Source organism: Mastacembelus armatus, chromosome 15 (assembly GCF_900324485.2).
Source record: "Mastacembelus armatus chromosome 15, fMasArm1.2, whole genome shotgun sequence".
Lineage (NCBI taxonomy): Eukaryota > Metazoa > Chordata > Actinopteri > Synbranchiformes > Mastacembelidae > Mastacembelus > Mastacembelus armatus.
The window spans coordinates 10,674,459-11,774,661 of record NC_046647.1 but is presented as its reverse complement, the minus strand read 5'-3'; the positions used below and the strand labels follow the sequence as shown (position 1 = coordinate 11,774,661).

The 1,100,203-nt window shown below is 38.7% G+C and overlaps 26 protein-coding genes and 1 long non-coding RNA gene across 57 annotated transcripts; 16 read left to right on the top strand and 11 right to left on the bottom strand.

Moving 5' to 3' along the window:
* The first annotated feature begins 2,384 nt into the window (after nt 1-2,384).
* On the top strand, nt 2,385-18,782 carry stox1 (storkhead box 1). Its single transcript, XM_026308769.2, has 4 exons — nt 2,385-2,883; nt 14,306-14,458; nt 14,828-17,522; nt 18,223-18,782. Exons 1-4 carry the CDS (start codon nt 2,553-2,555, stop codon nt 18,374-18,376), a joined length of 3,333 nt encoding a protein of 1,110 aa, XP_026164554.1. The 5' UTR covers nt 2,385-2,552; the 3' UTR covers nt 18,377-18,782.
* A 290-nt stretch (nt 18,783-19,072) lies between these two features.
* Nucleotides 19,073-26,006, bottom strand: LOC113131477 (zinc finger protein 883). 3 transcript variants are annotated; one of them, XM_026308770.2, is made up of 2 exons: nt 25,814-26,006; nt 19,073-23,182 (listed from the first exon to the last, which is right to left on the bottom strand). In XM_026308770.2, the coding sequence occupies exon 2, from the start codon at nt 23,062-23,064 to the stop codon at nt 21,409-21,411; it is 1,656 nt and encodes a 551-aa protein (XP_026164555.1). In that variant the 5' UTR covers nt 23,065-23,182; nt 25,814-26,006; the 3' UTR covers nt 19,073-21,408. The 3 variants fall into 3 exon arrangements, with proteins under 3 accessions (XP_026164555.1, XP_026164557.1, XP_026164556.1); XM_026308772.2 differs by lacking the exon at nt 25,814-26,006 and adding an exon at nt 25,010-25,689; XM_026308771.2 differs by lacking the exon at nt 25,814-26,006 and adding an exon at nt 24,589-24,900.
* Nucleotides 26,007-27,814: 1,808 nt separating this feature from the next.
* ftr14l (finTRIM family, member 14-like) lies at nt 27,815-31,692 on the top strand. The gene is made up of 7 exons (XM_026309653.1): nt 27,815-28,680; nt 28,809-28,904; nt 29,006-29,239; nt 29,348-29,507; nt 29,640-29,768; nt 30,357-30,493; nt 30,900-31,692. Exons 1-7 carry the CDS (start codon nt 28,282-28,284, stop codon nt 31,281-31,283), a joined length of 1,539 nt encoding a protein of 512 aa, XP_026165438.1. The 5' UTR covers nt 27,815-28,281; the 3' UTR covers nt 31,284-31,692.
* A 1,589-nt stretch (nt 31,693-33,281) lies between these two features.
* LOC113131501 (transmembrane protein 150A) lies at nt 33,282-53,572 on the top strand. Its single transcript, XM_026308817.1, has 8 exons — nt 33,282-33,503; nt 33,699-33,925; nt 39,236-39,283; nt 40,392-40,478; nt 41,463-41,530; nt 45,127-45,254; nt 49,766-49,943; nt 50,189-53,572. The coding sequence occupies exons 2-8, from the start codon at nt 33,861-33,863 to the stop codon at nt 50,440-50,442; spliced, it is 828 nt and encodes a 275-aa protein (XP_026164602.1). The 5' UTR covers nt 33,282-33,503; nt 33,699-33,860; the 3' UTR covers nt 50,443-53,572.
* mat1a (methionine adenosyltransferase 1A) lies at nt 53,568-61,337 on the bottom strand. Its single transcript, XM_026308816.1, has 10 exons — nt 60,987-61,337; nt 58,491-58,568; nt 58,041-58,163; nt 57,839-57,951; nt 56,835-56,978; nt 56,486-56,611; nt 56,310-56,402; nt 56,043-56,225; nt 55,783-55,916; nt 53,568-55,040 (listed from the first exon to the last, which is right to left on the bottom strand). The coding sequence occupies exons 1-10, from the start codon at nt 61,051-61,053 to the stop codon at nt 54,938-54,940; spliced, it is 1,164 nt and encodes a 387-aa protein (XP_026164601.1). The 5' UTR covers nt 61,054-61,337; the 3' UTR covers nt 53,568-54,937.
* A 6,941-nt stretch (nt 61,338-68,278) lies between these two features.
* On the top strand, nt 68,279-74,420 carry LOC113131815 (isoaspartyl peptidase/L-asparaginase). 3 transcript variants are annotated; one of them, XM_026309502.2, is made up of 7 exons: nt 68,279-68,355; nt 69,313-69,507; nt 71,716-71,858; nt 72,084-72,247; nt 72,470-72,588; nt 72,849-72,959; nt 73,263-74,420. In XM_026309502.2, the coding sequence occupies exons 1-7, from the start codon at nt 68,343-68,345 to the stop codon at nt 73,469-73,471; spliced, it is 954 nt and encodes a 317-aa protein (XP_026165287.1). In that variant the 5' UTR covers nt 68,279-68,342; the 3' UTR covers nt 73,472-74,420. The 3 variants fall into 3 exon arrangements, with proteins under 3 accessions (XP_026165287.1, XP_026165286.1, XP_026165288.1); XM_026309501.2 differs by lacking the exon at nt 68,279-68,355 and adding an exon at nt 68,378-68,459; XM_026309503.2 differs by lacking the exon at nt 68,279-68,355 and adding an exon at nt 69,058-69,200.
* Nucleotides 74,421-74,559: 139 nt separating this feature from the next.
* phf3 (PHD finger protein 3) lies at nt 74,560-85,311 on the top strand. The gene is made up of 16 exons (XM_026309523.1): nt 74,560-74,690; nt 76,424-76,674; nt 77,065-77,181; nt 77,285-78,605; nt 79,563-79,839; nt 80,249-80,300; nt 80,562-80,682; nt 80,801-80,957; nt 81,043-81,159; nt 81,386-81,508; nt 81,596-81,740; nt 81,861-82,047; nt 82,137-82,284; nt 82,396-82,485; nt 82,680-82,875; nt 82,976-85,311. The coding sequence occupies exons 2-16, from the start codon at nt 76,440-76,442 to the stop codon at nt 84,694-84,696; spliced, it is 5,007 nt and encodes a 1,668-aa protein (XP_026165308.1). The 5' UTR covers nt 74,560-74,690; nt 76,424-76,439; the 3' UTR covers nt 84,697-85,311.
* A 129-nt stretch (nt 85,312-85,440) lies between these two features.
* On the bottom strand, nt 85,441-209,042 carry eys (eyes shut homolog). The gene is made up of 50 exons (XM_026309983.1): nt 208,298-209,042; nt 207,801-207,917; nt 204,010-204,068; nt 202,899-203,026; nt 202,304-202,418; nt 200,206-200,365; nt 196,126-196,230; nt 193,186-193,325; nt 191,413-191,576; nt 191,012-191,265; nt 189,664-189,768; nt 186,078-186,200; nt 184,384-184,497; nt 181,717-181,839; nt 180,897-181,010; nt 180,246-180,479; nt 178,478-178,600; nt 178,261-178,374; nt 176,095-176,208; nt 174,472-174,585; nt 171,018-171,215; nt 169,173-169,294; nt 165,864-165,985; nt 164,706-164,965; nt 153,226-153,322; nt 152,653-152,760; nt 151,154-151,299; nt 145,545-145,716; nt 145,121-145,199; nt 144,480-144,679; nt 141,285-141,409; nt 140,633-140,757; nt 139,964-140,177; nt 134,879-135,069; nt 134,629-134,720; nt 131,915-132,065; nt 131,640-131,752; nt 131,045-131,295; nt 123,693-123,869; nt 116,603-116,753; nt 108,349-108,457; nt 104,717-104,940; nt 96,580-96,752; nt 92,194-92,376; nt 90,944-91,110; nt 89,994-90,138; nt 87,910-88,084; nt 87,516-87,688; nt 87,244-87,405; nt 85,441-86,743 (listed from the first exon to the last, which is right to left on the bottom strand). Exons 1-50 carry the CDS (start codon nt 209,040-209,042, stop codon nt 85,548-85,550), a joined length of 9,066 nt encoding a protein of 3,021 aa, XP_026165768.1. The 3' UTR covers nt 85,441-85,547.
* A 52,432-nt stretch (nt 209,043-261,474) lies between these two features.
* adgrb3 (adhesion G protein-coupled receptor B3) lies at nt 261,475-363,232 on the top strand. Its single transcript, XM_026309982.1, has 31 exons — nt 261,475-261,590; nt 263,157-263,925; nt 303,923-304,033; nt 306,545-306,706; nt 312,174-312,338; nt 313,138-313,302; nt 315,120-315,284; nt 315,837-315,938; nt 321,089-321,195; nt 322,246-322,440; nt 324,099-324,167; nt 327,039-327,147; nt 331,532-331,678; nt 332,620-332,695; nt 334,316-334,418; nt 334,989-335,032; nt 343,407-343,533; nt 344,574-344,677; nt 344,792-344,894; nt 352,298-352,448; nt 354,311-354,380; nt 354,777-354,843; nt 355,912-355,997; nt 356,340-356,438; nt 356,830-357,001; nt 357,181-357,276; nt 358,124-358,163; nt 359,527-360,206; nt 360,362-360,397; nt 361,282-361,386; nt 362,678-363,232. The coding sequence occupies exons 2-31, from the start codon at nt 263,172-263,174 to the stop codon at nt 362,864-362,866; spliced, it is 4,599 nt and encodes a 1,532-aa protein (XP_026165767.1). The 5' UTR covers nt 261,475-261,590; nt 263,157-263,171; the 3' UTR covers nt 362,867-363,232.
* Nucleotides 363,233-369,004: 5,772 nt separating this feature from the next.
* lmbrd1 (LMBR1 domain containing 1) lies at nt 369,005-411,950 on the bottom strand. Its single transcript, XM_026309575.1, has 16 exons — nt 411,864-411,950; nt 410,161-410,337; nt 408,962-409,025; nt 398,280-398,377; nt 396,983-397,050; nt 394,525-394,613; nt 389,970-390,043; nt 385,124-385,249; nt 384,073-384,225; nt 380,964-381,028; nt 380,694-380,796; nt 379,548-379,652; nt 379,322-379,471; nt 378,519-378,594; nt 370,538-370,629; nt 369,005-370,208 (listed from the first exon to the last, which is right to left on the bottom strand). The coding sequence occupies exons 1-16, from the start codon at nt 411,927-411,929 to the stop codon at nt 370,098-370,100; spliced, it is 1,617 nt and encodes a 538-aa protein (XP_026165360.1). The 5' UTR covers nt 411,930-411,950; the 3' UTR covers nt 369,005-370,097.
* An 8,893-nt stretch (nt 411,951-420,843) lies between these two features.
* On the top strand, nt 420,844-509,722 carry LOC113132222 (collagen alpha-1(XIX) chain). 2 transcript variants are annotated; one of them, XM_026310190.1, is made up of 54 exons: nt 420,844-420,942; nt 423,507-423,628; nt 424,200-424,274; nt 424,362-424,461; nt 429,490-429,613; nt 429,739-430,014; nt 430,262-430,342; nt 431,008-431,118; nt 431,689-431,751; nt 435,457-435,501; nt 438,145-438,189; nt 446,922-446,975; nt 448,662-448,697; nt 450,398-450,427; nt 450,528-450,554; nt 451,073-451,126; nt 466,609-466,653; nt 468,235-468,270; nt 472,009-472,062; nt 472,134-472,178; nt 473,777-473,809; nt 477,013-477,051; nt 477,183-477,227; nt 477,673-477,708; nt 478,302-478,346; nt 479,470-479,523; nt 480,002-480,055; nt 481,283-481,363; nt 482,871-482,912; nt 483,370-483,447; nt 483,833-483,868; nt 484,063-484,116; nt 484,321-484,374; nt 485,122-485,163; nt 487,348-487,452; nt 487,618-487,671; nt 488,480-488,533; nt 489,231-489,284; nt 489,432-489,485; nt 489,962-490,006; nt 491,389-491,439; nt 491,603-491,647; nt 492,594-492,620; nt 493,727-493,780; nt 494,577-494,621; nt 494,941-494,985; nt 495,083-495,145; nt 495,576-495,611; nt 497,098-497,142; nt 497,653-497,796; nt 498,721-498,787; nt 498,919-499,056; nt 502,355-502,432; nt 506,476-509,722. In XM_026310190.1, the coding sequence occupies exons 2-54, from the start codon at nt 423,541-423,543 to the stop codon at nt 506,574-506,576; spliced, it is 3,387 nt and encodes a 1,128-aa protein (XP_026165975.1). In that variant the 5' UTR covers nt 420,844-420,942; nt 423,507-423,540; the 3' UTR covers nt 506,577-509,722. The 2 variants fall into 2 exon arrangements, with proteins under 2 accessions (XP_026165975.1, XP_026165976.1); XM_026310191.1 differs by lacking the exon at nt 446,922-446,975.
* Nucleotides 509,723-510,705: 983 nt separating this feature from the next.
* col9a1b (collagen, type IX, alpha 1b) lies at nt 510,706-528,183 on the bottom strand. 2 transcript variants are annotated; one of them, XM_026308988.2, is made up of 38 exons: nt 528,094-528,183; nt 526,094-526,167; nt 525,131-525,217; nt 524,657-524,789; nt 523,958-524,354; nt 523,090-523,173; nt 522,482-522,502; nt 522,044-522,106; nt 521,905-521,940; nt 521,734-521,796; nt 520,806-520,859; nt 520,407-520,442; nt 520,239-520,262; nt 520,066-520,119; nt 519,512-519,565; nt 519,271-519,303; nt 519,128-519,184; nt 518,973-519,026; nt 517,807-517,860; nt 517,635-517,688; nt 517,432-517,485; nt 517,291-517,344; nt 517,131-517,184; nt 516,993-517,046; nt 516,827-516,880; nt 516,360-516,404; nt 516,212-516,265; nt 516,076-516,129; nt 515,921-515,974; nt 515,174-515,245; nt 514,931-514,966; nt 514,777-514,821; nt 514,613-514,645; nt 514,342-514,488; nt 513,263-513,317; nt 512,316-512,504; nt 512,107-512,184; nt 510,706-511,459 (listed from the first exon to the last, which is right to left on the bottom strand). In XM_026308988.2, the coding sequence occupies exons 2-38, from the start codon at nt 526,146-526,148 to the stop codon at nt 511,263-511,265; spliced, it is 2,742 nt and encodes a 913-aa protein (XP_026164773.1). In that variant the 5' UTR covers nt 526,149-526,167; nt 528,094-528,183; the 3' UTR covers nt 510,706-511,262. The 2 variants fall into 2 exon arrangements, with proteins under 2 accessions (XP_026164773.1, XP_026164772.1); XM_026308987.1 differs by lacking the exon at nt 528,094-528,183 and adding an exon at nt 526,342-526,853.
* On the top strand, nt 527,118-542,410 carry fam135a (family with sequence similarity 135 member A). 4 transcript variants are annotated; one of them, XM_026308985.1, is made up of 22 exons: nt 527,118-527,348; nt 527,807-527,854; nt 529,252-529,381; nt 530,605-530,684; nt 531,523-531,662; nt 532,340-532,410; nt 532,532-532,705; nt 533,027-533,153; nt 534,313-534,466; nt 534,964-535,041; nt 535,442-535,491; nt 536,385-536,543; nt 536,694-536,767; nt 536,912-537,066; nt 537,194-539,132; nt 539,255-539,415; nt 539,501-539,592; nt 539,794-539,891; nt 540,151-540,302; nt 540,446-540,556; nt 540,665-540,778; nt 541,248-542,410. In XM_026308985.1, the coding sequence occupies exons 3-22, from the start codon at nt 529,305-529,307 to the stop codon at nt 541,451-541,453; spliced, it is 4,212 nt and encodes a 1,403-aa protein (XP_026164770.1). In that variant the 5' UTR covers nt 527,118-527,348; nt 527,807-527,854; nt 529,252-529,304; the 3' UTR covers nt 541,454-542,410. The 4 variants fall into 4 exon arrangements, with proteins under 4 accessions (XP_026164770.1, XP_026164768.1, XP_026164769.1 ...); XM_026308983.1 differs by having other exon boundaries at nt 527,803-527,854; XM_026308984.1 differs by lacking the exon at nt 527,807-527,854.
* A 1,303-nt stretch (nt 542,411-543,713) lies between these two features.
* zgc:172136 (FERM domain-containing protein 6) lies at nt 543,714-552,668 on the top strand. 2 transcript variants are annotated; one of them, XM_026309301.2, is made up of 14 exons: nt 543,714-543,878; nt 546,305-546,490; nt 546,653-546,743; nt 547,916-547,995; nt 548,144-548,220; nt 548,373-548,568; nt 548,703-548,858; nt 549,288-549,353; nt 549,840-549,908; nt 550,020-550,194; nt 550,431-550,691; nt 550,869-551,000; nt 551,136-551,206; nt 551,295-552,668. In XM_026309301.2, exons 2-14 carry the CDS (start codon nt 546,413-546,415, stop codon nt 551,565-551,567), a joined length of 1,725 nt encoding a protein of 574 aa, XP_026165086.1. In that variant the 5' UTR covers nt 543,714-543,878; nt 546,305-546,412; the 3' UTR covers nt 551,568-552,668. The 2 variants fall into 2 exon arrangements, with proteins under 2 accessions (XP_026165086.1, XP_026165087.1); XM_026309302.2 differs by lacking the exon at nt 543,714-543,878 and adding an exon at nt 544,446-544,581.
* Nucleotides 552,669-552,745: 77 nt separating this feature from the next.
* On the top strand, nt 552,746-564,174 carry tarbp1 (TAR (HIV-1) RNA binding protein 1). The gene is made up of 29 exons (XM_026309300.2): nt 552,746-553,768; nt 553,846-553,943; nt 554,033-554,102; nt 554,368-554,525; nt 554,631-554,683; nt 554,797-554,894; nt 554,979-555,114; nt 555,199-555,295; nt 555,596-555,685; nt 555,788-555,923; nt 556,031-556,297; nt 556,952-557,049; nt 557,152-557,310; nt 557,395-557,606; nt 557,747-557,981; nt 558,105-558,293; nt 558,410-558,609; nt 558,684-558,755; nt 558,868-558,988; nt 559,351-559,461; nt 559,539-559,688; nt 559,764-559,850; nt 559,944-560,149; nt 560,234-560,315; nt 560,412-560,583; nt 560,670-560,855; nt 561,495-561,619; nt 562,137-562,273; nt 563,437-564,174. Exons 1-29 carry the CDS (start codon nt 552,829-552,831, stop codon nt 563,615-563,617), a joined length of 4,866 nt encoding a protein of 1,621 aa, XP_026165085.2. The 5' UTR covers nt 552,746-552,828; the 3' UTR covers nt 563,618-564,174.
* A 247-nt stretch (nt 564,175-564,421) lies between these two features.
* Nucleotides 564,422-566,871, top strand: LOC113131996 (5-hydroxytryptamine receptor 1D). The gene is made up of 3 exons (XM_026309792.1): nt 564,422-564,587; nt 565,262-565,422; nt 565,530-566,871. Exons 1-3 carry the CDS (start codon nt 564,422-564,424, stop codon nt 566,844-566,846), a joined length of 1,644 nt encoding a protein of 547 aa, XP_026165577.1. The 3' UTR covers nt 566,847-566,871.
* A 2,426-nt stretch (nt 566,872-569,297) lies between these two features.
* On the bottom strand, nt 569,298-607,064 carry slc35f3b (solute carrier family 35 member F3b). 2 transcript variants are annotated; one of them, XM_026309683.1, is made up of 8 exons: nt 606,964-607,064; nt 606,124-606,338; nt 575,744-576,086; nt 572,869-573,088; nt 570,887-571,012; nt 570,228-570,420; nt 570,000-570,089; nt 569,298-569,759 (listed from the first exon to the last, which is right to left on the bottom strand). In XM_026309683.1, the coding sequence occupies exons 1-8, from the start codon at nt 607,059-607,061 to the stop codon at nt 569,518-569,520; spliced, it is 1,527 nt and encodes a 508-aa protein (XP_026165468.1). In that variant the 5' UTR covers nt 607,062-607,064; the 3' UTR covers nt 569,298-569,517. The 2 variants fall into 2 exon arrangements, with proteins under 2 accessions (XP_026165468.1, XP_026165470.1); XM_026309685.1 differs by lacking the exons at nt 606,124-606,338; nt 606,964-607,064 and adding an exon at nt 584,639-584,808.
* A 7,105-nt stretch (nt 607,065-614,169) lies between these two features.
* On the bottom strand, nt 614,170-620,898 carry kcnk1b (potassium channel, subfamily K, member 1b). The gene is made up of 3 exons (XM_026309920.1): nt 620,278-620,898; nt 618,442-618,837; nt 614,170-615,774 (listed from the first exon to the last, which is right to left on the bottom strand). The coding sequence occupies exons 1-3, from the start codon at nt 620,630-620,632 to the stop codon at nt 615,524-615,526; spliced, it is 1,002 nt and encodes a 333-aa protein (XP_026165705.1). The 5' UTR covers nt 620,633-620,898; the 3' UTR covers nt 614,170-615,523.
* A 1,160-nt stretch (nt 620,899-622,058) lies between these two features.
* map3k4 (mitogen-activated protein kinase kinase kinase 4) lies at nt 622,059-639,937 on the top strand. Of its 4 annotated transcripts, none has more exons than XM_026309592.2 (27): nt 622,059-622,311; nt 627,041-627,228; nt 627,347-628,773; nt 630,266-630,526; nt 630,861-631,013; nt 631,173-631,330; nt 631,459-631,575; nt 631,680-631,779; nt 631,935-632,018; nt 632,116-632,385; nt 632,485-632,634; nt 632,970-633,131; nt 633,442-633,575; nt 634,506-634,584; nt 634,680-634,758; nt 635,507-635,600; nt 635,967-636,089; nt 637,249-637,349; nt 637,435-637,515; nt 637,610-637,801; nt 637,888-637,958; nt 638,080-638,196; nt 638,284-638,443; nt 638,548-638,670; nt 639,055-639,161; nt 639,543-639,722; nt 639,855-639,937. In XM_026309592.2, exons 1-27 carry the CDS (start codon nt 622,280-622,282, stop codon nt 639,873-639,875), a joined length of 4,764 nt encoding a protein of 1,587 aa, XP_026165377.1. In that variant the 5' UTR covers nt 622,059-622,279; the 3' UTR covers nt 639,876-639,937. The 4 variants fall into 4 exon arrangements, with proteins under 4 accessions (XP_026165377.1, XP_026165375.1, XP_026165379.1 ...); XM_026309590.2 differs by having other exon boundaries at nt 622,060-622,311; nt 627,344-628,773; XM_026309593.2 differs by lacking the exon at nt 622,059-622,311 and adding an exon at nt 622,396-622,586 and having other exon boundaries at nt 627,344-628,773.
* Nucleotides 639,938-640,779: 842 nt separating this feature from the next.
* On the bottom strand, nt 640,780-644,602 carry agpat4 (1-acylglycerol-3-phosphate O-acyltransferase 4 (lysophosphatidic acid acyltransferase, delta)). 2 transcript variants are annotated; one of them, XM_026310273.2, is made up of 10 exons: nt 644,359-644,602; nt 643,907-643,963; nt 643,622-643,803; nt 643,293-643,462; nt 643,000-643,161; nt 642,763-642,916; nt 642,535-642,637; nt 642,351-642,426; nt 641,782-641,980; nt 640,780-641,271 (listed from the first exon to the last, which is right to left on the bottom strand). In XM_026310273.2, the coding sequence occupies exons 3-10, from the start codon at nt 643,797-643,799 to the stop codon at nt 641,180-641,182; spliced, it is 1,134 nt and encodes a 377-aa protein (XP_026166058.1). In that variant the 5' UTR covers nt 643,800-643,803; nt 643,907-643,963; nt 644,359-644,602; the 3' UTR covers nt 640,780-641,179. The 2 variants fall into 2 exon arrangements, with proteins under 2 accessions (XP_026166058.1, XP_026166057.1); XM_026310272.2 differs by lacking the exon at nt 643,907-643,963 and having other exon boundaries at nt 644,359-644,601.
* Nucleotides 644,603-654,729: 10,127 nt separating this feature from the next.
* On the bottom strand, nt 654,730-670,925 carry thbs2a (thrombospondin 2a). The gene is made up of 23 exons (XM_026309199.2): nt 670,616-670,925; nt 670,243-670,308; nt 669,392-669,945; nt 668,941-669,025; nt 666,309-666,508; nt 664,846-664,986; nt 664,667-664,760; nt 664,255-664,425; nt 663,277-663,453; nt 662,783-662,956; nt 662,275-662,402; nt 662,017-662,169; nt 660,531-660,749; nt 660,318-660,425; nt 660,064-660,223; nt 659,849-659,967; nt 659,522-659,756; nt 658,045-658,272; nt 657,637-657,908; nt 657,453-657,550; nt 656,997-657,136; nt 656,684-656,714; nt 654,730-656,352 (listed from the first exon to the last, which is right to left on the bottom strand). Exons 2-23 carry the CDS (start codon nt 670,301-670,303, stop codon nt 656,349-656,351), a joined length of 3,552 nt encoding a protein of 1,183 aa, XP_026164984.1. The 5' UTR covers nt 670,304-670,308; nt 670,616-670,925; the 3' UTR covers nt 654,730-656,348.
* A 10,151-nt stretch (nt 670,926-681,076) lies between these two features.
* On the bottom strand, nt 681,077-714,534 carry wdr27 (WD repeat domain 27). 3 transcript variants are annotated; one of them, XM_026309492.1, is made up of 24 exons: nt 714,216-714,534; nt 713,640-713,781; nt 713,159-713,283; nt 712,809-712,922; nt 712,642-712,693; nt 712,295-712,365; nt 712,082-712,196; nt 711,846-711,948; nt 709,205-709,299; nt 708,829-708,899; nt 708,527-708,639; nt 707,622-707,695; nt 704,795-704,864; nt 703,879-703,947; nt 703,693-703,796; nt 703,348-703,437; nt 702,399-702,520; nt 701,129-701,262; nt 699,865-699,962; nt 698,987-699,108; nt 696,596-696,693; nt 693,063-693,165; nt 689,910-690,008; nt 681,077-682,335 (listed from the first exon to the last, which is right to left on the bottom strand). In XM_026309492.1, the coding sequence occupies exons 1-24, from the start codon at nt 714,348-714,350 to the stop codon at nt 682,222-682,224; spliced, it is 2,433 nt and encodes an 810-aa protein (XP_026165277.1). In that variant the 5' UTR covers nt 714,351-714,534; the 3' UTR covers nt 681,077-682,221. The 3 variants fall into 3 exon arrangements, 2 of the variants coding, with proteins under 2 accessions (XP_026165277.1, XP_026165278.1); XM_026309493.1 differs by having other exon boundaries at nt 708,835-708,899; XR_003295846.1 differs by lacking the exons at nt 681,077-682,335; nt 689,910-690,008 and having other exon boundaries at nt 693,128-693,165; nt 696,596-697,285.
* Nucleotides 714,535-715,444: 910 nt separating this feature from the next.
* Nucleotides 715,445-737,234, top strand: psme4a (proteasome activator subunit 4a). 3 transcript variants are annotated; one of them, XM_026309092.1, is made up of 48 exons: nt 715,445-716,097; nt 717,192-717,332; nt 717,624-717,740; nt 718,586-718,642; nt 720,156-720,200; nt 721,888-722,037; nt 722,366-722,429; nt 722,525-722,599; nt 723,022-723,144; nt 723,236-723,328; nt 724,188-724,453; nt 724,618-724,804; nt 724,894-724,983; nt 725,102-725,166; nt 725,427-725,577; nt 725,685-725,783; nt 725,890-725,959; nt 726,071-726,138; nt 726,251-726,466; nt 727,268-727,425; nt 727,583-727,678; nt 728,051-728,106; nt 728,189-728,245; nt 728,386-728,441; nt 728,848-728,946; nt 729,105-729,167; nt 729,246-729,341; nt 729,538-729,669; nt 729,784-729,993; nt 730,469-730,605; nt 730,834-730,887; nt 730,980-731,109; nt 731,222-731,303; nt 731,425-731,578; nt 731,695-731,764; nt 731,861-731,986; nt 732,101-732,253; nt 732,413-732,517; nt 732,626-732,717; nt 732,798-732,929; nt 733,059-733,267; nt 733,371-733,456; nt 733,562-733,690; nt 734,085-734,240; nt 735,950-736,112; nt 736,213-736,346; nt 736,848-736,988; nt 737,179-737,234. In XM_026309092.1, the coding sequence occupies exons 1-47, from the start codon at nt 715,901-715,903 to the stop codon at nt 736,980-736,982; spliced, it is 5,544 nt and encodes a 1,847-aa protein (XP_026164877.1). In that variant the 5' UTR covers nt 715,445-715,900; the 3' UTR covers nt 736,983-736,988; nt 737,179-737,234. The 3 variants fall into 3 exon arrangements, with proteins under 3 accessions (XP_026164877.1, XP_026164878.1, XP_026164879.1); XM_026309093.1 differs by lacking the exon at nt 718,586-718,642; XM_026309094.1 differs by lacking the exons at nt 715,445-716,097; nt 717,192-717,332; nt 717,624-717,740; nt 718,586-718,642 and adding an exon at nt 718,677-719,567.
* A 1,991-nt stretch (nt 737,235-739,225) lies between these two features.
* On the top strand, nt 739,226-741,389 carry gpr75 (G protein-coupled receptor 75). Its single transcript, XM_026309984.1, has 2 exons — nt 739,226-739,267; nt 739,621-741,389. Exon 2 carries the CDS (start codon nt 739,731-739,733, stop codon nt 741,387-741,389), a length of 1,659 nt encoding a protein of 552 aa, XP_026165769.1. The 5' UTR covers nt 739,226-739,267; nt 739,621-739,730.
* Nucleotides 741,390-742,711: 1,322 nt separating this feature from the next.
* erlec1 (endoplasmic reticulum lectin 1) lies at nt 742,712-747,141 on the bottom strand. The gene is made up of 14 exons (XM_026310174.1): nt 746,828-747,141; nt 746,619-746,723; nt 746,191-746,271; nt 745,925-746,002; nt 745,773-745,836; nt 745,629-745,675; nt 745,310-745,533; nt 744,967-745,108; nt 744,724-744,885; nt 744,322-744,381; nt 744,124-744,248; nt 743,959-744,036; nt 743,749-743,824; nt 742,712-743,572 (listed from the first exon to the last, which is right to left on the bottom strand). The coding sequence occupies exons 1-14, from the start codon at nt 746,966-746,968 to the stop codon at nt 743,501-743,503; spliced, it is 1,455 nt and encodes a 484-aa protein (XP_026165959.1). The 5' UTR covers nt 746,969-747,141; the 3' UTR covers nt 742,712-743,500.
* A 302-nt stretch (nt 747,142-747,443) lies between these two features.
* On the top strand, nt 747,444-751,247 carry LOC113131419 (uncharacterized). Its single transcript, XR_003295806.1, has 2 exons — nt 747,444-747,495; nt 751,146-751,247. It is a non-coding gene; the product is annotated as an uncharacterized LOC113131419 (long non-coding RNA).
* Nucleotides 751,248-867,745: 116,498 nt separating this feature from the next.
* LOC113131782 (neurexin-1a) lies at nt 867,746-1,098,762 on the top strand. Of its 12 annotated transcripts, XM_026309438.1 has the most exons (25): nt 867,761-867,822; nt 867,906-867,917; nt 869,463-870,801; nt 885,371-885,388; nt 886,744-886,773; nt 887,466-887,477; nt 887,908-887,955; nt 948,378-948,679; nt 951,558-951,581; nt 952,670-952,831; nt 957,389-957,830; nt 963,058-963,441; nt 969,889-970,092; nt 972,541-972,567; nt 978,195-978,317; nt 979,798-980,179; nt 981,172-981,362; nt 982,068-982,241; nt 986,480-986,599; nt 1,019,223-1,019,404; nt 1,055,704-1,055,875; nt 1,062,149-1,062,238; nt 1,063,622-1,063,941; nt 1,085,245-1,085,332; nt 1,096,889-1,098,762. In XM_026309438.1, exons 3-25 carry the CDS (start codon nt 870,090-870,092, stop codon nt 1,097,191-1,097,193), a joined length of 4,512 nt encoding a protein of 1,503 aa, XP_026165223.1. In that variant the 5' UTR covers nt 867,761-867,822; nt 867,906-867,917; nt 869,463-870,089; the 3' UTR covers nt 1,097,194-1,098,762. The 12 variants fall into 12 exon arrangements, with proteins under 12 accessions (XP_026165221.1, XP_026165220.1, XP_026165224.1 ...); XM_026309436.1 differs by lacking the exon at nt 867,906-867,917 and having other exon boundaries at nt 867,746-867,826; XM_026309435.1 differs by lacking the exon at nt 867,906-867,917 and having other exon boundaries at nt 867,759-867,822.
* The last annotated feature ends 1,441 nt before the right edge of the window (nt 1,098,763-1,100,203 follow it).

The window sequence follows — 1,100,203 nt, the reverse complement described above, 5'->3', positions numbered from 1 at the left end:
AGTCACTTTTAACAAAAGCAGCTTTGATGAACAGAAAAAAAAACAACATATATAAGTCACTTTGATGTATAAGTCGCATTTCTAATTATACTCACTCCAAACTTTGAAGTATAGCTCTTTATTATGAGTTGTAGTTTAGCGTGAACATGAGCCTTTTTACCTCTTCGTGGTACAGTATTATCAGCTAATGACTATACGACTGGATGACAGTAAATTCACACATACAAGTTGCTTTGCTATATAAGTCGCAGTACAAGCCACAGAACTAAAAACAAGTGTGACTTATAGTCTGGAAAATACGGTAACCCCTACAAAAGCACAACATGCTTTTTGTTCTTTTTGGTTGTTTTACAGATGAAACAAACAAGATATAACATTAACACCTGACACTCTAATGACATCTGACCCTCACTGTCTGAGGCAGCACTGACGCTTTGTGTTTTCACTACGTTACGACCGAGATTTAAATTCCTCAGTTCCATCCTAACCCTAACAGTGGGGAGATACATTCTTTAAAACACATGTAAAAGTGAAGGTTTTAGTGATGCATTAGTTATACCCTATATATTTATATTGGCTCATGTGCAGGAATTCTGCTGAGGTTTAGGGATGACTTGGGTCATATTTATTTTTGGCATGGAGGTAAAGGGGAAGGCTTCTTGGGGTGCTTTAGTCAGAAAAAGTCCTGAGAGCCAAGATCTTATAGCAGGACCAGATGTTTTAGTTTTGTATGTACAGACTCAAATATTAAGATCAGGATTGTGGTTCATTGAAATTATCATATTTAAAATATACACTGTGATCATGTCAAGGTTTTTGGCTCTCCGGAGACACCTGATACTACTTTGAAATTGCTTCAGTGCACATCAAGAAGAAGAGATGCGTACTCCAATAGAAAATCAGGGGCCAGAGTGCAGGATTTCATGTAATTATGGTAACTTGGTGCCCTTGGCTTTTTTGATAATCAGGCCCACCAGCAGACTAAACATTTACAATAGAGAGCCCTCAGATTTTAAATGTGGGTCGGGCCGACAGGTCAAGTCCCATTGTCCAAAGTCTGTGCCAAAATTTTTATCTAGAGGAAGTTAACAGTATCAAACAATGAGAGTATTTATGCTGGGCTCCCATGCAGTGCAAACAGTGCTAAAATGTTTAAATGACTATTATACCAGTCATGCTTTGTGTTGGAGGTGTAGGCTTATTGATCAAAATCTTTAAATAATGGTCAGGATGTGAATGCATTTCTCAAAATGTCACATTCTTCCTGATTCATCATATATTTTCACATGTCCCCTAAACGTGGTGTCTTTGGGATCTCTTCTTGGGTTTAAAAAAAATTCAGTGGGTTGGAGCAAAGTTTGGCTCCATGAGTTTGTAATCAGTGAGAGTTGGTTTGAAAGAGGAACATTTAAACTTATTATGTAAAAAAAAATAAATAAATAAAAAAAAATCACAAGCCACAAAGAATTTCCCCAACTCACTCCCCATTAAAATACACCAGTCTGTAATGATATACAGAATCTTTGCACGTTTTTCTCTTTTGCCCTCCAATTTCACTCAGGACAGACTGCACATAATTCACCCTGTGTAGGCGGAGGTGATGTATTTGTTTCATGTACAGAGGAAGCGCAATATCCTGTTCCAGCACAGGCTCTAATACCACACTGAGGCAGAATAGCCCCCCAGCCTCCCAGGGCCATGAATGCTCCTGAATCTAAAGCCCCTGGTTTTCTGAAGCTGATATATGAGGTGTTTGTCTGTGCTTAAGACTCTGCATGTTACAGCGTCAGTAAAGGCACTGCCTAATGGCTCTCTCTTTTGAGAGCACAAGCGTATGTTTCTCATTCTCCTTCCTGTGGTAGGGGATCCTGTTCTTTTATTGAACCAGCGGTTCCTCCTGGTAAACCATTATTGTGAAATGCAATAATTCAAGTTTTTGTTATGTAAATAAAATCGAAGGGAATAAAACTTTCCCACTCCCTCTGTTTACCACACAAACCAGTTGGCACTGGCATGTGTGTTAAATGATTTATGAGTTAGGCTTACAGCAGCATGACATGCCAGTCACTGCATTCACTCAACAAACTACTTTCAAGCTTGATTTGGCACCTCAGCAAACTAGAGTCTCCTTTGATAGTTGTATAGAAAGTGTTCTTTGAGGCTTTCCTTGCTTATGGTTAAGATTTGTACTCCTCTGAACATTCTGCTACTTTCCCAATAAGGTAATTTATATTGAATATTTATTTTTAGCAATCTCACATCCATGTGTGAGCAGTCAGTGGGAGGTCTACCTGTGTGTCCCGGCGGCAGCAGCAGGCTGATAAGCCCTCCTCTCTGCCACCGTCACCGGTTTCCCTGGAAGCGCAGAGAAAGCAGTCAGACGCTCAATGCGCCTCCGGTTCACTCGCTGCAAGACTCGGACGTAAACTGGAGGAATGCGCGGCAAAACCGGGCGTTTCTTTGGGTTTTCAGAGGGGAGACCCGGATTTTAATAAATGCATTTTCACCTCTAGCATGTTACCTTATTTGTCGAGCCGGTAAAGGCGTTAAAAATGACTCATCAGCAGCGGGTTGTACAACTCTCCGGCGCTTCGCTCGCTGTAGTCTTCGGCCCGGACGAGGAGAGTTCGTGCACCGGCGGAGGGAAACTCAACGCTAATACAACGAGTGGTCAGGAGATTTTTGCGGACTTTAAAGCCCAGAACCAACGCAGTTTCTGGAATAAAAGACTAGTTAAGGCCATATCTGAAGTCTATTTTCAGGGATGGATGGAAAATATGGTGCTTTTCATTCAAGGCAATGCAAACAACCTGGAGGTGCTGAGAGAAGCGTGGATGCGCAGGGCTCTGAGGTCACCTAAAGGACTGATCATTAAAGCTGTCGGTATGTAACCTCCACCTTATCAATGAGCTGTCACTGATGATATGATAAATTACTACGGAGAAAAAGAAAATGTCCCAACTTTCCATGTGCGTAAAAGGTCCAGAAAGTTACCAGGAACAATCTAATGACGGGAACATAGAAGACTGCGAATGTAAACACGAGCAAACAGGCGATGGCACAGGAATTAAAAACACTACACACACTTAGTTACATGTGTGAAAGCCATAAACTAAACAACATCAGGTGGCGCGCACGCGCACACACCCCACACCGCCTCCTCCTCCTGCATTATCATTGCCTTGACCACAATATGTGGTTAACCCTGATGGTAAAAGTTGTCTTGGGTGAATGTTTGTGGACTATTAAAGCTTGAGAGATGATGTTCCTAAAGTCTTTGCTCTTCCACATATGATCTGATAGATATTAAAGGATTTCATTACCAGTCTTCCTCCCTTTGTTGTCGACATGGTGTTATGTTTACTAAAGCTTGTTAACAAAGCTCTGGATGGCGTGTAATTACCTTGAATTGCTCCACAGAAACACTTGGATGGAGAGCTTTATGCAGTCCCCTGTATCGTGATCTTATAGGCTGTAAATGTCTGACAGCACCGTGGTTTTAGACTTGATGATGAAGTGAGAGATATATCTTGATTGTTCAGGAATTTATTATGTCTGTCACAAACCACCTTCCCCCACTCAAACATACGCAATTATCTTATACTATTCAGAAACTGCGGATGCAAGAGTGTCAGAGATTTTCCAAATGTTGGGGTGGGGGGGGGTGTTTCCTCTTGGTTGTTGGAACAGTGTCCCAGCAACTTGCACACTCAATGGCCATTTTGGTCCAGCTGCCTTTCCAATGCTGTGTCTTTCTTTGTTGGAGTGTTGTTGTTGTTTCTGGATCCAGGCCCTGCCACTGTCTACCTGCTGACTGTGTCAGTGGGTGAGCTCTGCACAGACAAGTTAAGGGTGGAATGAGACCACACACAGGGGGAGACCTAGGGGGGTGTGGAATGAGTCGGCGGGGGGGGCTGACACGCAATCCCGCTGTGTGACCGTTTCTGGCCCTAAGCCTCGACTCAGTGCACAAACAAACACCATATGGGCCAAAGGTGATGCTGAGCTCATTAACATGCACGGCATCAGCACAAAGACGCACACAGACATGCATGAGCTCCTGGTCAGATGCAGTGCAGGTGTTGATACTTCAACAGACTCCTCATGTTTGAGCTTCACAACAGAAACTTGTAGGCAAGCACGTCTGTGTGCGGACATGTCACCTCCCTCTCCCCCCTTAAAACAACCCGTCACCTCACACTGCTGCAATTTGTATGGAAATCAGTAGGCTGTCGGTGTTTGGTTTACTGCCTTTTCACTGAGAATGGGTCAGTGGTGAATCACTGTGCGACTGGCTGTCGACCACAGCCGTTTTTCTGTTACTCAGGATTAATATCCCTGTGTTTCATGGCCAGTGGGGGACTGTGCAAGTCAGATTCCTAGATTGATATCGGGCATGGACCCAAGGGCCTTGACATTGTCCTGATATAAATATGTCAGTTATAAAACAGAAATGTTATGAGTTATGGGCTACAGTGAATTTGAAACAGCCCTATTTCCTTTCCCAGGTCAGAGCAAGGTTGGGACGTGACTTTACTGATGTGGAGCGTTTTTATTTTTTTTTGAAGGGAAGTTAAGAAGCTAATTTAGAAGATGTTCAGCTAACACCAACCAGATGTGGTTGAAGTTAGTTAACAACTGTTGATACTTGGAGATGGTTGTAGACGGCAAAACAAAGCTTCCTTCAGAAACAGAAGACACAATCATGTTGATTCTTTTGTGCTAATTCCTGACTGATCTTGTCTGATTATCAGTGGAGACTGATTAATCTGTAGACTGATCAGCCCCTTGGCTAAGGGGAGAATATACAGAAATGGAGGTGTGCAGGAGATTGGGTTGGTTTGGTGAACCCTGTCAGACAGGGTTAGTATGAACAGGCTTCGTTGTTACACTTGTGGGAATGTCCCTCACTGGTCCTGGGTTTGACCTGTGCACTTCATGTCACAAACGTCTGCAGGGAGTTTCTCATTCTTCCTTCACTCTGAAATGATCTTTGCATCCCTTTCCTTCCTTTTACCAAATGTTTGCACAATAATACCACAGCCAAGTCATTTCAATAATGACTGGAGTGAGCAGAGTCTTGACATTTAGTATGTTTACATATACACTGTACCCTGAATACTATGAATAATTAGATTGAGGTATGGTTTACAGTAACATTGTTTACATATATCTTAATCATCGTGGTGTGGTATCCCACATCAGACACAGAATATGAGCCTCAACACTCCCGTAAAATCACCCTGCTGAAACCAGAGGCTTTATAATGACTCTTAGCTGATTTTGCATTATTTAGTGTGTCACTGTTGTCCACAGCACAGGGTCCACAGGCTGAAACATTTATATGGAGTCAGACAGTGGTGTAATGAGGTGTTCTGTATCTTCCCTGCAAACAGTCTCTGTCAACTGCCTCTCACTTTCAGCATATAAAACGCTGCTCTGGTCATTGTAGGACATACTGTAGGTTTCCCTCCCCGTGTTTTTGAGAACTATTGCATGGCTGTGCTGCACGTTTTTAGGCCAAGCTTCCTTTGTAAATGGTATGTTTCATTCAACTTGCCATACCATGAGGTGGCGAAACATTCCTGAAATGCTTCATTTACTTTTCAGATCATTTCCTGGGTTCGTAGGTTCAGAGAGCCTCAGCTCTGCTCTTTGTTTTTCACTTGAAAGTGTTGCGTTTTCACACATGGGGTGTCTCCTTTCATAAGGGTATTTCGTCAAAGTGCCCCACTAATGGCCATAACTCTTCCAGATGTTCGCTTATTCACCATGACACCACTTTTGCCGGGTCTTACCACAGTTAAATGGCCCACCCTGTCATAACTAAGCAGCACATGTCAAAGGTTACAACCTTCCTGCGAACAAGCTACTTTGAGTTCAGATAGCTTCAGATGTGTTTTTAGGAGGCAGTCAGAACAGAGTTAGTAGGTGTTTTTCACTCACTGGCTGGTTCACCTTCTGCTGACGTTTACATCTGTGCTCCCTTGTGTTTATGCATTGCTTCATATTACCAATTAATGAAAAGGATAAGCATCACAGTATTTTTTGATGCAATTTGTCTGTTTTCTTTATTTTTTTTTTTTTTAGTTGAGCAGAATAAGTAGAGTTAATTGCGTTTTCCTCGTGGTCTGTGACAGCTGCTGGAGCCTGGAGAGCCCCCTGGGGCTGAAGTAGCCCTCATAATGTGTGTTTTTACTGAGGACTTTGGTGAAGAACACCAATTATTTATGAATGCATTTTGTCTGTGTTGCATTTGTGGCTAAAGACAGACTGATGAAGGGAAACACCCATGGAAGCACATTTGTGTGAGTCTCTCCTCAGTTCCATCTCCCATCTGATCTGCTCTCGAGCCGTATTGTTGAAAATAAATCACTCTCCAGCTCCCTTGACACTAATAGTATGAATTTAAGCTCTTAAACAAAACGCTGTATAAGCTGCTGTTTTTCAGAGTCAGGATGATGAAGGGTCTGTATTATGACAGTGGTCGTTTAAGTTGTGTTCTTACAAAAACAGAGCTGGAATGTTTTTGGAAGAAAACCATATTCCGAACCTGCTGGGTTGAGGATCTTATGTCTGACTTCAGTACTGGTTTGACGGATCAAAGAACACCTCATTTCTCTTATCCTAAATAAACAGCTGACTGAAGTTTATTTAAATTGTATAATGAAAGTGTCTGACTCAATGCAATGGAAAGAAAAGCAGATGCAGTGATTTATGTGCAGCTTTGGTAAACCTTTAAATTGCATTATTGCTGTAAGTAGACTGTAGTATTATTATACATGCATCACTTATGTCAGTGTATTGTTTTGCTTTTATCTAGGTTGCCCTTTTCTTTTGCCTGTGCCTATAAAATGATGCTTTATTATACAGTTGAGATTAGAGAAACCTTGACCTCTATTCTCAGACGTGACCGTCCTCAGTGTCTACACGTTTGAGGGACTGTGTGTGCATGGCTCTCACACTATGATTTATCAGTCACATCCTTTTCTATGGAGCAGGAAGCCTAACCCCCCCCCTGTTGAGAATCAGGCATGTTGGCCTTTTTATCAGCCCAAAGACTGGGCTCAGCCATAGAGGTGGAATGGACCGGTTCCAACAAAAGCAGCTCAGGAGTTTCTTCTATATCCCTCAGCTTATACCTTGTCTGCAGCTGCTTAGGTTTCCCTTGTGGGTTTTATCTTCATTCACTGTCGGCACAGAAAAGTAGTTTGTCAGAGAAACAAGCCTACATTGTATGAAATTTGGTATTACTACAAATAGTATCCTAACATTGGTTCTGTGATACAAAAGTTCTGTGTTATTGTATTTCAAGAGTGAGAGATACCTTCAAGGACTGCAGCAGAGCTGTGTGCTGACCAGTTGTAGCTCATTATAAAGCGATGGCTCGTATGGCAGACACTGGATGGGAGCTCTGTTCCACATACAGAGATAACATTAAGGGGTGCAGAGCTGTTTGATGTGCTCTTAGATTGATGTTTAGGTGAGATGTGTCAGTGGGTGAAATGTCACATGGGTGTTTATTTCTGTGCTCATAGTTAGTATGAGATGTGAATACCCAAGCATAGTTTTGTTTCATTGTCCTTAAATGCAGCAAATGCATCATAAATGTGCAGAAAATGCAGTGTCCCACTCAGTTTCCATAATGAATAATATAGACTGTAAACTGAGCTGTAAACTGTAAACTGATCTTTTTGGGTGAACAGAAAAAACCGAGTAAATACAGGATGTTTTTTTCATACTGATATCAGTCAGTAAAGCAGTCAGGAAACCAGCCAGTCAATGACATTTAGCAGAAAATGTTTTACAGTGAGTTTTTTTTTTTTTTAGTTTTTAGATTTTTCTCAGCAACAGTTCCTGTTTGGATTCCCATTAATCTGGTATGATGCAGACTGTGGAGTAATTATATTATTACCAGAGTCAGTCTATCACTGTGGTCATTTAGGAAAATAAGATTGGTATGTAATTTGATAAGACAGAAATGATCTATGTCTCATCTATTGAGGCATTTTTGGCATGAGAGGCAAAGGGCTGGAATATAGGTCCCTACTCACTACTGATTCTGACAGAAATGGTAAAAACATGTACTTGGCTGTTAGAGAACAAACGAGGGGCACTCTGGTCTATGTTTAAATGGCTTGGTCATACCAGGCGTTCTGGCAGAAATGGCACTGCCATACTGTGGGGTAATGTTTGTCCTTATGAAAGCAGACGAGAGCCAGATATGTTGGGGTGTGGCCCATCATGTCTGAAGAGGTAGGAAATAAAAAGATGGGAAAATAAGTGTAGATAAAGCTGTGCTTTAAATGCTGTCTCCTAACACTGCCATGTGTTAGTGTCATGTTACACAGAGCACTCTGGGCTTTGCTGTAAAATTCAATCCTGTCTACCCTCCCACCGATACTGGTCTTCTGTTAAACACCTGGCCAGCTGTGTTGTCCATTTCACGATAACGTGGTAACGGGGTTTTGCACACTAATTTAGTGCCAGATTGTTTATTTGTTACAGCACGAGCTGGATCTCCGTTTAGATAGTTCTTTCTATGAGTCAGATGGTGACAGCATTATTTATTGGCATTATATAATGCAGCCAAGATCTGTGGTGACCAGCTATGTCTGAGCGTGGATGTTTTAGGTTCTGGGAATGTCAGTTTGAGAAGCTTATTCACAGTCTGTTTGACTTCTTGCCAACATATGTTAAATGTCAGTGGGTTGGTTTGGCGAAGTGAGTTTCAAGACTATAGCAGGATTGAACTACACTTCTGCTGCTGTTTCTTCTTCTTCTTTGGTGTTGTATTGCATGTGGCACATTGCTGCCACAGTGAAGGTTTCTATGGTGACATGAGTCAACACAAATCCTGTGTTTCTCTTCATTACTTTAAAGTTTTAGCCCACAAATCCTCTTTTGACATGTTTTGATTTTTTTTTATCACTTCCTCTGCTAAATAACAACTGGTGTTTACTCTTAGATGTAACATTCATATCCTGATAATAAATTAGGATGAATTAGAGTCAATCCTCCAGAAGGTTCTCCAGGTTTAATCTAGTTAATCTGTACTAGTTTTGTCCTGCTAACCCACCAACAAAGACATTTGTGACTACAAAGAGGAGACAGTCCAGATTTTACTATTTTCCTTCCACCCCAGCGCTTCATTTAATTTTTAAACATGAACAGTCTGAGATGCTGGGCCGTCAGTGGGTCACGATTAAATATTTACCCAATGCCATTAAGTTTGGCGGCGTTCCTGGTTATTTTGTCGTGAATTAATCAATAAAGCTGTAAAATGATCAGTGACTCCATTCCTTATTGATGTTTGTTTATTAGTGGGATGGTGGCAGCTGTGTTGCCAGCTATATATGTGCTTTCAGAGTGGAAGGACAGGAAAGGGCAGTGTTGTTAGACTGGGCGAGGTTTGGTTGTCAGGACATGCAGGCTTTGAGTGCTCTCTGAAGGGATCTTTTTACTCAGTTTATTGAGCCATTTAACTGCCACGCCCACATCTGTGTGTTCTGTGGGAGCCAAAGACACAAACGCATAAACCACTATTAAAAACTGTGATGTGCGCACACGCACACGCACACACACACACACACATACATACATATATAAGAATGGGATGGTCATGGCTCTGGGAGGGAGTCGTGACATAAATTACCGTTGGCATCTCTTCCCATTATGCTGAATGTAACTGTATGAATGTTTGACATTGTCTCGGCAGAGATTTAACTCAGCTGTAACCCAGACAGCCTGTAAATTCACAGAAGCATGTCCTTCACAAGGTCTCAGTCGATGGGAGGGATTTAGCAGTTTAGGCAGGCTTCAAGTTCATGTTGAATGCCATGCAGTGTGTCCTTAATGAGGGAGAGAGAAGATTAGCCTGTTTGCGTAGTGGAGCCTAAAAGATTAGACGATAGCGGGATGAGATAAGATGGTGTGTGTCTGAGAGTATGTGTTTCCAGAAAAGCCATGGTCTGAAGGATTATAGCTACAAGCCAGATGTTTCAGTTAAGTTTTACCTGCAGTAGGTCAAGGAGCAGGTCCAGTCACAGGTTGTGCAACACCCTGTATTTCTTTGGCTTTGTTCCCCCTTTAAGGCCAGAGTATATTTCATGTCCTGTCTGTGGTAATTCATAGATGCTGGACTGTATATGATGGAACAGTCAGAGCAGCAGGGTCTCTTCCATATTGCCTTTTTGTAGGTGATCCTATAATAGTTGCTTTGTGCATTTTTGGTGTAAAGGAGACTAATGCTAGATTTATATCACAGACATAAATGCTCAGTCAGTTGTGATCTATGTGTGTTGATAATTTACATTCATATTTGATAAGCTTCGTTCACATTACCTGATGATTTTTTATTTCCTTCTAAATCACTCTGATCTGATCCTTGTACAGATGTATAAACAAACCAAGTCCAAGTTTTTTTGTTTTTTTTTTGCAAACCTGTCCAGACTGCTTCCATATGTGGTCCTAGATCAGATTCATACCCGATCTCTGACCATGTGTGTTCTCTGAGACCAGTCGGGTCAGAATTTAATGTGATTTTTTTTGTTCTTTTCCTTCTTTACGTTTAACCCCTCTGTTCGTGTGCAGCACACAACATTACAACCAGTGTTTCACATTAAGGTGCCGTGTATTAAAATCCAGACGAGTCTGGTTGGACTGTTTTAAAGCACAAATTAAAACCAGTTGTTTTAATGCGCATCATACAATACTTTACTTCACATGGTTTGTGTTGGGCTGGTAATGATCCTGGGACAGAAGATTAACTGCACTAGTTAGCAGAATGTCAAGTAGCTTAAATAGCTGACATTTAAAATGATATTAAATGTTGTGTCTGAATACGTCTGGGCTTGCATGTCTGAGCGCTTGTTTACTTGGTCAGCGTCACCTCTTTTATTGTATACATCATTTACAATCTGTTTTATCGATTATTGAAGGCCTCTGTAATGAATTCTGTTACCAAGATGTATGTTAAAGATTAAACTGTACTTTCAGGCTTTTAAGTGCCAAATTTAAGGATTAGTTAATGCTTCTTGCATCCACCACTGATTGAATTTGTATAATTTTGACTGTCACATGGCCACACAATGTAGGCTTTTTTTTTTCCTCCTTTACATTTTCAAAGGTAATTTAGAGGTAGGATGACACTCGTCCAGAATAAATGATCTACAGTATGCACTCTGTAGCCGGGTGTAGTGTATATGGTCTCTAAAAACTTGAATTTAATGTAATCATGTAAGAAATGGAACTCATGTGTTTCTGACGCCAGCCAACAACACAGCCATGTAAATACAGTACATGTGGCATTGATCAGTATCAGCAGCCAAAAAGATCTCAGTGGGGATAAAGGCAAGAAGTCTGTCAATCATCCTGACAATTTCTGTCCCCCAGGCAGCAGTTTATTCTGAAGTGGAAGGTTTCTGACATGGGAAAAATATATGTTGCTGCTCTTGGTGGAGCAGAAGAATAGTGAGTTTTATCATTTTATTTGCCATTTAAAAGAAATAAAAATTCAGCTGTATCATGGAAGACATTATGAAACAGTTTTGACAAACCAACTAGGGTTACCATTAAAGTTGATCAGACAAACTCCTCTCGAAACGCTTTAACACAAGTCTCGTCTCCTGTTGGACTCTTCAGCTGCCGTCCCCCTCCCTTTCCCTTGTGGCACAGGGTGTCGTTGCCATGGCATCCAGTCGGGTATTCGTGCTGTGTATGACAAAAGGTGTAATGTCGGTGGCCCCGTCTTAGATTACAGGCGCACAGAGGTCCCTTCCCTCTGGAGAGCAGACGCTTACAACAGTGAACCTCCCTGACCGTCACGCCTGCTAATGTTAGACTCCTTCCTTTTATTACACCAACTTTTTCCTTCAGTATAAACTGCTGTAGGTTTAGTCAGTGCTACTACACAGCCATAAGTTGGATGCTATGTAGAAAAATATTTGAATCCATTTCTTTACTCCTTCATGAATCCAGATGATGTTAGCAGGTGTCTGACAGGAAATCCTGCTTTGAGCCCAGGACATGGTCAGAGAGAATAACACTTCTGGGCTGTGTAATATCTGTCCTGACTTTATGACTGTTGACGGTGATTAAAAACGGTTGCTATGCGGACAGCCTGCCAGACAAATAGGAAGTTAACAATGAGCAGCTAAGGCATCAGCACTAACTCACTGCCCAGAGAGACTGCTATTGAGACATCTGCTCTGAGGTTTAGTCAGATTAACGTCCTCTGTCAGAGCCAGGGGAAGACTCATAGTGTGTTTTTTTTACAATTCCTGTGTGTCATAGGATCTATTTTACAAAGACAGACTCCTGTTTGTGAGACTTATAAGCTTTAAGTGAGCTCACTCTGCTGATATATACAGTATATACTTATTTTTTTACTGCTTTTACATGTTTTACCTTCTTTTTCTTCTTGAACTAAAACACAGGGAGGGATTAGAGTGATTTAAAAAACTTGATTAACAGTGAGAAAAAATCTGCCCTGTGGTCAGTGTTGCCAAATTGTGCAGTTACCTTTTTTCTTTTTGATATTTATCGGACAGGTAAAAAATTGTTTGTGCGGATTGTGATCATTTGGATTAGTTTTTGTAGCATTTGACCAAAATCCACAGAGTTGAAAGAGTTTGATTGTATTCATTAAAAAAGGAAATAATCTCTTTATTTTACTGATTTAAAATGAAATAAAAATGACTTGAAATCTACTACTATTAATTTTATGAAAGATGGGCTGGAAAAATGCTGGCAGTGGGCTTGTCTGGATCTATCAGTGTGTGATTGTGCTACATGTGACTTTTTTTATTGTTGTTTGTTTTCCAATGGCAGATGCTTGATAAGTTGTTTAGTTCCTCTGCCTTGGACATACTTGGTTTAAGTGTGAGGACAGTAAATGTTTAGTTTACATCAAGTGTGAGCACAGCACTGTTTTCCCTTGGGTTGATGGGGAAATCGCTCACCTGTCAAACGTACTGTGTGTTTAAGCTCAAGTCTGAATCAGTTGCACTGGATAGCGTTGAAACTACATGAAATACAACCAGTAGAGTGTGATCACTGAGCACTTCCCTTTTCCACCCATCACCATAATAATGTGATGTAGCTGATTAACCAAAACCAGTTTTCCAGTCCCATGGGCATGGGGTTATGTTCATGCCCTTGTTTTTGCTCAGAAGAAGGGAGTTTGTGTTAATCCAGCCTAAATGCTAATCATTCATCACTAGTGGGATGTGGTTTGTTTTACAGCTTTCACTAACCTGACTTATTAATAAAAATCCCTATTTGTCCTCTGTGCCTGAGCAGTGTTTACGAAGAAGTAATGTGGACGTTGATGTCAGCAGAATTTTACATCACGAAATTTTGAAAAGAAAAGAAAACTATTAGAACCTACAGAGTTAAGAGAATTAAAATTCATTCAGTTCAGTTCAATTCACGTTGAACTAGGGAAGACATTGAGTTTATATATAGTCCACATTCAAAATCAATGGCCTGTCTCATAACTGAATATTTCTCCTGATGCCTTTAGGATCTTTATGTCACCACTACTGGTTGCATCCTGCTCTCTTCACTATAGAGATTGCACAGAAAACAATTTGCCTGCAGAAACTTGTTGCTTCAATTACATTTCTCCATGTGTGAAACTTTGTTAATCATATTGGATTGAAATTGAATGTTTATAAAATGTTTGGTTAGCTGTAGAGGTTTTAAAAGTGGCTTTAAAGGCTAACCAGACATAGCAGTAAAAGTTAACCAGACATTAGATGGTTCAGATTATGATTTGAAAGCCTTGTGGCTTTTGTGTAATGGGCCCCCACAGCATGTTTCTGTGTTAGAGGAACACTGTCAGCCAAGCCAGCAGAACCATGCAGTTGGGGCCTTTTAAAGGAGGAGGACAACAGATTTATACTATTTTTATACAGACAAATGTTTCCAAGGCTGTCATTTGTCTTATTTGCTCTCACTTTCAGTAAAATGTTTGTCTGAAGGGACCTCCTAGACATGTAGAGCCGTATGATATCTGATCTACCCAACAGGCAAACCTGTGGTCATTGCTGTGGGAGTAATGGAATTGTGTGGTGTGTCCCAGTACTGATGGAATTTCAAAATGGTTCAAGCATGGTCCATGCAACTCTCATAAAAAGACTATTGGCTGTGATTTAGAAGGTGGTCGAGAGAGAGGAATGTCAGCTTCAGCTACTTTGAGTTGTTTTCACTGGCAGCACAGTGTGTTTGTGTATACTGAGTCAGGTACACCTGTTTCATTCAGTAATCTGCTGGTGTGTGTGTGTGTCTGTGTGTGTTTCAGGTGACCTGTCCCCAATGCAGATGTTCCCTGTCACCCAGTCTCAGTTCATTCCCCTGGCTGAGGTGTTGTGCTCAGTCATCTCAGATATGAACTCTTCCCAAATCACGGTCAACCAGGAAGCACTTGTCAATTACATGAGCAAAGCCCACCCAGGTAATCAATAAAATATCACCTCTGCTTCCCCACATGTGAAGCTCAGACATTTACATTAATCAGCAAGTTTTATCTGGACAAATTAAAGTTCCGGGTTATGTTTCAGATAGAGACGAGTAATTTCCAGCAGACAGTAAAATATACAGCAGTAATCACTGATCTTAAAGGATGAATTTTGTTACCATTGGACAGAGCTGATTCCCTGTTTCCAGTCTTTGTGCTAAGATAAATAGCTGCTGGATATAGATTCATATCTCACAGACATACATAAGTGAGAGTTATTTTTGCTTTAGGAAATTTGTATTATTAGACTAATATATACTTAAACCTTTGGCTTGTCTTTTGTCCTTTTCTCATTCTGTGTCCCAGGAATAACCATTCCCACTCAGGATATTCTCTACAATGCCCTAGGCACTCTTATCAAGGAGCGCAAGATTTACCATACAGGCGAGGGCTACTTTATTGTTACGCCCCAGACTTATTTTATCACTAACAACATGGTCAGAGATATGAACTGGTGGACGTCTGGGTCAGCAGATGATCCTCCTACACCTCCTCCCGTTACTTATCTACTGAGCAACGATGCCTGTGTTGAGTGCGCTCCAACTCTCCCAGTGGCACACTGCAAGTCATGCAGCTGCTTCAACCCTCTCCAAACACCCACTAATATCGCCTCCGCTACTGTAACAGCCACCATCTCTCCATCCACTGACCAGCATTCTGTCTCCGTTTCCATAAGTGAATGCACAGGGAAGAGCCTAAAGTGGCCTCGACCGTTAGATCACAAGCCCACAGTGCAGCATCAGTCCACTTCCACAGCAGCGGACTGTCAGGCAAGTGAGATCAGCAAAACTACAGCCACTAGTAACGCCACTGGCCGCAAAGAAAAAGACAACAAACCAGGCAGGAAATTTGGTCTCAGTTTGTTTTGGAGGAATGGAGGTAAAAAGGAGAAGCCAAAGAAGGAGTATGCATCGTTTTCAGGCCAGTTTCCTCCAGAAGAGTGGCCAGTAAGAGACGAGGATGACCTGAACAACCTACCCCGTGACCTAGAGCATGCCATCATCAAACGCATCAACCCTGAACTGACTGTTGACAACTTGACCCGCCATACAGTCCTAATGAAGAAGCTAGAGGAGAGGAGAGAGAGGGAGATAGACAGAGTTTTGGAGAGGGGTCTTGATAAAGACGATAAGGGGGTAAACAAGGGAATGTCTACTGAGATTCTAACTTTCTCAAAATCCAGGCATCATCACTCTAAGGCAGGGGCAGGGAGAAGATCTGTGCCTAAGGCATCCCGCAGCAAGAGGAGAGCACATTCATCCAGAGAGAAGCAGAGGGAAAGAGAGAAGGAAAAGGTTAAAAGTAAAGTTACCATATGTGCAGATGAATTTCCTGAGGGGGAAGATTTGATCCCTACTCGGCTGAGAGTGGAAATCCCTGTTGATGAACAAGATCACATGGAAGAAGGTGGAGCTGTTGAGGGAAAATCTGTTTATAAGAAACGCATTGAAAACCCTTTCCAGACTCATCAAGTACAAGAAGAGACTGTGATTCCTGCCACTGTCAACAGAGAGCATAGGAGACGAGAGGTGAAAGAGGGCAAGGCTTCGGGCCTGGGGAGGAAGGAACGAATGAGTCAACGCTCCAAATCGTGGGACCCACATCGGACCAAAGTGATTGCAGCAGATGGAGAGCATGAAGGAAAATCCCCTACATCTGACGACAGGTATGACTATACCCATAAGAGGGACTTTACATCTGATTATTTGGTCCGAGCAGACGCGAAGCTCAGCAGAGAGCTGCCCCTGGACTATAGCTCAGCCTACCCACAGAGCAGTACGCTCCGGATAGATGACAAGGTCCGACATCGGAGGGAGGCAAACTGCAAGAAGAGCTGGGAGAAAGAAGGCAAAAGTGGGCCTTTTCAAGAGACAGTGCACAACAATGTACCAGATCACAGCCAAACTATAGATAATGGCCTCTCTAACATCCAACAATACTCCAATACTAATGCCATCCCAACCCGTCCATATGAACAAGTCACAAACCACTCATCTGACCCAACTCTATACTGGCCCAAGCCTTCTTTGCAGCGGAAACACTCCCTCAGGCTCTATAATACACAAAGGGATGATATCCAGAGGCCTGATGAGCTCTTTTCACACCAGCAGGTCCCTGAACCTGCAGCCACACAGGAACAACAAGAGATAAAACACATCACTATCAGTAATGGAGGGCAAACGTCCGTGAGCCAGGGAGAGAGGCCGGAACTGATAGTTGACAGTGGTCCCTCAGTAACAGCCACTGATGGCTTTATAGAAGATGATCATAGGCTCTACCAGCGAGCTGATGAGCAGGAGGATGAGGATGCCTGCAGCTCTTTGTGTCTGAATGAGGAGGAGGTAGCTGACTCTGCAAATGTGTACCAAACTGGTTCAGCAGATTGCCTTGGCCACCAGCTGGTTTACCATAACTGTGAATCTGAGTTGCAGTATCAGGGACCACACAAACACTATTATAATTCAAGCTTTCACCAACCACAAGTTGCCTCAGTGCAAGATTTAAGAGACAGCACTTTGAAAGCTCTCATTCCACCGGTAACCCCGAGTGAAGCATCCCTCAGCCCCTCCAGACCTGGAGTGACCAGCTGGAGACCCCATGATCGACATCAGAGGACAAAATCACCTGGAACCCACAGTGAAACCAACCCCAAGCAAGGCACACTGACCCAGGGGGAGAGAGGTGCAGTGAACCCTGATTTGGACTGTCCCGAACCGTCTGAAGTTGCAGATAGTAGCATCTTCGACTACTGTCAGACAAGTGAGATAGAGTCTGACGCAGAGACGGTGCGTAAATCGGCCGATGAGGGTGACGGTGAATCTGCTCACTGGGCAGCTGGGGTGGACAAAGTGCAAGAGGAGGGGTTTGATGAGATGGGTGTCCCTCACTCCCGAGCTGTTCTGAGCAGGTTTAGGGGAGCCAGAGGAGCAGAGACTGGGGAAATGGTGGAAATTGGAGAGAACCAGAGCATCACAGGAGACAGTGGCATAGATTCTCCACGGTGAGTGCCTCCCTTTTATATTTGTTCACGTTGGCCGTAATAAAATACTGTGATATTGTGTTTCCATTTCATTACAGCTCAGTCTGTGACCAGGAATGTATTGTCAAACCCAATGAACTTAATGAAAGACAGCTAACAGAGTGTGATGAAAAGGGTCTTATTAAGAGGGAAAAAAAAACATATGTACTCCTTTAGCCAGATGCAGATTCTCTCCCGGCCAGTGTTGAACTAGCTTTTAGGCTAATGTCTTATCTCTCCTGCTGTGAGCCCAGCCCTCACTACAGAACCTGTCCAACTCTGCAGGAGCTTAAGAGACAGGTGAACTAAACAAGGTATTCAGGTTAGTTAACTCCTCAGTTACATGTCTGTGCTTCGCCTTGCTCTCAATTTGTTTTTGTTTTTTTTCTTCTTTAAAGTAAATTGCATTAAAGCTGAACAAACACCTTGTGACCAATTATAGCATCCAGTATTTGGACATAAGGGAGTCATTTTGATAATTATGTGTAATTGCCTCACAGCACTTAAATGATCATGTTATAATAATCAAAGAGGAAAAAAATGCTTCTTTTCTGGCACTGAACTCTCTGTGCACCATGGTATGTAGGTGGACAGATGGGGTGCATGAACACCTTGTTCAAATGGCATACTTATAGATGTCAACCTCATGCCCCCCCCCCCCCGGCTTTTTTTCCCCTGACAGAACCCGTGTCAGTCTGTCCTCCAGCAACACTGTCATTCTGGAGGGTCTCAAGAGAAGAGGCTTTCTACAAAACCTGGAGAAACTGCATTCGAAGAGCAGCGCCATTCGACCACAGAGCTCACTGCTACAGCTAACTCCCGTCATGAACGTGTAACAGGTACGAGCCCCCTGACAGAACTCGTCAGTGTCAAAAGGCCAAAACATTTGTGATTGAATCTCCAGTCGTATGCAACTGTCACTCCATATATTGATACCTATTACAGCAGAGGTCCATGTACACATGTACAGCAAATTTTTTTTTTTTTTTGTAAATAATGTTAAAGGTTATATGCTATCCTATCCTTTCATGGAATACTTTATGTATGTGCTGTTAAATGCATAGTGAATTGATAGCACTTTTGTGATATAAATGTACAGTTTTCATTTCTCCATATTCCCCATTGGTTAAAATGTTCATAATAGCAATAATATGTCCAGGCATTACCTTTTTCCATTGTTGTGTAGCGAATACCATAAATAAATATGTGTATGTCAACAAATTGTCTTTGTCATGATACTGATCTTTACAAAAAGACAAATTACTATTAACATGATTTATTATTCCCCAATATCTTTCAGAAAGCAATGTTTTTGCAAAGCTTTTGTTTTTGTCCAATTGTGAAATTCATTTACATACCCAGCTGCCACATGGCATTAAAAACACACACATGAAGTTTATCTCAGTCCAAACATCAACTTGATTTATCTGTTGAAATGAGATTACTGGACATTTACATGAGTTTCAAAAAACATGTTTAAGGGCTTTTGGTAGTGTAAACATCTGTGATGTAAACCAGACACCACTCTGCACCCAGATGGCTGATAAGCCTTTATTTACTGTGAAGGCTGCAGTGACAGTGAATCCCAACCTTGAATGTTTACCTCAAGAGAAAAGTACATTTGACCTCCAGCTGTGAAGGAATGTAAATCAGCGTAACAGGCATGAGCGTGGGAAGATGGTATTTTTCTGACATTATGTTGATATTTTCACACAGTTAACAGTCCATTCCCAAGCACTTTTACCCATATAGCTTAGATTAATCACTGTGCAGCTTAGACTGGAGTTTTAGTACCTGCCTGACATCTGGAGCATCTGTTAATGTAACTGCTGTTGATCTCTCATAATAACCCAGGGTAAAGAGTGACACCATGTGGAGAAGAAGTGGAAGTACAAGGAACAGAGTAAACTTAAAGTTTTACTGTGTTACTTTGCCAGACAACTTAATAGTTGCAAGTAAACCCAAATATTTAATTTAATACTACCATTAGAGACCACATATTGGATTTATTTTGCAGGACCCTAAAAATCCTAATGAGCAATAGTTTCTTTCCCATTTTATAATCACACTTCCATTAACTCAACACCACAAGAGAGTCAATCTTTATTTATCCATATATGTGCCACTCAAAACTGGGAAGAGGTGTTACAGGATTTGCCCTTAAGAGAAGCTTATATGGATCATTTACAAATTCTCTCTACAATGCAGCCATAGACAAAAATGAGTGGGGAAAAATAAAGACAATATGGTCATAACAGTGTAAACACATGGTAATATACATGAAAGCAAAAAAAGCAATCGGTATCTGTGACATCAAATTAAAATGTAGGGAAAGTTAGTATGAATAAGAACAAAAGTCTCCTGAAAACCCTAACTTCTTTTCTCAAATAACAGCTCGGCATACATTTCTACATAGCATGCAATAAGGCACCTAGCTAACACAAGGAAGAAACCTATGCTACAGTTTGAAGCACAATTGTTATCCAAATAAAAAGAAAATATTGCTCACCATAATGTTCACTCCCATAAAAACTGTATATCTCGTTCCCTTTCATATAACCCAAGCCATATCTAAAAAAATACATGTTTGTAAAAGATATTTTTACACAGAACAGTAAATAGAGCGCAATCCATTGGAATTTGGAAAAATGTAAAAGTGAAATTTTCTCTTGTAGTCTTTTAATACACACAGCCTTTTAAGATCAAATTGTGGTAGTTCGCAAATCAACATGAGCAAGTTACAGATGTTCTATACATGTAATTGAATTAGCCTCCAAAAGCAATAAACAAAGTGTGATGTTGCATTTAATGTACATTTGGTGCTGGGATACAGAGGAAGCTGCACAGTAAATAAGGACACAGGTCATGTTGTAATATGCTACCCAGTAGGTTTTTATTTTCTACTATGCATTTTCTTATGGCTAAATAGCATGTGATAATAGAGTTGGTGTGTCAGCCAGTATTGCTCTCTGTACAGTCTATGCAGCAGTGCTAACCCATCTCAGACGTACAAGAAAACATCCTCATAAATATACAAGATGGCTGATGGAGCCCATATTCAAGAACAAGCCGCATGAGGACACCTGCAACATGTTTCTCTACACTTAAAACAAATTAGTCATAAAAGGAAAAAAGGGTGGCGACAAAGTGGATCTTACTATCAAAAATGTCATCTTTTGGAACAGCACACTAGTCACCTATACATATATATATATAAAAGAAAAATCAGTAAGTATTTACATTGGATTTTTGATGGTTGCTTCACATAGGTTATGTGGGTGAAAGAAAACGATTGAAACCAAGGTAACAGTTCTTGTTCATCATTTGTGTCGGTGGCCTTGAATAAATGTGCAGCTGAAAAGCGCATGAGCCCACCTGAAGGTACATAAACTCAATTCCTCTATCAAAAAGACTAATCAGTGGGTGAAGCACATTTTCCCAGGTAACAATTTTTTAATCATGTGGATCTTCAAATCACATTTTTTTTCTTTTTCTTTAAAAGTGTTCAAAAGAGGTCCTGGAGCAAGTGAATCACAATCACAAACAAGAACAGGCTCTTTCACGATCTATTATTATATCTTCTTCAAACTGAGCACAAAGTCCTGCGTTCAGCTCTGAATTATAGGTTACACAGTCCTTCAGGCCAAGCCAATTCTTTTTGAAGACTTGCGTTGCTGTCCATTTATTCTCAACTGCTCCACCTCACTCTAGCAATGTGTTGACCTGACCACTTTTGTCTATAGAGGTTCGCCTGATGTTTCCTGTGGTGTGGTAATATAAATGACTGGACCATTGTACAACAGAAACAGGGGGAAGCAAGGGTGTGTACACTTGAATGGGACAGCATGTGAGCGTGGGAAAAGGGTGTTCACTGATCTACATGGATCCTATGATGTCTGGAGAGGGAAGATGAATGGTTAAAGCCTTTTCCACATTGGGAGCACCTGTATGGTTTGTCAACGGTCAGGATGCGCTGTTTTGGGAAAGCGTTGTTAGGGAATCCCTTCCCTGCCGGGATGGTGCTGTACTGCTGCGGTTGCGGCTGTGCCGGTTGTGGTTGCGGCTGTTGCTGTTTGTTCTCCAAGTGAACTCTCTGGTGCCTTGCAAGGGAGGAGGAGTGATTGAATCTTTTGCCACAGTGAGCGCAGGTGTAGCTCTTTCCCTCTGAGTGGACTCTTTGGTGCCGGGACAGGGAAGAGGAATGATTGAAGCCCTTATCACAGTGGTGGCACATGTAGGGCTTGTCTCCCTGCTGGTGGACCCTCTGCTTCGGGGGAGTGCCAAAAGACAAGGGTTTCCCAGGTTGGGGTGGGGAGAACACTGGATTCTGCAAGTGGGTCTTGTGGTGGCGAGACAGAGAAGAGGAGTGATTGAAGCCCTTGTTGCAGTGTCTGCAGGTGTAGGGCTTCCCCCCGGCATGAACTTGCTGGTGCTTCTTCAAATGGCGTTTGCGGACAAAGCTCTTCCTGCACATGTTGCATTTGTACGGCTTCTCTCCTGAATGGATCCTCTGGTGCTCTCTCAGTGTGGCAGCAGCTGCAAAACACTTTCCACACTGTGTGCATCGGTGGGGCTTGTCTCCAAGCACGACTGCAGCATGGGTCTTTTGGTGCTGTTTCAGGTTAGAAGTTGTAGCAAAACCTTTGCCGCACTGACCGCAGGTATATGGCTTCTCGCGTGCATGGACCTCTTGATGCTTTTTCAGATGCCTTCTGCGGACAAAGCTCTTTCTACACTGCGTGCACTTATAGGGCTTGTCCTCTGAATGCATCTTCATGTGTTCTCTCAGGGTGATTGCAGCTGCAAAGCTCTTACCACATTCTGAGCATCTGTGCGGCTTGTCTGGCAAATGAATCATCTGATGAGATTTCAGGTTGAAGGCATCAATAACATCTTTGCTCATAATCTCAACTCCAGGGGGAACATAGGGCTTTTCTTTCATGTGTATCTTCATGTGCTGCTTGAGGCTGGCCTCCACAGCAAAGCTCTCACCACAGTGAACACAGATGTAAGGGTTGAGGTCCTTATGGATCTCAAAGTGTTGGTGAAGATCAGCTATGCTGCCAAAAATCTCCCCACACTCGTTGCACTGCAGACCATGGGCTTCATGTATGATTACACCATTTTCAGACTCCACTGTCAACTCCCCACCATGGTCAGACTCCACTTTGACTACATGCTCACTTTCTGTCTTAAGCAACACCTCCCCCAGTAGAGCCTCATTTCCTGTTGTCTTGATTTCAGCTCCAGTGAAACAATGCATCTCCCCATGTTCCACTTTAATGTAATCATGGTCTGTCTCAGCTACAATTGCATCCACGCAGGCTACAGCTCCAAGCTCGGTCCCCAGTCCCTGGATCTTTAAGTCAGAGCCATGGATCTCCAGCTCTAATCCACGCTTTTCTTCTGTCATAATCTCAGTTTCTGCTCCATAATGAAGGTCGACATGGCTATGGGCTATGACACACTCCGACCCAAGTGTGTCAAGGCCGGGTGTGTCACATTCAGTCTCTGACTCGGCCATGAGAACACACTCCAGCCCCACGACCTCCGTTTTCCTGCCGGGCAATGACTCAAGAAGGAATCGGGGGATATCAAGCCTTTGTTCAGTGTAGCGTTGGTGCTCTTGTCAGTGAGCAGACCTGAAAGATAGGAAAATAAAGAGAAACAATAACCACAATGCCTTAAGTGGGGTTTCATTTACTAGTTTAGATTATTTGCCTGAGATAATGCCCATGGATATGGCAGAAAAGCAATTATCTAGCGCTCAACTACAAGGTAAACCTGTTGTCACTGACACCCTGGAAGCCCAAGGCCAGTTGTGTCTTTACCAACACAGTATGACAATTTGCAAAGTTATTGCTCAAAATCTGCTACTGCACAAATGTTTTGCCATTTTTCTTGCATTCCTTTCAAGTAGTTTCTTCATGTCATTTGATATAATATCACCATGTGAAATTAGCAGGAAAAGGGAAATTTGCAGTAAAGCAATAATTTAATTCCTAGTAGTTGTATGCATGTTTGCTTGCACATACAACATATTGTTGATTAAGATTGCCACAAGATTGACACCTGTAAAAAGGCCAAATCGACTGTTATATTTTCTCTAGTACACAAACTTTCACAGCTGTGTCTATCCCATGTAGATAAAAGATAATTATGATGTTTGGGAAAAAGTTCAACTTCGCTCAGATCATACTGATGGTGAGGTTCCTCAAAACATTCAGAACAAACCCACTTAAGAGTCAGTTTCTGTTTGATAAGAGTGTGTTATCTTTACATAGACATCTACTGTAACAGCCCAATATGGAAAAACCTTGCTCAGTATAAGATTGCATCCAATTCTCTGTAGGAGCCCTGCTTTGTAAACTCCACAGCAAATACTGGCCAGCACAATAGCTCATCAGGAAGCCCTTAGTTTACCGTATACACACTAATGAATGTTCATGTGCTACACCATGCTAAAAATAATGAATGGCTGACTTAAAGTGAGACATGCACGGGGCAAAGAGCGCACTAGTTCACTCCACCTAAAGTTGTGAACCTGGAGGGCTAACAATTATTTTGCAGTAACTAAGCTGTATGCCTCATATCTCGGCATCCTTGCAGCTTAGCAAGCTAAGTGATCCATTTGCTAGCTAAGTTAGCGTTCACTTCACTAACGTTAGCTAACAATTGATAAAATCAAACCACATCACGACCGAGCTGCCGAGTCCAAATGAATCCGCAACAAAAGCCTGATCGGCCTACGAGCCTCGCTCGTCTACACACTCTCTTATTAAAACTCATCTTGGAGAAAGCAGAGGCATTTAAACGGCGAGGTTTTGTTAATAAACCCTGGGCTGCTGGTTGCTAGCCGTTCATAACAGCTACAAATAGCCTTCATAGCCGCTAGTTAGCTGGCTACGACCGAGGGGGACTGGTTAACGACCAAACGGCGTTGTGTTAGCAGCTAATGCGTTCACAATTTAGCCAGCTAACTAGCTTCGCGGTAAAAGCAACGCTCAGGTATTCGCAATCTGCACGTAAATAGAATCAAAATACTTACATTAAGACCAGCAATCGAGTTGCTGTGGACCGTGATTTATGACACAACGAACGACGCGGAAATTTTCCTTGTGCGACTATTAACAGGCCATCTTGTTGTGCCACACCAGCACTTCCAGCTAGCCAAGATTACAGGCTCGCCTAAGATGGCTGCCGCTAGCTAACTTTAGCACAGTTAGCTTCCGCCCCACAAAACACATTGAATTTGCGCCTCTGAGCATAAACAGGTAAACCGATCACAATACAGACTCGATCTTAAACCATCGTTTAGCTTGAGATTATCACCGAGGACGCTGCTGTGGGCTAATGATGAGTACGTTAGCAAGCTAAGAGCCACATCGTAATTCCAACCAGGAGCTGGCTAGCCGAAACAAAGATGGCTAACCGTGCGAAAAGCCCGGGAACCCGTGTCTTTTACTTACACGAGAATCGATTCAAGACACGGATCCAACCTCCGACACGAGTCTAAACACACAGACTGATCAGGAGACCATCAAGCAAGCGGCTAATACAGCTGCTACAGGGACGAACACAATAAACCCTGGCTAGAAAAAGCCCTCCTTCCCTGCGGCAGCACCAGACCAACCGCACATACGACCTCAATGGCGGCCTTGTTGGTGTTACCGTTAGCGGCTATTGAGCCCAGCAAGGACAATATTAGCGTGCTGGCTACCTTACATAGCCACGATAGCTAACATGGCAGCTAGTCCAGCCTGCTAGCACGGCTAAAGCTTCTCCTATTTCGGACTAGCCCGCAGATTGTAAAACATCGGAGCGGAAGCTTTGCTAAACCGCCCATCCGACCGTGTTAGGTTTGGTTTCGCATGCACAGATAAACTAGAGGGTGAATAAAGAAACGCAGGGAACACGTCTCAAAAATAGCCTGGATAAGAGTCAAAGCTGAAATAGTTTCTCGTGGCAGTGTTGCTTGTCTCTGCTTGTCTGCTTCCCCAGCAGAACATAACGTTACAAGAAGCAGAGTCAGGGCCTGTATTTTTCCATTACAAAGTTCGCAACTATAACAACTGGACACACCAAACAACACAACCCACCCGTAGACTCCCATAGTAAATTGCTACTACGACTATACCCCGTCAAACGAAGACATCCATCGGTCTCCACGATGCTGTTCGCGACAGAGTAAGTTAAACTCAAACGATTAAATAATAACCAGGAATAAGGATTGCCCCCATTTTCAATGTATACATTCCCGCATGCACACCCACCTTTCAGTCTTTTTACTTTGTGATTGCCAAGGGGACAAAAACAAAGGAGAATCGTTAATATGCTTCACAGCATGGACTCAAAAGGGCTTTGCAAGCTGTTGTGAGCCTCGTCAAACTGCTGTGTCTTCCTCTCTCTCTGCCCGTGTGTGTAGCTGGCGCCACAGCTCATCTGGCGCCAACGTTGGACTAGCGACGCACTTTAGCGAAAGAAATCATTGTCGTTTCAATACAGGAAGGGAACCGCTGGCGCCCCCTGCTGCCTCGGAGTCGTTCATACAAGACAGGTAGATCATAAACCAGTTTGTATAAACCCACCTGACCTTTACATGCTGTATTTAGCTAAAGCCTTTACCAGTGGTGAAATGCAATAACAGTATTGTATTAAACTAGACGTTTTGAGTAGCTGAGTATTTTCATTGTGTGTTACTTGTTTCTAGCTGTATCTACTTGTTTCTATGCTGAGGGAAATGAGATAAACTTTATTCATCCCCAAAGGGATGTACTGTAGTTAATTAGTCAGTCAGTAGTCAGTCATCATCTGCCATTGACTAAGGTGTTGTAGATCCTGATGGCGGTGGGGATGAAGGATCTCTTATATCATTCAGTCCTGCAGTGCAGTGAGGTGACTCGTCCACTGCAGCTGCTTCTCTGGTCCCATCAGGATGTTGTTAAGGGGATAGTCCGTGTAGTCCAGGATGGTCTCTCCTTTTTTCTGTGTGCATCTCTCCACCACAGCCTCCAGAGACTCTAGCCTCATTCCAGTCACTGAACCAGTTTGTCCAGTCACCTTGCATCCTTATGATTTTTGCTGCCTCCCCAGCAGACTGCAGCATTAAACAGCACACTTGCTACCATAGTTTGGTAAAACATGTGCAGCATCTGGGAGACCAAGAAACTGAGGGATATAAATACTAAATAAATAAATACTAAATATAATAGATACAAATACTGAGGGAACACCTGCAGCGTGTAAGGGAAACACTGTAACTTGCCCTTAGCTTCATCAAATTTTACTTGTGTTGTAGGAGAAACATTATTTATATTTTGTATTAATAATCTGAATCTGCAAAGTAGTAACTATAGTAGTAACTATATGTTATAACAAGCTATTTGAAGTGATCTAAAATGTGGTGGAGTAGGGTTATGGAGTAACATGAAATAGAAATACTCAAAGTGTAAGTACCCCATACTGTGCTTAAGTGCCGTACTTGAGTAATTGTTCAACTGAATACTTTTCTAAAAATTCTCACATTTCATGCTGTGACAGTGGGTATGTGGGTCTTCTATAAGTGTTTATTTAATTTGTGTTGTTTAGGATGCAGTGATGGTGACTGTGAAAGCTATAGCATATGTCTTATTATACAGCATTATACATTTGATAGATTGTCAAAGTTTATGTATTTAGAAATATAACATAAATATTCATTTTTGTAATTTTGTAATTTTCCAATTATAGCTTTGAAGATAATTATCAGTTACTTGTCTGACAGTCCTGTGAATAAAACTAGAGTTAATAAGCAGTCAAACTGGAAAGTTATAGATGCTACACAACTTTACTGTACAGAGGATGCAGTAATTTGGTAATAGATGCTATGGAGAGGGGTATATATCTAATGTAGTAATGAATTACTCCCACAAGATGATGCTGTATTTCCACTTCCAGTGTGGTAGCAAGGGTACGACCACATATCCTACATATCATGGGTATCAGTCTAAAGATAGACACAACACAAATACAACCTTGAATAAAAAAAGTAAAGGTCATTTCAGTGTAGATTAAAGTGCCAGATGCCCACACTAAGGTAATAGCTTTAAGCATAATGGCATATTCTGTGAAAGTTGTGTTATACATAGTCTCCGTACTATCCTATCTTCAAATAATAAATACAAATGCTTTTATATTTTCTCTTTATCATATCTCTCAGATAGAAAACAGGTTTTATATTAAATCAACTGCCTTCATCTTATTGTAAATAACTGGAATTTGTAGTGTTAGTGGATCTATCTTTTCATCTGTCTAGTAATAAGTTTGACACTTACACTTATCGCAAATGAAGTGATCATGATATCCAGTATGAAGTACTGGGTATCGTATACATCATCGATAAGTGCTTTTTCTTTGTTTTACTTGTTTAAATTTCTTCTCCTCTAACTCAGTCTTGTTTCAGGCAGCATATTTGTAGTAACACCCATTCCCTGACTGTTTATTGCCCAACCAGGAATACTGGTTTTACAATGAGAGCAGAGCACATAACTAACATTCTGCCACCCACAGCCTCAGTCACCAAGTGCTACTGAAGCCGCTCACTTCAGGAACTCATTTTCTCTTATATCGCTTGGTCTACCCATGTTTTTTCTGTTTTAGCTGTGGATATCGTCACATTTTATGAAGAGGTTAAAGCATTGCTACTGAACTAAATCACCTTTGGACTTTAATTTTGTGATAATTTTTTAAACTTCTGGTAAAAATGTCCAACAAGAACACTCTGGATTTAGACAGATACAGCAGCTTGGACAAATCTCGTCGCCCTAATAGTCGTAGCCAGTCCAGGTCACGGGTTACTAACGGGGAAGTCCTGTGTGACTTTTGCACAACAAGGAAGGAGAAGGCTGAGAAGTCCTGCTTGGTGTGTCTGGCCTCCTACTGCGAGACTCACCTCCAGTCTCACTATGACTACCCTGCCCTGATGAAGCACAAACTGGTCAAAGCTACTGGTCAGATGAGAGAGAAGCTGTGTGCACAACATGACAAGCTGCTGGAGGCTTTTTGTCGCGCTGACCAGACATCAGTGTGTGTTCTGTGCATGATGGATGAACACAAACACCATGACATTGTCCCAGCTGGAACCGAGAGGACTGAGAAACAAGTGAGTCATTCTGTATTTCTGGTGAAAATAAAGACCATTTATTGCAAAAAGCTGACATGAACACAGCAGATAGTTCAGTGGCAGCGTTATCATTCACTAATGATGGCAATATGTCATTCTGTCTACAGAAACAACTTGGTACCACGCTGCTCAAATCTCAGCAGAGGATTGATCAGAGAATTAAAAAGTGGCAGGATCTCCGACAAGCTGTGGAATCAGTTAAAGTAAGTAAAGAGTTAGCCAATTTTTTTGGTAAAAAGAAGAGCAACTTATAATGGGTATTTCAGCAAACCCTCTCCCTCTCCTTTCTTTTCTATCTCATCAGCATTCTGCTCAGACGGTCCTGGAGGAAAACGAGCGGATCTTCACTGAGCTTCTGCTTTTTATGGAAAGGAAGTACAATGAAGTCAAGGAGATGATCCGTTCCCATGAAAAGACCACTGTGTCACGGGCTGAGATACTGCTTGACCGCCTGGAGGAGGAGATCACTCTGATGAAGAAGAGACACAATGACCTGGAGACGCTCTCGCACACAGATGATCACATACACTTTCTACAGGTGAGGCTGATCTGTACAGTGCTCCTCTGAGAAACCAGTGGCTACTCTCTAAATGTGTCTCTTCTCTCATCTTTGTCTCCCACATTATTCTTTTTTCTTTTTTATTAGAGTTGGCAGTCTCTGTCAGGCCCCTCGGGATATGAAGACCTCAACAACGTCAGTGTGGCTCCCTATTACTCCTTTGATTCAACCAAAAGAGCCATTGCCGCATTGAAATTACAAGTAGAAGAAGTCACCAAGACAGAAATCAGCAAAATTGCAGTAGCAGGTCTGTCTTTTATTCGTCATATGTATTAGCACTGATCTGTCGGCATGGATGGATCTTATGATGAGGTTTTGTAGTATGTTTTATGAAGCTTTTGCTAGCATGTCTTTTTTTTTTTTATATGTCTCTCCATAGTGAAAGAGGTCTGCATTACTCAAGAAGGTGAGGCAAAGTCAAGGAGAGAATCCGTTTTGAGGCAAGAACTACAAGAGAAGAGAGGCAGTATAAGAGAAGAACCAAGGACAAGAGAAGATTTCATGAAATGTGAGTTATAGATCATTTTTAGAGTGGAGTCTGCTTTTAGTCTGCTGTGAAACTTCTTGCCCCTTCCTGGCAGGACTGCTTGTCAGCAGGTGAAGTGTCTTTTGTATTTCACAAAACCTGGGTAGTGCTGGTCATGGTTTCATGTACAAGCAAACATTCCCATCACTAACAAAGACATGACTACACCATGCCATGAAACCACAAGAACTAGTATTATAGGTCTGCTGCTTACAGAACCGGTTTGGCGAAATGTAAGAGAGCAAAATTACATCACTTAAACAAACACGGGTGTTCCTGCTTTTACTTCACATGTCTGGAAAGCATGTTACCGAGCCGACATTGGGTTTTATCTGACAAACTTTTACATTTCTAAACAGCGATATTGCTAAATAGTGTCACAAGTATTTTTGTTTTTTAGTTGGATGATTTATTTGCAACATTATACAAACAAAGGCACCTGTGATGTTAAAACGCTAATAATGCTTTTCAAAAATATCCATATTGGCTTCTGTGATGTAAAATACCACGTTATGACACAGAACAAAAACAAATCTGATTGATAGTTTATATTTTTCTGCTCTGTTTTAGATTCTTGCCAGTTAACGCTGGATGTTAACAGTGTCCACTGCAACCTTCACCTCTCTGAGGGAAACCGAACAGCAACAATGAAGAATGAGCCAAAGAATTACCCTGATCACCCAGACCGATTCGACCACTGGCAGCAGGTGTGTACTTATAGGCTGGAAGGTGGTTTATTTGATGCTGTGACTGATAATAATACCAAGTTATTGAGAAAGGGGGCATTCCAAATCCTAAATACAGAATTAAAAGTAAAATGAGCCTCTACTGTGAGGGAACTTGCATGTTTGCTTTTCAGTTGCTGATTTATGGAAATATATATGGAGCCATGTTTTTCACTGGTAAATGGATTTTTTTTCTCATCTTTTTTTTTTTGCTAAACAAATCAAGTTTTCATTATCATTCTTTTAAGATGTCCTCACGATAAAAGTGCTTTCAGTTGTGCGGTTATAGGAAACGTGTTCTCAGCACAATTAGTGAAAAGTAATAGCTGAACTACAGAAAAAGCGATACTTTGTTTTTTAACTTCTCATTTCGTCTATTCACTTCAAGGTGTTGTGCAGGGAGAGCGTGACTGGGACACGTTGTTACTGGGAGGTGGACTGGAGGGGAACAGAGATAGATGTGGCCGTTACCTACAGGGGAATCCGCCGTAAAGGAAACGCCAATGACTGCAGCCTTGGCTGGAACGACAAGTCCTGGAGCCTGTACTGCTCTGACTCCAAATTCTCTTTTGTCCACAGTAATAAGAGCAAGGACATATCAGCTCCAATAGCATCTCGTATCGGGGTCTACTTGGATCATACAGCAGGAGTGCTTGCATTTTACAGTGTGTCTGATGGCATGCAGCTTCTGCACAGAGTCCAGACTACATTCACAGAGCCCATCTATCCTGCATTCAGTGTGTGGGGGTTTGGAACTTTTATCAGACTGTAGGAGACGTGCTATAGCATTTGTAACTTGCAAGCTATTCTCAATATTGCTGTGAAATCTGAAATTGGGAATTTCAGTCATTCTTGTTTGTTTTGCATTTTGCTAAAAGTTTTTTTTTTCTTCTCATATATAACCTATTATATAAGTGTTCAACCCCATTTGATCAGTGTATGTGTTTCTGATAACTGAGTGCTGGTTTGGGGCAGTCTAGATTGAAAAAATGGTAACAAAAACTATCACTTGTACGTATGAAAAATATAACATAATAGACTGTCATGTTATTTTTTTAGGTTTCAATTCATTTTTCTTAATTTTGTTAAAGCATATTATTTAAATTAATTGTTATAAATGCTTGAACATCATGATATAGATGGCCCTGATAATGTAATAAAAAAGGAAGTTGTTTACTTTATTTGTATAGATGCTCTCCATGAAATTCAGTTTCTGAAACCCCATCTTGCCTCACCAAATACCTCATTACCACTGATGGTGGTGAAGATCAGGAATGAAAAACCAGGATATTGGATACAAGCATGTTGGTCTCTGCTTTAAGATTTTCAGCTCTTTAAAGCTTGAGGGTCAAGATAAGCTCAATAATTCTGATCACTCATTTAAAGGAAAATTTCATATCACTGTATATGTTAAAACTGAGGCTACCAGTTCTAATATAGGGCTAACTTCTATTTATTTCTTCTTAATCATTACCAGACTTTAGGATTTGTGGCACACCCTATCATCTCCAGGTCCTCATTCAGGGATACATATGCTACAGATAGATAATAATAAGTTCAAACTCCAGGGGGCAGCAGAAAAACATTTTGCCAGATGAACTGGATTTAATTCTCCAGTACACACAGTTACTGTAGGGGGAGTATCCTATCCTTAAATACATTAAGATTTCCTTTCTGTGGTGGTTTCTGATTTCATTACTTCCTTACTGGCTGAGTTGTCTTGCTGTGCAATGGGAGAAGAAAACATCCACCCTGATTAACAGAGAGTAGAAAGTCACTAAAAACAAGTGCTTGGTTATTTATATAAAGCACATCGGCAATAAGATAAGACAGGGGTGTCAAACTCTAGTCCTCGAGGGCCACTGTCCTACTTGTTTTCCAACTATCAGGACAGAGGCCCTCGAGGACTGGAGTTTGAGACCCCTGAGATAAGAGAAGGCAGAACTAGGATGTTAACATGCTATCACATAAACCACTGTTCAGGGTCTGACACAGATAGACCTGAAATAGGGGCATGTTTAAAATGGTAAACCATTTGTTGCTGGGCCACTACTGAACCCCATGATACATGGCAGTTTCAGTATTACCAAATACACCCGTTATATTTTCAAGCAGTGAAAGAAATTTAATTGGCAATACTCTTCATAACTGACCTTCTATTATAATTATTAAGTAATTTTTAAGCAAAACTGTCCAAATTCAGTTGTATTTGCCTTTTCAGATGTGAATAAAATTCACTATTTTCTGACACTTTATACTATAAATATATCATAGTTATTAAAGAAGTTTAATTATCAGTCATATTCATAATAATAAAAGTTGATTAGTTGTAATTGTTGGGTGTGGCCATTTCTCCAATGGAATAAAAAAATAATAGCGTAATAATAGCCATAGCCTTTGACCTTGCCCTACTCTCTTATTACTATTTTATTACAGTTTAGACACAGGGGCCCTTTATAAGACCAGGCTGTTAGGAGGACCTATTATACTTAAGTGAGTACCATATATAAAAAAATAAACCTAATATTATCTTATTTTTTCTTTCACTGCTATAAAGGTAAAGTTCAGGTTTCAGGGGCCCCTAGAAGTCTGAGGCCCCCAACTTTACACACAATTATAAGCTTCGTTATTTTGTTGTAGATCCCGCCTACTCGGTGTGTGCACTAACAGAAATCCAACGCTACCGTCAGCATAGGGTTTTTTTGGGGGGAGGGGCGGAGTCAAAGTTGGGTACTCCGTGGCGTCTCGCGGCAGCAGAGCTGTGACGACAACTCCTGCACGTGAGAGCAGGTCTCGTTACAGTTCTGGAGAAAACGGCTAATGGCTTTCGGGAAAAAAAATATTAAAAAAAAAAAATTTTTTAAGTGTGCACCGTAACCTGCGAGACCAGTTGGAGTAGTTTCGTGGTAAAGTTGGCAGAGGCGTGAAGGATACGTCGGCGCCCGAAAAGTTACCGAAAACGGAAAAAGTTGCAAGCTAACACGGGGAGAAGGTTAGTAAGTAGTCGCATGTTTTGATGTTGATGTTCGTGGTTGTTGCTAGCTGGAAGCGGGTGTGTGAGCAGCTGTATGTGTCGTGAGAGGGGATGGAGGTAACCTAACATCAGTTACAACTCACATTGACAGTGGTTACTTTGCGCTTAGGCGACCCTGACCCAACTCACCTCTCTCCTCCTGTCATTCTCCAGCCAGCAGGACACATCTGTCCCGTCCACCGGCCTCCATCTTCAGAAATATCCACCAATGCAGAAGTCAGGCACACTCACTTAAATGTTAGTACTACTTGAGCAGATATTGCTCGGCTGGCCGAAGAGGAAAAAGAAGAAAGGATCTGTTCAAGGTGCTGGAAGATGTCTGTCTGGATGATGCTGCCTGTTAGTCTCCCTGTGCTGACCATCACTGGGATATGGGTTGTGTAAGTGTTATATTTCTTTGGAAGGATAAACCTGAAAGTTAAAAATCATATGTGACCAAACATCACTTCAAGTCAACTGAGATCGAAATGGTTTGTCTTCTGTCTCGGTGGTGAGTAGTGATGCTCAGTGCAAGTTTAATTCTATGAATGATGAATAGGCCATCATGTAAGTGCATAATTAGATTTATTACAAACCTCTGCTCTGTGTTGTTGCATCTATTTCTAATATACCCTTTCTTTCTTTTTATCAATTATTAAGTACGATTGTACACAACAGATCTGATTTATCACCAGTATAAAAATCTGGGGCCATATTCATAAACATTGATAATGCAAAGAGTAGCTTCTAGTGACGAAACTCAAAGAAAGTTTTTAGAGTTGTGGGCGCTTCCTAACAATTTTCCCTAAAAGTTAATTGTAAATCCTAGTAAAGATGAAAGTTATTTATGAAGCTAGGGAGCCCCTAGGGTGGAGAACTTTTACAAAGCTTAGGAGCTTCTTAAGCAGAGAAGAAACTGCTGGAACGTTGAAGAGGGAGAAGAAATGAGCTTGAAACTATGAATGTCAGTAAGTTAATCAGACGTTACAGATTAGATCATGCAGATCTTTCACAATCTTCCATCAGCAGAGTGATCACACAAACAATTAGTGCAACACTCACGGCCTCATGTTGTGTCACAGTTCATTATGTTTCCACTGAACATTCACACCTTTCAGACTATAAACAGCAGGGTCATTTTTTCCTGTTACTTTGAAATAGATTAAATGTGTGTGTGTGTGTGTGTGTGTGTGAGAGAGAGAGAGAGTGAGAGTGAGTGTGTGATTGCAGTAAAATATAAAAACAGGCCTGTTTTTTCAAAGTTGCTTCTGTTTGTGTGTGTGTGTGTAGGTGTGACAACCAATCACAGTCTTCAAAAGGATGTGCCATACATACAGTAGCACTCCACCCTGCCTTCTCAATGAGATAAAAGGTTTTGTATTTTCCTCACTCAGAGTTGCTGTAAGATTGGTCCTAAACCACTCTTAAAACTCCTAGTTTTTAGGAGCTCTCTGAGAGGATTCTTAGAAGCTTTATGAATACGGTCCCAAGTTTGCAGATGATCATTCGCAGGAGATTCACATAGATATATCCTGGCCATATTCTAACAAATTTCCAAATTGTTCATGTTGAAGAAATTTTTTTTTCTATTCTTTAGTCTCTCTTGCCTCCCAGAGAGCAACACTGCATATTTACCCCAGATTCCAGAGAGCCATGGCAATCGCAAATGGATTACCTCTCTCCCTCAAAGATGGGAGATAAACACCCTTCTTTTAAAAAATGGAGCATGAAAGTTTGCAGTCTATCTTAATTATCAGCAGTACAGTTTCTGAGAATATGTACAGCAGAGAAATCACTGAGCACCTCCTGGTTATGTTTAGGCTGGCAGCTCCAGGCTCTCCTGTGTTATTACTACGGGAGGTGGAATGCAAATCCCAAAGGGGAGAGAGACACCTGGCCCTATTCCAAATAGCCATATCTAAGCTATGCTCTACATCTATGATGAGTTGCTTGGACAGTAAGTAGTCTAATCAAATGCCAAAGCTGAGACCTTTCATACCAGTTAGTGTGTTTCAGTGTCTGCTTTACACTTCAATCAGGAGTGTGTATTCAAGTTCACAGGAATTTTCAGGAAAGAAGGGGTTAACATTAATGTTGCTTTAGACCTAAACAGAGAACATGAGGGTGAAAATTAGTGCTATGCCAAATACCAGACTGCCAGTCCCTTTAACCCCATTTTCCCCATTACCTTGACAAGGGCACCTTGTTTCTGAGTGAAGTCAAGGGTTTTTTTCCTGCACATTGAATGTCAAAGGATGCGACATGTTGTGCAACTGCACGTTTCACTCTCAGTGACGAAGTGGGTACGTAAGGTAAATACTGGAAGGGAGTAATAGTGTAAGCAGAACTTTCTGCATCTGGTGTCCATGCCCAGAGTAAAATAGACTTAGTATAAAAAGACTTAGGCTTGTGCCCACCCAAGTGTCTTGGCTTAGATTCTTTTGCTGAGCTTTTATGAGCTCAGCTGTGTGTTTGAAACTGCAGTGTAGCTCTGCTCTATCTGTAAGCAATACATTTTGTTGTTTAGATATGAAATTGTTATAAGCACATATTTTGTTTTTGGTTGTAAAAAACTGTATGAAGATCAACAACAGCTAGCCAGAGGGGCAACTGGTTCGTAGTTTTTACTGCCAGAATGTATTCATAGATTATACATCACACCCTTTCCTGTGGTTTATGATGTGTTATATTTGCACAGCTTTGGGGTAATTCTCACTGTCTATACCAGATTCTTCCACGAAAGGCTTGTTCCCTGTTTAGTCTAAATGAAAAACATGTTCCCTTCCACCTATATATTGCTCACAGGCAAACACTCACAGTTTATAGCCACTGCTGAGTTTTGATAGAGGTCTAATTATGTAAACAAACCTATTATTAGCCAACCTCCACTGAGCACAGAATGGGCTAGTTTACTTCTACATACAGCTGGGGAAAAAAAAACACTTCATTTATGAACGTCCCAGAGCTGCATTGCTGTTATTTTAGCAGACTGAATATACAAAATGCATCTCAACATGGCTGTAGGTATTGCTTTTATAGCTCTAGTTTATTTTCATGTATTGTTTTAATGATGCCCTCTGGCAATCCTTAACAACTGACAAGCTTCTTTTATTTTTGTCAAGTTGGTGTCATTGTATTGAAGTTAATGGTCTCAGAGCTGGAGCTCTGGCAGCCTGCTAACTGATGGCCATGTCCCACTCCAAGTCACTCACCTCACTGCATTATGCAAGAGCAGTGCTCTTGAAAGATGGCGTGTCTGCCATCTGCCTTCTATGACTTTCACATGATGATTCACAAAGCTTAGTGCCAACCAAGTGTTACTACCCTCTGCAGCAGTTACACGATACCAAACGAGTATTCACATGTAGAAAATTTGTTGCAAAAGCAAATGTCTTTTAATTGCCTTCTGCCTTTTCTTGTGAAGTTGAGCAGGATGAGCTAGCAGCTTTCAGTACTTTTGACTTTTGTATGTTTATCTTGTAGGTTTCTTACTGTACTGTACAGCCCAAACAGATGGAGTTGCATAATGCCACATGACTGAATACTAAAGAAGTATATTTCCGTTAAATGGATGATAGAAATGTAGAGCGTGAGTTGTTTTCAGTTGTCTAAGAGGGTCAGTGTGTGACATCTGATGTGGCCTTTTGACCTCGCTGTCAATCAGGGATGAGTGTGTCTAAAACTGTGCAGCTTTGGAATGAAACACTAAACACAAATTCATAACTCATTGGGTTATTATCTGGTTATCTCTTTACTGAGTACTGAATTATTACAGGATTATTAGAACCATATAGGGTCGTAGATATTATTAGTTACCTATTGGCCTGATCTTTCTAGTAATTATGCATACACAATGATAACTGTGTTATTCTCTACATCACATTTATATATTAATTCTTTTGAAGCATGACACCTTGCAAACTAAGTTGGATGTTCAGCTTGAAAGTCTGAATGTTGGATTTTTGTAGCGGACATGTTACCGTGAACATGATCTGATATCAGTTTGTGCCACTGTCATGCATAAAATACCTTTTGCTTCCAGTGAATCTTGCCATTTGTGTTGATCCTATGTGTCTGTGCTTGTTAGCAGGTGTGCGTGTGTGTGCGTGCGTGCGTGTGTGTTTATAATAAGTCTCTGTCTTTCAAAGACTGATTTGTGACTATGTTTTGGCTCTGGAAACATTCCTAATTGATACTTAACCTTCTACTGAACTACGGCTACTTTCATATATCAGGACAAATAGTCTCTTTGTCTTGACTGTCTGCGTTTTTATGTCTGTCTGCTTCATATGACTTGGAGATATACGGGCAGAGGAGACACATCTGAGTTGTACATGTTGCTTCCCAAAAGAAACAAATCTTCCCTTTCAGCTCAGTCTTCATTTCATTTTGTTAATGATAATGATCCAATATTATTTGGTTAATTATAACTGAGTTTTTTTTTGGTTCAGGTATATGTGGACAGGTAATAATCAATGCTCACAAGTGCAGGCACAGTAATAGAAGTGATTGTTGTAGCCTAATTGTGCATCTTGGGTACAGAGACATGTTCTGTTTATAGCAATACTGATATCAGCTTCAGTATTTGAATACTGTTGGCTAATATTTTGACCAGTAGTAACTTTAAGTAAAGTAGTGCTTTGATATGGTTCCAGTTTTTGTTAGTCAACAAAAAGTTTGCCATTGCTTTGTTTCTCTATCAGCTGACATGTGCATGGATACAAGTGTATTTGCAATAGGCAGATATCAGCTGATTTACTGGTCTAGTTTCATTTCTTGTGACTGTTAGTCATAAACCAGCCATATCTTTTGTTTTGGTATTGTATGATTTTACAGTAGAGATAAAATTGGTCAGTTAACCTGGTTGACCAGGTTGAACGAAGCAAGAAGAAGCCAGGTCAGGACAGCAGGATTTTAGGTGTTGGGTAGCACAGTGGTGAGTGGTTAGCACTGTTGCCAAACAGCAAGAAGGCCGTAGGTTTGCAACCCGGCCTTTATGTTGGTCTATATATTGGTCTTATATATCTGTGTGGAGTTTGCATGTTCTCCATCTCTCCCTCTGTTTGTGTGGGTTTTCTCCAGGTACTCTGGTTTCCTCCCACCGTCCAAAAACATGCATGTTAGGTTGATTGGTGACTCTAAATTGCCATAGGAGTGAATGTGAGTGTGTGTGGTTGTTTGTCTTTGTGTGTCTCTGTGGCCCCGTGATGGACTGGTGACCTGGGTGTACCCCTGCCTTCCACCCGAAAGACCCTGGTTAAGGAATAAGCGGGTATAGAAAATGGATGGATGGATGGTTATTTATAAAGCCAAATGTCAAAAGTACATAATCTCTAATCCACCCAGAATCCTTTGCCCATAGACTAAAAATGACAATTTACTGATTATTTTGTAATCAGTAAATATACTGAGATTATATAAATTGAAAGACTGGTGCACAGTATGTAATTTACAGCTGCATAATAAATGCAATTTTGGTACAAAATATTTACTTGACCAGTTCAAAACCTTACCAAGTGTACTACAAATTAAAACATCACAGATATAGCAACAGATGCTATATCTTGGCTGTTAAGTCTGAATTCGTCTTAAATAAGTCAGTGTAGATAACAATGTTAGCTGGATATAAAATATGTGGTGTAACAGTATGGCAAGTTAATACAACTTTGCAGTTGCCTTTTATTTTGACTAATGATACTTCTCTCTTTTAGGTACGCCATGGCCCTGTATAACCAACATGTCTGCCCTGTGGGTAACTGGTACGTTGCTTAATCTATGCTTTGTTGTGCTTTGTCATTCTTACACATGCTACAAAATCACCCTCATTGTCAGTGTTTTTCCTGTTTGTTTTTTTCTCTATGACATCAGGTTAGCTCTATTGGTACATTTAAGTAATGAGAGAATTTAACCTCAAAATGCTTATTTTAACCTCAAAATGCTTATTTTTTTTATTGTTACTGTATGTTGTTTTTCTCAATTTATGCACTGTCAGTGACTGAGTGACCACTTCCCTAGACTCTGAGTCTGTTTTTGACAGGATGAGGTTAATCTCCCTGCAGAACTACAATTTGATGACAGATTGATGGTTCTCTGCCACTTTGATATACCCTTCCTCAAAACTAAGCAAACAAACAAAGAAAACAAACAAACAAACTTGGCACTTGAACCAAAACAATATTTGTCATTTTACTGCGACAGTGTACATAATAATCCAGCCATCCGTCTACTACTTATCCTGGTACATCCAGGGTCATGGTGGGCTGGAGCCAATCCTTGCAGACACCATGCAAAAGGCAGGGTACACCCTGACTAGATTGCCAGTCCGTCGCAGCGCTGACACATAAAAACACACATACACTCACATTCACATCTTTGGGCAATTTAGAGTCTCCATTAGCCTAACCCCAACCTTCACCCTAAGCTGCATCTCTTTGGACTGCGTAAGGAAGCCAGAGTATCTGGAGAAAACCCATGCAGATATGGGGGGAACTCCATGCAGTAAGGTTCTGGGTTGAATGGGATTCGAACCTGGAACCTACTTGCTGTGAGGTTATAGTACTAACCACTGCTCTCCCTGTGCTGCCTTATATATAATAATAATAATAATCATCAAGAATGTCTGTGTTTGTTTGCTCTAGATTTCCCAGCAGGATTTAAGTTGAACTGGTATTTCCTTTAATACTGACCCTTGCAATGCCTTGTTTTGTCTGTGTGTGTGTGTGTGTGTGTGTGTGTGTGTGTGTGTGTGTGTGTGTGTGTGTGTGTGTGTGTGTGTGTGTGTGTGTGTGTGTGTGTGTGTGTGTGTGTGTGCGTGCGTGTGTGTGTGCGTGTGTGTGCTTGCATTCTTGATGCATGTTTTGTGCTCAGGTTGTACAACCAGTCATGTGAAGAAGAGTTGTATTTGCAGAGTGGGCCGACCATGTGCTGCACACTTGATAATGTGCCTCTCATCAGGTTAGTGAGAATCCCACCCTGAACTCGACCCTACCTCTCCTGTGTGTCTTTGTTTCTAGTTTCTGTCTCGTGATTAAAAACAGGAACAGTGTCCCATTGTTTTATGTGACCCCCCCCGATGAAAAGTGAATGACCGTTCTTTTAAGGGTGTGTTGCTGTAAGTGTGTGTCTGAAAATAACTGCAGTGAAATATCCTGCCTGCCACCGTGGCAGTTCATAGGCAAAGCGTGGGTTGGTTCCTAACCATGTAAACACACACACAGAGGAGTCAGCTTACATTTTGGAGGAAACCAAGACACTCCAGCTCTTTTGTTAAACTTTTTGGCCCACATCAAAGTCTAGTTGTCGATTGTAAATACTTTGGATAGTATAAAACTCTGAAGAAAATCTTTAAAAATGCAAATAAATAACTGCTCTTGTATATATTTATACATTCTCTACAGTAAATGCAGATGACATGGTAATGTCCCCAGAAATTTTAAGTAGCCCTCAATTTTCTTTTGTGCAATTACTGAACATTTTCATGTGCATTACTACTAGTACCATTAAGGTGAAATCACAACCATCCATCAAGATGCTACATCTATCAAAGAGTTGTTAACGAATCATCAGAGTATTAGGCTACTGATTTTTATGTTTTCATCCATGTACTGAAAAATGTGTGTATGTGACTACAGACAGCTGAGAAGGCTTTGTATGCTGCAGGAGCAGCTTGGGATACAGACAGTCTTTGTTGACTGTCTCAGGCCTTCCTCTCATACAAACATTTACCATTCCTAGAAGAGAGGTGGTATGCAATAGGTGAAAAGTCAAAGGCTTTATGATGGGATGTGAAAAAGCATGGCTCAACACCCCTACCCTTCCTTATTACAGCTAACCGCATACTAAATTTGTGAGTTCTAAATATGGAAGAGGAATTGTGCTGTTGCTGTGATGTGTGTGCAGGCTGATCTCTAATTTCTTTTTGTTTCATCTTTCTGGCAGTAAATGTGGGACTCTTCCCCCAGAGAGCTGCTTCTTCAGTCTTATCTGCAGCACAGGCTCATTCATGGGTAAGACATCATGTGTACACACATACAAAGTGTCACAGAAAAAAAATGAGAACAGAAAAAAATGCTGATTCATTTTCCTAATAGTTTAGGCTCTATTAAGTGCTTCAGCATAAATTACCTTTATACCTGAACTATGTTACATAGATTAAGTTAACATAGGGCTCATGAATAATACAGAAAATGTCACTTTTATTTAGGAAATATTTGTGCCTACAACTATATCAGCAGAAGAGATCAGTCTTCATTGTTGTAGGTGCCAAATGGTGTCTGGATCAGCTCCTTTGATTTTGTGCTTTTAGAAAAATGCTGATCTTGTGCAAAAACCTACATCCATACTGAAAACTGGTTTTGTGGTCATATTGAATGAAAGTGGAAGAAGAAATGACACACTTCAGAATGGTTTCGTACAGGTTATGCACAAATGTCCAAACGTACATACGTTTTAATAAGCACAAAGGGAAACACACAATTTAAATGAAGGGAATGAGCTCTGGTCTGTTCTGTGTTTTGTGAGTCTACACATGCTGTTCCTGCGTTAGCTGCTGGTTCTCGCTACGCTGATCTGGTTAATGTTTCCCATCTGTGGCTTAGGTGTGTGTGTGTGTGTGTGTGTGTGTGTGTGTGTGTGTGTGTGTGTGTGTACACACACCCATGTACATATGTTTATATATAGCACAGGAGAGGTTTCTTTGCCTTGTTTTTCTTTTCATAAGGGTTGTCCATGGCTCTACAGCATTAGCCGACTGTCAGTACTTGCGTCTGAAAGGGAGTCAGAGATGAACCAATAGTTAAACAAGGAACCTTGTAGATTGAAAATAACTTAGAATGTTTTAAATCATACAGTTTGTGTCTCCAAATTATAGCACTGGTCTTTGTCAGAGCCTTTCTGTGCTTATTTGTGTATGTATGTATATGGTAAGGGACTACACATAGTATACTGTGCCTAAGAGATCCTGGTAGAGAACAAACTTTTGCAGCTCAGTGTGAAGTCTGTTCAGGCTGCCATGAAAGTCCAGCATGTTTGACCAGTTCTGTTAGCCTACCATAAGCCCTGAAACACAGTGGGTCACCTTGTAAGTGCAAGCAAGGGGGAAATTGTCTGAGCATTGATTGTACTGGTAACTACACAAAAACAAATACAAATGAATTCAGAAAAATTTTATCTGGAAATCAAACAGGGTTTGTGTTCTCAGGGTTTAAAGTCAGCACAGTATTGCAAATTTCCTGTCTCTACATAACTTTATTGTTCAGTCATGATGACAGCTCATTTCTCAACTAAATGAGATTTAATTCTGTTGTAATCTTCCAGTGAATTGTATCTACACAGCTATGCCTTAAACAGTGTGTCTGCAGTGCAGCTGAACAACAGCCATGACACTAGAAGTTTGTATAATCATTGCTTCAAAAATATTTGTTAATTTTGGGGTGCAATGGTTTTACTGGAGACACAGGATTATAGTCTGACGAAGTACAGGATTTTAAAGGGCTGATACTGATGTTGATATTTGGGATGTTAAAAATCTGATAACAGTATGTTCACCAATAGGACATAAACACATTAATTGACTAAAAAGTAATCTGCAACAATGTTACTATTTGAGTTATTTTGTATTTTTTCAAAACAGAAATAAAAAAATCAAACATAATTTATCATCCAATTACTTATGCTAATAATAGTTTATGCTAATATTGGTTGTAAAACAAGTTATTGTGCCTTATTACTCAACTACAAAAATAGGTTTCATTGCTGTGGCATGTGGCAGAGCATTGCCAATCTGAATGCTTAGCTTCTCAGCCTTACTTTGCAGATGGTGCCTGTTACAGTTGCCTCACTTCTATCTGGGATAACATGGACTCATTGAACTGTATACTGTATATTGCCTCATATTGTTTTTTTTTTATTATTTTATTTTCATTTTAATCCTAGTTCCCACCTTTCTGTCCATGTACACACACAGAGTTTCAGAGACAATGCATGTATTCTTTCTCTGCATACCTCCTGTGGGTAGAATGCAGCTGGGTGTTTGTGTTGAAACTTATCCCCTTGTGGGGACAGCAGGGTTTAACTGTGAGGTGTGCTCTGGCTGATTTTAGCTTCCATCCAGATCTGTGTGTGAACGCAAAAACACATCTGTGCTTCTAACAGCATACATACATATATGTATGCTCAGATTGTTGCAATGTGATTTCTGTGGTAGCATTCTGTGGAGTCTGTTTGAGCCAGCCGTATGCTTTTTCTCCTGCGTTTCCTTCAGAGTAAAGGAGTACGATCTGGTGAGGGAGGTTTATGTGTAAGATGACCAATCCTATGGAGGTGGACACTAGCATGGTGTTTTTGTAAACTGTAGGAAAGATGTGCAGCCAGCCAGTCTGTAGCATAGAGGCTAAGATGCTGTAATCTAATGAAATGAACTGCAGTTGACTTTCTTGTCCCTTCAGCAGTATGTTCTCCGTTTTAAAAAAGGAGAAGGGAAAAATTAAGACAAATTGTTTCCGAGCCTGGAGACACTGCTATTTGTTTTTCCATTCTTGTAACTGAAATCAGCCAAGATGATTTTAATGTTGGGGGAACAGAGGGCAGCTCACAAAAGAAAAAACACATGCTTACTAGGCAGGGCTTAAAGAATAGAAATGATACTGATGCATTTTTATTATTTTTATGTAATCAAATCCATTGCACTCAGTCACATACCAATCTCATCTGTTTCATTGCTTATGTGTATGGTTCCTATTAAGTAAACAAACAAACAAAGAAATAAAAATATGTATATATTTATATTTTGTGGATAATAGACATTTGTGTTTACTTGAACAAAATGGATTTAGATGGATGGGTCTCAACATATCTGAACTCGCTTTGCATTGTGAAGTCTGACACTGAATTAATTTTTTCCTCTCTGTTATTTTTGTTTTTGTTCATTTTTGACAGTGTAGGTCCTCTTAAATTGTCTCTCACACAGAGAGGGTGACAGAGTTAACACAACAGTTAAGTCTCTTGAGTCATTGTATAAGCATCAGGTCAAGACATGGGGGACTCCTTGTTCTCTGTAATTCTTTAATTCTGTCAGCCTCTTCTTTTCCACTCACCCCCTCTGCCCTGCTTTCATCAGGCCCAGTCAGCCTTTGTCAAGCACCAGCCTTGAGGAGCTAACAAAAGGAAACCAAACAGGCATCTAGTCCTCAGAACACCAACAATGCCCCCGATCACAACCCATTAGCAGTCATCTGTCCCATATACTGTACTTTGTTTCCTTTCACTTTTTTAATCTTATGCAGAGCATCCCCTACCCATGTATCATATCCACTTTCCCGCCAATTCCGGCCTCTGATGTTTCCACTTGTTAGGCAGAGAAATTCTCGTAAGTCTCAATCAGCTTCCAAGGAATTCTTGTGTATCTTGGCTAAATGAGCAGTGCGAGTGTTTGCATTAAATTGCAGCCAGGCCCTGTAAAATAGCCAGCATTCATAGTACTTTTCCAGAAAAAGCCTTTCTGCTTTTCTTACAGCATTTCACAGTTTGTCTGGCACAGTGACTTTGATGTGTTACAAATATCAGAAGCACAAATTACTGACATTACTACTGTCTCTTTCTGCAGTTATGGTGATTGTGCTGCTCCGCTATGCCCATGTCATTGAGAAGCACAGGAATTGTGTTCTCAACACAGCAAGTCTTTCCACAGGCTGGATCTGTGCTGCTGGACTCATCATGGTGGGCAACTTCCAGGTAACGTGAAGAAGTTTCTTCTCCTGGTGAGATAAACATAATAATGAAATACAGTAACAGACTTTATGAAGATTAAATATCTAATAAAGAAATAGTTGTTAAGTAATAAGTCAAGCTATCCCAGCATGGGAATGAGATAATCAGACACCCTGACTCTGACAGTAAGCCATCAAAATCAATTCAAGATCAATTACTGAACATTCATTCAGTAATTGACAAGGTGAGTGACAGAACATTACTGAGCAACAATTTGGAAAATTGCGTACGTCATCTCTCAAAATTCTGTAATAATAATGGCTTGTTGCAACAGAAGAGCATTTTACTGGAATATGTGTTTCTCAGTGATAGTGGGGCCTGTGGTTGTGACTCTCCTTTTGCTTCTGCTTTAATCTTCCTCTAATAACCCTTCCTTTTCCCATCACACACACACTGACATGCACAACTGGTATTTCAAAATAAATGTACTTTAAGGTTTGTTTAAGACTGTCCTGTCTTCATACAGTGCTACTTTGTCTAATAGTTCAGTGTTAAAACATTAAGTGAAGAAACTCAGCTTGAATTCCTGAGCTATAGATATTTGTTCTTTGGGAAAGGATTTCTTCAACTTTAAATATTTGGAGCTCTGGCTGGATGCCTGGACTGTGTGCGTGCATGTGCGTCCACACCTTCGTGCGTGCGTGCCTGTTCAGTTATGGGTAGTTTTAATGAAACATCCTTGATATTTTTGTAAAAATGACTTTCAAAAGGGAAATTCTAAGATAAAATAGACAGTTTGGTTTCTGATAAAAAGCTGGATGCTTGTGTGAAAGTTTAACACGTTAGTCTTGTCCTTCAAATTTTAAAATAATATAATAGTTGACTGTGGATGGGGAATATTGGGATAACCAGCTCACACTCACCCCTTAAGTTTTTTGATACCAATTTTAAAATATGTGTGATTATAAAAATTTGCATCTTAAATAAAAACATATTTCATTACAAAGAGGAATAATATTACCTTGAGTCTATGTTGTCTTTGCTATGTCTACCGGTTCTAATGTATATAATGTAATGAACAATGTAAGAATTCAAAAGTTAAGTACCTTTGGGTAAATTTGATGCTTTGGTGTGTTAAACCCTTAGTCCTGTGTCTTTTTGAATAGGATTTCAAATATTTTGTTGGTTTAAGATGGTTCAGTTCTTTAGTAGATGTGACTGCTATCAGAAGTGGAAACAGAGTAGAGTGGAGAAATTAGTGAGTAAATGGTGCTCCTTTGTATGGGACTTTGCTGACTGAAGGTCACTGTTTAACAACATTATGTTGAGTGTTGAACAGATACAGTGGTAGTTTGTCACAAAGGGTGCACAAAGGTCATCCATCACTTTCTTCCGGGATCTGGTCCTTGACTTCTGTGCTGCAGAACTGGGAGGAATTATATGGGAAGAGCCAGGGGGAAGTGAGTCATCAAGTCTGGCCATGCATGGAGAGGAGCTGGGCAGACAGGGTGTGTGTAGCAGAGGCCCCATCTATAACCAATCACAGGCCTCTTCCTAGCTGCTCACTCACAGATCTGTATCTCTTACAGCCAGGGACATTCCAGCGGGATGGAAATAAAGATGTCATTGATGGTGAATAAACTGTGGAAACCACATGGCACAATACAAATCCTGCTGCAAAATGAAGCCATAAATGAAGCAGATCCAAGTTCATGGGCTCAGAGAAGCAAACACCACAGGCAAGTTTGAATCAGTGGAGAAAATGAACCAGACAGTTCAAAGAGAGTGAAAGCACAAAAACACAAAATGCGGTTAACATAATGCTGGCAATGGCTTCAGTTTGTAAGACCTTTGAAGAACAGTTACGGTGTGGCCACTGGGGCTTTTCCCATCAGACAGTCTGATGTTTTGGGCTGAGAAGCATATTGCTGCCACACAGTCCGGGCATGTGACAAGGCTGGGTCTGAAGCTGTGTTTAGGAACATATGAAAAGGAAAGGAGAACCATAAAAGCTGATTGGACTGTTAAACCTGCATGCTCATTTTCAGATCAGGTTTGAGAATTAGTTAAAAATATGGGTGTTACTCATGGGTCCATAGTTTAAACTAGCACAGAGAATGAAAATGGGGAAGTAGTTGTCCTGGCTGTGATACAGTGATCAATCTTCCTACAAGCACCTCTAATGATAAGTAATTAAAACATCATACTTTATTTGATTAATCTATCCGAAAAACTGAAGTACAGATAATGACAGGTTGTGGATTCCTGTGCTATGTTCTGTGCTAGTTCCTTAAAAATGGCAGCTCTGATATTAAGAAATTATGATTGAGCACATGCAAAAGTATCACAGAAAGCCTTAGTTTCTGTTTTTTGCTGCAAGCATGCACATGTGCAATAATGACACATGATGCAATGCTTTTAATCCTTACTGATAAATAATTACATGTATTAAGAGGCTTTATATGCAAAATCTACTTTATGTACTTTATGTTGCCAAGCTAAAGGTCTGGTGAAAGTGCTGTTGTAATGGGTGGTGGAGGTGACAACACTAAGAGACAGTAACAGACACTAACAGATTATAGCATCCACTTGGAACAGAAGGTGTGTAATAAACGGTTGGAAGTCAGTAGTTTCACTTTATGAAAAAGAAAACTGAAGCTGAATGTTCGTTGGGCTTGTTCCCACATGTGCATCCTCACATCACTTAACACCCTGCACACTTTCAACACCTTGAATTACTGAATTATACACTCACTGAAAAGCGCTATATAAGACCATTTTGTTTTCTATTTTGCATACACATATCAAATATTCCCTTATTGCACACCCATTTACTTTTGTGACTAACTGATTCTAAGCATTGCGCTGTGTGAACACAGTTACTATTCATTTATGCAGGGGAGCTGCTGGTCAGTGTCAGCATGCACAGACTGATTTATCAGGCTGGGTTTGCTTAGTCGTTAAGCTGTGTTTTGCATAAGGGCCAATGCTGTAGAACCTCATGTCTGACACCTTGGGAATGACACTGAATATCAAAATATAAGTGTAGGCACACACTGTGGTGAAATTTTGAGCAGGGACACATGAACGCAGGTGCTCAGAGAAATGTGGTTTCTGATCTTCTGAACACATATAGCCATATTGAGCGCAGTCCGGTTTTCTCCTTACCCTTTCACCCTGCTTGTTGGGAGAACACACGGACCCAGCAGAAAGTATGAAAGTGTGAAAACATTTATAAAGAACAGCTAAATTTACCTGATGGCTTAATGCATCATTAAGCCAGCATGTAATGACTGCACTTAGTGATAGAATCTGCAATACCAGGCAACACACACATAAAGTACACACACACACACACACACACACACACACACAGACCAGCGCAGACCATAGCATTGTAGAGTGTGTGGACTAAAGCTGCAGTTGTTATGAATGAAACTGTAGTTTATCACAGTACTTGCAGAGTTAAGTTCTAAATATTGGTGGTTCATTCATTTAGCCCATGTATGGGTGTTAAAAGTCAAAACAAGAAGGTGCCAGAAAAACAATGGATATGGTTTTGTGTGTTTTTCCATTACTAAATACAAGTGCTTGGCAGTACTACAGCACTAAGTCTCCCAGGGTGCTAGTATCATGCAGTTACAGTAGATGTAGAGGTGAGAGTCACTTTATTATACAAGGTACTACTAAATAAAATTACCACTGTGACCAAAACATAGCTTTATTGACATGAAAGCTGTGGACAAACGTGGAAGTCCTAGCTGTGGTTTTTCTTCTATCTTCATGTCCAGCTCTGGAAATGTCACAGGCAGCTCTAAGGAAAGGCTCATATTGTCTGTGCTTTTTGAATTTTACTGTCTGGAAGTATTATTTTCTCACTTTAAGGATAAGAATGTGTAGTATGTACTAGCTGGGTCAGTGAAATAACTTCTGGGCTATTGCCCTAATGAGCCGTTAGAATTATGTGAGGGATTGTTATTCTGTGCGCTAAGGATTTTAACCTTTAGCATTAGCCAAGAAAAGCAATTATCTGTCATCAGTCTACATTGCTGTAGTCCTTAGAGATATGTTTTTAGCTTTGGTTAATGACCACTGAATGTCTTATCTTCTCTGATCAGTGCATCTGAGCAGTGTGTGTCTGGGTTTGTGTGTGGATTCTGCAGTGGGAGCAGTAGTCACATGCTCCCGCTGCAGCTCTTTTGTGCATTGTTTCTTACTGTTCTTGTGACCAGCAGGGAAAATGAGGCGTTGTGTTAGACTTGTTATGCTTCTGTTTTCTACATAATGACCCTATCATTTTCATTTATTCTTACTTGGCACCTTATTAGAAGAAGTCTGAGAGGCTTTGAACAAAGTATTACACAGCAACGGATAATCTGACCCCACTTCTGATTCTTTCGACTGGGTGTTTTTTCTTTCAATCATGTGTCCATATCTTTCTGTGAGCTGACTTCTGCGTATTACTCCCTTTTTCCTTGTTAACCTCTCACTTTGCCTCTTACCATACCTTCCTGTCTCCCATTCTCATACGGCAGGTGGACAATGCCAAAGTTCTCCACTATGTCGGAGCAGGCATTGCCTTCCCCACCGGTATGCTGTTTGTGTGCCTGCAGTCAGCGCTGACTTACCAACTCGCAAAGACCCAAGGGGAGTACAACGTGGCCCATCTGCGACTCTGCATGACCCTGATGGCCTTCGTAGCCTTGGTGCTCAGTATCCTTTCCAGCCACTAATAGGTGGCAGCCTTCAAGGGCCTTAGAAAGTCTTTAGTCTCTATGGGTCATTTTACAGCTGTACATAAGATTGATTCTGATTTTGATAGATGCTATGAAGCCTTTGAATTATTAGTACATGAATTATTAGTGATTTTGAGATATTGACTTAGACTTTGATGAAAGGCTGGATACTACTCTTCTTTCTTATATTTTTGCTGTTGCTGTCCTTAACCATGTTTCCAGGTGGTGTGTTTTTCTGTCAGGAGAGCTTCGTCCTCCAACATGCATCAGCCATCTTCGAATGGGTCTTCTGTGTCATCGTCATGTTGTTTTACGGGACATTTGCCTTTGAGTTTTCCAGCATATCAGGTGACACTATGGTGGTGCTTGCTAGAGGAGGGACCCTGGGACCCATTGGTAGAGAACACAAGGTGGACACGCTGGGAACACACTCACAACCACATTCACACCAACCCGAAAACATGTCCATACTGTAGCTCACTTGCATTTCTTGCTGCCACGCTGTTGGCTTGTTTATTCATTTCAAACTCTGGTTGTCAAATGAATATAATTATTCATTTCCAGCCACACTCATCTGAAGCTTTGATGATGAACCAGGCCAGTGCACCAGCCTTTCATGGCAGAGCAGGTGCTACTATTTTAACCCCAGGGTTGTATGTCTACTCCCACTGCTGGAGTCCTCAGCTTGTATTGTTACCATGACCAAGCTTTGCATCTCTAAAGAACTTTTTTGCATTTTGCACTTTGCACAAGTTTGAAACCTGAATTTCTGCCAACCCAATCCTGTCCTCAGTGACCAGTAATCAGATTAAAAAATGTACGGTTTGCCCTGAGATCCTCTAACCTATCTCTGTAAATGGCCTTGGAACATTTCCACTTCAGGTGACTGCCGTGATGCTTTCATTGTGAAGGCTGCTGGACAGCCTAGCTGACAGTATTACAGTGATCCAGACAGAGAGAAAAGACTGTATCAATGTTCCAGTGGGAGTGAGGTTTAAACCTGCAGCTTGTTTACCTACAAGTGAATAGACGAATGCAATAAATTAAAGCAGTCAGATGGAAAGGTGTATAAATGCTTTGCCTAAACTTGGCACTAGAACAGGGCAACAGTCTGCATTTTGCAATCATCTAAACCTTCATCAAGTAATATTGTTGATATATTATCAAGTCAAACAATTGCAGTCAGAGTTCTTCATAGAGCGACACCCGTGAGGGAACAACAGCCTATTCTGCAAAGACCTTAGTTGTTTTTAGCCGACTGTTGTAGTTAATCAGCCTATTGATTGTATGCTGTCTTCAAGCCAAAGTTACTGACAACTTCTGTCACTTAATGCAGCTTTAAAATATACACTACCAGCAACTCCACGCATGCAAGGCTGACCGTGTTTTTGGAGTCTCCATGGGACATAGGCTCCATGCTCTATATATATATTCATGTCTGGATAATGTGGGAGATGATGTGCCTCATAAACTGAACTGTAGGATTGACCCTGGATCAACCTTAAACCTCAAATAGTATCAAACTTCTTCTCTGTAGAGTTCTGCCAAAGAATATGAAAGAGCGATGTCACTGTGTCCACAGGCCAAATATGTATTCGCTAATTCAATCCAGAGCTCTGGGTTTATTGAGTTGTGACGAGGCATCCCACGTGTTTCCGGGTCCTACGGACCAAGATCTGCATGTCATTACTCCCGAGTGAGGAGGAGCAGAACGTGCTCTTATTGCTTTACCTTCTTACTTTTTCTTTGAATCTCAGAGCTCTCCATAGATGGAGTTTTTTTTTTTTTTTTTTTTCAGCATGTCCAGCTGGTCAAAGGGAAAAGGAAGTATTTGTAATCTAAGATATAACTTAGATGAACTGTCCTGCCTTTGTGTTATCTTGCAACAGTATGTGCCAAGTGTCAGTCAGCCTGTGGATTTGGTGCTATAACACAAACAGCTTTATCCTGTCATTGTTAACCTGAGTTTAGCTGTGATTACGAAAGCAGTCTGATAAGTGAAAGCAATAAGATCGTTCATAGGATCGAACTGTGGAGGAGCAGGATCCTGGAATACGAGAGCAGATATTTCCCATGATCACTTCATTTACATGCTAATAGCCACTCTGTCTTGATATTTTAACATTTTCTTTCTTCAGATATTCAATTGTTGATTTTGCATTGACTTTGACTTGCACCACTGACTCAACAGAGCTCTGCTAGAATTACTGTTTATATTTTCTGGAATTTTTTTACATCTTAGTTTATTATTAACACACAGAGATCTTACAGCAGTAATAACCCTGTTAGTTGGCCTTGTCACAGTGAAAGTATCACTGTGCCAGTATTGTGAGTGGAAATGCTTAAAAGAGCATTAACCAAAACAGTTTTACAGTTTGTTACAGAATGACTGAAATATAGTAAATGACTCTCAGACTGAATGTATGAACACTGTCAACAAGACTGAACAGGAAAGTCTTGTGCATGGTCTTCAGTGGAATGAGCTGGGAGTTTCAAACACCAGCCACACCACTGATCACTTGCTTCTCCCTACTGGTCAAACTGCTTATTGCATGTGTTTGTGTTGGAATCGGAGTAATGTTTCTAAATTTACTAAGAAGCTGGAGCTGCTGTAAGTAGCAAAAAATGAAGATCACTTGAATTCCAGCTTGTGCTTCTGGGTTTGGTTCACTGGTGGTCTTCAGATTATTCTACCTGGCATCACCTTTTGACCAAAATGCATAACAAATGACAGGTTGGTGTACTTTTAACGTTAAGCTGAATGATGGTGCTTTTCATGCTGCTCATTTTGCCACTACACATTTACTAAAAGTGTTTTATTTTACTTAATGGTTCATGTATCTTAGAAAACTATGCATAAGGCTCCTGTTCCCAATTGAACACTACAAAAACAGTTTGAACATTGTCTGTTTGACCACCATCTCCTTATTTCATTTCAGTCTGGTTCTCATTTACTGATCTGATCTTTGCACTCAGGAAAATGTTACACCACCAGCTGCATTGTTTGATTCAAAGCAGAACAAATTCTGTTTGTTTGTTGCCTTCCATTGGCTTTGTTTTGTTTTCATTTTATGTGTGTGGATTTGTTATATATTTGTCATGTGTAGTAGAAGTGTGACTGCTTTGTTACTGTTCTAGGACTGATGGTTAGTCATGATATAATAGGTTATATTTGTTAATGTAACACTTAGAAGAAAAAACATTCCTGTATAAGGGGCCTTGTAAGAATGCTTATGCTGCTCACAGAAACAAGGCTAAATATCTGCAGGCAAATTGGACTTTCCCATGCAGTCAGCAGATCATTGTCGAGAGCATTCTGACAAACTTACTAGCTGTAAATATCCCAAAAATCTTTTACTCGAGACCCAGTTGTCATTTAAAGTGCAAAATCCTCCCCATGTGCCTTATCTATTATTTTGATAATGAAAACCAAAGAGTTTTAGGTTGTAAATTCTATTTTGATAAAGTCATGATTGTATGTATATGCCTTAATGTTCAAGAAGTAAAAAATAAAATATAAAAAAGAAAATGTTTAAACTTTTTTCATAATTCAATAGTTAATGTAAGTTACATCCAGATGGCAATAAAAAGAGGCGGTTTATAATTTTCATTGAACATTTTTTATTGTTTAATTATTTACATTGTCCGGTTTCTCTGACCAGAAAGTTGACAGGCCTATGACTCATATCAACATCTTAAAGAGAATCTCTCTTACAAAAAAAGCACCATGAAAGTGCTAAACCTCTACAGACATGAAGCATTTCTAAATCTTTCCTCCTGTACGGTGGCCGATGAGGCCAACCGTGCCACAACGGCCAAACGCTGCAAATACCAATAATACATGCAAGAGAGAAATGCTGCATATTCATGGAACAGAAGTGAGCCAGGCCTCTAGTGGGCTCCCAAACTGAGGGTTGCTTTTCTGTTTATTTCTTTCATCGCCATCTTTTACAGTATTGTGAAAGATGAGGGCCAAGTGTTTAAAAAAAGAAATAAATGGAGGCCTGGTGCACTTCCGTTCCATGCAAATCATTGTCTGCTCCACAATAAGCATGGACAAGAGGAAAAAAGAAGAGAGTTGTTTGAGGAGATAAGGAAGAAAGTAATTACCCAGGATGGTCAAGGTAAAGTCTAAAAGACTATCTCTAAGCAGTCTGATGTCAAAGTTGCTAAATTTTGGTTAGGAACTTTAAGGTCCATGAGACCAACCACCATGGACGTGGCTAGAAGAGGAATCTTGACCCCAAGTAGAACAAAAGGATTTGAGTACTTGAGTACTGGAAAAGAACCAAGGAAAATATTTAAACAGACCCAAGCTGACTTCCAAGAGCAATGTCCAACAGTTTTCCAATCACTCCATATGCTGTCATCGCTTTCTGAATGAAAATGAAGACCCTCACTTCTGAAAGAAGAACATGAAAAACTGACTGGAGATTGCTGAAATGAGCTACAGTGCCTCCTTTGCGAAGAGAAATTAACAGACAGCTTCTTGGTAGGTCACATGAGCCCTAGGACATACTGTGCACTGCTGACACATCTGATTGTCAATGATAAACTACTTGCTATGGTCAGAGCACATTTTGAAACTGAAGCTCTGAGATTGCTTCTGTACATCACAAATGAACATTTGCAGCTCTGTACTTCTAGCGGTGTACAGCTTATCTGCTGCAGTGTTCCTTTACATCACAAACTCTTTGACTACTCACTAAGATTTCTGAAGTGCCAATCAATGAAATCTGTGGGTCAGAAAAATATTGGCTACTGAGATGTCCTCTGCAATGCCTCTCCTCATTATATGTCCATTGTCTACAACAACTTTTGAATACAATTATCTCTTTAAAGCTGACCTATCCCTAACTTTGGCTTTAGTTCCTCCTGTTGAAAATGTCCTTTCAGATATTTGAACTGACAGCTGAGGCTCACAAAGCCTCTTCAACCTCCAGGGTCGACTGGGAGAAACGGATGGAGTATTTAGAAGACAAGGTTTTTGGGGATCTCCCAGGTAAACTCAGGTCGACCAAAGTGGCCATAAGAAGCCGTCTGCTGGTAGATCGGCCTCTTCAGCTTCAGTTCCCTGAGGGGAGGATACAGAAGGCTGACATGAGTGGTGAGAAAGGACTGTAAGTACATCATATGATAATACTGGCCTACATTTTTATGTAGTCCATGGGGGAAATCTGTAATTAACTATATATAATTAAATGTAGCCTTCACTGCAAACTGACTGGGGGAAATGTGAATGTAGAGAAACAGTAAAAAGACTCATCTTAAAGCCATGTTATGTACAATATCAAAATGTGTAACTTTGACAGCCCCAGTGCAATATTTAAAAGGCAGCAACAGCAGCACACAGACTGCACCAGTTTTCATCAGGATTGTCTCAATTTTCCATGGGCTGCAGTTAATTATTAATACAACCCTATTATTGCTAATATTGACTTTTCATCAAATTATCACTTTGTTGATTTTCTCAGTCATTTAAGCTATAAAATGTCTAAAAGTGAAAAATGCTTGTGAGTATTTCAGAGCCCAAAGTGACGCCCTTGATTGGCCTTTTTATCTAATCACCTGTCCAAAACAAATATTTACTATCATTTGATATAAACAAGCAGAAAATCCTTTGGCATTTCTGTGTAAAAAATGATTGAAAGAGTCAACCTACTATTACTTTTCTTTAAATTGACGGTTCAGCTCTATTTTTTTTTTTTTTTTTACAATTAGAAAGATGCTATAATTACTTTTAAAAATCTACACACACACACACACACACACACACACACACACACACAAATGAAGCGATGTTTTGGAACTCTCACCTGACAATGACCCCTGGCCGCAGGTCAAAGTTCTTGTTGACAATCTGGAGCAGCTCTGACTCTGTTTTCTGGGAGGAACCATAGGTGAACAAGGAGATGGACAAAGGCTGGGCCACTCCAATGGCATAAGACACCTGCAAGACACACAGACAGCACAGTGGAATTCTTTTTAAAATGAGCACACACCGATGCCATTGAAATACTGGGCATTTACTAATTCTGCTGCATGTTTGTATGGAATAATGAAGCTGTGCAGTCACCTGAACCAGAACTCTCCTGCACAGTTTGGCTTTGACCAGAGACTTGGCCACCCAGCGAGCGGCGTAGGCGGCAGAGCGGTCCACCTTTGAGAAGTCTTTGCCAGAGAACGCTCCGCCACCGTGAGCACCCCAACCTCCATATGTATCTACAATGATCTTCCTGCCTGTCACCCCAGCATCACCCTGGTGATTCAAAATGAAGAAACGAATAAATATCTGTGATATTTGTTTTTTAGATTAAATAATCTGTTTCTGTGTGATCATCACCTGCGGTCCTCCAATGACGAAGCGTCCGCTAGGTTGGAGGTGGTAGATGGTCTTGTCGTCCAAATATTTAGCAGGAACCACAGCATTGATCACCTGATGGAATCAATGCAACATTAAAACCAAATATGTGAATTCAATAGTCAGAGTACAGCCCAGGTGTGTTCATGAGACTCTACCTTCTCCTTCAGGACCATCTGCTGTTCGTCCAGAGAGATGTTGTCATCGTGCTGGACAGAAATCACAATGGTGTGAACTCTCTTGGGGACCACAGCTCCATCCTTCTGGTCATAATGCACCGTCACCTGTGGGACAGATGAGAAATCAATTTCTTGTACTGCTACTGTTCAAGTGACCCAAATTTCCCCACAGGATGGTTAAAGTTTCCTTATCGAAAACTCTAAAACAAAATTTGGGGCTAAGGAGCCACTGTTGATCCTGTTTTTAATGCTGGCAAATCATTTAGAAGACACCCTTCTGTTTTTGTCCATTGCATTTGTTGTAATACAATATATACTATAACCTCACCTGTGTTTTAGAGTCAGGGCGCAGCCAGGGGATGGTGCCGTTGCGTCTGAGTTCAGCCATCTTTGCGTTGAGTTTGTGGGCTAAGACGATGGTGAGAGGCATGCACTCCTCTGTCTCGTCTGTAGCGTAGCCGAACATCAGACCCTGCAGAGGGACGAGGATAGAAACGTGTGGCCAGTGCAGTGAAATAACAGCAATCAGCAGCATTTGGCAATGGTGGTGTTGACTGAATTTGTAACAAAAAGGCTGCAGATATTTCTTTGCATGGTACTACAATGATGAGACAGCTACAGCTAATTATAGTGATACCAGCATAAGGTAAAGATATAGGCCAAAAGAAAAACAGTTGTTGACACCCTAAAAATAGAATTTAATCTGATCAAATGTTAAATAAGATATATTTTTAAATAAAATTAGATTTTAAGAAAAAGTTTATAAAAAGATTCTGCCAACTTCTTTTTACATCCTATATATAAATATTATATATTATATCCTATCATATAAAAGATTTAGCAAAACTAGTTTCATGGGTTTACATATTGATTTCCACTTTGTTTTTTTAGTTCAGTATTAATATTAATCTCTAGATCAGGGACAGCCAACCAATGTTTTCCAAATATACCTGCCCTTCCCACTGGCTGATAGGTAGGGCAGAGAGTGAAAAACAAGCAGGGCAGTGTCACTTGAGGAACATTGATTGGCTGTCCCCGATCGAGAGTATTTACCCACCTCCCACCACTGTTGATTTTCTGGCAGTGAAATAAAAAAATAAAAAAGTCAACAAGTTCCAATAGCTACCTGGACACATAGTTAATGATTGTCTGATTGAAGTTTTATAAATAAAAACTCAAAACACTGATTCATCTTACTAGATGTTTTTTTTTTTTTTTCACTTTTTCACTGCAGTAGTGAGTCAAACAAACTAATGTTTGGTTTTTGTCACTCTGAAACAGCCTGTGAGCCAACATGTGCTAAAGGACACTTTGTCCTGTTTGGAGTCCTACCTGGTCTCCAGCTCCAATGTCCTCCTCCCGTCTGTCAATATGAACGCCCTGAGCAATGTCAGGACTCTGCTGCTCCAGAGCCACGAGGACGTTACACGTCTTATAGTCGAACCCTTACAAAAAGTGAGTGAACGAGAGAAAAGGTAACAACACAGAGCACTTTGACTCTTTTTTTTTGGTGGTTTCCATGTTATGTTCTCACCTTTTTCTGAGTTGTCGTAGCCGATGTGTTTGATGGTGTCCCTCACCACGTTCTGGTAGTCCACATTGGCTCGAGATGTGATCTCCCCACAAAGCAACACCATTCCAGTCTTACACACCGTCTCTGTCAATACAATCAACATATTATATCTGATTTCAAATAACTTGTGATCTTACAAAATCCATGGACTCATGTCTACTTTTAAACTTGAAAAACATGAAAATAGCTGAATGGGCTATGAAAGGGCTGATAGGATTACGTATGACATTCAGAGGTCAGTTCTAAAATAATCTCAGCATCGCTGGCAACTTAAAACCCAGGTGAGATTCAGGCAGATGGGCCAGTTATGTCAAAACTGACCACATGTTTTTTTTTTTTTGTCTTCACATGACTTTTTTTTTTTTTTTTTTAAGCCAGATATTAACCTGATCCAAATTCAAGTTTACTCACCACAGGCCACTTTGGCATCTGGGTCCTGCTTCAGATGAGCATCCAGTACGGCATCACTGATCTGGTCACAAATCTTATCTGTGGGGAAACAACAAACATTAAGTAAAAACAGTGTGATTTGGATTTATAATCGCACTGAAATATATAACAGGTACGAAAGGGATATAAATATATTACAGAAAACAAGCTTTGCATTGCAGTACTATTACCTTGGGTTTTGCAAAAGATTAATAATAGACGATGTTGCACAGGAGGCCAAGCTTACAAATATTTCTCTGAAAGTTGGCACACTAATATTTCAAACAGGAAGAGTGTTGGGCTTTATCTGTATCAGTGGGAATTAAGAGTGCAGCAGCAGGACAATGCCTCACAACGCGCTCCATTCATCACTCTGCCATCCCGCTGAAGCAATGCAATACATGTGTTACATCAGAAACATCAACATACAATTGATTTGTCTTTGCAGTACAGTGAGCACTTTAAAATACACATAATTTAAAAACACACAGCGGTATGGTTGACGTAAAATGTTTTCGTCTTTGGTTTAGAGAGTTACAGGTGTAAGACTACTTATTTTTATGACAGGTCTCACTCTGATGCCCCCAGAAATGGCCATTATCTATGGGAACAGCCCAGACCTCAAGGTACCTTATCAAAGCAAAAAGTGTGTTTGCTGCAACTTTCTACCAAGGTCAAACACTTTGTAAATTCAAAATCTGTATAGGGAAATCTTTATCCCATGAATTTGATCACTAGAATTTGGTTGCTGCACTGTTATTTAACAGTAAGCAAAAACAGAATCCAGAATAAAGACCTTATATAAACAGAAACTTTCAACTGAACAGTGAGGTTGTAATAAAGTAAATATACAAACACGTGGCCAAATTTCATCTCGACCGGCAGTTTTTCCTTTAGCTAGTATAGGAAATCACCTGTTAAAGTTGCAGTAGTAAAAAAAAAAAACAATCCTAGTGATCTGGTTTTCTTCACAGCACTTCTATTACTAAGATAGATAAGATGATAAGATGGCTCACATTGCATGCTATTTCAAAAGATTGTTTGGGTAAGACTGGAATTTTTTTCACACTGACAGTTTTTAGATTATAAGCATAATATTGTGCTATTTACTTATTTTCTAACTCTCAAGGTTTTACAAAACTTTGGGGGCCCGCAGTTGTCACATTCAGTCAGTGTCTGTGAAGCTGCACAACTGGTTGCATCTGCTGCGTTTACTTATTATCGATCTAGCGCAGGGGACTTTGTAAGCTTACATATTTGTGAAGGGATTACAACACACTGACAAGGGTAGAGGGTAGAGTACATTTTAACTTTTATCATTACATTTTCCCAGTATAGAAATGCCATATTCTGCATCACGAGTAGTATATCATAAATGGTTTACACCACATTAATAATGTAGTTGTACACAGCTGTAAAGACATTAAGCATTTATTAATATACAATATTTATCAGCAGAATTTATCCTGTGAAGAGATATCTTATTGAACTGTTACTGTTTAAATGTATTTCAATTTATAATCTGTTTAGTAATATTAATATACTACTTTATGGCTTGCAAGCGCTAGTGTTGCCATTAATTTCTTAAACCTGAATGAAAAGAGATAACCATATCAAACATGAAAAACATAATCCATGGACACAAACTAATTACATTTTTATTATTAAATAAAACAGGTTTAATCCATCCTTCCATCATCTGTACCCACTTATTCCTTAACCAGGGTCACAGGGATCTGCTGGAGCCTATCCCAGCTCTCTTTGGGTGGAAGGCAGGGGTACACCCTGGACAGGTCACCAGTCCATCACAGGGCCACATAGAGACAAACAACCTCACACACTCACACTCACTCCTATGGGCAGTTTAGAGTCACCAATCAACCTGACATACATGTTTTTGGACTGTGGGAGGAAACCCATGCAAGCACGGGGAGAACATACAAACCCCTACAGGTTTAATCAAACACAGAAACTGTGATAGTTCATATTAACTATTAGATTCAAGTCTATTAGATGAGGCTGTTCTGAAGCAGCCATGTCTTTTGGATTGACATATATTTGATCCGCATTAAACACACTAATGTAAACATGAAACCTGTGGCCCAGAGCCAGCATGGAGCCCACATGTCAGTCTGTTCCCTGGCGTGCAACCTTACACTACCCCGTCACACTCATTCCCCTACTGCTGCTCATAAGGAGTAAAAGTGCTACTGTGAATGAAATACCAACAGTGCTTGGAGAGTAAATACACATCTATTTTGGACAAGTACTGTAGAGTTTATTTTTATATGTTAATATATATGTGTATGTTTCTGAAAAATCGTTTTTCATGTTTTTTTCAATTTCATGTTTTAGGCATTTCTACAACTAGATGTAGATAGTTTTGACGTTGTAAAATGCTTAGAGTAAATATTTTAATATTTCACTTCTGTGACCTTAATTTCACACACAGGTGTCTTACAGTGATTGAAGACTCACCTGGATGTCCCTCTCCTACGGACTCAGATGTGAACATGAAAGAGCCGTCTTCCAGCAGATCACTCATTTTTTTTTTTTTCTACAAGGGCCAGGTACTCGGCAAGAATCAGTACCTTTAAGGAGAAAAGGTTCCCTAGTTCCCACCAACAAGCAGTCCAGAAAGACCTGAAGGCTGTTGGTTCTCTTTAAGAGAGAAATGAAGTAAGGGAGGCCACCAGCCTTACAGCCAATATAAAGTCTATCTTACAAAACTCCACGTCTGGGTCCACATGGGCCAATATATATGGCTAAGAGAACACACACTCACACACAGTCCCTGTCACTCTCTCTCATCCACGCACACGTGCACATGCACACATGTCATGTGAATCCATGGGATAGTCCATTCCAAGGGGGGTGGATGATGGGTGGGCATTTCAGCTTGGGCAAGCTGCTTATTAACCCTTTGTGTACAGTGTAATACTTAAACTTGTTTCAAGTCATCACCACTGCTCTGACACCTCTGCGTTAAGGTGTGATGTGTGGCAGCAGGAAGATCTTAAACAAGGGGTCCTCCTTCGCCCCGCCCCCCTCTGTGTCACCGGTGGGACATCTCAGTCTGCTTGGACTGGGCCAGGCTGGGGGAATCTACACACAGAGGAACAGAGAAAAAGGTAGTTGTCGACTGCAAAAAATGATGCAATTACTCCTGTTTACATTAAAACATTCTGTCCAAAGTTAGTTTTTTCAGTAGTTGTAGAACACATAGTACATGCACAACCAACAAAAGAACCAAAACAATGATATATCAAAGTAAAACAACTAGAGCTCCATAAAAGTGTTACTTCAGTGCAGTAACATTTATTTAGTTACTTCCCATCACTGCTAGTAATAAGGTTTAGAGCAGACACTCACCTGTTGCCTAAATGTTTTTTCCATCCAAGTCCCAGCCTGAGGCTCTTGTCTCTGTACCACAACTGCAGAAAATATCAGACCATTTCCTGAGAGAAGATGACATAAAGATGTGTATCAGATATATCAGACCTAAAGGACTATTTGTGCAAGGGATGCACACAAGCAGACAGACACAAACATACCATATGTGCATGCATGGGCCTGTCAACCTCAAATACTGTAGACACCTCCGCTGTACCTCTTTATATAGTATACACACTCTACAGACAGTGAGAGATAAACAAATCTATCTTTACTTTAGTGTAAACAGTGTAGAAGTGCAGACCCCTTTCTGTACATGTCTCTCCCATTTGGCTCTAATTTTCATTTGTGTTGAGTTGGTCTGAGAGAGAATTTTAGAAGAGACTTTTACCAAGTACTCAGCAGTAAATAAAATCCCACTTTTACTGACACCAATATTTTACACAAAGTTCAATGTGTAAAATATGAACGATTTAGCACCATCTACTGGTCACATTGCAGAATGCAACTTTCTGAGCACCCCTCACACCCATCCCGACATTTCCAGGTGCAAGAAAGCATACGGTGGCCATCTCTTTTAAAACAAAATGTGATTCCTCATCTAGAGCCAGGCATGAATGAACTGCTTGAAGCCTAACCTAACACGCACTGATCTCCATTTTTTTAAATTAAGCTATACTTACAAATGAATGGAAGATAGTCTATTTGATATATATTCATAAATGCTTGCCGACACGCAACAAACCATCTAATATGAGCAGCAAAGGTCACTAAAGACTTGTTGCTTTTAACATGTCATCTCTTAGAACACTCTTAATGGCATAATGACAGTGCAGTTGAATTTAATCAACCATATTATATAATTCACCAGCAGGCCCGTAAGCTCCAGAGAGTTAACCTCTATTGTGGATTCAATAGTATTTAGTCCACTAAATTCTAAATTTGCCAAAACCCCTTTGGCATCAATGACACCTTCTAGTCTTCTTGGATAGGTCACTAAAGCCACTACATCATTGTCTTGGCTCTATGCTTTGGGTCATTGTTGTGCTGAAAAGGTGAACTACAGTGCCATACTAGTGTCAGGTCACGTTCTCTCTGGAGCAGGGTTTTTTAAAGGACCCCTAAATTGATGTTCTCATTTTATCGTTATGAGTTACTGAGTACAGAATAATCAGCAAAAACGGCAGTTTTATCCATTCACAATTATATCCACAGCATAGTAAAGTATGAAAACAGTGAAAGGGTCTTTTTATTTTCTGAAATCACAACAGCCTCTGGGCTGTTAACAGGTGTATGTCTTTTCTAAGGTTCAAGGACACGTAGTTTATCTCTGCAGTTCATTTTCGTTCATCTGGTTACCAACCAGTTTCATCTGGATGGTCGGATCAAGCAGGATAATTTGGATACTGCCATAAATAAACTTTCATTTCATGGCTGAGAGATTGTGGATTAGTGTGAACAACGTAAATTAATTACATATTATTAAACAGTCTGTCATTAGAATTGGGATTTATCATTTAACTGTTGTTCTGTGTGTTTTTACAACCTTTTTCAGCCTCAAACTGTGTTATAGATGATTTCATACTGTGTTGAGCTATTGGCTTCTGGTTTGTATTTAGCTGAACTTTTGCTTGAAAACTAATCAGACTCTTACGTTTCATGAAAAGTTCAGATCCAAAAACAGATCTCACTTCTCAGATGAACTTGGATAGTAATTACTATCACACTCCTTGTTATTTTACTACCAGTTTCCTCTCTGATTGGCTTCACTCACACAATAAGGATTTGACACGTGTGACCGAGAACTCCACACAGGAGGAGGGGTGCAAATCATTAGCTGTGATTGGCTGTTGGTCATACACACGCCTCAACAGAGGTAGTGGTCCAACTGACTGAACTGTATCGGTGGGTAGGCTTCTATGTGTCCATGCTTGTATGTATGTGTGTGATAGGAATACTGGTACTTTAACCTCACAGATTAGAGTTTTGTGCATTATGATGTGTGAGCTTGTCTTAGCATTTTTTTTTTTACCACAAATGGCTCATTATCTGATTATTCATATGCATAAGCCTGATATTTGCAAAATTATTTTCTGGTATAATTTCCCAATAACCATACATTATGTTTTATAGTGCATGAGCTGTACTCTCTCACACCCAGCTCAGCATATGGCTGAGCAGAACATCCAGAGGGAACGCAGCAGCTGGTCTTGTCGAGTGTCATCCTATCCCATCTCTATCCCAGCCCATATTGGACTATCAGCACATTCCTACATAAAGCTGCCACCAAAGAGTGAAATATTACCACATCACTATTCTAGCAACACATGTTCATCACACACATTATGTAGAAGCAAGGCAACCCTGTTGACTTCACTTATCTGTCAATGACTTTGCAAAAAAAGTATGATTAAAAAGTCTGACGCGACTGAGCGAGGTAATGTTCATCCAGGCCAAACAGACACACACTCGAGCCCTTTGAGGATCCTGCACTGAATCTGACTCAGTTTTATTAATGCTGGATCTTAGAAAGCTGCTATCTCCAATTCTGGTGGCTGTAAAAAAGCTCAGAAAAGAGAGACTCTTTTTCAAGAGTGACATGTGTATGTGATCTCTAGATAACACTGCAACCCTGAAAAAAGAACAGCCTATAGTGGTGTTACAATCTCCAGACTTGAATTATGGATGGTTTTGCGGTTCTGTTTTTAGAAAGACTGCAATAAGGAACATTCTAAAGTAAAGCTTATGTGTGTAAATGAGTTTTGACATTAGAACTTTGAAAATGACCACAGAATCATCATATCTTTCAAACTCAACATTAGAAACAGCCTAAAAACGGAAATGTTTTTAACAAAGATCTTATTAAAGTGGAAACTCAGATTGCTAGGTCTGCAGCTAATCATCATTTTTTATTGTTGATGAATCGGCTGTTTATTTATTCGATTAGTCTTCTTTTCCTTTCGGCTGCTCCCTTCAGGGGTCGCCACAGCGAATCATCTGCCTCCATTTAACCCTATCCTCTGTATCCTCCTCACCCACACCAACTATCCTCATGTCCTCCTTCACTACATCCAAGAACCTCCTCTTTGGTCTTCCTCTAGGCCTCCTTCCTGGCAGCTCTAACCTCAGCATCCTTTTACCAATGTATTCACTGTCCCTCCTCTGAACATGTCCAAACCATCTCAATCTGGCTTCCCTGGCTTTTTCTCCAAAACATCTAACATGAGCTGTCCCTCTGATGTCCTCATTCCTGATCCTATCCATCCTCGTCGCTCCCAGAGAGAACCTCAACATCTTCAGCTCTGCTACCTCCAGCTCTGCCTCCTGTCTTTTTCTCAGTGCCACTGTCTCTAAACCAGACAACATTGCTGGTCTCACCACTGTCTTGTCCACCTTTCCTTTCATTCTTGCTGACACTCTGGACTGTTGACTCTAGGTACTTAAAATCCTCCACCTTTACCTCTACTCCCTGTATCCTCACCGTTCTACTTGAGTCCCTCTCATTTACACACCTGTACTCTGTTTTACTGCGGCTCAGCTTCATTCCTCTCCTTTCCAGAGCAAATCTCCACCTCTCTAGATTTTCACCCACCTGCTCCCTGCTCTCACTACAGATGACAATGTCATCTGCAAACATCATGGTCCACGGAGATTCCTGTCTAACCTCATCTGTCAGCCTGTCCATCACCACAGCAAACAAGAAGGAGCTCAAAGCCGATCCTTGGTGCAGTCCCACCTCCACCTTGAACTCCTCTGTCACCCCTACAGCACTCCTCACCACTGTCTTACAGCTCTCATACATGTCCTGCACCACTCGAACATACTTCTCTGCCACTCCAGACTCTTTGCTACTTCCTGCTGCACAACAGTCGCCTCTTCTACTCTGTGCTCTCTAACAATTTCCTCATCCATCAATTCTTCAAAGTATTCCTTCCATCTTTCCATCACACCTGTGGCACCTGTCAACACATTTCCATCCCTGTCCTGATCACTCTAACCCGCTGCACATCCTTCCCATCTCTGTCTCTCTGCCTCGCCAACCTGTACAAATCCACCTCTCCCTCCATAGAGTCCAACCTGTCATACAAATCCTCATACGCCCTTTGTTTGGCCTTTGCCACCTCTACCTTCCTTTTACTCTGCATCTCCCTGTACTCCTGTCTGTTCTCTTCTGTCCTCTCTGTGTCCCACTTCTTCTTAGCTAACCTTTTCCTCTTAACACACTCCTGAACCTCCTCATTCCACCACCAAGTCTCCTTATCTGCTTTCCTCTTTCCAGATGACACACCAAGTACCCTCCTACCTGTCTCCTGATCACTTTAGCTGTAGCTGTACAGTCATCTGGAAGAACCTCCTGACCTCCCAGAACCTGTTTCAGCTCCTCCCTGAAAGCCACACAACACTCTTCCTTTTTCAACTTCCACCACTTGGTCCTCTGCTCTGCCCTTGTTCTCTTCATCTTCCTCACCACCAGCGTCATCCTACACACCACCATCCTATGCTGTCTGGCTACACTCTCCCCAGCCACTACTTTGCAGTCACTGATCTCTTTCAGGTTGAAACATCTGCACAAGATGTAATCAACTTGTGTGCTCCTGCCTCCACTCTTATATGTCACCCTATGCTCCTCCCTTTTCTGGAAAAATGTGTTCACTACAGCCATTTCTCAGTGAAGAGAAATTCGTTTACGCCCACCTGGGATATTTTTTAGAGACCACACATATTTTTCAGGACCAGACGTATTTTTCAGGACCAGAAGTATTTTTCAGGATCAGATGTATTTTTCAGAGAGCAAACATATTTTTCAGAAACCAGATGTATTTTAAAGAGACCGGACATATTTTTTAGGCTCAGACATATTTTTTTAGAAACCAGACTTATTTTTTAGCCAGTCCAGACGTGTTTTTTTGACACCAGACGTATTTTTCAGGGTCAGATGGATTTTATAGGTTCAGAAGGATATTGTAGGCTCAGATGTATTTTTCAGAAACCAGATATATTTTTCAGAAACCAGGTGTATTTTTCAGGTTCAGAAATATTTTTCAGAGACCACAGGTATTTTTCAGGACCAGGACCAGACGTACTTTTCAGGGCCTGACGTATTTTTTAGAAACCAGACGTATTTTTCAGGCTCAGATGTGTTTTTCAGAGACCAGATGTAATTTTCAGGACCCAACATATTTTTCAGGCTCAGATGTATTTTTCTGAGACCAGACATAATTTTTAGGCTCAGACAAATTTTCCAGAGACCAGATGTATTTTTCAGATACTGAACATATTTTTCAGAAACCAATGGTATTTTTCAGGACCAGGACCAGATGTTTTTCAGGACCAGACGTATTTTTTAGGAACCAGATGTATTTTTCAGGCTCACATGTGTTTTTCAGAGACCAGATGTAATTTTCAGAAGCCAGATGTATTTTTCAAGCTCAGATGTATTTTTCAAAGGGCAAACATATTTTTCAGGACCAGATGTATTTTTCAGAAACCAGATGGATTTTTTAGGCTCAGAAGGATATGTTAGGCTCAGATGTATTTTTCAGAGACTTGACATATTTTTCAGGCTCAAACATATATATTGACTCAGAGAAATAAGACTGGTAAAATAAACTATGATTGGTCCAATAAAATATGACTGGTCAAATAAAATATGGCTTGTCTGAAAAATACCACTGGTCTCAGAAAAATACGTCTTGTCAAATAAAGTACATCTGGTCCAGTAAAATATGATTGGTCTCTGAAAAATAGATCTGGTCGAATAAAATACGACTAGTTCAATAAAATTTGACTGGTCAAATAAAAAATGACTGGTCTCAGAAAAATACGACTGGTCCAATAAAAGACGACTGGTCTCAGAAAAATACGACTGGTCCAATAAAAGACGACTGGTCCAATAAAATACGATTGATACAATAAAATATGACGTCCAGTAAAATACAACTGTTCCAATAAAATACGACTGGTCTCAGGAAAATACAGGTGGTCAAATAGAATGACTTGTCTGAAAAATACAACTGGTCCAGAAAAATACGACTGGTCCAAAGAAATATGACTTGTCTTTGGAAAAACACGAATGCTCTTTAGAAAATATGACTGGTCTCTGGATAAAGCATAACGACTTTCTCCCACTGCGGTTCCTGTGTTTGCCTGTGCAACTTTCATTTGCTTCAAACATGTTTTTAGGTTTTTCTTTCCCAGTTGTATTTTTACATTTTCCAAACTTTGTGTCTTCTGGTATCCAATCACAAAGAACTACATTTTCTGTAATTTTTCTGAACTGTCACATCGTTTTCTCTTCTATTACTGTGTTTTTCTAAATGTTGGTTTTTATTTTGCCATTGTGTTTCATGAAATGTCGTTGTGTTTTGCACCTTAAGGCTACCGTACAAATTGAGTGTCCCTCAAAACCACGTGACTGTCAAGCAACATTTCTCCCCCGGGATGTCCAGGAAAGGTAAGGAAACTAAAGTCCATATGTTTTGTTGTCGTGATTCAACCAGCTGTATGAAATTAACAAGAGGGGTGCATTTATGGTGTTTCAGAGAAACAAACGTTCGGGTAGCGACTCACACTTCAAAACCTAAAAACTTGTTTGAATTTAATCTGCTGCTGCCTAGAAATGTTCTGTTTTGGTTTTGGCACAATTGAAATATGCCCTTGTTATACTGAGTCAGGCAGTGCACCAGAGAAGAGTAACTCATCAACGTAAAGTATGTATTTTTCTATTTAATTTACCTGGCCCTGTGAACAGTAATGGCTTGGTAAAAGGCAATCTGGATGATGGAATGACAACGTAACAAGGAGAAAAAAAAACAACAACCAAATGTTAGGCCTATTTTAATAAATATCATACAATTACAAATAATGATGTAGAATGTTTGGAGAAGATAGTAGAAAACACAGTAATGCAACAGATGAAAACTATTAAAAAGAACTAAAACAGTCCATGCGTGCATGGAAAACATGGTTGCAGTGATGGTGTAGCTGCTCTGCTGTCTGTAAATGACTAATCGAGCAGAACCAAGTGTCAAAGTTAATGGTTTATCTTGGAAATAGCAGCTGACAAATCAAGTTCTAGTTAGCTACTGTTCTGGAAGTTTTGATCATATGATCTTGAACTTGATCTGTGAGGTTGTTTCCAGCCTGAAGACGTTTGGATTAGTCTGAATTAACAACATCTGAATTAACTAAAAATTACTTGACACACAGTTGACATTTGAATAAGCAGTGCATAGGATGCAAATGGGAAGGTTTTTTCCCACATACATTAAAAATTGTACTATTCCTTCTTGTTTTTTGGTAATACTTACAACTTTTTGTATTTGAGTTGCTTGTAGGCCTCAAATGAATAGACAAGACTGTGTAGATAAACCAGCATTTTCAAATTTTATGAAACATATTTTTTATGCAGGACTTGAGATGTCAGCAGTCGTACTTGTGCATGGTGGAGCGTGGACCATACCAGATGAACTGGCCAAGACCTTGGTTGATGGAGTAAAGGCTGCAGCACGTGAAGGGTTTTCTGTGCTGAAGAGAGGAGAGAGTGCGCTGGACGCTGTTGAGGCATCAGTGAGGACTATGGAAGATAACCCTGTCTTTAATGCAGGTATGCAGACCAATAATCAAGATCCATTTCTGATGGTCACCTAGGATCTGGTTTAGGACACAGCTTGTCTTGTTTTTCTGTTATTAGTGTAAAAAAGCTTAAGTCTATTGTACCTGTTCACGCAGGGGCAGTCATGAATCACTATATTCTTTATTAGTTTAATTAATTTCATCTGTAGTTCACTGTCTCCACCTGCTGGTGGGGATGCCAACTGCATCTAAAATCAAACTAATGGTCAGCAGTGTTCCTCTACCTCTACACAAACCTCAGTCAAGGTTTTTGTAATGCAACATAAATCCCAGAGGAGGCCTACACCAAAATCTAATGTACATTTTAAATCACCTACATTGTATATGTTCCCTTAACATAATCTACGTTTTTCCAAACAGACTGTGGTATACATAATGTTTATACGCTAGATATAGACAGCAGTTTTATAACTTCATTGTCCCTTCAGTAAATAGAGCAAGCCTGAAAAACGTGAACTTGCCAAAGACAAGGCAGACACCTCTATGCTGTTTTATTACAGCACTCTGCTCTTAATTAAATTAAGTAATTTTGTGGGCAACACAGACTTAAAATGAAATGAATACAAATTTTAATTATTTTGATTTAAGCAAATATGTGAATGTTTTTTCAGTTTGAAAAAACAACTTTACCACATATTTAGAATTAGTACAAGTTTTGACAAAATCAATGTCTTCATTTATTTTTATTCTATTTTTTTGAAAATAATTTTTCTTAAAAATTAAATGAGACTATCACAAATAACTTTTATGTAATGAATCAGTGTGGATCAAGTGTTAGCACAGTGATCTTGCCATAGTTTTATTTTAGTGTGAACACATTTTATGCACCAAACAAGTCTCTACAAGTACTGTACATACAAACAGGACAGAAATCATACATCTGTCTATGCTCTATTGCTGTTTGTCACCACCCGGTGGCTTTGTGAAGATGTGGCAGGTAACATAGAATTAAATACCTGGCCACTAAGCATAATGCTTACCCCTGCACACAAATTTAGAAGCAAAACATCCAGCCTCTCATTTTCTTGTCCACTCTGTCTATTGTAGTTAGATTTTTTTTTTTACCCCAGTGGCTAGATTTGTCCAGTGTACAGGTGTATTTCCTGAAGGAAATGTCTGAATTCTACAATCTGCCACAGTTTCAAGGATTTTGAATCTGTATGTGATGGTTCCCTAGGTTTTAGGTTGACCTGTTGTTCAGGTTATATGTTCAGTGGACATATAGAGACCAGCCAGTAATTCACGAGTCTAGGGTCATGCATTCATCACAAAGTTTTCACAAAGTTTACAGGTAGAATAAGTGATAATACATGAGCACCTGCACCAGCACGCATAGGCTCACAATGAGTGTTGAACAACATGAAATACAGTGTAATAAAGTATAATATAGTGTACATGGTCCTATGTAGTGAAGAATGCTTAGAGCTCTCCTTTGGAGAAACAAGGAGGAAACAAGGAGGAAGATCCAGCACAGGAGTAGCAGCTCCTCAAGACCAGAATCAGCAGGGTCCCCCTATTTAAAGGACAAAGTACACTCATTTGAAGACAAAGATGTACATATCTTTGAAAGAGATGATAAATAGCTTGAGGAAGGGGTCTGAGAAGTACTACACGTTCACATGGAAAAGCTTTCAGAGGTGTCAAGCTGTCTCCAATCAGTCATGCAGAAAGGACACATTCTTTATCCACTTTGCAGAGCAGTGGGGAAGTTGAATCAACAAATCAAAATGTGCACTGTATCTGCTCTGAAACTGTCCAATCAGAATCATCCCTAGAATCGACCAATCAGAATTATCCCTGAAATCAACCATAACAATAAGTCTTGAAATTAACCAATCAGAATCATCCCTAGAATCGACAAAGCAGAATGAGTCCTAGAATCGAATAATCCCAATGAGTCTTGGAATTGACCAATCAGAATTACTCCTAGAACTGGTTTGTCTAGCTAGTCCTCAATTTTCTGATTACACACCTGATCCAGATATTCAGTGGTTTGTAGAACAGGGTTAGTTGGAAAATAAGAAGGACAGTGGCCCTTGCGGAACATCAGTTGGCCACCCTTACAGTGAAGCAAAATATTGCAGTAAAGATCATGTATTTGTTGCTTTTTCCTATGCTACACTACAAACATATTTGAGACCTATGGAAAAACCATACTGATTGTCAAATTTAACTACAGGGAATGGAGCAACACTAAATACAGACGGAGAGGTGGAACTGGATGCCATTATTATGGATGGAGAGACACTTGCATGTGGTGCTGTGTCATGTGTGAAGAATATTGCCAACCCCATTTCACTGGCCCGGGCAGTTATGGAAAAGGTCTCATTTTAAAAATTTGGCTTTTGCCTTTTTTTACATAAACATTAGGAGATCACTGATTGTTAGAAAACCACTGAATTTATTCCTGATTTGGATCCCTTTAGCTGTCATCAAACAGCTTTTATGTACAATTAACTGAGATGTATTAGTCATTGTATTATTAATACATTTTCTATTGTAACTTTTTTTTTTTTGTTACATATTGGTTGCCATGGGAATTCTCAGACTCCACATATCATGCTGACAGATGTAGGTGCCAACCTTTTTGCAGAGAGCATTGGTATGAACACAGTTTCTACTGATGCTCTGGTGACTGAGTATGAGCGGAAAGAATGGGAGAAACACAAGAATTACATTACTGGAGTGATGGAAGATTTTAACGTTAAGTGGTACGTAACTGCCCCGTTCGGCTGTAAATAAACTAAATGTAGATGCTCTACTGTTCAGTGAACATAAAACTCTCCAGGACTTATTTTATAATTTATTTGCTGCATATATAGGCTATTGACATTAATTAAACAACTCAAATTTACCTCATGTACTGTGCCAAACATAGTTGATGGACACTGTATATGCTTTTACTTGGCATTATAATATTTGTGTCATTTTAGGACCCATGATACTGTTGGGGCAGTAGCTGTGGACCACACTGGTAATGTTGCATGTGCCACATCAACTGGAGGGATCAGAAATAAAATGGTTGGACGAGTGGGAGACTCTCCCATCATTGGTATGACTTCATTTACTCAACATTTTCAAATAACACAGTTTACACTGTCAATAGTATTGTTAATTGCAGTTAAAGGTTGAAAATCATCAGCCTTAATCATTTGTTGCAAATACTTTATCTAAAGAATTTACTTTTAAAGCTCGAAAGTGTTTATTGATTTTCTTGAATTTAACTTCTGATAGTATCCAAGGACTGTAATGTTTGAAACTGAGCAGATGTAAAAGATGGTTTGATGTTTTTTCTGTTGTCTTGTAAATAAGGCTCTGGAGGATATGCAGATAACTTCAGTGGTGCAGTGTCTTGTACCGGCCATGGAGAGTCTATTCTTAAAGTTACATTGGCCAGACTCATCCTGTCACATATAGAACAAGGTAAGATAGCATATGTTTAACCTCTCTACTTCAAGACAAAGCCTGTACAATGTGTTAGACATTACTGGGTCTCAATATTATTACATATCAGTAGTTTGATTGATTATTAAACAGTGAACAGTAAAATGAATAACGAAAATGACAATTGTGATGTGTGTTTAAAAGAAAAGAAATGATTTACTACAGGATCACTGGTCTCCTGTATGTGATTGCAGTGGTATACTGCTCTCAGTTTTATGACAGCAACAAGAGTAGGTATGGCTATTTTCATCCGTTTTCTTATTTCTATTTTCCCACAAACAGGCAAATCAGTAGCAGATGCTACACAGTTGTCTCTGCAGTACATGGGAGACCGTGTCCAAGGTGCAGGAGGTGCCATTGTAGTTTCTCCATCAGGACAGTGGGCTGCCACATTTAACACAGAGCGGATGGCTTGGGCAGCTCTGGAAAATGATGTTCTGTGGTACGGATTAGAGCCAAATGAACGATTAAAAGAGCAGTTATCTCAATGACATCCATCCATTATCTATCTACCATCCATTACCCGCTTATTCCTAATTAGGGTCACAGGGATCTGCTGGAGCCTATCCCAGCTCTCTTTGGGTTGAAAGGGTGAAAGTCCATTGCAGATTTCAATGACAATTTAAAGAATTTTTTTATCCTGATTACATTGTATTAGACAATATAATAGGAACCTATGATGAATTGACATAAGTATGGTATGTTTATGAAATATTATCAGCTATTTTTATTCCACCACAGATTGTTCACTTTCAACAGGAGTTGCCTGGTTTTCAGGGCTCTTAAGCACCTTTAGTAAACAGGTATTGTTAATGAAACAGTCACCTTATTTATCAGCCTCCGGTTCATGTGACCAGCAGTACTGTTGGCCTGGCTTCATTTTTTTGAAACAAAACCTACTCAGCCACAGACACTGGCAGTATGCAAACCTGATTTAGAATTACAGTTAGTGTGAACATTTTCTCCAACTGTGAATTAAGATTTAGTGACTTAAAACAGAAGACAGAGGAATAGCAGTTTTATGTGTTCCATCCATCCATCATGATATCCTTCTGATAGTTGCTGACATTGGGCGGGAGGCAGGGTACACCCTGGGTCAAACAGGATTTCTTACTCTAACTGTTGTCACACCCAGTTTTATGTTTGTATAGCACTGAAATAATAGCACTGACAGCAGTATACCCCAACACTGGCAAAATATTTACATACCTTCTTAATTTTTTCATTTACTAATTTGTAGTTTTCTTTTTTTGCAGACCAACACTTTTGTGATTACAATTTTAATAATGTGGTTAGTGGTGTAGATGCATGCAGTGAATATGCATATTTTACATTGCACACAAAAGCTAGAAGCAGCTTTTGAAATGATGGAAATTATATAACTTCCATTCAAAAGGGTTTCAAATTTTTCACTTTCAATAAACACAAATGGAAACAGTTTTCTGTCTCCTTTTCGTTTTCTCTGTTGGACTGAATGTGTTTGAAACAATGACTGTGAATGGTATCTGACTCACGTTGAGACAAGGATTGATCACTAACTCGTAGAGAGGTATCAGCTGTAAACACAAGCCACGTGACCCGCGGCGCTGCCTGTCGGGGGCTTTGCAGCAGCGGGACGAATGACGGCCGAGTTAGAGGAAGTTACTGGGAGCAGCTGTGCTAGAATGTAACCTTACACGAGTTGGAGACAGCACTGCGGCAAGAGAGGGGGTAGGAGGTTTATATATATCTGAAAATATATGGTTTTCAGCGTCCAAACTACGAGCAGGCGGATGCGCTCTTCTACCGTCCGCCTGCAGCGCTCAGGCTACAAACAAACTTGGTATCTAGGGCCTATGCTAACGCGACCTAGCTAGCATGTAGCACCGATTTAGCTTCGAGCTCTGTAAGTGAATATTTACACACGCTGTGCAACGTGTTTTAGTAGGTCCGACACCTTGGTTTGTTCATGCAAGCGATTTTTATGATAACACTAATAAAGTTTAAACCAATGAGCACCCTTGGGTGTTGACTTCCTCCATAAGTTACCGTTAGCTTATAAGCAGGTTGTCGTTAGCCGCATACTAACGTTAGCATGCTAGCTAGCTAACAGCTCATTGGTAGGAGCTGGTCACACATACTCAGTGTATCATATGGACGTAAAGTTGTCTCAGGTTGTATGAAACCAACCCGTCCAGAGACCTGCAACAGATTTAAGTAAGAAAGATGTTGGTTTTACGCACTGTTTAGCTCTGGCCTGCTCCAGGTTGTGCACTCATACTTGCTTTTAAAACGCTAACTTGCAGGTCATTTAACGTTAGCTAAATTCTTCAAAATGGATCGAAGTTGGCTAACCTTATGGGAGTAGCTTTCTTGCATATACGTGAGCATGCCCCAGATTTATTTAATGTCACAGTGCACAGTATTAGGGATGTAAACACTGATGATACACGTAGCTAAATGAAGATGCTAGCGACGCTGGCTTAACGTAGCAGGAGGGCAGACCATGTAAGCATTTAGAGCTGATGGAGACATCACAGACCCGAAGTTTGAAGCTATCTGATCCTTTTGTGTTTAACCGTTTAGCAATTATCTAAGATACAGGGATGGCCCTAATGTAAACAGCTGAACAGACAATATATACTTGCTCTAAAGTTGTTAGTAATCTACCTACCAGGAGTTACACTGATAATTTTTCTATACTGTAGTTTGGCATTGAAGTATTAGTCTCCTGAACCAAATCAGTTACATTCTGTGTTTGATGATGCGCATGCTGCCTTATGAAGGCATTTTAGGGCCACTTTATAAATAATGTTTTCAGCATAATGTTGTAATATTCTGAGAGTAATGTCAGAACACTGTTACAATAAAGTCTCTGGCAGTGCCACATTGGTCAAGATGAACTACTAAGACCAAATTCAAGTATATCGGTCTGCCTTTTTCGCCTCTACAATTACACTTTATCCACAGCTAAATGTTAAAAGTCCAAACACTGATTATAATTCAATGTTGATGCACATAAAGACCAAGGAGAACAGGAGTCTCCTTATTATAGAATATTTTGTTACTGAATCCTCCACCTCTATTTGTAGGTTAACACTGAATGGTCCATCTCAAAAAGGCTACAAGTTCTCCCTAGAAAAATCTGACCTATAGACAATATACTGAATTTTTGGCAAAATATTCATAACTTGTTGTCAGAATATTCAGACTTTATTCTGACTTTATTCTCAGAGTATTCCAAATTATTCTGTTTGTTCTGACTTTATTCTCAGAATATTTTGATATTAATGTCAGAATTTTGACTTTTAGCGTTGAAAAAAATGTAGGGCCTACTCTGACTTTATTCTCAGAATATTCTGACTTGGTCCTCAGAATTTTGTTATATTTTTGGCCCTAAAATACCATCATACAAGTAGTAGTAGTAATAATAGGTTCCCCATGTCTTTGTTGTTTTGATGCAGGAAGGCAGCAGCATTCATGGATATTGTGGACACCTTTAATCATTTAATACCCAGTGACCAGTTAGACGACTCCCTGATAACAGGCCAGAATTTGGAATGTGAAGCCAGTAATGAGTTTGGGACAGGACTCCACCCGAAAGATTCGCTAAAGAACATGCTCAGTGACAAGGATCCCATGTTTGGATGTGCAAGCTCTCAGTTTAATCTGCTGGAAAACGAGGACTCAACTTTTCAGATTGCTGGTTCAACAGGTATGTCAACAAACAAAACAGATGGTCAGAATATCTAAATGTAGGTTTGTTCTCACTCCAGGTTTTGATTAAAAGTTAAATAATATATGCTACTAACAAACGATTCTTGGTTAATATGTTTTTGAATGGAAAAAGACATGCAACACTTAGGGAATAATCTGAATCTGGTTGAATTTAGTGATGTTTTTATTTCTTTTTATATGCTTATATATAATATTTTGAAGAGACAGTATAATTTGATACAACAGTTGGGTAATTTTCAACCATTGCCTTGATTATTGCAATTTATATTTTAATATTAGTGTTTTAGATTTTTAGAACATTATTTTCCTCTTTCATGAATATGCAAAGCAACAAACTGCCTTTATTTATTTTGGTTGTTGTTGGCAGGTCTTGATGTTGGTTCAGCATCCACAGGCCTCAGCGGTGAACTGACAGCTCCAGAGACCACACAAGTTAAGCGCCCTGTTGGTAGACCAAAGAAGCGTTCATGTAATTTAGAACATGGTAAGTGCATATTCAATTATGTTCCTGTTTCCATCATATGACATCTTTTAAAATAGAGATGATCAGGCATATTTGGTCATGCTTTCCATCTTGTTGAAAACAGAATATAGTGCTCCACAACCAGCTAGCGCCTCCACCAATATCATGACAAGAGGACGACCAGGACGGAAACCAGCCAACAGGCTACAGAAGTCTTTTCTCATTAAAAAAGGAGTTAAAGGAACCCAACTGAAGAAAGAATTAAGTCTGGGAGGGCGTATCAATGTTAATGATCTCGATGGTGGATCATGGCTGAAACCTACTGTTGTATTGAGACGATTGACAGTTACAATTGGAGGATTCAGGATTGAATTGCTTCCAGGACCTTCTTACACACAAAACGATACAAACCAGCCTGCATGTTTTGATGATGGTATTTCATACAGTAAGGACAATAATTCGTCCACGTTACCTGATGAAGCTGTCAATGTACAGAATCCTGTACCAGAGAATGTGGCAGAAATGGATGTAATTGAGAAGAGCTCTTCTGATGATGCAGCCCTTGGCCTGGGCCCATATGTGAATCCTAATGATGTGCAAACCACCAATGGTGCATTAACAGAGAGTCCCTGCATGAAAGAAACAAAACTTGACAATCAGAGTGACAATCCTGGAACACAAAGTCCAGCCAATAAAGGAAAAGAAGACATCAAATTGCCACAAAACAATGAAAGCAAGAGCTCTGCTTGTAATAAGACTGATGATAAGGAGAAACAGCAGATTGTGGCCAAAAATCTGCTAAAGTCTAAAAAAGGACTGACTCCTAAAAAGAATAAGGACTTGATTTCCTGTAAACCAGGTAACATAATCAAGGAGGATCAAGTATCCCAAAACACACCATCCAAAAACATCCAAAGGGACTTGCAAAAAACTAAATCTCTAAAAGAAAAGAAAGATATCACACCATTGAAAAGACCTGCAGAAAACACCCAATGTGAGCATGCTACTAAAGTGCAAAAGATACAGGGCACTGGAGAAGGGAAAGTGAAGTCAAAAATACCTAATACACCTAGCTCATTAGTGAAGAAGAGCCCATCATCTGGCAACCGTGTTGGTGATCAGCAGGGACCAACTAAACCTACTCATCCTCACAACAGCTCCAAAGTTGAGACCGCTCACCCAACACACAGTCGTCCAGGCCCTTCTTTAAAAACAGCAGAAGACGATGGGCAGGAGAAACCGAAACTGAAAAAGCCAGAAAAACTCCTTCAAAAACAGAAAAGTAAAAATTCAAGAAGCATCTCCGTTGATGAGCCACAGCTGTTCATTCCAGATAATGCTCCTGTTGTAAAGAAGGAAACAGCTGAGGAGCAGTCTGGTTACAACGAGCCTGCTTGGGATGGAAACAACTGCTGTGGTCTATGCAAGAAACACCATAATAACATGTAAGTGTATACAATTTGTTACTCAAGTATGTTGGAGATTTGACTTGACACAGGACATTAAGCATTGAATTGTTGACTGTACATTTAGTTAACACTGCATGCAATGCTTGACAGATTTAAAGACTTGAGATGACAGGCAGAATGAAAGGAAACAGAGCTCATTAATCATTATTTTTGCACCTGACTTCTTACAGTCAGTAATAGTGATGGGTGGATGAAACCTTATTACACTTTGGGGCTTTCTGACTATTTTTTCTGAAGAAAGATTTGAAACTTTCAAGGGTTTAAACAAAGGAACCACAGTGACATCTGGTGGTGTATAGCAACCTCTAAAGACTGTGGCTAAAGAGCTCTGCCTCAATAACTAACCTTTTTAGTCTCATGCATATGCAATAAAATTACACAAAGGCTACATTTTATTAAATTTGTTAGTTCTGCAGTACCTAATGAAAACTGGATGGTACTATGCAATATATGACAGTAGAATGATGAAATCCATTGTCCAGAAAGCCTGGATATAAAATATTTTTGATGCCACCACACAGTGATGTAAGTTATTCATTGTAATGTGTTGTGATTTGATATGCTAATAATTACATGTCATTACTTTTATAACATTACTACTTGGTATCAGGTAAAAATGTTCTTATGCTTAAGAGTATGTCTTCCTAGTGTACATCAACATATTTCTCATTTGTTTTTATTCCATTAATGCCACTATTTTAGCTGCAAAACCACAAAAACTCTATTACACAGTGCACTTTACTGGGCTTCTAGGGTTCAGTGTCTTCCATCCATTTCTAGGTTAAAATAAACAGGTGTTTAAATAAACAAAGGATTTTTAATATCTTTTTAATTTTAATTTAATTAATTTCTATTAATTTTTGTTCTGTGTCATTGTACTCTGATGCTCGGGATGTGCAAACATGCCATTGATTACAGCCTTACTTTGTTTAGGTTCATGGTTGGCTGCGGTCGCTGTGACGACTGGTTTCACGGAGACTGTGTTGGTCTTGACCTGATGAAGGTACGTGAAATGGAGGAGCAGGACCAGATGTATGTGTGTTTGAAGTGCTGTGAGGAGGAGAGCAAAAAGGTGGAGCCTGAGCCCCCGAGTACAGCCCAACCAGAAATTCAAGCAAAGACTGAGGTACAGGATCATAAGCTGCCTCCCAAACCCAGACCAGGACCCTCCCAGACACTTGCATCAGGGGGCGTCAGGCCTGTTAAAAAGGTAAGCAGTGTTAGCATGAGTTTTAGAGTGTAATTTGATTATTCGTTAAAATAATCTTAACCTTACAAACTCACAAAGGAAATATTATTTGTTCCTGCAGCTAAATCATCCTATGATATTTATCATAGCCAGTGTTACTGCTAAACAAGGGTTTGTTGTCTTTTTGCTTTTACTTTGCCTGTAAGGAGGGTTGCACGTGTGTGTGCGCTTCACATGGTGTACTCACCGAAGTTTCGTACATTTTCCTGCACAAAAAACTCCCTTGACTTTTTTTAACCTGTATTTTGAGGGTGGGAGAGATCATAATGTTGGTGTTTTTTGCATTTTCATTTTGTTGTATTTCTTTCTTGATAACCAACAATATTAATAATCGGACTACTTTGCCTCTTGCACTTCTCTTCTTGAACAGGATCCTGATAGAAGGCAGTCCACTGATGTCAGAGAAGCAGCTCATAAAACAGGTAATTTCTAGGGACTGAGACTTAAAATACTTTTCCACCTCAGTGGATTCACGGTTAGGCTGGGTTCACTGGATTTTCAAACTAAGATTCAATGGAGACAATCACAACACATTTTTTATGTTATGTATATTGGCTTGAAATTCATCCACAGCTACATCTACAACCTTGTGGCTTTGCAATTCAATGTTCAGTACAGAAGAGAAGGAAAAAAACATGATCATCATTAAATAGCAACAAAATTTTATATCAACCATCATATAGGTGTTCATGTGAAACAAGAGACAAAAAGTAAGCCATCATCTTCGGCCTCAAAGAAACCCGTGTCTGCGGAGGCAGTCAGACGAAATGTGCGTGATTCTCTGAAAGAAATCTTGATACAGAGGTAAGTTTATTTCATGAGTAAAAATAATTCAATTTAATAAGCAACTGAAATTTACATCACTTTGTTTAACGAAACACTTTAACCAAGCACACCAAATGGGATACATCCTGCATTTTAGGCTGAAGGATTCTGATCTGAACATCTCAGTGGAGCGGGCCTCTGAAGTTGCCAAGAAGACAGAGAGAGAGCTTTTTCATTTGTATAAAGACACTGACAACAAGTACAAGAACAAGTACAGAAGCTTAATGTTTAACCTGAAAGATACAAAAAATAATGTAAGTACCATTTGGAATTAGATGTGGTCCCACTTGTAAAACTTCACATAGTTGCAACTGCCTAATCTTTTTAAATTGTGCTTAGGTGCTCTTTAAGAGGGTCCTCAAAGGGGAAATATCTCCTGGCAACCTAATTCGAATGAGTCCTGAGGAACTGGCCTCGAAAGAACTGGCTGCTTGGCGACAAAGGGAGAACCGACATGTAAGTAATGCTGAATGTTTGCTTCTTAAAGATCTTATTACATTCATTTACCTTGATAACTCAGTAGTTCACCTAATAGCTCACAATAGTTTTAATATTAGAGTTAACTACAGCAAGAAGTTTTAAAATATTTTAAATTTTAAATATTTTGCCTTTCGATATATTTTTCTTTAAAAGGGTATTGTTGTATCTTGGAATGCAAAACTTTATTCACCTTGTTTTATAGACAATTGAAATGATTGAAAAAGAACAAAGAGAGGCAGAGAGACGGCCGATAACTAAAATTACCCATAAAGGTGAAATTGAAATTGAAAGCCAAGAACCATTGAAAGCACCAGAGCCTGCAGAGGTAAGGAACCAGGTGTAATATTAGTCTGCATTATATTTAAATTTGACCAGTAAAAGACTTTAATGCCATTTACATCCCTCTTTTCAGCTTGAGCCTCCACCAAAAGTAATAGAAGTCTCAGCAGAACCTGTAAAAACCTCAGAGAAGAAAGCAGAGAGTACCAACACAGAAAAAGACACTACCAGCCAACATAAGTCTCACTTGTTTGACCTACATTGCAAAATCTGCACAGGTAAACCCTAACATGATCAAAATGTTAAAAAATCCTGGTCTTAGTTGTTAAGCTCTGCTCTAAGCAAAACATCTCTCTCAGCATGTCAATATTCTTAGTTACTGTTTTTTCTTCTATAAGGTCGCATGGCACCCCCTGTGGAGGAGGTACCAACCAAAGTAGTCAAAGTTGCCACTACAGTTGTCAGGAGGCAGTCCACCAAAGCAGAAGAGATGAAAAGCACAACCCCACCTGCAACAGACGATGACCTGCACCACACTGTTTTAGAGGAGAGCTTCCGAAACGCTCAGCCGGGATATGAAGCAAGGTCAGCACCCCCCCCCCCCAAACACTGCATAGTTCTTACATGTAACTCATTTTTGCAAACATGCTCCATTGCTGTTATATTGGTCACAGGTTGGATCATGCCACTGGAAGAGATGAGGAGGCTGCTTTCCTTTCAAATTTGAAGTCTTTGTGGCGAGGATTTATTCATATGTGCTCTGTGGCAAAGCTAGTGACAAAAGCTTTTCCTGTCTCAGGCGTTTTAGACAACTTGACTGAGGTAAAGTGGGCCAGTAGAGCATGTTCAGAGTTTGAATGACTGTTAAAGTCCTTTAGATAATAAGCACTTTTCAGTTTGGTTTGATCCTTTTTTTCCTCCCCCTCCCAATAGGACCTTCCACAAAGCATTCAGGTTGGTGGACGGATAAGTCCACAGACAGTGTGGGATTATTTAGAGAAGATTCGGGCAACTGGAACAAAAGTGAGTTTTTGACAGCTTTCCTTCCTCAAAGGATCATGTAGCACATTTTTGTCACTAAAAAGCTGCAGTTAACAATCTGATCTGAATTGTCATATCTCACATTAAAGCTGAATCATTGAAGAGTCCTAGTCGAATGTTCTTAGCTTTACATAGATGGAAGATTCTACTGACACATGCTTTTTCTTGTGTTAAAGGAGGTGTGCCTGATTCGCTTCTCCCCTGAGACTGAGGAGGATGAGATCTCCTACACTCTTCTCTATGCCTACTTCAGCAGTCGTAGGCGTTTTGGGGTGGTGTCTAATAACCTGAAACAAGTGAAGGACATGTATCTCATTCCGTTGGGTGCAACTGAAAAAGTTCCACATCAGCTTGTTCCCTTTGATGGGCCAGGTAATCCAAACACCGGACCTATTTTCTCTTGGACACTAATTTTTTGTGTGCAATTTGTACAAACGTTTCTGATATATAACTTAATCTCTTTATGTCACAGGTTTAGAAAACAACCGTGCCAACCTCCTCCTTGGTCTAATAATTCGCCAGAGACCGAAAAGGGATTTTCTTCCTGTGGACATGAATGAAACTGCAAGGATTGTTCCTGAAATCAAGCCCATTACCATTTCAACAAAAGAAACCAGAGCAACAGAGGAGGAGGAGAAATTCTTTCTTGCTTCCTTGTCTACTGCACATAAAAAAGAGAAGGACAAACCTCTTAACACTACTGAAGATGTCGATGTCGGGCCAGTTACAGAGACTTTTGAAAAACCATCTGAGTCAAAGGAAACCAGCAATCAGGAATCCCAGAAACCACTGCGCTTCCTTCCAGGTGTGTTAGTAGGGTGGGGTGGGGAATTGCCACCTCTGCCAGATGTAGGAGATAAACCTGCAACTACTACTGATGTCACTCAAAAGATCCAGAAAACAGAGGCATCAAGTGCAAACTTAAAAAGTCCAGTGGTTGCTACACCACGAGAGCGATTTGTTATCAAGAAGAAAGAAGCAAAACCACCTAAAGCTGAACCAGAGCTATCCAGCCTGACTGATGCGTCTGCTGCTAACAGCTCATCAGTAAAAGATGCTGCAGTGGTGCCTCATGGTGGGCCACTCTCTCTGAAAGATAAGCCCCCAGATGTATCAACTGAAGCTTTCCTAGCAAGCCTGCCACCGGCTCCAAGTGGGAGTGAAACGAGCATTACTTCCTCTGCAAACAAAGGCGATGTTCGCCTTTTTTCTGAAACTGCAAAAGGAACATCTGAAGGGAATTCTTTGTTGCAGCCAAAATCCCAGGCTGCTTTAGATCACACAAGTAGCTCAAAACCTCCTTTAAGTGGAATCTTGAAAAAATCTTCAGCATACTCCAGTCTGAATGAAGAGAAAATCGTGGTGCTACAAAAGGATAAAGCCAGCCTCCCAATATCGATTCCTAAACCTGTTCCTGCACTGAGCAGCACTAGAAATGATGCAGCTGCACCATTTCACCAGGGATGTCTACAGCTTTCTCAGGCCAAGAACAAACCTGAGGAACAACACCAAACTGGTGTTCAGCCAGTCCCTAGTGAAAAGGAAGAGCCTGCCATGTCCCAAGCAGGTGCTGTAGTAACTCCAGCAGTATGTTCCCCTACAGCACAGGGACCACAAGCAACACCATCTCTCCCAGTGTACGACAGCACATCTGCCCCACTGCAACAGCAACAGCCTCAGGTACCTGGCAGCTACACTCACCCAACTGGCCCTCCACCCGACACTTTCCCCACTCCACCCACCCAGGATAAGATCGATACTACACCATGGGGTCAGGACAGCACTTCACACACTATTCAGTCCCAGTACTCTGAGGGTTATTCTCAACCTTCTGACCCGCCTCCATCCCAGGCCAAAGACCTCAAAAGGGAGGAGAGATACAGTGACCCCTGGGAGAGGCCACGTAACACAGAGGACAGAGATCACCACGGGAGGCACAGTCACCACAGGGACTCCCATCATGGGAAAAAGAGCCGACACCATGACCGGGAGAAAAAGCATGAGCGCAGCTATGACGACAAGTACAGAGAGCGAAGTAGGCACCATGGACACTCAGATGACCGCTATGGCGAGAAGAGGAAAGAGAGGCACCACAGCGATGACTACAGCAGCCGTCACAAAGACAGACACAGACACAGACGTGACTCTGATTATGAGAATGGACGCAGAAGTTCAAAAGACAGCTATTCGTAATTATGTTTTCTAAAGCCCACTAGCAAGCACGTGGAGTTCTAAGAAAGACTTTCACTGTTTCTTGTTGGTTCAGACTGCTTTGGCTAAGTTGGCTGCTGGTGGAGCAGTTTGTTTTTATGAGGCCTGTAGCTTATATTCCATCTCCTTCACAGAAGTTTCATTTTATGTTATTGACAGTACAGTCAAAATGAGTTATCATTTCAGTGGGATTATGAAGATTATTATAGATCAGTTTTCTTCAGACCAAGAACTGTTGGAATATTTTCTAATTTTTAACCTTTTGTTGTATATATCTTGTTCGTATTGAGCTGCTGTACTGACTACATAAATGTTTTCAGTCTCATGATATCAGATGACAAGTGTGGACCATTTGGGGAGAAGCTGAACTCACATTTGGCATAAATCTAACAGAGAACATTGAACCACGGCAAGTTCTAAACAGCAGTTTTACTTTTTTCAACTTAATTTCTTTTAAATTGCTTAAATATTTTATAAATCTACTTTCTATCAAAAATGTACATTTTGTCTTGTAATATACATTAGAGATGAAGTGTGCCTTTGCACCGTGTGTTTATGTACAGTTCGTAATAAAGATAATCCTCTTTTTATTGTTGATTGTGGAAAAAAAAAAATTCTCTTAAATGTATTGAAGGTAAAACCACCTGAATACTGAATTGCATTATATTATTGCTGCAATTTTAGACGGTGTTAACTATTTACAGCCTTTAAAATTAGCCTTTAAAATATTGGAAACTAAACACTGCTAAGTGCTACTTTATAAAACACAAGACATCAAGTATAACTTTAAGGAGGATTCTCAGCTATTGTAGAAGCAAGGAGTTTAATTTTGATTACTCCTCACTGCCCTCATAAACATTAAAACCCTCACTATTTTTGAGAAACAGCAATGGCCTGGTATACTCAAATAAATACACGTTTTTTAGACTCCCTTCAAAGCCCTTTGGAAACAATCCTGATGTCACAATTGATACATTTCTGTATAATTCAAATCCTCCAAAGTAAAGCAGACCCCCATAGTTTAAGGCCACGTAACGCTCAAAAGGATCCAGGTCTTCAAAAAGGATTCTCTTACCGTTTAGGAACACATGAATGACTGTGCTGTTCAAAGATATGGAAACATTATGCCATCTATTGCAGCACAGTGTGAGATTTGTCAAAGTTAATGGGAGGGAAAGTCTGTCTCCAAGATTCACTGCAATTTTGAGTCTGCTGCTCTCAAGCCCAACTGCGAGGTAGTCGTCGTCTTCATGCTCGGCCTTTCCCATCCACATGATCAAACTGTCATTTGAGCTTGTGCTGAAGCTGAAAGACACCTGTGTGTATTTTAAATTTCTTGTGCTGTATCCCAGGTCCCAGTATTTAACATAAGAGTTTCCCATAAACCTGAGAGTGTCAGTGGATATTTCTGTGTCGCAGTACCTCCCTCCCCATCCCAAGGGGCATATACAGCGGTATGAGGTGATACCAGATGGAGCACATGATGAACCGTGTTTGCAGATGTTGTTTGCACAGCTCACAGACTGGTTACAGACAGCACCAGTCCATGATGGTGGACACATACACATGAACAAGTCACTTCCAGTTGCCCTGCAGCTTCCGCCATTTTGACACACCTTGTATCCGCAGGCTGTTCCATCCCAGTCCCCTACATTTGCTCCTCTTAGTGCACCCGTCTCTGTTAACTTGAACTCTTGGCTGTTGAGTATGAGTTCCCTCATGCCACCAGTGAAACCCACTGGCTCTCCTTTAGTTGCATCTGTGGAGACTGAGCTCAGAGTGGGCACGCCTCCGATAAAGATGTCTGTAGCAACGTCGAGGGTGGTCATACCTTCAGTCACATTCTCTCTAACCTCCTTATTATCCAGACTGAGGAAGCCCTGATGTCCAATTCTGCCAGCCTTCACCGTGTGCCAGTTTCTGCCACGCACATCCACTCTGTCAACAGACTGCAGGACGTGGATACCATCCCCAAGATTATATCGCAGCTGGACAAACCCAGATGTCAGACACAGGCAGAAGAAGTCGCCTATAAGAAAAAAATAAAGCAGCAGCTTCTTACAAAAGGGTGAACTAATATTATTCAGTAGAAACTAGACCCAATACAACCTGTTCACAGTGGTATATGTTAATAGAGTTACAAGGAAAGGACATGACTGAATACAGTTGTGAATATGTGTGTTATTTCAAGACAATTCTTTCAGTATTTCAAAAATAAGCAAAAAATTAGAAACAAATCTAACAAAAGCCTTTCCACATGAGCAGAGCAATGTTTTTCTTGTTTCCTGTACCAAAAATCACCTCTGGCACATGTTAGATTTTAATAATACCACATGTTGGCATTGTTTTTGGGGCCGTCTTTTACATGGCACATGACATAGAGTTAAGCCAATGGAGCCAGTTTAGCTCAAGTATTGATTTAGAAATCCTTCTATGTCAACATTTTACTTTATGTAAAAGTATGATATGCTATAATACTTCTTGTATTTGTACCATTAAATGATTGACTAAAGAATTGAATGTCCTCACCAGTTCTGGCACTGAGATGCTGTGCAGTGTAGACAAGGATGCCATCAGGTGATAAAGGCTGGAATTGCAGCTGCAAAACAGTTCTGTGCCTGATAGTGGTAGGTGGGAATGACATCCATGAAGACTGGTTACCGCTGAAGAATGGATCACTGATGATCACAGCTGATCAGACAAAACAACAAAGCAGTTAAATAACTGACCAGTAAAAGTCTTACTAAATGAATACCTACTATATAAAGTATAATGATTAAGATAGGGTTCAATGATGTGACCTTTCTCACAGTGGAGCCCTGCGGTCCCCAGGGGACAGTGGCAGGTATATCCATTAGGGAGAGGGATGCAGGTGGAGCCGTGGGCACACAGAGGAGGGGGCTTGTGCTCAACATCACACACAGACACAGTCTCAGAGCAGAGCGCCCCCTTCCATCCAAATGGGCACTGGCAACTGCAGATGTGAGAATCTTATAAACAATTCCCCTTCACCGTACTTGCACTGTGTAACAGTCTGATATTGCAGTCTAGTCAACCTATATGGATCTACGCGCATAACATTTCAGTTGTCGGGTGTTTTAGATTCAGCAATAAGACCCACATGTTTTATTCATGAGTGAAATCATTATATATCATAAGAAAATAATCTAATAATGTCCCCCCCCCCCCACTTACTACACAGATGAGCCAGAGTCTACACATGTCCCCCCATTGCTGCAGTGAACGTGGACACACGGCGTGACTCCACACTGTCCCACACTGCGCCCAAAGGCTGGATGTCCCCCAGGCTGTCCCAGTGTTTGGAACTTTGTGTCTCTTCTTGTGCGAAACTGCACATCAAAAATGCACCCTTTGAAAAGAGAAAACACACCCACGTTCAAACTTTAAAGTCAGGGGGATATCTTTCATTTCAGTGATGTAGGGTTATCAGAGGAAACAACACTGTCTCTTTGCTCTGTGTGAAGATCACAGCCGTGCACAATAAAATGTGAGTAATCTGAACTGTGATTCCTATTCAAATAAGGCAATTAACCCCCCCCCCCCACAATGAAATAAATTATGTTTGGTAGATGGTTTTATTAACCTGTGACAATTTTAGGTTTTATACCAAGGACACACACTTAAATCTGCATATCTGGATTACATGTTAACTCCTGAATTTGGTGAAATGAAATCTCTGCAGTCTCCACAGTTCACATCCAAGATGTCCAGGTTTTTAAATCCAAGATTTCCCCCTCCCCTGCCATCATGCATCTCCCTCATCATATTTGCTATTTTGCTTTCATAATTCAATTTTATCAAGACAATATTTGCTTTGGCCTGTACCTGTACCTACAGGGCCTTCTATAAATACAAGGCCTGAGCACAAGCCTTGTAGTCATCTGCACATGCAGTCTTCCTTCCCTCTGCCGCATTAGTCATTGGCATAAACAGGATGCAGGGGAAATGTCATGCTCATTCATGAATATTCATGGCATGATGCTGTCTACTTGGCAGACTCAAGTGATGGTTGCGGTGCTGCAAACATAGACCATAGAAGAGCGAAGCAGATTCATCAGGAAGATTATAAAAGCTGGTTATTTTTCCTTTAGCTGCACACAGACTCTTGTAAAAGAGCCACAAAACCTGAGTAGCTAACTCTTGCAATTACACACCAGAGAAGAAAAGCTCTGAAAGAAGTACATTTGTTTTTGCAGAGAGCATTTTGTCACAAAACAGTTAAAACGTTTCAGAATATTCCTTCAAGTTGCTATGACAATCTTTAAAAATCAAAAGCATGAAACAAACAAACTTCCCAATGTCTTGAAATTTTATCAACAGCTTAAACTGAATAACTGTTTTCTTGTTTTTTTTTTTTTTCAGCAGCGACAGTTCATCCTCTGCCACCTTTCCACAGGGGAGTGTGGATCTGTTGATAACTGGGAGTGAAGTGCATTATCAGTGTGCTCACTGCCAGCCATCATGATTAGGGCTTGAGGAAGGTCACACAGATCTGATTAGACGCTCATGAGTTCTCATTACATCCCGAGCAGAAAGGTTATAGTTCCACCAGCGTCATCTTGCTCAGGTAGTACTCACCAGTACAGAAGCCTATGACAGTCTGATACAGCATGGGCAGACCGATGCTACCGTGGATGATTTGATTTTTGAGGGTGTATTTGTTGAGCAGAAAAATGAATTATATGATGATAAAATCAACAAACACAAAATCTCTCCAGTCTTTAAATATAAAAAGCTCTTGTTCACCTCAAATGGGTCTGGCATGACATTTTATAATAACAAGCTTGATTGCTGTAGTGCAGAGACTGCTGAATGTGGTTATGATGATATTCATAGTTGTTGTCATCATTACGGTTATGGCAATTTTGCTCCACAGCTCTGCACATTAGCAGGCACAATGAATGCTCTCCAGAATACATTCCTACACGGGGTCACCTGAGAGAAAGCATAAATGATGCTGATGGTGACAAAGATTATTTGTGTGGTGCCCTTGTTCCAGTGACTTATCAGCAGTGGAATGAATTTGCACACATCACACCCCCTGTATGGGGTGTGATGTGATTAAAGGGTGCAGATACAATCAACCTCAAAGCTCTGTTCTGGCCTCCTACACAGTTCGAGTCTGTAACTCCTCTTTTCATTACACACCTTCCCCTCTGCTTAGAAAAAGACAAGCGATCCTGAGAGAAAAATCCAAGCCCCAGTGCTCTTACTGCCGACAGAAGTGTTGGGTTGTAATAAAGATGCAGAAGTCTTACCTTGAAAGCCATGACGGAACCTGGAGCCAAGTGGCAGTAGTTCTGGGGTGTACTCATTATATCCACCTACAAAGAGCTGGTTGAAAATATTGAGGCCCACCAGGGGTCCTGGAGACGACCCCGTCCTGTTACGCTGTCCATCAACCTGAGACAGACAGAACATCAGTACTCGCACTAGAGTCTTAGGTCTGTATGTGTCAGTGTGGGAGCACAATTAATCATAATATTTGACAATATGTATGACCTCGCATTGATCACTGAGTAATTCAGTCTGTGTTCATTTATTAGCCACAGTAGCTGGGTGAAGTACAGTTTCATGCTCTGAACAGACTAAATTCTTTAAGGCACTGATTCTGCAGGGATCTTGGCCCTTGCTGACTCTGTAACATCTCAGTGTTCCTTCAGATTTTTTTTTTTTTTTTAGATACACTTAGATCATGATGTGAACATCCCGTTCTACCTGATCACTGGACTGAAATGATCGGTTCCAAGAAAATGTTCACCTCACTCCCTTTGTCAAACACCATTTATCAGCCTACACCATCAATACCAGGCGAGATAATGTTTAGTGTTTGTGTGTGTAGGTATATAAATGAAAGGAAAAGACGACTAAATGAGTGGAAGAAGGGGAGTCACTGTATAGTTTGATGAGATCTAATGAGGGGATATTGTTTAGCTATTGTGCCTCTGAGCTTGTTTTGGTTGTGACTCCTTTAGGACATAGTTTATCACATACATTGATCCATTACTCATTTTGTATATTCATGTATCATTATCAGTCTTTGTATGCACATTTACTACTGTTTGCATGATTTGTTTCATTGCTAAACTGTATTTTGTTGCACTGGTACCCGAAACACCTCACTGGTTAACTACCTTTAAATTAGCATGTAGACATGAACAAAAGCTCTTTTTTTTATCAAAAACTATCTTTCCAATCATTAAATTACCTTCAGCCATCCAGTTTTCTTGGATCTTCCAAATATAACAGTGTGAATGTTGATCTTGTGGTTCAGTCGATCACTGACTATGGCTGCTACGCCTGATCCGAGGTTGAATCTATGCACAACTCTGCCGTTCCGCAGTCCCAAAACGAGAAAGTCATCGCCATCGCTGCCTAGAAAATATATGAAGAGTTTTTCGTTAAGCACAGCAGATAACGATATCAAGATAACTTCTGCAAACTGCAAAGAATGTTTTGCCTTGAGTAAAAAAAAAAAAAAAAAAACCCTCATCACACACGTCAGCAAATATTTAGAGTAAATAATATATTTGTTTTGCTTAAAAGATGAATTTGAAAGGACTGTAATTCATTATATATTTTGCCTACTTGTTTAATCTGTGCAACTTGATCACTGACATCAAAGCATGAACTCTGCGTCATTCCTTGGCGGTAGTGATTAAAGATGCCACTTCATTAAACCAATTATCATGTGAGTTGTTCATATTTCATCAGTTTTTATAGTGTGCCTTTGAATTTGTACCATTTCCAAAAGTGGTGCTCTCTCTCCTGACAAGTGTTTCATTATTCATATTCCTCTTGCTTTGTTTTGCCTCCACCTAGATGAAGTGTACTCTCAAGAGAAAACAAGTGCAGAAGATCCACAAGATCTTGAGGTGTTTTTTTTTTTTTTCTCCCCTCTTCTCCTCCTTTTGATGAAATATGCTGGTGACAGTGACACAGTGGTTACCTGCTACCAAACTGACCCCACAGAATGGAGATGCTAATTTAATGTGATGGCTGCTGACAGCATCATGGCGCACCTACGTCTCAAAATCTGTTTATAGCAATTAACACTAATACTTTTGAGAGGCTTGGCTCATGTGCTCATTTTATTCTCACAATGACAACATGTTCCTTTTGAAAGTCAAGAACAATAAGAGTTTAGATGGGAATCAACTAATTGCTGGACTGCAGGAAAACTCATTATTAATGTCTCAAAATCTGCCAAGAAAGAAAATCCTTTGGGAAGCCTCTTGATTAGAGGACCTGAAAGGAGAGTGGAAATCTATCAGATAGCACATTAGCATACACAGCAGGTGAAACCTCTCAAAACAACAATAGCATTTCTTTTAAAATCCTTAATGAAGCTTGACAGCTAAAATCCAACTAAGGAGACATCTCAAAGTTGCCTTCCTCTTTTCATTTGACCAAAAGAAGTGTTTTAAATGACCCTGCGGGTGTCAGGATAGAGCTCACCTTGTCCTTTATGCCCAGCGAACAGGATTAGGTTGTCTTTCACAGCAGATGAATTGTTGGTGAGTGTAAACTTCAGTTTAAACTCGTAGAAGAGACTGAGGTTTGGGATGGAGGAATAAGCCACAAAGGACGTGTAACCGAAGTCATCACTTCCACTGAATCTGGCACGGGTTATAGTGATGGCTGCAAAACAAAGACATTTAAAATATCATATTTGTGTTCAAATCTGACTTGTGTAAGCTGATGTAGGGCCCATTGTGTCTGTGTGGTAATCTTGTGTGAATCAGGAGATCTAATTCATCATCTCCTTCACAGGCTACCAAAAGATGGCACTATTGCTACATGGAACATAGCAGCGGTTAGTGAAGTATTTTCTTTTCTGAATGCTATTAGATGATGACCTGTTTTCAAATACTATCACCTCTTCAGTCCTATTCTATTTTCATTAGTAGATGCTTAGGAAGGGTTCTGGCAAGCAAGCATTTGCTTCATACCCAATGTTCACAAGGGTAGCACAATAATCCCAGTGATTAAATTACAATCTCAAGTTTACTTATTCAGAACGCATGGTTGATTCAATAATACCCTCTCTTGTATTCTATCTCAGCATATCCATCTACTTGATTTTACACTGGGGGCTCAATGTAAATTTCCCCATGCTCATTCACAATTACACACTGCTTTTAACAAAGCAGAAAACTGCCCTTCTTCGCTGGATACACCTTGCTATTCCTCTGCAGCTCCAGGCGGTGAGTAAGAGTGGTTCAGACCTGCTCTCCGCAACTACCCTCAGCTCTGTTTGGCTGCTAAATTATTAATACATCTGAAAATGCTTCTGTTATCATCTCTAGTCTGGTTAGAGCTGTATTTGCCTATTGTTTCCCTGAACGGCCATGGTGTCACAGCTCCAGATTATTTTTAAACTGTGGTCTGTTTGAATGGATCATATCCATGAAGACATTTCTGCCCTGCAGTAACAACTGAGCTTCTTCCACCTGTTCAGACAGATAGAGTCACATGCAGATAGAAACATCCAAGTCATCTTTACATCAAATCCCCTTGAGTGTGTGTATGGTGGGCCATCCACTCTGTTCACTCATTGATGAATTACCCTTAAGCCTATTTTAGAAATTAATTATCTGACATGATATAAGATGATAGTAGCATATTTTAGATGACCAGGAATTAATACAAGGACAACATAATGTTAATGTTTCATCTTGTAATTATATAACTTTAGCAAAATCTCTCATCAAAACTGATTTATTTATGAGCTTATTTTAAGTGCCTATTAACATCTGTGTCATATCACAAGGGGAGGGCTTTATAAACACACAGTATTATCATTTTAGCCCAGGAAAACAGTTCTACTTTAATTAATAATTTGTAAAGGCTACACTGGTCAGAGTTTTGCCCAAACTGGTACATAAGTGTTGATTTCTAAGTCCTAACTTTCCAGGCCGAAGTTAGTAAAACTGCAAATTAAATATTTGTTATTTCTTTTTTATCCTGTTATATGTATAGAGGTGGTTAAACACAAAAGGGCCAAATTACAGTTAAATCAACGCCTCTGTCCACAAAGCATGCACATTATAGCTTTTACAAAAGTAGCACTGTGTTTCATTCAAATAACGTGTGGGCTGTTGATTGTGTCACTCCGTTGTGATTTCTAAAATATGACACCTCATCGACATCAGACTCAGAGAATACTAAGAGGTAGCTTTGAAACTTTGTATTTTACACCTACCCTGGTTTGCTGTGTGGGTTTGCTAAACATAATCCACCTAAATCAAAAAGGCTGGTGATAACTCATATGACACAGGAGGTGACAAGACTGTAGAAGTGAATTATTGTTTAAATCTGGAGGTTTTTGTTATTTGCACTACTCATTCAACCATTATGCAGACAGCCACCTATTCTCAGGCATATGGCATGGGCAATATGTTCAGATGTGTAATGACAGTATCAACAAATCATTCAGGTTCACTTGTACACAGTTATGTACTTCAAACTGTACAACACTTCTAAACTTAGTTTAGTGCTGTTGAAGTTTACTTGTGTTTATGTATGTGAACATATTAACAAAGGAGCTTATGGGTTGTTTCCATGAAATGCATCTACGGATTATAGCACCACTCTGTCGAATAATATTACATAGTGTTTCCACTTTGCTGGGTATTTGTGTAATATGGTGCAAACCAACAGGGGCGGCAGAGGAAAAACAGAATGACAGGCAGCACCAAATTATGAAATGCAATCTGACAAAAACTACATATACTGTATATGATGTGAATCTACAGAAAATCTGAAAAAACAACACTTTTGCTGACTTAGAGATGTGAACAGTATATATTATATTGTTTTCAATCTCAGAACAATGCAAGATTAACGGATACTTGACTCACTTTTTCCTGCTTTGTGCACTCAAACCCACTGGAAGTCAAGGACGTACAGTACTAGCAGCGGTGGTGCTAGTGTTATTGTATATTTCACGTGATGTATTGTTTTCAGTATTTGTCCTCTATTAATTCTTCACATGAAACTTTAACAAAAGGTAGGAGCAACCTGTGCACAAAGGTAGACCCATTAATAATGGAGAGGATTCATCTTAAATATGTATTAATATTTCATTAACTCCACTCTTGAGGCATTCCAGCATCAATAGGACTTCCTAGTCTTCCTTTTCCTCCATTTCCTGTTTGTTCTTACATGCACCTTATCTATTAAAGTGCACATGGGAAGCAAGAGCTGAAAATACTACATATAAAAAAACATATCGCTGTTTCATGTTTTCTGCTTTCGTGTGAGGTTTTTCTCAACCAGATAAAATAGAGACTTACTACCATACTGACAGCATTTTGCTAGTGATACCATGTGTATAAAAAAATGCTACAGGTACCAAAAAAAAAAAAAAAAAAAAAGCAGGAAGACCTTAGGAGTGATTAGTTTTTACTCTGATCTTATCTGATGTTATCAGGATTAAAATTCAAACATCTGCCACATACTTTGTGCAACACTGGAAGGTTAGATCACTCTGTTTGGCATGTGGGTGCTGAGAGTCTGACAGGGGCTGTGGCATGGCTGAGTGATTTATATGCCAAGTACCCTGCTGCCCCTGCAGTCAGTTTAGTCAAGCAAAACCTTTTGTTTCTGAGAGCCACATCCTGTGAAGCCTCCTCCTTTATTGTACTGCTGCTTGGAAAATATAAGATGTACAAAATTACTATTTGCTGTTCTTAGGTAGTAATTTTGATGCAGACGGTAAGTCCAACTGGCTTTTTTAAAAATAGTGAATACATAAGACTACTACACATTCTAACAGATCTGTGAGGTGGTACTTAGGTATAGCTGTGCTCTGAGCTTAATGTCACCATGCCAACATGCATTTGGTGAAGTATAGGCATTTGGTAATAATTCAACAAAATGGGGAAGTTGAAATTTTGATCTGACTGTGATGGCAAAGGAAAAATCTGTGGGTTTCATCTTCTTCTAAACAGAACTACATGTCCATTCACTGGTTAGTCAGTAGAATGTCAATCTGCACATTCCTAGAGAAAACGCTGCTTAAAATACAGCATGTCTGTGTAGTCAAGTGCAAAAGGAGTTGTCCAGTATATGTGGTTACTGTATTCTATTAGTCTGTCCTTCCCATGAGCTCAATGCCTTTCCTTCGGTGGAGACAAGTATATAACACCTGTCTTTGTTTCAGTATGAATTATAACCCTGTACAGATCCCAGTACTAATATGTGTTTTTATTTCCGTTAGATAACCACACAACTACTACAAACTGATTTTAACAGGGTCAGAATGCTAACTGCTCAGAAATTATCATTAGTCCTGGTTAGCCAGTCAGCATTTTATGACCCTTATCAAATCACTTTTTTATAGCTGTGTTAAGAGAATGCATGCCAGGGTATTGTGTTATACATTAGCCCATAATGAAAGGGAAAATGCGTGACCAGAGACAGGCAAAAGTGACAGGTAGCTTATTAAACATTGCTGGTGACAAGAGAACACATCAATACTTTGCTAAGATACAGCAGAAGCCTGATGTTAAAAATATACATAGGCTGTGTAGTATAGAGAGTTAGTACTGTCACACTACTGAAATTACAGTTGTTAAGAAATAAGATTTTATGAACATTAAAAGAATCCTTTAACATACTAAGCAAATCAGCAATGACTTTTGCTTTGAATATCTAACTGCTGGAGGAAGACATTTTTGCCTTTTCAGCACAATTTAGTTTCATTAATCCCTTTACTTAACAACAGGCTTCTACCAAGTGCTCAAGGCTCTCATTCACCAACTGCTGCAGATCAGCCTCTCAATAAAGCTGCTAAATCTACGTGGTGTGGATCTGTGTGAAGCTGTTTGTAACACTTACTGTCTTCACACAGCAGACCTTGTCTTCCGTAGGGGCAGAGACATACTGCCTCCAATGGAGATTTTGGGATGCATGTAGCTCCATGTCTGCAGGGGTTGCGCTCACAGGCATTGAGCTGGCACAGGCGGCCTGTGTAGAGCGGGGGGCACTCACAGAACCAGTCCTCTGCATCACTGTATGTACAAAGAGGGAGACATCATTAGTCTAGAGGTGAAAATGGACCATGCTTTACAGGCTCACACAGTGGCCTGCTGAACAGAGAGGGAGAGCACTGAAGATAAACCAAAGATATACCAAACCTATAACGCAGAAATGATGTGAAAAGATGCTAAGAGTAAATGCGCCAAGTCTGAGTATGAGATCTGCTGAAACACAAGCATTTGAGCGAATGTACAGATAGTGGTGAAGAAAAATAACAATTCTGTTATGGATTTATTCATCTTGGGTGCTACTGAGAAGGAAGAAATTTTTTCGCATGTCTTTTGGTAAACACATGCACCTTGAAAAATAGCAGCAGAAAGCAGATGATTAGTAGCGCGTCAGAAAACTTATAATCAGAAATTGCACAAGATTTTCTATGGCTTCTTTCCTCAATTCATATGTGTCCGTTTCTCCTCTTGGCAAGAAGAGCAGGGCAATATAGCATGCAAAGCAATATCCAGACAGGGACTTTATAAAATGCTTTAAGATGTGCACAACGTTGAAAGGTATAATATCAGATAGAGGAAGCATTGGTGGGGTTTCAAAACTATAAATTAATAATGTGTTTTGAGCAGCAGCACTGCAGGATGTATTTTGCTCCTTGAAAAACTGGCTTCTTGAAATGAAATATTTACATTCTGTCACCAGAGTGGAGCATTGCTAGATATGACTGTATTCAAGTACAAAAGGATGTTGTATTATGCTGTTAAAAATTCTAGTGCATGATTATTAACAGGCTGCTAATGTCAGCCTCAAGACTTTTTAAGGCACAATGATACACAGCTATGCTCTGTTGCTGCCAACTGTGACCATTATTTTCAAAATAACAGTTACAGATGGAAATTGGCATGCACTGAACAGAACAGCATTGTCATTTGTATAATCTTTGACAACCTTCAAGTGAAGGAATTAAATATTTAATGGAGTACCTCATGCTGAAGACTCCATGTTTCAGTGCTTTGAGTTCTGCTAATTTGTCCCTTGCACTGTCAGTCACTGTTTGCGTTTGTGTCTAAACGTTGGTTGCACACACTTTGCGTGGGTTTTCCTCCAGATGCTCTTGCTTCCTCCTGCAGTCAAAAATCATGCAGGTTCAGTGAATTGGAGACTCGCTGCTCATAGGTGTGAATGTATGTGTGATTATGTTTGTCTGTCTGTGTGTTTCCGCTGCGGCAGGTGATGTGACTGTGCTCCAAACAACCTGCACGGACTGACACGCGAATTAAAGACTTTGATATATCATTCATCACATGCCGAAGTGTAAATATGAATGGAGATGTTACAAAAAAAAAAGGTACTTCAGTTTATGTTCCTTTAATTAGCACCTATAATAAGTATATAAACATGTAACACATGGTTTATATCACACTATAATGTTTAGAAATACAAGGACATTTTCAAATGTTAACAGAGTGTTTGATTCAACAGTTACCACTTCTTCTATGAGGACATATTTAGAAATGTAAATGAGGGACCTAAAAAAGTGTTGACAAGTTCACATGAAAAACCACATGTAATTTAAGAGAAGATAAAGCATTATGAATAAATTGTCAAATGACCTGTGTATAGGCACTGCAACAGGCAGCAGATATTACTGTCAGAAAGAAAGGTAAGGTGTAGAAAGAAGAGGGGAAGTCGAACGGTTGAAAACACTCGAGTTTTAATTGGCCTAATCAGAAATTTGATGTGTGGGGTGACAAAAGGTTATTTTAATTTGCCTGAGGCAATCACTTTGATTACAAAATTGTTGTAATGTTTGCAGACTAATTTGAATATGTTCATCACAAATGCATGAAGTTGGTAGCCGCCATATCTCACGCCATTCAAAGACTGCACCACTACAGCATAAATTATTAAGGAAGACTAAGTTTTTAATATACTGAGTTCCAGATAAAATGATGAATAATTGACTGGTTAGCTAATGACATCTCTGTCAGCTAGAAAAAATAAGCTGTGAGGCCACATGCATTTCTCAAATTTCATCCCTTGTAAGTTATTTACAGAACACTTCGTTTCAAGTGCCTGTTGGTATGCAAATACACTTCTACACTAAAGCACTGATGAGGCTCTGCTGCCATGACAGTCTTCAGTTCTTGAGATGAAAGCATTTAGCCTGCTTCATCTTTTGTTAAAATAAAAGGACCACTGGGTTTAGGAGACATTATTTATAGAGAAGAACTGTTTTGGTAGCAAAATGCCATTTTCTTTCCAGTATTGTAAACAGCCAACTGGAGAGCGTCACACTACAGACAGTATGATTCTTGGTGAGTGGGAGTAAAAACTCATGATGAATGATGACTTGTTCTTCACTCAATTATTTGTTATCTGAATTTTAATATGAGCAAAGGGATGAAGTGGAATTTACACATGGCATTCACCTGGCTTACACCTTCACTCTAGCTCCTGTTTGAGCAGACGGATGTTCGATATTTCCCCGACCTCTTCCAGACACCCTTGCAAACATTTCCTTGGCGGTGAAGATGGGTGAAGTCTGTTAAGTCTCCATCACAGAGTCTTTTGAAACAAACTGCCATAGAAAAGCGTACTTTAGATGATACTTGAAATAAAATTCTTACAAGACATAAAGTGTGAGGGAACTTTTCTCAAGGGATCAGACAATAGTTCTCGGTCCAACCGAGGAGACGCTGCACTCAGCAGAGAGCTGTTTCTCTTAAACACTTTTAAAGTATAGTAACATTTAAACTCTACACTGTTCTATTTATTTATTTATTTATTTTTACATTCCTAAATTGCTGATAAAGTGACACACATGTAATGAAACAACCTTAGCAGACCTTTAAAATGCATTGCCTCCATTTCTCAGAAAAAAGTTGTTACATATGGCAAAACTAATTTGCTTCACACTTGAGTTGGCCTCTCTAATGGGTGAGATTTACAGATTTTTATTTATTTATTTTTTTATACATGCCCATTACCCTGGACTGGTTATACTGTTATATAGCACTATCACTGGTTTTGGTCTCGCCAAGACATAGAGCTGTCCTCTAGCCAAGTGATGTGAAGTTTTGAATAAAAGAGACCTAGTATTTAGCAAAGGAGAAATACAGCAAAATTATGTAGTATGGCTGGAACCAAACCTGAAGCAGTGTTTGAAAAGGGGAAGGAGACAAAAAAAAAAAAAAACAAAAAAAAACCCCAGACATGACAGGGTGAGAGACAAGAAAAAAAAAATGTCTGACAGAAACAGCCATTAGTTAAAAAAAAAAAAAATACTGAGTCTGGCTTGTGCTGGCTGACTAAAATAAAGAATAAAATAACATGATGTTTAGACTCTTCACTGGAGAGAAGAGACTCCTTTAAATGGAGATCACAATGTTTTTACACACATGCACCTGCTGATTATGCGCACACACAATACCTAACACAAACCATTACAGAACCTTGTGTCTGGCATAATTAACTTTCATTTTGTTTACTCATGATCACAGAATAATTTCATTTGTGGTTTATTAGTAATTTAGGCAGTTTTTATTTTGCTTTAAAGAAATGTTTGACCAATGCAGATAGCTGTGCTGTATTTCTACTCTTCGTACAAAATTATCATTGCAGAGTGTTGCGCATGTTTTCACAATTACAAGGTAATAATTCATTATTTTATGCTGAGAGATTATGAAACATTCAGACTTTACAGTGTTAGATAAAATTCAGTACTATGCAGTCTATGGTAAGACTCCCATTCAGTCATTTTAGAGGAAAAAAAAAAAAAAAAATAAAAATCTGATGTGGTGTCCTGGAGACCTTATTCAGTCAAATCTCATGAAGCTAGTTACCAGCAGCAGCAACAGCAACCTGTGACACTGCCAAGATTCAGAGCTCTGCTCCAACAGCTCTGACACATGCTCTTGCTTCAGACATCCATGTACTTATACATCCAAGTAAACTTCACAATAAAATAACTAATTTTCTAACTTAATTCAAACTTAAGGCTGATGAATCTGTCATTTTTTATTTATTTTTTTAAATTAAAATTTGCTATTTGGGAACGCAAATTTATTGGCTTATTTCACTTCACTTTACTTAAAGTCAGAGGTCTAAAAAAAGGTCAATTCTAATAGAAAAACTAAAAGCAGAAGCATTACTTCTTTCTGTGTAATTTTCATATTGAGTTATCTGCGACTTATCCCCGAGTCCTTTAGAAAAAAAACGGTAATTATTATTTTAAGTATGTCAAGGTTACACAGAAGCAGATTTTTATGACAAGAAAATGTCTGTGTATAAAAATAACCAATCTGGTCAAAAAACACACTCACACAGTTGTTTTGAATACACTTGTCCTCCAAATTCAAAGACAAGTGCAATAAACACTGTAATGAGCAAGTTTTCTCAGGAAATATTCTTAAGGGAATGAAATCGCATACAGGATGATAGCTATGTTTGTTTATCATGGTGAACTAAAATAATTATATTGTGGACCTTGAGTTATTTTATAGGTACTTTGAAACAAGTAAAGCTCGCTCTCTGGTTAAGATACAATTGGTCTTATTTTCTTAGTGTAGATCACTTGCAGGCAGAGAAATGGAACATCACCGTTAAGTTTAGGTTTGTGTGCCATCGAAGCTGGACCACCACAGAACGACAAAGGCACCGATTCTACTGCAGCCACTTAGCAAAAAGTGATTCTGCCTCCATGAATTCAAGGAGCTATAATTATTACTTTTATCTTAAGAATTAATCAAGACCAAATGAAAGGTGTTAAACAGTTGTATAACAGCAGTGACAGAAAATTAATTAATTACCAGAATCTGCATCCACCTTTCTCTGTCTTTCAGCTCATAGTTCTTATTGTCAGGCTTGTAAATTCCCTGTTCTGGGCCACAAATCTGTACTTCATATTCGGAGCCAAACAGCAGACAGAGAGAGAGGTTTGTGACTGTGTTATGAACACAGTGGAGTATTTAGCAGCTGAAGACTGATGCATTTTTCTCAGGAGATGGCAGAATCAAGAACCAGAGCTCCAAGGAGAGTGAATATTAGACTACTGTCATCAGACAGCCGGAAACAGGAGAGTTAATCATCACTAATATTGCTTTGCACATTAACACGTTATATATTGATTGTTAAATCCAGACATGCAATTAACACAATATTACAAAAAAAATACAGCAACAAACATAGAAAAAAGGCTCAAGTTTCTGTGTTTGATGCTATTGACATTGGGTCTCGAATTTAAATGCCTTATTACTGCTATTCGTATCAAACAAGGGCTCAAACATTTGATACAAAATATTCCAAAAAATCTGTACACATCTTGGTGCAGTATGCAGTACATGGTGTCTAATCCAAGTTCCCACTCTCTTGCTACAGACACCCTGCATGAATCTGCCACCTGCTCCCACAAAAGGTTCACCAACCTGCCCTGACAGAAGCACAAAGAGAAACCATCAGCATCAGCACCCCAGCAGGACATTCACAGTCAGGGAATAAAGGGACCCAGGTGCAAATCTCTTCACAACACACCCACCACAAGTGGGCACAAGGACATCTGTACATCTGTATGCGAATTGCGCAGTTGTATATATTTATCTAATTGTTTAATCAGGAGATAATGACATGTTGCATTTCATAACTAACTGGGAGACTTCATAAATACAGACATACACATTTCCCTCTGATTAAATATTCTTTTCTTTTTTTTCCTAATGTTCTTGTAGGAGGCAGAGCAAGGTTATTTGCAGCACCAATCTCCATGTGCCTCTGACTGCTTTAATATTTCCATCTGCTGTTTTTATCATTGGTCTAATGACATGGTCGGTGTAACCTGGAGCTGAGGTCTATAAATGACATAGATATCAGACATCACAGAGCTTGCACTGAAGAATAAAAAGAACACAGTCTTTAGATGCTGATTGCCTGGCTTTTCACAGTGATGTTACTTGGATACCTAATATATATGTATCACCTACCAACTGCAGGCTATTATTCTCTGGGGCTTAATATTGATATTTCTACATGCCTAAGTGAACAGAAAAGAGGCCATTGCTGGAATCACCTCACCTGAACCCACAATCAGACTCCTTATTCATCTTATTATACCATGACAGCATAATCCATGACAACTAACAGGATGAGCAGAGTTCTGTGAACTCCTGATGACCCCTGCAAGCTGTGTGGTTCAAGAGGATACTACATTAACGCATATTCATCACAGAGATAATTGCAAGGCCCACTCTTTCACACATGACAAGCCAATGTGACCACAATGCCACTGGCTCTTAATTGATATTCTTAAGAGTCATTTATATTCCAATATTCATTGTGCCCTTTTTTATTTTCTGTTTAATAAATGCAACTATTAATTGATAGTGTCATAACACAATGAAGCAGACATTTAGGGCAGCTATTTTCTGGACTACCTAAGGTGAAGAAGCATCATATGGAGTTAATTCATACTTAAAAAGACAGGGTGCTGGTAAGTGAAGTGAGATTGCAGTCTGATTAACTATACTAGAGTATATACTAAAAGTTCAATGAGGAAGGGACCTTCACATATTGGGCCCAGCACAAGGAACAAAAATTAGCCCATGAATTCCCTTTAATTGGCGTTAAAAGTACTGTAGACTTAGAAATGAGTGGATAGAAAAAGGACGACTACATTACTTAGCTATTCAAAGAATACTGAAAGGTAGTGACTGTAAATCCTTATTATGCGTACATACTACTTTACTACTACCTCACCAAAGTATTTGTAGAAGAAAGTGGCATTTAATTATATAAACTCTAAACTCTTTCCAGACGATATAGTGAACTTTACAAACTGAGCAGACATGTAATGGGAATAATGTTGATTTGGAGTCATGTTTAAAATAACCTGATGAGTCAAATTCCAACATTCACTATTATTTTAGACCTATTTTCTCTCCACTGAATCCTAAAGGTAATATCAGGCCCTTCAGCCGCTATATGTTTGACTGGCTGGTGGCTAACTTTGCCAGCTGCACTGGAAATGATATTAATAAGGTGAGTGAATGAAAACGCTGTGGGCTGTAAAAACCAAAACCATTTTTAATGTAAAAAAATGGATTATAGCAGTTTTAACATTTAAGTTTCTCTTGTGCCAGATACATTAGTTGTGATAAATGTTGTATAAGGTCAAAGCCAAAACCAGAAACCATGACTACATGACTCCTTTTACATCTCAGAGATCAAGCACATTTAGCAAACATCTGTTTTTGTACATTTACTTTGTGTTGTGCTTGTAATTTGGTGCTACGTTACAACACTCAACAGTGAAAATTTTATGACTTACTGACTTGCTTATTTGCAAACACTTAACTTCCATATTGCATTTTCCCATTATGCCTAGAAGACAAAAAAAATAATAATTTTAAAATAGAAAATTCGGAATTTGTATTCCTAATCAATTTATATTGATTTTAACATTGAGTGACAGTCCAATATTGCAGTTAGCCTACACTCAAATTAGTTTAATGCAGATAAGATAAGCTTGACGACTGAACAGCTCTGCATTAAGAAATGGTCGATGCGAGGAAAAGCTGCTGTTGCCAAAACTGTCATTCACTAGCTGGCTGACAGGATGAGTGTGTGTTCAAAACTTCCACTGCACAGCCACAGCTCCATTCATGGTTTTAGAGATTGGGGAAACAATTTGAACAGAATTATATATTTTTACAAGGTAAAATGTTTGGCTTTGACAGTCCTGCTACATTTTTGAGAAAACAGCAGTTGCAATGTCACTCATACATAGTTTTTTTTTTTATGAGCTCAACACTCCTTTCTTCTGTTTGACAAGTATGTCCATAAAGCCATAATGCTCTGCTAAACTGCCTCATTTCTGGGGTAATACTTTGTGTGCTCGATACTATTATTACATAAGAAAAATACTCTACATCAGAGGCACTGTTTTCTATTGCAGGTAATTAGGTAAACTCTAAGAAGTGAAAAATGCGAATTCTACCTGACACAAGTTCCTCCATTACGACAAGGAAGGTGTTGGCAGACAGGCGGGTCGCAGTTCCTGATGTTTCTCCCTCTCACTGCCTCACCCACCAGGTAAATCTCCTTTGAGTTGACCTGAAGGTCCCTGATACAGCCAATGAATCTCCTTGCTTCCTTTGCATTCCTGTCAAGCACCTCCCAGCGGGACGAAACAGCCCCAAGAAATATGGGTCCAAAGGTTCCCTGCAAAAAACAGTGTAAAGCCAGTGATCAGTGTTACCACTTAGTAAATCACACTAAATCATACAGTATGCATTCCTGTTCGAGAGAGAGATTTGCAGCTAAAAACAGCTTCTCAAATGCATTGGAATACATTAACATTATTACATTAACACATGTATTATGTGCATTAAGATGAACAAGAAAGATTAATGCTATCAGCTACTGTTACTCTCCAGCTTAATGTGGTTTTATAATACCTTAGACAAGAAATTGGAGTTATGATCTTTTCTTTTTTCAGCCCTGACACCATATGATAATACACGCCCTAATACAACGAGAGAGACGTTAACATATCTAAAAAAAAAAAAATGCTACAAGCTTTCTTTGATGTGCAAGGTAATTGGGCAGAATTCATGTAGATAAATTCTGTGGACCTGCAGCTTATCCCACCATAACGGTCAATTTAACAAGTAAGGAATAATTGTGTCTACCAAAGTAGAGCCGCATAAAAAATGTAGCACAAGACCCTGTGATATTAGCAGTGAATCACATATTTCATTCACAGCATTGACCAAATGAATTCTGAATGCTACTTTCAGTTCAGAAGGTTTACATAACACTTTCTCATACTCACATCACGCATAATAATTGAGAAAATCAACAGCCCTATTACACATTCTTCCATATTATGTAACACACGGTGATGGTAATTTTTTCAAAATAAAACTTGCCAAACTGAATGGGACTCTTGTTTTAATCTGAGCTGTAATTTTGCATGTATTAAATGGTGATAGCAGGACTTGATATGTATAAAATATTTATATTTAAATAATATTTATATAATATTTTGTGTAGTTTTAAAGCTATGCTGATGATATCCAGGTTTGTATAAAATATGTGACAAAAAACTGTTTTAGTCATTACAGATATGACTTTCCTATTTCTCGTCAAGTCAGAATGCGTATGTCTTTGATGTCCCTCCGATGCAACATTCGTCATGACTCCATGCCGACACTGGAGGAAAGGTGTTGGACAGCTGCAGTGGAGGTTTTCAGAGGAGGCACACTGAGTGTAAGACCACATTATCATTTGACGTGTTGGTTTAATGCAGGCATTAAACTGCATAACTGCTGCATATTTAAAAGTCTATATAAGAAGACAGCAATAACAGGGTTCACAGGAATGCATATAGGAATGTCACAGCAAAGTTAAGAGGCATAAATATATCTTTAACAAAGCTGAAGATGCAAATAAAATAAGCAGCCGTGGTGGAATATTTTCCCATTGAGCTAAACCATATTTTATGTGACGCAACTGGTGATGAGACACTGGAGCTGCATGATGACAGCGGACTGATATGGAATGACTTTATCGTGCCTTCAAGTGTGTTTTCCATGTTTATGCGATGAGTCCATTTGAACGACCCACTGATGTAATATTCATGACTTAGTGGGCTCAAAGCAGAGTTACCAAGTACTGTATGCTGATTGTCGAGTACTATTTTAAGGCGGCATTAGTCAATATGGCCTCTGTTTCATTTTACATGGTGTCCAGCTCATTTTTTCATACAGTGCATTCTTCTTATGCTCATGTGGGCCAGATCACAGTGAATAAGTAATTTTGTCCCACTCAAAAAAATGAATATGCATTAAACTGTAACTGAAAAAAAGACCTTCTTTAAAATTACAGCAGTAAAGATTTTCAAAGCAATATGTTCACATTCATAGGTCTTGAAGCCTTACACTACCATTCTGTCAGATTATAGACAGAAATCATAAATACTTGGTTGTGAAACTCGAGAAAATACTGGGTATGACTTAACTAATACAACCACCATTTGATTATTTCTTTTATTTCTGTGATTAAGTTTGGTAATGGTTGTGCTGCAGGCTAGAGTGGAAACTAACAGCAGCTAACTTTCTGACCCATCTACTGTCTGCAGCCAGGTCACGAGTGTTGGTTTCAGTTTTCAGTTTTATCCAAACAGTCTAAAATTACAAAACATGCTCAAAACATTTCTGAACAACTCGCAGACTTATCATAGCTTTTGGATTGGAGGTTTTCTTCTTTCTGCAGAATGTATATGTCACTCTATGCCCTTATTTAGTACATTATTATGTCTGGATACTGGTTAATTTAAGGTTAAATTCAGTAATGCAATCTACTTAGTTTTTTTGTGTAATTTGCAGTGGGTGAGCCTTTTAGTCCAAAAACAGTCATGTTTTTAAATAAATTCCAAATCAAAGGCTTTTATCTTGAAAATCCCTGACAACAGGCAACAGTAAGAACTTTACATTATGATCTTGTCTAGTGCTTTTCTGTTTCCCCTACTGTTTAGACTTTTAATTAAAATAGCCCAAATGTGCCAAGAATTATAATTATCCATCCAATTAGTAGAAAAATCAAATTTTATTTAACTTGATTTGTGTTGATATTACTAATTAATATCAAAACCTACAATTTTTCAGTCCTGGTAATACATTGATCCTTTACAAAGGTTGGCAAAGAATAACTAGAATCACTGTGCAGTGCAATACAAACATAGTAAGGATACTTGTAGCATGAATGTTGGCATCTCAAATTAGAAGACCATAAATCACTATGAGCGTGGGTCAGGCATGTTGAGCCTGTGGGAAGGTTGTGTCTTTGAAAGCGAAAAACAAAATTATTAATTTAATAACAAATATAGGTGGTGTTTATCAAATTAATGGGCCAGAATAAAAGGCAGAACAAGTCCAAACTAACTTAGTGCTACAGTACTAACATGCTTCCCATTCAACTAATGTAACAGGTGCACATATTTTTCTTTATTTATAAATGTATAAACACTGTGTGCTAGGCTGGCTTTGAAAACATACAACTAATCCCATGATGCACTCATTTATTTCTTATATCCTTAGGCAGTGGCCAGGAGTTTTGAGTTCATATAAACCAACTATAGTGCTTCTTATGGCATACCAGACATACCAGACAGAATGCAACATAACAAGCTACTATGATGGCCAATCAAATATTCTCGTAAGTGCACGTTCCTGCTAGACTACTTTGAAGGATGATTGCTGTATTTCTACTGTTTACATCCTGAATAGACCCAGCAAAAGACAGAATGACTGCAACTTCCCAGAACAACAAATCCTTTCTCATAACGTTATTGTCATAATTATTTCCTGTCTTACAGTTCTCTCACCAACACAGCCCTGTACATTTATTTCTCTCTCTTTTTTTTTTTAAACAGCTGTATTTGGCCACATAATTGACAATTAAAAGAAAAAAGTGCATTGCCTGACTGGGTTTAACCTCAAAAACACCTGATTCCAGAACAGTTACACAATAATGTACAAAATTATGGCATAGGAGGTTCCCAGTATATGATTAAAGATTTAATGATTGCACATGAGGGTTGATTTGTTTGAAGGCAGGTCAAGTTACCTCTGACATGGGTTGTGACACATACTCCTCAAGACGCTGAGCTGTGCCATTATCTGCAGCTATTTCAATCATACATGACCTTCCTTGTTTGCCAACAGGAAGACTGTATCTGTTGAGAGAGAACAGGCAGACACCAAGGTTAGGTAGAATGGGTGCCCCTCACAGTATCTGACACCCGCAGCACATCCAGCAAAGGCATGAAAAATATTCTGATGGAGAGACAGACAGAGCAGTGACAGTAATGGAGCCGCTAATCTGACCACTGAGACTACAGTATAAACTGACTATGTATGATAACGTATACATTCCACAGTGCTTTATAAGAAACTTCATGTACTGGTAGACTGGGCTGGAAGCAATTGCCCATTTAAACGCAAGGCTACAGCCCAAGACCTAAGAGAGAGTAAAAAAAAACAAAAAAAAAACAAACAAAAAAAGGAAACCATTTCCACAGCTGGATTTAAAGACCAGGAATAAGTTTCTCCTCAGTGCTGCAGTGATATTCTTAAAGATGTATTCCTCTGAATATATGAAATTCACATAATAGCGCCTGGAAATTCACTAAATATAAACCATTGACTGCGATAACCGGTCACAACCCATTTATGTGATCAAGCTCTAATATATGATATACAATACTATTTCCAGTAAAAGAAAATAATAATAGGAATAATAATCAGTCTAAAAACATGATTATGGGTGCAAGTGCTCATTATGTCATTCAGGATTAATTAATAACAAAAATGAGGGCACAAACTAGATATACATTATAAAGCTAATGAGTAGGAAGACAATTTTATCATTTGACCCTCTGTGTGTCTCTGGGGAAATATACAGTCATACTAGTCATTAATGTTGCAGCCATAATGTTAAGTAGCTGGTCTACTTGTGTCATATTGTAGCTCAGGCAAAGTCAAGTGATTCCCTCTCTCATATTCATCACTGATTTTATACAGGCACACTGTAGAATTGCAGCCTCTTTACAGAGCTGTACATTATGCATATTGTTGTACACTGCATCACACACAAACACAAATGTTTAAGGGAGTAAGTGCACCACTTGAGTTTCTTAGGTTTACAAGGCTTTTTTGTATCTAACCATATAATGCAAGTAAATGTCACTTATTTTCAAATCTGATTCTGCAAAAATCATTTGTTCATTCTTGACTATACAGAAAAATAATAAATAAGTAAATAAAATTTAAAAAATCAAATGTCTGCTTCGAATGCCAGATGGAAACAATCAGGTCAAAGCTCTAATTTGAAACAGCCTTCCAGGACACCTCCCTGAGGCAATCACACACACGCAACTGCAGGTAGGACTAATCACAGATATGGAAATCATCAGAGCTGTTTTGCACACACACCGATAAAATTACAGCACATTTAAGACTCCAAATATAAAATGCAACATAATGTCCAGAGAAGACATGTATAACATCCTCAGGGTGCCAGTTGTGCTTCTGAGGTAATTGTCCTGGCACTGGCACAACAGTATACATGATCAACGAGTAATTTCAGAAGATTACATTGCCCCACTGTTTATTTCTAAGTTACGAGAGTATAATCCTATTCTAATAAAGACTGAAATGTTCCAGTACTGCAAATCCATTCCTTGTTGTTGCAAAAACAGACTGTTTGGTGAGATATGAAACATCAAAATATTGTTAGAGAAGTTTCTGTTGCTTAAGGCATAGGAGGTATATTTTGGTGCATGCTACAGTAGCTTTTTATTTGGCCTGCTAATGCTGCAAAGACTGTCCCTGTGAGACATGGACAGCATGCTCACTAAGCAAACAGGATGATGTTACTTGATGAGCTCTCATGAGCGCGCTGAATGCTCCACCAGACTAATTTACATTGGTCTTCCTCTAAGGCAAAGATGACTAGTTATAAAGATGACTATTGTATGGCTACTGTTAGTTGTTAGATAGCTAGGAATATGCCCCACAGGCCCACATCATCACAACCCCTACACACACAAGTACACAAAACCACACAATGGATTCGATTACACAAACAAACATATGAGTGAATCAGAAGAAAAAGAGGCCATGGTTTGTCTAGAGATGAAGCACTAAGTAATTTTCTCTTATGCTCCCTGTGAATCATTCACTGTTGGGTCTCACAGGACCAACAATACCAAATTCCCAACTTGAGGTAAACAAACAAAAACATATGAATATTTCATTTTCTCTAAACACACAACACCACAATATGGCTGTGATCGTTTTTACTTACTCAATCATCATTTATGCATTTCTTCATCTGGCTAATGCTCTAATCATAAGTGATTTGTCATCTCCAACATCCTCATTTAGACTGTGTCTGGTGTGTGACTAATTCAGTGCAAGTGCATTACAGCAACTTTCTTGACGATCACCACTGAAATATTACCTACAGTGTTAAATGTTGTAAATACAGCACCTTTACACAAAGGTATTTGTTAAACCTTGTCTTTACAATCCTATTTGAATGTGTCTCCTTTACAGTCCCCAGCAGAAAATTAATAATGAGGGTGGCTCATCATTAAAATATTACCATTGCATAAAAGATCTGAAAGTATTGGCAAGAGATGGCAGTAAAACATCATGTACTGTGCTGGTACCCTTGCAATAGTTTTCACTGGCTTTTTAATGGCTTATTATTCTAATCATATTTCAGATTCTTACAAAAAGCAAATGATAATGTGGGACAGGTTAGTGGTGAATTTATAATTTGCAAGTCATTTTAGTGATTTAGAGTCAAGAGTCTATTAGTTCTGAAAGTAGAGAATATGCTACGAAGCGTTTCCTACCTACAAGCAGATAAGATGTAAATGGGTCAAACATATTACATATAAAAGAAGGACAAGTACAATCTGTTTGATATTCTTTTTAACAGGCTGTAGGAATTATACATTAGGTGTGACTGAACAGAGACACAGAAAACCCATATGCTTGATAATCATGTATTATTTTGAAATTTCAGGCCACAGCACCTGCTACACAAGACATCAGGAGGGATCTGTTAGTTGGTCTTTAAGTGCAACAAGCCCACTATCAGCCCATAATCTATACCTACATTGACTGTAATGCCTGCTCTGGCTCTGGTGCAGTGCCTTTCTCACACGCAGCACTGCAGCATTTGCTGCATAATTTTTGCTGTGACTGGCAAGCCTCAATTAATTAGGGTAGCCTGTGTTCTATCATTATATCTCCGGCGATACAATTAGACAGCACACAGCCAGACTCTTGGCATTGTGGAGCTTCACAAAAGAAATTTCAAGTGAGCAGACAGGGCTGCTGTTCGCTTCTTCAATGAATCTTTTATAGAAGGACATGTCAGTATGACGCTGAATATCGCGTGATTGATAAAAATATGCAGCCCCAGATCTGGCAAAGTGCTAAATACTAAGACCTTGTTTTTTTATTTTTACCCTGTTGCACATGTGGTATGACACTTCCCCAAAATAAATGTTTTCTCATTAATCTTCTGCAATTAAAATCCTGGGGTCATTGTTATGGATGGGTTCTGACCACTGGTAGTGTAGTTTGGACAAAGTAATCAATGGCTCCTTACTAATTACTTTTCCACACTGCACAGTAATTACTTTACACATTACTCAGATGAACACTATCACAGCAGGGATGATTTTACTTTTTAGTTACCTATAACCTGTACCCATTTGTACCACAGTTCAGAGTAATTGGATGGACACTGTACAGCTTAGTTCTTAAGCTGACAGGGTTTCTGACCCTGAACTTCACTTTCTTATATTTCTGTGACATTAATTCAAATAGCTCTTTGGATATTTGTGATCTATTACAAAATCCCTTTCAGTGTTTCTTACCACAACTATTTATTACTACAATTTAAACAAATTGACATGAAAGGTGACCCAGTGGCATATTATTGTTACATATTACTTATTAATGTATTACCCATAACAGTAGTGGTGTCATGCTGTCCTGTATTGTGTATAGCTTGTAAAGCAATAAGGCCTTAATAGAGTTAGGTGAGATGTAAGGCAGCAGGTTGTCTTAACTCCAAAGTTTGTAACCAGTGAGTACATTTAAGCAGATATATTCCACTGCAGGAGTGCAAAGGTAAGATTGATTTTTACTGGAAACCAGGAACAGAATTTCTACTTAATCCTACTGTAAATCTACATAATAAGGTTATGTACAAAGAAGAGGGCTGGTTTTACACTGAAAAGAAAAACAGTGGTGAAGTCTGTGGGATTTTCTTGGTTTTTGCTATAGACTTCAAATTCCTGACCAAAAGCCAGGGAGAGTCTAACAAAAGCTGTTATCTCGTTTCACTATAAGAAATGTCGGACCTATTGTTTTTGGAGCTTGATCTATCGTGGCATAAGTCCATTCATCCATCATCTATACCTGCTTATTTCTACATGGGGTCACAGGTATCTGCTGGAGTCTATCCCAGCTCTCTTTGGGTGAAAGGCAGGGGTACACCCTGGACAGGTCACCAGTCCATCACAGGGCCACATAGAGACAAACAACCTCACACACTCACACTCAATCCTATGGGCAATTTAGAGTCACCAATCAACCTGACATACATGTTTTTGGACTGTGGGAGGAAACCAGAGTACCTGGAGAAAACCCACACAAGCACAGGGAGAACATGCAAACTCCACACAGAAAGGTCACTACTGGGTTTTGAACCAGGACCCTGTTTGCTGTGAGGCAACAGTGCTAATAGAATCTAAGAAAAAAGTTCAGAATATTGCCAATATGGTGGCACCATATTCATACATTTGTCCTGGTGAAACTGAATATTTAGTGCATTTTAAACAGAAGTAATATGACAGTCTATAAAAACATCAACATGAACATCAAAAACCGTGAGGTGCTAGACACAAAATCATCTGTCATAAAAAGAGAAAATTCCCAGTAAGGCAGAATCATATTGAGACTGGAGACACTACTCCTATTCCTTTGACTGCAGAGGAAAAAGTGCCCACAAAAGTGGCATAAATTTGAATAATCATATCTGCCAGGCACTCTGAGTTCACCTGTGACAAGAAAAGAAATGTGATGCTGCAGGATGCTACGTGTCATCCTTATTGATCTTTGACTGTAGGTGAATGAGAATTACTCCAAAATTGAATACTAAGCACAACAGGATTCAGCCAATAATGTACACAGCCTCACAAAGGGCCAGGGGAGCATTTGGAGTCTGTCGCTCTCAAACTTTAATCGCAGCAGTATTGCTCCAAACATCCCCACAGTAAAACGTGCCGACATCAAAAACACAGCACAGCACGCTCCCCTTTGTCAAATTATAAGACAGCACAGGACAGTTCAGTGGTTTCCTTTTCTCTTGCCAAACTTCACAGCCTATACTGGAGAACAACTGGGTTGATTAAACTGAATTGAAAAATAAAATTAAACATTTTCAGGGAAGAGAAAACATAAAATTGCTGTGTTATGGTAATGGTTTGTTTGCTTCACATCTACTGTCAATCTGCTTGTACATTATGCATTCTTTCACAATGCATAAGTTAATAGTTCGCCTGAATAAACATAAGCTATAATATCTTCCCACGAGCCACCAGTGTCTCGACACAGACTGCAGTTTTAGATGGATTCTAAAGTGAAAGTAAATGAAATGCAAGTTCTTCTCTGCTCAGGAGAGGTCTACTGTACATGTATTTTTTCTGTATCGATTGTTCTGATCATTTTAGTGGAACCTTACTCTAACAAAGCAGCTTAAAGGAGAATATGATTTATTCAATTATGTTTACTGTCAGAACAGGCTGCTAAATTTTTGTTAAAACATACACAATGTATTTTATCCTTTTTTGGCATATGACAGGCAAGTGGCTGTGTAGGACTGCAGACTGACTGTCCTTTGTGGTTTGAAGAGAAATACAAATATGGATGACTCACGAAAACCAAAGATTCCTTCACAAGGCTTTCGTTATTTATATAATTATTATTTATTGAGCCATATTACCCTAACTATGTTCCTATAGTAGAGAAAATTATGCGAAAGTAAAACATTAGCAGCAGCATCACCTATGTAACCACCCACTAGAGGGCTTTTAATGTCATTTAAATAAACGCTCCACACTGTTTATGTGTTGTTTTGTACTTATCCTCGTAACTACTTGTGACAGAAATTATGTCATTATCACAACTACTGTGTATAATAGCCCAATATGGATAAACATCAAGAAAGTGAAGTGGCATTTCCCCCCCACCCCCTGGTACTTTATTTTGAAAAGTAGTGTCATACTATCTCTCCATGTCCACAATGAAGTGTCAGCTAGATGCACTACATGAGAAAGTCAAAGCAGTATAACTGTATTCGGATGAAAGCAAAAAGCAAATGTTTTTCTAACGTGTGCGTCAGCACAACAGTGCCTGAGATGACAATAAAATTGCTGGGTTGAAAATGGGTGTGTGTGTGTGTGTGTGTGAGAGAGAGTGTGTTGGAAGAGGAGAAAAGGTGCAAAAAAAGAGGGACTGAGTCTGTGTTACAGTGACACCAGACAATTTGGATTTTCCCTGTTTGGTCATTGGAGCTTGGATTATTTACAGTTAAATACAGCCACTTCTCTGTACTGCACAGATGCTGACAACAGCAAATTGCAGGAGCTGCATTCAGTGTTGCCAACTAGCATCCAAGAAAAGTAGGTATTCACTGCTCAAACGTGACTAGATGATGTCAGGCGTTCGTTTGCATATGAATAAACTTGCTGAAGCGATCAAGAATAAACAGAGGCAGAGCTCAGCAGCAGACCCTCTCCTGTTTTTTCTACTGGCTCATTCTGCCCCACAGTGCCTGAGCTGCAAAGCTGCGTGTGCACTACAGAGACAGAAGATGAACTGAGGCACATGAGGCACTGATGGCTGGAATGGCTGGTTGGGTATTTGGTGGCAAATACTTGACCAAATACTTAGAAGCCAGTAGTTTCTCTGATAATCCAAAAGGATAGCTAATGTTGCTTGTTGTATTTGAGAAATTATTTCACCCAGGGAGGTGTTTAAATAAATTGCTAAATCTAGTGAGGAGACTGGCAAGTACTGTGCAGTTTGTGTACTGGCCATCATGTTTCAGGGGCTTAAAGGAAAAAGATTTTCATACTGGGTTATGTCCTATGTGTCTATTACAGTATGTTATGCTGTATTTTTGTATCACATTATGAATTAAATATAAAGCTCTGTAGAGGGGAAAAAAATGTAAAAAAAATTATTAGTTGTGTTTCATGGTTGGGTTTAAAATTTTATTTAGAATGTAAAAAAAAAAAATTACCTGTCACTTTTGGACACAGTAATGAGATGGACTCAATTTCTTATTTAGTCAGTAAAATATATAATTCTCAGTGAGCATTAAGACTGAGCTCTGACACACAAAAGCTTATTGAGCAAAGCTTCATACTACAAGACCTTATCATGTAATCAAGATCGTTTATTTTGAAGTAAAGAAGTATAACACTACGTGCAGTGCGATCTATATTAGGTCAGTACATATAAGTAAATTGTGGAGTCATTTGGAAGGAGTAAGGTTTGCCTATGAATGAAGATTAGAGGGTCTCAGTCATTTACAGGAAAATGCTCAAAAGCAATTTGCCAAAACTGTCAGTTGTCTCCACAGACCGAATATCAAAGTTCTATTACCTGTAAATGAGCTACAAGCTGTCTGGGATGGTAAGTGGTATTTTGGGATAATTTTTTTGTCTGTATTTTTCCTGTACATTTGCAAAAACAAAATGTAGAGCTTGGTGAAAAATGTATCTGTATGTTAGTACTCAAAGAGCTAAAACCAAGACTGTCCGTACACTGCACAGTTTTCTTTGTTTATGTGACTCCGACATTTTGGCACTGCACTGCACAGTTGCTGAGGTTTACAGTGATCCATCCAGGCTATTAAAGTTGGGCTTTTCTGATTGAGTGAGCTTTCATTGCAGTTCTGTACTTCTCTGATCAATTCTGTGATCAACAACTGTTGACAGCTACTGGACAGCATAGCTTTCACAGGGTTTTAGTCCAAGAGACCATGATAAACAACCCTGTGTAAAAATCTTCAGTAACTTATAATAGTGCTAAATACCATCTTTGTATGTCACAACACAAAGACATCTTCATCCATGAAGACAATGATATTAGTCGAGTTTTCCCACTTGAAAAATACTGAATGTATTAAATGAAATATGACATTCAAGTGTTATTTCTAGGGCAATGATAATGTCTAGGGGAATAGAATATTGGAGAATAGAAAATAATGTAGTAGTATATCCTACCGGATTGTGATTGAAATCCATCTATTATTGTTGATGTTCTGACCTGTGGCTGCATTCAAAACACGACTGCCACCACAGCCGAGTTCAGCAACTGGGCTTCCATCTTGAAGGAACACATGAAGGAACAGATCCCCGAAATTCTGCTCCTGAGCTGAAATTTAGAAAAAAAGTGATTAGAGTCTTTACCAAATGCAATATATTATGCAAGATACAATATTTATAATGTTACTTCAGCTTTAACTCTCTGGATACTGAACACAAAAATATTTATACAAGTGGATGAAAGTGGTTTGACATGACCATTGTGGTTAGTAATTGGATTATGGTCAGAGGGTGGATGGTATACCCAGCAAATAAAATGTAATTGGTGGGCATTGTAATCAATACCCAGCAGCATGTGACAGTCTGAGGGGGGAAGTCCCTCCTGCCAACAGATGTACCTGCTCAGTCACTGTGTATACCTTCGTTTAGACTAACTCTCACTATGCTGTAAGCTGCACATAGCACAGAACAGACGGCATACAAGTCAACCACTCTTAGCCAAGTGGAAAGTAAAAAGAAAAAGACAATAACCTGAGAGAAATCTGTTCAAAGGTGCTCACAGTTCTTTTAAAAGGGGGCTGGAAAAAGGGTTGGTTTTTACTAGCGGACAGAGAAAAAAAGATTTTAATGAGACTTTATGGCTATTCATTTGTTCAAAACTCTCCAAATTCAAGTATGAACTGTCATAGATTATCAGAAGAAGAGCAGAAAACGATGGAAAAATCCACGTCCATTTACCTAAACACACAGGGGGAGGCAGGAGCATCATGTGGCGACTCTATTCTGTTGAGCCTGTCGTTGCCTCTCATAAGGAAGGTGAAAGGTACAGTAACAAGAAAGAGGCTCCTTTTTGCAGAGGACTTTATTCCACCACCAGGTGCTGATTTTGACATGACAGTTCCAGTCACAGCTTGGCTTCTGATGAAACCATTAGTAGCCACTAATATATATATCCAGGAAGGTGCATGACGTTTTCTGTTAAAATGTTAAAAGTGTTGTCAAGTGACAAGACAAATGGTGGCATCGCCTTATATCTTATTCCCACCTTGTCCATTTTACAGCTGGAAAGATTTTCTGGGAAATCAGCTTCGCCACATAGAAGTCAGTGCTCTGGGCCCTCACTTTGCTCCAAGCTCATGGTCTTGCTTGCACAAAAGCAACCTCAAACTGATGATGAAGGCCAGAAACTGTTTCTGTTTACAGCGACTACAGGTTATCTGGTCAGGATGGCATTATTAGATATAGCTTCTCCAGACTTTTCACAGAAAGAGAGTTTCAGCTGCACTAGCACAGACAATCTTGCAAGAGACACAGTTCAGTGGGGGAGCGACAGGCAGCATCAGAAGCATTAATCCTCCCACACAGGCCTTCAGCAGGGAGGTAGAGAGAGAATGAACACCAGTCCTGCACCTCTGTCTGTGAGGACATGAGCAAAGGGCAGGCAACAGAATTCAGCTCTTTGAAGGAGTCAAAGATATAGAGGGAGCCTGCCACTCTTGTGCCACTGTCAGGGAAGACATGGTTGCAGGGCAGAGGACACGAGAGAAATGCTGCCCTGTTAGAGAATCCTAAAATATTTTCAACAAGGCACATTTCAGCTGAATTAGAAAGAGTGACAGAGGGGTCACAAATCCACAGGGAGCTACTGAGTATGAGCAACACAAACAGAGTTGACCCCTCAGTTTTCACAATGACAATGACTGCCAGAAACTGTCTGTCTCGCTGGGCTAATACATGGACAGACGTATTTGGACTGCACAGACATTGTCTTTGCAATGCAACCATCTCATATGAAGTAATGGCACAGGTGGAGGACTTGGACACGAGAGGAAATAGAGCAAAAGCTGAGCTTGATAGCTTAATACAGTGCACTCTGACAATACATTTACTAAAGCAACTTGGAGGTCTTTGTCCTATGACTCAATGGGGACACACTAAACAGTGCCATATTACTAACCATCAAATGGACCACAGAAGGAATATCACAATCAGATAACCAGTGTTTCATCATTATTGTTTTGTATAAGGGTAGGACTCCTAATCCTTGGCAAAATAGCACCAGCAGGGACAAAGTAGATATGCAAAGCATTATTCACTGGAGGGATTTTTTTGTTTGTTTTGGGAAAAAAAAAAAAAAAAATCTCCTGTGACATTCAGTTCAAATTTTCAGATTTCTGTATTTGTTTGTGAAGTTCCCTAAGGATCATTGCTTGGCCCCCTTACTATGATGCCAGCAGTCAAATCATGCAAAGACACAATGTTTATCGAAGCTTTCTAAATTTCCATTTAGTTGTACACACTGCTGTCCATTAGGGACATAAAAATCATGTTCATCATGTTCCTGCAACTGAACAACTAAACTAAGATTGTTGTAATTAGAATGAAGCCTCGGCAGCAGGAAATGAGTTTTGATCGCAACATTAGAAAAACTGCCGTTTAACATAAAAACTCAAAGGCAGATGCATCCCCCCAGTGCCCCCAATGGCGGGGGGGGGGGGCATCTTCCAATATTCATCTTTAGCTGTTTGACACTTTTGCTCTACCAAAAATGGCAGTGGACTGACACCAACTCATTTGAAATGCTGGGCATTTTCATTAAACAAGAAAGAGATCATTTGATCACACGTCAGATTGGTACCAGGTAAACAGGAAGCAATTTGACATCTTTTTTCTAATGATCTTCTCTTGCAAGAGAATTTTGTTTGCAGCATGAAATAAGAACTAGTGATTCCTGCTAATTCAAAGAAAAAACACTTTATATGTGTACTTTGATTTCCCTGTCTGCAACAATTATTTTTCTCACTTGATTTTTTTGTTTGTGGTGCGTTTAAGTCAGTTTAAAAAAAACAAACAAACAAACACTTTTCAGATGTGATTAGAGTTTGTTCAGAAAAGCCTGAAAATGTCACGAAAATAGGCAACAAATGTGACTATGAGGGGCTATTCATAGCAGTGCATGAAGCTCCTGTGTCTCAGAGACCTTTACACTTAAGTAGAGGCAACAAACAAGCAACGTTTAGCACTTTCATTTGATGCTTATTTTCAGCAAGGTAGGATTTTGACTCTGAAGCAAGTAGCGAGGCTCTGCGAGCTGTTTGTGACAGGGAGGAATGCAGCATCATTTTAAATGGTGCGAGATGCATTTGCATAGGCTTGAGGTTTTTAACTACACTGAAGCCATTTTTGCCAAAAATTGTAGTAAATATATTGCATGTATACAGTATTTGTGGAAAGTTCACAAATTTACAAAAAAAAAAAAAAGTAATTCTGTCTTATAATGATTCTGTGACAGCAAAAAAAAAAAAAAAGCCTATGGTACATTTTTTTCCCAATTATATTTTCTGTACATTTGATATTAAAATGAAAAACACATAAAATATTAAAGCATTTGACAAGTAATGTTACATAATCATTACATAATCATTTACATTATTGTCAAATGACAGACCCAGTTGAGACTGCAGTTAATAAATGCACCAGCAAAGAAATGCAACCCAAAGATAAAACTTCCGTCTGCAACAATGTGTTTCTGTCTCTTTTTCAAACCACTCATTTGTTGACAAATATTATTTACTACAGATGTCAATGATGCCTCATCTTTTATGTTTCTAGTGTTCTTCTGTGAGGATATTGTTCCCTGCTGTCCCCATGGCCCTGTTACTCTGCACGAAGTGTAACAGAGCATTCGTCCTTTTGTCAGTGCCTGTCACCTGTTTTTGTTTCTCTCTCTCTTTCTTTCTCTCTCTCCCCCCCCCCCCCCTCCCCCTCTCTCCACCCCACCCCCACCTCCTCGTATTTCTCTTCTCAAGTTGACAATTGAAGTCCAGGGGGAGATTCACGTGTGTGCTTCAGGGAGAAGTGTAAAAAGGAGAGCGGAGAATAAGGAGCAGGTCTGGTGAAGAGATTCTCCGCATCTCAATACATGTCTTTTGGTTCTCTTCTGATTAACTTTGTCTGTTTGATCTCTGGAGTTTTCAGTTCCTATCGTCTGATGTGAAAAAAAGATGGTGCACTATAAGCCAGGAAGCATTACTAGATAAAAGACACTGTGCCCTCTACATATGATTTCTGAAAATTCATCTCTCCTCATGACAAGGCTCACAGCCTGCTTTCTGGCTTCCACGCACTGCGGCAGTAATAAAGTTTAGGATGGATTCAAAACTAATTGAACTAACTAAGGTAAAATATGAGTTTTCTTCTTTACAGCAGTGTTCAGTCCAGAGTGTGGTGGAAGCTGGTTGGGAGTGAAGAAGGAATCAAGCAATTATTACTTTCCAAACCAATCTGTCAAGAAAACCTCAAGGCTTAAACAACCAGCGACTCAGGATTAACACAGCTAGATGACTGCTAGCACTGAATACACGAGCCAACTAGTATGGACAGGGTGCAGGGGAAACAATTTCGCTAACTTGACATCGGGCACAATCTAACACATCGGGCACGCAGTCTCACTCACACCATGTTTTGGTTTGCAAAGGGGTTCAAGCTTAGTACTCACCATTAAACTTTGTCAGGTATTGGAGCTCACAAATCCGCAATTTAATCAAAGAGTAAATGTGGGTGTGCCCCAGGTTGGACTGCAATATTTAATGGGCCTGTAATGTAAATGAGAGGCCATGAACCTGTAGACGATGTCACAGATAAAGGGGATGATCTAGGTTACACTGTTAAGATGGATGTTGCAATGTCTGTGCCTCTTTGGTGCAGAATAAATCACCCGTGTTCACCACACAATGCAAGGTGGGTACAGTTCTGCTAGACTCACACCTGACTTTATGTGGTGTCATACGGGAACAGCAATAGCATCAGAAGATCAAGGTGGCTGGAATTTTTTTTTTTTGTTTAAGAACAAGGAGCTGCAATTGCAGCCCACTGAGACACACGGTTGGATATTTCAGTCCAAGCCGTTAGTGCAGTGGCTTCACCCCTTACTTTGCTCATTTGTAACATATGCACAAACACTTTGAACAGATTTATACACACAACGGTGCATAAATGAAACAAAGTTCTCATGACTCAGCTTTCTTAGCCCCTAAATAAGAAAAAAAAAACATAGGAAAAGAGAAAGAAACAAAAAGATTACCAACTCTCCTCTCGCCAAAACAATGCTCCATTATTATGAGGGTGTACGCAGTGGCGATCTGGCTTACCTATCCAAATCTCCTTTTGTAACAGAAGAGTGTGTGCATGTCTGCAGGTGTGAGAACAAAAGAGCTGGCTGGAGGCTGATGCACAATGCAGAGCTCACGGTTGATGTACAGGGTCAGCTCCAGTCCTTGCTGCCCCCACCAGCGACCACGGTTCTTGTCTTATGAAGATTTCTTTGTTTGCTTTCAGGTTATAGCTCAATCATCAGCAGCAGAACAACAAAACAGACAGCTCACAGCTGTCCACAAGGCAACACGATTTGTTGTCCCCTCACCTGAGCACGGTGTTTTTGGTAATGAATGGCCTTTATGGAATAAATGTGTTTTAAGTGGTACCCACGAGAAGCTGGTCACATTGTGTAAAAGATAAAAAGTAAGCCTCAGTGCCTTCTTGCTTTTCTGCTGTAGCCTTGGAAACACAGGTCTCATCTTTGTGTACCACAATTCTCTGCAACAACAACAGATGGCTCATAGCACTGCGGTGTGCAAGTGATATCTTCAGTTGGGTCATTTATAACGTATCTGAAATTAACAATATTTAATATTTAATTTGATAAAAGTTACAGTGAAACATCACAAGCAGTTGCTTTAAATCACTTTTTTACTCATCTTTAGTGTAATTATCTTCAAAACTGAATAATTTGTTGAACTTGGATCAATACCCATCAGCACTTTCTTGATTTCTTTTCTTGCCTGTTCCATTTCACAATAACCTTTGCCATCTATCCTTGCTTTCTAGAAATTAGAAGCAATATTATATATTCAACGTCTCAGTGTAATCGGCTGCTGATTGAGTGATTCTGCAATATTAGCGTTCTAAAGACAAAGGAGGCCGAGAGCAAATAATGTAGGTAATAATGACACTAACAACGCAGCAAGTTTTTCAGTAAAGAAGATCATTCATAACATGTCCAAATAGCATTACACAATGCAGACCACACTTCCACTTTTCTAGGCTTTGCAATACAACAAAACAGTGCTCTAGAGCACACATTTGTTTTCTGCAAGTGAAATATACTGTATCTTGATAAGTTCTGTTTTACCCACAGTTTGTTGGATGGACATGCTGAAGACATTAATCTGCAGGTAACATCTGCAGCATGAATATAACAAGCTTTGGTTTTAATGGCAAATCACTATTTCTTGGTGAAATACAAGCCTCGCTTGGGTTTTGATGTCACCAAAAGGAAATTACTAATCCTGATCAAAAAACTGCACCAAGAATTTCCATGCACACATTTGAGTAGTTAATTTTTCTATTGAACTCTCTTTGAAAGAAAGTGACCATGCATATTCTACATAATGTAGGACTATTGTGTTTGTGTTCAGTTTCCTGACACTGAAAATGCTCACAAATGTCAAAGCTTTTATGGTTTTGGATCACAGAGAATTCCCAGTGTGTCAATATTCACACTGATGCCCAGGTTACTTTATAAATACAGGTGCAAATAATAATTTGCATGACAGATAGATTAGACAGAAAGATAGATAAGATAGATTAGAAAGATACTTTATTCATCCCTATACGTATTCTGTACATTGACTCCACTGAGGATTTAGTTTGGTCTAGTCTGCTCTAGTTAGGCCTTTTAATGTTGAAAAGATAGACATACTGTAGCTGATTTTACAAAGTACCCTACTGCAATATGACAGATACTGACAAAAATTCTCTTCAACATGCACATGTAGCCCACATCATTATTTAGGAGAGGATGACTTCCAACACAGGCTATAAAAACAAGACAAACATCTACATTTACAAGGACATGTGTAAGGAAAAACCTCCATAAAATGGTATTCAACATAATGGGCTAAATATATAACTATAGATATGCATATCTTGTACGCCTTTATCTATACTTGTTTTCATAATGTGAGAAAAAAAAAGAGACTGTACTCACTGTAGAGGATGGTGCCTTGTGTCGAGATTGTTTTCACTGTCAAGTAGAGAATAACAGTGGTGTCCTTGACAGTAGCAGGTAGATTATTTGTGGCAGCAGAAGGCTGAAGAAGGAATCCAAGAGGCTGCAGCTCTAAATAAGATGTGCCATCAAATGAGGGGATATATACTGTGGTATCTGGAAACAAAAAGTAAAGACATATTAATAAAATGCATGTGCATCGAGTAAAAAAAAAGATCAGTAGAATTGTAATCGTGCCTAGGAATAAACATTTTACACTTTTGCACTTGAAAATATAATACAATCACACTTGAAAAATGAAACGAAAAATGACAGTGTAGTAAAAGCAATATCATATAGGGTTTTTTTTTTTTTTTTTGTTAGTAAACAGAACAGCCAGGATTGGCCAGTGTGTGCCTTCACAGCACTGATAGCATGCCTGGGAGCAGAGTCAGCAGCTCCCTGTCAGGGCTGTGTGCCAGTGTGTCATTTCCCAGTGGATGACAAAGGGGTGGAGAAGGTACCTGCTCAGGTCATCAACTCCACAAGCTAGTGATGATCTGTTGGCTTTTACACAAAGGAAACTATACACCTGGTGGACGGTTTGCTTTTCGGGTGCATGACAGTTCGATTCAAAAATGGCCACCCGGCCTCACCTCGAGTTCACCTCTCAAGGAAAAGTGCTTTTTGTTCTAAGCTCACTACTCATGATATGTATTGTGAAGGGTCTTTTTTGTAATTGTAAAAGAAAAATGAATGTCCTTGTTGGTGCTTTGGTGTTGGATGAAATTGATTTTTAAAGTTGATGACCAGTTGATGACTGACAACATTTAGAAGAGACTACAAAGCAAAATAAAAGCAAAGATGCACAGTACACAGTAAGCAGTGGTCTTAAAGTGGGTGAGTTTCCATGACTGGCTGAACAGCGCAATAGACAGACAATTAGTGGCAACAGTTAGACGCAGAACCTACTCCAGAGTCCCCTGACAGGTGGGTGGTTACGCTCCATGTGAGGGAGCACAATTCACAATTCACAGTTCACTTGCGACACAGGTGGGTGGCCAGACCTGAACCACCGACCTGTATCACAAGTCTCCCCCCTCTCTCTGCCTCTGTCTGTCCCAGTTTCCTCTCCGCCTCTCTGCAGACTACTGTCAAGCAAAGGCAAAAAATGTTTCCCCTCCTTTACCCCCCCCCAAAAAAAAGAACCTATGTGAATAACATCATCTTAGATGGGAAACATGCAAATGTCACACCTTGGTCCACCCCAGGTTAATGCTTTCTCCAACCTAAAATTGGCTAAGTGGACATACATTTTGAAATCTGTCTGTGACATGTTTGGCATGTCAACAAACACAAATCTACACAGCATCATACAGTGTTGTTTAGAGAAAGACAGCAAACTCCATGCACCTGCATTATTTTCATGAAATTTCAGACTAATATCTTAAATTCAAGCTGTATAAACAGCCAGCAACCACTAGGGAGAAGTGTGAACTTTAAAAAAATTGTATAGTTTTATTTATATATTTATTAGTAATGTGAATCTGATGCCCCAGAAGACAATAATACAACATAGGCCTATCCAAACACACTGCCAGTGGTAGATGATTTTTTTTTTTTTTTTTTCTGTCAAAGAATAAAAATAGACATATCTCTGCACCAAGGCAACTGCATTATCTGCACTCACTTACAGACTGAGTTTAATAAATTGTGTTTTCATTACCGGACCTATTTACTTCACTATTAGATAATGTACATTTCAACAATGATGCTCATACTATTGCATTTAAACAGCAGAACTTGAATAAACAATATCTATCTATATATATATAGATATAGTGATCTTCCATAGGTAACAATATAAGGACTTTTGCTGAAAATAAAAATACAACAAAGCCTTGATGGTGCTGGACTAATACTGAACACAGCCGTTTTGTTTCACTGTAGACACAGAGACTGTGTCCAAAAGCTGACCTGTTTGCTGTACAACAAAACATTTGAGTCAATAAGGCTAAGATCCCACTGTCACAGCAACAAATTTAACTAATGAAAGGAATTACTGCTGTTGTGCCATATGTGTAAATTCCTCTTGTGTGGAGACCTATTGTTTTGCTGTTGTGATGCTGTTTGATAGCAACGGGGGCTTAATAATGTCAAAGGAAGATTTTTATTTAATTTTTTTTAATTTGTTTGGTCAATGTGAGACTGTGTGTGAAAGCAAATGTTTTCAGAAGTATGAGAGGTGCCAATGCTGTGATGCTGGAGGATAAGGAGCTGAGCTCTGGCAGGCTGCCATTTGAATGTCAGGAGGAGGAGCTCATCTCTGGTAGGCTCTGGCACAGTTTAACCCCTGCATCTATCCCACGTACTGTGTCCTTGCTTTGCCAAAGCAGCTAAGAGAAGGTGGGCGCATCGTTTTTCTATTTAATTTTATTCTGGGCTGCTTGATCTGTGAGTCAGAAACCCCTCATGGACAGTTAGTGGATAACACACTTTCTGGTTATCAGTCATTCTTGTCAAGAGGCTATCATGAAAATGGCCTTAATGAGGTTATGAAAAAGAACTGAGTAAAATAGTGATTTAAAATATCAGCAAGGTGAATAGCAGGTTTTAACAATAATCTCAGTGGCCTGGGGGCAGTGAGATGCAGACTTGGTCTGGTTTAATCACCGGTCTTCAGACCAACACTTGAGAGGAGTTTCTGGTCTGCAATTTCTCACATGGTCATAATCCTGTTATCTTTGCCTGCGTGCTCTGCCACTTTCCCACTCTTGCTCTTTTCCTGACCAATCAGTGTGAATGACTCCTCTGAGTTGCACAGGATATTATGTGGAGGAGACATGACAGCCAATATTTCTAATTATTAAAAAAAAAAAAAAGCAAGAAAGAAAATAAAAACTGCTTTTTAGTTAAGGAAGGAGTCATTTTCTCAAGTTTTTCTTAGGCTGAGAATGATGAATCAATGCTGTAATGTTTGTTGGCAATTTCAGAGTAAGGCAGATTGAGCTGGCTCATTTTTTAAAGGCACCAGCAATTACAGCTAACACACATTAGATGCCTACAGAAAGAGCTGGCAGCACCTACCCAGTGTGTTGGCAAAGCAGGAAGTCGACAACCCCTCATCAGCTCCCATTAATGTCAAACACAAAAACAGAAAGGATCACCACCCTAAAAGTCTTTTGTACGCAATACATTTACAGAAAAGATTGTTTCTGGTCCCACTCAACGTAACTATCACCTGCACTGAGGGCCAATTCATATTTTATAGTTATATCAAATCATCATCTTTTTGCAGCCAAACATTGACACGAATACACAAAAATATTTTCATATTGTTTAAAATAAATATGGTTATTAGCGGGTTTCATCATATTTGAGATAAGAAAGGCAAATATTAAAAAAGAGGATTCAAAAGCACCAAGTAATTTGACAAAGTTATCTTTTAAAATAGGTTACATTAAAACAAATTGGAAAAAGGGGCCCAATCTTATTTGAATTGATGTCATGGTTAAGTAAAAGTTGCTGAAAAGACATAAATGGGACAAAACTGTACTTTTAACTTTATTTTATTATTCCTTTCTGGCCAACATAGTACATCACAGCTTAAAATATAAGAGAAGCAGGGATATAAGGTAATGAGCCGTAGAAGGAGGTCATGATCAATACAGACAAAGTCTGAATAATTTCCTGCCTCAGTGGTTTCGTCTTTTATGTGTACTTCCTTTCTTACCTTCCAGCCACATACTCCATAACTAATTTTTGTGATCACTAAGCTTTCATTTGAATGCTTACCTTCTTGACAAAGCGTTTTTGGCAAGGTCTATGACCTAGTGTGTCTTCTTTGAAGAGACAATTTATCATAGCTTAAAAGTCTGACATGCCCAGATGAACTGGCTTTATCTTGACAAAACCTGTCTTATGGTTGGCTACTTGATATCAAATACGCACTCAACCACCAGGCACTGGCCTGGATTACGGTACACCCTATCAGAGGTGCAACCCCAAGGTCCACACAAAGGAGAGTGAGACTCAAAGCTCACACGTGTCAGGCTTCTTATATACAGGCTGCACATAAAATACTGTACCTACTAAACTGACTGAGAAGTAAATCGGAAACTTTTGGACTGACACCTTTCTTGAAAAAAAACAAACAAACAAAAAAAAAAAAAGAACATGACATATTTGATGTGTGCAGACATTCTGTGTATAATACTATGGCAAATAAAGTCTTTATCCAGTCTCTGACATATAATGTGATGAAAAAAAGACTATATACAATAAAATGTTAGAATTCAAAATACTTGTATATCATTGTACATAACGTAGTATTTTTACTAATATGATCCAAAGGGTCTAAGGACTGATGGCGTCATATTTGTATATTGCATATTGTATATGTTTTATTTGTGAAGCCTCAAAAGCAAATTTGTGATTGGCTAACATCAACAGATTAGACCTTCTCCAACAACAATATAAAAGGCTGCAGTGACAAATGCACAACCTAAAAGTCATCTTAGATAATGTTTGACAGATCAGCATTTCATCTAGGTCACAAACAAGTCCACATCATTAGTCACTGCGTAGGATGATGTATCTATAATTAACTGAGAACAGGGGTGACTTGCTTTATACATCTCTTGTGGCAATTATTTAATTCAACAAGATGTTAGGACAAGGTTGTCACCCAGGAAAGTTGTCGTAGCAATACACATTCACAGACTGTCAGCATGTAAACAGCCTCTGGACTCTGGACGTCTGTGGGCTATCAGAACTAGCGTTGCAAAGCACATCAGTGGACGAGTGCTCATATGAGATTACACTCTGTTAAACCTGAGAGACCAAACTGCTTTTGAGGAGAAGCAATTCCTCAAACTCAGCAAAAAACGATTCTAAAAGGCCACCGCTGAAATTTAAGGGAAAAGTTTATGAGTGTGACAAGTTGAGAGATAAGCAGGAACTTTATGGTCATGGGAAGAAAATGCTGAGGTTAAATTCCATATTTTTTATGACTGATTAGAAAAAAAAAAACCATGACTAAAATGACAAGTGTGAGAATATATTAGCAAATAAAGCATAACATCTGACTAAATATGTGATGGGATTTTACCATATGTGCTGTGATGTATTGTATGTGTGCATTTTTACATCATATAGGTTATAACGTGTCCCGACATTATTAAGGTTAGCACTAAACCCGCACACTGTCACACAGGTAATATGTTCATGCAGCCGGTTAATGTGCTGCAGTCATGTGGTGATATTTTTTTGGCGTACTAGTAATTACCCTTCTGTGAACCTGAAAGATACAATCTTGAGAAATGAATGAATAATTGAGTAAACGAATCAATGAATGAATCATATTCCCAGTTCTTTACTGACTGGTTAGAAGTTGGCCAAAGTATCTTTAATAACAGGCTTAGGGAAGCAGCATCTCTGTCGTGTAAACAGCGGGGAGCGGGGGGGCACAGTTTTTCTTGGCGTAGCTGTATCCCACGAGAAAAACAAATGAGAGTGAAGTCTTAAAAATAGCACCACTTTTGTTACAGTGCCTGGAGAGACACATAACATTTCAGCACATTACCTAAACACCTGTAAATGAGTGTTTTTTAAATACATGGCAGAGGTGTCAAATAAGGGTGTCAAGTGCACAGAGGCTGTTCAAGTCATGTTAATGATTGTTTTACCTTGTACCCTGTGGATACAAGGATATACCATCAGCTTACAGCATGTCTCAATCATGCACAAGGGTTACAAAAATGGAGATCAATCCAGTTTTCATTATTAAAACTCTTTACAAGACTAATAAGAATTTCCATTGCTAGACTACGATGTGCAACTCATATTGTGTGACAATTTGTCATCACTGCTATCCAAAGCTCCTGATTCAAATAACTGAAACTGAAGGTGAATTGTTATTTGCAAACATTTCTAAAAGTGTGTTTTTAACCTTCAGCTTTTCCATACTTGCATGTGTCATATATGAGCAATAATGATTGCACATTTATTGTTTTACATTAAGAAACTTTAACTTAGAGAGAGGTAGAGGCATGTTTTTTTTTATTTCTGGGCCATGACCATAAATTAAAAAAAAAAAAAAATGACATGACAATTTTTTCTGGCAGATTATATCAGCTAATGTTAATGGTAACACCATGTTGGTTAAAAACAGCTCCAGAGTCCACACAACATGAGACTCAGGTTCACCTTTCACCATGACAGTGAGCTGAAGGATAAAGCCAAGACAATGCTGGACTGGCTTTGGGACAAGTCTCTGACTGTCCTTGAGAGGCCCAGCTAAAGCCCAGATTTGAACAGCACAGAACATCTGTGAGAGACCTGCAGATGCCAGTTCATAGATGCTTCCCATCTAATCTAGTGGTGCTTGAGAGGATCTCCTAGGAAGAATGGGATAAACTGCTCAAATCCAAAGTCCAAAGCTTGTAGAGACTTACCCAAGAAGCTATAATTGCTGCTGAAGTGACTTCTACAAAGCACTGAATTAAGGGGTCTGAAACTTTCTGAAAAGATTTCAGTTTTGGATTTGTAAGACATTTCTTATGATTGGTTACTGAATGCAGATTGGCATAAACCGAAAAGGATCTGAATACTTCATGAAGCCAGTGTATATACATAGAGTGCATGGAAGTGAACATAACACAGCATCTGCTTGCCTTATCAAGCAAACAAGCAATTAATTCACTCACTCAAGTATTACTGAGTCAGTGTCACTGAGAGAATGACTACACTAAAAAATATATATATACAGGATGCTGTTTCCTTCACTGTCAGAGCATATCATGCATGGTAAGAGAGGCAGAAAGGGATGTCAGTAGCTACATCTTAAGTGCACTCAAAGAAACCTGCCAAAAAAAAAAAAAAAAAAATCTTAGTATGCATGTTTAGTGCTGCTGTCTCCCTAGCATTAGTTTTGGAGCGGCTGGTACAAAATAAAAATTTTTCATACCGACATGGGCATTAGCAGAATGTTGAGCAAGTACTGCAAGGTCGTAATCTCATTCTCGGTGAGCACTGGAGGTGAATACGGACACACTGCGACGGTTCAAGCTGCTTATATGGAGCTTTCATTTCATTAATTATATTCTGAATAATTCGCATCACTCGAAATTCCAAATGCAGCAGACTGTAGTCGCCCTCATAGTGAAACCTATTAGCCAAAGAGGCTCAGCATACATTAACCAACATAATTTGTTGGCTGGAGCTTGATAACACCACGGTGGAGGTCAGAGAACATAGGGTTTATTAAGGTGTGTACTGCTTGTGTGTGTGTTATATTGTATACAGTATATGCAGGTAGTGCTGTCTGTTTAAAACAAACATTGAAAGCTTACCTTTCTCACAAAAAGTTCCTGTAAAATGAAGTGGGCAGTGACAGGAGGGCAGAGCTCCACCAGGCAGCTGAAGACATGTCCCACCATTGCGACAAAGACCATCATGGCAAAGGAAGGGTGCATGCAGAGGACGTTTTGGTGTTTGTGTGAGAGCAGCCATCGTAGTTGTCCTCACTGTGACAGAAGTGGGTGATTGAGTTGTCAAACTTGGAGAAGCTGTTGCAGTGGCTTCTATGGCATATGAAGCATACCTGTAAAATCAGACAAAAAAAAAATCCAACTTAATATTAGAATTGTTTGCTTTTAAGACTAAAATATTAACTACACGAGCTCAATTTAAAAGTAAAAATAAGTAGACCTATCTTTACTGCAATCCCAGGAAGACAGGAAAACACAAGTGTAAGTGTCTATCATCAAATCAAAAAGGATAACCCTTGAGTGTGTTAATGTGTTGGAGTGATTTTTCTTATATATAACCTGAGGAAAACTACAAACCAGGTTTTACTAACAGAAAACGACAAATGTCAGATAAAGAAATTATATGAAGGGAAAGGATCATGAACACATTATGTTTTTCAGAATGCAGAGACTTTACCTGCAGTGCTCTGTGTTGCTGCCTGTGATGGCATCAATTGTGTAAAAACTCCTCTGAGTGTTAATTTCAATTACTTCAATGCAGCCAGTATAGTTGTGGAAGGGTTTTGCTCTCTAAGGGGAAAGAAAATAATTACACAGACAACTGATCTGTGTGTAGGCACTGCTCTATGCTTTTACTTTAAATGATGCAAATTTACCCATAGATGAGGTAACTTTAGAGTATCTTAAGTACTGTATGTATGTTAGAGCCTCATGATTTCCAAAACATCTTACCTGATTGGGTAGATAATGTTGTGGTAGACCACCTGTGAAAATGTGGTTTGTTCTTTGTATCAATTGTCCCAACCAGTAATTACTTGCCGTGCTTTTAATTTTCTCATATCCAGAAAGCGTTAGCTCTGCTTCGCAGGGAGTCATGTGCTGCCTGTGAAAAGGTAACCAACACTTCACGCGCATGCACAACAAGCACAGGAACACTAGCTGTGTGAAGTAAATGCTATAAACATATTACATCATTTGATGTTAAGTGAAGTGTGTTGCACCATGGGGTTTTTTATTTTTGGTTATTATTTTCATGTAAGCACAAACAGGAATTATGTTATCTGCTGATATGATTACACCACACGTTTGAATAAAAAAAAAATGAAAAAGAATTTGAAAAGTTTGAAAGTACGGATATTATGATTTAAAAAAACAAAACAAAAAAGGCTTTGAAACAAATTGCTGTAATAGAAACTGACAATTTCCTCCTGCAGAAATCCTTAAAGTATTACTTTTAATTTAATTTTAAAAAAAAAAAATGGATGTCAGTAGTTATAAATAAACACTTTGCCAGTAGTTGCTTGAGAAGCAGAGTAAACTATCTGATGCAGAAAAAAAAAAAAACAGTGCTAAATGAGGATAATTGTTTTGTTTACTCAGTTGATACATTCATTAATCACAATTCTTTTCTGAGGTGCTGCAGCTGAACTCTATTTTGTTTTCTCTGGGTGTCTTAGGAGACCTGACACAACTCTTTTGGACCCACCCACACAGCCATTCATAGATTTCAAAATGCAATTCTCCACTTTGAAACAACAGTGGAGAGCAGATAATTACCTAAGTGCAGATTTTGGACTAACCGTCTGTAGCTTGAGGGTACTCAGGCCACAGATGCACAGTCTCCGCTCCAGCGTCTCCTGATACCCCTTGTTCCCAGAGTGAAAGTTAGAAGGCTCCGCAAAGCAATCTAGTCTGATTTGTTAAGCCTGTACTTTGCAGGCTGTTGCATATGCCAGCTAAACACTTGGGGCACTAACTCCAAGCTGCGTAAGTCCTTCCTCTAGAGCCAGTGTGGAGAAGCGGTTAATTTAGAAGCAGTCTGCCAGAGCGGCCTGGCTGGCAGCCAGAGGGCACTGTGCTCGCTGTCCTTGAGAAGTCAGCCCCACTGGGTTTCTATTTAACATATTGAAAAGCGTCTTTGACGGGAAGATATATTAAAAGTCTATAATGAGTTAGGCGGTGACGTTGAAGATGGCCATGGTGTTGTAGCTCTGGGTCAAATCAGACAAAGATGGACGGACTCGGCCATCAGACAATTACAAAGAATTTGCTTTGTGACAGCAGAAACCATTTTTCCATACTCCCAGGCCTCTAGTTATGACAGCTCTCTTTCTTGCAATGTCTCCAAGGGCTTGGTATGGAACATTATGATTGATTCATACTGCTGTTGTATTTTTCTAGCAGGGGAAAAAAAAGCAGGGGTGGAGCCTTAGAGCTCTTTATACCTGATTGGCCTTTAAGGGTGTACTTATATATTTAGGGCAGTGCAGCTATCTGTCAAGAAACATGAGCAAACCTTGCCAGTCAGCTTTGTTTCAGAAATAAATTGCTGACATTTAGCACATTATGTTCATAATCACCTTGAGTATCTTCCGTCTTCAACTTTCACCTCATCTTTTTTTTTTTGTGTAACTTCATCTTAAGAAAACAATTTATTTCATTTTCAGTTCTTCAAATTAGTTTAACAAAATCAAGCTAATTAAGAAATGAATAAATCATTGACATTTGCACAAAATAGAACCTCTTCCAAAAGAACAATATGAAAGGGGCTCTTTGTTAAAAAGTCTCTATATGTTCCTTTAATGCAAATGAAATTGATATGAGATTAGCTGCTCTGAGATGCTGCTTTGTTTCAGCTTTTAGCTCATGCATAATAAACTTTAAGTCTCAAAACTAAACCACAATATCTCATCTCAAAATATAATGGAGATGGCTGCCAGCAAGATTGCACATAGGCTTAGGAACAATATAACTAAAGGGGCCTTAGCCTCACTTTAAATCATTTAAACATTGATTTTGTGCTCAGCTCTCGCTTGTTAATCTTTTCGTAATGAAAAACTGCAAATGAAGACTTCAGAAAAGCCAATAAAACATGGTCAATGATCACTAATGCATTTTAATAGGCACATTCTGACATTTGTTTTAGTTCTTTAAAATTTAAGCTCATTTGCCCATTCGTAATATAATCTTAAGTCTTAGTCTTGTGATTCCTGCCAATTATGTGTGCCCCCCCCTGGTATTAGTTACAGCCCTTCTCTTAAAAACATCTGCCACACTTGAAATGAGTCAATAAGTAAGGATCAACTTAATACCACCTAAGGTGCTAACAGTATTTGAACAAAATTTGTATATTACTAAGACCTAATGTAAGAAGCTTATCATTGTGAATGTGCCTCTTTTTTTCCCCAATACAGAACATATTTTTGCCTGAAGCAAATACATAACACACTACATCTGGGATGGAGTCTATGTTAATACACCCTGTAAATTAAAAGCTGTAAAATAAAATGTGAACTTTTTTTTTTTTTTTTTTTTTAACTTCTATGTTTTCCCCCTCACACTGCAGCAGTATTTCCTTTGTTATAAAAAAAAGTGTTGACCACAGCACAGATCTGAATCTTCACTTCCACATTCACAAGGTTAAATGAATGCAAAAAATTACGCACCTGATGTTAACAATGTGAACCTTGCCATTATCAACACGAATTAACGTGTTGATCCGTGTAACTTCGTCCTCGTCATTACAGCAAAAATCATACTGAAACAATTGAGAGACGTGTTTTTTTCATGTTACTGCTCTAAGAGAAGTATGCATGGCCCAGGCAATTACTGAATTTAATGAGCAAACAGCATTTTATTGATGTAGCTGCTATTAATGGAATAAATAATTATGCATTATAACTTGCTCCTTTTTACCTGCAAGATTCCAACCAAGATGAAGAGTTTCATGAAAAAGAAATCACCGTTAGCAGGTCCTTGGTCCACATATAGTATAGTTCCCTGGGCCACTTGGGTTTGAAATCTCACAGTAATGTTGTTGAGTGCGCTGAGGTCAATACCCTCAAACTCCAAGTATGAATTCCCAAAGTAGTGAATGTAGCTTGAATCTAGGGGGAAAAAAAACAAATTTAAAGCTGAAATGGGGGGGAAAACAAAGAAAGGTTCAACAGACTCCAGTTTATGCATCTTTACTGTAAATTCTGCTGAGAATCTTTATTGATTCCTGAAAAAAAGAATTAAACTTTTCATTTGCTTCATTCACAGGGAGGTCAGTGCACTGGGTGAGACACAGAACAGCACCCTCAGAATTAAAAAAGATCCAGAGTTTGGCCACAGCAGGGCAGATACTTTCTGCTATGGAGGCTTGAACATGGACTTACAGGTTTTGCTAATGAACTGTATGTAAGTGTGATCTGTGGCCATCAAGCAACATGGATTGAATACAACTTAAAAAGACTACTTTATAGTGCAGTGTGAAAGGAAGAGGCAAAAGAAGATAATTATTATTCTGAAAGAACAGCTTTTCGTTTTTCTCACTGTACAAGCATACTGTAAATAGTCTTATTTGGCAAAACGCTGTGAGGCGTGCAAATGGCACTATATTAGGTGTGAGAGGAGTCTTGGCTGGAATTACCACATTCATATAGGTTTACTGCATGCTTCATTTTATAGTGAAATAATTTGGCTTATATCAACCATGAGAATGGGCAATTATGGGATATTTCACTAGAGGTTCCAGGGCCTGGCAGCTTAGAGGGGGCAGTGACGCAGACAAACTTAAAACACTGACGTAAACTGCAATTGAAGGCAAGAATTAGAGGTGCTCATGCTCAATATATTTCTCATTTGAAGGAAGTAGTGCAATTTGTTGTAGAAAAGTCAAACCAGAGAGCCCTTTAAAATGAAAAGCATTGCTGGATGCACCTGTCTCATGCTCTGTCTGTTCTTATCTGAAAAAAGAAATCATTACACTAGAGAAATCAGCAGAGCTCCTTTAAAGTTGTTGCCATGATTAATCGAGCAGCTTCAAGTGAGACCTTTATCAATATTTGTTACACGTCATGTACTAATAGGCCAGACCCCCTTTGATCTGACAGTGGGCCCCTCAGGACATTTGGCAAACAAGCTAACTTAAACAGCACAGTTTTCTCTGGAGAGCAATGTGACCTGACAAAAATAAATAAATAAATAAATAGATAGATAAATCCCTGACACAAAAAGTAGGAATTATCAGGAGAAGACCTACTGTGATCTGTGAATTAATAAGGATAAACGCACACAGCAGCAATGCTGTGCTGTCTTCTGCTTCACTCCTGACAATGGGGTTTGCCAATGCTGATGATGGAAAATTACCCCTCAGAGACAAAGCTATTCATTAATTTTAAAGCCTTGTTTAGTCTGATGTAGTCTTTGATGCAGTCTGAGGCTGCTGCCAGGAGGCAGTATCATGCCTCATTAGCAGTTAGCTTCAGTCTCTCCTTCAAAGGTCTTCTGTTTTTACCACTACCTTACATTCTCACACCAGATATTTCATCCACATGCCTAAGTAACCAGTCAAGACAAAATCTGAATTGGAAATGCGTACAATATAAACTGTATCTAATTTTTCCCCACATTTCAAAATCCTGTTATGCATACCAGCATATATATATATATTTTTTTTTTTTCCTACTGTTAACATAATGCTGACCAAGGCCTTTGTCATTACTCTACTCCATTCAAAAGCTTCTCTAGTCTCAATAAAAAAGTTGTCTCGCTGGACTAATCCTTGATTATAAATCTTTCAGACCAGTTTTAATTAGGATCCATCGTAACGTGTCCATAAAAGAGGGGAGGAAATTGATGGGAGTCATATGTAATGTAACATAGGAAGGTGGAGCTCTATGTTGCAGCACAGACTGTATGCGGGTGTCAGGCAGGTTAAAGCACAAGATATTGCACTAGAAAAATATATTTATAGGAATGAGAACTTAAGATCAATTAATATGAGGACAGACTTTGGATGGTGGAATCTAATTGATATAGACTTAATGTCCCATTTATTTAAAAAAAAAAAAGCCAGGATGGAAGTCCTGATTCATTCCTGATTTATTGGGTAAGGTAATAGACTGACTGATTGAACTTGTCACAGGACAGAGATAAAATACAGCCATTCTTGGACCCAATTTCAGAGCCCTGGGGGAAGGCAAAAGGTCATTCCGTACCTAGAAAACTGGCAGAAAATGTCTTATATTCAAGCTGGGTAATAAAAGAAGATTTAGTTGAGTATTTTTATATTGCTGAGCTACATGGACTAAAAATCCTAAATTATAACAGCTTTTTTTTTTTTTTTTTTCCCAAATCCTGTGTCTTAGAATATCATGGTTGTGTCGTTTTAAAAATAACTTATGAAATTACTCCAACGCACTGCAACGACAGTTACTGTACAGGAACACACAGGCCATAAACTGCAGCTGAAATGACACATTTAGACACTGCTGTTCTCATCTCACTGAACTGTTTTCTCATGAATATTCAGAGCTGCGCACATCTTGCAAATGTCATTATGACTCACAAGTAAAGTTTGTCAGTGAGCTTATCAAAATGGTTAAGGGGCACATTAGTTAGGCACTGCCAACGCATTTACAAACAAACTACAAACATAAACTTGTGCTAAACAGAAGGTTAACAAGGTGACTGCCCCAAGACAGGTGCTACATGTTTGAACTGACTGTATGGTTAACATCATACTTGTCAACTCGATTTTTGAAAAGTTTAAGGAATTTCGTTTCCTCTACACATGGAAGCAAAAGATAACAGCTTCACCTGTGCTGCGGTGATCACTCTAAGAAGAGTCCACCTAATTGTGGCTTAGCTGTGGTAAGCCTCTCTCCCCATTCGAGATCCCCATCATCTTTCATACTGCAGTGCCGAATTACTATAAAGCTCTGCATTGTATGTACATGATGGGGGGAAAAAACCCAGTAGACAAACTCATCTGCTTTTGTCTGTACTAGTTTACTAGTAGTGTACTATTTTTTACACCAAAATTGAGACACAAAAACCTAAAGATTGTTAACAATTCAAATGTTCTGTTAGGAATGTTATCTTCCAGTGTCAGTACTAACTTAACTATCTCCTTTATGCTTAAATTCCCATTGACTTGATATACAGTATTTCAAAGGTTGTGGAGCAGTCTTAGGTTTAAAGGAGCACTATCTGAGTCTATTTCAAGCAGCACCAAGGGCACTGCATGCGTTTAGAGATGGTGACCTAGTTAGATAAACTCATGAGTTTCTGGCTCCCCTTACTTTAAAACTTATTTACTTTGATTATGCACTTACGCAGAAAAGGCAAAGAGATGTTTTGGTGTATCGATGCTGGAGTTTGTTTTTCCTTACCAGTGTCTCGTGTGCATGTTTAACCCTCTCTAAACCGCTGCGCTGGATGAGGCTTGGATCAGGTGCAGTGGGGAGCACTCCATTATGTTTGGCCCCACAGTGATTTTCAGAGTGTCGCTCTGAATTGGCTCAAGCTCGTCTGTGTTCAATAGTTCTGTTTTACAGCTCTGTGAACAGTTTCAAAGGTAGACAGACCTCATCTGTCAAGGAGTAACAATCTGCCCAGTGCTCCGAATTCCTCCTCTCACATAGATGACTGAATCCAATAGCAATAATGTATAACATATTGGATTCTCTGTTATTTGAGTGATAAAGGATATAGGCCAAAATAACAACTGGACTTTAAAATGATTGTTCTCAAACAGAAACAGAAAACACACTTTCCTGATTTTACCTGGGTGATTTTTCACCACGGCTGTACAAACTACTATGCTTCAAAGAACATAAAATTATGTTTAGAGTACCAGCCTGGTGGTAGTCCCCTCTTATTTGGAACTGGCAAACCTTGCGCATGAAAAATGTTTGGTAGGAAGGACGAAGAAAGGACAGCTTTGCAATTTTGGCCAGAAAAAAAAAAAAAAAAAAAAAAATCTGGACCACTTTCAGTGTAACTTTTATAAATTGGAGTGATAATAATTTAAAGGCACTCCCTTGCACACATAACCTTAATTGAAGTAATAGCAAAGTAATGGGAGCTGGGACTTGATTGAGAAATGTTAATTTAAAATGATGCATTACTAAAGCTGACCTGTTTTTTGAGGTTACAGGTTTATTCTTGGTAGCAAAGGAATTGTACATCAAAAACAATGCAGAAGCCATGAGTCTTTTACTGTACGCAAATATAATTCATAAGCACATTGATCTGAAGTTCTTTCTCATACTAGAAAGTTAGCATAGAAAGTAGAACCAACCTAAAAACATAGATAAGTAAAAACTGAAGCAAAAAGTGAAACTTCTTTAATGCATGCAGCCTTTGAAGTTGAATTTGTGTCTTTCACAATTAGGAAACTGCATTTACTCTAAATCTGCTTAAAAGAGACCTTACGGATATTGCATCATCAGTGTACCCAGGGGCAGAATCCCTTACACACGTAAAATTAGCACTACAACAATAATATAAAAATACTCCATTACAAGCAAAAGCCATCACCATAAATAATACTTAAGAAAAAGCATGTAAGTGCAGTACTATCAGCAAAAAGATACTATAATATATATAGTTTCAAAATAAAAGTTGTTCCACAGAAAACAATGACCTTGAGTGCTTCTATTATTATATCATTATTACTGATGAAGAATGCATGATCAGCATTTACTGTTAAATTTGGTTGAGGTGTACTTAATATCTCCTCAGGATTTAGCTTAATGTAGTGATTCCCAACTCCTGACACGTGGCCCTGATCAGACACTGCTTTTTTTAATCAGGACACAGGGCAAAGAAGCTGTGAACTGCTGGTTTAATCTTTATCTGAAGCATTTTATTTTCTGTTTGTCTTTAAATAAAATCTTAATCAGAAAAGTAAAAAAGTACAAAATTTTCACTCTGAAATGTATAAACTTGAACTTCAGTTAATTCCCCACTACTGCCTGTATAAACATGCATGAACGGTGTGTTCTGTACCTGCGAATTTCTCAGCTGCTGGTGTTGGGGTGAGTGTTAAAATCGGCACCGAGGATGTGGAGCCACGAGTGATGTTCTTGACTACAGTCGCCAAGGTAACAGCATCCGTGACAGGGGCCAGGCAGCTGACCTTGTTGATGTCATCTACACAGGAAAATGCTTCTGGACATGGATTCAACAGGCAATCATCATAGTTGTGCTCACAGTTCCTTCCCTGTGTTTATAAAACAGACATCCTTTAGATGTGTCATATAACCCCACAAGATGCTGATGTTTACAACTAAATATTACGGTAGACAACATGGCATTATGTTAATCACTTCACAAATCAATTCAAATTCACATATTTTAATATCATAATATAATAATGATATTTAACAAAGTAACACTTTCATGTAAATGGTAAATTGCTTATATAAAGTAGCAGCTGTAGTAACATCTGTACAAGGCATCCAATTTCCTGCTTTAAGAAGGCAATAAAAAGACTAAACAACAAAAACTAAAAGGAAATCACAAAATTTCAGAAACTTTGAACAGTTTTAGTCCAGTGAGAGGACTCAGGGGTTGAGGGTGCCAGAAGGTAAAAGCTAATATTAATATTAAAAAAAAAAAAAAAAAAAAAAAAAAAAAAAAAAAAGCTAGGGATGAGAAAAAAGGTGGGAGCCTCACCACAAATCCAGGACGACAGAAACAGGTGTAGCCATAGCCTGGATCATTCTGGATGCATATCCCCTGGTTGCAGGGCTGTGGAAGGCACTCATTAATGTCATCCTCACAGTGAAGGCCTGTCCAACCTGCCAGGAACAAAAGCCCACAGAGTGCCGTGGTGAGCCCAGGCTCTCCCACTTCCACTCTCTGAAGTGAATATCAATCAGATTCTCCTACATTGATTTGCTTCTTTTTGGGTTCACACACATACACAGACAAGAAAAGGCTTTCACTAAAGAGTAAGATGCCACATACATTTTAATGAGCTGAGGTAGGATCGTCTTTTTTAGTACTGTATGACTACAAAGTTCTCCCTGGAGAAAAGTAGATGACTTTTGAATAGCTTTGAGGCACAGAAACTATGGCGGCATTACGGTAACCTTTAGTCGCCTTTCATACGCCCTCTTTTCAATTCAATATAGGAAAACTGTAAGTATCAAGGCAATGGCCATAACTGTACTGTAAACTGTATTCTACCACATCTGGGGCATCATGTTATTCATGTAAAACAAATGGTTCCTGTAACATGTTTTAGAAAGAGGGAAAAAAAAGTGTTTTAGTAATCTAATTTCAAAGGTAATTGAGAAACTCACAGGATATGTATGTGACTCACCTGACCTGCAGTGGCAGGTGTAGCTATTAATAAGATCTTGGCAAATAGCGCCGTTGTGGCAGGGAGCTGAGCAACATTCGTTAACATCCACTTCACAGAACTCCCCCGTGAAACCTGGTGGACAGCTAAGAAAACATATCATACTTTAAAACTGTGAGACTGGCTCACTCCACTGTCACTTCCACCCTGTGAGTCTGACATGCTGCATCTAAGAACTGCTTGTTTTTATTATTTATTAAAAAGTACATACATTTTTTTTCCCCAGCTGGTGCGTCTTTTTTACTCCTGCTAATACTGCTCTTAAGAAGGCAGTGAGCAATGTGATTGATAATACAACAAGGCTGGAATGTAATTTTCAGTAATCAGTATTCACCTGATACCTTGATAGCTGAATTATCCATCTACTAATTGGAAAAAAAAGTTGTTTTTTTTTCAGAAATAACCAGAACTTTATAGCTTTCTGGTATGTGTGTCAGGAGTAAGCATTATATGTAAATGAGTGTGGGCGAATAATCACATCTATTGTTTAATTTTATAAAGAAATTACTTTTTATTCATTTCATCTTAAAATGTTTATGTCCTTAAAGTGGCTCCATGGGGACCTAAAAAGCATCACATAACAGGAAAAGCATGCAGATTAGCGTAAGATTCCTTTAGTAATATGTTTCTGTGACATCCTGTGACCCAAAAATCTGGTTCAGCATTTTTAAGCATGAAAAACAATATGGGGTATAAAAAAAAAAACAAAACTCGCTGAAGTTTACAAATGACAAACTTGAAATTACCGACCTGCTTTGAGGGTAAGATAAAACTGAATGGATTAATTCAGCAGCACATAAAACCCACAAAGTGGAAATATTTAGGTGTAATGTAATGGCTTTCTGTAAGTGATGTGCACACTATAAGCTACACCTTGAGCAAAGAGAGGTACCACTCCATTGTGCAGATCTCATCCCCATTGGCTTTATAGAATCATTTTCCAGATGGACAATGAGCCTGATCATGCATCAACCCTCCCTGAGGCCAAGGGAACCAAGGTCTGCTGACTTGGATTTTCAATTCACAGTCACCAGACCTCAAACACACTGAATGATTTGGGGAAAATTTGACAACAGCAAAGGAAAACAGTGCAGCATCTCTCAAAACTGAACCAACTTTCCTCATCAGTAAAGTCAGTCCTACATAAAAACACAAAATGGGAACTTGTCAGACTAAACCAACTACCACTGGACAACAACTAAATCTGTATGAAGATTTTCTGATAAGTGAATTCTTTATTTGCATCACAGTGTATTCACACAGTACTAAAACAGCTAAATGTTGGCTTTCAAAATATAACTCAAATGCTCTGATTTTTAAAATGAGATCAATAAGCAGTTACTAAGTGACTAATATAAATCTAACTGAATTTCAGCAAAACAATCCTCAGCTGTGGTAGGAAGTGCCCACAATGCAGAATCAGTCTATTGCAGATCAGCACAACACTAAAGGGCATTTTTAACTAGAGAGTGTGTGTTTATATACTAAGTCTTTGTACACATTTGTCTGTAAATGGACAACATACCATATACTGCCTCTTTGTAATATATACACAAATATGCAGACATGAATGCAACATCACAACAAATGTGCTGAGCCAGTAGACAGACTCATTACATCAACAGAAAACACAGTAAAGAGCAGTAACCTGAAGTTGTTGTAGTCTGTGATATATTAAGTCATGAGGCTGAGCATATAGCAGCATCAACACAAGGTTACACAGTGTAATTAACTGTGAGACATCCTGGGAGGCCGCCATGTCAAACCTGCACACTTACATACACCTTGTATTCAGATACACTTTATCACTCAAGGGAGAGCATGTCAGCAATTAAAGAGTAATGATTCACTTGCAATCCACCTGGAGGACTGCTGCCATATACAGTAAGAGGTTCAGACACAGGTACTATAGCAACAATCTTTTGAGACAACATGTACTTTTAATTAGAGACAAGCCAAATTCCTAGTACATACAAACACTGACTTCAGAAATTAAAAATGCAAATTTGATTTGAAATATTTGCCAAGCCCCACTGCACCCCTGTAATGTTTTCCCTCCTCACATGTAAGTACATTTGCAGTTTACAGCAGGCACTGAGTGGGAATAAAAGTTAGCATGGGATTTTTGACCCTGGTCTACACACCTCTGAAGACACACGATTTACGACCAAACCACAGGAATCACAAAGTATTTCAATTATAACTTATATAATACTGTACTTTTATTGTTATCAGAAATATTTTTTCATATTATAATCCATGACCTCATAACTAAGTTTAGATACTAAGAAGGATCAACAAAAATGGAAGATTAATAAAGAATTTAAACTAATAGCATACTTGTGTTTTTTCATTTCTGAAACTGTGCAATAACAGACACCCTCATATCAAGCCCAGACAAACACAGACAGTTTATTCACTTTATGTAGATGCTGCTATGAAGCTTGTTAAAAAGATTTTGGTCTGATTTTGGGAGTTTGTGGGGTAAATGCTGCACTGCTCAACACATGACTCCTCTTTTTCTGCTGTAATGCCAATATGTCTTTATACTGCTAATCACAAACCCTTATGGCTTATTAATATTACACTGGTAAAACAATGGCCCTGAACTGCACAAACCTTGTTTTTAGGACAACAGGAATATGCCATAATGTTATCTGGGTGGCTGCAGTTGAGGAGATAGAGCAGGTCATCCACTAACTTAAGGGTGAGTGGTTCAAAGTGTCCTTAGGCAAGACACTAAAGTTGCTCCCAGTGGCTGTTTCATCGGTGTATGAGTGTGTGAATGATTGTGTGTGTGACCTTCCACCGGCCAGCACAGCACCTTGCATGGCAGTGTTGCCATTGACGTGTGAGTCAGTGTGATTGTGTATGCGACTGGGTGAGTTGGCTAATAGCGTAAAGCTCTTCGAGGGCACTTAAATGTAAAAAAAAGCAGAGTATACGTAAGTATACCACCATTAGCTTGTAACTTCCCCAAACCATATAATGAGCAGGAGAGCTGCTACTCTGAACTCTGATCGTTTAAACTATCCATCTAGCCTGCACTCAGCAGGGCATGTTGTTCAAGCCAACTACTATCACTCTATTCAGGGACAGTCTTTCAGTATCATTACATCCAAACAATAAAAGACTTCTGGTAGTGGACCGACTCACCTGCATGTAAAGTTTGATCCCTCACCGTCGAGGCATGTAGCTCCATTGAAACACAATGAGACGTTAAAAGCACCCTCTTTGCAGATGTCCACGTCATTCTCGCAGGTTTTCCCCGTGTAACCGTCCTGACAGAAGCAGGCGTATTTCTCAATGAGATCCACGCATGAGCCTCTATTTAAACAAGGACTGGAAGCACAGTCCTGTAAGTGAAAAGACAGAAGGGAGTGAGGCCCTGCACCAAAACTATTTTGACAGGAACATACATATAAATATATGATTTTCCAGCTGAAATGCACAGGTATTTTAAATAAGAAAAAAAAGCAGCAACTTTGGATAAGAATAATCGTAAAGAGCAGGTGGTTAGATTATCCATTTAATTACATGCTCACAGAGACCTTGTAAACAACTCAATGTTGTGATCAGTCCAGGACAAACTGTGATTTAAATCAATTAGACTATAGACTAAGTGGTTCCTTTTAATCAGATATTTGTACAAAGCTTACATGATCCTGGATTTCAATGGACTTATCTTGTTGAAAAGTCAATAGAGTTAGTGATACCAAAACCCGCAATAAGATTTCACATTGTTGTGGACATTCCTATAGAACACCTAGCAGGGTTATCAAATAACCTCAACTCACATCAATGTTTATTTCGCATCTGGTGCCTGTCCATCCAGGTTCACAGAGACAGAAGTATGAATATATTCCATCGCTGCAGCTGGGAAGGCAGCAACACATGGGGTCAGATTTATACAACTGAATAAAATAACACAAACAAAAAAAAAAACACATCCATACTGTGTATGCAGGTCTTTTTCTGTATAGTTTATGCAGAATTCTTAAAGACAGATACTCTTGAATAAAAGAGTATTTCATTTTCGATGGAATTAATGACAGTAATTTAGAGACCACTGAGACAACCTGTAAGTGGATCACATTAGCTCCTTACAGATGTGACGTGTCTCCACTCTGTGCTGACAAGAAGTATAATTAAAAATAATTCCATGCCATTTCATCACAATTTGCAGGGTTTCTGTTTTAAATGGCAGAGAAGAATCTGTACCTCCCATGAAGACAAGGTGCTGACATGCATTCATCAATGTTGGTCTCACAGTGGAGCCCGATGAAGCCATCAGGACACAAGCAGTGGTATCGACTAGGTGCATCAATACATCTCCCACTATTTTGGCATGGATTTGAAGCACACTCATCGATATTGACTTCACACCATGCACCTAGGAAATTTAAAAAAAAAAGTTTTGTGTTACATATCTAACAATTTAATGAGAGAATGGTCTTTTCAGAACTTTAGTATTTAAACTTTGTACAAACAAACAAAGACAAGAAATACGCTAAGATGCATACAGTTGTCAGGAAGAAGACTAACATCAGGTCTGACTCCTCTGTGTGTCTGGGATCAATTTTATTATCTATCCTCAAAACAACTTTAGCAAACAAACAAACATTTAAAAGGCTGACTTTTAACCATGAAACACCTCTGCAACTTCATTTTAGATCTCTAGATACTGTACACCATAGAGAAATCATCCTCTTTTATAGGTTTTAAAAGAGTTTATGTATGCAATGGAGGTCTACGGTGCAGTTAAACTACTCGATAACAGTCTGTGACTACAAAGATATGCCAAGATGGAGACACTGACGCTTTCTTTTGTTCTAATATAAAGCACCCTTATGCTTTAATGATAGCCATGCATTACAATATACGCCCTTGTCAAACTATGTAATGATTATCTACAAGACTATGTACCCCCTAGACTATATTAGTCACTTTGTCAGCATTCATATTTTAAAAGGGATGTGTTCAGATGTGTTTCACGTCCATGTCACACTGCTTACTTGGCTATTGTTTGTTATTTTATTTAACTAACTTTAGTGAATTTGTTAAGACTATTTTGTAACCGTGACCTTCATCATTATTAAATCTCATTCTAAAGTGGAGAAAATCCAACTGTAGTAGAGGCACATTCAAGCAATCTGAAAAGATTAGAAGCCGCCCAAGGCCAGATTTGTATGTAAAAATAAAAGTCATGAACTTGGTTGCATTGAAGAATAAAGATTCTGTTTCTGAACTGTGGCCCTAACAGGCATGCTGCTGTCGAGTCCATACACTTATCTTTCATCAGACAGTAATGAATGAAAACTTAAGGAAGCATACAGGAAACAGGCTTTTTGATATAAAGTGATCACAGACCAGCGGGGATGGTAAACATGAGTGTGTGGTATGCTAACTGGCATTAGATCAAAGGATTTCTGGTTGTGTAACGTTTTTTATATATATATTTTCTTTTTTTTTTTTTACCTCAGGATATCTCTTTCTCACATATTATTCTTGTTACTGACAAAGTCAGTCAAATGCTTTTAATGAAAAGGGTCTGTAATGCGATGCATCGTTTAATTTAAAGTGACCTTAAGTTGTGCCTCATGACGGTTTTATCAGTTATTATGTAATTCATCAGTTACGATAAAGAAAACCTCGAGTTTCTTGCTGGTATGATCTTTAATCATCAGAATTCAGCTGCTACCATCAGTAGCCACTGAATCTGTGTTACGAACAGTATAATCTCCCTCTGGATGTTTAACCCTGACTTAAACCATGTTTTTTAGTGATTTGCATTTTTGAGAATGGATAAGTCTCATGTGGTGTGTGTTTGTAATAAGCAGTATACAAACTGAACCATTGATCAATGGTGAAATGAAATGGAAAATGACAGATGAACCTTTAATACCCCAAACAAAAACTCTTATTTTGCTAAGTGGTTATTATGCTTTGTGAAAGTAGGAGAGTATTACACACTGATGAGTTACCAACATTTAAACTACAGCTGTAATTATTAGTTATTTCATTATTTTAACAACAGAAAAAGGAACCACAGCAAAAATGATAACAGATTCATTATTTAGTAATAATGAATCCATCATTTGGTGGTCCCAGCTTTCGAGCACTTTCTGCTTTTCTCTGTCTTTATGGCAGTAAATTGAATCTCTTTGTGTTTGAGTCCGAATATTTTAAATTAATTAATCTATGAAATGTATGGAAGTTTTCACTGCTGTGAGCACCGCAAACAACATCCTATTCATCTCCATTACGTTGGGACAGAGGCAAATATTTCAATTCCTGGGAAAATCAAACCAAAGTTATCTGGTGAGGTGATGTACAGCTAAAACGGAGGGTGAAAATGTATTTATTAACTTTAATTTGGGTGAATTGACCCTTTAAAAACAACATTATCTAAATTAATTACTGACCTTTCAGAAGAAAACGGAAAGAATGCAGAGGATAATAATTATATAGTCAACTAAAAGAATGCAGCACCTGTTAATAGATGGCCCCGTAATGTCCCTGAGAGGATGCAAGAAAGTCCAGGACTGAATAATGGAAAAGTGTGTCATATACTGTAAGAGCTGTATATCCTTACAGCTGTGATGACACAGGACAATCCACCACACAAACTGCACTGCACTAAATGTGCTGACCCCAGGGGAGCTAATGAATAATGAGCAAAACCAAGTTCATCTTCACTGTCCGTCACATACATTTAAGATATGTGTGACGATTTATTACATAAGCCAGACTTATTTAGAGAGTTGATGCTTCTCATTATTTATGCAGACATTACAAAAATAGCAACACGATCACAGCAGAAATGAAGGGGAGGGAAATGTTGAAGCTGTGAAGGAAACACCAGAACAGAAACTGTCAAAATTAGACACCCCCCTGCCAACAAATGATGTTTCTCACTAAAAAGGCAATACATTTACATACATATTAAAATTTACTATAGATATTGTCCTTGAACACAGTGATGAAAATGATGACTGACCCACTGCTAATCATTTGGTTAATGTTTCATCTGTGGCCTGAACAAACAAACAGCAACAATGAATCTAACGCCTCCTGTGTTTCACCATGGACGACAATAAAACTTAATCTTTACAGTCTACCACGTTCTCATGTTACAGAATCTGGGATCACTCCTTCTTGTGCCAAACTGATAACTTTTTCCTTTTTTTTTTTTTTAGCCAAAAGGAAAGAAAAATTCACAGTTTAGGGCGGCAAAGGTGCCAAAAGAATGCTTAAACTCAAAAATAACATTAGCGAGCTGCAACAGAAAATAAACTATGAATAATGTAATACAGAAGTGTTATGAGTAAAATTAGTGAGGGTTGGAAAAATATTTTCTCTTTTTCACCATCCATAGACTGCCTGTCAATTTAAATAAAACACTTGTGGATCTTGGCATTTTTATCTAGGACAGAAGTCACAAAATACTGCATAGAACAAGATCACAGAGTGTCTTATTTGTTCAACGTCACAATGGATTTGTGAGAAAAGAACATATATGGATCTGTATTTCAATCCAACCAACCGAGGCCTAAACATGACAAGCATTTAAAATGTAGATTGCTTGCTTTCTTACCACAGTGTTGTAGCCACACTTTGATTTTGATTCTGAGAACCTAATTCACAAAATCTAATTATTAAGCTGAAAAATAAACATAAACCAGTCATTCACATGAAATGGACACTACATTTCTAGATCCACAGATCTCTGCAGAGGCTCAGTGGCAAAGATAGAATCATGGCCAAATATTATTTATCAAGTTCACCCAACGAAAGACTGAATTTAATCAAGGCTTAACATCAAAACAACACTGCCAGAGCCAGAACTTCATCTGCAACAATGTGCTGACTGCAGAAGCTGCAACAATGTGCTGATTGCACTGTACTATCACTCAAGGGAAAGTGATCCTTAATGGTGGGTGAAGAGAAAACAGAAGGTGACGAATAGTGTGCTTAAACCGTGATTTATATAAACAAGATTACCCATTAATCATGTCACTGTAATGACTTCTGACCTCAGTACAGAACACAGCGTTTATGTACAGTTAAGAAATACATTAGTGGGATTGCAGAGCCTTTTAAACCAAACAGCCTAAATCAGACAGCTAAGATCTAAGCACCTGCCAAGACTGTCTTACTGTCTAAATGTTTGTCAATATGACACAGGCAGAATGAAATGACTCTATACATAAGAATAAAGGACAATTACAGGTGATTAGGTCAGAGCCATAACTAACAGCTGCTACGGAACAAAAGATTCACATTGACGTGCTGAGAAGAGAGTGCAAAACAAAACACACACTTGTTTAATTTTAATGTCTAATCCTAAGTGGGTCATATAGATGTTTAGTGAAGTAAAAAAAAAAAAGAAAAAAAAGAAACATAAATGATAAAAGATGCTGGATGTCTGAAATGTGAATAAAAACATTTTCTAGCTTGCTTCAGTTATTTTTCAAAGCTGTTTGATGTAAAAAAAAAAAAAAAAGCGTTTTGAAAAGAGAGGGTAACAGTCAGAGCCTTTAGATCACCTCTTAGCAAAAAGTGCTATATGAAGACAGATTTATTGAAAACGCTGAAAATACAGATGCACTGAGTGACTCACTAAACAAAAAAGAAAAAAAAAAAAAACCTGAAGAAAATTCAACATGGATTGTGATGCAAATGGGACTGAAGTGTCATCATAGCTTAATCACATCCGTGAAAATGAGTAGATACAGCACTAGGCTGATTTATTAGTAAGCAGCTTCAAATGTTACAGTCAAAATTAATTTTGGCATTTGATATGCAAAAAACACCCCTTGACTTCCCTGATGGCTAAAGCTAATAATATGATAATACCATCAAGTGACATAACAGGTTACAATAACTCAGTGATAGAGGAGATGACACATGACAATATCAAAGCAGAATAACATTTCAATCACTTCAAATCAGGCCACAAAAACATGAACAATGAATCTCTCTAAGATGGCAAATTGACTATTGGACTTGATTAAAACAAAGTTACACACAGCTTGAGTAGTACCATGAGCCTGTTGGTGTTTTTATTAAAAAGTTGCAATGCTGTTACTCGTGTTACTAGAGCAAATATTTTGTATGAGATCTAGTTGGTCTGAACCAATCCAAAACTGTATCCTCTGGCCGCTTGCTCTCTTGGGGAACCCTGTTTCCTCAGATGAGCTTAGAGCAACAGAAAAAGTAATGACTTGTACTATGCTGTACGTAGGCCTAATAATAAAAGCTGCTTCTGTGGGAATTGGGCCATGCGTGTCAGAGTCTGCTCTCCAGAGTAGCAATACCTCCGAGATTTCCCCCCTCTCAACTGGGGAAGGATAAATTGATGATACAGTGTGGAAGACAAATGAAATTAATCTTCCCTGTACCTGACAGGAATCGGCTTTAGATAGCGCGCGCGCACGTTACACACACGCTAAAATAGCTCAATATCCATCTGGGTGGAAAATAAGAAAAATGGATTGAAGTAAAACAACAATAGCACTGTGAGACTAAAAAGGCTGATAAGATGAAATAAAGGCGGCTAACAGACACAGAAGTTTTCATCAGATAAAACAGGTGACATAAATATATCTCTTGTTAGCTTCACTGAAAAGCAGACACTGTATTTTGCAGAGGGCAGGTGGGCTAATTAACAGCAAGTATTGTGAAGCAGTGTTTTTTTTTATTTTTTTATATTGCACTAAGCCAGATCAGTGTCGGAGTCACCTCAATAGCGTGTGGCCACAGCAGTCATGATAAGCCTTTTAGACTCTCATATTGATCTTCATGTCACCTTAGGGCAAAAGAGCTACCTGAGTATCCAGGGCGACAGACACACTTGAAGCCTCCGGGTGTGTTGATACAGATGCCCTCGTGTAGGCAAGGTGAAACTTCACACTCATTCACATCCAGGTCACACAGCGCTCCAAAATAACCAGGAGGGCAAATGCAGCGGAACCTTAGGAAGATGTGATAACACTCGATCATTAAGAAATAACATAAAATCCAGTGAAGACCAATGTGCCACAGTAATTATAACATACTTTCATGTGCAGTTCTAAGAGTAACTTTAAAATAAGTTGAATTCTTTTTCTCAGTAAAAAACTGAATATGCTCTTGCAGAAGCAGTTATTCTAAGAAAGTGTGTGTGTTCCCAACCTACTAACGTGCAGCTTAAGATCCATTATTCATTCTCAAACTGACCAGCAGCTCTTCATACAAAAATTAACAGTATGACAGTAATTACGTTTCCCAATGTGCAACTTAATTTGAATTATGTTTCATGAGTTATTACTAAGGGGAAGAGCTTAATCTGTCAAATAATGTGGTTTATTCAATTCAAATCCCTCTCTGCAGCTGTTGGTGGATCTAATATCCCCAGACCACACACCTCATAGGAGACGGTTATTCTATTTGTAAGTGAGATAATAAGAACATGAGTAATTAGACACCTCTGTGCTAAAACATAAACTGCATCATCTGATTAGTCAAAACCATTTTTTCATTGTTAGACCTGTTACATCAGATCACATTAATGTGATAAAGCTAAATGGTATTTATTGCCATGAGGTAATGGACTGGACTCAGTCAAATGGCTGTACTGTACATACACAGATGACTACAGGAACCTTGTACAGTTAAAAGCACATTAAAAGAATAAGTGACACAAGACAAGAAAGGGTCAGTGAGTTTACTGTAGAGTCTGATTCATTACCAAAGTACAGATGGATTTCTTCAGGTTTTGGGTCAGGGAGATGGAGATATCGGTGTGCATAGTGCTCTCGTGGGCAGTGAGGTTAAAATACACCTGATGTGAACTCCCTGGATGGTGCAATCAGAGATGCGCTCTGAGCGGGGCCAGGTCACATGAGAACGAAATCATGACGGGAGACAAACTGGAGACAAACCATTTAGGACTCAAATTGGCCCTGGGACTGCTCTACCCATCTGTCTGAATAAGCCTGGAAGCCCCGGGGCTCCCATTAAGCACAGCAGTGAGAAGCACCAGTGGAGTAAAGCCCAATCTAGATACGTGATGTGTTCCTGCTGAATTCACTCTGTCTCTTTAGAATAGCAGCTTATGTGTGTCAAGGATGAAGGCAGGCTTGTTATATAAACAGGAGCACTTTAAAGAGGAACACCACAACCTTGTGTGTTTTGCTTGGTGCACCATTTTGTTCATTTACCTTTCAAACCAAATTCAGGAAATTAATCAGCCTGGCCTTTATGATATGTGCAGTTTAAACTGTACACATTCAATAAATGCTAAGGTGAAAAGTCAAAGTAAAAAACGAGTTACATTCAGACTTACCTGCTCACAAGGTCTTGACAAATGCCAGCATTGTGGCATGGACTAGAGGCGCACTCGTTGATGTCTTCCTCACAGTGAAGGCCAGAAAATCCCATCCTACAACTACAGCTGCATAGGAAAAATCATTAATATTGATATTTAGTCTCAGACTTAAAATTGAAGATCAATCAGTTCCTCACAAGCACAGAACAAAAACATCGATAGGAATTTAATTATATTAATTACACGTTATCTTTTGACTGTGCATAAAGCACAATGGATTTTGAGTGTTTAGTTAAACTTAAAGCCCAAATGACAAGAACAAAAGAGACAGACTTTTTTTGTTAAGAATTTCACCAAATTTCAAACAGCATTTATATATTATATCCTTTAAACAATATAAAGACAGAGGTATTAATGTATTAACTCAGAGTAATCTACTGTGAAAATTATAGTATACTGACCTGAAGCTCATAGAAGAACGAAGGTCAATACTGGATTTACAAATGTTTAAGGTCCATCCCTATAAAGCCTGACATTTTTGTGCCTCCTATGAAATGAAAAGCTGGTTATGTATAGCCTAACACACTTTACCTGTAACTGTTGACCCCGTCCACACAGTTGCCCTGGTTTTGGCATGGATTTGAGCTACACTCATTGGTGTCAATTTCACACCAACTTCCTTCAAATCCTGAAAGATAGATGAGATGGTCATGGATCAGCAAACCCCACTACATCCTGAAAACGTCAGGGCCGATGATAACAAAGGCCCCAGTGAATGCCATTTTAATGGAACTAGTAGCCCCTGTAGCATATCTCATCTTCCAGCTCTCAGCACTCAATGTTTCCCCTTTGAGAGTGTGTAAGTCTAATAATACTTTAGTGCCACAGACAGATTGGTCTGAGGGTTAGTGGTTTGGGGTTTGGGAGGTGTGTATGTGACTATGTGTGCATGTGACTGTGTGTGTGTGTGTGTGTGTGTATGTGTGAGAGAAAGCAAGCGTGTAGGGGGACATCTTGTTAAGTTAGGGTAAAAGAGAGGCTAAGCCCAAGAGCTCTTTTGCCCTTGTTCATTAGGGGGTTGAGGGGCAGGATGGCTAAGCAGATCCACATAGATGTTTTGTTGTACTTTTGAAGGCGTTCTGGGAGCTTGTAGTGTTCAGCCTCTCAGAGGTAGTCCTCTGGTACTTGGTCTTGGATTGGTCCATAAGATGGTTTCCTGCTGAACAGGTTGAACGACTTTTATGAGGTAAAATTAGTTAACGGATGAAAAAGTTAGAGACAAACCCCTAAAGCCCCATTGTATTGACACAAAATGATCTGAGTCATATAAGCAACTGGAAAACTATAATATTTTAAATTACAATGAACTCACAGAACGTCTTTACTATATTTAAAATGTTCAGCCTTTTGTCAAGAAGGCGTAAACTAAACATTATGTTTATAATTGAATTCATATTTAAATGTGTTACTGTAAAGGAGATGTTTCTATTTATTTATCCTTCGTATTTAATTACATAGACAAAATATTAGAAACACCTCTAAATAGAATGCAGTCAAATACGAGATGACAGTGACATCATGGGAGTGTATCTGGTCTGGATTTCCCTATTTGAAAATTTCAATACTAAATTTAAAGCTGTGTACACAATAATATAAAAATGTACGGACTATCGTGTGTTAGCATGAGTAAAATTCAACAAGTTCATTTTGGATCTAAGAACAAATGAAGTAAAATTAAGGATATAACTGTCAGGCCTGAACATTCAGGATACCAAGACAAGCAATTAAAGGGATTCTTTATTGCCACCATTTCCTTCTTACCATTGATTTTCAGCTTTCAGAGACTGTTTTTGTAATTGCACTTTTGGTGGTATGACTAATGACAGGGAGAAACCATTTCCTGAACAATTCTGACGTCCAAAGTCTACTACTGTGTTGTCCCTGCAGAGCGCCATCTGCCATGCATAATTAGAGGCATTACCAGGATATAACAAAGGGTTAATAAAACTAGCTTATAATGAGTGTTAGTGCTATTATTGTTTCCCTGTCTCATTATGTCGCTCTTGCTGCTTCAAGTTACAGTTATATATATTTAAATTATAATGGGTTTTTACTCGTGTAAGTAGTAATTTTCCTCTGAGAGAAGTACTTGAATTAACAATGATGAGGTTATTTAAAATTACTTTAGAGAGAACACATGTAGTTTAATCTCGCAAATGTGAAAATGTGAAAGAGAGAGAGATGTTGGTTATATTGAAGAAGTGGTTTATGTTATATGTTGCTACATGATTAATACCATTTATTGGATTTGCCATTTTTACCAGTTTCGTAAGATAATCTTTCAGTCAGGTGGCAAAAAATAGAGGCAGCAACTGGAACCCATTATGTGTGGTTTGCTTTGCAGCCACATGAAGCTCAGCACTCTTGAACAACAAATGTCTTATCAACTGGATCAAATTCTCAAAACAACTTTCACTGTGAATTTTTAATGAACTGACTAAATGATACTGTATATCAATATGATAAAAAGTAAGAAAGAAAAGCAACTACTCTCTATCTAAATGATGATAAAGGAAAAAAAAAGTAAGACAGCAACACCGACATCGCTGTGTGTATCTTGGGACGTAAGAATGAGAGTGAATCCATGAGACCACAGAGAACACAGAGCATCTAGTGAATTATGGGACAGCGCAGGTTTCCAAAGCTGGTCTGTCAGTCAAAGCAATGGTGGAGCACCTCAGGGAATATTTCGGATGTCACCACAATGTAATGCATCTTCTGCCGCTAAGCAGTGACTAGAGGCTGCTCTTTGACAGTACAGAGAGGGATACCCAAGGCACGTGCTCACATAGTCATTCCATCATCCAGCCACAGCTTCACTATGTGATCACTGCTCCTACCCATGAACGTCTCAGAGGAGAAGAAATTGTGGTAATCCGCAGCGGAGAGTGAACTAACTTTGATGGACATTTCAGTTGATATATGAGTGATGTCTTCCTTTTAACTGTGTGAATTTGATACGGACCACTACATTTGTGACTATAGTCTTCTTATCAAAGTTGCTGTCAGTCTGATGTAACAGCTGCTCCCTGGAAGCTCATTTAAAATTATATTACCCACTGCTTGTGCAATATAAATTATGGTCTCTGTCTGTGGTGTCCTCTGTGTTCTGTCATGTATCAGATCTCAGACGTTGCTGATCATCTTTTAAACGACACAACACAGTGAGAAAATGCAGCACAGACCATGAGTTCTGTCTGCATTTAAAAACTTCAATAGTATGACATCCTCTTCAGGACAGTCAGCATCACTCTGAGGGCCAGATGTACAATTCCTCTGCAGAGACACATCAAACATATGCGCCAACACTAAACTAAACCATAGAAATGATCACACACAACAAATATGAAATTCATAATATCTTAGTTTCTAATTAACATGTGCAGCATGCCCTGCTTAATTCAGGGTTATTGTTAAAAAAACAAACAAACTGCAGTATGTCTGATATCTTGTTCCTGAGCGCTTCCGTTGCAATAAATTAGAACAAAATATTCCACACCACCTGTGGAAAGGTATTAAACTACAAACCGTAGTGGTTGTAATCGTTTTGTAAGGAGTTTTATTTGCCCTCTCCTGACACCTGAATTCCCTTTGCATCTCTGAGCAGCTTTCTGTTTTAGTTTAGTGTTTTAGTCTGCAGGTCGATCTGTTAGAAGCTGAAGGACTCTTAGACAGAAAGTCCAAGATGAACAAACTAGGCTTATAATTTGGGGAAACTGTGGGCTTGTCTTTGACAGGTGACAAGATCCTAAAGAAAGTGTCCATTTCTGTTTCTATGGAATATGTGGGTAAAAATATGAGTTTGCTAACGTGTCATAAGAAATATGAATATAGCTGGTTACATTTGTAACATTGGAACATGGAGAAAAACAATTAATTTTAACTTTATATACCATCAGTAAAATAGTAATAAAAACTGCCTTTGTTTGAGCACATGGTTTCCACTGGGAAATATGTGGAACATGTTTCTGCCACTTCTCAAAATTTTAAAGTCTGTTGTAGTTACAACGTGAGTGAATCAATACATCCTCTTAACAGTATCCTCTACTACAGAGATCTCATAACATGAAGTCATAGTACTCTGGCTTGATATAAACACAGATGCGTGCCGCATTTGGCTGTGCTTACAGCAATAAGCTTCACGAGAGTAGTGAGGGCTTTGATGACAGCTTTTAGCTGTGGGTTTTTGCCTCTACACACAGGCTGCCTTTAGCCATTTGATTGGTGCAGCTTACTGGCAGCAGACACCAATGAGTGGTGGGAAAAATAAACAAACAAAATGCATTCATATACCACAGAGCTCCTGACTTCATTGTGTTCCCCAACATCTGTCACTAAACCCATGCCCTTGAGTAGTCCATATAAAATTAGTATATTCGGTCAGCACTGTAGCTGGTCTCCACAGAGTTATAGACGTCATTAGGGTGATTTTCCCTGTTGTAAAGCGTTCAGGGGTTAAACACTAACATGTTGGAAGCTACTAATGACTGAGAATTTTTATGAAGGGAAAACCTCTGATACCACTATGTGCTACTGATGCCTTTTTCTGCCCTTTTTTTTTTTTTGATGCAGCTGTTGATTGAGCTGGAAACAGAGGTCTCAAAGCTGAAATGGAAGAAAAGAACCACCTTTTGCCCTCAGCAAAAGAGTATCACTAGCGGGCGGAGACCTTTGCTCATGGAAAGGGCATGCTCTCATACTGAGAATGAACACCTGCTACATTTTAATATTTGCTTTCTTCTCTGTGCACCATCATTTTAGAATAATAGTGCAGCAGACACTGGTTCTTCAAATGAAGCTATGATTTACATGCTGTGAACTTTGCTCAAAGCAGAGCCACATCTCAGCAAAAAATTATTTCTTTGAAAATATCCAAGTTCAACATTGTACTATGAGTTAGAAATGATTGCTGGGGTTTACCATTAATAGTGTAATTGTTTAGTTATATTAGGTTTAACTATTAGGTCCAAATAAAACATATTTGACTGTGTTAGATGCGACCTTCCTTTTCTGTATGCTGATGTTACTTCAGCCAGGGCACTCCCATATAAGAGATTTTTAATTCTAGTGTGACATTATTATCCTTTAATGATGTTATTACTATTTTAAAACATTGTATCAACTAAGCATGACAGCAAAATCATGCCTGCTTGATTCTGTGTTGGTTTGTTGGGACAAACCAGTGTCTAACTCTGTCTTCTCACACTCACACAAATCTCATACCCCCCTCTAAAACTAAAGAACCAGTCTGTCTTCCTTTAACTACCAGAAAAAGCCAACTTTCTGAGGTCAGCTAAGTCGGTGCTGTTCAAAATCACAAAATAAGAATTAAAAACAACTTAAGGACAAAAGCATGTTAAGACACGTCTTTCACCACCCTGCATTAAGCTATGCTGGAAATTCTACAGAAATAGTGCTGAGAACCCTGAACACAAGCAAACCGCCAACTATTATTTGATTAGAATGCATGAATGTTATATGTCAATGGATCTAGAACAGTAAAATATAAAACATAAAAGCAGTGTGGGATGTGGATTAGTACTGCAGGTCCAGAAGTTACAGCCATGATCTTCTACAATATTTCCCTATATTGAGAGACAGTACTGATATGAATGTCAATGACATTCATACAATATATAGTACATCTTCCAAAGCATCTTGGTTTAAAATTTGAGACACATAATATAAGTCACATTGCATTTGGATACCCCCTCTATAAAAAAGGGGGTTTTTAGAAGCTTGTGAATGCTTTTTCCAACACGTTTGGCAACGCATATTGATAACACATCTTTTTCAATATCATATTAGGTGTGTGTCAGTGCTGTTGTTGGCACAGCTTCACTGTAGCTCATTAACCAACTGTTTGGTAGGACACGATCTCAATCTTGTGGAAGGTGAAGGCTAGTGTAGCATGCCATGCAAATAAAGGGGTTTGTTTTCCATCTGGCCAGGAACACCTCTGGGGATATTCTGAGCCATGGAGACCAAATGGTTTTTGCATGTGAAGGGACCAGACAATGTTTCTGAATTAGTTCACAACACAGCATGTATTATATTTTTCCAATTCACGCAACAGACAGGAATTCCGAAAAGCTTTTTCATCCTGAAAATATGTCGAAACCCAAAGAAAAGAGCAGCAGGCAAACTGTAATGAAAGATGAAAATTATACAACATATTAGTTTTTTAATAAACCTAAAATAGTCAGTAACACAGTCAGATGGTGAGCACTTGTTGAAATATGAAAATGTGAAACAATACTTTCAGTCATCAACCCACATGGCATTGAAAAGAGCCTTTGAATAAAAACGATTTAGGAATGTGGCACTCACACTTAGCTACGGAAAATGAATTTTATTACCAGTCCTTTAATTATTATTGTTATTAATTACCCTTTCTAAATGTTTACGTTTCAGCATTTGATTCATGAAAGTACAACTGAAATACTTGGAATGTTATATTGTTTTGGGGTGTCCTCTATATAATTAAATTTATTTGGTGTTTTATAGCATTTCATTATGACATGCATTTTTTTAAACATCTGCTACCAGTTTTAGTTGAGATAGTGCTCATGTGTAATGGGTCTATATTTGGGAGGCAGTACTGTTGACTACAACAAATAATCATTGGTTTTTTAATCATTTTAAAAGCTCTTTCAGATTTGCAGGGATGGACTAACTGTTTATGACATATTTTGACACTTATTTGTGAAGATTACAGTCTTTCCACAATAACCGTAGTTAAAAAAAAAAAAGTTATTTTACTGTCAGGAAGCTTGAACATTCTGTATTACATTCAAAGAAAAAGTCTAATAATTAGAGCTTTTTTAAACTGTTGTATGTAGATGCAGCTCAGACAGACTGAAAGACAGATTTAAAGGACATGCAACAAAGGTCCTAAAGCAGATTTAAACCCATGATATTGCAGTTTACATGTGCAAACAGTACTCTGTGCAAACATTTCAGCAGACTGTGCAAGGACGTCCAAGTGCATAGTCTGTGTACAGGACTCTGCTTTAACTCTGCCTAATACTGTAATATGTTTGAGTGATGCTATGCATGTTTGTTTCATCTGTTGTGGTTGTCGGCCAGTAACCCTCGATGCAACCTCTACCCTAACTCTCCCATTTTCAGGTTGCTCTTCAATCAGGTTTGGCACTCCCTGCTGAGGTTCCTCATTAAGAGGAAAGTGGAACATCTGTGCTGGTCAGGCAAGATGACTTAAGCCTCCTGGCCAGAGCCTCAGCGGAGAGTCACTGCTAGGAAGAACAAAAACTTCCTACAGGGGCCCTCCACAATCAAGAGGATAACTGCTTCTCTAACATTTTCTTTAAAGATGATTCTTTCAGCTGGCTCTGGTTTTTCTGGCCTAGAGGTTCTCACAGTATAACTTTGTAGACAAAACTCATTTCCATTGTGGCTGTGTTTTACAAATCCCTTTAAAGCTAGTCCCAACAGTCAGCTCCTAATGGCTGCCTTTTAGTTCCTGTTCAACTGATGAACACTAAAGTTGCCACATCACCCCTTTTGCAAGACCGAGATAGTTTTGTGAAGTCCTTTGGGAAAACTAGTTTTATAACAGAGTCAAGTCCAAGAAAAGTAAGCCAACTGTTGCCACTCAGCCAACTGTTAAAGTGCTTATCTTTTATATAAAAAAAAAAAATAGACCCCTGTCAACTGCTGTCAGACACTGTCATAAGATGAGCCAGGAAAGTCTGACAGTGACCACCCACTGTCAAGAGCGTTATCACTGTATCTTCAATGTATCTTCACATGAGAAACACGTGCCTCTTCAATTAACCATATCCTAAGATGTAGGATGCATCCAGAATATATATACAACATAAAGTCAAAAATGGATCAGAGCACATCCAAACGAGCTTTTCACATCTAAGAGTTATGCATAATGAGGCAGTATTTTCACATTCATACTGGAATTATAAGATCTAACAACAAAAACTTAGCTGGACACTAAGCTGGTCAACATACTGAATTGGCCTGATGTATTGGTCGAGCTCTAATTTTAAATATTGTAATGCAATATGTTAAACCACAGCAGTAACTGGCTGGTTATGTTGTTGACTCACTCTGTATGTCAACAAAGTGTATTTAATGATTCAGCACCATCATGTAATAAATGGTGAAAGAGCAAAAAGTATCAGCTTTATGCTTCAGCTGCACCACAATAACATATGCTTCTTCAAAATACACCCCTCGTCCAGACGACTGATGTATTCCATAACGCAGCCTTGAAAGCGACACAAACCTTCATCTTCCCTGAGGCATGTTTTACCATGGAGCAGCTGCCACAGTTTCCAACTGTGCCCATGTATCTGCACACACTGTCTGTGTCTGAGCGTGGAACATGTGGAGTCAAGTAAACTGAAACTGAAACATGTACTACAGAATGTACCATTTCAGCTGCACAGCAAGTGTGGACTGCAGCTGTTAATAGCTTCTTTTCATTAATCAAGAGTCAGTACCTAAATGCAACTGGGAGGTTTTAAACTGTAATGCAGTTCTGTTGGGCACATAAGCTTGTTTTGAGCACACATTGCTATCATTCTGTATTTTGTGCCAATTACACAGCCAAGGTCTATTTCAGCACTTCCACTACATACCATGCAAAAGAGAAAAATAAGCACCACTAAAAGTCATGGACAAATTGGCTGGCTGGTGTGGATTTTATAACAAGTTAACCTTGTATGGTGTCCATCCTGACTGTGTGATGACATTTGCAGTATGGCAGTAGATCTGGCAGACACACGCAGACAAGGTCTAATTTAATTAAGCCTGGGAATAATATAAGGTCTGCACAATTTCCTTGACAAATAACACGTCTGTAAACTTGTTGTACCGGGATCAAGCCATTGGTTGTGTAACAGCTCTGTGTTTGTTGAATAGCAGCTATGTAGGATGGATTTATGGTGAATAATAATGGAGAATAGTGAGTCACAATGCTTGTGTGAAGTGAAAACGACCAAGCCCACGCAAAGCTCTTGGTGTAATGTATGCAGCCAGCACCTAATTTCCTATTCCTCTCCAAGGAAGCCTTCTGAAATTCACCCAGCTGCTCTATTTATATCTGGCAACATCTTTTCATCTCTGTGCTGATAGAACCATTAGTTACAGCACATCCCTATAGCAACTTAACCTGAACACTAAGTTTTTATGCTGGTGTATATTTTCTCAGCTGTCAATAGCTTTCTGATAAAACTTCCTAACAGGCGATTCCAACTCAGGGGTCATTGTCACTGCTCCATGACTAATACGTTGCTTATTTTATAGAGAGACAGAACATGCAATTTTAACATGAAAAAGATTCATTTGTTGATCGTCAGATGTGTGTGTGTGTGTGTGTGAACTCAAGTCTTAGTGGATGTGTTATGTCTGTTACTATGGATTCCAACAGTGACAAGTTCTGTTTTGTACTCCAAATCTAATTAAATTGTCTCAAGAGACGGGCAGCCCACGACCCAAATATATTTAGCAAATTTTGCTAAATGTGTCTATTTATGCACATAGTGAGCATATGAACAAATTAAGGAACAGTAGCAGAGCGAATTGTGCTTCAGAGTGGTTTGAATTATTCCTGTTGTTTGTTTGATCCTTCTTTCACTGTTAAAATGTTTCTTGTCAATTGAATTCACACATTTTATGAGTTAGTGAGTGTATGTTTAATACAACAATATCGGATGTGTTACATTACACGGTAAAAATGAGCACAACCCTGGTCACAATGTGAAGTGATAACAAATATGGATCATTAAATACAGTTTTAAGTGTTTAGCCAAAAAATAAGAATAATTACTAATTAATTTACAAATTAAACTATAATGAAAGATCCATCTTTAAAACCTACTCCAACAAAAATCAGTACTTATTGGTAAGATTCAATTCGTTCATCAACGTTTTGTGTATATTCTTCTATATTGTTGACAGATTCAATACTCCTGGGCATGGATGATACCAGCCTTGTACAAATATGTAGAGATCTCAGGTTGTTGTTGTTTTTTTTATTTTTTATTTTAATCTGCTCTCTTTTGAAGGAGTTTTATTGCTCTACCATCACTTTTAAAGTCAGGGGACATACTTGGCCGGGTCATAATTTTCCTGTTTTTCTTCTTCTTGAGCATGTGACTCAACCTTTGTATACAGGACCAAACTAATTTATTTTGGTTTCATCTGACCAATGGGTGTGCTGCCAGTATCCACCAGATTATATTAATATTTTTTGGCAATGTGTAATCTTGCAGTTTTGTGCTGTTTTCTGAGCATTGGTTTTTCGTCTTGGAAGCCATCCGTAAATGTTGAGTTCATGCAATATCCTCCACACTGTCTGATTAGTCACTGAAACACCAATTTCTATAGATAATCCATATGCCAAGTAAGAAGCACTTACTCGTCTGTTTAGGCCGTGTAAACAGAAAATTGTGCATGATGCAATTTTTTTTTAAAAAGCCAGTGCTTTTTATACGCCTCCTAACAAATGCTGTAGCTATGTTTCACCCTATGTTTGGTGACTTTCTTATCCTGTTGTACCTTTTCTCATCTTCACATTCTGGTTTACAGCTGTTGTAAGATGATACAATATTGAGTCGTTTAAGAGACTGCTGGGGTCTACTCAGTTTTGTTGCTGTAGTCTGGATAATTAGATTACTGCCAGTAGAGCATGTTGGTATACTCTTATTCATTTAAAGGCAGAGATGGAGCATAACCCTATTATTTAATTTGGAATTATGGTACTGTGAGGTTTGAATATGCAATATGTATATAATTAATTTGCTTTGTATGTCTAAATTACTTTTTAAAATACAGATTTTGCTTTTATCTATCTCCTGCTTATTCCTGTTTACAGTTGTAACACCGTGTTGAGTAATAGCGCTGCCTTTTCCTGTTTTCTGGTAAATGGCAACAGGCATAGTTCCAGTAAAAGGACTTTTATTTTTTTGCCATAGTGATGGCAGTTGAAATGGCAGGCCAAATGCACTAAGTGCTGATGAGTACACACAGGATAATAGGATGGAGCCAAAATAGCCTACTGTAGATGTTATGCTATATAGTTGTTTCATAATAATAAATGATAATTATAAAGAAGAACAAAAGGCTAATGATGATTTTCATCTAATTCTTGGGTCTTGGCCTAGTACGTTTCTATAAATAATCACTATGTGAGGGGGCAGCATGTGATGCACATATTGTAAAGATACAGCCCATTCACCATGGATTGTAAAGAGAACAAACCACCCACCACAGTGTTTAACTAGTCTTATATCAAGAGAAATCAAATCAATACAACTCTTTTCACTAGAAGTAAAAAGCTCAAATGTCAACCTTTTCTGGGTTTGTTGATCATTCTTTAAAAAAAAAAAAGTAAAATAAAATAAAATGGCACACTTACATAATAACACAATGCAAATGTTTTAAAATCAGTACAATACCAGCCTTCTGGCAAAGTAGATTAGATCATTGGGCTTCTTGCCCTGTATAACCCATGGCCAGATTCCAGCTAAACAGACTATATGTTATACATGGCACAAAATAAAAAAAAAAAAAATCTTACTTCTTTTGTATAAAACAGTCACGGTTAGAAATAATTGTATTAAAATCTGTTTAAAATCACCCTATAGAAAACCCTTCACTGCTGCTGTGTAGCACATGTTTTCAGTGTCAGGAGTATGGTTCAACATATTATTTACACACAAGTAACATTCATTGAGCCTGCTCATACAGTAAGTTTTCAGAAAACCTTAACCTCAATATTATAAAAAGATGCGTATTGGAATACTGGAATATTTTTCATCCTCTTGCTAGAACTTTTTGATCAATGATGCACATAGTTAACTTGGGATTTTGTAAATTTTTAATTTTTTTAAATACTTAAATTGCTAGACTGCAATTTTAACATGATATGGTATGATGATATGGTAACTTTTTTTGAATAAATTATGTAGTTACACTTGAAAAGTGGGCTTAAAAAATGTGTATGAGGCTGTGGCGGCGTGTTCACTCACCAGCTGGGCATCTGCAGGAGGCTGTTCCATCGGAGCGTGTCAGGCAGGTGGAGTCGTGCAGGCAGGGATTGTGGAGTGGGTCGCAGGGGTCGTAGGGCTGGTTGCAAAAGGGGCCACTGAAAAAGGGGGGACAGGTGCAGGAGAACTCCCCAGGTACATCTGACTCTTGACACTGAGCTCCATTTAGACAGGGTCCAGAATCACACTCATTTACATCCTCTGCACAATCCACACCTGTCCAGCCTGGTGAGCACGAACACCTTGAACACAAGAGAGGGGAGATATTGCACTTTAGAGGTCATTCTGGGATAAACTGAAATTAATCCTAAAACAATAAGAACTGTAGTAGTAATGTGGGGGGTCATTCTTTCTGTGATAACTATGTGAAAAATGTATCGAGCACATGTGTTGTGGGGTGCAGCAGATAAACTACCACATACTGTAGACTTCTTATTTTCTTCAAATAATCCACAGGACACATACAAATACACAGTGTTACACTGCATGTACCAAGACTGCACCGCTGGTTGTTAATGTGATAAAGTGCACAGAATTTACAGGTTAATTGCACTATGGGTCAGAGAAGCTTTTAATTCTGGACAAGTGAATGTACTTTAGGATACAAGAGGTCCAATACTCAATGTGGATTAAATGTAAATGTACGCATGTTAGGCACAGACAGAGAGGGAGAGATGGTGAGAAAGAGAGAGATAAAGAGATGAAGAGCGATGGATAGAAAGACAGAAAAATAAAGAGCAAACATGAATGTGAGAGTCTGATGTATCTGGTCTTTAAAGCAGGCGGATATTCCACTTGGTGGCAGTGAGTAGCCGAGCACTACCAGCTACGCTACCTCGCATTCCTTTCCATCCCCAACTTTTCCACCTGAAGCAGTTTTATGTCTCCCTGGCGAGAAGGGGGCATCGGTTGATGCAGATACACCAGCTTTTTCCTCCAATGAGTCACAGATCCCCTGAAACCTTTTCATGCTGTGAGCCATTGATTGACTCATTTGTTTTACCTGCCATCTGCAATTCATTATCTCCGCTGCCAGTGGAAGGACATATTGCTATCTCTGAACGGCTTCTTTTTCTGCATTTATTAAGTGACTGATGCACCTCGTGAGGATAGTGCCCTCGAGCCAGCTTGCACACCTACTTGTAGCTGTTGAGAAGGTCTGTGCAGGTGGCATTGTTTTTGCAGGGTTGTGATAAACATTCATCAATTTCTTGTTGGCAGTACTCCCCCTCCCAGCCAGAACGGCACACACACTCATAACTCTGCAATACAAAAAAAGGAAATACTATTAGATTAACACTGAAATATAGTGACACCCTAAAACTGCACTTGTCTTGATGTAGTCATTTAAGGTAGTTATGTCTAATATTTATAATAGCAATACAAATCTATAATATGAAAAGAAACATACTGTATGTACATGTGGATGCTGTTAATTAAGTTGTTATAGAGTGGCCAGAGAACGGTTTGCCATTTATTTGCTTACTTGCACCTTATATATTGTTATATTTTAAAAAACAAATGCAACAAAACTTAATATACTGGTTTAAATTCATCCCAATTTTCTTAAAAATACTGCAGAACAAAACCTCCCACTCACAAAAAGATCTTTCCTGTGGAAATCTGTTTAAACTGTGGAACAGTCATGCTTGTCTTAAATTTTCACATTACTGCTATGCAGATGCATTCCTCCTACCACCCACCCTCTGGATAATATGCAAGTCTGTCTGTCCCCATCCCATTCAAGGTATATAGTAAGTCTTTATTATCAAATATACAATATTACCACTGCATAGTTTGTGTGGGAAGAAATTTTCATACACAAGCAAACATCATAGATGTATGATTTAGATTCAGTGGGACTTCTCACTCCAAACAAACCGTGTGTTGTTTCTACTGTACATTAAGAAACACAGTTGTACATATTTTTACTCTTGCTAATCTTTTTCAGAGCAGCATGTGAACTACTTGTCCTTCATTTCACAATAGCAAACTGCATTATGATAATTGAGCACAGCCCAGGAGATGAATGGTTTGTTGTCTATTACTTCATAAGGTACCTGTTTAATTTAAATGACTTTCATATAGGATAAATGTAGTCATACGGTCAAGGATTTTTTAGGATCCATCATTGCCAGCATCCTATCCAAAGGTCTCGGGTGCTTCTGGTTGAATGCATGCTAATCTGTATTTCATTCACTGGAGGGGAGCCGGTAAACTTTGTCTGATGTAATTTGTACACTGTGGGGCCCATGGTGGTAGTGGTGGTGGAGGGGAGGAGGGCGTCATCTTATGATAAATTAGATACCTCCAGGAGACTCCAATTCCTTACCGCTGGCAATAGAATATAATCTCATTTTTGCTGCTAAGTCACCTTCAGGGACCGCAATTCGCCAAAATAAACTAAAGCTCTGTGGGACATTGTGTTCAGAGAAAGGAATAGCTGCACTGTAAACAAGACTATGTGAAGAGGTTTCCAAAAACTGTCCCTATTTGAATAATGAGTTGAGAAAAAATACAGAGAATAGTGTGTCTAGAAAAAAAAAAGAAACAGTAGAAATTGTATTATATGCCTCATACCATACCCCATTCCTTTCTCTTAAAGTGCCCTTTCGTCATTGGAATTGGCACATTTAGTTTATCCTACAAAATTACATTTTAAATGTTTTAACCATGACTCTGTGCTGAGGCTATGCTGAAACATTGTTATAAAAGTCATTGCAGACAATGTGAAAATATCAAGAGGGAAAAGTACTGATCGTGAATACAGGAAAATTGTTTTTGTTGATACAGTAAAAGCCTATTGCAGTATGCTTTATTTATTAAGTGAGTAAAGAAAGTTATTTAAAGGCACATGTTGACTATGAATGTCAGCGTGTGTGGTTTAGCCATCAATAATCTGGCTTTAATTATTTTTGACAAAAGGTTATTTGTTGGATAAAATACAAACCATTATTGAGCAGCAGTTGTGGAGGAGGGTCACTGCCACAAATATCTCAGCGTTCATTTTGAAAGGTTCATTTTCATTAAAAAAAAATGCTTCTGACAAAAATATAATTTTGCTGCTGCACAATAAATACTCAAAAGGCTCCAAAATGCTCTATAAGCTCACAACCAAAACCATTTCCACTGAATAAATTCCCGCTCTGTGACATACATTATGCAGTAATTTTCAAGAGCACCCATGTAAACCCAAACATCAGGCAAGGACTACACACCAGAAGTTATATGTCTTTGTCAGAAGAACAAATAACAAAACCCAAAGACTTTATCTATGACGCATCTGCTTCACTACTGCAATCTGTTAGCAAATAAGCAGCTGTTGGAAAAAGGCCCCTGGTACTCACTGCACAGTTTGTGAGCAGCATGCAGTTCCCAGGGACTTTTTGCAGCTGCAACAGATCAATGTTATTGGCCTAAAAACACTTGAATAACTACAGAAGTAGATCTGTGCCTTGCAAAAAGAGTCTTAAAATGTTACTTTAAACTCAATTGTATGCATCTGTGTCAACATACATCAGTTAAAAAGGACCAATGCACATAAAGTAACATGTATTGAGATGGCTGTTTAGTCTAAAAAACATTTCAGTTCAAAACCATGTTCTATATGATTGGCCATTTTTTAAAATTTGACATATGCATTTTTAAGTTTGTTCAGTGCATACAGTATAGATGCCTTACATGAAAGCCAGACACTGCCACCAGCAGTGGAGAACATACTGTATTGCAGAGGGCCGTATACATTGTAAACTATGGTGCTTTTACTGTATATGTTCTATGATCTGTATATTAATTCTAAAGATGAACAATGAACAAATACCTTATGTTGATTGGGACATCTAATTGCAAGACATTCTGCTCTAAAGATGGCTGCCATAATAAGTATTTTTCATATGGACATATTTAATATGTCTATTGTAAACTCCAAGTACACTCTGATAACCTTTTGGTTATTTTGGCACAGTAAAAGCTCAGCTCGCTAGGGATAAATTGCATAATTGCCATCATTTGTCAATTAGAAGATGAAATAATGAGGTGCAGTTTATGACATTATTGAATATTTTCTGTTTCTATCTTATTTCACCCAGACACAAAATTTTATGACCTCATGCTAAACAAATTTCTGCATAAACTACATTTGCCTAAAATATATAAAGATAATTGCTATACACCTGCAGCAGGCCCTAGAGCCACGTGTTCTTTCTAATGCCCCACCATTCATGTAATTGCATAATTGTTTATATGTTACTGTAGTACACTTTTCAAATATTAAGTGCATGACAGTCAGTAAAGGTACGGTAATAGGTGGTTCCTTATGGGAGCGAGGGCTGTCAATATTTTATAAAAACCTGCAGTGTTACCCACTGTAGTGATTTACAGGACATGGAGGCCATTTTGAAAATTATATAACTCCCTTATACTGCCAAACCAAAAAATGTGCCTACTTACCAGATGGAGGTCCTTACAAATTGAGTTTGGACTGCAAAAACTGTTCACACAGTCATCAATGTCTTGATCACATCTCAGTCCAGTATAACCAGGATTGCAAAGACAGTAGAAGCCATCTACAACTGAAAGAAAATCAGTAGGACAGTTACAGCACTTTGCATCATAAATTAATCCAGTCATCTCTCAATAGGCCCCACTTCTCTACACAGGTAAATGCTGATTATGAGCATAAAGCATAATCACCCACTGTGATTCCATTTTGTAACAGGTGTGGCTATTAAAATAAATGTCTCTTGGTCTATCAGTCAAAGCTGTTGTTGCTAAATCAATGTGACAGGTCACCTCCCTGTGCATCAGTCTGACAGAGTTGGACATTTTAACCATCTTTAAATGAACCAGTCTGCGATGGCCATTCAGTCCTCTTCTCTCCTTTAACTTTTTTTTTCCCACCTCTCGTCATCCCTACTCTTTCTCAGTGAAAGCTTGAAAGCCTCGTCATTTGTTTCCACTCTCTCAACACACTTGCAACATACTGAACAAGGGGAAAAAGCAGTGCAACAGAGGGAGGGAGCCCATTTCCAGGGACATACTTAATTTAGATGTTATAAATGTGCTAATTTCTTCCATCAGAAGTTAGAATCTCCCATGTCTAATAATGCATTCTTTCGTCTATTTTAATTATTAATGATGTTAAAGAGGGATGCATCATTGTGTTTCTGCAACAACACTAGTGTACAGGCAGCCAGTGACAGAGGTAATTGCAGTTCTTATAGGAGTGAATTTATTACTTCCCCAGTCAGGGTCCCAGGATTCTTCATTATCCCAAAGATTTACCACGTAATCTATGCTGTCACTCTGTCTTGGTGCGTGTAGCTGCTATTACTCTCATTAAATGCTTTAGGTCCTGGGTGGCAGCAGCATTACTCATCTCAGCCACTGTGGCTATATGCAGTGCTCTCCCTGGTGGCTGGCTCGCTGCTGCTCAGTGATGGCCAATAGGTCCTACAGGCTTGCCTCACTAACCTAAAGTGAACTGGCTGCACTCAAGATTAGTGAGGACAGCTGGCCGAGGTCTACTATAGCACAGTGAAGGATAGGAAACTCTTAAGATAGTGATCCACTGCCATCACTGATTTCTTCTGGCATAAGTGAATTGAAACAACATTGGCAGGATTTCAGAAATGCCATGAAGGCTGACAGGTAACACTATAGCAGTTTGTTTTTTTTGCTACTGAGAAATCTAATTTGACTCTGGACAGCTGATGCACAGGAACGTCAGTACTCAAACAAATGACTTTACTATAATTTTTGCAGTTTTGAGCTGTTACCCTCCAAGTCAATGTAAAATTAATTAATGAAAAAACTACGTTACAATCATTTATCAACTGGTGAATCCTTAACCCTGTGATGCTTATTTTAAACAAGTTTTTGATACATATGAACATGAACATATGGTAGAAATAAACTACATATAGGGGCAAAATCTAATTGCATATCCATAAGGAAAAATAAAAGTCTGCCATGAGCTTTGACTGTATTAATTTCATCATTTATCAGCCATTATTCAAATTACAACACAACATTGATGCTTAATTGATTTCCCTTTATAGTTATGTTAAGAAACTAATGAAGCCTACTCCAGCAAATAATGTCAGATCAGATGGAACAATTTCCCTCTCATAACACTCTTATTAACTGCAATGGTAACCCATCTGAAAACTGCCCGTCAGACTGCAAATGAGCAAAACAGTATTTGACATATTCACTGCCTGTGCAAATGTGGAGTTTTACTTCCATCTTGAGTGCCTGCGATTAGACATGTTGGCAAGATAGCCTGTTTCTTACCATCATAGCAGAAGCCGTGAAAACAGGGGCTGGAGCTGCACTCATTCACATTGATTTCACAGCGGGGGCCAGTGAAGCCCCTGCGACAGTGACAGCGGAAACCCAAAGGGAAATGATCCTGATCCAACTCCTCCACACACACTGCACCATTCGCACAGGGATTACTGTCCTCACAGGGTAAGAACTCACAATTATGACCTGGAGTGAGGCAAAGAAACGGATGTAGGAGGACCATTCAGCAGACAAAAATCTGTGTAGAAATACAATAGAGCTGCAGACCACAGGATATTAAAGATTAAACCCATACAGTATGCCTCCTTGTCCTGTCCTTGTAGTCGATTACATGCAGTGTGAACCCTAGTCAATGAACAGACAGAAGTGAAATGAAGCTGATGCAGAGTCACTTTCCTAAATTGTATCATTTAAAAGTTATTTCTAGAAATACATTTTTGACCCTTTGCAGATATAGTCAAAAACTTGTGTTATTTTTTAAATGTTTTACATTAACAACTTTGGTTTTCTTTCATTAATTTTAGTGGCTGAACACTGGAAATCACACAATGTCATTATAGTACCTAAACATAAGTGACACAAAAAAAAAAAAAAAGCTAGTGACAAAATTACCAACTGAATTCTCAATTCAGACTGGAAGTCATGTTTCAAGCCAATTTAAATCAGCTGATAAAACAATTCAATCGCTTATAAAGCATAACTAAGAAAAACATGAATTACAAAGAGAAAAAAAGAAAGCACATGGATGTACTGTGTACAAACTGTCTTAACTAAGTACACAATATCAATCTGGCCAGGTAATGCACGATAAATCAAGGACTATGAATGAAATGAAAATGTTTAATGTTGCAAAACTATATTATGATCGTTCTGTGTCCTACATGTGATGATTTCTGTGAAATAGTCACATGAAGGAAAAAAAAACAAAACAAACAAAAAAAAAAGACATTTTTGCTTCAAAATAATCAGTAGAATGGAGAATTGATAAATCCAAAAATGGATTATATATAAGGCACATTATGGCTTTTGGCTGAACAGACTGTAGCAGCCTTCATGTTATTCAGGAACATGACTCAAGGGTGTTCAGTTCTGGCTGTGTCAGCTTATGTAAAATTTCGTTGCAAAATATCTGTTTGCCACTTGCAGTTGGCAGTAAACAACAGTATAGTCTTTCACTGTCAAACTGAGCGGAGCTACCAAAAACAAAGCAAGAAATAATTTCCTTGGGAAAATAAGTGGCAGCACTATTACTGTCAAACACACAATACTCACTGAGCTGAGCGTTGTATAAGAAGACATTGATATTAAAGCTCGATGAAGAAGTATTTTGATGTATGACTCTGGTATAAAAAAAGGGTTTCCAGAGCTGCTGATCTCATTCAGAATCAACAACCCACTCCACAGGTGTTTGCAGCTTTCAGTGTTTTTGGTTCCCAGCAGCTCTAACAAACACCAGGACCAAAGCACAACAAAGTGTCCACTGCCAATTTCCACACTGTAGCACTATTTCACTATTACCACATTATGGCTACCTACAGTTTTGAAATATGGAGTAACTGTGTATGTAAGTTACTGAAAAAGTGGTGCCAAGCTTGTATATTAAATCAAAGAAGACAAAGAATCTCTTTTGGCTTTAGACACACTTTGCTTCTCAAACGTGTTATCTTAAACGAGGAACATGAATGAGGCGCTGATTGGTTCTTACAACAGTTTGGCTCAAACCAAATCTTCTGCTTTTGTGAAAAGCAGCTTTGATGCAACAGTTGAAAGTCATTTATGCAAAGCAGGAATCAAACAGAGTTGTTATTTTGAGGTGGGTGCAAGTTACATTGCTACTGTAAGACACACATACCATGCTCTGTTGCTTTAAGTAATTCTAAACAAAAACAGTAAAACAGAAATTCTTATGGACTCTAGGATCATTTGCACTTTGAGGAAGGCACTCTGTGTTTACTTGTATTCAGTTTTATTTACAATCCTGTCTATCTTTGATAATGAAAAGCAACATCAACCACTAAAACATCTTACGGTAGAAAAAGAGCTTCATGACTAATCAACTGCATTCATTTTGCTGTACTTTCTATAGCCCTTTGAATTACAGTTCCATTTTCATTTTATCTGAACCTTTCTCCTTATTCTGTCAGTATGTCTTTGAAGTGCCTTTTTGTAAACTCCATAAGTCTTTTTTCAGGAGTCATTTCCTGCTGGCCACTCTGTTGTAAAGCCTAGCATTGTTAAGTGCTGCCCTGACTGTTGTTCTTCCAGAAAGATCTCACAGCCAACAAGCTCATTAATCCTGTCAGAGTAGTCCAGGGGTTTTGACCACGGTACTCCTTGACTGGTTCTTTGGATTGTTAGGATGAGTGCATCAAGGAAGCGGCTGGCTAAATGAATGGGGTTTTTTTCCCACATTTATAATGATAGTGGTGAAAACTCACTATCAGATTTTATCTGCCAACATTTCTCTAGCATTTCCCAGTGGAGTCTCTACTCTGACAAACTGTTTGCATTTTGCTCTAAACCCTCCACATTAAATTGGAATATTTACCAATGTGGGACATAAAAAAATGTTCCAGCATCACAACATCATGAAAAATCTTGTTTGTTTGTGCAGGTATAAGATGACTGGTACTAGCAGCACGTCCGCTTCTGTTCTTTATGTAAAGTGTCATTCGGTTATGTGGAAGGTGGCTACAATTTAATTTATTTTTATTAATAAATCTAGTTTCAATATCTTGCAGCTCAACAATATAAGTCCAAATTGCACACATTTTCAATTAAAGTAACAGGCTTCCTGCCCTGTTAAACATAGAAACCCTTTTTCAAGAATGTATAAACTTCATACATATTGCAAATATAGATAGATAAACAACATTTGTTCCTTAAGGGAACTTCAAGATCTACAGATAAGTCAATAATTCACACTATGATATTATTATTGTTCATAAATATGGTAAATTAAATGCATCAATTAGGAATTAAAAGATAAAAAAAAAAAAAAACAACCAGGGACAGGGATTACAAAATAACATCATAGATCCACTAATAATTCATTAAATCCGGTCTTAGCTTTTCATCATTTCCACCGCTATAAAATAATAAAAAAAAAAAAGTAAGCCGGGATCTCTCTTGCTGCTGAGAAAATTATCTATTACCTCACATTATCAGTCAGTATTTTCTTTCCATTACTATGCACTGATGCCATACAGTGATGTAAACGCCATCCTCTGAGTAAATTATTGAATTTGTCACTTGTGTGGCAGAGGCAACTATAAAAGCTTACATGTCACTAATTACTCACATATGCCTTATTTAACTACAGGTAGCAAATGAAGATGTACTGATTTTGTTGAGACATGTGAAGTGAATGTAGATGGTAAAATAATATTACGTGAAGTTAATTAACTTTGCTTTTTGTCCCAATTCCCTCGATATTCATTACCTTTAAAAGGAGCCGCACATTGGCAGAAGTAATTACTAGGCTGGTCAATGCAAGTGGCTCCATTCTTGCAGGGAGATGAAGCACACTCATCAATGTCAAGCTCACAATTTGTACCTTTGACAGAAAAGAACAGATTGATAAATGTTACTTTGAAGAGGCACCAATATAATGTTAAAAAAAACAGTCAACATCCAAATCACGAAACACTTCACTGTATACGCCGTAAGCAGCACTGTAATCAGACAAGAAGCTGGTATTTTGTCTTAGAGACAGCTTTTTGTTCATTCTACGGGCTTGTTGACATCACTTTGGAACAACCACAATTCTTCATACAGGTAGAAACAGGAGTTGAATACATTAGATAAACCACACAAACAAAAAAATAAAGGGTCAGTGTTTTTTTTTTTTTTTTTTTTTTGCAAATGATTTGTGTTGGAGGATGCAGATCTTAATACCATGCACAGCAAGCTGATGATAGTGCACTGGAGCACTGAAAACATCTATAATGCCTGAGAAAATTCCCTATGGTGCTGCAGCAAAGTATAAAAAAAAGCTAAGAACATCCTCACAGCATGGGCTCCATTTCAGATATAATGTCTGAAAATTCCAAACAAAAAAAGTTTTCTTCAACATATTATTCACACATATTTTACAAAAAGGAGAGAAACCAGCTCCTTTGTGATCATAAGAAGCTTCAGCACTGCAACCAGTTTAGTTGTTCGCAGCGCACCATGAGTCCTGCTCTGTGGGAATTATTAGCAGTTATTAGGAGACAGTGCAGAAGCCGTTACTGTGTTTGACTTTTATGAGTGGAAATACATTATCTTTGTTTTAGTCTACAGCCATTATTCATCTTTGTACTTTTAAACAGTTGGCATCACAGCGCCACATGGAGGGAAATAATTATTCAGACTTCAAGACTTCAAAATGTGTGCAAATACCAAACTGCTCTGCTGCATGATATTATGGCTGCTGACATCACTTTAAAACAAACCTGTTGTTAGAGCAATACATACTTTATGAATAAAGATGCAATTGACTAAATAAATAGTCTTGTTGAGATACAAAAAGACATGTTAAGCAGCCATTTTTCAAATCCAGGTCAGTTTATCTACATGCCTGTATATAAAACAAATGACAATGGGCATTTGCATATAGTAATAGTAGACTGTGGTGGTTACTACCGTGATCTGTAATGATCTGACACTAGGCAACTTCTACTGCTAATTTGTAAATGCCACTGTACTAACGTGCTAAACTAAAAACGATGACAATGTCTATATCATACCTGCAAAAACATCAAGTTAGCACCGTGACTAATTCAGTATGCTCATAACATTTAGATCAAAAGTACTGACAGCCTTAGCTACCTTTAACAAGACACCTGGTCTTGTCACACACACACACACACACACACACGCACGCACACTTTTTTTTAGTTTAAATAAACAGGGTGTGGACATAACTGTGTATGTATGTCCATATATTACCCTATATGCATGATGACATCTACATGGGTTCATATAAATTATAAGGTACCAATGCAACATACATTTCAGTCAAGGGGAAACATAAAGAATAAAACATAATGACCGCCTGAATGCAAATAGTGTAGTCACTAACCTGTATACCCAGGAGTACAAACACATCCATAGCCATGAACAAGGTCCACACACATTCCACTGTGTAGGCAAGGAGAGGATATGCACTCATCTATGTTTACTTCACAGTAGGCACCTGTAAAGACATGACACCAGAAAGCATCAGTGGTCAAAAATGTAGAGAAAAGTTCCACAGAGCAAGTTTGATTTGAAACATCTTATGACTCATGTTCAGTTTTCCATTTTCCTTCCACTTAATGAAAAATATGTTGCATTTGACTCAAATCCTCTTCATGCAGAATTTGAAATTTGATGACTGGTGACACCTTGAATGCCTTGGTTTCAGTATTTTAGACAGTTGTCACAAAAATTAAGCCGAGCATATATGCGCATTTTGCAGCACATGGAATAAACAAAATTTTACTGTCATGCTAACAAAATTTATGTGACACTGATATTTTGTTTTGAAAATTAAAAGAACTCTAAGTTAAAAAAACCCCCCACAAAATTACTATTCCTCTAAAAATAGTTCAGGTAACATAAAACACACTATTCTCTTTGTGTTTCCCTCCTAATTCGTTTTCTCTGAAAATACAAATCAAAGCAAATCAGCCACACACAAACTAAGCTGCAAGATTTTTTTTTTTTGCACTCTCCATATTTCACACATTTGCGGTCTCTGTAAGCTTTGGAGAAGGCTGTTATATATTGTGAAGTGCCAATGTGAGAAAAGGTCTTTGAATTACAGCAACATTCACTGTAATTACTATGTACTTGTTTGTGCTGCTCTTGAAGCTCTATAAAGAATAGAGCTTCTTTTATATACCAGCTGCCTCCCAGGTGGCCTGGACGTGAACTTAAAAGTTAACGTGAGTTATGTATTGACACACTGCAGTCCTCTTAAGGGTGTGAGTCTTAAACTGATGGTTATTTCTATTTCTCTTCAACACTCTGAAGACAGTCAAAGATTTCTATGACTCCAATTCTTATGATGTGTAGTTTGAGCAAAATGATTAATACACCAGGATTGCTCACTTACAGACTGTATGTATATATAATATTTGCCCTAGTCTACTCTCAGATTCTTAGTGCAGCATTCTGCAAATGCTGTACATAATAGATACACTTCATTAGAAAAACACCCACTGTATCTTTAGAAATTCTAACATAAAGGATGAGTGCCCTAATAGCAGCAAGATTTGAAGAATGAAATCTGGCTGGTCAGTCGGCTGGTCAGTCCAATTTGGGGAGGAGTGAAATAGCTGGCTGACTGCTTGCCAAATTACCATAATTTCTGGGATGAACATTAATGGTTTCAAGATGATTTTTGATGATTCTGGCAACTGTTATTTCAGAAATTATTTTCCCTCCTTTACATCGGAGATTCACGCATCGTCTTGCTGCAAAGTCGAGTAAGGCAGGTTTAAATGTAAAATGTTATGATTAAAGCATCCAGCAGTGAAACAAAAAAGAAGAATAAAACAATTCACCACACAAGTGGCTTTCCTGACCATGGTCCAAACTGATCACACTGTTTATTGTACATACAAGCTGATTTACCTTAAACTAAATACATAGCGGGTCACATTTATACGATAAGAGTGAAACTCTGTGAGTCATAGTATGTGATTTTATACAGTATTTCATGTGCAGTAGTTGATTACCATGGATACAGAAAGTGATCAGCACTCGGCCAAGCAGACTGCAGGCAAGTGCATGTCAAACACAGCTTGGCAGGACATGGACTGCTTTTATTGAGAGCAGGGAGATACATTTATAACCAGTGCTCAACTACCTTTTATGAATATCATATAAGTTTAAAGACTAAAAGCCTGTGTGGATACACACTGTTCAAAGAGAATATCATTAAAGAGACATATATTGTACCTTGATGGCATTATGTTAGATTTATATCTCTCAAAGTCTTACTGTGACAGCAAAAATGAGCAACTTATATTTTCTGTAAATTTAGAGGGATTCATTTCATATTTTGCTCAATTATTTATACACTTATTGTGCCTAATCACCATGTGGCAGTGCCAGCAAATTCCAGTTTTGATCTGATGTCAAGCCTGCCACTTGAAAGCACATTGATATGCCTCAGAACACTCGGGCATCATTCATCAAATTGAAGTTTGAGCAGGGTTGTGCAAACAAACAGACCCATGGAGAGAAAACGATAACATACCCGTGATTCCAAGAGGACACTGGCAGCTGAATGAGTTGAGCTCATCAATGCAGGAGCCTCCATTTCGACACGGCTGGCTGAGGCATTCATTCACTTCAATCTCGCAGTTATTTCCTAGGAAAAGTATGAAAGGCGCACAACTCGTTGACACATTGCTTCTGTGAATAAAATGTCACTTTAACTATCAAAAAGCATCTTCAAGATAGCCTTCACTTACCAATAAATCCAGGTGCACAGAAGCAATTGTAGCCATTGAGAGCGTCTTTACAAATACTCAGGACTCCACACGGTTGTTCGCCACAGTCGTCAGTGTTGATCTCACAAAACTGGCCTGTTAAACCTGCAGAGACAGGACAACATGTTTAATAAGATTTCTTCTTTTCTGATAGGAAGCCTTTACATTTATCACTGTAGGAAAACTGCCTAGTAAAGATTTTTATTAATGATCACAGTCAGTCATAAATATTAGAGAGCAAACATCAAATCTACTTGATTAACTGATTTTCAGCTCGTCTTCCCTTTTCATTCAAACGCACAAATAAAACATAAAGTTTGCAATTACTGCACTGTTAAATTAATGCCCAGAATTATAAAGCTGCTTTTAAAGCTGTGAAATACACAGAAACCGTGTATCTATTCAAACTAAACACTTTTGAACAATGACTTAAATATTCAGAGGCTTGGTAAAACAGAATTAAAGTAATAACTAAAATGGTCCCCTGTGGAGTCTTTGACACTAGTAGTAATAAGAAGCAATGGTTTTGTAAACGGGTCAGTGTCTTGTATGTATCACACACACAAGAATCTAGGCATGATACATAATCACTGCTGACATTTTCAGTGTGTCTCATCAGTGTGTCTCACTGTTGGTAGCAGTAATGTGGGAAGTACTGTCACAATGTACCGAAGAAGACAGCTGCTGGGTAGAAAACAGATATAAACCATGCTGATTTTAATGAACATACCCCCACCCAAAAAAAAAAAAAGTATTTCATGTTTTTTTGTAATAATGAAAAGAAATGTGTTCAACATATTTTCTAGACTTCACTGAGACAATCTAATTTTCTAAGAAATAGTGAATGTAAACATAACTCTGTTTACAGAACAATTCTGAAGTCTACTTTCAGCCTAAAATCAAAGTGCATCAAAGCAGCAAATAACATTTTAATTTGAATAACGGAAGAGGGAAGCTTTTATAACTGCTCTTTTCTCTGTTCCTTTCAGCATTGCTTTGCCTTTCCCTGTAATGCCACACTTTATATTGGCCTTGACAGCCACTGAGCACTTAATGCTTCACATGCTAGGCTGTTCATGTCCTGTAAGTTGAAAAGGAGCTTGGTAGGTAATTATCAAATTTGGTAATTATGGGCATAAAGTGGTAGTTATCTGCAGTTTATACTACCACATAATGATGTAATTTAGGGGTTCAGTAATTATAAACCCAAATTGCAAAGGTATATTAGGGAAGGTAATAACCTTGAGGTTCCCATTTTAAATACATCGTAACAGGAAGGATGGTAAGTATTTGCTATGGATTTAGACATTGACTAAAAAAAAAAAAAAAAAAAAAAAAAAAAAAAAAAACTTGAATTCCTACATCTTTCACAATGAAATGTAATAACTAATTGTAATATCAAACTATAGAGCGCAAGAGTTTAATAATTCCTAATGATAGTGTACTACTTTGATAACCTTACTTTCATAAAACGTCAACAAAAGTCTTGTGGATCCTAAGTAGGCAGACAGACATTTAAAGCATCATCACTGCTTTGAAGTCAGCTCTCAACCTGATGAACTGAGTCCCCACTTACACATTTTATAAGGCTGTTACGTGTTATTGCTTAAGGCCAAAGAGATTAGACTCCCACAGAGAAGGAAGCTGAACAAGTGAAAGCATCAAACTGGAACTGTGTCTGCTATGAAGATGACGCATTTGAGGAATTGCTTCTATTTGAAATGAGCCCCCTTCTGAATAGCCAACCCACCTGGTAAGCAATTGCAGTTGAACCCTCCTGATAAGTCCACACACTGTGAACCATGTTGACACAGGCCATCGACACAGTGGTTTATAAGCGTTTTACAGTGTTGCCCAGTGTACCCATGTTGACACACACATCTGTAATTATTTGCTAGGGCCTCACAGAGGAGAGTCCCCTCTGGGTTGCAAGGATTTGACACACATTGGTCCACAGATGAGGAGCAGTCATTGCCATGGTATCCTGTAAGAGGTGGGATCAAAGAAGTGATTGATGTCTTGTGCTGTTTACAGTATCCTCCAGCCCTCCCATGTCAGGCAAAAATCATGGATTGTGATTTCTCACAATGCTGTCGTTGCCAGTGTTTTTCTTCCCTGCTGATTTACATAGTTTATCCCGCCAGAGAATAAAGCACTAAAACCGAGGAAGGATTTCATCAACAGTGTAGAACCTACAGAATAAAAAACAGTTGTGGCTTTGAACATACGCTTTCCAATGGTATTCACCTCAAAGGTAAAAGCTGTTTTGGTAGCACCACTAAAATGTTTTCACATGCATTAAGGGAGGAATTCTGAAGACTTATTTTTACTGTACAAATTTTGGCATGTCTACATTTCTTGATGAATCAATTTGTGTGTGTGTGTGTGTGTGTTTTAATACCTGGAGGGCAAATACACTGTACTTCTCCAGCTAAGATGTGGAAGCAGGTTCCTCCATTTTTGCAGAAATCCACATGTGACATACAGGCAGAGACAGATTTGGTGCAATTTTTACCTGAAAGGTGAATAAAGACTGTTACAAAAAAAAAAAAAAAAAAAACTACAGAAAAAAGGATCACATAACCAACATAACGACACATCTGAATAACCTGTCATATAAGCGAGTTTCACTGCAGAGATGACAAAATAAATGTATGTATGTGTTCAATAGTGGAGCCAGGAGGAGTGATATTACTGTATAGCTGCAGTATCATACATTCAGTGTCGGTCACTTGTTTATTCCCACAACCAAAGGTACAGTTTATTTAATCTAATTTTCTTGCTTAGAATGTCATAGTACAAAATATGAATAAAACTCTCAAAACTGCTCAACAAACATAAAGGGATGATAAATACATTGAAGGTTACATTCACCCCCACCCAATTATATACCTGAAAAAATAATGATACAATATGAATGTACAGCTTGGTATTTTGTGCACTTGAATCACAGGCTATATGTGCTGGTCTATTTAAGATAAACACAGGCAGACAGAGACAGACAGACAGGCAGGCAGGCAGGCAGGCAGAGAGACAGAGACAAAAAAAGACAGATACAACAGATACAGTAGACAGACAGTTGTAGACCTTCTGAAATAAGTGAAAGAGCCCTTACATTAGACAATAGCACCACTTTGAAGGTTATTACTGCTGAAGAGTCATCAATCTGCACTACATTCATTAAAGCCTAAACTAAGAAAATGATGACACAGATAACTCACCAGCAAAGCCCAAAGGACAGATGCACTCATAGTCTGCAACCAGGTCAATACATGTGGAATTATTGGCGCAATATCCATGAACACATTCATCATAGTTGATTTCACAGTTCACCCCCCCAAACCCTGATATGAAGAGAAAAACTATAATCAGGGATGGTGTGTGAATGTCAGTAAACATCAGATTTAAAAAGACACTAATTAGTATCAAATTACACCCAAAAGCTATTTATTGCAGTCATGAAATTTTACACGCCGGCTTTTCACTGCAAGCTCATCACAAGTAAATGCAGTATAGTGAGTACCAAACTGCACTCAGCCTGCATATGAGGATATAAATTGTATTCTTCATATCGTATGTCTATCTGATTTTTTTTTTTTTTTTTTGCAATATGTTCAGCACAGCACCTTTGATATTGTAAAAAATAAAAGGTTAAAGTCATGAAATAAAAGTGAGTGCTGCCAATTTCTGGCATTTTAGTCCCCTATAAATATGTTCTACTGCATGGTCACGCTACAAAATGACTATCATTAGCACTGTCACACACTGCAGCTACAGGAGGGCCATGACTAATGCCTGGCTATCAGCAGCATCGGTGCAGGTCAAATTCTCATCATTTCTCAAACTGACCATGGAACCAATTTCCACCTCTCTCCATGTCATAAAATTTGACAATTATCCTGACTTCATTAAAAATGCATAACAGGCTTCACCCGCAATTGAGGTTTAATCAGAGGTATGTCTCACAGGTAAGATGTCAACTGGACCAAGAAATTATTGGGAAAACACCGGAGATTTATTTTTTCTTACTCTAATGATGCAAGTGACAATTTGTGATTGAACGATTTAATGTGACTGGAGCAAATTTATGTTTGCCTCATGTTTCCATGCCAGGAAACATCAGAAAAAAATGCAATTGAAAATCATAGTGAGTAAAATTAGCAACCAGCATCATGTGTTCAAAATCATCTTTTGTTATCTGATCTGCTCTTTGGTTGATATTTTCGATTAGATTCATATTTGTAAATGTGGTGTTTTTATATTACTAAATAACATTAAACAGTCTGTATTACCCATGTGAAGATTTCTGAAAACACAAAGAATATCCGCTGAATGATCATTTTTAGAAGCATGGAAAAAAGCAGAAATTCATGTGAAGCCAGTCATCAATGTTGATCTCAGAAAACTGACTCATGTACAGCCTGTACAACATGGTCAGTAAAACGTTCGTCAACAATCGGTAGTGTGCCAAAAAAAGAAAATACAGTTCAACAGTTGATGACAATACAGCTTGGCTCATAAACTTGTCTATTGTCATTGAACTTCAGAACAATGTACGCAACATTGAGATGCATGGGGGGGTAAATCCTTAGGGTGATTTTTAACCTTGGGGGTTTTTAGGATTAGGACATCCTCCTCCCACAGTCCAAAAACATGTATGTCAGGTTGATTGGTGACTCTAAATTGTCCATAGGAGTGAGTGTGAGTGTGTGAGGTTGTTTGTCTCTATGTGGCCCTGTGATGGACTGGTGACCTGTCCAGGGTGTACCCCTGCCTTTCACCCAAAGAGAGCTGGGATAGGCTCCAGCAGATCCCTGTGACCCTAATTAGGATTAAGCAGGTATTAATAGATGAGTAAGTTTTCCTTTGACTCTTAACAGTCTATAATATATGTAAAAATATATCGAGGACATGGTGCTGGGCAAAGAAGGATAAAAAGTGGTGAATTCTCCATTCTCTAATTGCACTGAAGTATTTTTGACAGATTCGATCAAATTAAGTCTACAGATCAAAATAGTCTGTAATGAATGTAATATGCAAACCATCTCTTGAGTTGGGAGTTATTTATTCATAGTGAATGTTTGATTGTTGAGATATAAGATTTTTTTTTTTTTTTTAACAGGTCAAGAATTCTGGTGAATGATGTTTCATATTCAGTTTCTGCATTAATGAGGTCTTGAATGGAGAATGTCAAAGTCCTGTCCTAATTGTACAAATGATTAAGAACATAGTCACTTGTTATAAAGAAGTGAGAAGCAATTTACAAAGTAAAAATAAAGGTTTTGGTGTTGACTGTAAAACTTTGGGTTTGGCCTGTTGAAAGAATGGACAAAGTGAACAAATTAAGAAACAAGTCAGACTTTTCTTTTTTTTTAAGTATTTAAAGAGCAAGAAAACCAAAGTCACTGAAAAAAGTAAATGATACTACTTATTTTTACACTAAATACTGGTATACGTGAAATAGAAATTGGTACTAGTGCCCAATTAACTTGAGTGGAGAGGCAGTTACATTTATACATATTGTTAAGTTGTATGTAAGATGTTTATACCAAGTTACTGAAAGTCAAATCTCCATTTGTTGTACGTTCCTGTTAACAATATCAATAATAAAAAAATTACAGGGTGCTTATCATTACACCAAATGTTTATAAGGTGCTTGCTACTTTGAGCTGGAGTTGCAGTGGAAATAACTCGCTGTCTGTAACCTCCATTTATCCAAATTAATCGAAAAGTATTTGTGAATGGGTTTTCTCATTTCCTGTAAGCATAAGCCATAACTCTAGGGTTGAGACTGGTTGGTTCCACACTTTAAAACAACAAAAGATCTGAATTAACCACATAATCCTATCATTTTGACTACTCAGTGCTATAATTGCATTGCAACTTACCCTCGGAGCAGAAGCACTGATACAGGTCAATGCCATCCACACAAACACCACTGTTCTGGCATGGCTCTGACTCGCACTCATTGAGATTTACTTCACAAAATGGCCCTCCAAACCCTGCAGCACATGAAACAACACAAAAAAAAAAAAAAAAAAGAAAGAAAGAACTGTTTCATTTCTCAGCCAATTAGGATCAGCATGACTTTGCTTTCACGGACACAAGCTGGTTTTCAAAGGTTGTATTGATTCAAAGAGCTTGCTGGACACATGCAGACTCAGCTCACTGGATCATTTAATCATGTTTAATAAGAGTCAGTCATTGCCCTTCTGATTTATTACATTAAACAAGCCAAATCCAGTGATTCTTAAGATCAATCTATACACAAAGGGCCACGTGAAGCAAATAACGTGCCTCAGCGCACACGTGTAAATGCGTTCACACAGGCCATTAGAGGGAGAGAACATGGCAGTGTTTAAAGGACATTACTGGCTGTAGTGGATGTGTGTTAACTGTAGACTTTACCATGAAATGTGGAAAAATGCATTCAAAAGAAAAAGAATGTAAGTGGTCCTTCTGCAGAATGACATAGTTTTCCACTAAAACAAATCTGTAATTTTATACAAAACAAAAAACACAAATGGTGGACTGTGGAAACCAGATGGATGACTGCCTCATGCCAACAAGGGCTTCTGATGAAACAACAGCTTATGACAAAAATAAGTCAGAGTTTGAAGTTATTCCTTTGAAATAAATGCTAATGTACAATACAACCATAAATGCGGTCAAAAATTGATTTACGGTTGTGAAAACACAAACATTGCTGTGCAAAACCTGCTCTTCAAAAAAAGGTTTACACTGATAACCTAAAAATCTAGAAATTATTTCCACTATAGCCTTCATGACAAGAACACTGAGGTTATACAATTTGTCAATTCAAGGATACAATTTACTCTAAGTACTAAATACCAGGTTAAAAAGTAAACAGCGTGGGATAAGCTATACAGTGGAGGAGGATATGAGTCACATGTTTTGCAGCATATTGGGCTGGTAAGCATTAGATAACATGGATGGCAACATTGTCGACCTGCAACATCTAGACAAGACAGCATCTCCCAGATTTCCCTTCAGAAAGGATCTTGGGAGAACAGTGCTTCGCAGGTTGATTTCATTTACATATGAAATCACTCACAATCCTTCACTTTGACATCTGCCAAGCACAAGTACCACAGGAGTAATGAAGTTACAGTTATTGATTGGGTTACGTGAACTTCTCTGTAATAGCTATTCATTTGAAAAGGCATAGCGGAGCTTGCATTGAGTACTGTCAACATGCATGATTGGTTTGACAGGCAAACTGTTTTTACTTAAAGCACCATATTCAGAAATTAGTAGCATGAGTTCTGGTAAATAAAGTATTATAGTGGCACTGCTGTGATATGAGCATGTGAAATGAAGGTGAAAAAAAAAAAAGTACTGTCAGGAGTATATAGTATTGGGTACAGTGGGTACTGAAAAGAACTAATGTGGTAAAGCAACAAAAGTGAATTTACTTTTTTGATTTACAACTAAGTTCACTTTAGTACCGTGAAACAAGTGATGAAGCAGAAAATCCACGAGTTCTCACTCTCACAACGTGCTGATTTTCCTCCTGTTAATGCATCTGACTGACAAATCTAACACCTTTTTTCTTGCTCACCTCTTTCACATGTGCAGGAGACATTCTGTCCATTTTTGGTCTCGGTACATATTAATGTATGTTCACTACACATTCCAAACAAGCAAAGGTCAATATCCACAGAGCAATCTTTCCCCCTGAATCCTGTAATGAAAACTGAATTAACAACAGAAAAGAGAGATTCATCCAAACCCCGCCAAAGAAGCAATAATGACTGAAGTCCAACCAGCACATTATGCAACACTATTTATGAGGTTGTATTTTTTATTATGTAAAGACACCTTTTCTTTAGGAGATTAATGGGATTATTGATTCTCCACCTTGCAATCTACCTGCTATGCAGTATGCTCACTAACAGAAATCCACTCTACTGAAATTATCTGTATCACATTCATCTGCCCCTGGATTTGCACATCTGCATGTCACTGATAGATCCCAACATCAATACCTATTGTTGTAAATACAGCACAGACAGACAGGTTGCCCGATACCTATTACATGTGTTTCCACAAATAAAAATGACTGACTGCCCCCCCCCCAGTGACATCACAAGTGTAATGTAGGTAGAAACAAGACCGATATTTTACATTTAGCTTTTACTTCACAGAGACTTCAAAGACTGTGAGGTTTACTTTTGCAAGTCAAGGAATATTTGAATGTCAAGAACAAAATGTTTAATACTCATCCTAACCAAAGATCTTTTTAAATGTGAAGCTTTCTAATCAGGGTGCAGTCAATGTCTGCAAAGTAGGTCTCACAAATTTGTTCTCAAGGGGTGAATATACACATAGCGTTTATAGAAGATGATGTAGTATGTTTAGCTGTAAACAGTCTCTATTGTCTCTACTTTGTAGCCTGCATCCAAAGCAGTATACTCCACATCAACACATCTATCTGGATGTTTGATGACCTTCCAACTAACCTTTCCCCATTATATTATGTATTGCCTTGACTAGTTAATGTACATCCACTGCCTCCAACAGAGTGCTTCAGAAGTGTTTAATAACCAATTGTGCATGCAATTCACTCTGAGGTTAATGTTGCATGAAGGAATGTCACATTTACAGTGTCACCATGTCCAAATGGGACTTCCTATTCTTTCTGACAGCTGCTACTGGCTCGGCCCATGTCTCTCAGAACAAAAGGCAGAAAGTGAAACTAATTTTTTTAAATTTTGTGTTCAAATTTACAGTAACAAGACATTTTGTTCCTTTTTTTTTTTTTTTTGAATACTTCACTGACAGTCGCTCATGTAGCCTACTCATGTTCAGTGGTTACTGATAACAGCTCCTCAACTCCTTGGCTCTGAGAAAAGCTGTTCATCAACATATTTAATAATCTCTCATCAACAACAGTGTGGTTGCTTCACTGAGCTGAAAAAGTGAAAATGATGTTCTTGGATAGAAACTACCAAATTCAATCATTACTTCTAAGTCAGTTTAATGAATCAACTGAGACTTATGGTTATATACAATTATGAAATTTGGATGTCACTTGTGCAGCTCATTAACTTACCCAAAGAGCATTATAATTACTGGCCTTATTTGATGGTCTGTGTGTTAGCAGGGTTAAAAAAATAAATAAAAAAGTACATAGCATTCAGTAAAATCTGATGAAGTCAGGGGATATGCCAACAAGTGATTAGGTTTTAGTTCTGATTAATGCCACAGTGTCCTCGCTTATGAAACACCACCACAAAACAACATTTATATTTTCCCTGAATTACTTAGTAATCAGTTTAGGTGTTGGCTCAGCAGATTTTGCAACATTTTCAATTATCTGGATAAATCAGTGAAAAAGTCAAGCGAGTATGTTAAAAATGGTTTTTGTGATATTTGTGATAAACTTGTACCTGGAGGCTTGAATGTTCTGCAGCTGTAACCAGCTTAAACGCACACTGTGAGTCACGATGCAAAGTGTGATCATGGTGCCTGATGCCATTGTGATGGGATTTAGGCAGTTTCTAGAGACCATGGCTGCCATTAGCTAATTACTGTAGCCCAACTGCCAATCACTGTGTGTTTTGATGCAGATCCAGATGCAGATTAAATATTTGCATTTTCTGTCAGTAAAACAACAGATTTAGGGAGCTGTGCAATCTTGATTGAAAAATCCTTGAGAGCTTTCTAGTCGACATTTCTCGTATTCTTCCAGTCGAACTAATGCATTTAAAATAAACAAGTAAAAGTGGACAACTCTCAGACTGTATTGTAGTTGAAAAAAAGGAAACAGTGACTGGAGCAGCTCTGAATGCAGAATTGAAAAACACTGTTTTCTGCTTCTTTGCGTGTGTCTGTGCTTTTTTGTTTCCCTAGGGAAAAGCAAGCAAACCTGACAGACCATTTATTAAACTGAATTTCAGAAAAGATAAAGTGATCAAAAACATCTGTCTATAAATCTGTCAATGAAATCAAAACCGTAATGGAAGCTTTTCTGACACATTGGTGTTCTGTTTGGAGCAAAATGAAATTTGAGCTAAAGGCAGAAAAGTAATAAGAGCTGATTATTTACAGTAATGCATTTGGTGTGTCTGTAATGTCATAAAACCCACTGTGTAACAGGTGCTGTGCATGTATCGAGGCAGTAAATGTTTTAATGACTTTAACCACGTTTGTGCTGATTTACTGTGCAGTAAAACAGAGACATACTTGTCTGAGGCAAAGACACAGAATAAAAACATGATGCACAGTGACAACAAAACAGTGGTGACATTGTTTCAGTAAATCGAATTTAAACAACTCTAGCAGAAGGGGGAGACTTTCAAAGGATTACAAATATGAAATATCCAGCATAACCTGCACAGGTTTCCTGCCTTTGTGGAATATATTAAGAAAATAATATACCACAACTGACCCCAGGCTCAGTGCCAAGGTGTATTTTGTGTACTGTCAACACCTATGCTTTGTTGATTTTAATTTTCAAATATTTGTCTGTAAATCCTGTTATGTGGATTGTGGCTGTTTACTATTGAATGTGACATTGGACTTGTATTGCCAAGTAGGCTGTCTGTGGCATTCTGACTCATGCAATCAAGTAGTGATTAAGTATTTTATTACCAGAGGGCATAGTAAAATCAGCTGCACACTGAGGAATGCAACACCTCCCTCCATTAGAAAGTAGTTATGGATCCCTTCTGGAACATGTGTTATAAATGTTGAACATTTATCAATTTGTAAAATAGATTGCCACGCGATAAAAGGACATTCTGAAAACTATATCTAACTCAAATTAAGAAAGCCACTTCTACTGACATTGATCCTATCCTTGATCGCAGAAAATAAACGGGAAAATAACAGTTGATGTTTTGTCTACCTCCGACCATAAAACTGATGTATTACTTCTACATAGAGCCTTTATAAAAGCCTGTTTTAACCTTGGCTGCATTCAAACTTTCAAAAGACTGGTGTAACTGATAATTCCACTCTTTGCTATCTTTAGAAGTGCATCTTAAAACAAAAACTGAAAAATGATCAAAGCAAAACAAATTTGTATGTAAATGCATGAGAAACAAACTTTTCCACATATTCCCAAGGTACAGTACACAGAAAATTAATAGCGTGATATTTTTGTAAACATGCTCAATAATGCACAAGTAGTTGGCACTTACCAAGAGGACAATGACAAATGTATTCATTTATCAGATCCATACACGAGCCTCCATTTAGACAAGGGTGTGACCAACAATCATCTATATTCTCAGTGCAGCTCCTCCCTGCAGGATAAGGCAGAGAAACACAAACTCTACTTAATGTCAGAGATAAAACCATTTAAAATACGTTTCAACTAGTACATTTAGCTGTCACTGTGAAGATTCAATAATAATTGGTAAGTTAGAAAACCTGAATATATGAATAATGATTCTAGTCACGAGAACATTAAGAGCATATATGCAGTACACATTTCTATTTATTTTCTGAACACTAGCAGCAGCTGGTTTACTGAAGATGGGATTTTATTTCATGAGGCAGGTGATTACCTCTGATTCTGCTGGCTCAAAATGTGATTGGATGAATATATTGCTGCTTGTATGTATGCATAAATTGCGTAACCTCAATTTTAGTATCCTCTGGGCAAGAGTAAGATATGAATTGATTTAAAATTTTACTGACAAATATAAAGCTCCACTAGGTCTGGCCTCTGGCGATATTTCAGACCTCTTAGTTCTCTATGAGCTGGAGAGTTCACAGAGAACTAACAGCCCGACATCCTCAGGCACGGCTCTTCAAGCTGCTCTGCTGTCTACACCAAAGGTAACTGTACGTTTCTCATCATGACAACATACACTGGCAAGCACTCTGTTAATCATGTTCTCACATAATTAAGATGCTACTGACCGTACATTAAATATACTGTGTATGTCATACTTTGCACTCCACACACTGTTACTGGTGTGATACTGAGCCAGCTTACACCAGCCAATATTAATTATTTCATCTCTGCTTAGATATTTTCATCACACATTGTCAAGATCAACTATAGATGCATGTTAGCGATGGTAACTATCCACATTATGCTAAAGATCTAAGATGCAGACTGTGAGGAAAAACTTTTTTTTTTTTTTTTAAACTAAACTTAACTATTTGGATATTTTAAAGTAATTACATCTGCATGTTGTAACAAGTGAATGTGTACTATGATTATTATATTACTATTTTATTACACAAGCTTGGGAACTTTCAGGTTTTTATAAGTTAAGTCACATTAACACATTAAATTCAATAAATGAAATAGGACATGATTGTTTAAGCAGAATGATTAAACAATCTTTCATAATCTATCAAATTGCAACATGACAATGTTGCAATTTGGGAACTTTTTATGTGAACATGGTATATTTCTGCCTCTAAAAGTTGAATATGTAAACACTAAAACTTCCTCTAAACCCTGATTATTTCTGTGTCTGGCCACACTAATGGTTGTAAATAGGCTCACATTCGCGTCAGATGGTCTCATACCCTCAAACCCTGGGGGACAGTCGCACCAATAATCACTGATTAGGTCCACACAGGTGGCACCACTTGCACAGGGGAAGCTGTTGCACTCATTTGTTTCCAGTTCGCAGAACGACCCTTCAAATCCGAGCATGCAGCGGCAGGTGAAATTATACAGCTGGTCCAGGCAAACACCGTGTTCTGAACAGTGATGGTCAACACAGTAATCAATGTCCTCTTCACAGTAGACGCCTGTGTATCCTCTGAGACAAAGGCAGCTAGCAACAGATGAAAGAGAATTTTTTGATACTATGTAGTTTAGGAAGAACTCATTCAACCCTGAGGAATGGGAACAGTAAATATCACAGCATTTAAAAAGCATTGACATTCTGGTGCCCGAAGACAATCAGGATTTCAACACTCACCTGTAACCATCAATCTCATCCAGACAAGTGGCTCCATTTTGACACCAATGCTGAACACAATCGTTGACATTTATACGGCAGTTCTGACCAGACCAACCAGGTGTACAGATACAGGTGTAGCTACTGACATTATTCAACACACACCGTCCTCCGTTGGCACATGGCTGTCGATGGAAGATCGAGCTGTTAGACGTGCACGTCATGAATTAAGATATAATACTTCATGTGCAGAAATCAGATCGCTTCAGCTTGCATAACAATATTGTAGATTGCACTGAGCCCATTCTGCTCCAAAATATAATCATTATTTTACAATGCAACCTCTAATCACATCTTGCTCCTGGCTGTCTGAAGATGAGCTTCATTACAGCCACATGCCACAGTCATGAATACTGATTACTCAGTATTCGTTTCACCATCTGCATCATTTCTTACGTGACAGGATCAATGGTCACTGAAGGCTAAACATCTTAAGAGTTCTCTGCAACAAAAAGATATGCCCGCTATCTGGTACATGTATATATATATATATATATATATATATATATACATATATATATACATATATATACATATATATATATATATATATATATATATATATATATAGTAGAGGGAAAACAAAGGGGCAGAGGATGTGCTGGCTTGTGGTTTGTGGAAAGGTGCATAATGCAGACATCATGGCATTTCTGTACTGTGGCCAACACAAGCTTTTGCTCCACAGTGTGTGATCATCTCCATCTGTCATCTGAAGAAGCTCCTCTGCTCATGTGTGGCTGCTTTTTTTTTTATTTTATTTTTTTAAAAAACACAGAGGGGCAATTCATCCATACATAAAAATACCCTCGCATTCACAAATACAGATGCTGCAAATCTTCAGTAGCAGCCGTCCACATGAGATGGCAGAGGCCTTTTCAGTCCTGTAAATGTGCTACCCTTGTGCAAGAAAAATCCCTGACGAACAATGACATAATTCCAGCTTTGCTTTTTTTATATCATGAGTATTAAAAACCTGGAAGATGTTCATTCAAAAGAACAGAGAAAGGTTCTTTACATCATATACGGTGATTATATGTATATTCATACAACTCTGTACTTACTAACTGAAGACGGGTAAAAGGTCAGAATTTGCTCCTGAACTACATTTGTGTATTTTATGTTTCACACAGCAGAATCCTTAAAGCAGCAGTGAACTCCTTCATTAGTCAAAAATCGAATACAACCTTTTTCCTGGCTGAATTAACATACTGTACAGCTTCAGCACCAGCTGATTGCTGTGTTTATGGATTATCGCATTTGCTGTCAATCTTCCTGTGGGATTTATGCTTATTTTTATCCCTATGTATAACAAAGGATTATCCCCCATTTTATAAATAAAATATTGAATTAATATTTGATCTTCTCACTTCACTTCTCAGCGTTACGATTTGGTTTATACTGACAGTTCGCACTAAACATTAACTTCCTTATATAACATAAGACGGTCATGTGAGTGTTTTAACCCGTAGCAGACAGTGCTTTCTGCATTTTTGCTTAATTGAGACAAAAAAACAATGCCTGGATTGCAGAGACTGTAAATAAAATAGATACAGTACAAAAATTACATAAACCTCATAAATGTGCTTGTTATGGTTCCTGGCTCTTGTCATAATGTCATCACACAATAACCAGAGGACTGGGAGCTCAATCACGTACAGTATTTTAGACTAATAGTTCACATGGATACAGAAGAACAGCTGAGGACATGTAGTTCTTTAAGATGTTTTCACTCACTTGAACGTTTTGAGGGCAGGGAATACGGCAGGTGTATTCAAGGCCATCTGACAGATCCAAACACTGAGTCTTTGGTGGACATGTGTTGTTGGGAAGAGCACATGCATCTATGTCAACTTCACAGTTCTTTCCAAGAAAACCTGCAGAAAGAGATTTCCTACAGTTAATGTAACATGTAAACGACAGAGAGAAGATCTGCGAATGAATGTTACTGTACCGAGCCATGACTTCTGTGCAATTTCCCTGTTTTTTCATCAACTTCCTCTTGTTCTTGCCTCTCGTTTGTGTTATCAGATTTTTTCTAAACAAAATAAGTTTTGACTAGTATAACAGCAGACACTTGGCCCTAAAGGAAAATATTTGAGTAACTACAAATAATGTCTGATGTTTTAACAGACATAATACATTTGGCAAAAGCAATACTCGAATGGATAAAATAACTAAAAAAAAAAAAAAAATAAAAATCAGTAAGCTTTGGAGAGCAAACACTGCATTAGTTTAACTCATGTGCTGTAGTTGAGGAAATATTGTACGTATTATTGATTTGGTGCAATATAATATATTTAGTAGCAGGTAGGGCTTGGGGAAAAAAAAGAAGGCAATTGCAGGCCATCTAGTTAGAATTCCACCTATGTCTCAGCACTTTTCTTACCTAGTACTGTGTTCAAGAACTTGGCAGAATATTTTCTTAAATTCTAAAGCTCACTTCACCATGGGGAGATGCACCAGATGAGGCACATGAGCAGAATAGGCTTGGATTTACTAAGGTAACGAATGAGACTTAGTAACAAGGCTGGAAAGCCAGGTTACAGCCTGTGGAGTTTTGTTACCATGGATCTGTGGTCACATCTAGTAGCAGTTTACTCAGGGAGTTAGGGATTCATGATCAGAGATTACAGGTAGAAGCAAAGGAAGCTTCAGACGCAGCTGAAAAGAACAGGGAATGGGTATGAATACTGTATCTTGGTTTTTAAGAGGGTATATCCAGCTTATATCAATGTCAAAGATAAAATATGGTAAACCAGGTAAATCTGTGAAACATGCATGTTCCTAAATATACAGAATGTAAAAGTGTGCAGTCATGAGCAGTGCTCTGAGCAGGTGTAATGGGGGCAGCACACGATAACTGTTGAGCTTTCTGGGGTGTCATGGTCCTAATTCAACTTGACATCTGTGATGGGAGGTTCCCACTCAATAACCCCAGTGACATATCCATCAGCTCACCCCTCATCCTACAGAAATGCTCACCCAAAAAGCAAAATGGAGAGTTACATCACATGTGTTGTATTGGGGCGTGTTAAAAAAGAAAAACACACACAATTGATTGCATAAATGGACCTCTTCAAAATTGCTGCTTGGACTGGCTGAATAATAACATTTAGAAATATCTTTATTTCACAAATCAAAGAACAGAAATGAGGATCATCATTAGCATCAAAAAAAAAAAACAAAAAAAAAAAAACAGTTGATATAAATAAAGCCCTCTGTGAAATATTTTCCCTGCTTAGTAAAATCATTTTTGTAAATACAGCAGGATTACATTTTCTATGCTATTATCACATAATTAATTGCGATTTGGAAGGTCCTGAGTTCAAACCTGCCGGCTTTAAAAAGAGTTAGCAAGCTCTCTATGTGTCTGCAGAGATAGCTTCCAGTTTCTTTCCTATGTTCAAAGACATGCCAGTTAAGTGAAGTGGAAACTAAATTCCCTGTAGGTATGACTTTGTTTTTCCGTGTGTGTTAGCCCTGAGATAGACCTGTCCAGATTATGCCCTTGTCTCATCCAGTGCATGCTGGAAGAGTCCCCAGGCCCCCACAAGCTTAGAGAAATGGTATAGCAATTAATGACTCAATGGAGGAATAATATCTCAAGCTAAGATTCACAGTGTTTTAAACTATGGAGTGATACCTTGGGCACTTCAAAGGCTTTAAAGTTGATGAAAATACAATGCCACATCTGAATGTCACCTTTAAATTGTGACTCTGTGCCTTGTTTCAACAACTAATGAGGCGAACACACTCTGTGACCCATGTGTCATTAACACTGGTATTGTCCTTTAATGTTTAATTGAACGAGAGTGAACAAACAGTGTTTCATTATCATCAATGTTACATTCCCCCAAATGATTTGATGAGCACAACCGCTAAAAATAACAGAAGCAAAGTCTAGTGAGAAAAGCATCACCTGGGCAGTGGGATGCTCGGCACACTGTCTTTGATCTGTACGTGCAGAAAAACTTTCCAGTAAAGAGGGTTAAGAGCAATTCTCAGAGACACAGACTATGTCACGCCATCAACAAAGAGCTCCCACAAGTGGCCCATCAGTTTATGTTCAGTGAATGTAAATTCAGACTTAGCCAGTGAAGCACAATAAGCAATTGCAGAAAATTAGATTCATGCGAGTTTCATAATGGAATATTTGCACAATTTGGTTGCATTACTGAGCTCTGGCAATGAGCATGGCAAGCTTTCTCAGCTGTCAATCACAGACCAAGACTGTAAACTGATATTGTGCATGATGTGCCCAAGTCCTGTTATCTCTATCTGGCACAGTGGAGCATTTTGTGATCAGTATTGACTTATTTCTTATTTGTAACTGTAGTAAAATGTATCTGAGTGTTTTACTTCAGCCCATTGGAAAGTAGTAAAGACACAATTTAAAATATATGAATTGAAAAATTAAAGGACATAAACAGGATTTAAGAAAAAGTACAAATCATGTCATGGACTGAACAATGATGATTGTATCTAGTCTAACTTCCTTAGGCAGGATGTCCAAAGTGTGGAGACTAATCACCTTTGGTTTTCGGTGTACAGTGAGGTGGCTGGAGGGACACCAGCTGAGGATCTTAGGCTATACTATAGCTATCACAGATAACACTTAAATGTTTTTATACATTTTTTTAAATGTAATAAAAACAAATTAATGGATCAACATACCTGTAGGACACTGGCATTCATAGCGTCCTAGCAAATCAGAGCATTTGCCATTGTGTTGACAGGGGCTGGAGTCACACTCATTGATCTCACTCTCACACTTTACTCCTGAGAAGGGAATGCTGCAATTAGTTGCATTTGAATTGCATCATTATCCTCACATTGTAGAGCTCTTTATGCATCATAACATACTATTGTACATGTCAATACCTAAAATTACATTGTGAAAATACCAGTTTTCCAAAAGCCCCATTTCCTGTTTGATCTGAAAAAAAAACACTGTATTTACATCATTCAGTAAAAGAATTGTTTGGGACATTTTGGGAAATACAATTATTTGTTTTCTTGCAGAGAGTTAGATGATGCTACTCTTAGGTCTATATGTTAAACATGAAGCAACTGCCAGCAGCCAGGCTCTGTACAAGTGGTAAATAAAAATGCAGACAACTGCAAAATACACTGAATAAGACGTGTCTTCTGTAACATTTGTTTAAACAGTATGAAAAAAAAAAATCAAAGTGTGAAAACAACATCTTGGACTCTTTAATATCACAATTATTTTGCCAGACAGCTGTAGGTAAACTTTACCTTTGGAAAAAGGCTTCCCCATCTTCATGCTAAGATCTAGTGCTGAGGTATGAGAGTGCTAACAATCTTTTCACATTACTTTCAGCAAAAAAATGACTGTCTGTGCACGATTTCTTCTTAAACAATAATTAGGTGGCAAACATTTGTTTCCTGACACGCTATAAGACAAAACTGCCAAACCCCTGAAGAAGCAGAGAGAGATGTCAGGGGAAATATACCCCTGTTTGAACTGCTTAGATTCACTTTTCTGCTAAGAAAATGGACACTAAATAACAAGCACTGTCCCAGTTGAAGAGAGCAGATGAGTTGGGGGATGCAGTTTGCTTAATAGATTTGTTTGGTGCTCAGCTGCCTCAGCAGCTGCTAGTTCTACCACTATGGTTGGGGGTGTATGTCTGCCAGTGGAGGTTATTAATTCAAAATGTCCTATCATCAATAACAGAGCAGCAATGACATGTAGTGAAAGCCCCTTCTTGACAGAAGCAACGTCATGCCACAGCACAAACACTATGATTGATATCATCCGCACGGTACTTGCTACAGGTCATTATATACAAAATATGCCATGGTGTGCAGCAGCAAATTATACAGATTTGTCCTACTAAAACCTTAGAAACGTCTATGCTCATTTATGGCTGTGAATAATATTAATTTTTTAGTACTGCAGCCTTTTTTAATTAAACTTTAATGAAATGAAATAAGGCAATGTAAGTTGCAAAAGGTTTGTTTAGGAATGACTTAAAAGTTCAGGATTTGTTTTTTAGAAATAAATGAAGCTGAATTTCAATATGAACTGAAGTTTTTTTTTTTTTTTTTTTTTTTTTTTCAAATTGACTGTAATTCAATTGTGCAATCATCATTTACCTCCAAGCTAAAAGATAAAGCTACACATGCAAGATCAAGCTTCAAATGCAAATAACCAACACTGTACAATCATCTGAATAATTATGGATCATTTCACTATTTGTCCTGTAGGCACACCTGGACCTTTGGTAGGTTCAAAACTTATACTGCTAAAGCCATTTCTTGCATGTCTTGTCTCTGTGTTTTAAACTATGCACATAATTAAAATAGAACAAGAGTGGCAATGAATTAGACCAGCAAAATATATGCCAACAGTTGTTGTTCAATGAAAAATAAAGCCTTCCAAAATGAAACATGAATGCTGGACTTTGAGTAACACATGCTGAGTTATGACCTATGATTGAGTACTGTGGACTTTCAGGGCAAAGCTTGAAATTAAATTGGCCTTTCTATGCTGCATGGCTCAAAATTTTTAAAGCAAAATCCCAAGATGTCAAAGAATGATGAATTCTATCAGTCACTAAGACCTGCCATGGTGCAAGAGACAATTTTCCATTACTGAAGTGGCAACAGATTTCAACTTTGAACAGATAGGGGGGAAAAAAAATGTTCATACTTTGTAAGGGCTTATCTGACTGACAGGTGAGTGTGTCAGGACTAAAGGCTAGACAGGGAAATGTGCTACTGGCCAAAAAAAAAGAAAAAAAAAAAAAAAAGAATTACTCAAAGCAATAAAACAAGCGATTAATAACTGTGTTGTATCATGAGAACTCTTTTAGAGAATAAATAATGCTCAGCAAAGCTTTATTAATTGTCTATTTCTTCTGAAATACCATACAGCGATTAAAATAAGGAACATGAGTAATTATATATTTCTAATGCAGAATTAAGAAATCTTCAACATGATTTTCTATTATGGAGTAAAATGGAGCTGTGAATGAGAAGCAGTATAATTCTCCTATAGTCTATCTGTACACATACTGATCTTGTAAGCTAAACTTGTCATTACAGAGCAATGGTAAAAAGAGTTTTCTAAAAATCTCATACTCTAAAGGACCCTTCATTTTTTGGGTGTATCCCTTCTTCTCTTGTTTTCTTTAGAAAAGTTGTCACTGACAGCTTAACAAGTTTTCAGGCATGTTCTGAGCCGGCAGCTAATTAGGAAGCCGTTTGTCAGAGTACTTGGATTAAATGAAATCAGTAGCTTCAAGGTTGGAGAAAAAAAAAAAAAAAAACTTCAGTACAACTTATCTACCTTGTGACAAATCACAAATCAAACACAGATGTCTGCAAATAATGATTTTTAATCATAAATTATAAAATGTTAATTTGCATTTTATATTGTCCCAATATGCAGATTGTGGCTTTGGTTCTTCTCTGTTTGGAATTCAAAAAACTGAAAGTGATTTGCCTCCACACTACATCACTGTACGGTCATTTCTGAGGTTGATGCTTGCGTATGCAGTAAAACTATTACTACTATGAATACCACTACGTATAAAACATTCATCGACAACTTTAGGGAGTTTCTGTTTGTCCTTGTCCACCTCCTCATTTGAGCTGAATGTGCTCCAGTCTTTCGAGACATTAATGAGGGTGGATATTCTCAAAACCTATGGTTAAATAGAGGCCCCCATCCTTATTCTGCTGCCCTGCTGCCTCGTGTGCAATCAGTGTATAATATTAGAGGTCACTGGATGAACCCCACTCGCAACAGGAAAACTGCTCTAAAATGTGACAGATTACTAAAACTGCTGCTACATCAATATTAAACACTAAAATAGAAAATTAAATGTTTGTTAAAAACGTAACTGTTTGTGTGCTGGATGGGATTTGTGTTTAATTTAGTATTAAGTTTTTTTTTTTTCCTGTCTAATCTGTTCAATATTGTTCTGTGACTGCATGTTTTCATGGAAAAAAGAATTAGTAAAATTTTGATTTAAACTTGTACATTAAAACTATCTCTACTGCAGAGTACATGGTGATCTTTTGTTATGGTCATTTGTATATAAATTGAGCTAAAGTTACCATATATAGAAAACCCAGGTTAACCCAAAGTAACGACAGAGCAGCCAATGTGCAAAAAGGGGATTTTCAGTGAGATGAGGTGAATGGAAGTCAGGTTAAAAAAATAAATCATTTCAAATCAAGTTTTAAAAAAACATTTTTGGTCAAAAATGATTTAATGTAGCTTTAACATTTAAGTTTAATCTGACTGCACACTGACCACAAACAAATAAATCGCTTATGCTGAAGACTAAAATGTAATGCTGAAATCTTCTCATGACTTGTTTATAGATTTTAAGCCATCTGTCTAAAAAACACCAACAAAAGACAAAATGGAAACATTTATATTTCATGGATTGCTCTCAGCAGGAGAACTCTGAGTTAAATGTCTTGCATGCTGCTTGCAGATTCACTTTCTTAAGGAGTAAAATACTCAGAAAATGACTGTTGTCACTGGCTGTTGCACATTTGCCTCACATCTTTGCATAACATTGCATTTACATGTTTACATAACAACAAAGTCTACAAAAGGGCAAAACAGAAAACAAGTCTCTGCCAACAGCATGTGACTGTCACATCCCTCATTCGTAGCCCCATAACAAACCTCCCCACAAGGGTTTGAATAAATCGATCCATATTTTGAGATATCCTGCCAACAGACGGAATAAAGCAAAGTTATCTCACCTGTGAAGCCAAGGGGGCATTTGCAGGTGTACTGTGGGGGACATGATGGCTGACTTGTTGTAATGCATGTGGCTCCATTCAAACAGCTGTCTGCTTTTATCAGGCAGGCATCACCTACATATTGACAAAACTCTCCAATCCATCCAGGGGCACAAATACACTGCAGGGAAAACAGTACAATATTCAAATGTTCAGTGGTAAAGAACCTTATCACCTGCTCCAAATGTATCACACAGAGGAGAATGTATTAGAGCAAGTCTTTTCTTATTGTTTTGCTCTAAACAATGTCTGGGTTAAGTTATTGATTTTCAGTTTTAGGGACGTTTGGTGGTGTTCACCTCCATACTGGGTCGACAGGGTGGGAATCAAATGCTTTATTACCTTTGTGCAGCATGACTAGAGATGGTAACAAAGGGCACACCCTTTTTTTGCAATGTGCCTGTAAACAGCTTCAAATAAGAACGTCAGTTCACCAAAATGACTTTCTCACCTGCATCCAGTGATATCTACCCACAGAGAGAGTTTTTGTTTAATTTGCAGAGCTTTACTTTGATACTTTCCTTTGAGATTTCTGTGCTTGCCGCTCGCAGTCACAGCATTCAAAAAGTGACTTTCTTTTTATTTATGGTTGACATTAACATTTTCATCTAGATAATCCTGTTAAGAATTTTATTGAGCATTATTTCTTCTGTAAAAAGTGGCTTAAAGATAAATTGTTGACAGGGAGGTCTGACGATGGTCTTGAGTAACCAGTGATTGTTTCTACTGATCTTTTCAAATGTCATTTCTAAATGGTGAGCTCACCAGAAATAAAAATTACACTGAGGTCAAGGCAAAACCTCAGACACAGTGAAAAACAAGGTAACATAAAACCAAATCTAGAAGATAAAACACAGCTACAGTGGACTTTCTTTTTAAGTAAGAAAGTGTTTTTTTCTTTGTAATTTGGGTGAATCAACTCTTTTAAGCAACGAAATCTGTATTTTAACCTCAGTCACCCCCCCCCGCCTCCCATTTCAAATCCAATGTGCTGGAGTAAAAAGCCAAAGCAAAACGCAAAACCATTAGAGTGTATATCAAACAATAAAATCTGCTTAATGTGATCTCCACTTTTATTCTGTCTGTTAAGAGCATTTTCAAGATAGAGGGAAATAAATGAACAGGCTACCTTTAATGAACTACCCAATGGCTTTTCATACTCAAAGGAAAATCACCTCAAAAATATAAATAAAAACATAAAGAAAAAAATGGCCCATTTGTACTGAGTAACGATTTCTGATTATGTCTGACCCGAGTTGGAGGCACACCAACACAAAGCATCTTAAAGTGGATTTTAGATTAAGAACACTCTCAGTGGTGTAATAGAACAAGACTGATGGAGAATAATTAGGAGCTATGGTGCATTACAGAGCAGTCTCAGGTGTTGTAAAAAACACAGACATTTGAGGAGACTGAGCAATAGAGAGGCAAATTAGACCAGAACCTGTCTGTCTGAGCGAGGCGTCCACGTACTGACAATGATTAATGTCTCAGAGTTGGATTACTGCTGTCTGTATTCGTCTAGGGACATTTGTTGTCCCCCCCCCCGTTTCAATTAATAGGAGGTTTTCTTATACACAGACCTTTAGAGACTAATAATGGACAGAAAGCATTTAACAAACCATCTATTTATTTGCACTCTAAAGTTTTGTGTGTTCAAAGTCAAATAAAAATGTCATGCTGTAGCTGGCAGTCTGAATCACTTGTTATATACTCAATTTGGTCTTTAATAACTTGTGCATGTTGAAATGTAAATAAAATACACACTTAAATCATGGAACACACTGATATATGGACATTTTATATGCTTGTAATATCTAATGAAAGTGAAAAAGGTTGCTGCTGTTACTGCAACAATACACTGACAACTATGTCTTTATTTTAAAATCAAATTATAAAACATTCACCTACTACATAAAGTTTTTTTTTTTTTTTTTTTTTTTTTTAAGTGTCATTAAAGATTTATTGTATGAGTCTGCTTTTGGCATTGGTCACCTCCTGCCCATACTGTAACCCCATTCAGCCTATTTCCTTAAGATTGAAACATAGAATTACTTACCTGATATCCGCCAATTACACTGAGGCACAATCCCTCATTTAGGCAGTTGATATTGAGCAGTCTGCAGTAGTCAATTATTCCTTCACAATTCTTCCCGGAAAACCCTCTCAGACATCTGTTGAGAGGTGGTCAGTGTTATCAAATTCAATTCACCCTGAGCCTTGAGCACTAGTCAGCCATATTATTTTGTCTCTTACAAGATACATGGGCTCATAATTTTGTTTTCTACTTGACCTGTTTGTGATACAGACCTGGATGAGATACTATGTGTAAATTCTTCCAATGTTTTTTGACCTGTTTTGCCAAATAGGTGGCGTTAACATATTGCATGAGCACATACAATTTGGCTATAATATTATACTTTCTGGCAACCATAAAAAACAAGCTCCTTACCTCTGACTATATTGTCTAATATGGACACACAATTTCAACAACTTCCTTTCATAATGGGAAAAAAAAAAAACTATTTCCGAATAAAACATTAGCTGACCAAAGTGATTTTTTTTTTTTAAGGATAACACTGCACTGACATTGCAGTCATCTCTAAAAACAGGCTATAAGAGTGGCCTCTATTAGATCCCTGTATGCGTTTCACCTGCAGATATAATCATTTCCCTTGGACACACAGGTGGCATTGTTGAGACACGGTGATGGGCTGCAAGGGTTCTGCTGCTTCGTGCATTCTGGGGCCACGTTACCATCTGTACAGACACATTCAGATGCCTGCACACAGAGGCAAAACAAACCAGGTCAACAGTCAGCTTGGGAAAACAGGGTTAGATTACACAAAAGGTACAATCGATTTCCAACTGCAGAAACATTATCAATTAGAAAAAGAAAAAAAAAACATGCACTGTGCTGATAATATTGCAGCTTCACAGGCCCATTCTTTGTTATGGGTTTCTACAATTACCTGTATTCATACATATGGTAAGGATGTTGGGAGAAAATACATCTACTACAGATTTTAATGAGTTTTAGATATTACAACAAGCTAATACCGGTTCTTGGAACTCAAAGTTTAAGGGATATGAATTTTACATTAAGCTTCTAGAAAAATATTTCCATCAAGAAGCAGCAATAACAGCCATTATTTTGATTAATATCTCTTTTAGCCTTTCTTTACTCTGGTACTCTTAGGAAGGTTGTGAAAATGTGCAGTGTACTTTGCAAAACAAAGGTCAGTTAAAGACAATTAGACCATTACATTGCTATACCTCCTCTAGTGAATCCTCTAGAACATTAGAAACCCTCCTGCCTCTGCAAAATGTATGACCACAATAACACTGCCCATAAAAGGTGAAAACTGCAACAGGCATCCCATTACAAAAAGCTTCAGAGTCATTTCTAAGTGGCACTTAGACAGCCAATGGGTCATTCAATCAAAATACTAGAGGAATTAAAAATGCCTTCCCTTAGCTCATCTTCAGGGGGAAATATTAATTGCTGTTGCAGCCTTCAGAATGAAACCATTTGATCTTGTTTGAAGACAATATATTAATTCTCACGTGTCATTTTTTGTGTATGTCTCACTGAGATAAAGGAAATAACGAAAATTAAATCCTCACACTCTCCCCTGTGGTGCAAATTCGCTCCTCTTGGCATGTATATGACATGCAATCCCAGTCAACTTGGGAGTCACAGTGGAGGCCAGCAAACTTTTCTGGACAATGACAAACAAATCCTTTGGGTTTCTCTTCACATACACCACCATTTCTGCATGGATTTGGATGACAGGGAGCTTTCCTCTTCTCACAAGGTGGGCCTAAAAGACATAACACACTGTCAGATAGTGGAAACTCCATTTACATCTATAAACTGTAATGTTTAACAGCTACCATCACATGTACACACAATCTACTTAAGATGATTAAACATGGTTAAAGTGGAAAGTAACAGGGGAGATGTAATAAATAGTATCAAAGTGATTTGATCAGGTTTATGCCTGGAAAGATATGATTGGCATGACGCACAGTCCATGGAGAAAGGGATGCTTGACATGCTAATTAAACAGGATTGAGGCATGTGCTTGTCCATTCCCTATGCATTTATATAATTTAAGAAAATATTCTTGCAATTTAAAAAGTGTCAAGTGCTTTCAAAATTTTCTTTCAGTATAATTCCCAACGTAATGGGAATAGTGTTTAAATCAAGATGCATATACTGTAGATTGCATAAAACATAATCATGTCTCAAGTTTGACATGCAAAGTTGTACCTTGAGTACAAACTAGAAAATATGCAATTTCTATATTTCAATGGCAATATCATGCAGCCAGTATTACTCTCACTTCCCCCACTATTATTTTTATTGCTATAACCATTTATACTGAAGCATTTTTCTAGCATACTATAATATACTGAGCAACAGTTTGACATATTAATTTTTTGAAGTATGGACTGAAATAATAATTTAGTACAAGAGATCCAGACTTGGAAATGTGACATTTTGATATATGTATAGTAAACACAATGTGATATTGCTGTATCAAGCCAAATAATAAAATGAAAGATGAAAAAAAAGGTATCTAAATGATTTAAGGCAGGATTTTCATCGGACTAGGCAGTCAGGCTCACTAGCATTTGTTGAGATAAAGTAATTCTGAGTAATTCTGTAGACAGTGCTTTTTAAAAAAAAAAAAAAAAATACTGCTACACCAAAACACTTTCCCCAACACCAGCTTAACCAGAGACGAGGTAATGCTGTAGTGACATTGGACGGAATGGATAAAATTAGACTGAATTCACTGCTGGTTCAAGGTGAATAAAATCTGATGCTATTCCCCGGTGAGGGTTTTTCATTTTTGTGTTCTTCACAAGGTGCCTACACATTTATCTTTCCAGTGACTCTTTCTTTGCATATTTTCTTTAATCCCCCTGCTGATACAAGTGCTCATATCCCCAGAGGCTCCTCGTAGCCTCCTCTGTGGGCATCAATCTTACCGTGTACAACTTCAGGGGCTGCTTTCGCCTCAGCTCATTTTCCACCAGAAATGGAGTTTTCATAACTGGTCCACTAAAAGTTGCACCAATACAAACTAATACGTTTTAGAAACATTTTCCATATATCACATGTATTTGTCCCATTGATAACAGCTATAGAATCAAGTGAGAATTTCCTAATATGTGATCCTTCTAGTTTTGCTTTATATAATGTACTGTAGGTAACTACTAGTTTCTTGATGATCATTTGTACTAGTGCTGGCATTTATGTCGACCACAGATCTCCATCTCAAATACCCCTATTATTAGAGTGATTACTAATGCAAGCAATCCAATATACATAAAAAACCCACTCTGCTTCAGTATCTAATTAAATTGTTTAACAAGGATAATGACCGCATATATAGTCCAAATTAAACTTTAAAAAATTTGATTTTACTACCAACAAGATTGCAAAAACAATTAACATCTTATACCAAATGGAAATAACCCCATAAAGATGGTAATACTTTGCAACAAATACCCCAGAGGTAGTGCAGAGGAGAGTCAAATCAAAAGAAAATCTCATTTGAAACGTCCCATGAGTTTGGCTCATTATTCTGTGCGCATAGACTTTGGCCTATGAGGGCAGTCAGTGCTGGAGCAGCCTCTAACTTTCTCTTGATTAATGAGGCAACTGCAGCAGCGAGGTAGAGGAAGCACAAGCTCTACAGAACTCCCAAGAAGCTGATGGGACAGCAGGACACCATGACTATGAGGAAGCACCCAGCAGAGTCTGCTTTCTTGAAAGAGTAGCAGCAATTAAAGCAAATTAGATAAAAGCTACAAAGGCAGAGGGTGCATGTAGCTCACCAATTTGTTTCTGATGCTAATTATATGAATTATCGTTCTCAAACTGCACAAAGGCAAACTTTTTACAGCACCAGCTGTTTTGTTTGGTTTTACCAAACGTCTTGTTAGCATCTTCATTATTTAAATGAACAGACAAATGGCATTTTCATCTTAATAGCGGCATGTCAGATTATTACTGATAGATGTCCTTCCAACTTCTTTAGGAAAAGCATTGGGCTTTATCAATAAAACTACGACAAAGCAAATACAATATATTTCAAGAAGCATTCAATTCTGCATAAATTTGCAATTCAAGTAACTATACATGGAGTAAATGAGGATGGAGGCAAAGCGCATTTGTTCCCTTTCAAAGATTCTGAGAATCATCTTTTAAACGTTATAAAAGATCAGTGTGTATTAAAAAGATACAGAAAAAAATCTTTTACTGTATGGCCTTAATCTGCTGTAAAAACAGATACCAGACAGCATTGGAAGTAACCTTGAAACCACATCTCCAAAATAATAAACTGAAAGCATGGGCTGGACTCGAAAGGCAAAGCTATGACACCTCAAGAATGCTGCCAGGACAAATTGTGCTCCAAACAAAACAATGAATCAACGTGAAAAGCCACCTGGAGTTTTTACTCCCGAAAGTTCACTGCAGGTTTGTTTTTACAGCAGACTGTGATATCCAGGGCAGCCTGAGGAAAATCCAGGTCTTGTAACCCATTTGAGTGTGATACTCATTAACCTAACTGTACGCTACTGGAGCAAATGAGACTCATTAGCTAAATAATGAGTGAAGCAGTAATGTCTCATAAACAAGCTCACAAGTTCACGAGTGCCATCCAATCCCCGTGCACGAGGATTTCTTTTTCTTTTTTGTCTGAAGTCCAGCTGCCAATGAAAACACATGTTACAAACGTGTCCGAGTCCCTTTTGTAAATGATTCATGGTGCGGCATTAACATGCTTTAACAGTGGCTTTGCAAAAGCAGGTAGTGTAAACTGAACAGACCACTAAAACCTTGGCTGTAATGGTGATATATACAGAGTTCAGTAGAAATTATGGAGAACAGAAATCTAAAGTTCAGTACATGAACATAAACACAAACATCTGGATATACTCTATCCTCAGAGACCTGGTTATATTGAATAATTAAACATAAAAAAGTGACTTTTTGCCATTCCTTCCTTTTCTGAAGCACACTCATATAAGTTGCCCAGTATCAAACTTTTGATTTAGCGTTAATATTCTCAACAGAAACAATATCCAACAAATTATATTTTAATTGCATGCTGTAAACCTTTGTTTTGTCTGCTGGCTAACTGCGACATGCTCAGTTAGCCAGCAGTTTAGCAATGGCATTTTACAACCGCATGTCACTGGTCGTAACATGAGGTGTTTTATTTTAAAGTGGCTGCATCGTATATTACGATGACAAATACAACATGAATATAAGTGGGATCCGGTCGAAAAGCCCATAAGGAAATGCTGATCTTTTCAAGATATATGGCTTTTGTAGTTCTCAGCTCTGACCTTTCCGAAGATAGTGGCCCCTTCGAGGCAAATGACAAGGTTCTACTTTTGGAACTGGGATGCAGCAAAGTCTTTCTCGCTGTCTTCGGTGTACAGGTTAAACTGTCGGTGTGTGATACACCTGTCACAGTGACAGATGATCCATTTATATTATACCAACAACTAGTTGAATAAGAGCTGCTTACCATAAACTCCCGTGTCACAGATGCACTTGAAGGAGGTAGGCGACACTTCAACACATGTCCCATTTTCACAAATTCTCTCACAGTTTTCTTTCCCAAACACTTCAGAACAGTTAACCCCTAAAACAAACGGCAAGTTATGTGACAATTACACACCACCACCCAGAGTTTAAAACACACACACACACATCACCTACGCACACCCTGGTAACTTGATGTGCCCAATAAATATATAATTCAGAAGGCAGACTGCATATTTTAGGTTATTTTTATATTCTTTCAGTTTAGTCTCCACCAATCTGTCTTATGCTTCATTTCATACTTCTCATACAATTCTCTCAAACAGCCCTAGCTCTGCACAACTAATACTATCCCATTTTTTGTTAATTGAATAACAGAGATATATAAGGAAACAAATTAAGTCAAATAAACTTTTAGATGTTTTACCACCAATTCAAACAGAGAGCTCAGCAGATGGGATCAATGACTTTAGTCCTTACCTGTAAAATGTGGAGGACAGAGACATTTGTATGTTCTGTGGCTTGGATCTGCGGATCCATTGTTCAAACAGACTCCTTTGTTTTCACAAGGGTTATCCAAACAAGCGTCAAACTTTTCGCAAAATCTCCCTGAGTAGCGGCGGTGGCATCGACAGCGGTATGCACCTTCCCAGAGGCCTGTTTGACAAACGCCGTTCCCAGAACAAAGTCGAAGCAGAGGAGAACTCTGACAAAGCTGCATTTTTACAGACACGTTGAGCCTTAAGCCAAGCTTGCACAGCTTCGTGTCTCCCTCATGCAGAGCGATGAAGTAATGACGACCTGGGACGAGCCACTTGGCTTCAACTTGTTCGCTTTCATTTATATTGTGAGGGAAAAGAAAGTGATCTTTCGTTTGTCCACTTGTGGAACAGCTTTCAAAGTTGTCTTTTGAAACACTGAGGAGTCTGATGCCATACGACTTCAGTGTTTCATCAGCAGACATCAACAGTTTGTCTCCATGTTGCAGCTGAAGAGGGCATATCTGTGGGAGGTTGAGAGGGTGCCCACTCGACTCGCCTCCCCCCGGAGAATCCCAGCACTCGGAAATGGCTCTGCAGATGTTTCCTTTGAGAGTCCAATTCATTTGGACTGTGTGTTGTTTTAGGTGCCATTCAACTGAAGCTTGCCTGTTGCAAACTGCCTGGCAGTGGATCATGTGGGCAGCCACAAAGGCTGCAGTCAAGCGAAACAATAGTGCTGCCATGTTTCCCCCTCTTACTATGTAATCCAAACCAATCAGGGACTTTTACACTCAACTTGGGTCATCTGGAGATAAATGTGTTGTGTAATACTTCAAGATGTGCTGTTCTCCATAGTCCAACACAAGTCTACACGAATAACCTGAGGAAAAAGATTTTCATTAATGATTTGCAAAAGGATGTTCTCCATAAATTAACATTTCTGATATTATTTTTACATCTTTTACATCTTAAAAGTTTGTTTTGTTTCTTTTTTTTTTTTTTTCAAAATGACAACAGACACACAGCCTGCAGTGCTATTATGGAGATTTCGTTTCACTGTAACACACAGACTAGTGGCTTCAGTGAGTCGAGCAGAGCTGTCATAATCATATGCAGTACTGCTGACCACCAAGTGTGTCAGCTCAGCCTCTGCCTCCCTGAGGTTTCTACAGAGAGTGACAATGTCAGATAAAATATTCTCTCTCCCTTGCCAGTTCCTGATACCTCAGTGTGAGGCAGTGAGATGAGTTAAAGCAGATAGCATTGTCTTTTTCCCTCAGGCCCTTTTCATGCGTATGCACAAGATAAAAACAACAAAGTAGAGAAGACTCCCTGCATGAGAAAAACTCTGTTCCTTGATCAGCTCACAAGGGTTGATATGAATAACTGCATGGTGATAAGTAATAAAATGCTAAATATGGAACACCAATATCAATAGAAGGAAGAGTGATAAAGTAAATGAGATTGACGAGTATTGTTGTGAGGGCTATGTGGGCACCCAGAAGACCTCATTTACATGAGATGAGTCTGACTATTGTGTTTCACTGAATAAATCCAAAAGCTGTCACCTGAGTTCAGGAGAAAATTTAAATTTAAATGAAGAGGACAAAATGTGTAATTTGGACTGTGCATGTAGCTTTTACAGGATATTCATTATAAGCTATAGTGAAAGAAGAAATGGTATCAGTAGTTTAGGTATCAGTTTTGGATTAAAATTTATGAAAATTATCCAAGTTAACAATGAATCAAACGACAATGCCCAATGTGAAAGAAGTTCTTCATAGCAATTTTCACCATTCAGAGAACGATCACCAGCTCTGGTTTTAATGTTTCTTGTCTTTACAGGGTAACTTCACACGTCAAGCATCATTTTCAGCAGGCAGCAGCTTTTAGTGGGAAAGCTAACAATGCACTGTAACCGCTGCTGTCTGCAAGTCAAGGAGCAAGCACTGGTTAATCAAAGTTAATGAGTGAAGAAGCATGAAAAACACATATGCAGCATACGCCAGTCGAAGCCAGGAGAATCACCCTAAGAAGACGTATTTTATGCTAATCAACCTAAAGATCAAGAACCAACGATTCCCTGATTCCCGAGCAGAGAAAACAAGGATTCTCACTGACAAAAAAGGGCAGAGATCTGCTTTGTTTCAAACTGTTTTGTGTTGAGTGCAGTCCCACATCTCAGAGGTGACATAAGGCTCATCTCAACCTAGACTTTGTGTCTCCAAAGGACCAAAATCCCTTCATGTAACTGAGAAAAACTGCTGAGCTAGAGAGCTAGAGAATATGTAATTTTAAGGTCACACTTTAAAATCACAGATCACTGAGACAAGACAACACAAACACTTTTCACTTACATCTTAGAAATACAAAACCAAGGCTTGTTACTTGACCTAAATCCAACTGAGCACCAATGGGACATTATGTCTCAGAGTGCCACCAAGTACCACCACAGACTGTCCAGGAGCTCACCAACGTCCTGATCCAGGTCTGGGAGGAGATCCCCAAGGACACCATCTACCGACTCATCAGGAGCACGTGCAGACATTGCTGAGAGTGCAGACAGGCACCTGAGGGTCACAGACGCTACAGAGTCACATTATTAGTTGCTGTGATGATACTGAAACAACTTGGATCAGTCTGTGATTTTGAATACAACCCTCCATGGATTGATGATTTTGGTTTCCATTGACCATTATGTCAATTTGTTCTGAACAAATTATATAATGTACATGAAACATAACTTCTAAAAAATAGCTTCTAATGCACTGCTGCTTATTTGGTTTAATTCAATCCAGGCTGAGATATTAAAGACATACCCATCTTGCATGATGAATGCAGTTTAGACCATCTTGCACATTCATCCCTCTTAGTAGTGCAGCTGATCAAATTCATTTAATCTGAATGACATTTAAAAAAGAGGTCATACTATTACAGCAATCTACGCTGTTGTCACTTAAACACACAGATGACCAGGTTTACTGGGATTTTATGATGCCTTAAAGTTATTGATCAGTCAGGATTAAACTGCAGGCTGTATACAGAAGTGGTTTAAGTAATAAGGGCCATGGGACAGGAAGCAGGTCATGTATGTTAGGGTCAACTAATTGTCTCCTAAAGCCTCCCGCTTTCAATATAGCTCAGCTGAACCAAACTTTTAGGATGCAGGTGTGCATTAATTACATCAAGGGAGCCATGTAAATCCTTCCCAGCTTAAGATACAGGGAGGAAAAAAAAAAAAAAAAGCTTGTAGGCATGCATCTGATTTGCTGTCTGTCAGTTGGCATAAAGTAGGTTATTACAATGGCTGAAATGTATGATGCGTCAATTCATTAGATGATCAGCATAAAATTGGTCTGCAAAATATTTGATGGTAAACGAATTTATTTTTTAATTAATTAGTTCAGTTTTTCAAATGTAAATATTTGCTTTTTTTAAACTTAAAATATATATATATATATTTCTTTATTTATTTTTCCAGTTGGTTGTGCAGACAGAGAGAGAGGGGAGAGTCCTGTGAACCAACTGTTGTGCACTTGCTATGCCTAAATACATAGTTTGTGACCACACCTTGACCGACATAAATAGAAAACTGAATCTCTTTGCACTCTGGGCTGTTATTCGGACAAAACAAGCTATTGAAATATTTCAATATGGGTTCTAGGACGTTATGAAGGTTACCTTACATTTTGTAGAATGGATTAAAAAAAAACCCAATTATTCAGGATGTAGTATTAGCAGATTAATCAATAGTTAGAATAATGTTTGGTACCATTTCACATGACAAATCTCACTTAAAGTACAATTTGATCATAAACTAGGCCACATCTGAAAACATTTGCTAACTTGTCATCTAATGAGATTTCCATTTTGTTTTTTTTTTCTACACAAGTAGCAAAGTTTGGCTCATTAAGCCATCAGTGCAATGCACAGACAGTAATGAAAATGTTGGTTAGCAAGTAAGGCACAATTGCTAGTTACTGTATAATGGCACTTATGTGAGAATGAGGACACACAGGTGTAACTTGAGAAAAACATTGTTGAGCTGAACAGTGCAGGCCTCCTTGTATATGGTAATTTCTCATTATGATTTCCTTGATTCACAACTTCTCAGACCCTGACAGCTGCAGTGACAGACTGCTGCTGATGTTTGCTAATGTGTTGCGCTGCCAGTGTACTGTACTTACATTTGACTGCTCAGAGACTGGAGATGACTTCTTTGCAAGGTTATGTTTTGTTGCATGTTAAGTGAAGTAGAACAAAAATATCAATTCAAGTTGTAAGTCACACAACACTGATTAAATCTGCTGCTCTTCTGTCATTACATATTCCCCAAAAACATTAACAAAGAAAGGGTCTTTTATGATTCTCTTCACCTCAACGAAGCCGCTGAAATGATTAAATCAGAAAAGCTGGAGCAAATTATCCCTCCAGTCATCACTGCAGATCACTGAGATATGGGGTAGATGAACATCATGACGGCCACTACTGAGTCCACGGCCTGTTGTTTTTTTTTTTTTTTTAAAGCTCAACAATAATTTGGTAGCGCTGGCAGATCATTTGTCACAAACATGCCAATCCATTCTAAAAGCCGAGTCGATTCTCTGTGAAAAACAAAATCTTTCGGAAAGTTATTTCACCTGAAAGTCTCGCTGCAAAGTAAACATGCAGGTTCTAAATCAACTGGCAGAGAACTCATTTCTCCGTCCACTCGCTGTTAAACACTCTATTTCTGACGACACCGATGATGGATTTCAGAGTAGGTTAGAGCAGAAAGAGGTTAACTGCCATCATCACACAGACATGTTTCTAAATACATTTACAAATCTAAATCCCTTCAGGTCCAAGATTTATGGTGATGGATCAGAAGCATCACTGCTTGATCGTGCAAAATATGATAACTCTGATATCCTGTGGCTAAACAACTTCAAACCCATTAACAACAACAAAAAAAAAAAAAAATCATTGTTCTGTCACCAGCAGGACGCCAGTGAAACAGCACTGAGCCACTGATGACAGTGCAACACCAATGAAGGACTGACTATCCAAACACCAGTGGGCTGTTGGCCACAGCCACTGCTGGACTTATGTTCCCTGGGTCATTATATGAATCATCACTAATCAGTTCTAGCACTGCTGAACACCCAGGCCCCACATTAATTTCTCTCCTTTAAAAGCAGTAATTGATGCCAATGGCAAAACCAATTTTAACTTCAATTTCTGGACCATTTAGTGAGATACTAACAATTTAGTGGGTAACAGCAGAAAGAAGGAATACATTTTAAATTATATGTCAGAATAGTTACAAGAGCACACAATGTGCTACTCTAAGCTTCACAAATAAAAACTGATGTTTTTGTTCTTGCTTTAGTCTCAAAGAACTCAAGGAATATTTGAAAGAACTGCAACTGCAGGATATTTCCAAGACTATAATACCTCAAAGATGGTATAACCATGGGTTAAACTGGGCCAAAAAAGCAGCACAGCCTCACCTGCATGACTTCACCTCTATAAATTGCTCATTTTTGTTTGAGGCAATACCTTCATCAGTCACTACCCCCTCCCCAGTAGTACAGTCTATAGTATTTCCTGTTTATTTGGTGCTCTGAAGGAGAACCTCAATAAGGCAATGCTGTGTGTCTTTGTTTGTTTGTAACACTTGTGCAGTCCTTGAGGGAATTGTGGTATATATTCTTTCAGCGATACATAGCCTTAAGAGCCCTGCACAAGGGGGGGGGGGGGAACCCAGCAAGTCTGTGAGGCAGCATGGTCACATAATCATAATCCAGTGATAGGTTAGTATGTGGTACATCTGCAGACCAGAAAAATGCTCTATGGTTTTCCTCAGTGTAGTGAGTATGTCAGCGTATGAAGCCGCCTTGGTGTTAACAGGTGTAGTTGCTGGAGTTACAACAGTTTAAATCAGAGACAGCTCTACTGCGTTTCCAAAAAAACAAAAAAACAAAAAAAACAAAAACAAAAACAAATGGAGCAAAGCAAACCAGAATGAGGCCTTTACCTGCCAGGTACTGAACAGAGTGAGACCTGAGCTACACCATAATGAACATACTAGGGAACGTTATCAAGCCTTTTCATAATCCATTTTAGTGTTCAAAGGAGCAAAGTTTACACTCAGCACCACAAAGGTATCGCAGCATATAAGCACTACAGTGAAAAACCTCACATGTCATGAAGCAAAAAGAAAGGAGGTACAGGTTCAGTATATCAGACCCCTGAAGTCCTTACTGATTGCTTCTGCTCGAGAGGTTTAAGTATTTGGGCCCATATGTTTGTCTGTTTATTATTTCAGAGGATATCTCGAAAACCTGTTATCAGATTTTAATTACATCTGGTGTAAGGTTTGGCTATAATCCAAGGAACAAGTGATTAGTTTTTGGTGCAGATCCAAATCTACATGTTGCCCCCCCCCCACATTTTAACCACTTCATCCCTTTCAGACCTACAATCCACATCTGAACATTTTGAAGATTCAGCCCTGAGGATTGTGCACCCTTGTTGAAGCTTTGTGTTTTATGTACTTTCTCTGTGCATCAGAATATATTACAAACGACTTGAATACATCTGTTAGGAAAGCAAACGGTTTTTCTTCACTTCCATGTGTTTGTATATGTAGGTCAAGTCTGTGTTGAACCCAATTAGCCTCATCATGGATCATGTTATATAAATATATAGAGTCTGACTTCTGATCATCTGTGGTGGTTTACTATAAGAGGGGGGTGTCAGAGTAAACTTGTACAGCAGACTGCTCTTTTGGTTTCTAAGTGGCCTGAGCAGGTAAATCTGTGTATCAGGGTGTGAGGGAGTTTTAAATCAGGTATTCTCAGAGTCCACCTGCTGCGGCCTGTCTGCCAGAGTGAGGCTGAAACTGACAGAGACCGGTCAGCACACCACTTCTCACACATTTAGAGTCGGAGTTGGGCCTGTAGCCAAAGGGTCTGCATTAAACAACAGCTTAGCGTTAAACTCCGACGCATCTCTCTGCCCCCATTCTGCAAACGCCAGGCCCCGGATTTACTACGGACGGGTAATCTGACTAGTAGGATCCACACATGAGCCATCTGTCTGCAGAACTGTGCAACCACGACACTTCCACTGAGAGGTTACACCGTGTGGATTCATGCTCACCGTTTGGGTTAGAAGAGCTGATCCGCCTCGTCGTTTAGAGGAGTTTGTTTTGCAGAGGTGAAGTGTCGCTCCCTGGAGAAGATGAGGAAACGTGCTGCCAACGCCGCGGACTGAAGGCGTTCCTGTCTGAAGAGGAGAAGGCCCTCGGGGGCAGGCCGGGGCGGAGATACAGCCTGACTGATTGATTATTTAATTAGGCTTAACTAAATATTCATTAGCCGAGCAGAGTCATTATCTGATGTAAACAAGTGAAGCGCTCTCAGAAAATGAAACAGATTTTATGTAGTACCTGTGGGGTGAAAACAACATTGACTGGACTACCTAATAGCCTAACTATAATTGGAACAAGGACGATCTACATTTGGAAATACATATAATAAAAACCAAGTCACCCCCCACCCCCTCCATAAAACGTTAGGCTATAAACCGTCTATTCATTGACTTGACTATTTCATGCATTATCTAGCAAATACCTAGAAATTACTGTGGGCTAATGCAATTTGCATTCATGTATGAGCTATCTCAGTTAGGCTACTTGGGATGATTAGATGAAGATTGCATTGATGCAGCCTTTGTCAAACTTGAATGTTGCATTGGATTAAAGGGATAGTTCAACATTTGGGGTGTTGGGTTTATTTGCATTTTAAGTGTTGGAGGACAAGAGTGGTATCATGCACAAATCTGTATGTAGGCTAAATACTGGTTGGCTTAGAGTGGAGGCAGGGGGGGATCAGCCAGAGAGTTTAGCCTGTCCGAAGGTAATACAATCTGCCTACCAGCATCTTTTGATAGACATGTAAAATGACAATTTGCCATTTTACCTGGGGTTATGTACCAGAATATTTAAGGGCTGGGCACAGCATCTTCCTGCAGTTGTCATTGCAGTTAGGTTGCCAAGCAACCAGCAGAGGATCCTCAGCATCTAGTTTTTTTGTGCAAAGTGAAGAAATGAGAGATAACAGTGAGCTTTACGTTTCTGGTAGCCAGACATGAGAGTGGTCTCAGCAAGAAAAGCTAATGAACAAATTTTGCAAAGTGTGAAACTTTATTTTATGCTTTAAATATTGCTGCGTTCTGACTCAAACCACATTAATGTTGGTACAATTTCACAGTTCACTTCTTTTTACATCTTCCCCTTTCTACACATGCAAACACACACATGCACACAGGCAGCGAGAGAGTGATTCCTGAGTACTGTCTTTGTCTGAGTGCTTATTTGCCCAGCAAATGTTTGACAGCTTGAGTATGGTGCTTTATTTATTTATATCTGCAGTTATATCCAATTCACTGTACAGCTACATTCACACTGAGCAGTCAGTACATCAGTCGTGTAGCTGCTGGTCGTTGCTGAGCAACAGTATGAGTACGGGGTTAAGTGCCTTGCTCGAGGGCAATTCAGCTTTAGCTGCCGAGGAAGTGGTGAGTGTTGGCCATTTACATTCCCAGCCCAGATTCCTCCAGCTGCCCAGGCAGGGATCCTGGTGGACTGCTACCACTGCCCGTGCATGAAATGTACCAGTGTCTCTAAGCAAGTCAGTCAGAGAGACATCTTCCATCTTAATTTGCAGTGGCACCAAGGTTTCACATGAGGATGACAAGTCAAGGTTTTCTTCTCTTTTTTTCATTCACTAGGAAACGGTTACTTTATACAACGTAAGGGAGCTGGAGACAGGGGCAAATACAACAGCCAAGCATTCATTAAAAAAAGAGTACAAACATCAATTCAAAACTATCTGGATTCAAAAGCACATCAGAATTTAGTTTTTAAATATGTTTCATTCCATTTACTACAATACAAATGAATTTTTATGGTCTTATGTCCAAAGCCTTGACACTGTAGAGAAACACAGAGCGATACGACGGATGTTTTTTATAAAGGTCACTGGCTTCTGTTATAGCTTATGTTTCTTTGTTGTTTGTTCACAGTAAGATTCACAGCACATTTCATTTTTTCTTTTTTTGTCTTTTGTCTTTACTTTTTTTTTATTTTTTATTTTTTTACAACTCTCATTTTCTTGCTCTGGTTTATGCTCTTTATTCATTCTTTCCTTTATAAGCTTTTACCCTACAGAAGCTCCGCAAATAATAGTCTTGCCAGTAGTCAGTTTCAAGTAATTTCAGGGTCAGTTTAAAATGATTGTTCTCATCAGAATATGTCAGTATGAGGCCCCGGCCTGACCTTAGGATTTGACATATTCTATCTCCTATGCTTATCCTGGTGAAAGACATTTTAAGTCCTCGAATTTGGTTTGCTTCCCCACTGTGACTAGATTAATGACCTGCCCTTTTGCTTGTAGCGTCGGCCATATTTCCTGCAGCTTTAGGTATCTTCATTAGATATAGAGATATTGACCTTCAGTGCTTTTTATGAGAATGTATAACAGAGAAAAGCAAGCATTTATCTATATAGCGCTGCAAACTATTCTCATCAGTCCATATGTTCCTGTACTGTCCCAAGTCCATGGTTGGTATTTTGTATTGCACTATGAGTTGGAATTAGCTTCACCTCTTTACCCACCACTAAATCTGGTCACGTTACAACAATAATCTAAAATAAACCTATGAAAGAATATTTAGCAGGAAGTCTTAGTGTCTTTAACATCAATAAAATATTAATATTTTGTCATCTGGTGTATTTCTAAAGCCAGATAATGTGTGCTAAATGTCTTAAGAACTGCAGGGAGCTGAATGCATGAATGAGTCGACTTAGAATGACAAAAAACCTATTAGTAACTAAGACTAACTTTACATGTAAATACAGCGAGGGTCAACAATAGCTGATACTTTTTAGCACCTTGGTGTAGGTTAAAAAGTCTGTGGGCTTGAAGCACTTTACTACAGTATGTGCTGATTCACTGACTTGTTAATCAAGCCCACAGTTATGCATACACAGTCAGCTGCATGGAGCCCACTGAGGAAACACTCGGATCCCTCTTGAATATAGATATAATTAGATTGTTGCACAGAATCTTGCCGGCTGAGTTATGAACTCAGACACACACAGTAAACACAATGTAGGAAGGGATGCTGCAGCGTACAGCCCAAACAGTATAAAATCTGGAGTATAAAATCTGAGGTTTGACGTTCAGACGTTTCACACATTTACACGTACGTTGTGGCTTGTTTGTAATGTAAATGGCAGAAAATACAACACTCTCCCTGGCAATATTGTCAGTTATTACCTCTAACAAGCAGCTCAAGAGTGGCAAAGCTAAACAGCCGACATTTTAAGAACATTGAGACCAGAATGTCAAATATGAAAATAGCCCCAGAAAAGTGAAAATAATGAATATAGTCAGACATTACTAAAATGTCACTGAAAAACATTCATAAATTAATTAGTGATTCAGAGGCCAAATGCCATGCTGTAATGGCCTTGAAACTTAAATGTTTAGGGTGATAAAATTAAAATATTATATTTCATAAATTTTCCTGAGACTTGTAGAGATTCATCAAATTTACATGTAGTAGCACTTATTCTATCCCTGAGTTATGTGACCTTTCCCAATCTCTTAACTGCATTCTGCAGCGCTCCAGGGTAAATGCTGCTTCACTGTATGTAGCATATGCTCTTTTAATACAAATGCAATATATTATCCTGCAGTTCCCCAGACTGACCTACAAAGATTGTATTCCCATCAGGTTTGAGGAAAGTGAAACAGGTACCAAATGAATAATTGTTGCAAAAGGAGTAAATGAATTTGTGTTTAGTTGGTTAAGAAAATCTTAGCCACACAGTAAACATAAATAATCAGAGATGGGGAATGTTGCCTTATGTGTCTTAGGTTTGATAAATAAGACAAATGTATGCAAAAGTCCACATATCAAATATGAGAATTGCAAGGAAATTGCATCATTTCAGCAATTTTTGCATGGAAAATGCTGTAAAATGCTGCTTGTGTATCAAACTTTTACACATTTTTGATTTCAATTTCGCTTTAAGAGTAGTCAATCATATTTGCATTAGAAAATATGGATTCTGATTGCAGACTTTTGCTTTGCAGTTTGACTGATTACTCTGAGTTGATAGAACAGGGAGGGTGCTTAAAAACAAGGACACCATCTTTCTCTCTTTACCACTGGGATTTAAATATTAAACATAAAGGATGGTAGATGATTATCCCTGTCACCTTGCCTTAAGCAATGATATGCTCTTTTAACAGTACCATCCAATACCTGCTGTGTCACATATTAGTGCAATTTCAGGTTCTCTAAAAAAAAATGTTTATGTGGCAAGTGAGTAAAAGGACAAAACATATTTCCATAGTGGAGTTACAGTCTGAAATAGTTTGTGTGAAGAATGTCAAAATTAATACTATAGTCAACTAGGATTTTTAATAAAAATAACTCTGTTTACCTGACTTTGAATTTATCTTATATGCAGATTTAAGTCTGCAGTGAGAATATCTTAAGGCAAAAATGTAAATTATATTCAGATGTTCAGAGGTAAAATGGCTTTTCAAGTTCTGGCTTTTTTATTGTCCTGAATGTAGTGCTACATTTAGATAAAGATCTTTGACAAAGACAAAGCAACAACATAGCGAGCTCAGAACCTTGTTCTTTCCCAATTTAACACACCTTCTTGACAGAAGCTTGATGTCATGAAGCTATTTTAAAGTTCACAACACAGTGTTAAAACACAACAACAAAGAAACTAAGCACGCAAAGAGCCCTTTCAGAACTAATACTAAACCTATTTTTCTCAACCAAGTTTGATGTCAGCATTTATCAGCCTTATATATCTATGTTCATTCATATGTTAATATGTATCTGTTGAAACACAGAGGTTAATGTCTCCAAAAAAAAAAAAAAAAAAAACACAGTCCTGTCACATAGATTTGAGAAAATGACAACAAAATCACAGTGTAAGGAAGGTTAAAGCCTTTACACAGAGCTGGCTTCTGCATGATTCTCCAAGTTCAGTCTGTCCTCAAGAAACACTCTCAAACAACAGCATCATGTACCTGCATTTCATACATTTTTAAAAACAACAGCTTTATTTTTCTATTTTTTGACACTTTACATTGTGCATTTTTGGCCTGACACCACAGTACATTTCCACCAGGGAGAGCTCATACCACCACACTTATTTTCAATAGCCCGTTTCCATGACAACATTATTAAAATTCGGTTTCTACCATTGTTGTGCTTTACAACAGAGCTTAACATGACATACCAGGGTTCATGCAGTTCACTCTGTGTCTGAATTGAATATATTTGTTTATGAAGAATACATAACTTCCAATTAGACACAATATTCTCACATTCATTACTAAATGTTTATTTTGAATTGTTACTGTGACAAATGTAACTCTAAAGCAGCTTTTAGGCTGTTTTGAAAAGAAAAAAAAAAGGTTATCTTATCTTCCACAATAGGATAGGGGAGATATAGTTAGAGACTTGGCTGCTGTGACCATAAACAGCCTTCGATGTGTAATATTCTAAACCACTTCAGCAAAAACTTGTTTTCACAAACTTTATTCAGCAAGCTGGCTGATGGATTTGACGGTAGTTTAAGGAAAGCTACGGAGTCAGAGGCATCATATTACAAGTATCAAACTTTGTAGTGTCCTAAGAGAGCTATGTGAAATCCTCAAAGCCGGCGAAACATAAATCATCACAGAAGCACTAGACATATCAGTTACTGAGCTCTGCACTCACATGAAAGTCTCAGTCCATGCTGGGAAAATCACTGAAGTGAAACTGTCACTACCTGTCTATACTGGTGCGCTTTCTGGCTGCATCCTCAAAGTCACTCCTTGGCTTCATCTATCCAGTCATTTGGAGCTGAGCTTTGTGACACACTCAAAGAAGAATACTGTACCCTAGTTTCTGCAGCATAGTGTCTTATCTCCTAAGACCCACCCAGAAAGAGGAACAAACTGCAATAAGTAAGAACAAATAATCGAAAATCAAATATTTTAATGAAAATTATAATAACAAGATGGGAAACGGTGGCAGAGTCATTCGATATGAACGTGGGATGGAAAATAGGCCTGTGATTACCTCCTTATTCGGTGAACTTCTGTCTAGATATACCATTAGCTGCTCATTTTACAATTGAATCAAATTTCTGTGTGAATTTCTTTCCTATTAGAGTGTTAATTAGACAAAATGATTAAAAAACATTCCTTGCAATTGCTTTTTAGCAATTTCTGTCCACATCCAGTGAGCACACTTTGCAAAATAAACCCTTTTGACTTCAGTCTATATTTTTTAATTTTTTTTAATTTCTTTATTTTGTTTTGGCAGCAGTTTAGGTGTTTAGCAAAAACACTTTCTTTAATGAAATTTGGTGTAACAGAAGGAGCATGCCAGGAGTCACCCATAACCCCAAACCAGCTCTGCGACTGAATTTCCACTGGGATAGCAGTTCTACCCTCTGCTGCTTTAGGGGCTATTCTCTCTGCCTTTTGCTCTTGCTTGCCACATCTCCTTATGCATTGCTCCATAACTCACACCAGTAAGTCTGGCGTTTTTCAAATGCTAAAAAATGATGTAGCAACCTCCCCCTTTGTTATCATGGGATGCAATTTTTGCTGCTGGCTGTGCCAAGACCGTTTATTCATCTTTACTTAGTGATATTTTGCAGTAAGTGATGGTCTGAGCAGATAATTTATTCAGCAGTGAAGAAGTTCAGATTTGCACATTGCACAGCCTACTATTTCACCATCTTCTTAAGTGACCCTGGTTATGTGAGAGATAAAACATGCTTGTAGTTTTGTATTACTAGTCAGACTTCACTTTACTACAGCAGAGTCCAGTTTTGCAAGCTCACTCAAGGTCAGAAATAAGAAACTACACCGATTCTTGTTTGGCACACTGACATTTTATGAAGGTGATACTTTGTCTGTACAGACTGTAAAGATTAACTTCACGTAAAGAGTTTTGGAGTGAACAATTGGTATTTCACCACACATTAATATGCTTTGAATCCAGTTTGGTGTTTTAAGGTTCACTTGCAACTGAAGGTTTATGGAAATATTGAACTTTTTTATTTAAGAGGCTGTCACTTTGATAGTAGGATGGGAAAGGCTGATGGAAAATGGCAGTAAATTCTGACAGTACAGATAAAGGATGAAACATTCCTTTCAAACAGACAGTAGGTGGCATTTGCATGTTCAATGTTTCACTGTGAGAACTTGTCAAACTGTAGTTGAATGTAGAAAATATAGCCAATGATAGTTAAACTTCATTAGATTTTGGATTTTTTTTTTTTTTTTTCATCTGCAGTCTGTAAAGTTTTCACAGATTTGTCAGGGAATCATGCTTCTATACAACGTGTCCCTACTGGCTCTCCTCAGATGTAGTGTGCAAACATGAAGTTCACCTTATATATAAATATAAATTATATAAATTGTGATACCATCCATAAGCAATTATCCCTAATACATCTGTCCTGACCTGCACATCCAATTTACCAGTGCAAGCTCAGATTCTCTCATGAATATTAATTCATGTAACCCATTAGCAGAGAGAATAGTTTCCAAGCCTTGAGCCTTGTATTTTCTCTTAATCACTAAATAGATTTTCTTTCCTGCTTTTCTATTAACACACACACCACACACACAAATCATTCAAGACAAGTTTTGCCCATAGGATCAGGGAAAAGAATCAAGCACATCCTGCTTTTGACCTAGTTATCAGAGAACCCAGTCTCTCTCTAAACTGAATCATTACACCTGTGGCATGATGTGAACCAAACGCCACTACTGTCCATTACCCACAGGAGTCTTCAAGTCACTTCTGACTTTGCTCAGTATTGCTGTAATTCTCTTGATATATTATGGGATGGTAATTGGATGGGGAGAAGCCATGACTCAGAGTGGCCAGAACATGAATCAAGTTGGAAAGAGCATATCTCTGTAACCAATGACACCTAAGAGGTCATTGCTGTTGAAGCCCATAAGCAGGATTTTCTTTTTGATGTCTAACAACAGCTATAAAATTTTACTATGGCTCGTTTGTGACATCTATTTTGATTCCCAGTCCTGCATCTCAATATCACTGCTGAATGCATAAAAACTGTGGGACAGCAGTGTGTTCAAAATTACATGTTGTTTATTAACTGACATTATTTTTAAATGGCAATTACTGTTTTGTTGCACCTGATGCCAACAGCATTTTGTGATCGCCCTTTGACAGACAACCCGTTGCTGAGGACACACAGGATGATGCTGTGTTTTCAAGTCAAATCATTCGTCATTCATTGTCCAATTTAGAATAGTCGTTTTGGGAAATATACCTATTTGCTTTTACTGTTGATACCACTTGTTTTATGGCCAAGTAACAGCCTGGCACACAACCCCCTGTTAAACCACAACATGTCTTTTTAACACACCAGTTTTGAAAGGAATTAAACAAAGAAAATATAGTAGGTTAATTATTGCATTTTTTTTTTTTTTTTTAACCTCTAGACTGAGCCAGGTTAGCTGTTTCTTATTTGGTGTTATAATAAATCCTTATATTAATTTTTGTATTTTGTCATCATCATCAAATGTACAAGTCCAGTGTGGGCAATGGAAAGGACTACTACTTTAGCTCACAGTACTTCAGTAATGAGTTTTAATGAAGCCTGGAAATAAAAGAAAAAAAAAATCTTAAAAGAGCAAAATAAATGTTGATTTTGCAGTTATGTTTTTTACACATACAGCAGTGGGGTCTCTGTAAGTTCTAACAATACACCACAGCTCTTAATATTTGTATTAGAGAACCCAATTTAATTTGAGTGTCAAAGTACAAACAAAATAATGAATATGATCCTGTTAACAATATTAGCTAGAAAAAGAGCACTTGGTCATATCTCTTAAGCATCTTTGAATCCGAAGTGTATTGCATTGTCCCTGCTGTACCCAGCTTCTAGCCTTTCGTTATTCAACCAGGTGCTTGGACTGGATCAATTGTGCCTTTGTGAGGCATGAGAGGCTGTCCGCCTTGGAGGTTTCCTTAGTCAGCAGACCGGGTCCTTAGATGTAATATCCTGTTTCTATATACTCTGTGCTGCAGGTTATTTGTTATATTTCCCCTGGCACTTCATACAATGTGTGGTTCAGATGAAGTTGTGCCTGTGCAGTAAAATAATTGCTTGGTTACTTTGAATATAGCAACTTAGAGGGTGAAGGTTAGAGATTATAATGCTGCATTGATATTTGTTTGAATATTTGGTATGAAATGTTCTTTCTAGTTTGTCTTAACCTTGTGCAGCACTAGGAGTGCTGTGGATCTTTTCTACATCACTGTGCTGGAAACATTTCAATTCCCAATGAGCCATTCACAGTAAGCTTGAAAAAAAAATGTATACATTGTTCCTCTAGGTCTGTTATGTATTTTTCTATTACATTTTGCTAAATTTTGTACAAGGCAGTGAGATTCCTTGAACAAAAAAAGTTATCATAAAAGACACAAGTCACCAGTGCAGCTAAAAAGGGAAGTATTTTACATGTCATTACTTCAAAATGCAGAATATTGTCTATGCTATCAGCAATAATATCAATAACAATATTGACTGTAGGTTTGAAACTGGAGTTGAGCAGTTGTCTTGCATGTTGTCTGTTTTTGCTCTATATACAATGTCACATAACTTCCTCCTTTGCTCTTCTTATAATTACTAGTCGCTAAAGGTCAGGTAATAATAAAATCTAAGTTTGGGTCTAATACGTTCTAATATGACCTATTGGATCATTTTTAAGGGGAGAACAGTGTCCTGCAGAGATAGAAAAAAAGAGAGAATTTTATATTGTTTTGAGATGCCATTATTTTGACCCATTTACTCATCAGACTTTATTTGCACAGACAGCAACATTCTCTGCATCTGTGCTCAGAGGAGGAGATTTACCCCACTCATTGCATAATCATTTCTTTCTCTTTGCTTGCTATACTTAGCAAGCAACCTCATATGCCTCACCATCAAGGCCCACAGACAACTCCATCCTCTTGCGCTGTTTTCCAAGGACATTTTACTTTGATGTACACAGACTTGGTATTGTTAACATCAGGAAGGTGTGCCTAACATGTAAATACTGCAGGTATTTGTTATTTGTACCAAAAAAAGCTGTGTTTTTTTCAAGATCCTTTCTCCTTGCTGCCTGTGCTGAAGGTTAGTCTAGAATCTGGCTGTGCTCTGGGTGTGTTTATGTTTTCATTTACCACTAAAATATCATGTTTTCCACAGCACATGTGCTCCATCCTGAACAGATTGTTTGCCACCTTCTGTTACTTATAAAGGCTCTTCCCCTGGCAAAATATTGTCTTGAGGATTACTGACAGGATATTTATACAGTAAGTGAATCAAATAAAATCTTTGTCTTATTTGATGCCAGCCTGTTATACCTATTTCCATTTTCGACACACAAGAATTATAATTATCCATTGCTATCTAATGTAAAAATATGGATTCAAAGCTGACTAGAATCAAGTTGCAAATCCTCAATTAAAAGAAAAATTAGAAGTTTCATCTTCCATAAAATATTGGTAATTTTTTCTGTTAGTCAGTAAATGTGGCACTTCTCATTGCTCCTTGCTGTTTTAAGACTGGAAGGGCAGGGAATACACCTCAGCTGATTCATCAAAAATATATTACAAGTAAATAAGAAATAAAAACTTTCAACCATATTAATTCCCACTGAATTGCAGACTGCCGCTATAATGATATCATGGAGAGCAACAATGCACAGAATGCAAGTAGAGTTTTCTAACAACCACATAATGTAGCGGTTAAATAATAAAGTCACACCAAACACACCAAAACAAAGAGTCAAAACCAGTCAGACAACAAACAACTAGAAGGAATGTAAATATCATTTTTTACTTGCTAACATAGGCTTCCAATAACATAACAACATGATACAAGAATTCACATAAAAATATATACTGTACCATCTATCAAAACAATTAATGCTAAGCAAGGGTTGTAACAGTGAATGGATAATCAAAGTAGGCACTGATCAGAAAAACTGAGGGAACAATGTCGGGGAAATTTCTTTTAGGTTGTGAGAGTTGCTAATTCGAAAGAACAAACAAGTGTGATGAATCATCTCAGCTTAATACATGAAGCATGGAGAGAAGGCATCTACAGCATTCTCTGTCTTCTTCCCTAAAATTCAGGATTATATAGCTGAGGAAAGGGGTGGACTCCTCTTCAAGAGACCCCAAATGTTTTTACAGGTGTCATCTATCTTCAGGCATCTAATGGCACTAAAACAATGTTGGTAGTTATTTACAGGCATCTAAAACACTAAAACTCCCATACCATGCATTCTTTAGCCCAACACATTTAAGTGACCCTTTGACACCCTGTTACAATTCTAACACAAAAAGAAGTAAGACCTAAACTCTACTTTACAACAAACATCACTGCAAAGATTTAAGCTGTGTGTCAAATGCTGTGGTATTGTAGACTTATGCTTTCTTTCAGTGGATGTTCTTTTTTGTACCCTATGATTCGAAAAACAAAACAAACAAACAAAAAACAGTCTTCCAAACATGAGAGTTTAAGTGCTGCTGAGATGCCTGCAACATTAAGCAGCATTAAGACCGCTTGCAAGACAATATTCTTAAAAAAGCTGCAGATTATTTGATGATTGCTTTATATTATGTATAAATGGAGCGCGTGCAATTATGCAATTATGCATGAGAATGTGAAGCAGTGTGCTGGCATTGCTCCAACAGGGGACTTTCAAACAGACAGGAGACTGCATTTGCCAGGAATGGATGCAACAACAGTGCCAACACCTTGACATGAGTACTGGTAATATGCAGCTCAGACTACTCACTTTAAAGTTATACACATTCTGGCTTAGAAGGTTGAGTAGAGAGCTGTAAAGCCGTGTCAGATTATCTAAGTTTCAAATTAAATATATGGTACTTGTGTAAGTAATAGGTTAAATGCCCACAAAACGTAGAAAAGACACTTTCGAACTGTCACATTCTCAGCATTTTCTGCCAAAAACAGCAGGAATATAATGGTATAAAAATATTAGTGTGGTTAAAGTCTGACCCTGAAATCAATCCCCTTCACAGAGGGAAGTTCAAATGTTCATGGTATTGCATGTTAATATGATTATTGATGTTGGCAAAGCAAACAGGGCAGAAGGGTCCTCTTCAGTAGATGCCATAATAGCACCTAGAAAAATGCTCATAGCCCACTAGCTTCTGAAATCGTACTAAGCTTTCAAAGGTCAAGACGCAGGTAGCCTTTCCAACCTATTACCCAACCTCTTCATCCAATCAAACCATTGCCTTAAATTTAAGATTTAAAGGTCAATCTGAGTGGCACAGAAAGCTAGTGGCTGTAAAACTGAAAAGTGTTGATCGATTATAGTGAAAATTTATTTATATTACATTTAATAGTGTTGCTTATTTAGTTAAATGTACTACACTGCATCATATTACTGCACAAAAGAGAAGTGTCTGCAGTTTTTTGTGCCCAGTTCTAATGGCTGCTTCACCACTCTCAGATCTCAGTGATTCAACTGTTAGGTGTGTTTTGAAAGCTTTTTAACCCTCCACACTAATGACAGAATGAGCACTCAGACACAGTCACCATCTTATGAAATACACAGACAGCATACTCCCACTCACTGTGCTCCCAAAGTCTGTGTTCTGCAGAAAATATCTTCGGCTCCACGCTGCCAGTTTCAACTGCTCCCATTGGGTTTCTGTCTTTTCCATACCAAGAGCACAACAGATACACATTGAGCCTCTTTCCTGCCGCAGGCCATCCAGCTACTAAGCCAAACAGGACAACAACAAAATCCCATGCATCCAGTGTAGTAACAACTTTGCCTGCCTACAAGTTGTAGCTATATAAATTCACATACTATTATGACTGATGCCAGCAGTCTCTTGTAATTTGTCCAACGTTTTGCCCGTGTTTTTATCATCGTAGCTGTAGACTCTCAGTTTTGTTCCAGATTGCTAAAAAAAAATAAGGCATGTGATTTAAAGACATATTTGGAATTGTTTAAGTGCATGTTTGCTTGTTTCTTGTTATTTTTCTTTTGTTCCTGCTGACCTGGTACCTCTCTTCTCTCACCTGTGTCCAGTAAAAAATACAAAATAAAGATGCAGCACTGCAGCACTACTTTAGGAGCTCAAGAGAATAAGACTTTTACACCTTATGCATTGCTCACTGTGACATGATATAGCCAGTGTCTCAACATGAAAAACAAAAAAAAACATCTGCCTGGTTTGCACAAATGCCTAACAATGTTTGCTTCTAAAGAGCAGAGACATCAGGGTACATAGAGAGGGCAAGACAGAGTGATTTCATTTTCTAAGCTCTCTAATAACGGTTTTGAACTGTAAAATCAGGATGAGCAGTGATTAGCTATGTTAGGTTGTCAAACTTCCACTGTGACTATAATTACTTTTACCAAACCTGACATTGATTTATATCAGGGTATGTATGCTGAGTCTGTGTGATCACTATAATCCAATTTTGATTGACTAATAAATTAGGATTATAATATTGATGCTAACAATGGTTCTTTATTTTATAATATTATATAAGAATAATGGTGAGATTTTTTTCTTTTTTGTCCAACACTAGATTTAAGGTAGAGCATCACCTATTGACAAATTATTATGAAAACAGCAAATGTGATGTGTAACTGGTTGATAAATACTGCATGGGCATGAATGGGAACAATGTGACCTTTCACGAATATAAATGGCAATTATATTGTCTCACAAGACAGCATAATTGGCTGCACTGAACACCATGGGGAGAACAATTAACGATAACAAGCGATGTGTAATGTGATGGAGTGAAAATAAATGATTCAAAGCTGTGTCTTTTACTGTAACTTAGCATGACATGCATAAGATCACAATGACGCTATACGTGTACACAATTTGCTGATTACAAGTCATTCCTTTGAAACAGATTAGACACCCGGTGCGCTGCAGAGGTTAAGCAGAGAGCTACACATGCAGGAAATGACAGTGTAATTACTGAGATGACTGCAGCATTATGGAGACCTGCTTTTTTTTTTCTCTGTTCACAGCTGACAACAAACAAGCTCATTCTCTAAATATGACTTGTCATGTCTTTGTCGGAGAACCTGCACTATATGGCTGTACATACAAACTGATTACAATCAGTCAGGCGTCTGCACAACATCATTAAGACATTGTGAGGATTTCAAACCCATCTCTGTTTATAAGATCCGTACCAAAGAAGAAGAATGGCAAGGTACTTTGGATTCTCACAATAGATGCTCTGCATTCCTAGTTTGTAAGATTTATGAGATTAGAATAAGAGCGCCATAATGGTGATTTATAAATGAGTTTTGTTTGCTTCCTTTTTGCTCCTGAGGAGTTTGAGGAACCTGTGTAGCACTGCTGCTGCAGTATAGCTATGCTTCAGGAGTCTGTTTTTTGTTGTCAGCACGATTTTTTTTAACTCGTACATAATTCATAACTCTGTCCTTCACTTTTATATAGTTCTACTTGAATACAAGTCAACTGTCTCCCCACAGACAAAAATAGATTATAGTTCTTTTTAGGTTTCCTGCCATTGGTAAACTCCTTAACTGACATGAACGTGAAAACTGAAATATGACTCAAGTATAACACTGACTAGATTTTTTATTTGCCTGGTGGCTTCAGTAAATTGTACAGTGCATATCAATGTGATAATCAACTCAAATATGGCATGTAAACTATATTCCAGCATGTGGATGGGTTTTTATTAATTCTGCTACACAGTGAAACGGGGACATTAAAATGTTCTGGGAGGATTGTTGTTATAAATCAACTAGTCAAATTGAAAACAAACCTGTGCTAAAGTTGATCTTTCCTTTCTCTAAAACAGGGCTCATTCCTCTGTCTTATGTACAGTATGTCTATTTGCTTTCTAACCAAAAGTTCAATGAGGAGAGATTGATACCACTCTTAGGTCAGCACAATACGTTAAATGCTTCCACCACCACCAGTCAGTTATTTAGCTTAGCACAGAGTCTGGAACAAAACCACTGACAAATTGTATTGAATATTTCATCCGAAAATCATTTTAAAAGCAAGATTATCCCATTTTTTTCTTTTTATCCCTGATCCACATGGGAATATGACAATAAGGTCAAAGGTCTATCTGTTTAAATGTGCTAACACCGTCATTGCACTGGATGTCTTTCCAGAATAGGTCAAATCATGTTGCCATTAATATTTCAAACACGCTAAATGGAAAAAGATGTTCATATGGTCTCAGTGTCCAAATAGCTGTCCCTTTTCTAATAAGACAATATATATGAAAGACAATTTCCTACATCAGATCGGCCCTATCTATTTCTTGTTGAGTCATTTATCTTACCAACATTGATGAATTCATTATGGTGACAATTCCTGTCGCTATAATGAAATGCCACCCAAAGACTGGCCCCTGGTTGAAATGGAGAGCAGAGATATCTTCCCCAATTATAGTAAAATTTCAGCTTCTTGGGTTCCATCTTTCTACTGTAGACTCATATTACTCAGGATGCTATTGTGCCTGTCACTGATGAAGGTCTCTTGACATCTAAATGAGTTTTGGAATGCCCCCCCCCTTCAGCCAACCCTTTCTTTAATTGAGCCTTTCACAGGTTTACACAAGAATAAGGAAATGTGATTAAATCTCATTATGGACCAAACCTGTATCCTAAGTATGAATGAAGATTTTTATTACAGTAAATTGACAGATTAAAATGGCTAATTTTCTTAGATATATGATTTTTAGATATAGGAATTTTTAATGACAGACTAACCAGCACATAACACACTGAAAAAAGTATATTAGAGTAGTAGTATTTGAAGTAATTCAATGTCTTAAATGATTTATTAACTCAGTTTAATAAAAGTTTAATTTGTGTGTTACCATTTCACATAATATAACAATTCAAACATTTCAGTATATTATCATTTTAACATTCAGAAGCCAGGAGCTTGAGGACAACATACAGTGGAACAGTTAGAGAGTTTATGGTTTGCTTTTTTTAATGTTTCAATTAGCTTAGCTGTGAGTTATGCTGAACACAAGAAACAGAAACGCAAAGGCAGCTCTAATGGAAAATGAGCACATAATGGCTCCCAAGTAGTCAATTAATACAAGAAAATATTCAGTAACAACATGTTCTACAAAGGCAAGACAGACATAAGACCCATTTGGCGAAACACTTGAGTATGCTCCAGTTAAAAAATGGAAATACTCTAGACGGTCTAAACACTCTGTTCCTCACAAGCCGTTGTCACTCTCCACTGCCCAGTGCTGTAAAAGATTTGATGGGATGTATGTCACTGGATTATCTTGCCTACATTCCCCCCAGGCATTGTAGATCTGTGACATAGGCACAGGCATTTAGTGCGACTCCCAAGTGTCACTGGCAGCACAGCAGGACTGTGTAAGGCTCCAAGAAACACCATCTATCATTGTCATAAGGCCAATCATCCATATCAGCAGGTCCTTTCTTTCAGCAAGAACCACGACACCCATTAAGCAGCCTCACTGACCCTGTTCTGGTATATATTATTTCCCTTTTATCATATTTTATCTGTGGGTAATGTAATCTAAATATCTTCAAGCAGCCGCTACAGAATTTGTTTAGTTTTGTGCCGTTTCTGAAAAATACCATGTTGAAACCATAATAATCACCTTTTGATGAAAGTGCTTATAACCTCAGGGCAGAGTTTAAGTTAAGTGGTAATTGCCTGCTAGATATTAAGCTGGACTGGGGTACTTTAATGTCCAGAAACAAGTTGGGGTCATTTTAAATGATAGTTGTTTGATCATTCCACTTTGCTCCTCATCAGATAGCAAACCATTTGCATGATAAGAGTTATTGGATATTGAACTTCAGTATTTTACAGTTATTGGGTGGGGGTCTTGCTGTAATGAACTCTCCGTAACCAGAATCACGACAGGAAATGGAGCCTTTAAGAGAGAGAAAAAAAGAAAAGAAGTTAATTTCTTTATTGAAGAGAGAGCACAGTGGTAATGTAAGGACAGACAAACATCTCTCTATATTTATGAAAGGGTCAGAAAGGAGATGGAGATGAATGGAGCTGAAGGTGAGATGGAAAAAAGTCCTACTATTTCAGTAAAGCATATAAAACCTCAGCTAAAAGCGGCGCTACGTTTATGAAAATGTCTACAAATATAAAGTCTGCATAAATTCGTAGTTCCATTTCAAACATTGTGAAACTAGCATGAACCTTCTTACTCAGCATAGCTTACGTTTAATATTATTTTTATAGATTCAATATGGTCTGATCTCCAGCTGGATGCAAGAAACAGCAAATGATTAACTCAGTATCATGTTGATTTCACTGTAATTCCATGCAGTAAACGGTGAACCACTGCTCTCCAACCATCGTCTGATTTGAATACATAGACTGGGTGATATTCTAAATAAATAACTAGCATTATACATTTTTATGATGTTTACTTCAGTGCTAGAATATACTGCAGCCTCAGGTCTGCACACTTATATGGACAGACTTTAATGCAGGGACATTTACAGGAAAATACTGCACATGTACGTAGACAAACTGAAGCTTTTTAACGTATGTTCCAGTTACACAGATGTGTATGATGATGGATGAGGCAAGGATCATACTTTCGATTTAAATGCATCTTCACAATAAGTCCTTCATGTTATTTGGGTAAACGTAATGGTACATTAATGGTGAAACCTTTAGGCATGCGGGGTGGCATGTCCAGGTATTTAAGGTGAAAATGCTTGGCCAGAAAAATTTCTGAATTGTATTCAAGTTAAAACTCCCTAGCTACAGTGCCTAGTGAGCCAAGAAGTTAATTTCAAGCCATGCTGACAGTACACAAATGAAATGCAGTTTATTTTGGTCAGTTAAAAAGTTTTCACCAGCCTATATTCCTAGCATGCTTGTATTTCACTTTACACAGCCTAGAGTTTAACCATGAAATCCAACTACAAAATGTAAAAATAGTGGTCAGTCACAACTGCACATATTCAGTCCCAATAAAGATGCACGGTTCTTGCAAGATATTTATTAGAATTATAGGACATGCTGAGTTGTCTGCCTACACTGCTCCCACATTCCCACAGCTTGTTAATGCACATCCCAACAAGCAACACCTTTTAGTTTTATTCTCTGGGTGCAGATCATGAAATAGGACGTTATTTGGTATTGATAGAGGCTGAGATAGTGCTTTAGCCAATCTCTGTGCAAAGATGAGCTCTGGCTGTACACATCTGGAATAATCCACCTGCCCCTCTGGAGAGCTACTTCAGTTCAAGGCATGCAGCCATGTTTCACCTGACCAGTGTCAAAACAACTTACAAGTAGGATCATGCATCATTTTCCTTGGTTGTCTAAGCAGCAAATGGACAATGTCATCATCTGTGGCAGTCGGTTGCGGAACCTATTTACATCAGTGTACCGACATTAAAGTTTTATTTCAGAAACAATGACGGCAAACATTTCCTAATACCAGGATATTAATGTTTTGTGGCATACATTTTTCTGTTCTGTTGCACACATATTTTTCATCTCAGGTTTGTCTTTTACCTGAATATATAAAATATGGTTATCATTTAGCTAAGTAACAATTGTATAAACTGTAACATTGCCTCGGGTGGATCGTATACATCAATCATAAATAAACACGTGGCTGCAGAGGACAGCTGCATTGCCCCAAGCAAGAGAATAACTGCTCTTGCGTTGTCCTTTTCGAAGCATTTGCTGTGAGGGGCTGTGTTGAAGAGTAGAACAAGAAAACATCCTCCAGCCTAACAGCCATAAACAGGATTGATGTCTGCAACCAAGACATTTGACTTTATCCAGTCGAGCTTGAGAGGAATTGTTCAGCTTCATTGAGTTGTACTAAGGTTTTGATAGAAATGTTTTTGCCACAATATTTTCTTTACCTGTTCCCAGCCATTATCACTAGATGCAGAGTAATGTGAGAATCAAATGTGAGCTAGCATTATCAACTCAAAAGCTATGTTATGAAGTACTCACTAGTTTTACAAAACAGTACTTTTTAAAAAAAAAATACTGCACTGTACTGCAGTACTCTACTATACCGTAGTGCTCAAAATTGCAGGGAGGTGTGTGCAGCTGCAAAAGATGTTTTGCAGGCAAACAAGCAAAATGAATTGCCAAGAAACAGAAGCACCTCAACAATGATGTTTTGGCAATAGCATGCCTTCTTCAGTGCAAAAATAACAAAAACACCCAGAAGAACATGAGTCTGTGACAAAAAGACAATTACTATGAATACAATTTTGCAGCATTCAATATATATTATGTAACAGCAAAGCTCACAAATCCTTCAAGCCTACACACACAGAGTCTAGTTGAGTCTATAGGGTTGGTTTCCCAAGGTGCCCTTTTGCAAGTAATTTTGTTTGTTTGCTGCCTACACTCTATGTTTTTGTGTATGTATAAGAAATATGGTGTGATGTAAATTCGTTGTTAAAATACAGATTAAATGGCTTCTTTAGTTTGAAAATCTTCAATGGTGGAACGATGACTTCGTCATTATCCAGACATATGCTGAGCTCTAATACAAGAAAATGACACGTCAGAAATATTCCAATAATATTCCAAAATTCATAGCCCAATTTACATGTCTAACACGACTTATCTACTCTGAGTTTCTTTTTTCATTCAGGAAACTTTTGCATGCACATAAAAGTTAAATGGTGTTTATATTGTTTGAGGTCTTAAAAGGTATTTGACTTGAGCGTGGTGTTTATGAAACTACTTATGTATTTGTTCAGCGGTGCGCTGGGGGGTATTAGCATTCTGCAATACTGAAACATAATGCGGAAACGCTGTTTTCACCATATGCATCTGGTTCTGTAAAATAGCCTCATATTCCTTGGTGGCTACTCATAATGCATTGTAATCCTGGGACCAATTGCCTTCCATAAGGTGGCTGTCCATACTATTACAGGACCACTATCATGTTAAACAGTGTGCGACAGTCATTGCATTTGAAATGCAAGCTTTTATTTTCTCCAGACCGAAGCTCATATGGATTTAGAATGAAAGAAATTCACATTATTAGTTTCTGTTTTACGGTAATTGATTTTTGTACACTGCCTTTGTATGAAAGTGTATATGCATCCAACACTGCATCATTTTCCACATGGTCTTTATCCTTATGGCTAAGCATGTGTGCTGAGCTCCCTATGTGCATTTCAAAAGACATATCAACTTTTGCTGCATTTTGTTGGTGTTCATGTTGTAATAAATGTTAAATGTTTAACAAGGAAATTTGTGAATAAACTGTTATGTTTTATTGTTGTGATTCTACCTAATTTGACACTTTTACAATGAGTGCTTTTAGTAAAGATGGTGATAAGCAGAAAAATGTTTACTGACAGTTGCCTGATGTTTATCATGTATTAAGAACTGCAGGAAAGTGAAATATTAAAATCTATATGTGTTTGTTACTGCAAATAGCATATTCTAAATAAATATAAAATAAATTTATAGTCATTTATGTTCCTTTACAGCAAGAAAGTAAAAGACATGATCTATTGACAGCACAAAGTGTTTGAGAAATGAGCACAGACTATAAATACTTATTGACTGAAAGATGAATATGTATTCTTACATCAGTGAACAGTTTTATTTATTTATTTATTTTTTGAAAAATGAGCTGAATTAGATCTCGCTCTTCTCCCTCATGATTGTTGCCCTGATTAATGTGTTGAAGATTTTATAGGTGCCAGTGGACAAAAACATTAAACTGAGACTTGCTACTATCTAATATTTACCTCTGCCAACAGAGGAGTGTTTGGTGTTTGAGGTGAGGCAGGTGCGAAGCTTTGGCCAGAGTCCAAACAGATAAGTTAGCGACATTTATGCAGTGTGTGTTATAATGGACAGCCTCACTCTGGCTCTGTTTCCTTACTGCCGGGCAATCTGGGCTACTGGAGTGTGCGTGGAAATGAGCAGCACAGTATCAGTACTCATCCTGCAGTCCAACATCTCCCAGTCTCTGCCTCTCCAAACAAGTTGGCTGAGTGCTACCTGTCACACTTATTCAACACACAAGATATTGAAAAAACATAAACAGGGATTAACTATTTATACTAAAGCCTCCATTTAAAGTGAATGAATGGATTAATCTTAAATTAATAACTAACCTACATTCTGTTGTATTGCTTCATTACATTATTTCCAGAAACTATCATTTTTTTTCTACTTTCCTTCACTCATTTTTTGTGCCTCAAGACTGTGTTTTTTTGAATTGCAAATATTATGAAGGTTGTGTGGAAATTTGATTCCAGATGAGGCATTACTGGCATATTTTCTATGAGAATGAGCGCTCAAAGACTTGAAAAGACAACATTTGAAAGAAAAAAGTGAACATTTAAATGAGGAAGACTTATCTCAGAACTTTTATAGCAGAATTTGCATCATACAAAGTTTACTGAGTAATTCACCTTGAATGTTCGTATTCCCAGAAACTTTGCACTTTACATGTTTAACAGACCAAGTGACACTTCGACTCCTATGGTCTCACCAACTTTCTCCTTCCTTATCTCTATCTCATTACTTCATTTTAATTTCACATATGGCCTCACAATCAGAATCTAACAACGTCAGACATTTAATTATCATTAGTGCATTGAACAAATAGATCCTGGAGGATGTGAGACTGGAAAGCTACTGTATATAATTAGGTAAATGTTATCAGTTTTTGTGGTAGCAATTTAACATAGCTGATTCCATGTCCTGAGTGAATTACTGATTGTAATCAAAAGTGTCTTATCTAAACCTGCATTAGAGATTAGACCAAATTATGCCAAATTAAGCTTGGAGAGCAGAGTTTTGAAACAGTCTGCCCTGTGCCCAGCAGTAAGTATCATGTTTAGTGTAACAAAACAGTTTGTGACTGTGACAAGTAGATTTGAAAAGCCAATCAGTGTAAATCCTTGGTATGAATGAGGCAAATATTGGTTTCAGGGTAGTTTTGTGAAGATTTTTCTAAAATCTTACTTAGATAAACTTTTCATTCAAAGCAATGTACGCTTAGAAATAACAAAAACCCAATGAGGAATGAGTCCTACATTGAGAAAGAATGTACAAATGCCTAAATCCACTGCTCCAGTGCTTTGTGTACTGCACGTTTGTGTGAGTGATTAGCAAAAGATCATATGGATCATACAGACATGCAGAGGCAATCATACTAACACACAGTGACATGTTTACACTGAACCTCTAAAGGAGCATAAGAAGCAGTTAGCTGTAGCTACCAAACACACCACACGATGACAAGAGAATCCTGTTTGGGGAAAAAATAGCTTAAACTGTAATATTTAGACTAATTTCAAGCATGGTGGCTATGTTTGTAATTAATCTCAAATTACTGAGAGTATTTGGAATTACTTTAACATCATCATGCCCTAAATAGATAAAGAGAAAACAAACAACTGAATCAGCATTTTCAGTGTATCAATTGCTGAAAGGATAATGAATAATTAACAAGAGCTCCCTTTAATGCTAGATGAATGCTAATGAAGATGCCTACCCCCATACCTAAAGAAATTTATATCTTACATTAATATATATTGGAAATGAAGTAGAACACATTAATATAGATTGGTATTTTCTGTATATGGGTCAAATGTCATTAATGTAATTCAGGTTTATGAGCATCACTGTCTAGTTTCTAGACAGCTGCCTGAATTCTAGCTAGGTCACAGCCTATTTACAAGACGTACACAGAATGATCCCATTATAGATATCTGATACAGATCAGTCGAAATAGTGAGAAGCAAATAGCATTCTGTACAGAATAAAAAAATTGAATTTCAGCTGCAAATTACCCCTTTCGACAGATGAAACCGTTGTTTTGACATACTGTATTTATTTATTTGACTATATTTACATATAGCATCATCTCAAGACTGAACCCAGACTGTGCCAGGACAGTTGCCAAGGGTCATGAATCCAAACTTCCACAATGTGACCCCACCCATCTTAGAAAATATTCAACGGCCACATAAAGTACCTTGAATTTATTCATCTAGCATTTCTGTAAATATGTTTTTTCTTACATTTTAAATATTTATGATAAATATTGCATGATCAAACTGTAGAAATACCTCCACTACTAAAGAAATCCCTTCTGTATCCATAAGCATTATGTAATATTCAATGAAGAACAAACATATTCTTCTTCTTCTGATTAATGAGCTTGATACACCATACATGTTAAATAAGACGAGTTTTGCTGCTTTGACATGCTGCTTCCAGCACATATTGACATGCAGATATATTTCTTGTGCAGTAATACAAATTTTATTTTCTAATGATGTTCTGTCAACATTTACACACATCAACATAAAGGATAAACATAAATATTGTCTTCTTTGACAATTGGTAAGGTTTTCAGAGAACCTCTCCTGTGATTCTCTTGTTATGAAGTTATAAGGACAAAGAGAAAGAGCATAATAGAAATGTGTCCATTCTGATTAAGTTGCATCAAAGAGCAGCTTCTGTCACTACCCTGGATGCTTACAGGGATGAGACAGTGTTCCTTGAAACACGTTTTTTTTTTTTTTTTTGTTTTTTTAATCAAATCGTAGGTGAATGTCATGTGCTTTCAAATTCTACCTGGCATAAGAAGTAAAAGCTCTGAGCAGGTACACACAGCCATTGTAAACAGCACAGCAGGAATTCAGAACATTAGTAAATAAAAGGAAAAATGTCTCCTTGAAAGACTTTGCTGTCGCACTGAAGCTCTAAATTGAATCAAAGTGGAAAATTCCAACATAATGCATTTACAGTGTGTTACATGTACAAGAGCTTCCTGAAGGGGCATTTGTTTTTAAAACAGTATACCTACAGTATCTGCCATATGCTGATGAAGATGTTTTAGAATTTATGCTTTTGAATGCCAAGCATTCGCTGTTAAAGACTATTTGCCATGCTCTCTCCCTAGACACCAGTGAGCCACAGTACTGTCCCCGTTCTGACTTGATGCTTTTTATCCTCTTTCAACAGGTGTCATCTGTTTACAACTCTCACTCCTGGGACCTGGTAAATATTGCTACTTTAGCACTATGCAACCCTGTGAGCTCTTCAACATACTCCAGGTTTCATTGATAAAAGCTAAATGTGCTTGTCTTCTCTCCTCTGCTGGAACTCTAAGAATGAATTATAAACAAGGAATACAAACCAACCAGGTACACCACAACATTTACACGACTGCATGTAGAGCCAAGCACACCACCGATCACCTTCTGCCCACAATGAGAGATGGGTTAGTTTACATTAAAAATTAATGTCCCATTATGCCCCGAGGGCCACTGTTGCTAACCTTGGTCCAGATACAGGCTGTGCTGTGTCCTCAGGGAAGGACCTGTGCCACCTGGAGTTACTTGGCTGACCTAAATCTTGGGCAACAGTGGTAGCGCCTGCTGTGACTCACCTTCTGTCTTTGGGTTTCAGCATATAGAGCAGGCACACTACCCGCTATTGTGTATGCTCTTTGAATCCTTTTATGCAGGGTACTGTAGCTATAATATCAAAGTAATGAGATGTATGTTGACCTAGATTTATGCTTTACCTTCAGAAAAGCCTGGTTTCACTGAAATGAATAAATGCACTGTATGAGTACTGATATGAGAGTCCTGATGAAAGAGCTTTTTAGGTCCCACTTAACTGCCCTTACAGAAAATAAACATTTTATTCCTCAAAATATAATGTACATATACTATAGTGTGACAAAATCTCTGGTGTACACAAGTAATCAAACAAATAATCCTTTAACCAATGTTACAATAAACATTAGAGAACATACAGAATGTTGGTATACAAACACGCTATTTAAAACATTATAACATTATATATAGTCGCATATTGATCTATACATGATTTTGGGTACAATGGATGATGATGATGATGATGATTAAGAGACTAAGCAGTGCTATTGCAATGCCCCCAGTTGTCCAGTGCATGTTTGACTGTGACTGTGGTTTAATTTCTTGGCTCATATTAGTGTTATACCTTATATTGCTGAAGTATTCTTACTGATGCATTGAAGTGTAAGCAGCTTATTTCATTATACTTTTACTAATTAAACTATAAGTACTGCTGTACTTGGCTGAAGTGGAGCTAATTTTAAACAGATCATATAATGTTAAATCATTTTACTTGTAGCAATGCACTGTGTGTTATAAGGTGGTGACTATAGATGTTGATTAAATGCAGTGGAGTGCAAAGTGCAGTATTTCTTTCTTAGACCTATAAAGTAACACTAATTGGAAAAAACTAGTAGAAATACCTCAAAACTGTATTTACTGGGAGTATCACTCAAATAAATGCATGTAATTCACATTTTGGCAAGGCACTGAAGTAGAAGAATATTTCATATAAAATATTCTAGATTCCTCAATATAGTTGTGTTAGAGAATTATTGTTTGATCTCTGTCGCAGTAAAAAACAACTGAATGAATGTGCTCTTCTTTGCCAGATATGACTCCAAAAAAAGCATAGTGTTCTTCCATCAGGCCGACTACTAAACCACACAGCGTTCACAATTTATCACCATCTAAAAATGTTCAAATATAAAAAAAAAAAAACTTCCACTCCCTGGAGTTTGTGCCATATCTATTAGTCTGTTCTATCAAGCCACTCAATGGGAATAATCACATTGATGGAAAATTATCTTAAAGTATGTGTTAAAGATAAATTGTAAAAGAGTTTCCTATTTCCTGTACTTCTTCATTGAGGTGAGCAGTGAAGTGCATAATTAAATGTAAACTGCCCAGTATAATTTGTCATGTCATGTGAAGGACCCAAGGCATTTTCGCAGTGAGCAGATGCTACTCAGCACTTCTCTAGGAAAATCTTTCATATGGGTCACAGTTTACTGTTGTTCATGCCAGATGGCTGAGTTAGAGGGTTATGCCTTTCAAAACCACCTCTGTGCACATTTGAATAACTTGTGTAACATTTAATGGCAGTCCAACGTAGATAGGACCCTTGGAGCAGATCATTTGATGGTCAGCAGCTCACACTACTGGCTATACACCGGGTGTAAAAATATTGGCTAAAAATGAAAAATGGTGTTGCTGAGAAAAAAGGCCAAACCTTTCTGGCTATATAAAAAAAAAAACAATTGTATAAGCAACAGTGGATGTTTAGTTTGTCCATCCCATCTTAAATTGACATAAAATCTGTTTTCTATTGCTTTTATGACACTATACACTTTAGCATGGCGTGTCATTATGTTTTGTAATGCAAAAGCAGTGTTAACACATTGATGTCCTTGGTACACCAATAATAGCTTACAGCGTCTTGTGGTTTATACGTTTTTTGAAACAATGAATATTAAAACCTCTTAACTCTAAAGCCCATCTATGCTGTAGCCCAGAGCAAGACAAATACTGAAGCGCATTTTTAAACCGTTCTCTTGATTTAGCTTGAATGAGATGCTGCGAGCGAAAGACATAACCTGCTGTGAAACCTGTGTAACCTCTTTCGCTACATTGTGGAAATCACTCTGTGATCACATTTTGACCACTTTTATTGCAACACTAATTCAGCATGAAAGATAAAAACAAAAAAATCATCTGTGCTGACATATTCTGCAGCTCGCATCTGCACTTTTGAGTGATCCCACTGTCTGTGTTTATTGTTTTTCTCAGTCATTTCCATACAAAAGCGTTTGACTGACACAAAAACACCCGATATGTAACTTTAAACTATTTTCTAACACAATCACAGTTTTGTACAAAGATTGGATCTTATTTGTATCTTAACAGAGAAATCTGTTATGTGTGTTTTAGTGTTCCTAGTAGCTAATAATTGCTTTCACTGATTGTAGATCATTTACATTCATTAAACTTTTTGTCAGGTTTTTACGAGCAAGAAACAAATTTCATTGGTGTACTGTACTATATTATTAATATAGAACATTTAATGAACTCTATTCCCTCCATATATCATCCTCCCATAAGTTTTTGCAGTCACGTCCAGTAGCCAAGCTATATATTGGTCTACTGTCCACTGCTGGTGGAGAAATTATTATCTCTGTCCAGTCTATTGTCAGTTTTAATCCATATAAATGTAGCAAAACAGCCCCTTGTAGAAAGAAGCTCTCAGGTGTGAGAATATGTTATTTCAATCGAAGAAAGGCTTCATCTAGTCAAATTGCAGCTGCACTAAAAATATCTACATGATACCACATCATCGACTGTACATTCAACCATATATGCAGAAACTGAAGCCGCCTTATACTTTTGGCTTCTTTTAGACACAGGTTTATTTTAAGGATGAGAATTTTACAGCGAATAATAAATGTACCAAGTCTTGATTAAGTAAGCTGGTGGCCATCTTTTTTCCTGTTATCTTTTAGTCATTAGATCCAGCCCTGCAGACCTAATTTGTCAATCGTGCCATAGTAAGCCCTGTCTTAAAGATTGGTGGTTGTGTGCTGGCAGAACATCTGCAATTATTGATCCACCAGACTCAAATGTCCTTCTGATGCATATCACAGTGAGGCCTTATCAGTGACATACAGGGATTTTATGTGATGCTTATAGTCTCCACTGAAGTTTCATGTACGAGTCCCAAACAGGTACTACAATATGCAACTTCTCTTCAAAAGCAGGGGCATAGAATAACACATTCTGTACAACTGATGTAAAAATTATATTAAAAAGTTTTTAACACAGCATCACATACTGATTGCATTTCATTTAATTGCCCTCAGTGGATATGGCTTAGAGTCCAGTTCTTGTAGATTACTATACTTTGCAAGCATAAAGTAAAGGAAACTTCAAAAGAAAGTTGATTCGTACTTAAAGATTTGACCAGTTCACAGTGCTTAAGGGAATTATGATATGCACTGTCAAGGCACTGAGAGTGTTTTAAATATATATATATATATATATATATATATATATATATATATATATATATATTAAACACAGTTTTATACACTTATATACCAGTCAGCATGGTATATAGTACATTAAGTCACCTAAGCATCTAAGTATGTAAATAAGAGATAAGAGTGAGATACTCCCTGATATGCAATATTAACATGCATTATTCAGCGTGCAGTGGTATCAGCCCAAATAGTCAGCAAATGTAATAGTTTTGTGATGAAAATCACAAAGGAACCCCTGAGTAATCTTCAGTGTAACCTTGTAGAGCAGGAAATGCCAGGCTCTGATTTTCCTCAGCTGTGTTTTTACCTTGTCATATCTGTCTGGAAAGAACCCTCTTAAGTTAGAGCCTGTCCATCTGTCCGATTGCATCTCAAAGCCTTGAGTCCATTTTGCTTGTCGTTTAAGTCGTGAATTCTGTTGATGACAGGGTTTCTGACTCCAGCTGCTGCTAGCACCCTGGCACCTCATGAAAACCTAGGACAACTCCTGCTGCAGTCGTCGTTTGTTTCCTTGGTATTTTTCAGTGGCATGGTGTCACAACGATTCAAAAAAGCACTAATTTGTGGAGATTTCACTGAAAACACTGAAACACTACAAAGACACTAATTTGTGCTGTATTGCAGAGCTTGGCAAAGACAACTGCCTCATATACTCCATCTTTAAAGCCTTGAAGGGTTTATCAGGAAAGATGCACAGCAGCTTGCTTATTTATGACTGTCTTGTGACAGAGATGAGTGTTTATAAGATAATTTACATATTTTGTATTTTCTAATTAAAAGCGTTGCCCTTATGTCTCAATCCCCTCTACTGAAACCCCAACAAATTCCTCTTCTTATACATCTTTACCTGTGAAACAACCTACATGTTCATTTTCTTATAAAACGCTGTTTCCCATTCCTTTGCTGGGTCAGGACTCTTTTACATTATTAGAAAATCTAATCTGTGTTCCGATGCCCTGTTTCTTTCCAGAGTGGATCGCACTTTGGATGCACAAGATGCAGCTGTTCCCATGGCAATGTCAACTTTCACTTTCTCTCTTAATATACCTGTTTTTATTTTCCTTCTTCATCCCTTTTCTCGTCAGCACAAAATTCTTATCATTGATTAACCCAAGAATTTCATTACATTTTTATTGCAGAAACCTGAAGCTACCTCATAAGACCCCTCCAGATGAAGTCTATGTGGCAAAACAAAATAATTAAAAGGAAATATGAAAAATAAAATTTTATACTCTTGTCATTCTTGAAAATATAGCAGTAGATGTTAATATTTTGCTAATCTTTGTAGTCATAGCAAGCAGTGTTAATATGAGAAGATGAAATAGTGAAGTGGGCTTTGTTGTTAAGACTATATTGTCTACATGTAGAACTATGGCAGTGAATTTCTAAAGTTTCCCTTTCAATCTGAGAAATATAAAAACAATAGTGAAAGCAGTATATTTATGTATCAGTTGAAATATATATTTACAATTCTTTAATCACAGTTTATCCAATAGTAAACTCCTGGTAAGAAGAATATGATAAGAAGCACTTTTCAACTGAATGTTATAGTATATATTTTACTGTACACACACCGTAAATCATTGTAAAGATAGTTAAACTCTCATGCTGCTTCAAAAATGTGAATTAACTGAACTTTAGTTGAATAATTAAAGTCAGTTTGCAAATGTAACAGATTATAATGTGACAGATTAACTGAATTTGGGAAAATAATAAATCTAAAATCGGTCGCACTGATAACTGTTACACACAGATTTGTTTCCCTTTTTTTCATTTCATTTCATTTCATTTTTTCAACTTCAGGAGTCGTTTCTTCATTTGAATCAGCCATTTAATACGAGTGAGTACAAAGGCAATGTCCAAGGCTACACCCACTGTAAAGACGAATGCATCATGGGTACCACTGTTTTCAGGAATATAAAAACAGACAACCATGACTTATCTTACGTGTACTAAAGACAGAGAATAATCAAGTGTGATTTGTATGCATGGCAAATTTTCACTCTCAAGCAAAGCATGCTTGGAAATCTGCTAATATATTCATCATGTCTCTTTAGAGAAGTGATGTAGTGTAAGAACTCAGTATATCATTCATTCCACTTAACATTCATCCATTTTTTCTAAGTTGAATTAACTAAGTTATAATGTGTAAGTTGTAATAGTTGATTCCACTGAATTCCTGTCTAATGTTCTATAGTGTCAATTTTAGGCTCGTGAAGATCAATAGTTATATGAGATTTTCATAAACTGACGCTTGTATCTCTATGAGACCAAAGCTGTGTATTAATGAGACATATTGCATCTTTAATACTGCTTTGATATTTATGATCACATATTTGGCTTTACATACTAGTATAAATACTTTATACTACACTTTGTAGTTAGGCAAAGTTCATTTCTTTTTTTTTTTTCCACATTTTTCCCCTAAAATCTCAGTTTGAAATTGGAGTGAGCAGACTTCATACTTTCACATTTACTGTTAGAAATGCAGAACTAATATTTGCAACTGATTTAGCCCAAATGTGCAGTCAGAGTGATGATTCTTGTCAGCTGCACCTGACTGTTGTTTATACTTCTCACTGCTGACTTTATATGAAAAAGGAGACATTTGTCATAATTTCATACATTTTGTTTAATTAAACCTATATTTATAGCTTAGTCCTTAACCCATTAATAATACATATCAGACACGAGCTGCATGATTTACAGCTTCCCATCTCTGCCAGCTGCTTAAGCCAATCCAAATTTGAACAAGGAAGCAGAAGCCTGGGTGAAGATGAGATGAGATGAGCGAATGACAGCCACAAATGCCAAGACATCTGTCACTCAAGCAAACATACAGAAACAGACACTTTTTTTTAACAATAATGGAACAGTAACTCTTTACAATAAGATCACCTATAAGAAGAAAAGGCGTTACTGAGACACGGCCAGAGAAAGGTCACTTAGACAGTGGGTATCATGTTTTGGTTGTAACCACATGACTTGCTTGCTTCCTGCTGAAATTCAAGCTAAGTATAACATATGCTCTCACCACAATAAGGCTCTTATCACTGACTGATTTCATTATTGGTGAAGCTGTACAGTTAAATGATTTAACCATGATTTTAAGGTAGGAAATTGAAGGCCTCTATATAAAAACCTCACATAAAAACACAGCACTTGGAGAAAAAAAAAACACTGCAGATGCATTATATAATATTCTCCACATTATAATTTATTTGTTATTGTTTCTGAATATTTTTGCCTTTATGAATACATTTTGAGCACTGACACCTGCACTAATGAGTCATAAAAACAAAATGAATTGAAAGTAATTGTGTCAGTAATTCAGCGTCCTGAAATGACAGACTGATACTGTGGGCTTGCATAATAGTTACTTATTGCAATGTTCACAATGTTTTCTCACATCAATAACTCATCATGGCATCTTTCATAGAAAATTTTAATGTGTCTCTGTGAGTCTTTTAAGTCTGGCCAAGTTAACACTTGAAGCACACCTAAACCCCATATCAAACAGCAGCAGCTGCAGAGAAGCCCCAAGCCACCTCAGCTTAATCCAATTTGACTGGCCATCACTGTGGGCAATGCTGGGTGGAACATTATGTGAGGTGGCTAGAGCTTTTTGCTGTGCATTAGTGGAAAGAGATTTATCAGTCCACTTTTGACTCTTCTGTGAAAAAAAATAAATTGGTCAATGCTAATGTTTTACTCATGTGTCCTACCACAGGGGGCTTTAAGTGATACAATGAATAATGGCTTTTATTAATATTAGTGACACACAAAAAGAAACTGGGTGGAAATCATGCGTCTCTGATGACTGGTGGTTTCATATTGTCAAACTGTGTAAGAATTATTTGATTCTGTATCAAGTTATTTGCATTTTCACTCTTTTCATCATATAATGTACTCAGCTGACTCTTTTTTTAAAGGGTAGATACAGAAGTTGGAGCTACTCCATTTCTGTTGCTCGGATGCTTCACAGCCTGCACATAATTTGGTGAATTGTCTGAGGCGTCTGAGCTCCAGTGACAGAAAAGGTACAGAAATAAGCTTTTAGCTAATCCATGCCATACATATCAGACATCTGTCACTTGCAGTGTGGGCCAGAATTTCTGCGTCGCAAGCTCATTTGGCACTTGATACTAATGATTTCGGAGACAATCTTCAGATTATGTTGTTATATATCTCAGTCCATACTTTCATGGTGCATGCACTTCATTCTTTCTGCCAACATATCAGGGGCTCCCTGTGGTTTAAATGTCAGAAAGAGGGTAATTCCAACTGAAAGAAATAACTTACAGTCTGCTCAGCTGATAAGATGCAAATGGCAGGATTTACCGTCAGGTGATAATGTTACTCACCTGAGCTGCAACACCATGAAAGCAAATAAGATATGAACAGATGCAGAAGCAGTGGCACTGTGATGACCTCAAAACATACAATTAGTACTATGGATTTGTTACACGAGAGGAAATATGGCATGCTCATTCTTTGACAGCACCATAAAAGCATGAGTAGGTATTGTTCATTTATTTTCACACACTCAAAGCATATTTCATATTCTGTCACATTCTCCTCCTCTCTATGTTTCCCTCTCTCTCTCTCATAACAGATGGTGAGAAGGATTCACTCCTGGGTCAGATGCGCACACAGAATGGGTATCATGAACAGCAGTAACTCATTTCACCTCACTGCAGTGTCATGGAAGAGTGTTTTTCACAACGGCTCAATTTGAGGAACAAAAGTTTGTTTAACGGGATAGCCTGTAATCTTAACAGTGCTTGACACTGTTGTGTTAACAGAGTAACTGTTGCTTCCAAAGTGAGCCGTAATTAGCAGCAATAGATGTTGTGTGATAATGGATGCATTACAGGTGCTTGTGGTTGTGCAACACTGAGCTTTTCTTATTAAAATACTGCTATGGAATTAAGTTGGAATGACAAAGAAGGAAGGAAAGAAATGAGAAGCAGTGCAGTAAACCAGGCTTTCTATATCATATTTCTATTTGGCTCAAATTGGACAAAAAAAAAAAATATTCCATGAAGTAGACTGGTAAATCCGCTTTAAAAGCTAGTATAATATGCTGATAGAAAGCAACTCACAGGAATTATGTAATGTTGTGTTGACATTTTATTTGACAGCAATGTGTTAAGGAGACCCTGGTTGGCTTTTGCTTTCACATTAAGCAAGTTTAATTGGTTCAACTGAACAAATTGCATTTCTTTAAATTACGAAACAAGGAAATATAAATAAATAAATAAATAAACGCAACATAATCTTGTGCCTAAATTGGGAGGTTTAAAGTAGTGCGGCCCAGTGTGCCTGGGAAATATAAAACTGAAAAGCTTTGGCACCCTCTGCTGTTAGTGATTTCCAGATGGCAGCCATTTACACAGACCTGCTGTACTGATGCAGACATGGCAGAGGGCAGGAGGAATGTTGAGCAGCCTGACAGAAAAAGATTTTAAAAACATGGCTTTGAGATTTTAGTACATCATTGCAATTAATCCTACTACTGAGGTGGTATTATATATTTTTTAATTTTTTTTTTTTATGGACGTCTCATCTTGATTAATATATGACTCATTTTGAAGGAGCATGTCTTATTTATCAACAGAATCTGCAGTTCTCTATTTTATAGCCAGTTTTAGAAGAGTAAAAATGTTTTTCTAGTTTTGTTTTCTGTTCAAAGTTCTTTTTCCCAGGTGATGATTCCCAAAGGAACACCAAACTAATTGTTGCTGCTGCTTGTTTCCATATCCACCTAATGCCTTGCAGCTTGTTTCCTGTTCCCTGGAGTACTGCACATTTGCTCAGTTGTTATTTGTCTGGGCAGTGCCTTGTCGGCATGGTGCATAGTGTGCTCTGCTTATCTGGGGTGAACTAAGACAAACATTAATTGGTGGCACTAGATCCTCTGCTCCGTACCCTGCTGTGAGTCCACATCATGCTTCGGTGTGGCAACCACATCATCCCTCCCATCCGAAATCTCCTCTGACAGGGCCAGCAGCACCGCGCTCCTGGTTATCATTTATCATCCCAGCAGATTGGCTCATGTAACACTCGGCAGACTGATAGGTCATCCTCATGCTGTGGACCTGGCTGGAGTAAAGCCATGGCGAGTTGTCTGCATGATTGGAGAGCTGAGAAATGGATAGGAGGGCTTGTCATTAAAGAGAGAGGAGGGACTCTTCTAATTCATCATGTTAGTCATTGTTCTGCAGTATAAGTGCTTCAGACAGCATTGATATCATATTAGCACACCTGCAAAGGCCCCAAGAGAAAAGGATAGGACTTCTTAGTGGTGTTCCTCATGAGCTCCCTCGGAGATGTACACCAGATATTACCCTATTAATACATCCCACTACTCACTGGGGAGGGTGGGGTAGCTCTGCTCCAAAAGCACATCTGTAGGATACCACAGGTGGCCTCCCCTCCACACACGGGAGGTACCCTGATGTTTTTTCAGGGCTCATCAGCTCCACTGAGAATGTTTGGTGGGCTCAGTTTGCTGCATTGACACCCTGCAGTGTTACATCCTCTTTATCTAGTTTTCCCATTTAGAGTGCGCCATCCAATGTTAAGCCAGTTTTTATATTTTGACTTAAAACAACACTTCTCATCTTAACTCCGGTTCATTTATTGTGAATGCCTGCGGCTGATCAAAGGATGGTGGTTGACAGGTCATCATTAAGTCATTATCTGACCAAAACTCCTTTGCTATGCTTAAGATCTCATGCAAATCAATAAGTACACCCTCCGAGCATACGCTATTATTGTGAAAAGGTCACAAACAACACACTAATCAGTGACATTGTAAGGAGGGACCAACTTGTCCATCAATCAGGTGGAGCCTGTGGACTTTTGAGAATATTTCCTGTACCACTAGACATTTAATGAGGTTAATTTCATAGAAATGCTTAATTAGGGAATATCACTCTCCCCTGAACGTCACCATAGATACCAACTCTTTTCAGTGTTAATGGAGCAGACATGTACAGTTTTGCTTTGATGACAAATTGAAGTATTGGCTGGCTTTCATCTGTTTTAGAAGAAATATGATCTTAGACACAAGTCTAGATTTGACTTTCCAAATTTATAACAGCAATATCAACTATGTTTTAAAGTGGATTTTTGGTTTAATGGAAATTACTTTTGCATTTCACTTTTTGGCATCCAGCACCTGTCTCCTTGCTGCTTAACTTTTGGGATGGACACACTTCTGACAGGCTCTATTCAACACTGCAAGGTGAGTGAATTGTGTCAGGTATTACTGTAGATTTAATAAACTAAGTTACTGTGCAAACAAGCATAGGATTGTTAAAAATGTAACAGTGATGATTGCATTATTAGAATTCACATTAGAAAACATATTTTAACACACTGAATCTAATTACTTCATAGCACTGAATCTGTCAGAACATAACCACCCATTCTGATACAGCACATACAAGTTCAACTAGTTATAACAGAATTGAAATTCTTCTCTAAAGAACTGTGCCGTCTGATCTAAATGGATGTCTGGTTGTGATGACAGAGACACAGTTTACCATGACCATTCATGCTGTTGAAAGCAGCTCTCTGGGCAGATGTGATCAGCAGAGGCAGTGTCTCCCTCCATCCCAGATTGACAAGCCAGACCAGACGTGGGAGATGGATATCACATGGGACATCTGAACTGCAGGAAACCAGTGGTGCAGGCAGTTTTCAGCCAGCCTCATTACAGTGGACAGGTTGAGCTGGGCAATTGCTCCTTAGATAAGGTTGACTCCAAAGCACTAATTGTGTAACCCAGTATAGGATGACAATTATGACATGACAAAAAAAAAAAAAAAAAAAAAAAAAGACTTCAGAATCGGGATGTTTGTTTTTACCCGAGGGAAACAAATGAATGTGTATGTCGACCTATAAGTCACATGCCTTTGGAGTATTAAACATTGATGTGCGAGATATATTGGCCATGCAGTGCATTTGCAAACCAAGTTCCTTCATGTTTAATTTCAGACAGGCTACATTAGTCATTAGTGAAACTGTAAATAGGCAATATTCAAAGTGTGCACATTACAATTGTAATCACAATTAGTGCAATGAAGGAAATGTGTTAATGTGTAATTTGCTCATTCACTTCTCCATGTAACGGTGCACGAAAGCACTGGATTGGTGATCGCCTGTGCGTGGTCTGTCTGCATTTCAGTATGCTCTCATGTGTCTCACTCACCATGGCAAGAACATAATCTCTGAGCATTAATCTTTATTATTCAGCCGAGCCACTGCAGAATTCAAACCATCAACCATATAGTCAAGGTCACGGTAAAAAAAGAAAAAAGAAAGAAAGAAAAAAAATTACACAGATTAATAAATCAAAGTGTGTGCCCCCAATCAAAATGTAAGTGGAACACTCAGCATTGATTGAGGTGTCCTTATTTTACTCAGTAAGACCCTACTGAATTCATATTTCATACCACATCCAAAGACATTAAAGAGAGTCAACTGAAAGATGTTTGCTTGTTACTTACAACTTTTTTTTAATGAATCTGGTGACTAAGAATCCTGAGGCTGTTTTCATCTCCTGTGCACTACCGGGAATGCAAAATGCATAAGACAAGCAGTTGTCCCTGAACTTGCTGTGAGAGCTGGTCAATTTACTGATTGACCCTCACCTGCACTGAGCAACCATGAATACTGATCACATACAGTACAATGGATTCAATGAATATTTTTCAAAATGAGATTAGGAAAATTCAAGAAGTGTCAGACAGATGTTAGAAGAAAAGGGGAAGGCATTATAGAATAATTCAAACTTGTACCTCATAAAGAAACAACCATTTTGACCAGTTTTTCTAATTTGCCCATATCTGCAGACATTCTGCAATTCACTTGTAATTGACCACTTACTAAACCCTTTCTCTGAACCATGATTGTCCAGTCATAGCTGAGAAACCATAACAAGGCATGGGAGGTCTGCCTGAGGAACTAAACTGAGCTGCATTGAAAAACACAAACGCGAATTGGAATATTTTGTTTAACTGATCTGACATACTCTGGCAATTGTTCACATGTCTACAAATGGTCAAGTTGTAATTCCTTCTGTTGATTGGTGTGTGTTGTGAAATTACTTCCTCCAAGTTTATTGAAGGTAAAACTCATTTGAATCTTATGTAACTTATAGCGTAGTCCTGTTTAAATATTGACCTGCCTTCATAAAATACAAATCTTACATCATGTTTTGATCCACAAGCGACTATGGCCTGCCTGGGATGTGGGCACTCATCCAGGTAAAAGAAGCTTGTACTGTTCGTTTTAAAAAATATATATGCCATTGAAAATTAACAACAGAGTTGTGCTTGTCCTGTCTACAGCAAATTGTTAGATGCTTGAAAAGTTTCTTATCAGTTCATTTGAGTGATTACGAAATAATTTCATTCTCCATTGTCTGCCGGGAAGGCTAATTATTTTATCACAGAAATTTTAATTAGCTGTATCTCAGACTTGTCCACAGAGCTACAAAAGCTTCAATAGATAGAGCAAATAGTCTATATGAGGCTTTTCAGAGGAAGAACTATGCTTTACATAGAAAGGAACTATGGACTATACAGGATGAATGAGAAAACATTCTCGAATGCATTCAGTACAGCTAAAGCGAATATAACAAATACTGTATAGAGAATGTCTCACAAGGCAATTGTTGTGTCGCATGGATGCTCTGTTATAAAAGACACATCAGAATCTGATATATAGCAACAACAGTGAAAAGATGAATGTGATGACAGGTTCATGCAAAGACAGTGAGATCAATAAATCCAGCTTTGCTTCATTCAGATCGGGTTACATAATGCCAGAAATCTGAGAATTAATAACTTTACAGCGGTAAAGCAGATATCAGGGGTTAAAACTGCTGTTGATGGATATTTATTAATGACCCCTGATTGATTAGTGGGATTACAGCCTACAGATGACAATGGTGCATGCTAATGCCAAAGACAAAATTATGGGGTTAACTCATATTCGTTTCTATTATTAATGACTGAGCAGCTCTTTTCTAGGCATCTTCCAGATTGTCAGTTTTTTTTTTTTTTTTTTTTTATATATTCCACCCCCTCACTTCCCCATTGCAGGGTAAAATAAATTATAGACAGGAAAATGAAAATGTGGTAGGTGATTTGTCAGAAAGATAGTTTGTTATTGTGTGCATTCAGAATTGATAATTGTCAAGGTGACCTGTGATCTCATTGATTAACAAGGACACAGCTCTCTGTCCTGACTGCTATGTGGCTATTTCCAGAGCCCTTTGTAAGCATAGTTTCTCTGCCTTTTTGTACTGAATGAATCATACTGATACACTATCAGTCATTCATATTTTGTACCCAACTCTATAAAAACCCTGTCAAAATCATATTAACGCCTATAACAAGGGAGTTTGTGGGTTGACCCACATTAACTGTCATGCTCTGTGACTGAGCGAGAAGAAAGAAAGAAAATAATATGCCAGCTTGTAAAATAAAGCATGGTTTAAGTCTGCCATCCAACCTGCTGTAAAAGATGAAGTTTTCAAGTCAGGAATGCTTGTCAATCCACAGTGTGGGGGCAGTGGTTCATGGAATATTTACATAGCCAGAGAGGGAGGTTTGTGGGAGTCTAAAGCCTGGTGGTTGGAACCACATTCAAAGGAAACGGATAAAGGCCCTGAGGATTCATGCAGTGCAGCATTGTCTCTCAAAAAAAAAAAAAGAAAAAAAAAAAAAAAAAAAACATTGCTGGGGAAAAATACCTTGATTTAAAATTCAGTTCTAAGCCCAGGCATGGAAAAGGAAAAATAGGCATGTGAGTGGAATGTAAAGCAGTTCAGCTCTATGCACCAGACAGACATAGCTGAGGTCACACATGCATGACAGACCCTACATATATTTTTCCTCAATAAAAAATTCCAGTTAAAGAAATTGTGTCTGTTGAAGCTTAGCGGTATCTTATGCCAAAAAGACTGCCCAACAAGCATTTGCATAGCTAACAAACAGGTTTCCTCGCATTTGATTTCACTCCTATATTCATACTCAGAAGAATCATCCAAATTATGCCTGGTGCGTGTATTAAAAATGAAAGTGAATTCATTAATATTTATACCAAACCATATGGTAAACAAGTAACTCTGTGGCTGGGAGATTTGGTCTGGTTTGGTGGATGTCAGCATCATTTCTCTAAACGGAAGGATCTGAAAAGTAAATTCCTTTGAGTCCATAGCAGACTGATATATTTAACCTCAAAAAAGACCTAAAGTAGTGAAAGCGAAAGATGCTGATAGAAAATACATACTGTTGATGTTTGATTGCCATTTTTGCGACTGTCTGAGACAGCAGCCATTGATCGTGCAAAACGTTACACATTTAAAGTCCCAGTAAAGAACTATAATCAAACAAAAGCTTCATTTATTTGTTCATAATTATTCATATTATGATGGACATTTTCTATCAGTAAATACCAAAATATAATCAAATCAAATCTACATCCTACTATTTAGCAGTGCCAGTGTGTATACATAAAACTTACAGCCAATGACTATCATTACAGACTCCCAAAACCCCTCATTTCCCTCCAGCCCTCCCATCATATAGAAACTACAAAATGGCAAATTTCAAGCAGCACTGTAGGTGAATGCTTGGTTTGCACCTGTAAACCTGTACCCATGATGGTTTCCTGGCAGCTGGGGTGCATTTACTTTAGAAGAACCAAGATTAGTGATTACTTCCATTTGGACAACCTGCCTTTTGCAGAAATATGTCAAACTGCTGAGGCAAGACACCATCAGTTTCCTTCTGCATGTGAGCTCTATATCCTAGTTTTGCTAATTCAAACACTGAACCGTGTGTGGCTGACTGCTTGCTCAACTGTGTACGAAGTTATTTTGCAATGATTAATTAAGGACAGCATTCACATTGTTGGAGCATCCAAATTCATTTTAAGCCTCATAATTATTACCCTACATGCTCCGTTGTTGGCAAACTGTTATCAATAAACACAATGTTTGTGACTGTCAGCTATTAATCAGACAAACCCAGCCATCCAAACAGACCAGTCACCCTCAAATAAAGCCTTAAAACAAGTGCTGTGCTTGTTTTGCCCCTGGACTTTAGCTCATTTTTCATTTTCATACATTCATCTGTGCTCTTAATGTCACACTAAAGTATTTAATCCAAGTTCAAGGTTCATCAATGCTTTTATCTCTTCTCTCTAACAACAAGCATCGGCAAGGGTTAAAAGCAGGACAGTCACTGCTCTTATAAAGATGAGATCATATCACCCCTATAAAGCATTTTTACACTGTTGACTACTTTTAGGTTTCCCTGATTACTTGGAAGATGCTGCAGGGTCAGAGGCACTGAAAGTACATTCTGACTGTAAACACCAAATGAGACAGACCTTGTCTCTTGGCAGAGACGTTTCAAGACTCTGTTCTTACTGCAGAGGGTATCAGAGTGCACTATGCACTATGTCAGCACACCATACATTTCACCTCATTAGTCAAGCAAGGTTAAATTTAACATGGGGTTTGTGTCTAAAGGGTTTGTAGTATAGAGTCTGTGTGAAAAGGGTTGAAATACATTTTAGGGCCATTACCATATTTCATTGGCATCCAAGTTTTGATAAAACTGTACCTCTGAAACCCTGATTTATTAATCAGTGACAAGTTAATAAGTTATGCAGTTCTGCATGGTTGAAAGATGATTGCGTTGTGACAAATGTCAGATTATGAATGACTCTTTCTGGGGCACTCACTCAATATGAAAATAAATACAAATCTATGAAATGCTATTAATGCAGTTACAGATATTTGTAAGGGTTAATCAAAGGAATAACTGTGGTAATGTCACTCCTTAGCGTTGTGGCTAAGTGAAGAACAGTTTCTTTCATTATATTTAAATTGAAATTGAGTTGCTAACAAAAACAAATGCAGTTAATAATCATATTGACCGTCGGGGTCATGTGTGCTCTGGAGTCAAAACACTCATCTACACATGGGGATATTTATTTTGATACATCGATTGCATGTGCAGTCCCTACAGTTTGTCTTTAAAGAAAATTAACTATACATCTTTTTGACAGACATTGATTATCTCATACAGTTAACATACATTTCCCCTTGCACTCACTTGAAGTGTTTATGATTGCCATACAAGAAGAAGTGCAAGAACTGCCCTCAGCACTTAACCTCATCTTGACTACAGCACTCTGCAATTTCTGCCACAGTTTTTAATTAAATATGAAGAAAAATGATGGGAAAACAGTTCTTGAAGTGGTGCAAGGAAAGTGCCCAGATTTTAATTTGTTAATAGAATAGTACATTATTATTTTTATGATTGCATAGAACTGTAATGCACAACCCTGTATGTATACATGCATACCCATAGTGACATCTAGTACACGTAATGCATGAACAATATTATTGTAAGCATATGAATCCCTAACGCAAATAGTTTGTGAGCATGTGAAACTCAACAGACATGTTTGTGGGTATCCCCAGTCTAACAGTAGGTCCAGACATCTTCACACATTTCTTTGGCATTGGCCTGACTGTGAAAGTGATTATGCACTTCTATTCATGTCCCAAGGTAGGTAACTGCTTCCTTATTTAATCATGTTGCTCTAAATAGTATGAGACCTGGGAGTTCTACCTGGGAGGTTATTGCTTTTTACACAGAACTGCTACACAAAGAGTCCTGTTACTAATGCTCACATGTAATATTTAAAAAAAAAAACAACAAAAAAAACCCCCTCAGTCTCTGTGGTTTGGGGCACAGTGATGCTTTGAGCTAAATGCTAAAATAAGCATCATAAAATGCTCACAATAACAATGATGACATACTGTTGTTTAGCAGTTATAACATTTATCACATTCTCAACATCTTAGTTCACTGTGATAGTATATTAACAATGGCTAACATAGAAATGCTATTTGTTTAGCAGATGTTTGGCCATAAACAAAGCAACTGACTAGCTGAAATGATCACCAAAGTGCTTACTATTCTTCTTGTTAATGTGCTTACCAAACCGCTTGATCATTAAACCCACAGTTATAAAGACATTTGGCTCAAAACCACAAATGTCAGCACCATTAGAGGACAGGTCATTATGATGTATTGTTTATGGAATATGAATATCTGCACAGATTTTTGTTTTCTGATTCATGCAGGAGATTTCGAGATTACATTTGATAACTGGAAACTTTAAAAAGACAGGGAGTCACTTAACATATTAGGATTCCTCAAGGGACCTTGAGTGTCTGTATCAAATGTCACCACAATCACTTTCATATTTGTTAAAATATTTCACCCTAAACCATAGAGTATAATGTGATGGCACTAGAGGAAAGGTCAATTTATCACATAAATCAATAGAATTTTTCTTCTGGGGGCCAATATGTCTTTACAATATTTCATGGAAATCCAAGTAGTAGTGTAGGACCAAAGCAGTAAGTCGACAGGCAGATCCTTACAGCCACACTGCATCTGTGGCAAAAACAAAAGGGTGGCATCTTTTCATCACTAAACCTATTATACTATATATTGTAGCAGGGAAAAGCAGATGTACCACTTCTGCATTGCAATTTGCTGGAGAAAAGGCAGCAGCCCAGTTGTAAAGAGACAAGAAAATACTCCCAGAACTGATCATTAAAGAAATATATAGCCAGTGTAATGACAAATAGTGAAATAACTTATTCCACAACAGCACAGGAGGATGCACGAAAGAATATGGCACCTCAAGAAAAGCTTCTTTCAGATGTGCTCATTTGGGGTTTACCAATAAGTCATCCAGCTGAGATTCCTACAGGGAGGAGCCCATAATCACTGTGCTCAGACAAATGTAACATATGGACTACCTGGTGATGACTGAGTTGAGCTGAAAGTCTGAATACATTTCACTGGTGCCTGGAGAATTTACCCCATGTGCCTCTGTATGTGCGTGTCTGTGTGCCTGTACTTTATGCACTGATAGGTAGAAATAATCCCCATAATTTTTCTATGAGAGTGATAGTTCATATATTCTTGAAGCAGTCATGCAATAATGATCCATAATGGTTGGTTTACATCAATAGGCAGATGTTTATCACATGTTCAATAGACTGATATTTATCGTATGAGAATTTGTAATGTACGTGACTGCTGTAAAACAGCCATTATATCAAACAGACGTACTATTCCGCACTCACACGCTTACGCACACAAACAGGAGCAGGTGATAATAGGGCTATTCTTTATGCGAGGTGTTGAATAATTCATGACTAATCCATGTGCTCAAACGGATTCTTGAGTTGACAGAATAATATGACAGATTTTGCAAGTGCTACTGAATGAGAAATATCACAAATGTTTTAGAGATTCTAGCAGGGGATGAACTGATCTGTTCCATGTGCCACTAATAAGTTTTAACCAAATGCAATATAAAGATATTTCAGAAAATCCAAGAGGCTTTTGAATGAATACATTGCTTATAAATATATGTCTCCTGCTGCGTCTAAACTGCCTGTTGGAAAAATAGCCTTTTGGCATTCCTTTGATTTGGAAATAAGGCAAATTGCTCTCTCTTGAACATTGTTTCAAACTACAATGCGAACTATAACACTGTTTATCCTTAGCTTCCAAACAACTGCAAGAAATATGTCATCTATCACTGTAATTGCACAAAATTACACCCTAAATTGTACCTCCTAGTCATGTCATTAGCTCTTATTCAGCTTAAGGTTACATGACCCATATATGCGCAAGAATTTTATCTTGTCTCCTAGTTGCAAAATGACGAAACGTACAACAACTATAACATACAGGAAAGCCGTGTGGACTCTGGAAATGTCCTTCCAGGGGAGAATGATTGCAGCATTCCTGAAGCTTGGCAATCGGCCTCCCCATGAGTCAGTGGAGAGATACTTATTGTGTTTTCATTGTTCAATAGGGCTTTGCATGAATTTCTTCCACCTCTTAGCGTACTGAGCCAGAAGCTCCCTAAACGCCCAAGTCTTCATTATGGCTTTGGAAAGTGGGCTGGCTCGAGGTCACCCCTGATGTTCCACTGGCTGCCTGAAGAAGACTGGAATTAGAAAAGCTCCTGCAGTCAAAGACCACAGCAACTGCACTGAATGACTCCAATCTCCTTTGTAAGTTTGGCAACAGATTAACAATGTTGTAAACGCTGCATGGTACAGGATGTTAGGGATATAAACAAGTTCTTTCAGATTCTCACACTGATGTGGCTGATGCTCTCTGTGTAGTTCTGGAGCATTCTTTAGAAAGGTTGGCTCACAAACACTTCACACTGAAACTTCCTGGAAAGAAATAAACAAACAGGCTCTTCACGCAGCATCTGCTCAGATGGAACGCATTCAGTCAATGCCTGAAAGAGATGGCCAGGCTAATGAGAGTTTACTGTGCACAGCAAAATGATTAGAAAAGCTGACCTAACCTTTCAAAAGAAGAAAAGTCAGAAAAATAAAAATATTGTACTGGGGAAAAATTGCTTCCATCTGCTCTGCCCAAAACTAATGTCTCTCTTGTGTAAATAATTCTAAGCATGTAAATTAACTGAGCCCCAACATTTGTGAAATCCACACACATTCATTTCTCATTCATGAACTTTTTAACGCATGTGGAGATAGTAGGCCTATTACTACAAACAGTATGCTTTATTTACAACAGAAACCCACTGTCCTCCACTTTCACCTGGAAGGTAATGTGATAAGCAGGCCTTTCAGATGAATGTGTCACTCCAATTCCCAGTGTCCATTATACAGTAGTTCTATTCTTCCCAAGAATTCAGCCAATAGGCAATGAAGGCTATTGGAGAGTCATTGATGCTGCATTGTCTGTGAACACCTACTGAAGATTGGAGCTTACACTGACTATAATTGAGTGTTGATTGCTGAATGAATGCCTGGCAGAATAACAAAGTAAAGGCACACGAAAGAAGGAAGAAAGCATTAAAACTGAAGCTGCCTTTGAGAGTTTCTTTATTTTGCCAAGTAGCTCATAAATACATTTTGCTCTTACCTTGAATATACTGTAGGTTACACCCATGAACATTCCCCTGAGCGCACATATGTCTAAAAAAAAAAGATGGCGCACAGTGTGGGGCGGGTGAGGGGAAAAGAAAAAGCAGCAGGTTTGGGTTATACCTGCAAGGTGAGAAGCTTTAACCGGCACAACTTTCCCAAAAAGTCAGCACAAGTATTTGTTCTTCCCAGCAGTGTGAAGGCGGCGAAGAGAAGGACGCACGGCGCCGCAAACCAGTGAAGAAATCAAACTACAGCGGCTGTCACCCATCAGGAGAGAAAGAAAGGGGGAATATTACCAAACACACCAGCAGCCCTGCAAGCTTTCAGGTCCCACTGATGCACGCGAGTTGTATTTATGATCACGTTATTTTCATGCCCTCTCCTCTCCCCTGCAAAAAACAAACAAACAAACAAACAAAAAGTCCACGAAATATTCCTGTTTTGGAGAACGCTGTGGCAGCAAAACGCGGTGTTGTCTGAGCACATCTGAGAGGGTCCAGTTCATGGGGGAAACCCTTTTGACTCGAATTAAGAGGAAGCCTGTATGAGAAGAAAAAAAGGTAAATGGGAGGAGGAGGAGGAGGAGGAGGGCAGGAAAGAAAGTGGTGATGGTGCCAGACGCAGCGGCAGTAAGAAGCGTACGTACGTGCTTAATCTTAGCGGCTGAGTGTGTGACGTGATATTGCAGCCTGCTCCTGGAGCTCTGCAAGCACCAAGCAAAGCGCGTCTATTTCTCTCTCTGTTGTAACTCACTGGCCCCCAACATTTCACATCCACCCACTACGGATCTTTTTTTTTTTTTTTGCTTCCCCCATTTTTTCCAGAAAGGGGGGTGGACGACTTGCTGGAGAAAACATATCAGTGGGAAATAGAGACGTGGAGTCTGCCGAATTAATTTATGGTAATACTATAAGAATTGCTCTCTTCTTTTCATCACTCCAAGAATTTCTTTCTCTGTGTGTCCCTCTCGGTCTCTCTCTTTCTCGGTGGCTGTAGTGTGTTGTTGCGCTTCGTTTTGATGGGAAAAACCCAGAAGAGGAAGAATACTGGGGGGACATGAGCGGGCAGACCGGAGTGTAACGCATTTTATTTTCATCCATTGAACCATCTTGTTGCGCCGGACTTGTGTTCTCGGGAATGGGGAGTATTGATTCACCGGAGGGCTGCAGAATTTATTTATGAAGGATGTGGTCAAGTATGTTGGAAAAATAGCCATAGCTTCCGCAGTGTAAGGTAAGATTACTAATATTACTGTTGTTGTTTTTGCATGACGCCCCTGAAGCTGCTGAAAAGCTCATTTTCATATGTCATCTGTCAGTTAAAGTTTAGCCTCCCCCTGTTAAATATTGTGCCTCGTCTATTCAACACGATGGCAGTAGAGCTTTCATCCGCGCACATTAGTCCAGGGTGCTTAACATGTCCTTTTTTTAAGAGCTTAAATCACTTTAAAGTGCCGAGCGTCGCACTGACACCGCATGAGATGTAGCCCGTGTCTATATTCACATTTCCTCTCAAGACGAAACTGGTCTTTTAGGAGCCCCGGTAATAAAATCTATGTGTCTTGACGACCGATTTCTCGTCTCTAGAATACTGATTTTTGGTGTAGCCTTGGCCATGAGTCTTGCGGAAGGATGTGGACTCATATGGATTTATGTCGGCTGAAATCTGATTTCCCACAATACTGCTTCCTTATGTAACAAATATTATCCTGATATGGTGTGACGGCAGGGTTTTATTATTCAGAAGGAAGAAGTTACAGACATAAGTGCAAATGTATCTTTCCTCTGGACTCTGGTATCTAAAGCCTACTTGGAATTTCAACGCCTACACGCGCGCGCACACACACACACACACGCACACACACATACATGTACACACAGTGAGAAACGCACACGTGCACGTTCTGCTGTGACACTGCTCACAGCTGCATTGCCTGTAGGATTAAAGCAATCAGGACATCGCATTGCATTCTCTCTCTCTTTCTCCATCTCTCTTTCTCTCACACAAACACTCTTAGGCGCGCGCACGCGCGAGCTCAGACATGCAAAGAACAGACAGAGACACACACAAGCACACACACACACACACACACACACACACGCACACAATGGCTCTTTATCAAATTGCATTGTCAAATCTATCAAGCCCTGAATTTCGGAGACATGCGGGTCGTGTAGTGGAGCAAAAGCGCGCAGAAGGGGGAGAAGCCATAGTGACCAGACGGACACTGAGAGACATTTAAAGTCTGTGAATTTGTCTCCCTCGTATTATCTTACTGTCGTATAAGGCAACAGACTAAATCACGAAGAAAACAGATTGATCTGAAAAGATCCTGGTTGCTGCGTAAAATGAGCAGCTGCGTCCCACAGCTCGGGAGGACTGCACTGACTTGCTCACCGCTTTCACAGTTTCTCTTTTGATGTCAGATATTCTAAACAGCTATGGCCTATTTGAATATCTCCGGGGATTGTGCCACACCAAATATGAACCAATTAATATTGTCTAAATGACTCACATTATTTCACCCCCCCACCTCCCATAAGATAAATAAAAAATAAATAACGGCAGAAGCAACCACAAGGTGGCAATGTTTGCACAAAGTATAGTAATGAAGAAGGCAAAGATGGGGTTGCAAAAGACATGTTGCTGATGGGTCCTTTTTCTTTTCCTGTTTTCATGGTAGGACATGATAATACACCTGTGAATCACATCAGTCACGCTTGATAGATGTCATCTATCATGTTTCCTCTATCCTCTGCTAACACTCCTTTGTGTAATTCTCTTCGTCTCTCCTTACAGGCCAAATGACATAGGATGAAGGCTGTTCGAAACCTGTTGATTTATATATTTTCCACCTATCTTCTGGTTATGTTTGGATTAACTGGTGCCCAAGATTATTGGTGTTCCACTTTGGTCAAGGGGGTCATTTATGGATCATATTCGGTGACTGAAATGTTTCCTAAGAACTATACAAACTGTACATGGACGCTGGAGAACCCAGACCCTACCAAATACAGCATCTACCTGAAGCTATACAAGCGAGACTTGAGCTGCTCTGAATATTCTTTGCTTGCTTATCAGTTTGATCATTACTCACATGAAAAGATCAATGAATTGCTGAAAGTCAACGAGTCTATAGTGTACCTTTGTGATTCGAAGAATATTTATGTATTTTTGCTGTATGACAAGAATTTCGTTCAACTACGGAGAGTTTTCCCTTATGATTATAACGGATTGACGCCGCAGAAACTGGATGACGAGGAGAAGTCTATTGTGGAGTTTCTGGTGTTGAATAAGGCGAGCCCTAGCCAGTTTGGGTGTCAAGTGCTTTGTACATGGCTGGAAAACTGCCTGAAATTAGAGAAAGGAACAGTGGAGACATGTGGGATCGTGTACACAAAATGCACATGTCCTCAGCATTTAGGCGATGGAGAATCAGAGAGTATGCTCATGCTCAACAATGTGGTTTTACCTTTAAATCCACAAACGGAGGGCTGCTTGTCACCCCAACTACAGGCTGGGCAGATCTGCAATCTGAGTGCAGAAGTGAAACGGCCTCCTAAAGAAGGTGAGTATGCTGTCATCTTCCTCCTTTTTGCTGACATAGATGTAGAGTTAATGGACTACTGTATGCGTAGATAAGATAGTCATGTGCACGTCAGTCACTCCCTTCTCTGACCTTATTGCATGTTTGAAGTATGATGGCCCATGAAACAAAGAGCACACATAGATATATAGACTGTCATTGGCTGAGAAATATGTCAAGAACAAAGCTGCCAGAGGAGTTGGGTGTAGTAAAGACCACACCAGCACAAACCAAACCACCCAAAGAGGGAGGGGATGGGGTTTCATTTGGTTGGATTGAATACAAAATGCACTATCATGGCTGTGAATTTAAAATGGCTGTTTTTGTACACAACAGAGTTAAAATGGCTGCAAAGCCAAAGACAATTTTGGTATGTTTATACATTTATGTCAGTGTCACACATGTGAAGACCATCACTGGTCAATATGGACACATCGTTTAGTTTTTATTGGTACCAATGTTACATGGAGCGACTGGTATCATGGATGCAGCAGCATCAGATCGGGTTCACACTGCTCATGCAATGCAACATTTCAAAACTTGGGTATAAGATGTAATAGTTTAGTCAAATCTGTAGTAACTAATAATTAAACATTTATATTAAGTTGATCGAACAAAAGGGTATCAGTGTTTTAAAAGCGCATGTAATACACACGCATGCTACTTGTCCAGTGTTGCCATAGAGCAATGCAACGTTTTCACTCTTATGTTGGAACTGAGCAAATAATTAACATATTGTCAAAAGCTTACAAAAGAAAATGACATCCTCAGTAGACCCGCTTGCAGCAGTAATTCACACGTGCATAAATACACCCATAAAACACCTATACATCCACACACATTCACAAGTAGACAGCTGAAAGAACATTTAATAGTAAACTGTTATGATCAGGTCATAATGGTTTTGTTCATTAGTGTCACCAGCTAGCAGGGGGAGTTTCTGTGGTTAACACATTTGTGCAGCTCTTTGAATTACAAAGTGAGCCCTTCTGACACGTAGCTGCTTGCATTTTAAGTGATAGCAGGGAAAAAAAAAAACCCACGGGGGTATGCTACTTATTCCAGTGGTGAGGTGCATTTACTGTGAGACATAAAAAGAGGGACATTCATCATGGCACACTGAACCAAAAATAATGAGTCACCCTTTAGATTTTTTCGTGGAAAAATAATGATAGCAGGAATGTTATGGAGCAATCTCCCTTGTGGCATTTACCAAAATAGCAGTTGGTATAATAGCACTCAGCAGAACAGGTGACAGTTTTGTAATCAAGAACAGATGAACATCGACATGCAGTAGTTCAGCTGTTTGGTTGACTTCTGCTTAGTGCTGCTACATCACATTTTAAGCATGTTTTTAAAGCACACTAATACCTACATACCACTATGCCTAATGTCTTTTTTGTTAAATGCTTTGGAAGAGTTACTCATGCTTCGTATTTCCACATGATTTAAGTGGCTAGCCGTCACGAAGATGGATGACAAACTCATTTTAAGTTTTGTTCACCTACCCTTTCACTGAAGCCCTTAGGCAACAACGCATACAGTTTCTTATGCAAATTACCATTACAACTCACCCTGCAGTCAAGTAGCATGTGCAGTAACATCAGATAGTATGACTCAGCTGTGTATTCTGGTCAGATATATTTATAATTTAGTAAATCTTATGTTCAAATCACTACTATTACCAGGAAGCATGATGCTTATTTTCACAGAAAATTCCCTGCTCCAAAACAACATTTGACATTTTTTTCTATCAGCATGTTAATAACAGCTTAAGAGCACAGCTTATTTTTTTTTTTCCTCTCTCAGAAGATTTTCCACAAGCTTCTATTTATAGGGTCAGTTGATGGGAGGTTTGAATAAATCCGTTTTCATCTGGATAACGGGGAGATCACCACGGGGTTTAAAAGAGCACTGTCTCTCCTGTGGCATCATGGTGACAGAGTGGGTGTTCCTGATGAAGAATAAAGCATTACAAACAGTTGACAAGGGCTCCATTTGATAAAATCGCTTGTCTTTGATCTTCTCAGTTCCTGGTAGAGGATGGCTTCAGAGCACATCAAAGAAAAGCAGGCCTGGAGGTTGTATACTCCAGCCATGCCACTGAAACACCCCGACAGTGTTTCAGAGAGATAGAGGATAACACTTTAAAGGTTAAAGATCTTAACTATTAATGATTATGCAGACAAAAGACAGACCACATTCCTTGATATTGTGGCATTCTGAAAAGCACGGTGACACAGTGAAATCCTAAACTAATGTACTACTCGGATGACTCATTTATGCAGTTTTATTTTTAACACATTCTCCCATTTCATGAATAAAAGTTGTAAAAGGAGGCAGCACAGCGGCACAGTGGCTCTCACAGCAAGACAGATCTAATTCTCAACCTCTTTTTTTTTTTTTTTCTCATTTGTGTTCTGTGTTTGTGTGGATTTCCTCCCACATCCCACACATGCAAGTCAAGTAGGCTGATGACTCCGAGCTGCCCATAGGTGAATGAGTGACTATCTGTGTTAACGCTGTGATGTCCTGGCGAAGCGTCCTGGGTGTTTTCCTGCTTTCGATCCAACGAATGCTCGAAAAGGCTTCACCTAGAGTGACTTTTAGATATTCTCTGCACTGACACACATTTCCTGGGTGCATTTATTTTAACAAAGATGAATCTGAAGAACATAAAAAAAGCATTAAGTAGCCAGATAGCTAGTGCAACCGGACATTTTAGAGCACGTTCTCACCCAGACATATGCCCTTTCCCTGTCCAATCTTTTCCACATGCTGGTTCTTACACGTATACAAGCTCCACAAATTCACATTATACTGTTCAAATCATGCATCACAAATTGCATTTGGCTCCAGGAAAAAAAACATCATGAGACATTGTCTTGTTTTGCGGCTCAGCCTACTAGTCTGCCCTTGGCTAAAGAAAAGGGTTTCATTCTGTGTCTCTCATTTGGTTGGATCTTGCCAGTTTTCAAGGATCAGGGTTAAGGAGTCTCATTGTGTGAGAAGAATGTGTTTTGTAGCATAGCCTACAAGGTAATCATTGTTATTACCTCATACAGTGACATTCATATCACTCACTATTGTCACTGTTAAATATCGTCAATGAAAAGCCTTTTTTGTTTTTTTACAAAGTACTTTTTTTTTTTTCTTCCATTCAAACATTATTTTGATTGTGTCAGATATTTCAGTTCATATCACTGGGCCCACCTCTACTTTCTATTTCTGGTTTGTCACTTACTTGTGGAGAAAGATGACAAATGTGACAGTGACAGCAAGATGCCTTCTAGAGATACGGGTTTCTAATTTGTTTCAAACACGATAATGCTACAAAAGAACTGAAGCTCATAAGTATGCAAATTATTCAAATAAATATTTTATGAGTCCACAAAGTGGGCCTCCAAAATCATTGTTGGTTCAAGAGGTAGGTTAGTAACGACTATGACATCACAGATTTGAATCCTGATCCTCTTTTTTTCCACTTGAGAGAAAATTGTTCACACTTCTGAATTATTGATTTGAGTCTTACAATATGTAACATGTATAAAACATGTCAACTCTTTATGTGGTTTCTCCTGCTTTGTTTGATTTAAGTCAAGCACAATTAAAGTGACAGAGGGAAACAAATGTCACAATTCCTTGCGGCAAAGGATTTTATATTATCTAAGAAACATATCCCCTTTAAGACTAAACGCAGATGCTGATCTGTGGAGTTGCAGATGCTTATTTGATCATTACTGTTTCTGACGACGCAGACCATGTGCCATGTGGAAAATGGCAATGGGGTTTTATTGGCAAATGAAATGTGTGTGAAGCGTTCTAATGCGCTGTCACCTGCCAAAGTCCTGAGCACTGCAGCAGCTCAGCCTTGCTGCCTCACATAGTGAGGCCTTTTATTCACTTTGGATCTCAGTCAAGTCACTCAGTAGTCACACTGCATTATGCTCACCCCCATTGTTCAGTACACTTGGAGGCCATTTTAGTTCCAATTCAGTGAAGTTGAGAGCTCAGCTCAACAGCAGAGAATCTGTTTGTTTTATCTTTTATCTTATGCATTATTTGTCGTCAGCTTTAGTAGATACTGTATCTTGAATATCTCATGCACTTGTCTTCCCTAAAATATTTGGCTAAATCATTCTACCTTTTAAGAATTTTAGCTTGCTAAAACAATTGTTTCCATATTCAGCTCCTGAATTTTAGAAACATTATTCTGTTCCTGTGTTTTAGCCACTTCCTCGGTGTTAACTCTGAAGACTGAAGACCGATGAACATCAATATGAAAGAGCTAGCCATCTTTATTGTTCATGAACTATCAAACTGCTCATTAAAGTTTGACTATCCAAAAAAGGATAGTGCAGTGTGGAACAATTATGTTTTATGTTGTCATCAATTACACAGCTTGGAGTTAACTCCAGTCAGTGCTGTGAAACATACAGAAAACTTTAAAATGATATTACATTAGAGCAAAAATTACATCAGGATCTGCAAGACGATGCCTCTTAGAAAAGAATAATGGAGCAGTTATTTCTCGTGGATGTCTAAAAATATACATATATAAACTGTATTCTTCAAATGACCCAGGTCACTCTTTCTGGATATAAAAATTCATGAGGCTCCGAGGTGACTCCTAAGTCATTTTACACACTGATATAAAATCACAAAAATTGTTGCCATGTTTAAAGTTCTGTTTAAACCACTCTGACTGTCACACATGGATGCAAATGGGCTCTTTGGAACCACAAAAGACTCAGTTTCCCAACCATAACACAGTTATGACACAATAAAGTATAGGGTCCACCACATGAGACTTGATAAGGTTCCTAGCTAGTTAAAAGATTAAAGCAATAAGACTTACAGTATGGTTATGTAGAATATAACCGCATAGCCAATATCTGCTTAACTAGGAGCCCTGACAAGCTATTTTCCCAATAAGCTTGGGAAAATACTCCAAAATATGGCATCCAACATAAACAATACAGTTTTCTGTCAAAGTTCAGTTGGTTTTGATTATTGTACAGGGGATAATTAGAAAAAAGGTGTCACATATTTCTGTGCATCAATCACAGCAACATCTGAATCGAAATCAGATGACAGTAGTTGGGTCGTTTCTAGGTGCTGGACCAAGCATCTGTAAATAAAATCTGATCAATTCACAATGATCCACAGATGAGGTGGGGCAAACCCATAAAATAACACTGTTAATTTTCAATTGCAAAGCACCATTGTCATCACTAATTTGTTAGTTTCATTATTTCTATTCACAGTGTCATTTCTAACTAGGCTCAGCTGTGATGTTAACAGTGATAACCTGCCAGTGGTGTGGATGTAGATAAGTTGTGAATACTGCTGCTCATTTGACATGGATTTGTGATCCGAGTCTTGAGGCTATGTTTCAGCAACAACACAATTGGAAGGTAGTGATAACTCCACACTACCCAGACTGTGTAGCCCACTGCAAACTGCCTCCAAATAAATTAAAGCCTTGTGTTGTCACAGCTGAACCACAGCCAGGATGCAATGAAATGCAATAACTCTGAAAGGAAAACGTGAAATACAATTTAAAAAGGGGTGGACATGATTTAACTACCTACCAGAAATGACTGCATGAATAAATTCAAAAACAAAATTTCCATTAATGCAAAATAAAGTGATGTTACAGCTCAAACTAACTCCAAATTAAAAGATATGTTTGTGAATTCAATTATATTTGATAAAACTAAATACGCAGCATTATTAGCTAAATGTACTGAACTTTAAGTATAGAAAGTAAAATTTCTCCTTCGAAAATACTGCACATACTATATGTGTGTTATAGTATTATACATTAAATTATTAGTTTATTATACTGCTATTATAAATTAATGTGTAAGTGGCATTGTAGATGGTTAATTTTGAGTAGGGTAGGGTAGAGTAGGGTTTAATATAGACATGTATCAATGCATCAAGTATAATAAGCTCTTTACAAATGCTGTAAATATAAGATTATTAACAGTTATTTATTACACGTAGTAAATGTGATGAAATACAAAGAAACACCAGCAATCTGCCTGTTTAACTGCCCATAAATTTCCAAACCTATATTTATTAAATTAATGCATCAATCCACAGCCTATCGCCTTTACTATTGCAGTGTCATGGAGATGACACGTCCACCTTTTTAACTTCACAACCTACAATAAATACAATTGAAATAAAATTTGTGAGTAACAGTTAAATATAGCAATGTCATATTACAGCACCAATCGCAATCAGAGTAATGGCTTAGTCTAATTCTCTGAAGTGAGGCAGCCATATTGCTGGTCCCCCAAACTGTAGTACTCATCAGTAAAATCCTGGATCAGCAACGAGGAAACATGCACATGTGATTTATTAGCACGCGTAGCCCACCTGTGTGCATGTTTCCTGTTTTAAATTCCAAACAGTGGTAGTTTTGTGTTCCTGTATATTCACGTTCTAACAACTCCCACAACTACTCATAAATCCTTCTTGAAATGTCACTGATTTGCCTGTTTAACAGTCCCTCTTGTCATTAAACTTTTCCAGCTTTGCCAATTAAAGAAAAATAACACAAAGCAACAAAACTAAACCACAACTGCATCTTGAAAATGTTCAACTGAAGCTGGTTAGGTATGGTTTGACAATACAAATTAAAATAATAATTAAAAAAAAGTCAGATACCTAAAAATGAGAAGCAACGGTTCTTTACCTGTCAGTATCTTATGTGCTTTATTTTTCTTCTATCATTTCTACTGATTTTCATAATACCGATTTTTTTTTAAAATTCTCACACATGGTCTGTCTTCTAGCTGCACTGTAATTTTAGCACTGAAGAATATTAAAACTTTTTGAAGTGTGATATTAGGTTACTGCAAATGATTCTTTTATTTAATGAATCAATCGGAAGGTCTTAATTAAAGCACTTAATGATATATACCTTTTTTTTTTTATACTGCAGAGAATTTATTTAAGATCTCATCATATAGTACACTGGTACTGCATTATTTTTGCACATCCATGGCTGAAGCTGATGCTGTATGTATGCTATTGTGTAGTTTCATCACTGCGACAGCTGCAATGCATACTTAAGGAATCATTTCCATTTCTAATTCCATGTATCTTGCTTTGACATCACAACATCCAGTCTTTTATTTGGCAATTTATGAGTTAGAGATGAGTGGATCTTATAAATCAAAGGAACACCGTGGTGCTATTGTTTCCTTTGACTTCAAAAAGGTGTCTATATGAATGCAAACAGAACAAGTCTACTGTCTCTTCTTCTTTATATACAAATTTGATTTGTTTATTGCCATTATATGTATAATTCAACACTAACAAGCATTTCTGACTCCCTGCCATAAATAAAGTCTCATTCATGAGAAAAGGGGGTGGAGGCACTCTGAGCTGGTTTCCACTACATCCAAATAGAACTCTGGCTATCTTCGCTTCACAGCAAGAGCGATTCAGCACATTTATATATATAAAAACAAAACCTACACAACAATTGTGATTCTCATATGACAAACCAAATTTGTTTTGCATTCAAGTCCTACAGACCTCAGCAACCACCCCATTCATCTTTCTAAGAAAACATCAACATTCACATGAGCCTGCCACAGCTTTGCCCTACAGTTCTTAAGCAAAGGTCAAATCTTTGAAGCTCGTAGTGTGGATACACACTGATGTCTTGAACATTTTTTTCGTTTTTAAATAAGATAGAAAAAGTCCTAATCCAACTTTTGTGTGGGATGGTTTAATGTGGTAAAATTTTTATCAAGCCCTTGTTGTGTGGAGCCACAGATGTTAATGTAAATTATGCACTGCTTTCAGCCTCTCAGTTGCATGTTCTTCCATTTCAACCCAGTTAGTTTTGGCCTGTCACTGGATGGCTATTCCAGCCCACAGAAGAGAGGCATTTGCATAAACATCCACCCACAAAACCTGGCAAATGAGTCTGTCACTCAAAGCCCATGTCTGTGTGGTAAAGTGGAGGCAAAATCCTATTTTTTCTCAGGGGGCTTCTGTAGCTGCTATCAGTAGCAGTCCCTCTGCAGGGTGTAGCATGTGCCCTCATGTAGCTGTAATGGTTGCTGCTGTTAAACTTACATGGTACACTATGATCTAGGACAACATAAGCACTAATATAATCAGCGTCACATAGCAATGTTATGTAGTATACGCATTCACCAGGGACTTGGAATTTTGCATTCTGTAAACAGTAAGAGTTTAGAATTTAAAACTTTATTTTTCATTATAATGTTAATCAAGAACAAATGCCACAGTAAGTACATAGGCTAATAGATCTATAAATACATTCTAACATATATTAGACTGTAAGTGCTGACAGATACTACTTGAAGCATTTATGAGGGTGAAGGGGGCATTACATATATTGCACATTAATCTGAACTAGTGATGCAGCTGCATTGAGCAGCTAACTTGGAATGACAAGACTATGTTTTGTTGTACAGCAAATATAATGAAAACCATGTTGAACTGAAATTTAACAGTAAATAGTTTTTACCACACAATGCCATTCGTAGTCCACAGAGAAATCCAAAATCAACACTCATCAGGATATGTCACACAACAGCCAAAATCATACAAACTATTTATTACTACTAAATAACATTAAATAATTTGTATATTTAAAATTAAGTCAAAAATCCTACATCACTCCAGCGTTATGTGAAAAGCTTTTTTTTTTTTTTTTTGACAATAACAAATCCTGCAGTTGCACTGAAACTGCAAGAAGTGGTGGAAAAATACAGCCTTTTTTCAAACTGAGTGCAGTACTGACTTGTATTTTGTTGCTTTTTTAATTTAAGGTATAAAACTAATTACTAGTCATGAGAATTTTGAAACAAGGGTCTTTCAAATAGCAGCACTAATGTTTGACAGATGGTATATGATGGTATATTTCAGTAATGGCCATTGCTAATGAAGACAGCTGACATTTCCCTGCACTGATTGTGTGTTTCCATGGAGCACTGTGGTTATTCAGCTCCTCTGTTAGACAAAGTGTTATGTAACATAACATAGATATATAAATTATCACGCTGCAGCACTTTTGTGCCAGATCGTAAGCTTGTCTACAGTTCTCTTTCATAACATAGAAAACTGACTCTGACAGTCAGTATCTTTTGATAGTCTATCAAAACTATAACAATAATAATACTAATAATACTAATAATAATAATAATAATAATAATAATGGTGATGCTTTGGAAGCATTGATACATATATCTCAGTAATTCTTTAATTCTGGACACTCTGGAACTTAATTTACAAATCAGTTCTGAAACCATAGTACTGCTGTATTGAAGTCAGATTGGAGAAAAATTTCAGAATACTGTGTCTGTCAACGTCTGCCTGTTTAAATCAGATTTCAAACTGTCCTTCACACCACTGGCAACCGCCACACAACACTGATGTCACATTCACAGCATGGTTAGCCTGCCAACATCGCTGCATATCTTAAACTCGTCTGTCAGTGATGCTGTCTGGTGCAGTGGCAGAGTTCTGCACCACCACTAGATATTGCTATGGCATGAGGAGAGAGACGGTTTGTCCTCATTCCTTATCTGGCCTGCAGCATGCTGGTGTGACACTGGTCCGCCAGTTAACATAGCTACGTGCTACTGAGACATTACTACAGCAATCAGCCCAGCTGGGCTAACAATGCCTGAGCATACCTTTCCTGATCGATCACTTACAAACAGCAGCGGGAACAGTTAATGCTGAGATTTGATTTAAGACACAAATGTGATTTTCTAGCAATCTCTCTGGATATTGTCTTCTTTTGCCCCAAATGCATCAACCTAATCTGTGAAGATCATTGGTAGTGGCTTACAGTACCATACATTTTTAAAAATAGATCATATAAACTCTTTTTTATTAAGCTACAAGTCCATTTGTTAAAGTTTGGTCAGTCAACTAACAGTTCTTTATTTCAGGTTAGAGAACGAGTGCACTCATGGTGTCAGAGTCATGTGCTTTGCTACAAAAATCACACTTCTGTTTTTGTAAACATAGCTCATTTTCACCTGGTTGAACAAATGACCCGTTGTTGTTTTTTTTTTTCCTCCCCCTGAGACGGGAATATCTTTAGCAGCAACTTACAAAGTACGCAAATGAAGAATTGCTATTTCTCTCAGTCTAGATCACAGAGAACATAATTGCTCGACTTGAATAAAATAAACATGCTTTTTTCTTAAAGAATCTTAAATTGTTAATTTACTTCTAGTCTCCTTGCAGCCTAAATGGCTGTATTGGTGTGAGATTTCTACACGCATTAAAATGAGCAAATCGCACGTCTCTAAATTAGTGAAAGTCTGCTGCAGGGAGTCTTATCCATTCAGCCACTACAGTAGACACATCAGATGGCTAGATGCTCTTTGCAGTATTGTATTTAAGACCAAGAGCTTCAGTGCAGAGGAGTCATAATGAAATGTGACAGATAAATCAGAAGCACTTGGGAGATGGCTTTGGATTACTGAATCAATACTCTACCACTACAGCTAGTCCAGACCTCCCAAGAATGCTCTGTTTTAGCAGAAGTTCCAGTTACAGCTTCCAAGCTGGGCTTGAGCTCATGTATCTTCCGACATCTCTGGTTTGTAATTTCAGTTTTTATACACAGGTCCCAAAACAAAAGGCTACAACAGATTTGAAATATGAAAGTAAACACAGATGATGTTCTAAAAAAAAGCACATCATTCACCAGTCAACTCAGATTGCTTAATTACTTAAAAACAAACAAAAAAAGTGTAGCAGTGGTTTCTAAAAATTACAAAGTCTACAGACACTTTATTTCTAATATGAATCCCAGAGATTTTTAAATTTTAATTGTTAAACAGCGACATCACATCAGTTGGAAATATTTCTCTTTGCCGACTGGTTAATGTTCTCACTTCGCTGCAGTGATATAAAGGTATCCTTGGGGTGTGCTCAGTACATTGTGACACCAATGTGAAGGGTGGTTACACACGCACACCTCTGATTACAAAATGCTGAACACCGAGAGGTCAGCGAAACAGTGATTTTCAGCTTGGTGTTAAGTTATACCCTAACCATGTGGAAGAGCAGACTCAGCAGACAGCACAGTATTTTGCCATTGATGCATCAATGGGAATGTTATGCAACCTTTATTTGTTCATAAAGTCAAAGGCTGGATTTATAAAACTAGATTTCTATGTATGGATGATGACTACAAGTAAGTAATAAAAAACACAGAAAGCCTGAATAAACAATCTAGTAGTGACAACCTAACCCTATACACTTGCATTGAAGTGCCAGTGGGTGACAGAGTTCATCTGTTATTACAGTCCTATACAATATCAACCTTTGATGGGTTTATGCAAGAGGTAAACCAAGCGTGGTGTGTCAGCATCAGTGTTCTCTCTGATGACAGATAAGACTAGTTCAATGTGAAACAAAGGGCTTATTTCTGGTAACTGCAGCTCTGATGTGTGCTTATTAACCATTATTCGTGTTATCTTTGGACTGTCTTATTATATTTGATTTTGATATATGGCTCCTCACATGGCTGACATAAAAGGAAAAAAAAATACCACCAGTAATAGCAAATTTTCTACAAATGTCATTCACAGGAGGAAAAAAGGGGTTGGGAGTGCATCAGTGAACTGCCATTTTCATGTCTCGACATAGATGTTTAAAACTCTTCGAAGGCCATTGAGATTAATTTTTATTTCCCCTAGCTTTGCTGTTTTCTGGAGAGCGTCTGCCAGTCAAAATATGATGCAAATCAAAAATGGCTGGCATGTAAATTCTGTGCACTTCTGCAATCTGCTTAGTCTTTGATTTGGTGAATTCAAAGACACCTTTGTTTCCAAAGGAGACATTAATAGACAATTTCTATGTGTGAAGCAGTTTTACAAGCCTTTGATTTTGTCTCTTTGAAATGTACATCTATAAAAAGAGGTCATGTGATACACAGCTGCTGTCGGTGTGTGTGTATTATATCAATGTAATGAATATAGAGCAAATGGCACTGAAGTGATAATGTAGAAAATAATCGCCCTGTGATTCTTACTCTTCTGAGCTGCATCTGGTTTCTGTCACTATTAAAAAAAACATGTCTTATTCTTATCCCTCGTGATGACTCACTATTACAAAATGATCCTTTCTTGAGCATTTCTAACCACTTCAAAAAGCAAATGCTTTCCTATATCCAATCTTAGAGAATATCAAAATCCATAGTATATTGTATACAGCACCTGTTGTGTGCCAGAATCTCTGAGCAACAGTAATAAACATTTGATTACATGTAATTTATATAGTTAAATATTTGTTAATTTGTTTATCATTAATCTTGCTTTAATACATCATTGTATTTGTTCTAATTTTCTGAGCTGCCTGCAAAGCCTTTATTTACATGTGTTAGTGTTCATGTTTTCATGCAAATCTATTATGAAGTATTAATTCACCATTTGAATAGTTTACTATAATGTTTCCTATAGTGACAAGAGTGTGGCTGAAATCCTGGTGGAAGTGTAATGACAGCTGTTGAGATTCAGACTGCAGCCACAGACTCCAGTGGAAGACACTGTAAAATCTGCCAAATGTTCACCAAGTTGATGGATTAAAAAAAACATCAGTTTTCTTGTTCAAAGACCAAGCTTCTTTTAAATGTATCAATGCAGGAATGATGGTGGTCATGTCAACTGGTGGTCACTTACTCATGCACAAAAATAAACTACAACCAAGCAATACAAAGAAGCCTAAATCATTTGGAATCTATGCATTATATGTAAAAAAAAAAGAAAAAAGAGAACCACTAAATGTAGTTGATAAATAAAAGAATGCATTGCTTTGGGCTTTTGAGCAAAATGTTTTGAATCACAGGTTTATAAATGTATCTATTCAAGCCACTATTTGATGCTGTCCTATATGAGGTGCTGGCACACAAGGATGTTCAGTAGAGGGGTAATAATAAAGTAAAATCCTAATGGTTTATTGATTCCTTTCTTCCCGTCTTGTTTTTGCATTGACAGCCAGTTTAATATTACAGCAACAAAGATGAAAATTTTTTCAGTAAATTCAGGCTGATTTGTAATCATTTCACTGCAGATTAAACATTTACAATCTGAATATTAGAATTATTGTACTTTGCAAAGGTCGAATGTATGACAAAAACTAAACTGTAGCTTATATGGCTTTTTTTTTTTTGCATTTCTATTGTGTAAAATGTTAATCCTTTAACTGCATAGCACCCTCACTTGAAATAAGCAAACCCTCATTTATGTGTGTGTGTGTGTGTGTGCACGCAAATGTCTCTAAGAACACTAGTATCCATGGAAACCATTGCTCCAAATGGATCATGCATTCAGAGCCAGTGGTACCGTACTGTACAGCCTCTTTAATCACTGTTCAAACTGAAGGGTCCATAGTTAGTATACATACAACAAACAGCACTCTCTGAATAAAGCAAATGAAGCCTCTTTAATGAACAGTAAAGGTGACCCTGTTGGTCCGTCAACACAATGACAATATGACCATAATCCTTTTTTCTTTTTCTGCGACAGTCAGGTCACAAGAAATATCAAACTCTACTGTTGTGTTGTAGTTTTGCAACAATAGAAATTACAACACTTCAACCCAAAATTCCACCAATTACATGTTCTTGGTCCTACTTTTATTTTTTCTGTGATATTTCTACATGTCATCAACAAATGTGATTGAGGCAAAGATTTGGGGTAGTATTCATACATCCTCATAGACTTTTACGTTAGTGGTATTATTAAAGATGGTGAGAGAACATTTGCTCTTTTGTCTCGATTAAACGAATTAGAAAGTTGAATTTTCTGAAATCTTGCAGAACAAAGTGTCCATTTTCACAACAAACTACCCATTCATTTTTAAAGCATGTGTGACCATAAGCCAGGAAAATGTACGACATTACTGTTAGTGCTGCCGCAAGGCTGCTAAGTAGCGATGGAGACATTTCGGGTTAGACACCAGCACCTGGAACTGCTCTGTGGGTTTACTGCTCTATGGGTACATTTATATGAAAATGTCTATGCCCTCCAGTACTCTCACACAGTGATCTAAAGCTATCATTTAGCAGGTGCTCTGGAGCTATGAGATCCTCCAGTTTAAGCGCTCTGCTCCTCAGGCCATCTTGCCTAACCATCAGCTCAGCGGTGTCCAAAGCCCGACTGTTGTGATGTTGTCTCAACAGTTACTGAAGTGCAATAATTGCAGCTTTCTTCTCTGACGTGAGGTGACAATTAGAGAAAGGGGGCGAAAGAAGAGAGATTAGCAGTGAGAGTGAGAGAATACTTTGCCATTTGGCAGAGTGAATATACACAGTGAACTGTGGGAGAAACAAAATCAAAGGATTTTGTAAACATTGTTCTTTGCAGGTATCAAGAGATGCAGCGTAGACAATTTTTCAGAGTAGCTTCAGATAAGTGATAAGGCCCGAATATATTTTCATACTAACAGTGTTACCTATTTTCTTCCACTTTCATATTGGAAATGCTTTACCTTAGCTTTGAGACTGCAAACTGTAATCAACATCTTTAAGGTCATTGTTGCCTCATATCTTTGACCCAGGTGACAAATGAAAAACAGTGGCTGAAGACACAGTTTTGTTATCTTTGTCCATTACAATGAGCCTTGGATGTCAGGGTCAGTGAGTGGATGCATGCATCGCTCATCGTAGCGTCATGTCTATCACAGTAGTTTTTTCCAAAGTGTCAATGTCTGTGTGAGCCTCTTATGGTAAGTCTCCACCCACGAGGCCCCACACTTTAGTCCATAAGGTGAATGTCATCCTCTGTTTTCCATTACATTATACCCTCCAGTTTGCGGTGCACTTTTTACAATGTGCAGTCTTAAGATTGCTGATTGGAAGTGTCTTTCTTAGAGTTATATTAGCTGTGACATTTGTTGCTGGATCAGCAGTAAAAAGTGGACAAGAAATGTTAATGAGTTAGATTATTGGGGGATGCTTACCCACAGCACCACTCTTGGTTAAACAGTAGGAATAGAAACTCAGGACGGAGTTGAATCAATAAAATGTTTAAAAGGCCCTAAAAACCTATTTTCTCAATCTGCGCTTTCCTATGAGAGAAGGAGTCCTACATATCCAAGAGATGTTCTGCCAGAGTTGAAACTGTTTTGTTTGGTCTGTACTATTTAATCACAAGTTCGACGTAGATGGGCTACACTGGTAAAATGTGACGTCATGTACTTCGCTGCACCAATCAGGCATTGCAATATCTGAAACTATTAGAAAGACATTTACATCTAATCAAAGTACAGACACACCATTCTGTTGATTCAGATTAAGTCTTAATAAATAATAGATGGTTAATTGCAAAAACATTTTATTTCGGGAAAAATAACAGATTTCACATATTTCTCAGGGGCTGAATATGTTAGATTATAATGAACATCTAGTGCTAAAATTATTAGCTGATTAATAAGAAAAGTCATCTGACAGTTATGAAACTTGTTGTCAGATATGAAGATTTGCTGCTTTTGTTTCATTTCACTGTAAATTTAATATATTTGGGCTTTGAAATGGACAATTGCCTGTTCAAACAAACTAAGGACGCCACATATAGAGGCACCGATAGCAAAAAGATCCAACCTCTAACTAGCTAAGTTAACACCAAGGACTAACACAGAAAGATAATGAAGACAAGTGAATCAGGCCTTTCATTGAGTTTTAATGCACATGTTGTATTGAAATGTGACTCAACATGTGCCATTGAGGCTCAACCAAATACTGCAACAGTAGATTTTCATGATGAAAGTGTGATGCTTATACTGTAGCTATGGTAACATCCGCTCATGTAAGTATTATGTGCAAAAATGTTTCAACATTGAGTTCAAACAACTGCGAAGCACAAAAACCTGGATGTCGGCTAATATAGCCTCCACAGGCCAGATTTTCCCCACACTTGCCTCTCTATTGCCTGCACTTGTCGAGGTAATACTGTGATTAAATTACATCAGAAATTTTCCTTAGGGTCTTGCTAAGCTCAGCGAACCATTCTCAAATGTATTTGACAATTCAGATATTGAGCCAGGAGTTATTTTGACAAAGCAAGTGCATAGAAGTGTGGATGGTGCTGGTTGGATCATTATCAGAGTGGTGATACACACAAACGCATGAACATCATGTCAAGAGAGCTGGAGTCATTGTACTGTACTACAGTATTAATAACAATATTGCATCACAGTTACTTTATCTGTACTGTGAATAGAGAAACCCAGAAACTTCTTGCACAAAGCAGCTGATTTATCTGAAGTTATTCCACAGACTGGTTGATTAAAATTAAATGAGTGATTAATTTCTTTGGTTTGATTAGTGGGGCTGACAAAATTAAAATAAGATAATCCCGCAAGAATAATTAAATATTTGATTCATAATAAATATATAAAAGAACTTAAATCTGGAGTTCCTCAAATATCTGTATGGCGTAATGCTGCATTTGAGTTTATAGTATTTGATTCTGAGCACCCTCAAAGTAATGATCACTTGATTCTTCAGGGTCTTTACAAAAAAAAAAAACAGCAACTTTTTGACTCACTTTTCTCATTTAGTTTCTTGTGTGCTCTGTTCTTTTTGTCCATTTAACCACATCATAAAACTGCTAAGAGGACTCTCATGTGGTTACTATGAGCCCAAAACACGCTGAAACAAATGTCTCTCTATACTTTCTGCCCCAAGGCCAAACATCTTCACAGAGAAAATCATGGAACACTATTTTTTGTCCTTGAGGGGAGAACATATTCGGATGTTTGGCCAGTACTTTATTTGTGCCTGTCCTACAAATGTCCTCCATCAATTTCCTCTTGCATTCGTCTGAGAAAGCATTGATTTATTGGCCTCGCAGCATTTTTGGACATTAACAGTGAAAAAACAAATTTGATCTCAGAGGGGAGTTTTGGTTCATGTCCATTCTTGCAACATGTCAGGTGTGTAACTCCAAGCCTGACTGAATTCCCAGATGGACTGACGCCATCAGCGCTGGCCAGACAGATGAATCTAAAGCAAGCAATGAGATTTCTGCTGGAGTCTGCCTTTCAGGACAGAATGGCATTGGTGAACTTAGTGTGAAAGAGGTACTTGGTCTAGACAGTGCCTCCCTGCTTTTAATGCACAAAGCAGAGGCTTTGTTTAGAAGGCCCCTCACGTTCTGGGGTAGGGCAAAGCCTGTCAAACAGGGGCTGTCAGAATACCTCCTGTCTTTAACAAAAAGAGGAGCATGCCGATCCCATTTAATTATTCAAGACCTCGGACTAGTAGGAAAAAAATAAACTGATCAGATAATGTCAGTGCTGCTTTGGACAGAGTAAACACCCACACAAATCTGTCACTACTTGGGTATGTTAGTACTGTGTCTCCTGAGAGTTTTCTATTTAAAAATATGTAAACTGAATGTCTCTGGACAAGTGTTATGTGTATTTAACTTTTGCTCCGGTTTATACAAGACAAAGTAAATTAGTTACACCAAAATAGGATGTCATTTTTTTACATGGGGCCCTAACAAAATGATTAAAACCATAAAAACAAGTTTTTAACACTTTGGCTTCACAGCAAATTTCGTTATAGTTCACAAAAGGTTTTGAAAATGTTTGTCTAAAGCCTCCAAACCAAATTCATTGCATTTTCAGCCTATTTTCATGCTGCTATGCTCCACTTTAATTTAGAAAAGGATATTTTTTGTGTGTGTGTGATTCTGTCATCACATACTTCAAGAACCACAGAATCACCTCAAGAAATGTTAACAAAATGTCTCATTTGGCATGGTCTGGAGTTGGTGATAGTTTTGCTTGTCAAATTTTATTTTTTCAACTGCTAATTACAGCATGACCAAAAAACTATAACTCAACAATCACTGAAATACATTTGCATTTAAAGGTTGACAAATGCACCAGCACCAGGTTATCATGAAAGATTTCAAACAGTGAAATTAAAGTAGAATGGCTCCTAGGCATTACTGCGTTACAATATGTCCCCAACTGAGTTCCCCGCATCCCCATTGGAGCTGGATCTCAATGTCTGTTATGCCAGCATTGTACTAGTTTTGATCATCCCTAGGCACGCTCTGTTAGAAACAGCTACAATCAGCTCTGATAGACAAGAGCAGAGGAAAGTTTGCCCTTTTAAGTCTGCACAGCAACACTGTGAGAGGGCCAGAAAATGAGATCAAAGACCTAAATTATAAAGTCACATATTTAAACACTAGTTCCCAAAAGCAGAGTAATGATGAAAAATAACAAGCACCAATACCCTTGTTAAAAATTGCCCCCCAAAAATTAACACTTCACTTCTTTTAAGTCGTATTCTGTTTCTAATGGCCAGAATGCAGCAATACAGCCATTCAGACACAGCAGCTGATGCTTCATCAGATGTAATTTCATTTTTCCATCCATTTCTGATGCTATTCATTTGATTACAGTTTGCTGGCTCATAATGGTGTAGATGTTGTCCGACTTGATTAATTTACCTATAATTGTGAAAACAAACATGTGAGGCCTGCAGCTGTACCACACTGTACTATACTGTGGACATTTCAGTTTTGCTATGCTTTTGGTGTAGCAATACAACATAATATACTGTGTTTATCAATTTTTTGATGCTGTTGATATCACATAGTCATTTAAAGGAATTTCTAAAATGAAATGCTATGATAATGACCGATAGTAGACTTTTCATTGTTAGATTTCAGCCTCCATTTAAACAGGTAATAGGTATATAACATTTGTTACCATCTTATTTATTCAACAAAAACTGAATTGTACTGTAAACATGCATTATCTTGCTCAACAGGTTTCTCTATGTTTGTTATGAACATATGGCTTGTTTAGTTTAAAGATATAGGAGTGACAGGAAATAGATGTGGAGATTACGGTTCAGGGAGTTTAGGATGCAAAAAACAAAAACAAAACACAGTTGTGAGCTAGATTAAAAATCACAGTATACTGCATGTTCCCTGCTTTTTGAGCAATCAGGACACCCCATGGCATGTTATATTTTGATATTTTCATAAACATGTCCTATTATTAGCTTGTCCTCCAGCACTTGTGACATCAGTCTGACTGCAGCAGTCTCTCTTCATGTCTTAGCTTTTCCTATTACACTTTTTCTGACTCACCAGTGGACTGTGCCTCCCAGCTGGCTAAAGGCTGACACTCCCTTCCACCTCATTACCAGGAAGGCCAGTGAACGAAGTGAATGCACCTCCTAGTCTAGTTAGAGGTTGGCACCTGGGGCTGTACAATACCTTATATCATTTACCTTAGAAGACAACTGAGCAAACACATATAATGAACCAGTTAGGCAAGTACTGTGCAGCTGTGAGATTTCTTTTGAAATTTCATAGTTGCTCGCACAAGATGGAAACACATACAGTATGCATTTCCATTTTTTCAATATGCCTCTTGCAGAACAGTGATTTTGTCAGATGCTGGCCAGAGAATGAATATTTATCCACACAACACTAAGAATTCTTCTCTCACCAAAAAGTGTCAGATCCAATTTATATTATCGTAGCTTAAATATCCCGTCTGAACAACACATACTAAAATTTCATCTGTGCCTTTCGCTCAAAAACAACATGTATTTTAAGCAGAAATCATTGTCACTAAATATTCATGCACCCTCTCCAAATACTGTATTGCATGCAGATCTGTAACTCTTGCAACATTAAACCAGTAATTTGTTGACAAAATGATCTGGGCCATGATAATGCATGCTGTTGTTTGTTTTGGTCTGTCAGCCAATTCTATGTACAGTAAGTGTAGTCATAGCTCATTAAATTCTTAATAGAAAACAAAAACACAATATATTTTCTTTTTTTTTTCTTATGTATCAGAACATTAATTATGTTTTGGAATAATGATAGTGTTATTCTCTTTTAATGAGCTATGCAGAAAAAAAATTTGCTTGTTGCACAAGTACATTTAGACCATTGATCCAATTTACATGAGGTTCAGAGCCACTGTATAGCCATCAGCTGCACTCAACTATATTTTACCTGTCAAGTGTTTTTAAAGGGCAATCTTCATTATTAGTAGGTTGTTTAGTGCAAAAGCATAAGGTCACCCTTGTTGCTTTCAGGGACCATGCCAGCTCTGCAATTTGAAATTTTGCCATTTCACTAAAGAGACTTAATTATGGATAGGCTGAAGCGAGCATTTATCATATTTCACACCCAATATTATGACACATTTGTCAGAGCATTAATTTAGATTAATGGCACAGGGAGGGTTTTGGATGATCTGCAAAGCCCTTGACAGTTCATCCCTTTAGAGTCAGATGGTACAGTAGGAATGCATTGTGCATATAATAAACCTTGAGCTAGTAAAACATATTTTACACACAGTTTAAAAGACAGTGGCAATGTTCAGTAAGCCTCCATCCACCTACTGTAGGTATGCATGCAGGATTAAGTGGCGGCAGGTGCTCAGTCTAAAAATAAATAAATGAAACAGTGAGGGATACAAGGGGGAAAACTGTTCTTTAGGTAAGAACAGACAGAAAGGAAAAAAAAAATAGGTTAGTTAACAAGGGAACAGTCACCTCAGAGGGCGCCCGTGACCTCTGTGTTCATTCTAATTTTGAATAATCTCACATTTAAAATCATCATTTGTTCAAATGTTAGCAAAGAGCATTTTGTAGACACTTGCTGGGCCTCTAAAAATGTGATAAAAGTAGCTCCCATTAAAACCCTACATAATGAGAGTTAGGCAGGCAGGTGTTTAAGCACTAGTTGGACTGTATTTGTCCACATCCCTTTCGACCAGGACCTCAGCTTCAGCAGCGTAGCGCGCCAAGAATGCCTGCATTATTCAAATGCAGTTTGTGTCTCAGTTATCTGTCATCCAGAGGGCTGTCAAGTGCCATAAAAGGTGGGTGGTACTGTCGTGTGCTTCCCGCCTGCTGGTGAACTGAAATGAACTTGACACATAGGCAAAAGCACATAAACATAGGATGGATATTTGTTGTGAGTGCTGGGTAGGGGCGGATGCATTCTGGACATTTACATCCTCTCCTGCCCACTTTCATACACTTAATAGGACTGCTGTGTACTTTAAAACACTGTGCTCATAATACTGCATGAGTCAGGATTTTTAGGATCTGCAGTCCAGTAGAGACATGCTATACTGTGGCACACAAAATTATTTTAATTAACTGTTTAAAGATTATAAATGAAGATAATATAGATGCTTCATGCAGCTAGTTTTCAAGCTTCCAAAAGCCTTAGACAGCTTATTGTTTGCATATTGCTTAAATTAGCACCTTTTTGAGGAATTTCATGAGATAGCACTCATTATTTAACCTTTATATATGCACATATTGATCAATGGCTGAGGTTTTAATGGCTCAGTGATTCCTTGAGCCAGATCTCTGTTATCAGAAAAAAAACATCATAATGAATCACTAAATGATTAGCTAACACCTTTCTGTGATTTCTTGTATTTTATTGTGGCACTATCCTTACTACTGACAAAGCAAGACTTAACTTAGCCCAAATCTTTTTTCTTGTTTGCTTCTCACCATCTGTCCTCTTTTCACTTGTTTTAAAACCCTGTGCAGAATTTATTGCCCGAGCCATCACCACTGGCCAACTGCTTTAGATTCAAGCCACATCAACCTGGGAGTCTCAATATTGCCTCTAAATGAGCCAAGACCTCATTTGAGGAATTTCAAACACCCCACCCAGACTTGAGCTGTTGTCCATGTTCCTATTGTTTTGTCCTTTAAGAGAGTATATACAAAAATAGGGCTTGGAAATGGACAAGGAGCCCAAGTTACCCTAACCCTGCTTTTAATGTAGACAGAGTAGTATTCACATTGGTTGACTTGGTTGCTTGGTAACAAGAAGCTAGGCATGCAATTCCTCTTTCTGTATTTTTTTTTTTTGGATTTAATAATGAAGTAATGATATTTTATAAGTGATATTCAAGTTAGGTAATTCTGATACATTTACAACCTACCCAGATCAATATCACTGAAACAAACTCAAGCTCTGTCTGATACCAGAGGACTGACAAAAGTGCAATATGGAAGTGCAGGAACACTCACTTTACAGTGTTTTTAATCCTTGATGCATTTTACTCAGATTTCAAGTGGAACTGGAAGTACAAAAGTACTTGCTGATTTGGTAATATTAATAAACCTTTTTTGGGACAGAGGCTCAATCTAGCAGACATAAGGGCACTGAACCCTAAACAAAAGTCGTCTTGTTCTCCAGAAGCCACACTTTGTGCTGCTTGTGGCATTGCAGTCTCTTTTGCCCTCCCCTTGCTTGCTCAGAGATGATGCTGAATAGATAGAAGGCGTGACTCCAGTGGTGTTAGAAGCAGAATGGAAAGCCTCTTTCAGCCATAAGATTGAAAAGACTAATACAACAGTTCTTTTATTTGTATTAGCTTATTTTAGATAGATTGTTTGTAGGCTATACTTGCTGTGCCTCATCACCAGACAACAATATATAGAGCAAAAAATAAGCATTTATTAACTAAGCACCTACAACCATATTAGTGGCTATGTAAAGTAGTACTTACATACATGCAAATGCAAATGTCACAGTGTTAACATGCTCTCAGTGACAATGTTAACACAAAATACAGCTGAAGTAAGGTTTAGAACATGTTGCAGTTTTCAATTGATTATGATAACATGAGTGATCACAGTTAATTCAGATGGGAGTGCTCTGGTTTTGTGCCATTTCTCCTAGTAGATGTTGACATGTTTGACTTGATACTTGATGGGGGGGATGATTCATTCTCTTAGGGCCTTGAATGTCTATACAATGTAATTGTCCAAATACTTGTATGTATCTTAAACCACTTAAATGGATGATTATCGCAGCAATTACTACCTACAGTTTCCACAAACTAAACAAATTCAAATTTTCAAATTCAAATTTTAAACATTAGAGTAAGAGTATGTAAAAATAAGAATAAATAGAATAAAATAAAAAAAATAAAGTAAAAATAATATAAGGAAAAGATAAAGATAAAATGAGATAAAAATAAATAAAAAATAAAAAAGATAAGATAAAATAAACTTAACTTAAAGATAGATTAAAGATTAACTTAACTTAAACTTCTGGTAACTTATTTTTTCTCACTAATCACAGAAGAAATGGCATTGTATTATTATATATTCTGTATAATTTATTATTACTCATTGTTTGTGATGTGCTACAGGGTCTACTCACTTACCACATACTTATCTTAATTGCAATAACAGAAAAATTGTATTCTAGTTCTTATGACAGTAGGAGCAATGTTTTGAAATGTTTTTTGTGAATGGCACTTTAATGGTTCAAGGAAGCGAACTCTGTGGCCATTAAATACTGCACATAAAGCTCTCACAGTTGTATCAGTATAATTGGATGTGAGCGTAGGCTGACCTGCAATAGATGCACTTGTATATTGCATTTTGATGTAGACTGCTTTTTCAAGTGAGCATTGCATTAGATTGAATTTCAGAGATTCTCTGTGAGGTTTATAGAAGTCGTCTGTTATTTAGAGTACATTATAATTAAAAGTTTATTGTACTTTTTAAGAGGGTGGTGGGGGAGTCATTAATTGTGCAGATTTCCAAAGCAGAGGAAAGAACAGTCAAAAAGTGAGTAAAAAGGGAAAGCGAGGGATGAGACTGCCACGAATAACTGAGTAGCCAGTTACTGGGGGGAAAAAAAAATAGATAATGAGACAAAATCTCTGACTGATTGTGTTCCTGTGAGATTCCCCTTGGAAGTTACTTCTGCTGCATGTGTCACATGCTTAAGATGTGAAAGAAAGTAGGTGTCTCTGTTGTATGGTAAGAATATAGTTTTCACAAAGCTGATCATGGAGGACGACATCTAATTCAAGCTACCAAGCCACAGATGACCGAGACATTAAAAACAAGGAGAAACAGAAAGGGCTCACTTGTAATGAATTATTGAGAATGTCATATAATGAATCCTGTCTCCTGTCTCTGCAGGGTGCCTAGAGACATTTGGAATTGCTGATTGCTGTAACTTCAAATGAATGTATTGCATTTTGCATTAACTTATAAATATAATCATGGCAAAAGTGTCTGAGTTCATTAGTTTTATCTCTTTATGTGTCAGTGTGCGTCAGATAAATACCTACATATATATTGTATATTTACAAATAATGATCCTCACTGTGGAAAGGGGTCATTTTAACTATAGAAATGCTAATATTTTCTTTGAATAGTCTCTTTTTATTAGTAAATACGTAGCTATGAATCTGTAATGACTTCACAAATGGATTGTTGTTAACAACAATGGAAAGAAAAACAAATATTTTATTTGGTCAGTTTTTTGTTATTTTCCATAAACTAAGCTTCACTTAATATTACTGCTGCTGGCTATCCTGCTATCTATTATAGTTAATAGCAATATTCATTTTATTCCTCACTAGTGGCAAACATTTCTGTCTTAAATGACATGGACCTTCTTTTATTTTTAAAGACTGATTTATAGGTCCAGATAATTGATTTTTGTCTTCAAAATTTTAGACATCTGTACTATCGTGGTGTCAGTGGTGAAAAAATGAGATTATCAGTAGATATGTGCGCCTTAATGTCACTGCTGTCTGCATCAAGAACATCACTGGAAATGAACAGCAGGGACTGCTAATTGTTGCTATGAAAACATGCAACTTTTGGATGAAAAAAAGTAAGCAATAAGCAATAGTCCCTTGAGGAACTACACAAATCAATAATGTTATGTAAGCAGTGCTATTATAAATGTTTATTATGTGAAATCCACATGGTCAAATATAAGTGATTATGTTTTAGTACTGACATTTTAAGAAGAGAAACACACATCTCACCACAATACCAAAATTACCCACTTCACATACTGTATGACACAGATATGCAGTAGCTAATGTCTGAATTGCCAGCTGTCAGACAATGAGTTATAGCAAAAATGTTCCTGTTATTCTTTATATTGGTCTGGAAAGGTTAGCCAGGCATACAGCTTAAAGGAGATCTAGTACATCTGTCACTCCTATGAAATGCCAACTGAGGAAATCTTGTATGAATGTATGACTGAGCCTATGTACCTTGTGGTGGGCAGCTGGCTGGTTGAGACTGGCACTTATGAGTTGGTCTGCAAATAAAGACTGGAGAACAGGAGCTGTGTGGGAGCTGCTGCACTCATTCGAAAATCCTCAAATAAAAAAAGCCAATGAGAAAGGCTAGTGTTGCATTTCTTTATTTTGGGGTAGGCTACAGCCCTCTGAAGTGTGCATACATCGTGTACCGTACACCTACTTTAGTTTATGTTGCAGTTTGTAAGCATTTAATACCTACAGCTCCCACAAGTCTTAGATGTATTGGCATACTATCCAAACCTCATCAGAGTATGCTAACCAAATAATTGATATCTTGCTAAAAGTGACAAGGTGTTTTGTATACACTGATTTAGTCTAGAAGATGAATACAAATCCAAATAACACATCTCACCTTTATAAAAAGTCTCAATAAGAGAAAGAGAGACAAAGAAAATACATTATCTGGCTGGGGATTGAGTAACCAAGACTACTTTAAAAAAATGGCATGACTCTGGCTTTCTATTAGTAAGGCAAGGTGGAGCCAGTAAACAACCTTCCCTCCTCTAAAGGTGATTGCTTGCCCTTGATGCCGCCCTGTTCTATTTAGATCAGAGTCCTGACAATCTGGCTCTTTGATTTCAAGACCATCAGTACAGCAACTTCACTGCTGCTGTTCTATGCACAGGAACATATTGTCTCTGCTGCTTGAAACCAATAAATGTGAGATATGTGCACGTCAAACACGCCAGTCAGTTTCTTTGTAATATCATATTACCCATAACATGGCACTCACTCCACACATTGTGCAGCCTTGTTCATGTGTGTGAGATGATTTTCTTTCTTTTGATTTTATATTTTATATTATAGGCACAAAGCAATCAGCTTTGGGACACTGCATTATGACATTAAACAGTCAGTTACCTCTGTCTGCAAACAACAATTATTTTCAACATCAGAGTATATGCCAATTATTTTATCAGTTAATTAATTAACTGTTTGGGTTTTTATAGAACATTGCATCATCGCTCCCAAAAGCTCTGGGTAATATCTTTCCTGCAAGTGTCCAAATCCCCAGGATATTCAGTTTGCTAGACCACAAGGCAAGCCAAAGTCCTGACATTTACAAAGCTGGAACTAATGAACACTTGGCATTTTGCTTCTTAAATGACTTAAATTATAAATCAAATATTAAAATAGGTGCCAAATAATTTTCTGTCAATCAACTAATCAGGTAACTGAATAACTGCCCCAGCTCTATACAGAATTATGGTAATAAATAACAGTACAGTAAATACAGATATATAGTTCTTGAAGACTGAGACTTATGCTGTTAATGTTAAAATAACTGAAAAAAACTATTTGGGGTTAGTTTCCTCATTACCATAATTTATATACATATACACACTTATTCTATGGTGGAACTGGTCCTTTGGTGCAAAGAAAGGGTGAATAAAACGCCATAAAATGCCACAAGCATCTGATAGCATAATCCAGTTGCTTGGGAGCAGAAGACTGGGGAAAATAAACAAAGCAAAAGTTATGTACTGGTGGAGTGCAAACATTTTTACTACTGTTTCGTTGTAGATATGGCATATACTCAATTTGAGATTATTAATTATTGAGACAACTATAAAGTTCTCCAAAACAAACTGAAAATCCCACCCAGGATCTTGTAAGGTTTAGCTATAAAAAAGGACTCCACAGCACAGACTCATTCCATGCCTTCAGTTTCAGTCTCTTATTAATTTAGAGACCTCTGTTTTCATATCTACACTTTTGGTCTGTGTCCTATCATAAAACACAATTTGCATGTGGAGAGCATTCTCCTGATGCTAGAATAAAGATTGTACATTTTTATTTTTGTCTTTGAAGAGTAGAGGGCTGTCATGTGAAAAGTATTTTCTATTCTGTTTTATATACCTGGGCTGTTTTTGTTGTTTGCTTTTTTTTTTTATGATGCATTCCTACTGAAGTATTTGGAAAATTGTAGAAAACTTAAAAAAACTTTCATATTCAGGTGGCTGCTGCTACTGAACTTGTCCCTTTGGAATATTTATAGCAAAACATTACAGTAAAATTATATGTTGCAATGTAAATTAAATTTCTCTTCTAAAAAGGATATGTTGCACATAATATACCCACCCAACTGTAAAAACTTAAATTGTGTATATTTTTCTGTTTTCATGGCTATGAAACAAAAATTATTTGTATTATTCTAAACTGAGGTACGCTTGCAAAAACAGCTAACTGACTAACTGTGATTGCTGTATCTTTGGCATGTTCTTAAAAATGATATTTTTCATCACATGCAGCCATTGTACACTAGCTTTCCTTTCTATATATTATGCATGTAATTTTAGAGAAGGTGTGAACGTTTGAACGCAGGGGTTTTATTTAGACATTGTTTATTAACAATACTCCCACTGTTCTGTTTCTTCTCTGTATAGTATTCTGCAAATACAAGAATAGTTCAGTGTGGCCTCTGATTACCCTCTATTTTTATATCATCTTACGTCCATAGAGATTCAATTACTGGCTGAATGTCGTTGATTTATGTGACTATTTAGTGCAGCCTGATTTAAAATACAGAAAATATGCATTCATCTGTGCCTTTAAATGCCATAATGAGGTGAAAGGATAGTCAACACTAAAATGCTTTCTTCAACCATTTGGTGTTTTATCTTTTTCTATTGTTCAGCTGGGTAGCTCTGTGTGTGGAAGAAAATGTAGCTGTACTGACGTCCTTGAACTTTTGCCTAGTTTAATAAATTCTAATTAGATTAGAGCAAGAAAGTGCATGAAAAGACAGCTTTTTTCCTTTGCTGATTAGAGAGGAAAAAATATATGCATGGGGCTACATTTTTTGCATTGAAAAGCTCATTAAGGCTGTTGCACCAAAGTGCAAGGGAAGTGGAAGGAAATGGTTTTGTCATTCAAGCTCACGAATAGATCACTTTGTTTGTTGTGTGAGAAACAGAGAAATGAACAAGTAGTTGCCTTTATATGAGGAAATGTTGGATACTGAATAATTATGTATTGATTATTTAATGCAAGCACACAGCCACATCTATTCATTATGAGTATCTCACAAAATTAGAAGTTATTTCAAGCACTATGGTGAATTTAAACAGTGCAAGTCATTTTGCCATATTCATCCAGGCAAGAGCTCACTAAACAGGGAGACATCATGTAGAATATTTGCCGTGGCCGTGACAGATTCTTCTCTGCAAATGAATCGCTTTGCCTGGTGCCATCAGTGAGTTGAAGATGGGGATATGTTTTAAATCACCTCCTTTTTAAGCCTTAAAGCATTTCTGCTGAGAGGGAGAAGACTTGAAAGCTTTGACTGCTTATCAGACAGGTACATCGACAATAACGTGAACTCGCTGACAATAGGTCAGACAGGCTATTCAACCAAAGCTATTGGGGGGCTTGGGTGTCATGGGCCTTTAAAACTTCACGTTCCTCTGCAGTGAGTGTGTCGCCAGCTCCCTATTTCAGTGCTTTGCAGAGCACATCCGAATGGACAGCAGCCATTGTGTGCCCAGATAATGCACTTCGATCATCCTTAATGTCATCGTAGCCAAAAAGGCTCAGAAGCTGAGCTGAAGAGGCTTCATTTCATCCTCATCCCCCATATCCAAGAACAAAGACTGGAGTTTTAAATAATAAGATTTAGGACTGTGTGTGTTTTGCTTACTAATTATACTGACCGGCTGTTCTGAGAACTAATTGGTGTTCATAAGGATGGAAATGTGAAATAGTATTGTAGTTGTTTTTGATGCACATTTGTTGGTGGGCCTCTGGGTGGAAAAAGATTAAGCAGTCATGTTTAGGTTAAAGCTGATTTAATTCACTTTGTTGAGTGTAAGTTATTTTTTTAATATAACACTTAATATTCTGCACATGGTAGACTGCAGGGAAAGCTTGTGGTGTGGTAATCAATTCCATACATTGGCCAGCGGTAAGATGTTGAATGGCTAATTGACCACAGTAATGGTGCATGGATATGTGGTGGTGGACGATGGAGATATGCACATTAAAAAACAATTAATTTCCAATACTAATGTCACTCTTGGCTGCCTTCGCTGCTGCATATAACAAGGGGCTGTCACTGATAAGTCATTTCATACTCCATCTAGGATTTGATCCATGCTATGCCTTTTTGTTGGATTGAGACACATATATTTCCTTTTCAAAGCCACGCGATGAACGCTTAAGTTTTCACTTTAGATTGATGAGTTTATTTAACATCTTTCCTTCCTTCTTTGCAAAGCTACAAGGTCATGGTCTGGTCAAGCACTGATTACATTTTATGCTTCTAGCCACTGAGGGAAATTTCTTGTACTCATGTTTACGATATATTTCAAGGAGCAGTGGGCAACTTTGGACTTTGGCAGCTCCACAAGGCTATTAGACCTCATTTTTTAAGTTCAGAATAACTTAACTATCCAGGCATCATAAAAAGACTTAAAAAAAAAAAAAAGCTGCAAATGTATGCTCTAATTTTGAAGTGTTAGAGCTGTGTTAGAGACTGGGCAATGCTGCAACTGATGTTAAAAATAAGAGCCATTAGGTTTATCCACCATCATTGATGAATAATGCTTTTTGGTTAGTGTGTGTAGTGTGTGAGTGCTTGTTGACAGCTGTTTAGGAGACAGTCTGTTTTCATTCAAATTTTGATTTATTTAGCTTTTTCTAATGCATTTTTATTCATTTTCATGCTTGGTTATTTACTTTGGTACGCTTAAAACACTGCAACCATATTAAAATAACTTACCCAAACAGATGCAATAGTTCAACAAATCATAGTAACTGAGTATCCCTTATAATCTGTGTAAATGGTGAGGTTGACAGCCGAGTTAATGGTTGGGCAGATGTAGCAGACCACTTTATTTTGTGCAATGTCATACTGTCAAACAAAGAAGACAGAGTAGCTTCACTAGTATTTTTGCCTATTTTGAATGGAAATGTTTGTCTATTTGTTACCCAGTATTTCATTAGTTTTTTAAAGTGTGATTCCACAGGCTTTTAGTGGATAATAACCTGAGACCTTTGCTAAGATGCTAAAATAAAATCATGAATTAATTATTCCATTTTTAATGTGCCCTTCATTTTCTTATTTCACACAATTACTTTGGCCTGCTGAAATTACAATTATCCTCTACAAGGACTCAGCATAATTTCAACCTCACTATTTAGCATAATTTAAAATTAAGATAATGCTTCTTTGCTCTATTACTTTAAGAGTACTTAGCATCTCTTTGATATAGGGTTAGAAAAGTTTGACAAATAATACTGTGAATACATGCATTATACTTCAAAAGTACATTTTATGTTTGCCCAGATGGTACAGTTTAATATAGACGGTAAAACATACACTATATAACAAATTTTTGTAGCTGCAGCTATGGGTCTATTCATGTGACTCTTACAAAGACCTTTGATAAAGTTACCGCGAGAAATACTGAAAGAGACGTTTGACACAACCTACAATGAGCCAGATTTGAACACAGTATGTAGTCATACTGTGTGGTGAATTTTTTCTGCAACATTTTTGGTTTCCATATATTTTCAATTGGTTAAATCCCATGACTCTCAAACCGAATGCCCTACCTTCTCCTGGGACGGATTCCTCTCTCCTGTGTTCAGGTCAGTCTCTCTCAATGCTTTACAAAAGTCTAAATAAAGAAGAGAAAATACTACAGGTCAGATGACTGCTCACATTGCTTTACAAGAAGAACAATCCAAGAATGTGTACCTTTGTCAATAAAGACTCTTTTAGTATTAGATCCAGTAATAAAATTGATTACACAGTACACTGAATATTTATCCACAAAGACCATTTGCTCTTGTTTTTAGGTGGCTGTTTAGAGCCATTCTCAGTTAAACCAAAAACACATAATATTGTCTTAGTTAATTAGATTTAAGCTGAAGCTATTGGTCAACTGGTGTATTTAAAAGACTTTAATTTCAAAAACAGACCAGATATGTCATTTTGCAAAAACGCCCAAACATAGTATGGAACATTGGTTTAAAATTAAACTAAATTTAAATATCCATTTGATCCATTTAAATGAACAAAAGTGTCTGCTTGGTTATAAAAACACAAACTACAAAACCAGTGCAGCCATGCATGGCTTCAAAACTTTTAATAACTGTGATGGTTGTCATGTACCCAGACTCAGCATCAGAATCCATTAAATAAAAATCCTATTGCGCTGCTGTTGTGCTCTTGTCTGAGGATATTTCAGCATTGCCACTCTGTCCTTGTAATTATATTAGAAAGCATATTTGCTTTAACATGAGCTTAGCCAATGAGCCAAGACAGGGCATGTTGCAGGCATCTTCCTCATGACTAACTTGCATATGACACAATGTTCCCTGTGCTGATAGATGCATGGTGGCAGTCTGAAGCAGTGGGTTTTACCACTGCAAAAGGAACAGACATGATTGGTGCTGTGGAAAAGCTGACAGCATGAATTATGAAAGTCTCATTAGGGGCTGTTGGAAATGATTTATCTTGCTATGAAATATGGTCATTCGACCACATTTGCCTCCATGGTTACAGAGTCCATATTGTGTTTTGGTCTTTTAATTTCTTAGGTGTATCATTTTCCATTTATTAGTGAGGAATTTCTATGGATGCCAAACCATGACTCTATTAAATCGAAGGTCACAGCTTGGTATGCCAAGCAAAATGGCACAGAAAAGGACAAGGTATGCTCTTTGAAAATTGGCTGCAGTCGCAAAGGTGCTAAAAAATGTGTCATGTTTCTCACTTGACAGATGCATTGCTTGGCATGGTGGCGTTGAGCTTGGCAATGTGAGTGACTGCCAGGTCATCTAGTGGGGTTGTGTGTTTCTATATTGATGCCAAGAGCTGCTTCCATAGTTGTCCAGTGTCCCTTAGCAAGAGCTTTGTAGTAAAGAATACCTCAAAGGACAATTATGCAAATTTATAACTGTATATTAAGATCATATCCCGTGGTCAAAAAAAAAAAAAAAAAAAAGAAAAAAAAAAAATCTCTTGTTGTAAGGTCCTTGGCCAAAACATACAAAAGAATGTTTCATTAAATACTTTAAGCATCAGAATAGTGCTCAGTATTTCACACAGTGTATGTGATGTTTCCATACATGACTTCTTTCTGAAATGGTTTCATTAGTAATCCGCTTCCATCCTTGTTTCTGTCAGTGCACAGTAGTCCTTTCACTTGTGTCCCTGCAGCAGCCCCACTTTTAGTCACGGGTGGTTCAGCAGTGTCGCTTTTTGAAAACCCTGGTGATTTTGCAAGTTATAAGCTGCAATCTTGGCATTGCTTTCACTTTAAAATGCTCCATAGGCGGATCCATTTTCTGATAGCATCATGCAGCTGAACCGAAAGCACGACACGTTGCTCACATTATCATGCAGAGGGTACATCTGTGTGAAAACCCAGAATAGAAGGGAAGGAAATGAGTATCTTAATTTGTTGCTGTTGTTTTGAAATGTCCCCTCTAATTTAAACAAAAATTGAAGTTGACTTTCTGGAGACTGATAAGCAAGAAATTCTTTACAACCAAAGTAACGTAAATGATGCACTTGATTCCTCTGCTGGCAGTTTATTACAGTGTAATGTTTAGACTGTGAAATATGCAGCTAAACTGTGTGGCTGTTGACAGACCAAAGATTTAATTTATACGTGTTTGGATGAGTTGAAATGATATGAAAACAGACTGCTGTTCCCTGAAGTGTATGGAAAAGAAGAGGCATGATCTGCTCATGGCACCCAGCAACAGGGCTTCCTGATCCAGTGCTTTGATAACGTCAGAGCTCCATCTAGGTTGCTTTGTGAGGTACTGCTCAATAGCCTTGTGATTTAGCATCGTGCTGTAAATTATCAATGCAATCTCCAGTAGCCACTCATTTGCCTACACATCAGTAATACAAAATATATCCTCTCTACTTAGAAGAGAGCGTATTCTGAGTTACTGTCTCATCATACTCACTCCATTTTAAGTCCACATGACTTTTCAATGAGGTGCAGTGGCAGTTGCACAGAATTCTAATTTGGCTTCACTCTAAGTCATTAGGAGAGTCAACAGGAAGCAAACAGATGGCAGAAGGAATATGATGGATAATTGTATGTCTCAGAGGACAATTTGTAATTTGTATCTGATTCTGTGCAACCCCCTCATTTTCTTAATGAAGGTCTAATTGAGTTTTTTAGATTGGCTCAAGCATATGGTTCCACCAATAGTGAAGGGTTTGTATAATAGTTGTATGGAGATACATGGAGGACACAGGATTAGATTTATAAGATTGTTTCTGCATGGGTGTGTGACTTGAAGGTTGGAGTAATATTTATGACTTTGTTTGGATGGGGAAGTTTATATATGAGCAAATATATTTTGCATCTTCATTACATCATAATCATCATCACTATCATCACATTTATTATTATTTTTAACACTGAAAAGTAGTTTATCCAGTTTTTTGTAAAACACTGATACTTTGGAGAAAATAAAAATGTACTGTCCTGCCTCTAAAATGTTGTAATAAAACACAATACTAGAATCTGTACTTTACTCTACTGTACTGTACTTTCCTAAATGTGTACTTGATGTTTTTTATTTAATGTATTTTTTTATGTAATCCAATGTAACATGTAATGAATTATTTTCTTTTTGCTTTCTGCTGTTAAATGTCTGTTATAACATTTCTTTCTCTCTCTCTATTGGATCATAATTGCTGTTAATTGCAACTGTTTTGTTTATTGTCTTGTAGAGAATCAAAACCAAGCAGAACAGACTTTCAACCATTTTTCTGTCTAGCTTTAATACGTACAGGAAACTAGCAAACAGACAAGTGATACTTGTACAAACGAGTTTGTAGAGCCTTAAATTATAGTAGAAGCAAGGTCAGTATTACTGTTTGTAAAGGTTAATGCTTTTTTTATACTTTGGCATATTTTAATGTTTAAATATATTTTCTCTGTAACTCATCACAAAAGGTTCAATATATCTAAAAACATATTTTAAGAACCATACAATCCAGAAATATCACACCATTTGGCCAAAGTTTTTTAGCCTCAGTAGCTCAGCTGTTGAGAAATGGATCAAAGGCAGACATGGGATAGGGAGGTATCCCTCTTCCTGGTCTGCATGGACTCTATGCTTGTCTCTATTTTGGGAACCTATACTCTTCAAAGTGCAGTGGTAATGAAGTGCCTCTCATTACGGGCTACATTTGTGACAGTCAGCCAGTCAGGCTGGAATGCATGGAGGGCAGTAAGCCCTGATAGAAGCTACTCGTAGGGGTTTCTCAGTAAAGGCTCATTTCATGCAAGGTTAGACACATCAGTCATCGGACTTGGGGTTGGCTTTTACTGCCTTTCTATAAAATTACACATGGAACGTGTCCACACAGTGAATATGAACCTAGAAATGAAATGTCCATTGAACTCTGTGGATGGTGTGATTACTGCCAGAGCTTAAGTTTTAAATTCTCTGCATGTACCATAGTCAATCAAAGACTCAGTGATGACAAAGGTCATGGACCCAGGGAACTTTCATTCTTTTTGATTGTGTGCCGAGTCTTTATTTGTTTATAATATGTACTGCATGTATTTAGTAGCAGGACATCAATTAAAACAAGTGTGAATATCTTTGTAAATATGGCCACTAATTAAGCTTGAAAGCATCAGTGTACTGCGATGGGTCAGAAAGGCTTTGAGCCCACCAAATCACGCTCTCATAAACAGTTTGGCTTGGACAGGAGAATACTGTCCAGCGCTATTCACGTTTGAACACCTTTGACAATCTGATGAAGGCCTGTGTGGGCTACAGCACATACAGTAACACTGCTGTCTCAAATTCTTCTGTTATAATATTCATTTATTGTCACCTGCTGAGGCCACAGCCCAATGGTGATGAGGCTATTGTGCCTGTATAGCCAGTAATTTGAGCAGACATTTTGGCCAAAGATGTTCATTGTTTTGGCTGCTCCACCGCTGCCATGGCTGTTTCTGTTTCTGAATGCAGTGCTGGCTTTACAAATAGATGCACCCCGGGAGATCAGCTTCCAAAGCTATTTGAAACAAAAGAGTTGTTTTCCTTTCCTTTTTAGAGCCGCCAGACATATCTCCTGGTAAGACCAACTTGCAAAGCAGCCTAACCCACGAGACTACCCTAACAGTCATTGCAGGTCCTTAAAAGTTGAGAGGAAAGTACCTTTGCTCAAAATATCCTAATCTAATTCCGCACCTCTTTATTACTCCCTTGATTTGTTGATAATTTCTGACAAGCAGGCAAAATGGTTGCCATTTTAAAGTGATGGCACAGCATGGTGACAGAAAGTAGTCTTTACTTGCATCTTTTTGCAGTTACTGGAAGTAATTGCAGGTTTGATGTTGCAAAGTGTTACTGAATGGTGTGTTAATTCTACTTCTCCCTTTAACAAATTATAAACTTTCAAAATGTGACACATGAGAAACAGGAAAACAGTGTATGCATTTTTGTGTGTTGCTGTAAAATACACTGCACAGATAAAATTATTTTGATGTCACTGTTTGACAATATATTCACAGCTCTGCATGCACAGCATAGAGAAGACAACCATTTTTTTTTTCCAGTGTGATGACAGCTTATGATAATAATGATGGCTTTTCACTTTGTTCTGTAACCACAGTACACTGTGACTTCATTCAATTATCTGCTCACTTCACTTACCTATATCACTGCTCTCTATCAGTTTTCAAGTCAAATTTTACCAGTGGTCCACAAATTTTGAGAAATTATCGGCCTCTGAGATAAAATGTGCTAATTCTTACATATTTTGATTACATGAACTAGAAAACCGGTGATAAAGATGCTGATTGGCTAAAGTTTTCAAGATATTTCCCGATAAAGATTTATAATTATCTATACACCGACAAGTATATTTGCCTACAAGTGAGCGGGCTGGCTGATGAACATGATGCCTCGTAACTTCTCGACAAAGTACAGTAGAAGTTACACAGCAATGGGACCAACCCACCCACAATTCAGCCAGTTTTTCATGAAAAAAAAAAGCATGAAAATGCTAAATGAAAGACCAATAAACTTACGATAAAAGTTATGTTGTTGGTACTAATAAAAAGATCAATTTATAATTAGTGTGGCACCATTCTCATTGCTATATCACATTTTGCAGAAAAGTTAAGGTGCATAATCACACACCCCAATCCTAATTTGGAATTATTTTGATGATGAAGCTGTGTCCTCGAAACTGGAGTCAATTAACACTCAGGACTTCTTTTTTTTTTTTTTTTTTTTTTAAATTAGTGACCCAATTCTGGTAAAATTTAACTACTTTCATTTCTGAGGCTTTCTCCTTGTAAACCAGTGTCATCACTAATTTCATGAATTTTCTACAATCTTTAACACTGGATATATATTACCTGAATAGTTGAGTCTTACACTTGAGTCTCCAAGACCTACAGGTTTAACTGTTCTTCAGAAGCTTTCTGCGTCATAGAGATCATTTGGATTTTTAAATACTGGAGCTGCTACAAAAAAAAAAAAAAAAATCTGCATGCCTTTGACCCATCGGCTATTGTCTGTTGTAGAAGTAAATGTGTTTATTGCTGATAATATAATGCTGATAACAAAGCCAGCTAAGCAATGCAATTCTGCATTTTATGTAAATGTATTTAATCCTCCACAATTCTGAAAAGCAACACTACTATTTCTCATTTTTGTCAATCCTACTAATTTTGTGGTCACTGCTACACCTGTAGAAATGTCATTCTAATTCTAGGCCCAAAATGCATGCTTTGTCAGGCATATGCCATCAAGGTTATGTGCATGCATAAAGTGAATGAATCACTCATTGCACAAAGCAAAGGAAGGAAGCTGGATTTCTCTGAATGTCACTGTCCCTCCTTTGTTGCTGAAGCATGATGGTTGATGGATAGCAATAAGCATTTTCTTTAATAAAGATTGTAGGACAGCACCTTATAAACATTAAACTTCATTTTAATGAGAAGTTCTGAACACTGGCCACACTTCAAAATGATGCTGTCTGAAATAGAAAAAAAAAAAATCTAAATAATGGCATGCTAAATATATCATCTGCACTTTCTGCCTTGTAAAACAGTGAAGACACATTGTTCATGTTGTTCTGAAAAATGACTGTTCCCTCCAGTTATTAAAATCCTGGTTTGTCTCCCATGTTTACCATTACATAGCCACGGGCTTGAAAACAATCCTAGCGGTTCAAATAAACCGTGGTGCTTATTTCTCAGTACTTTTCTGGTGTCATGTTTCAACATCCTGCTCTTTTCGAATCTACCTGAGGCTCTCTGAAACACAATGTTAGGACTAACATCTTCGCTTCATGGCGTCAAAAGAGACTCCAGTCTCACACACTGAAAAATTAGACTTCTTATGCACTAAATTACCAACTACTCTTTCTTTGTGTACCAACAGGTGAAGCTTTTTTAATAGCTTCTCCTCCCGACTGATTTAGATACAATTACTCAAACATCCGTCTTTAAACAGTGAATGTGTTAATGAAACACTTCTATTTAAAAATGTGCAAAGTCTGATTCATACAGTACGTCCTCTGTAATGACTGTTTGTCATGTAAGTATCCTACTGACATCACGCTTGATGACTTTTTTATAACCTCTTTCATGTTGCAATGCTTGTGTTGTATTGTTAATCATGAGCTTCTGAGAACAAGAATATATTAGTTGTGACTGACTTTAGGGCTAATGTCACAGTTTAACAGGCTGAGCTGATCAATGTTTTGCTCAGGCAAATCATTTTCAAAGATATGACAAAATTATGATCAATGCTTTGCAAAGCCAGTCACACTGATTAGCGTTTACAAAAGGACAATATAGAAATAACAGCCTCCAGGACCATGGCATGGAATACAAGACTCTAGAATGTCTATAATAATTTGTACACATTTTCAACCTTTTTTTATGCATTATTAACTTTGAATGTTATTGAAAGTAGAAGCATTAGAAGAAGCCACATAATTATGTAGGTAATGCTTCTATCCATCCAGTCCTGCTGAGTCAAGTGGCATGAAAGTGCAACTGTATGCTGCTGCCTGATAGCTTTTAGTGTTTAGTTTTATTTGTATAAATTCATCAAAAAAGCCGTGTGGCTTTATTTTTTTTTTGTATGACTTCCTACAAAGTACCAGACATTCAAGCTGCCTAAATCAAACAGCACTTTTATTCTGCCAAATGGAGAATTAGTTCATGATCCAAGACAGACAGCACAGGCATGAAGCATGAAACACAGGAAATAAAGTGTCAGAGTATCCACACTACAATAGTTAACCTTAAATGACTGAATGTTAGATCAGCTGCCTGCAGTTTGTCCAGCCATCAGTGTACCTGTGTGTTCTTTGTCCGGTACAGAGTTCACAGTGTGCTTTCTGCTTAATTTGAGCAAAACAGATGTGGACAAATCAGACAGAAAGACCTTTGAACACGCTTCTGACGCTCGTTACTTTGTGCAGTCAAGGTTCTAAAGATCCCAATCAGCATCAAAAGCCTGCGATGTTTGTTTCTACCTGGCGGCTTTCTATCCTTTCATTATAGCCTATTAATATTGTAATTTTTTATGCAAACACAAACACAGTTTTCTTGATGCGATACTGAGAAGCGATGTTGTTTGAATGCAGTTGAAAAATCAGCCACCTCTTAGTATTGATTTATTTATTTATTTTTCGTAATTCAATCATGGAACATGTTTGTTGATGTGATTTGGCTGAAGCCAAAAGTCTGATGAGTGGATCAAACAGCTGTCTTTTTTTGTAGTCAAGTGATTCATCATATTATTAGTCCAAAAATTTTACCTTTTGGTGGAACATGATGAGATGAGGTGACAGATTTTTTGCTCAAAGCCTCGCTGTGAGGGAGGTCAGTGTTTCTGAGCTTTTCCCCTCTGTTGCAGGGAACACAGGAAACTATATAAAAAAAGGATGATTTAAACATCTTCCCTATCAATGGCTGATGCATTGTATTGTCTGTTGTACTAACATAAAATATGTGTGAATATGCTGTTGATGCATCACCTGCATTGCCTATTTGCAAATGATATAATCACCTCATTAGGACCACTGCCAAAAGTAATGCTAGTTCTTTTTTAGTACAAGTACAGAGTTAAAAAAAAAAAAAAAACATTTGCATGAGCATAAATCATAAATCAGTATGATATAAATTTCGATTTACAGTGTGTCATTTCTACTCAAAACAGCTGATGCAAATTCTCAACTAACTGCAACACTGCTAGCATCACTTTTCTCAGTGTGGCTCAAAACATTGTACTCATTGTTCCTTTGTCTTGTTATGGGAAACAAAGAGGTCACGCATTGTAATGAACACAGCTCAGAATACATTTGTCTAATTTAAAAAAAAAAAAAAGGCTCACAATGTTTTGGACTGGCTCAACAAAAAAAATAATTATGACAATAAACCCTCAAAAATGACTACTGAGAAAACTGTGGATCAATAGCATGTTATGTCCCCCCTCCTCTGTGGCTTTCTGATGGCTTATACATTTTTACTTTCATTTTGTTTCCTTTTCTTTTTGGGGTGTGCAGGAGGGTGGGAGGGAGGGAGCTGGTCTGCTGAAGTGTTATAGTCTTAAAAAAACTGATGTGAGTTTATTTGCATGTTTGCTATGTGTCTACGCTGTGCTTTCAAGCTCAATTAATACTTCCAACTCACCCCTATAAATTCGTTGCATTGTTCTATGCCCTAGCATAAAGAACAAATTAAATACAAACTTGTGTGGTCTTTGTTTCTAGCCATGTACTGCAGTTGCTTCAAATATCCTGAAAAAACAGTATGTAATAAGCTTTTGTTCTCAGAAGATCATGTTTAAGCCTAGCTTTCATATGAACCTCTATTTTGTCCCATAGAATATGGAATGATCGGAGAGCATACAGTAAAAAGTCAGCGGCCAAGATCAGTTCATGACACAAAGGCCCTGCAGGAGCAAGCTGAATCTGCTAAATTTATGGCACAAACTGGTAATACAATAGTTATGTTTCTTTACTTTATTTTGTTAACTAAACTTAATTTCATCATGCATGCTCTCTCTTGTACTGCACCTTTTTAAGTGGAAATGTTTTGTATTATTATTTTTTCTACTCATTCTCTATTGCTACATATGAACTAGGAAGATAAATTTCCCATTTCTCCATGAGTATTTACTTTGAATATAGAACATAATTGGGTTTTGTGGGTCTGTTTGTTTTACTGTCACATAGTGAGTTGGCAAGTGGATTACTCATGCACTATATTCAAAGAACATTAATTAAACAGCGGTTTTAAAACTAAGGCCCTGATCTGGTTAATCATTTTCTCCAAGGCATGATAAATTAAATGTAATTCGATGAATACCCACCCCTTCAGCCAAATATGAAACACATACTTGGCAAAAGTTGAACTGATAGATGCTGCCCTTAGAGATAAAATGAAGTGATATGTCTTAATTAAATGTAGCATCCAATGAATGAAAATACTCAAATTATCTAAATTCATAATGACATTTACTATTTAACATTTTAGCTTTTCTAATAAAATTAGAAAGCAATGGAATAAGTGACAGCAATATTAATTTTGCTTTCATTGTTTAGTTATTTTTCTTTATTAGATCTAGAAAGCACTTTTTTCCAGAGGGTGGGTTTAGATTTAGCTGCTATTGACATGTTTTTCTTATTTATTTTGATTTTTGGGAGATTTAGTTTTTTTTTTTTTTTTTCAATTTTTCATGTGTTGTTCCATTGAAATTGCTGTCATTGTTAAAAGACTCCTTCATTGCCATTTTAATTTGCAACACACCATACATACACATTGGCACTAACATATAATCATTAACACCGCGCCATATTACACACGCTGTAGGACTGTTGTTTCCCTGTCGAGTCACATCGCTGTGCTTTTCTGTTTCTCATTCTCACACAATTTACTCTCCCTGTATTGCCTCATTTAACAAATTGATCCACCTTTCAGAGTATTTTATGATCTGCAAAATTAAGGGCAGGGTTTAGATCCCTATTTGGCTGAATCTATGTGTCCTTGATACAGCATCCTAAGAAACTATTCTAAAGCACATTGTGCTTAAGACTCTAATATGATTTGATGATTTCCAGTGACATAAATGTATTCAGAGCTGCAATTGAAACAAGTCTTATTTGTATTAAATTATTCATTCACTGTATAAACCCTCAAAGAAAATACTTCACCTGAGGGCTTAACATAATCAAACATTAATTATTCGGTGACTACTCTGATGTAGGAATTTGATTGTCCACTCGCTTGTCACCAAATAATTTATTCTTTTTTTCATTTAGGCTACCATGGCTTTGGAAATCACCCCACTGCCTCATCATAATATACAACTTTATTTAGCATTTCATAGCTCTTTTGATATTAGATCATTGTAGACCATTAAGATTGAAAGGCACAGTCTTTATAAAGCTTTTTTCTTAATCTAAATCTCAAAAGAGATCTTAACATGAATAACTATGGTCCTTTTCCTTGCTAATCTGCTACAAATTGTAAATATGATTATTTAATGACAATATGTCTGCAATAATTTAACAACTTCAAAGTGCTGCTTGCCAAAACTTTAAAGACCTGGACCATAGAGGCTTAATCCATTGTCACTCTGTGGCTTGACTACCTGTTATGTTTGCTTCTGGGGACTCACAAAAGAAATTGTAATATATTGAAACAAAGTCTGCTTTGTGCCACAATCGTACCCATGAAAGAAAAAAAAAAAGCTATGATCTGCTGAATAAAATCAGCTAACTTTCTCATTTTCCTCTACCCCTGGGAGTTAACACTTAAGATGGATTTAAAAATGATTTGAAACTACCATCTAAAACACAGGATTTGCTTCACTGTTGTCAAGGAAACTACACAGTTTGCTGCAGTGCAAGGGAATTAATACCTCAGACCTCTTTCTGAACTAACACCCATTAAATTTCATTTTATTTTTTCAGATGTTGTCCTTTTTTGCATGAGACCATGTTTTTATGAAATTTTGTTTTCGTGTCTTGTAAATATATAATTGGGTTTCATTGACTTGCATGGAATATTTTTTTTAAGATGAGTTAAACAGTAACCCTATTGTCTGCTGTTGACCATATTTACACCTTCTCTGTGATCTTTGCATAAATGCACAGAATTGTTTGTAAATAGGCCAATTACACATCTCCTTAACTGTGTTTCATGCAACTACTTACAGTAATTGCAGACACAAAATATTTTATTGTGAAACAATAATCAGAATAAAACAAATAACTAGAAGAATTAAGATGCCAATTCAGTATTTATCAAAGATCACATAAAGGTAGTATGGATTGAATAATGGTGTTCCTAAAATTTTAAAGGCCCCACTTCACCCCAATGTGACATGTTGGCCCCTTCCCACTTTGCTCAAACCTGCCCACTTTGCCCCCCCCCCTGCTCCATTAGCCCTGCCCCAGGACCATATTGCTGCATTTAACTAGTGTCACCCTTCTCCCATACAGGTGAATCAGGTGCAGAGGAGTGGTCCCAGTGGAGCTCATGCTCTGTAACATGCGGTCAAGGGTCGCAGGTGCGAACAAGAACATGTGTCTCACCATACGGAACACACTGCAGCGGCCCTTTAAGAGAATCAAGGGTTTGCAATAACACTGCCCCTTGTCCAGGTAGTGTTAGTCGCAGATTCTTGACTACTAATGTCTTTTCTCATTTCTTGTTTATATGGGAGGAAATGTGCTATTGTGTTTTAACAAATTTCTCAATGTGTCTATTTAAGAATGTATTTTTTTAAATATTGCATTTATGATTATTATTATCAATAATCTGATAATTCTGATGTTAACTTGTTAATGTGTTTTTTTTTTTCATAAACATTTTCGCATTTCCCATTCCATATAATTGTAAGGCAATTCATCAGCATTGAAATGATTTAATGACATGTGGTTCTGCTTGGGGAGCGGTAGATACTGATATGTTGTCAGCTTCATTTCCTTGAAGGTCAGCCGTGCATTTTAAAATAGCTTGGCAGCATTTCTTCAAACACGCTGTAAGGCATTTCTTCCTCAACTCATGATGGCATGGCAAATGAGTCACTGGTAGTTAGGTATCAGCATCAGATGCTTTTCTTACTGGTGAATGCACTGCACTGATGTTTCCCTGTCTACATCTGGTAGGACAGCGTGTCGTTCTAAGCAAGTCACCATTATCCATTTTGAGATTGTTTGCACAGACAAATATGTTGATTTAGTAATGAGATTCTGAACTCATGTTTATTCAGAATATGTGATAGCACTGTGTAGTGCTTTTAAGAATGCATTGCAAACTCTTAAGTAATTAAGGCTGATCAAAATGGTGCAAGTTGCATCCTCTGACTTTCTGATCTATGATGTACTGTACTTTACTTCTAGATGTGACATGTCTAAGTGAGAAGTTGGCAGTTTTTAAAAGGGTTATTCTCTTTCTGTGCATGCACACTAAAAGCTAGAAAACGAATGGGTCATTTAGAAGAACAGTTTTCTAAATACCAGTCTTAGTATGACAGTTCCCTAGCCATATATTTTGAGTTCAGACACCATAAAAGCTCCTATTTCACAAGGAAAAAAACGACACAGCCCAATTCCAGGTTTAAGCATTAATTTGCATGAAGAATTATTATTAATTTAGAGCCACAACTTACTGAGCTGCCCATGTGAATTCATTATTGTCCTGGATTTATCTCAAGACCTGCAGACATTAGGCATTTGCTTATGGCTAATTGTGGATCCAGAACTTTCTTTTTATGTAGTATAGCAGAAAAACTTATCACCAAAAATAACTGGGCCATAAAACTCTGGGAAAATGCTAAAGCAATTTTAGCTACTCATAAGCAGAAAACTGTTAGAAGTTTTAATTTTTATAGAAAATAACAGAGGCAGAGTCTTTTTCATTTCTAAAATGGCACTATTCTTAATTTATAGTATTGTTCCATAGATTTTTAGTCTAGTATTAGACCACACCAAATGTACTGTAGTGCTGTATTGTTGTAAAATTAAATTACACGTAGTATCTGAAAGATGATGGTTTTTCTCTTCACTTACTTTTATTAAAAATCTAGCACTGAGTTCACCAAATTTATTTTTCCAAGCCATCCTAAAAATGCAGCTACTATAAAATTAACCTTACTTAGCTACAGTGGCAAACTGGTACAAAAAATAAATAAATAAATAAAAAATCCCACCTGGCATGGTGCCACGAAACAGTCAGTACCAAATATTCTGAAAGGCAGACTGATCGATCTGCTTTCTTAAAACTGTCTGTAGTAGATGGACACCACCAAAACAGAGCGTGCTGAAATTACAGACAAATCATTGCAGCCTAAAAAGAACCTTACCTTATAGTCACCATCAGTGAAAATCCACATCTTCTGTGAACAATGGTTTGGACGCTGCAGGGTGCAGATCAAGGACGCTGTTAGAAATTCTAGGCCTCCATACAAGTTGTGATGCTGTTCATCCAACACAATGAACCTGCCAAAATACATTTCTGCTTTGTGAAATATCCCCACTGAATGAATAGTTTCTCTTTACAACCCAACCAGCAGCACCCATGGCTTTTGCTTTTTTCTTTTGATTCCTAGTGCAGTTATGAAAGGAACACAGAAGGAAAACAATTCAATCTATAGGAATCCTGTGATTATTTGACATTTCTTCAGCAGAATTTACACACAGTGCTAGTGTTTATTGCCAATACAGTACAGAATTAATCTCTTCTTGCACAGTAGCACATAATAAAGCACACTGAGCTGGATTTCAGCATTTAGCATCATTGTGGAGTGAGTTAATATAAATTTACCTAATTTCTCATTTTATCAACCCACCACTCCCTTTCCTTAATAAAACACTAGAACACTTTAGGACTAAGTTACCATACACGATAAATACCAAACTAAATCAGTAAACAGATATAGCAAACATGATTAGGATTTTATTGCATCTACTTTCACATGTTAAACGTCCAAAGCAAATAGTGCAGCATTAGCTTACTTGTTGTGTTAATATTTATAAACATCTTGGAAACGCAGGACACATTTCACAGTGTTTGTTTGACAAGGTGCAGGATTAACGTAACTTAGGCTTCTCTGTCTTTCCATTATCAATATCAATCAGCGAGACACTACTATCTGTTTAAAGGCAGATAAATATATTTGCACACCACTGACAAGTGTCAAAAACACAAACACTCATACCTTTTTTTTGAAACGTGTCTGCTGCCTCTAGCTAGCTCAGCTCCTCAGCGTCAGGTACGCAACAAAACACTTTCCTGAGCATGCGCAGTCACGTCTACCTGACACCTCTCTACAGGAAATAAACGCAGCCGCGCATCTTTCACAATAAACTAGCTGTGCGCGTTACCTGTGACGTAACGTGTCACGCCTTGCGCAGTTATGTCTCTTTAATCTCCTGTACACATCTGTACACAACAGATCTGGGATGACAGCTTCATCAGACTGTGGCTATTGTTACTAGTGGTGTTGTCTTGTCATGGAGATTTATTGATAGTAATAATTATATAGAGTGTTTTGAGTGCTGCATATAAACTCAAATGCACTCAACAGCACAAAGATGCTACAGTACTTTAGATTTTGATTTAGGGAGGAATACTGTAAATTGATATAGTTCAGAAATATTGATTTCCCACAGATTAATCCAAGTTTTTATCTAGACATCTGCTCCTTAGAAACCTGGTCCACATGCAGACTGTGACTACTTGATAAGTAAACAGGCTCCACTAAAGTCCTAAAATCGCAGGCAAATAAAAGGCAAGTGCCAATAGCAAAATAAAATGATTTGACCCGTGTGTCAACCACCCCTGAAAAATAGGAATTTAGATGATAATTAAAATGTATATTGAGAACTTGTAAGAGTGTTGCTCATGTAGTTTTAAGCAGAAAAGAAAGATCATGATTTCACTTTCATCCCCAATAATAGTAGCACTTATTTAGTAAATGAGGTCCAGACATGCTGGTTGGCATTTTTACGTTGATTAAAACACTTGGACCTGTAGGCCATCTGAAGGACTCTGAAACCAGCTCGGATTACTGTATGAAGAAAAGAAGGCCTATTGCACTGCGAAAGCATTTTCAGGTACCATCGATCCTTTCTCTGCATTGTGCAAATATAAGCATTGTGGATAGTGTTGTTAGTGTCAGCTACCCCAAACAGCTCTGTGGCAAAAAGAGATGGAACTCTGCAACTGAATAATAAATACTGCACAGTGAGTACATTGCACACAAGAGGCAGGCTAACAAGCTAAAAAGTTAAAGCCTTCCTGGAATGATATGAGAAGACCAACCAAATCCCAGTTTAACACAAACTGATAAAAACCTTTTTTTGGCAAATGCATTTGCTTTGGCCACCATCTTCCACTGGTCGTAGAATTTGACCTCTCACAGCACAATGAGATTGCTTATGGCCATCCCTGTAAATCATGGCCACAGTTCAGAGAAAAAACACACAAAGAAGTGAAATCCTATCCCAGAGTTTCGAGCTGTGGTGACTACCTGCTTTGAAGTCAAATTTTCAAAGTAAATGCTTCAGCCATCACTTAGCTAAGAGCATCAAAGCAGTGCCTAGAGGCAGGGCCTGGGACAGACGGTAGCTCGCCTCATGGCAGACTGTCAGCTTCATCCCAAGTACCGGTTACTCTACAATTGATCCTGAGATCCAACTGTTGTGCTGCAGGAACTTTAAGCCTCTGCACATGCTGTGGATAGTGATCTCGCTGAGGAAGATATGAATATATATGCACTGCAACAGCCACGTTGACCTGTTATTCCTTTTGCAGTTGTAAGCGTGTCAAGGAAACAAGGATTTCGTAGAGCTGTGTTTTGTGCATGACAGTATGTACAGTACAGTATGTAGTAAACACATACATAAAAGTGGGATTTGGGGTTTTAAATACTTTCCATCCCCCTAAAGTTCATTTTAGAGCCTTTAATTTGGTCAGTAAATGCACTTTATTGCTGGAATCAAGAAGCCAGGAGTTCCGTCAGAAACTGATATCAAAGGTTAATATTTAACATTTTGAAAGAAGTGCGTTCATCATTTCATATCATTGTGTCCATTTACATATAGGAACACTGAAGTGCCCAGACAAGACAGGAGGTATCTTACGTCTGTCTGCCTTTCAGATGTCTATTTTTCCCTTTCCAAAGTAAAACTTTGGGCAAATAGCAAATATTCTCTGCAGCTGTGTGAAGACTCACCATCTGTCAGCCAGAACCCACTTAAGCTTACACATAAACTAAGATACAAGAGGAATGATGCCTTTGGCTAACTACTGTTTAAAATAAATTTTAATAAAAGACCAAAAAGTTGCACTTTTGGCAGGGAACAGCTCATAACATTTAGACAGCATTTATTTCAAATATGCATTTCAATAAGTAACTGCAAAGAAATGAGAATATAATTATACTTAAGTCAAAATGCCCTGGAAGATTAGCTGCAATGTAGTTAAACTACTACTGCAGGAAATCATTAGGAACTTAAATTATCCTATTCTGACTGTTGCAGTTTCCAAACATAACAATATGGTGCATGGGGGTTTATAGTAAAATGAATTTAATTAAGAGAAAATTGTTTTGCTTTTGAAACATCTATATTTTTAGTCTGAGGGGCCATTTTAGCATCAATCAATTGAAAAAACGTAAAATGTGGCTGGTTATTTAGAGCTTGTTTGCTTTGTGCATAACCAAGATTATCATGTTGGCGTAACAACAGATTTGCAAAATCACATTAATCTGAAGATCCACTGCTAATAAAGTCCTAAGAAGACCTGACAAAGACTTGCTGCTTCTCACTTATATCCTGGGTTAGAAAGTCAGGCCTTTTGTTGCTGCTGCTCTGTATGTTGCAACAGTGGGAAAGATTGGCATTTATATCATATTCTGTGCAGTCAGTGCAGTGATTAAGGCTTGTAGCCCACACTGTCTGTGTGCCCAGTTTTGTTTTTTTTTTAATTTACATTAGTTTTGTTGCTAATTGTTTTGATTGGTTTTATTTCATTTATGGCTCAGTGCAGTTTTTAATGGGTTTGTTTATGCTGTAGCAGGGTCAGAGACATTGATTAGGCCTGACCCCTTTTCTGTGCCCGCAGTACACGGTGTATGGGAGGAATGGTCACCGTGGAGCCTGTGCTCATTCACATGTGGCCGAGGTCACCGCACTAGGACTAGGATGTGTGCCCCTCCCCTGCATGGAGGCAGGGCCTGTGATGGACCTGAGACCCAGACTAAGCTTTGCAACATAGCCCTATGCCCAGGTATCATCTGTCTGCTCTCTAAATATTTAACAATCACCCATTAACCCTAAAATCATGAGGTTTTGATGAATGAAAAAGGGAAAATACTAAACATGATTATAAACTCATTTCAACAGACGGGGTTATGAGAATGGTAGCAGTTTATCTTAAACACACACATTTGATCATTAATTCATGCAATACTCCAAAGGTGAATGAATGAATGCAGGCTTTGTGGTATATTTAAAGTAATAGCGCTTACACAATAATGCAGTTTAGGAAACCCTGTTGAGAGTCAGTACTGTAACACTGACGTCAAAATCACTTACCCGCAATTGCCTGTGAATGGTAAGCAGATTAGTGATGATGAGTTTTTCCACACAGTAAATGTTAGCTTTGCTGTGGTAACAGACTCAGTGAAAACCACTCAATCGCACATGCCTTCTCTCTGCCCAGGCAGGGGAAATGGAAGGCAGCTAGCAAATAATTTCTGCACTTTGTACATTTTAATCATCCAAATCTTAATATCTTAATATCAAGATATTCTACTAAAACACGTTTTGATGTTTTAATCTCCTTTTTGCTTTTGGCTATGTTGGAATATTCTAGTTTGTGGAAATACCAAAGCTGAAGTTGAGCTGTAGCACAATCCCCCAAAATCTACATGTAGTCACGTAATTTTTTGCTTTCCACTTAATGTCTGTTTTATTGGCTTTCAGTCTGAGAGAGAATAGTGATCTGAATATCTCCTCCCATTTCTGTCTGCCCTCTTTTTCAATTCACTTGGGACATGCTTGTTGGGTTGTGGTTGGTGCCTCAGTGGATGGACAGTGGCAGGAGTGGAGCTCTTGGAGCGATTGCTCGGTGACCTGTGCCAATGGCACTCAGCAGAGGACCAGGCAGTGCTCAGCGGCCGCCCATGGGGGATCTGAGTGTCGCGGTCACTGGGCAGAAAGCAGAGAGTGCCATAATCCTGACTGCACAGGTAAAATCCTGAGCCTCTTAATTCTGTATCCGCTTTGATGTCTAAATTCGAAATCACGACTTGAAACAGGGAAAAAGAGGGGCTATAAACAGCCCATTCCACATTGTCATCATCATTATTAGAATCAGGAATATTATAATAATTACTATCATTTTTACATTAAATACAGAGCCTGATTTTACTTAGCTGTTTTCACTTTCTCTGTAGCAAGAATCAAAGCTGTTGTAAGAATCAAGAATAATGGTTAAGACCATGCTCTATCAATTGGATTTGTAAAATCCAGTTAGATATACTGTATGCCTTTCACATAATTCTGGGTTAGCTGTCCAAACTGTCTGTCAACATCATAGATGCATTAGAGGCTCAAAGATGTCAGCTTAGTGGTCTCCATCAGGCTTTGAATTGTCTGATCATATGAAGGGCCTGAGCACTCTGATAATCTCCTGATGCAATTTTGAATGCAGTAGCGTAAAACAGCTGTGATTTTTTTTTTACACCCTGTTTTGTATTTCACTGTATGTGTGTGGCAAAGAAATTCCTCTTAAAGTGGAAATGTTTTGTAACCAGTCAGCCAACTTTCTCTTGGACAACTAAAGTAGCAGTAAATGTATGTGAATGTGTATTTTTATTTTGTGTGTATGATAATGAAGCAGGAGATGCTGTTGTTTACCTCACAGTGAGATGCTGCATTATACAATTTATTCCTTTAATGAGGCTGATCTATTTAGCAATTCTTATTTGTTTCCAAGGTGAGAGATCAAACATTACTGAGACAGTCTAAACCATCATTTAACAACTAGAGGCATTATTGTGGCTCAAAAGGAGAAAACCCAATATGTTTTTCTGAAATAGTCAAGCATATTTTTTTGAGTGTCTTAGTTCGCTAAAAGGCAGTAGACATTCTTTAAAAATGATTCGAGACCTAATAAAGTAAAAAAAAAAAAAAAAAAAAAAAAAAAAGTGACGACTACAATAAATGCCTAGGCAAGATCAATCTGAATCAGTGTTGTGTTAGAAAATTGAAAGAATTTCTCCAGGACTGCTTGCACAATGAGCTCTTTGAAACACATGCACATGCATCTATCTGAGGAATCAGCTGCTCTGATGTGGAGCTGAGGCCTCAGTATCTACTGGGATTTGATAAATGTCTTGCGGATAGTTTTAGCCAACAGGTCACAGTGGTTTCTGTTTTTCCTTTTTTTTTCCGGAAGCAATCCTGACAGAGGTTAGTTGTAGGACACGAAATAGCCCCGCACATGTGAAGGAGGGGGTAAGTAGAGGTTAAAATGAGAGTGGAGTCTGTTTTCTACTCACAGGGTGTTGTTCTTTTTCCGTTCAGACAAAGGCATGTGATATACTATATCGCTGAAGGGGAGCATCTGTTTTGTCCATTTTTTTTTTTTTTTTTGTCTAATGCACAGTTTAACAGTGTTCATTACAAGGACATAAAACATACTGCTGGTTTTGGAAACTTCAGCATAAACGTGTTTTAATATTGGCAAAGTGAGGTGAATAATCCCTGCTCACAGAGCGACTTCTTTAGCCATAAAGCACACATCTTTCTGATTATTCAAGTAACCTTTTTTATTTTTGGTATATTACCAACAGCCAGCATTTGGAGACTAAATGTCTGAATAGCTAAAGAAACAAGTGTAATAAAAAATATTATTCTAGATGCCACTGTTAATTAACAGCTCGAATTGTATTTGATAAAAATCTCTAGTGTTGTATCATCTCAGTTGATATTCTACTAGTTTACTGGCAAATTGGAGACCTCTGAGAGTTTCTGTTTCTAACCGAGAAATATTCTGTTTTAGCCAACGGCCAGTGGAACCCATGGGGTCCGTGGAGCGGCTGCTCTAAGTCCTGCGATGGCGGCTGGCAGAGGCGAGCTAGAGTGTGTCAGGGGGCAGCTGTGACTGGGCAGCAGTGTGATGGCACTGGAGAAGAAGTCAGAAAGTGCAGTGACCAGCGCTGTCCAGGTGAGCCTAAGGATAATAAGACTTAATATGAGCAGTCACTGCACGGAAGTGGGGAGAGAATTGTCTGTGTCGAGTGAATGACATGTCTCATTACTTAAAATCAATTAAAAATAAGAGCCTCAACAGCAGATGCAGAGGAGTGGATACACAGGAGGGATATAATTCAGTAAGTTTGAATCTTAAAAGACTTAAAGTTATTTTTGTATGATTTTAGGGATAATTCAAAGCTAGTTTCATCAAAGCCAGTTTTCAAACTCTTATTTCAAATTCCAGTGAACATAAAGTCACTTAATAAAACATTCACTATTTAAATTCTAAGTTACAGTAAAAGAAAAGGATACCTGCATCTTAATCTTTAACCCTCTGGGGTCTAAGGGTGTTTTGGGGCCCTGGACAAGTTTTGACATTCAAAAATATTGCTGAGCATAGTTTTGATTTGAATTGGACTTTTATACCTCTTTAAATGCAATATGATGATATTGTTGCATCACATAGTAGCTACTGAAAAGCTTTTTGCACTGACATAAAACACTTGCACCACTTTCTTTTCAGCACCATATGAGATTTGTCCTGAGGACTATGCAGTGTCAATGGTGTGGAGACGGACACCTTCAGGAGAACTGGCCTTTAACAGATGCCCGCCCAATGCCACAGGTAATCACATTATATCTTCAGTTTCTTATTTTGTCTTAGCAAGGTGTAAAATAAAGAATAGTCCTCCGAAGGCAAATGAATAAACTAGAGTTTAATTTGCATAGTGTAGATTCATTCTTGTGCTTTGTGTTAGAGACCTAAATTTGTTGTCATTTTACAATGGTACAATTATCCTTTTAAATTAGTGTCATGGCATACATGCTTGAATCCACATCACAATGTTAGTAATTTAGCTGCTTTATTAGAACTGATGCAATATTTTGCCACCATAGTAAGCTGTCCTTTAAGCAGCACGAAGCAGGCCATACTGTTTGCATTGTGTATAAAATCAGGCAAACATCATAATAAAACTGTATCTGGTACCAATATTGTGTTTCCATATTGGAAAGAGAAAGCAGGTATACAGCACCTGTATCCCATTTCCACATGCAGTGATGTAACTCATGGTTACACTCGCCAGTGCATAGCTGGTGTAATGAATGGAAAAAATGGTAACTGTGAGAATCTGAGAGCAGTGTTGACGCATGAGCACGCCGAGCGCTTTTTTCTGACATTAAGCAGAAGCTTTAATATGTGCACAGAGAGAAGAGCATGAGAGCAGAGGATGCCACTTCTCTAACAGGGGGAGACTCACCCTCAGCTCTTGAAAAGAAGAGGAAGGTTGGGGAAAGAGAGTGGGGGGATAAAATGAATGCAGCCTCTGATAAAGCTGCTATGATGCAGGTTACTCTTGTTTTTGTTGAAGGTCAGTTTGCTGACAAAGAGATAACAAGACGATGAGGCACCGTTGGGTGCTAGAGTTACACGTTGGCTTGACATGGTAAGCTCTTATAAAACTTTAAACCGTACGGTGTTCTCAATTGACATTTATTTCACAACCATAAAATGGCTAACCGGCAAACTAGATGCAGTGGCAAACACACTGTCATTCACAGATGGCTTAGAGTAAGATTTACTAGCATGACATTAGCTTTCCAGTTTGACATTAGTTTTATGGCTAATAACAGTTTGGCACTACAAAGCTATTTCCAGCTCACACTAAGGGATTTTCTTTGTGTGTGTATGTGTGTGCTTTTCTTCTTCTCTGTGTGATGCTGTTGGAAATTTAACACTTTCGCTTATTAAGAATTTCATCTACACCAAAGAGCTTCAGGTCAGTCAGAGTGAGACACTTGGCTCCATTATACAGTCAAACTAATTAGTTTTCTTTAATTAGCAATATCACACGAATATATATTATAAATTTTAATATTGTATTATATTTAGAAAGGTAATTAAAAGGAAGTAAAAACTGTGTTTCTGTGATACCTGGACATAAAAGTTTCATTTACATCATATTTTATTTTTCCGATATGCAACTGATTTTGGATGCTATTTCAGCTTCTGCTATGCTATTATTATTTTTTTTTATGAACACACAGTAGGTCAACATGTCCTGGCATTTTGTGAATCAGAGCTGAGATCTGTTCATGTTGGTGGACTCTATATGATGTACAACAATTCGCTCAAAATAATAATATGAGGGTGCTATATCACTTTACCAGAAAGCCAGGACTATTAAGGCCTGTACACTCTGCACAATGATAAAAAGATAAAAAATAACAAATAGCAGACATATTTCATCTTCGAGCACAGTGCAGCCCCCTGTCAGAGCTGGCACTGACCACTGGAAAAAAGACCTCAATGGACAATAGTTTAGGTCAGGTCAAGTTTATTCGTGAAGCTATTAATCACAGTTCCAGTGTCAGTGGGTTTCATAAAGCCCGCATTATGAAACTATAAATGAAAACAACACTTTCCAACCTTTGACCTGTAATTAGTTCAAGGTCAAACTAAGTGAAAACCCCTAAAGAGATAAATGTCAAAAGAAACCAAAGCCCTCACGGACAGACCTCCTCTTTTTCAGGCAGACAGAAATGTAATGGCTGCTGTGTGCAGGTAAACAAAGATGAAACAGTGATCAGCAGAGGCAATGCAACAAAATGTGTGACATGAATGCAGTGACACTGCTTGGGTGAAGCATCCAAATGTGTTAGGGACATCAGCGCCTACTCAGCCACAGTCACTAGCATCATCAAGGTCATCATAAGAACACCACCCAGCGCAGGGGCTTCAGCACCGCCTCGGTCATCATGCATGACAACTGCCACCAGAGGCAAGGAGGGAGGAAAAGTCGAGAGGATACATACACACAGCAGATGCATTTGTTCGCTTTGTATTACTCAAACAAAGGTTCATACATTAGTAATGACGTAAAGTACACTTATAGCAGCCTTCTAACTATCCAGCCTTTTCTAAGGAGACTGGCTGAATTCTAGATACAGTGCTGTTTCAGAGAGAAGAATAAAAATGAAGACTTTAAAAATTAGATAGAAATTAGATTCATTTATTTTGTTTACAGTGTTGAACGATGTCCTTTTCTCCTTTTTTTTTGTATGCTATGAAATAAGACTTAACCAGTAACCAGTATCTTGTCATATTTGCCAAATGTAAAATGCATTGATTAGCATGCAGTGAAATGTGAAATCTAGTAGTAGTACACTGTATATGTAGTTTTCAAGGATTTACATTTTTCAGGCTTTCTTTATTGCATGCACTTCTTATTGCAACAATGCCTGAAGTTACTTGTTATTTTGCAGGTGTTTTGCATATAAAGGTTCACACACTGTTATCTACGTGTCTGTCTAATGAGGGCCCCAAATCCCAATTATCAATTAAAGCTTGAGTCACCCATTTGAAAGAGGGAGCAATTACAACACCAGACCCACAAGCTATTAAACTAATTCTTTACAAGTTAATACAGAGCAAGATGGTTCTGTACTCTAGACACATCCTTTAAAATGAAAGTGTTATTTATTATTAGGTTGTTTAGTATTTTGATCCTATTACTGGTTGTTTTATTGTGAGTTCTTCTTCTTTTTTCTTTTTCTTTTTCTTTCTTTTTTTTTTTTTTACAAAAAATGCAAGGGATTTTCGCTGTTTTTCCTTTGCTGGATTATATTCAACACACTAAGCCCTATAAAATCCTTCTCATAGAGTGTTTTAGACATGTCTTATCTCTAACCTCTCAGTCAGTAAACACTGCTTTAACCTCGTGTCTTGGAGGATTGTTTGAATGAAAATTCTTCTTCAATGTCAGCTGAGTTGAGGATGCTGTAAAACTAGACCGTGACAGGTCAGAGCCTCGTTAGAGTGCATCTACGTTTTGATCAAGTGCATCTCCACTGACCTATATTTTATACTCAACCTTCTGTATGTTATTGATGATGCAAGAATAGTTGACAGATTGGTGAAGAATCACACTGAAGTCTGTGATTTCATGTCTGACCCTATTTTATATCCCCATTTACACAGATTACAGCCAATAGGGTTCCAAGTTGAAACTAATAAAAATCATATATTTATTCAGTAAATAGCATGTTAAATTATCAAAGTGGACCAGTTTAAGAAAGATTACTACACTTACTACTATTAAATGTACAAAATTGATGGATGTTTCATCTTTCTCCACTGAGTGCAGGTGAAGCTTCTTTTAATGTTGCTTATATCTCACCTCAGTGATGCATATCTCATAAGCCCTCAAAAATGCTTAGGGATAGTTTTTATTATGAAGTGGCAGCAAGTGCGGTATTAGGTTTTATTTTATACATCTAATAAACCACAACCATGAGTTTCTAAAACCATGATTTTTCTTAGGAAAATCGTTGTGCAAACAAAAAATGAGCTCTGATCCAGGCATTTTACATTAAAATGATTTTGGCCCTGGGCAATTTGTATCTTCCAGTATTGCTGAATTCACATTAAAATTGCAACATCATACGGTATAATACTAAAATGAAAGCAGCCTACAGGTCATCAGAGGTTGAAAAAGCTAGCATCATTAGAAAACGCTTTCTATAAAGCAAATCAATACACAAATAAAATTGAAATGTGTCTCAGTTTCATGCTTTTCAGTTCAAAACAGTGACCTCTTCTTACTGCTTTATGTCTTTGCCAATTCCTACACAGTCTTTCTTAGTTTACAGTGACCTTTAGGAATGTCAAAGCTAAAACACTGAAGTGAAACCTTAATTTCTAGGCATCAAGCTATCATAAAATAATAAATTTACCATTGTTGTTGAGTGTGAGGGTCTGAAAGAGGACTGAATAAAAATGTGAAAATAGTATTTTTAAGCATTGGCGTCCTTAACAATAGGGATCTGGATTATGAAAGCAAATTAAACCACCGAGGTGGAGCCAGCTTGGAGGAAGACAGATGCTCAGTGCAGTGTAAAGAACTGGGCCTCTCCTGCAGCCTTCTGGGTTGTCTTATGGTGCTGCATGAGTGCACACAGCATATAGCAATGTTTTGTGTGGACTCATGGCTTCATTGCATATCACCAGGTAGTAGCAGTGGAGAAGGTGGGCGTAGGAGGTGTGGTTTTGATTTCTCTTTGACTGTGTGTGTTAGTGTGTGAAACCAGAGAGAGAAGCAGAGATAGCAAAGGGATTGTGTGATGAGGGGAAATGTTGTGTACTGTGGGAGTTTTCCTCAGGATGTGAGGCACCTGTGTTGGAGCGGTGGGATGATGTGTGATGTACACTTCACTAGGTCGACAGGTGGGAAGGTGCGATGTTGAACCCCTATGTAGGATGTTTATGGCAATGTGGGTAGATATTGGGTGGATCTGGTGTTTCGGGATCAGTGTTTAAATGCCTGACAGCTATGGTAGCTGAGCTGCTGCAGGCCTCAATAAGCCACTGTATATTGTAATAACATTGCACATATTAAACACCATGGGACTGCAGCACTTTCTATCTAGATGCTCTCTCTCTTTCTATAATGTACCTCTACTACACTGCAAAATTTAATGGGTGACATCAAATTTTGATGATGAGTGATAGACAGAAAATGGGTAGAAAGAAAAAGACACATCTCTCATTAAAATAATTAATCTGTCTTCCTCTCCTTTTTTGTCCTTCCCCTCTTCCTGTATCCCGCTCCCTCAACTCCACCACATTTATCTGCCTTTCTTTTTCCTCTTTTTTGGTCTTAATCCCACACACCACCCTCTACACTCTCTACTCCTACATTCTCATGTCTCATTCTCTCATCCCTTCCACACTCCTACTCCTCTCCAAATCTGTTGCTGTCTCTTTCCCCTCTGCAGGCACTACTAGTCGACGCTGCTCTTTGGATCACCGCGGTATGGCCTTCTGGGAGCAGCCCAGCTATGCTCGATGCATAACAAATGAATTCAGATACTTGCAGCAATCAGTAGGTGCAAAGTCAGCTCCCTCTCACAGCCTCTGTTTCCAGTGCATCATAAATTACCTCCCCAGTGTTTTCCCCTTCCCCCCATTCTCATCACACTGTAGCCAAAGATTAACCACTTTCAATAGAGGAGCAAATTAAAACACTGATTTTGCCATTTTTCTCTTTGTGATAAATGGTCATCATCAAGTCCTTAAACTGTTTGATTTAGCGGTTCTGGCATGTTCTCATGTCTTTGTCCATGTACTATAATCACAGAAAAGTAGGAGAGTAGAAGAAATCATTTAAAATGAGTGTTAATACCATAATTAAAAAGCATGTTGTACATTTGCACTTTTTTAATCAGTGAAAGAAGTGTTATTCCTCAAAGGCACTTTACTGCATTTTAAATGGCATCTACTACAATAAATTCCAATGCAGTAGTGTTCATTCAAAATAAGCATGGCACTATAAAGAAACCAAGTAACAAATTTAGAAAACCCTTGAACTTAACAGAATTAGTTCTATTTTGTTCTCTTTCAGTTTTTTAATGCATATAAGAATATGCGGATTTAAATAATTTTATTATAGTTTGAGTAGATACTTTAAACTATATATTCTTTTTGTCTTTTAATGTGCGTATCTTTAGATTGGAAACACAATAGCACATCCACTAGTATAGGGGAATTTTGCAATCCTCTATCTCTGTTAAAAATAAAATAATTCAGAAGCGCTGAGATAGCACATATACCGCAGCACCTGTGAATGTGTATTTACGGACATAAACCCTGTGCAATGATGTGAAATGTCATTTCACTGTGCAGTTTCTGCCTAAATGTGTGTCTTCTGCTCCAGTTAACTCTTTTATTCATATTGGCTCATTTCAAAACATCTGCGAGGCAGAATACATTTCAGCCTGGCTTAGATATAAGTGTCACGTAAAGGGCCTTAGAGTAGCATCTTTCTTCCTGATTTTTTTCACCCTATTTACTCCAAGAGCGAAGCATAGCATGTTTCTTGTAAACCTGCAGAGGACACCGATGCCCCAAGTTCTGTCTTCTCCTGTTTTTGGAGGTTCAGGGGCACCTTGCTAAGGGGCAGAGGATGCTGGCAGGGGATGGGATGTCCCAGGTCACAAAAAATCTGCTGGACCTTACTCAGAGGAGGAACTTCTATGCTGGTGACCTGCTGTCTTCTGTAGAAATACTGCGCAATGTCACTGAGACCTTCAAGAGGGCCAGCTATGAGCCATCTTCAGATGATGTGCAAGTAAGTGGACAGTGCATCTGTAGTGAGAAATACACACTGAGCTTGTGTGAAATATTTTCATACCCTACAGTTCAGTGGATTAGTGTAGCTATTTTGTCAAAAGGGTAATCTTCACTAACAACATGGTAATATAAAAAACAAAATGCTTTCTTACATGTTTGAAGTAGCACAAAGGCTCTCAAACAAACCCTATGGCTCGACTGAATCAGGAGATGTAAGCTGTCTGCAGTCTTCATCCTCTTTATGTCAACAGGATGATGGCGATTATAGCTAAAACGCCACCTCCATCACCAATAAGATTATTTATTTTCTCAGTGCTGTGTCATTTTCAAAGACACCCTTATCAGACATCTATGTGATCTTTGTGCTGCTCTATGTGCTTGTTGCAGTTTGTGTGTGTGTGTATCTATATGCATATTTGGTTCATGCTGTTTTTGAGTGACTTAATGAAAAGAGAAGCTAATGGCAGAACAAATTTGAAGCATTGTACTGTATGTGTGGTAATGAAAATCATATTTTCCATTGTAGGCCTTTCTAATATTGATTTGCTGATGTATCAAGCTGCACTCGTTCTTCATAATGCATAAGGAACAATAAAAACAAGCCATGCTCCAGTGGTATCAGGACTAGACACACATCACTGCCTGAGCTTCAGCATCTTTTCAATGTGATAGGATTTAATTGGCATACAGCTTGTATTTCAAGTTAGGGTATAGGTAATTAAATCACCAAAATGATCAGCATATTTAATTATGCAGTTCCAATGCACAGTGGTATTTGGACTAGAAAATGTCAGGGATGCTCTTTTCCTTAGTTTTCTGCTGGTTTGCTGCAGATTTATTATCAGTATCCAGCGGATGTAAGGTGTAGGATCCGCTGCTAATATTCTGGAAAAATTAAACCCAAATGTGTTGGCCATGGATGGGCAACCTAAGGCCCATTTAGCCATTTTCCCACCATAGAAAATCTATGAGATGAGGAAAGCATCCTGTCTCTGGTTATTATGAGAGCTCTATAGTGTGTGTGGGCAGACAGGAGAGCAGTCAGCCAGCCCACCCCCTCCCTGTGTCTCTGCGCTAATGCAGTGTTAAAGTGGGCACATTACCACCAGAGGGAGCATAAGCATTCAAGTAGAAAACAAGATAGCCTGTGTCAAGAGAGAGAGCCACTCCCTCAGGCATATTGTAGACCAGACGAAACAACAAGGCTAAAGATCAGACAGGGGTCCTATTACTACTGCAGGCATTCACCCCAAGCAGCCCCTGCTCTCTACTGTTGAAGAAGACAATCCACACAGCTGCTCAAACATTCCCTTTCATCTTTTTTTCTGATTGCAGCTTGTGCTTCTCTCCTCTGGCATTAAGTGTTTGCTGCAAGCTGCAGAGATTTAAGGTGTATTTTTGCCACAGCTGATTCAGAGTCCATCTTTTCTCTGGGGGTTTACCATTATGGTTTCCATGTAAAAATGGTTGGTGCTATTGAGCCCTGAAGACACCATCATTACTCCTTTTTAGAAACTTCTGATTTCCTGTGATCAGTAATGTCAGTAAATTATCCATAACAGTCCTTTTTTGATCACAATTGAAACGCATCTTGCTAGTGTCTGTAATACTTGTGTGTAGGTGTGTTATGTATTTTTCCTTTTATCATCTCTACAGAACTTCTTTCAAATTATCAGCAACCTCTTGGAGGAAGAAAATAAGGAGAAATGGGAAGATGCGCAAAAGGTGAGCATGTGGCATACACTTAGTAAATAATTCAGGTTTGTGCATGGATGTTTTAGGTTTGTTTTTAGGTTTGTCCCCCCCCCACACACACACACCTCCCACAAAAAAACAAAGAAACAAAAAAAAACTCAAAGCTTGTTTGCAGTTGTTTCGTTTGAACAGCAGTGAAAAGGAAAAGTCATGTTAGTGTTGAGGCAATGTCACTCATATCATCTTATCATTGTGAGAGGTCATTTAGCAGCAATGACATTTGGTCTCATACAGAAAGCCAGTTCCTCAGAGCTCCACTTGGTGGCAGCAGCACTGCCAGAGAGACTGTCCAAGCATTAACACTGCAGGACTCCTTCCTCCTGCACGCACATTGTTTCACGCAGCTGATAGAGATCATGGCAACCAGTGTGATTAGACCATTACTTAAGTTGAATTGTATCATAGAAACAAACAGTATAGATGTTTTATTGCTTGAACACCAGCAGCTAAGACTCCCCTATCTGCCTCGCTGTGACATGACAGCAGCTCCATCAGAAGCAGTATGATGAAAAAAACCTCTTGTCTATGAATCCAATACATACGTAGGGGCAACAGACACTGCAGTAATGTACACAGCAGTGGTTTTTCCACAGAGATTAGCTTCTGGATACCTCCCTGGCTGTACACATCTTTCATATTGAGAGGTGGCAACTCTCGTTTTCAAACCTGCCACTGGTACCTGAGACAACCCTGAAATTGTGCCTCTGACAAAGATATAATCTGTAATGATTGTGAGCCTGCGGAGGACATGTGCTCTGATGTCACTTTCACTGGTAAAATGACTTAAATTAGGTATCACCTTCGCTGACACATGACTGAGGGGGTGTCTAGAATCAGTCAGCTTTCATTTTTATTTCCATTGCTCCATGCCTGACGCCAGATGGGATGGTAGGGGAACCCAGGCAGTTCAAACTTGGCCAGGAGTGCCAGCCCTGGCTGTCTGTACAGGCGGTAATTAGGTGTTTACTCACTGCAGCTTTAGTCTAGCATGCCACAAAGGTAGATTGTTGGTGAAAAGAATTTAAAAAAAGAGTAGTTTCATAGATAAGGAATGCATTAGATCAGATCAGAAAAAAATGTGGAAATAGGAGAAGCTCCCTCTGTGACTAAAGAGATATGTGATATGGTCAGTTATTTCTGTAGCTATTAATGTGCTTGTCTAAGGAGAGCTGGTTCACACATTAGGGACTGCACCACGTGGACACTGCCTAAGTAATGTCTGCTTTAAACAGACGATGTTTGGACTTCACAGCTATCAATTTTTCTCACTTACTGGCTTTTTTTGCATTAATGAGTGTTCTGAGCTCAGTTTCCGCAGCACCCACACACTGTGTGCTGTGGACATTCAGAATGCTCCGATGAAACACCTCACTATGAGGTTTTACTGGCTGTAGAATTGGCTCTGTGTAGAGATCACTATATATTCACCTCCTGTCACTGTTACCATGGCAAGGAAAGGAAGAGCTCTGTCTACACAACCTCCACTGCAGCCATTTCCCTGCACTGCCTTCACATCTCATGGTTGCCATGGAGACCAGCAGAATGAGCATGACTGCACTATGCGTCAGACATGCCGGAAGGGGCGACGTGATGTGCTTTTCTCCCCCACTATGGCTTTCACTCTGCTGTGTCAGAGGCTCTCAACTTCAGCATCACTGAACCACTTTCCTGGTTTAGCAGCAGCACATGTAGAAGCATGTGCGGACACACGGACCACAAAGTGTTACCAAGGAGGAAAATACCTGCCTCAGGTGTTTGTTCAATATCAGTCTTTGAGTGAGGTGTTAATTGCTAAATGCCACTCAAAGACCTTTCTAATTGCCTGACGTCATCATTGTGTGCGCTCACATTTGCTGAAGTCCTGCAATAATATTTTATAACATGACACATTTCTTTAACAGATATTTTGAAATATTGTTACAACATTGTTTTATGTGAAAGTGGCTAATAGGTTTGACTCTGGCATAAATGTTGACATGTGTGGTACAGCTGCACAGACCTCTTGTTTTGTTTTTTTTTCACAATATCCCCCTCAAAGAACAGAAGTGGTGGCTCTCAAGTCAAAGTCTCTTATTAGAGCTGACCCATCATCACTAGACAGGCAGCCAGGACAGCGGTTGGTTATTGGATTAGCGTGTTTTACGATTTATTGACTTGGAGGAAAGAGCTGACCAGATCAGCAGTGTCACAGGCTGGACTGAGGAGCTGTCCATGGTGCTCAATTCTTGCCTCTGCATTTTCTCGCTGAGCGCTGACGTCCATGAAGCGGCACATGAACCCAGGCAATCACCCTTGACTTGGCAGAGCCTTTGAGAAGAGAAGCCAACCAGCAACTGTTTGCACAAAGCCCAGTGGTTATACAGTCTGATGTTGATGCCACATGGATGCTTCAATTAGGGCTGCAACCATGTGCCCATCATTTGTTTATAACATTGAATCTGTAAAAGTCTGCATGTTTTCCCAGAAATTGTCAACATTTTCAACCTATTTATGTGTCTAACTAAGGATAAATAATAATCATAATAATGACAAATATGTAAAATGTTGCAAATGTTGCCACTTCAGTTATTGAAAACAGAAATATTTTAAATTTAATCATTTGTAACAACATGACATTTACCTTTTTCTACTGTATCTCTTCTTTATGCTGCAGATTTTCAAAAAATAAATAAATGGTGAAGCAATAAGAAATTGAATAATTTCTCATCGTTTATTTAGCTAATAAAGCTTTTAATAGTTCTTCGAATTGCATGTTCAAACCCCACAACTTGCTGCATTTGTAGAATCGTAACACCAAATTCAAAATTGAAAGTGTCTTCTTGTCTTTGTTATCTTGTCCAGATCTATCCTGGAGCAGTGGAGCTCATGCAGGTCATAGAGGAATTCATCCATATCGTTGGATTAGGCATGAAGGATTTCCACAATGCCTATTTGATGACTGGAAACTTGGGTAAGAATCAGCCCACTATCCCTCCCAGTCCACAGCCGCTGAGCTTGTTTCACCATTTATTTCTGCTTGACGTGGACACATAATCCCTGTGCTCTGCTGACTCCTAGTGTCAATTTCCCCACCATCATTAATTTAAGATAAATGATGCATGGTAACGGTGGGGGAGTAAAATTACTGCAAATCAATAATGTTAATTAATACTGAGCTTGTCGTCTTAATGTGCTAAATTCCTATGAAAACACTCAACACCCAATCCAATATCAAGAGTGCAGTCTAGGACCCACCCACCCACCCCCAAGAGGAGAGCTCTTCTTTAACTAGGCTTAGAAGGAAAATACACACAGCACTCCTGAAATCTAAATAAAATTTACAGGTATGTTTTTAAAGTCATTTATAAGGTTTTAAAACAACTTATTATAAACATTTTCTATCCATACATACTTTCAAAGTTTTTTTTTTTAAATAGTCAAAATGTTTATGGCATCTTCAAAGTTGAACAAACTGTCTGATGAAGCACAACACTGCAGTTCTTTGAGAAAGACATAATTGGCAGAGCATACCCAAAAGCATGTTGTGCAGCAGCATAAAAAAGATTGTTTGTCGGTTCCTTGTGAGATTATCAGTCTTGAAAACATATTGTGGGAGTGTCTGATAAAAGGCTGTAAAATTGGAAGTGAAATTACAAGTTATTCTTTGCAGCTCTAATGAGCTTGCAAACATTTTTTTTCTGCACCACTGATTATGGTCCAGATTATAGCTCTCCTTATTTGAAAAAGAAAAGTCTTTGGATACGAGTCTTTGAGCAGTATTTCCCTTCCCTAATGTTCTCGAGGGTTCTCTTAACTTCTGTCGTGCAGCCTCATGGATGATCTGGGGTCTCTGTAGTATTTCATTTCCTACTCAGCCATAAATGGTGTCTTACTGGAATGGAATAATAGAAATGCAGTCTTGATTTATTCATGCAAGTGAATATGAGCATGTACAGCTGTGCTGGTATGCAGGGCCTCTGGAGGAGTGAGGTTTCTTCCTTGTATTCTTTACAATAGCTAACATTTGACCCACTTCTGGAAAACACTCACACTCAGTAGCTTTTTATACTGTATGATTTCCATAATGATGAATAGGTAGCCCCCAAGAATGGCATACCAAACATGTTACAATGAATGCACCCATCAAAATGCCATTATGAAACACAGTGAGAGGCAAATGGACACTTAGAAATAAGGCTTGAATGCATTATATAATATCAAGCATTAATGACTTTTACAGAAGTGAGACTATTTCTGCGCCTTCCTCCTATTTTATACTTATTCCCTCACCCCATCTCACTGGCACTGCCTGCACTTTATGCTTGAAAAAGCATTAACACATGACCCCTGCTTTATACATAATATGCAGTCTATTCTGTGACATTGATTCTAAATTGACACTTAAGTGACGTAATTCCTTGAACAGCAGTGTATATTGCAAAGTTAAACTGAAATCTAAAACACATATACAAGTCAGACATATGACTGAATAGGCTCAAATCTGTGGGAATAAATACTGAGCAATGATCTGACTCTGAAATATGTTTCATTTGGGAAAAAAAACTAACTGCAACTAACTAACTAACTGGCATAATCAAGGCAATCCTTGAATGCTGAGACATATTTCAAACACAATTATGTTTTTTACTTTCATTGTTTTCTGTTGATTTTATATAGTATGGAAATGAACTTTTTAAATTTAAAACTTTATTTAACGCAAAATCAGTTTCACACCCAGTTCCTGTCACAAATGCTGTTTTTTAAGATGTACTTCGAACTGTGGTGTCATTTTCATACAATTCCCAAGCACAGCCGTGTGTTAAACAATGTCATATTTACTTTGGTGCTGTAATTAAAGTTTATGTTTTAGATGTTGCCATTCAATCTGCTAAAATTGAGATGAAATCTGAGAGAAAGATTAGGCACTTTTATTGACTAGGTCACAGTATTTAGTTGTACCTACCATTCCCTGAGAAGTTTTAATTAAATTTAAGAAAATGAAACAAAATAAGTTAGTAACATTTGACTTTTTCCCTAATGTAGTAAAGTATTTTTTAAACTCTAAGAAAGATAAGGACCAATGATAATTTTAAGCCATCAAAGAGTTGAGATTCAGATAAAGTTTTAAAGTTTGTGCATAAAGTGAAAAGAGAAAAGGCCCACATCATTTTCCATCAAACATTTGAGGAGCATGTGTGAACCTCTTCGTAAGCATATGTGAACGCTGAAAATTCAGCATCATTACCATTTTGATGCAGAACTGACGCAGGCGGATTTTTGAAGACGCCTTTTGGAAAATGTGAGTGCGGAGTCTGAGGGGCTTTTGAGCACTTATTTGAAGATGTAGTGGTAATGAGCTGCTTCTGGCTAGAATCAACCAAAAAAAAAAAAAATTCACTGGTTGCTGGTACAAAAATATAAAGGTCTTTAGTGCAAAAACTACACTATACTATTGTACTATAAATGTAAAAAAAGCTTTTTATTGATGACAGTTTTGGCATTATGGTAAATTATGTACAAATACAATACATTGTTATGACACTGAACCAAGTAAAATGGTACTTTTATTTTTTGCATTTTATTGTGTACTTACACAATGAAGCAATAGTCTACACAAAACTTGACTCTGATAATACTTGACAAGACATGGGGCATAGAGTTTTCTGGATAATTATTTTACCCCTGGATGCAGAACCCTCTTTGGTTGCCAGCCACACAGTAATTCCAGCTCACACCACAGTGCCTTTGTGGCCACGTGGCCCTTTTGATTAAAGGAATGGAAAGTTTTGTGGACCCATCAGTGGAAGCCAAGTGGAGAGCATCTGGCTGAGTAAGATATTGCTGCATCATTTCGTCACTAATTTATGGCAGCCCCTTGACACCTAAATAAATACTGGCTGTCACCGGTGCATCGTCCTCTGTCCTCCTACTTTTAGTCAAATAACCTTGATTGCAACAGGCTTTCCATTCCAGCAACTCATTCTGTCTCCCTACAAACAAATGCCTGGAGGACAAAGTGAAGCTGGGAAAGTCAGACAATTAAACACAGCTTTGTAGGTGGAATACATCATGCACCTTTGACATTTTAGTTCTGGCTGTCTATTGTGACACTGTACTTCATGGTCCAGAGAATACTTTGAAATGAATATTGATTAATTGCAATTGCACATCCATATGATGACTGCAAATGCTCAATTTATTTTCTATGCAAAATGTGTTTGTCGTATGACTTTAATAGTTAACTTAATGTCGAAGCTCCCGTGAATGCATTCGGATGTAATGACCAATGCTATAATTCCCTCTTATGAAAATGAGCCATACCGAATACTCTCAGTGCACTGAAACGGTGTTCAGAAACATCACAGTTCTAAATGATCGCATTATTTGTCCTGTCTGGCCCCATCAGGCAACTGCAAAGCCCCATTTACCTGCTGAATTAGCCAGAGTCCTGAAAGACAGTCTTCTTAGCACCCTGTTGTGTTTCACAGTGTGCCTCGTGACTAAAACCACCAACACAAACACACATAAACACACGCACACACTTGCCACTGCTGCTCCCAACATCTGGTGCTGTGAGCAGGCCTCTTTACAAATGTCGGGTCCCGTTGTGCTCTGTAATTTCATGCCTGCCACTGCTGGATGATCCCAAACACACAGACAGACCTTTACTGTCACAGATTTCACTCAAACATGGAGTCTCGCCAGGATTCAAATTGTATTATTGGCAGAGTGCAAGGAACAATAGCACTTTTGCATCAATGGTAGGATTAGCCTCAGATTCCCCTTTCTGAAGCACCACCTGACAGGGACTGGATGTGATACCAGGTAGAGAACAGTAGTGCTTTATCCTCCCCTTGTAATACTGAGGCCTTTTCAGCTGATCCTGTCGTATTTTCCTTGTCATTGCCTTACTGCAAGGACTGGTCTTTTATGGCACGTCAGCAGGGAGGTGAGAAAAGGAGTGATTAAGGAGATTACCTCTACTTATCAGCTGCCAGTTGTAGCTTTGATTTTGCACTTTGTGGTAAATGTGTTCACGAATGCTTTAAATACCCAGTTGGGATTTTTTTTTTTTGATATATATATCACCTGTTTATTCACATGTACATAAAAATGACAAATATTTATTTGTCAGAATCTAAAATATGGTCATTACTGATAAAAGCAGAACTTTAACAGTATCTTAATATAGTGGCAACCAGTTGTTTTTTATTGTACTTTGATAACCAGAATATTTAAAGTTCTGCTTCTCAATTTCAGAGGGATTGCAGGCTCTGATCTACAAACTGACAAATACTGTAAAGGATATTGAGTATCCACATTTCTTAGTTGGACTGTTTGTTTGAATGCTGCAGTGGCCAGCATCCAGAGACTTCCTGCAGTGTCCGTGATGACTGACATCAACTTCCCCATGAAGGGTCGTAAAGGCATGGTTGACTGGGCCAGGAACTCTGAAGATAAAGTGGTCATTCCCAAGAGCCTCTTTGTTTCCCAGTCAGCAGGTACAGTATGTGATTGACCTCTAGTCCAACACATTATTCTTAAGGAACAGTCTTTGTGTACAAACTTTGTATTCGTAAATATCAGTTCAGTCTAAACCCTGCAGATACATTTATAGAATCTGCAGAGGAAAAGGCAGAAGAAATGTGAGATTAATGCATAGTGAATATGTGGATTCAGTGGCCACTGCTGAGTAATGGAAAATAAAGATCTTGACATCTCAGCAAAAAAAAAACAAAAAAAAAACTGAATGATTGTAGATGAGAACTTACAATAAGGCTTTCACAGAGAGACATAAGTCTTCTGGGGAAGGTATTTCCTTAATGTTCTATGCTACACCACTGTTTGCTCTGGGAGAGTGAAATAATGCTACAAGCCTTTGAACAAAGCCAGTTTGCTTGTCTGCACTTGTTCAGTCAGAGTTTTCCATTGACTCAGCATTTTCAGCATCTTTTCAAACACTGCCAGTTGCCACTGTATATTGCAACCCAGAGCCAGACAATTTGGTTAATTGGTGTAATCAGTCTTATCTGGAATATATCAAAGATAACAAAACAAGGGATTGATTAGGAATCCATGCCACGTGCCTCATCGCAGCCACTTTAATTTGGGCAATGCAAGAAGCTGATTCTATAGAAGACTTTAGCACTTTTTGAATTAGAGTCAACAAAGTCAGTTGCAAAAAAAAAAAAAAATTACTCAGTACTCTTTTTCACAAAAACATCTTTATTTCCTAAAGTGTTATTGGCAACCATGCATTGGCATTGCAAACAGGGAGGTTCACTTAAGCCAAGTGTTACTCCCAATTAAAAATTTCTCTTTAATTATGAAAACCTGCCATGTTATTGGAAGGCAAAACTTAAGAGTTAGTAAAAAAAAAAAAACAAGACTTCAGTATAAAGAGTTAACAATTATGCTTATTATGCTTCATTTTCTCCTTTAGATATGGAAGGATCGCCTGTCTTTATTTTGGGAACAGTCCTTTACAAGACTCTTGGACTCATGCTACCTTCACCAAAGTAAGGGCAGCATATCTCCCTGTCTGCATGTTCTGGTCTGCTGGCAAGGGGAAATATGAGACAGATTTAATCCTTTGGAAGCAGCAGAGGTGTCCATTTTTATTCAGAGTAGTAGATCAAGTGTAACAAACAGCCAAAGCCTGACTCCAGTGTCCCTGAAATGTTCCAGTTTAGAGACATGAAATTAAAATGAAAAGTTTCAAACTGGAAGAAAGAGAAAATGAAATTACTGTGCTGCTGTTGTTGCAGGTTCTGCTGTAGGTTTTTTCAAGGTTACGTTCAATCTCCAATTATTCTTTTTATTGGGTGTCCTTGCAGCCAACAATGATCTGCTTTCCTTTCAAAGCATATAGTGTATGGTATAAAACTCAAATGAAGGGTTTGTGTAGATTCTAATTGAGTTCAACAACAAACCTGTTTACTGTAGCATGGAAAAGATGGTTAATTAAGGATGACATTAGCACCTGGATAAAGCGATGGGATGTCCCGAACAAACACCTGGTGCCAAACCCAGATCAACAAGTCCCAAGGACAGAGCAGTCATTCCAGGACCTGCCAGACCAGCTGTTACAGGTGGAGCAGCAGCCCTCTCTGTTCATGTGCTCATAAAGCTTGTTTTCTCCAGAATAAGCAGAGGACAGGCTTCCATTTGATACATTTTAAGCTTGTGAACTTTCAAATCAGAAAACAAGTGTCTTGCCGCTATATGTCAGAGGTCTCTCAGTGCACTTAGAGTGGAGAAGGTATCCATTTACTCCATTGATTTCCATTTTTCAAATCAGTCAAGAAAAGTGACATGTAGCACAAATATTCTCAGCTCAACTGCTAGAACAGGAGGGCTGCTGCAGTCTCACCTCTGCTTTCTTTGTGTAGCTGACAGTTTTCTCACTAGAAGGAAATGCTCATGGATTTCAACTTCTAATAAAAAGAATACTCTGTCAACTGCTCAATAGCTGGAGATAGCTGGGTTTTGAAACAGGACTATAATGCCAAATTTAAAAGCGTAGGACACAAAGAAACATCTCCTTCAGTTCAGTCGAGCCTTTAATTTTCTGCTCTGCTTGGATGTTTTGAACACCATTGCTGGCAAGCAGCCTCTATAGCTGCTTTGAAACGTAATGGGTTCTTTTTAAGTCCTGCTGTTACTAAGTGTGTGATATTTGGGTTAGTATTCAACTCTAATGGCATTGGAGAAAATACTTTAAGTTGTTGCGCAGTCAAATAAAAACATATATTTGAAGGACTTGCTCACTACATTTCAGATTATTAGATTAGCCAGCAGGGGAGGAACTTCAAATTCACAATATGTGTGCACCAAATCTCTTTCAGAAACCCCAAATCGGGTTTTAATAGCAGCACTTGTCATAGATCTCACATAGGTCTCACTGACAGCAATGGAAGTGTTATATGATTATCGTCCTTTTATATCTAAAAGCTGGTTGTAACATGTATTGGATATATATGCGGGATGCTAACAGAGCTAAGCTTTACCTCACTGTGTTAGAGAGTGAAATCAGTCATTCAGAATTTGACCCCTGATGCTAATTAAACAGTCTGTGCCAGGAACTTTGCAGAAATTAGATCCTTTTTCTAACTGTTGGGCATTTCTGTTTGACTCAGGAACCACACCGTCGTGAACTCCAAGGTCATTGCTGTGACTGTGAGACCTGAGCCCAAGGCAACTGAGTCCCAGCTGGAGATTGAACTGGCTCACCTGGCAAATGTAAGCACCACAGTCATTCTGTCATTTTCATTATAATAACATACACCTTCATACAGATCAGCAAATCAACATTAAAGTTCAATATATGTCAATGCTTGTGTTGTGTTAGTATTGAGAGAAGAGATAAACGTTTTTTTCTGCTCGAAGTGTTTTTGTTTGATGACTGAATGTTCTACAATGACCACAGCATTAACCAACACACAATGTGGTTAATTGGCTCGATAATTAATTTGCAACCACCCCGTGTCAAGAGAGTGCACTGCAGTCAGATAATTACAAGGACAATCCTTTTTATGATCCAGGCCGTTTTATCCATCTTGGAGATAAAGTACGTGTATGTCTGTGCATGTCAGCAAGTGTGTGTGTGTGTGTGATAACATAAGCCACACTCCAATTTGTGGTTTCTCTGTGATCCATGAAATACATCTGATCTACAATGAAAGACATACAAAAAAGCACCAGATTTACAGTGATGTTGATTATGATGATGATGATGATGATGATGATATTGATGATCAATTATGATCATGATTTACCAGCTAAACATCTTGTCTTTTTTCTGCCTTCCAGGGAACAATGAACCCTTATTGTGCACTGTGGGACAGCACCGTAATGTAAGTGGACATGCCCTTTCAATTTAAAGTTTTTGTGTTGTAGAGATTCCTGGGATACATTATTAAATGGAAGCATCGTACTGTGGTTTTCAGTATTACCTACTTGATACTCTGAATTAGGACTTTTACAAAGAAACAGAGAAACCAAATGCAGTAGCACAGCGAATGAGCAAGCGAGCTAGAGAGCAGGTGTCTTTAAATGTTGCTGAGGTCTTATACAGGCAGTGTTTATGTGTTCCACATATGTCATCATGATTTTTCGTCTTATAATGCTGTATGTGTCACTCATGAGTCATTCCTGTAGATCACAGTTACTGCGACAGTCGTACAAGTGAGCTGTACTATACAGAGTATTAGACTGAACACCAATCAGCTTCTGAAAAATATACATCATACAAATCAAGAGTAAATGTTGATGTAACTTTCACAAACAGCCCTGAAGAGCATCAGAATTATGCAACATAACGAGGGGAAAACGTTCAAAAATCATGAGGAAACATGCAAAACACAAAAAATCTAAAGATTCTGAGAATGAAAATGAAAGTTTTCGTTTTGGTTGCATTACACTGTATTGTAGTTTGTTTTTCTTATCCTGTCCACACTCTATGCACTTACACTCTTAATGAATAGTTTTGGCTGTTTGGTCACACATCCTTTTAAGTTGGGGCTGAGTTTGTTGTTGTGATGTGGTTTAAGGTCATTTCAGGGGATTTTGTTCTTGCACAGTTTGGCATATTTGGCAACAACGCTCTTGTCACAGTGTCATTTCATAAAACCGAACTTGCTGGCACATTTCCACCTAAAGAAAGTTAGTTTTCTTGCTGCAGTGAGGCATGTTGACTGCTTCAACTCAGAGGTGACTATTTTGTAATTACCCTTAAAATTTTCTCTCTGTACTATTTAGGGCCAGTATTGCATTCTGTAATTGTCCCTCTATATATATAGTGATCCTAATTGTTACTGGAAGAGTCTGCTTTTCCTGAGGGGGATTCAAATTGCATACACGCACACAAGGGATTCATAAAAAAACAAAGCATGCACGCACTGGAAGTGATGCAGAAGACAAGTGCCACTGCATCCCTGCATTTTCTATACTGTAATGAATGAGATGAATCCTTTGAGGCCATGGTGTGTTTGGGTGCGCTGTAAAATGACAAAGTCGCTCTCCTGCTGCAAAGTACTGTGGCTGTTTGAGGCTCATTTACTTCCCCAGTACTGAATGTGCCTTTTTAATCAACCTCAAGGACCTGTATTATTAAAAGCTACTTCCCACCAATCTAAAGGACACGCTAGCATTTAGATGAGTAGATGGGTAACTGGCATATACATATAATATTTGTCTGAAAAGGGATATTAACACTTCACATTACTGTGTAGCGTGATACAACACAAACCTGCCGTTAGACAATAATTCTATTTATATAAAAGTGAATTTGGTGAGTTGAGAGTATATTTGGTGAGTTCCTACTTATGGCATTCAAATGAATTTGAGTGAGCAGTTCCTGGAAATATTTTGAATTCAGTTTTGCTTTATTTAAGTTAACAGCAGATGCCGACTAACCATTTTAGCCAACAGGTTATTCGAGTTTGTTATTTTTACTTGGATAAAGCATATGAATTGTGCATGATCTGTCCTCTGTCATGGTATTTTGAGGGCAACTGGTCTATTTTTGAACAGCAAAGATACAACTGGGACAACTCTTCTCCATTCTCTTTCTCTGACTTTCAAAAACCTAGTGTTTAATATGTGCATCTACCAGTCATTTCAATCAGAGCACCGCTGAATGACTCCATGGTATGATTATCATGTTCGCTTCAAACAGTTGGCCCATCCTACTGCACAATAGCAGCCACTCTCAGGACCCATTGAGGGGGTAATACACCATCTGTCAGCCATGTTGGCTCCAACCAAATGAGAGTGCTCACTGTAACAATTAGCAGAATGAAAATGTTGTTCACAAATGGAGAACTGTGTCCTTTGTGTTGCCCATTGCACTGTCTCGCCGTGGTCCAGAAACACAACATGTGAATACTGAGCTGGAGGCAGTTGCAGTAAATCTGAAAGGCTGCTACACCTCTCCGCCGCTTCACCTTCACCACAGGGAAGTGAACCTGCGGCGTAAATATTCTTATGTGACAACACGAGAAAAAAGTGTTGTTATTTGTCTGTTTATGTGACAGCAAGGGCCGTTTTAAAAACAGAACATGCTGTTCGTCACTACAAAGCTGTAACTTGATATCTATGCATTCTTCATTTGCTTTGGGGCTTTCTGTGCTTGTCTTTTGCCGATGTTTTGCAAAGCTAAGTGAACCGAATGTTTTCATACGTTGCTGTTAAATCTTAACAGCTATTTTCTCAGCACAATGGCGATTACTAAGAGAGACAACAATAGCTTCTTATGCTTAGGTACACTTTACTTTTGGTTTTGAATAGAAAATAATTGAACTAATAGAGCCTACTTTTACATAAGTAAAGGAGCTGAATAAATTCTCCACCACTGATAATTATCAATATTAAGAAAAATAAACAATTTTCTGCTTCATCTTAAATAAGCAATTGAAAAAGAAATCAGTCTTGATATGTTAATTATGTCCCAACCATCTTTCATGCAATCCTTTGCAAGTAAAAGAAAAATGAAAAGCTAAATTACTCACCTGTCAGAGCTGCCATTGTATGTTTAATAGCATGTGCTTCTTGGGATTGTCATGTTTTTACTAGGTGTGTAACCTGGAGAACTGTAGAATAATTTTTCTAGGTCTAGGTCTAGGTTAATGATTACAGTAGTGAAGGAAAGAAATTACTTGCAGTAAAGGTGAAAGCAAAAGTATAAATAAAAACAAGGACAGGCAGCTTTCCATGTGTTGGGGAAACACACTGTGGCTTCCAGAGAGGCCATATCTTTTTTTTTATCTTAATTTACTTTTGAAGTCTACGGCTCCACAGCACCGAGTGCAAACAGGTCAGATGCATCCACCTTTATTACTCTTCCAAATGTCGGTAATTTGAGCTGTCAAACAAGACTGAAATTACCAATATTCTACCACTGCGCCAAGAGAAAAATATGAAATACACCCCAGTGTTTTTAGTATTGTTAACTTCTCTGTTGTGTTCAAAAACAAGTATTACTTTTCACAGTGGCTAAGAACAAATGATTCTTTCTGGAATTGTTTGGAAAGATTAATTAATCTAATTTTCAGTATTATAATTTCCTCATATTATAAATTCTAGCTCTTTAGTTGAACCAAATGGCCACTTAACTTGTAGAAAAAGAAAATTACAGAATTACATTACAAGCCAGTTCTAACCTTTTGGCATTCTCCTGTAATTAGATGCATTTAAAATCCCCCGCATCCTTGTAAAACAGTGCATGGGAAGCCCATACAGATGTCTTTATGACTTTTTAATCATAGATGTTTTAGCACCTCCTCTTAGATTGTCTTGGAGAGGCCAAACATTAAACTAAGGAGGACAAGAAAAGACTTAGCAGTGGATCCTGGAACAACTTGCCACATCAGGATTAACAGAATCTTGACCCTCCCCTAAATCATCATTAAGTTGTGCAGTATTTTTAGCAACTGCAGCATTTATTTCACCTCTTTTTTTTAGTTTTTAAAGATTTATTCCCCTTGTTTAATCTTTTTGCTACCTATCTGAAGCACTCTGACTGTAATAAATTACGTTTTTATCGCAATGACCTTGTTAGTATTAAATATATTTCCCTTTTACGATGCAGTATGACCAAACAGATTGCACTCTTTATGGACAAACATGTATAAGTCATTTGCCATAACTGCATTTGAAAATGATGTGTGGAGAACATCTTTAATATTTCTTCCATTTTAAAGGCTCACACTTTCTACTGAAGTAGAAGAACATGTACCAAATAGTAACGACCTAAAGGATATAATAAAAAAATGTAGAAGACATGTTGTAAAAAATATGGATGCAGCAGCACAAAGTAGTTTAGCTCTGTTTGGCTCTTAAGCGTAGAAACATTATAAATTGATGCAGAGATGAAGAGCAGTTGCAGTCGTATACCTTCACATATACCACAATACACGGGCAAGTGTCCCAAAGATTTACCCATAATTATATATATATATATTTTATTTTTTTATTTATATATATATATATATATACATATATAATTTTTATTATAAAGCTACTTGAGGTGTTGCATAAACATCCATGTGTGGCAGCTTTTGTAATTGTTTTTAAGCTGTTATTGAACAGAAACTGTCCACACATGTTCATTTATTGTGAGATTAAAACCACATCTCATTTCTCTTTGGGGCCTCTGACTGTCCACTTTGCAGTGATGCCTTTATGCTGCAACAGGACGCTGGCAAGCTGAAGTAGTAACGATGTGGGCGATGTTTACAGTAATTCTAAGCTTTGCTTCGGCAGAGACTCTCGATGGACTGATGAGGACACTAACCATGCATTAGTTGATAGCAGGAGGTATGACTGTGTTTGTGTGCGTGACAGCTCAGGATGGGAGTTGGGGTGGATTGAACGTATACACCCTGAGGTAGTGCATGAAGCATGAGGGCAGCTGTGTCATGGTGCTGTGCTGACTCATTTGTGCAACATGAACAGATTTGACTGACTTGCTTCTGTTTGTCTTAATTGATGTACATTGTTTATAGCATACTTTTTTTTACTTGTATAAAGATTCAAATAAGATCTACATTTATAAATGTAGGATTTATTTGAAAATAGTTCTGCTAAAATGAATATTAAATATTAATATTAAAGGTCAACTTTCTCTAGTGATAATAGACACAATGGACACATTAGCAGGTTCATTGCATATTCACTTTGCATGCACCTGTAGAGTTATTCATGTTCTCCCTAATAAATCCAAACAGCAGACGCTTTTGCTTGTCAAACCCTATTTGAAGGTTTTGTTCTTCTGTGGATTAATACGATTTTTCCTGCTACATTGCACTCATTTTACCTTTTCATCCTGTTAATATGCACAGCCAAAAGGCTTATAGAAATTGCCCATCATCAAGAGATTCAAGATGGATGGAATGATTTCCCAGTATTGCCCCTACCCTTCTCTGCCTGTCATTGTGTGTCAGTCTTTCAAGACTTCATCAAATTGCCTAAAGTGCATTGCCTGCATCCTAGTGGCTGGCTAATCTAATGTGAGCATGCAAGGATTTTTAAAGAGGTTGTTGGATGGTTACAACACTAGAAAGCAAAATATTGTGAGCAAAACCGTCTCATATGTAAAAATGACTAATGTGTTACACAACCTATCTCTACAACTGCACTATAGTTTAGTTGCAGAATCATTAAGTCATAGCTTCGCTATTTAATTTGAAAGTGCTAAAGTGTTCTATTTAGATGTCTGAATAAGTTGTGCATTTAATAAGATGGATGGCTGGAGGAACTCAATCTGTCAAAGTTCAGCAAGGAATGTAAACCTAATTGGCATTTTGAGCAACTGTCTCTGTTTCAGCAAGGCACAGAAGAGGATGTAAATACTGAACGTGTCAAAAACTTTCTCAACTTTTGATGTCGCTCTACTATTACTTATCTTGCATCTTGGCACCTAAACATGTTAAAATTGGGGCATTCACAAAGTCTGTCACAAATTTCATTCCTGCAAGTTTTAACACATAGCTGTCAATACTATCACTGCAAGGATGAAAAGCGGTCAACAGAGGGTATGTGATGAGTATCATGTGATCAGTCTCACTGTGGTTAACATCAACACTGACACTTTCTCTTGAGGACATTTTATATTCTTGGGCCACCAAGCCCCCGATAAGGTCAGACTACACATCAAATGTGGCGTGCGCAAATCCCCAGGCAGTAATGTTCTCCCGTCAGCTTCTCCCACTGGCACAAAAGAGAAGCAAACATCTAGCAAGTCAAAAGTTAGAAACAGATCGTGTCTTGTATTGAGTCCTCACCAGGGGAGTGGTGGATTCATCCCGAAGTTATCAAGAAGTAGAGGCATCACACATTCTATCAGTCTATCACGTCACAAAAAAACAAAAAAAAAACAAAACTCATGCATTGGAGAGTTTGCATCCAACTGTGACAATTGTGTTTCAAAAGGTTGATCTCAAGTGGGCAGTTGTGTGAAGAGTATGGTGCTTGTTGGTTCATCATTGGCCTGTCTTACTATCCTACAGGAATTGCCTCAGTCTAAAACAGGCACTTGTCTTTTCTAGCCCAAGCTTCATTGAAATGTGTTCCTGTCATGGATGACTATGTACAGAACAACATCCCCAACAGCTATGGTTTTAAGAAACCTACCACTCTACAACTTTTCCTCCGGGTCTATACTGTATATAGTCTGATGGACCTGTTCAGGCTGTCAGAAACCGGCAGTGATATTTGTTTTAAGACTTGATGCTGATGAAAAGCTTTCAGTGACGTTTTATTCTGTGAAGTTTTCTGTTCTGTTATTTCTTAGCCTTTAGATTAAAGAAGTTCAGTCATCTTCACATATAAAGTATCTCAGAACATTTCAAATGTTACTGTGCCATCCATGTCATTAGTAGAGGTCCTTAGGTGCTCTGTTTTATCCATATTAATAAGTGCAGGTCAATAGTGTTAGACTAATAAGAACCTGCTTGAGAGCCTCCCCACAGGCCTTTATTTACTATCATGAAATGTCAGTGTTTGAAACACAGTTTCTATGGATACTGAAGAAATGCTTCAAAAACTGAAATTGGCACAGCGGTGCATCTGTTATGTTCTGATAGACCTTTAAGAAGTGAGTCTGGGCTCCAGTGGTTTCTGTCATGAGATCAGTGTGAGCTTCATATCTGACGCAGATTTTCTTTTTTGGACAAACTGTCGTTTACTGCATTTAGTTAACTCACTCTATCGAACACTGCGCCTCCCATCCCTCCCCAGTGAACTCCTTTGGGTTTAAAATTTGTTCAAGAAAGCTTTACGCAGCAGCAAAGCAAAACATGCATCTGTTGCTTGCATGAAAAAGTCACAACCCAGTGAAAGCTAAAAAAGAAGGGGGAGATGGTGAAGGTTATTATTGTATCACAGAATGCCCAGAACTGTGACTGGAAATTTGCTCCACGGTCTCTTGCAGGGATAATAAATGTACCTGCCATACTGATCAAATGACATAGCAGCTTTGCCTCACACAACGGAGGCACAGATCAACAGCTGAGCCCTGTATTGTCCTAAAAAAGTGCAATGAATGTTATTATACGTTTGTCTCCACAGCAGCAGCAGGGTGCCGCCGTAGAGTTAAAAGATGAAGTGTCTTGCAGGACAACAGGTGTTTGCTTTAGCCTTTGTGACACGAATATTAATATCAGCTTATGTGTTGCGGCAGAGACTGTGCCCCGAACCAAAGCCACCTTCAGTTGTTTTTGTTTTTTTTTTCTCATAGTGGCTGTTTAATCAATGAGGATGATTTTTCTGAAGATTGGAAACGAGTGGGGGCGAATGACAAATGGAAGAGAGACGCTCCTTTCATTTCATCTACTAGTGGTGTGAAGTGGGGACTGGCTGAAACCATTCGCGCTGCTTCCGCGGGGTGTTATTAGTTCTGCAGTGTTTTTTTTTTTTTTTTTTTTTTTTTTTTTTTTTTTTGCGTAAAGCGCCTCACGCCGAGGAGGGTCTACTTTAGCGTAACATGATTTTCAGGAAAATTCCAAAAACACCCAATATTCCCGTCATATCATTACACTCGCAGGCGAATAAACAGATCCTGCGACAGCGTGCGTTTCTTTTTTCATTGTATCAGCCTCCCCCTCTCACGCCAGCAGAGAGGAACAGAGTATCAATCTGATGCTGTCCACCGTTTCCAGGGTGAAAATCCCCCTAAGGAAGCATTCAAAAGCTGCTAATTAAAACAGCTGAGAGAAAAAAAAATCAAGCGAAAAGGAAAAAAAGGCTGAATAACAGAGCACTGACAGGGGGAGAAAAAAAAACAGGGGAATACAGTCGTTTGGAAATGATCTAGAGGATTAGGAAAATCACGCAGAAAGACGCGCAGGTAAATATGAAACGCTCTTATCTTGTAGCATTATGAGGTAATAATGTTTTGATATCAGTTGTTATTTCTGTGCGTGTAGCGAATCAATCAGCACCGGTCTGCTTGGACAGCTCCGTGCGTCCTCCCCCTCCTCCGCGTCTCTGCCTCTCTATCCGCTCCAGCTGAAATGCTGCTTGTAACCACACAAGAGCCGTGTCGACGTGTCTGTTCGCGTTTTCTTTTTTTCTTTTTTTTTTTTTCTTTAATGCAGCCGTGCTTACGGCTCTATAGCTCTCGATTCAAATAAATAAATAAATAAAAACCCGAAGCGATATCGATAAGTCTGAGAAAGTCGTGCCACCGCTGGAATGAAAGCTCTTATTGCCTCTTCCTTCTTCTTGCAGGAACGATTCTTGGGGAGCCTGGTCCACAAAAGGATGTAAAACGGTGCTTACAGATGCATCCCATACAAAATGCTTATGTGATCGTGTATCTACCTTCGCCATTTTGGCTCAGCAACCAAGAGAAATAGTAAGTAGGCTCTTGATTTGTTAGGCTGTTCAGTGTGGGCTTTATAGGCTAATGTAAAGGAGAAACGCTGCCTCTGTGTGTGTGCGCGCGTGTGCGTGTGCGTGTGTGCTGGTGCGAATGGAAATTGAATCTTTGGAGTGCTAATCCCGTTAAATAGTAATTCAGAGATTGTGGGGGGGATATTTACCGGTTTGCACATAGATTCAGATAACTCTGTGTGCGCGCGTGCACGCGGGAGGGCGTGTGCGTGCTGATGCTTGTGTGTCAGTGCCCTCTTCTTTTCATCAGTCAAATGCACAGTGTGGTCAGGGAGACTAGGCTGCCAATAGGTAACATTTTTTTCATGTTTTCTTTGCTGACATCACAAACCCTGACACATTCTCTAGGTGAGATCCACAAACCATGTTTTGAGCTGATGTGCTGAAATTAAACCAGTGTAGCCTGTAAAGGACCTGAAAGCCTGTAATTCCTGGAGAAGAGAAGTAATTAACACTGAGAACATATATTACTTACACTGTGGCCTGTGCATTCGGACACAAAATGAACTGAGCACATGAAAAACATTTTTTAAAAAAAGACTGTTACCTTCTTCTCCCTCAGGTCAGATGCATTCAGCAGCAGAATGACACATGAATTTAGCAATTTTTGGTAATTATTTACTCACCAGTGGTGTAAATAATGTGTGAAACCACATTTACTAGGGAACAGTATCTGCTAAGGTAGATTAAATTGCAGGCCTACGACTGGTCAGCTCACCTGATACCCTTCAACCTACATTTCAGTGTCTTTGCTTTTACTGTTTTCTAATATTATCTCCAGCTGGACTAGGTGGAAAGTTTTGAGCATGTACAGTACCTTAAAGCCCACACATGCACCTCAGAGCTCACAGTACATTAAGGAAACCACTGTGGACTGCTCAGATTGGTGGTGGTTGTTTTGATTGGTTCCTGCTCTGGGCAACAATAAAGATTTACTGTCTTGCATGAACCACATCCAACTTCCCACTGACTGGTTTGTCTTGCTCTGTCTCTCCTCCACAGACCATGGAGTACTCAGGGGTCCCATCTGTGACATTGATAGTGGGCTGTGGTCTGTCTTGCCTCGCCTTGATCACGTTGGCAGTGATCTACGCTGTGCTGTGGAGGTAACTGGAATACTTTAAGCTTCAACCACATGATGATTTTAAAAAAAAAATGCACTGAACTGAAACCGGATTTTTTTTTGTTTTTGTTTTTTTTTTTTTGTTGTTTTTCTTTAGATATATTCGCTCGGAACGATCCATCATCCTGCTTAACTTCTGTTTATCTATAATCTGCTCCAACATATTGATCCTTGTTGGACAAACACAGACCCACAATGCGGTGAGTCTCATTTAAAGATTTATTAAGCACAGTTTACATAGTAATTGTTCTATATATCAAATAATTCAGCTTGGGATGATGGTGTGGTGGAAAGACCCAAGTGACACTTCACACTGGCCTTATCTAGGTTGTGGTACAGTGCATCATGCAGACTCTTAAAATAGAAAACAACAGTAGGAAATGAATCAATGGTAAATCTATTTCTTCACTTCACAAAAGTTTAATCTACAAAAGAGTGTCTTTCATATGCCATATGGCGACTGTGTCATTGAAACACAAGTATATAATGGATTTAAGCCTCTAACAAGCAAATTACTCATTTTCTTTTTTGTTTTGCACAAAAAGACTTTCATATTTCATCTAAATGGAAAGTAAAGCATTTCTAACTGCTTTACAGTCTACTCAGCTTGGCTCAGGACCATTGGTCTCTCCAGGTGTTTCATTGTCCTCTAGTAAACGTGAGACAATCTCAGATAGTTAGCACCGAGACAGTTATGATCTTTAATTGGCATTAAAAGTGCAAGGCCATGAAGAGAACTAAAAAAAAGAAAAAAGAAAAAAAGGAACAAAACAAGGACAGATAGATCATTTTGAAATGAAATATCAGTGCTAGTTTTATTGCTGTGGTCCAAACATGAAGCACTGCAATCATTAACAAGTCAGAGCAGTTTGGCAGTTAAGGAGATTCAACAGCGTAGGAGCAGGAAGGCAGACATGATGCACACCAGGAGACACAGTGCACCCGTCAATCAAAGACCTAATGAATTTATTGTGATGCTGCCCCTTAAAGGACTCTGCAATGGGGACACTGAAGCACGACTTAAAAGTTGGGTCAGAGGATAAAAGCAGATCATGTGCTTTGATTTCCTGTGCTGTGTGCATTACTGAAATGAGTCAAGGCCATCACAGACGGATGTGAATCGCTTTTTTTGTTGAGATGACAGTGAGAGCGGAAGTTTAGATCGAGTCAGCAGGATTCAGAAGGACGACGGCTATATTTAAAGAAGGACTGCCTCCAATAAATTTGTATCACTTCCTCTCTCCAGCATAGTCACTGGCCAGTAAACAAGTGGCTAATGTAAAAGATTGTTTGGCAAACAGTAGTTGGGATTTACAAGCTGCCCACACAGATGCCCTTCTCAGTCATTTGGCAACACTACAGAATGACACATTGTCCGATTACACAGACATTTTATTGTGAAACAATACTCTCACTATTCCTTTACCTTTTGCAAGAAACAACAGCTTTTTCTCATCTCATTATTTCTCACTCTTAATTAATCCATCTTTTATAGTTTTCAGCTCAAACTCATTTGGCTAGTATTTTACCATTTGGACATTATTATGCTGTAGAGTTGAGTAGATTTAAATATTCCATGTAAAACAGAGCCAAAAATCTTTTAAAATGCTTGCAAATGTTTACGCCTGTGGGGGTATTCCATCACTACAAATGGTTTTACTTGTACTGTACAACATACTTTATCTTTATAGGGGAAACTATTCTGGGAGCAGATGGGTCTACCAGCAGTTGGGGCTCATATTGGACCAGACCCTTACTCATAAATCAAAAAGCCTCCTTCTATTAAATTACCTAAGTTTGATGAAAATTGAATTATGAATAATGAATGAATGAAAGACAAGAAAAATTGTCTGAAGGCTTTTGTAAACCTTAAATGTCTGGTTCCTGATGACACTATATATTAAATATGACCAAAATATAATAATTGAATTGGTTCAGACATCACACACATGATAAGTTCTGTTGTTTCCTTGCATTACATAGGCTATCTGGCAAACAGTAGTACCCAAGAGTAAAAGCTTCAGGGCATTTTCAAAGCTGAACCGATATGAAGCCTTGTCAGATTTAATCAGCGCTCCAGTCATCTCCCGTCTTGATTATGAGGACCACCACTTAACATGGAAGACTCACTCTGCATGCTTCTAATAGGATAGCTGTCTCTGAAATCTGCAAAGAGATTAGGTGGTTTTCAGAAATTCCACTGACATACTGAAGCTGTCATTTCAGTGAGTCTCAGAGTGACTTGACAAACTACCTTGAACGACTCACAGGGAGCCAAATTAAATCAACACTGACTCAGTTATTCAAAATGGGCCAATATTGTTATATACACTAAACGTTAAAGCTGCACTCATTAAAAGCTCAGTGTTTTTGGATTAATGAAGGATCAAATGATTTTGTGCAAAGTGAAAGAGGTCACTCATCATGATAAACCCACAGTGAATCATCACCTAACTGAAAAGTTCAACTCTGTGGTGCATTTTAGCATCTTTCAACTCATTGTTTTGGTTTTAGATCTTGCAACTCTACTGATTTCTTGTTTCCAGCAGCAGCAGTCAGCTGTTCAGTGCAAAGCTACTACCTGCCACAGCATCAAATGGCAGACAGACAATGTTAACGACTAGCTGGTGAAAAGAGCGAAGCATTAAGCTGCTACATACAGACATTTATCCTGAGGAGTGGGCGAAGAACATAAACAGAGAAAAAAAGTAACATGAATGTTGAATTTAAATGCATCAGATGGTCACAAATATGACTCAAAGTAAGTGTTAATACTACTCTGCATCTGTTGCAGATGTGTAATCAGACAACTACTGCTAACACATTTACATATTAGTTTTTTAATATTTCACTACTGTGTTTATAGCTTGTTGCTTTTCCTCAAAATGGCCAAAAAACTAATCAACACACACGCTTAATTATAAAACTTTGCAATTCTAAATCCTTTTTTATTTTGTTTAAAATTAAATTTGTATTTCTAAAGTGGATGTACAAAAATAGCACAACATTATACTATTTCAAAACATAGAATAAAAAAATGATTATAAAAAGCTTTAACTAGACACCTTGAAACCAAATCAGCTCTTCTGAGTCTCATCATCTCCACTGATAAAATACATTGTTTTTGGTCTGTGAGCTTCATTTGTCTTGTCAGTCTCCATAATGCTATGAATAAAACTTCCAGGGCAGTGACTTTATTACTATAATTCTTTGTTCTTTCTTGAATGTGTCTTTCCTGTAGTAATAATATTTGAGAAATATTTCATCTGTTTGATACAGTAGAACCCAGTGTTTGAGTGGTAGGCCAGCCAGAAGAAAAAACATAGCCCTTGTTTGGGTTTAATTGCCTTGCTGCCTGACACTGCCTCACTTGTTTTTCCTCCATCTCTTCTAAGAAATGCATATAATTGGCTCTACTGTTTGTGGATTCAGAGGTGCACATCATCTAATAGAAATCATCTCTTTGCTGAGGTGTCCTGTGGGAGCAGGAAGACAGTGAATCACCTTAGCCTGTCTTTTCCTTTGTCCTCTGTTGTTGTTCGTCTTGGTTTATAGAAAAGAGAGAAACAAAGAAAATTGCACACTATTGGTTCTGCCAGAGAAGGTAGCATTAGGCATTGTTGGAGCTGGAGAGGATGCATCTGTAAGATGTTCTTCCTATAATGAGTGAAAGTACTTTAAGTGAGATGGGTTCAAAGTATCAACCTGTTCTTATACTACTAAGAGAAGACAATAAATCACTAGAAAATTGCCAGTCTTTATGAAGTGATAAAGAAACCAGTTCTTAGTATGTTGTAAAGTCACATCTGGACTGAGCACTGTGAGCTTTTTAAGATTACCACTGGAATAAAAACACCTTATCTCCTTTCTGGTGCGTAAACCACCCAACACATCTGGAGATTAAAATGAATCACCTTGTTTAATGCATGCATGTCACATGTCAGCACAGCCTCTCAGAGCCAACATGTGGCCCTAAATGAATTCTGTTAAAATTAATAACACTTCATATGACCTTTTGTAAATTCAGCCTCTCCATGTGTTTACAGCCAAAAACCAATCTGAAAATCGTGAATACTGACTGACTGATTTTAATGATATTGCAGCATAAGCAACATTTGAGAGGCACAGAAAGGAGGGATTTGATTTATGATTGCCTTTCAGTCAGGGGTTACGCTTTGAATGGAGACAGTCAAAATCCAGATTCACTAGATCGTTAGTTCCTAGCTGTCTAACAGCGGGAATCTGTAGAGGTTCAGCAGAATGATGTATGTAATATTTAGAGCTTTTAGGAGTGTTGTCTATTGAAATAAGTATGCAGAAGTAGAAGTGTCCTAAATGAGTTCACTTCAGGTTGGTACATCCATAGAACAGGAAGTAGAAGTAGGCATTTTTCTGGCTGCAGTGGCAGTGTCAGTGCATTTTGCTCACTGTTTCTGTGTGGTTCAACAACACTTTGCAACCACCACCACGCTTTGTTGGTGTTTGGACTTTTTAATCTCCTCCACCCATGTGCCCACTGTATAAAGCAGTGGACACTTGTTGCTTGATTCGAAAGGAGAGTGCTTCAATCAAAATAACAACCAGCCTCCTCCTCCCACACTGATTCAGAACTGTTGGGAAGATAAAAGTACTGCTCTAAAGTCTGGTTCAGACTCTTTGCAGGACTGTTATAGATAGAGTGGAGTTAATGTGTTTCTCTCCAGTAAGCCAATTCTTATTCTCTTTATGGGCTTGTAATAATGGTAAAAATATGTATTATTTTTATGTTTAATAATATGTCATTGCTCTGTTTTTCATTTTAGTAGGCTATTATTGCATTATACATCAGAGCGCATGGCAATCTGCCTTTCAGTTCTTAATATCTGACAGAGCATTTAGGCCTGGCCCAGACCTTTTAGTCAAACTTTTGTCAGGCCTTGGCATGAAACACTTAAAATTCTTGTCCTGACCTTAAACTGCCATTGACTTAAGTACACGCCATTTCTCTCTACCCTTACTGTCATGTCTATCAGCACTGCGATGTTTTAATGTGGTCCCTTCCTCAGTTCCTCAGTTTCCATGGATACTGACACAGAGTGCTCAACATCTCTTGGCATTTGCCTTTCTAAAGGGCAATGCGAACTCTAGGTTTCAACTTCTTTTCTATATGACTGCCTGCATTCAACTGCTGCTATCGTACTGTCCTCATAATGTACTGTCCTCTCTTGTCAAATGCACAGTTCTTACTTTTGAGGACAAATGAGGCTGGATGCAGCAGGCGTCCAAGTAAACCATGAAAACATAACGGTTGCATATGACCTGTTTCCTAGAAACAAGGCAGACTCTATTTTCAGCACCTTGGACAGCACATGATCAACAGCAACACTGGAATTAGCTTTGGATGAAAATCTACAGGCAGTATAGCTACTGTACATAACAGCCCCATATGGTTTACCTTTTCCCTGTTGTCTCCTTGCTTAAAAATCTGTATGAAATACAGCTTTTTCACATTGATCTGTCCAGTAATATTCACATATGGCACAGTAATATGTTAGCATAGAGATCACTATACATATATTAAATTTCAGAGGCAGAAATATATCAAAAGTAGAGTATTCATAGCCATGATATAGCATGGTAAATCCTATTTAAATCTTAATAAACAAAGATTTACGGCATAGGATGTGTGTGTGATTTCTACAAAAGCAGCTGTGAGCACCTGTAATTTCCACATGGACAGGTGGCCATGTGTCATGGGAGCTTCATATGCTTTGATTTGATGCATTGCTTTGGTACTTTCATCTTCACAGCATTAGCAGCTCTAAAGTAGCATAAATCAAAGCCTTTCATTACAGCAGAAACGCTTTTCTGTCACCTATACAATTGAACACTACTCTTATTAGCAAATAAAAAGATTTGCCTAAAACATGGTTTACCCCTAATTTATGCTAGAGTTTTTTCTTTTTTCTCTATATTTCCATTCAGAATCTACTGATAAAATACGAAGTTGACTTTCCCAGCATGCCATAAAGACTTTGGTCGATAAAGGTACATCTTAAGAGGCTGGATATTTTATCACTTAAGTATCAGAAAATGTCCTCATTCTCCAAAAGAGCAAACTGCTGATCTATAAGCTTTATAACAGTTTGAATCTGCCAAAATGGACTCATATAGTAGATTGCTGTCATAGCACTCACCATTTATGTTGCCTCAATTAGATAACATATTTTTCAGCAGATTCCCATTTTTCGGTAACAAGATTTGGCCAATAATGAAATTGTTCCATGTTGAACTGTAAGTTTAGCGCACTACTAATGTTACATTGCCAGTCGTATACTATATGCGATTGCCACGTTGCATCAGAAAATTACAGTATGTATTTAATGTATTCTATCAAGGTAAGAAGAGTGGTTATATTTTACAGGGTATTTATTGTACACACTGATTTTATTTAAAGTTGGCCATAAAAACTTACAAGCCTGCCAAGTGAATTTAAGTATCAAATACACATGGAAATATATTGTTTTAATGTATATACTGCAATTACTACAGTTAATCTTACACGAATCTTCATGCATATTCCCGACCTGAATCCACATTTATGTACATAATATTCCTTGTGGGTGTAGGTAAACAGAATTTCTCACTTCTCTTGCATGAGGTAATGCAGGATTATTGTCTCATGTGAACCCCATGAGCACTACAGGAGATGGACGGATTTAGTGTGCTTTTCTCAGTCGGGATTTAAAGCGTACGGGAGATCTCACAGTATGGTGTGGACGCCCTGGGATGAGATGATACACTTCAATCTTTCCCTCTTTGTGCAGCATCACTCAGATTGCCACAGCTTCACACTGCAAACAATCTGAACTGAAAAACGCTTAATCTCGTCTCACTGACAAATGTCAGCATGCAATGACAAGATTCTTAAGGATACTTCTTTATTTCTAATCCTCTTCTAAACAATCCCATTTGGAGATGCCTTCCCATGTAACAAAGATGGACAAGCTAATAGAGCTGAGGAGTGTCACTACATTGTCAGGCCTGAAAGCAATCTGTCACCTCCAACGCGTGCATTCTGTATCATTTAAGCAGTGTTGTGGTTTGTCTCCTGTCTGTGTAAAACAGTTGACCTTGGCTCACATGCCTCTAGGTGGGAACCCCTGCATACTAATGAGTGTTAGTGCAGAGGAATTCTACGCCATGGCTTTCTGTGTCAGCTAGCCTGGCTCTGATCTTTACTACTATTGCCACCTCTGTTGCTGCAGTTCAAACTGATGCTTGGTTTCATTCATTGCACAGGATGGGCATTTCAGTAGATGGTCCAGACAGGCAAATGGTGTCGGCGCTGCAAGAATAGTTCAAGGAAGTTAAGGAAATATCAAGATAATCGATGTGTATCCACAAGGAACATTTTGCTACACAGGAATCTGTACCTGTAGAATCTGATGGCCTCTGTGTTTTTTTTTTTTTGTTATGCAGAGCTATTGTGTTGCAGCAGCACCTCTGTTTTTTAGCTAATGGTTTTGTATTGAGCTGCGTTTCGGTAAATGCGGCGCCCTGGTTGAACGTACAGTCAATGAACATACTGTGTCTTTCTGACTCATTTTTCATGTATCAATAGGGCGTCTGCATCATGACGACAGCCTTTCTGCACTTCTTCTTCTTGGCATCATTCTGCTGGGTCCTCACAGAGGCCTGGCAGTCCTACATGGCAGTGACGGGAAAGGTTCGGACCAGGCTCATCCGCAAGCGCTTTCTGTGTCTGGGCTGGGGTAAGTAAACAGCATGTTTCTGTAAACCTCTCCATTATCTCCCATCATACATCACAGCTGCCATTTTCCCTGAGCCAAGGTTTCTTTCCAAGTAACTGTACATCTTCCCCGTCTGCTGTTCTCATCCTCTCTATGGGGCAGCCAGAACTTCGTCCTATCAGGCTCTTTATTGTGATGCTTTTGTGCTCCAGTCAGGCTCTCTGAAGGCTGGGTAAATGGACCGGCCTTGAGCGGTGAGGGGAGACAGACTGGTGCGCCTCTCCCATAGCAGGCTGCAATGACCTTATGTCTGATAAAGAGGGTGTGAGCCGAGCATTTACACTGCAGCGGAGTTCATTTTATCTGAAACCCTCAGAAATGGAGCTCAGGAGAATGAAATGTTTGTAAAGCTGAAATGTACTGAATTTCTATCTCAAGCTTGGTTTGTGTATAAGGTGTTTGAGTACACATATTCTGAAATGCTCTGGATGTAATGTTCAATCATTTGTAACATCAACCTCTATCACAAAGGACATTCAGGTAACAATGTGCAGCCAGTTTATGTTTTTCTTTTATTTTACTGCAATATTCTGAGCCGTAATCCATTAAATACCCACTGCCTCCCACGCTGTGATCTCTGCATTTGAATATCACATCACATCATCCAGAATATAGATCCAGCACGAAATTTCAGTGCATCCACCTGTTTGTCACTAAATGGAGGTTGGCAAAATATGTGTATAAAAATTTTAACGATTCAAATTTTTCTTCATTTGATAAATGTCAGTATGACTCCTCATCTAAAACGTTCTTTCTTAGACTACTAGAAATCTCTCCTTTAAAAAAAAAATCAATTTGATTATGAAAGAGCCCACACTCATTCTTCTTGTTACCTAGCAACAAACAAGGCTCTCTTAGTCATTGCAGTGCCACTGCTTGCTGCAAAAAAAAAAAGAAAAAAAAAAAAAACATGGACAAAAGCTGTTCTACAATCACATAGATTTTTAACATAAAAAAACAACACGCCACAACAGACAATTAGTAATAAATAAGACAGTGTCTTGTTGTGAGACAGCAAAAATGTCTAACTTTTTTTTTTTTTTACATACATAGACATGAAAATAAAATTACTGTCATCCTCTAGAGATTACCACTAGTTTTCAAAGAGAAGCCAAAACGTTTTCAAATCAGATTTCCTTAGCAACGTGCAGCACATGGTACCTGTTGTCTCTTAATTCAGCCTGTTTGAAGTGAGGTGTCTCCACCAGGCTGGTGCCTGCGCAGTGATTTATGACATGCTTGTGTATACTCGGCACTCTTTACCTCTTCAGCACTGCGGAGAGGCACTGGATGGCCGCAGGGTCTTCGCCTCGTGCCTCCAGGAAACTGATTACATCAATAGCACCTGCTTGAGCTGCTCCGAGAGGAACAGCATTAGTATTCGGAGCACATGGTAGTAAGGACCAAATCTATTAAACCAATCTATAATGAGGAGCCATACAGAAAAAAAAAAAAAAAAAAGTCATATAAAACCTGTGGATGGACGTGAAATTTCTTACAATACAATGATGACATTTCACTCTGTGGTTTTCTGGGCTCGATGCACTGCTGCCATTTTGTCAAAGCACAGTACAGTCTGTTCTCTTCTGCCACTTAATGGAACACTGTACAGTGTGACTGAAATATTGAAATGAATATTGTTAATCTTATAGTCTGGGATGACTGGACAGTCTGTAGCTGCAAATAGAGTGAATATAGCTGCACTCTGTTTAATGACGGAGAGGCATAGATGCCGACTTTCTCTGCACTGGGTTTATGCTCTCAGTTCTGACAGCCAACTAGAACAGCTCGAATAACTATTGATCGCTTTTTTTCTTTTTAAGGACTACCAGCTTTAGTGGTTGCTGTTTCAATGGGATTCACCAAAACAAAGGGCTATGGGACACCCTTATAGTAAGTTTTCCTTTCCTCTCTGTGCTTATTATTCAGCATATGCAATAGGTTCATAGTAACACTTAAGAATAATGATTAAATGCTTCTGCAGTGGTTTACTTATCCTAAATAGTGCCATAAGCAAAGTCCCATGAACCCAATCAAATTTCAAAATAGCGCAGCAAGACCCCAATTTCATCTGAGTTGTATCCCTGCTGGATACCAAATGCATAAACACTGCTTAAAATCTCTTTAGCATTTTATTACCCTGTGAAACTTTGGAAATAGAGTTACAGCATATGGCACTTCTCCCCTGACAATTGAGGGAAATACAATTGTATGCTGGTGTGCACCATTAACTTAGATGTTAATGCCTTGGTGGGAGCTAAATGCTTTTTTTTCCTGCTTTCCCTCCAGCTGTTGGCTGTCTTTGGAGGGTGGGCTCCTGTATGCCTTTGTTGGACCCGCAGCTGCTGTTGTTCTGGTATGTTTCAGTCATCAGATATATATGTTTTTTACTTTTATATGCTAAATAAAATGAAAAATTGCTACAGAAAAAAAGAGCAAAAGCTTGAGGCATCAGTAAAATGTGCGTTTATTCAGCAAGCATTACTATCCAATGTACAGTCAACCTGTTTGAGCAACATAAAGTCATTTTAGCAGTGGTACAGCATCAGTGTGATGCAGTTGCACATTGTTAAAACTATGAAAATCCAAAGGAGGACAACACTGGTTTCAGAGTGTCCCATCAGGCAATGTGCTCAAGTAATTTCCTTTCATTAACCATAAGAGTGGTGAGTTCATGAAGTGCTGACGCATCAGATTTGGTCAAACTGTAATATACTGTGGTATTTTAATGAGCTTATATTTACATTGCAAACTATTTTACTATGTAAATCACAATGTCTCTGTCAGTGAGACAAAGGACGTCAAGCACCAAAAAAAAAAAAAAAAAGCTCCGACATGAGAATGAACACCATACTGCTGCTATCACTGTACTGATATTATAACATCATGTGTTTCATGCAAAGCTTGTTGAATAAAAACGTACCCTAATGTATTAGTATAAATACTTAATGAGCCCTTTATCTCAATGAAAGGAATTCGAAATAGAACATTTGTCTAACATTATAAAGAATTTTCTATCCAGCCACTGTAAATTTTCTTCACTTTTCTATTAAGCTAGGTCCTTCTAATAATAGGAGAAGGTGCCTTTGAGAAGACAAGTGTTTCTTGTCACACAGAGCTTTTCTTACGGCTGTTGTGCTGGGATGGCAGTGCAGGGCATGCCTCATCCATTGGCTGAAATGTCACAGAGATGAGAAAACAATACAAGCTAGAGGTTAAAGGTCTGTGCATATGGAAAATTTAAAAAAAAAAAAAAAAAAAAAAAAAAAAAAAAAACCCGCAGGATAATTACATCAATCACTAAGTGGCCACCGAGAATGTCAGGCTGGGAAATTAAACAATATATCTGACTATGCTTTTGAAATAATATTGTCGCAATTGATTTAGTGTAAAGCTAATATCCCTGTTCTCTTCCTACTGACAGGTTAACATGGTGATTGGTATCTTGGTGTTTAATAAACTGGTGTCCAGAGATGGCATACTGGACAAGAAGCTGAAGCATCGAGCAGGGTATGACAGCACATCCTTGTTAGTACCTCTGTTTTTCTTCTAAACATTGATATTCTTAATGTCATGCAAAAATGTACACATGCTTTGATTTTCTGATACATAGATCTAGACCTCATTTTCATGCCGTTGAGAGGAAATTACAGGCATAAACATAAAGAGGTCAGAGCTCTCTCGGGAGCGACATGACTTTGTATTTCTTTGGCAGAATCAGTCCAAGTTGAAAATCATTAAAACGCCCACACATTGGCTGCTTCTGCTGCCGCTAATATGACAGGGAGAATTTAAAGTCGGGGTAGTGGCTGTTAGCGTTGTTTGTCATGCTGTTGTCTCTATGTCCCACAGACAGATGAGTGAGCCGCATACAGGATTAACTCTCAAGTGTGCCAAATGTGGTGTTGTATCAACAACTGCTTTATCAGCAACTACAGCTAGCAATGCAATGTAAGTGGCTGTCAGTGTCTCAGTCAATAAGCTGATGCTACAGGGAGTCCCTGCATATACAGAGTGTCCAGCTCTACAGTTTAGACCACCTCGCAGTCCACTGCAGCATAAACCTTTGCTCCAACCTCACACACTCACACTCACTCCTATGGGCAATTTAGAGTCACCAATCAACCTGACATACATGTTTTTGAACTGTGGGTCAATGTTACATGCTAAATGTAAACTAAATGTACATTGCTACTAGCATGCACATTGCAGCCCAGCTCAGCTGTCACTATGGAGGAAAAAGGCTCTGATGGAGATACTATCACTACAGACCCTGTCGTGTTATCTACACCATTTCGCTTACTTTTATTTCCTCAACACAATACTTCCTCTCTTTTGTCAGGGCGTCCCTCTGGAGTTCCTGTGTTGTCCTACCTCTGCTGGCCTTGACCTGGATGTCTGCAGTACTCGCCATGACAGACAAGCGCTCAATCCTCTTTCAGATCCTCTTCGCTGTGTTTGACTCACTCCAGGGTTTTGTCATTGTGATGGTGCACTGTATCCTACGGAGAGAGGTAGACAGTGATTTGATGTCATCTTCCTTTCACTCACAGTCTTTTGCGGATTTTGATAAACTGTACAAAGTGTTTTTTTTTTTTAATTTAAAACATTGCAGTGAATAGATTATCTGAATTATTAATTCAATTTTGAAACACATGATATGCAGTAAAAATTTGATTCCTCACGTCATTAGGTCCAAGATGCTTTCAGATGTCGGCTCAGAAACTGCCAAGACCCCATCAGTGGAGATGCAACAGGAACCTTCCCTAATGGGCATGCTCAGATAATGGTAGGCACAGTTACCCTCTGTTATCTGTAACTATTAGATCCTCTATAATTTAAGCAGACCCAATGTTCTCTGGTTATTTATGATACAAATGCACACCCCCTTTTTCTGCATTGACCTTAATTTAACTTGTGCTCTTCATGGAGTTTCTTTTTTTATTTTTTATTGTTTAGTTAAATACGGCCTTTCAAACATGAGGCATTGTTTCTTATATGTTCATAATTTTTCACACACACAAAGCTGCAATTAGATGCAGGGTAGACACTTGGCCCTTTGATAAATGGCAATAGTTCCCTCTGGTTTTCTTAGGCCCTAAGCCCAATTCTTTATTTCTGTTTGATTGAACTTACAGTCCATGTTTGCAATGCATCCCTTTCATTTCCTCTCACGGGGTAATAGAGGACCGTTCCCTCTCTGACCTTTGAAATGGGACACCAGTCTCTTCATCTAGGGCGACGATGCCACTGGCACATCATAGCAATGATCTGCCATTAGTATTCTAATACCCCTCAGAGTGAAATAGTTTTCATGATAGCAGAATGGTGTCAGGGCCCCCCTGGTTCAATACAGTCATTAGCAGTGAGCAAAAATGCTTCCCAGCTGGTGCTGTATTTTTTTTTTTTTTCCAGGAATGTTTTATTGATATATTGTTAGGTTGAAGCAGAGAAGAAAATGACTGCTCTGCATTTTTCAACAGTGTTTGGAAATAATAATAAAGAAATATTGATCCTAATATTGCAGCTGGCTTTTACAGATGATGCTTCTGCTTTAATATATAGACTCTAGACAGTATAAAAGGCTTATCTTTATCTTTAGCACTAGTGAACATTTGACTGCCTTCTACTTACAGACGGACTTTGAGAAGGATGTGGACATTGCCTGCCGATCAGGTAAAGAACAGATGGTTATTAACAAGATTCTCTTTGCCTTGCATGTGAAAGACCCAAAAGATGTTGTAAAAAATAGCTCAGGTTACATAACCAATGATTCCCAAAGGAATTTTTCACAGTTACCAAAACACTAACTTTAATCTGAGAACAAAAGTATATAAAGAGAGTTGTTGGATATTCATTTTATTTGTTGGTTTAACTGTGATAAAAGAATGCAATAAATGAGAACAACATAGCTTTTTGCATCCTCCGGCAGTCCTGCTTTGTAATTATGCTTTTCATTAACATATTAATGCTATCATAGAAGAGGTGTTTGGGTACTATGTCTGATTTCAGGAAGATTTTATTTTTCTGTTTAATTCATACTGGTGTATGTGTAAGTGTATGATTTAGTATCTTGAATGAATAGTAATAAGAGACTGTCCAGGTTATCCTGCAAGTAACTGTGGCGGCAGCATGCACATATGTAGAACCTCGTCTTTCTCCAATCCCTCGCAAACCAATGAAAAACACATCCTAAATGGATCTGCAGGGAATAACCAAGCTGGCTATTATTCAGAACTCTTCGAAACACTGCTTGTTAAGAGAAGAAAAGGGCTGTCGGTCTCCTTTGACCCATGTTACTTCCTGCTGTGCAGCCTTGTAAAGTTAAAGTGGACATACTCGCTACAAAAAGGCAGAGTAGACAGGTGTCATTTATAAATCATGACCAGCTTCAGACTGAAGTAGAGCCGCAGTCAAAGAGAAATGCACTTTACAGATTACTCTCTGGGGCACATAGGATTTAAGTTGGTTGTTTACAAAAAGGGATTACTGTCAGCAGCAGAAGTAATAGTCTGCTGTGTCACTCCTCAGAATAAAAGTGTAAACTTTAATCTAAGGAATTATTCAGATTCAGACTGTTTTCCAGATGTTCACACTTAGCATTAAATTAAACTCAAAGGAAAGGTGAGTAATAGATTATTTGTGGTCCTTGTAATCTCCTCGCAGGCCTCCCTTACAAACATAATTTATACTGATTCATGAGGCAAAAATGCTCAGAGGGAAGGACAGTGTGTTCTTATTAGCAGAAGGCTTTATGGAATGGATAGTTGCTAAATTAGGATCAGGAAGCTGCTTGATGTAAGGATGAATCCTTAGTACCCTATTTACTGTAACATCCTCAAGACATAACTGTATCTGCTGTTGTTTCCCCTTAAATACACAGTTATTTCACCTGTCATCATAGTTTTTCCTGTGCTGCACTAAATCCTTTGAGAGTCGGTTCATATTTATTACAATTCTCTTGTTGGTCAGGCAAACTGTGATGCTACTTACATTACTGAGAAATTCCAACTAATCCCTATATCACTCTGCCCTGCAGCACTCCATAAAGACATGGGCTCTTGTCGTGCTGCCACCATAACTGGCACCCTGTCTCGCATTTCCCTAAATGATGAGGAGGATGAGAAGGCCCCTGAGGGCCACAACTACTCCACACTGCCTGGCAACATCATCTCCAAAGTGATTATCCAGCAGCCTTCGGCTCTGCACATGCCGATGGGAGTGGGTGACCTGAAAGAGCAGTGCATGGCTGACAGCAACGCCGACATGCGCCGCACTGTTTACCTGTGCACCGATGACGCCATGCGCCAGAGTGATCAAGACATGGGTGGCCATGACATGGAGGGCCACTCTGTGCAGGGCCAGATGATGGAGACAGACTACATAGTTATGCCTCGTGCCTCTGCAGCAGCGATGTCAGGGTCGGGTAACGTGCCCACCCTGCTTAAAGAGGACACCAAGATGAACATCACTATGGATACGCTGCCACACGAGAGGCTGATGCATTACAAGATGAGTCCCGACTTCAATATCAGCCCATCAGGCATGGACCACATGAATGTGAACCTGGAGCAGCAGTATCCTGGTGCTCCAGAGCAGATGCAAAACCTGCCCTTTGAACCTCGCACGGCTGTTAAGAACTTCCTCGCTGAGATGGAGGAAACAGCAGGGCTTTCTAGGAGTGAGACAGGGTCTACAATATCTATGAGCTCCTTAGAGGTACATATGCTCATGTGGATGAAGTGCAGAGGATACAGAGCTGCAATATAGACTTCACCATATACCTCAAAATATGCCATACATTTTTATTATTGTACAAATTATCTTAAACTGATGATGAAATAACTTAATACCTTTGTGCTTTATTTTTACAGAGAAGAAAGTCACGATATTCTGATCTGGACTTCGAGGTACGTAAACATTTTGCTTTGCTTTTTTTTCTGTTGTACATGCATCTAGCTTTTTTATGCAGAGAAAAGCCATTTTTTGCAGTTGTGTTTGTCATTTGATTTACTAGTGCGTGTGCCTCTTAAGATTATTGGAGTTACACAGCCTTGACAAAAAGATTTATAGACATGTTGTGTACTTAAGGTAAAAGCAAGGCTGTCAACTGACAAACAGGGCAACAGTTCTCATCTACATTTTGTCCTCCTCCATCTCCTACATTCATTAGCTATATGTTAATTTTCAAAATGTATGCTTTTAAAGTCATTTGCACATTTCACATCTGATTTTACCACTGGGTTCAACAATGATTATATTGGCTTGCAAACACATATTCGAATCCCCTTTGGCAGGTTTCAGCATTTCCTTTGCATTGTTAAATCAGGCTAAACTGCATATATATTCTATACACTTTCAAAGTAAAGGAAACATGAGGCTTCTGGCAGCTATTTTGGCATGGGATGCATTTTGTTTTAGCTTAGATGCACACCATCCTTAAAAATGGATGATTTGTGCCAAACTCTGATTATAAGGATTTCCTTCACGCCAACAAAACTCTAAATAAGGCAATTTGTCAGTGAAGAATTATACTTAATCCGGATACTTCAGCCATTGCAAATTAAATTGTTCAGGCTTTCAGTGCCCTATCACCTTAAGTTTAATTATCTGCGTTTCCTTTATTTTGGCAGTCACTTTTATATATGCAGAGACAAGTAGATTTGTTTCAAACCTGGCCTATGATTAAACTACCATGACACTAACAAATTGATCAGAGTTGGAGGGGGTGGAGAGGAAGATGCATTTCCATTATTGGCTGTCAATACCAAAGAAAAAACCCTTGCCATTGCAGAAAGTCATGCACACCAGGAAAAGACACATGGAGCTGTTCCAGGAACTGAATCAGAAATTTCAAACCCTGGACCGATTTCGAGACATACCAAATATGGGCAGCATGGTGAGTAACAGGAAACCAGGGGGGTGGCTGTCAGCCAATTAAAGAGAGCAACATCCAAATACCCTATTTAGACATCCGGTGCAGGACACATAATGTGTGATTGTGCAAATGAGCAGTTGTGTAGCTAAAGATTTCATGTGGAAGTGAGCCTTCCTATACATAGTGGACCTGCCAGCAGCTGGCAGGGGGCAAGTGAGGGGGCTGCCCCTTAAAACCACTGAAGCAGTTTCTGTATACGGCCAGTCTCAGGAAGAAAGACCTTTGCTAATCTTGTTGCAATAGAGTGCATCCATTCCAATGCAAGGCCATGAATGCACTTTTATTTACATGCACATTTATCTACTTAGCAACCCCATCATTTTTCCATTAATGCATGGCAGATTATTTAATATATCAGCATCTATACGATTATTACCTTGAGTTCACTGTTCTCTTACTGCAACTGTGTGGGGGTGGGGAACTTTTCTTCTTTGTCACATTGGAGCTAGAAGTCAGGCGAATTAATAGAACTGTGCCTTGACCTTGCTGCACATCAAAAGTCCCTGTCTGTCTCCACACCTGGCTGGAGCTGAAGACAACAGGGATGTCAAGCTGTATCCATCTCTCTCAGACAAACAGCAGTGTTTTCTGTAGTAAATGCAACAAATAGAAATCGGGCTGGTGACAGCACAGCCAGACTATTAGACAATGTCAGCAACCCAGCAGCCTCTTGGCTTCATGTAATCCTTTTTCACTCACATTTCAATCACCCGTACAGCACAATGTAATTTGAGGACCGTTGCTTAGTTACCAGTGCAAGTTCTTTTGTAAAGAAAACGATAACTACACTACATTCTCGCTCTCCCTTTTCTTTTTTTCCCCCAAATGAATCTACTGCGGAGCTAGTTGCAGACATTAGTATCCATTTTATATTCCCTGACTGGGAGCAGCTTCTCTCTCTTATTTGCAATAGTATCTTTGGGACTGTCAATGAGAGCATATTCAGACAAATGACTCACACATAAAGCCTAAATTGTGCACCAGTTTCTGAGCTTGGGGAAAACACAATTCTGCTATGACTCCATGGTAACAGCGTGAGCATGTCCACATTTAATACACTACCATTACCTTTTGTTATTTGATGCTTTTCTCAGCATTAATCCATTATTTTCTATTAGTAATGGCTAGGAGTTCATATGAGCCCTTTTTTGAATGATGTGACTTTCACTGGAAAAAAAAAAAATATATGTATCAGTTTAACTGTAGAGGATGTCATGCCATTAATATCACACCCCACTGGCCATGTTCACAGGACAAGGCAATGCCAAACAAGAACCCATGGGAGAGCTACAATCCAGCCTGTGAGTACCAGAATTATGCCACTATGAATGTACTAGAATCTGACACCAAGGACTCACTGGAGATGACGGCTGCAGAGTGGGAAAAGTGTGTCAACTTACCCTTAGATGTCCAGGAGGGAGACTTCCAAACAGAGGTCTAAAGGGTGAAGAAGGAAAAAAAAAAAATGCAAACTAGGAAAGGAGGAGAAAGGAGTGTATTTTGCACTGAATACAGCAACAGACTTTTCTAACAGCCTTGGCATACATATCTGGATAATATGAGTGTGGCAGGGACATTATGTGCCAATACAATATAAGGACTGAGGAGAGAGAGAGAGAGAGAAAAAAGAAAAAAACGGGGGAAAAAAAAACATCAGTGTTACTTTTTGTATTCTCACTAGTGTACTTAGTGTGGGGCAGCCTGGTGTACAATATTTACCATCATGTGTTTCAAATTATCTGTTGAGGAATTGGCTAAAAAAGGTAATCTCTCTAGATGACACCTCACAAAGCAAATGACATGCCATGTCGTCCCAGCTTCATTGGGTCTAGTTTTGTTTTCATAAAACTGGACCCGGGAGCACAATGTATATATTTATGCAGGTTTTTAAAAAGTTTATAACAGTCTGTTTGGCCATTACTACACTTTTTACTTTATAATATAAAACATGGGAGGCAAAGAGGATTTTTTCTGTCATATTAAAATGAATGTTTGTCAAGCTACATTCTTCATTGCTTTAAATGCAATAAAGATAATACTCACTTTTATATAAATAATATATTTCACAACTTTAATACTGCAGAATCTGCTTGAAGGATCCCAGCAAGCTCTCTCATCTGCAGCTCTGTATAAAATATTTAAAAACAAAATGTTGTATGGTGTAAATAAACTTTTGTCTACATATGTTTTACTTGTGCCAATTTATTTTAATGAGAAAAAATGCCAACCTGATCAAAAGTTATAGCGAAAAATGTTAACATTTGAAAAGGAATGTAAATAAAAGAGGAAATATGTTCGTACTGCTTCAGAGGTTGTGTCAAGTTTATGTGGTTTGTCGGCTGTGAAATGGATTACTCACCTTGCTTAAGAGAATATTTAAATGTGCTGTACTATATGAACAGTTTAGTACTGAGTGGATTACCCCCCCCCCCTAAAAAAGTTCCCCTCTGATGATTTTCTCAGGATAGCAGCTCCCTCCATGATTTAAATCTTACCTTTGACTGTTCTTGAAGGTTACTACTCTAAAGTTTCCTGACTTGCCTCATAAATCCACCTGTGTATCTGATTTCTGAATTCTGATAGGAAGGATTCAAAAATGTTTCCGTGCATCCAGAAGGCTCACCTGATAAGAATTAGATAAGAAAGAGCTAGACAGAGCCCAAATGGGAATAAGGTGTGAAGGCTTAGAGGAAAATCTTGTTTGTTCTGTCTTGTGGTCTGAGCTACGGCTGGCACTCCGGCAATAAGAGCATCAGTATGTGTCCTCCCTCTGGGGAACAGCGGTCCGCCCAGCAGGAGAAGAGGAAGAGACAGAGGAGGAGGAGGTGTTTGTTGGACCTGCACCATCAGTGGAGTATGACAACAGGATGAAGGCAGAAGCAAACAATAAACAGCCTTACGTGAGCGAGGACTCTCGAGTTGCTCTCTGATGTCGTCACATCAGTTAAGTTGATTACATGCAGAGCTCAGTTTAGACATTAACGTTGGACTTCAGAGTGCATTTCAATTTAGACTACCAGATGTAATTTGGTTAATTATATGCAGTGCTGCTGCCTGTAAGAGTTTTTTATTAAAAAAAATTAATGTTCCAAGGTCCAATAGACTGAAGTGGCACTGTCATATCACCACTGGCTCTGTTTATCTGTTTCACATTGAAAATAGTCTTTTTCGTAAAAAGGTTAAAAGCTTATCAAGACAAAAGAATCTTACAAGACACAATGTGACTAATACCGGACCTGTTTTAAGGTCTGCAGGTTTATGAGAGCTAAGTCTTTCACTGAACCACTGCCACTGCTGAAAGTCTTTCTATGAATGCCTAGTTTAGGATGATACAGAACCTCAATTCTGAGATTTTAGCCTAAGCTAGGCACAGCTAGAGTGCAGTGATGCCAGTGCCTCCAGAGATACTTCATGTCCTTATGTGACCTAATGGGATTCAGATGTGAAGCACAGTGTAGGATTAAAGTTCTTCGTTGGCTTTACTGGGTTCATTATGTCACAGTCAAAAGAGTGTGCCATATAGTGACTCACCAGTGACTGAGCATGAAAAATTTTATTATACAAGCAAACGTCACTGAAAAGTTTAGGTTGGTGTTTACCAGACATACTGACAACCTTCCTGTGTCAAAAAACCTCAAAGTCGCCCACTTTGAGGTTTTTTGAGAGCATATGGCTAAACAACGCACTATAGATTTAATAGTGATTGTTGCCCCCATGAACAACACACTAGTTTTCCACAACATGATCGTTCATTGTATTAGATGATGCACACTGCCACGTTAATTTTAACAGCCTCTGTATTTTAATTGGCACCATATGCAAATAAGTCTCCAGATAAAATTATTAGCACTATAATATTAAGTCTGTGCCACCACTTCCTGCAATTCATTACATTTAATGACCATGTTGAAATGCAAAAAAAGCTAATTCAGAAATCATTCAATATGGAAATATTTCACCTGCTGCAAGTCCTGGCCAAGATTAGTCCCTGGGTAACTTGTTTAATGAGTAATAAGCTAATGACTAATCTTATGAATATTAATTTTAATGATTTAATATTGTTTGCAATCACTTGACCATGATTTAATGAAAATCCTGCATAAGAATATAATTTTAACATACAAATTTCAGATTTCAAAATGACAATATATCGTACAATGTTGAAAAAAGTCCCTGTGTGTCTGAAAATGGAAGGCTGTATTATTTAGTTGCCGGTAAATAGAGATGGGACATGTTGACAAGCCTGCTGGACAACTCGTCATTTGGAAGTGAGTGGAAAGTCCCAGGGGCCTATAAGAGCAGAGAGGCTAACCTGCTTAGGGCTGCAAACACTGAATCAACATAATCACATTGATCCTGCGTCACTTTCCTCCCTTGAGGCATGACTGAGGGGTAAGGCAAACTGCTGGTCTATCAAGAGCCTGTCAGAAGAGTGAAAGCCCGGAGGAAAGACGTGGGGGCACCTAAAAATCACAGAAACCATCCTGTCAAATATTGTGGACAACACAGTGAAAGAAGAAAAACTGTGTTATGTTTTTGGACAGACAAGTTCATCCCCATTCATTTTAATAACTCACTTTTCATCAAGAAAGTCACCATATGATGTCAAGTGAGAAAAACTGTTGACATCATTCTGCGACATTTGATTCCCAGTTGCAGCATTTCAGCAGTGGCAATATCTACCAATGTCTTCAGGCATACCAACACACTGCTGAACCACGTAAAAAAGAAAATAAATAAGTAAATTCAGTTTATTTTAACGCACAAATTGTAGCTGGTTTTACTTGTTAATGAACTGTTGCAAAAGTAACAAATTTAGGTTGTGTATCTGAAGTGAATAGTGGTTGGCTAACAACCTCAGAACACATAAACACTCCCACATCTGAAAATGGATCCTCAGTTCTTCCCATTCTCCCAACTGTAAGTGAATGCAACATTAGTGCTAATTAGTAAATGTTAGCATGCTAACACAAAACTATCTACAGTATCTAAACACAGGATTAGACATTAGCATGTTAGCATTAGGGCTATTTCTAAGCTGAAGCTAACAACAATTATAAAAGCTAATATAACTGATACATGCTTAACAAATTAGGAAAAAAAAAAAATAGGAGACAACCAGCCTGGAGTTAAAATTAACTAGCTTAGCTATTTTTACTGTGCAATATTGCAAAAATTATTTTTAGGCAACTGTACTACTATAACTGTACTTTCCAAAATAGTTGCAGTGGCAATCAAGAAAAACTCCTGAAACTTTAAAGAAAAATGAAACTTTGAAAGACCCCACAGCAGGTGCTTGCCATGCACTGTATAATGCATTATGGTCTTTCATCCTGTGGAGCAGTAAGATAGATGATGGGTACAGAGGCCCTTGACAATGGCTGTACTGTTCTATAATTCCTCTTGGTATCTACAGTAACCTACTCCACACAATCATATCTGCCTTATTTTAAAACAGCAATGGCCTCAGAACAAAACATTACTTTCATCTGCTGTCACGTTCCCAAACTGTGGGCATTTTTGGGTATCATTAGATTTATTATATAATTTACATTATTTATTTAAAGAATGATTATTCCTGCTGTCTCACAAGATCAGGTGTGTTAACCACACTGCTAGCTTGGTAAGGTTTAAAAGTGGTTCTTTTTCTGGATAAAATGTGTTTCAAAGAAATTAGGTGGGCAGGTATAAAATTTCCCCTGCTTACATCATGAGGTATCACTGCAAATTTGATATATGTCAGCAGGTGGCTAAGGCAGTCAGTTGAAGATTACAGCAATGATTCATACACAGAAACATGTTATGTCTCAATCTATGTAGAAAATGAATTTGTTAAAAGTTTATTTCCAATGTATGTAGAATTAAATTAGGTTATTTTCATCCATGCAAAAGGCACAATTTCGCACAAAGTGAGACAAAATCACATGCTATGCACGCCCCCCAAGGCAGCTACTAACACTAATACTGTAACTCCCTGCAAAAGGATTTTTATTTTCCTGACCTAATTAATTCAGTTATTCATTAATATGTATTCATTGTTCCAAAACAAACTTGCAAAAAAAGAGTCTAAGAAGTGAAGCAGGAAGGAAGAAAAGACGAGACTAGACTGACTTTTGAATAAGGGGATGACAGGAAAAGTTGCACTGAATAGCACAAATCCTCTGATCTGACATGTTGATCACACAATCCTCTTTGCTGGAGTTCTAGGACTCCATGTGTTTGGCTCAAGGCTCATTTGGTTGTTATGTGGGGGTGGCACATCACATAATGGCTTAACTCAAAAGCAGACTTGCACAATAGTTATGACAAGGTATGCATACCACAAACTCTAATTGGACATGAACACAAAATTTCATGCAAATCCCTCTGCCGAGCAGTTAAATGCTAATCCAAGGATGGATATATTTAACAGCCAGTTTCATTTCATACATGTCCTTATTACACTAAAACATGAGTGTCAAACCTGAGCCTGGAACAGCAGAGTACACCTTCTCACTCACACAATTACTAATTGTGATTATGTTCTTAGAGCTCCTTAACCGATTTAGAAAGATCTGACCAACACACATATATTTTTGTCACAGAACTTGTTCTAGTAGTTATATAGTGTGTACCAAAATCAAAGGTCACTTCTTCATCTTTTATTCCCTCACAAACTTTGCCTTAGAAACAGATATTTCACAATCTATATAGCCTATCTGTTTTATAAGCAGCAATATAAGCAATGATCAGATGTTTCAGGGGGATGTACTTGACAGCAGGAAAGGACTGATAATGGAAAAACTGCCATGGCTGGTTTTGACTCTAAATGGCTCAGTGGCTGAAAAGATGCTCCCCAAATTCTGTTGCAAAGAATTGCATCGGCTTAAAAAACAACCTCAAAAACACTCTGCTTTTTAAATTCAAACTGTACGTCTAACTTATTCTGAAGCTTTAAACAAAATGACTGAAAATTAGTGTGTGATATTTACTGCCAATTAGGCATTCAGCACTACATACTTGCTAACAAATGGTATTAAAAATGCGTGAAATCTGTGAATTAAAATAAGTCTAAGCTCCTGATTGACATATCATTATGTGCAATGTAACTACAAGGTTATTAGAAACAAATGGCATATTAGCATAACACAAAACTGTACTAAAACATAGCTTTATTTATTCCACAACTGTGATAAAAATGCTAAAATATCACCCATAACAACCTTTAACCGTTAAACAGAAGTTTCTAAGCTGATATGAAGTGGGTTTAAAATTGTTTTTTTTAAATGCCACTATCTTTCAGTATTGGCACAACTTCCAAAACCAAGGAGCATTCTTTTCAACCAATCACAGTTGAAAAGCCCATGTGATGCAGCTTCTTGTCGTCGTCATCATCATCATCATCTCACTATATCTCCAGCTGCTCACCCTAATGGTGCTCAATGAAGGTAACCAGACAAATATCACAAAGCAAAACCAAAACTCATTAGATTCAGGATGATTTTAGTGTGTGTCCATCATGGTACTATACATTCATAAGGCACAGACGTTTGGTTTCCAAATTTCAGAGAAAAAAAAAAAAAAATCATTTATTTTGAGGTCTGGTTAGGAGTTTATTTATGATTTATTTTAGTCATTTATATTCATATTTTCTGTTCATTTGAAAATTGTTCATGAAATCAACAGTTGGTGTTATTTTGCTAAATGCCCTGGAAAAAAAAAGTATTGCTGTAAAATATCTGTTAGTAGTTTTATGTCACAAGCCATAAACTCAATGCAATGTTAAAAATGAGAAGTACATACATATCTTTCTTTTTTATTCTTATTTTTTATCATGTTCCTCAGAAATAATGAGCAAAAGGCCGCTACACCCATTTAATTAAAAACCACAAATAACTGAAACCTTGAAAACATGACAGCCATAATTGGTCATTTACATTTTCACACTTGCAGGTATGCACGTACAGTAACATTTGCTTGAACAATGATCCAGACTGCAAATTATTAAATGTAGGTGGGGAAAAAAAAAAAGCAGCAAATCCACTAGTACTATATTTAACCTCAGACAAGAACAAGCAAAATAAACTTTAGAAATGTTACTGCTGTCAACCCTTAGGAACCATTATTTTTATACCAATTAGCTTATCAGAAAACAGCCAAGCTGAACAGCTCATAATATCGTACCTTAAATGATATATCGTTTAACTATACATATTGTGAGAAAGTAATTATTTAAAGGGTCTAGAAAGTGCTTAGAGAATGTAGAGTGTAAGTTTATGTTTAAGCTCTGTCTCCACATAAAGCTTAGGCATTAAGTTTTGGAACAGCATATGACACTGTCTCTGCTTCTGCAATAAGTCTCCTCCGGTAGAAAAATTACCAATTTGTGTCAGTTTCAAACCGTTGAGAAGGGAATTCTCAAGGTGGGATTGAGTTGGAGGACACTCCCAGAATCCCAAAGTCATCAATAATATTGACTGAGAAAGACATAACCATCAGTCTGAGCGGTCTCACTAAGGCGTCAACTCTAAACAAAGCTGGCATCCTCGAGACGCTACCATAATAATAACTCCTTAAAACCAATAAATTAAATCATGACAAATTACTAATTATTTGTTTTGTTTATGAAATGGTACTTTCTAGTCCCTTTATGGCTGGAGTATCTACAAACCTGACTGAGTGAATACTGATTTTCAGTGCATATATTCATCATCACTTATGTCTGAGTCATCGGCCTCCACCTCTCCTTCAATCACAGACTTCTTTCCTCTGCAGCAGGACACGACCAGACCGATGAGGAAAGCCTAAAAATTATAAGCAAAGCATGCAGTCACACGTTAGGAAACCTTTCATAAGGATCATGTAATCAATAGAATGCATCCAGGACAGCACCCAGGAAAGAGGTTATTAAACATTTTGCTGAGGAGATTAGCTGTGCGCAGTGTTGGAAAATCTTTTTCCAGTAATCTTTATCTCTGTAAAAATGAAATTATTTGCTTCTGCTCTCACACTCTTTCCAACCTTCCAAATGCAACCTTTTTTTGAACACATTTGGAAAAATAAATAGAATCCAAAGCATCGGAGCAACCTCATGATCCTGATGATCATATTTTAGATACATTCTTGGACTTACCCCAATAAAGGCCCAGTTACCAAAATAGTAGATAGTGCTGAAGAACCAGAACTTGTGGAGGAAAAGATAGGATCTGGTCACAGTGCACTGGTCTGAAAAGGTATAAGGAAAATGTCATGTTGCTGTTAGTGAAGACAAAGACTACTTAAAAACAAAACAATTCAATCTTTATAACACCAATATATTTACTTTTGAATGACTTATGTTCTAACAGGTATTTGTCAAATGATAAACAGTAATGTCAGCTTTTTCTTTTCACCTGTCATGTCCTCAGATGAGAAAGTATTTCACCAGTATGAAACCAAGTGGAACAGAACCAGGGAAAATAACATTTCTGTCTTTAGAGAAATATCAAAAGTAACTTTGGTGTGGACCATCATCCAGAAAAACACAGTGAGAGCAATAAAATGTGGCAAATACACTGCTACATGGTGTTCATGATCGCACAAATGTAGCACTTGTAATACAGCTGTGTTATAAAGAGGTCTATAGTCATTTAAGAGCCGAAAACAGGCTGTGATTACTACATGAAGCAGTGCCTCAGGCAGTTTTGTCACTATAACTAAAAAAGACAACCAGTCTTCTGAAAAAGAGGAAAGATGTGTCACTGTCAACGTGAATACAGCTTAACCAATGCATAAGACTGAAATGATGTAACATTTATTGGAGCCTTGCATAAAATGGATCCAGTATTACACATTAAAAAGGCACAAGGTAAAAGCACAGACATGCAAGGAGACACCAACAAATCGTAAAGAGGACCAGCCATAGGTCATGGGTTATGCATGTAACCCAGATTCTCTGATGAGGTAAATGGATGCAATTTGTGTTTGGGACCCTTTCAAGCTCTCCAGAATATTTTAAAGCCTTGAAGCCTTTGATATCAAATGACTAGGTACAGGTACAGCTAGAGTCATGAATAAACTGGTTAAGACAGAATTTGATTACACCTGTGATACTCATGTCCGAAAGTAGGTAGAAGAATCCACCAGCAAATTATTCATGTTTGCTATTTCAAGTTTTTATTCATGTCTCAATCGACTCTTTATGGCAAATTACATACATTGCAAAAAATCCAAAGTGAAAGGAGTAAAATGCATTGTCCATTTAATTGATTACCCATTTAAAGAGCCAATCTGAATCTAATGTCTCTAATGCTGCTATTTTTATGCAGCAGGTTTCAAAACTCTGGGCTATAGTGTTTATCAACTGACATTTGATTGCCATGATGAAAGACAATTCAGTCAGTATTGATCGAGCACCGTGATCATGAATATAAACACTTTAAAACCAAAGACATGAGGAAAGAGGCTCACTCATTGCTAAAACCCAATTGCCTTCTTTGTTTATGGAGCAGCTCTTTGCTCTGCAAGCACTCAAGTTTTTGACAGAGCTTATACTGTTATTGATCTGACTGGCCTAGAAGACGGAAATATTATAAGAATTCTTAGGCTGAATCATTCCCCTTTATGTGCATGAATGCGTATTGGCAGCCATGGGAAAAGCTGCTGACGTCAAATGTGTCAAGTGCCACTGATATGCATGCAGTGGAGTATGGCTCTGTCCTCAGTGCTCTAATTGTTTTTATTTTTTGAAATGCAGGAAGAAAGAAGAAAAAAAAACATGTTTCCCTTAATATCACATTATTAATTACCTTATCAATGCGCACAAAAGCAACAAAAAAAAAAGCTTCAATGCACTCCTAACCAGACTTGTATAATTTCAACAGAACAAGGCAAGAAAGAAAGTCCCCAATGTTTAAGTGAAGAAAAAAAAACTGCACTGTCTGGCTATGTTAGAGAGCCATCTGGAGCATTAACGCTAAGCCTGCTGTGATGCTCCTATCACACTGTTCCTTACACAGCTCCTCATACTGACTTGAACCCCATGAACAGTGCAATCAGACTTACATCAAGCTACAGGCCATCAAAGTCCACAGCAATAACTCAGTGTGGTTTAGAATTTATTCATTATAGCAGGTCTTTTCAAAAGCTTTTCCCTCCAGAGTGTTAAATTTACGAAAAAAAAAAATCCTGGAAAATCTCACTTTCCCAGGTATGTGCCATTTCATCTATAATAAAGATTAGACAGAGTGGGCTGAGGGAGCTCTGAAGGTGTAGCAACAATCAGCTTCTACTTAACCAGGATCAACAGATAATAGAAGAAGCAAGTCTATCTTCATCCCCATGACCCCACTCACTTCCTCCAGTACCTCAGCCATCTGTAGCTCCCCAGCTGCTCACCTGAATTGCGGGGCTCTGAGTGGGACCTACAGATGGTTCACAACAGTGGTCTGCCTAAATATATTATCATGTACAGCACTGACCCACTTCACCTTGAAATCATTACCGCTGTCTGATAAGAGCATGGGGCAGTGTGTGAGTGCAGGTAATTTCACCTAGCCTCATGGTATCCGGCTGAGTGCTGCCCTGTCTAACGTGATGCATTATGTATAACTCATCTCTGGATTCAAACCCAAACACATGCATAAAACCAGTGTTCTTTGTAAAAGCCTCTCTATCAGCAAGCACTTGTGTACTTAGACTATATGCTTTTACCTTTTCTCCATCTAGCAGAGCACTTTCGTTCCAATCTCCTTTGAAGATGCATTTGTGTGTTCAGCACAACTATTTTCAAGTCTTTGGCTTCTCATATTAATTTGGGGAAGGAAGGTTCATCATCCTTTTGCTGTGCAAAATTGTGTGTATATATATATATATATATATATATATATATATATATATTATATTACTTTAACTTAAGTCTAAATTACTGACTATACCAATACTGTAATTTATAACAGGAAGTTGTCTTTAAGACCAATCTTTACTTTTTAAATTAATAAAGGAGTCCTTTTTGGACACCGCAAAGCAAATGGCTACTCACTGAAACTGTATTTTTCTTCCAAAGGCAGTGGGTGTCTATGGATTACGAGATGGACATTTTTCTTTCAAGAGAATAACATTTGATTGACGGATCCTATTGTAACGCAAATTGATGATGATCCCCCTGATGCAAAGAAAATTACTATAAATTTGTGTTGGGGTTGAGGGAGTATCCTGTTGTCTCGGCATCTGACATCTCAGCGGCATGGCAAAATTATAACCATCTTCCCCTTGAAGCTCTTTAAAACAATGCTGTGGAAACGGCCAAGTTGCTAGGAAACAGACAGCAGTCCATAATGTGAATATACTCCTCTGTATTAGAGTTTCATCACTGGCATTCATTTAAAAATAATGATGATACTGATATATCTTCCAAGGTAAGAAGCAGACTTGCGTTCATGGCTACAATTCAGCTTAAACTTACAGAAAGACATTTGTACAGAAAGAGGCAGGCCTGAGGGGTCTTATACCATAAGGTGAAAACGAACAAGATTATCAGCAGAAAACAAAAGCAAAGACACAACCCGAATCTGTGGGTAAATTGAGCAACTGTTTGGTCTCAATTATACCATCTTCCATCTATAATCTTTTCCTTTGTTCTCAACACTGCAGAACATCCTGCAGTGCTTATGATGTCAGTCGTGAAATGTCATTGCATATAAGGCTGCCTGACAATTTTCTATTTGCCTTTAGAAAAACTAATTGTGGTCAAAATATCAAATAGATTAATACAATATGGAAGCTTAGTGTGTGGTACTTTATTTTTTTTAATGTAGCACGTTGCCACAATCAGCATCCAAATTTCGGTTTGCAATTATCTAACTCTGCCAAATAGAACCATCTCAAAAGCAAAAACTGGGGCTGCATTAAGTGTGAACTTATCTTTCCTTGCTACAGAAGGTGCCAGGCCATATTGTTGTTACTGTACAAACGATGCACTGGGTATTTTAAAGACCATGTGGCAGATTTCACTCAGGATAAGCTCTTGAATTTGTGAAGGAACTGAGTCAGGAGTGCTGTGGACAGAATGTCATTACAGTCTTTGTTTAAACTGTCAAGGGAACTAATGTAACCAATAATGACGACTGCTGATTGTAATGATGGAAGTGTAAGCATGATGGCAATAAACAACAGTTAATGCGTGGGTAACAGATGGACATTAAAACGAATAAACATTTGAAGATAAGGGAAGAGAATTCAATAAAATCAAATCAATATGTTTAAATAGTTCTGATAGATTGTTACAATCCTAAACAACTAGACTGCTTTCAGTCAGAAAAAAAACCAAAACAAAAAATTATTAAAAAGATTCACTTAAATTGGCATTACATGTGGAAAGTGAAGGAAAAATAAAATGATTAAAAAAAAACAAAACAAAAAATAAACAGATCCTCAATCTCAAGCTATCTCTTAATCATTATGGGTATATTGGATATATCTTATGGAGATATATACCTTTTTTTTCCTTTTTCATCCATGCCAAGAGGAGTAAACATAAAATCATCTCATCTTTACTGACAGTTGGTAGTTATAGATACAGATAAACTTAAATGCAAGTCAAAGATTATGATCACAGCAACTCCTGCACCAAAAGCAACAGCATGATGATTACAGTGGTAAGAATACTTTGATAGGACAGCATCATGTAATGCTGAAAATTTCTCAGGTTTCAATATTAATAATATTTTAGTTTATACTAAAACCAAATTTTAAATGGTTAATGCTACAAGTATTCAAGGTTTTTGTCAAAAAGTATGGACTAAGATAAAAAAATTCCCTATCGGCTGCTAAGTAAGCAAGAAATAAGCACCAGTGCTGCAGAGGCCTTCCAATAATGTACAAGAAGAAACCACATACTGTAGATGATTTTAGGTTTCAGGTTGTCTGGGGTCATGGCAGCTAATTCCTGTAGATTCGTTTCCATTATGCTGAGTAAATGAATAATGACGTGGTAATGACCTTAGAGTAGATAATGGAGAGCATGGCACTGAGCACCTGTTCACCAAGATGTTAGTGTCATTACCACTGTGACCAATTGGCCAATCAGTCACCAGTTTGACTTCTTCCTTATTTTGGTATAGTGGTCTTTTGATCCAGTGTCCCACAAAGGGTTTTTACAAAGTAGAGTCTCTTCTACGGTTGATGCCATTGTTATTTTCCTATTCTAATTTTTTTTTCCTAATTCTAATTTTATATCTGCAAAGAGGAACCTAAAATTTAAAGAGTAAGTGAATGTCAAGTCATATCCATGTTTCTGAATCTCTTCATACATACTGGTACCACTAGACAATGTGCATGTCCTACCAGAAGTGTTTTTCCATATCAGTGGATCATAATCAGTTTTTTTGTCTTAGTCACCAGTTTTTTCTCTTAGTCATCAGTAACTTTAAAACCAAAGGAGTTCAGACTGACACTCTACCAAAAAAAACAAAACAGGAATTGCAGTACAAATGATCAAGCATCACAGACTACTGAAGTGCAATTACATGACCTACTTGGTTGACTGACTGACACGTAAGATATTTATTCCAAAAAAAGGAGTTTCTGAAGTATTTTCTCCTTTGGGAAAATATATAACAAACTTTTGTTTAGAGAAACATAGAGATACACATAAAAATTAGGAAATAGAGTTACACTTTTGTCAAACTAACAAAATCTTTCAAACACATGTTCCTCCGCCTTGTGGTAGGTGGTACAACAACCATTACGAAAGCAGGACCCAGATCCAAGATGGCTAAAATAGGATCAGTTTCACTAAGTCATGTAAACAGGAGTATTTGTGAGGGATTGTCAATTTATGTAATTACTGTATGTTGGCAGTATTGGCATTATTGTCATTACTGTCACATGCAAACATGGCCAAATTAATTGAGTGCAGCCTTATTAATAACTGCATGATTAATACAAGAATAACAAATCATATTTATCTTATTTAAAATTGAAATGGAAACTTTAAAACACTGCACATACGACTGGATCTACTTATCACTGAACAATTAAATCAGACAGAATAATATTAGAGATGCGGTTTGCTTAAATTTTCTTTAGGATTTGACAAAAACTTGTGACAAATTTAATCGGTTGAACAAAGTTTAGAAAGGCAGACACCTACGTAAATAAGGTCCCAGAAATGTCTGCACATCCAGACAAAAACTAAGCAACAAAACTCAAGGAACACTGGAGACTGCTGTGATAAAATGTTGTGGTGAAACATACATCAGGGCATGGGTATAAAACGATTTTAGGTGTTCCCAGGAGCGCAGTGCCCTCAGTCATTCTGACATGGAAAGTTTAAAATCTTCAGGACTACTCAGAGTGGGGCATCCAGGCAAACTGGATCCAGGAAAGCAGGGCTTTGGGGAGGGAGGTGTTCAAAGACATAGCAGCCATTCTAACAGAGCTACAGTAGTGCTATGCATAGATAGGACAGCCTGCTGGAAGGACGATCCTCTCAACAGCACTTCATCACTCAGGCCTTTTTGGTAGAGTGGCTAGACAGAATCCACTTTGAGTAAAAGCTATACAACAGCAGGTTTAGAGCTTGCCAAACAGCTTTTAAAAGACTCTGAGAGCAGGAGAAAAAAGATAGCATAGTCTGATCACACAGATATATAACTCTTTTGGTAGAAACTAGAGCACTATGTCTGGTGAACACCAAGTTAACCAAGCCTGGTTACCACTATCCCTACAATGAAGCATGTTGGTAACAGCATCATACTGTTTACATTCTTTTCTATGGCATATACAAGGAAACTGGTCAGAATTGAGTGAAGTATGGATGCAGCCAAATACAGAGAGGTCCTGGAAGAAGACCTGGGCCAGCATGCATTTAGCCTGAGACTGCCACTGGTCACCTTCTGGCACAACAAAGAAAGCATGGTCTCAACATGGCATCCAAAGATAGTACAGTATAATATATAATTAGATTATTAATATAGCTATAGAATTAAATAAAGCTCAAGAACAATTCTAACAATAGATTTCAGTTTTAGGAAATACAAAATTAATAAAAACAGTTTTTAGAAGGTTTCCTCTTGAACTCCATTTTGGCATCATACAAAAAGGAGTATGTAATCTGCAAGGAAGTCTACGTGGTACTTGAAGTTATTAAAAGCATAAATTATAGTTTAAGACTATGAAATTTAGTTTCTATTTGTATTACCGATTTGGCAGCTTTCCAAAGATGAAAACTGACTGATGCAGCACAGAAGAAACCTCTTGAACAAAAAAAATCCACTAAACCAAACAAAACAGAGGACTAGTTTTCAAATGTCCTAATTGTCATATACCATAGGCTTCCTATATTCAAACATATAATTAACAACACTACTATAATTTAACATAGGCATAGGCAAGATATTTAGATATTTACAGGGAAATATATACTATTTAGAAATATGAAAAACACATAATTGACTGTAAGAATTAATCACTCTTATACAATTGTTTCACATCAATTTTGGTCACCTAATATCTAAATCCATCCATATTAATTGTATTCTTGTTCAATGTGTTCTGGGAGAGACTTTATGCTCAATCCTTGATTCATTTGAAAAATGTTAGAAAATTTTTTATTCACAAAAACAGACATACAGGTCAAAAATAGGCTTGTCTTTTTGGATGACTATGGAAGTTCAAAATGTACTTTAAAAGTATAAGTGTATAGATTGGGAAAGACATTGGGAGAAATCAGAAATATTACAGATATAACAAATTATTATATTATATCCAAATACAATTATTGCTTGAAATTTGCTCAACTACCAGCAAGAGCTTGACTTGAGCATTAGGCAATTAATTATCCCAATAAAGTTCACTGGCAGAACGTACATTCATACATTTATGTTTTAATGACTATACTTATATTTTAAGCATTGGTCAAGAGGCCACATAAGTGTTTGTCCCTGGTATTATTCCCTCTAATGAATGCTGAATGTGGAACTGGTCTTCATTAACTGGCTACGTGTACATTGTCTTTACTTTCTTTTGGCATTAACTTCTAAGGAATAAATATTAGATGATGTGCTGTATGTTCTCCAACAACTCACAATTGGACCAATGCTACCTTACTTTGCTAGCAAAGATGACAGACTCACCCTCGGGCGCATCTGCATCACAGATCCTCGTTGTGCCAAAAGTAGTATTCCCAGATGTAGGACCTGCTGGAGCCATCTGACTCAGATCAAAAAAAAAAGAAGATGCATATGTTACTTTAACACACACTTCATGTGATGATACAAACCTTGTAACAGTAGAATAAACGGCAACAGTCCATTACTCATAAATTATAGAATGACCTTGGGTTTAACATGGTTCAATTAAGTCCTGCAAGTTTTGCCATGGATAAATAGAAATAAATACATTTCACTCAGAGCACTAGATAACATGAACTTCTTTGTTATATTGTGTTTTACATAAGTAAAAAGACAGCAGCCAATACAAATAAGCTATGTTTTCCCTGTGAATCATACCAAGCTGGTTTTTTTCTGTTATTTAAAAAGGATGTTTAAGCAAACACAAAACCATGGTTAATTTTAATTATGTCATTTCAAAAGATTTTTGAGACAAACCATAGAAATGCGGGTGCATCTAGCACATGCACACACCCACGCAGAGTAAGTGAGAGCACGCACAAAGCTGCAGATCATACAGATAGTAGACTGTCAAACAACAGAACTGCACAGTAATAGCACATAGCCTAACGTACAGAGACAGGCTCCAAAAAGAACAAGAGTCTAAAAGCCTTACTACCGCCCTACGCTCTTGCCTACCTCCAGCTGGACCGAAGTGGTTTGAACCCACTAGGGGACTGACACTGAAGACCTGTAGTCAGAGCTACCTCTCATCTGTGAGACTAAAACCCACAGAAATACATAGATATAGATACATTTTTCCTCACCTGTACAAGATATTTCTGGCTGCCATACATGACATACTGTGGAGCCAGGCTGTAGATCATGTAGCTGGTGTGAAGAACAATCAAGAGAAGAATCATGCAGAGGAAGAGGAGAGCCTGGGGACGAGTCCTCTTAGGCCTTATTTTGTATAGCTGAAAAAGTAAATGTTAATGTGCAACCAGTTGTGTATTTTAACAAGGTAACATAGACATAAAGGGATTTCCTTACCCTTATCCAGAAGAACCAAATGCCCATGTTGCGAATGCCAGCCATGGATGTGAGCACAAAGTACATGGTGATGACTGTGATCAGGATGTAATCCAGTGGAAACACCTGTGATACCATGGACAGAGATCAGCTACATCTATCATATGCACAGGCCACATATAAAGGCATTGTTGCTTTCAAAGCTAAACATTCAGGGTGGATGCCTCTCAAAGATGCTTAGAGCTTTTAATGAGCAACTCCCATCAATACCTTTTGTTCTAGCCCAATTAATCTGTGCTGGTCACTGTGCAGTGCACTCAGATATTGTCAAGACTGCAGCACCAACAACTGTATTTACCTATTAATAAGTAAAACAGATTGTGTTTATAGCTGTAGTCTAAGTGCATGCATGTAACATGAATATTTATCAATAATTTTCTACAAGCTGAAATATTATGATTCACTCATATTATGATATTACCTCAAATTAGATTCCTGCATATAGTATCCTATTCTTATTATGGGGCACTTAATTACTTAAATACCAAGGTCATACTTCTAAACACTGGACTTTGGACATTTAATCAATTCAATTTACCCAAATATAGGTTTTGTCTGACATTGTAAATGTGTGGTTTGAGAATCAGACCAGTTGGGTCATAAAAACAGTTGTGTCTGCAATACAATCCATATTTTTTTTACAAGACTGTCATACCAGTGTTGACTAATTTCCCCACTGTTGGCCATGTTATTTTCCTGCATTCATCATTTTGAAGGGTGAAGCAACTACTCTTTGTTCTTGCCATTTCCCACCTATTGTGATCCCACTTAAAACTGTTAATTGTGCTAACCACATCTCAGCTCTGGGGACATTACATTATTTTGAAGTTGAGGATTGCAAAATGCACTCGTGAGAATAAATCAAGGAATTTGGTAAAGTGATTATGGTGTCTATCAGACTATTATGTCTTTAAAAGTAACAAACCACAAATTGACATTTAAGACAATATCACTCGTTTAATGTATGTAGTTACAGCATTTAAAATTAGCCAAGTTTAAGTTTTAAATTCCACTTAAATATAGGTAAATGATGATGGGGAAAATGGCTTTAAATATATCTTAATGGAGCATAATCATCTTTTCAATACCAGAGATGAAGATACTCACGGGCTGTAAGGCTAACAGAAGTTCATTTAGAGGATTGGTTAGGTTGGTGCCAAAGATTATGAACCCAGAACTGATGCCAGCTGAGTGGAGAGCTTTATCCAAACTGAAACACAGAAAATAAAAACACTTATTTGTCTCCTACATTAATCATAAATGAATATAGTTAAAGGAAACTATTACACAGTCCATTTTGTGTCACATACTATTTACGTGACAGATTGGTTGTATTTTATTATGAATTATGGTGTTACAGGACATATCATAACTTACTTTGAAATGAACAGGGCAACAATGAACAGCAGTGCAACCATGACAAAGAAAATGCCCATCAGTATCTGCAAAAAACAAAATCAATGCATTACAATGCAGTACCAATTAACTGGACCCACAACCACAACCACTCATACCTCACTCATACAACTGAACTCAAAGAAGGAAAAAATATTATTATTAATTATTAAATTATAAAATGTATTTTGAAAGGGATCTACTGGGTCAGTAAATATAACATTTCTGTCATGTCTTCTGTCATGGAGAGACCATATGGCTTGGACAGCCGCAGTTTGGCACTGTTGCCTGAGGAGTCAGGGGGAAGCAATGGCAAAGTGCAGACAGAGTATGGCGGTTACAACCAGGGAGGCAAAAGGTGGGTGGCAGCCAAAAAGGCAATAAACCATATCAACCACTTGCCTTCAAGATCTTGTACCAGCCATATTGAAGCAAACAACAGGGGAACAAATATGGCAAAATATAATACAATTCAAAAATATTTTGTGGCATCCATATGTAGCATGTCTAAAACCATAAAAAAAAAACCCAATCTATCCTGACTATATCACAGGATAGATGGACAGATGGATGGACAGATAGACGGATGGACAGACAGCCACGGACGGAGAGACAGAGATAGATAAATAAAATGAATGTAGATAATGTAAATAAGTATGTGTACTCATTTTCTTATCTTAGAACTTCTGACATATTCATATCATTGCCTAGATTGAAACCATTAGGAGAAAATTTCCATTTTACATTACAAAAAGCAATCATTTAATGATTGGTTTTCAATTAGCTTTGACAAACACCCCTTGATGTAATTTCTCAATGATTGTAGTAAAGCCTCAATTACAATCAAGAAACCAATGATCAACACATCCTTATTGTTGTTTATACTCCCGTGATATAAATAATGACTTATAAAGTTAGGTGGGCAGACAGATGAGAAATTTACTGATTACACTGCCCTCATTACCTAAACCGAACAAACAAAAGCAAAAAGAGGAAACTGCAAATGTAGTTTGCCTATAAAAAAGTAACATATTGAACAAAAAGCTATCATAAACATGGGGGAAAAAAAGCTTTAAATAATCAAAATGTGGGGATTATTTTTCTATTTTAAATGAGAAGACAGCACATTTTTAACAAAAATAATGACATTGCATCATAAATTACAACTTATCTAAATAATTTTTTAATACCTTTGCTTTATGATCCCATCAAAACATAGTAACAATTTTGTGAGGTCTGAGCAACTTTTAAGCTCTACATATACCTCATGTTAAATAAGTCACTTTCAATCTCCACCAGGGTTGAAATAAAAAGAACAGCATGTGTTTGAGAAATGTAGAAATGATGTGAATGCTCTACTAGGAAAAAAAAAAAAAAAAAAGAGTCTGGCTTATCACTCTACACCAGTGCCACAGTATACAGTAAATAAATCTCTCAACTCATTACTGTTTAAATGTGAGTCTGGGGACTGTCATTAACAGCAACCCCCTTGGTTAAAGACAAACTGTTACAGACACTGGTTTAAAATGTTTGTGCATGCCTGCAGTGCAGTAAAACACTGGAAAATGAATAGCAGTGGGAATGTAAAATGTAAACTAGGAGAGTGATGTTGGAACTCATCCTTTTCTTAACACAAAAAAATGCAACCAAAACAGTGGATCCTATTTTAACTGTGCTATGTTATACAAATGGACAATAAGGGTATATCAATCACTGTGCACTATGCACCTAGATTTGCATGAGGATTAGGTAAAGTAAAATATGAACAGGAGGGGTGTGGAGATTATTGCTGTCCCATTACTCTTCGCATATCCATTCTACTGCTAAAGCAGGAAGTGTGTGAGCAGAAAAATAATATTGCCATCCATAATGTGCAAGGAAGTAAGATGCAAAAATATTACACAAAAATATATATTGTCACAGTGGTTTTTAAGCAGAATTTACACAGACAGCCTGGTTACCATGTTTTCTTTGCTACATGGTCACTAAATCTGTAGTACAATGAAATCAGCACCAGTAAAATGCCTTTGACTGTAAAGGTTTAAGATTAATTACAGCTATTATTCCATTATTCTAAGACAAATTGATCACCACAGCCAGTATTTTTGTAAATTAAAAATCCAATGCTTACTACAGTTGTTGTACTCCAGAAACCAAGTAGTTAGAGTAAGCTATTGGACTGGTGGGAATAGGCAGCCTTAAGGTTGCAGTGATTTTTTTCATGGAATTGTGTGAACTGTTAGTATCCAATGAGTCCAAAAGGTGTACTTTGCCCATAATCCCAATGGTTTAAGGTACACATGCAACTACAAGGAAAATGTGTAAAAAATGTTGCAACTAATGTGATGTTTGCAAAAGCACTTAATTTTGCAAGGTTGTTTTGTACAGGTGCTGGTTTTGTATGATTTAGTCTAGGTAACTACAGTGGGTCAGGGGTGCATAAAGCTCACCAGTGCATCATCTCCAGATGCTTGCCTGTGCAGGTGTTGATGCCAAGGAGCAATGTTTAAGTCTTGTGACATTCTTGGTCAAATTTGAATATGGGAACAATGTTATTAAAATTGCATATATGAGGTCCATGCATTGGTTGACCAACCCAAAAAAGAGAAGTTTGTAGCTGTATTGCTTTATCCCTGGGGAACCATGAGATCCTGCCTGAGAAATGTGAGACTCCCTGAGAGACTTCAAAGTAAATTAGGTGAAGAGACTACCCGTGGGAATCATGTAAATATGCAGTTGTGTAAAGTAGAACTAAAAGTAAATCTAGAGCAGTCCAGATTAGAACTTGAGCACGAAAGAAACAGAGAGGAAGATGTTTAATCAGGCAAAAATGAAAGAAGGTGTGAGATTTGGCCAAGCAACTATTAAGTAACTTTTGTGTGACATATTATGTAATCATAATCTACTTCTGCTCAAAAATCAATTAAAACAACAGTGCCAAATAAACTTGAGCACATAAGTCTAAATAATGGCATTTCTAAGATCACATCCAATATATAGACACAGAGAGGCTTTCCTTTTGTGTACAATATAATCCATATCAGAGATAATTTTTCTGTGAATAGAAACCAATTCCCTAATACAGACTCACCTTCAAAGGTCTGAGAGCACTGCCCACTTTAGTGCAGCAGTTCCTCTCTGCAATTTCCAGGTGTCTCCCCCTGCGGCGAAGGACCTGCAGTTTGCCCTCCAGCTCCTGTAGGTTGTTCCGATCTCTTGAGGAAAGGGGACGTCCATCTTTACACTACAACAAACAACCAAATAAATCAATTAATACTCATATGCATATTTGATCACTTGTGACATATGTCATTGCTGGAAGCTTAACTGGTAAGTAAACTGCACTAATGATGGAAAAATATAGGAAATATCCAATGATTGCCAAAATTAGAAAGTTACAAAAACAACATTTAAAACTTTAAGATTCTCAAATTTAAGAGTTATTATGTGAGTGGGTGGATATGTAAAGCATTATAACACCATGGTCTAAAGACCAAGTATAATTTATATGCCAGTAAAAATACAGAACTATTATATGCTATGTTGTAAAAAGTGATATTTGCCAAAATCTCAAAACTCCCTATACCCCTATACACACACGTGTGTGTGTACAGTATATGTATTTAGACTAATGACATACAAATGTTAAAGGAAACTCTTCTGTTCTATGTTAACCATACAAGGTTTTCAGCATTTATATTTATATGCAGGGGATAGTGAATGAATGCTGGTCTTCATGACAACTAATAGCAACTAATAGCCGTCTTTACTTGTATTTTCGTATTGGTGCTACCCTCATTTTAGAGGTTGGTTGACAAAAACAATGCTAACTATCCATAACTATATAAAAAGACAGAGAGGAACATGAAAAAATAAGGAGGGGCTGATCAGCTGGAGGCACTGCATGGGTACCTTTCATGATTACAATGCATGATTACTGGTATACACTACTGATGTAAAAAAAGAAAAAAGAAAAGAGGAGGTGTTCTAAAATGTTATTCATATAGTTATTATATTAATGATGTATATATTTTTACTTCGAGCTTTTGTTCCACAATTTTTTTCATGATGACGCATAATTATACATAATCATTTATGTCCCATGTCATGCCAGTGCTGTGTGTCATTCAGTGAAAACCAACCTTGGATTTCAGATTTTCTATCTGATGCTCAACATCATCAATGTCCTCTGTGTTCTCCAGTCGTTCATAAGCCACACTCCGTGTGCCTTTTATCAGATTCAAAGGCAGCACAGACATACCATATGCCTGAAAGACAGTGCAAAACTACCATTATAATCACACATTATTGTCAAAATGGGATGGCATGCGTGGCACATGCATCCACCCACACATACTGCCTGATGACAGCAACATCACAATGTTTAACATGACAAAAGTCAAATGAGGGTAAGCAAACACAGACACACCAAATAATATAGTCCCTAGTTTTCCAGAATATGTCATTTTTGGCAGAAGAAAAAAAAAATAAAATGGTGGAATCTATAATTGTGCTGAGGTTTATTGGTGAATTTGCTGCAACCATTTTGTGTGGATATCACTGCTTTATATCACCCCGATGCAATTTACAGCTTAACAGTGCCCCCATGTGACAACACTGTCCTCTATCCAGGATTTTTGTAAGTGCAATTTTAGGGAGAAACATTTCAGTTAAAGGAGGAGGCATCAAGGTGCCATCAGTGCTGAATGATGTGAAATTAAATGAATACACAAACTTTTTGTTTGAGGGGCACATACAGTATAAATAAACAGCTAGAGAAATACAGTACATAGACATACAGTACAAAGACAGCTAAGAATGACAGAAAGAAGAGCATGAATACAATAAATTTGAAAATAACTTTCTACTATCAGTGAGGTTCAATCTCTTAAAGGGATGTATGAACTTAAATTAAAAATGAGGGACACCTATAATACCAGACAACACTATCAACAACAATCAATACAAATGAAAATGACAGCAACAGTCTAATGCTTTTTTGCTCTCGCTGTGCTGTTTCATTTTTACCAACTTACCATTTACCATGGAGGAGTGCCATTTTATGGCTTCATAATAAAACAAAGGGGCCTTCTGTGCAGAACTACTTTCAGTCCTGTCAAAAGATGCTGCCCTCTTTCTTCTACATTTCAAGTGCAGAGTCTATATTTTTCTAAACCAACTTTTACTAGTTTTGAGTGTTAGGTAGCATTAAGAGAGCCACATGGGATACTAAGACAGGCTAGACTATTATTAGTCTCTGCTGTGGATCTCTGCTACAGGCGAATGTCGCCTCCTGCAATGAATCATGAAGCTCTTAAGGCCGGAGCATGTCCCGAATATCAAACACACTCATAAAAGGAAAACCTGTCCCAGATCCCAAGAGAAACATTTCCCTTTCCCTAAAATGTGCAACAACATAGAAGAAATGAAAAAAAAAACAAACAAACAAACAAAAAAAAAAAACAGGTGTGTCTCTGCTGTAGTGTACTGTACAGTTTTAGTTGACACGTAATCATGCATGCTCATTAAAGTTATTTTAGACCCCGCTGTGGTCAATAATAACCAGAAATAGCCTGGAGGAGGGTCGATGAGAGCGTGTGTGACTGTGCGTGTTAGCTGAGGGGGAGTTACTGACTGAAATCATTCAGAAAGAGTCATTTGACTGCTTAGCGGGAGATCTTGGTGGACACAGGTTTCCTACACAAGCCACCTCTTGTTGGTCTTTCTGATTTTGATGACAGAGTCAAAAAGACAGGAGGTCCTCCCTATATTCTCCACATCTCTTTATAAAGTGGCCAATCCAGCACACCCAAATTAAAAGAGTGAACAAATGGCTTTTATATATTTTGACAAATTGGAAATAACCAAGCTTGTGTATTTAAAGAAGTAAGACTTATACTATTAAGCCTACAGTGCATATTTGGCAGTACTGCCACGTCTGCTGTTTCCCTACTGCTGATTAAAAGGACAGATTGGCTGGTTGGGCATTAAACACGACAAGCTCCACAAACCAAGCAGCAGTCTTGTTAGTGTGTCTGTCTGTACTAGAAATCTAAAGGTGATTAGAGGTCACACATTTAAACATTTGAGAAGAGGTGCCTTCCTAGTTTACTTGAAGGTTCTTTCATGCCTAGGATGAGTATTGTTAGGGACATTTCATGTTTGTTTCTGCCACTGCTTGACTATGATTGATAATGAAATACTGTCAAATGGAGGAAAAACTGTCATTTTTTGTTTTGAACATGTCTTTTATGATATGTATGTATGTATGTTTCGTTGCCAACTCATTTCTGTTTGCTTCAAATGCGTTTGAATTCATTTGAACTCATACATGTTTAGTATGAGTATTAAGCTGGACATTATGGATCTATGATCTGAGTTTTTCTGTGTCTCCACTAGATTACTACGGTTGATCATGTGAATGTAAATTTTGAGAAAAAAGCACAACAACAAAAACATTCTCTTTGGATTTGTTTTAGGTTATGGATTATGCAATGACAATCAATGCCATAAAGTTATGCTAATGCTAATGTTTGAAAACAAGAAAAAAAGATGCACAGTTTTGTCTTTTGCATTTTAATGCACCTATGTTTATGAATCTTAAACTTAAATGTAACCCCATGTGTACAGTTTTCTGATTAAATATTTTATAGAAAATAAATTTTATAGACTAAACCCTACTTCACAAAAATTTGACATTGCATGTTTTTTTTGAGTTTGGAGTTCTAAACTTCAAACTTAAGTATATTGATGAAAAAGAAACTCAAATTATAAAACCCAAATATAAATATAATAATACAGTGAACGCAAAAATCAAGTATCAAGTAAAGGATTGGAGAATTTTAAAGTAAGCAATAGTGACATTTCTCTGATTCACTCAGAGGCCCAATCTTCCCAGGTCAATCACAGGGCCTGTGATTATATCAACATTAATCTTCTCACTTTTAGTTCAGCATCAGCATCTTATGGCTGGTAATTTAAGACCTAGAGAAATGTAGGTCCATACACTGCAGAGCCATGAGAGTCAGAAGCCAATATGCTGGCCAAGCTTTTAAATAAAGCCAAGGACTTCACATGATGCATGAGCTTTGAGATCAGCCTATTCGGTCACAGGACTGGAACCTGCTTGTCTATAAAATTCACTGACAGGTGTTTAAATAAATCTATAATCCCACACAGAAAGTGCAATATTTTTACTGAGTAACTACAAAGCAGCTGCACATTTGGCCCTGGTCAAGCCTGATCTTGTCCTCCTCAGCAGGTAAGTCGGGTCAGGTCTAGTTAGTACTAGGAAGGGAGATAGCCTTGTAGTACCATTGCCCCATGTAAATAAAAAATGCAAAGTGATCCCCACTTTTTAATATAAACGTATGTACACCAGAGAAAGTGCCACAAAAATGCAGTGAAAGCTTTAAAGCTTCTCTTTGTATTAACTTTAAGTACACTAAGCTGCAGTCTTACACACTGTTTACATCACAGAGTTATTTTCATTAGTGGTAGATGTCTGGTTCTGCACAAACAGTAGTGATAAATTAACACAGGAGACATGGACAACATTTCCACTGTTTATGTGAACTGTCACTTAGATTCCATTAAGTTAATCAGGCTTAATAATAACACATAGTAAAGAATGATAAATCACACAGCTCTTTGCAGATATAGATAAGCTGCCACCAAAAAGAGTTTTGCTGCTGGTAGACAGAAAAGAGAAGGGAGAGGAAATAAATCAGATGAAAAGATAAGTCAGATAAAAAAAAAAAAAGCTTCTGTATTTGAGGCTATGAGAATAAAAGAGTGAGAGGGCAGCTGCTGTTGTCGCCCAAAGGCCTGATTTCTTTGATTGACTTCATCAAAACAAAGAACATCAAATACAAAGACACACTGGGAGTTTTGATTTCCACAGGGCATTCAGAGAGTCCATAGCAACATGGGGTCAGCACAATCCTGAGCCCACTTCTATCCACAAAACGTACAAGGTAATTATCGACTCTTTAGAGAACTATGAGAAGCAAAGTGAGGGAATAGTGGATAAAATCCCAAAAGAGATGGATTATATGTCCTAAAGGAAGATTGGTTTTACACCGTAATTGACGAGGTTGTGTATTATTCATTAAGATCTCCACATTCAATTGTTGTGTAATTTGTCAAACAGGATTCTTTGAGCTAAAGAGAAAGTGGATAGATTGGGGTTGGCTGTCACTTTTACTCTTACTCCCTGTTTTTTTTTTTCTTTCTTTTTTTATGGCATTTCTGACCCCAGTCGGCACAATTTTCTGTTACTTCACCCGACACTCGCACCACCACATCCAGGGAACATTCACAGTCTAGTTGCCAAGATAACAGCTATGAAAAATGGACAGCATTAACAAATGTTACAGAACAGTCAAATTTTCTGATCTAGAAAAAATGGAAAACTGCAGAATGCTGAGGGAATGAAAATATGGGCATTTATTAATGGATACTGAGGTAGATGTATATATGAAAATAGATAGTAGGTAAGTGGTGGATAAGCTGGTGAAGGGTTCACATACATCACGTTAAAGTCGCAGGTGCTCGGTTGAAAGACAACAGTCTTGAGTAATTTGAGTAATTGAATGCCAAAGCTCTAAAATCACAAGCATTACTAATACTGAAAGGCCACTCCATCACTAAGTACATCTCAACTAAAAAGTTGAGAAACCATTTGCACTTAAAGAACTTTAAAAAGTTGCACAGCAGCACAAAGAATATTTTACAAAAACATTCATTATCAAACATGACTTATCCAGTGAAAAACTAGGTAAATCTGACAAAAAGAAGATTATTCTGTTCTGGATTCTTTCTTCATACCTCAAACAATTTTATATCAGATGTCTAATTAAGTGCAAATCTTATTAAGCTACAGCATTGGCAAGATTTGGAAATCAATCCTTTGGATGATTTGCCTTAGATATAGCTCCACCAAACACATGAAACAACATCAACCACTTGTCTCACATCCCAACTCACCGTGTAAGTGATCACTGCCAACATGCCAATCAAGGTCAAGGAGCTGATGGAGAAAGACAGAGCAGGTAGACCATCTGCAGGTTAAAACACATGAAAGCCATTAGAGATTTGACCTTGTCCTCTGAAAAGAAATACCAGTACTCTCTTTGCCACATGTATCAATAGTTACTTTATTGTGTTCACTTTGATGTCATTTAAGTCAGCTGCTTGCTTTTCAACACTGACAGCTGTACAGATTCAAACACTATCTCAGGGGCTATATCAACAGGGTAACACAGCTTAAAAATTTCTTCGAATATATTTCACAGATGCTTCTAAAATATCATTACCACACTCCAGCTAACATTTGGGATGGGAAATAATCTTCCTCTTCAGTGGGTATGATCAGTGGTGCTTCATGTGCAACGTTCACAGCAGAAATTCTAATCAAGGCAGACAGACACATACTTTCGCTGGTTTATACTATAACGACAAAAGATATCTAGAGAGGTCTTGTATTTGAAAAGAAATACGTTGTATTAGTGTTAAGGGGGTACTCCACTGATTGCACAAATAAGGTCAGTTCACTCTTCATGTGGAGTACTATTCAACCTGTAAAACAGTTTTAAGTCTACAGAAATATTCTTAATGTCCTACTCATGAAATCAGGTCATTCCCAGCTTGGGCTTGGAGACTAAACATTTTTAATAGAAAACCAAGAAACAAAAGTAGGAACAGGTTTAAAAACAAGTGGCAATTGCCAGGTAAAGGAGCGACTGCAGCCTTATGGAGATTATAGGATCTATAATTTTCTGGAGCTAGAACCATTTTAGCCACTAAAACTTAGAAAATCCTGCCATATGTTGCTTTTATTTGCTTTCATTTTTCTTTTTACAAGTATCCTAACTTTATGGATGGCTAAATAATTGTGGCAGACATAAAACCTCTGCAAAGCCAGTTATACCATGTGGCTAAATATCATAAAAGTGATTGAAAAAACTTTTTTTTGTTGTTGTTTTTGGTTATTTGGAAAACATGACCATTTCAGTGGCTTTAATATAAGTAGGAAGCCCTACAAATCCTTGTATCACCTAATACATAAAATGAGTCCGCTGAAGGTAGAGAATGTTATCCTCAGGGACAAGGTCAATCAATCATGTAGGTATTCTGGTAGTACTGAATTTAATATCTGCTTTTAATTAATGCACTGTAACAAAGTCTTCCTCTAGATTTTTTTTATTGCCGAAAATGTCATGCATTGATCAAAATCAGTGATCAAACAGCTGGATCTCTCCATGTATGTAAGTTAAGTTGAGGTGTGTCACTTTTGATTGAAGCAGAAAGAGGACCACCTATCAGGCAAGGGCAACAGTAGATGTCACACCAGCTGTCAGAGATGAAGTTAGAAGACAGGGATTGATGAAGAGACTGATTGCCTCTCTCCCCTATCAAGATCCCACCTGTCATAGGGTTCCATGTAAGAAGCTACACAGTTGTCCATTCACAGATATCCCACATCCTCTTAGCAGCACCCTCATAGTGCCCAACCCACCTGCCAGCCCAGGCACAAGTGGCTCTCTGCTCGTCTTTCTCCTTAGCAGTGGCATGTGATTTGGAGTATTAAGTCAGTATTCAGGGCATGTATAATTTGTGCTGTTTATAACATTTATCACTTTCTTTTAGAAGCATTCAACAAAGTGCAGGACAAAGAGGTGGAAAATGGAGATAAATTATATACCTGCTCCTTATTGTATTGCACGCAAAAAGAAAACTTTGAAGTCTGACAGCATGGCTGAACATTAACATTTGAATACATGTTTCCTATTCCCAAGTGTTTCATTGAGATTTGCTGCCTTTGTTTAGTGGTGAGCTTGGCAAAATAGACAATAGCTTCATGTTCTGCATGGAGAACATTCTGGTTATGAACTCTGCACAAAGCGAAGGATAGATGTTTGCTGCCACTCTTCTTGGTTCACTCTTCTTGAGCAGATTTTACGGGGATTAAACAGAGGGAATATTGTCTATTATTGGTAGTGCTTCCACATATGTACAGCTTCAATTCAAACAGCAATTGAATGAGGTACAGTGGCTCTTATCTTGCCCCGTATACAACCCTTCTGTGCATGAAACTTGTACTCAGAGGTGCTTATAAAGGAGTTCCTTTAGCCCCAGCACCCTACTTCGGTGGATTGACAGGATCAACAAACGTTAAGTACAAAGCAGCAAAGATAGGTTACAGTATATGGCAAAACATCGTACATGACAGCATGTGAAAACTTACTACAGAGTTGGGAACGTTATCAAACACCATTGCAGTTTTACTTTTTTGCATGGATAATGGTGAAGAAAAAGGTCAAAAGCAAAAAATATATAGCTACATAATTTGGATTAGACTACAGCTTGTCTTAAAGAATATTGTAGCTTTTATCCCACAGATGAGGGATGCCATGTTAATAGAGATAAAACATTATTGCTAAACTTGAGGGATGACAGAAAATGTCACAGTATTGTTCAAGTTGAGATCAGTATCATCACTTCAACGCCCTCACAACAAATGTGTAACTGAAACCTCAAAAGCATTAAGAACATAATGGCCTCTATTTCTACCCCATGCTATTTTATAACTCAGTCAGCTAAACATAAACCTATGACAATGTACAGTACTATGGATGTACAGGAATGATTACCATATCTACAGAAACACTATAGAGTCCTTATGGGGTGCCCTCTTTAGGACCCAACCAAAAGACACCGAGAGGGCTGGGTATTCTCAACTACTGCACATGAACTATTCACAGTCAAATGAACATATCCTTTACTTTTCAACATCTCAAAATTAAAATACTGTAGCATGACAAGAACAAAGCGATTTTCAATACATGCAACGACCACTTTATTTATCCATAATGATGTAATTATATCCTACGGTAACTACAGTTTTATCAAGTTGATTGCCAAATTATAGTGAAACGAATGGATACCAATGGCTGCTTTTGAAAAAGGGAAAACAAGTAGAACCATGTGGTGTGCTTTGGTTTCTGGAAAGGAGTAATCTAAGAAAGTGTATATAATTTATTACACTGAATATGCTTAAAAAGACAAAAAATGGTTTGATTATTCTCTATTTTATTATGTATTTATTTTATTTAGTGTATCTATAAAAACAGTTTCTTTTTTATGAAAATTAGACTCATGTAAATCATATTGTAAATGGCATGGTAAGAGCTTCAGAGACCTGACAGTCAGGGTCAAGTGGAAGAAGTTTTACCACTTCTACATACACAGAAGTAATCTATATTTAGAATAACTAAGGGCTAAAATTGCCTTGCAGTCTTTGCTCTCTAGTAAGCAATGAAAGCTGAGGAGAGTTAAATACATCAATAGAGATATCTCTTATGTTATCTTATGTTATGTTAAGAGCTATATACTTTGTGTACACTTGTATGTATATGTCAGGATCAGTAATTAATTAGTTTCTTTTCCGATAAAAGCAAGAATAGTTAAGTGTTACAAATAACAAATCTTGCCCAAGCACTCTACCTAGTTAAAGTTGGGCCATTCAACTCCATCCTGATGAGTACATTCAGGCATCATTGGAACATTGTAAAAAATGCACTGCTGGTGCCATTAAAGATGTAGTGGCTTTAATGAATAGATATTACAAGACAGTCGGCAGGGTTACGTGGCAGAAGCGTCTTTCTTTTACACAATTAACCTCCCATCTGGAGGGAAAAGAGATGGGGAATTAGAAACAGGATGATCATCACATTTCCTCTGTAGCAACAGAGCAACCTGGTGCCTGAAAGGAAGGTTAGGGAGAATATGTAGGGTTACTATATTGAGAATAGAGGCAGATGGTTCAACTTTGACCTTGATCCCAAGATGGAAAAAGGCAAGAGGACTGGTAAAAGTCCACATGTGGCAATGTTCTTGTATTAGCATGAGCACAGATGATGCAATGTTCAACAAGTAAAGACACTCAAGGACGATGTCTTCACAGTATTTAGGTTACTTTAAAAGGACAATTCAATTTCTTGTATACTATCTGTCCTATATAACATTTGGCAACGGAATATAAAATTAATTAAATTAATAATGTTTAAAACATTTTAATCTTAAGAAGCACTGCATTATTTTTAAATATGCCAACTGTTATTACCTGGTATCTACAGTACCCAGTACCAAAAGGGGAGAAACATAAGCTGGGAGATCAGTGTATTTTTATTTGTTTGTTTTTGTTTTCTGCTTTCTTGAGACAGCTTGTGTCTGCTTGTTTTGCCTGCAGTTGCATCACATCTAAAATTTTCTCCCTGTTCTGCCTAAGCAGAACTTCAGACCAAGGTAAATGATAAAAGAAGATAAATGGGAAAAGGAGGGCATATAGTATGAAGAACAGATACTCAAGATGGATGCGGCTTCAAGTGAGTAATGAATATGACTAACGAAGGGGAAGTGTTGAATGAGCGAGGTAGTCAGACTTAAAAGGAAACAAAAAAAAAATATGACAGTCATGGCATCAACAGCAACAATAATAAAGTTAAACATAAGAATATTTTTTTAAAAACACTATACTTACGACTACTTCCAAGCTCCTCAAACAGGTATTGTACTTTCTCCCATTGAGTGGAATTCTGGGCAGGTGGGGGCTCAAGTGGAACAAAGGCTCTAAAATCATCAAAACAATCATTTAGTGTATATAAGGTAAAAAGCATTAGGTTCTTTCTAGTATGTCACTGTTCCAAGTGAACAACATACCTAGGTTTGTACTAGCATGAATGGTTACGGCTTATTTTCAAAAACCTTCTGTTTTAAAAAGATGCAGCGAATTTTGTTTAGTTGGGGTCTAACATTTGTAAGCCATTAGAGAGGCCTTTTATATCTTACACAATCTAATGCTGATATGGAAATAATAAAATAAGGTTGAACACTATGTTCTCCACACCAGCAATGAGCTCCATGGTAAATGCCTGTTGTTTTTACTTATCTGCCTACTGTATAATTAGACCTGTGTTTAGTTTCCTTTCTCAGCTATGTGATAGTTTTGCTAATTTTAGAACTGGCTTATTATGTTGCTGGTGTAACCACACCTCTCCAACAAAAGAAATCATGTACTTAGTTACACATTCTTTGTTTACATCTGTTCACTGCAAAAAATATTCTTACATCATATAAAAGGGATTTTGAAATTTTGCAACTTTTTACTAACGTTTTCCTTATCCACCTGATATACACCCTTATATGCAAAACTGGATTACTCTTGTACAAAATCATATTTGTGCACCTTAAAGGTATATATATAATTATCTTCAAATGATCTTCAAATTTTAACTCTTAAACATTCAATACATATATAGTATATGCATATATTAAAGGAAAACCTTAGATATTTGTTATGTCTGTCTATAGGCATATGAAATATGGTGCTCTATAAATCTATAGGGACGTTTTGGATGTTAAAAAAATCTTCACCGGGGGAGGTGAAAGACATTAGCTCAGCATCTTAGAAACTACTCTTTGCCTCATATGCAAGAAAACAAAATTTCAGGCCTCAATAGGCTTCAGCTGCCCCTCTGCCATGTGGATATCCCCAGGGATCCACACTTGCACTTAATATTTTTCATGTGCTTCCCCTTGGTCATGTTATGTGCAAGTTTTCATTTGAAGCAAAAAACCTCATCAAAGTGACAATAACTCTAACCCCAATCTTCACAGCTGTGTCTACAGTATGGATGTACTTTTCTCTATCTTAACTTAAAGAGTGTTTTCTTTCAAAGGAGATACAAGGAAAATTATACAGGTATTAAAATTTTTTTGTGGTGATTAAGCTTTGTCTCAACTGAGTTTCAGAAAAGTACTGAAGGTCCATCATCACCACAACAATGGCATCTTTCACTGGCTACCAAATAACATGATTATTTTCAAATTGTAGGCACCATCTCCAAAGCAATGTATCTTATGACACCATATCACAGAGTTTCAAAATAATATGCATGGCAGTTCTTTGACAGAGTTCAGAGTTAAAGCAAAACTACAGTAAATGTGATTGTCAGTTTTCTTTGAAGGCACCTAGACTATGCAGCTGTCATACAGACTTTGTAAAAGCATTAATCAATATTCGCTACACTACAAAATAATGGGTCTTAAAGGTTGGATGTGAGAATACATGACTTGTTATTTGCAGTGGCACTTTAAAAACCTGTAGCAGTGATAGATCAGGGGTCATTCAGGGAGTTAAACAGTTTGCCAGGTATAAAGACAACAAATAAAAGCTTTGGAACATCAAGCAAGCACCTAGTGAGTGAACAGCCAAACAAAGCCATTATGTCTCCAAGTATCAGAAAAGCAGTCTGGGATAAAAGCTATCATGTTGTTGGAAATCAAAGGGCCAAAGCAACAATTGCCAGAACAAAGCAGCAACCGTTCCAGTTCATGAGCTAAAAAAGGGGCTAAATTGCTTCTGTCTATAAAAAAGTCCTAACATCCAAACTTTAAGCTGTTAGGAAGTATAGTCATGTGTCCTTTATTTTTCCAAACCAGGTAAGCTTTACTCGAGTGCACCATTTAATGGTTGAAAGAGCACATTAAATCGTATAGGTTGAACTCCAGGCATGTTTCTGTCACAGCTGCACAGAAAATCTATTATGTTGTGCGGGTGCTACCGAACACAACCAGTATAAAACTTGCAGATAACTGGGATGTGGCTAAGAATGTGCATCATTATAGAGTGTAGATACAAAATACAATAGAAAAAGATTCAATACTCCCTCCACCTGTGCTTTGTACATGGGTGGAATGTAAGGAATTCAATTTATCTGCTATATTGAATTTTCATGGAAAACTTGACAATATACTATACTTATATTAATTAAGGGGTATAGAGATTTTTTCATGTATGGCTTACCATGGCCAGACAAATGGCATTAGAGAAGTTTAAAGGTGTACACATCTGATTAAGCAAACACAGCGACATGTTCACACCCACTTCCACCTACCATTTACTTAAGTAAGAGAAGCCATCAAAGTCTGCAACTTACCCAATTAAAAGAAGCACTATGCAGACAATGACAAATCCAACTGTGTACTTCAGAGCATTTTTCACCTGCTGTAATAAAAGAAAAATTAAACTGGTCAATCATTGCCATAAATGAAATTTTATTATTATTCATTGTGAATGAGGGTAGAGGGTCATACTCTTTTTATAGCTCAGGATTATAGTCAGTGTGAGCTATATAGAATGGCTATAGATTCAGTTTGACCTGGCAGAGATGACTTGTCACTCCCAGAGATATTCAAGGTGCTTTTAAAGTAACAATACAAAAGACATCCTTGTCTGTAAGAGAAAGTGTTTCAGTCAGCTCAAAACTGACCCATGAAAGACAGAAAGGAACTATGGAATAGCTAATGTTTGGTACATCTCTCACTAAAAAAGATGAGTGAAGATAGAAATTTTAATTTTTATTAAAATTTAGTTGACAATATGTGGCCTGTTGTTTGTAATATGAATACAACAATGTGGCAATGTTCACTGCCACAAAACACATAAACAAGAATTTATTTTGATCACTTTAGATTTGTTGAGCCTGAGTAGCAAATTTTGGTTTTTACTAGAAACATTAAAAAAATTTTTTTTTTACAGAAAAGCTCTTCTCGCCTGTTATAGTAGATTATAGCCACTAACTAATGGTTTGTATTAGTAGTAGTAGTATTAGTAGTGCCCTCTGCAGTCAGCAGAAATGTGTATCATGTCACCTTTGTGATCATGTGTGTCCTCTTAGTGCATAATGGAAGAAAACAGGAACACAAAACTGTTTAACAAAAACTATACAGTATGACAACACTGAGAAGTCATAAACAAAAAGTAAAAAAAGTAGATAGTATGGCCTGACAACAGAAAAAAGGCAAATTAGTATTTACTATTAATTTGTTTCAGATTTCAAACATATTTATTTCTCATTTCAATTACAAAAACACATTAAATTTTTCGGGACCTGGAAATAAAAGACTGACAAAACATCAAATAAAACATTAAAGGATCAAGACAAAATAAAAACATTGTCATGCATTGTGATGACAACAGTGGATTTAAAAGAGGGTGTACTGTGAAGCTCCACAGTACACAAAGAAGCTTAAAAAAAACATTGAGGAAAAGCAAGATATTTGCTTTTATTCTTTGTCATGTAAATATCAAAATGTGTCCAAACAAATAGGCTCATGTTGCTGATTACTTCAGGTCAGCTGTGCCTGAATCATCAGATTAAAATTCAATTTTGCAGCACTGCATCTGAGGATCCTACGCTGCAATGTGTAGAAGAAGAAATTGTGCATTCTTACCGAGCATTTGTTCATGTTGTCATCATCTCTTTCTTCATAGTAGAAATAAACAAAGGGGATCCATAGAAACACACAGAAGAGTATGATGGAGTAAAGCGCTGTTGGAAATACAAAAGAATTGAAATCCACAAATTAGTAACACATCCTCTTGTACCAAATACTGCAAAAACTAAATAACCAATACCGCTTCCTACTATACAGTGTGGCAAACTAAATGTTAAAACATACAAATACAGTATAGAACACTCAGAAAAGTACATTTTTTAAATTCAGATTTACAGATCAAGTTAATTTCTGTATATCTTAAATGTAGGGGGCATTATGTTTGCATTATTTAGCATTTTCTATAAAAAGTATGCTTTAACTTCCATTATCTGGTTATGCCACAACCATAAGCTAGTACAATCCTCCTTGTCAGTCACAACATTCTTTTATTAACGGCTGTAGTAGTTATTAAAAGTCACATATGCCATTCGTTCTGAGACAATGACACCCAATTGCTTAAAAACTTTCAAATGATAATTCTAATTAATATTATCAAGAATCACTGACTCCGCAGTTAAAAAAAAAAAAAAAAAAAAAGCAAAATACCATTACTCATGCAGAAATATTTGTAGTCTGAGTTATTCGAACTAAAGTAGTTCATCACTTCCATTTTTCTCTGGATCTTTTACTAACTTGTCTCATGACAACACATTATCTAGCATCTCCCACTGCTGATTTAGATTGGCAGTCTCTTCTCAGTTTGACCCTCGGGGACATTGCATTTTTACCCTTCCATGCCATTTATAAGGAAAACAAAGCCTATCAGGCTTATCTTACTGTACATTCAACTGAAAAATTGGCTGCTGTTAGCTGACAAACACAAAAAATGTCATGAACAAAACACATCATTTGAAGTAAAAATAACCACTGAGCATCTATGAGGTAACATGGCAGAACTTTGGTACATGGTATACTTTCATCGGTGCTTTTTTGTGCCTGATGTTTTTAATAGCTCTGAATTCTGTGCTCATTTTTCTCTCCTGCATTCAAAATGTAGTGACTCATGCATTACAAGTTGTGACACACAGTGACATAGCTGGCTGTGGGGTTGTGAGTGTGACATGTGTTTCTGAACATTTTAAAACAATAACTCTTACTTTAAAGTGTGCTTGTGAGTTTGTGAAAGCAAGTAATTTTGCTATGCTTTAAAGGTATTATCCCTAAGAAAGCGTGGGGAGGCCTGCATCAGGCAGGAAATGTATGGTGGGCATTTCAACCCAGGAGGTAGTAATAAATGATGTGTTTTGAACAAATATATTATTAGCTATTTCACAAGAGCTCCATTAAGCAATCAAGCATCACTCTGCACAACTTTATATGTATGAATTTAAAAGTTACCGAATTGATTTAAGTAAAATATTGTCTCCCTCTATATGAACCTACATAATGATACAAGAGTAAATTTGCTCCTTATCTCAGTAAGACGATGCTTCATATTTAAGAAATAATGCACATGATTCTTGTGAGTCCTGGTAAACAGCCATTTAGTGACTATGTGTTATGTTAAAGTTTTTCTACATCACATTGAGAGAAGGAGAGACAGGTAGTTTTCTAATCATTAATGTTGACTAACCACAGCTCTTTCTCAATTGTAAAGTTATATTCATTCCAGCAGCATCATCACCAGCAATCCCTCATAAACCTTAGCAATTTTGTTTAATATTGCCAGCAAAAACAAAGAGGAAAAAAAAACAATTAAGCTTGAAGTTATTACTTTGTTCTGTTAAATGTGCTGTGCATTAATGCTATCAACCAAGAAAATTACATATTTATTTTTTCAACAAAAACACTCTTCAGCTTCCCCCACCAGAAAGTTGAGATTTAACAAGAATGGCTAAGAGATGTTACCTAGTTAAGGTGAAAAAACAGTGTTTGATCACAGTTTAATTTATGGTAGTTTAATTCTGTTAATTAATAGGAGCGTCATTAATAGCAGTCCTCATACAGACATTTTCTGTGTTATGAGTTCCATGTGTAAAAGATACTACTTGGTGTATTCTGAGTAAACTAAGAACTGATATTGTGATCCAAAACATTTGATGACAGATTTATTTGTATTTAAAGTCATTTTCTTTCTGATGAACACAGCTTCCGCTAAACCTCCCAGATCAGGTAATCACTTTTATATTTTAATGTTGACCACTCTAATGGGAAAAATCCATCTACAACAGAAATGTATTTCATTCACTCAAGCTGATGATCTTCTGTACAGCTGTCCAAGGTAAGAGAACTCGCTGTTCTTTGTTCCCTTTTTTGTTTGGTTCTTCCTGTACAGCCAGCTTTTTTTCTTTTTCAGAAGAGGCCAGTAATAAAATTCAATGGGAATTTATAAAGCAGAGGTGAGGCAAAAACAGTTAAACAGAGAGATGTTAGTTCAAGCTGGGGGCTTTGCTTTCTGCATCAAATGGATGTTGGTGAAGACAGTCCAGACAATCTCTAAATAACTTAAAGTAAAGCACGTCACAAAGATGTGCTCTGCAATATGGTTGACATAGCTCAATGCCACCTTGAGGTGGAAATCTGACCCATTAACAGAACTTGCATTTTGATGTCAACTAAAAGAAATGTGTAGGAAGACAAACCATTTTCAACAGCCACTTCAATTTCCCTTTCTTCCCCTACATGTTAAAGAGAGGCTTCATAAAGCCGCAGTAAATTCTTTGAATTAGACCTCAATTTAAAGTCACCGAAATCCAAAAAAAATGAAAACATTGGATAAACTATGAATGGATAAGAAATTCAGTGCTAAACATAAGAAACAACAACTAAATACATGCCCTGAGCAGTGCCTTTATACGATGATGAAGTACATGACTACAGGTGTGACTGCTGAGTGGAAAATAATAATGTAGAAAAAAAGAATTGAAAGCACACTCCTGATAACCATTTAATCCATAACATCAGTCAAGAATCCATGGCCTCAAGCAAGTATGAACATGCCCCTCTATGAAATGGACTATATTTCACAAAAAGGCTCTCTCTACTGCAGACAAACAAACATCACTTTTATAGTGTCTTGTTTTTTGCCAGCTGTGATCATGACAGGGCATTACTTTCAATAAACACATGCTTATTGCTTCGCCAAGGTATCCATTTACACTCATTTAAAGCCAGACAAACTGAGTTTAGGATGATGCCAGAAGTCAATAAATGCAAGCCATGCAAAGCATGCAGCCTCAAGCATATGCTTGTGGGTGAAGCAATGGGTAAAATTAATCATAACACCATGAATATTAACACAGTGAGAGAATAGGTCAGAATGCATTACCATGTATCATCCATTATTTTCTAAGCAGATCTATTGGGAAGACACCTGTCCAAGGATTAAGGTTTGGCACATTTATTTCCCTGCCTGAAAGGTCTAAACAATTTGTTCTTGTGTTCATATATAGTACGCATTTCCATTTACTTATATTTACTTATGGCAGAGCAAAACATATATATACATATATAGGGGAGATTTCTCAGAGAAGCACAGTTTCTCACAAAAGAACTCAAGAGAGTGATGGAAATACCTGTTTGTACAGACACTTGCTGAAAGTTATGACACTACAAGTTTGCACTCTCATTTCATATAAACATCAAGGGAGCCACCATATTTGGACTCAAATTTGACAGGATGAAGAACTGATTTGATGTCTGTTGGTGGATGGAGGTTTCAGCTGGATGTGTGAGTAAACATGGTTTACCAATGTGCAAAAGACAAAAAAAAAAAAAAAAAAAAAAAAAAAGAGAGAAAAGAGAGAGAACTTGATAAGCTGATAAAGTATCAAGGCCCTGCTGTGAAGTTGTAATAGAATAATTCCTCATGCCCCTTAATGCAGTCATCAGGTCAAATAAATATATAAGATGGTAAAAATTTAATTTAAAATAACTAATCATTTTAAAAATACTACAGTATACAACAGTCAGATTTGTGGCATGTGATTGCCAAGGCAGTAAATACTTTTATAAAAAATGTTTATCACTAATTGCAGGTCTGAAATAATACTTTTACTCATTATTATCCCTTGTTTCACATGTATAGCTATAAGTATGTGGGTTAAATAATTATATTCATATTGCATTATACTTATATGATAATATTTTCACAATTGTAATGGCAAAATAAAATTATTCCTAGAAAGCAAAAACAAACATGATCAATCCATCTTCAAGGCAAAAGTCACATAAAACAGAAAAACCTGAACACCTTAACACTGTTTCATTAAATATATTATATAGTATCTCAGTACTTAAAGAATAAACATTTCAGGAATGAAAAATGTCCAATTTATCAGGAGGTCCATGCCGATTCCCATACTTTACATATAAAGTTTTAAGTTGTAAAGCATGTTTGCACTGATAATGTTTCTCAGGCTATTACACTCATCTGCATTGATTACCAGTTGCCTAGCCCATTCACATTCCTCACAATCACTCAAATGTATTGAATTCAACCTGACAAGATAGCAATAAGAAATAAACTCAACTCAAAACTTCAAAATGATTCTCTGAAAATGTAGCAATTATGTTGCAGATGCTCATTCTGTATGTAGAAATTCTAACATCCCTTCAGACAAGATTTTCTATTTTGTTGCCATCTGCTTGACAACGGTTACAAAGTGACACAGTTTGTTGTCATATTTTACCGTTTTGTTTCACTTCATAGCTCAGTGACAAGGTTTTTTAGTTGAAAAGAAGCCACCATATCCCCAGTAGGACAAATACACTCTAAAACTGCCCTTGTCCATTGTTGCAGGAAGTAGGGAACATCACTTTTAACAAGTATCCTTGAAGAACATGAATAATGATCTGCACATCATCTTTATGCATTGCATTATCAAATGATTCCTGAGGCAGAAGACCAGTGTACACTAAACATTATTTTTATAGCTCCATTTAGTACAACCAACCATCCCAGAAGCAAAATTAACAGAATACCACTATGAGTAACGAATAAAAATGAGAACTTCGTATTTTCTACAAATGGGGACAAAACAATGGTGATGCAGCAGACAGACAATATGTCATACTATGGTGTATTATCCCTATATTTGTTATTAGTGAATTCGTGATGCAATAAATAACTCCAAACTAGACAAAAATGCCAAAGTCAGGTTTGAGGTAATTCAGAAACAATATGGAAAGAATATGACAATATGACATATGGCAATATTCATTAGAGAGCACTATATAGACTTCCAGATACAAACTGACAAACTGGTAATGGTTAACTGACCGGACATAGTCATGGGGGATAAGCAGGAGAACAAGGTCGTAGTGATGGATGCAGCAATATCAGAGAGAAGGAACATGAAAAACCAGAGAAATACCAAAGGCTGAAAGAAGAGCTAAAAAAAGAGGTGGAAAGTGAAGGCAACAATAGTCAGAACACTCAGGGCTCCATCAGATCCTCAGGATCCTCAAGCTCATAGGTTTCTGATAGAGGACCCAAGCTAGAAGAATTTTTTTGTTTTGTTCATGTAGTTTATGTAATAATCGATATCAGCCTCAGACATGCAGTGTCAGGCTCTATCATTCTAACAGCAGGTTATATCACAGAGATCTAGTCTCGATGTCTAAATTTCTGATTTCAAAGTAGACAGAGAAGTAAAGAGTTCTAGAAGAGTTGTAATTTCATCTGCAAAGAAAAGTGCCTTTTGTTTCTCATGAATGTGTTACTATATTCTTATTGTGAAAGGTCCCTCAATACACAAAGTTGCCCTCCGAAATAAAACTGCAATTTGTTTTCTGAATGGTCCTAAGAGAAGCACTAGGCTATCACTTTCCAATAAAATTCAGTCAACGTCTTTAGGTGGGCAGGAACCACAGACAAAAACACAGAATTTCCAACGTATTTACAAGAGGGTTGCATCCTTTCTAGCGCCTCTTCTACAAATGGCATTTAAAAAAGGCAGAGAGAACGTTGATGATTTATTTAAAGGGCCCAGGGGTATTTTGCCCTGTTGCTTAAGGGTCTCATGCACCAATGCTTTGAAGTATTGAGTAGTCCAAAGAAATGTATAAATGGGCAGAGGCTGAAGACTGAAAGGATAGGCTTTCAAACATGGTTCATCAAAGATCACAAAAAACTATTTGGGCTGTAAAAGGCAGTGGATGTTGCAGTTACAGACATATATGCCCTCAGTCATGCTGAAAATACATTTAATCTCTACGGACAAATAACATTTAATAGAATATTCTCATTTTCAGTTTGTTGGTATTACAATTATAATTACAATAACTTTCTACTGGTGGTCACGTTTTTGTGTACAAAGTACATTGAAACATAAGATGTACTGCATAATAAGAGTATATTGGGCAATCATAAATTCAAATTTTTGTCTGAGATGTAAAATAATAACACATTTTCATGACATATTCATGATGTTATTAGGTACTCAAGCCATCACAGGAAAAAGAGTTTGAACAAATGTGAATTTTTCACTGACAGAGCATGAACAGATACGCATTTAATGAACAAAGGACTGCAGTTTAACCTACGAATATCTCAGTGTCATCCACTTCCAATGACTCTATTACTGTGCGAATTCCAAGTAAACAACAGAAAAATACAATAATTTGATTAAAGTAAAAATAATAAATATGTATAGTGTACATGCATCTAGTAATACATAGTACAATGCATAGTAATACATATAATAATTCCACTGTGCAGTAGTAAACCTGCATAGGGAAATTATGTAGATGAAAAATAGATGCAGAACTGCAATTGACAATTACAAGAATTGTATTCATTATCAACTGTGATTTAATACCTGGTCCAAAGGAAAAAATGAAACATTTCTGAAATTCACCAAATGACAGTTAAGTGAGGCCAACTAATAATTTCAAAGTAAAGGAAATAAAGCAGACCTCTTAAAAATCACTCGACATACACATTCTTAATAACTGCACTCACCACTGGTTACAAACCAGCCCACCTTGGAGAAAAACATCCTCTAAGGTAAGAAAGAGAAAATCTCTGAAAACCCTGCAATTATTCTAGTTGTAAAGAGACAAATGTTGTCAAATATGGCCTTAAACAAAATTCAGCTTTAATGGTTAGATTTGTAGAGAAGCTCGGCATACAACACACATAGAGCTTGGTCTCCACCTACTGGCAAATAATAAAGTGATGCCCCTTAAAAAGATAAGAAAGAGTCTCTCTGGTTTTACATAAACATCAATAACACCGTGGTAAAATAGACTGTGCACCCAAAATTAGATTTATCAGATTTTCATATTTAGTGTACTCCAGCTTGTAACAAACTTTGTTCAGCCTCAGCACACATTCCTGTGATACTGTCATTTTCACAAACATCTATTCATTGAAGATATAAACTTTAAATGGATACCGATTGAAATCAGAAGTGACTTCTGCCAATCTCAAAGAAAATGACTGTACCACCAACAGTCAGATTAATTCTGGCACAGCAGAAAACAGCTTCAAATCTCATAACAACACAAGCACTGAACTAAAGAGCATGTCAAATATTGATGGATACTCACCACTTCTAAGCTTGGAATGTTTTTCAATATTTTAAAGGCACTATAACTTTATTCCAAAAAATTGTTCAGAGGAACTGAGAAAATATCAATCAAACCTGCAAGGCTCTGATTTTTGTAATTTGGGCAGTTTTACAAGAACTGACTCTTCCTTATCAATAGCCAAAGGTTACAAGCACAAAAAAAATTCCAAGCAGATCATCCTGCACCACAGCTATTATCACATGTGTACATGCTTCAGGGAAGTAGCACATTTTTTCAAGGTTCTCTCTTTCTCCTCTTTTAGCTCCTACAATGCATAGTCTTGGTGGGATTTTTCAAGAAAGTAAAATAGACAAAAAAATGTTATTCATTTATTTATTTATTTTATGGTCTCTGAAAGACATGAAGAAACTTTTTGTATTTTAATGGCGACTTAAACAAACGTGAAGCATTTATATGGACTAAGACGATAAGTGAGTGATAATATCAAGTGCTGCATGACAGTATAGAGACAGCAACTTAAGATTTACTCTTGAACTTTCTAATCAGACAGAGAAATCCTTAGTAAATCAGTAACTGACTATGAGTGTAACTGTTGCACCATCAACATGTTTCCCAGGCCGTTTGGGCATTAAATGAATTAAATTACTGAAAGGATATAGCCCAACATTCAAAAATAAGCCTACTGAATTATTCATCTTTCAAGTCTCCATAAAGCAAAGTTCCCATTTAGGAAGTGTCTAATCCAAACTATACATAGAAACATAGAAAATCCATGTTGTGTATGAAATGATATTTCTGTGTCTCGAGGACAATACACTGTGGCCCCTGAATGCTGGATTCATGTGCAGTGTTCTTGGTCTGTGAAAGCCAATTTTCTGATGTCATTATACCACTGGAAGTGGTTTCTTTGATTGGGCTGTCTGGGCATGGAGACAGCTTGTATTCCTTGCATTTGGCATTTATGAACAGACGGTACATAACAGCGTTGCTGACAGGCACTTTAAGCCAGCATCTGTTACAAAATGTGTGATCTAGTGTCTTTGGCATGAGTGAATTTGCTATCGTCAAAAACAACAAACTCGTGATATCCTTTAATATGACAATCAAGAACAAATTTCAGTGACACTTTAGGGAATTTATCAGTAGGAGCAATCAATGGTGACTACACCTGCCCTCTCTCCTGCCAAGGAAATGAAACAGGAAAGTCCAAAATGTCTGAATGAATGCTTGACAAACTCACTAATCACAGTATGAATATGCCAGAAGCCAAAAACTAAATTTCTTGGAAAACAACACTGTAGCTAAACTTTTGCAGAGAAAACTAGATTGTTTGGTAATGTGCTTTCTGTTTTGACTTCCTTGCTATTTTTTTCTCAACAAGGCAAGATGTACAAACATAGAGATGATCTTAAAAACTGTAAACAAACCTTCAGTTTTGCCTTTGGAAGTGAAATCGAAATTCACTGAATAATCAAAAACCTAAAGTTGTGTTGATACTTTATATTCATTTTTTTTTTATTATATCCCCTAACAGTTGATGAAGATAATCTGTAATTCAGTAGTTGTACCACTCAATGCCTATTGGTGGCAAGCCAAACTGCAGCCACTATTACCTTACTTGCCTGTAGATGGCAACAAATTTACTTATGCGTTATGCGCGGCCGAACTGCTGCTGCTATTAATAGTCCTCTTCTTCTTTTTACAGCAGACATTTTGACATGTCATAGAAGAAGCAGCACTGGTGTAACTGATAATATTTCCAATGGCTGCATTCCATTAATTTGAGGCATTTCAATAGTAAGTCACAGCAGCTCTTAGTGGGGCCCTTAATGGAATTCAACCATCATTAGCATTGTTAGTTACTGCTTGGCTTTTCTTAAAATATCTGCAGTGAAAAAGATCCACCAACATGTTCCCCATGCCTTAAAGACCTTGCACACTCACACAGGTATTCACTGTGGCTAATTAGACTTCTGCCCAAGTTTAAGATAAGCTGAAGTATGCTGAAATTACACCAGGTCACATATTTCTTGAACCAGAAAAAAAGTGACAATGGTGGAAAGCAGTCTTTTATTAATTGTCCAGAGCCTTTAATAAGCTTTGCATTTTCTTGAGCCCCACTGTCTGTCAATTTTCATGGGTATTTAATTTGTGGAATGATAATTATCATTACCATTATGTTGATTTAAAGGGAAACCTAACTCGGCCTGAAGTTACTAACAATCATAATGTTTTAACAAAAATTACACCTTTTTTAAAATCAGGCACATAAAATGGCAGATATTTGTTATAGTAACTCTTCTGCCAGTAGGCTAACCTCTTCTCCTTCCAGCACAGCACAGGACACCACACCTGACTATACTAATTAAACAGTGGTTTACACTGGTCCTTAAAACTCACTACCACATTGACAAACATTTTCTGCTCAAGATAGATCTCACCAAAAATGTTACAATAGCTATGTTCACAAACCCCATGGTAAACCTCACTAATCAGCTGGATGGACATGGTCTTCAACTCTCTCTGTAAGCACAGAATTTTCCTATCCTGTCGTGACTGTCTTCACATGAAAGAGGAAGATTCAGTCACAATCACATGCAACATCAATATATGGGTATATAAAGGAGTGAAAAGCAACAATATATCATGAATAAAAACACACACCACACCAGAAAATAATAAATAAAGCTGAAATAATTAATACTTCCTAATTACAGGGTTGTATGTAAACATTAACATTGAAAGGAATTATAAATATTTGCCATCTATGAGCCTATGAAAAATGAATACAGTAAACTACATATACCTCAAAGATGAGTGAAAGTGATCATCACTGTCCATCAGTGGGACACACTGACATTAATGATACAAAGACGTGTGTCACATCAAGGTCATGAAAACAATTCACCTTGTGTTCACCAGTAACACAGAGATGGGGATACTGTGTCCCCATTCAAGTCTAATGAAAAACATTTCATCATGTTTAAGATGCAACAGTAAATTTCATTATTGACAGCTGCTTGTTATTTGACAGAGTCAATTAATTTGAATGAGCATTTGCCACGAAAAACTGTACGTCTTATCTCTCTGATAACATTGCAACTGTCAATCCATTAACTTTACCCTATGCAGCTACATAGACATTAGGAGAATGCACTTACTGTAATATCCATACAGCACAGTGTCTTCAATTTGTCCTCTTGTCTCATTGTTTGCTGCCCATTCCTGGATGTTAACAAGGGAAGAGTCCATAGTGAAAATTTAGACTTAACAATTTTGAGGAACATAAAGAATGTATTAATTTATACACAATTTCTGGATATTGTATTAATTTTTTGATGACCATACTTATATACCACTTGAAGACAAAGGAATGAAACAGAAACCCCAACACATTAACTACTGACTAATCCAAGACCCAAAAAGGAGGTAGGCCATGCTAAACCAAGAAGCATGTGGGCTATTATCAGTGCTCTAGCATCTTTGTTTACCTAGGTTCACAAACTGAATTCAGACATAAACAGAATGACACAAAACTGACAGCCATGAGGGGAATAACTCAAAGCTGTCAGACCTTTGTCTAAATCTATTTTCATTCACATGAAGCACAGTTGTGGGAAACTGTCCATCATAAGCTTCCATTTCTTGCATTTTACATTAAGAATAAATTCTCAAACAGAAGATGAAAAACTGTGAAAACCTGAAAAAGAGATTAAAACCAGATATTATTTTAATATTTTTAAGAAAATTGGGGAAATGTTTGTGTCATTTCTGTCAGTGATTTTTATTGTTCTAAAAAAGCTCACTGGATCTTTTCCATTCCAAAGTTAATATTATCACTCTTTCATTTTTTTCTGTTTACACTTGTCAAATCTTACTAGGAAGTCAGTACTTGCTTTCATGCCCCATTGCTAATTTGCTTTTACTACAAAGTACAATCACCAAGAGATCGCTAAGAAATCATGTTTGATTAAGTAAGTGAGGATTATGTTCCTGATGTGTTAAATGTGCAGCCTGTTAGATGGCCATGACTAAATGGTACAAAAAAAAAAAAAAAAAAAGAGAAAAACACCCTTGAGCAATCACAGCAGTTCACAACCCACACAAAGCATCAAATTACCTGCTGTTCAAATGAAGATATCATTACACACTTAACTAAACCTTCAAATAGATAAAAACAAATGCAATGACTGGGCAAAACATTTATGAGCCAAGAAATGCATTCAAGTCTTAGATTCAACAAAAACATGTCCACAGCATCTAAGAAAATTACAAAGGAAAGTTAAAAGCTGCCTCAAGAAAAGTCATTAACATTTCTCAAATCGATTTTACTGGAGGTGTTAGCAGAAGAGATACTAACCTTATAGGTACCATTGGGATACTTCATGAATGAAACAAGGAATATATCCACTGGTAGAAGTGCAGACGTTATCAAAGCAATGGCCAGAGCACATATTGCTGTGATAGTTGAAATAACTTCACTCTCCTGACGACTTTGAAATTTACGAATGTAGATCCAACAGAAAGCCAGGATGACCTAAAAAAACAATATATATATATATATATATTTCACTTCTGCATGCAATCTCAGAAAGTCAAAAGTAGGAAATAATGACAGGATTGATTAGTGAAAGAATTCCTAGTGACACACACACAAGCTGAAACAATTGTGAAATATAACTGTCATGCAGGTATAAAACCCTAAAATAAATTCTACCTTTGTATAAGCTTACATTAATTAGTGTGGCAGTTACAACTTCATTAAACTTTGTTCAGTGTCCTCCTTGGCCAGATCAACATTGCTTCGAAACTCTAGTTGCAGGGTATGCGTTGCTGATTGCCAAAAAAAATACTCAAGCAGGGAATTATATACTGAGAACAGCCTGACTGTAAGTGCTGACCTGATCTGATTATATAATACTCCCACTTATCCTTTTAGCATACAAGTGAACAAAGATTCCCGAATACTGATAAGGAATGACAGGAAATAACATGAAGTTGACTTTTTATAATTAGCAGGGTTAATGTGTCTATTAGAAAGACAATCACTATTAAATTCATGAATTTTCTCATTATTTGTGTTGCTGCTTAACATAAGAAAACCCCAAACAGAGAGGGATAGTCAATGTCATGTTATTGTAATGAGCAGGAAACTCATTAGACAGAGAAGCAAAACATGGGCTCCATGATGACAAGGACATATTCCAGGCACACAAGCTGAAAGAAGCGAGGGCACTGCTAAAACTAGTCCCTTCCGATCAAAGGGCTGCCATTCACAGACAGGATCAATTAAAGGCCGGCAGCCTTAAGCTTCTGGCTGCTTGTTTTGCCAGGTAATGAGGCAGATTTTGCATCCAAATCAGATCCACTGAAAGGTTTGTTTCAATAAAAGGACTGTTAGTGGTGGGAAGAGAAGAGGAGCAATTTAATGGCATCCATTCTTCTGGCCATCTTCTGATGTAGACATGTGGCTCTGAGTGACAACTGAAATAATGGGTGCTAGTTGGGCAGCAGATTACCAGGCTGTGTAATTTAAAGGCATTCATTTAAGTACTACTGAAGACCTGGGCTCTGAATGGAGAAAAAAAAAAACACCTCACAGAAAAGCAAAGTTTGCAGTATATTTGTGGTGTAAAGCAGTGTTTCAATTTTCAGCAGCACATTATTTATTCGTTAGACCATAATTTTAGTTTGTGAAACACATTTTAAACGCGTCTACTGAAAACTGTATGTCGTTACCAAGACATAAAAATCTAGTTCACCGGAAAGTTGGAATGTCGATATTTTCAAAGAGGTTGTTTTTAAGCTAACACAGTTTCACACGGTATGAAAAATAAAAAGGTACCTGCCTCTATACGACAACAAGCGCAGTCTGTAACATGGCTAATGTTAACACTAGCTTAAACCTATCCCAAGCCAACACTGGCGTTAATACATCGTAGCCATATTGCTCCGGGTTAACGCATCACCAGAGCAATATCTTCACCTGCTAACACATGTCAAACTCATTGCCCAACGCTCCACAGTTTAGTGAAGAGGACAGACGGCTTCACACTTGCTTACCAAAAGTATAAAGGTGAAAATAGACCACCCGAGCACAGACTCGGCGAGCAGCGACTGAGCCGCCATCTTCACTTCCTGCAATAACAATCCCACGTGCTCCCGGTGATGTCACCACGTTGGACGCAGCAGTCGAGACGTTTCCACAGTATGTCGGCCTGTAAGTCAAAATAAATTCATTAAAGTCAACTAGTGAGGTTACAAAACACCACTAGTGGTGCGTAAGGTATTCATAGTTTAAGGGAAAGTAACAAAACCACACAAAATGACTTAATCACCGATTAAATTATTAGTGAAGTGGTTTTAAATTTCAAATTTAGCATAGGGTGGGATTGGGGACACTGCTGTGTACTGTGGTGTAAAGAATATAGGCTGTTCTTTACACCACAGTTTGGTAGTTTGGATTCACTAATATAGCCTAAAAGTACCTTAGAATTATGCTTGGCAGTACTGCACCATAGTGGAAAGTGACTCAATAGCATGTTGAGTAATAAGCACAAAAAAGTTGTTTGTCTCCATGATACAGTTCAACCTAATAACATTCAGAGACTCTATGGAGGTCAAGTGCAAAGGGAATATCCCTATAGATTAGATTACATTCATTTTGCCCAACTAAGGTGGCACCTGTGCTAACCAGTGGGGCATTTAGGCTAATCATAGGGATATGTAGGCCAAATAGGCATTTTGGCTGATCATGAATATCCTGAACGGTGACCAAAGGGCATTTAAGCTGATCTAGGAGACACTAGACCACTATTACATTTAACACATTTATGATCATATGATCTTTTCTCTGTTTCTTTGTATCGTGATATAGGAGTCAGCCTTTCCATTTTTCTTCCATTTGTCTGTATATTTTCAAAATTAACACACAGTTATTTACAATAGTTTACAACCTATGGACTTATAGTAGTATAAATTGCTGCAAAAAAAAGATGCAGGTCAATGGATACTACGGTACAGTGCACCGGTAGCTGCAGTCCCATGTGTAGAGCTGATCATCGGAGTAATACTTGCCATCAATTATCCACCACAGAGGCCCACACCAGGAAACAGCTGTTGTCTGCTGAAAGCAGTCTCTCTGCTGATATAATAATGTAATTCTAGTAAAGATCCATATTTTTAAGGGATCATCTTTATAATTCAATAATATTTGTTGTGTAGCCGTCTGACCAGTGGCTCGCTGGAAGAGTGTCTTTTAGTGTCAAAAGCATAGATCTGCTCTATATTTGTTATAGTATTTTCTTCTCTGTTCTTTCCTGGCTTTGGTCTGCTGTTTTTCTCTTGCCTGTCTCTCCCCTTTGATTAGCACTTTCTAGGCTAGTTCAGACACTGTGTGCAATAATCACTAAGCCACTAAGCCTTCCATTATGTTTTACATTGAGACTGCAATATATATCACCAGTTTGCTCTGACACTGGCTTTATTCTGTATGTTTATCTGACATGTTTGCTCACATTTGTAAAACTTACTGTAAAACCTTAATGTATTTTACTGATATCTATGTGTCTTGTGATGACAAATATAGAGCTTTACAATATAACAAAAATCTGAATTATCAGATATTTCTGCTCCTGCACAAGAAACTTGTCAATGTATTCCATCTTTTATATTCTTCAGCTCCAGACTGGATGGGGCCATAATTTCGTAAAAGTCACTATATGTATTTATTTGGTGTATATAAATGCATGAATAGCAATACCACTCAAGTTTACTCATGAGAAGTATGAGCTTGTGTTCCACCCAGCAGGGGATTCAAACTCCTTCAGCAATAGGATTAAATAAACGTTCCCAGACTCTATGTGAAGTGTAACAATCAGCTGGAGTTTTTTTGTGTATGGAGAAGTTTGAGCCATATGCCAGGTTTCTTCCAATTCTCAGATATTTTGTTTTGCATGCAAACTCCACAGTAGCTCCACATAATCAATTTGCTGTGTTTGCTGTGCTGTTTTTATTTCACTTCTACTTTGCACAGTTTTAAGTGCATTGTAGCAAAGATGTCTGCTCCATTTAGGGAATCTATTGTCCCTTAAATTACAACAGTCTAAGAGTGTGCCGTCATGCTTCACTATGATTGGAATTATAAAGACAAAATTAAATTATTACTTGAGTAATTACTTTTGCAAGGGGTAGACTATAACGGTTCCACAGTGACATTGAGACTCTAAAGTTTATGAAAGTGAAAAAAAATACTTCTCTATATTATACTGGGAAATACTGGTCTGTTACTAATTTGAATGAGGAACATTCTTACCAGTTAATTAGTTGGTCACTATTGGCTTGGACACTTTGAAATTCAGTTCCTCAAAATCAATACTAATATATCTAAACTTCATTTATGCCTCTGACTTTAAACATTTTAATTAAACTGATGTAATTCATTCACAACCCATTATTCACTCGCATGGAAGGTAAGTCTGCTTAATTCATGCAACCTTTCAAAACTGTGAATGCCTTTATCAAGCAACTTGGCAATCTGCCCTAATGGAGGGCATGCAGCAAAGTCAATTAAAGATATCTGTTGGACAAGCAAAAGATTTCTGGATTAGGTGACTTACATTAGAATGAGGTACATGTTTTTCTGACCTTTCATAATGATACTGTAGTCATCTGAGGAGTTGTTGCAGTGAGGAGTACACAAACCCATGTTACCTATTCAATATTTTCTGTAGAGAGTAATACTACTCAGCAAAATTATAGCATTGGCGCCACCTCTCATCCACTTCTCTTTTATTCGGTCATCCAAACCAGCTTTCTCGGTCCAGCTGAGGAGCACAAGTGATACTGCAGAAATAGTTCCAACTACCGTAATTGTGGCTGTGAAGTGCTTCCTCCTCTATCAAATCTGTGCACTAATTGAATGAGAAAATGGATGGCGCTTATGTGACTAGAGAGAGTGATAAAGCACAGGGACAGGGTGTAAGTTGTTGATTGTGTATATAGAGTATATGTATATAGGGCCTAAAGTTGCACTATAACCACGGCTCAGTCGTCTTCGCTTTGTTAAGTGAGTCACCTACTCTAACCTTGACTATAATATTAAGTTAGGGTGCATACTATTTGCATTTGCAAGCAGCATATGGTTGTGCAGTTGGCCAGCGTAGGTAAATTTATGTAAAATATTGTGTAAATATTACATGAGTTTAAGGTGGTGATAAACAGGCTACAAGGAACAGGTTGTAATGTACAAATGTAAAATGACCTAATTCAAAACAGAATAATGCATATACAGCTACTGCTGTATAATGATAATCACAAGTAAAGTAATAGTAATAAAGTAATATTTGATTACTATCAAAGAACCTTGTTAGACTTGTTGCTTTTTACATTTAGCTTTACATCATGTGAGTTTTCAAAGAAGTTGATTTTACTTGTACTTTAATTTGAAGTTGCAGTTATATGATTAACACTGGTTGAGTTGTTAAAGAGAATCAGTATCACAACTCTCCCAATGAGGTTGGCACCACTTGATTTTCTTTTAACTTTCAATAGAAGGGTAAATTATTTGACCGTATTTCATGAATATCCCACAGAACTATAGCTGCAAGGTAAACTGACATATTATTGTATCTTTATAATCCTTTTTCTTTTTTGTCTACATGCTGGAAGCTTTCATGTCCAGGTGAGCTCTGAGAAATGGTGAATGACACTCCTTAATGGCTTTTGTGATTTTTATGAGCACATGAAAGGTACACAGTGGTTATGGCAGCATACATATTAGCAAAACACAGCATGTGGTTTTTGTCTATTCCTTTGCCATATGTCTATTTAGTAAATGATCCAGTAGAGCAGACAGGTGTCCCTTTAACAATAATAGTTTAACTGCTGTAATAAAGAAACAGAATACAGCGATTAATCTGTTTGCATTGAAGCCAAACGACTGCTTCCAAAAAGCAAAAGTGTTTGCTGAGGTTGCAAATGTATGTATTCAGTACAAACACAATGCTACACACATACAGAAGCACATACACACATGCATGCACACAAACGCCACAAGAAGAGAGCACTGTTTTCTTATACCCTCAACTGGAAGTTTATTAGTTAAAATTATTGCAGCCTTACACAACAATCCTGAAATAAATGCTCCTTTGTCAAGGTGATAATGTTCAGGTTTTGTGTTCAAACTGTCTCTGAGAGGTATTGATTTAAGTGTATGATTATTGTGAAGGATGTACAGTAGCTTGTGCTGCTGTCCAACTGCACTGCAAAGTACTATACAAAAAAATGGCGTCTGCTATTTAGCCTAGCCTCAGTGATAGACACAGCTATTGGTGAATGTTCATATTATTGATGCAGTCAAAATCAGGGAGAGATCAGAGTTTTTGTAATATATCCAACAAATAATGTTATGATTAACAGCTCTACTGCAGACTGCAGCATGTGGTGCTGCTCAGCTTGTTATCTTGACCACTTATGAGTATTGTGACTTAGTGAACACTGTGAAAACAATTCATTAGAAACATATAGAACATTCAGGGTTAATATTGTGACTGAGATCACTTCAAGTCAGATTAATATTGTATAGTACAGTATGTCCAATATTTCAAACCGCTTCTCTTTGAATGCTTTTCTGGAAAGATAGCTGAAGTTTCTCCAAAAAAACACAACCAAAATTCAGATATAGAATTCAGCACGTATTGGCTGCTTATGTATATGTTATGCGTCCTATGAGCCACTAGAGGGGAGACACTGTAAGAATGAAGAGTGAATTTGAAAGTTCAAATTCAGTCAAATAGTATGTGTGTTTACAATAAATATACTACATGCATAGTTTAGAGGTGAGCATGTGTTGCTGTACTTTGTGCAGTAAAGGCAGTTCGATAAAAATTTAGGGTAAATTCCAGTTCCATGAATGGCATCCACGTTTTCCTGTGATTGCATCTTTTACTTGCATCTTAGTCCCGCCCACATACGATGCAAGAAAAAGATGCAAGAACAGAGAAGCCAGGAAACATGTTTTAAGAGATATGAGACGTCTTTTCCTCCAGTGCTTAATGTGCAGTGTCCAAAATGTGAGAAACTCATGTCTGACAAAGGGGCATATCAGTTTGTAACTGCTTCTGCAAAGGATCCACTCGGCTCCTACTGGTAGCCTCTATCTAGATTAAGACATTCACAGGAGGACTCCAATGTGGTGTGTGTCTAGAGAGGATAGTAAGATAAATGACAGCAAATCACAAGTATAAATTAAATGATAATGCGAAAAATCATTGCATCCTTATTGCCCATGATGGCTCAATGGCATCACTTGCTGAGAAATTGAACGCAACCAAGCTAGACCAATCACTGATGAAATTTGTTTCACAAATGTGTGTTAGCTGTAAATGATTTCCCTGTTCGATTTGTATTTTTAAATAGTTTTCATTATTATTTCACCATATTTTAATATATACGTACATACACATCTATGTCTTGGGTGAATGATGAACCATGAATGATTTCAAATCTTTAGTCATTGTTGTCAAACGGTGAGTGTGATGTTTAAAGTTTTGGCTTCTTACATTAACCCAATAGAGCACTCAGGTGGTATTATCTGTGCAAAACTGTAAAACAATAATAAGGGCTAAAACAGGCTAACCATAATGTGTGAATAAAGTGTGATGCTTATGCACACACACACTGAAAATCTGAAAAATCGCCAAAAGCGCCATTTCTGGCATTATGGTTTGGAATATTTTTTCAGTCACATCAGGAAGGTGCCAAACTTGTAAATGTAATGTCTTGGGGTCAGAGTCAGCATGACCATCTGTCCCTCAGTCTCTCTTGTTATCTGACTTTTCACTGCGAAGCGTGTGCTGCCTTTTGGAGCTGAAAAGCCATGGAAATAATATTTGAAAGTGCAGTTCCCCAGAAAAGCAGAAAAGCTCCAGAGGGATATATCTCCCATGAGAGAAAAAAAAATAGGAAAAGCTGCTCTTTAGAGCTAATTTCCTAAAACTAGTTTCTAATGACTTTTAAATGGCAGAATTAATTCCTGTCCTTTGGTTAAGTTTTTATTTGAGCAAGTAGAGAAGCAAGAATTGGGATATTTCTTGCACTGTTTATTAATACTATCATTTTATAATCAAATTGTGTTGTCACTTGAAGAAATAATGAAAATTGATCACACAACAGTATATGATGGTCTTGCTTATAATTGCTTATCAGGCCAACATAAAACCTAAAGCATTGGAAAAGTTTAGATGTATTTTGTCTATGTAGACGAGGTCAGAGGAACAGTCTTTAGTTTGAGCTGTGGCACCCTCTGAAAAAATCAACAAAATCTTATCAGAAACAATAACCTGGTCATTCTGAATAATCTATAGACCACACTGTGACCATTTTTTTCCCCCAGATACTGATAAACTATTACTCCTGAAAACCTCTGACAGTGTGATTTATTGGGGATACTAAGCACCAGTAAGTGGAGCACCAGCTCTGTAACTTTAAACTAACAAATTATTGTATTGCATGCTTTTTTCATACAGGTTTGACACACAAAACCCACACAATCTGTCTTTGCCCAGAGAGCAGCAACCAAGCACTCTGAGCAGAAAACAACATTACAAAGGCAAACATTGAAGCTGAATATAATTGACTTTTATTCAAAATGAATTGTCTCATCCACAGAAAAGTAACTTGAATAACTACTAATGAACTTATTCTATGATAAACTTATTCTAGATAAATAGATTTTAGTGCTGTGCAAGTGAGTGAGACAAAACAGCATGGTTAAGACAGAATATGTCTCTGATGACAGTAATCATAAGGATATTTTAGAGTCTACTGTCACCTTGGATTTTTTTTAAAAGTTCACTCCTCTTAAGTGTGTTCTGACCATTTACCTTGAAGCAGCAATTGGTAGATACATTTGTTGCCTGTTGTACACCAGCATACACTTTATTTAGTCACTGCAAAGACACATACATATAGTGGAAGAACACTGAATGTGTAAAATTTGGCAGAACTGAAAATTTGATGTCAGAATGTCTATGTATTCGATACAAACATCTTCTGTTTGACTTCAGTATTATCTAATTAAACCGTTTTATTAAACCCACAACAGAGCAAACTTAGTCATAATAAGCAACACGCATTTTAACTTAGTATTAGCACACACTGGATATGAGAAGGCAAGAATTTATCATAGACCTTAACTCTGACTCTTTAAGCCTTTTCTTTACATATCTGCAGTTGCTGTTAGATAGTACATGGTGTCTCCTGCTGAGCCTTTAAGATGCCATGTTATTTCCTTATTTCACCATGACCCCAATTTTGCCTTAACCTTAAAGTGTAAGTCAGTTCAAACCACAACAAATATTTATTTTTCTCGCAATACTGCTTTTTATTTGCAAAGGTTTGGAGTTATCTGAGACTTCTGAAAAATAAAATAGATTGTTTATTTTCAGAATTAATAATCCACAAACCTCACCGTAAACTGTTTTCATTTCAGGTATTTTGTACAGAAGTAATATCTCCACTATTGTAAGCACGATAGATGTCATCTGGAAGAGAAGTAGAAATTTCTGCTCCCTGAATCGAAAGTTAAAGAAATCACTGTATTTGATGTGAAACAAAATGATTGCAGAATGAAAGTTTTTGGCCAGTACAGAACTTAAACATTTTGTGCACAACTTTGTAAACAATCCATTAGTTACATATTCAAGTAAAATAAGAACTGAGGGCATGAATCCATATCATACTCAGTCTGGAAAACACCAGCACCGGCATAGACTGTGGGACTGAGTAGATGCTATATGATAGCAGCCGGAAAAAGAATATTTTTGGTAAAAATAGGTGTTTGTAATATTTCAATTAAAATATTACCCACCACACATGCACATATACACAGGCTGCTCACCTTTTTTTTAATTATAAAGTTTTTGACTTCCAGTAAACCAGTAAACCCCATTTAATTAAAATAAAAGTGTTTTTTTTTCTAGTGTTAACTACACAAAAGACCAGTCATAAATAATTCACTCAACACCAAACAAAGAATTATATAAAAAAAATAATGATACCACTCAAAAAGTAAAATGCTTTCCTATATTGTTCAACAAAGGACTAGCCATCTGCTTCATTTAAATCTTCAGTTCTGTTTTCTCTCTGTTTCTTTCATCGCACTTCTGAAAAGCACTTCTGTGTGTGTCCCTGTGGTGAAGAGGTGGGTGCACTCAAATCATCTGTCTAAACAGTTATGTGTGTGGAGCCTGAACACCTGTTTCTCAGGGCCGGGTGTCTTGAACTGTTGGTGTGCTGTTTCAACAAAAATGTCAGGGGACAAAGTACCTGTGCTTTAACCTTCATTCACAGTGCTTTTCACTACATTTTCATATTTGAAACTCTGACACTAACAGGGAATATAGTGGATGTTAAAGCTGTTTCCTTCCATACAGTAGCACAGTATATAAAGGTGACATTTGCTGTCTTATGGCTGAAAGAGTAACCTATATAGTACTGTATGTCAGTGTAACACTAGGCCTGCTTTTACAGCTGAAAGCTGTCACTTTGTTATTTCAGCTCATCTGCCTATTCTGCTCTTACTACACGTCTGATTTCTTTGTTGTGGGGTACTGTGCCATGAATAGGCAGGTAAGACTGTATCAAGTTGAATAGCTATGTGTTAAGTCTTTCTATTGTGTTTTGATATTTACTTTTCAGCTTGACCTGACAGTTCTTACCACTAATAACTCACACCAAGCCACCTTAAAGAGAAGCAAACCCATATGAATTAGGCCTTCAGCTCACTAGGTTTGATAAGATGATAATACATCAAACAGTGGTTAATTCCCGCACCTGGATCTAGTAAATAAGAGAGTTTGTTTGAACTGCACTTGGGCAGTTTTTCCCCTAATATGAAAGCTTTCAGTGTGTGTTCCTCTTGTTTGCTGAAGTCTCTGTCAGTGCGCTTCAGTAATAATGACAGAGTGGGAGGGCCACTCGGCGAAACTAATAAGGACGGCGATCTAGCAGGCGATCCCAGTGTGACTTTTATTTCCAAGTCCTGGAATCCGGAATCGGACTGATCGTAATCACGCATGGATTATGCTTTTTTCGCTGCTTTTTGATTGTTTTTGCATTAGACGAAACTTTCTCAGCAACTGTAAGTACTTATACACCAAATTAATATCGCAGTTATTTTTTTTAAAAATCGGCTTAATGTAAATATCAGCCTGTAAACCTTTTGGAAATCCACTTATAACGGACTCCTTCTATATGTTCCCGTCGCTTGGCATTACAGCATTGGGTTTTTGCGCATGGCTTGATCTTTCTAACTTGTCTGCCTGCCGGGACACACGCCTCACAAACAGGTTATTTCTGATTTGTGAACGCTCTCCTGCAGTAAACATGCACCGTATTGCATCACTAGTGTGTGCCGGCCACTGAAAGGAATATGAACCGCACATCCAGTAATTAATAAAAAAATTAAACCATCCAGCCAATCAGCGGTCGCGCAGAGAAACACGCTTCTTTGAATATTGCGAAGTGTTGCAGTGAAGTTATTGCCCTTGATCAAAAGTGGCTGAATGAATGACAGATAGGCAGCACAGACAAACTTAAGTGTCCGTGGTTTAGCGCTGCGCCTTCTCATTTCTCAAGCTGGAAGACCTATGTGATCAAAGCCTGCAGAAATAAAATACACTGTGTTTTAGTCGGAGCAGAAAACTACATGATGTACCAGAACGCTTGTGTTACTCATGTAACTCCTAATCAATCGTCAATAATAGGAATCAATTATGTGAAGATGTTGAATAACCAGCCTACATGGTTACGCTTTAGAGCTGCATGCACTGCATGCAGTCGCAGAAATGACAGGAATAACATTACGCGTTCACACTGGCAAGGAATGTGATACCTCTGTAGTGCTACTTGTCTATCGCCCATGCATAGTTGTAGTTTGTAAGGGGCATGGTCACCTCATCTCCAAGCGCCATGGCACTGCAGACCTGCTTGCAAAACTTTAAGATCCTGTGGGAGAAGGCATAAGTGCTTGCAGCATGGATGGGAATTAGCCACTGGGGCAAAATTAATTTGGATAAGAGAGTGGCACTTAAAGAAGGAGAGTATCATGAAAAATACTATTGGTCACACTTGGTGAGACTGTGCATATAAATTAACTTAATGTGTCCTGGCTGTATTATGGCCTTTGGAGGTCATGTTAAGCGTGCAGCTCTGTCTTGAGCCATTTCTACCTCAGTGGAGTGTGCGCCAGGAAGGAAGGATTTTTCTGGTATTAAACTAAATAACAGGTTACTGAAACTGGTTATTTGCCACCATATTTTCTGTAGCATTAACTATCAAAAGTGTTCTAAGCAAACCTAGACCTTGAAATCACTAGGGGTGAAAAGCCTCACTGTCTTACTGTACTTTGATTGTATTCTGGAAAAGACTCTTATGGCATCCAGGTTGACTTTTCCCTAAAAAAATCCCTGCCTTCCTTGCAATGGCATGAGAGTAATGCAGAAGCTTTGATTTGGCAGTGTAGCCAAATGGCTTAAGAGACTGACTTGTACCTGGTAAGTTTCCAGGTTTGAGCCTCGCAAGTGATGTCTTTGACCAAGACGCCGCTGACAGCTTACAGATCAAAACACGACACAGTATTACAGAAACCAAGCTCAAAGCTGTGGCATTATGACAAGGCAAAACAAGACATAAGGAGCCAGCGACCATGTATTCATGTAATAAACCTCTCATACAATTACCCTGTCACACATACTGTAAACCTAATTACAAATAGAGCCTAATAATGAAAACTGCTTAAGCTAACATATCTTTTTAACATGCAGTATATCTTTTTAACATGCATATGTCTCTTCAGCCTGAGACATAGTAATATTGCTCTGCTGTGTTGTTTTTGTCTTGTAGACTTATTCTGAACAGATGAAGCTCATTGGCTCAGTTCCATAGTTAAACTGTGGTGATGACATACAGATCTAATGAATTACAAACCGTGTATGGAGAACAAGAAGCAACTTGGCTAAAAACTGAAACTACACATAAACAGAGCTTAGAGTATAATGATTTAGCTGCAGTGTAGACATCTCCATCCATCATTGTATGGCAGGTGTTTATGAAAATTAATGTATGAAGGACTCAGAAGTGCAATCTTCATGCTGAGTGAGTTTAGGCAAATAGGAGGCTTTGGGGACATAAGTGGGCATTAGATTTGGGTTGTAAAATAAGATCAGGTATGATTAACGGTTTAATAGATTTTTCAATCACAATAATGCAACATTAGCATAATGTAATTTCATTGATGTTTCCAAAAATAAAAAAGCCCACATTTGAAAACAATTGATAGAGCACTGTGAAATGTGATTATACCCAGATAAAAAGGAGTGAAACTTTTGTCTATCTTAGTTTGCTCAGCAGTTACACAGACATTAATCTGCTTCAGTGATAGATTAGCTGAATGAAATCCAGCTAAAGTCAAAGGTGCTGTTTCACCCAGTACAATAGCTGTTTTATAATAAAGGTTAGTAGACCCACAATGCTTGCATGTATCTGTCTATTAGCTCTGCCATTTCTGGCAGTTGTACAAAGGAAAACATCTGACCCAGGTCAGGGTAAGGCATGTGTTTCATTTATTATTTCAGTTTTGCCAAATATTGAGATCGAACATAAGTATGTTGTAAAATTAAAATAAAATATTCTGTTTGCAACCAGGTTTTCAAGCAGAGTGCTTTCAAGTGTCAGCGCCATGACTTGCTTCCTAAGATGGACGGCTTTCCTATGGACTATAAATACCATTCCTTGCACTTTTGGAATGGCTGTGAGTGAACCTACAGGTATGTATGTTTGTTGCCCTCAGCTTTTTGTCCAATCACTTATCTTAGCATGTCCTTGTTCTCAAGATAGGAGTAAGTATGAACATGACCTTTTTAAAACCCTTTTAGACTTTTGTCTAAAATGTATTCTACAGTATATATTTTCCAACACATTTATGATTTACATTTTATTTAAAGAGATAATACACCCTTTTATTACAATTGCTTGGGGAATCCAATCATGTTTGAAAAAGACTGTCAGCTTTAAACCCAAACTTTCGAATTGTAAAAATATTTTATACTATCACATTCATAAACTCAGTCCTCATTTAATTTTTATTAAAGTAGATCTTGGCTTGGGTTAAAGGATATTTTTTGTTTTTTGTTTAAAAATGAAAACTTTGATGTTCTGCTCTCGTGGAAATCATTCTAAGAGGTTTAATTTTCTAATTTAAAGGAAGTTCACTGTGGAAATTAATTCATGATTCAATTCATTCATTTCATTTCTATAAGCCTAGTCAAAACTGGTTCAAAAATATAAATGAACGTTTGTACAAACAGCAAAAACAGCTTTTTGGTGGTTTTCCTCTAGATGGCTCATGCCCCCCTCTGAGTGTAGAGGAACACAGGTTTTCTGAGGTTTTAGATCGTCCCCTGGAAATCACAGGTATGTACCTTATGAACAGAGATGATTTGTAAACAAGTCAATGTTTGTCTATTTAAATCTAGTGACACACTGTGGCCCTGTTCACAGGATATGATCTCACAGAAAAGTTTCTTCTCCGAAAGGGAACAATCACAGACGACCTGTCATCATATCGTTTGGGAAGCAGTCCACTCATTAAGCCAACCAAGTGAGTACTTTGCACGTCTCGTGCATTTGCATTTGTATTCTGCATCATTTGAGTTCAGATGTTGTACTTTGGTTTCTTAGAATGTTTGAGGATAACTCAGACAGACAGCCTGCATGTTGATCATGACCCAGTACATAATCTCTATATATTCTGCTTCATTTCTACCAGGCTTTTACTATTCTGCTCCCTCATGTACAGGCTCTAAATATGGAGTCCTGGTTACTCTGGCAACTCTAATATTGCAAGAGAGTATGAAAAATAGCTAAAATATTACTGCAATTATAGTTCATTGTTGTGCAGACGGCAATCAGGGTACTACATTTTATTTTCTTTAGATGTAGTGATATTTTCTGAAAACAAAGTCAGTCATATTGTTAGATTTCATGGGTTGACTTGAGGCAAGCCCAGATATACCCTGCACAGAGCAACAGTTTCATTTGCATTGGTTGATAAGGGCAAGCTCTGAGGTGCAGTGTTAGACAGAGAATAATTTGGACAGAATTAATATATATCACATTGATTCTAGAAATCTCCAAAGGGCAAGAAGTGGGATGCACTGTAAAGAAATGAAGAAAGTGTGAGCATGTATAATAATATTGAAATAAATGACATACATAATGACAGACTGATATGATGATATAGTGGGAATTAGTTATGTTTATTAAGACATATCGTACATTTACATTAAGTCACATTAGGAATGTTCAGTAGAACATATGAAACTCTAGTGGTTTCCAAAATTGGCCTTAGAGTGATGTGTTGGATTTTACAAAATGTATTTTGAGATGTTCATTGTTTTGTGTCCATAGGTTGTAAATATGAAAGGGAACACTTTGTCATTCTTCTGGGAAGGGAGGATATTTTTAGTATTTTTACATGACACACAACTGTAAACATTTACTGCCACTCTCTTACTGCTAGGTGAGAGAATCTTTGAGCCAGGTGATTTGCGATCTGCTTCCCTGTCCAGTCAGCCAGCCGAAAATACATTTACTTCAGCCCTTCCCTCAGTCTGGGCCCATAGATGCTGCTTCTCAATGACACTGCTGACAGTGTCATTGGTTATAGTGGTGAGACTGCTCTCTCATATCCAATTATCTAAGTACTTTGACAGGCGATACTGTATGTCAGCTGAGGAGGGAAAGTGAGGGCAATTGCACGAAGCAGGAGGCCTCTCTGCCCCTGCCACAGCCACTAAAGCATACCTCACTTAACTTACAGGATATGCAGCAATAGATGCTCAACTCTGTAGATCTGGCTAATGTCCTGCCAGCCTCTTGGCACAATACACATTATGGTGCATAGATCAGACCCGACACACTCAGGGAGCATTTGTGTGAGGTGACAAATTGCTGTACAAAATGGAACATGTATTCAGACTGTGCTTCCATACAGTACGGAAGAACAGTGTTGCAGTTGCTGCCTGCCTGTGGAAACATATGTTCTTCATTGCCCTCTATAAATCCTGTATTAACTTCTGTTTCATATTTAGATCTGATTGAAATAACATTAATATGTACTACATCCACATTAAACATTTCCAATCTAGTTCCACAATTTAAACTGTTAGAGGCTCACTGGAGTTTTCAATAGTAGATTTTTCCTCCTTTTTTTTAATGTTTAGCAAAACAAGATCAAAGAGTGTTTCTGTCTTTTGCGATTTGCATTAAAGGAGCAAGTAGCCGCAGCACTCTATGACTGTAGTAAAGTCTGACTGACAAGAAAATTGTTTTTATCAAAGCAAAACATATCCAACTGCAAACTTATCTTCATACTTCTGTTCATCTTCAGACTTGTTTTCTTTTAATTATCAGCCTTGTTAGCTTTTTTTTTTTTTTTTAGTTTTAAAGGTGAATACAAATCACATCCAACCGTCACTATGAAGTTCAACGCACAGGGACCTTTTCTCTTTAATGTATGAGGGATTGCTTTTTGTGAAATGGACATGGAATAAACAGATCATTTAAATGTGACCAAAGTGTGAGATAATGTTTTATGTGACTATCATCAAAGGAGCTAGAAACAAGTTGTTAAATGAAAATGTGTGAAATTCTCAAATTCTATATAAATGCTGTCAATATGAGTTATACTCTACATTTTCATGTAATGTATATTGTAGTATAATTTAATATAATACATTACAATTTAGATCCATCTGTTGTGACTGAGATAAAGCATATCAAATCGCTGGGAGTTTACATTTGTTTATCAGCCTGTGATTTCACATTTTTGTACATGCACTTTACAAGTGTTACCTATATTTTATTCGGTTTCGGAATATGTTTTGTAACCATATATGTTAATGTTTAGGTCTTTTAGCTGAAGGGCTCTGCACATGATTGCAGCATGAAGTGCTTTAGCTTGCCTGTACTGTAAAAACTACATTCAGAAATTGCAACCTGTTTAAAACCCAGATGGACAAATCTATATTTTTATTAAAGCAATTTCATGTTGGTCAGATGTAAGAAAAACTCAACTTTATAATGTGTGTGGTAGATTTAACAAAGTGTTGCTGGTGGCCTGTTTCCATTGCAGTATTGCCTCTCACTCAGGAATGGGTGCAGAGGGACACTTACTTAAACTAGAATGATAATAATATAGCAGTCTTACACATCTTAGTTACACCTGTTCACACTCATTTGCATAAAGTCTCTCTGGTAAAATATCCTTCTTCCAGATCACAGGCATGCATTTGATTTGACTCGGTCAGTGGCAGTCTTCTGTAATGCTGGTAAATGGTTCAGTTCCACATTAAAACAGGCAGGAGTACTCATGCTGAGAGGAGGTTTTAGCCCTTGCTAGCATGAATGATGCATTTAGCTTAGGAACTGACATGGCTGAGACCACTTTGATCTGTCGAAGGATTGAATGTCAGGCATAGGGATGAGAGCCAACTAGGCTAACGTTTAAGGTTTGATTGTTTCAGCTACAATAGTCCAATTCCTCCAATTCCTTTAGATATCCCCCTGAAAAGGACTTCTCACAATCCAAGACTCTAAAGCTGCTACCAAGAGAATTTCTACCAGACCGATAGTGTTGCTGTGACATTCTGTCAAACCACTGTCTCTGATTATACAAGAGTTAGTTTCAGCCAAGGAAATATGCATTGTCAAATACATGTTTCAAGACTGGTGATAGTTTCCAGGAAGCAAATGGTCATTCCTTATAAAAATGGGATCAGTTCTCGTTCTAACTTGTAAAAACACTGCTGTTGTTCTGATTTGTTTTCCTGATTATTATGTATATAATAATAATATAATACATAGTAAATATATAGACAAGTTAGTCAGGCACATGCTGTATTTTGCTTTTCTTTACTGTTGCGACTTTCATTAGTTTTTCTTGAAACAAGGGCCGGCTACTTCACATCATAAAATCCAGTCCTGTACATAGACTGTAGTATACAAACAGCACGTGACTTGCATTGGAACAAAGCATTGTTACTGAATGTAATCCAAGAGGCAATTACATTTCTTCAAAAAACATATTTGCCAGTGGATCCTGTATGCGACATGGTTGTAAATTGTAAAAAATTGTTGGCACTGTAGCACGGAAGCAGGGGAAATTAATTCAAAGCCTTTTTATTCATTAATTATCACTTACTTAAACATGCAAAGTAGCATTTATCCAAAGAATGACCAAAAAATGTGTTTAAACCAACCTGCACCTCTTTCTCCTGGTTTGAGCCCTTTAAGCCACAGTAAACACAAGGTCAAGAACTTTAACCCTCTAGGGATCGAGTGCACTACTGTAGCGGGACTGTGTTTTGAAATAAGAGCAAACTTAGTTGAGAACTTTGTAATGAAGGGTGTGAACTCCAGGGACCGAAACAGAAACTCTCTGCAGTGTGCTTTGCTGTGTATTAAACCCAATTTATTATGTTCCATAAGTTTGAGTGCATAAGCTCCTGGAGTTCTTTTTCCTTTTTGTTATGTCCTGTCTCTTATAATAATACAGTTGGTACAAGCTGTTATTGTATCTGCAGCATGGACATATTCAGTGTTTAATTTATTTTATAAATTCTCATTTTTATAAATTGCCAAGCCACTTTTCATACTGAATTGCAGCTGAAATTGTCCTTTAGCCCTGGGCAACACATAACCTTCCCAGTCCTCGGCCTCTCACAGAAGCATTTGATTTTTTTTTAGGAGCTTTAACTTGGTGTATTTATCATTTTAGTCATGTACCGTTTACGTTAAAATCTCAAAGAATCCAAGGGACACAATAGAAGAGGGTGTGAAGCTCTGAGAGAATAGGGGATGATATATTGGAGTGAAAACTAATTTCCAACCTGTCTGAAGAAACTCTCTCTCTCTCTCCCTCCCCCAGGCTGTTCTCTGCCTTCTCAGTGACCTTATCATTGTGTTATTATTATTTTTGCTGATCTTGATTTATTATGTTTATGCTCTTCCACTTTGACTGTTAATCTGAGTCTGGAGTTGGGGCTAGGGTTAGACTGATTTGAAAAGTGCATTGCTTTGTTGTTGTTGTTTGTTTTTTTTTCTTTTAATGCAATGTATAACATTAGGAAGGGAATGCAGGGGTGAGAGATGAGTTACTAAATAAGCTGTAATTCATTTGAGAGTGGCTGTGATTTGAAATACGATATTGTTTTTTTTTTCCTATATATTCCCTATTTTCTTTGAAATTGTTTTTTTCTGCTGGAACACATTTTCAGCCACACACACAGAGCTATTGCTCCATTCACTAGGCCTCAGTTACCCTGTAACTGTAGCACATGGTAGTCCAGTGAGGTAAAAGATTGGCTTCTGTGACTGTGGATCAATTTCTATAAGTTTTCATTATATGAATGATGGGGAAGCCAGTATAAAATTCATCAAGCTAAATGAAATCAATTTTGTCAGATTTACTTATGTGAAACCTCCTCAGCAGGATCATATTGAAATGTTTATTGATTGTTGAAGTTGATTGGCTGGTTCATTGTCCAGTTAGAAGAGTTTACTTTTAATAGTGAAATGACTCATGACTCTGTCAGAAATCTGAACATGTTATATGATGTTTTTTTAGATCAATTTTTCCAAATGGGCTGTCAAGTGAGTACTCCCTTGTCACCATCTTCCGAGTTAGAAGGACTACAAAAAAAGACCGCTGGTATCTTTGGCAGATTTTTGACCATTTAGGAGACAGTCAGGTGCGTCTTATTCTATATTTTAATGTCATGTATTAGTTTCAGTATCTACAAATATGCTAGGATATAATGGAAGGGATATTTCTTTGCAATAAGAACATTGTTTTAAACTCATCTCTGCTCCTCAGGTATCTGTTATTGTTGATGGTGGCAAGAAAACGCTGGAGTTTTCCTTCCAGGGCCTGCCAAAAAACACTCTTCGCTACACATTCAAGGGCCGTGTCCTACATACTCTCTTTGATCGCCAGTGGCATAAGCTGAGCATTTCTGTCCAGAGCAACATAGTCTCGATTTACATGGACTGCAACCTAATAGAAAAGAAAGTGACTGATGAGAAGGACAGTATTGACCACAGTGGGCGCACTCTCATCGCTACACGGATGGAGGACGGACGACCTGTAGATGTATGTCTTTAATTTATATATATATATTATAATATATATATAAGCGACATATATAGATTATAATATATATATATATATATATATATATGTTCATATATATATGAACAGTTTTGCAAGCAAAGCAATGTATGGGCAATGTCACACTATATAGTGAAGGGAAGATTTTTGTCAGAAGAGGATCATGATGTGATCATGTAGCTGTTGTATGATGCTGCAGTCGTCCCTTAATGAGAGCTCTTTCCCACAGATTGAACTGAAACAAATTCTCATCTACTGTGACCCTTACATGACTGAGATGGAAAATTGCTGTGAACTACTGGAGCCAAAGGTAAAACACTGAGAACAGTACTGTTTAGTGACAATCAAAAGACAACAGATAAGAATTTATGACCACATTTATATCCCTTATGAGATTGGATTTTGCATTTAAAGACATACGAATAAGATACAGTATGTTTCCTTTCAAAATCCTGAGAGAAATCTGTAATGTAATATTTCAGTAGGTCACCGCTCTCACATTAAATGTCTTGGTGTTCTGGAGAGGCAGCCTTTACTTTAACTTCGATCATAGTCTAACAATACTTTTGTCCCATACATGAGGGTTTGCACCCCCAGAATAAAGATCTTCCATCAATACACAATCAATAAGAGCTTATGTTACAGTGATTTTAAATGCAGAAATGGCCTTTGACCCCCTACTATTACATGTCTTCATCAGCATGCTGTTATGTCAGTGTAAAGTTACAGTACGTTGAGAGAAGTGCCAATAGCTTCAGAGGGACAAATAACTATTTGTCTGCTTAGTACTTTGTAAGTGTCTTGGAATTTGTATTTGGTGTTAGCAACATGACATAGATATACCACCTAAAATCCAAGTTGCTTTGGGTCAAGTGTGCTGTATTAGAGTTTTAAAGTTTTTTTGCCATGTAGCAACCATGACAAATGAAACAACCAAGAATGGTGAAAAATGGTGAAATCTTTGTATTGATCCAGTGTGAAACCAAGAATGGGACTTCCCCTCCCCTGGGTACAGAGCAGCTCCCTCAGATGCTGTCTCAGCCTGTCTCACAGTCAATTGACGGATGTCACTGTCCAACAGAAAAGGTACAATCAATTCCACCCAGCAAGGGCCTCTTATTACGTAAGTGTGTTGTCTGATGTCTGAAAAACAGCACTGATTTACACAGCATGTACTCAATCCTTTATAGGCACCAAACCGTCAGTTAGAGGACATTTATACAGAATGAGTCTTTTCCTTGGACACCAACCAAAAGTTGTATAGCCAAAATGTATTAGTAAACACAGGTATAATTCTCCCAATGTGTGCCAGCATAGTAGATCTGCTATAAATCTGCTGTCATGCTATAAAGTTTATATAAAATCTTTCAACTGCAAATGTTAGAATAAAATGCAAGAACAGACCTGAAAGTTAGCTTTGCCTGTAAGTTACAAACAGACCCATATCACTCATAGATTCATTGACTAACTTAAATCAACATTGTGGGGTCCTAGATTTACAAGAAATGTTTTGCCAGTGTACAAAATAGCTCATTTTTATCAGTAGAATGTTGAATTATAATATTAATAAGTCTGAGTAAGATTTTCACTCTGTATCATTGCCTCAAAAAATGTGTCTAAACTCTTGAATGCAAATAATTTATACTGTGTGCACAGGGAGATGTTGGTCTTCCAGGGTCAGTTGGACTGCCAGGACAAAAGGGGGAAAAAGGAGACAAGGTATGGACATTTTATATGAAGTTGACATTTGCATGAATTTGTTCTTGTTATTTATCACTGTAATTTATAGGTAATGCAGGAACTTCATTTAATCATAAAGCATATTATCATTTCCATGGCACCATGCTTTGTGTCTTGTTGTAAACAACCATACTTTTGTTTTGGTGCTGTCGTGGATTTTACCTGTGACCAGCTGCAAGGTTTCAATGTGAAGAAATAAAGCAAGTCTCTTTAAAGCAAACACATATAAATTCATCATCATCCTCAAGATACTGTAGCTCACTTCTCTTGTTGTGTCCGTCTAAGTTTTATGCTCCGCAGTCACAAAATGCTAGCATATAGCTATTTTTACAAGGGGAATTTTCTCACAAGTGTGTGAATTGGAAAATTACATATTTGCACAATCACTTTGAAAAATGGGTGTAGTTTAAAAAGAAAAGGAATGTTTCACCATGACAACTTAATGGGTGGAATTGTGTCTGGTAGAAGACCAGTCAGTGAAAATTGTGGGTGTTGTCTCGGGTGGAGGGAAACACGGAGAGTGAGTATTTTCTTTCTGTTAACTGACCTTAGGACCATATTCAGTAAGTAAGAATGCATCAGACAGCTTCACATTTTCACAAAAGGCTATCTGTTATAGCATAAACCACCACTGTTACATGTTTTCAGTGCCTCGTGCTGTGCAGACAGCCATATAGACATATAAGTGTTCACCTGAGCCTGAGCGCACATCTAAAGAGATCAATAATGCACATCTTTTGTCTGCAAAGATCACCTGAGTACAAAAAGCATGTTCGAAGTGTATTCAGAAGTAGATTACTGTGATGTTACACTACTCAACAATAATTTAAACATACATTTCGGGAGCACAGGCCATTTCATTTTTTTCCTGTTATTTCTGCAGGCCATGTGATATGAGTCACTGGCTCATACCGTTAACACCTGAAATCTAATTTCAGGTCTTCAGCAAATCAATACTTGGCACCATTTGTTTATTTACTCAACAACAAATTTCATAACAAATCCCATTACAGGCTTGAACACTAAATCAATAAGGGAAAACATGATCAGGGACTACACATTGAAGACTAAGTCAGTGGCAAACTGGCACCGTCAGATTATGGCATCTCAATATATATACAGTTTTAATATTTTGCTGAAGTGATTGATTGTTGCAGCCAACATGGACATTTATTTCATATATTTTTGACATTTACTTTATTGTAGTGTGATTGTGGTGTACATTTACCTACTCCTTCTCATGTGTTCCTTGAATCATAAGATGTTCATCATCCTTCTTTATTTCAACATCTTCTTCCTCTTAATCCCCTTCATCATCTCCTTCCTCTGTAATCAAAGGTTAAAATTTGACTTAATAAATCTCAGTCAGGTAAACATTTGACAGTTATGAGTGAAATCAATACAGTAGTTTTATAGGCACAGTAGCTCAAGTGCCACTCAATCAATTAGACAGTGGTGCTTTGAGATAATTTAATTTATCACATTACAAACAAACAAACTGCGTATGCTTTGTTTGACAAATGAGCAGCATTTTCTGTGAAATATTATTTTACCAAAATTGACTAAAATTATGATCCTGCTTTAACATAAATTAGAATGTTTGATTTAATAAGCAGTATATTCAGTATTCCAGTATATGCTGTCATTGACATTAGCTAAAGTAAAGTAAGCCACTCATTTTTCCGAACGAAAGCAGCCCATTCTTGAAAACAGCAAAATGTCAGTGATCATTGTGTGAAAATGTTTTCATGCCTTATGGGATTTGCAGATGTTCATGTGCTACTACCACTGAGGGAGAAACATTAGGAAAGTATTTATTTTGAGCCATCTGTGCAGTATATCAGAATCATCATGCTGACACAATCATGTAGTAATTGCTTTTCTGTTATTCAGTCTGACCTTGGTGCACATTAATCCAGATGAAAAATTATGGTAGTGTTGCACTTTTTTAAATTCATTTTGATCCCTGAATTTCCAAGGGACGTCCAGTGACTATTAAACATTATTGCACTCATTAGATTTACATTACCATACATTAAAATAAAGATAGTGAAGTTATAGGAAATACTGCTAATAAGGTAAACTCATGAGACTTTAAATGACCAACATGAGAACCTCGTCCTATATAAAACAGTTTCTTTCAGTCAGAATATACTTATTAACAATTTAACTTTACATCATAGATATTTAATCAAAGACATCTGGGCAATTTAGAGCATTTAAAAGACCCATAACACAAATTGTAGGCCAATCATCATGACCTACACTGAGGGCTTCTTGGGAAAGTGTGTGGGGATTACTTTGGCTGTGTTACTCCAACAAAAAGTATTAGATTTTGGTGGAGGATTCTAATGCAGTGCAAAGGGATTAAACTGCCATGATTAATCCAGACTCCCTTAGGAAATTAAACAGATAAGTAGTGAGTTATAAGAATGCAGCTTTCTTGAAAGGAAATCCATTTTCTATGGTATTGCACATAAACCCTGGTATTACTAGATTTAGAGCTCCTGCATGTATATGCAAAATAAAAATGAAAAAAAGAAAAAGAAACAAAAAAACAATAACAGGCATAATGTTGAAATTAAAACTTCTTCCTTTTTTATAATACCCTTAATTTGTTTTGTAGGATTTACAACTCTCTTGTTCTTATGGCCTGTGTTTCAATTTATGCCTACTGTACCTCCAAAGTGAATAATACAAGGAATTTTATTCAACACAGTTTATTATTGCGCTGACACTGAATTCTGATTAGCTGTCAAAACCTTCCATTGTTTCTATTGTATTCATCAGCATTAACATGTTATTAGGTTTTCTAAAAAGGTTTTGCGTCAGTGGTTGAATAGAACATTGAAAACTGAATTGTAAGCACTATGAAGTGGATGTACATTCCTATGTCAATTTTATCGGAGGTTTATCTTTTCTTGATGAATAATAGCGGCTGTGACTTTCTGGTATTAAAATAATGTCATCTAAATGCTGAGTTGCTGGAAAGTGTTACATCTTTCCACACGCTTAATATCTATGTAGTCACAGGAGAAAAGATTTTTTTTTTTTTACGAATGTACTTCCAAAGGTTTGGCTGCAATAATGGTCAGAATATTCTTTTCATAATCTATGGTATTTGGCTTGTCACTTATTAGCTTTGTTTACTTTTTTTTTGTTCTTTCTAAGCAAACCTATTGAATTCTATCAAACAGCTTGTAATGAAGATGTGACCATGAATGGGCATCATGTTTAATTAGATTCTTAGCTTGCAGCCCGCTCTGCATTCTGCATTAGTTTAATTATAACTATCTACCTCCATCTTCTCTCTTACACCAATATTGTGAACAACCTTTTTCCTTTTGCTCTCAGGTTCTTTCCCATTGTGTCTTGTCCTCTATCGCCTTGTAAAATCATACCCCTAATATGAAATTTTAATTTCTTGCCTTCTCTTGACCTCTTTTTTTTTTTAAATAATATGATTATTGTAATAACACAGTGAACCTTAACAAGGTTCAGATTTGTGCTTTCCAGTTGTTGGGAAATCCTATCCTGACCTGCAGCTGCTGAGCCACTGTGTCAGCAAGGACTTATGGAACAGCTGTAGAACAAAGATCACTGATGAAATGACAAACCTTCATGAAACTAATGCATGAATGAAAGACCTTTCACTAACAGTTCTGTTTGTTGTTTCTGTCACAGGGGGACGCAGGGGAGCCCGGTCTTCCAGGAAACCCAGGACACAAGGCAGGTTACTCACTAAAGAAATACCTTAAGAATCTTCATAAAATTCCCTAGTGTCACTTTCTCTTTCAAGCTGATTGATATTGTGATTGATATTGATTCAATTTTTATGTTTTTTTTTTTCTTAAATTAATTTGGTTTTAGTTTCAATTTGATTTGGTGTACTGCATAGTTTTCAGATCCAGTGAATAGCAGGTGGCTCTTTTTGCATAGTGATTTATGGAATCTGTCACTGCCCCTCTGTGGGATGATTTTCTAACATCATTGGATTGAATCATTGGCTGGCTTTGTATGGACCCCGTCACAGCATCACAGGAAAAAAAGCAATCTCAAAATCAAATTAAATAAACAAGTGGGTCCCTGGTTGGCATATGGAAGAGTAGTCCCACTGCCGAGACACAAGTTTATTCCCGAGGAGCAGTGTTTCAGGATTGGCCAGTTGCCCCATTGCTGTTGGCAGTCGTATTGGGTGGTAAGCCAGTAAGGGATCATATCTCTATTGCTGCACTCGCAACTTCTACTAGATGGTCTGGCCTTGTGTGCCGGGGGGGTTGGGCCCTAAGTGTGAACGTAAGTCTCTGTTATGCCCTTGGTAAAGCTTGACTTGCATAACTTTGGGTATTTGAGGTAACATGTAGCTGTCTACACCCCCCGCAGGCCAACAGTGGGGGTCAGGAGTGACCAACATTAGCAGTGACTGGGATATTTAAAACTGGAAGAAAAATGGGAGCTTTCAGTTTGTTGTTTCCTTGTAGTGTTCTTGTTAACATGGGAAAGACTGTCGATCATCAACAACTGGGAGGCCTTTGTTAATATCCTTCAGTCAGGGATGGCCTGTCCAGGCACCAGAAACGACCTGCTGTCAGTACAGGGATTTCTTATTGTCATTATGTCCTCTAGTGTTTTTATGGATTGGTAAAAGAGGGTGTATCATTGTGATCCTATACTCATAAAAATGAAGAAAATAAATAGAAAATATATATCTGCTAAATATTTCATTGCATTTAAGTGGTCAGTTGGGCTGTAGATTGTTATGGATGTTTATGCATCAGCAGTAAATGGGATCATTCCTAGATGTGGAAAATGTGGATGTGGATAATCCTCGATCTATATCCGCTGAAGCTGCTAAGCTCACTGCAGGGTGACATATTTGCTCATGAACCTTGATACATATAATACGCTATAACCTGTAATGGCACAGCTCTCTTCACTTGTGTTGTCTGAGACGAGGTTCAGGAGCCAGCTAAAGCTCTTTTGCTACACAACAGTGCACAAAAAAAATCTACCTCAAGAGCAGTTGGGTCATCAATATTAATTCTAATGCAGCGCACCATGTTGTGTAGTATTTTATACTTCAGCTCAGTTCCTCATGAATAAACCATTGTCTGCTCTGGACATGTTTCATAAGTTAGTGTTTGTAATATTATTACACTAGTCTACTTCTTATACATTTATAGGTGTATGGACACATGTTCTGTACAGATGGCATAAGGCACTTCTTGCTTAAATTGTGCCCTTGGACAAAACCTAAGACACTTGCTTTTACAGGCTCTGTTGGTAGCCATATCATGAAAACAACAATTTCATGCAGCAGCTGTCGATATTATAAGAGCAATGATATGGTTGCCCTTGGACACTATAGTTTAGCAGTTTTCTTGAGCTTTACTGGCTGACTGAGGTCATGAAATTGTATGGGTGTAATAACCGAGCCAACAAGTTTCAAGCCCTTTCACACATATCTGGCAGCGTGTGTGGAAAGAGGCTTGGTAGCTTCCAAAGAATCAGCGATAAGGAAGATATTTGTGGAAATAAGCCTTTAGGAAGTTATATTTGTGGAAATAAGCCTTTAACAGCTTATTTCCTGACTACATAAAGTCTTATGCATAGGTTTGGAGCTGAAGCTGAAATGAACATTTTTGCTGGGAATCTATTGCCTGATTCTGAAGTGTGTTTTTGTATTGGTATCAATATTATGTAAGTGCATGGTTCTTTGCTCAGCACAGTTTGAAGTAACTATGAGTGAGTTGTGGAAATTGGAATTAGTCTTGATATTTCATTTCATTTTATTTATTTGACAGGGACAAACAAGCAGAAAACAAGCTCTCTAAATGAACCAGAGCTTGACAATAAAATAATAAAATAATAAAAAACAATATTAAGTAAACAATATTATAATAAAATATAAAACAGTCCAAACTACATATGACACAATTCCCAAATAAGCAAGACAAAAGCAATACATGTGTCTTCCGTGCAAAATTGGATAGAATATTCGTTTTTTTTTTTTTGTCCTGCCCCTGTAGCACATAGTGGGACACAATGGTTTTTATTTGTTTATTTATTTTGCATGTATACTTTAACAGTGAATTGTGAAGGCACAGAAAGGAAACATGGAGAGGAAAGAACATGCAACTAACAGCAATTTAGTAGTTTTTTTTTTTTTGGATGAATGTATAGATGGTCTTATGCATTCAAATCTGATTATCTCAAAAAGACATAAAACAATTTTTTTGTATTGACAAGTTTAAAACGAAGGTGGCATTAAAACACTGTCACATTTTTTTAAACCCAGTACGTGTAAAGGTGAAAAAAAGATGAAAGTATGAACTTTTCTTTGCCTTTTAACTTTCAATCTTGTCATTGCAGGGGGAACTTGGATCAGCAGGGCAAAAGGGAATCGATGGGGAGAAGGTAAGTAGTACTATCTCCGGCAGACATATATTCCATACATAGCACATCAGCCAGATCTATTTTTGTCAGGGAATCAATTCTTATAGGCTTTTCTTTTTTTTTTTTTCTTTTTTTTTTTTTGATGCCTTGGGGTTAGGAGTGAAGTAGAGTTTCTATGTGGCTGTTTTCAGGTGCCTGTCATATCTGAAGTTGATTTTATTGTGTTCTAGCCTTTAATGTCCTTCTGCAGTGATATTAATTGGCACACGTATGCTACCATAGGCTTGGCATACTAATGGACTAAACATATTTTTCGAATTACAGTAAGCTCCTTCTGGTCAAACTTAATTGCATGCTTTTAAATCCGGCTGCTGTGACAAAACTAATGTATGTAATGATCATTAAGCCACAGCAAGTGCTAGTACTATTAAGCTTTTTTTCTAAATTTAAATGCATAAGAATTAAATTATGATTCTTGGATCTTAGTGATTTAGTTGATTTAGCCACAAGCAAATTAGTGTGCATTCTTTTAAAGTATTAGTTAAATAAAAGGGTATGTTTTTATTGTACAACGTTTGTTTGCCCACAATGGCATAATCCTACTAGATGGTAGCTGTGCAGATGGTCAGTTTAAAGTGGTTTAATAAAGGGACACATCAGCATCTCCCCCTCGAGCAAACAAACAGCTGCCACAGAAATCAGTCTCCTTGCATTCAGAGAGGTTGCTGTAACACTAATTCAGAGAAATTAGAAAATATAACCTTGAGTAAGCCTAGGTATGTTGATACAAAAGATTACCTATGGATACTGGTCATTACATGTGCTCGGTGAAACTCATCTTAAATGTACTAATAGTAAGACATTGTTAGATAAGCTGTTTTTTTTTTTTTAATTAAAAAGCTACTGGGCTACACTGAATAGTTGAGGTTTCGGATATCTCAGAATATGGTAAAATGAATAATTTTAATTATTTCTCTGTGATGGACTGGTGACCTGTCCAGGGTGTACCCCTGCCTTTCACCCAAAGAGAGCTGGGATAGGCTCCAGCAGATCCCTGTGACCCTAAAAGGGAATAACCAAGTATAGATGATGGATGGATGGATGGAGCCATTCTCCATTGTAACAATTCAACCTTTAAATTATATGGATTTTACCAAAGCCCTTTAGTAGGATTAATGGTTACTTCCCTGCATATATGAATAATATAGTTGCCAATGATAACTGAGAAAAAAAGGTTATCTGCCTCAAACTGCACCTTTCAGATTAGATATTTAAGAAGTGGATAAGCTAGAAAGAATCACTGTAGATATTGTACTTTATGTTTTACTCCCAACCCTGCATTAACCTAACATGGAAATCATAAATTACAGTGAGTGTGCAGTAATCCAAGTAAAATACAGATTGAAGTAAACAAATAAATAAATAAATAAATAAAATGCCTTGGCAGGTTATAAACTCCAGCATTAGTTTGCATCTCCACAGCCCAGCGTGGCTCATTTTGTTCCATGGTAAGTGGTTGTTAGCAACTTGAAAAGCCAGTTGACGTCATATGTATATTTACATATGAATGACATGATCAAGTTTATTTACATAGATTTGTTTGAGGGAAAGCAAGACCACCTAGCTGGAAATGAACTCTGTCCACATCAAAGAGTGGCTGATTTGTTGTCATAATATTATACAAACTTTAGTGGAAGAGTGAGAATGTACATGATTTGTCCGATCAGATCTCTTATTTTTACTCTCTGATTGCTGTAGCACCAACAGCAATCAGGAGGAAAGAGCAGCAGAGAGTCTGCCTACAGGCTCTCTAACTCTCCTACTTCCCTCTGCTCTGTGTGTGTGTGTGAGTATATGTGTGAGGCTTCCTTGTTAATGGTGCTCATTTGGGATCTTTTATTAGAAATGAGATTCTCATTGTTATTTCAGTAATGAGTGAGTGATTAGAATTGTATCATTTAGCCATCCACTCGTTCATGCATTTAAAGAAATACAGTACATTTAGGATGTATGTTTTTATGCAGTCAACCCTGCAGACAGATAATACTGACAAACATTCATCTCTGCATTTCCACTGCACTTGTAGGTCGGGGGGGCAACATGTTTTCCTGGCAGTATAGCAGAGGTGACCCTTGTCTTTTACCTTTGTTCATCCCACATGAGCAGTCGGGTTTTCTTTGGCTACACTCACAGGGTTCATTGTCACAGGTGGTGTATGGAGCACAGACAGTATTGACCCAGATGGAGACATGGCCTGGCAGCAATCGCAGTGAAGTAACTCTAATTCATGATGATGTTGAAACTGTTGCAAAAACACATAGTAGACAAAGTGCCAAGAACCACAGTATGTCACGCAATGCAGTGTTGATTGATGCTTGATTGCTTATATAAGATTGTACTGTACTTAGAGAACTGACAAAGAAACTAGAAACAGGAGTGTGAGTGTGAAGGTTGGGTGACTGAAAGGAGGGAAGGTCTGGTGGGCATCTGGTGACTGGATGGAGAATGGCAGGAGACAGGCAGTAAGGCCAAAACAAATGGGGGCGATACAGGAATTTTAAAGCTCACCATACATAGCCCCTCCTTTTCTTGAGGGGTTTAAAGAAAAAAACATGAGTTGAACAATGGAGAATATGTCATTGAATTATAATTTATTTGTCCAGTACTACACACTCTCTACCTTAGCACAAATATAGCTGATCTAGCTAAATGAAAAGTTAAAAGGATAAACTGCCAAATGCTCCAATAAGTTCACCAACTAGTCAGAAACTTTATCTGTTTGCCATTTAGTGTTGAGCAGAATGTATAATAGGTTTATTGGGCTTTTTTTTCTAACAATAGATGCCTGCTGCAGCAGAAAAGTGACACTGATGAAAGTGTTTAGAGTGAGCCTGAAGAACTGCTTTTCATAAAACCGGGACTAAGAGCTAATAGACTATAAAGCCAATGAACCATTGATGTCAGTTTGTCGCTACAAACATCTCTTTTTTTACAAACATCTCTTTTCTCATACAAATATTCAGCCCCTGTTAATATACAATATTGATCATAGCTACTTTTCAAGTACAAAGATTAAAATCAGTTAGCCATTTCTACGTAAACAAATACTCATAACACATACTTTAGCCATTTATCACAGCTGACACTTTACATTACCCTTGTAGTATCCTCTTGAATATTCTGTGGAAACTACGTAAATATTAGGATCTTGAACAAGTCTCCTGTGCATGAAAGTTCTGCATCGAACTATAGTGGGATGTTCATATATATATATATATATATATATATATATATATATATATATATATATATATAGTGTTTTTTGTGATATATTTGATTCATTTTTGTATCTCGTGTACTAGATTTAGATGCATATGAAGGCAGAATGCTGGAACTAAAGATACTCAGATGTAGCCCAGTGGTTCCCAAATGGTGAGACTGTACCTCAAAATGTTGTCAGCTCCATGAACCTGTCTGGTATAAATTGGTGTGTTGCTGATTTGAAGTTTCAAATAAATTCTTGAAATGTTTAGGTACATGTTTCAGTATTAATATAGTCAAGTCATTTTCTTTGGTATTAGTAAATAAAAATAACTGTTTACAGAATGATAAACAGTGACAGGGGCTATTTTGCATAGATTCGAGCATAGGTGTGCCTTGAGATTTTGACACACACAAAAACACTGACATAACCTGCCCCTATCTCCTCTGTAAGTATTGAGCATTACAGGAATAAAGGGTTAAAAGCAGCATAGCCAGTTCCTCCATAAGTGATAAGTGATAAGCCCCATTGACTGAATAAGACTGGCTACAGCCTGCTCCTTCTTAACCTGTAAATCACTTACAGTAATCACTTGTTCCGGTTTGAATTTAAGTTAGATCAATATCAAGAAAAGCTCAGATCATGAATTAATACTATTGCTCTGTGTTTGTTATACAGTAATGCTCCTATAATTCAACATCAACATCAGCATGTTGTGGTAATTGTGGCTCATTGTATTGCAATGGGTAGCTGGCTCAAGATAGTAAAAAAACACAGAAAATGTAGGTTACCAGCCTCACAACTGTAAACAAATCCATTATTTTTATGTTGCGCAACTAAAAAAGCTTGATGACTTTAGTTAACCTATTTACCGTAGCTTAGTCTATTACCTGATACATCTCTTTTGCTGCAATTAGCTCATATTCCATTTTTAAAACTAGTATGTTATTTAAGGCTCGAGTAGACACCTGAGAAGGCAGAATTCTACGTATGAGCATGTGATCTAGTATCGTTTTGCAGATAGGCCTACATGTCTGATGGGGCAGAAGCAGTGCAAACTGTATTATCTTGTGGGTAATCAAAGATACATTTGTGCAGATATAATGGTCAATGTTTCAAGACTCAAAGGTGAAGAGTGTCACAGAAGGAGTCAAGCAGCAATAATAGAACATGACACCTTCTGCACGACAGACCTCTGACAGTGAACTCTGATACCCTCACACAATGACCTTTTGTTTACGTTACCTTGGTGAATTACAGTATATACATTCATGGAGACTTATGGACATGTTAACAAGTCGTCTTTTGAGGCACTTGATGTCAGTGTGATAAGTCTTAAAACACACTTATGTGGTGGTGTATCGCTGAGCAAATGGAAAGTCACAAAAGGCATTTCCTGCTGTAACCTCCCTGGCATTTGAGGGTCGGCACTTAAGATATCTGTGTTGCTTAGAGATCTTGTTCCACAGAGCTTTAAAGGCTTGTAATTCAGGATAATGTTTCCCCACCAGAATGTTCTTAATACATAATCTATCTACAATTTTAACTTTGCATCTTCCCAATAGGCCAGACCCAGTTTACTATGATTGAACAGTAACAAAAACTTGCAGTCATTCTACCACTAGTCAGACAAGGGCATTGGCCTGCAGCTGTTCTAGTTGGTAAAAGGTATAAGTAAACATAATTAGCATACATTTGTACATTGCTGCTTCTCTGGCTGTTTATTTGCTTGCTTTAGTTGTCTGGTGCTGGGGATTTGCCAGACTGTCTTGTGGCCCCACCGCTACAAGAGTGACGAGACACAGTGGTGTGTGTAATTAGCAGGCAAATGTAAACAGCTCCCCTCAGTGTTCTGACCTCGTGCTGCAGGAACGACAGCCGCACAGCCAGCAACAGCCTATTCTCAGCCTATTCCCAGCCCGCTCTCCCTCATTCATTCTTCCCTGTAAATGCAACAAAGCTCAAAGCTTGTAACACAGCTAACAATATATCCAAGCCCTCTAGTTAACATTTCCATCCATGTCTCTGTGCATCAGAATTGGGCCTATGGGCTCATGACTGAGTCCAGCAGACAAAAGGGCAGAATTGTAACTAGGGTATGGTCTAGGGGTAGGAGGATAAACACTTTCCCCCCTAAAATAGTCATTTTATGGTACTTACTTCAAAAATAGCACCTTCATGACAATCATTATATCGTTATAGATTTTCATTTTAACAAGGGATAATCCAAAATATTATGTTTGCCATAATCTAAATATAGATATACCATATTCTTTTTCTTTGTAATTTACTTTCTACTGCAACTGATATAGACATTTGTATCATTAAACAATCTGTTGTTCCTTCAAAACACTTAATGCTACTTGAAGTCTGTTGCTGTGGCTGTTGTAAAAGTCTTTATAGATGGAGACTTGGGGATTGTAGATGTGTGACATTGCAGTAAGAACAAGTATGTTTTAGCAAGAAACGGTTGATTTTGGTTGAGGACTTTAAACTAAATCCCATCATCAATCTGTTTTGCTAAATACACCATGTCATTATATTGAATTTTTGTTTTCCCAAAGGGTACACGATCTGTTACGTGAGTACCAAATAAGTGCAGGCTGATTAACACAGTATTTTTTTTTACATTAAAACAGATCAGTTAAAAAAAAGATCATTAAAATGATAAAATGAAAAACTTTGAACAAAATGAAACTTATGTTGTTCCCTAAAACTAATTATCAAAAAATACATATATAGTGAACGTATTCAAAGCACCAGCTCTGAATTAATTCAGAAGGTGTGATGTTTAAGGCTCTAGGAAAATTAGACAGAGCGCAATCTGTTTTTTTTTATATGTTTCCTTTGTGTAGTATAATTTAGTTCAAAATATCCAGAACTGCCAAACACCCAGGCAAAAAAAGTGAGACTTATTTTTTAATTGCTGCAGTTGTTCTTATGTACATTACAGACAAGTCCAGATGCTGGGCCTAGCTTCGTTTGCTGTCACTGACAACATGCAGAGTTGGAGTTGTCTGAATGATTACACAGTCAAACCAAGTTTTCATCAAAAATACGGTTTTTTATTCATAGCCCAAGCATTTTTTTTTGTCTTTTATGCTAAATTAACAACCACAAGCACACATGGGAAGGTGAGCACCAGTCAGTCTGAGGTGAGAGAGTGTATTGTTTGCATTTGGCAAACCTAATAAATTCTGAATCTTTTATGTAAAACTGCTTTGTTGACTGTTGTTATTAAAATATTTACCAGTAGAAAACATTTTTGTGGAACACAAATGATCCACAGTTGCAAAGCTTAGCTAGAGCGACTTATTGACTGAGCTTCTGACTGACCTGAATTTGGTTTGTGTTAAGAACATGTTGTGCCATGTCAAAAATAACTCACCAACTTACACATATTTATTTCAGTTGCATTATGCAGTTTGAATTAAGGCAGTTTTATGTAAACATATTTTCTTGTGTCTGAAGTCTGCAGTAAGAAAACTCTGAAGTTGGGAAGTTTGTAAATTTTTCTTCAGTGTGATTTATACCTAGGCAGAGCCTGTAGTTTCATAATGTACATATATGTATCACAAATTCTGGGCTTCATTTAAGCAGCTATTAGCTCCAGTATCATACAGAATCCAATCATTTACACTTAGTTTTTCCCTGTTTGTGATTTTTACAGTCAGCTTAAGTTCAAGTCATTTATAGGCATTAACGTTAATATCATAACTTTATGGACCAAGTTAAGCTCCATTTGAATTATTTGCATATGAATTAAACGAACACAAACTTAGTGAACTTGAGAAACCAGACACAATATAAAAAACATTTTAAAAATATCTACAATCAGATTAAATATACAGTCATTGTATCTGGCACAGGGTGATGCAGTTTTTTTCATTTTAGATCACCATATCTTTGAACTATTAAATGTGAATATGTGGTTAGAGAAGAAATGATCAGAAGCTTCATGAGAGCAATTTGTAGTTTGGTTGGAAATGTTGTAGGAGTGGGCTGTTATTAGCTTTTCAACTTTAAGCTATTGATAAGATAACAGATAACTCCAATTACTTTTGCTTTAGCTGCAATTTTACATTATACTGAGAAGTAATTAATTTTTTATCACCAATTTGACAGATGTCCTATAAAGAGAGACTTGAGCACTGCTTGACTCTTCTAACATATTGCATTTAACTCATTTAACAATGTGAATGTGAGAAAAATGCCAGGCTTGTGGTCCTTTAGTAACAAGGGAAAACAATATAACGTTAAGGATCACAGTAACAAGTAAACATTACAGGGCCCTTTTTGCTGTACTAATGAGACAAGCTCTCATTGCTCCAAAGTGGTGGCAAAATTCTGACAAGATTAATCAAATACTCTTCTGTAATTGACAGAACCTGAAGTTGTTTACGTCCTTGTTATTAGATGAGGCTTGTACTCTGATTCGCCTTCATTTCTGCCACTGCTCTGTTAATAACTCAGGGAAATTTGCCTCTGGATCCCCTTGTGTAAGACTGCCCTAGTAAAGTGGTTTGGCTGTCGATTTAAATAAAGAAATGTGCACTCATGTATTGCTATGAGACAACTGCCCTATTATTGATAGTGTGTGTGGGCTGGGAACCTTCATAAAGTGATACCATCTGATAAAATCATGTCACAATCATGTTGTTATAAGTGCAACTTATAGGCAATCTGTATTAGCTGGCATTTCCATAGGGGCAATTATAGCATTACCGTGGCTTCTGTTTTCTGAATGTTACTGTTCAATATGAGGCTTGCAGAGAATAGGCAATGAATTAGTCACATCTATGGTGGAGCCAGACTTAATGTGATAAGAGTAGGTAATCATCTTCTGCAGATATATAATTCACTATTAATAGCCTTTCTAACTCTAAATTTAACCATGACAAATTATTGTATTTCTGAGTCATTTTACAGACCGCTCACACTGCCATCTTTCCTGTCCCTCCCCAACCTATTTCAAGGAGTTGCTGCTACTGGCCCAAATGTGTCACACCTAACAAGGCTTGCTGCAAATTTAGCCTGTCAATATGTGTCAAGCCTCATTCATCAACTATCACTCTTTAACTCAGCTGTCCTTCTTCTTTCACATTTCATCACCAAGAGGCTTGACTTTGCCCCGAGCTTGCGTGGCTCAATCTCACCCCCGGGTCCTCTGCTTCAAGGTGTAAAAGCAATGACAGTCACCGTCCTTGCTAAAAACCTATGTGCAATGAGGGAAAACAGAGGAAGGCACTAGGGGTAGACACTGTGCAACCAGCTGATTGTGAATCTCTCAGCAAAATTGTGCTACATGTAGTGAGTGTTGATTGACATTATCTGCTCTTTTCTCGTTGACTGGTTGTGACAGGCATGAGAATCTCACACCTGCATGAGATACTTGTCTACTGACTGTCAATATACTGACATACAGTAACACATTTTTAACAATAGTTTGTCACAGTATCTTTCAATATACTGTATATTTTTTTGTTCCCAGGGTCTCAAAGGTGACCTAGGGCCAGTTGGCCCAGTCGGTCCCAAGGGCAACAAAGTGAGTGAGTCTGCCGTTTATTATGGGCTGGACAAAATCACACTAGAATTATGCTTGTTTTTCTTTTTGTAATGAACATTGATACTTCAGGGTTTCTGTTTGACGTTCATGAGCTATAATCCCAGTCTCCATCTGTTTGAAGTGCAGCTTTGATTGCTACTCCAAACATCACCAGCTAAAGAATATTGTTCTAACTGTAATAACTTAGCAAGACCTTATTGATGGTCATATATGGCAGTTTTAATCCAGGCTGAGAGAAAATTTTCCACTCACTATATTTGTGCAGTATTTGTATATTCAGAGCGAAAGGTGTTGTAATGGACATTCCCAACAAGATCCCTTTATCGTGCCCTCTCTAAACAGTGTTAATGGGACTAAGGCCTAGAGCAAAATGTGGATTGCATTCTAGTGCAGTGTTTTGGGGACTGCTCAAACAGACTCTTATATATATTAGGACATAGTGTTGTCCTGTATAGTAGGCTGGGGTTTTAGCCTGATATTTAAGACATGCTGGAAGTGCTGCCAAACTTGGTTCTTATCTTTCTTATCTTCCAATTGTATCTTATGAGCCCCTTTATAGTCTGTTTACTGACATAACTGACATGAATTTGATTAACTTCTGCCTTGCAGAAAATATTGGTCTTCTTAAAAGTTTCATTTTCTTTTTATCCCACAGTGGGGTTATTTTCCATGTATGAGATGAAATGTTTTTCCTGTAATTAGCTGCCATATCTCCTGCTCTTTTATTTTTCCTCTCTTACAGGGGCTTTTTTTTTTTGTTGTTGTTGTTGTCTTTTGGTAGAACTCACCGCATAATTGTAGGTGCAGTGCTGTGTCTGCCAGCCTTGAAGTTATAATGAGGTCTGTGTGTTTCTGTGAAGACAATAGAGAATCACAGGGTATTTTATCCTATTTTCCAGATGGGAGGGTGGGGGCGGGGGTGGAGACAGCGTTTGTATTGAAACTGACAGAGGCAGGCAGTTTTGGAAGCATGAAGTAATGAGTCCACTGAATATCCCATAGCAGGCAGATTTTAGCAGTGACATTCATTTAGACAACAAAATGGATATGAACTACAAGCACATTTTTTCTTTCATCCATATCTGATAAAAGGATATTACCAGTTGTGAAGTCCAACTCAGTGCTTTATGCAGTACTGTTGGAATTGTGGTAAGAACTGCAAGAATATTAGACAGTGATACATGAGTTTTATCTGAAAAGACAAAAAAAAAAAAAAAAAATTAGAGGCATAAAAGCCTGTGAGATCATTGCTTATACTGGGTTATGCTGGTATCAAAGGCCATCTGCTCTTTTCCTTATTTGACTTGTTGTGACTGTCTGTATGTCACAGTCACCAAATAATGTTATCATACCTGTCAATTGTTAATACTGAAAGGCTTTTACACAATGTAGTACTGCAGTGTTTATTTTAAGGCCTGCCACATGTAATAGCACTAGCCCATCTCCCATTTGTCTGACAGTGTGAAAGTCATGAGACAAGCATCATTTCCTGATATACTGTAAATACTAGTTTAAGGTCCTCTATTACACATATATTGAAACATTACTGCTGTGCATCTAACTTTAGACTTGAAAATATATTGTATAGATTTAGATTCCCATTGCACACAGTATGTCATGGATGTTTTAGGAACTTGAATAACTAATTATTGTTTTCCTTCACAGGGCGATGTGGGTCTGCCTGGAACTCCAGGGCTGCCCGTAAGTTCACAGTTTTTCATTTACATCTTATTATGTGGTCTGTAGATGTAAGGTCATTCAAAAGAACTAAATGTTGAAGCATACTCAAGAGAGTGTGACCTTAAATGGCTGGATGGAGCTTTGTAAATATCACAGCCTTTTGGCTGCCCAGGTGCTGCATACGGTGGTAAAACATCTGTCCCACAGAGATGGAAAGTGAGGCACTCAGGTGAGCAGTCCCAGTGTCACACGACCATCGCCTGGGAAGGGGGCAAACAAGAAACAGATAGACAGGCCTCAGTGGGCATCCTTACATGGGCCAAAAAGGATAGGGATGAGCAGCCAGGCAGAGAAGAATGAAGCTCCAAGCCTCAGGGAAGGGGCGAAGGTTGAAAGGTAGTCACTAGCCCTATCCTACTTTGGTGAGACATTCACTTATGAGGGTGGTGTTTGTCCCTGCAGACTCCTGGGGAAGACACCTGGGAAGAATTACACCACACTATGTATTTCCAATATAATTGGACTGGCTGCACTAGTGTTTTTCTGTGGCCCTGTAAAATTCAGAGGACAAACAACATAACCCAGAAATGTTCCAGTGCACACACAAATTGAAGGTACACGTCAACAAACTCGCAGATGCTCACATAGTCACCTATCAACATGTATAGTAAATGTGTAGGCATTGAGAACACATATGCTCTCACTGCATTGCAGCCAGGGAGTTGACAGCTTTTGGAGATTAAAGGTACTGCAAGTGGTTAGCTTATTATGTGCACATCATGAGTGGCTCAGCCTGCCAGTTTTAATCACCACTGGAGTGTCACAAAAAATGTGTCCCACTGCTTCTGGCTTGGCCCTTTTATGCCACCAAAGTGCTTACGATACCCACAGAACACTGACACCATCCATTAACTATCCTCTAATGCTAATTTTACATTTATAAGGCCAAGCAAAATAACAACTTTCCCTGCCTAACGAACATGGTTTCAGCAGACTTTATCAAATCATCCTGGTAAATCAGTCGGTGAGGGTGAGCAGAAATGTTGGGAGGGAGTTATTAAAGTACTCTGAATCTGCTGCTAGTAGATTTGCATTGGAATGATTGTTACTCAAGGTCAACACTGTGCTCAAAAGCCAACAAAAATGTACTGCTGTGCATGATTTATTAGCAAAAGAAATGCAGGGTGAATGAGGCATGTTTTATTAAGGGTGTCACAGGTCAGAGCTGTCACTCTTTTTTATAGATAAGGCTGTGAATACCTAAGGCCTGTCAGCCTCCTTGTTAACTGTTTTTTCCCCCTTTGTTTCCTTGCTTGAGGCCTTTGATTAATGTGAAAGACATACGTTGTGATTGCACATTTTTACAGCTGTTTCCAAGAAAAGTCAACAGTGTTTGACTTTTGGATTCCAGTTGAAAGAAGACACCAATTTGGCTTGTATCTGAAAGCTGATATGTTGTATGTGGCCTTGTGTCCATGCTGTGGCCTTGTTGATAGACGACTCTGTCTGCCCTTTTCTGAGTGTGGCCTGCAGGGTGTCTGGGGAGTTGTAATGGTCATGCCCTAACTTCACTTCGGGTCATGGCGGCCAAGGATAATTATTGTACCTCATGACCACTTCTGTTGCTTACCTGTAACTAACAAGCGGCCATTGCTGTACTGTATGAATTGTGTGAGTTGTTCCTATACTGATGTGTTTTTGGTTGTTTGTTTGATTCCTAGGCAGACACAGAATGTCTCAAAGGAGACCAGGTACTTTAAGTTAATATTGTTTTCACTGATAATATCTAAACATTGTCTAAACTGATGTCGATGTTTCTTATGAACGTACATCTTTATTTGCTATATCCAGGGCCCTCGTGGTGAAAAAGGAGACAAGGTAACAATTTACACATTTATTATAACATCTCATTTTTATCTTTTTTTCTTGGAGAAAGTGCACATAAGTATGTTCTCAAGCAATCAAGTATAAGTGTTAATCTCAACAAGCAATTATTGAAGCGCCATACTGCATGTGTATCCTTGAACAAGAACGTCCAAGACAAAAAAATCACTGCTCAGCATATACTTTGATTAACATACTAATAGTTCCTTATCAGGATACTGTGTAGAATAATGGAATGATGCTCTGATCAACTGAGGCTGCAAATTACCTATTAAGGGAATGGTGGAGAAGTCACCTAGAAGCTGTTCATGAGTGAGAACAGAAACTAAAGCTACACATATTCATTTTTGTTTTATTTTAATTAAGCTACTGTATTGCTGTGTATCCTATCACTGAAGATAAACCCACTAGTTATCTACTGGTCTGCAAACCATAACCTCTTCCTGTAATGCCAAATGCACATGAATATGCCACCCAATTCACTATGATAAACGTGCATGTCCTTTCCCTAGGGATTAGCTGGGGTGCCAGGTCGGCCAGGGGAACCAGGCAAAGAGGGCAAAAGGGTGAGTAAACAGAAACAGTTCACCAGTTGTGTGGGCTGGCTGGTGGTTGTACTGCCTGAGAGGACCTGGCCTGGGGAAAGGCCAGAAATGTAGCAGCTGAGTGGCTGTTGTTGTTTTTGCGGAAGGGGGGGGGGGGGGGCAAAGATGATCTGTGGCAAGGGGATTGCAGTGGGTCTGGAAAGAAGGAAGGGGTGGTGTGGGCTTGTTGTGTGACAATTAATGAATGGTCTCCATGGTCAAGGGGTCACACACACTCACAGTATGACTGGCAGCACACATGGTTGAATTCCACTGGGTGACTGTGGTATTCGGTTTGTGAAAAGGCCAGTTTGATTTGGGATAGAGACAATGTCTGAGTGAATCAACTGAAAAATTACATCATATTTATACACAACTGTGGTTAGGAATACAAGTTTTATAATGTCCAAAACTTTGCATTTACTACAATGTGAGACTTTTTTTTTTTTTGTCATAGGTTCGTAACATAGTTCAGTCATATGACTCTACTCTTAATATTTTAGAAAAACCTTTAATTAATTTATGGTGTCTTGTTATAAAACATTACAACATTGTGTTGGGCTGACAACTGTTACTCTTTGTTTTCTCCATAGCTGAAAGGTAGTGTTGACAGACAGGTGGAGTGAGTGTCCCTTTGTGTTCAGCTTAATTGACTTGGTGTGAATACCTTCGCTTGTGTCACTGCGATCAAAAATAGGCCCTTCAAATCACTGAATATTCCTGTTTTTCTTATCGGAAAAGGTCATAAAACAGCAAAAAAACATTTGGCTTCACTGCAGAAAAATATAAAATATATTGTAGGTTGAGCTGTAAAGCTCACATAAGTAGGTCAGGCAAATGTTCTTTGCAGATCAAGCAAGAGCCAAGATGATGCACAATGCTCAAGACATCTGGACATAAGTATCTCAAGAATTCCACCCTTCTGTGTGTGAATGCATTCAAACTCAAAACTTGTTCCAACAGCATTAGCAATTTATGACCTATCATCGGTTGTGTTATTTCTCAATGGATCGTTTCCCCCATAGTGCATGAAGTAACAGGATCTATTGTCAGGAAAAGTATCAACAAAAGTGTCAACAAAAATGAGCTCAGAGGCTGGTGCAGATGTGTTTTTGGTGCTTTTGTTTCTCTACCTCATTAGGTAGGTATTATTTTATAGTAAAACTGATTTAAGTAGGAACTGAGAGTCAAAGGACTGTGTGTCAGAGGCATCAGTTATGGTGTGAACCTTTCTTCTTTTCTTCTGGAACACAGCTTTATGATGAATATTTCAATCATAATTGGTTTTCAGGAAATAGAAGGCTGCTCTGTGTTTGATGTTGTGGCTTCTTGGTTTCCTATATACTGATATTTTTGCACTAGTTATTTCTTTGAAGATTTCACAGGTATAACAGCCAAAGGCCTTTAAACGGGTCATTTCAGACTTTCTGTTTTGTTGTTGCTGAAGATACAGTTCTGATCTATTAATACCCTGTCTTTGATGACTGGCTGACGTCATGGTGACTGCTAATGTGCTAAGGTTTCTGCTTATTCTTAGCTCTAGGAGTCACATGCATCCACAAAGTTGTTGACCAACTTGTGTTTCTACAGTTTGACAGCCTATTTCAGGGAAGGTGGACGTGTATCATTATCAGAGGCTGGCTAACGGTCAGCTGATACAGCAAGAGACTCTCACCTAATTAAAAATGGTTGTCCATGCTTGCAACTTATAGTTTTCACCAAGAGTCATAGCTGCTGTGCAAGTGATGCAGAATATCCTGACTTAGACTGACCACTCCACAAACTTCATAGAATTGCCTGGAGTGGAAAGCTTTCACAAGGCCTTAGATTCAAGCCAGACCATCTCTCACACTGTCTACTTCAATTTATTGTTGAGGGAAATATGACCACTCTAAGCCATTTAAGATTTACTTCAAGGGGATGTGGAGGTCAATGTAGTGGAGAGAAGAGGAATGATGCCATTTGCACTGATCCTTCTCTGAACCTTAAAGCAACATATGCAAGAGAGGATATCAAGGTCAGTCACCCAACCTCTTCTTTGACCCCATGTCTAATATTCACAGAATCCCGATTTTCTCTTAGTGCTTTGATAGATGAAGGCTTCAGTTACTTGGGACAGAGGTAAGGGCAAGTCCAATTATGTCTAAGAATTTATGGGAATGTATTGCCCCTGCATTACACTTTGCCATTAATAGTAATGTGAATGGCTTGGTTTTATCTATTATAGATGGCATTGACACCGAATGGCAGGCAAAGAGTAGGACTTTGGGATTCAGTGGCACATTACAGCAGACCAAAAAAAGAAGATGGGGAGCACCAGTAAAAAGGATATGTCCCCCTTGCTGACTGTGGTGTGCTAAAATATTCATCATGCCCTGTAATGATGTGCTAAGCTCTGTGTTGTCATTGTAGGCCAGCCATGTCCTGCATAGCTTAAGGAGGTGAGAGAACAGCCTTTATTTTCGGTGTAGTCATCTACAGTATTTGTAGTAAATATTCTACCTACCTCATGCAATGCAGAGAAGGGCTCGTTTGACACCCATCAACAAATATGAGGGAATGTATGATACAGTCTTGTGTGCATACAGAAATGATGTGAGAGTTGGTGGCAGAATGCATTATAAAAGAACCGAATGACATAGTTTTATACGTCCAAAATAGCACTGGAAACCTTGGTCAGACACTGCTTTCTTAACACCAAAATAAACAAGAATGCCACGACAATCTGGGTTTATTCATGTGGCGCCAAGTCTTCCCAGCATACTTTGCCTCTGCAGTTGGCACAGGGTGGGTGGGGGTGGGTACAGACATGGTTTCATCCATGGGCAAGTCAGTAGAATCCTGGGGGATTAATAAATAATCACCTTAAGAAATCCTCCATTACAAGGTGGGTCCTGGAGTTTTAATCCATGCCTAACACCACATTAAGTCTTATATGCAGTTTAAATGTACTTGTATGGGAAAATGAGTCCTTGCTAAATATAAATCATTGACAAATGTCATGTTGATTGCCTTGGTTCAGCGTGGAAGCTATTAGATGCTGTCATACATAATGGGCAGGCATGTGTTCTAATTAAATGTTTTGGGACCACTGCATAACCATTATAAATAGATTTTTTTTTTCTGTGCTTAGATTTTCTTGACTGATAAACAGTGCACCATGTTCCTTGATTGATGTCGCAGTAATGTGAATGCAAAGCATTTTTTCTTTAATCAGCTGAGGGGCTCCACTGTGTCAAGGATTCCTTGTCTCCTGCTTTGGAGAATGCACATCTCTGACAGCACAGTGTTTGTTCTTTTTAGACATTACTATGCAAATGCAGAGATGATGAAACTCCAGCAAGCCCTAAAAGAAGCACTGCGACTGTCCTGTCTACGGATGTGTTCTCTTCAAATAAGCTATGCAGTGTAGATCCTCCTACTCATTTATTCCTTAATTTATTTAAATCTAGTTAGTTTGTTATTTATTTAGTTATTTTCCTTGGAGAGTGATCTAGTTGGCACCATAGGCAAACTATATGGATAGGTAGCTGGTGAGTTGCAGTTTAGTAATAAAGATGCAGGTGTCTTTTACTGTGTAACGGATAAGGAGGTTTTTGTAATATTTGATGCTACGAAGAATTTACCACCAGGTGAGTGGTATCATTATGAAATGACACTGTTACGATTGTTCATTTCCTGCTTCTTATAGAAATTATTCACCTTCATATGTTAGCTGGGGATATGGGTGGATGACACTGTACCAGATGAGATGGCTGCCCTTTGTGTCAAAGTGATAAGAGACAACAAAAGTCACAATAAAGGTGAAAAAACATGGAGACCTGCTGGCCATGCAACACAATATGACTCTGTAGAGGGAAAATCCATTAAAAGAGTGGGTTTTAATCTCGGAGACATTGTTTTTCATTAAATATTCAGATATGTCACATCAGTACCACTAATAAAAGAACGCCACCCACACTATTGATAATTATTGAACAAACATTAAAGAGTCGAGCGCTAAGATCTGGCAGGACTTTGATTTTGCTAACAGGTTATTCATCCTGTGCTGAAACAGGTTTCCTCACAGGCACACAGGGCTCTTCTTAAAGCTGCTTTAATGCATGTGTATCCTGTGACAGTAGACATGTAGCAGCACGAAACCCTGTATTAGTTTACTTTTTATTTATCCACAAGCAATATCAGTGAAGTCACGAGGACAGTTAGACATGTGATCCTTTTGCCAGAAGTCACATGAAACCAGAGAACATCTTTGGCATAAACACTTCACCAATACTGTATAGGAGAGTATGCAAAATAATACAGGTGTGTATCTTATATAAAATTTGTCAGTTGTCATCACTTCATATTATGTGATCACACAGTCCTAAATCAATGCACACCAGCAATTGTAGAGGATACACACTTGCAGTTCTTCACTTGTGTCAGAAATGTTTAAACAATGTAAGTAACATCAACAACAGCTGCCAGGACACTTTAACGTGGCACGGATATAATATGTCAAAACAGGAGAAAAGATCATCTGTCTTGTCTCTGCTTGGCAACTGGACTGGTCCACATTTCTAAAGAAGAGGGTGGTAATTGCTGTCTTTTGGAAGTGACTGTGGTGTTTACATTTTCTATTCATGCCCTATGCTGAATGACTGAGACAGCTGTCTATAAGTCCTGACCAAAGACTCAGCCGTTTCTTTCCCACCATATTTTCCTCCTTTCTTTCTAAAACATGACCAAGAGGTTGTCTGTGCAGAGGATGCTAAACTACTGGTCAGAGTTTTTCTCCCAGACTACAAGGGGGCAGCTGTGTGATTGTGCAGTTATATCATATTCTTTCCCTCCACTTTTATCCATTTGTTTGTGGATAGATATGGCTTGACTTGACCGTGTTTAAATGTGTACACGGCTGCAGGTGATATGGCCTTGAGGGACAGAATCATTCTAACTGGACACCAATATCCTACTCATACTGAATGGCATTATACAGGTGCACTGAGGTCAAAACATTAGTGTCAGAGTAGATACAATCGCATTAATCCACTTTAAAACTAAATCTGTGTATTCCCATTGCACAGTTAATAGCTTTTGTCATTTAACCTAATTTAGTTTGAAAAAGTATGCTGTTGTCTGAAAACCAAATGCATGCTATAACTGGAATTTAGATGCCTCTCTTCTACAGGATCGAGCAAATGTTGTTTTGAGATAATTGAGCAGCCACAGTATATATAATATTCATATTATATCTGATGGACTTGGCTCAGTTTCACTTGGATCACTCCGTGTGTCTGCAGAGACCAAAGCAGCCAGCGACAGTGATAGGCAAGGAGTTATGGTTCGGTTTTCAGGGACTGGAACTTTTGGCAGTGGCTCCCTTCTCAATAGATGGAGGCAGACATGAGCAGCGATGCAGCTGTAACAGACTGTTGACCTCTACCAGAGCACCTGCAGGGTGATATTATTAAGTAACGAGTCTCTGGTGAGAATACCAGCCTCCCTGTCAGAGGTTCTCCATGGGAGGCTGCAACTGATTTGGGTGACACAGTAAATATATGAAAATACAGCAGCTATTGATTGAAGCCATGTGTTTTGTTGTCTAGGTCATGCAGTTTAGTATACATCTATAAATATCCCACAAGGTTTTCTCAACAGAAGCCTTTATATAAGTTTCATTTCTACAGTGGGTTCACATTCATTGTGTGTGTAAATATATCAAAGATAAAAATATTAGTGGCCTATATATTTAAGCCTCATTACTGGAGTGCAGTACAGTATATCCTATATGTGCAATTCAGTGCAACACAACTGAACATATAGTGCTTTACATGCACACATAGAACCTATAAAATGAGTGTGATGGTATAGTTAAACAGCTCAGGCACAGTTGGTCATCATATTGATGGTCCCTGTTAATAAGGCAGTTTTTAAATACAGTAGCGTCGTGTAGATATGTAGTTACAGTTTGGCCTAATCCAGTGAAGCTCAACAGCAGAGTTAACACGTAGACAAGAATTTACAGCAGGGCTCACAGCTGAGATTTTATGGCAAGATTTACACCCTGTGTGATTTTTACAAGCAGAGGAAGGATTTGTTAACCCTTTGTTGAACAAAATGGAATAGGTTATTGTTCTTTCCATTCCTCTAATCAAATTCATGTTGAGAAAATCCAAAGAACCATGCTTTTGACACCTGTATTACACCAGGAGGTAACTCGCTTGCCCAGTGCACAAGGCAATTAATCTTGTCAATGTCAAGTGGATTGGGAGGGAGGATGAAACAAAGAGTTGACCTGATTGGCTATGAAAAGGTCTCACATTTGGGCTCAGTTGGGAAAGGGAAGGGTTACAGGGGAAAGCATTTGGCACATGCAAGGACAGATGCACAGAGCTGTGATTTATCTGTCTGACTCCTGTCTTTCCCAGAGAGCCCCAGTATGGCTACAACCATGGGTGTCCAGAATAAACACACATTAATTGGCCAATTAATTACAGGCACGAATACAGGGGGCAAAATTTGGAGAGGGCTACTTTGACTGCACATTGTTCACTGACTTTTATAGACTTTTTATTGACTTTTACATTGCTTGTGTACTTCAGAATATGTTTCTGTGTGTCTATAAGTTAAGGTGTGTGTGTGTTTCAGTGTGTACTGTATATATACAAGTGAAAAGCTGATGTTCAAGTATAATGTGGGTCAACACATCCTCTGAGCATTTGACAGGCTCATAGCTGGGCCCTCATTTACACATCTACAACCTCCTGACTTTCACAGGAGTTAGAGCTGCACCACACAGCAAGGGCGCTGCAGTCAATATGCACGTCACTGCCACTCCAGTGTCCAAATTCATCAGGGCCTGCCACCCTTGTGACCTGTGTCTAATTCTTCCCCAACATTTGTAAATGTTGTTTCAACGTCTGCCAGGTCACTACTAATGGAGTATCATGTGTCAGATAAGGCTAAGCTGAAAGAATTAACTTGAATGTTTGCAGTATGTCGGTGGACAGGAAGTGACTGGCCCCTGTGACTGCTCTAGATATCATAATCCACACCATGGCGTGAGTCATCCAAACAATGAGATTTCTTCAGCTCCAAACAGTCTAGTACTACACAAAGATATTCCTGGCATTTTAGGCCAGTTTTGGGAGGAGACAGAGTTTGAGAAATGCAATGAATGTTAATACCTTTGAAAGGACATTTTGAAAGCAAGATGCTTGGATTGACGCATTTCCCACATAAGCTCTGTGTGTGGCTGATGTTTCCACTGGCCAAGGGGATGGACGAGGACACAGTTAGCCCAGAGTGAAAGGGGAGAAGTCTGGCTAAGGAAGGAGATGCAGAACACAGAGGTGTGTCAGTGAGGGGATGCATCACTTACAGCACATTGTTGCAGTATGCCATCCATATTCTCCACACTCTCATCCTGCCTGCAACCCATTTAGATACATTCATCTGTGTCCCCTTTAATGGCATGTCAGGGAGCAGCGCATCGACAGTGGCCTGATATTATACAGATGGTATTGCACAGGACCTCAGTGTAATCTGTTATGCTTGGTGAGTGTTATGAAGCCTAAGACTTCCTGAGGGCTACAGTACCTGGAGCGAGGGCCCGGTGGATCTTTGCACACTGTATTCTCTCTGACCTCAAATATTTGGTTTGTAAAATGAACCAGGGTTTATTCAAAGTAGATTTTCTGCCTCTTCTATTCACTTGTTGGATAATGCATTAATGAAACACTCAGTATCTGTAAACATAGGATGGGAGCAATCTGCTCCGGATGAGTAATACAGCCAAAAGTCCAGATGAGACTGTGAAATTTCTAAGAGCCAAGACTAATAACAGCATCCATTAGGAGATGAGAACATTGAAGAGGCAATGCTGGCCTAGTGAGGAGCCAGTGTGATAGGCGCACAGCTTGTATGGAAACACTGCACAGACATCCAGCTGATCAGTGGGAATTGAGCTCATAGTTTAATATAGATTTATCGTCTTTACCACATAAAAATGCAAATTCAAATAATATCATCAGCCCCCTCTCTGCTCCTTAGGAGTTGTTAAAGTCAATGAGCTCTTAAAACCCATAACTGAAGATGTGGTAGAGACGTGGCTGTTGTAAAGAGCTGTTCTGAGGTTCCCTTGGGACTGCCTTGACTTAGTTTTCATAGACATCCACTGTCTGTCTTTCCTATGTTTGCCTTTGGTTCTAGTGTTTGCATACTGTGTGGTAGTGAGGAGTTGGATGTTTGCTGAAATAGCTCTAATGGTTATTCTACCCAATGATATGCTGCGTTCTATGACTTGGTACCCTTTTAATGCCACCTGTGTCCTTTTGTATTGTGCAGCAGTTGAAAAAAGGCATAATGCAGTATGAAAATTATTGTCACTCTCTCACTCTCGTACAGCTTCTTGCGCTCATCTATTTTCTCCTTCTCTCATCATTGTAAGCCTTCTTCAGAAAAATCTTCTTTACGGTATTCAGTATCTAATTGCCACACTGCCTAATTAGGAATGTTACCCACATTATACATTCATGCATTGAGGACATCCATCCTCACTCAGAGAAAGCTTGCAGTCTCCTCACTGGCTCTGTCCCCCGCCATCTATAAATTTTGTGATGAAGCTAGTTTGCCATCTAGTGGCGCATGTCCAAATCACCATTTAGTCACATGGGGTCTATGATTGAGTCTCTTTGAGGAAAGCCTTCATGGAAAGCTTTAGCCAAGAAACTGTAGGTGCAATCTTGGCCAGCTGAGCTGAGTCTTAAGTCGGCTGCAGTGTCAGCCATCTCTTTATACGTCCCTGAATATTTAGATGGCTGGAAGTTAAAGAGAGCATTGTGTGCCAGTCAGAATGGTGAAAAATGCTAAGCTGCATTTGAGCCCCTGCCAGGCAGCTGTCGGCTTTGCCGTTCTCTTCCTGCCCCGGCCGCTCCTCTTAACCCTCAGTAAACAACTGGAACAAATCCTATTTTATTGAGGCTTTTACCAAGTGCAAGGGATCTCTGAAAGCTCCAGTGCCCAGGCATTTTCTGAGCTTATGCAGTGTCCTAAAATGGCATCCAGCAAGGCCAGTCAGAAGTAGGGAATTTGCACTGTTTCTAATTGGATCCTTAATCAGAGCAGGTGAGGTTGAGGTCTCTGCAGAGTGTTTTGTGCCACTCCATACAAGCAGTATGATCGATATTTACTTCAGAAGCGTTGATAGCTAATTTGACACAGTGAAAACAGGATTGGTGAGGATTCTGACAACTGCAGCATATCGAGCAGCATTGTTGCTGTGAATTTACTGAATATTTGTTCCATTCCACCAGATGATACTTACAATTTGAAAACTTTTGCCCAGGAGCAGCTGAGCTCGGTTGAAGTGATGCTGAGAATGTGCCTATTCTAAACTTTGTTTCTTATAATATTGAATTACACTGAACAAGCGTATAGTAGAGTAGGATTTATGTCACAATGTTGCTCTGTATGCGAAAAAAAGAAAAGTACTTTTGGAGTGTATGTAACGTCATATTCATTCCCAACATTTTACTTAATTAGACAGAGCCGAGCTAAACACTGTGAACGGTTTAAGAGGTTGCTGCTGAAATCTTGACATTTTTCTCGTACTCGTACTCGTAGGTGCTTTTTTCCTAGTTTTGCTGATTCTCATGGTTCATGGTGCAAATGTTTAAATGAGAAATGAGAAAATATATGCAAGGGGAAAGGATGACATTTCGAAATTAATTACAGAATAAATTAGCTTTTGCTGGCAGTGTGAGTAATTGTCTATATCCTGTTTGAATCTGGATACAATAAGTATTCCTAAGGCAATGAGGGGGTCAAATGCATCTGGGTCTGGGTGCCAGTTCTTTCTTCCATCTTTCACAGGCCAGGAGCAGACAAGTATTTTCACTGGGGAATTAATAGTGACACAGTCTGTGTTATAGCAAACTTTCTCTTGCTTTTGTGTCTGCATGCAGCATGTGCTGTCTCTGTTTGTACCTTTTATGGATGGAATTTCTCAAGTTCATAGCCCTAGGTGTGGTTGTGTTTTTTGGAGAGACAGTGTCCATTCTAACATTGGTGTGGAAAGATATTTTGGGTTGTTTTTTTTTTTTTGTCTCTGGCTCCTCACTGTAATGTTAAAATAAATTTTGGGCACAGACAATAACCCCGAGCTTTTTATGTGCTCCATTCCATCTACTTTGTGTTCTTCGGATTAGCCTGTTGGACGACACAAGGATTTTAAAGAGTGTTTGTTGTTTTTCACGGTTTTGTACACATTTGTTTACCAAGCAAATACAGCCGCTGCTCATAAGCTACATGGCCAGTTCCAGTTAAATCCAGTACCCAGCTGTACAACAATACAGACAAAAGGCTCAGGTGGCCTGAGTACATGTCCTCAGAGGGAGACAGGACTCAGCTCAGGCAGAAAGAATGGGAGTGGCATGTGAGTTTTTCAGTCAAGAAAAGGTCACCTCTCCCATGAGCTACATAACATTGTCACAGAGCAACTTGGCTCGGTAATGTCAGATAGTTTCCCCTTCAGGATTTGTGGCACATGTAAGTGAAGCAGATGAAGAAAAAAAAAAATACATCACTATAAAGACATCTGGTGATTTAGATGGTCTAGGTGCACTGTACCGGTCTACATTTTGTTGAAAGAGAAGATTTGGTAAATAAATATGTGTTTATATACAGTTTGTGTACAGGAAAGACAGGTTCCCCTAAATATCAAGGTAAAACCATCACTAAAATGGTGCTATTGTGCCCCCTACAAATAAATAACAGTTTGGATCGTAAAGCAGAAGCTTCTAATCTGTTAGAGAATGGAAGTAAATATGAAAAAGGGACAATCACATTTTGGGGGCTCCAGTAGTTTTGATCTTTTTTTACACAGACAGGCAAATTAGCAAAAATAAATGATGATAAAGATGATAAAAGTTCAAATGTTAAAATAGGTTGGAATTGATTTACCTACTGAAAGCTATACCTGACTATAGAAGGAGAAAAACACCCATCATCCTGGCCCTCTGTGCTGTGTGTGGGGTTGGAGCTGGGTCCTGTGGTGTTCATTTCAGAAGGCGCCTGCAGCTTATCTACTGACCCCTCTTGACTTGGGCATTTGCCAGGTGGATTATGTGGCTTTTTGATGATATATCTGGTTTATTGCTAAAAATGCAACATGTTCTGCCTTCTCCATTTTACGCCACTCTGATATCTCAGTATGGGTAGTCGGACATGGAATGTTTCAGGGAACATGTTGACATTTGGGATAAGGATTATGGAGACATCATAAATGAGTGCCTCTGCTGTGTGTTACTGTTGCTGTTGACTTTGCTCTCAGATTGGGGCTTGTGTTACAGGACTGAGCCAGGCCCTACGTCTGTGCTTTCCTTTTACATTTTACAACTCATAGCAGAGCTGAAGCCAGTCGCGGCAAGGATCCAGGTGGATTAAGACAGAAGTTTAAAACACGCAGCCAGTCTACTGAAACCTCCTCCGTGTGCTCATTCTAGTTTCATTAGCACCATTAGTTAATTAGCAGTTTATGTGAAACGCTTTTTACTCTTCTGCTATATAGTTTGTACAGTGGAACAGATAAGTAGTATATGTGTGTATGTGTTTGGTCTTGCTAGCTTATTTTTCATTTACTAAAGAAGGTAGTTACACTTTCATGCCAGCTCTCTCTCCCTTCCTCTCCTCCACAGTCCCATCAGCTTTCTCCACCTCCTTCCCTCCCTCTGATCCCTCATTTCCTTCCTTGCCTTCCTCTGTCTCTCCCTCCCTCTAATCTACTGCAATGACCTGAAGGAGGGCTTCACACTGCAGCGCTCAAATAATAATCAAACACTAGGATGTTGTCAAATTTATAGGACACTGAGTGTTGCATAGCAACAGAGATTGCCAGGGTGATCCAACAGGCTGGAAGTTGGGTGAGGGAGAAACGGGGCGAGTGGCAGGAGACAGGAGAAAGGAGAGATGACAAGAAAAACAGGAGGCAGGAGAGAGGGATTAGATGAGAGTAGTAGAATTATGGTTTTATACACAAAGGGAGAGATAAATGAGAGATGGAGAAACAAAAGAGGAAATGAGGTTAAGGTTGGCTTAGCTGAAAGAGAAGATTTACAGACACCGCTGGCTGGTTTTGTGTAATGCCATTGTGTTATAATTCAAGTTATAATTATCATCATGACGACATATTTTACTATGGCATTTTTGGCAAACACGGGTGGTGTTAAGTTTAAAAGTGGCTTGAATATAACAGAGCAAAATAACCATTTAACCAATGGCCCAAATCCAACTACAGACTGCTCTTGCACTCTCACTAAAATCCTCGTACATGAAGGCAAACACTTGGTTTTGTTGTCACACGTTTCTGTCTTTCTGTTCATGTTTTTCACATTGTCTCTTTTTATAATGTTGATATCTTCAGTTTCACTTCCTGTTCATCCTTGTTGCCTAGAGACTACTTTGGACTGCAGTTCACCTCTGACACATATCTTTCTTCTAGTGTTGTGTCTACCTTCTTCACCAGACAGTAACAGTAAAAAAAAAAAAAAAAAAAATTAAAACAAACTATAAAACAAAAACTACAATAAATCTTTGTATAAAGTTTCTGCAAAATTTCTGTAAAATTTCTTTTGGAAAAAGGGCAGTATTTATAAATAAATTCTTAAGCCAGAAAATTAGGCAATATCTTTGAAATTCCTGTACTGTCACCAATGACCTACTGATAGTTTCTTGAATTAAATGTATCGAGACCTAGTAGTGTGTGTCTTTGTGAGAAATAGAGATGAAATTATGTTATATAAACTTAATAAATGGTGTATTTCCTGATAGTTCTGCAAAGGAGGCAGAAAAAGTAGATAAATCAACATTATTATAATACTCCACCTATGCAAATATACAACCATCATCAAAGTTTGTTTTTAGTTTGTGTCCAATGGCATTTATTGTTCTCTGCAATGACGACAAACCAACTGACTGCTGGTAAAGTAACTAAAGAAAAAAAATGTCTAACATGACTGAACATGATCATAAAATAACCTGAATTTAAAATATCAGTGTCCGTTTAGTTACCCTTTCAGAAATGTCTCAGAGGTCCATGACATTTAGAATTGATCAAATCAATGAAATGGCTTTAATGCAAAATCCAATTCAAAGTTAATACCTGTTAATACCAAACACTACGGCAACAAATGCTCTGTCGCTGTATTGTTTGGCTGCTCGTGGGCACTATGGTGGTATATATGGTCTTCCATATTCCGCAGTGAGTCTCAGTATTTCAGGGGTGGATATCTTGCTGTGTCACTGGCAGGTGTTTCAGTTTGGAGAGTGAACTGAGTGCAAACGGTGATGACAGCTGTGCTCTAGACTAATTATTTCTTGTCACTGTGCACAGATTTGTCAGGAATGACGTGCTAACCAGAGGTCCTCAGAAAAGAAAAGGTGGACCTGGTGGAGTCTTTTTATTGTGAAAAGGACTGTCTGAGCTGTTGATATTTCTAAATATTCAATATGCCGTCACAGAATAAACCCTCACCTAACTCAGATACACATATACAGTATGTAGCTTATACCGAAATGCACAGCCTCATTGTTTATGTGAGTGAAGTCTGTATTATAAACACCTATGGATTTAACCTCAGGTCATAGTTTAGCTGCTCTGGCTTCATCTGTTGAGAACTAAGTAGAACTATTTATTTTGGTGACAACATGCAAAGACGTGTACATAAAATTACACACTTTAGAGATGAAAGAGATTTTAGGGTAAATGTGGAGGAATAATTTTGACAACTGCATAATTCATGACCTGATTGGAATAATAGCATATGAAATATTCATTAGCTAAATTACTTATCAGTGTGATCTGCTTTTGTCGTCAGGTTCAGAGCAGAAAGGGCAGCAGCAGGGGGTAGGTTTAGAACAAACAGTCTGATCTTTTTGCAGACGTATGAACGATTCAGTGTCAACCTATTCATTATCTGTGAAAGAGAAAAATAACACCATCCACCCTCACCAAAATGCTTTGTGTCTTTGTGAGAAATAGACCTTTTACACAAAAGTGATGTGTTTTGAATCTACATATAACACATTTATTGAATACCTTGGCTTCCAGTCAGCCTGCTCTTTTCATGCCAGTTACATTTCGAAGAGGTTTCTCCAGTGTAATATAATGACAGTAATTTGAACCAAAGTATTTTATGTTTAGAAGGTGCTGTTCCTACACATCAATTCGCCATCTTTCACCCCTTTACAAAATAGCACTCTGTAGTTTCTAACCTACATTAACACAGTTGATCAAAAGAAGCTGGCCATGACTGTGCTGGTACATCAAACAGCACGAACAGAGGAAAGTGTGCGGCTCCTGAGAGGATACACAATCTGGTGCTACTGTGACATTATTAAGGTTAAGGTTAATTCACTCTTCTACACCTTGACTTCTCCTGTCCTGACTGCAAAAAGAGAACACAGCACATTATCATGAGAACACATGCAAACAGAAGATTAAAAGCAATATCTCGCAGTTAAGTTCCTTCCTGTCTTTGTTGCTGCCAAATGTACACGTCAAATTTGACCCAGTTAATCAAAGCCTGTGTACATGGAGTGTCAGGGGGAAGAGTCGGGGGTGTTGCTTTGTGATTCACTACTTTTCTTCCACCAGCCAGTGATTCTTCCCTCTGTGCTTTGGTGGAGGAAAGAAGTGTTTTCGTGTCACCCGTTCTGACACGTACAGTAGGAGAGAAATGCAATGTTTCAGTATTACAGTTGTGTCCCATAATAAAACTCCTTATTAGAAAGTTAATCATATTTAGCCATAATAGTGATATCTGCCTTCATCTCATGATCACCCTGCTGTATAGTGAATTAATACTGGCCAGAATGTTACTGTTTTCTAATTGAATTGATGTTACATCTGTCTACAACCAGCTAATTCCAGGCACTCCTCACAACACAGAGCCAGTGATGCTCTGCCAGTTTACAGGATGGCTGTAAGGATATCAACAGAGCTTTATCCTCTTTTCTCACGAGGGAATAAACCCTCTTGATGTAAATTATACCAACTTTGGTTTTGGTTCACATAGCATTACAAGGCTTTGTCTAATTCACAGTGTCAAAAAAACAACAACAAAACAACCTCAAAACAAAGTGGTTCAAAATGATCTCCTTATTCTGACCTCGTTTTGTCCTGCTGGACAGCACTGCCTGGCTTGGCTTGTTTGCTGCTGTGTGTGCTCCTTGGGTTGATTGATGCAGCGAGGGATTTGTACAGCTGGAAAGGAGGCAGTAAACCAGAGGAGGGAACAAAGAGTTGTGGGCCACACGGGGTGCAGCAATTAAGCTGTTTTCTTCTTGTTAATTAAAAGCAAATTAGAGACTGCAACAGGAGCTGCTGTCTAGCCTTAATTGCTGGCAGCATGTATGCCCAACCACACCTGTTGTCCCTTCACTCACTCATCTTAATCTTTTTTTTTTTGTGCACTCCTCAGGGACGAAGAGGAAAGACTGGTGAGCCTGGACCCAGAGGCCTCCCTGTAAGTGATATTCACTAACACACACATACTGTGTGGATACTTCATTTTTTCATTGAAAGAAAAAAGGATGAACTACTGTATAAAAGCAGCCAGACATGTTGTCTCTGGTAGTTTTTATGCATCTCAACATCATAAATATTTATTGTTTTGATATATACCTGCAGTGATTGTAAGTGAACAATAAAAGCTTAGGTCAGACAGTAAAATAAAGCAGCTCAACAGTATGTTGTTTTCTCGCTTTTCTACCGCTCAAAATCAATTTCAGTTTAACCTTTATTTGATCAAGAACTCCTTTGAACATCTCGATTGAAACCATCGGCAGCTCAGATTGGACACATTACAAACAGATATAAAGTTATGAGAATTTTTTTTTTTTTTAAATATGAAACAGTCAATACATGACTTACATGATCCAGCTTAAAAAGCACAATTACGCTATTGATAACGAAGCATCTATATGTAAAGTATGTGCATTAGCTCCATGGTTAGGCTGTATTGATCTGTTCACAACCTGCAAGCAGGCTATTAGTAGCAGAGAACCACAAGGGGTATATTAAGATAGCACTTGAGAATGTTCGTATTGATGAATAGGACAAGTCTGCTTGTAAGGCCTGTTGACTCCTTGAATTATGGTCTTTTCCTCAGGCATCCATACCAATCCCAGACAGTGTTTGTGTAGTGACCCACACACTAAAGGTCACAAACAATATGATGCGTTAAAGGAGACAGCTTGTCAGACTCTTAACTGCTCTGATGTCAGGACAAACCGGAGCGTTCAGGCATGTAGATGTGCTGTAGATCAGGGGCTTTCATTGTACAATTACTTTCACGCACTCTTGATAAGGACATAGGGTTTGTCTTATTTCATCCAGAAATCCAGAAAGATTTTGTTTTGCTTCTATCACCGTTATGCTCAATAGGTTCAATTATCTTTAATATAATTGAGTTATTTGCTGTTAAACCTCTCCCGCATGAGGTACTGTATCCCCTGCCTCCTTAATAACTCATAAAGTTGTAGGGCACAAAGTTGTAGGTGAAAAGAAAGACAGGACAGAGGATGTGTGACATTTCTAAATGGCAATGTCCTGATGATACCCTTAGCATGTGCCAGTTTCGCCTGCATCCCCTGGTATTGGCATTTATGAGTCACCTGTTTTGCTGAGGTAGATCTCAGGGGCAAAATCATCTATTCAAAACACACACCAGGGCATCACTCTCTCTTGTCCATTGGCAGCAGGACAGTGCTCGCAGTGCAGGGGGCAGCAGTTGTTTTTCAAAGTCAAATTAGCACTGCACAACACCAGGGGTGTCTGTGAAAGGCGCCCAACAAAAACACACTCATAGATAATCTATAGACTGTTGGAAACCAAGCACGTCTTTATGAAAGCTAACATTAGTGTAAAGGTTAGAAAATGTAATGCAACAGGCTTTGGCTGTTAATAGAAACCATTTTCAAATAAGAGTCTGGAAGGAATGATGATGGTTTAAAGATGATGATATAAATAATTTTTCAACAGTTTGTACTACTACACAGTGTACCTTTGTCTTGTATGAAAATGTCTAATTTCTTTGTAATTGCAGGGTCCCCCAGGAGCCTTAGAGGGAGCAAGTGTCAAGGTATCAATCTAAAAATTATTCATCACAAAATAAAGTACTGACCTGTGGCATTTAATCCTGTTTAAGCTAGTTCATACCTGCGCCTCCAGCAAGGGCAGTATATGTAACTAGCAGACATGCTTTGTTCTTGGCTGCCTTTTTTGTGTTTCTACTCAAGACAAAATATCCTTCAATGAAAATAATACCTTTCAGTCAATTGTTGCCTTTCTGTGCAAGTCAAATTGCCGTTCCCACCTTGCAGCTCCTGCAGCGCCGCACAGCGTGGCTCAGTACTCACACTCCAAACAGACAGATGGCCATTACATACAGTGCTTTTGCAAAAAAGGGTTTGCAATCATTTTCATGTAGCCCAGGGGTGCTGTAGCTCACCAGACGCACATGAGATATGGGATGTAAAAATCTCTCAGACAGACCTCCAGAGGATCTCCCACTGTTTCTGTTGCTACCTGCTTCTTTCACAAGCCTACCTCTACCCAGCAAGCCCCTCGTGGCTCCCTTGTGATCATGCAGAGAGTGAATGCTATTGTATGGTGGACAACCTCTTGACCATAGCTGTTCATGTGATGTATAGGTGCGCCATTTGTTGGGGTGTCAGCTCGGGCCACAGAATTCCTTCTGCTACCTCTGCCCAGAGGAAGGAAATGTGTCAGTTGACTAACCTTGAATAAGAAAGTTGCCTGTATGAGGACACACGTATTATACCCCAAAGACAAATGGGGTATAGCTACTGTATATGATACAGTAATTGGTGGCACAATGGATAGTAGTTTTGTTGGGTTGAAAAATGACTATGTTTCACAACGTGTCAGTTAGTCAGGTTTGAGAATAAAATGACCAGCAGAGGTTATCTTTATTACATTTTCATGTGTTTTCTGTAATTGGCTATTGAGGTGCAGGTTAATGTCTCACTTAAACCAGTCACATATCATAAAATGAAGCTGTAAAAACTCAAACCTTTACTTGGCAGAAAGGAAAATAGCTCTGAGAGACTGGATTCAGCATAGTCATTGACATTTCTGCTTCACTTTCATTGTTCTTATATTAAACAAATGAATTTGAGCTGAGTTTGAGCAAAATGGGAGAAAGTCACATAAAGCTAATAACACTTGTAGTCAGTAATTAGTGTGTTAGAGTATTTTACAGTGAACCTATTACAATAGTTGTAACTTACAACAAACTGAATTCATAATGATGAAAGATAGAGTAACACCTGCAGGTGACAAAGCCTGCAGGAGAACAGATTTATCCAATTGAGATGAACAATTACATCATGATTAAAGAATGTGATTTAAGCATTTGTTTAGGCATCATGCCGATGTTAGCTGAGTTACAAATTGCTAAGAACATTGTTTCAATGCTCTAATGCTTGCATTAAGTGTCTAAGTCAGTCCTGTCCTGGTCAAAAATCAGGCATACCCCTACAGTACAGATACATCACTGCTTTATCATTGGAGATTCATGCTTTCTGTGGATGTCCCAGAGAACCACTTCACATTTTAATCTGCTGTAATGAAACAAGCATTGCTATGAATTCAAAGGAATTCACACAACCTGACATGGAAAGTGAGAGAAGCTAAATCAACAGACAACAGTTTTCATGAGCAGTAATAATTGAACAGCCTTAGAGAGTCTCCTTACTCCTCAGTGGCGTTCAGTGTGCATATTTTAGCTTAGATAAGACGGATGGAGGCTAAACAGTGAGCAGGGTCTCATCTCACTCACTAAGCAGTGTGAATGTTTTATAAATAAACAGGAGATCCCGTGACCCTAAATAGGAATAAGCAGGTATAGATAATGGATGGATATATATATATATATGTGTACATGCAGTGAATGATTAGCTGGGAAGACAGTGCTGTGATGAACTACGTCTCCATAACTGTATCTCCCACTGACAGCTCGAACAGGCACTGACAGACCACTGCAGATATTGATGGATAGAGAGTGATGCAGACAGGTTTAATTGCAGTTTGATGACTGGAGGTGTTTCAAAGTCAACATGATACCTGCAGGTACCCCAGTTCCTTATACCATTCATGCTGGGCGCTTGTGTAAATACAGTGATAATCTGATTAAATCTTGAAAGGTTTATTAACTTGTTACCCCCCCTTCTGCCAGTAAATTACCCTTGAATGGTGTCCCATGGAATTTTAACCAAGATAACTACTGAAATATTTTTTTTGTCATGAATCTATACGCAGGAATACAATGCACAACATTTGTGCAAGTGCAACCTACACTAATTCTAACTTAATATATATGCCATTCATAACTTTTAATGCAACCTGTCTCAACAATGGGAAACCAGTTAATGTGTGTAATAAATCGTACCAGAATTGACCTTTCTTGTTAGAAAAATGCCTCAAACTGACAACAACCATTAGATAGGTAATTGTTTTGGTAAAGTTACGGTGGTAAAATCAGGCGTTCTCATGTGGATTAAAAAAATTACACAAATATAATTAGTATTCAAATTTAATTTCTGCCACTATTCTCTCCTCCCCACCTAAAATATTAGCAGGACAATCCATCTGTTCATACATGGCAGCAGTCTACCAATTTAATAACAGCTCATAATTTGGACGAGGAAACTGTGACTATATCTCATTAAATGAAAGCTAGCACAGCGGCGAAGGAATGGGGGAGGGACTAAAACTGAATGCCAATTATTGTCTGTTAGAGGCCAGGCGTAGCTAAGGAGTGTGCAAATACGCTGCAACCTTTCTCAGATGTCTCTCTGTCTTGTCAGATTGCAGAACAGATGCTTCATAATGTCTCAATACAGAATATCTGAAGCGATCCCTACAAATCTTCACACATGCCATACAAAGCAACAGTAATCTTTGATGAACAAACTGTTTTGTTTTTTTTTTCTCTGTTGTGTGGTGCTGTTTGGAAAAGAAAAAATATATATATCACAACAGGTGAGCTTCAATACACGTGTCAGGCAGCAATGCATTTCTTTTACTCCAAATACACTCGGTTAATTATTTGCCACATTTCTGTCACTGTCTGAAAACAAAACATTTTATCATGACTTGGGCTTTTTGGTAGACACGTGAACTTAAATGATGCTACAGTTAAGTCAATGTCACTTTTGACTTTGTCTGTACAATTTAACCAATAGATTTCCTTCATAAAGAAGGTTTAATGGGTGTCATAACTCTAGCTTAAATAATGGCAGATAATGCTATTTTTCAAAAACAGTAAAAATACAAAAGTAAAGGGGCATGAGAAGGTGGGAAATGCATACAGTACAATATGATGGGTCTTCTGCAAAGGCTTCAAAATAAGTGTGAGTCTTCTGTATATATGTATATAAAAAAAACTTTCATAGTTGCAAATACATTTGTTTTACAGTTGTGTGCAGTTCCACTTCTCCACCAAACTGGCAGGAAGAAATCCAATTAAAAATACTCTGTGGACAGCTCATCTGCAGTCACAAAGTGCCATCTATTGGTAGACAGGGGAATGATTTTAACATGGGAATGTGGAAAAGTGCTGCAAAGCAACAGGGGCTTGATTTATCATTATCCTGCTATAACACCATATTCTCATAAGACCTTGAATGTTACTGTGACTCTACCATAATTAACATTAACAATTTAGAATTTTATGATGCTATAGTATATCTTGTCATCTAATTATTTATTGATAACTTCCCTCACTCTGAGCTTTGTCTTTTTGCACCATCTTTGCTGTCAGTCACTGTCAGTGATGTGTTCTCTTCACATACAGGGGGAGCCTGGAGTCTCAGGAGAAAAGGGGGAGAAAGGCGAGAGAGGAGATCCTGTATGTATTTTTCTGCAGTAGCATTTACAGTGACGTGTTGCAAAGTCATTAACCAAGGCCTCCTCCCACAGGGTCAGCCAGGTGCTGAGGGATCCAGTGGGATGAAAGGACAAAAAGTAAGTTGCCTCAATGTCAAGTGTCATACATGATAATTTCCTCTATTTGTGCTCACTGAATCTTAACCTTTGTGTGTGTGAGTGTGTGTCTTTTTATAGCTATACATACACATATAGTTTTGTCATTGTGGAACCCTGCAGAGGAAATCTGCTGCTTTAGGCACAGTAAAAAGACCAAGGATTTCAGTTTTGCCATCATACCTTTTATTTAATTACCGTTAGAGAGGAGAGAGTCAGAAAGTCTGTATAAAATGTTGTGCTAATCCATCCATGAGATGCAGAAATAAATTACTAAATAAGAGAAAAAGTCAGAGCCATTAGAATTGGCCAGTATTGATATGTACACCAAAGCCAATAAGATTCACAATCTGGGAACCATGAATATCTATTCAAATTGTCATGGTCATATCCCACAGTGATAGTTCCATGTGGATCGAAGTCATGGGTGGGCTGACATTATTATTCCTTGAGCCATGCTGCTGGCATGTCTGACAACCTTTAGATGACATATTGTAATGTTGTCTGCTGTCATGAGTTGTTATAGTTTCATTTTGTACTTTGCCCAACTAATAGACTAGATACTGTAAAGAAACTGGTGAGAGCCTGCTGATGGAAAGATATGCAACAATGTTTAACCTGTAAGGCAAAAGTGTCCATCTTTGCTTCTCACATTTCTCTCTACCCCTCACCTGGATATCAACCTTTCATCTCAATAATGGCCCAATGCAATTGATGCAAATAGTCTCAGAGTTACATGTCATGTTGTTTACTCATACCATATGTATAATCCTTTGTGGCTGACACATGAAGTCTAAATAAATAAAGTGATAAAAAAAAAAGGTGGAGTGTATTGGAAATTAGTTATAGAACTGCTTCAATTTAAGCCTTAGTTCCCAGGGTTTAGGTATTCTACAAACATCTACATCATGTGTGTTTTGATCCAGATCCAGATGGGGATTAAAAACTTAAAAACTTTTTTCTGTTATTAAATTTAAATGGATTGCGCAGTCGTGGTGAGATACATCATGCCTGCTTTTTTAGATGTTCATAGGACTGTATATACTCAGATGTGGTGCTGTGTTTTCTTGTTTTTTTGAAAGCATGAAAGTTATAGCTTGTAAATTATGAATTGAAGAATGGAGGCTCTCAGATGTAACGCATCACATTTAAGAACCTTCTAAGGTTCCCTGGAGCACCCAGTACACCCATTACATATTGTTATAAGTGGAATAAGTATATACTGTATATAAATACACCAACATGCTACATGATACATAAATGGACAGTATGCTATTTAATTCTTTTAATGCTTTTCTTTTTCATTAATCTCATAGCTCCTCTCACGTTGCTTAAGTTAGACAGTATTTTCTCTGAAGTCAGGTCATGTTGTTGCCTCTTTTATTGTTGCTCCAGAAATTATTCATGTAGCTGTTCGAGGTCATATGTGGTAACTTGCTTTCAAAAATAGTTTCTCAAGTGCATTTTTAAGCTGTGTATATATTGTTTTTTACTTTTTATTTCATAGCTTGTTTTTTTGTCACTTTCTGGCTATTGGGCACTCATACACAGGGACTGATATGTTTCTGTTGTATTTTCAGGGTGACGCTGGCCCTCCTGGCCCACCTGGTCCTGTAAGTACAATATAGCAGCCCTCCTTACAGAATATTGTCCAATGTAAGCTAGTGAGAGATTTTATCACTGTTTGATCATAAGGGACACCTGGATATCAACCTTTCATCTCAATAATGGCCCAATGCAATTGATGCAAATAGTCTCAGAGTTACATGTCATGTTGTTTACTCATACCATATGTATAATCCTTTGTGGCTGACACATGAAGTCTAAATAAATAAAGTGATAAAAAAAAAAGGTGGAGTGTATTGGAAATTAGTTATAGAACTGCTTCAATTTAAGCCTTAGTTCCCAGGGTTTAGGTATTCTACAAACATCTACATCATGTGTGTTTTGATCCAGATCCAGATGGGGATTAAAAACTTAAAAACTTTTTTCTGTTATTAAATTTAAATGGATTGCGCAGTCGCAGATCTTTGCAACAAACCTGGGAAAACAGCCCATTTTTGTGTGCCAGGAAACTGTTCACACCAACTCTGAAAAATCTGTGGACAAGCAGTGCAGTGTTTATCTTTGCTGTCACACCTCCAGCATATTAATTTCCCATGTTTCTACTAGAAAATTAACACTGATTTTGTAACCTATGACTTCAAAAAAAAAAAAAAAAAAAAAAAAAAGGGGGGGGGGGGCACGCAGCACATGACCTGTTTATAATGTTCATAATGGTAAATTACAGAAGAATGGTTTTTGTTGGAAGACACTGGGGCCGCCTTGAGTGAACTGAGAAAACCTTATGTCATGGTTTATGTCTGATGTATGCCGAAGGTGACACAGTGTGGGTGTTGCTGGGATGATAGAACTTACTTGCTTAGATGTTTTAAAATCAAAAACACACTGTGACAAATCAGTTAAAGATACGCGAGGGAGCCGTAATGACTCTGAAGACATGCTGCAACTGTGGGAATCTTCCATTTTTATTTCTTTTTACAGAAATTAAAGTATGAAACCTTTCAAAAGAAAACAGTGTTGGAGCGCTTGTGTCACAAAGTGAGGCATTTGACATTTAAATGACTCTGTCCTAATGGGCTTTGTTATAGAGATCTGCCTGTTGAGCTTCTGAAGGCTTCAGACATGAGCTTGGAAACAAAGTTTGATGGCTTTCATTCTTTTTCTCATTCTCATTGGTTGTTAGCAAGTAATTCATATGGTAATGAGACAACTTAATTATACAGCAAGGAAATATCACTCACTCTCCACTGGTTTCACTGGTTTCTGTCCTACCAACAAAAAAGGTCTACTAGCTTAATAAGAATAGATATCATTGTAGGCAGGTTTAATAGATGTTCAAAACACTGAGGTCTTGCTTTGCAATTATTTTTGAATAGTTGTTTCTTTGCCCTAAATTTCATGTCAGCTGGGGGAGCAAGATAAAGAAATGTTCTATCAAAATTGAAATACTCAGCTGTGTTCATTGTTGTGTAGTGAGGTGTGGGCCCCCAGGACATAGGAGATGTATACTATAGCACATAGTAGAGGAGAACACATTAGTCATTTGATAGATGAGGCTGTTTGAATATTTAGTACCGGTCTCTGTCTGTGCTCTCTGCCTTCCCATGGCAGATAATTTTGGCAGTTAAGCATTGATTTCCCTTACACAGCAGAAGCACGGGTTCAGATCATTACCCTCCCTTCATAAACCTTCTTGTGCCTCTGTTTATTAGTGACAGGGAGGAGCAGCAGGCTCACAGGCATACACAGCCAGCACTTCCCCCAGTGCCTTTAAAGTGGCAAAACAGTCTTTTCAGCTCTAAGACTGTCCTGGGTTTTTATTGCAGCCAGTATTACTTTACAATAGAGTTTTATAATCTATTAAACTGAATCTGTTATGCTAAGTTATGTTGAGTAAATGGCTCTGTGCAGTATTTCACTGCTCTTGGGGAAAAATTGTGGCAGGAATATTGTGGTCACATACTGATGGCACTGTTGTGCATCTGAGACAGAACAACTGACAGCAGCAGCTTTGGGGAGTGACTATGCAGACACACCACTGGGATAGTATTGGATCCAGTGTCTCGCTAAAGCTTACTTTGACCAGTTTTGCTAAAGTAATGGAGAATGGTTCAGGTTAAGTTTATTTGTATAGCTCTGTTAAGCACAGTAACACTGGCTCATAGGAAAACATTACTCAGGAAACAGGGACAACTGTGCAGGTGGACAAAGAAAACTCTAAAAGGGGAGGCAGAAACCAGTGGCAATTATATCAATAGAAGGTACAAAATTTAAGTGCTGTGGGAACACCATAATTTTACCCACCTGGATATGGTTGCAAGATTACTTCTATTGTTTCTTGATTCTATTATCATTATGCTGAAAACCACCCTAGGCTGAGCTGATGTGATACTGCATACAGGATACTGCATACTGGTTAACACCACGGGCCTGAGGACATTTAGATGTAATGAGTTCTGATGACTACGGACAGATAATTAGATTCACTTTCTAGATTGCTTTGCTCACTTTTTAATACAGTGGGCTCTGATTGCTTTAAAACCTTTTGTACAGTTTGCACCAACATTTTATTTTGCATTTCATATTCACATAGTTTCCAGATATGTCTGTGGTACCTGCTATTAATACAAGTCTCCAGTGTCAGCACTGAAATGTGATTAATAGCAGCCGAACTGAAATAATTGCTTGTATCATTAGTGACTGCACCTTTGCACCTCTGCCCGGTGGGAGTGCTTAAAAACAAAACTTGCGCCGGTCAAATGGTTTGAATGCTGAATATGTTTCTGTTTATAGATTTGTGAATTGTGTGTATTGCATTGTACAAACCTACATTTTTATTTGATCTGAAACGCTGTCAGGATGTATTCTGATCCACCATGTTGTACATTAATCATCATGTCTTCTTTGATTTGACGAAACCTATACAAAGAATCATTTGAGGAACATTTGGGTCTGTTGAAATGCTTTGAATCCTAGTCATTTCTGCTTTCATTTGAGATTTAATGTAGACATTTCTCCTCTTCACCTGCGGTATCACAAATCCACCTTAGCTGGCTGGTCTTGACCTTTCTCCTTCCATTTCATTTAATTCGGCACTTCCCAGCAGCTCTGCCACAGCTTTACTGAAGCTGTAAAAAAACATCCTGTATAAAAAATATTCTGTCTTTATAATGAAGAAGATGGTTATTTTCAATTGCAGTAACCTGTAGATCAGTGGAGATTCTGGAGAACACTATGTTTTTCTTACTTCCAGGTGATGACAGCTCATGGATTAAGACAGCTCTCTGGAACTGTAAGCAGTTTTTTATACTATAAAACTTGAAATGTATGTGTTTGGCATCTTATTTTCTGTGATTCCTCCTCATTATGGATACAAGCTACACTTGAGTCAGACTGAGAGGTCTGTTTTCTTTTGTGTTTGAGGATGAAATGAAGGAGAGTGTACAAAAAGGAGAAAAGGGAGATCAGGTAACTATTTCTCTCTTTTTTCATGTCTCACCAAAAGCATTTTAACCACAAGAACCTCAGTGTTAGTTTCTGCATCCTGCATTTGACACCGCAGCGTGAAGAACACTTCCCATTTATTATGTGTCAACAAAAGTAGCAACAATGTTTGATTCAGAAAGAACAGTTAAACATCACCTGCTGCACAGATGTAGACTTCAGTCTTGTCTTTCTGCTCTGCAGAGATAAAGCAATTATTGTTTGGGCATCAAAACAGCAGATGCATCTAGTTGAGGCAATAGATTACAGAAAGTAGAGAAAAAAAAGGAAAATACTCTCTGTTCTTATCCTTCATGCAAAGTCAAAGCTAATGTTATAAAGGTCCAGTCTGCAAGAGAAGTAGCTTACTTGACTGTTTTCTTTATGCACATCTTGAGATATAATGGTTTATCTCCTTTACTTTCTGCAGGGAGAGAGAGGACCCCAAGGTTCACAAGGCTTTAAGGTAACTTGTTGAAGACTCAGAGCACCCATTTACAGAAACTTTATCAACATCCGTTGCCAGAAAAAAAGAAATGCTCTAAATTCGTTCATATCTGCTCTGTGCAGCCCTTCACAGTATAAGTGCATCAGAAGTCACAACAAGATAGGACTGTATGGACTATACAGTTTATTGGTCAATGCATTTTTTATTATAGAAAAGATCCTCTCTTTGACACACAGTGTTTCCTGTGGCCCAACAACATGCCAGAGATTATAGGTATCCATTTTGCAGAGGTGTTTTTGAGTTGCTGTCACAGAGCCTAAAATTTGTGGCGACACGCCAGAGTAATTTTCTTGTGGTTGCAAGTGAAATGGACTTTCACTGCTCCTGTTGTCAACCTTTATTCCTGTATGGAAACTTTTTCTGAGACATTCAAGTCTACAAAGATTAAAGTTTTTTTGTGAATGTGGGTAAAGATTAAATATATACCACAGACTATATGTCACAGTTATTCTGACAAAACTAAAAAATCTGTTAAATGTTTCAATGCTTTTCTCTTCCATTTTCATACTGCCCACATTCCCCTTACTCATCCTTTTTTGGGAATGTAACAGGGAAACACAGGGCCACCAGGTCTAAAGGGAGATCAAGGACCAGAGGTGAGTCTCTGCATTTATCTTATGTCTCCTGTTCCATTTACAGTAAGTCAAATGGAGCTTTATATAAACAGCAATGAGATGATGCCCAGACACACATACACTCAGCTGACAGTTTATTAGGGTCACCTAGCTAAAACTAAGTCAGTCTAATCCCACAGTCCTGAAATAAATCCTCCTCCATGAGGATTTAATGTTTGGTTTGTGTTCAGAGTGTTTCAGAGAGGTGTTTACTCAACTTTACGCTCTTTAAGGAAAACATGCCCTGCTGCTGTACTGCACTCCTTTAAACACAGGAGCGTTTTTAGTCCTAGCCTAATTGACATAAATAGGGTGGTTTCATTTAATAACAAAACTTTAATATTAAAATGTTGATCTTTTGAAGATTTGAACTCATTTAACAGTCTTTATCATTTGACGTATATGTACTGTACATATAAAAAACTTGATCATGCCTGTTGTTTCATGCCAGTGTCTGACTCATCCTTCATTAATGAAGGTAATAATTATATTTGTTGTAGGTTATTTGTTTGAATGCAAAAGAATTTCATAGTTGTTTACTAATTTAGGTATAATAAAATGTATTTATTGTGAGCATGTTCAATTAAATAAGTGAAACTAAATTAAACTCAGAATACTGCAGATAGAGTTTTATCAGGCTTAAAAAGGGGTACATGAAGGCAGCAGCCAGTGATGCTTGGTGTACTCCTTTTCTTAGTTATTCAACATAAGCTCAGTTTCCATGGCAATATTTGAATCATTCAGCTTATCCAACTATATAGTACATGGACAATAATGATTTGAAGGGGAATATATATAAACAGCTTATTGAGAATAGCACCATGACCAGGATATGATCTTTTCTTAGAAATAATATGTGCATGTAAACCTACTGCTGCTCATTCAGGATATCCTGAATATACAATAATTGCCATAAAACCAACCATTGTTTATTATGGCATGAGCAGCGTATAAACAACTGCTTGAAATACTCTAAAATGTTTCCAGAGAAACAGTTTCTACAGTGTAGCTGACTGGGCTATAAGATGCACAGCCCAAACAATTTTGTCACCAAACAAAAGGAGATAATAGCCCAAAGTCCTGGTTTTCCTTTGTGTTTTGCCAGGGGAAACAAGGCCTGCCTGGACCCACTGGACTCCCAGGACTGCCAGGCGAGCCAGTAAGTGCATTGGCACTAGACACTAGCACTTCATGTTAAGCCTTCCTTTTCCTCATTGTCTTATCTGTCACCTTGCCATATCCTCTGTTCTCTAACCCAGCCTGCCAGAATGAAAGATAGATAAACAGATAAACCTCAACAGGCAGAGAAAGAGAGGAATTAGGGAGAAAAGTCCAGAATTTTTACACAGACGATCAGTAATCAAATTTAAGAATTAATTAGTGGAAAGTGGCAAATCTAAGCGCTTTATGCCAGGAATGGAAGCAGAGGCCCAATCTGTTCTCCACACCTGCTTCGGTAATGAGCATCTGTCTTTATTCAAAAGCAGGGAGGGAAAAGAGGCATTTCATAAATCCTGGCTAAGGGAAATTATGTTGGAACACAGCAGCCTGCTGAAGCAGTGAGGAGGAGGAGATAAATGTGTGTGAAGAGATGAAGGCCCGGTGATAGATGTGTCTCTTTTCACCACTATTTGCAGGGCTCGCCAGGAGAGTCAGGAGTGCCTGGGAGAGATGGCCTGAAAGGAGAAAAGGTAGGTAAACTTCAAATCAAGCTCTCACCTCAAAGAAAAATATGAAGCTATGATGTTTTATCACAGGTTGAGCATGCTAGACAACCAATGAAGACACATTTCTCAGGCTGCATGCTATCCTCAATCCCGTTGTAACTTTTTCATCTTTGAAGCCTCTGACTACTCTATTATTTGCACATTGAGTTTTTGTTGCAGACGGACTTGTTCCAAATACTATGCTGAAAATGTCAGCGTGGAATAGTGCAGAATTTGCTTGCGCATTTGATGAAGTTTGTCACTTGACAGAATAAACGAAGCTGTACTCAAGCCTCCCCACCCACTTCAGGCCAGATAAATAAACCTAAAGTGCTTAAGCCTCCTACTTCCATTCACATTTATAATCCTCCTTTGTCATATTTGCTCTACTGATGTTAACTCTCATCCAAGAGGCAGTTCTGGTTGTTTATATTCATGCGGCTGTCTATGAATAAATGTGAAAACGCAAACAATGTCTGTATGCAACAAATGAAGCTGGAGCCAGGAGACAATTAGTCTGGCTTAGCATAAAGAGTAGGAGTAAGGGGAAGCAGCTAGCCTAGCACTCACTAACATCACCTACAATATATTTACCAAACTGTCGTTTTAAGTATAAAGCTGAAGGCAAAGCAAAGGTAGCAAATGTGTTAGAACAGGTTGGCTCTGTGAGGCTGTTTATCTGCACAGTGGTAAGCATGATAAGACAGCATGCTCACAGATAAAAATAAAAATTCTGACCTTTTGAGACCACTAGACAATCGTCAGGGATCACCAAAGTCAGTTGGATACATTATGAATGTAAAAGTGCAGAGCGCAATTTTATTTTATTTTGTGGGGTAAATAAAAAAGAAGTAATTATTTCTTTTGGCAGAAATTTTTAATTAAATTGTTTCCATGACAAGAGTCACCAAACATATTTAAGTTAGAAAACAACAGACACTGCTGTTTCTGACTTGTGGACAGCAATTTCCCACCTAGAAGCTTGATGGGTTTGAAGGGTCCATGCGGTGCCAAAAACTGCCCCGTCAACACTAATGTTTATACCCCATGATGTGCATAATGATCCTGGTAAATGCCATCAGCTCCTTTTACTCTTCAGATTCTTTTTTGTTCACTGCTCCATACTCCACCACATCCTTTGTGTTGGTGATACAGCCAGCCTGATATTTTGTCTATGGTGAAAACTTCTGACTACTGTCTTCCAATCTGTAGGGGGAGCCTGGAGGTGTGATGGGGCCACTGGGGCCTCAAGGTCCAAAGGGAGAGCCTGGAGAACCTGGGGGTGGATATATGGTGAGTACCATATTGACTGCGGAGTGTCACTTTCATCTGTTTCTGTTCGCTTTAGCCTTAGTTAGAAGACACAGAAGTAGAAAGTGTTGAGCAGAAGTTTACAAAGAATAGATCATCTCCAAAGAGCTGGAATAGCAGCAGGCAAGTTAAAGCAAACTATCTTTTCTAGCTGCATAGTTGTCATTATGGAGATGCAATGTCATTAGGTAATCCACCATTGGATAACCCCAGCCTGGGTAATCACCTATCCTCTCATTTTGGAGCTTATAGCTGTGGAAACACTCTCTTTAATGGGTATGTGTTTGCATACAGAAATGTTCATTATAGCTTCACCAAAAAGGCGGCTCATGTGCAGCCAAGGCCTCAGTCCTGGTTGACGGTGCTTGTAATCTTCAATCACTGGCAAGTGCTCTATGGTTTTAAACAATCATGTTTGTTTGTGTGTGGAAACACTGAACTGAACATTAAGCCTGACAGCAGACCTACTCATCAAGCAAAAGCTACTGTGTTCAGTTGAGCAGAGTAATAAGGGAAAGATTGCATTGAGGCAGAAGTATTTAACCCTCTTTAATGTACTCCCACAGTGTGGAAACTGGAGCAGAACTGGAATATAAGCAGGCCAATGACTTCTTGTTTTGTTACATAGTCTAAAGCAGCTTTCCATCCTTATACATCCGGATGGTCTTTTACAGACATTTCTGTCTTGAATCACTGGTGGACTTTTTGTTATGTAGGAAAAAGAAAAGTGGAAAAAAAAGCAACCAGAACAGGAGCCAGTGCAGATGGCATGAGCGCCTTTAATGTGTCAGCCTCCTCATGTAGTTAACATAACTTTATTGATTTTTTTTTTCCTTCAAATGAATAACAATTTGCTCTTTTGACTTGTATTATATGCATGGGTTAGCAGTCTCTCACTGTTCTCGAGCACTGATGTAAAGGTTTTGCTTCAGTGGAGTGCCACTGCATAATGTTTGATGGAAGAATTTTTTTTTTTAACAAGACAATGGATTTATAAGGTTGTATTGTTTGTCTTTACCTTCAAAACTTTCCTTTGTTTTAGATTTGCATCATGTGATATTTACTATATTTCCCTAAAACTATAGAATTGTTGTGTTATTTCTCCACAGCTAATTTACATTTTACAGTCTAGAACTTGTAACACAAATACATGCTGACCACAGAAATCAATGTCTTATCTGCACTGTACAGTAAATAATGCTTACGGTAGCCTCAATTCCAGTCAATGTTTTTCTCTGTACTCTGGTATTATCAGTCTGCCTATGTACATAGAAACTATTTTTACAAATTTTTTTAATATCATAAACAGTATTGAAAACCAATGTCATAATGCAATGCTGTATTCAGACTGTTCACACTGTGGATCGTGTCTTGCAGAGATTCAATATTCTTGCTTAAATTCCAGCACTGGGCAGCACCTCAGGTCTCAAAAGTGAATTGCTGATGACTGCGCAGCGAATCCTTGTTGTGATGTTGTCTTGTTTTGTAGGGTGATGGCTTGTCTCTAACTAGAGGGTCTCGCGGGCCCAAGGTAAGAAATACTGTGACGTTAGAGATTCACAGCATGAGCACATGGGACCCCCAACACTACCATCTACTGTATGTAACATGTAGCATGTTCATTTGAATTGATTCTAAAGTGCATATTATTTAACACTATTAATTATATAAAAGTGAATCCTGTTAGTCTAAAATAATAATTTCATGCAACTGAATATCATGTTGAGTTTAGTATCAGGTTTGGAAAATATTTGAAAATATTTTGCAGCAACGTATGCATGACCTCTAAAGATATAGATAATGAACACCAGTCTTGGACGTAGGGTTTTTTTTTTCCAAAAATTAAAGCTATTAGGGCAACTCATAAAGTGAACATAAGTTTTGGCAGAGTCCGAATATTTAATAATCATGCAGTGCAACCGGTCTCCGTGACTTCTGGATTCACGATCACTGAAACCTGACTAGCTTCTCCTTTGTGCTTTCCTCAGGGTGAGAGAGGTGTCCCAGGACTGCCAGGAGACCATGGTGAAAAAGGTGAACCTGGAGAGAGTGTTTTAGGTCCACCTGTGAGTATGATGTTGTATTCATTGGTCTGTGCCTCATTCATTATTTAGTTCAAAGCTATGACACCTTTAGATTTTTGTCTTTAGGCATTGACAGAGCGAGACCCACTTTAAATATCAGTGTTCATTAAGTACTGTTAGATGAAAATGCTGGTCATTACTGATGGGAGCTGAGGAGCTGACGTTTTGCACTCTGCCTTCATCATGCTCTGCACCGCTACTTTGAGCTCACAGATTTGATTGTGAGTGAGTTTGCTTTCATTGTTGAAATAAAAGATTGCTGGAGACAAAGAATCAATAGAGCAAAAGGTGTCTAACACAATTCCTTTATTGGATCCTGGGTGCTAGAGAGCAGATGGTGTTAACAAGGTGTGTGATGTCTTCACAGGGCCCCATGGGACCCCCAGGAAAGCCAGGGATTGAGGTCTGTAGAAAATTTTCAGCATCCACAAAACACAAACATGTTCAAGTTTATTTCAACTGATTTTCTGCTCATTGACACTGTGGCTGTCTTGCAATAATTTTACAATGAAAATACCATTTTGGAGTGTTTGTGAGCTGTTAGGCAGTTTTAAAGCAGATTTGTTAAACTCGTTAGTGTGTTTGGGTATTTTTCAGGGGCCGCGTGGACCCCCAGGTTTAACTGGCCCTCCAGGAGTTCCAGGAAGAGAGGTGATAGATCAATCCATCCTTCCACTTTTATTCACTGATCTGCAGATAAAATACAACTAGAAGCATAAAAGAATGTTAGCTACCCACAGTGTGTGAACAAATCCCCACCATCTGAGATGGTGTGAAAGCAGAGTTAAGCCTTTCATGTCTGCTTGATTTCATAGCCAAGAGTGTTGTTAACTCCTTTCTTTGTCTCAATTAAAGGGCTCCCCTGGTAGACCAGGCCTCCCAGGCCCTGCTGGACCCCCAGGTGAACCAGTAAGTAAGAAAATTACATTATTGCTGCATACATCACTGATCTGAAATGAAAACTACAGAGCTCACCTCAAAATCAAAGTCACAGTTCAGAGTGCAGCTCCTGTTTTTGAGATAATTAGCAACTAGTCCTACTGTTCACTAACCAACATCACTTTCAGGAAAACGGTACAGTTCACGAAAAATTGGCAGCACCCCGTTGTTAGCATGTTTTCATGTCCTTCTTGTCTTTTTGTGTGTTTCAAGGTAGCAACATTTACTATAGTGCTGATAGCTGTATTGTTAGTTCCACACAACTGTTCTTACTGCTGCATCAAAGTCTTGTAAATGTTAACCTATTTATATTCATGTCTTGTAAAGATCCATGAAACCCATTTATTGTCCATTTTATGTTTCTAAAAATACATGGGCTGCAATTCAAAATATTTTTCTCAACTCCAGAGAACAACAAATTTGCAGACATGAGTATTCTATCTTCCAGCAACAAAGTTATTAAACTGTTTCTTCAAGCGTTGCAAATAAAAACTGAAAATGAAACACTGAATCAGAAATTTGTTAAAAGATGTTTGGGGTAAAATCGCATTCCTTAAAGGCATATCAGATGGTCTTATGAATTGATGTTTTGAACAATTTACAAGCAGCAGACAATAGCAAAACATTTCCCAGACATGAAAGATTTGTAAGCTATGAAATTAAGACTGTGGTAATTTTTCATAGATTTTTTTTATTCTTTTTTTTTTTTTTTGACAGACTGCTCTGCCAATTGTTGGAGACATGGGCGCTTTGCTTAAGGTATTTCATCTTCACAGCTAGTAATAATTTCTGTACACCTTCTCACAAACAGTAATAGTTATTATAGACAACACTATGCATAGGTTAGTATTCAAGAAAGATCAGTGTTTGTTAGTTTTTTAGTTTTTAAAGGGTACTATTCTAATAAAATGTGGATGATGTAAGTTAGTAGTAAAGACAGGAAAAGCCCTCGAGTGCCTCCATCAGGATGACTGGGAGAAGGATCTCTATCTCACAAGAAACTGATGCTTACTCATTCATCACAGGTGCACAGTCTAGCCATACAAGATATATATATATATTTTCAGGTTAGTTATTTCACACCAATGATCCATAGTGTAAAAAAGCTTTAAGGGTTTGATCAGTGTAAATTGCTGTCAATAATGATTCATTTCTCTTCTTTGGGGCTTCTGTATCCTAGACACAAAACACTGCTGGCATAGTTTAGTGGAGGACTTTCCAAATTTATAATAAGTTCTACACCAATCAGTCTTAATGAGCAGCAATATCCCAATGACACATAGGGAAATTGTGGTTATATCTCTTGCTGTCTTTATTATAATTAAACTAGCTTAACAATCCTTAGATGTTTGAGATACAGCTATAACATTAACCAATGTAGGTAGAAGATTAAAATACTAAATAATCAGTGTCAGATCACAAAGTCCATGATAGCATGTACTGCAGTATATAGCTTTCAATAAATTTATACAAGTGCTTAGGCTGTTTTTGTGGTGGCATTTTAAATGAACAAAATAAAAATATCTAAATCTGGCAGCAAATTGTGGCCTCTAAGTTTATAGGATATGAGGTTGATCAACCATTATGAAACAGTTTCAAACACTATTCTGTGTTTCATATTCAAAAAAAAAAAAGCCAAATAAATTAGCAGCTTTAGAAAATAGCTACTATCTCTCTTAATACAAATTCTTTCTTAATTTCCTCAGGTAGTGGAAGCTTCACTGTGTAATATTTAGAGTGATCTGGTAACAGAAATAGAATATAGTAAATGTGTTGGAATTAATGTGTCAATCAGTGGAAAATACCAAAAACCCACCACTGTATTTTCTTATTCTGACACTTCTAAATCTAGGGACTGAGTCTCCTTCCACAGTTGCAGTTGCAGTTCCACTGCCATATTTCCACAGTACCCCAGCCCACATCATTCCACCACATGATTTCATCACTTGGTACAAACATTCAAGGTCCCTTTTCTAACCAAATGCAGAATATGCACTGGCTCAAACCTTATGTTAAGCACATTTTCTTCTGTATTACCTGGCAGTACAGAATAAAATAGAAGATTTAGTACTTATGTTGTGTCCTTTCTTCAAACAAAATAATGTTATTTTTCCTACTGACAGATGCAGATTAATAGCATTTCTTCATGATGTTACCTGCAGGGCAACACTAAATTAAATTAATGGATCTCAACTCTTACAATAAATATAATGTCTTCACTTGACTAATTACTGATAGGTAAAGCCAGATGCCAGTTGTTATATAATTTTCTGTTATCCCTTCATTCGGTTTCAACTTAAGTGCTCTGTTAGACTCATCTACTGTTTACAGCCTTCGTCAGAGTTGCTTAGTGGCAGTCTAATTAGTACTTTCAACATCTTGTTGACACCTAGAAGGACTAAACGCATTCAACTCACGCTTGTTGTTTTCTTTTCATTCAAATAACGACATGAGAGCATGTTCAAATTATATCCCCCCCCCTCCCATTTCCTTGGAAGATAACTGCATGACAAGAATGTATGACAGTATCTTCTATTTTGCATTTCAGACTCTTTTTATTTCAGAGCTTTTTTTTTTTCTTAACGGTACAATCTGCCATTTTCTACTGCTTCCTTACAATTTAAAGCCTCCTACCTCTCCTGGAAGTTGCAGTGCCAATATCTAGACTAGATCGGGGGACAATGATATTTAAGATTCTCACCTAAATGTCACAGTCAATGAGTTTGACAAAGTTCACCACTCACCTATATGAGAGACACACGTGGTGGGTTCACATTATTTCTGCTCTGCAGACATTTAGAGAACACTTTGTGTCAGTTGGGGTCTTGTCCTCCACCCAGGGGATGTGACAAAATAAAGGGCGAAAATGTACTGCTCTAGCTCAACTTGATGAAATCTTATCGGTGCCACCACTTTTGCTTCCTGCTTTGCCTGTGCTGCCAGAATGCCTGCAGTGTGTGTCAGACGAGAGTCCCAGGGCTCCCTGGGCTGAAGGGAGAGAAGGGATCCCCTGGAGTCCAAGGAGCACAAGGCATGGTGGGAGAAAAGGTACAAGTAGCTTATCATCATGGCAGGCAATTTGAACTAGACACTGTAAACATGTTTATCTGATTAGATTACACTTACATTTCCCTAATTTCTTATTATGGTTCTTTATCCCTTCCTTCCTTAGCACATGTCTAAACCTGTACTTATTTAAACTTTCCTGAACAGGGGGATCCAGGTGTAAGAGGTCCTACAGGTAACCCTGGTAAAGAAGGCCCAAAGGTAGGCAAGAAAATATCAGGCATAAATATATACCCAGTAAACAATAATAATTGACTGTATGGATTTAAATAAATTATTGGATAGGATTATTGATGGATAGGATCAGGAATGAGTACAACAGAGGGACAGCTCATGTTAGATGTTTTGGAGAAAACAGATTGAGATGGTTTGGACATGTTCAGAGGAGGGACAGTGAATACATTGGTAAAAGGATGCTGAGGTTAGAGCTGCCAGGAAGGAGGCCTAGAGGAAGACCAAAGAGGAGGTTCTTGGATGTAGTGAAGGAGGACATGAGGATAGTTGGTGTGGGTGAGGAGGATACAGAGGATAGGGTTAAATGGAGGCAGATGATTCGCTGTGGCGACCCCTGAAGGCAGCAGCCAAAAGGAAAAGAAGAAGATGAATATTTAAATGAATTATTCAGCTTCTAAGCATGACAAAAGTATCAGTAAAACTAATACCCTCATTCTATGATCTTGTTTATTGAAATGTGCGCTTAATCTAGTATATAGAGACTTATATTGGCAAACACTTTTCATAAATTGCCCTTTGGATTATCTCTGGAAGCCTAACCAGCTGTTCTGCACCTCATTTTATTCTCTACACCATCATGTGCTCACTGTAGATGTTGTTGCTATGGATACAGTGTTGTACCACAGTGAAACAGACTAGGCAATTTCAAGCACTGAAAGACGAGAAGAGATATTTTAAAGTTTACACCCATCAGCCATCAGTTTTAGGCCTTTTCATGTTTGGTGAAAAACATTAAATTTTTTTCCTCCTCACCACCGGATCTGCTTTCCTGCAGGGAGTAAAAGGAGAGAGAGGGTTCCCAGGGCCTGAGGGAGATAAAGGTGATGAGGTGAGCGAATCCAGTAGTTTTTGAAAACAATGTAAATATATTGTAATTTCTGTCTCATTTTAAAGCCTTTCTACTCTGTTTCTAAGTCTGTTTCAGAAGAAGTTATCAAATGCTGCATGTGCACTATACACTGTCTTTGGCACTCTGAGGAGCTACTTTACATAGAACACAGCCTGCCCTGCAACATAATCTCAGTGCTTATTGTAGTGCATAGAAAGATGTTCTAATTCTTCCTCAACAACACAATTGCAGCCTCTGTGTGCAATATTATTTCAAGTGTGATTGTTGTTGCTAGTGGATTTCCTGAAAAGGTTTTACAGGCATCAAGAAAGCAGGTTTGATACAAAGTACATTACATCTTACTCTTTCACTAACTTCTTAGTGTGGATTGAACAGCCAGTAATTTAGCAGTGCCAGATGTCCCACTTCCATTACCATCATAGAGTAGATGGAAATATTACAACTTTACTGACTGTAATTAATGATTTAATGATCTATGCAAATGAACACATCTGAAAAATTGCAAGCTGCTTGGTGTTCTTATTTTGTAAATAAGAACACCATATATGTATTTGTAAATACATATATTGTTCACATGTAAATACATATATTGTTCACATGTAGATGCATGAAGTCAAGAATGTTTGTAAGACCATTGTATTTGTAAGAAATAAATGGGAATTATTTACTTTTCCAGGGGCCTTCAGGAGCACCAGGGCTTCCTGGAATTACTGGTCGTACAGGGGCCCCGGTAAGAAACCTGTCCTTTATGTGGCCCGACATTATACAGAATCATAACACAAGTAATGTTTTATCTTTTTGTGTCTATTGTAATGCACCAGGTGTTATGTTGATGCTTAAAACAGATTTCAGTTTAAGGATGCTGTTGTGTTTGCAGGGGATTTTGGGTAGACCTGGTCCAATGGGTCAACCAGGAGCAAAAGGAGAAAAGGTAAGGTGCTTTACCGTTAAAGCAGTGTGCAGTGGAGGAATGTGCATGCTATTTGACTTACTGTCAAATTCGGTGTTTGCTAATATTCAGATTTGTTTAGCTGAATGCCATGGCTAAATGCTTATAATAATTTCCTGTTTTCTTTGCAGCGATTATAAAAACATATTTTACTTAAATACAGTTTTATCATAAATCCTAAAGAGATTGTTAAAATAAAAACCAAAAATTCCAGTTCCTACAATAAAGATGACAAACATTTTTTAAACTACTGAATCATTTGAGACTTTTTCTTATAATTTTATTATACATCAGAGTGAAAGAAAACACATCTCTTAAAGGAGTCTTGGATTATTATTTTCTCACAGTTGGCAAATGAAGTGCCACATCATTGGATTACATTAATATGTGACTGTACTTTGTAAACATTCTTTTTTCACAGACATGTTTCTAAACTTTTTTGGGCTTATGTTTGTCAGGGAAATGAAGGACCCCCAGGCAGACCAGGGCTTCCAGGGCCTCCGGTAAGTTCCTGTCCCAATGAGAGCCAGCTGACGATAACATGTCTCAAAACCTCTGTTAGGGTCATAGGCTCTATATCACCCTCATATAGCACAGTATGTATGCTTAAAAACATGGAATTATTATTTTAGTACACAAACAGATGATAACTTTTGAGAGAAACTGAAGCACACTAGAAACATTATAAAGATCTTGTTTTCCTTTAAAGAAGTAATGACCTTCCCTTGGCATATCATTCTAAGGAAATGCCCATCACTCATGTTTTCTCAAGTCTAACAGTATTTACTGTAGTGTCACATCTCAGATGAAGACAAGATTCAAATATATATGACTCGGATATGACTCATAGACACTGTAATAAAAGTTCAAATATGTAATGCAGGCAAAGGCAGGTAATGGGAAATCGAGGGAGAGGCCAAGTGAGCAGGCAGGAGAGGTTGGTAGGAAGCAGGCAAAACCCCTAGGTGGTCAAAGCAAAAAAAAAATGCCTGGCACTGTCAAAGTCCATACATCCTGTGGAGCTAATGAGGGAATGGGTAACAGGTGCACACATGCGTGTGGGGAATCAGGTGACAGGGAAAGGTGGGAATGACTGGGGTTACTGGGGGGCAGGTGGGTGTGGCAGGACCTGAAATGATAACAGAATTAGCGGAATGGTAAGGTAAGCAGAGAATGGATGGATGTCTATGAATGAACTGTGACAATTTAACTAGAAAAATATAACTGACAGCGGAGCACAGATATGATGAAATTGTAGCGACCTGCTCACTGGCATTGAATCATGTTCCCTCCCTTTAAAAGGCCAGTGAGTAAGCACTTCCAAAGGCATATCTATAATTCATCAGCTGTCCCCTTGAACCTACCATGCCCCCCAACACACAGACCTATACACACACACACACACACACACCTTGGTCTCATAAACTGCAGTCCGGGAGGACAGGGGATGGCTCAGTGGCCTGAAAAGGGCACAGACATTGCTTGCTTCTAAATGAGAACCTTGACTCAATCTACCAATAAAAACAATCTTTATGTTCTAATAGTACCAAAGCACTCTAGATTACCTAGTTCTCATGTCCAAATCTCTGCTGATCATTGTTCTCTTTTGTATTTCTGCAATCCTCTGTTTTTTGAATTACAACTGGCTCACGGATTAAGTCCTTCTTTAAGTGTTTCTTTTCACTTCTCACTCTGGCACTGTATTCGCCTCTCCTAATGAAATGAGCTATTGATCTATCTTATGTAGCTTTTAAAGGCTTAGCAGTTTATAACTGCTCCAGACCTACTCTACATTTTTCTCTAAAGAGTTTTGGTGCCTAAAACCTACAGTGCGGTGCAGAGTCTTCAACAGGAGATGTTTGATTTGGTGTTGACTGTGTTTTAGGGTGTACCCTATGTGGAGGGCAACGGAATGAGCAGTCTGTACAAGCTGCAGGTAAAGACTTTAATGATTTTCAAATAAGTCAGTGATGGCATTGTTATACACTAAATGCATGATAGAGTGTTTTCAATCATACTGGCAGAAAAGAATCTGTGCTTGTGGTTAAATATTCGACACTGTAAATTATATAGTCATAACATGAAAAATATCATTTCAGAGTGGTGGAGCTACTTTAGGACTTCCTGGAGCTCCTGGTGCTCCGGTAAGCATAATCATTGTTGTGCCTGAAGCAAATCCTTTACAGTGTGCTGTGGAGAAACACTAGCATACAGACATGTTGATATTGTATGAGGTGCAGAACCCGGTTGAACCTGGCTGAATAACAAATAACCTGACCAGTGTCATCTGGGCTTCAGAGGCCCTTATGTCACAGTCAATCATGTTCATTAAGAGCTGGTGTGCAGTGAAGGCCAGAGAGACTTCCTGACTCTCAAACAGGTGTCTCTCACCCACCCCAGGACACATAATATTATTTATATGCAAAATGCACGTAGAAGTTCAGCTTGTCTGCACGGTGCCAAAGCAGAGTGACCCGATTTGCTTATCAGCTTTCCTTCCTCTTCCTTATCAGACTGTTTGCAATCATGTTCAGTCCCGGGATACAATTACTCACTGGCCCTACAGGGATCCATTCACCACAAGCAACACTTAAGGTGGTGACAAAAAATAGCACTCCAGTATCCCTAGTGCCTAGTGCACATGAACTACTGTTAAATCTTGAGGATGCTTCTCCCTGAACTGCATCCATCATACCCCAGCAGCTCCTCTGGAGCAATCAATAAGACAGAATCTCATCAGTTTTCAGAGGGACCAAGAGACTCAATTTATCAATATTTTTTTTTAATGTGGAATTTTCAAATTCTGAAATGCTCTATTGAAAACCTAAACATGAACGCCAGTGTTTGAAAGTCTTGAAAATGTTTGAAAATAAAACTGGATTATATGAACCTGGTCATTTTTAATCCTGTTTGGAAAAGACCACAGTTACATATAACGCAATGAAAGCACGACTTATAGACTGATAGTATGAGAAGGCTCTAAATTCTAACATACAGTGGTCACATGTAATTTTAAAATGTGTGTATGTTTCTTTTGGTAACGGTTGTCACAGTCATAGGAGTAATCTGTCCCATTTTCTCTCTTTTAAGGGTCCCAAAGGAGATGAAGGACCTGCAGTGAGTTGCAGCTTTTCAATCTGGAATATATTTTTATGAAATATTTGTCTATTATTGTGCGACTTAAAAAAAAGGGAAGTCAGTGTTACCAGTTTTTCTTCTATCATTGTCTCCGTGGTTCTCTCCAACATAAGTCAATACACCCTCAAGCATGAGCACTTAACCACTCTCAGTAGAGCACCAACACTCAACAGAAAATGATCACGTTTCCAGCAAATATGAAGCTGTTGCACTATATTGTTTTGCCAGTGGGACCCTATGAACCTTCTCTGCACTTCCCCCGATATTGATGTCTGAAACCAATCCACACAGACATAGAAGACTTTGACGCATCAACTTGAATTCTTCCTTCTCGCTTGGCCAGTTGCATTTTTTTTATTGTTTTGTTGCACAGTGATTTTTCACCAGGATGTTAATTTGACATTTTAATAAATCGTGTGGGCGGCTCCAGTGCTGTGGCGGAATTGCCCCAATCTGTCTCACAGCTGATCCTCTAGCTGGCCCACTCTCCTCTAAGTCTCACTTGCTTATTCATGGAAATCTACATGTGTGACAATTACCTGCACAATCTGTCTATGTCAGCACTGGTTGCCCCTCTATTCTGTGTAATGGCACATCTCCATGGCAGCTTGAGCAAGATGAGTAGATAGAGGCCATCACTTGTTTGAGCACTGAGAATGGGTCTCTATTTTTAGTGCAGAAAGCAAGTGTGTCATTGTTATTAAATGGGCCTTTTTTTTCCTATCCAATCTATAGCTTACGAGGTGTGATAGTATGTGTCATAGATCACATAATACAGTACATTCAGGTTGAAGTATTATCTTCTTAGGATTATCTTCATGTAGACACACGAAGGGTTGTATTATTTAGTACATAGCTGAGAATATCAAGAGGAGAGATGAAAAAGTGTGATGCTCATGGCTCCTTTAGAATTGATATTTATTTACTTGTTTATTCATAATGCTTACTGACAGCCCTATAATAATACCTGTTGCCTTCCAGTAGGTTAAAAGACAAAAGTAGCATCATTCATGGTTGAAAGAATGGGAATTAACAGCCTTTAGTCTTTGTCTTGACACAGCAGGTGCTATGTGTTTCTCCCACAGGGGGAACCAGGGCCCATGGGATTACCTGGACTTGAAGGACTACCTGGGGCAAAGGTCAGACACAGTGTCAGCCCTGAGAAACATCTCATTACACAGCATATGATTTTTTTTTTCTGAGATTAGATATCCAGCGTCTGAAGAAATGCTTTCCCATGGAAGAATTTATGAAATTATGAAAGACTGTTGAAGTTCCAAGTCTTAAGGGAGGGAACATACGTGTTTAGAAGAAATAAATCACGTGGATTTGTTGTTGCATTGTTTTGTCATGTTGAAATTTTGGAGCTGAAGATACAATAGTACTACCATTGTTTAGATCCAAATTGTTAATTTATTCATTAACCTTCCAAACAGTGAACTGCTATTGTTGAATGTATTATCCCTAATGAGACAAATCTGGCCCTACTTGCAATTTTTCACGACTTCCTACATCAAAATCTGTATGGAAGGGTAGCCACTGATGATATTTTACTTCGTATTCTGTGTTCCGAGGGCTGGAACATTTCAATTTCTGTGACATCCAGAGATAATGATCCTTTAGGGGAATACTGACAGTGGTGTGACATATGCCAAGTGTTTCTTGCTGAAAAGTGAAGAAAACTTAAGTTCATTAGGAGTTTTTATTTTTTTCTGAGTAGAAATGTATGCTTAAGTTTTCACCTATTTGAGCCTTTTTGCCTTTGTCAAAATGAAATATATTATTCCCAGGTATATGTAGGCTTTGATGTCACTACAAACACACTGACATGGCATGACCATGACTTATGTAGTCTATTTTTGTACACATAGGTACTACTTATATATGAATTTGTGTGTTTCATCTACTTGATGTGTGTTTTTGTGTTTCATTCAGGGTGATATCGGTTTGCCTGGTCCACCTGGGATGCCAGGTCCTCCAGTAAGTCGGATTTTTTTTTTTCTTTGATTAATTTTTCTCAGCTCACACTCCTCTTTGATCAATCATCTGTGTTGTTTAAGTCGGCTGCTGGCAACAAGTCAGAGGTGTTTCATAAAGTTCACAGAATAGCAGATATCAAAACTCTAGTCCCATAACACGACATTCCTTCGATTACAACTAGAGCTATAGACCTGTGGTGTGTACAGTGGATTTTCTTTCCAGTGCTGGTTGCTATATTATAAATGGGAGGCTGCAGATATGGCACCATTGAGGACCTGTCAAACATAGTCTGTTCTCTCCCTGTGTTTGTGATTGACAGGGGAAGCCCGGCACTCGTGGAGAGCCAGGGATCCCAGGAGAGCCGGTGAGCCGCATCGTCTAACTCTCTTTGAGCTGTCAATCCACACATCATTCCTTTGTCACTGCCAACTGACACGTTGGCTGTTTCTGTTCTCTGACAGGGTGAGAGGGGCCCGCTCGGAGAGACAGGATTCCCGGGACCCGAGGGACCCCAAGGTGTTGCTGTAAGGATGCTATGTGAATTATATTGCTCTTTTCTTTATAACATCACAACTAGATGTTGCTGAAGCACCCTCTAATAATGTCCTGGTTGGGAATAAAGCTACATCTGCAGGTTCATCCATGATTGTTTCATCAAATTGTAAGAAGAAAAAGAACATGGTTTAAGATCAATAAGGTTAAAATACATATGTTATCTATGAGATGATGATGAAGATGATTACATTCCTCTACGCAATCATCATCAGTGATGGTTTCTGTAATTTTCCCTGTAAGCGTACAATGGAACAGTGTTCGCACAGCAATCAGGATCATTATCTCTTGGTTGAGATATCTCATTAACTGTGGAGATTACCAGGAGTGCAACAGTGCTGATCCAATCGAAGGTGGAAGCTGATACAAGATGTCTTTGTTTGTGTTGTGCTCCTTGAGCAGGGAAGACCTGGAAAAGATGGAACTTCTGGATACAAGGTGAGTGTGAACACACTGCAAATCTCCTTGTGAGCTATGGAAAGATGGTGCAGCAGCTACACCCCCCACCACCACCACCACCACCACCAAACTACATCCTGAGTGCATTAAACATATTTGCACATTCAAGATTTTAACAATAAAGACTAAATGGAATCCTGCAGATTTGAGGCTTTGTTGACTTTTAGTCTTTTTACCCTAATTATTACATTAATGCTTTCAGGAAATGATAAAATGTTTGTATTACAGACCCAGTAAACACTTAGATGAAATATGCATTTTCCTGTCTGATGGAGCAATCTAAAATTGAAACATATACTGCAGCAATGTACGCTTTTAGGTGACTACTTAACAATATCGTACACTATTTACTATATAATCATACTAAATGGGCTCACAGCATGCAGAATATCTGTCATGAAAAGCCATTCCTGACACATTATACAATCTAATACCCTAATTGGACTGACTGAATATTACTGTTTTGCTTCCTGATTTAACACCTTACACATTAATGACAGCTCTAACCATTTATTTTGTTCTTATTATTATTAGTTAATATTCTGTAACAAAAATCTCAGCACTGCACAGAGCCTTTCTATAGTTTTTTCTTATGTCTATCAGCCTTGGTGCCTGATTTTTTTTGGTGAGGCAACAGTGCCATCTAGCAGGTGGCGTTGCTCCTCTACCCAGACTCCTCGCATACTGCTTTGAGGTTTAATGTAATACTCAGGGAAGCACATTTCAGTGGGCAAGATGATAGATTTAAGCCTCCCATCAGGCATTGGAGAATACAGAGTACTGCAGATTAAAGCAGGCAGGGGAGAACAGCATCACAAAGAGATGCCCGCTTTAAAACCACATCATGCCAGATTGTCTTTTGCATGGCTCCTGTAATCCAGTAGGAAATTGATACAAAGCTGCTCCAAGGGGTATTGCTGTGAGTGCAGTAAAGGGAAGCAATGAAGAGTGACAGGGAGGGATTGAAAGACACAAAATGTTGTGACATGAAGCCACAGACAGGTATTTTCTCTCCTAGCTCCTCCATACAGTACAGACAGTTGGCGAGAAAGGAAGCATTTTTCAAACAAAACAGGAGTGATGCAGAGAACCCCTGACATTGCAGAAGGTGAAACACTATACAGGGAGATATTATAGAGGCAATGCACCTAAGCTGAGTAAGAAGCAATCAATATATAGTCAACTGAGAAGTTAGCATTTCTCAAAGTCAAGTAAATCAGCAAAAGCTTGCTCACAGCTTTTCTCCAGAATAGAAAATAGTACAGAAACTTCTACAAATATTAGAGTAAATATGGTCTGTATGCTCACATGGTGGGTTAAATAATAGTTTCCTGTGTACAGATTAGAATACAAAGGCTTCAGAGGCAGCATAGCTACATTTTCCAGTTATTTAGATGTTCCCTCACTTTTTCTAAACAAAAAAGGTCTTAAAATATATATATTTTTTTTTTCTTTACTTTTTAAGGGAGCTACGGGTAGGCCAGGGGACAGAGGATCCAAAGGAGAACGTGTAAGTAGCATCAGTCCTGTTTTCCTAAAAATCTGTTTCATGATTCACTTTTTAATGCAGAAAAAAGGGGTTTTGATGAATAGCAATGGAAGTCTTCATTTCAGCACAAATATGACTAATCCCCACAAGCACATAAGCACTAGATAAAGGTATTTAACACTCAGTGCAGTTTCCTATTGTAAGGAGAAATTAAAAAGCTTGTCACACTTCTGCAGTAATCTATTGCAAATGCTGGTAATAGAGGATACAAAATGAGGCTGTTAGCTTTCTAGTTGGCAAGAGAATCCTAGGACAGGTGACTGACTGGACACATTAAGAGAAATGGGTCACTGTGCACAGCATGTTAAATGATACAGTTGGACAAGAGTCAGGCCTGAAAATTATAGTGGCTGTGGTGCAGCCAATGCCAGCCAGGAAGTGGAGCTGTGGTTGTAGTTGCACAATTCAACATGACTGAATCAGTTTGGTCATTATTGCATCATGTGGAGTGGAGATATTTCTGGACTTTAGGGTGATCCAGGGATTCCAGGAGAAAGAGGTGTTCAAGGCGAGAGGGGTCGCACAGGAGATCCAGGCTCCATCGGACCGATCGGACCACCAGGCCAAAAAGGTGATCCTGGCCCTCCAGGACAATTGGGGAGTGTAAACTTCCTGGTAAGTTGTAAATTTGCAGATACCTATGAGCAAACAAAGACTATCCTCTTAGATGATGATAATCTTAATCAGCTTAGTAGGTCGTTCCTACATTTGTGTAACAACTCGAGCTCCCTGTGTGGAAAATGGTGCAGCCGCAGATGCAGCATGAACCATCAAACAAGGCTGTGTAAGGGAGGTTGCTGTTCTCTTTTCCGCCTAGTGCATCCCACTCCTGATCATCTAGGCGCAACAGAAGGTCAGAGAGGGAGAGAGATGGAGACAGACAGAAAGGCAGAGATACGTGGGCGTGCCTCGAGCGCTGCAGAGCAGTGAAAACACCTCCATGTGTCACAGATAGTTTACACATACTGTACACAGTCACAGCAGTTATATAACATTCACAGCAGAGAGAGAGAAAAAAAAACTCTTTTGAATGCAAAGATTCAAGGTCCAAGCCTAGTATTGTTTGCCATTGTTACTGGTGCAGCCCTAGAAAGCTCTAACAAAACAGTTGAGAAACATTCATATGACTCAAAGTACAATCTGTTTTTAAAAGTGTTATTGTGGCACTTTAAATCCTTTGAATATATATTGTTATACTGTATATTTGACTTCATCTTTTGTACATTTAAAAGTGTACAAAGCACATCACTACAAATGTTAATGTAAAGTCAAACTGATAAATCTCTACACATTTATGACGTCTAATATTCTATTCAGTATTTCATTTCCAGTTGGGTTTAAGATGTTTCACCAAAAAGCTGCAAAAAACTAAAGAAATTAGAATTTCTAGTAATCTCTCTTCTCTCATCTTTACTGTATCTCCTCTGCTGCCAGTCCACTATGAATGAAATTTTGTTACTTTTGACAACCTCAAATTACTGAAAGTAATTTTTTGTGTCAGTGAAAATTGTACTGTTCTTTCCACACAAATACTCACAGGGTGATCCTGGCTTCATAAAGGAACTCAAAATGTTTATCCAAAGTGAAGTATTAAGGATCGTTGAAGGTACACATAGTTTTTGTGGTTCTTTTGCATGTTTTCTCACTAATGTCCATGTTTATTCTCTGTTCCCTGCCTTGTGCTGTCACTAAGCATTCACCATGTGATTTTCTTTTTTAATGTTTCTGGCCTTGTAGAGAAGCTATCGAGCGCTGCCATGCTACAGAAGACTCCTGCAGGTATCTTAGCTTCACAAATTCAAGGGCCACCAGGCCGTCCTGGAAAAGATGGATTACCAGGCCCACCAGGAGAGCCTGGACCTCCTGGTCCTCAAGGTAGGAGCTCAGGCTGTCAGACTGAACCACTGGATGTTAACGCCACCTCAGTAAAATAACCACTTCTGTTAAAATATGAGTAAGAAATAACATTTTTAACCTTTGAATTGAATGCCCAAAACTGTGGAACTTGATTAACCTCTGATGTAACTGTATCTATTTATGTCGCTGCAGTATGTGTACACCTGATTATAAATACGGCAGTTACACATTTGACATATGCTCCATCGCACATGTAACCTGCTACATTTGAAGGAAGCGCCATTTATTCCTTTAAGTCAATGCTGCAGGTTGACATGAACTCAGATACAGATGTTTTTTTTCTGTATGTGAGTTGGGATTGATGACTGGAAACTGGCTGGATTGCAGGTTGACACATTTTGTAGGGATTCATTGGTATTTTTCTCTTGCTTACACCCATATATCAATGCAGACTGAGGGGCAGGAGGCAGAGGAAAGGCCAGGAGTGTGGTGCACAGCGGCTTTCTGGGAAATATGAAGACAAACGAAGAATTGGCTGTAAATAAGAGAAAGTATTATTAGTGTGGACAGGAAAGAGCCTCAGTATTGATACCTCACTCCAGCAAAGAAAGCTTCTGAAATACAAAAAGAGCATAGTCAGGAAAGATGGTGGACAGTTTTTTTTTAGCAAACTGATACAACTTTCTGACTGCTCATACAGTACTAATAGTTTACTGGTCAGGCTTCATACCTCTAAATTGTTTAGGGTTGTATTGTGTCTCTGCAGGACTATGGTGTCTTAACTTTTAAAGAAGAGGAGTGTGTTACTTGTTGGTGCACATCAAAGCACCACTGCAGTGGCCTTTCTCTTTGAGCTTTGTATCTACCTCACATTACTCATGACCATTTACACTTTAACTCACTGCTATAAATGCTGCTTTCATTCATTAATAATGTAGTAAAAGTACACAACTACTCAATTAGAAATTGTGCTGTGTTAATTCCATTTGCATTACAGGTCTTGGATTTTGTTTTGCTTGTTTTATTTGTTTGTTTGTAGGGTTTTTTTATGCTTTAAACAAGTGTTTTATAGTTGATTCTTAATGCAGCTTTGCAATAAATATTTATTGAAAATAAAGAGGAAGGTTATTTCCCTTGATAAATCAAAAATTCGACAACTTCTTAATTTTTTCTTTGTTAACTTCCCTCCGCTCAGCTGGGAAGAGAGTTTGGGGTAATATTTCCTCATTATTTCTTGTCATCCTCCACTGGAGACTCTGCTCCTCCGGAATATCTGATTTGACTTCTTCTCCAATATGCCAAAATGAATTGTTTATGGAGAAAAATAACCCCTCCGTTGATTTTTTTTTTCTTCTTTTTTTTTTTTTTTGCTTGTGGTTTGATTTCACATGGGTAAAAGTCTCATGTTCTAATAGAATACAGCAGAATATATTGTAATTGAGTGATCCTTTATGATTCTATTCATCTATTTCTTTTGAGATCTTAATTTATATACTCACTGATGTAAGTCAGCGTGTTCAAGTGCTGACATTTTGTTGTTTCTACGTTCATGTCTAATTTTGTATTTAAGTGCATTCTGGATATTTATTAATACTGACTGAAACAAACTGTCTATTATTATGTCAGGCTGTAAATCCTGTCTTTAAGAGCTGCACTGCTTTGTGCTCTGCAATATGGAAATATCAGTAAATATCCACCACTTAGTAAGTGGCCTATGATGAAGCAGCTGCTCAAAGAATTGTTTTTTTTTTCTTTTTGTAAGGCATAGCATGAATAAATAGATTTTAATTGCTGTTAATACTGTTTACAACAGCACACAACAGGTGCGGGACTGCAATCCTATCACTCAAGCATGAAAATCCACTCTGTGGCAATATTATTTTTATTAATGTATTTTGTCTATTAAAGCCCCTAGAAACTGTTCGTTTTCAACCAAGTAGATATGCAGTATGGCATTTTCGATTATCTGAGTGCACCAATCACGCATGCCACCCGAGCTTATTTCCTTGTGTGCTGTTCAGTATTTTCTTGCTTAAGGTACAGTGCTCTTTTCTCCATGGAACGTCTCCTCCCTGAATGAATGCCCCAGGCTCTGTGAGTGTTGAAAGAAGTCTCATTATTGCGGCAATGTGTGGATAGCCCCTTTCTCTTTAAGATTCAGTTTTGGAGCATTCATAAGCCTTTTTTCTGAGATTTTCTCTGACATGCAAGCACTGAAGCGTTTCCCCTTTAGGCCAGTCAGTGCAATGCTTGATACTCCTGTCAATGTTCCTGATGCATTCAGTGCAACTGCTGGTCCCGAGACGCCATTGCTTTAATTTGCTCATGGGGAAGTATTTTTACATCCCCTCAATTTCTGACTTGGTATTCCACTGTTTTGACCTGTGAAGACTTACCAGCTTTGCATGGCGTGAAAAAGCATTTGGATAAAATGTATGTGGACATTTTGTTATAAGCAACACACTTGCTGGTCTGATTTGAAGACACATGCAAACAATAATCTCACTTATTTTGACAGACTAACCATGTGCTTGTCTTCGTCACTGCTTGTTTTTGGGTTATCATGCAGCAGCCAATCACCATAATTCATAAGTAACAATAATCATAATTGTTTAACCTGAGATTATCTAGTTTTCTTTGCGAGGCCACAGAGGGAAAAAAAAAATGCATTTGTGCATTTGCTTTTATTTTATTTGGTGATTATGTTATCCCAGAGAATTATTTTTCTGAGGCATCTTTTTGGAAAAGACTAGTTGTCATGAATGGACAAGATTGTTTTTTGCTGCATTTATTGCATCTGTTTTTCTATACAACGTGTCCACCTTCATCTGATCTTCAATTGAAAAAAAAAAAACCTCTTTGCTCTGGTTGGAAATCTTCAAAGATATGTGCTTGTGGCCCTGTTGTTGACAGAAAGCTGTGCAAGCCCACTACGCCTTCTTCAAAAACTAACACACAGATGGCTTGTTTGATGATTTCTATTTTGACAGGATGTCAGTACATCTTTTATTATTCAAACGTTTGGGGTTGAAAGTAGGAATCAAGAGTAGCCTATTTGTAAACCAACTACCAAAGCTGCTTCAAAATAAGTGCCTGACATTGTTGCATTGATGATATTTATATCATCAAGAAGCTAATCTGTAATGTATGAGTCCCTGGACAGACATAAGAGCTGAAAAAGTGTATTCTCACCTTGACATGTTATGTCAATTCTACTAATCTTACTAATTGTATTCGACACAATAAAAACATGACATTACAGTTCTGCTTTATCTTTGTAGCATTTGTACTCAGCCAGCGTTGTGTCTGTTCTCAGGATACAGAGGTCAAAAAGGAGAACGAGGCCAGCTTGGTCTGGGGTTACCAGGAGATCCAGGACCCATAGGCCCACCTGGTAAGCATACCACTTTGGATGTGTGTGTTTTGAAGTATGTGGTGAAATGGAGGCTTGAGCGACTGACTGAGCAAACTAAGCACAGGAAAGGGAATGGGTGATGTGTGGGTGGAAACTGTATTTGAAAGAACAGTCAGCAAGAACTGCTGCAGAGAATATGTTTCATGCTCTTTTCGTTAGAGACTTTTATTAATGGCATGTTTAGAAAACAACTTGAAGCTTATCAGTATTTTTATATTAACAATGGATCAAATGCAGTAAAAAAAGAAGAAAAAAAGAAGAGAGTGACATTCATCAGGTGGCTAGAAACATGATTTCAAGTGAAAGTCAATGTTGTCTTCAATGTTGCATTTATGTGGCAACCGCACAATGCCCATCAGCCATAAACCAGTAAAACCTAAGGAGTTCAGTAAGGCCAGGAGAATTCAGTATTTGTGCCAATATATATAAGAGCACTTCTGGCAGTAGAGATGTCATGCTTCAGTTATACCACATTTGTCTCAGAATGACTAGGCACTGCATTGACAGCCCTGCCTCCTTCATATCTACCACTGTTTCTTAGCTTTTCACTGAAGAGTGAAGTGTGTCATATTTCCTTTTTATAACAAAAGACTGTAGTTGTCTAAAACCAGAACTTCAGTTTCAGCATTCATATGTTATTACAGCACGTTGGATATAAACACAGTACACATTTTCTAAAACTCGGGTGTGGCTATAACATAAAAATGCTGCAGTGCAGGTGCCCGACATCCATTCTGTAAAGTGAAAACCCAGTCTGCTATTGTCCTGAACAAAACTTTCTGTGCACAACGCAAGATGTCACCTTGTCCTCTGCTCCTGTGAACTAAAAAATAACTTCCCATATCCCGATGGAGCGATGAGAAGAGGGATTTGAAGTGGGACTTTAAGCCTGTGACAGAATAAGAAACTAAAGTCATTCACCCTATCTATGTATGTGCATAATGCATGTGAAGGGCAAAGGGAAGTTGGCAGTAGCTCCTCTGGAGATGAAAAATCATCTGTTGACAGACATCATCTCTAGGGGTGTGCAGTGATAGGAAGCACCTTTTGGCACAACCAGTTCTCCACTTGTAGACTTCAACAATAGTGCTGTTTTGTAAAGCACTCAAACAAACTGTTGAGAATGTGTTGGACAAGCTGCTCCTGTTTGCCATTTGCAATTAAATTCGCATGTTCTTTGAACAATGACAAATTCTTTTTGCAAACAAAACCTCTGTCACTTGGCCGTCATATTTTTGACATCCACTGGGACCTGGTTACGTGAGTGACATACACCAGACTCCACGTTGTCCATTTACTGTTATGAGTAAAAGCCCTCCTGGCAGGCTGCACCTTCAGTGATGTCAGTTCACCTGAAGGCATTATAACATTGGAGAGAAGTCAAGGAACATCTCGGTGAATGAAAACTACTAATCATTTTAAGTAATCTACGTAAAAGTGATCGCAATGTCCATTTGCTGTCTTTGTCCTGACTGCTTTGTAACCTGATGTACTTTGATGGTAATTACGTCTGATGGCGCTGTTAAGTCATTCCAACGTGTGATGCATTAGCTCTGTACTGTAATTAGTAGGGTTATTGGAGAGAAAAAAAAATATTGAAAATGATTGTTATTTTGCAACTTTCCGCTGATGTTGACAGCACAAACCATCACAGCACTGTGGACAGTTTGTGTTTGAGCAGTTAAGCAAGAGATGGATGTGGTGGTGATGAAAAGGGCAAGTTGTGTTTTCGGCGAGAGGAAAAGGACAAAGCAGTACCTGTGATTTCTTGTGTATGAACTATAAAAAAGTCAGAGGTCCCTCAAGCTGATCTGATTGGTGTTACAGATATTCCTGTTGCTGGACTGCAAGGGAGGTTTTTGTAGCCCTACAGAGAAATGCTGGAAAGAATATGTTGTTACTGCCCTTATGTGTTTGTACTTGTACGGACAGAGAGACAAGGAAGCGATGTGGACTTCTCCACCTCTACAGCTGTTGCTAAGCAACATGAAATACTAATGTCTCCCATGATGACTTCACCTCGGCGTCCGTCATTCTTATTACAGTGAAACAAAGGAATTCATTCATTGTTCATGAGCAGCTTTTGCAAAGAAAGAAACATACCCTTGTATACCCAATGCTTGTTGGTGTAATAGTGAAAACATGAATATGCCCATATTTATATGCTATATAGAGACAAGATGCTGTTAGGTTCGTAAGGAAAAATTTATAATGTTAAGAAGAATTTAGGGCAGGATAATGTGGCTGGAATTAATTACAATGAATTGATTCATTTACACACAGTACATCAACCTGATTTATCAGTCTGGCTCTAGTGGGATATAAAAAGTTTCCTCTAGCCTCCTGGAATCAAGCCAGCCATACATTCACTTCAGAAAGTGTTCACATACTTAATGATGTTTTAGATTTCATTTTAAATGGATAAAAAGATTCTGCCTGTCAGTCTAAACTCAATAACCTAGATTAACAAAGAGGAAGCAAGTTTTTTAAAAAAATATTAACAATTTTATTCAAAATCCTAAAATGTCCAATTTAAAGAAATATTCAGACTTTGATCAGGTGCGTCCTGTTTATTGTCCTTGATGTATGAGTAGAGCTTGATCTGAGCCCACCTGTGGCAAACTGATTCAGTTCGACATGGTTTAGAAAGGCACACACCTGGGTATATAAGGTCCTACAATTCACATTGCATGTCAGGACATAAACAAAGATATGAAGTCCAAGGAACTCTAGGAAGACCTCTGACAAAAGTTTGCAATGAGGCAAAGATCAGGTGTTAAACACTTTCTAGAGATATAAACATTCCTAGGAGCACAAAAGCCTCAATAATTTGGAACCATCCAGCCAAACTGAATAATCAGTGAAGAAGGGACTTGGTCAAGGATGTCACCAAGAACCCAGAGGTCACTCTAACAAAGCTTTAGAAGTCCTCTGCAGAGAAGGGAGAATATGCTGGATCCTCTCTTTATCAATCAGGTCTTTATGTGACTGGACAAAAGCCACATTGAGTGTAAAGCCTGATTTAAAGGACACTGAGAGCAAGAGAAAAACATTTCTTTGGTCTGATGAGACAAAAATTTAACCCTTTAGAAAAAACTCCTAGCACTATGTGTGGTGAACACTAGACACTGCTCTTCACATGACTAAAACCATCCCTATAGTAAATCATGGTGGTGTGATGGTTCTCAACAGCAGGGACATGGAGCCTGATCTGAACTGAACTGCCACCAAATACAGGGAGGTACTTGAGGTACAAAAACCTGCTCTGGAGTGCACATGACCTGAGACTGTGGTGAAAGTTCAATTTCAGCACAACAAAGACCCGAAGCATAAAGCCAAGACAACACTGGAGTGGCTTCAGGACAAGTCCCTGACTGTCCTTGAGAGGCCCAGTCAAAGCCCAGACTTAGCACCACAGAACATTTGTGGAGAGACTAAAGATGCCAGTTCACAGATGCTTCCCATCCAATCTCATAGAGCTTGAGAGGATCTGCCAGGAAGAATGGGATAAACTTCCCAGATCCAGGAGTGTAAAGTCTGCTGAGACTTATCCAAGATAGGGAGATGTAATTGCTACCAAAGGAGCTTCTACAAAGTCCTCAGTTATCAGTCTGAATACCTTTGTAAATGAGAGGTTTTGCTTTTTGATTTTTAATAAATGTGCAAAAACCTGTTTCACTTAGAGTAGATTGATGGGCTTAAAGGTAATTTAAAATTACATTTGCAAACAAAGTATGAAAAAATGAATGGGTCTGAATACTTTCAGAAGCCTGTGTATATTATTATACTTTCATAAGCCAGTGTAATCATCTGCACAAAGGAAACAACCCCTATCAGCTAATTGTATTCTTCCATAGAACAAAACAAGTGGTGCCTGCAGTTTTTCACTGCTTCTATCTTTAATTCTGTTTAGCCAGTGTGATGTGAGGGAACCTGTTCTTTATCACTAATGATAAGCTCCACTGAACAATAATAAAGCGCCACCTGATGCAGAAATTAATAATGTCTAATTTTCTGTCTAGGCCCTGCTGGGATCGGTTCTCAGGGCCCTCCTGGCTCTCCAGGACACCGTGGGCCTCCTGGGACATGTGATCCGAGTGACTGTCTCTTTCCACGTTTGTGAATGGATGCAGTGGTTTAGGCTGGAGTGAAGACGTCCAGCTCATTGTGAGCAGGGACAGCCTCACTTTATCTGATCGCTTCCTCAGCTCTGGTTAAGCAGACACACAGCTGACCTCTTTGGGTCACTTTACAATAACCTGTGGATGCAGCTGTTTTTTGTTTTTTTTTTTGTTTGGTTTTTTTCTAGTGCTGTTGGGGTCTGTTTCAATACAGAAACTTTAAGCTTTTTCTGTAAATCTGTACTTTTTAAGTTATTTTTTTTTAATTTTCACATCTCCTACTGTAATGTAATGCATTCCTTGTCAACTCATTATGTCTTTCAAGACCATGAAATTACTTTTTTGTCATGTTCAGTCTTGTCTGAAAACATGATCTTAATTATTTGTTTGCCTCCTTAATGGGCATGCCTATACACTCTTCTGTTCTTATTCAGATAAGCCAATGTGCTGACAGAAGGTACATCTCGACTGTGTGTGTGTGTGTGTGTGTGTGTGTGTGAGAAAATGATTAACTGAATGAGCCGACTTGTTTTATGTGTGGGTGTGAGAAAATAACAGATTTTTTAAAACTCCTTATGCAACCAAAGTACAGCAAATGCATCTGATATTGAAATTATTTATTTAAAGCAAATAATGTATTTAACAGATGGCACTAATAATTATAGTAAATGTAGCAAGGACATCCAATAATATTACTGGTAGAAAGCGGATTAACACATTTCTGTATTACTGAGGTTTTTTTGTAATAATTATTAATGACATATTTGCATTTTAAATGACATTCTTGTGCAGTGTAATCATTGGTAAACATGTCATCCCATTTGTTTAAGTTATGCATCAATACTTTCAGCACAGACATGTGCCACATCATTTTTGATACCACAACAACTCATACAGTTTGTCTACAACTATTTGTACAACAGACATCAACAAGAATGTACTTTAAATGTCATTATTTTTGTTTAACGAGTGTGACCTCACATTCACTTTTACTGTCGGTTTAATCTGTAAATAAGTTGCACGAGTTGCGTTTTTGGTTTGTTTTTTTGTTTGTTTCTGTCTAATGGGGCTTGTAATGGGACCTGACAATATAATTACAATCAAAGTTGTTTTTGCAATGGTGCATTAAGGTTCTCACTTTTTTTTTTTTTTATCAATCATACATCATTGCTAATGTTTATTTGGGTCTGAAATGATTATTAACATGTATTGTTTACATAGTGTTGTGTATGACGATTCCTGTGATTTGTTTGTATATTTTTGATTTTCAGTCACACAAAGGGCATCGGACCGCTACACTACAACTTTTTTTTGTTTTGGTAAACGATAATATTCATAAATGTACTTGAACTGGCTTGCTGTGCGTTTTAACGACATCGTGGTCGACATCTTGGTTTTTCCCTCACTAACTAGAACTGTGTCATTATGTATCGTTGAGTTGTAGGTGTCTTGAGACTGGAGTCTTGATTTATTTATTGGCTAGAACAGTCATTTTAATGTTCTCCGATAATTTCAGAAGGTTTTGAGTCTACTTTATCTAAACAGTAATTCTTGAAATCACATGTTGAACGATGAAAATTTAACCATGAGCCATCACTCTGAAACTTTGCAGAACTTCAAGATACAAAGACAAAAAAGTTCACAGCATTTGAACTTTGGATTATAAATAAATGCAGTGTTTCAGGATTTTGAGGGCCATGCAATTTGATCATTTAAAAAGTAGCCTAAATTTATGAACAGCTCTAAACAATAAAGTTGTATACAAAAGAAAAAGAATTATCCTATAGTGTATTTTACTTTTCCTTGTGTTTTTATTTGGAGCACTATTTAATGAAAGTTTAACTCAGAGGCTTTTAAGTGTCCTGCTGTGATTAATGTTTGAAATGTTCTGTGGGTGTATCTGAAATTTTGGGACATTAAGAACCCTGTTCTATCTGTATTTCAATCATTTTAGATCTGTTTGATGTTTTTTTTTCTTTCTTTTACTTCACGTTTCACATCATAGAAAGTCATCATGCTTCTCTTACACATAAATTATAACTCACATCTTTCTCTGAAGCTGCAGATCTTTTTTTTTTTTGTATTTTTCAGTTTGCCAGCTTAGTTTTATCTTTATGTTTTATCACTGTTGGTGGGTTTAATTTTAGATGGGTGTTGAATCAAATGTGTGCCACTGACTTCATTTGTGAGTTAAAAGAGCCCCCTGCTGGATGTGTATTTTTTAATTTCTTCTAATGTGAATGAAAACAATATTTCTTTGGGTTATAGGCTATTTTAAACCCCCTCCTTCTATTGGCTTTGTCCTTTCATCACACTAATTTTAATATTCGGCATAATGGGTTCCTCTTGGAGACAATAATGCCGACCTTGACCAAATTCAAATGAGACAACAACCGCAAACTAATGTGATCTGAACTTTTTGGTGCACTGATGAGAGCAACTCTCTTGGTATATTGAATTTAGTTTGAATTGATATTAATGTGCACCAGTTTGTGACTTCAATTTAGCTAAACAATATGATAACTAGGGAAGACACAAAATGGCTACTAATGTCACAGCCCACTTCTCTAGCAATTTGGTGCCAGCCATTTTACATCACTCATAGTTAAAATCCATTTATTCTAAGTGGAAACAATCCAGGGGTTGTAGGTTGGAGCATCCTTCATATTAGATTTTTTTTTTTTTTTACATCTAAAGATTTGCTTGCCAAATAATGCATAATACACTTAAAACTATTTATTTATTATTTTTGCTTACTTTTAAAAGTAATGAAACTTGATCCCATTGCCACATTTAATCCAATCTTGTGAATAAGCTTGTAATGAGGGGGAATATGGATCAGCCTCTCAGCGTGGTCTCTGGGATTAAAAATGCTTGCCTGCTGCTCTCAGTGTTAACTCCTCTCTGCTCCTTTATAAGCTCCTGTTGTGTTGAGTGACTTTAATGTGTGTTTTTCAAAGTCTTTGTTTTGCTGTATATCTACCTCAATCTTGGTTTACCACACTAGCTATTATGGAAACACTATCACAACAAAAACTGTTGCCTTTCACCGAAAAAGCAACTGGAACCTCATGTGTAGTAGTACCGCTCCTTTGTGGAGGATGATCAGTGTGTATGTGGTTGCCAGGTTTTAGAGGTTATATTTCACACCTTTGTTCTCATCTTCTTTTATTTACACTGATTGATAGCACCTGCCTTACACGTGTGCAATAAATGTTATTCAGTGCTTTATATCATGTGTTACGGTGTATTTTCTGCACTAACATGGTTGAGGTTGTTCTTTTTGAAATATCTGCAACTCTTTTCAAATACAGCTCCTATATAAATAGTAGCAGTTAATAGTTAGTTAGTTAACAGTAATTGCTCATTTAAGGATTTCTGTTATCACAAAGCCAAAAACCAAAAGTTGTTTTCTTCAGCCAGACAAATGGGATTTTTAGCATGGAATCACATTAAACATCAAAAATGCAAAGACGTGTGAAACCTATTTTAAATGACTTATATCGAACTGTTGTGATATTTTAGAGTCTCAGAGTTCATTCTGGGCCTGAGAAGCAGCAGTTGAAACAAGCAATCACGCCGCAAGTTCCATTTAGCAGATGTTCTCGAGGTTTGATCATATCACGTTGTTAATGAAAAAAATATACTTATGTCAGCAAATGGTAGCAAACCCCATATCTGCTGATGAAGACTATTTAATATGATCTGAAAGGTATGGGACCCTCGAAGGATAAGCGATAGATAATGGATCAATGGAAATACAGAACAGCTAGTAAATGGAGGTGTGGTTGATATTTTTGATTTATGTGACCAGTTTTTGGAAAAACAATTGAGAACATTGATTTTTGAATTTTCTGATACAGAATGATACCAGCATATAGAATAAATTAAACACTACTTGTGTTGTTTCTTTATTTGACACAATGAGGGTTTTGCTCATCCCTAAAATATATTTCCATATATGCACAACTGCACTTTGTTCTGTACATTCTGTACAATGAGGAAAAAAATCACATCAAGTTGTTTTGTAGGAAATATAATTAACCACAATTCAAACATTTTTTTTTTTTACACATTTACAACATAAACTGAAGTCAGTGTGACTTGAAGACATTTTCATCCTCTCTCCTCTTTATTTTGAACTACTGGGCTAAAGACATGCAGAAATTTATACTAAAAAACTTTCAACAGGTTTTTCTTTGGTACAGTAACACATTCAAAACAACATAATTGAAAAAAAAAAAAGCACTTTAGCACAGTCCTGGTCCTGGATTGATTTGCACGATCATTTGAAAAGGTTTTGTGAGAAAGTGGAGGAGCTTTTATTCAAGAAAACATTGTAACTGGGGAATATGAAAAGAAAATGCAGATAGAGGTACAAGGAGAGTGGGATAAACAAACATTTCTGAGTGTTTCATATCGTCTCAGACATGCGAGCACACTGTCAAAACATCTCTCAGGGAGAAAAAGACACCAGAACAGACTGGATTTTTGAAGCACTTTTTCACTTTGTTTCATGGCTGGCTCTTTCTGATGGAGATGTGGCTGGCACAAGATACTCACAAGACTAGAGGTTAATGGTTCAAAGGCACCACACCAACCACAGCCCCCTGGGAAGTAAGTGTGAAAAATGTTGAGTGCTCAGGGGAGATAATCCGACAGTTTTTCTGTCTCCGTCAGAGTGGCTATTAATTCCCTGAAGGTCCCTTCACATCCAGAGACTGGCGGGCAGCCCCAGCCTGGAGGTTACAGGCTGATGGGTCGCAGTAACCATTAGGACCAGCTGGACCAGGAGGCCCAGGCACACCAGTTTGTCCAGGAACACCAGGAGGTCCTCTCTGACCGTCACGACCATCCTGACCATAGCCAGGTTTGCCTGCCTCACCTGTGATCACAAAATTCATTTTAGCATGCTAGTTGCTATATTTAATGGTACAATGTGTAATATTGACAGGGATAATGGAATATAGTATTCATAAATATGTTGCCATTAGTATCTAATCACTGGAAAATAACGACTAATGTATTTTCTTCATTTTAGAATGAGATTTTTTTAAGTCTACATAGGGAGCAGGGCTCCTTTCATGGAGGCAGCCATGTTGCACCACCATTTTTCTACAATAGCCTACAGTAGCGTTATGTTTTAAAAGTGACCTACCTTCCCTTGCACCCGGAAACATGTGTGGTGGGGTGTAAGGGGTGTTCAGCAGGTTTTATTCTTTAATCTCACCTTTAGATGCCACTAAATCTTTCGCATTTTACACATTGTGAGGTTCACATTTTTAACACAGTGACATGCCCCACAGTGACAGAGTTTCCAGTTGATATGATCTACTCTTCTTCCTGTCCAGCACGATATCCATTCCCTAACTTGAGTTCCAATGTACATGAAGAAGAACAAAGTCCACAATCTTCATTGGACAAATTCCCTCTTTCAATTTATGAATATTTTCCATGTTCCTGTTTTAAGACAAAAATATTTTTAACCTAACCTTTAAGACAGATTTAATTTATAAGGCAAGAGTTACACACCAGGAAGTCCGGGAGGTCCTGGCTGACCTTTAGGTCCTCGCACAGTGGGCCCCCTGGAGCCTCTGTCTCCCATGTCACCTGTAATACAGATTATGCAATGACTATATACTGTATGTGCACAAAAAAGAGTGACAAAAGCGCTAGTTTAATTTGACATCTCATTTTCTAACATCACCCTGAACAGCAACACCTGACAATGCAATTATTACCTTTAGGTCCTTTCACTCCCATAGGTCCTGGTGGCCCTTTGAGTCCTGGAAGGCCTCTTGCTCCTGCCTGCCCAGGGAATCCATTATCTCCTGGAGTCCCAGGAGGCCCTGGAGGTCCAGGTCTTCCAGGTAAACCAGCTACTCCTGACTCTGGCCTCCTTAAACTAGCAGCTAACTGGGCCAACTGTTCTGTAGAAAGAAGCAGATGAAGATGATCAATCTGATGAACCAAGACAATGAAAATCGCTGAGAGAAATTTTAAAATATAGCACTCATAGAGATTGTCCAAAAGCTGAGTGAGGAAGAGTGGGGTGAAACTGTGGTCATAACATCCCTCGAGCTTCTCATGTTTTTCCATAAAATCTGAGTAAATTGGGCAGAAAGAAGCTAATACTCTTTCTTTAAAGCAATCAATGACAGGAAATGTATTTTCATGGTGAAAGGGATGTAATATTAATCTCCTGTGGCTACTTGCTGTATGGTATTTTGCGCTTAAGATTACAGTTTTCTGGCTCCTGTTGAAAATTCATGCAGCAGCTGGATGTGCTCTTTTTTTAAGATTTCCTTTCCAGGCAGCCTCTTTGCTTGGAGCCAAGGAGTGCAGGTCTGCTGGAGGTGAAATTAATTTTTCAGCACATCAGGTATAAAATAGTCATGAGTACAGGAGATGAGTTGTGACGACGTAAGAGAAAAAGAATGAAGGGAACAGAGGGTTGTGACTTATGTGAAACATTCCGAAAGCTCGGAAAAGGAATCTCTCATCCATCAAATAAACAAAGACTGAAGCTTATTTCATATCTTGGTAATGAGACTTTCCCTGTTTGAACTTCAGAGTATTCTGCAACCGCCCAGATCAATGAGACGGAGGGGCGGTTCTATGTGTGGTTGCATAATGAGGCATTTTGGGAAAGATTAAAGAATGGGGTCAAAAGCCTATCATTTCTTACCTTGCATGACACGCATGCAGACCTGTTTGATGTGCTGATCACTTGGCTCTTTACCCTGGAAAGGAAAAAAAAAGATGATTTTACTTCCTTTCACTAGAACTGAAAGATTTCTTGATCCTCTTCAAGTGGAAAATAATCTATTCCTGGGCTTATAAAACCTGTTTTAGAAACTTAACGTGCACTAAAAATGAATTGAATTGAAATTTTTGAGATATAGGAATTTGCCCTTACAACAACACGGGTATTGAATTTGAGTTGGGATTTTACCAATCTCTATAAGGAGAGGTTCTTTTTCTGATGTCAGAGTGCAGGCAAGCTCGGAGCAAGTTGGGATTCATTTCTTACATGCTGCAGCCTCTGGTGGGTGAAAACAAGTTTAAATCCGAGGAAACAAGATTTTTAGAGCATCTTGCTTATGGAGTTCCTGTTATGTGTCCCCTGCTGCTGCTGCTGCTAAGAATAGCAAAGATGTGTGCAGGGAGATGTATTCAGCCCAGTGGGACTTATCAATGGCTTTTACCAAAGTATTTTTTTATATGTTCTGTATTTCCAAAAATTAGAACCCATTTTTTCTTGAGGAATGATTAAAATAGTAAGATGTTTTGAGGAGACTTGGGTTACATGACAGCATGGCTCTGTAAATTTGATAATATAACATGACGTACCTCTGCAGGACACAGAGTTTATTCAAAATGGTAAACAAATCTGATTTATTTCTGGCACTCAGTGATTAGTGATTAGATTAGTAACTGCTACTAATATATTGCATTCAGAGAATTAAACAACGTACTTGAACAAACAGTAATTTTCCATTTTATGGACTTTGGGCATTAAAAAATCACTATTATACTGACATTCTAGTCAAATCACCTGAAAGTCTTGAATGTCCTATCCATGAGAAATGAATATATTGTCTACCTGCTCTCAGTGTACTCACTTTGTACACTTTTTACACTTTGAGTTTTGGCTCAGTACACATTCAAAATAGCTGGCTTAGCTTCCTTTTCAGTATTTAATGTAGCTATCTCAGTATATTTCCTTTAGACTTTTAACAATGAAGTGTTTTCTCTTGGACCTACCGCAGGACCTTGGGACCCCCTGACTCCAGGCGAACCCCTGTTCCCCTGCATGCCCCGGGGTCCAGGTGTGCCAGGTGGCCCCTCAATACCAGGCTGGCCCCGACTGCCCTCTGGACCTCTCTTGCCAGTCTCACCAGGGATACCGAGCTTGACAAAAAAGTAAGGTATTGTAAAGAAAAAAAAGAAAAAGAAAAAATATATATTATATTAAATATTTGATGCCAAAGGGAAACACTCAGATGCCAGGTTAAAGCAACCTGCTTGAACTTACCTCTCCTTTAGGTCCAGGTTCTCCTGGTTCACCCTGTAACACCATTGAGAAAAAACACATAGGGTGGAAGCAGAGATTGTTGTATTCTAGTGTCATTGTATTGTGGATTGGATGGTTGAAAAGTTCAAATAAGTTAAATTCATAGTGTGAGTTTAACAACTTACAGAATCCCCTTTGTCTCCAGGTTCTCCTTCATCACCTTGTACTCCCTATGAAATTACAGTCTGTATAAATGATTTATGCAAAGCAACCTACTTTATTTACTTTACTTTATTTAAATGAAGAATCACTTTAAAGACCAGTCTTGGGATTTCATACCTGTTCTCCTTTGGGCCCAGTGTCTCCACGTTCTCCCTGTAATTAACAGAGCCAGTTTATAAGCTGTGTAAATGATCTTTTCCTCAGACTACAGAGCGTTATTGTACAGGTACGATATTCTATTTGTCCACACTAGAGGGAGCTGATTTGCTGTCTGTTGTTGAGCATTAATCTCTCTCTTACTGTTCTAGACAATACTCCTAAATCAGGAACGGTCACTGAAGGATTGTGGTGCCTTCTTACCCGCTCTCCTTTTACCCCAGGAACGCCAGGAGGTCCAGGGAGACCGGGAAGACCAGGGTCACCTTTTGGTCCCTGTAACAAATACATAATATGGGTTATACAGAATATGTGGATCCACAGTAGCCTTTAAAAAACCAAATAATGCACTTTAGTGCTTTTTAAAAAGCTATTTAATAAAGTATAACACCCGTTAGAATTGATGAAATTACTCACACACTGGTAGTTATAGTAAATAATTCCAATATAAAATTACAGATACCTGGTGTATTAGAGTACATTCACATACTGTGCTAATAAAAAGCCTAGAATTGTTTCTTATTCTCTCTGAGGCCTGTTTATGTATCCCATTCCCTCTTTGATCACTGACTGGCTGTCTGAGGAATGCCAGAAGAACAGAGAGCTCATTCAGCCTGCTGCCTTCTCGTCTCCTCTTACTGTGAAAATAGACCTCATATGAGATCCAGTCTCAGTCTATTCTCTAAGACATACCAATGAAACAACAGGCAGGCACTCCAAGGTTTCTCTCCTTTCCAGCTTCTTTTATTAAAAATATCAAAACTACAAAAACAAATCATTGTTTGGTGCCTCTTCTTGTGTACGTATATATATTACTTCTCTGTTTGTGGGCTATATTCAGGCTGCTAAGCTTTTTCTAAGTCCTCTGTTTTGAGAGTAAAGTCAAGTATATGTTTTATAATGAAATCAATCAAATGTATTAATTAATTTGTGCCTGTATTTGTGATTTACCCTAGCGCCTGGCTTGCCAGCTGGACCCACAGGGCCTTGCTCTCCTATATCTCCCTGTGGGGAATGAAAGAAAAAAGATAAGAAAGTCAAAGGGTTGAGGACAAAGTAAAAATAGGAAACAAAATAGAGACAATGCAGATAAGTAAAATACTCACAGGTTCACCAATGGGTCCAACAGGTCCTATCTCGCCCTGTTCTCCTCGCTCGCCCTGTGGTGTGACAGTAAAGTGACACAATGACACCACACAGGTGACTAAGATTATGACTTCAGCACGTGCTGCTTATACTTACTGCTTTGCCAGCTGATCCAATTGTTCCAGAAAGGCCTGATTGACCAGCATCTCCCTATGCAGAAACAGAAAAATCACCCTTCAAAGTTTGACAATTTAAGGGGGAAATTTTTGTTTTTAACTATTAAAAAACTAATGAAGCAAATCACCTTAGGGCCACTCAGGCCTTTTGGTCCAGGCGCTCCAGGCAAACCCTAAAAATAGAGAAGATGTCTTAAAAAGATACAACATAAGAAAACAACAATTTCTTCACGTGCAAGTGTCGTTCTTAAATGTGAATTCACCTCACTGCAAGACACACTGACTTAGTGCAACAAAATAAGCTTAATCAGACAAAAGTTCTTGGTGCATTTAAATCAGGTGATGACTTTTACTCTTTCTTAATGCTGTCGCACTCAGGGTGTTCAAGTCTGCCAACTAATTCTCATTTGTGCCTTTCATTAGACTAATCACAGATTAGAAAACACTCCTACATTTCTGTGTGAGGAAGGCAGCACTGTCTCAGTGCATAGCCTGCTTCATGTGATATGGCACCTTGAACTGCTCATGAGGACGTTACTCTTGTGCATCTAATCAGAGTACGCCTTTACAGTTTGGGGTCAGAGATCATACTTACAGGAAGCCCTTGAAGTCCAATCTCTCCAGCGGTGCCTGGCTTCCCAATGCTTCCCTGCAGGGAAAGAGGAAGGAAAAAATAAGCCTGTACTCCTTCTAACAGTAAAATAGTCAAGCCTTACAAATCATAGTAAAAAGAACTTTCTAAATGATTCAGTATAATCTACCTTTGCCCCTGGCATCCCAGGAATACCCTCTCGGCCATCCACACCAGGTAAGCCCTGGTGATTGAAAAAAACAATGCTTTTTTTTTTTCAGAAATGTCACAAATAATTAGGTTTATTTGTCATTAATGATTCACTCACAGCCTCTCCCTTAGGACCCGGAAGACCTGTGATTCCTCTTGGCCCTTGAATGCCCTGAAAAACAAAGCAACAAAGCATTTAGTCCATTTATAAAAGCTGTACAAACACAATCAAGTTTATACATTTGAAATGTTTGTGATAATGAGGTGCATCTACTAACCATTTCACCTTTAGGTCCAGCCTCTCCCATCACTCCTCTCTGGCCTTGATCCCCCTAAAATAATGCATTGAATCATATGTAACACATATATACTACATTTGCTTCACAAGTAATAGCATTTGTTTTGTAGGACAAACTCACAGTTGCTCCTGCAACACCCTGGGGACCTGGATCTCCATTGGGTCCTCGAGGTCCCTGTGACAGAATAATGATGGTATTAATATCAAAATTACTTTAATAATTTTATGTCAGTAGATGACAAATTCATCCAAATATGTATATGTTTTCAGGAAGAATATGACATATGAAAGGCACTGCAAATTAAAAAGCATGGAAACACTTGCCATCTCTCCTTTAGGGCCCATCATTCCAGTGGCTCCACGAATTCCCTGAGGACCCTGAATTGATAAACAGATCCAATAGGTGTTTCAGTGAGCAGAAAAGACTAAAACCTTACAACACAACATTACAACTTGAAAGGGTATAAAATATCTTCTAATAAAGACAGTATCTAACCGTTGGTCCTTGGGCTCCAACCTCTCCTGGACTACCCTGCTCTCCCTCCTCACCCTATGTAATGAATGAAGACAAACATTAGCACAAAAAAAAACAGCATAAAGGCTACCAGATGACAGACTAAACAACAAATACAACTACATTATAAGAGTGAACCCTCTCCTAATACATGATTCAAATGGCATCCCTTTGGTGCTCTCACTTCCACAGAAAAATGTAAATGGAGCCTGCTCCTATCAACTGTATGTTAATTAGAAAGTGAAGCAGCCATTCTGAGATGTGTTTAATACTCTTTTTAATGAATTGCAAAAGGCCAAAAGTGGACAATTTAACTCCAAATTACCATTCTCCTGCATTGCAAATTACAAATTATTTATTTGCTGACTCTGTGGTAGACCTGGGGAGGCATATCCATTAAGCTAGATAGGAGTTTATTTATGTATGAGGCCATACACATTTTCCTTTGTTAAAAAGGCTATTTCTTCTTTTAATTATGTGATATTAAGAAAGTATACAATACCAGGTTCTAACCAAATAATACACAAAAACAGGTCAGCATTTGTTTACATCAGAGAGTAAGCTATATATAAGATATATAAGATATATATAATATATATACATATATATATATAGACATACAGCACCTGGTTATTATATTGTTAACTGTAAATGTGTTTACATTTGTGATTTTGTGAGTGGAAAACAGGCAAAAGGCCCCTCAAATGAAATTTTCACTGAAGGAGAAAATCTTTGCTGGAAACGGACCACAGAATGACAGTAAATCATTTCCTGGCACAGGGTGATAAAGGGAGATAGACCCAGACTTATTTCCATTTATATAGTGCATGGACACATTAGAGGGAGAGGGTAGTTGCGCTTGAACATCATTTCAAATAAATCATCCTCCTGGTAGCATTACACGCATGCACGTATCAATAACTCTTGAAATAGAGCAGCACAAATAATACTTGTCTCAAATGTGTCTGCTATCCCTTTTTCATGTTAAAGTCATGCATGTTTTTTTTTCTGATGTGGAACATTGTGCTATTTGTAAGAGATGTGGGGGGAAACTGTGCTTTTTTAGTTTATTTCAGATGACTAGAAATACTTGACTTTTGGTTTGCAAACATTATAAGCATTCTTTCCCTAAATTAAATATACTTTACCTTGTGCCCTTGTTTCCCAGGCTCTCCTGCTTCACCCTTTACACCTTTGTGGCCCTGGTTACATATAGAGAAAAAGAGAAACACCAGTTAAAAACATTGTATTTGAGAGTCCTCACACAAAACAAAACACAAAACATTTTAACTCTGCTCCTCACCTTCATGCCTGGAAGGCCAGGATGTCCAGAGGTCCCTGGTGGACAAGAGTTTGGACACTAAAGAACAACATAAAAGTCATAAAACATTCCTGACACCTAATGTAAGAAACTCTCATATATAATTTTCAGAAAACAAAGTTTACCAGGTCGGTACCGCCTAGCATTCCAGCCGCACCCTAAGATTGAGAGAAATAGGTTAACATTTTTATATGGGAAGCTTTCAATCATCGTGGCTCTAAGGAACTTAAATCACTAGATTAAGAACAGAAGTGTTGAGTGGTTTATTAATTTCATGACTGCATCATGCTCCTCCTCTTGTGAAATATGAAGTCAAAAGTAAATGATTCACAAATCATGTGAGATATCAAAAGTTGTCTAACTTACTCTGGGCCCTGTTGGTCCACGTGGTCCCTGTGGCCCTCTTACACCCATGGCCCCCTATGAAAAAAAGCACAAATTTGTCAAAAACTATACAGGGAAAGGTGATTATATATCAACCAACAAGTGAAAAGTTTAGAGTGAAACATAATTTATCCTGAAGGCTTACTAAGAGTCCTCCTAAAAAAAAAAAAAAAAAAAGAGGTTTGGTGGTATTTCTGGTTACTGGGAATTATAGAATACGTGACAAGTGCCTGAAAATGTTTAATTGACCCTGACACATCATATTTATATTAATCTAATCATTAGACAGTTTTCAATGATACCAGTGATCTATACCGTACAGGCAAAGTGGATTTGCCTCTATACAGTACAGTCTTTTTTCCCTTTTTGTTCTCATGGCCAGTACATAAAGACAAACACGTGTCCCGTCATTGGCCAGTGGTAGCATACCACCACTTCAGGTTGATGTTGGTAGTATTTGAGGATGCAGTGTATTTTCTGGCCCGTAGTCCTAACTTAAAACACAATAACACTCCATTGCCCTTGTTTCTACTCACAGGTTGTCCAGCTTTTCCCAATTCACCTGGAAGTCCTCCAGGCCCGGGTGGTCCCTGCTCAAAGTCACATTGCAGATATTCAGCATTAACCTAACTTTGATACAGAATACTAACATTTAAGTAGTACAGCATAAACTGTCGTATTGATTGTGTAGTATAAACAAATGACTTACGGGCGGTCCATCTGGCCCAACACCCTAAAGAGAGACATATGATGCATATGATTTAGTCTACACAAAAAATACTATAAAATGTAGACAGCTCTCAGGTTGTGTAATATCCAAGTGGTTAAAGCTGATATGATGGATAGGCTGACAGATTTTGAGAGAAAATGTACCCACAGCTGCTCCACGAGGTCCGGTTTTTCCAGGTTCACCCTAAAAGATGAAGATAAACTTATAAGATACATACTCATTGAAGCAAATATGGAAATACTGCGTCCAGGTTAAATTAAGCTGTGTGAGGTTGCAGATGGTCTGAGTTAACATTCCTCCAGCTCATCACATGACTGAGCTGAGAACACTTGACCCAGCAATGTTTACCCTAATGAGGACCGATGCTGGGGCTTCATTGCCCACGGAGATTACATGGAAGACTTTCAGGATTAAGTCTCATTTGTCATGAGGAATTGGTTTATGCACCACGGTTCTTGCTGCCAAGCCAAAAGACTGGACAGCAGCTTGGCACTATTTCACTGACAGTCTCTGAAGCAGGAAAGCAAAGGCTCATTAGTCACTCACTTTCTGTCCAGAGCGACCATCAGGTCCAGGATCTCCAACAGGTCCAGTCAAACCCTGCAGAGAAGAGACATCAGGTTTAATTAATACATCACAACAAACTTTGTAACACTTTTCTGTGTCTATATTTTTACATTATATTTGAAAAATCATGTGCAGGTTACATGTATAGGCTACCTCAGCAGAAAATAGCCTTTCCCCCCTCAGTATTCCTATATTCAGCATCAGATCTCTATATGTTACATCATCATAACAGTCATGCTCCAGTGGGAGGAGTCTTATTCATGAATGGGATAAACATAACTGTGTGAACACATCATGGCATCTATGAGAGCAGGTTCAACAGACAAAAAAGTCCACACCAGGGCAGAGGGCAAAACTCTCAGACTGAAAACCGGCAGTGAGCGACATTCCTCTGGCTCAGTTCAAATAAGCCCACTTAAGGAAATCATTCCACACTGTTGTGAGGATTCTCAACAGGAGATACGAAGAGGGGCCAGCCAACAAAGCTGCTGTTGTTGTCAGAAATCTTTAGATATATTAAGGCACAGCTAATGAATGGTAATATACAAAACACATATGCATTCAGTTGTAGTTTATAACAACACATTCTGAATAAATCCAAAGCTAAAGTGGGCTTAATCATCAGCGTCAATATTGTAGGATGTTTTCCTAAGTCTCCTTAACATCCTGAAAAGAGCCAAAGTTAATTACACTTGGGGCCCAGCCTACCCTTTCACAAAGGAAATTAGGATTTGTTCAAACTGTTTAATACATTCCTTACATTTTTGTACACATTTCCCTAAACTTGGCCACTACACCTGATATTTCACTGGCTGCTCAAGACTAAAGAGTAAAAAGATTACCCTTATGGTGGGAGGATCACACTTTATAATCTCCCCCCACAAATTATAAAACAGAATCTAGTTACGTCATTTCCAGGAATCCCAGGTAATCCTGAAGAGCCGGGTTTACCAGCATCTCCATCAGGTCCCTAAAAAGAAATGTCACACATACACACACAATTCAGTGAAAATCTATACAACACAAAGCAATGCAAAAGTCTACATCATTTTATATTTAGATTAAATGACATAATTACAGGAAGACCATCCTCTCCGTCTGCTCCCCTTTCCCCCTGAAATAGAGATAGTCAATCTTTTAAGGAGAGCTAAAGGTGAACTACTTGCAAAGTATTTAGCACATGATAGGAATAATGTTACAGAACTGAGAGCACTTACAGCAATTCCATCAATTCCTGGGACACCTGCAGGTCCAGGGGGGCCAGAAGGCCCGTCAGTCCGCTGAGTAAAACAATAAGAAATGATAATATAACTAGACATTTTTAGTTTAGATTTCCAAAAAATGCCCCCGTCGATTCTAACCTAATCATATATTGACATACTGCTGCAGAGACCATATAAGGAGAACAGGTGCATGCCTTATGTTGCAAGACAAGACTGGGACACACGGAAATAAACTTACAGCCTGGAGGTGGTTTCTGCTTTCAGAAATCCATCAGCAATAGATAAGACTTTGCAAAAGGAATTTTTCCAAAGTAAACCGCTGACAAAAGCCGCACACCTCACTACTCTCAGGGACAGAGCTTTAACACATTTCCAAGATAAAACAGTCCGCGTCTCGTCACAATTGTAAATGCATCTTGTTTGAACACTCACCTGCACCTCTGACACATCAGTCTACAGAGACAAACATCGAGAACAGACACAGAGAAAGAGGGAGAGAGAAAAAGATAAGTCTTACTTGAGCGGAGCAAATAAGGACAATTTGCAAGAGCAACACCAGAAGTGGCCCAATAACGCCGGGAGCTCGAGCCATGATTTCCCCGAGGGCAGGAAAGGAAAAAGTTGTAGTCCTTTCTCTGGGAATTATTGGGTTGAAGGAGCCCCCGACAAAACAACCCAACTGAATCCCCTTCAGCTATCTGGACAGCCCGAGGTCCCATAGTCATCGGGGGCTCATGCATATTCATTCAGTCGTTGGCAACATGAAGGGATTGGAGAGTTGGAAGAGGGGACACGGCGGGGAGGGGCCACACCGCAGACACCACCAATAGGCAGGATCAGCGGGTTATTTAACCTCCGCTATGATCCTAACTATTTATGCACTTTTTATTTTAAATCGCTTGTGAGGACGAGGGGCTATGGGGACAAGCGGGCCAAAAGATACAATATAGTATTACTTGCACAGATTGGTGATTTCTAAACACACTGTTTCCCTAGAACTGACAGCTCAGACTGCAGACAGTTTGGATTGTCATCCTTACCGATGACGAGGTTGGGAGGTCACGACAGGTTTCTGCCTTGGCCCGCGTCACATCACAGTGAATCAGCATCGACTGGAGTTCAAACTAGTTAAATAAAAAAAAAAGAATAATAAATTAGCACCATAACATCATAACACATCACGGAACAAACGGAATAGGCTATTAAAGCTCTACAGCCCTGTAATGTCAGTGTGTCTCTAGAGAGTCTGCCTGCCTATGTTGTGCAGATAGAAAACAGGCTATGGCTGCACAACACATTATTTACAGTCGGGGACCCGTTATCGAAACATGACTCTGAGCCAAATGTTTATATGGTGCAATGACTTCTAATATGGGCACAAGTGGTGAATTAATCCATATGCTGCGCACATTTCGAAATCCTGCACCTGAGTTGCCCGGTGCGGTAGTGCAGGGTGGTCTGCCTGTGCACAGCTCAAATTCTTCACCACAACCTGCAACAAATTCCACATATTTGTCGATAAAGCCTGAACGGAGAGACAGACTAAAACTGTCCAGCCAACCAACATGCCATGGTCCCTTCAGGCTTCATGAAGCTGAAGACACCCTGCCCATAAATGATTTCACAAATTTCACACATGACAGTCTTTCCTTCTGACACACACACACACACACACACACACACACACACACACACACACACACACACACACACACACATATGTATATATATATATGTGTGTGTGTGTGTGTATGCTGTACTAAAGTGCTTGAGAAACGTAATTGCCACCTACATGATGAACTGCTGGGTGAATTTAAGCAGGCTGCCGTATTAGGTAGACCCTAGTAGCCTACTGCATTGTTTCCGTTGCAAAAATCTGTAAACACTGGTATAGCCTGGTTGACGTACCGGGACTGCCATCGCTGGGTTGTCCTTGAGCTTTCCTATCAAGGTGAAGCCATCAAGACTGACTTTCTGTCGGGATGGTATGTTCTGAGACCCGATGAAGACACAGTCCACATAAAGTGTAACTGAGCGCCTGCTGACTTCGAGCAGGACTCTGTGCCAGCGGTCATTGAAAAGAAGTACCAAAGGCCCGAAATCAACACTCTGGCTCCCGGAGTCCATCGTCGTGAAGGTAAACTCCAGAGACTTCGACCCCCCGTTGAGTCGGACTGCCAGCTGTTCATTCCCATCCACATCCTGCATTTGCCAGATATTCCAGTTTTTATTTATGGTGCTGCCACTCATATGCAGCACTGCCACAAATGCAAACTCTTCTGGCAGTCCCAGCGGATAAGCTGATCTGAAAAGTAAGGGATGGACATTACAAAACCATCTGTTTACATTATGAATTTAAAAGCAGTACTACTGTACATTCATTGTGTGAGCCACCTCTGTCGAAATGATAACTTACTCCGTTAATAATAGTCATGTAATAGATTTCACTGCATAAAATACCTATCTGTGTATTGTCCTTTTAAGTTGTATTACAGAATGGATGAAGAGACATGTCTTTGATGTTCAGGACCATGGACAGGGTAATGGCGTTAAACTAGCTCAACCACAAGGTGTCAGTGTTCATTCATAAAACACCCTTGAGCTCACCTTGTGTTGATTCTGAAGTTGAACGCTGGGCCTATTTGATAAGCAACATGCTGAGGAGATGAACCAGCAACCGTTTTAACAGTGCCCCTTCTTGCCAGCTCAGCTATGTGGAACTGGGACATAATATAAAATCCTAAGAATACAAGGACAGAAGAGTGATTAAATACAACATTTGTGCAGTGGTCCTGCACTGTCTCCCAGGATCTTGAGTTGAAGTTTCTCTATCATGAGTGACCTAGGTTTTTATAAGCCTGTTAAGATATTTCTAAAACATCCCTTCAGAGAGAAAGGTTTTTGCAGTCAAGTGTAAAAGCATATGGTATCGAGTTTTTATAGTTTTTCGAGCAATAATAGTACTAGATTGCTATTTATAGTTGCACTTTAAGCATCTGCATTATATTTTAAGTTGCACTTTAATATGGCAAATGCTAAGCAGATAAAAAAAGCAAACTGTGCTTAGTTTTGTGAATCCACCTGGGAAGTGATCTTCTCCATTACTGATGTGAGGACACATGAACTGCTGCTCCAAATGAATACCAATTTGAGATGAAAATCTCACAGCTGCAAGATGGAAACAGAAAGCAATCCGTTAGTAGGCAAAGTGTTTGTGTGTGTGTGTGTGTGTTCTGGGCAGGGAATAAAAGCTCAGTGTTTGAAAAGCTGCACCACTGCCTTGAATAAATATTAGGCTATCTCTCACTGTTTGTGGTTTCCTCTTTAACACTTCAGCCCTAGATTTGCCTGTTTTCACACATCTTCACAGGAAATTAGTCTTTATCAAGTTTGAATAAATAGTTCAGTACAGCAGATAATTCCTTTGTATTTTTTCTAAGTGGGGCACCAATATTGCATTAAACATCTGATACTGTTCAATATATGACTCCAAGTTGATACTGTAATATTATATTTGATGCTTTGCCACTATTATATTTAAGAATGGATTACATTTAATACACAATTTAATTTCCTTACAGTCACACAGTTGGGCTCAGTAACCCACAATTGCTAGTGCTGCTATAGAGCAGGATATATAGTAAAGAGCAGCAGTGTTTAGGGAGGGAACAGAAGATCATCTAAATGCTTCATGGTGCAGCAGAAACAGTGTTATATAATAAGTGTGTTATATTGATCAGTGTCCGCTAGCAGGTTTTGTCAACTATAAAGCATTTCTACAACATGAAATGCTAATAAGGCTCCACAGACTTCACTACATGTGAAACAAAAAATGCCACAATTATTCAAAATGTAAGAAGAACATATGCCACAACAGAAACTGTTTCAACAAAAAGGAACAACAGTGACAAATACTAACTAGTAGGGATATCATTACAGTGTTGAACTGTTTTTAAAAAATGAAATATTCACATTACAGTATTTTTTTCTTGTTTTGTGATCATTATCTCACTAATGCCATATGCAGCCTTAAAGACTACTTACTCTTAGAATGGAGTCCTGTGCAGAGATATTGTGGAATCACATAGCAGCAGCACATTGAGTACAGAAGGATATTTCTGGAATGCAATTACATACCGCAAATGCATTTTGAGTGAGAAAATGTATTTGTAATATGGCTGTCACAATAGAGTTAAACTTGTACTATATAGAAACCTGTGAAGAATTAAACAATATTGAAATCAATTACATGGAACATTACTCATAAGATTACTATTAATTCTGTTATTTACCTTTTGATTTCACCCATTGCATAGCTTAAAATAAAATAAAATAAACCCTGCTGCTGGATGTTTCTTCAAATTGACTTCCAGAGAGAACAATGACCTGAACAGTTTTTCCTTCAGAATGAGTGGAAAGCCTTAGGTCACAGTGAGGGGTCTCTTATAGGCGTGACTATTGTCATTTATTTTGGGGGAGTGGGTCAACAGTCTCCACAGTGTCAATTTGGAATTCCCACTAGTGTTCTCCTGTACCCACCTTCGATTTGATGTTAATATTTAATATTTAACTACACAATCACAGCACTGTATCCTGTTGGTAGTTCTATTTTCATGTGTACTGTAAGTAATACCAAGCAACCTGTCTGTGATAAATATAATGTTACCACGTGATGGCTTTATTTGCTTTGCACTCTAGGGACCTACATTCTCTGTGATCTCTATGGCTGCATGGTATACAGACAGCAGAAAGCAAGTAGTGAAGCAATTCAAACTGTACTTGCTCTGTCAGGACAGCAGGCAGAAAAAAAATCTATCTTCATCTTTTTGCCCACACTTTCATACAATTTGATCTCATAAAGTGCCAGAAAATGCCATCATGCAACTTTAGATGTATGACATAGACAACTTGGATTATATAACAACTATAATATTAATAATAATAACAACAACAACAACCATAATGATGATGATGATGATGCTTCATTTGGCAGTTTTGTATGTGCGTGTCAGCTGCGCCTGTGGTATGTGCAGTAACGCGCAGTTAAATGTTCATAAGCGGCGCCTGCTGTCAGCTCTTGACTACACTTGGGTTAGCTCGGTGGTTAGCGACACACAGAGCCAGTCTACTCTGTGTAACATTTTACAGGACGTCTCCACCATAACGTTAGCGAGACTGGAAAGTGAACTAGTCAGCAGAGTGGTGTTTTCCGTCAGGACTTCACAGTGGAAAGGAGGACGAGGGCAGAAAGTGGAGCTAACGTTGGTTAGCTAGCGAGCGTTAGCTTCCCAGCGCTATGGTAAGTAGCGTTAGCATTAGCTGTGCTGCTAACAGCTGCTCGGTGGGTGGCTAACGTTACGCTAACGGTGACTGCTAGCTCTCTGTGTCGAGTGGGACTTCTCAGTTTCAGTTGTGTTTTGTTATATTACGTATCTCCCGTTGGTCCTTAGGAAAATGTTTTGGTAGCTTCCACCTGTAAACCCAAATCCTTGCCGAGATTCAGCCTAAATCCAGGGACCTGTATTACCTCGCCCACTCTAGTAATAGCTTCAAAACCGTGTAGCTAAGTTATAACTGTTGTCTCTAAACTGGTTTGGCTTTTTGGCTCTTTCACAAAGCTTCCCCTTTTTTCAAAAGAAGAAACCCCAATCGATGTCTCGTCAGGCCTTTTCCTACGTATTTTCCTTAAGACTAGATGTTTTTTTATTTCAACTACTTTTTGGTGACTTTGAATCTCTTCACGTAAATGCCAGGCAGCTGACAACACTTCCTTAACTTCTCAGTAGTTTCCCGAGTTTGGTTAAGGTGAGTGACAACTTTGTTATTATTGTGTGGTTATACACAAGCTAACGGTTGATAGTATATGAGCCCCAGCCACTTCACCGAGAAGCTACTTGGTTTACTGACATTTCAACATTATAAAGATCGTACCATTTTATAATAGTAGCTATTACAGTGTAATGTTACACCCTCAGACCTTCATGGATCACGGATTTATATTGTTGACAATAAATGCAAACGCGCTCCTTGGCTTTCATACTTACCAAGAGTTGTTTGCGTAAACATTTACATATCTCTGGATTAAATCTGGTAGCCGTCGGGGATATTTTACTTTGCATGTCATAACTGTAGACATGGCAGCTTAATTTCACAGTAGGCTCAACAGAAGCAGCTGTCGTTGTCTTGATATAGCTAATAGTTAGGGATAAATTGCACTTGGTCACTTTGTTCATATGACAGAGTTGCACAGTTGTCTGTCAAACTAATAAATTGTGTGACTGATTTTAAAGCTATGACAAAGTGGCTATTTCAAGGTCTAATTAAAGGTATTAATGCCAGTATTAAAACATACAGATGTCGGGGACAGCCGGTGAATTCATTTAACTGCTGCTGTCTTTGTATGTCCTCTGTGCGCAGCGTAATGTAGTGTTTTTAAATGAGTTTTTAAATATCACTTCTTTCAGTGAGAGAGGCATATTTGGATATTAACATAGCCTGGTACGATTTGGTCTGCATCACACAACTGTGTCAACCAGGTCAAATTCATGGTGGCCTTTTGTGTCTCATATTGCTTTTCACTGGCATGAACACAATGACATATTGCCTCTCTGTGGATGATTTATTAATTTCATGCATGACTAATTTAGGGCGCGTCTGTATGATTGTTTTTGCCAGGATTGTTTTGCCCTTACTATGACCAAAATCAACTTCAATTTAAAAAAATAATGCATTTAAATAAATTGGGGATTTCTGTGTTTATTTATAACACTACAAATTCATGATATTGTATTTCATACCTATTTTTGTGCTGATATTTGTAGTTTTCTTTCCTGTACCCTGTTTCACTAATGCTATAATTATCTGGGCTGTTAAGAAATTCAGCCCAGTGGATAGGATGCCTCCAATGCCAGATGTAAACTTCATACTGTCACCCCAGTTAAATTTGGCATTTGACTGCTGCTGATGTTTTTATTTATATATTGTACTGGCTTCTAATATTATCTATTTGTCTGTCTAATCTACCTAATCTGTCTGTCTGTCTATTGACATAAGGGGATATTTTAACTACCAAGGAATACATGGAAGTTTTAGACTGGTATTTACATCTATGTCTGTAGTGGGAATACTATATTTTAAATTTACTAAAAGCTGTTAGCTTTAATCCAACATTTGAAAAATCATTTTTTGACTTTTGCCTGTAGGCTTACAAGTGTATCCAAGATGATGTGAGGCACCTCTGCCTGTAGAGACCAAGATGACTGAAGTCCAGGCCACAGTGGAGTTTTCTGTAGAGCTCCACAAGTTCTACAATGTGGATCTTTTCCAACGAGGGTCAGTACTGTGTCATTGACTCTACAAACTTAGTAGTCTGTTCCTTTTAGGCATGGCTTTCCAGTAGGTGGTAAGTTAATAATGCTTTATCAAGGAAATTTCTAGCCAAAGCAAACACTTAATGAATGTTGGAGGTAAAGATTTAAGTATAAAAGTCTAGAGTGACTGTAAAAAGTACCCAGGAATAAACATAGATGTGAAGAGTACTGCATTGCCACGTGTGGAGGAGCTTCTCTTTTCTGAATTAAAGTTAATGGGTATTAATAACTGTAGTGCTATGGAGAGAGCAAAATAGTAAATATATATTATTTTAATTCAGTATACATTGTAGTGCAGGAAATTCACATTTGGTCTGGCAGTCAGGTTGGTTAATCGACTTTATTCAGGACTCTTGGCTTTGGAATATCTATAATGTTATAAATTATAATGTTATAACATAAATGTCTCATCAGCAGAGGTTATATAATTTTGTCACAGAAGCATGATTTAGCTGACCTATGTTTATGGTTGGCATGGCGTATTGAGTATAATATCCTATAGATAGAACTTTGAGACTCACATTCCAGTATTACACTAAAAACATGTATCAGTCACTTACTAATTTTTATGCTGTTCAACAGGAAACAAGCAAGAATCCCATATTAGTTAAATTGCTCAAGAACTCTTCTTGTTTGCTGATATAGTTCTGGTTGTGGCACTGTGGTTTGTTGTCTTCTATGCCCTCATTCCGCAAACTAGGAATGATATGTCCCATTTTATATATAGTGTGTGTGATTTTCATTATTTTTCTGGCAAGTTTGTGTTTTTATTTTTGCAGACATCTAGCATGGCATCCAGTAAACACATAATTTGTCATGTTTCATGCAAAACTGAGGAGGAAAAATGATTCACATTGTCAAAACTGTACATTTGTGGTCTGTAACATCTGGAAAATATTTCTACAACCGCAGTGTAAAGGTACTTCACTGGGATAGGATGAAACTGCTGCTGTGTGCTCCATATTCATCATTGCTTTAAGAGCTATAGTTTACTACATGAGTGACTGAAAAATAAAGTGCTCATTATTCATTTAAGGTGTAGTGTCATTTTGCAAGTCAAGGCATTAGTAGCTAACCTGTGTGCTTTGTTCCCCTTCCACAGAGGTTCTAATTATCCCCTAGACCAAGCTAACAGTGCTGGTTTACTTGCTTGTGTTCATTTTAAAAATGTGTCTGCGTCTTCAGGTTCTACCAGATTCGTGCCAGTCTGAAAGTGCCACCCCGGGTCCCACATAAAGTAGAGACCAGTCTGCTTCACCCAGGAGGTAACAGAGTTGTTGAAGATGTGTTCAATATAGATTGTTTTCCTTCTTAACACAATTCATCTTCATGTGCACAAGTCCGAATCTATACTCAATCTTATAGTTATAGTTTCCCAGGTACCATTTCTGGATCTAGTTGATCAACATTAAGGGCTTTCCCCTCACTTCTCCACAGCCACTGACCTAACATTTCAGTAGGTTGTATATGTGAAGTGGCACACTGCTCCTTTTCTTATCAGAGGGCTGTTTGTTTTCCTGTAAATGCAGGTGATGCAAAATAATTCACAAATACTTCACACAGACTTGCATGTTTTTTTTTTGAATTTCATTACAGCTCTCAGGCATTAGTGCTGTTTCAGAGAAAATGTTTATTACAGATTTGGTTTACTTACTGTTTTCATGGCAGGAAACTGGTAGGGAAATGCTTACCTCACTGGCCATTTTATGTTCTCAGTATTTCTGTAAGGCGTTGTGCATATGCCACACCTGCTTGCTTAGAGACCTGCACTGCTGCTTTGGCGCAATGCACTAATTTCTTTGTTTCATATATCAACAAAGTTATTAAAAAAACAGTGTGTAATTCCATAAAATAGAAAATAAAATGGAAATTTCATTATCTATTTTTCTGTAGTTATAGTATATAGGAAACCGCTACACTTTAATCTTCGATCTACACCCAAGATATACCTTGTCAGATAATTGGTTGAGGTTTGAAGAATGTTATTGACTCATGTACAAATGTTATACAGGTGTAAAGGTTATACAGGTACAAGAAACATCCAAAGAAGATGAGTTGTTATTTTTTATTTACACACAGTTAATTGTAGTGTTGTTTGTCTAGGCTCTGATCTGGCATTTCCTGCTTCAGTCCAAGATGATGTCATCTGCAGCAAAACTTTTCAGATCCTTTACAAGAATGAAGAGATTGTGGTCAATGATGTCTTCCTCTTCAAAGTGATGATGCTGCTGGATGAGAAGAAGGTATTTGTTTTGTTTTTTTTGTTTTTTTTTGTTTTGCTCATGGTCCCAGTTCAAAATATTTATTTTTGTGTATTTGCTTGCTAGTACACAGTATTAGATGTTTTCTGTATGGTGCCACTGTTTTCTGCTAACTTCCAATTCATGAGTTTGTTTAAAAGCTAAATATAGTCTGCATACTTTTTCTGCAATGGTCATCTATGTGTCCTATAGAATTTGTGTAAAATCAATAGAAAAATAAGTTGTTTTGTGTTGGAAATTTTGTTGTAGTCTTTTTTTTTTTTTTTTTTTTCTAACCATCCATATGACCACAACTGCCAAATTAGAAGCGTGCAGCTGAAAATAAATTCCAAGAGATTTATTTGTTAATCCGCAACAGTGGACTAACATTAAGATCATGCTTCTATGTAACTTTTTTTGTGCCAGTCCTCGGTTTGCTCGCTTGGAAAACTGTGCTGAGAATCTGTTGTGACAGGGTTGCATTTTAGTGTTTTTGACAGCTAGTGTGTCCTCGGGGTGAAGGTTACATAATCCAGCTTTATTAGCACTGATACTATAAAAATTAAAAAAATAAACACCTGGATAGGTTTATGAAAGATCTTGCAGATTGGCTTGGGATGTACCGTACTTTTACATATAGGCTCTAAATTTGACAGTCTCCATTTTTTCAAAATCCTCAGGTGGACGAGTCCCTCAATGACATGGATTTCCAGCTCTTCTTGGATTTATATTTCACAGATGGCGATTACACGTAGGTGTTGGGACATTTTTCTGCATCTACTTGCATTAGTATTTGTGAATGTGGTATTTGCATCTCGTATGCCAATGAGGCACTAATAAGGTTTTCTGTCTTCCCTTTTAAATTTCCACAGGTCAGATGATTCAAGCTCTCTACAAAATATCAGTGGCCGCACACTTCGTTTGCACTTTAGCCTTCAGAGAGGCATCCACCAACACATCAATGTCATGTTTGACTACTTCCACCTGTCAGTCATCTCTGTAGCCATCCACGCCTCCCTAGTCGCACTACATCAACCCTTAATCAGGTCAGACTGCTACCTAACCCAAGAAAACATGCGGACACTCCCAGAAAGAGGGCTGTTGCTTGTGCTCAGTATACATTCATGTACAAGTGTTGGGACCTTTTCTTTAATCTGCATCATGTTATTTACTTTTGTTGTTGGCAGTTAATTCCAATCCATACCTTTTTGTCTTGTCTACATACATTTAACATTACACCTAAATTAAACAATAAAGCTGCAGAATTTTAATCTGACATTAATGCAACACAGTGAATAAAAAATAGAAGAGACCCATAAAGTTCTTGTGGACATTATCTTAAATTGATTTCACTTTATGTCTTTTAGTTTTCCTCGACCAGTGAAAACCACATGGCTTAACCGCAACACTCCAGCACAGAGCAAAGACTCAATCATCCCACCTTTGGAAAATGTGGTTTTTGGCAGCAGTTATGTCAAGCAAGTATCACCAGACGTAAGTAAAGGCCTTTTTTATAGAGAAGAAAAAAGTCAATCTCCTTTTTTTGTACATGCTATTAAATGTATTTTAAAAATTGTATTGCTGTATTAGATCAGACTAAATGAAAACTAAAGCTATACCCAAAGCAAATCAGGAACCCAAACAATACTGGAAATCTAAAAATATGAGGTTGAGTTGATTTAAAAACAGCCTGTTATATATTCTTTGCCAGTGGTACAGGCTTTGATCGTTACATGGACATGGCTATGACAGTACCTCAGGTAGAATGGTGTGTTACATTCATTGCATTTGTGGTATGGGGAAATGTGTCAGAGTTTTGACAGATAGGACAGAAGCAGAGGAGGCTGTAAGACCACTGTTACATTTGGCCAGGAGTAATTGGCTTGTCCTGACAGAGAAAGATTGCCAGCTAGAGCTGTGCCTGAGATGCAGTAGTGTGATTGTACCAGAGTTATTTAGACAGAACATAGGTAATTCCCCTCATCGCTCCTTGATGCATGAACTAAGATAAGGTAAGATAAACTTTATTCATCCCCAAAGGGGAATCCAGGTAGTCTTGTAGTTAATTAGTAAGTTAGTAGTGAAACTAATGGGCAGCTGGGGAATAACACCTCATCAGTGACTTTTCAGTTCACTATAGGGATCTGTGCAGAGGCCATTTCAAAGCATTTCCATGTAGATATTGCTTACAAAATAATTGTCTGGAAATAGCTTTCAGGTTCATCTGTTGTGATTTAGGGATGTAGTGGTTACCATAACACCATAGTAATGAGCCACAGAGTGTGCATTGGCATGCATTTTAGGACCATTTTCTTCCCTGTAGAAGAATTCTGTGAATATGCTGCTATATAGAAATCGTTTTTGAATTGCTGTACAAGAACCATGTTGTTTTGACAATCCTTTTTTGGTGTAAGGACACTGCAATAACAGTTTTCTTCTAAATTACGTTTGTGACCACTCACTGTGTTTAATGGCAAATGCTTATCTGGGCTTAAACTGGCAAAATTATTACAGATTGTGTTGTTGTGCTTTAGAGTTTGTCTTTTTCATTGCAGAGTCTACAAACCAAATGTTTACAAGTACTAGAATGTCCTGAACAGCTGCACTATTGTGTATAGAATAAAATCATATCTGTGTCCTCAATATCCCTCAGGGCAGGACATTCCTGGTGTCTGACCACTGTCTGCAGCATGCCTTCAGCCTACACAATCACCTTTGCTCCAGTCTCCTACTAGCCTACCAGGGCCTTTTTGGCTACTTCACCTCCATTACCAAGGACCTGCCTTCCTCCCATCGTATGGAACTAGGTATACTGCACTATGGCTTCATATCAACTGTGGTTACAATGGGATGTAAATAAACAATTCTAAATCACTACTTACTAAAAGAAGCAAGTCTTCTCATGAGTATACAGCACATGTTTTGATTCATTTTTAATTAATTTTCACAGTTTTGTCTTGTCAGCATTACTTTGTTGCATATTACAAGTTTGTTCTGTTCTCATGTCATTTCACCCTTGCACATTTAACATGTTGTAACCTTTAAATAAGACCAGCAAGAATTTCATTTAGAGATATAACTCTGAGAAACTAATCTTAGTTCATTATATAAAATCATACTTATATTCAGAAGATAAGTCTGTTAAGCAAAAGAGCAAATCCAAACTGTAACAGCTTCCAAACATAACTCACAGTTGTAACGATGGCTTGCCAAACCAAATGCACACAAGTGGGCAGATATTAACGCATCCCAGATAACTAAATAATAAAAAGGTTAAATATGCCTATATGTGCAATTTTACTAGCCAAGCCCAGCATGCAAGTCCTATATGAGAGAGTACTCAGAAGACCCTATCCCCGATGTCAAAGGCACGTCTACATAGGTATGTCCCAACCCTTATAGTACCTCAAATCAGCCTCCCTTTCTCTCCCTTTTCCTCTTCACTGCAGTTTCCTTCTTGTAGAAAACATCAGGTCCACTCTTTGTCCCACATACCAGAGACAATACACCTAAACTGATGTTTTGTCATCTTTTCACTATTACTCAGTCTTTCTTTCCATCTTTATAACTAAGAGTTGGTCAAATACACAGTGTAACACAATGTTACTGTAGAACTTGTATGTCTCTGGTTGTACAATATTAGAAGTACTTTCTGACACGAGCGCTGTCTGACACTGCTTCCTAATTCACATCATTTACAGGTTCTTCTTAAAACCTTCAGCATAATTATGCTATAGATTATAGAAGTGAATCTTAGTAATACTCTTTGTCTGCTTCCCCAGAACAACTTGATTTAGAGGCCCGTCTAGCTGACTTATGTGAACAAGTCAAGGTAAGATCTATTGAATGCCTTCTTCAGGAAGCAATGTGCAATTTTATTTTTTGTTATTTGAAAGAAACAACATGTCAGCACCTCGTCAAATTGTTGCATACTGTATAATATGGGGCAGAAGGGTTTAACTAACATGGCAGAGGCAGTAGATGCAAAGTGAAACATTTGCATTGAATGAATGTGTCTATGACTGGAGGGCCTGAGTAAAATCCTGATTTGTTGCAAGTCCACAATCATGCTGTTAAATAAATTGTGAAATATAATTGACATGCCCACACATACTCTAGGTATGTGTGGGCATGCCAGTTATCTTTTTTGCTTGTGTTTGCATATATGGTTTACAGACTGTGTTTATCGTTGACACATAAAAATTGGGTCTCTTCCTGCATACAAGATGGACCGAAACATAATGAAGCTAACTGAGCTCAGAGTCCTCTAAAGACAAAACAGAAAAAAAGTTTGTATAGTTGTAGGTTGTATTGGGATGTACTCTTGGTAGATATTGAAGCTAAAATATTTTGATTATCACACATATAACTGTAGTCATTAGGAATAATCCTTTATGGCTGCAAGTTGTGTGTGCAAATTGTGGAAAAAGAGATGCCACTGAATCATTTGTGCTGCTAGAAAATTTGTAAGCTGATTGACAAGTGTTTAGATGTTATTTCATGACTGGTAGAATGGCATGTAAAAAAACAATGAAAACATACATTTATTATCTTGCATTGCAATGGGATATTTCAAGTAGGTTCATATGATTATGTGATTTTCACTTGATAATCAAGCAATGTCAGATTTTATTTATTGTTAGGGCTGAATACAGCTGCCATTGTTTATTATGCTGATATACACTTGCGCCCAGTGGTGCTTGACTTGTGGCTTTATAATTGTAGCAAAAAGCAGAGTCCCCTGACGAACTGGCTGAACTGGTAAATATGAACCTGGCTCAGCTCTGCTCTTTGCTCATGGCTCTCTGGGGACAATTCCTAGAGGTGGTGTCCCTGCAGGAGCATGTTGCTGCCCTATTATCTATGGATCACCATACACTAAGAGTAAGTTGCAATTTCAGTAATTATTTAGAAATCAATTCTGGCTAGTTATCCTTGAACAATGATAATTCTTTTTTTTTCGGTAACTAACTCATAACTGGACCCAAACCTCTGAGCAATACTATTGTCTGAATCTTGATTGTATTATCACAGGTAAGGAGGTTTGCTGAGGCTTTCTTTTGTCTTGAACATCCAAGACAATCTGCACTGGCATATCAGGAATTACAGTAAGTTTCAGGCATATTCCTTTGGATTGTGAAACATGGTGTTGCAGTAAAGTTGCCAGGATGGTGTCAGTACTTGCTTATCTAAAATACTTAGCCCAAGTATGAAAGACGCTAATGATTTTTTCCCCTCATCCCCTCAATCAGTGCTCACAGTCACCAGCAGATGACTAATGCTATCAAAAGCTCCAGCTACTTCCTGTCTTTGCCTCCACTTCCTGTGGAATGTGCAGACCTAGATGGTGATGTTAGCTCCTTGCCGATTATATTTGAAGATCGATACCTGGATTCTATCACTGAGGGTCAGTAACACACAGTAACACAGTATTGTTGCTCTATTAGATGTGCAGTCAGTAGCTTTTTTTTAAAACCAGATATGTTGTTATCTCTTGCTTTTTTTTTAATGTTCAACATTGTTTGATTCTGAAGATCGAGATGGACCCTGGCTAGGAATGCATAATACAAGGACTGGCTCAGTGTCTAGTAAAACAGACAAGCCCAACTTCAAGGAAAGCAGTGCAGCAGCCAATTCCATACCTGAGTCTCGGTGTGCCCCTGTGGATAACACCTGGCCAGACAACTTTGATCCACCACCTAAGTCCAAAGGAAAGTCAGTCAAACTGAAGAAAAATTCTAAGGCTGAGAACTCCAAGAAGCTGATTAGGCAAGGGTCCAAAGACTCTGTAGTTTTAGTGGGCTATAAGAACCTCAAAGCGCCATATGCTGATGCCAACACAAAGTACAAGGAAGGTGAAGAGGAACAAGATTCTTTGCAGGGTGACTCAAGTAGTTTTTTAAGGACTAATACCAGTTCTGTTTTTGACTCTGGTGCCACATCGGTGCATTCTGGATACAGTGCTGTTGATTCTGTTGTAGATGATGATTTAACTACTGCTGCTTGTCAAAAGGATTTCTTCAAAAATCCTACAAACTTGGACATACAGAATAATCCTCAGGCAGGTACTGGGGCAATTGCTACATGCAACCAACCAACCAACCAAGATGAGCAAGCTGATCATGGTGGCCAAAAGCTGCCATCATGGTCTGCTGGGCTGAAGCAAATTGAAGTAAAGCCAAGTAACAAAGACCCATACCAAGGGGATAAAGTGACAGTTCATCTGTCATGTCAGAGTGAGAGCTCTCCAATTAGTAATATTCCTGAGATAACCCAAACAGACCTATGTGACTCACAACTGTCTGTGGTGGACTCTGTGTTTGAAAGGCCAGGCAAAGAGTCTGCACAGCGTAGCCAGTCCTGTCTGGTCTCAGTACAGGTAAGGAGTGACTGTATCAGGCTACCAGATGCAGGAGCCCCTAGTGCCTCGTCTCGCCTCTCAGACTCTGGCATTGAGAGTGAGCCCAGCTCTTTTGCCACTCAGTTTGTTCCAGGACCACAAACCTGTGCACCACTTGGTGTTACTGAATCAGGTGTTGCTCCCTCGCAGATTGAGAGGCCCCCCCTTAGTCCTGCACCACGGCCTGTTCAGCAAAGCACTCTGCAAAAGCCCGTTGGGACAGGAGAAATTCTTTGCCCAGAAAATACCAGTGGTGTCAGTGGAGTCCAGTCGTCTCTTACATCCATTAATTCTTTGCCCTCAGATGATGAGGGTGAAGGTTCCTCTAGGGACTCCAGTGGAGCTGAAGTCCGAGCCAGGAAGTCCAGTGTGCTGGTGCAAGAGCAGAGTGTAGTCTTCTCTGGGGATATCACTAACAAAGTTACCATCACTGCAGACTGCAACCCTGACACTGGTGTAAGTGATGCCCAACTTACACAACCTGCATTCGACTTGGAAGCTGACTCCAGATTAATTGCTATTTCTGAACTTAGTCCTGAGGGAGTAACTGGCTCTGGGACCGTTAAAGAATCCCGTAGTGAACCCCATACTGCCTGCCCCTCCAGTAACTCTGCCACTAGTAGCACTGACATGGTAAAACGTGGGATGGTAGAGAACTATTTTGGCTCATGCTCTAGCACAGATGTGTCTGAGATCAGCCCTGTAGAAACATCTGCTATCAAACTGGGAATCCAGACAGGGCCGCAGGTTGAGGAGGATGAGGATGAGACAGAGCATGAAATGATTGAGAATGGTTACTACGAGGAAGGTGATGGCTATGCCTTTGTGAATGGAGTTCCTGATGAGGAGCAAACTGAGGTTGGGGACGCAGCTGCTCAAGAGACGAGTCTTCTTTTTGAACAGCTTGGCATCAGCCACCTCCATGAATCACAGGATTTATCAAAAGCACCAATTTGTTCCAACCTAGCCTCCAGCAGTGTTGGGTATAGCTTGGGACGACTTCCATGTCCCTCCACCTCCCTTTCCTCCAGTCTGCAGTGGTATGAATGTGCACCCACACCACAGATGAAAGCGTGAGTCATCTAGCAAAAATAATTTTTCTCAAATCCCACCTAATATTAAACTTTATGGAGATATTTGTTTTGTTTCACACACTACAAATTAATATTCATGTACCACATTAATTATTGTGCAGCTTCATCAAGGCAAAGGAAGAAATGAAGCAGCTAAGGCTCCCTGGTTTCTTGTACAGTGAGGTGCCTGAGCTGGCATCCACTGTGCCCTATTTCAGTCTGGAGGAAGATGAAAGCTGTGAAGAAGGCATCCATCTCATAGTCTGCGTCCACGGCCTGGATGGTAGGACACTTTATCTTCCAGAGGAAATTTGTTTTGTTGGTCTTTTTGTGTGTGTTCAAAAATCCCATTCAATTAAATGCTGCAGGAAACAGTGCAGACCTGAGACTCGTGAAGACTTACCTGGAGCTTGGACTGCCTGGTGCTCGTATAGATTTTCTAATGTCTGAGAGGAACCAGGTCAGTGTATGAGGACACAGGTTTTTGTGAGAAAATTACAGTTCTACGTGTTTTACAATGAAGTGAAAAATCCATGGTTAGTTTAAATGGGTAAACTGGGTTATGTGTTATAGTCTTGGATTTGTTTTTCATGAGGTAACACAACACACAAAACAATTTGTAACTGTGTGCTTGTTCATTCACTGCTCTTTTCATTAACAGAATGACACCTTTGCTGACTTTGAGTCAATGACAGACCGACTGCTGGATGAAATAATCCAGTATATTCAGATATACAACCTGACAGTGGCAAAGATAAGGTACCATGTTGTACTCTACTAAAATATGATATAAGAGGGGTTATTAAGAAAAAACAAATTCAAGAATAAGTTACTGATTTATAAAGTGGCTGTAATGATGCATACCATTTTAGCCATGTATGTATTTTGAAGCTCACATCATCTGTATTGCTGAGGTAAAATTTTATTTAAATTTTATGTGACACACTAAACGTGTGTGTAGAACAGCTACATCTTAATGTCTTTATAGCCTGTAAATTTCTGTCTTCTTCATTTGCAGCTTTGTGGGTCATTCGTTGGGGAACCTCATAGTTCGTTCAGTGCTGACCAGGCCAAGGTTTAAATGTTACCTCAGCAGACTTCACACCTTCCTTTCCCTCTCTGGACCTCACCTGGGCACACTGTACAACAGCTCTGCTCTGGTCAACACAGGTAAGTGTCAAAACAATTAATGGATATTGGAAGAGATTCCATTAGTTTTTCTTTTTATCAGCCAGTTTATAGTTTCTATGATGGTGTTCTATTTCTCTTCTAGTAGTGGATGATATTAAATAGCTGTCAAACTTTGCTCCTAGGCCTTTGGTTCATGCAGAAGTGGAAAAAGTCAGGGTCACTTCTGCAACTGACGTGTCGTGATCACTCTGATCCTCGCCAAACTTTCCTCTACAAGCTCAGCAAGAAATCTGGTTAGCTTTGCTCTCTTTTTTTTTTTTTTTTTTTTAAATCTCTTTTCCTAAGCAGACATGTTTCAAAATGTATGTGAAAATAACTTTTCTATTGATCTGTTTTTTAAGGTCTGCAGTATTTCAAGAATGTAGTGCTTGTGGGATCACTGCAGGATCGCTATGTCCCCTATCATTCTGCTCGAATAGAAATGTGCAAAACTGCATTAAAGGACAAGCAAACAGGTGAGTTGATGCAGGATGGGGATACTGATGTTACAACTTGTTTTTAGTGAATCCAGGTGTTGCTCAGTTTTTGAATTGGAGAAGAATAAATAAGCAGAACAAGCCCAGTCCAAGGAGCTCTGATACACCAGGCTGCAGCCAAGTGTTGGGGTATATTTCACCCATTCAGTACAGCTTCTCCTTATTATTTGCAATTTCCAGTGCAGTTTGTAGAGGGTGACTGAGGGTGTTCTTCCTTCCGTCCCTCCTTTATTTTCTTAATTCTTTACAGTTGGTTTTGTTTTCCTTCCTTTCCTTCTTTAGCTAATCTGTAAAAAATGACTCTAATCTAAACTAAACTAAATGAGGATTGCCTGATTTTGTCTACAAATGTTATGACAACATACAGTTCTGCACTTAAATTAACCAAAGACCATCAAATGGCCTAAACCTTGTCCTGTTCAGCATGTTTCACTTTTGCTTATTCCAGGTCCTGTGTATGCTGAGATGATTGAGAACCTGCTGCTACCAGTACTTCAGAACAAAGACTGCAATTTAGTTCGATATGATGTCATTCATGCCCTGCCCAACACAGCCAACTCTCTTATTGGCCGGGCTGCCCACATTGCCGTCCTTGATTCTGAGATCTTCCTGGAGAAGTTTTTCCTTGTTGCCGGCCTCAAGTTCTTTCAGTAGAACTGTGGCAGAATCAAAACACATGACTGGATGAGAGAAATGTGGAGCCAATACCTCACTGCATCTAAACCTTATTCTTACCATGTTATTTGGATGGTTACCTGGTTTTTAACATATACTTTTCAAGGACATAAACAAAATAACATTTCTTTTGTTTCATGTTTATATTGGGGATACAGTGGATATGGAGTTAGTGGTTTTTATTTTTCTACTATCACTTTTTAGACATTTTTTGTTATTTGTGTTAGGGAAATGATTTCCCCACATCATATGCTATATTTTCAGTGTTATTTAAGTGTTATGTTTTTAATTTTAATTATGATATAATTATTATTTTCCCCAAGTTAAGTTGATTCATTCATTTTAGATGTTGAACTGGAAATGTAGCTGCTACAAACATGGAAATGGCTGTTCTGGTGAGCTGGCCCAAGTCAAGTCTGCACATACTGTCCTCACCATTGCAAATGTTTTTCCACCAGTTTTAAGAGATACTGCATTAATTTGCACCACAACTGCATTTTACAAGCTTTTGTACTGAAAATGGTCATTTGTACAAGTTACTTTTTTATTAACAATTTTCCATCATTTTTAAAGGCAAAGATTGCATTTGAAATAAGATTGTTGCTCAGACTTTGCATCCTTGGCTTTGCTCTTAATACTTTATTCTGCTCCTGGTCATTGCAACATTCTGCACATTACCCAGCCTGGTGTTGGGAGAATAAAGCTTTGCCTACAACATAACATTTTATTACAGGGGTTTTAAGCAATGATCATGGTTCATCAAAAGCACATGTTGGTAATAATTAACTTGTTTTATTGAACATATTTGGTTGGTATCATTTGGTAAATATTTATGTGTTAAAACTGGAAAGTATTGCTTGGAATTAAAAAAAAAAAGTTTCTTCAACAATTGTTTATATAGCATCATACTCTATCATTAAATACGCGTATTATGAAGGTGGTCTTATGACTTTTCTTTCCTGGGATCTTTAGCATTTGGAGAGTTGCCACTCCTGAGCTCAGAGTGCAGGAAAACGAGTGATTTCATATCACCTCCTGATAAAATCTTTATCTTACAGATATGATTGTAAGTGGGGTAAATACAAATTAGCTTCATCGTTTTAATGAGTCTACTAATTTTAGCCAAGAAGTTTTATGTTTATTTTGAGTGACTAACATGCAGCTCTTCATTTGGTAGTTTGCTTGGCAGTATGCATAATAGTCCTCCTATAATTTCTTTGGCACTTTGATTTTAATGTTTGTATTGTTGATGCATGTTTGTATATGTTTTAATTATATTGACATAATTTTGGTTTAGATTTTTTTTTTTTTTTCTTTTTTTGCAATGGATCACATTCCCCTGCAGATGGCAGTGGCATCATAGGAAGACGTCTTCTCTGATACCTGAGGATTGTTTGCTCTACATTTCAACTTGTCATCCCCATTTAAATATATATTTTATCCTTCACACATCAGGGGAGTTTGATGTTTAACCTTTTGCGATCTACTGAGGGGGACTAATTGCGTTCTGACAATGCAATAGTTTTTATGGCATATATGCTATAATTGACTAATAGGTAGGTGAAGGTTAGGAGCCAAAACATTTGGTCACCATATATGGACACAAGATAATGGCAGTTGAAATATTAAGCATGCAGAAACATAGTATAAACATGAATAATGGGGAAAAAATAAATAACTTCTGAAGAAATCTGCTTTTCTTTTTTTCCACTTCAATGTGAAATACACCCACAGACAAAAGTGGGTCTAACCCGGTTCTCATGGGTGATAACAAATTCAAGTGCTTTGGATATTGGTCACCATTGGACAGTCAAAGCAGTTATCTGGGTTATCTCAAAGTAATAGTTTCAGGACCTAAATATAGGACAAAATACAGAAAACAATAAATTAAAGATTACGGTGATTACCATGTGAGTTTTCTTTATATTCATCATGTACAACAACCATCCCAGTATTTAAAACACTTTATACTTAGACCTCTAATTAGCACGAGATGGCTGTGCCAAACATAGGGGGCTGGGTGCATATTTAGTATTTTGTTGAAATGTCCTAACTGTTGATTTCCCCACGTAGATAAGGAAAATGTTTGTTTGTCTTAATATACATGCGACAGAAGCTGGAATAATTCTTAAAGTGAATGTGGAATATTAGTGCGAGGGAGTTGCAACCAGAACTGAAACACCCCCACGACATCCGACAGTGGTATGGCTCAATCATTTGGACTTCACGGTGGGTGAAGAAGTTAGAGCTACAACAAGCGATGAGGAGGGGGGAGAAGCTGCTGTCCTACTTCTGTCATGTTTTTATTCGGTGAAAACAAAAAGAAGAAGAAGATAGTGTTTCTTGCATTACTTCGAGAAAACCTGGGACTGAAATATTTGGAGTAGACTCGTATAATGCGAGAGTAAGTACTTTAACGTTACTGCTTCTTTGCTAACTTAGCTCAACCACGAGTAGTCGGAGTTTACTGATGCACTTGTTGCTTTAGGTTGGTAATTTTATTATCCCGTCTAACCAAACACTAAATAAATGAGAGTAAAGAAATAAGAAATACACAATAAGAACATTTGTTTTCAGACTATAGCGTTTCCTGCCGTGTTTCTGATTTTAACACGTGTAACTTAATTAAACTACACAGATGTAACGTTATAGATTTAACAACACTAGCAAACTTATGTTGCGGTAAATTACGTTAACTTACGTATCAGGTAACCGATTGAAAAGTTTTCGAAACAAAGTCAAAAGTCAGTTTTTAGCTAAATGTTCTCCCTCGCAGGCTGTAAAGTTGGTTTCTTCTCTGACGGTAGTTAAATGAATCATTAAATGTACCTTTCAGGGATCTGCGTCAACGCTTCAAGTGGCATGAGGGTAAATGCTTGTTTGTTTAGAAACCCTGTTTTGGCGTGCACCTTTATAATTTCATTGGGCAGCGAGCATCCTTGGTAGTTCAGTCAATTTAGAGCAGAGGGGATGTTTTTGCAGCAGCCAGCAGTGTGCAGGGAAGCAGGGATTATAACAGTCTTGGAGGGGAATTAAGGATGCAGATGGCTGCTGTCATGTGATGCCAGGTTTCACCCCAGTCAGCAACAAGTGGGATGACTGACAACGTGAGTCAACACTGTATGGACTGGTAGGAAACCTATTTGAGGTGGGATGCAGTGAAGACTGGTGTATACAATCAGGTATAAGATTGTATTCTGGATTTGTAGCTTGGTAAGGTTAGTGTGGTTTCATACGTTACTTCCTCTCTCCTAGGCATGCTTTTCACCTGGCTTGGCTTTAATATTCAATATGTGTGTTGATTTTGAGTATGATAGAAATGATAACTACTGCTGCTTATTTTAAATATTTAATTTACTCTGTATAGACTGGTCATCATTTGGATGTCAAAGTGCATCAAAACATGTATGTTTATGCTATATATTTTCCAACTTATTGGAAACTAATTGATTTATATTACATTTGAAGTATGAAAAAGTCTTCAGCATAAACAAACTAAGTCTTACTAAAAGGAGAAAAATGAATGACCAAACTTTGCATTGGACTGGTAGATCACCCACCCAAGACCATTCAAATTCCTGTACAAAGCATTTTTTATGTTGTTATGTTTATGTTTGTTGTTGTCTTATTGCTTCACACATCAGCTGCTCATAAACCACTCAAATGCCTCATCACAAATATCACCTCAGTTAGTGTGTTTTATCATTTTAAATGCCAATACAGTTGTGATTGAGCTATTGTGTATTAACCAACAAGTTCTAGGATTATAACACTTATTATGGTCATTAAAATATTTGAGAACCTCAAGACTAAAGTAATAGATTATCATTAAAAAAAGATGTAAAAAATATGTCTAGGTTTTAAATCTGAGAATATACTCAGTTCTGTTTTTTGTACCACTTGCTACAGTGCCATTGGGAATGTAGTTTGTTTTTTACCATCAAACAAGTCAGATCTTTAAGCTACAGGAATTTCAGGTTTTTTTTTTTTTTATTGTCTGTTTGCACTGACACCAAGATGTGTTTCAACATGTCCATAATTTGTAGTATTCCCACAACTTGTTTTGTACACTGGCTACCCCTTTATAATCTTAAATTTTCTCATGATTTATCTTAACAGCAGTTGATTTGTCCAATAACCTCTTACCATGGTGATTTAAAAGATATTTTCTACTACTCAGGAAATGCACACAAGGGAAGGCTTTTTTTTTTTCTTCCTTCTTTTTTACTAGTTATCGTCCGGAGTGGGATTTAAGGGGTTTAGAGTCGGCTCACGGCAGTAATTAAACTGATTAATTGATTCTTAGACTTTAATCAGATGAACGTTGTACCAGTTGGGACTCAGGGTCACCATGGGGGGGGGGCTTCATGTGAGCCTTGGCTCCAAAATGATTGTTGCCCATCCACCGTTGGCATTTTTATCTTAGGTTAAACAAAACTTGCAATAACACAGTTCATTTTACAATTTCAGTTTGTGTGATTACTTTAAAATAGAAACAGTATGCACATGGATTATCTGCTTGATTGTTCCTAGTTAATAACTATTATTAGGATTACAGTATGATAAGCTCATTGAATTTGCCCAAGTAGTTCCCTGTTTTTCAATTATACATTATGCAGGCTACATAGAAGGCTACATGTTGCACCCCAGAAAATGTTTACCATGCATTGGTTGATTTTATTTGAGCTTGGTATTAGCTCTTACATATGATCTAATAAGCTGTTTTAAATTCCATTCGTCTTTCTTCACTGTTCAAAGCAACTTGTTGGATCATGTTTGTTTTGTTTTTTTTATTGCTTGCATATCTTACACTATTACCTTTCTTTTTAGATACAATATGGATGACCTGTCCTGTGGCAGATAGAGTGAAGAATAGAAGGGAACACTGAAGTAGTCTAACAGAGAGTGAGAACTTATCACAGACATACAGAAGACACCATGTCCACCTCGATAAAGCAGGAGAGAACCATTTGTGTTCTCCTCCCCAACAAAGACCAGCTGGACGTCACTGTCGGGGTTGGTGTTTAATATGTCTGTAGCTCTTCACTAGACTACCACCAAGAGGTTTTAACAGATGGCCAAAGTTCTGTTTATCACCACAATGTTTTGGCTGTATCACAGTCTTTGGACATTGTGAACGTGTAATTAATACAGACTTATTCTTTTCACCCACTCCAGCCAAAGTCCACAGGGCAGGATGTCTTTAATCGTGTTGCAGAGATTCTTGGAATCAAAGAACTGCACTTCTTTGGCCTCACTGTGGTGAAGGGTAAGTTCATGCCTCATTGACCCCTAAAACTATCAAAGGGCTATTCACAGAAATATTGCCAAGAGGACTGTAAATATGAAGTAGAGGTTTTTTGTGAATCATTTCCTGATACTCGTCACATTTTCAGCAGTGAGGTTGTAAACAAGATCCAGCCTCATGTTTGGATTATGACAATAGTTTTTTGCATGGCTTAGCAGTGCCACTCTTTTGGTGGCACTTGTTTGTGTAATAATGTGGAAAATGTTTTCTGTCAAAAGGCTGTTTAACTAAAAAAACAAAAATCATTCAGCCCTCCCAGTCTACATAATTGACTGGTGTAATCCCCTTTAGCTACTGAGCAATTTTCTGAACTTTCTTTTTCCTTTTGTTCCTGCTCTGTTTCTTTGTACAAATAGGTTGAAATGCTTTGGTAATCTTGTGTGGCTCTCCACTTGAACAAGCAGCCTTTTGTTTTTGTGGTGTTGGTTCAGCGATCACTTGGGCCTGGATTCCTGCAATATTAACTTCATTAAGCCTGGAATGTACCCTTGCATTCCTCCTCTTCATTGAGGGGAGGGATGTGTTGATGATGGGAAGAGGAGGGTGGGAGTGGAGGGTGAAGAGTTAGAGGGACTTGTCATGACACTGGCTGCCTTACTCAACCCTAACTCAAAGGCCCCAGTGAAGGATGAGGGGTGAAGGAATTGGAATGAGTCAGGCTGAAAGGAGAGAGGGATGTGTGAAGGCACGAGTTGTGAAACCATCTGGCGAGTGTGATTTGGCTGCACGTAGCTCCACAGAAGTGTTTAGGAGGACCAAATAGAAAATGCCCATGTCATGACTCATAGCAGTAGGCTGAGGTGATCAGCATCCTCATGATTAGCATCTAGCCCCTCTGTTAAAAGGGAATTCAATAGAATTCAACTTAAACTGAGCAACATTAACATTAATTAACAGAAATATTCAGGGGAATAGCACCATATCAACATTAAAGCTATGCTGTGTTGTGTTAGCATTGTTGCCATCAGCTTCCAAGTAGCCTTATTCACAAACACAACAGGGGCTTGTTTTTTTTTTTTGTTTGTTTGTTTGTTTTTTTCCCTCAGAGAATCCTGTTGTTGACAGATTTTACGCTTGGTTACATTATTTTTTGGTTTGCTTGTTAACTTTGTGCTTAATTTGTGTTTTCTCAGACAATGAGCATATATTTTTAGACCTTGATGAGAAACTGACAGAGTACTTTCCTAAAGAATGGAAGCAAGATTCAGGAAAGGTAATGGAGCCTGTTTTATTCTTGAAACTGTTTACATGCAGGCAACTGGAAGGCACAGTTCAGTGGCCTACATGTGTCAAAATTTTATGACTATAACAAAAAGATGGTACACACAGGCCTTCTCTGACACTATTTTATCTGCACGCAGGGATTACAGAAGAGACGCTTGCCTCTAGTGCTCTGCCTCAAAGTGCAGTACTACATAGAGAACGGTAGACTCCTTTGGTATGTCCCTCCATAGGATGTTCTGTATATGTCTTTACCATTGGACCCACTCAAATCTTATTTTATTAATGCTGGACCTTTTGGTTAAATTAGCTTTGGTCTACATTCTGATATCTTTTTGTACCTCTCCCTCCTTTTTTTTGTGGTACCAGTGAACGAAAGGCACGCCATCTATACTACTTGGACCTGCGGGAGCGGGTGCTTCGCTCTGAATGTCGTCAGCAGGAGGAGGTGTACTTCCAGCTGGCAGGTTATGCCTTACAGGCTGACCTTGGTGACCTCCAACTCCCCAGGGATGATATGGAGCTCACCCCTTACTTTGAACCCAAGGATTACTTCCCCCCTTGGGTAGATGTTACCGTGTGGCAGGAGCATTTTAAAAACACTTGAAATGTTACCTGATTTGTCTTTTGTCCTTTTAGATTTTGAGGTTATGTGGTGATGTTTGCCTAATGCATGTCTCTGCCTTGTTCTTTCTGTAGATTGTAGCTAAACGTGGAGTAAACTATCTCCTCTGCCATGGGCCCAAGGTGCATCAGGAGATGTGGGGCATGTCTACTCGTGATGCCATCCTGCTCTTCATCAAGGAGTCCTGTCGACTGGAGGATGTACCTGTCACATTTTACAGATTGCAAAAGGTCACCAGTCTATTTAGTACTTGAGTTTTATCAAATAAGGTTTTTTGCTTTAATTGCATTTTGGGCTGGTTGGCATTAGTTTTTTTTTTTTTTTTCTCTCCCATTTCCAGCTTTCTTTCCTCTAACTTTTTTTTCCCCCATAACACAAAAATGATTAGTGTGGGTTCATCGGAGTTGTGTGTTGTGTTGTGATAGGGCAGTTATGTAATGCTTATTTATTCCATCTTGTCCTCCCCATTTCAAAATCACTCATCTACTGAGTGGTGTTTTGACGATGGGCCCATCCATTACGTAATGTGCTAACACTTTAAATTTGTTGTTAGCAGCAGCTTACCGTTTCCCAGTGAAAGGAGAAGAACTAAACTGCAAAATAGCTCTTATCTGAGCTGCCCAGATGCCTGTCTGACATCTCATCATTCATTTGTCCAGGACAAAAAAGAGGAGAGAGGAACCGCATTGCTTGGTCTGACCCTGCGAGGAATGCAGGTTTATCAGGTGGGTGAATGTGTATTATTAATGCACTGTGCTGCATGTCAATGCATGCATACAGAAGTGTGAATCTGGGTTTCCTCAAAGATTCAATGTTTGCATCAATAGTCCTGTGAAACCTCTGGCTAGATGTGTGAGGAATGTGTGGGGTTGCACCCAACAGGAGTGCATGAGGAGATAGGAGCCGTCTGCCAGTTGTTTCATCTGTCCATCAGGGGCCATCTGGGGGGGATTAGGGCTCTAGGCCTGGCTGATTAAAGAGTCAACAGACCGTGAGATACCTTGAGAAGCCCTTGGCTTCTTCACCAAGACCAGATGGCTCCTATGAACAAAGACAGTTGATTATTGATCACTAATTTTAAAATATATTCAACAAGATTACATATCCAGAAATAAATGTTGCTGATTCCATAAGCATAATCTCATACATTTGTGCTATTTTGTGTGTATCTTTGTATGTGTGTGTGTGTGCATGCACATATGTATTTGTAGGAGGTGAACAACATAAGACAGCTGCTGTACGACTTCCCCTGGTCAAACGTGGGGCGGCTCACCTTCCTGGTATATTACTGCTCTTTTCCATTCCATTCTTTCCCCACAGATTAGGCGGAATTGTTAATTGTAATTAGACATTATCTATGTACATTATTCATAATGTGTTGTTCCATTCAGGGAAAGAAATTCGAGATTCAACCAGATGGCTTGCCATCAGCCAGGAAACTGGTTTATTACACTGGGTCATCAGCCCGTTCTCGCCACCTTCTCCTGCACTTGAGCAGCAGCCATCGCCTCTACCTCAGCCTCCAACCTGCTCTTAAACACCTACGGCAGCTGGAAGAGAGTGAAGGTAGGGGTATTGGGAGGGAATATAAGGACAAGAGTAGTATCTATGATATTTTGCATTACTTGGAGCCACTTGTAGCAGAACTTGTAACATAACTTTTTCCCATGCAGTAAATTGCAATGGCTTCTGTTCAATCAACACTATTTGAATATAGTAGTTCAAACATATACTACTTTTGCATTTTTGTTCTCTATTTGGGGGGAAAAAACAACATTGATTTTGTCTGTGCTTCCTTTTAGAAAAGAAACGTTACAGAGAGTCGTACATCAGTGATGACCTGGACGTGGATCCCCCAGGTAGTGAGAGCAGTCCTGGCCTGTCTCGACACTCCACCAGCAGTTCTGGAATTGAAGCTGATGCCCGCCAACACAGCATCTCCACAGAGATGACCTCCATGGAGGAAGAAGCTCAACAGCAAGCAGAGAAATGTCGCAGTTCAGCAGACAGCCATGACAGCTCCTGCCCCTCTGGGTCGGCAGGCAGTAAGGCTCAAATAGAAGGTAGGGAATGGCATGAGGAAGGTGACTAAATCTTTGTGCATTTGGTGTTTTTTTTTTTGTTTGTTTTTTGTTTTTTAAATCTGTTCTTTCTTTATCACTTATACAGAAGTGATGATAAATTATTTATTTTTCTCATTTCAGATGTTTAATAATGAGATTTCTAAAATGATTTTCCAGGGATCAAGACCACCTTTAGAAGTCCAAAGGAGGTTCTTGTGGATGATCCTGATGAGATGTTCAAGTTGGCTGATCTTCTTGAAGGAATGTCAGTAGATTGTGCAGAACTCTCCTTAGGGAGTCACTCACCAGGTATGAATAATTTTATTGTGATACAGAAGATTTGTAAACACATTTTTATTTGTTCTCAATAAAAGTGATAGTGAAGTTTTTTGTATTCTGACACTGTTTACTCTCTTTGTCAAAACTGACCAATACAATCTACAGAAAAGAGATCATGTCCCCCGGACAGTGATGAAGATCTCGGGAAGTTATGTAACAAAAATATGTTAAAGCAGGTTGGTCATTATCTTTCCCTTTGCTGACTTTAGATTTCAGTCTTATACTTTTATATTTTTATCTTTACCTTATGTCTCTAAACAATAGACGCTGAAATCTAGCCACAGCCACAGTCTGGATGACATTCGTCTCTTCCCACCGCCGGCACCACTGGGGACCACTCTACCACCTGATTCCTCCCACAGCTATACCTTTGGACTCCCAAATGATGCCTCAGCAAACACAAAGACGCCTGATGATCACAGTTATTACCCCCCTATACACTGCCAAACCAAGCCTTCTTTCTATGGCCGCAGGTCTACCAACTGCTTCTCGCTGGACTTGTTAGGTGATGAACAGTTTCTGGAATATGTACTTTGAATTGATTGTGGTGATGTACACAGATATACTTCTTCTCTTCCTTCATTCACTGTGCAGCTTCAGTCATAGATTGCCAACATATTAATTTCTCAGTGTTTTTAGGGTTGGTGAGGATGACAGGAGGGTTTGTGTATGCTGCATATTGCAGAAAAACATTATGAAAATGACAGAATGTCTTATTCCTCTTGAGAAAGCAGTGGGTTAGATAACAGATCTAATCCAACAACATTACAGCCATTAAGCAGCATATTTATTGTTGTATATTGTGTACATACTACTTGCACTATTTTATTGCATTTCTAATCAATTTTATTATCTTTTGTAAAGTTCACATTGGTACAGAATACGTTAATGTGGAGGGCATAAAATTTAACAGTACATATTTTTAAGGCCATGCTGAATATTACATTAATAAGATTGGACCAGGTTTCCTTGTCATTAGACTATTTGCTATTATAAAAACTTAAATGTCCTTGTTTTAAATCAGATTTTCTAGGAGCCACGGTTTTATTGTGCCCCTATTTCCTTTTGCCCTTTCTTTTTTTTTTCTTTTTTTAAATCAGATTTTTAATGTACTTTGTTTTTGTCTGGCATGCTCTTTATTGCTCTTCCTATCAGTGTGCCACAGCAATGTAGCAGCTGTTATGGAAAATTGAACCGCATCTGGTAAAGGATGAATCCAACGCTTCCCCATTCTACACCATGTCGCCACTTTTGTAATTTCAATAGAAAAGTATTATTTGTAAAGCACTATCTGTGTGATCAGTTAGTGTGTAATGGATCTGCAGTGTTTTCGCAATATGTAACCTCTGAACAAAGCCTGGGTCTGTTTTCTCAGACATTATTTTCACTGTTTTGGTAATAATCTATCCAATGTGAGGTAACTCATCAAATACAAAACTTTTCTTAATGCAAATAATGTTTGAACAACTTCAGTGTTAACTCGCAATAAGGAACGATTCGTTTTTATCTAAAGCACTGTTTTATGATGGTGAAAATAAATTCTTGTTGACACTAAATAAAAAGTTGTTTCGCATGTTTGTAATGCTGCACCATTATAGTGCTGATTTAATGTTTACATCTGATTGTGTGTGTGTGTGCATATATAAAAGGAATGCAATGGTCCAAATTATCTAAACTCTCGCGAGAGTTTCAGCTTACGTTTACGGAAGTTTACATCTCATTTGGAAAAACGTGTTGCTCGGGGCAGCTGGTTGTGGAGAAACTTGAACTTGTTCCTGGGGGAACCTCAGTGTCTATAATGTGTTCCGTTTTAATAAACGCGTTCTTGTCCGGCTCTCCTGACTGTGACCGTGTGTTTCAGACTCTGTCCTGGCCGAGTGAGTCGTGGCCGGAGAGGGAGCGGGTCGAGGCGCTGACGGCTTTCATTGAAGGACTCGGACCACATTTAGCTGACCCGGACTCGGTTCTGTTTACAGCTGCGACAAAAAGACGCATTCGAGAACAAATCGAGTCGGTTATTTTGACGCAGTGCCTGCCTCTCTTCTCTAGGGCACCAGGAGACACGGGTGAAGGACTGCGGTGCAGGGACAGTGCTGCTGTTACAGACGCCGCCTGCAGGCTTGTGAGGGTCTGCGTCCCGTTGTGTGATGAGGCTGTACCGGGACGGGTGGCTCTTTCCGTCCTGCCATCTCTGGGACTGTCGGATGAGGAGCTACCCGGCCCCAGGAGACTCAGTGTGGAGGTTGCAAGTGAAGTCATGGCTGCTGTGATTCCGTCTCTGTCAGCGGACGAGCGGCTCACACTCACCACCCTGTCCTCTGCTTTGTCGTGCGTGAAAACACTCCCCGATGTCCTGGTTTCCAAAATCACAGTCAGGCTTCTTTCGACTCTGCTGAAGTGCTGCAGCGGTGCGAGGCTGAACAACATCCTCAGACTGATCCTGGATGACCTGTGCGGCTGGCACTCCATCGACTGCACGCCTGTGGTTACAGAGCGGGCTTTGCTGTGTTTGGCCGCCCTGTCAGACCACCTGCTCAAATCTCAAAGCATCCACTCCTCTTCCTCTTCCTCCTCCTGTGAGCCCGACCCTCGCCTGTCCGTCCAGTTCTGGAGGATGGTTCAGGATGGGTTGACGCACAGAGACGCGGTGTCACGCAAAAGGGCGTTGTACCTGTTGAAGAGGTGTGTGGCCCTGTCAGAGGAGGAGGGGCTGGACTGTCCCTGTTCATCAGGGGAAGGTAAATGCTCAGATTGACTCCACTAACTGTGAGTTTGCTGGGTTCCTGCAGGTTGTTACTTACTTTACTTTTTGCAGGTGAGACCTTATTCAAGTGGGACCCGAACAGGAGCAAGTTGATTAGAGAGTTTTGGGAAGATTATGTGCTGGTGATGGAGACCCTGGAGGAAAACCAGGTAGATCCCTGGTTGTGCCACAGTCAATTTAGCAGAGGGCATCTGCTTTGTACTAGTGTGCTTTTTTTCCTGTTTTTTGTCTCCTGCAGATTCATGTTGTCCGGCCAGTTTTAAACAGAATAGGCACGTTGATCCAGACAACAGTGAATGATAGTGAAGGTAAAGTGAATATTAGTCTTCAGTTCTTCTGTACCTCTTCTTAGCAGATTAGTGTTTGATTTTTGTGCAGACTAGTTAAAGCTGTATGGTAGCTCCTCTGTAGTTCTTCATGAAGGAAAAGGACTGAACTTATCAACTATTGACCATTTCACATTTTTAATTGTATTTTTACCACCAAGAAAATATTTTAGTTAAATACAACAATATAGAAAGTTTTTTTTTTTTTTTTTTAAATTGATAAATTTTTATTTTCATGGAATTACAGGTCTGTCAGGTCAAGGCCTCTTCCACCCCTCCTGGCTGCTGTGTGTGTACCAGCGCATGTTCCACAGCGAGAATAAATCCTTAATGAGAGAAGGAGTGTGCCATCTGCTCGAGCTGCAGGTCCTCCAGCAGCCAGTCTTTGCTTTGGCCTTTTCTCAGGTATAGGCCCAGAGGCAATTTATACACATTCATTCAATTTCACTGAAATCAAAGAAGGTTACAGTTGTGCAGTGAAGTTTCCTCTTCTTTTGATTCGCTCCTCAGTTTATTGTTGGCCCTTTTATGGACGTTCTATCTGAAACATCACTTTTCCACCGGTGAGTTATACAAATCAATATAATATACAAACAAATAAAATATTGCAGGAATTTCTATGTTCTAAAGTGTTTTTGCCCCAGACTTGAATACTGCAGCTTCTGTTTATGTGTAGGTCAGTTGGTCAGAGTGTAGGAGAGTCTCCTGAGCTGGGAGCTAAGCTACAAGTCTTCCTGGCCACCTTCTTCAGTAGCCTGCCATCAGAGCACAGAGGTACAGGAAAACAGAAGCCACAGAGAATGCATGTTTCCCAGCTGAAGTGCCTGTCTGTGTCTGACTGTTGTGTTTGCTCTGTAGGTTCTGTGTTGCTGCAGCTCATTCAGCAGCTGGGCTCTAAGCACTGGTGTGCAGTCCCCCTCATGTTTCTCTCCCAGGCTCTATCCAAACTTTCTCCTGCTCCACTGCTGAGGAGCGAGGGTCTCGCTGCTTTAAGGTACCTAATCTTATTTACAGTTGGGTTGTGTCATAGTTGTTTATTCGTGTTGTGAATGCTCAGTTTTTCTGTGGTGTTTTACAGGGAGGTTCTGCGTTGCACCATGATCACTCATCAAGTCCTGCTGAGAGGAGCTGCCCAGTGCTTCCTCCTGAATTGCGCCCTCTGTCTCACAGAAGTAGTAAGACACAAATGTTATACTTAAACTACTGTCAGCATTTGTGATCAATTGATGTTGATCTGATTTGGAAAGTCAGTGGAGAAGCTGATTTAACAAACAGGCTAATGTGACAGGTAATGTAATTTGCTAATGTAACATTACCAGCAAGACTGTTTAATATCATCATATTGACCATAAAGGTTTTCTGTGGAACAGAGTAAACCCACCTGTTTAACAGGTAACATTTTATTTTGACAAACCCTTGTTAATACACAGTTTTTAAGATAAGGAGCTGCAACATTGATGTTCATTGTTTTCCAGAATGCAGTGACCCTAGATGATGTTTTTAGTTTCCTGATGCATTTCCGTGCAGATGAGTCGCTGTGTAGAGGGACACAAATTTGGATCCAGGTACAGTATATCAGATACATACAGTATGAGTGAACACTTGATCTAAAACATTAGAGGTAGTAGGATTGACTATTGTCCTGTACGTTTGTGATGCCACTGCAGTTGTGTTCCTGGCTGTCAGACTGTGAAGGCAGGTTCAAGCCCAAGATTACGGATGGAGATTCCACAAAGAAAGAAACTGTAAGAAGTTATGTTCATAGTGAGATACATACCTATTTCCGGGTCCCAGCTAGCACAGGTAAGTCTGAAGCTGTTTGACTGTAAATAGAGTAAATAATTCAATTCATAGACACAGTTGTGTCTATAATATGATAATGCTTTAGAGTCAGTTTTCTTGCTCCCCAGGGCAGACTGAGAGGATACCTGATCCTAGGGAGGCTGAGAAGTTGGCCAGAGCTGTTCTGCTGTGTGTGGATATGGAAAAGGGTCGACCAGGCACAGAGATTGGTGACACTCTGGCATCATTACTGTCTCCACTTCTGGAAACGCTGGGCAGACTCAGCACCAATATCTACTTGCCTCAGCGTAAGAGTGACAAGAGCCTGCAGCTTGTGCTCCAATTGTTCCAGTTTGGAGGAATAATAAGTTGTCAGCGTGTTGGACAGGAGCAAGGTCTGTAATGACAAAAATCATTCATTCTTTGACTATTAGCCGTGTGTAGTTGTTCTATCAAATATATTACTCTGTTGTAACTCTGAAGTCATATTAGTGAATATTTTTTTAGCAAGATGTTCTTTTTGTCTGCTAAAGTTTTGAAATTACATGTAAAGGTGATCTGTGTGTGTCGAGGATGATTAACAAGACTGGGGCTATTCTCTTAAATGAGCAGAATGTACAGTAGATGAGTGTGTGCAATGAACATAAGAAGATATCTCACTTCCAAACTAAATTTGAACTGAATAACATTATTGGAAAAATATCAGCCTTTCATTGTAAATATCACCCTCCTGCCAGTGTTTTAATGCTTGCAGTATTTCACAGTGTAACTGATACATTATCCTCTCACGGAAAGTTTCTGTGTGCTTTCTGACACTTTACAAATCAGCTCAGGAGCAACGTTTCCGGAATTTGGGGATTTCTTGCATCTCTAACTGAGATTTGCTCTTAATGCTAATGGAGTTCTCTGTAACGTTAATCCTTCTATCCATACATTTAATAACTCACTCACTGGATTTAGCAGAATTAGCCAGAAGATCTGCCATAGTTCATATATTAAGCGGCTCTGGGGTGTGCGGGATTGAACTCTTCTCATTTGGCTTTTCTCAGGAGACTGTGTGATGGTTGCCATGGAGAAGCTCATTTTTAAAGTTGTAGATCCAATCCAGGAGTTTATCTTAAGGCGGCTGTGCGGGGAGCTACAAGAGGTAAACAGCAAATCAAGCAATTCACCATCCAGTTAGCAGAGACGTCTCTAGTGACTGGCTCTGACACGCACATGTGCTTTTGTTTATTTGTTTTGTATACAGCTGTTTGATGTGGAGCGGGCGGAGCTATATTTAAGTGTCCTGAAGCAGTTGGTTGTCTTGTACAGATCTGCTCCACAGTACTATAATAAAATTCAGCAGAATGATTTCCCTAAACTCATCAAGCACAGCCTCAAGATCCTTAAAGAACCAAGCAAACAGGTACAAAGCAAAATATTCAAGATCCTGTTATCAGACAGACACAAGTGTCTGATTATTTAAAACTAATTGAGTTTCCATTTCCAGATTCCCTCTGTAGCAAACCAGATGGCCAGAGCGGTGGCTATGGCATCCCTGGCCATGGTTTGTGGTCTTGTGGAGGAGGAAGTGATTGGTGAGGGATCAGAGATGATTTCTGGTATAAAAGCAGTGAATGAGTACTTCTACAGTTGTCAAAGTCAATCATCTCGGGGAAACTTAAATATACGCCTGCTGAAACCACAGACAGACTCCTCTAGGTGAGTGGAAGTCTTTTATTATAGTTATTACAAAATCGTATGTCATAAGATGCGTCAATTTTCAAGACCTGGAAAATTTAAATTTACTGTCTTAAAGCACCAGGCATAGTTAGGGCTAAGCTGTTTCCTCCTTTGGGTAGTGATCTAGGAGAGCAGGGTCGACTGCTGCAGGACTGGGGACGTATTTCTGCCAACTTTTTGCGGGACCAGTGGATTTGTTTGAGCTTCCTGATTAAGGCTGTTGGAATTGCTGAGGTTTCCAGAGCACCAGCAACTCTCAAGGCTGCTCTGAGCTGCAGTGTGGAGGCCCTGGCTCTACTGCCCAGTGACCTGGTGCTACCTGTGCTCGCATTTATGGAGACAGCATTGCCACAAGTGAGTCTCAGCCAATCTGGGTAAAGTCTAAGCAATTGAAATGAGGATTTCCTTATATATGTCGAATTTAAAGTATTTCTTACAAAAATGAAAGTAATACCTTTGGTGATGTTTCAATCCCAGGTACTATGCGATGAAGAGCCACTCTGTGTGGAGGCTGTGACTCTGAGTTGGGAGCTGGTGCAGGGACTGAGCACTAACGCCCATGACTTCTGGCTGGCCCTGAAAGGCTTCATCTCCGTGGCCTTCCACCATAAACTTCTGGAGCTGTCACACACTCAGGCTCTGACACTTAAGGCCACTTTGAAACAGGTGATTAAAACCAGCCTGCTTGTCAAAGAATGGAAGGAGTATGGAGATTTCTACTTAAAATACATTTACTGTAATACATACACGTTTATATGTAGTATACCTGCATGTGTTTTCAGATTGCCACTGAGCTGATGGAGCTGTCCCAGTCAAAAAGTGGAGTGTTAGGTGTGCTGCTTGAACACTGCTGTCAGACATGGCTACCCAGTGAGCAAGGCGGCAGTGCCCAGCTTGACAACACGTTTTGTAGTGTTTTCAGTCATGTCAACATACTTGCTGAGGGTTGTGTCTATGGACCAGTGTTCAGAAGAGACCAACGGTAAAGATACAGTGGTTTTCAAATTTACATAGTTGTTTCTTAGAGCTAGTTGAACTGTTTCGGCTCTTTTAAAGGCTCATCCAGGATGTCCAAACATATGTGGAGCAACTCGGTGAAGAATGTGCAGCTAACATCGTAGTTACAAGGTGAGCTGTGGTCATTTATAAGAGCACTCTCCTTCATGGCTGTAAAGGAAGAACTGCCACTAGATGTCTCTCTTGCTGTGCAGATGTTTTCACTACTGCTTTTATTTTCCAGTGATGACAGGGACGATCAGTTTCCCCGTGCATGTGTACTGGCTTTCCTCAGCCGCCTGGATTCCAATAATTTACAGCATGTAAGACTGATAGAGGAGCTGGTGATGTCTTTGTTGGAAAAGGTAGGATATGTATTAGTTTGGGCTGGTTTATACAGTTGAATGATTGTATATTAATCAGAATATTTGTTTCTAATATTGAAATATCTTAGATTTTAAAGATCTGTGTCCAATGTGTACAAACAAATATACATGATATTTCATATCACAAGACAAAGATGAGAAAGGTTCCCCTTTGAAATGAATCATCCTGTTTTTGCTTTGTGTAGGACAATAAAAACTTGTTTTACTATGTAATATTTTGAATTGCCCTTAGCACATAATGTGTTTGTTTTTTTTTTTTTTTCATTAAGATAAGCATCATTTGCAGCTAATTTAAGAAGGTTTAACACCATTTTCCATTATCTTCCACTCTGTCCCTCTAGGATAATGACATATCAAAGTCAAAAGTGCGTTACTATAGTAACTCCCTGCAACATCGTGTTAAAAACCGAGTATGGCAAACACTGCTGCTGTTGCTGCCCAAGCTCAGAGAGGTAAGATAATTACAGTCCCACTATTGTAAGAAATAACCACTTAGAAAGTAACTGTGTGTGTTTATTTATATGTTTAGGAGTTTGTTGCCACTTTGCTGAACCATGTGTTTGAAGCTGGATTCTGTAGTAACCAGGCCTCAGTCAAGTACTTGATCGAGTGGACAATGATTCTGATTCTCGTTCACCATCCGCAACACATGGACAGTTTTTGGGCCTGCTTCAACATGGTGAGCTCTCGCTCTGGACACTCATCTATCTGAAAACTGTTAAATTACTGACCCATTTCTCTGTTTTCTTTACAGGATCATGAAAGAACCAAGACAAGCATCTGCACCTTCCTGTCAGTCCTGGTGCATTTCAGTGTCATAATTCCTAATCTTAAAAATAAGGTAGAGCTATGGATTTTTTTTTTTTCTCCATTGAACATCATTTTTCTTAAATCACTCTCCCAGTATCCACATCTGTTCCTCTCTGATTTTAAGACAGCACAGTTGCGTAAAGCACTGGACATCATCCTGCAGTGGTGTTTTAACCATAACTTCAGCGTCCGCCTGTATGCCTTACTGGCCCTGAAAAAAGTGTGGAGCTTGGCTGAAGTCCAGGCAGAGGAAGAACCTGATGGTTTGGGAGGGTTATCCACTGTGATCAAGGCCTGTTTGAACCAGGCAGAGGCCATGCAAAGCACTGGGTGAGCACATACCACATCCAACACTTGGTAAAAGCTTTTCCCAGTATGCTTATGTATCTTTTTTTTTCCTGTTTCACCATCTAGAAATGCTAATAAAAACTGGATGAGGATTCAGGAGCACTTCTTCTTTGGTGATTTTCACCCTATCGGGGATTACAGTGTTGAGGTGTGTGTTTTGCTCACCAAGCAAATTGTGCTAAATAATCAGCTATTCTGATAACACAACATTTATTCTTTTCTTATTTTTTTTCTGCTCCCTTAGACCATATTCTATACTTTTCCCAGTCTGTCGGAGTTGGCTGACGATGAGTGGATTCTCCCCTGGAAGTTTGAGAAACTGTGGTGTTTCTCTGTAAGTCCATCTCTTCCTTTAAGAAATCCTGCTCTTCACCTGAGCCAACTTCAGCCTGGAGACTGGATCCAGCAAGACAAAGGTACAGTAGGTCCGATCAAAAACAGTAGAAATATTTGATATGACACGTCATCTTTTACTGAATTGTCTTGTTGTTATATCCCCCAGGTGATCTGGATAAGGAGGAGCGCTGGGCCGAGGTGCAGAAGAAGATCACTCCCTGGAGGTTGGGGATCCGAGATCAGGAGCCAGAACTCCAGCTGGTTCCACCACAGAGGGCTGCTCGAGTGGGCAAACTGCACGGTGCTCTGCTGGTGGTAGCCTCACTTATTGACAAGCCCACCAATTTAGGAGGTCAAGAGCTGCATTTCAAATTTCATGAATTCACATTTTATCATGCTTCTTTTTTAGAAAATAATACTTTAATATCAACAACTTAGCCTTTGTGTAACATTGTGAAAAGCTAACAATGATGGCTTCTGTTTGGTTGTACAGTGATGAGCTGGGCAAAGAGGTCAAACACAGCTGCCACTAAACCCAACCACCTGAGCAGCCTTATCAGAGTTTAGACAGGGAATGTCCAGCTTTCCTCATAGACATTTCTGTTTTATGTTCTCTGCAAGTCTACCCCAGTGCTGTTACATCAGATGATAAGCACCTGAATCAATCAGAATTTGTTTATAGAGGAAAAGACCCATTTTCAAAACCAATATTTATACTGGATGACGTGAGCAAGGACATTAGCTTGGCAGTTCTGTAAATGTTTTACTTGAGTAAAGTCAGTAGCCATTAAAGGTGTAGCTTTTTATATGTCTGTGCCCAGCCATTTTATTCTGTCATCACTGCCACCAGTGTCTTAGGACTAGAGCAATCATTTGAAGCTCTGAAACCTATAAAATCACTCAATCTTTGTATGGAGGATTTGGGGAACTAATGAGAATTGACATTTCACATTTAGAAACTTTTTGGCTTTATCCTCATTTGTTGTTCTAGGCCTGTGCAGGACATGTGAGATATTTGGAGCCAGTGCTCTGGTTCTGGATAGCCTCCGCCACATCAGTGACAAACATTTTCAGTCCCTGAGCGTCTCATCTGAGTTATGGCTTCCTCTGATAGAGGTACATCGCATAAAACAATCTCACACTTAATTGCAGTCTTTAAAACGGTTTCTCCCACTAGGGTCATGGCCTGACAAATGTGCGATTTGACCTGGTTAGCTCAGTGTCTTAGATGAGATTAGCAAAAGAGCAAACCGTATCCAGAACAGCTGGATGCCAAAGCAAATATAGCAAGTCCTATAGCTCTCCAAATAGCTTTCTATTCTGCTGTAAACAAGAAAAATGTCAAGAGATCTGTCACCGTCTCTTTAAATATGTAATTTTCTACATGATGTTGTGGTTAAAAACATCTTTTTCCCCCCATTGTGCATGAAGAAATGCAGTTACAACAGAAAAGCACCATAATAATCCTGTTTCATGTGTGTGGAAAGGGTTTAAAAGGTTTAGCAGACATGTTGAGATTACTGTCCTCCGTTTTATATGTTTGACTGTATTGTCTCACCTTGCTCGAATTATTGTTTGAAATGAACAGCTTATTTGCATCATCTCTAAAGTCAAACTACATGTCTCCCCTCAGGTGAAACCAGTGGAGCTCACTGACTTCCTACAGGTTAAGAAGAGTGAAGGGTACTGTATTATTGGAGTGGAGCAGACAGCCAACAGTCAGAGTCTCCAGGACTACCAGTTCCCTGAAAAGACACTGTTACTTCTGGGGTATGACAGCATTAAATAATGTCTTTTACTTAGTAAAACTGCAAAGAAGGCTCCAAGTCACGTTTTATTTTCCATCATTGCAGTCAGCTACACACAAGTTGTGCATAAATGAATACAAGCATCTGTCTTCCCATGCCCTTGTGATGCTTGAATAGATAAAGGTGTGAGCTGACGAAGCTATTTAATCTTACCTCACTGGTTTAGTGTGTTTCCCCAGAGGACATGCGTCTCTCTCCTGTACCTGTCGGGGCATGCTAGGCTGTAATTGGCCCTCCCTGAGGACGAGCACCCAGGAAATAAATTATACAAGCAACACGATGGCTGCAATAGTAAACGTGATCTTCACCCAGTGCGGTTTGTGCTGCTTCTGTGTGGTGTTACACTTTATTTTATTCAACCATTTCTACCTACTCGTGAATGAACAGAACTGGAATTACAAGGTTGTGCAGTTTCCAGCAGTATTTGTATGATTCACTCCTCACTAAATATGTACTACAGTCTGACCTGCCAGAGAGGGAGAGATTCATATTTATTAAATCTGTGTTCGGTTGTGGTTTTCCCTGTTCAGGCACAAAGGTGGGAGCCCTTCCGTTAGCTTAAACACCCTGTGTGTGAGCTGAATCTTGAGTGCTTTCACAGCTGTGCACTCCCCAACACAGCATTGTCTGGCTCTAATCTCTCATCAGGTTGCTAGTATCTCACCCAGTTGCACTCAAGATAAACGCAGCTCATCAGATCACACTTTCTTACTATGGGGTACTCTCTGTACACTCACTGAATGCCAAATTCACTACTTTTTCATGTTTGCTTTGTTTGGTCTGTGTTGGAAATCAGTACACTCAGATCATAACTGTTTGAATTGCTCTTGGACTTGTGTTCATGAGTCATTTATATAAAAAGCTTATTGTTCCTAATTGGAAGGACTTGAGAGAATAAAGGACTAACTTGGCTGTTCATGGTAAGGACTCTCAAATCTAATCAACTGGAAAATCTTGATTGCACTACAGTACTTCAGTCATAATGATGTCATACCCTATATGACATTGGGCAGCCATCTAAAGAAACTAAGCTTTCAGTGTTGACATTGATTTGTACTTGACATTACATTTTCCTGTTACTTTGTCCCATTCAGTCAGCTTTTCTTCCTCCTCCCCTTCTTATAGCAACGAGCGGGAAGGTATTCCTGCCAACTTGCTCCAAATGTTGGATGTGTGTGTGGAGATTCCTCAACAAGGGGTCATCCGGTCCCTCAACGTTCATGTGAGCGCTGCCCTGCTAATCTGGGAATATACAAGGCAACATCTCACCTCAGACTCAGCTGACGTCAAGTCAAAACACAGCTGAAGAAGAAACCAGCGGTGCAGCTCTGTGGGCATGACCTCTGGCCTCCGGATGTTGACCTTACATGCTCATCTCTGATGTGAAAATCATCTTAGGAGACTTTAAATGAAAATGTCAACAGGAATAGGTAACGTGAACACCATCAGGTTGTTCATATTCTGTCTAGAGAGGACTCGATCCTGTTACGTTCTAATGTCGTCAGCAGTGTTGTTCATGTGCCTTAATGAGAGGCATGAATAGAGATCAGTTCTGGTTATTACATCTAAATATTCCACTGGGCATGCTGTTATATTAATGGAGGCAATTTCTGTGTCGGCACAACAGCAGCATGAATGAATATTTTCTCCTTTGATAAGGAAGGGTCTTGTTTATCTGACCAATTAGTTTGTTCCAGGATTGGACTATAATGTCCATGTCCAGCAAACTATTCTACATAATATCTAAATGCTGATTTTAATAATAGGTATAATTCTGTTTTGTTATTGCACTTTTTGATTTTAACTTGTAAACTGCCTTTTTTTGATAATAATTTATAAGTAAAGCCATTTTTATCTCTTTTATGTACATGTGTTTTTATTTATTGTGGGAAGAGACTGCATCAGCAAGGGAAGGACTGAAAGGGTTAAACAAGGTACAGAAGGTATTCATGCATCCTCCTCCCTTCCTTTAGAAAGGAGCTGGTTCACCTGGAGACCAGACAACCAGATGGGGAGCAGATGGAGTATATTTGATCACACTGATTTCTTTTCCTAGCAAGCCAAGCTTGCATGTGACTCATCATGTGAGGACAGCAGCTTTGAATGGGACATGGGTGACCTGGATGGCTCCTTGGTGGAGCCCGGGCTGCGTTCCCAGGGAGCGGCAACAGCATTCAACACAAGCAGCATTGGGGTAGCAGGATTTGTGCTGTCTGGGCGTACCCAGCTGGTCTTAGAGATCCTCATGGTGCTGATGTGTTTGGGCGCTGTGACTGGTAGGCCTTGTACTCCTTGATAGTTTATTTCTTTTTAATGCACTTTTTAATGTTTACCTTTTAATAGCAGACATAATGCCTTTCTTCCTTTCCTTCTTCCAGCACCTCTATAAAATCACACATATGATGCGTTCAGTTTTTATGGCTGTGCACATTTTCCCTATTTTTCCATTTTAGCTGTAATTTCTTGTTTTTGGCACTATGTTTCTTGTGTTTTGGTTAGTCAGTTCTAATAATTTACTAAGGCTATATAGATATTGATCCAAGAGTAAAAACAAGTTTTAAGTTGTCACAGTCTGAAATTCTCATGTTCTCAAGTTTGATCAACAATAGGAACACTGTTTCTGGAAGGACGTGTTGAATGTTTAAAAATTAATACATTTTTTTAATGCTCTGAGCACCACCAACAAAATTCCAAATACCTTTATTATATTTTGATGGTAGCAGAAATCATATGTCAACTTGAACAAATAAAGCACTGCTCTATGAGTTACCACTGGCTCAGCATCCTGTAGTACTGCATCTGAAGCCTGGTATCTCAGAGATTCTTATGCTTCTTTCTTTGCTTTGTTTCAAAGTTCAGACTGTGCACCATTTTTTTGCATGTGATACATGGTACCAGTCTGGCAATCTAACTTTTGTGTCATGTGTGGTGCTGGTGTATTTCTATGCAGGTAACATTCTTGTCATTGTTATTGTGGCTGCAACCAAGACTTTCCACTCTGTGACCTCAGTGCTGATCATGAACCTGGCCATCAGTGACCTCCTGGTGGGCGTCGGAGTCATGCCTTTTGTTGCTTTGTCCATCATTAACCGCGGATGGGTGAACTGTGCTGTATGTAACTTCTGTCTGGGATCATAACGCATAACTCACTTCTTGTTTGTCATAACATGTTTTTTTCCTCCAGTGTGATGATGTTCTGTCTCTCTCCTGTGTGACAGGACCTCTGTTTGTATGTGGGATACACATCTTCTGTGTATTGCACAGCTTCTGTGCTGACACTAGCTGCTATTGCTCTGGACCGTTACCACTCCATCATAGACTGCCTACGCTACAGCTCCCGTTGCACTCTGTGGAGAACCTGTGCTGTGGTCTTGTGGATCTGGCTGCAGGCTTTGGCCACCAGCTGCCCTCCCCTGCTGGGCTGGAGCTCCGTCAGCTATGTGGTTCCCATGTACAGTTGTGCAGTCAACTGGGCGAGCAGTCCCAGCTACACGGCTTTCATGGCTGCCCTCTCCTACCTCATACCCGCAGTGGTCATCCTCTTCTGCTACATCAACATCGTCAAGGTGGCCCGCAGCCATGCCAGGAGGATTCATACACTGGAGGACTCTGTCCAGCGTAGCAGAAATCCAAGTTCTGCTTTTGGCCTTGGTGATGCATCTCAGCAGCAGTGTGGGAGCCTCCACAGCCCTTCTACTCTGATCTATCACGTAAGTGGACAGTTTGTGTCTGAGGTTAGAAGAGAACAGGGGATTTATATCAGCCCTACTCTCCCTGATTCTTCTACAGAGCAGAACAACCATACATCCAGACGTTTTTTCTCCTTTCTGGCTCAGAATGCCTCCCAGCTGCCCCTTCACAACACTCAGCAGCACCATAACCACCATGGAGTGGTGCGTCTCTTCCTGGTCATTTCAGCCTTTTTCCTCTGCTGGACACCTTATATAGGTGTAGCCCTGGTTCAGGCCACAGAAACTGCAATATCAGGCCAATCCAGTCTCATCCCACCGTCTGCTGTTACCTTTTCATACTGGCTGGTGTTGCTGAACTCTGACATCAATCCTCTACTCTACGCCCTGCTTAGCAAACGTTTTCAGGGTGCTCTTCAGGGACTGAGGCAAAAAATAAGAGTACGCATGGGGAGTGTGGTGGGCAGGGGAGGGGAGGTCAGGGCTGAGGGAGAAGATGGCAGAAGCAGCGTTCCCTGCACTCTGAGCACCACCCACCCCTGTCCGCCTTCAAGCTCTGAAAATTCAACCTGTGATGACTCCAAGTATTCCACCTCCATATTCACTGTTAGCACTGACTACAAACAGAGCTCTAAAGAGCATCTATGTAAAATGTGTCACCCTCAAAATACCTCCTCATCCTCCGTGTGGCGAGACGCTGGTGGTGACAGTAGGGTGGACTGCCTGCAGGTTCCCTCTCGGCCACAGGAGGGTAGCAGAGCACCTTTCTCTGCTTTGACCAAGGAGCCTCAAGCCACTTTCTTCTATAACCAGATAACAGTGAGAGTGGAGCATGATGTTTGTTAGTCCAACATGTTCGCCTGCTTTTTTGTCACCCAAAACCAAAGTGCATATATTTTATGCTTCTTTTGTCTTACCAATAAAGTAATAATGTATTTAGTGTAATATCATAGACGAGAGCAGCAAAAATATTCATGATGGAGCTGAAGCTGGAATTAGTGAATTTTCTGTCAATTACCTGTTAATTAATCAGGTAATTGACAGTGTCCATTCATTGTATCACAGATTCCTTGCAACATTAATTTATGAGTTTATGCAACATTTATGAAAAAAGGGCTAAAACTATTTTCCAGATAAACTGATAGTTTTTTTTTTTTATAAAATGTTAGAAACAAATCTAAAAATGTTCATCACATCTACTCAGATCTGAAAGTGACATATACAGTTTTTTTTTTCTGTCTGACAGTCAACAAACAAAAAATATTCAGTTTACAATCAGTTAAGTGAGAAAACCAGCACATACTGCACAAATTCTGAGTAAAACAATTGAAAGATTGCTGAAATAGCAATAGATTCTTGTTATATCAGTCAGTTGTTAGACTAATCATGTAAGTTCCAGCTGATATATTATTTCTCTGATCAGTAAATGCAAAGCACAATACAACAGTAAGAATCAAACAAACCTGGACAAGGAAACATATTGAAAAGATTTTTTTTTTTTTTTATATATGGTACATGTGATTACACTGAAAGACACCCAACAGCAGATCTAGTAAACCCACCGTTTATTTGCCGTCTACATATTTCTTCCTCAAATGTGATAATCATATGTTGTATCTCGGTGTAAAAATCATCATTCCTTACAAAGGTTTACATGTATGTCTAGCAATAATTCCAGAGGAATACAATATTATTATTTATTGTCATAGAGAATGACAATGGGAAACAGTGCTAACGTTACGCTATTGCAAAACAAAGAAAAGGCAGTGAAGTGGACTTGTCAGCTGTAACAGTATGTGCATGCTTGTCCTGATAGTGTTCCTTAAAGTTAATCAGCAACCAATCACAAAAATGTCAAAGGTCCAGCACAATGTTCCAAAAAAACAAAAACAAAAACAAAAAAACCCAACTGATCCGATGAGTACATAAGGATAGTCTCTCTGCAGCAGTCTGTGGTCGCACTGTAAATAAAAACAAAAAAACAAAAAACAGCATATAGTGAGCGTGTGTAGTCGAGTGATGTTCATACATTCACAACAAGGCAGAGTTTCCACCAGTCATTTTACAAGGCATATGCCTCAGTTGCTCCCAGGTTCATCTTGATTGTTAACTTGCCTCAGAGATGTGATAAATTAAAGCGAATACAGTGTGACTTCGACAAAGAGCAGAGCTGGACAATTACGAGCCATTCTCAAGTCAACACACCTGTCTTCAAGTTTTCATCTACTGTCCATCATTCCCTCCAAAAATAAAACCATTTTATGGATAATTTCCCTTAGTTTAGTTTGTGCGCATCTGAGATTAGACCATGAAATGTGATAGGAATTGAAAGAAAGGCTCAGTAATCGCAATGCTTAATGTTCATAAAGTTATTAAAGGGGTAGTTCCAAGTTTTGAAGCCTGTCTGTATTTTTATAAGCTGTTAATGCTTTTATTCCATCCAATAATTGGGATACCTGAAGTATTAATTCTAAATGATATGTAATAATCAGTGGGAACAAAATAAAACAAATGTAATTATATTTAAATGAGAATACATGTAAGTGCATGTATTACATGCAATGCCTTGTTGGTAAAAATATCACACAATATGAGGAAAATGCTTTATTGATGGGCCGAAAGCAAATTTCAACCATCTCTTGTATTGCAGATTTACGCAATGCAGATTTTTTTTTTTGTTTGTTTTGTTTTAAGATGTCTCGTCTAAATTGTGGGCCTGAGCAATGGCTGTCAGCATTGGCAGATTGGCATTTTAGCCAAAGGAAAGCACACACAGGGTCTGACCTCTTCTCTTAGGTTGACCACAGAGGCGTTGTGAAAGCTCAGATTGATCCTCAGATGTTCAGACAGGTCCCTTCACACCAGATGAGCCCAGTGGGTTCTACAGCTCCAGGACATCCAAGGTGTGAATCACAGCTATGTACAGTGCACAAAAGGCAGATATTTGTCATTAAGTTTATACCTGAGGGACACCGCTTTGGGCCTCCCTTTTGTTTCCAGGCATTCAGCATTTTTAGGCATTCTTCTTTGGATCTTAAAGGTGTGTGAATGTGTGCATGTTAAAGCCAGCAAGTCCACAAGGTGTTACGCTCAAAGTGTCCCCTTCTTCTCAGAACTGAAAAACTTCAGGCAAGTTGGCAAGTCTTCCCAGGCGCAAGGACGTAGTGAACCAATGGAATGATTAAGAGGTACAGAAAACTGAATACATGACTAAATCAGTTAAACCTGATCATCTTTTGGGTAAGAGGGATCACAATTGATATGAATCCATGCACCAACTCAAATAACTTCTGAGTGGAATGGACCCCAAATGAACCACACACAATCTGCCTCTTCCCCTCTCGGCTGAAATGTTACTGATAACATGGCAGTTCAAAATCCTATTTTTCTTCACCCAAGGACCTGGATGAAAGAGAGGGCAAAGCACCGAGCAGGTCAAATGTCTCGACAGCAGCGCTGAAGAAGAGTTAACGCATCTCCATCCCCATTTCTTTTGGCAAGGTGATATTTCTTGAAGTCAATGTGCAAATGTTGACATGGAGGTTCTGCTTCTGCCTCTCCAGTTGAGCCCTGTGGTGGCACCAGCCTCTCCGCTGCCCTCTGCTGGCTCATCACGTTTGCGCAGCTTGGTGCTGAGCTGAATGATACACTGGTCCCAGTCCTCCGGTAACAGCAGCATGAGAAACCCCAGGCAAATAATGAACACAGCAATGAGGCGCACCGTGTTGAAGTTAATTTCACATGTGTAGAGGTCCACCACTGTAAAATTATGAAGATGCATTAGTATACATATACATATATGAAGGACTGCATAAATATATTTAACTAACAATTTATAGAATTAATGTACACAATAATAATCAGAAAAAAACATTTTATATGTGGATTCCATAAAATGACAAATTGCAATTTGAAATGAAAATGTGACAACCTTTGGGAAGTACCAAATGGTGACCAGCCCTAAAAAGTTAGGTGTGAGAGGAAAGCCAACAGACTTACTGGCATTTACGGGAACACTTAGGACGATGCCGAGGGAGATTAATGTTGGGTATGTTATCGCAATGCCAAAGTTCACCAAGACGTTGAAAGCTATGGGAAGAAGCAGAATCTCAGCACTAGCAGGGTACACAATCAGGCTGTCAAAACCACAAAACATGCAAAATTTATTGTTGGGTTACATAACCAATATAGGATTTATGCTCAGTTTTGCTTCATGTGGCGTCATACCAAAAAGCAGGGCTGCAACCCCACAGAGGTATGCCCAGGGGATGTCTTCAAGTGAGTCAATATACTCCACGTGTGTAAAATACAGAATGACCGGCACAAAGCTGATGAAAACAAAGTTGGCACTTCCAACAATGCTCAGAAAGAGTGCAGCTTCTCCAAATTTGGCACTGCCCAGGACCATCTTGAAGAGCACCTGAGGATAAAGTAGGAGGAGAGTCATGGAGCAGAGGGGTATTGCAGAAACCACACCCGCCAAGTACCTGCCATGTCTCTGGCACTGGTCCGCTGCTGTCTGACTGTCACATTAAGCAGCACAGACAGCAGAGCAGAGGAGACCAGAGCTCCGTCAAAAATATAGCTATCTGGCCCATAACCTCCTGGATCAAGACACCACAGCCTGAGGCCGGCAACCAAACACACAAATATCACACGCATGTGTCAGCTGAAGTCTTACATTTCATAATCACCTCTAGTCTTCTACTACCTGGTTACATAAGAAGAAAGGAGCTAGTCCAGGATTTCCTACATAAGATGAGACTGTTCGTACATATCTTTAGCTATTTGTTCCCCTGCAAATAAAGCTAAAACTATGAGGGAGGTTCATGGCATTACTCAACCATAGTAATAATGTTCTTAATTGATTAAATGCAAATAAATACCTTGTAGAGTGCTGACATCGAAGCAGAGGCCACGACCAAAGTAATGCCGATGACTGAGTGGCTGTGAAATCCATCAGCATAGGTCATCATTACAATGCCTGCTATGGCCAAGATAGCAGCTACTATCTGTGGAGAGAGAGGAGGAGGAACATGAATGACGAATGGATGACATGCTGCTCTCAGTGTGGTGATAAAGACACAGCAGGCACACACAGCCTCCACTTTGTTATTAACTACACAAATCACACGGCTCATGGGACAAGGACAAGTATAATTAACATATGGATTTTTTTTTTTATAGTCAGCAGAGTGTTCATTTGAGATTTACATTTTCTGACATGCAGAAGAAACGTAAGCACACGCTCCGCAAATGAAATCCGTTCTCAGATGCACAGGGCAAGTGCTGCCAGTACAGGACAGGCGGCTTCTACAGTGTTGGCTTGATTGTCTGACATTGATTTCCATTGCACTGCCATTGTGTTTACAAACCAAATACCCCCCTCCATCCACTGGCCTCTCCACTTCTCACACCCACTCCCTGCCTCTGTGATTATCACAGCTTCAAAATAGAATCCAACCATGTGTTTCATTCTGCTCAAGATCAACCTCCGAGTATCAACAACAGACTCTTTTAGCTGTGCTTTAGTACATTTATAGCATGAGTCTTTGTATGTATGTTTGAGAGAAAGTGTGGTGTGAAGTGGTGTTTGAAGAACAGCGATAGGGACTGAGTGGATTAGCTCTGCATTAAGGAGGTGTCAGGAAGATAAATGGGCCGTGTGTTTTTGCTTGGCCAAAGCCCTTGGGCACCTTTGGCAAAACGGCTCTTTCTGCACTGCAGGCTGCCTGTCATTCACCACCACGCCTTCCATTTCTAGTGAACGCTGTTTGCTCAGAGGGTCAACAACCCCACCTGTGTTAGTTGTTTAGTTTATCGAGATGTTTCAGAGGGTCAGATGGGGTCCTGCTGCCACAAACCTTGGGTCAATACAACAGCGGCATCTCTCTATGTACACAATGTCAATGATACAACCTACATCCCTGTTTAACAAAGCTGATTTAGCTTCACTTATCTCTGTCTCACTCTCTCTCTCTGTCTCTCTTCTCTTTCACTGTCATGCATAACTAGTCCAAGATCCCCTGCACTGCTGCAGACATCCAAACACTGCAATCCCTACCACCAAGCAAGAGACACACACACAGAGTGTGGGCATCAGAGAGAGAGAGAGAGAGAGAAGCAGGTTTATTACTGTATTTATCTTTTACTGAGACCTTTCATTGCAGATCATGAGTGGGGGGAAGGGGCATTCACAAGGGAGAGGTGGGGTGTTTGTAAGTGTCTAAAAGAAAAACAAGGGGAAATCCATGCAGATATGACAGCACCTGTAGCATGTGCTGGAGCAGGAGATACCTCAATTCACGAAGTGAAACCTTTCACTTATTCTCTTCTCTTCTCATTTGGGCAAACTCTGTGTGTGTAGCTAATACACTCACAAATCTGAACACATATAATTTGCATTTCACATATATTTTATCATCGTTGGTCAAGAGAGTATTTGCAGGATAGAAGGAAGAAAGAGCAGAGGGGTGTTCTTTCCAGACATTGAACAAATTGATTTTTAAAAATTAGATATACAGTACAGTACTGTGCACAGGTTTTAGGCACTTCAGATGTTTTAGATTCTTATCACACACCATCAAGGTGTCTGATTGATCCCAGGTCCATTGTGCAGGACAACAAGCCCATAAAGAACCCACAGTTCATGAAGAACTATTTTCAGAGGCAGGAAGAACCAGGAGTCCTGCAGCAGATGGTCTGACCCCCACCGAGCCCAGATCTCAACAGTGCGGAGTCAGTTTGGGATTATATGAAGAAACAGAAACACTGAATTGAACTACACCCTGGTGGGGTCCAGCATCTGGTCTATGCAGGGAAGGCACACACACACACACACACACACAACAGAAGGGGATGTACTCACCCTGACCCCCATGAAGCGGTCTCGGAGCACAATCCAAGACAGCAGGAAGACAAAGGCCTTGTTACAACAGAAGAGCACTGACACATCTGTTGTGTTGATCTTCCTGAGGGCCTGCAGATACAGGTAGTTGGTGAGGATCCACAGCAGCCCAAAGGGAGCTACCTTGGTGAAAAACACCTTGGGTGTCAGCCCATCATCCCCGAAAAACCTACAGCACTCCCTGTACGAAAACATAATGCGGGGCATTTTATTAACATGCTGAAAATGTGGTATGATCAAATTAACAGTTGATAAATATTGTGATGTCTGGGGCTGTAATCAATATGTATAAACATAAACAGCTCAGTCTGAACCAACGAGACCAGAGAGACTGGAGACTCAAATCTGGGATGATTTGCACCTCATTCATTAAATGAGCATTAAATCACAGTGCATGTGGGACTAACTTCGCTCTACTGGAGAAAAAAAAGTAAATATTTATAAATGCAATCAGATTTGCCACAAGGCACTCAAATTAAACCTTTCTGAGCGAGAACCTTATCTGTTCCAGAAACTAAACAGTTTCTTTCCTCTTCAAGTCTTTTATATGATTTATCTCTGTCTATGTCACTCAAGAGTGAAAGCAGCTACCATGTAGAAGAATAGAAACTGAAACGATGTTATTTAAAACTGCAAGATATTTTTGATTTTGCAGTCCTTTCCACTCAGACACAACTGTTACTGAAAGTCTGCAGCAGAAAAATACAGTACAGGATTCACATAAATTTGGTTTCTAACACTTCTAACTTCTAACACATGTTGATCTGTGAAAAGGTGACTGTGACTTAAAATATAAGCAACCAGTTGGATCAGTCTTCATGAACATACTTTGGAAGCAAAACTATATCTGGTGATCGTGGATGAACAGTCAGTGTGGTGACATTTTGGTATCTCGAAGAAGTGATTTACCTTTAAGGGCTTTATTCCTAGAAGCCTAGTCTTACATATTATGAATTTTTTTCATTGGATACTGTCGTTTAAATTCTGGTTAATGTCCAGCCTTGAGACTTGAATTGGTTGAAAATACCCTTAAATAAAAACTGACAGTCTCAAGCTAATGGCCTCACAGTCAATGTGTGAAAAACTATGTAATGTAAGTGAGGAACCAAACTAAACAGCATGTATCAGTATCATAGTACTTGACAGTGATCCCATCCACTCTGTTATTATCTTCTGAAATGTTGTTCTCCATAGGGTTTTATGTTCGATCCCACTGCTGCGATGCCAAATGCTAATTATTCTACTCCTAAACTACAGACCACCCCCACACTTCTCCAGAATTAGAAACTAACATGGCTGCATCACTGACATTTTGACTGCTAGTGTTTACAGTGTTGTTTGAGTTACACCGTTTCCCTGAAAGCATCTGGCCCTATGAAAATGATGAAACAGCGATAACTGGGGAGTGGCGGGCAGCACGTTTGCCAAAGTATCTTGCTGGATGCTGAGGAGCAGCACTGTTATGAATCAGCTTCAAAGAGCTGAGTCTGCAATAAAAACACACTACTCATACCCTCCTTTACAAATTCAGTGACAATCCCATTAAAGTTTATCATCTCTTCATTACTGGATACGCCAACTTCCAACCCAAACAGTTTATGATTTGTGTACTGTTTTTCTGTTCCACCTGTAATGTGCACTGATTTTAGAAAGACTTTGAACTTTACTAAGGCTCCTATTACAAATGTCAGCTCTTTGTTCTGGTTTTTCTACTAGATTCACAAGCAAGTGCAAGTTAAATAAACACAAAAGAAACAGGGCGTTTCATATTCTGAGCACAACTGCTCTGCCCGAGCAGCAGCAGCCACAGATCTTTGTGTAAGCCTTCAAAAAGGAAAAATTACATCAGAGGTGCATCAGAAATGAAGAGTCAATTCTCCCCAGCCACCTGTCTGCCATACCTGCTTTGTCTCTTTGTACTAAAGCCGCAGCTAGCAGAGATAAGCCTTTTGCCTAAAGACCATGATTAATCAGGTGTTTCAACTGTGAAAGCAATTCTTGCACACTTAGTAGTCCATTCTCTGTTTGCTGCAGCAGCATAAGTGAAGGTGGCATGTGGACCTGATATTTCAAATTAAATAAGTGGTCCACTATTTTGTAAATCAAAATATGAACAGGTAGTGACATGCATAAATAACCAGAAAGCATGCTTATCCTAACTCATCTGATTGCGACCCACTGTTGTGGTCAAGAGCTTTCTTAGTCTTATTGTTACAGCAAGGTGAAGTTAAATTATCTGAGCAGAAAAAAGGGCAAAGATTTATAGTCTAAAAGTCTAAAAATAAAAAAAATAAAAAAAAAATATGTTTTTTTTTTCTGTCTTCTGACCTCTGTTTGAAACCACCACATTCATATATTTCCCTCAAGGCTTTTCAACAATCTCAGTAGAACGTGCCTGAGCATTTCAGCTGTGGGTTCTATCTGTATCGAAAAATATAGTGAGACTATTTCTTGAGAAAGCAACTTTCCACAAAATGATTTCTAATGATTGCAATGCATTCTAGTCAACAGAGGCTGCAGCTGCTGCAAAAACACTTTTTTCCCCTATGATGTGAAATTGTATGATTGCTGATGTCTGTTCATCATCTGTGATCTAGAAAGATAACAATGCTCTTTGACTGTAGCATTGGCATTTACTGTTTACTTCTAATTTCTGTCTGTTTGGCTTCTTAGTCATACAAATAAAAAGGCACAATCAGTCCAGCTCTGCCTATGCTGCTGTTGTTCTTAGACTATGGACCAAGGTCTTAGAGAACCCAAATCCATACAAATTCATGTTCTAAAACTTACTTTGTCTCTTCTCTTTTCTTCTTTTTTAAAAGCACAGTCTTCTCACCTGAATCTCTGTCTGGGCGTCTGCCTCTCTGGACTCTTGCACAGGTGGCCGATGTAATAGAGGGGGAAGAAGAGGCAGTTCCAGGTGGTGGCGAACCAGGTGAGGGTAAAAGGGGCATCAAACTGCTTAAAGGTCAGCTTGGCTAATTGGGTGGCACCTGCCCAGGAGGAGCAGACACACATCACCATGGTGACCCCCCACAGGGCCTTCTGCACCTGTATAGTTGGTACTCTGATGCAGCAGTTGAGGCTGTGTCTGTTGGAGCTGGACTCTGCTCCTGTTGCGCCGCCGGCCGACTGTGCATCTGTGGTGCCCACCACATTCTCCCTGGTACGGTCTTCTCCTATACAAGGACACATACATGACAGCTGAACACACAGATGCTGCAGGTTTTTTCCATGATCAAATTTTCATTATTATTATAATTTTTTGTGATTCAGGGAATTGCGTTCATCTATAACTTCTGTTTGGAAGTGCATGCACAGAGTCACTTCAGGTCATTCATATCTTGCCATGTTTTTCAAGATAAAAATAGTTGCTTTCATAGTTGAACTGAACTTGAAGGTAATCAATAAGACGTGTGATTTAAAATGTGATGATTGAGTGTGACAGGTGGCAGTCAAACAGAGGACAAAGACAGCAGATCTGATATCCAATCCAAGACGACCTCTTTTCCACCTCATGAGTTCCAATGACAAGTGTGTGTACGTGTGTGTGCATTTCCCAAAATGCACAAAGGTACACCTAATATGACCCTTAAGTTTCTATTGTTCCTGTCAAAACCTGATAGCCTCCATACATCTTCAGTAATGTGCAGACTGAAGCAGTGTTGACCTGCTGTTTTCTGTCCCACTCACACCCACTCTGTGCTTCAGCACTGACTCACTTACCAAGGTCATTTTGTTCCTTTGAGTCATTTAACTTATTTCTGGATGCACTGTCTTCTGTCTCCTCTAAAGAGTTCAGCTATAGCTTTATAACTGTGTGTGAAAGTAAAATATTTAATAGGCTAAAACTTAACATTCAAGATGATTTTCCGATTGTTCGGGTCATCCACATAGAAATTTATTCTGCAGATAATACATTATTCATGTAGCAGGCATTTATTCAGACTGACTATCTCTCAGTGATATTGTGTATTGTCAATCTTAGCTAAAATAACAAAGTATTACAGGTGAATCCCTAATAAATCATTTTAGACTGCCTTAGGGCCTAACAGACCTTTGAGACAGAACTTCACACTGTAACTTCACCATCAGTGATGTAAGAGGACAAAACAGAAAACAACTACATGTCAGCTCTGTTTCATAACAGCTGTATAATGTGCACCGTGCGTCTTCTGAAGCTGCTGCCTTCCAACAAGTTAAAAATGAGGGATCTCCCTAATGGTGTTTCCAGAAGTAATGATGCACCACAGGGAGCTGCTGTCTAACATAAGCAGGGCCTGCATATTTTACCAAATAGCTCTACAAGAGAGCATCCATTAGGCACAATGAGGTGACTCATTCTTCCTAGGACAGCTGGCTCTGGCCTTGCAAGGTGATCTCTCTATATAACAGTTCCCTGATGACCATCGCTTCTAATGCTCTGAAATGCACAAGGAATTCTTACTCTGTTCATCTACTGCAAAAAATGGAAAGTGTGATGCAATTAAGATGTAATTATACTATATATCTTGAACAATGCTGCCTGCTGCACTTGATAGCCCTGAAAAACTGTGGCAGTAAAGAGAAATGATTCAAGATCCTTGTCGGTATTGAAATGATGAATCAGCGAGCATCAGAAAAAGAGAGAGACACACATAGATGTCTTGGGCACAAGGGTGAGAATTATGTTTCTCTATTCTGAGCTCCAGGTCTCTTTGTCTCAGTCTGAAGGTCACCGTTTGTTTACACAGCCCTGTTTTTGTCCTTCCTGGGCCACCGTCCCACATCCTGTGGCCCTGGCCACTGCTCTGTGCTGCAGCACAGTTTAATCTTCCAAATGCAGAGATGGGCCAAGTCAACAAGCGCCCAGAGAGGCACTGGGGTGTTTTTCATCTCTGGCACATGTGAACACAATTAGTGAAGTGTCATGATAACATGATTCCTATCATGCAGCCTGCACACAGCTATTTGTGTAATACTTGTTATAGAATACATTTTCACGTTTATTAACTTAAACAGTACTATAAATTATGCTGAGACATCAATGTATATTCATTTGTTTCCCTCTGAAGCACTGACTTAATAATGGACTTCTTTTACACTTAGCTTGACAGTGACTGATTGTACTGTATTAACCTTGACTGCTGGTGATGAACAATAGCACCACTGAACTCATCAGTGTTAGAGAGCTGGATCTGTGTTATAAAAAAAACTCCTTTGGAAATAACATTTTAAGTCATTATTACCATGAGTGAAACATCTGAAAAGAGTCAGCCAGCTCTTAGTCTTTTCAATTCATAATCACATCTCAAATGTCAAAGTCCTCCCTTAACAAGAAAATAACAGTAAATTATCTTTGGTTTTATTTTTAATAGGTTTAGTGGCAGATTACTGGATTAGCAAAGATTCTTAATTTAACACAAGATGAAAATATCTCCTTCCATTCAAATCTATGTCCAAATGTACTTAAATGGACCCAACAGGCATCTGTAAAATCACTCAAGACAGAAAGAAAGTGTCTGGTATCCTTATAGGACCAGCTTTCGATCCACCCTGACAGCTGCATGTGGCTTCTCCTTGTTGCCTTTCATTTCAACCATCTGGCTGAATTAGGGCTCACTAACGCCACTGAATTTAGCATGCCCAGGTAAACCTTGTCTCAAGGGTAGTGTTAAAAGAAGATTTTGCCATGTTGCTTAAAGCATTTATTGACAGAACACATAATCATTTTTGTGTTGCTGAGAAAATGAATTAGCTTTTACCACTAAAGGCATCAAATCAATCTTTAGCTTATGTGATCATTTTGCCTGCCTCCAGTGTCAGCAAACTGTGTATTGAATATACTTTCCACACCATGTCGAGCGCTCCACTGGGTAATGAGACTCAACCAGTAATTAACTAGCCAGATTACCAGTTTCTGTTCCATCTCAGTCTCTGGTTCTTTGCCTTCCAACCAGCCACATTCCCACTCTCGTTCTCCTCCCTCCCCCTGCAGTCTCTGCAGTGCAGATCTCTCCTGCTGATACAGTAGCTGCAAATCCCAAACGTGCCAGCAAAGCCCTGCTTGACTGCCTGCTATCACACTTCACAGAACCCGGCCTGACAGGCTGAGAAAGCCCCGCTATGTCTCTCTGTAGTTCTCGGATCAGGCCACCACCCACGCCATCCACATCTCTCTCTCTCTCTCTACAGCTCTGCTTTTCATTGAGCAAGAACAAAAGGTCCTCACAGGCAGTGGTGACGCTAGCATCAGGCTTGTTTTGGTTTGCCAGGGTGGACGTACAACTGTCGGAAGTGCTTCACTTGGACTACAACTGAGCAGGACACAGTGAGGTAAGAGAGAGGTTTGTCTGTTTGGTGACGCCTCTGTGAGAGGCGGAGTGCACCCCAGCGCTGTGCCTCAGTGATTCAACAGGGTAAACAGATCAATCACCAACACAGACTTCATAAAAACTCTTCTCCTTGCCTGTGTCTGTTCTCCATATTCTGATGAATATGAATTGAATGGTGAAACCTACTCAGTCTGTCATTTTCATAATCGAACAATATTGTATAACGTCCTGTGTCTGGCATCACACCCAGTTTATGTAAAACCTTACCTTAAAAGGTCAGTTGACTTTACACTACTTTCAACCAAAGAAATAGTTCATGTTGACTGTGTCGTCTCAACCAAAACTATCTGCATGGTTAGCTACAACTAGAACTGTCATCTGTTCATCTTTATTGTTGACTGTCACACAGCATTAATCACTGAATCAATACCTGGATAAAAATAAATTGTTCAGGCCTGGGTTGACTTATTTGCTTTGTCATTTCTGACATGTACTGTAAGTCAAAGGTGAAGTCTTCAAAATAATTTGTTAACTATTAACTATAAACTATGGAGGAAGGACGGTAGTTCTGTCATGCCAGACAGACGGTCAGACAGACAGGCATCACGCGAACAGACAGCAGTTGTTGTCTTTGTATAATCTCTGTGCCTGACAGGCAGTAGGGTTCTGTGATACTTGGCGGTGACAGCTTGGTCAGGCCATGCTGTCAGTCAGGAGGCTCATCTGACAAACCTGTCCCGTTCAATAACGCAACAGAGAGACAGGCGGAAAACACACCCTGCTGCGTCGACCAGCTGATAGGTGGGACCGCATGGGCTGAGGGGACAAAGGCCCAGGAGGGCAGACAAGGGCGGGACGACCGTTACTGATCCTGCTCTCCTTAATTCCCGATTTCTCCTTCAGACTCAAAGGACAACAGAGCAACTTCTTTACCAAACAGCAAACTTGTTGTTTGTCACTGCCCCGACCTGCGCAGCTGGTTCAACAGATGCTCATGATATGGGGTCAATACTGTGGCTCTGATGCCTCACTGGTTAGTGTCACAACAACACTGTGCAATCAAGCAGTGTGTGTGTGTTTGTTTATGTGTGTGTGTGCGTGTGTGTGTGTGTAGTAGTTAGTTATATGTGACACTGGGTACACTGCCCAACAGTATATCCCCCAGTCTCGAAGCATCCCTCCCTCTCTCTTGCAGTCCCCCACAACAGCGACTATAACGTGATGGACCTGCAGTTTAACAGACTGGCAAGGGTCCCAGTACTTACCACGACAAATCAATATTTAAAAGATTGGCCACAGTGTCCCTGTTGAAGTAATGGATAGGCAACCACTGCAGGTGTATAGTCTGAGTGCCTGCCCAAATGGCATTTTCTCCCTACCCGTTCCCCAAGGCCACTGATAACCAAGGGACTTACATAAACCTGACACAGGACTCTCAGGTACATCTTAACCGTTACATCACTGCTGTAGAACTGATTCCTTTTTTAAATGGTAACAAAAGAACAAGAAAGTTTATCAAACAAGATTTAGACAGAGTGAAATGCCAACTCAGTCATTTTCACAGATGAAATGCAACGAAGCACACAGCCCACATTTTTGCTGACACTATTTCTGGGCTGGTCACAATTACTACCACTGCTGTAGGCAAGATGGAAATATTGCGTTATTTCAGCTTTGCTACAGTTAGGACAGGCAGCCTTCCTGAAGAAAGCTTTTGGATAAACACGCTCAGTTTGGGATTATAACTTAGAGCTTCCTCTTTACACATTGTTGCAGAGGATTTTGCTCATATATGAAACACATTTTTACAGATGATTTTCGTATATAAAGTACAATTGAGATATGCAGCAAGGAAGCACACCTCATATGAACTAAACTAAATCCACTTAACCACTTTACAACAATCTATCTGTTCAATGAAATCTCACTTATTATGTGGTAAACTCTCTCTGCACACGTGCTCTGCATTTGATAAAACCTTGCCTTTTAATAAAATAAAAGCCCTGTCATTTTGTATTCACTGCACACTTATCAAGTGAGAAAGGTCGGTTTTACTTTATTAATTCAGACCGAAGAAGAGACCTCACCGTTACATCTGTGACTACCTTCAAAGTCGACTCCAATAAAATACAAAGGATGAAAGTACAACTTTCATTCGGCTTGAAAAAAAAAATCAGCTCCAGAAATGATATGATCTTTTAACACCACTTATACAGGTCAAACATATAAATACATATGTATAGTATGTACAGCATATGTTTGACCTTTGTTTTGGCAGATGCTGCCTTATCTCCATACTGAGGTTGTTACTATTCACACAAGGCCAAAATGTATATTTACATACAAATAAGATACATGCAAACAAGTACACACCTCGGATCATGTTTTAAAATTGTATTGCTACCACTTTTTAGCCCAGTTGGTTCTCTTTTTGTTAAATACATATATAAGTCTCACACTGAGTGTTAAAGTCCCGCATTTCTCAAAACGTCTCGCTGCTGTCAAAACAATAAATTGATAATCTGCCATTAAAATCACAATAAGAAGGTTTAATTCCTCATGTTTTTGCCAAAGATCCAATAATATGTGAAACAAGTGACCTAATGAGTTACGATTTGCTGTCATTCGATGCTTACAATGCTGTGGAAATTTTCAGTGACCAGTGACTTGGGGAACTCATGCACACTAACTCACTTTTCAAAAGATGTCTGTTCGATTTCAAAGCATGTAATGAAATTACAGAGATTAAAGGGGCTTCTATGAACTTCTTGTCCCAGCCTCTGACGACTTGGGAACAACACAGACATTCCCCAAACCCATCCTTATTGGAAACTAATTTATAAAGAATCAATAATTATCATTCATGGGCTGCTGCCTGGGTAAATTTGCCACAAGAACATGTAGCCTACAATAGAAGAAAAAGTAACTGCAGATGAAGCCAGTGAATCAAACCTGTGGCTGTAGGAGATGGAAGGAGCTGGCCACAAATGGACAAAAAAAAAATCAATATTAAAAAACCAGTGGAATGTGCTGCCTGATGACAGATTATTGTGTTACTAGCCTCAGGATGACAATTGTACCTCTAAGTCTGATGTCAGATTTGATTGGTGGTGGTTCCACCTTTCCCTCAAAGCAGCTCAAATCCATCTGACTTGATAGTTCTTAAGGAAACGCGTGTTTAAATCCAAAAGCAACAAATCAGTCTCCTGAGTGTGATTTCACAGAGCCAAGTCTGAGACATCATCTCCTGCTACACTAACACTATATGGAACTGTGAAAGTTAACTGGGCACAAAAAGAGAAGAAAAAAAAAAAAAAAAAAGAAGGACCACCTGAAGATCCCAAACTGCAATAAATAACTGTTTGGCAGTCGGGTGCACGCTGTTAGTGAGGAGATCGCAGGTTTTGGAGCTGCTGTTACATAAGTAGCACAGTCTGAAAAGCTGAGTGTTGATCCACTGCGGCCCCCTGTGATTCCCTCCTCCTTCAAAGCAGCTGCTGAAACAGGGAGCCGACGCTCCCATCGTAAACAGCTTTGACTCCCTTCACAATACTGTATCACCCACAAACATACACACTTAAAATCCTCTCTATCCCCAGTCGCATGTAGCATCACGTATGTTAATTCCACAGACACTTGTCAAATAATACACCATCCCAGTTATTGAAATAAATAAAACACAATATTTTTTAGCTTATATTGACACTAAAAATCCTTGATGATCCAGCAACAATGATTATCCCGAGTTTACAGTGACTGAACAGAGGAAACAGCTTAAACTGCTGCAGCACCTTATTCTAATTTGATAGATTTCTGCAGTGCCTATATAAACCTGCCCAAAAAAAAATTCCTCATTCTTATTCTAGCAGCTAGTCTAGTCATAAATTATGAATAAAGAAGTGTTTTCAGATGTTTTCCCATTAATACACCCAGATTGTTTTAAACTCCCACACAACTGGAGCAGCATAGTTTCAGGACTTAGCTTAGCTCTCATGTACTGACTGTATAGAAAAACAAACAAAAAAAAAACTAAATAGAGGGTGAGAATTAAAATACACAATGTTATTTTACTGTCTTCACGTGACATTTGTGCAAGCTCCACTTACTGTGGTGTCTCAACTGACTGGTCCCCCATCAGTGTTTGCTGAAGGTACAGCTACCACAATAGATAATCAGAATATCATCATTTAGGACTATTTTCACATGCTATGTGCCATGTGATGTATAAGAAATGAAGGTTACAGAGTTAGGTACCACAAAATGCAATTTTGTTTGAGCAAATGACTTAATAGAATTTAATTCTTATCTATTTTTTTTTTTTAGGTTTCCTAAAAAGACGTACAAATGTGCTAAGAGATGACTTAAGCTGAAGAGTGATGAGAAATCAGCAGCTTATTCTCCTGAACACTCAGACATTTAGTACTCCTCTGTGCTGAGGACCAGATTCACTGCTTTGCAGAAGCATGAGGTTGAGGAGAACATCACAGGAAACCCAGTGTGCAGCCAGGAAGACAGTTATGACATGATACTACACTGAAGACACTGAAGACAGGTGTGCTGAGAGTGATGCAGCAACACACACTGGGAATCAGTACAAAGGAGTCAGAGAAGACTTGTCCCTAAATAATGATCTGTCAGTTTCCAGGTTGGGCTCCTGCAGATCAGAGGGGACTGTCAAGACAAAGAAGGGAGAGTCCTTCAGAGACTGAGCCGTCGTGAAGCTGATACAGGCAGCCCGAGGAACAGTCTGACAGTCCTGTCACAGGGACAGTAACGCTGGGTCCGTGTCCCAGCTGCCATGGCGCGATGCTGTGGCATTTTAAACGCGGTCTATGATGGGCGGAGGGTGGGCAGTGTGAGGGGAATCCCTGCTGCAGTAACAACTTAAAGACTGTCCCCCGAGCATTAGCACATTCAGCACAGTTATTATCGGACCGGTATGAGTCACCTTTCCTCCAGAAATAAATAAATAAAAACATCAATGCGTCGATAACATAGGAAATATGACAACACAGCTCTAATTCCTGCTAGGTCAGAGATTGTCTGCAGCATCACGTGGTGAAATTAAATAATAAACAACATCATGCGATTAGATTCGGAGTGAATTTGGCAGCACCTGGTGCGGGGTTTTGGTGAGGGTGCTGTCCGATGTCAAGTGTTTGCAGAAATGTTGCATCATGGATTCAACGTTGAGTTAAGCGCCTCAACGATTCCTGTGTTGTTTCATGTCGCTGGCAGTGAGCTTGTCTAAAGTTGATCCATGTCTTTAAAAAGCCACCAGTTTATTTAGGTAATCTTTAGAAAAGATCTTTCATCTGAATATCCTTCCTCTGTCAGATCACCAGGAGGAAGCTGCTAAATTCGGGGTATTTAAAAGCTGCAGCAGCGCGATCTAAATGGATATGAACTCTCCCTACCTTCCACTTTGGTGAGGGTGAGCACCGGACTGTTGCAGGCGGACAGCGGGGCAACCCTTGCGGAGTGTTTCTTCATGATGATGATGAGCTCGGATGGGCTGAGCTCTAACCCGCTTCGACTACATCCCTGAAGCTGATTTGGTGCAGACACCAGACCTCTTGATGGGACCCTTGATGTTTCTAGAGCCGGTCTGCTGGTCTCTGTCCCCTCGCACCCATCCAACTCCCAGTTAATGTGTTTTCTACCTCTGCTGTATCCCCCCACCCACTTCCTCCACTTGCCTTCCCTCCCCAAATCTGCTGTATCCAACGCGTCCTGCCTGGTCTCTCCTCACGTACAGTTTGGCAATTACTGCAATTCGATAACGCCACACGTCCATCAGTCCTCCCACAGCATCACAGCAACAGACAGTCCGACTGAAGTGATTTCTAGTGAATTAAATTATAATGGATCAAACTAATCCTCATTTTTTTCCTAAGGGACCATGTGGAATCTCCGCATAGAGACTCACAGGGGGTCCCCAGACCCCACATCAAACTATATAACTATAGATATATATAACTTTATATTTCTAAATTTCACTTAGGGCTTTGTCATTTGGAAATGTTTGTAAAAGTAAAGTTATATGTTTTATTTATTGCTAGTTAAAAATAAGAATCCATCCATGCATATCATCCATCCATCCATCCATCCATCCATCCATCCATCCATCCATCCATCCATTCATCCATCTATCCATTTTCTATACCTGCTTATTCTTATTTAGGGTCACAGGGATCTGCTGGAGCCTATCCCAGCTCTCTTTGGGTGAAAGGCAGGGGTCCACCCTGGACAGGTCACCAGTCCATCACAGGGCCACATAGAGACAAACAACCTCACACACTCACACTCACTCCTATGGGCAATTTAGAGTCACTAATCAACCTGACATACATGTTTTTGGACTGTGGGAGGAAACTAGAGTACCTGGAGAAAACCCACACAAGCACAGGGAGAACATGCAAACTCCACACAGAAAGGTCTCTGCTGGGTTTCAAACGTGTGGCCTTCTTGCTGTGAGGCAACAGTGCTAACCACCAATCCACCGTGCAGCCCTTAAAAATAAGTACCCTACAAAATAATTCATTCTTCAATACTCATCTGACATTTTAGATCACTGATCCCTGTTATGATGATACTGATAATATATAGGCTTTCAATTACTGTTTTAAATCCTAATGCTTTACTTCACTACAGCCCTCAATTCTTGACACAAGCAGGCTCAGGTATTAGCACCATAGCTGTTCAGTTGTGTTCTGTAAACCGATCATTATTTATCATCATCATTATTATTATTATCACACTGCTATAACACTGCTAACACCAAAGTCATCTCTAGTATCAAAGTGCAGATTAACTCTTGAGCAGCAAATACAAAATAAGATCATGTGGTGTATGTGTCAGTCACTTAATACTGTGTGTGTGTGTGTGATGAGAACCTGTAGTGTATATATATATGCAGTGAGGCTGATATCAGTGAGATAATGCTCTTGTAGGCTTTACATGCTGCAGACTTTCCTGTGGTGAATCCACACAAACCTGTTATACTGAATGCTCTTACTGAAATAATGCTGACAACAAACAATCAAAAATACGATTTGTTTTTATGAACATCTCCAGGATTATCAATTTAAATTTTATCTAATCCACAAATAAACTGACTGACACCAGGTTAAGCTCCTGATGGAAGTCTCATGTCACGTGTTTTGGACACACATCCCATCTTTGACATTGCCAAAGTCATCACAGTTCAAATTGTACTTGGAGAAGCTTTGAAGTGGGCGACACTTTCAGGCTCATCTCTGAGGCGTGTGAGATGTACTGGACACATTGTCAAGTGTCCTGTGACTCTTGTCTACTGGCTCTTTCTACCAACAACAGAAATTGATTTTGAAAAGCTAAAGTGACAATTCAGAGCTTCACATCGAAATCTGTACCACTTTTAAACTGAGCTATCTAGCATAGAGCCATCCAACTGCAAATGTGCCTGACACCCTTTCTCTCCCTGAGAAGCCATTATATACAAAGAGATAATAATCAGAGGAAGCAGATTGCTGTCATTGGTGCAATTTGAACTGATCAATATTGATCTGAGAATGCCTCTGCTGTCCCCGTAACCCTGTTTTAATGGTTTTAAAGACAAAGATATGTGTGTCTCTCTGTATGTGTGTGTAAAAGCCACTGGGTGTGAGTATGCCTAAAGGAAGCTGCACTGAATAATTCACTGGTTAGACTCTACCTCGTGCAAGAATCCAGTGCCCTGCCTAACTAGGACAGGGTGCTCTAAAAACACTCTGCTCAGACCCATTCTGACATCCCTCAGAAGCAAAATCCACTTGATCCTATACTATTTTCCATTGCTTCCCACTCCTCCTGTGTTTGGGTTTGAAAATGGGAAATGTCAGAAACAGCGGATGGGAGCTAATGGATGAAGTGCAAGAACTCACAGTGAATGAACTAAAAGAGGAGCACAGGATGTTTGATGGATAAACATTATAAACATGTCACCTGTGAGTTATATTGTTGTGTGTTACAATGAAAGATTCCACATCATCTTTTTTTTTTTTCTTTTTTTTTTTTGTGCGTCTGCCTGACTCTCGTTCGGGTCCCACAGCTGCCAGCTGTCTTTGGGAACTAATGCTGTCAGTTTCCAGTAAGTTAGTATGGTAAGAACATGGAGATTCAGTCAGAAAGCACATGCCATGATATAAAAGACAAGGAGTTGGAAATAGGTGGAGGGGGTGAGATCATTAAAAGATCCCAGCCAGTGACTCATAGACTTTTATCTGCAAACACAGAGGAGGATCAAAACGGTTCATGCTCTGAGACAGCACATCACAACCCTCTTGCTAACACACATTCACACACTGTGTGAATAGGGATAAGTGTGCATGAGCAATAAAGACATGTAAAAAGCCAAATCCTTTGAGGGTTCCTGCATCAGCACAGCCATTTCAATCCCTATTTCTACCCAGAGACTGAGAGAAGCAGATTAGAGACGAGGGGTGATTATTCTTCTGTGTACAGTGGAAAGCTCTCCAAAGACAGACTTGTACTTTTCTTAAATGATTATTCAAGCTGAATATAATGTGGAAAGTTGCAGTAGCCATTTCTCAGGTCAAACAATTTCTAAGTGCACCAACCTGTGCTGCCATTTTATGCTGGAATCAACCAAACATGGGAATGTTTCCTGGAACAAAATAAATCCAACTGTAAAGACATCAAGAGACATGACATTATAAACAATGATGCTGTAAGGCAGCTATAGGGAAAACTGGGGGAAATCTCACAAAAATGCTCTTGTAGCAAAGAAGCAATTAGTGTGATGCTAATGCCCCAGTTACCAATACACATGATGGGCCAAAGAGCAGGTGAGTATTGCTATGGAAGCTCCACACCTAGATTAAAACCTATCATGTGGCCCCAAAGAAGGATATCAAGCCGTGTGGAACAATAAGCAGCACAACTCTCCAACCCTAAACATAAAATGCACATCCACTGGTTTCACAGGCACCATTATAGGATGTGTGCAAAATCTAATTATACTAAGTGGCAACAGCACAGCTCAAACCCCCTGTTTACTTGTATTGACTGTCAGTTTATCACTGTTCAGCCGCACATTTGTCATGATGCCTTTAATGCCTGGAGGCATGTGATATCATTCTAAGTTGCTTCCTATCCTCTCTCACTGCTAATATTATCATTTATATTAACCAGCTGAAAAACAGCAATCTCATCAAACCAAATTAGTAACTAATTCTATTTTACTGAGAATCCATAAAGTGGCAAAATCTGACAGCAGAGGTGGAAGATGGTGGAAGATGAGTTACCTGGAGCGGTGAAAGGTAGGGGTAAATGATTTCTTGCTATCTGATAAAATGAATCAAAACTGCGAGTGAATGTGAGTAAATGTGGCTGACCTAATTTGTATACTGCAGCTGCTTTCTACAGAGCTGCTGTTGACATTATTGGCACTTCATATCCAATGACACATCTAATGTCGATTTAAGACAAATCAGTTCTTTGTCTAATGCCAATAAAAGTATTTACTGTGAGCTTTACTCAGCTCAAACTAAGAAAGCTTGGAAACAGTTTGCATTCCTGGTCACAGCACCATGAAATCAGAGTACATCTCCACATAAATCACATGTTGTTATTGGTGGTATAATAATGTGTGTTTCACATAACAAATGTCAGTTTTACTCACTTAACAATTGTGTTGAAAATCAAAATAAGCAAAAATCTACAGGAAAAGAAAAGAATAGAAGAACAGTCACTACACTTGGATGATTTTAAACAAAAGCTTTATTTTTATGTTATAAGAATAATAATAACTGTAAAATAACTATCCTAAGCAGTTTTCCTGAAGGCTAAATATATTTTGGAACTCTCCTTAATAAGTTTAACATGAGTTTAAATGTGCTAAGGCTGGATTGGAGATGATGTTGTCAGATTCTAGAGATGCAGCAGTGAGGTGCACAACACCAACAACCTCAACGAGGAGGAAGGGCAGCCAGAGATTGTAGCACATATACAGTATGATTGTGGTGGCTTTAGTCTAAGTACATCACAGGTTATTTCGAGAAAAGTATCAGCAGTTGACAGTAGGTGCTGAGGAGAGTTGGAGACAATAAGAGGCTGGCAGATGTGCAAAGGCAATCTCAGGCACAGCAGGGGCAGTGGATGAACTGGGAAGTGAGAGAAGTGTGGAACACAGAGGTAGGTAGGATTAGATTCATGATATGTGAAACCTCTGATGTGGATTGTGTATTTTGTGGTACTTACAGTTCTCTGGGAGTACTACGAGAGGAAAAAAGTTTAAATATACAGAACTGGCTATGGAGGCAGAGCAGCATGGCTGAAAAATTACAGCTTGCCCAGTGGAGAGGAGAGTGGATGTAGAGGGTTTGCTCACAAGTCAGTTTTTTTTTTTTGCTCCATTCAGTGAGTTAGGTATAAAAGGGCTGAGCCTAAAGAAGGTAGTGAAAAATGTGGCTGACAGTGCAGGCAACTCTAGTAAATGGCTTTAGAGGAAAAGAAAGGTTTGGCACTGGGGCAAATGTAAAACTAAGAGAGTGGATTGATACAGTCTGTAGTTGGTTTGTGATTTTGAGTGAGAAGTCTTCACAACTATTGGATGGCCATTATATTTTTTTATACACAGTTATGTCCAAATCAGTTATCCATCCATCCATCCATCCATCCATCCATCCATCCATCCATCCATCCATCCATCCATCCATCCATCCATCATTTATACCCACTTATTCTTATTTAGGGTCACAGGGATCTGCTGGAGCCTATCCCAGCTCTCTTTGGGTGAAAGGCAGGGGTACACCCTGGACAGGTCACCAGTCCATCTCAGGGCCACATAGAGACAAACAACCTCACACACTCACACTCACTCAGTGTTAATGTGTTAAAGCTAGCATGCAACTTAAAGCACTGCTCAGAAAGATGATAGCATGCCTACAGACTCTTAATCTTATGGTACAAAGGCACTTTGTACTAGTTTGAGGTTTTTAAGTTAAGTTAAACCTTTGTCAGTTTATTCAAATGATCAGTCAAATTCATATTTTGCAGTACGAGGTTATATAAAAAATGAAGTAGCATAAATCCCTTCATTTTAATATTACCATGAATATTAATGCTGCACCGATGAAAATGAATGGCAAATATTATCTTTGCTCTCTTTAAACAAACCAAAGAAGATTTCAGTGTTTGCTTTTATACTTTTATCATCTCTGAACTATCTCTCCCTCCAACGTTCAAGTCCAGGTCATTTCTGGCTCCTGCTTAGCATGGAAAACAGGTAGCAGAGGTGTAAACATGAGAGCCAAGGGATCATTACAAGTCTGAAGTGGAAAATGTAAGAGGGAGTGGGGGTGGCATTGAGTCCTAAATAACAACTTGTTTCAAGTACCAAAAAGGTCAATTCAAATTAACTTTCCCTCTCTCTTGGTCCTATACATTTTGAGCAGACGCAGCTCATCCCTGGAAGCAACTGGCTGTCAAGGTGCTGCAACCAACAGCTGTTTATTGGATTAATGGCCTCAGTGGTGTCCCCTGGGAAGTAGGAGGGAGAAAAACTGTTCTCAATTTTTCCCATTTTAGTTATAGCGCAGAGCTACATGGATTTTTCATGCACACTTGAGACCATATACTTAAATTATGGTTGTATTATCAGTTGCAGTGTGATGGCATTTTAAGAGGGAATACATTCAAATATACACTGACAGTTTTGGTAGTGAAGAGTATTTCCACATATACTCGTCAAAACGATTGTAATGAGTGTTTGGAAAATCAAACTCTTGTTGTCTGGGGAAATCAATACTTCAATATACTTCCTCTGCTGGACAAGAGCAGCATAAAATTATATGAAGGAATAAACACTGTTAGTCCAGCGTAATTAAGGTCTGGTGATGTTGCTCTCCACAGAGATTGACAGCATGTAGTCATCCCCCATTCGCTGTTTTATGTCTTTGTATGCAGTCTAAAGCTATGCTGAATACAAGATTACCCAGTTGTTTAACTTGTCACAATTTCTCCAACTTGTCTTATTCTGATATTTTGTTTGTTTGCAGTCAAAATGCAACAATATTCACTTTATGCTCACAGATGACTAAGAAACCAGCGACTATCCACAGAGAAATAGCTTAATTATTTGTTGATTGATTCACTAATTAACCCAGCACTAGATTACAGAGAATGCAAATGAAGTCTTTCCCAAACACAGTCTGTCTAGTCACTTTAAAAAAAAGAGTATGGGTCAGAGAGCATATGACCGTCTCCCACTCAAAATGCAATGTTGTCTAGGAAGAAGACTGAATGAGCTGGACTGGCTGCCACTTTTGAATAAATTAATGTGGCACTTCCTCTTAATTACAACCACAGCTAATAAAGTACAGCAGCATCTATTTAATGCTGCCAAGCTGTAATACCTAGTGATAGCCCTTATAATCACACTCTACCCCGGTGGCCCATGCTTAATCAAGAAGAGTGAGTCTCCATTAAATTTACATCCCACTAGAGGAGTCAGTTCCCAACAGCACATTTCTCCTTCCCAGCCAAGGCTGTTTCAAATCTACAACATGGGATGTGTAAAAGTTTTTTATGTGGTGCAGATTGACTGGCAAGTGTAGCGGTTTTAGCTCAGTGTGGAGTCCTCTGCACTGTCATACACAAACTAAACTGAAACAAGAAAGATTCTTATCAGCACCTGACTCAGTGTCGTCAAAGAACAGGGGTATAAAACTGGTTTTGTCACATTGGCAGGTAATGTTGAAACAGCATGGGAGCTGTAGTTGTGGGAAACATGCATTGCATCTCTTAGTGTTAGACTTCTTTTATGAGTTGTGGAGTCTGCTAAGCTCCAAATGTGATCATAGCTGAGCTTATTGATAAGGTGTAACGAAGACAGCACAGGACATGAACAGCAACAATGATCCTACATTACCACTACTCCAGAGGTATTTAGTCTCCACATAATGACAATATAACTTTCTGGTCACAAGCCTGTTTTACCAATATCCATCCATCATCTACCCCAACAATTCCATCTTACACTGGGCAAGAGACAGGGTACACTCGGGACAGATTACCAGTCGATCACACGGCAGAAAACCATTCACACCTACACAGAGTTTCAAGTCACCAGTTAACCTAACCTACATCTCTTTGGGCTGTGGGAGAAAGCCGCAGTACCCAGAGAACGCCCACACAGACATGGGGAGAAGTCCTCACACAGCTGCTGTGAGGCAACAGTGCTAACCACTCATCCACCATGCTGCCCACCCTCTACAACCAGCATCTTCCTATTCATTTTAATGAAAATTGCTAATATATCAGCAAGAGGATGCCCCACTAACAAAAATAGGCCGTGATAGTTAAATCTTTAGTACCAAATGATTGTATCTGTAGTATATGCTACATGCTGCTACTGCCACCTTCAGGATCAAAGAAACTGTCCTGCAGCTGCTGGTTAAAGAGAGGATAATAACATGTTTTCAGTCCAATGAATGGTGCTGGCTCCCTCTGATGTCAAAATGTGGTATGACTATTTCATCTTCAAGCTTTACTAAAAATGCAATGTGACCTGAATAACTTTAATTTGAGAATATGTATTTATTTCATTTTGCACCAGTGTCCAGTGCTTAACTTTACTTTTAAAGCATTTTTAACATTCTGAGCTGTCTCTGGTCCTGAAACAGAAAAAGCCTCACAGCTGGTTTTCTAGCTTGACCACACTTTTCTCACTTTCTCACTTTCCTTATTCGAACTGTTCTCAATTGCTCCAATTATGGTGCCACATATTCAAAAATGTCTCTTAGTCACTTTCATTCATATCAGGCCATTACCTGAACCCGAAAAAGTGGGCATGAAGTTCTACCTTATCATGTTATATAACCTTTCATTCTGCTATAAAACAGATTTAAAAATAGAGGACAAGTGCTTGTAAAGTACAGTATTTCTTCCACTTAAATAATTTTGTCAGAAGTAATTTATACCTTCAGCCACAAAACATTAAAAAAAGTATTTTATACAGTGGTAGTATTATATGTTATGTTACTGTGTTTTGACATTAGTGCATGATGCAAAACTGAATATATGAAGGAGTCATACATGTCATGATTTGACACTTATTACTGACACATCTATGGGGGCAATATCATGCCACTGCAGAGTCTCCATTCTGCCAATAGGGGGTACTGTAACAATGTCTACTCACAGACTAAGAAATCAAGATTTGGGGCTCAAAAATGTTCATAAATAAATAAAAAGGAAATTATTAAATAGCTAATTTGATTAAACATACACAATATTATAACCATGATATATTATAACAATGAAACCGTAAAACAGTGAAACACATCTTCACAGTTCAGCTCATTATTATGAAATACATTTTATAAAACAGAGAGAGAGAGAGAGAGAGAGAGAGAGTGGCTGAGAGAGTTGGAAGAATGAAACCCATGCATTACAGTCCCGGATGAACACACTACTGCAGCAGGCAGGCACACACACACATACAGAAAGTGCGAGAGAGCGAGAGAGAGTGAGAGAGAGAAAGGTGAAAAAATATTCACAAACAGCATGGTGGCACTTTGTGAGCACTTCTCACTTTCTTGTCCTTTCTGGGGGCATTGTTAGAGTGCTGTCACACTGTAAGACACTCACCACCATTTTTGATCTGGCACTTTTTCTCAAGACATATTCTTCACACTGAGGTGACAAATAGGCTACTGCAGGTCTAGGCTGTCAGATAAAAGCACTGACATCTCCACTACCCATATGGAAACATATAGAACATATGGCCATACTTTATGTTTTCACATGCAGAAACATATGGTCATATGAAAACCCTAAACCATGTTAGGTTCAAAACAACTAGGAATATTTGTTTTAAAGTTTTTTTCACTTTGACATGCAATAACACATAAGAAATATTTAACAGCAGAACTCCAAAGACAACAAATCATGAGTAAAACTACTGGTTAATAATATAACCTAAGGTGTATTCTGGATGTTTCTGATTGTCAACAAATGCCTCAATAAGGCCAGCACCAACAATATATGAGTCCATCTTTTAATATTTCTGACTTCCTTGTTTTATTGAGATGAAAAATGAATGGAAAAAAAATGTCGCAATTAATTTAATGAAAAATGTCACAATTAATATTTGAAACAATAAGACCCACATACTGACACCCAGTGGAGAACAATAGTGTGCAAGTAAGAGAAACAGGAAGCCATTAGGGAGAAGTCCAGGGGAACGAACAGGGTGGAAAAAAAAGCAGAACCCAAAGCAGGTCAAACCCAAGGAGAACAGCAATATGTAGGTCCGGCTGGACACTACAACTTGGAAATACAAAAGACAAGGACTGAGGGCATCAGGCTGAGGATGGTAGTGCTTGTGAAATTCACTCAAAATGAACAACAAGGTACATTTTCATCTTAATGAAAGTTTTAAACGGTGCACTCGCTCCCTCAATATTTGTTAATATGATTAATTTATTCTTGTATTAATCTTTTCCTGGGATATCCTTGTTATGAACACATTATCTTCATCCTTTGTCAGTGGGAACAGTCTCAAACAGTCTAGTGGTCACAAGGTTAATGAACACAGAGTATACCAGTATACCATGATCTAATCTATCAGTGTATACAACAATTGAGCTAATTCAATATTAAGACTTTTCAGGAAGTGAAAATGGAAATGATTTTTTTTCTACCCTGAATACCTGTGGGAGAAACGGATATATCATAGTACAACAGGCTTTGGGTACAGATTATTTCACATTCAGACAGTTAAGAAAAGATAATGAATATGAATAGGAATTAGAAACCTGGAATTCAACATAAATGAATTTTTAATGCACTTTTACTGATCCCTTGAGCAATAAACCCCCCCAGGTACACACACTTGGGATGCAGCACTGAAAATCCAGGATATTGCGGCCGATCAAAGGTATCGAAAAAAAAAGTGAGGAGTTTTTTCGATCAACAGAGGGAATAAACCTTTAACCTACAGTTTGGGCTCCAGTCCTGTAGCTCTTCATTTAAAACGCCCAAACCAATAAATGAAAAGAACATTAACTGAGCCCTAGCAAGCAACAAGGCCTAGATGCTGGAATTAGAGAACTTGTTGCCACCTTTAACTTACTACTTCCACAGTCTCCCAGTCTTTCTGACACTGACAGAACTGTAAATGTCCTGTGCACCAATGAGACAATAAAATAATACATCTGAGACCATACAGTTCAATTATGCAGCGATTTGGCAATATGAATCATTTTGCTTGAACATAATTGTGGCTGGCAGACTGACAAGAATTGGGCACAGGGCTCTGCCTCATGTGGTAAATTATTCAAAGCTTAGGGAATAGGTTCAAACACCAGAAAGAAATAGTATAGTTGGCAGCTACCGCTGCAACAATACAAAAGTCTTTCTCATGAGGGAGCAATGGATATTTATTGATTGCCAAATGTAAAAAATGATTTGGACCTGATTCTGACCCATATAATCACATTCTCACTGAGCTTCTAATCTGATAGTTTTTGTCTTTGAAGTGTTCGGCTTGGATGCCGAGTCTAGCGAGGTTTCTTTCAACGTTGATCAAACTGCTTTCTGATCACTAGTGAACCTAGCTTTCCATCCACTATAGCAGCAGGTGTTTGGAGGTCCTTCAAAAGGCCAGGAGCAGGTGTGTGTGTGTGTGTGTGTGTGTGTGCGTGTGTGTGTGTGTGTGTGTGTGTGTGTGTGCTGTCAGTAGTGTAAAACTCACACCCGTTCTCTCCTCCATCCCTAACCTCAAATAGTGGGAGCACCCAGGCAAACAAAGAGCAGTCAGTGTTGGACAAAAATAGGATTTGATGCCCTTGCATTCCCAAAGCTGTAAATGCATAGCTTTGTGTGCTTGTTATAGTTTATGGAAAAGGTTTTTTTATTAGCTGGAATCACCAAAACTGTGGCAATTTGTCATTCAAATGAGAGCTGTCCTCATTATGGGGCAGTCTCCTCATTATAAGTGGGGTGTAAACAGCACAAATGACAAATGTCACCTGAAGCTATGCTTCATTCTCCACAGTAATTACCCTAAATTCAAAGGAGAGAGGCACTTTATATATAAGTGGTGTACAGTATTGTCTTTATTTCAGACCATGTGTAAAATTTGAACTCAAGAGGATTTGAACTGATATAAACACTACACATAACTAACTAATTAAACTAATATTTAAACTAATATAATCTCCTTGTGATCATGTTTATTCTGAATGAAAATACAGCAATAATCAAAAGTGTGTATTTCTGGTAACGACTGCAGACAGAACGCAGTAATCAAAGCTTTTAAATGCTTGAAACCATTTTCAGTCATAAACAGATCTATCAGAATAATGACGTTAAAGCATGGAGTGATTGTGCATAGTACGTACTCCAGGCTCCTGCATTGGCTTGATTTGAATAAGCATTGTGATTAAGTGGTTGTTCTGTACATGTAGTGGGCTGAGGGATGTGGACCAGTCAGCTCCCTGAGGGGGAGAGGAGGTTCAATCCTTCCTGGCTCTTTCTGCACTCCCCCATTGGCTGTCGGCTCTCATCCATGTCCACAGCTCCCTTAATTGCCTGATTTCCTGACCCACGTTGAATACTTTGTACACTGGAGGCTGGGGGTTATAATAATGACTTACAGTGACATGTATGGGAAAGACTCTCTCCCTCGCTATCACAGCTTGCACCAAATGGCTATAGCCCTATCCCAGATCTCTTGGTTTAATACATAATTTAAATCTCATATTAAGCAGTACAAGAGTGTTTGATTCAAAAGATATTCTGGGTCTGGGGTTGGGAAGACTCCTGTAAGATGAGGTGATGGCAAAAGCTTTAAATGAAGCAAGTGAAAAATTGAGCACGCACTACCTTGTTCCTCTTTATGAAATGTGAAGATTGGTTTCCTTTTTTGTGTTAAATGACAGTGCTCTGGGTCTCTTTCACTTTAGGACAGTTGGACAAACCAGCCTAGACATTAAAAACATCCCCTCAGGCTTTATAAAGCTACCACAGGTAGTTTTCATATATATAAATATATAAAAATAATATAGTTATAGTACTAAAGTAATTTTAACTATAAATGTTTCAGGCTGCCTGCTGGTACTGACGTGTCACCTTTAACTGTCAGGATTGATATTAGTAAATTAGTAAAATGCCAAATACTGAGTAATAAAAATAACATGAATGAGAATACACCAGAGGAGGAATAAGAAACATCTTTTAAGCCATGGCCTGGTCCTCATTTTGGACATTTTGTATTGACTTCAATGACACTTTAAAGCAGTGTGGATTTACAACAGTCAAGACCCATGAAAGCTCATAACAGCACTAGTGCTGACTATTTCTGAAACCCTCCATGCTTTGCAACTATCTCCAGTGAGAAATCAGAGAGATGGTCTGACGCGCTTGTTCATGGCTCATGAATTCCAATTAAAAAATCAACTGCTTACACACTAACAGGCATTAGTGATGTGCCTGTGATCTCACCCATAATCTATGAAAAGGGATGAGGGACTGAGAGGCTTGACTAGACAACATGTACTATTTACAAAAGTGGTTTTGATGTGAAATTACAAAATATTCAGTATTTCTCTATAACATTACCAATTTCAATATACCATCTCCTTTCTTGATTCATGATTTCATCTAGTGATTCCTGTTATCTACTTTCATTAAATCCCTGTCTTAGCTGCCGACGATAACAAAAGATAACTTTTCAAAAACATTCAATTTGCTGTTTATGACTAGCTCAGTGAGAATTATTTCCCTTTCGACAGTTTTAGATAAAAGGGATCAGCTGTCAAAACACTCATCAATGATCATTTTCCTTCTGCAGAGACACTAATTAGTTGTCCTATCACAGAGTACAGAGGCAGAATGGGGGTCTCTATCATCTAGAAATAGATTCTATTAGTTGTCCTTTCTTGCTCTTCCAAGCCTCATCCTCTTTCTCTGACAGATCTGTTCAGACTTTGTGTGGTTTCTCTAGAAGCAACTCACCCTCACACATGTAGAGTAGTTTGTGTGACGAGTATCCTATCAGGAAACACCCCGTCAAGTTAAAGCAACAGTATTAGATATTGGGGAATATGCTTATTAAATATGCCCTCTTGCCAAAAATTAGATGAAATTCCTATTTAGGGTCAAATCTGTTATCCATCCATTATCTATACCCACTTATTCTTCACATAGAGACAAACAACCTCACACACTCACTCCTATGGGCAATTTAGAGTCACCAATCAAGCTGACATACATGTTTTTGGACTGTGGGAGGAAACCAGAGTACCTGGAGAAAACCCACACAAGCACAGGGAGAACATGCAAACTCCATACCCTGCTGGGTTTCGAACCAGCAACCTTCTTGCTCTGAGGCAACAGTGCTGACCACTAATCCACCACACTGCCTATGTTCAACTTGCTGGGCAAAACCAGTTTGTAAACATCAAGTGTTAACGGGAGTTGTGTGTCAGACTACTTGCTGCCTAGCAACCAGTTGAGAAATTATGCAATATAATAACCCTGTAAAATCAAACTTGTGGTTTTTACACTTTGGGTTTTCTAGAGATTAAACAATACACAGATGAGATGTGATAATTAATGACCTTTATAAGTGCTGACAGCAGCATTTTGTTGCCTTTAGGCAGAATCAGTTTATATCCCACTATTTCCAATCTTTAAACAGCTGTATTCAGGTCAGTTGTGTTTAATTTACCTTTAAATCCAGGTTTTAGGCTGTGAGAAAGACTGAAGATGCTTTGTCATGATGACTGATGCACAATGTGAAAGCTTTGGAGAAAGAATATATGTGATCCTTCAATGATAGCTTCACGGAGGCTCAGTTGTACTGTTTTCCCCCAGCTGGTTTGCCTCAGGCTGCACCATCTCACCACTCCTCTACCAAAAGCTCATTTCCAGCTCTGAAGCTTACTTGGGACCATGATAAATTAGAATCTAAATTCTTGATTTTTGATAAGTATGCAAACACTGGACCACAAGAACAAGAACTATTATCCAAATGACATGCATGGCTGATGTTGTTTCTTTTTTGCCTTAGACAACAGAAAACCTCTGCAAATTAATCTCAAGTGTCACATGCTGAGCTCACTTGATTTTTGCTGCTGCGGTAGCAGAAATTGCCAAAAGTTTCTCTTCTCCATGCTCCTACCTGTGTGTACCTTGAAAATGAAAGTGACTGAGAAAATAGTAAGGGTAAACAAGAACAGGGTGGATGAGACTGGATATAAGAAATGCCAGACAAATGACATACAAATAGTGCAGGAAATAGGAAGGTGGCCTGAGCAGATGTTGCAAGACTCCCCCGAGATGAAAAGCAGATAATAATTGTGTATGTTCAAAGATGGAAGAGAAGCAATCTACACCTGCAACTTGAATATTTCTATTTTGTTTTCTATATTTTTCTGTGTATAAAGGATCTGTGAAGAATCACGCGTGTGGAACACCTGAAAAACAGTTGAAGAACCTAGACCAAGCAAGTTTGCTGAAGGGTTCACTCCTTAAACCAGCAGCAGTATCAAACCACACTATAATAATAATAATGTATGTGTGTATGTTATGTATATGTTACTAATGTAAACAGGCTATGACTGGAAGCAAATAAAGCCCAGAAAATGAGATATTCTATTCTCTCAGGGCAATCAGTGCACAACAGATATTTTTCTTACATAACTATTTTAGACTATTTTAGATTTAGTGCTTTTTTTTATGTAATTACAAACCATCCACAAAGCTGTAATCATCTATGATGGAGCACTGCACAGAAATCTGCAGCAACAGAGTTTATTTTCACTTTCATAAATTTCTGCATGAACAAAGACTGAACATAATCAGCAACAGTATAAGGCAGTATAGGTGTGAAACAAACATGAATTACTTTTGAAAAATAGGTCATTATCTCTTTGGACAATAAAGAGCCATTAATGCTGAGGATTTTGAAGGTATTGGCCCTGGAGGAGGCGGATTATATAAAATCTATTTAATTTGCATTGTGTTTACTGCCGTGTACAATTAGATGTTGTGACTCATTATGGTCACTAGTGGACTATGAGTGCTTTGACATTTATATTTTCTCCTGATTATCTAACAGACTAGAAGATGATGATTAGTGTGTATTGTGCAGTGATACAAATGTAATAGTCATGCAGGTTCTCCTACATGGTTGTTCTGTGTCACAGCCCGGTCAGTTTTTATGATTAAATTCAACAGTCCTAGAGTATAAGTGAAAAGAGCAAGAATCTTTCCAGAAATCTTACAGTTGGCCAGTCAAAGTCCAAACCCTTTCACATTAAACATCGTCCTCTGAACTATTGTCAATATAAAAGGCTGATTAAAGCAGCTTTAACGTGTCATAGTGAAGTAATAATGCATTAGACATTTAGATGAAATGTTATCTAATTTGCTTACACATACTACAATACATAGAAGGTCAGCTGCTGGTTATGTACCAGGGCTGACGCCAAAGCTTTACAGTGCTTAGGAATATGAAAAGGCAATGTAAGTTCAAGAGGATAATGCAGTGGTAATGGGATTTGGGAAACCTGGCAGAAAAGGTAAAGGAAGCGTATATCTTGAGAGTTTAATATGTGAAAAATTCAAATGTGGTAGGGTGAGATTGCTCTAGCAAGAAGGAAACTAGGGATGACAGCAGTAGCTAACTTTTTATACCTATGTCTGTTGATGCAATTTCATTTTCTTTATTTTACCTTTAGACATTTTTACTTTTGTCACTTGCCAAGTATCAAAAATGCAGCCTTTGGATTTTTTTTCTTCTGGTTTAATAATGTACTCTCACTTCTCATTATGCTAAGAAGCACAACAAATGGACAAAGCATTATATTTAAAATCTTAGACTTAAGCAACATTGAGATTAGCTAATAGCAGTTAATGAAGACTAGTCTTTGTGTTTCTGTTCGACAAACAAGAAGCCAAATAAGCCTCGTAATTACTTGCACAACCCCATTTACACTTTGGTCTCCCTGTTCCTGAGCACTGCTCTTTTGTGACCAACAAAGACAATGATGTGCTGTGTCTGGGCCACAGCAGACCCTGGATTAATTACGCAGAGGTAGGAGTCATCACTTCACAACTTCTAATTAACAGCAGTTAAAAAAAAGTGAGGAGAAGAAATGGATGACAGCAGTACCTGATTTGGCATTTAAGTGGCAGGATTTTCCTTTTTAGGCAGCATGGTGTCTTAGTGGTTAGCACTGATGCCTCACAGCAAGAAGGTTCCTGGTTAGAAACCCATCAGGGGCCTTTCTGTGTGGAGTTTGCATGTTCTCCCTGTGCCTGTGTGGGTTTTCTCCAGGTACTCTGGTTTCCTCCCACAGTCCAAAAACATGTATGTCAGGTTGATTGGTGACTCTAAATTGCCCATAGGAGTGAGTGTGAGTGTGTGAGGTTGTTTGTCTCTATGTGGCCCTGTGATGGACTGGTGACCTGTCCAGGGTGGACCCCTGCCTTTCACCCAAAGAGAGCTGGGATAGGATGGATTTTCCATTTCAAGGAAGAGCGAGACTAAAGCACTGACACTGTAATTCTTTTTGCACTATTGCCCTGAGGATTAATTCTAAGAACCATAAGCATTAACAATAACAGTTGTCTCAAACTGTGCAGACACTCCAAAAGTTCAAGTTTCCATATTATATTATATATATTTACTACTCTGTTTTCAATCAAGAGAAATATCTCCCTGCCTTAAATATCAACTGGGTATTCTGAAAGGTATTCAGTTCTGTAGTAAGACTGAATATTCAAAACAACAGTTTCAGCTCACTGAAGTGGTGGCCTCTTTTGCTCCTCTGCATGTGTCAGTCTACCCATGTCGACACTGAGGGCAGAGGCAAACAGCTGAATGAGACAATACTGGAGTATTCTCCTTCTAGGTGGCAGAGCTGATTTGCAGCTCCTCTAATCCACTGGGCACAAGCGGGACTTCAGGAGCAGGTGTGTGCTGATCTATGCATCCTTCTCAATTATACATGTGATGTTACGCAACAGAAGCTGCTTCTACTGTACAGGAGATGATAACAAAGCTTAAGATACACTTGTTCAGAGAAGCCCTGCTTGGACAGAAAATGTAGCAAGAAATATTCAGCTCGCACAGTGGTACTGTAACAGTCGGGCAAATTATTTAAGGACTGGTTGGAGCCATATATTATTTGGGTGCTATTATACTGGTAACCTCTTTGACAAATGCAGCAACTTCACAAGACTGTAACAATGCTCTTCACAATATAAATGATAAATTATTATTAATCTTTCAAAATGTTGAACCATATTAAAAAAGTTTCCTGTTATTGAGCCAAAATGCTCAGTGCATCCATCAGACAAAATAATGACAGTAGATTAAAAAGAAAGCCTGGGACTCTGTAGTCAAGTGTCCTCTTTTTACTTCAATTTGTGAATGACTACATTTCCCAGAGTGCCTCACCTAACCCTCAGACAAGTTCAAGCTTGTTGCTGTGAATTATAAGAAACAGAGTAACAATGACAGCAGAGCTTAGTTCATTGTCTTACAGGAGGTTACAACCAAGCTTGTATGCAAGTTAGATTGATCTGTAGCAGCTCAGCAGAGACAGTGTGTGTCTGCATAACTAATCTCGTGGTTCTCTACAGCTCCAGCTGAGTTGAAAGGATTCATTCTCACAGTCAGTCCATCCCTCACCCATCCCTTCCAGCTGTCCTGTTACTAGAAGTGAATGTGTACAAGGGTAGGTAGGCTCTCCCATCCTGCTCCACTGTGGCTTCTTACCGTGTCCAAACTCTGAGCTCAAAATAGAAACCAACCTCATTTCATGCCTCACGAAGCTCTAAATATGCACCAGAGGGAAAGTGATAGATACTGTGAGCAAATTAAGAAAAGAACTAAATCTGTTTGTCTGACATGTTTCACTTTGCAGTGGGATGTGACAAACCTAAAGGGATGATTTCACAGACAAAAGAAAAGCCCAACCTTAGAAAATACCATTTCTTTTCTCTGTGAGGATCTTAAGTAAAACAAGATTTTCAGCCTGTGGCAGACTTAACTCACGCTTTGAAAATCTGTCTGAGGCACTTCCAGGAATCAATTTTAGACTAAAAGGAAAGGCGCCCAGTTGTAATCATCTCTCCTTTTAGGGTAGTGTTATCAAAAGGGCCTGCTCTATACAGATACTGCACTTTACTTCTGGATATCACAAGAACAGTTTTGCCTTTAAAGGAAAACAAAATGAAATGAAAGAATGAAAACAGGTTTGGATTTTTTTTTTTCATGCATTACTGCCATATTTTTCATTTTGATACTAAATGTCCCTAGATGCTAGACTTATTTAATTTATGTGCATTATAATTTAATCTTTTGAATAAATATAAAAGACTCACATATACAATGAAAACATTAACAAGTAAAATAACTAAAATTAAATAAACAAGTCCGTGAAATGCCTAAAACATGCAATTCAAGATGCTTCAAAGAAGTATTGTTTGAGCTAAAATGTTTTTTGTGTCTTATCTCCTGAGGACTCCTGAGGCAAAGTCAAAAGTGATGATGTTCAAACTTTACTTTCCACTCATCCTGCATGAGAAAAGGATTCCCTTGTATCTTTAAGAGTTAACCCACGGCAGCGATATCAAACTCAGTTTCTGTTTGGCTAAAATTCTTATCAGTTTGCAAAGAGGATGTTCATGTTCTTTGACTAAACCTAGAAAGTACAAGAAGTTTCAATTTATTGTACATAAAGAAAAAACAGAAGAATGTTTCAAAGTACACTGCTTTTTTCTCAATTACTCGCACTATGGCTTTTACTGTGTTATTCTCTTGCACTGGATGAAGCGGATGATACATGTCACGTACATCTGAGACAAAGCTCAAACTAAATATAATGCAGGTACATGGCATACAGTGAGTGCAGTATGATTCAATAATATAAGCTACATCAAAATCAAACCTGTAAATTTTGCTTTGAGCGCTCATGGGAAAGTGACTCACAGGGGGGGTTTAATAAATGAACAAGGTTTTCATGTTGTGTTTGTCTCTGCTACACATGTTCAGAGGGTTCTTACAGCATCCTACGTGTGTGTGTGTGTGTGTGTGTGATTCCTACAGTTTCATGTTCAGGATATTGAGATGATCCATTAAGTAACACAGAAAAGCTAAGACGCACAGCCTCCTTTCATGTGCAGCCTCTGCCATGCTGTACTTCCCCTCTCACTCTTGTTCGTTCCAGTGTGAAAGAGCATATGTGCTAGTTTGGAAAGGCTGGTGGTAAATGAAACAAACAGGCACCTCTTTGCACTCCACTGAGATGTACTCAGCATCCCACCTGCCTTGAAATTGGCTGCTTTCAGCATCAGCCCCTTCACTCTTTAGCCATTAGCCACTGTTTTCTGTCAGTGGGACCTGAGTAGTCAGGTCATGTGTGTGGGAGGGGCCTATAGGATGATTCTGTTCAACACATGTAATGCAGCTGTGCTCAATGAGTGACTAGCAGGACCTGTGTCCATATAGAGCATAGCTGCAAAAAGGTCAGCAAAAAGGACCTGAGAGCTGTGATGAATTGGAACATGATATTTTCAAATTACACTTTGGTTTGTTAGAAACAGCAACTAACCAAATGAACCCAATATTTCCTGAAAGTCAAAGTTTGACATCAATTAACCAAGAAGTGACATTTCCCCTGATGGCCATGTACAGAGAATGCTGATGCAACAGTGCACCTAATCGTGAAATATTTTATTTGTAATATGACTGCCATCCACAAACTATTATTTTAGGACAGATTCCACCATATAATCCACATTATAGCCTTTTCCTCTCCGATTTCTTTTCTGAACATGAAATCCTTTGTAATTAAATGCTCTGTTTCTCTCATTTGCTGAGCGCTTTTGGGAAAATGGACATGTGTCATAGCTCTCATTCAGTTTAACAAAAACATAATCAACACAAACGCTATCATAATTAGGCAATTAAATGGGTAATAGCAGTTAAATAGAGGATAATGAGTTGCTTGGATGAGTTTGAAACACAGCAGCTGTCCAGTAATGCCTGTAGTGTTCAGATATATAGTCCTATGAATTTTCAAGTACCCCTGGAGTTTCTCATAAAAAATTTACAAAATTTGCCACCAGCTAGCAGCTAAGGGTCAGTAGCCATAAAATCCTACTGAATGTATTCTCATCAGAGCAGCCAGAACAAATAACTGTTATTAAGGCTGATTCGTTCTAAAACCACCACAGCAATAAAGAGATCCCAAATGAAGCCACAGAGCAAGTGAAGCACGATTGTAATCTATGCCATCACTCAGCCAACAGCAGCTACAGCTCAGGTGTCTCATGCTGAGCACAAAGACATGATGCAAATCTACTCAAGCGATGTGGAGAAAGATAAAAGCTGCGCTGACAGCGTCTCTTCTTCAAAGAATCAACTGCTTCCAGCAGCAGCAACTTCCCAGTGTCTGACTGCAAACAACAAGCTGGAGTGAAGCAAACATTAGCACCACTGCTGCAACCAACAGCAACACCGATGCTTGATCAACTCACTGTCATCACTGTCGGAGTCAAGAAATCAAGAGTCAAATGGCTTTAATGATCAGAGAGGGGGATTGTTTAATAGTGAGGGAGGTTTCATTTCATTTGTCATAACGATGGGCAGCATCAAGGTGACTGACACCATGTGTATATCATTGTCATCATTCAGGATGATGTAAAGGATGAAACTCTGGGAAGAAAGAAGTTGAATGCTGGGATTCATGTGTCTGGTTGGTCAAATCAGGACTAGGATGATTTCCACCATCCTGATATAATTCACAGTAACAATAATCTGTAAAAGCCTGGTCATACTTTAATACAGATTAACACAACAGTCAGCTCACAGCTCCGTGTATGTAAAGGGACTCACTCTTGTAGCTCGCACTCCAAGGCTGATATCCATAGTAGCCGGTGATTCTCAGTATTCGCTCCTCTATGGACGCGCTGGTGATGTCCTCGACTGAGCGGGAGGACTTGAGGTCCTCTTTGATGGCCTCGTCCACCACCAAGTACTTGAGCTGTCTGAGCTGAGGGCTGATGTCCGAAAGCCTTCTGGGGCTCACGTCGGGCGACTTGCGCATCCCGCTGGGAAGAGAGAACGAGGGGTGGATGGATTTACAAGACACAGTGAGATCGTTCAGGAAAAGGGTGAGAGGGACTGTAAACTTTGTGTATGACTTTGATGAGGTTAGAGTTCTCCTTGGCTACACCCACAAAGCCAGTGTTGGCGTTTAGGAGCCCTGCGCTCTTGTACAGTACACAAATCATCATCCTTCACTGGCGCTGCGTCCGCACAGCTACAGCGTCAAAGACACTAACCCAAAGTGACTGGTCCTGCAACTGCTGTGTAGTATTCACTGTGCATCTCTTATTATAAGAAATGGGAATTTGAAACTGATGAGTTGATTAGGGATTTGCAGAGACAGGGAAACAACACTTGTGACAGCTCAGTGAAAATTAAAGGTGTAAAATTTCCCTCCTGCTGCCATATCTTTATAACAGACCATGGCATTTGAACCTGACTCCAAACAATTAGGCTACGGCCCTCAGTTAAATTGAAATCATCAATAAAAATGAACAGAGAAATACAATATAACGATATTTTAATGCACCTGCCCATAAAGTCAGTTTACTTTATCAATGCGCCTGTGGAGTCAAGCGAGCAACAGGTGTGGCCTGTCTCCTGTCGTAAAAAGTTGAAATGTCTTACATCGGCATCAAAGTAGTGGGAGGTCCAAGGTAGCACATACAGTCCCGGTGGGGCCGTCCGACCCGGTCCCACACTGTGCCCTCTCCATCACCGTACATCCTCAAGGCAGCTACTGTAAATCTAAATCATCAAGGCTGACGGAGACAGGCATCGTCCTGCTCTTCTAACCCCCACCAACATATGCCTGTGCGCCACAGAACAGACTGTCTCAACACTAATAGGATGCGCTCGGTTCTGGATGTCGCTGGGTCCTGGGGGCACTGCAACAGCGCCATCTGTCGGATTCACTGAAAATATTATAAGTGCAAAGGCTGAAATACAGAAAACGAGTTGTTCCAGCTATGGGCCTAATCCTTTTAGCCCTGGGTATCTGAACATACCAGCACCTTGACATTTATTAGAGGGCCCAGACCCATTTATCCAAGTTTATCCAATATGGATATATATGCATTAAAATACACATATCCATATGTTATTCTAGGCTCTGCTGTCTTGTAAGATAAATCTGGATATAAAGATCCTTTGAGATCCTTTCCATGATTTTTCAGCACAGCTTTTCCCAACAACTACCACTGCAGACGTTGCAACAATTCATAGCCTAATGTCGATCCTCTTTTGGTCCATTATTCATTGTCTGCTTTTCTTAAGGGGCCCACAGACAATCCAAGATGATGGTGAGGCCTGTATGTTAAATGCCTGGTTGAACACAAGTAGAAATTAAACTCCAGAAATGTTGTTTCTGTTCAATATCAAAGACAATTACAGGGATGTGGTTGATCACACCCAATCAGCGCTATGCTTCTGGTAATGTGGTAATTATGTTCACTGATGGTGATTTTATCTCCTTGGAAATTAAAATCAAGTAGCTGTCTGTCTCTTGTATGCTGCATTGTGCACTAATAAATCCTGTGACTCATGATTGGCAACTATAGATTTTCAAATGATTATTAATATTATTAAATAATTTTATCTTGCTGAAACTTCCTCCCTGATGAGCCTAAAGATAATGTACATACCATCTTCATTCTGTATGTATCTGTCAGGTCTGACAAAGTTTAGGTAAAGTGCATTATTTTATGTTGCTTCTTAAATAGATTCATTGTGGAGTGGAGCTCTACCTTGCATGAACCGGGTTGTGACGTCCATAGGTCCCAGGTTCGTGGTCCACTCGCTGCATTGCGTCTGGATCCTTTAGGGACTCCTTAGTGTGGAGAGCAGCACAAGTACAACAAAGGTGCTTTTGAAGAAAGGTTTTTGCACCGATCAGTGACAAGCCACACCTCACGCATCCACACAGTGGGCAGTTCAGTAGAACGTGTGCTTACTCAAGCAAAAAAAAAAAAAGTCTATCAATAAGCTTATCAACACCTCCCATCGACAGTCATAGGGTGGAGAGGGCCAGGTTCGTCTTGCGTAATCCACCTCTCAACTTCACAGCTCAGCCAAAGCCAGATCAATTTCTATTGTTCGACCTTCTGCTTTGCCAAAACTAAATAACGTGGGCACCTTTCCTGTGAGACACAGCTCATAAATGGCAAAACACTTTACATTTAATAATTGCTGATATATTCAAGTCATTCACTGTGAGCTAGTACATCATCTTTCACTTCACCAGACCCTTAATAGCTATTTAATTGGATCCCCAGTCTACAGGGCAAAGCACTCCTTTCTAATTATGGATCAAAGAGGACAAGAGAGCCAAAGCTCAAGGCCAAAATATGTAAAATGAACATGAGTCTGATCCACTTTTTTGATAGAAGATAATAATAAATAATTAAAACACTAGTTAATCAGATATATTACAGTTTCCCTATTCATTATTCATTTTCATAAAACATACCTAGGTAAAACACAGATACAGGATACTGATGCCTGCCACCATGGGAAAAATAGTGCTAGATCAGGACAACAATAAACTGTGCTTTAGGGATTTTCTGTATGTTTCAGTGTGTAGTCAAAACAGAAGCCTGCTTGTTAACAACCTTAAGCTATTTTCTCTGTCATTGCCATTATTGAGTAAGTGCTGGAAGCAGGAGCAACTTCATACTTAATACATAATACTGTACAGGTGTTTTAATTGCTGTATTTCTATTAACATTACAGGCTTGCTGAGTAACTTTTGGCTGCAATCCATAAAAGCACCCATATTTGTATGGTGCCGAAGAAACCGGTATCTGTTGAGGGAAACATAGCTCTTTATGGAAGCCTGTAGTCCCAAGTGCCTGTTTGATTTCTTTAGGGTATATTTCTTATTTAGCTGTAATGCCATTATTGGTGTGGTTTGGCACAGAACTGGAGAGTATTCAGCACATCCTTTCATCCATGTACGGATGAGCTGATACACTTGTGTGAACTTGATTGGCATCTTCTTTCTTCTTTTCTGGCCAGCCTTAACTGCCCCATTTTCCATTCTTAGATATTCCCTTTTTTAGTTTTGCTGACAAATAAAAAAAGATTTAAAAATATATGATTAAAGTTCTGGACATATTCATGCATAGCTCATTCTCTGTTGTGCTGCTATTAATATTACAAGACACCTCTGAAATGTCTGGAAAATGATAAAATGGAGCCTCGGAGCTGCTTTCAGTTGACAGTTTCTTGATGATATTAGCAGATGTTGTCTGTTACTGAAAATATTTTTCATTAGCACATAGGTAGAAGATGAATTCTAATATCCTCTGTGACTGAACTGAGGTCCATTTCAATGTCTCACATCACTTCTGGCCATTATAATTTCACCGCCATGTTGTGATTTAATTATGCAGCTAAACATCCATTGTGCCTGATGTCATTAAAGTAACAATTAATATATTTTTTATTTCTTTGCTATATAAATATTTACATGTGTTGATCAAATGATTAGTCTTTCATTAGATTGGTGATCGTTCCATTTTTTTTTACATGCAGACTCTCCTGTTTTAGCCAAAGTGTACCACTCATGTCATAAACATCTGCTTTACTTTTTTTTTTTTTTTTTTTTTTTTGTCTAATTTGCCAAAAGGGATTGGAAAAATCCTTTGTTGCAGAGGGAAAACATGCTTCTTCTGCAATTCCTGAAGAATATCTGACATTAGAAACAAGTGATTGCTTCTTTTGAATATTTGTCACCAATTATTTTCAGTGAGGTTTGGAGTGTGACAACTTGGTGAGAAGGGATTTTCCTTTTGTTGTAAAGGTATTTTGATAAACAGAGACGGCTATTAAATTAGTCAGTATTGTTCCTGCTTATGATTTCATACGAACTGTGATCACCCAACATTGTCTCAGTATTTTCGCATGCTGGCACATCTGGATGTCATACTTGGATGTCAGCTTTAGTGGGATGACAAAGTGGAAAAGACAGAAAAATGTGCACCATGCTGTTGCATTCCCAAGAGTCTATTTGTTTCAGCATGACTGATGAGGTTTCAACCGGTGATGGTTTACATCTGAAGTCTGAATTCCTGGGAAAACAACATCAGAAGACAGTCTTTTCTTCGTTCTTTTTGCATATACATTTATTGTTATTCAGCACTTAAAAATGTGAAAGATGTTCACAAAACATCAGGCGCTGTAAGTATGGGGGTTTCACTCTGGTATGGTTGGAGGAGAGACAATGTCTGAGACTGCAGTACGTGCCATATTCATGTATGGCCTTCAATATCCTCTGTGTGCATGTCTGTAAATATCTGCATGTATCTGTCTGTAAATATATATATATATATATGTGTGTGTATGTATATATACTTTTTTTAATGGACAGAAATGCACAATTCCATATTTCATTTGACATATTTCTTGGGTACAGTAATAAAAGCAGATCCTCTTTATTATTTAAAAGATATAATCAACACTCCCTCCACACCAGCAAAATGAGAGCATTGTGTTTGTAGTAGCAAATGAGAGCAGTTACAGAGTTAGCAGTGGGGGATGTTTGTGCTTGAGGCCCCCTGCATTCCCATAGTCCCAGTGTGTGTGTCAGGCTATAAATAAAGTTGCTCCACCATCAGAATGCAGTGCTATAGGGAAGATGCCAGTCATCACCTCAGTTCAGTCCAACTCACCCCTGTCCTGAATGACCCCAGAGTTCTTGGACCACTAGAGCACACGGAGCTACAGTTGCAACAATAAATTTCTTGTAAAACCTTCCTGATGAAATGTACAGCACTGCAAAATACACCCATGGGTATTTCTGCAGAACGTGTTACCCTTGGACTTTACTGTTTGGTCTTTAATCAATGCACAGCAAGCTATAACATATCAGATGTGCATTATTTGTGCAATAATGCAACTAAAACCACAGCAGGATACCTTAAAAATTTGCTTTCTATTCAGTGTAACAATAGATTGCTCACATTCAGCATAGAGGTAGAAGTCATTGTAGTTACAGTGTTTACATATAAGACTGAATTATTTTTATCTTCATAGCTTAGACCCAGGTAGCTTCCTGTGTGCATATAAATAATGCAAAAAGATTTAATAGCAGTATTAATGACAAGTAGCAGCTGGTTTATTTCAGTCCCATGTGAAGAGCTGGGCCTTCAGGGGATAGTCCTGTTCTCCACCGATAAACTGCTGACTGACAGCCTGGTAGCATCTACTGCCAGTTTTACTGTATGTACTATTGCATGTTGGTACAAATTATAAGCAAATAAAGGGGATGTGAGGCATAAGAAGATTTGATGTCCTAATATGTAGCTGTATCTAAGATACAAAGTTGGAAGGTATTTTGTTGGAATCTCTAGAGTCAGCAAATGCAGTCAGCTCAACTCTTGTTCCTGCATGCAGAAGGTTTATTTTTCTTTTCAATCAACAATGTTCTTCACATGTCAACGGGGTATTTAACTCACAAACTCATTTGTTTACATTCAGCAGGCGGTATATTCTCCACAAGGGGGCACTGTTAGGCCTGATAACGTCAGAACTACACATTGTCTGTCCTGCACATGAAACAGCAGCAGATTGCATATGCCTCCTTAATGTATCACAGGAACATGACATGTCTATAGGGAAATCAAATAATTGCTGCAATATGTTTACACTGTCACCTGCAGGCAAAGGCTGGTATGGGTGTTTTTTAATAGTTACAGTTTGTGAGTTAGTGTATGTTCATATTGTACATTGAAGTGAAGGTTGTCTGTTTAGCTTTATTGGGATGAGGGGCACCTTTGCTTTTGATGAGTCTTACAGTTTCTTTTACCCCAAAGCAAATCTGTGATATGTGAATATTTTGTATTTGTCGTTACCACTGACCACTGTAGCATAGCCACATTTCACATACTCTGGGCAGGGCTGACCTGATTTAAAATGGCTCTTCCAGCTGCACAAATTAAAGCATGGAATCAGATGCATGTGTCTCTCAACTGTGCTGCTGTTTTGAGCCTGTTCTGTAATTCGTTTTCTAAAGCTTAATTTCCAGAAATGCACAGAAAATAAAAAAAAAATAAGATTGCATACTTTAGAGCAAGGATTCTGATCTGATTACTGTCATTTGTCACAATTACATTACGTAAATGAACACAATGTCTTTTCAGTGCTCGTTCTGAATATAGCATATTTGTATCTGTTTCAAACTGGCTTACATCCTCCATCCTTATTTCCAATTACTGTGTGCCCATAGTGTTCTCGTCAAGTGCATCCAATAAATACTTTGCCAGGAGCTGCTTCCCCTCATCTTTATTCTGGTAGTTAAGCCTGAGTAACATGGATGTCGGCTCAGTCGCTCTGCAGTGAGAAGTGTCTACATGTCAGAGGTAATTACTTTTCTGTTCAATAAGAAACAAAGCTGCTGAACAAAACACAACTATTGCATTTCTCTTTTTAGACTTAGTAAAGCGAGTGGCCCATAACCTTAACATACCCAATTAAATATACACTCCTCAGGCAGACATGAGGATATATATATATGTATATATATACACACACACACACACACAGACACATGTCATATAATCACGTGTTGCTGCAGGCAAACAGCTTAAACTGCTACCAGAGCACAATAGCCCAGGATCAGCTAGTTTCAACACTTTCTAACACTAAGTGCATGCACAGTATTAGTGCTGAATAATACAATCAGAGGGATAAATTAGTTACACAAAAAGTCAGATTTGGGATAATAAACAAACACTTTATTTAAGAGACATTGATATTTTACAGTTCATGGATTCACTTCTCAAATGAATTTTACATAAAACCTTGGGGCTCCATGATAATCCAACCTATTACAGTACTGGTATTGTAACAGTGCATATGTACACACATATATATATACAATCCAATAATTCCAAATATTTCAGATGTGTCCGTTTTGTCAGCATTAATAAATAATATCAGTGTGCTTCCGTTTGTAATCCAGAACACAATGCTTCTCCCTGAACAGAACTGGAACTACTTTACCTGACAGCTCTCTAACCCTTGGGACGAACTGCATGTGCAAATTGACAAACACAGCTGAAAACAGCAACGCTGGAGGGTCAAAACCTTGATATCAATTAATGTATCTACAAAACAGTGAAACATGTTACAGTAAAAGAGAAAATCCAATTAGGTAATATTTAAGTTCTTCTTTTTCTCAGCAGACAGTATGAGTATCAATGCTTCACAGTTCATATGAAGCCCACTAATCTATTAAGTACAGTATTAAAGATCAGTAACCCAGATGCTGACACCGTCAAAGCTAATATTACCAGTAGTCATGACACTGCAGCTCATCTGTACACACTTTCATATAAACTTATCACTGCTAAACTAACAGAGCAGCAAGTAGTAATGCTGACCTCTGGTCAGGCCTTAAATCTCCCTGTAGCAAAGAGAATAAAAAAAAAACTGACATTCAAGACGTTTTAAGGGCTGCAGCTGTGCCTTAATGTGGAGATGTAGCACAGAAAGATGAGCTCAGAACCTCAGCCTCAAACACAGACTGAGACATTGTTGTAATTGATGACAAATGCATGTGTTTCTATTGGATTTACTAAAAAGTACATTACGAGTAAGTCACTGTATGTTAGAGGTACAGTGATGAGTATTAGTGGATGGATTATGGCATGAAATTACTGTTTTGACAAAATACCTCAAGTAAAAAATATATTTTTAAAACAATGTCAGTGTCATCCAGTTTAAATTCCAATTGTGGAAAGTTATCCTTGACTGATGAGCAGATTAAAAACCAGTGTGGTAGATAATCAGAACTGGGATGCTTTAGCTGCACTCGTGCTATTTAAATTTCTAGTTTCCCTCATGTACCATTACTAGTACATAATTCCCTTAACAAATTACTCACAAAATTTTGTAAACCTTCCTTGTGTACTATCTAAAAATATACATTTCCACATTTTAAATGACGTAAATACAGTAAATACAAATTATACTTTTTGTTGCATCTTAATGTTTTGTTGTTTAGAGCAATTTTCAAGCTTTTTCAGATCACCCACAACTAAAAATACCTCCTGTATTTAAGGCCTAAATATAAGGAAACGTCCTTTCCCTCTCCAAGAAATCTTAAACAGTTTTTACTACTTCCTGGCTCCAGTATAGGAGCTCTCTTTATTGACACTAAAATGCAACAAGCCAGCCAGCCCTATGGGGCCTCCCTTTTTTTTTTTTTTTTTAAACCTTACTTCCCTTTTCACACAGCCCAGCATACATTAAGCCAGTCGTAAAATCGCTAAATTATAGAGCTTAGCATCACACATGGACAACAAAGCACGGCAGCTGCACTGCAAAACATACATACCTGTAGACAAATATCTTCCCTTACAAGGAACTGTGACAATGTGGAATGCAACCAGAATAGTTAACACCTCTATAAAGATGAGCTAAAATGCTACTAAAACTACATATTTATAGTAAACTGTTATAACTTGTGCATATTCAAACTTATCATCCCCCTGTCTATTCTTTCAGATGTTTTGTTCAGGAAGGACTGATACCACACAACCCCTGAACCTTAAATCCAAATTATTAATTTAAAAACCAAATGACTGTTAATGACTTTGAGGTGTTTTTATGCTTTGGCTCATCTTCAACATGAGCATTGATTCTAGCACAATACTGTACGTCCTAAAACATTTACCTGATTATGTATATTCCACAAACCTGTCAAGCATCTCTATTTATATGACACATACAGATTCATGTACTATTTTGTGACAGACTAGAGTTCTATATTTTATCGAGTTTTACGAGACCAATTGCTTTCTAAAATGTTTCTAAATATGCACTAAATAATACAGCTTAGCTCCTGTGAGCCATAAATACAGCAGCAGAAGGGTTTTCATTTATTTCCGTCTTTGGCTTTTTCACTTTTTCCTAATATTAATGTACATATGTGTTATCTCTGCTGCACAGCAATATACTGTCAGTGTTGTGGTTTGCTAAAGAAGACTGTTTGCTTGATCAGAATAACCTCATCTAGTTTTTGATTTACTTTGACTTTATTTGCAAGGTTGAGTTTTGCAGAATGCCTAGAGCTATCATCTGCTCTTTCTACATCTACTACTCTTTCTATCTATATATAGTCTTGCACACACTACCCCCTATTTTCACATTTTCACCCTTCGCTGGATGTTTGCTCTGTGAATGTTTACTGGATCAGGGGATCATCACTGGGAGAAGCCAAAGCTGTGACATACGGCTGCATTTTGTCTTCATTCTGTGAGGGGGCTCTTCTGGACACGGTAGTGAAGGACAGGTGGTCATGTTCCAAAATGGCGAGGCGGTCCTGCGGCTTCTCCTTCTTCAGGTAGAACATCTTTCTTAGCTGTTTCAGTTGTTGTAGCTCACAGAAGGTCTCCAGCACCACCAGCATGACTATCAGACCCAGGATCAGGTAGACTAATGAAACAAAAGGGAATGTAAAGTATGAAGAATTAGCTGCAGTGAGTAGCATTACTGAATATCATTATATTGGAAACAAGCCATCCTCATGCATTTTTTATAACACTGATAAAAAAAAAATCACTTAAAGATTCTGGTGTTTATAGAACTTCCTCCAATTTGTACATTTTAATATTTTATAGTATTGTAGAATTTTACCTGATACAGTGATTTTTTTTTTAAATCTATGGCAGCTTCTGATGAGACTTTATTGCTGTATTAATATGGTAAAACTTAAATCATTCTGTTGGAAAAACACAAGTAATGTAAAACCTGTTGTTTAAATGCACTAAAGGTAGAGGGCAGTGGCTGGATAACCAAATTAACAAGACCGGAACATGAGCTTTGTCGAATGGTGAAACAGGAAGAGAAACACAAACAGTTTCAGACAGACAGTCCTAAAAATGCCCAGAAATATATCAACCATAATGCAATTACATGAGCACCATTATGATTTATAAAACTACTTAGTATTTACCTGACAAAATTCAAGTTTTCCTTTTTCTTATCAGACAATATGAAAAAGTATCAATATTCAGTTTACACGAAGGCCCACATAAGTAAAAAAGAAATCCTACAAAGAAAATGTATGATATCAGAGTTAAGTGACATGTACTATATTTGTATGTGCAGAGTTTGGTGCTACACCCAAGTTGCAAATCCCAGAAATAGTATGTGCTTATCATGAACACGTCAGTAAATTACAGAAACTGACAAACTGCGTTTTGCTAATCTGTTACAAAGCTCCAAATGCTACTACAGATAAGGGTAATGTCGTTTCCAATATGGATGTGTAATTTTTCACAGAGGAGGTTGTACAAATGTATCTAGTGTCATTTGTAGAAACAAACACATTCTGTTACAGCCTTTTCTCCTCCTACAGACTGACAGACACATTGTGCCCACTGAATGACGTCTCTCTTGCTGCCGCATAATTCAGACCCACATCATACACGCAGGTGACAGTTCACTGGAGTAATGTTTCACATTCATGCACACCCACAGCTTGTCAAGGCTTCATGTGTTCAAACTGCGGCTGATTTGTGGTGGGTTTTTTAAGGCCCTGTTAGGCTTGACAAAATGCTGCACAAGTCACCCAGTGCTGCCTTTATGGCACAGCTAAATTTTAATCCTGTTTGTTTAGTTTGATCTTGCTGCTTAATATGGCTTTAATCATGCAGGAAAATCTCAAAATGTTGCTTTGTCATAAACTGCTGAGGTAAATAGCTTATTGAATTCTGTAGGTGTTCATTTCTATTTTGCAATAGTGGCTCATTTTAAAAATCAATAATGACGATTCTTACTGTACATTTCCAGGCAGTAAAACTATAAATCATGTCTCCTTTTGTCTATACCCCAGGTTGTTTTGTGTGGATTATATTATGAAACTGCAATAACTAGTTTGTCACTTTACTAGAAGTCCAACAGAGTTAAAGCCAATAATAACATATATATTTCAAGCTAGACTAAAACAGAGTAACATCTGTAGATCAGGCCTAAGTTAAATCTTATCCATTGATCGATGAAGCAATAAAATTATTCTTAGGGGTAACCAACTATACTTTAATCCGATCTGTCATCTCCATAAAGCACATGGTTGGATATGTTTTTTACATATTTTTTGCTAAACAGGTCAAGAAGTGGACCCAGCTGATTGTGTGACACTTTAAGTCAAAGTTCACCATCATAAAACCTGCTTTTTGTGATAATCTCACCAACGTAAATCATTACAACATAATTTTGATACATTGGGGCCATTTATCTTGAACAAAGTCAGACCCTCACTGTGCTGATACAGATTATGTAGAAGCTGTATTGTTTTACATCTGAATAAGGAAGTGAGTATTGTTCATCGACATCTAACAAGGGAACCAGTTACAGGGCTCGAAATTGCGACCATTTGAGTCGCACATGCAACCAAAATTAAGTCAGTGCGCCTTAAAATATATTTGGTAGCACATGTGCTTTGGCTGGCAGAGGAGAAGAGAAAGCTCTTCTGTGTGGCGCTAATGTGAGTCTCTAAGGAAAGAAAGGTTGTGTCATTGTTTTCACCAGTATCACTGTGTGCGTCCTGTGATAGCGCAATGATTTTTTTTTTTTTTCCATCTGCCAAATAATACTGAGACAACTTCAGCAGTTGTGCTGTATGTGGTTGAAGCTGATATGGTTATTAGTGAGCAGCCAAGCAGGTGTGAAGCCAAAGTCAGAATGGCAGTTACAGGGGATGCTTTTTATTTAAATTACATAAATTCTGTTTTCATTTAAAAATTAACTTCATACCAAATGCTGTGAAAGGAACAAAACGTAAATCTGATCAGTATTTGCAGCACTCCCCTTTGCCTTTAAACCAGCAGCAGTTCTCTCTGGTTTGACCTGAACATAGTTTCTTCTAGTACTTTGCAGCACCTTGGAGAAAACCCACACAAGCACAGGGAGAACATGCAAACTCCACACAGAGAGGCCTCTGCTGGGTTTTGAACCAGGACCCTTCTTGCTGTGAAACAACAATGCTAACCACCAAGCCACCATGCTGCCCTTAAAGGAGGACTTAATTTGAGATTTTAAATATGCTACCAACAACATGCCATGAAAACAGCTCCAAATACATAGAATCACCAGACTCACCAGTGATGCCCACTTTGTAGAGCTCCCTGAACCTCTGATTAGCGGCCTCTCCAGGTACATAGTCTCCCAGACCGATGGTGCTGAGGGAAATGAAGCAGAAGTAGAAGGACTCCAGGAAATTCCAGTTCTCCTCCAGCGCTGAGAAGATGGCAGCAGGGATGAGGAAGAAGCAAGAGACGGCCACCGTGGCCAGCACAGTGGCATGAACGATGGCCACCAGTGGCTTGGACAGGCCCCAACGTGTGTGGATGTACATGATTGGCCTCCGTGTGCTAAACACCATGATCCTTTGCACCACAGCAGTGAGGAAGAGGAGGGTGAAAGGGATGCCAATCACCGAGTAGATAATGCAGAAGGCTTTCCCACCATCTGAGAGAGGTGCTGTGTGACCATATCCTGTACAAAAACAAACATGACTGTAATATAATACTACTGCAGCTGGAACCCCACCTGTACTTTATTTAATGATAACACAGAGCATCACACTCTGTAAACAAAGAGGGACTTTTATGTGCTATTCTGTGCAATTACTAGCACATAACACATTCCCATTCATTTTCAACCCATTTGTTCACTTTGTATTTCCATTGTAATGTTTACAGTTTTAATTAATTTTTGAACTCAAGGGATTTATTGTGTTTTAAAGTTGCTTACAATGATAGCCTATTTAATTCAGAGACAGTACAACAACGCTGTATACCACACTGTATGATATTTGTGGAACCTGTAAATCTGTGTGGTCTTTCGGTTCTTGTTAACTGAACCCAACGAGAGTGTTAAAAAATCTAGTGCCTCCCTAACATAACCATGTAAATAAGGAAGCAGCGATACATTAGTAGAGCTCATACATGCTGCTCTCATTCCAGCCAACTTAACTAAAACACACAAAAAACTACTGCAAAGTCTCCGAGCTGTGTCTAATCTATCAACTCTCTGTTTATCCATAAACACAATCTTGCTGAGACATACACACGAAACAAAAAGTTTTCTGCAGCCAGGCAAGCACTGCTGTATACAGTATCTGCACAGCGGTGTATGATGAAATCTGACAGATAACCGATGCCCTGTGTTCAGATATAACAAGCATCTATAAGCCCTGTTCTTTTGTGCAATGCTAGATAACAGAAGACTACTTTAGTTACAGTATTGTGCAAAACACCTAAAAGGAAAATATATAGAACAATCTTTTTAGAGCATTTGCTCAAATAGGACATGTGATCGCTCCAGGAGCAGGAGGGGGAGGATTAATGATGTTGACATAGAAACTGTGAAGTTTAAGTGCTTCTATCAATCACACTGTATATTGGCTTTTTTCTTCTGCCTAAAATACAACAACATACTGTGTACTCTGCATGAGGACTCCTCTTCTGCAGCGCTGTTACATTTCTGAAAGTTGCTGCTACAAACATACAGAAAAACTTTTCTTTAAGCAACTATTAACTACTAACTAAAAAAATAATAACTTTAACTAGACAAAGGATAAATGCATGTAAACATACCTGCTATAATTTGTTGATGAAACTAGCTTTTGGCTGTAGAATGGCTGAAATGTTGGGTTAAAAAGTATTGCAGGCTCAAATAAATGTTAAAGTGATTTTTTAAAAAAGCTATATGAAATATGTTTTGGTAAATTATGGTTAATTTCATTTCATTTTCACGTTATGCATGACACAGTTTGTTTCTGCTAGTTATATTAAGCGGGCCATAGATCTGTGCGGCCTTGGTGTTGGCTCAGTTATCCTGCAAATCTGGCCAGATCATATAGGAGGCCTGTACTGTATGTGCTGCACCTGATCGGCTGCAGCATCACCGACACATCGGTGACCCGAGACTCACCTGTGGTGGACAACACTGTGCTCGCAAAAAACAGCGCAGAAGTGAAGTCCCAATTCCAGTTAGCTGAGGCGTTGTTGAGGATGGAAACACCATAATTACTGGCGTCCAGTGCTTTCTTTAGAAACTGCTCCAGACGCTCCTCGGATAGACAATCGTTTTCCTGGAGGAACTGTTTCTTAATGGCCCTGAGCTCCTGGCGCAGTAGGTCCTCATAAGGCAGCTCGACCGAGGAAAACACAACAGCTCCGAATATGAGATAAAGGATATACCCTAAGACTAGAGATACAAAGTACCACGTCGATCTGTGACTCTGTATCAAACGCACGCAAGAATTGCTGGCTAGAGACTGAAGCATTTTCAGGAGGTATATCACCTCGGCGTCACGTCACGGGTTTAGATAAATAAAAGGGGAAAAAACGTAATTGATTTAACAGCCTGGTGAGGGTATACTGCCGTAATAGAGGCGAAAGACTATGATGTTGATGAGACAACGCTGAAACGAGGCTTCTCTTCCCCCTCTGCCAAACCTGCTGTGGGACTCGACGCTTTCAGGTGCGCCTGGAAATGTCAGGACTGAAGAGCAGTGTGTAGATCGGTTGCTTTACATCCGCCGCTGTCTCGGGCTACCAAAAGACTTATGTCTCGATTTGTTAAAAACGACAGAGCCTCTTTTAATGTAAGCTACAGTGACCAGTTAGATTTTATTTCTAAAACACCTAGGTAAACACTAATATATTTTTAGTTATAGTATTTCCGAGCTTCAAATGACAAGTGAACGCAGCATGTGATGCGGTGGCGACATAGGACATGTGACGTAAGACATCTCTCTCCTCCCAGGTAGACGTCTTTCAGTTTCAATTCGGACCTATAGAAAACAGTCAGAAAGCTGTTTTTACCGCTTCCCCGCCTGCCACCTGATTTAGTCAAATATAAAACAGGTTGAAAGTAGAGAAATGAGAAATGAGGGGACACAGGGTTTTTTTTCGTGACTCAAAAGAGAACTGGTCCATCAGGCTACAGATGAACAACACTTATATAATTAAATAATTAAAGGCATAGGTAGTCACTACGCAAATTGTGTGGAAATTATTTGTCAGATATATGAGGTTGATGTGTTAGTCTTATAATGTGTGTTAGTCTTGATTTTGGCCTCCTTTTTTGATAAGTAGCCTATGTAGGGATTCTTTTTTGTTTCCTTTGTAAACAAAAATGGTCCAGGAAGTTAATTAATAGATGATCCTATACTTTATATATCGTTATGTTTTTTTTTTTTTCATTAAAAAAGAAGAGTGAGGTCATTGCTCTGCTCTTATGATCAATCTCTGCAGCCTCCAGGACAGTGATTTTCCTCTGACATTTCCTGACTCTGTCACAATAATACACGGCTTGTTCTTAAATCACAATTATTAGACCAAGACCACCAGGGGCCCCAGGAACCCTCGTTATGTATAGGCACCTCAACCTACATATGTAAAGTTGGAAATTGAGCCTATTTCATACCTGATCTCAGAGCCATACGTGTCTAAATCAGTTTTTGGACCATACACAGGAGGGCAAACTATAACTAGTCCCTGTGTTCACTACTTTTCTGAATAATCATTCAGAATGAGCCGCGTAGGTTTCACGCTGCACCACATCAACTGATTTAACTTATGATAAACCATCATCTCAGTCAAGTGGTGACCATATGATGACTGACGTGACTGTGACTGTACTCGGAGGATAAAAAGAAGCTCCGATCCCCTGCACAGTTATGACCGTGCATGACCCATCCGGCTTCCCGTAGTAATGCAAAACTGTGGCACTCCTCCTCAATGAACGTTGGAAAGATGGCGACGGCATACGCACCAGCGAGAGTCAACTGTGCCGGCGGATATAAAGTGTTGTAAAAAGACCACGATCCGCCTCTTTTGCAAAGATCGATCGGTGCAAAGTGAGTCTGATATCGCGTAGACATGGTTTAGTCCATGCATCACTAGGAACGAGACGCCGCCGCTTTGCCATGGAGCCTCCGGATCGGAACAAGCCCAGCAGGTATGAATCTGTTGAGCAGACACTACACCATCAGGACCTCGCACTTGCCAAATAAGGAGCCGAGCGTGACACTGCACTCGGCTCTACGGGAGCGCTTGTGCATCCCTCAGAAATCGACTTCCTGTCAAATAGTGGTACGCGTGCAGTCGCTGTATTTGCAACGCTGGAGTCGCAAACTTTTTGGAGCAAGATTTTCACACGTACGTCGCCGCACATAGTCCCGGCCGTGCCCTCGGCGGGCAGAGACACAGGCAGCATGCCCGCTAAATGATAAGGTAACGAGCAGGCACCACAGTGCAGCAGGCTAGCTACCAGCTGCTGTTAGCTGTCGCTTTCACTTTATTGTTCAGCAACACAAACAGACTGAAGTTAGGTAAGTTCTGCAGCGTGGGCTCGTAAGGTGGACCTGAACGTGTGTCGTTAATCGTTTGAGCTTGTCACGCATTTCACCGTAACACCGACGCACAAACTTGCAGGCTTTTTTTTTTTTTTTTTTTTTTTTTTTTATATATATATCTGTTAGCGTGTTATTGTTAATCCTCCAGCTAGACTTGGCGCTGGTGTTGTTGTTGTCTCCCAGTCCGCTGCTGAATCACGGTGTGTGCTCGCTGACTCTCTACGGCTACACACATTGAAGTTATGTGAGTTATTTTCCTCCTCTATCACTTCCCTTCTTGCGAATGCATTTGTGCGCATCTCCTAACCGAGAGGCAGCAATGTTGTCCCCCCCCCCCCCGGGCGACAGGCCCTCAGGAATCTGCTGTTATGTCTTTCCCCCTGTTCTCACTTTCTCCTCACATGCAGTTATTCAGTCAGTAATCAGTAATCCTGGCTTTGAGCAAGCAGTTTAGCTTTTTCTTCAGTAATCATCCAGTACCAGTCAGTTGTTGTTCCCTTGCACCCTTGTGTCCACTCAGTCCAAAGTGGACACACAAACACGATTGTGCAACAATGTCCCTGTTAATGTTGTTGTACTGCTGTCTGGCATAGTTGCTTAAAGAAATGTGAGGTTGGCCTAAACTGACGATTATCCTCAGGAGGAGGAATTATGTGCTTGCTTGCCAATTGAAGGCTGTCACTATCGTTGGAAGTACAGAGGTCCTTTGTCACTAATCTCTCCTTCTCAGTCATTTTGTGGCTCAAAAGCATGCCAGAGATTTCAGGATGTGGTGTGGGCTACTGTGCGTGGGGTATAGCTGCCCCGAAGCCCTGGAGACGCTCATGGGGTAGAAGTCATGAATGCCTGCATTTGCCAGGAGCACAGGCTGTTGAATGCAGATGGCCCATCCTGTAGCATTTCCGAACTGCATCCTGTCTCTGCCCACACCTGCTTTGGAGAAATTAACGCTGCTCTCACATTCTGTCACTCTCGTCTGCCATTTCCTTTTTAACAATAGGATCTTTGTAAATACGACAACTGTGAAAATTAATGTTAATACCCTGCATGTATAGGATCACATGTAACAATAATAGAGAAGGAAAGGAAAAATAAAGTGCTGCAGACTAATATGTTATTCTACTCGATTTGACATTTATACTGCGTACAAATGCAGAAGGAACTGAAATGCAAGGTGAGACCGACAGCAGGGTTGCTTATGACTCTATGGTTTCAGATTGTATTTCAAAGGTGGAGCAGACAGCTCCCTGCACTGTATTTGTGATGCAAGTGGCATAAGGCAAAAAGACGTATCATTACACCCTGTACCTCAGGCTGCAGCCCACAGTCTGCAAGCAGTGTCTGCATTTAGATACTTTCAGGTTGCATTTTTTGATGTGAGTAATGACATGAGCTTCTCCTGGTACATAAAAGGCTGTCTTATAGACAGAGGATGGTCCTTGGTTTAAAGTAATGAGAAATGCCAGGTGGTCAGCGTGTTTGAGAAATACATTGATTTTCTGACTTCAGTGTGGTTGTATGTATTTAGTGTCATTGCTTGCAGGAGCACACCTCTTTCTTATGCATGCACAGTAAACTTTGCACTGTGTTGCATGTGAGAGAGGTTGGGAGGTCCACTCCTGGCAATGTTACACTGTTCCAGAGCAGGGTGGGGTCAAGTATATTGTGTTCATAGTTTCTGAAATCTCTCAGCCTACTGCACAAATTCTGTTCAACAGCTCTGTGTGTCAGGGATTTAGAGCAAGTCAGACATGCATGATGTTGTTTGCAGGAACTACACACCCATAAAAATTGTGCACAAACATATACAGATTTTTCGTTTTGCAGTGTGTTTGTGTTTGTATGATCATAATCTGGATTTAACCTACTGTGCATCGGTTTTACCAGCGTGACCTAATTAGTGCGAAGTGTGCTCTTAGAAAACTCCGGCCTCCTCGTTTTTCTTTCTAAAAAACCCCTTTTAGTTTGGATATTGTGAGCAAGTGTGCTCACCAAACAGCTGTGTGCTATTCAGCTATGGGCCTCACAGGCCACGTGTCACAACTATACAATAGAGTGCCCCTTTCTGGTATAATGGTGTGGATGGTTGGTGTGAAAGGTCAACCCCCCCCCCCCCTCGACTCTGGCAACCCTTAGTGTCACTGCTTCAGTCGCCATGCAGAAAAGAGTGCAGATTTTTGTGCTCTTTATTATGCCATCAGTGTTTCTGCCGAGGGGCTCCAGCATTCCACTGGCCTTTATTAGAGCACCAATGAGCCATCAGATGAGCCATTGAGAGCAGCCAGACACCATCTGCAGTGATAATTCACTAGTGGCAGCCAGGCAGGGAGAGCTTGAAGACCATAGTGCGACTGTGGTTAACTGCAGGGCATGAAGGCCAGTAACTTTCTCTGGGCGGGCTGCAAGTAGGTTTAGGAAAAAAGGAGATGACTGGTTTGCACAGCCTTTACTGCAGTAGCACAGCCTGTGCTTGAAGTGTCTCATGGCAACGAAACAAACAGCCGGCAGTGATGGCGTCACTGGTTCCGCTTTCATTCCTGTGTGATTTAGTCATGCTATTCTGCGTAAGGAAATGTCTTTTTAAAACTTGGTCTCATTCCCTCTTCCATGCATGTACTATTTCAGTCCTCAGACACGACACTTCTGTGCACGTTTTGGAATTTTTACAAATGTACTAACAATCTGATTATACTTATGATGGGTGCGTGGTTGATGGCATGTACTTCTCTATGTAAGCTAAAGTATTTAAGCAATTTCCTGATATCAGTGTTGATCTTTGCATTGCATTTGTGCAGCAATTTGTCTGTTGTGCTGAATCTCTTATTGTTGTACACAACACACATACTGAAAAGATCATTGTTGTGCTGTGTTCCTGCAGAACCAGCCCCTTAACAATTTCCCAAACAATGCACTCATAGAGGCCCCAGTGTTCTCTAATGTAAGTTAGTGTGTGACGTCATGGTTTAAGATGTAATTTCAAGAGCAAAGATGGCTGGAGATTGAGCTGTTGACATTTTTCCTGAAGTATGTTCACAGTCTTAATTGCATTTTATTGCATTTAAAGTCACTGGATTTGCAGCAGGTGTCTGAATTGCATGTTGTTCCCAGGGGACTGTGTGCGTGTGTGCGTGTGTGCGCGTGCGCGCGTGTGTCTGTGTGTCTGCACTTGTGTTTGTATGTATAAAGGCAGTGTCTGCAGTGGGGCAGATGGGAAGTAGATGTCTGGGTTCCATGGGTAGCTCCATGAAAAGCTTAGGCAAGTGATTTCCAGATTACCCCCCTTCCCTTTTTACACACACACACACACACATACAATGCGAAAGCAATACAGCCTTGTGCCTTTAACTCCATCTGCACCGACACTAACAGGCACGTGTTGGGGAATGCCTTTCAGTCAGATGATCGATGAAGGGACACATGGTGATCAGCATATGGAACGCCCTTTTTCATGCCCCTCCTCTTCGCTCTCCTTTTGTTTTGTTGACAGGGTCAGACCTTTCAACCTTCCTCTCAAATCCTATTAGAAAACTCTCAAAAAGGCACTAGGGAACACAACCGTGACATTGTAATCTTGAAAGGCGTGCCGCTTACACTCTTTCTTTTGTTCTCTTTTCCTTTTTTCCCAGAAGGAAGTGATTCAAGTGATTACAGTGTTTCATTTCTGCAGAACTTGATGCAGCATATCCTACTGTGGGCTTTCATTATCTGAAATTTGCTCTCAGTGGTTAGGAAATCATGATTTTCACATCTTTATTATTACTTGAGATTTGCTCTGATCAAACAACTTCTACCCACTTTGGGTGAGTGAGTCTCGGTGCTCCATGAAATCTTGACTTGTGCAGTATGCTTGATGACTTAGCAGACAGAGTTAATGAGGGTTACTATTCCTTCCTCTCTGGCTGAGCCATTATGTTTACCTAGACCAACAGAGGGTGCCAGTAGAAAAACCGCCGCTTATTATTCTGCGTCTGGATGACTGTGGTCATGCACAGAGCATTGCTGCTGTACATTTGGGAGGCAGCCAGACAGGCTCCAAAGGACAGACAATTCATCAGTCTGCTGAAGGTAGCAGTAGACATTCTGTCTAGTTGCAGTTTAGCAAACTGTTTGCTGTGGCATTAGAGAAGATTTGGCGCACACGGGGTACAAACAACTCAACACTATTTGACCTTGTATGCATATTTCTTGGATTTTCTGTTGACATGACTGAACTAGTTTTTTAATGTCACAACACTGGCTTGCATTTCACATCACTTTCAGGTAACATTGCTTATTGTAAGACAGTTTGTCCTGTCTGTTTTTGCCTAAATGATTGTAATTATATGCTGACAGGCAGGCCAAGCCAGTGGAAGATGCATCCCAGCAGAACGCTGAGGTTGATGAATCCTGGGACTCTCCCAGTGAGGAAGAGGAAGCTCTTTATAGCACATCACCTCCTTATACCCCGCGTCAGATGAAACGCATGTCTGGCAAACATCAGCGAAACATCCAGGCGAGGTCTGGTCGATCTCCCCACAAGGGTAAGTTGATAAATTCATACAGCACTGAAATAATCATTTGATATCTTGACTTTTTCATATGTAGGTTTAAAAGAATTGTACTGATTGAGAATATGGATTTCTGTACTAATTTCAGCAGAACTTAGCTCATCTGTCCTGAGAGAGAGTCCCAGGCAAGGGGATACCCCTGAGGAGCACAGCTACAAGCAGGACAAGAAGCTGAGGGCCACACTGCGTTCCACAGAGAGAGATCACAAGAATACTTTTGAAGGCTCCTTTATGTTAGATCCGCTCTCAAAGTCGAGCCCTTTCAGTGCCATCAACATGGATCCCAGGAAGCATTATTTGAGCTTGGGCTGCAGCAGCTGCAAACTTCCTGTGTCAATGCCCCACATTTCCCGGACCCACCGCCAGACCTCCAGGACGGACTGTCCTGCTGACCGCCTCAAATTCTTTGAAACTCTGCGGCTGCTGCTCAAGCTCACGTCTATGTCCTCCAAGAGGAAGGAGAAGGAGCAGAGAGGCCTGGAGAACATGGCCTACATGGGTCACAACAATGAGGTTATTTGGCTGGAGCTGCAGGCTTGGCATGCCCGCCGCTCCACCAGCGATCAAGACCTTTTTCTTTTCACTGCCCGCCAGGCCATCCCTGACATCATCAATGAGGTACTGCACTTTAAGGTCAATTATGACAACCTAAGAGGGTCCCAGTGTTCAGGGTCTCAAACAATCCAGCAGGACTATCGGAGCCTCCAAGATCTAGTCTGTGGAAAGGAGAGGGAACCTGCTGTAGCAGACACCAATCACTGTGGAGTAGATCCCTGGGGCTTTAGCGCCTGCCCGTCAACTGCAATGAATGCAGCAGAGCCTTTGGCCTCGGGCTCTGATTACAGAGAACATCTCCAGCGTCAACGTCTGGCATTTGAGCAGGTCAAGCGGGTTATGGAGATGCTGGAATCTGTGGAAGCTTTGTACCCTTCTTTGCAGGCCCTGCAGAAGGACTATGAAAAGTATGCAGCACGAGACTTCCAGGGCAGGGTGCAGGCACTCTGTCTGTGGCTCAATATTACCCAGGACCTTAACCAGAAGCTGCGCGTTATGGCCACTGTCCTGGGTTTCCACGATCTATCCCGTATCGGGTGGCCTGTCTTTGAGATCCCTTCACCTCGCTGCTCGCGTGGCAACGAAGAAGAAGAGAATGAGGAGGACGAGGAGAATGACTCAACAGCCACTTTTACAGCTGAAAGCGAAGGGGAGGACAGGGACGACGATGATGAGGAGGGGGGATTGGAACATGTAGCAGAGGGAGAGTTGTCTCCCTCTCTGATTCCTAAATTTTCCCGATTGTTGTCAGAAGACGAGTTTCTACCTACTGCTACAGCAGGAAGTGCAGAAGGGACGGCAGGAGGGGGAATTTTTTGCCCCACAGCCATCTACAGACCATTTGTGGATAAAGCGCTGAAACAGATGGGACTGCGTAAACTCATCCTCCGACTGCACAAACTGATGGACCGTTCTCTTCAGAGGTCCAGAGCAGCACTACTCTGCCACACTCCTGCACTGGAGGTGAGATTATACTTTGACTATAATTTGTCCTAATTAATCTTGCATTTAACAAAACTAAAATCAGCTTAACAGTGTAAGTATTACTAAATCTACAGTATCTACAGGTATTTAACATACTTGAGACAGAAGTGCTGAGACAGACATGCAAACAATTTATAATTGAGTTTCTTGCTGCAGTGCTTCAAGTCTTTCATCCCTCTAAATTATATGTTACTTTGGCTGTGTAATATATGTGTATTACTAACAGATGAATAATCTTGATTGGTGAGGGAAACTGTAATATTAGATGTCAGTAAACATCTCTTGGAAATTAAATTAATTAAAAATATATTGCTCAAAGTTGAGGCATGCATTCAGATGCCGCCTATTGAATATTGCTGCAATAATTGATGGACTTATCATTTAATCAGCATGCATTTAATAAGCAAACCATTTAAAGAGGTCATTGTGACAGCCTTTGCACAGTGTTCTGACATTTAATGAGCTTAATAACATTCGACAGATAAATCAATAATGGAAATGCTTGTAGGTTGATACCCTATATTAAACCCACATTTTACATTTTGGCATGCAGTATAAATTTTCTCTCTGTTATTGATGACCACAACAGGGTTTCTTTCCAGACAACTTGTAGGCAATAAAACAAGATCCAGTCTCATCAACTACATGTTGTTTTGGCAAGCTGCTTCCTCCTTCAGGTTCTTTAAAGCAGTGACACAACCTGAAGCACCCCGCGGTGCAGCAGTGTTCTGTATTTATCAGGAAATGGACAAAGTGTAGAAGATGGGTAAAATCAAAATTAAAACAAATATCAAATTTAAATACAGTAGTCACTGATGCGTCCAACAAGAACTCAAGAATTTATCACATGCACTAATAAGTTGTGTAGTGAAATGCAATGTTATGTGAGTCTACATTTGTGTTAATTTATGTAAGATCCAAATCTGTCTTTAAGCAAGTGTTATAATACTGTTGCAGTGGTAACATTCTTCACTGTTTATTGAACCATGTTACCACTGCAACTGTATTATAGTTGCAGCTGCATAGCAAAGCAGCTTGATAGCAGTTATGGCTGCACTGTGAAAATAAATTGAAGTCAAAAGCAGCCCAACAACTAAATGTGATGTTTGCCTTGCATATATTAGTAATTTAATTAGGTGATTAAAGAAAAAAGCATTTGGAGTTTTCACACATAGGAGCTTACAGGAAGGCATTACACAACAAATAACACTGAAGAAGTTAGTAGGAACGTTTTGTTATTGAGTTTCTTGGTGTTGAATATAATTCCAACATTTTAGGGAGCTTCAGACACTGCCCTCCTCCTGCAGAATGGCAAAATGGCAAATGTTGATGATAAATGAAGCGGAGAAACCAGTAGTAGCTATACAATATTGGTGACAGGGGCTTTAATATAACAGCACATTGTAGCACTGGTTGACCATGGTGACCATGATGGTAAATGAACTTATCTGGACCTGTTTTCTACCTGCAGTTTGCAGACTTCCCAGACCCAATGCTATACAGTGATTACCTGCCAGAGCTGTCACGACACCTGTCCTGCAGTGGTTCGGTTCATCCAGAGCTCGAAGCAGACCAGGTTTCCTGGGAGGATTTGCTGGACATGGACCTCCCATCCTTCCGCCCAGCATTCCTTGTGCTGTGCAGAGTCCTTCTCAATGTCATTCATGAATGCCTTAAATTGCGACTTGAACAGAGGCCTGCTGGAGAGCCTTCAATACTCAGCATCAAACAGGCAAGCAGCTGCTGTAACATTCAGTGTATTCAGTGTTAGCCTTTAGTGCTTTTAGATTTTAGTGCTTCAAAGCGACTTCTCTGCTGAACATGCTAAATGATCTAATTCTTTTAAAATGTAACATATGTCTTAGTCCTGTTGCATACTTATTTTTCTCATATACACATGTAGACTATACCTGTAGTTTGCATGTGGACACAAAGTTGGCAGGCAGAAGTACTTTTTTATTCCTCTTTGATTTTTATTATTTAGTACTGTTGTTTAAGACAGCATACATGGCAGGCATATCATACACAGAATAAGTGCTAATTGTGTTTTTGCTTGTGCTGTGCAGTTGGTGCGTGAGTGTAAGGAGGTTCTTAAGGGTGGTCTTCTCATGAAGCAGTATTACCAGTTCATGCTGCGTGGTATAGTGACTGATGCTCAGGGCTTGCAAACAAATGCCAATATTGATGAGTTTGAAGAGGACCTTCACAAGATGCTGGTGGTAAGACTTCCTAACAAATCTGCATATGGTTGAGTTGTGCTTTACCTTGAGTGCATGTTCGTTGTAGGTTAGTCAGTGTATGAATGATTAAAATGGATTTTTTTTTTTTTTTTTGCATAAGATCATGTGGTTATTTGAGATTTGTCCCTGTTCTTGCAGGTTTACTTTGACTATATGCACAGTTGGATTCAGATGCTACAGCAGCTGCCTCAGGCTTCTCACAGTTTAAAGAACTTGCTAGAGGAGGAGTGGCACTTCACCAAGGTTATTACTCCTTACATCCGCGGAGGGGAGGCCCAGTCTGGGAAGCTATTCTGGTCAGTGGACCTGCAGTCCATCTACCTTATGGCAGTGTTCAAATGAGCTTTTCCAAACTATACTGACAGCAAACCTTTGTTTTGAAAGTTAATAGTTCATCAATCACTGTCTGTTCTGCTGTCTGCAGTGACATTGCTGGGATGCTGCTCAAATCCACTGGAGAGTTCCTTGATTCTGGCCTGCAAAAAAGTGGCAATGAATTCTGGGAAAGTGCAGATGACATCACAGCCTTGGATGAAATCAGGTAAGGAGAATAACATGGTTTCGAATGCTGTTTTTAAAACTGATATTCAGAATCTTTTGTCCAAGGTGAGGTATTTTAACGTTGGAGCCTTTTGATTCTTCCAGACGGTCGGTTATTGAAACTAGTCGGTCGCTTAAAGAGCTGTTCCACGAGGCCAGGGAGCGAGCATCCAAGGCTCTGGGCTTTGCCAAAATGCTTCGTAAGGTGAGACACAGCAGTGGAGAATTTTCAACTCCCTTGAAACAGAAAGTCACAACAGGACTGACATTGCAGTTTATCAGTGACCCCGTTGTCTCTGCTCACTAAAGAACTGGGACTTTGTGTTCTGAAACACACTTTGTTTGCGTCGCTCTCTGCAGGACTTAGAAGTTGCTGCAGATTTCAGTATCACTAATGGGGTGACCTGTCTCCTGGAGTCACTGAAGAAGAGAAACTATGTCAAGGTGTGTTTTCTTTTCTGCTAAGTTTGCAGATTCCTTATTTTGCCTTTTTGTTTTGAGGGCATTTATGTACCGTTTAACCCTCTGTCATTATATATAGGTTCAGATTCCAGGCTTGGAGGAGCTACAAGTTTTTGTCCCCTGTGGTTTGATGGATCAGCGGCCTCTCATCCTGCAGCTTCTCAATGCTGCTGCAGGCAAAGACTGCTCTAAAGAACCTGATGAACTTGCTGAGGATGAGGCCTACCTGCTTATGAGTAAACATGGAGCTGGAGACTTCACTACTGATTCTGACTGGGCTCAGTGGGACGGGGAGCTGCTCAAACTGGTCCCCCAGATGGAAACTGTTGATACTTTAAGGGCCATGAAGGTATGTGGCATACCTATGTATGTACGTATATGTGTAAGTACATGTACAGATTTATACAGAGATTTCTAAGTTTCTAACTGCTGCTAAATGTGCTTTCAGGTGGAGAACATGCTTTTGATAGTGATGCAGTCAGCTCACCTGGTGGCCCAGCGAAAGGCCTTTCAGCAGTCCATGGAGGATGTGCTCACTCTTAGCCGGGAGCAAACATCCAGTCAGCCTCTCATTGCCTGTGCTCTGGAGGAGCTAAAGGTACTTATGTAACTATACGCTATGTTCAAACAGTGGTTTATTTTGTGTTGTGTGGACAGGTGCATGTTGGTGTCCTACTTTCAGATCTGTTTTACACTGCAGCTGCTATCAGTTTCTCTTGAACTTCCACTTTATTAATTTGAAAAAATACCCCCGGGCTCTACTGGACTGGATTTTAAAAGTGATTCTGAAAAAAAATCACTACACTTTCATATCTTTTACAGTCAGAACCATAGTAGCACATGTCATTTCTCCCTTTTGAATGCATTGAGTGATCACTAATGAAACAAAACCATTTTTTCTTTTTTGCTTCTCCCCACATTTCCCTTTCCTAGGACGAGGCACTACAGCTGTGCATTAAGATAAGCACTGCCATTGACCGAGTGGAGTATATGTTCACCACAGTGTCTGAGGCAGAGGTGGAGGAGTCTGAGTCTGCCACTCTGCATCAGTACTACAGAGAGGCAATGACACAGGGCTACAACTTTGCCTTTGAGGTGAGTGTCCAGGGTTATAGCACACACACACTTTAATACACTGCAACAAATTGAATCCCTTTTTCCTGGTCGCAGCTTGTTACAAAAGGATTACATGTGTAGCTGTATGACTTTAATTTAATTTAGTTTAATTTAGGTGACTCTTTCTCTGTAGTTGTGGGTTATACTTTGCAAAGGTACACAAAACATACATAAGGGCTAACTTGAGAATTGTTGAGATTGAGAAAGTTATCAGATAAGGGGAAATTAAGACAATAAATATAGTTTACTGCACTCCTGTGTGCTATTTTTGTGTTTTATTGTTTTGCAGTACCACAAAGAGGTGGTGCGCCTGATGTCGGGGGAGTTCAGGCAGAGGATTGGGGAACGCTATATAGGTTTTGCCCGCAAGTGGATGACCTATGTCCTGACCAAATGTGAGAGTGGAAGGGGTACCAAGCCCAGGTAAGGCTTTTCATTGGCTGAGCACAAGTGGCTCCTGTGGCAGCACTCAAAGGCTTGTGTTATATTTCTCAGGGATGCTTCTTTTAGCATCATTGTAAAGAGTTAATAGAGTTAAAGACACGGCCTCTTGTTGGGCGTAAACTCCATTAAAAATAAGTTATCCTATTAATGGTAATCTTGGATTTAAAAAAAGTTAAGCCATGATAAGTTAAAAAAAACATTGATTGTTCTCTAATGATTTAAACTGCTTGCAGGCTTAATAGAAACATTTTAATTTCTTGCACACAACGTACTGTAATAAATCATTCAATTTTCTGCTTTTTACTATTTTTAGAACTATATTAACTGTAAAACTGTTGTTTATTTTCTGTGTAGGAGCTTTAATTACAAAAATCTTTTTTTTTTTTTTTTTATTAGTTCACTGTGTCAAGAGCTCTTATTTTGAGCCATCACAAGCTACCATGGCAACATCGTACTCCGATAGTAGCGTGAAGCCTTGTGGTTATTTCATAGAATACAATTGCAACATTAGCATGACATTGAAGGTCACCTTCCTGAGCCCAACACAAGAAAACTAGGCACACCTAACAGAACATGAATCAGGTGTCATATCTGTATTATTTAAAACTGTAGCTGCATGCAAGGAGCTAGGAAGAATTATGTCCTTCACAGTAAATATAATATCAATTCTTGGGCTTCTTCCTGAGCTGATGCACCTGGACTGTAAGGACCTTTAACACCTTGATTGATATCTCTGTTATAAATGAGTTTTCTCTTCCATTTTCTTCCTGCAAGTATCTTTTTTTTTTTTGCCTTAAATAAACATGCACATTTTATTCTGCAAACAAATTGTAGAGTGGGACAGAATGACATGAAACAGTAGCAGATCGTTTTTGGACACACAGACTGACTTCTGTGTTTCACCCACAGGTGGGCGACTCAGGGTTTTGATTTTCTTCAGGCTATTGAACCTGCCTTTATATCAGCATTACCAGAGGATGACTTCCTGGTAAAATGGCCTGTTTTCTTCTCTTTGTGGTTTTACAACCTTTACAGCAGGCATGCTTTGAATATGTTGTATTTACTATTTCTTTCTTTCTGCAGAATTTACAAGCTTTGATGAATGAATGCATTGGGCATGTTATTGGAAAGCCTCATAGCCCAGTCACCGGCCTATACCTGGGTAAGTTGATCCATGAAGGTACAAAGTTATAGTCACTTCAGGTTGTATTTCAGTCTTTACATTCTGTTAGACACCCCTTGGATCCTGCCATTTAATGCAATTCAAAGCTACTGTGCCTAGAAAAATGCTACAAAATGATGCAGGCTTGGTGTAAACTAAAATGTGGAGGCAACAGAGTGGTTGTATGGCAGTAGTGCACAGAAGTAAATGTTGCAGGGCATCTGACTTTGATGGTTAAACCAATATAATACAGTTGGTTGCATGTGGTTATGTAACAGCCCGATCACTGGATGTAGGTGGTTGTCAAAGCATGAGCAACTGTAGACTAGAATGAATGTTATTTCTGTGATGATGTTTCATTCAGGTTTTGAGAACTGAATATTTTATGCCATGCAAAGAAAAAAAATTGACTTTTACCTGCATTTGCTTTGATAAGAAACAGTACTATTGCAGCAGTTGCTCCTTGACTTTTGAATAGTCCTCCCACAAAGTCTCAAATCAAAAAAAATAACTCTCTGGCTTTTCCTTATTTATTTTCAGAACTTTTGCCCTTGTGTTTTATAAATTAATTTGTCCTTCTTTTATAAATGATCATCTTTTACCTTCCTCCTTTATGTTCCTTCTTTCAGTGAAGCATTTTGTAATTTTGTTTTAAAAAAAAAAAGTATTTTACTGTATATTACCGTCAGCCAGTAGTCTGTTCAAGGTTTCTTGTCTAACTCAGGCTCTGGTTGTTTTTCGCTTTTAGCTCCCAGGAACAGTCCGCGTCCTGTAAAGTTCCCTCGCTGCCATAGTGACCCACCAAACCCCAATCTGTTCATCCCTAACGCTGAAGGTTTCAGGTAGGAGATTACAGTTCAGGTTGTAACACTAATAATCTGTGCGCTTACTGTGAAAACACTCTCTCCTGCTTGGCTCATTGTGCTTTATAACCTTTGCTTATATGCCTTTAATGTTTTCATTCTGTATTTGTTGAGCTTCGGTGTGATGTGAGCTTCTTTCTATGTGTAAGTGGATGTTGTCATTTTGAAGTCTGCGTAGTGTCTGAGTAAGTGACGTGCATACGTGTGTGTGTGTGTGTGTGTGTGTGTGTGTGTGTGTGTGTGTCAATCAGCCAGTCATTCACATAAACAAATCTACAGACATCCCATGCAAGCCACCTCTACCTCCCAGGTCAGAGCTCCTCAGTTTGTTTTTTCACCACACAGCTCTCGAAGTCTCCCCTGCGATCTCCGGAACCAGCTGTTCCCCAACGGCCCTCGCCCAGTCCCTCAGGGCTCAGGGGAACACAGCCACACCAAAGCACCCGGCAGCACCCCCAATGACGTCAGGTAGCCTTGCCCCCAAGTCACCTGAAAGAAACCACTGACAAAACATGTCCCCAAACAACAGTATTTTCAAAGCTTCTAGATGTGGAAAGAGGAAGTGCTTCATTTGAAATATGTTATTTGCAGGACACAGAGCATTTTGTTCTGTATTGAAGATCCATTAAATAATTCTTGGCAGTGAGCAATAGCTTAGATCCTTCAAGTATTTGAAATTACATGTTTAATTCATCAATATCACATGTACAGCATGACTATTCAAATATGATTCTGTTAAACACTCTAGACTTGCCACAGCTAATATGAAATTCTAAAAGATCCAGCTAAATAACATGCCTAACATTGATGCTGATTGCACTTAACGCTGTAATAATTAATTATTAATCAACACACAATATCTTGAATTCTAACGTGTAGCTATTCCAAGTGCCACAAAATGTCCCCATATCATAAAAATGGCCTTAAACAAGTCCTGTCACTGGTCAAGGGAAGAGACTGATTGTTGTGCATGGTGTGAAAATGAAAGGCAAGAAAAACACACTACCTCATCGAAAGTGTGGGATATGGTTTTCTGCTTGTTAGTGCTATTAACATCAGTCTTGCTTTGATGCTGATGATTCACCACCATTAGAGTTGTGTGTGCTTTTGAAATCAGAACATGCACTCAAGAGATCTAACCTTGAAGTGTGAATGACTGATGCACTCTGAATTGTTAATGGGTTTCAAAAGGCATACTGGGAATAAGCTAAATTCTTGTTTCTCTTAAAGGGTCTAATGGTATGGTTTTATCTTTTTTGATATTATCTTGAAATACTGATACTTTTCAGCATAGAGTACTCAATTTATTAGTTTATAGTATTTGTATTATTTTTAATTTAAGGGACAAATTGGGCAACATTTTCCTGGTGTCAACTCACAGGGAAGAAGATCTCTGTTCTTATGCATGTTAATTGGATCTCATTTTAGAAAAAAAAAGTGCCCTCGATGGTTTATTTCAACATAAATGGACCACTTTGTGCATGAGATTTTATTAAGAGCATTAAAACCTAATTAAATTGCAGTCTTAGCAGAAGAGATTGCACTCTGTTGATCTTTGGGTTAACTAAGAATCAGTAGTTAGTGTCTGGGCCACAGTCTTGCATCAGTTTCTTCCATGTCCCTGTAGGGGATCCAGTTTCCATGAGAATGACCGTCTGTCGTCGGTTGCAGCCGAGTTGCATTTCAAATCTCTGAGCCGCCACTCCAGCCCCACAGAGGACAGAGAAGGTGAGTGCATTTAATTATCAGTGTTGTTGAGGCACATTTGTAAATGTTCGTTTGCCTGAAATCCTATTGTGATTTCTCCCTCCAGAACCCTCTTATCCCAAGGGGGATCCTAATAGTGCTGCACGCAGAAGCTGGGAGCTCCGCACCTTTATCAGCCAGTCCAAGGGTGAGATTGTTGAATACTGTGGCATGTTAGACAAGCATGCAGAAAGGAATGTGGTTTGATTTACTCACTAATTATTTTCTTCCTCTTGTCTCAGACACAGCAGCACGGCAAGGCCCCATGGAGGCCGTGCGCCGTTCCATTCGTAAGTTTGAGGAGAAACACTATGCGATGATGAAGCAGCGCAACATCATCGGCCAAGTGTGTCACACACCCAAGTCCTATGACAACGTCATGCATGTTGGGCTCAGGAAGGTGACCTTCAAGTGGCAAAGGGGCAACAAGATAGGTATGGCTACAACGTGACTGCCTTGTCTTAATAGGGGTTATGTAAAACACATACAGCCAGTGATTCTATGGTTGTGTATATAACAGGTGAGGGCCAGTATGGGAAGGTGTACACCTGCATCAATGTTGACACTGGAGAGCTAATGGCCATGAAAGAGGTGTGTACTTCAGCAGCAGCAAAAGATTTCCAAAAGCACACACAAATTTAATGGTGCAGGTAGAGGTGCAATATATATATATATATATATATATTTTTTTTTTTTTGTCGTTTTCAAACAGATCCGATTCCAGCCAAATGATCACAAAACAATCAAAGAGACTGCAGATGAGCTAAAAATATTTGAAGGCATTAAACATCCAAACCTCGTGCGATACTTTGGAGTGGAGCTTCATCGGGTAAGAGTCGTATGTTTTTGTCAGTTCAGGCATCACATGGTGGATAGTGAAGCAGTGTGATATAAATTTTCATGCACTCACCTGTAGGAGGAGATGTACATTTTCATGGAGTACTGTGACGAGGGTACCCTGGAGGAGGTGTCCAGACTGGGGCTGCAGGAACACGTCATCAGACTGTACAGTAAACAGATCACTACAGCCATCAACGTCCTCCATGAACATGGCATTGTCCACCGTGACATAAAGGGTCAGTGTCAATGTCCTTTTTTTTTTTTTCTTTTTTTTTTTCTTATCGCCAAGTGTAAACAGCCATTTTTTTCCAGTAGTTGATACTGTCTCTTTTTATTTTAGGAGCCAATATCTTCCTGACATCATCGGGTCTCATTAAACTGGGTGACTTTGGCTGTTCGGTCAAGTTGAGGAACAACACTCACACCATGCCTGGGGAAGTGAACAGCACGCTCGGAACAGCAGGTATAAAATTAAATCCTAATTATTTCCTGTGTTGGGATTGCTTTAACACCACAAGGTGTCACTGTGACTTTTTTTTTTTTCTCCTCTCTTTCACCGATAAATATCCACCGACATAATTTGTACAGAAATATGTCACACAAACGTTGCATACACTGTCTGTCTTCATATTATGTTCCTACAGAACACAAAATTTTGTTTTTTTTAAAATCAGACATATTTTCCACTTATCACAAATATCTGTACATATTTTTTTTAAGGCCACATAAATGCTATGCTGTTTTTATTGTCACTACTTAGTAATGTCTAGTGTTTACCTGTTATTTTCTAGAAAATAATCGAGTTCTATTTTCCTCCTGTCTTTTTTTTTTTTTTTTTTAAATACAGCATACATGGCACCTGAAGTCATAACCAGAGCAAAGGGCGAAGGTCATGGACGAGCGGCCGACATCTGGAGTTTGGGCTGTGTCCTCATCGAGATGGTGACAGGAAAGGTAATGAGTCACAGAACAGTCCTTCCATTTCACCACAGCACATGACGTGTTTTGCCACTGTCATATTTAGTGTTGTCTTGGGAGTTAGTCTGAATTGTTCTAATTTTTACTACTGATCTGTTAAAATAGTTTTTATTATTATTGAAAACAAGAAGCATTCTTGCTCAGCTGTAGCTCCCACATACAATTATGTTTCTCTTAATTTTTAGTCTGTTTCATTAGCAGATGTGCACTGGTCGCCTTTTAGCAAAACTATCAATCAAGAGTATTGAAGTTATTTTTATTTTCAGTTTTGTCTTTGTCTTGTTTTAAATCATTCTGTGAAAGTGATAAATTTCACTGCACCAACAGAAATGTCCTTATTTTTATCTCAACCTGCAGAGGCCTTGGCATGAGTACGAGCACAACTTCCAGATCATGTACAAAGTAGGCATGGGTCATAAACCCCCAATCCCAGAGAAACTGAGCACAGAAGGGAAGGACTTCCTCGGTCACTGTCTGGAGAGCGAACCCAAATGCCGCTGGACAGCTAGCATGCTGCTAGACCACCCGTTTGTCAAGGTGAGACGTTGCTATGGCATACTGTCACTGTCTTGTTTTCTTTTAGGGATTTTAGCACCACAGCAAAACAGATAATCACAAACCACTTTTTGACTTTGTTACATTACAGCTGTGGTCTCTGCTCTGTTTCAGGTTTGTACGGATGAAGAGTGAATGAAACCTCTGTGGCTTTTAAGTTTACAAATGAAAGCACTACTGTACATGCTGTTGGCAAAGAAAAAAAAATACAACTGTGGACGTGGAGAAGTCACATCTGAAGGCACATTGAGTTAAACTGAGGAACTAATACAATATCATTTCAGAGGACAACTGGACCTATGGAGTATAGGGTTGTTATGGACCGGGGGGAGGAGGGGTGCGGGTGGGCTTGTACATACTGTAAGAATAGGATTGGCTTTAATTCTTGTATAAACAATATTGTAAAGTTAAAGTAACTATTGACACATTTGTTGTTCTCACTGGTGAAGAGACCTCTGAAAAGGCATTGGGGATTTTTTTTTTTCTTAAACAAATGGGTGGAGGCGGGTGGGCTGGGCTGGGCTGGGCTGGGTGGGGGGGGGGACAAAATCTACAGCACTTTTAAACTGTTTACCCAAGGGGGCAGTAAAGTAAGAGGAGGGAGAAATCATTTTGATCGACCTTAGAGGCTGGAAAAGGGTGTGGTAACCCTCACAGAAAGGAAGAAGACTGCTGGTTTACCTTTTATGAAATGAACACCATCCAAATATTCAAATTAATTTATCACTTGTCATTCGATGGGCATGGAAACTAGGAAGGATTTTTTTTTTTTTTTTTTTAAATGTATTTTCTTTGCCTTTCATGAGGAGTAAATGTCAAGTTGGAGCAATGTTCAAGTCTACTGGTCTCTGGGGAAGAGCTGTTCATATGACTGGAGTGTAGCTGACTAAGAGGAGAAGCTGGGGCCTGCTCTCCCTCCCTGCTGCTGAACACAACACAGCCACACAACCAGACACAGACACTGACACACCCCACAACTTCTGGTCCTCTGCTGCTCTTACAGTGTTTGCTATGTACAAACAATATTAATAAACCAATATGTTTTTTAAGACAGTGGACTGTCTTACAATGAAAATGGTGTTTATTATTACATTAGTAACCAAGAGGTAGTCCTGATTTCACTTGAATGAATTTTAATTTCTGAGTTACCAGTAAAAATGTTTTATTTTAAATATTTACACTGATTTCAGGACAGTGTGGTAAAGTCGCAGTTTCCCAAGAGAAGCTGCTCACCACAGTCCAGTTTCATGATCTTACATATTGAGCTTCTGTAGCTTAGCATTAAGACAAACACACCACACCCAGTTTTGTGCTTTGAAGCAAGTTTGCACTCGTTCATCAGGCAGGATCCTGTCACAGTGATGTTTACAGATTCTACTACCAGCAGCTTGCAGATTAATAGTTGTGCAAACAAGCAGCTCTGAGTAGCTCCGGATTCCTTAGTTGTTGTTTAGAGGGACCACTTTATTCCCGTAGCTTGAGCCTCTGCCAATCTCAGTCTGGCCAATCATCCAGCGAACTCCCAGCGAAGCTGTCAAGGGAAGATTCAAATGAGGTACATTTAGAATATGATTTGAGTAAGAGAAAGGATGTGGTGAGAGATTCTGGCATCCAGCATAGGATGTGGTTTTTTTGGGGGGTTTTTTTCCCCTCAAAATGTGAAAACTCTTCAAGATCCAAATTTAGTGAAGTTGTTGGATTTGTCACTCGGACACTGAAAGCTAAGGGACACTTATTTATTGTGGAAACTATCACATGCTCTTCATGAACCCAGGCTGTTAGAGAAAACATTTCTTTATTCAGCATCTCAGTGAAACTATTTAGATGGATTCATGTTTAACATTTCAGTAAGCACATGCCACATGTTAAGGACATGCACCCAAGACTGATAAATCGTATTTCCCAAAAAAAGGGGACTTACATTGGAGCTGTCAGATCTGCTGCTTTATGAAATGTTTGGACAAAAAGGAACTGATTAAAACTGGAGGAAGCACCATCAAACCTATTACAGGGTGACTCCACTGAAATGCATCCAACTAACCTGCAGAGCAGACAGCCACAGAAACGAAGATGGTCAGCATGGATCCAGAGCTGATCAGCTGAGCGAGTAACAGGCCCAGTGGGTAGAGAAGCAAGCAGGACCAAAAGAGCCAGTTGATCAAGGGCCAGGGTCGGCGTGGAGGGTCTACTATGGGACCAGGGAATCGCCCTGTCTGTGTATAGTGTTCCTGAAAACTATCCTGCAAAGAAGAAGCCTCAGTTTGTTCTTCGAGAAGCCATGTTTCTGCCAGTGTCTCCAGAAAGTGGTCAGAACCAAAATGTGTACTACCTTGTGTAATGTTTAACATAGCATACTCAGATTAGTAATGAACGAAGCTGCAGAGCTGAGGCCAAATCCAAAAAACAGGTCTTTACAGTGCAATCTAACATCGTATGTACATCCTTCTTGTTTTTATAAAATAAAACATTAACCTTTAGGGGTAAAGAGCAGATGTATGATTCTACACAGTGAAGCCCACATATTTAATGAGCATGGCTTCTGTTCAGGCCTTCTGCAGTTGTATGGCCACATAGATATGTGAAACCCTCCCATATCTATTCATCACTAACCTTTTCTTGGTAGAGTTTATGGAGCCAAGCAGCGCACTCTGCCTCCTCTTCTGGGATCAACTCCAGAGGGATTCTCCTGCGAGCAAAGTGAAGGGGGAAGTCAGATCTCTCAGATAATAACCAACTGCAGTAGTAAACAGGAAATAAAATGTTCAGACCATGGCTGTAAAACGCTTCTTAATACCTCACATAAAAATCTGCGTGATACTTCTTCCCATTGAGAATTCCGAGCAAGGTTGGTGCTTCGTTGTTTCTGAAGTTCAGCGTGGTATCATAAACAGCTGCAACTGCACAAGACAAAACACACAGCAGCACTTAACTGTACTCATTTGACTTGCAAATCCCTCTTTCTCATAGACAACCAGCTCAGATCTGAATATATTTAAATATTCAACCACTGATGGATACTCACCAGTTCCCCTGAGGTTTTGGACAGTTATCCAGAATCCTTTAGTCCTGGGCAAAAGATGGTACTTCAGCTTGGGCAAACCTTTGCTCTCAGCCACCTGCATGCTTATCTGATGCTTCTTGGGTGTGAAACGTGTTCCTTCACAGAAAAGCAAAAACTAGCCACAGGAAAAGAGAATGGTCATTACAGTAACAGCATTATTCCACATCCAAAATGATCTCTGTGAGAGTTGAAACTTACCCAGAAGTGTTCTGGGTAATCTCGCAGGTTCTGAAGACTCTGAGACACCGTCCTTCTGTCCTCCTCCCATTTCCGCTTACAGAAAACTATCTCCTGGAAGTACCACATCCAACCAATAACTGGCAAATAAGCCAGCTCTTTCTTGGCGAGCACTTTTGAACTCTGGACAGAAGTTGAACACACATAAAGAACTGAAGGACAGCGCTGCATTGCAAAAATCCCTCCAGTGAAAAAAAAAAAAGAAAGAAAAAAAAAGCACTATGCTTGTGATTATCTGAGACACTTTCTCTTACCCCAAGAACTCCGAATCTCTCACAGAAGGACCAGCCACACATGAAGTCTACCTCAAAACTGTGGTTGAGAACAACGACAGCGTTCTCGTGTCCATACAGTGGATAATTCTCTGGGTCTGTGTAGAGTGTGCATTCTGTCCCCGACCACCACTCCAGGACAGCTACCATCTCTGAGGATCATCAGAAAAGGATAGTTTTTAGTCTGTAGCCTATTGCAGACAGATGAATAATCCCTCTACATGCATACAGCAGAGTTGAAATCTTCACTGAAACGAAGAGACAAAGGGCAGGTTCCATTGGCACCTGTGCAGAAAAAGAAGTGTACTCACGGCTGTTGACGCAGTAGGCCAGCCTGACATTGATCCTGCGGGCCAGCTGCTTGTTGACCAGCCACAGAGGTAGCGAACAGATCTGCAACAGGTTGACAATGAGGCCGCTGAGCAGGAACACGTAGCAGATGATCAGCTGGCACAAGAACTGGGATTTCAGCAGCTGCAAGAGGCCCATGTTTCTGTAAAAGGACAGACACCTCACTCAGTTCATGCTGAACCACCAGCCCATGTTGCCCCGAGCTGTGACAGTAACTGCTCTCACAGTGCTGAGCCCACACTGACATAAAGGTTTTCTTTGACTGGACTTTCTCATTTCATCTGCTGAATGGAACCTTTGAGCTGGACAAAAGAAAACAAAACAAAAACAATGAGACAGATAAACACAACCCAACTAAAAGCTCAATTCTCTACAAAAAATAAATACACAAAAGTAGAAAAACAAGTACAAATAATGGTAAAACAGAGCAGGAACTAACGAAATACACATTCACGTCCAGCAGCTTATGAGAACATTTGTTGGTATCACACAAAGTCTGCGCAGCAAAAGGAAACAACATTCAGGATAGCAGAGATCGGATCTGTGTAAGTGGGGTAAGAGTAACAAATTGTAAATGTGCACAAAACCTACAAACAAACACGATTTCAACAAAACGCATCTGTGACAAGCTCAATCACCGCACACACACAGACACACACGCTTCTTTCAGCTCAGCTGGGACATATTTGACATTTACTTTGATCGCTCTGGAGAAATATCTTCGGATTTTCAAAGACTGGCGATCAGAAAAACACCAGCCTGTCCTGCTTCCATGACTCTTCTTCACATTTTAGTAATGTGCTGTGGTTTTTCCTGCAGATAAACCGCCGAAAGGAAACTTCCGCTCACAAGGAACCACACCCATCCGAAAAAAACACGCGTGGACTCGATGATAGAGACGTGAGACGGATCTGCTTCCTTCTAGAAAGTGTGGAGCCAAGCTACCTCACAAAGATCGTCTATGTATCCACAGACATCATGGCCACGACAGGCGATATAACGGAACGACACGTTGTCGTTCCTTAGCGCCATCAACGTGGCACCGAGTGAGACCTCTTCGTGTTTTTGACGTCTCTGTGTTGCCTTTGTGTGTGCGCAGGAATGAATGGAGAGTAGCATGGTGCAGTCCAAAGTCCGCCTGGCGACACAGTTTATTTGCAGAATACAGGAAATAGAGTGGTGGCAAAAATGGAGGAGCTAGTATGGCTAACATGCTAACAGTAGTAGTGTTTTACCTTTAGCCCTCACACAGTGCAGTCCAACAACACCTCTTTGACACATCTGCCACCTTATTTCTAACATGGTTTCATACAATTTAGGTTTTCAGTCATTTGAGAATTTTCAGGATTCAGGATTTTGTAGCTCAGAAACTCCACTTAACATAAACAGACCAAATAATTCATACATTCATCCATTATCTATACCAAAGAGTGTTGTGTGGCTCTCAGGGAGGAGCTGAAACAGGTTCTGGGGGGTCAGGAGGTTCTTCCAGATGACTGGACAGCTACAGCTAAAGTGATCAGGAGACAGGTAGGAGGGTACTTGGTGTGTCATCTGGAAAGAAGAAAGCAGATAAGGAGATTTGGTGGTGGAATGAGGAGGTTCAGGAGTGGGTTAAGAGGAAAAGGTTAGCTAAGAAGAAGTGGGACACTGAGAGGACAGAAGAGAACAGACAGGAGTACAGGGAGATGCAGAGTAAAATGGAGGTAGAGGTACAGTGGAGGGACAGTGAATACATTGGTAAAAGGATGCTGAGGTTAGAGCTGCCAGGAAGGAGGCCTAGAGAAGACCAAAGAGGAGGTTCTTGGATGTAGTGAAGGAGGACATGAGGATAGTTGGTGTGGGTGAGGAGGATACAGAGGATAGGGTTAAATGGAGGCAGATGATTCGCTGTGGCGACCCCTGAAGGGAGCAGCCGAAAGGAAAAGAAGAAGATCCATTATCTGTACCTGCTTTTTCCTCTTTTGAGTCACAGGGATCTGCTGGAGCCTATCCCAGCTCTCTTTGGGTGAAAGGCTGGGGTATATGTAAAACTCCACACAGAAAGGCCCTTGCTGGGTTTTGAACCAGGAACCATCCTGCTGTGAGGCAACAGTGCTAACCAACAATCCACCAATGAAAAATAAGTCAAAATAACGAGATATTTTCTCAATAATCTGCTCAATAATAATTTTTCTAGCTTCCATATAATGGATATATTGTCTCCTCTTAAAGCAAATAATAATCCTCAGCTGAGGCTTTAGTAGAAATAGCCACAGTGAGCAGAAGACATACACTTTTAATAATAATTTCATTGTGAACAAAAATAATAGCTCAGGTAATTTCCTTTTGCTGACACCAGAGGGAAATAAAGACGCACTGACCACAGCTCCCATAGACGAGAAACACAGACAGAATAAACTGTCCCTGTTGCGCATACATACGATGATAAATCAGTTTGACTTTTTATTATTTTCTGTATTGTTGGGAGAAAAAAACCTACATGTAATTCACTAGCCAAGCCAAACTGCTTTTGATTATTTTACTTTGAAACCCAGGGACTGCTAAAAGGAGGTTAATGGGGTGTTGAGACTGTTTCACTTTGGAGGTTACTGAGAAATGTTTCCAAACTCTCTTTTTATAGACCCATAATGCTTTAGCCCTTACGTCCTTTATGACCCAATAACCCTGAAGAGAGGACATGCCTATCTGAAGAGGCCAAAACAAACAGCAAAGCAGCCCAGGAAGCCCAAGACAGGTCAGAGAGAAAGGATATTTGAATTACAGGGGAACACAGCAGCCGAGGGGGGTGATGGTAGAAAAAACACTCACCAACCTGACGCCTGACACTAGAGTCCAGGGAGAGTCCTAACAGAGTCTAAAACAAGACAGGATAACAGAATCCGAAGTGGAGAAGGACAAGACAACGTGGCACTCAGACAACAAACCAGCACTGAGGGCAGTGTGACAGGGGTTTATGTAGCATGTGGGCAATAAGCAATCAGGGAATTGACAACTGGAGGAAAGGTGAGGGCAACAAAGGTGTGACTAAGAGACAGGAAGTGCAACACAATAAGTCAAGTGATTGAGCGTGATAGGGTTTATATTGTTAGCTGAACTGAAGAAACTATCTGTTGTAGCTATTTTACATCCCACAGCACCTTAACAAAGAAGCCTGTGTTAAAAAAGCAAAGAGATGCATTAAATCAAAATAAACCAAAGTAACTATAACTGTGTACTAACCCAAGCCGAAGCACTACTGGACATAGCCAAAGCCCAGCTATGCAAATGGCAAGAACATGAGAACAACTGTTAGATAGAAACTATAAATCAGAGTGAAAACATATAAAATAGCTCGTCATTAAACTGCAAAGCCTAATCCTCAGTGTACCTCCTGCCCAAACTGGGTATTTGGGAAGTAGAGTGGCTTATTCACATTTCACTCACTCCTTAGTGGAAAAGTGCAGTTGATATGAAGTTACTAGATTGGATTGAAGATATGTTGCAAGATGTGTTGCACCTCACCACAAAGTTGCCCTGTTCCAAGAGATGTCAGCTTTCATTAAATGAGTTATGAATTACCGTTAAAGTCGCCCTTCCATGGTACAACAGGGGATTGGATATCGTATAAGAGCAATGTCGTGAGTTTGAGCGCGGCTCTTTGTTGCATGACATTTGTTGCATAACATCCTCCCACATTTATTTATTGTCCACTATTAAATCAAGCAGAAAGGCTATAAAAATAATTTAAAAAAGCTTCCTTGCTAGATCAAACTAGACACCAGATGTAATGAAACTGGACTTACAGGCTTTTTTGACATGTGGGAAACCAAACAATTCATGCTTCAAAATCACCCTTTCAGGAGTGTGGACCATTTTTTAAGCGCTGTTGTTTATTTATTAAAAGGAGTTAGTTAATAAAAAAAAAAAACAAAACAGATTACAGCTGTCATTTTTCAGTCAAGTCTGAATCAGGTTGATGCAGCTGGCCAAAGCCTACAGCTTTCAGCCAGAAAGAAGTATAGTTTTGGCTCAGCAACACAGGAGTGATTTGGATGAGCATACTGTTTAAAGAATGCACCAAGGATCAAGTGAAATCACTGCATAAGTGTGATTTATAAGCAATTCTGCATTGATAGACTGTGACTAGCTTTCTGTCCATTTACCCAAAACAAACCTTTAACAATAACCCAAGCCAAAAGGCCAACCAGTGGGTATTTCCCATACTTCAATCAAGGGCTGGACTTTTAAGATAATTACAGTATCTGCATATTCCTTATAATGCAGTAAAGTATAATACAAGCTGTGGTTAAACAAAAGATATGATGGTAAAAAGTAAGAGTACAGTCATGTTTTGGAACACAAAATGCAGCTGATGCAAGTGATCTGACCAGACAGCTCAGTCAGCTACAGTAGCTGTTATTCTGACTGGAAAAATTTAAGTGACTGCGTTTGAACAAATGGTCTGAATAAATCAGGAAGTACTCTGACCTGGAAAATGCTGCATTCATTCAGGTTTTGTGCAGGCTTTAGTAAATAAGGCGCAAAATCTAATGAAGTCATTCTGGATGGCTTCATGTTGGAATGCCATGAAAGGAGATTTTCTGAATGCATGCATTAGGCTTTTGGACATATAGGAAAAACGAACAATTTAGAAAAAGTGACACACAGCCTAGGGCTTAAACTTTATTTGACACAGTGTATATGTGCAGTAAGCCAGTAATGAGATCCTGATGTAAGTAGTGTCTGTTTCTCCCTGGACTGTGCTTGCAGCCTCGTCTATCAGACATAGAAAGTGTGGGCCTCACCAACACATCCGGCTGTCACTGAAACACTGGGAGGTTTTCTGGAGACTCCTGCTCTGCTGCTCTCTGGGGCCCACGTATGAAGCCTGAGTCAAGTGCCAAAAAGTACTGGCCTGAGTGTAGTTATTTGATGTAATGCCATCACCAAGGTGAAGAAGATTTAAATACTGCATGGTTATGCAATTACATGTCCTCTTTCTCAACTTTTACTCCTGCTTCCTCTGACAGATGTCAGAATTGGGACTTGAATGCTAAGGAATGAGAAAATGAATCAACATGAGGTCATTTGTGCAGAACTGTGGTTGTCCATCGCAGCACATCTGTGAGAGCAACAGTTAGGGCGATTGATGTAATGTACATTGTCCAAATGGGAACAGCATGATATTTCTAATGTGGTGATCCGGTCACTGTCTTTGTGCAGAATGTGACAGTACAAAGGGAAATGGAAGAGAAGATGGAAAGCTTTCTCCTTGTTCAAGTGATCAATATTATATGAAGAGAAAATATCCAGGCAGAAACTATTGTTCTGGTGATTCCTGAACATATGTAATGTTGGATGCGTAAAGGAATGCTTCTGTATTTTCCATTATGGAGATTCTTGGTTTGAACTGGTTCTCTCCAGTTACACTCAGTGGCAAGAGAGCTGTTAAGTTTTGTTCATCTTGCTTTCTGAATACAGCAAAAGCAAATACTGTACTTTTTACTAACTGATTTAATATGGTGCATTTTTATATATCAAACTATCGGTTTGATCTGTTTGCTATTAAGTTTGACTAACAATTTTATTAAGGTGATAAAATGTCAATAGTGTTCTGTCCCCAATTTTGCTGATTATATTTTTATGAACTATTTCTTTAATGCAAATTCACCCCAGAACTATTTGATGATTAGTTCATGAAGCAAAGTTCACCCAAAAATAAAATTCAGTAATTACTTCCTCACAAGCATTATTAATGTCTGTAGGACCACCAGACACAGTGACTGAGTCCATGTAGTTTGGTGTCAGCACTATTACAAATGACTAAAGCGATCAGGGCCGTTTTTACTGCTCCAGAAAGCATAAAAAGACCATCACATCTTTTTCCAAACAGCTTGCAAAGACCTTTCCAACAGTTTGGTAGTGAACAGACTGCTTAGAAAGACTGTCAGGCTTTGATGAGACAATAAGACAATGCCAACAGCTGCGCTTCTGGGCATGTGTACAGCCAATAACCCTCTCACAGAAGTCAGAGAGCTGTTAACACATTTAAAAAATGGTCCACATCGCTTCACAGCCATCCACACAATCATTAGTTTTGCAGACTACCCATGCTGGCACAGTGGCATGTGCCATCACAGACTCCACCACATATGCTTTAGGTTGAAAGCTGCTTCAATTTCTCATTTTCTCACTTTTTAGGTAAGTCATCTACAATCAGTCAGCACAGTAAGATGAAGTGTTGGCAGTGAAGTGAAGTCTGTTGAGGACACATGGAAAATGTTAATGTCATTTTGTTCTTATCACCTAAAGGGTAAATTGATGAAGTTTCCAGCAGTGAGTGCATTTCTTTTAGTCACATACAACAAAACCAGAACTTATGCAGGAATAGCTGCCCTGTACTCCAACACATACTATTATTATTATTATTATTATTATTGTTGTTGTTGTTGTTGTTGTTGTAATTATTATTATTATTATTGCAATTTCTCTCAATTCAGTCATATGGCATAAATAAACCTTCATTCCCATAGACCTTAAACCATCCAATAGTAACATGACAAAGCTGTCAAACATAATCTACAAACATATAAATACTACAAACAATACAACTTCAATCTTATTCAAATTAAGACTGTTGGCATAAAGAGTGGAAAACCCAACATTTTCAAAGTCTTCTGTAATGGGAAAGAAATCCAATTAGTTGATATCGTCAAACAGCCATTGTGTATTTTCATGGGTGGATGTTCCATTACAGCAGAGTGCAACATGGCTGAAAAACCCATCAGAATGTAAAAGGATATGTTGTGATCACTTGTTTCCACTGGTGAAAGAGGGAGGGCAGCCTGTAGCACTGCAGTCCCGCTCATAAAGAGCAGACACGCTTTGACTCCTGTATATACTGGTTACATGAAAGTGTAATTTGCGTTAGACTCACTGGATACTCCTCTAATGCCATCTGTTTTGGTGGAGAGACAGGAAAGTAACAAATCATGTATTCCATGTCATTTTTAGTATTTCCAGTTGTTCTAATATGATTAGACTGAACCTTTGGTGACTAGTAGTTTTTTAAATGTTTGAGCCATTGCATCTATTACTTCTGTGTAATTGTGTTTACTTTTGTTTGATGTGTATGAACAGATAATGACCAACATTAAAACACAGTTGCAGTTAAAACATAAATAAAGTATGAAAATATGCAGTGTTTATATATTTAATTATATTTTGTATAAACATGTTTCCTTTGTCTTTGCTTTGAACACATTGAGAAATGCATTGACCCCAAAATGTGAATTACTGCCCATATCAACAAATATATAGCATTCAAATTATAAATGCTAATTAGCCAAGTAAAGGTCCACCATTTAAATGCATCCATCACTAGTGACTGATTTTTCTCACCTTTGTTGGCACAGACTTGTGACAGTTCAGCAGCCTGCAGAATTGGCTTTACTGTGCTTTCAGGTGCATGTGGTATATAATGTGATGTCTGCACTGTGAAAAAATGTTTATGTGTGCCAAAATCTTTAATGCTGCTCCACAGGCTTCCTGTGTACAGCACACAGCCCAGCACACACCACAGAGGAGGTCTGGTTTACACCTGGAAACTTGGGAGGTTGTCGCAGACTCAGTGTTTAGGCTCTACGTATTGCTCTAAGAGCCTAGTCATCTTTGTATTTGCCGCATGTCAGTGATTTCAAATTATTTGTTTTATTTTGGTTTCTGTGAAGTGGAAGCCGTGTCTTTCTCAAGGACACCTCACTGGCATCGTTTCAGAACAACTGGGCTTTTGAGCACATATTGGGTTGTTTTAAAAAGTTGGTGTAGTTGGAATTCATCCAGCACTAAGGTTAAAGCTTCTGTGGTGAAATGGGGCCTTTCGATGGGTAAATGTGGTATCACAATGCAGAGACAACACTGCCTCATAAATATTAAACAATTTCATGGACATTTGTATTCTCAGATAATACCATTAAAACAAACAGAATTTACCTGACAGCAAAGGGAAGTAAGGGATATGTTGATTGTGTCCTCTCTCAAAAGATAACGGGGCTGTATTTATTCTAAGTTTATTTTTGTAAGTCAGATAAATCAGACTTCAGGGGGCCTGGAGCTATCTCCACGGTCTGGCTTTGTTTTGTGTAAGGTTACTGCCAGACCAAGACTTCACAAACTGATTTAATGAGACCCAATGCATCTGTTCCCAGTTTCACACCGGTGGAAACAAGCCTTGCTTTGACTCCCTGAACGCTTCTGAGTATCATACTTGCATACTGTCCTTGAAAAAAAAAATAAAAAAAACACTTCTATTTGGCTTTTAGCAAATGTCCAAAAATTACATTACTGCTTTTCTTCTGCTTCGGAAACTCGTTTCTCTTTTCCCTCTTTCCTGCTCGAATATTCCTTCTACTTCTTCTTAGATCCTGTTTCTTGATTGTTGTTCCAGTCCCTGATGACAGTCATCTAAAGCAGGCTGGTAAGTAAAGCATCTGAAAACCACTGAGTAATATCAAAAAGCTGGGTTCATGTAGTCAGCTTAGAGCCCCTGTGCTGCAAGACTCCAGCTTGCAACTTTTGGCACCAATGTTTTCTGGGAGCAATGCAGGCTGCCCTCAAAAGCTGGCAGAAAGGGCCATGGATAGTTTCCCAATGACTAGAGGAACTCATGTCCTGAAAAAAAATGACTTACTTTATTTCAAGGGACAGAAGCTCACTCGTTAAACAAGCCAGTGGAAACACTAATTGCTGATTTCACAAACCAACAATTACGGGAAACAGAAAAAAAATGCATTCTTCTTAGGAGTCATAGCTAGTATTGCTTTTTGATCAAAAATATGTTTTTGCTGATGCAGTGAACTGAATACTTAACTTTTATTTGACTTTATTATGTGAAATGGGTAGTTTACCAGTTTTACATATCAGGTCTTTTGGGAACCAGACCTTCATTCTTTTGTTAATTTGTCTGTTGTCCACTCGTTTTATATAAGTGTAATAATAAATTACTGGAGTGACTCTGTGATCACTCACAAATGGAGATTATCAGATTATCCCTTGAAACACTGTTGTCATTTTTTTTTGTTTAAATTATTTCATGACATTTCTGAAAGCAGGCCACACTAATAACCCTTTTTGTTTTTTAAGAGACAATATATTTGTATCAAACCACAAATCTTTTTTTTAAAAGCATATTTCTTTATGTTTTAAGAACAGTACTATATTTGGAGCAGATGAAATAAGGTCTCACCGAGAGGTGATATGAAAACTAGAAGTAGAGGAAAGAACGAGGAGGAAGTGCATCTGATGCAGAGTGGAGAAAGTCAGCGAGGAGAATAGTGTCTGTAGTTACAGGAGTCCAGAATCAGACAGTCTGGTATTTCACACCACACATAGAGCAGATCTGCTATAAAACCTGTATTTGAATAAGAGGCTACCATATCCACGCTCAGCTTTCTGTGTGTCTGTGTGTCTGTGTGTCTTTGTGCAGTTAAAACTGACAATCTGGTGCTGAGCTCCACATCCGGACGTCCAAGATAAACACACATTAAAACCACTATCTGACCTTTAACTCATTCAGTAATGATGACCTCATCTGTCCAAACTGCTCACCTTGTGACACATTTTCTTAAATCCCACTGGTGAAAGTGGATTTTCTTTATGCCCTTGCAGTTAATTGGATTCAGTTTGCTTGAGGTTATTCATCCTTTTAAAATGCCTGCTGCTTGTTAAACACCCATCTCAGCAGAAAATGCTGGTTTACTGTGTCACACATTGACATCCTCTGGCAAAGCTGTGTGAACCACCCTGGAACGTGCTCTGGGCTTTAAACCAACCACCCATGCCAGACCCATATAGACCCATGCCTTTGGTGTGTGCCACGTGGACTATTCCAAGAGCCTCAACCCAAATATGCCTGCCACAGAGCTACGAAAGCAAAGTTTTGACTTCCCCCTTTTCCCTAATAGCGCATTTTTTTCCTGGCCTCACCATCATTTATTTAACTCCTTCACTCCCAGGTTTTTACAGCTGGTCTGGTACCAAACCACACATAAAACTTTTTTATACTGCTAACATGAGATTTGGAAACTCAGTTGTACATCACCAGAGGTTAACTCTGCTGAGGTAGTGAAAAATGTTTTAATTTTATTTTACTACAAACAATATTTGAAGACTAGCCTTGTGTCGAGAGGTTGATTTTCTTTTAAATAAAAAGAAGAGGGAGGCTTTTACTGGAAACTGACTGTTCATATTCCCTCATCTATTTTTGCAAGGTAATGTTCCAGACACGGAGCAGACAGACTTGTTATGTTTGATAAACTTTTCAGATAGTTGAGCGGCATGATGAAAAGAGACTGTTGCTGAGTGCTTTAGAGCTGCAAATGAATGCACATTAGTGCTGCAAGTGATGATTGTTTGAAATCAGGCTATCAGTACAAATCTGATCATATTTATTTTTCTTATTGGAAACAAGTTGTATCAAAGGGCCAAAACCAACAATGAATTGTTCCTAGTAACAAGTATTTTATGTATATCCAAAGCCTGATATAGCTTCTCTGTATCACAGAGCTCCATAAACATTAACTAGTTCATTAAGTAGACATTAATTAGTCACACCATTGCACTTGGTGACATGTTAAGTGACATTTATTCTCAACATGGGCACTGTTTTTTTTGTTTTTTTTTCCTTTGAGCCAATCTGACAAATAGTAACTGTAGATACGCACTGGTGCACCAAACACATTTGAATCTGCTGCTGAAACAAATGTATAAACTACAGCTGTGCAGCCAAAATTATCAAGCCTTTAAAATGAGATTAGTTTTTTTTTTATATATTTAAACCTTCACTAAGAACACAGGAGCCTGAGAGCTACAGACAGGTCAGGGTGCTGAGAAAGAGATAGCGTGTTATAAATGTTAGATTTGGCCCTTTTATGGGATGTCATTTTATGGGACAGCAATAAAAACAGAAAACAATGCTAACCTTATTATTTACATTATTTTAACTGCTGTGCTAAATATTGGTAACGATGGTTAAAAGTCACAGTAACCACTTGAGGATACCGCTGAATCTTCTACATAATCAACAAAATGGTGTACAAGTGCTTTATTTATGAAACAGAACAATCTTACACTAATGTCTGTAGAAAATGTATATCTAACAACACAAGTATACAAAAACATTTACATATTGTGCATTGCAAACTCTTAAAAATGACCACGATGGAATATGCTCTGACAACATTACATTAAGGCGTCTTCAATCCACAGTCTCACAGCCACACTTTGCTTTTAGAGACCTTCATATGGATTCCTTTCTAACCAACTCTGTAAAGCTCCACTGCATCCATAAGCGACGAATGCCACTATTTATGAATAGCACATGATTGACAAGGTAAACTGTATAAAATGTTTTCGCTGCTGATCTTCACAGCTCCATCACACATAATGGCTGACTGCAGAAAGCCTGAATCTCAGCTCTTGATGTAATACGGCTCTTGGCGGCTGGTGAACAACATGAGATTTTTCAAGCGATCAGGCACCTAATCTGCATTTGGATTTATTTCACTACCTTTTCCACAGATGTTGTAACACTTTTGTTGTAGATGTGTTATAGATAAAATGTGTTTGAATATCAGATAAAAAAAAAAGGGGGGTGCTTGCTACAGTGACTCTAGCCGCAGCAATTTTGTTGATGGACCATTTATACTTGGAGGACAATGAAGCCCTGTCTGTACATCTTAAGAAAATAAACACAGTGGCTTTTTAACGTACACATTCTACCAGAATGAACTTTGGCAGCTGTTATCGCACATGTAGACACATGCATGTGTTTATGTGTGTGATTATTTAAAAAACAGCACATGTTTATCCTCTGTGAAGCTTCACACTACAGTTTATCCAAAAGATTTGAAAAACTAACAAGTAAAGGAAGTGCATGACAACCCTAAAAAACAAAATCAATACTATAATGTGTTATCTTGATGTTTGTGATATTCAATTATGCAGTTTGTCAGTGTAAACAAATAAATAAGTATTTACAAACTGTAGCAAAAAAAAAATGCAAACACACAAAACAAGCAGAGCATAAATAATTTACAAAAGAAATTATAATACAAACTTAGTATAAACACCTTTGGCACTTTCTAAAATGGCTTATTTAAATCATTCACTCAATTTCTCCATATAAAAAAACACATTCAGGATAAAAAAGAGTCAGGAGAATAGTAATGGACAGTTAAGTGATTATGATTTGGTTACAGTTCATCAGGCATTGTATGATCAGTTGTTCTGCAAAACAGAAGCCATGAATGAGACTCTTATTTCCCATGTATGAAAGACAGAACAATCAAATCACTTACAAGTTGAAGAAATTAAGAAAGTGTAGGAAAGCACATACAGCCTGGAAGTGGTTGTACAATGAATCCTTTAAAAATGTAGACATAGGTACACTAGTTATAATTAGATACTGTATTCTGTAGAGGAGTTTAAAAAGAAATGTGTCTAGTCTCATCACTTTTTCTTTCCCAGCTTGGGAAATGTGTATAAGTCATCAGGAAAACTGAAATCCACCATGGTTTCCTCTCCAGTGGATGGATCAAGGCAAATCTTGGAAATGTATGGAAAGAGTCATTTATGTGGAAATGGATTTAGTCATGGTAAGAGTCTTGTGTTTTGCCGTCCGATGTTTTTCTATCCAACTTGCTTCAGTTATCTGTGGAAATATCAGAAAATAGCTTCCATTAATACCACATCCATGATTAAAACACTCACATAGTCAGTATAGTGCAGGACTGCAGGAACAACAGTCAGTGGGACAAAAAGCACATTTTCTGCAACATGGCTGCGATTGTGAAAAAGCTGCAGGCTGATTTTCCACTGTTTAGCACTTAACAGAAGATTTAAAGTCCTTGGGCCAACACACAAGGCCTTCCACAGTGCATCTGAGGAATAACACATAGGCAAGCTGACAAGCAAAAACATAGCGTGACTTTTTTTTTTCTTGCTTCAGCCAACACACAACACAAAACCGCTTTCACCATTACCTTGTGAACACTGTTGGCAACTCCGGCTTATCTGAGATTTGAAAAAGATGTTGACATTCAGACTTTACTTATTTTTCTAATTCAGTATTCTATTCAATAAAATCCTTGGCTTTCTTTGCAGTTTCCTAGTAAGTAAATCATTTATACCAACTTCAAAAACGAATTCTCCATTGGTTTCTACACATTATAAACATGGTGATGGCTGCTATTGTGCATCTGCTTTAATCACACATGCACATACATATAATAATCAGTTATGGTAAAAGAAACATTAGGACAATAACGTTAAAGTAATGAAAGTGTTTGTACGAACCTCTGCACTCATACTTGAGGTCGGAGAAGAACACCAGCTCTTGTGAGAAGACAAACAGACCTAACCTTCCTCCGGCAAACGTCTTGTCATAAACTGGTCCTGAGTCAGCCATGATCTGTTTACCTTCATAGACCACAACTCTGCAAAATACACGACAAACATAAACTTAATGTGTCGAGATTGCGGTGCCTATGTAATGTACAGCAGTATTTTCAGTGAATGACAAGTGGTTACCTGTATCTCAATGACCAGAAAACATTTCAGTTCTTTTCTAGATTTCTGTTCCTCTCTGCTCTTGCAATATATTTCTATATATCCTTCCAATATTTACCACGTGGCAAAGAAATTACAGTAGGAAGATATGATTACATTACATGCTCACTGAAGCCCTTTCAATCAAAGTTCCCAGAGACAGAAACAACCAGGTTTCTTGTTCAGGTCAACTTTATTTCTTACCTTATAAAACCAGTCTTTGGTCTGTGGATGAGGTGCCACCTGTATGCTGTGTAATCCTTCCAACCAATGTTTTTGGGGTCATGCCACAGAGTTCGCACCTATATGAAATATTTAACAACACTTTTAATGTTAATACAGCTACAGCCTTTAAAGTAAAGAAAACAGCATTCTGACTACAGCCCACCTGTCCAGGAGTATTGCCCGTGTGCCACAAAGCATTCCTGAGGTGTTCTCCAGTGCCAGTGGTCGAGTTGACAACTTTGAGCGAAACGCCAGAGATGCCAAAAGCCTTAGAGGGCTTGTCCTCCCAGTAAGTCTGGGTGATCTGCTTCCACATCACTACGTAAAAGCGTGAACTTGACTGGTAGCCGAACACAAAGCCTGCATAGTCATCATCTCTGTCTGTGTTCACGTACATTGTTCCACTGAAGTCCACAGCACTGAACTCATCGAAACCTGCGATTGTGTGAAACAAACACTATGCTAAGTCTTGAGGCTACAGAGGATTCAGTCAAACAGAGTTTTATGTCTCTTAAACAGCGGCAAATTAACATGAAATGGCAGCTGCAGAATAAATGTGTGTACTGCTCACCTACTGCAATGCCCGGATCAGAGTTAGCAGTCTGAACCAACTCTTTGCCCTGGTGTCTGACCACCCAATTAGGATCAATTTGAGTGGTTCCTTTAGGATCCAAATGGACCATCTGGAACTTCCTGAAGTCTGTGGTACTAATGGCACTGTTCTCTGGACACACATCAAGAATATCTGGGATACTGTCATTGTCAAAGTCATCTTTGCAGGCATCCCCTCTTCCATCACCTGTTGACAAATGACATAAAATCAATACATTTGACTTAATTCAAATTAAACATGCAAGATAAAACTATGTTCTTGCCATTAGGAAAAGATGTTTATGGCTGCTGATGCAACTGTTGTAATACTCCCATTGCAGTTGAGGAACTCCTCCAAGTAAATATTGAAAATGAATGGAAAAAATAGCAATTCCTCCCAGGAAACTGGGAGACATTATGTCTTTGCCAAGTCTACTATGGCAAATTAGCCATATTTTCACGCCTGTGACAACTTCCACTGATATTTGTAACTATCTGAAGCCTGAAGTCTATTAGAAACAGACTGCAGGCCAGGAGCTCAGAATGCAAAGGACGCCAGTGGCTAATGAAGGCCACTGCATGGGAGTAGATCATTACTTTCTGTCACCGTCTTTGTTATTGCACAAGGGGCTAAAACGATTCTATCAAATAAACACTATGTGACGCGCTGTAAAGAGTGTGAAAGCTTCAGTTCCCCCTTTGTGGTCTGTTTCCAGTTACAGACAGCTGTGCAAACTCCAGGTAACCCTGCTTAAATCAGGCGCTGTGGATTAATCATGAGCATAGCCTCAAGGAAATAAAAACTTCACAGCCTGGCGTTTGCTCTCCTGGACGGCTCACTGAAGTCATGCGGAATGACATCACCCATGCCAACTCGGTCGCTGACTCTTTCCACTTTCACCAGATTTCACACCTGCTGCACTAAAGCTAATTACTAACTATGAAACCATCTGGGGCGGAAGCCTACTGAAGCAAAAAGTGAACATCCCTGAATAAATGATAATTATTTATTATCCCTGATAAATATGATAGTGACAATACACAGAAAATACTGGGCCATTATTCAGTCCAAGCTATAAATCTAGCTATCGATTGTCAGACAAGCACAGCTATAACCTCAGTAAGTCTTCCAGATCAGGATAAATCATATCTACCTAGATTTCTAGTGGTTATAGAGGTTTGTTAGTTTTGCTGTGGCAAAAATGAAAGTACTACAACTTCAGCCTGCGTTTACCTACATTTGACTCAGGAAAATGTTAACACAAGTAATTTGGAGAAGAAAAATTTCAGCACCTTTCTTTATGATATTTTCTGCATTACAGCAATAAACAATAAATATCACTTGGCAAATATGCAAAATATCAATAGCTGCACTGAAAAGCAGATGGCATGCACCCAATGCTGCACACTTTCTTCTTCTTAAGACTCTTTAGATTCTTTAAATGTTCCATTCTCACCATCAGAGTCCAGCTGGTCTGCGTTGGGTGTTAGTCTGCAGTTGTCTTTGTCGTCAGGTATCCCATCATCGTCATCATCATAATCACATGCATCTCCTCTTCCATCCTTGTCATGGTCGGCCTGGTTGGCGTTGGCCACGTAGGGACAGTTGTCCAAGTTGTTCTGATGGCCGTCTTCATCAATGTCCTGGTTATTGTCACACTGATCTCCAACCAGGTCATTGTCTACATCAGTCTGTTGGATAAATACAGATGTTAACTGTATCACCAATTTCTGTGAGTACTCTTGTAGTGGAATGTGTCTTTATGTGCACTGTGGTACAGTACCTGGTCAGGATTGTGCAGCATTGGACAGTTGTCACACTGGTCACCAACTCCATCCATATCAGTATCCTTTTGGTCAGTGTTGTACACATAGGGGCAGTTGTCATTTTCATTCAGAATTTCTGAGAAAAAAGGGGCAGTTGATGACAAACAGAATAATGACTGACCCTGGATGGAGTAATTTGATTATTTTATCGATTTAGACTTAGTTATTTTACCATCCCCATCAATGTCCACTGCACAGGCGTCGCCTTCTCCATTGTGGTCAGTGTCTATCTGTGCTGGGTTGTGCTCATAAGGACAGTTGTCACAGCGGTCGCCGACTTCATCCTTGTCAAAGTCAAACTGGCGAGGATTGTAAAGGAGCGGGCAGTTGTCCTGCAGCAGAAAGTTTATATTGTTAGTGAAGTTTTGAATTTCCATTAATCTGGTTATAGATTAAAATGTGTCCACTTGTTAAAAACTTCCTTACCCGCTCATCCAGAATTCCATCATTGTCGTCATCTTTGTCACAAGCATCTCCTTGACCGTCTTTGTCAAAGTCTTCTTGTCCAGAGTTGGGTAGACTAGGACAGTTATCCTGGAAAGTTCAGAAACAGAACAGATACGGTGGTTTAGAATCACTGAAGGAAATCTTAGAATAAGAAATCTCAAATAAGGTGACAAAGTTCAAAAGAATAAATACCTTCTTGCAGTGATAAGTTGCATTGGCACCACACACAAGGTTCTGATTGGGCCAGCCATCCAAGTCTGAGTCTTCTCCACAAATGAAGCCATCTCCAGCATAACCGGTCCTACACTCACACTTGTACATGGGGTCACTGAAGTGGCTGATGTAGATGCATTCGGCATATTTGTGACAGTTGTGGGTCCTCTCTTTACATGGGTTCTCTGGCTCACACACCTAAAGAAAAAGGAGGGCAGGTGGGACAGCATAATGAGATTTGCTGCTGACCACATCCAACATCAAGGGCATGAGATGGGATCTGCCTGAAAAAGAAAAAATGCCTTTCCATGTTGAAATGTTCAAGTTAAGGAGTCAAGCACTTATTTTACCACTACTCCTTGTTGCCTTTTAGAAGGCCTCTCCAAGCAGTGGGATAGTCCAAGGAAAAATGAAGGGGTAACGGAGAGACTTTGGAAAAACCCAAGATGTAGGGCACTTCTGGGCATGATTGACTTCATGAAATCCCACTTAATGCATCACACACCCTACAATGACCTACTGTTGCCCTTTATGTTGCAGCACAAGGTAGCCACAGCTGCCACTCATTACTGAGGATTAACTCCAATTTGGATGCCACTCCATGAGCTCATAAAGCAGAAAGTGACAACCATTATGGTCATTTGATCAAAGCTATGAAATGAAGCCCCTTTATGCCAGCAATGAGACAATTCCCTTTTCCGCAAATCAGTTTGTGAAATTACGGCATCGCATCAAAGACAAGCAGGTTGCAGAAGCCAAAAAGTGACAAAATGGTCCCACAAGGGACATTATGCAAGTGCCACTCAAGATTTGCAAGGAACGTTTTCCAGGGACCAGTGATCACTAGGTAGCAGAAAACATTGTGCTAGATAATTTGAGCTATATGACATTTCATATTACCTGTGATATGGCTAAAATTTTGCATTGTTGACTGGATGGAAAAATGGAAATTTTGAGTTGTTTGATTGATTCAGTTGGAATAGTCAAAGTTAAGAAAAACAAATCACATGATTTTGCCTGAATAAAAACACTCATCCTTTCATTGTGTGCAGTAAAAACAAAATCTATTGTTTCGCAAGGACCAGAGATGTGTAACATATGTTTGTTGTTAGGAGTTGCCCAATTTTCCTCCCACTGCTTTTGCTTGCTAATGTCGGTTCAAGGTGAGCTGCATTCATATACTGTATGGTGGCCCACAGCCTCCCCTCCAGAAGTATCCAAATACTCTCACTGGAAGAATGAGGCTTATAAATCACCCAAACTGACACTTCCATCATTTATAAACTGGCTTCTGACATAGAAATTGATGCAGCTCCTTTTGAAAACCTGCCTGGAACTAAATGCTCACACAGTGTCCCTTTACTTTACCACATTTTGTTCTCACTTTTCCAAAACTTACCGCTGTCTGGATGGCACCCAATCAATATTCTATTATTGGCAGCGAAGGAGCGTAACTTCAGCTCACCTGTTTGTTCTTTTTGGCAGCCTCGACGCCCATCCCGAATGGCTGGGTTCCCTTGTAGCGCTTTGGACAGGGCAGGCAGTGGAAACCTGGATCAGTGTTGACACAGCGCTGTGATCCACTCACTTTGTAGCAAACATCAGACACCATGTCGCACTATAGGAAGGAAAGAAAAGCATCAGCAAAATGATGAACATTTACATGAAGGAAGTCTTCCATACAAGTGTGGTTTATTCAGAAAAGAAGATCAGGAACTTTTACCTCATTAATGTCTTCACAGTGGGTACCATTTCCACGGTAACCAGCGGGACATGGGCCGCACTCCCAGGATCCATCAGGAGAGCTGTTGCAGTCCACTCCACCGAAGCATGGGTTAGACAGACAGCCATCTGCAGGGGTTATAGATGGCAAAAATAATAGAAACAGGATCAACCTTGCAAGATATATCTGTATAGTGTGTGTCCAAATCATTCAACCTCATATTGTAGAGATTATTATTTCAATTTGAAACTTCGAGATAAACAGCCACCAACTGAAACATGGTGTGCATGTACAGAATGACCTAACAATTAAGACTTTAAAGGGCTTTTTTTAACTCAAATTACAGAAATTACAGATTTTCTCACCAAAGTTCTGGGTGCGCTTAGATTTTGACCTTTACATGTGTTTCATGTCAATCCTTCCACTGGTTATGGAGATATCTCAGTCTGGACCAAAGTGGTAAAAACAATGTTGGGTAAAAACATATTGTAGAGTGACCGGTGCTCACCAATAGGACAGTCTTTTTTGTTGCAGCTGTCACTGTCGTTGGCTTCTCCGATGCACTTCTTTCCACCATACTGAGGGTGAGGGCTGTTGCACTCACGCGCACGACTTTTGACTCCCCCTCCGCATGTTGCTGAACAGGTTGCCCACGGAGACCAAGGACCCCAACCACCATCAACTAAAAGATACAGAGATTGATGTTCAGTGGCTTTTCCACAGATTTTTCAACTCTTTCTTTCTGAATAAAAAGAAGTCAGCATTCATAGTCCAAAATCTGAAAAGCAGCCAGAGTCAGAAGCCTGGAACTTAATACTATAAGAGAAAACATACTGAGCTGATTTGGGTCAACATTTCCTGAAAGACAGACAGGCCAACGCACATGGGGAATGTTGCCTCAGGGGAACCACGAGGTACAAGGAAGTCTGGCTGACACAGACACTAGCTGCTGTAATGGAGATACTGCTTTTCAGTGTTCCCTTCAAGGGCTGAACTACTCACTGGGACACGGCTCAGCAGTGCAGCGCTGAGTCTCTCTCCCACTCCCCTCACAGTCTTTGCCCCCCAGCTGCGGCACAGGAGCGTTGCAGTGTCGTATCCTGGTGATCTGTCCTTCTCCACAGGTCACTGAGCAGGACGACCACGGCGACCACAGACTCCAGCCTCCGTCCTGGCGAACTGGGCACCACACGTCAAAATATATCAGGCAGTGATTGCCAATACACACGTCACTATACTCTAGACATACGTTCAGACAAATAGTTTTGGACGTGTAATTTACAAAAAAAAAGCCCACCATATATTTAAAAGTAAACATTATATGGTGTTGCAACTTTTAAAGATGTTCTCAGATGTTTGCGGCAGTATTTATGTCAGTGTGGATAAACTATCCTTCACACAAATGCAGTGTAACGTTAGCTGCGAGCTGTAAAACATGCCAGTCCAATTCATCAGTTCCAGCATCCAGCACAAATCTAATGAAATCTCTTGACACGCTACCTTCATCTAATGATCAAGTTCATTAATGTTTCATATTTGGCATGGCATGCGGCAGTGAATCGCTGCACTGTGGAACATGCTGTCATCCAGTGATTTATTTGGAATTAACTTTGACTGGACACACCCTGCAGCTCGATCATGCGATCCAGAGCTTCACCCAGATACAGCTTCACTCAGATGGATCCATTTTCCAAAGATTTATTGAGGCATGAAGTTTTTTTGAGGGTTTTTTTTCATTTCAGAACGATCTCATCTCATATCTAACTCATCTTTAACTCATCTCATATTTTTTCACAGTTCCATCACATTCCTCCCTACCATATGTCACACTGCTGTTTGTTTTAGATTATCATGTAGTTGTGGCAATGGCAAACATCTGCTTTGATCCGGATAAAATCACTAGCACCAAGGCAGTTACTACTGGTTACCAAATGCTTACATTTAAACTGAGTGACAGGAGATTTTTAAATATATCCTCACCACGGCTGTCACATTTGCCCAGGCTGCACTTGCGAGTCTGGATAGAAGGTCCGGTGCAGGGGTTACTGGTTGCGTCACATGATCGGCCCCTCTGTTGAGTTCCTATCCCACAGGTGACTGTGCACTCTGTCCACTCTGACCAGGGGGACCAGCCATCCTCACTGTCTTTGGCTGGAAGAAGCAAAAGTACAAGATCAACATGGCTGCACTGTTTTTATTCTTTATACCAACCTGTCTTATATTTACCATTTTGCTCACAAATTGGCTGCAACAATCATGATATTAACATGTAACATACGTGAAATATTGTTTTATGGCGTTTTGCACTGTTCATTCTAAACAACATGGATGCATAAAATTGCCTGTGTGTGTTTATCTGCCAAGTGACTCATAAGGTGTTCCGGCTACTTACGCATACAAACGGGGCAGCACTCGCCATCAATAAATGAGGGGTTGGCACAGGCCACTGGGGGGCATGTGATTTGGTGACACACAATCTTGGACTCCTACCATTGGTGAATATTAGAGAGATATCAGGGTCAATGATACTCACAATAAATATGTACATACTTCCATGGGACTTGACATTACCTGGCAGGTACATTTGGTGCAGCTGTCTACAACCCAGTCTTCCTTATCGTCAAACAGGCGGCCATCCTGCCAGCACATGTTTTTCTCTTTAGAGTTCCTCATCCTCCCAAGGGCCTCCTTCATGACTGTGTTCTCCTCTGTCTGGACGTTCAACAACAGACAGAAATGTAGTCAGAAAAGCGATCAGTCAGAAATTATTAGGACACACTTGTGATAAAAGTATACTTTCACCAAGTATATCCTGCTCCAGCAGAAGTACTGTTACTGACTTAAATATTATTCAAATACAAGGAAGATTACTGATGTTGAAAACCAGTCAGGTTAAAGCACAAACAGCACACAGTGAGAATCACAGCCACCACTATACATAAGAACCAAAAACAGCGTCTTTTCAGTGAATCTGCTTTCCCAATATAAATATCCCTCTCTACTTTAGTGAAGCTCTGAGACAGGTAGCATATCATCCTGAGATGTTTCATGAATGAAAAGAACCTCAGCAAAAAAAAAAAAGGACCAGAAATAGACAAAAGAAAATCCACCTACACAAACAGCTTCACCATTGTATGAATAAAAATACTTATAAAATGCTATTTTTTGCTCTTCATTGTCTCAAATTGCACTAACACTCAAGTTCTTTAAATTTTTTGATGTTTCGAGGAAAACCACCCACTGAAAAGTAGTGCTCTGTTTTGCACACTCTAACCTCCAACCCAACTGGAGACCAAGGGATCTCTGGCTGGACTTCCCAGCTCTTGGGAACTGTCAGTTGAAAAACAACTGCCAAAGTGTGTAGTATGTGTGTGTCTGGGTCTGTGTGTGTTCTCCTTTTGGAAAAGGGAGGCAGCAGTGTATAGTACTAGAATCTAAGACACCACTTGGTCTGGAAGAGCCTCAGGGACCCTTCTCATCCCGGCCGTCTTTTTTTTTTCCCCCCCCCAAAGTTCATGCCCAGAGTCTCTTATTGCTTGGTGGTTCCCAGAGGAAACATATGGGCTGTTTAAACACAGCCAGACATTAGGCTGGACCCCATCGCTGCCAGGGAACACTTCCTATAGCCACAGGTAACATGTCATAAAATCTGTCTGACTCACGCTGCCATAGATAGCAGGAGTCAAACGGGTCCAGCCACCACAGGCGACTCTATAAACAGCGCTGTGGCTACTCACTGTTTGCTTTTAAAGCGAAGTGAGTTACCTAGTAACCTAAGTCAAACCTCTAACCTCCTGGCTGTGTTGCTGAGGACTGTGTCATTTATTATGCTAAAATGTCACTTTTTTATCTACAGTATATATATATTTCCCCACACAGAGCCAGACTTTGATGATTTCACATTCATCACTGAAAGTGGCCTGTAAAATACTGAAAATTGGGCAGTAGCTTCTCTAAAACAAACACAAGTCAGGATTATGTTGATTTTACGTTGAATCTGTCAGGTTAACATATTTGTCACTTCTGCTACTTACCACTTTCTGCAAACCATCGATGAGGTTACTGACGACAACACGGAGGCCTTTGAGCTCCTGGAACATGGTGCTAAGCTCCTCGCAGGAGCGTTCGCACATATCTGCACCCATCTCGTCTGTCTTCTGACCTATAATGTTTGTAGTGATGGAGGGACTTACATCCACGATTTCTGTGCTCTCGCTCACAATATTAGCATCATCTGGAGGGGCAAAAATAAAGAGACAGCAGGATAAATGAGGAAGCCATCAAATGAATGAGACACAGACTGGTGATGGAAACCACATTTGAGAGATATGATGATTGAAAGACAAGGATTCAGATCAGGGAGCATATTTCCTGTTTTTGTGTAGTCAACCAAAAGATCACAACAATGCTGTGATTACAGTGTTTATCGTGTTCCCCAAAACAGATGTTCAGTCAGCACTGTTTGATTTGAAAAATGGATCTGTTTGAAATGGTGACAGTAAATCTTTCCACCAGAGATGACAGCAGGTTTAGCTGTGGGAGGACGAGTGGGAATGACACTGTGCAGCTCAAAAAGCAGAGATTCAAGTGTTTCTCGTGATGAGAAAAACACATGTCATAAATCTCCATGGCTTTTTCGATAAGTGGACACTTGAACAAGTGACCACACATGGATTTACAAGAAGCCTGCAAAGGTGATCAGCAGCACAGGCAGTAGAGATGTCTAGATGTCAGCATACTGGAGCGAAAATCCCTTTAGTCACAGCATTTAACATTCACAGAGAGAAACTCCCGTCTTCCAGTGTAAGTGAAAAGGAATGCAACTATCAGCAACATGGTAGTTTGAAGGGTGTGATGAGTGTTGAGTCATCTTTGCAAATCTGGAGCAGGAAGTCAAGCCCAGAATAACGTCTCTCCCAGCTAGGAACAAAAATCCAAATCACATAGCAGGACAGAGATGTTTGCATTAAATATTTAGAACGATCTATTAGCAGAAATGGAATATAATATTCACAAATATGTTGTCATTATTGTGTAATCACCAGAAGATATCCAATTTTAAATCCACATAGAGTGGTTCTCCTTTCTCAGAGGTAGGTCGCATTGTGCAATCCCACCACTAGAAGATGCTAAATCTTTCACATTTTACACTTTGCACCTTTCAATCAACACAACCCCCTCAGTTTATTGCTCAAACTGTTTCCCCTCATTTGTATCTCAAACTGAGCTTCAGTTCTAAACTTATAGAAATGTTATGAATGTGTGACGGTGATAACAAAGATAAAGGACACATAACAGAGCTCCATGTAATGTTGTCATTCAGCCAAAGCATAGCACATACAGTATATACAACTGCTCTGGATCTTGTTATGTGAGTTGGTGAAGATTAATAGCAAACCGAGAACTCTAAATCATAAAGCCATCTAAATTGCCCAATGATGTTCCACTGTAGTGAGTTCTATGTTTTCTTTCCTTTTCAGTCTGCTGGATTCATTCAAACCTCTGGAGGGTGTGTGTGTGTGCATGTGAATGTGCGCTAGTTGATCTGTGGAAGCGTTTACACATTCTTCTCTCCCTGATAGACAATTTCTAGTTATTTTTTTTTTTTCAAAGCAGATAGAGGAAAGACTTAAAAATTAGCAAAAATCTTAAGTTGTCATTAATGTCCAACATGACAGCTTTATGAGCATGGGTTGTGTGAGTGTATGAGTAACTTTTGGCATTAAAATAGCTACCAGTGCATAATTTTGGCTGGTACCAGGCAGCATGCAGAAAGCTTCCAGGCCTTGGCGACATTTCTTAAACAAATAAACTCCTTTAGCTGGAATCTACCACTGATCATGGAAACAGTAGTGCAACAACTGCTCTATCCTGCACAAATCTACACATGGCATATAGATTTGTTACAGCAACACTGTTTCCAGATCTGGTGACCCTTTGGCTTTGTTGTAAAGGATGACTGCCTACATATATACTCAGACATCTGTATATTTTTGTTTGTAGCAACTCCTTGCTGAGGATCACGCGGTGCTATTCCTCATGCGAGCAAATCCTCAGCTGAAAAAAGCAATCCAATCAGCCAGCTCATGACTTCATTATGTGTGTGTGTGTGTGTGTGTGTGTGTGTGTGTATGCGCAGCTGGAATTGGAAGCTCCCTGCTCTACAATATACCATTCACTTTCTCTTTTCTATTTTCTCTCCCAGGGTATTATCCTGAGTCCTCTGCCAATAGACATAAATGTAAACATCTGTACCTCCTTTTGTTCACCACACATGCACTATTAACCTCAAGCATCGACACTGCTGTTTCCGTAAACATGAAGTAATGGTAGGACATCTTGCCACATATCAAATGTGCAACCTCTTTGACTCACTTAAAAAAAAAAAAAGAAAGAGATAACTTTATAGAAAGGGAATCTACTGGGAAAACTACACTGGGGAGTTGCTGTGGTTGCTGCTTAACAAAACACAGATATGATGTTTTGGAGAACTGCATGTGAAAGTGTTTCCCAATCACATCTGCAAGGTATCGGGGCTTGAAATGATTTGTAAGTACAATTATTTTGACTCGTCTTTTCAATACAGACGTGGTTCCCATAGATCCAGTATAGTGGACACCTTTGGATGAATGCACCTTATAGACAACCACAACCATCCACTCTCACCTTGTTTAGTGACCTCACAGTCTCTGCTTAGGAGGACGTCCTCCACTGGCGTGTCAAAGATGAAACGCACATTCTGCAGAAGGCCCTGTATATTAAGAAAAAACACACTGTAGTTACAGACTCTATTTCGCTATTATATAGACATTTTAACCACTTTGGTATGTTCCATATGTGACATGCCCATTTTCAGAACCTGTTTTTTAAGTATACACTTATTTTTACACACTTTGGGCAATTTAGAGTCTAAATTTGGAGTCCTTCCCACAGAAGAACCAAGGCAACCCAGAGCTAGTCTGCTGTAGTTTGAAGAAGGAGTAAATTAGTATCTCCTTCTGGAAATTGATGTTTAGAGTCCACAATTTTGTTTCTTGTAACTTAAAAGAGGTGGCAAAGTATTGCCCAGCACAGTTAGAACAGCAGCCTTGTCTAGAAGCCACAGTCTCTGGCTTACCCTGAAGTGATTCTCCCGAATGGATCCCTTTGCAACATACATGCGGCTTCCCTCAGCCCGCAGCTGCTCGTAGAAAGGCTCGTCCAGGATGAAGCTGTCTATCAGGCTGCAGCCCACAAACAGGTGTGCATTTTCCCCATGAACATAAAGTGTGATATTCTTCCACTGTGAGTCAGACAGGTCCACATCCTCGAAGGATACAATATTCTGCGAGCCATCTGCCCAGTATATCAAGTCCAGAGTGTTGGCTCGTCCGTTGGACACAATCTCAAACTGTCTCCGGCCATCAGAGCTCTCCAAACCAATCAGGGTCCCCCGAGAGGCACGGTCCTGGCGTATGCTGGCCACAAACACAAAGCCCTCATTGTTTTGGATCTGTTGTAGTATTTGTTTTAGTATGGGGGGGCTCACTGGCGGTAGGTGGTCGAAGCGAATGAAGCGGTAAGCTGGGGCATCTGAGTTTTGGCCCCTGAACTGTTTGGCCCCCAGAGTCTTGCGAGTGATGTGGCTTATTTCAAACAAGTCAAATGATGTCTCATCCTCCTGCTCACCGTCTCCAAATCAGATAAGAGGAAATGGAAACAGACAGTTACTTTATGGGGAAAGAAGAGTTCACAAACCCTGTTCAAAAACAAATGTACTTTTTTTAAGGCAGAGGAATAATAGCAAATGAAAATTAGCACAAATATTCAGAGCTTAGTCTTCAGTTTCCCCTTATCTTGCACCTCATTAGTGAGACTTCTAGCACTGATTTTGTTTCAACAATCAATACTCTATAACTAACTATTAATATGATCATTACTATTAATTATTATTACTGTTTGTCAGCGTTGCAGTGATTTTCTACTCACCTTGAGGTAATGCATGGAGGAAATTAAACAGCAGCAGCAAGAAGAGACTTCTGAGTATCATATTGCCTTCAAAAGAAAGAAACAACACAAATGCTTTCAGTCAGTTTGTACAGCTCTCCTGTCTTTTCTGGGTCCATCTCAAATGTTGAGTTTACACTTTCATCTCTCGGTTACTCGATGAATAAACGGGGGAAAACATGTAAACGACATAAGATTAAAGTAAAATCAGCTACAATAAGTGTTCGCGGCATCAGCATGCTGACTGTCGAGGAATAAAATCGCGATCAATTTTTCAAGTTGAAATTTGTCACGTAGTTTATCTCATACAATCTCATACAATCCCCTCGATAAATTTGCCGTCCATGTGACTTACCTGTCGAAGACAGTTAATAGTTTTAAATATCCGAAAATAATGAAAAAATAAACTTAATGGATGATTTCAGCTGAGGGCTAAATGAATGGAAAGTAGTAGCTCCTGTAAAGCTGGTGCGTAAAAAGGTAAAGTCCACTTTGGTTCACTGCATCCACAGTCTGGAGGCTTTGACGCACAACAGTGACTGAGGCTCCCACCTCCCCGCTCTTATATAGAGGCTCGCAGAGAGCCTGTCAATCAAAATCTTTTAGGTATGAAGAGACAGAGTCACTTAATTATCTTCCGATGGCGTTATTTTTTTTATCCGTGCACACACACACACACACACACACACACACACACACCCTCACACACACACACACACACACACACACACACACACAGACTGGTATTAACGATTCATGATCCCTCCTCCTTTTCTCTCTCTCTCTCTCTCTCTGTCTCCCGCACCGTGATGCCCAGCATCCCCTGACTATCAAACCCACATTCCCACTCACTCTGACTGGGAATAAGAGGGAGGTAAGCTGTTTTACTTTGGAGGTACTGGAGGAAACTATGGTGATTAAGTAGCCAAAACCAGATTAAACTGCTGAAGTCTCATAGGTGCACTTCCTAAATGCAGTGCTATACAATTAGTAACAATAGAAGTGTAATAAAATCAGAGATTTGTGGGGACACACCTCCCTTTGATCCTCTTCAGGTGAAGTGTTTTTTGTACTTTCCTGAATACCAATGTGTCAATAACTCAAATAATGAATCCCAGCTATGTCTGCAATGTGAGACACGATGAACAGAAAAATGAGCTCTAAAACAATAGATACCTTGGATGCTTCTGTTGGCAAGCAGTGTCTTGTGTCTGGAGACTGTGAGGTATTTGCTAAAGCTTCTGTACTGCGGCGTCTAGGGGGGAAAAAAACGCTGCTACAACGCCTCATTCTTGGATCCCTGTGGAGGGATGATTGGGCTGGATGTGAGTAGGCCTTTGTGTACCAATAGGATACATCTCAGGGATGGTTTGCGTCAATCGGAAATGTGCGTTCAATTTAGAGGGGAAAAAAAAGGGGGTGAAGAACAGATAGTTTTTTACCAAATGACTTTCAACAACATGGCTTCACTAACCTGACAGAAATTAGAAACAGTAGAGGACGTTTACACAGACATCCAAGAATATAACAATCTTTGATGATACAGGAATTCTGCAGTGGCCTGAGGCCATCAGATTAAAACTGTCAGGGGTGGAAAAAGTTGAAATATTCCACAAACTTGCACTTGTTAAATGTGGTAGTTCAACTGTCAGCTGTAGTTTCGTAAGACAGGTTTTAATCAGTTTGAATGTGTTTATTAGAAATCATCAATCACCAGAGCTGTTTTATTCTAAAGCAAGGTTGTCTGTAAGCTCTACTTGGATACATACTGCACTATAATGATTAATTAACTAAAAAAGAGCTATTATTCTGTATGTACCTATTTTCCAGATGCCTCAACTAATACCTTTCACTTTGAAAACTGCATTTACTGACTTTCGTGAGAAACACTGGAACTGAGCTTTACTTGTGGAGTGAAAAAAGTTCAGATAAAAAGGCAGTTTTGTCCTCAACATCACCTTTAAAACACGCAGAACTAGTGCAGAGCAAATGTAGCCGCTGGAAGTAAAATTGTTATGTAGTTTTATCCATGCATACTCAACATTTACAAATATTAGAAAAGAATAAAAAGTAGCAACAAATTAATATCAGACTTGTTTGCACCAAACTGTGCCATAAAGAGGAAGTCATAAACACTCTGCTCTTAAATATTTTTCAAAACAGAATTTGCAGAGCTCGCATTTCCATGACCATTAAGATGTAGTTATTAACTTTCTGGGTCATTTGAACGACACCATGAACTAGGGCTTATCTAATAAGCAGCAGAAACCCATACACAAACATGGAGTCCTCTCCTAACGCTACAAATACCAGATATGTGGAGGAGCCATGAGATGAAGGTGATGGATGTCTGTTAGGTTGATAAACAACTATAGTTTCCAGTTCTCTTCTCCAACTGGTGACTTCATCATGGAGGTTTATGTGTTTTTAACAAAAAATTGGTTCAGTGTGACTCAGGAGTGCGATCCAAAAAGGAAATCTGGCACCTGAAATGTTTAAAGTACTAAGAACTGGAGAGAGTGACACATGTAACATGCAAATCTTACATCCTCTGTAAGATACAATAGTGTGGGGAATGGTGAATATAGAGAGGTTAGGTAGAAATGGTCTGCCTAGTTAGAATTTACTTCAAATAGCCTGTTATACTTTATCACGCCAAAAGTTGAGTAATGCCAATGAAACTAATTTGGCCAGAAACGCTGGCATTGTAAAATATCCTTGCATAATCTCCCAAATGGAATGACGGCTGTGTTTGCATGACAACAGCGTTATAATGTACTATATGTATTTAAATATCTGCAGAGAAGGAGCATTTTCATTGGATGCTACATGGGAGGCAGAAGCTTTCTTCTCAGTGCTGTGGCCAGCAGGATTGGCCAGACTAAAGACTGTCTAAACTAAAGCCTGGCATTAGCTCAGGCAGAGCACTGAAGGCATGCCTGTATAGAGTGAATGGCATCAGCTGTTGACAATATGCTTCACAATGATTGCCTCATTCACAGTTGTGTGACAAGTAACATCTAATCAGATTCATGCTACATTGTTATGACTTCATCAAACGCCATCATCAGGACAAAATTTCAACTTGTACAAAACTTTGGTTTATGACAAAAATGTGCAAAATTCTCGTCACCCCCCCCCCCAGCTCCAGTTTGGGTTCAGTGCTAAATAGCAAATGTTAACATGTTCATATGCTAAACCATGAAGGTGAATAATCTGAACAATATAGCTGCTAAACAACAACAGGCTAGCTTTGAAACTGTGACGATGGTAATATTTAGCTAAATGCACAGCTGTGTACTTAAGGACAGCCACACAGAGCTGCTGCTGGCCTGGCTGTGCACAGTTATTCAGTGATTCTGACTAAAGAAAGGAAGAAAGATTGAAGCTTTTTTCTTCACAACTTTTCACAATAACAATTTTCTCTGTCAAAATATTATGCTGTTTTCTTTGCCAAACACAGGTCAGTTAAATTTCCCCATCACTGACATCATTTGTTTTGTTTCCCCCCCCCCCCCCCTTCATTCAATTTAAACACTTACATGCTTATTTTCTTTCTGCCAACTTGAGACAAATTGTAGCTTCCTACCAGGCTTGTTCATTTAACCCGATGACACCGTTTATTGTTTATAGCTGATGTATGGAGCCACATCACAGCAACCAGCATTCAAAATCTCTGGGCCACAGAAAGCTATAGAAAACTGTGATAGGTTTTGTGCAGGAATAGATCTTTACTGTGTGAACCATCATCATTAATACTATGCATTTACTGCCTCATGATATTTAGATCGCTGATGTTTTTGGATTGGACTATGCATAAAATGGCATATTCTAAATGTAAACATACTGGCACAGTAAAGCTTCTAGTCTTCTAATCATCCTACACTTTCCACAAACCAGGAGTGATATCATGAGAAGGTGACTATTACTGTTAGCAAGGATTTTACAGTGAGTGCTATAGTATTGAAACAGTGCAAGAATGACTTCATAGGTATTACATGACAATACATACAGTCTACAGAGCCCGGTAGGTAACAAGAAGAACTTGCAAAAATGAGTGCTTGTTTCCAGGATACCACATGTTTTGCTTTTAAAGCATTTAATTCCAGTTTTCACATAAAAATGGCTCACATACCTTGGCTTAGACCAGGCACTACATCAAAGTGAGATAACCAGTGTTTGACTTCTTCTCCTCTCAAAGGTTTATATGTGATGTGAGTGGGATTTGTATATTCAACACAACAGAATATTTCCTGGGTGATTATATGCTGGGAATCATAACGGGAGTTCTACTTTGTTGTCACAAAGAGTACAAGGTCAAAGAAATGGTAGACGTGCCAAACCATTATTTGGGTTTACCCAACATCCTAAATTGAAGGATGAACAGAGGGAATCTTGTTTACTTCCTTTGTTGCCTGAAGGTCCCTGACATAGCAGGCTGTGAGATCCCCATTTAATGCCTGGTTGCTCATGTTTAGCCAGGGTCCAACAGTGCCAGCCTTGGTCAATTCAGTAGAGTAGGACCTATTCCTGGATGTGTATTTAAACTGTTGGACTTGAAGCCAAGAAAAATGTCCCCAAATTGCACAGCAGAAATACAAGATCAATGCTGAACTTCCAATACTGTATAAAATGAATAGAAGCATTAATAAAGGTAGTGTTTCCCTAAATTTACTTTGACTCATACTTACCTACATTTAGGTTAATGGGTGGGAGATTACTGATTTCTTGCAATTTTGCTTCCACCCTCTTTTCTCACAATTGCATTTTCATTTCTGAGATGCAATTATTTGGTAATGACTTCCAGATTCCCGGTTTCCTCAGTGTGCCGATGGGATGTGCAGAGTTATGGTAGAGCGGCAAGATGCAGTATACTGAGCAAATTTACAAGATGGTAAAAACTGGGCTCATTTTTCAGAAAGTAAAATGAATAAGAAATCTAGAGGGAACAATATAACTTGCAACCTAGAAAATAGATTGATGTATATGGACAGTGAAAACAAGGACCATGAACAGTGTTGCAAGATGGTGTTATCCAGGGTAAGAGACGAAAGCGAGTACAAAGTGAAAAGGAGATCTTTCCAGTGTAATGGAGAGAAGGAAGAGCAGGAGGAGGAGGAGAATGAGGAGGAGGAGGAGGAGGAGCTCTGGCCTTGGGTCCCTGGGCACAGAAGGTGCTGCAGCATAGCTGAGGCGCCACTGAACATACTAACTCATCCTGCCTTGTTGTGGCTCACTTATCCAGTATTCCAAAATTACTCAATCTCTTGGATATATTTTATCATTCATCTTTTATTTTACTTCATTTTATTTGTCATCATTTTATCTTCAAAAAGAATTTATCTGGAAACTTGAGCTTAAAAGAACTAAATGACTTCATTGGACTTTTTAGCAGAGTGTATAAACACTACAGAGGTCAGTCTTAGGAAGTCTAAGAAAAAGGGGTACAAAAATTACAGAGGACAGTGAGAACAGCTATCCTAAGTTTGCATATTCTATTATTTTTATCTTTCATATTTCTTTTAAATGATTTATTCTTATAAAATGCACTTTATTTCTATCTGCTTAAATCTTTCTCCTACGATGTTTTCTTTCTTTTATTATGTAAAGAATTCTCAGTTGCTTTTATGTAAAAAAAAACTTGCTATACTAATAAACCTGCCTTACAGCTTATGATTTTATATGGCACAAAATTAATACATTTCTGAAATGACGTGTAAGACTGTTTCTGTAAGGCCAGTAAATCTTATGAAAAGCTCAAAACCAGCAGTTCGCCTACGTTTCACTACTTTCAAATTTCCCCAATCTATCACTGGCACCCAACTTCAAGCCTGTCTTTCCTATGGAAAACATAAATCTTCAAAATACAGTACCTGCTTCCTTAAATCTTCAAAATACAGATAACAATAATAATAAATATATTATTGTTATTATTAGCTAAAGGGCCCATGTTCATCACAGTGAAGGAAAACAAAACTGGAATAAGAAACAGTACTGTATATCAGGCTTTGACCAGACAATGGTTGTTAGTAAGCGCAGTTCACTGACACAACAGGATTTGTTAAAAAATATACTAAATATCGCCATACTTATCTTTTAAAGGCAGAAATAACAATGACCCCAAAGCAGTAATGGCTTATTTATATATGTTTAACAGCTACATAAAATCCCTGGGATAGGACAGTAGTTTTAGTCAAGGGAGAAGAAGAGAATGCATTGCATGTTGATACAAGAGCACATTCATTGAAAACACACTGAGGATAGGTGCAGTCAGCAGGAATGATGTGTTGAAGAATACCAAATGTTCCAGAGGAGAATTTCCTGCTGATTATTGACTCCAGGTTGTGTAGCTGGTATCCAGCTCCTGTCTGTACACCAAAGGTTTTATGGGTTCAAGGTAAATTAGTGTGATGCAGTCATGGCGCTGGAATAATGTTTGTTTACATCTCCACGACAGCCAGTGCTCTGAGTGCTGAAGTCATTTAGGTTGTGAGACAATTTCCTTGCTACTGGAGTTCATTTGAGTGTATGGATACCTGGAGCAATATGAGGTAAAGCAAGGCCCCAACCTGAATTTATTCCTTGAATTTATGCTGATCAGACAGGTAACAGCCATGTTACCTGGCAACCACCCAATCTGAAAAATACGTTTAGGTACAGAGTAACCAATGAAATAAATTCAGTAATAACTAAACTTTCAATCAAGTATTTATGGGGTTCAATAACAGAGGTGCAATTTGGAGCCTGAGCTCCATTGACCGAAATCAATGAAGAAGCCAAGTGCACACAAGGTCCCCCTTTCCCAGTCATCTGCCAGATCCACCGTGTGCTTTGCTCCCTGAGAGTTCCAGCTGTTGTTCATATCAAGTGGTTTTCTATTCACGGCACCTAATATATGTCCTGAATTTTACCTGCTTGTGTCTAGTTTGGTATTTTTTGCTTTTGTTATTGCCTCATCTGTGTTTTCAGATCACATAAAATGAGAAGAGATGATGGGAGGTGAGATAAACTTTATTAATCCGCAAAGGGAAATTCAGGACATGCCTTTTTGTCTTCACCTGCACTAACTTTGACTCATGGTTTTGAGTCCACACAATTTGGATGTATGATGTTCCCATTCATGACATGCTTAAAGGCATGAATGTGCTTATGCTGCGAATTTTCCAACTCAGTGGTGAACATGTACAAGTTCGACAACTACTTGGCACGTGCAGAGGCTTAGCTCGCAGGGTGTGCATAAAGCCTGACAGCCCCGGGGTCAGGCGTTCTAACTTGGGTTGTGCCGTCTTCTGCTACATCAGGAAATTATGAAGAATCTCATCCAAAGTGTAGTGTCAGGAGTGCTCTGAAGACTATTCCTCTGTAAAGGTGAAGTTGATTTGTTGGCCGCTGCAGAGCTTTCTGCATTTGAGCTGTGGGATCAAGTGCCACTGGCGGGGGGTACCTGGTGTATCAAAAGTCAATGTGTTAGGGTGGTTGAGACTTCCCTATGGGGGTTATGCTACTGGAAGAGAGAAAGCACAGAGAAAAACACCTGCTGAGCTAAAGGCCAACATTGGGTGAAATGGAAAAGAGACCTCACAAAACTAATCTAATTAAGAAATTAGGCCTATTGACCAGGGAGCAACAGAGGATCACAAATGCAATGACCCCATCATAATAACAATAACCCAAGTGTAAACAAAAGGGCTCCAACACTGTTGAAGTTTGGACGTGTAAAATCAAAGGAATTTAATAATAACAGCGCCTGATTCTAAAGTACTATCTTTGTGTTGGTGAAAGGTTCATGGGGTGAGATATTAACCTAAGAAAAGTGCAGAGACTATGGTTTATATTCAGATGACAAACTGTCTCATCTCACCATTGCACCTTGGCTTAATGGAGCTGACAAAGTGTACATGTTCACAAACTTTATGAGGACCTTGAATGAGGAAAGGTTGTGCACTTTTGGAAAGTGTTTCTACTTTTAATACCCAAATGAAACCTTGAGATGGAACATTTTATTCCTTTTCATCACACAGCATTTGTTTAGGCTGAGTAATGACTCTGATGGGTATTTGTTGAGGAGTCTAAAGGCAAGTCAAGATTTAATGAAGCCAACTAATCATCTTGCATTACTTTTCTATTTTTAAATATCAAGATTGTTATTCATATAGTTACTATTTGAAGGGATTTCAAGAGCTCGACAGCGTTCCGTACTGTTCCCAGTCTCGTTCAGCGATCTGGCACCTTGTGTTACGCTCCTGTTTTCCCCATTTTTTTCCACTAACTCCACATGGATCTTGCATTGATTTATCGGAGTGTTAAGCACTTCAATGTTAATGTCTTCTACTCTGGATAACACCATCTGCTACTAATCTGTGTTTCCGTCATTGTCTGCACACAGGAGCCCAGAACTGCTCAGGATCGAGTCATGTACGAAGACACTGATTTCCCTGTCTGGCTCTTCCTGTGAGGCTGCTTCTGGATATTTCAAAAATATTCATAAAAATAGAACATATTCACAAAGTAATGTATAAAAATAATAACATGAACATGTGTATGGTGAAGGAAAATGTTCCACATGCAAACAGTGACTTTGTGCATGGTGAGGTGGCCCAGATGCTGCTTGTATTGACTCTGACTTGAACACACTACACAGGATAAAACAAGAAATTGTTGTACATTTTTCTTTTTGCATGACAGGCCATTATTAGGCTGATATCATAAGGTACAAGTTTACACCAGACGGAATTTGAAAGTTCCTATCAGGTAAGTTGCCTGTAAGCTCAATCACTGTTACGTTCTATGTTTCAGCAATAAAACCTAACAAAACAATAATTCATGTCAAAAATGATCGCTTCAAGATCCATTGCTCTGGCTCACAACCATATGATGGATGTTTTTTACATGTGTGCAAATATTCTCCCCCCTTGATTTTGGTCAACAGATGTCATGGTATTTGGGATGATCATTAAATTGCATTTGCCTCATGGTGTATATCTTTGTTAAACTACTCATAAGGGAAAGACAAAGAAACTTTAAGGGAAATGTTGCAGTTCATCATGCTGCGATGCAAAATGAACATCTAGACTGTGAGTTCTGGGCTTTATCTTCCCCAAGTATGTCACTCTGCTCCATTCAGTACTGTCATATATACAATGTCCTTGTACTCTTCAAAGGCAGGCTAAGTTCTCTATGTCAAAATAAATTATAAAGTATTGTGAGAGATCAAACTATGGACCAAATTGCATTATGATGTTAGGGTGTGACTATTCTTCAAACCCTTTTATTTGCAAATAAACACATCATTCTTTACTGGTGAGATCAGCGCAGGGAGAGGACCCAGAATGACCTCACACAGACAAAGAAAGCGCGTTAGTCCGATATATCACTTTGGTCTGTGAACGTGTGGTCACTGAATCTTAATTCATTCAGGAGACGACAGTGACTCTTAAATACCCACGCAAACTCATACACACACACATTCTGCACACATTAAAGTGGAGAAAGAACATGGGAACATAAATTCACTCGAAAGACAATTTATTATGTTTTGTTCCAGTCTCTGGTGCTTGCAGGAACAGTAAAGCTCACCGTGACAGGGCAGACTCAAGGTTGCCAGTACATACCTGTCTTTGTGGCATAAAACGCATGCAAACACGCATACATAAATAATGTGGTGTATGACAAAATAAGAGGTACCACTCCATAAATCCCATGCAAGCCCTGATGTCTTTAATGTATAACATCAGTTTTTGCGATAGAAAACCTGGCAACTCCAAAGTTATATTTCATTTGACCTAAGTGAGGCTGGTGCTGCACAGAGAAGAGTCTTCATAGACAGTGTGCCTTGGTATCAATAAAGCACACAGTCCAAAAGTAAGGCAGACACAGAATGAATTACATGTAGGATGCTGGAAATGGGACAAGATAGATATGAACAGTCTTCTGAAAATTCACCTCCGTCAGAGGGAGTCAAGACAACAGTTATCAGTGGATTCACCATTCTATCATCAACGTCAGTGTTGGATAATGCATCAAGCACAATATCTTTTCCTAATGGACGAGGGATGAGTGGCGCTGAAATTTCATTCCATTCTAGATAGGCAGAGTTTTCCTTGATCCTCTCTAAAGATTCAGTTGTGGGTTATAACATATTGCCAACGATAATGGCAGACTTGTAGGAGGAAAAACACGCATTGAAAGCCTGAATATTGAGTAGTAGCCAGTGAAACACTGCCAGGGATATTAATATCCTATTAACTTCAGACTTATTTTGAAACTAAGATGGAAAAGCATAGCACTGAACTACTGGTTTCCAGTAGTTTGTATTTGTTAGTATACAGAATAAACATGATGTCAAACAAGACAAAAAAACTCGGATTTACTGTATTTAATACTAATATACTATATATATATAGTATGCAATATAATGCTATTTTATAGTATTATATAAATAGCATATTATATAATAGTACTATTAGTATTACTAGATAATACTAATACTAATAGTCAAAATTATTTTATCAGGATAAACCATTTGAGATGTATCATGTCAGGAGAGCATTACTGTAACAAATGCAACTAACCCAATAAAGAAATTAATATGTGCACATAAATTATTCCAATGAGAAGGAGCATGAAATACAAATACTTTTTTATTGATTGAATTGGAGACAAAGGAGCTCATAAAAAGCAGATGTTCAGAGCAGGGAGAAGAAAAAAATCAAAAGCCATAAAGGAAATATTATTTCCAACTATTCTTCTCTGTACCTTTTCTTAAACTGAAACTGAAAACTATTTAAACATACCTTTAAAAATGCATTGTATAAAATATGAAAGTGGCATCTAGTGGTGAGATTGCAGAATGCAACCTTCTGAGTCCTCCCGCCCTCCTATTTCCAGGCGCTAGGGAGGGGACGGTGGCCGTCACCTTTACAACAAAATATTCCCTGTCCTAGAGCCAGTGTTTGGTTTGTCTGTTCTGGGCTATTGTAGAAACATGGCGGCACAACATGGCTGCCTTTATGAAAGGAGACCCACTCCCTATGTAGATTTAAAGGGCTCATTCTAGGATAAAGAAAATGCGATGGTTGGTATTTTACTCGTGATTACACAAAAATGACAAAATATTTATGAGTAATTTCACACTGAGATTACACTGAAATCCACATCTGCTTGTTGACATCAGATTGCAAACCCTCTTTAATTTGCGATTAGATGTATATATGACGTGATTGCATCATCTGCATAAAACACAACAGAGAAATAATGTGAGTGCAGTACTACAACTTGAAAACAGAAGCTGTCCTAAAGAAAGTCCCTTATAGTTTGAGAGTGCTATTTCCTATTCTAATAGTTGAGTGAAGAGAAGAATAAATGTACAGCTCAAAAAATGTGGACGGGTGTGTCCTTATGAACAGTAGTAGCATCTGTGAGTCTGGCAGCCAAAGAGGCTGCACCCAGCTGATGTCATTGCTTTGTGCGTTTATCAGCTAAGTAATGCTCATAACCATTGATATGGATGTACATCTGTTGCACATACAGAGAAAACTAAAATGATTCTTGTCCACCCAAAATGTGCATGAACAAATGGAAATAACTGCTAATAAAATTGTTTTTGTGTATTCAGCTATAATTATCTTTAATTGAGTAAGTGTTACACCATGATAATGTGGTTAAATAAGCCTCATGAAAGTTATTTAATCAAACCACTGATGTCCTTTTGAATCCCAGTCAAAAGTGGTCTAATAATGGCCATACAAAAGTTTAAGTTAAGTTGGTTGAAATGGGCGGTTCCTTTTGACATTTTAAGGCAAAGAAGTAAAAAACACAAAAGAGCACATAAAGCTATGTAAACTTGTATCTATTTTTTTTTATCTTCATCAACAGCAAAAAACAAATCTCTTATCTCCTTCTTCTAGCCAGAGTTTGGAGCTGCTCAGACCTTCATGGTCTTTGCGGCAGCCTGTTGTACAATTACCTAGTCACACTGGGGACATTATTCACAGCAGCACTGGTGTCATGAGACAGATGGGCCCCACTGCTGGACTGAAACAGGCTCAGCTTCCCATCCAGGGTCCCAGTCAGCAGCTAGAAAGGACAGAAAAAAAAACATGACATCATGTTCATCTTTTATTGTTATGGATGAAATTTCTCAGGAATTGTGTCACACATCACTCTGCTTTATACAACTCTCTATTTAGAGGACCAAGTTACATAATAACACACCTGCTTCCTTAAAGAAGATGACTATCACTAAGGTCAAAATGTTTCCCATTGAAATTCTTGATTTTCCATACCAGCTATTTATCACAAGTAACATAAATCTACCTGGCCTGAACTCCGTTATATAACTTTGCTTTGAATGGGGCTCTAGCTCGTACCAGTCATAGTGCGTAAGGTTCCCACATGTTAATAAACTTACACCAACCCCCACCTGGACACCTGTGGGAGCACACCAATGTGCAACCACACACAGCACAATCTAACGTGTGGATGCGTCACGCACGCACACACACACACACAAACACAATCGCGTTTTTTACTATATTTCTTAGTAAGAAACGAGGATTATGTGGGCATTAGCCCAGTTAACCAACAGTAAATACATTCTTCATTTGGTGTTCAAAATCAGAGTCACAATATGTATTCATGTCTGCAGCTGCTCAGTGTAAGGTATAGGCCTATAATATGACGGAAGAATCAGAATTTTAGCCAGTCTTTTCACATATGGTATTATTTTCACTTATTTTTCCCAATGTATGTGATCAGGACATGTAACAAAACATTACAAATGTACTTTATACCACTGCAAGGTAAGGTTTCTTTGTACTACCCTTAATCTCGAGTCTTAAAGAACTACATGCCAACAAATGGATGAAAAAGGAATTACAAACTAAATAGGAATGCATGGTTGATTATCCAGGTCTGCTGTGGAACATCAGTATCATTTATTGTTATTTCAGTGTTTTAGGTGGTTGTAAAGATAAAGTATTTTTTAAAATATATTAACAGCAGGAAAGTAACAGTTTGCCAAGCTGTGATAAAAAACACATTTGATACATCAAATGTCCCAAAACATTTTTCCCATGCACTAAAACTGTTTTATGCAGAAGAAATCCTCTTTTACCAGCAAGCAGCTGCCTCTGCTGGGAAAGCAAGTAACAATAACTGGTTCTAAGTATGACTCAAGCATACAATGACTAAACTGGGCTGGATTTCATTTACTTTTGACAAGTGATCTTTTCAGACTCTCATACTGTTTAACTGCCCAGCACTAACAGCTTTTCTGAAAAGTTGATAACATGAATTATTTTTTTTTTACATTATACATTTTGCAAACTTTAGCCTTTGTTCACTCAGGCTGAAGCAACTTGAGCCGATGAGGGCTGAAGGTTTTGCGTGACCTAAAAGTTAAAAGTCAGAACTTGTTGCAAGCTGATTCACTGTAGACATACAGCATGGAGTCATGCTGGGCTATCACAACAGACTCATTTGACTTTTCTCAACATGCCACTTCAAAGAAGCACAGCTATCAAAGGTTTGAGCTCTGTTTCAAGATTTTCAGATGCCTCATGACATTCACAAGCATATACTTTTCTGTTTCAGTATTTTACATATGGCCTTTAGCAATGTCAGACACACAGGTCATGCATGCGAAACAATGTTGAAAAGGTGGGCTGGCTACATTGTTTATGATCTCTTTGTTCATTTGCATTCATGTTTAGTGTTTTAAATTCTCATTCAAAACTTTTTAGGAACTCTGGTGTTGTAAATCACATTGAGAATTTGCGTGGTGTATCATGCATGTTACATAATCTTAGTTATTGTCAGACATGCTGGCTTAACACCATGAAAAAAAGGACCACAAATCAATAGTTCAAAGTAAGAATAAAAATGATGATTGTGAATGCAGCATGGGTTAGATTTTCACTGGTCTACACTGTCAAATATTGGCATTCGGGATGACAGAAAGTGTCCGTCTGTAGAAACTGGTATGCGCAAAGGTTGAGGCTTTGAAGATACAAAGTGCAATGTGTTTTCCCACCCAAAGGATATCATTCATCAGTTACAGAGCACAGACGTCACATATGACAGCACACCAGGATGTTCTGTACTGTACATGCAAAGAGGTGAAGGAAGATCCATATGATAGATGGGTAAAGGAGCAGACAGTCATCGCTGTCTGCTATGGTTATCTCTGTGACCAGCTTACAGAGTTCATGAACTATCAGTAAAAGAAATGTTTTTCTATTGACAGTGGTACATGACATATACAGTACTGTATATGATCCTTTGGGGATCTGCTTAAACTCCTATTAATCGTAATTCATTGCTATTATTACTTACTACAAATAATATAAAATAGATAACTAGTTCAGAGCTGTATGTTTGCAATAAAAGTTTCAGGAAAATTAAAGTCACATCAAACTGAAGGGATGACATTCTTCATTCATTGTGACTTTCATAAATAAATGAACCTGGCATTAGTATAACCTCAGCACTTGTATATTTATTATTATGTGTGTCAATTGTAATGATCTAAATAATAGAAATAACAATAAATCTATATCTCCCCAGCTTAGACTCCCTATCTGTTCATCCATCTGCCCTCAAGCAAGTCTCTGACAGTCTGCAGAGGTAGATCTCATTTATAAGACCCAGGACAGGTCTGTCTGGGTAAACGTAATGAAACACAGATACAGTCAGACTTAGAGCAGTCCATGTGTTTGCTTCAGAAGTTGAATGTGGAATGTTTCTTAAGCAAAAATGCAGGGAACACCCAAAAATAAAACAAATACATAGTGTTTATAAGGCTGACACAATCACATTATTATTTTATTGTCACAGTGTTAGAAGGCTGACCCTGCCGACATATCATCCATTTTAAAAGTGAATTTCCTCCAATCACCAAAATTATTGCAGAGCAAGATGTTGAAGTTTCTCCCTTTGTGGCTTCAAGTTACAAAAAACTAGTTTCTCTACACCACTTGACCACATAAATATATATTCTGTGTATTTATATGCTTGTTTCAACATAAATCTATGTGTGAATCCTATTTTAAAAGAATAGTTTACATGGTGTCTACGTTTTGGGAAGATAGGTCAGCAGCACCAGGGCCAAATGAGAAAATGTTGTCTACTACATTCTTGATACGAGACTGATATTTTAAAACGCCTCTTGTGACTTAGCTAACCCCAGCTCTTTATTTCCTTACTTCCTGCTCATGGCAGTTCCAGTTATGTTGAACACAGGCCAGCTGACTTCAGACGGGCTGTCTCAGCTCAGTCTGCATCTCACTCTAATGTGACATTCTGGAGCAGACAGTCCACCTCTGTGTTTGCCGTTTGGCGACTACAGTAAGAAGAAAGTATTTTGCTCTCTGGGGTCAGACAAAGAGGAAAAGATATGAAAATAAAATATAAATACATTGGAAATCAGTGTATAAACAACCGGGGAACACAAATATCTTTTCAAATTCCACATGACCACAAATGAACTGATACAGTAAACACATTCAGTGGGACACCAGCTGCATTTTTTTGCTTGCCTGCAAAGATGATATGTGCTGACATATGCAGAGTTGAGTAGCACTGAGCCTGAGAGCCATTCAGATGATTCAGTCTTTGTTCATATCCCTAGTTGGGAACATAGAACATGTTAACTTTTACAGACAGCTGTTTGTGTCAGTCAGCGGTCACAGTCCTGCACTAACTCCAACACGTTAAGTGTAAATGAGGTCCAAAGTGCTTGGGGAAAGAGTTCAGAAAGTTCTCACAAAAGATTATATGTATAAAGTATTTGTTTAAAAATTGACTAGATATGTCAGTGTCTTTGAAACACTCAGGGAGGTCAGCGCGTTCCACAAGGATACTATTAAAAAAAAACAAAAAAACACGCTTGTTAAACAACAGGAACCCTTGAGAAGTATGATAATGTTTAGATGTTTTCAAGCACAACTGGTTTTAATTAGACATTTTCATGGCAGATTACTAAATGTTTTTTTGTTTGGTAGTTTACAGGCTTATTTTTGGTCTTAATTTGACTTTGAAATAATGCCTTTATGATTTGCGTAATCTGAGAGCACATTGATGGACTACTTAAAAATGTATATCATTCAACAGATTCTGTTTTAAACAAACAGTACATAAATAAATAAATAAATGGAACACTCTTCTAGTTAAAGCTGTCAAAATCCTGAGATGAGACAGTAGAGAAAATCTGTGTAACTCAGATAGATCACAGCCCCGTGAAGTCTGTTGCTCTGACCTAGTAACCTGTTTTTCTGAAGTGATTGTTGATTCCCCTCTGGCTACAGTATGTTTCTTTGCCTCTACTTGATCACACAGTTTTTAAATTCCAAAAATCATTGAAGATCCAGTATCAACACTGCCTTGTTTTCAGGCACTGCTCAAATTGAACACAGCTTAGTTTGAGGCCCCCAAATCTAATCTAAAAAAAAAAAAAAGAAAAAAAAGAAAAGAGAAGATCCTTAGAAGTATATGTTGTACCATAAAACACAAAAAATACATAATAATGCATAAAAATGCAAGTTAACCTTTTGGTTAGAGTGTTTTGGTCCAAAACTGAGGCACTTACATAACTTCACAGAGGCACGCCGTGTGAATTCCCACAAGATTTTACAAGACAACAAAGTGAAGGGACAGTAAAAGCTGGGATCTTTCATTACAGACTACAGTACAAAAATAAACCTAAGGGAATGAACCCCGGAGCTTGATCTGACTGCCTGACGGGCTCTTAAGTATTAGAGTGGAAAATGTGAGTGAAAAATGAGCGGAAAATATGCACTGCATTATCTTTCTGCGTCTTGCATCAGAAGTTTCTCACAGCAAAAAAACATACAGAACATCTGGCCTTCAAATGTGGCTAAAAAACAAGGTGAGCACAGGTTGGGGAACCCTTAATCAATTTTTTTTCTGTTTTGATCAGGACAAAGCACAGGCTCAGAATCTACAACAATGTGCCTATTATGGTATTACATGGTCTTGGCCTCAGTCTGGCAAGCCATTTTCCAGTACTTTTGGAACTTCTAATAATTTTTTATGTTCACATCTCTCTTTCGGCCGCCTTCAACAAAAAAAAGAGGCAGGCAATTAATATGTGAGTAAAAAGTCACGTAACTTTCATGGGACATCAATTCTATTTTTAAAAAAGTATTACAAGTTGAAACATATACAATTTCTTTCTGCCATTCTGATTCAATTTGGCATTTTATGATGCCAAATTAATATCTGAAAAAAATAAAATTACCAGGTTCATAATGTATCTGAAGCTACTCACTGTAATAAAAACAATATATCGTACCTAGAATAACAAATTTAATGTGCCTAATAACAGGCATAAATAACTGGCCCCACACACATGCCTATGGTACTGAGCCTCACAAAACACCGGTGATGTAGCCTTCAACAACAACAACATAAGAACATCACAAAAACATACTTTTTATTTTATTCTTTTCTGTCTGTATTTATAATTTTGCTTTTTGTATATAATTGCGATACTTTAGTCATTATAGTTGCTCTAATGGAAACATTTCTTATTGGAGTTTAATAGTAAGTCAATGACTTACATTAAATTTTTACACTGGTTTGAATTAACAAATTCTCTTTTTGAAATCCAGAATTTCAGTATGGTAACATGGTTATGGTTACAGCTCTTTATTTAGCTGCAGACCCTCTGGAGCCATCGGTTTTTTCCTACATTTATGAACTTTGTGACTTCAGTCTGGTCTAACTGCAGGTTTCTGTAGTGTGAGATGGCCAGTGCCGCAGATCTGAGAACAGAAATTAGTAATGGCCAATACAAAGTGACCTCATTTGAACTACACAACATTATACTGAAGATAAAAGAAATTTCAGTGTAGAGAAAATATTTAGATTATGATTTGAACATTTTCAGAGAAAAACAGCTAGATTTCCATGTGGAAATATTTAGTCAAGGTATTATTGTAATTTTACCATGGTATGCAGTTACATTTGGGTCTTGTTAAGTAAATCTTCGGTTTGATGAGATTAAAGCAATATTCTAATCTATTTGGATGACACCTGTTGTGGAAAATAAGATTTCAGTTTTCAGTGACGGTTCTTCAGTTTTTGGTTTTGTGCTTTGATGGCATGCCCTGTCAAACACAAAAGAAATACTGCTGCAGAAATACTGGTGGGGAGTCAGCATGTCCTAACTGATGAAGTGTTTCTTCAAACTCTGCATTTTACTGTAATTCATCCAGTGAATGGCCATGGATCAAACTCCATTTTTAAACTTTGGAACTGTGCAGCCAATCACAACCTGAAACAACCCTGCAGACATGTCACACAAGTGGAGCTACACAGTGCACAAAGAAGTCACTAGACCCCACAGAGGAATGTCATGGAAGAGCAGTAGTCATTATCTGATTTGACAGCTGGCCACCACTGTTTAAAACCACAGAGTGATTTGGGTGATATTAAAATTTTAATGAAAATGATTTTAGTCAAGGAATTGAACCATTTTAAAGATATTTGCTGTTTCAGAATTTTTTGTGGATGCAAATGGTATTTTTGTTTGGCTTTATATAAACTGGAATTCTATGTTGTTCATGGTTTTGTATGAGAATAATCTGTTTTGTTAGCAATTACAGTACACTGTGCAGTATGTACTGTATTAACAAAAACACTCACACGATGAAATAAACATACACTGCATACATTTACATACAAGTATACACACGTGAAATGGTGGAAAAGGGTGACGCAAGTAGCATCAATACAACATGGCAGAATTCCCACCTGCTTAGTATTAATTATGGTTCAACTGTTATATTGAATGGCTACATTATGATGTTTCAGTAAACCCTGCTATTCCACCTGAGGATATAATTCCTTCCTACATGCACTTGTCATGCAAAGCAAGTACAGGTAGTACAAATCTGTGTAATCATTTGACTCTAGGTCATATTTGTGAAAGTTATGCATATACACATTTCAAACCATGCAGTTATTTTTTAAATCACATCATATGAAGGTGTCTCACAGACAATATGCTGCTGGTTAATTTCCAAAGTTTTTCCAAATTCTACTGAAGCACCTTTTTTATTAAAACTTCTAAAATAAGATTTATGAGCTGAATAATTGGACTGAAGATGACATGACCTGTGAGTGACACTACCTTTAGCTGCCTCTTATCTTTGCATTTAAACTCCTTCCTTTTATATCTCTTTGAGGTACTTGAGATAAGAACAATAAGTGACATTAGAACACAACTCATAGTGTTTTTTTACTAACAAGGGAGGTTCCCCTGCTTCTTTTTTCAGTCAGTTTGTTATTTTGGGATGCCAAAAAAATGTCCAAATTGCCAAATTAAGTCATTTATCTTTGTGTAACTGCAGATATTAAACTACTAATGTGCACACATAATCCGGGGTGGAGCTGAAGGTAAGTATGCATGTTCTCTAGGGTGTTTATGTAACATAGATCTGGAAATGAAAAACAATTTCTGGTTTTACTTTGGCTTTATGACATCTGATGTCTGTGAAATTGAAAGTAAGACATTTACCAAATGTGTACAAACAATACATACATATTGCACTGAACGCATGGTGAGGGCATAACAAGAGAAAGGAAAGAACAGAACTCCAAGGCAAACGTCAAAGGAGGGTTCGTACCTCTGGTGTGGCTGGGTTGAAAGTCACACTGAGCACCGTGTCTGAGTGTTTCTGAAGTTTGTGAAGGTAGCTGCTGCTACGAATGTCGTACACATAGGCCTGAAATGAAACAGACTACATGAACAAAAGCAGGCATGCACTGAAACACTGCAGTACAGGTGTAGGACATAATGACCCAGTTTAAATGTGTTTAGCTGACTTACCTAGCTCATCATAAAGTATGTGGATATTGCATACAACTCACATCTGTGTCCAAACTTCACAAAAAGAGCATATTAGATGTAGTGCAATGGAAAGATGCAGATTTGGTTTTAGTGATCATTTCAACTTTGAAGGAAAACATTGTGTTTATCCTTTGGCATTCATTCCAACTTTAAACTACAGCACGCAAACACACACACACAAAGGCACTCTTCATACACATGCAGTCAGTGTGTGTACAGCTCTGTCCATACGGTCATTTGTTGGCTGGGGCCAGTAATAATCAGTCTAAACATCTTTACACTTTCCATCATAGTTTAGTATGAATATTATCACACTGATTGTAGTTTCCTTGATGATTACCAGGACTTTGTGACTTTATTCAGAGATTGGCTAGGCATTGAAGCTTGGAGCATGTTGATACCAATAATGAGACATATAAATCATGCAATATCTGGGCCAGAATCAGTTATCTCAACAGCTGGATCAAACCTAAATGAATCTGGAGTCTTGACTCTGGAGTTGAATTCAACAGTCTATTTAAAAGTGATCGGGAGCTGGATATCACACCAATATTTTTTGAGTAATATATGAATTATGCATGTATTATCAAAAGTTACAGACTAATACTTTGAGCGATTGTTCATTTTCTTTCATTTTGCCTATGATTAGCAAAGTTTCCAGGCAACACTAATGCACTTATAGTTTTGTTGAACAGTAAGTTAATATCAAAGCCGAAGGTGTTTCACAATATCATCTGGTTAATAGTTTCAGGTGAGTTGTATCCAGCACCCAGCATCACTGGTGGTTGTAGATTCACGTGTCCAGAGGTTGGCTGTGTTGCACCAACAATGTTTTGACAGCAGTGTGACAGTGTACCCTGGAGTACACTTCTATGTCAAGTGGAAGGATAAACTACTTGAGTAAAGAAAACAAGCTTTTCAGCTCATAGCAAATAGCTCTTTGAATTGAGCAACAAAATGGTTAACATACTGTTCAAAAACAACAAAACAAGCCAAAAAATGCAGTGATATGCCATCCCTCGAAAGCACTGGGGACACATTATCAGTTAAGGAGGTTTCGGGACTCAGAGTTGATCAGTCCCCGGCTTGCACCTAGTCACGTTTACTGCAGCCGCACTAGATCTTTGTCTGCAGTAAGTCCAAAAAGAGAGATCAGGACTGATGCCAGCATCACAACACACAAAATCAGCTTTTGGGGCTTCTCACCAACTGATAGCACTCAAATACTGTTCATTGGGACTGATCAACAATCTTAATGAACACCTGCAGATTTATTACTATTATTTTCTGCTTTGTGGTAGGAATAGCTTTATTATTCATACCCCTTTATTTTTGGGTGTAAATTGGGTGTGGATTTTACAGATGCCTTTGGGTGCACAAAATATGTTTGCATACTGCTTGTGCAGACATGTTAGAATCAATATTTATATTTAAAATCTTAGAATAGATATGTGAATGTATTATTAGATTGAAAGCACAATTTCATCTAAAGACAATCAGTGAGTTTCAAGTACAAGTCGTTTGTCTCTGTGCCATGAGGACAGATAAAAACAGATGTGGAGATGTTTGTGACCAGACGACGACTCATCAGATTCCTGCAGCTGTTTTGCATTATGTTTCCCTGAAAAACGCTTGAAATGAGTCCATGTCAGACGATCCATGGGTAAAGTGTCTCCTGTCAGACACATATGACGTGAGAGGTGCCTAACAGGACATCAGATACTTGGAAGCGGAAAACTCTTTAACAAATGTTAAAATTTCACTTCAATCCCCAAACGGACCAGCATCTATAAGTAGTAAGTGAAGCACACAATAAGGCCAATAAAGCCATGTGGTAAGAAAGCTGAATCACCGGGCATGCATCTTGATTAAAAAACAAAGTTTTAAAAATAAAACTGTACTTTTACATAATAAATTTCATGTCTGATGCTAAGGCAGGAAATCAAAATGCCAGATATTTCAACTCTACATGCAACAGTTCAATATAGACAACAATCAAAAAGTATTGTTCTTTGGTCTTATGTTTTTTGGAACATGTGTAATATGATCTAGGGAGTCTTTTTTAGAGTATTCTGGTTCTTTTTTTCCATGATTTATTTTTGATATATTAAGACAAGTACAAATGTGTCTGGCTTGTGGAAGTCTCAGGGCAGCTACAAATAAATACGGTGTAGCTCACTACCGTATACTGTTCTGATTTTCCAAGAAACGCTGGAAATGTCCGATCTCAACAGAGCTGCTCTCAGATGTCCATGCTGTGCTGAGTCCCCATAATTAATAAATCTCAGCGGCATGCATATATTATTCCATGGCTTTGAACACGCACGTACACCAGAAGAAGAGATGAATAAGGAAACGGAGGTGCGCCTCTGAAAATGTCTTAAAAGCTAGTATACACAGTACACAGTCTGGACAAGCAATTAAACAGTTGTGCTTCAACATGAATGTTGAACTTGATTTGGAAAAAGCCCTGAGTCCAAATAAAAATGTCTAAGTCATGCACAAACAGTCTGATAAACCTATGCTGCTGTTTTTCTGAAATTTTTCACCTTTCCAAGTTCACTGTAGTGAGTCAGAATACATTGAAATATGTGCCTCTGCTGTACTTCACCTACAATTTAATACTTAAAAAAGGACTTATCTGCCCTTTATCATTACAGTAGGAATGAGGTTGGAATGATTTTACTCTGAAAATATCTCACTGAACATCCTTAATTACATTTTTTAAATTCCATATTAGCCATACGTTTTTTGCTGCAACTAATTTATAAAACAAAACAGTCCTTAACTGCTTTGTCACCCAATTAAATTTGACATGAACAAATTCTGATCATCATAGATGTCTTATCAAACAATGCTTACAGAAACCCTAACACCCTGAGGTAAAACACGAAAAGTGTATGAGAGAGAATGACGTATTACAACTTACGCAGCTGTCCTCTGAGCCTGATGCAATAAATCGGCCGCATGGTGAGATAGCTGAAGAGCACGGATGGCAGCGATTTAGATGGCTCTCGTAACGCCGTACACACCTGAGGAGAAGATGCACACACTGGTGAGAAATGAATGAGATTAATAGACACAAATCAACCTGATGCAAAAGAGAGTGTGAATTTTTACTATTGAATGCTGGAGATGTCAAAATACAATCTTTATTTTTTTATGGGTCCCTCTGGAATTAAATCTATATATAATTTATGGCTTGTCTTTTCGATTGGAGGACATAATAGGTCTACATTACATAAAGCAATCCAGTTCTAACAATTACACATAATTTACCCTGGATTCTGTGTGTCAAGGCATAGTGTGGCATAGATTTTTGTTTTCCAAAAAAAATAATACTTGAGAAGTTGGATATTTTTGGGTCTGAGTCACACATTCATGCACATTTTGTCATTTTTTTTGTATTAGAGTGATGTTAGATGAAAATGCAGAGTGTTTCAGTAATAACCAAGAAGCAGATTGCCACTCTACAGACTTCACATTGTAGATCTGAAGCAGCTGAGGACAAGAAGTTGGGCATGAATCAAGCAAAACACAGGAAAAAGAAAAGTAGCAAATGACGAATGACCCCCTTGTGCCACTTCTGTGCTGTTTCATTTGGTTTGCAGAAGCATGTAATGTCTTTACAATGCCACTAACAGCTAGTTGAGCTTGGGTCTCTATATGGGCTGGCATGTTGGTAGGGCAGGGCTTTGACAGGATCTGGTGAGAGCATGTCTTTGATGTTCACATGGTAATGTCATTAAGCTGGACTAAAAGTAGGTCATATTCACTAAAGAAATTTAATATGATCAGTAACACTGCATTCTTGAAACATTCATGAAGGGGCCAAATAGGAACCCCTTATTCAAAAATACAAGTTAACACAATTACTAACCAATAAACAAATTTTTTTTTTTACTAATCTTGTATTCAGTAACATTATTGTCCATCCATCCATCCATTCTCTACACCACTTAGTTTAATTCAGGGTTGCGGTGTGCTGGAGCTGATCCCAGCTGACATTGGAAGAGAGGCGGTTTACACCCTGGACAGATCATACAGTATTTTGTAAAATGTTCCTCTCATTTTTCCAGTATATTGTCATTGTCAGCTGACTACATTATCTGTCCATACTACCCTCAAAAGAGTAAGTTACACATACTGTCTCATAAAGTCTTACTAGCCAAAAGACTCAACTGTCTTTACAATGTGGTGAAAAACAACCAGCTAACTGAAAAAACATTGCTGAAAGGAGTGGAGGCACCAATAGTCAGATACAGCAACACCACCGATCCATGCATGCTGTGGCTGAGTTTGTTAGCATACTCTCTACAGCATACATGGAAGACATTATTGTGCTGAGTACAGAGCTCACACAACCCTTTACTATCACACTGTTAAGAAAGAGTTTAACAGGTTAGAGTAAACACTCAACTGGTTTTCTAGGTCAGAAAGTGGATCAAATATTTGGACTAAAGGAGAGGAGATGCCAGGCTGAATCCCCCCACAAAAAGCATTCATCGCATTGTGTCAGTGGTGACTATCCAGTTCTTGCCTGATGACTAATACAGACTGCACTGCAGGGTCTAATTCGCCTGAGTGGGAAACTTATACCATTACTGAATCCATCAGGGTATTTGGTGTCAGTCATGATGGAAATCAACATGCATTTCTCAGTTGATGGAAGAAATTTAGAATAGACTACAGAGAAACAGCTAATCATTTATTATCTTTATCATCAGAATTTGTATTGGAGCGGAGTCTGATTTTAAAGTATGCTAAATGCTGGTGTGTACACCACTAAAACTGAAACTCTGCATACTGAAACATGTAGTTTAAAAATACAGTGAGTGAGTGAAGGGTGGGGGTTTAAACAGTGTAACCACACTAGTGGTTTATAAGAAACCACTTTCTTTATATGTGGAAAACTGACTGACTGAAGCATGTTTATGCTTCAGTCTGAAAAGGAGGAGGCAAAAAATTCTACGGATTCTCTGGTGACAGAGTTTCAGACACTTTTGCTGTTTGATCAAAGACAATGGGTAAAAAAACCTTTACCCAGTTACTCATCATCACTGTTTTAAAATCATAAAATGATGTCTCATTTTATAAACCAATTTTTTACCAACATTTTCTTGGCGAAATGGCAATGGCCTGATAAAACTGCGGATGTCAAACTATTGCACTTTTTTACTCCTCTGGCAAATTATATGTGTATATTCACAATCATTTTGTCGAGTAGTCACTAGCATTAGATTGCACTGTTGGCACTCTTGACTCAACTGTAGATAAGACTGTACCACTAAAAAAATAAAAACACTTATATTCACACTAAACTGCAGGTAATAAAGTCTGCAGCTGAAACAAAGTTTGGAGTGAGTGTTGGCATTCAGGCAAGAGAAGAGGTGGACATGCTGCTTCATCTCCCCCCACCCCAGTCTTGGCAGAATTGTTTAACATTACTTGACACAGATGAATGAATTCGGTAATGCACTTCTGCTTGTTGTTATGCCTAACCTAAATTCTTCATAGGCTAATTTAGACTATAATTAGCATAATTAGAAATGTGACTTATACACCAAAGTGACTTATATATTTTTATTTCCGTTCAACAAGGCTGTTTTTGTTAAAAGTGTCCAATATTCTGGTGCAATTTATAGTCCGGAAAATACAGTAATTCCAGTATTTCAAAAAATGAGACATAGACAGAAACATCAAGCTGCAACTCTTTTTTGTTAGTATTAGGTACAGAAACGGACACTTAAGGTAATGTATTGTTTTCATGCATCCATATGTTTCACCTCAGAGGAACTGCATATGCTAAAGGATGCTTGATGAGAGCTCTCAGAAAATAATTATTTATCAGATAGTGAGAAGGTTTTGATGGCGTCTGGGACGAAGAGTTAAAGATGGAAGCGGTCTCAGACATGAAAGAATGAAATACTCAATAATGCCTTCCTCTGGGCCAAAAAGAACCGTCTGAAATCTATGACAGCCTACTTGAATTATCAGCCTTATATGGATATCTGCTACTAAGGGCCAGAGAAAAATTTTCTCAGCTATGAACTTCGGAACATGAACTTGCAATTCACTCATCAACTAAGGAATGTTTGTTTATGAAAAAAATGTGTAATTTGAATATAAGGCAATTGTGCCCCCAAGGGAATAGCTGAGGGAAAAAAAAACAATAATAGTTAATAGTTATAAGAAATCTGAATTTGTGGCAAAATACTGCTATTTCAAATCAAGGAAGAAATTAGAGAATTGTACACAAATTGTGCCACATAGCACCAATAGCCAGGTGTCCACAGTGTTATGAAAAAGATATGCGTGTTAAGTATTGATGCTTTCTTGTTTGGGTTAAATTGCCTCACAGTTTTGTGACGCCACCATCATTTTCCTTCTAAAAAAACCTAAGTGAAATGAAGCAGTATAGGAGTCTTTGAAAATGTGAACACTACACTATCTAATACCAACCCAAGTGTACGAAGGTCCCAAATCTTCACACCATCTGTGACTGCACTGGTGAGGAAGAGGTTGTATGAATCTGGAGCCTGTGTGCTGAACATGGAGCCCTGTGGAATACACACACACACACACACACACACACACACACACACACGCACACACACAAATGCCTAGTCAGCACATGCTCAACTGAAATATGTAGTAAATCAGTGTCTCTTATTGTCCAGTACTGGAAAATTCTGTTGCTGTGTATCCTGTCTTGGCAAAAAGTTCTCATATTAATATTCCAGGTAACATTATTACTATCTTAAAGAAAAATATTACATTCTGGGCAATGACAGCACATTTGGACTAAGGCAAAAGTGTTGTTCAGTTGTCTTTGTGTGTAATCTTTTATGTACCAGTTAGAGGTAGGCTTCATTTATGAATGTATATAGTTGCCACTGCATATCTACACATAAATTCCACCAAGTTATCACTGTGTGTGTGAGAAGAAGGTAGAGAGAGAGCAGTGGTGGGGGTGTTTTTTGTTTAGATTTCCATTAAGAGTGTGAGAACGGGAGTCTGAGAGGCCATTTCCAGTTCCATTTTCCGAGAAGTCCTCTGCTCTGATGAGTTCCAGGTGAATTTTGCAGAATAGGCGATGGAAATATGAAGTGGGAAAAGCTGCTTCACATACTGCCATTCTGGATGTTTGGTCTGCCTCGGGAGGAGAAAGCAAGAGGGGAGGGAGGAACGATGTTATGTGTGCAGTCTTCAGGCAGAGGCAATCCCTCTGATCCACAGGTATTAACCCTACAGCACCCAAAGGGCCTTGGGCATCCAGGCGGAGGACCCCACATTGACGCAATAACGCTTTACACAATGTATGGCACACAATAGCTGGCGTGACAAAGAACAGACACCTCTAGGTTGAAGGAGTTTAGACAGCTGTGTTCAGGAGTGCATTACAGTTGACTGGGTTAATGCATTAAATCCATGCCACTAGATGCACTGTCCAGCTAATCCAGGTTGGTCTGCAGAAGTGACTAAAGTTAAAACCCCAGGGTCACTGGGTATAGAGGTCTCTCTCACACACATATACAGTTTTTTTCTGCATTCCATTAAGTTACATAAGCATCTGTAAGATGATCAAAATTTCCACACTTTTTATGTGACAAATTAATGGTTTTGTGTTTGATAGAAAGCTGGCAAATATTCATATGACTATTTATGGAGAAAAACCAGGACATTTATTCCCTTTTCAAATGGATTGTTATTACTATAAAGAAATGTTAATAATATGTAAAACCCCATCATTTAAGGCATTCATTTACCACTGATATTTATAGCTTCATTTTGAGTGATGCAGTAATGCATTCTTCATAGCATTATAATGGATGTAGACACAGGTCCAAGCTGTCTATTTGTTAGACACCAGCTAATTGAGTCCACATTGGTCCAAGTCACTGATGTAGGAGTAAGACCACATAAACCCAAACTGCATCACGGAACAGCATTTACTCCAAGGTCATCATTCAGCATGGCACTCTTAATCCTGATGCACCAGGGTTTTTACATTTAAACAATTGGCTACACGAATGATACTAATGATGGCATGTCCTGTGCATCTGTCGTGGAAACTTTTGGTTAACCATGACCTTTTTCATTCACAGACCAGTCAAGCACTTTTATTCCCTCAAAGATAATCTTCGTTTTATGAGAGTCATGCAACACTCACAGATGTCTTATGTAACACTAAAACATCTGCCAAATAGAATACCCTTCAAGCGTAGGATGGAAGATGGGATTCACTGTACCAACTGACGACAGAAATTCTTCACTATGGGGATCAGATATAAATGGCACTCCATCTGTCCATGGAATGATGGGACATATTACATACAAGAACTCAAGAGTATAAGAAACCTATGTGTGTTTTTTGATGAAGTGTTTGTTTTTCAGCAATTAAAATAAATTGCTGTTGTCACGATATTAGTGTACAAGTTTAAAGCTATAAGGAAACATTGGAAAAAATGTTGGAAAGAATTTAGTATGAAAGAATTTTCCATTTCAAGAATCACACTTGCTGAAATAGCTGCAGACTATAAGATACAATTTGTGATATTTTCAATCCTAACTGGTTATTTGTTTATTTTTTTCTAATCACAATCTCAAGGGTAAATTTTTTTCTACTACTTAATTTTGTTATAGGCCATGAAAAAGTGGAAATCACAGCTATTTTTCAAATAAATTAAAGATAAAAATGAGAAATAATCTTAAAATGAGAAATAATTTGAAACATCAGATGCTGTTCCATTTACTATATAAATCACTGAAGAATGCACAAATGACACCACATTGAACACATTCCTTGTACTGTATGGGCAGTTTGTTACAGGGGTATTTAACTGGCCTCACCTTGTTCTGTGTAATGCAGTGGATGGCTCTGCTGTGGGCATCATGCAGCTCTGAGGCAACTGCACCTTTGTTCATGTCAAATACTTGAATGGATCGATCTGAGCCACACACCAGGACGATATCTGAGAATTTTGTTAAGAAACTTTTGTGACATTATTATTTATTATTATGCAAAAACAAGGCTAATTTTCTCTGGCTCCCTCCTGAAAAGCCCTTTTTTTCACAGTATCTGACTCTGGATGAAGAAAGCAGATTTTTGGATGAAAAATCTCATCAATATCTATAAGCAGTATCTAATCTAGATTTTAACATCAGCAGTTATTTTGATAGTCACTCATACAGTATTTATCAGTGTGACATGTTAAATCCATACAGATTTTAGTATATTTGTCTTTAAGTCTCTGTTTAAATGGTGCCTCTTTACAGTCAGAGTCCCCTTTTTTTAAAAAACGTCAAGGTGCTTATGCTTAGTAATAAGTTATGATATAATTACTATTTTCCGTTTGGCCTATGCGAAGTACATTGGTATAGACTAACTCCTGACTGTATCTCACTCACCCAAACCTGACTCTGTTTCAGGATTTATTGGAAAGTAAATACAGTGAAAACCCTAACAAGGGGCTGGAATATAGACATTTCCTGAAAAATTAAAGACACCTAAAGGATTTACATGTACAATCAGCAGTGGAAGCCCTGTGGCAAAATGTGAAGACTTTACAGTGCACAAACTGATTGCTGTGGTTGACATGGAAGTAGTCCAACCAGGTGCTTCAAGTAAAAGTCAGAAGTAATAGGTTTACTTTACCTTCCAGAGCATCAATGCAGTATAAACGTTTTACAACACTTCCTTTTACATAAATCATAAGCAAAAAGGATACAAGAAAAGAAATCATTGGCTGCAGACAAGCCTGTAATGTCTGTCGCTGACATTGTCTTAAAGCACCTTGCTAATTTGACAACACTTCGTTGCTGGTACCTTAGAAGAAAAAGAAGTTGCATGGTTCTCAAAATAAATAAAAGTAATTACATGATCAGAGGTTTTATAAAATCACTCTGCACATCATTTATTCTTCACCTCTGTGTGACCTATATGGCTGTAAAACAGTAAGTGACACTACACTTTGAATTATGATTTTGTTTTTACTGACTGATCACAGTCCAAGTGTTTCTACCTCACAAGTTGCACCAATGAATGAGCACATGCCACTAGGAATGGAGGTCTATTAGTTTCATTTCCCTGACCTGGAGAATAAGTCCTGGCATACGGTTCAAGCAGTTTGCTTGGTAATGAGTGTCAGCAGTGTATGTGGTAGATACTAAACGAAGCCAGTCAACAAATCAGCAACAAGTCATAGTCATTCTTACAAAAGATGGGTGAATGGAGATGAACAGTGGCAGATGATTGCTACGAATCTCAAAAAAATGCTCTTTCTAACCGCCAAGTATTGTTAATGCTCTCTTGAGGAATGCGTTTAACCCCCAGTCAATGTTACTGTGTAGAGGCCAAGACTGTAGTCCCACTGTGCTGCTTGCAGCTTTGAATGTTAGCTATGGTGTGTAAATAACGACATTTAAAAAAGAATCACCTTAAATAGAAAAACTGTAGTTGTCTGGCCAAAAAGATCAATATTATACCCTATATTTCTTCCAGCTGTAGTCTACAAAGGACTTATTAAGTTAAATACTAAAGTGCAAGAAGCACAGGCAGGAAATACAGTACATTGATAAAGAAATTGAATATTGTATGTACTGCCCACAACTATATACTTAGCTCATAGTCCACAACATGACAGCTAAGACATTGGTACTGTAGGTTAATGTATGATTGAGGTCATGCCGACAATATGATTCTCTATTGCTACACTGTCTTCCAATCTGGAAAATGTATTTCTGCTGTTAGTTATATTAGATCAGTAGCTTTATCTGTGTCCAGAAATGAAAATCTCTGAAAAGATTCAGCTTGACACAAAAAGAGAATGATTTTTTTTTTTTTTTGCACAAACTCTAATGGTCTCTGTGTTTTCTTGGCATAACATAGTGTAATAAACTACTGTAGTGTTAAAATTAGAAGAACAATAATCCAGGCATTATCATTATCCTTATGTACCGCATTCTGTGTATAGGCCAATCACTTGTAATTACCTCTTGATGTCATCATGTGTGATGTCCACATTATAGAGATACAAGTATAGGGAGGGTCCAGATGCAAAAAGCAGAAATTTGTCGAGGTAATAAAACTGAGCACTTCTAATGGCTTTGGAGAACATGCTGTCAGCCTGAAAGATGAAAGAGGACAGACAAAAATCAAGATAATCTCTTGACATTTTTGAGACATTCATAATGCAGGAAGACAGGATGGCGTTGCCCCAGCCAACCAACAGTTGGTCAAGGTAAAAGATATACATTGGCTGCCCTAATTCTTTCTAGCGTTTTAAAATATAACTGCGCAGTGCTATTTGTAATTCTGGCTCACCCCAGCTGAGTTCTTGTCACTTGAACACACTGAAAAGACTTGCATTTGTTGCCAAGTTGTTTCACAAGAAGGCCAAGCAGTCAAAGGCTGGAGACTCAGCCAAGCACAAAACAATCTCACTAAGTGGAGCAAAGCAGGAATGGTTAGTATCATCAAGAGGGGACCCTGAATTTGAGGTCATACCATTGTTTTGATTTGGCACTGGAAAGTAGAGACACTTCTCACTGTCCCATTAAATATGATACCTAATGAAGTAAGGAGGGTTTGCATACTCACAGTTTTGGATGCTGTGAGTTAGCACACACTTTGAATGACAAACTCACTGTCTTTGAGCCAAGAAAAATGCCAATTAAAGTTCTCATTTTTTTTCCCATTAGACTACTTTTATTAGAAAAGTAAAAAAGCGAATTCAGCACATATCAATATGGCAAAGATGTATTTCTTAATACACTGCCACTTTTTGACAGAATCAAAACCTGACACTTGGAAGCATCTTCTTGAGAACAAATGAGAACAAGGAAAACATTGTGGATACAGTAGCAACCACTGTTTTAATGTCATTCAAACGTTGCATCATTGCCTTATTTACTGCAATTACAGAAAAAATCCTTTCAGCAATCAAAGCCATCTTTGAAGAGAAAAGTGAAAGTGAAAAATGTGTACAGCATGTGTCTGAAAATATTTTGTTTTACTTTTAATCTAATTTGAGTTTTAAGACCCTCGGAACTAGGACATTTTTACAGCATGAGGTCACTCTGGCTGGTCTTCATTTCACTGTTTTTTATGTGTAAGACTTGGGCTTGGAATAATGAGTGAATGAAGGTAAAGCATGTGATGTGGTGGTTAAGATTAAGGTGAAAGAGACTAAATATGATCTTTAAAAAAAGAAAAAAAATACATAAGTACAAGTGAGTGTTAGTGACTGCATGAGACATTTACCATGATAATGGCAGGCTCTGGGCGGCCATGGGTCCAAATTCGTAGTGTTTGGTCTTCTGATGCACTCAACCACCACTGTCTGTTGAGGCTCCAGCTCACACTGCTCACTGGCTTGTCATGCCCTGCATACACACAGAGGTCTGAACTTAGCCTGAAGATACTGTGCGTGGGAGCAACATTTACTTTTATGGTACTGTTCAGAGTGAAGACAAGAAGTTCACAGTGACCTACTGGTCACCTCAACTTATGTCTTTTTATCTCTGCTGCCCCCTTGTGGAGTCCATGCTCCCACTGCATGTGATCCCTCAAGTGTGAAACAAATGCTCAACATGCATTAATATCCCTGCTTTGTCTGTTTAATGGTGGCAGACAGAATCTACTGCTCCTAGGAATACAACAGTGTGAAGAGCAATGCAAAATTACATTACTTCAAACATACTGAGTTTCAAATGACACTGTACCCCTTTCACCTTTCTTTCTAGTTTTCTAGATTTCTCCTCATCTTGGTTTGACTGACAAAAACAAAACAGCATGTACCAAATTCTTGCATTGGAACAACATTAAGCGAGAACGGTTTATCTAGTTTTGACAGTGATGGCTGAGCAAGTGAATATTTGGATTTTCCTGGAGTCTTTCATCATACGCCATGGATCCATTTCAAGGTATTTTCATCAGTGTAGCCCAAATAAGGTAGGCCTAAATTCAAGCTGAGCATGAATTTCTTAGTATTAATGCCCTCTTTGTCAGTAAAAAAAAACAGAGGTCAGATTTTAATCTTTAACAAGCACTGCTATAAAATAATTGGATAAATACTACATAAAATGAATTGTTCTTATTAAAAAAAAAAAACATGAAACGTCAATACTGTGCTGAAAAAAACAATGAAGTGATTGAGGGCGAATCTTATATAGCTCAGGTGTTTAAGGATACTTGTGTCTACTTCATGCACCTGTGTAGACAGTTGGATTGCCAGATATAGAAGATTTGTATAATAACAGTGAGCTGTCGCCAAGACCACACAGGATTTGTTTTCCATCACCTGGGAGAGACAAGAAAACAGTTTTTTTAAATCAACAATTGATGTTCTTGAGCAGTAAAGTTTACTGCTTAAAAATATAGATTCCAACTCGTGTCCACAATTTACAAGGTTTTTCACAATTCAAATAAATGTAAAAATGCCTTCTGTCATTGACAGAACTCACACTTGGCAACTCAAACTTCTTTCATTACTGCTTTTTAAAGTAACTTATAGTCATGTTTGACTTGTAATTTAAATGTAAAAAATAAATCTCACCTGAATACTGAAGGCAGTAGACTGGTTTGTTAGCAATGTTTAGATGAACGTGTGGAATAATAGGTGCTGCACTGTCTGCTGGATAATCTCTGAGGAGTAATCCTCTAAATGAAGGAGAAAAAAAAGAATCTTAGTATTTATCATTAACATTTTTAAATTCTATATTTAAATGATGGAACTGCTTACGTGTTTTTGTTGACCTTTTTAGAGGAAGGATTCTTCTGAAGATTTGTTTTAGGTGAAAACATTATCCTTCTAAGAAGCAAAAACAAAATGAAAACTGTATTCATTTATTTCATTCATCAAACCTCGATTCATGTTGTATTTTTTGGACTGTTGCATTATGAGTGGAATGTCAGACAAGTCTGCAGGGTTTACTAGGAACATCTACTGGAGAACTCTGACTGCAACGACTGTAACCATCATTTCCAAGTGTCTCCTGGTGGAGGTTAAATCGACCTAAAACTGTGTTACTAAAAAAGCAGCAAAGGCTAGTTGGCTGAGGTAGTTGGTGTTTATCATGTTGAAAACTGATTGGATAAATATGTGACAACCAGTCAGATCCAGGAGGATGCCAGAGTCATTTTACTACTATAGTCCACATTAAAGAGGTAAATCAGGGAGTGATGTACCCAATTGCCATTCTGAAGTTGTAATCATGGCTAATTGGGAAGTGTGTACTCTAGGGTACACCAAGATCAGGTTGCATGAGATACAACTACTAGCTAGGTCTTTGAGCACCTGAAAATGCCCCAAAGGCGCTAAACAGGTTATGAGGAAAGAACAATGGCTCTGCTTTCCCGTCTAGTCCCATGTAGCCTGAACTGGATGAGTGAAAAGTGCCTTAATTTCTCTTAAGTGCTATGATAAAGAAAATGTTATTATATTGTATTTAATTTTATTATATTATAGTCTCTTAGTATATTTCATCAGAAGCACTTTACAGTAAAAAGTGTTTTATTTTCATACAGCCAACGAGGAGACAATGTAACTATAACACCAGGTCAATGTTTCACCTACTGAAGTACTCTCTGATTTTTGAGCAGTGCAGTAAACTGTAACTTGATTTTCTATGAGGTGAAAAGTTGCTCTGTTAACTTACCTTGGGGCACTGGTATACCCAGATGACTTCACATTTGAGTGGAATATTAAAGGCTGCTCCTTTATTCCTCCTTTGTAAAATAAATTTAAAAACATTAAAAAGTATATATATATTAATATATATATATATATATATATATATATAAATTGTGTGATCACTCTGGACTTAAGCATTACGTGCATTATCCACAAACTGTGGGATGATTCATTCTGTTCCCTGTTCGCTGTAAATGGTGTTACTCTATTACAATGAGCTCACTTTTTCCACAGTAGTTAAAATGTGTGATGCTTTCCAAAAACTGGTCTTCGGCTAAGTAAAGGCAAAGTACAAAAAAAAATTTTTAAAAATCACAAAATCTTCAGGCAGTTATGTAGACCTTATATTACATGAAATATACTGTTTTTTTTTTCTACAGTCCAACTCAACACTAGTTTATCACTTAAGCAAAAAAATTAACCTGTAAAATATTAGTATTTAATAACATGATGATGGGTGAGTGCTTAGATACAACTTTTTTTCCCCATAAATCTACATATGTTATTTTTTTTTAGTGAAAGAAAGCTGAGTGACACAAACACAAACCTGAAATACAGATTGATTGGTGCTGTAGTCTGATGAAGTCATACTAATATGTTAGCCGCAGTAGATTATTTTTTATATATCAAAATGATAAATTGTATTTGAACTTTGGAAAATCTTTTGAAAAGGAAGCCGGATAACAGAATGACAATAACTGCTGCCAAATCTATGATTAGGCTCTCAAACAACTTAATGTAGGCCCAGTCCAAATACTAATAAAAACATTTAATGCAACTACTGCTGATAAGACTAATGCTATTTTGCTTTTGCAAAAAGCAATACTTCTATTTCATCTCTAAATTAATCTTTTTTTTTTTGTTATGAAGAAGCCTTCTCTGTTTCAGGTGTTTAATCTCTTTTATATGAACAATTTCTGTTTTATGTGATGCTGGTTGCTCACAACTTCCTCTGCTCCTCCATTGTGCTGTGCATAAGGTGGCCACTGGAAGTAGCTTTCCCTCTAGAACAGATTTTATGCAGGACACTAAGCATCTTAGTCCACAAATCTAATCACCCAGCAACACTATAACTTGGCATTGCTCAACAGCTCTATTGACACCCTGCTGATATACAATGGTTATTTAGTTTTATGGGGTAGTAAAAATCTTTCATTTACGCTGACTTTACTCTAGACACTTAAAAGCAAAGTGAGTTTCAGACAAATTTCTGTCATATCCGTGTTAAACTCCAGCAGTTTCCTGTGTGTTCCTTTTACAACTCCCATTGTGTAAACTCAGCTATATTAATTATGACAACAAATAAAGTTTCATAATAAAAGATTTTCAGTCTACCTCAAAACACATGGCTGCTTAGCTTCTGATGCAACAGCTAGGAGAGCAACAAATGCTTGTCGTGACAAAAAGCTTTGCCTGCAGCCATAGTGTATATAGGAGCTGACTGCTGATGGTAACTCAAAATACTAAATAATTCAAGCTTCTAAAAATTATAAACCACAACAGGTACATATATAGTTAGTATATTATTTTGAATGTAACCAGAGTTTCTGGTATGAGTTACATCACAGACTGAAAAGTAGGGTGCACAGTAGGAAGAAGGAGCGAGTGTAGAAGTTAGAATGCTATCAGAGACACCGTTACTAAAGACTGAACATGGAACATGTTGGAAGATTTTCATGACATGGAAAAGCACTGTGTCTTAATTTAATGTCTTAATTTTATCTGTATTTTTACGATTACCATGATTACTGATTTTATTACTTTCTATGCAAAACTAACATTCAAAGTGAGATCTAAAGATTATTCAGTGCTATTTGCTGTTTTAGCAGCTACTTGATATCCTAACTATACAACTTAATCCAGGCAACTGACCTTGCACAAAAAAGCTCCAGCTGATTATATCATCTCAAAAAGCCAAGAGCCCTGGTTCACTTCATGATTCTGTTACATGGCAATTTGACATGACTTAATATGTAAGTTCTTTTGAAAAAAGCTTCCTCAGACTTCTCTCAGACTTAAAATGGTAGAACATATCCCTTTCCAGGAGTCTTAGAGATTTATGTTGCAAATTGCCTATAATTTTGCAGATATCCTTAAGAATACAGAGATGCAGGGGCAGCATGTTGGGCTGCATTAGTCTGTGAGTGTTTGTGGTTTTTGGTCTGACATGCAGTCACGCAGCCCCTTTAGACCTCCTGAAGATCCCCTACATGGTTTGGCACTGGCAGCTGCCTTTACTCTAGCTGTTAGGTGTCCAGCTAATACCCAGCTTTCTCAGCACTAACCCACTGTAATAGTAACATGTTCCAGCTGCTCAATCCTAATAATATACAAAAGAACCACAAATAGCCTCCCTTCACCTAGGAATCCACTACTGCAGTAAGCAACTGTACAACACATTCTGCTAAGTGGTGAGAATGTAACCTAAATGTGTGGTACAGTACAATATGTTGAATATTTCAAGTATCTCCCTATGAAAAACTAAAGGGATCTAATCATGAATGCCACATCCATACAAAATGCAAAGAATAGTTTCCATCCTCTACATTTACAGCTGATGATGAGGTTTTCAGTAGCTCTGGTAAAAGCCAAAGAGACTTTCTATAAACCTACAGTAAGTGCAATTTAAGAAAATTGTCTGTGGCCAAATAAAACAGACAACCAGTCATTCATAAAGTGAACTATAAAATGGGTTGTTCTTTTAAACCCCAAAGTTATCAAACAGCTGTAGCTTCCTTTTTATTTTATGTGCACAAGCTTAAATGTGTTCATATGACAACAGGGATGCTGACCTTTCTTTTTAGGGTGGCTGGGTTCCTTCTTTTTTAACTCAGCATTCAGCGGGGATTCAAGCAGCAGAGGAGAACTGAAAAAAGGGAGGGGTGAAATAAGGTAAAAGAGTTACTGGAAATGAAGGAGCACAGCATTTTCCAGCGTTATGAATTACTCGTCTAATTCTCAATACCATTAAACTGTTGACTCATAAAAAACCAGATGGCAAGAATAGTTATAATAGGCCAAGTTAATATGGAAACGTTAGAGTCACAGGAAAGAGAAGGAGTCACAGGCAGCAGGTCTATTGAAAAACAGGCCACATTCATACGTACTTTTCCAGGTCAGGTCAAGTGAGAAAAGCAACAAAAGTCTATAACTGCACTGTTTTGCAAATAACAAGCTTATACAGCTAATCCTACTTTATATTGCAAATTTGTTAATGTAAAAAAGTCACTATTCAATGGATTTTGCTTAACAATCATTTACAATGGAACGTGAATGAATGAATTTACAGTCATTCCAAAGAGGACAATTTAAAATTTATAATGCAATGTTATTGTGAGAGTAATAAGCATAGTTTCTGGATTGAGGAGTACCTCCAGTGCAGAAAAAATTATTAAAACCCATGCAAATTTAAATGACATATAAAATATGTTCACCTATTTAAGTCAATGAGCAAAGCAGTTCCATCCAAGCAGCTTAGAAACTGTTTTAACATGAAAACCTTGGTTCTAGCCTGTTTATACAACCCTGTGCTGGGATGAAGTATTCCTCAGCAAGATAATGACTTATTTTTAGCAACAGCACTGATTTGTTAATTAGATCTCTATTTTGAAGGTAGAAAGCAAAGAGCAAAGATGATTTGTCCTGTAAGGTCTCAAAATACTATAGCATCACACCATATTGGCCTTTAACTCTTTACCTTGGGAACACTGAAAAGCCTTCAGTGCCAGCCCTGAAGCTCCTTAGTTCATTAAGGTTTAACTCCAAAAGACCTACACATGGAATAAGTAAGGAGCTCACCAAAAACACAGCCTGTGTGATAGAAATTAAATAATGAATTAATCAAAAAACATCCAAAAATATTATTTTACAACTGTTTTTAAAAAGAAATAAAGAAAATATAAGTCCTCCACAATATTCACCAAATATAACTTTAAAGTCACTTGTAACAGAAGAAAAACTGAGAGTCTTGTTAAATGGAAGTGTTTTACTGGAATTTACTCTCACAGATGTATCCCATCCTGGGGAGAATGACCACGATCCAGCCATTGTGATGCTCAGTTTGGGGTTATCTAGAACATTGAAAATCAGTCATGAGTTTGGCTGCATCTAATTTCCAGCTCTCTCATTCACACACACACACACACACACACACACACACACACACACACACACACACACACACACACACACACACACACCCCTCTCTCTCTCAACAATTATTCCTGGATTTATTTTTGGCCTATATAATCTTGAAGACTTTTCTGCTAAAAGTAAATGTGATGAGTGAGTGATGATGCATTAGTTATGTAAACATGTTTAAATATATAACAGCTGTTCAGTAGCAACCTAAGAACTCTCACCATGAGCAGCCTACCTCTGAAATATAGTGCTGTTAGGAGTTCTGAGGTAGCCAGATCAACCACATACAGGCCATCAGAGCTCCCAATACATAACCAGCTGTTGCTCCTCCTGGGTTGCACACAGAAATGTTTCGAAAATCAATTTCAGGATTTCCTGTTAATTTTTTTTTCTCAGATAATCTCAGAAAAGACATATAATCATGTACTAAACAAAAAAACGTTTGATTCAAGTTTTTGTGTAGTTAAAATACCATTTATATTCTCTAAGGTACAATTGCTGTTGATGTACCCTAAGTGGGTCATAGTTTACTCATTTGTACCCTTTCTAGGCTGAAAAGGTACGTATGTGTTCCAGATGGTGAAAGTATCCATATCTGTAGCTACCATTTTTCCCTCATATAGGGGTACAATACTAAATATGCATATTTGACCTGGTAGGGATATGATACTGTATTAGGGTTGATAAGGAGACTGTAAAATGTAGTTTGTACAGTACCCAAACATATTTTTAGATAGATGACCTAAAATGAACCTATCATTATTTTCAGTTAATGTTCAGTTTCAGTATTTAAAGCAAATACCTAAATTCGAAATAATTATCCTGGAAGACAAAATACAATAAAATGGAACATATGAAATAGAGAAGTCTAATAATTTTGAACGTGCGAGTTCACGCATGCGCACTGTAACACGCTCAGAGTCAGACATTTTTAATTTTATTTCCAAACCTGAGTGAGTCAGTGGCGCGTAAATCTCAGGATGGACTTTTCACCAGAGGAACTTAGTTACTGAAGGAGTCAGGAATGAATTTAATGGAAAAAGGGTTGCAAACATTCAGAGGTAACGTTCTCTTATTATTTATTTTATGTGACCTTTTCGTCAAAATACAATGAGATTTGACCAAAAAGCTAAATTGCTGGTCATCTTTATCTAGAAAATTACCGGGGTGGGCTTAGCTAACTAGCTAATTAGTTAGTTATTCGATACGTAAACTAACTAAAGTCAGCCATATAACAAAAAATGTATATTCTTAAACCCAGCTTCTTAAATATATTTAAAATATTACAGATAAAATACCAAGATTCATTAACTTTTCTTCATAATATTGATGAGCGGAATCTCCAACAGTGAAGTGAGGGTGGTGTATTTTATCGTCGCAGTTAACGTTAGTTACACAGGGGACAGGCTGCCTCAGTTGCTAACTTTTTGCGAAGACAGCAGAAGCCTCAGATGCGGCTAATATTACATGTGGATAGCACTACCTTCGCGACACGCGTAAACCCACTCCAGATAAGACCGGGGCTGTTGTATTGTTTAAGGAATAGTGTAGTTTCTTGTCAAGTTGAGGGTCTCCTTAAGTAGAATTCGTGTGCTTTCACGTTTCGTCACTGTGACCGTAAGCTAGCCTATTAGCGCATGTGGAGTCACAACCGTCATATTTCTGTTAAATACCACAAACCAAGCCTCAGATATATCACTGTACTGCCACCAAAACTGTGAAACGGCGTTTCAACGCAACATTTATGTTCTTGTTAAGGTTGCACAATAATATTTGTTTTTTAAGCATAACTTTCTCTATCCGGTACTCTCAGAGAGTGTGTGGTCACTCTTTTTAGACCATGAAGTGGATGGAGAAACAATGCTGTGGCATGACGGGTAACATGGTATCATACCTATTTTCTGTCTCATTCAAAAAATAAGCCAAGTTCAACAAATTTGGTTTAGGCAACTGCAACAGTTCCAGTGTGTCTCGCTCTGAAAAGTCAGTCTGATACATTAAGCCTGCAACAGTAGGCAAGACAAAAAAGACAGAAATGCTGAAAGACACCATAAGAATCAGGCAGTTTTTTTTCCCAACATCTAATAAAATGAACTGGTTGATTTAATCTGGGTTGAAATTACTGCCTCTGTCAGCTGCCATTTCTTGCTGGAATAAAATGTTAGCTATGTTGGTCACGGAATGTTGTAAACCACTGTGGAAAAGTGATGATATGTGCTATGTGTTTTTGTGTTTCCATCATTATAAAATGTTAGGTACTGGGAATCAACTTTCCATATCATGGCAATGGTACTTAAAAATACACAGAAAGCCTCTGCTTTTAAATGCCTGCTTCCTGACAGCATGAAACAGTGTATATTATGAGCCTGATAGTCTCCTGTGTTGTTTCTGTGATCATTTATGTGACTGTGCAGCAATCAAGCCAATGAAGCCATAATGATGAAGCCTTTAGTTCAATAATTTTGTCTAAGGTTTGTGACAAAATGACAAATACTGTTAATGACAGAAATATGAGGCTGGTGTGTGTTGCCAGTTGAATTGCTTTTCTAATATTTCCTGGATCACTTACAATTTTTTACCTTGTGGCAATCAGAACAAAATTGAGCCCTTGAGAATGGACATGGTATCACATCTTGCTCCAACAAGATTCACAATTAAGATCCATTCTATGAAATTTACCTTGGACCTTATAATTTCCTGTTTAAAAATTGAAATAAGTAAATGGTTCTAAGACAGTGAGATCCACCCTTATATCTTGTAACTGCCTATCCAGGTTTGCCAGTTTCCTGTGACATTCTTATGGATGTTATACGATGTAGCATAATGTTTCAAGTTATTGCTTTTTCAATTACTCCATCTAAACATAGTTTACTTACTTTTCCTCCACAGTATTGGTATCGGTAGATGAGCTGAATGAAACCATTTGGAGAATAGGTTTGGAAGTCTCCATCGCAGCTACCGCTGACTGTTCTGCTTTCTCTGGAAGAAAACATCCAAAAAATACTATCAAAATAATTTAGAAAATGTATCCAGGTAGCTGAAAAGAGGCATTATATATGTTTTATGAATAGCTTTTATTACACCATCTCTATAATTGTGTTTCTAACATCACCTGCTTGAGAGCTCACGGTCTCTTTGTGCATTTGGTGCCTTTTTTCCATCTTCTGAAGGTCCATTTTGGTAACAAGGTGACATTTGCAGTCATTTGGGAGAGAAAAGCACCACACCTAAACCCAACAGATACAGACATGTCACATAGCTTGTAAAATTACAGTTTCTGTAATTACTGTAACAGTATTAAGGGATGCGTGTCTCAGTCATTAACCTGTCCATCAGTTGAGCCAGTGATGAGGTGCCTGTTAGTCTCTAAGAAGAAGGCACTGAGCAGTGGAGAGGCTAAAGAATTGAAGAATTTGTTGTAAGCAAGTTAGCAGAATAAATATTGCTGCAGCAGTCACTAAACATAAGACTTCACATTTTTTACTTTTATTATTCAACACTACACTACACTAATCCTAACAAAGATCCTCATTTCAAACTGATTTCACTACTTCTAAATCTGCCACCTCGATGATATATATTTAATGACCAGATTCAGGCCATTATGTATCATACTAAAATACTTATCAATAGACAAATTAATTTGCTCTAACATCTTAAACAATATCATACCCGAAAGCACGAAAGACTGGTAGCAAACAGCTTGTGTTTTCAAATCCCAAACCTAAAAAGAGACAAGCCATATACTTTTATTCAAGGTCAGTTACAATATTCGGTATTTGTTATGAAATAATTGTCACTTCAGTACAACACATCATTTGTGAATCTTCAGTCAATACCTTAAATGTGCGATCCTCTGATGTGGTGATGAGAATGTCTTTGTTCCAGGGACAAAACTCTGCAGATGTTAAAGGTCCCAGGTGGCCAGTCAAGGTAGCGATCACTTCATGTTTCTGATTTAGAAAACAAGAATTATACTTTGCTAAGATAAAGTAACCTTTGTTGGCTACTAAACCATCACGACGAAGCAATATTACACATTGTTTAATGGTGATGTGTGTGATGTACATCCAATAAATCATAGTGAAGTATAAAAAAGTACATACAGGTAACTGCCAACCCACGAGCCAAAATGTTTTCAGCAGGGATTTATGTATACTAAGAGGAACTGTAAAAATGTGCATTGTACCTTTGAGTTGAGGATATAAGCAGTTACTCCTGAGCATGCAGCTACTCGCTCATCAGAGAAGCAGAATGAAAGATGGGCAACTTCCCCCAGTAAAGTCCCGATAATAGTTCCAGCTGCAACTTTACCTGATATCAAATCAGAAATTCTCTAAATATTGAAGGAAAAATAAGTTCCACTACACATGAGTATCCTATTTGGTAGTAGGCCACTAGATGGCAAGGTTGTTAAGATTTTCAGTCCACAAAACTATCAGATGTGCAGCATTTGATTCTCCACACATAAACAGAGTATTAAAGCTTATGCAAAAGCAATGTACAATAGCAATGTAACAGTAAATGTAACCTATATAATTAATGTGAATAAATTAACAACTTTGAATTAAACTGATTTTGCAAACAACTAACGAAACTCACCAGTGGATCCAAATATTTACTGTATTGCACTGTTCAAATAGAAACCCATACAAAACCTGTTTTCTTACCCTCCTGTGTTCGTGTCTGGCACAGTTCGATATCCCAGATAATGATGTAATCAGCAGAGGCAGAGCAGAGGAGAACAGGTCTGCATCTTTTTCCAAAGGTCATGGCACTGATCTCACCATGGTGGCCAGTTAGCAGAAGGGGCTGTGGACAAATATTTAAACTGGTAAAATATGCAACATGTTATAACAATATTATGCTATCTGTAGCTTGGGGATAAGTCTCAAACCTATTAACACACTAAGCCATTTTGATTACAATGAAACAGATCATAGTAATGGTTAAATCTATTTTTTCGCTAACAAATCTAAATGGCATTACTAAATGTTATGACCTTGTTTTGTCTCATCAGATTGTGCAGCACAATATATTAAACACAATAGACGTTATGTTAAAGCTTTATAAAGGTATCTTCAGATACAAAACACACTAACGTTAACTGCATTTGTGAGTCGATGTCGATGTGGTGTGCAGTTTGAACCCTTAATGTAGCTTCCTATAGATTAACTTGCAGTATGCCAAGCTATAGCGTTAGTAACATATTACTTAACGCTAGCTAGTTGACAAAGTGAACAAACCTGATTTGTGTCCGTATTATTATAAATCAGCATATCCTTGCCATGTAGTGGTATGCCACAGTAAGAGCGACAGCATGCCAGCTGCCGGTGCGATAATAGTCTATCACAAGTCAAACTCAGCCTTTCAATCATCATTCACGTTAGCTTTACAACAAACCGCATCCGTTTCTGTTGTATGTTAGCCGTGACAAAATGACGCTAATTATTTCTCATTAGTCACATTTAACCTGTACTTCGGTTTTAAATATAACGTTAGTTAAACAAAAATTAGATATTGTCGGGCTAGCTAACTTCAGGGACTTTTAGATTCATCAGCAAGAGGCATGTTAGAGGTTGCTAGGATACGGTATCTATTTCCGGAAACGTCTCACGCGATGTCCGAGTTCACGCAAAACGTGCGTCATCAATGTTTAAAATCTTTATTCCGTGCACTTTTTTGACATCTTGCAAAATGGAAAAGCCAAGAAAATAGTTTTTTAAGCTAATTAAACAGTAATAAATTCAGCTCAACTAGCACGAGGTTAATTCTACCTTTCTCATCTTTCAAATTTTCTGAAATATTTAGCATTTTTCAGAAAAAACATCAGTCATTCAAATGAATGGACGGAATGTTCCAATTTGCAGTGGGAAATTCTGTACAATAGGCGTGCGTGCAAACGGCACAAGTTCAAAACTACCATTCAACATATTGAAATTATTCAAACTTCAACAATTTCAGCTCTGTTGGGCCGTGACTGCCCTCTAGATATTTGCTTTTTCCATTCCGAAGAACGGAGAGTATTTTCTGACCACTCATAGGCCATGGTAGACTTTATGTTAGAACTTCAATCCAAGGTTTAACAAATTAAGAACTTTCTCCATAGGCTAGGCCTACTGAAGTACGAGTATTTAACTTTCTGATACCATTCATAATTTTCAGATCATTGAAATGTGTTTAAACCAGTCACTACTGAATCAGTTTTGTTAAGGACTTACTCAATAGTTAAAACAGGGGCTACTTTCTGAGTTGTTTGGCGTGAAGGAAAATAAAATTGCTGCAGCAGAAAAGACATCAGAGGACGCACGGTCTTAAGTGGATTTCAAGTCATCCTGTTGGACTGGCTAAAGGATAAACGTTTATAAAAAGCATGAATGGAGAAGTGCATGCTGGGAAATGTAGTTCTTGCTTTAGTTAGCGGATATGACGTGTTCGTTGTGTGGCTAGTAGCTGGGTGTCGTCTGCAGTCTGCTTTGCCGTAGTTGGATGAATCGGTCGACGTTGACAGTCCTTGGGATATGACTCTGCTTTTGTAGTAAAGAGCTAAGTTTGCCTAGAACGGTATAACGGGTTGTCAGATTTTTAGAATCGCGTCAGACTAAAGAGAGGAATACGAGTACCGACACGCTCTTTGCGCGAATTCTTTTCTTCAAACTCTTTTTTTTAACAAAAAATATGACTGAAGGTAGAGGGAGCTAACTTAACTTAAGCTCGATGGCTAGCTAGCGTGTCTTCAACTTGTGAATCTCATAACTTAGTCGGTGTGGGCCATAACAACCTTACGAATAATCAAAAAGGGCTGGTAGCTGGGGAGTTGCTAGCCGTTAATGTTAAATTAGCACAGCGGGAAAACAACATTGGGAACCCGACGGAAGTTAAACAGTAAAATTAGCTAGCATAGTGAAGCTAGCCAGGTGGAATTTGTAATATGAAAAAGGCACAGTCTGACATATTGGGTTTTGTTCCTCAAAAAGATATTGTCTACAACAAACTTCTGCCGTACGCAGATAGACTAGATGATGAATCCAATGATATTTTGAGCAAAATAAAAGGAAACTTGGGCCGAGCTGTGCAGCTCAGAGAGATATGGCCCGGTGTGCTTTTCTGGACAAGGAAACTTTCCACGTAAGTAACGCTAATCTGTGGCATCTTAACCTAACATTAAAAGTTGTTGCTCACTTCATATTTCTTTGTGTTGAACGTCAGCAGACTTTAGCGTAATATTATAATGTCACATTTCTCTCTACATTAGCTAATGTTATATATTTGACAGTTGGGTAACACTAAAGATTTGTGTAAAATAGGATACTAAGCTAATATTTGTCCTGACACATTAGCGTTATCTTTTACTGTATAACCTGATGTGTTTTTTTCTGAGGTGTTAGGTGACTGTATATGACTATTGTCTATAACCTAGATAGTGTATCGGATTAGGGACAGCCTGGGTTTCATATCGTGGGACACCGGAGTGTCAAATACACAACCTTGCCACTGTACTAGTTTCAGTTCTGCTTGTGTCCTGCCTTTGGCATGTTCAGCAAGTTAGACAACTCACAACTTAATCACAATAAACAAGGCAGATTTTAAATTCGTGGGCTTATGAGTCTCCTGTGGATTTGCTTCAAGGGATTCCTACTCACACCCCACCCACTTTTTGATATGCAGTGTTTGACCTGGTTGTAGTGTGTGCTATCTGTTGAAAGGTTTCTGCCAAATAGATAAGCATTAATTGTTCATTAGAAGTTTAAATGGAATGAATGGTAGCATTATGTTTTATACACTTTTGCTTGTCTTTTGGTTAATTAATGATTCACATTGCACAAGCAAAGATAATGTCAGTGTGACACTGGATTACTGCTGTTTCATTGTGTTGTACTTGGTTGCTGGGCTGTCTTTAATCCGTTTCAGTCCCCATTGCTGGCGCGTTGCTCTGTCCAAGAGTGAGTCACTGCCGGCTCAGAGAGATGGAAAGTTTACACTGGGGTTGACCCAGATTCTGTTCACTGGTATTTTGGTATTTTAACAATGATACAGGCATTTTTCTTATGGATCAAATATCTAATGCCAAGCTGGATATTGATTCTTAATATTTGGATGTCTTGGCTTGTTATGATTTTCATTTTTTAAATATTTTGTCACCAGTTTATGTTATTACAGGGTCTCTGACTAGTTATGCATTTTGAAACTGGAGTAATATTACTAAATCTACTCTTATTTAGGTACATGAGACTGTATGGGCGCAAGTTCAGCAAAGAAGACCATGTGCTGTTCATCAAGTTGCTCTACGAGCTAGTGACGATCCCCAGATTGGAGATCAGCATGATGCAGGGCTTTGCTCGACTACTCATCAACTTGCTCAAGTAAGACTGGGGCCCATCTGTTTTATTTAATAACTTGTCCATAAGTTGAACATGCAGTTGTTTCATACTTCAAATTTCACAGTAAAAGATCGTCTTAAAATAAATTATTTTTGTTTCCTCTAGAGTTACGTTAGATGATTTTAAAAAAAAAAAAAAAAAAAGTCATGAAAACTCAGCATTGACAATAAATTGTCTGATCTTCTGTATATATTTTTTAATTAGGTAAGATTGCATAATGAGCTAGCATCTGTGTTTATTTTCATCTACCTGTATGTCTGATTCAACTAACAGGAAAAGGGAACTACTGTCAAGGGAGGACCTTGAGTTGCCTTGGAGACCACTGTACGAGCTGCATGACAGGATTCTGTTTTCAAAGACAGAGCATCTGGGCCTCAACTGGTTTCCCAAGTACGCCTCTGCCCATTACTGTTGCTGTTAATATGAGTTTTTTTAAAGCATGTTTGATCATAGACTTTAGAAAACGCTATCGCTTATCAATTAAGGTGTCACTAGATTTAAATTGTACACATCAGAAAATGTTTAACAGCAACATTTGGAAATTAAAAATATGAATGTTTTGTACTATTCTACTATTACTTAGTGCCCATCAGATTCTTTTAGAACCTATACCAATATTCCTTTACCCCTGCAAATTTGTTTTTTTTTTTATTTTCGATTTTGATCACAAAAAAAGTAATTACTGCAGAATACAGATTAGATATTTTGGTTTGTCTGTGCTTTTCCACAGTGAAACACAAGTTATTGAATGACAGGATTCCTATTACTGGAAGAGTCTAGTTTTGCCTAATTGGACCAGTTGTTTGGGAACAAGTGGAACATATTTTATATCACATACCCTTCATAACTGTACTGTACATGGAATTATGTCTACTGTGTCCTTTACACGTAGTACAGTTTAGATGTCAGTTTACCTTATGCAAGACACTTGGGGAATTCTTTATGAAGTTCTTAGCAAGCAGTGCGAGGTGCTCTTTTATGGTGCTATGGGAACATTGTATGCTTATTCCTTAAATGCATTGTTATTGCATCACTTTTATTTTACAACTAATGACAGCAAGCTGCTTTGGCTGATTGCCAGCTTACCTCTTTTAAAACTATACTAATGCGCACAAAACATAATGATTATGTAATAAATTCTTAGGTTGATGCTTAGTATGTTCATATTTTGAGTGATTGGCACTCTGTTGTGTGCTGAATGTGTTCTTTATGCCTTTGTCTCTTTTCACATTCAGTTCTCCACGGCTTCGTTCATCCTCTAAACTCATAATGCTAAAATTGGTTCAGAGGTGGTAAGGACAGTATTTCTCTTTGTGTTTTACTTAATTCATCCTTTCAGGCATTTACTTTTTTGTTGTGCATCGCATGTGAACAAAAATTATATATATACACCCCATATGCAGCTTGTCACAAAAATCAAGATTTAATGTTAATCAATGTTAACATTTCACTCATATTTGAGACTGTCGCACTGCAGCTAACAGAATTTTGACCATTCTCCCTTTCCTTCATATCTACTATGATGGACTGATAATGGAGAGTTTAATATTTATTTCATAGTTTGAGTTTTATAATGCATTATATAGCATTTATTACTTCATAAGCTTAGTTGTGGTTTTAGTGTTTACATTAATGAACTCTCGACACTTGTCTTTATTTTGGCCTTGCTCAAGGGAGGTAGCCATGTTATCTGTAATATGCATTTCCTTCTGTCTTGGAATGTGTTGAGACAAACATAAGGGTTCACTTCAATTCAGATACTGATGCCATGTAGGGTAGCCAGGGGTTCCTTCACCCTAAGAGTCTAAGTGTTTTGTAATGGGACATCCCCTTGTAGTTTGCAGTGCATGATTTTGACCCTAGCTTTGTGCGTTGTGGGCTTAAAGCATTAAAGACTGGCCTAGAATAACCCATTTAAATCGCTGCTTGCAGAGGGTCACCCATAATTCAGCTATTGTTAGAGTATTAAACATGGAGTATGTTGGCTTCAAAAAGACGTGTGTGATCTGGGAACAAATAACCAGTTGTTAATTTGGCAGGACATTTCCAACAAGGCATGATTTCAGCTTGCGTGTGAGCTGATAGGTTGAATTGTGGGCAAGGCGCTCCAAAGCTGTGGTTATATCAGTCCTGAGCTTTCAACACAGCTTTGTATGAGCTGCATGACAGGATACTGTTTTTAAAGACAGAGCATCTGGGCCTCAACTGGTTTCCCAAGTATGCCTCTGCCCATTACTGTTGCTGTTAATATAAGTTTTTTTTAAAGCATGTTTGATCATAGGTGTCACTAGATTTAAACTGTACACATGGTACATCAGAAAATGTTTAACAGCAACATTTGGAAATGAAAAATATGAATGTTTTGTACTATTCTACTACTACTTAGTGCCCATCAGATTCTTTTACACAGTTTGTCGTTTACCGTCCCATAACCACCTTTGACAAGTTCTAGAAGTGACTGAATTTATAGTGACATGCTGTGAATGGACAGTCAAGCAAATATTAACAAGAATCAGTATATTAGCATGATGCCAGCCAGGAAGGTCTACTACTATTGCCAACAATTACTGTTTTTACTTTTGGTAAAGCAATTGTAGTCTCTTAATGCAGTTTTATTACAGTCTTGTCACCATACACTAGACTTTATGGATTTTTTTTCCCAGCACACCATTCAAAAGTGTTAAAAAGTTTCTATGCATGCAATAAAAGTCAAATTGCATTTGTGTGGAGATTGATTGTAACTCTAACATTACTTTATCACTGTTTGGACACGTGCATCATTTTTTTCATTTTCTTTTATTACAGCTCGGTAGAAAGTGTCTTGAAAACCCTTGTAAAGAGCTGCAGACCGTAAGTACATCTTAATGTCATTATCTATTAATACTCTGTCTTATCTTTACATTTAGGCTCCTGCAAGGCTTTGTTACAATTTCAGGAAAATAGTTTTGTAAAAATTGTTGCTATATTAGTGTTAGAATTCAAAGATCAATGTTTGTTGACTCGACAGATCTAATGGAATAGTATTTGTATCTGGGAAATTAAAGTTGTCTATAGCTGAATTGATATGAAAGTGACGTCTGTTTAAATGTTGGATGCTGTAGTGGGTGAATGAGTTTAAAATGCTTTATCATCCCAATGCCTTAATGTCAGCAGCAGGTCCCTGTCCCTCTCTTCACCAAGGTTGTGCGCATGTAGATATCTTAGGCGAGTACTAGAACTCATCCCTCAGTTTGCACTTAGGCAGATAATCCAATTATCTTATCTAATTTGGTCTCGTGTGAGAGTTTCCTGTTACTGTGAGAAAGCAGAGTGATTTGTGGTCAGCTGCTGAGACACTGTGGATCAGCAATGAGACAGAGGGAAGTAGCTTTGGTTGGAAGTAACAGTTTTTCCAAAGGCCACCTTTGGTTTTGGAACTGCTGTGGAGACTAGGTGAGCTGAAATAACCTGCAGGGTTTACACAAGCACATAATGCACCGTGAAAAATCCCCCTGTGGGCCCATGAGCCCAGTGGAACCACAGGATTTACAGCTAACAGCAAAAATGTGCTAGGTGTGACTTGTAGTATTGGAAAATTGAGCTCCATCATCAGAATTTCAGCAGCTCCTGGTTTGTACATTTCAGTCTTCTTTCTGTAATATGAACGTAATAAAAATATACACATAGTCTTGACAAAGGGAAACTCAAACACTCGATAATTCATGATCGTGTGTTATTGTGTTGAATTGAATGAATGTATCTTGGGTTTTTCTTACACTTTGAAAATAAAATATGGTTGCGTGGGTTAAGGGTTGCGAGGATGTTGTTTGAAAAGAACCTTAGAGTCTTGTACATATTCGTAGAGCTCTGTAAGTTGCTCTGCTGGTTGAGAAACTGCAAGTGGCCATTCCGTATGTTCTAGGGCTGGGCAATAGACTGATTTTATGGATTAATTTGAATGTGTAGATTACATTGACTTGTTTGAATGAAAAACTTTTTTCTCTTTAACATCCGCTGACGTTCCCCTCTGGGCTCAGCCCCTCCCCCTGTGCGTTTGCCGTATTTGAGATACGCAAACAATATGGTAGCAAGCAGGGAAGAACTCGTTCCCAAGAAAGGCACAGTGTCATTCGTAATTTGGAATTGGTTCGGTTATTCTGTGTCAGACGCAGAACAAACAACACCCCACTGCAAAGTGTGTTTGATGTCTGTTGCTAGCAAAGGCAGCAGTATGACCAATTTACTGCAGCACCTCAAACAGAGGCATGCTGCCAAGTGGGAGAGATGTTGCACCCTACGAAATGAATAAGACCGCGGCAGCACAAGCACACCCGCCGGTGAAAAAATTATTATATAAATTTAAATCGTAAATCTGATTTTTTTTTTTTTTTGTGAAGAAAATCTGGGATTCTTTTTTTTTTTTTTAGGCCATATCGCCCAGCCCTAGTATGTACCCATTCATAAGTTGATGAATGATGTTAATGTCATCTCCAAATAACTGTCATTGGTGTACTTTTGAGAGAAATATATCTTATTGTGGTTCTCTCTGTTCCTACAGGTATTTTTCTGAGTCTGCTACTCAGGAGATGCTTGATGAGTGGAGACCACTGCTGTGTCCCTTTGATGTCACCATGCAAAAAGCAATAAGCAACTTTGAGCTCTTTCTTCCCACAACTCTGCCTCCAGAGCTGCACCACAAGGGGTTCAAGTAAGAAGCTTCTCATCTTCTCATACATTGGATTTCAGGTTTTCTCTGTAATTAACACTAAATTATTTAGTTCTTTATAGAAAATGTTTTTGAAATGATTAGAAAGTGTTCTGAGTTATGGACCTGTGAAATAATGCAGTTTTACACGGGTATACCTCTTTAACATTGTTGGTGAGGAGTATGAATGAGGTGAAACTGCTTTGTTAGGAATTCCTACAGACACTGAACTCTTTCCAGAACTAGTCTTTCCCCAGCCACAACCCTACTTTAAGGTGAAGCATGTGCACTTGTTGTTTTCTTCTTTTATAACGATTTGTTTCACTTTCAGGTTGTGGTTTGACGAGTTGATCAGTTTATGGGTGTCTGTTCAGAATCTTCCAAGCTGGGAAGTGGTGAGTAGACTTTTTCTGAAAAAAAAAAAGTTTGAACATATGGACAAGACAATGTCTGTCTTCCATGTTTGACATGTTTTCCTACATCTTTGCAGCATCTGGTCAACCTGTTTGCTCGCTTGGCTAATGACAACATTGGCTACATTGACTGGGACCCTTATATTCCTAAGGTTTGTTGCCCTCTTTTTGTAAATAACCCCTTTCCACCACCCACTGTACAAATGAGTACTTGTTTGTTTTGAAGTTTGTGTCACATGCCTCCCACATATGGCCTGACCTTTGTGAGTTTGGCTCATGGTAGTTTATTTCATGGCCATTGCAGTCAGAGAAACAACTATCAAGTTTCGTTGTTGCATACTGTTGACCACTGATGGCAATGTGACTTGCATCATGTTTGTGTATCAACTGAGTGACTGTTTTGATCCATGCTTTTTGATGAGGCCATGAGCCTGCATTGCTGATAAACATAAAAATGCTCTGCTGACCTGTTAAATATTGGTATTATGATTATTTTTTAACAAATAACTCTAAATCAAAATAATACAATATTAAATGACATTAACTTTTTTTGTTTTTTTTTTTTACATTTCAGATTTTCACAAGAATTTTGAGGAGTTTAAATCTCCCTGTGGGGACCAGTCAGATGATAGTATCACGATACGTCACCAACGCCTACGACATCAGCCATGTGGTCCTTTGGGTCTCAGCCCTCCTGGTAAGTTCAGTTCAGATACTTTTATGTAAATAATTTCAGCTGATGTAACTCTAGAAAACTTTCTCTGTTGACCCACTGGTGTTGTTTTCAGGGAGGACCCAGCAAACAAGCTCAAGCACATCTCAGTGGCCTTTTCAGCAGTATTACATCTTTCTTCCACCCATCAAACCATGGCCGCTGGTTGGTGAGTCACTTTTTAGTTTAAAAATATGAGTTACCAGCTTGTTCCAAGTATAATTCTAGCATCGTCTTAACATGGCTTAACAGGGCACATGGTAGCACCATTTACTATGACAAAGGGCGCAGTCACTCCAGAGTCTCACTGGCTATCTAGGTTTACATCAGTGTCTAATTCAAAAATAACGGGACGATGTGAGTGAGATGTGCTGCAGTGCTATTAAAGGTCACTGGGAACCAAGCCACATGCCTTTCTGTTTTGAGGATCCCCCTCCACTTGATTTGAAGCACCACAGGCAGCAACTTGTCCTGATATACAAACCTTTATTTTTGGCAGAGCTACAACTATGTGTGTATTCTAGGCTGCTACTTGGAAATGCATGAGGTGTTTGTCAACTTGGCTGTAGTTTTTTTTTTTTTTTTTTTTTTACATGTAAACAATGTTTTGCAATAAGAAGCACTTCCGATTTCAAGTCATAATACGTGATCATGGGTAACCCGGAATGTTCATGTCTTTTCAATGTCCACACTAGCCACTTACTGAAAGGAATGTACTAAATGAGTGGGTTTTTTTTTTTTTTATTTGTTTTTTTTTCCTGATAAAACATCCTGAACCTCAACTGATGTTTTTTGTTCTAAAGTCATTGCATAGTTTGAAAATATGTGCAAGACAAGAAGACAGAAGTTATGTTTACATTGTACTGGTTTGTTTTTGTATGTTCATTATGTCATCTGTTTCACCAGTTGCTTCAGGCAACATCCTCTACCCTCTCCATTTGTCCAGACTACATGGTGGCACACTGTCCACCTGTGTGTCACCCCTTTGTCATGTATCTGTCTTTCTATCCCTCTGTCCTCATGTCCAGGTGAAGCTTATGAAGCTGCTCCAACGCCTCCCAGCTAGTGTGGTACGGCGGCTGCACCGGGAGCGCTACAGAAAGCCCACATGGTTAACACCAATACCAGACAGTCACAAGCTCACAGAGGAGGATATCACAGACTTTGTGGAGAGTATGATGCAGCCGGTCCTGCTGGCCATGTTCAGCAAGACAGGGAGTTTAGATGCTGCCCAGGCCTTGCAAAATCTGGCTCTAATGAGGCCTGAGTTGGTCATTCCCCCTGTGCTGGAGAAGTAAGTTTGTACTGAACTATAGAATCTCAAGGATAACTCTTTGACCCAAGTTCCCATTCCTATAAATCGGCAGTGTTGTTGCTAGTTTTCTGCTTTAGATAAGCAACAAGGCCACTTTTTTAAATGAACACAAAGGATTAATTGTTCACTGTCTCTAAACATAGAACATACCCTGCTCTGGAGACTCTAACAGAGCCCCATCAGCTGACAGCCACTCTGAGCTGCATGATTGGTGTGGCACGTAGCCTCGTATCAGGTGGGCAGCGCTTTCCGGAGGGGCCCACTCACATGTTACCGCTGCTGATGAGGGCTCTGCCAGGCGTTGACCCTAATGACTTCAGCAAGTGCATGGTGTGTGGCAGTGTTTTTCATGAATACCTTCTTCCTGCACTCTTTTTGGTGGCTTACAGCTGATATAAAGATTGTACCTGTGCCTACAGATCACATTCCAATTTATTGCTACGTTTGTGACTCTTGTGCCTTTGGTGGACTGTTCGTCTGCCCTACATGAAAAAACTGACTTGACAGAGGTGAAACCCTGTTTTTTTTTTTTTTTTTTTTTTTTCTCTTCTCCAATTTACATAATTAATCGCACATTCTGAAATGATTTTTGCATATCGCTGTTACATACTTTTGTATGACTTTTAGGTGGAACGAGAGATGTGCTCTGCTTCAGCTGAATTTGAAGACTTTGTGCTGCAATTCATGGACAGGTATGATAAAGAACATTGCCTGCACAACTGCAGCTCTGTATACCTGATTTATTTGAACACACATGAACATGAGCTGTTCCTTACTCACTTGATCATTTTTGTCATTGGACTTATGAGCCAAAAAAAAAAAATACAAAAATACAGTTTTTTATGTTGCAGTTTATGCAAAAAATTAAACAGATATAGCTCCTCAACCAAGAGTATTTCTGAGTGCTAAAATATCTCTACATTTGAATACCTGTTTTCATTTTTTTGCACAGATGCTTTGCACTGATAGATAGCAGCACTCTGGAACAAACTCGCGAAGAAACAGAAACAGAGAAAATGACTCATTTGGAGAGTCTGGTAGAGCTTGGCCTGTCGTCCACCTTTAGCACCATCCTCACACAGTGTTCCTTGGACATCTTCAAGGTTAAGACTGTCCACATACCTGTCTCATTTCAGTCTTTATTCCATAATTTACATATGTGTATATAAACATACAGATATGAACACAATTTATCCCATTCTTTTAACAGGTGGCTCTGGAAAAAGTGTTCAACTTTGCAACCACCAACATCTTTGAGACACGTGTGGCTGGAAGAATGGTGGCTGACATGTGCAGAGCTGCTGCCAAGGTCAGTCCTGTCCAGTCAAACTATTCATGTGGGTCCAAAGCATTAATTTCTCTTATAGCAGCTTATTAGTTTACCATCTTCATCATCACTATGCTTCTGTTTTCAGTGTCACCCTGCAGAGTCACTCAAGATGTTTGTGCCACACTGCTGTAACGCCATAAACCAAATTGCTGTCAGTAAGTGCTCACCAAACAGGAATAAACATTTCTATAAGACGAGGTTTTTGTATGCATGGCTTGTGTTTGCTTCCACGGTCTTTCTCATTTGCCCGACATACTGTTTACCAGATGAGGAAGTGCTGAATGAGGAGGAGCTTGACAAGGAGCTCTTGTGGAATCTCCAGCTACTGTCTGAGGTGATTTAGACCAAGCCGAACCCCTAACTTTCTGTAATTACCAACACTGTCTTTCTATAATCCTGACAGCGGTTTTTTTTTTTTTTTCCCCTTCTCACCATGTGGACCTCAGGTGACTCGAGTGGACGGTGACAAGATCCTGCGTTATCGATCTGACCTGGTCCAGGTTTTGCAGTTGACGCTTCACCTCAAATGTAAACAGGGCTACACACTGGCTTGCAACCTGCTCCACCACATCCTTCGTTCTTCTGCCCTTATCTACCCCACAGAGTACTGCAGTGTGCCAGGAGGGTTCAACCAACCAATCAGTGACTACCTACCTATCAAGGTACTAATATTGATTGATGCAGTATATTTGAACCTCAGTCAACTTTAACAATCACCTTTCTTTCACTGAAAATTGGAAGTAATGTTGCTTTATTTTGGATGTTCCACATGTCTGTCAGGTAGATTTGTACTTAAAAACGTTATGACCACATGTTCACTCAGTGAGAGATTGTGTTTTAGAAGACACAAAAGTTGCAGACATTTGTCCTTGAACCACATAAGTCAGGAAACCCTCACTTGCACTCACTGACCTGGTTTAATAGGGTGCCTGCTCCAGTCTTTAGATAGTTAGCCAGCGAACACAGTCTGTTCTTTGATCCCATTAAGTTTCTTCCCAGAGTGGGGAGGCATGGACAGTGGATCACTTGGCTGGATTACTGTCTCCTGCAGCACAGAACAAATGAGTCTCACTTGTGGGTTTTACAGTTATCAGTAGTAATGCAGGGCTGCAGGAATGTGTTAGAGGTTGTATCAGTCTTTCAGTGGTCTGCCATTTATGGTGGAGGTCATCCATTATCTATACCTCTTACTCCTGTCAAAGGTCACAGGGTGGCCCAGAGCCAATCCCAGCTGAAACTGGCTGAGCGGTGGGGTACACCATGGGCACTAATCTATCACAGGAATTATGATGTTAATAAATAAATATAACTATGATACAAGCTGAGACTGGCTTTGCTTTTACCCTGATTACAAATGCATAATGAATTTATAAGTTGTGGCACAAAAAAGTAATTGTTTTTATTGTGGTGTTAATGAGCCTAATATTATACTTAACGTTTGCTTTTGTTTTTAACCCACGCAGGATTGGGGTCGACCTGGGGATCTTTGGAATTTGGATATCCAGTGGCATGTGCCCAGTGTTGAGGAGACTTCCTTTGCTTTCTATTTACTGGACCTGATCCTCCAGCCTGAACTGCAGCGCCTTCAGAGATTTGCACTGGGAGAACAGGACATGAGCAGGTAATGAGGAACAACTCTGACTGCTTCTCTGTGCTCCTGAGAGAAATTAGTCTCTGAGTTCCGAAGTCTGCAGTCATTGGAGTGTATTTAGTCCATTTTTGTTTAGCCTGAGTATGATGCATATATTTAAGATAGGTTCTGCTTCTGTGTTTTTCAGAGATGATGTGCTACAGAGCCTGACCATTGTGCAGCACTGCCTTCTGGGAGCTGGAAGCCTGATGCCTCCCCTGAAAGGAGAGCCCATTCCTGAACTGTAAGCAGTTGCAGTCACATGCCCAACTTTTCTCCTAAGCACAAGAATGATGTGGTGTTGTGGTTAACAAATATAAAAGTGTCTTTTAGAAAACTAGATAACAAATGTGCTGAGTTCTTTGGAGGACGTTACCAAGGAGTTTGTTAATTTCACATATGGTAGAGGAAACTCAGTCTACCAGTAATGGCTTATATTCTATTTAAGTACATGGCTTAGAAGCCGTATGAGTTACTTATTCCTAAGGACTGAATGATGGACTTAATATAAGACAGATCTTTTTAGGTGCGTCCTTATTTCCACACAATGTATTTTTAGGCATCATTTTAAAGATTACATTGTTTAGTTGGCTTTGTACTTGCTTTTTTTCCCCAGGGTGCATAGCATGGTGATTCTAGATGAGACCACCCTCTATACAGGAATGGAGTATGGTAAGCAAGTTACTTTTTGAGAACTGTTGAGTGATAAAAGTTTTAGTAAATTCTTACACAGTAATGTTACCTCCACATGCAGATGAGTCCAGAGAGAATTACAGAGATGCTGTCTGTCGTGTGATGAGACAGCTGCTGCGTAAGTATTCACTCAGTTATTCTGTCTCAGGCTTCTTCATTTCACAGCCATGGCATTAAACACACTGTATTCACATTCAGTTTAACAGGCAGGTTTATAATATCTGTGGGTCTTTCTTCTGCTGTTACCTCTTCTTGCAGATTACATACTGGAGCACTCTGAAGATGACACCAAGTCTCTTTTCTCTATTATCAAGGTGGGCAAGCAGCACGCATGATAGCTTGTATTGTTTTAACTATCAACGCTGGGTATAATATCCAATGTTTTGTCAGCGTTTAGGCTATGGAGCACAATTGCCCTGTTGCACTTTTCCACCCTTTCAACCAGCATTTGCTGATATAGTTGGCTCATGTCTATAAAGTTAGATTGAATTATAAATCGCTTAGACAATATACACTTGCCTGATATCTTTTGGAAAACCTATCACTGTGTGCAAGTTGCTGTGTTGGACACTGTGTAGACATAGGTTTTAAACTGAATTTATTTGACTCTTGGTTGCCATTTTGAACTGCTCAAAGTCTCAAACACAGGCTATTACCAATAGCTAATGTACTGATCCTGTCACCCAACACTTATCAATATTTTTGTCTTCATTTCCTTAGATTATCAGTGACCTGTTGCACTTCAAAGGTTCTCACAAACAGGAGTTTGACTCCCGCTGGAAGAGCTTCAATCTTGTGAAGAAGTCAATGGAAAACAGAGTAAGAAGTTCTTTGTACTTATACTGTTTTTTTTAATGTTGTTATCACTGTAGGAATTCCTAAACCATTCACCATCTTCCTCTAACCTTAGATTAGATGCATTGATATTAGAGCTTATGTTTAAACTGACAACTAAAAATGACACCATATATTTGCAGCTTCATGGCAGAAAGCAGCACATCAGAGCTCTGCTAATAGACAGAGTCATGCTCCAACATGAGGTAAGTTGTTAATATGGAAATTCATCTTTTTGATTTTGTGTTTTACTATTTCTGAATTTGAGTTTTTGTACCAATCAGCTGCGAAAGCTGACAGTAGAAGGATGTCAGTACAGGAGCATTCACCAGGAGCTGATGAGAGACCTGTTGAGGCTTTCCACCAGCACTTACAGTCAGGTGAGTACCACAGAACATCCAATCTGTTGTCCTCATCTTATTAGAATATTGCTATATTTATGTCGTTTCAGCTTTTTTTTTTTCTTTTTTTCTTTTTTTTGTAACCATATCATTACAGACTAGCCTTTATTCATCAAAAATGAAAAAGACATCTGACTAACGTGCATTGCACAGCTGACATTTTCTTACGTTCCAGGTGCGCAGCAAGGCTCAAAATGTGTTGTTCACTGCACTAGGAACGTACAATTTCTGCTGCAGAGATCTTATCCCTCATGTGCTAGAGTTTCTCAACCCAGACAACAGCAGTGTCACACAGCAGCAGTTTAAAGTAGGACACACCTCTTGCCCTTCACTACAAACAGTTTGAAATCATTATTTTCAATTTCATATTTAGGAGTATATGTTTATACTTGCTTCATGTGCTATATCTGAACATCTCCAGGGTGCCTTGTACTGTCTTCTTGGGAATCATAGTGGAGTATGCCTAGCCAATCTGCACGACTGGGAGTGCATTATACTGACATGGCCGGCCATTGTACGCTCTGGCCTCAGCTCAGCCATGTCTCTGGAGAAGCCCTCCATTGTGCGACTCTTTGATGACCTTGCAGACAAAATTCATCGGCAGTATGAAACCATTGGCATCGACTTCTCTGTGAGAAAAACACCAACAGCACTTTCACAAATTAATCCATGGTCAAAGGCAATTGCAATATTGAGTAAAAATTTTCTTTGTAGTATTTCGGTGTAAATGAGCCATATGGGTGGTGCATCTTTAACATCAAAATGTTTCTTTGTTTCTCCAGTTTTTCTCTTATAACTGTGGGAAACCTTTGACTGACATTGATCTTACTACTACTTACTCTATTCACATACACAGCGATTCTCGAAAGCTAGTCAAACATAGGTAAACATAATGGCAATGTGACTCTGCTCTTAGCCTGAGCCTGGACTCTGGCATACATTAGATATGCAAAGGAAGGAGATGATATTGTATTGTCTCCACGTCTGAGCTCGATTTCAGTAACAAATCACTCCTTCTTAATGGGGCTTGGTTTAGGTTTCCTCCCCCCCTACATGTACATGGATGAATTATTTTTCAATATGTTTTGTCAATCCTTTTCTTTTAGATCCCTGATGTGTGCGATGCTGTGGCCAAACAACTTATGATTACTGGCAATCCTTTTCCTGAGGATGCTGTTGCTTCAGAAGAAGAAGCAGCAGAAGGCCTAAAGAGACAGCAGCTTAAGAATTCAGAGTCTGTTGAGTGAGTTCACAATTTTTTGACTATAAAGATGCTTAACTTGGAGACTGCAGTTCACAACTCGCTCTTTTGGCTTTGCAGAATAAAACACGTAACAATTTGAAGTATAGACACATAACAGATCAGTTAATATGATTTGCTTACTCTGAATCCAGCCTTAATACCTGTAAGATAGGACAAGATTCAAGGGTACATAAGTGCAAATGCTAATATTGTTCAACATTTTTATAGGAAATACAAACAGCTCATTGCTGATCTGCTGGATTGCCTCAGCAACAGGAACTTGTAAGTTAATTTAATAATATATAATATAAAATAATCAAATCATTTTTACACTGTATTACAGTCTCTAACACCTACTTTGTTTAACATTCCAGGCCTTGGAAGTTCGAACACATATCAATTGGCTTCCTGTCATTGCTGCTCAGAGATGACCACCAACTCCCATCACCTGCTGTTACATTCTTCGTCAAAAGCCTCAACCATGACTCTCTCTATGTCCGCAAGGTCTGCAGTGCACAAATTATGAGATATGTAGTAGTTCTGCGGTTCAACAGCATATCCAGTTCCAGTCTTTCCTGTGGACGTTTTGTTTGAAATGTCTTATTTTGTCCATTAGGTGGCAATATCAGCTGTGGCCGGAATCATGAAACAAATAAAGAGACCACACAAGAAAATCCCTGTCAGCCCCTCTGATCTTTGTAAGCATCTTAATGTTTTAAGTAGTGTTGTTGTCTATGGATGTTAGTTTGTGTAACCCATTTGCATTCTAATCATAGTTTTTGACACTTTTCTTTGAAAATCTTTACTTAATTTTGGTAGGTGAAGTGAAGGAGCTAAGTGCTATTGTAGCCGGGGACCGTCCTGACAACCAGTGGCTCCAGTATGACAGCAGTAGCCTACCACGCACACAGCAGGACTGGGATCGCTGTGTGTTTGTGGAAAAGACTCACTGGGGATACTACTGCTGGCCAAGGTTCTCATTTTATGTTGAATTTTGTTCATATGTTCCTCTCTTGATATGTTTCAAGGTGTCTCTTTGTCTGTGAAATTTAACATCATTTTCGTTCTCGCCTCATTATTGTTGTCTAGAAAACTGATGATGTATGCACCACTGGAGGAGCAGCCTAAACAGAACCTTACCAGAGAGGAAATGACTGAGGTATGTGCACAACCACACACAGCCCCACCTCTCAAAATTCAATAACAATTCAATAACTGCATCTTGTGAAATTCATTTTCATGACCTTTCCAACAGAGGGAGCAGATAATGTTTGACCATTTCTCAGACCCGGTGTTCATCAACCAGTTCATCGAATTTCTTTCTCTTGAAGACCGTAAGGGCAAGGACAAGTTTAGCCCCCGCAGGTTCTGTTTGTTCAAGGTGAAACAGTAATTTCAGATGTAAAAGAAAACAACAGCCAAGTAAAAAAAATGTAAAAAGTTAGCAAATTAAAAAAAGAAAAAAAAAAGAACTGTTATTCTTTTGTTATTTCAGGGACTGTTTCGCAATTTCAGTGATGCCTTTCTGCCTATTCTGCGGCCACACATGGAACGCCTAGTGGCTGATTCCCACGAGAGCAAGCAGCGCTGTGTTGCAGAGATCATCTCTGGACTGATCAGAGGCTGCAAGCATTGGAGCTACTCAAGGGTATGTATTTGAAATGTTTACGTAGCATGGTGCTGATATGTTCGACGTTCCTTAGGTCAGTCTCTGGGCAATACCTTTTCTAAAAATACTATGTATGATTTTGTCATGTTATGTCTAGATATTACGGTGCAAGTCTTCAGACTTCTGCTCTGTTTACAGGTTGAAAGCCTATGGGAGCTTTTGTGTCCACTGCTCCGTACTGCCCTGTCAAATATCACAATAGAAACCTATGCAGACTGGGGCACCTGCATCGCTACAGCATGTGTAAGCATTGTGTTCATTCACATGTATTATATCTTTTTCCTTCCCTTTGGCAGATGTGTATCCCTTATTCTTCCTTCCATAAGACCTTGTTGTGTCTGTCTTTTACAGGAGAGCAGAGACCCACGCAAACTTCACTGGCTGTTTGAGATGCTGATGGAGTCTCCAGTCAATGGAGAGGGGGGTTCTTTTGTCGATGCCTGGTGAGTAGAAAGGTGGCTGTGTTAAACAGAAAATTTTAAGTAACCCACAGGCTCTGATTTTGCTTTGTTTTCTCTCCCAGTCGTCTGTATGTGCTGCAGGGAGGCCTGGCTCAGCAGGAGTGGCGTGTTCCAGAGCTTCTCCACAGATTGCTACAATACCTGGAACCAAAACTCACACAGGTTTACAAGAATGTTCGGGAACGAATTGGCAGGTTAGGTCATTCTTGCAACGTGAACATAAATGTATGTTTGTATAATGATTTGTATAACTTTTGATTGACCTTTTTTAACATCTTTCTGTGTTTTTGTGTCTCATTTTCTTTGATTTGGCTTCTATCTAGTGTGCTCACGTATATCTTCATGATTGATGTCAACTTGCCATGTACCCAGCCAACGACCTCCCCGCACATCTCAGACTTCACAGAGCGAATTCTGTTGCAGCTAAAGCCTCTAATTGAGGGCGATGAGGAAATCCAGAACCATGTGGTGGAGGAGAATGAGGTGGAAGAGCAGGATGAGAGGACACAAGCCATCAAGCTGCTCAAGACAGGTGGGTTAGCAGTTCTATATTCGCCTTTTCTCCGTCACCATCTCTTTTTAAAGCAGTGAAAGCTCCCTAAACATAAAACATCTGTCTGTACTTCTAAACGCAGTGCTCAAGTGGCAGATTGCAAGTGCTGGCCGCTCCTTTTCCACTGCTCTCCCAGAACAGCTGCAGTTGCTTCCCCTGCTCTTCAAGGTGAAATACTCACTCATTCAACAAGTGTCATTTTTTTCTTCTGAATGTATACCCTCAAAAATCAGCCCTGTCCACCTGTTAACCCATGTCTGTTCTGTGCTCTAGATTGCTCCAGTTGAAAATGATGACAATTATGATGAGCTGAAGAAGGATGCAAAGACCTGCCTGTCTCTAATGTCTCAGGGACTCCTCTACACAGAGCAGATCCCCATGGTCCTCAGTGTCCTGCAGGAGGTGAGTCATCCAGCAGCTGTGACTGATCCTCAATATGTTACAACATACAAGATTAATAAACAAAAAGACCGAAGGTACTGACAACTGAATTGAGTCGTTCCTAAATTATTCTGTAGCATAATATATTGATCTAGTATTTCTATCCAGTGTCATATTGTATGTTACTTCCAGAAAAACAAATCAGAAAATAACAGTATGCTGGAGGATTCCCTATGCATGAGATCGACTGCTGGACATTGTGTTCATTAAATCTGGTTTAATATTGTATACACTTTTAACATGAGAGGCATGCTCCTGAGGCAGAGCCTATCCAGGGTATGGTCTGTTCCTCTTGTGAAACAAATGCTCAGAGTGTGTTACTGATATGGGATGGGTTTACTGCTGTGTGTTGCAGATTGCTGGCAGCAGCTCCTGGCATGCTCGCTACACGGTGCTCACATACCTCCAGATTATGGTTTTTTACAACCTGTTTACCTTCATGAGTGACCAGAAAGCAATGAACGATGTGAGGACACTGGTAATACGACTGCTGGAGGATGAGCAGCTGGAGGTAAAAAGCATTTATTCCCAGCAGTCTGACATTAAATTCATTCCAAATATAAAGATATGACATGGTAGTCTGATAATATAATAAATGCCAAACTGTTGGCCAGTGCATGCAGGCACTCTCATTGTCTTTCAGCTTAACTGTAGTGATTCAGCACTCTCCTCTTGGCTCTCTACTCTTTTTTTTCCCTCTACCTGTCACTATGGAAACCACAGGCTGCAGTAATCTGTTGCTATGGAGATAACGTTCAGATTGAAGGCGAATGAGAGGGAGGGGGATGGAGTAGAGACAAAGGAGACGATGGGGATGGATGAAAGTAGCCATTTTTATTCGGCCTCTTAAACTAACCTAACCTTCAGAATCACCTTTATTAGAGAAATACGGGTTCACTCATTTCAGCTTAACTGACAGTGGTGCCAGGCCACATCTTATCCATGATTCTTATTACTATACTTCTAAGCAGAGGTACATATTTCACACAAAACACCAAACTTATCTCATGAGAAGACTACATTTCTTTTTTATAAGAAAAAATACTGTTAAAACTGAAACATTTGTAACGATAAAACATGCACCTAAGAGGAGCTATAACCTATTTGCCCTAGTGATCCTAATTAATCTAAGAGTCCTTTCCTCTGGAGAGCGTTGCTAAAAGAGATGCATGTTAGCCATTTAAAGATTTACCTTCTTCTTACTGAGAATTCCACTGAGAAAAGAGCCATTAAAGGTGCAACCATTTTAGCCCAAATATAGCAAAACATTCCCACACACATATCCACCCCCAGTCCCCAGCTGGCCAATGTACAAACTAGTGGAGCACCCTGCCTGATGACATTGTTGCTATGGTATGTGGTGAAAGAGGTTATCAGTAAGGTTCTGGGGCTTTGTGTTAGTATGGACAATAAAAGACAAAGAGGTTGCACTGTTTAAATTATGCCACTTATGGTCAGAAAATTTAAGACAATTTCAAGATCAGAGGCATTGAGTCTTTAAAGTCAGGGAAATATATATTTTGGGCATTAAATTGGTCACAAAACACAGTAAATCAACCAGAAAAAACATATATGCAAATAATAATAAGAAAATAAGTTTATTCAAACAAATACAGGAACATAACCAAAAGTGGCACTTCATTTCTGTAATAGGACTTCGCATTGTTATTTAGAAGGCATACAGTGTGAAATGTATGTCCTCTGCAAATCTTTATTACTTTGATGGATGAGCACAATTACTGGGGTGTACTGGGAAAAGAGGAAAGTCTTAAAAAAAAGAAAAAAAAGAGCCAGAGCATGGCTCAAGAAGTGTGGAGCCACAGTATTGATCCACACAAACGGAAGGCTTAAGTGTTACATTCTTTGTATGACTCTTTATCTTTTAGCACATAGTAGCCTTAACCTTCATTTGTAAGTGTTAAGTGGCCCTTTACATTCTAATGTTTTTGGAGTTAATTTTTATAATATACTAAGTAAATTATATCATTGAAGTATCCGTTTAACAGAAAATTCTGAGACCACATTCGACTTGTTTATTCTTTTTTTATTTTTATTTTTATTTTTTTCCCTCTCAGGACAAAATTATGTTAATTACCCACAGAAAATTCCAGAATAATCATCTTTTTAATCTGTTAACTCAATTGGACCATTACAATGTTGAAATTAATATTCAACTTTAGCGGAAATTTCCCATCTCATCTTTTGGCCTTTGTCTTCTAGGTAAGAGAAATGGCTGCCACTACACTAAGTGGCTTTCTCCAGTGTAATTTCCTGTCCATGGACACCCCCATGCAGGCACATTTTGAGGCTCTCTGTAAGACTTGCTTGCCGAAAAAGAGAAAAAGGGAGCTTGGAGCTATAGGGGACACCATACCATCTGCTGGTAAGGAACCTTTCTAATTTAACTGCTCAGGACTTTGTGACAATACACTCATTATGCTTTTCTCTCTCATTTTAATGGAATCCCTCCTGTGTATGTGCAGACCTAGTGCGGCGCCATGCTGGTGTACTTGGGTTGAGCGCTTGTATTCTCTCCAGCCCGTACGATGTACCCACCTGGATGCCCCAGCTGTTGATGGACCTGAGTGCTCACCTTAATGACACACAACCCATTGAAGTATGTGGAATAACTTACTACTTGTCTTAGGGGCTGTTCACGTGTCACGTGTGGAAACGCCAGCCATACTGCATCACCTTCTTTTAAGCAAGAGCTTGGGAGCTTTTGCTCCACTGGCATCTGGTGTTGCTAAGCAGCCATGAGCAGCCCACTGCTTGACAATGACGAAGTTGCAAAATAAATCAAACTGCATTTAAAGCACATGACCTGCAGTGCACTTGCTATATTATGAAAAGTACTGATTTTTTTTTTTCATCTTGCTTTGACATAGACATTCTTGGAAAAATGGGAGTGGTGCAACATGCACGTTGCTCTCTATTTTGAGTGAGGCTGCTGGGCGTCTCCATTTAAAATAAACTTGGGCACCCCAAAGACACAACATGAACAGCCCCTTATGTTGTTGCAATGCAATGGTTATCATTTAATATGTAAATAAATTAAAATATAGGCATATTTTCAGTGAGCAACAAGTAACCATAACTTGTGTTTCCGGCCTTCCAGATGACTGTGAAGAAAACTCTGTCAAACTTCCGACGGACACACCATGACAACTGGCAGCAACATAAGCAGCAGTTCACAGACGACCAGCTGCTTGTCCTGACTGACCTGCTGGTCTCCCCCTGTTACTATGCCTAAAACCTGGTAAAGCATCTTAGCTTCACACTGTTCCTTAAACACACAGTCCACAAACACACCCAAAGGATGTCAGGTTTAATTATTATGCATTATTAAATTCCATGAGATAAAGCTAAACAGAGATAACTTTGAGAGATAAAATCAAACCTTTGACCCACCTTTTCACAGTCATGTATATTTGTGTTTGACTTATCAGTTTGGAACAACCCAGACAGCAGAGTTACCAGCCTGCAATGGGGAGAGGCTCCAATTCTTGACTGATGAAAAACACAGCATCACCCAGGAAAAAGAATGGCACACAAAGCAACTGAGTTGTGGAACGCAGATTGAAAAGTTGTGTGTTTATGTATTTAGCTCCTTCACATTTGTACTATACTTAATATTTAAGGATCAAACATAGCAGGGATGGATGGCCTGCACTTTGTAACATTACTGTACAGTTTTTTTTTCCCTTTTTTTTAATTTGTTTGTGTGCATGTACACAGATGTATGTGTGTGTGTGTGTGTGTGTGTTTATGGGATGCTTGAAGACATCTGCAGGTGTCCCACACATTTCTCAGGATCATATCCCAAGTATCAACTCTGAGCCAACACAATGTCCAGCAGGACATACTCGTTACTATCTTCCACTAGTGAAATGTTTGTCACAAGCCAGAGAGAATTGACTATTGAAGACTTGTCTTTTTAGACTAGACTTAAACCTGCAACACACAATGTTTGTGTGACTGTTTGATCTATATATGATTATATGCATCATGTATGTATATATCATGGTATAGCAAATATGCGCAAACATATTTATTTATTTATTTGACTTTTTTTTTTTTTTTGAAGTGCGAAGTGTTTTGCTTTTTTTTTTCATAGAATATCTGAGATTAAGTAGATGGCAGAATTTTTAGCAGTGGAGTTTATGCTCATCTGCTCTTGCAAAGAAAGGGAGAGAGCAAGCTCCCCGCTGCTGTGCTTTGTGATGCGTTTGCTGTGAGGACCTGAGCACAGTTTGATTACCATTTCATGTGTCTTGGTGCAATGAAAACAACCAAATTGCCTATCCATAATTGTGACCTCTTTCCTCTAATCTTTGGGTATTTACCTTTTTCTAAAACCCAGTAAGATTAAACAAATTTGGTTTGCTTATGTTTTCCCCTGATGACTTGAAATCGCTATAAACATTGAAGCATTTAGTACCTCACTTATGTATAGTGTAGTGCCAAAACTGCAGTGATTTTTTTTTTTTTTTTAGATGTACTATTTGCTTATTGAATGAGATGACAATAAATTGTTTCTAACAAAACTATATTTGATGTTTTTCTTTAATAAATTAGACAATTTAAAATTTGCAAGTACTCTTTATGTGACCAGGTGAAGTTTCCCTGCAGAAAACAGTGAGTAGAATGATTTATATTATTTTTCTATTATTTAACAAAGAACAGGCTATTTGAATGCAAATCTACTGAAAGCCTATCTTGACCCTCTATGTCACATGATTACTGTCCCTGCTTTAAATATTAATTAGCTAAGAAAATCATCATCGTGTGTTGCCCAGCAACCACGTTACCGCTCCCAATCATGCCGGTTGTGAAAAGATGAATAATGTAATTTGCAGCTAAATATGTTTCCTGTATCACTCAGTCGTGCGAACTATAGTTAAAATATTTTTGCTAGCTGCCTTAATAAAAGTTTGACATGGGAAGTATTTTTTTTTTAATCCCTGTAAACCGAGATTAGACCGAACCTAGCCGATGCTGGTTATGTTGCCATGGTAAAAAAAACGTTTGCTGCGGTAACATCTGATATAACGTTATCGCAAGAGAATGTGTTGGTTTTATGGTCTCTTTAAATCTCGTAATTTAAGTCAAATATTGGAGAAACGAGCTTTCTTTTTGTGTTAAAATACTGCGAGTAAACGGAGAATTCAGGTTACTTTTTACAGATGGACTTCTTGAATGCAGTGGTTATGTTCATGCCCAGATAGCTACGTAGGCAGTGACTTCATACTCATTTTTTCGGTGCACGTCCAGTGGCCGTCGCTCCTGTGAAAGAAAACGAGAATGCGCTCATGTATTCGCGTTGAAAATGAATGCAGACATGTGAGGAGACGTGTTTATGGCAGTGATTTTTAAAGGTACCGGTATTTTGGCCGAGCTGTTGTTGAAATACGTTTTTTCCCCCCCCCAAAACCGCGTTGCGTTCACTTACTGTCGTACTGTTTTACAATGAAGACGAGCTGTATCAAATGATGATGATGATGATGATGATGGTGGACGCACGATCGAGTACAGCTGGTAGGTTATATTTTCTCATCGTCAGTATAGTAAATCGAAGCCATTTAACCACTTGAATCTGGGTACATTGGTAAAATAGTGGTGTACAGGCTATTTCCATTTCAGCAGACGCTGGTGTGTGTGTGTGTGTGTGTGTCTGGGGAGAGGGGGTGTAAGGTATAATTGGACAAATGCAGTGGTGCATATCGTTAGCTTACTGTTGCTTGTATCCAACATGTGATGCATGTTTCTTAATCAGTACCTGTTTACAGCAGGTTAGCTCTGCATTGTTCCCTTTCATCAAACGTGAATAGTTAGTGATCTCCAGCATGATGTTATTATTATAGCTAATATATGACTTTTATCCTTTGCAGCATTCTACCAAGGTGGCAGTGATGGCAGGCTGAGCAGGTGCTGTAATCATCATGTGCTTCTTTCCTACAGAGGAATAATGTTGACACTGATGACTGTAGGAGCCTTATAAATGGTTAGCAATACAATGAACACCACTGTTACACCATCAGACCTGGTGGATGTGCCAAGACATCAGAACTTCAATGGCACCCTGGGCACACAGACCCCGTCAGCTTGGGCCGTGATCCACACTGCTACCTTGACCTTTTGCTCTCTCCTCCTTATCTTCATCTTCTGCCTGGGCTCCTATGGCAACCTTGTAGTGTTCCTCTCCTTTTTTGATCCAGCATTTCGCAAGTTCCGCACTAACTTTGACTTCATGATCCTCAACTTATCCTTCTGTGACTTGTTCATTTGCTGTGTGACTGCTCCCATGTTTGCACTGGTCCTCTTCCTGGATGCAGGGGGAGGGGATGGTGTGTCGAAGAGTTTCTGCTTTGCCTTCCACTTAACCAGCTCGGGCTTCATCATCATGTCCCTGGAGACGGTAGCTGTAATTGCTTTGCACAGACTGCGCATGGTTTTGGGGCAGCAGCCCAACCGCACCGCATCCTTCCCTTGTACACTGGCTCTCACTGCCCTGCTGTGGACATCGAGCTTCACCATGGCTGCTCTCCTTACCATGCGAGCATACCCACGTAGAGATGGACCCTGCCTGCCCCACTTTGGCCTCGGAGACGGGCAGGCTAGGGTTGTGTTGTACGTCTACCTGGCAGACTTCGCCTTTTGTGTAGCTGTGGTGTCAGTGTCCTATCTGATGATCGCTCAAACACTGAGGAAGAATGCACAAGTGAGGAAATGTCCCATCATCACAGTAGATGCCACTTGCCCCCAGCTCCCACCCCCTCTCATTGCAGCAGGCTTTGAGAGCATGCAGTGTGCTGTTCAAGGACCTTCCCTGTACCGTAACCAGACTTACAACAAACTGCAGAATGTTCAGACACACTTGTACGCCAACAGGACCAACCAGCATTTGGTTCCAGGTGCCGCCCAAGGAGCTACCAGCTGTCAGGTAGTGTCTACAGTCAACTTGGCCACAGCCAAAGACTCCAAGGCAGTTGTCACCTGTGTAGTTATAGTGATCTCTGTGCTGCTTTGCTGCTTGCCAATGGGGGTTTCATTGGCACAGGATGTTTTGTCACCAGAAAGCAGCTTTGCACATTACCAGTTTGAATTGTGTGGATTTGTGCTGATTTTTCTCAAGTCAGGAATCAATCCCTTTGTGTACTCACGCAACAGTGCAGGCCTTCGCCGCCGTGTGCTGTGCTGTATTCAGTGGGTGGCACTGGGCTTTCTCTGTTGCAAGCAAAAGACACGCCTGCATGCAATGGGGAAGGGCAGCCTGGAAGTTAATCGCAATAAATCCTCCCATCATGAGACCAACTCAGCCTATGTCTTATCACCCAAGCCACAGAGGAGGCTTGTAGACCAGGCTTGTGGTCCCAGTCACTCCAGGGATTGCGCTGGCAGTCCAAGGGCCACAGGTGTGCGCAAACCCCGTCCACCGAGTACGTCAACACCTATAAACACTCGCATTGAGCCCTACTATAGCATATACAATAGCAGTCCCTCTGCAGGGCCAAGCTCCCCCACCAGCCTGCAGCCTGTCAGTTCTCAGACATTTGCTTTTGCCAAATCATATGTAGCCATGCACTACCACACTCACCAAGATGCACTGCAAGACTTTGAAAGCACCTCAGTGCACCAGATTCCTATTCCCTCAGTCTAATCAAAAGACCTGCCAAACAGAAAGGATCGGACATTCTTGCCAAATGGGAATTCAAAGAAGAACAAGAATGCAGCCTATTTTATGTATTTGAAATCAGTATTATTCTTCCATTCTGTCTTACAGTGGCAGTTCACGTTAAGTTTTTTCAAGTGGAAAAATTAAAGAACCAGAATGCAAATCTTGGACAATGGAGACTACAAACCAGCAAAAAAAAATCTCATGAAAGTTCCATGAAATGTTTAGTGTTATTGATTTTTAAAAAAATATATTTTACAAATTTTACATTTTCACTTAAATCCATGCCTGTGTTGCACACGCATGTGTAACCAAGATTCTGATATTCATTGCAGCCAAAGACTGCTGTTGCTGGTTTCACTGCTGCCTCCTCTCTGGTTGAAACTGCTGAGCACTGATATCAGTTGCTGTGAAACCCTGCACAGGCCCACAGGCTATCAGTTGCATTTTGATGGACTATTGCTTCTTAAGAAAAAAATGTATTTGTGAACCTCATACACTTTTTCACACAATAAATGTTTGGCAAGTGCAGCAAATCTGTGCTTTCACTTTTTAGCTAGATCTAAATGATCATTTGGTTAGTAAATTGACAGCAAAGTATTTGGTAACTATCATTTTTTAACTTTGTTGGTTCCAGCTTTCAAAGTGTGTGCACTTTTTTTTTTGCCATTTAGTAAACAGAATTTTATATTTTTTATTGTAAAAACAGAAAATAATGGCAGATTAATCAGTAATGACTAACTTAGTTGCAGTGGTTAATTATATGAACTGCTATTAGAATATATCCACCTGCTCCAATTTTAAATGAAATAACTGATCATCTTTATTTCATTCAGTCTGCTACGGTTCAGTACCTGTGTCAATTTTAACTCAAACTGCAATGATTATTTTACAGTTGAAGTCATTATTATTGATAAATGAAAACAAATCATATATGAATAAGATTATACTACACACATACCATCAGCGCCCTCTGGTGGCCTTACATTGGCCTTGGCAGGTTACTGCAGCAAATGTCCTTCAATAGAGGATCAACAACCTTCTTGTCCTTCCCAGAAGGTAAATGATGCTTTTTTTTTTTTTTTTTTTTTAAAACGTGTCTGGTTCAATTAGATACCATGGTTTTAAACTAAAGTCACGTAATGAATACCAAGAAAAACAAAGTAAAAATTCTATTTTTTTTTTTTTAAAAGGTCATGGCATGAATTAACAGGGCATGAATAATAAGCAAATATTTTGCCATGATACAAGTATTCCTTAAATCTCAAGTCAAATATTTTTTGCATATGGTAATGGAACACTGTAGATGAGGTTTCATGTTTAAGCTTTATTCTTTTCTGCAAATGCACAGTTTTTTACCCCTGTGATACAGCAGTCATCAGAATCCCAGTGTGCATCTTCATAAAACCACAGAATACTTCTTAGAAGCCCAAACAAATTCTGTACATCTCACAAACTTATATATTTCAATCAGCCACTGAGTTGCATTGCTAGTCCACAGCATCCTCTAATGCATAAGTTAAACTCACTCATCCTGTAAATGCGCACAGCATACTCACTGCTGTAAAACATTTTCAGATTCTTTTCTCATATCTACAAGTACAAAGTGTCACATTCAAGCAGCCAATTGTTTCATATCTCACACACCCACACACAAACACACCTTAAAGACAATAAAACCACCATGAATATTGTTGATTTCCCCTGACGATTATGAATCCCCTGATTCATCACTCCTTTTCTTGCAATTAATCAACACCAAAGTGAAGCATAGATATGAATTATAGGCAATAAATCCACTGCCTTGTGGAGTGAGGCAATATCCCTGTTTCCATTGTGTTTTTAGAAAATCTGAGCTAGTCTGCTGGATTGCTATGATGTAGCATTTGCCCATTTCACAGATCAGGGTATGGGCTGAGGCTGTGTGATCCTGGGAAACATCAAGTCCATCCCCAGGATCAAGTTTACCTCACTTTAACCTTGCAATTGTCATAGGAATCTTTCTTCTTTTAACAGACTTTTGTTTTGTAAGTGCACGTCACTCTGTCTCTCCTCTCCTTGTCCTTCATGCTCTGTTGCTGTCATATAATCTGTATTTAGCTGGAGATTGACAGAAGTCCATATTCATCAGCCGTATCAAGAATCCTGCATATGACTGGAGACTCAACCTAAGAAAAAAAAAAAAAGATATAGATTTAGATTGATATATGGATTGGTTGCAGTCTGAAATAGGAGATTCCCTTTATTTAGCTCTCAAAACCAAAGTAGGGGTTGGCCCTGTAGCTAATTCAAAAATGCATTTTTGTTTCAGTGTCTGTGACTTACTGGTTACTAGTGAACTTACCCCCAGGATGTACTGACAGGTCTGAGGCTCCAGCATATAGACAGTGACAGCATGGGGAGACTCAGACTCTTTACATCTGACAGAATACAGATTTTATGAGTGAAACAACTGGAAAACACTGTAGTATTGCCTTACTCATGCACTGACTCAGGGTAGGCTCACTAATCTGATGCTACACTCCGCGACCCTTCTCCATGACAGTACACTCACTTGAGCTTGACGATGACCTGTCTGGGCTTTCCTGTCAGATCACACACATCCCCATGACCATAAAAGTGGGAAACCAACCTATCATGGAGGAGGGAAAATGAACAGAGAAAAATTAATTTCAAAAAGTGTTAGGGCCAAATAGATATATATGTATGTATCACATACTTGACTTTCTGCACTCCGTCATCTTTGAGCTGGTAAGATCGGGCAACATTTTTCTTGGCCCACTCAATGTGCTCTTCTGCGTTCCAGTTCCCCACCACCACAATGTTCTTTCCTTGCTCTTTATCCTGAGGAACCAAGAGGCATTTTCATCACTCTGCAAATGCATAATCTAATGCTACTTCTCTCTGTCTGCCTTACCTCATGGTATTGATGGACATGCTTTCCATAACAGAACTCATATTTCCACCACCCTACCCCCTGAAACACACACATTGAAATGAGTATAACTTTATTCATATTAATGCTCTATTCTATTTTTTGTCAGGCTCAATCTTTTTGTATTGATGGTTCACATTTATGTTTGTAAGGGACATGATAGTAGGTCCAGTGTGAACACTGTTTGGGTTGTAAATTGCTATTTATATGCAGACTGAACTGAAATCTGAGCATCATATGCACATGAGCTCTGAGTCACTTGGATGGAAAAAAAAAAAAAAAGAAAATTTGGGATTTGGGCCATTTCAACATGCAACGTAAATGTAGTCTATGTGTCAAAATGTATTAGACATTTCCCAGATACTACAGATGAACATTTCTCACCCCATGAAGACAATATGAGCCACTGAGGAACTCCCTGATTAGCTGATCAGCTGTCAAACGAGAGATGTGAGTGGTGCCGACAGTGACTTGAGACTGCCCTCCCACAGTCATGGGCTTGTGAGTGGAGGTGAAGGCCTCCTCTCTTACTGGTGGAGCTTCCTCCTGTAACATGTCAAAGATATGAATAAGTCTGGTGTCGTCTGTACCCATTTTTCCTGTGTCATCCTTCTGTGCATGTTGTACCTCTCTTGTGTCAGAGGTGGTGCTGAAAGGCGGTTTAAGCTGCTCCTCTTGCTCCTTATCCAACTGAGCAAGCCGCTGAGGTCGTAGAGGGGAGCCTGCCAGAGCCTGGCAGAAGATGGCGTTCACCGGGGAGGACTTGAACCTATACAGAAAACATGTCAAGTGTGGAACCAGTAAGATGTATTCAGAAATTTCACCTGCTGGAAAATGCATTTAAGTAGAACCCTGATACACAGAAATAACTGATCTTAAAAGAGTATTTCAGACTTTTCAACATACTTCTACTACTGAGGTTAATTCCTATAAGCACTATATTTAAAAGGCTGTCATTTTGTAGATCTACCTATATTTTGGGTGAGCACAAAGTAGTGGTGTCAAAACCACCACTTCATATTCACAGGTAGTGACCTCAGCAACAGACAAGATCTCATGCTTGGCCTCCGGATGACAGACATAAAGCACAGACGAAGAGCGGGGCTGGTTATGCTTCAGCACACAAGGAGTCCCGTTTCCCATCTCCTGCAAGAAGTACGGAGTGAGCTGACCTTCTATATTCTTAGTGGGCACCTGGACACCAGTGAAGAAAATGAAAAACACATATGAGAATTCAATGCAAATCCGACAAATCTGGTTGGTTATTGAAGTTTCAATATTATACTTGCTTCCATTTCAGCTGCTGATTTGACATTTTCTACATCTTCAGCTTTATCTGAAAAATGAATGTGTAGCTTTAGCATAAGGAAGAGACTAATACACTCAACATATTACAGCGTTATTGAAACAAAATGATATAAAATGACATTCACCTGTCTCTGTCAACTGGCTCTTCTGTGCCATATTCCCCAAAAAGTACTCCTGAAGACTTAGTTTCTGTGGAAACACATAATTTCCCTCAGTACATATTACACTTAGTGCTGGCTCCTCATTTCTGCCATCTGAAAACAATATTACCACTGACCTGACCAGTCTCCTTCTCCTCATGATACTGTCTTACATGCTTTCCATGGCAGACTTCATAAGTCCAGTATGATTCAATCTGTAATGTTGGCCAGTCAAAAGCAAATTTAGAGAAATGAGTGAGTCTTCACCAAAAAAAAAACAAACAGGTTCTTATTCATGCTCTGCTAATGTAGCGTGAACACCATCTGATCACATTTCCGGTCTCTCCACTGAGAGAAGCAGGGAAATCAGACAAAAGTAGAAAAGAAACTTCAGAAGTCTCACCCTGTATGAGCAGCTGCTGCGTTTGAATAGTGGCTCCAGCAGTTCAGCTGGACTGGGACCGGTGTAGTCCTTATCATCATCCTGAGACAACAAAAGACACCAAACAAATAAGAGAATAACAACTGTGATAAGGAGGCGTGGGGGGCTGTATCAGTGAATATAGAAACAGCAGAAATCTTACTGCACATCACATAGATTCTTCTCCATCGATCAGTTTCCCCTGTTCAAACTTGATGTCTTGTGTAAAACGGACTAGTCTAAAACCTGACCTGATCATATGGATACTACTGTTTCTACTACCTTTCTGGATATAGTTGAGTCCAACTATACTGTAACATCAGTGAATAAAAAGCTACAGGCTGTAGCTAAAGCAGTGGAAGACAGGCTGCTCTCCCAAGTTGGTAAAGAAATGTTCGAGACATTGTTACCTCCTCTCCAGCTGACAGTGAAGGCAGCAGGCATTTGTACTTCTCCTTCTCTGTTGTCGTCACTATGACAAAGTCGTCTTCGTTGTAAAGTGCACCTGAAGTTGGCTGAAATCCACACACAAGCGTTTGTTATTTACCTGTCAGGCTCCAAATAAAGTGCAGAGTTAATTTCAATTTAGAAAACGATGTCGCCAAAGCAACAAGCATACCAGCGTGAACTCAGCGCCAGGCCATGTGATTTTGAACGGGATTTCGTCTGTAAATGACGGATATCCCCCTCTGTTTGTGGAGACGCCGCTGGAAACCTCCAGCAAACCCCCGAGAAACACCACCAGCAGCCCAGCCGTCATGTCTCCTGTGCGGCTGCTGAGCTCCTACGACCCGCTGCTCATGTAAGCGTCCCCACCTCGCACTTACTGGTTATTGAAAAGCTGCTGCACAGCCAGAGGAAGCAAAACTGCTTCGACCGAGAGACTGTGGGCAAACCGACGACAGTTACGTTACGATACCACATACAGGAAGTAAACTATCTACTTGCCACGTCGAGTTCCGCCTGTACGTGCGGCTGAAATAACAGCATCGCCCTCTGGAGGCGATGAGAGGAACTGAAGAGAGTTTTTAAAGTCATGGTGAAAAAGATAAAACTAAAGCCTCAAATCAAATCGCTTGACTTTGAAAGTTGTGGAAACACAATTAAGAGCAACTCTTTAAGTAACAAAACAAAAATGTTTTTTTTACATTGTCAATGTTATGAGTAACATTTTATTTGAACAATTAAAGTTAGATTTTTTTTTTTAGCATTTCCTTCCAGTCTTATATAATGATGTCATATCCTAAAGGACACATCATTTCCTTGGAGGCAAAACACCTTGGAAAGGTAAACGTGATACTCCATTTTAATTATATACATTTTACTTTTTTATTTATCTAACTTTACTTATCAGTCGTTTCAGTTATGATTCTATGAAAGCTAGTGGAAAGTCACATTTGTTTCAGAAACACAGAAGTTCTTTGTCTTGTACTTTTGTGGCTGTCTGTTGATTTAAACTGTCGACCCTGTTAATGTCCAGTCAATATATATGTTTTACTGCAGAGCGGTACTTTTACTTTAAGTACATTTTCCTGATAGTAATTGTGCACTTTCACTTAAGTAGGATTTGAAATGGCATTTATGGAGTATTTTGAAGCTGTGGTATTGGTATTTTTATGAGAAGGATTTAAGTGGATGTTCACAGTGCAGTTCATTGAAATCAGTCTAGTAGGAATGACACCTTATATTTTTGCAATTTTTCGAATTTTTTTCTTTATAAATTGTGTTTTTACAAAAATTTTTTTTTACTCATATTTGTCAACTACTCCTACATTTAACGCCCAGTATCTACTTTGTGAATTACAATCACAGCTTGACTGCTTAATGCCTGAATTTGTAACTTGTAACTTGTATTAATTACAAGCTAGTATAAATATATGTGTGAAGACTAGGTGGCAGATCATTCCACATTTTATGAGCCATGAAGGCGAGAGAGATAAATCTTCATTTATTTCTTTAATTTTCTGGTGATATGATCTGGAATGATGCAGCTGAAAGTAAACAGAGTTATTATTATCTATTTTAAAATGCATATTAATACGTAAGGCAGGAGAAAGTGAAAATGAGAGCACTTTATGGCACCTACAAGAATACTATAACAAGAGAGCCATGCCCTTTTCTAGATGACTAAAACATAAGGTGACTTCATAAATATATCTAAGGTCTTTTGAAAAAGGAACTTACTATAACTTCTTTTCTAAATTGTTTGTTTCACATGTGATATACAATCCCCTATGTCTTACACAAAGACCTTCTGGAGGACGGTTCTCATAAATCTGAAGTTATTAAATGTGGACCGCAGATTTCCTGAAGCATTTGGCTCCTATTGACTTCAAATACTGGAGGTTTTCAGATCATGCAGCCACAAACTATATACTCATAGTGACTCATCTTTCCCTCCCAACAGATGGATTTAAAAGTTCATTTTGTCAGTGTGTGTGCTGAACACGTGTAGGTTATGTTGGTTTTGACTTATGTACAAGCAATGATGAGAGCAGCTCTCTGCCAACATGCAGTGTCCTTACTGTTTGATCCTATGAGTGTTGATTCAGCAGTGCTGTGTGTTGAATGACAATAAATAATCCCCCTGCTACCCTGCTGAACACTTCACAGTGAAACAGCTCTCAGTTAAGAGGAAATTTAAAACATAGACCTTGAAAATATGTGGAGTTGCATTTCACTGTCAGGGGGAAATGTAGCAAGTGCCTTCCCTTGAACTGATGGAAGAAAAAAAAAAACATGGAGCGTAAACCTGAGGTGGGCATTTTTTCACCTCTTGGTGGAGCTGTTGTTGTGAGAATGTGCAGCATGTGAGTCAGGAGAAAGGAGAAAGATTATATTAGAGATTTTGAGACAAAAAGTGAGAGGATTAGGGGGAGAAAGGGATGTGAAGGATACAAGCAAGAGGACATCCCACTAGATCATCCATCCTCTACAGTCCGTCCACTCTGCTTATGCAGATATAGCTTCTACTCACACTTGTCTCCTAATACATATGGATGTAAATATTGAGTTATACACTAACCTATATGAGTACATTAGGTAGATAGATAGATAGATAGATACGAGGCAGATAGATAAATAGGTGGATAGATTTTGTTTCCATGGTAACTATTATTTTGCAATTGAATTGATGCTTTTGAACTGGGTTATTTCTTTATTTCCTTGTCTGTGTCTTTATTTGATAAACAACAGAAGTGGGAGTAAAACAGAGTGTCTAAATGTTTTTTTTTTTTTTGTTTTTTTTTTTTTTTGTCTTGGTTCAGTAGAATTCGTTCGTACAATGTTCACTCTTGCCCTCAGAAAAAATAGTTTGAAGAAAATGTTTTCAAATTAAGGTTGTCATACTCATTTCTTTCCAGAAAAAGCTTATAAGTTTGGATATTGTACTTTAGACTTTAGAGGTGATGGTTGGCATATTCAGTTACCCAGCTCACTGTTTCCCCTTGTTTATACATTGCTAAGCTAACTGTCTGCTAGCTCCAGCTTCATACTTACCATATTCAAACTATGTCTTTAACATATTTTTAAGTTTTACATGTTGTATAATATGTATAGAATATCAGTAGAAAAAGAATCAGCCATACTGTTGACATGCAGCCCAGTTCAGTCGTATAGGTTTGGCCTCAGTAAAATGTCCTGCAAACTGATTTTCAAGTGGTTTTCAGCCAAAATCTTCTTGGATGTTTGTTCACTGACTTTCCTGGAGCATAAATGCTGAGAATTTACCTGAACTCGCCACGCTGAAATGAGCATTCTCATTTATTTCTCTGCCATCCATGGGGTGAACTTGATTTGCATAGTTGCACACTCACATACTCACCTTATGCATAATTGATACAACTGTCATCTCCCCAACCATAATAACATCGTTCCAAAGGGAGCAGACAGAAATGAATCTTGGCATTTGAAGATCTCGCATGAGATTAAGATATTTCCTGAGCTGTCACCCAAAAATATACATAGAATATGTCACATGTCAGATCAATAATTGTCACTGTTGCTAGATCATCTTAATGACACCCAGTATTGATTTTGTCAAGCATTTCTACAAGTTGTATTTTATTTTTTATTTTTTTTTTGTAATTTTTACAGGTTTCCCTTGATATAAGTATTGTATTTTTCTGACATTTTCCTTCAGGCTCTGAGTCCATACGCATGTCTGCATAATCAATTATGGTTATTACTAAAATGATGCATACTTGATGAACAGTATGCCCGATGCTGAAATCTTTTTGTGTCTGTTGAGTTATTTTGGACACTAAAAGACTGAAAGTGATTTTAATGGTTTGAAAAATCTCTAACAAACCTGTAGGTGTGTTTACCAGCAAGAGTCAGAACATGTGGTATGCTTTCTGATTTGCATTTTAAACAAACTCTCCTAATTCTGTCTGCTCTGCATGTACACAGTTGTCACTCACACTCCTCTGTTTTTCATTCAAACTAACCATTGTTATAAACGAATCTTCTATGGGGTTGCTTCTTGAATAAATTCTGCAAAGAAGCAAAGCAAGTCGATGAAACGTGAAAGAAATGGATTTATCCATGCCAGTAGATCAGAGCATTGCTCTCCACCCCTGCAGAGAAGTAATGGGAGGTTGTTTTTTTTTTTTTTTTTGATTGTTTTTGTTTTTATGTATCTAGATAGGATACAGATACTCACTAAAGTTAAGCTATTATAAATGAACATCAGAGAGGGGTCAGTGGACAAAACATCTTTAACTGCATCATAATGGCCCAGAGTCCATAGAGAAATCTATTCAGTGTAAACCTGTAGCCAAAGATTTGGCTTTGAAAATCAATGAAATGTTGATGTCAGCATACTTTAAGACGCATGTGTATGTGTTTATGGGTTGACCCAGTTCTTACACGAGTACAAACTTTGCATTGTTCTTTTTGGATGTGATTTCTTACATACACTGTGGCTTTTCTTCCAGAACAATCCCAATTTGAGGAAACGTCCACTTACAGCATCATCACAACTGCCATCCCATTCGACCATGACCATTCTTGTACATGACCATGGTGGATGCTTTATGTAAGTACTGGTTGCATTGTCTGAGACTTTAAGCTGTTTGTAAGAGATGCTTCCCTCAAATACAAAAGCCCAGTGAACCCCAGAAGTATGTTTTGTCTATAAACAAGTAACAGAAAGTGGGTTAACGACTTGAAAGTGCATGCTAAGCATTGTGCATAAGCTAGAAGAGCTTAGAGAAGATGGGGGTACTTTGAGAGTGAAAGTCACTTTGTGTTTCTTCACAGTTTGAGAGTGAATGGCACAAAAACTGCAAAGTGAGGAACAGAGCTCTTAACAGACTGGACAGAGAACAGAAACCGAGGTCCTGAGTCACAAGATTTCATTGGCACCAATTTGGGTTGTAGTTGGGTTTTAATTGGCTGAGATATGTGAGAAATGGTGGCTTCTCCGATTTTATGTTTTCATACAAAGTCTACCACTTGGCTATTGTACAAAGCTTCTACTACATCACACTAATGTCAACTGAGAGAAAGGCAATAGATTAATTTATAGGATGTAGTAACATTAGGCAAGTGTGTTTTTCATGCTTACAGTCATGAAGGCAAATTATTTAAAGATAATGAAAAACAAACTACAAAAAATATTCAGACAATATATAGCAGTGTTCTAACTATGGGCATTAAGGTAGGTATTGTTTTCTGTTTGTGCTTTCCAGACTTAAGCATTCAAATTTTCAGTTTGTCTGTGCTCAAGTCTAAGAGGTTCTAATAATTTATCTATCTTATCTTATCTGAAATCCTAAAGGCCTACAGTACATGGACTGTTCAGTCAGAGAATTCATAAGCTTTGGCTTTTCTCACAGGAAAACTACAAGTGGAGTTTTAAGAGCCTGATGGAGGATTAAAAATACTGGATTACGCCTATGTCAGGGCACCACACATGCACCATGATAAAAAATCTGTTGAATGCTTATCTGGATATTTAATGATTATTTATATGTATGTTACAAGACAATACATAATATAAGTGATCATTGCAGTTTGTATGCAGGACATTTTCCTCTCTTTGTTGAAATGCTGCTTATATCTGCTAATTAAAGGCTCAATATGATCTATTAGCTCCAATACATTATAGTATTCATAAATATGTTACTGGAAAAATACTATATGTTCCTTCGCCACGTTCCTACAGTGGCCTTGAAGGGACAAATCAAAGACTGGTTCTCAACAGGGAATTGCATTATGATATGACACGTTGAGGCCACCGTACCCTCCCTCGCACCTGGTGCACTAAGGGGTGTTCAGAAGCTTACATTCTGCAATATCATCAGTAGATGCTGCTAACTCTTTCATATTTTACACACTGCACCTTTAAAAGAGTGAATAATCACATCTAAATTGAGGTATATATCCTGAAAAATATTAAAAGGGAGTGAACAATTTCCATAATACATATCGTATAGTCATTTATTCATGGTCTGTCCACAGGAGCCCAAAAAGTCTATGTTGAAACTTCTTTCAGTTTATCTACTTTCTTGACTGTTCCACACTTGAACATTAATCCACAGAAACTGCAGGTTTCATTTTCACTTGTTGTGCACAACTGTTGCAGCTGCAGTGCTATTTTTTTTTTCACTTTCACTCAGGACTGTACCTCTTTCTCTTCAGTTCACCAAGTTTTCCCTAACTTCATCTATAACAATAGTTTGGCAGAAATAATACAGCCACAGTATACTATCTAGTAAACAATGAATGGTGTTAACACTTAGACGAAAAAGACATGAAATTATATTGGCAGGTTGGTATCACACTGCCTCTTTTCCAAATGTCACATGGAATCTGACCTTTTCATGATCTCAGCACTGTCAAAAGATGACCTTTTTGCACAGCATCACATAGTCAATGTGTATGAGTCTTTAGACAAGGCAGAAACTTTGCCTTTTCAAAGGCACTTGTCCATAATTGTGAGTAAAATAATATAAACCCAGCTATTTAGTTTTGCATTATGTTGGGTCTTTGCTGCATCGCTACTACTAGAAGTTATTCAGTTGCCAGCAGTCTGGTTTTGTCTGACAGTATTTTGATGTTTTGAGGAGATTTTATTAGAATCACAGAAGAAAAAAAAATGGAAGAATGGTTTAGAGACACATTTACTCAGTCACTTGGCATTGATGGAGGCAGCAACTAAATCTCTAGTGAATAAAAGAGAATTCAATTCAAACACCCACATAAAATCTGTTAGTTTTTTTTTTTTTTTTTTTTTTCAAAACTTTCTCACACCTCTTTTTTAGGAGTTGAGAAACTTAGTAAATGAATAAACTTCTGTTACACTTGGTTTGTGGGTGTACCCTGAGAGAAATGCAGGAGGAGTTAGAGGAGGAGGTTGAGAACGTGCAGCTTGGCTTCCCTGGTGGGTCAAGGTGAGACTGTTAGCCTGATGGCTTGTTCACTCTGCAGATGTCACCTGGTCATTATCCTGAGGCAGCCATCTGCCAGTTGGTCCTGCAAGACCTGGCCATTCTGTCTTCTGGGTCCTGTGTGACTGGCAGGATCCATGCTGCTTTCTCTTCTATTCTGACCTGCTATTCCACCTGCCTCCAGTGTCTAAAAGGCCAGGCTGGTCAGGGCCAGAGGGAGGACAGAAGACACACACACACAGAAAGAAAAAAGCAAGCTTTGAACTCTCTACCACAATGTAAACAGAGAGAAATTAATGATGCATCCGCAGTTTCTACCTGGGCACCCCTCACAGCTGACTGCTTTGGCTTCTCACCCTCTGCTCTGCTGGGATGCAGAAGTATGCTGCCAAAATAAACTCCAGCTTCCCCACTCAACTCACTGCTTTCACCTGCTGGTGGTTTTACTTAGAATGCACTCAAACCGATTATTCTGTTTCTTGAAATTATCTGGTGAGAGAATCCTTGAATCCTAATGTGATAAAAGTTGGCCATTACATCACAAAGTCGATTTGTCAGCCATTAAATCTTCCAGAAAGTGTCTCACAGTGGGTAATGGGCTTGGAAAATTCTGGACATACCTAATCATGCCCTCTTTTAAGGTGTTTGATTTGGCTCTAACCTCTGATTTTAATTTTGTCATTAGTGTCTTCTTCGATTTGTGAACTGAATCTTTTCAGATATCACTGAGGAATGATTCTTCCACATGTACTCTTCATATTCAAAATGTGTTTTTTGATTTGTTGCCTGAACTGTTTACAGGATAATGTGATGTACTCGCATAAACATACAAAGCTGTGCTGAAAATTTTGACTTAATACAATATCAATCATGTCACTGAACTCCCAAAAAAATTGGCAAATAAGCAAATTTCCCAAATGGCCCACAGTAATTCTCTCATTGCTTATGTGCCAATCATTCATAAAAAGATAAAAGCAAACTAAGCTGGGTAAACTAAACTAAACTAAATTCTCGTGACATTACATGTGAAATGATTTTCATCATGTGATAGTGATGTTTCTCTTTCATCTTTTTCTTCAACAGGAGAAAAACAGGCGAAAGCTGTATGTATCTTCTTCTTCTTCTTCAGTCCTGTCATGTCACGTGTGCTGATAGGAAGAGGCATCTGAGGACGTATTCACAGATAACCAATCAGGTAAAACCCATAAACACACTAATCTTCTGCCTGCCAGTGATCTCCACAATTTGATTATCTTTACTGGCCACAGAATACCATTGCTGGCTAATACACACACATGCAAGTTTGTAGCTGCTGTGATGCTGGTATTTCATCCTTGACCCACTTTGAACTTGCAACCTGCAGTAATGTGCTGGACACGAATGGCTGCATGGGCAATCTGCTCCTCCTTTCCTTCTGTTGTTGTTGTTTTTCTTTTTCTTTTTTTCTTTTTTTTTTTGATAAATTATAGTGTTGTTCTGGAGAATAGCACACGGCAATTTGAAGCTTGGCTGTGTTTCCAGCCTCTGATATAGAGAAGAGTATCATGATGGTGGGAGGCCCACCCTCTAACCTGCCCGTACCCCTGGCAGCCAGAACGGGCCAGCTGGTACTGTCAGCAACTTTGACAGATGACCTGCTGAGTAGATACTTTCAGCTCATGATTCACTTATCATTGTGTAATCTCACTGTATAATTATCAGTCTACTGTATTTACAAAGCCTCTCTTGTTATAGTAACATCTATGAACTACATGCCATTCTGGTCCATTTTAAAGCACTGCTGTAAAGAACGAAAGCCCAGTTTTGCTTCTGCGTTGCTATTAGGTGGTCTAGCCAAACAAAGATGTTTTACAGGATGTTGTCTTTGATCAATGGAGTCAGATTGAAATTTATTATTTTCAACTATACATGTTAAATGTATTAAATTCCCTCCAATGTGCAGCAATCATGTGAAAAGACCAGTGAGGAGGAAGAGATACTAAATTCAGTCTGTAGCCATAAACAATAAATGTAATATAACCACAAGTCATGTTTTATTTCAGAGCACAGTCTCATTTCCTATATTAGGAGCATTCTTGTGTTTGTGTTCCCTCATGTTTTTTGCTGCCTCTGTTACAATTGCCACCCACATAGATAACCTATGGCCGGCTGCCACACAGTTCTTGCCCGTGCTGAGGGCCGTCAAAGGGCATTATAGGCAAAGTACAATGTCGGTTGAGAGTGAGTGAGTTGGATGGAAGTATATACCAAAGAAACCTAGTGTGAAAACAGAGTGAATGGAACATCTTAACTGAATTTTATTAGATTTTACAAGACTCAAACCAATTATGATTTGACACTAATTCTGAAGTATACTGTGCTACATTTATATTGTTTGTGCCTTGGTCGGTGCTCTGTGTGTGTGTAGATAAATCTCTGCTGTGTGCTGTAGCAACAAAATTAAACTGCAGTTTCTTTATATGATATGATGTGATCTGACACTTCACTCAGTACGAACACATATCAGTGCAGGGACAGATTTAATTTGGACTGCATGGATATGAATGTATGAATCTCGTGTCGAGCAGCTGAATTTGAATTTGCTTGAATACAGCAATTTATAATTGAAAGCAAATACTTGAAGTTGGCAGTCACTGTGACAGTTATTGAAATCAACCAACTTACCAACAATCACAGTTAATTTCCCAATTCATATTCAGATTTCTTTAATTCAGATTGAGCTCTAAGCACCTGAACATCTGGGAGGAACTTTTGTTTCCTGAGTGACTGGAAAACAGCTGCATCCTCTAAGACTGCCAACACTGGTCTTACACTCTCCAACTGCAAGTCATGCAGCTCTGTGTCTTCTCATCTCCTCAGCCAGTGAATAGGCCTTCTTTAGACTGAGTGAAAGGGATGCAGATTGGGTCTCAGAGCTGCTAATTTCTAGTGAAGAGAACAGGGGTATGGTGCCTTTCATCATCTGCCAACTCATACATTTGTTTGCCATTTTCTGATATTAAGCTGCAGTTATGCATAAAATGACCTGAGCTTACATTTTGACATAATCCCAACACAAACTAATAGAAGAATTTAGAAGCGCCATTAGGTTGATTTCTCTGACATAGTGTCAATAAAAGTACATTGTATTCCAACTAAATACTGTAATATTATAGGCTTTTAACCAGCATTCACTCTCTGTGTTGTTGTAAGAACTTCTTTGGTGAACTAAAACTACCACCAGTGATAAGTTTCTCACAAACAATAGGACACCCACTGGCACAGTGCCTGGCTTGAGGTTGGCCAGGTGACATCAGCTCACAGTTGGCAGCAATGGAGGAAGAAGCTGCTTTCAAGTCTACTTTAATGGCTGCCATCAAAGTGAAGCCAAAAAGGTGATGAAGTGAGCTGCTCAGTCCAGTGACTGGCTGCAGTGACCCAGGGAATCTAATCTCTTTATAATCACCTGCTGTTTCTGAACAAAGTAAATTTGTAACTTTTGACAAACAGTGTTGTGAAACAAGGCAAAAACATCCACTTTAATTCTTCCTCCTATCTTGACCCCTATTAACAGAGAAGTAAACAAAAAAAAACAAAACAAAAACTTAAATACAACCACAATAAAAGCCCAAGCACAGGTGGCCGAAATACATGACTTCGTATCAAACTTTTTTATGAAGGTTCTTGAAAGTGAAGTTCATAATCATTTAAAGTGCTTTTACAGTTTTAGGCAGGATTTAAAGATGTATTACACATTTGTGTCAAAGATTAAATAACCCAAACAAGGACATAGTAAATATAAATAAATAAATAAACCTGCATTTCCCCACAAGGATGATTAAATCTTATCTTATCCCAAATAGTAATATCATCCTGTCATTTCAAGAGTTTAACTTGTTTGTTAGGATTCACAATGGTCTACCAAAAGAAGTGTTATGGTTTTTCTGTAGTTTTATTTATTTTTATTTTTTTAATTTGGTAAACTGTATTTTATTCTGACAGTATCCAAAAAGGCCATTCATTCATTGTTTTATTAAAATGTGCAGATAGCATTCATACAGATATGATATACAGTGAATTATAAATGAGAGCTGTGCCGCAGTGAAACCACTCTACATTTATTTAATTTAGGTCCTGTGTTCATATTTTATATGATGTTGATTCAGGTATTATCTCCTTGGAAATATCTGCATGTGAAAACGGTTCCCTTGAAAACTGTTTGAAGCCAAGAATCAATAACAGGATTGTTTAACACGTTCAGGAATGGTTTATTGGGCTTTCCTGGATCCTAAGGAAGGTTTCTGATGTGCTAATTTGATCACACTTGTACACAGCCTAAGCAGGTGTCAGCAACATGAAAGCAACTGTCGGAAAAATCCTGCACATGGTAGCTGTGGCTTGCAACTCGGCAACATGCTCATTTGCTTCATTAAGGAGAAAATTGTAGCACAGATGCTTGAGACATAGGAGCTGTAGGTAGTGTTCCATTATGTGTGTTTAATTTATGTAGGCACAATACCAAAAAACAAAAAAGAGTTGCAAGTTGGGCACTAAAATCACTTGTGTCCACTATTTTGGGATTTTACCTTTGCTGTGTTCTAACAAAAAGTACCAAAGAAAACGTTTAATTTGTGTAGTATAACATCAGCAATGTTCCTGTTATGTGAACGCTTCCATACTGCCTGTTGTATGAGCACACACACTGTGCAGGGCTTTTAGGGCTGGGTATGGCATAAAGAGCACACATTGTAATTCTCTTCAGCACTGCGCATTAAAAAAGGCTTTATGAGCAAAAACCCCAATCGGCCCACCAGGAAAAACAAAGCTCAGCTCTCACTGAGGGGCTGTGACCACCTAAAATCAAAGCAAAACAAGAGGAACTTTAATGAATAAGATATGCCAGTGCAGTGGGGCTGGTCAGAAAAGAGCTTTTTTTTTTTTTTTTAAATATTGAACTGTGCTCTGACATTAAAGGAAGAATAAATAATAAATCTTATTTGAACAGTAATGTAAATTCTACCAGCGAGACACTGTTTGCCCTCAACACTCGCTCTCACTGGAAAATGCTTCCCCCTTTTTGTCTGAGCTCTGTGGAATTTTCTTTATTTGTATGTGGTTATAGTCTGTTTTCAACACTATCATTAATGAGGCTTTAATACAAGACTGATAGCACCACAGCAATTTAATACATGCAGCGAATTATGTTGCGGCTGAGAATGAATCATATATTACACATGAAGCGGCAAATGATTGAACTTTGTACCTGCACTGTAGTTTTGCTTCTTTATCATGGATGATGTGTCTAAACTTCATGCTTCTTTAGTCTCACCACTATGTTAAAAAGTCAACACCTGTACTAAGCGTGGAGCAGAATGATCATTGTGGCAAATGTTCCTGTCAACTTTAAATTTATGAGTGTGTGTGTCCGTGTTTCGCTTCATTGTGGGGACCGAAACCTGTTTACCCAATAATGTGAGGACTCGGCTTCCTCTTGGGGACCAAACCAGCTCCCCACCATGCAAATCACTGTAGAGATGACTTTTACAATTAATTTAAAATTAGGGTGAGGTTAGGTCTAGATTAAAGCTAGGTTTAGGGTTAGGATTAAGGTTAGGCAAGTATTGGTTATTGATTATGAAAAAAAAATGCAGTAATTATACATTCAAAAATTTGTTAAGACTAAAATTTAAAGGAACTACAAAACAGCATGTTAGAAACTAAATGATGAAATACACACCAAAAGCAAAAGACCCAAATCAAGTTAAAGTGAGCTACAGATATCTTCAGCTGTTATAGAGTAAATGAATACATTTTGCTGAATAATATCTAGCTAATTTATGTTTTTAACCTTCATAACAGAGCAACATGTACATCCTGTCATAAAGACATAAAGTAGTTCTGCTAAACAGGTAAAAGATGTTTGCCCATCATGAGGAAAAAATATAATATAATATAATATTTGCAATCTGAGTAATAACATAGAAAGGGAAACGTGTCTCATTTTAGAGGAATCATTTCAGCGAGATGAATATTAATACTTTATATGTGTTAATTTAGTCATTGATTTACACCTGCAGAACAAGTGTAATATTTCAAATCATTAGTTTAAAAAAAAAAAAACCATAGGAGTCAACAGAAATGTCACACACACCCCTGTGCCCATAGACAATCAGGTACATGTACATATGCAGAAAGGTGACATGCACAACAATAAGATCGACTGAAAACAAGTTGGTTAAAAGCTTTCTTTTTTTTTTTTTTTCCCCTTTAGTTTCGTCTCAGCTGCTTTGAAATCAGATGGTAGTTTCCTAGAGAAGAGCAGACCTCTCCGACAGCTGTTATGAGTTTGGTCAGTATGCTTGTTTTACACAAAGAATTCATGATGAAGCTAACTTTTTGAAGAAGTTCATTTAAGGACTGAAGCTCACTTTGAAAAGTTCTACTTCTGTCAAAAAGCAATTTTCACATGTAGCTACTTTTCATATCCTCCAAGGTATGGCTCGCCTTCAGAAAAACAGACGGGTATTGGGAAAATAGAAACTTGTGTATGGGGTGGAAAAAAAACCCCCCACAAGGTCCACGGAGTTGCCTGGTGTTATTAGCCCCATTAAACACACATCATTTCTGTAACGTGCACAACTACAGTTTCATGAATTATTCATCACTTTTTTTTTTTTTTTTTTTTTCTGAATTAAACTTCCCTCCTGCTTGTATTTTAGGTTAACATATTATACAGTTCATGTTAACTCCATCTGTATGGAATTTAAACTTTAACATAAACAGGGCTGGACTGAAGGAAGAAACTATGAATAAAAACATATTACAATGTTCATTAGAGTAGAAAACCCTTAAGACATATTAGACTCTGCTTATATATTTGATGATACAGCTATCCACATGAACTGTGGTGAACTATGTAGGATGAGAGACTGCCTTTTCCTGTCACACTATATCATTCCTCTGTTTAATCTCTATCTACTATCAACTCACAAGTCACTGACCAAAATCAAAGGAGCATCATAAAGGGCTATATAGTACAAAACAGTCTTATCACCAGACACAGGATATGGCTCTCAGTGCTGTCATATTGAATAAGAAAGATATAATTCAGATTGTAGGATTAACATTAAGGTTGACGGACTGCAGGGAAAAAAACCCCTCTATTATTTATCTTTTCTAATGGTTGAGTAGAGTTTTGAGGTCACGTCTTTGAAAGCTTTCCAAATTTCAGTGATATTTGAAATATTTCATTTATATGATAATACAGTGTGACAAAAAAAAAAAAATAAGATGATGGATGCCAGTTTTATAAATTTACAGGTAATGTTTTACACTTTATGTACTATACTGAAAAACTGTAACCGGAAAGCTGTGTGACATTATTTTATTAAGAAAAACTGAAGCATAGTACAAACCATTTTGCAGACTATTTTTTTTATAGACTGACAAAAACAGGAGAGTGTAAGTGATTTAACATCAAGTATGATAATTCATAATGAATTAAAGAGTTCACCTCCACTAATTACCACTAGATGCTGAATACTCCAAAACCCAAAAGCCATGAGTGGACAAAAATACTAAACAAGCGATTTAATAATCCTCTGACATTTCAGACAAACACTTTTCCTGGGTGTGCAAACCAGGCTGAACTGAACCCAAAGCTCTGCGTTGTAGTATAAAGTGTAATATATGTAGATCATTAAGTATGGTTTTCCCCAAAAAATGAGGCAGTCAATTGATGCTAGCTGATCAGTGTTTTTCAAGAATGAAGGCAATGTCCCTTTTTATTTTGAACTCAATATATCTTGCTGAAAGGGTTCATTATTTCTGCTTAGTGCAAACAGCTTAGCTTAGCATAAAGTCTAGAAACAGGGAAACAAGTAGCTCTGTCCAAAAGTAACAACATCTGCCACCCAGCACCTTTTAAGATCATTAATTAACACATCACATTGATTTTTCCAGACAGACTGTTTCCACTGTTACCAATCTTTACGCTAAGCTAAACTGTGCTGCCGGTTTTATCTGCGGATTTTACCATATACACAGTGTAGGAAAGTGGGATCAGTCTTGCAAATAGCAAATAACTGTGTTTCCCACAATGATGAATTATTGCTTTAAGAATCATAAAGGTAATAGATGCAAAGTTCTAATTACATTATATGGCAAATGAAAAAAAATGGCTTCAGTGTATCTAAATCTCATACTGGGTTTACACAGAAAAAAACAAAATACTTGGTTTTGTGAAGAGGCAAAAAATAAAAAAATAACTTGCTGAAAAGGACTGCAAATTGGAGCATTATTAAAATCTGTCTTTGCTGCTATATTAATGTGCTAATTGAGGGCTTTTTCAGCTGTGTATACGGTGGAAACTATAGTTTATTTCAACAAAATAGATTGGTGTGTCTTACAAGGTTTTAGAGGTGACTTGAATGATAAGTAATTGCATTCTTGCTGCCAGTTGCATAAGCATGTAAATAAGTGTTTACTGCTTGTTGCCACAGGCCTGCTGATGTGCAAAAGATACAGAATAACAATTTCAGTTTCCCCAGACAGGCTTCATCAGTCAATCTGCTTGGGCAGCTTGAGGAATGATATTGGAGGAAATATTGCAATTTTCTACTTAACAGCATTAGTGGCAGTAAGAACTCTCTGCTTCCCCAAAATGTGGCGTTGAAGACTCGTCGAGATGCCGCTACTTGAAAGAACACTTGTTGTACTGAAAACCTGCCAGGATGAAAGACCCAAAACACTCACAGCCATCGTTACTCTCTGGCATCATTATGTTTCTGAGGTAGAAAATAGCATCGTTGCCTGAAGCCTCCGCTCCAGAATCTTTTCCCACTACCTAACCTACACATATAGTAGAAAGTGCATAATTAGGCTAAACAACCTCGCGTATTGATCAGGCCTAAAATCCAAAACCAAGTGGTCAAATAAAGCAGCAAAGTAAATACAAAATCAAATCAAAATCAAGTCAAAATCCTATAATGTACTAATAAAATATGCAGCATTCAGAAAATAATCTGCAGGATTAAGAGCTATTACTTCGAAATTTCAACTAATGTTTGAATGTACACAAAGACTGTGTTGTAGTATATACAGTATGTGCTGCTTTTACTCATTTCACTCTTTGACAAAAAAAGACTAACAAGGATGGTGAAACAAAGCCAATTATCAATTTGAGAAGGTTTATGAATCCATGTGTGAGTATTTGGAAACCACTGTGGTTCCTTTGTTCCCAAGAGAACCGTGGCCATGATAACATCGGAAAGTCAGAGAAGAAGCAGGCTATTTTCCGCTGGGCTTCAAGAGCAGCCAACCCGATCGATGCTTCTTTGATCGCCTGCGCTGGCTCTTTTTTTTTTTTTTTTTTTTTCCTCCACCCGTCTCAGCTCACCATGGGGGAAACGGGTTTCTTCATCTGAATCGTAACTGTGAGAAATGGCTTCAGTAAGGTGTTGGTTTAGTCAGAACAAGGGGGATCCCTCACAAAATATAACTGCACCAAAATGTAGTTGTGCTCTGCTCCTGCCAGGGGATTTCAGGTGTCATCTATGGTCATTGCAATGCAGAATGACATTTCTTCCAAAAGATTGCCCCCAAGCAAACATGCCTTGTTTGTTTACACATGAATAACCCATCACTCCTCATGTCTGTTCAGTACTTCAGTGACAACAGGCCAAACTGTTGAACCGTGTGCGAGTTAAAATGCACACAAAACAGGAGGAACTGTTTTATGTTTACAGTGTTATTACCTAAAAAAAAAAAATGCAAGAGAAAGCCAAACCATGCATGCTCTGAATTAACTGATTGATTCATTAATTGAAGCCATGGATCAGTTGGTAGCTCTAACTTTATTAAAGGTCATAAATGATGTGTTATAATAATTATTCTCCAATGTTAGTTTCACACATTTCTTATGCATTAAAAAAAAAAACCAGTGCATTGTGTGAACAACACTTCCCATCTTTATGGTAATTAAGACACATCACCCAGTGTAAGAAACATTTTTGGACAACAGTGGACCTCTATGGCACAGAAGAATTAGCTCTGACAGTCTTATGCTTATTAGAAGGATCCGTTTATTGTTAGTTTTGTTGTTTTTAGGGGATTTGTTAACATAACCCTAACCCAAAACAGAAGCTACTGTCAGTCAGTCACTAAACCAATGCATCCACTGGATGTTATCATTCCATATCCCTTGTTATCTTGTGGATTAAGTTATAATGTTCATCATTACAAAACACAACATGGTGTCCTCTGGGAAAGTCTTATATTTTATGACCCATCCATCCACCCCAGCTCTTCATAATGATGACTTTCTCACTATAGATGCTACATCATCTCATTTCCACCTTTGTTTATGTCATAATTACTATGGCCACTGGAGATCACCTACCACCATATTTATAATCTGATAACGACTCCTAATAGCCAGTGAATGGCCTTGTCTACACTTGAATCGGCTGGTGAATAGCTTTGCAAAATAATTATTGCTCCAAAACTTGTGATACATCAACAAACAATAGGGTGCATTATTAAGATCATCAATCAGTAATTAAATATTCAGCTTACATTATATGTTACCACATTGGGAACAATGAGGCAACCCAAATCCTCAGATACTTTCAAACCTTGTTAAAAATCAAACGATAAAAAAGGACATTCAGTAATTATTAATTAATAATTACCATTTATTGTGATGTTCCTGCAAAGTATTTCTCTGATGTAAATAGATTGTGACAAGAACTATATGTATAAATTAGCAATAACTAGAAGGTTTATATGCTAATTACCCGAAGGAAAGTGCTAAAACCTACATCTGTAATTGTTACCAAATAGTGTACATGATAGCAATTATCAGCATTTCAACACAAACCACACATGCCAGTTTTATGTGCTGGTCGATGCTTGCAAATACACACATACTGTGAAACACAGCTCAGCGGCAAGTAGGTATTAAAAATGAGCAAACATGATCTGTACATTCCCTTTGATCGTGGAGTCTGTGAACTGAATACTGACTTGTCTTGCTCCAGGCAGCACAGTTCATTTGGAAAATAGCTGTCAGCAATTTAAATAACTGTTTATATTGTTTGTGAGTATGAATGTAGCTTCTTTGTATTTGCAGCTTGTAATTTATGTGAGATCAAATGTAGGCCCTGCTCCTGCCCATGGTTAGTATGTGCTCAGAGCCAGTGATGTGTCTCTCTACATTCATGTGAAGGAGCCTCTGGTGGTTTAGTTTCTCAGGTTTTGGTGACCCCTCTTGCTTTCCTGAATAGCTGCTGTGTTGGGTTCAGTGGAGTTGAAGTCAGAAAATCAGATTTAATTGATGGAGACCCTCCAGAATCATTGAGGCTAGGAAAGCAGGACAGCCCCTCTCTTTGGCAAGCCAGGAGGCCATCAGTGGGGGAGGCTGGATGAGGGTTGTGTGTGATGTTCATGCGTGAACCTGGGGCTTCAGAGTAATGGTGTGTGTCTACCCTGATGCCACGCCACATAAACTTAGGACCTCCCTGTCAGATCCAGACACAGGGCCTACAGCAATGCACAGGAGGAGGCTGCAAAGAATAAACTCAACATCCCAAACGCTTATTTGTTATCACATGGGTGTCACAATTAGGATGCTTTGTGCCAGGCAAACATAAACCACCATTTCTATAATTTTTAACACCACCTGCACTTTTCTGCATGCTTTGCCATCATTCTTTTTCAAGAATCTACTTTTATTTAACATTTTATGGCTGTAGTTTTATACATTCTATTCATTCCCTTAAAATACTATGGACAATGTAGTGTAAAACTGGTACCCAGTAACCTTTTAATGAGCCATACTTGACTGTTTGTAGTAACATTTCTCTTGCAACAGTGAGTCTCTAAAAGTCCTAGAAGAGCAAATGGTGAGTGGAGGGCCCTCTGACAGACGCCAAATTGAGCGAATTACAGGCTGAGCACAATCATCTGCTATAGTTAGAGGGCTAGCAAGCAGCACTGACAGTATCCTCTGAGCTCCTCACTGCAGCATCACTCAGTAGACTGTGGCCATTTCCCAACATGGAACATCTGGACAGCCAGTTACGACAAACTGGAACTGGTTTCACAGAGAATGATCAATCATGAACTGAAATTAAATATTTATGTACCTGTCTGAAACCCTGAACAATAGTTGACAAAGCTGGCAAAGCTTACTCCTACTGGTGTGGAACAGCCGACGTGACATTGCAAAAGTCCATCCATTTTCAGCCACATTTCCCTCTCTGCATCCTCATCTGATGCCTGGCTTCTTTCCACGTGAAGGGGCAACCTTTTACTCTGAGCTTCCTCTGAATGTCAGAGCTTCTGCTTATCCTTTCTATGTGGCAGAGCCCAAACACACTATAGAGGAAAAACACCTTTGGGCTGCTTGTCCTCGCGGTCTTATTCTTTTAGTCACTACCAAAACATCATGACCATAGGTGAGGACTGGAACGGACAGTAAGTTGTCTGGTAAACTGAAAGCAATATCCCAGGAAGCTAACCTCCCTTTCAATTTCTAACCTCCCTTTCCAGTGCATAAATACCTATTAGCATTCAGTGATCGGATTAGATCATGGTGCTGGATGAATTTGCACAGAAACTTGTGAGTAAAAAAAACTGTGTGTGAAGGTAAGGCAGCTTGCACTATTAATGTGTGTTTATGGCTTTTTATTAAACAATAGAAATGTTTGGCAGGTCTTATGATCAGTGTCTAGGTGATCACTTTGCTGTACGTTTGCAGTTTCAGAGCGGCCTTCTAACGATGGAAATGAAATGAAAGCTGCATATTGTTACACTTTCAATTTTTCATAGAGAAAAAATGAGTATGTTTAGGTATGCAGAGTTAACTTTCATTATGTGGTTGATAAAAATGTTATTAGTGAAGTCATTCCTGTATTCACTGCAGTCATCTAACGTAATATATGCTATATTTCCATGGTAACCAGCATGATGTACAAGCCTGGAGAGCAGAACAAATAAGCTTATATGCATGACGTATAGAATTACCTTACCATGGGTTGCCATAGAACATGTACCAGCTCTGGAGCAGAGCTGGTACAACAACCACAAGGAAAACTGGAATATTTTTAGAAAAGTGAGCATTGCAGCACTGAAAATGAAATTACAGGTAAAGTAGTTGATTAGGTCTAACTGGATATCCTTGTAACACATAGTTTCATTTGGTCCAGTCAAAGGTAATGCAAAAAGTGAAGCTGAGACTCAAGACAGCAATCAGAAATAAATCAACCTTATTTGTTATCCTCTCCGTGAAGCCTACCAACCTCCATACCTGATCAGCACCAATCACATACAAGTATCCGGAGGCACAGCAATCAGCAGCACAACCAACTCGGTTGTTTAGGGAACATCTCTTACAAGAAAACTAGAGCTTTCCGATGAACGTACTTCTAATTTGTTCACGTCTACATAAGCAGATTTATGTGTTGTTCCAATGGCATCTGCTGTTATTTTAAGACGACTTCAAATGAATGTTTTTGCATGTCATGAATTACATTTACATAAAACTGAAATGTCTGAAAACCTTCCCCGACCCCGCCATCGCCTCTCTGAGTGGGTAGACAAATATACCCAACCTCTGCATTGCTAGAGGTGCTTGTGAGGTTGAGTTTAATGTATAAAGATGGGGGATGTGGAGAGCATGTAGGATGAGACGTTCCTGAGTTGCACTGGGCAGATAAATAAGGGAGAAGCACAAAGCTATCCCCCAGGACTGCTGTCAGTTGGAATCTTAACACGCTGGATGCTAATGAGAAACAATGCTGTATCACGCACCTTATGCAACATGCAACACCCAGATGGACTGGGTCTCTCTTTACAGAATAAAAGTAAGATGGAGGTCTGTAGTGTGATGTCTGCAACAGGCATGTAGAGTAGCAGATAACCAACATGCAAATCATTACTAAACCATCCCTTATTCATAAGAGCTAAACTGCAAGATGAACCTGTGGAGAATCAATGCACAGACGTTCACATATAGAAATACTCTACATTGTAAATGTAGTCAAAACACACTTTAAATTCTACATAGGTCGGAGTTTCCTTTCAAAGCTAAAGGGAAAGTTTATAATGTAGCTGTGAAATGTCCAGACGGGCAGATGTAACCGCTCTGTTCAAAATGCAAGAGATGAAACTCAAAACTAAGTAATTTCAATGAAAAGTTATGTTATCATTGCAAGTGTGGGTTAAGTCCAATTACTACTACTGTGGTGTGCTGAAGGATTTTTCTTCATTTCAGAAAAGTTGTTACAGATTGTTTTATTTTTGGGGCGGTCAAGTCCTCAGTGACTGAAAATTTTACTGAGGAAACCTTGCATCCAATTAAACCCATAATTTAAAAACACCAAGTTTGCAGTCATAAAGTGTTGAAGGATATTAAATATAGATAAGAAATCAAAAGACTCAATTTGTGAGTCACAAACGAAGTTCAACAAAGTTGTTCTAAATATGAAGCAACTGCTTATCAGTCAGGGAGCTAGGTGAGACATTTCTAGGTAGTAGTTCATACCAAGATATTGTATTATTCTCTAAGAAAATGAAATGTAATTCTATTCGTAATTTGTTGTTTGAAAGATAAAATGTCCCAAAATGCAATTTTTACATTATTAGCTGAAAGAAGACTAGTAGCCAATGCGACAGCTCAGTCCAATGGTATTTTTATCTTTACAGCATTAATCAGAATCAATCAAAACTAAGACCACGGGGGCTACTGACTATATTACACTTTCAAAACTGAAACACCATATTCATTTACACCCAGTTTGAATGTTGTCATGCTATTCAATAGCCTGTTTGGGCTTCTTATCAGACTACAGTTATGGCTCAGTAGGTCCCTATTCACCTAGTGCAACCTATTCAAATGTGCATTAGGTTGTTATCATCCCATAGATCTTTATTGTTGTCAATATATTAAGTATTTATTATGAAGTCCTTATATTTAAACATGATAATTACTTGGTTATGTTTAGGCAAAAAAAATTACTGTTCAGGAAAAAACTGTGCATCTGTCCACAACCACCACAGGGCACTCACTAAGTACGTTGGCTTTATATTAATCAGGCTCTACTGACCTACATGTACAGGACTGATACACATAGATAATGCTTATTCAATAGTAAGACAACAGTCAAATTGGCTGGCATTAAGTAGAAGAATCAAGAATAAACATTTTTTATTTTTTTAATTTTCAGCATTTTGGTGAAAACCATCTGGACTAATCATTATATGTTCTGGGAGTTGTCATTTTCAGGTTGAGGGAATGGGCTTCAATAAAAATGAGAGAAATGCTGAGGGCTCTCTGTCTAATTCCACCACTTTAGCATGGTGTCTTTGTTGGAATCAAGGTTTCAGGAGCAGATGGGGGTGGCAGCAGTCAACATGACTGTGCAGGGCCAGTCCCCTGCAGCCAACCACGCGCCACTGACAAACAGACACAGGAAGTACAATGGCAGAACATAAAATACAGTGGGGAGCTCAAATTGCTGCTCATAGATGAACACATTCAACCACACCATAAAAGCATATGCATCCAATATGGATTCGATTCATTTATCTAAATTTCTTATTCCAAATCTTATATACAAGTGTTGCAGAGAGACATATTAAAATTCATTCCTACTCTCACGATGTGCAAATTAAACTGATTAAACAGTAATAGTGTAATGGTGGCGAATGCAAAGTGCAATTGTAAACATCTGCGAGACAACAACAGCAACAGATCAAGATTAATTCAATTTCAATGGAAGGCTTTGCTTTATACAATTAACATAACCTTAATGCTCACTGTCAATGGGTTCTCAGAGGACCTGAAGCTGTTCTTGTATTTTGTTATCTGAGTCTTGAAAATTCCCTCATGACGCACAGGCAATGGAAGAGCAATAACTGCTTTTCACAGCTTCAGCTCAGCGGAGCTCTGACGTGTGAGATGACTATGGCAGAGAGGGCTCGGTGATGAGAGGGGGCGATGTCTGCTTAAAGGTCCATCTGAGAACCAGACAAAACCTGGCAATGGATTAAATACTGATGATTCTGATCAGATTTGTCCTGTTCGTACAATACACCTCTCTACTATAATAATACAGCTTTGGTAGAACATATGTATATTTGGTATTTTTGCCCTATCTGCATGATTTATGGAAAACACATCATGTACAACCAGACAAGATATTTTTTTAATGCTCACCCTGTCAGTTTCAGTTTCATACTGCTATAGCTGAGTAGTGTTAAGCAAATCTTATGGCTAGTGCCTTTGCAACCACCAGTATTTACAATTGCAAAGTGCAGATCAGATCACTCACTGGTGTCAGTGCAAAGAGATAGTATAAATTCAAATGTACAGAGAGGAGGAGGAGCAGCAGATCGGTGGATTTGTCTTTTTGGATGAAAACTTGTGCACTGTTAACCTTTATGTCTGTAAAGTGTAGTGACACAGAGAGACAGAGCCACTGGCAAAGACCAGCTTTTGCAAGGAGAGAGTTGCTGGAGTGTGGGCTGCAGAGAGCAAACACCAAGGCTACATGTGTAGTGATGCGTAATAAAGACATGTCAGAAAAAATAAATGTTACGTGTGATCACTGGAATCCTGACACTGATGCTTGTTTGCTAATTAAATATAAAAGGATTTCCTTTTTGGCAGATCATAAGGATTACAAATCCAACAGCCTTATCAAGGTTATTTGTAATCATCTGAACTGTGAACTGGTAAAATAATTATGAAAAAGGTAAGAGGTAGCAATGGAGGTGAATTGTTAGTGCTAAGTGTAGTCTCTGTGAAAGCTGATTAGGGTTAAAACTCCTCTGCTGTTTCAGAGTGGAATGCCACAGAAACTTGCAAATCACCAAAAATTTAAACATCATTATCATTCAGTTGAAAAACTTTGTATTCACTTTAGCTAGTGAATACAAAGAAGATCAATTTAAACAAAGTGTGAGTTAGGATCTGTGGCTAAAATCTCTCTCCACTCAACAGCACTGTGCAGCTACTTTGGGTAAAACCTCATTTAGGACTAGTTGTCAATATTAATAGCAATATGGCTTAAAATTCAGTTTACATGTACAACATTATAAATTATCCAGAGGTATTTGAGAAAGACGAGCCAACACATTTCAAAATTAAAGGGGACTCTGACTTCAGTACAGCTATTTGTTCTATTTTTAATATGATTCAATATGACTCGGTTGACTTGTGATTTAATCTGGATTCAACATTTTCATCTTTCAGTTTCTAGTAAATAGATGTCATACTAATTTCAGCACTGGAAAAAAAATTCAAATGTCTTTAAACAATGTTAAACCACATTTGTGTGAATAATCTTAATTACTCAGTTTCAGTTCATTACTCATTCATTTATTCACTGTCTTTACCTGATAATTACTTGTTAATAAGGGTCATGCAGGATTGGACTCAGACCCATTATGTTTTCAGTACAAGGAAAAAAAGGCTTCTGTTGACAGGCTGCCAGTCCGCTGCCGCAAATTACTATTGATGATGTGAACATACTGGGGTCCATTTGACCACAAAAAAGAAAATCTGCCTAGGTGGAGAAACCCTGATGTAGTAATCTTGGTTTGAGGGTATAAAGACTGTACTGAATATCAGAACTTCTACAAATTTATTGGACACCATGGGCATTTTAGCTTTAATAACAATGACTCCCTCTGATGAGATGGTGGAACAGACCATCCAGGTAGCTGGGGTGTGACACCTGTAGGTGTCAGTAGCTGATAAATTGTGGTCTGTGAGAGCCAGCGCTGCTGAGCCACCATGCTCTGGAAGCCTTTGATCAGCCTGCATCCCTGGCCAGTTAGCTGAACAGCCACTGATGCAGAACAGGCCCTTTGAAGATCTCAATCATCTGTTACTGATAAAAGTTATTATGTTGTTGCTCTTTGCCTTCGAGGCCATGATCAAATGTGACAGAGACTGCCCTGCTGCTGCTCCCACAGGGAGGCAATGAAGTGTACAGCAGCAGCGTTTTGACAAGGGCGGTTGAGGGTGGGGACACCCAAAGAATTATTAGATGTTCTCATTTTGGTAGCAAAAATGTTGCAACCAGCTGTGGTGCTAGAAACAGCATTATGTTAGAGGCAAAACCTAGCCTGGTGACATCTGAATATAGTGGAGTATCAGCAGCACATGACACACTTCAGAACCGAATGTCTACTTTCCCAGGACTTATAAGAAAAAACAAACATTTTTGTATATTCAATACTGAATATGATATTCTGAATCTGCTGTATTGCAATGTATTTTTGAAGGCAACAGGTGAAACATATTTAAGTTAATTCACACATCTTTGCATTAAATATCTTTTCTGTAGAAAAATAAAAGCTTTCTACTGAGAAAGAGCTTTTATTTTGAAATGCCAGCTTGATTTAATAATGATCCCCTCTTAATGAATATGCTACAGTACATATGTGTTGGGAAACTTGTGCTCAGTTGCCTTTAATGTGTTATTACTTGTTTTTTTCAGATGAAGTCTTATGCATAATTCTCTCTGCTGTCTCTCTGTGTACACATGAATCAGAATCAAACAAAAACAGTCAAATTACAGTTAATTACTGCTCTTTATGTCAGCAGCTGACATAGAGCACCATTTTTTTTTCTTTTCAGGTGTTTCATGTGCATTTCATGTAACCTCTCTGATCCTATGCAGTGTTCATTTTTCATTCATCTCGTTTGTATTAAAACAAATGAGTCTTTCTGACATCACAATGAGTTCAGAGCAAAGGAAAATAACTTGCATGTGGACGACCTAAGTTTAAAAAAAAGAGCCAGTTTTCACTCTAATCTTCTCCATCATACTCGTAAAATCCAATGGATTAGGCCTTGCACCCCTGAGCTCAGTATCATAGTGGAGATGTATTGGTGCATGAAACATCACCTTCATTTCATTTCTGCTATTCATGCCAAGCTTTCTTGCTCTAGCTTTTTAAAATGGATGATGCACATCTCACACTTTAAGGAGATTTTTCAGCTGGACAACTGCAGGAGTTTTATGAGAAAGGTAGCAATATTTACTTTTGAAAGAAAGAGAGAGAGAGAGAGAGAGAGAGAGCAAGAGAGAGAAAGAGAGCAGATAAGTTCAAATCCCAGCTGAGAAGAAAAAAAGAATGGTGGTCAGTAAACATGACTCACAAACACAAGTTTAGGAAATGGAAGTGAAGCCAGACAGGGCAGCTCTGAAGGTCACCAATCCATCATTTGCTTGTTAAATAACTAAAATGGAAATCAAAGAACAATAAAACAGGGAATCAATAGCCTCTGAAGCGCAGGGATCAGACCCACTCCTTGACAGGGATTATCAGCCGTGCTCACTGGCTTTTAAATGGCAAGCAAGGAGGAGAGCTCTCTCAGCAATGCAACTAGCCACAGCTCTTTCACACACATTTCTCTCCCCCCTGTCTCACTGTTCCTTGAGGCAATGACCTTTGCAGTAATATTTCCATAGACATGCTGTTAATAGACAGAGCTGACATATTAGTATGCCTTGCTAAGTCTGACATCAAGGATTATATAACAACCACAGTCACTGACAATGTGTTCAGGGGGAAAGTGCCTGTGTTTATTACATATTCTGGTGTCAGGGCAGTTGTTTGCACACTTGATTAGATGATTAGCAGTAATTAGATAATGATGTTCTAATTATGTCATCACAGTATAAATACAGAAATGAAACATCACAAAATTCAGTAATGATGGTTGTGTTGATACTGATTTGGCTGATTGGACCCTGGAATGCTATTGTCAAATTGCTATATTGAGTTAAAATTGCAATTTTTTTTTTGTTTGTTTTGTACTTGTAAACATATCTGAGCAAATCTATTTGTTTTTCATTGTATTATTTAAAACTTTCCATTTAGCTGAATTCATCATGTGTTGCTGGTGATGTGTTTACTGTAAAAATAACAAATCAGATATCAAATAGCTGACATTATGTAATGCGTTCTTTGAATTCCTAAGGTTTGTCATTATATTTTAATTTTCAATTAAATGCAGCATATTCAAGTGACTTTTAATTAAGCAATTAATTTGTTTTTTGGAAAGTTAAAGTTTACGCTTACATAATTCATCTAGTTTATCAAGACCTGTGCTCCGCTCCCATGAATAATGGCTAATCAATAGCAGTAATGATCATTAATAGTTCACATTAGCTACAATCTAATGTTGGTTTGTTTGAATGAGCAGTTTAAAAATCCAAACACAAACACTTTCTCACTACCATTCATAAGAAATACAGCACAAAAAGTAACCAATATAACAATCAGGTTTCAATAGGTCTCTGTGGACCTGTCCAAGCATTTACTGTAGAGTTACTTAGAGCTGACGCTCCAGTCAACAGGTCAACATTTAACATTCAAGTGAAAATGCAACTCTTTCAGTATGCATTCGGTTTGATTACTGAAAACATACTGAAACTTAATTGCACTCATTGTTATGCGTTGTCACTTCAGTGGTCAACATGCTGCCGAATATCAATGAGTTCCTGATAAATCGTGTCTGTGCTAAACACGCTGAGGAAGAGAGAGGCAATTGCCCAATGTTGCTCCAAGGACACAAAAATCTAAATTAGACTCTAACATGTGCTAAATGTAAATAGCGCTGAGGATAGTTAGAATTTAGAGTTGAATATTGTTTTTGTAACAATTCATTCTTGACAAATTAAACCATATTTAGTTGATATTGTCCAGTTTAATGTCTCTTTTCTTTTGTCATTTTCCTTTACAGAGGCTTGTCCAGTGTCTGTACAGGTTAACATAGTGAACAGTCTGGCATCAGTCACTGTTCCAGTTACAGAGCCAACAAACAAAGCAGTCTGTTAAACACATTTTAGTACAGAACAGCTTGACAACAAATAAAAATCAGAACATCATCTTCCCTTGTGTTACATTACTTTCAAAAATAATTTTAGTTTCCAGCATTTCATACATTTGAACTAGGTGAAGATGAATGTGTTTCATTAATAACACATTTTTACAGTATATCCCATCTGTATGGTGGAGTAGACAAAGCTGTAAGCCTGGTGTAGTTGTGTGAATGGAGAGACACACACACTCTACCACTGATAGATGTTGATCGGGTTGTAACTCTCCTGGGTAATGATGCTAATCAGTCAACGACATTTCACTAGAGACAACATGGAAAGCGCAACAATAGATGCTCATTCTGACACGGCTAAAGACACAGATTTCACTAATCCAAATCAATCTTCCTGACCTACCAATTCTTACAAAGGAGGAATTGGGAATGTTTTTATTGTTTGTTGTATTATTGTTTGTTTGTTCAGCTGTAGGGAGGACAGAGTCTGGTTTTAACCTGAAAAAAACATGTATTTACATATATGGAAAATAACAGTTTCGAATGAAAATGGTCTGTGACTTACAGAATAATAAAAAGTTTGCATTATAATATGCCAGAACAACACAGATGAACATTCACCCAGCCAAGCCTGGGGTACACATACTTGTGAGGCTATAAAGTTGGCAGGATGAAGCTTTTTACATATGGATTACTGTGCAGCTGAATTCACAGATTTACTTTAGCAACAAACTTTAGCAGAAAAATAAAGTGTTGTCACCCATTTCCTTAAAATGGGCAGGCATTGCAGCAGCCACTTTGTAGGAATATATCAAGGGTAATGCAGACCATCAGAGAAGCAGTCAGGTCTTTGGGCCGATGGTCCATGAGCTGTTTAATGAGGACTCAGGGATTCTCTCTCCACAACTCAAAGGGCCATATGGCTTACAGCAGCTGCTCGCTATGACTGCTGATCACATGTGGCGCTCCTAGCTCAGGGCAGTCGTAACTATAGCACCACTTTATGGTAGCTATACAATTAAGAGTTCAGAAAATATGCAAAACACTCACATTCAAAAGTCAGAGCATCATCAAACTTTACTCTCTTTTGCTGCTTTTCCTCTTTTTTTTCTGCAGCATATTTAAATGTCTGCTGGAATCCAGTTCCTATATTCTGCTTTATATTATGGACACTTCATACAGTGATATGCTTTAAGTGTAGTATAGATTGCTGCGAGACAAAGATCCTAAAATTACAATAATTTACAACTTAATCTCCTATGAGAAGAATGCTGCATGAAGGTTTCATTGCCTTGTGTGAGACTTTTCACTGAGGACAATAAATGCTAAAGGTAACACAACAGTAGTTTTTAGCATGCTGAGATGTTTCAGATGTGGGATCAATTAACAATGCTGGAGAGCTGCCCCCTTATACCAGGTAGTTAAAGCAGAGGCTTTATGTCATGGACAGTAAGACAGTCAGACTTTCAGTTATGTACTTTAAAATTAAATATGTTCATCAATCCTCAAATTGTACAACTGCTGCTTTGAACAGGTATAAATAATTGATGAATGTGTTTGAGTTCCCTCATGCACTTTTGTGATTTCCACAGTATCTTTCATCTACTTGTTTTGTGCACAGCACAATTTAAAGTACTTGTCATTTTTTTCCCCCAAAATTTCATCTGATCTTTCTTCGTGTAGCAGGGGAGCAGTTGTTAACAGTTGTTACTGTACCTCAATACTATGATGACTGATGTATTTGGTGTTTCTTATCTGACGACACCTTTCTAGGACATACAGCGTGCTCAGTTTCCATCACTGCTGGAAATAAAAAGGTACATCCAGTGTCTAATCAAGAATGCTATCATGCATCTTTGGTACACAATACTAAATTCTGCTTTTGCCACATAAACACAAAGCAAGGCAGGCTGTGCTACAGAATGAGAATGTCATGGCTCACAAAGAGCAGAGTGCCCCATTTTCGTCAGCCAACTGTGGAACTGTAAGATATAAAATGACCCCCCCTCCCTTTGCATCAATATAGTGCAATTATGGGCTACAGAGAAATTGTTCATGCAACCAGGCAATCCATACTTCTGTCACTTGCTACATCTCAAATGCAATCAGAGACACAATAGAGAAAGCTAGATACTGGCTAACACATTATGTCTTTGTTGAAACAGAAACTAACATCTGCACGCTCACTAGACACCATGAAGGGCCTGATGTCCTTTTCAGCATAGCCAGAAAAACTATAATAACCACAAGTAATGGTGTTAATTCAGTGAGAAATATTAGAGTTTTGTTGTTTAAAAAATATAAAGGGAAAGGGGAAATTGACAGAGTGCATGAATATGAATATGATACTGGGAGCTTCACTTTTCATGGTTCCACAAAAATCATACACCAGAGTATAATGAAGTCGAGGCTTGATCAAAAACTTAGAGAGAGGTGAAATGGAGCAGAACTAAGCATCTGGAAACGGCAAAAAATAGTTCCCTCAAGGTGCTCAGTATAATCACTGGAGAGCAGGGCCAGTTTGCATGGTCTCTCTCTGGGAACATAACTGTGATTAATGTCTGCTATTTAAATAACTGTTTGTTTTGCCACAAGAGGACACCAGTGTGATGGTGCAGTGCTTTTATCAGAACCTGGTATTTATATCTCTTTTTGTAGTTTTGTTGTCTTCATGTATGCTTCTAATACCTGCAGCATCTATGTAGTTGATCAGTTACAACAGTTCTTATATATTTAACCCCACCCCCCATTATTGCTCTCCACACAGCTGATGGATAATTCATCAGTGCTAATTTGCTGGGCTAATTCATTCAAAGGGCTCATTAAGAAATTTCATTGAACAAATTAACATTGACGGCGATGACTCGTGGTCATCATAATGGATCACGGTGGCAGCAGCTTGAAAGTTATGGACGGTTTTGATTTCTCCGTGACCTGGACACGAGGTCACTCATTAAGCCAATCTTCCATTTCACACTGACTCAAATGAAGCAAATCCACTTTACTCATGGGGGCACGACAATTTTATGTTCTAACTTTTTTTTAACTAAATCAAAGTCTGTGTCTGTGTTTCTTCATGTCTTTTTATATTTTTGTTCAGAACAGCAATCATAAAGAAACACCAACAGTGTTTTTGGCATAAATGTGCACTATTAGAACAAAAACGAATGTCTGTTGTTTAAAATGCAGAAGTCAAGTCAGTCCATGAAGTGCCTGTACTTAAAAATAAACTCTGCAAATTACCCATAACTAATGATGCATCACTAAGAAAAAAATCTTATATTGTTACTGAAGAAATTTTGAGCTAGTCACTAAATATCACTGGTGATGTTCCAGCTTGCTTTGACCTTATTATTTCATTAATAGAAAGCTCTTTGAAGGTCACCGTGTCTCTCTTTAGAGTGAACAAATTATTAGAACTGAGACAAAAATGATTTTGCAGGATAACAGATACATACTGAAAAAAAAAAAAAACTAGAGACAATTCTTTTGTCTCTGTCTCTTTAGAAAGGTTCACAAGATCACTAAACCAAAACAATATTACAAGAAGGTTAGTAATAGTTTTGAGAACAGCCACATATTATTGACATTCTTGCCTGGTTCTGTGGATAAGGGGCCATGACTCTCTATTGGAAAGTCTTTAATATTTACATAGCCTCTGTTCTTTTAGGGGGGAAAGATAATGGAGTGAGGTGGAAGATAACTGTAAAAAGTACAAGAGATGTCATTTCCTATCAAGCACTAATCTTTCCTTATAGATTTAGGTGAAAGTAGTTTGACTCCACTGACAGCTGAGGGCAGTTTGCCTAACATGCAGTTTCCACCACGATTCACAATGTCCAAATGCTGAAATTTTCATAAATAAGAAAAAAAAACTTCAAGAAAAGAGAAAAGCTGTACTGTTTTTAAAATTAGCATCACACATTTGACAAAGTAAATAGTTAAGCCTGATGAGCATATTATTGAAAGCATAATTTATAATCTGAATTCATCTCATGCTCTTGTTTGAACTTGCCAACCTTTCTGACACAATTACTAGATCAAACTGTAAAACAGAAATCAGAATGAGTTTAAACTATTGGTTAATTAGTTAACTGGTTAGTTGGTTAATTGCAATGATCACACTATTGTTTGACTGCACAGGGAAATAAATAAAAGACTATCCACTCACTTTACATCCCTGGGCAAAGTCAAGTCCAAACTAGAATCTCTTGGAATAACAGAAGCCAACATCAATAAACACATTTGCTTTTATAAGGAAAATAGGGAGGCATTGGGAAATTGCCCAAAAGCGATATTCACAGTACAATGATGAAACACTTATGCACCCTTTGGTAACACTTTTAGTTAGGAGTGACTTGGGAATGACCTGATAATTAATGAAACATTAATGAGAAACTCCTGAATTACTCAAAATGGAGGATTACATGATAGATGGTGTAGAGATACAAGAGAAACTGACTGGTGTTAAAAAGCCGCCCTGGAATATCCTGACCCAGCTCAACCCAACGCTTTGGTGCTTATTTGGGGAGTATGGACCAAACACATTTACGCTGTCGCAATGTGACGTCCTCTGTTGGCTTTGAGTGTGTAACCTAAAAGACAATGATAAATTATAATAAAGAAAAATGAATGGTACATGCTTGGCAGCAGTCAGCCACACTGGATAGTGGCCGTTCTGAGTTACAAGAGAACAGACTGGGAGATGAATAGTCCCTAATTGTGAAAATGAAACAAGCACTTTTCTTATTCCTAATCTTAGTAACAACTCATTTATTACTGAATACTTAAACTTTTGTAGAGCACCAAGTAGGTAGACATCATACTGAGCAGTTACTCATTACTTCACAATTATATGACTATTAACTACCCTTTTAGTGCCCCGTCAAGTAAAGTCGTAATATCTACTGTACAGTCCATAATTCAGAGTGATTCGGGAGCTCAGTTTTATTGCTTAATTAATTAAAGGGGTTTTAAATAATCAATTTAAACACAGAACTGGCTCACTTTTACATCGGTCAACATTTGAACAAAAATAGTTAAATGCACCTTCAGAGGTTAAATATCATATATAGCATTACCTTTTTTTTTTTGTTTGTTTGTTTTATGTAAAAAATCCACTTTTAATTTGTGTTTTTACTATATGTTTTCACATTTGTGTTTCACACTCCGGTTACTCACTAATGAGTGAAAATAACTGGATTCATGTCTTTGAATGTAGTAATTGATTGTGCTGATTTGCTTTGTGTTTTTACCAACAGAGTGAATTGTATAAAAGGACATGTAATTTGTGAATAATTGTATTATTTTAAGACTGCTACCTTTACTGCTGATGATTACTGACCGTGCTCGGTCGTTTTGTACTGTGGGGATCGTTTTGTAAAGTAGTGAAAAAATACAGAAAGGCACTAAAATATTCTTTAAAAAATATAAAAGAAGCTGGGAAAGCAGTCACTCTGTCCCTCGTCTTTGCTGTGACCGCTGCACTTTTACTCTGTCAAACCAATGAAGAGACTTGCGGAGGGAAAGTGAAGGTGATGGATGTTACTCTCAGACGTATTATCTTGCTAAGGTTTAGGCTGCTGTGACATTTTTCACATGGTAATTTTCCTCTCTGATAACTTGGGGTGCAGAGGAGGAAAGTGACTTTCCCCACTCAGTCCTGATTTCTCAGCAGAAGCCAAATTCTGCTCTCAAGCAACTAAAAGCAAAAAGTGGTGACAGAATCTTGTTGTAATGAAAATTCTGTCGATACAAGAGAAAGTGCTTTGTAAACGAGATTGTGTTGACAACCCAGCTGTGACCAATTCAAAACGTCCGCTATATTTGCCACTACTCACAGACAAGGCAGCAGTAAACATCTAAAAGAAATGCTGTTGTTCATTTCATTGGAGATACCAGAGTAGATATTGGGAGAGAGCATGACAATCAAAGTAATACTGTAGTATTATCAGGTGAAAACTGATGCACACAATGCTCTGCTGTTTAGCACTATTACATATAACTTTTGATGTCCATATATTGATTATGTATTTAGGGTCATATGTCTTATAATGGTCTAAATATGTGCAGTATATTGACAATAATCTAAATAAGCTCATTTAACAAAGGTTTTGCGCGTTCACATTTACTCCCCTCTCCTCACTGCTCTCCTTGCCTTATTGCTGTTATTGGCAGGTTTTCTCTGCAGTGTTTTCCGGCAGAGTGCAGGAGTCAGGTCTGATTGTCAGGGCAAAGAGAAGAGTGGCTGGTCCCTCAGAGCCACCTAATGTTCCCGTATAGTACAGTACATCTCCTGCCTCTGGACAGATACTCTAAGGACACTCCTCCACATTGTGATCTCTTCCACTCCCCTTCCTCAGTAGGCTTTTGAAATAGACCCTCTCCATCACTTTCTTTTGCCATATCTTTGCTGGTTACACGCTTACACTACCAGATGATGTGTATTTAAAGTCAAAGTTGTGTTCATTTTGTCTTGTACCACGAAAAATCCCAAAATGTAATTATTCACAGTATATATAGAAATGAATTAAAGTGAATTAAGCATAAAAATTATATTAATAAGTGTGTATTTGATAATGATGGGGTACTGTAATAATATTACTGGGTAGCAGGGGGGGAAAGCTATGGTGGCCCTTGAGGATAAAAAAGCGAAAGCACAAACATTAAATAAATGTATTGCAAATCTGCAAGTACATGCAAAAGTAACACCACCAAAATGAAAGAGCACACTGCAGATTCAAAAACACATATGAAAGCCAGAGCAAAAACATTATGGAAACCAGAAATATAACAAATGGAAAAGCCCAGGGAAAAAGAAAAATGATGCAAATCAAATTTGCTACACCTTAAGTGCTCCAGAAGAAGAGGAAGAGAAATGAGCTTGGTTTGGAAAAAATAGTAAGAATGTAGATACTGTTGCATTCCTGTCAGACGTTATGGCTGGCTTTATGGCATCCAAAACCTCTCACTACTCAATATATATATTACACTGCATAGGTTGGTCGCCATGTTGCAGTGGTGTCTGACTGTCTGAGTGGGTAAATCTATATCTATATAGTGTCCTCAAAATGTCCACAATGTAACAGAAGAAGTGCTTTCCACGTACGCTTTTTTCTAACAATCCTACGATGCAATGCTCCATGTTTTTACGGTTCTGAAAATACCTAAAATATCCATAGGTCTCCAGGCTGCGGATTATAAAGACTTCCACCCTCCCAAATTAGGTAAAAATAACAGTGTGGGGGCATTAAAAGATTTACACAGTCTTTGTAACTTCAGTCATAAATGAAAATACATTTTCACATTAATGCCCCAAAGACCCATTTAAATGTGGTATACAATGATTAGTAACTGTAACTTGCCAGTAGTTTGTGCTTTGACTTTTGGAAGTATTTCTGGATTTGTAGCACATTTCCTTATAGTCACCAGTGAGTGATCAACACTGTTGTTGTCTATCGAAATCGAGCTCATCCCTCCCCCTGCCGTCCTGGAGCGCTTCCATTGTAGCAAATCCCATTGTAGGATGTTTCTTTTTGCATGTGTATTTAGAAAATGATTGTGCTTTGACTGTGTGTTTGGATAAACTGGATATTAAAATAAAAATTATAGATAGCATCAACCATCCATCCAGATATCAATAGCTATCCTATAGAGGGGGGTAGCTGAAGACTATCCCACTGAACGAGAGGCGGATACCCATAAACAGGGCGTAGTCGATCACAAGGCTTTTATAGCGTTATTTATTCCTCAGTTATGACTTAGTGACAAAATAATATTTTGGGCAAATAAAAGTTAACCTGTTTGGGAATATGTTGCACTTATTGTAAATAAATTAACCTTTGATATTTTTTTTTGCTGTTACTGGAAAACATTGAGCTAAGTCTGGGAGGAAGTGTGTATTTATACCTAAACTTCCATAATAGTTATATTTATGTCTTCACAATGTTAAGAGAAGAAGTTAGACAAGCTGTTGCTGTCCATCAACAACTAAGGAACTGAGTACATATAGTTTCACTTAGAAATAAATGGGTTTATTGGAGAAAATACAGTATGAAGAATAGTGTAGTGAATAATTCATAAGTGAAATAAATGAATATTTTCTTCGTTTTGTTTGTTTATTTAAGGAATTATGACTTTTTGGTAACAACACACAACAATCAGAGAGAACTTTTTTTTTCTCTTAAAATAAATTGGACTAACTGCTCTATACTGTCAAGATTTTGCACATAATGTGATATGCCAAAACCTGTGGCAAGTTTTTTAGGCTGAACTGTGACTTACAGACGGGATGCTGCTGTCTTCCTCTGGTTTCTCTGTGAAGCTTTAATGGGCTAAGTCCATCCAGCTGCCTGCTGTTCCTGGATCCTTGCCAGGAGGAAGGGGGGAGAGGGTCATCTCTTCACTGACAGCAAAAGAGGTGGAGAATACCATCTCTATAATTGTCTTCATTTTTTTCTTTGTTATTATTCAGGATGTTAATTAGAAATTTAGGCCTTTGTTCTGAGGAGGTTAGCATTGGAGCAGTTGCTTTATTAGTACAGAAAACCAGACTGCCGCCCTTTTTTCTCCCTCTTCTGTCTGACTTCTGTGTTTTAATTACAAACGTGACAGACATGAGGGAATATCAGTCATGGTTCCCCTGACTGTTTTCTAAGGCAACCAGTGATTTCACTTATTTTGAACCACGGATTTGAAGAAAGTGAAGTGTCACATCAACATCATTCAACAGAACACTGATCTCATCTCTGATCGTCACTTAGCTGGTTTAATGTTGTCCCTCCTGGCAAACAGTTATTTAATGAGGGTAACACTGTGTTTACAACTACAAGCACAACTGGCAAGCTTAACAAAGCTAAGCAGGATTCATTTGGCTTTGAATTGCTTATATGTCTGTATATGTTAATACCAGAGAATTATGGTGGACAAACTGCAGGGGAGCTTTCTGTTATCTGTCTTGTGAAAGATAAGACCCCGCACTTAAACACTGTGTAAAGACCATGTATGCTGGGTGGCTTTTGCTTTAAGTACACATCATCCTCAAGCCTTGTGCATGTCATTAAATTATACCGTACAGATCATGTGTTGGTCATGGGTCATAATGCTAGGTGTCACATTTCTCCCTTTAATTTTCAAATTTTGCACAATTTAGGACCTGGTGGTGGCCAGGATTTGTTCTCAGAGCAACCCAACAAATGTCCTTTGATGATTTGATGATACCTGGCTGTATGAACCTATAAAGATTTATATATGTATATGTGTATATATATATATATATATATATAAATTAGAATAACTGCGGTAACAATTGAATTTCCCCTTGGGGATTAATAAAGTACTTCTTCTTCTTCTTCAAATACAGAAGTCACGCTCATGTCTGCCCATTAAATTTTAAATCTATATCTATGAGACAGTTAGCTTATGATAGAATATATAAGATGGGAATTGGTGAGAGGAGGTGCTGGTATTAATAGATGCCATATTATTAAAACCAGGTATATTTTTTTCCTCTGTTTCTAGTATTATGCGAGGTAGCTTCCTATTTAGCAAACAGTCATCAGAGTTTTATTGATCCTCTCATCTAACTCTTGGCAGGAGAGCCAAAAAGCATATTTCCCAAAATGTTACATTATTCATCTAAATTGAGTGTCAAAACTGTAGATCGTCTTGTCATAGCGGCCTGAATAAAAACAGGCAGAGCAGAGCACAGAGGTTGAACTATGTGAACACTTTAAATTTGACTGGAAGTAGGTCTGGTGTGACATTACTGTCTGGCAGTGGCAAAGAACAGAAATGCCTCCATAAATCTGGGAAAATGCCAGGAGAGGAACAGATTATGAGGCCATAACACAAGCCCGTCAGTGCATTTAAGTGTTAATTATTCATTTTTCCTCCCTCATAAATTTTAACTGCAAGCTTTTGTGATTAAAACAAAATATCTCCATGAGAATTTCCTTTGGGAACTGGCATCCTTTAAGCTCTTTAAAGAATTGTGAATAACGATGGTGCTCTCATAAAAACGATCCCTGGAGGATCCTGTCTATTTTTACTCTTCACTGTCCTCCAAAGATGAGCTGTTGTGTTTAAGTGAAGTCCATTTATGGCCAGAAAGAACAAACAAACAACCACCAGGCATGTAAAATACACAACTGAACTGGACGCGGTCATAAAATATGCTCTAGCCTGTGGGAGCCCTAATTGCCTAATGACCAAGTTAGTGTACATTATATGGGCTCTATCAGGTGGAGGTGTGTAGACAGCAATTTCCTCTTAATTCGTTTAGAGGATGGTTAATTTGATGGCTACTCAAAGACAGTAATAATCTACTTATCCTTCACACAGCTAATCCCCAACAAATAACCACTCTCCACTTTCTCTCCAACACACATGTACACACACACACACACACACTGCTGAGTCGGGGACGACACATTAGTTTTTTAACCACTTGATTAGTGGACCATATATGCATGTTCCTAAATTTTGAATTGTATTTGCATTCACAGTCAGATGCCTGCTGCTGGATCAGAAATGGCCAAAGTTTCATTCTCTGTCCTTCAGTAGCTGCCACTAGATGTCACAATATTAACACCAGGCAACACCACCTTGCCCAGCACCGAAACTGCCAGCCCTGAATCATCAGTATTGTTACATAAATGCTGCTGAAGGTAAAACACCGAGGATCTTGCTCTCTTTCCTAAAGGCATACCTCCTACCTTTTTTTCCTCCCCCTGTCTCAGTCTTCCTTTTGAGCCAGCAAGATTCTACTTTAAATGCTAGACACAAGCTGTGCAGATCAGCTTGAACAATATATATTGTTAGATGTAATTAAGCAATAACTCTGGCAGAGGAGTTGTGTGTGTCAGTTACTACATATCTAAGGTAGGAAAAGTGTATGAAATCACATCCCTGCTTTATGTGCTGTGTAAAGAAAGAAAGATAAATGACTCCAGGGAGTTAAAACATCTCGCTGCTGTTCTGATACAGAAACTGAAGAACGATGCTGAATTGCTGCTGAAGCAGACCACTACTAATAGGTTGTATGCTATGGAAGGTTTGTTTGTGGACTAAGCTTGTATGCAATAACAGATATTCCCTTTTGAACACATGGAAAGGAAGAAAGGGTGTCGTTTTTGTCCACGTGGATTTCAAGTGAAGCTACCCTGCGCTGAACTCCATGTGGACATTATGGCTCTTCCTCAGAACTTGGTCACATTTCCATAACTTTATTTTCTACGCCTGTGCCTGGGTTTGTACTGACCCTACATGTCCTTTGGGATCTTTGATTATTCGTACACTGAGACCTGAATGCAAAAACAGTTCCTTTTGAATGAGAGGCTTGCACAGAACTGTATGGGAGGCAACGTGAACAGTGTCAAGGTCCTTTTTGAAGGAAGATGTTGATGTAACTCTCTTTTCCTGTTCAGAAGATTTAAACTGACAGAGGCGACAGATGGGAATGATGATGCTGGATAGAAATCTCAACCGTTTCAGTTATGTCATGCATACAGCACTGTAATGTAAAAATGTTTGCGCGTCTCATGGTAAAAGGGGTATATGTCCTAGTTTGAGGGTTTGGCAGAATGCAAGATGTGTTGTTTGTGTGTGATGCTGAGCATCCAGTCCACAGCAGCCAAATGCTGGTAACCTAATTTCACATTTTGATTTTCACTGTTGTGTCAGTCAGGAAATAGCTACAATGCAGCTGCTCTGTGCCTGAGGGACAATATTAAACCTCCTCATATCACACCATGATATGCTGGCTGCCATTTGTTTTTGCAAAATGTTTAAATCGATTCAATGTATTTTATTGGTGTTATGTCACTTCTGTGAAAGCCAATGCTGGAAGAAGCATACAGATCTTTTACTTAAATAAACACTGACAGCTAATACAAATCCTGCATTCAAAGTCTTATATCAGTAATACAATTGTATTATCATCAAAATGTACTTAAACGCATCAAAGTAAAAGTATTCATTAGTATTCATCAGTACTCACCTTAAGTACAAAATTGTATGAAAGTAGAGTACTTGTACTTGTAAGTCTGATTGCAAGCTACCTATTGTGTCATTAAAATGCAATTTGAAAGTGTTCCTAATGTTATTCTCGTGAAGTTCTACATCTGTAGTCATCTCTAGCCATTTTTATCTCTGTAGAAATTGTGAACACAGATATAACTGAAGTAAACAAACAAGTGCTAATTTCTTTTGTCACAGATAAAATCAGTGCTCAATTCTCTATTCTTATCAACCAAATACAAAACATATATAAACATTTTGTCTCCCTCAGGCATCTTTTGCATTTGTGATTCTGTGTATTTCTATCACTTTTGCAATAGAGTACAACACCCTCCCACAGAGCTTAATTAAAGGTGCATAATTTGTCTATATTTAAGGCAACTGCCATGCTGAGTATCTGCAATAGATGGCACATTTATTAATTATCCATAACAGATGTTCTAAAGCTTTGCATAAATATATAGTATGAGATGCTTATGTTTGTAAATACTCAAGTATTTCATTATAGAGCACATTTAATGACTCATTACTTACTTATTACTTACTTAATTCTACAGTTCACTTACCAGCACAGGTCACCTGAACTTGCTCTAATTTTAATGTCTGTATTACTAATGGAAACGTATTCTCCATGATATAGCATTTTAAATGGACCTGACTGAATAGTAAATGAACCACATCCATCTTTGTGACACTGCTTTGCAGGGTACTTTCCTCCAGAATCATCTCCAGATGACCTTGCTATTTAAAGTTTTTTTGTTGATGCGCTGTCTTGTACTTGGAGGAGTGTTCATTTAATCACCAGTGATTTTAAAAAAAAACAGATGAAAACGGCCCATGCTGCATCTATATGATGCTGATAGAGTAATGCATTCACTGAAAACATTAAAAAGACAAATTATAGAACAAATTATACATTTTGTCAGATTCGTTTACAGATCATATATTTAACAGAATTTTATATGCAGCTCAACTGCTTAAGATGCTGTATGTTCTTGCTGCAATATCTGCATCATCATAATCGTCATCATCCTTGTCATCATCACCCTAATCTGACAGTGACAGTTTAAGTAAAAACTAACCTGATGAGTGTGATCTCACTTATCTAAGGTAACTTGAATGAGTTTTAGGGGTCACATTGTTTTCAGAATCTTAGAAACTCCCTCTGAGCATCTGGTTCACTGTGTTGTCCTGACCATCTGCATGTTTAGGATTTTCAGTTCAGTTTTGCACCTCCATATGCATTTCAGTGCATCCTGCTGCTCTGTCTGACTGCACAAATCTTCCTTTTTTGTTATAGCTTCTTAAATGTAACCTTAACAGTAGCCTTTTCCCAAACTATTTTTGTCGCCCTTGTGACCGTACCTCAGGTGGATGAAACACATCTCAGCACATTCACTAAATCAGTTTCTGAAAGCTGAGGTCATCTGTGGAAGTTAACTTTACTGTTTTTTTTTTTCTATTTTTGTTCCTATATATATATTCATGTGTGTGCACATGTTGGCAAGATAACAGGACACATTTCTTAAAGGTCTGGGGATCTTTAATAGTGTTCCTATTGTTAACAAATCTCATAAAAAGATCAAATCCAAAAATGAGTTGATCCTACAATTTTAATACATGATATTGCTTATCCCTGTATGCCATAGAGCTTCATTGTTGTGTAAAAACTATTAAAATGCATCATTGAACCACAGTGCTGGTTCTTTCGTTTTGATAAGCAAGTTCATTGTAGAATATTTTGAGTCACTTCTATAAATGTTCTAGTTCTGTGAATGCTTAATAATGGACTATTTACTATATATATTTTACTCCACACCTAAAATAGTCCTGAATAAATACACTATATACTAGACGTGTAGATGTCATATTTACAAAAATAGTTTGCTTTTAAAAAAAAAAACCAAAAAGCAAATCTATTGACTTTAAAAATCTATGTATTCACTATGAGGTTAAATTACAAATGAACCCACTGTTGGCTTTGGTGTTTTCATGGGATTTGCTGCCAATATGAAAAATGCAGACTAAGTGTAGCATAAGCATTCAAAGCTGTACCGACAATTTGTAGTCAAATAAACATCTCTCTGTCCCAGTCTCTCTCCCTCGATAATGTTGAGGTGATCTATCAGTTAGGGGCTGCTATCTTTAAAAGGACGCATACTGCAGAACAGAGGGAGTTGCTGAGTTTCATTACTGAATCCAATTATTTTCCACAAGCTCAAAACAACCTGAATGTTGTTGATAGATACATGTATATACCACATAAATATTCATGCCTTTAATAAGCAATATCCCCCTTGAGCAACTAACAAATTATGAGATATCCACTCAAATTCTAAAAAGGCCTCAAAATGTTTTTCTATCACATACCCAGAACATAACAGGTTTTCACAAGGGACACTTGTCCTGAAGGGACAAAAAAACTGTGATATTTCCCCCAGCTGCTATACTTTGAAAGACCTTGTTTTAGTTACTTTAGTAGCAAACGCAAAGAAAGCCTCAAAGACACCACAGTTGACACAAAAGGGTAATTTTTTTTCACAAGTAGAGTTTGACTCACATACTTCCTATAAGACTTTAAAATACTGAAGAGACACAGCATCAAGGATCTTAGACAACAACCACCACTTATATGGACATGGTAATTCCCATAACTGCTTGTTAATAGTGTGAGCAGATGAAAATGCATAATGTGAGTTGAAGTACTCAAACTTTTCTCATGATAAACTGCTTTTTCAGTTCTGATTGATATATCTTATAGAATATGGAAATACAGGTCAGAACATTGGCTCAGACAGAGAGGACACACATCGGGTGAAAGCTTGAACTTGTACTGGCTGTGTTTATTATTATTTCACATAATAAAGTTTCAGACACTTATGTTTACAGACAAGTTAACAGTAAGGAACAAGAGGTGATATTTCCTGCTGAAAAACTGAATAGGTGAATAAATGTCTCAATTGATATGCATATATAGAGAACTTACTTTCACTGAAAGTTAAGGCTGTTGCAGTGGATTGGACGGTTATTCTCACACTAAATTCCATGCATATATCAGTTACATGTAGTAGTACAATTTATTAAATACCAGTCCTGTTCAGGTATGTTTAAAACTGCTCATGCACTCTACATTATTATTTTGTCTGTCTCCTACAATGATGAAGTACAGGGGGTAGACAAATAATGCTTCCATACATCTAAACGATCTGTTGCTTTGAAGTGATTTAATCACACTTACAAGCACTGGTACAAACAAGAATCCTATTATGTTCTTCTGGCAATCATTCAAACGTTTCTTAACTATAAAATATGTCTGAGAAGCAATACAGGAACACCAACTGAGCTCCAATCAGGGCAAATAATTTGTGCAGAAACTGTAGATGCATCTGTCGAAAACGGCACATCACTGAATATGTCAAAGAAAACAGATGTCAGGTGTCATCTATACCAAACAGACTGTATGAACCTGCAGTACACTGTATTTAGCACAGGTTCATCATTTTCATATATGTGTTTATTTTTTTCTATTCCTGTATGTTTAATGCTCTCTGATACTTTGTGTATATATTTTTGGAAGAGAAAAGTCCATGGTGCAGACAGGCATTACAGAGTGACCATGTCTTGAACTTGGACTGGAGCATATGGTTCAACTCTTGGTTATGCATTGTTAAATTTCCCTTCTTAGAGAGGCAATGAGTACAGTGTTATTTTATTTTAAGGTGCCATCTTAAACAGTGATAGCCATTATAAGCATCCGGAAGACTTTAGTCTGTAAATACAAAGGTACTTTGATTGGACCCCTATTGATGTTTTAGTTTTGGCAAAGGTTTGGCAAACTTCAGCAATCTAGTATCTGTTTTTAAAAGCAAATTGTCGTTTCTATTTTGAAATACCTAGTTTACGACAGACTGATTTAAATATCTTCTTTTCAGATTTGCAGATGAAGAGTGGGCTGACATCCTTTGAAAATCTGCTGTAATGTCAAGAGAATTTGTGCCAGACACATCCAATTCAATATCTGAATAGAACATACTGAATAGCTTCCGCAATCCTCTGGGCAAACCCTTAAAGACTCTCCAGAGTGCTGGAAGATGGTGCTGCACAAGCTCTATAATTAGTGCGCTGAGTAATACATAGCTCAATGTAGAGGTCATATAAATACAGACAAGTAGTGAACAAGTGATGATTCTTTCAACTTTATTTGTGAGGGCCAATATCACATACAGTACAAAAGGCTTTTCAGGCCTGCATCAGGAATTTTTCCTAACCTTGCCACAGAAGTCTGAGAGGAGATGGAAAAACTCACCAAAAAACCAATTAAACATGCGAATGTTAAAAATTTTGTGAGAAGTAATTTATGCATACCTCTTCAATGGACAGCTGGGATGCTGCAGAAATTAAACATCTATCCCAAAACATAAAAATAGCCAAAATATCACAAGAGACATTTCTAAAGTACAATAACGACATTGAAAACCTAACATTTTAATGTAGATTTTCTCCTATTTGATTAACAAGCTATAAAGTTAATCAAAAAACTTTGGTCCATACCAATACAACATTATCGCACATATATTATGTGTTAACTTATTCCAGTTCAAAATTTAAATAATATTTTTGTGGCATTTTCCACTGAAAGTGAAAATAAATAAATGTTGTGAGGTCAACAGTTTTGCCACACAGTGGAGCTTAAAGCCCAGTGTAGGACAATATTTAGTTTTTCTCTCTTTCAAAGTTTTATATTTTAAAGAACAGTGGTGTTGAAATCATTTTTACACATATAGTAGTTCCTTGACTTGAGCTATTTACTATTTTTATCTCAATCCAAACTATATGCAATCAAACTTTTTCCATCACCACAGTTAATTCATTTTCAAAGTCCAGCGGGTCTATCATTTAATTCCCTGTGTATTTAAACATGTCTGATTGCCAGCTGTTTACATATTCAACAATGCATAATAATTTAAACTCAACCAGTGTGTGCAGAACATCAGCCAGCCATGAATTAATTAAGGCTTTCTGCTCTGATAAGTACCAGCCATGAAGAGAGAGGCTGCAGTGTTGAGTCTTACAAGAGTGTATAATCGTTAACTCTGTGCTAAAGGGAATTTCACTCGTAGAGCTGGCCCTCAAAAAAAAAATGCTTGAACTATTGGCAAAATATGCATGCATGTCATGTATGATCAGAAAGCACTGAATTGTGAATTTTAGTGTATCTGGAATGCAGATTGCAAAAATAAAGAATGCAAAAATCTTTCAAAAGCTATTCAGATGACTACTACAAAAAAGTCATTAATTTATAGGAATCCATGCTTGTAATTGATAGCTGCTTATTGCTGCTATCTAGAGGATAGTATCAATGTCATGTCAAATGCTTTGTTTGCAGTAATCAGATTGAATACTTCTTGAAATGTGTGCTGTTGGATCATTTCATCCTTGGTTAACTGAATATCTTCTTATAATCTTTACTGTTTTGCACAATGGCTCTATTAAATCTATAGGCCATCCCAACAGCCTTGCTCTCACTGGTGGCACAGTTTGCTGGACAATTTAATGTTCAGCTCCAAAGTGCTCTTGCTTGCTGCGAACAACTGTATGGTTTTGTCAGATGGCACAAGCTCTTTTGGCAAAAAGAAATGCATTATATAGTTTAGCTATACAGCCTTAAAGTAATAGTTTGACATTTTGGTAAATGCCCTTATATGCTTTGGTGGTACCAGGGTGCACTGGTTAGAGCTGTCACCTCAACAAAAGGAGGTTATGGGTTTGAATCCCATTTTGACCGTAGAGTCTTTCTGAGTGGAGTTTGCATGTTGTCCCAGTGTCTGTGTTGGTTTTCTCTGGGTACTCAGTCCAAAGACATGCGGTTTGGGTGACTCTAAATTGCCTGTAGGTTTGAGTGTTTGTCTGTGTTTATGTGTCAGACCTGTGATAGACTGGCAATCTGTCCAGGGTGTACCCTGCCTCTCACCCAATGACAGCTAGATTTGGCTCCAGCCCACCTCAACCCTGAATTGGAATAAATGTATAGAAAATGTCTGTGAGGACGCTCAGTCATCCGGTTGAAGTTATCTAGAAGCTGAGTCATGACAATTGTGTGAACAGTCTGAAGAAGCTTCTAGATGGATACTCCACAGTTCAGCACATTGGCCCCAGTGAAACCACTTTTTTTTTGTACAATGTGTTAATTAATTAAATTTGGTTGTAGGCTAATCTTTGGGCAAATATATGTAAAAAGATTGAATTGTCCTCACCAAGTAACCTCACAGACCTGTCTGTGCAGAATGTTCTTGGAAATGATCATTTTCAAGGCTTTTTTCACGGGCATGTAAACTGGTTATTAGAGCTTCATGTTCTTATGCTTTGATGGTTTCAAAGGGGTATCGGTATCAATGCGCAAGGTCTCTCTGTATGTGTTTGGAGGGGGGTTGAAACTTAAACAGAAGCCACTTTAATCTCTGTCCTTGAGAGTAATCTTGCCTGTGTGCAAAATGGCTCACTTTATCAACTTGGTGGCAGCCTGCCCCGCCTGGAGTCGCAGCAGTAGCAGCAGCAGCAGCGAGGCTTTCCTCATGATAGCTCTCATAGAGCAGCCAGATGATCACCTTCTTCAGACGCCCACCGTGTGTTGAGGAAGGACAAGGAAGGAACTTATGTTTTACTGCTGCTGATCTGACTCTGATTCATCCATCTGATTGACCCATATGAATAGAAATGATTTCAAAGGCAGACAAGGTCACTTGTTTTATTCTGATGACTGATGTGTTGTCGAGGGAAGCAGATTATTGAGGATGTTTTATTGATGTTTGTATTGCTATTCTCTATCCCTTTAAGCTTTTTCACTTCTTCAGAGTTGGATAAGAAGACCACTCATTTGTATTTTTAGTAAACCTACAGCCAACAGCATAAAGACTGGAAACAAGCCAGCTGTTAAAACAGACCAGCATCTCCAAAGCTCACTAATTAGCAGGTTCTATCTAAAAAAAAAAAGTTCATTGTTACAGTTTTATGGATACTAAGCAAAACTGTCTCCTGGCTTTAGCAAAAATATTTAACAGGAATAAGTGAGAGACCTATCAGATTTATTATGTAACTCTAAATACATGTATTTCGCAAAATGCTGAAATAGTCCTTTAGAACAGACCTTACCAGTGATTTTGTTGCAGTCAGACAACAAATTTATAAATTGATAACAGGTTTAGTGAAGGTGCAGGTTAAGGGAGCAACAGGAATCCTGTTCTGCTGTGATATGAATGCAATCATATGTGATGTTCAGTCATTTTTCATTGCTCAGTTAATGTAGTTGTTAGATGTTACTCACTATGCCACAATCTGGTTCAAAACACAGTAATTTGTTCTTTGCCTTGCCTGCAGGTCCTGGGAATCTGCCCAAGGGGCTGTTTTCTCCTGACCAGTAAGGTTGAAACAGTAATATCTAAAAAAATATATATTTTACATTTCTCTTTCCACAATGTTCTAAATATAAATATTAAAATTTCCAGTTTTATTTTTTCAGTCAAATGAGATTAGTTTTATGTTTCTTGTAGGTTTAAACTGACTAAATTCTTGGTTTTATTTTTTGTACTCTTCTTTTCTACTTCTAGTTTTCCCTTATGAGACAAAAGTGTTCGAAATCCAAATAACAGAGCATTTGTGCCTTTAAAAAGAAAGACTGCATTAATGTGGTCCATTTTGCCTGCAGCTTAGGCTAGTCATTAGCCTCCCTGACTTACACTGTGAGGCTAAATTGGGTTAAGGAAAACATGCACACAACCAGGTTGAAAAACAGTGGAGGGCAGCTTTTAAATCAGGTCATCACCAAGGCAGAGTGGATGTGTGATGTGCCTTTGGAGCAGATTGCACTCTGCTGGCCTGTATCCTGTAACAACCACCTTCCAAAGGCAGTGGTCAAGAGCTCAGCATGGACACCCCTGTGGTCACCCTTCATAACCCTTTTTTGAGGTTAAAAGAAGGTCTGATCAAGGGATCTGCAGCTCCCCCTCAAGCCCTGGTCAAACAGAGACTATGTGGTTCTTCATGTCTGTAGCTCCCAAACAGTCTTTTCTGAAGACAGATCCCAATTATACAGGGAATCTGCAAAAATGGAACATGGCTCGATAAAGAAACAGAGTTATGGGCCCTGCTGTGGTTGCGTCAGGATTTAAGTGAAAGAGGGCTTTAAAACGTGAGGCAGCATTATGCCAACCCAAGATTTTTCTCTTTCTAAGAGTTCCCGAGTAGAGAGTGTCAAAATCATTTACCAAAATATTGGTGCAACATTAAAGGTGCAGCAAGTGATTCAAACCTACAGTGCCCTACCTGTCCATTCAATGGTCAGGTAGTAAAAATCAGATGTTTGTACATACAGACCTGTAAATGATTAGTTGAGCATTAAGCGCCATGCAATAAGGCGACAGCAACAGCAAGAGCAGCAATAAACCTGTCACATGTTAATGAGCTGGTTACAGTATTGTCATGAAAGAGAGATGGACAAGGAGCAGCCAGAAAGGAGAAGGTCTGAAGAGCAAAAAGGGAAAGAAATTATAGAAAATGAAAACAGTCTCTCGTTAGTTTCTGCTCGGTCTTGTTTTGGGTGTTGTGTTTGTGTTGATATTTTTTATATTGGGTCAGCTGACCCAGTTTTTAGCGCTGAGTTCATGAATTTGGAGAGCAGTGAAGGAGAGGTGTGTATTTGGCTGTTGAGGTCAAATAGCAGCAATATTAGTCCAGCTGTCCTGGACTCTCCATCTGAAGACAACACTGATAAGGCGCTACAAAACTGTAAATGTCACAGGGAATCGCAAATTCCATTTAAAGAGCAAACAGGTTTCAGGGACGATCAGGTTGACATTCATCTGGGGTTTATTTAGCTGAAACTGGTTGTGGGTTTTCATGGCTGTAGCCTTTGGTGAATAGAAGTGTGTGTGTGTGTGTGTGTGTGTGGGTGTGTGGGTGTATAAGAGGAACAATCAAGACGCAGTTTCAGGCTTGAACATCTGTTCACCATCAAAGTCACCATTACCGCAGTGCATTATTTACAAAAGCTTTGGCCCTTCTGCAGTGTAGAGCAGCTGTGTTAACACAATCTGTTTCACGTCCTAATCAATATGTGATACATTTAAGATAATTCAACACATTACTACTATTATTCATTATTTGTTGTTTGGTTTGTTCTCTGTGTACAGTAGTCATTGTTATTGCACTGATGTATTGCACACGTCTGCAATAAATTACTGTGCTTTTTGTGACATTTGTTTCTTTGTCATTCCAGAAAGAATAAATGTCTTTTTATAAAAAAAAAAGCAAATCAGACAGAAAATAAAATGAAAACATAGATCTTGGGCTTTCTGGGCATATTGTGCTTAAGAGCACTGGGTCTGAAAAGCATTACTGGCTTAATGAGTGTCTCATATCCAGCTCCTCAGCAAGCCAAGCAGCTTTATCCTGCCACAATCTTCCCACTCTGCTTTATGTTGCACATGAATCCTGGTGGATGTGGTGTGATAATACTGTAGCAGGCTGCCTGCTTGTTGAATTTCACATGGAGAAAATCACTGAGCTGAAACTGTAAGTGACACTACACCTGAATACTGACAGAAAAACACTGAAACTTCAATCTGCCATGTATGTATCACACGCTGCGGACCATGTGACGCTGGCAGTAGTATATATATATATCAATTAACTGTGAAGTTCAGTATACTTTGCAGAAGCAGCTACCAGCATGGCAGTAACCTTGTTCCTCTAATGCACAATTTATCCATTAAACTATACATTTTCTTCTCTGTAAATGAGAGGTTAATGGTCATTGAAATTGTATTTTGACTGTAGCAGTGCTGGTACTTTTAGCTCACTGGTACAACTACTTGCTTTAATGCAGATAAACCTTTAAAGGCAAACCAGCTTCAACAACCGGAACCACTTCCACCTCCAGTCTCTCACCTCAGCACAGATGGGAGATCACGTACACACCATGCGTGTCAGATTGGCTCACCACCAATGAGGGTAAAAATTCTCAAAGGAAGTGCAAAAGAAGAAAGTCAATGAACAAGAATGAGAGACACACAAATCAATAGAATGACACATTGCCAAACAAAAGGGTTGTCACAGGCATCAGTGCAGTTGTGCAGTGGAGCATGGAGGAAGGTTATGTAGGGTCCCGCAACAACCTATGCCTGTTTGATGACCATTGTCAGTGTGTTATGTGCTCTTTTAAAGTCACAGTTTCACCTAATCAGACCCAACAATATAATTTTCTATTTGTAGCGCTTAGTAAAAATACACTTACACAGAGGAGGTGAAAACTCTAAGTCAGGCAGATTAAAAAAAAAAACTGAAGCAAGAGCAGCAGATCACATTTCCTCCTCCTTGCAAGGGGAGTTAGTGCTTCAGGGGAGATGATCATTAGGAAAATAGGAGAGTGGGTGCAGGATGCTGGCTGAGAGATGGATAACTCTGTTAGGCGTGGCAGACAGAGCCGCAGTAAACAGGTCAGAGAAGTGGCACCCTTATGGGCATTTCAAACAGGGAGAACTGCAGTTACTGGCCCACTCCCCCACTAATCATGATTAATGGAAACTATAAGAAAAAAAAAAAACAGCAGAACTGTCAGAGTTTGTGTCAATATTTGATATTACATCATCCACTTAGGTTTCATTTTTTCGTAGCAGTGTGTAAGAATAAAAATTTTGATCCTGTCAGTTTGGAGGCCTTTAGAAACATCATGTATCCGAACACCACGGAAACCTGTATTGACAGGACTTTTCCAATAATACTAATAGCTGACACACTGTATGACTAAAAACTCAAACAAGCAGCATCATTATTTCTTCTTGCATACTTTTTTTTGGATCTAGGGACTAGTGCTCCTTAATGCATTTGAATACCATTGCAGCAAGGTTTTCTTAGTAAACATACTGATAAAATGTATCCTTGGTACACTCTCCAGAGGTAATATAATTATTCATGTGGTGCATATAAATCTGTTGCAAGTGTTCTATAGAATTGTAATATCATTTTTGTATAATGTAAATGCAGTGTGTCAGTTAAACCCCATCACATTTTTGCATATATTCACTCTGTATAATATGATTATTCAGTGGTGCCTAACATCTGAGCACAGTATCCAGCGTGATATGAGAGACTGCTGAGAGGCTTTTGAATGTTCATATGTGTTTGACTCACAGGGGTTAAGGTCTGTCAGACTGTCCTAGATGTGGGAGATCTGCAAAAGTAGCTGGTGGTGCATAATGCTGGCTGTATACTACATTTAAAATAGAAAAAAAATTGCTCTCTCTCACAGACAGTATGGTAGAATTGAGTCCATAAAACCGGTGCATTAAAGGTTTGATCACCACGCTGTACAGGCCACCAGTCATACTGTAACTTCTCTAAAATGGTGTAGTCTTGCATGCCTGCATTGTGACTCTTGCATGAGAGTTTGTGGTGAATATTTTCATTTTATCTGCAGCGTTGAGCAGTTTTTACTTTGGAGAGATGGACTGATAGTGACACCAGGATAAAATATCAGGCGGCATGTAGAGAAATTCATCTTCTCTGTCTGCCACTGATTGCTAAAAAATCCATTCTTTCTTTTCTTCAGTTTCATGCACAGTGCTCCAAACATATTACAGCAATGCATATGTTAATTGCAGATGATTTAAACACACTGCACACTATTAAACTGTATTTTTTCACCTAAAAAATATGTAATGTACATACATCATATACATATTTATCCATCCATCCATCCAGCCATCCATCCATCATGTATACCTGATTATTCCTATTTAGGGTCACATTGATCTGCTGGAGCCTATCCCAGCTCTCTTTGGGTGAAAGGCAGGGGTACAGCCTGGACAGGTCACCAGTCCATCGCAGATACATGTTTCTGTCTGGTTTAATATGGCTGTACACCTGCTTGTACTGCTGGTAGCTAATCAGCTGTGGGACCTGCATTATTTGTGACCTGAGCACGTTTGGTGTTATTCACATGCTGTTGCTTTAAACAGTAGTCAAGGTTCAACAGATCAACCTTAATATGTATATCTGATATCTTCGAGAAATGCAAAAAAATTTAGCATTCATGTAATTAACTAAATGACACAAAGTAGATAACTTGTGTATTTTAACATTATTGATTGATGTTAAATGTACATTTTACTAGTGGTATCTCATTTTGGAATACCTTTAAACCTGGCACACTGCCCTCCTCTTATATATCTCTACTAAGTGTTTGTTTGGTCCTTTCGTCTTATTTACTATAATTTAAGTATACAACCAGCTCTCATGTTGTCTTTTCTTTCTATTTTCCCACAGGTGATTTTTTTTTTCTGGCATCATTTTTGCAACTTGCAAGGTCCAGTTTCTGGCATGGAAGCACACACCTCTAGTTGTGGTGAGTATCCTTGCATCTGAACTTACCCAGTGCCATAAACACCAGCTTCTGATGGGATGTCAGATTTATTATACGGTAGTCGGTGGGCTTTTGGTAAATGGTGTCCCCCTACTCCCCAGAAAGAGAAATATTAGTGATAATCAGCTCCTCCCATTGTATTCAATATCTCACCTCTCTATGTTCCACTGTGTTGTTCACCAAGAAGAGTGATTCCTCAAAGTCTTGGTGAGATGTCATGTGGGAAAAAGAATGCTAATACTCTAAGTCTGTGGGAAAGACTCCAGCCTACTGTCAAGTGAAAGACAATAGAAACTGCTTTTTTTTTAATGTTTGACGGGCTATAAAAGAAAAATGAAGGAATGACAACATTTACCATGGTGCCCCATTATCCATCATGGTTATATGCAAACCTGCCTTCCAAAGTGTAATTTGTATGTGGGCACTGGTGACATGCAATCCTGAATTCTAAATAAACACACCTTTAAAATATATTACACCAGCCTTTAAATATCCCAAGAGTATTGCATTGCACATTAAGACAGCTTTTACATTTAATTCTGTAGAATCCCTTAAGGGCTGATGTGAAGAAGGTCTAATTTGCAAGTCACTCAGCAATTATATACAGACCTCTACATTGAGAGTATTAAGACAAAATAAACAAATATCTAAGTTCAATTATGCAGTCAATTCCTTGTACCTCTTGATGATCTTTTATCACACCTTCCACGCTGCGCTCTCTCTCAGCAGAAGGAAACTGAAGCTCATTAGCACAGATGATCTGTAATTGATGTCTGGAACAACACCACAACATTAGTTAATATTCCAAATCCACTGCTCTGTAGCAGAACCAACAGACGCAAGAGCACAAACAAATATGTCTCCTCTGATGTTCTGGAGGTCTGGGAGTACCTCCAAACCACCAAACTGATGTGAGGTTGAGAGTAGGCCTAAGAAAGGTGTTGTTTACAACCACAGCAAGGGTCTGAAAATCACACTTAAGTTACTAATCAGCCAGAATAAATCATGCCCCATGAATGTGGGTATAATGTTATAGGGAGATATAACAGCATGACATACTCACTTCTTTTATATAAACAATTTTGTCTGCCTTAATTAACTGTTAACTGTTACTGATGCAGTATAAATTTTAAAATGGTTGTAATTAACGAACATGAATTTGGCGGCTACATTATTTTGAATACGTACAGTGCATGTGTGTTAACAACAGGTTCAGTAAGGAAGATTGTTTATATCAACAATGTTCTGGTTTTTTGGTGGTTCAGATTTGATTTACGAACATACAAAGTTTGCAGACGTTTTGGGTGTAGTCATTTTAAGTTGTATTTCTTTCATAGGTATTAAACTGGCCCAAGTTGTAATAAAACTGTAATAAAAGGTTACCTATGGTATGGTATAGTATACTGTAGTATAGCAACAACATAATAGCATATCAGTATGCCGATGAAAGCTGTAGATGAGCAGTTTTGTTTCTTCCACAGCTGAAAGGAAAATTACACATTTGCAAGTGAGTTTCAGACTTGGAGTCCAGCCAAAAGTTTGCAGGGTTAGCAATATTAGAAGGGGAAACAGTAGAAATTAGAAATGTGTGTAATAGTTGAAGCAGTAGAAGACTGTCAGAACTGAGCTGAGGGCATAGCCCAAGGCAGACTGGAGGTATCTCAGTCCGACTCCTCTGTCCTCTTTCATCTTTTTTCCACTACACCATGGCCCATGCCACAAACACAGACATCTCTGTCCTCCTTTTGCCAGCTGGTTAAAGCTCTGATAAGAGCATCTCAGAAATAAAATAAAGATATAATTTCTTGTAGTGTCTTAATAAATGTGTTCTTTTGTAATTAAGTCATTTAATTTTTTAATGTTTTATATTTATAGGCTGGTGCACAAATTCACATACATCACTGTAGTTAATGTTTTTAAATGAATACAAAGTTTTGCTTTACACATACTGAACAAAGTACAGATACTGTACACACACTTTTTTGCTGTGAGAGCATGCCGGCTCTGTCCTACATATACTTTGATGAGTAATATAACTTCATATACAGCCCATATCAAGGTACTGTAATTAAAAGTAAAGGGTTGTCCCGGGAGGCTCAGACTAAGTGGGTTTGCTGCCAGTAAAGACTTGTGTTTGTATGAGCTAAAAGAAGCAGGAAGCTTCTTAAGTAACAGGCGCGTGGCCACAGTCTGAGACTGGCAATTTGATTCTGTCAGGGAGAATCAGCCAATCTTGAACTGTAAACGGTTTACTCTGGTTCCTGTCAGTGATGTCACCCTGTCCCTGGCACCTCTTTCGGAGTTCTTGGAATTGGTTGAGCACACGGAGATGCAGGAACAATTTATTCTCAGGGTTGATGTGATTCTGTATTCTCTTGGGCAAGTATAAACATCAATATCCTTGATTTAATTTGCCTTTCTAATATTCATGCACAAAATATAATGTCAAAACATCTGTGAGCCCCTTCTGAACATATGTGATTTTCATTGCAGATTAATCTGTCACCTCTTTAAAGGACGACTCCTTGCTTCATCTTAAACTACAATATAATAACTACTAATATAAACACCTTAAAAGTGCCATTTCATTTCCATTTGCTAGAAACTGTGTTGTAATATTTGGTAACAATACCTGACCGTCCAGTTCTCAAATGTTAGTTCGATGGAAAAAAAAAAGACTCATTGGGACTGATGAGTCATATGTCTCATTAAAACAGTGATATGTTTTTTTTATTGATTTGGCAACTCCAGCATATTGGTTTTGAAATGAAACGATGACTATAAGGTTAAAGTTCCACCTCAAGTTATTTGAGGCTGCTCAGATCGATATTGTGTGATCAGTGTGGGAACAGTAGCCCATTTTCCATTATTGCTTGATTTTGGGACAGAGCAGCAATTTTAGGACGTTGCTCCTAATCATATAGACCGTTACAGTTAATTAAAGTCAGAAACAGTAAAATGTTCTTGGTTGGCTGAGCATACGTTCTAATTGCTAAAGACCAGACTTTAAAGCCAACAGTGTCAATCTAAGGTAGCTGTAAACACTGTGAAATTAAAGATGAAAGTCAGATTTATTCTCATAATCACTTCATTTCTAATCCGATATGCTGGAGGACAGTGTCAAAAACACTAAAATGACTCACAGAACCAGTATCTTCTGACTGTAGTGTATATCTGATTGGCTGTAACTGAGATTTTATTCTCAGCTTTTTAGCAAAATTCACAATATGAACCAGGATAAACTATGTGGGAATATCTTCTTTATTTAAATGCAGCAGACGAAACAGATCACCCTTCATGTCTGCTTTGTATATAAAAGGTTACATGCTGAGTGTTTCGTAGAAATGCATGAGTAACCCAAGCAGCAGTGTATTTCTTAATACAACTTTTATCTGTCAAAGAGAATAAAGATATATCACATTGCTCATCTAATAAAAAAAAATGTCAAAAAAACAAATAAACTTTTTTTGTGTGCTACAGTGCCTCTCACGGCATCCAGAAGAAATTCCCTGATTTTATCCCTTTATATGCAGTATGAGACTACACCAGTTCAGCTGATTAGATAGTGTATGTTAACATCTAGGATACTGTATTCTTATCTATTCATTCATGGATTACTGATAAGACCCTCCGTGTTCTACTGTGTAACGTGTGAAGCACAGCTTGTTCACGTGATATTACCCTGCTGCTGTGCTTTCATGCTGTGAGATGAACAGACAGGCTGACCTTTCAGTCAGTCTGCTGTTGGGAGCCAGCAGAGCTCTGCAAGGGTGAATGGCAAACCTTTTGTATAGACAAGGCAGCTGAATAACAATGCAACAGCAATATTCTGCTCTTCTGCGATCACACAGAGTCTGAAGATTTTTATGATTCAAATCTGATCCAAGTCGTATTAAGATAATATACTTTTCTTACCATTTTCATTATTAGTACCAAAGGGCATAAAAAGAATTATAAATCACTGAGTAAAATAAGGCTTTGTCTACTTAAACTAGTTAAATATGTAGCACCAAATGAGTTCATTTGAATTTTTGAATTGAAATTGCTAATGCTGTGATACTGTTTTTTGCTCCCCACTGAAGTATCTCCTAACAATTTCCATAAAGACACAAAATGAAGCTTTTTGTTAATGTTAATTAGAACATCTGTGAAGACGCAGGTGAAACATTTAAAACCATGTTAGGATGAATGGCAGTGCAGAACACACTGGAGCCCATGATAGGTAATATACAGGTAATATACACTGCAGGTAATATACAGTCTGTAGCAATAGAGTAAAATCCACTAGACAGTCAAAGTCAGTCATTTCTGATAGCATCTTTGCATCTAATGTATTGTGTGCTAATTGTGTGCTTACATTCATGTCATACAGCTACAGTCTAATACACAGCTGAAACCCATAGGAATAGATGTAGTAGACTCCAAAATGGAAATGGACACAACTTTGTGTATTATACATTAGACATTTCCCTACACATACATTTTCAATCTGAATGGAACAGAATCTGTCTCAACTCTGCACCCATTCATGTGTTATATCTTGTTTGTTTAATTCATAGAGTGAACAGAAGTGTAAATATAATGAGAAATTCAATATTTTACTGGTGAATATATGCTCTTCCTTGGCTGGGAGAAGTCTAAATAAATAAAACTTTCAAGTGAAACCATTCATAATGTCATCACACTACTCAAATGTTTAGTAGTGTGATGTTGTGAGGTTTTTTCCCATGTTTTTTAATTCCACAACCCAGTAGCCACAGCATTGGCCTAAGCAATCAGCACATCTTCAAGCTCAGCCAAATCTTACTAAAACTTTCTAGATGGAGATATAACAAGCTGTGTAAGAGGAGATAAATCTAAATTTTCTTTTGTGCGTTGAGTAAACTGACCCTTTAAAAATCATTTGCTCTTGTATTGAGCGAGATTAATTTTGAGGTGACATACATCTCCAGTGTCATTCCTCGACTGCTGGCTCTTGAGGCTGTGACTGCAAATCTAAGTAGACAGTAGTTTTCACACAGGCGCTGGGCCAAATGAGAGAAGGCTGAGCTAATAGCAGCCCTAGGTCTGTTTCCTTGTACAGTACAGTGCAATCTCAAGGTCATGTAGAAAGGCTTTAGAGCAGCGATAGGCTGCTTATCTCTTTCTTGGGCAAGACTGGGTACCTCCATTAATCAGCCACTCTTGGTTACAGAGGCAAAGCTCCAAGCGAGTGGGCAAGACAAGGTTTGTGTTTGCACTTAAACATACACACATACATTTAAGTTTTCCCATAATTTCAAGGTCTGGATTTAGTGCTTTGTGATTCTAAAAAAAAAAAAAAAAAGGTTAGTGTGAAACTGTGTTGCTACCAGCAGGGAACCTTCCTTATAGCAGTCCTCCACATGTTTGATGACATGGCCTTTGGGTAAATGTTCACCAGTCTGCAGGTGCTATAAAGATATATTAAGTGTAAAGAATACAACATCAGGTAAGGAAGTTAAAAATATGCTTTCTGCTAAAGACAACATTATAAATTTAGACATTACTGTAGACAACTTTATTTTCCACCATTGTCTGTTATCAGAAGGAGAAGTAAGGCATATTGCATGTGGATGCTTCATCAGTTGTTGCTGGCTGTTGGAGGAGAATCTGTGTACACCGCTTGGAACAAGATAAATGATGAAGTGAGGAAGTTGGGTACATTCATCGACAACACAATTGCCTAACTCTACCCTATCTCTTGTGCTCTCTCTGTCACTGTCTCAAGGTGTAATGTACTGTAAAATGGAGCTTGCTTCACTAAGCCCCCTTTATTAGTTTTTCTTTTTATAGGGTGCGATTTGCACAAATAATTTCCTGGTCTCCATATGTTCGATATAGGCCAGTGCTCAGGTTTTGCTACTCAAATTAACACTTGTACAGTAAGGCTATGAGCTGTGGTTTTGTGTGTCGATATATGCAGAGTGCTTGCACATGAAAAATTCTTTTATGTCTTAAATGCTGCACAATTGAGGTTATACAGACTAAGTGATAATATACTTACTGCAGAATTATATACTGGTTTGCTTAGAAGAACATGTATACAGGGGGTAAGCATTTCGTTAGTATTGGCATGGATTGCATTATTTATGTTTCTCATCCTAACCTGTGTGCTCCTTTTCCTCCTGTCCTGGAAGATCAGCAGTATGCTGGTAATTGTTGAGAGGCCATCTACTCTATTATGAATGAGTTGGATTTGGACTTCCCTGGCTGTCCTAAAGTCTTCCACCGTTTAAAAAAAAAACACACACACAAAAAAACAAAAACAAATGCAAAATAAATAAATAAATACAGTGAGAATATTCTGTTGGCTTGGTGCATCTGGTTTTGGTGCAAGCTACTTTGATCACATCTTCACAATGACAGCCTCATGTGATCCTACTATAAGCTGACAGTGCAAAGCTTAGGTTTTGTGTGGCTATAGGGGGAAAGTCATGCAAAAGGACGAGGTTGAAATAAGGGCCGATTAGTGCGGTAGTACAACCAAGGGACATTCAGATGGATGGCGGATGCTGTTTTCAATTATGTATGTAAGATGGCTGCTTGTAAGATAAGTGCACCAACTCCTCTGCACTGGTACTGAAGAGATGCGGAGCGACGTCAATGCAAGACACATACATGTTTTTAAGTGGTTAAGCTTCATAAAAACTAAGCAACTGAGATGGTTTTTAGCATTTGGACTCCAAACAGATGTGCCCCTTGCAAGCACAGAATTGTAGAGAAAATAAAGACAGACACTCGTTTTGAAGTATGTGGTTGTACAGGAGAGAAAGACAGAAGAGGCCAAAGGCGTTGGAGTAACTTGACTGTCCTTGGACGTCCTTCAGGGATATCATGGTCATGCCTTAATGGAGTGGATATGTCCCTGTAAAAGCTTTCACTCCACAGAGGCAGAGTGGGCATCATAAACAGCTCATGCAGAACTGTCAGTGTTCTGTCAGTGCTACTGAAGAAAATGTTCACTTTCACATTGGAGGGGAAACTTTTTATAGGAAGCCTCACAAATTCTAAAGATTTATTAGCTATCAGCCAGTCCTATCTGATACTGTATGTGTCAAAACAACACTGAGGGATTGTTCCTCCGCTTCAGCTGAAATATCAGCGAAGTAGTGGAGGACGAAATATAAAAGATCAGCCTGGTTAGTTTCCAATTTACATGTTTCTATTTCAAATACAGTTTCATTTTGACTAGAAATGACCTTGTTCTCTTTAAGGCTTTGTGTCCTTGTCAAATGATGTGTTGCTTCTTAGCTCTGCATCTAGGCCTATCTTCTGCTGAGAGGCAGGGACTGGGTAATCTGGTCCAGCAGACATACAGTTGGGTGTGCAAGATGGGCTTAATGCCCTTTGTTTACTAAGCTCATCTACAGTACCATCCAGAGGAAAGAAAGAATGCAAAGTAGCTTTAAAACCTTTCATGTTGAACGTGACATTTGAGTGGTTAGGAATACTTTACAGTATTGAGGACAACCCCAGTCATTAATCCTCAAAATCAGGAGGCATCACCTGGGCTTTTGTTTGTTTTAACCAAATCATGATTCATGTCTATATGCTCAAAACATCCATCATAATAAAGCAGCAATTACAGAAACTCTGTAGCTGTGGATTGTTTTAATCTTTTGCCTGCAAGAGGGGAACCATGAGAGCCTGAAACGCACCGCAGCTAACGGCAACAAGGCAGTCTGTAGTATTGGATGGGGAGCCTGTTGTCATGAGAACACAGTGAAGGGTGGGGAAGAAATAAGGATGCTGCCTGGCTTCATTAGATGAAATTGCAGGAGGGCTTTATGTGGATATAACTGAGATTAATTGGATTCTAGTGATCTACTCAAAATGTGACACTGTCATGCAGCGTTATGAGTCAGGCTCAGCTGCCAAAACGACTAAACTATATTTTAAGCCACACATGCTGCATTTTTCACAGTATACGTAACTAATAGGTGCAGTATTTATTTAAATAACAACTCGTGCATTGTCAGCTAGATGGAAGCATTGTTTGTCAGGCACAATTTTTGGATATTTACCAGCACTCCTCACAGCAATTTATTTATTTAGTTTCATAACAGCAATTTTTAGACAAAAGGATCAAGATTCAGTCAGGGTTTAATCACACACACACACACACACACATAATATCATGTAGCCTTGTATTGCTGTGACATCACTATTGTTGATTTAACAGTTATAACTCTATGCTCACCTTATACATAGATTGATTTCCTGGCTGAACTAATAAGCTATTTCCTTATTATAACGGATATAATAACAGATATCTGAAAGCTTTTCCATCAGGATATAGATTTAGATGTGCACCATTATAAAACTGAATGGACTTTCTTTGTAAAGGCAAGCAAAACCCACACGCTCAAATCCCACAAACTGTCAACTGTCACTCTCATCACATCATTGCTCCTAGCCTGCAGGTCTACAGCCAGTCAAAGTCTCTTTGGAAAAAAATGAAAGCATCACGCTCTTTCCATGTCACACTTGCCGGTGCCTCTGGTGTCTCAAAGTATCACACTGGGCCTCTAATAGCATCCATCTTTTTATATTTGAAGATATTGCAATATGCTCTGCCTGCAGATACACAGGCTCTTAAAAGCCTTGGCTGCCGAATTTTCAATCCCTCCTGATAACAATAATCTAAACAGACTATGGCCACTGGAGCAAATAAACAATTAACCTCCACAGTCAACCACAAGTCCATGCACTCCCATCTGCTCTCAGACTGTTATCATACACTCACCCTTTCTCATGTCTTGACCTTCTCTGAATGAATAACTATAGTTTCTACGCATTTTTTTTCCACACACACACACACACACACACACACACACACACACACACACAGAAACATCAGTTATTTTATTACCAGATTTGCCAGTGATACTGATGTGTGTCTCTAAATACTTTTTGTATTAGCATAAAATTGCAAAAATTCAGTTTTCCCCATGACTCCTTTGCTATTTCAACAGTCATGTTTATTTAGAAGTGGCTCAACTAGAACACTGTAATTCTGCCATGGACCCTTTGTCTTATTAGACAAACAAACAGATCAGCCAATGATTAAGACACATTCATCCAAATCGACATATCTGCACAGGGTGCTATGTCATTAAAGCATCATAATGTGTAGTATAATATTTAGTGTGCTTTACAGAAGTCAAAAAATGAGTGTAAGAAATATTTGTTCCAGTAAAAATAGACACGAAAGTTCAGACAAACTCAAATCAACTTTTCGCCAATTTAATTTTCACATAAAAAATTATGGTGTGTCTAGATGGAAAACAACTTGTGTGACTTCTAATGACTTATATGCTCTCCATTTGATTTTGGTTTACCGACTGACGGTTATTAATGTTTAAGTTGACAGAGGGTGGGGCTGCTTCACAATCTCTTCAGTGGAGCTGATGAAGAATCTCGAGGCAATACTGTTTTGAAATATATGAACTCTAATTATATCAACATTTGAATAAGTTATTTATCAAGCTCAAATCAGTGCAATGCGTTCACCCCCAAAGCATATCTCAAATGCTATTTACCACATCATGCATTAGCTTAATGGTGCATTAAGGAGCAGTATATGTCACGTTTTTTCTTTGGAGAGGCATATGGGTAATCCATATATACAGTGTATTTGTTTATTAAGCTTTTAAAGGTGGAATAGTCCAGGTTTATTATGAACAACTAATTAGTCAGCAATATTGTGATAAAATATAGTTTATGTTTGTCTTCGGTTAAAACGAAGACAGAAATTTTAAAAATGTTTTGTCATTTTTGTTGGTGATTTGAATAAACTGTCTAATTTGAATGTTAAACCAAATTGATGCATTTTTACAGAGGAAGAGAAGTGTTTCTAAACAGTTGCCTAAAGCCTCTGATGCATATCCAAATGAGCTGCCTGATTAGAAAGAGCATAAACTTTGCAGTTATAACTGCTATGGCATTAGCTCCAGGGATCCTCTGGCTTCAGGATGTGTTGCAGTTAGAAGAAAATACTCAAACTTTAAAATCTTTGGCCCATATTCTACAATGCAAACTGTGAACAAATTTAATACTACAGTGTTTTGTGAAACAATCAAATATCTACTACAGGAGCCTTTTTCTTCTTCTTAACTGAATGATTTTGGTAGTCATTTAAGGCAGAAAGACAAGGTGTAATCACCACTGTTATACTGTTCCTGAGCGATCGCCATAGCAGAGAATTCTTTTCATTGATCCTGTTTCTGTATGCTCGTCAAGTGGCACCACAGCTGTTTGATTTATACAAACCTAGAGTATACACAATTAGGTTTTTATGCAAATTCTGAAACAACACTTATAACACGTTTTAGTTCTCCAACTCCAACAGACTGACAGAAATTCTCTCTTTTAGAGAGATCACATTCATATCATTCTCTAGTATCTAGTAAGTAAGGTAAGGCAGCGATAAACCCAGTACTGATATTAAGCAACTACCACACTTTACAGGTGGAGACAGCTATGAATATTTTATTCTATCTGTGTCTCACATTTCTTGCTTGTCACAGTGCTCATCCATACAATCCTGAAAGCAACTCCATTTTGCTTTCATTCAAAGAGGGATGTAGTTTACTTTGCAGTGTGTTGTACTAAGCCTGGCAGCAAGAAATTCTCTGTTGACAAAGTATGAGGACCCGCTGCAACAGTAGGGCAGGAAGGAAATTTCTTTGTACCAGCTGCCAGGGTAATTAGTTCCTCACTGAATTATGCATCAGCAGAAGTGTCAAGTAGTGTTAGAATCAGGCAGGTACAGAGAGAGGAGAGGTGTCACACAAAGCTCACAAAACTTTGCAATACTAGCACCCAGTCCTCTCATTTTGGAAGGCCCATAAAAAGACCATGAGTACATTAATACATTGATATTGTTTTTGTTACAAGCATGAAAAAAATTGTTACAGTCATCAAGTGTTTTAAAAAACAGATTGAGGGACTATATTTTATGCCAGTCTGGGTTCTAAGTGAAATTCAGATTCATAATCTGGTCAAATGTCTTTTGCTGTGTTCCCCCTACACGGTTGTTCTACTGTAAGCATGAATTTTTGGTTGAAATTTTTGATTCTTCTAATTTGATTAGTCCAATGTTTACTTTAGTATGACATAGAACCAGGTAATGTTGTTAACCATTGCTTAGTTTCATCTGTATTTACAAACTTCCTATTTTAACAGTGACTCTGAATGTTACACCGTGATGCTGTGTGGTGATTCAAATCATGAAGTGCTGAAGCTGCAAAAGTAATAGCCAGCCTACCTGTAGCTATGAGTTTTGTTAGTCTGGTCTCTTGCTGTGACCACATGTGGATATGTGAAAGAGAGGCAGCCAATGTTGTCTAGAGCTCTTCCTTTCTGTAATGAACAAACACAGCACTGCGTAGCTGACAGCTGCTGATGACACTAATGTTAACTGACTGGCTTCCATTTTCTAGTACAAGCTACTTGTGGGCTAACTCTTTCTGAGAGAAATAAAAATACAGTGGGTCCTCTCAAATTTTAACTTTAACCACGGTACATAACAAACTCTCTGAGGGCTTCTTGTAAATAGGGGAAAAATATCTTGCACACTTATAGTCTGTTATAAATAAAAAAAGGAAAACAGTTACACTTGCAAATTAAGGACCACTCAAATTCCAATTAGACTATAAGAAATCCCATTAGTTTGCTATTGTTTGCTGAATGTGGCTACTTTAGTTGATTCATTTGGTTACTTTAAAAGCTCAAAAACTCCAGTATAAAAAAATAAAACCTCTGAATTCCTTCCATGTGAGCTTGGTGTAATATTCTCAGTAGGGTCATGTCTTGTCAAAACCTTTGTACCCACTGTCAGAAACTAAGCTATGGCTCTCTGAGCATGCTGCACTGCCACTGTGTAAGTGCCAGTCACCTTGGGCTCGGATGCAGAAGAAATCACGGCAGTGTGAATAGGAGGAGTCTCCCTTTGGCACAGAGCACAGATGGCAAAATATTACAGGCTCCTTTCTTTCTGCTGTCTTAAAATGACTGTTGTTGAATCCTTAAAATACACATCAAATCTTTAATTAATAAGCCAGTTTCTTGAGCTGTTAAATGAACAATCAGGATGACAACATTGCTCAGTCCAAGAGCCATTCAGCAATACCAGTTCCTGTTGCTTGCTATACCACAATGTTCAGGGTCTCCTTGCAGTAATGTGTGACTGCTGAAGTGGTCACTTGTGATTGAATGGGATAACCTCAAAACTCAAGGGCTGGGATTGCTATCAGCTACTATATTCTCAGTGGAGAGGCATTTCAGTCACTGTCTGCTGAGTCTTTTCCTTAGAGCCAATACACAGGCATTGACATGCACACAGAAATATGTGATTCCATTCTGGAAGCAAAGCACATACTCAGACACATTCACAGCAGCACTGCCAGAATACACAACACGTAGTGAACCGTGCACTCTGCACTAAAAGAAATGAATACATCTTACACAAACTGAATAAGTGTGAGCCAAATACCCTTCCCTGTTTACTTCTTGCGGGTCATGCTTGCTGATCTAAGCCTAACCAGTTTAAGATAAGTGTATTCATGATTTCATTTGCATGCATGCTTCCAACATGAACACATTAAATATTTAGAGTATCTGTCATCTGGAAATGTTGAACTCTAGCCTGGGCTTATTCAATACTCACTGCTGGAACACTTCCTTCCTGTCATAAAGCAAAGGAGGATGTAGTATAAAGCATATAGTCAGTTGTATATATATGTCAAGTAACAACTCACCCAGTGTGAGAACAGAGTACTTTTTTAGAGTTTATAACAGTGTTGCTAGTGAAATTATATGCAGGCAGCAGTTGCATTTCCAGAGTACATTGCAGAGTCTAGGTTTTTGGACACTTACACATTATATCTTTTATGATGATCCTTTCACAGGCATTCACCCGACCTTATTTAGCTCTTGCTTGTTGTGACGTCTTTCTGCCTTTAAACTGGTCTCCAGCAAGTGCAATGCAATCCAGTCGGATTGAGATCATGTGACTGACACAGATATTCCAGCTATTCACCCTGACAAGCTCTGACACCCTGACAAGCTCTGCATTTTTTTCCCCGCTGCTTCTGTCAGCTGTGAATCATCTGTAAATACCAGTGTACCAGTTACACTGTTAGCCATACATGCCCAAGCCATAACATAACCAACAGCATGTTTGGTAGGTGATGCCGTATGCGTTTGGTCATGAGCTGTTCCCTTCTCATCCTCCTATAATTTTGATTGCTGCAGCCCATAGAATTTTGTTCCACAACTCTGGCCTTTTTGTTTTTGATGCTTTGCATCTCATGGTGAATCCTCTGAGGTTATGATAATGAAGGTGATTGCTGAAGAGAAAAAGTACGCCTACATGCTGCAGAGCATTCTTCACTTGCTGTGCAGTCATAAAACAGCTTTTTCTTCATCATGCAAATGATTTTCAGCCCATCTACAACACTTGTGCTCCAACACTGTACCAGGTTGTTTTCCATTTTCTAGTTTTCTTTTCAAAATTGTTCCCAGCTGTTGGTTTTGGCAAGTCAAGTACCTTTGATATCTCTGTGATAGATTCTTGTTTTCCTGAGCCCCATGGTTATCCCATTCACCCGCATGGTCACTTCTTTACTCCTCATATTTACTCCTCAAATTGATACCAACTGTGAGTTCATTTCAACGAACATTAAAAACAACACACATCTGCCCACAAAATATTTGGTAGCTGAGTGCCCAATCACTTTCGAACCTGCAATTTGGGTACTCTGTGTTAAAAGTGCTATATGTCACATACAATTTACACTTAAATGTAGTATCTGATATTATACTTAAAATTGAATGGGTTGATGTACAGAGCACAAAGAACAAATTACTGCGCAATACATTTAACATATAATGCAGGAGAATCAGTATCAGTCTGTTCTGTTTCATCTGTGCTTTGTCTCTTAAGCCATATTTAACATCTTTTTCTGGATTAGTTTGAAATATGTGTTTGTGACTTGACACCTTAAAAAGTTACATGGCATTGGATAAAGCTGAAGTTTAATGAATGTGTTTGTGAGCCTTCTTTTTTTATTTTGCTTTTAGTAATACTTCAGTAACACTTCGGTAGTTTATTTTATTTTATTCTGAATAAACATCAGATTGAATTATTGTCAAGTATTAATTCTTTTATGTCATGTCTTCCAATGGGAAATTTTTGTGTTGAGCATGTTTGCATGTGGAAAATTGTGGGCACTGAGTGGCTTAATATAGGCCAAAAGGAAAATAGAAAAACATGCTGGTCCATTATAGATATCACATCAACACAAGGGAAAAAATCTCATCTCCACAGTTGTGTATTTGTATTCTGTTTTGTGCATTTGATCTTAACTGATTCATTTTATCTCCACAGTTCCATATTATAACAGGGTGCAGCAGGGGTAACCTTTGGCAGCTATCAACCACAATGGAGCTCTTTGCCATTTAGCAGCCGTGTAAACCAGATTACCTGATTATTTAGTCTTCATTGGACAGGCAGTTTGGTTTCTGCTGTGTGCTCCTGTAGAGATCTCATTCTGTAAGTGTTAGTGCTGGGACTAGGTCCCAGAAAGACCTGAATGCCAGTGTTAATCTCTGCCTGGGCCTACAGCCCATCGCTGGGGCCTGTAATCTAACTGGGGTGATGGTGTTATCTTTAGTGGAGAGTACTCAGCCGTGGCTCTTGGCTCATGCCAGCCATCCACTGTAGGCTTCCTTTGTCCATATACAGCATTTGCTATTGTTTTCTAATTTTTACTCCCCTGTTCTTCTCTTTTACTATTCTCCTATCAATCCAATCATTATTTTTCTCTGGTCGGTCATTGTCTTTACCTGTGCTGTCTTTTCTCCCTGTAGTATGTTTTTATAAAATTTTGGAAAGTATCATTAGCTAAGCCAATCTGACTCACCGTAGGAGTGCCAGGAGAGAGACCTGGAATGAACAATGTGTCTACAAAGAGATTGTGTGTTGAACGCTGCTGTTTTGCTCTCTGTTGCCTCTTATGCCTGAACTATTTCTAAGCAAATAAGAACAACATCATATTCTTTTAAATTTCAGTCTCCTAATCTCTGACAGTTCAGGGATTTGGGAGAGTGATGATGCCAATCCACCTCTTCCACCCATCTCTGTGACTGAAAATAGACCCAAAGGTCAAACTGATGTTACACTTTTAGTCTTTTTCACCTTTCTCATCAGACAAGGGATTCTCCATCATCAGCAGAGAGCCATTAAGGTGTCTCTTGCTTAATGGACTTGTCGGGAATCCATAGACAGACTGAAGATAGATGGTAAATACTAAAAATGAAGATGGTTAGGTGTGGAAAGATGGTGCAGGAGGGTAGAGGGTTGTCCGTGAGTCCCCATTGATTCACCTGTCAAATGATGGAGTCTAATCTCTTCTGCAACAACAAATTACTTCCACATTATCACTTCTATCAAAACAATAATCAGAGCACACAAGAATGGCATATGCTGCATACTTGTTACTAAATATTTTAAAATATATAGGTAATATATCTGAATGGCATATTGCGGAAGCTTGAGACTCAAGGCCATTAAACTGATGCTTGAGCAGCTTTATAAATGGACAAGGCAGCAGAGTAATAAGTGATGCTGGAATAGATAAACTACTTCTCTGCAAACCAGGGATGTGTTTTTGCAGCCTATCCTGTGGTGCTGTGAAACACGCTCTTATTCTTTATTTATGGGGGCAAAGAAAAACAACTACAAGGATATGTGTAAGGTGTTGAGGGAGGGCGGTCGTTACTCCTTAAGACATCGATGGTCATCTGTGTAGTCAATTCCAGCACAGAAATCAATGAAAGATGCAGGAAACAACATTGTTTTTGCAGTACGATTTTGAAAGTGCCCAGATTTTCCTTCACTGTCCTTATTTGGGGAAGTCACTGACATTAGTATACATAGCTGCACAACTCTAGTCTGCTCTGTCTGCACACAGCATACTACTGTGCATTTCAACAGGCCTTTGAATCTCATCTCTTTTTAGACACGGTGACTCTCTACTCCTATTTGATCACCGAAAAATTCTTTACACTCTTTTGCAACTGATCAAGAGAAAAAGCATATAATGTCTGAAAACTATCAAAAAGCAAGATGTGAAACCTGTTTTACTGCCAAACACAACAAATATATTTAATTAACATCAACAGCAAAAAAAACCCCCAAAAACATACCATATTGAATCACTTGGCAAAGGTACAGATCATTTACAGTGTTTACTTAGGGGATTTGACACATTTCTCCAAAGTAAAGTTTTGTAATCACTGAATTATTTCTTTCACTAAAGTAGGTTGTCATGTTGTGGTTCCCATTGCAGAGTTTGTTGAGTCTTTGAATGTAGTTGACAGCACTGTTCTAACATTATCTGATTAACCAATCTTTCTTGCTTTGCTCTGCCTGCTTCGGCCTGGTGAATTAATCACATAATATATACTTTTCCTGTTTTCTTTTTCAAACTTATCTTTTTTGAAAAATTACCTATCGCTAGCGTCTTTCTGTACTTGAGTCGGTGTCACATGCTCACCGACAACAATCGTGCATAAATGGACCCTGTGGAGACCTGGCCCTCAGAGCTGAGTGACGCTAAGATTAGACATCAAGACTGTTTTTGGTGTATGCAGATGTATTTGCTGCATTTCTTTGCTGTCTGTAGGGGCACTGACATCAGCTGCTGTCATAGTGATAAGTCCCACTTAGTCAGGCTATTCAGTGAGATTTTGTACATCTTGTGACAACATGTGAAGCTCATGGTTGACCTAGTGCTCCAAGACCCACATTCATGGGCCTATCATCAGGGTTTGGTGAGAACAAGAAAACTGAATAACAAAGCTCATTTGGGTTTGAGACATACAATCCCATAGAAAAGGCTATACTGGCTGTCTTCTCCATATACTGGACATTAGTTTTGAATTTTCAACATCTTCATGTACATCACTTTGTCCAGCATCTCTATTTTGAACAGTGGAAAAATGCAAATTAGGGTTATATGCATGTCAGCAGACAAGAGCACTTGAGAGATATATGAGATGGTTGCTGTGTGTGCCATGGGCAAACTTTTAGCTGAGTGGCCCAAATTGCCCAAAGCTAAGACCAAATCAATAAGTTCTATAAGCTTGACAAGGATGTTCATGCAGTATGTGCATACCTGGATAAGCTACTATTAATTTTGACCATCCATTGTTATCACTACATCAACTTTTTAAGTGCCTGAAGCCAGAACATCTTTTATAATGCAGGATGACACTCATTCTAACTCCACATGGCCGTTCCTAGTTTATAAAACAAGGCTTGGATTTTCAAGGACCCTTGTATCTTCAACTAGGGCTGCTATATCCAGCTCCAAAGTCAAACATTTTTCATGAAAGGGTTCTTGCTTGGTATCAGGTGGCTGTGGTCAGCACCAAATACTGTAGCCCTGGCCTTGTGGGGTTTTGTGTGAGGACTAGGCTGGTGCTCAGACAGTAAATATCATAAATGGACAAAAGTATGAAAAGATGGTTTTAGTGCACAAATGCCACAATGGCAGGGCTGGTGCTGGGTTAAATTTCTGGTAGGCATAGGCATTTTAAAGTGAGGAGAAATATGAAAGGCATATGCACACAGGGACACAGAAAATGTTACTTCAGATTCTTAGTCTAGGGCTGGGTGACAGGCTGCATGGGGACAAAGACACAGTCTAAGTCTCCCTCTAGATCTTGGACTGATTGTGACAAATGAAACTAGAGGATGTTCATGCAAATAGCCCAGGAGGCAACTCGCAATGTGCAACTTGTGAAATGGAATATCTTTGTAATTGAAAACATAAGTTATAGGCTCTCTTGCCCCCTCTTGAACCCAAGAAACTGTTTCATCAAAGGAATCGCATTGCAGAAGAAGAGGACATGGCTTTCGAATGTTCTGACTGTTCCAATCTACCAGATTAATGAGTCACCCAGGCCTATGCCAACTCTGCCCCAAGGAAAAGAGGACACACTATGCTCCATATCAATAAAAAAGACCTTCCGCCGTCATTCCCCAAATGTAGTGAGATGGCCTGTGAATGGCTGTTTGGAAAAGGGCAAATTTATATTAGAGTTTAGCCAAGAATCTTTAAGCATAGCTTGTAATGCTTTTCTATATGTCACTGGCTGATTCACAGCCTGCATTTAAGCACCCAATTTAGGGTGTAACACAATAAATCTTGACCAAGGAACAACAACTGTTGTGAATGTATTTGGAAGTTTAAAAGAGCCAAACTCACTTGGCAAATACAAAATGCCTAAAAAAACTGTTTTGGCCCCACAGTCATGTTTCCAAAATAATGCAGCCTCTAAGCTTAAAGCAAAAGCAGCACTTTTTAATGACCTTAGTTTGAGCTGGGGAGTTTGAGAACTTCTTTTTAACTGTCACAAACAGACCCGTAGGGACATAGAAAACCATTTCTCAAAAGAACTGCAGGTTACCATTTAATTTTTGTTCCATAGGCACCCTGCAATGAATAAAAGCAAAATGTTTACAGAAACATTTTAATCTTTTGGCTCTTAAACTCACATACCATGTACTCTCAAATGATACCAATAGATATTTGTAGAAACAAGTTACATCCCTCTGTATTAAAGTCAACAGTGACCATCATGACTATAATTTGTACCTGAAGAATATTGTGCGTCCATCTTTATCCGTGGGTGTAATGGATTAAGAATGATCTCTGTCATAACTCTGTGGCATACCCATCCCTCTGTATTAATTCACTACTTCATGCAAATTAATTCACAGTAAGGTTTGCAATACATTGTTTATTAAGCCCCGTCCGTCTCAGTGACTGTTGCTGTTGCTATGTAGTTTTCTGTGTTTGCATTGCTCATGTGGTGTATGTAGTTCATGTGATATGAAGGGGTTACAGATCATCAAGATCAGGACCCACTATTTGCCACTGCCAAAGGGGAGTGAAACAATAAGCATCACTATGTTTCCAAAATATTAAACATAACATTGATAACTTAAGAACTCTAGAAGTGTTTGTACTTAATGTGATAATTGTGTCGATGTTGCATTTTGCAAGCTCAGATAACTCGCTTTGAACCAGGCGAAAAAATCCCAGGAGACACCAGTGTAGCTCTAAATGATCGTGCAGTCGGAGTTTTCATCACTGCTCATCCCGTATCTGCTCAAGAAAGCTTTGTCAGTGGAAGCTTCCTGTTCGCACAAGTCACTGCACTGCTGATGGCAGATTCAGACTCTAGTAATGTTATGGTGACGTTTATAATATCTTGAAGCTTAAACTTAAGGACTGTAATTTATTCCCCATTCTGCATGCTCTAGCTGAAGCAATGAGTCACCAGCTGTTTTTTTGTCTGAATATTCTGACATTTATATGATACTTTTTTAGAAGTTTTTGTACAAGGAAAAAAAAGGACCTGTTTTGATTGCTGTGTCTCTTTGCTTCATAATCTAAACTGTTAGGGTTAGAGCTCAATCATTTGACTGCAGAGAAAGGAAGACAGCTATTTCATATAGTGGCAGAGATTGTAGATTGTTAGCATGATGTGTTGCTGTATATCACAGTATTTGAATGTAATGTTCATGTCTTTGTCCTTGAGTTGCAAACCATGAATGGGCTCTGGAGTGTATTTAATAGAAATTTTAAAACAACTGGCAGAGCCATCTTTAATCAACATGAATGCACTCATTCTACAGAGCAGGCAGAAAGGCAATTATGACTATTAATTGAAACTGCCAGTGAATTAGAGGGATGAAATGGCCTCATCAGCATGATGAGGAGAAAATAACTGATTGTGTTATTGAACTTAAATCAGAGCTTCAGTAACCCTACACTGCACTCATCGTGTGCGTGCTAGTGCTGTGCCTTTGGAAAATATTACACCAAGGGAACCTTTTGGTGAATTGAACTTCACATACACACCAACACCCACATTTTCATTCAGCTCCATCTTACAATTGCTAAACTTAAATGGAGATAATATTGTCCTTGTGGAGGAAGATGCTATGGGCATTTCACACTGAATAACCATCACAGAGCCCATCTCCACCTTGATGTGTGCATTGAAATTGTTTGTCGTTTCAGCAGGAATACTTAAATACAGCAGCCAGTGAATATAAATGTGGAACTGTCTGTGGCAATGATAGGGTTGGGTGGGGTTTAGACTGAGAATCCCTGTAAATGATAGCAGGAGGAAACAACATCAGTAATGGATAGGAGATTGCGAAGGTGTGTGCACTAGGCAAAGGCAGAGTGAGCAGATTGATATCAGGACAAGATAGAAGCAATGACATATCCAGAAAGACATCAGTCCCAAGCAGAGAAAAGACAAAGCTATCATACAGTTGCACTGCTTATTAATTAAAACTAACCCCACACACTGAAGCAATTGCCATAGTGACTTTCAGAGACCAGAGGCACAGTTTCTTGTGAGCTGCTATGGGCCAGAAAATGGAGTAAGATGAAAATGTTAAACAACATAAAATAAAAAATAAGGAGAAAGAAGCTTCAGTATAAATGTGGCCTTATGGTTTATACAAGTAATTTTAAGAAGAGCAACCTCTATCTGCTTGTCAGTGAGGGAACAGTGACATTTCAGATGTCTTACCAGTTCATGCTCTGGTGTGCCTTGTGAGTGACAGTTCTGACGTGTCCACTGACAGACAACACAGCTCAAGGGGATGGAAAGCAGGGAGTCCCCTTCTTTTAAATTGCTAAAGTAGTCCAAGCTCCACTGGGAACTGATCAGACTGCAAAATCAACTGGCAAGGAAAAAATGACAGTCATAATAAATAAACACTAAAAGTCATAGTCTGCATTAATACCAAAGATCTACAACCAATGGTGGAAAAAATGAGTTTCTGAGGTGTTAATTTTCCCCACTTATTTAGAAGTATCATAAAAGGTCTCCATTGGAGACACAATAGTTGTCGTCAATTCTGAAGTATAAATTCAATAAAAGCCTTTCTGCAGCTTTTGTGAGCCATCTGGTGTGACTGCTGGCACTATTTCAATAATTCAGTTGGTGTTTCTTGGTTTCACTTTAATCTATTGTTGTCAGTGGTCACTCCTGTAGTGTTTGCCCAGCACTTTGCATTGATCACTTCATATCAGTGTTGTCACTGCTTGTCATTGGACTGACAGCAGCTTGCACATGCCAAAACAAATTAGCGTTGGCAGTCAATGTGATGCAGTAAATAAACTTCAGACAGACCATGTGCATGGATTTATAATAGTTTTTTTATTTTTCATAAACCATAAGAACCCCTAGCCACAGTATTGTCTGGAAATACTCAGCTGAAACATACAGTAGCTTTATATCAAAGCAACAGAGTGCATACAATAAAACTGGGAGTTGACTGCACAGACCCTGGTGCTATATAGTAATGTGCACAATGCAGGACATTCAGGATAACATGTGCTACCATATTACCTGAGAATATCATATAACAGTTTCAGCTGGTTAATGTTAGCTACATTAACTGAAGCATTTGCTAATTTAGCCAGGCATTTCTTTTGTACTTTACAGTACATGCTACAAACAACATTTTGCTTTTCTTAATAACGATATTTAGTTGTTAAATTAAGTATTAAATTATGTGAAAAGACAATTTGGTCCAAACAGTTGGCTGATGGTTGGTATAGCAGTGTCACTTCTGCAAGACATATAACAACACTAGCAAAAATGTTCATGTTTCACTATGATTCATTAATATCCGTCATGTTTCGGCTTTGACACAGTGTCAGTAAACTCAGGAAACAAGTAATATTATTGGGTAGTGTCGGTGTGTTTGCGGAGGGGCAGAATCTTAGTCATTCTTTAGATCCCACTGGGAACCCAGCAGAAATAAAACACTTAGTAGTTCATTCACAGAGAAGGTTTTTTTTAAAAGCTTTTATCTTAGAGGAGAAAGGTCAATGCTACATGCAGGATCATATGACCCTGTGAATATACTGTATGCTGCAGACATGGATCTGTTTGCATGACTGCATTTAGCACTGGAGAAAGGTCTGACCCATAAAGTGTACAGAAGGAGAATTCTGAGTAGAGCTGCCCAGCAATGCTTATAAATCTTCCATTTCTGCTTACTGGTAGATTTTTCTTCAAAACAGGATGATGTCTGTTTGACATTAAAAGTCTGATTTGACATTTACTGTTTGTGGTATGACATCATTAATATGTTTAGTACTGACAGTAAATCACTAGTTATGGTCTATAATAGCTGAATAATGTGATTACAGCAGAACTTAAAAATGAATTATCTCTAACTAAAACTGGATAAAGCCCAGATCCAAAGTATTTGGAAATCTGTGCTTTAAGTGCTGCCCTAAGCTTCTTATGAAGTTAGGGTTTTATCAAAAACTTAAAATCCTACATTTCTCATCTGTAGCTTTTTCCTTCTTAAAAAAAAAGAAGAAAACATGAACAAGTTATTTCCATTGATAATATCTAAATTTTGAGAAAAAGTTTATATGTCAGTGTGACACTGAAGTATATTGAAGCACTGATGTTTATTTTGAATTAGTTTTCTAAGAAAACAGCATCTAATTCTTTGCAGATTCAGTTGTTACTGTTGATTTGTAGGTGTAACGTTTGCTCATCCAATGGTACATGCTACACATTACTATTTTAACTTAACTCATTTTGAAGTGATGGTTGAAAAGAGTAAGATGTCTTTCAGTTTTCCTGTGGATGACAGGAAGGAAAACAATCTGTCTGATTGAACTGATACAGTTCTTTAATGCACTGACTTACTGTAACTAGTGAGTTTATTTATAGAGTGCTTTAAACAGCCTGCAGTGACACAAAGTGCTTTGCAGAAAACAGTGGCCACAAGAACATGAAGAAACAAGGACACTAAAAACACGAGATGAAAGCCAGAGCTTGTGATTGTGTCGGTGTGTGAATGTGCATGTGTGCACTTGGATACGAGAAAACCAAGCAACATCAGGACACTCAGGAGAAACAGTAAGTGAATGACTGCAGAAAAGTATATGTTAAATATATAAAAAGAAAGAAAAGGCCAGTAAGGCGGGAGTTGAGGTTGGCTGTGAACTGTGCTGGATGAACGGATCTTTAGTTGGGATTTATGAAGACAGTGTCTGATTTCCTGAAAGTGGCAAGAAGCTTACCTCATTCACTGTGAGGGGACGACTCTGTATCCAGCTACCTTTTTTTTTTGTTTTAGTGTGTGGATTGATGAGTAGCCCTGCACCTTCTTAGGAGAGAATATGTGTTAGCTTAGTCAGGAACAACACCGTGTAATGCCTTGCAAGTTAGGAATAGGATTTCCCATCAATTATGTGTACATAAGGGAGCCACTGAAGAGAAACTGAGACTGGGGTAATGTATTGGTGTTTGCATGGTGACGCATTGTTTGTTGATTCTGGAGGAAACAAAAGTATAGAATTATTTTTCTGGGCAGTCAAAAGAAAAATGACTTATCCTTGAGATATTTTGGTTGTGAAAAACCACACTGACCAAACTAAGGTCTTGGAAAATTGCTAATTTTGTCAACTAGGTTTAAAAAAAGTGAAAGAGATGAGTTTTTGTCTGAGTATACTGTTCAAATGTTGTCATTCTTTACATTCATGTTCAGATGAAACCTGTACATGAAAGTCATATACACACAGATTCTTACAATCCCAGTACAGAGTACAGCTGCGGTTTGTGTTTCTTATTATTCAGTGAAAAGCCAGTAGATTTGTCACACATGAGCACGACTAATTTCCATAATACTCCAATTCATTCTTCCCTTCAAATTGCCAATTATTGGTTGTCGCCTTGCCTCATTTTATTAATATTATTCTCACATATTTATGGGCTTTATAAACAGGATAAATTATCAGACTTTCTTGTTGTTTTGACAGCTGAAACATGGTTATGACTGTCCTTCTCTCTCTGCTGTCGCTTTTCAATGGTGCAGTTATTGTACATCATTGCATTAGTATCTGATGTGCCATAATGATCAAGTTGTCAGTACTGCCACAAATATCAGAGTTTGACTCATTCAAGTGAGGTACCTCAGTCATAACAATCAGCGCCTACAGCAGTATAGAATGTGAAGTCTAAAGTGTGCTTCTTACAGGGACATCAGCATGATTTCATCAAATGACATACCATTTCAAACAAAGGATGCTTATGTGACTGTCGGAGGTTAAAAGGATAGCACCAGGCATATAACATTGTCCCTTAGGGATCAAGGACTATACATAAATCTAAAGTAGGTATTATACAGTATGAATATATAGGCAGGAAAGGTAGGTGGTCTTTAGGTGCAGTATTTTCAGGTTGTAGGGGACTTTATTAACTTTGTAAATATTCATCAGTCCATGCTCCCACAGTCCTATACCACTGATAATGCATAATGCTTGAGCACCAGCGGTCAGTAATATGCCACTAATATCACTATTCCAACTACTGAATATACAATAAAACAATCATTATATGTAATTAACTGTCTAAGCCAGTGAAAATCCATTTCTATACCATGAAAGAATCTGGAGTCTGGAGGGTAAACCTTTTTGCTGCAAGTAACTTTTAATGTTAAAACATGAAATATGATCAAGAAACATATGTAATAATGTAAAAAAATGCATTATATTAGCCCAACAGCTCAATGCTGCTTGATTAGAAAAAGTGCCAAGCATTTTATATTGCAAACAGACCAGTCTAGTGTACATTGAGGAGATTTGTAAGACCTGATATCTGACATGGCTTTAAATAACCTAAGCTCCACATGTGCAGCAAAATTGTCCAAAGACATAATTTCTTTTATGAAGACTTTAATGGTGCCAAGTTTGAGTTCTTTTCTTTTTCTTTATTTTACATCATAGGTGGTACTACAGAGCATGCTTTTTTTTCAGCTGAATGTAGTTGACTCATGTAATACACAAAGACGCCATCAAAGCCTGTTTGGTTGGGATTCAAAGGGAAAGACAGACCCCCTCTGGGAGGCGAAGTCATATGGGAGAAAAGTTAGGCAGTGCCTTTGAAGCCTCAGTAAATGAGGCGCTTTTGCTCATCTGGGGAATGGAGGAGAGAATGAGCGAGAGGATGCCTGTGATGCAGACAGACATACCTGCAGATGGATCATTTCACAGCAAGGACAAGTGCCATATCACTTCAGCATCCTCTACATCCAACAGCTCATGTAGATTGAAGCGGGGAGATATGAAATGAATTGTGCAACAGCGCTCGTTTAAGTGAATATGAATGGCTGTCTGTTTTTCATGTTTCCTCAGTGACTCAAGAACTGAAACAAAATAGAAAAGATAATCTGGTAATATAAATTTAAAATGCAAGTTTACCAATCAGGTGAGGTGGAGTGCAACTGTAAAGTCAATTTTTAAGAATGCAATGAAAAAAAAGTGATTGTAATGTACTGCTGTGCTACTCTAGACACAGTATCTGTCTCCGGGACTGTCTAGCACTGTGCGCAAATTGGCACTTTGAACACCAGGGTGCACCATGGCATACTGCAATTGCAACCGGGAAAGCTGCATCTCCACAACAATAAAAATATGTTTTTCAGACTCTAAGGGACTTCAATTTTTATAAAGTGTGCTCCTGTGAGAGGGTTTATCATCCTAATTAGCTGTCATTTAGATTTTCTCTTGTCACTCTGTTCAGCAAAGCCACTTTTGTTTGTCATCACATTACATTTTCATACAAACTAATTATACAGCATGCACCACCCAGCCAAATTACTCAGATTTATGAAGTGAACTTTGTCAGAGCTACACATGACCTTTAAATCTTCAGCTCTGAAATCAGTTTAGTGTCAAAACACTTTACATATGAAAGATTTCTCACTTGAAAATATTTATGCAAAAGGTGAATATGTGAACCACATGATAGAGTAAAAACATAACATGTACTGTGGTCATATTGTAAAATATGACTCTTTTTCAATGAGAGTATTTTCTAAAGCTGGTGAAAACAACTGCAGCAGGTAACCACTTGTTCATTAACCTGGGTTTTACTCAAGTGTAAAATTTTAGGGATACTTTTTGATCTGAGTGTGATTTATAATTAGGGAACTAATTACTGATTCTTCCCTGTGAATGAACCTAATGCAAAATAATTCAGTTACAGCTTTGCAACTGAATTACAATGCCCACAATGCCCAATGCCCACCACTATGTATGCAGCCATATAGTTTAATATATAGCTCATAGCACTATATGTTCCTCATGTTCTTATTTTGTTGGATCTTTTCCTCTGGGACTAATTATTAAGATTTTCTCGTTATACCCTGCGAGATGAGTTGTCTTCTTTCTAATCTTCAGCCATGCGACATTTGGTGTAATTAATTCCAGTTGAGCCTTCTATTTCTGGCCAGACTGTCTCTGCTGAAAGCAGGATGGTGCAGTTTTGTCACCTTTTGCTAACACCTCCTGTTTGGAAGGCGTAACAGTAGGTTGAAGAGAACGCCAAAACCTTGATGAGTCGTGCCCTAAAACCAGGCAGTCTGTGTTTACCTTTGCATTAATACAATTAGAAATGGGTGACTGATATGTACCATAATATAAAGTAATGTAGTTTAATGGCACACTGCTTAGTCCTTGGTCCCATTTTATTTGTTACAGTAGAGCATCAAATGCTACTTTAATATTTTATTTATTAGACACTGGTACATTATTAGACAAGGCAGAAAAGAAGGATTGGGGGAGGGAGAGTGAAGTACATTAATTATACTCTTGGCAGCTGACTCAATAGCACTCAATACGGCTCTGTTTGGTTTTAATGCCCAGTGTTCAGACTTTGAGTTTTCCACGCCACTCAAACATTTCTCGCTAACAAGACCTTCACAGTATGAAAGTATAATGTAGGGCTGGGTGATACGCTCAAAAATGTTATCATGATTTTCAGTTTTCATATCCATTGGAACGGAAAATTTGGTGGAAATACATTCAACAGGTTTGATACCCTTTAAGCAAATACACAATGTTTGTGTGAGTAACAATGAATGTAACCAACTTGTTTAGAAGTAAAATTAGTGCATATTAATATGGAGTGAAGAATATATTCACTTTAGAGCTGCTGAGCCCTAAATAAATGTGTTAAACAATGTTTGTCATTGTTCTAATCACTCATTTGTTTTTACAACTTGAACATAGCAATGACACCTCACACACAGACCGGCTTCTTGCTACACATGCACACTGCTGCTGGGGTTTGACTGTAAAGGGGGAGGATGGTTACGAAGCTTCTCTGCTAGTTTTAACAGGTTGGCTCCAGAGAATTTCAGCAGCGTATCCTTCTTTAGAAATCCAAACTATTCCCAAATTAACTGATGCTGCGTGACCTCTTGTTGCCACAGTTTCCTCCTCTTCTGCTAACATCAGTTTTGGTCCTATATGTGTCGGCTCCATAGGGCTGTTACTGTAGCCTCATCAATGTGCATCACAAGGACAATCAACCCAACAGTGCAAAACAAATGCTTGTATCGATTGAAAATGACTGAGGTTCGATGTCGTGTAATATTATCTGTGAGAAATTATAAAGAAATAGTTTGACATTTTAGAAAATATTGAATGTTGCTACTTGTTTTCTCACTCAATAGTTAGATGAGTTGATACCTCTTACCTCTGTTTGGTACATATGAAGCTACAACAAACAAATAGCTTAGTCTAAAAACTGGGAAACAGATGGAGCTGTATGGCGATGTATGCGTTAGTTCATATGATGTGCTTGTAGGTAGATTTTGTTGTCTTTGTGGACACAGCCAGGCAGGCTGTTTCTCTTTTTGTCGAGGCTTTGTCTTGTCTTCTTTTTTTTTTAATCTAACTCTATTTTCCAAAATATCAAACTGTTACTTGAACATCATAAGATCTCTGTCTTCACCGTACATCTTCTTTTGAAGGTACAGAGTCCAATGTCAAAAATGAAGTGTCACAGCATTTTATTGTTGTCCTTGTAAAATATCGTATTTACTTTGTTACACTTTTTTGTTGAATTAAAGCCGTCAGGTTAAAAAGATTACGAATTCTTTCAGCAAGTGATGTGACTTTTGATTGAACAGTGTCTAAAATGTTACATCTATTTACACCCCCCACCCCCACAAAAAACACACAGATTTAATTTTAGTTGTCATATACAAGACCTTTGAAGGAATTCCCTAAGTTTCTTGTTCTTACAAATTTGTCATTGATACGAAGAAAAACAAGTGGTCCAGACCTTCACATCATGAACAGATAGATTGCAAAGAAAGGCATGCTCACTGACTTTAATGCCTTTACTGTGATTTGTGCTTAGCTCTCTAATTAAACTAGTCACTGGCCTAAATAACAGGTCACAAACTGCACAAACTAATGAAATGGTGGTGTATTGCAATACAGCCTAAAGTCCTATTTAAATATAATTCGAGTGATTAACTTTACTTGTAAATACTAAGACCAATAGACAAGGAGTTTTTCTACATAAGAGCAATGTATCTCCACCATGGGATTTAAAGATTTTAGTAGTCGAATGACAATACTGATGATGCACAATATTGCTTAAATTCCGGGTGAGTTAGCTTTGGAATTGTGCAAACCATCTGCAGATATATTATTAAAGAAAAGAGAGAAATGAAGGCCAAAGGAGAAAGAGAGATGGAGGGCAGGGGAAGAACATCAAGCTATCTGGAACTGCTGAGCTGTAATTTACTTGAGAGACGACAGGAAAGATACAAGCAGAAGTCCCAGACTGATAGCTTCTGGTTATGAGGGGAGTGGGACATCAGTTATCTGGTGGCTAAGTGACAGAGCGTGTTGATTGTACACAACACAGCCACAACTCTTCAAAGAGGAACGCAGGGTCTTAAATCAAAGAAAATTCCTGTCGTTTTTCTCTTGCCCTCGTTGGCAATCTATTTCTTCTTAATATTTCTTTGCACGCACGCTCCCCAAGCACTGTATCTTGGCTTGTTTCATGCTTTACAAATGACCAGACAAAAACTTTGGCTAGCTCCACTGCACTATACATTTTTAAACTCAACACAAAATATGTATGATACGGCTCTGTATGCTGCTGTCAGTATCAAGCTGCAGAATAATGACAGCCATGCCAGCCAGGAGAGCCAGTGTACACCGTGCACTCGCATGCATTCATTTTCAAATGAATTGAATAAACACTGTCACTTTCAGTCCTTTCCATAAAGCAAACTTCACAAGACTTTGTCAAGTGAGCACTCGACACAAGTAACTGTGCTAGGATATCAAACAAAAGCCAGTGTTACCCCACTAGCTACACAGCAGCAGGCAGCAGCTCCCATGGCTGGAAGCTTGAATTGGGCTGTCAGTGCAGACTTGAAGGAATAGCACTGGGCCTCAAGCAGCAATTATCAGACTGGCAGCTGCTGATAACTGCCACCAGACAAAACAGGACTGTGAAATATTACCCCTCTCCGCTCAACTTATTTTTTTTTTTCATTTTCACATCCTCTACTCTTAAGACCTTTGCTGCCACTCCTGCAACAGGACTACGCGTTAAACTAAACTTCAATTTGATATGATTTCATTGGGTTATGATCCAACATTTTTTTGATAAGATTTTGAAATCTATATGACCACATATTTATTTCAATTTCACTTTTGTAGCCCCTGGCAAACATCACTATCAGAAGAACTACAGTAATGGAAATATATGAAAATATCTGAGCACTTGTACAGTACAGGTCGTTTCCTGTACCTTTAGTGGTCACTTCATCATAAAGATTTCTGACAATTGAAGACTTTTAATAATCAGTAGATGCTTTCAGTGTACAGTTAGTGGGCTGTTCTAGAATACAGATAATATATAGCACACTCTTGTTATTAAACCATTCATTTTAAAAGAACACTTAAGCAGTTGATACAGTACATTAGCACACCTATTTGTATCTCATTAGCAGTCTTGTTAGCAGTCAGAAAAAAATATGCCAATACTAAACTTAAACCAAATGGAACAATTGTACTCTGACTTTATTGTCCATTACTCATGGATCTGAACTTAATTGAGCGCAACTTTGCTTTATCTTTAATTTAAAGTGAATTAAATTTTGGATAGATGAAGTAAGTACCAGGATTAGACAAGCTCTGAAGGTGACCCTCATTCAGTTGCTGAAGCTATTTCTTTCTGCACATTATGTGACGTTTGAAGAGCAGAGGAGAAAAAAAAGGGAGACCACAAAGTTTCAAAGAATTTACAGCTTAATATTCTTGTTATTAAATGACATGTTTTGTATTATATTCAGTTGAGATGTCCATGTTCAGATTCCTGCTTGTAATTGTACATGGTTGGAGTTGTTAGATCAAGATTATTAATTTAAAATGCCTATGTTGGTTGGATGGATCAGTGGTTCTGTGTTCAGCTTACTGGATATTTTCTTTAGAGAGATTGAACAATTAGTTATCCCTGAGTTACTCACAGCATTTGAACTTTGATAGATGTGATTCATAAATCTTTCTTTGTGTGCAATTGATTGCACAAACAGCTCTTTATCACATTAGCTAAGTTTTTAATTTTTTATGTGAATGCATTACTGCAATCACAGCTTGCCTTAACTATTTGAGTCAAAAGTTTTCCTTATCAGCAGAAATGGATGAGATTTGAATATTGATCAGCAGGTGAAACAATCAGGAGACTGAAGTTATTTATTTGTTCTTTCTTCCCTTTTGCAATTGTCTTCTTCTGTTGTAGCTGTGGTCCAGCATTACTTGTAAGCCTCAAAGCCTTTTTTTTGGGGGGGGAACTTTTTGTTTTGGTAGTATTTATGTATACTGAGAATGAAAGCCCAAATGGTCCTGTACGGATGTTTTTACTGTTGTTTTTTCTCTATGGGAACCTCTCATCCTTTATAGGTTCTCAAATGCAGCAGAGTGGGGATGTAAAGGATCTTTGCTTCCACCTTCTTGGTACATTCTCACTGATGCGATATAAGACAAATGTCTTTCACAATGGTACCATTACTGCACTGGCAGCAGTTTGTTGTGAGCCTGATATACATATATCACTAATATCAGTTTAACAAAGCCAAATGTGTTTCTCATTTTAGATTCCTCAAGTTCATCACTGTTTGCACACATCAGCCAATATCTTAACCAGATTCATGAGGTAGTCACTTGGAATGGTTATCATTGGACAGGTGAGCCATGTCAAAATTTAGGTGGTGGGATTTGGTGCCTTAATTTATTCGAGCCCACCAAATGTGCACAGGTGATGTTGGTAAACAGCAAATAGCTTTATTTAAATACTGCAATAATTCATTTTATGGCAAAAACTGCTCAACTAAGAAAAGCATCAGCATCAGCATCATCATCACTGCTTTTAAGACATGAAGATCAGTGAGACTGGAAAATTTTAAAACTTGGAAAGTTTCTTAAACTGCATTCACCAAAACCTTCAAACAGTATGATGAGACTGCCCTGCTCCAGGAAAGAAGGTCCAAGTGTTGCCTCTGCTGTAGAGGATAGGTTCATTAGAGTTACCAGCCTCTGAAATCACCAATTAACAGCATCTCACATCAGTGCTTTCCAGCTTTCAAGTAGCAGACACATCTTAACATCAACTGTTCATAGGAGGCGACATGAATCAGGCATTCATGGTTGCAATTGATGCAAAGAAACCACTACTGAGGGCGGCTAATAAGAAGAAGAAGAAGAATTGTTTGGGCCAGGTAACAAAGAATGGACATTAGACCGGTGGAAATAGGTATTTTGGTCTGATGAGTGCAACTTCCAACCACAGTGTCTTTGTGAGACACAGTGAAGGTGAACGGATGATGCCTGCGTGTGTGGTTGCCACAGTAAAGCATGATGGTATTTGGGTGCACAGCTGGTGACATTTGGAAATTTATTCTGAATTCGAGCACACTTAAGCAGCATGACCAAGTTACACAGTGACACTTTTTTTTGTCCAGTTTGTGCTTGAGATCAGACAATAGACAATGACCCAAAACGCACCTCCATAGCTATTTAAGGGCAATTTGAACAAGAAGGAGAATCATGGCGTACTGTATCAGATGACCTGGCCTTCACAATCACACAGTCGAAACCCAAATAAGATGAACTGCAAAGTAAATGAAAAACATCCAACAACTGCTCAGCATATGTGAAAGCTCCTTTAAGGCTGCTAGAATAGACTGCCAGGTGACTATCTCATGAAGCTGGTTAACAGCAAAGTTATCAAAGGAAAAATGGCTACTTTGAGTAATCTGAAATTCTACAAAGAAAACCAATTAAATAGAAGGTGTGTTTTTGAACTGGTATGGTAATTGTCTGTTCTTGTCACTGAGTTGACTTTGTGGCCCAAATTTACTTCCTCTATAGTTTATGTGTTTGACTATAGGCACATCCCACAGTTCTCCAAGTGACTGGAAGAACTAATTGAACAACTGAAAGGTATGCCTAAAGCTTTTTGTGTCCCCACAATAATTGAACTCTTGTTTAAGTGGGTTATCCTCATCACACACATTTAAATTAGGGTTGTAAAATTACACAGTAAAATTGCAGTTTCAAAATATGTCATGTCAAATGGTTTTTTTTTTAGGTTGCATTTTAAAACCAAATTGACCAAAATGCCTTAGAAAGAGAAAGTTAAATCATTAAAAAGTTAAACAAAGCAAAACAACTATAATTGTAACAGACAAGATGAAACAATTTTATCATGGCATTAAAATTTAAAGGCGCTCAAAGGAAGTTTCATTAGGCTGGGCCGAATTTTAAAACTGGTGGAGTCTGGCAGAAAGGGCTGAACTGTTCTATTTAAGATGGTTTGGATACCTTTGGAGCGAAGAACAGAGAAACGTAACTGATCAGATGATCGGAGGGGTCTAAATGTGGAATACAGACTGAAGGGACTGGTGACATAAGCTGCAGCCAAACCATGAGGAGCTTTAAAAATTAATAAGAGAAGTGAAAAATGAAGTGAGGCCAGTACATTTGTTTACAGTCTCAATCTGCATTTTTTTGCATTTCCAAGAAGATTTTTTGCACCAGACACTGTTGAAAAAAGATTTTAATGAACAACTGTATCTTTTATCATGGTTGTATATGCATTAATGACATTATGACAAAATATTTGTTTAATTTTTATTTTCTAATTTATGTAAGAATGGAGAGAAACGTGTTCGTTTGAACTTATCCATAATAATGGAGCCTTACGATAAAGTTAAAGTAATAATCTTGAACCACCTTTATTAAACTGTCCTCCCTTTATGAGGGGATATATCCCACAGTCAGACCTTTCACTCATTTGTTCTGTGGCAACATTGCCAACAACTTAGATGTAAACAAAACTAATCCCACTGACCACCAGTAGTGTCAAATTTTAAAATTTAAAATTTCATGTAACCAAAATATTGAAACTGTTATTAGGATAAAAAATATGGCCACAAAGTGTAATTATTGTTTTAAAAAATAATTTAAGTTGAAATTATTAAAAGACAATCCAGGGGAAAGCATTACATGATCAGCTTGGAGGGGGTTTTAGACCATGGAGGCACTTAAATAGTAATTACTATCACCAGCACTCCTCTGGTGATGCAGTTGAGGATTTGTAACTCCATTTCTGATGAGGTCAGGTCCTCATTAAAATCACTTCTTACACATAAGTATACACAGCGCAATAACAGGAATAGTAATTAGTGTACTAGAAATTATTAGACGTGGACTTCAAAATCAGCAGGGATGGAAGCATTCCTTCATTAAATCTTTGTACAAGTCAGATAAATAATGGAAATAAAATTACAAGAGGCTGATAAAGAGTAAATAAGGAACAAATTCAGCTGACTCTGTTGATCAAACAAGCCAAAATAACAATACTCAAAATTTATCATTCTGAGTCGTTGAAAACTCAGACCTCTTATGTCATCATATGTTGTATATTACTATTTGCAGATTTATATTCCTATTCTGCAACAATGTACAGATAACTCCTTTATATTCTGTCAGTTCCTGCTTAAACTGCTCCCGAGCTGCCTCTGGTTTACGCATAACAATAAAATGTTATTTATCTGAAAGAGTGCACATTAGCTTAACATACACATTTTTCCACTGTCACAGTGCATAGGTTACAAGCAGTCATATGTGGGAGCTGCCCAGTATAGCTACGGTCTTTATCACCGATCACTTAATTGAAGGCCTTAAATGGCACCTTGATAATTAAATTACTGCAAAGGGAAGCAGGGGCTTTTTTTAATTTACATACCTGGCACAAATGCTCCTCTAGTCAGTAGCTAAATCTGCAACCGTCAAGTCAACAGCTGGGTTTAGGTAAGAGGAAGAGCTCATTCAGGTCTTCTGAAAACATCAACTTTAGACAGGAAACAAACACTGGCAGCAATTATCATTGACAGTCACTCACACTCATGGAGCACACGCATCACACTGCTTTTAGTGTTCATATCAAACATCACCACTGGCTATTTAAGAGCTAATGTAGAACAGTTATTGCTAAGTCCTGCTTTGGGACGAGCCATGACAGATGTGCAGTGCTGTCACGTCATCTACATACACTGAGGCACCTGTGTCTACAAAACCCAGCTCACATTCAGTGAAAGGCTCTGTGAAGATAAAAAACCTTGGCAGCTTATTAAATAAACAATAGAAACATAATGCATATTTTGTGTTTTATAAAAGTGGGCTCTTGGACTGAGCTGAAGTAACTGAACACTGCATTCATCTGCCTTCTGTTCTCATTCTGGCCTGATTGTCTTTTTAGCATCTCTGTGTTTATAGGAAAAGAAAATTGGCAGACAAGGCATGCATTGCTGCATAGTTACTGTTAGTTTATGGCATTTTTAAAGTATATGCCACATGTTTCTAGGTGCATTTCCTCTCCAGGTGCTGGTTAACGAAAGCACCGGTGAGCATGTTGCACTTTAGGCCCACCCTTGATAATTCCGATTGCTGCATGACTTTCAAAAAGCCCCAGAACATTCAATTTTTTTTTGCCATACTCTTCATCTTGCCAAAATATATACTCTCAATACATTATTATAATAACTTATGTAATAGCTCAGTTAAAGCCTAAGTTTTTAAATCTGAGATATCAACATCATGACCTTTGAACTGAGGACAGTATGTGTTTTGATATAGCTGGGGTGGGAATATGAAGAAGAAGAAGAAAAAAACACTTTGAATTGTACACTACTTTTACACTGGAAATATGAATTATCTACAAAGCCTTGTGAGAAAATGCAACTGTACTACTGGAAAATCAGAGATTTCAGACCTATTACTATTTTACTTTAGAATACATCACACTTGTCCATTTTCTGGTTCCTAAAATAAACAATTGAGCAATTTAAATTAGATAGGTTTATGTTAATGATGGCACTGTTGCCTATTGTGTGACAGTTTCTGAGCACTCCTTTTGTGTCTGCAATAAACCTGTAAGATGCACCCCAGACTGTCTTTTTACTTCTTTTATTAGGTTGCTTATGATACTGTCAATACGTGCCTCAGCCAGGCCTATATTGTTAGTTTAGAGGAGACTGAGCTATTCCGAACTACCCTTACACATTCATTGATGAATAAAGAAATTTGATTAAAACGGTCCCTTTGATGAAAACGTCAATATATATAGATTCAGTTTTAAAGCCATAGCAGATGCTTTGCTGTAATTTGGATCACTTGTGTGTGAATATCACAACATATACAACAGTGATTCTCTCCACTTTATAACGTAAGGCAGAGATATTACAACCAGAGGTAAAAACATAAAAAAATAAAAACAGATCTACAAGGAAAAGAGATCAATTGACATAATATTAGAAGATAATTTATACTGTGGGAATATTAAAAACTTATCTAGCATTTGACAATGAATTCCCAGGCTCATGGAGTTCATAGCAGACTATGTTATTTTCATGCATGACTTCATACCCGCTGGCTTCTGATTGTGGTTGGTAATAGATTCTCCAGAGAGTCCCTGAAAACATCAAATAAAGTTTGTTGTGATTTCATTGTTTCTGAGAAAACACTTCAGTCACTGTGTTCTCAATACTGCCTTGCTGCACTGTTTTACAGCATCTTAATAAATCATTTTAATAGACTGGGGCAGTGTAAGTAACTGCTTTTGGATGTTTTTTCAAGATTAATGACCCACCTGGGTGTGAAATATTTCTGTAGATTCCCAATTACCTCATATCATATGAAGCCCTGTTGTTGTTTGTTTGTTTGTTTTTATGAACAGGAATGAGGAAAATCAACTATGACAAAAAAAGAAAAAAAAAAAGTCACAGGTTTGAACATGGAGTCCAGTATTAGTATTTTTAGAGATGACAGATAGGAAAAACACAGATGGCAAAGGACTGTTTGCAGTATAACCTACTAATCACATCTTTAAGTGTTTTTAATTTTTATTTTTCTCAAGTTTGAGAAATAAGAAAAGCAGTGAGAAGCTGTGTGAGTGCAGTTCCCTGAGTGAGACTGACTTCTTCTGTAAAGGCAACTTGATCAAAAATACTGCTAAAAATATATTCTGAATTAAGGGGAGTTTGGTCAGTAGACTAGAGCATTGCACACTACTGCATTACTCCACAAAGTCTGACTGACATTTCACTGTACAGTTGGTAATAAAAATATAGTTCCATTATTAGACCAGGAAATAAGTGGCAGTTCTCAAGTAATATACAAATATCAGGGTATTAATCAAAGACTTTATTCCATTTGCGCCGCTCATCCGCCATTGATTTGTATTTTAACAAGTATCAAGGCAGGTGAAATCAATTTAAGGGTGTCGCAATGATTGGTTATGCCTTTAAGGCCTGATGAGTCATGAGTGAAATGCAGCTAATCCTCATTTTCTTTTGCTGGAAGCTCAGTAAAGCTCTATTTTAATTATTTTTTTCCCAATGACTCAATCATTTCTGCATGTGCCTGGCATTCTGCTTTTTAACTGATTTTCTTGCACGTTATTCTGAGGCTTTTTACTTTTTGTCTTCATTACCTGATTTCCAAATTAGAGCCAAGCCCAATGCATTTTATTTTACCATTTGTTTACATCCACTGGGCAGTGCAGCATAATGTAGTCCAGAGGCTTTAGAAAAAGTTTTCTATTTATTTATTTATTTATTTTGTTTGGACAGTAATCAAAAATGACATTTTTAAACTAGGCTCTCTTTGTACCCAACTGTGGCGGTGCCTGTCGAGTGAGGAGGCATTCAGTGTTATGTGCACAGGGCAGAGTCAGCGTCACAGAGCACACCGCCATCCTGCTGCCCCAAAATAGAAACTGTAACCTGAGAGAAAGCTGTAGAGGACCAACACATGGCAAAAACTTTAAAATGAATATTTTTTGCAGTACCAGTCAATTCAATGGTGTTTCGTTTTCCATAGAATAATGTATGTATTGGTTAAATGTAAACAAATTTGTGTTCTCTTATCCATATTGTCACCATACAATATGTTTCATTTGTCAGACTGTCAATCGTTGTCATCATTTAACGCATGAGAAAAAAAAAATTCAGTAATAACCTTGCTACTTTTTAGTGCTGTGTGTGATATTGTTTTAATGTAGTTATCCTCCTGTTTGTTGAAAAGCACATTTTGTCATTCTCATGTGGCGTCATTAGCTCTGCATAGATCCCCCCGTGTAAACACACACACACACACAGAGATAGTTACACCGAGTTCACGTGAGAGAGAAAGAGACCTTGTCATCACTGTCCCTTAGCTTCTTTAGACTTTAGATTTTATAGCTGTACTGTCACAATCTCCGTAGAATTGGTTATTTAATGCAGTGTTGCTATACAAAATGGCGATGGAGACACTGACTGGTGATGCGACTCTTGCATACATGAGAGGTAAAACAAATCAGCATGCTATGAAAGCTGTGACTTAAGCATGCTTAAAAAATCTTCAAATGAGAGTCAATAATAGCTGACACTTTTCATTAAAGAAACATCTGGGCCTAAGCTTTGTTGAGACAATTTAGAAGCTGTGGGTGAGAAGCAATTAAGAGACTGAGTTTTACTCTGGTCTGACAAAGGGGAAGTGATAGATTACCACCAGATGGGTTTAGTTCTGCATCCATCCAGTCAAGATACATTACTGTAATGTCCAGCCATACAGATATTACCAATAAAGTTAACACCATTCCTTTTAAAAACAGTATCTGGGAATGTGTTTTATTGTGAGAGTGTATGTATGGGATGTATTTCATTTTTTATTCTTATCTGCGCTCCAGATGAACCTACTGGATCCTCAGTCCAGCCTGCTGATGAAGGTGGTCTACGGAGCTCATGGAGAGAGATAATGAAACTCAGGCAGCGGATCTGCCCTGACAGACCAGATAAAAACTGGCTGGCAAAGAACAACATAAGGTAAAAGTATAATTCAGGTCATCAAGGCTCTGATTAAAAGGTTGCTCTGTTAGTAGAAACAATCATGCCAAAATAGACATAAATATGCCATCTGATTTCGATAAACACAGCTCTAAGTGTGCCAGTCTTCCCTCTTCGTGCAAATGTTTGGTGAAAAGCAGTTATATCACAGTGTTCTTGGCATTCACTCATTTTTATTACACTTTTTTGTCATCTCTGTTTGATTTTCTGGCAAAGTATCATGTTCACTGACTTCCATATTTCAGCCAAGTCCGACGTGTGTGATGTGGAATCTCCCATAGAGACAAAGGTAATGACAAGTACAGTGATCTGGGCTTAGATCTCAAACACAGTCACAATTTCAAAGAAGAAATCTGCATACTTTTTCCTAAATTATTACCAAATTCGCTTCAAGTTCGACAACATAATCTCTCTCCGACGTTCTTGGCAGAGGTAAATACATTATTAAATCATTAAGGTACATTAGCAACATCTTCTTTTACACCAATTTGAAATACACACTTATTTCTTATACTGTTAATTTTGGATAACATTTTATTTAATGAGGCCTAGCTTAACTACTGATGTCAATGAGTCCAATCTTCAAGCTGATGGAGTGCAGCACTTTCTTTGTTCCAGCATTTGATTTCTCCTTCAAGTCTCAGGAGCCTTTGTACATCCTCATTAATTTGATTTTCTGTTAATTAGATGTGATCCGTTTCTAGTCTGATGTTCTTAGTATATGTTAGTTCCTGCAAGCTGCTGGTATCTTAGTTTTCCATCAATTTAATGTGACCATATTTAACATACATTCTGATACACCCCAAATCTCCTCTGTAATATGCTCTCTTTAGGTCACTGTAGATTACTTTATTAGCTCTCTTTTTGCTTATCAAAGTCCTGACTGAAGATCCTTTTTTTTTTTTTTTTTTTTTTTTGAAAATTGTGCATTAGTGGCCAGTTTGATCAAAGCAAAGGATTGATAGATACACTATAGTAATATGTTACCCAGGCCCCTGTGTTTTTACTTTATACAAGATAATTTGTGTTTATGTTGCACTAAGTTCTGTTAAAAGACGAGAGCTATTAAAAAGTCCATCTTTATCTTGAATAGATGTCATTGTAAATTACACTGCAATAACTTGTCTGGAGGAGGTTAGTGCATCCAATTTCACACAGTTGTTGCATTTTTTTTCTTCAGTTTAAATTTCTGGTGTGAGAGTGAGAATATCTGCAGCTTGAATTTATCAAATGTAGTTACTTTGTTTTGCTCCCATAAAATGCTTTGTGTGTGTGTGTGTGTGTGTGTGTGTGTGTGTGTGTAATTGGATGGATAATGTGGCCCAATACACAACAGATGGCTGTTGAAATTGCATTTTTCTTATAGCCTGTTGCAGATTATATCTCAAGTTGCCTTTACATTTTAATACAGAAATAAAATTACCAGGAATGTCACATTTCTTTTTGTATAGGAAATGTTAAAACGACAATAACATTACGTATTTTTCCTAATGCTTTTTTTTTAGCAGTTTATGTGAGCGTATTACATATCTCTAGTTTTTGAGACTAAATTTATCTTCATAATTTTCTGGTCAGGTTTTCCACTGTAGGTTAGCCCAGATAAAAACTGACCCTCCTCTCCTTCCACCGGTCTTCTCTGAAATGTGGAGTGAGAAGATGCAATAAACATGGAATACACCTCAGACACTGCATTTGAATACTTGTTATGTAAAATGTCTGTTAATACCACTGAGGATCAATGTCTGCTGTTTCTCAGCAGTCTGAAAACCCCATTTGGTTGGAATTAACATAATAGGGTAGGTTGGGTATAAAACATTCCCTCTGCTCCGTGGTAATTTAACTCACATTTCAGGATGATATTTAAAATTTAGCCAAATTCAAGCTTATAGACATGGACTTTCAGCAGGACAAAGCCAGAGGAAAAATCTGAAAGTCACCATGGAGTTGAATTTGAGTCTATTCCTTCTCAGAGTAAGAACTCCAAATCCAAAACACACAAACATGAAGCACATATTGATATCATTATCATATCAGACTTCTACTTCCAGAGGATAAACATCCACAAAGCTGATTAGAAATCATAGAAAAAGATATCTTGCCTGAGAATTATAATATTTATTTAAGTTTTTTCAGTTATCAAACTAATCCAGTGGTAGATGTTTGCACACCAGTGAGTATATTGCACAAAAGACCTGATAATAGCTAATTTGCCCTGCTTTTAATTATGCTAATTTTCAAAAATGTAAACAAATGTAGGTTGAAACAGGCCAAACACCTGTCGTAAACAACAGCACCTAATCTGGTGAGCTTTTATGGCGTCTTAATCTCCTCATGGCTTTCATTTTTCCCTTTTTGTGTTTGCTATTGATGTTAATTTGTTTGCATCCATGAGATTGGGAAAAACATTTATGGCTTAATCTGTTTTCAAAAGTCAGATTTCACACTGATCTGATTTTAAAAAAATAATAATGAAAAGTAGAAATCTCAGTGATCCACCTTGAAATACAAGGACATTGGGACGGATGGATTTTAAATTACAGGAGAAGGCTGAAAGGCATTTTGACCATAATTCTTACCGGGGAGTGGGTGAAAAAATGAAATTCCAAACTGAATTAAAATCATTGATCAGGGCAGGTCATGTCAATCTCACAGCACCACCCCTAGAAAAATAGACGCCATCCGAATGTGACTTTAAATTCATCTAATGGCCAGAAATAGAGCTGCCTATTTGATCTACTTACAATGTTTGCTAACACATTTGCAATAACAACTTGATGAGCCAAATACTGATTACTGTGAATAAATATACAGTAAATGTGTGAGCCAAGGATTTCAATTTTCCTAGTATCTCCAATGTGGAACCAAAAGGACACTGTAAAAGTATGCATATATCAATTACACCTCCCATTTGTCCCATTTACCCAGAGATTGAGATCACTAGACAATGAACATGCTGACTACCACTTCCAGAGATGCAACATGATTTAATATTTGTTTATGTTGTATTCATCGTCAAACAAATAAGATGGAAGCAGCAGTTCTTTGAAGCTGAGTATCCAAACATGACCTTTCTGTGTATGTAGTTATGATAAGATAAGATAAGAAAACCTTTATTTGTGCCACAGTGGGGAAATTGCATTGTTGCTACAGCAAAGTACAAGTACACAGCAGAGTGCCAGAAGTAGTAAAGATGTGAGATAAATAAGAAACTTAAAAAAATATAAAAAAATACTAAGTGGAATAAAACTATAAAGCTACAAAAGGTATAAGTGTGTGTTGGCTTAGCTTCATGGTTGACATGTCAGTAATAATTACTGTAACCAAATCAGCGTGCCCAAATGGTAAGCAGAGTTACGCTGAATGAATGAAGAAGCTGTGTGATTAAAGTGGAGTTTAATTTTCATTGTTGAATCCACAGCCAGCACTGGTATTGGACCACAGCTCCAACGCTTGTTATGCAAATGGGGCACTTTTATAACTAATTTGATAATAATTAGCTGACACTGTAGTCTAATTGTGTTTAATAAGCAAATTCTCATTAGATTTGAATCAGTGACATCCTTAGATGTGTTTTGTTTGCCTTGTTTGTCACTTGCTCTGAGCTCTGCCAGCTTTGTGGCCTTTGTGTCAACCAGAATAAACACAACATGACTAAGACAATGCAAGAAAAGATAGTGGATTTGTTCTATCCAGTTCTTGTAAAGGAACACGGGGAAAAAATATTCCACTACTGAAACAACAAACACAAAACTATGGAACAGTGAAAATCAATGTGCATTATTAAGTGTTTTTTTCTCCAGGACATTTTTTTAATTTATTTTTTATAACACTTGCGAGTAGTAACAGTCAAAAGTGTTTTATATCTTAAATTGCTCACAGAATAAGCCAGAGCTTCTATAAACTGTGATATAAATTTTGAATCTTTTAACTTAAGGCATTTTGGGGTATTTGTAATATGTAAAAACATGCATATATTTGTGCTGCATACATTTGATGTACCATTTAATAAATGCAAAGAATCATGGTCATGATGATATTTTATCTGCAATAAGTAGCAAATATATGTTGGCGCATTTGTTTAGTTTTACTGTGTGATCAGAGCGATGATGCATAAAACATCCAGTTGGAGAGGGTAAAAATCCACCATTAAAAAACACATTTCAGATTAATATGATGGCAATGAGTGTTTTACACGCTGATTAAATCAAAATATTTTTTACATTTTATTTCACCGGCCTGCATAACAGAGTAGTATGCTTGCAGTCTCCGTAATGATTGTGCTGTCATACCTCTTCAGACAGGGTCATCTTTTACCCTTGCTAAACTATTACAACTGTGTAAGAAAACATGTCTGATAACCACAAGGAATTCACTAAGTGGTATTTTCACTACAGGGGATGTAGTTCCAGCAATTTCATGTAGCAGTCTGTGTCAAGGGAAACAGTAAAGCTTTTTACACATAAAATGTCCTGCTCCAAAGGGAGTGGTAAAAAAAAAATAAAATAAAAAAAATATATATATATATATATATATAATGCAACAACAAGCAGCCAAGAGCATGGTGAACTCTCTTCATTCACAAGAAAGAGAGCAATATGAAAGTTAAGACAGAGAAGAGACTGCAGATCAAAAAGTAACCAAATATTTAAGCTAGTTTATTAAGAAAACCTTGAGTAATATTTATACTGCTCAGATTATCTTCTGCACTTTTTGTATTTTAGTAGAACCAACCAGGTGATCAATGTACTGTAATAAAACACTAACAATGAAATGATGCTAATAAGGCACTAGAAGGAATCAATATGGCCAATTGAACTAAGTTGTGGCACAGTAGAGAAACTATATCTGTTTATCATATCATCTTTATGATGTGGAAATTTATGACTAGTTGCCACCTAAAACTAGACCCCAGCCACCTTTTACATTCTTGGGATAAGCCAAAGATGAATAAAATGACCAATTAATCACCAACTTTAAAGTATCATTTTGTTTTTCTGATCCCTTCACTATGATGTTCAACTGTTTTATCTGGTCGTCCTTCAATCACTCTCACCTCACAGGAACAAGAATATTGAGGGGTTTTTTGACAGATATCTCAGTATCTCATCTAGCCTTGTTTTCCTTTCTTCCTTTATTGACGCATCATACAAAAATGGCCTCGCTTGGCCAAAACTGCAGACTCCCCCTGCTCTTTTCTATTTCTCTCCCACTCGCTTTCACCGAGGCCTAATTACATGGTGGACAGAGTAATCGATATAGGAGAGAGTGAAAGTCCCCAGCAGGCAGCTGGAGGACCCTCTTAACTCTTTTCAGTCGACCCATCTCATACTTACACTTCCACACTAGTAAGTCATCTTGACTTTTTGTAGACATTAGACCCAGGCTTCCCTATTCCCATAGCTGACTCCATGCCGCCTAAACAGAAGAAGTGCATTACACGTTACCCCAAGGCAGAGCAAATACACATTTCCTGGAAAAAAACAAAAAAAAACATGTAGGTAAAAGCTACGTTTGCATGTTGCTGCTATGCAAATGGTTGAACACAGAAGCTATGATGAACAGCATTTACTTTTGATGTATTTGATATTTATAAGCTCTGATTTTTTTCTTTGCCCTTTTGTCACTGAAGTATTATATCACATGTCAGCAGACGGCTGCAATGTAATGCTGACAAGCTTAAAAGATGTGCAGTGATGTTAGCTGCACTTCATCACCACTTTACCTGCTAGCTGTGGGTGGATTTCACACACAGATTTTTCACTCTTTTTATTGCTTCGCTTGCTTGCTGTAACATGCATGTTGTGCTTAAATGATGTATTGAAGAAGCAGACACTGTAATGACACTATGAGGGGGTATGAGAGGCTGCAATCACAAATCATGTGTTTTACTGCTCTTCCATTATTTGCCGTGTTTCTTTCCACCCACATCATCACAACCATGACTCTTACAAGTACACACTTGAGATTACCACCACTTAATCCACAGAGAGATTTATTGTGCAACATTAAAATTGCAAACAAACCATAATGCAATACAAGGGCTGTAAGTGATGATCATTATTAATTGGCCTGCATGCTGAAAAACGTGTTTCCACTAATCTTGGGATTTCTGTTGTTTTCCATCCCAGACTTTGTGTTTTGATAATTATAATGGAGGATGAGAGTGCATAATTGTCTGGACATGTAGCCAGAAAAGCATTAAATATTGTATAAGTCATTTTATAATAGTATTTTGTGATGTGACAAGACAAAAAAAGACAGAATTGATGTAAACTAAGTATTCACAACAAGCAGAAGAGAAAACTGGATGTGGATGAGTGTTGATGATCTCAGAAATAAGCCTTTTTTCAGCACTTCATGAAACAAAGGCTAGTAATTACATTAAATCAGTTTACCTTATAAAACATTTTTTGCTTTGATTGCTGGGCTGGAGCTTCTGTGTAGCACTGCTCCTAAACTTTGTTTTCACAGGTGCATCTCTAATTAACTCTGAATGACCTTTATTGTAAGACAGAATTTCAATAACCGTCATCTGAAACACGCTCCTTTACAAACTGAAGAAGTAATTTGCTGAATTTTTTGTGCTGAGGAGTTCAAGGGTTCTCAGTGAATAACAAGTCTATTGAACATTTCCAACAAAACAAGAACTTTGTTTCACTAGGAACAGAAGGACCTGGTAGCCTTGAGTAATTAGCATGAGGTCATAGTTGCTGGTACATGAATTAACTGTGTCTGAGGTGGGAGATGTCTTGCAGAAGAAGGAGAGGATTATTGTGAAACTTAGGAACAGAGGGGTTTTTTTTCCAAATTAACTGTGAACTGGTTGTAATGCTGTATCTACATTATATCATTGCTCTAACCTTAGTTCAGCAGTTGTGCAACACAGTTTGCGAGCACCACCAAAATAACATTCACAGAAACACACATGTTAAGGCACCGTCATTGTTATGAGACTACTCGGGGGAAACACTGTAATAGCGGGGGGCCAGTACCCCTCCCACCCCCACCCCTTCCCGTAGATCTGCCCCTGTGCAGGTTACATAATATGGGTTGAAGTATTTCTCTATTAATTTTACTATTTTAAGTCTCAGTTCAGATGTTGCCATAGCAACTTCAGCCTTGTGGATTTGTTATGTGTGACATCTTGAGGTTGTTGCATTATTTACATGATTTACATGAATTTGCCTTAAATAGAGAAACAAGACAAAAAACAAGATCAGAGTCTACAGCCATGCCGGTGGCTCTGTCAGGCTATACTTAGACAAGGATGGTTAAGCTAAATGCTAACATCAGATGCTCGTGATGAAAATGCCAACATGCTGATGCTTACTAGATAATGTTTACCATGGTTGCCGTGCAAGTTAGCACATTGCTAACTAGTACCTAAGACAAAGTGCATTGACTGGTGGGGTGTAATAAATTTTACAAGTATTTGGTCCTGAACCAAATTATTGGACAGGTAAATGATATTCAGTGATAATTTTGAGCCGATCATGGGGCAACTTTTAAAGAAAGTCACCAGTTATTACTATTCATCCTGTAACTTTCTATCTGATTAGTGTCAGAACAATTCCCCTAAAACCACAAATATCAACCTACTGGTTGTGCTAAATAACTAGTCAGAGGGTCACCAAAGTCCTTAGGATACATGGATGTTTCAGTCTAGACCAAAGCAGTGGGCTGAGTGAAACAAAACACTCTCCTATGGTTTTAAAACTGATCAAAGTGAGAAGCAGATGAGGCAGGTCAGCTTCAGTTTTCTAGCATATGTAGCCAACAATATCAACCCAGCTCCTATTGAAAGATCATGACAATTTTTTTCTGTGTTTTCTGTTACTGGCAGCTTTAGGAGAGAAGCAAGCAAGATCTCTCACTGGGGGATCAGATGAGCCAGAGGGTTTGGATGTCTGATTGAAATCTTTGGAACTGAACAAACCTGATACATAAAACACACGTGTCTGAACTATAATTCTGTATGAAAAATGCCATTGCTTAAGTGAATAATTCAGCTCGTGGCACAGTGGACAGACAAAGTTTGACAATCAGTGCAAATAATATCTTTCTCTCTTTTTACCAGATTGACTCCCCCGATCACATCACCCTGATTTTATCAACGTCCTTGTCGTCTATTTTTATCCAGAGTGATTCAAGTGTCTCATCTCAGTGACTCATTGCTGATAGCAAACCTTTCCCTCCTGATTTGGCTTCCCCTAGGCCCTATCTTTGTTCTGGCCACATCTTGAAGGCTGAACATGAATGTACTGACAGTAGAGGATGAGAATAGAGCACAAAGCCAGAGCTAATTAAAGTAGGCAAACTTCAGCGGCCTTGTCCCACTCTCATTGACCTTTATCAAAACACTGGCATTCATGTCGGGCAAATGCTGGCACATTCTAGTGAAAGCAGTGTAGGGGAAGAGGTAAACAAACACAGCCTCATTAGATTGCACCAGAGACCACCCTATCACCCCAGTAATCTTGTGATGCTTAACAATTAAACACCTCCCCCTATCCTTCCCACAAGGGATTTTAGGCTGTGAATGGGTTAATGGAAGCATCACTGATGTCAACAAATTACAAGTTGCCTTTCATATCACTAGATACAAACCAAAAGTAATCTAACAATTAAAAATGAATGAAATACTTAATCATATGCCTTTCATTGTCTTTAACTATGTATGTTATTTGTTGTGTTTCTCTTCACTGTCAGTCCACGCTTCTCAACATGTGGGTTGTCACTGATTTACTAGCCTGTTGAAGAGAATAGGACCAGAATTGTTCAGATACCAATTATTGCAGTGTTCGTTTAAATTGTATGAGGGTATGAGACAGGTGTTAAGATGCAGGATGCAGAGGTGAAGCTGAAAATGGTAAAAAGGTTAATTGCAAATTAAACAAATCATAAGCAGAATTAATAAAAAAAAACATAAGCAGGACTAAGGCTAAGATAAATAGCACAACATTTGAAAAACTAGCAAGTCTAGTAGGCAGGTATATAGAGTGAGGCGCTAATGAGGGGCTGGCTGTAGGGAGATAGGAAGCCCCTACAGCCAGGAAGAACTGAGGACACACCGATACTCCCGGTTCGCTCAGAATTACCTGTCAACTCCAATGATCTGGTCAGAGCTCTAGATTTTAGGTGGTTGGTGGTTTTATACCAAAACTGCAGGACTAAACTAAATTTCTCTTTTAATGTCAGACATCTCATACAGGTGCTGTGCGTGCGTGCGTGTGTGTGTGTGTTTAAGGCTGTTTAATGAATAATACTAAGTCTCTGTGCTTCCACTCATGCTCAGAGTTTGTGAATAGGTGGCAGCTGATAGAGGGATGGACTGATGCCTTTGGATGGACATGAGCTGCATTGTTATGCTTATAAATAGTGTACAAAATCTCTACATGACCTTATGTGGCTGATCAATAACACTGATTAAATCCTGTATTGACACTGTGTCAGGAGTCAAGCTCTCCCTGTGTACATGTAGTCATTTCTAACATGTCTTCTTGTGTTAATGTAGCAGATCCATATTGATATTCACATCCAAACAGTAATTTTACAAACTTACATGTATCTCTTCTGATATCTCTGCCTCAGTGCTGCATATGTCTTGACTGTAAACTAAAACAGTGCAGTGATGCAGTGCAATCACTGTGTTATACTGTAAGTGACTGATCTCATGTTGAAGTCATGCAACATGTACAAAGACCTTCAGCATGTTGTTACTCAATTTAGCTCAAGTTGGAATAGTCAAACATGGCTGCAAAACTACCCAGATTATTTAATATTTGTTTAATATAAGCACAAACTTCAGAATCCCTGTCATCCCTCATAAAGACCTTGAAGGATAACATTCACATTAATGACAAATTTTTTTGATGCACTTTTAAAGCATTTTAGGTTCCAATTTATCATTTATCTCAGATATACTTCACAGCAACAGTACTACATGCTGTGACTATCTTGTAGGTACTAACATAATGTTCAATCAATTTTCAATACCCTTACTTTCAGGATGGTGGGGGGTGGAGCCTCTGCAGAGTCAAACATTTGGATTATCCAAATCACTTGACCTGTATAAGTCAACTGCAGGAGGACACGGGAACACCCAGAGGGAATTCACTGGAACACAAGGAACATGCTTATCCTACACTATAAAGCCCTGGTTATGTTTACATCCGGAACATTACAGCTTTGAGGCTAACCACTGAGGAAACATACCATCCTGATGTGATTAACACTGTGAAAACATCAGTTCTGCTGAATTTACCCACCTTCACCATTACAAACAGCAATTATTAGAGACCTTTTAAATTTATTTTTGAATGAATGAAGAATATTTTTTAAACTAGAAATGCCTTTTAACAGGTTGGATGAATGTAGAGGTAGCTGTGGTGTGCAGTAGATTCAGGGTTACTTTCAAATCATGAATAAAAACAAAACACATATCCATAAAATGACTCACTCGCAGTTTGATAATTCAGTTAAATTACTTCAGGACAAGGTCCCAGGAGTGCTGAGTCTGACAGGAGGAAACAGCCTATGGTTGTTCCTTCTCATGAAGTCCAGGCAGCCGAGGGAATGAATTAAAGTGTAGCTTTTGACCTGTACTGTTTCCTCAGCACCTTAGACTAGAAATCACGCTGACCTCAGTCAGCCACCACTGACGATTAGTCATGGGGAAGAGATAACTCACACTGTCAAAAGTCAGTGTCACAGAGTCATCCTCTTCAAATGCATGCAACAATTTGAAGTGTTTATTGAATTAATTTTTTTATTTAATTCAATGAAGCAAAGTAGCCTTAGTTTTGAAAGCTAATTTAAAAAAAAAAAATGGGTAAAGTAACATGCTGTAATATAAAAAAACTCCTCATTTCCTGTCATCCATACATGATCCTACATCCATCTTCTTCCGCTTATCCGGGGACCGGGTCGCGGGGGCAGTAGCCTAAGCGGGGATACCCAGACTTCCTTTTCCCTGGACACTTTCTCCAGCTCTTCCGGCGGGACACCGAGGCGTTCCCAGGCCATCCGAGAGACCTAGGCCCTCCAGCGTGTCCTGGGTCTTCCCCGGGGCCTCCTCCCGGTGGGACATGCCTGGAACACCTCCCCAGGGAGGCGCCCAGGAGGCATCTGGAAAAGATGCCCGAGCCACAGCTGGCTCCTCTCAATGTGGAAGAGCAGCGGCTCTACTCCAAGCTCCTCCCGGGTGACCGAGCTCCTCATCGTATCTCTAAGGGAGCGCCCAGCCACCCTGTGGAGGAAGCTTATTTCAGCCGCTTGTGTCCGAGAGCCTGTATCCGGATCCAACTCACCACCCCTCTCAAGGAGTTGGGTTCCAGATCCCAGGTTGTGCGTGGAGGCGAACTCGACTATCTCCAGTCGGTACTGCTCAACCTCCTGCACAAGCTCAGGCTTCCTTCCCGCCCAGTGAGGTGACATTCCATGTCCCTAGAGCCAGTTTCAGCGTCCAGGGATCGGGTTGTCGAGGTCCCCGCCTTCGACCACTGCCCGATCCACAGAGCACTGACCCCTTATGGATCCTCCTGCTGGTGGTGGGCCAACAGAAGGGCGGCCCCACGTCACTCTTTCAGGCTTTGCCCGGCTGGGCCCCATGGGGGGAGACCCGGCCACCAGGCGCTCACCAGGGTGGGGCCCCGGCTTCGCTGTACTGGGCGACATCGCAGTCCTTGCTGTTTTCTTCATCATTCATCATTTCTTCATCGTTGTTGAACCCCTCCCTGAACCACAACCTTATCATGGTAGATTTGATAAGGAGTACTGCTTTAAACAGCAATGCCACTACTCGAGTATAAGAGTTCACTTTTTCTTTTAAGGTGAAACATTTTTTAGCACTGAACTGTAAAAATCTAGCAAATGATAACTTCATCTTGGGAGCTCATGTTCACATTACATCTATACTGTATAATACAGGTATTGAGGAAGCTTTTAAGTGAGCTTGTAGATAGAGCCAGCATGTCTCTTTGCGTCTCACATCAAGCTGACAGGAATTCAATAATTCTGGGGTCTCATTAAGGGCTGGCAATTTACCTGCTGTAACGTGTCAGGAGCACATCTGCAGTGAGAGCACCTTAGCACACCAAGTGTGGAGTGCAGCACAATCTGCAGCAGCACCAGCAGTTATTGTTCATGCAACACCTCACCTTGGCGCCCAGTGCTTTACAATTCTTATTCAGAGACAGACCTTCTCACAGCTACTGCGCCTTCCATCTCTTTGCTTTGCCACTGATGAAAAAAAGAGCGGAAATCAATGAAATCAAGAATCAACAGGACTCCTCCATTGCTGAGACCAACTGCTTCTTTTTTTAAGAGATGATGTAAAGCTTGATAGTCATGAATTTTACACACCAATTTTTTGGAAGTTCTCAAAATTGAAGCTTAAATATCTGGTGTTTTATATCCACCTGACATCATAATATATTAAACAATAATAAATGTTTAAACTTCTTATATTAAAGTTACTTTTTAAAATCTTTCATCAAAAGAAGACCACCTGACATTTTTCCATGCTCCTTGATAAAAGAACCAAGTATCGACTAAATTTCTGGAGGTACTGGATATGCAGTAAGGGTCCTGAAAGGACACACTCAAAGAATTTTGTTTCAAGCACTGCAAAATACCCAAGAGGACCTTTCTTCAAGCTTGTCAAGTATCCTTTGTTTTTTCTTTTTCTGTTTACCAATACATCACAGTAGAGTATCTTAAAAATACACATTATCTGCCTGTTGTGATTCAACCTTCAAGGGTCAAAATTCATACATTTTCTCTCATGTTATCTCACACTACCTTTTATCTCTATTGTAACTAGGCAGCATATTTGTATCTGTTATCCATATTATGCAGTGAAAGATGGTGCAGTGTCAAAAACTGCCTTTATTTAGAATGAAAGAGAAGGATGGAGAAAAACTGCACAGATACTGTAAAATAATCATTTATATTAGTGAGACAGTAAACTGAAAACAACACTCAGCCATGAACCTCAGAATCAGGCAAAAACTAAAATGTCTATATTATGTTCATTCATACCCCAATACATTCTCTATTGGCAGCAGGAATTGTGAATTTAATTTATTCACTACAGCCTAAAATTGTTTTTTTTTTATTTTATTTTCCCACAGCAGACTATTCTTTTCTCACTTTGCTGCCTTCGCTGATACAACCAATTTAAGACCCAAGCTGATACATGTTTTGACAGCTCTATTCACAGATGTGATTGAATTTTAAGTATAGATGAGAAATATTGATAGAATTTGGTGTTGTTTGATTGTCCATCTCTTAGCGATCTGCAATAGCACATTTCAAAGTTCAGCTTTGAGTTTTGATGTAGGAGCAACCCTTTAGTTTATACTGAAGATGACGTTTATGCTGTGTGTCCCAAGCACAATATCAACACTGTCCTCCTGTGAAAATGAGCAGCTGCAGGTTGTTACAAGCTACAGTAAATTATTATAGTTAGACAACCTCTAGTGACTATGGCATAAGCAAAAGATGACATTTGGTAATGTAAATAGCAGGACAAAGTACACAAGATATATTGTAACCATAGCGATGAAGATTAGTTTAACCCAAACCCTGATCTTTTTCTGAACATAAACAAGTGTTTGTGCCTAAACAATTTACTTTTTAGTAAAACCCAATTTAGTTAAACCCAAATGATAATTAGCTTCACTACTTGCATTTGAAATAGTGTTATCAAAGTAATATAACCAGCCAGTTATTTAAAGCATCCCTATCCTGAATCACCAGATTGACATGCACACACAGTCTCAGATAATTACATTCTCTTACACAATGCAAGCGGGGTAGCCTTTGTGAACTGGTGAAACCCTGAGCGTTTTTTTCTCTGCTTTTATCCCTTGAGGCACTGACTGCTTCCTGTGTCTCCTCAGACAAGCAGTGTAAAGATATGGCTACAGGTGATTGATTGAATAATCCTCAGCAACCCTTATCTCAGCTTACTTCATCACTCCATCCAACCTCCAGAGCAAATCTCCATATCTCCTCATGCTAAAAGATGGGCTACAGGTGAAAACAGGGCTTCCAAGTCTATCTCCAACCCCCCCCCCTCTCTTTCACTTGCTTTTTCTTTCGCTTGTCACTTTGTTTTTATTTTTTTCTCCCCCTCATGGTTCAGTGAAATCACTCACAGTGCATGTCACTGCTGAGAGTACATCCATTAATTAATAACAAACCATAACAATGTCAGATAGTTTGTCTCTAATTTATTACCATACTCTGTGAACATGCCATTAACAGACTAACCTCCAATGTTAGTGTAACAGCTGTCGGCCTTCTTTTTCCATCATTGTGGCCTTGTGCAGGGGCCTGTTTTTTTCATTGTCATTACAGACATTGAAGATAGACAGTACAAATCAATGCTTCACTTCTCACTTTAACCTTGGGATGTCATTAGTAACTGCACATTAAAGCAAAGCTTGACTTGAGCTAATTTAGCTAAATGAGGATATCTCCCAGCTGACATGACTAGATGAAGAGGATATTCAACAGTACGGTTTTTTTACCTGCAGGAATGAGTATGGATTCACTGTTAAACATGCTGCGATATGAGGAACATGTCCCAGTGTGGATAATATGGGTCTTGATAAATGAATAACATTGATGATAATACCAAAAATACATGAAAATAACTGACATGCATTTGAAACAACTGTGTCTGGGAGTTAACTTGAAGGAATATAGATGATAATCCATTTATTTTTACTGAAAACAAAATCCTTTACAGGTTCCATGTGTAATATTTAGAGCAATATTAGCAGAAATGGATTATAGTATTCATAAATACATGGTCTTTAGTCTGTATTCCAAAAATACCAACTCTAATTATTGCATTTTCTTAATCTTTGAATGAGCCTTTTAAATCTACATGGAGGCAACCATGTTGAGCCTCCATGTTTCTACAGTAGCCTAGAATGGACAAACCAAACAGTGGTTCTAAATAGGAAATTGCATTTTATTTTAAAGATGCGAGCCACTATACACTTCCTTGTGTCTGGAAACGGGGTGGGGTGGTGTGTGAGTGGTGCTCAATAGGTTGCATTCTGCAATCTTACCACTAGATGCTGCTAAATCTTTCACATTTCTGTTCTTTTATTCATCACTGAATAAATATCACATAAATTCATTTTATGTGTTTATTAAAATGCTTTAAAATGTGCATTTGATTGGATATTTTTAGCTGCAAATTTTATAAATAGTTCAACAGTTTGAGATGTGCTTCTTTACGTTTTGTCACGTTTACGTTTTGTCACATTTACGTTTTGCATTACGTTTTGTTTTGTCACTGCCTCTGTCTCTGCTCCATGTTTTCCTGCCTCTGTTACCTTCTGGATGTTTCTGGGCCTTGTCAGCACTAATCCAGTCTCCAGGTGGCTCCAGATTTTCCCTCTGACTAAGCCCTGTGCACTTGCCTCCCATTTCCTCACTGCCTGGTCCCTGAATGCCACACCCACCACACATACAAATTCCTTATAATGTGAACCCCTCACTTATTTGGCAATAAACCTGTTTCTGATTCTGATTTTCTCCACTTGCCTATTTAGCCCCACTGCTCCACTTAGCTCTTTTGCTGTTCCTGCTGGTCTGGTTCCTTTGTTTCTTCACCATATTCACAGCCGCTCTCACCATGGATTTTGTGCTCACTGTAAGTACTTTCTAATTCTTGGTGTTCTAAATATTTCTGTTGTTCTTCATGGTTCTCCAGAGTTGCATTATTTTTTAGTTGTTGGACTCTGCTGCTTGCCTTCTCCTTTGGATTTATTTGTTTGGCTCAGGCCTTTTCTTTGCCTTGGACCCTCATTTAGACTCCAACTCAGCCTCTGGTTATTCCTTTCTGATTTTGTAGGCTTGGACACTTAGTAGGTCTTGTTTTACTCTTGGTGTGAGTAACTTATAAAGGTACGAGGGAGGTAGGTGGAAGTTCAAAAACATATTTCTGCCAACACCTTTAAAACACACTAGTTACCATGTTTTATTTTACATGCAAACACCACTTTGAGGTTTTTAGATGCAGTTACATGCTTTGAATCTTTATTGGTAAACACCAGCCAGAAGCAGAGATTTACTAGAGCTTTACTGTCACCATGAGGTTGTCAGGCAACCTGTGAAGGAAAAATGCCATGCGGAAGTGCTTGGTGGACTGATACGCTGTTGTTTGTCAACAAACTGTTTCACACTAGAACACCCTCACAAGATGTGTTCAGGCCCAGTATTTAGTTTAGGTTGCAGTGTAAAAATATGCTTCAAGTTGTCGTTGTGCAGTGTGCTTGAAAAATGAGCCATTGTGGAGTCTGTGTAGAAAGCTATATTGTTAAAATAGAGGTGTATGCACTTTGCCAGATGTGTGACCAGACAACTGGAAATCGCTATATACCAAAAATATACATTTTTACATTTCTGTTGGTCCTTGAGATGCTGTGACGTGTTAATTATTGACTTGAAGATGTATTGATTTTTAATCTTACGACAGTGATATGCTAGCACTAAATATACTCAGTATTTCTCAGTAACTGTTGTTAAATACATGTTTGATGATCTAGTGAGTATACTGTAGCAGGATTGTTGTCAGCTCAAAATCCAATTGTGTGTGTGTGTGTGTGTGTGCGCGCGTGTTAATCGTAATGAAGAAATGTAACCCAGTGTGATTCGCTGATGAGTTTTTGGACAATAATAGGGCACTATGGCACAGAGGAGTAAGATACATCAGGCGCAGGCTACACAGATACTTTTCTAAATAGGTTTTAATCTGCTGATGTAGAATGTATGCAATTAAAAATAGTCCACATGGGCCCAACAAGGACACATCCTCATTCACCCTCATTCACTCACACATCTTATCATCCCACATAAGGAGATGCCTTACCTCATTTATATGGTTTGTATGTTTACTGTCAGAAGGTTTCTTTGTCACTCTTCTGCATCACTGATCTGTCTCCATTAGATATGTGCATTTGGGTAGTCTTGAATCCAGTCATGGTGCCAATTGTTCTTGTTGTCATTCTGCATGGAGAAAGTCTTTATTCCACTACCAGATCTGTTCATCACATGGGTGAGCTCCTCTAGCCTGCTGCTAGGCAGACACTCATTACTGCCAGAGTAAGTGTTGATTAGAATAATAGGAAATTAAATATTTTAAAAGGAAGGATACCCACTCTTTAAAGTCCTAATCAATTTTATAGATATTGTCAGAGAATTAATTGAGAGGGATAAAATTAGCATTTTCCAACTCTATCACTGAAAGTCTCCCTTTCCTACAGCTACATTCTAAATACCAGAACACAAATGGAGGAAAAGTAATGGGTATTAACTATGTAAATGTCTTCATTAAATTAATACATTTTTCACTGAAGCAGTAGGTTACTTTAGGGTTTTGGTCTCTGCATTTGGTTTCTGGTCTCCAGGTTGGCTCATCACTGAATTTGAGTTTGCTTTTTTAGGTGTTGTCCCTAAAGAGAATAATGTGTGAACTTGGCATGAATTACAAGAAGCATACAGTACAAATATCCCGACTTAAATGCTTGTGCTATGGGCATGACTGTTTGTGAGAGTATACGTCCTGGATTTGCTTCTATTCCCCTCTGTTAAAGAATAGGATTACCTGCTATTGCATGTATTTCATGGATCTATGTGGCATTAAGGCCACACTGAGAGAAAAATGGCCCCTCATGGTGAATGTTTACATGAAACATTAATGCTGTAAGATGGAATATATGGAGCGACGACGCTGGGATTGGCTGTATGTAGTGTTTACGTGATGCAAGCGGTGAATCTAAATAGATATTATAAAGATCCCACTGACCTCTCTCTCACCTCCTCTAGCAATGCCAAATCGGGTGGGCAACCATAATGAACAGCGAAAAAAGAGTGTGCCAAGTGAATAACTGAAAATAATTAATTATTTAATTAAGGATGGCGAGGAAGATTAAAATTACAGTGCATAGCGTCCACACAAATGTGCCCAACCAGTGGACATAAATTGGTATGCATGATACTGTTATTATTCAGGCGCTCAGCTCCAATCTTTACAATTGACAATGAGGAAAAGGTGAACGCATGACAGGTATGCGCTCCCTGCATCTCTCTTTTTTCTGTGAGGCTTGCTTGTATAAGTCAGATTCAGCTGATACGTTTAATCTTATAAAATAGTCAGAAAGGGCTCTTTCCAACCTGATGAATGCTACCTGTTTATGAAGAGAGATGCTTCAAATCTTTAGCATCAAAGCTGCCCTTCATTTCAGTCCAATGCTGTAGCATAGGCATAGTACCTAAGCAGAGAAAATAAATAAATAGATACAGTAAATTAATTTCGGTGACCATCAAATATGTGAAAGCTCATATTACTAAATGCATTACTTGCATTTTCAAGTAGCACAGGGATTTATTTTCACCTCCATTAAAAAAGCATTGTGGTCAATGACTTGTGAGGCAGTGTAAGGATTTCTTTTATTTATTTTTATTTTCCGTTACTTTACATTAATAACATCAGCCATCTACAGATCTGAACCAGACCGGAAAATTATTAGAAACAAATTTTCTTAACTCACTTGTACTTGCCACTTAACTCTGTTTATACCAATGGTTCTTGCATCAGTCTCAATGTTCCTAAACAAACAGCATAGTTTACCCTTAACTGCTAATAGTAGCCTATGTCTTTTTAATATGTGTGTGAGCATGGTCTTAAGGCTAAATATATATTTTGTACTCATCTTATAGTGCGTGACGTGGACGGGCGGTGATGAAACAACCTCTGTCGATAAACTGATAAATAATAGCCGGGGTTTCTCAGCTCATTTCCTTTGATTGACTCAAGCTCACACTTAAAAGGAAATGAACCTGGGCAGGAATGACAAGCCTATTCAGTGTTTTGCATTGTGATCTTCCTAAGACTTCAGATTTGTGCTTGCTGTCTGGAAAAGCCACCATCCTCTGCCATAAGAGTGGTTAATGAAGTGTGTTCCTTGGCCCTGGTTGGCAGGTTGACGAAACAGCAGAATGGGGCAATCCTCTCCGCTCTGAGGAAAGGACAGGGGAGTGAGATGGTTGTGAATCGGCTGATTTTTCTTCTTGTCAGGAACAGATATGCAAACGCAACCAGCCTTTCGCTCGCAGCTGTTTTACGCTTTTAATTGTTTCTGCTTCCAGTGCTTGAAATAAAAGTGAGCTCCTGAATTATAAAATTACTTCTCACTTTATTATGCTCTATTATGCAATTTCATGGCTATACTACTATATACTGTTCTTGACCTGATCTTAAACTCTATCTCTGAGTAGTTGTAAAGAAGATTCAGTGTTAGAGTATATTAACAAGCTTTGTTGAGCCCTCTCTATGGATAGGCAAATCATTTCTGCGTGATGTTTTTTTATACAATTTCCAAATGAATGACCTCTCTCCTGGGGTCCACTTAGGTATAAATAGTTAGAGAAGCACTGTGGTATACATACTTCATCATTAGTTGATGTTTTCCTAGCCTACCTTCAACAGACAAAAAAACACAAGTCTTCCTGTTAATTATTGTTAGTTATTGAGGTATGTAAAAGTAATTTCTGCATTAATTTAAGAGAGAAAAGGATTTTGGCTGATAAGAAGCAATCCTACTACAATCCCCCTCAGTTTGCCTCAGAATAGCAGTGACCAAACAACTTGGCTGACCTTGTGTTAACAATATTAAAACACTTCTCTCTTATGATTTTATTTTTATGCTGGTGGTGCTGTGTGAGGTTTTTAGAACCCTTTCTTGCCATTAAGTTAGTCTTTGTTTGGACACAACAGAATATTCATGTTTGATGTCATTAGCAGAACATGGTCATGCTGTGCCTGGCTGCAAAACACACAACCGGCCTCTGTCAAGAATATACACCAAATTAAAGTGCCTGTAATTATATCTTTTGGACGTAACATTTAAATCACATGTTAGAATAAACAACAAAAACTTCTTCACATCCTTTTGGTACCCACAATGACCACTGTGAGGAGACCCAAGTGATCAGAATAACATTTGTCACATACTGACACAGTGAGCTTACCAAACAAGTTTGCATAACAGACTTTAACCCTTGTAACTACACAAGCTTGTGGTAGATCTGCACACTAATTTGAAGGACACTGGCTGAGTCATACAATCTGCAAAGTCATCAAGTTTCAAGGTCCAACTTTTGCTCTTAGCTGACCAGATGGCCAATCCAGTCTGCACCTCTGGTCCCATGGTGCTCCTCAAATTGTTTATAATAAATTATCTTGAGCTTATAGAATGCCCTCTCAGCAGTCACAACTGTAAGAAAGGGGCAGAAGTACTTTACTGGAATTGCCCGGAATGTTGGATGTACAAACAATGGTTCCAGTATATTTGACAATAAAACAAGCCACCAGATATTATTGGAATTACTGCTCATAATGATGTGAGTTAAAGAAAAGAGAACTTCTGAAAAGCTTCCAAGAGACAGTGCGAGCCACATCCAGCAAATACACAGAGTAAATGTTTTGCAGTTGTCGTTATATAAACACTTTTAGAGTTCACTCCATTCCACTTTGGCCCAGCAGCCACTGACCTGCTTCCTGTCTCCATTTGTGACATTAGCCTTAGCTGAGACAAACACTCTGCTGCCCTGTAGTGTCGACCTTTATTACATATTGTTACTGCTTTGTGTGATTACTGTTGCAAACTGGATTCCTGAATGCTAATACTGTATATGTGGTGGATATGTCTTTGGGAATGTTACTAATTTCATAAATCCATTTGTCCTATATAACTTTATCATTGACAGTGACATTTTCACATGGTTTGTCACTGGAGCTTTTATTGGGTTAAGTCTCACTCTGTTAATAATACTTGACATTCATGCATTCATTTAATTTCCTAAAAGATTTCTGTATTCATTTCTTGTCCTCAACCATGGTGTCATAAATATCAAGTTAGCGGGCGTTGCTCCAGCATTGTGCATTTCTAAGCAGCTCTATATTTTTAAAAAAACCACTTGATCTCACCATTTAATGAAGTGAAAGACAAGAAATCTTTAAGGACAAGAACAATAGAGCTCCGTGGCCATTAATCACTTATTCAGAGTGTGTGTGCCCGGTTGTTCCTTTATCACTGCACTTCAGTCACACCACTGCCACAGAGCCATTTTTGAATCACAGCAACAGCAGGCTGCCTTTAACAAACTGTTTTGAAAATCTTTAGGCTGTGATATTTTTGAGGAACCTCATTATTTTCAAATTTCAATCAATAATGTATTAAAAACTTTATAAACAGTGGAGCAAGGGAGGTGGCAAGACTGACAAAAAACAAATTGATAACAATAGGAAAGTAAAACGTCATTTGGAGAGTGTTGGTAACTTGCCATAAAACAAATATAAGTAACATAAACCTGTGGTTACCCAATAATATTATCTGAATACTTGTATTTAGATTATTTTTTTTTAATCACAGTATGTTATCAGCATTTTGTAGCAGTCGCTTCTCAATATCTGCACATTTGGAAAATGTTTCTTTATATTGTCTTCTATTGTTGGTCTCTTGGCTGACAATGCACATTCAAAATGTAGGTACATGAATACAGGAAGTGGCGTGCACACACATGTACACTGCACATGTTGAATGCACAAGTGAAATGCCAGTAAATTGTTTATAGTCAGTTATAGCTTACTGTAAATGAGATACAGTAAGTAACAGGAGCATGTTTTTTTTATTTGTTAAAATTATTTATTTATGTTTATTTAACAGACCACTGAATGTGATGCTTTTTTGAGTTTTTCATCTTTGTCATCTTAGACAGTTTGTGCTCTCATGGCCCCAAATTAAATTCAGGATTTTATTTTAAAGTCACTTTGTAGTGTGCTGTGAAATATATCTAATATATTGTCATTGTGTGTGTGTGTGTGTGTGTGCGCATGTGCATGCGTGTGAGTGTTTCACATGCTGTTTTGTTATTTTGGGGCTGCTGATCCTGTATTCAGTAAAAAGCCTATTCTGTAGCAATAGTACTGACAATCCCAAACGATAAGGCAAAGAAGCTGCCATAAAATGCTGGGATTACTATTTGTGATCAGCAGGTGTGTCAACATTCTCATCTTATCAGGCCATTTCACACCAGCTTGCACTCCATTGAATATTATTCCACATTATCATACGCTTTACAGATACTGGCCAATGATATGGTTGCTCCTTTATAACTCCCTTTCCAGCGAACACTGAACTCATGAACTTTGCCAAGTTTAGCTGTTGTGTAAGACTCATAGTTCGGTAAAGTCTGAAATAAATGTAGACTGAATCATGTCCATGGAGATACTAGTCTTGTGTGGAGGGATTTTGATAAGTCTTTGTAAAGGTCACAGAAACACAGAAAATGACACCTGGTGAACAAAATGCAATAATGGTGCATCTTGTACCAAAGGAAGCCAGTCCTGCTCTAGACTGAATAAAGCCTTGAGTTGTGTGGTAAACCTGTAGGAATTTCACTTGGACATGTGTGTAATTAATCCAGTAACAGTTGCACATAATGGAACAAGATTTGAAAATAAGGAAAGACACTGCAGGCTCCTGTAAGAATTAATGCCCATTTCAAGATACAACCGAGGTCAAGGTTTGCCGTAATACCTTTGAGGATTCTTGTTCAACTCCATTATTCATCAGAAAACCTGCAGAAATTACACCAGGCAGTCATTCACGCAAACAGAAATCATGGATAAACAGTTGCTTTCATGTTTATTTACACATACTTATGACAGTCTCCAAAGCAACACACACTGAAGATCTCATGAATAGTGCAAGTAAGAGTGGATGAGAACCTGGAAGATGAAAATCAATCTTTCAAAATCATTTTTCATAACTGTGGGAGAATTGTGCTGTCTGCAATGATCTCTTGTGATCTGTTGACCCAGTCTTTCAGAAGGAATTTCTCAGATTGTTGGAACCTGCTGGACCCAGTGGCTTGTCAGGAATATTAAAAAACAAGGATGCAGGAACGATGTTGTGTACTGGAGTCACCATAGGTAGAAAAGCAGGGTCAGGGGGAATGATGGACCCCAGACAAGACCTGTCCTGGAACAAGAATGATCTATAGAGATGACACACAGATGACAGTGTTGGTAAGTTATGGTTTACAGCAAATTTCTACTATATACTATACATGAATATCAGTCATAGCAGAGATACTTGACACCTTGACAAATTATGTATAAGAACATTCATTTCAGCTGTACTGACAAAAAACACAGATAATGAGGCAAAATGCTTCAGTCCAAAGTGACAGTTGGCTGAGATGTCTGAGGCTGTTATGGAAACCGGCACTGAAAACATGAAATTGAAATTGATGCCTCCCAGTTTGTCTGCTTTCTGCTTTCTCGCGTGACTCGGCCTCAAGGGTGGCAGGAGTGGTCAAGAGGTCAACCCTATTGTGTTTTTTCTTATATTGCTACTAGGAGTTGCCAAAGTCTGAATCTTTAAAATGCCACTTACAGGCACTTCACACATAAATCATATTTAGTTTTAAGAACAATGACCTATATGACTTTTAGCCTGAGTATACACTTAAAAAAAAAACAAATATGCAATTTATTTTGTAAACCAAATGTTTTCTAGTATAAAATTACAACATGCCAAAAGATAAAATCTCCTATTACAAATTACAATCCATGTACAATAGGTTTATGAAATGAGAAGGAACAGGTTATTTCAGATGACTAATATACTGTATAATTTGATAATGTGGCAAAATTATTAAATCCTGAACAAAAGGTTTTTTTGCACAAAACTGCAACACTTTTTATCGTTGATTATAAGCAAGAATTGTTACTGGGTTTGCGCTCTTGAATCCAGGCTTGTTAAAGATTATGTTTGGTCCATAAACAGCCCATGCAATTACCATACAATATAAATATATAAACAATGGTGGTAATCAGTGAAAGGACAACAGTAATCTGTGACAGAAAACAATTTAAGAGTAATTCTTTATTCATATCTGCAGGTAGTGCATAATATTTCTTTGCTGTGTAATGTATGCAGTTTTTGATAGGCTTTCATGGTTTTGTATTCTGCTACAGTACATGGTACAGAATGACAACGTTCAGACAGGATGGCCATGGTGTTTTGCAACAGGTCACTTCAGATCAGTTTTGCGCATGGCACGTCTGTGTTCACAGATGCATGTTATAACAGGTCTGCTTGTTTTCCCAATGTACTGAAGCCCACATGGGTATGAAATATTCTAAATAATTCCAACAGATAAGTAGCTGAGATGCCGTCTGACGCTGTCGATTTTGACTGTAGTGCAACTTGTGAATGTGCCCCGTTTTCTTAGAATCTCTTTTGCTCGTTTCATACATATTAAACATATTCAGCATTAATGGCTGCTCTGCATGCATATTGTATGACCACACCTTGAGGTTAATAAGTTAATGCAGAATATTGTGTGGTCGTTGTTGGTGTTAGCCAATAGTCTGATATATACAGTATGTTTCTGGGGTTCTGTAAGTTGTGCTGATTTTTCTTTTTTTCTTTTTGAACAATCATGTATTTAATTCTGGAAAAAGTAAAGGATACACCATCATGTGGGAATGTTACTAATACTTGAAATTATACATGGCTATAAAATGACTACAGGGAAATAACATACAGGAAGATAACAAACATTAGCATTATTCGGTTAATTTTCTGCACTGCTACACTGGAGTCAAAGAATCTGCAAACAGAATTAAATTGCTAGATTGATAAAACAATGTTTGCTCAGCCAGTTTTATGCACTGGAAAATTCCTGCAGTGTTAATGTAAATGTATGCAAATACAAATATAGTGGGAAAGAAATATAAAATCAATTGATTCAATAACCTCTGGATTTTATATCAATAAGAAGTGATGTAATTTGTTCCAGACTGTGTGGTCAGGCTTTGAAAGCTAGGTTATAATCAGATTTTTAGCATGTCAGTGCTTTTCTCATACATCTTCAGTAGGGTCATTATGTAAGAGTCAATACAATCAGTAAGCTCGTTCAAGCCGGACATGTGGCCAGCTCTTTGTGATCCACACTCCTACGTTTCATTAATTCCTCTGAAATGAAATTCAGAGTTGCAGTGTCCTTTTCTCTCTCTCTAATCTAATAACTGTAATGATACAGATTTCTAAATTCAATCAGCTTTAATCTAGGGGATACAGATGCTCTCAATAGGGAAAGAAAAATGGTCCCAGCTGGTGAGTGCCGAGACACTTATGAAAAAAATGTAGCGACTTTAGAAGGAGACATGCATGGTCGATACATTTGTTACAAAGACAATGTGAATAATTTGTTTTCCCCATCATTCTGTGTTTGATCTCAGTTTAAATATTGCCAAATGGCATTTGTCAATGACGCTTCATACGCCAAAACACATATGCCAGCAGAGGGCGCTATGCAATCGGTGTACAGGCCTGACGATTTGACGATTACAGTTTAGTCTTTGGTGTGTATATGAATGTTTTTCTACATGGTAACAAAACCGCAAATTTATGTCAGTGAATGTGCCGAACATGGAAATACAGGAGCCTTTTTCTTTACTGTAATATTTTTCCTTAACTCTTCTGACACAAAAGATCATGTGACATGGTAGAGGTGAAAATGTCCAATAATCAAGATAAATTAAAAAAGAAAACACTTTATTTCCTCATATTTCATCATTTTTATTTGTTTAATGCCCTCTGCTGGAACATGTGTGAAGACGCATCATTGTAGGAATAGGAATGTCTTAGGTTGCTTTAAAAGTATCTACAGAATCTAGTGAGTGTAAGGAAAGAGGCACTTCATTCCAGGGTGCGGGCGCGACTGCCTGAAAGGATAACACATAAACAATACAGAACACAACATATACACATAATTTTGTGTATCATGTTTGCGATCTAACCACTGGATGCTGCCACATGTTATAAATTGCACCCTTAAATAAAACCCACTTCATAACTTATCAAAATGAATGTACAATGGAAATATGGAAAGTCATGCAATGCAAACAGACTTGGACAGTAAATCATAACATGCATGAAACATGTGACATAAGAAAATAATCACTATATTGCATTTTCAGATAAACACTAAAAAGTGAAGCCCTCACACACAAAAATAAATACATAACTTCCTACTGTTGAAATTATGATTTTATTACATGCTATGTAGGAAATAAAGAACTTCATCTGCCAGAAAATCTTGACCCAAGAGAAAAATAATCTCCTTATGCATGAGATTGGAACTGCCATACTGAAAGTAAATACAGTATAGAGTTTCTTAAATTAGTCTGGGAATAAATAAATTACCAGAGAAGAATATCTCTGTCCACGTTCTTCTGATCACACAGGAGATCCACTGCCCATTCTACAAAAAAAAAAACAAACAAAAAAAAAACAGTTCAATAATATCAAGGTTAATTCAAATCTGATTTTCCCCACCACAGTATGTATTGTCTTCAGCATATATATGTTTATCGTGACATCTGTGCACATACGTTATATCATCCTGCACAGTGAAGATTAAACATTCAAGTGAAGCAGCGATAGGCAAAACACATTTTAATTAGCAAGAGGGCTGTAAAATAAAATGTATTCCAGTGAGCAAAAGCAAGTCATGCTCTACACCAAGTTTCAAAGCTTTATTTATCTTATTCAGTGGTGACAAAGAGCTTATGAAGAAATAATTGGTCACCAGCATCAGTCAGGACTGCAATTAAACTTCATCTGTCACAAATAATGATGTATGGTTAGAAACAGCACAGGAAAGAGTTGTAGCCCAGTATTATGGTAAAATTATGTGCCCACTAGTTTTCTTTGAATGTGGAACTGACAGAATAGTCACACACAAACACAATACCACATTGTGTTATGTCCCTTCTCACTTTCAGAGTGACGCTAAATGTGTTACCACGGCTACCAAATGCAATCCTTAGATAACCAGACATGAGGTCCACTCCCTGACAGCTTCTATAACAAGCAGACAAATCATGTGCATTTCTTTACTCTACTTGTTGAATTCAAATGAAACATTATCACACATGTAAGTTGAAGAGCTTGAAGCCATGCAAACAGTGAAGGCCTTAAGCTATAAGGAACTGCTTTATACATTTATGGTGGTATGAGTCTTCTCTCTAATAAGAGTCCATTATGTGCCTTTTATGGTGCACCTGTGGAAAATGTATTTTCAATACAGAAATGCAGTCCTCTCTCACTGTTATTTTTGAGTGTTAAATAATAGGCTCCTTCAACATTTGGGGAAATATATTTGATTTCTCACCTGGAGTTAGATGAGAAGATCAATATCAATTTCATGTCTGTGCATTCACCAGAGAGTCTGGACCAGGATGTGTTTAGCCAAGCTGGAAGAGGAGTCATATATTTTCGCAAACCACAAATGTTCACAAAAGTCATAGCTGATTTGGTAAAATAAAATTTGTGCAGCATCCTAAAAACTGTTGAGGTATGGAGTATGTGTGTGTGTGTGTTTGAGTCCAGCCAAAGGCATAATCTCAGACCTAGAGATGACTGTATCTGTGGTCCAGGAATTCACAACAATGTGTTTACAGAGTTAAAAAAAAAAAAAAAAAAGTTGTAATTTTTGCACCTTTGTCATGTTGAGCCATAGAATATAGGAAAAAAAATATAGAGGCAGATCACAAGTTTGTGGCCAAAACTTAAATAAATGTTCTTTCTGTTTTTCTTCACCATCTGCTCCTAAGGTGACATTTTTCCTGTCTCACACTTGTGTGACATTTCACAAACTATCTTAAATGTCTGGATGATTTAGGTCATGGCTTCTGAGCTCCAGTTACATTAAAGAAGAGAAATATCAGTGGTAGAAGAATAGGAATAAAAATGACACCTGATTCTGTAACTAAGCACCAGCCTTTGGTAATGAAGTTAATGAAATGAACTGATTTTAAGGTTGCCCGACTCTTAAACTTTTGACTTTGATTACTTTGAAAATCTGAGATTACTTAAGTATGAACGAAAAGCTTCTCTTTCCCCAGTACGAACATAGAAATCTGAGACCTCTATTAATCTTGAATGCACCATATCTTTGTTCTTCTCAATCTGTCATCGTACACAAGCAACGTTATAACCTCAGAAGTGGAAAAAAATGCCTTGTCTTAAACTTCAGGTCTTGCAGTATTTAAGTCCAAAAGACAAATCTGTCTGTTTGCAGTTATGATGTTGAGGTTTTGTCTTATGAAGTTAATGAAACAGTGATGGGTTGAACGTTCACTCTGTAGATAATCCAGTTTCTGAATTACACATGATAGACTTAGTTTAAGTGGCACTAAAACTGCTCCATCAATCTTGCCACTTAGTCATTTTAATTTTAAGTCTTCCCTTTCACTGTAACTAGCATTTACAGTCTTTACTGTCTGGACTGGCAGATTTGTATTTATATTGCACTAGTTACTAATTGTGGTTTCCACTGGGCCACCAAAGAGAAAGTGGCTTCTTCTATGCCAGTGATGTAAATGTAATGTAACACCTTGAAGGTACATATATAACAACATCCAAAGTTATTAAAATGTATGACAGTGCTGTAACTTGAAATGTCAAGTGTATTAATGTTACAAATCACAAACTGACTGAGCTGTAACCTCGCAGTTACCACTAACAAGCTAAGGCCAGTTAAAGGTTTAATGATGAATGATAGCATCAATATTTCAATGTCAGACAACTGTAAAATAATAATCAGCTGTTCCCAAATATCATGTAAACACCACACTATCTATCTATGAAGACAATATACCACTGAAGTACAGCACTAATGTAATTATATATTTATACTTATAATTTAATTCAAATAACTTCCCCATCACTGACTCAATTACTATTCATATATAGAGCCTGTCTTCATTCATCACTGATATATCATCTGTGAGCACAGGTTTGATATTTTCAGGCGAAATCCCCCAGAACACAATACAGTGTTCTCGCCGTAGGTTTTTGATCACATATTGCATATAGAGTGACGACAGGCAGCTTCTCACCACTGAACCAAAAGACTGATTGCACTGCAATTGCACCAGACATAAGTCTATAGATTCAGATGCACGGCCTGGCTTTGCGTGGATGAAACACACATCAGGGACACTTGATAATATGTAGCTAAAACCTACATCCATTTATAATGTTCATGTGAAATTAGCATAAAGTGACTTAATATACTCAGCAGATAAGGTGTACAACTAAATTATTAATTTTGTATTATCCAATTTAACATTAAAGCTCAGCTTTTGTACATACAAAAACAAAAGGAGATGACGTACTACTCATGTCAACACTTTTGAGGTCAACAAGCATCAACATCAAACTCTAGCAAGTTACGTTAGGATGTATTTGCAGATGATCATTGAGGAATAATTTGAAAATTTGTCTCTACACGTTCAGTAAGTGACCTTTCCTATACTGTTTAAACCGAGCTAATGATAGCACTATATCAGAGGCTTTTCTTTTACCTTTGTGCGTCCTCCCACTCAGCAACTGTCATTCTTCAAGTGCCTTCTTCAAGGACATCTGGTTGCACTGAACTAGTGCTCATTTTACTCATTCCACACACTGTCCTCAGCATTTCTATAGCAATATCACAGTCAGCAGCCCATTTTCCCGATACCTTTGGCCTTAGTCGGTTAATTGCTCCAGCTTTAAAATAGTTACTGGAAGGAACCAGACTATTGATGTGTGCTATTAGGAGTCCACTGTTTTCACCATTTGTGGTGTTTGAGGTCATCAGTGGTCATCACCCTTCTGCTTGTAGCTACTTTATTGGATTAATCCAGGAATTTCCAGTGTGAATTACCAGGAAAAAACAATCCTGTGCAAAAACAAAACACCTGCCTACTGATACAAAAGAAAAAAAAAAAAAAAAAGAAAACGCATTAACACTTTGTTGATGTAGATCCTCTTCAGACAGAAATGTAGACTATAAAGTATGTGCTATATGCTTATTTCCTTTTATCATTTCATACAGTATGAAATACGGTATCAACCTCCTTAGAGACACTGGAGGAGATAATAAATATACAGTGTGCCATAAACATGCTATGAAAAATAAAGTACTGCTTTGCGAAAAGGGCATCAAACACTCCTTCAGCGTTTAATCTTTCAGCTGGATCTCTCAGCTGAGAACTCTTGGTGGGCTGTTTTCCTTTCCTTTCTTTTGCTTTGTGCGGCAATAATTCAAGAGAATCGATTTTTAAGCTAGATAATATACACATTTTTGGAATAGAAACTGTTGCAGTTTGCTTTAAAGACACTGCCCCTTCGCTCCAAATGTGCCTAAAGCATCTCTGACTGCTCCCCTGCGCTTAGCGTCTTTAGTGCAATCAATTAATCAATCACAGCAGTTTTACAAGCCTTATCTCCAAAGTTGCCTGTGCCATAAATGTCCGAGGATGGATGCTCACGGAGGCAGAGGCGCTGTCCAAGGCACTGCATTCAGCCCCTCCCCGGTAGACATCACGGAGGGACACGTGATGTGCTCTGTCTGTGGCTCCTGACAGTCGCTGGATAAGCTCAACAGGGAAACCAGACTGCAGCTTCTCTTCCACAAAGATAACTGGATTTTCGCCCCGCGCTCCTCATCCGTAGGTTCGTTTTCTCTTCAGTCGTATTTTTTGTTTGTTTGTTTGTTTATTTCTTTCTCTTTATTTTTCCAAACTTGGAGGAGGACATATTTCAGGTAATTTCTTTGGACAATGAGCCTGTACGGGTTTTTTTTTTTTGTACAGTATAGGAGTTTTATGAGTGAAAGTGGACACGTCTCTTTCTCTCTCGCTGATGCTCTGATTGACTTGAAGGCAGCTCTTGATGTGAAGGTTTCGCCAGAGAGGATCTGAGCTAGAAGCTCTCAAACAGACACACACAAAAAAAAAAACAAAAAAAAAAACACCGTGATTTACCAGAGCTCGACCCCCGGCGCTTTGAATGAAATCGCTTTTCTCTCTCTCTCTCTCTCTCTCTCTCTCTCTCTCTCTCTCTCTCTCTCTTGGCAACTATTTAGGGTCCCGTAGAAGTGAAGGTGTAAACGCAAAGGTAATAGTAATAACGCTTCGTCTTATTTTCTTTTTTCTTTTTTAGTTGTGAGCGACTGAAAATGCTGCAGATGTAACAACAGTGAAATTTATTGTGCTCCCTTTTCTTGGGTAAGATGCTGAGACACGGGGCATGTTATTGATGAGATGCTGGAGAAAAATAGGATGTCCCGTTTTTGGCAGAAATACACTAAACGCTAAATGTGGGCCAAGATTATCCAGACATATTAAGTTGAAGCATGTTGATAATTGAAATGTCCGACTGGTGTTGGTCCCAGTCGCTGTTAATCGAGATGTCTCCGTCTGTTTTAAGTGAGGTGCCTGAGTAGGCTAAATCCATCCGATCCCGTCCAGCGCTTAGGCTACAATTTTTTTTTTCCCTTCTTTGAAACGCAAACTAAATGCGCAGATTTCAAATCGGGTTTATGCCTTTTTATACTGATATTTAACACGTTTGGTTTTTAGGAGTTCAATAGAGTGGAATTTGTCCAAGAGAGCGAGAACAGTGACGAGGTGAATATTAGGAAGATCACATTTTGGGGTCTGACTGAGACCTAGAGGCAGCCCGGCTGGTTCGTCTCACACAAACCAACCATTGTGAATCAAATGACGCACTTTTCCCTCATGTTAGGTGTTCAGTAGAGGGCAGGCCAGTCAATAGCCTACAGTATATAGGAATGCTGCTGATAATGGTCGTTTTTCCTTTTCGCAAGTTGTAACGAGCCTAAATAAAAGTGATATTCTTAAAAAAAAAAGAAGTTATAAATCCATTTCCACTTCAGCGGAACACACATTGTTTACACGGGTTGTGTTTAGATGAGCGAACGTATGGGTCCGATTAACGATGAAGTCCATGGATCACAGATCATTCACTGATGGTTTTTGTGGCATGTTTTTTTTTTTTTTTTCAATCATTTGGAAGGACAATGTTTCCGACAGTGCTCGGCCCCTGAGATGAGTAATGAATCACTGACTGTGATATTACACATCACTTCTGGTGATGTATCCAATCAAATGCTTTGTGTTTGTTGTTGCAAAGGCCTTTCTGGGTACAAGTCCCTGAATGGCTGCTCTGCCTTAATCACTGTATTAACTCAGATTCTTGGTTAAGGCTTTGGCCAAAGTGGAAATGGATATGGTTATAGTGATACTGTATTGAAATGTCCTTTTTTTCTCTCTCTCTCTCTTTGCAGAGAGCTTTGGGAATGGGGACTGCCTCCACAGACAGCTTCTTTCGCTGAGCTTATCAGCCAACGCAGCACCATATGGCATTTCTTTCTCATTGCTACAGAGGATGTAGGGTGAAAAGCCCCTAGCAAGGCTTCCAGTTACCCGCCAAAGAATGTTGGCATGAACATGACGATTAAAGCTGCCATTTCAACTCAAGTGAAACCGTGCACACTCTAACCGGCACCAGAAGGGACTGTTCCATAATTACATAAATTAGACTGAGTGTGCCCAATGGATATTTGAATCCTTGTCACTTTGCTTTAAATAGCCATGGCAAAGAGGACCTTTAAACAGTTCATACTATTTTGGCGCAAACAGTGAGAGATTTGGCCAGTGGCCTGTACAGTACGAGGTAATGCTATTTGCTCCAGGAAATAAGTGTTGGCCAAGCCTCTTGCTATGGAAATCTACTATAGCATTTAATCTTTTTTCTTAAAATGCATCAGTTCACACCTGTAGATCCATGTAGACAATCAGTCGTACGCCACTCTACTCTCAACCCATCATTATTCTTGATTAAGAAAAGGTTCTTGTAAGTAAATTCAGCCTCGTACGTCCCTATCCTCCTACACAGAATCTGTGATCACACGATGGTTTTACAAAAGCCACGTGGTGCCCATATCATATGGGTTGGGCTGCTCATTTGTTGCTTTGTAGAAATAGGTACTTGTCTAGAATTTACAGGTGCTGAAGGACAGTGGGCTAGATTTCCAGTGTGGAATGCATGTTGCGAAAGTGAAATGAGCTTCAATATGAAAACAAAAAGTTCCCATGGTCTGCTAGTTTACTTTGACGATGAGGGATTTTGTGACTTTTTAGAACTTCTCATACTCAATGGTAAACTCAGCCTCCGTTTCTCGATCTTCTGTGCCGAGCCTGCAACTGTCATATCTGACACAGCAGTCAACGACAGCCAATGGCATGCAGTCACGATAAGGAGAAACTTTAAGAACACAACCCTAATGCTGGACAGTGAAATAAAGTGGGTCGAGGTGAAGTCGAAGAGACGGGATATGACTGTTTTCAGCCATTTGTTTGTTGGTGGAATACCACCGGAATTACGATCTGTGGCATTACGACTGACATCAGCTGTGGTCAAGGACCAGCTGCCTTTCACTGGATGGATAACAGACATAAAGGTCAACAACACGGAGTCTGTAATGATCAACAGTGAAGGGGTCTTGAAGGACCTCTGCGGTACAGCCAATATATGCCTAAATGGAGGAGTCTGCAGTTTAGTTAATGATGAACCAACATGTGACTGCTCTCGGACAGGCTTCCAAGGAAAGGACTGCAGTGAAGGTAAGACATATGGATTCAATTTGGAACCAACAGTCAGTACAACATGTCCTCTATAGCCTTCAACATGGATTGATTTTATAAAGTCAAGTACCCTTTGTAATTACCATCAGACCTACATTCCCTTCCTCGGTTTGGCTAAAGCCATATGTTTCTCTTAGTCTTACGATCTGTGCCATTGATCTACAATACAGTTTGTTTGTAATGAGTGAATCTCCTGCAAGGCCTCATTAGTAAAATATGCAGGTGTTTTCCATCCCCTAAGGTGTCTTCCATTCTTATCAAACAGGTCTGTAGGGATTGGTTGACCTATGAAACGCCATCTCCAATGGATTACTCCAATGGAGTAATCATCTACGAGTCAGACAGAGTAAACATGAATGACATCACTGAATTCATACAGTAGAGGCAAACACGCACAATAGCTTTATACAATTGTGAGCCCAACAAACCTAAAATTGAAGTGGGTGAGGTTGCCGTTGGTAACAGTGATGTTATTAATCCACTGATTGACTGTGGATATTAACCATAAACAATTATGATTCGTGGTTATCAAATAATTTTCATGAAAGAAACAGAAAGAAAAAAAAACTGTAACATGACCAAGCTTCAATATCTATCTAAAAGCATGGGCCTTGGTGATTTTTAAAAGATAAAAACAATGAGCAGTGTACTGCAGGAGAATAAAAGAGCTAGAGAGAGACCTTGCTAATCAATACACCAAAAGAACATGGGGTTCTTTGCAGTAGAATGAATAGCATCACTATGCTGTGGCATAATATTGTGATCATCATGATCTCTTTTGCTCATTATTAATTTGCTTGTAATAACAATTTGTCAGTATTCAGGTTAGTCAATGCAGAGCTTCCCACAGGTTGGCGGTTTGCTGCCGCGGTGAAGGAGGAGTTTTATTGGTCAGGTCGAGTGTCGATAGGGGAGGGGTGTGTGTGTGTGTGAGTGTGTGTAATGTGTGTATATGTTTTTGAAGTTTACTCAAAAATGAATAGATTTTGAGTCACTGTAACATGCATGAGCTAATGTATATTTATTCAAGCACATAAATCTTTTTTTAACAATCGAGCATTAACATTAAGCCATGATAACTCACTACTGCAGCGTAAGATATTCTCCTCTTATTACTATTAGTTACTGAAGCAGATATGATACAACTGCAAATTAACATGTCTTCTAAATGCTGTGTAGGCCATGTATAATTTTCTGCTGTGTTCAGGCTTTGTTGATTGTGGAAATACAGCAGGAGGGAGCACAGGATCTTTTACCAACCTAATGCACTGACAGAATGAAGGATTGTTGCTGTAGTTCACTAACAGGCTTTCAACGTGGGCCAGCATTAAGTCTTTGTTTATTTAAACTACTCCACATCAATGAGAAATAGCAGGCTGTATTGCCATGCTATTTCAAAGCACCCTGAATATATCCAGATCAAAAATGAACTATGGCGAAATGATACTATTATTTCTCTTTCCAAATGCAGACTGTACTGTTTAGAATTTCCATGTATTTTACTGCAATATTTTACTCTATTATTGATTATTGCATTAACTTACTATGTTAATGTAACTTGCATTTCGGACACATAAAGATTTTTTTTGTGCTAAAAGTCAATTGGATGAAAACTGTCAATCAAACCCTTCTGTGCACTGGGCGCTGACTTTAAAAGGCTTGCCAATCTGTCAGTGTGTTTGCTGTGAGACAGCAGCTTGCATTTGACATTGACATTTACAAAGAAGACGGATCACATTTGTTGATTGCACTTGGGATATTTTGCTTGCCACTGGAGTCAGTAGTTTATGAGATTTTACATTAGCCCATTTGGCCTTTTTATTATGCTTTAAGCTGGAGCGAAGTAGTAGAAGGATATTAGAGGCATGGACATGTAAACAACATCCAAATAAAGTCTTATTCAGAAGACTTTCAGTGTTTTTATGCATAAATCACAATGCATGCTCACAGTTTTCTCAGATGATATAATCTCGAGGAAGCTGTGGTAGTCATGTAGTTAGCAAAGTAATGCATGAATTGCTGGTGACTCTTGATATAAAAAGCATAAGCAATTGTTAGGAAAGATACTGTCAATAAGATCATTGACACTGATTATTATTTTAAAACATAACATTTAGTGTACTGTCATATTTTTTCTTTATCCTTAAATACTCTGAACATTAAATGTTTTCATTTTTGTATTTCTAGATACAACCTTAAAGTAAACTTTGTTATTTTCCTGAGATGTGTTGGGTTATAGTTCTTTAAAGTATAAGGTTGCTGTGATTTGAGGACAAAGCAAATTAGCTTTATAGACGGTGACTTTTTGTGATCTTGCCTGTAACTTAAGAATACAAGAGGAGGATTAAAACTGGGAAATTAAAAAGTGATTACATTAAGATGAATGATGTATAAACAGTTTTTGTTTAAAAGGGGCCCATGTAATGAATCCTGTATATCACTGCAGTTGTGACCAGGTCCATTATATGAATATAAAAGCTACTGTGTGCTACGGTGGCATATGAGTTATTTTTCCAAATTTAGGAGTTCCTGAATAGAGAAATGGTTTTGCAAGGTTCAAGGCGGTTGGTGGCAAAGCTATTAGAGAAGCATCTGAAACTCAACCTGAAGATCTACTTTCACTGTTGTACACCTGCTCACTTATTATACGTGTCTTGCCTGAATTACCGTGTCAAGCCATGGAAGAGAAACGACAGGTTACTAAGCTAAAGTCATTAGATCCACAAGACTGCACAACAGAAGCCTCAAAGACAAACAATCTGTCAGTAGAGCCGCCTGCTGCCGTTACCCCTGACAGCCAAAAAACACAGTGTGGGACTGAGACCCTTCTCACCCAAACATACAGGCAGGCACATATTTAGAATTGCATTGTCTTCTGACACAGTCAACCACATGCCACCATTCATGACTGGTAATAGGTTTGTCTTGCATTTTGGAAGCTTTAGGAGGCAGTGCAATACTTCATCATCTATATTTACTGTCCACAGTGTGCTGATTGTCTGACATATATAGCTGGGCTGGACAAAGCAGATGTTTTCTAAACTAAAGGTAGAGGGAATAAGTTTTCATCTGGCCACTTGGGTCTAGCACAATAATCTGTAAATGCAAAATTTACAACTTGGCTTATACTACATCATCACATAAAGCTGTTTTGGGGAAATGTGAAATTAGACATTTAGAGGATTTTGAGCAACATTAGCATTCATTTAGGAGCTTTGTTTCTGGTAACCCAGTCAACTTAAGTCCATTACTCAGTCCTGGTTTGGTGTAGATTATATACATGTATAATATATAAATACACATTTGTGTTTAATATTTTACATGATACCTTTTAAAAAAAAATTTATAACTAATGAAAAAGAGTCCTTTTTATAAAAAGGACTCTGGTCACCAGCTAGTTGCTAATGTCTGCTGTTTGGTGCCTGTTTTATTTTTTTCTGAAAATATTTTAACAAAACAATGTTAAACAAAATAACCCATTTGTGGGCTGTTAAACTAAAACAATAAGCTCTACAGAGCGTAGGGAACTGTAGAAGCGAATGATAATTCTCTCTGGGTTCATCACTACAAGCACGCCCTCTCACATTACAGATAGTCATTTGATCCATTGTTAACATAAAAAAAAAAAAATTGTAGCTTTAAATTTAACAGACTGCAGAGCTGGGAAGATGGGATCCCTTAAATTTCCAAAATATGCATAGATAAATAAAAAGAGAGAGGCTAGTTCAAATGTTTGGCCTTGGTCTATCACGTTCTCCCTCTCATGTGTCTGTTAAAAAAGGAAAAGCACTAAAACTGATTCACTTGCCTTAAAAGTCTAAACAGTATCAACAAAGAGCAACTGCTCTGAGTTAACAGCAATACTTCACATCTGTAATTTATTGGAACAAAACCACTGTTAGATTATTACTCCATGCTGATCTTTTTACATCAACCATATTTTATGTTCTTCTCAGCCATGTCTGTAGCATCACTGCGTTGGACACTAGACCATATACAACCTGCTGATGCACTACCCGCAATGAAGAAAGACCAGTAATGCTTTATAGCTCAGGTCAGCACAGTGCTAACATTGCAAGACATAAAGATTAAGAAACCATCCAGGCTGAAACTGTATGAACTCATGCTACCTTAAGTCACTTTGGATGAAAACGTGCACTAAATTGTGCTTACAATTACACTAATTCACACTCGGTAATGCAGTTTTGCTGCTCACTTTCTCCCCATGCAGAGCACCACCCTGCAACAACTGTCTGTGCATAGATTTGATCATTTTATTAATGTAAAATAGTTATTAAAACTAGTGTTATGACCTGAAGCATTCTCATACTATTTGATTTATCAAAGTCAGAATCAGAATCTGTGATACAGATCTGTCCTCTCAGTTTACCTATAGCCCACATGGTAGCCCACTGATTCAGCTGTAAAGTACATTGAAGTTTTAAATGCATCTTTCCATTAAATATTTTTAAAAGCTGTTGTATTCTTTTGATCAAATCAAAGGATTACAGGATTTGCCACCGGACCTGTCAACTCTCCCCTGTCCAACCACAAGCTTGCACCTTGCATGACCGCACGCACACACACACACTCATACACGCACACATAAATCACTTTGATTGGTTAAAACAATTATTTAAATGCACTGCTCTATGGCCACAGAGTTCCCAGAATCTGTCCTTTTGTTTCTCATTAGAGAAATAACAAAGATGCATTGCACAGCTCCATATTTTATCCTGATAACATTGGAATGATGTTGTTTATTTCATCGTACATTAGCCAAATATAAATCAGTGCAGGTAAAAAAAAAAAATGTAGGGCAGACCTCAACTAAGAGTGTACAGCGTTTTATTTTTCATTTTGGGCGTTATGTAATGCACAGGCTAACTCACATTGACTTGATGCAGTAAATAACTGCACTTTAATTTTATGAGTTTAGCCGAGAGCATAGCTTCTAGGTGCTTGCAAAGATATAGTTAGAAATTCCTGTCACTACCATCACTCACTGCGGTAAAGGCAGTCAGGTAACTTAACTCACTTGAATAAGCTGCTAATGTGTGACAACGGAGTACTGCGAATGACTGCAGCCTACAACAAGTGAGATTATGTCACATATATTTTTCACATTTGAATCATGATCATCAACTGGTTTATGTATATGAAAAGTACCAATTATTAAACCAAACATCACAACAGATTTGTTTCTTACTGTATATTAAAGACGGATTCTAGCAGTGTATAGATTTTTGGTCATGCCTTTGTCTTTGTGATGTTTATCACATGCAAATTTGATGATGGAAAGTGATTTACAGTTCACTTCTTATAATGTCACAAATTTGTGTTCTGCTACTGAATAATACGGTTACTACTGTAACAGCTATCTGTGCTTTGATCCATGTAAGGACAGTTTAACTTTAACAGTTTAACAGTTTACCAGAAAAGGCCTGGTGAAATGTGGGACAGTCGGTTGAGGGGTTGAATCACAGGCTGTTGTTTGAGTGTTGTGAAGTCTACCTGTACCTTAAAGAAGCAGAATTATATTTCCTTCTCAAGACAATGGTTATTTCCTGGTCTTTAATATGGTTAATAATATGTCCTGCCAGTAGAATTTGATATGTGATGACTTTGGCAACTCCTAGATTGCAAGATATGCAAGGTAGTGTTTTACATTATCTCTCAAAATGATGACTCGCCACCTGTTATAACACCACTTGATATATGGAGGAGTAGGAGGCGTGAAACATCATAATGCAAATTGCATACTGGGACCGGATTGAGATTTTTTTTTTCTCCACAATAGTCCACAGTGTACGTTTTAATCTGTCAAATCTTGGTGGAACAGCATCTAGTGATGTTTATTTGCAGAAGTTAAGAACTAAACAAGTTAACCCAGTGCTCAGAAGAAATGTTTGAGCGGTGCTTTCTAATGATTTGTGGCTGTCACTGCAGTACTAATGTAACTCTTTGTCTTTCTGTATGAAGAAATACATCATTTCAAACTGAAATTTCACTTTAGCTGATGCTGTGGCTTTGTGCCTCAAGTCAGTACTGCACATTTTGTGTCAAGTTGTATCCCTAAGGAGAGTTCAACTTCACACATCGACAACAACAACAGAGTGAATAGGCAGGGAGTGTTATGGGTGGTTGAACTAATGAACTGGAAAAAAAAAATCTGTTTACTTTGAATATACAGGAATGAGGATTTTTACATGCTTACATAAAGACAGATGCAGTGGAAAATGCATAGAGTCAAAATAACAATTTTTTTCCTTGACACTGTAAATACAAAAATAAAATGTTCAGTAAAGTTTGAACAAAATGTACGGTAAACGCAGTGACTTCAGGATAGTGAGTGAATTCATAATTTGAACGAGCGTTTCCTTTCAGCCATGTCTATCATTGCATGAGCGCAAACCACGTGATTTCACTGTATCTCTGAAAGTGTCATTCTGTCTAGAAGCCTCCTGCCGCTTCACTCAGACAAAAGCAGATTAATAGTATACTGCTGTCTCTGAGTCCAAAGACAGATATTGGGATCAAAAGATTAGAGGGATTTTCCCAGAGGATTTTTGCCTTGTTTAAATACAACTGGTCCCGACTGTCAAAGGGTGTTTGCGAAATTCTTTGACACCAAATTCCTCCTTTAACGGGATTCGTCCCACAGAACAAATAAACACATCCAAATATCCATGCCACACACACACACACACACAAGCAGACAATCTCATATTAAACTGGGCTGAACAGTGTATTTCTTATGAAAGCAGAAGCATAAGCTGGCATGTTGAGCTTACAGTGCAGGTATATCATCCATCCACCCATCATCTACTGCTTATCTGGAGACATTCAGGGTCACGGGGGGCTGGATTCAATCCGAACTGACATTGGGCAGGAGGCAGGGGTACACCCTGGACAGGTCATCACTCTGTTGCGGCACTGACATATTGTGACAGGAAAGCACTCACACTACAGGTATATCATGAAATACATAATTCATTGATTGAATGCTGTTCACTGTCAACCAGAAAATGATGCTGTATTTGCAGGACCAAAAAATTCTACCCTTAAACACAAGTAACTGCTTTGTTTATCATAGACGACACCTTTATTCATATCTCCTGTATGTTTTGTGTGGAATATTTCATTTTGCATAATTGCTGGATCTCTTCTCTGCAATCTGAATGGCTTGATCTCTCCTAAAAAGATACAGAATAAAACTGTAGAGGAGAAAATTTGCCTCTTTAAATTCTAGGCTGAAGATGATATTTTCACTTTGAACATAAGTTGTCTTTGATGCTGCTGGTTGGATGTCATCATTCATGAGTTGTCTGAAATACTAAAAACAAGTTGACAGTGCACTGCCATAATTTGAAAGCTGTCGTGCTAATGATAGAGCTAAGACAAATCAGTTTTCAGTTTTCAGTTTCATGACTGTGACATCCTTTGTGACTGTAAGAGCACAAATAAACCTGACGACTATGGTGTAGTGTAGATTATATGTCATACTTCAAGGGATTTTTTTTTTACCTGGAGTGTGACTTGGTGAATGCTTCGTCTTGCAAAGTCTATATCTTTACCCTTAATATCTATCTATCTATCTATCTATCTATCTATCTATCTATCTATCTATCTATCTATCTATCTATCTATCTATCTATCTATCTATCTATCTATCTATCTATCTATCTATCTATCTATCTATCTATCTATCTATCTATCTATCTATCTATCTATCTATCTATCTAGCAAATTCCAAAATAAGATGATTAAAATAGTACTGCAGTCTATTTTTTTTTTTTAGATTTCCCTGGTATTTTCACCAGGGACCTTTCTTTTTTTTGTCCTTTATAATGGCAGACGGTGTAGCTAAAACTTAACAGTACTCAGAGCCCAGCTGCATTTGATGCTCAGTCTGCTTTATTAATATTTTTTTAACTTCAGCAGATGAGTCACTCTTCAGATATGACTTTGTCACACGTCAACAGTGGGAGTCACAACTATAGTTTCCTTAAGCAACTGCTGAGCATATTTTGCAGGAAAAGATGCTTGGTGTATATTACTTCAAGATAAAACCTTAATATCCATCCATCCATTATCTGTACCTGCTTATTCCTATTTAGGGTCGCAAGGATGTGCTGGAGCCTATTCCATTGCTCTTCAGGAGAAAGGCAGGGGTACAGGTTACCAGTCCATCACAGGGGCAAAGCCGTAACATATTTTATTATTACTTTCATAAATTACAAATAAGCAGAACCATTGTTACAAACTAACTATCTGCAATGATTTCTTAATTCTGCTGCCAGACCTAATACCCTACTCAAGTGTTTAACAGCTACTGCGTTGGAAAAAAGATTTACCCAACATCTGTAATACTATCTCAGATATTGTCATCCTGAGATTAAGGTTATTAGAAGTACTGTCTAAGATGCTCTGATTATCCTCTTGGATATTTCAGCCCACACACTCTAAAAGAATGGAGAATTGAGAGGCCCACATCTGCATCCACAAGCCTCTCTGTTTGGTGTGATTTATAGGAATTATCTAGCCTGGAATATACTATCCACACACCATCTGTCCCAAGAACATCAAAGTAGCGAAATAATAAGATTAATTAAATCACTAACACTAAGACTGTGTATACTTAATGAGTAAAAATAACATATATATGTATTAAGAAAGGGTAAAAACTACTATTATGTCTTGTTGGCAGGTGGATTTGGCTGGACTATAGCTGTGCTTCTTCCAAACAAGCTGTCAGTGGTAACAATCTTCTCATTTAACTCTCTGCCAGAAAGCAAATAAGCATATTTACTTCATTGCTGAACTCTTCCTTTAATAAGTGTGTGACAAGTAAACTCACAAGTAAAATACTTGGTTATTGTGGCATATGTTTATATTTTTCTACAGTAGTTGTCATTCAACAATAATGTGGTCACTCCCATTTTTAGGAATCCAGTGGCAGTGGGGTGAGCTCATAGAAAAGTGATATGACGAGTATAATGCCCAGGAAGTGTACATGTGGCACCGCTGACCAACTCAGCTGGTGAGAGTAGAAATTGGCAGCTGTGGGAGATATCAATTTCCATCAGAGTGGCTGGTCACTCGGCCTGTTTCCTCTCACTCTACTCTTTGTGTTGCATGAGAAGGATAATGAGGTAGATGGTGAGCTGTGTAATGCCACTAACACTCCTCTGTTAGACAGATGCATTGGGTTTAGGCTGTGGTACTAAGAGATGAGCCCTCACTTATAGTCATTACTCTTGATTTGGTTCAAATTGTAATTTAACAACAAATCGATCCACTGACCTTTGCTGCAAAGCTTTTACAGTTTCCCTTAAAGTGCCTCTGAAACAAGGGAATTTGAATCTTCTTCCCTGCTACTATTTTCAAATCTACAGCTGTCTAATGGGCTGGTGATGGATTCAGTGGCTACGTTTGTTTTTGCATGGTTATATTAGTACACCCTGAGTAATAACACTGCAGAAAAGGGAACGTTAATAAGAGCCCTTATTTTATCCAAAGACATCATTTAGAGAGATTGTAGATACAGTGTTATTTGTGTTTTGTTATTGGAGACAACATAGTGAATGCACTTTGTTTTGCAAAAATAATTTTAAAGTGGTACACCACCAATATAATTATAATTCAGCAGGTAAAACTCTTCGTACAGTGTATTCTGAGACCCTGGAGGGAACTTTCCAAAGTTAAAAAAAATAACCCCAATGCCATCATCAGGGCAAATGTGGGCTTAATATTGCCCACAACAAGCCTGCATTGCAAACTGAATGTGTGGGATTGGAAAGCTGAGGGCATGTTAGTAGTGGGGAAGTCTAAAGACACTGCATTGCCTACCTGAGTAGGTAGGTAGGTAGGAAGATACTGCCTGTCAGTTAAAAAGTAGACAATGAGCAGGCTCTTAATCATTTGTCACTTACATACATACATTAGCTCCAACAAAGCTTCTGAATGATGCATATTCCTCGCTCAGACTTAACAATCGGGTTGGCCAACATGAGCTGTGTGCGGTTTACTGACCTCACACTGGACACTCTGATGTAAAGCTTTTACTGTAGTTCATTTTTACTATTATTTGCAGCTGTGAGCCTCTAATTGCTCTGCAGCGTCTTTAAACGGGTGTCCAGATATTCATATAGATTTTTTTTTTTTTTTTTTAGCAGTGAGACTTTGAGTTTAAGCTCTTCTGCAATAAAACACAGTTGTAGCTGACCCACTTTTAGCAACACTGGCTTGATAAACTACTTCAGTTTGAGGCTATTTGAAATAGAATTGAACTATTTTATTAGGGAATGTCATGTCCTTAATAATTCATAATATGAAACCGTACTTAACATGTTACTTCCTCCCTTCATTTAATTAGACTGATAATAAATTTTAAATATTATACAATATGCCCTTATTTAAAAGACTGTCTCACATACTAACTGACCCGTCTACCAAATAAGTACAATGCTGTGAGAAAAAAAAAAAAAAAAAATTCAAGCCACCCTAAATAATGGCTGCTTGAACTGGCTATGTATGCAGAGCATGAACTGTAGGAACACAGTGTTTGGTCTCAAATGTCTGTTTAAGGTTGTTACATGATCATTATATGTGTCATCATATAAAGAGTGAAAAAATCACTCCCTGTTTATTATTGCAACCATGATAGCCAAGGTGTAGTGGATGATAACACCTTACTGAGCTGACTATGAGGTTGAGTAGGGTCCATATCTATGGTCATGATAACAACTGATAACAGCCCTTGAATGGTGTGATAACATTCAAAGCAAAAGCTTCCAGCTTCTGTTATCAACTGAAAGCAATTATTGAAAGGTGGCTATGTACACACAGAGTTTCTGAATAAGGAATTTTGATTCTTCTTCAGGGTGGCCTTTGTTAACAGACAGCCGGCTGAGTAGTGGGTGGGTGGTGGAGTGCGGTGGTGGTGGAGGGGGTTAACCTTTATTTATGGTGGCATGCGGTTGAATCCTTATTAAACCTTGACAAAATATTTGTACGAAAGCATAAAGCCTCATGGTTCTATCTGTGAAAAACCATTCAAGGGTCCCATTATCGCTGCAACAATGGCTGCTTATTTTCCAACAGGAATGTATACAAAACAGAGAAGAAGAAAAAATAGTTGAGAAATAGGCCACATTTTTCATCATGTTGTTGTCTGTGTGAAGTTGGTATAGTAGAGGAAGAAGAGAAGATAAGACAGAAAAGTTCGAGGACAGTAACCATTTAATTTTGTGAATATTACCTTTAAACTTCTTCACAGAGTGTTGTAAATCTGACAGAAACAAAGCAGAAAAAAAGATCTCGCTGATGATGTTAGGAGTAGAAGACAAAAGCTTGATTCAGGCAGACAAGATGTTCTAAAATTGTCAAATAGCGCAGGAAAATGAATTATATCTATGGATGTTGTGTCTAGTGAATGTGACACACGTTCTTTTATGTGAAATGTAGCATCACCCAGAGCTCTCCCTGCCGTGTCTCTTCAGCCCACTACATGCAGACACACTGCAAGACAGACATGTATGTCTTAATGACATTTTGTCGAGCTGGCAGCCACTGTGGTGTATAATAGTGAGTTGAGCGCGCGGCTTTCAACTTTGCTTTCTCCTGACTGTCACTTTGGTGTGAACCAGTTTTCATAGATTTCACAGTCAGAGGATCAAGGTTGTGTTGACATGTCAGCATCATCAGTTTGCAGGAGGCAAATCCAACAGGAAAAAAAAAACAACATCGATTTATAGATTTATTTACCTTCAATGATTATTTTTCTGCAGTAGCACAACAGATGTTTCATTCAGTGAGGCATCAGCTCGAATGGTAATGTAATTATTTTTTACGAGCTATACACCATGTGCATGATCAACAGCACAAGACCATCAGAGATGCAGATTGTCTGAAAGACAGTTGAGTGCATTTCGGTGTAGTGTTACCAGCACAATAGCACTGGGATCACTTTGTCAAGGGGATTAAATGGATTTACGTCTCTGGATTAGGATGTAACCAGCTGGGTACATTTGTGAAAGAAAGTGTGTTTGTGTGTGTGTGAGTGTGTGTGTAGATAGAGGGCTTGTTTTAATGGTCCCTGTCAGGTGATACTGCTGTTAGAGGAAAGCTTCTTTCCTTTTCTTTTCTCAGGACACTGCCTCGTTTATTGGGGCCAAACCTCATTTACTGGGGCCACTAAAGATTGTTGAAGTTTGATTCAAAAGAATTACTTATGCTCCTAGACACAATCTGCATAAGTGGACGTGGTACAAACCTTAATACAAATCTCCAGCGCACCTACACCTATAATTTGATTTCTTATGTATCAAAACTTGTTTTCACAATTATATCTATTTCTCTGCTTCTGTGCTTTGAATTGTTTGTAGAACTCCCTAATGTGCATAGATCAGATTTAAAATGGTGATATCACTCTGCATGTTTCTCAAGCTGTGCTTAATAGGATAAATTAATACTTTACTTCAAAATCTGATTTTAATTAGGTTTTTCTCACCAATAATTAAAGGAAGGGAATCACCAAAAACGCTGTTAATCGTACAATAACCTTGTAAATCAAACTTTCAAAATAGGGCTCTTAAAAGACTGTTGTATAATGCAGAAGTTACCGTTAGTGTTTGGAGTCGCAACATCAGCAAGTGATCTTGATTCCTTTTACGTTTCTCTTTTCATGTGGTCACTTTGCAGCTGCCAGCTTCATGCTTCCCTTGTCACATGCTTTTTCAGCAGCGTGCTTCTCATCATCAAGCTAACCTTTTGTGAACAAAGTGCACTCTTTTGTTGTTCTCAGAATCTCATTTATCTAAAAGTCCAAACTGTTGGAATTAGAAAAAAAAAAGATCCATGTATATGAAACTGCCTTTATGTGCAGATGCATAAAAAAAAATCACATTTTCTATTATTTTACTGAAATATATCTTCCATTCCTTAAGGGCTTGGATAAATGAGGCACTATTGTAATTGACAGTTATACTTAGAAAATGTGGTAAACAACCTTTACACAAAACTGAACAAATTTGGTCTCGTCATGTTAGCTGAAGCAGTAAACTGTACATTGATCTTGTAATTTGTTCACAAAATGATGATTTTGATTGGTTGTTGTGCATGGTGTCTGATTTGGAAGGGGAACCAGTGGTGATGGTAAGTTTTGGGTCAAAAATTCGCTTGAATCTGGGAAAGAAACCATGTTAAAGAGGTAGGAGTTTATTTTGTAGTGGAAATTTGGCTTTCATGCCAATCTGGCTGCATGATTACAGTAACTGGTTTGGATTACAAGATCATTTTTCTGTTGTACAAATAGTGATTAGACATTGCATGCTACTGTCTTCATATCAGTTCATGATTGTTTTACTGAAAAAAATATAATATTGTAATATAAAATTACATTTTCATTTTTCATTTCAATCCATTTTGTGCATATCTGCTATTATGATTTTATATATTTAATGTGCAATCAGTCCCCAGGCATATCATAAGGACTAAATGATAAATAGAACTGTTGACTGACTGACTTTTTGTTCTTTTTATAGGCAGTCTATGGGCCCCTGCATACTATCATTTCATTGGTTTTGCATGTTTCCATTCACACCATTTTGTCAAACCAATTTATTTTCCCACTGATAGCATGATGTTTACCTCACGTTTTTGCTATACTCGACCAACATGTAATTCTTTTCAAAGGCTCCTTTATTAGAGTAACAGGTTTTACATGGCAGTTTTCTCACTTTCATCTCACTTTGATTGCCAAATTTCATATAATGGCATTTTCATTTGGAAAGCAATCTCCTTTTGCATTGCCAATATGTGCTCACTGGTCATTGCTTTTAGTACTGTGACCAAATCACCTGAATAATGTTCCAGTAACACAAGACCCCACTACCCGTTCTGAAACCTTACAGGCATTGCTTTACCACAGCCAACTCTATTTATTTAGGTTATTTTCTCTTGCAGTGAATTTCATCACATGCTGTGTAGAGCAGCTTTTCATAAAAAAAAAAAAAAAAAATGTACACAGATCCCACTGAGTCTGTTGAATTAAATAGTTGTTGATACCAAAAGTTACAGCATATCACATAAAAAAAAAAAATCAAATAAATAGAAATTTAATGAGCCAACACAACAGGACAAACCGACCTGAAGCGTTAAGATGTGTTTTTGATCCCTTCACCATCTTTTGCCTCATGGTCAGTACTGGTTTATTAAATAATTTAACAGTGATTCCAGTTTTTAATCTGCTGCCAACAAAGACTTATTTGAAAGAATTTAACACTTCAAGGTTGTTCCAACTATTCAGAGGGGCTCATTCAGTTACAACTCTGTCCTGTATGCCAGGTCAGTGTCTGAGCAAAACGGGGAGACTTGAAAATAAAGGCCTATGCATAAATCAACTTTTCCTCTCCAGAGGTTACAATAGGTCACTTGCATGTGATGTTTAATGCCTTGCATGGTTACGACATGCAAAGGCCAGTACTAGTCTGCATGCTGCTTAATGAATCTCCCTCTCTTTCTCTTTGCCTGTCCGTGCTTCCAGAAGACAACTATACTGAAGGTGGGTATTGTACAGTGTTCGTTACTTTTTTCTTATTAAACTGTTTATGCATACACATTGTCATGGCCCAGACTCCTCAATTTAATGCAAGCAAGTGTTTTCTACTGGTAATGTAATTGATATTGCTGAAGTGGTAAGTCTGATTATCAGATCTCCATTGTCATGTAAGTTTGTCATGTTTACATACAATGTGTGAAGTGATGTGTGAATTGTAGACTTTTACAACTCGCTGTAACTCACTGTACTCACTTTCATGAGTATGTGAATAAACTTATAGCTATTTCTTCATATGTTTGAGTAGAATAATGCTGGAAATAGCTCTAAATGTTCAAATAGCCTTGGAGTCGTGCTGGTTTTCTAAGTAATTAGCTTTAAAATCTTTTTGCATCTCAGGTGTAATTTAGTACTTATTTTGATTGCTTCAATCAAAAAGAACAGGGGTGCTTTGGACCCTGAAACCAGACTAGCTAATTATCTGCTGGTTAACCAAATCAATCTGGAAAGAGAGAAACAAAAACTAAGGTGAAAATCATCTTGAAAGAGCTGAGAAATCCTACATCTCAAGTATTCTTAACTCAAACTCATCAGACTTCTTACAAAACGCAACGATATAAACTAAACTAAACCAAACTGAATGAATACTTTTAAAGATTATTTTGATAAATATCAGTAGTATTTGAATATTTGCATAAAAGTTCATTTAAATATGTTATAAGTAGATTTTTTTATTTGCCACATTATTGCCCAAATTACCACTGGCAGTTAACTGTTGCTGTATAGCAAAAATATGTCATGGATCCACCAAACAAAACATGTGTCCATAAAGCTTATTGTTCATGGTCAACATATATAAATTGATTAACTGTGTCAATCAAATGAATGTAATACAATCGAATTATTAATTTGGATACTTAGCTACTCAAAATAATCACAGTGACTAGACCATGTCCAATCATGTTTCTTTTTCCCTGTATGACTCGAATGTTATGTGAACGCTTGGTGTTGAAGGTCAGTGTAAAACAGTTTTCAGAAATATTTGTAGGGATTGCTCTGCCCATGGTTTGTAGTGCACTTCTCATCTTAGAAGAAAAAAAATGTCAGGCTGAATTTAGATTTCTCAATGATGTCTAGTAAGTGGCTGATGATGCATTGCAACCTGCTTTGGTTGACTGGATGCTCATCATGCGAACCCTGTCTGTGCACCCTCCTCTGTTTCTCTCCGCCCCACTCTTCCCTTACCCCAACACCCCTCAAGTAACACAGACATCTGCTCTGAAAGAGATGCCTGCATGTCTGTCACACAACTTCCCATGATCCCTTGTTCTCTGCTGACTGTGCTCTTGTTTTCCTTTAAGGTCTGGCACACCTGATGATGGGCGACCAAGGTATGAGCTCTGTTCCTTCTTCCTGTCATTCCTCCATGGTTTGTCTTGCTCCCGTTGTGCTCAGAAATGCGTGTGCTTCTAACTTTTGTGCAATGCTCAGGCTTGAAGCTTCAAATATGGGCTGTCATTTGACTTATTTTAAATGACCTAGTTGAGTTTCATTCTCAGTGATTTTTTTTTTTTTTCATATGACCCCTTTTCAAGCTTCTTTGGTTTCCTGCTCCCTGGGTATCCATGTTATTTTCTCCATATTTTCTTTGTGATTATTCACATCTGTTATACATTCTGATGTTCTATGATGATGCAGTTCAAGTAAAGTGGCATTTGCATTTACACTATTAGGACATAATGCATGGTGGTGGAAAATAGCTTAATGAATTTTTAAGCTACTTGTCTTCTGTCCTTGCTGTAATGCATCTTGCACAGACAGTGCTTCTATTCTTCATCTTTCCTTTTGTTGCTACTCCATGTTCCTATCATACAGCAAACATTGTACTCTTTACATTTTTCCACTATTAACCCCCTTTACTGTCACATATGTCCTATTTTATTCTTGCACATATATGTAGCCACCAAGCCCTTCTGTCCTTTTCCAACTTGACCATGACACTCATTGGTGTCTCCTCTCCTTTTGTTCTCCCTTTTTGTCCGGACTCTGCTTTCTTCATGGAACATTTCATCAAATCTCATAGGTAAAAGTAAAGGTACTACCCTTCTAATTATCTAAATTCATTAAACTATGACAGCATTTTTCGTGGCATTACATACTTGTGCTAAATGAAGTATATAAAGCCACTGGCATTTTCTAAAATTGCTCATTCAAGGTAGGTGCTGGTTTCGCTTTGCATCCACCCGTTTAAGCTGTCACCTGTTTTTTTTTTGTTTTTGCCTGATGCATGGGAATCATAAATGAGACTCACATGGACATATGAACACAATAGTTGCTGTCCTAGTTCCAGTGCACCACCACCACCCAGGGGTAACTACGCTTTTTGTGTTCAAATAATGGTTTTGGGGTTGCGAGTGAGGCTTAATCATAGTGTTGGTGGCCTCCCATCCTGGCTGTGATCCTCACCTCTTCTCCCTGTGGGGTAAGTGGACTTCTGATCTTTCCCGTTTGACTCTCCTCCTCAGGGCAGAGAGGGGAAGCTTGGCTTCTAAGGTCCCTACTGAGCATTCAAGGTAAAACGTTTCCTTTTAATTTGGTTACTGAAGTAAAGGCAAATTTAGCATGTCATCATTAGCTTACTAAAGTGTGGGAAACTTGAATGTTAATGTGTGAACTTTATTAATTGGAGAGTAGCATGTAATAGTACTGTATGCAGTACTTCAAATTTGAAACATATTAACACTATGACATTCGAGTGATCCACTTGCATTTTGAAATAACATTTTCCTTGATTTTGCTTGCTCTTGTTGTTTTAGTTCCAGTTTCACAATTCTCATAAGCAGTTTTGTAATATTTGTATTTCTTTAAATCAAACATAAAATATTGCATTATGTTAACTATATGTCTTGTACTTGTGAAGTATCATCGGAACAGGTAGGTCTTCAAACTGCAGATGTACAATGCAAGATTTTACATTATACTCAATTTTACTGTCAGCTGCTAGAACTTTAAGCTATAACACACACGCAAATACACACACACACACACACACACACACACACACACACACACACACACACACACACACACAATTGTTTTCATCTTCTAAGGTAAGTGTCATGTCCATGCCCCTACTGTTTGCTTGTGAATCTACAAAAGGATGCTACAAATTGTCGTTTCATTACACATATACTTGGCAGACATACAACAAATGGAAATAAACTTCGAATCAGAAAACCATCAAATCTATACATTTTTCCTGCTGTCAGGCTTTGCAAAATCCCTGGACCACTACAGTATAAAACTTACATATCATGTGTATACATAGACAAACTACAGCAAATATCTGCATCTCTGTATCTGTATGTAATATGTAGGGATCCTGGCTAGAATTGTATAATGTATGACTCGTTGATTCTTTTGTGTCATCTGGTAGTTTTACCATAATAACTTTTCAAATAGTGGATTAGTAAGTGTCTTTCACATCTTGGTACTACACCGTATCACACACCCAACCTGGATGTAGCAGAAGGAAAGCCACAGGGAGAGAATGCTGATGAGGCACAAATCTGACATACGTACTATAGCACACTGTTTCTAATTTGGGCCATGGTTAATCGTTCCCTGTGTCCTACAGTGTGAAACCTACTCAAACCAGGTATGTAGTATGTGAACATAAACACATATAACCACTTGAGTAATAAATCTAAGAGTGCCTATATTCATTATCTATTTTAAGCTTGGGAGAATATTGCATATTACCTTTGCCTCCTGAGGGTCTACTGTGTCACGTTAACCAGTTGTATGGTTTATCCTCTGGTTCATGACTGCTCCTTTGAGGATGGGCTAGTTTATGTGCGTTGCTTTCAGCTGGTGTACTGACAACTGAGTCCTAAAACCTTGTTTGCCTCTAGGGCTGGAGAGTAGGGCATACTTTAGGATAAGTCATAATGCTGCTGGCACACAAATCATTAGGGTATTTAATTGCTGTCATCACAATAGACTGCCATGTGCAGCTTAAGAGGGACTGCAGGCTGCACAGATCAGGCTTACAGGTACAAATAAGCTATTTCTAAATTAGTATGCATTCTAATGTAATTGCTTTCAATTTCTAAAGATGGAGATTGTTCCTTTTTATTAGATATTGCTTTTTCCCAGGGATGTCTGTGAAGAAGGCAAGCAGATCTCTTTTTGAGTTTGTTTTCACATGAAGTACTGTATTTCACAACAAATTAAATGAATGTTCAGGGTGCAGAATTGCCATCTTGTTTTTACATTAGAGGAGGCTGATACACCAGAGACCTTTAACTGGGAGTCACACACACACACATATAAGGCTGACAGATGCCTTTGAATGCTAACTTAGGACTTATATCCAGCAATCAGACTCACATGCCAGAAGCTCTGCCTTTTCATTTTTTGCGGATATGGTTGGTATCTTATAGTTCCCTGCTGGATTTTCAGAAACTAATGCAGTGACTATAACACATTCAACGGTTTCACAGCTATTTAAAGAGTAGAAAGGTTATGGATATTAGTCATGTTCTCACACATTTAAATACAGTGAAAATTTGTACATTTGATGTGTAGAATAAAGATTTGTGGGTAATAAATCTATGTATCATATTATATTTTATCAATGAAACCCAAGCCACTTTAGGCAAAAACATCATCACTGTTTTTTGTATATATATTGTCATTATTATATTGTGTATAAATAGATAACATGCTTAAAATCCATTCAAATAGGTTAAAATTCACTACACATATGTAACTTGAGCCAGGCAAGGTCCCTTATTATGTTCTAATGCCAGTGTCCCATCTATTCCAGGACATGTTGACTCACCCCTTAATAAAAAGCATTTGTAAGGAGGTGTGCATATGTTTGACTTCCTTATGCTATGGTACAACCATGGATAATACTTAAGCAGGGATTCAACACAGCTCAGTGAGTAAGTGCTGTAGGAGTGTGTTTAGGTCAATGAAAAAGCCTCCACTTGACATACTGTATGTGGGAGTACCACACATTTACTTCAACATAAGCTTTAGTGTCCAGTTTTACACAAAGTTTAACCATCATGAAAAGTCATAACTGTGTATTTTTTCGTCAGAGTTTCAAGAACTCCAACACTTAAATGAACACAGAAATAGCAGCATGTTATATGTGAGGCAGATATTTTAGAGAAAATAATTAATAACCTCCCACTCTGCTATGCTTGCTGAGATCTCTTAATGTGCAACTTGCAGGTTAGCAACCTCGGTAAATCAGTGTGTATGACAGTTTGAATCATTTGCGGTAAGGGAGTTATATGCCCACCCTAAAAAAGACAAAACAGTTGTGATGTCACAAAAGGAAAAGCAGCCAAGGTAGGTCAAGTTTAACAATAGGAAAGATGGATCGTTCTGCTATTTCTGATTGGGAACAGATAAGGACTAGGAGAAATAATAGCAATGGAGGAGAGAAGGTCTCCAAGTACTGCAGCACTGGATGTAAAATAAATTACAAATGTATGACTGACTGCAAAAGTCACCAGACTGTGTAACTAGACTTAAGGAGTCTAACGTTAGCAAACTGAACTTATCAATTATGCCGTAACAAATGGCATGCTTTACAAAGTAGGATGGTAACAGCAATTTTGTGGGCTGCCTTACAACAAAAAACACAAATTGCTTCTCATTGTTTAAATCTTTATGCTTACAAATCTGGACGTTAGTAAGCATTAGAAAACAGTGCTTGTAATGCACAGTTCACATGTTTTTGTGCTGGATCTCTGACTAAAGGCAGTATGAGAAGCTGCTGCCGATGGTGAAAAAGATGGAGCTGTTTGTACTGGATAAGCCACACCAGCTGTCAGTCTCACACAGTCCTGGATTTAACATCCCATCATGAACTCCATTATATGGATGGGAACATATCCTGTCTAAAATAAGCGCTGCATACGACCTTGTTTTTTTTTTTTTTGTTTGTACAGCAGTGAATTCCTCTCTTCTTCACCTGTGGAAATGCACCTAAAGCAAGTTCCATTTCTCCTCCACTGAATCACTCCTTCAGTGGCCTAGTTTGACAATTTGATTCAAAAAAAGGGTTTTTCTATAAACAGGAAAAAAAACACATTTATTTTTAAATGATCATTTCCAAGCAACATTAACTATTCTAACCACACAACATTAAATATTTTTTTTTGTTAAACGCTGCAAGTTGCACTTTAAAGCTCTACTTGAGTGGCATTATTCTTATGTCTAATGTGTCTGTAAGGTTCAGGCTTCATCAACCATGACTCAGAAATTCCAAAAAATCAATTTTCCCCAAGGAAGATGCCACAGCCATGATTTGTCTAACATTTTGCTTGTTAAGCTGCAAACTTTAGTGCCCTGTTTTCTTAAGCCATCAAATGAAAATGTCATGGTTCTTAAAAACAGTCAAAAAGAAATGTATGAGTTCAATGCATTACAGTGCTTCATTTGCTTCTGACAGCACAGCCAGTAGCCACAGAGGCAGAGTTGTTTTGACTTTGGTCTAACTTACCTCACAAGGATTGAATTATGTGCAGAATAGAGCGCTGCAGAGCTGGGTGTACGAGCGGCAGGTGAAGAAAATGCATTAGTACTGTGCATATTGGGTCCACGTGGGCATGTGTTTCCGCCTCTCATGTTTATTTCTTTCCTTTACAGTTAGTTTGACATGTTTGTTAGATGCTAGCTGAGGTTTGCAGGTTGTCAGGGTAGGGCAAGATACTTTTGCATGGGACTGCTCAGAAAGAAAGAAATTGTAAAAATAATAAAAAAAAATAATAGGGAGAGATTCATAGTGTCATTTTGAGTTTTATGGATTGTGTGTGTGTGTATGATTATTGGTGATGATCTGGAAGAATATAAAAAACTGGTCAAAACCTATCTCTAAAGTATTTATTTGTCTGTTTTTTTTTTATTAGTTTGTTCTTGCTGCTTTGAAAAAGGGTATGGCCTTGCATTTTTGTATTTTCTATAAAAGTTTCAATTTTACTGTAGAGGTTTGAAGCTGATTTTACCTTCAGGTGCTTTATATTTCCCAGTGGTGGCTTTGCAATGAGAAAGCAACAGATTCTTTTAAATAACTGTGCTATGGCATGTCAGAGTACAACTTGTCAAGACTTCTCTGCATTTTTTATCTGACAGGTAACAAGATACCATGTGGTGTGTGCAGAATCAACAACAGATGTTGCCTTTGTAGCTTCACATGAAAACTGCAAGACTTTCAATGAAATCTTTTCGGCACCATTGACTTCACCAGGATTACAGTTTCCCAGCTTCAACCTTACAAATTAAACCTATTTATGAATGAAGCCAGTTCTTCTTGAATAGGTACTCCCCTGTAAGGCAGATCTTATGGTCAGAATTAAGAAAAGACATACTTCATTGAGGTTGACACTGAGTGCTCATTTCTGATGGATTGATTCCTCTCTTGGAAGGCATACTCAGAGTTAATAACACCTTGCAGTGATTCTTGCGTTATCATTATGTGTAATGTCAGTGAAGTACTGTTTGAGAAGCTGATTTAGAAGTTTCAAAAAAATCAGTTGGATTTATCTCTGGGTCTTGGCATATGGGTAACGTCATTGCCATCTGGTCTGAATACCCCAAACTTAAAAGACTAGGATGAAGCTCATGCTGCATCCAAATCAGTATGTTTTTTTTTTTTTTGTTTGTTTTGTTTTTTATCCCTAATCTCCCCCCCCCCAATAGGTTTTCAAACTCTAAACCAAAAAGTACTGTGCATATAGAGTATTTCATATAAATTTACCACTGCATTTACTGGCCTAAGAGCTTACTGTTGTCAACATAAACTAATACAACCCTTTCATGCATAGTAGTCACTACAGAGCCCAGTTATTCATCCCTTTTCCTTTATGCCCAATGAGTAGAGTGTTGTGGCTGTGTATCAGTTACTATAGTAGACTTACAAAAACGCATTTCTATGTGTAGTGGTAGCCTAAAGGTTTGAGAAGCAGGTTTGTGACGGGAATGTGGTTGCTTTAATTAATTTTGGAACTTTCTTTCAGTGCTGCTGCTTTTTACACACAGAAAGAAACAACGTTTGGCACATCTAAAGCAAAGCCCTTAAACCTTAACCGCTCCAGTGAAGCTGCTCATTGGTTGTACTGGGCAGCTTCCAGGTGTGAATGTGTGTAATGCAATCAGGGCATCGCTGAAAAACATATGTTCTTCTAAGAAACAATATTATTGTCACATTTATCAATACTGATTTTATGCAAACAGAAAATTACAGTGAGTCATAGATCCACTACATCATGCATTATTGTTTGTAATTTAGGTACAAATCATGTTGTACTATAACTATAATGAAGTGACAAAACTTGGCTATAGCATTTTCTCAGTAAATACATTCTTATCTGTTTATAATTATGTAATATGCAACAGAAACAACATTCTGTGCTAATTACGTCTATTATGTAGCTAGCATTTGACCATCATATTTTGCACACAATGGAGTCACTGTGGCCCATCTCCACTAAAAACAAAGGAGGAAAATGATGTTGCATTCAAATACAAAACCAGTTCTATCGGCTTGCAGCGTCGTGTGGCTTTGTACCCTGGGTGCTTTGACAATCTTTATAGTAGACAGAACTGAAGAACTAAAGCAGATTTGAAGAACTAAACATAGTAGATTATTGGTTACTGGATTATTTTATTTGACAACAGTAAGTTTAATATTAAGACAATATTAATAAAATGGCCTTTCATCTTCCCACAGAATACATGTTCTGTTATTATATATTACCCTGGACCTGTGCAACAAGGTGGACATGTCAAAAACATGAAAGCATGACTGGGCTAAAGACATCTTGTCTATAACCCATCTCCTCTAGCAGGCAAAACTTTCAAAACATGAAAATCTTACAGAAAGCCATGGGCCTGTCTGTATATTTCTGTGTTACCTTACAGTTTTTGTCAACTTCAAACAGCTCTTTAGGAGAAACTCACCAGGAACATATATACATGGAAGTGAGGGAAGAAGTTTAACATGGCATTACATTGCAAGTGTCACAGCTTTCCTCAGTTCCAGGTTTTAAGTGCCAGTTGATTTATGTTGAGAAGTCATCAAGTGTTTTAGCAATTTTTTTTTTTTTTTTTTTTTTTTTTGAAGATTAAGCAAATTCCTGTTGACTACTCCAAATTTCAAAGCTCATCCTGTAGCATGACAGCACTGCAAAATGAAGCAGGCCCATCCCTTAAACATTTTTTTCGATCCCTGTTATGTTTTTTTTTTTTTTTCATTATTAAGTGCTGCTTTGCAGTTTGATCTGCACTCACTTCAGACCCCTCAGGGCTGCTGCTGAGATGTGTAATTGTCACTCCATCTAACGAGAACTGGATGACTACTGAAACGATAAAGTGGCCATGTATATGAACTGAATCAAAAGAATATCACTGAAACTCTTTCAAATCTAATTTCACACAGTTAGTTACTCATGGTTTCTTAACAATGGTGTGAAAAGTGATTAATGGCAGTGTCAGGGGGAAAGTGTGATGGATAATTGTTAATGTGAATAAAATTATTAGTTTAGTAAGATATAAAAAAAGATATGTTTGTTTGTCTGATCACTGATGCACAGATCAGTTACTGTTCTTATGGAACAATATGATGAAGTTAAGCAGTAACATGTAGTTTGAGTATAGGAAACCTACACAATGAATGTGATCACATGATGACGATTTAAGTTGATTTTTTTTTTTTTAGCAGCTTATTTTAAATCAAAGTAATGTCTTCCTGTGGCCCCTAAAGTCTGAGTTTATTTTAACTAATCAAAAGTTTTCATGCATGCTTATTTTGGAGTTTCAGTACTGTAGCAGCGTGTCCAGCTGTTGGTAGCTACTCTCCCCTCTTGTTTTGTCTGTGACGCTGACCAACACAAGAACTTGCCAAAGCAGCTGACCCTGTGCAAAGAGAAAAGCCACTGCCGTCATGCCATCAAAATGTCTTTCACATCAGGAACATAAATATAAATATGTCAAGATTGCATCAAAGTTGAAAAAATGTAATTTGATGTGTGACATAAATATGGTCTGCCTGAAACAGAGTTTATAACCTTTAGTGAAAAAAGTTCTACTACTGTTATAGTTCCTTAAAGCTGTTAGATGATCTGACTTTTCTATTATATCCACATTGTCTTTGAATCTAGACAGCTTGATTAAATACTAGGTTCCTTTTTGGACTCAAATGCACAAGTTGTCCAAATATTATTCAATTAAGGTTTCACACATACTCAATTCTGCCCACTTATATTTTACTTACTACATATTAATGTACCTCTTACATGCCAGCACTCCCTAGCTTACCTGATCTATACACCACTGCAGAGCCATCACTGTTACAAACAAGGTAATTGTACTTGATGGGTCACAGAGGCAGTTTTCCCTACAACAGAGATGGAGAAATAGACTCCTTTGCAGTGCAGACTGAAAAAAGGCCTGTAATTGCCTGGAGTGAGATTTGTGTATCTTGACATGACAGATTGGCAAGACTGCACTAAAGCTCCACAGATTAGTACATTACCACAGATTCTGCTCCTGAGGGGGAGGCAGGAAGACACACAGAGAGAGTGAAGGACTTAAGGCAGACAGAGAGAGGCATTTGAAGAATGAGCACAAGGAATTGGGCAGAGAGAGTGGTACTATGTGGATAGAAGAAGCGTGATAAAGTGGGATTATAAAACAGAGGCCTGTGATTATAATAGACACAGAGGGAAAATATAGCGATGGAGGAAAGATGGAAAGCACTTCAGATTGTCTCCTGAAGTTAAATGAGTGTTTTCTTTTTAAAGAAAATTGGGTTTACATGTTTTGAGTAAACATTTATTTTTGTACATCGGGGCCGCCTGTCTGCCTGGCTTTGTTGTGTGTCACAAGATTTGCCAGTCTCAGCTTCATCACCATCAGATAAGCAGTAGTATACCTTCACATCGCAGACAGATTTTCTGAGGTTGGAGCCAGGTTTCAACAGCCTTTCTGTGATCTCCTGTAGATCATCAATTATATCAAAATCCAAGCGCAGACTTGGGATTAACAGTTATCAATGCCTTTCCCAAAGAATATTTATTATAAAAGATGACAAGCATATCATTTTTTTCCAACCTAAAGAAAGGGCGAAGGAGAATGTAGAATAAAAAGGTTGGATCAATATGAGCAAGGCTCATCTGGCTCCCCAGGTAGAGTGGAAGGAGATCTGCTCCAGATCAATATTGCTGGTCGATGCCAGTGAGAGACTGCAGTGATAAAAAACTCTATTTCTTGGCCCACAGAAGAGAGTGGATGAATCGTAGCAGAAAATAGATAAAAGGGAGATGCCTATACTTCAGCTGTAGACTGTGAAATGCATCCTTTGAATGTTGGTTTGTTTAGTTATATTTCAGCTTTGAGGTTATGGATTATTGCCATTTTACTGGCCTCTATTGATGGAATGCAGCCAGGTGTTGTTATGATTTACTGCATACAGCATGAAATCGTGTTTATCCTGTCAGTATGTGTTATGACATTCAAATGTACAGAGTGCATGTTTGTAGAGCAACACATGTTAACTGTAGTAGTGCTGCTTATTTCAGTGATTTATGGGTGAGTCAATGACATAGCCATCTTCAAAGAGACTGTCAGTTCACTTTTCTTTTAATGGTTCATTCATCTCCCACTAAACAGTATGTGTGTGTGTGCAATGTGTTTTGTCTTCTCACATGTTGGCAAAAAGATATACAGTGTCTCTGATTTACTTGCCCCACTCACACTTCTCTACGTATTCATATGTCCTTCCCACCAATGTTTTCTTTATGGTATTGTAGTTTATGCTGTTAAAAATGGAGAGAACCTGTTTTTCATGAGATACAAGTAAAAAGAAATGACTGATTTATAAATAATTTACAGTGACTAAAAGTAATATTCAATATACGCATAAATAAGTAATAATTAAATGGCAAACAATTTCACAAAGTAATGCAACACTTTAAAGTATTCCACATTTATATTAAGTTTAGTTCATTTGCATTTTAAATTATTGTAAAAATGATTGTCTTTCAGATGATGTTGGTTTGATATTAGTATGCACAGGGAGTGTTTTAAAATGGAAATGTCATTAGATTAAGGAACACCAGTTTGGAAATACATGGAAACAAATTTTACACTGGATATTTGTATAAGTCTACAGGATGATGCATTTATAAAATTTAAAAGTATTCTTTTAAAAAAAATATTTATACATTTCCTCATAAACTATGCATTTGACAGTCATTTGACACTGACATATATTTATCTAAATACTTTCAAAAACACAGAAACATCGTAACAAATTCGATTTTGTCCATTGAATGGTTGACTTTGATAAATTAATAGAAAAAAAAAAAAACATACCATAATTAGGATTTGGGATTTTTTGCACTATTGATAGAACATAGTGTGAATATTTTTGTCTGGCTGACCAAACTGAAAAGTGGATGCCTTTTTAATGATGCATAGCGAGGAAATGGCCAGGCACCCTGTGGGAAATTGAATAGTCCATTTCCAATCGAGTGCGCCCTGGAAAATCCATGGGGGGTCAGTGGCAATTTGTCTCAGGAGGTCTGCACTGAGAATCATTACGCTCAAGACCAGCATGTCCCGAGGGACAGAACCATTCTTTAAAGGCAGACTTGCATTTCCTTTTGATGTATATAAAATATTTCCCTTTTCTCTTTATGCTTCCTCTTGCAAATAGGAGTAAAGATCCCCCCACCCCCTGTTCAAAGGAGTGACATAGGAATTGCAAGTTGCATAACAGCCTAATAACTGGCACAATATGATGTTTTCTTCTATCATAAGAAGCAGAATCTAATTAACCCCTATTTTTGAGAAGCTCATTTTTGTTTAACAAGTTGCTCATGTCCCCTGTTTAATTATAAGCAAAGTGCCATATCTGGGAAGACAGTTTTTGTTGTGGCTCAAATTACAGGTGTCATGAATTTTAATGTGCAAAATGTGCAGCTACCACTCAGTATAGTTTACTCATGTTTTGGCGGGAGGGTGGTGAGGAAGCAAATGTTTCCTGATATATAAACCTGAGACCATTTTCTTTGTTGCTGCCATATGACTTTATATTACTCTGTTTAATTTTCATAGTTTTTCTCATACTTGGTTGTTAACCGCATGTGGTTGTTGTAATTGAGGATCCAATGACAATGGTCTCCTCTGAGAAAGCCGTTTAAGATATGCACCAAGTGCTGACTGGGTTGCTAATTTGTAGGCTGAACAATGTTAGCCTGTAATTTCATCCTTGTGGGCAAACCAGCTCTTTGCTAATTTGATTGCTCAGGGACTGCGGATTTTGTTGTTGATGATCAATTCACATTGGAAAAATGAGAAATGGTTGTGAGTGAAAATGAAAAAGAGCAATTATGGATGAGATCAGATAAGACTTGCCTTAAGCTCTGATTTACAGACCACAAAGCTATATTTGAAGTTACTGTAATGTTGTTTTTTAATGTAATGTAACACTGTCATATCTCTCTGGGTAAAGGCTTGAATTATCAGTTTAGAGGTGTTTTAGACAGAAAATACCAGTGAAAAGTCTCTGATAAAGAAATTCCTTAGTAAATCATGGGTGCTTTTTTCTAATATTTCCACTATGCTTCATCTTGCTTATATACTTCATACCTTTTTAATGATATACTGCATGTGGCTGGTTACAATCAACTACTATAAAAAATGCATGCCTTTCAGTTGGTCATCTTTCAGTCCAGCTGATATGATATTGCCACTTTTCAGATTCAAGCTCTGTTTAGTGACACACAGTACTTACTGCATTAGCAATGACATACAGTAGCTTTGAATGAGACATGAGATTTACATTATAAACCATCCTGCTTGTTCCCACTTCTGCTGCTCTCAAAAATGCTTTTCATTTTTCAATCTGGATGCAGTACGTTTATCTGTGTCATTCATTGTTATTGCCCTCCCTTTTCAGATTCAAATCATTTTTTCATTCCCCACACATCCTTCGAAAGGAAACAAGCCGATGAAAGACTGTGGGAGATTATATGACCCCACTTGATCCATAGGTGCAGTATCAATGAGTTTCTAGTTATCAGCACAGTCTTGTTTTGGCTTGTGAATGAGATCTATTCCAGAGTAACATCAAAACTGCAACGCAATTCCTGTTTTTTCATTTTGTTGTTAGAGGAAAGATCATGATGACACTGTGCAAACCTGGTACCAGGGTAGCAGAAAATAGTTATTTTCAATGCCTTTCAACAATCCTTATGGTAAATGTCTGTTCTCTTTACAACAGGGTTTAGCGACTAGTGCCCTTTAGAGGCTTTGTCTTACTATTTACTTCAGGAAAAACAGAGATTTTGAATAGCACATACTCACCACACATGCAATCACAGCCCAAACTCCATGCAGGTTATTGACTTTTCAGAATTATTGGATTTGAATAGACTAGTTAATTTTAGGGTATCCTTGTGCCGTAGGCAGATATATTAATTAGTGTAATTGCTATGTGAATAAAATAACTGAATGTAGCTTATTCTATGATTGTAAGCTGGGATATCTCAATTCTTACTGGAAATCAGCTACTGACAATTGTATATTTGCAGTATTTAAATACAATATGAGACAATAAATTCCTGTAAAATGAAGCAAATACTGCATCATTTAGGTAGAAGTCATGGTATGTGAACAAGGATGTACAGTAGGTTTGGCCTCAATATTTATAAGAACAGAAAGAAGTCAGTAGAACTAAATATGGAATATGCATGTAGAGTGTAATGATACACGCCTGACATGGCACCTTCCCTTTCAGCCAGTCAAATACTAGCATGCCTAACTTTGTCATCTCACCGGTAATCTAAAATAATGTCACCCCAAAGATAATTCAAACAAGATCAGAAGAGACACTTCATGTCGCTAGCATCTATATGCAAATCTACACCCTTGCATGTGATTGCATTATAATGCTACTAGTCTGTACTAATAATTTCCCTACTTCATTATAATTAAATTACAAATTTCTTCAGGAGATAAAACTATGGATTTATAAACTACATCTCTTCTCTCTCATGAATTATAAATAAAACTAACTGTGTGTAGTTATTGTGTTTTGGTAATCTATAATTTTTTTCTTCCCAATTTTTCTCAATGAAATCTCTACTAGTACTGAGCTACTTGATCAATAATAGTCTTACAAAAGAAGTATGACATATTGTTGCTGCTGGTATCAATTTTTGAGTAGCTCTAACAAAGAGAAAATAAATGAACCTGTTTACCATACTATGCCATAATGTACCAGTCAGTAATGTGTAGGCCTACAGGACTGATGTAGACATGATTCACACCCAAGCCCAGAGCGACAGATTTGCATTTTCTGTGTTAGAATCATACTGCCAAATTTTCACCTGTGCCTAAAACCAAAACAAAAAAAAAAAACATTGTCTCCCTCAAGCATGTTACTATAATAGTAAAAGTTCTTAAAAAAAAAAAAGATTATCTCTGTAGCTACCAAGCTTTCGTACTTATTAGTGCTTGACACACCTTGTGTTGCCTGTGGGCAATGAAATAATGAACTGTATATGTAATATATTGCTGAAACTGGGGGGTTATCAGATTTTCTATATTCCCACGAAAGTGCTACCATACTAAGAATCCCAAGAAAAAGGGGTTGTTTGAATCAAGTCAACATGGATCATTAATTTTAATTTTTCTTCTCCGTCAGCTTTTTTTAGTTTTAAGCTTGTGGGAGTGGGACAGATTTACTTAAGAGGTAGTGAGTTCATAAACTTTACACCGTTAGCCTTTATAGCTACATAGACATGTAAAATAGCATTCATGTAGTACTGAAATTATTCAGGAACAAGCAAGACTAATCACTGAAATGATATCAACGTAGATAACATCTCAGTCTTCAATGGACTGATTATGTGTGTGCAACCCGGCTGTACACTGATGTTAATCATATTTGTTCTATTATGAGAGAAATCTTAATCCCTTAGCTATGCTGGGAAAGGCTTTTTGGCATTGTTAGTACATAGTGCTTGGCAAAAGCTGCAGACAGTGCCTATTGGTTTTATTGAAGAATTTCAACAATGTTAGAGACTGTTTTCTGATTAAACCCACAGCAGACACGATTTTTATAAAAAAATAGATCATATCAGGCAGAATCACAAAGTGGGGCTATGTCAGAAGGGCATCCTATCCAATGTAATTGAGATCACACACATTTTTTCTACTTGCTTAAATTAAATTCTAGCAGTGAGAATGGTCACTTCACCCACAGGAAATTAAAAAATCAAAGTAATACAAAGTTGTCTCCTAAACAGCAGAGAATGTCTTTAATATCCTGGGTCTGTGTCTCTGTTATCTGGGTATTACAGTTTAAATCTATAATTCTGTCTGCAAGTCAGTAACATTGTAGACATACTGTATAGTGTATAAAACCTTTGATCAATATATTATGGTATGAAAGTCAGAATGAAGCACAGAGGGAAGTGGTGTATTTTGATATGCTGCCCTGCTTTTTTTTTTCTTTTTCTTTTTGCTGCTGTAGAATCATGATATTAAATAGTTTAAAGCCAATACATGTTTTTAATTTGACTAATGACATTTTGTGCAACAACCCACCAACCTATAAGACAGTGGTTAGAATTTAATACTACTATCCGTGTTGTTTTCTGAGTTATTAAACAATGGATACCATCATAATCATGCAAGATGCATGCTACTGCTTTTAATTCCCCATTTTAATATATCAAATTTTAAAGTAGAATATACATGATTTTCCCCCAGAATATTCATCTTTCCCATTATGGATAATAAGACACTAGATATAATAATAGCCTTTTTTTTACACTTGATGATATGATGGATGAAAATGTATTGCATATTATATTCATGCTAACAATGATATGGTTTGTGCACACATACAATATATTTATCTTAAATTTAGTATTATAACCATAATCATAAATATATTTTCATATGGGACAAGATTAGACCAGAAATGCTGAATACTCAACAAATGTATTCAATTTATATATTTATATATATATATATATATATGTATGAAAATTAATTCATCTGTAATATTTTAAATATTTACATTTTTTATATATAAACACTGGAAAATCACATTTTTGGTGCTAGCTGTAGCTAGAGAGTTGTAAAACTGATTCACAAATTATATCACATTGTCATAGAGGTTAGTAATTTGCATCCATGTTTTCTTTTTTGATTGTATGGCTTAATGGTAGATGAGCCTACAATGGTGGATTTCATCGTTTTTAGATATTTGCATAAACCTGTCAGTATTGTGGTTCTGAGGTAACATTATATGTACCATTTAATGCTGCTGGAGTTGTATTTGCTGTTAAGGTGTAATTTAGAGGCTGTGTCAGTGACTAAAATAGGCCTGCAGATAAGAGCTGAAGATGCCTTGCACATCATTAAGTGTGAAATATAACAACACGCCCCTGAGCTGCCTACTGTTCCCCTGGAGAGACGACAGCTAGATAGGGCTCTGCACAATTATGGCTGAGAGAGCCAAAGACCTTCCTCACATTGCTTCATGTTGAAGTGGTTCTGATGGAGAGTATTGCAGTATACTGCTACATGAAATACCTGATAACAAAGGCAGACAATCCTGTTTGTTCTCTGGTCCAGTGAAGCCGTGGTAAAGCTGTTACAGTTCTGATTGGGTTTCTGTTTCTTCTAAAGTTGTCCTTGTACAGGTAAAGTAGTGCATGGGCCTAAAGTGTACCTAGAGGCAGATTATCAGTGGAATTATTTCACACCACTCCAAGCACTCCCTGGAAAGGAAGCAAGAAAACATTATCTAAGATACAGCTCTAGAAAATTGAAAAGTGAAGCATACTCTCTGTAAAAGGTTGTTACATTCCTCTGCCTCATCGTCCTGTTTTACTCCTTTGTTTGCATGAAAAGCCCGACTATCTTGTTGAGAAACTGCATGCTTATATCTAAGAGACAGTATGTTTGGTTGTAGATGTTGGCAAGGTAGCATCATTGTCATTCCATCACCTTTTAATACTTCATCCATGAGTCATTTCATTACACACATTTGGAACAGAATAATTAGCAGCAGTATAACACAACTGCAACTGCACCACATCTAATCAGATAAGTGTAATTTATTATACACCATGGTAGCTTTATTAATCTGTCTCAGGATACATGTAACCTGTCTTCTCTCATGATTTTTACACCCAGAATCACTACTACTGCATGCAGCTTCACCATGAATGGACAATGAATCATATACATTACAGAAAAAAAACAGAATGTTATGTCGATATTTTCCAATCTTCCCAATATCCTGCAGGGCCCTGGGGATCCAGAGATGAGTTTAAAAAACTCTCCTAACATTGTGGTTTTTTAGACTGCTGACAAGCTGTTCTATGGCTATTAAATCCATTCCTCACTGTCAGTGTAGCTATGGCGGCTTAGATTTGAATGAGTAGATGCCGCTGCTCCTGCTGCTGTGGGACCTGCACATATATATATATATATATATATATATATATATATATACACACACACACACACTGAGGGACATGGAGTCCAAACTGTGCACTGTGTCACAATTGATGTACACTGGGATTATTGGGGAACTATGGCTGTACGAAATGTGTTGACATCTAGTTTTATAAACATTACGTCTTAGGGATTACAAGTAGTTGTAACACCAGAAAGACTCCATTTAGCGTTAAATGTCTGAGACATTACTGTCAACTCGCAATGATAAAGTTCTGAGAAAAGTTTGAACCTGGACCAACCAGGACCTTTCTGTGAGGAGTTTGCATGTTCTCTCCCACAGTCCAAAGAAATGCAGGATAGGTTAACTCATGACTCTAAATTACCTGTAGATAGGAATGTGTGTGTTAGTGTCAGCTGGGAATATTTCCAGTCCCCACCCCCCCTCCCAACCCCCTACAGGGTAAGCAGTATAGCTGATGGATGGCTCGATGGACTATGAGCTGTTTTGGCAGATGTGTTCATTTTCCTAATTTTTCCTCATTATGTTGGTGAAGAATGAAATTAATTACTCAATATTATGTTTTCTCTTAAAACATATTTGCTGTTGCAAATTTGTAGAATATAAATGTAATGTTTAGGTGACTAGGATAATTGGATGGGAGTCATTTAAGTAAATATCCAATCCTGTCATTTTTCAGTCATGTACAGTATTCATGACTAATCCTTTTGATTTGAATGGTAACGCAGAACCCACAAACACATCTGCTATATTGTATACATATATTCAGCCATGCAAATACAATTATATTAACATAAAACCCTCACACAAATCCCTCTGTCAGACACTGATAAGAGGAGAAGAGAGAGCTGACAAAGGATTTCTGGTATCAAAATGATTGTTATGAACTTTATCTTGAGTCTTAGTTGAGAAACAAATGGCCCTGTCATCAAGAACACACCATCTATAATTCTTTGTCCTTTTTTTCCATAAACAGTTATTCCGCCTATGCCGGCCTTGGTGCCAGAAGATAAATAAGGGGAATTAATTTGTGTCAGGATGACAGGAAAGCGCTGCTCTGTTTGGCAGGAAAAACAGAGCTGAGAGTGTTATTAATGACCAGACGTGTGGACTGCAAGGACCACAGTCGCTCAGAAGGAGGTCAGCCGAGAAGGAGGCGAGCCAGGAGGACAGAGACGATGGAGACAGGGTGCTAAGGCAAGAAAAAAGAGAATGTTGAGTAAAGTGGCAGATTAACTGAGGGAACTAGTTTGTGTAGGATATTATAACACTAGCACTCCTTGTTGCTTGTCCTGGTTTTTAATGTCACAAGCCTTGCACAATGTGATGTGATGCCATGTGATGGTGTAATATAAATAATGGGTTCCTTACTGCTGACTGGGGAGCAGTGTGTTGTGTGGAGGCAGCAGTGTGGTCTGTGGAGCTGTGAATCAACCATCTAAACAGAGGACAAATCTGTTTTCAGCTGATACTTCGGTAGCCGTGAATAGATCATGATCTCAGAATAGCAAGTATCTTCAAACTCAGTGTTTGTGTGTGTGTGTGTGGGTGTCTGTGAAATATATTTTTCATTAGAGTTCAATATCAGTCTATAAGTGTTAAATTCTCATGTGGTTTGAGACATTAATTAGCAATTAAATTCCACCACTGCTCTGTGTGATTCATCATTGATCTCGATTGAATGAGCAATTCAGGACCTTAAGTTTCTCCTCTTTTAAAGGCCCAGTGAACTTATTCCCTCAACTGAGCTCTTACTATGAGTAATGAGATCTGCATGAATACAATCATTTCTGTAAAATCGTATTTTATTGAACATTTCTTTGTCTAATTGAACACTGAAAATTTTACGATGTATCTGTGTGTGTAGTTTTTGTATTAACAGGTGGTAGATTTATAGACACAATTTATGCTGTTTTGTCCACTTATGTCTCCTGTTGTGTCTATTCAGAAGTGATTTGACACTGCCAGCTGTTTGTTGGCATAAAAGAGCTAACTACAATATTGTTATAATGGTGTTTGATTTGTTACAGGACAGTAAAATAATTGTATCTTATCAGTGCTGGAGTTGTAATATACCATGTGACTTTGAACCTACAGTTCAGGTCAAATTGGCATGTCATTAGTAACACATTCATTGTGGATATTTACAGTATCTCTTTTTATGATTCGTATGTGGCACAGCATCAACAAATACCATCCACAGTACCTCAAACTACAACAGAGTCTTTTTTTAAGTTCATGTAGATAAAAATATATTAATTTTCCTAGTGTCTCTACAGTAGAACATCTATACAATACAGCATTAAATTGTAGCTATTCACTGTTCATTTTAACAATGGTGAACCTTTGCATTAAGCAGGTTTCAGGTGAGCCTGCTGTCTCAGCTCTTTAAAAGACTGAACAGCAGGTATGAGTTAGCCAAAAATTTTTAATTGACCTTCCAAAAATGAATCATTGCTTCTCTAATGAACACGCTCATTATGCTCTGAAAAAAAGTTTAAAAAAAGCACAAGTTAGTCTTTTCTGTTTGAAAAGTTTACAAGTACTTTTTAAAGCTAACACCACGGTGTCATTGCTGGGTCCTCTGGTGTAAGAGCACATGAGTCATTATTGTATGTAAGAGAAACAATTCTGCTGTAACAACAATGCTGCTGCATAAAAACAACGAAAATAAATGTTTTCCTTCAGTAAGAACTTGAGTAAGGCAATAAAACCTGCTATCATAAAAACAATGAACTCCCTCCAGCATATGAAACATCAGTATTGACCCAGGCCATGAAGTGAATGTTAGTGTAAGCCTGCAACATCCAAGGATGATGCAGTTGTATAATTCCTCACATGGGAAATTCCCAGTTTGTAAGTTCAAGATTTAATACAAAAACACTTGAAAAGGCTGCATGGTAAAATGCAAACATTCTACTGATCCTAGCATTTTAATATTTGAACATACCAGACAGAGCTACCACATAAAGCAGGTACTGGGCTGTAAAGAAAATAAAGAGCATGTTTTATGGAGTAGCAGTTCCTTATTTCGAGGTAACAACTCAATTAAGCCTTTACTGTATCTCCTGAAATCAAACTTTGTTTCATGTAATCTAATTTCACTACTGGTTCTCATTAGGATGTGATAACTACAGTTAGAAGGCTGTAGGCTGGGGTTCAATCTTCAGCAGTTTAAAGTCACAGCAATTATTCATAAAGGTAAACAGATAAAACTTTTATGTTCAAGTCAAATAGGTACAAAACAGAGGTAATGGCCAGGTGTACAAACAAATATACATGTAGATTTATACCTGTCAGTTAGTGGATGTTAAAACACTCTTACCCTGGACAGCTTAACTTTACAACAAATTTTAAAATGTAAGTAATGGATAACAGATACACTAATTTCCTAAACTTGAATTTCCTTTGTGGGATTAATAAAGTTTAACTTATCTTATCTTAATTGGTTGAAGTGAAATGGGCATGAATTCCAAATAGATTGAAGAAACATTAATGTTTAATACACTAAAAGCAAAATTACACATGGCCTGTTTATCAGTAGGAGTATCAGGTTTTCTTTTAAAAAAGCCATAAAAAAGCAGTAAAACATAAATTGTTGTTCTAATTGGTTTGCTCAAGCTGATTGGAATCACTGAACATTAATATCTTAAAATGTAAAATGATCCATATTCGCCCAAAAACAACTTTAGTCCACCATTAAACAGGGCTCTGAATTCTATTGCTCGATAATATGCATCTATAAAAATCAAAAATTTCAGCCACACATCTTGTTCATCAAGTTTGGACAGAAAGCAAATAAAACATTCTCTCATCCTTAAAATTTAAAATATATATATAAACATGAAGACTGCTTTGCTGTCAGTGGGGATGTAGGCCAAACTAAAAATTGATATAGCTTAAGTTTGTTCAATTCAAAGATGCTAGTACACCCAGTGATCATTTCACAGTAGTACCATATACTAAGATTATTATAGCAATGCAATCAAACCTAATATTTTGGAGTAAAATGTGTTTTGTTTAAGCAGAAATACTTTCCTACCCAAGTAACATATTTGTTTGTATTATTTTATGTCATATGCCAGTTAAGTCAGTGTTTTGTTTATTTAACACAGTAGCTCACGTAAATGTGTCTAAACAATTACTGCTAAACATAAGGTTTTAGAGTCTCTCATTGAAATTAATTCTGCCACACTCACATTTAAGCACTATAAGTGTGGAAAATCACTTTGCTAATTGTGCATGGCAGTGTGTGATATGCTTTTTACAACATAAAGGTCAAGCATGCTCTTCACATTTGTGTTTATGTGTGTGCACGCGTGTGGGTGGCTTGGCTTTTTGAAGATATCATCTCCAGAGCATCTTCAACCATTACACCCACATGGAGACTATAAAGTGGCCCACAGAAGCGTGGCTGACCTCGTGAACATCTGGCACACATACAATAGAAGCATATTGTGATTTTGTTTAGCCTTTGAAAAATATGCATAATTGTCTGACAACATGAAGGTGTGACTGAATTCTACAAGTATGGACTAGATTAACATTACCAACCTTTACTAAATATTTGCAGAGATGACCGCCTTTGATGCTGAACAGGAAAATTAGGGAGTATGGACTAGACAGGCTGTGTGTTTGTGTATGCGACACAATCTGACAGGAGACACACAGTTTACATACCCGAGATTGCAGGGGTCTTGACAAACATGTGATTATTTCTCAGTAATTAGCTAGTTGGCATCCCTGTGGTAAAAACAAGGGTGGTAATTATGAGGAGGAGGTCTTGGGACTGTTGTCTGATTCTCTTCGAAAGACATAACTCACCAGGGGATAAGACAATGAGACAGCAACAGGAGAACATGGGGAGAGAAAGGGTGGCATGTGTTGAATGTGTCCATGGTCTCAGACAAACAGCTTTGTAATTGCCATGCAATGATGTGGAATTAATGTGTATGACAGAAACTTCCTGTTTAAGTCATTAGAAAAAGTATTTAGCTTGTATCTTGGTACAGTGTAAATATAGGGATTGAACTACGAGAAAACATATCACAAAATTTATCTGGATGTGTTGATATTTAATATAAGTGGAACCCCTATATTAAATATCAACACTGTGGTATATTATATTATATATGGTGAATTTGATGCTCTCACTGTCCAGCAGACTTTGTGGCGCACGGACCCTTTGTTTAAGTCAGAGGGCTAAAGGGTCACTGGGGGCAGGTGAAGATCCATCACAGGCTCGACTAGTACTGTTTCGACCATGAGGCCACCCCTGTGCCCTCAAGGCCCCAGTTGCTGCAGTTGCTTGGCAACCCTTGCTGTAATTAGTCCTGGGATGTAACGCCTCAAGTCAGATGCTCAGCCTTCACTGTTGGGTCAAAGTGCAGTAGAAACAGAGCCACACCTACACAGGCGCCTACTCCAGTGAATTCTTATTAGAGCGCTAAACACATTGTCCACATATTAGCACAGGAAACTACTTCCCCTCAAAGCTGTAAAACTAATTTCTCTGGACTTAGGAAAACTAAAGCCACTTGTATTTTAGTTTCATAATTTCCTTTATATTGTAGTGTATTCTTATTTCGAAATGCTTGAAAAAACAATGTCATCCACATCTAAGAGAAGCTTAATAAAACTTGTTTTTCAGTAATATGTAATCTTTGTCATATTTTAGTGCTATTTTGTGGTTTTAGAATTTTTAATACAACACCAGTAGCCTAGTCACATATCCAAGTGTGTATAATGTCTTTGTGTGTATAATGTAAAATATCTAAATAATCATAGCTATTATACAGCTTGAGAAAATAACAATAAAGCAAGTTGTCTACTTTTTTTTTTTTATTTATGTAGTAAAAAATAACTATGATGGCTACATCGGCTGATAGAGAGAACTGCATTTCTTATAAAGCCATAGTGAAGCATGAGTGTTACAATGTACATATTTTACCCAAATGAAATATTGCTTTAAGCGTGAAGCGTGACAAATGAGGTACTAAGGAAGCTAAAGGCCACTTTCAGCAGACTGAAAGAGAATGACCTACACAGCAGTGGCTGGAAAGGCAAATGGGGACTTAAATAAAGACAAATTGCCACAGCCATATCGTGGTGAAATTGCATTTACTGATGGAGGAAGAGAGTAACAGCTCATTCTCCAGAGAGACACTGGTATAAATAAATCATGCTGTGTACAAATGAGAGTGACAGAACGTCTATGTGCAGGATGTGGGGACTGTATAGAGGAATGAAGGATAGAGAGATAACAAACATCAGATGAGTGAAATGAAAACAAGTATTAGTCTCTGACTGCAGCAGTAAAGTTAGAGGTATACTATTGTATAATCATAATAATAATAATAATAATAATTATGGTAGGCTCTGTTTCCTGAAGACAAGTTGAATTAACATCTTCAAAGGATTACACAAAATTATAACTTCAGTTGCAAAGCAATCTACAGAGTACTACTGCTGCTGCTGAAAGTCAGTATTATATTTCTAACACTCCTAATATATTGTATACTCCATCTTCCTGTTTTGTTTGTCACTTTGTCTGGCACTCCTCTAGACCTTGATATTGCCTGTGGGAAGCAGTGAAAGTCTCACCAATGGGAGATTTAATAGAAAATTCAACTGGTATAGCAAGAACTGCTGCATGAGAGTGTTTGTCAGGAGTTAAGTTCAATTTCTATACTAGTATGTTTTTATTTAAGATGTATGAATGTTGCTTCCACTTCTTGAAATACTGTTGTAACATTTATAAAACCATAATTGTTATTGAAACAGTTGCTTTCAGTAAGAGGAGACATGAAAATAAAGCAGTGCATTTGCAGAGTTGTGACGCATCCAATCAATGGGCAATGAATAGTTTGCTAAAGTGGTGATGACACCACAGAAATACCTGTCTGAGCTGGTACAATGAAAGCAGACTGTAGGGATGAGGCTACTGGTTGGGCCAAAACCTTTTTTATTAATCTTTCTTAATCCCTTTGTTATATAGAGCGCTAAGACCCTCATTCTTTTCAAGCTAGCTTCTTTTCCACTAGCCTGCATTTACTTTGTAAAAGGGGGGGTTTTCCATTTCAGATTATAAATGGCTGAAACATGTGACAGGGGATTTCTATTTTATAGATATTTTAATCTAAATGTTCATCCCGTGGCAAGTAACATTTCTAGTGAATGGGAATGAGAATTTTAATTAATGCATATTTGTGGGAGAGTCTTCAATCAGCTTTTGGTCCCTTCCAACTCCTTAACTTCACTATGTTCACTCTCAGCTGTTTTGAGTACAGTGGGTTTATCTAAGTTTTCACTACCTGCTGTTGCTGTAAATGTCTTCATCAGAGTAATGAAACCAAACTGTAAAGCAGTGGGCCATAGAACCAAAACATTGAGCTGAAAGGAGCTAAAGTGTAAAACTGAAGGGAATGACAGAATTAGGAAAGAGCACTTTGTGATTTGATTATTTGTTGATATAAAGGTATTGATTAGAGTAGCTTTAAAGTACCACACTGCTGTTGCTAACAGATATCAAAGGCACAGAGGAGTCTTTTAATATATTTTTTTTCTCAGTGTCCCTAGATGGATAACAAGTCATTGCCGTAGGCTTGTTTGGTAGTAATTCATGGCCTGCAGCCCATATTGGTGACCCATTAAACCTCAGCAAAGTATCAGGAGGTCAATTCTGACTCAATAAATTCCAAGACCAACCATCAGCATCCTCAGATAGAGCTGCAATAAAACAGACGCAGCTCATAAACCGAGCCCTGACCAAAAAAAAATCTTCCTCTACTGGTGTTTATTATGTTTAAATCATTTTAAGATCTGACTGTTGTGTTGTTGCATTAAAATATTCAGTGAGTCTACTTCATTTATGTTCAAAGCTGGCAATTATTTGAATTTCTTACCAGTACTGTCTGTGTTTCCCCAGTGTTATTATCAATGCATAGGCAGTGTGTCTCCTTGTTGGTGGTCACCACCCTATTCCAAATAAGTGTCAAATGAAACAACAATTGTATTAGCTGTAGTCTAGTTAGTTAGTTTACTTACAGTAGTAAATAAAGTATTCCTTTGCTTTGGCTCTGGAGAATTATTGTTTTCATAGTATATTAAGCCTGCCTTGTGGTTTTCTTCACCATGGCTTTTATATAAAGAAATATATTCTAGTTTTATGTGTTTAAAGAGACATTAAACAGATTTACCATAATGTCCGTGAGTCTAGGGCTCTGTGTGACACGAACACTGTGACCCACATCTCATCTCGGAAGTGTTGCTGGATCCCACTGGGGAGTTTTGACATTTCCCGATGTGTTCCTTTTACTTCATTTTTTCCTTTAAGCCATGCTCCTGACAGCTCTGCCTCTTCGTTATTCTAGAGATTTGCAGGACTCTTCTTGCATGCCCTCCCCTTTTTTTCCCCCTTTTCAAAGGCCCACATTCTGACAGCACACATCCTCTGACGTCCTCATGAATTGCTAGTTCACTCAGCGCAGTGACAATGAGCACTCCATATGGAATAGATATATGAGGTCTAAACCTTAATAAAAGGTGACCCTGGGAACCACATTTGCCATTAAGCACCATATCTCCATAATTTACATATCAGACTCTGGCCATGCTCTGAATAATTCAGCATTTTGCATTTTCACTTTATATACAGTACACTGGCTGATTGATTGACCACTGGATTGAATGACCTAAAAATTTAAGAATCAGAAATCTATTTCAATCATAATCGTGTGAAAGGTTATGGGTCCAGGCTGTTTACTGATTTGTTAAATTAATCTGCTACTATTTACTGTAAATATTCACAATAATGAAGATGCAGTAAAAACACATTCTTTAAACTTTGAATTTTTTATTGTCTATTGTGTCACTCTGAATTGAATTAGGAGAAAAGTTTAAGACCTTATGGATAGTTATGGGTGGTTTCTAAAATACAGAATCCATTGGACAGTACCTTTTTGTCTGATGTTTGATACACTTCCTGTTGTTTTTAACTCTGTTTCCATTGAGGCATCTTCTATCCCCCTTTGATTTTCCCTAATGACATACATTACATTAAGACAGAAGGAAAAACAGTGTTTCAGGTAGGTAAACTGAATACAGAAGTGTGTACTGTAATACAAAAAGTCCTGATTGGTTGCACTGTTTGTTTCCTACACCCCCCCCCCCACCCCCCTTCCCTGGTGGTAACACTTGCCCGTGGTAACAAAGGCACCAGTGTGGATCTGATTCTAAGTTGGTCCCCTGAGGAGCTCCAACTAATGAGCTACATATACATTATCCACTGTAAAGTTGGTGTTTTTACCTTGAGATGTGATTTTTCCTCTATGTGCATCAGGAGCCTGAGGGCTACATTGAATATAGAAATCAGTGTTACTGCTACATAATGGTATAATTATAACTTTGGTTTAACATCGTCAAGCATTCTCCTGGAGGCATGCATACGGAGCACCAACTATTAATTATGTGTTTGCTTGATTTACACACATTACACAGTCGTGTGGAGGTGTTTCAGTAATGAGCAACAGTGACACTGAAGTGAGAAAGATCTAAGTTGAGTAGTTTTAGGGAAGAAAAAGCATCTTTTTCACCCTAACTTTTAAAAGCAATCAACCAAACAGTTGTTCTGAACTATCCTGAAAAAAAATACAACCTTGGACATACTTTACAATATGTCCACTCATGTCCAAAGGATGTGCTTACCTTGTTTTACCAATATGAATCTTGATGCAATTCTATGATAGCACAAGGTCTCCTGCACAAAATTCAGACAGACACAAAATACATATAGGGCACAATACTTCCTGCATTGTTGTTGAACATAAAATGTTAAGTTATGGAAGTTTCTGATGTGATCATGATTTCTAGGGATAATGAGAAACAACAGATTTAAAGTTTAAATAAATGTATTTATTTACCCTTATTGGTCCCACAATGGGGAAATTGCATTACCCACCCAAAGTGCACACACACAGCAGTGAACACACACACCCGGAGCAGTGGGCAGCCATTGCTGCGGCGCCTGGGGAGCAGTTGGGGGTGATGTTCAAAAGTACAAGACAAATAATCATGGTTTTCCTCTATTGGTAGTGATCCATGGTCTTGCTCTGCAAAAAGAAAACTAGATTATGATTAGATTATTTTAGGCATTATTAAAAATACTGTCAGAAATAGAAAAAGGCTCATCCTCTGGAGAATATGACTGTGCCCAGTAAATGTCTCTGCATTACGCCTTTTAGAGTTTGACAATACTTTTGTATTATGGGAATGTCTGACCCTTAGAGACGAGCAGGCATCAAAAATATGAAAATCTTTCTCCTTAGCAATTTGCAGGACAATTCATCCAGCCAATCTTAACATACAGTACATATTATTATACAAACATGCACTCATGTGGTGGTTTGAGAGAAATGTTTACATGGTAGTCTTAGAAGAAAACTCAGGGAATATCCAGAATCACTAGGGATTATCTTCTGTCCATGAATATTGATATTTTATGACAATCTGGTATGAAGTTTATGGTGATTCATTCAAAGAAAACTATATACAAAGAAATGCTAACGATAAATGGAGATTTTTGACTGATGTCCTAAGACCATCCTTTGACTTGTTCTTCTGCATAGTGGTGAGAAGCTCTTATCTACGCTGCACTATAACCTTCCCCAGGATGGTTGCCTGCTAATATCATCGCCTGGATTGAGTCCAGGATAAAGAACTCTGCTCTCTTACTCTCTGTGCGGCCACTGGTACACAAAAGCATTGCCCTATCTCTCTGCCAGCTCAGCCAATAAATAGGGAAGACCATTGTAGTGAACCTTTTACCCAGCATTCTGGGGAGTCCCGTAGCTGATGACATTTCTAAATGGACAAACAGAGCAGTCAGGGAGACAGAGGCACTTACCCCAGAGAGACACTTCGATTCCTGTTTGTCACCTTCTGGTTTGTTCGCTAAATGCTTCTATCCACACAAAACATATTTACTGTGCTTGTGTATTGTTGCCAATATGTTACCTTTTCATGTATTTCTAAAAGGGAGTTGGTTCTTTTATGAATATATTCATATTAATATTGTAACAATAATTTAATAAAATTGTTTTTAAATAACTGGATTAAAAATATTCAGAATAAATAGCTGACAAATAAAAGCTTGCATCAGTGTTACTAGTAATGTAAGCTGTTAACTGAAGGTCTTGTTTACTTTTACACATTTTATATCAGTAAGGACTGGAAATTACTGTTTTGCAGTTCAGCTCAATTCAATTTTTGATTCAGATCTAGTTTTATTAAGATACAGTATCCTTGGCATTCACATGATTGTAATGAAGTGTAATTAGGGAAAGGCATCTTAAACCTGAATGTTCATCACTTCTAAGAGTTTAGTGCATCTTAATTTGTGAAGATGAACACATCTCCATCAAAGCTGCAGACATGAAAGCGATACATTTTTATTTAGGTGATCAACAGACGTGTAATGTCTCTGTGGACGTGTACCACTGATAGGCTCTGTGGCTGCTCCTGTGGGTAGAAACAACAGCAAGATTTCAGTAATATACAGGCCAGTTACTGGTTAGCTGTATTGTGAGTTGACAGAATCTGTATTTCATTGTACATAAAGAACTAGTCCTTATGAAATAATGAATTTGAATTGAATCTGTCTTGATTTCTGAAAGAACCAGTTCTCATATGAGCTGATAGTAGACCTGTAAACTGTTAAAATTAAATCAGTGGGGTTACCCTTCAATGCTTAATGTTGAGCTGAGGAGTTAAACAACAACATTATTCTCCAGGTCCATACCTTGTTTTGTTCCCTGAATGTATTTTTTAACTGATTTTAGTGAATCATTTATGAGAAATGTCATGTTTTGAGAACAGCATGATTTTCCAGACTGAAAATCTGAAACAAAGACAGCTCACTAAGTGGTGTGTTTTTCCAGTCAGGTGTGGAAAGAGGTCATGTTGATGTCTCAGTGAGAACAGAACTGTCAGTCATCTATTATATAGTCCTCTTGAGAACTTTTGTCTCAAATTAATTCATGCATGCCGAACCAAAATGAATGAAGCGTAAATTGCTGGATTGCCAGGCTAAAATTGAACACTTATTTCTTTGAAGAGATAAATGGATTCTGTAGTTACATTAGCTGTATATTAGCTTATATGGACTATTAGTTTAGACAAGATAAGAGAAGACAGGCCTAAAAGACAAATAGATGCAAATGTGTGTGTGTGTGTGTGTGTGTGTGTGTGTATAATTATTGCATACATTATGTATCATTGAAACTTATTTTATATGGCCAGTGTCTTTTGTCTGCCATGTCTGCTGTTGATGACATCCTTTTGATTATTTATGATGTTTATCCAGCCTCTTGTGCACTTCCTGTACCCATGGATCAAGGGGAAAAATATCAGGACAATTATGGGAAGTGAAGCAGCAAAGTAATAATCTCTTTATGAATAATGAATCTACTTAATGGTCTGAAGTATTGGATGGAGAGATAGTACTGGATGACTGGAAATGTAGAGTGATGGAAACGGAAAAGATAGGCTTTACCTGAAACACGTTACGTATACATCATTCAGCGTAAGTACACAGGAAATTTGTGGCCAAAATGTATTTGCATTTATTTAAAGCATACTCCAGAAAATTCCTGACTCTACAACCAAGTGCTAAGCCATTTAGTTCTGATTGAAATTGGTGACTTTTTAAATGTAATCATTACCTACTAATAGGTAGTGCTCATGCTGTTCAATTAGGACTTTAATTGCAGTGCTATGTTATATATTAGAGAGTCAGAAAGGATTCTGGAGAAAGAGGTGAACCTGGCATGTGTGACTTTGCTGTGCAGATTGCTGAATAATGCACAGCCAAGCCCTCAAAATAAACCTCCATCAGCTCCGCTCCCTGCCCCTTCTCTCGCCACTGTCTGGAACTTCACTAACACACTCCGCTCTGAATAAAATATACCAGCTTCCTTCTGTGCTCAGAGTGACTGGCAAAAAAAGGACATAAATTGAAATCACTTCTGGGACATAGCTTGTGTTTGTGACCAGCAGGAGACAGCACTGATTTCTCTGACCATGGCTGAGCTGACTTGTTCTGCAATACTAGAGTGTGATTTTGGATTTATGACAATTGGCCTGAGTAGCGTAGCATGCATGGCTGCCCCACAGACTTTTAGCTCGTGATTGATCAGAGATGTTGACAGACAGCGGTGTTTGATTCTGCTCCTGTTATCTGTAATGTAGCTGAAGCTCTCAATGGGCTGACAAGATTAGAATACATTACTGTCAGAAAGCAGGGTGCCCTGGGGCTGCACCGTGCCTGTTGAGTGTTAATGGCTCAGACTATGCCTTGCCAGTACAGGGCATGTGCTGACAATCCACTTAGTCACTTGCATCCCAATCAGCCCGGCCTGTTGCCAGAAACACCAAGAATGACAGCTGATTGTACTTGATTGATAGATCTGCAATATTTAAAATATTGTTAATATTGGATATTCGATTTACTAAATCACTTATGGGCCAACTAGCTGATAGATTATTGTTGATCTGAGAACCAAACTACATCTCATGAGGGAATTGAGTGTTTAAGAGCAGGCTATTAATCACTGTGATCCTCTAATATGACTATGAGAGGTTATTGATGTTTTTCCTGATAACTCATATTCAGGCAGTGTGTAATTGTGGTTGTTACTATTGAAGAAATGATGAAAAATATTTACTTTAAGTAGGGGAAAATATTATGGAAACATTTGAAAGGGTTACAGTCAGATCCAAGCTATAGCATTTTACTCTCTTTCTAAGTGCTGGTTTTTATGTCTAGTCTTTTGTTGGCTCTCCAAAATCCCAGTCTGTAATTGATTAAAAAGTTAGATAACATCATATGATAATATAAAAGACAAAAGTCACTTAATAGGATGACTCAACAGGGCTTTTAATACACATTAGTTATACTTTCATGAAAAACAAATATTATATTGATTTTTTTTTGGTTTTTTTTTTTTGGAAGTATAAACGCCTGTCTGCATGCATAAACTGTATTTGTCTGTGTGTGTGTGTGTGTCTGTGTGTGTTTTACCTTTACACACATATTCCTAAGTTAGGCAAATGTCCTTGCAGCATTGTTTCAAGTTGAGAAAACAGCTGCAGGTCCTTGAGGATCATGGAATGGGGAATTGGATTATCAATTCTCAGGTCTCTAATAAGCACCCTGGGGAAAATTAATATCCTCTTAATAGTCTGTGCTAGAGGTTGCTCATCTGATAGAGTGAGAAGTGAATCTTACTGCTCATTTATAGGCAAGAAAATGACCTCCAGTGTCATGTTTATCTTCTCAAAAATGTCAGCCCTTTGACTCCAGTGATTGACAGTTTGTTCCTCACCTTTCTTTACAAGTGCCCCTTTAGATGTGGGCATTGTGGTTTAAAAGCTCCCTACTGGCACCCTCCTGTGTATTAGAAATCCAATACGGTGGACTCTGCTTAGTGCTTTTTATTGACCCTCACTTTACAGGGAGTTTTTTTTCTGCTGACTTTACCATAGCTTCAATAAGGACTTGTCTGTATGGCTCCTCCATTATACCACATTGGTTAGACATGCTTACAGCACTGAGGAGAAATATAAATAAATATATTATTTTAGGATTTTCATTCCCATGCACATCACAGTATAAACTGTGTTCTAAAAACTAATTACCATAAATATAAGCTTCAACATTTAAACACGTGGCTTTTATTTGATCACTTTTAGTCTTGTGCATGCATCTCACATTCATCAGCCTTGGCGGATGATTATGCAACCTGATATTTTAATATGCTTATGAAAAATTCTGTGATTAGATAATTTACATCTTTATTGTAATCAGGCAAGGAAACATAAAACAGACATAAAATCACTTACTATGAGTTTGTTTGAATATGTTGATGGGTTATTTGATACTATATATTTTTAGTTTGCTTACATTCTCTGACACTTGTTTTTATTGTACTACAGCAGCATTTTGATTTATCTGATGCTGATCAGAGGTGTTAATAGTCACCACTGTTTTCAACCTATTGTTAAAGTACAATAATTGTAGTTGTAACTGCATATGAGTTCAAACTAGTGATATTACTTTCAAGTCATCACTGCGTACTTACTAGAATTTGATATAAGTCTACCAATGCTGTGGTTATATATGCAAAACAGAATTTCAAATTAAGCAATCAGCATAATCCACCTGTGTGCAGTCAGGAGCTTTTTCAGCTAAATTTTTGGCACACACCAGGTAATGCACAACATTAAATTGGCCTCAGTGTGCAATACTTTATGGCCTTCCACTGTGTGCTTCCACAGTCAAAATCATCCCACAAGTGCAGTCAGGCTGAAGGAAGTGAGTAGATAATAGTAAATATGGTATGGAGTCAGGAAAACCCCTGTTGCTTTTTAGGGGCTACAAACTCACCCTGAAGCAGGAGGAAATGTACTCATCACTGAAGTCTGGTTGAGAGCACAACAACAGGGCTGTGCATGACACAAGGCAGAGAAATACAGCGGTGGTGGTGGAGTGGCAGAAAGAAGAGAACAAATAAGGGGCTCAACAGGAAAACAGCATGACTCATGAGATGCAGAGGCTAGAAAGGAAATATTTAGAGACTTCAAAACCAATAAGTTTAGAATAGATTCCCAATACAGTGTACAGTATTAGCTTTCATGTTTATGGACAACATTAAGTAAAAACTGCAGAAAAACAACATCACTGAGGCAAAGCAGTGTACTGCTGCTGATGTAACCCTGCCAGGGTTTGCCCCTGAACCACTGTTTATGTGTATGAGAAGGTCTACTCTACAATAAAACAGTGCTAAATTTTCAAAATGTGATGCTGTGATGGAGTTTAATTGACCTGTTGGGGTTGCGACAGAGAGAAGGAATGCTGGACTTTATTCTAATACCTTATTCATTTTTTCTTGCTTTTCAACCTCTTTTGCATTTCTAGATTTTGAGGTTGATTTTGCATCGGTGATGGTATTAACAAAACAAAACAAAAAAGCTGCAATTATTTTAACTTCATTAACTTTTTTTTTTTCATCTAATCATCTGTGATGCTGTAAAGTCGATCCACCTCCTCATTTCAGGAGACACTAAGCAAAAGATGGATGGCGAGATTTATTGCACAAGTGACGTTTACTGAGAGATCACAATTTAGCGGTGATTAGGCCTCATCATAAGATCATCAATCCATCCCTTCCTTTCCCACAGTTTGTCAGATCTGCAGCTGAGATAACAATGTTTGAAACTGTGATTGCTTATAGTTACAGTGTGTCCTGGTTGGGAGAGCTTCAGTCTGACTTGAACTGATGAGAGTCAAAATCTCTAGGTAAAAACTGGATCAGTTGCAGTGAAGGATTTTAGGGTACGAACCTTGACTCTTATTTGGTTTCCAGAGGCAGCCAGGCTGATATGCAGGTTATCTGATATGTTGGTCTAGCTCAGGTTAATTAAAATAACATGTCTAATCCACAATATAGACCACTGGCAGTTGAATGTAAGTAAGTAGAAAATAGGCAGTAGGCATGTCCCATTATCATATCAGTATTGCTGAAGAGATATGCTTTCAGCTTTCACCTTGCTTTGGCCTTGAGCGTGTGCAGTATTTCAGAGCAGCTCTACCTTCAACTTCAATGTAAACCTTGGACATGACAATTAATCACACATTGGCAAAAAGTAAGAAAAGAAGTCCATGTCAAGTGTAAAATAAAAATAAAATAAAATAACTTTTCGATTTGTAGATTTTTTTTCTAAATACTAATTTGTTAGAGTAATTACATTAGGCTGAAATTATTTAATTTTATTCAAATTATTCAGCTTTAATGAACACAATTTAAAAGAAAACTTTTCCCATAACCTCTTTTGCAACTCTAGGAGCCATTCAGTGTTAAATTTATCTTGAAGGAGATATGCAGAATTCCTAAAATAGCATGTTAAAACATTGTTAGTGTCATCTCTTATGTTAAAAAAAACAATCTGTAATTATTTATTGATAGTTATTATTAAAAAGATTTTGCTTCTGGTCTATAATTGAATGCTGCAGGTATAGGCCACTGATGAAACTAGGATAGGAGTAGGAAAGGTAGTAAAAATGGAAAGGGGACAAAGATGGAGAATATGCACACATGCATGTGTGTGTGTGTTACAAGATGCTTGTCAGAGTAACAGAGCAGCTGCTGAACCACACACAATTATGTAGTAGATGAAGGTGACATTAGGCCTGCAGGGCAGCAGCAGGTGTCTATGCAAAAAAATATGAGACAATTTTGTAATCCTCTGGAGATATATAGGAGGTAAAATACAAGTGTTCAGTTTCTCTGTACAGTAATGTAAATTAGGGAAATGAAATACCAAAATCCATTAAGTCCCTCTGCTTTTAAAGACAAACTAATCTGAACTTAATATATTTTGCATACAGCAGTCCATCTCATTGTTCAAATGAATAGTGCGCACAATGTGTGTTCTTCTCCATTGATGATTACTGCACTGTTTTGTTTAGGTGTATGTTTTATTTTTATCAGTACAACTTATGGCATTCAGTTGTATTGCCACTCTGTCATCTTGATAGACAGCAGCAGCATGTGATGCGATTATGAACTCTTCCCTCTGGAGTCTGTTTGCTCCTCTCTGGAAACAGAGTGGCGCTTCACACTGAGCAAACAGTGACAGCAGCTTCTTTAAGAGCTTCAGTCTGCAGGTGAGACGAGCAAAGGTCAGCGGGCTTGGTGAAGCAGTTTGACAAAGGAAAAGGCCGCTCAAGTGATTTTCATATACAGCAATGTGCAATCTAAGGGAATGTCAGCCAGAGATTTTTGATCAATTCAATAGGATGATTATTTATGTATTTATTGGAATAAGATTACCTGACAGCAGTTTAGGGGGAATCACAGGCTTATACATGCAGTAAAGCTTCTGTGCTATAGGAGTTTTAAATTGATTTATTTAGAAAAATCCTTCCAACAGTCACATGCATCTGACATGAGTCACGTCTCTGAATCAAATAGCGACAAAAACATATTTGAAGTAAAGTGAAACAAATTGCATCACATTATACTGTTGTGTCTTGCATTGAGACAGGCCTGAATTGAATCATATCAAACTGCCTCAAAATATGTTGCAGGTGTTCTGAATTATACAGGCAGTACTGTGGTGCATATAGAATCTGTCACAGAAGGAGAGATACACAGGCCTAGAAGGGACTTTGTGTGTATTTTAGAATCTCATCCCAGCTGCTAGACTGAGCTGAGGAAAATGGAAATATTTTCAGCAGCACCTTTTATTAAAAAAAGGATCTGTCTGGTAAATCAGTTTCTTTAATGCACACCAGAAAAGAAACCATAACTGCTAATTATTTTGAAAATGGAAAAATATACAATAATTGTATGTTATTATGACTTATGGGCAGGGTATATTTTCAGGCATGTTTATAATCAGCTACAACATTCAAATATACATCTCCTTGTTTTAATAAATCCATGTTTGCAATCTAAATAAATACTACTTTGTAACACTGATTAGTATTCAGGGAAGTGATTCCTGCCAGATGCATGTGACTGCAAACTCTGCATTTGATTATTATAGAATCAATCACTTCCTGCTGAAAAGGGAGTTTCAGTTTACATTGCTGACTTTCATTTAAGCAATAATAAAAAAAATTTTAAAAAACGGGAGCGAGAGGAGTGTTCCACTGGCATTTACATTTAAAGCTTAACCATTTATAAAAACAATGTTATATAACATAATCTTACAAAAGATGTTCCAGACATGTACCATAGAAACTGACCTAAAATAATAGTGCCGTTTGAAAATACTGCGTAACATCTCTAGCAGCACAATACTGATTTGATTCACTGTTACTGTACATTCATGAGTTTTATTTACCAGACTAATGTGTGCACCATGTGCCTGGCTGTTCTTTGTGTTCTGTGTTTGCACTGCGAGTACACTAACGCTATGGCAACATACTGTACAGTGGAGGGTAAAATCGACCTTGTCATATTGTGCAGCAAAGAACACAACGCAGCAATGTTCTATTAGTTACAAGGACCACCACAGAGAAATAACTGCAGGACTCTAATTTCAGGTACTTTCTCTTACCTTTTACATTTTCCCACCTTTCATGCCTGCCTTCTCTTTTAACCTCCTCTTCAGGTGTCAGTTTTACCATGCAGGGAAGTTCTTTCTTTTGCCCACTGGCATAATGAATTGCATGGCATGGCCCTAGTTGGTGGGGCCTTGTCTCCTCTCGGCTGCCTGAGGAGCAATGTCAGATTGATGTACCAGTCACCTACAGACTCTTTCACTTTGTGATTAAAGCAGTCAACCATCCACCCTAGCTATGGAGAGTTTCACCACAGAACAGACACACATTTTCTCATCACTCACTCACACACACACACACACGCACAGACAGACACACGCACGCGTGAATAGACACGGACCTAAATAGCAAAGGTGATTCAGCAGTCACATGATCTTTGTTGCAGGGCTTCAGTATGTTTGTGCCCCCAGCTATGTTTCCTGATGTTAAGCCGCTCATTAAGCTCAAACCCATTCCCCTTGAACACAGCACGCTCCCAGCCATATTTTTTAATGAGTTTATTTAGCCTTGCTTGTGACTCAAGGATGAAACTGCCCTCCTCTAGCACTTGGCTATTTATTAGTACTTTACTTAACTCTGCAGGGGCTGTAACTGGCAGAATTTCAAATGACATGTTTAACTACAAAGGTGACTCAGAGATTCAGACATATAGTAGTGCTGATGGTGAAGTTGTGGTTGGACAGAGATCAAAATTAATTCCTGGAAAAGGTAACTTGGAGTAACTAGTGGTAAAATAATTAAACATTTGATAATTTAATCATATTTGGAGCAGACAAATGGGTTTTGGGATCACAGCCTCCTTGCTAGCCACAGTGTTTAAACCATGATATGACATCATCTCTGCCAGGCATGTCAGCTATTTGAATGGGGTAGAATGTTTTTACATTTGGTCATTTTTATGGTTGTGGCATTTTGTCTAACTACTTTAAGGTAAAGATCAAGCTTTTCCATGATAAATATTCTTGTGAAGAAAACACCTATACTTCTGCTGGTTTAAAGTAAAAGCAAAAGCTTGCCACCATGCCTCTGTCTTTGACTTTACTCTTGTACATAATGGGGTAAACAATAATAAACAGTACTAAACAATCCTGAGTTCTGAGAGTTGGTCAGCAAACCATAGAGAATCGATTTGGCCTCTAATGTGGTTGCATTCCTTTTTCCATAATCTTTATACGCAGGGTTTCTCACATCTAACTAATGTAGTTGAATGCATATTCTTCTATATGAAACATTTACCAAAACGGATCTTTTTCTCAAACCTGAATTATTTACATATACTGAGACAGACATAGTTCAACTAGTGGTCAAAAACTCCTGAGGGTACCTTAATCACAAACTGTCATAATAGAAATTATTAGCTAATTTGTAAGAGATGAAAGAGTTTGTTGTATTTTTTCATTTCCCTGAAAACACGGGCATTGTGCATCAGGGCTTCCATTACACATGACCAGCTGTAACCTTTTCAGAGTGAAATGTGCACTCTGTAAACAAAACACATACAATGGAAAAGCAAGCAGCTGAAAGAAAAAAAGGTCCAGTAACTGAAGAGTGGCGAACAATGACATCACACTGGTGTAAATTAAGACTTTAATTTCCAAATGGTAAATACTGTATGTTAAAAGTGCTAAATGTTTAGCGGTGTTGGATTTCTCTGCATGGTGCTTGTGACAGGCCAGTCAGGAGGGTGCTAAGGCTGAGTAGGCGTGTATACTCCCCCTCCTGCTTCCCCCTGCCAGCGGCACGCTGAGATGGCATTTTCCCCCACAGACTGAGGGATTGAAGGGATACAAAGTGCAAATCAGCTCCCTATCTCTGCTGGCAAGGGTTCATCTATCTGTCCATCACTCTAGTCTACAAGCGATCTGCCTCTATTTATTCATAAATCCCACTCACTCTTTATTCATTGCAGCCATTTTGTTTCACAAGGTCTTTGCTGAGGCGCAGATGTGCCGGCGCACACAAACACACACACACACACACACACACACAAAAACATGCACCTTCTGGTATGAAATTGCATTTCGGTCGTGGCATTTTCTGAAATTATTGAATGTGCTAAGGAAGTGATGCGATGCAGACTGATGATATGAGAGCAAATTGGGGAATAAATACCAAATAAGGAATCTCCCTGAGACTTACCAGTGTTAAAGTGCTCCCTATCATTATTCGGCAGAGAGGAAAACACCATGCCAATTTAAATGTCCTGTTTATGGACTTCCATCAAATTTATGGCTTCATTTACTATCTACAGTTGAGGTCTGTGACAAGCTATAAGGGAGCACGACCAGTTACTGGCCGTGGGGAAGCTATCGTCATTCTGAGTAGGGGCTGTAAAAAGGAACAGACTGTACACTGTGATACAAGGAAATAATTTAGATTATGTTGCAAATATAGATTTTAATCTTGTTTTTGACAGACCTGCCCCAGTAAACGCTCAGGATTTAACAGTTTTCTGGTGCATTTACTGTACAAACATAGTGGTTGTATTTCACTCTGATGAGGTGTCATCATATGTGATGTACTACTGCTAGACAGCCAAAGGTTGCAAGGCATGGCGCATTGTTTTACAGTTCAATTTCATCCCGTCAGCAGCCCCTTGATATCACAGCTGTTTGTTTTAGCCATGAGAAGGATCCTTGGCCTTGTATGGCATGGGGGCATATTTTCTCCGCCTATCAGAAATCCCTAGCCCTCCCTGATGATGTCAGCACACAGATTGGTATGGGATACACTCTGAATGGTGATACTCTCCAGTTGGGTGGCTGCATTTTCTTCCTTTCTTCCTTTTCTTCCACGCCTGTTTGTGCCTCTTCTCCATCCCTCTGTCTGCCTACATCCATCCTGTTTTTTTTTTGTTTTTTTTTTTTTAATAGCTGCTGGCCAGCCATCCTGTCTTTCAGACCTGCTTGCTGTCCTGACAGTGAGCTGTGGTCTGTGGGACTGCTGCGATTGTCTGCATGTTAAGCTGGAAGGGGATAGAGGGAGTTGAGGCCAAGGCTAACGCAGGTGACCTTGGGGCTGGAGGGACAGACAGTATTCACATGGATGGAAGGAGGCCAAAGGATAGAGATATCCATCACATTTTTATTAGCCCCTCAGAGTACTGCCATTTACATTACACTAGCCGATATGTCCAGACTTTTAGGTACTCTTGTCATGGGACAGAGCTGGGCCTCATTTTCAGTATTTTGCATTATTCTCTACTGCATTTTTTTCTTTCCTCTCTTGCATGGTTCTCTTTACCTTCACACTAGTGGCCAAGCCTCTGCTGTGAGTAATGAAGTTCCTCCCCCTGGCACAACATCACACAGTGCATCTCTTTTCCCAGGGCCTGGGGAAAAGCTTGGGCACCCACTACCTTGTATGAATAAATTCTCTGTCAACAACATTAATCTGCAGTGTAATTGGCCACCACTGCCGCAGCAGCCCATGTTTTATGTGCAGACGCACAATGAAAACATTCAGTTGTTAAAGCTGCACATTCAGTGGTGTAATCTAATGACATGGCTGTGTAAATAAGCAGTGGGGAAGACTCACAAATAACTACACACAGCAGAGACCGCATGACACCCAGCAGGACAAAATTCACAGTCTCTTGTTGAAATTATTATTCTGTAGTATTATTTCTATGTAATCATAGAGAGATACTTGCTTTAGAGTACATATTTTGAGCAGTCTAATCTCCCTAGAAAGTGTCTTTGCTTAGTGCCAGTTCAGGAAGCAGTTGTTCTAGTACAGGAAAATACACGTTGGTATCTGAATTTGTCTTGGTTTACAATCTGAGATCAATAATTGTTGGTTGTTGAAGATGCATGGCGATGTTGGTTGGTTCAGTAGATTTCCATTAACATTAAATAGTTTATGGTTTTCATAAGATCGATTCTAAAGACTTTGATGTACCATGACATTTACTGCATAGAGTATGGTCAAAGTTTTCAATTAACTTGTGAAATATCTCAATATTTTCCCAGACAGATTGCTGATAGGTTGCTAGATTGAAATGATTCTCTATATATATATATATACTCTTTTGTATACAGATCCATTGGGACTAGTATGTTAATGACTGATGATCATATGGCTTTTCCTTTTAAAATAACACCGTTGGTATCCTCATCTGTTGGACTGATTCATGTATGTTCCTCTCAGGAATAGTTTTAGTAGCTGATCTGTTGACTTTTCAATGTCATTATCAAATTTCAAAATTTCATTCTGTACAATAGGCTGCTTTCTTTATGCCCAAATGCCTGGAAACTGAATGACATTCCAATAAGCCTCAGCTTTACTTTAAAGAAGGTCTATAATGCTATAGGACAGGGGTATTCAACTAAAATTTAAAGAGGTCCAGTTAGAGAAAATTTCTTGAAGCAAAGGTCTGGAAGATCATAATGTCTAACTAGTTAGTGTGATATCTATTTAAGTAGCCTAGTAGTTTTATCAGCATCTGCATGTAATCAATACCTGACTGTCAAATCAAATGAATTCAGTGCAATTCAAAAACTTTCTGACAATATTTATTGTCATGTAACATACAACTGAACATATATATATGGCTGTAGATATATATAATGTTCTCTCATTAACTAAGTTCTCTCTCTTTCTCCGTCTGACTTTACAGTTTCTCTCCCTTTGTTTTCTACATGTATCGATCTCTTTCTTTTTCTTTGTACTGTCTTTTCATGCAGTGTTGCCAACTCGTCAGTAAGGAAAGTAGCTATTGGCTGTCCTAAAAGTCGCTAGAAGTCGCTGAATGGCGTCATCGCGTAATTTGCATAATGTCCATGGCACATGCTGTAATTGTGATGGACGCTTTTGCCAACTTCAAAAATGGAAAGTAAGAGACAATTGTGATTCTTTATAAGAAATAAGGGACAGAATAAGGGACACTCAAAATATTTGTACTGTGCCATATAATGTAGCATGACGGCCTGCAGTTAATAAGTTCTCTGAACTAAACACATTTGCCTTGCTGTAAATGACTGAGGCTGTTTGAGTTAAATGCAGTGATTTATTTTAGACAAAGAACATTTTACCTTTTATTTTATTTTATTTTTTTATTATGCCATGCATCAGTACAGACCACACACATACATGATCGCACGCGCGATTCATTTGCAGTCGGGACGCGGAGGCGTGAACACTTCCTGCTGTGACTGCAGCTGGGGGGGAGGGACTGCTGCGAGAGGACTGGGCCGCCTGTGAAGGCTTTGGGACGGGGGAGGGGCCCGCGGCTGCAGCTGATTAGCCGTCTTACTGCGGCAAATTGAGAAGTGTAAGAACGGTGCAGCACAGACACATCAGTCTCCAAAAGTCTCAAGTAACACCAGAAAAAGTCGCCAGATTTGTCGCTAGTCGCTTTTTTTAAAAAAAAAAGTTTCGCTAGAGGGGTCTGAATACTCGCTAAATATAGCGACAAAGTCGCTAAGTTGGCAACACTGTTTTCATGTGTAACTTGCCTCTAGCGCTGTTTACACTGTAGAGTCGTAATGTTTACCGCCTGGGATGCACAGACTTGATTGGCTGAGTGGTATCACGTGGGATGGCTCAACTCGCATGTAATTGGTCTGTGCGTTTCCACTACTGTAAAGTCTAAAAAAGCTGCTCCGGTGGAAATAGAAGCGCCCCGTTAGGTTTTAAATCACAATCTTCTGTTTTGGCTGTACGTCCGGGTCCGTATGGGGCGGCTTCTGGGTCCGCACCCGGACCGCGGTCCGCCTGTTAGTGACCTCTGCTATAGGATATGAAATGGACAGGCATAACTGCTCACATTAAAGATGATGATATTCCCTTTAGTTCAGTGAATTTGTTTGTCTGCTACTGAGACACATGATGGAAAAGGGCCGTCGTTTAAAAACTTAGTTTCCTTTGCTTTTCCGACTTTGACAATTCCTAATTCCTCTGTCAGTCAAAAACTACAAAGGGAAACTAGTCTGATTCCCTGTTTATAATTTCAAATTTAACAATACACAGAAAATGTTTAAAAAGTAAAAAATCTTAATTTTAAATTGCCGTGAATGAAAAATAGAATTTAAAATCCTGTTTTGTATTAGCATACTATCCCTTGAGTAACTGAACAATTCCCACTCTCCTGCTGTACTCTTTATATGTATCTACAGCTATTACAAATCATACTACTACTGTTTTTCTTAATTCAATTATTCATTTTAAGAATCTGTGGGACCAGATTCAATGTTTCTTGACTTCGTCATCAGTGGGAAATGCACCTGATCTCCGCAGCTGTAGGCTGAAATGTGGCAAGATGTGTTAGAAATGCACCTGAGGGATAAACAGTAAAATATTTATCAACCTAGTCTCTCACTTTGCATGTTTGATGTTGCTGGAAGGCATTAGCCTCCATCCTGTAGGGCAGCATCTAAACTGGCTGACTCCTGCCCCATATTTCAATTAATGTCCTCCAGAAATATGTGTCCACAAAGCCAGCTTAATGAAATCAAGATAATTAGATTTTCAGTAAGGAATGCACTATGAATCTTTCATAAGTGCTGAAATGCACTTTAAATTATCTGTCTCTTATAACAACCTTTTTTACTTCAATATCCATCTAAGTGCCTCTCCGGGTGCTCTATCACAGCAGATTGTTTGAGCAGACCTGTAAATGGTAATTAGATAGGAGTGAGCTCCAGCTATTTGCTGAGGCATGCCAGTGGATCCCTCCAAAATCTCCTCTAAGACTGGTCACAATACATTGCAGAGTCACTCGTTTTGTGGTGGAATGAATCAAGCTAATGGGGATCTGTAGATCCAAGTTGTCAACTCTGGGGCCATATTTATGGCTTAAGAGCCATTAGACATTGGTTTGGTGTCAGTCCTGTCTGACAGACTGCCACCCTGGGGTCACAGGAGAAGGATGGTGTTAGCTACCAACAAAAGACCTGCAAAAAGAGACAACAAAGAGAGTAAGAGTTTGCACAAATTACTAGCTTTGTATCCCTTGGCTCTCTAAATATGTTGAAGCTGCTTGGTTATTTTAATCTCTGTAAGCGTTGTACTAAATGAGAGCAGACGTCAGTGTGGATTGCCTCTGTAACAGCGCAGAGCTGATAGCTGCTGGTGTGGGTCATTTGGATGTGAAGTCATGCCCTTCATCATGCCTGAGTGCCAACCCATCATGCCCCTCTGTGATTACTGCTACTGCTGTTTGCCTGAGGTTTCTGGAGGGAGACAGTCAACACTTTCACTGTTTGTCATTGTCTGAAAAAGGACCTCAGTTTTGATTGTGGAGTCATCCACATTTTTGGACTGGCACAGGTTCAATTCCAGTGCAGAAAGTTTTGCTTTTGCTTTTATAAGGTCTGAGCAGTCACAGTAAATTGAGGGGGCAGAAAGTTTAATTTTGTGTTAACTACAGTCTTCCTCAGAGTAGAACACTTTGCAAGCAAAAGGTAAAGTCTTGTTGGTTTGAAGCAGAAATAATAAAAATTCCTATACTAACAATTACTATTTGTACTGTGAAAGGGCTAATAATGACACACCCACACTGATTTATCACCCGACTCGCTTCTTGTCATCTCCATGGAGCTTCTTTTAGCTCATCTCATTGTTTTGCTTTCCTGGCCCACAGCTTTACTGTGTTGGTTAATTCTCACATTCTTATAGTGTTGATTTTGACTGAAGCAGGCTAGTGTTTCTACCAGAAGAAATCGTTAAACACACAGTGCACCACCTGCCCACCATTTACCAACCTATAGTGAGTAATGCAAGAACAAACATTTTCCTCAACAGTTAGTGAAGACCAAAAACAGAGCTTGACGGGGGAGTGAATATTCAACTTATATTCACCAGATGGACACCATTCCAAATAAACACTAATATTATTTTGTAACTTCAAATATATAAAGATATAACTGATTGCTTAGAAGTTCATACATCAAAGCTGAACAAAACATAACTGTCTTGTGTCCACTGTCCCAAAAAATCATATATTGCAGGTTTAACAAAGTAAAAATATGATTTTTCTTTGACAAGGCTATGGCAAATAACAATTTTGTTTTTTTACATTTTATATGTTTACCTTTGCTTATTTTTTAATAGAAAACACCAGGCAACATATTAGTAATGTTAGAGTGGATTACTGTTAATGATCAGAGGCCATGTCACATTCAAGCACCTTCTAATCCATCAGTGGCCTCATTCCTGCACAGGCCCTGAAACTGCCAAACTTTGCTCTGTTGATTGAGATAAGGAGCTGAGGAGAGATATTTGATTTCTCCTTAAATTGTGTGTATTCTGATCAACTTTCTGTAGTGAGAATTCACCATACCTAATGTGCCTTAGATACACGGGCTTACTGACAGTTAAAGCCAGTAAATAACTAGCAGCATTGATTGGTTACCATTGTATCTCATCCATCTCTGACAGCAATCTATTATGAAGAGATCAATGCACTTATTCAACATGCATCACTCACATACTTTAACTATTAATCCATTCAGTCATAGGGACAAAACAACAGATTAATCTCCATGCCAAGAAATTCTTGTTTTTTCTTGTCCCTCCTGTTTTCTAAAATCTCTTAGCATTATTTGACCCTGGCTTCTTCTCTCAGTCAGCTTGAAGTCCACAGACTCTCAGGACTACAGGCAGTCTGGAATTGCAGTCCAGTGAGACAGTGCCAGGCAGTACCCAGGGGTTAATGCACTGTGATGGCTCTGGGTGCATAGCATCGGTATGGCTGAGTGAACATCATGTTAAAGCACAGCAAGGCTAAACTCTGCCTCTCCAATGCACAGGCCACAGATTGGCCTTCTCGCATGAGAAGACAAAAGAGGATACAATTGTGAGTAAACAATGCAAAAGACAGGCAGGGAGATAAGCTATTATTGTTTCGGTCCTCGGAATCACATCCAAGCCCTGTGACTGTAATACCTGAGCAAAGTGAACTCATTTCTTCTGCAAGGGTAGAACAGAGAGTGACGCGACAGCGAAATGAAAGAAGGTGGTGGGTGTTAGCTGGCAGGAAACCTCCAGCAGCAGAACTCTCCGTTTGATCCCTGTGGCTCAGCTCCATCTGGCTATACGCTGACCATGTTAGTGGACAACTGCCACTGCCTCGTGGCAACAAAACAGTGGCTTATGTATGATAGTGGAGGGTGTCTTATGTTTTAGTAAACCACCTCTGTCTTATTAAACACATTGTGTGCCAGCATAGCCACAGTAGTGTGCCAGGAGCTTAGCTCCACACAGCACAACAAGTTTAGCAGGACTGTTGTCTGAAAGCCAGCAGCATGTGTAGCCGAGTCACTGTGTTTTATACATATTATTAATGTAGAATCAGGGTGGTAACTTCATTTGTTCATCTCACTGTCAGGGAGAGTTATTATCTTGCACCATATCATGTAGCAGTGTGGCTGTTGTGCCTGCAGTTAAAGCAGTTAGGACTATAACTTAAGTAATGCTATAACAATAGTTGCACAAGTAAAGAAAATAAACATTAAAGGGTTACGAACTAACTTAATAATGTCAGTAACAAAATATCTAAGCTCACTAAAGTTTGTTCAAATGTTCTGCCATATCATTGGTCATATCAGTTTTTATTTAGACTGTGGCAGCAAAACCCCTACTGTACTGAATTATGCACATATATATACGTGTGTATAGGGATGACATTTTCAAGATGCTGAATGCATTAAATATTTTTTTTCAAATCATAGTCTTACTTTAAAATGCTTTGCGCACAGATTTTAGACAAGTGGTTAAACTTTTAATTGGTTTAGGAAACCCTGTGATACAACTTTTTAATGGTCACTTTACAGCTATTTTCTTTGCCCATTGCAATGAAACACTTTCTGCAATCACATGTTTTTCTACTTTGTTTTATACTGATGAATTTTCAGCTTCAGCTTTGTGTGTATTTGAGAAGAGACCATATAATTTCTCAACAAATGTTGAATTGTGTGAAGTGAGTGATTTATGCTGGGGGTATGCAACCTCCTGCAGCCCTCGTGTTACAAACGGTGACGTGCCACGCTGATAGCCTTAATGAGCACCGGCGAGTGCTCCGAGCCATCCCATATTGAAATTTGCTCAAGGCGGAACAGACTGGAGAGGTTTGGCAGAACACTGAGGCATATGGCGGAAACAGCCGTGATTTCCATGGCAGGTGGCTGGATGCTGCAGATAGGTAAAAGGCTCAGTCACCCAGGGCTATGGCCCTGATGCAGAGTGCTAAAGAAGGACTCTCCAGAAAATAGCACACGCAGCACGGCTCTTTCATTTCACTGCTGTTTCTGCCAGAAAGCTGACTTACTCCATACATTTGTCAGTGTCACCAAGCAACATTATGAAACAACAGAGCAGGTTGATTTTTTTTTTTTTTCGAAGTTTCTATGTAATGAAAGCAGAATCAAAATACCAAGCTACATGCTTGCTGACTGCAGTGACTGTGTTACTCGAGTGAGAGAGAAGAAGTACTATCCATTGTCCCTCTTTGTCTCATATGGGAGACGGGCCCCAACTCCAGGAGGGGGGTTGGCAGGCGCCTGGTGGCTGGGTCTCCCCCCATGGGGCCCAGCCGGGCAAAGCCCGAAAGAGTGGCGTAGGGCCACCCTTCTGTAGGTCCACCACCTGCAGGAGGATTCATAAGGGGCTGGTGCTCTGTGGATCGGGCAGTGGTCGAGGGCAGGGACCTCGACGACCCGATCCCTGGACGCTGAAACTGGCTCTAGGGACATGGCATGTCACCTCACTGGGGGGGAAGGAGCGGTATTGACTAGAAATAGTCGGGCTCGCCTCCACGCACAGCCTGGGCTCTGGAACCCAACTCCTTGAGAGGGGCTGGATTCTCTTCTACTCTGGAGTAGAAGGCCTATGGGCCGAAAAACAGTGCAGAGTACCTGGCCTTTTTGGAGTCTCTTGGGGGGGTGCTGAAAGGTGCTCCTACTGGGGACTCCATCATTCTGTTGGGGGACTTCAGTGCTCACGTGGGCAGTGAAACCATGGAGGGACGTGACTGGGAGGAACGGCCTCGCCAATCTGAATCCAAGTGGCGTTCTGTTGTTTGACTTCTTTGCTAGTCACAGTTTGTCCATAAAGAAAACCAGTTCAAGCATAAGGATGTCCATCAGTGCACATGGCACCAGGACACCCTAGGCCGGAGGTTGATGATCGACTTTGTAGTCATATCATCTGACCTTCAGCGCTATGTCTTGGACACTCGGGTGAAGAGAGGGGCAGAGCTGTCAACTACCTCAGGAGGGGTAAGCAGTGCGCTGCCAACACTGTTTGGAGTGGAAGTGGGGAGCTGCTGACCTTGACTGGGGATATTGTCAGATGGTGGAAAGAATACTTCGAGGATCTCATTAACCCCGCCGACACGTCTTCCATAAAGGAAGCAGGGGCTGGGGATTTGGAGGCTGATCCATCCATCACCCAAGTCGAGGTCACTGAGGTAGTTCAGCAGCTCCTCAGTGGCAGGGCACCGGGGGTGGCGTGGCGATCGGGGACAGTACCCCTGGATTGGCAGACCGGGGTAGTGGTCCCTCTTTTTAAGAAGGGGGACTGGAGGGTGTGTTCCAACTACAGAGGGATCACACTCTTCAGCCTCCCTGGGAAGGTCTATGCCAGGATGCTGGAGAGGAGGATCAAATCGGTGGTCAAATCTCGGATCCAGGAGGAACAATGCAGTTTTCGTCCCGGTCGTGGAACGCTGGACCAGCTCTATACCCTCTCGAGGGTGCTCAAGGGTTCATGGGAGTTTGCCCAACCAGTTCACATGTGCTTTGTGGACTTGGAGAAGGTATTTGACCGGGGTCCCTCGCAACATCCTGTGGGAGGTGCTCCAGGAGTATGGGATTCGGGGCCCTTTGCTAAGGGCTATCCAGTCTCTGTACAAACAGAGCAGAACCTTGGTTCGCATTGCCGGCAGTAAGTCAGAACTGTTCCTGGTGCACGTTGGATTCCGGTAGGGCTGCCCTTTGTCACCGGTTCTGTTCATTATTTTTATGGACAGAATTTCTAGGCACAGCCGGGGGCTGGAGGGAGTCCAGTTTGGCATCCACAGAATTTCATCTCTGCTTTTTGCAGATGATGTTGTCCTGTTGGCTCCATCAAGCCAGGATCTCCAGCATGCGTTGGGGCGGTTTGCAACTGAGTGTGAAGCGGCTGGGATGAGAGTCAGCACCTCCAAGTCCGAGGCCATGGTTCTCAACCGGAAAAAGGTGGCTTTCCATCTCCCTGCCACGGGAGAGATCCTTCCTCAGGTGAAGGACATTACATATCTTGGGATTTTGTTCACGAGTGAGGGAAGGACGGAACAAGAGATCGACAGATGGATCGGGCCAGCGGCAGCAGTAATGCGGTCAGTGTACCAGTCTGTCGTGGTGAAGAAGGAGCTGAGCCGAAAGGCGAAGCTCTCGATTTACCAGTCAATCTACGTTCCTACTCTCACCTATGGTCACGAGCTTTGGGTCATGACTGAAAGGACAAGGTCTCAGATACAAGCGACTGAAATGAGCTTCATTTTGCAGGGTGGCCGGGCACTCCCTTATAGATAGGGTGAGGACCTAGATCACCCAGGGGGAGCTCAGAGTAGAGCCGCTGCTCTTCCACATCGAGAGGAGCCAGCTGAGGTGGCTCGGGCATCTGTTCCGGATGCCTCCTGGGCGCCTACCTGGGGAGGTGTTCCAGGCATGTCCCACCGGGAGGAGGCCTCGGGGAAGAACCAGGACTCGCTGGAGGGACTATGTCTCTTGGCTGGCCTGAGAACACCTTGGTGTCCCCCCAGAAGAGCTGAAGGAAGTGTACGGGGAAAAGGAAGTCTGGGTATCCCTGCTTAGGCTACTGCCCCTGTGACCCAGCCCTGGAAGAAGATGGATGGATGGATGGATGGATGGATGGATATCTCATGTATTTCTTGAAGAAGCATAAAGAAGCACATGCTGGGACCCTTGTTAGGGCCCAGCATGTCTCTGGAGTACACTTCAGAGGAACAGAAAAAGCAATCCTGCTCCTTTAATTAATTCGTAAATTTCCAGGCTTTTATTGTACCATGCTGTAGAAATGGAGCTCCTTACCTCCTGAGAGGTACCAGTTAGTAGTGGCATGGGATAACACACGACAGTGTGCACATTTCTTGTGCATTTCATAAGATTTGTATTTGTACACTGTATGCATGTCAGCTTTTGTATATTTATTTGTTACAGCAGAAGGAATCAAATGGAATTAGTCTATATATGTACTGAATCATTGCTTCGTCTTTAAACTGCTGAAACAAGGAAATCCCATTAAGTCCTGAGTGTTTTCCAGGATAACACTGTAAGAGTATAAAGCAGGCAAGCAAACAGAAAATACACATGCACAGACTGGAAACTGGAGTATTCCTGACACTTAGAGTGAACAGATTTTTGAACAATCACTGTAGATGTACAAATTGTGAGTAATAATAACAATAAGAATACATTATACTAAATACAAGGCAAGGTGGTAACTGCAGTCCTTAAATACCTTTTCCTCATTATCTTGCTGTACTACAATCTCATGACATTTCATTTATTTATTTAATAGAATAGATGAAATCATTTAAAAACTTTTTAAACCTGTATCTGCTGTGGACATACAAAGAGGACCTTCCTAAAATAAAGGAAACAACACAATAAAACTACAAACTTCCATTTACTTCAGCCCAGGGGATAGAACAAATTGGACTCTGAAACATATCTGTGTTGGATGAGTCACTCTGATGGATGTGAACCCCCACTGATCAATTCATGGAAACTGACAGGATTGACAGCGACCAGAGAAAAGAGCTGTAACAGTCAATACTTCTTAGGGTATTGCTGCAATGTGATGAGTGCTCTAGCCAATCACATGCATTTATTCCTGTGGCATGGCTGTTGCATCTCCCAGCAGAATGCAAAACAGAGTGGCTATGCAGACATGAGCTACTAAGCAGATCTATTTGTCACCACTTTGAAGGCTTAGGGGGCAAAATGCAGGATCATCTTTTTTCTATCCCTCTTTCTTTGCTGTTTTCACTCCTGATAGAGGCTGATCTTTATCAAGCTCCTGTAGCCTTGACTCCTGTCACCGTAACTGGCTACACTCTCCTTCATCACTCAAGCGTGTTGACAGCAGAGTGGCAGCTGGACAACCCATTATGAAATGACCTTGATCTCGTGTCAGTTGGGCCATAGTGCTGCTGAAATACTGACAACACAAAATGAGTAATTTTCCCTCCACAGGTCAGCATTTTTACCCATGGACATTCTCTCCCTGTTGATAATGCAGGGAGGGGGTACTGCTGAGAGCAATTGCTAAGGTGATGGAGGAGGAAAGCAGGGGAGACAACCCCCAGCAAACAAACCCTAGTGAGGGCAGCAGCATCAATGTAATTAAAGCGATGTACTGATGGACTTATGTAATTAAGGGGACTGCAAAAACTGAGGAATAGATTAGCAATAGCACAATTGCATCTTGCTTTGCATTCCCTTGCAGGGGTTGTTTAATTAGTCTATATATTTATTTATCCTCTTACCAGACTGGATTTCATTAAAGCCTCAAGAGTGCTATTTGTTTTGAAGCTGAGCTGTAAAGTGGCGCCATGATTCCCTATCACCTGTTAAGTGAAAACACTGCACTGTAGCCTTTATTTTTAGCACAGCTTTTACTGAGGTGTTTTAGTCTTTGAAGTGGTGTGGTGACAGTATGAATGCTCCTCTTCTGGTATCAGGTATTCTCCTTTTACCAGTGTTTCATCTCCACTGTCATGGAGTGTTTGGCTCAGCACAAACACTTGTGCCTGTGGTCCTCCACTGCTAAGGATACCTCTGCGTGATCTTACTCATAGCTGGGAGGCTCTCCGTGAGACACGAAGAGGGATGTATTGTCTTTCCTTGCTCAAATACCCCTCAGTACTGTGCTGGCTTTGCAACAAGCAACTTGGGAGAGAAAAACGCTGGATGTGTTGATGTTAAATGCATAAAGTTGGTCCTGGGGACATTCCTTGATGCAATGCCACTGACATACAGTATCTGTGGGCTATGTCTGGGATATGTTATCCAGTCCAACAAGAAAGTAAATAATCAGACAGCTGATGTTTTACCAGCCAATCTGTGAATGCATTAAAACCAAAGCAAACTGAGAATATAAGAAATATAACAATGGAAGTAAAACACCGCCATCCTTTAGCCGATGAGAACAAAGACCCACTGTGGTGTTGGTGACCTTGCCCATCAGCTCAGCGAGGTGATGCTAGGATACTGTTAAGCCGTAGTGTCCTGCAGGGATTTTCATTCCAGCACATTTTACGTCATTTTTATGATGCTGCTCAGCATGCTATGCTGCGTTCTTTCACCACAGGGGAGTTAACACACATCAGCTATTGGCAACCCTTTTGTGTGACCACCAAAAAATCTCATAACAAAGCACAATTCAAGAAACAAACAAAAGAAAGGTGCACACCACGCCTAACTGCAAGGCGGTTTGTTCTCTTTTCTTGTCTGTGTAAGAAAGCGTGGAGGTGATGTGCTGGGATGATTTGGTTTAGATTCAGGATACATTTATCTCAAGTTCACCTCACTGCACCTGAAAGAACTGGTTCTAGCAGGCAGGCCACTTCACCAGTGTCAGAGTATGAAAGGCATGAATGAACAATCTGATCTTATTGTGTTGACTCTGGAACTGAAAGAGCAAAAGTATATATGAGAGCCACTAGAAGACATGATGCTGGGAAGTTCCTGTCATAGAGACGTGAAAGAAAATACTGCTTCTTTACATACAGGGTTTTAGTTTTTCTTGTTTTTAGTTTGTCAGTAAATTTCATTATGTAGAACAAAATAGTGATTTATATAATTTAGTTTAAAAAAATCATTTGTTCCTACAAAATCTCATTGGCCCAGGAATATGAGTTTGCTTACTTTCTAATTTCTACAGACATTTGGGCTAACCTGTATTGTATTTGGACCTTGATAGTCATGCTCTCATTTTGTGGGGAGACATAAGGTTATGGCAGAGACACAGATGATAATTACTTTCGAGATTATATGGTTTAATTACTTTTGGCAGCTCATAAAATACACCAGTAAGTGTCTCCGCCACAGCTGATTAAGTAGTTTATATTTTTATTGAAGTGAGTCCAAATGAGATAATGGAGCAGTAAAGTTCTCTTATTTTCTCCCTTTTCTTGTTGATTGTTGTGTACATTTACTGAAGAAATATATTTGAATCGTCCTGTTTGATTCTCTGTTTCTAAAAATTAAGTCACATAGGTTTTGTTTTTTATTTCATATTATGAAAAGTAATAAAAGCACGCTCTGCTAGAGGTTTAACCTTAATGAAAAATATTCCTTGACAGAACACACTTTTTTTTGTTTTGTTGTATCAGCATTAAGAACCACTAAGTAAATATTAAAATTAAACTGGGCAAAAAAAAAAAAAAAATAATAATAATAATAATAATAAGTGAAAATACTCAAATGGAAGATATGGCAGTGCAATGCCTTGCTTATGCAAACAGTACACCCAAGGACATACTGAAGCCGTGTAGCTTAATAAGTAAGTTGATGTATGCATTGTGTGGGCAATGAGGGATGAGCACTGAGGATAGAAAGAAAGAGTCTTTTCTGGTGTGTCTGGGTGTCTGCTCACCATCAAGAATTCATGCTGTGTCAGGCAGCGAGTGGATCTCTGTGCCGAGAGCTGGGAAGACAAGAGTAGCTCTGCACAGAAACCGTCCTGAGATACACTTGCGATGTAATTAGCACATGAATTATTTCTGTGCAATGACATGCCTCAGCGCCTCCTGACTTTGCTGTTGTGTAAGAAATGTCTTCTTGTATATGGCTTAAATTAGACATGTGGAAGATGCCAGTCCTTAACAGTCAGGCACTGCTTCTCCTGCTGCAGTAATCAAAAGTGGACAGTAACCTGTGCTGCTCTCTTGCCACGTGCACTTCAGCTCTGGGATTGCACCCTTGACAAGGTTACATCCAAATTGAGCAGCTTGTTAAGGTGCGTATGAAAAAGGCCGCTAGCATATTTCCAGTATGGCTCATTCCAACAGAAAGTTGAAATGTTCCTACACACCTGTTCAAGCAGTTCATTGCTGTTGATTGTAAATAATCAGTCATATATTATTATCTGGTATGATACATTAACACAGACGGAGTCATTACATTTCCAGCAAGATGAAAACACGTTTCAAATCTTTTGCTCTTTAAATATATGTATAGTTAAGTGTAGTGGTAACTATATATTAATACCACAATGCTCATGCTCGTTTGATGAGGATATTGATTCCCTCATCTCTCCAAGGCTTACATTATTATCCTCTGAATTTACTCTGTAGAAATGGATTGGGCTTTGCAGATTAGTATTCAGCACATTACACTCCCTCTTCACTGTAATGCTGTTGTGACTCTGTAATGGGCTGAGAGCAAATGAGAGCCTTGCAGCTGGAAGTGTGCTATTTAGTATGTGTATTCATTCAGTGTTTGTTTGCCTGAGTGCATGGGTATTAATATGCATATTTGTCTGTTTGTGTGTGTTTGTCTTTCTAGTTTTTCTCTTATTTTGATTTCCTATTAGATTGAGTTGCCTGTTGTTTGGTCGTGCTATTTATAAACTTAAAAAATTGGAGAGGCTTGGATATTTTTACCCTTTTCCCCACTCTGTGTATTAGAGTGGATCAAGAGAGGCTCCTGTATATCATATCAAAAAATTGACTACCTTGTCCGTTGCCACTGCCATTAAGTCCTCGAGCTACTCCTTTTGGTGGAGGTGTTTGTTAAACCCACTCCACTGAAATGCTCATGTTGGTGAGGGAGTGCACCAAAGATCTGGTTTAATGGCCCAGCTGCCAACTATAAATGTCTACCCATTTTTATCTCAGGCATATATTTGATCTTGAGTATCTCTTGTAGTTTTAGACTGGAGACCTTCTCCACTCACGCTTGCAAACTCTCTGCTGAAGCACTTTGAGCCTTTATGGCAGAGTATCTGAAGTGTAGACACTAACATATATCACCATTCATCTTATTTTGTTGCACAAATCTGTCACTGCGACACTGTGATTCATGTGGACAGAGCATGTTCTGCATAACTGTGTTTTCAGTGCCATGGAAAACCTAAAAAAAAAACATCACGGGACGGAATATGAGACATTACTGTGGTCAGCTTGAATAAGATTAAATATTTTCTCTGCCATGCAGATTAATGTGCCTAATGAGTCTGCACATAATGCCTTGTTTTGTAAGCTGTCTGATTTTCTGCTATGAGGAAATTGCAGTTTGTGATGTGGCAGGAATCTGTACTGTTATTAGAATTTTATTCAGTTTATGTGTCAAAAGTATTCATGAAAACAAACTCTTTGGTGTGTGTTTTACTCTGGAGTTTGTTTTGTGTGTGTGTGTGTGCTTGCATCACTTTATATTTATTTGTTTTCTTGCATGCATGAATGTGTGCACAGGTGTATTTCCAGTTGTGAATGAGGTAGTTTTGAGTCCTCTTGAGAGCTGATCCCAGAGGGAGGTTGCCTACACAGCTGACTACGACACTGCCAGTTAGAGGGAATTATTTTGTTTGTGCTAGATTTTATTAGATTTTATTACACGACTCCTAAAAACTATCAACTCCCAAATTCATCCATCCGCCAGTCCGTCACAGGGCTGACACACAGACAGGCAAACACTCACACTCACATTCACACCTATGGGCATTTTGAGTCACCATATACCCTACCCCAATCTGCAGTTTCCTGGACTGTGAGAGGAAACTGGATCACCTGCAAAGAATGACCCCGGAATTATCTTTTATTTTATAAAATTATATCCATCAGTTTGAAGTCCCTAATATGCCCTTATAATTGTTGTATGCATCGTATTAGGATACTTTACTTTCATAGAGTAGGATGTTGATAAATATCGATAACCTATAAGTAACAGGATGTACCTCTGACCTTCATTCTAGCATCACTGCCAATAGTTGCTGTAAACACAGCTCTGTTTTCTGTCAGCAACAACAATCTAGCACAATATTTAGCTTTGACTTTGTGCAGCTCCCCTCTGACAAAATCGCACCAGCCATGTATTAATCTATATATACTATGTCAGTCTTTCTTCTAAGTTATAAATATATTATGCTGTGTATTATTGTGACAAAAGCATGTCACCCAATATGCATATCACAATAATAAAAATGAATGTCATAGTAATAAAATAATCATGATCATAATCTTTGTAATATCCATTACTGATATCCTTGTTGTCAGTAGACAGTATATTTTCATGTTGCCCAAACCTAATATCCATCATATTGATAGTAAGCACAGAATATAGGCCACTGAGCAATGAGGTAGCCATCTAGTGAGGGATGTTTCATCCTAGTAACTGCGTCTGGGTGGGCTTACAGAGAAAGTAAAAGAATACCTTCCACCTGCAACGCCCCTCACCAGCTGTTAAACGATGTGACGCTCTTGGCAGCAGTCATTCAATGTAGTGAATGCTCAGCATGAGATGTACACACAAATGTATCTGCACAACTCAATAGATGTACACACCTTGAGTGACTTCAGTGCTTCCAACGTTAATGACATGATAAATGGCAAAGCCAATTATGAGTAAATCTATTATGGACAAAGTGTTTCTGCTGACTGACATCAGGGGAGGGGGGTCTCTCTCTAAGCACAGCAAACCATCCTTCATACTGTGGATCTAAATGGCACTGTACATTAAGCTAGCACAGCATGGGGTCTGACTGAACTTCGTATGTGTAAGTGCACACACATCCACACATTTAAGTCAGCTGATTGGAACTTTCCCTCCCAGTGCTGCTGCAATGTCAATAGGATCGGCAACAAAAACTGTCAGCTTCACGGAGATTTAATTTTTATTGCAGACATAAAAAAAAATGCAAGAATTGAGATGACGGAATAATCAATGAGCGGGGAATGCCTATATTACGAGCAGAGAGCAGTTTGAGACATTTTATTTTCTTTTGAATGGTGTGATAATCATGTAATAAAATGTGTTCTCAAAGAATGCTGCACTTCAGAAACTCTTCCCTCTGTCATAGTGTAAGAGGCTTAGGCTGGCTTCATGATGCCAACTCCCTCATGCCTCAGTTTAATTGGTTGGCAGACACTAACTTCTGTATCATTTTAATAGGCTGCCAATCAAAGAAGGAAACAGAGAGTGAATGGGAACAGAGTGAAATCCAGTGTCAGTCACCGATTCTTCCCCCAGACGACTTAACAGCTTCGGTCTGTACGTCACATGCCTTTACTGTCCAATTTTATTTATGAACCAGCTAGACGTGCAGGTGCTGCTTTAGAAGTGCATCTGTAAACTTCATCTGAACCAAAAAATGATGGTGGCATGACAAGATCTTTTTGCTTCAGCTTGTTACTGAGAAGGGTATTTCTAATGGTGCAAGGAAGGTGGGTGTTAAGTGAGCGCTCTGACAGGGAAACAGTGACGTAGAGTAGTCACAGTTAATGTCGGGATCTGTCATGAATAAGATGACAGCATTGGAGATGGGCAAACATAATTACGGTATCTGTTTTAGTGATGCTTATAATACTCCCTACCACAGCCCCTTAAAATAGCCATGGGTCTGTCTTGTTATGTGTCATCCTTGTCCTGTCTCTGCTGGGACTGTAGCACTATCATGTCTTTGGTATTAATACTGATATTAAAATATATATGCATCAACAGTATGTTTGTATTTAATGCATTTCTATCATTTTCGGTAATTTCATGTTGAGTTTGTGCTGGCCTTTTTGACAAATATGGCACATAAAACTTAAGCTTCCACTGATGTTCATTTTTAATAGGTAATTTTTCTAATTTCCTGTCAAGTCTGTTTCAAAATGTTGTGTCATGTTTTGATGTTGACAGGCAGTATGCTCTCCTGGGTGCAAGCTAATTTAAAGAGAATCCATGGAGTAGCAGATGCCAGATTAGTGTCAGAACAAAATGACTGATGAGGAGCCTCCTGGTCGCTTGGTCACATGCTGGCACTGTTGTACATATGCTCCTGCTTTGGCCTCTCGGTGCTTTATGATGAATACGTGATTCATTTCTACATACTCAGCTTCTATTAACTGAGGGTTAAATGACACTTAGAAGACATTTCTGCTGCTCTTTTATATTTTTGCAGTGAGGTATATCTAGCTGTTTGCACAATCCACATATAGCACCATACCTCTTTGACTCTTTGTGACACTGATTTCATTTGTGTGGTGAATAATTGTATTACTTCCATATATATAGATAGTTTGTTCTGCACCACAACCACAGATGCATTTACTAAATGGCACAAACAATTACATGCTATTGACTAATACTTATTTATAACGCAGTTGTAAACTCCAGAGGATAATATTGGAAAGTCATTGTCATCATTATATTTACTTCATCTCTTATGAATTTAACATACTGTTTAAAATATTTTCTGCTAATTGTAGATTTTACAACTTGTGAACATTTTGGTGCAAATTGGATGCTGGTGAAGACACGTTCTGTTTTTGTTAGGAAAAGGTTTAAATGAATCAAAACAACAGATTGTGACAAGTTTTTACCGCCATGTCTATTTATGGCCTTCCCCCAGGAGCTACATCTTCACACTGTTCATGTCTTTTTATGTCCTCCGAAAAAAGACCAAAGGATCTGGCTCTTATCCACACTCTTCTTCAGTGTCATGGCTCAAGGGCATTAAGGTCTCTGCACCTTGCTGTGGTTTGATTGACTGTAGAACGTAGGACAGCCCAGAGACACGCCCAAATACTCAGAACACAATAACAAAACAGTTGTGTTCTTTGAGCTCCAGTAGCTTTTTTGTTTTGTTTTGTTTGCTTTTTTTTTTGCAGGAAAATAACACCTTTAAATGACACATCAGCTGCTAAATATTACCTCTACAGGTTGCTAAGTCTGCTGTGATCCTTTGTCTGAAAGAGATAAACACACAGGCATACAAACTGTTCACGAGCTGTGTTGCTGTGGCCTCTTTTCTTTTCAACTCTCAGAAATTATGCAGTCAACGCACAAAATATTCAGGACTATCTTTGCATATAGTAGTCTAATGAGGTGAATTCAGGTGGAAGTTATTATCCTATCCCTTTTAAGCATATGTAATGGGGATAATTGTCAAAAATGTCAAATTTTACTTCCAGAATGTATTTACTCCTCAAGAGGGTGGGGGATGTTTAATTTAGTAGTCAGTATTTCACATGATCCTGCTTAAAAATACTGTATGTGTGCATTAAGCTACATACCATGGTAAACCAGCCCACCTGTCTGGGTGGCTTTTTTTTTGGTGGATGGTGCTGCCAGTCATTGTTGCATGTAATTAGAGTGAAATAAAATATTTTACAGTATGCATGTCATTAAACCCAAAACAGTAAGATTTAAGCAGCCTTTTATATATGTACATATATATATATCTATATATATCTATATATATATAGGTATATATAGGCCATATGTATATATATATATATATATAAATATATCATTTTATACTTCACTTTACAGCCTTGAAACACTTCAACCTCACCCATCACAAGCTTATGATAATTAAATACCACCAGTGCAGAACATCTAAAGACCAAAGCTACTGCTAGGTCGCCACAGTGTTTTTGAGAATTAGTGGCATTCATTTAGACGGCCAGCAAATGTAAATCTTTATCTGTCACTCTTCTTTTAGTTCTGTTTCTTTTTGGTTCTTTTTTTCTCTCTCTCTCCATGATTCTTATTTGCTGCTAAATGCTCCATTGTGTGCACCAGCTTGGTGCTAACAAAGTCTAATATTTTGTGCTGGGCAGAATGTACTGTAGCTGCATGCTCTAGCTGGAAATGAAGTTGATGAAATCATTAAGGCTAAACCACAATAATAAAGTTGACGACCATTAAAAACAAGACTATAACCTACAGTAAAAGATGCTAAAACCTTTATACTGTAGTTCTGCACCTATGAGGTGAGCTGCAGTTAGAGTGATAATGAGTTCATCACTAGGAGCAGTACTTCTTACATAACACACAGGCATTTGACCCATTGTTCATGTAAAATTCAAAGATCAAAGATTTATGTCAATAAAGCACCAATACTGGACTCAATCAGATATAAAGACTGCTAAAATGAGCCAGCTGTGTGTGTGATTAGTGACTGCCATTAGTGGTCAAATGGAAGCTTCAGTGCTAGCTTAGTCTGACACTTGACTTGGCTGAGCTTCATAGTAAAACACCTTCAAACTTCAAAATGCCTTAAGGCTTGACCAGTCATGTTTTGCCATAATTAATATCATTGTAAAAATGTCTCTTATGTCTTTAATATCCCAGCATTTCAGGTAGTCTTCTCACATTCATTCATTTCAATTAGATGGTCAAAATGAGAATGAGGCATACTGTGAAATGAACTGATGAACTGTTTTTGGATTTAGCACACTTCCTTTTTAAAATCTACTGCAGCTTAGTGCAGACTCAAATTCTTCTGCTTCATTTACGCCAACATAATGTTTACGTCAGAGTGAACCAGACTGCCAGTGTTCGAATATAAATACGATTTTCTAAAGAGACCCCTTGTCTTGAAACTGCCTCTGGGCTGAGCCCCAAGTGTTGTAAATTCCTAACAGTGCCCCTCGTGTACACACACTATTCATTCTCCATTGGTTAGGGGAATTAACTGTGCAGGCATGGGGATGTGTGAAGAGAGAGATGAGAATGACCCCAAACTATTGGCTGTATTTGTTATGTGGTGAGTGAACATGTGGAGTGGGGATGGGTGGGTTTAGTGAAGAGGGTAGAGGTCTTTCATTTTTACTGATAGGGGGCTCAGACACTGAGGGAATGACCAAAGAGTGGGGAGATCTAGTCAACTTCAATTACAGCCCCTTGTCGTTTTCCCAGAGGTGCACTATAGAGCCTTTAAGGGGGAATCAATGAGGTGACAAATTGTTGTGGACAGCAACTCCTTTTATTTGTTACGTTGTTGTATCCATGCCGGGATGCTATTCTAAGCGTGTGTGTGTGTGTGTGTGTATTTCTGTGTGTATTTGGCAACCATATATGAATGTGTAGCACTCCCCATTTATGATAATTGAATGCTTTGGTCCATTTGTGTTTTGGTTGTTTGTTTTCTGCTAGTGGCTTTAATGGCTTGTTATCTGTCTAAACCTGTTTTTAAATGCTTTCTAATGACTGTTCACATGCATCACCCACTGATGCTCTGTGCCACTTTGTTTTTATCTAACAATAACAGAGTTAAGATTTTTCTCAAGGTTATGTTTGCTTTGCCAGGCTTTAACTGAGGCTTTCTTTTTTTTTAATGGTAAGACAAGTCCATATGAAGCTGTCATAGATATGCTTTCTGACTACTGTTGTTTTCTGGGAGAATGTGTTAGGAAACTTGATAAAGAAGGGCATTTCAAATATGAGGGAGCCAAGAAATACAACTCCATGTTAAGGAGAAGATTCATAGAAATCTAACAGACAAATGCGGTCCATTTCATCTGTGTGTAAAAGTAAAAAGATGTTTCAGTCAGTGTTTACATAGTTTCTGGTCTGTCTTAATTGACATGCATGATATTGCTTGGTAGTCATATTGTGGAGCTAATTGTTTAAATTTTCAGTATCGTAGTCCTGGAAACAATAATGAATGTCACATGCTGTAATTAAGTTAAACACGCTGCAGGATGTGTTTTTTGTTTTTAATGATAATATATTCCAACAGGGTGCTTTCGCATCTTTCTCTACATGTGAGCCTACTCATGATTACTGGGTGTGAATGTGGTGTTTGATCAGATGAGCCGGTGGGTCGTTTACAGCAAGTTCTATTAATTGGTAGAACAGTGTGTAAACTCTTGTACGCTATCCATAGTCAACAGCTCCACATTGATGCAGCAGTGAGAGTTGTAGTCCCTTGATCACAGAGACACAATAACATGAGGTAAGAGAAAAAGTACAGCTCACAAAAAAACAAAGGAAAAATCCCAAATCAATTAAGGAATAACTAATTAACATACAAGAAAGATCTCTACCTTGTATGACCTGTGAAGTCCAAAAATAGTAGTTGACTACTAGTCTATCCAAAAATATATCATAAATGCTACAAATAATAGGTAAGAGGTAATGCAGCTCTATGCTCTACACACTTGTCATGTCTGGCTAATGGAAGGTACTGCCCGGTCACTAAGTGTTAGGAAGCATATCTGTAAACATACTGTACCTTCCATCAAAATGCAGCTTTCCACGTCTCTCAAATCCTAGTGTCTTTAGTATTAATGCAGCATTTTTTTTTTTCAGACACTCGTTCTCATTTTTTCTGACAGCTTCCCAACAGGCACCCAAGAGGCCGCGATATTAATGCAACACATTTCTCTTTCTTTGTCTCCGCAGTAAAAGAAGAGTATGTCGCAACCTTCAAAGGATCTGAGTTCTTCTGCTACGATTTGTCCTTGAACCCAATTCAAAGCAGCAGTGATGAAATCACGTTGTCATTCAAAACCCTACAGAGGAATGGACTGATGCTGCACACGGGCAAATCAGCTGATTACGTCAACCTGGCATTGAAAAACGGGGCTGTCTCACTCGTCATTAATTTGGGGTCTGGAGCCTTTGAAGCTCTTGTGGAGCCAGTCAATGGGAAATTTAATGACAATGATTGGCATGATGTCAAAGTAACAAGGAATCTACGTCAGGTAACAGTACAGAGGGTGATGCAGAGACTCAGTAAATGAATCAAAACAAATGCACTTAAGTCATTACCATCATACAATATATTATTTTTTACAGACATTGTAATTGAATTGCCAAATTGAATCATGGTGGTTTACAGAGGAGATAAAACAGAACCACAAGTGAGCAGGAACATCTAGATGTGAATCGAGACCTCTTTAAATTATTAAGACGGAGACAAGAGAGACTTTGCTTTTAAAGCAGCATTCAGGCTCATTCAGACATTTAACAACAAATGCAAAATGGAATATTTATTTGGTTTTAGTTGTTTCTACCTTATTTATGTTTATGTGTGACTTACATACCTTTAAAAGCATCTATAATCTTCTCTGTTTTTAGTGTTGAAATCAAAATATGTCTGAACTGAAAATGTCAACACAGTGGGAAGTGGTTTATTTTTCTGTCATAAAATGATGTGCTCATATTCCCAGTCTTTGTTTAGAGATGTTGGTGGGACAGGAATTAAATGCTAATTTTTATTAAAGATGACACCATTATTGTGGGATTACTTCATTATAAAAGTTAACAAACTTTATTACATTAAAAAGCATCAAATGATTAAGATAATAAGATTGTAATAAATCAAGTTAATAACAAGTTTACTTTTTGGACAAAGTATGAACTTACAGTAAATGCAAAGCCAAATCTAGCAAATCTAGTAATAGCTCTATGATCAAAACCAAAAACCCCTCAGTGGATCTATATACTCTAATGGACCAGTCTAATGTCAGACTGCCTTTGGACAGTGCTGGTCTGTTGAACCCATGACTAATCTGTAGAGACCAAAGACTTGCTAAGGTATACATCAATACTTATTGGTTTTCAGCAATAACAAGCAGCTCACTATGTCAGTTTATGTAGGCCACCAGTTTGTTAGTTGTTGGTTACAATTTCACATCCCTGCCGGCTAAAAGCTGCCACAGCTGTTGCAGGATCCTGATCAGTGCTTCCATTTACAACACGTTGATATGTTATGACTCACTCTACACAGAGTGTATGTTTCTGCAGGACAAGGGGGTTTCCTTGGGCCTGATTTGATAATATTTTATTTGGGATCTAAACCCAGGTGCACAAATCAGGTTTCACATGTGGAAAAACCAGAAGGAACCAACAGCCTGACCAGTGCCATCAATCAAAACTTCATTTATAAAAAATCCTTCATTCAGTTCAATGAAATTCAAAGTGCTGATTTCACCTTAGCTATAAAAAGATATAGTTGGTGATATACTCCACACAAGCCCTAAATTTTCCTTAGCTTCAGCAAGGTCAAAACTGTCCAGCATGGACAATGTATATTGGATGTTTCATTTTATAGCTGACAAATTCTGTACCAACAGGTAATGTTGGCTGTCATCCCTCTGAAGTAATCCACCAGTTCCTCACATTTCAGAGCAACGAACTGGTTGCTATTGTCTGCAGTAGGATTAACAGTGTGATAAACTGTGTTAAACAGCACTCTAGGGTTGCTTACAGTATGCTGGCATTTATGAGAGCCAAAATATAATATTGCCTAGCAGACTGAAAATCTTTATTATAAATCTTTAATTCCCTAACAAAATATCTTTATGCAAATGTAGTTTGTTTTGCACCATCTGCACTCCAATCAGCAATCCAACAGTCCTTCTTTATTGTAATCGTGGCATGATTCTTCCATGGCACACTCCTCTTTTCAGACGTAATCTTTATTAGAGCAGCAACATCCAAGACTGTAGCCAGTGTTTTTACAAGATTGTCAAATGACATTATTACATTATGACATTATATGGTTCAAATAATAATATTCATTAAATTAATTCATATTATGTGATCTTTTGCTATATTATTAATAGTCACGCAGGGATTCAGTTATTATGCTTTGGTTTTAGACACAACTCTACACTACATCCTGTTAGACTTAGTCCATACCATAAATAGAATGACACAATTTAGTATCAAATTATTTTGATTTTCCAATGACAGTTGCAGCAAACATCATTAAAACAATGTCTCTAGATTGGTTCCTGCTCATTTAGTGGGAAATGTTTGTCTTCACTTCAGTACCAATGCTGTTTCTTTTGCATAATCAGCAAATTGATTATTGCCAACCCTAAGGATTTGGTCAGCTTCAACATTCACTGCATTCAAATTGTGAAAGGAAATCAAGCATATTGAGTGCATGCTCTGTGGGGGAATCAAAACTGCCATTCTCCTCATTCTGTGTCAGGGTTTCTTTGCTTTGTCTCATTGCAGTAAAGTGATCCTAAAGTTCATCAATAAGACCATACGGAGGTACAGTATTGTATGAGCGCCGGAAAGTCTGATACCGGATTGGTCTCAAGCCCAAAACCAAGTACAAAAGAACACAAATGCTAATACAAATAAAATAAAGTTTTCAAATGGTCTTGAACTTGGGAGTTTGTAAAAGAGGGTCAACTGATGTGCTTTAGGCATTCTTTCTTATGAACCATTTGATGTCTGTCAATCATAACCTTTTGTCAAGACTTGGTTAAGGGAGTTTTTTTCTGCTACTCAACAATATGGTCACATACAGAACATGGTGCAAAAACGCCATGAGGAACTTAGGGAGTCACTGGTTGAGCTCTCACATCACTTGTGGAGCGTTCCTGTTATTTCCTCGGTCTGCTTTTTTCTTGTTAAACTTATTTTGCCCTTTTTCTCTATGTTACTAACATGCTTTGGAAACAAACTAACATCATTCATGGAATGTGTCATTCTACTAACCAGTATGTTTTTTGCCGTTTAACAATGTACTAACAGTATTGACCATCATATATTATTTGAGTAACAATCGTTATTCTGTTCACAGTTTTTAATTTCCTTTCTCCCCCCTTTTCCACAAAGCACTCAGGCATTGGACACGCTATGGTAAACAAACTACATTGTTCGGTAGATATCATTCTAATTGTTTCTTAGTTTGGGTTTGCCGTGTGTTTCTTTTCTTTCTTTTTTTATTGTAGACGTCATTTACAAAAAAAGGGAAGTTGCGGTTGGTACTCTTCTGCTTACTTTTTGAATCCTTTTTAATTTCTTGGTTCATTCATTGGTTTTACCTTCTTTATTTCACTTGTTTCCTGTTCAATTCTGTTTGATCCACCTTTTTAGGAGCATCATTTCGAGCCTTTTGCATCAAGCTGTGGTTAATAATGAGGACCCTCTCCTGACTGGCTGGCCTGATGCTCTTTGGCTCAGCCAGTTGTATCCCCATTCACTTTGCATAGCATGCACTTTGACTCTGTGTTGCAAATGTCTCACTGCCCATTTGTCAACATGAATGTGACAGTTGAGCTGTGTTTGTCATTGGTGCTTCTCTGGTGTTTTATTATTTCTATTGTGTTTTTGCAGTGTCCATGAACTGTTGCATGCATCTGACACTGTGGCAAGTGTCAAAATACGGAGTCTGTATCCCAATTAAGAACTTGGGAATTTTTTTTCTTTTTGTATGCAAAAAGAAAAGACAAATGCATGCATTCCTAGTTTTTCTCTAATACCCTTCAGTCATTGTCCTTTACTAAAAGGTGATTGTGCATTTTATAGCATGTGCTCCCCTCTAACCCAGCAGCACGTTCTGATTTCTTTTGTAGAACGGCTGGACATACTAATATGGAATTAATTCTTAAACTAACCTAGATAAACATTCTACTAACACCATTTTTGTGTCTGCTAAAGTACTTTTACGTTGCAGTAGGGTCAGTACTAACACTACAGTATGGGCAGTTCACTAACTCTAACTAGAATAGCATTCCTTTGAAGGCTTGGAGTCTTCCAACTAATCAAACTGGACAAAATAATAATCAAAAAACAAGAAAACAGACAATGGAAACAGACATGAAAATGGGTTTCAGAAAATAACGTATAGGGAAGTCTGACATAGAGACAAGAAGAAAAGGCAAGAGCATTGCATTAAATAGGCTGTCTGAGTATAGCGTGTCCTTTCCCTGTGCTTTGTTGTCTAGGTAACAATATCCGTGGATGGGATTCTGACCACCACAGGATATACACAAGAGGACTACACCATGCTAGGCTCAGATGACTTTTTCTATGTTGGAGGGAGTCCTAGCACAGCTGATCTGCCTGGATCTCCAGTTAGCAACAACTTCATGGGCTGCCTTAAGGAGGTAAAAGCAACTTCTGTATGCACTCTGAGGCTTGTGGGTGTTCAGGATATGATTCGCTTCACCTTAGGACTCCAAAACAGACCCTGCTACCCACACATTGACCCTGTCTCATCTTTTACACTCTACTTTAGTTTGTTTCTCCTCTTTTCCTCACACACTATTACACAAACTTTATTTTGCCTCTACCACCCCCTCAGTGCACTTGTAATGCTACTAACAAATAGGCACGTCGAGGTGGATGCTGTACCACACAGTCACACATGCACAGCTCTCTCTTGGCATGAAATTCACCACAGGCTTCATGCTGCTCTTTAAGGTGCACTTCAAAGAGGAGCGGTGATGCTGAGATCAGGCTGTTGAATTTCCATGACCTGTCTGCCAATTGACCCTTAACACTTCACTATACCTTCACTGCACTAACATGCAGTACAAAACTGATATTATCACTTATCTAATGATTAACCTAATTTCTATTAAGTGTGGTCATCATAGGTAGCCCTATGTTTACACAAATGTGAAATGCAACAAATGTAGTAGTGGAACTAAAACCTTCCACTTAGAGCACTTGACAACATGCAGGAATGTGCATCACTGTTTTGTGCAGCATATATGCTGTCAAGTGATTTACTGGATTCAGCAGATTTTGTATCTTGGACACTCAATAATAATAATAATGATACACATAAGCATAATAGGCCCTTTGAGTCTGACTCATAACTTACAGTATGCAATTTGTCACTCGCCCCTTTACAGCATTATATGATGTTGTAGTCTTGAAGTATGCACTGTATATAGTTTATAGTTTATCCCTAGAGATGGAGTGAGAGAGGGAGTGGAAAAGATTCTGCACCAGAAGTTTCATAAGCTGTATACACTTCACTTTAAGCTCTGTGGTGGTATTTTATTGTTTTTGCTGGTTAATAGGGACTCTGACCTTAAGATTTTACTTATGGGACCGCCCGGGCTATACAAGATAAGATATCTATCAGGCAAATCTCCAAAGGACTGCAAAGTGATCCATTCATTTATCTGATAATTTCAAAAGCCGTTTCCTGTTTTTCTTATCGCTCCCACTTCTCTTTTTCATAGCTTCTCTTGCTCCTTTAGTTTCTTATGTTTTGTCTCTCACCTCAAGTGCAAGCTGTCGCCCACTGCGAGCCTCTCGGAGATGTCGGAGGCAGCTCTGTATAATGAGCAGGCAGGGTGTGGACCACATGCCCACACACCATGTACAGCTCATTAGAGGTCCACTTATTAAGTGGACTGTCCTAGTTAACTACATGTCTCTGAGGTTCTGCAGATGTGATGACAATAGGAAAGGGACTGGTTCACCTAAGTATGGACATCTACCCTACCGAGCTGTTATCACTGCTCTTGGTCAGGCTAGTCACAGTGGCTGCTCTCACTATCCTGAGATCAATATATCGAATTGCTTTTCAAAACTTTTCAATATTGTTCAGACATGTTATAACTCCCAGGTGATCATCCCCTTGAGATGTGAGACAGATTTCCTCCTCTTTTATTTGCTCATTTAATCCATCCATCCGTTCATCCATTTTCTAGCACTTATCCCTCCAGGGTCATGCTTGGCAGAGGGGGACTAGTTAGACACCAGTCCATGACCAACACACTTAAATTCAGACCTATGGGCACGTTAGAGTCACCAATTAGTCACCAGTTAGCCTAACCCCACCCTGGATGTGTTTGGATTCTGGGAGAAAACCAACACAGACAGAACATACAAACTCCATACAGAACAGAATTGTAACTGTAAAAATGATCAATAGTTTAATCAATTTGGGTTTTATTTGGTTTCTTACATTTTTAGTACTTTGACAAACTCTCTGCATCACCTCATCCAGTCTGTAGAAATAAACGAAAGCCAAGTCTCAGGTCAGAATCTTTGTATGTGGTGATAATAGGAAAAGAGGCTTGTTACAGCATTTATGAGCAGATTCCAGTCTGAGTTGCCACACCCGCCTGTTGGTCTTTATGGCAGAAAAAAACAGTGGTGCAGTAATGGCTCAGTTGTCATAGCCCCAGCTCAATGACAAATTAGTGCAGCACTACTATTGCAGCACTAGTCATAGCTCAGACCAATGCTTCTTTGACTCTGAAAGGTGCCCTTTGTATGGACTGTAAAGACCTGATTTGGGTTTATTGGCTGTATCTGTTGCACCTTTAGTCTATGTGACTAAATTCCAGGAGGCAGACATATCATTATTTATTCCTGTGCTGTCTTTTAGATTATTTCTGGAGCCAGAAGAGGTCAAATTACCGTTTTATTCCATTTCTGTTTCTATGAAATATTTAAAGCATTCTATTTGGCCTGGTGTCAAACTTGAGAAGGTACTGTACATTTCTTTAAAGAGAATAAAGGGAATAAAAACTTGGCATTATCTGTTTCCTGGTTGCGTTGCAGATATATTCAGCCTGATACTGCCAGTTACAGAGCATTTACAAGAAATGTAATTCTCACCTAATTCTGGTGCACCATGTACCTGAACAGTAGATCTGACTCAGGAATAAGCATATTACCATCAGAGGTGTCTCCATTTTCAGGTAAGCACTTAGCATGACTGCAAATAAAGAACAATGTTTTCCACAGCTGGAACTTAATTCAACTGCCTCATGAAGGCACTAGGCCTATAGAGCTACTATTAGAAGGCTTTCATTAGGTAAATACATATGAATCCTATAACGATAATAGGGATGTCTATCACTTCATATGCTTATCCACCAATTTGTAATGTTAGAGCAGTGTGGAAGAGTTCATTGACTCTGCTTGAGCCCTCAGGGGGTTGTTGCTAAATATTAGTTGCTCCTTTGTTTCTCTGCCTGGCACAATATTGACAGGTTTGCATTTACATTCTTAGTTGTGTTCAAAATATTTGTCGTTGCTGTTTCCTTGTATTTGTGGGTTTTGGTGGTGTAGCATTAGTTTCTCATGGGAAAATCGGATTAAACTAGACAGAGGGATCTTTGCTATTCCAGCTGCACCTACACTAGAAGCTCTTTCATTATGGAGATTTGATAATGATGAGGTTATGCCTGTCTCTAATTTTTGTAAGATTGTTGCCAATTACAGTAGCACTCCTGCTTGATTTCTACAGCGTGGCGTGCATTGCCCCCTACACACATTGTAGCAAATTGTGAGTCTTGTTTATATTCCATTGGCAAGTTATTAAAGGTTTCAGAAGTGAATTAAATGTATTTAGTACCTTTGCAAAAGAAAAGTTTAAAGTATCTATATACACAAGCAAGAGAAACAATAGTAAATAAAAATGTTTTTAAGTTGTTCAGTTGATACCCACCATTTAAACTGTGGTTAACTGGTAGGGTAATGATTATGGCTCATTTTTTAATGGGCTGTTACTGTCTGTCACTTCTATGCCTGAGCTCTACTGCACTTGGCACCTCAAAGGTCAGAGCACTAATGCACTTCATTTAGTCAAGCACTCTGATGCCAAACCCTGTCTGGTTTACAGCATGAGAATATGAACTGGGTTTGATATGAGGCTTTCTGCATAAAAATATGTCAATTTGTGATTTTTAGTTTAATTTTCTGAATTATGTACAGTACACTGAACATTGCAATCTGTGTGTGTATGTTTGTGCACTCATTTTTAATTTGCTTTAGAGAGGCTTATCCATCATCTGCCCACTTTTATTCTAATCACAGGCTCCAACAGGGGCCTTAATCAGCATTTTAGTCCACACCTGCAATCAAGGCGGCAGTTCAGATTTATCACTCACCATTTCACTTTTCACATACAATCCCAAGTGATTCTACCTGATAGAATCATTTTCTCCAACCCTTATCAGTATTGCCTTTTAATTTCAGACTGTCTCTTCCCTTAGTTGACAGTAGAGCTAAATGTCAGAATCGATGTTTCAACTATTTACACTTCAGCCAGCCAGAGTACACTATGTTGTGAAAGGCTGAAATAGGGAGCGCAGAAATCAGGCTGATGTGACTGACATTTGGTGCCACATAAACACAGTTTCTTACACATAGGTGCAGTGTGACAAAGATGACAAAGAGTTGAGCCATTCAAACCCTGCTCATGACACACTGTCCTGAGTGGGTGAATTTTCATTGATTATTGTTGTGTTTTACGTCTAGGTCATGGATTTTCTAAAATAAACTGTGCATAAGAACTAGACTTGCTTGCTGGTGTAATTTAGACCCTGAGATTTAATGATCCAAAACAATTAAGAAACCAAGAGAATTGGCCATTAAGACTTTAATCAGTGGTTTAATTCATGGCTGTACACCTGACTGGGCTAAGAAAACCTCTGACCACCTTGACCACAAGGGCAATATTGCTGTGCTCAGCACCAAACCATTGTGCAGTGAATCACTTTTCATCTTATTCCTCAGTGATGAAGTGTCAGAGTTTAGAAAACTTTTCTGTTTGCAGCTGAGGTAAACCTCGAACCAGCCTGAATATAAGTATGAATCATTTTTTGACTTTTTTTTTTTTAGACTGCCTGTAAGAGGTCTTTCTTGTACGACTGTACAAGTGATTGTGCTTTTCTTTTATCCCAATCCAGGTTGTGTACAAAAACAATGATGTGAGACTGGAACTATCCAGGCTGGCCAGACAGGGTGATCCCAAGATGAAGATCCATGGTACCGTGGCCTTTAAGTGTGAGAACGTGGCGACTCTGGACCCTATTACATTTGAGACGCCCGAATCGTTTATTACCCTCAACAAATGGAATGCTAAGAAGACAGGCTCTATCTCCTTTGACTTCCGCACCACAGAGCCCAATGGGCTCCTCCTCTTCAGCCACGGCAAGCCCAAACAGCAGCCGAAAGATTCCAAGAGTCCCCAGACTCTCAAAGTAGACTTCTTTGCCATTGAAATGTTGGATGGCCATTTGTATCTACTGCTGGACATGGGCTCAGGAACCACAAAGACCAAGGCAGTCAATAAGAAAGTCAATGATGGCGAGTGGTATCATGTGGACTTCCAGCGAGATGGGAGATCAGGTACGTTTCAGGTCCATTCATGTACTGTATACAGTCTTTACTATAGACACCCATTAGAAGATCTAACAAGTATAATGTGTGATCTTCTTGCTACATCTGTGGTAGCTGAGAGCCCAACACATTGCAAAACAGATGCAGACAGATAAAATAAAAGCAAAGGAAGAAAAGATTCATGAATGTTTTTGTCTTTGTACGATGATAAACTAATCTATGAGACAACATTCATCAGAAACATAGCACTGCTGTCCCCCGTGTGGATAAATTACTCTACAGCAACAAAAATACCACTATACAGTATGGTCACTATCATCTTTTCTGTCAAAGAAATAATCCATTACAACACTAAGGCCGGCACTGCACTGCCACTGAATACTAAACAATTTTTCACACTACATGGTTACTGTAAACATTCCTAGTCATTTAATATAAGAACAGATTTTGATGGCAGTAGCCTAACCTCGTATGCTGGTACCTACGAGTCGTGTCGTATGTCATGAATGCGGTCAGATATTTGTCACAAAATAACTTTGCCCCCTCACGCGTTTTGTCCCCTAAGCACAGAGCTCTGCTCTGGTCTCTGTTGATTTGCTTATCTAAGCAGCAATTTGTTAGTGTGTGCTTAGAGCCAAGCCCTTGCAATGTCATGCTGCAAATTAGACACACCCCTTGACCATGTTTTCCACTCCATCTCAAGAGGGGGAAATTAGGTTAACTGTTTCATGTGTGGCTTGGTGGTTGTGCCTAACCCTAAAATAATGCATATGCATTGTAGCAATAGAGCCTATCTTGGTTTTTTTCAAGTTCATTAATCATTGATGGTTTTACTTTTCTTGAAAGTACATAATTATATAAAAATACAACTCTAATATGCTGGTTGATGTACATGAGATGTATATATTATAATATCCAATAATGAGTGGCTGCTTAACCTAAAAATGGAAAAAACTCTCGAATGTCATAAATCTACCATATTCAGTTATAGACCAAACTAGCTGTAGACTAAAAACTATCTTTCTAAATTACACTGTTCATTACTTGTAAGTTCCCATCATCCACCCCCACATACTTATATACCATGCACACGCGCACGCTATCGAAGATCTTTTTTTTTTTTTTTTTTTGTTAGCCAAGCTCTGTCTGCTCGCTGCTCTGTCTACCCTGCCTAAGTTTCCATGGAAACAGGAGGTGGTCTCTCCCAGGACTGAGACAGTTACTGCACAGTGCTGTGCTGAGCTGTGCACTAATGACATTTCAGACTAACTTTTCTTCCTTTTCTCAAGTCTAAAGCATCAACACTTACATGCTGAAGTGTTTAAAGGGACATAAAACAGTCTCTGCAACATGACAACCTCTCATGTGATGAGAAAAACAAAATGACTAGGAGCTGAGACACAGTGCACTCCCACACAGTGTTTGAAGTTAAAGTTTTTTTTTTTGTTTTTTTTTTTTGCTCACATTTAAATTTAAACCAATTAAAATGTGCAGGAATGCCATCCTACAAAACCCAGTCTTGCATCCTGAGATTACTATGACCTGCACAAAGCACTATTGTTTGCAGTGTGTAATGATGTGTGCACTGCACCTCAAATGAAAGCATTAAAATATTTGTAGTTTCTTTATACTGAATAGGCCTTATGCGATTTCCATTCCCACAGGATACATGTAATTTTAATGGTGCATTAAATAGCATATTTGTGCAAACGGAGTTGTATAAAAACTTTCATAATAGTTTTTCTGAATGCAGATTTTTTTTTTTGTACTTAAGTTATTTTACATTTATTTGGATAAAATCTGGAATGAAGAGCTTTGTGAAGAAAAAGAATTGTGAATTTATAGATATATATCAGACCATTTTCTAAAAGTATAAGAAAATATTGTTTGAATTGTTTGCTATCTTTGAAGCCAAGCTAAGATAATACATCCATGCAAACATATTATTTTTATTTAAAAACCCACAAGTATAACTCAGGATAAAAGTCCAGTCTCTCCTATGATACAATGCTGACCCAACTCAGTTAGGATGGTATGCACCTCAGCACCCTTTTATTTTCATTTTTTATATTTAATAAAATTAAGTTAATTTTAAAATGTAAGAAAATAATCCAGTAGTCTCTTGAGATTATGACTCACAAAACATATGGTATGCTCTGCTTTTCAGCTGTGTGGCAGATGTTTTATTAATACACACCACCAAGCACATCACTCAAAACAAACGTGCAACACAACAGCCAGACGTAATTATCTGCGGCCGGGTCCTTCATGTGCAACACTTCCTGCAGCCGTGACAATTGGTGGATAATGATCCCTGCCCTATTTAGTTTAGCTGGCTCTTCCTGCAGGAAGCATGCCTGTGGATGTGCTGTCATTCTAAGACAACATCTTCTAACCTCAATGCATTAGAGATGCTGAGAGACACTCTGCTTTTAAGTGAGGGCTTCTGGACTAAAAGTGCCACGGGTCTGTCATCAGAGACATTACACGGACATTGCTCTGTTGTAGCCCCACTTCCTTTCCAGCCACGCACACCAGTACACACAGAAACATGCATAAGCGTACAGTACACACACATGCACATACACACACATATAGGACAACACACCCTCCATCCTAACAGCCTACTCCCAAGCTTCTCTCTCTACAGAGAATCCAATCACATAGAGAGATTTGGCCGTATCGCCCTAACTGGATTGTAGTAATCCCCTGTCTAACATGTTTTGGGGATGTGTGAGTGGGGTTAGGGGACATCATGCCAAGTTGAGCCTGTCTGCTGATGCAGAAAGTGTGTGAGGGATCTGAGTTGTCATTTGGACCCCTGCCTTCAGGTTTGATGATGGAGTACCACTTACAGGGTCAAGATGTGGAGAAAGAGAAATGGAGACAGAAATGTGGTCAAAGTGTTTTAAAGCTCAACTAAAGTTTTGTCATCATTATTCATCCTCATTTATGGGCTGTGTGTCATAATTTTGATTAAACGTGCTTTATCGTAGTATACATTCTGTATTCACTTCTCAAGATATTATCTGCTTTTGCGTTCCCTCATCTGATTTCTTATCTGCCATCATAACCCCCCCCCCCCCCCCATCTTCTTTCCAGACATCTTTATCTCCATGTTCCCATCTTGTTCTGTATCCATCTCCTCCTCCTTTGTACACGGTAGTATTTGCACAGACACATCCCCTTTTGGCTATGAATAATGTTCCAAACATAGGCAGTCCTGAAATGTGTGTGTGTTATGTTTCCTATGCTGCCAGCCTGGCGATGGCACATGTCCCCATGGGATTGTATAGTGACTTTTGACTTAACATATCATGACTGTGTTTACACACATCCTTACAGGACTTTGACAAGTGAGCAGAACTCTGAGCAGATGCTTGAGATATGCTGACATCCTTCTCTCGTTTCCCACTTACATCAGTTTAGACAGACATGTTTACTGTATTATGAAGGCATCCATGTTTGCTTTTTACAGCTGTAAATAAAGTATAGATAGCACAAGATCGGATGAAGACTTCAGACTCAAGTATTTATTGTTAGATACCAAATATATTACACACTATAGCTGCTGATCTGTTGTGACAGTGAATGTTGTGCATTTAGACATAGCTGGACCGTAGATGCTATTTCACAGTAACCATCATTCTTAAGCTAGGCACCTTCTTTACTTTGAGAAAAGTTTCCTCGCTAATGAGTTTGATGTAGTGAGCTCGTTAGCTCTAACCTGAAGGGAGCTGTTCTGGCTGCGTGACGGGCGGCCCTTGCCAAGTGTGCAAAGCTTGGAAGTCACAACAGCTGTGGCTGGAGAGCACAGGGGCAGTGGGTGGCGGCAAGGAAGTGCTAGAACAGATGCCTGGGGCTAAGACCCTGAGAAAAGAGCTGGAACATGTTAGTGGGAGCAGGTTAATCATTGTGCACCAGGTCCTTTGCTGTCCCTCTCAAGTGCTTTTGCAAGAAGGCTGCCTAACATTGGTTATAAAAAACATACACAACCAAGATTTTATATTTCATATGTACTTTTTTGTGCCAGCATCTCTTTAAAGTTAGCAAATAAATCAAAAAATAAATTTTGCTTTGATTGAAAAAAAAAACATACACCTATATGTATCATATGTATAATTAATTTTGATATGTACATTCAAGCATGCTAATAGTATCTGTAATGAAATGTGAAGGGCCCCATTTAATCTAATATAATGTGTCTCTAAAATGTTCCAGGCAACCCTGCTGAAAATTGGTGTGTGGCTTAGGGCTTGTTTCCCAGCATAAACACTTTGGCTAAAAAAGTAACTTAAAAGCTGTGCTGCTCTTCACATACATGCAGTTAGGACTCTGCCATTTAGCCCAAGGCAATCAGCTAATAGCTCTTTCATATCAACCATGGCATGCATCTGCCACTCAAAATGCAAATTATGACGTTATGGCAATTTTATTACTGAGCATCCTTAGCCCACCATTTCCCTGCCACTCTCCCCAGGCAGTGGCCTGTGCAGATCCTCAGCAGCATGCTATATAGATTACTGGACGAGGATGCGGGCAGTGGAGGCAGCCGCCATTAATTAAAGATCCACAATGGCTCCTGTGCTGAGAGTAACAGATCCATATACAAATTAATCACTTGGTCTGTGTCCCGCAGTTATGCCTTCCTTTTCCACGGCTTTACAGTCCAGTCATGTCCGCTGTTGTTTACCGTGCTCCAGATCCAGAATTAAACCTGAATGAGAGCGATAAATCATGGTGGAGAAACACACAAACTCTCATTGCAAGTTTATGTGTTGGAGAGGCAAAGAGAAGGAGAGACAGGGCAAAAAAAGAAAAAAAAACAGCTTGCAGTCCGTTAATCAAGTTCAAAAAGATGGCTACAATGTTTTTTTTTAGTTGGCTCAGATGATAAAGGGTCAATGATTTTTCTTTTCTTCTTTTTTTTAAATGATCGCTGCTTTATAGATAAATTCCAAAGAAAATGGAGAAGATACTCTGAGGGATCCTAGATTAGGTTAGACTGGATGTCCTGTGATTAATGTGTCTTCTCAACATTCATCAGTCATTCTAAATGAAGAAAATCCTGACCCTGTCGAGATGGATAACATTAATTAAGCTAATTTCTTCATCAAATCATCTTTAAATAGGTCTTCTCTGCACGTTCTGTGTTTCTGCAGAGCAGATAGTGTCTTTTAGCATATACAGTCATTGATATGTGTTATTATCTTAACTTACTGTCTTATTTTTTTAGGTACCATCTCCATCAACACCCACCGTACCGCCTACACGGCCCCTGGAGAAAGTGAGATCCTGGACTTGGATGACAATCTCTACCTTGGGGGTCTGCCGGAGAATAAAATGGGGCTGGTGTTTCCCACTGAGGTGTGGACAGCACTGCTCAACTACGGGTATGTGGGCTGCATCCGGGATCTATTCATTGACGGACAGAGTAAGGATGTTCGGCGCCTGGCTGAGATCCAGAAAGCTGCTGGAGTCAAGCCTTCCTGCTCTAAGGATCCTCCTAAGCAGTGCTTGAGCAACCCCTGCCAAAACAATGGGATCTGCAGAGAGGGCTGGAATCGCTACGTGTGTGACTGCTCTGGCACTGGATTCCTGGGACGCTCCTGTGAACGAGGTAGGATTTTGTCTTTTTTGAAGGTTTATCCAGACAGTGCAACATTTCTGTCTGGTAGACATAGTTGGGATGTGTCTTTATTCCTCACTATGGCTTGTCTTCTGAGGCACAGCAGACATGAACACATAGAAGTGTGAACATAACTGGCATGAAGAACTACCAGAATCACAATGGTTTTAATTATAGCCATAGCTATCGACATATTATAGCCCTTCAGATTGAACAGCATTTCCAAACAAAAGCCTGCAGGCAGTCATCTTTTTATTTTAGGCTGATGGTTGAACATCAGCAGTTCTTAAAATACAGACTGAAAGGCCAGAAAGAAGGTATTCATGTGAAGACAGACAGCCACAGTGAGGCAAACACAATAAGTGTAAAGTGTTGACTGGCTGACTGTGCTGAGTGGCAGGTGACTGATGCACCACTGAGACGGTGCTGGTCACGTCCACCATGCACACCAGCCTGTAAATTGGCTGTCTTCTGCTAAACATTTGGCTCATCAAACCACTCGCTCATGACCAGACCTGGTGCAGAATACTTATCCCTCTCCCCTTCAGAGAAGAGCAGTAGAAGTGGGTGTCTTATCTGGAGTCAAAGTACACGTGACTCTGCAGTAGTTTATTACTTGAAAAGCACAGTTTTTTTGGTATTCACACTGAAATAAGAAGATATCTTTGCAGACCTGTCAGTAATTCATATCCTGCTAAACTGGCTGTAGCTCTTCATTGTAGATCATTTTGCTGTATTTTCCATTTACGGTTTGTTCTTGGAAATTTTGGTACTCACTAATGCAACACACTTCTCTGCATGTTCAGCATTAGACTGTTGGTCTATTGACCAGAGGATTGCCTGTTAACCTCTTTTATTGAAATCTGTACTGCCTTATTAAAATAACTTCTAATATGGTCTGCTCCGAGGCAATTATTCTAAGCATTTTCAAGCTTATTTTCATAATCAGACCGAATGAATAAATATGTTAGACGTAAAGTTCATTCACGAGAGAGATTTCCAACATTAACCTAAATTAATAGACCACAATTTGAGAGCAATGAAAATCTAAATATTATTCAGTATTTTAACTAAATTACAGATGAGTGACTTAATGTCATGTGTGTTCTGTATTCATGAATTAATAAGTCCATTAAGCAAATTAGATATTCACTGTTTACAGTATGTAAAGCTATTGTATACTGTGAATTTGTAATGAATATTCTATCAACACAAAATTACCCTCAATCAAAACAATGTCTGCAATATGCCCTTACATATCTCCTGCGCCTCTTTAATGCAGCACTACATACAGAGTTTTCATCATGAAATCTTACTGGAGCGATTACAAATGAGCAAAAACAGTTAACATATGCAAAAAAATCAAGGCAAATGTCAAAAAGAGCACAAGCATGTGACACTGTTATCACAGCGTGTTATATCTGCACAGGAAAGACAGCTGCAACAGGTTTTCTCATTGGAAAAAAAATAATGACTAAGTTTAGAATGTAACACATCCCACGCAGTTACATGTGTCAGTTCAGCATGTGTATGTGTTTCTCCCCTGCTCTTAAGTACCTAACGATCCTGCAGTTGGGATGTGGAATATGTCTGGCTGAGATGCTAATGATATGACTGGATGTTGATAGAAATCTGCTGAGTCAGATGGACGTGAAATATTACAAAAGCACATGACACCCAAAAACTAAATGTTGCATTTGTTGTCTAGTGTCATGAAAGCAGTTGTGCGGCCAATCGTTTGAAGGCAGACACGGAAAATTATTATATATATTTTAAGAGGAAAACAGACTGAAAACCACCAAAAGGCTGCACAGAAAGACAGATAGTAAATCTCTCCCATCTCTGCCGACCATGTCAGTTTGGCTTGGCTCTGAGCTGCTCTGAATTTACACATGTGCACTTCCATTCTAGCTAATGAGCTGAAGGAATTAGGGCATAGTACATGAGGGAGGTGGAGTGGGCATGGGATACAGATCGCTTCACTTCAGGAAGATAATTACTTATCTGGAGAGTGTTCTTGAATTCAAAATGATATAATCCTGTCTGACTTCTTCTGAAAACAAATGTGGAAAACCTTTAGTTTGGGGCAGATATTACAGCAAAGTGCTGCATGTCGCTAAGGTCTCCGCCACTATCACCCTATGATCCCCACATTCCTCCCAGCACCCAAGCTTATTCTGGTGGCTCGGCTATTTTGACCAGGTCTCTTTATAACTGGCTGTCTCTACTCTTGTGTTTGAGACCAACACTGGCGAGAGTGCAAGTGGGAGCAGTGGTACGGAGGATGGGCCCTGGCATGCTGCCAGCTGTTTTGATGGCTCCAGATTGTCTCTGCGCTGGTAGGATGAAGCAGGCACCAGCAGGCCGAGGAGCTGTCAAAAGAATTACCCCAGCTCTCACTTATCCATGCATGGTGTACCACCCGGTGGCAAAATACAGCTACTGCATATGGCAGAGGAGGAGGACAACAATGAGTGGAAGGAAAAGAAGGTGGAGCTTCAAAAGAGAACCATGGAGCTATTCGCCCTATTTTGAGAGATTTTAATTAAGCAGACAAAGCAATTTTCCCCCTTGCATCCCAAATGTCTTCCCCTTCATTGTTCCTCCAGTTGCTAATTAGCCCAAATATTAGTCTTGCACTGCGAGGCTAAGACAGTCTCCCAGATGGTGTAGTAGGTGTATTGCAGCACATGCACGTATTCCCTAATGAGATATGACATGCAGGATTCTCACACTGACAGCACCTGCATTATTTCACATGCACAGTGGCTGCAGATGGATGTTTACTTACACATACAGTACCTGCAATGAATGAAGATAGATGCTGCAGATCCATATACAGATCAATACACAAATGCATACTGTACATCAGATGTGCTGGACATGTATACACAAACTTGCTTGTTTCCACATCTAAGCAGAAGTTTAGGAGTGATTTTATGAGCTGAAAATTGTCTGGTAGGGCTATGCTGCAGGTCTCTGTTATGGAATACATTATTAAGTAAAGGCATGGACTTTGAAGCATATTATTGCCAGTATCTACAATAAGTGGAGGATATCTTGCACCCCAACATAAAATGTAAAAAAAAAAAAAAAGTAAATTATTATAACAATAGAAAAACTGGCTGTTTGAGCACACTTATTGCTTTTCAGAGCATAAAGCCATTTGCCACTGGTCTGAAGCAAATACCAAGAGGTGCAGAATGTTATTGCATAATTGTGAAATGCCCTTTAAGGGGGATATGGCTTCATTTTAGCATTAAAACATGTTTTAGCCATGCCCTTTGACAGCACACTGCATGTTAGTCACCATTCACTACACTTGAATATAGTCACAAATTAGAGCAAACTGGTTGTCTCACGCCCTCAAGCAATGTACACATGCACAGAAAATTGGTAGAAAAACATGGTAAAAAGTGACTGTAACAGTACTAGAGGATGATTTTTTCTGGGATATAAACACATACTGTGGAGTAAAGGTTTGGATAGGAATAAAATAATCCACTTTGCTTTAGCTCACAAACACAAAGGAAATGTTTAATTAGTTTCATACTTTTTGTAAAAGCACTAAGTTTAAGCTGTACATTCAGGCTTTTGTCAGGTTTCCCCAGCTTTTTATAATAGGTCTTTTTAAAAGACCTTGATATTAAAAGACCAAAGACTGAAGATTATCTTGTAAATCACCGAAATAAGCAGTAGTTCTTCTTTAATAGCCTTGATGGGCTGAAAAACCAAATTCGTACATGTTAAATCTTTACCATCTTTGCTGAAATCTGTAACTTCAGCTAGTGCTGTCAGGGATACACACGACACCCCTCTAAACAGACACACTGATCCATTTTCTATCTTTGCTCTCATTTCGTAGTCCTAATGAAGCTGCTGTATGGTGTCAGAGCCGCAGATTTGAAGCTGGTCATGATGATGCTGTACAGCGAGAGAAGAGTTTTCCTCTCTCTACCTATCCACTCAGATGCAGGTTGTTTTCACATGTAATAGCCTCTGTCTCTGTCTTTGTGTATACTAAGACCTTCAAAGCAGGCGGTGAAGAAGACATGAGCAACTTTAAATTATTTCTGATATCTCTGAACCATGCATTTTCCAAAAGGCTTTGGCAGTTGTTTTCTGGTAAATTTTGTATTGAACTGGCCCTGGTGTCCAGATACTGTGGGACATTAAAATCCATGCAGCTCACAGCTCTCCCTTCCTGCAGAGTCTGTTCTCCCTGGGGGGAGAATGGAGGTAGAACTGTGTGCTTGTCTGCCATTAGTCCTTCTTGTTAGTAACACAGGGGTATGTGTTTTTCTTTTTCCTCTGAGAGTGACCCCACCCCCCAAACATTTTACTCCTTGTTAAAATCAGAAAATAATGTTGTATAGTGCTTTGCAAGACAGAAAATGAATGCTTGGTTTAGTTTGGTATGCTTCATCTATCCTCTGACAGCCTCCTGTTGGTTTAGCACAAGCAGAAGCTCCAGCTTTAGTCCTCTCAATTTATTTTGATATTAAACATGGGCTTGTCATTAAAACTGACTGGGCTTCCAGGATTGGATTTTTGACAGGTGCTCACTTTGCATTAGGTAATGATTCCCTCACGTGTCATTCTCCATTTTTTCATATGTATCTGAACTTTTCTTATTTATGGCATTTTGGACAACCTCTTATATTAATCTCAGCAAAAGTGGCATCTTGGATGAAATGCAATATTTGCAGTTGATTAATTTTATCCATCTATTGAATCTGAAAAATCAAGATTTTATTGGAATAAAGTCAATTTTATTTGACGTTGCAAAGGTATATTGTTACTGTACTTCTTACTAGGTATTTGTTTATTTTCCTTTTAAAGGATAGATGAACAAATGTTCTTCATAATCAATGTTGTTAGACTTTTCTTCTTTTGTTTGCACAGGGTTTATATTGCACCAGCATTTCTGTACATTATAACACTTAGATGTGTCAGTCATGTACTGTACTGTTTATTTATATACAGTATGAAATGTATACAGAAAATAAGTTGAGTACTTGCTCCAACTACAAAATACTCTTGTTGGGTCTAAGTACAAACTAATCTTACAGGGATAAATGTTTTAGGAGCTTCAACAGTTTTCCTGGCAACGGTTTCCAAATGCAGCTCTTTGGTTTTGCTGCCTGGCAGGACAGTTTAGCACTGAGAACTCGTTTGTCACACGCCCCTGTCATCTGCAGCATACCCCAGGAGGGCGTGGAGAAATTGGATTTGGGTGAAGAATGTGACGGAGTCATCCCAGGGGATGGATGTGACATTGGCTGTGTGTGACGAGGAAGTGGTGATGAGGTGGTGTGTGTACAGTGGTACCCTATCACGCCCACCACTCTCTATCTCCCACCCGCTCTTTCTATCTATATCACTACTGCAGCTGCAATAATGGCTTTGTTATTGGGTTATGGTTTAGTTACACTACCGGAAATGCTGTTACAACCTCCTGCCAGCGTTAAACAATCCCCCCAGCATTTTTCCAGACGGCTGCCTAATGCTTTGAGTAAATGCAGTCACCCTGAGCAGAAGCTCAATATTCAAGGTCCACAGACTATTACAGTCCTGTCACTGCTTGTATTTTTTTTCTTCAGTCAATACAAATTTGTCCTTTTGTAGTTTCCGACTATTATATTGCAGATACAAAAACTGCGGATGCAGTGCCACCACTTGTTCTCTGTGAGTTACCTTGGTTTGTTTTTTGTATGTATATGATGTGCTCTGAGTGTCTTTTTACTACTGGCCTAGTGTGTAGCAATCACTATACTTGTTTTTACTGATGGAGGCCACCTCTTACACCGGCATAGAGAAGACAGGAGTCAGACTGTGGGGACTTTACAGGGAGTTTATATAGCTGTCAGTAATAGTTACAATGTTATGTGATGCCAGACTTGTAACAAGTCTTTACACACTGTTCTACTATGCCATTACATCCCATTTAGCAGTCACTTACCCAGTGAGTTTTGAATTGACACACTGATGTGGCATTGTATTTGTAATTCTAGTAGCTTAATTGGTGGATTTATATTCAGGATAACTTGGTGTGTCTTCTGAGAGCGAGTAGTCATCCCTACACACTCGTAAAGCACATATCTGAGAACCACTTCCAAGACTGTACCTGTGTTTATCAACTTTATAGTTTAGTCTCTCCTGTATGAATGGACTGGATGCTGAGTGACACGTCAGTGCAGGCTGATGTTCAGTATTGCAGTAATAGTATCTGAGAGGATTCTCATTGTAGTGATCTCCATATCACCGATCTGAATTTTAATGCATAGCCATTATTTAAAATCTCTGCTAATGCTTTCCTTTCATCAAGACTTAAAGTCACAACACAAATTATATCCACAAATATAATCTCATTTGAACCTGATGTGACAGCTTCTTGGTTTACTGTAAAACTCATGTTCTTCCTTCTTATCTCTGCAGAGGCGACCATCCTCAGCTATGATGGCAGTAAGTTTATGAAGGTTCAGCTGCCAGTGGTGATGCACACAGAAGCCGAGGATGTGTCTCTGCGCTTCCGCTCCCAGCGAGCCTATGGCATCCTAATAGCCACCACATCCCGGGACTCTGCAGACTCGCTGCGTTTGGAGTTGGAGAGTGGCCGCGTCCGCCTGACTGTCAATTTAGGTAATGCCTCGGTCAGACACTGACCACAGCGGCAAATTCAAGTAAAGATAAATAGAATTAAGGTTGATGTCATTTTCATGATGGTGACATTGTATACACACATACAGTACATGCTCTAACTCGCTCACGCACACGCACACACACACACACACACACACAGACACATATACTGATTTTTATTTTATACAGTACATGTTGTGAATAGAAAGAGATGGTGTAAAGACTTTCAATGGCAAGAGTCTGCGGCTCTTCGCTTACTGCCAGTTGAGCACACAGCTGCCATGGCCCAGTAGGGAATGCTCGCTGCCCTCTTCATCCACTAACCTCAGATCAAAATCTATGCATGTGTATTGCTCTTAAGGGAATTTCCCTTACAGCACACACAAGGCTATATTCTTCCTTGGTGCTGTTCCATTTTAACTGTATCCAGTTGTCATTTTTCTGAGGATGAAGGTGAAGGAGTGTGTTTATGTTGCTCTTCTCAGCTAGTGGATAGCAAATATACTGTAAGTTGCATACATTTTTTTTTAATCATTTGTTCACCTGTGCACTTTAATCACTGGAGTAGTGCATGATTGCACATAAATCAGCAAATGTGTCTTAAATGAGCACAGGGAAATCCATTCCTCCCTAATCCTGCCTGCAGCAAAAACAGAAAATTGAGGATGAAATGAAAGGCTCTGTGTAAGTGTGTATGTGCACGTATTTGCTCCGGAAAGAATCCACCGATGCCTGTGGAAAGTTTGATATCACTCAAACAGAGCAGTGCTGCACAAATGATAGCCATCTATTTCTCCTTTCCACTGGCTAAACAGAAATGGTGCTCCCTAAGCAGGGCCGTTTAGCCAAGCATACAAAGTAGGCAAGGAAGTATGTGTCCCACCATAGACACAAACAGCGCCCCGCACTGACAGGGCTGACAAGTCAAATCACTGTGACTACAAAAAGATGTCCTCTGATGAAAATAACAGGTCACTGTATTTTGCTTTCTTTTAAATAATCTTTGACGCAGTTTAGATTTTGTTTTTTTTTTAAGTTTGCCCCCAGCTATCAGCCCTTGAAGCCTGTCTTCCTCATCCCTCCTTCAAAATGCAGAGCATTCCCTGTAAGGGTAGGCTAGTGTTGGTCTCTGGCTGTTTGCGACCACTTTTCTGCTGTGGTTGACAACACACGACAGGCAGGGCCAAATGGGAAGGAGGCAACAGAGTTCAATCTGGGTCACCTGTCTCAGAACACGACAGGAGCTAACCCTTAGAAAACAGAGAGGTAAAAAAAACATACAGAAACAGGAGCATTGCTATGTGCCACAAGATTATTTTGTTAATGTATTGACAGTAATGTGGTAGCATTGTTGTAGGATCAAGACAACCATTAGCTGTTACCTAAACAGAACATAACAGCTACCTCTACTAGGCTTCAATTGTGGAAGAAGTATTTAGAAATGTTACCTTTAATAGAAATAGCTACGCAATTTAAAATACTAAATATTAACATCTATAGTTTTAACATACTCTTTTACAAGCAAAGACTTTCCAGTACAGTACATATCAGCAAAAGTATCAAAATTCAAAAATAATCCTTACACAGAATTAAGACTGGTAGAGCATTTATAAATGTTGAATAAATTGATTAGGTTGAGGTGGAGCTTATTTTACCTTTATTACATTTTGGGGGGGGTAATACAGTCAAATCTGTAACAATGGTACAAAATCTGAAAATAACATATAGCTGTGAAATAAATATAGTGAAATAAAAGTACAGTGTTTAGAAGTAGAGAAGCATAAAATGTAAACACACAAATAAATTACAAGGTTGTCAAAATTGTACTGAAGTATAGCATTTAAGTATATTTACTCCTGCTACTCCTGTGTAGAGCATTAGCAACATTAGCACAAGTATTACTGCATTTTTAACACTGCACATATAATTAGCTTTAATAAAGTTAGTTAATGTGACAATGTACAAAGGTGGGAAAGTATCATAGACAAATAGAGAGAGTGACAGAGGTGGAGAGAATTGAAATACCTTCCAACTGGCCCTGTTTGACCCGGACTAAAATCTGATGCTCTCATACAGTACTGCACAAAATGTCATATCCTAATAATGAACAAAAATCCTCAAGATTGCTATATATTAAAAAAAAATGTTTGGCTACATGGAAAAAAGCAAAGCGATATAAAAAATTGTAAACTAATCTTTAGCTTTCATGATTTTCTGTTTTGTTCTCTCTTGTGGGAACATGTGTTCCTGCAAACCATCCTGTGCTCCTCTGGCACAATTTTGCAGTGCGTTTACCAGCTTGCTGCAGCTTAGGGCCATGGGTGAGAGCATCAGAGGACGGTCAGTGTCCGTGTGTGTCCCCAGAGGGGTGGACTGTATGCTTTGATGATGTCTGCAGCTTTAACGTTGAAAGATGAATTTATCTCTCATCTATTCTTCCCATTCTAGATTGTATCAGGATTAACTGTACCACCAGTAAGTCACTGTTCACCTTTCTTCTTCTTCTTCTCTAACTCTTGCTGTGTCTGGACATTAATGTTTGGGATATGTTGTTAGGTAGCTATGTTTGCAGTTTCATCTCTTCAACTATTTTATTATACCTGAGATTCAAATATTCAAAGCCATGACAATGAAAATTTCAATCAGTGCACTGAAATATATCTGACTTGCACCTTGCATCAACATAGACATTGGATATTATCATACCTATTCCAAGAGGTGCAGAAGAAAAGCTCGGCGGTGTTGTGTGTACCAGCTGTCCTGGAGAATAATAAGCAAAATGGAGGCGATGGAGGGAGGCTCGAATTAATAAGAAACCCAAATATGGTAGTCTGCTATGATTCTAAACACTGGAGTGCTTCTAATTAACAAAGCTTTTCATTCATGAATCCAGACTGATATAAAACATAGGCTCTGGAAGTGCAGGTCTTTTAGACATGCACGGTTTCCCTATCTCCCCTTCCTTTTTTTTTTTTTTTTTTTTTTTTTGTTCCATTTCTACTTCAGTATTCCATGTCGGCTGTAAATTGATGAGGCCATTCAAAGCACAGAGGAAATACAGAGTGTGATTTTATTATTCTCATTAACCTGCCTCATAGAGCAGAAAGAAAGGGATGAAGAGGGAGGGAGAGAGAATAGATCTTGCTGTGGGATTCATGGTGGATATGTGTGTGTTTGTGCGTGTTTCAACAAAGAGGTTACATTGCAATATTTTGGGAGGTAAATATCCCTGACATTTATTATTCAGGAACAGTGATGAATTAATAATTACTTCTCTGGAGTCATAATACGTGAGCCTTCTTCCTGTTTAATGATTCTGACGTGACGGGCGCACTCTAAGGATCAGTAAATACCAACAGAAATTAGACAGTTTAAGCTCCATAATAAAGTGCCAGTGTCACATACTCTATATAAGGACAAACTGTTCCCTCTGTTGGATCTCTTTGTGTGTGACACGTTCCAGTACTTGAAGGTCACTGCATGATGAAAAGCAGAGTCTTGCACAAAAAAAAAAAAGCCTCTATGCAGAATCACATGATGTGACCTCCAGACCTGCCTCTGTGAGCCAGCCCTTCTTAGCACCTTTCTAAATGCTAAATAGTGTTGTTCATGCATCTTGGATTGCATCCCTTGTTTGTGTATGCAAATAAAAAGCTCTAAGCTCTAATTCCCCTTCCATAGCTTTAAAAAGGTCATTCATGGTTTATGAAGATAGTGTGAAAACTGTGCATACACAAACAATTAATTGTTACACACATTTTGATTCCTTTATTTTTGTAATTAATCATTTTTTTCTACTATTTTCCTTTTCTGTTTTGGTTCAAGCATCATTTTGCTAAAATTAATAATGGCAAGTATAGCCTTATAGGTATAAAAGTACAGGTTGAGAGAAAACAGGTTTGCAATCTTTAAGATGTAGTTGTCATAGTTGCTTCAGGGCCTGGTACTAAGCAGTTTAGTGTAAAGTGTGTGTTAATCAGTGATATCACATAGCCTGAGAAATACTACAAAATTAAAAAACAGTCTGTATTTGTATTGGTGTGAACTGTGTTTTTGTGTATATTTTCTTTGTTACTTTATTCTGTGATATTAGCCTTAAAGGTAATCAAATAGACACCTTTTTTAGGAATAATAGGTCTTTTATATGGAGATTTTGCTCTAAAGGAATTCTTTCTAGACCTAATTGTCATAAGAAAATGTTTAGTTAATATTCTTGGAAAGACCTGTGTGAAGCCAATGCATCTTCACTCATGAAGAGGCTTTTTTTAGGTGATTATTTTTCTCTGTGTTATTTTTGTCCTCTTTTTTCTGTCTTAATTAATGTGTCTTGTCAGGCACTGCAGCTCTGGTCAGCTTGGTGGATGAAGAATTTCAACACCGATGCAAAGAACACATCACTGTCAATTAGGGACCTAGGCTCCCTGGGGCTGCCCAGAGCTGTCTGAGGAAAACACTGCCACTTCGACTTAAACACTGCTAACAGGCGCTGAGTGACAACAAACTAAAAATACTAACAAAAAAATATTATGTGACAGATTGGCTTTTTTTTTTTTTTTTTGCCTGCCATTCTGGTCTTCATTAATTTGAACTGCAGCATTATCATAATTTACAGTGTATTCAGCATGCATTGATGAGGGCAACCTTATATGATTATTTTCTCCATGACCTTCTTGGGTAGCATTGCAAGGCAATTTTTCTCTCATAATTGATATTTTCCACCCATCACTCTTTCATTTTAGACTTATTTAGTGTGAAAGAACTGCAGGAGATCCTTTTACACGGATATTACACCTGTGTGAATTTTAGAATGACAAAATGGGAGGGTGATTTAAGGGTAGGATGCTCTGATTTAGCCGTAATTCTGGTATACTTATTACTCCTAATAGCCAGAGACTTTGCAATTAACACTGCTACCAAGGGCTTATAATTAAAAAATTATAATATAATATTGTAAAAATATTTTCTTTATATATTCAAATCAGTATAAAACTATAACTAAAACATGTACTACTATTGCTAATCTCAAACAAATATACAGTAACACATTGCTTTGGTGTAATACAATAATAAGTAATAATGGTAAATGAGACCTTCCTAACATAAAAGACTGGGTCAAAACAGGCTTTTGAGGTGCTTTTGGACCAAACATGGGAATCAGTTCTGAGAACTAGGGAAGAACTATTACAGATCTCAGTTCCTGCAGTGCGGACACACGGGAATGAGGAACTGCCTCTAACAGTTCTTAGAACTATGAAAAGGTTCCTCTGGTCCCAAAGTGCCTTTTGTTTCTATTTGTTTTTTAGGGAAAAACTACACTGTAGCTAAGTTGCACCCTGTAACACCCTTCTGTCCAAAATGTCAACAGTAATCTTATTGTTATATGATAATAGTTATGTTAATGGTTTTTAGTTGTCTTAATGTTGTTAACAGCAAATCTTAAGTTGACATTGAACTTAACCATGGGATAAATATGGCATCTCCCACAGCAGTTAGACTACTTTACAACACTATACTATTTACATTAAAACCTCAAGCTATATTCCTACACCAGTGTAAACTGAGTATCCAGTGAAGGTAATGAAAACCTTAAAGGGCTTTACATTAAGGAGTAAATACAATGGTGTTTTTTTATGGGTGCAATAGCTTCATAAAGCCTCATAAAAGCTCATAATAGTACTAACATGTTGGCTCAGTGGTCCTCATTGATAACAAACATTAGCTAGTTTAATTAAAAGCTGGGAATGAACATGGAACAGCCCCAAATTTACACCTTGATGAGGGACTTGTCAAACCAGTAGGTAGTTAACATAACATTATTACTATATTGCTAAAAATAGTTCGTAATGAGACATTTAGATTGAGTCACGTTGAAAACAACCTTTAAACGTTATCAGTATCAAGCAGCCTAAGCTTACAGAGCAAATAAACAGCAGATTAGTACTGATATCAGTAGCACAGTTTGATTCAATATTTTATCAATGCGTTTTCAATTAGCACGGCATCGATTGGATAAGCAGGTGAACCGGCATGCTACTGTAAGCTTTCCCCGGAACGTGTGTTGGCTTTAAATGACGGTGTTGATGGGAACCCAGTAGTAGTGACCTACTGCTTGGTCAGCATGTCCCTCTTCACCTGTGTGAGTCACAGTGTCGGGACAGACAGCACCAGTATCTGGCCTGTCATCCAGCCGGTCAGAGCTGATTGACTGGATAATCACATCTTCTCATGCTGCCCTGTGCCATACTTCTCAACTGTTCCCTTGGGGCTGAAGTCGATGAAGCAGGGAAAGATCACTGTAGATCCATCACTGCAGATAGATCACCATCAGAGAGGGCACAGGAGAGTGCTGGACATGGCAGGCAATGGACAAAAGGCTCTTATTGTCAGGCCAGCAGCTGACAGTTTGGACCACAGACTACACTACAGGTGTAGAACCAGGCCATACAGTAGTCAATGTTGTGCAAGAATGTAACACTTAATACGACTGACCTCTTTTCCCCTTTCCTTTCTTTCCTCCTTGGAGAGCAGCAAGGACAGAGTGATGGAAGGCAAAGATCAAGCTTGCTTTCAAGTCCAACTCCATCCCATTATTTCATATCTCACCTCCTTAATCCTTTGCCAGTTTTCTGGTTTCAATCCTGCTCCGGTGTTTAGTGCTTACAAAGCAGAACTATGCCTCTGAGATTTAGTGTGTCCCAGTATTTTGGCACCCTAAGATTTGCATACACATTGCATTGGGGCTTTGAAGATTGTAGAAAAGGAGGAAATAAATAGCCATAAATGGGTTCAGGGAAAGAAGCTGGCGCCCATCTGAAATGCTCCCCACTGTGGCCAAGGTATCTGCAGCCTGGGGATTTTAATACTGTAACAGTTGCATGTCTTCATTGACCCGTTTGGTTATATGTGCCCAGCAGGGGAACATCAGTGGTATACAGCATTTCGAAGATTCTCTAACAGGGAGCCTGCATGAAAAAATAATGTGTTGCCCCAGTTGGACCAGTGTTGGAATTTCTAAATGCAGTAGTGGAGCAATTTTTTTTAGAGATTTATTGCAGTCGCTCAGATTTATCTGTGGCTGTAAATTTGATCTCTCTCTCCTTGAGATTTTGTGCTTCAGAATCACTGCTTTTTATAATTGTGATTCTGTGTGACAACTTCATCAAAGACGGCTTACACTAACACACTTAATGCAAAATTAAAATCCTTTCAGGATTCAGTAAGAAAACAATTCAAAGATGTGGTGTGCTATTAGTGAAATGTTATTCAGTTGCCGCTGTGTATTATTTATGGATTTACTGAAATGCATCAGACTTAGTAGGATTTGTGCAGTTTCTACAGTGTTACTGCAGCTCCTGCTACCTGCTCTGTTTTTCAAAATACCTATTTATTTTCAAGGTTGTTGATGAAAATCACATTCTGTATTTCCTGTTTTCAGAACGACTGGATCTTCAGGGACAGTAGCCTGTTTGTTTTTCTTTAAATGGGTTCTTTTTACTACCAAGCAAACCGCTTCCATTATCCAAGTATTTCTTTCCATATCAGTATTTCATTTAATGTGGTGGCCATGAGAGAAATCAAATACCGGACTGCACTGTCGTAGGTAAACATGATGGAGAGTGATGCTGCCTTTTTAAGTGCCTTCCAATGTTGTAACCTTTTGGAGGTTATTTGCTGCCACCAAGTGGCATGGTAGAAATAAAAAAAACTAGTGACCAGCTATAATGAATATTGTCATTCCCCCTTGTTTCTTTAGTTAACTAAAACCACACGGACATAATACAATTAGTTTGAATATTGTTATAATAAAAATAACTGACATCCTGATTACTGCCTCCCTCCTCTTGGTTTGATGAAAATGGTGTTCAGTGACAATTCAGAAATTCAACACCCAATTTAATGGAGTGATCAGTACAGCAAATGCAAGTCAGAATGATGTGTTTTTTATGCAACATTAACTATGTTTACCTCTGTCAAACTACTTAACTCACACTCCTTTCAGTCACCCCTTCTCTGACTCTGTTCTGTATCTCCTCTCTCAGCTTCTCTGTTATGTTGTATATGTGCAAGCATGTGTGTTAACCGTTGTTTGGACTGTCCTGCAGGCAAAGGTCCAGAGACTATTTTTGCGGGTCAGAATCTGAACGATAATGAGTGGCACACAGTACGTGTGTTCAGGAGGGGCAAGAGTTTGAAACTGACCGTAGATGATCTTCCACCCGTAGAAGGTACTTCTCACCCTCTGATCCTCTGACAGAATACAATTTTCTCCTATAAACTTCAATTTTCCAAAACATTTGTTGGGTTCTCAGATTCTAGGGCACAAGCTCTATTAGAGAAAAAAGAGCCATATGATACTATACCATACTCTACTGTGACAGGTTTGAATTTTTGCTGAAGAGATCCTTCATTCATTTGAGACAGTACAGTATTATTGTGATGTTTAGGTTAGATCATGCTAGATAGACTGCACTGAAGATGTAAGTGCAACAAATGTGAGGACACCTCTGATTAACACCCACACACAAAGTGGCAATGTCGCCTGTGATTTCCAATTAAGACTAATTGTATAGTTATAAAAGACGAGGTGAACACCACAGAGTTTGTTTTTTTTCAGTTTTGGCCTGGATTGTGTCTAAGGCAAAATGGATCCACATGTTAAGGAATTGCCTGAACAAATAAGAAAGTAGATTGTGAGACTACAAAGAAAGGGGAGTGAGTACAAAAGCATCACTAGGCTACGGAATACAAGCTGAAACACAGCGGCCGCAGTAGTTAGGATGTACAGTATAGGAAGATATATATACTGCCATTAAACACCACATGTACTAGTTGCAGAACCTTGTGTTAATAAACAGATGGTTAAGAGCTTCTGATTTGGCACAGGGATTGAGCAGACGTTACATGAAGTCAACCTTTACAGATGGTGTCCAAGACGAAAACCGCTGTTCACAAATTACCAGAAAACTGCAGGACTGAACAAAATTTTTTGTCAAAAATCACAAACGCTTTTTTAAATTAACAAAGATGAAAATTATGACCTGGCAAAGTACATTATGTCCTTTGACGTCAATACAATAGAATATCTTTGGAGTAAATCAGAAGGTAGAGCAACAACACCAGAAGCTAAGAACAAGCCTCTGTGCAAGCTCATTAATGAAGGCTGTGCAGAGATTTGTTGCAGTTGGTTCTTAAACAGAAATCTTTCAGGATAATTTAATTAGTAAAACTGTTAATTGGCTTCATTCTTCTTGGACTTTGGCTGATAACAAATAAAATTGTGATTTATAATTAACATGTTAGTGGTATTGAAAAGGGGTGTACTCACTTTTGTTAAGTCAAGACTATATTTCATTTTATAACAAAACAACTGTATGATGGCTTGTTTGCCTTCAGAAACAAAACCAAAACTCAGCAATAGACAAAACTACTGTATAAACTACTGCTATATTTTAAAATGGAATGACTAATGCTGATAATTTGTGATATTACCCTATGCACTATGCCTGCACAGCTTAAAGACAACAGCCTCTAAGTGCTACTACATTTTTATCTTTGTATTGGCTTTTTTATTGCCATACAGTATGAGGTTACTGTTGTGATTGAGGGAATCTGCAGTCGACCATTTAATAGAAAAGCATTGCCCCTCTACTTGTCATGTGACCCCAGTAATATCTCTTCTCTCTCTACCACTTCTGCTGATCAAAGGTCAAATGGCGGGTGACCACACCCAACTAGAATTCCATAACATTGAGACGGGCATCGTGACAGAGAAGCGCTTCTTATCCATGGTGCCGTCCAACTTCATTGGCCACCTCCAGAGCGTCTCCTTCAACGGCATGGCCTACATAGACCTCTGTAAAAACGGTGACATTGATTACTGTGAGCTCAATGCCATGATCGGCTTCAAGAGCATCATTGCTGACCCTGTCACCTTCAAGTCACGCTCCAGCTATGTGACCCTCACTACCCTGCAGGCCTACTACTCCATGCACCTTTTCTTTCAGTTCAAAACCACCTCCTCTGATGGCCTCATCCTGTATAACAGTGGGGATGGTAATGACTTCATTGTGGTGGAGCTGGTCAAGGGGTAAGTGAATACTTCCCTTTCAGGGATTTAGTGTGTGTGCGACACTGATGTTTTTTGTTTAGCTGTTAACAGCTGTCAGTGCTCAGGCTACAATAACCTCTCAGCTCTCTACACGCAACTTCATTTGAAGAGCAGATCTACCTGCCACCAGGTGTAAAAACCAGCAAATGTGAAAAACAAAACGCTTTGAACTGTTTAGGATTAGTTTTATACCACTGTAGCAAGATGTTTATTTTTGTAAGAACGTCCATATAAAAGGATTATGATTTTAATAATGCAGCTGTTCATTATACGTGACAGTCTCCAGACAGAATATAATTCTTTTGACTTTTTTATGCCATTACTATGGGAATTCAAATTCTCTTCTTATCACCTCTATGCCAGAATACTGAAAGAGCTGTCGGCTATTACTGTTCTTTTTAATCTTGAAATGAAGGCACAATGAATACCCAGTATAAACAGGAATCAGCTACAGAAGGGTACATTTCTTATTACTGGGTTGCAGAATGACCTTCTTTTAAGTAATGCCTGAAGTTAAGGTATTATTCAATGTGCTAAACATTAAAGGCATATATTTTAATTAAAATGTGCATGCGTATCACAGATTGCCTGTAAACCAAAGACCAATTTATTAAACACAGCCCAGAACCTTTTGTTAACTCTCCAACCTGCCAGTAATTTAGCTTTTTCTCAGAGCTGCACTTTCTGATAGTCATATCTATACATTTGAATGCATGGGCACTCATAAACATTAGCACACATGCAAGTGCAGACTCTTGCTCGAGTTTTCAGTTCATTTTACTTTTCTACTATTTTTGTTCATGATGTAGTTTTTGATGCGCACATGTCTCCATATACAGTATATATCCAGATTGATGTGTATATTTTTGTATCACAGCATCACACACAATGAATGAGTCTCTATCATAAAGCCATACTTCTGATGTCTTTTATATTGTCTCTGTGGTTGCCTCCTTTCATGCCGATTCCAGTTACCTGCACTACGTGTCTGATCTGGGGAATGGTGCCCACTTGATCAAAGGCAGCTCCAACAAGCCGCTGAATGACAACAACTGGCACAATGTCATAATCTCCAGAGACACCAATAACCTTCACACTGTCAAGATTGACACCAAGACCACCACGCAGACAACCACAGGAGCTAAAAACCTGGACCTGAAGGGTGCGTAGGCATAGGGAATATATTAGATTTCATTAAATTGGTGCAGCAGTAGCCTAGAGGTGGGAGAAGCTAGTCTGTGACTGGTTGCACCAGCAGGATAAACCCTGCGGGGGTAGATGAAAAAAGCAATCCTTGGACCTCACTCATTACCACCACTGAGGTACTGATGAGAAAAAAACTCAAGTGCGATCTGTTCAGTCACCAATACAAATGGAGTGTAAGCGGATCAGGCAGTTCTTTTAAAAAGCATTTGTGATTTGCGGTCCAACCTTGTTTAAAAGTAATTTATTAATTAAAACCTTTTCTCATCAGAGGAATATTGACATAATTAGTGTTCTACTTTGAAGGTTGTGATTATTCTGATTTAAAAAATCTCAAGAAAACAATACAAAGCAGATTGCAGACTTCTGGCCTGCATATGAAATAAGCACTTTTGATATTGCATCACATTCAACGCAATTAGAAGCAAAACCTCCTGCAGTCCTTAATTTGCTTATAATACTTTATCAGTACTTATGTGTAACTGAAACTTCAGCCTGTATTTAGTCTGGAAAGCTCAATGTGAGCCTAATTACTATTTAGTGTAAAATTATATGCATATAATCTACTTCATTGTATCAAGCATAACATGGTAAGCTTGATACCATGGTTTATTACCACTAGGTGTCACTATTGTCACATTTCTCATTTCTTTACACTTTACAGGTAATCTTTACATTGGTGGGGTAGCAAAGGAGATGTACAAGGATCTGCCCAAACTGGTGCATGCCAAGGAGGGGTTTCAAGGTTGTCTGGCATCAGTAGACCTGAATGGTCGGCTCCCAGACTTGATGTCAGATGCTCTGGACTGTGTGGGACAGATAGAGAGAGGATGTGAAGGTAAGTACTCTCTCAGCCCACAAAGGAAACTTGAAAATAAGTTTCTGTCAAACTGTTGCTGTTTTGTATATAGAGATCACTAAATGCTCTGATTTCATTGAAATTTTTGATTTCATTTTTTTTTTAATTCCTCTGGTTTCCGCTCATTATCACAAAATATTGCTCTAAGAGGTCACTGCGGTTCCATGCAGTACTGTATTACTCCGTTTTCCCTTTCTCATACTTGTCAGACCAGGACACACATATACTACTAAGCACACCCACCGAAGCACCCACACTGCCAACCTGTGGCACATAATTTAACATCCATAAAGTGTGTTAGTATTCTGTAAAAATGCATCAAGCTCTGACACTCCTCCACAGGCAATCATTTCTGTTTCACTTGGCCATAATCTGATTATTCTCTCTGCCATATTTGTACTGCCAGTGTTATTTCCCATTTTATCCTCATTCTGTTTTGCTCTATGCATGCTTGCTGGATCTGAGAGTTTGCCAGAAGCAATCCTTTTGAATTATGTATGAAGCCTTTGTTGCATGCATGAATATCATTTGCCCAGTCTAATGTGTGCACTATATCCAGAGACAATATTTGATTTATTTTTTAATGTCACTCACTTAGTTTAATTCCACAATTCATCTACTCTTTTTCTATTGAATACAGAACTTCTGATCTTTTCATGTTACAAATGTAATCTTATTCAATGCCCTGTGTGCATCTGTCAAACTTGTTGTTTTCGCTTTGTGCCACACAGAATCAATGGCCACTCTCAATGGAAAATGACTTCTCTGATAACACATTCATTGAGCTGTAGTGACAGAGTCAGTAGAGAGTACACTGTAGTACTGAATAAAGCACGGACCATTTCAGGTTAGGCATGAAAGAAAATCTGCACTTTTGAATCGGTGAAAGCATATCTACTTCTCACTTCTCAGAATAATGACTAATTGCATGCTTTTAGTTCATCGTGCTGTCACCATTTTGAGAGTAGTTGCTGTTACAGGTTGACTTAACCCACCCTCCATTATACAATACAATTTGACTCTTTCTGAGGACAAGTATGCGCCTCAGTTCTCCCTTTCACCTCCTGCTTCAGCAGTCTGTGTGTCTGTTACACCATCTCTGACCTCTTGGTGCTTTACTAACAGCTGGTATACTTTGCCTTTTCCTTTCTTATTATTTTGCCAACAAAAGTTGCATTGATGAAAGCTGACTTGCAAGGTAGATAGCTTTGTCTGTTTAATACAGTCTGATATCCTTTCCCCCCTTTTGCATCTGCAATGCCTTTGCCCCCACCTCTCCACAGTATCTACCCCCACTCCTTCCACATCTCCTTGAGCAAGATGACTGTCCAATTTGCCATTCACTTCAGTCCCATAGGAATACTGGCATTATTACCAGCTTGTATTGAAGTCTATGGGGCTCACATTTTGATTGACGCTCACTCACATTTTATTGGACATAATTGTTTTTTCTTTTGTTATGTTTTGTTTACATACTGTAGATGTAAGGGACACCTCTGCATGACTTATAATAGTCTTATTATCATTGTTTTCTCCTGCATGAATTTCATATTAAACAGTTTTAGATTTTAATTCAGATTTCAGTCATTTTTATGTTTTGTTGTTTTAGGTTTCATGTTTACTACTATATTAGTTATAGTCTCTGGTACTCTGTTACCACTTTGTAACTATATTGAGCAGTAGGCATATGCTGCAAAACAAATATCATCACTGGCCAGTATTCAAATTCAGTTCATTTTGATACATAAATAGCAACATCATAGCTGCATGATTTCAAATTCATTTATTCTCTACACCATGCTTGAGATATAAATCAGAAAACAATACAGAAATGGAAATTCCTCTAAAGAAAAAGCGTGAGTCTGGATCATAATCATTTGTGATTCTGATGTTGTTTTTTAAGACTTATTTCTAAGTATGCCATTGCACATCTGTTGTCTCATTGTTTACTTGACTCATAAGCCAAGTCAAATCAAATTAGGACACATTTATGACACATTAGGCTCGTTTTAACAAGAAAGATGGTAAGCAATGGAATAATTGGTACAGTATATCACGTAGTTGGAGCCAATTTACATTGAAATGTATTCAAATGTAGTTCACAATGGTTTTGAATCACTCTGACAAAATTTAGCTGTATATACCATTTTGCTTTTTACATTTTTCAGCCTTGAGTGGGCTACAACAGATGCTTAAACTACTAACCAGTTACCATAGCTACTCTAAGGCTGAGCAATATCTACTGTAACTACAGTTTATTCTGAAAAAAGGAGAATATTTAAAGATGTGATTGTAATTTATACCTGGATCAGCGAGGCAACGTCTTTTAAGTGCTCACATATCTCAAAATAAATACACTAGCTGTCACTAAACTGTCAAGGGGCAGCACGGTTGATTAGTCGTTAGCGGTGTTGCCTCACAGCAAGAAGGTCCCTGGTGCGAAACCTGGCAGAGTGTGGAGTTTGCAAGTTCTTCCTGTGCTAAATAGGAATAAGCAGGTATAGATAATGGATGGACAAACTGTACAGTAGATTAGTTCTTACGTGTGCAATTACACCTGATAAGAGAGTGTCTACCTGCATGCATGAAGTAAACCCTACGGTGGCCGACAAGGGCAAACGCGCCGCAACAGCCAAAACACATGCAAGAGAGAAACGGCGCAAGAGAGAAGACATACGCAAGACAGAAAACACAACGGAGGTGCGCCAGGCCAATAGGGGGACCCCGAACTGAGGGATGCTATGAGCAAAGAACTTTTAGAGAGGCGAGAGAGACACATGTAGTGATATAAGCCGCGTCTCATGTCGGAGGCTGCGTAATAAGACACAGCTGTAGTTTTGAATTGCAACAGAATGAGCGTCCTCTGATGATATGATTGTTCTCATATGCGCCAATATGTGCAAAAAATGTTATACTACATATTTACTTGATCAAAAGTGTCATACGACGTTGGGGGGGGTGTACGTTGCTGAAGGTTCGTTTTCCATTTATTACTTTTTAAACACTTGGCCGTCACAATACTGTGCTTTTATAATATTGTAAAAGGTGAAGTGTTTAAAAACAAATAAACGGAAAACGTACCTTTTTTATGTCACCTCTGTAAAAGTTAACCAAACTTTGTTCATAGCATCCCTCAGTTCGGGGGCCCCCTACAGGCCTGGCGCACCTCCGTTGTGTTTTCTCTCTTGCGTGTGTTTTCGTTGTTGCAGCGTTTCTCTCTTGAATGTGTGTTTGTCTGTTTTCGCTGTTGCGCCGTTTCTCTCCCGTGTGATTTGGCCGTTGCGGCGCGTTTGCCCTTGTCGGTAAGTAACAGGTGTTATTCAGATTACAAATGAGCGCATATTTTTTTATGCATCATAAGTATAGTTTAAATTAAATAAATATACAAATATTTTAATAGAAATAAAAAAAATGTAATGCTATCAACATTCATCCATACTAACCCTTATCATTCTACTAACATTTTTACTTTAACTGAACCAATTCAGCATCACTGTCACGCAGACAGCCGGATGAAACAGTCTGTACAGCTGTGTACTTGTATTGTAATGACTCAGACTGACAAAATGACTGACCGATACGATGGTGGAAATGATAGATGGACAAGCATGACTTTGTAAAAACATCTTTAGGCGCTATTACTGTTTGAAAGTGGATGGATGACTGGGCTATTCCTGATTAAGAAGTATCATTGTCCTGAGACCCTATTCATATTTGGTAATAACATGCGTCATCAGATTGCAAACAGACGGTGCTTAATACATGTGTAAGATGCACTGGAGACAGATTTGATTGCACAAACCAGGTCCACAGGTGGTCTACTCTTCTACTCTCAAATATAAAAGAAAACATTTAAACCACTGATACTACTTTAGTATACCAGCAAATAATTCCATTATTTGAACTTAATAAAATACCTCTGATTTTTAATGCTATTATATGTATGTATGTTTACAGAATGAAATGGATGTTTGGAGAAGTAGCTGGCTACAACAAATACTGTAACAGTATTTGAAAGAATACAAAATACACAGTTGTTAGTGTGTTTGCACAGGATGTGTGTGTTATGTTTGTTCTGTGTGTGCTTTCCTGTGCATAAGCCTATTGCCTGTATGTTTCACGTGACATTTAATTTCACAGCAGATTCAATCCGCAGACTGTACTGCCTGTTATTATAAAAGTCTGGTCACCAATTTGCTATTTGTCTCCACATTCAGGCCCGAGCACTACATGCCAAGAGGACTCGTGTGCCAACCAGGGAGTGTGTCTTCAACAGTGGGAGGGCTTCAGCTGTGACTGCAGCATGACGACATTTGGAGGACCACTATGTAATGATGGTAGGCTTCCACTTCTTAACTCTGATAAGTCCAAATTGTTTTTTACCCTTATCGCCTTTTGAGTCCGACACATATGTTTGTTAACCTTGTTAAGCCCTCATTAAATGATGGACCTTTTCCTTTCATTTGTGTCCTAATAGATCACACAGAATAATACATCTCATGATAATAATTCAAATTATTTTTTCCATCTGTTTGGGTTATTAAAGGTGTCCTAGAAAATCATGGTGTCAGACTTTTAAAGGTGGGTGTTATCATCAACAGCAGGGCCAATTTTATCCTATGCTTTTACACAGCATCCATATTCTGGCTGATTATTTTTGCCCTATAATTTGTCCTCACAAAATATAATGTTTTGCCAGAGATATGACACATTTGCTTTGTAAACTAACAGATCAAACTAATTAAAGTCCCCAAAGCAACCACTATATACTATAAGGGTTGACTGTTATATTGTCAATTAGAAGAAATCTCAACATAACTTGTTTCAGTATCTCTGCTTGGAATATTTATTGTCTTCAAGTTGAATGCTGTTGCAACTCTGTAGAGCGGAAACATTTATATGTGTGACATCTGGCTGACAGTACAGTGAAAGCTCATTAAAGTTTTAGAGTTGTACCACTAGAGGGAGCTACGAACAGTGTTCTAAATAAAACATTGACAAGTAGTCAAACAAGCATGCACACACACGCACACACACACATATATATGTGTATATATATATATATATATATTTGTGTATAAATATATATATATATATATATATATAAAAAAAAAAAAATATATATATATATATATATATATATATCATTATATCAAAATATATCCTAAAAGTTAAAACATGATGCAATTTAAGGTTTTGCTTGCTCTTTTAAAGACAGTTTAGTGATAATTTGGTTTGAGGGACTATGTGCTCATTGATCTTTAGCTTTTGAGAGAACTACGGTAATGGCTTCCCCACCTTTAGAAAATGGGCTACTTTCTTATGCAAAACATGCACATGGGATTTTTTTTTTTTTGTCATTATTTTCTTCTGCTGCAGTTCACACAGTAAGGGGTGAATGGGCAAAGTGCTGATCTACATTAAGGAGAAAGGAACAGAGTGGGCACTCTGGAGATGACACAAAAGCAGAAGAGAGTGCAGCATAAATGTTAATGCATTCTGTGTCACTTCTACCATCCTGATAAGACCCCATCTTTTGTTATTAACGGAAAGTGTTAATAGATTCTCGTGCAGCCCTATATCCTGTATCTGCAGCCTATACTATACTAAAAGGATTCTTCTGTCCATGCGATGTGAGCATGAGAGGAGCTTGTATGCTTGTTTCACTTTCCTTTTCATTTCTCAGGCCATGTTTGAATTGACAGCAGACTAAGAATTTTGCTGCAGGTGTTGAAGGATTTTTTGATGGTGAACTTCTCATGAACCTTTTTTATACGTTAAAGGGTGGAGAAATCCAGTTGGGAGCTCTTTTTTTTCCCCTTTTCTTCCTGTCATACATATTAACCCTGGACCGGCCTAAAAAGCTCATTTCACAGCAGCGGGAGCAGAGCAGATCACAAGACATGCGTGCATATATTACTGCTGAGCAAAAGTACCTGCTGAGTCTAGTTACTGTAGCTGCAGTCTCATTATTCTTGCTGACCTGACAAAACAATAGGACAGATCAATGTGCAGGCCCAGAGGATGTTGTATGTAACCACAAAAGCAAACCTTCTAAGAAGGAAGGATGAACTGAACTAGTCCTCAGAATACTGATGCAAGTCAGCCTCACCCTGCCAAGGCAAATCTATGAGGAAGAAAAATGAAGTTCGAGATAGTTGGGTTTTATCTGTGTTGATGGATTGTCATGGGGATGGAGAAGGTGGGTTGGTGGGGGCATCTCTGAGGAAAATATCACTTTTTACCAGATATATTTGCATAAGATGAAATGTAGGCAATTTACAACAGAGGAATGGGTTTCTGGGAAAGCAACTTACATGGGGAGCTCAGTGCATCTCTGGATATTTCTATAGTGGGCAGTGTGGGCACCCTGTTTTCTCATAAGGAGAAAACGTCTATTACACAGGCTCTAGCCCCATAACATTTACTGCCAGGAATTGTGTAGATGTCTGTCAGAAATCATGAAGGGGCCTAATATTTTCTCTGATAGCACAATATAGTCTCTGCATTCATTTAATGCTAATTCACAATCTAATTCATTTTGAGCAGAACACTATATTGATCTCAAGTGCAGGTGCTTGTAAATGACCTCTGTGGTTTTTTTCTGCTGGTTTTGATTGGTCATAATCACAAGACTAAATGGTTGTGTACTTGTCATTAAGGGTGATGGTGAATGGTAAATTTAATTGATTTGTTATCAGTCTCAATTATTATCTGAATATTTGTCTACTTTATGAATAACAGCAATCAAATCAAAGATACATAGCACATATTAGGCCTCTCCTTGGAAAAAATTCTATCTTGCAAAGATTTGAGATGACATCATTATTTGTTTTTACTAAAAGTTACTGCACAAAATATAATTTAAAACTAAGTAATATAATTTTACAGAAAGTGAGTAGAGTGAAATAATCTTTTTGGAACTGTGCCGATTGCTGATTTGTTATGAATATGATATATACTGTAATCTTCTTTTAAAGTACCAAAGCATAATAGATTTATTTTTGGCTTTCTGAGGGTACTTTGGAATTTATAGCTGTACAGAGAGAAATGGGATACCAGAAACTTGGCATAATTTTTTAGGCAAGTGAAGTTGGTAAGAGTTTGAGCATAAAGGGCCAAGTCCTTGAATCACTGCATTGTAATCTATAGCTGAACGCCATTTTTTAATTCTTTCTGTTTTGTCCTGTTGGCCAAGCAGCAGACACCCGCAGCAATAAGCACACAATTCATATGTTGCATGCACAGTAGGCGTATACAATAAGCACTGCATTGGGTTTCATTTTCCAGAGCCATGCACAATTTGCAGGCTGTGTGTTATAATAAATGTATTTCAGCTTTTTAGAACAGCGCTGCACCTTTCACTTCAGAATGATTGGTGAGATGACGACATAGATATAAAAGCAATCTTCAGGTTCTCTTCGTCATCTCCCCAACACTTCACCCCAGTGATGTGTCAGTACTTTTTAAATGGTCTGTGGGCACTATGTCTTAGAGTTGTATTTACTAAACCAATTATTCTAACAAAAAAAAAAGAAAAAAAAAAGCCATCCTAGCCAAGATGAATCAGATTTCTCTTAGATCATCATCCCTGTGAAATGAATTTCAGTGGTTGTGAATGGTGTTAACGATGTATTTGGTCTTATCACTACAAGCTGTTTTTGATGCTAGTGGTAATAAATGACATGCGGAACACATTTTAGTTTAGTATCTGTGTCTGTGTGTGATGAAGTCATCATCTTTTCTGTGAGTGCAAACAGCTGCTGGTAGTCAGCCAAAAGCAAGACATTACCAATGCCTTCCTCTCAGCTTAGAGTGTGAGTTATTATTCCCATATTGCATTTTGTATTTTATGTAATGTCCACTGAGGTTTGAAAAAGTGTTCCAGTTTTCATTCAGTAACTGGCTTAGTGTGTATGTGTTTGTGGGACTTCAGTCCAGACTTCCTCGGGGAGTTTGCCTGCAGCGGTCAAGCATCTGAGTGTAATGTACAGAGACAAACAGAATGGTGTTTTCTGTTGAGCTAAAGTGGGGCGTAGAGAGGCTATTGTGAGGGGTGTTTCTTGGCTTCATGCATTTTTTATCTCGCCTGGCTGAACCTCCACCCAGTCCCAGTCAGAGCTATTAGTGCCATGTCAATATTGTATCAACTGTGGATGTTGTGGATGGGTCCAGTCTTCACTAGCTGAGCCCAAGGGGCAGAGACAGTCCCTTTCACTTCATGTCTAATGTGTCTGAGTCAGTGCTCATTCTTGTGACTTTGCACCTTGAGAACAGTCTGCCTAGGTCATATCTCCAGTACTATTGTATGTGTAATAGACATGGGTCTGGGAGGCTACAAAATGGTTAGGGAGGCTACAAAAACAGAAGCAAAAGGAACCTGTCACGTGCTACAGTAGGTACATCAATTACTACATAACACAAAGGGTGGTACACACAGATCCTATATGTTCCTTTAATCCGGAACAGCAAGACAAATAAATAATAAAACTGGAAATTTGAATGTAAGAACTTAAGTAAGTCCAGAAGCTGAAATCATTCAGACCACAGAGTGGGGAATTTCACTGTCAATGAAGCATTGCAAGTCATAATGCGCCCGATCCAATTTCGTTGTAAAGTTTTTGCAGTACAACTAGTCCTAAATAGCATATGCAATATACATAAATAATTATTTGTCCCAGTTTAGTCTGTTGTAAATCTTCAGGCATCTTCCTGGAGTTTAAAATAGGGCAGTGTTGTTTCAGACAAACACACATACACACACATACACAGACACAGGAATTACTCCAGACAATTTTGCCCCGTTCTTCTGCAGTGGCATGCAAGGATTAGACCACTTAGTTTGGTTTCAATCAATACATTGGGGGCACCCAGTCCAGTAGTGAGGCCAAGGGGATATGAGGCACTGGAGTAAACAGCCTGCTGTCACATGGAAGTAATGTTCTCTTTGCCCTGGATGTGGCTCTCTTTTAATGCAGCTCAGTGAAACAAATCCATGGGTCTGAAAATATTTGGGCTTCAGTGTGTATTGAACGCTTGGCCTAGCTTTGAACAGCCATTGTACCCAAAGATATGAGAGAGGGAGTCTTAAGTGCTTCTGTGTATTCACTTCAGTATTTAATACCACAAAATGTGTACACACATTGCTTGCCAAAATTGCAGCATGTCCAATGTAAATTTCAACAGATCTATTTGTGCAGCAGTACCAAATGTACAAATCCATTAAATTAATTCCATTAAACAATTATCATACATGTGCATGCATTTAACTAATACATTCATTATACTTGTTAGAGGACCAAATGTGTAATAAGCAGCTGCTGAAAATAATCTCCAAAATGCACAGATTATAATTGCTAGAAACTACTGTGCCCAGCAGCAGAATAATGCCAACTTTTTAACACAATAAAATATTTTATTTTACTATTCACCTTTATACTAATCATTCAATTATCAAAGTCAGTGCATAAAGCTGTATAAGAGGAAGTGGATCTGCCCTTATTTCTACACACACGTTGTAGCTGCTGTTTACTGTTCTAGATGGACACTGAGTTGGTCTGTTCCTCAAGGTTTCAGTCACTGCTGAGCACCTTAGGGAGGTCGGCGTTATTGTTTCGACCTCTTTTTGCTTCTTTTAATTTCCTCTTACTTTTCCTACACGTCCAACCCAATATGAAACGCCACTATCTGCCCAAATAATTTTTCAATACTTTCCTCCAATGCTGTTTGAGTATCTGCACTGAAATAGGTTTCTATGCCAGAAAGTAGCTGCCGTACTGTATGTGGGTAAAGGCTGCTGGAATAGAAACCGCTGCTCCTGTCAGGACAGTGAGATCTCAGCAGGACATAGAATCACATCTTCTGGCTGGCTTGGTAGAATATTGAAGGTTTATACATTTGACTTACACACAGACACAAAACATAATAGTTTAATTGACTGATGATAAAACATAGATTACAGCTGTGAGACATGTGGCACATGTCATCACGTAATAGGCAACTATTATGTGATGTAGCATCATGCTGGCACAATAGTATTGAGGCACACCAGTGTCTGCAATATGTCAGATTGCTTCACAGGACCATGCTGCAGTTCATACGAGTTCTGGTTTGCCATAAAAAAAACACAAACACACTTCATGTGCTTTTGTGTATTGCAAGAGTTTCTAACCACAATTTTTGTGTCAGTGAACAGCGTGTAGTCAGACCAGACTTGAACACAACCATTTCATACATTTAGTTGTCTTCATTGTAATTTCTGCTGTGCTCAGAATCTCATCTCAAACTCACTGCAGTGCTGTGCTGAGAACCTTATCTTTGAGGTGTTTTTTATTAATTGGTAGCCCAGAGGGGCATGTTGACAGGAAATAAAGAAGCTGTTGTTTCTCCACAACACAATACTAATTAAAGTGTTGATTCTAAGACATGGTATCTGCTAAACTATCCTGCTGGGTGATAAACTGACACTGTGAATATTCCCCTCGCTCGTAATCTCAGGCTTTTGAACATGACGCCTGGGAGAACCGTGGCAAGACTCTAAAACATCCCTAAAAGATTGCTTGCTTGTACTTAACTATTTAAAAACTTCTGATTGCTTCTGTTTACATTCTGTGAATGATTTCACAGTCCTAAGTCATTTCACTGAGGAGGGAATTTGATTTTTAGTTCACTCAAGTGCAAATTAAAATGCTGCTAGACATTGTAATCAAAACTTATTGTAAGCAAGCATTTCTACAGTGACAAGGACACGAGGAGCAGTACGCTGCTGTGTAGTTCGAAACAAATTATAGATATTTCTGTTTCTCATTTTATCTGAGTACTGAACTATGGATGTGTGTTACAGTTGCTAATAAAATCCATGCAAGTACACACACCAGACAAAACACCTTATACCACTGTCAATAAATCCTTGAAATTAAACCACATGACAACTCAAGTGTTTTCTGATCTCACACTGCTGTTGGCAGGACAGTATCATTTGTTCATTCCAGTGTTTAAAGTTTACACAGATTTGGGTACCAGGACCTATTTTAGACATTTGAGGGAAAATCACTTCCCACCATTTTTTCTATGTGGACTTCTGTAATACTGTCAGCCATTTTCTTCTTTGATACTGTAATTTGATACTGTATGTACCTCACCAGCATTGATTTAAAGAAGAATTTTTCCACAGTGTGGCTACAGCATAATATGGGGTCTTTCTTTTTAATAAGCTTTGAAAGTGGACTTGTTGACTTGTATCTCATTACCTTAATTACACCCTATTGCAAACAATCCGTTTTACGCCAAGCTATTGCACTGCATTGTTTTCCAGTCACGTTACTGTTGGTGTGCAAGGCCCTTAAGTCCCAAATTAAGTACAGACCTGAAAAAGGAACCAGACCTGCTTGAGAGATTAAAGTTTTCTACTCCTAAACACTTTCTTTACTAAATAACACCATTGATGTGGTACACTACAGGAGATGAACTATGTCTAAAGCACAGCCGGAGGCGTGTCAGGATAAACATGTAAAATTCTGTCACAAAGCAAATGAATGAGCCACTCTTACCAGTCAAACAAACAGCCGTTTAGTATGTCTGAGCATAGCTGTGTGCTCCAGATAATATTCTCAATATGCACAAAGGGCTTAGAAAATACAAACTCTCCTCTGCCTCTCCATCATGTGGAGGTCAGAAGAACTTCTCCATCTGAACTGTCCTTTGAACTTAACCAACCTCTAAACTTTTTTTCTGCATAAAGGACAGGTTTTATGTGTCGCCCTACTCAAATCCTCTCTTATCTGTAGGCAGCTAGAGAGCACACACAGATCACTCACTGCTTTAGTCAAAGTCAGTCCCAGGAATAGAGCTGTCCTGACTGACTGATTTAAAGAGAAGACCTGCTTAATAGGCTTGAAAGATATTTTAGAATGGGGATTTTATGTTGGGTGCTAGTGTCCCACTAGCAACCTCAAACATATCACTGCATGTTTGGTCTTAGCCCAGTGTATTCAGGAATCATTGTAGTAAAGGTTGGTCAAGAATGATTCATTACAAGAGATCATAGGATCCATGTAACTATGGTCTGGTAGGATGAACTAGTTGTGGTAGATCGACTGATAGTACCACTAGGTTAGTCTTTAGCTTTTAATGGAATGGAATATGTGGAGGTCACCAGCATTTTATGTCTACTAGAATATAAACAAGTCATGAGGACAAACCCAGATCTCCACTTAGCTGGGCACACATGGCAGGGAAGCCTGCAATGCATGAGCTGACAACATGAGTGACATTACCACACCTTTGTGGTATGTGACACACTATTTCACAAATTGCATGCTGTGCTTAGGGTCATTACCCATTTACATACCAAGTCTTCACTTAGACATGAGCACACTGGAATAGTCAGGACTGTTGTTTCCCTGCATTGTTTTCAACTGGATTTTGTCTTGACCCACAACTTGAACTTTATATTTTTGCCAAATCATTTTGGTCTTCATCTGATGAAAGATCCCTACAGACCATTCTCCATCATCTTGGCAGCTAAGCATGGTGTCGAAGAGTGTATTTACACTAGTCATGGTACACTAGCTGTGTATTGGGCCGTAGTGCAGCTGAGCCATGCCAGAGAGTATGGCAGAGAGAATTTTTTTTCTTTTGGCTGCTTCCTTTAGGGGTCGCCACAGTGGATCAAATGATCCACATGATTGATTTGGCACAAGTTTTACGCTGGAACCCCTTCCTGACGCAACCTTCTCATGTGCTCGGGCTTGGGACAGCACTGGATTGGGCAGGACAGTGAGGCCATATGATACAGATGAATTATAGGAGTCAAATGAACTGTACTGAGGGCGTCAAACATGCCCTGTATGGTGGTTCTCACTGACTTCAGACATAATTTCTATCCTTTTCAAACAGAGTCAGGAGCTTTCCAATGATAAATAAACTTGCAATAGAGAAGGTATTTCTTTTTGCCTTTGTTTGAGAAAACCAACAGACTAAGAAGAAGGACTGGGTGGAACTGTATGAGACAGACCCAAAATGTGTTACCTCTTCTCACTTCTTGAAGTTTGCAAGTGTTGGCATCAGGTTCTCAGGTTCAAATGTACTGTTCAAAACATATTTAGACTCACTAAATAATAAGTACTAAGTAAGTAATTCTTACTTATGGTTCTCCCTGCAGTCAATCCAGAGCTCACCCTCTGTGCTCCCATACCATGAAACAGACATTGTTCAGCTGCTTCTTTTTTACCTTGCTCCACCTTGGCTTTGTTTCTTCCAACATTTGGCCTCAGCAGAGTTTTAGTTTCTGTGTCAGTGCAGCACCACAATAGGCGTACTTCACAATCTCCAGCGGCATGCATTTCTAACAGAACAGCTTGAAGTGTGAAGCTTGTGTGAAGTACAAATTCTGCCTTGTCTGTCATAAAGGTGATAGCTGCCGTATTTGTCCGTGAAGGTTCATCTCATTTACCTGATTTCGGGTTGCCTGAGTGATTCGAAACAAAGGAAGAACTGAAAAACACATGGTGATAAATACTTGTCCAGATGTATTGCATCACATCTCATGTAGTTGAAGTTCAGTAGAGTTTAAAGTGCACTTTAAATGAGGAACATCTGAAAGGATGAGCAAGTAGTGGTGCTCATTGATTAAACTTCAAGTATTAAAAGGATGCTTTCATTATACAGTACTTCTAAATATACTATACATGGATCCTCACTTTACTAGCAGAATGCTTTTGTATTTAAACAGCTGTATTTCTCATGATGTTTTCAAAACCATCACTAAAATGAGTGAATTGAAGTATGGCTTTCAAAGAAGAATAGATTTCTCTTCTTTCTCATGCTTTATTTTGTTCCTCACTCAAAAGGCAGCAGGGACTTCTGCGAGGAACAGAAGTGGTTTGTTTATAAATACTTTCACATTCAGGAGAACACCTTTTTTTTTTCACTAAACCTCTTTGTTGTCCCAGTTAGCTGAAGCAAGGCAGAGTGGTTCATTAGCAAGGAGGCTATGGGCTCCTGAAGTGAGACACAGGCCGTCCTTGACCTGTTAAGGATGAAGCGCTTGAAGAAGGGAACTGATCTACTTGGGAGGGATTTCAGGATAGACGGACAGACATAGCGGCCCGGTGGCCCTCTGCATCTTGGGAACTGTCAGAGGAGATAGAGAGAAAGCCTCTGGAAAGCTGCTGACCTGCGACCCCCATCTCTCTCACTGACAGTTAGGATTTGGTTTATGCATTTGCAGACACGTCATCGTCACACATACACACACCCAGATATGTACGTACACACACGCAACCTTGATATGCACTTACATACGAGGATTTTTGAATGTTTCTTCCTCTGCACTTGATCATAATGTATTTTTAAATGGGTTTATGGAAATGAATGAATGCATAAATGATGCCACACTTTTGTACCATCATTTATGCATTAGGAGGACAAAAACGCCAGTTCGTCACATCAGCCAGATTCCAAAGCAGAATGCAATAAGTGAAAGGAGCAAAGAGAGTCTCTTAGCTATACAAAGAATTCAGCATGCAGTAAAAAAAAAAAAAGTTTATTTTTCATATCTGTAGTTTGGGCCTGTCTGAGTGCTGGTTATACAAAGGATGCAGGGTGCACGTTGGTATTTTTTGTGGATATGCACACTACAGTATCTGTGTGTGTTTACGCTAAATAGAACAGCATAATTATTTGGCTATAACCTCATCACTGTGCTTTAATGATGACAAACTGTGATGCAAAGATATGAATATGTTACATATTTATTTATATAACACAAGCTGCCACTCCCTCAAACCAACCCACATCAAACCAACGCAGTATCTAAATGAAAAAATCTAACCAAATAACTTTTTCACAGTATCAGTGGAGGGTTTTTTAAATGAGCTTTTTTAAAACTTCATTTAGTAGCACCATTAAATTAATTATAATGTCTAAGTAATTTGAACCAAAATTAGAGGATGGATGAGAATTGATGTAGAGTTTTTGTTACTTTGTTTTCCTCTAAGTGAAAATGAAGTCATTCCATTACACCGCCATGCACTGCCATTTGCTGATTTGATTTTACAACACTAAATGTGCATTATTTCCTATTAGTGGGCTGTTTTATCAGCTTGAGTGGTGTTATTTATGTAGTCTCCACAGCTTGCATAATGAACAGTTTGTGCAGCACAAATCTGTGTACAGTGCATAAGGATTGCTGCATTTTATATAAACTGTGACATTGGATATATATACAGTATGTGTGTGTGGCTTTACCTTAGCTTACATGCATGTATGGTCCATTTGTTTAATATAATAATCACTGACTGTGACAGCAGCACTTGCTTGAGAGATAGATATTCATAGAAGGAGCTAATCATTTGAAGATGAAGGTTGTCTTGCCTACAGTGATGATTTAAATCTTTAGCTACAGGGCGCTGCAGCACATGAACCAGACACTGAAATGCAGATGAATTGAAAACCAGCAAGTTGATGCCATTTGACCTGTGCAGGTTGGAGTTTTTTTTTCACTCACTCTGATACAGTGACACCCTGATGTAATATCCTCTGCTAACACAAGCTGTATTGACACGCTGGCCCCTCCTTGGTGTTGAAATACAGTACAACGTGTGTGTGTTTGTATTGGGTGTTGACTCGCTGTATCTGTCTGTTCTCATCATGTCATATCTTGGGATGGCTAAGACAGCACTGGGTTTCTATTTCCGTACACTTGCACACATTAGCATCAGTGTATTGTGTGCTCCTCTGCCTCACTTCGTAGCATGTTTGGATGAGTAATGACATGTTTGATATTCGCTGAATACTCTCCTTGGCATAAAGAGCTCAGGTGTAATATTTTATGTCAGCATACGACAGGCAATAAATATAAAATATTTAATACTGTACCTGTGACTTTGTGACAGAAGGAGGACACTGTATGTAATGCACAGGCGAATGTATGCTTTGTTGAGCCTAACAGAGATGTGTCAATTGCAGCACACAACAGGTATACCCGGTTTATGCATGACTGGACCTTCATGCTTGATCTGCTCTGAGCCAACAGTAGCATCTGAGTCATGAAATTGCACCTGTTTAGGGAGCTGTGAGCAAACTAGTCTAACCATCCTGTGCCTCAACCTTTTTGAATGTTACAGATTGTATTAATTCAAATAAGATGCCATTATATGCATTTTCTTGTAATGGCTATGGTAAACAACATGCCAAGTCTTGAGGAGGAGAAACATTGCTGCCAGAGTGGTTTTAAATGCCTGTCCCTCTCTTAAGGGTCACTCCATGTGTGATAAAGTGGTGCCTGATGGTCCTTTAACTGATTTAAAGGCCTTGCTCCAGTCGGGTCAGGTACTCATAGACCACCCATCTGCCACTCTCTCCACTTTTCCTCCAGCCCTCCAAAAATCATCTCATCAGCTCAGTGCACTGTGGTTGCAGTCTTAAGTGAGTAACACAGGCTACTCTTGTCCTTTTATACTCTCACTCTCCGAGGGACTATTACACCCAAGACCAATCTCTCCTCCTCTCACTGATCACTTCAGAGGGAAGGGAAAGTCGGCCACACTTTCCAACAGATTTCTTCCTTTTTTTTTCCTTTTTGCTATTTAGAGAACTATCCATGGCTTTACTGCTTGGTTTTTACCTTAAAGAAAAGCAAAAAAAGAGACAAATGTAGATCCAAAAGGGGAAATATGCTGAAAGCATTGCATGCTTCAGAGACTTGCTCAATCCTTTGGGTCTTAAATGGAAGCAAAGACAAGCTGTTTTGGCTCTCTGTCAAGAAGACATCTCACTAACAGGAACTAGAGTCAGAACAATAGGAAATCAGAAAAAGTCTTTAATGGCAAAAGTTTAGGGGTGGTAGAGGATTTTCTCATTTTATGGTAGTCGCTTTACAATCATCTGGTTAAAGCAGATGAGATCTGTAACTACAGATATTAGTTCAGGCTGTGGGCTCAGGTGTTTGGCTTTGTGCAGCAGAAGGAATGTGGTTGTGAATGATTTGCCTAAAGCTGTATGCATGGTCTCTGCTTTTCTTGCTTTTCATACTTCAGTTGGCAAATTTGTCTGGAGAAAATGACTGCAGCAAAGGGCAACACGCCGACGGCTTAGTGGTATCCTTGTAGACAAGCTTTTAGGGATTAATGAGAATAAGAACAATTTGTTGATGACAAATGAAATTCTTCTTTTAGCATTTGAATGTCTGGAGCAATTTGGTACAGTGATGAGTCCTTCCTTGCTGTACTTCTATTATTAACTAAACTGAATACTGGAGAAGTTTTGTTTTACTGTCTGAGATAAGCTTCTTGCCTTGTGATAAACCTACAGACCTTTTGTGCATTTTACAGTTTTGCCACTTGGGGGCACAAATGAACAAGCAACTCATGATAAACTTGATAAAGGTATCACCTCACTGCTGATGTCATTAGCTTCAGGTGCTGCATACTAACACAGTATTTTCACTGAGTGCCCAGTGCAAACTTTCCAAAAACTGTGACATTACACGTTTCACTAACCTGATATAAAGCTTGGAAATTCAAGATCCTATTTTGTTTCCTTTTTAAAAAGTTTGCTTTTGAGGACATAGTAAGTCAGGTTGTTGTCCTTGGCAAGCAGCCCTGATAGATTGCCTTATTAGGTGTAATTATGCAGATTGCACTGCTGATAATTATAAAAGTGTAAACACATTCAGCAGGAACATTCCTTTTCACCATTGCAAATGAGACCAGAGAAGTGGTTCCATCCTGTTGACTTTTTAGCACCAGGTGGCTGCACCAAGTTATTGAGATTCTACAAGGTGACAACAGCCTAATGTGTGCGGCATCTGTTTTGTAGCTTTTTACTACTCTATAGTAACACAGAATACAACAGAGAAATAAGAAGTAGCCTCAGATGCAGACTGTGTTAATCTTAGCAGTTATGTTGACCTTATGACAACAAAGTGTCTGCTCTGTTTCCCAGATTACAGTAATGATGCTTTAAAACACAGCACTCAGTTCTAATGTATTTGTATTTGACAAACTGATCAACAAAAATTTTTATAATCGATGTTCCTTTCGTTTCTTTGCTGTCCCCAAGGCTTCTTTTATTCCCTCCATGTGAACAGTCAAGTGAAAAAGAAATTGGCGGCAGACATTTTATCCACTGTGTCAAGCTGGCTAAGTTGGCTTTCTTTGGGCATGAAATGCCTGTGTATTCCCTGTAAACCGTAAAGATCAGCTCAGCAGTGCTTACAGTTTTTTTTTTCTTCCAGCTTAGAACACTGCGTCTCGGAAGGCAGGATGTTGAATGGCCAGTGTGCAAACAGAAGCAGGCACACTGCAGCTGAGCCTTGTGCTCTCCAGTCCTGAACTCTGAACACTGAGCACACTTCCCAGCTGAACCGGATTGTGTTTATCAGCAGGGCTTTTATGTCCACATGTTCTCTACTTTGCAGTAACCCATGCTGCACACAGAGTCTGCAATCAGCATTCCTTCTCTTGTGAGAAAAGCTCTTTTATTAGCAGGCGAGACAGACTTGCCTAGATTCAGCACCCTCTCTGTGGACAGTGCTCATCTGCCAGCTCTGGCACTGTGTGTGCTTTGTTTACATGTGTGCATGAGCTAAATGTGTTTGTGTGTTCATATGTTAGAGAGAGTGAGAGAGAGAGAGAGTTGCCTAGAGTATGTAAGCTGCAGCAGTACTCTTCTAAAATCTTGTTAACGATTGACTGCAGAGTCCACTAGGTTGAGAACCTATAGAAGAGCTTCCTGGGCAATGGAGAAGCAAGGATTGGGTTGGACTGTGTGGTCCCCCCCCCCCTTTTTTTTTTTCTTTCATGCACAGGACTCTTTCCAAACAAAGTTCCATAATTTAACAGAGCAGGAAAGAAAAGGAAGAAAAAAAAAAAGAGAGGAAAATGAGGAATCTGGAAACATGAAACGATAAAGGCAGAAACAGAAATGAATCTTGGCTCTCTTGCATTCACATTTGCTGTCTTTCTTCCTTTTACTGCTCGTGAATGTCTGCACAGGAGAGTGGGTTGAAAAAAAATTGAACAAGGAGAGTAGAGAGAGATTGTGAAAGGAGTCAGAGCTGGGGGACATATCTTCAATTCCTGCTATTCTGCCTAAATAGGCTCTTCCTCTGCAATGCACTCAGGCTCCAGTGATTCGCTATGTGAATGCTGCCCATTTGCATAGCCACTCTCCCTCCTGCTTGCTGGCTGGCTGTTGAGGCTCCCCCCTCCCTCTGTCCTCCTCCTCCTTCTCCTCCTCCTCCTCTCTCCCCTCGTCCTCTTGCGCACATCTTCTGGAACGGCGCTGCCGATGCTGCCTGTGTGTGAGTGTGTATTCCTGCCCAGGTGCTGTCGTTGCTATCGCTTGGTCTCATTGAGAGCAGAGATCTCTAGATGGGGAACGGGTGCGCTACTTGGCACAACTTACAGGTGCAATCACGTCGTCTCCTGCACGCTACTGCAGCTGTCCGACACATGCAAATGAGGCTCGGATTTAACTATGGTCCCATTCCTCTGGACATCCTTTGAGACCACTGGAGGAGGAAAAGGAGGGAAACTTAGAATGTCTGTCTTGGTTTTCTGAAGAAATTCACTTTGCACAGGTGCTATCACTCTCTTCCTAACTTGGCTTTCTTCTTTTTCTGGCAGTTGAATTTTTTTTTTTTTTTTTTTGGAATATTAATAGTTTTTGGTGGGAAGATGTTTCTAATTTTGTGAGGGCTTAATAGAAGGAGAAAGAGAGAAACACAGAGAACAAGGGGAGAACAAGGGAACTAGGGGAATTGGAGCAAGCTGGGATTTCTCCATTGCTGTTTGCGGTTGCCCTAATTTCTTGATTGAATGTTTTGATTATTTTTGCATAATGATTTATGATACTTCTTTACCTCCTTGGGTGCTGCTGCGGATTTCCTAATCCAGTGGAGAACAGCAAGAGGCTTTCTCTTTGCACAACCGACATTTTGTGTGGTGTCCCTTTTGCTTTATTTGTTTTTTCTTTCTTCCTCTGTGGATCTGTGTGAGTGTCCCTGGGCATAGTGAGCTTTGTCAAGGTGAGAAGAATGGGGGTGTGAGGCTCATCAAAGTTCCACCTTGATCTGAAGCCTCATCTGGCCCACTCAGGGAAGATGTTCGGAGGCTGGAGGACACGGTTTGCTCCCCTGAGGCCTGTCGCAGAGCCCCTAAACCGGAATTCAGCTTCACTCACCCACCTGGCCTTGTGGATCACTGCTCTGGCCCTGGGCTTTGTGGCAGGGTCAGAACCAGGTGCTGTGGAGAGTCTCCACCACATTCACCTGTCCCATGGAAACAAGCGTCACCATATTGTGCCTATTGCTATCCACAGATCACCTGCATCCCTAAGAGCAGGGCACAGTAAGTATATTTCGTTGCCTCACCATCAATCCATTCTCTGCGGACAGTAACTTCTTGAAGAGTATGTTCACCATTGGTGTTCACTTCTAGTAATCTTCATTCACTCTGTGTTATATTTTACTTCTGTCTTGAGCCTGAAAATATTACTTCATATTGTTAATGTTCTGTATTTAACAATCCGCTTCCCAAGACACATAGCTCTGTAAGACACAGCAAGTCAAGCTTAAAATCCATTCCCTGTTTTTCCGTCTCAGCAAAGTGCCCTCTGTCTCCATGTCTGAGATTAGCCATATCCCTATCTGCAGATGCTCCACTGTGTCCAGATTAGACAGGATTAGAATGCTGTGGCGCTCCATGTTGCCCCTGGGTGTTTGGAAGAGACAAAGATGTGCTGCCTGCAGCTCCGCAGGGCGTCGAGCCGCTGCTAGCCCCTGCCCAGTGTGGAGTGTAGATGAGGCCTCTTTATCCTGTGTGGCAAGAGGGTTCATGACACAGGCATTAAAAGTGAGAAAGGGCAAGAAAACAAGGGAGGCTGTCAACTATGAAGAATTATATAACCTCACCCCAGGTATTGATGGTAGACTGCAGTCTGCTTGCCTCAATACAGTGTGAAAGTGATTTTAGAAATACTGCACTTGGCTTTTTTTTTTTTTTTTTTTTCTAACCACAAATTTTTTGCAGGATTTTTTTCCAATTGTGTTTCCCATGGTGTGAATTTAACCAGAGGTTCTAAGTGACGCTGATGTTTAAGATTGAGGCAGTATGACACTAAGAAGACCAAAATAATTATTTTCTTTAGTCATCACACTGCACAGGCATTTTTTTGAGTGACGTAATCACTACTGGTGTATCACTGACGTAATGCTGTGGTACCCTGGATTCCACTGAGTAGATTCTGCTTAACAATGTACAACATATCTCTGCTGTTTGAAAGTGTTGCTCTATATTCTCTAACATTAAAGTTTAGCACTACAAGGTACAAAGTTGTGATAACAAGATTACAGAGTAGCAGTGGCACTTTGAGAATGTTTTACTGAAACAGAAGCAGCTCAGAAACAAGGTTGGAAGCCTGGATCGCTGGGCAGAGTTAGACCTGTATGAACAAAGCAGTCCGTGCTCCTCAGTGATGATGATGGGAGGTTCGCCAGCCTACTGAGACAACAAGAGAGGCAATTAGGCCACTCTGCTGTGACCTGTGTCTGGAGTGGGCAACACACAGCTCGTCTCCTGCTCTCGCCAAGCACCCTGAGGGCATGCAGTGCTTTCAGGCACATTCCATGACTTAATATCACAGCTCCTCCATGCTGTTATTACAAGACAGCTAGAGATCGCAGGGCCCGAAGAAAAAGCTTTCTCTGTAACATGATTACATTTTTGGTTGATCAGTGGATGGAGGGTGCATAAATGCAAAATGGGAGACACGGTAATCAACATGGTACCTGGCTCCAGGACAGAACCTGCTGTTGTAAAGCCCCAGTGCTGTTGTCTTAGCTGTGCTGCAGTTGGTTTAATTTTCATGGGGCTTGTTCCTTACATGGGGTGTTTCTTCACTGCAGCAATTAAACGTGTAAGGCGCCATCCTTTTGGTCTAGTTTGTGAATATACGAGCTATAGACCCTCAGATTTTATTCTGTATTTTGTAACTTCTTATCTTTTTTCTTTATATTTCTAATTTGTTTGCGAAAACACAAACAAATCTTATGTCATCTTCAATTGTGCTCTTTCTCGCTGTCTTTCTCTCTGCCCACACCCCTCTGTCTGTTGTAGCTTTTGGTGTCATCGTCAACGTTAAAATCTAATCCTATTTGCAGTACTTATGTAACTGTACCTGCCTTTCACCATTATTGTCACAGTACATTTAACATTGTCTCAAGTGATTAGACCAAACAAAGTTAATAGAGTGCTGACAGTTAGTTCTATATGCAAATCGTCTCCATCTCTGTTCCATGCAAATGCACTTTTTCACTTAGCATGTGGCTAAATTTAGTAACTCAGGCTACCCTAATGGTATGTATCCATTTTTCTCCAAATATTCTTCGAGATGCGTGCACAAAATTCATATAAGTGATTGTATAGGAAAACACACACGTTAAGAGAAAACATCCTTTGTTTCCTTTGTGTTGAACTTGTGTGTCTGTCATTGATTTATGTGGAAAGAAGAAGAAAATTACCATGGTCAAGATGTATGAAATTGAGTTGGAGTGTGATGCATTGTTTGTTTAGGGCTAGCAGTAATGAGGTTCAGATAGTATCAGCTCTGAGTAGCAGACATACCATTCATCATGAATAGACTCCCAGAGGTGATAGTTTTCATTCCCAGAGATGGATACGATACTCAATACTATATGCTGGATAACTAGGTTATCATATTTCTTCTGTACCTGTTGTTCTCATTCATTGAGACTGGAGAGATTAGATGATCTCTCCAATAGGAAGTATTTTAAACAATGAATCTTTTCAGTGGTTAATGGGAAAGTGGGCATTTGTAGATCTTCTGCTTCTAACCGCTGTTGGATAATGAAGATGATAAAAAATGGGTTTGACAGCTTCAACTGTCTGAGCACAATATAATGCTTTTCATATCATCTCTTATTTACTCTGCCTATGCAATGTGTATATGTTTCTCCCCTATGGTGATTTAATGAGATACCTAACGTGTGAGGAAAGATCTTCCCTAACTCCTGCTCCATCCACTTCTGCACAAATGCCTTTTGTATTTCAAAGCTCTGTGGTTTGATCAAAGCCAGAGAAGCAACTTAAGTAATTATAATCAATTTTAAAGCTCTCCACCTTCAGAGCTAGTGGTTGAACGGATTGCTCGTGTGTGCTACCACTGCTGCAGTGGACAGATGAGTGTGGGGAGAGAGAAAGACAGAGGGAAGAAATGAAATGAGACAGAGAATGAAGAACAATGTAGATGAAGGAAGAAAGGAGGGATGAAGTGAAATAGAGAAAGGAGAGAGAAAGTGGATGAGCTCTGATGTAGCCTTGCTGCCGATGTGTTGTGGGCTTGTATAATATAATTACTCCCATGTCTCGGAGCTGATGTCATTCTGCGATAGTGTGAGGTTGACAGTATCTCTGCTTCTGTGAGGCAGTGGAGATGATAGCTGCCCTGATAAGGATCTGAGTACATGTTCCTCTGCTCTAGAGGGAGCATAGGCAGTTATTGACCCACGAATGAGAGAGTGAAGACTGCAGTCGTTTTATTCTCCTCTTCCTCAGATGTGTGAGAATACAAACACCCTCTTTTTGTGTGTGCTTAGGTCTTTAACCTACTTGCATCTTGTGATACTTGCTCACTCCCTCCCTCTCATCCTCCTCTTTTTTTCTACTCTTTGCACTTCATATCTTCCTGACCACTCCGCCTAACCCACCCCCAGCTCTCTCGTTGGTCTACAGAGCCCATCCAAGCAGACAGAGTGGGCAGCCTCTTGTGCCTGCAGTGGTCTGTGTGGTTTCGGTGGTGACCAGGCTATGGTTGGCATGAAGGGAAATGAGACCTGACTGTGCGTGCGGTGGGCAGCGAGGGGGCAGCTGAGTAATGTGTCCGGTTTTGGATTAGAGACTTGGAAGACGAAGAGGGAAGAGAGCGAAAAAGAGCCCACTCCTTTGACTCAAGGCAATGTCTGTGCCCCTCACATGCATAGGTCCAGGATGAGTTGGAGTCAGGGAGCTCTTTACCCATAAGGCACTTAAGTGAATCATCATCAACAACATTGTCTTTCCTCTCATCTCACATTTTATTATTCACCATATACTGTCTGTTTACACCTCTGGTTCCTTTTATAGAGGGAAAATTGAGAAATACTGCAAATGAAAAGTTTTTTGGTTTATAATCATTGCTATTGTTACATCTATGTGACAGAGAAAACTCTTGCACAGAAATAGAAGACAGTAAATAACACAATTTTCCACCATGCACATACACAGCTGTTAGCCCTGCAAAATACAGTGGCATTTTATAACTGAATAATACCCCTGTAGTTCTATAACAGATGCATAAAAACTGAGATTCATTAGACTCATTAGGTGGTATAAAACACTGACTCTCCTGGAGGCAAATTGATTATTTCAACAGCAGGATATTTGAAACATCTGGCATACATAAAAATGAAGACAATAATAAAAGGTCATTTTTATTATTCATTCATTTTTTTGGTTAGAGAAATGTAGACATGTCAGAGATATGTATATAAGAATGGCAGTATGAGGAATGAGAAAAATGAGTAAGGTCAAGGTTTTAAAGATGCTAATGAAAGAGCTTAAATAGTTCTTCACGGTCCAATTTGATTGACTCTAGAAATTGCATTTCCCAGGTGAACAACACAAGAAAGGACATAAGAATGATGAATAAATAAATTGAAATAAATAAAGTGGAATGCAAAGTCAACATTTTGAATCTATTCTGAATTGAGTCCAGTCACCCTGGAGAACCCTCATTCTCTGTCATCATAATGAGGCAACAGCTCTGTGCCAGTTAAGCGTGCATATACACACTTACGCTCACAAATGCACACAAGCTCATTGCGCACACAAAGAGCAGCACTCTCCCGAATCATATTTCATCTCTTTGATCAGTCTGAATCATAGTTACAATCTACTAAGAGTGTGCATGTGGGCAGTTGGAGTGATATGCAAATTTGTGCACTGGCAAAAATGGATTTATATAGTGTAATATATCACAGGCTATAATTTAAAAAGGCTCATGAAGAAAAATATACACCTGGAAGGTATGAAAGTCTAATTGTGCAGATGTACAGTAGTTCTAGTCATATAGTGACACGCCACCCCCTCACCCCCCCCACCCCATGGACTAATTAGTTTTGGGAAAGGTCAAAGGAGAAAAAAATAGAGGATGAAGGGTGAAATATTTCAACCTTTACAGCCTGATAACGCCAACCACAGGGGAGGCCAGAGAGGATGGGTTTCTGTGGCAGCCAGACAAAAATGTATGATTGCCATTGATCACCCAATCGATAATGAAGCTCTACTTAAATTTCACAAGGCTGTTTTGGGAGAAGAAGAAGAAAAAAATCCATCCTGGAGTTTTTTTATGTGGGTGGTTTGACTGACAGCATTATAATTATTCTTAGCTTACAAATCATTACCTAACAACTTTAATATCATGTATGTTGGCTTAATGATAGCCTTAAATAAATAATAAAAGGTTTAAAAAATGAATAGCTGTCCTTTGTGACAATAGGAGGTCTCAATAAGAACCAACCATGTCATAACAATTCTTTTTTTTTTTTCTTGTTTTTTTTTTTTTTTTTTTGCAATTTACAATTGTTCACCTGGAGCAGAGTGGCAACAGAAAGAAAGCTGCCCCCTAATCCACTCTAATAGGATTGTGTGGGATTTCACCTTCCTCATTGCACCTTCCATCTCTTAGAGCCTCAGGCCTGCTGGCAAGGGCTGATAAAAACACGGCTGCCTAACACCTAAGTGCAAGCTAATATTAGCATATATTTTGCAACATAGTGTAGAAATACAATGCATACCCACGCACATTGCTTTTTTTCCCTTCTGTTATATATTTATTTGTTGATAAATTTGTGGCGTCAGTGAGAAATAGAGGACTGCACAGCTCTCTTATGGTGCTCCTACATTGCCTGTTGATAAGGGGGAGGTAGAGCTGTATATAAATCACAAAGGCAGTAGTTGCACGACAAAAAAAAAAAAAAAAAAGCAAAATCCTCTCCTACAGTACACCTCATCATATCCACAAACACTGTTTATTTCTGGTGATCTTATTCTTTTCATCTCCAGATTTATTTCATCGTATCATTTCCATAAGATATATAGCTAATTAAATAATATCTCACAAGTTAGTACTTACAAAGGGAGGCTACTCAGCATTAGGCAAAGCAGATGTTTAATCCTGCAATTAAGGCCAAGATGAACTTGTTTTCTCCTGGGCATGGCTTACAAAGGAGTAAACAGTGAAAATGAAGCAGTACCATGCACAGACAACATGACACATAATCATGAGGAATGCATTTGTACAGAACACATTATTGGCTAAATGTTAATACATATTCTCATTTAACTATGTATGTATAATATATGTATCTCCTGTAAGTATATAATATGTTGCATGTTTCTGCTCCACTTTTTTTTGCTATCCACTGGACGTGCACATTGCCTCAGACTGTAGACTGATTTGTTAAAGAAGAGGGACAGTGCAGAGTGTTTTACCTAATGTTTTCCCTCATATTTAGAAACAGAGATGTAGATGTAGTAAACCATTTCAAAGAAAGCCCTTTTGCAGTACCATCCATTTGCAATTATGCAGGTTTCGCATAGATTGTTATATCATTTGCTTTTATGAATATAGTGCTAATGTAGGAATGTGCTCAGTAAAGCACAGTAGCTCTGTCTGATCCTAAAGCAGCTTCTTTGTGAGAGCAGTATTTGTGCTGATGCAGGTTGGGCTGCATATGGTGATGGGCAGCCAGAGCTGTCTGTAGTCTCAGATCAGAGCTCTGGCCCTGGACTGGTTTTCTGCCTCTCTTCCACTGTGTAATTATCCCACACACTTGTCTTTTTCAGTAATTAGAACTGCAGTCATATCCCACATCTGTTGGCTCCCTAATAGAGAAGACAACAGCTTCTAGAGACCATTTGGACTTTCTGATGTTTGGTACATGCTATCGCAGTCGCACTGACACTAAATAATCTACTGTTGTCTCATGGCATGTAATCAGTCAAACAGGCTTTTCACTGGGAATGAAAAAGCAGGGAATCGACTAGTGCTTGATTTTCTTTAAGTCTAACTTTGATATGTGTGTTCGCTGGCACACAAATTAAACAAGGGATGCAGAAAAATCTAATCAACAAATTGCTGGCAAACAAAATGGCTGACCTGAACTGAAAGAAAGGGAGCATTGTGTCTAAGGAGCAAATGAGGCAAGTGATGATGAGGGAGTAAATTAGAAGCTGTCGATACTGTGAGACACCTCTATCAGAGCCAAGGCTGTTGGCCGGGGAGGCAGATATGCAGCTGGTCGGGGTAACAAAGGGCCCGTTTGGTGTATTGCTCCATTAAGACACTGGGTCTTGTCAGCTCTGCCTGGATGGGCCATTCTACTCCACAAGGCAGGGGCTCATGTATCACTTAGAGCTTAGGGGAAGTGAGCATGGCAGAGGAGGGGGCAGAAGGGTGTGAGTGACACTGGTCGACTGAGCATTCATGGCATAATGTTACCAGCCCGGGGGGCAGAACTTTACCTCAACTATGAATTGATGGTCTCCTGCCATAAAGAGCGAGGATGGTTGCTGTGGCTACCCCAGGGGGCCCGTCATGATGTGGTGAAGGCTTATCTCTTTAGAGCTGTGTGACGATAAAATATGGCGAGGTACTGCAGCACTATGATGCAGGGTCAGATTTGTCAATTCACAATTTTTGTCGAGCTAGGGAGAATGTACAGATAGTATCAGTTAATGGTGGCTTAAAGAATAGGTCCATAGTCCAATCCTACTAGTGTACTTACATATAATACTAACATATTATGTGTAATTAGTAGTTTAAAGAGTTGATGTTGAGTATCTACCATACCTGTTCTCTGCAAGTTCCAGTCTTTAGTACACAAACCAGCGAGGAGAGACCAAATGCTGTCACCCATCAAATTCCGAACTTCAACTACCACGTCAGATTTATTTTTTCTTTTGTATCATATACTGAATTTTGATAGATGTTGCCAAAACGTATTTTGGTGGGGTCAACAAGTTTGGGATTTCAATGTAATCTATAACACATTTAAAACTATGTAAGCGTTTGCATCTGAGATTTATCCAATAAAAGCCTTAGAACTCAATATTTTCAGGTGAGGTGAGATTAAAGAAAGCCCAGTACTACACAGCTATCAAAATCACTGCAACATTACATCCAACATTATCAAAATTTGTGGCCTCATGTGTGTGAGCACCATCATCAAAGTGTAATTAAAAGCATTTGCAGGAGCAATATAGCTGAAATTCCTATTCAGATCACTGAATGTGATGGGTGACAGAATTTGGTGCAACACGGACACAACAGTGGCAATAAATCCACAGGAAACTACCAGGAAATGTCTACTTTATTTGACTAATTCAGGGTACTGAAGCCTCACATTTACTTATTATCTATTACAGTACTCCTATATGCCACTCGAATATTGCTTTAGGAAAGAATTGGAACGAAAATCTGAACCTACTCTATAAATATGTGTACAGAAAAGGTTGAGTGATTGTGCCTTTCTTTCAATTGTTCCTTGTAGCATAAAAAATGAAACTACTCAAATCTTTATCTCTCTTTCTGCTCCTCTCCTCCCTTCTTCCTCCTTCCTCTTTGATGTGGTCATTTTCTACAGTGCCCGCCTTGAGGTCTGATTTAAGTGCTCTTATGTTTTCTTTCTCTCCCTGTGTTTATTAGGTTTCATTGCACCTATGATTTTGGAGCAGGCATCTTATACACTCTATTAAGGATGACCAATCATGGAGGCAAGCAGCAATGCCCCACTTTTAGTCTCCACTTAATTTAATTACGTCAAATTAGCAAAGCGGGGAGAGAGAAGAGGGGAGGTTTAATCCTCTGAAGCTGATGAAGGCAGGTTGGTCACTGTCAGCTGTCCTGTGCAGAAATCCTGCTTTGGGATTGTCTTCATTAGAAAGAGCTTAAGGCTCATAGGTCACTGGATATTGTTAAAACAATACTGTAGAAACAGGCTAATTAGAATATTTATAGTCTAGCCGACAGACTAAGGGTGACCGCCTGAGGACTTATGAAAAATTCCACTTATCATTTTCTGAAACAATACAAAGTATTACATTATTTGGAATACTCTATTATTTCAGCTTATAAGCATTAAAATAAAGAATACTGTATTAGCATAGGTGTACATTGTATCTCATATCCAAAGAGTAGGTATAACTGTATACACTCTCTGGCCAGTGATGAAGATTAAGTCTCTGGGCAATGAACTGTAAAAGTTTATATCGACTGTGCTGTATATATGCCGATATGCCCAGACTTATTAAGCCAACACAAAGTATGCAGGCGGTCTGCATTCTAGGTTGATTTAGGACCTCTGTCCACTCTGCTTTCTGCTGACTGCAAAGAGAATAGCTCAGCTCCGGACTTCTGATATAGACTGAAGGAAGGATTTATCATTAAAAAGAAAAAAAAAAAAACTAGGAAAGAAACAAAGCAGAATGTGGCAACGTGTGCAGTATACAGTATTTTATATTACGGGTTAGTTTCATGACAGAACTACAGCAATTAAATACTGTCTGTGAGTGAGTTTCCACTTCAGTATCATATAATGATAATCTTTGGTCTGCACTATCGCAAGATTCAAATCATGTATAAAATGGATGAGATGCTCACGTAATACTGTAATCCTCTGTTTTAATCTTTTTGAAGATAGATATCATTTAAATAGTCATATTAAAAGCTTGTAGACTCCAGCAGATCACTGTGACCCTAAATAGGAATAAGCAGGTATAGATAATGGATGGATGGATATTAAAAGTGTCACTGTGTTACTGTCATTTCAGCTGTATGTTGAACATGATTGTTCCATTTTCAACCTGTGATAAAACCTTTTCCCATGCCTGCTGGTTCTGTTCTAACTGCCTGTCCCATTATAAGGAAGGCAGTTGTTTGTGCTGGGAGAGGATTAAGACAAGTCAACAATCCCTAGTCTCTTTAGTCTCTCAAAGGACTGCTCACACACCACTGAAGATGGAGGATGGCTTTTTCCAGGAGCAAAGCTTGAGAGAGAGGTTTAATTTGTTGAACGGACCTCACTGTACTGCAATGGAACAATGAACACATATAGAAATAGAGATTGGGAGGAGGTGAGGGGTGGCCACAGGGATCTAGCTGTATCCACTCTACCTCGCCTCCCAGTTTTCATTGTCCAGCTGAATTTTCTTCATTTGTACACATGGGACTGACAACCAGAGGCTGTGCTTGAACTGCCGGCAACTGGAAGAACAACTGCACTAACCTCATGTTATCAGTGCTGCTATTGTTCTTTGTACATAATTATTCCAACATACAGAGGCTGTCAGGCAATTAATCACCTCACATGACACAGCATTTGGTTATGTCAGCTATAAAAATGACACCTGACAGGAAGGTCCCTTTTCCTTCTTAAAATTTTCATGAAACATAATTGCTTTAATCAGAAAATTTAAGAAGAAAATATTTTAGAAAAACTGTGACTCGTGTTTTGTCTTTTTTTTAATGATTTTATCTCATGTTTAATAGCTTAACTGAGACAAAAATCAACTGGAAATACCCCAATTAATTACAAGTATGTTGATGTTTGGAGAAGCATCATACCCATATATTATTTTATATAATCCTCCCTATCTGAGATACCAGAACATTCATCTTCACGCTATGAAAATCTTTTGTAAAGCAACATAAAACCATAATCAAAACACTCAACTGACTGGGGATGTCAGGACAAAAAATAAGACAAAAAATGAAGCATAAATTACAAACTTCATCTAACATTACTGCCTTAGAGCAAAAACACAGTGCTCAGTTTACTTAGAAATGATAAATTGTGACATTTTCACTTAAATCATTTAAATAATTTCCATCTTTAGTTGACCTCTTTAACCCAGAAGTTATGCATTTGCGAAATACCTGGGGCTCTACTTCTTATGCCAGTGAACACAGCACAAAACCAATGGCAGAGGCTGTGGAAAGTGACTTTTGTTATGACCATTAGTTCACAGTGCAAACGTGGCGCTGTTGGCAACAGGGTAGAATACATTATAAGTGGATGTGCTTTTCATCACCAGTCAAAGCAGTGCTGTCTGACAGCTCTGATGTACAGTAGAGAGCAGTACAAAATGGATCTATCATAAAAAAGGTCTCAAGAGGAAACGCGTGTCCTTGTGCAAAAGGTGCAAAATTGCTCCAAGCAAATATACGGGACTTTAAATTTAATTAGGCTGAGAGGAGATAACATATTAAGCTACTGTGCTGCTCTGATGCTAAAAGCCTCATTGCCAAATGAAAGAAATGGTTCAGTGACGTTAGTTAAAGAGCCAAACAGAACTGGCAAGCAACTGCAGGGATAGTCTGGCTAAGGGAAAGGTGCTTCTACCAGCCTGTTCCTCATTCATAGTCAGCACATGTGACTATATTTGGAGTAAAAATTTTTCCTGCGTAGGGATTTACATCAAAGTCAAATTGGCCTACATTTCCACAGCAGGTCTTGGTAAGCCTATAGGATCCATACTTGCATACATGACTTGCTAAAGTATCAAAGAACATGACTGTAGTGCACCAGGCACCACCACTGATATGAATTTGGAAGGTGAATGGAACCAGAAATAAAAATCCAAGATGATGCTTCATACTATGGCTCCTCTCCTCCTACTTTGGAGCACTAGAGTTCACAGCATGTCAGCAGAGCACCAAACAGACACAGGCAAGAAAAACCCTGACAGACATGTCACACTCGCCAACACCAAACCCCACCACACGCCATCAGGAGAGTAAAGTCCTGCTGAGAGACACTCTCAGCTGTACAGGGAGAGCTGCCTCGCTTTTACAGCAGCAGTTATTGTCATTGAACAAATCAGATTTGTACCAAAGAAACGTCTGCAGTACAAGATAAAAGAAAAACTCACTACTGCAGCAGGACAAAGTAAAGATCAGCACAGAAAACTCAGGTGAAAACTCAGTCAGCAGAAAGTTTCATAAAATACAGTAACGTAATGGGCTGACGAGTGTTTGTTTGACTCAGTAACAATAATGAATTTGTTTCTTGTCCACATCTTTGAGAAATGTTTTCATGTTTAATGAACTCCATAATGCCACATCATTCACAGCTTAATCAACATTAAATATTTGTCTTCATTTTTAATTTTTTTTTTTTAAACTATATATTTTTTGGACAACTTTCCAAATGGACGGTGCTTTTTGTTTTGTGTATGTCATTCAAAGCATTTTGTACTTTTTTGAACAATCAGTCACACACAGGTAAAACAAAAACTGAATAGTCTTTGACATCAATGCTGAAAACCGAGATCCCTGTGTCCTTTAATTCTTTTGCCTGAAATAACTCCAAGATTGGCTATCAGGGAAAATATCTGCATAGTTCAGACCCAAAATCCATTGACATTTAAATAATGAAATCATGTTTTTCCCTGTTCCATTATTTCTGGTTCATGTCACAAGAGGTTTGAACAATATCCAATAATTTTTTTTTCTGGCAAAGAAATCTTGAGAGAGGATGATACTGTGGATCAAAAAATAATCGTTAGATTATATACTGTGGATAGATTGATATCAGTGCATTGGCGTCATTATTTTGGCTCATGTGGTGTGATGTACCATTTAATTATACACTGAGGCTGTGTAAACTGTGCCCCTACTCGACCGCCTCTGTAATTCACAGCTTTGTAATCGCTGCCAAGTCAGAACATGCAGCTGAAAAGACGTTTAATTAGCTATGAGTTTGAACAGTTTTGCTCATAACCCCGCATTCTATTTACCACCTCATCTCCTCAACTACTAGACCATTTAATTGCCCCAAAAGGTAAAATATACTAAGAGAAAGGTAGATCAAGGGGAAGGGGAGGGGGATCACACTGACACTCAATTTTCCCTCATGGCACAAAATCTTCAGGAGCATTGATTGGAGATAGCTCCTTTAGTAGATACCGATAGTGTTTGCCTGGATAGTAGTGTCCTCATAAATCTTGGTAGTGATTTCTCTGGAAGCTGAAATGGTAATCCAATTGACATCATTAAGCTTCTTTTAATTGTACTCCTACACACAGACAAAGATAAACCCAAGTGTTATCCTTAATATCACCTTAATATAGTTTTGTATTTTCAAACTGTTTGGGGGTGTCCAACATGTAGCACATGCAAATTTGCACCTACTTGCTTCGGTCACAGTCACAAAATGAAAATGATTCTCACATCTTGCAGATGTCATCCTCATTAAGCTCATTTGCACTGTAAAGATTTACAGCATAAATTGTAAACCTAGAAAACAGTGTGTTTATGTGGAACATCCATGGACGTAGACAAGACAGGACTGGGAAAAGGGATAATCTTACTTTGAAATTCCATTCAAGAGATTCATGAAAATGATTAAACATGAATCTCAGAAAGCTATAGTATATGTGAGCTGTAATCTATTTTTCGCACACCAGTCATTACGGGAATCCTTGGCAGTAAATAGAAAGAAACGCAAGTGCTAGGTGCTGACAGAAAGCAGATCCATAATGTCATCTCTCCATTTCATATTTCCATCACAACTATGTAATTATGATTGGATTCCTCCCCAGTTTCTCGGCAGAGGTGGTAATATGAGGCTCGTTATGATAACTGTGTTGGAGGTCGGAGGAAAGACAGTCTGTAGACCTGACCTTAGTTCAGCACAAACACACTGCCTGGTTGGTATATCTTATTCACCCCACAACTGCTACACTAAGGCACAGAGCCAGTATGCTTTTCTTTGCTCACACCTATCTTCCTCTTCTATGACACTGCACAGTTTATTAAACATACAGAGCTTATTGGCCTGTTTGCTATATGCTCCTGCTTCACTGTAGAAGCAGAAATATACTGAGATACTGAGAAGTAAATGCCAAGAGGGCTCTAACACACAGGGCATGTTTGCTGTCCTACAGTCTACTATCCCACACACCTCTTTGGCCAAATGCAGGCAAACTCCTGGGATGGTGCTACATTTTTAATGAAAGCAGGGCGTTTAATCTGCCAATGTTTATCTTCTTTGATGTTAACTGACACAGCAGAGAGCAGCCAGCTCTCAATGTAATCCAACATGAGGACAGATTAATTCATTATCCTTTAACAGGGTAGGCTTGTGGTTGAGGAGTTCATCCTGGAGGTCTGATCATTTTTAACAGCCTTTTGAGTGGGATCCACCAATACCTGCTTAAGACACACTGACTCTCGGTTTCTATAATATGACCTCTCTGGGGACGTACATATGAATATAGATGAAAGTGCATGCATGAATATATGAAGCAAGCTAATCTGAGTTACGTTCTGTTTGCAGGGTTGTGTGGCGTAGTGTTATACTCATCGGAACACTTTGTATCTCACACTCCCCTCGCTGTATGTACATCCCAGTCTATCATTTGTTTTTTCATTAGGCGCTGGGTGAACGGGGAATAAAGTGAAACTCTTGTCAAATTAAAGAGACAACAATCGGCCAAGTATTTCCAGGACACCACTGTATCTAATGACTACAACAGATCCATATCAAGCTCAGTGTCCCAGGAGAGTGCACAAATAACAAATATGGAGCCAGTGCTTAATTACTCCCACAACTGGAGTTACACATGCATGTGTCTGCTGATTTCATGCCACTGCAAAACTGTGTAGGAGTGCATTAGCCATGTTGCTCAATGTATCTTAATCTTCCACAGTCCCTTAAGGAGTTTGTACTTGTATGTATTTTAGATTGCTTTACCACATATGAGAAACTTTATTGTCTGTGCTCTGTTTGGAACCATTTCTGTAATCTACATGTTAATGGGTAAATGTTTGGTGCCTTGGCGTGAGGGTCTTATGTTTATCCACTTTAGTTTAAGGGTGTCATCAGCAAGATCTGCATATCATTCTACTGAAATAAACAAACTTTATATTATCTTAGGTTTTTTTGAGGGGGTCACTAACAGTAAATAAGCTGTCAGTGAGAGAAAGTGGGTGTCAAACAGTATGAAGAGACAGAAGGGGAAATGGATGCTTAAGGGCCCAGTGAGTTCCAACACTGACATGGTTTAAAAGAGCTTAATTATAATAAGCTGGAGCATGGAGCAAGTGTTTGGTGGCTTGGGGGGAAACTCAGGCAGTGACAACAGTCCAGCACGAGATACATGAATTGGAGATTGCGCTGTGAAGGCCAACGTCAGATATGCATCAGCGGTAGCCGCCAGACTTTATGAAAAAGAAATGATGCCTGCCTTGCAAATATATTACACATAATGTCTTTTCCTTTGTAGAAGTCATCAAGCTTCATAACGCTTTATCCATTAGGAGAACAAGAAGGCTTACAGTGTTATTTCATTACATTTTACAAATGCGAGTTATGCTTTATGAAAACAATAAATTCCACTATAGATCTGTATGTCTCAACATCATTTGTTAATCACATTATTGTTAATTAATGGTGCAATTCTTTTCAGCTAATGGTTGACAGCATGTATTGACTAAAAAGAGGGAATCAAAATTGGAAATGGAACTTCGTAACAGAACGACACACTTTAATCACTGCACTGTGAAGAAAAGCCAGAGGGAAGAAAACAACACAAATATATAAATAAATGCAAAATTTATCGATAGTTTTGTATCCTCATGAACTGGTTTACAAGAAAATATCGGAATTACAGTCCGAATGATTTATAATCTATTGTTCAGGCTAAGGCTGTTTAACTCCCTGCCCCTATGAATATTAACACACTGTCTCTCGCGTGAGCTCTCTCTTGTTTCTCCTTCTTGCTGACTGACACACACACACACACACAAATAAATGTAAATCCATAACACACTAGGAGCTCCTTGTCTAATTTTTCATGAAGATAGCTGTTTTTTATGCTAAGCTGACAGCTGCATTCATTTTCAGGCTTTCTCACAGGAATTTATTTCCTAATCACATGCACATTTACACACATATATACACACTTTCTTTCACGTCCATACTTTTCTATGTCATGGCTAAAATGAATTGAAACATTACCCTAATGAAGGTCTCTAAATCAGAAGAAATACTTAATTTGGCGGAGAAAACTCTGACATGGTGAAGCACTAGATGGTTGTCAAGCATCAAAATCTGAGACTGTGGTTTTACACATGAACATATTCCCACTTTTAATAGGCCGCTTTCTTCATTAACTGAGAAGGATATTTCCAACCATCAGTTTGACTATGTCACTGGCCTGATAACACAAGATTCTTTCTCACTGAATAGCTGGGTAATTAGAAACACTTTTCCATCCACCAGGTCATGTTCAAACCTTTCATACAGCCGCTAAAGACGACGAGGTAATGCAGCGATGCACAAAATAGCTGGTTTGGAGGTCACAAGAAGGGCATAATTGGACCAGTCAGTCAATAATGCTGCTGGTTGTGTCTTACTTTGAGGCTGATAATGAAAGGCGAGAGAGATGGGCGAGGTACCCGTGCTGGTTACCTGGGCACTGGGGATAAGCATTCACTTGCATCTCTTCCCTCTAGAGGTGAAGCAGACAACGGCAATAAAACTGAGTAATTGTGGAGCATTATGAGGAAAGCAGCACCGGCACCTACTGTACCTCCCTCGTTTCTGTTGAATTTTCCCCTACACATGAATTGACATGAGTGCGCTTAATCTCTCAGATGGGACTGAGGGCTGTTCAAGAGTGATATGTTGCTCAGTGCTTTGAAAAGTCATTACTCAGCACAATAAAACACTCCAGACTGACGGTGCTCTGAACGCACGGCATCAATGCCGGCTTTGCTGTGTTAATAATATTTGTGTTGACAGTTGCTGTTTCACGCGTAGTACATGATTGCGAGGTGGGATATACTTCTAACAGCTTCTGTTTGTTCTTTTCACTCTCTTTTCATCTCTAGCGGGAACAACGTACATATTTGGGCGAGATGGTGGACTGATCACATACACGTGGCCTCCAAATGATCGTCCCAGCACGAGGGCCGACCGACTAGCCATTGGTTTCAGCACACACCTGAAGGATGCTGTCCTTGTGAGGGTGGACAGCTCCTCTGGTCTCGGAGACTTTTTGAAACTTCACATCGTAAGTCAAAAACCTGTTTATTAACATGCTTTCAAGTACAATTAGAACTCTGTACATGCGGTATATTAAGTTAAACCACCTATGACCTATTTCCTTAGCTTCTTGCTACTGTATGAGTGAAAGGATCCTACACTGCACTTTTCTTAGTGATTTGAAGCAGGTCAGGGCTCATTTGGAAAAAGATTATGTCATATACTTCCATCAACCAATCAGGGTTTCACCATATTTGAATGAGACTACTTCACAGGATTGTTTGGCTGCTGTTAAATTGGATCAAACACACCGATACAATCCAGGCACAATCCACAAAGCAGTTTTTCAGCATTGATACCTAAATGAATAATACTGAAAATGTTTTTGTTTTATCTAGCTAGGTTTTCTAGGGATTTAGTGACGATAGTAATTAGGTTGAATTCTGTAAACACAAAAAAAGGAAGGAGTCATATGTTAATGGCAGGTACAACATCTATGACCAACAGTGCATTAATCTTGTATTGGATATGAAGGAGCCTAGGCTTGTTTACCTCCATTTGTCTATGTGTTATGGCTGCTGTGTGTGCAGGAGGATCTGAGGGAAATGGTGTGGTAATAAGGGTTGGTTCCATACAGTGCATCTCTGACCTGGACATAATTTTGCTGGCTACCATATGACCTTCATCTCACTAGCACCCACTTACTGACAACAACACTTAGGCTGGCCAGGAGCATACAGAAACATTGCACACAGACAACACACAGGAAAGCTACAGTCATGCACACATGAAATTGGACCTGAAGTTTGCCTCCACCCCAGCTGCCCACACAGCGAGATTCTCACATACAGTAAGAACTCTGTGACATAACCAAGCATTTCCTGAGGACACAGAGCAGCCGTGATGTTGTTTTTATAAGACATCTCTGTTCTTCTGCTGTGTGGAAGGGCTTTCTTTGACACTTTTTTTCCCTTCTGAAGCCTCAGGGCCAAGTGGTTTTTAGCCCCTAGTTTTAATCCAGGAGTAAGCGGCCAATTTAAAAGGATACAGCCTATTTCATGCCAATGATTCATCACCAAATGCCACACAGGGATGCAAACAGGATGTTCAAAAGAACATAAATTGGAATATGGGTGTAAAAGGACAGATGTGCTCACTCAGATGTGCAAATGCTCCATCGCAATTCTCATGTGTTCTGTGACTTTCTGGGCTCCTTTCCACCTGCACAAAACACCTGAAGTGATGAGACAGGCAAGATTTCCTTTATATACTATTTTCATGTGAGTGATGAAATACTGTATGTTTTCTCAAACAATTTGCATAGACAGGGCTCCTTTTTAAATTAGATGCCACACAGGGCTTTGCTAGGTAGCTCAACCCAATGCAGTACTGAATTAATATACATACAAATTTGCTCGCTTGTACATCATACTTGTTAACTTTTAAACAATTCACACACTTTTGAAGCTCATTTAAACACCTTATAGCTGCTTCCCATGCAGGCTCTAATGAGCCAAACATGAATTCCATGAAAACAAACAAAAAAAAAACAAAAAAAACATGGCTGGCAGCTGGTGCACTGCAGCTGTAGCATGAACAGCTAAGAGCGTGCATATTTATTACATGCATTAGATTTCTCTTTCTTGCAATAGAGCCAATTCACGAAAAGAGGTTTGTTAAAGAAAGAGACAGTTGGTATCTCAAAGACAGGCTCTGCCCGTATGCCAGGTTTTAACTTCACCCTATAGTGCAGGATGTTAGAGGGCATAGGCACAGACAGGAGAGGTGAGTGAGGGGAGTCTCGCATGATGAAACAAGACGTAGAGCGTGCAGCTTACAGCAGACGCATGCATAGCCTTGTTGATGAAATGTGTAGCACCCCATTGACATTTTACAGGGAGAAAATGTTGATAAGGCATGTTCTTATAGGAGGGGCGGTGGGTTGTGAGAATCCCCTCTCTTCTCACATCAGCAGTCACTTGGAATGCCTTCTATTTATTTATTTATTTCGGTTTATTAATCTGGAGGCTTTGTGAAATGCTGTGATTCATTAGAAAAGGAGAGAACGGTGAGAGAAAAGGAATTTAAAAGAGACAGACCAGAGGTGTGAAGGGGGAAAAAAAGTCATGACCAATGAACATTTTGGTGTGCGTTTGACCACCAAAATGTCAAATGCACAAATAAAGATGATTTTGGTGAATTATAGAGTTCTAAAACAGGTATAAATTAAATACCTCATTCAAATTTTATATTGAATGATTTTTTTAAAATCGTAAAAAGATGATTTGATGGATAAAATTATGTTAAAAGTGTCTTCAAAAGACTTGTATTTCAACAAAGTATAACTGATTGGTACTTCTAATTAACATAAGAAATATTTTCGAACCTTTGTGCTACAGCCAAAAGGAATAATAGCAGAAAATTAAATCACAATATATTATGAAATTACAATACTTATGATACAAACCCCCTAGATATGTCTTCTCCTCATTAATTAAACTAGAAAGGCTGTGTTTTACAGCACTCCATTAAACACAATGAGCTGTGCAAAATCGCCACTTTGATGTCTTTCTTGTGCAAGAAAAGCAGCACTCAGCTGTTCACCTGCAAAAGCGCCTAATCTAGTTGAACTGTACCTTTACTGGGTCACACTATAATATGACGTGACATGTAAAATCACTATGTGGCCTAATTTGCCACGACATTGTATCAGGTGCCGGTTACTTTTTACTTACCTTAGCCAAATTGTCCTGATGGACTGTTGATTTTTTTATTATTGAATGTGTAGAAACTAATTTCTGGAGTTGTTATTTTAAACCAAAATACATACTTTTAAAGTAATGCATCATATGGATGATTCCTAATGGTATTCCCCACGTTCCTTTCAGTTACCTCATCTGTGAGAAGAAATGTATTAGTAGGAGTGTATCTTGAGCTGTATGAGATTGGATTAGGCCAGATTTCAGTATTTACCCCACTTCTTCCCCATCCTTCACCCCCTCTAATCTCCTGCTCCCATTTCATGATGACAGGAAACCCAGCGGTGCTTGAAGGACGCCATCTCAGCTCACACTCCCAAGAGGGAATTTTCTGAGTAATATGTGGAGACTATGATTTAAATGCACCTCAGAGGGATTGTGATCCTTCCCCTGCCTCTCCTTTCTACTGCAGATAAAGACAATGACTGTGAAGTCAGTGAACCATTGAATGTACAACAATCACTTTCCTTAGGTTCCTTACTGTCATGCACATTAAGAGGGACTAGATTCATAATAATGTTTCTGCCATTTCTCCAATTATCATGATTCCGCACAGTCCACCCACCTCACTTTGTATAAGGTGAAGCATATTTCATAAGGCTTCTTGAACAAGTAACCCAAGTGGATACTGAACTTATCTGAACATGATAGTGTGCCCTGGCAAAGTATCTACACGTATAGAATTAACTGCACTGTAGCTGAAAGTCAAATCCGGGAAAATATTCACAATGGCATTATGCAAAACAGGGAATTAGGGATGTAATGATCCTTCGTTGGTCTATGGAGCAGGGTAAGCCATACAGAAGATTTGGAACAAAGTTTATAAGTTGTGGGTGTGTAGTACCTTCTCTGTTAATGTGTAATTTCTGTAAAATCTCAGCTCATAATTTCAGTATATTTTGCTTTGTTGCTGTATTTTATCCCCCACATGGAAGTGTCATTTATTTTTCTGCACAAACAAGGGCAGATGATGTTATTGGAAATCCGTCTGTACATTTTTAGGAATCCATTTACTGAAACTGAGGCTTTGCAGTTGTTTTCTTCCTTTTTTTGTTGTCAATGAGCAGCGGTGACAGTGACTATCAGAGGCTCTCCTCTGTCTCAGGCAGGCCCCCGAGGGGCCCACTGAGCTTGTTTTGTGCTGGCTCTCAATCTCTGTGTGGGGGTTGGGGACTATTGAAAGCACTTTCTTCTTTCCCTACTTCTAATTGCATGCGTCCCTTTAAAAAACAAGCAATGAAGGCGCTCTGGTTAAGACAGCGACACTGAAGTTAATGTATTCCATAGAGCAGAGAGGATGGTGGAGAAATAATGACTTCTCTGGCGGAGCATTGCTCCCCTCGGTCCTCCTTTAGCTGACTACTAGAAAAGGGGTTCTTCTACTGATGGAAGACACCTTTAATTGCAGTTTCATCTCCTGCTCTATACCCTATTAGTCATGTAAAATGGCTTGAGAAGAGAGACTACTGGGCCCACTGTCTGGGTGTCTCCACTTTCGAGTAAGAAAATGTCATCTTTTATGTGTTTTTGCAGTTTGCCCAAGTGTTGGAGTTCTGGTTATGCAGGATTGCGTGCTTCATTATGTAAAAACTGTACAGGCTGAGTGAGATTGTTACCTGGGAGAGGTGCTACAGGTCTCAAGAGAGAACCTGTGTCACGCTATCCCCAATGCTCCTATTAAAACACCTGTCCAGGGAAGGGATCTTATTCTCATCCACTACACCTGTTAAGGTCTCAGACCCAGTAATCACCTCCCATGCTCACTCTGCACACAGACATAGAACAGACCTGCATGCAATCCCCCTAGGATCCAATGGAACACAGGCTTCCTGTGTTGCTTGCTCATACAGGCACACCAATCAGTTAATAGCCTGTGATTGACAGATTTTTCTTACAATATAGCATGTTCATATGTACTTTAAATAGAAAGGTAATGCAGGAAAAAAAAACACTGATGTTAAGCCATGTGTGGGCACAGATTGTTTGATTCCATCCCAGCTTAACATTTTAAAATAATTTGTATTTGTTGGGTGTTCGTGTTGTGTTTGAACAGTTGTCACCTCACAGTTTGAAAACCCACTTTTTTTTCTCCATTACTTTATCAGCTGTTGCTATGGTAACAATACCAGTAAAGGACTGGGATGGTGTTTTTAGTGCCATGGTGATATGCATTTTAAGTAGATTCAAAACTAAAGAGAACAGGTTATTTCCATTTTAAAATTGCAATATCAAATATCTGTTGAATTTGCCCAAAAAACATGTCATACATCTGAAAACGATTGCTGGAGATTTAGTGGCAGAAAATAGAAACCAAACCAAGCAGAGATTCTGGCTGTCTTAGCTCAAAACTGAAGAATTAATGTAAAAATTGTTAGTTTTCAAAAGTTGTAAATTGTACAGTTTTATACCTCCTTACACAATATGTGAGGCCTCAAAAAATGTGCTGTAAGTATTTAGGTATTAAACACTGTCCAAACACAGATTTTTTTCCCCATGACATTATTAATCATTGAGCTGTCACGCTCTAATGAGCACAGGGTAGGAGTATACACATCCATCTCACAAGTGATTTGACTTTCTGTGGTTTCTGCTGACACAAGTCACTCTTAGTTCTGGAGTTTCCCCAATTCATTGGAATGATATCTTAAGACACACGGAGCTGCTGAACCTTCTCCATTTTCATCAGAAAGGTCTCAGAGCAACAGAGCATGTAATTTGAGGATCATCAGTCGAATGATGTGGATGGGAAAGTGCCCAAGTGTATTATTTATTTTTCTACTGTTTGAACACCACTATTTTTATTCAGTCTCTCAGTTATAGAGAATTATAATAAGAACGTGTTTCCTTGTTCTTTCTTAAGGTCCTTTTTGTGCAATTAGTTGATCAGAAAGTTAAATCCTAGTAATCTTAACTGCTTCTGTATCAGCGATGCATATTACCAAACCTCTCTGCTCTAGCCAGCGACGCCACATTTGAATTCACAACCAGATGCCATTCTCTCTTTCTCTGCTTTCCCCTCATTTCACTGTCAGTGAAACCAGAACTGCCATTTGCTAGTCAGTATGTTTGGCAGTTTGCAGTGCAAGATGAGGCAAAGCTAGGCTAATGGCACTGCAATGGTGAGCTAATGGCTGACCATGATGAGGACACAGCAGCCAAAGCAATGGATGAGGGAGCTTCATTGACCTTATTTAGTCCCTCAGTGTTGATTCAGTCACACAGACATGAAAAGAGGAGACAGCAACGAGACAAAGTAATACTCTGTTAACATATTCCCAATGCGCATCCTATGGTTAAGATACAGAATTTGAGCTATAATTGTTTAAGTGCTGATGAAACGTGGTAATAATATGGTAATGGCGCTGGTAAATATAGCATTGATTTTGTGTCAGCTATGATGGATTGAAGCAAAAGTCTGTGAGAGTCGATGGCCTCCTAGCTCTTTTAGTCATAGACGAGGCAGACACTCGGCTCAGATGATGTACCTGACCTCAAAGAATCAAATCTCATCATCTCCATATTGAGAAGAGACAGCGCTAGAATCACCATTACTCATCTTTCAATTCTAATCATTTCTCAATTTGTTCAAGCTTTTTGCCACTACAAAGCCAAGTGGTCCATGAAGAGGAATGAGTGTGTGCATGTATCTGTATGTGAGCGAGAGAGAAAGAAAGATAGAGAGGAAGATGTGTGTGTATGTGCATTTGAGGGAGCAGGACAATAATGTGTCTTCACATTTATTAGTGTAACAAATCACAGTGAGTACAGCTTGTCATTCTCCAAGCTGTACATCAATATGTTATGGGTTTGCCTCATATTGCCATGGCTAACATGGGGTAAATTTGATTTCACCATCAATGTAACACTGTCAGGCATACTTGCTTTTTTCTGAGTTACAAGGTTAAGAGCATTGACATTCTATTAGTTTTTACAGTTTGAAGGATGAATTTAGTTTGTAATGGCTCAGTCTTCCCCTTTCATTCAAGTCGGATATATTTCTGTAAACCGTTTATCCTGTTTCATCTTGTCTACCATTCACATTTTAAGCATTCTTTAACCTTGTGTGGCTTGAATTTATTTTCAGATACTGAAAGTCAAATCTCAGTATGTGTATCTATGTGTGGACGTATGCTGAAGAGAGAGTGTGTCTGTGTGTGTGTTTGGGACCGGAGCAACACTGTGTGGAGTCACTGTAGTTGTTGACTTTTGACACAGCTGCCCCAGGCCTCGGGGTGGGATAAAATTAGTTTCACTCTTTCTTGTGCCATTTCAGTGAGCAGATGTACAGCATCTCCCAACTGTCACAATGGAGCAGTTTTTTTCCCCCCTTGCACTCTTGCAATATTATTTTTATCATTGTTTCCCAGCATTTCCCTTTTTTTCTTTAACAGGTTTCAACAAATGTTAGTCAATAAAGGAAAATCAGACTGGTTGCAGCTTAGCTAAAATTGAAACTCATATGTGGATCTCCTTGGTGATTGTTTTGACTTGTGTACATATTTGGTTCAATTTCAAATGATCTTACTTTACTGATAGCTGATAGCACTCCTACACTGTGTTCTCCAGGAGGTATACATGTTTCAGTATTGACTGACAGTAGAGAAAACGGTCTGCAAGTTAAGTTACACATTGTTAGCGGTACCCCCATTTGTGGGTTAAGAACTCACTGTTAATGCACGATTCTGCGTGACCTCTGAATGATAATTGTGCCATGGTTTAATATACAGAGCGCTGATATTATAGAACTACCACTTGCTGTGAATTTCAACTGAGCTTAGACCTTCTGTTTTTGTATGTAGCAGTTGTCTATGACTCAGCATGTGTTAAAATAACATAAGAAAAATGTAACTTCTAGGGTATAAGCGTGTTAACAATAGTAAGCGAGGCTCTCTAGCTTCCATTTTCTGAGAGAAATAGAAAGTGACAGTATAATACAAAGCAATCCAAGATGTCTGTCACCACCTGCTATGGGAAACGCCCACCTGGTGGCTAGAAGTTTAGAAGCTGTTTTCATTAATATGTTTAAAAATATGTTTAAAAACCTTTATTGAAAAATACAGAAATATGCAGCATCGTCACATTATTTTCTTCACTAAAAATTCTACTGTAGGTTGAAGTGTAGTTCTACAGTAAATAACCTGATATAAAGTTTCCAAATAAACATATACATATATATATATATATATATATATATATATATATATATAGATGTTGGCCTGTACCTTCACATATATTATTGCACGTATGCTGTATGCTAAGTCAACCTGCTGGTGTTTACCAGGGTCAAGCAAAGAGCAAAGTCAATTTGCACCGGGCCAATTCTAAAATTACATATACAATTTCTTACACATATCTCTGGCAAGAGAAATCTTCCAGGGCATTTCTCAGCTAATTATTCCATAATTGTTGTTGGTGCTCCGTTGTTGATGGCTTCCACAGCACATTGTGTGAGGCTGAAATATTAAACAGAAGGCTTGCCTTGTTCTGGTCAACTTAATTACCTTTTTCACTGCTGCACTGTTCTCATCTCTGGCCCCTTGTGTTTTCCATCCAAGCCTGTTTAAAACATAATACACATGCATGCACGCTGTTTTTAATTATTTGCTGCTGTGGAAACATTTTCTAGCATGCCACTGTGGGTGAACTGCTATATCCAGTTGATTCTCGAGTTTGGTTAACTGATTTATTGTATATTTTAAAATTTCTTTTATTTTCTTCTAATGTATTTTAAAGCATCTATTCCAGTAACAAGAAAACAATATCCTCTTCTTACAGTTTGCTTTCACCGATAAACCACACAGACTCATAAAACATTAAGAGTAAAGGAGCAGCAGGAAGCTACAGATTGAGAGGAAAGACGTATCATGTGGCTGTATGGAAATCAGCACAACTGAGACCAATCTCGACTGGGGTTGGTGAAGTGGGGAACTGTATCCGCTTTTAAAATGTCTCGCGCAACCACATGGTCAGCAGAAACACGCCTCCTCCTTTTGTCCCCTGATGATGAATAATAGATTTAGTGACCCTCCCTATATCCTCCATAGCTACCAGTCAATATTACTCAAGTCCGACTGAGTAAGACAGAGATTTTAACTCTCAATTATATTGAGCAGCACTTGACATTCAAGTTAAATATTGTAAGACTCATGTGAGTTTCCTTCATCATTATTGCTCTAAGGGCAGACTGTCTGGCCACTGTCTTGTCTCTGAGCTATAAGAGAGTTACACTGCAGCGAAGCACTCTAACAGAGCCTCTGGTCATAGATTGCTTATTCCACTGCCTCATCAAAGGAAAAGTCTTGTGTGTGTGTGTGTGTGTGTGTGTGTGTGTGTGTGTGTGCGTGTGTGTGTGTGTGTCTGTGTGTGTGTGCGTGCGTGTGTGTGTGTCTGTGTCTGTGTGTGTCTGTGTCTGTGTCTGTGTGAGTGCACATGTGCATGAAAATATTTCTCTGCCTCTCTGCTATAATAAGAGTTGTGCAGGGAGGATGGCCCAGCAGTGCCGCCTGTGCAGGAGTAAACAGTCCATGAAGTGTCAGCAGCCTACATGTGCACTGCTCATCATACAGGGAGATCAAACAGACATGCACATGTTGTTCCTTTGTCCTCTTCTAGCCCTCGGGTAAACACATGAGGTGAGAAGAGCACCTAAAACTGTGGCCTCATTTTGCTCAGTTTATCCACCATGCAGCATCAAGGAGAGATATTGCAGGGAGAAGGCTGCATTTTGTTTATGTTGCAGTAAATGTTGCACCATACAAGAGGTGTTAAACTTTATGGCTCATTCTGTGGATCTTCTAAGTAGTTTCTATGAGTGATGGTTTAGTTTGCTTTTCCCAGAAGGGCGAAGCAAACACCTTGACAACAGTAATTAAAAGTGCATATGAGGCCTAATTCATTTTCTTCTCTTCGTCTCCTCCCTTCGCTTGACCTAATAAATCAGTTATGCTTGAAGTATCTGGTTCTCCTTAACTCTTTAATTCACCAGTGCATTTTGCAAAATAGCCTTGTGGCTGACACAGAGCTGCTATAAAAGATGGAGAAAATTGTTGTGGGAATTCCATGTCTCTGCTGGATCCACATTGAGCTTAACACTCGAAGTCAAAGTTTTAATCTGCCTTCAACACTGAATCATTATAATGTATAAAGGAAAAACATCTACGGTGCGTACTGGAGGGTTGAGGGTTATTATAGTTCATACAGGTGTCACCTTTTGAATGCTCCACTTTGTATGACTTAAACTGTGGGGAAAATTAAGAAACATTTTAGCAATAAAGGGCAATCAAACCCTTCTAATAGAATTAAAACATGTATATTATGAGTAAAATAAGATAAAATCCAATGGTGACCATTCAAGTGCTCTCTTACTGTCTAATGCCTCAGAAAAGCCCTGTCTTTTATTCTTTTATCTTTATAGTTATTTCTGAGGCAATTACAGAAAGCTGCTATTATTTATGTGAAAAAGTAACTGCTACTGCACGCCAGTGTTGCCTACCACCCTTCTTTAGTCGATAGCAACACAAATCGATGACCATCCAGTCAGCCAGTCTGTGTGTGTGCGTGTGTGTGCGCGTGTGTGCTAGGGTGTGTGTGTGTGTGTGTGTGTGTGTGTGTGTGTGTGTGTGTGTGTGTGTGTGTTTGTTTTTTCATCCATAAACATCCACTCCATAACCTCACAAACCTTGGTCATCATGGCCATTATTATGGTATTTCCAAGCTGGAAGTAATTGTATAATCATTACCACTTCATGAAATCTTAATAGGTGCTATAGATTAGAGACAAAGTAATGGCACAAGCCAGGAACTTGTGACTCAATCAGTAGTAAAGCAGATGGTAGTGAAAAGTTTGTGTGTCTTTCCAGAAATAACTTGCAGCTCTTTTTAATAGTTTTTATAGCTACACAACCACATAAGTGAAAATTAACATGTAATTGCATCAAAGGTGGAACTTGACAAAAAGGTTTGCTATCTCTGAGCTCCACTGGGGACTCCCTAACACGCCCTGCGGAGAGAGAGCAGCAGTAGTGGGTGGAGTGGAGCAGTTCTGAGCTAGTCACCCACATGGCCTTATCAGCCTGTCGTATTATTTCACCACAAAGGACCACAGAGGCCTTATCCCCTGCCCATCTCCCTGATAAGGTGTGCTGCCACAAACAAAAATAAAAGACAAAAAGGATGGTGTGAAAGAACAAAATGACAAAGCAGAGCAAGGCTCGTTCAATGTGCTGGCCTTTTATTACCTTTCCCTGGAAGATGACTGATAAAACCCAAAGACAATGAAGGAGGGAAAGACAGAAGATAAGTTAGAGGAAAGAGAAAGGATAAAACTGAAAAGATAAAGAGTAAGGACTGTGTAAGAGTCCAAACATTTCATTAAAGTAAAAGCCTGATGGTGGCACAGGGGAATGAGGAGGATAAGATGAAACGAGGGAGATGGCACAATTGAAGTCTGTAAAAGGACACATGCACACATACACATACAGGTTTCTATCTGTTGTACCTGTACTGTGTCTTTGTTTTCTGTGTACTGGGAGAACTACTGTTGTCAAGTACAGCCTGGACTTCAGGACTGCTGTGACCATTTGTTAGTAGTCATTTGGAGTGGCTGTGGCTCAGGAGGTAGAGCAGGTTGTTCATTAGCTGAAAGGCAGATGGTTAGATCCTTGCCTTCTCTATGTAGAAGTGTCCTTGGGGGGGAGACAATGAAACCCAAGTTGCTCCCAGTGACCTTTTCATCAGTGTGTGTACATTTGCCCAGTGGCGTTGTATGGCAGACTGTGTGTGGTAATAGGCAAATGCGAATGGCTTTGAGTAGACATGAGTGTCGAAAAGCGTCATATAAGTTAAAAATCATATGTTGGTGTCTGTATGGATGTCATCCAGCGTTTGTGACATTTTCTTCTTTCCTCATCTCATGCAAGATCTAAGATGAGAGTCATCTAACAATGACTTTTTCACTGCTTTTTATTCAAACGGGCTTTGTTGAAGTCAACAGCAATAGAAGATTAAAAAAGAAGTGAACATGAACACGAACGACATGTTACACCTTTGACACCTTTGTCTTTCCTCTTGCTCTGTGCTCCACTAGGCGGAGTTGCAGTCCTGCATGGACACAGGGATCCCGCCAGTTGTAATGCACAACATTTATCAACATGGCAGCTGGTCTTGCCACCCTGGCCTGATCACTCCCTCTGTTGTAAACCACAGCTCCGGAAGAATGCTGAGTCAGGAACAGCCTGAGATCAGATCAGTACTCTAGCATATGGTGAGAGTTGTGTTAGTCCAATGTTTATGACACATCGTTGGCCCATTTTGATTCACACTGCAGTACAGTAGACACAATCAACATGGAAGGACTTTACTACACTTTACTGCCTACTCTAATTTATTCCAGCATGCTTTCCATTCCATTAATGGGTACTTGTTTTAGATAGACACTGACTACAATTACAGGACAGACCTTCAGCGAAGTGTGGCAGGTCTAGAAGACTTTGCAGGAAGCTGTTTCAATCCCCATGAAATCTTGATTTATTTGTGGTGATTCTGTTAAGGATGGTGGGCAGCCAGTCTTATGCTGCCTGCCAGCACTGAGGACTATGAATTTTCAGCCGACACCTAGAAATCAGAGTTATAGTTGGCTGTGAAGGACAGATCCCACGGCAGCATGTGCATGCACGTGTGGTGAGTTGGTGTGTTTGTGCCCTTGTGTGTGTCAGCGAGTGTGAATTGTTCAATAAACTCATCACAGGCCTCATAAAGAAAGCTGACATTTACAGCAAAGCACAAAGGTCAAGGAGTTGGGCCTGATGAGAACATGATGGAGGAAAGGCTATTTTACCCTTGCCACCTCATGAAAGGAAGAAAAGTGTAGAAGAGGAAAATGGAAAAGGAGAAATAAAAACAACAGAAGATAAGCAACAGTGTAAGAAGATTAACTAGGGGAATGAGTTTCCTAGATGTGAGGGGTAAATATTAGGCTAATACTATGTGGGAATGCATCACATACAGTGCAGGTAGAATACAGATCTTTAGTGATCACTTAGACTGATGATTTATGATGCATCCAAACAGTAGCTGATTGGGCCAATGTGGGCAGACAGTCTGATAATGTAGATCTAATTAAAAATCCCCGAGTGGGACTACAGCGTATGTCTCTGCCGACCCACACACACCAGGCACAGCCATGTCCTCATTAGCACCAACAATGTCACTGGGCCTGACTAACACATTGCCTTAAAATGTAGTAGAGAGCAAAAAAGTACACTTGCTCTGTGTTTATCCTGGTGGTTTGAAACTATGCTGATTTCTAAAACCTCAGCATGACTGCTGATGTGGGGTGCGTCGTGTCTAGAGATGAAGTTAATGAAGACAGTAACGTAGCGAGGGAGAGAGTGGGGGAAGATTGAAAGAACCTCAGTTCTGTGTTTGGGGACTGAAAGTGTTGCCAGATTGGCAGCTGAACCTTATGGGCCTCTCATACCTTTGATGAAACACTGAAACTGGTGAGGAAGCGCTGACAGGCTCACTCCCTTTGGCCAAGTTCTGTCTTTTTTCTGTGTCTCTGTTGTCTGACTTTGTCAGATCTGTGAATTTTTGTGTTTGTGTGTGTAAGAATAAAAGAGGAGGAGAGTAAAGAGGGCGGGAGAGATAGAGACACCATGTGTATCTATGTTCCTGCTCCTGTGTGTGTTCTGGGTGAGCAGTCATCTGATCAAGTGCCTGGCCACGACTGCGGGGCTTGTGCACACCCCAGTCAGTGAGATCCTGTTGTTGTTGTTGTGTTGGTTAACTCTGCTCTCCTCCAGCACCACAACTCACAGAGCAGCAGTAAGAGGTTGGCAGACCCTAATGGAAACGTCATCTTCCAGATAAAAGATGGCCTGGCTTTGATGAGAGGGGGAGTTATGGGAGATGTATAATCAAAGAACCATTTCCAATCGGTTCCGAAGCCAATTTAAAAGCACTGAATGAAGACAGACGTTGTCACAGACAAACTGAAAAGCCGACAGTCACTCACAGCAGTTCTCCAGTTCATCAAGTAGAGGGACCTTTCAGTACAACTTCATACTCTTTTCTTGAAATCGACAGGCAATAACTCTCACCTAAGGCTTGATTTGAAATTTTCAGTCAAACTCAGCTGACATCCTTGCACTGATGCTGTGAATGTTGTCTGACTGGTGTCACGCCTTTAGAAAAGAATGCACATGTGTTCATAATGTTTTTCTAATCCAGGTGATATCACTTATTGTGAGAGTATGAGGATAATTGGATGAAAAAGCAAGCAGTGCTCTAAATTATAAAGTTTGCTACAAATACAAAAATGATTTCAGTGTATAAGCTGCATGGAGCTCTGTCTTTGTGTTGATTGTGTGGTCATTATAGCAAAACAGACTTCCTGCAGTGCTTTTTGACAAATCAGGTACTGAAATGAAACCAGCACCAAATACAGAATGGTTGTAATCATTTGTATCCCCCAAAAAAACTGATTCTCTGTGGGGGGAAAAAAAATGTTTCTGTTCTGGTGGCCCCGAGAGAAATAAGGAGACCTTACCCCTCTGACTACAGGGAATGAAGAAGCGAGTCAAAGCATTCTGTCACATCTTCACAATATAATAATGGGTGACATCCAACACAGGCTAGAGAAATGATTATGGTAATACAAGCTGTATAAACAAGCATAATGCCCATTTTCCATGGGCCCAATATAATCATATTTATTAATGTAAGTGGTAAAGCGCCAGAGGGGGAATGGCCTGAATAATATGCAACCATGTTTCTGAAGCAGTTATTCTTCATATTCTACTGTTCCTATACCCCTGTCTCTGCCCACCTTCACTATGTTGTGGTGAAGGTGTTTATTGTGTGTATACATTTGCATATTTATTGCCAGGGATGTTTGCAAAAGTAATATTCCCTCATCTGTGCAAGATGGCCAGGAAGCGTTTGCAAACACGTCTTTGTTGATGGTTGTGAATTGAGTTTGGAAGTTTTTCACCGAAAGATTCATTGCACCGTCAAATCAGATGTTTTAATCAGAAAAGATTAAAAGGTGTTCACTGTGTGGCCTGTTGACATGCCTTTCTATGGAAAAATAAAATGCATATCATGTTTTGCCTCACGTATGTTGATGCGAACGATTTACCACTCATCCAGTTTGCTTTTAAATAAACTGCACTCAGGTGGTGGCTCAATCTTCCGGTGAATTGTGAAATTGTCACTCTCAACAAGCACTCTCATTCCTTCAGTTTGTCTGCCTTCTGAATCCTCCTAACTTCTCAAAGATGACACTCTCCATCACAATCCTCTGTGCCTTTTTTGAATCAGAATAACTTCCCTTTTATCTTGTATTCTGATCTTTATCTCATATATTTATGGAATCCATTTGATAGTTATTATCATCCTGTCAAGCAGAGTGATGAGTTTGACAAAGACAGACAAGCGAGACAGGAGGGCAGGAGTTGATGCTGCAGTGAGGCAGCCATCTTACAGATGAACCATATTATTTCAAAGGCTACAATATGTGAGAGTCACAACAAAGAGAAAACCAAGCCATTTTCATCAGCCTTCCCTGTTGCATGTCTTCTTTTCACATTCTCCACCGGAACAAGCGGTGCAACACTGTAACTGAGTTGCAGCTTTCTCTGTCGCTTCTCTTCTCCTCTACATTTACACTATCTGTCTTTATCTCTCTCTGGAACTATTAGAAGATTAATCAGGCTGTCTTGGCTCTTCTTACACGCACTCTGCTGATGGTGCGCTTCCACAGGAGAGGCTGGTGGGTGGGTGGGTGGCAGCCATTAGAACATGGTAGCACTTTGATCTACCGGGTGGATTTACAAAATTGTATTTCTAGCTCCTTGTTGAAGGGTGAAGGAGCTGAAATGTGTGTGTTTGACAGAGACGTGTAAGGTGATGTTGTTACAGCTGGTTTAGATGTAAAAACTTGGTTTCAGATTATGTCGCGGGGTTTTATTGAATAGATGCTTTGGGGCACCAAATCATTTTGAGGCTGGTAGCAGAAGTCAGTCTTGCTGTACTTTTCAACAAAAGCCCAGGTCCGTCCCTCATCTTTTTTATGAATCTTTAAGCAGCTTCCTCTGTGAGGCACAAATAAGATAACTGACTCCTACATGCCCTCCAGATTGTCAGTGTAATGACTGTAAAGCAATACATCTCCTGTAACTGCCACCCCATCAAACACACCTTGCTCTGTCAACTCAACTTAATTAGCAGCAACGATAATGACCTGTAGTGAATTATTGTTTTTAATTATACAAATTTACCGCCTCTACAAATAAGATCTGTGTTTATGGGCTGGATGGGGGACAGCCAGCAAGGAATCATTTACCGTCAATTTTGTGCTCCAAGCTGAAGTGAGGGTGAATCAGCATGCAGCCATCGAAAAGAGAGAATTAAATCTAACTTCAATTAACATGATAAAGCGATTGCATCACATCAGAGAGCGCCATAAAGCTACCTATGAAAATCTGAGCATGCGAGCCTGCAGGTCTGATTTTAGCACTCACTGACATAAATGCATGTTTCTGTGCAAATCTTAATGCACGTACGTGCCTCTTTTGTCCCCTTCTCGTACACACACGCAAATCCATGCCCACGTACACACACAGACATAGCGCCTATTGAGCCATCACATGGATTAATGTATGGTAGAGTGGGCTTGGATTCGTTCTCGTCATAACAAGGCTTCAGCGCTTCCCCTCTGGTTGGATATCTACCCTTCATGGCCACGTTACACCTGGATGGCTCTGCTAATGGAAGCATTTTATTAGACTTGCATGCAGGAGGCCTGGCACAATCATCCCTTTTTATTATTCATATAGTCCTCTTTCCAGATTCCATGCTCATTTTAGCCCTGTGACCCTTCCATCAGGGCACCACACACTGATACAGACTCTTCTGCATGCATGGAGATGCACTCAGTAGGACATTTATATGTGCACAATTGTAGATGCAGATGCATTCAGTGTTGTTCCCTGCTACTCATGCTCTGCTCTCCTTTCCACACAAAATCAATATCAACCCTGCTGATATTCTTAGGTCGATAAGAGGTCTTTAGGAGATGGTTCCATGATAATAATGTCACCTCTCCTGTTTAGGATATATAGGTATCAATTGTCAAGTCAATTTAATAGCCATAACATAAGTTATGATAGAAGGACCTTGGTGTTATATTTGTATCATTGCTAAGGTTCCAATACAAAAAAGCGATGCTCTGTTCCCTATACAGAAAGCAGCTCTGCTGAAATGCATTTAATTTGCTTGACAATTTCCAATGCACAAAATGAATAAAATGTAATTGTGGCTCATTCTCCCTGAGTAGTCGAGTCCTTTTGTCAGTACAACGCAGCAAATCGGAAATCTCTCATATGTGCTTTGCGATTTAAATCAGCATCCTTGAAGCCCATGTTTCCACAGTGAAAACAGATCATTCCCTAATAGCTTCTGGCAAAACAGCCCTTTGCTTTGACTAGCATTGAAAAACAATTTCTGGCTGCAAGGTAAATATTGCCGGGGCCATTCAACCAAATGCAGTATCACAAAGGAAAGCCAAAATGGAAGTATTTACAGTATTTGAAGAATCGAAACAGCGTAATATTCGAACATTGCAGTTTGTGCAGTATGCTGTGTGAATATCCACTGGCACTAGAACACAGGAGGTTGAAGGGGGTTATATGAGGACCACTACATTATACATTTAACATATAGCAGATGTAAGGCAGCTTATTTAGCCTGTCAAAGCTGGTGTGTTGTGACTAGGCAAAGACTTCAACCCACCGTAGTTCACTGGTTTGTGTGTATTTTGTGTGTGTCTGGAACAGCTGGATGAATCGTCTGATGCTTCATTGCCAAATGTCACAAGTGTTCCATCCTTCTGGGAAAATAAATTGGCTCTTTCTTAAGCAGCAAGTAGTCGACAGGAGCCGCAGCATATGGTGAGAATGGGACAACTGAAGTCGACAGTTTCTTTTCTGTTTTAGCTTTTCTCATTATGATCTGGACAGCACCTTGATGATGAATGTGTCTTTGTGTAGAATTCTTTTTTGCGAATAAGATAGCGGTGAGTAACCCATGAATCTTTAATGAGAAGCTAAGAATTATGCTTTGCATGTTTTGTTTCTATTTAGGTGCTGCTTAATGTCATTTACCCAAAACCTGATTGCACTTGAGACAAGCACTTAACGCAAATTAGTGTATTAAGCTAAATGCTAACACAAGTGTGAAAACGTGCGTAGTGACAGTACTAATTAACTTTATTATATGCCAGTCTTTTCTTTGGTGTTTATTCTCTAGACATCATGGATATCTGTACCAAATCCATCCAAACGTTAAAGCTACAAGTCTCAAAGTGGCGGACCAGTCAGCTGACATTGCCATATGTACGCCTCTGTGTGCCTAAAGACATTTGCTGTTTTCACTACAACTACCTGTTTTTATAGAATGCAAAAAAAATTTCAAGTGCAAATGAAAATGTGGCACAAGCACCATCTCAAACACCACGTTGTATTCAGTCAGTTTCAGCTGCCAAAAAGAGTAGCATTATATTCTGTTGCAGTTAAACTGAACACTGGACAAATAACCTGATTAATCATTATATTGTATGAGTACAAGGTACAGTATTTCTGTGATACTCAGTATTTCACAAATCTTGACAATTTGGAGAAAAAGATTTAGAAACTATCATGTAGGTGTGTAGGTGTGTAGCTGCAAGATCAATCTGACTACTCATCTTCTGTCCTTAATTAGCCCATATTTTTTCTAAACACTATACTAACGTTGATGCTATTTTATGTGTCACTGCTGTTTTCTTGGACAATAATGGACATACATTGGCATATAATATCAGCATGCTTACATGAACCATGATAGGATTAAATCACAATTTAGCTATAACTTCCATTCATTCATTAACAACATTCAAGTGTGCATTCAGATCAGAGTCTTGTTCCAGTACCTGTTACATATTGGTTCTTGTAGTTAGTCAGGCTAACTGCCAGATAAAGAAATAACAATCTTCTGAAAATATTGTTCCAACCATTACCTGTACTGCACATCCTGATGAAGGGTCTTGTGGGGTCTGGATTAAATCGTTTGTTTTTTTTTTTTGTTTTGTTTGTTTTGTTTTTGTTTTTTAATGCTGTTTCTTTAGTCCCCATGTACATCTGAAGACTATGTAGACCTCATTTGCCAGTGACATTCATACTATACCACCCACTATAGAAATCAGTCTGACACATGCTGAAACACACACCCACAGTGACCCTTTTATTTTTTTTCACATTTTGCATAACAGGTTTCCAGGTCTGGCTAAAGGACCAGTGTCCAGTGTCACATCAGTGTCAGACATTATACCTTAGGCAGTGACACTGCCCAGTTTCTTCTTTCTGAAAACCTCAAACACCCCTTAGTGTCCTTTTCTACCTCTATCTCCATAATGTTTTGTCTGTTCATGATATAATATACGTAAAGCAGTTTTAGTGGTCTTGCCATGCTGCCTCCCTTTTGGGTTCAAGGGCAAACGCCTGTTTCTTATGGAGGAGAACACTGTGACCAGTGAAATTTGCCTTGCATTTAGTGTCTGGCATAGCCCAAACACAGCTTAGGAAAGGGGCAAAAAAACAGCACTAAAAATAGACTAGATATCAAATTTTGTAACTGTGCGGAGGCAGATGCCCGTATTATTCCATGAAATAGCACTCTGGCATGTGTGTGAGATTGGAAACTTCACAATCCATACTATACATACATGCAATTTAAAGGATACCTTTTTGAGTTTATGCATTTTTGTGGTCTGAAGCATAGTTACAGTGTATCCAGAACTGCTCTGTATGAAATTAACATGCTATGCATAATGGCTTTTTTAGTTTGTTGTTCAGTATTTTAGTTTGAGCATTTTCTTGTTCCAAAATCAGAAGTGTGCTCAAATGTGTGCTTAATGCTCAAAGTATCCTCCAGTTGTTTCTAGTTTCCATAAAAGAAAGTTTTGTGTCCCTCTATCTGCTTTCCACATTCAGCATATTTTGTGCAGGAGACCAGCTGGGCCTGAGACAGTGTCGAGGCAAGACTCAGCTGGGGAATAACAGGAAGACAAAGATCAACTTGGATAAAAAAATGTGTCCATTTACCTAGCCTATCCTAGTGTTAAATCTGTATACATGTGAGCAAATAACAGCGCACGCTTGTGTATGTGTGCTTATAGGCATCCTGGGGAACTGGGTGGAGATGGGTACTTTATGGATAGAAATAGAGAGAAAAAGACTGATGGCACAGGCGAAGATGTATGCTTGGCTGGAGAAGTTAATAAAATTGAAGCTGTGTTATGATAAATAAGGAAAGGGCCATAAAAGAGAATGTATGTAGTGAATCTCCCTGGCGAGCAGTGCTGAACAGCCTGGTGAGCGGACCCAGGGGAAGGCTTTTTAATCTGCAGCCCTCCCCAACACTCTGTGCTGCACAGGGAAATGGGCCCACATTCTGTTTGGGATTCAGTGAGACAGAGATATGGAAACCATGAGCTTAACATAGACAGAAAGAAGAGAGTAAAGCTGTGGTAAATAACAGAGAATTAGGAAGGTGAAACAAAAAACGATTTTCCAAATAAAGGACAAGGAGACTCCACCATATGACATGCACAATATACATTTTTCATGAAGTTGTTGGACACCCATATGGGAATGCTAATTATTGTCTTACAAGGGGGGTCACTGGATGCACTAGTGACACACTCATATACACACAGCTCCTGTGTGATCATTAAATAGGCTTCTGTTTACCAACACCTTATTGATTAGAAAGACACCCACATAGCTAATGCCTTCTTACAAAAGATCCAAACGCAATCTCAGTGCAAAGGACATGGAGATGAGGGCATTGAAGCCACACTGCTTAATGAACAGCATGACAAAGAAAAGGAAATGCACACTTTTCAAGTCTTTTATTTACAATAAGCACCTTACAGCAAATATTACTCTTACATTGAAAAGCTTAAGTGAAAGGACATGGGCAGTCTATTTCTAAAAAGCCAAATGGGTAAGTAACTGACTGTTTAGGTGTAAATTCAAAGCAGCTGAAGGGCCTTGGTGATATCAGTTTGTATATTAATGTGTGAATTAGCCTGTTGCCAGCATAGATATCTATCAGTACCAGATAATTCAAGTAGATGAGGTTATCTATAGTATTTGGCACCTTTTTTTTTTAGTTTTTTGAAACATATATTCTTTACAGTTCCTCCATTCCAATATGTGATTTTTGCCGTCGGACAGTAATGACTTTTGTAAGTAGATATGTATTTGAATGACAATACATCTGACTTGTTTCCTGTTGCTCAAAAAAAGTGGGGCCGGTGAAAGGTAGAAAGAATGGTAGGATCTTTGTGAGCGCAGCCATGGCAGCTGTTCATTTTTCGCCTGAGTTGCTTTCAGAGAAGCCAGTTACCTTGCTGATGATAAATGCCTCTGTACGCTGAGCTGTCTCACAACTCCAGCAGCCTTTAAACCCTGACAGCCAGCGCAGCTTCAGACCCACAACCTCAGGCCTCCATCCTCAGCATGTCCTTCAGTGCAACAAATCAATGGCAGGCTTTCCTCACTCTGGCCAGTGGTGAGGAAAGATCTTCAGCCACTGCTGCCTACGCTAAAAGCTCACTTAGTAATAAGTAAGGTGAGGTAATACCCATATGCAGTAACAGGAGAGACCTCTATAACAGTTTGATGTCCAGCAGATCATCACTGAGGCAACTTGTGTGGCCTGGAAGCAGGTGCCTGTGGTTGAGAGAGTAATGGGTTGTGATAGGGGAGGTATTGGGATGATTGTGATTGCTATCTGCGTGTGGACAACCACACATCTGAACTTGACGTAATCTCTGGAGTGATGAGGCTGACCTTGGCTGGTTCCACTGCTGTTTGCCTTAATACCTTGAATTCCTTTTCTCTTTAACTCGCATCTAAATCCACCTATTCTTTTCTTCCACCACGCTTCTCCGTAATCAGGTTTTTCATCTTTCTAGCCTTGCTTTGATCTGTCTTCCTCTTTTACTCTCTAATTCACTTTTCTCATTCACTCCAGTCTCTCCTTTCTGCTCTATCTTCTACTTCTCCTCCTCTCCATCACCAGTCACTCCCTGTGAGTCAGGCGCTGGGGCAAGAGATTAATGATGGTCGAGAAGCTTTGGCAGTGTCTGATTTTCTATTATCAAAACTCAACTGCCTCAGCCAGGCTGTATTTTCTCGAGATGGCAGCTAGAATTGCTCTCTTATCGTTGTGTGTGAATGTGTATATCATTCAAATACAAAAAAACCCACTCTCCGTCTAATAAAAAATCAGTTAAACACTACAGAAATACAAACTATAAACTCCCTCTTTCAAAACAGTATTTCATTCACTTTTAGTTAGTTTAGGGTATTCATTTTTACACTGATTTTTAATGGTAATAGCGTTGCAGTTGTGCCAGCTAACAAAACTGTAAGTCTCAGCTCTGTTAATTACAAGTTTGACATAACTTCCAATGCACTGTGTAATGGGGTAGTAAACTTAAAAAAAGTTGTATAGTGGTCTAATGAAAGATTCGCTTGACTTGCATTATGGAAACTGTAGGATCCAGTGTTTCTGGTCTTGAGCCATATTAGGGATTAAGAGTCGGGCTATCTCAGCTGTTGCTTATTTAATATTGGCCTTCCCCGACCTCATGAAAGCACAACACAAAAATTTCTGGATTGCTCCTTTAAATATTTATTGTGCACTGGTGGTTTTATTTGTAGTGCCAGAGTAGATAAAAAGCAGGAGAGTTTAGAAATTGTATTCTAGGAAAAGATTAGGTATGACACAGGCTGACCCAAATAAATATTGTAAATTGTGTTTTTTGTTGTTTTTTTTTTTTTGTTTGAGGACGGGGGGGGCATTGCTTTGAAAAAAGAAAAAGCTGAATCACTTGTCAAGCTAATGTATCATGTAGTACTTGAAAAGAAAAGTAAAAAGTAAAACTGGATGCTGAAGAAAATGCTTGACCCAGCTTATTTATGACCTTGTTTGTTTGCATATTTATCAAAGTACACAACCTTTCCCACACTCGCACACTCTTGCTCCAGAGTTGCACAGGTCATCTATTTGATCCTTTGTCATCTATTAAATTATTGAAGAGGCAGTTTAACACGTAATATCAAGACAGTTCCATTGTTACTAGTCATTGTGCAGTGCAACTCTCTTTTCTCCAGTGTGTGCATGTGTTTGCATACTAGTTCTTCTAGTGTTACAACTCTGGCATCATTACAGAGACTTCTTGGTCTCGTAAGAATCAACCAAGGCTTGCAAGGTTTGTGTAGGTGGCTGGTTTAACATGAGGAGTGCACGTCACATGTCTTTCCCCTCTCTGTTTTTTGAAGTCCCAGATACCTTCAAGGTAAAGGAGACTGACAAGGAAAGGATAAGAAACATGGAAAATGAGATTGAAAAATTGAGAGGGAAATTGAGTAGGAGGCAAAATCAGGAGAAAGCTGTGCGAGGAGTGGAAGAAATAGGACACAGTGAAAATCGAAGCAAAGTGATAGTGCAAAGCATGGGGAAAGGAGTAAGAGCCTCGGGCTGAGAGGCACCAGCCCAAGTATCATAGTCAATTAACATCCCAGCCCAGCACTAATTCTTAGTCTATTTCAGACCATTAATTATGTGCACCATCAGTTCCAGCTCACTTGGCCTGACACAAGTGTTCATCACATTGCCTTGGCCCCTGCGGATCATGTTTTACCAAAGAAATAGCTGCAGTTTACATATTCATGATGAAATTGAGATGAAAATTGTATGGATCAAGGCCCCTCTTATGACTCTCAATTTAAATGAGAAGAGGTAATTGTAGTAGAGACTCTACAGTCTGTCAAAGCTTCAAACTATGTATTGTATTTTAGGAGATGTCTATATCTAGACTATAGCTCCATAGACTCCAACTCAAATTGCTAAGTGAGTTATTCAAAAGGCAACAGAGTGCTGGACAGTTTGTATGTATTGCCTACATGTCTGGGCAGTACTTTGAGGTTAGAGGTGTCAGCAGATCCAGAGAGGAGTCAAACCAAACCTGTTCAGACTCAATTATGCTCCAGATCTCTGGACTGGTAAGAGAAATTGTCCTGCATTCAGAAATTAAGATAACTTTAGGGGCCACTAACTGAGGAGCGTAGCCGTAAAGGAAAACAAAACTGATAACAAAAACAGAGGAGCCTGCAAAATGGTCACGACAAGTGTTTATAAGTAATTATACCTTCTCACTAATTTGGAATTGGACTATGTGGGTCAAAATCTCAGAAAATCAATTACAAAATGAGAAAAAAGCATAATTATGCAAACAAAGCTACTAGCGAGGCAAAGTTGTCTCATTAGAAGGTGCCAAATAATCTCAGAAATAAACAACTGCACCCAAAGGATCAGACACTTTTCTTCCATTAGATGATGCAACCCAAGAGCCTGCCACAATCAATGCCCTCATTAGAGCAAATGTAATTGGCTTCCTCATAGTACAGCAATTAAAATGTATCAATACGATGACTAGTTAATCAGTCTACTCCTAGACAGTGCTGGGTTACGAAGCCCACTCCCTCTAATCAATTGGTGAATATCAAATGACCAGCATGGACTCTGGGATGATGAGTGAGACAGTGGTATGAACAGCCATATCTCAGGGGAGAAAGCTGTGTTGCCACTAGTAGCTACCAGTGTATACAGCATCAATCGATCATAGCTACAGATAATTTAACACAGCCACAAACACACAGAAACTTCAGAAAAGGCAGTAGATCATTTTGAAAACAGCTTGTCTGGGCTGTTCACTTTTTTTTTCCCCAGCTAAACCTATACTGTGTGTACTACACATTGTAGTATGTGAATAAGGGAAGGGAAGCAGAGTCAAGGGCTGCATCAAAACACAGTGAACTTAGATGAAAGTGCCTGGTCAGCTCAGCAGAGATGACAAACATCAAAATATCTGTCACTTGGTGTCTTCTTGTCATCACCGTCCAGGGGGACTGTCAGCACCACTGTCAGTGTGTTCACTGGCAGATTTTCACCCCACTCCATTTATCCCCTGAGCAGGTGTTCCTTACCGCATTCACAATAAATGACAAGTGAGAATAATTGGACACAATCCTGAAATTGAGGGGGCTGGATGAGGCTTTTTTTTTTTGTCTGATTGAATCTTTAGAGAACATTAATACACAGTTGTGGCATCTCATCGTTGATTTAGATGATTGAGATCAATTTAAATCAATTCTGATGATTATAATCGGAGTGTGTTAATTTGAAGAAAGGAGAGGAAAAAAAAGAAAAGCATGGTTTCTGCCATTTTATGAATATGTATTTGGGTTTAAGACTGACTTGGTTGGCTTATAATGATGGCTCCTGGCTAGACCTGTCACCTTGCTCTGTGGCCCTAGCAGGCATTTTCTTCAATGCCATAATGTCAGGCTGCCACAGGACAGAGGAGTGAGAAGAATTTTAAATCCTTGCAGTATGTGCAGAGTGTTGATGGCTGCTCACACAGCCTGTAAAATCAAGCAGAAGGCATCTAACCCGATACTTGGTTTTAATCTGAAAGTGCTGGATCGAAATCTTAACAATGCTGCCCATTTGTGTTAGTATTCTTCTGAGAAAGATTACCTAGTAGCCTAGCAGCTGAATCTTCAACTATAACCGCTTTTTAAAATGTATAGATCTGAAATCCCGTGGCTGCCGGTGATTGGCCGACTGCAGCAGGTCATTAACTTATGGTAGAATAGCTTTTGTGGGCTCTAACTGAGAAAACTATTGTTGTCTGTAGTGATCACTCAGCTGTGTACTCAACAGCCTCCACAAAAATTACATGTCAGTAAAGATAACAAAAAAGCACATCAGAAAATACTAAGACCCAATACATTTTTAATACTCTCGGTTCTAGTGAGGTTATTGGTATATATCGAAACATCCATCAGAGATACTGGATCAGTTTCACTCAAAAATACAGTAGCTGCTCGACCCAGGGATGAAGACAATGATTACATATCTCTTTAGGGTGTTCTGGGTAAGTACCGGGCACCCTTCTGTTTTGAAAAGATATGCCTAGGAGCAGACAGGCGTTTGAGGTATGTCTGAGAAAACCAAAACAAAAACAGCAATTCAGTAAATATCCCATTTACTGCAGAAATAACACATTTTCATGGTTATCCCTCGTTATCTTTTTTTTTTTTTTATAGCAAATTCCTTTTCCTAAATTCCTATGAAGTGGGACACTACAGCTCTATAAGGTTGACTGCTGCTGTTAAATTACTTTTATTGTGGCCAAATAGTATAAATAGACAACATGAGCAGTGGATGGGAGTGTTTTTATTTTGTAACCTGGAATCGGTACTAAGGTACTTTCTCTGTATTTAGACTTTTTTTTTTTTTTTTTACCTTAACTTCTATTGTGTTTATATTTTTATTTCTGTCATTTATTTGTATCCCTCTCACTAACAATTCATATCACATCTGCTCATGTGTTCAGCTTCCATTGATTGGGATGAATTGATTAAATCTCACCCTGGCTACAGTATTTGCTATTGTGAATACAACCATCATCCTTCATGATGTGAAAAATCTAGGATGAGATTTATACCTCTGAGGTTTAAGTAATGCACAGTCCTTGTCGACTTTTTGTTCCAAATCTTTTCATGTATTGGGATATGAATGTGCTCCAGCGTAGGAATAGAAAAATCTGTTAGAGCTATGCTAACATTAAAAGACAGAGAAGTCAGCAGACATGAATAAGTGAGATGGCACTGAAACACTTTTTTCTTTAGTCCGTGGCTTTGAAATAGGAGAAACTGGGGTGGATTGAAGAAAAAAAAAATGGCACAATAATACATGAGGCTGATGGGGAATAATGTTAGAGAAGTTGAAAAAAGTCATCCATGAAATTGCTTGTTGCATCCTTTAAAACCACTTGATTGATGGTGGCAATTTTAAAGCTTGGCAGTTTCCCAGGTCTGTAGAAGTATTAGAAACAAGTATTCCAGGGCGCTCTTAGAGGAAAAACCCACCCTAAAACACTTCATCCTTATTAAGTAACACCTACTGGCAATCTACATTCCTGGGTTTATTTTGATATTTGGTAGTGCATTTCCCTGTTAATACCTAGCCACACATCACATCTGGCCACTACAGCTGTGGGCAACTCGACAGGAAAATGATTTAAGAATTTTACAGTCAGAGACGACATATAGCATCAGTGCTGTTTCTCTCATTCTACTTTTTGAATTAAGTTTGACATTGAAAATTGCATTTTGGGTACTAATTCCCACAGCCCTCAGTATGTAAAGTAACATTAGCTACATGTTTCTCTTGTGGCTGATTGCTGTGATTAGAGACAATTGCTGTAACTGTATTTCTATCTTCCCATCATCACTATGGTAACAAGCTCAATAACCTCTAACCTCCATGCTAACACTTTTCTTTGTTACAGCTTTAGATTACAGTTTAAAGACAGTTTGCTCAGTGAATAGCCAATAATTTATGAATATTTGCACTTTTACATTGGTACAAGATTGGAGATTTATGCAACAGATATATGACACTATAGTAAAAGTTATAGTTATAATTGTTGTCAGAGACTGTACATTAGAAGACATTTAACACTTAATATTAGAGCTATGTACAATTACAATATATTGTGTACAGACCATCTATTAAATATATAGTAAATATATATAGTATATGAAATAAAACTGCAAATTGCTTAAAAGCTTATTATGTCATGTTGTGAGTAAGAAAAACTGAACTGAACAAATAATTTCTGAAATGTTTAATTTTTGTTATGACCACAACCAAACACAGAAGATTTTAAAGTAATATAAATGTTCAATAAAACCAAATAAAATAGATCAAATAATGGGGAACATAATACGGATTTATTGGAAACACTTTCCAATATTCATAATCAAAGTTCCTCCTTTGTTTGTCACTGCATTACCAGTGCATCAGTATGAGCTGTTGACTATTTTACAGACTATTTCCGATTTACATTTCTAAAAACAGGAGGTTCTAAAATTATTTTGTGCTGCAGATTGAACAGGCAGTGGTTTCTAGCCCCTGATGCTCATTCTGCCTGTTGAAGCTTGTTGGATGACATGCACTTCTCTAACTCCAACAACGTGCTAGTTTTATTTCGAAGCGCCTATAGTGGAAGACATATCTATAGTACAGCATGGAGGCTGTGGTGTTGTTTCCCGGGTCACAGTCTTTTCATCACTTCATGTTATTTTTATTTGACAGACCTGTGATTTAAAAAAAAAAAAAAAGCATTTTCTTTTGCAAAAACAGAAGTAGAGATATAAGTTGTAGAAGTACTTGTAGAAATATTCCCCAGTATAGTAAGTAGATGAGTAGCATATTAATAGTGTGCAGTGTGTGACATTTAGGTGATAGCTGGTTGTACCTCTTTTTGTTTCTTTGTTTTTGGGCTCTGTTGAGAAGCTGTGATGTGATGACCTCCCACGACCCTTTTGACTGTGATCCCACTGTTTATTCCAATGTTTCCGCTTCAGTGAACAACACGGGAGGCAAGAGACAAGCAAACTGGCCTCTTTACCATAATTCTCTCAGCTCATTTTCTTGTATAGTTTGTTTAAGGTGGTTTATTGGGAACATTCAGAAAAAATAATTGCTAAGAGTAATTGGTTATACAGTAACATAATACATTTAGCTCAAGATTGTTATGCAGATTGCAAACATCAGTGAACAAACTACATAGCTCATACACTAAATTAATTTGTATATGTCAGACAGACTATGCAAGTAAAAAAATTGGACACTAAGAGAAGTATTATTCCAAGCTTTCCTTCGACTCTGTTTAAGAAAAAAAAAAAAAAATATATATATATATATATATGTGTATATATATATATATATATATATATATATATATATATATATATATACACACCCCCCCCCCCAAAAAAAAAGTTAATCCACAATAATGTTTCATGCAGCCAGTATCTCCTGCTCACTGGTTGCCATGCATTGTTAATACTGTAATTAAGTCCATTTCTCTCAAACAGTATTTGGAATTGTTTCAGTTGTATTGAGAATTAGGTTTGCTTTGCAAGCTACATGAAAACACTTATACTTATTGCATATGCAATGGGTCTGAAATTGCTTGACAGTAAAAGCCTCCCAGCTGTCCACAATCTGGTGAAGGTAATGTGTAAAGAAATGAGGCTTTTACTGTGAAGCAGCTACATTTGAGTGTCATCAGGTGAGAATATATCAGCATCAGAGTATCCAGCCACACTCAGCAATGAATAGTTTCTCTCTTTTGGAGTTTGAAGCAGTACTTGAGCCACAAGGTAATAGAAATGTTGTCATATAGATGCATATTCCAAATAGTAATCCAGTTCTCATCATGTGAAGTGTTGGATTGTTACACAATGGATTTGTTACACTTTTTTTTTTGTAATGTATGGTACAGATACAAAGCTGTAATAGTAGCATCACTTTTCACATTTTAGAAAAAGCCTTTCTTGTCAGTATGAAAAAATTTGCCAAGTTGGAAATTTATTTCAGATTTCCAAGTTATTTGCAAGTAAACAGAAATGGACTATCTCATCAACATTATTCTGTTTTTAAACCTGTTGTCAAAATGATCCAGTTAAAAACTGTTTGGGTTTGTTTTTTAACCATTGGCTCGTATGGAAAAAATCCATTAGATCATCATGACACCAAATCCATAGATAAATCTTTTTTAAGTCATGAAGTCACATATCTTGTGTGACGCGTATTGTTATATCATTATCAATAATAAAACAATGCAATTATTATGGAAATGTGACACAATTTAACTGAACTGTGTTACAATTGCTTTTACTGAGGTGAAATGTGTGTGACACCTTTTACAAGATTAGCAAACCTGTCACATAATTACACGAAGAGCTCGCACGGTGAGAAGACGTAGTGGAACAGATCTCAGTAGAACGAGGTGGGTTTGCATATTTATGAGAAACAATCTCATTATTACAAGAAATGTGGCTCAGTGAAAACGTTTGAAATAATATGACTTTTTATAAAAGGTGAGAACAAATCCAGAACATCTGCATGACCCTGCCTTTAATATTACACTTTTCTCAGAAAACCTCTGTGTAATTTTGACCTGTAATGTCGTGTTTACTGTTTTTGTATCCTTATGTTGAAAGCCTAGAGGTCTCCTTCTGAGGATAAGTGCTCTGTCATAGCATATGTTCCCTGCCTTCAAGCATATGTCCCCAGATCCACCTGAGATCACAGTTTTGTCTCCTTTTTTACTAAGGTGATTGCACTATCCCCAATCTCCCCAAAGCACATGCACTTGATTATGTTTGATCTTATTTAGCCAGAAAGCCGTGCTGTATGAATTGTACAGATGAAGTGAGCTAGACTCAGACTCAGAGTGCGCTCAGGGGGGGAGAAGCAAGTCCTGGCGGAGAGAGGACAGAGATGAAGGTCAGCACACCCTCCCACTGCATGCCAGCTGTCACAAGTGGACAGACAGTAGAATCACCTGAAACCTGAATTGATTTCTTTGAGAGAGAGAGCGAAATTTCAGTTATCTGTTGACCTCGCTTGATGGAATATGTCACAGACGGGCCAAAGACGGAGCAAGAGAAAGAGCACAGATGAAGAGCAAATGTCATTTCGGCAAAAGACAAGCAGCACCTTCTGAAAGGCGCCACTGACCAACTCCTTGCGGACAATCCTGTCACTTCTAACTGGATGCAAACGTCCAAACTCTGGAGCATCCGTACCACTAATGAGGAGAAAACCATACCTTTACCTTGTTAATTCCCCACATTAAAGCATTTACTCTTAAGTATGTTTTCTTCTCACAAAGAAGGTGCTGGTACCTTAAACACCAGCACTGATGATTTTCATACGATATCCCCTTGTAATAAGAAAATAGTCGTTTGTCTCCAGTTATAGTGCTCTCTTTCAAAAAACTGCTCCGTCTGGTCTGATGATTTATTAACTTGAGGTATTTGATAAAGCACCCCTATAGAAGGCCACTTGAGAGAGTCTCCTAGCAATGGAAACAACTTCACAGATAATTAGGCACTTTAGCTGGCGGACTTGATTTTGAAATAAGCTGAGCACCCAGCAAACGCACTTATTCCTCGCCACACTGGAAATGCTCCAAGGCAATGGTGAAATGAAAGGGGAGGTGAATTGTGTCTACTTTGTTTCATGTTTTATACCATTTTTGATAGCTGACTAGCAGCTTCCAATCCATAGAAATAGCTTTTTAACAGTTTTCTCCTTCAGAAAATGTTTTACAGTAAATGACCATATCTATAGCGGGATTGTATATTGTATATTGGTATGTCTATGAAACATTACAGGTTAAATGAGTCCCTGACTCTTTTCATTAGTTGTGGTGTTACGTATCTCTGGATACTGTACATTTTCAGTGCGGTTCAATAAACAGGGTTGTGTTTTTAGCAACTGATAAATACATTTTATGAACATCCTGAATGCTCGAAGCGGTGAAGCTCTTAAAGAAAACAGTAAGGTCAAAAACATGCCCACCATTTTACTGATGATTTAATGGCTGGTGAAGTTAGAGAACAAAATCGCTGAAAATTATACAGCATGCTTTGAACCCTTGCAACGCACACATGCTCAATGTCAAGGCGTACTTATTCTTCACCTGTGTGTTCAAAAAGAGCAACATCCTGAGACTTAAAGCTGCTTACAATGAAGTCATAGTGTGGTGATGTTAATGTGTGCAGATTAAAGATTTTATGTTCCTCAACATAATAGCACCAGCGATACAGAACCATATGTACAAGAATAGTTTGGGTGCCGATCGGAACAGATAGAGAAAACACATTGATGTGTTTTTTTTTGTTTTTTTTTTAAAAAGCCCCAAAATCTGCATGTTGTTTTCATTGTGGCAGTTTTATTTGGTGGCACGGTCCACTATGTGTAAACACAGTACCACCGTATGCATATAGGTGACGTGAATTGCATGCATTACGGATTTCATATCACAGATGAAGTTTGAAATACTGTAGCTTTTACAACTATAGACGGAAAGTACAAAATGAAATTGAATATACAGGCATCACTGGTTTCAAACCCACAGAGACAATATACTGTAGGTTTGTCACAGTCCGTAACATCATTAAACCGTTTTGAATATTAGGGAGTTAATGTATCATATGCTGCTTCTATAAGGCTGAAATTTCATTTTCTGCAACACCATAGCCTCAATATTATACTGCCCCCAGGTTTGTCATAAATTTACTACACTCCAAACTTTGCTAATGTGTAAGTACCTCATATGCATGTTAATGTGTCTGTATATGGTTGTATACCCGTAATTGCAGGTGCCTTCATAAATTACAGCATAACGTACAGTGTACGCACCACATGCTTTATCTATTTTTTTTTTCTCCTAATTATTTCATTACGTCGGTAATTTTATTAAGTTTTTCTGCAAAAAAGGGAGAAGCAGAAGACTGTCAGGAGTAATTAAAAGATAAGGTGAACAGTACAGTCTGCTTTGCCCTGGCTACATTAACACATTTAGCTTCTAAAGGGGAGAGCTTAAAAGACGCACACACACTAAGTCACACTTAAGGGATAACGGAGGTGCTGTCCCACCTGCTAACAGACCCCTCACAGATATGCTCACTGGAGGGAGATGTGTTGCAGTCCCATGGCGTCAAAATGGTGAGATATGAAATGTGACGGGTGCACAATGGTTGTCAACATGAATGACTCATAAACAAGCAAAACATTAGGACAGCCTACATCATGGTGTTCTTTTTTTTTTTGTAGAGATTGGAGAAGAGGGCTGACACCATCTGAAATACCACTTCTCACCTTTTTTTTTATTTTTTTATTTTTTTTCTTTTTTATTTTGTCTTTTATGTGGGCTGGGGAAATCAGCTCGCTCCAGTAAACCATTTCAAATATGTGGATCATTTCAGCTCGGTGTGTTTATGGATTGTTTGACCCTCAAGTAAATTAGAGCCATATCTTTTTAACAAAACAAAACAAAACAAGACAAATCTGATTTATTTATTACTTTATTTATTCATTATTACCAGATATTTAAGTCAGTTTCACCCTTGAAGCATTTAACACATATTTGTTCAGACATAGTTTTGTTGACATGATTGAAAGAAAAGAAATTATGCTACTTAGTGCTCCAAATAATTTCAGCAAAAACACTTGGTCTGCAGAGGCTGTTTCACAGCTTTATCGCTAGTAAAACAAGTATCTCTATGGCTGTATAATGAGTGCAGATGGGGAGTTTTAACGAGGAACTGACACCCTGAGTATTGCTGCAGCTACTCCACCCTCCAGCTGCACAAGGATGAGAAGCATAAAAAAAGAGGAGGTTAGAGGAGAATGGTGGATCAACTTCATCAGTTAATTAAACTCTATTGCAGCTTGATGAGCAATTAATCAAGGCAGCGTGCACAGTGTCAGGCAGGGCTGAGCTCTTCTCATGTGGTATGTGTGCACCATACACTAAGTGCCTTGGGGGGGGCAGCCCCATGGGGAGTAGCACTTATCAAGTGAGCAGCCCTAAAATCGTACAGGGTGTAAATGGCTGGGTTTATATAAGCAGCTATCAATCACTCGCTGACATAAGCCTACTTCCTATTAGGGCTCCAGAATTAGACCCCACGTAGTGGTGAACTAACTGAGAAAGTATTTGTCTAAATGGATCGAATTTCAGGAAATGACGAGCTGTATTGGGTTTTTATTTAGGAAATACATATATATATATATATTGGTGTTTAAAGCAAATGCCAGCCTTAAAAAGGCAGAGGGAATAAGAATCAAAGTTACTCATATTCATATGTGAGAAAACATAGATTCTAAGTATGTCAGAAATTTTGCCTTGTATTTTCTTTGCCTTAAGATTGAGCTGTTATCTTTCAGCTGACTATGACGCCCTAAATCTGATGGTGTGAGGATTTGTCCTTTTGTCTGTTACCACTTTATCTGCCTCATCGTCTTTTCATAAGACTGTGAAGCAAGGTTTTTTATGTTATAGAAATGTGAGTTGAAAGTTTATGACTAAATGCAGTAAATGTATTAACAAGACCACAGGGAGCATTCAAAGTCAATTGAAGGAGACTATTAAAAGCATGATTTTAATTGGGTTAGTTCCTCCACTCAACCTTTTTTCAGTTTCTTTTTTTTTTTTTTTTTTCAAGCGCAATGGTATTAAAAAGTTCTCAATTAATGTGTTCAGTGTGTGGTAGTCCTTGAAAGAAAGCTACCTTTTGGAATTGGAAATTGTAGTCTCATTTTATATTTAACCTTTTATTCAGGTGCTTTAAATATAAGGAAAAAAAAAAGTGTGAAAACCATCATTGGTGTGAGATCTGATGCTGGCAGAGGGTCATGATATCTGCTGCCTCTCTATGCATTTAGAGCGTCTGAGGAGCTGCTGTCTCTGCGGCTCTTGTTGAAGGGTTTCAGGGGGGCAAATCTTTCGAAATGGCACTGATAAGATTTTACTACAGATCATCCCCTAACCCGTTCTGTTGTGAAAAGCAGAATCTGCTTTTCAGTTTTTGCACTGTAGTTTGGTGTCTATGTCTGCAAGCAGTCAGGAAATTGTCTTAGCACTGTTGCTTTAATGCATCAGATTATATAATCTGTTGAAATTACATTACAAATAATACATTGTCCTAATTTTTAGCTACATGGTGTGACACATAACAAATGGTTTTAATTGCTCTTTAGCTTCTGGCTCTTGAGACATGCTCGACTCATTCTGCACTTTAAGGGAACTGGACTGATTGTGTGTGTGTGTCTGTGTGTGTGTGTGTGTGTGTGTGTACGTGTGTTTGGTTGGGGGCTTTAAAAAGAATCAGTTTATGCATATGGGAGATTTAGAGAGAGAGATGGAGATGCAGTGTACTATTGGCTGTGCTGACTGGATAATGACATGCAGAGTGCTACGCTGCTACAGCAGGTTGAGCCTCCAACCAGATGCTCTTTTCACTGCAGCTTATAAGCAAGGAGAGAGGCTGCAGCAACATACGCACTCATCTTAGCTGGATTAAGCAGTAAGATTCAGGGATTCCATCATGTACTGTAAAAGGAGCCTTTTCAGAGTAGATGACCATCAAATGTGAATCTGAGCAGACTGATGCTAAGCAAGGTTCATACTTCTCTTTACGTTTCCATGGTTATGGTTTTATGCAATGACAGCAGTGCAGTTTGATGATTCAGTCTTTCTCATGCAAACTGCTCAGATTCAATGACACCCCTTTCAGCAAGTTTTAGCGCTCCTTTAGGGTTTTCAAAGTGTTTTTAAGAACACAACATTTTCAGGACAATCACTATGTTCAAGAACAACATACACTCAGTTCACAGTTCATTAGATAGACAGCTCTAAAACTAATTGTCTAAAACAAGTTTTTTTTAATAAATCCTCTCTTTGTGAAGGTGTTAATGTTTTTGTCAAATTTGCATTAAAGAGGTGTTGATCATTTATAGCGGGATGTTGTGTTACGGTGTATTAGATTTCAGTAAGTATTTCTTGCAGTAAACATAGCTACCTGTCCAATGATCAACCCAGCATGTTTTTAAATATACACTGGGGATAACATTTTTATATCCACACACAAAAGAAGTTGCAATTAGAAATGTTCCTCAGGGAGAGCACTGTATGCTGCTGTATATGTTACTGTAGGGGGTGATACCCTATGATCACAGCAATGCAAGAAAGAATTAAAAATTGCTCAGTGCAGAGTCTTTTTTTGATTTTAATTAAAATAAGGAGTTATTACTAAAACAAATACCTATAGAATACCTTAGAATTGGGTGGATGCTGGCACCAACCCTAACCCTCCTTTGGACCCTCTGTTCTGATGAGATTTTATGTTTAAAACTGGTGCCAGGCCAAAAAACTATGACCATATGGTCCTTTTCATTGAGCTAGCAGTCTGCTATAAATGGTGTAGTCCAGCTAAAGCAGACTTAGTGAGGCCTACAAACGACAAGTTTTTGAACAAAGTTTATGGGGTTCATTTATGGTCATAGATGTTTATGAGTACCAATAAATGTGTTAGGGACTGTATGAAAATAATTATTTTAGGGGAGGCAAGCTGAACACTGCCCTCCAGCTTAACTATTTTATATATTTTTTAAAGTGTTTTTTTTTTATCATGATTTTGATTATGAGTAACATATCCTCACAATATGTTAAAGTATTATAACACTATTGATTTTTACATTGAATGCTGCAATTTATAGCATAAAATGTCAGAAGAGTTTAAGATTTAAACCATTATATTTTAGTGGAATAATAACTTGATGTGTTCTGTTTATTAAATATTCCAGCCATTCTTTATTCATGTAGCAAGTCTGTATCAGTGAAGGTGGCACCAGTAACTAACTAACCTCCTTTCAGCATGAAGAAAAAAATACAAAACACACAACCTTTACTGAACCTCCTTGACACCTAATAATTTTCCTACAGTCCCTTAACGAAGCTAAGCATTTCAAAGCGGTAATATTTATTGTCACTAGAACCTTTTCTTTTCTGTCTTTTCAGGAGAAAGGAAACGTTGCCGTTGTATTTAACGTCGGAACAGATGACATTAACATTGAGGAGACGTCAAAGTTTGTAAATGACGGAAAGTACCATATAGTGAAGTTTACGAGGAGTGGGGGTAATGCCACTCTGCAGGTGGATGACCTGCCAGTCATTGAGCGCTACCCCACAGGTGAGTCATGCACTCTGCCTTTAATTATCATAAAACATCTGGTAATGCTTAAAAGTGATAAAATGACAGAGATTATTAAGTCAACTGTTGAAGCCTGGTCTGTTAGGATGTTTTTATGTTAACTTGGCATGTGCTTTAATTGCTTTTTGTTTCTGTTTCTAGCAACTGTTGAGAGTAATACCAGTGTTGCTGAGTTTTTTTCTCATCTCTGGTTCTTAGCCCTAAACAGCCTAGGTATAACACACGTGTAAAAGTTGCACATTCGAGCTTCCAGTCTAGAATATAAAGTGGATAAAAAGGCCACTGCCCATCCTATTTGCAATATATTCTCTGTACACATAAATAATCCACCTATAATGTATATTCACAGTACGACAAATCAGTAGACTACTTATAAATTACCACTTTTATTGTGGCATGTAATTGTGTGCCAGTTTAATATTTATTTCTCTGCCAATACAGTAGATTGATTGAATTAAGACAAACCTGTAATAGCACAGTCAAACTCAATGAATACCCAAATTAATCTGTTGCTTACTCACAGAATTAAGTAGCAGATGATCAGCTACATTACATCTTCTGGTTAACCGTCAGTTCACTTTTATATTAATCACCTCAACATTTACTACAATTACTCATAGACAAAAACGAACCTGTGTTTATTATCTTTTTCATTAGTGTTACTAGTAATACAGTAATATCATTTGTGCAGCACTTTTTGTGAACACAGTTAACATGATGGGGCAAATATGAATTCAGTAATTACTGCCCTGTGTAATGACTATTTAGAAATCAAAAAAGTGTAATACGTGTAATCTCTTCCACATTATAGTATATGACTGTAATACTTACACTGGAACTTTATTGTATAGTGTGATAACCTCCAGGAAAGTAACGCTTCCTTTTGGAGGAAATATGATTATTGCAGTCTCATATTTGTTGGGAAATATGAAGTAATCTACTGTTGGGAATGGAAAACAACTCAGCAACACTGACACTATATGGTTCTGTGAAGATGTTCATAGTACAGATAGCTCTCAAACAGAATTTAAATGCCACTGCTTGTCTCGTTGAAATTGTTAACTTATTTGTTTGAAGGCTTTGACAAAAGCTATAGGGGATTAAAGCAGTGTGAAAATGACTTTTCAAAACACACAGCAGCAGTACTGTTGGAACAAGTGTAGCATTTACTCCAGCTGCAGGCCGAAATCGCAGACATTTGTTAGACTGCGAGCATGCATAAAGTGACTGGGCAACAGGAAAAAACAGAAGACAAATTCAACCTGTCTTTCTACTTTTGCATAATGTTTGGTGACCTTTTTTAGCTATGACCAGTGCATTCATCCAAATGAAAGATGGTTTCATGACTAGGACTCAATCCTGGCCTCTTGCCTCAGGTGGAAAAGGGAAACTAATGGTTTTTGACATGTCGTGGACATGGCAGAATGCACAGCGGGGTTAAATGCCTAGATCCTACAATCTCAATCTTCAAACTGCAAACGCCCCCCAGTCCCTAAAACGCCTGTTATACATACAGTTGCTTTTTTTTTTCTTATTTTAATACATGGAGGTGGAACACTGAAAATGATGCAATATTTAAGTGTCACTTTGGATTTTAATACTGTAGAGTTAAATGTAATAGGGTAAGCTTTAGGTCAGTCTTAAATTGACCAATTTAAAACTCCAGATCACATAATTTCTTGGACTATTTAATACTGAACAATGGAAAACATAGCACCGTGTAATTAATACTGGTTGTGAACATTTATGTTAACCCAGTAATTTGTCAATAAAATCAGTATATTTTGTTTATTTCTGTGAACTGCATTGTCAAATCTAGAAAAGACAAAAGAATATAAAACTAATTCGTCTCATGACAAGTCCTGATTTATAAATGCTGCTGGGAAAAAGTGACCAATCTCATCCCACCAATCATGCGTCAGGGACAATGTGAAGTCCAGATACCTTATTAGGCTCATTGCAGACTAATTACATTTAATCACAATTACTGCACAGTTCCTCCCCTCACCCCCAGCACACAAAGCCATTATTCTCTCAGCTCGCCTGTAGTTTGATTAGTATCCATGTATGCCTCTAACGCACTCATAATAGCAGCCCTCAGCCACTCTTAGGCCACTCACAGATCAACAGTGATTATAATAAGAGTAGACAGCAAAGATAAAAATGATGGCTGCAGAGTGAGAAAGACAGAGAGACTATATGGGAGGGAGCAATTGTTCTCAAAGCAAGGAGTAATTGCTTCACCAGGGCCTATATTGCTGCCCTCGTAATCTCATTAAAAAGTCTCGTACTGCATACTTATGGGCCATTAAAACTCTTTAGCACAATTATTACAATCTAAAATGCAACACACACACACAGACACAAAACTAGCTTCTGTTTGTTGTAGTTTAGTTCTCATGCCTCCATTTTCACTCCACTTTCATTTTGCACTACACAAAAGGCTGAGCAGCAACAAAAAAATCGGTCCTTTCTCCTGAGTCTTGGCCATGGAAGTAATACCATCACAATGGTGCTGCCAGGCCCGCAGGGTACAGTGCAATATCCTATCGGAGCACCCAATGAACACGCACTGCACACAAAGATAATGGAGAAGTCCCTGGCCTTATTCTTTTACTGTTATCAGAGCGTGGTGCACTTACAGAGCTCTCTGTCTCTCTCTTTACTCCCCTCAGCTCACGGTTCCCTCTTTTTCTGTCCTTTTTACCTCTGTCTATCCACCCCTGCCTCCTATGTCGCTCACACCCTCTGTCCTGTTTTCCCCACTTGCAGTTTGTAGTCTGATTTGTGGGATACAAAGAGAGTAGGGTTAGCTTTATCCATCAAAGCTCCATTCTACCTGCTTTGGTTTCCCCCTCTGTTCTATCCATGAGCCTGCTCAGCCCATTGTGCAAGCAGTCATCACTGAGCATGCTTATAAAATGGTGCAATGGCTACCCCAGCCAGACTAGAAAAAGGGAGGATAATAATAAAAAATAATAGTGAGATCTGTGTAGGTTCCTCCTTTTTAATACTCTCAGCTCCATGAACAGAGGAAGCATTTGCATATTTGTTCATTTAATGTGGCGATTGTCCTAGGGCTTGTAATGAGATAAAGCTCCCACCTTATCTGACCACTTTATTAACAAAAAAAGAAAACAAGTGAGTGAGGGCAAAGCAGGTCGGCTGGGACGGTTCAGCTGAATCGCTGCTGTCTGGTGGTGAAGATAAGCCAAGCTGTCCCATACCAAACCAAATCACCACTCAGCAGCAGTAACAGGCTCCGTTCACATCCAGGATGAATGGGCTCTGCCGCTCCCCTGAAGCCCAGGGGATAGCATTGTTTAACACTCCAGTGTCCCACTGTGGGGATCAATACACGATCAGACCTTGATTATATCCACACTTAATTAACCTCAGTATAAGGATAGACTGAGCATGCCATAGGGTGCAAAGCCAAACAGATAAAGCATTACTGTCTTTGAAAATGGGGCATGGTGTTGCACAAAAGTAGAGGATTTTGGCACAGTAGCAGACTGTGTGTGAGGATAAGTCTTGTATATGTCAGTGCACTCCTGCTTTACACTCTTCTGTGCCATTCTCTTACTTTCCTTTTCCCATTTCCTCAATAAAATGTCTTTTGTCTCTTTGTTAACATTTTTAATGGCATCAAGTAGTGAAATACAAAATCTGACACCCAAAACATGTCTATGCATTGTGGCTTTCAAAAAGAGCATGAATATAAGAGAGTTTTATATTCACTAATAGTGAACATGTTCAGAAAATTGCTATTCTAAAGCGTGTTGCTCTTCATTTTAAACTGGTGTCCTCACCGTCCTCCCTACAGCTGTAGGCTAACTGTTCTCTACAGCCCAGTTTGATGCTGACCTCTCCTCAGATAAGTGTCACAGTGGCAGGAAACAGAGAGGTGACACAACTAACACTCCATGACTGACAAATGGAGGTGACAGGAATTAACAAAACCTATGAATGCTCCATGACAGCAGCAATTAGAGGATTAAACATTAATTTGACACATTCAAAATATAAGGAAGTACAGCTGTGCATGCATGCGTGCATTTGTGTGTGTGTGTGTGTGTGTGTGTGTGTGTGTTCTCGTTTATTAATTTGTTTTTGTGTGTAACACTTTCATCATGCACACCACTCATGAGAATTACATGGTGCAGAGCTCCAGGAGTTTTGCATAAGGGAAACAGAGTCAGCCAGTATACAGACATTACGTAAGCTGAAATCAGCTGGAGGCTGCTGTGTTTTTTATGCATACCTGGAAGAAGCTTAGTGATTTTCTAACTGTAGCATAAATTAAATATATCACTGAACACTGTGCAACCAAAAAACTGTAGATTTTAAGGGATAAGACTGGTGGCATTCTATATTTTTCTATTGTTAGTCTGTTTAGTCACAGAAAAGACTAAAACCCACAATTAATTGATCCTACTAAAAGGTATTGTTTGTGTAACCAAATATTATTCAAAGTTGTTGCACTGGCTTACACCTCCTGTCCTTATGATGAATGTGGACTTTTGATTTGTAGACAAATCAAATGTAATAGACAAATAGACTTTCTCACCAACTTTCCCCTTGAATGCTGGTCTATCATCAAGTGTGGATAGAGTTGACTATACAAGTGAGCTTTATATGTAAATTGAAAACTTGTGACCATTTTATACTGAAAATGGAATCGATGTGCAGGTTAAAAAGATGCGCTTAGGTTAACTAGTTCAATTTAAAGTGGCCTAATTAAGGTGGGAAGAAACAATATATACAGTAAGTAAATGTTCAATATAACTGGCTTGGTTAGCTGAAAGTACAATATCACTTCAGATGACTGGACATTTCAGAAGTAAGTTACACATTAGGAGATTTGCATACAGAAGAATATGCCCAGTGTCTCTGTGTGGCTTTGTTGCAATGCAAAATGCATCTTTTTGCATCAATGCTGGGAGAGAAGTGTCTCACTAAATCGCCTTCACAAGTCTTTGTGTTCCAACCTGGCACAATCAACTGCAGCCGAATTCCATGAGCTGTATAGACAAGCTTGAACCCTTTTTCTCTGTAGCTTATCCTCTACAGTAATTCAAGCTGATGCGATTAAAAAATGTCTTTTTATGCGCCTTCTTACCTCTAAGACCTTTCATCAAACCAGCTATGCATCTGTTACAAGGTTACCTCCTTTCCTTCATGTCTTTTCCTCTCAGAAGCTATTCTCCACTGAATCATTGTTAGCTACCAGATCTTTTATCTGCCAGAACTGAATTAATACAGTTGATGGGACAAACATTGTCAATCTGCCAGAAGAATGGAGCTGACTGAATTCAATCTCAGCAGACAATACCAGGGGGAAAGCATTCAGAGACAGTGCCACTTTGCTGAAAGTCTTCTGTTCTGGAGAGGTTATGGGCCTGGACAAAAGGGTGATGCAGAGTTTGCCCTCATTAATGCCGAAGTGCCCTTACAATCTTAGACGGGAGTTTTTCTGCAGCAGCTTTTTCTCTTTCCTGACATTTATTTGGCTTATTGTCTAAATACTGTTGGAAAAATACTTTTCCATTGACTCTCTCTTCATCAGTGTGATATATTCAGCCAGTCAGACCCAGGACGTTTTCGTCTTTATAACTTGTAGCTTTTATCAAAGCCGTTTTATTAAAGATTGTTCAATGTATGTACCTACTTTGACACTGTCTTCTGACTAGCTGCTCTGAGTGTATACTGTGTTTATTGTTGTATTGCGATTAGCTTATTATTGTCAATTAGGCTATTTATAAATGGGGTGGGCATTTGTAATATGTTAAAGTTAAATTCTTTTATAGTTTAAACATTAAAAGGTTGATTCAACAATAACTTTAAATGATGTTCTTTTTGAAAATGTATATAACTAGTTTAAAAGACAGTTAAAAAGTTACAAAGGGTAAAGAAAAATGGGATGGAAATATTTGTGTAAAGACTTTGTAATGGAAATGTATAAATTTGTGATTTGGGTTGGTTTATAACGTAGCTCTATTAACCTAGATGAAACATTTCCGTGGTAGTTCACTTATTTTCAATTAATATAGGCCTAATTTGTTGGCTAAAATAAAATAGAATGAGTGACGTTTGTTCAAATAATGTTTCAGTAAATTGTTTTGTTTAAATATACAAAACATTTTAAATATAAAAACTTTGTGCAGTTGTATAGCTCCAGCATTAAGTATGAACATTTAACCTTTGACCTTACAGATTGTAACCAATGAAATGTCTCTTTAAACTTTAAAGGCAACAATGATAACGAACGCCTGGCGATTGCTAGACAGCGAATCCCATACCGACTTGGTCGAGTAGTTGACGAATGGCTACTCGACAAAGGTAAAATCACTGATTAAAATTTCAAATAAAATAATTTGATCATAACCAAGTTGTAGCAATATTTTGTAAATAATAAACCTAAAAAATAAATGTTCAGTAAAACTTTAAAAACAACAGTTAAATTTAGTTTGTAGCATTTCATACTTTTTCATAATAATGTATTTATTTTATAGATGTCAGCTGTTTTAATAAGTGTTTATTGTCAACTTAAGGTTAAAGGGACTGTAAATATGAATTTAAATCCACTTACTATCAGCATTGTTAAAATGTCTATAAATTACTGTAGCATTTTGCTGTAAACATCTAAATGATAAATTTAAAAGTTCTCGTTTAGTAATTCATTAGTTATTAAGTGTTATTGGAAACACTTATACAGCACACATACATTAGTGTCATTTGATCTATTCTGACTAAACTACTAGCAATGATAAATAGAGTGCAATATGAATTGGCATCAGAATTTTGAGTCCCTTTAACAGACACTGTAAATATGTATAGGGCATTAGATTAAGGAATTGTAATATAAAACAAACTGAGTGCATGCTTTGTTTTTATAATTCAATAACTAATTCATATTTTTCACTTCAAATGTGAAATGAGCCCTATCATTATTTGTATTTTATTTCTGTTTTGCGTTATAAAAGTGCTTTCATAGAATGTTTCTTGGTTTTTTTTTTTCATGTGCCCAACCCATGTCGGTTCCAAGTTTAATTTTCCTTGGTTGCTTTTGCTAAAAGGATGAATAGTTTCAAGTTTCATAAAGTGTGTCCTGCTTCCTGTGAGATTGCACACAAGAAAAGTCTAATTCTCACAGCTTGTAGCCATTTTATGAATTTATTTTTTTCACACTTGCTGTGTTCCAAGTTTGTTAATCATAAAGTTGGAAGGAACAATGCAAGATAACATAAGCAAAGCATGAGGAAATATATGATTTTAGCTTTAGTGTTAGACTAGTGTATTACATGCTGTATTTGTCTTCTTCCCAGGCAGTTCTCAGCAACAAATAGTCAATTTATATTACTTTCAAGATTATGTTATCTTTTCAAGTGTAGTTAAATCTGTTGCATTCCCATAACACTGCTACTTCTGATTAATCTTTATTTTTCTTGTTATTTTAGATTAGAATGCCCTTTTAGCAAAGCTGCATTGATTTTCTGAATCCTGTGTTTTATTTTACGCTTCTTTTCTTTTTCATAGGCATCTCATCATTATAACGGCAATAAATTACCAGGGTTTACCTCTACAACCCGTAATTTATTGGTCCCATTAGCCACTGGGCAAATAATCTGTCTTTTTGTCTTTTTTTTTTCTTTCCTGTTCAGTAAAAGTGGCTGAGCCTACAGTTCAACATTCTTGTATATATGCAACATTGTTTTCCCACAGGGAGGCAGCTTACAATCTTCAACAGCCAAACCACTATACAGATTGGGGGCTGGGAGCGAGACCGGAGCCGATCCTTTCAGGGCCAGCTTTCGGGCCTCTACTATAATGGCTTAAAGGTGTTCAACATGGCCGCGGAGGGGGATCCCAATATAAGGATCCAGGGCAGCGTGCGGCTGGTGGGGGAGTCACCTTCCTCTATCACGCCGCAGTCGAGCACGACAGCCAATCGTTCGGAGACGTCCACATCCATCATGGAGATCACCACCACCACAGCATCCAGCAGGCGAGTCAAACAGACTACGCCACGAGAGCCTCAGCAGGTAAGATCATCTTGAAATTATTCATTTGTAAGTGACTTTCATTCATGGAATTATTGTCTTGACTTGATTCATTTTGAAATCCTCACAGTGCATAGCATGAGGTTAAGTGCCTCCTGGATTAATATAAAACACTTTGCCCATATGTAAAGGAACATATGCCTGACTTCATTCTGTCACATCTTTCTACACATCGAGTCCTCTGACCTAAAAAGTAAGGAAAATCAGTTGTTCCACCATAGGGAGCAGCACCACAGGCACACTGTGGAGCATTTCTCAGATGTGGCAGCATGTGGTTTGTGTGTGGGCGTGTTAGAGTGATAACCATCATAGAGGTCCTCCATCATCTTTATCTGCCTGCATGAGGAGCATATAACTTCTCAAATGTCACAGTGTGTGACTAAACAATGCAACTCAAAATATGTATCCTATCAAATGAAATGGCGATCATAGTAGTCTTGCACCATTTTTGTCAAGAATGGAGTACACTTCCTGTTAAATCTCTTACAGCACGAGGGCAGCTATATTCCTATTCATGGTAGAACTGCTCGGTTCTAGAGGTTCTCAAACTGTAAATGTGAACTTAAAAAAGTTTGTTTGTTTCAAAAACCACCAACTTTATCTACTTTAGGTCTGCACTCGAAACAACAAACATGATGACAGAACCTAATTATGATTTAGGAATACCTATGCACTAAACTCAAGTATTTCTGTCATTTAGGACACTGAGGAACAGGATTTTTTTTTTTAATCATAACAAAAAGAATGTATGCAGAATGTAAAAAATACCTTTGAAAGTAGAAGCGTCATGGCACACAGGACATTTTAACAGTATAAACATTCAAATATTAACCTCACAGATACATTAGCCAAGCTGCTGTGCAGTAGCACTGATTGAATAACACTTTTTTTTTTTTCCACTGATGGCTCTTTACATTATATGAAGCTCTCAGTTCAGCCTTGATAGGAAACAGGTAAGACATAATAGTGTGAAAACAGAGAAAGTGATCATTGAGAATTAGAGATGCAGGGACAACACATTAAAGTTAAAATGTGTGTCAGAATTTCAAATATTCAGTTCCTCATTTGCAGAGAAAGCAAACACAGTAGGTTAAATTAAGTTTAGTCATAGACTAAAATGAACTTTTAATCAGGGCTTAATCAGCCTTCAGAAATAGAATTTAAAATTATTTTGGATTTAACTCTTTTTGGATTAATCGGATTGTGTAAAGGAAGATTATAGCATCGCTAAGAGAGGATGGGTTTAACTTCATAGAGAAAAATATACACACAATCAAAACAATTTAATTTTAATTCTTTTTGACAGACTGGAAAACTTCTCATTTTACAGTTTCACTGAAAAAACAGCTGATGTACATACTGTATGTCTCCATTTCAAGGATTTTAGAAAGAAAAAAAAAACAAGTGGTTTTAAAGCGTAATCCTGTGTTGATCAGTTTTATTGCCCAGACGTAACTCGAACAATGTTTTTATAAGCCCTTATGTATGTCTATTTATGTATATAGTTTCACATTAGGGCCTATTGGTGCCTTTATATAAAATGAAAGAATAAAATACCTTGAACCATGAATGTTCATGTGTCTGTGAAGCCAGACTTACACTTTTATCTGGAGCTTTTTAAAAAGAGTAACTAGATTGAAAGCGAAGCAAAATGTCAAATTCTTTCAGTTTGGCATACTGTTCAGCCCACACCTCATATTATGCAGTGATGAACACCTACGGATTATTCACACCTAGCTTTCAACTTAGCAGTGAAGACCCCACAGTAATGGCAATCCCCTAATGCTCTGTTTTTCTCTTTGTGACCTGAGACCATTGTAACGGTTTGTGTAAGGGTCTGCAGATGCTGACAAATAATACAATCATAAATATTGATCCAGTGGAATGGTTTTCTCCCAGACTCAGCATGGTTGAACCGTTGCAGGAGCAAGTAATGCAGGTGAAATATCAGACAATAGACTATAATTATATCCCTGCTCCAATGTGGTGTTATAAATTGCCACCAAGGAACCAAGAGATTGACAGAAAAGAACAGGCTTACTGAGATAGATGCCCAACTTTTTCAGGGCTTTTCATTTGAAACAAAGAGTCATAAATGACCATGGCATTTTAGAAATGCTGTGCATTAATGTCAATTTGCAATATATGCAGGGCATCCAATTTAGTAGACTTCCAAGTGACTCAGATCTGATGTTTCCACAGAAGTGTGAATAAACCGAGTCTCAGCCACTTGCATATGTGGTGTTGGATACATATGTGACTATGTGACCACTGTCAGAAGAGTCAGAGCAGAATTCATGTGGTCGGCAGCTGACAGACCATTAAAAAAATACATGGAGTAGCGCAAACAACAGTGAGAAGGGTCAGCAGAGCGATGCGAAAGTTTCTGGAGAATTTATGGAGAAGTGTCTTCAAGCAAAAGTGGAAGAGACATACTGTATAATATGAGCTATATTATGGGAATTTGCATAATTACATTGTCACACAAATGTCATTGTTGTTATTGTTATACACACCTGGCTCATGTTTCAGTTGAATCTGTGTATACATACGTGGCATGTGGAGATAGATATCTGTTACTCTAGGCAACACATAAAAAATGGTTTTGGTATCTCGTGCTCCTAAAGGTTTTTTGGGAGTGTGTTAGGCTTCTTGGAAGTTAGCTTTGATAAAAATATATACAAATATATTAAAATAAATTAAGTGTTTCACTGTTGAGTTATGTGGCAAACTTGCCTATAAAGTGACATATAAAGCTTGGAAGAGAAAGAATAGTCAAGGCTAACTGCTTTAGGTGTTATCTAATGCATCCATACATAAAAAAAGGAGGAAAAAAAAAAAAGGTCAGTGGCTTAAAGAGTAGCTCTGTGAGGGAGGTGGAGAGATGAATGAGGCATGCAAAAACGTGTGCGGTGAGAGATGTCAATGTGTTCAGTTAGATTCAACGCAACGACCTTCCCATGGAGAACTCCTGTGGTAGGACATTACTGTTTCAGGACACTACACTTAGAAACACATCATGTCTAGCTAGTGTAAAGAGAGATGGTGCATTCACTGTACTTTCCTTTGAATAGTCAGCATTTTAATCATTGTGCAGCTGTTCCATCTCCACACTGATGGCGAATGCAATTGAGTGAATGCTGTTATATACTAAGAGTCTTACATTACTGGGACACGTACATTTTTAGTATGGCTGGCCTCAGTGGAAATAAAATAGCTAACACAGGCAGCAGTAGTGTCAGACTCTAACCTGAAGGTTGGTGAAAGTCTTGCTCCGGAAAATGTAAATCAGGCTGTCAAAGAGGTTCAGTGGTATCAAAAAAGAAAAAGATTGTCTAAATGATCACAGACCTTTGATAGGACCCATTGATATTTAAGTACAGCTAAACTCGCATGTTCTAATTGCCTGTTGCTTTCAGTGTTAGTCCTTACAGTAAACATTAAAACAGCAAATTTGTAATGTGATTTATTTTTTAACCGAAGCAAGATACTAGAGCCATGTACATTTATGAGAAACGTTTGAACAAGGGAGAAATAAATGTCAAGTGTGATTTTATTCAATCTTGAGGTGGTAGCCCCAAGAAACTTTTGACTGAATAAATTTACGTGGACTCCCCTCCGTACAGGCTGAATCACTAAAAAAATATGTACATAAGGGGGAGAGAAGGATCTAAAAATACTGTATTTGATGGATCCCAAAAGATAACTTAACTATTAACACAAGGGCATGGTGTCTTAAGCAGATTGTCAGTAAAGTGAGAGAATACTAAATGAAACAGAGCTTGATACAAAAAAAAAAAATAAGCAACTACTACTGGTGTGCACACATTGTCAAAATGCCAGCTTAATGAAATCATTCAGTGACACTGAGAGTGTAGATCACTGGCCCACTTATCTGCTGGAGGGAAAAAGTCACTGCTAATCATCATTACTGTAATGGTTTGAAGGGTCTGAGGGGAACTCTGCCTTCTCAGGTGTCCTATCAAAAAGTTCTCTAAATGCTCAACTGGGATTATATTGTTATTGAATACTGAGGGCCTTGGCTTATGAGAGCTGTTACATTAATGTCATTCTTCTTAAACCGCTGGGTGTCCACTCATGCTTTATTAACAAGAACATTATCATCCTAAAGCACAGTGGCCTAATCAGTAAAGAAATATGCCATGGGAAAAGGCTGATGAGTCAGAATTGTTATTTTAATAGTGATTAAAATTTTACATTTGCTTAAGGGATAATTGGATTGATTTAATTCCAAGGCTTCAAACCAATTCAAATATAGAGACATAGCCTTGATGTTACCTTTATTTTCATCATATCTTGAGGTTTTTGTTTGTTAATTCATGTTTTTTTCTGCTTTACATGCATACTCCATTGGCCTGACTGTCATGTCTTAATGAAGTGTCTGTTCCCTGTAGTGGTTCCTGGTCACACCCAATTAAACCATAATGAACTTGTGCATGCATTCACAAACAACTGACCAGCCATTGTATGCATACATTAAGAAGTGCTTGTTTAATGATATGATTAGACTTTTCCTACCTCAGCTTAATTTATTTATTGTTAGGGGAAATTACTGCTTTCCTCATCCAAAAAAACTTTGTTTGTGTTAATTAGAGTCAAATTTGAGAGTACAGTCAAATTGTAGCCCAAACTGGCAACCCACAGAGGTCTAATGACAACACTAGCTGCCAATGGTCAAGCACTTTCAGCATTATGGTGACCCAGCTCTCATTATTCTCTCCCTGTGGTCCTCAATAATTTTTTTTTTAATTAGTTCGATTTGTGAGATAGCTGCATTTTGGAGAGGAAATATTATGGAAAACTAATATTATACTTTTTAAATACATTTTAGGAAACATTTGACAACTGTTGCTAATGCGCGAGTGGTTGGATTAAATACTAAGTACTTGGAAACCAAGGCCAATACAACAACATGGTGTGTGTTTATGGACTTTTTGAAGGCCTGGACAAAATAGAGAAAAATGTCAAGCTGCAGAAAGATAGCATTTAACACTAGATGATGCTTAATCAAAGCCACTCAGAGATAAGAGATATTACTCTGTAGCCGTAACCCTCCCAGCAAAGAAAAAGGCAGAAAGCCTGCTATCTAGAAGAGCCATTGAAAGCTGTTGACAGTGATGGATCCTCACCTGCGTTGCTCTGTATTATCAACCCTGGCCAGTGCACATACAGTATATAAATCTCATGAGTGGTCATAGTGTGAGGCTGCCATGCACCACCACAGCCCTCTCTAGGAACATCCTCTAAAGTTGGTATTGACTCAAGTATCGTGGACAAGAACAGAATGTGAAGGTCTTACATGTTATATATGGTAACGTTACAGATGTATGTCCATGTTTTGGGGATTTATTAGCATGTACAACGCAAGGATTCAGTACTGAGTACTGGCACTCAGTACTAATATATTAGTACTGAGATCAGTGTTAGAATTTCTGCTCTAAGGACCTAAAATATCAAATATAACCCTACCACCCCTCAATAACAACTGTCTCTCCAATATATTAAACGTGCTGTCTTTTACCATTTTCAGGCCAAAATGGCATTTCTTCAACAGAACAATAATATTTGACTTTGTGTGACATTTAATGCCTGCCATGTTTGTGTCATAACCTTTTTGCCATTTACAATTTCTGTTTTATAGCTTGTTGCTGGTGGAAATTCAAGAAATGCAGATTGTAGCCTGTTCCTAGTGAGAATGAATGACCACTATATGACATCATTGCTGCCAAATAGCCAATTGGCCCCACTATTTCTGAATTAACCCTAGGTGAGGTGGGTGTAATGGCCATTTGGGAGAATTGAGGATCATTCAAAACACATCGTGTGGGCCATTTCATTTGCTCTCACAGTATATGGTTCAGTTCCAGCTGAATTGGCTTGGAGCAACTCTGTTTGTCTTAGTCCCCAAGACGAGGGGGAGAAATCTGGCCTCTGTAATTCACAGGGGTAATCAAAGATTTGACATGCTGTGCTGCTACACCTTCAATAGAGTGTTTTGCTACCTCCTGGCCTTCCACACTGACTCTTATAATCACAGTATAATAAACTTAGTGTCACAGTAATTTTCTTGTGAAAAATCTTTTACAACTTAGTACCCAGTCACTGCTCAGTTTATCTCATAAAACCTCTACAGTTTATCTCATCTTATCTCATCTCATCTCATCAGTCTGCAGCTTCTCCTTTTATAATCATCCATGCACTGACTCTATATTTTATCTGGTACTACCTTTAGGCATAGTTGTGATTGTCTTTATACTAGTAGGGATTATTGTTTTATAAACCAATGCTGCAATAAGTCTACATATCCCAGATATAATGCTAATCCTGCATGCATCAATATCCAGACCTAAGCACAGCTCACGAACGTGCAGGTTCTTTAAGTGTGGCTCTTTAATTGTGTGACATGATACAATACACGGACGTCAGCTTAAGGATGATTCACTTCTAATTTAGTTTGAGATGCAGGGTATCTAATGTTTCCACATTGCTCCTCTGATCTTTAGGATACATTTGGGTATGAGCATGTCAAGTGACCAGCCCTGCGGCTTCATGTGGTACGTCCTACCCAGTGGTAATAAATTTGAACTTCATAGCTACATCCAGCTATGAAAAGCTAGTTTTCACCGTGTTACAATTTTTCTCTTGGTGGTGTAGCAGTGAAGTCTGGTTTGAAGTCACTAATGATCAGAGCTATCTGGCGCTCTTCACTGAACTTTGTTTTTTGTTCTGGTCATAACAGACCTTTTGTACTTTAACTCTCTTCCACTGCAACAGCTTAATGACCTGTAACCTGGAGCTACCCATAACCTGAACTTAAAAGCTAGGGTCCAGGTTTCTGCCTTATTTAAAACTGTCTTAATTTAAAAAAAGACTTGACATTTATCTCCTCAGGTTAGTCTAATAGTCATTCTGTGATACTTGCATTTCAATACATTTCGCAAAGTAACTAAGCAACAGACTGCTACCAGTTGTACAGTAAGTTGTTTTTGATTGACAGGCATATACTCAATAAGTCAAGGCACTTTTCTGTTCAACTAATGGAAAAACACATTTTCATAAAAAAGCTCGAACTGTATTCTGAATGGCTGGCTGTTAAAATTAATGTCCCTGCTCATTTTATAACAGAAAACAAAAAGCTTATCTTTACTTTGCTCATTTCATAAGAAGTGTGCCCATCTGTGTTTGTGCAGTCATAAGCCTTTTACTAAAATACTGTATATATCTATATACTGCATGCTGAATTTCATGATGGATGGTTATTTTTTTATTGTATTTTTTTACTTTGATTTTATCAGAATATCAGAAATAGAAGAACCAGAATAGTTAAATGGCATGTTCTTTTGCTCTATGTCAGAAGTACAGACAGACACAATGGGCCAGAGCAAATAACATATATTACATACAACAGTAATAATGTCCTGTGTCTCTATTGAACAAACTCATTAAACATTCACAGTGCTGGTGAAAGTGAATCCTTGGATTTAATAACTAGTCAAGCTTCCTTTGACAGCAATAATCTCAAACAAGCAGCAGCAGTAGCTGATAATTCCAAAAGGTTTACATAGTTTTTCTTGCCTTATAACTAAATATTTTTAATTCATGTTCTCCCTTCAACTGTTACTGACTGTTCATCAAAGTTAGTACTTCATTCCCACTTAACTTGACACATACAAAGTACGCATCTTGGTCAAAGATCCAACTAAAAGTCATCTTAATGCAAAAAGAATACAAACACAAGGTAAAACACAAGATCATGGGAGTCTTTAGGCTATAGGGAGTCAGGGAGTTTATTGTATCGTTGAATCTTCAGAGCCAATTTGGTAACATTATTATGCCTACACACACATATAAAAAAAAAAAATTCCCGTCTCACCCCTATGGGTGGTGTGTCTACCTCAATCTCGGGTCCTCTACCAGAGGCCTGGGAGTTTGAGGGTTCTTCGCAGTATCTTAGCTGTTCCTAGCACTGCGCTCTTCTGGACTGAGATCTCTGATGTTGTTCCTGGGATCTGTTGGAGCCACTCTCCCAGTTTGGGGGTCACAGCCCCGAGGGTGCCGATTACCACGGGGACCACTCTTGTCTTCACCTTCCACATCTTTTCTAGCTCTTTTTTAAGCCCTTGGTATTTCTCCAGCTTCTCATGTTCCTTCTTTCTGATGTTGCTGTCACTTGGGATCGCTACATCTACCACTACGGCTTTCTTCTGTTGTTTGTCCACCACTACTATGTCCGGTTGGTTAGCCATCACCTGTTTGTCGGTCTGTATCTGGAAGTCCCACAGGATCTTAGCTCGGTCATTCTCCCTCACCTTTGGAGGCGTGTCCCATTTTGACCTTGGGACCTCCAGCCCATACTCGGCACAGATGTTCCTGTACACTATGCCGGCCACTTGGTTATGGCGTTCCATGTACGCTCTGCCTGCTAGCATCTTACAACCTGCTGTTATGTGTTGGATTGTCTCAGGGGCATCTTTGCACAGCCTGCACCTGGGGTCCTGCCTGGTGTGGTAGATCCCGGCCTCTATCGATCTTGTGCTCAGGGCCTGTTCTTGTGCCGCTACGATCAGTGCCTCTGTGCTGTCTTTCAGTCCAGCTTTTTCCAGCCACCGGTAGGACTTTTCGATATCAGCCACTTCTTGTATCTGTCGGTGGTACATGCCGTGCAGGGGTTTGTCCTGCCATGATGGTTCTTGCTCTTCGTCCTCTGCATCGGGCTTCTGTTGCCTGAGATATTCCATCGCTTGGGGCCATCTTCCTGATGTACTCATGGATCTTGGCCGTTTCATCTTGGATGGTGGCTCTGACGCTCACCAGTCCCCGGCCTCCTTCCTTCCTCTTAGCGTACAGTCTCAGGATGCTGGATTTGGGGTGAAGTCCTCCATGCATTGTGAGGAGCTTCCTTGTCTTGACATCAGTGGCTTCTATGTCCTCTTTTGGCCAGCTTATTATGCCAGCGGGGTATCTGATGACCGGCAGGGCGTAGGTGTTGATGGCTTGGACCTTGTTCTTCCCATTTAGCTGACTTCTTAGGACTTGCCTTACCCTCTGTAGGTATTTGGCTGTGGCTGCTTTCCTTGCGGCTTCTTCCTGGTTCCCATTTGCCTGTGGGATTCCAAGGTACTTGTAGCTGCCCTCAACATCCGCTATGCTGCCTTCTGGGAGTTCAACTCCTTCAGTCCTGACAACTCTCCCTCTCTTTGTTATCATTCGACCACACTTGTCCAGTCCGAATGACATTCCAATGTCGTTGCTGTATATCCTGGTGGTATGGATCAGTGAGTCGATGTCTCGTTCAGTCCTGGCATACAGCTTGATGTCATCCATGTACAGGAGGTGGCTGATGGTTGCCCCATTTCGCAGTCGGTATCCGAAGCCAGTCTTAGTGATGATCTGGCTGAGGGGGTTCAGGCCTATGCAGAACAGCAGCGGGGACAGAGCATCTCCTTGGTAGATGCCGCACTTGATGGAGACTTGTGCTATTGGCTTGAGGTTGGCTACTAGGGTTGTTTTCCACAGTCCCATTGAGTTCCTTATGAAGGTTCTTAGGGTCCTATTGATGTTGTACAGCTCCAGGCATTCCAGGATCCATGTGTGAGGCATTGAGTCGTAGGCTTTCTTGTAGTCAATCCAGGCGGTGCACAGGTTGGTCTGCCTATATATATATATATATATATATATAAGGATATATATATATATACATATATATATATATATATATATATATCCTTATCATATGTGTATTAATAATTGCTCATCACAGTGCTTACCAAGTGGAACTGTCTGAAAAGCAGACTTTCTCACTTAATTCTCCCTCTGTGCGCTCACCAATTTAAAAAACAGACAGATGCACAGCAAATGGAGAGGTTACTAAGGAAACTGACAATGCTCCACATTAACAGGGAAAGAGATTAATCAGCAAGGGTTCAGTCATGTTGGTCTTTCATACATCATTCAGGATATTGAACCTGACTGTTTCACTAACTGCCCAACTGGACTCACAGACATCCTGCAGTGTTTAGTCTGTGTGTCAGTGCCATGTGAGGTTGTGGTGCTTTTAATTATTCACAAAAGGAAAACGTCCTCAGGATAAGATTTCCCCTGCAATGCAGATATATGGGACTGACCATCATACTAGTGAGACACTAAGCTAAGGAAAAAAGAGCTATTGCTATCAAACAGCTTACTTTACTGGCAGGTGCACCATTGATTTTTCTTCTTTTATTAGATTTACAGTATTGTCTTTTATTTCCTTTTGACCAGTGCTACCACCTACCCAAGACAAAAACAAACAAACAAACAAAAAAACAGTAGTAGCCACATATGTAAGTACAACTATCATTTGATGAGAGCTTTTATACAGAGTATTAGTTGGCCACCTCTTGTGTGTCTTGCTGACCTGGCAACCTTGCCCCTAAAGGGAGGTGTGTGTTGTAAGTGGTCCTGGTGTGTGCTGCACCAGGCCCAGTCACGGGTTTGTGCCCACCCCGTGCTGACAGATGGCAACGAAGGTAACGCCACAGACCCGCGGTGACCTGCGAGCCCGCAGCGCTCACTCCCAGCGACAGACCATATCCATCATCTCAGCCTCACCAGGGGCCATTATACGAACTGCCCTTCAACACATAGAATCCATGTGAGTTTCTGATCCAGTCCACCTTGGCAGGGGTGAACACATACTGTACATACCAGTGGTTGTTGACATGTGCTCACACGATTTGATGAGTGTTTGATTTGTTTGATCGTTGATGGCAAAAATAGGCTTGAGTATGCCAGAGAGGGGGTTATCCAGCTCAGTGGTGGCTTTTCTTCATTAGTTTAAAGTCTGTTTGCTTGTTTTAAACGATTCTAAATTCATTACAGCTGGGTCCATCATACTTACTTGCTGTCATTATTGAGATAGTCAACAAAGGAGGAGTTTTTTTTCTGCAGGTTTCACACTGCTGGCAGCGTTAGAGGATTACAGATTGTCCTGCTAAGTCTGTTTGGATGACAAGAATAAAACCTACGCAGTGTGAATGTTGTCTCTGTTTTATAAAGTGTTGGTTTGTGCGTGAGATGCTGACACCAAAAGCTTTACAGCATGTTTTATAGACCATATTGTTGTCTCTCAGGACATTTGCTGTTATGATTTGTAGAAACAGAAAATAGTCCTGAGCCAACTGTTGAACATAAGATACAATTTGTCCTACAGTGCATTGCTCCCACCTGCAAGATTCAGCGATCAGCTGGTTTATACATTACATTAATGAACATGAGCTCTGTGCCAACTGCTCATTGAGCTGTTCAGAGCTTCTCCATTTAAAAAATTATTTTTTCTCAAAAGCTTAAAAAGTGTCAAGTGCAAACAGTTTATGCCTCTAAAAGCTGCTTTATTTACAATATGTTTATTTACTAATTTAACATTTTAGTCATAAAAACAGAAGTCATACACTTATCCTCAGATAAAGTCCATAATTCATCTCTTCAGTTATAAAAAAAAAAAACAAATGCATTGTTTGACTCAAAAAGAAAAATTGTGAATCCAAGTCATTTTCATGGTAATTAAGCTACAGCTACTAAGATTAGATTAAGCTCATATTGTCTACATCTCAAGATGTCTGGTTCTGGTCAGGGACCAGCCATATTTAATCTAATCTTGAACAGCAGGCTAAGTACTATAAAGGCGAGTTCAGGGATACAGAGCTGGATAATGTAAAGTAACATCATTAACAGTTAAGCTAAAATAAATTCCAGAAGGTACTGAAATGAAATAAAGGCATGTGCAAGCCAGCAACTAAAGCCTGTTAGCTTCTCAGACAAGTGCATATGAGAAAAAGAGTAATGGGGGGAAAAGCAGAGGGAAAGGAATAAAATTTAATCATGCAGCCAACTAGTAGCTACAAATTGAATCTAAATTTGTTAAAATGAATAGTTCAACATTTTGTCTTTTTTTTTGTGTGTGTCAGATGTCAGATGTTCAGATTGATGCCCCTGTCATGTCTTCCCACTACACTAAGGCTGTTTTCTAGTTTCTTTAATCCATACAAAGTGCTGAATGTAAGGCAATATGTCTTTTGTACAAATTAAGAAGATATAAAAGAAGATATAATGTGTTAATTAAGGTAATGCAGCTGCTGACAGTAAGGTCCTATTAATTGTACAAACAAATTAGTGGTATCAATGTCCTCATCCAACTCACAGCAGGAAAAGTAAATAAGGATATTTATCAAAATATCAATTAATTGCTTTGCAGAGAAATAACATTAAATAAAAAAATGAAGCACTTCTTAGCATCTCCAAAGCTCAAACTTGTAGGACAAAATAGAAATAAAAGTCTGTGTAATTAAGAGTAGGTCAAATGAAAAAATTGCAGTCCTGAACAGTCTGGCATTACAACACTGCCACAGGGAAGGACTAGTGATCAAAAATCAATTTAACTTGAGCGACTTCATAAACAGTGCCCAATTTAGGCTTGTCATTATTGTGATTTTTTTTTTCCTCCTTCCCACCCTGAATTCTATTACTGTCTTTCATTTCCTCTGTACTGAATGAGAGCATTGCTCATTAGTTTACAGCAGTTCGGCCCTTTATGAATGACACATACACACTCAGAGGACAGGAATCTGATTATGATCACACACTGTAGGCGACCTGGTCTGCTGTTGTAGGGCAAAGCTACTCTTCTTCTTTCCTCAAGTCATGTTTTTGCAAACATTACACGTGGGAATTAGGCACAAGTACATTCGTCTTAGCAGCGATGGCATCTATATTAGGATGACAAATTTGTTCCTGTCACCTGATGAGGGACTGGGACTGCATGTCAAGACGCAGGTAGAGTCAGAAAGACAGTGATTTGCGGCCAAACCGCATCTCTCTTCCACTCCCGCTCTTTCTTTCCTCAAAAAACACACATGCTTAGATTTGTCACCTATTTTTAGATTTCGAAGGAAAAGGAACATGAAAATGAAATGTTACTTAGTCACTTTGATTTGAACCGAACTCTTTCCCCAAAATGACAAGTGTTTGTATGTTAGCATTTAGATAGAAAATGCCATGATTACAAGCCATTCTCTGGTAATTGTTATTCCTCCCTCACTCCCCAGCTTACCCTTAGTGTATGATATTCCTCCTGGGCAGTTCCCTGCTCTCAGGCCAGATTACTACCAGGGCGAGCTACAGATGCACGCAGAGCTCCAGATTCGATTTCAGATAACAAAAATATCAGGGCGTCCAGAGGGGAAAATGCTTCGATGCTGACAGATTTCATTTATCTGAGAAGTGCGAAAGCAAGGATAAGGGGGAGGGACAAAGTCGAGCATGTAATATACTTTTATGGAGCAGTGTTTTTGCATAGGCAAGAGAGACGAAATGAGACAACAAGAAAGGGGGGTGGGGGAGCGTAGGAGGTAGATGGGGGCAGATAGTGTTTTATGAATTTCATATTAACATTTTATCATTTAGAGTATGTAGCTAACAGGAGGCATCCAGTCTTCTCCTGTGTAATCTACTAGAAGCTAACATGGCACCCACTCAAGTGCACTCTTTCTGTATTATTGTGAGGTGTCTACAGGCGTTCATCCATATTAGGTGCACATTATTTATATGTCCTGGGTAATAAATAATAAGCACCATGCTTAATTAGAAATGAAAATATCATACAAAATGTTGTGAGTCTTGAGCTGTATGAGAAGAGAAATTAGGCACCAGAATGAGTACAGTGAGGGACTGTATTCATTCTGAGTCAGTGGGTGACATGGTTATTATGTGACGCAGACAATGGGAAATAGACTTAATGTTTCCTCCCAGCCAGACAACTTTCCAAGGTGCCTTGGTGCCTAAGCCATATCATACACCATGCTAAGTGCTGAATTTGCATTAAGACCATGCCAGGATGACAGTTCCTGGGAAAAAAAAATAAAAAATTACAGGGTCCTGGGGGGGACTTGAGGAACATCTACAAAGCAGCGCAGCAGTGCCTTGAAGCAGCTACAATAAAAGGAGTCCTCATAGAGCAGTGTTCTCGGGTCCCAGAGAGGCAGTGTGTTTAATGAGGGAACAGGCATGTGTACATTTTAAAGTAGCTCTACAATTACATCATATCCACAGCTTCTTGTACTGTACACCTCTACACTCCTAGCCCCTACCTATCCTGCAGCCTTGCAATCCACGCATGTGCACTGTAGGTGTGTGAAGTTTCCTCCCAGTACCTTGCTATACTATGTAGGGTGCAGTGACTTAAGCCTTGAGGAAGATGTATGGCAGGACAGGAACATGTGGGTACCAGGGGAGGAGAAGGCGAACCTTTGACTATTCTTTTTTTAATGCCAGTCTGATACTCAGCCTGAGGTCCAGTTACAGCAACAGCTGCTTCGTTTTAAATAAAGCAAAGCCTTTCTCCCAAAAGGGATAGTGGCTCATAACTTAGCAAGTGAAAACAGCTGTCCACCACAGCCGGTTTTACGTTTTGGCATACATAAACAGTCAAAATAGAAAGCAGTGGATACCAATTATTCAGAGTTAATAGCTTTTGAGAAATGCCTGTTTTTGCATGAATTTTCTGGTGCTCTGAAGCCAGCACCCAATGACCTGCTCATATTTAGAATAATATAATATATAATATAATGCCTTAGGTAATTACTGTCAGCTTTGAACAGTATAAACATGCTGTGTGAAAAAATGTCTTGTGTTCCTTAAGCTGACGTTGGTAGGGAGTCAAATAAGTCAGGATTGTTGTTGGGAGCAGGGTTGTTGTTTATCCTAACTTCAATGTAGAGAATGCAGTGTAGTTTCAATGCTTTCAAATTAAGTGTTACCAAGAAGCAATTTCTAAATAGCTTTTGCAAGATCCCTGCCATATGGTAATAAGGCCATGTATTAACTTTCAAACAGGTCAAACTATTTGGTGTCCTCACAGTTCTGATACAGACTGAGAAGTCTAGACAAGTGAGGCTGTTAAGTGTAAACATACACTACTGATTGAACACTCCAATTTTTCCTGTTTTTATTGAAATTTAAGCAGCTAAAGTCCAGTGAATAATCTCATATAGTACAAAGGTAAGCAGTAAACTGCCAGTGGTGAAAACAAAACTTCAGGTTATCAAAAAACTGGAAAATAATGTACATTTCACTTAGAAACTGGAGGAAAGTGACAGGAAGAGGTCTGGCAAACCCAAAGCCACATCAGCACAGTCTCCAGACTTAAACCTCATCAAGCTGGTTTGGGATGAACTGGACATCAACGTGAAAGTGTAGCAAACTACAAGTGCAACACATTTGTGAACTTCTGCAACAGTGTTGGAAAATCTTTCTGAATAATATTTGATATCACATGAAGAGAGAATGCCCCGAGTGTGTTTGGTGTTTGTGTGTTTGCTTATAAATGTATCTACCCTATGCTTTAACTTTCCATGTATGCCTACATTCAGACACTGAACTATAAATTTCAATAAAAACTGGAAAAAAATGGAAAAATTGAGGTGTTCTAAAACTTTTAACTGGCAGTGTATATTTTTTGATGCAAGTCTTTCCTATAACATATGTCTATTACATTTTGTATGTGAACACACAGTGCACGCCTATAGATTATGAGAACCAATTTTGCTTGGTGAAATGCTCATTTCACAGTTGACAGCATTTCAGTCACATCTCGACTACTCTTTTCCTGGGAAAAAATAATGAAGCACCTGGTGTTGTTTATTGCGCTTTTGCATATATTTTTGGTTTGTTTATTGATTTATGTTTTTTGACAGTGCCTGCTTGGAAGCTTTGTTGATCCATTTGCTGAGAAATGCAGAATCCGATGTAAATCCTCCTCAGTACAGGGGGATACAGTTGAGAATACCTCCTTTGTCCAACTCTCGTTGTTCCCTACTGTTCATCACTCTGCAGTCGCACTGGCCGTCTATTGTGTCCCCGTGAAGCCTTGCCTCAGAGCTTTTCTTTAATTGTAAAAAATGCATCGAGAATCAAGATGTTTTAAACAGAGTAAATTTTGTTCTAGATAAGCATTTTATAAATCCATCACTGATTGTTACACAGCTAAGCTGTGATAGTGATAATGTCAAAGCATTGTCTTCCAGTCTTGAAGTCTGTATTTGTGTGAGTCCATAATGTTGACAGCTTGGCAGACCAGCAGTAGGAAGAGTGTGGGCGAAGGCCAGGCAATACACTGAGCTGAACTCACAGTCTTAGAGGCCCACACGCCTTCATTATTCAGCCGGACTCTATTGAGCATCTGGGACTAAATTATTCATCAACATCGACCTAGTTCCAGGGTGCTAAGTTAGATACTTGGATGTCATCCGGCTTTCTGATAAGAGCTGCTGCTGCAGTGTGATAGCTGCCAGGGTAAATAGAGACTGTGATTTCAGATTATAATGCACACTAGCCACCTTTTAGCTGTTATGGATTGTAGTTTTGTACATGAGAGGTTTTAGGTGTGTGTAGCTCACTATAAGAACAGGGATGTATTCTTCATCCTGTGTCTAACCATGAGCTGTTTATATGTGCCCCACTGCCTCCCTCCCTCTCTCTCACTGCCACTCTAATGATGTATTGCTGCAAAAGTGAGGCTTAGGACAACAAACTCCTCCCAATTAGTCTGTGCAACTACCACTCTGGTCAGATCTGGATACTAGCAGGTCACAATCAGTGTAAATCAGTGCCAGCATGAGAAATAATGGCACATGGTCAGAGCAGAATACTGATTCCTCTGCTTTTAGGGGCATTTGGAGCTTCAACTTCAAGGGCTGGTGCCAATTAGAGACAAGATAAAAAATAATACTTTTAGTTACAGCAATGGCTTACACTCAAGTGTGGATTATGTGTACCCTTAATGTGATGCATCCAGGAATATTATAAGATAATGGAAATAAAAGAAACATGAATGTTATGAATAACCTTCTTTCAGTCAGAGATTTTTCTGACCTTGCCCTGATATTATTTCCTGCATCCTAGATTTGTTCTGACATTGTGTAAGTTGTAGAAGTTATACTCACAAAGGCCAAGTATAATCTCTGTGGTATTAACCGCCCTGGTTAAATACAACGCGATAAAAGAGTGAATATCTAGCCTATTTTTGTGTGTTTAAAAAAGCTCAAGCTAGCTAATACAAATACAGAGGGCTTTAAGATGATATTCTAAGCACAACACTTGGTACTTTCAAATATTATAATTAGGGACTAATTATATTTTGTGGTTTTACATTTTCCAGAATTTTCTTTTTATCATTTATCAAATCATCTTAGGTGGGCCAAACTTCTGCAAAGGCCTCCTCTGGTGTCTAAATTCTTCCTGGTGTGGTCTGGTCTGAAATAACTGCAGCCTGTGGAGATGCTTGTATCTAAAGGACTGCATACAACATGAGCATATGGGTCGTGGACAAGAAGAGTCCAATAATGATAAGTGTGTAGCTAATCCATTTTCTATTTGATTGTTCAATCAACCAAGAATTTTGTTGAGGGATTTATCTTAATGAGCAACAGATTACGGACCCACCATTATTGTCACTAACTATAACAACAGAGAGAGCTTTGCAATTTATCTTATACTGGACACAAACATGGCTTAGTTGGGGAAAAAAAAACAGAAAAGCAGAAAGGCAAAAGAAAACAGCAAATATTCTCTGTGGAATACATTACCAGGGCAGCAGAGGCATGCTTCGGATAAACCCTTCAGATGCCTTCAGTGTCCTCCTGACTTTCAGCTCGTCTCCAAAGAGACATGTTTTGTGCCAGAGAGCATTCATCAAATTAGACCAGAGAGAAAACAATGTGAAAACCCACAGCTCTCCATAGAGACATGAAGACAGGTTATCACAGAGAAGGTGTCGCTTGCTCTCAAGCATGGGAGCATCAGCACACAGCATCCAGCCTGAAGAGCAGCCCCCGTCCCTCCTTCCCCTACTCCCACCCTGTCCCTGCAATGGTCAGGATTAAATGGGGAATGGGAAGAAGTGTACAAATGCCTTATAGTAAAGCTGCCTGCTTCATATAGCAGTCACATCAGAGTGTCTGCAGGTTTGTATGTAACCTGCAGAGTAACAATGCTGGACACCAGCTTGCTGCTGACCAAGCTACAGTGAGCACATGCATGCCCATGGTTTGCCCTGGACAGCTCATTAAGAAGAACCATTATCAATCCTCAGGGATCGAAAACCAGCTAGACAGCGCTAAAGAAAGCATCAAGGCGCCTTTGGCTGAGTCAGGTTGGAATTTCCTGCTCCGCATCCTCTTTGATGTTTCAATCAGTGAATGTGCCAAGTTCGGTCAATAGCATTTGCTTCACATTAGGTTACAGTGTGCTAATTTTCTGTGTCTTTATGTTAACATTTGAAAATGACACTGTACATAGAAACTGAACATTTTCATACGTTCAGTGCTTCTCTTTATTTTGTTTTTATTTCTTTCATACTCCCAACTGTCTCCCCAGGTTTTCTTAGTGCATCTCATAGGAGTGTGCTCTCTGCTGCTCTGAGTAGAGGCAGATAAATGAGTGGTGCTGTAGGTTCAGCATGGCTTCAGCACTTTACCACTAGATTAATGATGCTTTGCCAGCCCCAAGTTTTTGCTTTTAGCATTTTAGAAGTACCTTCATAAAATGAACTACAGGTATGTCTTGTTTATAAGCTTATCTATTTTTCCTGTGGGCATGATGTTCTTCGCATGAGTAAACCTGACTCTGCTGCGCTAATGAAGCCTCCCCAATACATACAGTATTTCTGCTAAACTTCAGGAAATTATGCCACTTATATGTGGAAACCTGATTTTTTAAAAAGATCTTAAAATCACTGCAGTGTCAAAAATGATCATATGCATATCTTGTGTTATTTGGGACATCTACTTTAGAAAAAAATCTTCTAAGATTTCAGTGTCTTTTTCTGGCATCACATCCAAGCTACCTGTCAGTTTTCATCAGGGTGGCTAAATTGCATGGTAAGCCCCTCACATAACCTACACTGAATTGTCACGGGTAAAAAAGAAGCCAAGTGTTGGAGAAGGACACCATGAATTTGTAATGTTATTGGATTTCAACCAAGTCGTGCCCACATCAAAATGTTGACCTACACACTAATCCTGGATGGCAGACTGACACCCAGTAACATGTGAATTCATTTTAGTGTTGATTCAGAGGCTTAAGTCTGCTACAAACACAACATTTAAAAATATAGCACTGGGTTGATATTTTGATAGGATCAGAAAACGATTGGTTTAAGATATAAGTTACCAGCACAAGGGTCTGAACACAGCCTATGTACTTGAAGGCAAAATGAGTCTGACATTATTTTATAATATTTTTGTAAGGGGATTGTATCATGGTGTATATCAATGTGTAATCCTCTGTTTATTCAATTCCTTCTATAACATACATTTTAAAGGTCGTGCCTGTTGATTAAATTCATGTAACTGATACAAATTCTATCTTTACTAGCAGAACAAAAATAAATATACAGTAGCTTTAAATTGTATATTCAGCCCAAAAGCAACTGGATTTAATGTCTTTTTAAAATCAAACATTCTCAAATGAGAAGATAAAAAATATGTATATTGCCTATTAGATTTGACTGGCGATGGAGCTGAAGGCCTCACACTGTATGTGGAGAATAAAAACACTCACATGAATGGGTATACATACATACTCCTCTCAGATTATTCAGCAGGGAGTTAAACTACATCTAGTACACCTACATCACATTGCTTCCTCTTCTCTGCTTGCAAATAAATCTGAAGGACAGAGGTGGACGGAAAGTGGAGATGCAAGAGGCAGAGAGAGAGAAAGAATGAGAGTGGAAAGGTAGGAAGAAGAGAGAAGGAGTATTGATTCCTTGATTCCCGCACCTCTGCCAGTGAGTGCAGAGTGTCAGGATCTCCCGCCAGGAAAAACAAATCACAGGGCTGAAGTGATGGATGTGGCACTCCAGGATCCGGCAGTTTTGCCATCTGGATGGCCGACACTGTATATCAGCCTCATGCACAGCAAATTAAATTTACATTTGGATGGCTTCCCCAGGCCTTACCCGGCACAGATGCACCAAAAACAGCCCTCCGACACAACTCCCATAATAGGTTTGATCTATCATTTCCAGGTCTATTATGTAAAGATGATGTTGGTCCATGTTCAGAATGTCACAATGATGTTACAGTCTCAATAAAATCACATTATGTGAAGCCAAATGGATGTTAAGCAAAATGACATCACCTTTAATTTCCTTAAGATGAGTCAATACTAATCCAACTTGCAGAAATATTTTGATGGCCAGTCAAACATCAGTGAAATAATAGCACAAATTCAATAAAAGGTCCATCTTCATTTTTTGGACCTAATGCATTTTTTATTATTTTTTTTCAGAGTATGAAATGTTTAAATACAAGAAATACTGTCAAGCATGCATTTGAGACTTTAAAAATATTGATACAAAAAACTATGTGTGGGGTGTAAGGCTAAATGTATAGCAGCAGGTTATTCTGCTTAGGAGCGCCCCATAACCGAATATCTAGCGTGGCCCCAAAGAGGCTGCCATGCTTAAAAGAAATGACCTTTAACGCAGAGCTGATCAAATGGCCTAAAGCAAGACCATAAAAGAACATTGCAGTGTAATGTTTTACAGTGTAGTTTTTTCTGGTCTTTTGTTTGCCCTTTTCCATTTTCCAATAGGGTAAAATGCATTGTGTTTGGCAGGAGAGGAAGTACATGGAAAATGATCTCAAATGGATTTGGTTTTAGAGTAGATGTGGCAGGAGAATAATGAAGCACCGCTACATATTTGTGGTTTGTGGTTTATATTGGATTCTTATTTTTGTAAAAGCAGTGCTAATTTTCATTGAAAAAAAAAAACAACATATTTTTTTAAAGTCTCTGCCATTGTTTTCCAATCTCTTTTTTTAAGCTTTCATGGCTGGTTGTCCTCTAAATGTCAGAGGTGTTTTGTGATGGCTCTTAACAATGCCTTGAAGGGCAATGCAAAGCCACACACTGCAGCACAAATTGAGCATGCAAGTTGACAATTGTGCCGTGAACTTTGCCCTCAACTGTTCCTCAATAATCACATCTCATTTTTGTAAGGGTAGTGTTGCCTGGAAAGCAGTGCAGCAGCTGCTACAGCACCAGGCACCATGTGACCATGTTGTCAGATAAATCCAGCAGCCAAACAGAGTGGCTGTGTGCTCTTTAACACAACCCTCTGGAAACACAACTATTGATATTTCTAAGCGGAAGCCATCTTATACTATTGATGCAGGTAAGTATTTCAAGCGCTCACCACTCTACTGTTTGCCTCTGCCCTTTCAGACAACCGATGACTTTCTGGTGGCATCAGCCGAGTGTCCGAGCGATGATGAGGACATCGATTCCTGTGAGCCGAGCTCAGGTGGGTTAGGTTAGTCATCTCTTTTTATTCTACTTCTCTCTGGGTGTGTCAGTGTGTCTCTGTGTGTCATAGTCCACTCCACCCAAGACACTCTAGGCTAACACAGTGTTTAGGTGAGCAGACTGGAGTTTTAGTTACAACCTGAAAACTTTGCAAACGTAGAGTTGCTTTTCGTCTGGCTACCAGTGACTGGACCCATTGGGTCTGTCTGAAAAGCTTCCATTACGCCACAGGATGCGGTTTTACCAGTTCATATAATTTCAATGTGCAATAATAAATAGATGCAGTAAAACTTAGAAAAGGCAATGACATTTTATTTACATTCATATATGTCCATAAAAACATGGTTTATTACTGTGAGCAGGTTAGCCAAATAACTTATCTGAATAGCCTTAGGCTGCAATTTGTAATAGCAGTTTTCTAACTTTTAAACTGCTATAGCTTAAAGGAATAGTTAAACATTTTGGGGAATATGCATATTTCCTTTCTTGCTAGCAGTTTGATAGATCAGCACCATTCTGTTTGTGACATGAAACTAACATAAAGAGTGGAAACAGGATTCAACAGCTTGCATGGGTATGGACAAAGGAAACAAAACCCAGATACCAGTATTTCCAAAACTTAATGATTAACATGTTATTTACTTTGTCTAAGTTATCTAAAAAAAATATTGTGTAAAAACAGGAGTTTTCAGGTTTACAGTGATTTTTTTAAACTAGAATATTTAAGTGCTAAGTGTAGTGGCTTCCTGATTCCCAGTCTTTATGCTAAGTTAACATTACCATTCAGACACAGGCGTGGGATCAATCTTTTTATCTTAACACTCAGCAAGAAAGTGCATTCCCCAAAATGTCAAACTGTTTTTTAATGTGATAAATTGCATTTATTCTCAGTTAGACTGTGATATTAGCTTCCTGTTCTGTTTTTTAATGGACTGCCTGAGAAGCCTAAGACCTGTTGTTCTTCTGCTTCTACCCACTGTGGTTTCAACTCCCTCAACAAACGCATTTTTAACAACTGCCCCTGAGGATTGCATGTATGCCTAAAACTCCACACTGCCCAAGCTCCATTGTATGTCAGAGCAGCTGTTATTTCTGTGTTTTTAATTGTGCACCTATTCGTCTTCATCAGCTCATGGCATTTGTTAATGCACGAACAGGGGAGTTCTCAGAAAGACAGAACAATGCACAGTTGTAATTATCAGACCCACATGACTCGAACACACAAAAATCGAGGAGGGTAAACCCAGAGAGGAGTGTGTAAAAGCTGATTTTTACACGTGTGTGTAAAGCGTCCCCACAGTTGTTAATTAAATTCTACAACAAGCCCTGGGAGTTCATTCTGTTGTTTCTCATCTGCTATTGTTCATGATAGCTGCATGTAACATCCCTTACAGATTGCTGAGTCTAGATTGTGGCACATAGAGGTGTTTGTATTCAGAAAACAGAATTTGGTCTATAGTTGTGTAACTGTGTGTTCAAAATAAAAGGAAACACTTTTTTCTTTTCCCTCAAAGTGTTTGAAAATATCAGCTTCACTTCGACAAACTGGGATGGTAAATCTATTTGTTCCCTGCAATGCTGCCAAACTTTTAATCTGTTACTTTGCTGCGCATAGGAGGCAGTTAAGTCTAACCCCAGTGTCTGCCTATGAATAGAAGGCTTTTCAAATGCATTTTGAAGTGATGAGAAGCACAGAGAACAATTAAGTCCAGACCCAAGGCTCTCCACTCCATCTATATGTGCTATTGATCAGTATGTGGTCATAAAACCTCTACTAAATTAATGTCCGCCCCACAGCACAGACTATCAACTTTCTAGTCTGTCTCTCTTCCTGTTCCTCTCATCTTCCACTAGGAAGATTAGCTTTTGCCAAAGTTACTCTCTTGCTATAAGTCTCATGCTGCACATTAGAGTGATATTCCCAATGGGCAGCATCACAATAGGTACGTTCATTGTACATCTGCTACCTCAGTCAAATACCATACACAGGAGATTGCCTGGTCGTGCCAATGGGTCTTGAACTGCTTCACACTAGCAGTTTGCATTATGGCATTTTTTGACAAGGACATCTGCTAAAACATCAGTCGTGAACTATGTGATGCTCAGGGACACACAATCCCAGAGCAGAGTATCCCTCCCTTTCTGTGATCGCTGAAGGGAATTTGACACCAGCACTGCGGGCTCCCAGGGTGGCAGCTGTCTAACACCGTATCCTGATTAATATCTACATTCAGAACGATTCACACGCTCTGCCAAGCACTCACCACATCTCAGATGGTGTTGCCATACATAAAGAACTGGATCCACCATCTACAATAAAGGACTACTTTCTCATATTACAGTTCAGGCAGCTCCTTTAAATCACACCAATAATATATCATTCACCATCCAACACCTTGACTGTCTGTTCTGTCTGCCACCTGAAAAGCAGAGCCCAGATGCAGACACTTTTATATCACAGCCTCTCTTTATGCCTTGTGGTTTAACTTCACTGCACTTGTGTACAGTAGGATAATGTTGGTGCATAAGTGATCCCAAGAGGTGAGCTTTGAAACATACTATTATGTGAGCTATCTATGGCCCAAGGTCAGCTCTAGATCAGCCTGTGTATCACTGGAGTCTCATCTCACAGCAGGCCCTATCAGCCATTGAGTGACATCAGTCGGGCAAACCTACTTATTGCCTTGCTTTATTTCTCTTACCTCCGGAAACCACGGCAAGCCAGGGGTATTAGCAAAGCTTATCACCTGGCAGGACTCAGATTAGATCACACTGCAGCAAATTGAATCCTCCCCCCTGGTTCAGGAAACCACGAAGGAATACACAGGCCCATGAAGCTGCAACACATCAAATCTGTAAATAGGAAACTGGTTCAACGGGTCTGCATATACATAGCAGTGGAGCTTTGACAGTTGAATATCACCATATCTGCAATTACATACACACATTAATGCACGTATCTTTGCAATGCCTATTGTGAAACTTGTACAATTAAGTACAATTAAATGTGCCAAGCGCTTTAGATAGCTCACTTTTTCAGACGGAAAAGCAATAAAAGTTAAGTAAACATTCTGTATAATGCCATAACATTCCTTTAGGGGTAATTCTGATGCTAGAGAAATACTGTATAAATTCTGACATTTAGTTTAAAATAGTTCTCCATTATACAAAAAAAATAGAAAGAAATATGATTGTTCATTTCACGGCCAGTATGAAGTGTTGGTCAATCATCTGGAGAAAATATAGACGTGGTGTTGGTTGTGTGAAAATAGCCTGTTGAACAGTATGTCGAGATGGTCGCTGGTGCTGATTTTCAAGTATCAACCTCAGCTTTCATGCTGAAAGTTAATGGAATAGGTTGTTGCCGAGCTGCATGAGGTCAGAGGAAACGGATATCTCATATACCTGCTTCATTTCATTGGCATCATGCAGGCCATTGAAGAAGGCAGCTGCTGCATGGTGGCCTATATTCAAGGTTACATCCCGCCAGCTCCTTTCTTCGCTTACATTTGTTTTTTCTCCTTTTTAGTGTCCCTGCTTTTACTACTAGTTCATATTGACCCCTGGCAGCACGTGAGATGGGAAGATTGATTCCATTGTTTGTTCAGTAAATATGAAGTTACCATGAGTAGCCAGTTAGGGCACCCTACTATAAGCATAAAGACAAGCAACAGGTTGTGTGGCTCTGTCCAACAGTTGCAAAATCCATCTATCAATACTCTTAACTCACTAATTAACTTGTAATATTTTGTTTACTCAACCCATACAAACACTAAAGTGTTAAAAAAATGACTCTTTCTTTTATTTTAGTGTTTTTTTTTTGGTTTTTTTTGCTTCGATAACCAGCTGCCAGTTGTAGCTTCATATGTAACATTCTGATATGAGAGTGGTATCTTTTTATCTAGCTCTCTGCGGGAAGCTAAGTGTATTTCATTTATGACCTTAGCACTTCACTTATGAGTGCTAAATGCTCAAAATGTTTTCTGTCTATACATTGATATCATGTATTGATATAATGTAGACCTATAGTGGCCATGATGTAGTTGTTGATGAAATTTAGGTTATATATTTCTGTCCATACACACTGCATGAATCCACATTGGAACATGTTAGGATGATACTCCAATAATCGTTACTGGAGAACAGACCCCACCTTGAATCATGCTCAAAGAAGTGATGACGCATAGGAGGTTTATCTTGTGATTGATTTCACAATACACAATGTTTCTCCTCTGAACTTCTCTCTGATCCCAGCCTCTTATGTTTGCTCTTCCCAGAGAATCTGAGTGATATGTCCTAACATAACACCGCATATGCACCAGCTGGATGTTTAAAATACATCTATACTACACCTAGTTATGATTATGGAAGTGATAATTAGTTTTATTACATTTAGGAACATCATTCATCATCATGGCTTCAATAACAAACATGAGGTTAAAGGTGTGGAATGATCACATATAAAAACCTAAAATTTCACAGTTAATTTTGTGAACCATCCATCCACCCCAGCCTACTCCTAACATGGACTTTGTGGCTCGATACACTGTGTCACCTAATTTCCTCCCTTTGCTTGTGTCATAATTACTGCAATCACTAGAAGATGCCTAACTGTGAAATGTTGCTGTTGGCCATAATAATTTGCTGGCACAAATGACACGTGGACTTTCTATATACCGTACAGGAGGACAGTCTCGATTATCTGCTGGTGCCTTTAGTCTCAGCTCACCATAGGCAGGTTAAGGTTAATCATCTTAAGTTTCCTCTTTGCTCTATGCTCTCATATTTTTCTATCCTCAAGCATTCTACAGTGACATTAGCAGCTACTAATATGTTTGACATTTGTTTTAATAGATTTAATTTATGGGTGAGGATAGAGTACACAGACTAAACCAATAAATCAAACTGCAAATGAATACTCTTTTTATCCCAGTGGCAATGACTGGAATGCACCCAGCCAGGAGGAAAAAAAGAATTGAGTAAATTATTGTTTTAAAAGTAGCTGTGAGATTAATGAAACATTAATGGCACTGTGCTGGCTTAAGAGGTCACTGCCCACATTTAATAGGTTATTCAATCATTCCCCAGCTGGAGCTCTGTATGTGTTCATTCTTTACTTTGCTGAACACAGTGGCCTGCACCTTGCATGCCAACAGACTGCCACTAGCAGAGATGGCTGAACAAATGGCAACCGCTTCTGAAGACTGGATGCCCACTGAACGTGATCAGAGCTCATCTAAAAACACTGATGACCTTTAAGCATCACACACTGCTCTTGAGCAAAACATATTCCTGTTATTACTACACATTTTGCCAATTTATGCAGACAATCTTAGGGAATTTTGCCATTTTTGTTTTTCTGCACTCCTTCAGTCAGGATTATGCCATCCAAGTCTCCTTTCTACATCCTATTTTAAATGAAGTGTGCTCTGAGAGAAAACAGGATTTCACACTCACTGTCAGTCTTTCTCTTTGCTGATCCCACCATATTTATATTTTCAATTATTTTTATTTTTCTACCCCACATCTTTTGGTTGTGATGACATTGATGCTAACACAATGTGTCTGTTTATAAGTTTAAGTAGGGCATGAAAGACTGCTTTATCCAAGAAAAGAGAAAAAGCCTATAGCCAAAGGTCAGCTATGCTAATGGTATAAGTAAGTTAGGATTTGGAAATATTAATTTGCTACTTTAGTTGACCAATGCTGTGAGCATAAAATACACAAGTGATTAAAAATAAAATGCTTTTTTTATTTCATATGCAGAGACACTGGAATAACTAAACGTGTGCTTTCACACTTTTAGAAAGAGTTCGCAGAACAATTTGTGTCAGAGAGTTTAAATAACACCCAGTGTGAATTTGTAGTTCTGATTATCTGCTTGCAGCTTTTGTGAAGTCTCAACATAATGCAAAGCTGTGGTTTTGCTATAGGCCTTCTGTGACTATATCACAAATATAGACCCTTAATATGTGTAACCTGATGCTTTAAGAAATATAGTCAAGAGATGAACTTTGGACTTGAGGCGTTCGAGTCAAGTAAGCTTAACCCTTGTCTTTTCATCTCACCTCATTTAGTGAAACACCACCTTGGCAAAGTATTTAACTGCACTGTACCTTTTCCTGGGCTAACACCTTTTAATAATCCTCACATGGACCTTATTTCATGCTCACTCAGCTCTCTGTTCATCATCTACCATCAGCATAAGCAGAGCCACTTCAGATTCACACATGCATGCTGTCATCAGGCACACTGCCAGCATGTCACAAGTACAGGATGGCTTGCATCACTTCTCGAGGACACTCAGATAATTAAAGAGGGAAGAAGGATTTGGCTGTGCTGTGGTTGATACAGTGACCTGTCTGCACACTGATCTCCAACTATATGACGGCTCTGACAGCTTGTGATTATGGCTGGATATGTGAAGTAAGAAGATGGTATAACACTAATCTGGCTGAATAACAGTGAATGTGCCACTGAGCATGCCAACTAAGCCTGGGTCGCTCTGAAGGCATCCCACAGCCACACCTCCTTCAGCTCTCAAAGCTCCATGATGCACTGCTCATGGTTATCAGCTGTTAAGAGGTTGCAGAGGGCCAAGTTCACTCAAAATCTCCTTTCATTGCCTTCTCACTAAATATAACCTCAATCATTTAATCATTTTTGTATCAAAGTGCATCAATTTGCTAAAAGGTATTGTTAATGTGTTCTCTTCACAACTCCAACTCCTTCAACCCATTACCGCCACCAGTTAATGAAAGGTCAAGCCCTTTCTGTCCATTCAATATATCCTAAGTAGTCCTGGTTGCTCCATTACCTCTCATGCACACCTGAAGTAACCCCCTGGCTCCACTCTCTGTGTTTTCCTTCATCCATGGCCCCCGTCAACCTGCTCACCGTGTTACAAATTACCAAACAAATGAACCTTCTCGCTTGACACAAATGAGGAAAAATAGTCTTTGAAGAGGACCATTTATTCAAGTCCCATCTGACAATGTAGAATCTCTCATCCCATTCCTCTCCTTCAGAGCACATGGCAAAAGGAAGTCAGGCAAAAAGAAGGGAATTGCCTCAGGCATTTTGCAGGTTTTTGAATTAGGTTTTCAAGTTCCATTGCACCAATGCAGGCGAGCACATGTATCCATATTGAAGAATGAAGGTACAATTAAGAAAAAAGGTCGTATCAAATAAACCCTGCAACAATGACGCCAAACCAATCCTTGTGTCCAGGTCCTTGCACTCCTCAGTGGCTCTCTATGTGGTGAATGAGATTCCTTACCAGGCTATTTAAGTTTCTGCAGTGAGATTTATGGATCTTGGTGATATAATGTCATTTGTGCTTCTTTGTTTGCAGTTTTCCTGTTGCATCTCTTTTAAAGGCTTCTACAAGCAAATGATTTGTGACTAAATGACTGAAACATTAACTGTTGTCCTTGTGAATAAAAGAGCAAGGACTTTATGATGGTCTGGATGTGATACGGTAATTTAAGTCTCCATGTGGGATGAGAAAGAGAGGGGAAAGTTATTCTGGCAGCTTTTACACAACTGCAATCCTTCAAAAGTTAACCCCCCTGAGTTTACCTCTATCGCTTCACAAGTGCACCCCTGCTATGCTGCCATGAAGCTAGGCACCATTTTAAGGTCATTTTCCCCATGTCTAATTTTACCCTTGGGTACGCTCGAGTAGAGCATATAAGAGCAGCCATCATTTTAAACACTTGTTTCAGGCGCTATTTCTTTCTCGGTTTATGTGCCTTCATTCTGAGGTGATGGAGTGTTAATGAACAGACAGGCAGATGCATTTTGACTGAGGTCCTCTGAGGCTCTCCTGAAGGCTGTATGTCTGTTGTATTATTTTGCCTGAACCCATCTTGAGGGACAGAGGGGCATTGCGCACGACCAGGCTCATGGGTAACAAATGAGAGACATCAGTGGTATCAGGTAATCTAAAAGACTATGCAAGATCCCCGCCTGCCATCAGACGGCTGTTTGATAGACAGTGCTGAGACTTAAATCCAACCAAATGAGTTGTAATGAACATTAGTCTTATTGGACGAACCATGGCTGTATTGGCACTGTGCTGAATGCAGTGATAATCCTTTAAGTAGTGCTCACAACACAGCTTTCTTTAAGATTTTAAATTGGATTTTGCAGAAGATTATAAAGTTGGCTAAAATCATTTTGTGTAAATATGTAACCTACATATTTTACTTTTCTAGGACTGAAAGAAAATTGGTGGTCATTTGATTGAGGGTTTCCCAGTGACAAAGTCTATGTGAACACAGCCTGTGGGGAGCCAATCAACAGATCCAGGCAAGAGGAAATAACAAAGCCCAGAGCTGGAGGTGTTAGATCACAGAAGGAAGAGGGGCGTGTTATCACACGACTCACCCCTGATAGCCAACTGAGGTTGCCAGCCTCCTGAGCTCTTCTAACTCTGTCACCTCACTGCAGGAGCCAAGCCAGGTCTAATATACAATCCTTAAGTGCCACATTGGGAACTCTCTCCTCCATCAACCTGCTATGTTATCTACACTTTCAACTTTTTGACCCTGAACAAAGTATAGATAACAAATATGAAAGTAACTCACCGTTAATGGGCGAACAATAGCTTGCTGGGGAAGAGCCATGTCAACCAGTGGCTTCTGCCCACAAGGCGAGAGCATTCTTCACACCTGTCTGCAAGGATAACTGGGCTTGTCACAAGCAGAGCTAATCTGTTGCAACACTCAGTCACACTCAATCCCCCAGTGGTACTCTCTGCTTGTCCTTGAATGTCTGCTGGCATTGGAAGCATACTTGGGCCGCTGATCAGTCTAACTATGGTGGAAAACATGTCAATGAACGGCTGCAGCATCTCTTCTCCTGACAGACAGCTTAGAGAACTTTTGCCCTTTACAGTTTACACTTTTATATGCCCTTTAGTCTGACATGAACATGATCGACCTAAAATAAACACATGCCATCTGTGTGGGTCATTACCTAATATCACACCATTCAAAGTGATGTTTGAACATTAAACTGTCACTCAAGAAGAGAGATGAATGCAATCAAAAAAGTGCTATGTCTGCAAAGCCATCAATATGGGTTGAGACACAAGAGAGAGAAACAGTGAAGGGAGCCATCAGAGACATAAGGAGGGCTCTATTATAACTTGGACAGCAATCAGAATATGAAGTGGACATGCTGATGTGCAATCACATCCCTATTCACTGGTGAAAATGATTCCCAAAAGTGCAGCTTGCACTCAATGTTATGAAATACTTAAAATCATTTATTGTGTAAACACTGGATGATACCAACAATTACTTTGAAATAGATGTAAAATATAGTCCAGTGAAGGGGATGTTTAAAGTTTTCAAATTGTTGGTTAGTAAGTTTTGGATCCTTCACTAGAATTTGTGAATAGTTTACATTGTTGTTGAGCATTGTTTTTAATGCTTTGCAGTGCAGCTTTACATTTCCAGTCTTATTGAAAATCTTCCGTTCCAGATGGTCATTAATCTCCCTTTATTTCCATATGGCATTATCTTTCCACACATTAGCAATGCATAATTTGACATACTTCATTATCAAGAAAAGATAAAGTAACACTGACAAGTATTTTTGCTTTATATGCAACATTGTTAGAAAATATATTTACTCAATTCATTTTCAGTAGTTTACTAATATCAAATTGCGAAACCAATGAAAGACACCAGATGCTGGGAAACTTGCATATGTTGATGTCAAAAAAATTGGTTAACTTTGAAGTAAATCTTCTGATTTGTAGACAAAAAAAAAAAACATGCAATACCATCAGCATGGTCCTTTAAACTGGACAGTATATTCACTGTAATCTGAAGGACATGCATACCTTCAACTGGTAATTCCCAAGGAAATGTCATGCATTCATTCCCACAATGGTATCATGTAGGATGAATGTGCTGTATCATCATATTAATTCTGCCTGTCCTTCCTGGATCAGGAGGAAACAACTTTTTTATTCAGTGAGAACAAGAATCACTCTCTTTGCTCATGCTCAGAGAACGTAATCTGTCATAAAATAAAGATGTGATAAGACAAGAGACAAGGTGATTATGACGAACTTCAATGGTAGCAAAATGTTGTTTTCCATGTCTTTTCTTTTGATGTAAGATGGGACGGAGTGGAATACTGTGTGAGCTACTCGTGTGAAAATATTCCTCTGATTGGTTAAGATCAAAGCCTTGAAATAATGAAGAGACTATGTTGAGGTTTCTTTTTATACGCTGAGTTTTTGGTATAAGGCTGGTTTTGATATCAAAACTGAAGAATGCAATGCAAGGAAAATAAATCAGACCTACATATCAATACAGCTACTTATGTTTAGTTATTGTTAGTGAATGCAAATTAAAGTGAAACATCTTCACGTCAACAATAAAACTATGATCTGGTCCCAGCTGTAAATCCCTCAAATATTTTTTTTGCCCAAATCCAGTGAAACCACAGTGTTTTCATTTCCAAACGTTAGAGTAGAGTGTTTGGATTTAACAAATGAGACAAAGAGGGCTTAAGCAGAACTGATGACTGCTACAAAAAGACACAGATATGCCAGGAGGACCGAAGGATATCGGGGGGGCTGCAGTATTTTCAGAATACGCTCCGTTGAATGGCACCGTTTCAGAACATAAGTGGGGACAGCCTTTGGCAAAATCTGCTGAGTCAATTGAAGGATTGTTTCTTCCTGAAATATTTATTTTCAGACACTGTGATACAGTCATGCTGCTTGGATATTTAGTGAATGTTGCGCTCTGTTCATTCATGACTGCGCTGTAAAACATGTAATGAGCTGAGAGCTTTAAAACCTCTCTAGGAAGCATAAAAACAGTTTTCTTGTCAGGTTTGCTTCTGAATTCAGCAAATCTTTCTATCACACAGCATCTCACCTTCTTCGCTCTCTTATATGTGAATAATTATCATCACATTAAGCTCCTGCAGGATTTATAATGCTGACCGGCAGCACATTAGACAGATAAAATGGCCTGTACTTAGGGCAGTCTGCAAACATGGGCAACTCCTACATTTATTCACAGTCCTAATAGATTCTGTAATTTCCACAGGGCACTGCAGGAATGACTGTGCTCATTTTAATATAACATCTAGAGTAATTTGGGATTTTCTGACTGGTTTTTAGAAATTTCAGAAGAAAATTCTCACATGTAATTTATGTCTTTTTAACGCAAGGATGGTCTTTGACAGTTTGAGCTGGCATACAAAGGGGATGGTTACATGCCTTAAGACTCACATTCTGCTTCTGCATTGGGATCATTTATTTATGAAAAGTTTTCACTTTAGCATCCATGCCACATATTGTCTGTTGTCTCTACTTGCTGTGAAACTGCATGCACTTCTATCAGCCAACATCTACTTTTAGCTTCAGGGGCATAGTGTCCATACTATCATTCAGTGTTAAACGGTAATATTGATTCGGCCATGAAGAAATGTACCCATTCAGTACCATAAATCTGTTTATAGTAGTTATGATAAAATGTCGAAGACAGTGAATACATTTGTGGTAATGACATTTTTGTCTTCCATGCAGCCAATCCCACTGGTGCTGGACCCAAAGGTTACCCAGGCACATCAGAGGTCTTCCGGGAGTCCAGCAGCACAACAGGGATGGTGGTTGGTATTGTAGCTGCAGCAGCATTGTGTATTCTCATCCTGCTCTACGCTATGTACAAATACCGGAACAGAGATGAAGGTTCGTATCATGTAGACGAGAGTCGCAACTACATCAGCAACTCAGCACAGTCCAACGGCACCATAGTCAAAGAGAAACCAGTGAACACCGCAAAGACCTCAAGCAAGAACAAGAAGAACAAGGACAAGGAGTATTACGTGTGATTGTCAAAGCTTTGGTCTTTACCAGACCAATTTAAACATTTATTAAAAAGACAAATCAGGACCTCAACATGTGTACAGTATAATAACAAAGATGAACATTATTTAGTCTTTTTTTTTTTCCTATAAGACAATGCTCTGAAAAGTAAATATGAAAAATGAAAAAATAACTTTTAGGCAGCACTTGAGATAGAAAAGATATACAGCCCAGAAAGAGACTGATGTGAAAATGGCTCTGGTGACCAGTTGAATATGAACTGAACACGTATCTAACATGTCAACCATACAACATTAACCCATCTGTGACCTGCTTCCTCAGCCAGGATAATGTGATTGAACTCCTTTGTTTCTGGACAATAGAGAAGCGCAGATGCACTTTGCAAAGGGACATTCAGCATTACAAACTTAATGTTTTCATTTCCATGCCTGTGTTTGTGTTGTTGAGACTTTCTTTCTGGAGAAAAATGACACAATGCCTAATTAAATACATACATAAACGCACCAAACATTTACGAGGATTCAGAAAAATATCAGGTGATGATGAATTCAAAGAGAGTAAAAGGCCTGACGGACGTCCGTGGAATCAGCCAAAGTACTCACCGAAGAGTCAGTGATTTGCCGGCAGAGACTAATACCTGGCTAACTGAGATGACAAAGGGTGGCAGTTTCTCTTGAAAGACTGTGACTGAAAAGAAGAATATGTCCATTGTGCCAGTGCGAAATCTGGAGGCCTTCGTTTTCACATCATGTGAACTCAAAGGAGAGAGTTTCCTCAGTATCATGGGGAAGTCTCAAATGTGATCATTCGGGAGCCATGCACGCAAAATTATCTTATAACAGTACATATGTTTATATACAGTACAACCACATCTATATGTGCTTTCTGGACTGTGACAAAGTGGTGTTTTATAGCCTGTTGTATAGACGATGCAAACTATAACTGCTCCTCAACCATTTTGGAATAAAAGTAAAAAAGGACAAAAAGAAGACATAAGTGTTATTAAGTGTTGCTAGACATAGAAGATTTTATGAAAACATCTGCATTTTTTTTCAGTTGGGTAATAATTTGATTCTCCCCTGTTTTTACATGTGCTCCTATGTAGTTTTTATACAAATGCCAACCTGAGATAGATGCTCCCGGACCAATAGCATAAGGCATTGATATCAGAGGTGTGTGGATCTTTTAAGGATACTGGTAGAATCACTGCCTTCCTCCTCTGTCCTGACTTACATGAGTGAGAATGAAGACCAAGAATATGAGTGATAATGTTGAATGATGACAATGATTAAGATAAATAAACTTGCTGTGTGTATTTCCAAGTGGTATTATAAGATTGTCCAGTGTGTGCTTGGGCTGATGCAAAACCCAAGGAGAATAACTCAAATACCATTTCAACTGTTCTGTGTTTGTTCTGTCATTCTGTCAGTCAGTTCTGCTTTCCAGAGACCTGTACTTGGAATGAGTATGAGGAAAATGACCATGAACTATAAATGCTGATTATAAATTCTCTTTGTTTGCTCCTCTTTTATTTCCTCGAGAGTGTTTTATGTTCAACTGTAACTCTTCTTGTACTCCACGTAAAAAAAAAAATCAATTATAAAAACTAGTTTTGAAAAACAAATGAATAAAATATTACCTAAGTGAACTTAAACCAGTCTATTGCAACATGGAGGTATTATGGTTTTTATTTTGTCATCATCAGACACCCTTTACAGCACTGCAAGACCACTAACATTGTCTAATGGACAGCTTTTTTTTATACTTTGTGTTATTGTGTTTCCTTATTCCTTACCAAAATTTGGGACCTACATTACCCACAGTCCAAATCAGTTGCTAACAGTTCTGGTTTGTTATGCTAATGACAGCTAATATAGCCTAAAGAAGGCTTGGGGTTGACTGCACATGTATCACATTTCCAACTAAATGTCTGTTTCAAGAGCATTTTCTCCTTCTGATGTTGATCCAAAGTACTAATAAGCATTTATAGTGAGTCCATTTGAGTTGCCATATCTAACTTTTCTCTTGTTGAATTTTGTGAACCTGAAGATAAATATGTAAAATGAATCTAAATATGTTTTGAAGGGCAACTTGATGGCAAAGATACACACCTTTAAATAAATTTCTTAGCTATTCCTGAAAATCCTGTAAAATGACATAGTATGATGACTAATGTGATCAACACTCTTACATTTGACAAGTATCACATGCCACGTGCCTGGTAGATGCACTAACAGCATTAAAGGATTACTACAAACAAAAAAACTTCTAGAAAAATGCTGTGTGCCTTATCAATATCTTAAAGACTCACTAGCTGTAATACATTACAAACACACAGGCTTAAAGACATCCATCCATCCATCCATTTTCTATACCCGCTTATTCCTTAACCAGGGTCACGAGGATCTGCTAGAGCCTATCCCAGCTCTCTTTCGAGTGGAAGGCAGGGGTACACCCTGGACACCCTGAACCAGTCCATCACAGGGCCACATATAGACACACAAAGACATACAACCTCACACACTCACACTCACTCCTATGGGCAATTTAGAGTCACCAATCAACCTGACATACATGTTTTTGGACTGTGGGAGGAAACTAGAGTACCTGGAGAAAACCCACACAAGCACAGGGAGAAAATACAAACTCCACACAGAAAGGCCGGGTTGCAAACCTTCTTGCTGTGAGGCAACAGCGCTAACCACTCAGCCACCATGCTGCCCGGCTTAAAGACATGTTTAGGGCATTTAAAAAAACTGTATTTATTACTTTTAGACATATCTGATCTCAAGCGTATAACAGTGAAGACACCTATCCAGGCACCATTTTGGATTTTATCTCTAGAAGTGCACTTCATCAGATAAGGCGCCGCCACACTTGTCTGGCTAAATTAACTTTTAGCACTAAGCCATTACTTGAAATTGACTTTAAATTGAAGTTACAAACTCAGTGGAAAATCTACTCAAAAGTCTAGTGATAATAAGGATCACATACAGTACTTGATTCTGAAGCATC

Coding starts and splice junctions, on each gene's coding strand:
- stox1 (XM_026308769.2), top strand. CDS start 2,553: ATGACTCATCAGCAGCGGGTTGTACAACTCTCCGGCGCTTCGCTCGCT. Junction 2,884..14,305: donor ACTGATCATTAAAGCTGTCG/GTATGTAACCTC, acceptor TGTGTGTTTCAG/GTGACCTGTCCCCAATGCAG. Junction 14,459..14,827: donor CATGAGCAAAGCCCACCCAG/GTAATCAATAAA, acceptor TCTGTGTCCCAG/GAATAACCATTCCCACTCAG.
- LOC113131477 (XM_026308770.2), bottom strand. CDS start 23,064: ATGGCCGAGTCAGAGACTGAATGTGACACACCCGGCCTTGACACACTT.
- ftr14l (XM_026309653.1), top strand. CDS start 28,282: ATGTCCAACAAGAACACTCTGGATTTAGACAGATACAGCAGCTTGGAC. Junction 28,681..28,808: donor CCGAGAGGACTGAGAAACAA/GTGAGTCATTCT, acceptor TTCTGTCTACAG/AAACAACTTGGTACCACGCT. Junction 30,494..30,899: donor GATTCGACCACTGGCAGCAG/GTGTGTACTTAT, acceptor ATTCACTTCAAG/GTGTTGTGCAGGGAGAGCGT.
- LOC113131501 (XM_026308817.1), top strand. CDS start 33,861: ATGTCTGTCTGGATGATGCTGCCTGTTAGTCTCCCTGTGCTGACCATC. Junction 45,255..49,765: donor TCATGGTGGGCAACTTCCAG/GTAACGTGAAGA, acceptor CTCATACGGCAG/GTGGACAATGCCAAAGTTCT. Junction 49,944..50,188: donor CTTCGTAGCCTTGGTGCTCA/GTATCCTTTCCA, acceptor CCATGTTTCCAG/GTGGTGTGTTTTTCTGTCAG.
- mat1a (XM_026308816.1), bottom strand. CDS start 61,053: ATGAGTGATCTGCTGGAAGACGGCTCTTTCATGTTCACATCTGAGTCC. Junction 57,952..58,040: donor CTACGACAACTCAGAAAAAG/GTGAGAACATAA, acceptor ACTTTTTGTAAG/GGTTCGACTATAAGACGTGT. Junction 56,226..56,309: donor TCGTCATTGGAGGACCGCAG/GTGATGATCACA, acceptor TTGAATCACCAG/GGTGATGCTGGGGTGACAGG.
- LOC113131815 (XM_026309501.2), top strand. CDS start 68,432: ATGGTGTTTCAGAGAAACAAACGTTCGG. Junction 69,508..71,715: donor TAACCCTGTCTTTAATGCAG/GTATGCAGACCA, acceptor ATTTAACTACAG/GGAATGGAGCAACACTAAAT. Junction 71,859..72,083: donor CCCGGGCAGTTATGGAAAAG/GTCTCATTTTAA, acceptor GGGAATTCTCAG/ACTCCACATATCATGCTGAC.
- phf3 (XM_026309523.1), top strand. CDS start 76,440: ATGGATATTGTGGACACCTTTAATCATTTAATACCCAGTGACCAGTTA. Junction 80,301..80,561: donor AGAAGCAGCTCATAAAACAG/GTAATTTCTAGG, acceptor ACCATCATATAG/GTGTTCATGTGAAACAAGAG. Junction 80,683..80,800: donor AAAGAAATCTTGATACAGAG/GTAAGTTTATTT, acceptor CCTGCATTTTAG/GCTGAAGGATTCTGATCTGA.
- eys (XM_026309983.1), bottom strand. CDS start 209,042: ATGGCAGCACTATTGTTTCGCTTGACTGCAGCCTTTGTGGCTGCCCAC. Junction 202,419..202,898: donor GGAAATGATTATATCTGCAG/GTGAAACGCATA, acceptor ACCTCTCAACAG/ATGTCTGAGAGGGTTTTCCG. Junction 86,744..87,243: donor GCATCTCAGTGCCAGAACTG/GTGAGGACATTC, acceptor TTTTTCTTATAG/GCGACTTCTTCTGCCTGTGT.
- adgrb3 (XM_026309982.1), top strand. CDS start 263,172: ATGAAGGCTGTTCGAAACCTGTTGATTTATATATTTTCCACCTATCTT. Junction 327,148..331,531: donor TTTGATGACTGGAAACTTGG/GTAAGAATCAGC, acceptor TGAATGCTGCAG/TGGCCAGCATCCAGAGACTT. Junction 361,387..362,677: donor TACCAAATATGGGCAGCATG/GTGAGTAACAGG, acceptor CCATGTTCACAG/GACAAGGCAATGCCAAACAA.
- lmbrd1 (XM_026309575.1), bottom strand. CDS start 411,929: ATGGCGGCTCAGTCGCTGCTCGCCGAGTCTGTGCTCGGGTGGTCTATT. Junction 398,378..408,961: donor TGTGCTGTATGGATATTACA/GTAAGTGCATTC, acceptor TATTTCCAACAG/CGCTTTACTCCATCATACTC. Junction 390,044..394,524: donor TGAGGAGCTTGGAAGTAGTC/GTAAGTATAGTG, acceptor TTTAACCTGCAG/ATGGTCTACCTGCTCTGTCT.
- LOC113132222 (XM_026310190.1), top strand. CDS start 423,541: ATGACTTGCTTCCTAAGATGGACGGCTTTCCTATGGACTATAAATACC. Junction 473,810..477,012: donor CTCCTGGCCCACCTGGTCCT/GTAAGTACAATA, acceptor TCTTACTTCCAG/GTGATGACAGCTCATGGATT. Junction 482,913..483,369: donor GAGGGTCTCGCGGGCCCAAG/GTAAGAAATACT, acceptor TGCTTTCCTCAG/GGTGAGAGAGGTGTCCCAGG.
- col9a1b (XM_026308987.1), bottom strand. Junction 517,861..518,972: donor CTGGGAAACAAGGGCACAAG/GTAAAGTATATT, acceptor TTCATTACATAG/GGTGAGGAGGGAGAGCAGGG. Junction 516,881..516,992: donor CTGGGATGCCAGGGGCAAAG/GTAGATTATACT, acceptor CTTTCCCTGCAG/GGAAGCATTGGGAAGCCAGG.
- fam135a (XM_026308984.1), top strand. CDS start 529,305: ATGACTGAAGTCCAGGCCACAGTGGAGTTTTCTGTAGAGCTCCACAAG. Junction 530,685..531,522: donor CAGTCTGCTTCACCCAGGAG/GTAACAGAGTTG, acceptor TTGTTTGTCTAG/GCTCTGATCTGGCATTTCCT. Junction 535,492..536,384: donor ACTTATGTGAACAAGTCAAG/GTAAGATCTATT, acceptor TTATAATTGTAG/CAAAAAGCAGAGTCCCCTGA.
- zgc:172136 (XM_026309301.2), top strand. CDS start 546,413: ATGTCCACCTCGATAAAGCAGGAGAGAACCATTTGTGTTCTCCTCCCC. Junction 546,491..546,652: donor AGCTGGACGTCACTGTCGGG/GTTGGTGTTTAA, acceptor CACCCACTCCAG/CCAAAGTCCACAGGGCAGGA. Junction 551,207..551,294: donor ACAAAAATATGTTAAAGCAG/GTTGGTCATTAT, acceptor TCTAAACAATAG/ACGCTGAAATCTAGCCACAG.
- tarbp1 (XM_026309300.2), top strand. CDS start 552,829: ATGTGTTCCGTTTTAATAAACGCGTTCTTGTCCGGCTCTCCTGACTGT. Junction 557,311..557,394: donor TTAAAGAACCAAGCAAACAG/GTACAAAGCAAA, acceptor TTCCATTTCCAG/ATTCCCTCTGTAGCAAACCA. Junction 559,462..559,538: donor TGCTGCCCAAGCTCAGAGAG/GTAAGATAATTA, acceptor TTATATGTTTAG/GAGTTTGTTGCCACTTTGCT.
- LOC113131996 (XM_026309792.1), top strand. CDS start 564,422: ATGGGTGACCTGGATGGCTCCTTGGTGGAGCCCGGGCTGCGTTCCCAG. Junction 564,588..565,261: donor GTGTTTGGGCGCTGTGACTG/GTAGGCCTTGTA, acceptor ATTTCTATGCAG/GTAACATTCTTGTCATTGTT. Junction 565,423..565,529: donor GCGGATGGGTGAACTGTGCT/GTATGTAACTTC, acceptor CCTGTGTGACAG/GACCTCTGTTTGTATGTGGG.
- slc35f3b (XM_026309683.1), bottom strand. CDS start 607,061: ATGTACGGTGATGGAGAGGGCACAGTGTGGGACCGGGTCGGACGGCCC. Junction 570,090..570,227: donor GGTTGCAGCCCTGCTTTTTG/GTATGACGCCAC, acceptor TTCTTCCCATAG/CTTTCAACGTCTTGGTGAAC. Junction 569,760..569,999: donor AAGTGTTCCCGTAAATGCCA/GTAAGTCTGTTG, acceptor ATAATTTTACAG/TGGTGGACCTCTACACATGT.
- kcnk1b (XM_026309920.1), bottom strand. CDS start 620,632: ATGCTTCAGTCTCTAGCCAGCAATTCTTGCGTGCGTTTGATACAGAGT. Junction 618,838..620,277: donor CACAGTGTTGTCCACCACAG/GTGAGTCTCGGG, acceptor GTTTTTGTACAG/GATATGGTCACACAGCACCT. Junction 615,775..618,441: donor CTACAAAGTGGGCATCACTG/GTGAGTCTGGTG, acceptor TTGTTTCATTAG/TCTACCTGATCCTGGGTCTG.
- map3k4 (XM_026309590.2), top strand. CDS start 622,280: ATGGAGCCTCCGGATCGGAACAAGCCCAGCAG. Junction 631,331..631,458: donor CAGTCTGGGAAGCTATTCTG/GTCAGTGGACCT, acceptor TGCTGTCTGCAG/TGACATTGCTGGGATGCTGC. Junction 631,576..631,679: donor ACAGCCTTGGATGAAATCAG/GTAAGGAGAATA, acceptor TGATTCTTCCAG/ACGGTCGGTTATTGAAACTA.
- agpat4 (XM_026310273.2), bottom strand. CDS start 643,799: ATGGGCCTCTTGCAGCTGCTGAAATCCCAGTTCTTGTGCCAGCTGATC. Junction 642,638..642,762: donor CCAAAACCTCAGGGGAACTG/GTGAGTATCCAT, acceptor TGTCTTGTGCAG/TTGCAGCTGTTTATGATACC. Junction 641,981..642,350: donor ATAAACTCTACCAAGAAAAG/GTTAGTGATGAA, acceptor TCTTCTTTGCAG/GATAGTTTTCAGGAACACTA.
- thbs2a (XM_026309199.2), bottom strand. CDS start 670,303: ATGATACTCAGAAGTCTCTTCTTGCTGCTGCTGTTTAATTTCCTCCAT. Junction 666,509..668,940: donor CTGTGAGGTCACTAAACAAG/GTGAGAGTGGAT, acceptor TTGCCCCTCCAG/ATGATGCTAATATTGTGAGC. Junction 664,426..664,666: donor GTGCTGCCCCGTTTGTATGC/GTAAGTAGCCGG, acceptor TGCTTCTTCCAG/CCAAAGACAGTGAGGATGGC.
- wdr27 (XM_026309492.1), bottom strand. CDS start 714,350: ATGATGATTGAAAGGCTGAGTTTGACTTGTGATAGACTATTATCGCAC. Junction 712,366..712,641: donor CCAGTCTTTCGTGCTTTCGG/GTATGATATTGT, acceptor TCAATTCTTTAG/CCTCTCCACTGCTCAGTGCC. Junction 712,197..712,294: donor CTGGCTCAACTGATGGACAG/GTTAATGACTGA, acceptor TGTTGGGTTTAG/GTGTGGTGCTTTTCTCTCCC.
- psme4a (XM_026309092.1), top strand. CDS start 715,901: ATGAAAAAGGCACAGTCTGACATATTGGGTTTTGTTCCTCAAAAAGAT. Junction 716,098..717,191: donor TGGACAAGGAAACTTTCCAC/GTAAGTAACGCT, acceptor ACTCTTATTTAG/GTACATGAGACTGTATGGGC. Junction 728,947..729,104: donor AGAAGTCAATGGAAAACAGA/GTAAGAAGTTCT, acceptor ATATATTTGCAG/CTTCATGGCAGAAAGCAGCA.
- gpr75 (XM_026309984.1), top strand. CDS start 739,731: ATGGTTAGCAATACAATGAACACCACTGTTACACCATCAGACCTGGTG.
- erlec1 (XM_026310174.1), bottom strand. CDS start 746,968: ATGACGGCTGGGCTGCTGGTGGTGTTTCTCGGGGGTTTGCTGGAGGTT. Junction 746,724..746,827: donor CTGGCGCTGAGTTCACGCTG/GTATGCTTGTTG, acceptor TGTGGATTTCAG/CCAACTTCAGGTGCACTTTA. Junction 745,109..745,309: donor TGTGCTCACCCAAAATATAG/GTAGATCTACAA, acceptor TTTTCTGTATAG/GTTCAAGTCCTCCCCGGTGA.
- LOC113131782 (XM_026309436.1), top strand. CDS start 870,090: ATGGTTTTACAAAAGCCACGTGGTGCCCATATCATATGGGTTGGGCTG. Junction 980,180..981,171: donor GTGGTGGAGCTGGTCAAGGG/GTAAGTGAATAC, acceptor TGCCGATTCCAG/TTACCTGCACTACGTGTCTG. Junction 982,242..986,479: donor GATAGAGAGAGGATGTGAAG/GTAAGTACTCTC, acceptor CTCCACATTCAG/GCCCGAGCACTACATGCCAA.